Source organism: Anabrus simplex, chromosome 1, assembly GCF_040414725.1.
Source record: "Anabrus simplex isolate iqAnaSimp1 chromosome 1, ASM4041472v1, whole genome shotgun sequence".
NCBI classification, from domain to species: Eukaryota; Metazoa; Arthropoda; class Insecta; order Orthoptera; family Tettigoniidae; genus Anabrus; species Anabrus simplex.
Window position 1 is genome coordinate 1568769777 of NC_090265.1, and position 959353 is coordinate 1569729129.

A 959353-nucleotide genomic window follows, 5' to 3' on the forward strand; every position below is an offset into this window, starting at 1 on the left:
ACAATATCGGTGGTGATTAGGTTAATGTTGATTCTCGTGTTCTTCGCTGAAAGTATTTTCTTCATTTTTAGTTACCTATGCAATATGTTTATAGTTTAATGTGCTGTGTGCCTCGATGTAAGTAAGAGCTTCAGTGTTTCCGTTTCCAAAAGACCTAGTATTAAGGCAAAATTGGGTTAAGAGCATTCGTAAGGAAAACTTAGAACCGAATCATAGGCCTAATAATGTTGTGTACATTAATCATTTTATCATTTTTGAAATCAAATGTACTGAGAGGGAAGACATATATCCATAGAAGGTGGTGATCTAATTCCAGTGCCGCGCAAATTTCCGAAGTTAAAACTAATGATGCATATCCTATCATTTGCCCTATCCGCCAACGTAGGTACCTTACTACAACGAAAGTTAAATCAGTCCCAGAAAGATCCGAAAAATCATGACCAAGATTTATGATTTAGAGACTAAACTAATCTTGAACGGTGGTGCAAGAATGATGTAATTAATTTTCAGCGTTATACAATGAACATGCGTAAACTAAACCTAACCCCATTTCCCGTGAGTGAACATGAGGATAATGTTAAAATACTATTATGGTATCGATTCTGGTGAGTTTTAAGGTGACGAGTGCTTTAGTTGGTCAAGTGTATCATACAAATAATATAGCTTGTACCTACTCAACAATACAGGTGGATTTTTTTTTTTTTTTTTTTTTTTTTGCTACGGGCTTTACGTCGCACCGACACAGATAGGTCTTATGGCGACGATGGGATAGGAAAGGCCTAGGAGTTGGAAGGAAGCGGCCGTGGCCTTAATTAAGGTACAGCCCCAGCATTTGCCTGGTGTGAAAATGGGAAACAACGGAAAACCATCTTCAGGGCTGCCGATAGTGGGATTCGAACCTACTATCTCCCGGATGCAAGCTCACAGCCGCGCGCCTCTACACGCACGGCCAACTCGCCCGGTGCAGGTGGATTTTGGAGGGTTGAAATTTTGTTGGAGAAATTTTACATAATTGGCTGTGGTTAATGGTGGTGTTACATACTATTTCATGTAAGGTTAATAATGTTCTTTGTTGACATCTATATATCGTATTTGCTGACCAGGGATTTATATGCGAAATATTTTTATACTCTGTGTCTGTTTCAACCTGATGTTGATACAATAATTTCCCCTTCGTTATTTTCCTCTCTGAAATTTCATTTAGACTTACAATACGCGATAAAGCTACTTTTGGTGTTTAATTATTCATATTTTGAGTTAGTGAGTTGCATTTCATCACGTTCGACTTGTGATATTTTCTTTAGGTGACTTTAATTATTCATATTTTGAGTTAGTGAGTTGCATTTCATCACGTTCGACTTGTGATATTTTCTTTAGGTGACTCGGAATAAGCATGCATAACCTTTACCACAATCTCTCATATCGCACACCGATGTCCGCCATGTTTTTTCTGGATTAAGGTCTGATGTAATTGTAGTTGGTCTTGTACCAATTATACATCAGACCAAGACCGGCTCCAATCAAGACCAACTATAATAATATCAGACCTTAATACAGAAACAACATTGCCGACGCATCGGTTCAATGTAAACATGCCTGTGATACGTAAACATAAAATATTGATTATCGTATTGAATTGCTAGGCTGTCAATAATAACGAACAGAATACTTTACATTGGGTAATAGACCAATGCTATCTAGAAGTACCCTATATTTTGATAAGCAATATGCGGATAATTCAAAATATAAATAATTTCTATGAACTAGTATGGTAAAGGAAATAGGTAATATAGGAATGCATTCTAAAATAACAATCCTGGGGGAATATTTGATGCGTTTCAATTCAGTCAATTAATTAATTAATCAATCACCGATGAACTGAATTTAGGGCTGTCGTCCAAGTGGCAGAATACGTATCCGTCTATACACCTAGTCTTTCCTTGTAATTTCAAAGAAGTTGGAAATTTATCTAATTGGTGTAGATATAGTAGGGGAACCCTTGGTAAATTAGTGCAGACCATAATTCTCCTTCCTATAAATCAATACTTGTTTTAGAAATACATTTATTTGAATGACCTTTCCATTGCCATACGTTTTAAAATATTATATCCTACCTCGTTCCAGAAATTTGTTAGAAACATAACCTTGTCGCGAATTTCAATTCTCTCATAACAATGATCCTAATAATGATTCACCAAACTGCTACATCTGTTTCATTTCAGATAATCAATAGGAGAATCAGTCTGAAGCTCTCTGGTAGCATATGATTTTCGTATAAACACCCAAATCGTTGGCAACGTAAATAAGGACTGTAAGAGATCAGTTGATACCTTGTTCTCTAATTTAACAAAGAGAATATAATCTTCACTCACAGATAAATAAATAGCTTTATCACTTTTTATAAACCCACTTTTAAAGTCCTCAAAAGGTATAGTAATTCAGAAACGTACTAGAATTGGCACCAACACAGAATTTTGGCCTTATCCGAAAAAAAAACAGCTCATCAAGTACACGGAACACACCCTCTCTATTGACAAGTTTTTCCTCGAGTGTTTTAATGCACCCTAATCAACGAGCTAGAATAACATAGAGGGGTTGTATGCCTGTCATCAGCGTTCCCTGCTCAAAGCAAGTTGATAAGGGGCAGCCATCTTAAGGGTTGTCAAAACAAAGCGAATTGGCGCGAGAGCATATGTTGAGGTGACAGGAAGATCGTGCATGCCAATTTAACTCCCTAAGTTTTAAGAAGTGAAAACATAGATTCTCGCTTTCAAGAATGCCAGCCGTAAGCTCAGCGTATGGTTGTTCTAATCGGAGAAATAAAATTAAGGATATATCGTACTTTAAGTAAGTATTAATGAATTATAGCCGAGATTCCTTTTTGTAATTTCTGTTTGTAATTAAATCCATTTTATTGTTTACTTAGCGAAAGTACGGATAGCCACGGTAATTATTTGTCGAATTTTGTTTCAGATTTCGTTTAAAGTACAAGGAATTAACGGAACAATGCGTTGTGAGGGCGAAAAGAGATAAATGGTATCCCACTCAATTCAGTTGCTTATGCTCTGTACATTTCCAGCCCTATTTAATTTTCATTCACATTTACAAATAAAGGAAATGGAGCGCCCACCACCAAGAAAACGTAACCACAAAAAAACACTTATTCCGTTCAAACGTACACTAAGTATGGTAAATACAGTATTGTACTGCTATTTTTGAAATGTATACAGCCTTTATTGTAGATGTCTGTTGCCTTGGTTTTTAAAACTATGCCACACTTCATAATGGACAACTTTCAAGCATACCTTTCAGCTAGTAATCCCAGTATGATATGGTAATGGGAGAAACATGATATCCCCCTATATTATAATAAATAATTACACTAAACGATTATTGTGGTAAAGTATTCATGGGCCGCCTCTGTGGTGTACAAGGCTGCCACCCATGGAAGCCCGCGTTCGATTCCCGGCTCCGCCAAAAAATTTGAAAAGGAGCACGAGGGCTGGAACGGGGTTCTATCAGCCTGGGGAGCTCAACTGAGTAGAAGTGGGTTCGACTCCCACCTCAGCCATCCTCGAAGTGATTTTCCTTGGTTTCCCACTTCTCATCCAGGCAAAAGTCGGATGGTACCTAACTTAAGGCCACGGCCGCTTCCTTCTCCCCCCCCCCCAAGGCCCCTGTTCAGCATAGCAGGTGCAGCCCTCCCTCACAGTTTCATCCCCCGACACAATGCCTCACGCTCCAGAATATTGTCCTTGAGGTGGTAGAGGTGGGATCCGTTGCTGAGTCCGTGGGAAAAACAAACCCGGGAGGGTAAACATATTAAGAAAGGAACACAGTACTCATGAGGATGCAATAATTTTAAAAATATGAACAGACCGAGGTTGTAACCAATTGTAGGTCCCTATGATTTTAAGGCTTCCTGTCATAGATATTTATGTCCATCGCTTTATTCTAATTTACGCTTAACCACAACAGCCAAGCAGGGTAACGCTCTTGTTCCGATTTCGAGTCCTATTCGTATGTCACTGTGCGATGATTTCGAACTACCCTACAATCAACTGATCGTGATGATGGCCTCGTGCCGCAATATGATGAAGTGGCGGTATTCGCTTTAATGCTTCAAGCTATCGGCAACGGTCTTTAATTCTCCTCCAGTGATTCTAAAATGCGTATTCTCTACACTTTTCGTCATTTAAAGGCCATGCCCCCTTGCTTGTGTGACCACAGGAAACATGGCGGACTTTCGTTCTATTAGCTTCACCAAGGCAGCGCTTCCGCCCCTCTATGTTATTCTAGCTCGTTGACCCTAATAAATTACTTGTAACTAGTGATGGGTCGAGGGAGCAAGCTCATTCGCTCCCGCTCCTAACTGAGAGTCGTTCAAAAGAGTCGACTCTTGGGAGCGGGAACGTTGGAGCGAGCCGAGGAAGTCAGAGGCCGCTCTCCGCCTCCACGTTCGTTCGTTCATTCGTTCTTCCGGTTTAGGGCAGGCGGCTTTGTATGATTTCCGGTCGCTCTTCATGACTTCCGCTCGCTCTGTATGACTTACGGAAACGAACGAGATAGCGTAAATAAATTAGATTTTCCACAACAGATGGCTACGCGCTACACAATGTCCAGTTTGGCACGCTACCCTCTAAATGAAACAAATGAACAACTAATATATGCAACACTGGCAATTAATCTAACGATAAAGCTTTATAGGCCTACACAGTAACGAAGAAATGCATCACAAATATTCAGTATTAAAGGATGACATCTAATATTACTTTGCCTAAATTCCATTCTTCTTAAAATGATGTCTTTCAAGACTGAATGCACCGTAACGAGATGCATGTTCCAGATGTTGGCACCACTTACACGTTAATAAATAATTGTTTAAACATATAATGGGATGGAAGTTACTATAGTATACTATATCCCAAGGCAGGAGTTATTTATTCATGAAAGCTCAAAATAGTGTTATTTTACATTTTCTAGATTGCTTATGCCTCCCGTTTTCATTTGAAGGAACGAGATAGTGCGAGATAGTTCACCTCTCTCACAACAGGTGGCAATAGAGTGTCCAGTTTGATACGCTACTCTTGGAATAAAACAAATGAACAATAATATATATACACTGCTGGGCGCTAGCAACATTGGCAATTAATCCAGTGATAAAGCTTTATATACAGTAACGAAGAAACGTATCACAAAATATACAGTGTTAATGGATGACATCGAATATTACTTTGCCTAAGTTCCATTCTTCTTAAAACGATGTCTTTCAAGATTGAATGCACCGTAAGGGACGTATATTCGAAATGTTAGCACTACTTCCGTTCGAACCCGGCAGTCTACAGGATTTTATTTTTCAGCTGAGCATAAGAAGGCATAAGACGAGTCTCTGACTTGTTGGTCCAATAAGAGTTTTATATTCATTATGGAGAGTGTGTGTAATTGAAAATCAGGTGATACTGATACGTGACGGGATTAATCAGTAAAGGATGGGGTACTATTAGAAGTTCGAGGAATGTTCTTCACGTAGTTTACATTTCACTCAACAGATGTCATCAGAATATCATTTTTCGGCTGGAGCTACAGAAAGTTATTCGCTCGACTCTCCGCGATGGAACAAGATATTCTTTCATTCAATAATGCAGCGTAGGAAACATAACTGATTAAATGCGATCTTTAACGAAAATAATGGAAAATACTATCAGTACAAATGTATATATAACCATGTATAACATCTCTCACTACGGTACGCACAGTATTTTTCCTTTTTTCGCGTACAGTATGTCACACTCTCTTCTATTTATTTTAAGAACTATTATACCGTAGGAGACATATATGTTCGGTATATTGGCATTCCTTACACGATTCTAAATACGCATTTACAACAAACAACAGTGGAAATACAGTAGTAAGAGTTTTTATTTACTTTTAAAATCCTAAAAAGGTTTTCCTTCATTTCGGATTCAAAACTGCAGTAATTCACCCTGAGAACTAATAAACTGGATGGTATCTGAACAATGGTGTAATTTTTTATTCATAAATATGTCAACATTTGAGACATGTTTGGGGATTTACTAGACTGCCTCAAACAGAATAAAGCTACCCTTACCCTCACACCCTGCTTAGTGCTTTCCAGTAGTGGTGGTGTGTTCGTGGCTGACTGGAAGTTAATTTCAACTTTGTCTCGTTTTGGTGGTTTTGTTGGAGTTAAAAGGGACAGCACACCGAGGCCATCAGTCCCTTGGCTACGATTTATCCATTGCTCTGGCGAGAAATCATCATTCAATAAGTTCAGTGGTTTTTCTTTTTCTTTCTTTTTGAAAACTTAATTTGGGAATCATGGCCGCTAGAAGTAAGAAATCAAGTCAGGTTTGGGACTATTTCACAGATTTAGGGAATGGCAAAGGCAAATGCAATTTTTGCTCGAATAAAATTTCGTACAAAGGTGGGAGTCCGTTTAATTTGATGCGGCATGTACGAGTTGCACACCCGACGGTTGTTCTATCAAGTCCTCGTTTAACACGTGCAAACCAAGACATTTCTAATGATCTTGATGAACAATCAGAAACTCCAGATCTTGTTACAGCTCAACCAGTTCCCCTTACAACGTCAGTTACAACATCAATTGCATCACCTCCCATTTCAGCAACCCTGACATTGACATCTCGATCACGTCAGTCTCAGGGATCAATTTAAAGCTACATGCATAGGCCTCTAAATAGTAGAAAGACTCAAGAAATAGATTTTGCTCTTTTAGAGACAATTGTAAAAAATTATTTGCCCTTCCTAATAGTTGAAAGTCCCGCCTTTCAAAAGTTTTGCATGTTACTAAATGCAACATACAAAATGCCTTTGAGGAAAACAATATCAAGAATTATGTTGCAGCAATTATGTGACATTGTAACGGGACAGATTAGGCAAAAGTTAACTGACGCAGAAGCTGTTACCATTACAACAGATGGCTGGACATCAGGGAACAGTGAAAGCTTTTTATCTGTCACGGCTCATTTCATTGACATTGAAATGACTCTGAACTTAGTTCTTCTTCAGTGTTTCAAGTATGATGAAAGGCACACTGCCGACAATCTCTGCGAAGAACTGAAACGCATGACTAGAGAATGGGGAATTGCAAACAAAATAGTTGGGGTAGTTAGCGACAATGCAGCGAACATTGTGGCCACCGTACGTCTAACTGGTTGGAGGCACATGCCCGCCCTGCTTTGCTCACAACCTAAATTCAATCGTGGACTCCGCAACTGGTGGTAAACATTTTTAGGAGAAGTCCACAAGCTACCGCAAAATGAAGGGCTATGCAGGAGCAATTAGTTGAACCTGTCCTTAAATTAAAACAGGACGTCACCACTAGGTGCAATTCCACCTATGATATTTTGGAACGAATAATTAGTGTTAGGAGCGCACTCATGGCAACAACTGCTTTGAATTATCCTACACTTGGTAATATTACCAGTGAGGATGTTGCCATAATGCAGCAAGTTTGCGAGCTCCTTCGTGTTTTCAAGGACTGCACGGAAGAAATGAGCAGTGAAAAACAAGTCACTGCATCAAAGGTAATTGTTGTATGTGGTGCACTGAGGAGGTGGTGCCTAAAATATCAGAATGGAATTGAAACCATCCCTAAAGTAAAAGATATGGCCAAGAGTCTTGTGGAAGCCATAGACAATCGATTTAAACAGATTGAAGAGAACAGGATTTTTGCAGAGGCCACAATTCTAGACCCTTGATTTAAAATGAGGGGCTTTTCGCAACCGAGGTTCGCCGAGAAAGCTAAGCAGCTGCTGGTGACTCACTGTGAAAAATATTATTCAAATACAATTGTTCCAGCTGCTCCTTCACTCCCACCATCCAATAAGAAGTCTGTTCTCTGGGAGGATTTTAATGCAAATAATCAGCAATTTGTACAGAATCCATCTCCGAAGGTTGCCTCAATTATTGAAGTGGATTCTTTCCTCCGCGCTAATTTAGTGCCGAGGACAGTAAATCCTCTAACTTGGTGGAATGATATGAAGCAAACATATCCAGCATTATACACATTAGTGAAGGCACGGTTGTGTATAGTGGCAACTTCTGTTCCCTGTGAACGAATATTTTCGAAAGCAGGTCAAGTTTTGAATGAACGGAGGAACAGACTTCGTGGGAAAAAAGTGTCCCAAATTCTGTTTCTGAATGCAAATTTGTGAAGAAAATAACTTCCCTTTGCCATTTCAATGAGGTATTTAAATTTAAAAACCAGGTCAACCGGGCAATACCTTAACGTTCTCGGTATCTCCTCAGAAGGCCGGCAGCGACATACATGGGTTTTTACCTAAGTCGTGGCGAGGTGATATGCGTGATGGCCTAGGTGAGCACGCAGAGCTGGCCTGGCTCACTATGACAGACTGGCAGGTTAAAACTGGAGGGCCGGTCGGTCTGTAATTGGAAGAGTGGGGTGGGACAGAGGAAGGTGAGATGGTTTAGAGAAATGCATCGGCCAAATCGAAGGACTGATGACACCGAAAAAAATGTGTTTAGTGCAATTGCCTCAAACTTGACTTGATTTATGAACTGTAATTGTGTGAAATTTTGCTCTCAAAATACCATAATCAACAGAAAGTGAGAAATGATTAGCATTGTAAATGTTTATTTCCCCTTAACTTATTGAATGTACATCTTACATGGATTACAAGCACACACGTCAAGTGGACTGGTAAGTAACTTCTACTAACATTTTATTTCATGTTATCATTTACTTAGGTATGTTTCAAACCGCCAAGGCCAGGACAGGTCAGTGGGTAAAGACACGGTAAGGGTAATTGTTGTGATATTTATTTTGAGAGAAAGTAGGCCACAAGACTGAGCTGCAAAGCCTATAATGCACTACCTCTATGCCTCGTTACTATCTGAAGTATATTATTGGCTATAAGAGAGCGAAAGTCGATGGAATGAATCAGGTATTTCAGTTTTGAACGAATGCGAGATAGGTCACGTTTCCACAACAGAAGGCAACAGAATGTCCAGTTGAATGAGCGCCCAATACTTGCACTGTTGGCAACATTGGCAACTAATTAAATTATACAGTTTTATATACACCGACCGAGTGGCCGCATAGTTTGGGTCACGTAGTTGTCAGCTTGCATTCGGGAGATATTGGGTTCGAACCCCACTGTCGGCAGCCTTGAAGATGGATTTCCGTGGTTTCCTATTTTCACACCAGGCAAATGCTGGGGCTGTATTTTAAGGCCACGGTCGCTTCCTTCCCACCCTTAGCCCTGACTACCCCATCGTCGCTATAAGACGTATCTTTGTCGGTGCGACGTATAGAAAATATATGCACAAATATGCAGTAGTAATATACGGCATCTAATACTACTTCGTCGAAGTCCCATTCTCTTCTCTCCTAAAATGTTGTCTTTCAAGACTGAATGCACCGTACGACACATTGACACTCCTTACACGATTACACTACTTCTTCTTCTACCGCTTTTCCCACACTGGTGGGGTCGCGGGTGAAACTGTTTCGCACATGTGGATTTGGCCCTGTTTTATAATAAACAATAATGTTATTGGCTTTACGTTCCAGTAACTACTTTTACGGTTTTCGGAGACGCCGAGGTGCCGGAATTTAGCCCCTCCGGAGTTTTTACGTGCCGGTAAATCTACCGAAACCAGGCTGACGTATTTGAGCACCTTCAAATAGCACCGGAATGAGCCAAGATCGAACCTGCTAGGTTGGGGTCAGTAGACCAGCGCCTCAACAATCTGAGCCACTCAGCCCAGCTAGTCGTATTTCCTTCCTGACGCTAACCCTAAGTGGAGGGATGTAATCAATATTGCGTATTTCTGTGGTGGTTGGTAGCGTGGTGTGTTGTCTGAATGTGAAGAGGAGAGTGTTGGAACAAACACAAATACACACTTCCCAAGCCAGAAGAATTAATCAGAAGATATTAAAATCCCCGACTTGGCCGAGATACGAATCCGGGGCCCTCTGCACCGAAGGCCTCAATGCTGACCATGACGCTAAGGAGTCGGACTCCTTACGTGACTACACGTTAATGAATAATTATTTGAAAATATACTGCGGTATACACTTTGGCATGAGTTATTTAGTTTATATTTTAAAGCCAAAACTAGCGTTATTTTCTATTTCTCTTAATTCGATTTAAAACTACAGTATGTCATTTTATCCACTGGACCGTAAAACCGAATGATTTTGGCAATATGTTGATTCATAACTACGACAGCATTTAAGAAACAGGTGGGGACTTGTCAGAGTATTTCTTAATTATTTCAGCCAGAGTAAAACTACGCCGTTTCTACTTGCTGGCTGGTATATTCAGTATTCTGGATAGTGACTGTTGTTCGTGCTTAGTTGGGGATAGTTAACCTGAACTTGGTGTCGTTAATTTGCTCTTAACCTATTGGATCTATAGTACACCCTTCATACATTATGAGTGCATACAGGAAGGGAACTGGTAGGTATTGCTCAATAACATGTTTCGTTAAGTAGGAAGTTGCCGGAACTATGGTACGAATAGCGTGCCTGGCACACAGACCACTACCACTGTAGTCAGCGGACTGACTGAACGCGGAAAGAAGCTTAGATTCTGTAGCCTATAAAAAAAGAAAGCGGCTTCTGTATGTCACGTGATTATCTGAAGCATGGTATTGGCTAGAAATGAACGAGAGTCGATGTGACGAGCTAGCTCTTTCTTGGAGTCGCAGTTGATAAAAAAGTCGGCTCGTGCTAGCTCTCAAGGAGCAAGGAGGGAGCTAGCGCATACAAGAGTCGACTCGTAATTGAACGACTTGCTCTCAAGGAGCAAGGAGGGAGCGAGCTCTTACAAGAGTCGACTCTCAATGAGACCCATCACTACTTGTAACTTCGAAATCGTCACGGTGCATTAAGTACATTTGAAATGAATGTAAGTGCATCTGCTGTAATATGAATTGCACCCAGGCATACAACACGATCAACACGTCCTAATATATCAAAATAGTTTTAAAACCAAAATTTCACTAAAAACTTCACTACACTAACGTTTCCTAATCAAACCAAACCAATAGAAAGAACTAAACAGATGCTTCGCACATGCTCATGTTTACATTTGAGTAAACCGATCGGGGCGCCATTTTAGCTAATATCGATAGCTGCATTAAGGTCTGATATATTGTAGTTGGTCTTGCTCCAATCCCCAAACCGTAATATAAAAAACATGGCGGCTAAAGTAGCCGGATTGATGGTATTGGCTAACACGAAAATATCACGAACATATTATATAAACGGCGGTAAATTAACATGATAAATGTAACATCATAAGGAAAATCACTTTTACACGTATGAAAACACTTCGCCAACTAGAATGACATATATTCTACTAGAAAAGAGACCAACAAGCTGATTATTTAGAAATTTCAAATCATCAAATAACGCTTTTTCTTAGATTTCACTTCACTGGATAGCTGGAAATAGATGACTTACTTGACTTATTTCCTGTATCTACTAAGTGGAGCATAGGGCATCAATGAACTTCCACCACAGGACACTGTTCTGCGCCATCGCCCTGATCTATGTCCAGGTCTTCCCTCCTTTCTCCATCCCTTCTGCTATTACGCTCTTCCTCCATGTGTTTCTTGGCCTGCCTCTTCTCCTGCTACCTTGTGGGTTCCATTCCAGGGCTTGTCTTGCTATGTTGTCCTTATCTCGCCGTAATGCATGCCCGATCCATTTCCATTTCATACGACGCATCACAATATCAATGGGTGTTTGATGGGTTTTTTCCACAGTTCTTCATTGGAGATTACTTGTGGCCACCATATCCTCAGGGTATTCCTCAAACTTCTGTTCACAAATGTTTGAAGTCTGCTAATCAGTTGTTTGTTAGTCTTCCATGTTTCACACCTATAGAGCAGTTCTGACTTGACATTTGTATTGAAGATGCGTCGTTTGGTATAGTTGTTAAGTTCCCTTGATTTCCAGATTGGTCTCAACATTGCAAATGCTCCTTTAGCCTTATTTATTCTATTTCCTATATCCTCTATAGTTCCTCCCTGAGAGGTGACTACACTTCCCAGTTAGCAAAACTGATTGACTTGTTCGATCTCTTGGTTTCCTAAAAATAATAGTGCCTTGTTTCGGTTATTATAACGCATCTCCTTGGTTTTCTTTCCATTTATCTTCAATCCCACCCCTGATGCTTCGGTTTTTAAATCATTCAGCTTTGCTTCCGTATCCTTAAAACTATTAGCTAGCAAACACAAGTAATCCGCAAAGTCCAAGTCCTCCAACCTGCCTGTCAGTCCCCATTGAATTCCTTTTCGGCGATTCATTGCCTTCTTCATCATAAGATCCAGCACCATCAGAAATAGTATTGGTGACAGAAAACATCCTTGATTAACTCCTGTGTTTACTGGGATGGGCTCAGACAACATCCCGTGATGTAAAACTTGGCATGTGTAGTTCTCATACATTTCTTGGGTTATCTTTATTTTTTTCTTTGGAATCCCAAACTCTTTCATGCCTTTCCACATCTTCTTCCTCATTACATTATCAAATGCCTTTTCAAAGTCTACAAATAGTAGATACAGTGACGACTGTAGCTCCGTGGATTGTTCTATAATTATGCGCAGTGTGTTGATCTGGTCTGTACATGAGTAACCTTCTCTAAATCCTGCTTGTACTTTCCTCAGCCTTGAGTTAATTCGCTTTTTGATCCTTTCTAAAATTATTCGTGAGAGTACCTTACTTGGTATCGAAAGGAGGGTAATCCCTCTCCAGTTTTCACATTCTAATAAATCTCCTTTCTTCGGAAGCTTAATCAACAACCCTTTCTTCAAATCCGTGGAGATCCTCTCTTCTTCCCAGATCTTCTTGAAAAGTGGGAACAGAATCTCGACTGAAGTACCCACATCCACTTTCAAGGCCTCCGGTGTGATATTGTCCATACCTGCCGCTTTGCCATTCTTTAGTTCTTTAATGACCCTTTGGATCTCTGTTCTTGATGGCGGTTCTGTACTGATAGCAACATATTCCTGCTCTTCTAAGGTTATCCCCTCTATCTCTTCTTCCTCGATTGTTTCACGATTCAAGATCTCCAGAAAGTGTTCTCTCCTTCTTTCTAGCTGTTCTTTTTGTGTGGACAATAATCTCCCATCTTTGGCTTTCACTGGCTTGTCAGATCTAGAAAACTTCCCTGTTAGTCTCTTGGTAATGTGGTAGAGGGTCTTACTATCGTTGTTTTGTGTTGCCGTCTCAGCTTGTGTTGCAAGATTATTGATAAATGCTCGTTTGTCACGTCGAAATCACCTATTCATTATTTTGTTAAGTTCATTGAAGTCAGTTCTAGCGTGTGCCTTCTCTTCTTGTGTTCTTGCGGTATTGAGTCTTTTCTTACATTCCTTCCTTTGATCCACGGCTTTCCATGTCTCGTAAGTAATCCATTCCTCTCTTCCTCCCTCCCTTTTGCCTATGATCTTTTCACAGGTATTAATGTAGGTATTCTCTATGCTCTTCCAATTATGTTCAATATCCTGTCCTTCATCCTCTCTTAGCTGTTGGAATCGGTTACTCAATTCTGGTAAAAAATATTGTTGCACCTCCTTATCCTTCAGTTTATCCCAGTTATACTTTATCTTCCTCTTCTGATGAATGTGCCTAGTACTTGCAATCTTCAGTCAGAGCGTAGCTACAAAAAGTGATGGTCACTTGCAACATCTACCCCCCTCTTGTTCCTCACGTCCAAAAGGAGGTTCGCCATGTCTTGCTGATAGTGAAATGTTCGATCTGATCCTCCGTTCCATGGTCAGGGGAAACCCACGTCTCTTTATGGCAATTATTATGAGGGAAGATAGTGCCTCCTATCACCGACCTGTGGTTACTACAAAATTCAATAAGTCTTTCACCATTCTCATTTCTATTACCTATACCATGTTTTCCCATTATATTTTCTACTCCTTGGTTATCATTGCCAACTTTCGCATTCAGGTCTCCCATCACGACCATTATATCCCTTTTTCTTTGCCTTTTACAGGGTTCGATGTAGCTGACCATAATATTGCTCTTTTCTTCTTCTTCTTCTCCTGCCTCTGTTGGTGCATAACACTGCACCACTGTAATTGGTCTTACTCTTGATGCAAATCGTCCTACTACAATCCTTTCTGGGACAGGGTACCATTCTATCAAACTCTTCCTTGTCTTTTGAGTGATCAGTAATCCAACTCCCTCTCTATGTTCTTCTTCTCTTCCTGAGTACAGAAGCGTGTCCCCTTCCCGCGTCTTTATCTCACCGAACCCAGTCCATCTCGTCTCACTCAAGCCTAGTATGTCCAACCTGTATCGCTTCACCTCCCTAGCCAATCTTCCTGCCTGCCACATTGTCTGTACATTCCACAGTCCAATTCTCGAGTCTGATTTCATGCTAAAGGTCAAATCCATTTTAACCATCCGGCTTCTATTCATTGATGTTTCTGTAATAGGTTAATCTCAGCACCCAAAGCGTGGTGAAGGGGCTGCCTTCTAACTAGCCAGGCCTACTGATTTTCTGTTGAAGTTTCTTCCCTTAGATTTTGAAGTTCCCACTTCTGACTACAAGGCAGCAGTTCCTATTGTACTTTCCCCGCATAGGAGTGTTGCCTCGTCCATCAGTTCCACCGTTCCGAAGTCCGTCTTCTCCGCCTTCACTGCCGTTGAGGTCTTCATCGTAACCCTGGCAAGGAACCCTTACATGGGGCTACCTGCCGGGTCAGCTGGACCAAGATTTTTTAAAGAGGTGTTACTCCTCTATGGAAATAGATGATAAAACTTTTAAAATGATACTTCTAACATCATTTTACAAGTTTCAAAATAAATTAAAGTACGAAATTCCTCGATTTATTCGCTCTCAGGAGAACGATGAAACACAATTTGTTGCCTTAGTTTTGAAGTGGCGGACAATTTCTTAAATTCAGCACCCAACGAATAGGAAGTACACCCGAAATAATAATGTTATTGGCTTTACGACCCACTAACTACATTTGTTACGGTTTTTGGAGACGTCGAAGTGCCGAAACTTAGTCCTGCAGTAGTCCTCTTACATGCCAGTAAATCTATCGACACGAGGCTGACGTATTTGAGCACCTTCAAATACAACCGGACTGAGCCAGGATCGAATCTGCCAACTTGGCGTCAGAAAGCCAGTGCCTTAACCGTCTGAGTCACTCAGCCCAAGCACACTCGAAATGATTATGTTAACCCAATGAACGGCCCTGGTAATGTTAAAATAATGTTGACATATGGCATAACAGCATTTCACACAATGATAGTAAACTTAGTAATGAAACGTTCAAATACTAAAGATATAATGGGTTTTTACCCATTAAAGAACATGAGTGCAAAAACTCTATTGACTAAACATTGATATTTCACCATATGCAGGGGCTTCAGTTCGGCGCAGTCCGCTTGTTAATAGATAACCACAAAATGAATCGGAAGGTTGTTCGCAGTGTAAAAACCTACATTACAAACCCAGCTAATCCCTCTGTCACTGTTTCTTCTGTGTAACAGTATACAGACTGCTCCAACTGTCACACTTATATGTTTTGTTATACTCCAAGACCCAGCCAAACTTTTCCACAGGTAAAACACAGATTATTGTAAAGTAAACTTGCATCTAAATCGCTCGACACTTAGAAACACATAGACACTGACGGAATATCCGGCTCCATGGCTAAATGGTTAGCGAGCTGTCCTTCGGTCACAAGGGTCCGGGGTTCGATTCCCGGCAGCGTCGCGAATTTTAACCTTAATTGGTTGATTTCGCTGGCACAGAGGCATTTCATCCTCATCACGACACGCAGGTCGCCTACGGGAGTCAAATCAAAAGACCTGCATCTCGTGAGCCGAACTTGTCCTCTGACACACACTAGAGGGCATACGTCATTTCATTTCACTGACGGAATAACACAATATCAGTTATATTTTATCTAAATTAATTTTTTCGAAGAATACGAATAGTTTGGAAGAAGAGAAATAGCTTCCCTAACCTCAAACTTATTCTCAAAATGATGTAAACACGCTACAGTTCTGTCATGGACTTCAAAATAATCACGATGTACATTCCTAATCCATTTCTATCTTAATATTCTATTCCGTAGGAAACTAAAGAATAGTTGTATGAGAGGCATTGCCATAGTTAGACTAAAACCTGGTCCACCTAGTGTACTCAAGTTCTGGGTAAAAATACGATCAAAACAAGCATATTCTCACATTACTGCGTATAACTAGAGTTCGTATGTGTCCAGTGACTTATATAAATACACTCGCACACATATACTCTACAAAGAAACTAACATTTTTCGTCAACTTTCATAAAATTACAGAGACTACATACGATAACAACAAACCAAAACAAACCCAGATTTCCAACAATTACGGCCACTCGATTCACCATCTTTGAACGATCGAGAGTAGCATGAAGGTCTGAATAAGACCGACTACAATAATATATCAGACCATAATGCTACTATCGATTGGGAGGAAAATGGCGACTTCTTGGGCCAGCGTTTGAGACATGTGGTTGGTTCATATCTGTGTGGCAGATTCCCTATCTGTTATCTTCCTAGCCTTTTCTTAAATGATTTCAAATAAATTGGAAATTAATTGAACATCTCCCTTGGTAAGTTATGCAAATGCCTAACTCCCCTACCTATAAATGAATATTTGCCCCAATTTGTCCTCTTGAATTCAAACTTTATGTTCATATTGTACTCGTCTAAATGGTGCCTGATTGAATTTGGGGAAGCTGGAGTAATTTTTGTTACGGAACATTGGGTTACAAGCAAGTATACATCAGCTGTTACCGTGCCGTGCCACTGCAGGCGGACGTGTTATGTCACCAGGCTGGTGAAGGTCGCCACGTCACGCATTACGTCACTTAGCGAGCCTACCGCCGAGAGGGGAAGCATATTCTGGATAAATCTGCTTGCCAGTGTGGAGGACGAATTACGTCACAAGGAGGTCAACAGCCAATGAACATCGAGGAAGGTGCTGGAAAGTCTTGAGATTATTCTAGAAAGAATTCGAGGAGAAGTCTCTAAGGAAAATCTGAAGAGAACAGTATAGTTTCTACGAGAGAATAGAATGGAAGAGTCTCTGAGGAGAAGTTAAGTAAGATAGTCTTCAGGAAGAACATCGTATAATTTCAACCATCTAGCAAGAAGATGAACGTTCGCTGATATGGTTACTTTCTGCCTATTTCTTGTATGGCACAGCCACTATGTAATTTGAGTGCTAATTCAACTTTTCATCAGCCTACTTCGGTATAGAGCGAAGTGTTACAACCGCACATTTCACCGGGTGGAACTTGAGAAACCACAGACAGTTCGTGCGCTCGCTTAAGCCGAGTGTTGCAGTAGAAATTCATGGAGTGTCTCTTTGGATGTTGTAAGGGAATTGAGCTATCTAAAGCGAATATTCGAAAGGAAACCTGCCCTATAGAACGTTGAAATACTAGTAATAATGTTCCGTCAGCTTCAAGACTCACTGTAATCTTGTGAATGTGCTCGGAATTTGAAGCTTGGGGTACACCTGAACTTGATCGTACATCATTGTGCCAGTTAAGTGTCATAAATAATTTAATAGAATACAACTAGTGTGGAACCACTTTTCTTATACAAAATTTTAGTTTCAGCTACCATTGTGAAGAGGAATCGAAAGCATGCAACGAACGAAAGGAAAATCCTGGAATTTTCTGGAACATTGTGGGAGTGATACAACGCTGTTGTTCGTAGCCGTAGTCATCATGGGTTAAGCCAAAGTGTGCACGCCAGCGCGATGACCTTGTACATCTATGAGCCTCCGTAGAGGAAGAAGAGGACGCCGACGCCCATAGTTGCATCCCGACGCCAAGGATTTCCATCGGAACCTTAAGTGCCATTGTAAAATTTCTTCTCTTTCGGTAGATGAATAGTAGATTGTATTCTTCCTTAGAGCAGTGTAGTTTCTTTTGGAAATGTTGTATTTAAATGGTGATGGTGGAGTACTCATGCATTCTTTAATTTATGGTTTCGACATTTTCTATCTTTGCATTTTCTTAGAACAATGTTCGTGTTTTTGATTCGAAGATAAGTAATCCCAGTTGCTAATGAGTTACATGAGGTCATGTACAATTAAGATCCTCAAAAGGAATTATGGGGGATTAAGACCTAAAAGTAAGAATAATAATAATATTAAAATGTGGTCATAATAATCACGACGAGGAGGATGAAATTAAATATAAGAGTAAATACCAGTAAATCGAAGTCTTAACCCCTCAGCGTCGCATCCATTTAAAGAGCTTCCTACCCCGCGGCCGGATGAGATTTCAACTACGCGCGACTGAAATACATTGATTCACTTACAACGTTACTACAATTATAAGAGTAGCCCGATATTCACGAAACTTGGAATTCCTTATGACAGAACTAAGTACGTGCAGATAGTTACATAATTGTTTCACATTTCCTTAGTAATTTAGTTCCGAGTGATAGAGTTCGAAGCACTCTTCGAGGCAGGGACCCAAGTCACACTCCTGGCAGCAGTACACTGATGTCTTCTTTTCGTCGTGTTTTTAACACACGATACAACGTCTCTGAGGTTTGGATTTCTCACTCTTCGGTGCTAATTTCCTGATAAAATGTCTTTTCTGCAACCTTGGAACTGTATTATCTGATGCGCGCCGGCCCTGAATATTTCTTTCCCCGCCCGAGCGAGCGTATTTTGTAAACAAACCTTTCACCAGCTGCTCCGATAAGGTACCCCTAATTGCTCAATATTTGACTCTGTGACATGTGTGAATATTATTAGAGAAGTTAGGAATCATAATTCACTGTTGAAAACTTCCCTTTGACATGTATAATTATCAGTAGTCTCCTACACGAAATTTCCAAGTACTGTTTCCTCCTCATCGTGACTCTCATCATTTACCACTGCTACATCATCTATTTCATTATCAGTGCTGCTAATACTGTCATTACTACTTCCGACTAAACGTTCATCTGAATTATACAATATTCCAAGCACGTTACTGTCAGTCAAACCACGGCTGAGCGCGGCGCGCCACACGGACTGATAAAGCTGCAGCAAGACTGAAAGCAGCAGGACGAAACTGAATGAGGGGAATAACACTTACTGTATGCGAAACAAATCAACTCGATACATATTTCAGATGAAAGGTCGAGACATAGTCTTTCAAGCGAGATATGTACCATGAACAACTGGCTCTCGTATCGTATGACAGAAAGCAGCACTTGCTGTTGCCTACACAGAGCGCTCGTGGAGAGTTACGAAAATATTACGAGCTGAGAAATAAAGACGAATATAATAAATAAACCGCACTCCCAATGTACAAATATAGCAAAGGATATCACGCGAAAAGACAAACTTCTCAGATCATCATTTCTTTATTTTCTTCTGTGGGAAAGAATGAAACAAACAGACTTTTAAAAAAAGCAGAAATTAGTGCTTAGACTTACTTGACAAATAATTAACCTTGCAAAAACAACTACATTATAACGATTTTAAATTCTTATTCACAACACTGATAAACCTGAAAATGTCTTCTTGGAAACAAAACAATTTGCATATTAATAACTACAAAACTCTTCGCGCTATAGTCGTAAATGTGAAACCATGTATGGGTCTATACGACGTATAGAGGTCGGCGGCTACGGAAGAAAAGAGGGTCTATACCACGTATAGAGGTCGGCGCTGAGGGGTTAATGAACTATTAGTTTATGTGATATAATTGATATCGGAGGGGATGGTAATTGACGTGTACTAGGAGCAGCTCATCGAGAAGACTTTTCTAGGAGCCATAATAGGAGGAATAAATATAATTCATTATAATAATAATGAAAGTCGGGTATTTGACTGGTTGTTGAGAATAAAAATGTACGGCGTTATGATGGTAGATTTTATGATGAAATTGACGATATGGGACCACTAGGGTGCATGTCAGTCATAGTGATTATGGTGAATTATAGTGATTATAGTGAGTTATAGTGATTTGATAATATTTAGGGACTAATAATAGTTCCTTCCTTCGCTCAACAACCGATATTGTATAACGTACGACTTGCTTATTATTAGTCATTCCTGGAGCTCACAGACGCATCCTTCTGATGATGGTGGTGACAATTATTTCTTCGAGATCAACTTAGTCATCCTATGTCGTCTTGTAACAACAGTCTTAGTGAATTTTTATTATGATCGATTCATGCTATAACGGTCTTCAATAAAATTTGAGAGGAGAATATAATAATAAATGATGATAATAATAAAATATGATCATTTCAGCTGTATGATAAATTTGCCTATAAACAGATGGTGTGATTGAGTTATTCGTGAATATTATTCATGTATTTTCAGGAATGCTTATTCTTTTCATATTTTTATGTGATTTATTGGTCAACGATGTTGATGTTGTTGATTACGCGTGGTGTTACGTGATGCTCTATCCATACATAGAATACTAGTCAGATAGAAATTGTTGAAATAATTTATAAAGGAATACAATCGAGCGAAGTCTGCAAGAGGGGAGAAATGCGCCAAAGAATTTTTCAAAGAATTTTTCAAAGAATTTCTCAAAGGAATCTCTCAAAATTGTTTAAAATTTCTCAAATTGTAAAATATTTCACAAAAATAATTTGAATAGAATTCCTCGAGAATAAGTTGTAAAGAATTTCTCAGTGGTGTGAAAAAAATGAGTTAGGAAGGGTTTTCCAGATATGTCAAAGTAATTCTCAAGAGAATTTTCTCCAAGTATGCCAATATAATTTAAATAGAAAATTTGTCGCAGATGTGTTAAAGTAAACATTATTTAATGAGAATTTGTGAAGATTAAAACAGTAATATGAAATAGTTATTTCCACGTTCAATGTGGCATTGTTTCGTTGATATTAGTACGACGGTATCACTAATTGCATGATCAATCAATGTTACAGATAATTGCTTCAGTTGGAGTTCATTGGAGATATTACTGAATCCCGTGAAGCGACAAAGCATGTCAAGGACTTATAGTTGTTGGTAAATGAGAAGATCAAGCAATTGATTATATTGAAGAGATGTTAAAACAAATTTTTTTGGTGCTTTGTCCAAACTGAGTTATGTTTTTATATTTTAATAAATGATGTGGTTATTATGTTCTGATTTTTATTTCACATTATGTCTCCTATCCAGTCACCAATGGCCCTGTAAATAGAAATTTTCTAAAGGTCGGTCCCGTAATAGCAAATCGGCCCTGCGAACAGTCCACCCTTTTGGGACTCTCGCTCCGCCGACTGAGCGACCCCGGAGAAGGGGACATTATTGCGATCTTTCCTACATTTAAAGACGCTACTCAAACTTATTCGTCTACTAATGTCATACCACGCCATCTCTCCGCTGACAGCTCGGTACATACCACTTAGTCGAGCAGTCGATTTTGTTGTGTGCTTCGTGTCAAAAATAACCTCCCCTCTTCGACTTGGCAATATACAGTATGTTAGGGGTATACGTGCAGATATTTCTTGTGGAAAAGGAGAACGAAGTGACAAACCACTATATATCAAACTATTAGTAATCCTCGGAAGTTATTTTCGTGAGAAAAGGGAAACGATGTTTTTAGAATATGTAGTGTGCGTTGTTCTTGTGAATGAACAGCTTTCCTTTGATAACAGGCAAGTCACGCGCCATCGATGCCAAACTGGTTTCTGTTTATGTTTACGAGCAAATGTACTACTGTAATAGCTGAACGCTACCTATGCAATGACACGAGATTTTACTTAACATACTTGTTAAACTGGTTTTATGTTTAAGAACAACAGAACTACTATAACAGCTGAAGTCTGTTACTAGTGTATACCATGTTACGTTATATTCTCGCCAGACTGGTTTTTTATTCTGGTGTTTATTTTCCGTCTTAGGGGCTTCAGACTACACTGGTCATTGGTTTCGGACCCTGGATGTGTATCGAATTGTCAGTGTTAATACTGGTTCATTTGCTGTTACGTCCTTTAGGGGATTGGGATATCTGTGGTTATCATCCCCCTGGTCTAGATGTATGGAAATGACCTGAGAACCTGTGTCGGTGAGGGACCTGTACGAGGGTGTGATATAACTATTGGTTGGGATAGGCACGCCTGGACGTGAAATACGGTACGATCCCCGTTGTGCATTGCGTAAAGGTAGACAAAAGGATGCAGTTCCTTACACCAAAGAAAGCATGCAGGGGATACGATGTCCAAATGTGTAGCATCGGAATTGAATTATCGAAGCACATCGAACGATTTGTTTCAAACGAATAATGGACATGTTATAAAAATAAATGAATTAAACGTACTTACATTTCGTGCCTCCTGCCGGGTTGAGTGGCTCAGACGGTTGGAGTGCCGGCCGTTTGACTCAAAATTCGCAGGTTAGAAACTGACCCAGTCCGGTGGTATTTGAAGGTGCTCAAATACTGTACGTCAGCAACCTGTCGGTAGATTTACTGGTACATAAAAAGAGCACCTGCGGGACTAAATACGGACACCTCAGGGTCACAGGAAACCGAAAACGTAGTTAGTGGGACGTAAAGCATTTAACATTATCATTATTATTATTATCAGGTCATTAACAGCTGAAATACGTGGAAGAAAATAAAAATATGCGTGGTTTAGGAGGAGACAAGATGAAATGTACGTCACGTGAGGCAACATCGTTCTCAGTAGTTAACTACAGATTACTATGCGTAAGACGAGAACCAGGTCAAGCTCGTGGGGATGAGTCAGCTGTAATCTTGTATTGTGTATATATCTCAAACATACACATCAACAAATCTAAGAAACGTAAACACGGTTCTACAGTAGAGACATGTAGCTATTAACCTGAACGCCAGGCCGACTGTCGCTTTCATGAGTAGAAGATGAGTTATCAAATTGAACACAATTCACAGGTGTCGAACATACCTAAGACGATTACGCCGCGACTACATCCCACATTTTACTATGATAGTGTTAATAACAAGTCGCAGCAGATTACGCTACTGCGTCTTTAGATGATGTCGGTAGAATACAGTATACCTGTTAAGACATAAGGCTCCAGTAGAAGAAAAGGAAGAAGAAAGTATCGAAGGGACACATAGTAAAGCAGGACAGAGCCGAACAAGACGCACATTAGTAACACAGACATAAGAGTAGCGTGGTCGTAGGAACTACAGTCGTAATAGTAACACTCTGTTGTAGATAAGAATGAACTAACATACAGTAGGGGCTCTGTGATTCCAAGTGGACGGTAACACGAATAACTCGAATAGAAAAGTACGGATTTACGAACATACACGGAAACGCCTGTGTACAAAAGAAATGTAACTATGTTAGACATTACAGTACAACAGTTTAGAAAACAAAAACATAAAGATTGCCTTACAATAAAATAAATTTTTAATCATCTTTTGTAAATTAACAAAACACTCTAGGCAACCTTCTTAAGTTAAATAGTAACATATGGTTCCTATTTCAGTAATGAAGAATATTACAAAAACATTTTATTGAATTTTTGAACGTGATAATGATTGTTATGATGATGATGATTGCTGTCTTAAAGTCATTGGGTCTTACAACGCAAAGTGTCTTCTGTTTTAACTCGTAGTAAATAAGAAACAAAATATAAACTGCTGGAACACACGCAATGAACACAAACCGCGTGCAGGGTGGGATTGAGGGACTGCCGAACTGCGTTCAATGTTAATGTCCAGTGTTTTATTAAACACGTCTTCCGTGTGTGGTGTTCAGCTTTCGCCGCGTACAAGGCACTTGCGCATAGAAACTCTCGATTTATTTTTTGTTACCGTGCATCAATTTCTCTGCTCGGATTGACAAGAATAATGAACTATCGAGACTCAAAATATTATATCGGTTCTGTACTGAACTCCCAACACATTACGCTTCAAAACTGTCATAACATCTGACATACCAAAGTCAAACTCGTAGCAATTGTTCAACGTGATCACCCTGGGCTTCTCTGGATGCTTCACTTCTCCTAATCCAGTTGCGACGCATTCGAGCCAAGACACCAAGTTTGTTCATAATATCCTCTGCTGCTTAAACAATGCGTTCACGGAGGTCATCCGAAGTGGTTTCTTCAGTTCGATATACTTTATGTTTCATGTCCCCCAGACATAAAAACCCATTGGAATAAGTTCTGGAGATTTGGATGGCCAATATATAAATCCACATCGTCCTGTACACCGTTAAGGAAATGTCTGCACCATCGTGTAAAGTCCACGTGGTTCTGTGTAGTCGAAGCGACACGTCTCTGAAAGCTCCAGTAACGTACTGTACTTACAGGAGCAAGGTAGCATTAATAAAAAGATGATTAGTCCACGTAACCGAACTCCTACTACACCAATCCAGGTAATAATTCAGTACCGGTGCTGGAAATTGACTTATCCTACTGAATGGGAATTTTCCACAGCCCATGAGTGGGATATAGTGGGTTCGAACCACACTGTTGGCAGCCCTAAAGATGGTTTTCCGTGGATTGCCATGTTCACACCAGGCAACTGCTGGGGATGTACGTTAATTAAGGCCACGGTTGATTCTTCTCGATTCTAGCCCTTTCCTGTACCGTCGTCGCCGTAAGAATTATCTGTGTCGTGGCGACGTACATCAACTTGTAAAAAATGGTAATCAGCCGGTGAAACACACTGCACCTGTTGAATGTGGTCAGGTTGCACTCGATCTTCATGCAGTGTTCTACGTATGGTCCAAGTTAGTACACCAGTGGCACGTGTTAAACTTCGCGTACGGCGCCCGGGATCCTCGTTTACTATTGTACGGATGTCTTCATCCACGTCTAGGATTACACGGGGCCCTTCAGGCCCTCGCTTTTCAAAGCGTGGTGTAACAAGCTGTTCGCGAATACGCTGCGCTACTACTAATACGAAAAAACTCACGTACTAGTACGGACGATAATTCGCCTCTCTGACAGCTGTTATTGAGGTGAAGGTCAGGCAGGCAGCTCCTACCTCTAGTCCGTAGGGGGCGGGAACCCGTCCAACCACATCCACCTCGCTAGGAACAGCAGGCAACCGAACCGGCACGTGGCATATCTAGTGCATTTGTCGAAGGGTTTACGTTGAATATTCTCCCACAAAGTGATTTAATTATCATGGATTTTATGGGAGACCAACTCACCGTATGCAGAAACACCCTGGACTTAATTTCTTCATTTTTATAATGCACAACATAGCTTAAACACAAAACCTATAGGATGTCCGGTTAGCCTTGTGCCCGTTCGCATCTCGTAGACCATTTACAGAATGGCGGCGTAGGAAGGTATGGCCCATGCGATCTATTAAGGCAATGAACTTCTTATTAATACGGCATATAGGAGACCATGCACGTCACGGAACGGACTGATTTGGAAGACACTGCAGGACAGTAGAGGTTCATTTTGAATTGTTTTGAAAAAAATATAGCAGCGGACTGATTGTTTAAAGATATACTCTAAAAATTTCAACTGCAGAAGTAAGACGCAAATACAAGCGAAGCTTTACATTTGAAGATTATCCTAAACTCCTGAGGAAGATATTGACTGTTTTACAATCGGTGATAACATCTGATAAAATAATTTACCGGCGTATGTTATAAAAGAGACGAAATATTATAGAAATAAGCAATTCGTGGTGAGATACGTCTGACTTGGATCCGGTGAGCAGCCACTCTGCGATTGAAGAAAAAGGACTCACCATATTGCAGAACCGATAATTTCGTATGAGAAGAAAGTTACCCCTGTGGTTATAAACTTAATATCTATATACGGAGAACTTATTCCAACCGAATAAAACTTCGTCGTTTAGAATAGCAGTAGAACTATGGAATATATCATGACTGATTGCTCCGCAAAAGGAATTTTCTACGCTGACTGCAGATTTGGAATGATGACTGCTTGCTAGATCTACATGATGGACTGAACTGGGGATAGGCACCGGCGAGCCAGAGGACCAGCTGATGATGATTGGACCGGCCAGCCAGAGGACCGGACGATGAGCATCGGCGAGCCAGAGGACCAGCCGATGAGGATTGGACCGACGAGCCATGTGACCAGCTGATGACCGGGAAAACGTTATCCAACCGGAGATCCAGATCCTAACAGAGGGTCTAACCACAACCTAGGAATGGAGCGACAACCAGACCAAACATAACATCTGACGAGCTAAGTCCATACATTTTTTAGTAGAGTAGTTTCTTGCAATCTACATCCTCACTCTAACTTCGGCATGTGCTGATTAATTGGTGATATTTATGAATTAATTAAGAACGTGTGTGAAACATAAAGTGAAGTGTGAGATATTTAAGGCTATAAGATAAGATGGCAGTGTAGAATTAGAATTCTATTATATCATATACAGGCTACCGCACTTGCATGCATACAGTAGAAACTAGCATGAGTAAATGAGTAAATGAGTAAATGAGGTGAAGGTCAGGCAGGCAGCTCCTACCTCTAGTCCGTAGGGGGCGGGAACCCGTCCAACCACATCCACCTCGCTAGGAACAGCAGGCAACCGAACCGGCACGTGGCATATCTAGTGCTTTTGTCGAAGTGTTTACGTTGAATATTCTCCCACAAAGTGATTTAATTATCATGGATTTTATGGGAGACCAACTCACCGTATGCAGAAAAACCCTGGACTTAATTTCTTCATTTTTATAATGCACAACATAGCTTAAACACAAAACCTATAGGATGTCCGGTTAGCCTTGTGCCCGTTCGCATCTCGTAGACCATTTACAAAATGGCGGCGTAGGAAGGTATGGCCCATGCGATCTATTAAGGCAATGAACTTCTTATTAATACGGCATATAGGAGACCATGCACGTCACGGAACGGACTGATTTGGAAGACACTGCAGGACAGTAGAGGTTCATTTTGAATTGTTTTGAAAAAATATAGCAGCGGACTGATTGTTTAAAGATATACTCTAAAAATTTCAACTGCAGAAGTAAGACGCAAATACAAGCGAAGCTTTACATTTGAAGATTATCCTAAACTCCTGAGGAAGATATTGACTGTTTTACCTAATAGCAATGAGTCTATATAACTAGTGAAACTTCGATTAATCTCGTTTACCTGTACAAAGATTACGTCACGAATTTACCTGCGCGACACAGATGAATATAGTTAAGTTACGTATTCTTTTCTTCATAGAAAGAGGGCATTGAACTCAAACTGCTGTTTTTAAGATAAGAGGTTATTAAAATGCGTTTATTACAAGGCAATTCTAAAATGTTTGGCATATAGTTTTGGGTGTAATCGGCTATATGCGTACGGCAATAAGTATGCCAGTGGTTTGATAATGTATATTGGAATGGTGTTGAAATATGGTTATTTATTGGAGCATATTAAGGAATACTTGAAATACAGATGTTTGTTTATATTCTGCGGTAAGAGAAAGAATTGCTATTCGCCGAGGAAACGTTGTGTTAGATTTACATGAGGTGAGTTTCTGTGTCAAATGATAAGAATATGTCAAAGTGTGAACATCGCGCAGATGACCATTTTAAGGTAAGATTGACATGTATTATGGTAGAATTGTGAATCGTGACAGTTTTTATCTGACATTGGTAAATGGCATGTACCGAGTACAAGAGAGTTCTTTAACATACGGTTTACTAGGCTCATGACTAAGTATACATATGATATTCTTTGGTGCGGTGACGTTTCAATATAATACGTATTAATTTCATTCTGTACTGTCCATACGAGTTGTGTAGCTCGTACACATGAGAGATATTGAGTAAGAGCAGTTTCCTAAAGCACATTGAGCCGTTGATGGAGGAGTGTGTGGATCGGAAACTACTTGAACAGTTAGATAGATGTTCATTTCTTTTCACGCAGATATGATTTCAGTTGAAGTGTTTTAAATATAAAGAATAGGATAATGGTTAGTTAGGAGCCATATGTCGTAGGCTCTCGGGAGGTATTGTCTTAGCCCGTAAGTTGTTATTTATGCGTATTCAAGATAAGTGACCAAATAATCAGAGTTCTGATTTATGAATGGAAAATTTGGAGAACATTTTTACGATTTCATACTCCCGCAAGAGTTTGTTTGGGTGATACATACATAAAGATATGATCAGATTTACATTCGCAATCTGACTTTATCCCATTTAATTTTTATTACGTTTCAATTTAGCAAACCATCCATTTTTATCACAGTGAGATGACTTAAATATGGTGAGAATAATTAATATAATTAGCGTGACAGTATTCACAACGAGTATTTATATGGAGACCGTGATTGCTCAGTGATCTCTTGAATATAATTTGAGTTAATCAAATACACTTCGGAACATGGCTACGAATATAGAAGTAAATAACTAACATGAACTTGAACATTAAATGAGAAAGAATGTAAATAATTTAAAGCTTAATTATTTTACTTATATTTGAGCCAGCGCTGACTCTAGTCCTTGTTGCTTAAATATTATTAAGATAATACTACCCAGAATTCACATTAACTTACATTGAACATGATTTATTCAATAAATTTTCTTATATTTTTCTTGTAGAAAGTGCCTGTGTTTTGAATTCCTTTTGGGTAACGGCTAGTTTGTAAGTTAGCTAATAAGTTTTGTAGATATAAGTAATTGATGAGTTTGACAAAAAGAAAGTGATTCTTTTTTAGGTTTTCGGCCACAGGTCCTTACTTGAGCGTATAGGTATTCCCATGATGTGCATCTCAACAGACCGAGACTCTTCCGAAACCACGTAAAAAACAAACCCATATAAAATCACAGATTTTATGAGCGATAGATAGAATACCCTGAGAAGAAATTGAGTTACCGGGAGAACTTGGCACTGACCGCTCGATAGGCGGGTGCATCCTGCTAGGCAAAAGCGTGTTGACGTGTACGTAAGTAAACGTTCTTACGTCAACGGAAGAATGCATGGAATAGGATGTCCAAGTGAGTATTATCGGAATTGAATTGTCAAAGCACATCGAACGTTTTGCCCCACACTCAGTAGGGAAGTGTTATAAAAATAAATCAATTAAACGCACCTTCCTTTCGTGTTTCCAAACGAAAAGAACATGTTTAATGGACAATTAAAGCATTCTAGTTTACTGCTGCTTTTGCAGTGCCTGTTAAACGTAGCAAAATAAACGTTACCAGGCTGAGTGGCTCAGACGGTTCAAGAATTGGTTTCATGAAATTAGCTGGCTCGATCCTGGCTCAGTCCGGTGGTATTTGAAGTTGCACAAATTCATCCGATTCTGATCGGTAGATTTACAGGCACGTTAAAGAATACCTGTGGGAAAAAATCCGACACCGCGCGTCTCCACTGGGGTGTAAACATTATTATTATTATTATTATTATTATTATTATTATTATTATTATTATTATTATTATTATTATTATTATTATTATTATTATTATTATTATTATTCGCGTTACATCGACTGTCGTGCGGGTGTGCAATTATTCTCCTTACGTTTAATTACTAGTGTCCATTGTTAAACTCCACTATCTAGCTACAGCTCCAAGTATTTTGATTTACCAACCGAACATAATCATGATACCTCCCTATTGTTTACAAGCTCACCAAACCTAGCATTGTGTCGCTGATTTACGATCATCCTCCACCTCAGATTATACCATCTAGACTTATTCTTTCACCACATATCAATCACGTCCTCAATCTCAACCAAGCTTTGTTTCATTCAAAATTCCAGGCCCATCTCCACATTAAATTATACAATCGCACTTACCATTCCATAAACATAATCGCTCTTGGCGGCCTTCACGCAATACTATCATCTTCATCCAATTAACTTCCTCCAGTACCATTATGTCCATCAACCACTTCTTGTAATTTACTTACCATTTAACTTCATGATCACATACTCATGATACTTCACTATTATTTACAGACCCATCCAAAATACCATCGTATCACTGAGTCACAGTCAACCTCCATCTCATCTTATACCACCTGGTCATATTCTTTCACCACATATTCATTTCGTCCTCAATCTCAACCATACTTATTCTCTTTTAAAATTTCAAACCACTCTCCACAATAAATTAAACCATCTCATTTGCCATTCCCTACATTACCAACCATACATCACTATCTCCCTTTTCATCCGCCAGCCTTAACTCATCACAATATTTACAGCCACTCTACTACCTTATTCACTAAAATTGACTTAGTCGATAAGATAATGTACCAACCATCTCCACACATTAACTTAATCACGAAACCTAATGAGTATTTACAAACTCACCAAAAATGGCATCGTATCATTGAATCACAATCATCCTGAAACCACCTGCATTCACCAACCAAAATATATCAACTATAGTCACAAAATCCTTTCACCATATTAAATTGTGTCACTACATTTTACCATATCACTATATTAATTATGCCATCACATTTTACCATTAACTTTTACACTCAACACCTAACCATTCTTTACAACCACACTTTTCTTAACTTACTAACCAAATACCCACCTCATCTTAATTGAGGCCTTCCAATAACATCTGAATTCACTACCTCTCATTCCAACATAAAACTCTGATCACTCTATTGCATTTTTAAACGTTTGACGCCAGCCAGGCTCACTATAAAATTCAAATACAATGACAGCAATTAATGTACACACTTCACCACCTACTAATTTAACTACTTAATCACTCTTATCTCAGCTACATATCACACACACACTCCACAATTCTTGTGTGTTTAAACAATTTACTTACTACTACTTCTTGTTTTTTTACTACTTGTCACTACGCCTTCGTCCATTTTACTCCTCTTACTCCACATCTCATTTAGGCTCAAGCTCCCCCCTTTAGCCAAGGCACCTGTTGCTTCTGCTTCCTCCCTCAAGGCAGTATTTTCACTTCGTTTATGGGCATTTGTCACATCTTGTGCTTCCCCACCCATTCACTCCCTGTATTTGCCTTTCTTGTCTCACCCTATCCTCCGTCCTCAGCTCCTTAACTATTGCCCTGGTCTCATTTGTTGCTTCTCTGGCTCCTTCTACGATCGCTTCGAAGATAGTATGCGCATCCTCCTCTGCCCTGCTAATTTCTTCTTGCTGCTAGCTCTATTCCAATGCTTTCCGATTCGTCACTCTCCGATTTTGGGACCAATTTCCGTGGCTCACTACCAGTATCTGGCCCCTAATAGAGATTTCAACAGCTGCAGTTTTGCCCTCACTAAATGGTTCTTCAAAATTTTGAAATTCATAATCTCCTATCTTCCCAAATCCCTATTAATCCCAATTTTCTCACTCCGTAGATTACCAACGTTCCCTATCACTATATCTGCCATACATGAATATAGCAGCGACACTTTTATGGGTCTCCACACTCTCACGTTGCCTACTTTCACCACATTGTCTATGTCGACCTCACAAAAGTTGATTTTCATTTTCTGTTGAATGGCATTTTCAAATTTGTGGATAATGTCTATTTTCGTTTCTGTCTTGTCTTCCTCCAACCCATAAATAAATGTGGATTTCTTCTTGCGGTCCTAGTTGCAGACTGCTATATCTTTCATCAAATTAACCACCTGCTCTTCCATATTATTTATTCTTTTCTTTAGTAACAAATGTTCTCTCTCGCTGTCCTCCATCTTTGCCTTAGTACCTCTTGTGTATTCCTGGATACACTGCCTCGTCTTTTCGTGCTCTTGGACTTGTTCCTGTAGCAATTTCTTTAGCTGCTCAAACGGGCTTAACTCCTCCACTACCTCCTTCACCACCACCTTAAATTTCAATGCGTCCATATCCCATGTAACAACTTCCGCTTATTACCCTCAACCATCTCTGGCTGAGCGGGTCAATCGTATCCTTCGATCAGCGTTGACCGCTTTTCATCATGAAGATCATTCCAGGTGAGATACATCTCTGCATTGGTTATATTTTGCTTTAAATTCGGCTGCTCATGAGTCCAAAAATTTCACTCCTGCCTCTCTCATGTTAAAATTTGTTCCCAACACGCCGCTGACCATACTTTGGTCACTCAATGGCACATTACCTGAGACAATGGATCCTGATAATGTCAGAGTCCTATGGAAGAAGGCGAGAAGTAATCTTAAAGCTTTTGATGAAAACGTTAGAGAGATATATAATCCTGTGCGGAGGCCTACCAATTTAAAGGTCGGAGATCAAGTTACGGTTAAGAATTTTGTACTTCCAGGCAAGCTTGGCCCCAAGATTTCATGGGCCATGTATTATTTTGGACTTCTTAACACCTGTTACTCTTGTGTTCAGCAACCCAGCCACTGAGAGTATATTTAGGGTACAAGTTTCTCAAATAAAATCCATACAATCTTTCATTTTTTCAGTATGGGCCACTAAGTTATGGTAACAAGGAATATTTATTTCGGTATCAGTCCAGTAAACAATTAGTTTTTATCAGGTTTTAAGGTGTATGGGGAGGCATTCTTACCCGCCCATATCCATTTAAGAGCATTATTTTTAATTATGTTCTTAACACTGTGCAACATTCCCCTCTAGTAAGGTTCACATTATTCCGTCACCTGTTGGCCATTACCTTATCCCCCGCCTCCAACACCAAGCCTGCAATCTCACACTCATCCTGTACGCAGCCCGCCTATTCTTAAATCGCAGAGTAGTAAAATGCACAACTCTCACTCTCCACAAACAGCTTCTGTCGCCAAGTAAATTACTGTTTTAGTGCCCTCTCTGACATCGGCAGCCGAGTCGTAATATCTGGCAAGCTATGCTAGCGTGGGGTGAGGGCCCACTCTCTTTCATAACGGCGTGTTGGGGCACCATCATTTCCGGCACGGCGAGGGCTGAGGTGCATTAATCCAACCGCCTACCCATCGTGAAGCAGTATCTCTATATCTCGTCTGCGGCGACCATCATCATAGCTACCCCTCTCGTGGTAGCTGGAGGGGTGTATATGAGGGTCCGAAGGACGCCACGCTGGTATCAGTGGCGACGGCCGACCTTGCCTTCAAACTTGAACCCTATGTCCCAGACTTCTACGGCTTGAGGAAGACTTCAAGAATAGTTTTGTCTTAATTTGTCTTCTAAAGGAACTTTTTAAAGAAAATGTCTGTAAAAATTTTAGTTCTTTCCCAACTAACAAATTTCAATTTTTCACCACGAGGAGAGACTTTAATGGGGGAAGATCTGTACCGCGAGGGCACACTCGCCCCGTTCATTCAAATGAAGTGTCTTGAAAAACGCCATCTTCAATTAAAACTTACAACAACTTGTGCAAGGAGTTTGGAATTTTCTTCACGGATGTTTCTACCAAAAGAACGTATGTGATGCGCTCTAGTGTGAAGAGGGACTATTAAAATTATAAAGTAACTTGTTAATTTAAGTTTTCCGAAATTGAGTTGATTTGTCTTTGTTTTTTGTGTATCACAGTTGTCAACACTTCGATCTCCTTCCTCCAAATTCAAACTTGGCCAATAGAAAATTTCGTGCATTTAATTTTCAACCAATCAGCGTTTTCTTGTACATATTTAATTATCGAATAAAAAAGGCCTTAGCCCATATCTCTCTAGAACATTCCTCTCGGGTATAAAAACTGGTTCCTTTTCGAGCCACCTTGACCTCTGAACGTCCAGTTTTTTGATTGTGTGCTAATATTGGAGGCGGGACCGTTTCGCCCTTCATCAAGCAGTCGAGCGCAGGAAGGTAATGGCAGCCATTTAATATCTATGTGATAGCCTCTGAAAGTTAGCTCGAGGGGAAAGTTTCAACCTTAAATTTTCTAACTTCAATAATGTAACTTCATCTCCAAATGTAAATCTCAAACCATCTTAGAAACTTAACCGAAATTCTCGAATAGAGAGTGTGACACACTCTCGAGTTCCCTATCAACTTGTTTTTGAGGTGACTATGTTTTAGTAACCGTTTTCTGTCTTTAGTTTTGTAACTTAAAATTTTCCAGCTAGTCACCTCAGAAGAATAGGATTAGCCTCTGTAACGTCGGGCCAGAAGCCCAAATAGGTTTTTAATATTTGCGCAAATTTCAAGGAGTGCAAATGTCCGCTTTCACACCATTTTTTTATTTCTGGGCCAGTAACATTAACCTGTGTTTTGTTTCTTCCCACCAACGCCCTGTAGAATGAGTATTCGATACTTCTGTAAAATACTTTATGTTAAGTGTTAGACTGTTGAGAGTTAAGACAGTGTATTCTGTTTGAATTATTAAATGTAGATTGTGCCTAGAGAGGCCTGAAAATGGAAATTTCAGTTAGCAAAGATACTCTGGTTGGTTAAAGTGGCCTTGATAAGGCAGTAATGGTATAAGGTTCAGAGCTCAGTCTCCTAGACAATTCATAGAACAAAGACGATCATTCTATTTTTGTAGAGGTGTTAGTATACTTTGTAAATGATCTTGGCAGACCTGCCTTCTTGACTCCTGGTTGTATGGAACAATAGTGCTCAAACAATATTTGTAAAATTGGGAGATTTTAGCTCAAATGTTTAATGGGCAAATTTTGTTGATTATCTGATTTCTCCTACTTTGTATTTAAACTACTGTACCTGAAATATTGTTCTGTCACTGGGTGACGTGCTCTGTAGAAATTTAGGTTAAAACAGTAGAAATGAAATACAACTCTGAATTTTAAATCTTTTAATTAATCTATTGATTATAATAGTTAGACCCATACATGCTACATCTTCTTTCACCTCTGTCCACCACGGAATCCCCGTAACAAAAATAAACTCACTATCACCAAAGCAGACAGACATTCAGCTTTAGCAGCAATGCAGATATTGATGAGCTCAAATGTATAAATATAGTTTGTTTATTACGTACTTGTTCTGTGTGTATAGATGAAACTGTTTTTCGTGTAATTGTACATATTTGTTAATAACCAAATTGTAACAATGTATCCGCATGCCATACGAAATATATAAATATATATATATAGACAAGGGCAATTCCACTTTAATTATGGATAGGAATGAATACATCTAGAAAACCAAGACTTCTTCACAGAAAACGCAATTTCGATAATTAGCAAGGATTCCACACATAAAATTCATAGTCAATTTAAACAGACTCTGAAGAATATAACATATTATTAAATGAATGCGAAAGTAAAAAATAAGTGAACATGAACCCAGGATTGCCTAAAATCCACACAACCGACATACCGATAAGGATAGTCATATACTTTTGTCTAAATACTTTATACAAATTATCAAAGATTATTCAGATTTTCCTGAGGAATATATACCACTTCTTGGGCAAGAAATCAACAAAGATCACCACTGAATTAGTAGAGTTAATTAAAATGCAAGAATTCAAAATAATCATTCTTACATCCTTTTGATATAATTAATATGTACCATATTATCCCCATAATAATTAATATGAACCCTAGTATCCCCATAAAAGAGGCATATAACATTATTAATAATCTAAATAAATACAGCAGAATGAGTCATCAATAACTGCAAGGCTTAAAATTGTTCTCAAATTGGTTTTGGGTAATAGCTCTTTCAGATTCAATGAAACAATTTACCAATAGGAAGGACTGGCTATGTGTTCACCGGCATCCGAAATATTAGCAGAAGCGTTTTTTATTTGGAACACAAGGAAATCATTAAAAACACAAAATTTGACAATATTCATGATATATGATATATTCGGAGACGAAGTATTCGTTATAATACATGAAAACGTCAATAACGTCGACATAACGCTATCAAGTTTAAATGTGATAAACCCACATATTAAGTTTACTTTGGAATCTGAATCCAGGCGCTGTTCTTTATTATCTGGGCCCTGTTTCATAAAACATATTTCACTAATATTATTAGTAAAAACCAATAATATTAACTAATAATATTAGTAATGTGTTTCATAAAATTATTAGTTAATAATATTAGTTATTAGTTTATGAGTCTAAATTATTAGTAGATGTTCCTAATAATATTAGTAAATTGTTTCATAGACAACATAACTAATAAAATTTACCCATATTATTGGGATTATTTCTATTAGTGTATTTTGACTCATATTTCATATTATTAGTGAAACCAAAGTGTGTGGTATATTGATATATTGGCATAAAATTGTGAAGATCAGTGAAATGGTTGACTCTGATTCGAATAGTGATGAGGAGAGAGTTTATATTCGCCGTCCAAGAACTTTTAGGCCAAGAACAGCCTATACGGGTATGGAACAATCATATGAATACAATGAGAGATTTAGGTTAGATTACAGAACATTTGAATATGTGCTTGATAGGATTGGTAATATCTTAGAATCTCCCACTGCAAGGAATGAAGCACTAACCTCAAAACAGCATCTTCAGATTGCACTACACTGGTTAGGTAGTGGTGCACAGTATCATTGTATTTCTGATATGCATGGTGTTTCAAAAGCAACAGTCTGCAGAGATGTGCACCGAGTTGTGACTGCGATAAATGACACTCTTCTTCAGGATGTTGTACGTTGGCCAGCTGACTGTGGTGAAGTAGTTGCCAGATTCACTGAACTTGGTGGTATTCCTTTAATTTGTGGAGTACTTGATGGAACACTTATCAAAATTGATGCACCAAGTGCATATGAACCGGCATTTGTTGATCGACATGGGAAATATTCCTTGAATGTTCTGCTAGTATGTGGGCCAAATTTAGAATTCTACTATGTATGTGCAAACTGGCCTGGCAGTGTCAGCGGTGCTAGGGTTCTAAGATTAAGTGGCTTGAACAATAGGATGGCTAATGGCTGGAGACCTTTCCCTGGTGCAGTTCTGCTTGGAGACTCCATCTATCCTTTAAAATCTTGGCTCATACCGCCAATAATCCTAGATTTTGCTAGTCAGTCTCAACAAAGACTTTTAAGAGCACATAAAAAAACAAGGAGGGTTATAGAGTGTGCAATAGGACTCCTTAAAGAAAAATTTTCTGTCCTTAGCATTGGTATGCGATTAAATCCCACCTTTGCTTGTAAAGTTATCAATGCTTGTGTAGTACTTTGTAACCTGTCAAGACTTCTAGATAACTATATGGCTCCTGAAATGGAAGAGGATCATTTGGAGCAAGAGGATATTCAGGAGGGTGAGGAGGTTCCAGTCCAGGCTCAAGAAAAAATGGAATTCCTTTATGACCACTTCGTGTGAACAGACATTGTGATGAATAAAAGACGAATCATATGAACGCCCAACACAGTAATTTTGTGCTTTTTATGATTTTTATTTACACTTTTTATATCTGAGGCTGAACCACAACAAAGTTACCATCATTGTTTTCTACAATTAAATATTCATTGTTTGGTACAGAAAGTTCCTTTTTTCCACGTTCCTGAACACCACTTGTGAGGGGTGAATGCTCAATATTGAGTAAATTTTCCTTCTCCCACACCTCCAGCTCCAGCTTCAGGACTTCAAGTTGAAGCTTCCGTTTTTTAGGGACTCTATTTCTTTGCTTTCCTGGGGATGCTGGACGATTACCCTCTTCTTCACGGTATACCTATAATAAAAAAGGAGAAAATTAGGAGAAAGTTAAGACTTACAGTTAAGCTAATTTATATTGGCTAATGTTTAATAATTTATTCCCGCTATTGATCTCAGGGTACCCATTTTATGGAAAAATTTGATCTTTCATCTAAGACTGTACCCCAGATGGAACGATCGAGAGAGACTGATATTAGATGCGACGTGAGTCATACGCAGCGAGTAGTAGTTTGAGAGAGAGATAGAGAGAGAGATGGAGACAGATAGAGTGCGCACGTGTGGTAGCGAAAGACATTTAATGAAAAAGACATACCGGTACTTGTGGTAACCGCTTAAAGGGGCAGTGCAAGAGACGAGTGATGTATCTAGTATTACATGTGGTGTAGCTTAAAATTCACTCTTAATGAAACGTAATTCCAGACCTTGATAGTAAAATTAAATGTTCATAGATAACAACTTTCCCCCATTGATTTGTGATTGCCTCGGGGGAGCCCGCCAACCTCCAGAGGCTGCATCCGCAAATAAATACGGAGGGTCCCAGCCAGGGTTATGAGTGAAGTCCACAATGGTAGCTACGGTGGAGAAGCTGGTACAGTGTGTCACGCTCTCAGCGGAGCTGGTAGTCGACATACACACTCCGGGCGGTGTATTCATAACCTCACGCTGACTCGCTGCATTGCCAGGAGGAGGTCAGTTACTATACGCGAACCTTTTCTTGAGCCCTGAGCTCCCTAGTGCTGAATCGGTAGACCTCGGTTATCTTCGACATCCATATTGGCAACCTTTGAAACACAATCTATGCATCTCTGTGCGATATCTGGCGTACACTTTACGAACTAGTACTGATGTTGTTTACACAACAAAGCCAAACTATATAATTCATGCTAGGAACAAGATTCGCATCGAGAAATTTTATATAATGTTAAATAATGTATGTGTAACAGAGTTGTTGGCGTAAGATAATAAATGTTTAGAAAATTCATATCGATCGATCATATTATCGATTCAATTCAGATTTCATTTCCACCCAGTTGGCAGTATAACCGGAACCGTCAGCGGTCCCTCCTTACCCCCTCACCCCGTAAAAATGAGGCTCAAGAAAACGTTCGCGTATAGTACTCGAGTTTGTGCGTCGTGGGAAGCCGTGAAGCGATACATTTGTTACAAGATCGCGTCGGGCTGAATTACAGTAGAATTATCTGATTAATTGCATTATTACAATGTTGAAATGCCAGTGAAATTCACACTTGAACAAAGAATTCTTATGTATGACACATATGTAAAAACCAACTCATAAAGAGATGAGTAGGCAATTTCAGAAGAGATTTCCAGGGGTTCCTCTTCCAGGTAGAGAAACAGATATCTCGTGAATAAATTAACAGGATCACTTAATGTTGTGATTCCTAAACTGAAACGAAGAATTCTATTAGAAAAAATATCGACATTAACACATCATTCGTACAATCTCCCACTACATCTGTACAATGTGTTGCACAAGAAGTCGGTCCTCCGTACATAGTGAAATTAAAGAGGTTAGTATTCATGATGAAAGCTATTGGGTGAATGAGTAACCAATAAATGTAGTAATAGTGGACACAGAATACGCAGAAGGTTATGAATATACCGCTCAGAACATGCATGTATTCTCCCGGCCATGCTGGGAGTGGGACACAGTGTATTTGGAACAATACGGCTGATGGAACATTTGAGCGGTTTGTGCAAGTATGTCTCTCTTTTTCATTCACTCTTCTTCATTACCACATGTGTTCACTATCTGTCTCTCTCTCTCTCAAAATACTACTCACTGCGTTCGGCTCGTGTCGCGCCTAATATCAGTCTCACTCGATCATTACGTTTGGGTACAGTATTACGCTGAAAGATTAATTTTGATGTGACAAGTCATTTCCCTGTCTTTTCCATGCTTTTCCTATTTTTTCAGAAAATGGGTACCCTGAGACTAATGACAGGAATAAATTGTTAAACACCAGCCTTTATAAATAATCTGTAATAGAGACATCTTTGGCTATTATGTTTTAATCTCTATTAGAGACATCTTCAGCTATTTTTTGTCCTAAATATTATCAATACCATGTGTAATGTGTTAGTCCTAAACTTATAAAGGCCTACAATAAAATAGGTATTGGAAGGTGGAACACACTCCATTACAGGTGAGCAAAAGTCAATGCGGGTATATATAATGAAGTTAATAAATTGCATAATATGGAAATGTATACGCTTTTCTGTTGATAGGCATCACACTTGTATCATGTCAAAAACAACACCATTCACTAACAAATGAGCATTGCACCCATCACTGAGAAAGCACAGCAGGAAAAGCATCTCAAATGGTATGGTCATGTCCTGTGTGCCGCATCTGGAACAGTTTTTTTGCTAGCGGCTCTACGTCGCACCAACACAGATAGGTCTTAAGGCGACGATGGGATAGGAAAGGGTTAGGAGTTGGAAGGAAGCGGTCGTAGCCTTAATTAAAGTACAGCCCCAGCATTTGCCTGGTGTGAAAATGGGAAATCACAGAAAACCATCTTCAGGGCTTCCGCAGTGGGACTCAAAACTACCATCTCCCGGATCCAACCTCACAGCCGCGCCCCCCTAACCGCATGGCCAACTCGCCCGGAGCCAATTTAACTCACTCCTTTGAAATTAATAGGCAACGTCCACACGAACGTCCACAGCAAAGCTGGCATGACACAGTAAATGATACGAAGACTCTCATGTTAAGACCAGACGATGCCCAAGATCGTGCAAAATGGCGGACCTTGCACCAACGGGTATATGCTAGGAATAATAATATAAATTTGTAGGCCTAATTGCCTTGTAATCATTGAACCAAAATTTAAATTATAATATTACAGTTTAAAAAGACAATAACTCTTATCTTCTTAATGTTTTTTCAAACGCCCAATGTTTTATAATCTGCCCATATAATTTACATACCGCAGAGGTGCTCAAGTATTGTCAATCAATCACTACTGATCTGCATTGAGGGCAGTCGCCCAGGTGGCAGATTCCCTATCTGTTGTTTTCCTAGCCTTTTCTTCAATGATTGCAAAGAAATTGGAAATTTATTGAACACATCCCTTGGTAAGTTATTCCAATTCCTAACTCCCCTTCCTATAAACGAATATTTGCCCCACTTTGTCCCAGATTTTCCCTTGCTATTAAGGAGAAAATATTATAGAGAAAGGAAGTTATCACAGAAAAGAATTCTACAAATAAAGGACTGTGTCAGTGCTGATTTGTTTTGTACACACTAGTTGACCAGCTTACATATTTAAGGACACTTCCATTTGCGACAGAAACTGGGAACGTACCCAAGTTTCTGAACACTAATCCACACATTTCTGTTATGAGCGTGTTTAAAACCGGTATGCTCACTCGTGCCAATTTCAAGAAAGGGTCCCTGATGAGCACAGGCATTAGAAGAATGACTGATGGCTTGCTGTGAGCAATGTAGCCAATTTTTGTTGGTTTTAGTGGCTGTGTACAATGGGATTGCTGATGATCCACTTCACAGATTGATATTTTATGATAAAGTGTAGCTTTTTTGACATATGATACATTTATTTCAAGTTCTTTATGCCATTAGTGTTCATGCAAAATATGTTTCAAGATGACTATACCAGAGTATGATAAACATGCTCAAGCATCACATTATTATGTACAGTGTTCCACTAAATGTAATCCGGAAAACAGATCTTGGTTACTAGCGGGCAGCCTGAGCCTGTAAGTTTAAAGTCACACAAAGAAGTCGCAGTCAAGAGGTGGAATCAGATACCAGAATACAGTCTTAAGTTAAACCATTTCCAGCTTACCTCTAGCCTTAGGTGTCTCCTGCTGATCCTGGAGCTCTCCATTTTGCCAGCTTCCATCAATTTCAGTGGCAGATATAGGCCTACTTTCTTCCAACGCCACTATATAGTCGCTGGTCGAAGCTGAAGTTGGTCCCATTGCAGGAAGAAGGATTTCTCCAAGAGAATCTTCTGTTCCAAATCCCTGTAAAACAGGAGATTCTTTTCCGATAATTTCAAGAACCAGGTGGTCTATGACATCTAATTTTTTGCTACTTCCTCCCCCACTTCCAGTCTGATAAGCATTATCAACTTTTGCCTGTAAATAAAAGAAACCATGTAAGTCTAGAAGAAGGACATCCTGTTATAACTGACTATACTAAAGTACTACCTACATCTATTGTGTACAATAATTTTTGTATGCTTTTTTGCATATTATAACAAAGATTTATAAATATCACTGGAATTCATTTCAGGTTATGCTCAGTCAGTCATAAAAACACAAAGGATGGATGTATGATGCATAATGTTAAATTACTATAGGTAGTATACAGCATAGTAAACTCTACTGCTGAGCTAATAGTCTCTTTATTTCCCCCTCTCCCCCTTAAAAATATCGACATCCAGTTGAGAAAAGGGTGGCTTGAAGTTAGTAAATAAACACTAACATAACCTCCAACTAAGAGAAAAACAACAGCTAAAACTTACCACTGTTCTGCTCCTCATGTTAGGCCAAGTAGCATCCCGCACATAAGTGTGATCTTTGTCGGCTGTGACCAGCCCAATAGCCACAGCATAATCCCGCAGTTCCATCCACGCTTGCCTTTTCGAGTCCTTTGTCACGGTTAGTGAAAAGGCTCCGAACAACTGCCCATTCAACTCCAGCACTTTTCTAAGGAAACTTTCTTTACTGGCATTATTGTCGTTTCTTTTACCCATTGTAGCCTATATAAACTGACAAGAATCTGAAACTCCACTGAATAGCCGGTTCCGGTTGTAGTCAAACACAACAAGCACAGAGTATGAGTGGGTCAAGCGCTAGCCTACTGCAAGGAACGAAAACAAACTACTGTAAGAACATGCAGCAAATCGATTCTAACCTCAAACTGTATCAGCTGACTAATGAACTAATATTATTAGTGAAGCCATTTTGTTAGTCATGCATACATCTTTATGAAACAGAATTTTGACAACTAATAATTTGTTTTATGAGTTCTAATATTATTAGCTAATATTATTAGTTAGTTTTATGAAACAGGCCCCTGGATCTCATCATCAAGAGACACTAAGAAAATACAATGAACACGTTGAATCAAATTTATCTAGGGAAAAAACCAACTACAAACCCAATCTCTGCCTTTACCTTTAATAACAATAACATATACAAGGTATAAATATCTTTAAAACTATGGCCAAAACATAGTCTATATAACTATCAAGAATATTAAAATTAGTTTTCACAACGCCCACAATGTCAATCGTAATAACAAATTGCCAAACCAGATGTATACAAACTACAATGTAATAGTTGCCAAATCACGTATATTTGACAGACAGAGAGGAATATAGCTATCAGATATGAAGAACATGCTAACGCAAATACATATAACAGTTTTTCGGCTATGGCCCTACACATGTTGGGGATCAGACATAAATTCACAACCTTTGAACGGGACTTGAGATTCACTAAGGTGATAACAAAGGGGCTATTTTGAATGTTACGGAGAATGTTTGATACATTTGGAACAGTATTTCAATCCCATTTTGATTATAAAAGACATTTCAGAAAAATCAAATTCATTATTTGTCATACTCGTTCCAGTAGATAACAAACACAAAACGATTTAGAATAACAAATCCCATGAAAATAGAGATAGACATATGCCCCTCCAACAATCCAACACCCCATCGTATCCGGCAGTTTCTCCTAATTACAACATTCTGCCCACTTCTCCTTCCTTTACCTTTCTCCTCGCACACTTTCGTCAGCGGTCAGTTGCGATTTAGTCTGCCAGTGAGTAGGATCCTTTCAGTTAGGTCTCAGCAGTGAAGCAAGCAAGATGTTTTAGTTCGTGTGCTGCGTGTGATAAGTGTTTGTTTGTTCTTGTCCACGTGTGAGCTTTCTTTATTTCATCAACTGTTATAGGGAAGAGGAAATGCCTATGAATCTTCTGGAAATTCCATATCTCAACAAGCTCCGAATGATACGGCATCTCTACAAAGACACCGTAATGATAGCAACACCTTACGAGTCCAAGTGGAACAGGAATATTATTCTCATTCGCATCGTAGTCCATACCATGTCTATATTGAACATACTGAAAACAAGAATCTGGGTCAGTTACATCCATGGCCTTGAAACGTCACTTCTATGACAGGGACATTTTCGTGCAATCATTTTCACATAACGGGAGAAATAGATTACAAATTCCATTTAATAACGTCGAGCTGCCTAACAAATTCTTAAGTAATCCAACTCTTAAAACATTAAAACTCAAGGCATATATTCGTTCGTCCAACGTTCTACGTGGGAGCATTTTTCGCGATGTCGATAAAAGCTTATCTGAAGATGACATTCACACGTATCTCACAACAACGGTTCCCATTAAAGCTATCCAAAGATTTACAAGAAGAGTAGTTAATAATGATGGCATAGATTATGTTCCGACAGGTACTATTAAAAAAATAATTCGTTCTCAACGTTTTACCACAGCAAGTGTCGCTCTTTCATGTGTATCTCCATGTTGGACCTCTTATTTTTTCACTAATTATCTGTCGTAAGTGTTTACGATTTGGACATACCTTAAAACAATGTAAGACACAAGCATTTCAATGCGGAAAGTATACACTGGGGCATATCACTGAACAGTGCTCAGGACAATATCACAAATGTGCGTATTGTAAGTATAACCGTTTAACCGGAGCATCGATATGTCTAGAGCAGAAATATGAGCAAGAGATCAAAATGAGTGTTGAGCACATTTCATTTACAGACACTGGAGCGAAAATCGCATTACCAGTATATTATCCACAACAAAATCCTCAGGACTTCCCACCCCTTTATCAACATACTCCCACTACTTCAAATTATCACGAAAATCAGCGCAAAAAAGTTCACGCATGTAGTCCAGAAAGCCTCAAGACACTTGCCGGTACCAGGTTTTAATAAAGAGCATTATATGGCGCTCCTACGTCGCGAGAACATCTCGTCGTGAAGAGCAGTTGTTCCGCTTCAGACACAGAACACAGCTTTACCTTCTACTTCTATCGTCTTTCTTTGTCGAATACGGATCCTAGTTACCCGACCCTTCAGCAATATAAGCATTTACATATGCAAAGAACTCATTCAAAGCAGGAAATTCAAAAAAGTATTTTCCTGTTACTTCAAAATTTGGGAGGATAATCACCAATTTCCCCCGTGATTTATCAATTACAAGAGAGGATTGCACATACATTAGCGCTTTATGATACGCGTTATACACTGGAACGCAAGGAGCCTAATATCTAAAAAATATAGCAGTTATTGATAAAAGGAACCCTTGCTAATATAATTGTCATTCACGGAACATGGTTTTCTTCTGCTGGTTATTATAATATTCCAGGATTTAATTTCGAACGACAAGATAATAATGGCATAATCATATTTCCTATCATCTTTTTCATTTTACGTATCAAATTCCTAACACGTTTATACTTGGCATTATCCACAACACTTCGCATTTGATTAATATATACCGACCGCCGGACATGTATATTACCGCCTCTCAATGGTCAAGGTTTTCCGGTCAATTTGATCCGTTAGAGTTTGTAATTATATTAGGCGATGTAAATTGCCACCAGACATTCTGGGGAAGTAAACAGGACGCTGCTAAATAACACATTTGCTATTCGATTCTCAATTACATGATTTCATCATTCTAATAATGATGGTTCGCCAACGAGAATATCTCCCCCGGTTGCACCACCAAATGCAGTAGATCTAACACTTTGTAGGTATCATATGACCCCCAATACAACATGGCAGACACTTGCCGACACTCACTCAAAATCTCTTTATTTTTATTTGCAAATGAGGTGTCTACCTCGGTGGCAAATGGTACACTAAATTACATTATTGTCAAGCACTAAATATTAAATTAACAAGAGAAGAAAATTTTCCTATAATACAATATTATACAATTTACGCTAACAATTTTTCTATTCAACACACAGCTCATCCTTAATAAATTTATATTGTTTACAAAATTCTACTTATAATATCTCCGGTACTACATACAAATATAGTCAACTGATATACAGTATGTGGAATTACTTCAAATGATACCGTACAAGTGGTATAAGATTAAAATTTACGTTGCATTTATTTACTTTTTTTCTTTACCCATTCTGGAACCTAAGTAGCATAGCGACCTGCTGCGTCTTAACCAGAGCCCCTTTTGCCACCACTTTTCAGAGTTCCTGAAGGGCTTTCACAGCTACCGTAGCGGTCCCAGGGCCCTCGAAGTCCCCACTGTACTTCAGCCCTACAGGCAGTCCCCTACTTTGGCTGTCCAACTCCTTAGACCAGGGGATGGAATTAATTTATTCACACACATTTTTATTTATATTAACCTGCACTGGTCGAATGCCCTGTAACATTTCATTTATTTTCTCTGTTGCTGTTTATTCTCTTCTTGAATATCTGTACAGATTTTGGAAAAGGATCAAACACTACCCCTGGTAAACTGTTCCATTCCTTCACACCCTTCCCAATGAATGAAAATTTACCCCAAACGCTTCTGCTAAAATTCCTTCTAATTTTATATTTGTGGTCAGTTCTGTCGATATAATTATTTTCCAACTGGGGCCTCTCACGGATATCTCCCCATGCTGCTTCTCCAGTATAGGCTCTATATAATCCTATAAGTCTAGTTTTCTCCCTTCTCTTACTTAAAGTTTCCCACCCTAGTTTCTTTAACATTTCTGATACACTACTCTTTCTTCTGAAACCCCCTGTTACAAATCTTACTGCTTTCCTCTTCACACTATCTATTTCTTTTAGTAGGTATTCTTGGTGAAGCTCCCAAACACTGTTTGCATATTCCAATAACGGACGAACAATACTTAGGTAACTTTTCTCTTTTAATTCTTTGTTGCATCCTTTAAGTAGCCTCATTATGACATGTAACGATCTGTATGCTTTCCCAACAATGTCATCCACATGACCCTTCCAGTGGAAATTACTTTCAAATCTCACACCTAAGTATTTGCACTTGCCATCTTTTGGGATAACTACCTCATCCAAAGTATATTCAAATTCAGTTTTAAAACTCCTGTTTGTAAATGTTGTGACAGTTGATTTGCCTCCATTAACCTTCATATTATTCTCTTCAACCCATTGTTGGATACTCTCAAGACCCCTTTGTAATTCTGAACAATTCTCAATGGTATTTATTTCCCTATAAACAATTATGTCGTCTGCATACAATCTTATTTTTAATGTTATATTATTCCCTAAATCATTTACGTATATTAAGAAAAGTAACGGAGCGATTCTACTACCCTGTGCAATTCCCTTCCAAACTTTCTCTTCCTGCGATACGTTATTTCCTACTTTGACTTTCTGAACCCTTGAATTTAGAAATGTTGTACCCAACGTGTAACCCTTACGTCCAATCCTATTCCCTCCAATTTCTTTAATAATATTCCATGTTCCACTCTATCAAAGGCTTTGGAAAGATCTATGGCTATGCAATCTAACTGGCCTCCTGAATCCAATTGATCTGATATGTCCTGCTGAAATCCCACCAGTTGTGCCTCACAAGAAAATGTCTTTCTAAATCCTTACTGGCTCCTCATGAACCAATTTTTATCATCACATATCCCTCTGATGTACTTTGCTATTAAACTCTCCAGTATTTTACAAACTATACTGGTCAGGCTGATTGGTCTGTAGTTCTCTGGTTTCCTTTTATCACCCTTTCCTTTATAAATTGGTATTAATATAGATTCCTTCCATTCCTTTGGTATTGCACTATTATTTATGACATAGTCAAAGAAAAATTTTAAATAAGGCACTATGTACCACCCCATTGCCTTTAACACCTCCCCAGTAATTTGATCACTTCCTGCTGCTTTTCCTTGCTGGAGCAGTTGGATTTCTCTGAAAATATCTTCATTTGTGAATGAGAAGCTTCTTGTTTCCCTCTGTGTCTCTCCCTCTCTTTCTTCTGTTTCGGTTTCCAACTCCTGACAATCATCTACTGAATCTCTGAATTCCCTACTAAAGAGGTTTGCTTTCTCAGTATCTGTTAAATAGTGTTCACCCCCTTCTCCCACCATTGTAGGAATTTGGATTCCTTTTCCTTTTTGATTCCTGATATATGAATACAGCTTTTTCCATTTCCCTTTGTGGTCATTATGCTCTTGAAGAATGCCGTTCATATAATTCTCTTTTGCTTCCTTTTCACTCTATTCAGTTCCCTCATTAGCTGTTTTCTACTTTCTCTACTCTCCCTACCTTCTTTGATTTTCCTGTTTACTATTCTACATTTTCGTTTTAATTTTCTTATTTCCCTTGTGTAATAAACAGGGTCTGAGGTCATTTTACACTTCTTAACAGGTAAAAAATCTCTTCTCTCCTTCCCAAATGATTCCTTTAAATTTAGCCCAAAGTGTATCCACATTACTCCCTTCACTTATCCAACAACTGAATTGTGATTTAAGGTAAGTCCCAAATTCATCAACTTTAGTTTTTCTGTACAATTGTGTGACCCTCTTATCAAGCCTTTTTGGTACCAGTCCCACATCCATTATTACAGACTTATGGTCACCTATTCCTTCAATTACCTCAGTTTTATCAACAATTTCCCATGGTTTTACCAAGAATACATCTAGTAAGTTTTGAGACGAGTTGGTTCTTGTACTACTTGCGTAAATCCTCCCTCCTAAATTAACTTATTTGCCAGTTTATGTTCATGGGCTTCACTTGCAGCTCCATTCCATTCAACTTCTGGCAAGTTTAGATCTCCCCAAATTATTACCACATCATGATTATTGTTTTTATGAGTATAATTTATTATTTTCTCAAATATTTCCATGTCTCTTTCCTCCCTTCCAGGCCTGTGTGTTCCTATAATTCCCACCTCCTTCATATTATCACAAATTAACTTTATCCCTAATATTTCATCCCTTTCATCGGTAAACCATTCATGTGAACAATAAATTTCCTTCACCAGAATAAACACCCCCCCTCCCTTTTTATCTTCTCGGTCTCTACGATTGACTGTGTACCCTTCTGGAAATAATTCTCTATTACCCACCGCTTCTCTCAACCACGATTCCACTCCTATCACCACATCAGTCTCATAAGATTCCATCAATGTACCGAATTTTAATTGTTTATTTACTACACTCTGACAGTTTACCAAGAGCAATCTCAGACCCCCTTCCTCCCTAAAACTTGACTGTTGCAATTGGGTAACCTGAAATTCCTTACTTTCTTGAGTTTCATTTTCTAGTTGGCTGAACCAGCTTGAAGTACTGCTGGCTCTTTCTACTAATTTTCGTGGTCAGTATTATAATTCAAGGGAGTTGCCTTTTTTACAGTACATATCTTAACATTAATAAAATCTAGAACAATATTTGCTACCTTTCGTTTACCTGAATTGTTTAGATGAAGGCCATGCTTTGTGTAACAGTGTCTCTCGAAACTGCTATCAATTACCTGTGTATTACAAAAATGTTTACAAATTTTAACCATATCGGTATTAACTTTGTCCACTTCAGTGTTCACACACGAGTCTCTAATCAAATCACTATCCCATATACGTCACATACGGCATAGGTAACTCATGCTTGACATATCATATAAACCACCAAATGAGCAATGTGCGGTCTTTTCGCAATTTTGACAAACAAACCTACTGCATATTTGTCCATGAACAACTTCGCAATAGGCGGCCCCCGACATTCAAATATTCGGACCTCGTACTTATACTCAATAATTACGTGAATACGTTTTATCCTTACCAATTAATTAACCCCAAATCTTCGCGTCCATTTCAGAGTATCTATTGGTGGGATAGTGAATGTCATAACATGATACTCCAGCGGAAACTCATATTTGAATGATATAGAAAGGACATGACATTAGAACATTACTTAGCGTTGAAACGACATAACGCGCGCATCAAGAAAAATGTTCATAAAAAGACGAGTATGCTGGCGATCGCTACATCAACGTATATCCGCGTCCAGTCTCTGGAATGCCATGCGCGCCCTACCCGGGTTGCACCTAATAATAGTACTCGTTCGGTTATGCCATCCGACATTCTTCTCCCTTTCCTTACCTCGCTAATACGTGATTTTTTAGTTCCCCGCTCTTTTCATTCTTTCAGTACACCACATTATTAAATCCAATCCAGTTCAGTGAACTACAATATGTACTAGGCTCCTCCGATAGTACCTATCCCTGGCCTGGTAGCATTACCTACATTATGCTACAATTGCTACCTTCTGAAGGCCACCATGTCTTGCTTTCCTTTTAATGACATTTTATTCACTGCACGTATACCGACACAATGGAACATTTTCCATTTAGCACCGATTCTAAAATCATAAAAAGCACCGTTTAACTCAGCAGACTAACGAGGCATTGTATTAAGTTCATACATCAGAACATTTTTTGAAAATTCTCCTAGAGCGGTTAGTGAGGGTATTGGAATACTATAAACTATTCCCAAAAATTCAATATGCTTCCTTAAGTGTTGAAGCAAGCAAAATCGCATAAACATTTTTATCATTGATCTGCTCTTAGCGAGTCATAGAAAGCACAGTACCATTGATATTAAAGGTGCATGTGATTCTGTACCTTTGAGTCTAGTATGGACATACCTGAATGCGAAAGTCTTTCCTGCCAATTTTATCACATTATTGGAAAAGTTATATACATATCGTACACTTATTATTAAAACAACCCTCTCATCAATTCCAGGTCGACAATGTTCACAGTGTTTGCCTCAGGGAGATACACTAAGCGACGACCTTTTTGCAATTTTTGAGTGACCTAGAGCGCATAATTTCATCACGAGCAAGAGTATTAACTTACGCTGATGATGTTGTATTACATATCTCCCATGAACATATAGATGAATGTCGGTGGATTATTGTCCAGATGATGAGTGACATCATAGACTGGTTACAAGGTCATGCTTTTACACTTTTTATCACTCAGTGCGGAGCTTTGCTGTTTACAAATAAACATGGCTATACTACATCCCCCTTATCTTTCGAAGGATTTTCAGTACCCTTTTTTCACAACATCTTTAACTCGGTATAATACTTGATCACAAATTGACGTGGAAACAACATGTATGTATGGTCCGACAAAAACTGATAGCTTTGTCAAAATATTACGCACGGTTACACGTAGAAACTCGGGTGCTGATCCCAAAACTGCCATTACCCTATACCGTGCCACCGTCCGATATATAATGAATTACTGTGCATTTCCATCGATATTGCTCCCTCAAGAATACACGCACAATTAAATACTATTCAATTCCAAGCATTAAGAGTAATTATAGGCGCACTCAAAACCACCCCTACAATCACCATACTGATTGAAGCGGGTGTATGTCCTTTATGGATAGGCAGACAGACTCTCACTAATAAGTATCTATTAAAGAATTTCGCGCTGGCATAGTCTCCACTCATTCCCAAGCTGAAACTATTGCATGAATATTATTTACAACAATCTCCACGTGGTGAGCGAAACCCTGCCCCCTATAACGCAAATAAGTCCATAATTACGCAGCGAATTGAATTACGACGTATGCCCAAATTTCATATGTATTCCATACCTTATGAGAGGTTGTGTTTTTACCAACTATTATATTTTCTTCCATTGATACTTTTCCCAGCAACCCACAAAATTTTTATTATCCCTCCTCTAAATATAAACGGTAAAAATTTCCTTACCCGAGGTTGAAATTAGCTTTTATACTGATGGTGCTAAATAATTAAATGGAACCGAGCAGCAATTTTTATTCCCCATCCATATACACTTACCGAGCATCACCTCCCCTACCATTGTTCTATATTTACCGCTGAATAATTTGCAATACGTAAAGCTCTCCTTCTTATTAAGAACAGTTCCTATAAAAACTTACTATATGTACGGATGCAGAATATTTTACAAGCCTTAAGCTCTAAATCGACTTCATTTAATTGGTATTTATACAATGTGAAGTATATATTCTATCATATTGACCAGGCTGGCGCATAGATAAACTTATTATGGATACCTGGCCATGTAGGAATTCCTGGCACCGTGAAATCTGATGTTGCCGCTAAACACGCAAGCAATCAGTCTACTGCACCTATCTCCATTGCGATTCCTCCTTTATATTACCTATCAGTAACTCAAATTGAAGCCTACCAGACATGGCAACATGCATGGCAAAATTCTTCCCGTAAAAAGTTACATTTTACTATCAACTCCAACCTATATTCTCACCTAAAGCTTGGTACTTCTGTGGATCTAATACAAGACGTATCATCACAAACATAATATGACTCCGCTTCAATCATGCGTTAACTCCTCAGTATAAAGCATGTTTTCATCTTGCTCAACGAGCTTACTGCATGTATGGTCAGTCTAGTGGTGATAGCAATCATATTATCTTACAATGTCTGATCTACGATTTAACTCGAAGAACATTCTTATCTTGTTTAGTGAAAATGGCTATCCCCTTTCCTACCAGTATATCTTGCTTATTGGCAATACATTCAGCTAATCTTATTGCTAGTTTAAGTCAGATTTTTGATGACGTTCAGTAGCGTTGTTATTGTTCTGCTATGACAAACTTCTGTCACTTCTGTCCACTGTGAAACGTGTGTCTCATTCCTTTTTTATTTTGCGTGTGCTAATGACCTTCTAAATATCAAATTACGTGTGTCATAAACATCCTATGTCACTATTAGATTATTACTTACCATTTACAGGTTCATATTTATAAAAAAAAATCAGCTTTAGATATATGTCAGGGTGTACTTATAAACAAGGTTAAAGTGACTGGGCGATACTCTAAAGAGTCCAAACCAACCCTTCCAGAAGAAAAAGATATTTAGTTTTTGTACAATGAGCAGGGACAGTGCTACTGGAGGTGAGTCCCGCAAGAACACATTACTCATACATTCGTCCATCATTGCTTCAAAAAACCCCATTAAGTTTTTCTTTACTTTTCCATTCAGATGCCAACTTCAATAACCCGTATTGGCACAATTTACGAATTCATATACACTTACGAGGTTCTACAAATATAAACTGACTTCACCTCGCTTTCAAACGTCCCAAAAGCTATAGAGGTTCCTAAATTAAACTCCAGTAATGAACTCTATTGAATTTCTTACAAAAAACCTGCCAATTCCTGCTCAGCTACATTTTATTACCGTATTTATTGGTTTCAACTTTCAGTACTCATGTGACAATTCATGATTTTGTCATTGCTGAAATTCTCATGAATTAAATTGAATTAAATGTGTTGTATTTGACATTCATCAATATACTATTTTATCCAGTGTGAATGTCATTAGAAGTAGTTTTAATTTTAATAGCGTATGCCGGTAGTGACATCACCGACGCAAATTTTACTTCTTTTTAAGACACATAAAACGTTACAACTCATAAGCACATCAACCAGTTTTTAAAGATTAATTTTTCTGATTTTTTGATGTATACATACTGAGTTAAATGCTTTGAAAACTTTTTGTTATACGTGGCTGAAGAAGATCATTATATGATTGAAACTAGACTCACGCTGTGTTATATATATAGTCACATATGAATAATTATGTACCGATTAGGTGGAATCCTTGTGTCTATCTATTGTAATAGTTTCTAAGTCAAAAATGATAAGCCCTGGTCAAACAAGATGATTGAATTTATCCAGATGTGTGAGCCATGTTATTGTTCAGTGGAACGTGCTTGATGTAATGTTCAGCGAGGCATGTTTTCAGGACAAAATCCTGTATATAATATGAATTTTCCGGACTAAAAACCCATATCTGAAGGGTTATCTTCACTTTTTGAATCGCATCCTACCATTATTTAATCAGTTCAATGCAATATTTCATCCTCTTGGTCCTGATACAAAATTTGTATGAGGAAAGTAGAAGATTTGTTAGACTACTATCTGCGAATTTTGTGATACAACAATGCTTCTGCGATGATGAATGTTTAGATTAGTTAAATGTTTTAGATCATGTGTTCGTCTTCCCATTGAGGATGTGCATATAGGAGAAAATACCATGCATATTTTGTCGCAGTGTAGTATAGGGCTAAAGGGCAGCTCAAACTTATCTGTGTTAAGTTTGACCTGAAGTTTGTCATTGAAGCGTATAAGAGAATGTCAGTAAATAACAGGTGATTTAAGAGGATGTCTTGTGTGATCCGGGACAGTGACTTGTCCCATAAATCTACCAAAACGTACAATATAACTCAACTGGCGAAGAGATATGACAAACGGGTAGACCACCCGAGCTTCAAAAATAATACAACACTCTAAATGTATATATTTCTGACAGAAAAAGTGGATCCGTTGTTAGATTTTTATGTGCTGTAACGATATCAAAGCGTTTGAAGGCATTTATCCTTTTAAATATACGCCAAGCTGGCTATAATAATAATTTTTTTCGCATTTAAATACAGATGTCGAAAGGGCATTTTCCATGGTGTGTGATATTAATTACATGTTATAAACTTCATTATTGATCAGTATTGACAATTTACAATTCAAAAATAATAAAGCTGTCCACTAATCCCCTATTAAATACTTCATTTCCACTTAAAGTGGTTACATAAACACAATAACAATTATATGGGACATGTTTCGCCCTTAATTCAGCCTCGTCACTGTTAACACCCATCCTCTCCTCCTTTCCATACTCCCCCATTCCTTCCCCTCCAAGTTCGCTACCGCCTCTGCAGCACAGTTACAATACGGGACTCAGAGCCAACAGAAGGGCTGTTACTAACACAACAGTAGATAAAAAGTAACAACTCAAAAAACACTTCAGTCCTCCTGTATTTTAAGCAACGTTAAAAGAGTTCTCTCTTTGTGTTCACCTTTTTACAACTTCCTTTCCTTGTCTTACAGTGGACATTATTCCAGAATCTACCGGCATTTCTCGACAAAGGTCTCAGACAATATCTCCTACTTGTACAAAGGGCCGCTTCTTCTTCAATAATTCAACAGATGTTTCAGTTTCGCCTTGACGTATATCTGCCTTTGAATGTTTAATACCTTCATGCTTATGACTTTAATAGCGGCCTCGAACATATTGTGTACATGACATATGCTCTTTGCTTATGTTTACGCCCTCATTTTGTTGGCAATATATGCATTATCACATTGGTGAATCGACAAACACTTTTATCTGAACAATTTTAATTAGAACCACGTATTTTTAATGGAGGAAATTTTAGTCCCTGAGAAGATAGTTTTAGTGTGTTCAGTGACAGTGTTCCATAACCTTGTTTTTAATAATGTATCAAGATTCACATTACATGTACCAATTTTAGTATCTAGCTAATCTTTTAGCTTCTATTTGTAATATCGTATGTACGTTTGAAGATTATTAGGCTGAAGGGGCGGAGTTATAAAATTTGCTGGAATTAGGCCTATTGTCCGTAGGTATGGGTGGAGTATTGGAGTATAAAGAATGAAATATATTAGGTATCCTAACTTTATTTGAACTAACCGTCTTTAATAATTTAGGCGTTAATTCATGTAACATACATTTGCTGCCCGTGATGTCATTAATATTCCGATCCTTATTATACGTCTGGTCTAAATATATATCTATAAACTTTCTAGTTCGTTCAACATCCTTCCTTTTTCTATATTACTAATTATCGTTAGATCTTTCTCTATGGATTCAAATCGGTGTCCAATTTCCCTCATATGAAAACTCATCGCTGAATATTTTCTATTTTTTCCGCGTTGACATGTGTGCCGAAACAAGCCTGCCCTGGTGGTGCACTTCCCTTATTCCTACTTCTCCCTGAGTGTCGTTGTCGCCATTAGCGATAACATTACCCAAATGTGACGTGAAACTTATAGTTTCTCATTGAAGATGGCGCTCTTGCCATCTGTGTTTATACACAGTCTCTTTGACACAGTCTGTCTCTCGCTCTCCGAGTGTTAAGTTGGTCTGCTCGCGATGCCAACAATGGTCGGATCAAACGTGATAAGCAGACTGGAATTTAATATGTGCTTCTTGATCTGTGAATTGCTATTATCGTGGATATACTTGTTTCAAGGCTCGGTTCTCTGCTTGAATGAGGTATATATTTCGAGACTCCTGATTGCTGCACCCAGGTATTCATTAATTTTATTTTATTTTCATGCCAGTTACAAAAACTGTTCTGTGTGATTGTATTTCGGTAGTCTTTTATCACCTGTCTTTGCAGGCTCTTAATTACTTCATTTTATGTGTGTGTTTTAATTTTTTCTTTCTTTGTGTGCACACGCGTGGGAATGGAGAGTGGTATTTACCTATCTGTTTGTTTGGGCCTGTGTGTGTTTCTGGGTTTTGAGACCATGAATGTTTGTTTACTCATCATTTGAAATCATGGCTGAGCATTGGTGTATTGTGTGATTTGACGCTACGGGGTTTAATCCATGTTTGTCCACGTGAGGCAATTAGGATGTCCCGTGTAGCGGGTCGACGAGTGTTGTGATTGCTACGATTATATTTGGATCAGCCTTGCCTATATTTTGCGGCAGTCCAGCATTGTATCTGCGGTGTTGGAACCATGCTCGTGAGCCCATGATATCCTTCGCTATCCTGTGCGATAGTATACGTCGCGTGCCTTTACACTCCGGGATGATGTGGGTCGATTTTATATTGGGTCTCTCTCCTTGTTCATACGTGTGTGTGCGTGTGCGCGCGAGCCTGTGCTGTCTGCTTGTATACGGTCTATAGTACTCTCCGTATCTCGTAATTTCAATTTTAATTTTTCTTTTTTTATTTTACTTTTCGTTTTAGTTGGCCGATTTGGGCCATGTGTTGCATGCTATTTTTATGTCTAGGCCGTTATTTGGTCCATTGTCGGCGATTAGGTTTTGTTTTTGTAACTACGGCATCTTCTTCTCCTTCGCTTTTGCTCCTTTTGGGAGGCTGTGCTTTGCTTTTGTTTGGACGCGCTGGCATCGAATGGACGCTCGCTTGGAGCGCGGATGCAAACTGTGATTTGTGCGCGGCCCGTATTACCGCGACTGTATTATTCCTTTAGTGGTTCCATTTTCTGATTCCTTCGATGATGTGTTTCACGTCACATTATTTTTCTCAAACGAATTTGTAAATTCTGTGTAGTCATACGTAGGTGTGTTGTGCGATCGTGTGTACTGTCGGCGTGTTACACGAAACTTACTATGTCATTGAACGGGATACTACTTGATGTTTCAATTTTCTACAGTTATGTAAGTAACTTTTAATGCAGCCTCACATTTCTGTTTTCATTCTAATATTATGTGTGTTTATAATAAACCCCAGTTTCCTTGATCCATTCTTTTATTCATGGGGGTTACGGGTTCATGCCTTTCTGTCCTTTCGCTTCCCTTTGTCTACGCACGGATCATGCTCCGAGCTGTTCTAGCTCGTTCCAGTCCATCCACGGCAATTTACGAAGAGAGGTAAGCGAGGTAAGTATCTGCGCTTATATGTCGTGTACTGTGTTGATGTGTAATGGTAGCAGGGTATGGGGGCGGTAGATGTGTGCCATATATCTTGTTTTAAAGCTTCTCCCAGTTTGACCAACATATGAACAATTACACTGTGTAGATTTGAGTCTGTATACTCCCGATCTTAAATAACGATTTTTGTCATAATTAACATTTTATGATTAAAGAATATGGATTGGTTAGTATTAGTAGTTCTAAAAGCTATATTAAAATTATATTTTTGAATATGTTAGTAATCTGATGTATAGGTGGATTGTTATAAGTGAATGTAGCATACTCAGTCTTTTGGTTTTGTCTAGTATCAGATTCGTGAATAGGCTAAATTTTTTGATCAGTCCATTGATCATTCCTATTTTGAAACCATTCTGTTTAGCAAGAATCCTAATATAATTCAACTCTGTCTTCAAATTCTTGGGAGATAGAGGAATTCTAAGTGCTCTATATATTAGACTGTGAAATGATGATGGCTTATGTGAATTCGGGTGTAATGAGGATTTGTTTATAGTTGGAGATGATTGTATTGGCTTTCTAAAGATTTGGAAAACAAGAGTGTTATCCTTATACGTAACTGTTACATATAGAAAATTCAATAGACTTCATCCTCTCTTGTGAATTTCAATTTGGGTTTATTTCATTTAACTTGTCTAGAACTTCTTTACTCTTAGTGACGCCTTTGTTTATAATTACAAATGTATCATCTACATATCTCAACCATAAATCGATTCCTTTAATTTTCTATGATTAAAGATAATTAAAGATGATTAGAGAACATCTTATAGGCCCATCGGACACTGTTACTCCTACGGTGGTTAACTTGGCTAAGATACAATTTACGGAAGAAGAGAATGAGCTACTTAAAAGGGGTTCAAAACACAATTGGCCTAATGAAGATAGAGAAATAGACTTCAGTAACACTGTTGCAGAGGCGAAAGCGAACATCTCAAAACTCCCATACAATGTACAAGACGAAGAATTGGAGTTAAAGAAGAAATTGCCCAGATTAGCTATAGAGATATATACCAATTTTGACCCTAAACAACAGTTAACAATAAAAAACATGAAATCGAAATTTGAGGATAACAATATTATAATGACCAAGGCTGACAATGGGGAGGGGGGAAATCGTTCTGATGAATAAGGATACTTATATAAAAACTGAAGATTTTTGATAATAACACATACACAGTAGTGACTAAAGGTCTGTTAGCAAAAGTTTAACGCAAATTAAAGGCCTAACTTATAAGATCCACATCTCTTCTTACCGAACAAGAACAACAGAACTCGTCAATATGAATCCTAGGCTCCCAGTGACTAGAGTTTTGCCCAAAATACATAAAAAAAGATCTTCCGATTCGCTCGATAATCAATTACCGAAGCTCTCCCATGTATAAGGTCTCCAAATTCATTCATAATTTTAAAAAAAACATTACACTTTTAATAATAAACAACCCTTAGGAAATTCGTGTGACATTCTGAATAAGTTTGGTATGCGTCCAAATCTGACGATGTGTTCGCATGATGTAGTGAATATGTTCCCGAATAATCCGAGAGAAGAAAACTGTTAATATTATCCATGATAGTATTTGTAAACACAGTAGTCTTAGTAAAATGGAAGTAGAAGTGTTCACTAGATTTTTAAATTTCATATTAAACAGTGATTACTTCTCGTTTAACAATAGAATGTATAAACAAAATGGATTAGGAATGGGAGACTCAATATTGGGCATCCTTGCCGACATCTTCATGGATTCAATCAAACACAACGAAATAATAGCAAAAAATAAAGGAATTGATTTTTGGTTGAGATATGTAGATGATACATTAGTCATTATAAACAAAAACATCACTAATAGTCAAGAAGTCTAGACAAGTTACATGAAATCGAACCCAATTTGATATTCACAGGGGAGGATGAAGTCGATAACTCATTGAATTTTCTAGATGTAACAGTTAAGCATAAGGATAACACTCTTGATTTCCAAATCTTTAGAAAGCCGATACAATCATCTACAACTATAAACAATTCTTCATTACACCCGAATTCACATAAGCAAGCATCTTTTCACAGTCTAATATACAGAACACTTAGAATTCCTCTATTTCCCAAGAATTTGAAGACAGAGTTGAATTATATTAGGAATCTTGTTAAACAGAATGGTTTCAGAATAGGTATGATCAATAGATTGATCAATAAAATTTAGGCTATCCATGAATCTGATACTAGACAAAACCCAAAAGACTGAGTATGCTCTTTAATTTTTTGTTGTAGTTTGGATACATTTTTGAGCTAGTAAGTATTATTATTATTATTATTATTATTATTATTATTATTATTATTATTATTATTATTATTATTATTAATATTATCTTATTTTTTGTGGAAGTTAAGAAGTGTTAATATATTGTTATTTGATTATAAATACATACATACATCAAAAACGCTTCTTCTTCTACTGCTGCTTTCCCCGCAGCTGTGCGGTCGCGGTTGCGAGCTGTGTTGCGTACGTGGATTTGGCTCTATATTACGGCCGGATGCCCTCCTAACACCAACCCTACATAGAGGAATGTAATCGGTAGACCTCGGTTTTTAAGGAAAGATGTATTTTATTCGTGAAGGGATCACATAAATGACGTTATATTTACATGTTTCATGTGTTTATAAAGTTAGAGACGGTGTTCCTATAGTACCTAATAATGCCTGAATTGACGTTAGAAACTACATGCATCCTATATTCCTATAATTCTTATTTATACCCCTAAATCGCAAAAATTAATATATTTCGAGAAAATGAATGATTTGCTGAATTATTTTCAGTACCTTCATAAAACAAAATCTTAAAACCGAAAAACTGTAAACCACACTCCTCGGAAAGCCTAGAGAACCTCCTGCGGCGAACACTCCCGTAGTCTGTCACGAGGCAGGTGACAATATCCATTGACTAGCAGGAAAATAATCTGTTTCATTCTGTGTGAACATTTCGGTATTCCCTGTGTGAACATTTCGGTACCCCGTTTGTGCAGTGTACTGTGTGTGAATTTGCAGACAGTGTCAGGTTCCAAGTCGTCTTTAATTAAAGTGTGGTTACGGGAGTTTCAATATTTCACATCGAATGGTAAAATTGTATTGCAGCAAAGAGCTGTGTCAAACTTGTATCGCATTTCTCCCGAACGAGTTATCGATTTAGCAAAATAAAGATGGTATTTTAATTGATGCCCAATAAAATACGTAAAGTTGAAGCTGCCTGAAAATATTTTAGAATCTATTTGAGAGTAGATTTTAGGCATCTAAAATAACATTTTACCTCTTAAAAGTCCGAGTTCTAATTATCGCTATTGCATATTTCTGTGGAGGTTGGATGTGTATTGTGATCACTGTATATGATCAGAAAAGTCTTGAAACAAACACAAACCGATCTCGATAGCTGCAGTCGCTTAAGTGCGGCCAGTATCCAGTATTCGGGAGATAGTGTGTTCGAATCCCACTGTCGGCAGCCCTGAAGATGGTTTTCCGTGGTTTCCCATTTTCACACCAGGTAAATGCTATACCTTAATTAAGGCCAACGTTGCTCCCTTCCCACTCCTAGCCCTTTCCTGTCCCATCGTTGCCATAAGACGTATCTGCGTCGGTGCGACGTAAAGCAATTTGTAAAGATAAACATTTAAAAGAATTAATTAGACGCGATTAAAATCTCTGATTAGTCCGGGAATCGAATCCGGGTTTTTCTGAACCAAAGGCCTCAACGTTGACCAATGAGCAGAAGATTCGCAAAAAACCGATTCATTAGTGACTTTCATTACTTCTATCTGTATTAACATTCAACTTTCATGGTTGTAAAAAATAACACAACAAAACAAAAGTCATTATTAATTTCATTATTTCCTGCAATTTTAAAATGTAATTTTAGTAGTTTGAATCTTGCCGCCTGATGTTCAAGGTCTTGTCGCCATGTGCGCTACTGACAGGATGTTTCTTCGAAGGGGAGAATCTGGATGTGTTCATTATTGTCTATAGTGTGTATGATTGTTGGTTCATTATTGCAAAATTTGAAAACTGACTGTCCTTTGCAAGTTTATCAATTATATATTAGTTTTGTTTGACTTATGTGATGTATTTTGGCGGAACGGAAGGTAGGGGAATTTCATGTCTCGCGTTGCGAAATTCTGCGGATTTTTGTTGGCTATCCTGTGTAGTGACCAACTACATTTACGATTGCTTTCTGTAACTGTTTGCGGTATTTTGAGGTTAGGTTTGATCTATAGGTATCACGTGTCTTTCTACTATTGTAGTTGTCATTCATTTTTCGTAGTTGAAACTTAGTTCGTACTAGAAGTATTTTAACCCCGCATCCTCAAAAAAAAAGTAAAAGAACATTACTCATGGCAAAGCTCTGTTTGAGTAAGTGTTTTGACGTGCTGTTGTATGGTTTTCTTAATCCTGTTTTAACGTTTTCAAAAACATAATTTTTCCTTTCTGTCTAGAAAAGCAAAGTAAGCGTATTCCGGCCAGGAAACGATATAAAATTGAGAAGAAAGTTCGTGAACATAACCGAAGATTGAGACGAGAAAAGAAGAAGAATCCTAAGAAAGGTAAATAATCGTGCAAGATCTTTTAAGCGATCGGTTATTTGGTTATTGTTAATTTAGCAATTAACTTCCTTGAATATAATATATCTCATTCTAATCGTTGTCTTTCTTTGCATGTATGAGCTTTACCAGATTGAATGGAGAATTGCTATAGTAGGTGAAAATTACAGGCCAGTAGGTTTGTCATGCGTTGCAAGTAACTTTTGGGAAAGAATTATTTCTGAATATATTAGACGTATTTGCAAAATTAATACCTGGTTCAATAGAAGCCAGGTTTGGTTTAGGAAGGGTCTTTCCACTGAATCTTAGTTTGTATGATTCCAGCATTATGTAGCAGATATCTTGGATTCTGGAGGTCAAATGGACTATTGCAATTTACCTGTCTAAAGCATTTGATAGGGTAGGTTATGGGAGACTACTGGCAAAATAGAGGGCTATTGGACTAGACAAAAGACTGAATGAGTGGGTATATTTCTGGGAAATAGAAGTCAGAAAATTATAGGAGGTGAGGCTTTATCTGATCCTGTGATATTAAGAGGGGAATCCCTCCAGGCAATATTATCAGACCTTTATGTTTTCTTATATATAAATGATTTGAGTAAAGAAGTGGAATCTAGGATAAGGCTTTTTGCGCGTGTTATTCTGGTAGAAATTCAGTAAGGATTACATTACTTTTATTGCATGATAATGATGTAATATGTTAGAAATCTTAAGTGGAATACATTGTAGAGGAGAGATGTGGTCACTGCGACAGTTAAGAACCCATCTGCTGTCCCCCAGAGTAATTTTGCTTTTATCATCTAATACAACTTTTCACGCACCATAGTCCATCATCTAACTACGTACCAGCATTTCCATTGGGTGCGACACAATGGGATATGACGTAGCTCGTAGCAATTAAGTAAATGAATTCCGTTTTTAACCCTCGCACAAGAAATACACAACTGCACAATGAATACACAGGTGAATGCAATCTGTAAAGAAAGAACTCTGTTCAACTCATCTTAATGTAGGGGAGGGTACAACACGCTTGCAGCTTTTAAAAACTCGTGCACCCTCGTGTCAGCAGGAAAGTTCGTCTTAAACAGGAACTCTGCTAAGTAGCCGGCAAAGTGAGCTTTCCTTCTCCCAAAGCCAGGAATGGAGTACGACCCGTGCTTGAGGTGTCTCCACCTGTTCTCGATATTGTAGGTTTGTACCAGCGGTCTATTTCTTGGCATCACCCTCCTATTACCCCTGTTCACATGACCACTCCTCCTGCTATCAATGAATTGAATTAAATTGAATGGTTGACATGAAGGTGCACGAATCCTCCGTGTTCCAGACAGTTGTAGGACTTCCAACAGTCTGAAATGATTATAGTACCTGGCAACACCCACTCTTTAATTACTGCGAGCAATGTCTTCTTATACCTTCTCTCGACAGGAGCAACAAAAAAGTTTTTATGGTTCTCCCTCTCTACCCCTCCAAATAACCACTGTCCTTCCGTACGCCTTCCTTGATTGTACTTCGACCTCCTGAATTTGCTTTCATCAATTTCTATAACTACGCCAGGACCATTTAATTTTATTTTTTTTAATTAGCGTCCACGCACGCCACACAAACTTCTCTACAGAAGTTGCACCAATCAACCTAACTCCAACTTGATAGTCGGGCCCAGAGGTTTAGGCAGTATGCACTATGGAACACAGAAGTAACCTATTTCAAATAGGGATAACTTTGACTCATCAAAGTACGTATTTTTATGCGCACTCACCTACCATGGGCACTAGGCACCCTCTTCGTTTTTCCGACGACAGCTGAAAACTATCTGATTGTTTTTCTTAAGCACGGTCAATTTAACGTCATGACCACACTTCTCACACACTCTCTTCCTAGAAAGCAAGTCGTGCTGCTGATAGAATTCAAGTAAATAACTGAATTTCTCGTAATAATTGCACGCAAAAGCACAAATACTAATGACACACCCACCGCACGAAGCCATATCAATAACTACAGAGTTAATGACAAAATAATCTACACCTGGCGGGTTGGCCGTGCGCGTAGAGGCGCGCGGCTGTGAGCTCGCATCCGGGAGATAGTAGGTTCGAATCCCACTATCGGCAGCCCTGAAGATGGTTTTCCGTGGTTTCCCATTTTCACACCAGGCAAATGCTGGGGCTGTACCTTAATTAAGGCCACGGCCGCTTCCTTCCAACTCCTAGGCCTTTCCTATCCCATCGTCGCCATAAGACCTATCTGTGTCGGTGCGACGTAAAGCCCCTAGCAAAAAAAAAATCTACAGTCATTGGCGGGCAGACGTCACCATTGGGGAATTCCCCCTATGCTTGATCGTAAACCAATGGCTGAACCAATCCAGACCAATGGGTTTGTCACTAACCTACCCTAACCAATCCAGAACAATGGAGGTGTCACGCGGGATACTTGAGCTTAGGGCCGCATCGCGACTTCTAACCTGGGGGCTTACCTTTGCTTGATCCAGACCAATGGTTTTGTCACGAGATTCGTAAATTCAGAAGTAGCGCCGCTGCACTAGGACTAGTTCTTTATATGAACAGTTGGCACCTCTGTCCACCGCACGATCAAGCCCTTCGTGAGACGCGAGCGAGAGAGAGACAAATGACAGTGCAATCGCACCTAGATGCATGCGCTGGAAAATGTAAGTTGGTCTGAATTTTTGCTGTTATTCTGTATAGAGTAATAAGTTACAAGATTGTGAGCAACTGCTAAAAGTCCTTGACAATGTTGTGAGATGGACATCTGGCAATGTTATGATGATAAACGCGGTTAAATGTCCGGTTGTGAATTCCACTAATAGGAAAATTCCTCTCATTATTTATTACTCCATTGATGGGGTGAAAGTTCCTTATGGGGATCACTATAAGTACCTAGGTGTTAATATAAGGAAAGATCTTCATTGAGGTAATCACATAAATGGGATTGTGAATATAATACCAATATATATGGTTCGTTATTGGACATTATAAATTTTCCAGCTAACTCATTCCTGGTTGCCAGTGTTTCGCCCTCATGTGCTAGGTTGGGCTCATAAGTTGGTACCTAGCGCACCCACCAAGACATTGGCTAGTGTCTATATGGAGTGCAGTCCGCAGACAAATGGAACCATTCACATAGATAGCTAAGATCTCGATAAAGTAGAACAGTTTAAGTACCTTGGTTCTTTGATCAACACTGAGTGTGACCCTATTTCAGATGCCTGTACATGAGTAAATGCAGCCTGGCTATTGGCATTAATACACCCGCTACATAAAAAGAGACCGAAAACAGAAGTCAACAACTACCAAGGAATATCACTTTTATCTGTCACGTATAAGATTTTTTCTAAACTCCTATTGAACTGACTGACACCGCAAATTGACCACAAGTTGGGAGAGTATCAGGGTGGCTTCAGGAGAGTGCGCTCTTGCCAGGATCAAATCTTGAGTCTAAAAATAATAAAATATTACAATGCGTGACCAAAGAACGTCTTCATATCTTTCATTGACTTTCAAAAAGCATGCGATTCAATGGATAGAGACACGTTGCTGGACATTTTGAGAGAATATGGCATTGATCAAAAAACGCTCAACTTAGGCTAACACTAACAAACACCATATCCAAAGTGAAATTTCGAGGGGAGATCAGCAAACCCTTCCAGATAAAAACAGGTCTGAGACAGGGTGATAGCTTATCACCAACACTGTTCACCACTGTTCTGGATAAGGTCATGAAAACACTGTGGAAACATAATGACTCAGGTGCTATAATAGGTATTAAAAATAAACATGTCAAACCCAAGTGTTTGGCCTTTGCTGATGATTTGTCACTCTTCACTGAGGCAGAATAGGAAGCAATAACACAGATAAATGAACTACAGGAGATAGCCGAGAAAACACTTTTAAATATCTTCACAAAAACAGGGGTGATGAGCACAGACAGGAATTATGTGAAAAGAACAATGAAGACGAAATATGGCGAAGTGATGGTCACAAAGCAGTTTAAATACCTGGGAGAGATTGTCATTAGCAACGGGACGGATAAGGAGGCCATGGAAAATAGGAGACTTAAGTTGGAAAGGCTAAATATTCCCACCATAGCCATTTATAACAAAAAGAATCTTTCCATTAATGTCAAACTAAGACATTATGATGCTGTGGTAAAACCAGTGATTCTGTATGGGGTGGAAACAGCAACACTAACGAACCTGGAAAAACTACTAAAGATTGAAAGGAGAATATTAAGGAGGATTTACGGCCCAAGGGTGGTAGAGGGAAACTACAGATTACGATCAAATAAGGAGATATACAAAATAACAGAAGTCCTAGAAACAATAATAAGGAAAAGACGGGTGCGATTCTATGGACACATGGTCAGGATGGATTCAACAAGGTTAAATAAACAAATTTTTAAATAAAATATACTACTTGAAGAGCCAGTGGGGATATGCCAAGCAGATGAAGGAAGAACTCAAGAGGTTAGGAATTGCAGATGAAGAATGTCGTGATAGAGACCAATTCAGGAAAGTACTTTTCAACATAAAAGTTCTTGTGGAAGAAAAGAAAGAGCGCAGAGGGGGAAGGTGGACCGAAGAGAGAAGAGTGTAACATTCTAAAAGAATGACGACACTGTGAAGAAAGAGGAAGGAAGAAGGGATGATAAGAAGGAAGTGAAGTGGTATTGGCGTGGTTCTAAGTTTGGCCAGTTCACAAGAAAGAAGAAGTGCTATACAGGATCTTCTTATGTTTGTCTTCCCCTATTTTGTTTGCAAGATCTTTCCATTTTCGTTTCTCAACATCGATGTTGTTTTTTTAGCTGTAATGTTTCTTCTCTGTAAAATTATATTTATCCTCAATTTGCCTTAGATTTCCCCACACTCTGGCATGGTACAAAGGTCTTTTTGCACCATTTCTAGCTTTGACAGGAGCTTTTACATCCTTATTCCACCATAATTGGATTTTCTTATTTGGCTGTGTCATCCACATACTCTCTCTCAGCTGTCTTCACCAATGCTCTTCTCAGGTTATCCCATTTCTCATCTACAGATCTCAAATTTTTTTTTTGGTAACATCCTCTGAACATTATCTTGAAACACTCCTTCACCCTTGGTTCATAAATTCTCCAAGTTTTTCAAGTTTTTGGTTTTGGTGTTCTTTTTGTTGTGGAGGGCTTCTCTTTGTGATATCTGCAACAGATAGCCTATAGTCTCCATGCAAATTTTCACTAGGGATTACTTTGACATCACTTACAACTTTCCAAACTTCTTTGTCACGAGTATGTAATCATTCACAGTTACATTTTTATCATCCCAATTATATCTTGCGATCTTGTGCGAGTCCCGTTTCTTGAACCAAGTGTTACTTAAAGTCGTATTTTTCTCATACACAGATCTAGAAGTTGTTTGCCATCTGCTAGCCTGTTCCCCATTCCACGAGGACCCATGGAGGATTCATAGCTTAGTCTTGATGCTTGTTGTTTAAAGGGGCCTAACATCCAGGTCATCGGCCCGTAGCTCAGTCTGATCCAACCTGAACATTAAAATCTCCCATTACTATCAAATGTTTACCATTCATATGTTCTTTGAAGTTGATCAGGAAGGCTTCTCTTTGCTCGTTTGAACATCCTGACTATAGAGCATAGACCTGGATTATATGATATTTGTCTTAATTCCAGTTTACTGACACTTCACTGTATTAATCTGTCGCTGTCAAATTCAATCTATCTACAAACATCTATAGTATATCTGTATGAAGTTTAAAGCCCACTCCATTCTTGACTCCAAGTTACTTCCAGACCTGTATTATTATGTATTTTCCTTAAATTGTACCTGTGCAATTTAGGGGTTGTAGATGGAGAAAGGACGAACCCCACATAGGCCTACATGGAAGTGCCTCCATCTCCACATGTATGCGTACATAAACTCTGCTGAATATTTACATGTATGTAGACAATTTTAAATGTACATATTTACACTCCAAACACTGTACTCTTAGAATAATAATTATTATCTTTGTTTATTCTATGTATAGTTTATAGTCTAGCCATATGTTGCCTTCCAATTTATTTCACTCATTCTATTGATGATAATTTTCCTCCTCTCCATCCTAGAAACTACCTCTTCAGTTTTATTTGTCAGTAGGAGAATATTTATGGTTCCAATCCAGCAACTATTTCTTGATTTGGATTTTGGAGCTGGTAAAACTTCGGGCTGTAAGCCATCATACACATCTCACTGTTGTCTTCGTCTTTTGATTCTTCAGTTCGGGTCTCATATTTGTGTTGAAGGCACACTTAATCCACCATTTTCCAGCTATCCCTTGCGTGGCTTCTTCACCAGAGCCCCGTTAACAGTCACGTTTCAGGGTTCTTGTAGCACCTTCACAACTACTATAGCAGTCACAGGGTATATAATCCCTACTGAATATGCCCAGTGAGGCAAGGGGAGAGGGGGCTTTGGCCAGCTAAGCTTGTGATGTAATCATTGCCATAGCAATCCCGTAACTACCCGGGCAACGTATTTTTACCCTTGAGTAGCAGTCCTTGGCACTGTCAGTTTCAATCCAGCCGTCTCTGTGTTTATTGCAATTGCATTATTCTGTGTTCATATTTCTTTCTTGGTTGTAACTTTTTTTGCGACATTTATTCATTCCTGCTATTGTCTTTCATTTCACTTTTTTTATTTCTGTGTGAGTAACTGCATTGTAAATGTAATGTAATGTCATAGTGTCCAGATTCTGGAAAGTCAGGTAAAAAAAATATGGTCAGGGAAAGTGAGGGAAATAGACAAAAAATCCTGAAAGGCAGGGAAATCTTCCTCAGTGATGGATTTGAGGGGATATTTTTATGCTCTAGTCTGTCTTAACCCAGGCTGTTGTAATATTTTAAAAAAGTTATTTTCTTACAATAAATGCACAACAGTTCTACAATTTTCATTGTGCTCTTGTGTCAGCTAGGCACAGTAAGATAAATACAGATATAACGCATACGTAATGGTATAGGACAAAAATAAATAAATATTACATTGTGTTCAATATAGGGGACAGCAATGAGATGAGAAAAAAAAAGATATGAAGAAAATGAGGTAGGTTAAGTTTAGGAAGAATCGATTAAAGAAGGCATACGAAGAAAAAACATCCAAGTTCCTGTCAGAAGATAAAGAGTTAAGGAGTGTGTAACTTTACTGTTAATATTAATAATCATAAATAACTGAATAAATAAAATTACTCAAAATCTTAATAAAATACTTGAAATAAATTAAATTAATAAAAATAATTAATTGAAATATCCATAGTATGGGTGCCAGAGTTCACCAGAATGGATCCCTTGAATTTTAATAGAGCATGATAATAAATCTTTCTCTCCCAGGGCGTGTACATGAAAGCTGTGTACTGGTACATCTGCTTCAGGCCATACTAACCTTCTGAAAACTACTAAATAGGTAGGAACTGCACCTAGTTTCATCAGTAACTCCACTGATTCTAAAACAACTAACCATATTCTCAATAAAATCCGTGCATGAGCACCTCATCAACACACAAAATATTGCTGGAAGACTCCATATTTACAACAAAAACAGTGGGAAAACAAAAGCATGGACTAAGCCACCATTTGCAGTTAGTTTGTTGAACAATGCCCATATATGTAGATATCACCCTTCACTATCTCTGTTTATCAGCACGACTTGTAGATTCTCATAATTCATACTTATTGTATCACACAGTTTCTGTACCTCATAATACTGTGTTCACTGACTCTAACACTTGTTTTAAAGATATATTCAGTTGAGCAACACACGCTTGTCGTTCTAAAACGTAAACACTTGAAAGTCTGAGATATATCACACCACAGCTTTCACCGCCGCCACAAGTGCTACAATACTTGGTGCCTACGCACTCCACAATTGTACGTTAGTAGCGAGAACTAAGGAGTTTTCTCGGCCTTTGCACGTACTACCGCAGATTTATAGCTGGCTACACAGACATCTCAAAGCCTCTTACATGGCTCACCGAGGAGAGGAGGTCTTTCCAATGGTCAAGTGAGGCGGAGGCTGCCTTCCGGAAGCTGGAGTCGCTGTGTACTGCACCCATTCTCGGATATCCCAAGCCTGGGGAGAAGTTCATCGTCGATACCGACGCCAGCGATGTGGGAATTGGTGGGGTACTGTCACAAGCAAAAGATGGCCAGGAGAAGTTGATCGCCTATTTCAGCAAGACGTTGTCAAAAGCGGAGAGAAATTACTGTGTGACGCGTCGGTAATTGCTGGCCATCGTGAAGACCTTGGAGCATTTCCACAATTATCTTTATGGGCAGCCTTTCCGCCTGCGCACCGACCACTCTGCGTTGACCTGGCTCCTAAGCTTCAGAAACCTGGAAGCTCAGACAGCTCACTGGGTGCAACGCCTTCGGGAGTACGACTTCGCCGCCGAGCACCGACAAGGAAAGAACCACTGCAACGCTGACGCTCTGTCGAGAAGACCATGCCCTGCGAACTGTGCACACTGCCAGAAAGTGGAGAGACAGGCAGGCATCGTGGACGTCCGGGCTGTGAGGGCCACTGCCGCTGAAGGATAGGATCGAGACGCCCTCAGGACGGAGCAGCTGAAGGATGACGACATCGGGCTGATCTTACGAGAAGTAGAGTCGGGGCAGAGGCTGGAATGGAAAGACATCGCCGAACGCAGTCCAACCTATAAGCCATACTGGGCCTCTCATGGTTAGTGACGGGGTACTTACCCGCACGTGGGAATCAACCGACGGAAAGAAGCACATTGCACAGCTGATAATCCCCAGGAGCATGAGAAAAGAGGTGCTGACCAAGTTGCATGCGGGCGCTACTGCCAGCCACTTGGGTGTGAATAAGACACTAGTTCGTGGCCGACAGCGTTACTACTGGGTGCACTTGAGGAATGATGTTGAGAGGATGTGCCAGCTGTGTGACACGCTGCACGGCGAGCCGGGGTCCACGTACCAGGAATAGGGGCCAAATGATGCAGTACAACGTTGGAGCACCATTCGAGAGGATCGCCATTGATGTCGCTGGACCATTCCCCGAATCTGACGCCGGGAACCTTTACCTACTCCTGTCTATGGACTACTTCACAAAGTGGCCGGAGGTCTACGCCATCCCGAACCAAGAGGCATCGACAGTGGCCGACATCTTGGTCAAGAACTTCTTCTGTTGATTTGGTGTCCCGAGGGAACTTCATAGCGATCAAGGCAGAAACTTTGAGTCCAGGTTGATGCAAGAGTTTCTGCAACGCTTAAGAGTGCGGAAGACATGTACGACGCCTCTCCGCCCTCAGTCAGATGGTATGGTGGAGCGTTTTGTGAAAACTGTCAAAGAGCACCTCAGGAAGGTGGTTTCGGTGCACCAGAAGGACTGGGACGAGAGGGTCCCCTTCTTAATGGCCTATCGAGCGTCCACCCATGAGACGACGGGCATGACACCTGCCAGCATGGTCTTCGGAAGGGAGCTCCGCCTGCCATTCGATCTAATGTTCGGTTCTGCACCAGACAAGCAGTAACGAGCGACAGACTATGCATAGGAGTTGGTGGATCGGCTCAACGACATCCACAATTATGTCTGACATCATCTAAGGGTAGCCAGAGACAGGATGAAAGCCCGCTACGACATGCTTGCGAACTCTGCGGGTTTCCAGGAAGGTGACAGAGTGTGGCTGTACCGTCCAGTACGGATAAAAGGGAAGTCATCGAAACTGCAGCCACAATGGGAAGGCCCATATACAATCGTCACCAGGACCAACTACGTCGTCTACCGGATCCGGCGGCCTCCCCGAGGAAAGATGATGGTTGTTCACCTGGATCGCTTGGCACAGTATCGTGGAGCAGCTGGAGACGAGCAGCCTTGAGGAGGGGGCAGTGTAATGGTCATAACATCCGCCATGCCAACTGGCAGTGGGCCCGGCCGGGCACCGTATAGGCCCACCCCTTACGCTTCGGCTGCGCCAATCACAAGCAGTGCTTAAGTGGTAGGCCAGCCCCACTCGCTTCCGCTCGCGGTCCCGTAGCAGAGGAGTATGGAAATGACCCACGATTAATCTGGAGTGTTCCATCTTGCGATGTTCCTGGATCCATCCAGCATCCGGACGATTCTAGAAGGGCCAGCGCAGGTATATAAGAGAGGAATGACCTGCCTGCAGTCAGTGAGAGTTAGACTGAGTTAGAAGTTGGTGTGGTTCAGTCGTGAGCGACTGCCAGTCTAGTGAAATATGTGAACTGCCGTGGTTATTGGACTAGTGTGCTACAGTGCGGACTGTCGGCGAAGGAGAGAACTTGTAGCCGTGCGACGTGGGACCTTGTGTGTGAGTGTAAAACTGTGTAGTGTGAGAACAATTGAGAAACGAAGGGAGAGAGAGCTTGCGACCTGCGTAAGTGTTTGTTGTGAGCAAAAGTTGTGTGTAGTCTTGTATAGTTTAGTGCGTAGCTAATAAATAATAATAAGCTACCAGTCTAGTGTTAATTGATCCTACTACCCCGCCAACTCGCTACATTAATAATATTCATCGTACTGAACCCTTGCTCACATGATGAGTCGATACAGGAATTGTTGCCAGTATATACTAAGGAGTTTTCCTAAAATCGGAAATAATCCTTTGACAGTCCGCAATTTTTCAAGTAGATCATTCAGCGGAAGACCTTTCCCGACTACTTTGAACTCGTTCCACTCACTCAGTATATCTTCTACGTTGTTCTCCTCAATTTGAAGGTGTTTTGAAAAATGAGTGGCAAGAAGCTGTATTTCACTATTGCCATAATTTTCCAGTTGGTTTCCTTGTGGCCATAAATATGTCAATAACACCAGTGGCACTTTGAATGTCCTCATTTTGAAGAAATGTGTCTTTCAGAAAGGTAATCCCACTTGCCAAAATATGTTCCTTGTTGCTCGTGAAATTCTTTTTCGACACACCTGATAAGTGTATTCCACTGAAAATTCCTGAAATTGTTATAGCAGAAAGCCATTGGGCCCTTGGTGTTGTTAAGTTGCTGCAATGAATTAATTGCATTATTTGCATGCACTCTTATCTGACTTAAAATCAGAACATGCCTCAGAAATACAAGTGAAAGTCTTTTGAATATACTCGGATAGTCATACAAGAAGTGAATTATGATGACAAATTTGAAATCCTTGATCTCCTTTAGAAGACCTTTAGCCTGATTCTGTCTTCACCTTTCCATTCAGAAATATTCTCTAAATGCACCACTAGGCATTCCCAGTCTTTGACAACTGCATGCAAAGCATTTAATTTGCTTGCTACCCATCTAACTTGGTGTAAGTACTCCAATTTAGATATTACACATTCCAGCAACTCCAAATTCAGTTCGTGAAGTCGTTTTGGTGAATGTCAATAAAACATATATAGTTTCGTGAGTATAGAATCAATTTCATCAATGATTTTTAAGTTTCACATTTTTCAGGGAGTGAAGAACAATGAGTTGGAGTTGATGTGTAACACAATGAACGTTTTACCAAGTTCTAAATTTTTTCAGGTAAGTTTGTAAACATACCATTATGGACACCAATCACACATGGCGCTCCATCAGTCCCTATACCTATTAGTTTTGTACCGTAAAGAGTTCTCCAAGCCCTAACTGAAGCAATTCTGTTTCTAGAGCCTTGTTGTATCCTCCAATGACACAATAGAAAGTCACCTTATTTAAAGAAAGGAATGTCAAGTATCAATTCCTCATCATCAGATTTATCTGTTGATCCATCGAGTAAGATACTGACATGAACTTTCCTTAATGTTGTAACGTTCCAGACGTTACAGTGTAATTATGTTAATTTTATTATGTGTAATTAATTGAGGAATTTAACGTCATGATATTTATTTGGTATGTAATGGTATTATAATTCATGTTTAATCATTTGCTCACTATCATTTCATTACTTTGTAACTACGACTTATAAACGAGGGCTGAATATCCTAATATTCACTTAGATTCTTGCGACAGTTGGTTAAAATTAACTTGCAGTAGATTTCAGTTATCTTGCCACATCACCGAGGAGGAAGGAAGGACCAATTTAGACACCAAGTTCTGGGAAAAGCGAGCACGTGTTCACGCGTCCTAACGTAAGCTACCGTATTTCGACCAGAATTATTCGAACTGTTCACCGCCTATATTTTCAAAGGAGCGTCATGTTGCCATGGATACTGATTGAAAGGACGAATAGAAGAACAGTTGATATCTTGTGTGGGACCCATCTACTCTAAAATCTAGAGTGGGGAGAGAAGTGTCATCTGATTGGACCACGTGTAGCGGCCTGTAATTAGCGCGAGAGAAGGTTATAAAAGGGAGTGTTGGAGCTCCTGGAGGGGCTCTCTACAACGTCTTATTCGCTTCTGCGAGTCTCTATACATTATTCTACGATCTTCTACGAGGCTTCTACTTGATTTTCTACTTGATTCTGCGTCTCGATACTTAGAAATTCTGAATGAGGTGTGTATAGCCACTCTCATGAGGAAGTACGTACAGCACGGCTACAAGACCGGTTTGAACCAGTCTAAGTCAATAGATAGTTTTAATCTAGATAGAAATGAAACTTCAGAGAACGTTATCAGTAAAGTTGGAAGGATTCTTAATTGAGTATCCTCTCCATATAACCCAAGGTGGTTCTTCTAACTGTGACATAGGGCTTATCTCCAATCTATGGGATAAAGCATAATAGGGAGTGTTAGTTTTGAAGTCATCTTCCAATTAGTGGTGGGTGCAATTGGCAAGGCAGGAATGGTACTGAGCTGCAGATGAAGAGATATCAAAGACGACCGGTGATGTTCCAGCTGCAAGGATGGAAGCTTTCCAAGGACCAGCAGAACAAGACGACATGGTGAGCAAGCGAGTTAAAGATATTGCAAGTTTTCGTGAAGTAGAGTCATTCAATTTTTTGTTAAATTCATTTTCGATGTTAAATTCAGTTCTCGTTAAACCGTCGTCATTTATATTAAATATAATAAATAGTATTTTTCTAGTTTACTTTAATCAATTTGCCTTAATTAGCCTTTTGATTTCTAATTCTCCTGCTTAATGATTAGTGTACTATCACCTCACCCCTGTGATAAGAGTCTGTCCAAGCTTGATTATAAATTTTATCTTTAAGTCCTCAACTTAAAGATTGGCGCCCTTTGCTTGCTTGGTTGCATTTCTCATTTGATGATGGTTCTCCGAGAGGGGAAGTCACAATGTCACATATAAAATCTGCACGAAGGTGTGAGGCAATGTATGAAATAAATTCTCTGCATTGTGTATCATTCACATACTTCTCTGAATCAGTAACATTCAACTTGCTTAACAATGCTAACAAACCTCTTAAATCAGTGTAGGGTCTGTTTTTTTGCAGTATGATAAGATGCCATGAACAACGCATTCATATGCTGTAAGTAACATATTAGAATTCATTTTATTTATGCACTTCTGCTAAAAGTGCACATTCGGGATTTTTCATGAAACTTTCAGCCTCCTGCTGGCCCCGCGGTGTACGGGTAGCGTGCCTGCCTCTTACCCGGAGCCCCCAGGTTCGATTCTTGGCCAGGTTAGGGATTTTTACCTGGATCTGAAGGCTGGTTCGTGGTCCACTCAGCCTACACGATTACAATTGAGGAGCTATCTGATGGTGAGATGGCGGCCCGTGTCATGAAAGCCAAGGATACGGCCAAGAGGATTCGTCGTACTGACCACACAACGCCTCATAATCTGCAGGCCTCCAGGCTGAGCAGCGGTCGCTTGGTAGGCCAAGGCCCTTTGGGTCTTTTACGCCATTTTTTTCAGCCTCCTGACAGTTCGAGTGAGGACAGGATTTTTTGTATGTTTTAAATGTTTCCAGTTTAAATGGTCCCGAAAATCCGGATACACCTTTAGAATGTTTGTCGACAATACTACGCAAGTTACTACATAATTTACACTTTGCAATTCCTTCTTCAGAGCACAGCCACGGTAGTGATTCAAGCTACGATTCTCTGCATTGTGTATCATTCACATACTTCTCTGAATCAGTAACATTCAACTTACTTAACAATGTAACCAAACCTTCAAAATCTGTGTATGGCCTGTTTTTTTTTTTTTTTGCTATATGATAAGATGCCATGAACAATGCATTCATATGCTGTAACATATTAGCATTCATTTTCTTTACGCACTTCACTAAAAGTGCTGAAATTTCCGTTCACCTGAAAATTGAAATTTCGACGTATTTTTAATGTTTCACCTACCATTGTCTTGAACACCTTAAATTTCACGCTGGTCATTGTCGTCCTGAACACTACAATCGGCACTTCCATTAGGTGTTTTCTCACATTCACTCGTTTCTGTATCACTTTGTGTGTTACATTTACGGGCCCTACTTACGAAGAAATCTGAAAGAGTACACTGTTTTTTACTCGCTTCAGTCAATTTGTGCGGTTTTGTTAGTTTCATTTTGCCGATTTTCTAAGTATAACACACAAACGTAAAATACACCAGCATTAAATGGCTTCAGAGTTCGCGGGCTTCCATGTCTGATGCTATGTTGCCAATTTTCCATGAACGCACATGAATAAAAACAACCGTATTTATAAAGTGCGAACCGGTCAATACCAAGATGCTGTAATTAAATTAAAAGTATAAATATTGTTCGGTGAAAATACAAGAATTAATAAACATGTCATTCCGTATGTTCTAAATGCAAAGAATGAATTCCACGGGAATTTATCAGCACTGCTTCAGCGGCAATAGTTGAGGAACGGCTAGTCACGGGAAGGAAGGCGGTAATGTAGTGTTTGTGGAATTATTTAACGTTGTAGTTCTCTGCATTTCTTCACAACTCTGGTCTGATCTTTGAAATCGGCTACCGATAGCTGATCATCTGTAATGGAAGTCGACGTGTTATGATATGTCCACATGAAAGGGTAGGTACTTGTTTGACGGGTTACAACGATATCTCCCATAACCGTTAGGCAACTCCTGCGCAGAACTGAAACGTCCAGTTCCAAGGTACGAAGAGCAAATACAGAATTCAAGACTATGCCAAAAGCACTGAAAATGTTTATTGCACATATTAGAATACATGAGCTACAGAAAAAAAATACGTGAACCACCATACGACTTGTTGCTTTGTAAAGTAGTGGGAACGTACATGTAAGGGAACTCCAGATTTCAAAAAATAAATTTTCAAAACCAAATTTGAAAATTCAGGCGCCAGGTAAAAATTTTCAGGCGCCATGGCGATGGGTGCCCGGTATTTTTCGACCCCTGATAATAATAATAATAAGAAGAATAACACCTACTAACTGAGCTCTATATATTCATTATTTACCCATGGTTTTAGAGAATTCTTCCGAGTTATACTAGTCCATTACACTTGCATCAATATCCCCCCTACACCTTGGAACAATTTCAACAGTCTATCACACTCGTCGACTTTGCCTTGGTCGTAGCTTATATCTCCTCTCTTCCTCAACGTCGCTGGATGGGCTCTCCTCCTCTTGACCGGATTGTGCCGTGTCAGGGGTCGGTGTCGCCTCGCTGCCCCCTCCCCCCCCCCCCTCCTTTGTGGTAGTCGATGCGTTCTCCTCCTCGTGACCAGATTGTGCTGTGTCATTAGTAGCCTCTCCTACGGGTGGACCCGTGGCAGTACCAGGGTTACTCTGTACACGCAGCGGTTGGGTGACTCGCTGCAACTCCGATCCATCGACCTTGACAGGACGGTTGGTCTTTAGTAAGTAGACACCATAGCCCAGCTGTTTATCGACCTCAACGGGACCAATCCATTTAGGTGCGAGACCTGCGTGAAATCCTCCAGTCTTATTACTGACTGGGTGGTTACGTCACAGCACTTGTTGGCCTGGAAGGAAGATCTGGGTCTCTTCGACATCTTAAGCCTTGGCCTGGGTAAGGGATATCTTCTCAGGAAAAGCTTGCTTTTCCTCGATGTCCTGCTGCTGCTTATGCTGCCACCCTGCTAGGGAAACTGCTGCATCATCTTGACCAGATGTGGGTGGTGCACGAATCTCCCAACCCCCGGTGCCGTATAGCTGTCGACCAAGGAACAGCTCCGCTGTGGATTAGCCAGTGACACGGTTGATGCGTTGTCGCAGAGCAGAGAGTGACTGCAGTATCTGACGGTCCCACACTCAATGTTCCTTGTCTATTAGGTTGACCCGTAGCATCCTTTTTAGCTCCTGGTTCTGTCGTTCCGTTGGATTGGCCCTTGGGTTGTAGATAGGAGTGGTCCAGTGTTTCACACCCCATTCAGTCATCATTTGCTGCCACTTCCTTGATGTGAACTGACCCCCGTTATCTGACAGAATGCACCGTGTGTATAACTGTAGCGGCTGAATACCTCATCCTTTAGAAGACTGGTGATGCGTCACGCCATGGCTTCTGGTGTTGGAAAGGCTTCAGTCTATCTTGTGAAGAGCTCGGTGATTATGAGGAGTCCTGTTTTACCCCTTGGTGTTCTAGGGTAAGGACCCATCAGATCCAGGGCTATGACCTCCCAAGAGCGCTGCGGCAGTCTTCCTCGCTGACTGGAATCTGCCTTCCTGTTGCTCGCTTTGGTGCAGGTGTTTCCGTATGTTGACCCAGAAGAATCTTCGTCAGATAGACTGATATGTCTCTTCACCTCCTGGATGTCTGGTTTCTGTGCTGTCATGGAACTTCTCAAGGATGTCCGTAGTGTGCTGTCTAGGGATCACCACTACTGCAGGTGTGTTGGAGAGGTGCGATCTGTACATTGAGAGTCCTCCGTCAACCGGGAAGTTCTTGTAGCACATCTTGAATTCCCTCGGGACTGGTGTTGGTTAGTGGGTGTATGATTCGATGCAGTGTATCCATTCATTCAAGTGTCTGAGTGAATCGATTAACAGGAACGGCGAACTCACAGCACACGATTAATTTGACTTGCAGCAGACAGTACTAAGTGGCTCAGTCATGGATGAGTGAGACACAACACACACATGGTTCATTATTGGCACACTGGACATTGGCATGGAGCTGAACTTCCACTGCAGCGAGACATACAGAGAGCCATGGGGCACTAAAAGAATTGTACGCAGTCACAGATCAGCGAGACACAACACACACATGGTTCATTAACGGGACACTGGACATTGGCATGGAGCTGAACTTCCACTGCAGCGAGACATACAGAGCCATGGCACACTGAAAGAATCGTACAATATAACGGACTCTTGCTCTCAGCTCATTTGAAAATAATACATACTTGCATTCACTGTCCTCCTCTTGCAGGGATGTTTAAATAATAGATGGATTTATTTGCAGTGTTAAAAAGGTAGTCAAAGCATAATTCCAAAGTAACTAGCTAGTACAGAGATAGGCTATTAGGTTATTCTATTTATTAGTTTAATGATTCAATATTATAACTTAGTTTGCATTCGATAAATAATTCAGTTCAGCTCTCCAACCTACCATATGCCATGTTCATGACCACTCAAAATTGTTTGTTTTATATTGAGAAGAACCGTTCAGTATTTTCTCAGTTCGTATGTCGCATCATTACACAAGACTTCAATAATTGAATCACGAGATCACCGGTGTGCATGGAATTCAGATGTTTAGGTAGGAAGCGTAATGGCCAGTAGTAATAAAATAGAGCTGAGATAGAAATAACAAACAGAGTAACTTTTACAGTATCATTAGACACCTACTATGGGATGAGAACATCCCACAAAGAACAAAAATGACCCTGTATAAGTCATATTTCATTCCCATCCTTACATATTCTCTGGAACCTGCACACTAACATCAAAGGATTGTAGTAGGATTCAAGCCTGTGAAATGAAATGTCTTAGAACTGCCCTCCTAGAGATACGACTTGATCACATGAAAAATTATGAGATTCGATCTAACCTAGCTCTAAATGAATCAGTGGAGGAAAGACTTAGGTCATCTAGACTTAAATGGCTTGGGCATGTTAAACGAATGAATAGCACAAGGTTACCGTGTACTTATTTGGAAAAGAGAATAACAGGTAGAAGACCAGCTGGAAGACCAAGAAGAAGAAGGATGGACCAACTGAGGGAAGACGTGGAGAGAAGAGGATGGAATTGGGAATCTGTCATGGACAACAAAATCTATTTGAATAGGCAACATTGGAAGACGCTAGTTTTCAAACACCCTACCTGGCTCGCTGCAAGGGCAAACCGATGATGATGATGATGATGATGATGATGATGATGATGATGATGATGATGATTGTAACAACTTTTAATATTATGAATCAACCACCTTATGTCATAATTTCTCAAATAATTCTGTTTTTCGACTCAGCTATTGCTACAATTATTGTTATCCAATGATATACTACATCTTATATTTTAATTGCTGTAAAATGACCTCTCATCCATTTAAAAAAAACATAGTTATAAATCAACATTATTTCATAAGTCAATTCCAATTAGATACCTGATTTATTCTGAAGGTGAAACTGTGGCTGATGATGCATACAATGAGAGGCGAAACATGTACCATCTAATTGAATAATTTGTTATGTTGACAATTTGATAAGGACAAAGTCCCAATTTTTAAGTTATTGTATTGAATAGGTGGGTAAATCAATAAAAACATACTAGTTTTATTTTTACAAGTACTTTCAATATGGATCCAAGAATGATTTTTATCACGTGTAATGAAAAAATGATTACCGTGGAAACATTCAATTGTGCATTGTGTTTTTGGGGGCAACTGTGGACTTGAGTCTAAAAGTAAGGCCGCCTGGAGCTTTGCATCATGTAAGAGGGATGGCCAAAGGAGCGCCCTACTGCGCGGAGTACAGGTGCCACGTCAGGAAATTGATGCCCTCGGGGAGGGGGTGTTTCCTTCAACTTCGGAAACAAGTCAAAATCACAAGGACGCATGTCTGGTGAGTACAGAGGATATTCCAAGACCTCCCACTGCCACCATTGCAATAAGAGCTTTGTGATGTGACGTGCGGTGTAATGCTACACGAGGGAGCGATCGTCTCGCAATAAATGTGGACGTTTGTGCTGCATAGCTGGATGCAGATGTTCCAGAAATTGGCATTGTAGGCACTGTTGACGGTTACCGTCAGGCACAGCATGCGTAAGAATAACTCCCTCATAGTCGTATGCCACAATTAGCATGAGCTTATCTGACTTAGTTCCTGTTGAAATTTCTGTGGACGTGGTAAAACTGGGTGACGCCATTCATTCGATTAACATTTTAATTCTGGCTCGCAGGCTTGTGCTCACATCTCATCATTGGCTACAATACACTGCAGACGAAGAATACACCCACGGTATCCCCTGCCTGTCATAAGAGGCAACTAAAAGGGGCAACCAAGGGATGATCGAATTAGAACCATGAGACTACTTGTAATTATTGTAATTAATACCATCATGTGGGGAGCACCATGGGTCGCCTTTACTTGCGAGTAGTACCACAATGTTTGGTTCACAGTAGGTTTGAGATTAGTAGCTACAGTGTGAATCAGGATGGGTTTTACAGTACTCGTGACTAGTACCACTACATGCAAGTAGTCTTGCATACGCTAGCAGGATGTACCCGGCGGGGGAGGTAAGGAGATTGAAGGGATAGGTAGGGAAACTGAATGCAGAGAAGGTGAAATTATCATTGGCTAAGGACAGGGCCGTATGTTATTGGAAGTAAATATACAAAGAAATGGGACAAAAATAAAGAATTCAGTTTTTTAAAAATTTCATTCAAGTCAGGTCGGGTACATCCTGCTACCGTATGCAACAGTAGATGGTACTACCTGCGACTGTCTGGTTGAGGGTTAGGCAGTTAAGGGAGAACCAATGGCTATGGGCAGAGTTCACCCTTAGGGGGCTTGTTGAAACTATTGTGTAGGAAATGTCTCATAAATTCAACTGGAAGCTGCTGCCTTGCAGATGTGGCAGGGGATAAAGGCTAAGGGGGATAACCCTGACAGAAAATCTTCTCTAACGCTAAGCCTAGCAAGTCAGTTGGAGAGTAACTGCAAAGGCATTCAACACTTGTACGAGCCTCGGATGCAAACAAAGAACTCAGAGTAGACAACAGCACCCGCAGACTCACACCAGGTATGATGGCTTACAGCCTGATGATAGGTCATGCCTTGCGATTGCGCAACAACCCCGAAGAAGACGACATGCTTGAATAGAAACAATCAGTATACTGAGTTTGACTGGTAAATGTGAAGAGTTAGTGGACATCATGGAGAGAAGGAAAATATCAATCCTAGGACTGAGTGAAACTAAATGGAAAGGTAAAGGGAAGAAAGAGTTGAGGAAAAACTATACACTCTACTGAAATGTTAACAACAGAGAGATGAGAAATAGAGTGGGATTGCTATTGTCTGGAGAGTTAGATGGTATTACAGAGATCCTGTACATCAATGTGAGGATTATAAAGGCAACAGTTCACCTTGGGAAAGGGAAGCTGACACTGGTGCAAGTGTATACCCCTCAGATGGGTTGCAATCAAGATGAAAAGAACAAGTTTCTCGAAGACCTAAAAGAGACCATCAGTGAAGAGAGGGCAATCATTATCGGGGACCTCAATGCACAGCTCGGGACAGACAGGAATGGCTATGAGAAGGTGATGGAACCACATGGCTTTGGGAGAAGGAATTCAAAAGGGGAACATTTCCTAGACTTCTGCATAAGAAACTGTTTGGTAGTAAAAAAACAGTTGGTTCAACGAGAGTCAGTCACAAGATTGCCCGTTACAGCTGGGATGGAAAGAGCAAGACGGTCATTAACTATGTCATTACAGATAAAGAAAGAAGTAGACTCGTGACTGATGTCAAGGTGATTCCAAGTGAGAACCTCAATAGCGTCCACTAGTTATTAGTAGCAGTTCTGAAAGACATTAATGTACCAAAGATAACAACCAGTAAATTACCTAAGGTGTGGGAACTACAACAGATTGAAAAAAGGACCGACTATCAGGACCGTATAAGAGGACAACTGCCTACAGAAGAAGTGGAAAGTGGTAAGGTAGAGTGAACAGGAAAAACACCTTGATAAAAGAAGAAATAGAGGTTTGCAGGAAGACAAGTGCGAGAGTAAGGGGAAAAGAGACACCCTGGTGGAATGAAAGAGTAAGATCCTCAATAAAGGAAAGGAACATGGCTCAAAAAAGAACGAGAGAGAGAAATCCAAGCCAGAACAGGTAAGGGACGAGGGGAAGATCAGAGACCTTGAGCAGGTTTACCAGGACAAGAAATTGAGAGTGAAGAAAACAGTAGAAGAGGAAAAGATAAAGTGCTGGGAAAAATTTACTCAAAAAATGAAGGAAGACAACAGAGGCAATATGAAACTATTGTTCAGAGTGATCAAAAACAAAAGGAATTCAGTTGAAACCATCAAAGCAATTGAGGATCCTAATGGAAACCTGGCCAGGAAAGAAGAGGACATCAGAGAGGTTCTGAGGAATCGTTTTGATCACCTATTGAACAGGACAGAAGCAGATCAGAAAATAAAAGAACCTGCTGTTGAAACCTGCACAGAGGAACTTCCTATTACATGGGCAGAAACAGAAGCCGCCCTTAAAAAGATGCCGTAAGGGAAATCCCCATGAATCTATGAAGTCAGCATGGAACGTGATTGAAGCAGCAGGAGTCCAGGTTTTACAGTGACTACATAGAGTGCTCAATGCAGTTTGGAAAGATGGCAAAATACCTACTGATTGGAGCAAGGGTTTCATTATCCCCCTGTTTAAGAAAGGAAATGGCCGTAAATGCTCCAACTGCCAGGGAATAACACTCCTTTCTCATGGGCTTAAGATTCTTGAGAAAATCTTAGAGAGCAGATTGCGAGTCATCTTAGAGCCACAGTTTGAAGAAGAACAGTGTGGCTTCAGGCCTAACAGGTCCACTACAGACCTAATCTTCAGTGTCCGTATGTTAATGGAAAAATATTGGGAAAGAGGCAAAGATCTGTTTATGGTTTTCCTAGACATTGAGAAGGCATATGACGGCATTGCTAGAGAGAAGACATGGGAATTCCTGAGAAAAATGAATTTGTTGGAGGGACTGGTGAGGAATGTTCAGATGCTCTATGAGAACAGTACCAGCTGTGTGTGATTGGGTGAAGGACATTCATCCTTGTTCAAGACCGAAAGTGGAGTCCAGCAAGGCAGTGCACTATCCCGATTATTGTTTATCATCATCATAGATGCCATAATGAAGAACATCAAGAAAACCTCTGGTGAACTAAATGCAATGGCCTTTGCTGATGATGATATGATCTGGGGAGAAAATGAGGAACAAGTACAGTCGAGACTCAGTGAATGGACAGTTAAGTTCCAGGAGTTCAATCTCAAGATAAGTGAACCCATAACAGTAGTGATGGCAATAAACAGGGACGACCAATGAACATCATGCTAGGAAACCATCCACTAGAAAGTGTGGATGCGCAGCTGTGAGCTTGCATCCGTGAGATAGTGGGTTTGAATCCCACAGTCGGCAGCCCTGAAGATGGTTTTCCATGGTTTCCTATTTTCACACCAGGCAAATACTGGGGCTGTACCTTAATTAAGGTCACGGTCACTTGCTTCCAACTCCTAGGCCTTTCTTATACCATCGTCGCCATAAGATCTGTCGGTGTCGGTACGACATAAAGCCACTAGCAAAAAAAAAAAAAAAGTGGTGGGATCCCAAAGTACCAACAAAATCAAAGCTGGTGATGTTCAATCAGTACTTCATACCAATCTTAACCTATGGTATTGAAACCTGGACCCTCTCTAAGAAAGACTCAGCAAGGTTGCAGGCATCTGAGATGAAGTTCCTTAGGTCCACAATTCAAAAAACCAAGCTGGACGAGTTGAGGAATGATGTGGTTAGGAAGGAAGCTGGGATTGTTACATCATTGTTAGACTGGGTTAGCATGTCCAGACTGAGGTAGTTTGGGCATGTAATGAGGATGGAGCCAACAAGGACAGCATATGTTATATTGGAGAGACATGTGGCAGGGGAGCGGGTGGTAGGAAGACCAAGAACCCACTGGATGGACATCGTAAAGATGAATGTTGCAGACTGGGGAAGGACACTGGAGGACGTCATTAATAACAGAAGGTATCTCAATAAGACAGAATGGAAGAGGCTCGCCAGCAGTACCCGGAAAACTGGAACGGTAAAATGATGATGATGATGATTCATTCAAATTTTATTCTGGGTTAATATACTGGTTTATGTAAATGTATATATTTTCTAAGGTCTAGCACAGAAAGGCCCCTTGCTCAACATCTTAACAAAAATATAATCTACCGGTAAAAGTCTTTACATTTGAATGAGCATGATATGGACACAGTGTGTGCAGTATTTAATTGGAGCAGGTACAGAGAGGGATTTCTCCTTCAGATAATTACCGTGGGTTAATTTAGATGGGCGAGACTTATTCACAAGGAAATAGAGTATCGCCCTTTCCTTGGATCTGCCAAGCTTGTGAAAGGATATTAATTTCCAAAAATCAGCTGAAATATAAATTTTAGGCATTCATAAAAAATGTCTTTTCTTGACACCAATTTTTAAAGTCTATTTTTGAGAGTAAAAGAAATAATTAAGAGTTTTGTCTCCCTACTATCTTTCCTAACTTAGGAACAGTTACACTACTTCATAATGTTTGTCTTTGAATCTTTAAGTTACACTGACTCGATTCAGGTTCCGCATATTTGAGGAAGTTAACTGTGGACTTTTTAAATAAATATTCTCTTGATGAATGTGATTGAATAAAGTAAGCACTGAGTTTTTATATCGCCTTATAATTTGATGTTGACTCTTGAAGACGTCTCTGCTCTGCTGACATCACCATGGGCCCATTGTACCGTGATCCATTGCTGACCCTCGTGACCACAAGTCCATGGAACCATAGCACCACTTTCCCACAATGTCACCATGACCCAAACGACGGAAGATCAATTTTACCCATGGCAGAAGTTCGTAAGACATTCACTCGCGTTTGTCATGTGCAAGTACTTATGAGAGTGCTAACATGGATCACAACTACTTCAGGTTTTCATGGGATCACTCAGTCTCTGTGGGAATAACCATATGAAGCATGAGAAAGTTCAACTGACTTGATATTAATGATAGTGATTGACACAGTTCTCTTAGTGTTGGTGATATTCTCAAATATTTTTAGATTATTTGAGAAACGCATCTCACAGTTGGCAATAGTATAAGTACAATATAATTATAAAAATTAATGTCATAATGGTCCACCTTTCAATACTATGATATGCAGTATTCTAAATTATATTAATTAGGGACTAGTTTCAGCCGGGGCTGGCAATCTTCAGCCTTAATGTAAAACATCTAATAACTAAACAAATGTACATGCACACAGTTGACATAAAACAAATAAATATACACAAATTGATATTAAAAACTGGGATGAAATTATGAGGAAATTTGAAAATAACTAGGTTCTAAATTCTTGCATCTTGAGTAGTATAAGTAACAAAGTCCTATTATACTGTTTCATAACTCATGTCTTAATGAAATTAGAATCTCACTTGAAAATAACAAAAAATGTTATACGACATACGAGCAAGATGCTAAGCAAAGGCTACATTCTTTGATTGAATGGTATAAAATTTTTCATTGGAAAAATGAGAAATAGCTCACTGGCTAAGTTCAGAATTATTCACATTTCAAAATTAACACGAAGTTGCTTTGAAACCACAAGTTCTCTAATTTAAAAGTCACCAGGTTATGTGTCAATAATATTGAAAACCATCCAGCACATGGTGTACTATCTGTAAAATATTTTAGAGTTAAGTGCACTGTATAATGTCAAGCGCTTTGCTGTACAGAACATTTCTAAGTTTTATTATGCACTAGAAATAAATTCTTTAGCAGTTGCTACTATGCAAATATCCACGTGCTCTGGAGTACTGGAAATAAATTAAGTCCATTGGAGCTGTACTCACTCGAGATGTCGCACGTACTTGATTTGACTTGTAGGAGAAGATCGAACTTGTTGACACTCAGAATATTTTAAGTTTTTTACAGACTGCGACTGTCACATACCCGACGGGTGACCGGCACTGGCCAATGCCAGTGGATAACTTACTTTGCTCCCTCTGATTCTCACATTTTATAACAAATCGGGCTATGAATGTGTCACCTGATACTAGAAAATATGTTTCCCTAATACTTAAATAACTTCACTAATACTTGGTTTATATTCATGCAATTTGGAAGTTTAGCTGGTTGTAAATGTGGGCTACAATACGTTGTATTCCAATTGTCGCCATCTCTTCTGGTTGCTGAAATGTAAGAAACCTTCTAGAATGATCTTCTGGGAGACTTTGCTTAGCATCTTGCTCGTATGTCGTATGTATGAACTGGCCCTGTAGAGTTGTGTTGCATAATATCTTGCGCTTAATTTGAATATGTACTGTGCCATACAAGGCTCCCGGTACAATACATATTCACGTATCCCAGTATATTAACCCAGAATGTAATTCGAATGAAATTAACGAACAATTGTATTCTTTATTTGAAGCTTTTGTTCCATTTCCAATAACATATGGTTCTGCCCTCAGCCTGCGATAGCTTGACTTTCTCCGCATTCAGTCCCCCTACCTATCCCTTCAAGTTCCTTACCTCCCCATTCCTCTGTCTCCCTCAAAGCTACAAACTTTAATGGTTACTCAACCCGTTCCAGTCTTCCTATCATCAAGTTCAGCGGCGAATATCCTGCATTTTAGTATATGCCTTTGAAGAAACCTTATTTTTATGGACTTTTTCATCCATCCTGTTATTCCGTTGCTTTCAACACGCTGCAGTATCTACTGCCTGCTATACACATTTACTACCTTGCTTGTAGCTTCGCTACACATCACGTGATTCCTGCCCATGTGGAATTTTCATTGGACAACTCCAGCCACTCGTTTAAATATTTTGGGAAATTCTACCCGCTGCAGTATATATTGGGCTGCTTTCCTGACATTACTTGTTTAGCATCAACTGTGTGGTTCGCAAGGTCAGTGAGTGGCCGATGCTGTTTCATCCAGAGCAGACTTTTGCAGTGAATGAGTTCTTTTGTGCATTCTTATAGTCCTGTTGGTCTCACCTGGTACACTTCATCTGGTGAGCATCTCCTACAGTTGGCACCACTATGGGATTATCTCACTTCTGCCGGGGACCACTACCATCATCCTGCCTGCTTTTGTATTCTGCCTCATTAAAAAAAAAAAAGGAATTTTTTTTTCTGCTAGCCTGAAGGATGATATAATGGTAAGTTCAGGTCTTTCTATCTTCAAGTTTGGCATCGAATATCCTGCCTTTTAGTATACGCCTTCAAAGAAACCTATTTTTATGGATTTTATTTTAATCTATCCTGTTCTGTTGCTTTCAACACGCCACAATGTCTATTGCCTTCTATACGCATCTACTACCTTGCTTGTAGCTTCGCTACACATCTCATGATTCCTGCCACTGTGAGATTTTCATTGGACAACTCCAGCTGCACTGTTTAAATATTCTGGCAAATTCTACCCACTGCAATATACATTGTGCTTCTTTCCTGACATTACTTGTTCAGCATCAACTGTGTGCTTTACAAGGTTAGCGAGTTGCCGGTGCCGTTTCATCCGGAGCAGACATTCGCCATGAATGAGGTGAGCTGGGTAGTGCTAATTATGGGTGGAACTTATTTATATGATAAGAAATTTTGACCTCAAAATCTATAAACGAACGTGTGGAAGTAGCAGGTGAAATTCATGGTGTAAAAATCATTCTTTTAACACGAAAGCAATTGTTTGACTGGAACTGTGCAGCAGTGTTAGAAATTGGTTCCACTGAAAGGAAACCCTAATGACTATACCTCCTTCTTGGACTTAAAATTCTGGTAAGAGGAAGCAATTTTAAAAGTGTTCAAAAGAGTTCTATACCCAGCTGGGGACTGTGTTTTGAAATATTATGGTGCTGTTTAAAGTTTTTAAGAAGCCTAGGGTTGAATTTAGATCGTTTTAATGGAATAGGTTTACATGTGAAGTTTTGCGTAGATTTGATTCTTGGAGATCATTCAGTATTGTTTGCTGCCGTATTTAGAATTAGCAAAGGGATGATATTGTCAGTTATTTTTGTCGTAATTGGATCTGTATTCTAGTATTTTGATTTGAAAATCCTTGCTTCTAGTCGTTTCTAAACTAGGGTATGTCTCTTATAAATAAGTTGTCACCCATCTTGTCCCTTTCCTTCCACCCCCCACCCCCTCTTCTAAATAAATTAGGTTTCCTGGAAATACTTTATTAGGATTAATTTTAGTTATATATTCTGAGTGCTGGTCGTGAAGCCTTATTAATGTTGGTGTTAATGATTGAATTTTGTATTTTGTGCCTCCTTCTTTGGGACCTAAAATTGTAAGTAACTAACTCCTTCAAATTGCTGAAATATCTTTGGCTAACTGGAAATAGAATGTTATAATATTTGTTATATGGATTCCTCCAAGGGAATTTGTTTGATAATAATTAACAAAATCTAGGGTATGCTACTATTTTATCGTAATTTGAAGGATTTAATCCTCTGTGATATTATTAAAATCATAATCCTTATATGCTTCCTCTCCCTTCTCTTTGCTTGATAATAGCCATTTCGTTCTCGTGGTGAGTGTCGTGAGAATGTCCTGTTTTTTGCTGGATGTTGATGAGAATCTGCATGGAAATGGCGATTTGTGTGGGTAGGCTTATGATAGACAGTGTTCCTTAAGAAGCCATCCAGTTTCTTTCTTACTAGAACAACCAAGAAAGGAAGGAATCTGCCCAACTCCACTTCCATAGTGAATTTAATTGAAGGATGCTGCTGATTTAGGTGGTATAGAAATAGCAGAAGTTTCTCAGGATCTTCTTTCCAGACCACAAATGTATCATCAACACACCTTCACCAGATCATCAGTTTGATGGATGCCGAAGCAAGAGCCTCCTCCTCAATATGCTCCTCCAGTTTCTTTCTTACTAGAACATCTAAGACCGGGCGAGTTAGCCGTGCGGTCAGGGGCATGCGGCTGTGAGCTTGCATCCAGGAGATAGTGAGTTCAAATCCCACTGTCGGCAGCCCTGAAGATGGTTTTCCGTGGTTTCCCGTTTTCACACCAGCCAAATGCTGGGGCTGTACCTTAATTAAGGCCACGGCTGCTTCATTCCAACTCCTAGGCCTTTCCTATACCATCGTCGCCATAAGACCTATCTGTGTCGGTGTGACGTAAAGCAACTAGCAAAAAAAGAACATCCAAGAAAGGAAGGTATCAGTCCAACTCCATCTCCAGGGTGAATTTAATTGGACGATGTTACTGATTTAGGTGGTTGGGAATAGCTGAGGTTTCTCAGGACCTTCTGTCCAGACCACAAATGAATCGTCAACATACCTTCACCAAATCATCAGTTTGATGGGCGCCGAAGCAATAGCCTCCCCCTCAAAATGCTCCATAAAGAAAGTAGCCATTACCGGCAAAAGTGGACTTCCCTTAGCCACACTATATCTCTGTAAACTTGCCCATCCCACAAGAAATAGCTGGACATCATGCAGTGTTGCAGTAACTTAGTAATGGCTTTAGGAACAGATGCTCAATGAGAGACATGACAGAGTCAGTCGGCACTTTAGTGAACAGGTACTCAACAGCAAAACTCATCAGAAGTGCATTGGATTGAAGGGTTTTGGTTGACAACTTATTGACAGATTACAGTGTGTCCCTAACATATGATTCAGTAACTCCTATACATGGCTGAAGCAATTTGCTTAGGTATTTAGTCAAAGTGTGTGCAGAAGAACCTATCGCACTAACTATTAGTCTGAGGAGAACATTTTCTTTATGGATTTTTCATAGTCCTTATAATCTTGGTGACAGTGCATTCCCCGGTGTCAAATGTCTCTTTTGAAATTGAAGACTGCCTTAAGAGCTTACCAGTGGCGTTGGACACATGAGTGGTAGGGTCACGTGAGATCAGTCTATAAACAGGCTCTGACAACATAGCCGAGATCTTGTTCTTATATTCATCAGTGTCCATCACCCTTATCAGCTGAGAGAACGGTCAGTTCAGAATCATCTTTGAGTTCCTTCAGAACTCTCCTCTTGCTTCTTTTTAAATTGGGTGCGGGCACCGCAGCAGACATAGTGAGTCTCCTGATTGGGCATGGGTACCGCAGTAGATTCTCCTGGTAGTAGTTGCCAGCCGTTAAGAATTTACGTACCGCAGGTAGTTCTCTTCCTTGTTCTTTCACTGTTTTTATTTCATTTCGGTGTTTTCCAGATTTTTGCTCTCATCATGAGATGGTTCATTTTGCGTTCAGTGAGCCATCTAGTGGTGAAGGTGAGTACCACTTACTGTAGACCAACGGCAAAGCATTCTTAAATTCAAACCTTCATTATTTGAGAGTTTTCGCTCATGAACAGACAAGATTTTCTCCTGAAGACGTGGAGCAAAGTTCTCTGCAAAACATAATGAATTTTGCCTTGTTTTCTGACACGGCAAAAGCCCAGAAGCTTATTATCATGTCTTCATTTTTTATTACTCTATTATATTGTAACACATTATTGAAGTATATTTGCAAAAAATATATGTTTATTTCAATTGTTTAGGAAGAATAGAAGAATACACGCATTATTTCAGTTCTTTAGTCTTATTTGGATATTTAGGGTTAATGTGACAAGGTTTAACATTAACTAACTATAATGAAATTTGGCACATTATCAAAACATGTCAAAAGTAAAAATTTAAAAAAAGTAGTGGGTGTGCAGTGAAATCGCTCAACTTTTTTTGTGTAACCCCTCCATATAAGGACCATTTTAATGCTACGTGGTATACTATCAAAGGTTGTTTATGAAAATGTCAGTTGTATTTATCTTTAATATAGTTGGTGTTGTTTATTCACTTGCAGGGGAAAAGAAGATAATTCAAGTTCCCAATATATGCCCATTCAAAGAAGACATACTGAAAGATGTTGAAAACTATAAGAGGAAAAAGGAGGAGGAGCGTCAGAAGCAAAGGGAGTCTCTTGCACAACAGTGGGCTAAGGAGAAGGAAGAAAATAAAATGAAAGAGTTAAAATTGGAACATGTTGTTCAAAATGCCCAAACAAGGCAGACAGTTCATGATCGATTACAAGTTGAGCCAGAAACAAAAAAGATTGTGAAAGGAGATAAAATGCAAGCATATTATCGTGAATTTAAAAAGGTAAGGATTTCTCAAATATCCCTGTGTTGGACTTCTATTAACCTAGTTTATTATGTTGAAATTCAAGGTGGATTAATTGGAAGATTTTTTTTTTTTACGGTGTTCTTATCTCGTATATAAACACATGTCCACCTAATTAGGTTTTTTCAACAATGGGATATTAAGAATTATCAAGACATGTTAAAAGGGTGACGTAATGTATTGTCCCTGTACCCAGATTAACTCAGTTGGCGAACACTAGGAGCCCTAGGAGTGGGCCGTTCATGTGGCCAACCTAATTTAGGGACATAAGAATGTGACAGGATCAACGGGGCATAATTAACACTCACACAAAAGTGGTTCGACCTCTTGTTTTGTGTAGATTTTCTCTTATTTTTTATCAATCCATACAACATCCTTTTATTCCACCATTCACTCCTTTTTCAACTCTTGTGTAAATCTCCCAACATTTTGTCTTTTCCTCATTTGCCACTTTCTTTTTACACTTTTAATTTCCTGATATTTAATCTTACTTCCTTCTTTCCTCTCCCATTCTTTCCATGCTTTCTTCTTTTGTTTAACAAGCTCCTTCACCTTTTCATTCCACCAGGGAGTCTCCTTTTCCTTCACAGTCGCCGAAGTTCTGGCACAAATCGTCTGTGCACAGCTTACAAATGTGTTTTTAAATTTGGTCCATTCTTCTTCTATACTTTCTCTTTCCAATATAGGAATATGCTGTTTTAATTCCTCCTGAGTTATTTTATCTTTTAAATTCCATACTGTTTTCTTCTGTCATATTTCTTTTACTCTCACAATTTTGCTTCTTTCCAGTTTTGCTACCACTACTCTGTAGTCTCCATCAAATGCCTCACCTGGTAGTGCTGTTACATCCATTAACAGTTTATAATTTATTTTTCTCAACCAAAAGTAATCAATAACTGTTTTTGTCCTTTCACCCCAGCTATATCTAGTGATCATTCTACTATTCTTCTTTCTAAACCAAGTGTTATGCACAATCATTCCATTTCTCTCGCAAAAATCAATCAACTTATCTCCCTTACTGTTTCTTTCTTCATATCCAAATGGACCAGTCACTTCTTTAACAATTCTGTCATTTCCAAGCTACGCATTGAGGTTTCCCATGATTATCACTTACACATCGGTGATTCCTTCCTCGAGTGTCTCCAAGAGCTCCTCTATATTTTCCTCACTGTTTCCAGTTTGGGCTGCATAAGCTTGGATGAAATCTTTCACTTCTTCCATCCTCAGTCGTACTCTGATTGTTCTATCACTAACGTAGTCTACCCTATCCACATTTTCATCCAGGATTTTGTTAACCATCACTCCTACATTTTTTGCCTCACGTCCTCCACTCCAGTATAGGGTGTACCCTCCCTTTCCCCTCCATTTGACCTCAGTTCCATCATTGCAACATTTTCTTTCTCCATAAAATCAATCAATTCCTCCGATTTTCCCTTCAGGGTCACAACATTTATTATTCACACCTTCATAATATTAACAACCGGTTGCACACAGCTCCCACAACACAAGAACTGCTCGTTGCTTTTAGCAGGGTACGCCCTAATCTTTTCCGAGGCTGATAATTACCACCATATATTTTAGGCTATTGTTACGATGGGGTCACCATTCCCAAAGACATTTTAGAGCTACATCCAGGAATTATTCAGGTTGCCCCTTACAGACGCCCTTGCAGCCACCCCTGACATGGGAATCAAAAGCTGCTGATGAATGGTGTACTCATACTATTCCATGAGTACTGGGCTGCCTCTTCCGTAATCTCCATCTTTCCGAAGTCCATCTTCTCCGCTGTAGATTCCGTTGAGGTCTTCGCTCATAACCGTGAGCTGGGACCCATAGCAGATGCTACACACCGGGTCCGTGTGCTCTGGGACTCACATAGGTAGGGGCACCACTGCCTGGGCAGGGTTGCCTCCGAAGAGGGTCCCTTAACTGCTACCTGATAAACAAAAGGTAGATAATTACAGGCCAGTCAGCTTGACAAGTGTTGTTTGTAAGCTCTGGGAAAGCATTCTTTCTTATTGTATTAGACACGTTTGCAGAATTACTAACTAGTTTGTTAGAAGGCATGTAGAGTTCACGAGATGAAAGGCTGCATCAGCCGTCGCTCCTCCAAGGACACAGTAGATTTGTCGTCAACAACAAGATTTCGGGGAAGCTCTTTTAATAATAGTATGACAGCAATCAGCTCAGGGATCCTTCATTAACTGAATTCAAGAGACCCCCCCTCCCCCCATGGCACTACAGCCCTTGAAGGGCCTTTGCTTATCAAGTAACCGCTGCTCAGCCCGAAGTCCTGCAGATTACGAGGTTTCATGTGGTCAGCACGACGAATCCTCTCGGCCGTTATTCTTGGTTTTCTAGACCGGGGCCGCTATCTCACGGTCAGATAGCTCCTCAATTCTAATCACGTAGGCTGAGTGGACCTCAAACCAGCCCTCAGGTCCAGGTAAAAATCCCTGACCTGGCCGGGAATCGAACCTGGGGCCTCCGGGTAAGAGGCAAGCACGCTACCCCTACACCACGTGGCCGGCGCGAATTCAAGAGACACTTTTATAAAATTAAAATAAACAACATTCGCCTGGGAAGGAGCTAATGATGAGAACACTTGTAACAAATAGAATTAATATAGGTTAAAATGAGTAAATCCATTTTCCTTCCCATTTCACTGTCCCATTCAAACATCCACATTGATTTTAATTATTATAATTTTTTAAATTCACTTAGATTTTAAGCAAAACAAGGTACTCATTAAGATGTTTTTAAGAAGATACTGTACTTTGTAATTTCACCTAAGCATTGTAATTATAGCTGAGGATGTTCCTAATGGAATAAAACATGTTCTGTAAATGATGAATTGATTTGCTTAAAGCAAATGTATCAAAAAGGTGGAAATTTACTGTTATTGATTCAATGTAAGCAGTATGTTCTGAGCTGTCAGTGGAGAGGTAGTGTGGAATGATGTTAGTAATGCCAATATAAATGTTCCGTTATTGGACATTATAAATTTTCCAGCTAACTCATTCGTGGTTGCCAGCATTTTCCGCCAGTGTGCTAAGATGGGCTCATCAGTTGGTAAATAGCACACCCACCAAGAAGCATGGCTAGTGCATACCGTGGAGGCCACTGCGTAGGCTACTTTGAGCCACCAGCAGTGCCAGTGCAATGCACTATGAGAGACTTTGTCTCATTAACAAAAATTGATGCCTGCCTGGCCATCAGATGATATAGATTTTGATTCAACATCTATATCATGATGCTGGTAGACGAATAATATTGAGTGGAGCTAGTCATCATCATAATATGAACATAAAGAATTTGAGAGGTCAAATTGGTGCAAATAGTCATTTATAGGGGTCAAGAATAAGGGATTGGATGGATTGAAATGTGAAAATGGAAAACGGTGAAAGTGCCACAATGGTAAATTGTCTTCTTTTGGTGGGAATTGGCTGAAAGGACCATATGGCATACCATGGGAAAGGCTGGAAGTTCTATTTGGTCGTCTCCAGATCTCCAGCCCTCAGCATGGTACGCTGCATGGTTCTTCCAGCCAGTTCCAAGCAAAAAAACACAATTCACCATTGTGGCACTTTCACTCTTTTCCATTTTCACTCTTCAATTTACCAAGGAAAATATTTGAAAATTTTTGTAAGTTTGTTGAAAACATTTAAGAAAAGATTAGGTAAACAATTGATAGGGCTTGTGCCACCTGGGCAACAGCCCTAAATGCAGATCATTGATGATTGATCTCACATGTTTCTTCTTTCTCTATGACATGCCAATTTCATGTATAATTTTTCATGCCTTGCTTTAGTAAATTCACTCTCTCTATATTTTTTTTACTTTATTACTTGGTTGTATTCTAGCTTTGATGATTTGTGAGATAATGTATTTTTCAGTGAATGAAAATATTAATATATATTTACTGTCCAGGTTTTGCACATGGCAGACATTATTCTTGAAGTACTTGATGCTAGGGACCCGCTGGGGACACGCTGCAAGCAGGTTGAGCAAGCTGTCATAGACTCACCTGGGAATAAGCGGCTTGTTTTTGTGCTAAATAAAGCAGGTAAGTTCCGTTTAGTGGAGAAATAGGATCAGTGAATTTTGTTTTTCTAACTCTTGTTGGTTGGTCCACTTATTTCTGTTTCAGTAATATGCTTTCGTTTTTTGATTTCTCAAAAATTGTCTGTTAGTCTTCATCCCAAGGACTAGTTGGATCATCAAATAGCACAATTAAATATTATGTGGTGGTTGGGAAATCACAATTAAATATTATGTGGTGGTTGGGAAATCACTATAATGAGGCACACAAGGCCAGATTAGGGGTAAGATAGTAAACCATTGCTTTCCTCACTGGGACAGAAGGTACAACTGCCTCACAACCAGCCTTACTTGTAGTACCTTTCACAACATGGAGATGAACTAATTGTACTCCCAGTGTCATTACTCAGCAGTTTCTGTACTATTACAGTCGTAAATGAACCCGAGTTTTGGGTGAAAGCTACATTGTTCCTAGTCTATACCAAGAGACAGAGATAAAAATACAACATTCATGAAGAAATAGTAGCAGCCGACATGTTTTCTAATATCCAGTATTTGTTATTACTGTATTAATGTAATAAGTTTATATCAGTCATTTTCTCTACGTTCTACTGTTGTATCTTATACAAAAACTCCACCACCCTCCATGGCGCAACAGCCCCCAAAGGGCCATGGCCTACCAAGCGACCGCCACTCAGCCCGAAGGCCTGGAGATTACGAGGTGTTTTGTGGTCAGCCCGACAGATCCTCTCGGCCGTTATTCTTGGCTTTCTAGACCGGGGCCGTTCATCTCACCATCAGATAGCTCCTCAATTGTAATCACGTAGGCTGAGTGGACCTCGAACCAGCCCTCAGATGCAGGTAAAAATTCCTGACCTGGGGCTTCGAAAAAAGTGCTTCGAAAAACTTGGCCTATACAGACAAGAAATTTGTTTCACCCATCAATACTTCATTTATTATAAACGGATTCACATCAGTACCGGTTTCGGCCTTCCATGGCCATCATCAGCTCGTAATTTGCAATGTTGTAGCCATTAGACATATGTCACAAAGATGTTATTATGATTAGATCACCCGGATGTCTAATGGGGTTAAAAATAAAATATATTGTAGTAATGTTTTGTCTATGTGGGGTTAAAATAGTATCTATGATCAGTGTGGCAGTGAAGGCTACAGTAAGCTAAAACTTATTAAGTGTACATTAGACATATTGAGCACATTAAACATATTGAAATAGATAAAGCATAGTATAAATAAAATACTTGATAAGTTCAAACACACCAAACTATAAGGTATATGTATGTTAAAACACTTGTTAAAATTTGGGAGTTTGTTTTGTGTGGAGTTCCTTCTTCAAGCTTCCTTATAGTTCTTGCACTTCTCTGTCTATGTTAATTTAGTTGCATAAAGTGACCTTCGAGAATATTCAGTTTGGCTAATATACGTCATGTTAATTCGTGGTGAAAACCCTTGTCGTAAAAATTTTTCAAGTACTGTTGTGATTCAGCCGTTGATATACTTCAGTAAGTTTTATGACAGACTGCAAAGTCTTGAGTTTTAAAAATTTTGATTAAAGGAGCTGTTGGTAGCGACATCTCTCTCGTCTGTATTCGTGTTGTAGATATTGCTGTTATCTGTAAAGATAAACTAGTATAAATATAGTGTGCGGATGAAGGGATGCCTGAGGTGTATATGGAGGTGAAAAGGGTACTTACTGGTGTTGTTGTTGTGGAGGTCGTGTAACGTTGTGTTTGGAAGCTTGCTGTGTACTACTGCGAGTGTGTTTGGGACTTATGTTAGCTGTGGAGGGGTAGGAGGAGTGGCTATTATAGGGGTAGGGGTGGGGTTAGGCTTGTGATTCGTCGGTCTTTTGAGGCGTGCTGTGTACTGTTTGTTTCCTATTTTGAGATAGTCATTTTTTAATGCAGGAATGGCTTTATCAAAGATGACGCTGGTTTTCTCTGTATTGTCATTAATATTGTGATTGGTATTGGCGTATTGGTCCAGGGAAATACAGAAATCTTCAGTTATGTTGAGCAGGGGGCCCTTAGAGTTTATGTTTAATATCCTCATATCATTGTTGATGTCAGTGAAACTATGCTTGAATTCTTCTACATGCTGGCCTACTGATGAAAAATGGTTGTGTTTTACTGTGTTTATATGTTCAATTTTTGCGGATGGCGAAGTTTCTGCCTGTGCATCCAATATAACTTGTGTCACAGTTTTTGCATTTGATACGGTAAACACCTGATTGGTTATATTTATTGTTATTGTTGACTGTCCTGGTGTTGTGTATGGTATTGGTGCTGTTGTGTGTGATTTTGAGTGCTATTTTCAGGTTATGCTTCCTGAAAATATTAGTTATAGTGTATATGTGGGTATTGTTGAAGGTAAATAAGGCATAATCTTTCTTGGGTTTGACTATTTTTGTTAATTTGGTTTTAGGTTGGGATTTAATTTTGTGGATGATTTTGTTGACCATTTCTTTGCTGTATCCGTTATGTTTGGCTATGTCATGGATTAATTTTAATTCGTTATTTAGATCTTTTGTTATCATTGGAATATTAAAGGCTCTATATACCATGCTTAATAGGCTGCTCTTTTATGCAAATTCAAGTAAATTCATGAATTCATCTATTTCTAAGGTGCTCAAGTTGCTGTGGTCTTTTAAATTGGATTCTATTATTTTGATTGTTGGTTTGATAGGAATGTTAGGGTACATGTTTGTTATGCATGTTTGAATGAAGCAAGGGTATGGTGTTGTTCGATCTTTAGTTCTTTGGTTCTGTTGCAAAAATCTATTGAGTTTTGCATTGTTTTGTTTGCTAAAAATGAATAATGCTTTTTCAGAAATATTTGAATGAATTGCGATAGTTTATCGGTTGGACTGGCTCTATAGTTTATGATCGGTCTCATGGGTACATTTTCTTTGTGTATTTTAGGGTAGGGTTTTTGCGGTTGGTAATTCAGGGTTCATTGTTATAAGTTTAGCAGATTCTGTTTTGGTGAGTAGAAAGTGTGTGTTCTTGAGTAGATTTTTAAAATTCCTCTGTATGTTATTGGTTGGATCTCTGCATTTGAAAAAGTGTTGTCTTGGAAACATTCTTTAGTCTTTGTTATGTATTCATTCTTATCCATAATGACCGTAGTGTTGCCTTTGTCGGCTTTTGTTATTAGTGGATTGTCCAGTTTTATTTTGTTTTTGAGTTTGTTTAGGTGCGATTTATTGGTGGTATTGATGTTTAGGTTATTATTATGAATGTTATTGATGTATTTCGGTATTTTTTTACTGATTTCTTGTCTAACTTCATCTCATATATCGTATGGGATTTTCTGTAAGGTAAGTTCTGTTTCGGTAACGGTAGTTATGATATTTTGATAGGATGATGCATTACCCCAGTTGTGTTTGGGTCCATTGCTCAACATAGCCGTCTCTATATCGTCAAATGCGGTTTGTGTGAGATTTTTTATGGGTGGGTGGAATTTGTGTTGGGAATCCTTGTTGGAATGGGAAAGATCTTTGTGTTGGATTAAGATTGGTGGTTTTGGTTTTATTTTGTTGTTTGTGTTTCTAGTTTTGTGTTTAGTGTGTTTTGTTTCTTTGTGACTGAATCTTCTTTTTTATCTTTAGAAATCTGTTGAAAGTAATTCCAGTAGCTGTGTGAGAGTTCATGGGATGGCTATAAGATGTGTTGAGTAAAGTTCATTATTGAGGTATTGTTTCTTGCGATAAAGGAATTTTATTTCTTCTTTTAACCAGATCTTATTAGTCCTGTTTTGTGTTTTGCGTGTCTGAGCAGTTCATCTTGTTTGTTATTGTATTTCTGGAGAAATTTCGGTGTTAAGTTGTTTGAAAGCATTTCTTCAGAAAGGCAATGCTTTTGGTTGCGTTCATTAGTTTAATTTTCAGGTTTTGGTATTTGAATGTTACATTTTGCCTGGTTGGCTTCTTTATTATTATTAACAAGTTTCATTTCAGTATTGATTGGATGCTCGTATACAGACAAGAAATGTGTTCCACCTATCACTATTTTATTTATTATAAACAGATTCACATCAGTACCGGTTTCGGTCTTCCATGGCCATCAGCAGCTGGTATATTACAATATTGTAGCCATTAGACATATGTCACAAAGATGTTTTTATGATAAGATCATCCGGATGTCCAATGGGGTTAAAAATAAAATATATTGTAGTAATGTTTTGTCTATGTGGGGTTAAAATAGTATCTATGATCAATGTGACAGTGAAGGCTACAGTAAGCTAAAACTTATTAAGTGTACATTAGACATATTGAGCACATTAAACATATTGAAACAGATAAAGCACAGTATAAATAAAATACTTGATAAGTTTAAACACACCAAACTATAAGGTATATGTACCTAAAACACTTGTTAAAATTTGGGAGTTTGTTTTGTGTGGAGTTCCTTCTTCAAGCTTCCTTATAGTTCTTGCACTTCTCTGTCTATGTTAATTTAGTTGCATTACGTGACCTTTGAGAATATTCAATTTAGCTAATATATGTCATGCTAATTCGTGGTGAAAACCCTTGTCGTAAAATTTTTTCAAGTACTGTTGTGATTCAACCGTTGATATACTTCAATAAATTTTATGACAGACTGCAAAAACTTAAGTCTTGAGTTTTAAAAAAAAATTTAAAAGAGCTGTTGGTTGCGATCTCTCTCTCGCCTGTATCCGTGTTGTAGATATTGCTGTTATCTGTAAAGATAAGCTATTATAAGTATAGTGTGCGTATGAAGGAATGCCTGAGGTGTGTATGGAGGTGAAAAGGGTACTTACTGTTGTTGTTGTTGTTGTTGTTGTTGAGGTTGTGTTTAGTCCTTATTGAAGTGCTCATTTAATTAATCAGTCATTTATTCGAATGTACAGAGAATATTTCATTTTATTAAGTGCTAATACTGGCAGGAAACATCTACATTCAGCAGCCCATGGTGCAATTTCTGAAGGGAGCTTGGAGCGCGGATTTGTTTGCTCACCAGTTAGGTTTGGAAGGTGGAGTTTCGACATGACGCACACAAAGCCGAACAAGGGGACAATAGAATTCCAACGGACAGCATTTCGGATGCCTGGGCGAGAGGCTAGGGTCGCTTATAAGAAAGCGTCAGGTACGCGATGCATCGAGCCAATGAAACGATAGAGCCACCATCGATATGGCTAGGCAATGGTCTAGAGAAAAGATGGCCCCAATCGAGGATACGATGGCGTCTTCGAGGACGAGTTAAAAAAAACGATGACCGCGTCAGTTAGTTACCCTATTAGTCGGCGAGATTCTGTGCAGGTAACATCGTAAGAAGTTTTTATTTACGCGAGTGATCGTGTGGGGACTCGTAAGATTTTGTTGTAAGACGCTCAGTCTACATTTGATATACTCAAGTTTTCTAATAGTGGGAGAATGGCATTTAACTCACGATTACCAAAGGGAGAGAACAGTTCCATTTAATTATTTCAAAGTGCATAGTAGCCTGCCTGTGTAAATTGTTTTCCGAGGGCATAAACTTTACCATTTTCAGTTCAGCCGTGTAAAATGTGGGAAATATTTGACCTATTTACGGGTGTAGATGAGAGAAGCGGTTCCGCGACTGAATGGGAACTGGTTTCACGGTCGGTGGAATTTACCCCCGGCTGTAGTATTCTAGTAACTGGCCGGTTGATCTTGACCTAATTTCTACATCGTGAACGAGGGGATGTTTTAGACAACATCCAGAAGCAGCAACGGTTATACGGCATCACCTTTCTACCCCTCGATGGAGACAAAAGGACTGATCCAAGTCTTTTCTGAAGGCAGCATTATCATCAATATGGCGGGCTAAAAAGCAAGATGGGATCGGCTGTCTCCTGAGGTCGAGCGGCCACAAGTCAAGATAACAGATGAGTACAGAGTTTTAATGTAATTATATGAGTGTGAGCGTGTTTAATGTTGCAAAAGGGGATAGGTTAGTTTGATATTTAATTTCTGTAGATGTAGCTTTGTTTGGAAGGACTACGTCCTATTTAAAGTACATGATAGGAAGCTTGTTAATGTAAATATAATTGTAACATAAATGTGGACCGTTTGCATGAGGTCGCAGCTTGCTGTCTTACATTTTATTCTGATTTATTTAGTTGAGTGGTTAGCGTCATTTCTTTTATGAGTCAGGTTTTTTTTTTCCTTATATATTTTTTTTATTTGTTTTGTTTCAAATGGTTCATGTTTGTGGGTTACTGTAGTCACGTCCTAGTTCGTGAACCATGGGCAACGGCTGAGTGGCCTAGTAAATGGTCCTGAGAGTCGGGATACCAGTTGCTATGGAATGGGAGTGGGCATCTCGGACATATTCTGAGTCGTGGCCCTCCTTGTGCTCAGGCGGCTAGGACTATACAATTCACCGGTGGTCCATAACCCGTTAGAGGAGAGATCCTCACTTGGACTATGTGCAAGTAGGGCAGCATCCTGCTTCATGAATTTACCGAGCTCAGAACACTTTAAGCAAGCCTCGGACCTATGGGAGTAACGGAGTCCCACTCCCATTTGACAGGCGAGGGACTCCTTGGAAACAACTTGGCGAACGAAATGGAATTCGATGGGGAGCTATCAATATTAATGGGGTTTATGGAAGAAAGAAGGTAGAACTGGCTGAGTCAGCAAAGAGGATGCATCTGGATGTGCTAGGAGTAAGTGATATTCGGGTAAGGGGAGATAATGAGGAAGAGATAGGAGATTATAAAGTGTACTTGACAGGTGTTAGAAAGGGAAGGGCAGAGTCTGGGGTAGGGCTCTTTATCAGGAATACCATTGCACGCAACATAGTTTCTGTTAGGCACGTAAATGAGCGAATGATGTGGGTAGATTTGTCAGTGGGAGGAATTAGGACAAGAATTGTGTCCGTGTATTCACCATGTGAGGGTGCAGATGAGGATGAAGTTGACAAGTTTTATGAAGCATTGAGTGACATCGTAATCAGGGTCAACAGCAAGGATAGAATAGTGCTAATGGGCGATTTCAATGTGAGAGTTGGGAATAGAACTGAAGGATACGAAAGGGTGATTGGTAAATGTGGGGAAGATATGGAAGCTAATGGGAATGGGAAGCATTTGCTGGACTTCTGTGCTAGTATGGGTTTAGCTGTTACGAATACATTCTTCAAGCATAAGGCTATTCACCGCTACACATGGGAGGCTAGGGGTACCAGATCCATAATAGACTATATCTTAACAGACTTTGAATTCAGGAAATCTGTTAGGAATGTACGAGTTTTTCGCGGATTTTTCGATGATACAGACCACTATCTGATCTGTAGTGAACTAAGTATCTCTAGGCCTAGGGTAGAGAAAGTGAAATCTGTCTGCAAACGAATAAGGGTAGAAAGTCTCCAGGACGAGGAAATTAGACAGAAGTACATGGATATGATTAGTGAGAAGTTTCAAACAGTAGACAGGTAAGCAGGTTCAGGATATAGAAAGTGAATGGGTGGCATACAGGGATGCTGTAATAGAAACAGCAAGGGAATGCCTAGGAACAACTGTGTGTAAAGATGGGAAAAGGCGAACATCTTGGTGGAATGATGAAGTGAGAGCAGCCTGTAAACGTAAAAAGAAGGCTTATCAGAAATGGCTCCAAACAAGGGCCAAGGCAGACAGGGATTGGTACGTAGATGAAAGAAACAGCGAAACAAATAGTTGTTGAATCCAAAAAGAAGTCATGGGAAGATTTTGGTAATAACCTGGAAAGGCTAGGTCAAGCAGCAGGGAAACCTTTCTGGACAGTAATAAAGAATCTTAGGAAGGGAGGGAAAAAGGAAATGAACAGTGTTTTGAGTAATTCAGTTGAACTCATAATAGATCCCAGGGAATCACTGGAGAGGTGGAGGGAATATTTTGAACATCTTCTCAATGCAAAAGGAAATCATCATGGTAGTGTGGCGAACAGCCAAGCTCATGGGGAGGAGGAAAAGGATGTTGGTGAAATTATGCTTGAGGAAGTGGAATGGATAGTAAATAAACTCCATTGTCATAAGGCAGCAGGAATAGACGAAATTAGACCTGAAATGGTGAAGTATAGTGGAAAGGCAGGGATGAAATGGCTTCATAGAGTAGTAAAATTAGCGTGGAGTGTTGGTAAGGTACCTTCAGATTGGACAAAAGCAGTAATTGCACCTATCTATAAGCAAGGGAACAGGAAGGATTGCAACAACTATCGAGGTATCTCGTTGATTAGTATACCAGGCAAAGTATTCACTGATATCCTGGAAGGGAGGGTGCGAGCAGTCATTGAGAGAAAGCTGGATGAAAACCAGTGTGGTTTCAGACCACAGAGAGGCTGTCAGGATCAGATTTTCAGTATGCGCCAGGTAAATGAAAAATGCTACGAGAGGAATAGGCAGTTGTGTTTATGTTTCGTAGATCTAGAGAAAAAATATGACAGGGTACCGAGGAAAAGGATGTTCGCCATACTGGGGGACTATGGAATTAAAGGTAGATTATTAGAATCAATCAAATTGGGCTTCAGTAAGAATTGATGGTAGACTGAGTTCTTGGTGCAGGGTACTTACAGGAGTTAGACTAGGATGTTATCTTTCACCTTTGCTGTTCGTAGTTTACATGGATCATCTGCTGAAAGGTATAAAATGGCAGGGAAGGATTCAGTTAGGTGGAAATGTAGTAAGCAGTTTGGCCTATGCTGACGACTTGGTCTTAATGGCAGACTGTGCCGAAAGTCTGCAGTCTAACATCTTGGAACTTGAAAATAGGTGCAATGAGTATGGTATGAAAATTAGCCTCTCGAAGACTAAATTGATGTCAGTAGGTAAGAAATTCAACAGAATTGAATGTCAGATTGGTAATACAAAGCTAGAACAGGTCGATAATTCCAAGTATTTAGGTTGTGTGTTCTCCCAGGATGGTAATATAGTAAGTGAGATTGAATCAAGGTGTAGTAAAGCTAATGCAGTGAGCTTGCAGTTGCGATCAGCAGTATTCTGTAAGAAGGAAGTCAGCTCCCAGACGAAACTATCTTTACATCGGTCTGTTTTCAGACCAACTTTGCTTTACGGGAGCGAAAGCTGGGTGAACTCAGGATATCTTATTCATAAGTTAGAAGTAACAGGCATGAAAGTAGCGAGAATGATTGCTGGTACAAACAGGTGGGAACAATGGCAGGAGGGTATTCGGAATGAGGAGATAAAGACTAATTTAGGAATGAACTCGATGGATGAAGCTGTACGCATAAACCAGCTTCGGTGGTGGGGTCATGTGAGGCGAATGGAGGAGGATAGGTTACCTAGGAGAATAATGGACTCTGTTATGGAGGGTAAGAGAAGTAGAGGGAGACCAAGACGACGATGGTTAGACTCGGTTTCTAACGATTTAAAGATAAGAGGTATAGAACTAAATGAGGCCACAACACTAGTTGCAAATCGAGGATTGTGGCGACGTTTAGTAAATTCTCAGAGGCTTGCAGACTGAACGCTGAAAGGCATAACAGTCTATAATGATAATCTATGTATGTATGTTTTGTTTCAATATTTGAGACGCAGTGTACGTCTCGGGGCTTAATTGTAAATGTAGATTAGGATTCAAATTAAAATCAGGAAGGACTAGATTAATGTATTATTAATGAGAGCTCAAAGTGCACGGAAACATGCCGTCACGTTTTCTGGGATTTATTGCATGATGTGTGAATGAGTGTGTAAGACGGTGGAGTGTGGATCCACGAAGTTGTTAGTGTCATCTTCATGACTATTTTGTATATCTAGGTGGTAAATTAATTATTGATTCACGAGTTCCACGAACGCAGTTTCGTATTTCGAGTTCCGAATATTAGAATAAATTTTCTGTAAAATGTGTTATTGTTATTATTATTATTATCAATCTAATATCTATTATTATTATTATTATTATTATTATTATTATTATTATTATTATTATTATTATTATTATTATTATTATTATCTCTATGAGTTTCTCGCGATGTTGGATTGAGATATTTCAGTAACTTTCCGATGTTCAGACATGACCAATTGTCAATGTGGCAATTTCTTAGTTTCAGTTCATCATATTTATTACAGAGTTGGGCCACTTTATTATTCATGTTTACTTTGTGCTCGAGTGCTTTGTGACCAGCACGGTCTTGTTTCTTTTCATGTTGACGACGTTCTACATATTTCTTCAGTTTTACGCAACTTTAGGACATGTGATATTATTTGTGTGATTTTGAGTAAGAGGACGCGTTCCTCATCTGGAAGGCCTGCATTTTCTTGATTGTGTGACTTGCCTTGGGTAGACTGTTGAGCAGCATGTGTAAAGGGTTGGACCCTGTGGTTTTGGTATTGCTGCTTTATTTTGGGAGACATCGATCTCCCCTTTGAGTATTCCGCCGTGTGTTGGCGAGGGTGATACTTTTGTCTACCGAGGAGAGTGTTATATGAGGGGCCTATACTTCGTGATTTTATTGTTTCTGTCCGTGTCTCTATGGTTGTGGCAGTTGACAAGAGTTTTATATCGCGACGTTTGTTTTGGATTTTCTTTTATGATATAACCGCGCTGAGGAATATTTGTGTCATGTCATCTCTTCCAGGTTACAACGTTGAAATAGGTGTTGAAAGGTAAAGCCTACTCTGTCTTTTTTTTTTTCTTGTAATTATTTTTTAGGAACCTGTGTTAAATAGGAAGTGTTGCTTAACGTCTAATTCTGTAGCTTGGTTCTAAAAGGGCCAATGTCAAGAATCTTAGTTTTGAGTTATAAGCTTCTGAATATTTTCTGCCATTTTCTGACAAATATTAACAATTTATTTGTTGGCTATTTGTTGCTATCATTTTTGTAAATTAACTTAACTAAGGCTTATTTTTAAATACTAAATTTCTAGAATTTTCAAATTCAAAATTAAAGGACTTAAGAGGACATTGGCCCTTTTTAATATCATGAACTCTCTTTTATTATTTGACATTGGCCCTTTGGATTTCTGGGTCAGATACACTAAATACCAAGAAACAGGTAATTTTAAGATAAATATTTCTGTATATTCATTAATTAAATAATTTTATTCATTCATCAATAATTTAATAACTGATAGCAAATGTTACATCTCCCAGAAACCACATTTTGTCACCATAAAATTTCATAATTTATTTATGAAAACACGGTCGAAATCAGGGGGAGAACTGTTTATTCACATTTCTTAATATCAAAAAAATAATTTGCACATACACTACGGCTGATACTGTAAAAGAAGAAACAAAAACATGTATCACTCGTTTCCATCATCATCACCATCCTGATCCTTCCCCTCATAAAATATCAGTTCATCTCTTTCATCTGACTCTGTATTGGCTCTCAGGTGACTGATGAACTGCATGTAGAATGGACGACTGCTTATGTTGATGTATGGAATGAGATCCTTTAAGTCTTTTAATTTCTTTTCTGGAATGGGAATGATGGCATCAGAAATAGGTGCGAGTTCTGGCATCGACAAACGTCGAGTTTTATTTCTGTTCAGATCTATCATCTTGAATGATTCTTCAGAGGAGTAACTATGTTTGTAGGAAACTATTCCTGGCATATCTGAGTGATACTTCATCCACTTTATCTTGTTCCAAACGACAGGATTCCCTTCTGTGTTAATTTTCTTGTGCAGATAATGACTTCTCATCAAGTCTTTAAAGCTGTAGAAATCCTTTTGCTCCAGCTCTCTCGCAGTTATGGGTGGCTTTCGGGGAACCATGCGTATTAATTTGGCCCAGTCTCTTGGCAGTTCCACTTCAACAGTTGTTTTTTTTTTTGTCTTCTCAATGGCTGCGTGAATAGAATCAGCTTCCAAGTGAGTATGTCCAACTTCAAGAAACTTGTGGTTGATTTCCAAACGTTTTCCCTGAATCATAAATTCTTCCACTACTCTCAGAAACATGATTGCAACAAAAATATTTCTATTTTGTCCAGTACACGAATCACTATACAGGTGTACCTCCACAATTTCGTCAGGCAGTTTCAGCAAATAATCATATAGACAAGAAGCTATTTCCTGGCCACCTCTTCCTGCAACTGTTTCGTTCCAAATGTAACACACTGGTGAACATTCTTTAAGTCCTTTTACATAGATCGTCAAGTTGAAGGTCCAAAGTTGTCTTTTGTAAAATGACACACCACAACGTAGAAAAGGTGTGGGTAGACATTTCTGCAAATCAAAGGCCAGGGTTACAACTTTGGAATTCTGCTCGGCTTTCTTTTCATCACTTTCTTTCTGATCATAAGCAGCCTGGGCTAAATCCAAATGTTGCTGTCGTTCCATTTCAACCTTACAACGTTGAGCATCATCAGTACAATTCTTAAGTAACATGACGTATTTGTCACATTTTGCACACGTGTCAGTCTTCGGTTTGTGAAAGCTAAGATTAAAACAGGTCACAAAAACGATAACATGCTTCACTTCTTGGCTTCACACCTTTGGTTTGGCAGAATTCTTGATAGAGCCGGTACATTGCTGAAATACTCAAGTCTAGAGATAAATATTTCTTAGAAGAATGAGATCGTGAATAATTACTTTCGTAGGAAGGAAACATGTTAATATGTTCCTTTATTAAATCAATGTCATCGGAAGGAACTTTTGGATGATTTGAATGTTTACCGCGTCCATCTTCAGAACACACTCCTCCTTCAGAGGAGTTACTCTTACCTTCTTTTGTGTTAAACAAAATGTATTGAGGAACATATTCTGACATACTTCTAGCTTAGTCTGCAAGGAAGCCATGTAAAGAAAGTACTTTCTGGAATATTTTCGTCTGCTTGCAGTTCCTTCAGGTTTATTCCTTAAACACTCCACATGTTTATTTTCCTCATACACATGATTAGCTATGAGCTGATTTTTAGCTTCTGGGGACAATTTGTAATATTCCATGAACATTTTTTTCTCTGTCATTGTCACTTACTTTTTCTCCGCAATTTTTCCTGCACTTGCACGACGATTTCATAACCTTAGCAGGTATAACTTTTCCTTTCGATGTCACATATTGCTTTCTTTGAGTTTTCAGTTCTTTCCTCTGATTTTTTTCCCCATAATTTTTGGTTTTGCTTTCTTTTTCTGGACGAATCTTGTGGATCACATTTCTTCCTCCCCCTTCCACTGAACTTTGTTGTTTCATTGCCAAGCTGCTGTTGAATTTGATCAATTTCTTCAGTCCTTGAAGATATTTTAGCTATCCTTCGTACAGCTTAATTCCCTCCGTCACTGCTTTCGTCACTACTTTCCCCATCACTTGGAACATACTCATCAGAATCTTCAAATATTATATCTTCATCAGAACTTGAAATCTCGTCTGGCAATAATGATGAATATGCATTTCCTTCTCTACTCGTACTGGGAAAACCTTGAAGAAAATAACAATGAAATCAATTAATAGGCGGTTCACAATATTTTAGATCGGTATTAAGTAGAGATACCAGTCAATTTATGGGTTTGGGCTGGAAAAATGAGGTATAAAATAACAGTTTATTTTAGTAAACTTACCTTCAAGGCAGAGTGATGACTTGTGCGCTAATATTTCAGGTGGAGTTGGTTCCTCATGCTCTTCCTTGTCGCACATTGGGCCATTTGTCGAGTAGGATTCTGATAAACAATGTGTAATATGCCCTAGAAGTTATAAAGTAAATAATGTTATGATAATACGCTAAGAAAAATATCCCTCATGAAAACAGGACACTTGTATTCGATTATTATTAGCGTTATTAATGTATTCGTACCTTCAAAACAAGATGATGACTGAAGTCCTGATTTAACTGGTACATTTTGTTGTCCAGACTCCTCACAGACTACATTTATGACGTCTGACCGATCATGTTTTGTAGCTTGCTCTAAAGTAAAGAACAAATAATAGTAAGAAACCTGACTACAAATATGTAATCAAAATAAACCTAATTACTGTATCATACATGAAAAACAAGCTATTTGTGGTTATTATAATGAACAGATTTACTTACCACTAATGTCAAAGCCTGTCTTCTGGCACAAAGATACCATTATCCGGCCTCTGTAAAACATGATGTGTGTGCCTACCAAGACTCTTTACTGTAGATTCCTCATTGACAATGCACTAAAGTGTTCCGGGAATTGTTAAAGGAACAACACTTATTATTGTGTATTCCCGCCAGATTTAAGACCAATGTCACAGCACTGTTTCAATTGTTGAAACAATCTGTCAGCAATAAAGGCCAATGTCGACATTGGCCCTTCTTGAAACAAATGTAAAATAAGAGAGAGGGCCAAGACATTGGCCCTTTTATGCTAATGAGAATCTTGCTAAAACACTTTGGAGCTTACATCTTTAAACGCCAGTATCCTCTAATCCTATGTGACTCAGACATTGGCCGTTTTAACAATACGGAGAGCACATGAAACTGTATGGCGTACACCAATAAAACCTGTTTTGATAAATCTTGACATTGGCCCTTTTAGAACCAAGCCACAGAATTATGTTTCCTTTCATTTTCGTTGTGGCTTTAAGTGGATGCGAGTTGCGTGAATGCCGCATGCTTTCCTTGGTGAACCCTGGAAAATATGATATCATGTTTTTGTTTCTTTGAATGTACGGTATATATTGCCATTTACATGTTTTGTTTGTGTGGCTCCTATCCGCATTTGTTTGTTATGCTCATGAGTTTGTTCATGGCTCGAGATGTATATTTTGTGCGTAGGATGTTTTGCCACTCAGCGTGTTATATATTGTACAGTTAGGTTAGTTCCCCCCACCCCTTTTGCGCATTAGATCACGTCTTTTCTTAAGGTTAGGGACCCCACTGCAACGTCAGGTGTGCAGAAATGGGGAACGTACTCATCTACAGTTAAAAGTGTTAACAAAAAGTAAAGCCAGGAGCGTGGTGCGTGCATGCAAGCCCGTGTCTTAAAATTAATTTTTAAAAAAACTTAAAAATTTAAAAATTTGATTTGATATGTTAAGTATGTGTGTCGGCAGACTTGTGAATTTGTAAAATATTCTGATTCTCAAGATGACTTTATCCAGCTGTAAAGGAATACAACAATCTGAGTCATGTAAATCTGATTGATACTTTGCTATTTTTAAATATTTATCTTGTTTATTTTAATGTGCAAGGAAGGAGAGGCCGTGGACGACCACGATTGAGATGGAAGGATACAATCCAATGCAGTATAATAGAAAGAAACTTGGAGTGGGACACAGTGTTGGAGGAGGAGTGGTGGAAAGTCCAAAAAAAGTGGAGAGGAACCATCTTTGCCCCTACCTGGCTACACCTGGGTAAAGGGAAATGATGACGACGATGATGATGATGATGATGAAGACATATTTGTAGTCCTTCAGTTTTCCATTTCTGAACCAAATTTAATTTCAGTTATCTTTATTTAATAACTTCTACTTGAATAGAATCTCATATTAAATTTAATTTAATGTGCAGTGTTGCCTTTTTATATTTTGAATAAGATTTAATTCCAATTGTTGTCTTAAGTAACTTCTAATTAGAATAGCCTCTTGCCTTGAATTTAATTTAAACTTCATTTGATTTAATGATTTTACATAGAACATACAGTGTTTCTTGTTGTTGATTAAAAGAACCATGCACTGAATGAACTATTTAACAAGGCAAAACATATTTGCTTAAAAAAATATATATTCAATAGAATTTTTAGCTGTAAGAGCAGTATCCTTTATCTATGATTAATTAAATCAATGCTGTTACTGAGCGAGTTGTGCATGCGGTTAGGGTTGCATAGCTGTGAGCTTGCATTCGGGAGATAGTGGTTTCAAACCCTCCTGCCAGCAGCCCTAAAAATGGTTTTCTGTGATTTCCCCATTTTCACACCAGGCAAATGCTGGGGCTGTGCCTTATTTAAAGTCATTGTTGCTTCCTTCCCACTTTTAGACTTTTCCTGCCCCATCGTCGCCACAAGATCTATCTTTGTCTGTGTGACGTAAAGCAAAATTGTAGAAGAAAGAAATCAATACACTTAAAATTGAATATCTTTTTCCATTAAAGCTGAGTTAACATACCCTTTTGTACCTTACAACAGTTGCTCAAAATGGTGGCCACCTACCTCAATGCAAACATGACTTTGGCATACGAGTTTCTTCCACTGCCTTCCAAATGTCCCTGGTGTGTGTAGAATCACATCACAGGTGAATACAATCCAGGCAAAATGTAAATAAATACATGTAAAAATAGCTTTAATAAATCTGGGAAGCAGTAATAGTGATAAGACATGTTTAGGCCCATATCTCTCTAAGCTGGCTTCTCAGGTCCTAGGTTCCTTGTCTCAAAATATTCAGCAGAGCATCCCCTAAATCCTGCTAGAGTTTAGTATGCTCTTACTGAAATTCCTGAATATCTTTTCATATTATCATAACTATGTTTTCTGCTCCTTGATATGTTGTCATATTCCCCTGAAAGCATCTCTCCTGTTCCATCCCATATGCATTTATTACTTAAGTGTAAATTTTATTTCATTTCATAGCTCCCTCCCTCCAGTATTCAAAGGTCCAACTAAAGAAGAAACAAAAGCAGGGAAGAAATGTTATTTCTGTAATTATATGACCTCATGGAGAAAAATTGCCATTAAATTGAATTCAATGTCAGTATAAGAAAATGTAGTATTCCATATCTATCTGTTCTACTTTTCAGTGTGAAGTAACAATTTTTACTACTGTAGCTTCATGTTTTAAATTCCAGACCTGGTACCACGGGAAAACCTAGACCGATGGCTTAAGTATTTACGTAGGTTCTTCCCTGCTGTACCATTCAAGGCTACCACCCAAATGCAGAACAGAAGATTAGGTCATAAGAAAATGGCAAAACATTTGCCAGAAAAGGCTATGAAGAACTCAACGTGTGTAGGAGCAGAGTTGCTGATGTCATTACTTGGTAATTACTGCCGCAACAAGGATATCAAGACATGTATATCTGTTGGAATAGTAGGTAAGTATTGCCAAGACTGTAATCTGTTTATAAATGCTTCTTATCTCACTTCTCTGAACGTCCGGGTCTAGTTAAATATTAACCTTTTAATCAGATCAAGAATGAAAGGTCAAATCAAATAAATTTATACTTCAGTTTTGACATTTTTCACTGTATTCTAATGACTTTTGATCCCTGTTTTTTTTTAACTTACTGTCGCAAATTATAAATACAGGTAACATGACTGACCTGTTCAATTTATTGTTTGATAATTGTTGTCTCAATGCTTATGGTATTGGCCTCTTCGAAGATTCTGATGTTTGTTCAGCAGCCCTGCCATTTAACTCTTAGTATTCTCCTAAGGCAGTACTGAAGATATTTTTCCAGACATTTTAGGTGTCTTCTGTATTTCAGGTTTGATGCCAGTCAATAAATAACTTGCATTCTGTTAATGTTAAGTGCTAATGTGATACTAGCTTATGCTTGTTTAACACTCTCCCCTTCTACAATTAAACGAATGTGTACTTATTTCAGCTGGGTGAGTGTTTCTTTCAGTGGTAATTAGTTTGAAAATATCATCATCAAATATAAGGAAAAAAATGTTCTAATTCTATATCACCCAAAGGAAGAAAATAATGAAGTCATACTCTTCACGAAGTCCTCAGGCTTGATGTAAGAGTGTTTATTTGTTCACAAAAAATTAGGCCTGGAACTAATGTAGTTCATGTGTGAAGGTTATGAATAACGTTGTATCCTATGCTGCCATCACAGTCATTTTCACTTCCCACTTCACTGAGTGCACTTAACCACCGTTTACACTTTCACAACCTGAATTTTCATTCACCATCTATAACCAGAAGTCTGCGGTTGAACTTCCGTCTGAGTGGAATGAAGTTCTCCAAAACTCGAGAGACAAACCAAGACCATTTAAAGTCAGTTCTTGTGACAATCAAGAAATATTCAGATTGTGGAATACCTTTCTTTCCCCACTACAAGTAAAACAATGTCCCTTTAATACACGTCCAGTGAGGAAACTGAAGATTGTCCGTCACCATCCTAAAATGATCTTACATCAGCAAACTTACAATGGCATGGATGATGAAGGTGTTGTCACCAAACTGAAGAGGATACTCTTATCTCTACCAGAAGGCTGCTTTCACCTTCCTGAACTAGCATATGATGGACCTATACCTGTCCCAAAAGCAAAGTTTGATGACCTTCAGCACCTGAAAAATTTTGTTCTGTCAAAGCCCAAAAATTTTATGCATCACTCCCTCATTTGTGAAGTGTACTGTGTACTTAAGAAGCCTATTATTAGTTTCAGGTAATGATGAAGGCCAATAAACAAGTGACATTTTAAATGTTCCAAAAACTACCACACAAACAATATATTCATATTATTTATTTATTTAGCGTGTGGCTTATATAGACAATATCAGTAATATATATACATATTTACAGCTGAGAAACAAAGTAATGTGTGCTTCACAATTGAATATCAAGTTTTTCTATCCAACGTACAGTATCTGGAGATACCAGCAGGAAGTCATCTTCATCACAGTGATAGGCTTGAATCTTACATTCCCTGATGATATGACGAATAGTCTGGTGTGGAGCTCCGCAGTCACAGTCTGGATTAGATAGCTTTTTCCACTTATGGAGAGCGGCTCTGCACCGGCCATGTCCTGTTCTGATTCTATTCAGGGCAGTCCAGGTCTTGCGTGGTAGGTTGGATCCACTTGCAAATCTGGGACCTGAGAAGAAGGTATGAAGGCACACATCCATTGCTGCTTCCCATCTACTTTTCCACTCATCAAGAGATTTAAAATGCTTAGCATCCATGTTAGCAGCATCACGCAGAGTTGCATGGCGTGATTTTAGTCTATTAAGATTCAGAAGTGGAAGGTCACTATTCACGGGTAGACTAGGATTTCTTGAGATCTTGTGGAATTCCTTCATAAGGGCATTAGATCGGTGTAGATCAGGTGGCATTATACCAGTTAGCAGTGGAAGCCAATGAACTGTAGTAGATGTGATTGCGCCAGGTATGATGCGCATTGTGGTATTAAGCTGGGTGTCAACAAGACTTGTATGATGACTGTTCATCCAAACAGGTGCACAATACTCAGCACTTGAATACAACAAACCCAGGGCTGAAGATCGCAAAGTGGTTGCTGAAGATCCCCAGGTAGTTCACAGTTTATGAAGGATGTTATTTCGAGACTTCAACTTTTGTGCTAAGTTCAAGAGGTGTTGTTTGAAGGATAGTGTACGGTCCAAGATGACACCAAGGTATTTTGGGTTCCAGTTATGATGAAGAATTCTCCCTCTGAAACTAACATTCAATTTCACGTTCGCCAAATGATTATTTAAATGGAAGCAAGACACTTCTGTTTTACTCACACTGGGTTGAAGTCTCCAGATTTTGAAGTAATTTTCCAGTGAACACAGGTCTTTGGTCAGAATCTCTTCAGTCGTCTCCATTACCTGATCTTGTACAACTAGAGCCAAGTCGTCGGCATTGCAGAATTTTCTGGATGAAGTGTCAGGAAGGTCAGAGAGATATAAGTTGAACAATAATGGTGAGAGAACTGATCCTTGGGGCAATCCGTTGTTTAGCTTCCTCTCCTTGCTTATCTTGCTTCCAGTGATTACTTGGAACTTCCGATCACTTAACATGTTGTTAATCAGTTGAGCCATTGTTCTGCATGGTATGACACGAAGAAATTTGTAGATAAGGCCTTCCCTCCATACAGTGTCAAAGGCAGCAGTGAGATCAACAAATGCTACAGATGTTTTCAGCTTCATTTGATATCCTGCCTCAATGAAGGATGTGAGAGACAATACTTGGTCACAGCAGCTCCGTCCTGGTCTGAAGCCTGCCTGTTCAACTGGAATATGCTCTAGGATTATTCTGTTATATATCAACCTTTCAAAAAATTTGTAGCAGCAACTAAGTAGGGCAATGGGTCGATAGCTTTCTACCTTGTTGCTGGGTTTGCCAGGTTTCAGAATAGAAATTATCTTTGCCTTCTTGAACTCCAATGGAAGTTGACCAGTCAGCAGGATGTCAGTAAAGAACTCTGCCAACCATTTCTTAGCATATCCTCCCAAATGAATCAGAAATTCTGGATGGATGCCATCGAAACCAGGTGACTTAAAAGGTTTGAGGTCCTTCAGTCCCATGCCAATGTCTAAAACTGTGAAGGGACATGCATATTCAGATGAGGGAGATGTTGTCTTTTTCAAATCACAAAGTTGTCGTCTAATATGTTTGGTATGTTTCTTGTCGGGAGGCACTCTTGATGTGGTAATGATGTGGGAAGCAATTTCGTCAAGTGTTACTCCTGAAGGTTTTCTGCATACTGATCCACTTCCTCCCAATCTTCTCAGAAGGCTTCATGCTTCTTTGCTTGAGTGGGTAAAGTCCATACTTTCAACTATGTCTGTCCATTTCTGCCTTCGAGATAAGTCTAAGCTGGTCAAAAGTTCCGTAGCTATCTCTTGGTCATTACTTTGCTGGAATTGTTGGTACAGTGTTTCACTTTCATCACTCCATCCTGGGATATATTCTATTCGATGTCCTCTTGGCGTACACTTTTTAGCTGTTGTTGTTACTGCACCGATGGTAGTTCTTATGAGATGGAGGGATCCAGCTAATGCACTTATCCAGTTCTCTTGAAAACTTTGCCCAGTCAGCTTTCTGGAAGTTCCATCAAGCATGTGGAGTTGATCGTATGACAGGGACCGTGCAACCAATTTGTATTATTACAGGTCTGTGCTGGCTGTTGGGGAAGGCATCTATCACTTTTCTTGTGGCATTGATCGGGAAACCTCTTTCATTGCAGGTAACAAAACATAAGTCAGGATTAGAATCCTTGTCCCAAGCTGTTGACCTGAAAGTACCTTGATCTTCGGCATCGAACACTAGATGAAGATTGTTCACTTCAGCCCATTCTGCAAGCATACTTCCATTTTCATCATTGTCAGAGTATTTCCAAAATTCATGGTGACTATTGAAGTCCCCTATATAAATTGCACGATGTTCTGCAATTTGTAAGACAAAATCGGGCCAGGGTGTCTTAGGTAGCTTATAAACATATTTGTTATAGTGATATCATGCACTTGTATGACAACCGTATGTATATCTTCCTTCACATTAACAGAAATTAGACCAAGCTCGATAGCTGCAGTCGCTTAAGTGCGGCCAGTATCCAGTATTCGGGAGATAGTAGGCTCGAACCCCACTGTCAGCAGCCCTGAAAATGGTTTTCCGTGGTTTCCCATTTTCACACCAGGCAAATGCTGGGGCTGTACCTAATTAAGGCCACGGCCGCTTCCTTCCCACTCCTAGCCCTTTCCTGTCCCATCGTCGCCATAAAACCTATCTGTGTCGGTGCGACGTAAAGCAACTAGCAAACAAAAAAAAAAAAAAACAGAAATTAGTGGAGCCTCGTTTAGGTTGCTCCGAACATACGTAGCAATACCATATACCTCGTGATAAGTTGCACCAAGAGCAGTATATCCAGGAATTCGACCTCTGCTTCGGAATGCTTCTTCGTTGGAAACATGAGTTTCCTGAACGGCGACAATGTCGATGTTATTGTCCAACAGGAATTTTGACAGATAGTCACATTTTGCCTTGCTAATGCTCTCGACATTCAGTTGTAGGAGTCGGATAGATGGACCAATGTTTCTCGTTAATGAGTTCTGAGAAGAACTGTTTCTATTATTTCGTCGAAAATATGTCATTGCCAGGAGATCCTGTGGATAGTCTGGCTGCCTGTTTTCGCTGTTGCTCAGTTAGCACCACCCAGGAGGCATGTGTAGGGCAATTAGAGGTTAAACCTACGGACGTGAGCAAATCAATTTTGCCTAGATTTTTGTGACATGAATCAATTACTGTATAATATAATTTTTATAATACTACATAAATGCAGAAAGTCTATCTACATAATAAATATATGCCAAATATGTTATTCATCAGTGAAACATCAAAATAACTTGTTTTTTGTTTAGGATTTAGGTATTTCATTTTAAAATTAAAACCGCTGTTTTCTCCAAACTTTGTTTTCTGGACCCTCATCTTTATTCCCCTGGACTCTTCATTTAGTACACTTTCTTTCATGGAGAAAAGCAGAATTATTATAAATGAAGGACACGTCGCCATAAGACCTATCTGTGTCGGTGTGACGTAAAGCCCGTAGCAAAAAAAAAAAAAATGAAGGACAGCCACGTCCAACTCTGAATGTAACTACACGACTTAGGTCGTGTGTTTGTCATTTCATCAGAAATATTAACGAAACAGACCATTGGATTAGTGAACGGGAGCCATCCATGACGCACATGATGCGTCAGTGGCACCCGATGAGCTTTTCACCTGCAGTGTCGTTTGATGCAGCGTATGCATCATGACGGATAAAGAAGTGGAATTGGGGAAATAATGTTTTGTTCAATCGTAGATATTTAATAACTTTCCTAGACAGATAAATATGTTTTTCAACATTTCTGTCAAAAATGCTATGTGGTAAAATCCGTGTTATTGCTATGTGAACAATCGCTGTACGGCCTAGTCAATGCAGTAGCCTCTAATAGTGCACTTCAACAAACACAGGTAGAAATATGGCATTGTTTGGAGTCAATTACTTCTATCTTTTGCAGAATTCCATAAAATATGGCTCCAGAAACAAGCCTGGCTGTCCTGGACACACTCTACTATAGTACACAAAGTCCTGTGCCGCCGCCCCCTTCTAACACTGTCTGCACAGCTTCCATGATCCACACCCATTCTCCTTAGCTGCACATTTATGGCAAAATGTAAAAATGTATACCTGTAGGTGGGATGATAGATTTTGGGAACCTTCTGCAGAGGAAACCCTGCAACCTCACTATTCTCTGTTGATATCACAGAAAATTATGCCAAATTGTAACGACTACAGAGATAGTAACTAACAATTAACCTGATATCCAGTAGGAGCTTTCTGTTAAACAACAGCTTAACAATGCACCAATAAGAGGTCCGCTTGTTTACATAGGTGCCAGTGGAAATATGAGCTGTAATGTTTGGCCTGGAGTGTGACGTCATCGATACTAAGCAAAAGTGGAGTCATGACACACGTGTTGTCATCGGCCGCGAACGTGTTGAAATTGGAGCATATGTGCTAATTAATACTAGGTTGCAGTGCAGTATCAGTAATTTTTGTATAATTTTAAACTTACAAACCATCAAGGGTTATGAACTTCATGTTGTTGGTCCGTATTGAACTGAGATAACATATAGATATAAACAGGAGAGTTTTCCACCTATTCAATACAATAGTTGTATTTACAATGTTATTTACATTACATGGGACTAATTTTAAACCCTACTCGGGGTCATCATCAGCCATATTTAAACATACACAATATTTGACGAAATCCTAAAACATGTTTCTAAGCGATAAGAACCTTATGAATATATAATTTACAATATGATGTGTGGTTGAACTAGGCAAGGTGCTGTGGCGCTCAAAATCTTGCAAATGAAAGTGAAATATTGCAAGTGACAAAGGTGAGCAAAATATAATACAAGTACACTAAACACGCTAAAAAAGTCTGGGTATAAATGTACAAATGAGATGCTCTGTGTTGTAGGTCAATTTCAGTATGATTTTAGACATATGGTGTATCAGATGGAATTCAGTAGGTCCTGGTAATACATAACGGTTGTGGACCGAGTGTTATGGTACTAACATGACACATATAATAAAAGTATACAATGTGCAATGTTTAAGTAACAAACGTGAAGATGATACCCTCTAGAAGAATCTGTGAAGAGTTGATTATACACTGTTTCAGCTTAAGCAGAAAATTTGATACTTGGCGTATTAAGTAACCAAGCTATGGTGATAGGGCTGCATGGTTGATTGTTGGAATTGTGCAGACTGAATATGAAGTTATAGAATTCTTCTTGAGAAGAAAGTAGACACTGAGCGTGGTGATATTAATGGGTTGAACTCTCAGTTCATAGCGGAAACAAATTGGACCTCGCGCGGCGGTGTGTGCAGCTTAGCTGGTAGTGTGCAACACACTCTACTATAGTACACGAAGTCCTGTGCCGCCGCCCCTTTCTGACACTGTCTGCACGGCTTCACGATCCACACCCATTCTCCTTAGCTGCACATTTACTGGCAAAATGTGAAAATGTGTTCCTGTAGGTTCCTGTAGGTATATGTTACAAACCATTATTCTGCAAACTCCCGTGGATTTTCTCGTTCTATTGATATATGGCTGAGTATGGCGGGTCGATAGTAGTTCTGATAATGATACCAGATGGCAGTATGGGGCACGGTGGCCAGTGATGTGCTCCTCTTTGGTCTTTGCAAGCAAGTCAAGCGAGTAACCTAACCTCACAAGTAGCACGCCATAATCGTCTACCCAGGCCAGGACCTGCAGAACTGCTCGTGTTGTGTCTTAATATTTGTTTTGGCCAAAATGTCAAAAAAGAAATATGATGCAGTGTTTAAAAGTGCTTATAAGGAAGAGTTTCCCTGTTTGAATGAATCCAGAAAGGGGCCAACATTCACACTCTGTACTATATGTAGGTGTGATTTTTCAGTTTTGCATGGCGGGAAGTGTGATATACTCAAGCATATGCAATTGAAAAAACATAGGGAGAGTATCCAATGTGTAGAAAGAAACCAGAAACTGAACTTTTCATGTAAAAACCAAGATGTAAATCCTGTGACGAATGCCGAGGCGTTATTTACGTCATTTATCATAGAACATAACCTGCCTGTAAATTGTGCCAATCACATGGGACCTTTGCTTTACAAAATGTTTCTGATGCGGAAATCGCTAAACGATATGGGTGTGCTAGAACGAAAACAGCGGCTGTCATTACAGAAATGTGCATGGAAGAAAGGGTGAAAATTGTATCACATTTGCAGGTGAATGCATTTTCTGTTGTTACTGATGGTAGCAATAAAAGCAACTTGGAAATATATCCCATTGTTGTAACATATTTTAGGCCTGAACTCAATGAAATTCAGAGTTGTCTACTCTCTGTGCCTAATTTAGAAGGGGATGCTACTGAAGCTGACATTGCCAATCTTTTGCTCTCAACTTTTCAGGAATTCCACATTCCATTAAAAAACTGCCTAGCTCTTGGTGCTGATAATGCTCCAGTAATGGTAGGATTAAAGAATGGTGTGGCAGGATGTTTGAAGCGATAAAATAGTAACATAATCATCGTTGGCTGCTCATGTCACCTAATTAATCTTGCTGCAGAGAAGCGTGTGCGTGCTTGGCCGTAAATGTAGATGAAAGTATAATTGATATATTTTATTATCTGGAAAGGAGTCCAAAGAGAAAAGAAAAGTTCACAGAATTTCAGACTTTACATAACACAGAGATAGGAAAATTCTGAATCATGTGCCGACTCGATGGTTATCACTAAGAAGGTGTTTAGGTAGGATTTTGCTGCAGTGGAACCCTTTGGTTACTTTATTCAGCAGCAAAATTGTGAGTAAGGATTCTCAGATGGGAACTTTGAAGACTTACAAAATTCTTAAGCACAGTTTAAGTGCAGATGTGTCTTGTTTGACTGAAAAGGTGAAGGATTGTCATAACATTTCACCACACTCCTCGGTTAAAAGGAAAACCCAGTCGTCAGTTTCACAAAGAAAAGAAACTACTGATGACACTAATAGCCATGCATTGTCACATGAAGAACGACTGTTCATGTTCCTTTCATCAAATTTACATAAATCTTTTTGCCTTTTTCTCTCAAGTTTTATAGATATCTTTGAGAATCCAAACGTAGCTCTTCAGTCAAGTACGCCCCACATCCACTTATTGAGGTCAGTTTTGGAGGAACTATCGAAGAATGTGATGGCAAGTTTTGTGAAACCACATGTTATTAAAAGCTCTTCCTCTCTCCTTGATGTAGATTATCATACTCCAGCAAACCGAAAGGATGATTCTGATCTGATGATAGAGAACTCTGCATTTGTTTTGGTGAACACTTTGAAGTCTGAGGAAAAGTGCATATTCTTTAAGTCTGTTAGAAAGTGTTTCTCTTCATCATGTGACTACATGGTGCATAAATTTCCGTTCAAAGATGAAGTTTTAATTAATGCGGAAGTTGCAAATATTTCTGCTATAAGTAAGGCATCATTTTCTAGCCTTAGATTTTTCATTAACAAGTTTCCGAACATTCTGACTAGTGAAACGGAATGTTTAGATAAAGAAACTGATATTCTGCACTCCCAGTTCTGTAACTTTCAGCTTGAAGGAACAGATCTGGCATAAGGAAGAATTGATGTTCAGTGGGCATTGGTAGGTCAGATGAAATCAACTGATGGTGTACTTAAATATGACAGACTCTCTAAGGTAATGCTTGCTATTTTATCAATTCCACATAGCAATGCAGAATATGAAAGGATTTTTAGCAGAGTCACAAAGACAAAAACACAGTTCAGATCCTTGCTGTCTGAACAAACTTTGGAGAAACTTTTAACCTTGAAATCAGTTCAGCAAGGAAAGTGCTTTGAGCAAAAATTTAGTTCCGAGTTTCTGAAGAAGGCTAAGTTTAAGTCAGCTACGGGTGTGTTGAACAACAATTAGTCGTAATGTGATCACCATGTTGAAGAATGAGAAGTCACATGTTCCTATAGTTCTGGTATGTCCAGTATTTAGTATTCACATATAAATGATGAAAAATATATACAGGGTGAAGCGTAATTCGCGCACTCGGGCGTCGCAGCGCGACTCGTCACATGCCAGCAATAAAAAAATGTCTCTTACAAATTTTCGTCTTGCGAGTATATCCGGTAGAAAACGGACATTGAAGAGTAACAATCTGACAACACTGTAACCATATGTAGGGTAACTACCGCTGTCAGCACGTTCTCGTCGTGCTGTACAGTTGTTGCAGTGGGTAGAGTTTTTGGTTGGCATGCAGGAGGTGGATGGTTCGATCCTGGGTTGAGGCGCATTTTTTATTTGCTAATTTCCACCTGACATTACCTACTGTAATACAGTAAGACACCGTTTCTGAGGTCACATGTATCCTACATTTACAATATTTTGTAACGCTGAAACAACAAATACCTGGTTAGACTAATAAGAAACAGACAGCTGAAACAAAGAGGTTTCACATCTAGTAGATGAAGTGGTGCGGATAAATTCACGCCCACGACGTGGAAAGGGCGCTTTTCAAAGCTGACCAATGAAAACGATTGTTCGTCCATTTCTAGGATCGTAGTATGTAAGTGCAAATGGTTTCTAGAGGACACACTGCAATCGCTGTTGACAATTAAGATGCCAGATACCATACCACCTGGAAATAAAAAACATATGCCTCATCCCAGGATCGACCACTCGACCTCCTGCGTGCTACCCCGAAACTCTATCCACTGGACCAACTGTACAGTAGGACTGACTTCTGCTGACAGAGGTAGTTACCCTACATTTGGTTACAGTGTTGCCAGATTGCTACTCTTCAACGTCGTTTTTCTGCCGAATATACTCGCAAGGCGAAATTTTGTAAGAGACATTTTTTTATTGCTGGCATGTGAGGAGTCGCGCTGCGACGCCCGAGTGCGCGAATTACGCTTCACCCTGTATATGTAGGCCAGTATATTGAATTATAATGAATTATTACATGTTCTGCCATCAGTGATGTGTCGTAATACGTCACGATTCACTGCCAAATTTCTCATGATTTTTTACTTTCGAAAGTTGGCATGTCTGGTTATGTCTTTCCTTTTTGAAACATTGTATCTACCTCCTTACTCCTTGGGCCTACCCTCTGTAATTCATCTAGTTCTTAGAGCAGCAATATCAATGTCTAATCTTGCCAAGTCTTGGGCCACAATTGCTGTTTGATATTGTGGTCAAGTGTTGCACATGGCTAACCCTAAACAAAATATCTAAATAATTTGAAGACTAAAGCTTTAGGCTTTACACTGCTAATATTAGGACTTCCACACCCAGCAACACTGGAATACTGAAAAAAAACCTCCAAAAATGTGGAAGTTGTAAATTAAGTTGCACATTTTTTGAAATACTCTTTTCTAATTTTATCCAAATGTTTCTATAGGAAATTAGAATAAAAATAGTATCTGTAATGATATTTTTGTTACCAGTATGTTTTATCCCAGGGAAAAAAATTGGACATAATCCCTAAAGTTTGTAGAAGGGGAAGAAGAAATGTACAAGGGAAGAATATCTGACCACCCATATACCACAAAAGGATTTCTATCATTCAGCCTTGCCATCCTGGGCAAAGGGATTTTTTTCAACCTCTGAAGTCCATGTCTCCAACAACCACAACAACAACAACGTCATGAGCCTTTACAACAAAACCTTTACAGCTAGGCTTATCCCAACCAATTGGTTGACTGCCATATCTCTTGGGCCATAAACTCTGTCTCCATACTCCCTAAGCAACCTAATTCCCTTATTCTTCATGACCATGTATCAACCTGGTCTACACATAATCACATTTTCAGTCTTCTCTCATCCTCGCCCTCCCTCTGGGATCTTTATCCAAAAAGCCCCACAGTCGCATTTAATTGTCCACCTAACCTCAAAAACATACTCGCTATGAGGAACCATATCAACCTCCACCCCTTTCTGGCTTTCCCCCCCCAGCCCCCCTTTGAATTCAGCCTTGTAAGGTGTGCCGTTTACGTATGCCAAGCGCCACTTTTACCAGCAGCATCACTAACATGTCTTACACCATATAAAGTGGTCATAACTGTACATCATCATCATCATCATCATCATCATCATCATCATCTGCCAGCTTCAGTGCAGACTCTGTTCAGCTTTCTACATTGGCTTAACTAGCATCACACTAGGTAAATGTATATCCAGCCTCCACAGTACCTTCAAAACCCCTAACGTGGTTCTTCCTGTCCCCATTCACACCAGGCACCATCAAACCATGTTGGATGGGTGTTTCACACTCAAAGTCCTCAAATATTTACCCCCAATTTCTCACCCTCTTAGAGATTCCGAAGTTGAACATCAACTGGTGCTCAGGTCTAGAGAAGCACCCCAGCCTTAACGTTATATTCTTTTGTCTGTCTGTCTGTCTGTCTGTCTGTCTGTCTGTCTGTCTGTCTGTCTGTCTGTCTGTCTGTCTGTCTGTCTGTCTGTCTGTCTGTCTGTCTGTCTGTCTGTCTGTCTGTCTCTCCACTCCCTTTATCTCATACAGCATCTACTTGTTAGCAGTGACCTCTACCATGTATTATTCTATCTTCCACTGACGAAGGCTGCAGCCAAAAATTTCGGACCCATGACTTTCTTTTGTGTGTGTGCTCTTTCCACGCAGTCTTACATGCTAAGATGAACAGTATAGAGGCCACCATTGTTGGTCACCAACTCAGATGGACTGGACATGTCCAGCACATGACAGATGACAGACTTCTTGAAAAATTCTGTTTAGTGAAATCAATACAGGCAGGTGACCCCATGGTGCCCCTCTGAACTGCTATAAAGATCAGATTAAGAAGACCTTCAGGAGCACTGATATTGATCCAAGTACTTGGTGTATCATTGCAGCATTGCAGCAGCTGGTGCACAACTACTGCAGCTGCTGTTGCAAAATTTGAATGTGAACATTGTAGACAGAAAGTTAAAAAAAAGTCAGAGGTGTAAATAACATCAGGCTCAACCACAACCTCCACCTTCTATAAGCTGCAACAAATGTGGTCGTATTTTTCATGCCAAGATTGGTCTCCTTAGGCAGGTTGCACATTTATCTGAATTTTGCAAGCTGCATGCCAAATGTTTTGCATGCTGTCTATTGGAGCGCCAATGTCACCGCTGATGTGCTTGTGGTAGTACAGTCCACCAGAAAGCATCTAACTTTTTTCACGCGCTATGGAGCAACAGAAGCACTGAATCAGTCTAGTTCTCAGTTTACTTTATCTGAAAATTGGAAACAGTCCTGAATTTAACATCAGACTAGTGCAGTTCGAGGAAGAGCAAAAGTCATCACCACAATGCTCATCGAGTAATTACTCAAATACTGTATATGAAAACAGGAGTAACTCTGGAGTGTAGTGGGAGAGGCATTATATGAACAATTTTATTACAGCTATTCAGTATAACTATTTGTAGAGTGCAATATGCACTTGACATTTTCATTAAATTACATAATTTTGTTAGGGGTTGCCTGGCCAAGGTGGTAGAGGCGTGCTCAATTCGCCCGGAAGGACGTGGGTTCGAATCCCCGACAGGAAGTTGTAAAATTTAAGAAATGAGATTTCCATTTCTGGAGGTGCACATGGCCCTGAGGTTCACTCAGCCTGCACCAAAAATGAGTACCAGGTTAATTCCTAGGGCAAAGGCGGCCAGGAACCGCTCTACCCCTTCAAGTGCCGAGGTTACGAATAGTGGAAGCGTTTACCTTCCACCACTCCAAGGGCCTTCATGGCCTGTATGGAGATGACTGTGCTTTGCCTTTTTGTTTTTTGTTACATAATTTTGATATGCTGAAATGCTGTGTCAAAACTACCTGTACATAAGTTTGTAGAGTAGCTTTTGAAAAATAACCTCAATATAACTGCACTTGCAATTCTTTTAAGGTTTGAAAACCTCCACGGATAATCCACGTGCAGATAACCAAGTGTCTACAGTATACCATGATAGATTTTAGGCGTACATACAGTAAAATAATTTTTAAATGTAAATTACAAACATTACTTCATTAGCACATGTTTAAGGTTAGTTACAAAGCCAGTCGTGAAGTGGGACTGAATCTGCATCGCAGTAGTCTTCTATAAGCCGTGTACATTGCTAGCTTCATAATATCCTCTTCCGAAGAGAACAATCTGTAATATTTACTGTAGTTACAAATGAACCTTTCTAAACAAGCACGTGTATTTTGGCAGTATACAGATATGTATGCGGCAGTGGGCTCTGTTGTGCAGATGCCATTCCAGCTGAGCTACAGAATGTATGCATGCAACTTGCACAAAACAGATACGTGTGTGGCCTGCCATAGCCGTCAAAGCCATCTGCATCCCTAAATTCAAGTACAGTATTGGAAGAATCGCAAAAGAAGTATGAATATTTGAATACGAGTATCAGCCGCCGCCACCGACAACATAAATCACTGCTCTCCATGTGTTTCCTAAACATATATATTTTCCTCCTGCTAGCTTTCTTACCTGAGCATTTTTGACCAAAAATGTATTTAATTCTGAATAATAATTGGGAAGAAGCTCATATAATATTGGTAAATTTCTAAACTGGGTACACCTTGAACATGTTTGATTTTAAGTAATTGCATGGAATAGTTTTGCAAAAGGTTTGATATTTCTTGTTCCTATTTTTTATCGGTTTAAGAAGGGAATGAAATTCATTATCATAATCGTTATCAGTTTCCCTCTTCCTGCTCCTGCCGGATTGGGATGTTTATGGCACCTTTCCATCTTTCTCTATCTAATAACCATTGTTTCTCCTTAACTGTGTTACAATCCAGGTTTCTTATAATTCGGGCTATCAAGTGGATGAAATATTTTCTTCCTGATATATCACAATGCTGTTTCACCTTAAGACAAAGGAAAATGGCTTACTTTTATTTTGCATTTTTTGGCATTTTATTGTCTACTGGTCATTTGTGAGGAAGTTTTCATTCTTTTGTAGCATTTTTTTTTTTCCCCCTTTAGCTATCAGAATGAACTTTTTCAACATTGCAGCATTTTACTGTGCAGCAACATATCAGATGTAAACATGTAAAGGCTGCTATATGACCAAAAGAGAGAAAGGTATTGCAATTATTTCTTAGTCAAAGAGTCTTCCAAAAATTCATTTTCAAGCTTTAGTTAGTGCTAATATCCCACTTGCAAAAATCAATAATCCTGCATTACGTAATTTTTACAACAGTATACGGGGCTGAATATTCCAGATGAATCTACCCTCCGAAAGAGTTACTTGGAAGGCTGTTACAAAAATACGAAAGAATTCGGAGCTGTGTGGGAAACAGAAATAATGATGCAGATGAGACAATCTATACATGGCGGTTGAGTGAGGACGTGTGTGAATAGTGCTCCGGTGTAAATGTGTTATTTTTGCTGATTATGCTGGTTTCCTGACTTGGAGTTGTGTCTACCGATGTAGTAAGTTTCAACGGACAGTAATAACACTAAGTTTCACTGGTAGATAGCCGTAATACTGGTTTAATTTGTATTCTTTTTAAAGGATATTGTATGTAAACATTAGGCGGTCAGTGTTGCAAACCCAACGAATTCAAAACACCGGAGTACGGTCTTCACTCTTTGTTCGAGATATCGACTTTGCCTACGCTTGCGATGAGCACCTGTTTGGAGTGTGGAAAATCCGTATCCAGGCAGGATACCACTGCCAAAATACAGTGTTCTAATTGCAGTAAATGGTTTCATTCTAAATGTGTGAATCTCCAAGACAGAGACTTGAAGTTACTCTCATCCAGTGATCATAAATGGAGGTGCAAAGCTTGTCATAGTAAAAAAAGATCGAGCACTGTGAGTGATGAAATGTTAGTAGCTGAGATGCCATCTGTTGGTGACATCTATGAACTTCTGGTTACTCTGAAGGAGGATATGGCAGCTCTAAGGAAATCAACTACTGATATTGAAAGACAGCTAGGTAATTCAATTAATGTCTGCCACGAGAGATTAGATGAGCATCAGAAACTTCTTGATAATCAGCAAGCAATAATAGCAAGACAGCAAACGATAATTGACAATCTGTTATCCGAAAATCAGCGGCTCCAGAAAACAGTACATGACCTTTCGATCCGATGTGATGACAGTGAACAATATTCTAGGGTAAATACTCTTGAAATATATGGTGTTCCCGAGGTTCCCAATGAAAACGTTGTTCAGACCGTCATAAATGTCGCTAGGGCCTTAGATGTTGAGCTTAAAGAGGACATGATTGATGCTTGCCATAGATTAAAAAAGGTCAACAATCGTCCAACTGCAGGCATTATTGTGAAGTTCGTTCGCAGATGTCATAAGGAACAGCTCCTCGAGAGGCGAAAAATCAAAAGAAACTTATCGACTTCTCACCTGGGCTTTACAGTTACTAATCCTGTGTACATTAATCAGTCCTTATCCCTAGGGAGGAGAATTCTGTTTGCTAAGGCAAAACAGCTGCAGCACGACAAAGATTATAAATACCTATGGGTTAATAACAGTGGAAAAATAATGATCAGGAAAGAAGACGGAAGTCCTGTTCATGTCCTTCGTAGTGTCGAAGATTTAGGTAAACTGTAATGCGTTTTGGTTTCCTTTACTACCCTTAATGTTTGTATATTTTCCAATGACCAGTCATTTGTTAACTTCTACATTTTATTTAACATTTTTTATTGCCTTTTAAATGTCAGTGAACAATTTGTCAATTTATTACCAAAACGTTAGAGGACTTCGTACCAAGTGTGAGTTATTTCTTCAAAATCTCCTTTGTTGTTCATTTGATGTACTAGTGTTAACTGAAACGTTCTTGGCGAATGATGTATTTGATAGTGAATTATTCGATGATCGATATGTAGTATTTAGAAATGATAGGGACGCATCACTAACAGGAAAGTCACGTGGAGGTGGAGTATTAATAGCTATTAAAAAGGGATACTGTGTAAAGCTATCCTCTGTTTACAATAGTCAACAATGTGAATCTCTAACTCTTCAAATTCTCGGTAACAATCGAAAGTTATTTATAAATGTTGTTTATATAACTCCCTCTTCCGGCTATTCTGTATATCAGGATTACATTAACTATGTCGAAAACATTGATCACCTTATAATGTCCGATTGCATCATTATGGGTGATTTTAATTTAGCTGAAATTAATGATGTAAATTATAATTTTACTGAAGGATCAACGGCCAGTCGTAGTCTAGCAAATTTCATGTCGTATTTAGGATTGAAATCATATAACAATGTTCTCAATTTTAACTCTAGAACACTAGACTTGGTTTTGGCCAACATACCAATTAATATAAAACATGAAGAATTCGTACTGGTTCCAGAAGATTTGCATCATCCCGCACTCTCTTTATTATCGTTACCAACCAGGAAACTTCCCATTTTTAAGAACATATGCCGTGAATATTATGACTTCAAAAATGCAGATTTTATGAAACTTTACTGTGAAGTGCGTGACTTTGACTGGAACCCGTTGTATTCCTTTGAGAACGTTGACCTTGCAGTAGATTTCTTTTACACCTCACTCTACAAATGTTTTGATGTATGCATTCCCAAGAGGAATCTCATTCAAAAATCCAAATATCCCGTATGGTTTACACATGATATTATCCAAACTCTAAAGCGAAAAAAGAAATGTGCCAGGAAGAGAAAGTTTTCAAAATATTATGACGATCGATTTAGGCAGCTTAGAAGTGAACTAAAATCTAAAATAAACATTGCATATAAAATATATATTCACAACTTAGAAAATGGAATAAAACACAATATTAATAATTTCTGGACGTTTACTAGTAGTAAAAGAGAAACGCGAATAGGTGATAATGCCTATTTCTATAATGACAACACGTATGAAACTGGAAATATTGCGCAAGGTTTTGCGCAATATTTCTCATCGGTGTATACCATCCCGGACTTTAATTATAATATCGATAACATGGACTTGGATGAGATTCCTGTATTACCAACTATGGATGTGCTCAATATTACTTCTATATCAGAAGAGGAGGTAAAACGAGTCATTAATGGAAAACTAAAACCTAAAAAGTCAAGCGGTCCAGATAATATCCCACCTTATATAATTAAAGGATGTGCTGAAATACTGGTTCCACAGCTAACCTTCATTTTCAACCTTTCATTAAAAAAGTCTTGCTTCCCTGAAAGGTGGAAAATATCAAAAATTACACCAGTTCCGAAGGCAGGCGTTCATGAAAATATATCTAACTACCGCCCTGTTTCCATTATTGACGCCTTTGCAAAAGTATACGAACATATACTATATTTTAAGATCTATAATCACATTAAGGCAGGTATTTCCGAATTTCAGCATGGATTTTTGCCTAATAGATCTGTTATTACAAATCTTGTAGGATTTACTCAGACACTGTATGATGTATTGGATAACAACGGAAGAACGGATGTTGTCTATACAGACTTCGAAAAAGCATTCGACAAGGTAGATCATGAAATTCTTGTCCAAAAAATGCACCAGTTTGGGTTCTCGAAACCACTACTTCGAATGTTTTGTTCTTACCTGAAAGATAGACGTCAGTTTGTGTCTTTTAAAGGCGAAATCTCAGACAACTTCATTAGCTACTCCGGTGTTCCCCAAGGATCTAATTTGGGTCCCCTTCTATTTTTAATTTTGATTAACGACTTGCCGAATAATCTTCGTCATACCAGTTGTTTGCTGTTTGCTGACGATGTAAAACTATTTAAAGTCATACATCACAAGAAGGATGAGGATGAGCTACAGCAGGACATTGATCGTATTGTAGAATGGTGCGATATGAATCATATGTCTCTTAATGTAAAGAAATGTAAATCAGTAACTTTTACCAGGAAAAAGAAAGGTACGATTGCGTCGTACTATATAAAAGATACCAAACTAGAAACAGTTTCGGCAATAAGAGACTTAGGAGTAATATTTGATGAAAAATTAACATTCAAAGCCCATATTACAAAAATAACGAACGATGCCAACCGTATGCTCGGTTTTATAATAAGGAGTTCTAAATTATTTGCTCAATCATCGATTGTTATTCAGTTATTTACTAGCCTTGTTAGGAGTAAATTAGAATATGCATCTGTAATTTGGGACCCGTGTTCTAACGAACAAATACATACTATTGAAGTTGTTCAAAACAAGTTTTTGCGGTATCTGTATTATAAAACAAATAAGACATTTTGCCCTTTTGATACATCAACACGGTATTTAAGAAGTAACTTTAACCTCACGTCGTTGCGCAACAGAAGAATCATTATTTCTCTAAAAACGTTAAACAAAATCGTTAGAAATAAATTTAATTCCATAGGACTGCTCAATTTTATCTCCTTTCATGTTCCACGAGCTGGAGCTCGCATGAACACAGTATTTCAAGTTCCAAGATCTAGAACATCTCATCACTTGAACTCGCCATTTATTAAAATGCTACGATTTTATAACACATTTGCTGCAGGAATAGATTTATTTTCAGAATCACACACTGTCATTAATATACATTTAAAGGCCTGTGTTTCTAATTTATAAATTCAGACTCCTTTTCTATATAATAGGTGCTCTTTAACTTATTTATTAATATAGTCACTTACTACTTTATTTATATCTTTGTTGCAATTCTTGTATTTTTATAGTGTAGAAATAATCATTGTTGTACTCTGGATTGTCATTGTCTCTGTGTATGTGTTTTCCATTCATTCTTCTTCCTTGTCTTTATTATCTTCAGCATTATTATTGTGTATTTATCTTTACTTACATGTATGCATTATAAGTACTGTTGACTGTTGTGTTAAGAAGGTACTGTATTGGGCTTACTGCCTGTGTACTTTCAAAAAGTCAAATAAATAAATAAATAAATAAACAAGTGATCAAGGGGTGTACACTATTGCAAATGTTGTTATAGCTATGTTTGAAGAGAATACACCTTCTAAAATATTTCTTTCCACGACTGAAGTGCTTGAGAAGATTAACAGCAATCCATAAGCAAACTCTTTGATGAAAGCATATTTATTTTTTGGCCACGGAGCATAAAACTGACACTGTTTCAATGTTCTTAACTGATGCTGCGCCATATGTGGTGAAAGCGGGTGCAGCGATTAAATCAGTTTACTAAAAAATGGCTCATGTAAAATGCCTAGCCTCTACATCCTGGAGCTTATAAGAGAGCACTTTTTTTTGTTCAGTTTAGTCTACAGGGCTTACAGTATTCTCCTCTCACAGGAAGACTTCAAAAACAGAAATTAATACCACCCATGAAATTGCACTTGGTAATGGATATAGTAAAGATTTTGTAAATAAAATCATCAACAATGTCAATAGCAAACCTACTTCTACACTCATTAATGATACAAAGAAAAACAAAGATTTTGCTATTTCCAGTTATACCAGCAACAACATTTTCCAAATTACTAATCTTTTCTAGAAACTGAATTTTAATACTTCTTTTAAAACCAACAACACAAGCAGTCGATTATTCTATAATAATCACAGCATCGTCAGTAATAACAACCATATAAAAAAAAAACCAGGAATATACAAGCTGAAATTCACTCAGTGTGAAGCATCATATTTAGAACAGACGGGAAGAAGCTATTTAATCCACTAGCCTACCAAGAAGATGTGCATGCCAAAATACACAATAAATTTTCAGCCTTCATTCTGTACCCAGGCAGATTTCGACAGGCCTCTAAGGCGGTAACGTCATCTCTCAGGCCAGGGAGATTTGTATCGGTGATGTGATTTATAGAGAAGGTGAAGTGGGTGCAGCCATAGCCTATAATAGGAACTGTTCTAGCATCCGCCTTAGTACAGGAGAATGCAAAACTGTGGAAAACCATTATCAGGACAGCCAATGGTTGGGACCAGCCCATCCACCTCCCGGATGTGCAACACCCCCTGACAATGATGATGAATGATGTTCGGAAGAGAATGTCATAGGGAAGTGCGCACACAAGACAATTTAAGAAAAGAGGAAATAAATCAGAAGGTAACACACCAAATATACAAGGAAGCGAGGAAGAGTACTGGAACCTACCCATTAAAAAGAAGAGGAGGGGATCCCAGGAATTGCGAAGGAATTCACCAAAAACAACACCAAGATTTTCAAGAAATTTAAAATAAAAATATAATAAATAATATTTATACTACAATTTAAATTTGAAAAATTTAATAAAACTCCGAGAAATAATAATATGAAGTGAAACTTGCAAATAACACAGTATCAGAGAGTATAATAAATATTCATTAAATAAATTAGATGTAAATAAACTTATGTAAATAGTAAATAATTTCTTTCTATCCCGAAAAAAATATACTGATGCATCAGCCTACTTTAATAATTACCCTTGATAAACACATATTTGAAATATATCAACTTTAAATGAAATTTAAATTTTAAAAAAATGGGTTGGATGGCAAATCGAGGGCTTTTGACAGCACCCAGTGGAAGCTATTTTCCCACAATACCCACACAAATGAAGGTCACCCGACATTAACGTAGAACAAAATCAAAACCAAATCCAGACATAATGTCACCACACAAGCTCACCCAGAATAGAAATGTAGCCCAAATTAAAAATAATTTAAAATCACAGTCATAGTAAGCAAGGGCAATAAAGAAAACACCAGAAACATATTAAAAGGGACGAGCCAGTACACTTCACATCACTGAGACCGAAAAGCGAACACGGCTTGAGAAGAAAAACAATTCATTGTAATATTCACGGAGCAATATACAAGATGCTGTTATCGCAGGCGAGGCAATCCACAATAATGAGAAGTTACATAACTGCCAAGCACGAACAGATAAAACAACAGTGGAAAATCAGATAAGAACAGGCCCCATATCACTCGCACTAGGGCTGTCCAAGACCCTTGATTAAAATAAAGACGTTACAAGTACATTGTTGAAAAGTTAGGATAATATTAATGCGGTATTACACTAATAATTTGAGTAAGAATTCCATTAAACACCCACAATAGAAATGAAAATGAAGCATTCCAACCCAAATAAAATATACTCCAAGAGATATAAAATATAGAAACTTATGAAAGTAGTAATAATTTTTTTAAAATACTAGTGTAAGTGCAGTATTAACTCGAAACACGGGCAAAGAAGTCTGAGACATTCGAATAGATGCAGGATTAACAAGGAGAAATACCAAATACCAAATAAACACAAAACTTTGCACAAAACATGCCTACGATAGCAATAATAAAAAAGTACAAATATAAATTTTAAGATAGAAACCGCATATGCATCCAAGACAAGGCACAGAAAAACACTCACAAATGCAGAGGAAAATAGAAAAAATCCAAGGGAAAAATAAATTTAGATCAAAGCAACGGAGAATTTTGATGGTTACCTAAGCATGACATTGGTCTTCAGCATAGCACACAATACTCACTTGAAGCAAGGCGCCACACCGGAAAACTTAAGATACATTTCACTTTCAAATAAAATACAAATGGAATCTACATGCTACACACACCAATAAAATAATATTAACACAAATACTTCATAAGGCGTATTTACAGGAATAGCATTCATGCCTAGATAACGCACTCGTGTTTCGAATTAACTACTGCACTTACCCTTGAGAAATAAAATCACATACTACATATTTACACTAGTAGAACTATAGTACAATAAATACAAGGTTAAAAGAACACAGTTCCCCAGGTTTTTAGGGCTTCACCCTATTCCAGATGGTAAATGCATTGTGTTAGCAGAGGTAACATAAGCCATCGCTCCAAATCAACGTCTGCATTCAAACAGTTTCAAGCGTAGACAGCCACACTTCACTATTCGCCGCTAGAAGCGACACAGACTATTCTTGGTACACGCTCTAGCGGTCACCGTCAAAACACACACAGTAATTGCCATATACGCACACAGATAGCATGAGAGTACGTGTTGCTGTCCACAGTACGACCTACACACCAGATAAAACTTGCAGGATAATTTGGTGCAGTCATGTCCTAATATCCATACATACAATGAGTAGTTTAGTCGTCCAATACGTCAAATAGTGTTGAATACCAGTCTCATATAATAATGGTAATATCACAACTCCATATACAGGCACCTTGCCGATAATGCAGAGTCCAATAGCAGAATGCGTAATTCACAACATATTACTTGTGCGGATAATGCACACAATTTAAACAAGTGTCACGTAGACAGTTATAGTCAAATTATATCACATTATTAATGTATTTTTCATAATAGCCTCAAATGTAGATCAGATGTAAGGCTTTTCAGGTGTTTCCTCTATTAACCAGTGTTTCGTCTTAGGTCTGCCACTAGACTCATCAGAGTCGGATGTGTCAGACCCTACCCACTGACGCTGGGGTGTATGCAGGTGAACTTATCAGAAGCCCATTATAAGAGGCACAGTCTGATAACTGCATACGGGAGATAAATCTCCACAATGGAATTATTGCCCGCCTAGCAATTCCGAATGGAAAATTCTAAGTTCCCATGGAGGGAATTAGATATTTTTCACCAATAGGGCTTGTCAAAAACAGATCAGATGTAAGGCTTTTCAGGCGTTTGCTCTATTAACTAGCGTTTCGTCTTAGGTCTGCCACTAAACTCATCCGAATGGGATGTGTCACACCCTTCTCACTGATGCTGGGGTGTATGCAGGTGAACTTATCAGAAGCCCATTATGAGAGGCACAGTCTGATAACTGCTTACGGGAGATAAATCCCCGACCCGACCGGGAATGGAACTCGAGACTATCTGACCCGAAGGCATCAACGCTGATCAAGGATTCGGACTACTGTCAACGAGAATGATAGTGAAAATATGAAAATGATGAAGAGTACATTGAGCTTCAATTCGATTTTACATCTGAAGATAGTTTTTCAGAAGATGGCTATGAAGATATTTTTGATCCTTGACCAGTAATCAAAGGCAAAAGTGTTTTTAATCCACATTTCCATTCGGAATTGCTAGGCGGGCAATAATTCCATTGTGGAGATTTATCTCCCATCTGCAGTTATCAGACTGTGCCTCTTATAAAGGCTTCCGATAAGTTCACCTGTATACACCCCACCGTCAGTGGGTAGGGTCTGACACATCCCACTCTGATGAGTCTAGTGGCAGACCTAATACGAAACGCTGGTTAATAGAGCAAACGCCTGAAAAGCCTTACATCTGATCTGTTTTTGACAAGCTCTATTGGTGAAAAATATCTAATTCCCTCCATGGGAACTTAGAATTTTCCATTCAAATGTAGAGCTGCAAGGCTAGTGAAACTAGCCACTGTTAAGCCAAAGCCTACCCTACTCATTGTGATCACAGGAAAATCATCCGAATATAACAGCTGTGGTAACAGCATACAGTGCTGCTCGCTCTGACTACTGTACCCTTGCAGTGTTCCAGTGGAAAAAGTAATTCTTGATGTTTGAATTTATTCTTGAAGTGAGAAGGTGTATGTCTGTGATACTAAGGCTGAACCTGATATGTCAAAGAATTTACAAACGCATATTTATGATGACATTGTTGGGAAAGCATACAGATCGTTACATGTCATAATGAGGCTACTTAAAGGATGCAACAAAGAATTAAAAGAAAAAAGTTACTTAAGTATGGTTCGTCTATTATTGGAATATGCAAACAGTGTTTGGGATCCTCACCAGGAATACCTAATAAAAGAAATAGATAGTGTGCAGAGGAAAGCAGCAAGATTTGTAACATGGGATTTCAGGAGAAAAAGTAGTGTATCAGAAATGTTAGAGGAACTTGGGTGGGAAACTTTAACACTAGAACGGCCGACACTCTGGCACTCCTAAAATGGCCGCAGTGGTCAATTTGACCACTGTATTGAAATTTAGTGTTAGGAAAGATTATACGGCATATCTTAATAGCACAATTTCTCAGGAAATATTTCCAAACTATGTCATCACTATGCTTTGTTTACTGTTGTTATACAACAATACAACAATATAGAACTTAACATTATTGGTATGAATTAAATTCTTTCATCCTACAGGGTAGGCCTACAAGTCTTTCTTGCTGTGATTAGCTACGTGACATTACAATTCACTCACACAAACTCTTTCTTGACCTTGTCCGTGCATTTTGCGCACACAGCTTTGTTACACAATGAGCACACATCCATTGTTTTGTTGCCATTACAACGTGCTATCTGACACTGACGCCTTTTAATTATAGTAGGTTCTTCCTTGTTGCCTCGTGACATTTCTGGGTCATGGATTGCTGCCTTTTGTGGTTTCTTCCTTACGTACGAGTCTCTTAGTTCCTGAGCCAACTGAAGCAAAAATGTTCAACTAATTTTCTTTCCAGTGACACCTGTATAGAGCACTTGGGCATTTATCCCTGCAAAATCTAGCATATTGTAGAAAACCTGAACCGGCCAACGTCGGATGGTGCTTTCATTGTGTAAAAGCGCGCGCCATTTGATCTACTACGTCCACTCCGTATTTTGTTGCATTGTAATACTTATTTGTTTCAGGCAACTTCTTTTTGTGACTGCTGTCTACACTTACATTTGGATGCACCGTACTCAAAATGATAACATTCTTTCATTTCTTCCCTTGATACATAGTGAGTGTAGTGTCACCACGCTTCAACACTAAGGTGCTATATAAATCTGCATTTGAATTTCGCACTACCTCAGGAACTACTCACCGCGATTTATTCACTGTACCCACAATACTTGTTCTCCTCTCTTTCAGTTTTTCTGCAAGACTCACCGTTGTAAAAAACTGTCAGTTGTTACATTTCTTCCCTTGTCCATGAATGGAGCAACAAGACGTAGAACTACATTCTCAGATAATGTCTGGCCAACTGGTCGTAATTCGTCCTTTCCGAGGTAAGGAAACGCATTCATGATATATTTCGAATTTACATCCACGTTGACCCAGAATTTGATGCCAAACTTGTCAGGTTTGTTTGCCATGAATTGGGTGAATCTACATCTGCTTTTAGTAGGAAATAGTTGTTTATCAATGCACATGTTTGCATCTGGCTTGTAGCATAGTTGACAGTTATCTATGAACTTATTCGAGACCTCCGACATAAGTGCAAACTTATCATTCTGCACACGCTCTGGTCTTGTAGATTTCATGTCGAAACGCAGGTAACGCATAATACTTTTGAACTTCTGCCGTAACATTGTCTCACTAAAGAAAGCTGGGCCCCAGTCTTTCGGCCAAAGAAAGTCGACACATTTTCCCTTCACACCATATGCACCACGAGCGTAAAGTAATTCAATATATGCGTCCAGCTCTTCCAGTGAAATGGTCTAGATATTCTCTTGAAGTCTCCTCCTAGCCTGTGCCTCAGTACATTTTTTTATATGACGAAGAATTGATTCGTCAATTAACAGCCGAAAAGCACTCGCTACATTATCACAAACACTGCGTTTAGCAAATGCAGTGGGATCACTAGCTTGACGTAAGATGTTCTGCTCAGAACGTTTTGATGTTGAAGAAGCACTAACTTCAATAACATCCCATGGAAACCATCACGAGCAATCAACTGATTGTTGACATTGTTCACAGGGAGTGTACTGTTAGCTTCAGGAAGAGCTGACAACTGCTGAAGTGCACTTTCACCTGGAAAAAGGGAAAGATCTATTTTAGCAATTTGGTAATTCCCTCATGTTACTGAAAATAAGGTTCTATAACTAACAGAACAACGAAAGCCGTATGTGAAACCCTACAACTAGAACAAAATAATCATATAAGTACACTAACAATAAATCTCGTCATATTACATCATGATTTTTACTAACCTGATTTTCCTGTATTTTGGGGTGCATAAATTTCATTATCTCACTCCATGACATCATCACTGTCCGCACTTTCACTCTCGGAATCACTGTGAACTGTACGTAGAATGTATTCCAGATCATCACTGTCTGCTGAATCATCGGATTCTTCAGGATCAGACTCATTTTCTGCAATATTTTGCAGTCTACAGAGTATCTCCTGCTCACTGAGTCCACGTGAACGGCGAGACATACTACTCCCAGTACACAACCACCAGTGCGCGAAAAGAATGGGTTGGATGTGTTTATCTTGAGCAGGATCAAGACCGTTGTCGTAATGGACTTATTTATTTGTACAGTTCTAACAAAGTGCAGTGCTCCATTATTGTGTATAAATCTGTATTATTCTATAACAATATCGTAGCTCAAACACGAATCCATCGATCTATAAAATATTGATTGAAATAATAACATTAAGTTATTTATTAGACCACCTAATCAATACAAAATCGTCTTGGATGATTTACATAAATTTGTTAGCTAATAGTGGTACATGTTTCGCCTTCCCTGAAGGCATCATCAGCCATAGTCTTAACCTTAAATTAAAAATAAGCGTCTAAATAACATGTAGTAATGAAATGAAGTTTAAAATCTTGAAGAGATTTGAAGTGAAATAACATTAAAAATAACAATGATGGTTTGAAAATACAATGTGATGAGATACAATAGTGGAAGTATTAACAAAATTAACATTAGAAGGCTGCTAAAATAAGTACAATGGATAAAACAACAGATTGTTATACAACAAGTAGTAAGATTGCATAAAAGTAAAGTTGATAGTCTGGCGGTTATAATTAGACGATGGCGAAAAATCTTATATAATCAAAGTAAAGAAGGGAGAATAAAAGTCAAAGTTAGTCGAGAGATCCGAAGTTAATCATGATCTTGAAGATAAAAGACGAAAGTCAGATGCATATGGTGAAGTTGTAGAACACTTTTTTGTGGAGGATATGAAGTTGGTGAATAGAAGTTGAACAGTTTCAAATAGGATCACTATGGACCATCTCAAAATTTGAAGTGATGTTCAAATGTTGTAAATTGTGAGTTTGTAGATATTCTAGTTGAAGAAGCATATAGAAGTGAAATCTGTAAATGGAAGCAAGAAAAGTAGGGTTAATTGTGTGAAAAGATATTTGAAAAATATTGAAGTAGAATCGTATGCACTTACCATTTGACGGTGACAAAGATAGCTTGTAATATTATGAGTTAGAAGTATTTGCAACAATAGACTTCTTGCTACGTGTGTTATAACTGAAGTTTTGTGCTGGAGGGGGATCTGTTTGCGTTGACGTAACTATTGGAGGGGGGCTGCTATTGGTGGGGGGGAAGGAAGAGAGTGTATTACTGCGCGTGTTGTAACGGTGTAAGGCTATTGGAGGGAGCGATGTTACGGTGGGTGTGGCTATGGGTTTATTGGTTGTATTTGAATTAGAGGTACTAGCGGCGGGGGGAAGGGAGGGGGGTATATTAGCTGTAGGGGAGGTGGGAACTCTAATTGATGTGAGGTTGAAGATTTTTAAGAATTTGTCGGTGAGGGAAGTTGATTCTCGTAATAAAATAAGAATCTGTTCATACAAGGGGCTTTTTTTATCAATAGTGTCATTTAGATTTTTATCTTTATTAAAATGTTGGTCGAGGAAAATAAATAAGTTTTCATATTCTGTCATGAGTTTGCTTTTATCGACTCTTTTTAGGATATGGAGGTCTTGTTCTATTGTGGTGAATTTATGCCCGGTGTCCCTCATATGGTTGGCCATTGCGGAGAATTTGTTGTGTCTTTGGGCATTGTAATGCTCGGCGTATCTGGTAGAGAAGCTGCGGCCAGTTTGGCCAACATAAGAAAAATTACATGTAGAGCATTTCAATCTGTATGTTCCTGATCCAGAGTAACTATTGTCTGTGATGTTAATAGAGTTGTGATTGAAGAATAAATTACGATTAGTGTTTTTTGTTGTGTAGGCTATTTTTATTTCGTGCTTCATTAATGAATTGGTTATCGGGTAAATGCTATGGTTAGTGAACGTGAATTTAGCGTATTTTGGTTTGACGGGTTTTAATGGAGTTAAATTGGTAGCTAGTTTCAGTTTGCTTTTATTGATGATTTTATCAATCATACTCGTGTTAAATCCATTGAATTTAGCTATTTCCTTGATGAATAGTAATTCTTTCTTTAAATTAATAGAGGACATAGGGATCTTTAAAGCTCTATATATTAAACTGTGATAAGTGGCTTTTTTATGTGAGTTGGGATGTAAAGAATCATTTTTTATGGTTGTTGGAAAAAAGGTGGGTTTTCTGTATATTTGGAAGTCGAATTTGTTCATTGCTCGTGTGATTTTGATATCTAAGAAGTTCAAAGAGTTATTGAACTCATCTTCTTTAGTGAATTTAATATTATTATCTAAGTTGTTGAGGAATGATAGTATGTTATTGCTGTTGTTGATTTGTTTATCAATGATAGCTATGGTATCATCAACATAGCGATGCCAAAGACAGAGTCCGTTGATGTTATTAATAATCTTACTATGTTCGAGATTATCTAAGTATATATTGGCTAGTATTCATTCCCGGGTATGAGCTGGCTGGAAAATTTATAATGTCCAATAACGGACCATTTATATTGGTATTATAAATTTGCTCATTCAGGACAAATATTTCAGATTCCCTATGGGAATCAACATCTATATCATCAGATGCCCAAGCAGGCATCAATTTTTAGTGATGAGACAAAGTCTCTTAGTGCATTGGCACTGCTGGTGGCTCCAGTTAGCCTATGCAGTGGCCTCCACGGTATGCACTAGCCAGCGTATTGGTAGGTGTGCTAGGTACCAACTGATGAGCCCACCCTAGCACACGAGGGCGAGACGCTGGCAACCGGGAATGAGCTGGCTGGAAAATTTATAATGTCCAATAACGGACCATTTATATTGGTATTATAAATTTGCTCATTCAGGACAAATATTTCAGATTCCGTATGGGAATCAACATCTATATCATCTGATGGCCAAGCAGGCATCAATTTTTAGTGATGAGACAAAGTCTCTTAGTGCATTGGCACTGCTGGTGGCTCCAGTTAGCCTATGCAGTGGCCTCCACGGTATGCACTAGCCAGCGTATTGGTAGGTGTGCTAGGTACCAACTGATGAGCCCACCCTAGCACACGAGGGCGAGACGCTGGCAACCGGGAATGAGCTGGCTGGAAAATTTATAATGTCCAATAACGGACCATTTATATTGGTATTATAAGTGGTATGTTCCGAGCTGTCAGCGGAAAGATGGCGTGGAATGACATTAGTAGACGAATAAGTTTGAAAGGCGTTTATAAAAGTAGGAAAGATCACAATATGAAGATAAAGTTGGAATTCAAGAGGACAAACTGGGGCAAATATTCATTTATAGGAAGGGGAGTTAGGGATTGGAATAACTTACCAAGGGAGATGTTCAATAAATTTCCAATTTCTTTGAAATCATTTCGGAAAAGGCTAGGAAAGCAACAGATAGGGAATCTGCCACCTGGGCGACTGCCCTAAATGCAGATCAGTATTGATTGATTGATTGATTTAATAGGAAAAAATGTTTGCGTAAATTGTATTATTGTATTCTAGGATAATTTTCTTCTTCTCTTGTTAATTTAAAATTTAGTGCTTGACAATAATGTATTTTAGTGTACCATTTGCCACCGAGGTAGACACCTCATTTGCAAATAAAGAGATTTTGATTTGATTTGATGGTTACCAAGCCAGCAAGTTTTGTTTTATAAGTTTCAGAATCTAACCAACAGATGTCAGGAACTGCCCAACTTCATTTTTTATATCGTGAACGGTATCTTACTCCTGGAAGCGGCCTGGAGTGGCATGCATTATATTACTCATGATTGGCTTGAGGAAAATGATGTTAAGATTCACAGTGCGAGTGTGCAAAGTGAAAATAATTCAACTTCAGGTGATATTGGTGAATCTGATTCAGTTTTGATAGAGCTAGTGCCAACAGATAATTCAAGATTTACAGAAGGTTTAACAATGTCAACAGGTAGGGAACGTCAGTAATGACTGCATTTGGGAACTTGTAAATGATAAACCTACTGATGTCACATCTAAGCCAGTTTGTGAAATTCACTCTGTGATAAAGATTAGGAGATAATCCAACGGTCAATGAATTTCTAACCTTGCAGTTGTAGGATCATGTAATAAAAGAAACCAATGCTTATATCTGTAAATATCGTGCATCTTTGCCAAATTCCCTCACCCTGGTAATATTTCCCTTGCCACCTCAGGGTCGATATACTGGCTACTACCTATCAATAATTGCTCCAACTCAGAAGAAATTAGTGTCATGCAAGCAATGCAGAGTGTGTGCAGTATGGCAGCTGTGCAAGGCAACCTCATTACAGTACCTCAAAAGAGAGCTTGCACCAGACGAGTTGGCCGTGCGGTTAGGGGCATGCAGCTGTGAGCTTGCATCTGGGAGATGGTGGGTTCGAACCCCACTGTTGGCAGCCCTGAATATGGTTTTCTGTGGTTTCCCATTTTCACACAGGGCAGATGCTGGGGCTGTTTCTTAATTAAGGCCATGGCCACTTCCTTACCTCTCTTAGGCCTTTCCTATACCATGTCGCCATAAGACCTAACTGTGTCGGTGCGACGTAAAGTAAACTGAAGGGGGCAAAAAAGAGGTTGCTTTGTATGTGGATACCTAATTTTTCAGTGTTCCCTTGCATAAGAGAGCCAAACCATAAATGTATGGTGGAAAGCAAATAAAGTTTATATGTCTTTAACTTTCTTGTCTAGTATATATTGGTCTGCATTTCCCTAAAATAACTGAAAATTAAATAGTATGTAAGGGTACAATTTTCTCCAAAAAAATGGTAGGTAAAAGGGTTAAAAGTTGGCGAGCTTGCTGAAATTCATGTTGTACTTCAATGACCTTTTTAATTGAAGTGTCATACATTAGTGAGTGTAATAAAAAGAAGGAACAAGTTTTATTCTTATTAGTTCAGCAAATTCAGAGAACAAATCACACGATTGTCTCAATATCTATGCGCTGAACATATTGGAATCTTTATTTTGGGAACAGCTTATTTTGAAAGGCACCAGAATCAATACTCTTGATCGCAAAGACTGCTACGGCATACTTATGGATCGGTGCATTAACGCCCCATCATATTGGCAATAAAAACAAAAATTTTATTTTTTTGACAAATCAGGTTCTGCCATAGTATCACAGATGTATACTAGTGGGCAATGCAGGGACAAAATTAAAACCAAAGCAAGAATTGTTATGCCCCTCATTTGAGGTAAAGAGTAAGTATTAGCCGAAATGTGGAACTGTACAAATAGAAATATGATTTTCCATAGAGATTAAAGTGAAGAAAAATGGTGCTAGTGATAAGTTCTGGGAGTTACACTGAAATGTATTGATTCTTATTCACTATACAGGCTAGCACTTTCTACTATTTTACTGTTGAGGAAGGTACAGTATGTGCCTGATTTTAAAACTGATCTGTATTTCAGGTCTGCCTAATGTGGGAAAGAGTAGTATTATAAACAGCTTGAAGAGGAGCCGTGCCTGCAGTGTTGGAGCTACGCCAGGTGTAACAAGGTACATGGGTTGTCTTACTTTTATCTAGATTTATTAATTTATATTTTTCTTCCAAATACAAGAAGTCAGAATGGCCTCATCTGTGAATATTTTGACCAAGTCATGACCAATGGTTTTGTTTTGAAGGTAATCAGTCCTAATGGAATATTAAGACATTAATTAAGTATACAAATTACAGTGGAACCTCGATTATTCATTTTCAGAAACTACGTTTTCCTGGATTATGTATTCAAATTACGGTACGTGGTCGCGAGCACCCTAATTAAATCATGTTGTAAAAATCCTGTATTATCTGTTCCTCGAAGAAACTATTTCCCGGTTAGACCACCCAGAAATTTCAGTCCCATCAACACTAAATCCCTGATCAAGCGTATCTCAAGAAACTGTATCTCACGAAAAGACTGCTACGGCATACTTGTGGATCGGTGCATTAACGCCCCATCACTGGGATAATTAGAGCAAGTCCTGTACAGGAAAAGCGATCGAACTTCCATAAGGGACCATCTTAGCATCTAATTTGGGTGGTATTGTTTAAAGAATCCTTGGAAATCATAAAGCAGAGAGTGGCCACAACAATTGGAAGAAGACAGAGAGCATTTCGACAGCTCTATTTGAAGATGGAACAGGTTTCGTCACATGTTCGTACTTGTAAAAGGTCCACATTATGTCCAGGGTTAGATGTTTATACTTCAACTTTTTTTCGATTGTATCGCCGAACAGGTTTTCGGTACTTACCTCAGGGCACTGTATAGTCACTGGGCCTTCAGGCAGGAATCGAAACTGCTCCTTCTTAACACAAATCTAGTATTTTATTAGTATCGTATATGATTATGTAATCGAGAGCAGAAGAGATGTTGCACCATACTTACATAAAGCTGTGGGAGGTCTTGGGATTGCCTAATACTGTTTTGGTCTTGATATGACTGGGAATTTTAAATTTTTGTGTTATAAAAATTGCAGTTGTTTTATTTGCGCAAGTTCCATTTGTATCATTTCCCACTCGTACTGACTTGTGCAGCGAGCACCCATTCCAGCTGACCTCAAGGTCGTGAATAACTGTAATTTTTGAAGTTTTGATGATATTTTTTCTCTTTCCAGTTTTATTGTGTTTAGTGATAGTCAGAATTGAATATAATGCATTTGCAAACTTTTGAAAATAGATACTTACATTCGAAACCATATTATCAAGTGTAACATAACCTTTAAAAGTTGATGTAGGCTAATTTATGGTGTACAAGACTTCCAGAACCCGAATACGAACAGTATAATGGTGTCCGAATTACAATGAAAGATTAAGAAAAGAAGGGATTTTGCTATCATGCTGGGCGTTATGTATCTAATGTGCTTTATTTTGATGTAGTCACAAAAATGCACATGAAATGTTGCCAGTTGCGTACACTAGTTTATTTACAAATTATTACACAAGTTCTATTTACATCCTATACAGACACGCACTAAAGAAATGCCATTATGAAACAAAACACTACTACAAAAGAATAAGAAGAGACTGCAGCAAATGCATGTCAACTACGAACCCAACAAAACCAATTCACATAACTTGACTTCAACCACATGGCTAATACGACTTCCACACAAGTCTCATCAAAACAGCTCGACTCTCACCCGCAAGACTGCCTCTTTATATATATTGCTTGGCTAGGCTTCTAGAAGGATATACATGTTTTTCTCATAAATTCAAGAGCTCCAATACCTAGCCTAGCTACAATGTTGCCGGGCTGAGTGGCTCAGACGGTTAAGGCGCTGGCCTTCTAACCCCAACTTGGCAGGTTCGATCCTGGCTCAGTCCGATGGTATTTGAAGGTGCTCAAATACGACAGCCTCGTGTCGGTAGATTTACTAGCACGTAAAAGAACTCCTGTGGGACTAAATTCTGGCACTTCGGCATCTCTGAAGACCGTAAAAAGAGGTTAGTGGGATGTAAAGCAAATAACAGTAGTAAGCTACAATGTTACGAAGTTTCTACAACTATCTAGTGACAAAGATACATTATTCTGGATGTTACAGTGTGTTGCACAATGTTACATTGGATTATACATCATATATGCAGGTAATAATAAATTATATACTATTAGTTACGTGTTCTTACATTAAATAAACTCATATTAATATATATACAGCACGTAATTCATGACATAACCTCATAAATAATACAATCGTCCGCACATAACTATGTAAATAATAATACTAATAAATGGATGTAAACGCTTTATAGCCATACTTCGCAAGTCATAATAATAATAATAATTATTATTATTATTATTATTATTATCAGAATCATTCACTATAAGAACTAGACTTCGACAAGGAGACGGACTTTCACCATTGTTATTTAATTGTGCATTGGAGAAGGTTATGCGTGAATGGAACAAGAAATGCCAACCAACTATCAAGATCGATAGAAATATTAAACTCAACTGCCTTGCTTTTGCAGACGATTTAGCATTACTTGCAAATACAATAGAAGAGGCTAAATTTCAACTTGAACAACTAGAAATTATAGCCAAAAAAAAATGGGATTACAAATTTCATTTGAAAAAACAAATGATGCCAACTTTTAAAGTTGATTCACCAGTTATTCAACTGAACAGTAATAGATTCAAATTGTTGAGAAATTCAAATATCTTGGGGAAATAACAACATGGAGCACAAATTAAAAAGAAACAATAGAACACAGAACAACTAAATTTAAACAAGCACAAAGACTTACCTGGCCAACCTATTAAAAAAAATCTCTTTCGATAAACGCTAAGCTGAAACACTATAATTCCACGGTTAAACAAGTGGCAAGGTACGCTAGTGAAACTTTATTCAAATTAAATGTGAAATCTACAACAGACAAATTACAGAAAACTGATAGAAGAATTCTTAGAACAGTTATTAATAAAAAAACACCAAGTTGATGGACAGTGGAGATTGTTGCCTAACAACATTGTCTATCATGAATGTGAATCAATAATATCTACAATGCGTAAAAGAAGAATTTCCATTTTCTGTCATATATCAAGATTACCAGACACAACTATGTGATTATTTTTTAAAAAATAAAATCAATAATAATTGGTTCAAAGAAGTTCAGGATGATTTGGAAGAATTGGGTATAACTCAGCAACAAATTAAAGACAGAAAAGTGTAGAGGATTTTGAAGAACAAAAGCATAAGTCTCAAACTAAAAAGAGTTGAACGGAAACAATATACTATATCGGACACACAAAGGGCTTCCAGGTCGGAGAGGATGAGAAAGTTCTGGGAGAAGAAAAAAAAGAAATTAACTCAAATGTATTGATTTAAGTGCTCCAGTTTGGGCATAAAATATGTAAATAAATAAATTAATAATAATAATAAAAAATATTTGCGTTATTTATCTACAGGTTAAAGAATAGTTTCCAAGTTATATTAGTCTATTACACTTGCATCAATTTTATTAGATTACAGAATTAAAAATTACTTGTGGACGATTCTTGTTTGGTTTGGCATTATTAGATTTTTCGAAGAGTTTGGCTGATCAAAGTTGCTGAACTGAAAGAAGTCAACGTGGGGAAACTGACAAAGTTCCTCAGGTAAAACTGAATATAAGGTATCAAGATTTTTAACTCACTTACCAGTAATTAATGTTTTAAGCTGGTCCCACGGGCTAACTTGCCTGCCTATGACCTGGAGGGCTCGGGATCAATTTGCGGCCAGGTCAGGTATTTTTTACCTTGATATAAGGGCTGGTTCCAGGTCCACTCAACCTTTTCACTGCTTTTCATGTTCCGGAAGTTAAATTTCTCGTAGCAGTTACAAATAGTTAAATATACAAGAATTGATTTCTGGACATAACTTGTAGGCTTATCAACATTTTTTCTTTCCTTAAAGGTTCAAATAAAATTTTAAAAATATGCTTGGCTGAGTAGCTTAGGCAGCAGAGCACTGGCTTTCTGACTCCAAGTTGGTAGGTTCAATCCTGGTTCAGTCTGTTGGCTTTTGAAGGAGGTACTCAAATACACCAGCCCCGTGTCAGTAGATTTACTGGCAGTAAAAGATTTCCAGTGTCCAAAAACGGTAAAAGTATATAGTTAGTGGGACGCGTAATGAATGACATTTTTATAAATTTAAAAATTTGTAAACAATTCAGCTCTCATCATGAATGAAGAATTACACAGATGAAATTGTATACTGTGAAACTATTTCCGTTTCCGCATTGGGCAGGTTCCGCTAAGTACAGGTACTTTTGTTTATATTTTAGTGTTAATCTTGTGGGGCCATGGAATATTTCCATTAATACTAAGTTTCTGCCATGTACAGGTACTGTTGTAAACACATTTCACTGTATATCTAATTTCAGTACCCACTTTTGATTAGTGAAATAAGAAGACTCTTTCAAATAGAAGTATTTGTCTCCTATGTAGGCATGTGGCTCTTTGAAGAATGTTTTCTTCACACAGCTTCCAGACCTCAGATTGATCAAATAAATTGGTGGCATTAGAGCCCATTTTTCAGAACATCTGGCATAATATCCTTTAATTCAGTGACTTTGCTTGCGCAAAACCGATCACATGCCTATTACATAACAGTGCTCAAAACTTCTGAAAGCTTTTTAGAAGATATTTTCCTTTGAAGAAGGCAATGAAACAATTTTAATTGTAGACTAACTTAATATAATCTTGCACAGATCTGACATGGGCCAAGTATTAGAAATGAAGCAACTTTGATTCCAAGACAAACCTTCTCCCTCAAACTATGAGACCATCAAATATAATTTTTCTGCTCCTATACAAGTGGTGAGAAGTTAATGGGATTTATAAACATTTATTCCATTCCATTAGATGCACCATCCAGAAGACCAAAATGGACAATTTAAGAAATGAGGAGGTGAGGAAAGAAGCCAGAATAAAGACATACCTATTAGACCGAATCGGCACATCCAGACTACGGTGGTACAGGCATGTGATGAAGATAGCCTACAAGAACAGCCAGAATAAATTTGGAAAGATAGGTGGACACGAAAAGACCTGCAGGAAGACTTAAAAGCCAATGGATGGACATGATCAAGGTTGATCTAGTTACCAGAGGATGGGCAGTGGATGATGTTCTCCATGACAAGTTGTATATGGACAGGAAGAAGTGGAAGAGGCTTATTAACAGTACCTGAGAAGCTGGAACTGTACAATGGTGATTATGATGATGATTCCATTTCAGAATGTCCATCTTATCATTATAGGCTATGAATCAAATCATGCAGAAAGATATGAACATGAAAACGAACGAACAGGAATAACACAATGACAGATCAGTCAAGAGGGAGCAATAGAAAGAAGAGATAAGGACAAACATTTAAACACACAAGAACAAACACCCTCTTCATACATAAGCTCACTGGACAAAAAATTAGTCATCCCTGGATAAGTCATAAGCATCGTTTAATACCGTGTAACTCTATCTCTGGACTTGATAACCTTCTGAATTTGGTTAGGAAGTGAGTCCACAAGGTTGTGCAGGTATGTCGCATGCGGGTTGAGCCACTAGCTGAGGATTTGATCGTGCGATTCCACCGAATTGCTGTGGTGCTGATGTCAGCGTTTACCCGCTGTTCCAAATGTCCCACGGAGTTTCAATGGGGTTCAAGTCAGGTGATTTTGCAGGCCAGTTGACATGTAATGGGGTGGGGAAGTGTTTTCATAAAACCGGTCACATATGCATCCAGCCCAATGAACTTTGCTGTTACCTTGAAATATCGGGGTATCAGTAGCATACTCATCATGCAAATGTTGACTGAAAGGCAACATCTGATCATCCAGAATGTTTAAATAAACATGTTTGCTCATGTTAGTGGTCACCTTAGTGAGCACCCCCAAAACATCACAGACCCATCTCGTGCGTGAACCTGACCCTGCACACATCCAGGGTGAGATGCTTCATTTGGCCTTAGGTGCACTCGATGACGTGCGTCATTGGAATATAGGGAAAAACCTAATTCGTCAGACCACAGTACGTTCCGTCAGTCAGCTACTGTCCATGTTCAATTCCCCAAATATTCATTGCATGCAGTTCCCGTCGCAAGGTTCTCTTGCCAACAGGTTGGGATGGACCTTCATTCACTGGCTGCAGCAATTCCTGTCAGGTTTGGAAGTGATTTTGATTCACAAGCCGTGAAAAGTGTCACCAGTCCCTCTCAGTGAGGATCTTTTTCTGACCACAATTCTGTCGTGTTTCGTGGCCACGTGTAGTACACCCCTGCTTATAGACATGTTGAACAGTCCACTGTGAAACTCCAACAAATCCAGGAACTTCACGCACCGTATGGCCATGGGCACTGCTGAACACGATTGTCCCCTTTTGCCACTCTGTCATATCCTTACATCTACCCATGTTGACTTACACTGTCCGCTTGAAACATCAGTGTCTCACTGATCGCTACTGCCTTATGCTCACGTCGAGGCAGTGCGCGTGCATTTGGGCACAGAACTCATTCACTGCACCATCTGTACAGGCTCAATGATCCATCTGTGTGTGCACACTAGGGTGACTAATTTTTTATCCAGTGAGCTTAGCTCTCTTTGAATAGACTGACTCCTTCCTTATCATTCCCAGTTCTTCTACTTCCATTTCTTCTCATACTCCAATTATTTTGTGTCTGCTTCTCAACTTCATTAGGAGAGTCGGCATTAACATACATCAAAGGGCCATCTTGACAGATATACAGTTCTGATGAGGAAAGTGTAGGTTAGGAAGAAAGACTTTAAATAAAGATGAATACAGGTGGTAAAATACTAGGAACACAGAACTCAGAAAATAATCCCAATGGATCAATAAAAGTAACAGAAAGGATCAAACAAATGACAAAACAAGTTGTGTGTAGAAAGAGAGGAACACATTGTAGAATTAAATACAATGATAAGTCAGTGTGAGAGAGGGAGGCGAATACTTAAGAGAACCTTAGAGCAGACGATTTTCATCTAATGAAATTCATCTCCATACACATTCTAATCTGTCCACCTGGAGTTCTCAGTATTGCTATGAAGAACACTGATTGTAACATTGATAATGAATGGCTAAAAATCTGGTGATGAGAGCAACTCATGTTCTGCCAAGATCTGGTAATAAATGTATGAATATTATTTTCCAGTTCTGTTAGTACTTATTACTCATATGTTGCAAATATATTTGAACTGTTTCTTTTTCAGAAATATGCAGCAAGTGCAGCTTGACTCAAAAATCAAACTCATTGATAGCCCTGGTATTGTATTTGCAAGTCCAGAGATCAATTCAGAGGCTGCTATTGCCCTAAAGAATGCTGTTAGAGTGGAAGCCCTAGCAGACCCAATCACACCAGCAAATGCTATTTTACAGAGAGCAGATAAACACCAGGTATACTTATAAATTACTATCTTTTCAGGGACATCATTGTCATGTTAAAGCTTTGCTCTTTGTCATCAAGATTTGTTCAGACAAGATTTTCTGCTGTGTCAAGTTGTTGCACATTGGTTTGAACTGTTCCCATTGAGTAATTTATTGCCAGTAGAAATTAATGTTTTCTCAGTCCTGTGAAGTTTCTATGTTTTTATAAAAACAATTTCAGTAGAAGTAGGATGGGGATTAGAATATGTCAGTTAAAATTAAAAGTACAGTAGTTCCACCTTTTCAGTACAAATTCAACGAAAGTGGGTTACTTACCAGAAGAGACATTTATTAGGTACTAGTTTTGACCCATTATCAGGGTCATCATCAGCCAAAAGCACGAGTTGCACAATGTATCAAATAGTCCATAGAAATTGTAAAGAAGTCGCAAAAACATAGTGGATTTGACACTATAAAGATGAAGAAGAAATAGTCACAATTGTGATAAAAGTTTCAGATAATGCATAAATTAATGAATGCACTTATCTGTCGTTGAAGGAAGAACTCAAGATGATCAATTTGGATGTCGAAGAATCTTGAGACATAATTCTTTTGTTATCAAGTTCTGACGCCTTGCACTGTGATGTGTTGGACGTATTGCATAACATATGGAAACCGAAAAATCTTTAGAGTTGTGTATCACTCGTTATGAAGTTCTAACAGCTGTATGTCATCAAAGGTAGTAGTGGTGTTAAGAAAACAATTTACGCACATGTAGTGAACAATACAGAAAGATGGTACATGGATGTCATTCAAAGAGATCAAAGTCCTTAAAAATCTGAAGGTATAAGTAGCGCTTGAAAGGCAAAATATTTCTGTGATGTAGGCGGAGAAGATTCGCAATTCAATTTGGAAATAAGTGAAATAAATAATATTGTTAGTAGTAAAAAAAGTGGAAAAAACAAATAGAAAAAGTAAAAAAATATGTAATGTGTAGTATGTGACTCACCTTGCGCTGCGATGGTTTGGACGTATTGCAATAACTTATGTGACGGGAAGTGTGGTTAAGGAAGATAAAGAAGGGAGGGGGGAAAAATGGGTAGGACAGATCGGAGAGAAACAGGGAAGGGAGGAGGGACTAATTTAAGATGGGGCTGAGGGGTGAGGGAATAGGAGTAATTGCTGAGGAAAGGTGCCATGAATTGAATGGAAAATAGATTTTAGATTATTAAAATTAAAATTTCTAAAAATAATAATCAGGAGGTGAAGCATTAAGGTTATAGTTTGAGTTGAAATATTGATCTAAATGTATGAAACAATTTTCTGTTATATCAAGTAGGGGGCCTTTGTTTAATATCTTAAGGATTTCCATATCTTGCTCTTGTGTTGAAACTTCTCCCAGTCTGTCAAACATACGAAAATTGTAATTATTACACTGGATTCTGTAAACTTCTGATTTTCCACAGTCAAAAAGGATCCCACCCAGAGAATTCAACGATTACTCAAATAGACCCTAAAGAAATTTTTTTAGTAAATTAGAAATCCATGATTTCATGTCTATTCTAAAATTAGTTGTAAATAACAATTTCTTCACTTCTGATAACGTCATCTATCAACAGGAAGGTTTGGCAATGGGCTCACCTGTCTCAGGTATCCTAACTGAAATATACTTAGATTTTCTAGAACATAATTAGAGCGAGTAAAAATATGAAGAAATTTTTACCAAAATGAAATTAAATGCATGAAAATATAAAAAATACAAAATTGAAAATGATGAAATATGAAATTATATGAAGTTCTTCATGCTAGTTTTAATTTGGATACTTGAAAGTTATCATAATTTCACTCGAAAATTCAATATAATAAAAGTATTAGATTAAATTTTTACTTTAAAATGATTAGATAATAAGTTTCTTTTAAGACTGTGTTTATTTAATCAGCTCCCAGTAATTTTCACTCAGGTACCTGGTAAAACTTATTTTTATCCAGCACAGATTCATAGTATAATTTATAATTATTTTCAATCAATATGTAGTTTTGGAATTGGTCAAAGGCCGAAACTTTGCAGAGGACAAAGTTTGAAAGTTAGAAACTTCATTCTGTTCCGTATTGAACTGGGATTACAGTAAAATGAAAATGTTAAAAAGAAAATCAGTAATAGCAACCTAATAAACACTAAAGCTGATAAAGGTAATACCACAGTTATAATGAATAAACCTGACCATGTCTCTAAAACTAAGGAATTTTTTAACAACAGCAACTTTTCAATAATTAAGACCCAACCCAATGAATTCAGGGACAATTAAAACAAACTCTAAAGAACACTTCCTTTCTTGTCACGGACCATGAAAAATCTAAGCTCTTAAATATGAACCCGGGTCTACCTACAGTTAAAGCCTTCCCAAAGATCCATAAAGCCATCATCCCTATCCGCCCTATTATTAACTATAGGTCTAGTCCTCTGTATAAAGCTTCTCAATTTGTCCAAAGTTTCTTGGCTAAAAACTACCATTTTATTGCCAATAAGTCAATTAAAAACACAATTGAACATTTTTTTGCTAGTTGCTTTACGTCGCACCGACACAGATAGGTCTTATGGCGATGATGGGACAGGAAAGGGCTAGGCGTGGGAAGGAAGCGGCCGTGGCCTTAATTAAGGTACAGCCCCAGCATTTGCCTGGTGTGAAAATGGGAAACCACGGAAAACCATTTTCAGGGCTGCCGACAGTGGGGTTCAAACCTACTATCTCCCGAATACTGGATATTGGCCACACTTAAGCGACTGCAGCTATCGAGCTCGGTACCATTGAACTAATTGACAAACTAAAGACCTTTGACCTACAACCTAACCACTCCCTTCATTCTTTCGACATAGTCAACATGTATTCAAGCACACACACAGCAAAGCTTTTCCGCATTATTGAAAGTAACTTAAAGAAATATAGCCCTCTTAGCAAACTTGAAATACATGATTTCATCTCCATTCTGAAGTTAGTCGTCAATTATAACTTTTTCATTTTTGACAAAACTATTTATCAACAAGACGGATTAACAATGGAATCACCCGCCTCTGGAATCTTAGCGGAGATTTATTTAGATTATCTGGAACACTCAAAAATCAACAACAATTTCCCTAACATTCTTCTAAGGGCCAGATACGTGGATGACACATTCGTAATTATGAACGAAGAAATTAATAACGCGGCCTCCACCCTTTAGGATCTTAACAGCATCGATCCCCACATTAAATTTACACTTGAATCTGAAGCAAACAAAGTGATCAGTTTTTTAGATTTGGCTATTCATAGACATCCTTCCTCTTTATCTTACAAAATTTTCAGGAAACCCACACAAACTGCAACTACCATTTGTCAAGACTCCACACATCCCCAAGCACATAAACGTGTTACCTATATTAGTTTAGTCCACCGTGCCTTCACAATACCCATGTCAAAGAAAGACTTAACAAGAAACTTAATACTTTTCGTGCAGTCGCCAAATTTAACGGTTACAATAAGTCCTTTATAGAACAGATTATTAATAAATTGAGACACCGACCTAAGACCACTCTTACTAAAGAAAAATCTAAAGACGCCACTTCTTCCACCTTTACTTTCAATAAAGATGTCTACGAAGTCACCAATCTCTTCAGAAAGCATAACGTAAAAATTTCCTTCCGAACAAATAACAGGAATTCTGAAATTCTGCACAATTCCCCATCAGTTAATATATCCAACACTTTTTCAAAGATTGCAAGTCCGGAATCTACAGATTCAAATGCAACGAATACAATTCCTCATAGATTGGGCAAACATGGCGCAGTTTCACGACTAGATATTCAGAGCATGTCAATGCTATAAGATATAATAGGTTTTCAGCAATAGGTAACACATCTCTGACTCCAACCACAAGTTTACCGACATTGAACACGATTTAGAGATCCTTCAAATGGCCAATAAAGGGCCTCTCATGAATATAATTGAAAATTGTTTTATCCATTTTGATCAGTACTTTAATCCTAACTTCAACTTAACTGAAACTTCTGAGAAGTCTAATATCCTTTTCAATTTCTTAATTAACTTGTTTAAAAATATCGGATTTCCAAACACTAGCACAATTTTTCAAGCCAAGCGCAATATGCATCCCCGTCTCTTATCCCCACTACCTCATCCCTCTACCCCACCTTAGCCCTACTCCCCAGCTTTAGCTCTTCCTTTTTTTCCCCCTTCCCCTCCATTACTCGGCCTCTATTATTGCTCTCTTCAGTAGCCCAGTTCCTGTCATTTCATCATGTTGCTCAAGGTGAGTTCACCTCTTTTCCCTTATCTGTCTTTTGCCCACGTACATTTATACCACGCCTCATTTGGCTTTTAATCTTTCCATCCGGTCTCCATGTTTCCATACTGAACTGGGAATCCTAACGATTCAAATTATGATCTTCACATGACCACATTGTTGGCTTTGGAACCACCTGAATTAAGCCTGTTAATTGCCACATTTGTCATTTTATTTGCTGTCATATGTTTTATGTTTTAACTAGTCATTTTAACATTTTTCTTGTAAGTGCTATCATGTGTTTTATATTGTTGTTTGATAAGTTGTGTTTTGCTCAATTGATTCATCGGCTTATGATGATCTGCAATGAGCGTCAAAACAGGTACCAATCTTCTTTAAACGACATGTGATATATACTCACATCAATAAATATTTATTGTATTGAAAAGGTGGGCCCATAACATTTTCATTTTACTGTAGGACAAAGTTGCATAGATAAAATAACAATATACTATTTGTTGTAATATACAACTAACAATTTCTCTAAATTTTGAGGAAGCAAACTGTAACGTCTATCTGTCAATGTAATTTTGTATGATGATAAGCTTCATTCCACATCACATGATGTAATGAGAGCATATTTGTAGCATGATACATCGTTTACTGCAATGTTTGCTGGAATTATGTTTGTCATACCTTCAGTAACTTGGCTTATTTCACTCAGAACCTTCTTCTTCTTAGCGTGCCTGTCCGCCTCGGACGTTGGCAATCAACATGGCTAATCGGGCTTTATCCATTGAAATTCGGAACAGTTCTGCAGATGTTTTGTTGAACCAGGTTTTAAGGTTATCGAGCCAGGAAATTCTTCTTCGCCCAGGAGATCTTTTTCCTTCTATTTTCCCTTGCAGGATAAGTTGAAGCAGCTCATACCTTTTCTGATTCCTCATGATGTGTCCAAAATATTGTAGTTTACGACACTTGATGATGTTGATCAGCTCTGGTCTCTTGTTAACTCGGCGTAGAACCTCAACGTTTGTAATCTTCTGAGTCCATGATATTCTCAAAATTCTTCTGTATAGCCAGAGTTCATATGCTTCCAGTCTAGCAGTGGTGGCTTTTGTAATGGTCCATGTTTCCACACCGTAAAAGAACTGAAAACACACAGCACCTAAGGAGCCGTATTTTGGTATCCATGGTAAGGTCATGATTCTTGAAGGTTGAGCTCATTGAATTGAAAACACTTCTCGCTTTTCCAATGCGACACTTGCGAATTGTCCCATGCTTCGTTAATGATGGTACCCAGGTACAAATACTGTGAAACTCTCTCTATACTTGTTCCATTGAGGAACAGATTCACACCTCAGATGTTCTTCTTACTGATGATAATCAATTTTATTTTATTAGTGTTGATGTCCAGACCATATCTCTTGCTTGTTTCAGAAATTTTGTTCATCAACTTCTGTAGCCCTTCCATCGTATCTGCAAAGACAATTGTGTCATCTGCGTAGCGCAAATTGTTGAGTTTGACACCATTCACTGAAATTCCTTCCTCCACATCAAATAGGGCTTCTTTGAATACGTGCTCAGAATACAGGTTGAAGAGTATCGGTGATATTATACATTCTTGCCTGATCCCTCGGCGTATTCTCACTTGCTCAGATTGGTCTTGATCTATTTGATCTATTTTCATGACTGCAGGTTGGTTCCAGTATAAATTTGCTATTATTCTTAGATCTTTCCCATCAATTCCTGTTTTCTTGAGTATATCTATCAGGTGTTCATGAATCACACGATCAAACGCCTATTGATAATCAATGAGGCATGCAAATACATTACAGGTGATATCCGTACATCTTTGGAACAGTACCTGTACACTAAATACTGGTTCTCTAGTGCCAACTGCCTTCAAAAACCCAAACTGGTTGGACACTATCTGTTCTTCACAAATACTATATATCCACTTGTGTATCACTTTAAGAAATAATTTTAGCAGATGGCTCATTAAACTGATGGTACGGTAGTCCCCACATTCTTTGGCATTTGATTTCTTAGGTAAAGCAATAAATTCTGATTTTAACCATTCTAGAGGGATTTTACCTGATGAGTAAATGTCGTTGAATATTTTTGTGATCATTTTTATTTTTTCCTCACTGAGCAGTTTGAGAAACTCTGCTTGTATGCCATCTGGTCCAGCTGCTTTCCCTTCCTTCATTTGTTGTATTCCCGCTTCCACTTCACTTCCTAGGATATCTGGTCCTGTTGTACCTGATATCTCTGGTTCCTCTCACCTCATGTCATCTTGGAATAACTGTTCCAGATATTTCTCCCATTTTCTCATTTTTTCTTCCTTGTCGATTATGAGGTTACCACTACTATCTACAAGTTTTGCACAGTTTGATTTGCGATATTTTTTTGTTGCCTCTCTGACCTTCCGGTGAACATTAAAATCGTCATGTCTACTCTGATAAAACTCTATTTCTGCACATAATTCAGTTTTCTCTCTCTCTTTCGCTTCTCTAATTTTCCTTCTGATTGTATTTTGAACCGCTCTGTATTCCATCAAATTACCTCTTCTCTTCCTTCGTTCTTCCATTAGGTCCAGAATCTCATTTGTCATCCACGTTTTCCTCTTTCTAAAGTCCAGTCTCAAATGCTCTTCTTTTACTCCTTTTATCACTTCTTGTAGGTGTGTGAGTTTTTCATTAACATCGTCACAATTGTCAATCAATTTATTGTTTAGAGCTGTCTTGACTGTCTGCTGTATGGTAGCATCTTTCAATTTTCTCAAGTCATATTTCCGTGCTGTTTTGGGGACAACATATTTCATTCTGATCTTAAAATGTCCAACCACTGGGACATGGTCTGATTGTATGTCTGCTCCTGGATATGTTCTGACAGATGTACAACCATTTCTGTATCTTTTGTTCACCATCATGAAATCAATCTGATTCCTCACAATGTGTCCTGGTTTGTCCATGGGCGATTTCCATGTGTATAACTTGCGTGGTGGTAGTTTAAACCATGTATTCATCACCACTAGCTGATTTGTTTCTGCAAATAGTTCCAACTCATCTCCTCGAGCATTCCTGTCTCCTAGACCAAAGGGTCCGACAGCGTTTGATGTTCTTCCCGCCCCAAGTTTTGCATTAAAGTCGCCCATGACTATGTTGAGGTCTTCTCTTTTTAGCTTGATCAGGTTATGGTTTATGCTATTATAGAAATTTTCGACTTCCTCATCTGGTTTGTCTGCAGTAAGAGCGTAGATTTGAATAATATTTAAGTCAGCTGGCCTTGCTTTGATTTGAACTAACATAACATGTGATGAGACTGGAATAACGTTGTCAGCACACTTGGCTATTCTTTTATTCAGTATGATTCCTACCTCATGTTCATGCATACCATTGTCTGTACCCGAGTAGCAGACTCGGTGCTCGTCTATGTTAATGGTTCCAGATCCTGGCCATCACATTTCGCTTACTCCTAGAATATCTATTTTCATTCTTGTCATCTCCTTTATTGCATTGTGGATCTTTCCCGCCTGGCTCACCGTCTTCACATTCGAAGTTCCAATCTTGACTCTATCTTGATATACCGGGCGAGTTGGCCGTGCGTGTAGAGGCGCGCGGCTGTGAGCTTGCATCCGGGAGATAGTAGGTTCGAATCCCACTATCGGCAGCCCTGAAAATGGTTTTCCGTGGTTTCCCATTTTCACACCGGGGAAATGCTGGGGCTGTACCTTAATTAAGGCCACGGCCGCTTCCTTCCCACTCCTAGTCCTTTCCTATCCCATCGTCGCCATAAGACCTATCTGTGTCGGTGCGACGTTAACCCACTAGCTATCTTGATATTTCAGTCTTTTTATTGCTGTGCTTGTATCTGCCCCTCCCGGAGATCCAATTGAGGAGCTTACTCTGGATACTAATTCAGCTGCAAGCATAGCCATGGTGATTACTAGGGAAAATTAATTGAGGTGGTTTCCCGTTGCCTTCCTCAGTGCGCAGTAACCACGTCACATCGTAACATCCGAGGATGCGAGGCAGCTGTATGCTGATACAAGGTCGATGTATTGATCTTCTTATCAGCATTAATGATATAGCTGCTGCCACTATATCATGTCCTCAGTTGATCAGCGGGTGTGAACACCACTCTCTCACAAGAGCCCCTATCAGCCATTGGGGCACGCCGTGTCGGGGTTGAGGACTTCCCCATACAGATCAGTCTTCCACAGAGTACAGAAAAGCCCCTACTCAGTTCAGAGCTCTTCCCCTGTACAAGCTGCATCTGGCACGGACTCAGAACCTTGTAAGATGTATTTTTATCCAGCACAGACTCAAATTTTTCTGACAGAATTCTCCCTTTGGGACCAGGAATATCTGTAACAGCCTTCGTCATGTGTTCTACTTTCTGAATAGCCGACATTAGTGTCAAATTGTTGTATTCCAGCTTCTCTGTGACCTGTGGTATCATGCTGAAATGAGTAAGGATGTAAGCAAGATCACTCTTAACACCATCACTTCTCAACCCCTGCTCTGCCAGAGCCACACAGTGTGCTGAATTGGCTTCAGAACTATCTACCACCTGCCAAGAAATAACTAAAATGAGATTACAACACACTGGACAATTAAATTTTAATAAAACATTAGCAGTATTTTAAAAGGTACCAAAATCCCCTCAGAATTTTTCGTTTTCAAATATTATAAAAGAAGACTTGGAGATTTCATGGTTTCAAAATATTTTGCATAAAATACTGCAGCAGCTATCCATGTGCCCCATCTGGTGAGGACTGGCTGGGATGGAAGTGGAAGCTCAGGAACATGTTTCTTGTATGCTGCAGTTCTAGAGGGAGCTTTGAGGAACACCTTTTTTGTCTGGTTGATTAAACTATCAACATCAGGAAACTAACTACGGATTTCTTCAGCTGCACAATGAATTCCATGAGCTAGGCAGGTACTGTAATGTGTAGCATATTTGGAGTAAATATTTTAAAATATTTTCCTGCTTTTATCGCATATGGTGCTGCATCCGTCACCATAAGAACGCTTTCTTCATTGCCTACACTTGGCCATAAATACCTAAAAACAGAACAAGAAATGCCTGATTGTAGCCTATAAAGTATTTAATTAGTTTACTTCCTCAATGGAAATGCTCATTTCAGTTCACTTTGAAATATTTAATTTTTGATATTTTAAAATATGTTTTTGATATTTGATATTATTGCACATATCTGTTACAAAGGGTACAAGTTCTAATAGTTAATACAGTGAAACAAAACAAAGAAATACACATTTAATTTTTTTTTAAATAATAAGACAGAACAACACTAAAATTAATTTTAAATGTTTACAACTTTTAATATTAATTTAAAAGAACTTATTATAAATATATATTTATATAATTTCGAAGATATTATATTTTTGTATTCATTGTGTATGTGCCTATCAGAATGAGAAAGCTAATACTGAAATAAATACTAAAAAATAATAAATACTTGCCGGTACGGGGAGATTCATTTGTGAAACATATTATTGTTTCATTGTTGACAATGTCAAGCATTTTACAGCTCAGGAGATGTGGCCTACCTGTTTCAGCGGATGTTAATTTACCAACAATCAGGTTAGCAACAAACCGCCCAGTTGTGTCTGTCATCTCATCCACCATTATCCATATAGGATTGTTGCCAATATCATCCTTGATCCTTTGAGCAGTCTGGAAATTAATTCATTTAATTAATCAATTTGAAGTTACTTGGGATGCCACCTTGTAGTGGGAATTTATATTAGCTTAATGCAAAAAATATTGAACAATAAAATAACAATCGTAGAATAGTACTAGATTAATATAATTTAAAGTGGTAATATTACAGTGGAAGTATGGGTTTACTATAATTTTTTTCACTTACCTTGTTGTAAATTTCATCCACATATTTCTGCCTTAATGTGTATTCTGAAGGAATATCTTGGTTACAGTATTTTTTGCAAAAACTCTGAGTTTAGGGGTCTCTATTTTCTTAATTGTGATGTTTGATGATACTAGCACCTCATATAAAACCTCAGCAAGTAGGTTTTTTGACTCTGCTGTCTTTTGATTAGTGAGCAAGGTCTGTTTGGAAGTCCTTTGTCTCAAAGAATGTTTTTTCATGGATTACGCTTTTTTGATGCTGCGGTAGTTGGAATTTTGTTTTAGCACTCCCCTAAATACATTTTACAAGTTTGATGTCAATAATGTAAGCCATATGTGGTTATACTTTTGCATATTTATGCTTCAATAAATGAAATTTATAAAACTTAACTCTTCGTTACAATAGGTGCAGAAGACGACTGTTCCGTCACTTGTGTAGCATTTAAATTCCGAAAGCCAAACTTGTATTCCACTTTTCGACATCTGCATGACTCGATAACCACACTGTCAGTGCAGAAAGTAACTGTAATCCAGGTGTCAACAATGGATGCGCGCGTGGTTCACACTGTTACCAACCCAGCAGCCGGAAGCATATTAAAATATATGAGCATGTACCACAATGAATAACATTTCTTTTAATTTTCATATATAAATAGCAACATTGTAATTTGCTTCAATACTTTTTTTTTTTTTTTTAAGAATATTATGCCATCCAGTTTTATACGTGTATCTGTATTCAAAACAATGAACTGATTCTTCAGTTTTTATGAAGCTTTCCAGTACGACATAGCATATAAAGCTGCTTTTACTTGTACATGAAATCATGTTATTTTCAATCAAGAAAAACACTGTTTGACACTGTTTGACATTAAATAAATGTTAATATGTTTATTTAAAGAAACTGGATTAAAGGGTATTAAATTTTCAGTATGCTTTAATATGCTTTTAGTTGCTGGGACCTGTATTGAAACGGGGTACACTATTTTTAAGTATACTATGTCATACGATTTTATACGTGAAACTGTATTCAAAATAGATAACATGAATATTTAATTGTGACATAATTTTTAATATGACATGGCATATAAAGTTTCATTGACACATGAATGAAATCATGTTATCCGCGTTAACAGATATAATAAGTATTCTTTCAATTCTACGTTTCGTAAATAATAAATTTCATTGGATTTAATACTAAATTTATACAAATTAACTTCTTTTTTTTTTCACCCACGTTGGAGTACTGAAATCAATCTATATACAGTCAAGTCTTATGAATATTGGTTACAAATTTGGTTGAGTTTCTTCTTTTGTTCCCAGAAATGTTTCATTCTCTCTGACCTGGCTGCCCGTTCTTCGTCAATTATGTTATACTGTTTGCGTGTATAGGTCTTCAGTTCAAGTCTCACGTTGTTATTTCCCAGGATCCTCTTCTCTTCTCTGTTTTCAATTTGTTGAATTGTCAAGCCCAATTCATTTAAATCTTCTTGGACTTCTTTGAACCAGTGATATTCCAAAAGTAGTTGAATAAATGTTTGAGTATCCTAGTCTCTGGTAGTCGTGATATAAGACAGAAAAAGGCAACTCTTCTTTTCCACATTGTATCTACTATAGACTCAGTCTCCTGGTATACAACTTCATTGGGTAGTAATCGCCATTGTCCACCTACTTGGTGTTTTTAGTTTAGAATTGTTCTAATGATTCGTCTATCTATTTTCTGTAATATATCTGTAGTTGATTTCGTATTTGAATTGAATAAGGTTTCGCTAGCATAGGTTGTTTCAGGCTTAATAACGGAATTGTAGTGTTTAAATTTTGCATTTATCGAGAGAGATTTCTTCTTGTAGGTTGGCCAAGTAATGTGTTGTGCTTCTTTTAATTTGGCAATTCTATTTTCAACTGATATTTTCTCTTTTAAGTTCCAAGTTATAATCTCTCCAAGATATTTAAATTTATCAACAACCTTAATTTGTTTGTTATTAGTCAGTGTGATAGGTGATGTTTCCATTTTGAAGGATGGCATCATTTCAGTCTTTTCAAAGGAGATTTGTAATCCAATTTTTGTTGCTATTCGTTCTAATTCTTCAATTTGGAGTTTAGCCTCTTCCACACTACTTGCAAGTATCACAAGGTCATCTGCAAATGCTAGACAATTGAGTTTGATATTTTTGCCAAACTTGATGTTAGGCTGACATTTCTTAGACCATTCTCGCACGACTTTCTCCTATGCACAGTTAAACAGTATTGGTGAGAGACCTTCCCCCTGTCGAAGTCCAGTCCGGATTTCAAATGATTCAGACAACTCTCCTCGGAATTTAACTTTTGCTCTAGTGTTCTTGAGGGTAACACAGACGAGATTGAGTTTCTGGTGTAACCCAAATTCTTTAAGAATTTTAAGTAATGATTCATGATGAATACTGTCATATGGTTTCTTGAAGTCAACAAAAGTGATAACTAGCTGTTTGTTTCTCATTCTTTGAGTTCATAATCCACTTAAGACTTGATCAGTACAACTTCTTGCAGGTTGAAATCCCCCCTGATACTCTCCAAGTTCTTGGTCGAGCTGTTCTTGAATTCTCGTGAGGATAATTCTAGACAGGATCTTATATGTGATATCAAGTAGAGAGATCCCTCAGTAATTACTTGGATCCAGTTTATCCCCCTTTTTGTGTATTGGATGAATTATAGCTGTATTCCATTCTGCAGGCGCAGTTTTTCAGAGTTCCATATGTCTATGATGTGTTTGTGTAGGTTTTGAAGTGTTTGGTTATTTGCATTCTTCCACACTCTGCATCCACTTGATTTTCTCCTGCAGTTTTATAATTCTTGAGCCAATTAATCGCTTGAAGTACCTCATGGAAGTCTGGTGGAATAACCTTGTCTAAGCGTGTTTTATTTTTTGGATCAGGTGAAAATTCTAGGTATTCTCTTGGGTCTTCAACATTTAGTAATTCTTTGAAGTAATCAGGTAGAATTTTGGCATTCTCCTGATTATTACGTGCTAGTTGTCCTTGTTTATTTCTCATCATGAGTGTAGGTGGAGTATACCCTGATTGATATTGTTTAAATGTCGTGTAATCATGGCAGATGCCGCCCACCCTCATCGGAGGGTCTGCCTTACAAGGGCTGCACTCGGCTAGAATTAGCCACACAAAATTATTATTAATGTCCTGTAATAGTCTCGTGTCTTATGTTGTTTGAATGATTCATCTATGTTAGCTAGGTTTTCTTTTTGATGGTCTCTTTTGATTCTTTTAAGTTCTTCGGCCGTTTGTCTTCTAGCAATAGTTAGTTCATCTCGAGATTGTGCCGTTTTCTTTTGTTGGTCCTTTAGCCATGCTTTATGTCTTTTCTGTATTGCCATATTACATTCCTCATTCCACCAGGCGTGTTTCTTTCACCTTTTCATAGGAGATAAATCTCTCCCGTATGCAGTTATCAGACTGTGCCTCTTATAAAGGCTTCTGATAAGTTCACCTGCATACACCCCAGCGTCAGTGGGTAGGGTCTGACGCATCCCACTCCGATGAGTCTAGTGTCAAACCTAAGACGAAACGCTGGTTAATAGAGCAAACGCCTGAAAAGCCTTACATCTGATCTGTTTTGACATTTTTGGTGAAAATTGGTGAAAAATATCTAATTCCCTCCATGGGAATTTAGAATTTTCCATTCATATGTAAAAATACTGTCGACAGTATATCATAGTATTGATTACCCCTCAAGAAACAATACAATCAATCATTTTCGGATTTATACCATACAATTCGAATATCTACTTGAGGACAAGAATGTTTGGAGTGATGTGGAAAAAAATTTATAAAAATGCTTTTATTTCACAGATTGAGGTGTTTATGGTGTTGTTCATACAATTCGCATTATATCACGGTGTAAGTTCACTCCTGGACAACACGAAACATGTATATGCATGAAAATAAAACCATTCTAACATCTAAATAAAATTTTCCATTTTATCGCTAATTAACAAAAACTAATACAAACCAAAGAATTAGATTTTAATTTCATCAAAGTATCCTTCCTTGGATTTAATGACTGCTTCACAAACTCGAGGCATGTGCTCAGTCTGTTTTTGTTGGTGTTTTTATGATTCCACACACCCTAACAGCATTCGAGAGATGTTCCTTGCTGGACATAGGAACTTCCCTGTTACGTCCATCCACTTCATCCTGGACCATTTCAATGGGATTACAATCTGAGCTTTGGGACAGCCAGCCCATATCTTTCAGTACTTTCAGTTTTTCCTTTGAAGCAATGTACTTGTTGCACAACACTGATCAGTGTGCATTTCTGTGAACCCCAACTATTTTTAACTGTAGGTCACCTGCTGGGTCACCTTTTATCCTTCACATTGGTGAACAAATATCCTCTTTCTGGTTCCAAGAATCTCCTAACTTCTATTCATCTGGGATTAACACTTTCTTCCACAATATGAAGATGAAGTTGGAATACAAGAGGCAAATTGGGGCAAATATTCATTTATGAGGAAGGGGAGTTACGGATTGGAATAACTTACCAAGGGAGATGTTCAATAAATTTCCAATGTCATTGAAATCATTTTAAAAAAGGCTAGGAAAACAACAGATACGGAATTTGCCACCTGGGCGACTGCCCTAAATGCAGATCAGGATTGATTGATTGATTGATTGATTGATTGATTGATTGATTGATTGATTGATTGATTGATTGATTGATTGATTGATTGATTGATTGATTGATTCATCTGTCCAAGTACGATTTTTCTATCCCATTCAAGTCTAGTTCTTGTTATTTGTGGGCTCAGAAGGGGTTTACTTGCTGCAACAGATATTTGTTTCTTGTTGATTTTTACCAATTCTGCGCAAATTTGGGGTACTTCTCTTACTAGTAATTCTGATGAATTTATCATCGCTTGTGTCTTGTGAGGTTGTCCTGGTGTGGTCTGTCCTTATTACTGACTGTTGTCTGGCAGTAAAGTTTAAGTGCTACAATTGCAGCACATTTTTCTAATGATATCTCCACTCGTGGAGCCATAATAAAAATGTGCACACTGTCAACTGTCATTAAGGAACTGAAATGCAGGAACTAAATAGTATGTGTCTTAGCAATGGTGGAAGTACACTGTGGACATCACAACACAACACTACCGCGAACAACAGAGGTCCATTGACCCCCTGTGGACAGGGGACGCAGATGAAGAATACACCCATGGTATCACTTGCCTGTCGTAAAGGCGATTAAAACAAGCCCCAGGGGCTCTCAACTTTGGAGTATGGTTTGGCGACCATGGGGCCCTTAGCTGAGTCTTGACATTGCTTCCACTGACTTGTACCAGCTCCTCACTTTCATCTATAACGTCCGATCTCCCTTGGTCAACTCTTGTTCTTTTCCAACCCGATGGTATCAGAGCATTCAAGGCCTAGGGAGTCTTTCATTTTCACGCCGTTCGTGGCCCTTGCCTTTCTTTGTCCATTACTTCATTTTTTTAAGTGGTGGATCCCTTCTTTTTTCCCTCTCCCTCTCTCTCTCTCTCTGTCTACCCCCTGTGGGTGGGGGATGCAGACAAAGAATACACCCACGGTATCCCCTGCCTGTCGTATGAGGCGACTGAAAGGGGCGACCAAAGGATGATGGAATTAGAACCATGATACTTCTTGTGATTAGTGCCATCACGCGTGGAACACCATGGGTCGCCTTTACTTGTGAGTAGTACTACTATGTTAGGTACACACTCGGTTTGTGACTAGTAACAGCAGAGTGCAGTTTGTTTTTCTCTCTCTACCCAATGGGTGTTTATCACATGTAACTCTTTTGATAAAGAATATATGTGTCTAATATAAACAATATAATGCAAACAAGTTAGTTATGCCTGTGTATGGGTAAGTATTGAGAACATGGATATTTCAGTATTGATTCTTATCATCACAAGTTGCACATTTGCCACCTGGGCGAATGCCCTAAATGCAGATCAGTATTGATTGATTGAACACAAAGCCATCACCTGCAGCACCTGCCATAATAACTCCAAAAATATTAAAATTGATTTACTACATAAATGTATTATTATTTACATGGTTTCCAATAATAATTACAATTTAGAATTAAGTAGGATTATTGCTTGTGGGTAATTTTCACCCATTGCGAATTCGTACGCCTCGACAGAAAGCGCGCATCCTGCCAGGTTAATTGATTTGAATATTGTGTGTGTAATACTTATGTCTTTATTATTTTAGTTAATGCAGTTGTATACTCTTGCTGAATACAAATCTCCTGAGGAATTTTTTCCTATGTTGGCTAAGCGAATGGGTCGTTTCAAGAAACGAGGAATTCCAGATTCTAAAGTTGCAGCTAGAACTCTGATTGAAGATTGGAATCGGTAAGATATCTGATTGTATATTGTATGTTAGGTAGCTGTTTGATGTTGTTCATCTTTTATGTTAACTGTTCACTTTTCCTCAGCTTGCCCCAAGGCGAAAGTAAAAAACTTGCATGGTAGTCTCTTTAAGAAAGTGAGCAGGAACAGCTAACAGTGACTACTATTTAATTCTATTGCCTATTATTGTATGTTGCTTGCCTGTTTTCAGTTTGCACAAGACCTCACCACTGCCACGGATTCAGAATTATTTGATAAGATAATTAGCTATGTGGGAAACGACATGGAAAGAAATGTGATTGTAGTGGGAGATCTGAATTTACCAGATCTCAATTGGGAAGGAAATGCGAAAGACAGGAAGCATGACCAACAAATGGCAAATAAGTTAATATGGGAAGGACAGCTGATTCAAAAAGTGATCGAACCAACCAGAGGGAAAAATATCCTGGATGTGGTGCTGATAAAACCAGATGAGCTCTGTAGAGAAACTGAAGTAATAGATGGTATTAGTGATCATGAAGCTGTTTTTGTCGTAGTTAAAAATAAATATGATAGAAAGGAAGGTCTTAAAAGTAGGACTATTAGGCAGTACCATATGGCTGATAAAGCAAGCATAATGCAATTTCTAAAAAGTAACTATGATCCATGGAAACGGTAAATAAAAATGTAAACAGACTCTGGGATAGGTTTAAAGCAATTGTTGAGGAATGTGAAAACATGTTTGTACCTTTAAGGGTGGTAAGGAATGGTAAAGAACCACCTTATTATAATAGAGAAATAAAGAGACTAAGAAGGAGGTGCAGACTGGAAAGAAGTAGAGTTAGAAATGGCTGTGGAAGTAAGGAGAAATTGAAGGAACTTACTAGGAAATTGAATCTAGCAAAGAACTCAGTTAAGGATAACATGATGGCAAGCACACTTGGCAGTCATACAAATTTTAGTGAAAAATGAAAGGGTATGTATAGGTATTTTAAGGCAGAAACAGGTTCCAAAGAAGGACATTCCAGGAATAATTAATGAACAAGGGGAGTGCGTATGTGAGGATCTTCAAAAGGAGAAGTATTCAGTCAGCAGTATGTAAAGATTGTTGGTTACAAGGATAATGTCCAGATAGAGGAGGAGACTAATGCTAAAGAAGTATTAAAATTTACATATGATATCAATGACATTTACAATGAGATACAAAGGTAAAAACTAGAAAAGTGGCTGGAATTGATCAGATTTCTGGGGATATACTATAGACAATGGGTTGGAATATAGTACCATATCTGAAGTACTTATTTGATTATTGTTTGGTCGGAGGAGCTATACTAGATGAATGGAGGGTTGCTATTGTAGCTCCTGTATATAAAGGAAAGGGTGACAGACATAAAGCTGAAAATTACAGGCCAGTAAGTTTGACATGCATTGTATGTAAGCTTTGGGAAGGCATTCTTTCTGATTATATTAAACATGTTTGCAAAATTAATAACTGGTTCGATAGAAGGCAGTTCGGTTTTAGGAAAGGTTATTCCACTGAAGCTCAACTTGTAGGATTCCAGCAAGATATAGCAGATGTCTTGGATTCAGGAGGTCAAATGGACTGTATTGCGATTGACCTGTCTAAAGCATTTGATAGGGTGGATCATGGGAGACTTCTGGCAAAAATGAGTGCAATTGGACTAGACAAAAGAGTGACAGAATGGGTTGCTATATTTCTAGAAAATAGATCTCAGATAATTAGAGTAGGCGAAGCTTTATCTGACCCTGTAATAATTAAGAGGGGAATTCCTCAAGGCAGTATTATTGGACCTTTATGTTTTCTTATATATATAAATGATTTGAGTAAAGGAATGGAATCTGAGGTAAGGCTTTTTGCAGATGATGTTATTCCTATAGAGTAATAAATAAGTTATAAGATTATGAGCAACTGCAAAATGACCTCGATAATGTTGTGAGATGGACAGCAGGCAATGGTATGTTGACAAACGGGGTTAAAAGTCAGGTTGTGAGTTTCACAAATAGGAAAAGTCCTCTCAGTTTTAATTACTGCATTGATGGGGTGAAAGTTCCTTTTGGGGATCATTGTAAGTATCTAGGTGTTAATATAAGGAAAGATCTTCATTGGGGTAATCACATAAATGGGATTGTAAATAAAGGGTACCGATCTCTGCACATGGTTAAGAGGGTGTTCAGGGGTTGTAGCAAGGATGTAAAGGAGAGGGCTTACACATCTCTGGTAAGACCCCAACTAGAGTATGGTTCCATTGTATGGGACCCTCACCACGATTACCTGATTCAAGAACTGGAAAAAATCCAAAGAAAAGCAGCTCGATTTGTTCTGGGTGATTTCCGACAAAAGAGTAGCATTACAAAAATGTTGCAAAGTTTGGGCTGGGAAGAATTGGGAGAATGAAGAAGAGTTGCTCGTCTAAGTGGTATGTTCTGAGCTGTCAGCGGAGAGATGGGGTAGAATGACATTAGTAGACAAATAAGTTTGAGTGACGTTTATAAAAGTAGGAAGGATCACAATATGAAGATAAAGTTGGAATTCAAGAGGACAAACTGGGGCAAATATTCATTTATAGAAAGGGAGTTAGGGTTTTAGAATCACTTACCAAGGTAGATATTCAATAAATTTCCAGTTTCTTTGAAATCATTTAGAAAAAGGTAGGAAAACAACAGATAGGGAATCTGCCACCTGGGCAACTGCCCTAAATGCAGATCAGTATGTATTGATTGATTGATTGATTGATTGATTGATTGATTGATTGATTGATTGATTGATTGATTGATTGATTGATATTACCTTGTTCTTGTTCTTCTCTTACCCAACTATAGAATTGATATTTACTAACTGTTTTCCAGTAGTGTAATAATAATAATAATAAATACATACATACATACATACATTATCATTAAAGACTGTTATGCCTCTCAGCATTCAGTCTGCAAGCCTCTGTGAATTTACTAAACGTCGCCACAATCATCTTTTTGCAACTAGTGCTGTGGGCTCATTTAGTTCTATACCTCTTGTCTTTAAATCGTTAGAAACTAAATCTAACCATCGTCGTCTTGGTCTCCCTTTACTTTTCTTATAATAATAATAATAATAATAATAATAATAATAATAATAATAATAACAATAACAATAGGCGTCTGTCAACATTGTTGGATGTGCTTGTGACTGGTCGACTGTTGAAGGAACTCTGTTATCACAGTCAGAATGTAGTTGTTACATATTGAAATAATGGGCATATTGAAATTCAGTTAATTCTGTGTGTGTGTGATTATATTATTATTATTATTATTATTATTATTATTATTATTATTATTATTATTATTATTATTATTATTATTATTATTATTATTTCTCAAGCACACTCCACAACCATAACTTATTAATGCATTTTAGCACTCAACAAGAGCAATTAAATGATAATGCTTTACCAACACAGCATCAAGACTTTTTTAAGTGTGTCACGAGAATATTAATGAACATTTTAGACTTTGAGAACTACATCCTGAAGCATATTTTAACATTATATAATAGCATTTTAACAAATTGTGTGTAATTCTTGATTAGATTAAGTAGTGTTTTGGAATTACATATTGTTATTACTAGCAGGTTCTTCAGCACCTGAAGATGACCTAAGTAAAAGGTCGAAACCGGTACTGTGATATTACTGTGATATTGAAATTCATATTGAAATGTTTTATACACCTTATAATAATAAAAGGTATTGATTAGGTGGAAAGTTCATGTCCTTATAATGAAAACCTACAACCTGTTTTCCAGTCATTGACCGGGATGTAATGAATGAAGCATATATAAGCTGTTATTACAATGGGGTCGCCACTCCCAAGGTGATTTATTAATGAGTGGTAAATGCTATGAAATGATAATGGAGAGTGTTGCTGGAATGAAAGATGACAGGGAAAACCGGAGTACCCGGAGAAAAACCTGTCCTGCCTCCGCTTTGTCCAGCACAAATCTCACTTGGAGTGACCGGGATTTGAACCACGGTATCCAGTGGTGAGAGGCCGACGCGCTGCCTTCTGAGCCACGGAGGCTCTCTGTCCTTATAGTCACGTATTATTATTATTATTATTATTATTATTATTATTATTATTATTATTCTTTATTTATTATTTTCTTTCACACCAGGCAAAAGCTGGTGCTGTACCACAATTCAGGCCACGGTCACTTCCTTCCTAATCGTAGCCCTTCCCTATCCCATTGTCGCCATAAGACTTACCTGTGTCGGTGCGACGCAAATTATAAATAATAAAAATAATAATAATTTTTTTTAATTTACGAGAGAATGTGAAAAATCTTCAATAGGATTCTTGTGAGGGTCCGCACTTCACAAGTGTGCGGGACTCTTACCCACTAAAAACCACACACCGTTTTCCCACAACGTATGTCTCTGACCTGGAACAACTCTTGCATTACTTCAGGACAGTGTCATGCATGAAGCCCCTTATGCATCTTCTTCTTCCTTCATTTCTCCTTTATTGTAGCTCATGAGCATATGCAGATATCTCGTCTTTTGATGCAGTATACTTTCCACATACACTGCTACTTGATCCCAAGATCGCTGATTTTGCAGCATAACGTGTACATTGTTATCTGGTGTCAGATCTCTCTGCTTAGCTTCCAAACATTTCCGTTGTGATAACCAGTGTTTACATACAAAAAAAGTATGAAATACATCATCAATGTCACCACAGTAAATACACGTTGGGCTACTCACTCACCCTATTCTATGAAGGAAACTTCAAAAATATCTATGTCCTGTCAAGAATTGTGTAAAATAATAATTTACTTCACCATGTTTTCTGTCAACCCATTCAACCAAGGATGGTATCAGCTGTTTGGTCCATTTTCCTCGTAAATCACCTTCCTATCTCTGCTGCCACTGCTCCATTCTTTGACTAAGAGCAAGCTTCTTTTTGCTTGTTCCATTCCCAGCTCTGCTTGAGCTCGCCAAATCTTCTGTCGTTCTAAAGCTAATAAATCAATAGAAGCTGCTGCTGTGAGAACTGCAGGTTCGGACACCCTGCGATATGCACATACAATTCATAAAGCTGCTCTCTGCTGTACTGCCGCCATTCTTTTCCGATACTTCAAAGATTCAGCCCAAATTTTGGAGCCATATAAAAGAATAGATTGGACAGTCAACATAAGAAGCTACCGTGTACTAGGTTTCGGACCTTTAATATTACTCATCGATCTAATTAGCACAGTCATTGATTTTGCTGCGTTATCTGTTACTCGCTGAATATGGTGCCAGAAAGTGAGCTTGGTATCAAGCATTATACGTAAGTACTTTGTACTCTTAGATGTTTCAGTGACTATCTGCCCAACTTGCATAGGCGCAAGAGTGTTAATCATTATTAACAGGGGTTGAAAATACCGGTGCCTGAAAATTTTAAACTGGTGCCTGAATTTTCAAATTTGGTTTTGATTTTTTTTTGCTAGTGGTTTTACGTCACACCGACACAGATCTTGTGGCGACGAAGGGATAGGAAAAGCCTAGGAGTTGGAAGGAAGCGGCCATGGCCTTAATTAAGGTACAGCCCCAGAATTAGCCTGGTGTGAAAATGGGAAACGACGGAAAACTATCTTCAGGGCTGTCGACAGTGGTATTCGAACCCACTATCTCCCGGATGCAAGGTCACAGTCACGCACCCCTTACCACATGGCCAACTCACCTGGTGAAAATTTGTTTTTCGAAATCTGGAGTTCTCTTACATGTACATTCCAACCATTTTATAAAGTAACAAGTCGTGTTTCGCATGTATATTGTAGCACATATATTCTAATATCTGCAATAAACATTTCCTCTGCTTTTGGTAGAGTCTTGAATTCTGTAACTGGCACTTTGTACCTTGGAACTTGACGTTTCAGTTCTGCACGAGAGACATCGTTGTAACCCGTCAAACAAGTAGCCTTTCGTGTGGACATATCATAACAAATTGAGTTCCATTACAGATGATTAGTTATCAGTAGCCGAGTACAAGGATCAGACCAGATCTGTGGAGAATTACTATGTTAAATAATTCCACAAACACTACATTAACGCCTTCCTTCCCATGACTAGCCGATTTCCATCTAGCGGCTGGCACTCAAGACAGGAACTGTCATCAGCTATATTTGCTGTCACTCGAATGCATCGTGTCATCATAAGTTCCATTCACCTGTGATTCTTTGAGAATCTTGGAAGTATAGTGTATTATTGAATTCTAAGAGAGTCATGAATAACGTTGTATGCCTAGTTTGTTCTACCGGTACATCCTTTAATTATAGACAATACTTTCCTTTCTTGTAGTGTATGCCTTTTCTGTGCATATCCTTACTTTTTTTTTTTTTCCCTTTCATTTGATACCCGTTCACATGTGATGCAGTTCTGCCCTTTTTTATTTTCTTCTTTGCCTTAAGTCATTATTTAAGAGCTTCTTTTTTCTCTGGAGTCTGTACCTTCCCTGTGGTGCATTATATATTATTTTGAAAAATATTGAAATTTATCATCTACAAAGTAAACGAGATGCTATGCCAGTATTTTTCTTCTGTGATGAAAGAGTGGAGAGACCCTAGCCCATCTCTGGTACTCACCATCATCATCATCATCCTAAACTATTGCCGCCAAACCAGTGCTGGTAAATTCCTATGGAATTCATTCTTCACATTTAAAACATATGGTATGACATGTTTATCACTTCTTGTATTTTTACTGAACATTATTTGTACTTTTAATTTAATTACGGCATCTTTGTATTGAACGGTTTGCACTTTAGAAATACAGTTGTTTTTATTCCTATGCAGTTATGGAAATTTGGCATTGTTGCATCAGACATCGAAGCCCACTAACTCAGAAGCCATTTAATGCTGGTGATTTATTATAGTCTATTACGTGTTTTGTGTTGCTGCGTTATACTTGAGAAAGTTGGCAAGATGAAACAAAGTCACACAGATTGACTGATGCGAGTAAAAAACAGTGCATTCTTTCAGATTTCTTCATTAGTAATCCCGTAAATGTAACACAAAGTGGGACAGAAGCGAGTGAATGTGAGAAAACACTTGATGGAAGTGCCGATGATTGTACTGTTCAGGACGACAATGACCAATGTGAAATTTATGGTGTTAAACATTAAACATACGTCGAAATTTCAATTGTCAGGCAAATGGAAATTTCAGCAATCGTGGCTTGAATTACTACCGTGGCTGTGCTGTAAAGAAGAAATTGTGAAGTGTGAATTGTGCAGAACTTTTGTAGTATTAACGACCAAAATTCTAAAGTTGTATCTGGATTTTCAGGACCATTTAAACTGGAAACTTTTATAAAACACAAAATATCCTACCCTCACTCAAAGTGTCAGGAGGCTGAAAGTTTCAAGAAAAATCCTGAATGTGCACCTGTAGCTACTGTAAGTGTGTAAAGAAAATGGATGCTAATATGTTGCAGCATATGAATGCATTGTTCGTGGCATCTTATTATATTGCGAAAAATAAGACCCTTCACTGATTTTGAAGGTTTGGTTCCATTGTAAAGCAAGTTGAATGTTACTGATTCAGAGAAGTACATGAATAATAAACAATGCAGATAATTTATTTCATACATTGCCTCAGATCTTAGTGAAGATATTCTATGTGAAATTAAGGAATGTTCATACATCAGTATCTTACGCAACGGATTCAACAGATAGACCTGATGATGAGGTGCTGATACTTGACATCTATTTTTTAAAAGAACGTAAGGTAATAAAGGAGACATTTCTTTCTATTGTGTCATTGTAGGATTCAGCAAGTGTTGGCTATATGGAAGCTCTAGAAACCGAATTGCTTCAGTGAGGGCTTTGAGAACTCTTCACGGGTACAAAACTAACAGGTATACGGACTGATGGAGCACCATGTTCGCATAATTGGTGTTTGCAATGGTTTAGTAACTACACTATTATCAATAACTGTGCTATATTTGAAATGTCTGTTGATTTATCTAATTGCAAGAAATAAATTCACACCTTTGTAAATTATGCTTTAATTGGAACTCCATTTCTCTCAATATACTTTCATCCTCCTTGTAACCGTTCTAGCCGATAACTGCATTTTGTTGATAACAGAAATAATTTCAGTTTTATTTTGAAAACCATCAAACAGTGACTCCGAAGCAGCTATCATCGCTTTTTTAAATATTTCACCATCTTCAAATGGTTTCTTCCTTTTCAGTAATATGTGAGAAGCTTTAAAGGCGGCAATCGTTGCATTTGATGATAGCTTGTTTTGTGTAGAAAAACTGACTGTTGAGATTTCATTTTGGTTTTCAAATCACTAACTTCTCTCTTTCTTATTTCTGAATCCACAGGAGAACTATTGTTAAAAAACAGGTGAACTGTATTAAAGTGCCTCGTGACACTGCTTTTCTTGGGAATACACTGACTGACAGAGCAAATGCAACACCAAGAAGGAGTGGTTCGAAAGGGATGAAAGTTGGGGAAAAAACAGACGGCACGGACGAATAATTGATGTTTATTTCAAACCGATATGCAGGTTACACAATGCGCACGGCATCGACTCAGTAGGATGTAGGACCACCGCGAGCGGCGATGCACGCAGAAACACGTCGAGGTACAGAGTCAATAAGAGTACGGATGGTGTCCTGAGGGATGGTTCTCCATTCTCTGTCAACCATTTGCCACAGTTGGTCGTCCGTACAAGGCTGGGGCAGAGTTTGCAAACGGCATCCAATGAGATCCCACACGTGTTCGATTGGTGAGAGATCCGGAGAGTACGCTGGCCACGGAAGCATCTGTACACCTCGTAGAGCCTGTTGGGAGATGCGAGCAGTGTGTGGGCGGGCTTTATCCTGCTGAAACAGAGCATTGGGCAGCCCCTGAAGGTACGGGAGTGCCACCGGCCGCAGCACATGCTGCACGTAGCGGTGGGCATTTAACGTGCCTTGAATACGCACTAGAGGTGACGTGGAATCATACGCAATAGCGCCCCAAACCATGATGCCGTGTTGTCTAGTGGTAGGGCGCTCCACAGTTACTGCCGGATTTGACCTTTCTCCACGCCGACGCCACACTCGTCTGCGGTGACTATCACTGACAGAACAGAGAACACGACGTTCCGCCATTCCCTCATCCAAGTCGCTCTAGCCCGGCACCATGCCAGGCGTGCACGTCTATGCTGTGGAGTCAATGGTAGTCTTCTGAGCGGACGCCGGGAGTGCAGGCCTCCTTCAACCAATCGACGGGAAATTGTTCTGGTCGATATTGGAACAGCCAGGGTGTCTTGCACATGCTGAAGAATGGCGGTTGACGTGGCGTGCGGGGCTGCCACCGCTTGGTGGCGGATGCGCCGATCCTCGCGTGCTGACGTCACTCGGGCTGCGCCTGGACCCCTCGCACGTGCCACATGTCCCTGCGCCAACCATCTTCGCCACAGGCGCTGCACCGTGGACACATCCCTATGGGTATCGGCTGCGATTTGACGAAGCGACCAACCTGCCCTTCTCAGCCCGATCACCATACCCCTCGTAAAGTCGTCTGTCTGCTGGAAATGCCTCCGTTGACGGCGGCCTGGCATTCTTAGCTATACACGTGTCCTGTGGCACACGACAACACATTCTACAATGACTGTCGGCTGAGAAATCACGGTACGAAGTGGGCCATTCGCCAACGCCGTGTCCCATTTATCGTTCGCTACGTGCGCAGCGCTTTTTACATCATGAGTATAGCTCAGTGACGTTAGTCTACCCTGCAATCGGCATAAAGTTCTGACCACTCCTTCTTGGTGTTGCATTTGCTCTGTCATTCAGTGTAGATACACTGACAATACAAAGTAAACACACGTGTTTATCTTTTACATCTACAAAACAGAATTGCTGCTCCCATTCATTATTAAAATAATAAGTTCTCTGAGTTCTCTGTCTCTTGTTATAACTCATTCTTAAAACAGAACTGCACTGTCCGTTACAACATAAAATATTGACAATTGTGTGCCAGCCAATAAGCTATCATAAGATAGTCTTGCTTGCCCCATCTCTACCCCATCTCTATTGAGCAGAATCACGGCTTTCCTGGTAATTTTGATAGCACACTACAGACGGTACTATAACGGAGTTTCAAATTGGTTGGCCAATGAGGACTGCTTAACAAATAAATTAAAATTTATATAATTAATATTTATCAAAGGAAACTATTACAAAAATTGTACAGAATCACAAAATATAATGCAGGCGACAAATGCCTTGCCAAAGGGCACCTTGGCACCTGCGATCACTGTATTGCCGGACCCCTGGACTAGAGCATCACAATTCCCTGAATTATCAATTTACCAAAAATATCATTAAATTCACATTTAACATGTGGATACGATTATTAGTAACGTGATTATTAAATCCAATTGTTGTAGGAGATTCATTCAAAAGAACACAATACTACACTCATCAAGATAGAACCTTCACCTCATTCACACACAAAACTACCATCACCTTTGTGAAACTTGAAGATGGAAAATGACTATTAAATAATGTTAACTAATAGAAAATATTACGTCTATCGTACTAACAAAAAAATTGTTATAATTATTAACGATAATGCGCACACACACACACACCCCTCCTGTTTCAGCTTAAAAAGACCTTGGCGAATATGAAGAAAATTAGAAAAAATACTTGTTAGCCTGAAAGGAAAGAAATGAAGTGTTTATTTCAAATCAAAATCTCTTTATTTGCAAATGAGGTGTCTACCTCGGTGGCAAATGGTACACAAAAATACATTATTGTCAAGCACTAAATTTTAAATTAACAAGAGAAGAAAATTTTCCTAGAATGCAATATTATGCAATTTACACTAACAATTTTTTCTATTAAACACACAGTTCATCCTTAATAAATTTATATTGTTTACAAAATTCTACTTATAATACTTACATTCCACTTATAATATTATAATATATTATTTGTTGGGACAAATCTGTTTGTTAACCAAATTGTCATTCATGGTTGAGTATAGTTGTGCAAAACTAGTCAATACATGTAAGTTTATTTACAACTAGCTGATGTACCCGTGCTTCGCTACGGGATTCTCAGAAAGACTGACTTTGTGGTTTTCCTAACCTGAAATCAACATAGGTCATTAAAAAAACGTAAGTATGAATGTAGCGATTAAAAGCAATGCTATCATATAAAATACTCGATCAAATGGAAAGCCGCACGTTTTATCACTTTTAACGAACAGAGCTGCGGTTAGATTGCGGTGCCAATCTAATAGTCCAAAGTTCCAGAGCTGGGATGACCAGGCCGCAGATTACCACGAACACTCATCTGTCATTATTCCGCTAAATATGCACACTGTTCATTCCAATCAGTACCTCAGAGTATAGATTGAATAGCCCGAATGCTATGATGATCCAGTGTGTTACGTACCAGTTGTAACAGAAAATTTATAAACCAGGGGAATGGCATGCTAAAGAAGAAAGTTATCTAACTCCCCAGCTACTTCCCATCAATATTCAGACAGGCTGTTACACTCTGTACGACTGGGCGAGTTGACCGTGTGGTTAGCGGTGCGCAGCTGTGAGCTTGCATCCGAGAGATAGTGGATTCGAACCCCATTGTCGGCAGCGCTGAAGATGGTATTCCGTAGTTTCCCACTTTCACACCAGTCAAATGCTGGGCCTGTACCTTAATTAAGGCCTAAGGCACTCCTAGCCCTTTCCTATCCCATCGTCGCCATATAACCTAACTATGTCGGTGTAACGTAAATCAAATAAAAATACTCTGTACGCAGCAGTAATCCTATCTACCGGAGATGAGGGGCAACAGAAGACACAAAGCACATCACGACAAACAATGGTCAATGTAATGTTATTGTTGATCAATGTTATGAGCTTTCTATATTGTAGGCCTTCACATTTAGTTTTCTTTCGACTCTGTGATTTGTAAACCATAAATTGTAGTTTCTTATTCTCCGACTTTACATACCGATTTTCATTAAATGCTGTTTACCAATTTTCTCGTTACTCGGCGCTGATATGGACTTAGTAACAAAAATCCAAATTCATGAATATCTTTGTGATCATAGCCAGTACGGTAACAATGTATAAGACATGAATAATAGGAAATTTGATACTATATAACCTTAGTTATGAAGCATTCATCGATTACACCTCTAATAAGAAATATTTCAGAATTACATTTTAGGCCTTCCCCTAAACTACCATTTCACTCAGCGTGAATAAAATAATTTACAGCCTTGACTATAGCGACTTATTTCCTGACTTTGCATACCGATTTTCATCAAGATAGGACTACTAATAACAACAATATTTGAGAATTAAATTTTAGGCCTTCCCCTAAACTACCATTTTTCTCAGCGTGAATACAATTTTGATAGTCTAGATTGTAGCAACTTATTCCCCAACTTTGCATTGCCATTTTCTTTAAAATACGACAACTAATAACATAAATAGTTGAGAATACAATTTTAGGCCTTCCCCTAAACTACCTTTCACTCAGCGTGAGTAAAATGAATTATAGCCTAGATTGTAGAGGCTCATCCCCCGACTTCACATACCGATTTTCATTAGACCACTAATAACATAAATAGTTGAGAATTCAATTTTAGGCCTTCCCCTAAACTACCATTTCACTCAGCGTGAGCAAAATCATTTATAGCCTAGATGGTAGAGGCTCATCCCCCTACTTCACATACCTATTTTCATTAAATTCTCTTCAACCGTTTTCTCGTGATGCGTGTACATACATACAGACAGACAGACAGACAGATAGACAGACAGACAGACAGAAATTACGGAAAAGTAAAAAGTGCATTTTCTTGTTACTATGGACATGACCGATACAGAAATACCATTATTTTCAAATTCTGAGCAATGTACAGACAAAACTCTTATTTTATATATATATAGATTCAGAGTTGTAAAAGCAAATTATTAATATAACAGGACATGTTTTGGCCAGATTAAGCCATCTTAAGCTGTCTAGAATTAACTGAAAATGAATATACTAAAAGTTACAAAACATGAATAAAATTCACACTCATATGATATATGGTATTTATAAATTGAAATAAGTGCATGTCAAATCATCATCAGATGAAGAAGTTGCTAGAACAGTTCTGCGTAAAATGATGATGATGTAATTAAAAGTTTCTTCTGTTCTTAAAATTAATTTCCTGCAAAAATAATGACACTTGTTTCAGTAAAATTGTTGTTCCACTTAATATAAAAACTTCTAAAATGTTATGAATTTACAAATGTAGATCAGACTGATTTAATGCCAGCCAGACTATTGAGTGGAAATCAACTGCCATCCGGTCATATTGTACGATATGAAATCTAGAAGGAAAACAAAAAATTACTAAGATGAGTATTAAAACTAGGGAAGCAAGATTTAGGAAAAGAAGGGAAAAGGTAGGGAAGGGAAAAGTAGAGTAGAGGATAGGAAAAGACAGATGGAACAGGGTCATGGGAGGGAGAAAAGGCAGAAGGAAGTAGCTTCTGCTGCTATCAAGAAAGATAGGGCTGACCAGGAGGGGGGGAGATCTAAGGAGGTGGGTAGGGTTTAGGCTCTGGTCATGGGAGATTCCATCGTTAGACACATGGGGATAGTGTGTGGAGGAAAGGGAACCAGGGTAGAGTGTTATCCAGGAATTAAGTTGAGGCAGATGCTGCGAAAAGTAGAAGAGAAGGAGGAGGGGAAGGAGAAGGTGGTAGTGTTTCACGTTGGTACCAACAACATAAGGCAAGCTAATATAAGTACCAACATAGTTGGGGATGTGTGGGATCTGGTAAATGCAGCATGGGTGAGGTTTAAGAAAGCAGAGATTGTTATCAGTGGAATACTGTGTAGGAGGGATACTAACTGGGGGGTGATTGGGAATTTAAATGAGACTATGGAGTGGGTTTGCAGGAAACTGGGAGTGAAATTTCTAGATCCTAATGGATGGGTAGGAGATAGGGATCTGTGCTCAGGTGGCCTTCACTTAAACCGCAGTGGTACGTATAAGTTAGGAAATTTGTTTAGAAGGGTAATAGGGAGGTACATTCAGGGAAACGGGGTGGCCTAGGGAGTGGTGTTAAGCGAATAGGGAACTGGAAATCAAGTAGGGATGACATAAAAATGTTAGTGCTCAACTGTCGAAGCATTGTAAACAAAGGAATTGAATTTAGTAATTTAATAGATATATATACTTAACAGATATTGTAATAGGAGTTGAATCATGGCTGAGAAATTATATAATGGATGCAGAAATATTCTCACGGAACTAGAGTGTGTATCGTAGAGATAGGATAGGAATGGTAGGAGGGGGAGTATTCATTCTGGTAAGAGAAGAATTTGTAAGCTACAAATAAGTTAAAGATGACAAACACGAAATTCTGGGTGTAAGGCTCATTTCTAAAGATAATAGGCAACTTTGATGTCTTTGGAGTATACAGACCGAGAAAGGGCAGCGCTGACGCTTATTCAGAATTATTTGATAAGATAATCAGCTATGTTGGAAATGATACGGAAAGGAATGTGATAGTAGCAGGTGATCTCAATTTACCAAATGTCAGTTGGGAAGGTAATGCGAACGTAGGAAACATGCAACAAATGGCAAATAAGTTAATATGGGAACGGCAGCTGATTCAGAAAGTGATGGAACCAAGTAGAGGGAAGAATATTTTGGATGTGGTGCTGATAAAACCAGATGAGCTCTATAGAGAAACCGAAGTAATAGACGGTATTAGTGATCACGAAGCTGTTTTTGTCGTAGTTAAAAATTAATGTGATAGAAAGGAAGGTTTTAAAGGTAGGACTATTAGGCAGTACCATATGGCTGATAAAGCAGTCATGAGGCAGTTTAAAAAAAGTAATTATGATCAGTGGAAAACGGTAAATAAGAATGTAAACAGACTCTGGGATGGGTTTAAAGCAGTTGTTGAGGAATGAGAAAACAGGTTTGTACCTTTAAAGGTGATAAGGAATGGTAAAGACCCACCTTATTATAACAGAGAAATAGAGAGACTAAGAAGGAGGTAAAGATTGGAAAGAAATAGAGTTAGAAATGGCTGTGGGAGTAAGGAGAAATTGAAGGAACTTACTAGGAAATTGAATCTAGCAAAGAAGGCAGCTAAGGATAACATGATGGCAAGCATAATTGGCAGTCATACAAATTTTAGTGAAAAATGAAAGGGTATGTATAGGTACTTTAAGGCAGAAACAGGTTCCAAGAAGGACATTCCAGGAATAATTAATGAACAAGGAGAGTGTGTATGTGAGGATCTTCAAAAGGCAGAAGTATTCAGTCAGCAGTATGTAAAGATTGTTGGTTACGAGGATAATGTGCAGATAGAGGAGGAGACTAATGCTAAAGAAGTATTAAAATTTACAAACGATGACAATGACATTTACAATAAGATACAAAAGTTGAAAACTAAAAAAACGGCTGGAGTTGATAAGATTTCTGGGGATATACTAAAGACAATGGGTTGGGATATAGTACCATATCTGAAGTACTTTGGTTGAAGGAGCTATACCAAATGAATGGAGAGTTGCTATGGTAGCGCCTGTGTATAAAGGAAGGGGTGATAGACATAAAGCTGAAAATTACAGGCCAATAAGTTTGACATGTGTTGCATGTAAGCTTTCGGAAGACATTCTTTCTGATTACATTAGACATGTGTGTGAAATTACAGTAATAACTGGTTCGATAGAAGGCAATTCGGTTTTAGGAAGGTTATTCCACTGAAGCTCAACTTGTAGGATTCCAGCAAGATATAGCAGATATTTTGGATTCTGGAGGTAAAATGGACTGTATTGTGATTGACCTGTCTAAAGCATTTGATAGGGTGGATCATGGGAGACTTCTGGCAAAAATGAGTGCAACTGGACTAGACAAAAGAGTGACTGAATGGGTTGCTGTATTTCTAGAAAATAGATCTCAGAGAATTAGAGTAAGCGAAGCTTTATCTGACCCTGTAATAATTAAGAGAGGAATTCCTCAAGGCAGTAATATTCGACCATTATGATTTCTTATATATATGATTCGTGTAGGGGAGTGGAATCAGAAGTAAGGCTTTTTGCAGATGACGTTATTCTCTATAGAGTAATAAATAAGTTACAAGATTGTGAGCAACTGCAAAATGACCTCAATAGTGTTGCGAGATGGACAGTAGGCATTGGTATGACGATAAACGGGGTTAAAAGTCAGGTTGTGAGTTTCATAAATACGAAAGTCCTCCGAGTTTTAATTACTGCATTGATGGGGTGAAAGTTCCTTTTGGGGATCTTTGTAAGTGTCTGGGTGTTAAAATAAGGAAAGATCTTCATTGGGGTAATCACATAAATGAGATTGTAAATAAAGGATACAAGGATATGAGGGTGTTTAGGGGTTGTAGCAAGGATGTAAAGGAGAGGGCTTATATGTCTCTGGTAAGACCCCAACTAGAGTGTGGTTCCAGTGTGTGGGACCCTCACCAGGATTACTTGATTCAAGAACTGGAAAAAATCCAAAGAAAAGCAGCTCGATTTGTTCTGGGTGATTTCCGACAAAAGAGTAGCATTACAAAAATGTTGCAAAGTTTGGGCTGGGAAGAACTGGGAGAAAGAAGACAAGCTGCTCGACTGGGTGGTATGTCAAATAAATATTAAAGTTTATTTATTCCACCTGTTCAATACATAAAAGAGATAATGAATTAAATAAAATTATAGGGTTATGTTTCGCCCTTTAATTATGGGCATCTTCAACCTTAATCTCAAACTGAAAGTTGATTAATCAGGTACCTGATTGTAATATCTTACATATGAATTTGAAGGAAATGTTGGAAATGTGCGAAATGGCTGACAATAGTTATGAAATTCTTAATATCAGGCCTTAATAAAGTCTAAAATACAAATATTTGTAAAATTATGCACTTTCTTGAATGTAGTTAGGAAATTCTTGAAATGAGGCCTTAATGAAGTTTAAAATACAAGTAGTCGTGAGTTTATACACTAGAGGAAACTTTTGGATCTTAAACAGATTGAATGTCACTATAATAATCACATCAAGTGGGGTTTATAATAAATGTGAATTGATAAAACTGTAGTTTTCTAGAAGCATGAGAGAAGAAGAGTGCTTGAAGGTAAGTTGCTGTGTTAAATGTCGGCAGGAAGGAACGGCTCTAGTCTCTTGTGTAGAGTCGTAAGGGAAGTTTGGATTGAAGTCTGTAACAATAGTAGATTTACGTGTTAAAGAATGAATTTGAATGAAAGGAGAGTTTAAAGAGAAATCGAAGTGTGTAAAACCACTTTCCTCTTTATTAACGTTGAAATTGGTTGGCGTAAAGAAAATTTGGAGAGAAAACTTTGTGTGTAATTTATTTTATTTTAAATTGTAATAGTATTAAATAGTTGCTATGGTAGCGTTGAAATGACTGATAGCCTATTTAAGTTACTAGTATTATAGACGATGTGAGATTGAGGAGAGGGTCGAAGTGGTGTGCTAAGTTTATATGTTATTGGCCGTGGCGGGTAACGGGAAATGACTTCAATTCTTAGAACAATATAAAGAGAAACAATATCATCAGTATCAAGTGGAATTCAAGTATAAGTTAGAACCAGTCTATAGTGTATCTTTTACTGAGGTCGATAGCTGCAGTCACTCAAGTGCGGCCAGTATCCAGTATTCGGGAGATAGTAGGTTCGAATCCCACTGTCGGCTGCCCTGAAAATGGTTTTCCGTGGTTTCCCATTTTCACACCAGGCAATTGCTGGGGCTGTACCTTAATTAAGGCCACGGCCGCTTCCTTCCCACTCCTAGCCCTTCCCTGTCCCATCGTCGCTATAAGACCTGTCTGTGTCTGTGCGACGAAAAACAACTAGCAATAGTCTATCTTTTGTGAGGAGAAAAATTAGCCTTCCTCTTGAATTACATGCAGGAGCGAGGGAAAGTGTGACAGTAAACATCCAAAATTATAAAGTTCAATAAGGACTCAGTTAATTTTCTAAAAGAAGTTCTGTAAAAGATTGATGGTATAAAAAATCAAATTGTAGCATTAATAGTTTGGTGAAGCAAAGAATTGTTTTTTGTTTTTATAAAGGTAAGTTTACTCCTTTCAGAGTACGTAAGAGTGAGGGAGAGTGTTTGATGATAAGTAGGTTTTTTTATTTATTTATTTTTTTACAGAGATTCGCTTAGAAGTCTGCAAAAAGGAGGAGAATTTACTATTAAAAGTATGAGTTTATAGAGTTAATTAGTAGTTGTTATTTGTTACTTGTGCTTCTGGTAATATAACGGTGTGAGGATATGGGAGGTGGATGCTGGGGGGAAGGGTAGGTGGGGCGTTAAGTTTTTTTTTTTTTTTTTTAATTTAAATTTAGTGATTGCAGTAATTTTGTATAATGGGTTTTTTACTTCCACTATGTCATTGAGGTTAAGATTTTTGTTATAGTATTGGACTAAAAATATATAGAATGTTTTCAAATTCATTCATTAATTTTTTTTTTAAACAGAGATTTTGGTTAGAAGTATGCAAAAAGGAGGAGAATTTAGTATTAACAGTATGAGATTATAGAGTTAATCAGTAGTTGTTACTTGTTACTTGCACTTCTGGTATTATAAGGGTGTGATGATATGGGAGGTGGATGTCGTGGAGGTGGGGGGTTAGGAGGGATATTAAGTTTATGTGTTGTTGGTAGTGATTGAGTTGTGGGTACGGGTAGGGCAGGAGTTGTGTTTTTTGAAATTAATGGGGACTTGGAAGTTAATAATTTAATATTATTTAGAATGTTTTGTTGATTTAAATTTAGTGATTGTAGTAATTTTGGTAAAATTTTGTATAATGGGTTTTTTACTTCAACTATGTCATTGAGGTTTAGATTTTTGTTATAGTATTGGTCTAAAAATATATAGATGTTTTCTAATTCATTCATTAATTTTCCTTTATCTACTTTTTTTAATAATTGTGAGGTCTTGATCTATAGTGGTGAAATGATGTCCTGTTTCTTTCATATGGGAACTCATAGCTGAGAATTTGTTGTGTTTGATGGCATTAAAATGTTCCAAGTACCTAGTTTGAAAGCTTTGGCCTGTTTGACCAATGTAAGAGGCACCACATTGTGTGCATGCGAGTCTGTATATGCCTGAACCTGTGTAAAAGTTGTTGTTTGAATTGATTGTGTTGTGATTGAAGAATAATTGTTGGTTGGTGTTGTATGTTCTAAAGGTTATGCAAGTGTTTTGGATTTTTATGGGGTTTGAAATTTGGTAAATGTTTGGATTGTTGTATGTGAAAGTAATAAACTTATTCTTTTTGGGTTTGTCAGGGATGAGTTTTGTTGTTAATTTGAGTTTGATTTTGTTGATTAAATATTTAATTGTTTCTAGTTTATATCCATTATTTTTTGCTAAGTTTTTTATATAATTGAGTTCTGTTTTTAGGTTTTTAGGTGATAGGGGGATTTTAAAGGCTCTGTAAATGATGCTGTAAAAGGTAGCTAGTTTATGGGATTTTGGGTGTAATGAAGTATTTTTTATTGTTGAGGTGTGAGTAGGTTTTCTATAAATTTGGAAGTCAAAATCGTTATTACGTGTTACTGTAATGTCTAAGAAATTTAAGGATCATTTGATTTCGTCTTTGGTAAGTTTTATATTTTGGTCTGAGTTGTTTAAAAAATTTAAAATATCAGTACTGTTATTGAGTTCTTTATCAATAATTACGAATGTGTCATCTACATATCGAAGCCACAAGTTAAGGCCTTTTATATTAGTAGAAATTTTATTACGTTCTAAAGAATCTAAATAGATGTCGGCTAAGATGCCAGATAAGGGATCTCCCTTTGCTAGGCCATCTTGATGGTAGATTTTACCATTAAAAGTAAAGTAGTTGTTTTTTAGAACAAAGTTTAGAAATCTTATGAATTCTTAGCACACCGCTTCGATCCTCTCCTCCATTAATCTCACATCATCTATAACACTAGTAACTTTAATAGGCTTTCAGTCATTTCAACGCTACCATAGCAACTCTTTAATACTGTTACAATTTAAAATAAAAGAAATTACACACAACGTTTTCTCTCCGAATCTTCTTTACGTCAACCAGTTTCAACGCTAATAAAGAGGTAAGTGGTTTTACACACTTCGATTTCTCTTTAAACTCTCCTTTCATTCAAATTCATTTGGGCCGATGACCTTCGATGTTAGGCCCCTTAAAACACCAAGCATCATCATCAAATTCATTCTTTAACACGTAAGTCTACTATTGTTACAGACTTCAATCCAAACTTCCCTTACGATTCTACACAAGAGACTACAGCCGTTCCTTCCTGCTGACATTTAACACAGCAACTTACCTTCAAGCACTCATCTTCTCTCATGCTTCTAGAAAAGTACAGTTTTATCACTTCATATTTATTATAAACCCCACTTGATGTGATTATTATAGTGACATTCAATCTGTTTAAGATCCAAAAGTTTCCTCTAGTGTATAAACTCACGACTATTTGTATTTTAAACTTCATTAAGGCCTCATTTCAAGAATTTCTTAATTACATTCAAGAAAGTGTATAATTTTACGAATATTTGTATTTTAGACTTTATTAAGGCCTAATATTAAGAACATAACTATTGTCAACCATTTCGCACATTTCCAACATTTCCTTCAAATTCATATGTAAGTTAATTACAATCAGGTACCTGATTAATCAGTTTTCAGTTTGAGATTAAGGTTGAAGATGCCCATAATTAAAGGGCGAAACATGTCCCTATAATTTTATTTAATTCATTATCTCTTTTATGTATTGAACAGGTGGAATAAATAAACTTCAATATTTATTCGACTTCATTGTACATTTCAGTATGGACCTAAACATGAGAATTATAACATTTAATGAGAGGTATGTTCCGAGCTGTCAGCGGAGGAATGGCGTGGAATGACATTAGTAGACAAATATGTTTGAGTGGCATCTTTAAAAGTAGAAAAAAACACAATATTAAGATAAAGTTGGAATACAAGAGGACAAACTAGGGTAAATATTCATTTATAGGAACGGGTGTTAGAGATTGGAATAACTTACAAAGGGAGATGTTCAAACAATTTCCAATGTCATTGTAATAATTTAAGAAAAAGGCTAGGAAAACAACAGATAGGGAATCTGCCACCTGGGCGACTGCCCAAAATGCAGATCAGTATTGACTGATTGATATTGAAGAAGAACCATATAGATTAAAAATATAGAAAAACAGACATAAAACTCTCAACAGTTTGATCTACACTTGTAAATTCATAACATTTTAGAAGGTTTTTATATTAAGTGGAGCAACAATTTTACTGAATCAGCTGTCATTATTTTTGCATTAAATGAATTTTAAGAACAAAAGAAACTTTTAATTAAATCATCATCATTTTACGTAGAACTGGTATAACTTCATCACATTACATCTAGCGACTTCTTCATCTGATGATGATTGAACATGCACTTATTTTAATTTATAAATACCGTATATCATGAGTGTGAATTTGATTCAAGTTTTGTAACTTTTAATATATTAATTTCAAGTTAGTCATAGACGGCTGAGGATGGCCTAATGCAGCCGAAACATGTCCTGTTATTTTAATAAGATGCTTTTGCAACTTTGAATTGTAAATAAACTTACATGTATTGACTAGGTGGAACCAGTATACTAGTTTTTCAATCTACATATATAATTGTCAATACTAATCCAAAATGAAATTTATTTCCTGTATAGTTGAGGTCATTGATATCTTTTCACATTGAAAATTTAAAACTTTCGTCAATCATGCTGTAAAATAAGATGGATACACAAACAGCAATATAACTGTGAAGGGTAACTTATAAACATTAATAACTGAAAGGACAAATAACATCATATTACTGTCCTGTGTACGACTTTATTTATGAATATTGATAGTTTTATATACTGTACTTGTTACTCATTTTTTCAGTACCACTTAAAATTTATTTTGTTTCTTGCAGAGGAAGAATCAGATATTACACAGTTCCACCTGAAGATAACACAGATATTCACATCAGTTCAGAAATTGTTCAGACTGTTGCAGCTGAGTTTGATATTGCAGCTTTTGAGGCAATGGAAACTGATGTTCTGAGCACATTAGAAGCTGAAAATAAGCAGAATGCATTGCCTACAGGCTTGTTAATTGAATCTACTGGTCCAGTTGATATGATGGACACAAGTGGTGATAAAGTGGATAATGGCGTGGTATGTATGCAGTTTGTTTATAGCTATGAAATCAATGTTAAAAATATAGGTGCTTGTAAATTAAAGGACTGTTAGGCATATCGTATATCTATATACAGCATGTTTCATAAAGAATATACAAATTTCAAACGCATATATTTATTAAACTGTAATACATAAAACCATGAAACTTGGCACACACATTTACGAATCTCTCAAGTTTAGATTACAAGTGTTCAATATGTCCTCCACCAGCGACATGAACAATATCACATCGATACTCACATTCCTCCCATACTCGGGTATGCATGTCTTTCGTCGCTGATGTTATGTCAGTACGGATACTTTTCTTCAACTCTTCTAGGTTCTGTGGTAGTGGTGGTACAAACGTTGCCCTTAACGAAACCCCACAGGAAGAAGTCATAGGGCGTCAAACCCAGTGACCGTGGAGCCCAGCTGAGGAGTGCTATGTTGCCAGCTCCTTGACGACCAATCCAACGGTTCGGTAGAGTTTCATTCAGATATTCACGCACTTGGTGGTTCCAGTGAGGGGGGTGCCCCGGCTTGTTGAAAGATGAAGTTATCCTCACGCAACCTTGGAAACAACCTGTTTGGTAACATACGAGGACGGTTTGAAAAGTTCTCGGAATCACCGCTAGATGTCAGTGCTAGAGCAAAGAGGTTCCCGCGCAATAATCACACATCCTTTGTGAGTGATCACGTGGTGCGTCAGTGCTCTAGCTGCAGGAGTGTGGTAGTGACGACTCTTTGTTGTTGTTCCCACGTAGTGGTTTGTGACAATGGAAAAACTGAGATTCAAGCAGTGATTAAAATACTTTGTAAAGAAAGGTATGAAAGCAAAGGAAATTCATGCCGACTTTCAGAACACACTGGGGAACTCTGCTCCTTCATTTTCAACTGTTGCCAAGGGGACCAGCGAGTTTAAATTTGGTCGGGAGAGCTTGGATGATGATCCATGTAGTGGACGGCCAAAAAGTGTTACGACCCCAGAATTGATCGCAAAACTGCATAAAATGGTCATTGAGGATCATCAGCTGAAAGTGCTGTAGGGATGTCTTCTGAACGGGTATATTATATTTTAACCGAAGAATTGGGTATGAAAGAATTATCTGCAAGATGGGTGCCACGGCTCTTGACATTGGACAATAAACGCACCAGATTGGAAATGTCCGAACAAAGTCTGGCCCGTTTTCAGTGCAATCAACAAGATTTTTTGCACCGGTTTGTGACTACAGATGAAACTTGGGTCCACTACTATACCCCAGAGACAAAACAGCAGTCAAAGCAGTGGAAACATGCTGATTCACCACCACCAAAGAAAGCAAAGGCAGTGCGTTTGGCCAGAAAGGTCCATGGCCTCAGTTTTCTGGGATGCAAAAGGCATTCTGCTGATAGATTATCTTTCTACTGGCTAAACAATTATGGGGCAATACTATGCAAACCTCCTAGACCAACTACAGCAAAAGATATGCAAAACTAGGCCTGGTTTGGTAAGGAGAAAGGTCATCTTTCATCAGGACAACGCTCCGCCGCACACAAGTGTTATTGCCATGGCAAAACTTCATGAACTGGGGTACGAATTGTTGCCACATCCACCTTATTCACCTGATTTGGTACCATCAGACTTTCATCTATTCTCCCAAGCTGAAAATTTTCCTCGGTGAACGGAGATTTTCTACAAGGGAAGAACTGACAGCTGAATTGTAGAGGTATTTTGCAGGCCTAGAGGAATCTCATTTTCAAGATGGGATCAAGGTATTGGAACATCGCTGGACCAAATGCATTAGTCTACAGGGAGACTATGTTGAAAAATAAAAGCAGTTCCACCGAGGTAAGATACTTAATTCTAGTACATTCCAAGAACTTTTCAAACCACCTACGTAGCAAGATACTGCTGACCATTAACTGTGTTTCAATCAAAGAAGAATAGGCCGTAAACAGGTAAATGGGATATCGAACACAATACATTGAATCTGGGCAAATCTCGTGCATGTCCAGTGTATGCATGTGGGTTCTGTAGGCCCCAAATTCGAACATTGTGTTTGTTTACCTGCCCACTAACATTGAAAGTTTCTTCGTTACTGAACACGATCTGCGTTTTGCGAAAGTGTTATCATTGTCAATAGCATTATGAATTTCGTCACAAAATGCCATACTTTTGCATTTGTCATCAGGACGCAGAGCCTGTAACAGCTGTAACTTGTACCGCTTCATAACCAATCGACGTCTCAAAACATGCCAAATGGCTTTTGTAGGCACTTCTAACTTCTGACAGGTACGACGAGTTGATTTTGTAGGACTGCGTTGGAAAGATGTAAGAATTCGCGTGACATTTTCATCAAAAACACAAGGGCGGGCTCTTTCCTTTATATACACATCCTGTGTCTACAAACTGTCAATACCATATGACATAGATGTTGATTCCCATAGGGAATCTGAAATATTTGTCCTGAATGAGTAAATTTATAATACCAATATACTTGGTCGGTTATTGGACATCATAAATTTTCCAACTCACTCATTCCTGGTTGCCAGCATTTTGCCCCAGTGTGCTAAATTGGGCTCACCAGTTGGTAAATAGCACACCTACCAAGATGCATGGCTAACGTTTACCATGGAGGCCATTGTGTAGCCTACTTGGAACCACCAGCAGTGCCAATGCACTATGAGAGACTTTGTCTCATTACCGAAAATTGATGCCTGCCTGGCCATCAGATGATATAAATGCTGATTCCCATAGGGAACCTGAAATATCTATTTATATGTCACAGTTTTGCTCGCTTTTAGGAATGCTCTCTCACACGGTGTAGAAGTCGCATGCACAGATGCTTCATAGCAAGTTTGTAGAAACAAGGATACACTTGTTGTCTCTTTTAGCATCATGCAAGGCGATTTTCTATGAGCGGCAACAGTGGCTCTTGTTAAAATTTATCCACTTGCACATTTTTGGATGCGGGTTCTAAACACCCCAGACGAGGGACTCCTTTCCTGTGAGAGTGGGTAGAGGATCATCTTCCGTGCTCATAGGAGATTGGTGCTTTTCGTAGAGACAGATAAGCCCCTGTTTACAGATTTCAAAACACTTCTTTTCTGTCTGCGAATCCATGTGCTTTGAGACATGGGTCTAGTGCTGTAGCATTTTCAAACAGTGTGTTCTCATTAAAAACTATTTAAAATAGTATTCTGGTTAAATCCGCTTTGTCAGTACACTTTATTCATCGTATATGTTTTGAGAACAACAATCATTCTCTTCTTCAGCGATCATACAAACTTATTTCAACTGTCTAACTGAACAATGAATAAACAGGTATTACTGGTACATTAGGAAACTGTCATATAAAATAGTCAATATTAAGATGATGTTAAATAAGATTCACATCATTAATACACTCAAGATCTTCAAATCTTATCATTTTCTTCTTTATGTCCCTGTTCTGGTGGATTCTTCATACAACTTTAAACTTTTGCAGTGAAAGTGCCCCAGATTATGTTGTTAAATATAAGAGATTTTCAGCAGTGGGAGAACACATCGTAGAAAATAATCATAAATTCACAGTCATTAAGAGTGACGTGTAATTTTATTATCGTAACTTGAGATGTAGCTGAATTTGGGGTTATATTCTTTATTTTAAATACATGTGTTTGGCATATATTGTACCACGTCTTCATCTTGGAGTCATTAAGCGCTATTTGAAACATACTTCCTTTGTTATATCACAATTTCGCTGTTTCCATTTTCATTGTTACAAGTAATTTTACGAATGGTCAGAGATAGCGACATGTATTCTCATGGTTTCGATTCCGAAGTAGTGTCCATTTCCAGGCATAGAACTTGAGACCAACTTTCTCAACTCTCTTGCTAGCTCCTCGCTACGTATTACTTATTGGCTATGGCACCCATTTTGATGAAAAATATCAATCCACAATCAAATATTAAACACAAGTATCCATAGCATATGTATTAGTGTTCAGTGTCACAAACTTACTGGTTTTCAAAGCAAATCTGTTTGTTTGGTGTTCTTTTAGTTTCTTTAGCATTTATGATTGTTAATATTGGACTTACGTTGACTATTGTTAATGTAATTGTGCTTACTTTCTAAATGTAATTTAAAAGATTTTCGGTCTGTCAAGCACACAAGTTCAGTATAAATATTACACTATAACATACATGTTAAAAACACCACTATTAAACAAGGAATAAAAATACGTACACGTTTCGTTCTTTAAAGAACATTATCAGATTCTATCAAGTCACACTGAATATGAGGAGGGATCGTCAAAGGCTAAGGGAGTAAACCCCGAAAGAAAATCCTCAATTACGTTAGACCTAGCAAGCCAGTAAAAGAGCTTATTTGTAGTTGCTTTCAAAACACATTTATGCATTTATCAACTAAATTAAGACAGCAGCATGAGCAGACTCATGTCAGGGATGATGGTTTATGGCCTGATGATAGTCTTGCAAAAATCCCAGAGGAGACTAACACGGATTGGGACCATCAACTTACTCAGTCTTACAGGAAAATATGAAGAACTAGTGGACCTCATGGAAAGGAGGAAATTAATGATACTGGGGCTGAGTGAAACCAAATGGAGAGGGAAAGGAATGAAGAAATTAAGAAGAAAGTATACACCGTATTGGCATGTAAATGACAAAGAGATGAGGAATGGTGTTGGTTTCATCATGAGTAAAGATCTAGAAGGAGTCACTGACATTCATAATATAGGTTACTCTGCATTTAGAGAAAGTAAAACTTATTTTGGTACAGGTGTATGCACCTCAAACTGGATGTTGTCAAGAGGATAAGAACCAGTTTCTTGATGATTTGGGAAAAGTTATTAGTAAAGAGGGAGTAATCATTATAGGAGATCTGAATGCACAGATTGGAACAGATAGAACAGGATATGAGAACATAATGGGACCTCATGGATATGGCAGAAGAAATATAGAAGGTGAACATTTCCTTGACTCCTATATGAGGAATGGGTTGGTGGTGAAAGATAGTTGGTTCATGAAGAGACAGAGCCATAAGATGTCGCAAGTGTGATAAACAGATATAACTTGAAAACAATATTATCTCGCCCATGGGTAACTAATGCAAATGTCAAGCTCAAATTATCATCGTTATTATTATTACTATTATTATTACTACTACTACTACTACTTTTCTGTATGGCTACTATCGCATTGTGTGTGATGTTATGTCATGAAAGTATTAGTATTATTATTTACGTAGTCGAACGATCGTATTGTGTGTGAAACATGTGTTGTACATCGACATTTATATCAGTTCAATGAATGTAAGAACCTGTATATAGTTCATTCTTACCTGTGTATATAATTTGTAATCCATAATTGTGAAACACACTGTAACTTCCAGAATGGTAATAGGCACTAGAACGATTGAGAATATTCTGCACATTATAATCTATGTGTTAGGCACTCGAGAATTTTCACTTGGTTGACGAGTTATTGTTCAGTAGAGTTATGGTGTAGCAAGAATATTTATCTCGTGTGACATGCAGCGGATGCAGTCGCCATATTGAGGTGTCAGACAGCTGTTATTTTAAAATGGCGGTTTGTGATGTGAGTGTTTTGTTTGTAACAGCGGTGATTAAGGTTATGCGTTTGTTTAATTTGTAAATAGATATGAATAAAATAATTGTACCAACTGACAGCATCTCATGTGCATCCTTGTGGATACGTTAAAGATAACACGATACAGTTGAGATGGACTACAAAAGATTGTAATTGATTACGTCGTCTCAGATGAAGAAAGGAGCAGAATGGTAACAGATGTCAGAGTAATACTCAGCGAGAGTCTTGATAGTGACCACCATCTATTAGTAATGGACCTGAGAAATTTGTGTGTGCCAAAAGTACAGAACAGGAAAATGCCAAAAATCAAAGTATGGGAACTCCAGAAAACAGATAAGAGAACTGAGTATGAAAACTGGATAAAAACCCTGTTACCAAGAGATGAAAGGAAAAATGGAAAGGCAGAATGGACCAGACTAAGGGATACATTGGTTTAGTTACTACTGAAGTTTGTGGAAAGACAACTATGAATACAAGGGAGAAGGAAACACCTTGGTGGAATGAATGAGTGAGAGCATCAGGGAAAGAAATCTCTTGCAGAAAGAAAGGGATCGGGAGAAAAATAAACCAGATCTTACTGGAGATGATGCAAAGATCAGAAACCTCGAACAGTTATACTGAAACAAGAAACTAGACATTAAAAGAACAGTTACAAAAGAAAAGACCAAGGTATGGAATATATTCACTAAGAAACTGGAGGAAGACAGTAGAGGCAATAAGAAACTACTGTCTAGTGTTATCAGAGGTAAAAGGAAACCATTGAATACCATAAAGGCACTTGAAGATGAAAATGGAAATCTGGTTAGGAACGAAAGTGGCATGAGAGAAGTCCTGAAGAACCATTTTGACCACCTACTGAATAGACCAGTTTGAGAACAAAATACAGAACCTGAAATCCAAGCATGCAATGAGGAACCTCCCATCACCCGGACAGAAACTGAGACAGCCTTAAAGTCTATGCCTAAAGGAAAATCTTCACGTGCAGTTGAAGTGTATGCGGACATGATAAAAGGCAGCAGGCATCCAGGGTACACAATGGCTGCACGGAGTACTAAATGCCATATGGACAGACAACAAAATACCTGCAAATTGGAGCAAGGGTGTTATAATACCCCTGTTTAAGAAAAGCAGCAGGCGGAAACCCACCAACTATAGAGGAATAACACTGCTGTCTTATGGGCTAAAAATTCTAGAGAAGATCATAAAAAGGAGATTGAGAACAGTCATTGAACCACAGTTAGAGGAGGAGCAATATGGATTCAGAAGTAACAGATCAACGGTGGATCTAATTTTTAGCACCTGCATGCTGATGGAAAAGTATTGAGAGAAATGCAAGAACCTGGTCATTGTATTCCTGGATATAGAAAAGGCCTATGATAGTGTTACATGAGATAAGCTTTGGGAGAGCCTGAGTAAAAGAAATGTGCCTGAAGGACTGGTAAGGAAAATTCAGATGTTGTACAAAGACTGTACTAGCTGTGTACAAATTGGGGAAAGTCGATCGTCATGGTTTGAGACCAAAAGTGGAGTTCAGCAAGGAAGTGCACCGTCCCCACTGCTGTTCATCACTGTTATGGACAATATAATGAAGGATGCTAAGGAAAAGTTAGGTGAATTGAATGCACTGACCTTTGCTGATGATATCATGATTTGGGGTGAATCAGAAGAGAAAGTACAGACTAGACTCATCGTATGGAAATCCCAGTTCCAGGCATATCAATCAATCAGTCAATACTGATCTGCATTTAGGGCAGTCGCCCAGGTGGCAGATTTCCTATCTGTTGTTTTCCTAGCCTTTTCCTAAATGATTTCAAAGAAATTGGAAATTTATTGAACATCTCCATTGTTAAGTTATTCCAATCCCTAACTCCCCTTCCTATAAATGAATATTTGCCCCAATTTGTCCTCTTGAATTCCAACTTTATCTTCATATTGTGATCTTTCCTACTTTTATAAACGCCATTCAAACTTATTCGTCTACTAATGTCATTCCACGCCATCTCTCCGCTGACAGCTCAGAACATACCACTTAGTCGAGCAGCTCTTCTTCTTTCTCTCAATTCTTCCCAACTCAAACATTGCAACATTTTTGTAACGCTACTCTTTTGTCGGAAATCACCCAGAACAAATCGAGCTGCTTTTCTTTGGATTTTTTCCAGTTCTTGAATCAGGTAATCCTGGTGAGGGTCCCATACACTGGAACCATACTCTAGTTGGGGTCTTACCAGAGACTTATATGCACTATCCTTTACATCCTTACTACAACCCCTAAACACCCTCATAACCATGTGCAGAGATCTGTACCCTTTATTTACAATCCCATTTATGTGATTACCCCAATGAAGATCTTTCCTTATATTAACACCTAGATACTTACAATGATCCCCAAAAGGAACTTTCACCCCATCAACGCAGTAATTAAAACTGAGAGGACTTTTCCTATTTGTGAAACTCACAACCTGTCTTTTAACCCCGTTTATCAACATACCATTGCCTGCTGTCCATCTCACATTTTCGAGGTCACGTTGCAGTTGCTCACAATCTTGTAACTTATTTATCACTCTATAGAGAATAACATCATCCGCAAAAAGCCTTACCTCCGATTCCACTCCTTTACTCATATCATTTATATATATAAGAGAACATAAAGGTCCGATAATACTGCCTTGAGGAATTCCCCTCTTAATTATTACGGGGTCAGATAAAGCTTCACCTACTCTAATTCTCTGAGATCTATTTTCTAGAAATATAGCAACCCATTCAGTCACTCTTTTGTCTAGTCCAATTGCACTCATTTTTGCCAGTAGTTTCCCATGATCCACCCTATCAAATGCTTTAGACAGATCAATCGCGATACAGTCCATATGACCTCCAGAATCCAAGATATCTGCTATATCTTGCTGGAATCCTACAAGTTGAGCTTCAGTGGAATAACCTTTCCTAAAACCGAACTGCCTTTTATCAAACCAGTTATTAATTTCACAAACATGCCTAATATAATCAGAAAGAAAGCCTTCCCAAAGCTTACATACAATGCATGTCAAACTTACTGGCCTGTAATTTTCAGCTTTATGTCTATCACCCTTTCCTTTATACACAGGGGCTACTATAGCAACTCTCCATTCATCTGGTATAGCTCCTCCGACCAAACAAAAATCAAATAAGTACTTCAGATATGGTACTATATCCCAACCCATTGTCTTTAGTATATCCCCAGAAATCTGATCAATTCCAGCCGCTTTTCTAGTTTTCAACTTTTGTATCTTATTGTAAATGTCATTGTTATCATATGTAAATTTTATTACTTCTTTGGCCTTAGTCTCCTCCTCTATCTCGACATCATTCTTGTAACCAACAATCTTTACATACTGCTGACTGAATACTTCTGCCTTTTGAAGATCCTCACATACACACTCCCCTTGTTCATTAATTATTCCTGGAATGTCCTTCTTGGAACCTGTTTCTGCCTTAAAATACCTATACATACCCTTCCATTTTTCACTAAAATTTGTATGACTGCCAATTATGCTTGCCATCATGTTATCCTTAGCTGCCTTCTCAACATCAGCGAGACCAAGACCGTGGTGATGGCAATCAACAGAGAAAGGCGTCCAGCAAGTGTAAAACTAGGAGACTACCAACTAGAGTGTGTGGATAGTTTTCCTTACCTTGGAAGTGTAATCTCCACTGATAATTTGGTCAGGAAGGAAATTACAAACAGAGTGCAAAAGGGATCAGAATTCTACCAACAAGTAAGAACACTTTTATGGGATGACATGATTCCAAAAATGGCCAAACTGATGATGTTTAACAGCTATTTCATACCAGTATTGACCTATGGTATTGAAGCATGCACTCTCACATAAAAAGATTCATCAAAGCGTGCACCCTCACATAAAAAGATTCATCAAGACTGTATGCATCAGAGATGAAATTTCTTAGATCCACCATCCAGAAGAACAAGATACAAGTTAAGAAATAAGGAGCTGAAGGAAGAAGCCGGAATAAAGACATCCCTATTAGACAGAATCGGCACATCCAGACTACGGTGGTACGGGCATGTGATGAGGATGGAGCCTACAAGAACAGCCAGAATAAATTTGGAAAAACAGGTAGAGGGGAAAAGACCTGCAGGAAGACCCAAAACCCAATGGATGGACATGATCAAGGTTGATCTAGTTGCCAGGGGATGGGCAGTGGATGGTGTTCTCCATGACAAGTTGCATATAGACAGGAAGAAGTGGAAGAGGTTCATTAACAGTACCTGGGAAACTGGAACTGTACAATGATAATGATGATGATATAGAAGAGTGATGCCTCTGTAGTTGTTGGGTTTCCATCTGTCTCCTTTTTTAAGTAGAGGACTGATGACTCCTTTAGTATGGTCTTTGGTTAGTTGTTCTTCTTTCCAAATGGTGTTTAGGACTCAACAACCACTGCAATTCTTGCATTCCAGCAGCCTTGGTCATGTCAGCGCCTACCTCATCTATGCCTGTTGCCGTGGCTTTACTCATGTTCTTTAGGGCATTTTCCACTCCCATGTTATAGGAGGCTCCACATTTTGAATCATTTATTTTGCCATGGTCTCATGTTGTATGATATTTAAATTTTCACCGCTGTATAATTTTTCAAAATACTGTCTCATCACATCTCTTCGTCATGCCAAGTGATGTTTCTGTCTTTTTTCTCCAGTTCGTGTATTCCTTCATAGTTGCGTTTCTTGCTTCTCACCACTTGTTTGTAATAGTTTCTTGTTGTTCTTGCTTGTCCTCTTCTAGTTTCTGTGTGAATTCAGTCCAGGTTTTTCTCTTTCTCATTTGAAATGAGTCTTTTCACTTTAAGCTTCAGGTCTCGGTACATCTGACTGAGTTGTTCTAATTTCTCATCTTTCCTTGCCACACCTTTCTGGCATTCTCTGTCTGTTAGTTTCCTTTTTTCATTTATCTCCTTTATTGCTGTTTGGACAGTTTCATTCCTCCATGGGGTTTCTCTCTCTTACTTGTTTTGACAACAATATTAACTTCATTGTCTGCCTGGGTTTTCTTAAATCCAAGCCCTTCAGACCTCTTTTCTCGTTTTTCAAATTCCCAAAGTTTTATTTTGGGTTTATGCCTGGTATTATTCTTTTTTACCGTGATTTTTCCTAAGGTGGTTACTAGCAACCTGTGGTCACTACGTAAACTTTCTTCTGGAAGCACTTCCACATCCATCTGGATGTTCCAGCCCCTTCATCTGCAATGACGTAGTCAGTAAGAGATTTCTGCTGTTCATTCCAGTTGTACCTTGTGATCTTTGGCTCAGGTGCATTTTGAAGCAGGTGTTCTTGATTATTAGGTTGTTTCTTATGCAGGAGTCAAGGAGACTACTGTATCACCCTCCATAGTTTCTATTTCCATATCCATGAGGACCTAACACTGCCTTAATACCTTGTCCTTACAGTTCCCACCTAAGCATTTAGGTCTCCCATAACAAGATATTATCTTGTTCGACATGGTTCTCTAATTCTTGAAGAAAGACCTCTCCTCCTCCTCTTCATGACTACACCCTGTCTGTGGAACATAAACCTGAGCAATAGTCAAGATGTTTTTCTTGATTTGTTTTGATGCAGCTTAATAATTTGTTCATGAACATATTCTGTATAAGCCACACTATCAATGTTCTTGCTGATTATGAATGCCACACCATTCTTTGTTTTGTTATTTCCATGCCAGAGGAGTTTGTACCTCTTCTGCAGCAATTTAGTACCTTTCACTTTCCACTTTGTTTTGCTCAGTTTAGGGACCTCAATCTTTCTTCTTTCCATGAGATTTACAAGCTCCTCACATATAGCAGTCTGGGTTATTGTATTTAATGTTTCTATTTTGAATTTATATTTCCCTCTGGTAATTCTCTTCTTTGAATAATTTTGTTTAACTTTGAGCTTATCACCATCATCCTTACCAGAATTATACCTAGTAGGAGGTCTGTGTATTGATTTCTGTTTACATCCAAGGCTCATTTTACTGTTAAAAGTGATTTCACAATTTTTTCTCCCCTTGCTGGCTTGTTGGGCCTAACACAAGGTGAGGTTTTTCTGTCAGGGTTAACTCCATTAGTCTTTGATAGTCCTCTATCCAATCTGCAAGCCAGCAGCATTGTGTTAAATTTGTGTGTCATTTCCTACACACAGGTTTCATCAAAATGCTAGGGGAGAACTCCTTCGCCCACAGCCGTTTGTTCTCCCTTAGTTTGCCTGGTACGGTACTGGCCACCAGACCCTCAGCCAGACGGTCTACTGTCACATATGCTAGCAGGATGATCTTGACCTGACAGTCATGCAGTGCCCAATGGTATTTCCTAATGGGTGGCAACAGGAAGTTGTATGGTATTTGGTATGATTGGCTTCATAATAGGAAGGCTGTTACTTGACATCTTTAATTTGAAACACATCCAGAACAGTGCAATAAATCATTAAGGAGATTGGTGTATCAAATACGCAAAGATTTCTTTCTTCCTCCCCCCCCCCCTTTTGAACCCAAAAGTTGGGATGTGTAAATTATGCAGGGATATTACTTATGGGAGGCAATATGGTGCCTTATCTTTTAGGTAGCCTCTGAATTGAGGAAATGTTACCATGTAATTATATATCATCATCCATTACCCTTGTTCATCTCCCACCAGGATTAAATACAGTAGAAGTCCGTTATAGCAAGAATTTACAATGGCTAAAAATTTATTCGCTATAGTGGATTGTCGTTATACCCGATTTTCCCTAAATTTCAGAAAAGGTATGGAAAAAACAATAAAAAAACGAATACTTTGCCATGCTTGCATCATGAAAGCATATTGAACGTCCCGGCAAAATAATAATAATAATAATAATAATAATAATAATAATAATAATAATAACTTCTTCGTAAATTTATGAGAGAACAGCCCAACTGCCGGGCTGAGTGGCTCAGAAGGTTGAGGCGCTGGCCTTCTGACCCCAACTTGGTAGGTTCAGCTCTGGCTCAGTCCGGTGGTATTTGAAGGTTCTGAAATAAATCAGCCTCGAGTCTGTAGATTTACTGGTACATAAAAGAACTCCTGCGAGACTAAATTTTGGCACCTCGCCATCTCTGAAAACCAGTAAAAGTAGTGAGTGATACTTAAGGTCAGTTACATAGTTATTATTTCAGCCTTTATTTTGACAAAGCTAACAACGGTTACTTGTCACGTTATTTACGCACATATGAAGAAGAAGAATTATGAAGGCATGTTCTCTCTCGTTTCGAACTTGAATATTTCTTTTCACCAGTCAACAGGAATTAATAATCAGCAATACGAGATAGCTCACTTAGTGTGGGTAGTGGACGTAGTGAGAAATCAATATGGATGATCGTGTTCAGTTTACATCTAGCCTCCAGAAACACATGACTAAAAATGCCTGTTGTACACATTTTTCTTTCTGTTCAATACTTCACAAGAAAAATTTAAAATCTTGTCAAAGACTCTTCAACATTGCTGAAGGTTTGACAAGATCTGAAAAGATTTGGCAAGGTTTGATAGAATTTTGTTTTAATGTGGAGGAAAGTCAACCAGCAGTTGTGGTTCTTGGACTAGCAGTGTGATATATTCTTAAAAGGAAGAGAAATGCGCGGTAAGGCATAATTTACATGGAAAAACATATTGCGATATTCTTCTACATAATTTTTGTAATGTATTTACTGCCTTAACATAATTTGCAGAGGTTATGTTATATTGCATTTATACACATGATTTGAATAAAAAATGATAGCAATGAAGTGGAAATTATCTTATTGCACAAAAACATATTAGGAATTCAATAATAATATTGATCATGTTATTTTTTCCAGTACTGGGAGAATTTGCTACTGCTACTACTACTACTACTACTAATAATAATAATAATAATAATAATGTTGTTTGAGTCATCAGTCCGTAGACTGGTTTGATGCAGCTCCCCATGCCACCCTATCATGTGCCAACCTTTTCATTTCTACGTAACTATTGCATCCTACATCTGCTCTGATCTGTTTGTCATATTCATACCTTGGTCTACCCCTACCGTTCTTACCACCTACACTTCCTTCTAAAACCAACTGAACAAGTCCTGGGTGTCTTACGATGTGTCCTATCATTCTATCTCTTCTTCTCGTCAAATTTAGCCAAATCGATCTCCTCTCACCAATTCGATTCAGTATCTCTTCATTCGTGATTCGATCTATCCATCTCACCTTCAGCATTCTTCTGTAACACCACATTTCAAAAGCTTCTATTCTCTTTCTTTCTGAGCTAGTTATCGTCCATGTTTCACTTCCATACAATGCCACGCTCCACACGAAAGTCTTCAAAAACATCTTTCTAATTCCGATATCAATGTTTGAAGTGAGCAAATTTCTTTTCTTAAGAAAGCTCTTCCTTGCTTGTGCTAGTCTGCATTTTATGTCCTCCTTACTTCTGCCATCGTTAGTTATTTTACTACCCAAGTAACAATATTCATCTACTTCCTTTAAGACTTCGTTTCCTAATCTAATATTTCCTACATCACCTTCCTTCGTTCGACTGCACTCCATTACTTTTGTTTTGGACTAATTTATTTTCATCTTGTAGTCCTTACCCAAGACTTCATTCATACCATTCAGCAACTTCTCGAGATCTTCTGCAGTCTCAGATAAAATAACAATATCATCGGCAAATCTCAAGGTTTTGATTTCCTCCCTTTGGACTGTGATTCCCTTTCCAAATTTCTCTTTGATTTCCTTCACTGCCTGTTCTATGTAAACATTGAAAAGGAGAGGGGACAAAGTGCAGCCTTGCCTCACTCCTTTCTGGATTGCTGCTTCTTTTTCAAAGCCCTCGATTCTTATCACTGCAGACTGATTTTTATACAGGTTGTAGATAATTCTTCGTTCTCGGTATCTGATCCCTATCATCTTCAGAATCATAAATAGCTTGTTCCAATCAACAATATCGAATGCCTTTTCTAGATCTACGAATGCCATGTACGTGGGCTTGTCCTTCTTGATTCGATCCTCTAAGATCAGACATAAAGTCAGGATTGCTTCACGTGTTCCTACATTTCTTCTGAAGCCAAATTGATCTTCTCCCAACTCAGCTTCAACTTGTTTTTCCATTCTTCTGTAAATAATACGTGTTAATATTTTGCAGGCATGAGATACTAAACTAATGGTGCGGTAGTTTTCACACCTGTCAGCACCGGCTTTCTTGGGAATAGGTATAACAACATTCTGCCGAAAATCGGATGGGACTTCTCCTGTCTCATACATCCTGCACACTAAATGAAATAACCTTGCCATGCTGGTTTCTCCTAAGGCAGTCAGTAATTCAGAAGGAATATCATCAATTCCAGGTGCCTTGTTCCTATTTAGGTCACTCACAGCTCTGTCAAACTCTGACCTCAAAATTGGGTCTCCCATTTCATCAGCATCAACAACCTCTTCATGTTCCGGAACCAAATTATCTACATCGTTACCTTGATACAACTGTTGGATATGCTCCTGCCATCTTTCTGCTTTGTCTTCTTTCCCTAGAAGTGGCTTTCCATCTGAGCTCTTAATATTCATGCACCTAGATTTCCTTTCTCCAAAGGTTTCCTTGATTTTCCTATATGCAGCATCTACCTTTCCCAGGGCCATACAGCCTTCGACATCCTTGCACTTCTCCTTCAGCCATTCTTCCTTAGCTATCTTGCACTTTCTATCCACTTGATTCTTTAATTGCCTGTATTCTTTTCTGCCTTCTTCATTTCTAGCATTCTTGTATTTTCATCGTTCATCAATCAGGTCTAGTATCTCCTGAGTTATCCTCTGATTCTTAGTTGATCTTTTCTTCCTTCCTAACATTTCTTCAGCAGCCCTACCGACTTCATTTTTCATGACTCTCCACTCTTCCTCTATTGTGTTTCCTTCAACCTTTTCATTTAGTCCTTTTGCAACATGTTCCTTGAAACAATCCCTCACACTCTTTTCTTTCAACTTGTCTAGATCCCATCTTTTTGCATTCTTTCCTTTCTTCATGTTCTTCAACTTCAGGTGGCATTTCATGACCAACAAGTTGTGGTCAGAGTCCACGTCTGCTCCTGGGAAAGTTTTGCAATCCAACACCTGGTTTCTGAATCTCTGCCTAATCATAATGAAGTCTATTTGATACCTTCCAGTGTCTCCAGGTCTCGTCCACGTATACAGCCATCGTTTGTGGTGTTTGAACCAAGTATTGGCAAGGACTAAATTATGATCAGTGCAGAATTCAACCAGCCGACTTCCTCTTTCGTTCCTTTGTCCCAATCCAAATTCTCCTACTGTACTACCTTCTCCTCCTTGGCCTACCAGTGCATTCCAGTCTCCCATCACAATTAGATTCTCGTCACCTTTTACATATTGTATTAAATCTTCTATCTCCTCATATATTCTTTCAATTTCTTCATCATCTGCTGAACTAGTAGGCATATAGACCTGCACTATTGTGGTGGGCATTGGTTTGGTGTCTATCTTGACAACAATAATTCTTTCACTATGCTGGTCGTAGTAGCTTATCCGCTGCCCTATTTTCTTATTCATTATAAACCAACTCCTGCATTTCCCCTGTTTGATTTCGTGTTGATAATTCAGTAGTCGCCTGACCAAAAATCCTGTTCTTCCTGCCAACGTACACTGACTGACAGAGCAAATGCAACACCAAGAAGGAGTGGTTCGAAAGGGATGAAAGTTGGGGAAAAAACAGAGGCGGCACGGACGAATAATTGATGTTTATTTCAAACCGATATGCAGGTTACACAATGCGCACGGCATCGACTCAGTAGGATGTAGGACCACCGCGAGCGGCGATGCACGCAGAAACACGTCGAGGTACAGAGTCAATAAGAGTGCGGATGGTGTCCTGAGGGATGGTTCTCCATTCTCTGTCAACCATTTGCCACAGTTGGTCGTCCGTACAAGGCTGGGGCAGAGTTTGCAAACGGCGTCCAATGAGATCCCACACGTGTTCGATTGGTGAGAGATCCGGAGAGTACGCTGGCCACGGAAGCATCTGTACACCTCGTAGAGCCTGTTGGGAGATGCGAGCAGTGTGTGGGCGGGCATTATCCTGCTGAAACAGAGCATTGGGCAGCCCCTGAAGGTACGGGAGTGCCACCGGCCGCAGCACATGCTGCACGTAGCGGTGGGCATTTAACGTGCCTTGAATACGCACTAGAGGTGACGTGGAATCATACGCAATAGCGCCCCAAACCATGATGCCGCGTTGTCTAGCGGTAGGGCGCTCCACAGTTACTGCCGGATTTGACCTTTCTCCACGCCGACGCCACACTCGTCTGCGGTGACTATCACTGACAGAACAGAGAACACGACGTTCCGCCATTCCCTCATCCAAGTCGCTCTAGCCCAGCACCATGCCAGGCGTGCACGTCTATGCTGTGGAGTCAATGGTAGTCTTCTGAGCGGACGCCGGGAGTGCAGGCCTCCTTCAACCAATCGACGGGAAATTGTTCTGGTCGATATTGGAACAGCCAGGGTGTCTTGCACATGCTGAAGAATGGCGGTTGACGTGGCGTGCGGGGCTGCCACCGCTTGGCGGCGGATGCGCCGATCCTCGCGTGCTGACGTCACTCGGGCTGCGCCTGAACCCCTCGCACGTGCCACATGTCCCTGCGCCAACCATCTTCGCCACAGGCACTGCACCGTGGACACATCCCTAAGGGTATCGGCTGCGATTTGACGAAGCGACCAACCTGCCCTTCTCAGCCCGATCACCATACCCCTCATAAAGTCGTCTGTCTGCTGGAAATGCCTCCGTTGACGGCGGCCTGGCATTCTTAGCTATACACGTGTCCTGTGGCACACGACAACACGTTCTACAATGACTGTCGGCTGAGAAATCATGGTACGAAGTGGGCCATTCGCCAACGCCGTGTCCCATTTATCGTTCGCTACGTGCGCAGCACAGCGGCGCATTTCACATCATGAGCATACCTCAGTGACGTCAGTCTACCCTGCAATTGGCATAAAGTTCTGACCACTCCTTCTTGGTGTTGCATTTGCTCTGTCAGTCAGTGTACTTCACTTATACCAACTGCATCTAACTTTAGCCTATCCATCTCCCTTTTCAGATTCTCTAACCTACCACAACGATTCAAACTTCTAACATTCCATGCTCCGACTCGCAGAATGTCAGTATCCATCTTCCTGATGATCGCCCCCTCTCGTGTAGTCCCCACCCGGAGATCCGAATGGGGGACTAGTTTACCTCTGGAATATTTTACCCGGGAGGAAGCCATCATCAGTACATCATTCATACAGAGAGAGCTGCATGTCCTCGGGAGGTAGTTACGGCTGTAGTTTCCCGTTGCTTTCAGCCGTGTAGCAGTATCAACACAGCTAAGCCATGTTGAGTATTATTACAAGGCCGTATCAGTCAGTCATCTAGACTGCCGCCCTTGCAACTACCGAAAGGCTGCTACCCCCCTTTCGATGAACCATTCGTTAGTCTGGTCTCTCAACAGATACCCATCCGATATGGTTGCACCTGCGGCTCGGCTATCTGCATCATTGGGACACGCAAGCCTCCCCACCGCGGCAAGGTCACATGGTTCGCAGAGGAGGATAATAATAATAATAGTAATAATAATAATAATAATAATAATAATAATAAATAACCGGGCGAGTTGGCCGTGCGCGTAGAGGCGCGTGGCTGTGAGCTTGCATCCGGGAGATAGTAGGTTCGAATCCCACTATCGGCAGCCCTGAAGATGGTTTTCCGTGGTTTCCGATTTTCACACCAGGCAAATGCTGGGGCTGTACCTTAATTAGGGCCACGGCCGCTTCCTTCCAACTCCTAGGCCTTTCCTATCCCATCGTCGCCATAAGACCTATCTGTGTCGGTGCGGCGTAAAGCCCCTAGCAAAAAAAATAATAATAATAATAACATGCAAAGATTAACTCTGCCATTGCCGGTCCCAAGCCCGGGGCCTCGTCTTGCAAGTGATGGGGAAGGAGGAGGGGGAGGAATAACAACCTCGTAAAAAAACCTGGGTCCATCTGGCTCCGGATGGTAGCACCCTGTAAGGGCCCCTGCCTAGGGTTACAGGTGAATCCTGGTCAACGGTCTCGAAGGCGGATGAGGAATTTAATGTCCCAACGGCGGAGAGAGCGGAAGAACCTAGTGGAGTAAAGCACGAATAAAAAATCATTTCGGACTAACAATCCGATCTTATCTTGGAATTAATTTCCTACCTTGTACAATGTACAATTTCAATTGCAGAATGGAAAGTCCGCTGAATGAAAGCACTACCCCAGGTGGTAGCTCGGAAGAGAAATCCACCATTGCGTTATGCAATGCATCAGGACCTAGGGTTCTGGGGAGTCCCAACATCTGCAATAAGGGTGAGTCGGAGCATCCTTGGAATCCTTTCAGACTTAAATTTAAGAGGAAATTCTTTGCAGGCACTCTTAATGTAAATTCCTTGCTAAAAACCGGCAAACAGAGAGAACTGATAATTTTCTTAGATAGACATGAAATCCAGATCCTAGCAGCTCAAGAGACACGGTTTATGGATGAGAATGTAACAGAAACCAAAAATTATAGAATCTTTAAAGGTAAACCAGCAATGAAAATTATGAAAGGAATGCCACTACTAGGTACTGCCTTCTATGTCCATAAAGCAATAGTTGATAATGTTATAGAATTCAAATCTAGTTCAGAAAAGTTATCTCTTCTCACACTTAAATGCAAGAACAAAAAGTATACATTTGTTAACTGTCATGCACCAATAAATGAAGATAATAGCAAGAACCCAAGTAAAACTGAAGAATTCTGGAGTCTTCTAGATGATGAAATGTCAAAAATTCCAAAATCAAATGTTATTATTCTACTAGGTGATTTCAGTGCACAGATAGGCAAAGAAAAAGTTTTCAGCAAAACAGTAGGGGCATATCCAGCACACCAAAGAACAAACAAAAATGGCATGAGACTAATTAATCTCCGTAAATCCTTTCACCTAAAATTAATGTCGACCTTCTTTAAGAAACTTCCAAGAAAGGCTAAAACATGGGTGTCCCCAAATCCAATGTTAGGTGAGTTTCAGTTGGACCATGTAGCTATTTCTCAAAAAAGTATTAAGGAAATTATGAATGTTAAAGTAATAAGAAGTGGGGAGTTGACTCCGATCATTACCTCTCTAAAATTAAGCTAAAGCTTCTACCTCGCAGGAATCAAAGAAGGCCGAGAAAATTAATGAAGTACAACATAGATAGGCTCAACATTACACAAGCAACTATAGAAAACTTTCAGGAAGAAATTAAAATAACTCAGCATGGCAAATGGCCAGAATTATCTAAACATTAATTAATAGTGCAGCGAAGAAAGTATTTGGATCAGTTAAAACTAAAAAGAAAGTATGGTGGAATAACGTATGTGAGGAAGCACTTATGGAAAGAACGAAAAAGTGGAAAAAATGGAAATGTTACGGAAAGATTGAACACTATGAGCTATTTAAACAACAAAGAAAGGAAACAACAAGAATAATAAGGCAGGTTAAAAGATCTTTTGAAAAATCGCAGCTAGTAGAAATTGAGAATAATTTTGTAAGAAATAACTCCCGAAATTTCTATCAGACCTTTAAGAATAACCTGAAAGGTTATCAATCCCGGAGTATTTGCTTCAGAGATGCAAATGGTAATATTGGCCTTAACAATGCCGAGAATTGTGAGATTCTGGCAAAACACTTCGAAGACCTGCTGAACTGCCCTGAGCCAAATCATAAATTAGAATTTTCAGAAATTCTCGAAAATCTAGAAGTTGATTCACCTCCAACAGCAGAAGAAATAAAGGAAGCAATAAAAAATCCTAAAAATAACAAAGCTAGTGGGGAAGACTCCATAACAGCTAAACCAAAAATTATAGAAGATCTGCAAATAATCTTTGAAGAAATTTGGGAAACAGAAAAGATCCCAGAGGATTGGAAAGTGGCTCTAATACACCCATTACACAAGAAGGATAACAAGCAAGATGTCAACAACTACAGAGGTATATCTCTCTTACCAGTTGCTTACAAGATATTCTCAACAATACTACTAAATAGAGTAAAATCGACACTGGACAGTCAATTGGGTGAATATCAAGGTGGATTTAGAGAAGGAAGATCTTGCTCCGAACAGATTTTCAACCTGAAATCTATAATTCGACACAGATTAATAAACTCCAAAGACATAGTTGTAACATTTATTGACTATAAAAAAGCTTTTGACTCTGTTGATAGGGAAACCCTAGATAAAGTAATCCGTGAATTTGGAGTTAAAACTAAATTGGCAAACCTAATTCGTGAAACACTTACAGACACTATCTCGAAAGTAAAATTTATGGGTGAAGTATCTCGACCTTTCAAAATAAATACAGGTGTCAGGCAGGGCGATGGTCTATCTCCACTCCTTTTCAATTGTGTCATGGAGAAAATTGTAAGAATTTGGAATGAAAAACTGAGAGAATCTAAAATATTGCCACTCATGCTGGGGAAGAAGAACAAAAGTGTTGCAATAAATTGCCTAGTATTTGCAGATGACTTTGCCATACTTTCAGAAAGCCTTACAGATGCAGCAATGCAGGTCAGTCTCCTTGAAAAGACAGCCAACATGACAGGCTTGAGAATATCTGCCGAGAAAACAAAATTTTTGACGAATATAAAGAGTGCCCCAAAGTTTTTAGTAACGGATATTGGCCAAATAGAAAAGGTAAAGAAATTCAAATATTTGGGCATGACAATTCAAGAAAATGGTTTAGAAAAATCTGCTATAGAGGAGAGGATACAAAAGATGGAAAGAGCATACGGTATAACTAAGAATACTTACAACAAAAAGTGCTTATCAAGAAAACTTAAAATAAAGCACTACAACACAGTAGTGAAACCAGAATGCCTTTATGCCAGCGAATGTCTAGCACTGAACTACAAGCTTGATAAATTAGAAATATTAGAAAGAAGAATTATAAGGAAAATATTAGGTCCTCTAAGAATTGCAGAGTTTTGGAAATTAAGAAGTAACAATGAAATTTACCAGAACGTAGAAAACATATCAGAAACAATAAGAAAAAGGAGACTGCTATTTCTTGGACACATTTCAGAATAGATGACAATAGACTAACTAAACGAATCTTCAAGTACCTTTGGGAAAAGAAATCAAGTACCACCTGGATTCAAGAAGTCAAAAAAGACCTGGAAAGGAACAACATACGAGAAGAAGAATTACTGGAAAGAAAGATTTTTAGGAAGAAAGTCTTACAAATGGAAGGATTCCAAGGGAGGAAGGAAAGGAAAACAGGCACAAAGCGGACTGAAGACAGGAAAAAGAAACACAGTGAAACAATGAAAGAATACTGGACGAAAAGGAAAGAACAACTAAGGAGGGACAATTGAAATTGTAACGTGGTCCTTAGAAGACCGGAACGCAAGAAGAAGAAGAACATACAAAGTTTGTCATAAATCGAACATTGCGGATGGTGTTTACTTACAGGTTATCATACAGTAATAAATATAAAAGTTGTCCATTTCCTTGAGAAATTTCTCTTCTGTCTTCTCGTTCGCTTCCACTTTATTCATTTTATTGTGGTACTCTACGGAGCTCCCTGAATAAAGGCAGAGATGTGCTTCATACTTTAGCAGTTAATACACACGCAACATCCCCCGGTCATGAAGCCATTTTTGTTGTTTACATTCCTACAAATCCCAGCATGCCTGGTGACTTAGCGCGCACTCAAATTGCAATGGTCAATTCTGTCAAAGTCTTTGATCAACAGGACATGAATTGAGTTTCAACACACAACTTTTTATGATACAAAATAAAGCACAGCAGCATAATTCAAAGAAGGGACCAGTTACCAAAACTGGCGAAAAGTGCAGCGATTAAAAATGTTTCACCGTGCAAAATGAAAGTTAAAATTATTCTAGGCTATATTACATTTGCATATAAACAATATAAACAATTCACAACAATAAATTTTAATACAGTAGTTACCTTACAGAGGCTTAACCCTCCAAGTGCTGATCGTTTCACTCTTAAGTGCTGAGCATTCGTAAGGCAGCATGCAGATGCATTTTAAAATAATTGTAATTAATACAAATTTGTAACTACATATGGCATATTATATATCAATTTGTTCAGGAAGAATTAGAGAATAATATAATAGTAGGATATTTTACTTACAAATATCCAGTAAAAGTATAATGGATGATTAGTCATATATTTTTTTAAATCAAAAGAGATTCCAATTTTTTGAGGTTGGTCACAAGCACTACATTACCTGAAATTAAATTCCAAGACATACAAAATGTGCCAAATTTCATTACAAGCACAGTGATATATAATAATAGAAACTCCAATGAATAATTTAAAAAAAAAAGTCACAGGTAAAAAGACTCAGAGGGAGTCACTTGTGGTGGGTCATTAGGTCTAGATGTGCCTGGTAAGGTTAGCACGTTTGGATTGTCTACAACACTCCTCGACGCATCACTGTAGTTATGGGTATCTAAGGGTCATATTCTTCCCCACTTCCAGAAGAAAAGTCATCTAATGATAAGTCTTCAGGAAAATCTTCTACATTACCAATGTAGTCTTCACTTTTATCACTCCCAAGCTCCTCCAATGGCTTTTCTAATTGCACTTGAACCACTTTGTTCACTCATGTTTATATTATAATAATCACTAAACTAAAATAAACCAATTAAAATAGAGTAAATCAGGCACACAATTATCACAAATTGGCTAGCAAACAATAATCTTCAAACGCTCGAAGCAACTGGACAGTTTGAGCAGACGTAAACAAAGACCAGTTCACAGCTGACAAGATCGCCGCTTACTGCTTTCCTTCCCCAGCCAAAGACCAACTTGCATGGCCTACCAGATAAAGAATTTCATTTCGCAGTGAGAATATTTGTAAAATCGATTGTTATACCGATTTTACGAATTGTCTCGCTGTGAGATGATAGCACTTGAGCCGGGATCCGAATCATCTCGTGAGGCGATAGCACTTTGAGGGTTAACAAAGGAGTCCAAAGTCACCTCCTTCAGTCTTGTACTGACAATGATGTTCCTTATTGCAAAATTCTCCACTCGCTGGATAGCCACCAAATGGTCTAGTGATGTGTCATTTACTGCATAAAACGTTTGTAAAACATCTAAAAGCACTCATGACTGCAGACGTATGTTGGTACGTCTGTAATGTCCCTGTCCGCCTCACTCTCGTCGGATTCATTCACGTGAGTTAGTAGGCTTAATGAGTTCAAGAATTTCACTCTTATTCAGATTCCCACACACAGGCACATCTTTGTCAGCTTTTACATAATCATCAAATTGACAAGTGACTTCCAGCTGGGAGGAGAGACAATTCCAGCTATCTGGCACTTTGAGATGATGAAGTTCCTCTTCAATAATTTTCCTTTCTGTTTCACTTCGTTGGAAGCCAGATGTCTGAAACATGCAGAAATTGCATCGGGATATATGGTTTCCCACAACACTGCAATACCTCGGATCTCTTCCAGTACATTCCATTTCAGTATTGGTTTTACCTCAAGGCTACACATCAATGAGTTGACCAGTATGCTACAAAAGCAGTGTTAAAGGAGTTTAAATATGCCCTGATCAAGTATTTTAGCATACTGGTACAAGTTGGTGGCAGGAATACAAATTCAGTATTCCGTAGCTCAACATTTAGATGAGCAGGGCAATGGTCTATAAAAAGAACGACTTTTCTGTTCTTCGATCCCATTCTTGAATCATATGCTTGAAGCCGCTGCTTAAAAAGCACCGATATCGTCCATGCTTTCATGTTCGCTTCATATGTGCACGCAATGTTAGACACACCTTTAAATGCTTGCGGGTTGGCTGACTTGCCAATAATGAGTTCAAGAATTTCACTCTTATTCAGATTCCCACACACAGGTTTCAGTTTATCACTACCGTCCATGTTGCAGCATAAAAGAACGGTTAGTCGTTCTTTGCTGCGTTTTCCACCTTTGCATGGGTCGCCCTTCACCGCAAGAGTCCTTTGCGGTAATAAATTATAGAAAAGTGCATATTCATTAGCGTTGTAGACATCTTTGGGCTTGTACCTTTCAAGAATTTCACGGAGAATTGGAAGCCAGTGATTGACGGCTTTTTCGTCTACACTTCCTGATTTGCCTTTTATTGTGTGAAGCGAAATGCCACGTCTGGCTTTAAAGCGGTTTAACCGTCCATTGCTGCACTGGAAGTCTGAAATATTTAGTCTGAGAGCCAAGTCTTGCGCCTTAGATTTTAACACGGTCCCTGAAATAGGAACTCTTGCAGCTCATTTCTCAGTAAACCACTCAAAAAGGGCAGCTTCAAGATCAGCATGGTCTACACCACGCAGATTTTTACTGCCGCTTGGAATGGTACCTTTTAAAACAGCGTCTTAGATTTTTTTCCTTATTTTTAAGGATAGTAAATAGAGTCAAAAATGTTAAATTATACCGCCTGCCTATTTCACTTTTGCCCACACTGCTTTTTTCACAAGCCTGCACAGTTTCATATTTTGTAGCTAACGGTTTACGTTTCCCACTCTACATTGTAATTTGTTAAGTCACAGCAGAACAAAGTGGATTTGTTTTATTACCGATACTGTTTTCAAAGCAATGAAGACTCCCAAACACAACTTACAAACAGCCGACCGTTCGAACTGTGCTGTTCACAGTACCAAAAACTGAAGACAAACAGAAATTTAAATTAACACTACACAGTACAGTCAGTTTGCTGTTAGTCACTAATAGGGCCTACAAGACTTCTTCGCATGTTACGGAAAGAAACTAGACCTTTTAAATAAACAATAACACAGTCTGTTCATATCTCACACAGAAAGCAATTTTAGACACGTGCACTAAGGAAATCACGACTTAAGCAACACAAGAAGTGGTTTTACTCTGCATACGACAACAATAAATAAAAGCGTCAGATTCAGTCACACCACAAGGCACGACAATTTTTGACAGCAATAATAGCAGCTCAATAAAGAACTCTTAATTGCGACAATGCATAGCCATAACAGGTTGACCAACCCAACAAATTTGTGACATCTGAAAGAAATACCGCTTCGTGTGAATTCTTGATACGAACGAAAGTATAATGGTATCAATGAAATCGTTTGCAAGAGACCCACTGCTGCAGTCTTTGTCAATAGTTTCATGGAAGCTTTTATATTCTAATTGTGTAAAACGGTCACAGTAATGTACAAATATTTACCGTACTTTAGTTCGTGGAGTATCGAGTGTTACATGGACAAAAATAATCGATAAGTGTTTTCCTAGCTATTCACGCTGAAGAGTAGAACTATCGATGACGGAAAATAATCTGTGACATCCAAAAGAACTATCGCTTCGTGTGAATGCTTGATACGGACGAGAGTATAATGGTGCCAATAAAATCCTTTGCAAGAGACCCACTGTTGCAATGTTTGTCAGTCTTTTCATGGAAGGTTTTATAATCTAATTCTGCAAAACTGTCACAGTAATACCGGTATACAAATATGTACCGTACTTTAGTTCATGGAATATCGAGAGTTACGCAGGAAAAAATAATCAATGGTGTTTTGCTAGACTTTTACGTTGAAATATAAAAATACCGATAACAGAAAATAAAACACATTAAAATATTTTGAATAACAGATGACTCAGTGAAAGGGTTCTCGTTGTAACTGAAGGCGATTGTAGAGTTTAATATAGGAATTTTTAAGGGACATAAAAAACCTGTTGTTAAAATGGGGTTCTCATTATATCCCATACTCGTTATAATGGACTTCTACTGTATTCATCTATAGTTCTTAACATGTACCAATGATGAATTAAAATTGAAGAGCTAGCTCCCTAAATCTGTCAAGCCCATTTTCAAGACTTTTCTTCGAGACTAGAAATATTGTATCCTTTCTTTCTACCCAAGATGAAATCTTCTTGATGGTTTCGTCTTGTTGTAGACGACTAAATGTTTTCAGCACGGGTGAAGTACAGCTTAAAGGACACCTTTTCTGAAGAAACATATCAATATAAATTCTGTGAAATGCTATTTACTTGCCTAATATGAGAAAAAGCACTCCTTTGCAGTTCACAAACATACTGTATATGCCTCCTGATACTATCCTCACAAACGTACAAACTAGGTCACTTTATTTCCATGGACATACCCAAACACAATTACTTTTTTAATTTATTTTTTTATTTTTTATGACAGGTCACTGCTTGTTGTCACCTCATTATTATTAGGATCGGCAGTGTTCTCCCCAGAAATTTTGTCAGCCGAGTGTCGGAAATGAGTAGTCGGGTGGGAAATACTACGTAAAAAATATAAATATGATAAAACTTCAATGTATTCCACTCCAGACATTAACAATATCAGTCAGGTAAACATTAACTGCAAAAGTGAACTGTTTTAATGTTTTTATCATGAACAAGACATAAGAGAGTGTTTTGAACTTCTAGCATTCAACTGCTGGTTCATAATCATGTAATACTAGGGCTTACCACTCGGTTGCTGTGGAGTGCCATATGGGTTTGTGATGTCATGTGGAATCAAGTGCTCGCATGCTATTCCAAGCTAATTCAGACACCACTTGTGCACGACAGCCACTACATGGAAATCAAGCTAAAAATTTAAACTCATGTAATTGATGCAATTATGCTGATAATTAAGATCTATCATTAAAATAAACAGTTTTACAGTATTTAAGTTTAAATTTGGAACACCTAATGATTCATTTATATATATATTATCTAGCTGTTAACTGCGACTTTGCTCGTAAGGATTTCATAATTTAATAAAATGAATCTTTCCTCAGTACTGCACTAAGACATTATCTGAAAATCCCTACAGTTTAAAAAGTCGCTGAAAAATTGTTTCATTTAAACTACGTTTGTGGTATTGTGTTTTGGGACTAAGATAACCAGGCTACTGGCAGAGCTAACTCTGGAACATGCTATATTGTACTCTACATATGAGAAGCAGTCCTCTCTTAAGATGAAAACAAAAGAAATGTGTTCTTTATTTTTAAAGGAGATTCCAAATATCAATGTTAACGTCTGTAACATCTTCAGTTTTTGAGATATAAGTATCCTCATAAAAAGAATTAAACTCCTTCTTCACTTCTTTCCACCCTCACCTCTTTTAAGTGGACTTTCCAAAAACAAAAAACTATATTAATACGTAGACTTTCACGACCACTAAATGACATTATGATAATTATTTTGGTATATTAGGTCGTGTAATATTCAATACTAGCTGATACGTTTCGATCCTGCGACCAGGATCGTCTTCAGAGCAATAACAAATCAAAATGGCAACTCTCACTCCATAAAGACGGAGTTCCCCTTAGACCTAGTGTTAACAGTATAGGTTCCCCTACATACAACCTGGCCAAATACCTTGGAGAACTTCTTAAGCCGTACGTAGGTAATGGGGCATCCATCAGGAATTCATCGCAGTTTATTGGCATTTTATCCAATCTGCATGTTTCTCCTGGTGATATTCTAGTCAGTTATGATGTGTCTCTGTTCAGTAGGGTTCCAATCATGGACACCTTGTCTCTATTGGATAAAATCTTTCCTGGTGACATTGTTAATCTGTTTCACCTTGTCCTCACCACCACATATCTGGTTGAGATATGTCTATAACACATTTGTTATCTGGCCCCATGGTGAACACGAATTATCCATATTTTTGGATCACTTGAATAGCATACATCTGAACATTAAATTTACCATGGAGACTGAACGTGGAGGATGTTTGCCATTCTTGGATGTTTTGGTTTCTAAGAAATCAGATGGAACTTTAGGTCATTCAGTTTACCGTAAACCCACCCATACTAATAGATAACTTCATGGGTCCTCTCATCACCATCCTTGCCAAAAGCGTTCTGTGCTTAACACCCTAATCAGCCGAGCAAGGGAGGTTTGTGAGCAGGATAAATTAAACGGTGAACTTGAGTTCCTGACCAGAACATTTCTGAGCAATGGCTATTCAAGGAAACAGATTGACGAAGTGCTACATCCTAAGCCAAAAGACAGATAGTCACATGATTCTCGTCCTTTGAGTCTGGCCTTCTTGCCATACGAACAGTCACGGACAGGATTGGCAATATTCTCAGAAAGCACAATATCAAGACCATTTTTAAGCCTAATATCATCATAGGCAATTGTTTGCAATCTCTCAAAGAACCTATTGGTTTAAACTGCGCTGGAATATATATGATACCTTGCTCCTGTGGATCAGTTTGTTGGTCAAACATGTAGGAAGGTAGCAACAAGGGTTAAAGAACATCGCAGGCATTTACGTCTTTGCCAGCCAGCGAAGTCTGCTGTGGCAGAACATGCCATGCATAATGACCATCAAATAATTTTTGATGCAACTTCTGTCATTTGTATAGAGAAACATTTTATTCCTACAATCATTCGTGAGGCGATAGAAATTGCTAAACCCCCGAATAATTTCAACAGAGGTGACGGCTATATACTGAGCAGATCATGGCTACCCTCCATAGTTAACTCATCAACATCTTTCTCCGTGACTCTGGAGGCCCTGGAATGAACTATATTTCTAACAGGGTCTCTCTATCTTGAGTCTGGTTACTATGGAGTGAACCGGGCGAGTTGGCCGTGCGCGTTGAGGCGCGCGGCTGTGAGCTTGCATCCGGGAGATAGTAGGTTCGAATCCCACTATCGGCAGCCCTGAAGATGGTTTTCCGTGGTTTCCCATTTTCACACCAGGCAAATGCTGGGGCTGTACCTTAATTAAGGCCACGGCCGCTTCCTTCCAACTCCTAGGCCTTTCCTATCCCATCGTCGCCATAAGACCTATCTGTGTCGGAGCGACGTAAAGCCCCTAGCAAAAAAAAAAAAAAAAAAAACCTATGGACAGTTGCCATTTTGATTTGTTATTGCTCTGAAGACGATCGTGGTCGCAGGATCGAAATGCGTCAGCTAGTATTGAATATTACATGACCTAATATCCCCAAATAATTATCATAATGTAAAAAGTATGTGTTTATTTCTAAAGGAGATTCCAAACACCAATTTTTCTTGTCTGTAACATGTTAAGTTTATGAGATATACTGTAGATGCACTCATTTTAAAAATTCACCCACTTTTTCAATTCTTTTCACCCCCCTTAAATGGATTTTCCAGCAACAACAAAATATGTGTTTCTTTATTTTTAAAGGAGATTCAAAGTACCAATTTTCACGTTTGTAAGATCTTCAATGCTCGTTGTCACCTCATTATTATTATTATTATTATTAGGATGCCATCTGCAGTGTTCTCCCCAGAAATTTTGTCAGCTGAGTGTCAGGATATATATATATCCTCATGAAAAGAATTCAACTCCTTCACTCCTTTTCACCTCCTTCCTTCCATACATGAAATTTCCAAAAACAACAGTTTGTGTTTATTTTTAGAGGAGATTCCAAATGCCAGTTTTCATGCCTGTAATATGTTAAGCTTTTGTGATATATCGTAGATATACCCATTATAAAAATGTATCCAATTTTTCAATTTTTTCAACCCCCTTAAGTGGATTTTCCAGAAACAAAAAAAAAAATGTGCATTTATTTTCAAATGAGATTACAAATACCAATTTTCATATCTGTAATATCTTCACTTTTTGAGATATATGTATCCTCATAAAAAGGAATTCAACCCCTTTTTTGATCCTTTTCACCCCCCTTAAATGGATTTTCCAGAAACATATTCACATTCAGTTTTTAAGATATAAGTACCCTAGTTAAAGGATCAACCCCATTTTCAGTCCTTTTCACATGGTGCACACACACACACCCTTAAGTGAAATTTCTGAAGAAAAAAGTGTGATTATTTACTTTTAAAGAAGATTCCAAATACCAGTATTGACACCTGTAACATATTCAGTTTTTGAGATATAATTATTCTGGTTAAACCCCATTTTTAGTCCTTTTTACACCTTCTTAAGTAAATTTCCCAAAAACCAAAAAATATTTCTTTTTAAATGAGATTCCAGATAGCAGATTTTTTACATCTGTAACATGTTCAGTTTTTGAGTTGTATTCATTTTAAGAATTCACCCCATATTCACTTATTTCTAAAAGCAAAAAATGCTTGTTTCTTTATTTTTAAAAGAGATTCCAAATACCAATTTTCACGTCTGTAACATATTCAGTTTTTGAGATATAAATTTCCTAATTAAAGGATTCAACCCCATTTTCAGTCCTTTGAACCCCCTCCCACAGTGGATAGGGGACGCAGGCAAAGAATACACCCATGGTATCCCTTGCCTGTCATAAAATGGCATCAGCAAAGGATGTAGGTGAAGGTGGTTCCCGATTCTTCTCTTGTGAAATAATCGGGAATAAGTGTGGTGTAAATGAGGAGCGAGTGAAGAATGGTATCCAGTGTGAAAAGTGTTTAATTTGGTACCATTTTGAGTGTATATGTACTGCTGGTTATGCTGAAAATGAAGATATTTGGACCTGTGTGAACTATGGCGAGTGCAATTTGAATAGCGGTATCAAACCTAGGTCTACAACGATCAACGAATCACTGGCGTCTCATTCCTTGGAGGATGGAGGTAATGATAATGTGCTTGTAATTCTATCTTTATTGCAACAGGATTTACGAGCATTAAAAGCAGAGAATGAGATCTTAACCCGATGAGTGCTACGCCTGCCTATAGATGGGCTGACGCGGCCTGTCCAGCACTGCTACGCCCGTCTATAGACGGTTCGCGAGAAATTTTTTTTTTTTTTTTTTTTTAGTTTCCCGGTTCACTTTCGAGAGCCAATTTGATCTCTGACATGTTCTGCCATCTGTTGGACATTATGTAGAACTAATTGATCAGAGGTTATAGCTTTGGGAAGTAACTTGCAGAGCTTTTTGTAGACGTCTGTGGAGTTCATCTCTGATGTAAACAAACATGGTGGAACAACAATATATTTGCTCTTGCAGCGATGTTATTTCGGTTCACAGAATCTTTCAGTTATTAACCACAGCAGAAAGTGGTGATGGAGATGACGAATTTAATGAATTGTTAAGTGATTTTGAAAGTGAGAGTGATACAGAGAGTGCCGAAAATATTGTATGTGAGAAAGAAACAGAGCCTCATTGTAAACGAAAGAAGAAAAACACGGTGAGTACAAAAGCTATTTTATCGCTATTTTCGTGGTGGACGGATTACCAGATCTTCAAGTAACTGTGACAGGCTCTGAGGGCCAAGTAGTATTTGATGACAACCCGAAAATCATTAATTATTTTAAAACTTTTGTGCCAGTGGAGTTGGTGCAGATAGTTGAACGGATTGGTATCACAAACAACCAGTAGAAAACAATTAACTATCACCACATTTCAGGTTTAGAAAGTATTTTAAAATATCAACTAATATACTTCTAAGAAGTTACATGTATTAGTTCCCTACAGATTTTAGGAAATATTATTTTGGGCTCTTTACTTTGTATAAAGTGCACTCGTGGACACAAGTGTAATTTTGTTATCTCTCTTAAAATAATATCGAACATAAGTGTAGGATTTTCCATTTGCATTTAGATTATAAAGAACCAACATTCGTAAACATTTTAAGCTAATCACCCCACTGATAAGTTAAAAATTGAGGCTTCTACAAATTTGTTTACATATGAATGAAAAAACTCAGCACTGAGATACCGAACAGTCTACTGGTAACTCAGCACTGAAAAGGTTAAAGGAGAAGGTACATTTACTGGAATCAAAATTAAACACTCAGAACACAAGTGATTCCATGAATTCAAGCGTGTGGTGTCAAGTTATTTTGGATTCTAGGAGGAAAAAGTGTACAGTTAGATAAAGAAAACTTTGTAATTGATACCAAAAATAGATTTTCAGCTCTGAGGAAAGTAGCGATATGCAAGGACTTATCGTTATAGGAAATAGCCAAACGTATAGCACTAACTCCATTACGAGACGCGGCAAAGTTAGGCCTAAAATCCCATATAGTGCACCTGCGAAAGCATTGAGCATTCTTATATTTAGTGGTGGCCAGGCGAGAGGAATTGCGAAGGAAATGAACATATGAAGATATTGCAGCATCGGCCGTCATCTGTCCTGGGGCCCCAATCAAGAAGGTACTGGAAAACACGGAGCAGGAAGCAAGAAATCTCGGAAGTCGTGATGCAATAGTGATCATTGGCGGGATGAATGACGTAGCTCATGGCGACGCCAAGAATGGCAGTTCTTAATTTAAATGTAAACTAGGTAAGCTGACTCACACTAACATCTTTGTAGTGAACGTCCCCACAGGTATGATTTGAGTAGAGACTCATGTGTGAACATTGAAGTGGACAAAGTTAACACAGATATGGTTAAAATTTGTAAACATTTTTTTAATACTCGGGTAATTGAATGCAGCAGTTTTGAGAACCACTGTTACACAAAACATAGCCTTCATCTAAACAATTCAGGGAAACGAAAATATTGTTCTTGATTTTATTAATCATAAGATGATGTACTGTAAAAAAGGCAACTCCCTTGAGTTATAATACCAACTAGGAAAACTAGTAGAAAGAGCCAGCTGTACTCCAAGCAATAGAGAAGTATTTCCACAAGGGTATATAGTCTATCGTAGAAACCAAGAAGATAAAATGGGAAGGGTGGGGGGTGTTTATTCTGGTGAAAGAAACTTATTGCTTACATGAATGGTTTACTGATGAAAGGGATGAAATATTAGGGATAAAATTAGTTTGTGATAATATGAAGGAGGTGGGAATTACAGGAACATTTAGGCCTGGAAATATTTGAGAAAATAATAGATTATACTCATAAAAACAATGAAATGAAATGGCGTATGGCTTTTAGTGCCGGAAGTGTCCGAGGACATGTTCGGCTCGCCAGGTGCAGGTCTTTTGATTTGACGCCGGTAGGCGACCTGCATGTCGGGATGAGGATGAAATGATGATGAAGACGACACATACACCCAGCAAAATTAACCAATTATGGTTAAAATTCCCGACCCTGCCGGGAATCGAACCCGGGACCCCTGTGGCCAAAGGCCAGCACGCTAACCATTTAGCCATGGAGCCGGACATAAAAACAATAATAATGATATAATAATCATTGAGGGAGATCTAAACCTGCCTGAAGTTGAATGGAATGGAGCTGGAAGTGAAGCCTGTGAACAGAAAATGGCAAATAAGTAATTTGGGAGGGAGGATTTACACAAGTAGTGCAAGAATCTACTCGTCTCAATAACTTCCTAGATGTATTCTTGGTTAAACCATTGGAAATTGCTGACAAAACTGAGGTAATTGAAGGAGGTGACCATAGGCTATAATAATGGATGTAGGACTGGTACCAAAAAGGCTTAATAAGAGGGTCAGGCAAGGCAAATTGTTCAGTGAGGGGAGTTATGTGGATACACTTTGGGCAAAGTTTAAAGGAATCATTTGGGAAGGAGAGAAGAGATTTGTACCTGTTAAGAAGGGCAAAATAATGACCTCAGACCTTGTTTATTATACAAGAGAAATAAGAAAATTAAAAAGAAAATGTAGAATAGTAAACAGGAAAATCAAAGAGGGTAGGGAGAGTAGAGAAACTAGAAAACAGCTAATGAGAGAACTTAATAGAGTGAAAAAGGAAGCAAAAGAGAATTATATGAATGGCATACTTCAAGAGGGTAATGACCACAAAGGGAAATGGTAAAAGCTGTATTCATATATTAGGAATCAAAAAGGAAAAGGAATCCAAATTCCCACAATAGTGAAAGAAGGGGGTGAACACTTTTTAACAGATATTTAGAAAGCAAATCGATTTAGTAGGGAATTCATAGATTCAGTAGAAGATAGTCAGGAGTTGGAAACCGAAACAGAAGATAGGGGGGGGGGAGAGACATAAGGAAACAAGAAGCTTCTCATTCACAGATGAGGATATTTTCAGAGAAATCCAATTGCTTCAGCAAGGAAAAGCAGCAGGGAGTGATCAAATTACTGGGGAGGTATTAAAGACAATGGTGTGGTACATAGTGCCTTATTTAAAATTTCTCTTTGACTATGTCATAAATAATTTTGTAATACAAAAGGAATGGAAGGAATCTATAATAATACCAATTTATAAAGGAAAGGGTGATAAAAGGAAATGTGAGAACTATAGACCAATCAGCCTGGCCAGTCATCATCATCGGTTTGCCCTTCCAGCGAGCCGGCTAGGGTGTTTGAAAACTAGTGTCTTCCAAAGTTGCCTATTCAAAAAGATTTTGTTATCCATGACAGATTCCCAGTTCCATCCTCTACTCTCCAGGTCATCCCTCAGTTGATCCATCCATGCTCTTCTTGGTCTTCTACATATTATTCTCTTTTCCAAATAAGCGCATGGTAACCTTATGCTATTCATTCGTTTAACATGCCAAAACCATTTAAGTCTAGATGACCTAAGCCTTTCCTCCATCGATTCCTTCAGATCTAGGTTAGATCGGATCTCATTATTTTTCACATGATCAAGTCGTGTTGTTTGTAGGGCAGTTCTAAGAAATTACATTTCACAGGCTTGAATCCTACTACAATCCTTCGATGTTCAGTGTGCAGGTTTCTAGAGAATATGTAAGGATAGGAATGAAATATGACGTGTACAGGATCATTTTTGTTCTTTGTGGGACCTTCTCATCCCATAGTAGGTGTCTAACGATACTGTAAAAGTTAGAGCCTTTGGTTACTGTGTTTGTTATTTCTATCTCAACTCTATTATTACTAGCCATTATGTTTCCTAAATATCTGAATTGGTGTACTACTTCAACTTGGTGGTCCTGTATTTTTTGTTGCATTCTGCATTATGTCTGCTGATTTTCAATGCTACTGTTTTGGATGGGTTCAATTTCATTCCATAATCATCAAACTTCTTACACCATGCATTCAGATTATTTTGCACTCCCTCCTCTGTTTCATCCCATATTGCCATATCGTCTGCAAATACCAGAGCCTGAAGATCTTTATTACCTTTTCCTTTTAGTTCCTTTAAAATGGTATCCATAATTGCTATGAATAGAAGTGATAAGGCACCTCCCTGTTGACTCTTTGGTTGTATTGAACCATTCAGAGTGACCATCTCCAATACTGACACAGCTTTTGCAATTAGTATATAGCATTTGGATCTTCCTAATAAGGTACTCTAGTACAACAAGTTTTCTAAAACTTTTCCAAATATTTGATCTAGGAACATTATCAAATGCCTTTTCAAGAACAAACACAATAATCAGATCTGGTCTGCTTCTTCCAGCCTTAAAGCCATGTTGTTCCTCTTCTAAGATAGGCTTTAGTATAACCCTTACTCTGGCTTCAATGATCTTCCCCATAATTTTAAGGCCATGTGATACAAGGGTAATGCCTCTGTAATTTTCACTTTTCCTTCTACTCCCTTTCTTAAAGATAGGAACTATCATCCGTTTTGTCCAATCTTCAGGTATTTCATTATCCTTCCATATTGTTCTGAGATCTCTATACAGCCACTGTATTCCTGGTGGACCAGCAGCTTTAATCATGTCAGCTGTAACTTCATCAGCTCGTGCTGACTTACCACTTCTCATCATATGGAGAGTTTACTCTACTTCTGCCCATGTGATTGGGATATCTTCCTCTATTGTTTTCTGTCCTACATCCTCAGGTTCATGTTTGTGGGTTACTGTAGTCACGTCCTAGTTCGTGAACCATGGGCAACGGCTGAGTGGCCTAGTAAGTGGTCCTGAGAGTCAGGATACCAGTTGCTATGGAATGGGAGTGGGTATTTCGGACACGGCCCTCCTTGTGCTCAGGCGGTTAGGACTATACAATTCACCGGTGGTCCATAACCCGTTAGAGGAGAGATTCTCACTTGGATTATGTGCAAGTAGGGTAGCATCCTGCTTCATGAATTTACCAAACTCAGAACATTTTAAGCAAGCCTCGGACATAAGGGAGTAATGGAGTCCCACTCCCATTTGACAGGCGAGGGACTCCTTGGAAACAACTTGGCGAACGAAATGGAATTTGATGGAGAGCTATCAATATTAATGGGGCTTATGTAAGAAAGAAAGTAGAACTGGCTGAGTCAGCAAAGAGGATGCATCTGGATGTGCTAGGAGTAAGTGATATTCGAGTAAGGGGTGATAACGAGGAAGAGATAGGAGATTATAAAGTGTACTTGACGGGTGTTAGAAAGGGAAGGGCAGAGTCTGGGGTAGGACTCTTTATCAGGAATACCATTGCACGCAACATAGTTTCTGTTAGGCACATAAAGAAGCGAATGATGTGGGCAGATCTGTCAGTTGGAGGAATTAGGACAAGAATTGTGTCCGTGTATTCACCATGTGAGGGTGCAGATGAGGATGAAGTTGACAAGTTTTATGAAGCATTGAGTGACATCGTGGTCAGGGTCAACAGCAAGGATAAAATAGTGCTAATGGGCGATTTCAATGCGAGAGTTGGGAATAGAACTGAAGGACACGAAAGGGTGATTGGTAAATGTGGGGAAGATATGGAAGCTAATGGGAATGGGAAGCGTTTGCTGGACTTCTGTGCTAGTATAGGTTTAGCTGTTACGAATACATTCTTCGAGCATAAGGCTATTCACCGCTACACATGGGAAGCTAGGGGTACCAGGTCCATAATAGACTATATCTTAACCGACTTCGAATTCAGGAAATCTGTTAGGAATGTACGAGTTTTCGCGGATTTTTCGATGATACAGACCACTATCTGATCTGTAGTGAACTAAGTATCTCTAGGCTTAGGGTAGAGAAAGTGAAATCTGTCTGCAAACGAATAAGGGTAGAAAATCTCCATGACGAGGAAATTAGACAGAAGTACATGGATATGATTAGTGAGAAGTTTCGAAGAGTAGACAGTAAGCAGGTTCAGGTTATAGAAAGTGAATGGGTGGCATACAGGGATGCTGTATTAGAAACAGCAAGGTAATGCCTCGGAACAACTCTGTGTAAAGATGGGAAAAGGCGAACATCTTGGTGGAGTGATGAAGTGAGAGCTGCCTGTAAACGTAAAAAGAAGGCATATCAGAAATGGCTCCAAATGAGGGCCAAGGCAGACAGGGATTTGTGCGTAGATAAAAGAAACAGAGCAAAACAAATAGTTGTTGAATCCAAAAAGAAGTCATGGGAAGATTTTGGTAATAACCTGGAAAGGCTAGGTCAGGCAGCAGGGAAACCTTTCTGGACAGTAATAAAGAATCTTAGGAAGGGAGGGAAAAAGGAAATGAACAGTGTTTTGAGTAATTCAGGCGAACTCATAATAGAACCCAGGGAATCGCTGGAGAAGTGGAGGGAATATTTTGAACATCTTCTCAATGTAAAAGGAAATCGTCCTGGTGGTGTTGCAAACAGCTAAGCTCATGGGGAGGAGGAAAATTATGTTGGTGAAATTATGCTTGAGGAAGTGAAAGGGATGGTAAAAAAAACTCCATTGTCATAAGGCAGCAGGATTAGATGAAATTAGACCTGAAATGGTGAAGTATAGTGGGAAGGCAGGGATGAAATGGCTTCATAGAGTAGTAAAATAGCGTGGAGTGTTGGTAAGGTACCTTCAGATTGGACAAAAGCAGTAATTGCACCTATCTACAAGCAAGGGAACAGGAAGGATTGCAACAACTATCGAGGTATCGCATTGATTAGTATACCAGGCAAAGTATTCACTGGCATCTTGGAAGGGACGGTGCGATCAGTAGTTGAGAGGAAGTTGGATGAAAACCAGTGTGGTTTCAGACCACAGAGATGCTGTCAGGATCAGATTTTCAGTATGCGCCAGGTAATTGAAAAATGCTACAAGAGGAATGGGCAGTTGTGTTTATGTTTTGTAGATCTAGAGAAAGCATATGACAGGGTACCGAGGGAAAAGATGTTCACTATACTGGGGGACTATGAAATTAAAGGTAGATTATTAAAATCAATCAAAGGCATTTATGTTGACAATTGGGCTTCAGTGAGAATTGATGGTAGAATGAGTTCTTGGTTCAGGGTACCTACAGGGGTTAGACAAGGCTGTAATCTTTCACCTTTGCTGTTCGTAGTTTACATGGATCATCTGCTGAAAGGTACAAAATGGCAAGGAGGGATTCAGTTAGATGGAAATGTAGTAAGCAGTTTGGCCTATGCTGACGACTTGGTCTTAATGGCAGACTGTGCCGAAAGCCTGCAGTCTAATATCTTGGAACTTGAAAATATGTGCAATGAGTATGGTGTGAAAATTAGCCTCTCAAAGACTAAATTGATGTCAGTAGGTAAGAAATTCAACAGAATTGAAGGTCAGATTGTTGATACAAAGCTAGAACAGGTCGATAATTTCAAGTATTTAGGTTGTGTGTTCTCCCAGGATGGTAATATAGTAAGTGAGATTGAATCAAGGTGTAGTAAAGCTAATGCAGTGAGCTCGCAGTTGCGATCAACAGTATTCTGTAAGAAGGAAGTCAGCTCCCAGACGAAACTATCTTTACATTGGTCTGTTTTCAGACCAACTTTGCTTTACGGGAGCGAAAGCTGGGTGGACTCAGGATATGTTATCCATAAGTTAGAAGTAACAGACATGAAAGTAGCAAGAATGATTGCTGGTACAAACAGGTGGGAACAATGGCAGGAGGGTACTCAGATGATGACACTTGAAATGTGTTGAAACCGGTCCCAATAAACAGGTTGTAACTACTTTTTAGATCAACTTACTATGCAGTATTGAAAGGTTGATCCTTCCCTATAATATTGTACATCTTATTTCTCTATTCAATACGGAACAATCATGAAGTTTTTAACTTTAAATGTGGAGATAAAGGCCTATTTAGGAATGAACTCGATGGATGAAACTGTACGCATAAACCGGCTTCAGTGGTGGGGTCATGTGTTGCGAATGGAGGAGGATAGGTTACCCAGGAGAATAATGGACTCTGTTACGGAGGGTAAGAGAAGTAGAGGGAGGCCAAGACGACGATGGTTAGACTCGGTTCCTAACGATTTAAAGATAAGAGGTATAGAACTAAATGAGGCCACAACACTAGTTGCAAATCGAGGATTGTGGCGACGTTTAGAAAATTCTCAGAGGCTTGCAGACTGAACTTTGAAAGGCATAACAGTCTATAATGATAATGTATGTATGTATCCTCCACAGAGATCTCATTAGGGACACTTAGGAGCTTGTCAAAATATTGTCCCATTGTATCTCTGATATCTTTCATATTGCAAACTTATATTCCCATCTGCTGTCTCCAGACCTGTAATTGTTCCTTTATCTGATCTTTTATTATTTACTATTCCATATATCATTTTCATACTCCCTTTACTGTCTTCTTCCAGTTTAGTTTTAAATTCTTCCCAACTTTTCTTTTTTTTCTTCCCGTACAATTCTCTTGACTTCCAACTTTCTGTATCTATATTCTTTCGCCATATCTTCCAATTTATTGTTGTCTATTCGGTCGCTGTTGATTCTTCTGTCAGAGTTAGCCACATCAAGAACTTTTTTGGCTTTATTCCTTTTCATTATGGCTTCTTTCACTGTATCATTCCACCAAGATGTTCTTTTCTCTCTAACTCTTGTGCTTGTTCTTCCACATATTTTATCTGCGATACCAACCGACTTCCCTCAAAATCATTCCATTCTTCATTACCTTTCTGTGTGTCTGTTATTAGTTAGCTCTGATTTCCTCTTGAAACTGCTGTTTGACTTCCAGATCTTTCAATTTCCAGTCTTTAATTCAGGGTTTTTTTCTTGTTTACTTTAATAATAGGTTTGGTGACTCTTAGGCAGGGCCTCTCAAACGCCTAAGATCTCACGCGTGCACTTGGAGGCGCAAGAGCTCCGTGCACTGTGCATTGGTCTCGCTCAGTTCGCCTCGGACCAACGCTTCGTCTCTGGGATACTCGGTTAAGCTCAGCTCAACTCGGCTCCACTCAGCTCGGATGTGGAGCGCTACGGAGCAAGTAAGGAAGAGGGAGACAGGCGGAGCGAGCGAGACAGGCGTGGGGAAAGAGAGAGACAGCGCTATTGCTCCAAATTTAGGAGTGGGGGTCTGCACTCTGGTCAACCAAGCGAAGTCATCTTTTGCACCGTGCACAGTGCATGCACTCTGAGAGGCCCTGCTTTCAGGTCTGCAATGAGGACTCTATGGTCACTATCAAGGCTCTCACTAGGTATCACTTTTACATCATACACCTTTTCTCCACTTGGCCTATCTGTGATGATAAGGTCTATCACTGATCTATACTGACCATCTCAGCTGTATCTCATCTTGTGGCTATCCCATTTCTGAAACCACGAGTTCTTCACCAGAAGTTGGTTTTGTGTACATAGATCCTCATTTCTATTACCAAATCCATATGGACCAATAATTTCTTCATAACCTGACCTATCAGTTCCTGCCTTGGCATTAAAATCCCCAATTATCATTATGTTCTCTTCATCAATGATGTCCTGTAGTTTTTCTAGGAAGCTTGCTTTTTGGTCGTTACTACAACCCTGCTAGGGGGCATAAACTTGGATCACAGTTTGGCTTTCTTCATTTAGGCATATTTTAGCTTTGATTAACCTCTCATTGATGAATGAGATGTCTGTTATACTATCAATGTTTTTATGTAGTATGAAACCAACTCCATTCCTCACCACTGCAGGATTACCACTCCAGTATAATTTATATCTATCCTCTAACATTCTTGTGTTGCAACCTTTCTATTTGGTTTCACGTAGCCGTAAGATGTGAATATGTGTACGGTTCAATAAATCCATGATTTTGTTGCGTTTTCCTGTTAGAGTCGTAACGTTTAAGGTTCCAATCCAAAGCTTGTTTCTATGACCAGTTCTTCCCATGCATCTTGAATGAACATCAGATATGACGTCGTCATTAATTCCAAGAGTACTTGAAGTATTGTCGACATTTAGAATATGTTTCCTTCTGAGGCTCGCTTTCATTTTGAAGGCAACTGCATTGTACTCCTGTACCGACTTGATAAGCCTAACGTACTAGAGGATTTTCTTTCAGGGTGGTCTCCCTTAGCCTTTGGCAGTCCCCTGCCTCACTGCAAGGCAGCAGCTGATGAATTTATGTGTTATTTTCCACACAAAGGTCTCATCCAACCTTCTAAGGGAAAACTCCTCTGCTCGCAGCTATTAGTTTTCCCTTAGTTTGGTATTGCCGCCAGACCCTCGGCCAAACAGTCGCAGATAGTACTGTCTACTGTCATATACGGTAGCAGAAAATATTCTGACCTGACAAGGGATATATGATGTGAGGCACAACTGGTGGGATTTCAGCAGGACTTATTCAGGTGGCCAGTTGGATTGCATAGCCATAGACCTTTCCAAAGAATTTGACAGAGTGGAATATTATATAAGAAACTGGAGGGAATAGGATTGGACATAAGGGTTATACGTTGGATAAGAACATTTCTAAATTCAAGGGTTCAGAAGGTCAAAGTAGGAAATAATGTATCACAGGAAGAGGAATTTTGTGAGGGAAGGAATTGCACAGGGTAGTATAATCGGTGTATTACTTTTCTTAATATATGCAAAACGATGTAGGGAACAATATAACATCAAAAATAAAATTGTATGCAGATGACATAATTGTTTATAGGGAAATAAATAACATTGAGGATTATTCAGAATTACAAAGGGATCTTGACAGTATCCAACAATGGGTTGAAGAGAATAATATTAAGGTTAATGGAGGCAAATCAACTGTTACATTATTTACAAACAGTAACTTACAAACTGAATTTAAATATACTTATGATGAGGTAACTGTCCCAAATGATCGCTTGTGCAAATACTTAGGTGTGAGATTTGAAAGTAATTTGTACTGGTCGTTTTGATGACGTTGGGAAAGCATACAGATCATTACATGTCATAATGAAGCTACTTAAAGGATGCAACAAAGAATTAAAAAAGAAAAGTTACTTAAGTATGGTTCATCCATTATTGGATTATGCAAATAGACTGTAGTGAAGTTGTGCTGCATAATATATTGATCTAAATGCAAGAAGTATGCTTCTGTTGGATGTTTTGTGGCTTATTTTGATGTGCTGACTTAGTATTCTTGTCTAGTAGTATTACGATATTTATTTGCTGTTATTAGGGTTATATTTGTGAAAGTTTTACGCCCTAAGTGAGAGCCATATTGGATTTCCTACAATCATTCCATAGATAACACTACATAGAATGGCAGTTTATTATATCTATCTATAGACTCTTGCCCTAAGTGTCAGCCATCTTGTCTGATTCAACGTAATTGCCATAGAAACCACGATTCATATAGGAACTCCACACTACATATCCGGTGTTACCTAGACCACAGAATCTGTTATGATATACGAAGTAGACCATACAGTGAGCGTCTCCAACGCCGAATGTTGGGCGGCGGGAAATAACCTGACCACCCTAAAAGGCCAACGGCTTCGGGCGGTTGAGCCTTTAGGGAGGGAGGGATATGGTTCCTCAGTGGAGGAAATGCCATTGGAATCCATAATGACGGAGAGCAGCAACTTCGTCATTAGTGCACGTTGGCGTCAGCCAAGATATCGACTGATACGGTGATGTAACACACATTTGGGAGCGTAACCATAATGGTGTAAGAGGTCTCAAAACTGCGCGAGGAAGGCAACGGGAAACCACCTCATATTTAATCCCCAGGAAAATCTGTAGCATGACTGGAAAACATAAACCAAAGTCCCCAGTCCCTGGCAGCCTTTCAGTGAGCAGAGGGTGCTAAGAATCTCCGGGCTAGTCATGAGAAGGATAGCAACGTGGAATGTTCGCACCTTGTTTAAAAGTGGAAAGACTCATAACGCCATCAGAGAGATGGAGAGACTCAAGATCGACGTTCTTGGCATTAGCGAAATGCTTTGGCCTCATTCAGGAAAAAGTGTAGTCAGTGGTTATCAGGTATACTATTCTGGTAATGACGATCCTCGCCATCTTAATGGCATGGGTTTCATTGTACATCGAGACATCAATAAGTCTGTGAAAACTTTTGTACCAGTATCAGATAGAGTATGTTTATTACAGCTTAATGCACGACCAATTTTAGTGAATATCATTCAAGTATATGCTCCAATATGTGATGCGTCAGACGTTGATGTCGAAGATTTTTACACAAAAATTGAAGCAGCTCTGTCATACACCAAACCATCTGAGATAAAACATTGTGATGGGCGATTTCAATGCTAAAGTCGACCATGGCCGACGGGCTGATGTAGTCGGCGACTACGAATTAGGAGCAAGCAATACTCGAGGTGATCGACTGGTCCAGATGTGCCAGGAGGAGGGCCTTATGATAGCAAACACATATTTCCAGCTACCTCCACGTCGCCTCTATACGTGGACCTCTAATGCTGACAGCAGTATTAGGAACCAGCTTGATTACATCACAATTAAGAAGCAGTTTAGAAATTCTATCAAATGTGTGAAAACATACCCTGGTGCTGATATCAACTCAGACCATAGCCTACTGTCGCTTCCATGAACCTCAGGCTGAAGAAATACCATTTAAAGGGGAGTTTTAGCCAGATTGAGATTCAGAAGCTTCAAGATCAAGCACTGAAGGATGAAGTTCAGTCAACCCTACGTGTAAAACATGTGGAAATTCAAAACAGCATTAATGCGAATGATGTTGAAGGCACTTGGAATCACATCAAATGTGCAATTAACAACGTAAGTCAAGTAAAATTAATGGATGCTGGAAGGAGGAAAAACAAGCCATGGATGACAGAAGAAATCCAGAAGCTGATGGACCAGAGAAGAACAAAGATCCTGTAACATACAAAAATTTGCAGAATTTAATGCGACAAAAAATAAGGAATGCGAAAGAACAACTCTCTGAGGAATGCAACGAAATAGAATTAATGAATTCAAAACATGATTTTTTCAACATGTACAAGAAAGTGAAACAAGTAACTGGTGCATATAACAAGAAGGGTAGTGGAGTCCTCCTTAATAAGAATGGTGACATCTTAGTGAGCACAGAAGAGGAACTGAAGGAATGGATGGAATATGTACAAAATCTCTTCTTGGATCGCAGAAATGTGGATCATGGTGCTTGGGCAGACAGTGGTGTGGATATCACACGTGCAGAAGTAGAATATGCCATAAGAACAGCGAAGAATGGGAACGCTCCAGGCCCTGATGAGATGTATGCTGAGATACTGAAACTGCTTGAGAAAGAAAAATCCTTTTCATTATTAGTTGACCTATTCAACAGTATTCACTGCAGTGGCACCATTCCTCGAGACTGGCTCAAATCGACTTTTGTAATATTGCCTAAGAAAGCCAATGCAAAATTCTGCAATGAATATAGAACAATTAGTTTGATGAGCCACGTTCTGAAAGTGTTCCTAAAGGTCTTGCATGCAAAAATTTATCATAAATGTGAGGAGAATATCGGAAGCTCACAGTTTGGCTTCAGACATGGTTTTGATACTAGAGAGGCATTATTCAGTCTGCAGGTATTAGTCCAACGGTGCCGAGATGTCAATGTCGATGTTTTTGCTTGTTTCATCGATTACGAAAAGGCCTTTGATACAGTCCGCCATGATGAACTTATGAACATTCTTCGAGAATTAGGACTTGGTATTATTGGTAATCTCTATTGGAACTAGAGTGCTGACATAAGAGTCAATGGTTGTGTCTCGGAAGAAGTCTCAAATATGAAAGGAGTTTGCCAAGGCTGTATTCTTTCCCCCATGCTTTTCAACATCTATTCAGAAAAGATTTTTCGAGATGCTCTTTACAGAAAGACTCAAGGAGTTGTGGTTAATGGTTTCATCATAAATAACATCAGGTACGCCGATGACACTGTGCTGCTTGCAACCAATCTCCAGGATCTACAGGAACTATTTAATGCTGTCACTGAAGCCAGCAGCGCAGTGGGCTTGAGGCTTAATGTAAATAAGACCAAGTGGATGGTTATAAGTAGGAAAGAAGATGGCATTTGAGGTAATCTCACAGCAGCAAAGGTACAGATCGCGAGAGAGGCAACATTTAAATACCTGGGATGTCACATCAGTGATAACTGGGACCTTACTCATGAGATCCGATGCAGAATTGAGCAGGCCAGAACTTCTTTTCAGAGACTTAGAAAACTTTTGACAAGCCATGACCTTTCCATTACACTACGGACACGACTACTCCAGTGCTACCGGGAGAGTTCTCTGTGCGGTTAGGGGCGTGCAGCTGTGAGCTTGCATCCGGGAGATAGTGGGTTCGAACCCCACTGTCACGCAACCCTGAAGGTGTTTTTCCGTGCTTTCCCATTTTCACACGAGGCGAATGCTGAGGCTGTACCTCAATTAAAGCCACAGCCCCTTCCTTCCCATTCCCAGGACTTACTATCCCATCGTCACCATAAGTCCTATCTCTGTCGGTGTGACGTAAAGCAAATAGAAAAAGAAACTCCGGTGCTGCGTTTTCAGCATTCTGTTATACGGCGTTGAGGCATGGACACTAACTGAGACCATGTGCAAGAAATTGTAAGCATTTGAAATGTGGACGTACCGAAGGATGCTGAAGATACCTTGGACAGCTAAAATGACCAATATAGACGTTTTGCACCGTATGAACAAAGAACCAGAAATTCTCACTACCATCAAGAGAAGGAAGCCTTACTTTGGTCATGTGATGCGGAACAGTAAATACCACCTTCTACAAGTAACACTCCAAGGGAAAATTAATGGAAAAAGTGGCCTGGGGAGAAGTAAGACATTATGGCTTGGCAACTTGAGCCAGTGGTTTGGGGTTACAAAGCTTACTCTGTTCAGAACAGCTATGAACAAACAACAGATGATGCTGCTGATCGCCAATGTTCTGCGAGGACATGGCACATGAAGAAGAAGAAATAGTGTTTGGGATCCTTACCAGGAATACCTAATAAAAGAAATAATGGCGTGCAGAGGAAAGCAGCAAGATTTATAACAGGCGAATTCGGGAGAAAAAGTAGTGTATCAGAAATGTTGGGTAGGAAACTAAGTAAGAGAAGGGAGAAAACCATACTTACAGAATTATATAGAACCTGTACAGGAGAGGAAGCATGGGGAGAAATAATTATATCGGCAGGGCTGACCACAAGTATAAAATTAGAAGGGATTTTAGCTGAAGTGTATGGGGTAAATTTTCATTCATTGGGAAGGGTGTGAAGGAGTGGAACAGTTTATCAAGGGTAGTGTTTGATCCTTTTTCAAAATCTGTACAGATATTCAAGAAGAATATAAACAGCAACAGAGAAAAGAATTGTTAGAGGGCATTCGACCTGTGCAGGTTATTGTAAATTTAAAAAATAAAATTGTGAATAAATTAATTCCATCCCCTGGTCTATGGAGATTGAACAGCTGAAGTAGGGGACTGCCTGTAAAGTACAGTGGAGACTTCGAGGGCCCTAGGATGCTACGGTAGCTGTGAAGGCCCTTCAGGAACTCTGAAAAGCTGTGGCAAACGGACCTGGTTAAGACGCAGCAGGTCATTATGCTATTTAGGTTCCAAAATGGGTAAAAAAAAAAAAATATATGTATGTATGTATATATATAAATGCAATGTAAATTTAAATCCTATAGCAGTGGTACAGTTGTATAGTATTATTTGAAGTAATTCCACATACTGTATGTGAGTTGACTATGTTTGTAAGTACAGAAGATATTACAAGTAGAATTTTGTAAACAATATTAAAGATGAGCTGTGTGTTTAATAGAAAAATTGTTAGTGTAAATTGTATAATATTATATTCTAGGAAAATGTCTTCTTCTCTTGTTGGGCCGATGACCTTAGATGTTAGGCCCCTTTAAACAACAAGCATCACCTTCTCTTGTTAATTTAAAATTTAGTGCTTGATAATAATGTATTTTAGTGTACCACTTGCCACCGAGGTAGACAACTCATTTGCAAATAAAGTGTATTTGATTTAAAAGGGGCAACCAAGGAATGATCGAATTAGACCCATGAGACCACTTGTAATTAGTACCACCACGCGGGGAACATGATGGTCCCCTTTACTTGTGCGTAGTACCAGTATTTTAGGTACATAATAGGTTTATGATTAGTAGCGACAGTGTGTGAATCAGGGTGGATTTTACAATACCTGTGATTAGTACCACTATGTGAGCGACACCATGGTTCTGCCTTGCGTATGGTTAGTACCCACTATATGAGGAACACCATAGGTTTGCATTGCATGTGAATGGAGTCGCAGTGTGAGAAACACAATAGGTCTGTTATAATTCCCTGTGAGTAATACCATAATGTGTAGAATACCACAAATCTACGCTACTTTTGATTAGTACCACAACATGACAAATACCATGGTGCAACATTCCTAGCGATAAGTACCATTATAACGGACCGATGACCTGGATTTTGGGCCCCTTTAGACTACAAACATCATTGATTCAGTATTGCGCTTTAGAAGCAGTCCCTTGGTCAGTAATATTATTCTTTTGTTTAACGCTAGTTTCTGGGAATTAGGGGCATTGCAAGATGGGGCCAATGATTGCTTTAAATTCATATCCATCCCTTCATTCTTCATCATCACATTTTGAATTCTGGTCAGTGGATGATTTTGGACTTTTAAATTGCATTTTGTCTCATTTCGTACCATTAGGGGCTGATGACCTGTATGTTAGGCCCCTTTAAACAACAGGCATCATCATCATCCTTTCAAACCCCCCCACCAGGCGAGTTGGCCGTGCAGTTAGGGGCGTGCAGCTGTAAGCTTGCACCCGGCTGATAGTGAATTCGAGCTCCAACTGTCAGCAGCCCTGAAGATGGTTTTTCGTGGTTTCCCAATTTCACACTAGGCAAATGCTGGGGCTGTACCTTAATTAAGGCCATGACCGCTTCCTTCCCACTCCTAGGCCTTTCCTATACCATCGTCGCCATAAGACCTATCTGCGTCGGTGCGACGTAAAGCAGATTGTAAACACCCCACCCTACCTTACGTAAATTTTCTTAAAACTAAAAAATATGTATTTCTTTATTTTTAAATGTTTCCAAATACCAATTTCTACATCTAAAACGTTGAGTTTATGAGGTACACTCATTTTTAAAATTCACCCTATTTTTCACTTCACCCCCTTAAGTAGATTTTCTGAAATCAAAAGATACGTGTTACGTTATTTTTAAAGGAGATTCTACGTATCAATTTTCTGTAACATCTTCAATTTTTGAGATGTAGACATCCTCATAAAGAGCATTCGACCCCCTTTTCACTTATTTTTACTCTCGTGAGTGAATTTTCCAAAAACAAAAAAATGCATGTTTCATTATTGTTAAAGGAGATTTGAAATACTAATTTCCACATCTTTAAAATGTTCAGTTTTGACATATAGATATAGGCCTACTCATTTTGAAAATTCACCCCCTTAGTGAAGGAATACCCAAAAACCCTTCAGTAGTAAGTACGTACATTAAATGTAACCCCAAAATTTCACTTCTTTATGTCCAGTACTTTTGGCTCTAATGATGAATGAGTCAGTTAGGACATGTTTTTATATATATACCGTAGATGTTATGTAAGTAGGATATACATAGGTTATGTTAGCCGAGTGGTCTGTAAAAACGGAAGGGCAGTGCACCCATTAAACAGGTTCTGGGGATAACACAGCGTCTGTGTAGAATAACTCTGAAAGGAGTGAATAATATTTTGTCTGGGGGTTTATATTTTTAATCTTTTAAAAAATAAAAGTCTCAGGATGAACAATTTCCATTGTTCTGAAATTGCCAAAAAAAATTAAGGTTGATATTTTTTGTCTTGTTTGCAACAATTTAAAAAATGCCAAACTAACATGATAAATTCTGGAACTTTTTCTGTCCACAGCTTGCTGACAATGTGTCAGTATCAGGTATAGAAAATAGTAAGAAGTTGAGGGTTAAAAAAGATAAGGAAAAATCTACCAAGTCTGAAGCAAAGAAAACTGAATCATTAATGTCATTGGAAGGTAATCAAAAATTAAATAAGCACAAGAAGCTGGAGTTCAAGAAATTGAAGAAAACAGAAGCCAGAAGAGGTAAATATTTTGTGACCAGTTCTTCCCTCTCACATTTTTCTTCCCTGCCAGGAGGGGATGTCCTTGATGTTAAGCCCTATACAACAGTAGCCATATAGTTTTTATGCTTTTGTTTCTCATTAAAAATACTGTATTTCATCACAAAATTGTAAACAGTAATGTGTGTCGTTTTCTTTTTCATAGACCGAGAAGCAGCATCTTTGGCTGGGGTTCTAGAGCAGTTTACCCTGAGTACTGGTCAGAGTTCTAGTCCAGCAGAAGATTATGATTTTGAAGTTGATTTTCATGAGAAAGAATAATGAACTCATGTATATAAAATAGATAATAAATGGTTTTTGTTCTCTTTTAAAATGTTTTTATGAGATGTAACATTTAAAGTTTGGGAACTGTCAAGCATAGAAACACACTATCAGTATGTTGAAGATCAAATGGTATTTGTATTGGAGGGAATGGAATGATATATTGTTATTTGTTTCCATATCATTTGTCCCACTTGATTATAGGGTCCATTCGTGTGCATTTCTTGCACCACTTTGTCACAATTTGCTGCAATTTTTACAGACCAGAATTATAGACACAACCTTTTTTGAGTTTATACCATATGATACATAAGAAGCTGCAAACACACTTTGTGATTTGCAATGACTTTGCCATGCTTTCTCAAATATGAACCACAACCTACCACTACTGTTCCAGCAGTTAGTTTTATATAACATACCTCAAAATTATGGAAGGTTCATTTTTAAATGTTAATATCTAATTGACAGACCTTTACATAGAACAAATAAGATTACGTACATACAGCAGAACAGAATAATTGGGGATTGGCACGATCCGGATTTGCAGAAAGACGGATAATGACATGAGAACTGAACATTAGTCTAGCAACGTGTTATGGTATTGTGAAATTTTGGTAGGCCTGTTACATATATTAAAGAACAAAAGATTAAAATATCTGAACACTAAAGTATTTCTAAATACAATATACAATGAAGCTGTAAAGAAACTTCACATATTGCACTACAGAAGATAACCTTACTCCAAAACAAAAACAAACAAAATTTTAGCATATGCAATAAGTTGAGTTGCTTATAGACCATCTCTTGCATGCAGCCATGTCCCACAGGAGCTTGATGACAACAAGCTGTGCAGGATCACGTTCAGTTTGTTGTTCCATCCACTTTAAAATTGTTTCAAAACAGGTAAAGGCTTCACCAGCTGTAGGTTCCCTTCTTGGTTCATATTCACTTATCTACATATTAAAAGGGTTTACTAAAAACAACTTTGGCAAATCCATCCGTCCATTCTACTGGATCGATTTGCTTCATTTCTGTTTTCTTCTCTCTGGAATTACCTGCCAGTGAATAATGAGACATTGATAGGTCTTTTTCAGCCAACTTTCAGTAATCATAAAATCAAGTCATTAAATGATCCCTCCAGTAATTGCAGGCAAATTCTTATCCTAACCTGCAATACATTTTGTAGTTAGCAGGTTGCTAAGTGACTAACACTTTCATTAATATTCTGATATATGTGATTGTCATCCTTAGTAATGTCATTGCATGCAGCCATGTTTGATTACTACCTGCCAAGCTGGAGAGTATACACTCCTCTGATCATGGAAGAATACTATTCTTCATGTCAGAGTAGTGATGATTTTGAGATTAATGAAACTTCCGTTAAGAGGGTCAAGAGCAACAATGTTGATGGCATGAATGATGTGCGAGTGGGAAGAACGATGAAAGATATGGAAGATGTAGGAATTGTGGGAGAATTTAGTAGTAATGATTGGGATCTCGAGGTCAGTGATAGTAGTGATTTCAGGAAGAGAGAGTGTATGAGAAGGGTTGTGTGAATGAGATTGAGGTGATTGAAGCTTGTAAGGATGAGTGGATGAAAACTGTCGATGCTGTGGGTGAAAGACTTTGTGAAGTGGAGGTTAGGTCACATGTTGTGCATAATGAGAATCATAAGAGTGGTTGTGAATATTATGGGGATTCGGGGTTTGAAGATTTTATGAGGAGTAATTGTGTTGGAAAACTTTTTGGTATTTGGAGAAAGTTCAAAGAAAGTGAGAGTGACAATGTGTATGAGAGAACAGGAGGTCGATTCAAATGTATGTTGAGTGGAATATCTGATGCTGAAGATCGTACGAATGATTTCAATGAAGTGTGAAAGAGTATTGATGAAAGAGGTGCGATTGTGGTGTGTTTTCAGAACAGGAGGGATGTTTTGATTGTGAAATGTTTATGTGTTCTGAATGAAAGTCTGTGTAAGTTGTGTGTGAAAGAATGGGAAGAGAGTTTTTGTGTAAGATTGGCAACCATGGTAGATATACCCTCAGCAGAAGTGGTATCTTCAAAGGTGATTGATTTAGCGAGGCAGAATTTAAGGAAGGCAGCTGATAGGAGGATGATGCAGCAGGGCAGGCATCATGGAAATAGTTTTGCAAGTAGGGGAGGAGGTGTTACTAAAGGTTCCACACATTTCATATGCAGACAACAAAGAAATTCATAAGTTTTTTAAATTGTATCAGGGACCTTACACAGTAGGTAAGAAAGTTGACAAGTGTGCTTATCACCTGTTGAATAACAAAGGTGACATGATTGGTACACACAATATTTACAATCTTAAGAGGTATGCAAGGTGAAGTATTAAAGGTTCAGATGTTCTGTATGGTAAGAAGAATGTGTGAATTTTCTTTAAATCTTGAGTGAATCTGACAGGCTGTGCAGACTTCTGAACTGAAAAGACTGTGACAGAAGTAATCAGTCAGCAGTATGTAAAGATTGTTGGTTACAAGGAAAATGTTGAGATAGAGGAGGAGACTAAGGCCAAAGAAGTAGTAAAATTTACATATGATAACAATGACATTTACAATAAGATACTAAAGACAATGGGTTGGGATATAGTACCATATCTGAAGTACTTATTTGATTATTGTTTGGTCGGAGGAGCTATACCAGATGAATGGAGAGTTGCTATAGTAGCCCCTGTGTATAAAGGAAAGGGTGATAGACATAAAGCTGAAAATTACAGGCCAGTAAGTTTGACATGCATTGTATGTAAGCTTTGGGAAGGCATTCTTTCTGATTATATTAGACATGTTTGCGAAATTAATAACTGGTTTGCAATTAAGTATTTAATTTATTTTCCACCTAGTCGATACAATGATTGCTTAAGGCAATTTTTAATGGTCAAAAGTGGTACATGTTTCGTATATTATCAACATCTTCAGCCACATAACACTGTTTAGATGAAAAATATATAAAATTGACAAAGTAATGCTTTAGAGGAAGTGTCCTATGTTAATTTTAAGGACACTTCCTCTAAAGCATTACTTTGTCAATTTTATATATTTTTCATCTAAACAGTGTTATGTGGCTGAAGATGTTGATAATATACGAAACATGTACCACTTTTGACCATTAAAAATTGCCTTAAGCAATCATTGTATCGACTAGGTGGAAAATAAATTAAATACTTAATTGCAAATCTATTGAAGTGCGATACGGACCATGAAGCTGATTTTATGTAATTAATAACTGGTTCGATAGAAGGCAATTCGGTTTTAGGAAAGGTTATTCCACTGAAGCTCAACTTGTAGGATTCTAGCAAGATATAGCAGATATCTTGGATTCTGGAGGTCAAATGGACTGTATCGCAATTGACCTGTCTAAAGCATTTGATAGGGTGGATCATGGGAGACTACTGGCAAAAATGAGTGCAATTGGACTAGACAAAAGAGTGACTGAATGGGTTGCTATATTTCTAGAAAATAGATCTCAGAGAATTAGGGTAGGTCAAGCTTTATCTGACCCTGTAATAATTAAGAGGGGAATTCCTCAAGGCAGTATTATCGGACCTTTATGTTTTCTTATATATATATAAATGATATGAGTAAAGGAGTGGAATCGGAGGTAAGGCTTTTTGCAGATGATGTTATTCTCTATAGAGTGATAAATAAGTTACAAGATTGTGAGCAACTGCAGCGTGACCTCGAAAATGTTGTGAGATGGACAGCAGGCAATGGTATGATGATAAACGGGGTTAAAAGTCAGGTTGTGAGTTTCACAAATAGGAAAAGTCCTCTCAGTTTTAATTACTGCGTTGATGGGGTGAAAGTTCCTTTTGGGGATCATTGTAAGTATCTAGGTGTTAATATAAGGAAAGATCTTCATTGGGGTAATCACATAAATGGGATTGTAAATAAAGGGTACAGATCTCTGCACATGGTTATGAGGGTGTTTAGGGGTTGCAGTAAGGATGTAAAGGAGAGGGCATATAAGTCTCTGGCAAGACCCCAACTAGAGTATGGTTCCAGTGTATGGGACCCTCACCAGGATTACCTGATTCAAGAACTGGAAAAAATCCAAAGAAAAGCAGCTCGATTTATTCTGGGTGATTTCCGACAAAAGAGTAGCGTTACAAAAACGTTGCAATGTTTGGGTTGGGAAGAATTGAGAGAAAGAAGAAGAGCTGCTCGACTAAGTGGTATGTATTACAAGTTGTCCATTTCATGACCGTATCGATGTTTAATCAAGATGTAAGTATAAATAACCACCTAATCGATACTTTATTAATGCCTCAGGCAAATTGAATAAAATTAAAACTATCGATTAGGTGGTTATTTATACTTACTTCTTAAAGTGGTTTGTTCCGAGCTGTCAGCGGAGAGTTGGCGTGGAATGACATTAGTAGATGAATAAGTTTGAATGGCGTTTATAAAAGTAGGAAAGATCACAATATGAAGATAAAGTTGGAATTCAAGAGGACAAACTGGGGCAAATATTCATTTATAGGAAGGGGAGTTAGGGATTGGAATAACTTACCAAGGGAGACGTTCAATAAATTTCCTATTTCTTTGAAATCATTTAGGAAAAGGCTAGGAAAGCAACAGATAGGGAATCTGCCACCTGGACGACTGCCCTAAATGCAGATCAGTATTGATTGATTGATTGATTGATTGATTGATTTGCTCAGATTTATTGTATATAATCTTCACAAATTTGAGTCATGGTGGAACATGCATCATGCTCTCGCCGTTATTGGTAAGTAGAGTGGTTATCTCATTGTTCACAATCATCTTAGCATCAATCGTTATAATTTTAGCTTCAATCCTCTCTAAAAAAAACTATTAATGATCAACATGCATCAGATATTCCCGAACAATGTCCACACACTGAACACTACATTTTAACACGTTTAACCACTCTACTTACCAATAACGGCAAGAGCATGATGCATGTTCCACCATGACTCAAATAGCTGTCTGGCAGCGACTGAGTTGTGGAGGGGGAACCGCTTTGACTGAGACACGGCAGTGTGGACAACCTTACTACACACACTGAATGCGCTACCAATGCGAAACAACAACAATCCGCTCGGCAGAATGTTTTTCTTTCGGGTGGATCGCAAACGACCCGCTGGGCATGAGTGGATTAAATCTGAAATCTGTTGAGTCTCATTGTAACCACACATTTACGTCATGTGCATCGCAGTCATTACAGGGAGGAAATTTTACAATTATATCATTAAATGTCTACCATGCAAATTGATCTGGATAATGGTGGAGTTCTACCATACATACATACAGGGTCTCCTATATAAACTAGAACCGAACGCATGGTGTTTGTACCCTGCGCTAGTGCCGTTGCCTCAGTCGAATTTATTTCATGCATGGTCGTCCATCTTAGTGTGTATACAGTTGTATATTAAATCTCATTTTATAAAAGATGCCAGAAGTGTTATCCTTCCTATGTTATACAGGCATTGCATCTGGTAAACACATTCTGGCTGACATGAGTGAGTTCTGCCACTGTAATGTTTCTGATTTCATTCGTAATGCTTTCTTTCAGTTCCTCCAATGTGTGAGGATTTGTTCTTGGGTTCACTAGGCTAATTGGTGACAGTCGGAATCGTGTACAGCATATCTATTGCGCGACACGTAAAGACATAAAAGGATTACTAAAGTTATTTTTAAGATTTGTCTGAAAGGATCATCCAATTCGCAGACATGGGCTGCAATAAGAACAAATTTCCACCCAAAACAATCTAAAACTTTAAGAACTTAAAAAATAAATAAAACTTTAAATTTAACACACCACAAAAATAATTCTAAAAGTACAAAATGTTTGTAAAATTTCAGTCAGTGTCACAATAAAAAATCCACAGAAATTCACTAGACACATTAACAAGTAATACATCCTCAAAGAAGCTCTCAGAAAAGTACCAGGGAAACGAATGGAGCAATTTCATATCAAGACATGTTATTTGACCTACTTATAATGAAGCTGCAGAGCAGCATGGGTCCTCTAGTAGAAACCACTATGGTACTTGTAATTTTTTTACTTTGCACCTACACAGATAGGTCTTATGAAGACGATGGGACAGGAAAGGGCTAAGAGTGGAAAGGAAGTGGTCATGGCCTTAAGGTACAGTCCCAGCATTTGCCTGGTGTGAAAGTGGAAAACCACGGAAAATCATCTTCAGGGCTGCCGACAGTGGGGTTCAAACCCACTATCTCCCGAATACTGGATACTGGCCGCACTTAAGCGACTGCAGCTTTCAAGCTCGGTTCTTACTTTGCTAGTGATTTATTCAGTGGCCATTCAAGATTTGCGTCTAGCTTTTCCTCTGCTAAAACTGTTTGTGTGCGTGCATAATTTTATTGAACACTGAGCTAGTAATTTTAAATTTATTCACAATTACGTGAATCTGTACTTGTGAAGGTGGGACTTAACTAGGAAATTGCTGAACAAATCCATTGTGTACCCGTCCAGCCGACTCGTACTTAAAATAACTTTTACATACGAAAACACAGTGTTGAAATTATAACTGTCTCACTATGTTAATAGGTGAGATTCAGAGTGGCGACTGATGCTTGTGAGGTCAAGCATGTGCATTTTTCTTGCAGGTCAAGAACTATGTGCATGCCTCCAGTACTGCAGCTTATATATCGGAGAGTAAAAACGCTGCTTATATCTACATAATAATCAAAGATTATTAAAGTGATCAAAAAGTGGAATTTTTTAAACTTGTTAGTTGAGGTTTTTTTACATAAGGTTATATGGTTTGCAGGGGAGGACATGTATCTGACAAAAAGCCTCTTAAATGCAGTCATAACTATCAGAGGCTTCAGTGGACCAGGCAACACCAAAATATGAGCAGTATGAGTGAAATCATATGTCAGTATGTTCTCCGTCGTCCAGGAGAAAAATCTAGAAGGCCACCTAACACAAATTGTGATGCATTGAGGTGGTGGCGTTATAGCTTGCTTATTTATTTATTTATTTATTTATTTATTTATTTATTTATTTATTTATTTATTTATTTATTTATTTATTTATTTATTTATTCATTCATTCATTTAAATATTTACCACCAACAGATCCTCGTGAAGTTGATAGCCTCATCTGTATTACTTCATTTCGATAGACTTGTAAATCTGTAGAACACCGGTGGGGCCTGTTTCATAAAACTACAAGTTACAAGTAATTTTTCATACAAGTTGCTGGAAAAAATTAATTCCTGTTTCATAAGAACATGTCTGGTACAAGTGAATTTATACAAGCTACACGACTTGTCAACAAGTCAAAATTCATGTTTTGTTTTATAAAGATACTTGTAGAGTACAAGAACTTGTAGAAAATACAATTTTTCTTACAAGTTGTGTGAGATATGTTTGAATAAAAGTCTGTGTAATTTGCTGTTAATTAATCAATTAGTTTTCAAGCTTTGTGTTCATTTTCGTGTTAAGCATGGATTTGTATATAGTAGTAGCAATAGTGATGAAGATATAATAGGGGATGGGCAAAGACATAAAATAACTTTCAGAAGCAGGGTTAACAAGGCTTTCATCAGCTTGTAAGAATATAATGAAAGATTGAGAATGAGTTCAATTAAACTGGAGTCACTCCTACAAGATGTAGGTAATCGACTTTAACATGCAACTAACAGAAACTGTGCTTTATCCCCGAAACAACAGTTACTTATTGTATTACACTGATTAGGAAATGCAGGGCAATATCATGCAATCGGTAATATGCATGGTTTATGAAAATCTAGTGTGTGCAGAGCAGTTTATTCAGTTGTAAATGCGGTACCGGTATTGTCAAGTTTCCCACAGTTGTTGACTAGCCAGAGGAAACTGGCCGCATGGTTTGAGAGTTCCATGCTATTGCTCGTATGCCTCAAGTATGTGGATGTACTGATGAAACACTAATAAACATTGATGCTCCTGCGGTAGGACATGAGAACGACTTTACTAATAGGCCGCAAACCATTCTATAAATTGCATGGTAGCATGCGGACCAAATCTTAAGTTTAACTATGCAAGCACTAACTGGCCTGGAAGTATGCATGATGCATCCGTACTAAGAAACAGCACTCTTTAAATCACTACTGATCTTCATTTAGGGCAGTTGCCCGGATGGCAGATTCCCTATCTGTTGTTTTCCTAGCCTTTTCTTAAATGATTGCAAAGAAATTGGAAATTTATTGAACATCTCCCTTGGTAAGTTATTCCAATATGTTACTCCCCTTCCTATAAACGAATATTTGCCCAAATTTGTCCTCTTGAATTCCAGCTTTATCTTCATATTGTGCCCTATAATGCCTTCGTCAACATCAAGCCAATGCTGAAATATGACCAAGTACATTATAGTTACCAATACACTCACCGCCTCGTGAATCACTTTGGTACATAGCTTACCTTGCTCAATAATCCTCTTCATGTGCTCTGGCATAACAGCAATCTTCAGGGACTATCAGGTAAGAAAAGGGTCAACGTAATAAATTAAGTGAACAATAAAAATGAGCAGGTCATGAACAAATCTAACCAAAATAAACAACAGTTGAGCTGCATCTTCGATTTTAACAAACTGGTTTATTACAATAAACTAAAAATTTCTGATAATGAAAAAATATCCAATGAAATTTACATTACTGACATAATTGTCATGAACAAATCTGAATAAATTTCTTGACATAACAGGGTATCTTGATTGAAGTTATAGACCAGGGGCAGCCAACTGCGTGTACGTGTGATGTCAGGTAACACGTCACACACTCTGCTCGGGCAGCGAAACGATGCACTTAGTACTGTAACTGAGAAGTGAAGGCTAGAGGGGCGAGGGGAAACACAACGCCATTCGTAGGGGGAGGTCCAAGGACTGCAGGTACAATGTGGTATGTGTAGTACATATTTCTCTCTACATATTTTATTGTAACGTAACTTAAGAGTTATAAAGCAAGTTTATTTCTATATATACAAACTAAACTTGTTTTCTGTCGGTGCATCTTCGGAACCAATATTGAACAAAAAATTACTGTGTTTTACAATATCATGCAATGTAAAAAGAGTGCTAATAGTAAGAAACAGTACAGTTTTACAACAAAAATAGTACAACGATTAATCTGTAAACTCAAAACATATGTTTTACCTCATGATGTCGATAATCAGTTGCCACTCGTGGGTTTCCGTGATTTTTGTAGTCTTTTTTCGTGGACTAGTTTTTCAATATTAGGAGTTGATGTTTGAGAAACAGTAAGTTTAAGAACACACTTCAAATTGTGATCTGACAACTGGCTTCTCTGTTTAGGTTTAGTTGTTTTTAAAATAGAAAAGAGTTGTTCACAGGCATACGTAGAACCGAAAATACTCAACATTCTTGCTGCAAACCTATGAAATCGGGGAAACTTTTTTGTGACAAATTTCTATAAAAGTCGCACAAATCCTTCTTATTTACACATTTATCTCTTAGTTCTCTATCACACTAAATCTATCAACTCTAATTGTAGGTCTGGATCAACGTAATGTGCAACAACGGAATATGGCGTGGCTAAAAGTAGAAAATCAGTTTCCAGACACACCAAATTGTTAAATCTAGAATCAAATTCAAAATAAAGGTTTTTTATGATTTTGACATACCTATCAATATCCTCAGCCGTAGCACATTCAAACGCTGTAAGCAGTTTTTGAAAATGTGGAATAGTTCTGTTCATGAACTGACGCTCCCACAGACACAATTTTAATTTGAACGATTTCACTCTATCAAACATTTCTGTAATTATTAAACCCTTTCCCTGGAGAGACATTCAGAATGTTCAAATGACCTGTTAAATCTGCAAGAAATGCGAGGTCACAAATCCACCTGCGATCTTGTAGTTCGGGAACTGGCACATTTTGTTGCTCCATAAACGTAGCTATATCTTGTCGTAGTTGAAAAAACGCATCGAGTACTTTGCCTCGACTAAGGGCCGGTTCTACCATCTGCTGGGGCCTGTTCCACAAAAGTATGGTCTTGTACATTACAAGTAAATTCTCTAGTAACTTGTACAAATACCAGAGTTTCTGTTCCACAAAAGAATTTTCTACAGTTGTACTTTACTACTCCATACTTACAAATTACTAGTAAATTTTTATAGGCGTGTTCCACAAAAGTACTAGTACTTGTAACTTACTAGCGAAATGAGAAGAATTCTCTACCAGTGAAAGGACAATAATATATAAATGTACTAGTCCTATTTAAATACGCTTATTTTGGATACATTTTGATAAATATGTGGTCTAGCAGTAGTGATAGTGATGGTGATGAAAATGAAAACTATCGTCTGTACAGGGAAAGAATAAACTTCCAGTTTAACACTGTATTTGAATACAATGAACGTTTTAGGTTAAGCACAATACAAGTGGAAGAACTTTTGATAGATATTGGCCATAGCTTAAAATATCCTACGAACAGAAATAAATCTCTCTCTGCTAAACAACATTTACTAACAACATTACATTGGCTAGGAAATGGTGGTCAGTACCATGGTACTGCAGATATGCTTGGGATGGCAAAATCTTCGGTCTGTGGTAGCTGCAATAAATGATATAAAATTTCCTCAAATTGTTTGTTGGCCTGAAAATGCTGAAAAAAACATATTCCAAGAAGGACATTCCTGGAATCATTAATGAGCAGAATATCTCTTACGTACGTCCAACTTTTCCCCTCAAAACCTCCATGAGCTTTTCCCAAGTCAAATATTTCCATCCAACCATTTATTTTGTCTTGTTTTTTCAGACTCTCGCTGAATCCACCGAAACGAATATCTTTCCTACCTTCTATTTCCTTCAAAATGAATAACTTTGTTTCTCTTGACATCATTTTAACAATTCATGCAGAGTTTGCAATTTCGTAACAATTAAGTTTGGCGGCCGAATATCGTTATTAGCGGCATCTGATTCCTAATGACAGACCAAGGCAGGTATGTTAGACTCTCGTAGAACATACGCGAGGATCGCGGAAGAACAGAATGGGTGATAATAACGGAGTAATTTCCTATCATCAAAGAAATAAACTGAAAAATAACATCGTAGCATTAAAAAATTCACAGGAATATTAGTTCTTTCAATCTTTGCTGCATAAGTTACAGTAAAATACGATATTACGATAAATGAGGCAAGCATAACCTAATTCAACGAATGGAATACTAGGATAAACAGCTGATTCATGCTATGACGTAGTATGTTTATTGATATGTCGTCACTTGTAAAACTTGTAACAATTCACTGGTAATATACAAGAGACTATCAATCTTTTGTGGAACAGAAATGTACAACTCCATACATTACAAGAACCCACACTAGTAACTTGTAATGTACAAGACCATACTTTTGTGGAATAGGCCCCTGGTAAAGTGGCTGGCAGCTGCCCTGGAGGTAAACTACCTGACTCGACGTTAGCCCCTGACGGGACGTACTACGGCTCCACTCTGAAGCTTTACCGAAGCCTTACGGAGCAAGCCGAAGCTTTCCGAATGGCGTACGCCGCCATCATGAATCGAGTAGTTCAGATAACTAACTGATCTGAACTGAACTATTCTGAAGAACATTGCTGTAAGTTTATTTTCACCTACTGCAGCTTCACATGGTCAGCACTGTTTCTATTATTTTATGCTCAGAGTATTAGCATATGTGTATATAAACGTGACTCGTGTGTTGAGAAGATATTGGATAGTGCTTTCCGTCTCTGGAGCTCAATGATTTTTACTGTTTGTTGTTATATCTCCGAGTGGTACATGTGATCTACTGCCCGTTGCTTGTGAGAAGATATTGGATAATGCTTTCGGTCTCTGGAGCTCAATGATTGTCACTGTTCTTGTATATCCGAGTGGTACATGTGATCTACAACCCGTTTAAAGCAAGCCCAGTCTTTTAAAATGTACAGACTTTATATAAATAAATGTGTAAAAAAATATTTGTGTATTTTTTAATATTATATTTGACGTTTATATTGTATATTTCATCTCAATATTGCATCGAGTATTATAACCTCATATATTGGAATGAATACCTACTTTACCTCAGATACCGATATACAGTTTGATTAATCAATAAGAATTGCACTAATAATCAGTGATCTGCATTAGGTGCTGTTGCCCAGGTGGCAGATTGTACTTTCACTTTAAGTCTCAACTAATACAGTATAGACCTACGGGATTGATAAAATTAGCCAAAAGATAATTAATTATAGTACAAGGTAGTGAAACTAAGGCTCTGCTTTTATTCCAGTATTGCTGATCTTGATGGGTATATCCATCAGTGGTTGGTGAATTTGCTTGAATCTGTATCAGAAAGTCAGAAGAAAGTGACAATGAGAAGGTTGAATATAATCCCATCAAACTCAGTACCTCTAGGTTATTGAAGAGGTTATGTAATTCCATAGGCGGAACTGACAGTGAGCTGATATTGAAGGGTATTCTTTCTTTTTCTGCCAAGCATGAGATAATAAGATTCAAGCAAATTCGCCAACCACTACCGTAATGGACATAGGCTATCCTTCAAGATCAACAATACCAAAATACAAGTACAGCCTCAGTTCCACTACCTTGTATTATAATTAATTAATCTTTTGGCTAATGTTATCAATACCATATACTGTATTAATTGAGACTTATAACAGTATTTCTAGTGAAAGTATAATCTGCCACCTGGGCAACAGCACTAAAGATAATCTCTCATCCTAAAGGGTCAGTGGTACACTCCTGTTTCTATTGTAAAAAAAGGTCAAATCACATGAAATTTTCAAGCATGATGTACTATGGTATGATTTTTTTATCACACTCCATGAACTGTGTGACTGATATATGATAATTACCTTCCTGAAAGCTGCAGGCAACAGCTAAATCTGCTCTCAAGATTGTTGATTTGCAGCTTCCCTGTTGGTACATAGTAGTACTGCTGAAAGTGTCAGTCATTAGTGGCTCAAATTAAGAGTTCTGCAACTGTTAAGCCATGATCAGAAATTTGAAAGAAAAGCAAGGTGTCATTTGCATAACTGAAATTTGCTTCCAGAGGATTCCTGTGCAAAGTAAATTTTACAAATTTCTTACAACCATACATCATCATCTTCAAGCTCCAGTTTCCCAGGTGTGGAGTACAAGCGCTTGCTACTTCATCCTGTTAAAGTTTAGTTTCTGTTCCTCTATATCTTCCCACTTGGCATTCCTCTTGCTGACCTCCAATTTCACTGTCTCTATCCATAAATTCCTTGGCCTCCCCCTTTCACTTCTCTGTCAAAATGATTCCTTGCTGTTCTCGTTCTGTCCATTGTCATAACATGTCCAAACCATTGTAGCCTGCCTCTTCCTAAAAGCTCGGTAACAGGCATTTTGATGCCAGCCTCCTTTCTATTTGCTTCATTTCTAATCTTGTCCTTCCTGGTCTTTTGGTTCATTGTTCTGGTGAATTTCATTTCTGTTGACTGGATTTACTATTTGCCTTGTTATGCAGGGTACATGTTTCAAGTCCATATGTGAGAAATGGAATGAAGTAGGTATGAAACATGGTCAGTTTTGCTTTCTGGGGTATTTTATCATCCCAGAGTAAGTTTCTCACTTGAAAATGAAATTGAGAAAATTTCTGAGTCCTGTTAAGTATTTCTTTTAATGTGTTATCTTTTGAAGTGATTCTTCCAAGGTAGCCTATTTGAAGTTAGAACCAGACTGCAATAGACTTCCCTCCAGGAAATTGTTTGAATATGTACCTTTACTGTTGATAGTCATTTAAAGAGCTTTTGTTTTATTGATTTTTAGTTCATATTCTTTAAATTGCTGTTCCAATATTTGGACACATGTTAAGCACTTTTGATAGAGCATCTTTACTTTATCAATCTGGATGTCTGGCAGACCTATAGCTCCTAGGTATTCCCAGATTATCTCTCTAGGCACACTGTCGTAGGCCTTCTCGATGTCCATACCAACCATCACTAAGTTCTTAACATAGCCTATTCCCAGTGCTTCTCCGTTATCATTCTGATGGCAAATATCAGGTTTGTAGTGCTTCAGTTGTTCCTGAACCCGCATTGCTCCTCCTCAAATAACGGTTCAACTATATTCCTAATTCATTTTCAAATGATCTCCAAAAGTTTGATTGAGAAAGTTGAGTGATGCCCCTATAATTTCTGCATTTCTTCCCATCTTCCTTTTTATACAGGGCAGTAGCGGCGATAGTGGGGGGATGGGGGGCAGTTGCCCCCTCACTTTGTGGATAAAAGATTACATTATTCCATTTTTAGCCAGCTGAAACTAGGAATTATAGAAATTATTTTTAAGCAAAGTAATTTGTACAAGCCCTGTTGTCTTATCGGCTAATTTTTTCCTCATCTTATTTAATTATTAACAAAATTATTAGAGGAAATACACACAGAATGTCGTTCATCCCGCATAACCGATTTGTATACCGCCACAGCAAGTAGTGTACACTGCATGTGCTATGAGGATGGGTAGCAAGGGTACATTTTTTGCCAAGATCATGGGCACTGAGGTATGGTTCACCTGCTTGCCGAGTGCATTCTTCAGTCTGGCAGTCTCTTTAGTATCTGTTAGTTTCTTAGTGTGTAGTCAAATACTAAATGATTTTAATTGTATAATCACACCGTACTTTATTTAACTGTACTAAATGCGTAATATTGTTCCTTTGGTGAAAGTTTTATTGTATGGTATAGTATTGAATCGACCACCTCTGTGGTTTAGTGGTTAGTGTGTTTAGCTGCCACGGTTCACGCCGACAGTTCTCATCCTAATTCCTCCAACGGCTAAATCTACCCAAGTCATCTCCTCATTTACGAGCCTAACCAAAATGATAATGTGTGCAATAGAACTCCTGATTAACAGTCCTTCCCATTTTAACACCTGTTAAGAACACTTTCTAATCTATCTCTTCCTCATTATCTCCACTTACCTGAATATCTTTAACTCCTAGCACACCCGGATGCAGACCCTTTGCTGACTCTGCCAGTTCTACTTTCTTTCTTGCATAAGCCTCATTGATAGTGATGGATCCGCATTGAATTCCATTTTATTTGCCATTTCCAAGGTAAATGCCCAGAAAACACAAGCAATGAATATCAATCTGAAGAGCAAACAGAAATTCATTGTCAGTGATGAAGACATTCAAGAAGTCGAAGAGTTTACATATCTTGGCAGTATGGTTACGCAGGATGGAGGAGCAGCTGCTGATGTCAAAATGAGAATCCACAAAGCAAATGTGGCATTCATACAACTCTATCCGATATGGAGGGCCAGAGAAATCTCAGTGAAAACCAAACTTCGCATTTTTCGAACAAATGTAAAAACAGTACTGTTACATGGTTGAGAAACCGGGAAAGTTACCTCAGAGATCACTCATTAACTACAGGTATTTATAAATAGATGCTAAAGGAGAATTAAATGCATTTTTGGCCAAAAGTAATTTCAAAGGAAGATCTCTGGAAACAAACAGAAGAAGAGCCCATTGGCATACAAATAAAGCGGAGGAAATTGAAATGGTTCGGCCACATACTGCAGAAGCAGCAGGATGCAGTGGAGAGAAAGGCTCTGTTTTGGAACCCCCAAGGATAACGGAAGAGAGGTAGACCCAGAAAGTCATGGAGAGACAGTGTGATGGAGGAGGCAAAACCAGAAGGGAAGACCTTTGGAGAACTGAAGACCCTAGCTCAAAATAGGATACTTTGGCGCTCCGTCGTCAAAGCCCTATGCTCTCCAAAAGAGTAAAAGGACATAACTAAGTACGTAAGTTTAAAAGGCGTGTTTAAAATATTCTGAGCTTGGTACATTCTGTGAAGCAGGATGCTGCCTTACTTACACATACTCACAGTGAGAATCTCTCCTATAGGAGGCAGGGACCACCGGTTGATTGTATAGTTCTAGCTGCCAGAACAACAGGAGGGTCCTGGCTTGGAACATGTCAAAAATGTCCACCCTAATTCCATAGCAATGGGTATCCCAACTCTGAGGACGATTAACTTTGCCACTCAGCCGTTGCCCATGGTTCACACACTAGGATATGTCTACAGAAACACTCACCATAAACCACACATTTGGACTTAACAGTTGAGGGTTATTCAAACATTTGTGTAATGTAATACTGTTATGTAACAAAATGTGTGACATTATGTTAGCTGGCGACATTACCTTGAGAGCTGCACGAACCATGGATCTTAATGTCATGGTCCATTCTCCATCAATATTTCAGATTACAGCCTGCATGGTTGCTAGGCAACATAGCATCACACATTTTATTGAAAGGCATTTATGCCCATTTGATTTTCCCAGAGGGAAATGCAATAACGTTTTTAAATATTCATTATTTTCCATTACCGAGACACAGTTTGCAGAAAATGTGCAATTCTTTACTCCGTTCTACACTCTTGTTTGATCACAGGAAATGTAGTTTTATAGAAGTTATTAACTGCACAAGAGTTGTTCAAGAGTACCTATGTGGAAAAACTATTCTGAAGTTTAGTTTGGGAGCCATTCTCAGCTAACAGCCACTTTCTTTGGGTACACGTTTCTGATATCTGAGAACTTGGCAGCTGTTAATTGTCATGGTAATAAAATGATGGAAATATTAAAGCTTTTTGCAGAGTCTGTTTGGTTAAGCTCAGCTGATTATGATAATTTTTAAAATATACACACTGTGAAAAATGAAAGTTTTGAAATTGTTTGAGAGATGACACTCATAACTTGCAGATATTGACAAGTCCTTAAACATTACATGGTTCACTCTGTTATTGTCTGCTATTATCACACAAATTTTAAGCCCTCATGTTACAACAGGCTTCACTTGCATAGGATGTTAGGTCCTTACCTGTGATATTTACAGGAGAAAGGGATAAAGTTTGATTCTGTCTGTTAGGTCATCAGCCCAGAGCTGGTTGGATCCTCAATTAGGACCACCAAAGGCTATGCAGTTATATGGAAACTGCAAAAAATAATGGCAGAGCCCAAATGAGGCATACTAGGCAAGACGAGGAGTGAGGTAGTTTGCCATTGCTTTCTTCACTGGACCAGAAGGTGCTACTGTAGCACGATTGATCCTATGAGCAACACCTTTCATAACACTCAAACACTAGTTGTGTTCCAAATGTCATTACTCAGCACGACCCATACCCCAGCAGCTTCCATATTGTCACAGCCATGGATGAGATTGGGACTTCGGCAGAAGCTACACTTTGCTCTGGCCTGTGCCAAGAGACAGATACAAAAAAAAGTGAAATAAATAAAGAGGCACTAAAGATGCCACAACAGTTTTAGCTTCTGCTGATAATTTAAGCAAACCCATTGAGCACACCTCCAGTGTAGACTGTACTCTCCTGTACATACACAAACTTCCCATTAATTAAGCCACATATTTTTCACTTGAATGTGGTACCATTAATGGTGGACTTTAAATAAGGTAAGTTTTCACTGGAATTGTCAACAGCCACATTCAATGGGAAGTGTAAGTGCTGAAATTTTCTGAAAATTATTTTGCTTTTGAACTTTGGTAACTACTAACTCAAAAATTATAAAAAATGCATACAGCATCATGAGAACTGAATAATTTCTACCATGTTCTAACAGAGAGAACTAAGTCTCGCTCTTCAGAAATATTTTGAGAGTTTTACCACAAACATACCAGTACAGTTTGTAGATCCGTAACTACAAATTAATCGATACTTTCTTTTTTAAAAATGTAACATACAAGGGTGAATTGAGTTTTATGCCTAGTGCAGCTTTGTTTAGTTTTTTTTTTTTACAAGTTGCTTTACGCTGCACCGACACAGATAGGTCTTACAGCGATGATGTGACGGGAAAGGATTAGGAATGGGAAGGAAGCGGCTGTGGCCTTAGCCCCAGTATTTGCCTGGTATGAAAATGGGAAACCACAGAAAACCATCTTCAGGGCTGCCGACAGTGGGGATCGAACCCAATATCTCCTGAATACTGGCCACACTTAAGCAACTGCAGGTATCAAGCTTGGTGTTTAGATTACTCTCTGAGACTTTCCAAAAAAGAGATAATGTTTATTCAAGTTTCTGTATGATGAGCTGAAGAATCTTGGCTACTACCCGGTATATCATTTGTAGGTTTGCAAGACTGATGTATTATGGAGGCTGAATACAGCATGGATTAAGGAGGAGATATTTCAGTTATGCAACCTTCTTTAATGCTAAGTAGTATTTTCTACTACTTTGTGAAAGACTTGCCAGAAAAAGAAGCCATTTTTTCTTCTGAAAAGTGTACAGGAACACTAAATCACCAGTTGCAAACATCTTGTGGGAGAGGGGGGGAGAATCTACTTCTGCATATTTTCTAATACATACCTGCTTTTACAACCTAAGGAGAAAAATTCACATCACTGCTGTGTAGATATGGTGAAAGTTGCAAAGGTTCTTCCCATTGATATTTCAACTTATATTCTTCACAATAATAATATTTCCATTTATTTAGGAAAAATGTCCTGTATTTACAGGCTGCCACTAAGGACAAGATAAAACAAACCAAATTTCTGTACAGATCTATTAATTGAAGAAAACTCTAAATTATAAAGGAACAGTATAATTAGAGTGGCATTCCAGAGCCGTAGCTGTAGAGGTGGTGTCTCAGGATTTTGATGGAGCCTCTGAGGACGAGGGTCGCAATTTCAGGGATGAGCTTCATTGGAAGCGCTTCCATATGGCGACGAAATGACGAGGTACGGTACCGCGAACTCAACCATTATTTCTATTTCCTGAAGGTGGTATTTAGATTTGTAGTAAGGGATAGTGAATTTGTATTTGTTAATCTTTTCAAGATTAACTTCCTCTGGCTGACAGCTATGGTGCTCGAATCTGACAGTGGGATCTAATATGAATCCTTGAGAGCTGCTGTCTTTAAAGGCTATGATGTCAATTCTCTGCAAACTACTGTTTATGGCCAGTCCGTGTATCTCTTCATGTACATTGAATCCCTTCTTTCTTAGTTCTTCGGCAATGAGAGATCTGATCTGGTGGTGCCGCGTGTTTCTTAGGAGCTCCCCGCGTGTGCAGAATCCCAGGACATAAGTTAACCAAGAGTTTCTTTCTCTCCGTGGCAATGCCGACAGAGGTTGTTGTCCAGGGATCTGCCTGGCACCGAGCGCACCGCAAAAACATTAGCAGTCATCTTTATAGCCTCTCTCCACTCGTTACAAGACAGTCCGGTATGATCTCGCACCCAAGTGTTTGCTGGTGTACTCTTTGTACAGTTGTACTCAGAGTCCTTTTTGCGGCAGTGAACACCAGGAGGTGAATTCACGTTCTCGTAGCTCTTGCCGGATCTTCTTAGTATCGTACAAGCCGTTCTTGGTACGGTACTTATTTTCTGGATATCAGCGTTTGTTAGTTTTAGGCGTTCTACGCATTCCCAACTCTCCGCATGAGAATCCCTTGAAGTGACGCTGAGTGGGTGTTTAGTCTTAAGCAAGATGTTACAGGCGTTAATACATTGAAGGTAAACTTCCCACGAGGTTTTAAAAAGAGCGAGTCCTTTGTATTTCTTTTCGGTGTACAGTATGCCATCTGGAGTATCCATCGGTAACTGCAATATCTCCTTTGTTGCACTCTTAATCATTTTATCGCTATCGGATAAGAATTTCTGTGCGATTTTCTTGAAACTGCATGTCAGGAAAGGGTACACCAGGGTGGGACAGATTGAGGAATTCAGTACTATGAGTTTTTGGTCTTCCTTAAGCAGTGGCGACGATGTTAGAAGTTGGAGCTTATTGTGAAGGTTTTTCATTACAGCAGTCTCGTCGAACACTAGAGTATCCCTGAAGGTAGTTCCAAGATAACGAATTTGTTCGCCGTCTCCAATTAAGTCAATCCTACAGTCTTCCTCCATGGATAGTATTATCCTTCAAGATGAATGGAAGATATTTAAGTTTGAGAAAGTTAAGGCAAATTAAAAATCTGTAAGTTAAAAGAACCAGAAACCTCATATCAATCTAAAACTTCCATGTGGGAAAAGGAAATATCCTGAAGTAGCAGATACAATTAAGATATGTTTCACTCTATCCTGTAGGAGTGCAGATGTAGAGAGCTTTCTCTCAGATGAGCCAAGATTTGACCAATGACAAAGCATCGCCCATGTCACCAGGAATATTAAATACAAGAATAAATATTCAGGATGCTTTTAAAAATTACTGCAGTAAAACAAACCACAACTGATCTGGTCACAACGAAGCAACTGACAATGACAAGATCTGCTCACTCTTGCTACACTGCTCATCCAGAAAGGAAAGAATGAGCACCAAATGAGCTTTATGGAGAGGAAGAAAAGTACATCAAAATTGGAAAATAAATAAGAAATGCAACTTAAATACTGAAGAATTTGAAGATTTCAAGAAACTTAAGGAATAAAAGTGAAGAAATGGCAACTAGTGACAAGCTTTTTGAACAAGCAAAATTGAAGTTAAAGAAAGCTGTGTAATAAATGGTCTTGGCAATATAAAGGTTACTCAGGGAATGAATTTCATGGAATGATAACTTTAAAACAAGAGAAAGCTTGTATATAAAGAAGTAGAATGCATGCAGAAGAACTTAGATGGATGTCTTATCTTATAACAAACATTTTCAAGAAAAAATAGTAATTTAATGGTTCATAGCAAACCTTTTTAGTTATTGATCTAATATTCATATTATAGCACTTCTTTTTTTATTGTATTATGGTAGTATTCTGATAAAAATTAGAAATTAAGGGCAAATGACAGATTACTGTAAGAGGTGATGTAAAGATTGTTTTGTGAAGAAGATATGCAATGTGTTTCTTTTTGTTTTATTTTAGAAAAAAATTATTATATCAATATTGAGTGGCAGCCTTGAGTTTTGTACACATTATTCACCCACTTCCAGACACAGGTCCGACAGTGAGCTGCTGATAAGTTTTTCCTTCCTCGGCCAAGTATGACTGCTGTTGTTTATTAAGTGGCTTAAAGTGTTCTGTCTCCTGAATTTCCTCCATCATGACTTTGATACTGTTCCTTGTATGATTCTTTCAACAAATGTAAACATCACTTATATTTTTCTTAACTAGCATACCTATTCTAAATTACTTATGTATTCATAATAGGATATATTGCAGTTGATTTCGATGAGAAAGACTTTGGTAGAGGAAGGTGGTACAGTACTGTACTACAGCACCCTGAAGATAATCTCTTGCTCTAAACAGACAGTGATACAGCCCACGAGTCTATTGTGAAAGGTCCAATCACATTAAATTTTCAAATGTAATATCTAATGTAGATCTCTCAAAAAAGCTTTACCTCTTTTTCAACTCACAACCTTCTGCCTTATGAAAGGTCAACTATAAAGCAAGTAAGTTAAAAATAATTATACCCACCAAGTTATGCACAACCTCCATCATAATGTCTAGTGATCCTTCAGAACAGTACTTCTGAGGATTTCAATTCAGGAAGAAATAAATAGTAGTTTGTATATGCCTAAATGTGTTTATTCATGATTAAATAAAGGACCTCATATCTGTATCACATGTTCCTTTTTTCTTTCTTTTCTTTTTGTGTGTGTGTAGTCCATATAGGATTAATTATCAATGTTACAAACAAAAGTTTTACAGTGATGCTCATAACTTGCTACTTTTTGCATTAAAATCCTGAAAACAGTGATTGATTAACTCTGTGTATTATTTACCTACATACTGACTATATATTTCAAAACATTCTAAACCCTTTTCTTTACAACAGGCCACAAACACATATCTCATCTAACCCTGATATCACAACATTTTGGGCTGATGACCTAGTTGTTAGGGCCCTTTAAACAAGCATCATCATCATCATATCACAACATTCCAAAATACTCATTACTAACTGAAATAACAACTGCTTTTGATCTGAAACACTCAAAGCACAATGTTCATAGTCGCTTTAAATCAAATGTTGCATGATACTATACACTCACTGACATAGTTACTAGGTGTGCAAGACCACCCCAATTTAATTCACAAAAATCTAAATATTGTTGCATTATTGTTCTCAGAATTTTATAAACATTTCCTTGTTTTTCCTTCCCATTTACTTTGGTCTGAATATTCTTCCTCCAAGCTCTGTCAACATGCCATGAGCAAAATAATCTCATGGTTGCAGGTCCCATGACTGCATTCCAAGCATTGTAGAAGGCTTCTGCCAAATTGGACATGAAGACCTTTGGGGATACACAACCAACCTCATTGTTAATGTAGGTGAAAAATAGAGACAATATTTCCTGGTCACTTCTATTGGAAATCAGAAATGCACAAGGAAAGCCCTGTCTCAAGTCATCCAGAACTAAAAGCGTTATTAACTCAAACCCATAGCTATTAAGCCCATGCGTTCCATCAGTGCATATACAGTCACTACCATATTTCTTTAATATTTCACTTTGAGCACTGTTCATAATAATTAAAATCATCACTAATGAGGTTTGGATGCTTTTCACTGGTGGTCCCCTGAGGTTTATAGAATAATACACAGGGACTGTCACCTGAATTAACTTCACTGACCCAGGCCTCAACACTTGTACCATCCTCCTGATGTCTGACAGATTTAGAGCTCAAGTTAAAACTACGCTCAATATTATACAAATCCTGTTTTGTGATTAAATGAATTCTTTCAAGCTTTGAGTCTGTCACAGATTCGCAAATTTTGTCCAGAATAGCTTGAAAGGGAATCTGGTTGGCAATATCTGTTGCTAATGTTTTCCTGTTTGGCTAATGTTTACTTCACACATTTCATTTTCATGTTCAATTAGTCACATACTTGCTGGACTGGTCTCATCAACTTTGTTGCTTCCCTGAAGCTTCAAGCGCCTGATGCCTTTACTTTCAGATACAAAAAAAGCCTGATCGATGACACACACAGTAATGTTTCTTCATGTTAACTGCTGCAGTGTAAGAACCCCTTTTCTTTACATACTGTGAATATGTTTCGCTTTCAATGTGCTGTTTCCACTCTAGGAAGCTTGAGAAAGAAGGAAATTTTTTATCCTCTGTCTCAGGTCCTCCAATTAAGTTTGTGTGGCACTGACGCTCGTGCCATTTTAAATTAAAACTGTGCGTGAACTGTTTATCACAAAATTTACAGTGGTGCGGAAGAGATGTCCGCCCTTTAAAGAATGCGCAATTTCATCTAGTTTCTCTGGATGGGTCTTAGAAACATGTTTCCTAAGGTTTTTATTATACTCATAGCTTTTACCACATTCAGAACGCGAGTATTGCTCAACGTTGCTCATTATAACGCTATGTAAGTAGGCCTACCTAAACTGAAGAAAAACTAAATAAACACGCGGCACGTAACTAAATACACACTATAGCTGGGCACACCAAACGAAATACAGTAATCCCACAGGTACAGTAACGAACACTATGCACAAGTAGATATTCGAAAATATACACACGTAATTTTATTCTCAAACCACTCGTACAATAAATACACTTTCCTGCTGTCAACACGAAATCGTCACTGCCCGGTTCTCTTCGTATCTATTCGTAGTGTAACCTACCTTATAAACACTACTATAGTTCGTTCGTTCGTTCGATCAGCAGATCTCCTACAGTTCGTCTTTTGCACTGTCAACTCAAAGCCAGTGCGCCGTTCGGATATCTTCGGCGTGTTCCGTAAGGGTTCGGCCGTGGTATCCAGGTGGAGCCCGAGTACGTCCCGTCAGGGGCTAACGTCGAGTAACTACCTGGGGGTGTAAAGCAGCTGGTACTTTGCGTTGCGTCCAACCACCTCCGCGCAAGCGCTGGGTAGCTACCAGGAGCTAGACACCGATATATGGAGTTGGCTAGACTGATTTTCAGCGACTTCTCGCTTTCGAGTGTGCTGCTATCTATCGTCAGGTGTATGAAGCTCATTTCGATTGTCTTATTTTCCTGTGCTTGCATCTGTTGATTATCTTCAAAAAGCCTAATAAGGGGAGTCTTAAGAGTTATGGACAACGATTTATGTCAAGCTTTCGTGATTTTAATCTATGAGCTTCAAAATCAATACCTAATTGGGATTAAAATCTCGAGATTACATTTTCTTATGCCAGTTATAACCCGCCATGTAAGGCAGCGTTTCTGGAAAGTATTCTCGTAGTAGATTAGTCAAGTCGCTCGCTCCGTAATAGAAGGTATGCAGGTTTTCATCGTATTTCTAATTTACATTAAAAAAAATATTTTCGTTCCCTGCCGTTGTCCTTAACTCTTTTTCACGCGTTTCCATATACGTATAAACACCCAACATCTTCCTTACGGACTTATTGGCTTTGAGCATTCTATCTGCATGCTTCTGTGAATTGATTAAGTATCTCCACGATGCTCTATTTGCAACTAGCTCTGTGACCTCTTTGAGTTCCTATACGGTATGCTATATTAATCGTATAATCACTTTCTATAGCCTAAGTAGCACACATATAAAGCATTTTCCTAGTAGACATAATATTGTGATTAAACATTTCAATGAAATATGTTATTAACAAAAGAACGTATGAAAAGAGGCAAACAGATTAATACAACGCTAATAATGAGAAAAAAAAGGGTTCGTCATAAAGAAGACTCGAACCTGAAAACCTCGTATAATGAGCTGTGCTCGTTAGCCATTACGCTACGAGGTACCTTAAAGGAACATGGCTACATAGCAACACCTTATACCTGGAGTTTGAAAACTGAAAAAGTATAATATTAAATCTAATTTGAAATTATTTCCAAAGGGGTTTCGATTTTATATCTTTTTAGAGTTTATTTGCGAAAGCTTGACGTGTAAAATATGTTCCCTACGCTGTCAATGCGAGAGACTGGTGTGACCGTTGCAACTCTAAGGAAGCATTAATGTTCAAAATCCTGCAATACAGTATCGATCACTGTTACAGTATAATCCTTTTTTCAGTATACTAAGCTAATTTCAGTTTATGTCACCAGAAATACAGCTAATAATGTTCAGCTCTCAAAACTTGCCCGGCAGGTAAAGTCTTATCGGGGCCTGGAAGTGGCCAATAAATTACGCGCCGGGTAACGACGATTTATGCTGCCTATAGCGCTACCTGGGAGTGGTCGAACGGAAACATCCTTGTACGCGGAGGGCCCTTAGGGCCGGTTCTACCACCTACTGGTAAAGTAGCGCGTAATTTGCCCTCCGCGTAAAAGGATGTTTCCGTCCGACCACTCCCAGGTAGCGCTATTGGCAGCATAAATCGTCGTTACCCGGCGCGTAATTTATTGGCCACTTCGAGGGCCTGATAAGTTAGGGCCGGTTCTACCATCTGCTGGTAAAGTGGCTGGCAGCTGCCCGGGAGGTAAACTACCTGGAGGTGTAAATCGGCTGGTACTTTGGCTTGCGTCCGACCACCTCCGCGCAAGCGCTAGCTAGCTACCCGGAGCTAGACACCGATATACGAAGTTGGCTAGACTGATTTTCAGCGACTTCTCGCTTTCGAGTGTGGTGCTATCTATCGTCAGATGCATGAAACTCATTTCGATTGTCTTATTTCCTTGTGCTTGCGTCTACTGATTACCACCAAAAAGCCTAATAAGGGGAGTCTTAAGAGTTATGGACAACGATTTATGTCAAGCTTTCGTGATTTTGATCTATGATCTTTAATATCAATACCTAATTGGGATTAAAATCTCGAGATTACATTTTCTTACGCCAGTTATAACCTGTCATGTAAGGCAGCGTTTTTTTTGAAAAGTATTCTCATAGTAGACTTGCCAAGCCGCTCGCTCCGTAATAGAAGGTAGGCAGGTTTTCATCGTATTTCTAATTTACATTTTAAAATGTATTTCCGTTCCCTGCCGTTGTTCTTAACTCTCTTTTACGCGCTTCCGTATACGTATATACACACATACATCTTCTTTACGGACTTACTGCCTTTGAGCATTCTATCTGCAGGCTTCTGTGAATTGATTGATTAAGTATCTCCACGATGCTCTATTTGCAACTAGTTCTGTGACCTCGTTAGTTCCACATGCTTCCATTTAATTGATAAAGCATTTCATTGTAATGTTTAACTTTATGAAGATAAAGTTGGAAGGTACTGTAAAAGTAAAGAACTAATCATAGGAAGAGGAATTCGGGAATGGAATAGTTTCCAATTTCTTCGAAATAATTTACAAGAAGACTATGTAAACAACTAATAGGGAATCTGCTACTTGGGCGACAGTCCTATGTGCTATTAATCATAACATCAATTTCTATAAGTAGCATACATATAAAGCAATTTCCTAGTAGACATAATATTGTGATTAAATATTTCAATGAAATATAATGTCCGCCTCTGTGGTGTAGTGGTTAGCGTGGTTAGCGTGATTAGCTGCCACCCCCGGAGGTCCGGGTTCGATTCCCGGCTCTGCCACGAAATTTGAAAAGTGGTACGAGGGCTGGAACGGGGTCCACTCAGCCTCGGGAGGTCAACTGAGTAGAGGTGGATTCGATTCCCACCTCAGCCATCCTGGAGGTAGTTTTCCGTGGTTTCCCACTTCTCCTCCAGGCTTCCTTCACTCTTTCTTGTCTATCCCTTCCAATCCCTTCCAATCTTCAGCATAGCAGGTGAGGCCGCCTGGGCGATGTACTGGTCATTCTCCCCAGTTGTATCCCCGACCAAGAATCTGAAGCTCCAGGACACTGCCCTTGAGGCGGTAGAGGTGGGATCCCTCGCTGAGTCCGAGGGAGAAACCGAACCTGGAGGGTGAATTGATGATGATGATGATGAAATATAATATTAACAAAAGACCGGGCGAGTTGGCCGTGCGCGTAGAGGCGCGCGGCTGTGAGCTTGCATCCGGGAGATAGTAGGTTCGAATCCCATTATCGGCAGCCCTGAAAATGGTTTTCCGTGGTTTCCCATTTTCACACCAGGCAAATGCTGGGGCCACGGCCGCTTCCTTCCAACTCCTAGCCCTCTCCTGTCCCATCGTCGCCATAAGACATATCTGTGTCGGTGCGACGTAAAGCCCCTAGCAAAAAAAAAATATTAACAAAAGAACGTCTGAAAAGAGGCATAACGAAGACTCGAACCTGCATACCTCGTAATACGAAGTGAGCGGGTTAGCCATTACGCTACGAGAACGCTTAAGATGATTAGGATACATACATTAACTTATACCTCGTGTCTGGAAACTGAAAAAGTAGAAAATTAAAGCCCATTTGAAATGATTTCCAAATAGATTTTGATTTTATATCCTTTTATAGTTTTGCGAAAGCTTGACGTATAAAATGTGTTCCCTAAGCTACCGATGCGAGAGGCTGGTGTGACCGTTGCAACTCAAGGGAAGCATTAATGTTCAAGTTCCTGCAATACATTATCGGCCACTGTTACAGTATCATGCTTTTTTTCAGTATACTAAGCTAATTTAAGTTGTTGTATGTCACCAAAAATACAGCTAATAATGTTCAACTCTCAAAATTTGCCCGGTAGGTAAAGTCTATCGGGCCCTCGAAGTAGCCGATAAATGACGCGCCAGGTAACTACGATTTATGCTGCCGATAGCGCTACCTGGGGGTGGTCGAACGAAAACATCCTTTTACGTGGAGGGCACGTTACGCGCTACTTTACCAGTAGGTGGTGTCCGACTCGTTGGCTGAATGGTCAGCGTACTGGCCTTCGGTTCAGAGGGTCCCGGGTTCGATTCCCGGCCGGGTCGCGGATTTTAACATTCATTGGTTAATTCCAATGGCCCGGGGGCTGGGTGTTTGTGCTGTCCCCAACATCCCTGCAACTCACACACACAACACTATCCTCCACCACAATAACACGCAGTTTCCTACACATGGCAGATGCCGCCCACCCTCATCGGAGGGTCTGCCTTACAAGGGCTGCACTCGGCTAGAAATAGCCACACGAAATTATTATTACCAGTAGGTGGTAGAACCGGCCCTTCTGGTAAAGTGGCTGGCAGCTGCCCGGGAGGTAAACTACCTGGAGGTGTAAATCGGCTGGTACTTTGGCTTGCGTCCAACCACCTCCGCGCAAGCGCTAGGTAGCTACCCGGAGCTAAACACCGATATACGAAGTTGGCTAGACTGGTTTTCAGCGATTTCTCGCTTTCGAGTGTGGTGCTATCGTTAGATGCATGAAAACCATTTCGATTGTCTTATTTCCCTGTGCTTGCGTCTGCTGATTATCACCAAAAAGCCTAATAAGGGGAGTCTTAAGAGTTATGGACAACGATTCATGTCAAGCTTTCGTGATTTTAATCTATTATCTTCAATATCAATACCTAATTGGGATTAAAATCTCGAGATTACATTTTCTTACGCCAGTTATAACCTGTCATGTAAGGCAGCGTTTTTGAAAAGTATTCTCGCAGTAGATTGGCAAGTCGCTCGCTCCGTAATAGAAGGTACGCAGGTTTTCATCGTATTTCTAATTTACATTTTAAAATGTATTTTCGTTCCCTGCCGTTGTTCTTAACTCTCTTTTACGCGCTTCCATATTCGTAAATACACACACATCTTCTTTACGGACTTATTGCCTTTGAGCATTCTATCTGTAGGCTTCTGTCAATTGATTAATTATCTCCGCGATGCTCTGTTCTGTGACCTCGTGTAGTTCCAGATGCTTCCATTTATTGATAAAGCATTTCATTTTAATTTTTAACTTTATGAAGATAAAGTTGGAAGGTACTGTAAATGTAAAGAACTAATCGGGATAAATATCCATTCGTAGGAAGAGGAATTCGGGAATGGAATAGTTTCCAATTTCTTCGAAATAATTTACAAGATTATGTAAAGAAGTAATAGGGAATCTGCCACCTGGGCGACAGTCCTATGTGCTATTAATCATAACATCACATAGCATACATACAAAACAATTTTCCTATTAGACATAATATTGTGATAAGAACATATGAAAAGAGGCATACGGATTAACACAACGCTAATAATGGAAATAAAAAAGATTCGTCATAATAGAGACTCAAACCTGCACACTTCGTATTACGAAGCGAGCGTGTTAACCATTACGCTAGGAAAACACTGGTGTTCGGTAGGATACATACAGTAATATGTATCTCGTGTCCGAAAACTAAAAAGTAGATAATTAAAGCCCATTTGAAATGATTTCCAAATAGATTTTGATTTTATATCCTTTTAGAGTTTCTTTACTAAAGCTTGACGTATAAAATGTGTTCCCTGCGCTACCGATGCGAGAGGCTAGTGTGACCGTTGCAACTAAAGGGAAGCATTAATGTTCAAAATCCTGCAATACAATATCGATCACTGTTACAGTATACTGCTTTTTTCAGTATACTAAGCTAATCTGAGTTGCATATCACCAGAAATACAGCTAATAATGTTCAGCTCTCAGAACTTGCCCGGCAGGTAAATTCAAAGCCAGCGAACAGCACAATGATAAGGCAAATCACCAAGTTCACTGTCACTTTCTGCTAGAAATTCCTTGAATTGCCGATGACGTAAGGCACTTGATCTTATGAGGTTAGTAATTCTAACCACTGCAGTCATTACATTGTTCAGTTCAATGCTTTTCGCACACAGATTTTCTAACTGTATGATACAGTGAATTGGAACAAGTGTGTGAGCTATATTGAGAGTCTTCATTTTTTGTATTATGAGCCCAACTACTCCATAATTGCGTCCTACCATTGCTATTGACACTAGTTTGTTCCATGGCAAGGAAGCATTTTCAACAACACTTACAATGCAGTTGAAAATGTCAATGCCTTTCGTCGGATTCTTCATATGCGCTAAATCCAGTAGTTCCTCCCAAATTGTAAGATTTTCGTCAACCCCTCGTATGAAAACGGCTAGTTGGGCCGTGTCAGAAATGTCTGTTCTCTCGTCAATTGCTAAGGAGTATGCCCGGAAGCTTTTTGTCTGTTCTAATAATTGTAGATGGACATCATCAGATAGGTCTTGAATTCTTCTCGACACTGTATGCGCGGACAAGCTGGTAGCTTCGAACTCTTCAATGATATTTGGACAAAACTCCTCAGCTGCTAGAATTAAACATTCCTTTACGAATTCACCATCACTGAACGGTTTAAGTTTCTTTGCAATTAAATATGAAATTTTATAACTCAGTCGAACTGCTGATTCACTGATCGAATGCTCGACAGGGTTATTTAATTTACCTTTTAGTTCTGTAATTACACGTACCCTTTCCTCGCCTTGATGTCGATCATAATCTGCAGCGTGACACAAACTGAAGTGGCGTTGTAAATTATATCATTTTCATACTGTAGCTCTTTTCTACAAACTAAACATTTAGCTGTATCATTCCTATCATTTTCAACAAATAAATATAGATCTTCCCACAAAGATAAAAAGATCGGAGGGGTAGGTAGCTTGTCGCACCGTGATGTGCCCTGTTCATCCATACATATGTACTGTACTGTACCAATACCACCACCACCACTTCGTAAAGCACTGAACGTGTTTACTACAAAGCGAGGCTGTCTCTTCGTCTCACTCTACGACAGCAACTCCCCACCTTCTACGCTCATACGTCACACGGGCCCTCCGACGTCACACGGTCCCACTTAGACCACACGCCAGCCAGGTGGCCGACTCTGTTACAGACCATGTAGAGATGTCTTCCATCATGGAAACATCTAACACTGTAACAGGCGTCAAATAAAATGAATTGAATAATAAATCTGCTTGTAGGCAACTCAAATCTACAAAGAACATCATCTATTTCTAACGTGAATCTATGCCTCAGTGCTCATAATTACCCTACAAGTTCTAAACAAGCATACAATATACACTCTACTGTCTGGGAATCGATCGCGAGACTTCCCAAGTACAAAAACCATGTGACATCAAATAAAATGAGAAGAACCTATTTACGTCATGCAGATACATATTAATAGTTATGTGCCTCTTTGAATGACACCGACAATCGTGTATAAAATTTCATCTACCGGACCCGAATATAAAAAGGTCACTGCACTCCCGCCTTCTTGACAGACAAACGCACTGTTTCTACGTTCAGACTTTCGTTTCATGACGTCAGAAACGACCCACGTCGGCCCTTCAATACCTCGGCTTTTTGTATAAACTGAGCAGTCAGGCCTCCCTGTCGAAAGTAACCCCCTCAGCTGACAGCAAGTAAACAGAGACAAGAGGGCGACTCTCCCCTCCTTCCGGCCCATGAATACCATACGTATTGCCCTCATAATATAATTACTACAGGCCATTTTATTCCTTAGAGTTCAAATTCAACACTCTAGCGCAGATGAACTCAAACAAAATGGGCCCGTTCATTATTTATCATTGGTGCTCTCAGCGGCACCTTCATATGCATACCCTGGCCTTCTTGTCGGCACTCACATTCACAAATTACTACGTAACCATTATTTCTCATGCTATTTAGGGCCTCAACTCAATACTCTGGGCATAATAATATTATTCCTCATTTCTTATGGGCTTCCTACGACGACTTGCTCAGCTTAATACGCCAATCCGAGTGCATTCAAGAGATATAGATCTTAGGTTTTCTTCATTTGACAAATAATATTACAGGCTACCCTGCTCATGCACTATGCTAGTCCCTAAACTGCTTGTCTTGGTTACACTCATATAAGACCGCATAGGTCCCGGTGAAACGAAAATACACGAGCTCAATGACCGTACCTTGAACATAATATCTCTGCAATAATGACACTAACGAAACAAATGAGAATAACAACATGCAAATATTAACTATCTAACTAAGCTTGAGTCCTGGGCATAAATTCTATTTACAAGGGCATTCATATCCCAACCTATTTACATATTGGCGGACGGCGAAATTAATCTACAAATTGACCTAACCATTATCATACTGTTGCATGCTTAAACATTTTTTTTTGCTAGGGGCTTTACGTCGCACCGACACAGATAGGTCTTATGGCGACGATGGGATAGGAAAGGCCTAGGAGTTGGAAGGAATCGACCGTGGCCTTAATTAAGGTACAGCCCCAGCATTTGCCTGGTGTGAAAATGGGAAACCACGGAAAACCATTTTCAGGGCTGCCGATAGTGGGATTCGAACCTACTATCTCCCGGATGCAAGCACACAGCCGCACGCCTCTACGCGCACGGCCAACTCGCCCGGTCATGCTTAAACAATGGAATTATCTGACCTGTGTCTGATGATATAACTGAACAGTCCCCCTGTGGACATTAGGAATTTACGCCATCATGTTGACGTTGGAAGCTGGTGACAGCACTCGTGGTTCGATGACTGGTGACATTCTGGTCGGCTGTGGTATTTCCTGCAACTCGTTCAGATGACTTGATTATCGCCTCCTCGATGTCGTGATGATTGGACGTCGCTGATGGTCCACGTTCGCACCTGGATGCCGTAAAGAATGCTCGGCAGCTTCGGTCCCAATTACCGCTTCAACGTGATGGATGAGCAGTGTCCAGTCCACACGTGATATAGGAGAATCTGTAAGAAAAATCAGATTACAATGTGTCCTCAGTTCGATGCCTATATCTCCCCTCTAACCTTTTATTATAATCCCGTAATATCATGTCACATTCTGAGCGTTATCCTTGTAAGACAGTTACTCAATTCTCAACTGCAATTTACTTTACTCTTGACCGCTCTTTCTACTGACCGAATTGAAATATCAATCTTCTGAGCCTACACTAGTATGTACCATTTGTTTAGGACAATATTAGCCTCAGATTATGCGATGTGACTATGCGTGAACACCATCACTAGCAGCGGAATATTCTCACAGGAAAACAGGTCAACACTTGCTGTACAAAGTTCTGATCTTTATTACAAATGGTTGTTACTTACACGTCCCAAGTATAAGGTGAACTCTGACTGCGGTGCTTGTAGATAAAGGTGGTCTTCTCTTCGCTGAGTAGCGACGTGACAGCGATACACCCAGTGAAATGACTCTCGCACCCTCGGCAGTCGTATATATTAGCGATCTCGCATCCCCGCTATCAAGCTCTACGTATGTGGGCTTCATGCGCGCGCCCGCGGAGTGGAAAATTTCTCCCGCAGTATGCCTGTTAATTACTCATACATTTATTGTGATTACAACTAGTGCCTTGCAGCATATGAAAATTTTCAGAAAAATATCCTGATTTCAGTTATTGCATCCAATCCTCTGCATTCCTCTTGTAGTCGAAGATATTGCAAAAATTCTTTTCCCTCCAACACAAACTTCCCCGCGATTTCTCACGAAGCTGCTTGCGTTCCATGCTGCAAGTGAAGAGGTTCGCTGGGGTAATAAATTTTAATGAGCATCTAGAAACTTCAGCTCGCTTCTGACGCTAAGTTCTCTCGAAAAGCGCGCAATCTCAGATACCATTACACAATAAGATACCACCCAAGGCCCTTTCCTTGTGGTCTCATACAATTCCCATAATTATTATTATTATATCAACATTCTTTGACCATGAACAGAATGGTTCAATATTGTGATCTTTCGTACTTTTAAACACACCACTCAAACATTCGTCTACTGATGTCATTCCGTGCCATCTCTCCACTGACAGCTGGGAACATACCACATAGTCGAGCAGCTCGTCTCCTTTCTCCCAAGACTTTCCAGCCCAAACTTTGCAACATTTTTGTGACGCTACTCTTTTGTCGGAAATCGCCCAGAATAAATAGAGCTGATTTTTTTCAGTTCTTGAATAAAGTAATTCTGGTGAGGGTCCCATACACTGGAACCATACTCTAGTTGGGGTCTTACCAGAGAGCTATATGCCCTCTCCTTTACAACCTTACTACAACCCCTAAATACCCCATGTGCAGAGATCTGTACCCTTTGTTTACAATCCCATTTATGTGATTACCCCAATGAAGATCTTTCCTTATATTAACACCTAGGTACTTACAGTGATCCCCAAAAGGAACTTTCACCCATCAACGCAGTAATTAAAACTGAGAGGACTTTTCCTATATGTGAAACCCACAACCTGACTTTTAACCCCGTTTATCATCATAGCATTGCCTACCATCCATCGCACAACATTATCAAGGTCATTTTGCAGTTGTTCACAATCTTCAATGGGAATGTATCTTCGAACACCATATTTATAAAGATCAACTGTTTGATATATGTACCAATACACATATTTACAAGAAAAAGTATAAATTTCCCAGACATACCGGCCACCAAAAGGCACTGACCTTTTGAGAAGGGAAGAAGAAAGACAATTCACTTCAGGAATAAACACATAACACAGATAGTCAGGGAGTTCATAAAGGTATAAATCACATCACTGTGTAACTCGAAACTTTTAGTATTCTCATTCTCAGGCAAAACACACAACAACTTGATGGGTCGTTTTATGATACCGGAGTTTGTTCGCACAGTGGCGACCCGTACGAGGTTGTCTTCACCAGGATGAACCGACTCTAATACGCCCATTCGCCATTGCAGAGGTGGTAGGTTGTCACCTTTGATGAACACAAGATCTCCAATTCCAAGATTAGGATGTTTCTTAGTCCACTTGTGGCGCTGCTGCAGAGTGTTAATTTATTCCCTGTGCCATTGTTTCCGGATGCCCTGGGTCATCTTTTGAAGATGTTGCCATCTGGAAAGTCTGTTTATGGAACAGTGAACAAGGTCATGATCAGGAAGTGCAGTAATTTGTTCCCCAATTAGGAAATGAGATGGGGTTAAACAAGATAAGACTGTAGGATCATCGCTGAGTCTTGTTAGAGGACGAGAATTCAGGCAGGCCTCTATTTGGGAAGAAAGGGTAGTTAATTCTTCAAAGGTAAGCACCGTGCTATCCATAGTTCTTCGCAGATGGTACTTGAAAGATTTCAGCATGGAATCCCAAACTCCGCCGAAATGTGGTGCTGATGGAGGGATGAAATGACAGGCGATCCCCTTTGCGGTTGCAGCTTCGACAATATTTCTGTTCTGATCAGAATCTTGGAGAAATTCTTGCAGTTCTTTCAGCTCCTTTGAAGCACCGGCGAAGTTAGTGCCATTGTCGCTATAGATATTTGATGGACATCCTCTGCGTGACGTGAAACGTCGCAGTGCGGCCATGAATGCATCCGTTGTAAGGTCTGAGACAACTTCCAAATGTACAGCTCTTGTGGCAAGGCAAGTGAAGATGGACGTAGGCCTTGCCCGTTCGTTTGCTTCGCAGTGTTCCAATTCTTATAAAAAATGCACCAGCGTAGACTATCCCCACGTTCAGGAATGGTCTTGCAGGGGTGATTCTTTCTTTGGGAAGATTTCCCATCTTCTGTTGACTTGTTGTTAATTTTGATTTGTAGCATGGCAAGCATGAATGAATGCACCCTTTAACGACTTGTCGAATACTTGGAATCCATTATCTCCCACGTAATGATGATATCAGGAGTTGGGGTCCAGCGTGGAGTAATCTTTGATGTTCACTTAAAATAATAAGTTTCGTGAGGTGATGCTTGGGAGGTAATATAAGTTGATGTTTAGCTTCGTAAGAGATGGATGATGCATTGTACAGTCTTCCACCAACACGAGGATAGCCATGTTGGTCCAGAGTCGGGCTTCAATTCTTATTTTTGCTAGCTGAGTGAATGTTCTTTCCTTGCTCGAGGCAACGAATTTCTTCATGATAGGATATTGCTTGAACAATGTTGATACATACATTGAGGGCATTACTTACTTCTTGAGGCCTTAATGGGGACATGTCGCGATCATCGGGGTTTCTCCTGCAGTTTGAAGCAAATCTGAGGCAATAGCTAATCGTCCTGAGTAGTCGGTTTAACGAAGAGAATGTGTTTAGAAATGAGTCGTTATGTTGCGCAATAACAAGTGATGTTAATATTCTTTTGTCTGGTATCTTGTTAGGGTCGGAGATAGTTTCTCGTTTCGGCCAAGCTGAGGGATCCAAGCATAGCCAGGCTGGACCGTGCCACCACGGCATGTTGTTCTTCATGTTTGTTGGTTCAATGCCTCGCGAGACGAGATCTGCTGGGTTATCCTGTGATTTAACATGAGACCAGTGATTCGAGGGAGCAATTTCTTGAATTTCTGCAACCCTATTTGCTACGAAAGTCTTCCATTTAGTGGGGCGCGCATTTAAACATGCTAGTACAATTGTTGAGTCAGTCCAAATCTGTATCTTAGTGAATGGCAGTTGTAGAGAGGCATGTGTTTTCTTCAGGAGATGGGAGGGCAGTAAGGCACCACACAATTCTAGTCGGGGAATTGAGACTTGCTTTAAAGGTGCAACTCTCGATTTTGCGCATAATAATCTGATGAGAACGTCAACTTTCTTGTTCACGGACCCCACGTAAATACAGCCGCCAAAAGCGTGATGTGAAGCATCGCAGAAACCATATATGTCTATGGACTTGATTTTCCCTTCAGCGAGAACACACCTTGGGACCTAGATGCTATTAAGCGTGGGGATCTGATCATATAATTTCAACCACATATCAAGTACGTTTACTGGTAAAAAATCATCCCATCCTGACGTTTCCTGCTAGAGACGTTGCATGAAAACCTTGAAGCTGATTACTGCAGGGGTTATAAATCCAAGTGGGTCGAACATTGAGGATATCATTGAGAACACCATTCTCTTTGTGAACGTCGTATCACCCATAAATTCTTGAAAATTTGCGTTACAGTTTATTTGAAAATTGTCCGTGGATGGATGCCAAGTCAACCCTAAGGTCTTTACCATGTCACTAACGTTGTTAGTTAATGAGTGCTTAGTTTCTTGTAAGTTTTCTAGTATGGAGTTCAGTAATTCAGGGCTATTGGAACACCATTTTCGCAAAGGAAACCCTGCACGACTGAGAAGCTGTTGTAACTCGATTCGCAGCTCCAGGGCTTCTCCTAAAGTATCTGCTCCGGAAAGGCAGTCATCAACATAGAAGTCACGTTTGAGGATCGCGGCTGCTCTCGGGAATTCGAACGCTTCTTCGAGTGCAAATTGATAGAGACATCTTGTTGATAGAAACGATGCTGCAGACGTGCCGTATCTGACAGTGTTAAGAACATAAGATTTTATATTATCTTGAGGATGTTCTCTCCATAGGATGCACTGTAAGTGTCGATGTTTAGGATGAACCATTATCTGGCGGTACATCTTTTCAATATCAGCGGTGAAAGCAATGTTGTGAGTGCGGAATCACATAATTATTAGATTCTATGTTTGCACAGGTTGTAAACTGACTTAGCAAATGTCACGGGATAGTCACCTAATAGCGTGTGGGGCCTCCTATGGCCCTGCGAACTGCAAAGATCTTCTTGAATTGTAGGTCCTACCATTAAGATATCGTTTAAGGCAGTACCGTTGTCAGTCCTTGCTGATCCATCAAATACGACTCTTGTTTTAGTAGTGCTGCTAGAATGCATGACAACAGCGTGATGAGGCATATAATATGTTTCTCCTTCAACGGGTTCTGACTGAATTTCCGTCATGTGTCCAAGGGTCTGGTACTCTCTCATGAAGGTGATGTAATTTTGACGAAGGTCGTCTTGAGTTTGTAGTTTCCGTTCTAAGAGATGAAAACGTCGGCTGGCAGTCTGCATTGAGTTTCCAAGTTTCAACTCTCCCTTAAGGGGTAGCTCTACGATGAATCTCCCATTTTCATCTCTTCTTGTGGTGTCCTTGAAATGGGCTTCACATTTCTTCTCTTCAGGTGAGTGTGTAACATAGTTCACTTCCTGGAGGCTCCAGAACTTCTGAATTTTTGTTTCTAAGTTGAGGTCAGACCTGATCAAGGGCGACTTGGTTGGTGTCTCCTCTACCCTTTCTCGATTGAGTTGTGAATATTCTCCGCTGAGAATCCATCCTAGCTGTGTGTTCTGTAGGCATGGGTACCCGTGTCGGCTTGTTCTTCAGGGTTTCAGGAGCTGTAAGAAAACTGTGCGCCAATCAGTAAATTGGTAGCCTGAGGGATGTGAAAGTCAGGATCAGCGAGAGTGATGTCTTGTGGAATGTTCCAGTCCTTGCAATTGATATGTGAGACAGGTATATTTCCAGTTATTCTGGGAAGAGCAATACATTCCATGTTGAACTGATAATCTTTGATCGTTGAGTGAACCTCAATATTCACTGCTGTGTTTGCTTGGGATGTGAGTTCACCAAAAACCTGTAGTGTTATGGCGCTGGTCTTTTTCTTTTTCAGTCTCAGTTGTTCCACCATGTGTTCGGATAAAAAGTTACTCTGCGAACCATTGTCGAGTATGGCACGAACTAAACGGAATCTTCCCTGACCGTCCTTGATCTTTTCTAAAGCCGTACTCAGAAGTATCTGATTCTTGGATGTGCTTTCTTCATTAGAGCTCTCTTTGTATCGGGATCCATGTTGCATTTGTAGAGATTAATACGAATGACTGGTGTCGTCTTTACGTGTAAATTCCGTCTAATTTCCGCCTTCTAAATCATGTGGCACGAATGTAACCGTGTTAGAATTTCCGTGCCATGTATATTAGTTCTCATATGTCACACTAGATGACGCTACTTGTCATTATAACGGTGTGCAATCCGTTGTTTTGTACTGGTTGCTTATTCTTTCTGGTACAGGTTAGTTTGTAAACACTACGATAGATGTCATAAACGAAATGTCCAAGGCAATGCATTGAAAACACACAAAAATCAACATGTTTCACGATATTGATGCAGTAAGTAATAGTATTTCATTAGATTATATCCTTTGATACCTTGTAAATACCAAAACTTGCCAGGTTCATGGAGTTTGCCGTTGAAATCCATATCCATGTCGGAGGACCAATAATGGGAATGTATCTTCGAACACCATCTTTATTAACATTCAACTCTTGGATATATGTACCAACACACATATTTACAAGAAAAATTTAAAATATCCCAAACAATATTGTAATTTATTTATTACTCTGTACAGAACAACATCACCTGCAAAAAGCCTCATCTTTGATTCCACTTCTTTACACATTGGTTGTGGCATTTATTATTAATTTCGTGTGGCTATTTCTAGCCGAGTGCAGCCCTTGTAAGTCAGACCCTCCGATGAGGGTGGGCGGCATCTGCCATGGGTAGGTAACTGCGTGTTATTGTGGTGAAGGATAGTGTTATGTGTGGTGTGTGAGTTGCAGGGATGTTGGGGACAGCACAAACACCCAGCCCCCGAGCCACTGGAATTAAACAATAAAGGTTACAATCCCCGACCCGGCCGGGAATCGAACCCGGGACCCTCTGAAACGAAGGCCAGTACGCTGACCATTCAGCCAACGAGTCGGACGGTTGTGGCATCATAGACAACCATTAACCCGGCTCAAGGGAGATAGGGTCATCTTCCCTATCCTTCACTTGAGTAATTCTTGTCTGGCGCATCCACGTTGCGGGGGTGGGTATCCTCCACATCAGTAGGCCGGTGTGAAGGAGAGCTAAGTACAGGCAGGGACCCAGTCTTACAGGGTATAACATAGAACTCATGCCCAGGGTTTCGGATGCTGGCCTTAACAGCTTCTTAGGCACAGAAGGAGACCTTCGGTATTGCGAAGATGATGGATGAGGCAACGCATGCTCTCTGGGGAAAATTATAAGAGGAAACTACTGCCTTGTGGAGTAGAGGGACCTTCAAATGCTAAGGGAGTAAACCCCGAAAGAAAATCCTCAGATGTGTTAGGCTCAGCAGGTCAGCAGATGAGTAAAATTGTACTTGCTTTCAACTATAATACAAACCTCAGATGGGAAGTTTATAAATGGAATTGACAAGTCTCTGGCTACAGTTGCACAGTATGATGGTGATATTGATGTTCGTTCAAGTGTGCGATCAGAGAACAAAACCGATTTGGAACAATGAATATTTTAACAACGAATGGGAAGGAAAATGAATTGATTGACCTAATGGTGAGACGAAAGCTGGTGGACATCCTGTGATTAAGTGAATTAAAATGGAAAGGGAAAGGAATGAAGAAACTAAGGAAGAGGTACACCCTTGTACTGGATGGGTAACCGTAAGGATAACAGAAATGGAGTGGGATTTGTAGTGAATCAGAATGTTGAACCAATAGCTGAAGCTGAGTATGTAAATGGAAGAATTATAATAATGCACATACATGTAACCAAGGAATTACCAAAGATAGTACATGTGTACACTCCACGGACAGGATGTATCGTGGAAGAAAAAAGAAGAGTTCCTCAATGAACTGGAAATACACATTGTTGGAGATGGGATCATGACAATGGGAGATCTGAATGCTCATGTGGGAACTGATAGAATGGGATGTGAGAATGTTCTGAGCTCACATGGGTATGACGATTGAAATGAAGATGGAGAGTAACTGTTGGACTTATGTATCAGAAATAACCTGATAATAAAACACATGTTTTATGAAGAGGAATAACCATAAGATAAGCCGATTTAGTTGGGATGTACACTATGGAACACTTACTGATTTTATAATAACAGACAGGGATTGGGGAAGATAAGTTATGAATACGAAGATAATCCCCAGTGAAAGTATGGAGGGTGATCATAGATTATAAATTGTGGAATTAAAACAAGTAAAAATCTCTAAAGTTGTATTGAAGAAAAAACCAAAGATCAAGATTTGGGAATTGGAGGAGGAGGAGGATAAAAGAATGGCATTTCAAGATTGTATAAAAAGGAAGTTGCCTAACACGGAAATACGAAGTCGAGAAGAAGAGAGGGACAATTTAAGACTGACATTTGTGGAAGCAGCAATTTAGGTATGCGGAAAAATAAAAGCTAAGGTTAAGGGAAAGGAGACACATTGGTGGACAGACAAAATAAAAGGAGAAATAAAAAAGGAACAAGGTGAAGTGGAATACAAAAGGTTGAAACTACTAGTAAAAAGGAGTATCAAGCAAGAAAAGGAGAAATGTTGGGGAGTGTTTACCAATGAAATTGAGCAAGATAGTGGAGGAAATCAGAAACTATTTGTGCCATTTCACTGTTCTCAGTGAAGTTTATTTGGAACGAAAGTGGAGGCCAGGCCGTGAGATAGTCACCAATAAAACAAAGTATTCCTAAATATGAAAAGAATAATGTTTTAATCAGATACTTGTGGAGAAAGAAGTATAGAAGGCGGCGATATAGAAAGACGCGAGAAGATGATTAAAATTTATTATTGAAAGTAACATTCGATTTTCACTGTAGACTCATAAGCAGAACGCCACTCCAGACAACTAGAAAGGAAGGCTAATCTGAAAGGAAGAAGAATTAAAGACAAATAATATAATAACAATTGTCTACGGGTTATCGCAAGACACCGACGTTGAAGGATATAGTCAGCTCGGTGGAATTAAAATTATTCCGGCGGACTGGGGGATTTCCGTATTACTACGTCACAACATCCTTGCAAGACGACGTGTTAAACGACAGAGTTGATTTTAAGAGGTTACCGGTACATAGTAATAACAACAGTAGCCCAAGACAGAGAAAACGTTATATCGTAGTCTGATTGAAATATTCATAGACTCACTGAAAGATTCTAAAGCATTATAAAAGATCATTTTTAAGAAGTGGTACTTATAAATTATCAATAGATTATAGCAAGCTGTGTCCGTAAGATGACGAAACTAAACATGCTGACGTATTATTATGTTCTAACTGCGCAAGAGGCCGAAGTCATCATGAGCTAAAGAAGTGGAAGCATAGCTACCTAGCTTATGGCGACACGAGATGACATATCCAGCCCATGACGACCGGCAACGGCCCGAGACTGTCCCAGATGTTCCCGCAAGAATGAGCGGAATGCCGTAAAGTAAGCCACGATGTCTAATTACCAGGACATGTGATGACAACAATGGAGCCAGAGGAAAGATAAGTCATTATGGTCATTAAAATAAAAGATATTTGTTTTCCTTTGGAAAGTGTTATTCTATATTTTTTATTTTCAATTATCGAAAGATGAACAAAGTGCTATCTTAAATATTTCCAAAGGAGTGATGTTACACGAGAAAACACTCCCGCAAATAAGTTAGAGGTTATTAGGTAATCATCCAAATGAATGTCAAATCCATTAATGTAGGAAGTGGTTAATCAGTGATAATTTAATATTCCGTTCGCAATGCTTTCAATATTGCGAAAGAGGAGGTTAAGTTGGTTTCAATGTGAATACAATATGACATTGTGGTAAACACCAGGCTTACGTTAGAACATGTGACGTGAAGTTAAGATGAAATGAGATCGTACATAGGATTTGATAATTTGCTAGTAAGATATGGTGATATTTTATGGAATTTTAGAAAGATTGAGAATGTAATAGAATAATCAAAGGGATGGTCAATGATGACAGTATAGTATACGTCAAGTTGAAATGAATTAATACGTTTATTGTAATGTAGAGTGTAAGACGAGATGAGTAATGTGAAATGAATGATTTATATGCAAATAATGGCAAGAGGTTATGATGAATAATGTTGGTGATGATTATTGTTTCGTCGTAAATGAAGTTTTGGAATATTTTAGCGACGATATTATTTCCATTTACGTATTTTGAGATGGAGGATGGTTATAATTTGTTCTCAATTGCCCGTTAATCCTTAGATAAGCCATATTTAGCACTAATTATGATGTAAATAATGTTCTTATGTTGACACTTATCCAGTGGATCATTAAATAATTCCTAATAAGAGGAGTAACACAGAATTAGCCTATATTTATATGATTCTTCTAACCACGAATATTCTCACTCAGATTAGGAAAGCTAGGAATCTTATTTTACTGCATTAATTGATATCAATGGTAACTTTTCTTCATAACCAGAGGCTATTAGTAATTGATAGTCTTCATACAAGCTAGATCAATTGAAATCCAACATAATCTAATTGAATGTTTGCCAAATATGGATGATAGCACAGTATCACAGCATATATAATCGCTATATAAGCACTTAAATTAAATGTTAAGATTAATAGTCACCTCAAGTGAACAATTTGAGTAAATATTCGTCATGATATTTTGATCATGTTATTGTTAAGGGAATAATGACTTGATGAATTATCTTTTCTACATACGAACGTGATACTAAGGGTTTTGAAATGTAGGAAAAGTGTGATACATTTGAACCGTGTTAAATATTAAATTATTTATTTATTTATTGTAATTGAGAAAATATTTCCTCACAACAAAAGTTATTATCGATAATTGAGTTTGCACAATTACTATCAAGTGAATCTATCGCACCGTGATGTGAATAATGAATGTTTGAAGCGAAGGCAAGTAAGATTTTCAGGAACAAATTCATGAAACGCTTAATATAAGATGAAAGATGTGATTTTAATTTTTTATTTCAACTCATTTAGTTCAGAGAATCTGCGTCAGACACATTTCATTGCTCCTAATCGATAAGCTAAATATTGTAACTATATTTCTTTCCCTTTTATTCAGTTGGAGGCCTCTGATTTTAAGATATTTTAAAGATTAATTCATAAGACATAGAGTCAATTACCTTATATTTATCTTTCAATGAATAATTCGTAATATACAAACCATTTTTTCTCAGATTTTACTTTTGTACCGTTTCATTGCCCTGATCTTATGAAAACGAAGTATTATAACATCTATATTTGCCATGCACCGTACTAAGATGACAAAGATTATATAGGAGAGCAATAAATCCGAAGAAAGTACAGACATAACGAGTTAAATAGGCCGTGATTACGTTATAATAAAAATACGGACACATAGAATCAAATAAGCAATGTACACGAAATAAAACGTTCAGACTTATAGAACCCACGCGGCCGTGATTTAAAAAATGCAGAATGTTTTAAATTGTTACAAATGGCAAAGTGAACAATCAATTACGTTGAGCATCGAAACGAAATTATTCACGCAAAAAAAGTCGTCTCGTAAAGAAGGAGGAAGTTTCTACGGAGCAAGAATTGAAGAGTAATCAATATATCAAGTAATATTAAAAAGATATTACGCCAACCTATAACTAAATATCGATACTAACGAGGAGGAAAACTTACAGGAGAAGAATATATAAATTATCGGAGACTGAGGTTCAAACCGAAGGTTGACGCGAGTAACATTATGAAAATAAGATTTCGCCAACTCAAAACATATTAACGAAAGGCTAGAAGTTAACTAGAGTATCATTAGAAAGCTTATAACTGAAAATTGACATCGAATTTTGATAGAATAACCTGTTTAAAATTATAATTTAGATACAAGATAAGTTCCTGAAAAACCGAATTGTCATACTAATTATGACCTTGAATATGTTTCTATCACATGCAATCAAAGGCCTCAACATGAGTAACTAAATCGGAAATGGGGCTGGCGACTGATGGACACCATGCCAGCTGATTCTACAAGTCCGTACCTGGTTGCTACTGCCCATGTGTGACGCAGCTATCACCTGAAGCCGGCCAGCCCAGTCCAGTGTCGCCAGCAGATTAAAGCTAAGTTCCAAGCATTTTTATTTATTCAAAGTAACTATGAATACTTAAATTTAAGATGTAGTACGTAGAGGTTAGAAGTGTGATTTTCATTAAGGTCGTAGTTTATATCTTCGAGATGCTTTTTCAATGTGCAGTGTCTTCGCAAAGAAATTATGATAATCGCTTTAAAACCAAGAAAATAGGTAATCGATGATGTAAACCAATATCCTTATGTAGAGATGCACATAGTCAAATATGGAGATATTGAAAAACGATGTTTCGACGATTACCAAAGAAAAGTGTAACGCATAATGTGATATAATCTAACCGTAATGCGGAGTGGAGTTAGATGTTTTCGTTGGTTAAGACTTGGTTATCGCCAGTACGTGATCACATGTAAGTAAATATGAACCTGATTTGTTCATACATGTACTTCTTTTTCAGGAAAGAGTGATTATGTGTATTTGAGTAGAAATATAACCCATTAATGCATCGTTGTCATTTGATAATGGAATGTTGAGACAATACGCCGCTAAAGGAGAGATGTTTGATATTTATATGTGTAATTAAGAGTTTATACGTCGTAATGATGAGATTATATATATAAATATCTGAGGGATATATTTGTCGATATGAATAATGCGAAGTTATAATGTTTACGGTTGATATATGGAGAGAGATGGGTATTTGTGATTTATTGGTAGTAATTATATGACGTGAAACTAACCATTGATTATAATTGACGTGTTCGCGGCATGATTTTAATAGCAGCGTAAGATGTTTTTAGGTTAATAGGATATTCATACGGTGAAATACATTACAGAATCCGTAGGCTGATAAGCATATACAGTAATAGAAATAAAATTTCCAGATAATATTTATTAAGGTGTACACCTGAAAATCTTCTAGGAGGATTTCACATGCTGAAACGAGACTTGTTTGGTATTTGTTGTCGAAGCTATCATTTCATGAAAGGAAGCGTCTTCTTAATTGAAATCACTGCCATTGACAAGTAAATATTGTCACCAACTATATTCTCTTAAATTCCATGAAATAGTAATTGAACTTAGATGCGATCGTGAATCTCGATAGATGTAAGAACTGATAGGATAATGATAATAATTTATTATTAGGCGATACCTACATTTACTTCTCAGGAGATAATATATATATATTTACTGAGTAACTTGGTGAAACTGATTGATATTTTTTATGCATCGGAATATATTTAAATAGCCATTTGAATCTATAGTATTTGGAACTTTGCTTTCTCTGCTGGCGTTACAATTTAAAAACAATAAAAGAAGAATGACAAGATTAATGACTTAATGTAGAGAAGAATATGCATTTTTGATGTTTTGGAACTTTGATTTTAACCACTTTTTAATTTATTTACTTATGATTTTATTCACATTTCAATTTTCTTGACACTTCAATTTCATGAATATCCAGCAAGATTACTACCTAAAGAGATTGATAATTACGACTTATGAAACTACGTAAACTTTTCTTTGTTTTATGTTGCGAGAATCATAATTCTTTTACGAAAAGGATATTTAAGATCAATTAAAGACTTCATTGGTTTAACTTTGCAATGAAGAGACGCTGAATGTAATTGAATATTATTTTAACATATTAATTCATCCCAAAGTAATTCATGATCATGAATAAATCGAGAATTTATACATTTAAATTATTATTATTATTATTATTATTATTATTATTATTATTATTGCAAATTATTTTCATAATTAGAGCAGATAAGCTTACATTGAATTCTGGCAGGATTATTTTTGGTTGGATAAGTTTGAGTGATGAATTTTATTGATATTTAGGGAAGAATGGTTTTGCTGGTGAATTACATGAAAGGAAATGCGGGTTCCCAGTCGATCTCACGTTAAAAAATATACTTTGTTGATGCACATTAGTTACCCCTGGGGGTATCATGTAGCAAATCGGAGATTATTTTGACGCTTACAATGAAACGTGGAATGGAGGTAACTGCTTTAATCGGAACTTATACGGACGTAATGAATTTATTATTCACCGATTAATGGAGACAAACGTAGCTGCCGATACTTAGCATCATTTTTAATGCATGATCTATTCAGTTGATTCCAATACGTGATGTAGTCGGAAGAGGAGATACAGCCGATGCAACAGATGGACTGCCCAACGCGCCGCATTAAATTGGTGCCTATCATGGCGCAAGAAAGATGTTCCCCCGAAGGATGGTGCATTAAATTGGCGCCAAACGTGAAGGCAAGACTGAGGATGCCTAGCATAAACATTAAATTGCCGCACAACAGTGGATCAAGACTGAGGATGCCCAGCATAATCAAAAAAATATGGGTGCAACATTAAATTAGCACTTATTGTGGAAAGCAAGACTGAGGATGCTTAGCCTGAGCATTAACGCGAAAGCTAAAAAATGTTGGAACAAAACTAAGGACGCCCAGCCTAGTTGCAAGATGACTGTTTGGTACATTGAATTTGCACCTGATAGTGCGGCAAGACTGAGGATACTTGGCATGGGAATTTTTATAAAAAATGAAATGATGATGAAGGTTATCTATAAAATTAAATTAAATTAAACATTAAATTAGCGCTTATCGTGGAAAGCAAGACTGAGGATGCTTAGCCTGAGCATTAACGCGAAAGCTAAAAAATGTTGGAACAAAACTATGGACGCCCAGCCTAGTTGCAAGATGACTGTTTGGTACATTGAATTTGCACCTGATAGTGCGGCAAGACTGAGGATACTTGGCATGGGAATTTTTATAAAAATGAAATGATGACGAAGGTTATCTATAAAATAATAACCAGCACTGATCAAAGAAGAAATGATTATTTGAGGTTGGATACTTACCGAAGAAACAAATAATAACAAGAAGAAGAAGTTGAGTGTTAGGCAAGAAGTCATGTGGATATGAAAGAGAAGCTGAAGAAGAAGCGGGTAATAATAATAATAATAATAATGAAATAAATTGCAATAGTAATTTAAATAATTGATATGTTAAGGTAATTTATCATGTTCATTTAGATCATCATATCATATTGAGATAGGAATAGCTAATAGGTTGATAATTTTAAAATGCTTATTTTGAATTCCTTGAATGACTGGGATAGTAGAATAGCTGGTTATTGGGGAAGTCAGATTGCCAGTCCCATATTGATTGAAAAATTGATATTATCTTAGTGATTATAAGTTATAAAGAATTAGAGAAATTGAAACTTTAGTGAAGTTGAATAATAATAAACGATGACAAGTATAAATCAGCTCCGTTCTCAATTCGAGGAATATCGGAAGGAGCAGGGAGAGAAATTACAGGAAAAGAATGAGGAGATAAATAGAATAATTGAGGACGTAGAAAAGGCAAAGGGAGAGCAGAAAGAGGGACTTAAGGAAAGTGATTAGCAGGTTAATAAGGTAAACGAGGAAGTAGAGAAGATGAAAGAAGAACAGAAGGGAATAGTAGAAATATTGAAAGAAATGATGAGGAAACCAGAAGAGGCAAAGAATCAGTTGGAAGAGGTATTTGGAAAACTTCGAGAGGAGTACCAACAGAAACAAGAAGAATGTAGTCAGAGACAAGAAGAATGCCAGAGAAAACAAGAAGAAGACATCGAAGCCAGATGGAAGAAATGAGAAAAACGAAAGAGAAACAAGGAGAGAACCAACAGAAACAAGAAGAAAGTTATCGAAACCAGATGGAAGAGATGAGAAGAATGGAGAAGAGGCAAGAAGGGAGGAACAGAGCAGGAATTGGTAAAATTGAAGAAGTTTACCAGATGAAACCGGGATAAACGATCTTCGAACTGAAATGATGAGAAAATGGAAGATAAGAATAAAGAGATCCATAATGAAATAAATAAAATTAGAGGGGAAATAACAGGAAGTAAAAATTACATCCAAGGATTGAAAGAGGTCGAAATTAAGAAATAAAGTATAATATGGAGTCGAATAGAATTGATTCTCAACAAAAATGGATTCAACATGATGAGAAATTCAAAGATATAAATGAAAATGTACTATGGGCAAACAAGACGTTGGAGATAATTTCATTCTAGCACGCGACCATATTGGAGACGAGATGAAAAATATAAATGAAGAGATGAAAAAGAAAAAAATGAAACGGAAAAGAGGATAGTTAGGACAGAGCAAGGAATAGATGAGATGAGAAAAGAAATTCAGAGCTTGAAATGTGAAATCCAGAAGACGAAGTTGGAAATGTCGAAACAATGAATGAGCAGAGGATGATAGACATACATATAAATGAAAGAGAGGGGACACCGACAATATCTGGTGAAACAGATCAAAGTAATAAGGACATAATGGTAGGAAACAACGGAAATGGAAGTCCAGCTATCATAAACATTATAAAGACTTATGATGACAGACCTAAGCACTTTGGTAACACCGCAGCCATGTCACCGAAGAGATTCTTGCGTGTATTCGAGGAATATTTTACAGAATAAGATACCTGATGAAAAGAAACTAAGGGTAATCGAAGAGCACTTGGATGCAAATCCAAACCTATGGTACCAAGCCTTTAAATATACCTTTCATGACTGCGAAGAATTCAAGATTGAATTTCTGAAACGTTTCTGGAATCCCGAGATTCAGCAAAATCTTAGGCTGGAGTTATATTAAAAAATATATTCTTCGACGGGACAGACTAGGTACAGCGACTACTTTTCATATCAATTCCACAGATTCCAGGACCTGGATTCAGCACATAGCGAACTGGAAGCAATAAAGACAATACAGAAACAATTCCCTTCAGAAACCAAGAGGTTACTGGCAGCCGCAAATGTAGCAATGGCGATCGAAATGGAAAGCATACTGAGGCAGCTAGATATGACATGGTGTCATAAAACAACAAGGATCAACAGTAACACGAGTTGTCAGGAAGAGATAAATGTAATAAACTGGGAAGATACTCAGAGAAAATCGCCAACAGAGAGAAGAGGTAGTGATAGAAACCCCAGGAAAAGAGAATATAGCGACGATGTAGAAAGGATGAATGAGCAAAGACGATGCTCGTGCAGGCAGAATGGTTAGGATGCCGGAAGGCAAAATGAAGAAAGAATATTTTTGCCTTATCATCGACCACCCAGCCAATATAGAAACGAAAGAGATAGAGGCAGTTATAGGCGAGGACCGATGTATCGAGCAGCACAGGTGAATAGATACAACAGTAGGGAGAATAGAAATAGGCAATGCGTTCAGGAATTAAGAAGAGAGACCCAAGAGAAGAAAAATGGGAAGAAGCAATCATGGACCGAAATATAAACGGGGATTTAGAAGGAGCTGAGAGTTTAGAACTTCAGGAATATAAAAGAAAAGATAAAGAGAGGAGCAGAAATCGAATCCGGAAGTCCAAACATATGAATTAGATTCCCGAAATTAAAAAACGCCTATTTTAGGTTAGAAATAACAAAAGATAGTACTTGGGATGAATTAAATAGCAAAATTAAAGGTTGGTATATCTTGCAAATTGAATCCCGGGACATTGATCAAGACGAATTATTGGAGGAACCGCAGAAAATGAGCAAAGAAAATAAAGTGTACTTGCCTAACCTTACCGCACGAATAAATGGCCTGAAGACTCACTGTCTAATCGATTCTGGAGCAAGCATAAGCGTAATATCAAGAACATTATTCGATGAAATTAATCAGAAGGAAAGGTTGCCCATAATACCAGTCGCACAGACAAAGAGAAGAGGAATTATGCCAGATAAATCAATTTAATGTAAGATACAAACTTACTTAAAGATAAAGATTGGCGGAGTAATATTTGAGCATCCATTTATGGTCATGAATAAAATAAAATATAATGTAATCCTTGGAATGGTTTCATGATAATTACAGAAAAGACCATAGATATGAAGAATCAGGAAATAAGATTCCCTGTTATCCAGGATAGTGGAAAGATAACAAAAGAAAAATTAAACTAAATGAAAAGACGGAATATTCGGAACATACGAAATTTGAAGGATTTGAAACACAAGGGCAAATGGAAGAGGATACACCACTAAGTGAGACCAGGAGGAGGAAGGAATTATACATAGTTTAGAAAGGATTTTGCTGGTTGATGAGGAAAAGGAAGAACCAGATATTTGGGAAAAGATCTCTGAGACTAAATTAAACGCCAAAGAACAACAGAAATTGTATGCGATTATAGAAAATATTCTGAAATATTTAAAGATAAACCAGTCCAAATACCAAATTTCAAACATAAAATTATCGTGAGCGATTGGACACCATACAAAGGAAAACTGTACGACATACCCGAGAAATATTTTCAGGACGTAAAGAAAATTATTCAAGAAATGATGGATGATGGTATAATAATTCAAACGACAACACCTTGTCTAAATCCGATCGTTATAGTAAAGAAAAGTAACGGGAAGTTAAGAGTGTGTCCCGATGGCAGGAAATTAAACAAAAAATTAATACCAGAATACGATCAAGTACCACAGATCAAGGAAATAATAAAGAAATTCAAGGGCATGAGATATTTTACGAGCTTAGACTTTACACACGGTTGGCCCAGATTGGTTGCGCAGTAGATGTTAGATTTCCCTCGTCCTGCTCGTGACGTCATCACAGGAGCACCGTGACTGTGTAGCATACAACCGCACGTGTATCTCATTTCGTTGTTTATATATGTCTGCCTTATAAAGAAGGGATTTCCACGTAATAACTATACGTAATTTTTTTCCGCATATTGCTGTTGGTTTATATAGTGGCCTACTGAATTTTGCGTAGTGTGTGTGTCGTAGTTCGTTTCTCTGAGATCTCTGTTAAGTTGCTGTGCTTCGTGGAGCGAGGTGCACTTATTGCGTGAACAGTGCAATAGTAGCTGGAGTGAAATTTATGTGTTCATAGTACAGTATCATTGTGATAGAGAACTGTGCCGTTAATGATTCACCGACCGAGCTCGATAGCTGCAGTCGCTTAAGTGCGGCCAGTATCCAGAATTCGGGAGATAGTTGGTTCGAACCCCACTGTCGGTAGCCTTGAAGATGATTTTCGTGGTTTCCCATTTTCACACCAGGCAAATCAATCAATCAATCAATCAATCAATCAATCAATCAATCAATCAATACTGATCTGCATTTAGGGCAGTCGCCCAGGTGGCAGATTCCCTATCTGTTGCTTTCCTAGGCTTTTCCGAAATGATTTCAAAGAAATTGGAAATTTATTGAACATCTCCATTGTTAAGTTATTCCAATCCCTAACTCCCCTTCCTATAAATGAATATTTGCCCCAGTTTGTCCTCTTGAATTCCAACTTTATCTTCATATCGTGATCTTTCCTACTTTTATAAACGCCATTCAAACCTATTCGTCTACTAATGTCATTCCACGCCATCTCGCCGCTGACAGCACGGAACATACCACTTAGTCGAGCAGCTCTTCTTCTTTCTCTCAATTCTTCCCAACCCAAACATTGCAACATTTTTGTAACGCTGCTCTTTTGTCGGAAATCACCCAGAACAAATCGAGCTGCTTTTCTTTGGATTTTCCAGTTCTTGAATTAGGTAATCCTGGCGAGGGTCCCATACACTGGAACCATACTCTAGTTGGGGTCTTACCAGAGACTTATATGCACTCTCCTTTACATCCTTACTACAACCCCTAAACACCCTCATAACCATGTGTAGAGATCGGTACCTTTTATTTACAATCCCATTTATGTGATTACCCCAGTGAAGATCTTTCCTTATATTAACACCTAGATACTTACAATGATCCCCAAAAGGAACTTTCAACCCAACAACGCAGTAATTAAAACTGAGAGGACTTTTCCTATTTGTGAAACTCACAACCTGACTTTTAGCCCCGTTTATCAACATACCATTGCCTGCTGTACATCTCACAACATTTTCGAAGTCACGTTGCAGTTGCTCACAATCTTGTAACTTATTTATCACTCTATAGAGAATAACATCATCCGCAAAAAGCCTTACCTCCGATTCCACTCCTTTACTCATATCATTTATATATATAAGAAAACATAAAGGTCCGATAACACTGCCCTGAGGAACTCCCCTCTCAACTATTACAGGGTCAGACAAAGCTTCACCTACTCTAACTCTCTGAGATCTATTTTCTAGAAATATAGCAACCCATTCAGTCACTCTTTTGTCTAGTTGCTGGGGTTGTACCTTAATTAAGGCCATGGACGCATCCTTCCCATTCCTAGGTCTTTCCTGTCCCATCGTCGCCATGAGACCTATCTGTGTCGGTGCGACGTAAATAAATAGCAAAACAAAACAAAACACGAATCACCTCAGTCTAGAGCGACACCTGATTGTTCAGCGGAGGGATTTCGGTACGGTACCTCGCCGGCTAGATCGCCGACCGTGAAAGAAAATATGACGGTTCAATGCGAAGTCCCAGTGCGGAAATGCTTTCCATTTCTTCTGGTACAGACCCTGTGGGATGGATAGAAATGTTATGACGGGGAGGTCTACTCGTTCCATCGTTAGAATTGTAAACCAAATAAAGGAATTTGAGTTAATTTTCAGGGACACTCCCGGAGGTGTAGAACTGTGTTGAACTGTGACGCATACCTTATATTATACGCAAAGTGTGTTAAATAATTAGCAGTAAATTCCCCGCTGTACCACCAGAAATATTAAAAATGTATGTTAGAACGAGAATATTTATAGGCATACGACAAATGAACATTCGGACAAGAACTGAAAAATACATAGCAGCTCATCGGCGAAAGGCACGACAGTGGATTTCATCTTCAAAAGCAACCACTTCATGACATCTAATCTCACAGGTAGGACTGTGTTCTAATGAAGTGTTTTTCTTGTTCTTTCTTATTGTTTAATTTTTAAAAAGTAGACTATCAATGCGGAGCCTCCGTGGCTCAGACGGCAGCACGTCGGCTTCTCACCACTGGATACCGTGGTTGAAATCCCGGTCACTCCATGTGAGATTTGTGCTGGTCAAAGTGGAGGCGGGACAGGTTTTTCTCCGGGTATTCCGGTTTTCCCAGTCATCTTTCATTCCAGCAACACTCTCCATTATCATTTCATAGCATTTATCACTCATTAATAAATCACGTTGGGAGTGGCGACCCCATTGTAATAATAGCCTAAATATAGTTCATTCATTACATCCCTGACCCGGTCAAAGACTGGAATACTGGTTGTAGGTTTTCTAGGACTATCTATGCATGGTTTCGAATATGAACTTTTACTGCTGCTGTTATAATATGTGTTAAGCTTTAAACTCGATACCTGCGAAAGTGAGCCAGCATATCGTATGTTAAAATACGGTAGTTCCATCACGGAATTTCTGCTGTAAAGATTTAATATGACAAAGATTTCATATCTCTAAATATTTATGTTTACAGATTTGAAAGCGCGTAACCTTCCTCAAACTAAATAGAGGAACTTGGAAATGTTAGTAAATTTCAAGCGTTGGTCAGTGTGCCGTTACGTTACATTTACGCCTTATTCGTAATGGAAATAATGAAAAAAATACTATGCTGTACTCTTTTTCAATCTTATAACAGCAGTAATCTTTGTGTCTGGTGTGCAATTAGTTCTGAGAAACTGTAATGTTTGCTGATATTTTGAGATTCCTACTGATTTGCGCGCTCTGGGCTCGGCTGCTTTGCTCCTACTGTGACGTCATTTCGTTAACCAATAGCAGCTCGGCTCGCGTTGGGCCCAACCTTTAGTAGTGTTTAAGAACCTTGGACTTTACATCGTCATTTCACCATATATTATTGGAAGAGAAATCAAGACTGCTGACAGGGTTCATGTTTAACAACCAGACCTACGCATACTGTAGATTGCCGTTCGGGTTGAAAAACAGTTGTGCAGTATAGATAAGAGCTTTAGATATAAATTTATTGCCCGAGGTGAAAGAGTATGTAATATGTTACGTAGATGACTTGGTCTTTGCAAGTGAGACATTCGACGACCACTATATCAAACTTAATCAGTTACTAGAAAATTTGGAAAACACAGGTTTCAAAATCAACTTAGCTAAATCAAAATTCTATCAAGAAGAAATATTATTTGTCGGACACATAATTGACGGAGATGGAGTAAAACCTAATCCGGTGAAAATTCAAGCAATCTGCGAATTTCCCCTCCCGACACGAATTAAACAGGTCAGGCAATTTTTGGGAATGACGCAATTTTTCGCAAATCATTGTAAAGGATACACGGCAACAGCAGCACCATTACAGGATCTGTTAAGTGCAAATAATAAATGGTAAGGTAAGGTTATGGCGACAGTGTTCTTTGACATGGAGGGTTTGCTGCACGAGGAATTCGTGCCGAAAGTAACGACGATCAACGCGGCGTCGTATTGTCACACGTTGCACCGGTTACGTAAAGCGATTAAAGAGAAGCGCCGGTGTGATTTTGTAGCTCGATAACGCAACACCTCACAAGGCACGCCAAACGAGAGAACTGCTGCAGCGTTTCAAGTGGGAGGTCTGGCATCATCACCTTACAGTTCCGATTAGCGCCATATGACTTTCATCTGTTCGGTAAACTCAAAACGGAGCTCGGTGGTCGACGTTTCCAGACCGATGAGGAGGTGAAGGCCGCTATCTCCGAGTGGTTGCAGAACGCTGGGGGAAATTTCTATGCATCCGGCATCGACAAGTTGGTTGTGCGTTCGCAGAAATGTTTGGAGTCCCTTGAAAACTATGTGGAAAAGTGACGTTACAGTGTATGTCGTTATAGTCTTGTTGCTGTTGTATAGGTGGTGTAATAAATGGCCATAACTGTGAAGTGCAACTAATTTTCTGATCTGCCCTCGTACTAATGAAGAACAACCGATGGAAATGGACAGAAGAATTTGAGAAAGCCTTAAATGCCACTAAGAACATGTTTAAGAACTCCGTTCGACTGGTTTATCCTGACTTTTCTTTGCCATTCTTTATAGAATGTGATGTCAGTACTGGCGGAATAGGCGCAGTCTTGTATCAAGTGAAACCAGAATATCCCGACCATCAACTCTATTTCATTTATCAGTCGGAAATTAAGATCCATGAAAAGTCGTATACCATTACTGAGTTAGAAGCTTTAGCCATTGTATACTCATTGCAGTATTGGATAAAATGTTTATGGATATTCCATCAAGATCATCACCGATCACAAAGCCCTAACTTTCACATTATCCTCAAATATGACTAACGAGAAGGTTAGCACATGGGCCCATTTTTTCCAGCAGTTTGATTTAATTGTCGCGCATAAACCAGGTCGCAAAAATATCCTAGCAGATGCGCGTAATCGCAATCCAACTGATATGATTCTAACTCGTCAGATAGATGTAGTCAGTGATGTCGACTAATAACTTCTACGTAAATTGCAGTGCATTCCTCAAATGCAACGTTGAGATGGGAAATGTCGGGAGATGATGAGGTTTTTCACGGGTTTCATTCCGAATGATGATCCACACATTCAAGATGTATCTCCGAACTATTGTTTCCAGGATGGGCTACTCATGAAATACATTGATCCAGCTAAAACCAAGCATCGTATCTATGTACCACCCAAGATCAGGAATGATATTATTTGGCATTGCCATTCAATTTCAGGGCATGCTGGCACTGATAATGTTAGCCTCATCAGCGAGAAGTTTTATTTGGAAATACATTAGGAAGAATACGCATCGAATTTTGCGGTTATGTGACCAATGTCAACGTGTTAAGCCTAATATCTACCTGTTGAACGAATTTCCAAGACCGTTGATTCCGGAGAAACCCGGAGAGATCATGGCAATCGACCTGTATGGTCCGCTCCCCAAGGCGACTAGAGGGAACAGACATATTTTTGTAAATTTAGATGTATTCTCAAAATACATGATGTTATTACCCATACAGAACGCTGACGTTGGGAGCGTCTTAAGGCGATTAAAAAGAAACGTCATTCCCGAGATGGGAAAACCAGAATACTTGTTGACGGACCACGGGACTCAATGTACGTCGTTGAATTCCAACAAGCCTTAGACGAAATGGGGATCCGCCATATAATGAATTCCTTTAAACATCCCGAGGCTAATCCCGCAGAAAGAATGGTGAGGGAACTAGCTAAGTTTTGTCGGATATATTGTAATGGCCATCATTGTAAATGGATTAAAGTATTGTCTGTTATGCAAATTCTACAGTGCATGAATGTACCAAGGACATTCGCCTCAGTTTGCGTCGTGGGATTACACCAGAGGGACCATGGGATGGAATTCTCCCATCTCCAACGGACGTTACCGTTTTTCAACAAGTCAAATTTGAGAAAGCCTTACCGCGGTTAAGACATGCAGCCACCATTAGGGACCGATGTCAACGTAACCGGAAATTTCGACAGCCCTTAAATCAAAGAGACTTAGTCTTGATCGGAAGACCACCGACTTCTAATCCTGAACACGGGATTTATACGAAGTTCTGCCCGTTGATTGTCGGACTACATCGCGCCCACACCATTCTGCGAAATGGAACGTATCAAATTGCCCGCATAGATGGTACTATGGAAGGAATTTACAATGCTTCTAACCATAAGAAGTATATTGAACAGGAAGAGTAAAACACAACTAGAGAAAATCCTTCGAATTTTCTTTGTTCAGAGCGGGAGGAACATGTCCAGGAATGCCTACGGCCTGGCACATTGTATTTTTAATTCGCTATATATTTGCGACACGAAGGCGCTACCACTTTAAGACAACGTACGAGGCAAATGTTCGAGATACAGCTGCAAGCTGTGCGTGTGAGAGGGAGAGCGCTACGTCACAGACGGGGAGCAGGCCGGATGACGTAATCTCCACGTGTAGCCAGCTCACCAGTATAGAAAGTACTAGATCATCTTCTATATCTGCTAAACACTTCTAGCTACAAAGTAATAAAGTACATCACCGTAAAGCCCCAGTTTAAAATGTAAACTGGCCAAAGTTTCAAGAAAACTGACCTACAGATTTTCAAGATATTGAGGTGGAAAGGAAACATATTTTTTCGCGAGAAGCAGACAGCCAGCCTCGACTTCGTGTATATAAGAGCCACGATGAGACAGGTATAATCAGTTGCAATCTACAACTCGACAATGAAGGATTGTACGGTCGCCGTGTGCAGGTGTCGAACCTGAAACTTTGTCACGTTACGCAAAGTTAGTCGTCGTACTTATAAAATTTCTGCAGTGCTACGGACGTAGAAAAATCCGGCGTGTACTAAGACGGACTCTATTATTTTCGGTAATTTATAATATTTCAGCAGTGTTACGGACTTAGAAATATCCAGCGTGTGCTAAGTTGAACTCTAATATTTTCGGCGACATCTCCGAACTTAGTAAAATTTCAGCGTGTGCGAGAATGAGTATTTAATATTGGACAGTGACATATCAGAACTTAGAATATTTCGAGAACACGGAACTTAGTATTCGTCGCAACCGAGTGGGGATGGTTTTTCCCAAATATTACTTGTATTTGAACTGTGGTATCAAATAACTTAGTAAATCTTAAGGACATTTTATGGCAATTCCACGATATATTAACACCAGTGAAGTGAAATAACAAATAACATCCCCTTAATATTTGTGTTATAAATAATTAGAAACATTTAATTACATCTTACGTGTGTAGTACATGGACTGAACTAGCACTTGATATTCCGATAAGCTTTGAGCTTCAGGTTTCATTTTGAACCAAGTACAACGTGTTCTGACTGACAGAAACATTATTGTCATGTGTAAATAGTATGAATCATATGTACAGTGTTTTTAAAACTCTCGTATTACTGGAACTATGCTTAGTAAGTGTGACTACCTAAAACTGCGTAAACTTTCGAACAGTGATGTGTGCTTCAAAACAATAAATGTTTCAGACTGTGCTTTAATTTCACTCAAAATCCATAATTATACCTAAGTGAGATTATTACTTTGAAGTTACGTAAATGATGTGATTCAAAGTGCATTTCTCAGTACTGTTTACCAGTGACTTGCTAATACTCACTTGATCATATAATGGTACAATTAATGCCAATTAAACTTTCTCGTGTGTCTTCACAGTTAAGTGACACCAGAAATCTTGTTTAATCCTCTTATCAACCTAACACCTGACTCGACGTGGGAGATTGTACGTGGTACAGCGTGGGAGATGGTGCGTGGTACAGCGTGGGAAATGGAACGTGGTACAACGTGGTGCTGATAATATCGATGGAGTTCCAGATGCTGTTCGCAAAACCACATTCCCAAGTTCCAGCGTCATGAACATTCAGGTTATACAAGTGCATTTAGCATTAAACATTTAGACTGTTAAAAGCAGTAATTATTTTGAAACCTTTCATAGCACTAGGCATCTACGAACTTCCTAAAAGGCAATTCATTCTTTTCATGTGCCGATCTACTTTAGAGCGATAGTTAATTTAAAGCCATAAGTTAAACAGACTTTAGGTGATTCAAAGTAATTTCATCTTAAAGAGACTGTAGGTTATTCAAATAATATTGTGAAGTGCTTAACTTAAAAAGGCTGTAGGCATTATCAGTGAAAGATTTTGAGATACTGTAGGTCCTACAAGAGAAGAATCTATAAAGACCATATATTCCAGAAAATTCTAGAGATGATATTTCTTTTACAAATTTCATGAAAAAGAAAAATTCATTTTCAACTTTCATTTTATCACAAGAATTTTCAAAATTCAAGTTTTGATTGAAACATTCAAGAATAAACTTGACAGAAGATATTTCCAATTAATTTCCACTTTTCAATGCGAACCCAATAATGAAGTTATTTATGCGCCAAATTATTTGAATACATTTTAATTTTGCAAAATAACATCTATTATTTCGCTCTGCGAACTCCTTTCTCTCTACCGGCTCCTAAGCACCAAACATTACCTAAGATCTTATTCATGCTCCATATTCCATCAATCAATCAATCAATCAATCAATCAATCAATCAATCAATCAATCAATCAATCAATCAATCAATCAATCAATCAACCAATCAATCAATCAATCAATCAATCAAACACTACTGATCTGCATTTAGGGCAGTTGCCCAGGTGGCAGATTCCCTACCTGTTGTTTTTCTAGCCTTTTCTTAAATGACCGTAAAGACATTTGAAAATTATTGAACATCTCCCTTGGTAAGTTATTCCAATCCCTAACTCCCCTTCCTATAAACGAATATTTGCCCCAATTTGTCCTCTTGAATTCCAACTTTATCTTCATATTGTGATCTTTCCTATTTTAAAAGACACCACTCATACTTATTCGTCTACTGATGTCATTCCGTGCCATCTCTCCACTGACAGCTGGGAACATACCACATAGTCGAGCAGCTCGTCTCCTTTCTCCCAAGTCTTCCCAGCCCAACTTTGCAACATTTTTGTAACACTACTCTTTTGTCGGAAATCGACAAGAACAAATCGAGCTGCTTTTCTTTGTATTTTTTCCAGTTCCTGAATCAAGCAATCCTGGTGAGACAAGTATGCTCTCTCCTTTACATCCTTACTACAACCCCTGAATACCCTCATAACCATGTGCAGAGATCTGTACCCTTTATTTACAATCATATTTATGTGATTACCCCAATGAAGATCTTTCCTTATATTAATACCTAGGTATTTACAATAATCCCCAAAGGGAACTTTCAGCCCATCAGCGCAGTAATTAAAACTGAGAGGACTTTTCCTATTTGTGAAACTCACAACCTGACTTTTAAACCGTTTATCCTCATACCATAGCCTACTGTCCATCTCACATTATCGAGGTCATTTTGCAGTTGCTCACAATCTTGTGACTTATTTATTACTCTGTACAGAATAACATCATCTGCAAAAAGTCTTCTCTCTCCACTTCTTTACACATATCAAGAAAACATAAAGGTCCAATAATACTGCCTTGAGGATTTCCCCTCTTAATTATTACAGGGACAGATAAAGCTTTGCCTACTCTAATTCTCTGAGTTCTATTTTATATAGCAACCCATGCAGTCACTCTTTTGTCTAGTCCAATAGCACTCATTTTTGCCAGTAGTCTTTCATGATCGGCCCTATCAAATGCCTTAGATAAGTCAATCGCAATACAGTCTTTTGGCCTCCTGAATGCAGGATATCTGCTATTTCTTGCTGAAATCCTACAAGCTGAGCTTCAGTGGAATAACCTTTCCTAAACTCAAACTGCCTTCTGTCAAACCATTTATTAATTTTGCAAACATGTCTAATATAATCAGAAAGAATGGTTTCCCAATGCATGTCAAACTTACTGGCCTGTAATTTTCAACTTTATGTCTTATCACCCTTTCCTTTATACACAGGGGCTACTATAGCAACTCTCCATTCATTTGGTATAGCTCCTTCAACCAAACAATAATCAAATAAGTATTTCAGATATGGTACTATATCCCAATCCATTGCCTTTAGTATATCTCCAGAAATCTTATCAATTCCACCTGCTTTTCTAGTTTTCAAATTTTGTAAACCTATTGTAAAGTAGCAAGATACCCGTGCTTCGCTACGGTATTATACTGAAATTTAGAATTGAATGCTTATTGTTTTATATATAATCCACCGAAATTCGCAATCTGATTCGTTTTCTGAGAGAATCCGCCAAAATTCCTGATCTGACTCGTTTTCTAATAGATTATGGCCAGTTTCCTCCAATTTTTCAATTTTTCTTTCCAGCAATCGATTTTGTACTTCCCGTGCTAAGTCCAATTATTCACCCGGTCAGTTGGGTCCATAATCTTTGCCATCTTTTCCTATAAGCATTTTTAATATGGGTCAAATCCTTCAGGAGATCCAGCGTGGTGTCGTCTTGGGTGCCTTGGCGGTACTGAACCCGCGGCCGGACTGCATTCTTAGTCATTACCCGTCCAGGAACCGTTTTCAGCACGGTCCGCACATTTGACGACGGTCCAGAACATTATTATTATTATTATTATTATTATTATTATTATTATTATTATTATTATTATTATTATTATTATTAATATTAATATTATTATTATTATAGATGTTCTGGACCCCACAGCAAGATGCAAGACCGCTACTTGGCGGTAAATTACATCTGCTGCCATTGTCATTGTTGAAATTGTGACCAACACCATTGTCGCGCGTAGGCAAGTGTGCTGGATTTCTGGCCATACGAATGACATACTTCCGTGCATTATTGACCTTATTATGGAGGTGAAAAATTGGACAATCAATCTCATTCCTATAGTTTATTTCAAATGTGTTTAAATTTTTATTTATATGTCAGGAGAATCTACTGTAATCTAAGAACGTTCTCCGAAGGAGAAGATGGCTCTTGAAAACGAACCGAGGAAGGATTAAAAATGATCGGTTTATGATCGGAATAAGTACATCGAAGATCTACAGCCTGTTTCCAGTCATTCGACAGGGCCAGGAATGGAATGAATAAAGCCCCCATATAGCGGCGAAAATAGGAATTGTGCCGGCAGCCGAAACCTGTAGCACTCCTCGGGGGCAATGATTAATGGATGAAAAATGAAAAGAAATTATATTGGACAGTGTTGTTGGAGTGAATGATGACAGGGAAAACCGGAGTATCCGGAGAAAATCCTGTCCCGCCTTTTTTTCGTCCAGCACGAATGTCACATGGAGAGACCGGGATTTAAACCACGGAACCCAGCTTTGAGTGGCCGGCGCGCTGCCGCCTGAGTAACGGAGGGTCCTTATAAATACATTATAAACAGTAAAATCAATTGGTTTAATTTTTTTAATTTCGTGTGGCTATTTCTAGCCGAGTGCAGCCCTTGTAAGGCAGACCCTCCGATGAGGGTGGGCGGCATCTGCCATGTGTAGGTGACTGCGTGTTATTGTGGAGGAGGATAGTGTTATGTGTGGTGTGTGAGTTGCAGGGGTGTTGGGGACAGCACAAACACCCAGCCCCCGGGCCACGGGAATTAACCGATGAAGGTTAAAATCCCGACCCGGCCGGGAATCGAACCCGGGACCCTTTGAACCGAAGGCCAGTACGCTGACCATTCAGCCAACGAGTCAGACAAAATCAATTGGTCTCACCTCCTTTTACACCCCACCACCGTTAAGTTTATTTAGCCAACCCCCCCCCCCCCAAAACTATTCTTTATGCTAAAGGAGATTCCAAACACTAATGTTCACGTCTATTACCTTCAGTTTTGAGATTTAAATAATTCAGTTTTTTCACTTTCACACTATACACCCCCTAAGTAAATTTCCGGCAAAAAGTACTTGTTTCTTCAATAGTAAAGGATCTTCTAAATACCAGTTATCAGGACTGTAACTCTGTAACTTCTTCAGTTTTTGATATACGTGTCCTCATGAAAGGAATTCGTCTCCTTTTCACTCCCGCCCCCAGGATGATTTGCCACCAAAACGCGTTTTTCTTTGTTTTTAACGGAGATCCAAATACCAATTTTCAAGTCTGTAGGCCCTAACAACTTTAGTTTTTAATAGGTGTAAGTATTCTCATATAATTAAGTCAATTAATTTTTCAAATCTTTCACCTCCCCCCTCTTCATTGGATTTTCCGAAAATACGTGTTTCTTTACTTTTAAAGCAGATCCCAAATATCAAATTTCACGTCTGTAACATCTTCATGTTTGAGATAACAGTAGCCTAATTAAAAGAATTCAACACCCTTTTCAGTCGCTTTACCCACCACTCCTCCACCCAAGGGGTATTTCTGAAAACTAAAAATACACGTTCCTTAATTTTTTATAGAGACAAGAAATACCATTTTTCTCTTCTGTAACACGTTCTGTTTTTTTCTGAGATATACTGTATAAATTCTCATTTTAAAATTTCACCCCCTGTTTAGTTACCCTTTAGACGAGTTTCCAAAAACAAAATCACCTATGTTTCTTTACATTTACAGGAGATTCCAAATGTCACTTTTTACGTCTGTATCATTCTATGTTTCTCAGATATTCTGTAGATATAGTCTTTCAAAAATTCACTCCGATATGTCACTCCTGTTTAACCGCCATTAATTGGAATTTCAAAAAAGTGTTTCTTTATTTTCAAAGGGGATCCCATATACAAATTTTCAGTTATGTAATATCTTCAGATTCTGAGATATATGTATCCTCATTAAAGGCATTCAACCCATTATTCACCCTTTTACACCCCTCCAATTCTGATTTACAAAAAACAAAAAATACGTGTTCCTTTATTTTTAAAAGAGATTCTAAATATCAATTTTTACATGTGCAAACTTTTAAAGTTTTGAAATATAGATACACTCATTTTAAAAATTCCCCCTCCCCCTTTTCCTCCTCCCATTAATTAGATTTTCCAAAAACAAAAAATACGTGTTTCTTTATTTTTAAAAGAGATCAAAAGTACCAATTTTCAGGTCGGTAATATCTACAGTTTCTGAGATATACAGTAAGTACCGGTATCCTGATTAAAGGCATTCAACCCCTTTTTCACCCTTTTAAACCCGTCCTATTGGGATTTTCTGAAAACAAAAAAATACTTGTTTCTTTATTTTTAATGATGATTCTAAATACCAATATTTACATCTGTAAACTTTCAATGTTTAGAGATTTAGATACACTCATTTGAAAAATTCACCCCCTTTTCACCCCCCGATTAATTGGATTTCCAAAAACAAAGAAATACGCGTTTCTTTATTTTTAAAGGAGATCCACAACACCAACTTTCAGGTTTATAATATCTTCAGTTTCTGAGATATAAGTATCCTCATTAAATGCATTCAACCCATTTTTTACCCCTTTCCACCCCTCCTATCGGGATTTTCCGAAAACAAAACAATACGTGTTTGTTTATTCTTAATGAAGATTCTAAATACCAATTTTTACATCTGTAAACTTTCAAAGTTTTTAGATATAGAAACACTAATTTTAAAAATTCACCCTCTTTTTACCGCTCCCATTAATTGGATTTTCCAAAAACAAAAAATAGTGTTTCTTTATTTTTAAAAGAGATCAAAAGTACCAATTTCAGGTCTGTAATATCTACAGTTTCTGAGATATAAGTACCGGTATCCTGATTAAAGGCATTCAACCCCTTTTTCACCCGTCCTATTGGGATTTTCTGAAAACCAAAAAATACGTGTTTCCTTATATTCAAAGAAGACTCTAAATACCAATTTTTACATTTGTAAACTTGTAAAGTTTTGAGATATAGATACACTCATTTTAAAATTTCACCCCCTTTTCACCCCCTTTGCAACGGTATATCCAAATATCCTCTCTTAGCGAGCACCTACATCTTATTATGAATGTACCCCCAAAATTTCATTTCAATATGTCCAGTAGTTTTGGCTCGGCGATGATGAGTCAGTCAGTCAGTCAGTCAGTCAGTAAGTCAGTAAGTCAGTAAGTCAGTCAGGACAAGCTATTTTATATATATAGATGTCAATGTTATCATAGGTAAATATTAATACTTCTCTAGCACTAGTCACCACCTCTATCTGGACATTGTCCTTTTAACCAATTATCTTTACATACTGCTGACTGAACACTTTTGCCTTTTGAAGATCCTCACATAGACACACTTTTTTTTCATTAGTGATTCATAGAATGCCTTCTTGGAACCTGTTTCTGCCTTAAAGTACCTATACATACCCTTCCTTTTTCAATATTATGCTTGCCTTCATGTTATCCTTAGCTGACTTCTTTGCTAGATTCAATTTCCTAGTATGTTCCTTCAATTTCTTCTTACTTCCATAAGCATTTCTAACTCTATTTCATTCCAATCTGCACCTCCTTCTTAGACTCTTTAATTCTCTGTTATAATATAGTGGATCTTTACCATTCCTTACCACCTTTAATGTTACAAACCTACTTTCACATTCCTCAACAACTGCTTTAAAACAATCCCAGAGTCTGTTTACATTTTTATTTACTATTTTCCAGCGATAACAGTTACTTTTTAAAAACTCCCTCATGCCTCTTTTTATCAGGCTTATGTTACTGCCTAATAGTCGTAATTTTAATACCTTCCTTTCTTTCACATTTATTTTTAACTACGACAAAAACAGCTTCGTGATCACAAATACCATTTTTACTTCAGTTTTTCAATAGAGCTCATCTGGTTTTATCAGCACCACATCGAAAATATTCTTCCCTCTAGTTGGTTCCATCACTTTCTGCATCAGCTGCCGTTCCCATATAAACTTATTTGCCATTTGTTATTCATGCTTCCTGCCCTTCGCTTTACCTTCCCAATTGACATTTGGTAAATTGAGATCACCTGCTACTATCACATTCCTTTCCATATCATTTCCAACATAGCTGATTAACTTATCAAATAATTCTGAATCAGCGTCAGCGCTACCCTTTCTCGGGCTGTACACTCCAAAGACATCAAGTTGCCTATTATCTGTAGAGATGAGCCTTACACCCAGAATTTCGTGTTTGTCATCTTTAACTTTTTCGAAGCTTACAAATTCTTCTTTCACCAGAATGAATACTCTCCCTTCTACCATTCCTATCCTATCTCTACGATACACACTCCAGTTCCGTGAGAATATTTCTGCATCCATTATATCATTTCTCGGCCATGATTCAACTCCTATTACAATATCTGGTAAGTATATATCTATTAAATTAATTTGATTCCTTTGTTTACAATGCTTCTATAGTTGAGCACTAACATTTTTTATGTCATCTCTACTTGATTTCCAGTTCCCTGTTCGCTTAACACCGCTCCCTAGGCCACCCCGTTCCCCTGAATGTACCTGTCTATAACCCTTCTAAACAAGTTTCCTAACTTACATGTACCACTGCAGTTTAAGTGAAGGCCGTCTGAGCGCAGATCCCTGTCTCCTACCCACCCATTAGGATCTAGAATCTCACTCCCAGTTTCCCACATGCCCACTCCATAGTCTCATTTAAATTCCCAATCACCCTCCAGTCAGTATCCCTCCTACACAGTATTCCACTGATAACAATCTCCGCTTCCTTAAACTTCATCCGTGTAGCATTTACCAGATCCCACACGTCCCCAACTAAGTTGGCACTTATACCTGCTTGCCTTACATTGTTAGTACCAACGTGAAACACTACCACCTTCTCCTTTCCCTCTTCCTTCTCTTCTACTTTCCTTAACATCTGTCTCAACCTAATTCCTGGATAACACTCTACCCTGGTTCCCTTTACTCCACACACTTTCCCCACATGTCTAACGATGGAATCCCCCATGACCAGAGCCTCAATCCTACCCACCTCATTTGATCCCTTCCCCTTCTGGTCAGCCCTATCTTCTCTCACTGCTGCAGAACCTACTTCCTCCTCCCTTTTCTCTTTCGCATGACCCTGTTCCACCTGTCTTTTCCTTTCCACTACAGTACATTTCCCTTTCCTACCTTTTCCCTTTCTGCTACTTCCACACATCTCAGCAACAATTCCCTGTTACTCATCTTCCCTCGGTTGTTCTACCTGCAGTGACTCGTACCGATTTCTCACAGACACCTCTCCTGAATTCTGGTCCTGAACGGAGCCCTTAGCTTGCAATATCCTTTCCCTTAAAACATTAGACCACCTGTCTTCTACAATTCCCCCATTTCCTTCCCATCCCTCCTTTACACCTACTGTATCCTGTACTTTCCTTCCTGTCGTCTGAAAGAAGCCTAATTATCTCCCCCAAAATCTCCAACTCCTCCCTCATACTCCTTAATGCCTGGCCACACCCACAGTTGCTACACTTGCACTCCTTAGCCATTATTTACAGAATAATGGGAAGAAAAGAAAAAAGAAAATAAGTTATTCTGTGCAAAATAAAAATGAAAAGAAAGAATTATTGCCTAGGATAGTTCACAAAGATCACACAACAACAAGGTAATTAATATAATACTACAATACTACTTAGTTGCACATTTTTTTTCCTACAACACCCTAACAGAATGAAAATTGCAGTTAATTACTGAAAACTGAAAGTAATACACAAGAATTAGGTGTAGGCCTACACAATTCTGCACTGCAGTTAAGTCTACCCTAATTACTGCAACAGAATACTAGTAAAAGAGTTAATACAGATATCACAGATACTATAGATACTACAGAAATTGTACTACACAAATATTTCACAGTAATAGAATAAACACACTAGTTTATAATAAGATAGCTGCTATAATGCTAGGGGCTTTACGTCGCACCGACACAGATAGGTCTTATGGCGACGATGGGATAGGAAAAGCCTAGGAGTTGGAAGGAAGCGGCCGTGGTCTTAATTAAGGTACAGCCCCAGCATTTGCCTGGTGTGAAAATGGGAAACCACGGAAAACCATCTTCAGGGCTGCCGATAGTGGGATTCGAACCTACTATCTCCCGGATGCAAGCTCACAGCCGCGCGCCTCTGCACGCACGGTCAACTCGCCCGGTAGCTGCTATAATACACTACAATGATTTTAAACTACGTTCAGACGTATCCTAATTAAAATACAACAGGTTATTACTAAGCACAACTGAAATGGAAATTACAATTAAAGTTTGAAATTCGCAAGACTACTCAAAATAATAGAATAAGCACCCTAATTTCTAATACCATTACAATACACTACAACAGTTTTTAAACTACGTTCAGACGTATCCTAATTACAATAGGTTATTATTAGGCACAAATAGAAATGAAAATTGCAATTAGGCCTAAAGTTTGAAATTCGTAAGTACTACCGTACTCAAGGATTACCAACAAAGTTAAACGCGTAGACAGAATATTATTTCTTTGGTATTACTTTATCCTACTATGCTTTAATAGAAATAAAACCTTGCGTTTGGTTAAATGCTTAAGTAACAAAAGGATTGCTGTACACGGAGAAAAACATAAATATAACAGGCAAGATACTATCTAATATATTATACTTTATCTTTACTACAATTCTCAATTGAAATGTGGTTATGTGATTATTACAGCTGGTGGATTACTATTATTTTCCCTACTCCACGGGACGGAGAATAGAAGTGTCCTTAATTAGGCCTACTGAAAAATACGAGGTTGTCTACAATAATTTCTGAAATATTTCTGTCAAAACTACTCCTACTACTCCAGGGACTTGAATTGCAATTACTGGGATATATAAACTTTATTATTAGCTAACCGCTCATAAATACTGAAAGATCGAGCGAGCGAAATATAAATTACGGATACTTTATCTATCTACTCAGGACTACAAATGATTGGAATACAAGATCAGTTGATTTTTATTTATATTTATTGACTACACTACACCCTTTGTGCACGACTGTAGCCAACAATGCAATATTTGAATATGAAGAGCGACAATAATGTTATTTTCATTTGGAAGCACAAAATGTAGGCACGTTTAATTTATTTGGTTTTGTAACTTGCCCATTATTCGTTTGAAACAAAAAGTTCGATGTGCTTCGACAAGTCAGTTCTGATACTACTCATTTGGACATCCGATTCCATGCATTCTTTCATTGATGTAAGGAATTTTACTCACGTACTAGGGTTGCCAGGTTTAGGTCAGCAAAAAAGGAAGATTTTTCAGGTTTTGGTCAGGAAAAAGGAAGATTTTATGACTTACTGAAAATTATCTCTGGTAGTTTTATTTTAATACACTACCTACAAAAAATAGGATTGCCACTTTCTTCACAAAAAGAAGGAAGAATTTTCATTGACATATTTTTAATGACTCATGCATTCATATTTTTATGAAATGTAATTTTCGATCAAAAGCCACTCACATTTATGTCTTAAACCCTACTGCTTCGTATCACTTTCGTATTTTGAAACTGATTTAGCTTTATCTAGGAATCTACTGTCATTCATTACTAGGTTATAAAACTCTTGGCAGAACATGTCAAAATTCATTACAATTTGAAGCTCTGATTTTATGAGTTCTGGAGAACACCTGTTCTTAACATCAGTCCACTAGTTCTTCATCATCGAAAACACTTGTTCCACAAAAGCATTTGAACCTGGTATGCTTAGTATAAAACATATGAACAGAGAGATATTTGTCTCTTTTTGTTGAGGCACTAGTGTGAAGAATTTCACTCACTTAGACAGAACATCACCATCCTTAGTGATACAGTCAGTAAAGTTATCTTTTACCTCACAAAATTCTTCATATAGCTGGTCCAGGTTGACTTGATCTTGTAGATTAAGTATTTCAAAGTCATAATGTTGTATTTACCCATTCAAAGGAAGAGGTTCCAACCTTGCATACTTATTACTAGCTGAGAAGTCATAATGGTTTTCAAGATATTTCAGCATTACGTCATAGAAACGATCAAATTCACATGAAATTTCTTAAGGGATGTTGATGAAATGTCTCTCATTAATTTGCTAGTTTTACTCCCATAGAATTTATGGTTTCTCTCGTTGTGTGATCTTGTTATAGATCATGCACAGACTGTTATGAGATTTAATAATACCAAATACAGTAGAGACAATACGCGACACTTAGCGAGATATCAAGGGACAGCTATTAAACTCTCTCTAGCAGGTATACCTGAGAACTACTGATTCTGTCATAAGAGCACGTGTATTTGTGTGTGAAGTTTTTGGTGTTATTTATTCGTTTTCAGTGAGTTGACATCATTCTATAGTAGCGTGTGTCATTCCTTGATATCTCCTCTCAGCATGAGGGGAAAGGTATGTGCTGTGTTTGGCTGCAGTAACTATGAAGTAGAGAAGAATGCGCGGTCTTTCTTTCGCTACCCTCGTGACAATAAAATGTATGTAATATTGTGTTTGCATATATATTCTTCCAGTGACAAAGAAATTTTTATAGTACTTCATAATCTTCTGACCTGCTCGACCCATATTTTAACTGGCTCAAAATGTAATACGCATATTTTATTATATAGTGCACAGTTAACCTTCAATACCGATGTGTTGTTGTAGGTGTGATCTGTGGGTTTTGAAGTGTCACAGAAGTGATTTGGATAAGGTGTACAAGAAAGAAGGGACGTTACGCTTATATAAGAATTATAAGATCTGTTCAGATCACTTCCAGGCCAGCGACTTTAAAAATCCTCGACTATACAGCCAAAGGTATGTTACATTTTTACTCTAATTGTACGTAAATATTCCTCAAAGCATCACTATCGACAACACTTTCATACTCTTCTTTCTTTTATCTCTCTTCTCAGATTAAAGCCGGGATTTTATAGATGTTCTTTCTGTTAGTAGGCTTCATGTTAAGAGGAAAATTGTCCAGCTTTTAAATGTTAATTTATTGCATCATGTGTGTAAGGAATGTGCCGATATTTTTATTAACAAGTGTCTTAATGTGATGATACAATGTTTTTTAAATGAGAAAAAGGATAAATATGACCGTAAAAGTTCAGGCAGGAATGCTAAAGCAAAAAAAGTAATGCATAAATGAAAGATCAGCCCATTTCACAGCAGTCCATTTTACATCTTGTTTATATGTCTAATTTCAGTCTTTAAATAATAACCTTTTACAAAATTCTTCATTCATTTATCCAGAATTGCTTTAGCAACTTCGAAGTTAATATCTCAATAATACTTTCTTTCTAGACGTAATTTATTCATCCATTTTCGTATATGCATTTCCATTGATATTTGAATTTAGCGTGACTTTTCAGGTCAAGTCGCTAGGAGCACCACCGTCGAATTGTCTCCCATTTTAACAAGGCTAAATCCGTAAGTGTCGCGTATTGTCTCTCCTGTATTTAATAATACTTAGCTCCCTTTTTTCCAGATATTTTGACACTAACTTCATTTCACCTCCTATATTTGACACAAAATGCAAATATATTTCAGGAATAATTTCTTTCTCTGGATCTTCAGCTAAAAACACTGATGCAAAGTGCTTTGGACAGCCATCAATGCTCTTGAAGTAGCTCTTTATAGCTGGCCAGTACTCAATCAATCTGTTAACGGCAGACGTTAAGTAGAGCCATCTTGTAACACAAATCTCACAAAAAGGGATTTTGAGTGTTAGTATCCTACTGCAAAATCTAAGAAAACACACACAAAAAAATGTGCGTATGGATGGCCCATTACGATCAACAAGAAGAAACATTTGTGTAATAATAATAATAATAATAATAATAATAATAATAATAATAATAATAATAATAATAATAATAATAACTTTCACAATAGGTTGGTTCCAAAGACATAATATGATGCTACTGATGAGGTGCAATTAGTGTAAAAGGAAATGTAAGTTTCTCTGCTCCCATTGAAAGAAAAAGTCTGCATTGTAATGTTATATGTATTATGTAAATTATTTTTATTTATGTCATTAAACATTTTTGATGAAATGGAAATTATGGCTTCGTTTCTAACAAACGGAAAATTTGTTATAAAAATCAGGCAACATAATGATAGCCACAGAAATGTATGTTTCCTCAATAATATAAATATTTAGGTGGACTGAAGTGGCTTCCAGCTGATGTAAACGATGCATAACATATCGTCATTGCCGGGACAAAACCTCCTATGTGATATTACTTTTGGAAATATACCGGTACTGACCCGCAGCACATACATTATGAAGAGCGAGAATGCCTTGACAATATGCACACAATATTGCGCCTTAGATAACATAACCTTATCGGTCAAAGTTCTAAGCTAAAGTATTTCACATAGGAGGTTTTGTCCCGGCAGTGACGATATACGGGTTTATGATACTATGACTTCATGGACATTGACATGTGTGTTATTAATTATGTAATTTTTTAAACCTAAAAATGACTGCACTGTAAAATTTGATAAATATGGGTTGTCACTATGTTGCTCCAAGCCCTTCATATTTATTTTGTGGATTAAATCCTTAAGGAGATCTGGATTGCTGTTGTCACAAAAGACTGCGCAAGAGTGAAACCTGGACTGTGAGACATTCATATTTATATCTCAGCCAGAGCCCATTTCCTGGGGAGTCTGCCTATTTAGACGAATATCCACATTAAAATTATTATTAATCTGGGTGGAATGATGTGATGTAATATCACAATCTCACGGGATGTTACATCTGCTATTATTGCCACTGTTGTTGTATGCACGAATATGCATGCGATTTTTAGCAGTATGAGTAATATACCTAAAAGCATTATTCATCTTATTACAAAGAGGCTCAATGACTCTCACTATATCATTCCTACTGTTTATTATGAAAGCTTTTCAATTTTATTAACCTGCCACAAGAATTTGTGGTACCGGTAGTTTAAATTTGCATTTTGTACTGGAAGAGATGGCTCATGCAACCTAACCCAAGTAAGGTTGAATGTAATAGGATGATAAGTAAGTTTAGACTTAATCAGCACAGCCATGCCCTTGGCCTCATTGTTAATTCTAACTTTAAAGTTGATAGAAAAGTTTTTAATTTTGGAGGACATATTTCGTTTTAACCATGTTTCTCCAATTTTGGAGGACATATTTGGTTTTAACCATGTTTCTCCTAGTAGCATGATGCCGATATGTGGTCAGAAATAAAAGATTTGAGCTCATTTGTGACCAACGATACAATGACAATTCCACACGCAGGTTGTGAGGTCCATTTCCAGGCAAAATAAAACAAATTAGAGTTCCATCAAGTATTGCATATCAGCACTTATCAGAACACCAATCTTCCCTATTGTTGTCTGACAACTGTGAAGCTTTGTTGCAGTCTCCTTTAAGACAGGTCAGAAGCCTGGAAGTATTGATTTGCCTGTAAAGGTCCAAGAGGAACCCATGTCTGAGAAGTCAGGTATGGGAGACTGGAGTACGGTTTGAAGTGTGGGTTGTGGGTGCCTACAGCTGCTTCTGCAAAAGGGAAGTGGAGTCTACTTCTCTTGTAGGAGGGAGAGTCCTTGTATTCTGTGATTTAAGGGTTCTCTGACTATTTTCTGTTTCATGTTGGGCCATAACATATTATAGCCTACCCTCTCCAGGAGGGTGGGTACTCGCCCCCGCAACTTACACATTTACCTTGCTTCTGCATTAAGGGGGCAAGCAGCAGCTGAATGATCCTTCAGACACTTCATGCAGAACCAGGGCATCTTGCAATAGTTAGCATTATGCCCCCACTGCTGTCAACAGGAAAATTAGGTTGAGTCTTCATGGCTCCTGTATACCTCAATGGTTATCTTAGTCCCACATAAGTACTATAAGGAGTACATAGTCCTGGAAAATTCATCATTGCGGAGCGTAACACTCACGACACTTTAAGGTATGAGCTTTTTGGTCATGGCAAACTGAAGCACATCCCTGGGCTGATACCCCAGCATCATGAGTTCCTCTTTGGCCCAATTTCACTCCAACGGTGGAAACAATATTTTGAATTATGATTTGTAAGTGTCTGACTTAGTAGCTGGTGAGTGTAGAAACTCTAATTAGCCACCTTGAAATGTTGTTTCATGAGCTAGTAGTCCTGCTCAGCTAAGGCATGGAATTTTAAGACATCCGTGGTATTTATGACTTATGTCACCAATGCACGTAGATATCAAATAACGGTAGTGGTGCTGATAATCCGAGTTATCAGACCACTCTTGGGAGTATAGAGACCTTCCTTAGTAGTGTTCCCAGCAGTGGGAAGGGAAGCCAGCACCTCTAAAGAGTTTTGAACAGGAACAGTCTTGTCTGTGGTTTTAGCCTGTTTCTTTTTCTAAACCATTTTGCTTGCCACTTTCTGTTTCCCTTCCACCACAGGGTGCCATGGTGAAAGGGAGGCAGGAATGCTTGCTGGTGACTTCTTTGTGTCAGCAAAAAGTGCTAGGCTTGGAGGACTAATTTTAGGTAGAATGTTCATTTTTTTACTTCAAAAAGACAGCCAGTATGGAAATCCACTCATCTCAGAAGATGCAGTAGAACCACAGGACGAGAGGTCCCAGACTCCTGGTGGGGTACAATCCATCTCAAATTGGTTCTACAAGTACATAAACAGGTAGCTACCATACACAGAACACAAGTGCAAACAAAAACAATAAGCATCACTACACAGCACAAAAATCACCCAATATGGCCACAAGGGCTGCACACTGTTGAAGGATACAAAATTCAGTTCCAATCACCAACAAAGCATAAACCAGAACAATGAGCACCAGTCATGTGAGGGATAAGGCAATGGAAGTCAGGTACTAACAAAATATAATCTTGCACTATTTATTCTTTTATAAAGCTTATCATCATTGGACTAGATGATAAAAGATTTTGAGACATTATTTACACAATTTTAAGAACTCTGTATTTTATTCATTAACTGGAGAGAAAATAAATTCCACTAAAGAGTAACATTGATTGATGACATCTTTGTCAAAATTGTCCATAAAGACTGCCAGGTTGTCTTGGGAGTTAGTGTGTTATTGTAAATGTGATGACAAGATAGGTAAGGGTAGAGGTCAATCGTTTAGTGTGAGATGAAGTTGGTTAGTAGCTTGGTTTTATGGTTTTTGAAAATAATGCATAATGTTTTATTCACATTGATTTTGATTTGCCAGAGATTGAGTCATTGTTGGAGCTCATTTAGATACGACTGAATGCGTGACTGTAGGGTTTGAAGGTAGGTTCTGAGGGCAAGTATTGTAATATTATCAGCAATTTACAGTAATATAGTCCGAGGGGAAAGTATGGTTGAGGGATATTGATTAAATAAAGAACATAAATAATTTAAATAATTGGTGATAGCGAATATCCTTGGGGAATGCCAGCTTTGAGAGGAAACGAGTATGATACGGTATTATTGTGCAGAATGGGAGTGAAGGAAATAGGTAAAAAGACAGATTACTGTAATGGGAAAAGGGAGATGATGAAGTTTGAAAATGAGACCCGAGATACAAACCTAGTCAACTGTTTTATTTTTTTAAAATATTAAGGCTAATGAACACCTTTTGATTTTTTGGTTTAAAACATGTGATCACGTGTGGAATACTGTGGTCGGAAACCTGCTTGGGATTGCAGAATAAGTTGAAAGGAATTTACACAAGCATAGATATGGTGGGCAAGGACAGTTGTTAGTAGGCTTACTGGTTGATATGAGGATAATTGGGATGGAAGTTTTGGAGGTTTTAGGAAGAGGAGTATTATTGCATGTGCCCTGTGGGAAAGAAAAACACTGGTTCTGGTTCTGATTGTATAGTTGTAGGAAGACATGGGGGCTTCTTTCATGGGTTGATAGGTAATTTGGTCAAGGCCAGGAGCTGTGTTCTTTTTAGTTTATAGTACGTTTTGAATATCTACAACTGTGATGGGGTTGTTGAGAGGATGTTGTAATTCTAGGGCAGGAGATGGTTTGAAGGAAGGACATAGTGGGGGTTGTGTGATATTGGAGTACTGACTTAGGATTTCAGGGTCCAGATGGTCGTAATTAGAATCTATGGATGGGGAGAATATTGTTCTCAAGTGGTTTGCAAATAGGCCAGCTTCTGTTTTAGGATCTGTTGGTGAGGAATTGTTTTGGATTATAGGGTAGTGAAGGTGAGATTTTTTAGTCTGAGTTGGTTTAGTTCAGTACGGTGCTTAAGAGCATCTGCTGTGTTTGATATTCTGTACATGTGACTTTTTGTTTAATCGCTCCCCTACCAGTTAGACAATCTAACCAAGGAAATTGGGTAGCATATGGACAGACCATCACTGATTTACTACCAAATACTGGACCACCTAAAACACAACATGAACTACAAGCCACAATTAAACTAGAATTAGCTATCACTAAAGCAGATCAGTAACATATACCTTGCCACTCCTTCCATCTAATGCTCCAACTTTTACAATATTCCAGAAGCCTGTATAAAGCATATCTCCAAACAAAAAGACTCCAACACCCTATGAGAACATCCCACAACCTTCCAACATGTCTATTCTTTCATTATGTCGATGCAGGTTTTCTTAGTATACTGGGAGTAGTTAGTATACATGGTATATGGTCAACTTCTATAGGTGAATAGTGATGTGACTGCTGCTTGCTAGGACAGGAGAAAGGATCAGGACATCAGAAGTTGTGTTGGATGTGAGTTAGGCAAAGGGGAAATGCAGGCTAACAGCCCGATATTGTTGAGAAGTTGATTGTATATAGAATGTTGTAAGAGATCGTAGGATGTGATATTAAAATCTGCTAAAATACGGTAGGTATTAAATTTGCTATAATATACTCCACTGGTTGGCCCTCAACGAACACACATTACCAAAATGTACTTTTATCTTTTACATAAGTGGACTGAAATTTAGAGGGAAGAATGCACAGTGCATTTTTGTTCCTGAATAAGTTGCATCACTGTGCATAAGAAAGACCAACCAGCCAATTGGATCTGGTTTAGGACATGGGGCCTTTGAAATAGTAGAACATTCTGAAGGACCAGGGGTAATGAACCTCAAAATGTTCTCCATTGAGGGTGTGAGAAGGATGGAAGAAAGGATGAGGTTGGGAGGTTGATGGGTGTAATGGGGTAGGTTGAGTGGGTAGAGGAGACTGGCTTACCCTTACACTTAGCGGAAAAGGTGGAATGCACTTCACTACAAGTGCTGCACTTGTGTGATATCCAATTTGTGTTCCTGGCAGAGGCATACCGGCACTACAAATGGCACATACCTGGTCTCGAAAACTTGGTTGATTGGCCTGGTGATCGTATCCATGGCATCTATTACACTGCCGTCACTGAGGTGGTGCTGTCCTGGGTGGCTCAACTGAGTGGCACCAGACTTAGATAAGGGCCAAACATTGCAGTCTCCCTAGACAAGACACATTAAGGATGTAGGTCCATAAGCATTTATTATCCTGATGGCTCGGAAGATGTTGAGTCCTCAATGTAGCGCCAGTCCATCCTGTAAGCCACTACTGACAGGTGGGCGTTGGTTGTGATGTTGGTCAGTTGTACTGAGGTGTTTGCGCTAAGTTCTGAGCCATGACATGTTTCCCAAAATTAGCCAGACCTATGTTGTTAACGAGTAGTGAGTAAAATGGCCTTTAAGTTTTTGAGTTATATCCATCATTGGCATGTTGTATTTCAAGCTGGTAATCCTTGTGGGTGTTGGTAGAATCTTGTTATTATCCCGTAGATTGCCTTGGGATAATTTAGGTTTGCATCAATATTCTTAATTTTAATAATGAAAAATGGGGCAGATATGCTGGATCCCTGGGTCATGCTACTATGCTGTTGCATTTAACTTGGCAGTGCTCGATTACGGGCTGCTTCACCGTAGCTAATAGTTGAGAGAGACATACAGGATGGTGAAATGTTTCCTGATGGCAGATGGAACAGTGCTACAACATCTGCGTTTTGAAATCCCAGCTGGATGGCAGACTTGTAGCTCGTCATTTGCTTCCATCCAGATTTGGGGATCCTCGGTATATCACAGTTCTTGTTGGCTGATAGGACTGATTGTCTATGGGTGATGGCAGGCATTCTGAAGTCATTGGGATGTTGTCAGACATAGTAGATGGCCCTGGAGCAGATTCTACTGAAGTTGAGTAGAATTTCAGTGCTGTTCTTCTTGTTTCTTGAAATCGATATTCACATCGATATTTCAAGTTCTCTATGACAATTGAAATCTGTATCATCTGATGGCCTAACATGCATAATTTTTTGTAAAAGAGAGACCTAGTCTGTCATAGTGCACTGACATTGCCTGTGCAGTAGCCTCCACTACTTGCACTAGCCGTTTGTCTTGATATGTGCGTAGTTATGAACTGATGAGCCCAAATAGGTAAAATGGGCAAAAGACTGGCAACCAATAATGAGTTAACTGGAAAATGATTTCCAAAGATGGACCCATTATATTGGAAATATGAATTTACTCATTCAGGACAAATATTTCAAGTTTCCAATGGGAATTTACATCTATATCAACTATTTTCTTTGGCATGAAAATAAATAAAGGGTACAGATCTCTGCACATGATTATGAGGGTGTTTAGGGGTTGTAGTAAGGATGTAAAGGAGAGGGCATATAAGTCTCTGGTAAGACCCCAACTAGAATATGGTTCCAGTGTATGGGACCCTCACCAGGATTACCTGATTTAAGAACTGGAAAAAATCCAAAGAAAAGCACCCCAATTTGTTCTGGGTGATTTCCGACAAAAGAGTAGCATTGCAAAAATGTTGCAAAGTTTGGGCTGGGAAGAATTGGCAGAAAGAAGAAGAGCTGCTTGACTAAGTGGTATGTTGATGTAGATGTTGATTCCCATAGGGAATCAGAAATAATTGTTCCGAATGAGTAAATTTATAATCCCAATATGAATAGTCCGTTATTGGACATTATAAATTTTCCAGCTAACTCATTCCTGGTTGCCAGCGTTTCGCCCCCGTGTGCTAGGCTGGGCTCATCAGTTGGAAAATTTATAATGTCCAACAATGGACCATTTAGATTGGCATTATAAATTTACTCATTCGGAACAATTATTTCTGATTCCCTATGGGAATCAACATCTACATCATCTGATGGCCAAGCAGGCATCAATTTTTGATAATGAGACAATGTCTCTCATAGTGCATTGGCACTGCCGGTGGCTACAATTAGCCTACGCAGTGGCCTCCACGGTATGCACTATCCAGTGTCTTGGTAGGTGTGCTAGGTACCAACTGATGAGCCCAGCCTAGCACACGGGGGCGAAACGCTGGCAACCAGGAATGAGTTAGCTGGAAAATTTATAATGTCCAATAACGGACCATTTATATTGGTATTAAGAGGTATGTTCCCAGCTGTCAGCGGAGAGATGGCGTGGAATGATATTAGTAGACGAATAAGTTTGAGTGACGTTTATAAAAGTAGGAAAGATCACAATATGAAGATAAAGTTGGAATTCAAGAGGACAAACTGGGGCAAATATTCATTTATAGGAAGGGGAGTTAGGGATTGGAATAACTTACCAACGGAGATGTTCAATAAATTTCCAATTTCTTTCAAATCATTTAGGAAAAGGCTAGGAAAACAACAGATAGGGAATCTGCCACCTGGGCGACTGCCCTAAATGCAGAGCAGTATTGATTGATTGATAATAGAACAACTGTTTGCTGTAGGTCTACTAGACATTTAAAAAAGTTACGGCGGACACTCACCAGCACTGGCTGCAATTCTTCCCCCCTCTGCGCACCCTCACGCTGCCTCTCCGCCTAGCTACCACAGTCAATGCTGCTGCTATCATCTTTTGACATATCCATTATGTCATTCCAATTCACAATGATGATTATTCTGTCAATTTTGGCATCAATAATACAGTCGCGATTTGAGTATTCCTTCTTCTTAGCTTGCACATGCTGACATCATCATCTCCATTTGTCAACCTTATATTCTTGGAAAAGTTTTCAACATAGATCTTAGTTTTCTTTTAAAGAACCACCAATTGACAGCTGTGCAACTTGGCCATTACCCCAAAGCAAAGGGCTCCTACGTTGGGTGCGTGGGTAGGCGACCAGGGGGTGCTCAGCTGAGTCCTGGCAATGCTTCCACTTACTTGTGCCAGGCTCCTCACTTTTATCTATCCTATCTGACCTCCCTTGGTCAACTCTTGTTCTTTTCTGACCCCGACAGTATTAGAGTACTCGCAGGGGCGAAGCGTCAGGGGAGACAGTGTAGACAGCGTGTACCCTTAAAATTTTGTGAACGAGAAATTGTCTGGTAAATTCAATTATTTTTATAGAACATTAATCATTTCCAAACACAAGACATTATTGTATTCCGCGCTTTACTTATTTTCGACTCACTTCGGCAATGCTCGGGCTCGTGTCAGTTGCATGAAGCACATAGACAAAAGTAGACGCTGTCCATTCTGTGTATTTTCCTTTTGATTTTCAAAGCTTTCAGACAGAGCAACACTAACGCTATCTGTGGGTCCTGACTGCGGAACTATTCTTTCCTATAGCGAGATTGCTCCGCCCAGTAGACAGACATACCAGTGTCTCTTCTTGTTCTCATTGGCTAGTATTTGGACCTCAGTTATAAAGATGATCTTTATTGGCTACCATCTCTGGCATGCTTTAAATATAATTAATTTGAATTTACTTTATTATAAGACATGTCTAAAAATAAAATAATGATACAATAATATTCAAATACAAAATATAGCAAACTTACACCTAATAAATGAATGATAGCACCAAAACCCTTCAAGTACATGCATTTCCTTGCCCGCCAATATTAGTTACGGTACGGCATTATGACAGAAACGAATAGTTACAGTTTCAAAGTTACGAATGTGGTGTGAGTCGTGAGAGCAAGTGGCTAATAGGGTATGCGTGTGCTAGTGTCTTATAACAAAGTGATAGGCCTAAGTGTTAATTTTTCATTATAAAGGAATAGTGAATATTTACTGGTGATAAAATATAAAGTGCAATTCTTGTTTTCTCATGTGGCAGTTTGTGTTTATTGATGATAGGCCTATCATGGCTTCTGAATTTAACAGTCCTGACTTCAATTCAGTTGTGTACTTACTTAACAATGGTATTTCCTCCTTGTCGTTAGAACAAACGATAACAATAAAAACTTTACAGAAACGGCCTGACCTAACATTATCAGAACAGAACGGAAAATTTGTTCGAAAATTTCAGAAAAGCTGGTATGATAAATATCAATGGTTGTGTGGAACTGGTAAAGGTCGTGAACAAAAGTTATTGTGTTTTTATTGCTTGATGTTTGGCGTTGACGGGGAGTATTTTTGGCGCAGGTCGGGTGTAAACACCATAAAAAATTTCGAAAAAAAGCGAAAAAGCACGCGGCATCTGAGGATCATATAAAGTGTGCCAAGAAATTTCACATGCTGGGTCGGTACCGTATCGATCATGCCGTTTCAGAGGGGCAGAGACTACATGCCATTAAACACAATGAAATGGTTTCAAAAAATAGAAAAATTGTCAGCAGATTAGGAGACGTTTGCCACTTACGTATGCAGGAATTGCCGTTCAGGGTTCATCGATAAAATCAATGTTCTTATTTATGTTCATTTAATAAAGGGAATTACTTGGCTACTCTTGACTTACTGGCTTCGGAAGAATATTTCATGAAAGACCATTTAGAATCAGAAAATGTTATCAAAGGTACTTCTAGTGACATACAAAATGATTTGATTAAAGCTGTTACTGTTGCCGTTTAGGAATGTATTCGTAAAGAGATAGAATTAGCTGAATTCGTTTCTGTCCAAGCTGACGAAACTACAGATGTTACTGTTAAAACACAATTAAGTATTACTGTGAGGTATTGTGTTAATGGTAAAGTCGAAGAGCGGTTTCTAAGCTTTTATGACGTGTATGCTGATAAGACTGCTAGGGGTTTAGCTGATGCCATAATCTCAGTTCTGAAAGAATGAAACATTGATGATACCAGACTCGTATGTCAGACCAAGGCCGACTTGATGCGTCGCTCTAGCTAGCGCCTTACCGGCCTTGACAATCGGGTCCACGCACTGTAATCGGAGTAGTTACACAGCTCAACACGTGGTGCTGGCGGCCGACCTATTTGCGGTATAAATGCATACTTCTTTACGGAAAATATATTGATTTTGATTGACAATTTATCGTAATTTAGAGTTATGGAGAGTGTTACGTAGGTTAATACTGTTAAAATGATTAATCCTAAAGGTTACTTTCGTTGATATTTGTCAAAATGATGTCGTGAAATGAAACTGCGGGGAGATGACTTAGTCCAGCTGACGTTCTGATATTGACTCTGACTGCCAATGTATCTTAATTTAGGGAATAAAATAGTATGTTACATTGACTAATATTGTTAACATGATTAATCTTAAAGGGTACTTTCATTGATATGTGCCAAAATAACATCGTGAAATGAAACTGCAGAGGATGGAGTAGTCCAACTGATATTCCTTAATTGTGAGGAATAATAGTAATCGTTTTATTATCATGGCATTTAGATACATAGCGGAACTTACCACAATACTTTTGTCTTCTGATGTTAATATTGAGATTAAGAGTCATTGTTCAATTAGAGTTATAAAATTCTTCAAGCACTGCTCTCAGGAAGGGGGCTGGACAAAACATAAAAGTCTTACTTTTTCCATATTCGTTGTATGTATAACATAAATATTTTGACTCAAACATGTTTAAATTTTAATTTCAATATATATAGTTTCAGATTACATTTCATTCATACTTTTCACTAGAATGTTAAATACCAGGCAAGTTGGCCGTGCTAAATTCAGACAATGATTTTTACTTCAAATGCAGTAGGGTGGAACAAGTTGGCCACGCGGCGTGCAGCTGTGAGTTTGCATCCGGGAGATAGTGGGTTCGAACCTCACTGTCGGCAGCCCTGGAGATGGTTTTCCATGGTTTCCCATTTTCACATCAGGCTGTACCTTAATTACGGCCATGGTCGGTTCCTTCCCACTGCTAGCCCTATCCTATTCCACCGGCGTCATAAGACCTATCTGTGTCGGTGGGACGTAAAACAAATAGTGAAAGAAGAAGAAGAATTTTAAATAAAAATTCAGTGAGGGAAAAGTATTTTGAGTAAATAAATTTTAAACTGTTCTCTGTTCGATGATGCTTGTTGTCTAAAGGGGCCTAACATCTAGGTCATCAGCCCCATTGCTCAGGTAACAACAATTATACGTTGGCCTTACCGTCATAGCAGTAGTGATTCTTGTCAATGTTTAAATGGTAATGTTCAGATTATCTTGGATAAAAATGCGTTGTGTTGTTGTCACATGGCAAATACGACACCGCGTAAAGGATTATTCTATGAAAGAAAATTCATGGGTAAAAATACCTGATTAGTGTGATTAGCTGCCACTCCCGGAGGCCAGGTTCGATTCCTGGCCCTGCACGAAATTTTAAAAGTGGTACGAAGGCTGGAACGGGGTCCACTTAGCCTTGGGAGGTCAACTGTGTAGTGGGGGTATCGATTCCCACCTCAGACATCCTCGAAGTGCTTTTCCATAGTTTCCCACTTCTCCTCAAAGCAAATGCCGGGATGATAACTAACTTAAGGCCACGGCTGCTTCCTTCCCTCTCCCTTGTCTATGCCTTCCAATCTTCCCCCCGAGCTTGATAGCTGCAGTCGCTTAAGTGCGGCCAGTATCCAGTAATCGGGACACAGTGGGTTCGAGCCCCACTGTCGGCAGCCCTGAAGATGGTTTTCCATGGTTTCCTATTTTCACACCAGGAAAATGCTGGGGCTGTACCTTAATTAAAGCCATGGCCGCTTCCTTCCAATTCCTAGGCCTTTCCTATCCCATCGTCGCCATAAGACATATGCGTCGGTGCGACGTAAAGCAAATAGAAAAAACCTATCTTCCCATCCCCAACACATGGCCCCTGTTCAGCATAGAAGTTACGGCCGCCTGGTCATCCTTCCCAGTTGTGTCCAGCCGTATCTGCCGACCCGCAGTATTATGCTCCGGGACACTACCCTTGAGGTGGTAGAGGTGGGATCCCTCACTGAGTCCGAGAGAAAATCCAACCCTGGAGGGGTAAACAGAGTAAGAATGAAAGAAAGAATGAAGGTAAATACCCGAAATAGAAACGGAAAACTAAGATGAGAGTGCTACCTGCTTTTAGCCACTCCATAGTTTTGTCCTGGTCTGCAGAGAATTCGTGAAATGATAATGTCAATCAATCCAGACAGCAATAGGAATAGACAATATATTGAACAATGACAAATTTTTGTTTCTCCTCTGTCTCCTTTCTAGAATTTTTGCCTACACCGACTTCTTGTTTAGCATTCTGCAGTCAAAAACGTCTTCTGATGTAAATTTGTGTATTAAAGAGGTGAAGGCTGCTACTACTAACATCAGATCTCTCAGAAGTGATAAGTAATTACAGAAATTGAAGAAAAACGTTCTGCTTTGCGTTCAAATGTCGTGAATACTAACCAGGGTCAAAGAAGAGTTGCCTACGAGGTTCTTGATTCAGTGTTGCTTCAGTTAGAAACACGTTTCTGTAATTACGAAAGCCTTCGTTTCGTAGAACTAGTTGATGAAACTAAATTTAATATTTATCATTCACAATTTCCCCAACAGCATTTAAACGAACTCACGGCCATGTACCCCAAGGTTTTCCATGTAGATCAACTTAAGAACGAACTTATAAACATTTACTCTGATCCCGATAAATATATTCAACCACAGCAACTATTGGCGTACATTCTTAATAATGAACTCCAGGGTGTGTATACGGAAACAACAAAATTCCTTACCTTGATGCTATCTATTCAGTTAACGTCAGTTTCTAGTGAACGCGCTATGAATGCCTTGAAATGAATTAAAACCTATTTAAGAAATTTGATGACCAACCAGAGACTGTCCAACTTGGGAACTCTAGCTATAGAGAAGGAACTGCTGTGACATCTTAGCAAGACACTTGACTTCAAGACGAGAGTAATAGACATATTTGCTGAAATGAAGGACAGGCGGATTGAACTCATTTACAAGAATGTTGTTTTAGGTGAGTTGTACGAAAATCTATGATTAACCTCTCATTAAATTTACATAACAATGAATTATATTGCTATTTTTAATTCTAAAAGTATGTTGTTATTTGACAGTTCCCCGCAGCCTATTTATTTATTTATTATCGTCTTGTTTTCTATGGCGTGTCTCAAGCTATAGAGCCTGCTATTATGCCGAACCATAATACACTATTTAATTCATGTTAAATTCTACAACATACTATAACTGTGCAACTTGTAGACTAACTGGTAAAGCTCATGGCATAGATCCTACTGTTAATGTTTACAGGAAGAAAGTACATTATCTTAGATATGCTCTATGGATTATGTTCTGGTATACAAGTAATGTTTGCAACACCTTCTTTTTAACAGGTGAGTACTAGGAATGTTCCTAATTTCAGCTGGCAGGGAATTCCACAGGCGAACAGTAGCGGGGATGAATGAATCACTGTTACCAAATACAGTATTGTATTTGCTGTTACTAGTAATGTGATGGGTAGGGAGACTTAGCAAGGAGTTAGTTAATGACCTTGTTTGGAGATTATTTCTGGATGATAGGTACTGAAGGTCATCTCTCAATAAATCAGTATTTTGCTGCGTAGAACACTATGAATAACTGACGCAGAAATAAAAGGAGTGCACGTTGGGTTATACAGTAGGTTGTTATAGGACTTGTCTTAGTTTCAGTGCCATTAATATAATATTTATAATATGATTAAATAACTTTAAAAATATCTGTCTACCGCCTTATTTAGCTCACGCTTCGCCACTGAGCACTCGAGGCCTAGAGAGTCTTTCATTTTCACGCCCTTCATGGCCCTTGCTTTTCTTTGGCCGATACCTTTATTTTTTGAAGTATTGGATCTCTTCCATTTTTTCCCTTTGATTACAGCAGTATTATGTAGAGGATAGTTACCTAGTTGTACTTCCTTTGAAAACAATAATCACCACCACCACCTAACCCAGACCAACTCAGTTGGATTGAGATCAGGATGGTTAGGTGGTAGGCACAAAGGAATGTGGCGTAGCTGTGAATAATATCACTGATTAAGAAGACTTTTTTGTGAGGAGTGCTTTGGACTAATTTAATGAGTTCAGCCTTACTCTGTGGCATCAAATGGAACTCAATGTTTCTCTAACTTCTGAACTATGTCTTTTTTAGAGAAGCTTGAGTTGGCACTTTGTTTCTCTCATTACAGTGGTATGTTGCATTTTCCGTGACGATAACCCTTGGACAAGGAGTAGCTGTGTTTTCAACTCCTTTTAGAAAATTCTCGAAGTTCACTGACATGTGATAATCACCTGATTATTGTCCTAATTTAAATATCAATAAGGCCCCATCTGCAAAACCTTCCTCCCCACCTCCATGAACAATTATTATTAGTCTTTGGCCAGCCCTATTATTTGCCGTAGCCCCTATTTCTTCTTCTGACCACCAACACTTTGGTACAATGTGCGACTGCTGAATGATGATGATGCTTGTTGTTTAAAGGGGCCTAACATCTAGGTCATCAGCCCCTGATGGTATGAAATGAACTGACAAAATTAAAAGTTCAAAATCATCCACTGACCAAAATAAAATATGTCATGAAGTATGAATGGATGGATATGAATTTAAAACAATCAGTGGATCTGACCCAGAAACTATCATAAAATAGTATTACTGACCAAGGGACCACATCTAAAGTACAATCCGGAATTGTGGATGCTTGTTGCCTAAAGGGGTCCAAAATACAAGTCAACGGCCCCTCATAATGGTACTTATCACTAGTCAAGTAGAACCATGGTATTTGTCATGTTGGGGTACTAATCAAAAGCAGCGTAGACTCATGGTGTTCCACACATGATGGTACTACTCACAAGTATTGTACGTCGTACAGATAACGCAGACCTATGGTGTTTCTCACATAATGTCGCCACACATAGGCAACGCAAACTGATGGAGTTCCTCACTCAGGTGTACTAATCACGGGTGCCGGTATTCTCGTGGTGTACCTCATGTAGTGGGTGCTAATCACAGGCAATGCAGACCCACGGTGTTGTTCCTATAGTGGTACTAATCACAGGAAACGCCCAGACCCATGGTGTTTCTCACAATGGTACTAATCACGGGTACTGGAAATCCACAGTGAACCACTTTCTGCTGCTACTAATCACAAACCTATTGTGTACCTAATATTGTCGTACTACCCACAAGTAAAGGCAACCCATGGTGTTCCCCACGTGATGGTACTAATCAAAAGTAGTTTCATGGTTCTAATACAATCATCCCTGGGTCGCCCCTTTTAGTCACCTCTCACAACAGGCAGGGGATACCGTGGGTGTATTCTTCGTCTGCATCCCCCACCCACAGGGGTAGACAGAGAGAAAAGAGAAGGGATCCGTCACTTAGAAAAATGAAGTAACAGACGAAGAAAGGAAGGGCCACGAAGGGCATTAAAATGAAAGACTCCCTAGGCCTCGAATGCTCTAATACTGCCGGGGTCGGAAAAGAACAAGAGTTGACCAAGTGAGGTTGGAGAGGATAGATGAAAGTGAGGAGCCTGGCACAAGTAAGTGGAAGCAATGCCAGGACTCAGCTAGGGGCCCCATGTTTGCCAACCCACACTCCCAAGTGGAGAGCCCCTTGGGCCCCTTTTAGTCACATCTTACAACAGGCAGGGGATACCGTGGGTGTATTCTTCATCTGCGTCCCCCACCCACAGGGGGGACTGCTGAATGTATGGCTTGTTAACGTAAACAATATTGCAACCTTAAAATCTGAACTGACGATTTGTTCCAAGTACCTCGTCCTCCATGCAATTATATTGGGACATTTGATAAGAAGCTTCCTCTTAGACTGGCATTTCTTCCAACTGTAACCAAATTCTTTTGTCCTCTGTCTTAAAAATTCCTTTCTGCAATCAATCAGATCATCATCGTTAATGGCTGTAAGAGTTTACTAATTGTGGGAATTTGCTTTTTCATGACATATGAGAAGTGAATTTTCTGCCTAATCGCACAATCTGTTGGACTGTCTATTTTGATTCTATTCTTTAATGGAGCTTTTTTCCCCGATGGAGTAGAAAATATGAGTTTGTTCCTCACAATATTTCCTTGCCTTCTTTCACGATTGTGCTTACAGAACTTACTGACACACCTATAGTTTCCCTCGTCATTAGCAACACATTGGTGCTTGCTATTTTGTGTGTCTCTTTCACTTTCTTGAAACATTGGTAAACGTTTTCTGCGCTTGACCCTTGAGGGCTCTTCTGACACACTCCAGGATTTTGATGTTGAACCTATATAGAGTATATATAAAACAAACACACACACACACGCACATGCGCGCACGCGCGCGCACACACACACACACGCACATGCGCGCACGCGCGCGCACACACACACACATTTCTACAATATAACATATGTAAATAATCAACTGCAATCTGCACGTGGGTTACACTTGCCACAGCCACACAAAGAGCAAGCGAGCACAGTACCGTAGAAAGGACAGCAGCGCAGAGGAGAGTGGGGGAGTGCTCTCCCTCCGTGCTGGTTCACATGTGCTGACCAGTTTTTTTTACAAGCCGGTAAACCTATAGTATGGCATTTTAATATGCACCAGGTAAGGGACTGCCTTGAATTTATGAGTAAATAAATATTATTTAACCCTGGAACTGGCAACTGTTAAATATTCAACACTTTGATCCCTGCTATAGTGGCACTGTCAAATATTTGACATGTTTGTATTTCTTCTTATAATTTCCTCATTTTTTCAACAGATGTCAGGACCATCTATTTCTTGTCACTGCCGATGGCCACAGCAGCTGTGAGTCCAGTTTCATTCATCTTTATAACCTCTTTGGGTGCAATTTCCCAGAAATAAAGGAGTGCAGTTTTCCATTTCCGTAGTGTTTGTAAACAAACCCTCACGGGCTCTGCTTTGCTATTCGATTTCAATTTATTTTGTGGTTTTCCATTTGGTGTGAGTTATTTACTTCTGTATATTATTATTTGATTGATTATATGCATTTTCAGTAGTGTGTAATTTGTTGGAAGATGAAAGTAACGGATCTGACTTTGAGATTCATGTTTGGAATGTTTGGTTATCAGCTATATTTTCACATCAAATATCAGAAAGTGAAGATGAACCTCCTATAAAGCAACCTGTCATAACAATGTGGTCTAAAGTCATGCCTCCCTAAAATTTTCAAGAATATAACTCTCAAATGAAACGTTTGCTAGTGTGTTACAGATACATTATTGACAATCTGTATATCTCAGTTTTCTTGTGACATATATAAATTTTGTGTACATATGATCGAGTCTTTTTTTTTTTTGAAATTAGGAATTACAGTTTTTGAACAGACTGTACATTTTTTAGTCCAAATATGTATGCAATTTCGTGTCACCACAACAGTCCTCAGTGTATTAACTTTATGTAGATATACAAAACTTCGTAGATTTATTCGATACATCGTGGATATTTTATATTTTATTTAGAATGTTGCCAAATATGGCTGCCACTACAAGATTTAACACTGCCAGTTCTAGTGTTAATTAGGAAGAAGATTTGATTGACTGTAATAACCTGCCCCTCATCTCACAATCTCTCAATATGGTACATCTTTCCCAGTCATATTCCTACTCTGGATCTGTGAAACTTAAGCATAACTGTCAATTCCACTTGTAGTATTTCTCAGTAATCCAATGTAAACTGAAAATGTAGTCCTCTGAGGCTGAAATCACATGAGTTCTCATCCAATTTCTACTCCAACAATGACAGTAAAATCTACTTTAAATTTTTTTTTGTGAATACCTTAGATGGTATACAGACAGAAGAAATATCTTGACAGTCAATGCATTTCTTCCTGTTCCCTTCGATCAGAAGATAGCTTTCTCAAATTCCATGCTAATCCTATTACTATAGAATTTAATCCATGCCTTCCATTATATTTCACCATTTCAAGTCTAAATTTGTCTGTTCCTGCTGTTTTATGACATAGTTTATCCTCATCAGTCCCACATAAACAGCAAATATGTTCCACATTTAATTATTGTGGTACTGATTCAGTTAAGAATTAAAAAGCATGAGAATAAGTGTATTTAATTGCTTCACAAAACTTTTATTACTCCATGTCCATCAGGATGGACATTAGGCTTCAAATATTGTAAATACAAATTGAAAAAAAAAATTAAAAATGATTTGGATGTCATATCCATTTTTACGGTCATGAAAAATCCCCAAAACTATTTATTCTCATTTTAATGGAAAGGTTCCTTACACATCTCAGCTATATGTAATGGACTGTACAAAGAAACCAATCTTAGAAGCATAAAATGAGTGTTACAAATTCAGAGTAAAAAGGATAAGATAGTGCATCTTATTGGATAACTGAAATTGAAGAGGGTGAAACTAAATTTTACTAAAATATTCAAGCTTTCTAGGCTTCTTCAATCTTGAAATTACCAGCGTTTCAGCCCAGTGTAACAGTGGGCTCGTCAGTATGATTGCCACACCTTTGGCAGGTATTTTTACTAGTGGAGGGTACATACCTCCTGTAGTGCTCCATCACTGTATTGTCCTTCAAAGGCAGCTTGCAGCGGTGTCTCAATGGTGCACTAGCTGCCAGCGCTAAACTTTATACTGCGGAGGCGGACTTCTCTTCCCCATGACCTTTATCAAAGAATCCACATAAGAAGATCCTGAGAATATTAGTTTAATCTGTCCCTCTTCTCTCCGTGATTCTTTATTACAGCAATTTCTTAGGGTCTAGAATGGTTATGATGATGATGCTTGTTGTTTAAAGGGGCCTAACATCTAGGACATCAGCCCCTAATGGTATGAAATGAGATGAAATGACATATTAAAAGTCCAAAATCCTCCAATGACCAGAATTCAAAACGTGAGGATGAAGAATGGATGGATATGAATTTAAAAATCAGTGGATCCGACCCACAATGTCTCACATTCACAGAAACTGATGTGAAACAATACTATTACTGACCAAGGGACTGCATCTATAGCATAACACTGAATCGATGATGCTTTTAGTCTAAAGGGGTCCAAAATCCAAGTCACCAGCCCCTCATAATGGTACTTATCACTAGGAAAGTAGAACCATGGTATCTGTCATGTTGCGGTTCTATTCACAGGTAATGAAATTCGCACATGGAATACAGACCTATGGTGTTTTGCACATTGCAGCACCATTTACAGGCAACGCAAACCTATGGTGTCCATCACATATGTGTACTAACCACAGGGACCCGCACTATCCCATGATGTTCCTCACATAATGGGTACTAATCATACGCAAGTCAGAACCATGGTGTCGCTCCTAAAGTGGTACTAATCACAGGGACTGTAGAAGCTGGCAACGCACTCTGTTGCTACTAATCACAAACCTATTTGGTACCTAACATAGGGGTACTACGCGCAAGTAAAAGCGACCCATGGTGTTCCCTGCATGGTAGTACTAATTACAAGTAGTATCATGGTTCTAATTTGATCATCCCTTGGTCGCCCCTTTTAGTCGCCTCTTACGACAGGCAGGGGATACTGTGGGTGTATTCTTCATCTGCGTCTCTCACTCACAGGGGGTGGTCTAGAATGAATTCACCTGATTTTCCACCCTTATCCATCTGCACGTTGCTTTCTCTATCCTACGCCTAGTGATACTTGGTTCACTGTAAACGCAATCTGTCTGGAAATGTGGCATGTTAAACAATTACATCAATTAGGTTGGATTCAATGGAAACAGGAGGAATCAAATTTCAACATGCTTGTTTACTTTACAAGTAGAGGTACATACCTCTGGTAGTGCTCCATCACTGCACTGTCCTACAAAGGAGGCTTGCAGTGGTGTCTTAACAGTGTCTTGGAAAGGTGTGGCAATCTGATGAACCCACACTGGGGCAAAACGCTGGTAATTTCATGATTGAAAAAGCCTAAATAGCTTGAATATTTTAATTAGCAACTGATTAAATTCAATTTGATTTCCTTTAGGGAACGTAATTTTTAAAAATTTTATTCAATTTACCACTCTATTAAAGTGTGTACAGCTGACTAGACACCTGGATTGAAGAAGTTGTTTACCATTCTTTCCACTTTCTCAAGCAAAATTTCACTGTGATTGCTCCTCCCACTAAAAGAAAACTCGTGTCCTCATCCTGAGATGGCGTAGCTCTTTTCAGGCACACCCCAAATGGAGGTGAGCTGCACGTACTTTTTTTGACCACATTCCAGACTCCTGTCCTTCTTAAATCTCTGGCAGTACCGGGAATAGAAACCAGGCCACTGAGGATGGCAGCTAACAGCACTAACCATTTTGCTACGGAGGCACACTCCTGCGCTCCCGAACTCCATCGACAATTTCACACAAAAAAATATTCAAAATATTTGTTGTAATTCTCTTAATTCCCTATGAATTAGAATGAATTCACCTGATTTTTTTCAATTTCCCCTCTTCCTCCAAGATTTTTTATTACAGCCCAGAAAGGTTTCATTGCCTATTGACGTAGCCTTTCTAGGTTATATCCAAAAACATTTAATTATTTTCTCTTGGACTCTACAATTAATTTGTTTACTCTATTTCTCCTTCCCTGCAAACCATGTGATCTTGTCATGGTGAGGAGGCTTGCGTGTCCCAATGAAGCTGATAGCCGAGCCATAGGTGCAACAATATCGAATGGGTTCTGTCGAGAGACCAGACTAACAAATAGTTTACCGGGCGAGTTGGCCGTGGGCGTAGAGGCGCGCGGCTGTGAGCTTGCATCCGGGAGATAGTAGGTTCGAATCCCACTATCGGCAGCCCTGAAGATGGTTTTCCGTGGTTTCCCATTTTCACACCAGGCAAATGCTGGGGCTGTACCTTAATTAAGGCCACGGCCGCTTCCTTCCAACTCCTAGGCCTTTCCTATCCCATCGTCGCCATAAGACCTATCTGTGTAGGTGCGACGTAAAGCCGCTAGCAAAAAAAACAAAAACAAATGGTTCATCAAAGAGGGATAGCAGCCTTTCAGAAGTTACAAGGGTGGCAGTATAGATGATTGAATGATATGGCCTTGTAATAATACTCAACATGGATTAGCTGTGTTGATACTGCTGCACGGCTGAAAGCAACGAGGAACTACAGCTCTAACTAACTCCCGGGGACATGCAGCTCTCTCTGTATGAATGATATCCTGATGATGACTTCCTCCCGAGTAAGATATTCCGGAGGTAAGATAGTCCTCCATTCGGATCTCCGGGTGGGGACTACACGAGAGGGGGTGATCATCAGGAGGATGGATACTAACATTTTGTGAATCAGAGTGTGGAATGTTAGAAGTTTGAAACATTGTGGTAGGTTAGAGAATCTGAAAAGGGAGATGGATAGACTAAAGTTAGGTGTAGTTGGTATAAGGAAGTACATTGGCAGGAAGAGCAGGATTTCTGGTCAGGAGACTACAAAATTATTAACACAAAATCAAACAGGCGAAATGCAGGATTTGGTTTAATAATAAGAAAATAGGGCAGCAGGTAAGCTACTACAACCAGCATAGTGAAACAAATGCCCACTACAATAGTGCAGGTCTATATGCCTACTAGTTCAGCGGATGATGAGGAAATCTAAAGAATATCTGAAGAGATAGAATTTACGACAGTATGTATAAGTTGGTGAGAATCTAATTGTGATGGAAGACTGGAATGCAGTGGTAGGCCAAGGAAGAGAAGGTAATGCAGTAGGAGAATTCAGATTGGCAACTGCAACGTGACCTCAATAATGTTGTGAGATGGACAGCAGGCAATGGTATGTTGATAAACGGGGTTAAAAGTCAGGTTGTGAGTTTCACAAATAGAAAAAGTCCTCTCAGTTTTAATTACTGCGTTGATGGGGTGAAAGTTCCTGTTGGGGATCATTGTATCTACGTGTTAATATAAGGAAAGACATTCATTGGGGTAATCACATAAATGGGATTGTAAATAAAGGGTACAGATCTCTGCACAGGGTTATGAGGGTGTTTAGGGGTTGTAGTAAGGATGTAAAGAAGAGGGCATATAAGTCTCTGGTAAGACCCCAACTAGGGTATGGTTCCAGTGTATGGGACCCTCACCAGGATTACCTGATTCAAGAATTGGAAAAAAATCTAAAGAAAAGCCGCTCGATTTGTTCTGGGCGATTTCCGACAAAAGAGTAGCGTTACAAAAATGTTGCAAAGTTTGGGTTGGGAAGAATTGAGAGAAAGAAGAAGAGCTGCTCGACTAAGTGGTATGTTCCGAGCTGTCAGCGGAGAGATGGCGTGGAATGACATTAGTAGACGAATAAGTTTGAGTGGCGTTTATAAAAGTAGGAAAGATCACAATATGAAGATAAAGTTGGAATTCAAGAGGACATACTGGGGCAAATATTCATTTATAGGAAGGGGAGTTAGGAATTGGAATAACTTATACCAAGGGAGAGATTTAATAAATTTCCAATTTCTTTGAAATCATTTAGGAAAAGGCTAGGAAAACAACAGATAGGGAATCTGCCACCTGGGTGACTGCCCTAAATGCAGATCAGTATTGATTGATTGATTGATTGATTGATTGACTATTGTTGTCAAGATAGACACCAAACAAATGCCCACTACAATAGTGCCAGTCTATATGCCTACTAGTTCAGCGGATGATGAGGAAATCTAAAGAATATCTGAAGAGATAGAATTTATGACAGTATGTACAAGTTGGTGAGAATCTAATTGTGATGGGAGACTGGAATGCAGTGGTAGGCCAAGGAAGAGAAGGTAATGCAGTAGGAGAATTCAGATTGAGACAGAGGAATGAAAGAGGAAGTCGGCTGGTTAAATTCTGCACCAATCACAATTTAGTCCTTACTAATACCTGGTTCAAACGTCACAAACGATGGCTGTACACATGGACGAGACCTGGAGACACTGGAAGGTATCAAATAGACATTACGATTAGGCAGAGATTCAGAAACCAGGTGTTGGATTGTGAAACTTTCCCAGGAGCAGACGTGGACTCTGATCACAACTTGTTGGACATGACATGCCATCTGAAGTTGAAGAACTTGAAGGGAAGGAATCCAGTGAGATGGCATCTAGACAAGTTGAAAGAAAAGAGTGTGAAGGATTGTTTCAAGGAACATGATGCACAAGGACTAAATAGAAAGGCTGAGGTAAACACAAGATAAGAAGAATGGACAGTCATGAAGAATGAGGTCAGTAAGGCTGCTGAAGAGATGTTAGGGAGAAAGGAAAAATCAACTAAGAATCAATGGATAACTCAAGAGATACTAGACCTGATTGATGAAGAACGAAAGTACAAGAATGCTAGAAATGAAGAGGGCAGAAAAGAATACAGGCGATTAAAGAATGAAGCGGATAGGAAGTGCATGGCAGCTAAGGAAGAATGGCTGAAGGAGAAGTGAAAGGATGTTGAAAGTTGTATGGTTGTAGGAAAGTTAGATGCTGCATACAGAAATATCAAGGAAACCTTTGGAAAAGGAAAACTAGGTATATGAATATTAAGAGCTCAGATGGAAAACCACTTTTAGGGAAAGAAGAAAACATAGAAAGATGGCAGGAACATATCTAACAGCTGTACCAAGGTAACGACATAGATGATGTGGTTCTGGAACAAGAAGATGTTGATGCTGATGAAACGGGTGACCCAATTTTGAGGTCAGAATTTGACAGAGCTTTGAGATACGTAAATAGGAGCAAAGCACCTGGAATTGATGGCATTCCCTCTGAATTACTGACTGCTTTAGGAGAAACCATCATGGTAAGGTTATTCCATTTGGTGTGAAAGATGTATGAGACAAGAGAAGTGCCATCAGATTTTCGGCAGAATGTTGTTATACCTATTCCCAAGAAAGCCCGTGTTGACAAGTGTGAAAACTACCGCACCATTAGTTTAGCATCTCACGCCTGCAAAATTCTAACACATATTATTTACATAAGAATGGAAATACGAGTTGAAAATGAGTTGGGAGAAGATCAATTTGGCTTCAGAAGAAATGTAGGAACACATGAAGCAATCCTAACTTTACGTCTGATCTTAAAGGATCGAATTAATAAGGGCAAGTTGACATACATGGCATTCGTAGATCTAGAAAAGGCATTTGATGATGCTGACTGGACCAAGATATTTGAGATTCTACAGGCGATCGGGATCAAGTACCGAGAAAGAAGAATTATTGAAAATCTATATAAAAATCAGTCTGCAGTGATAAGAAATGAGGGCTATGAAACAACAAGCAGCAATACACAAAGGGGTGAGGCAAGGCTGCAGTTTGTCCCCCCACTGTTTCAATGTTTATATAGAACAAGCAGTAAAGGAAATCAAAGAAGAATTTGGAAAGGGAATCACAGTCCAAGGAGAGGAAATCAAAACCTTGAGATTTGCCGATGATATTATTATTTTACCTGAGACTGCAGAAGATATGGAGAAGTTGCTGAATGGTATGGGCAGAGTCTTGGGTGAGGAGTACAAGATGAAAATAAATAAGTCCAAAACAAAAGTAATGGAGTGCAGTGGTACGAAGTCAGGTGATGCAGGAAATATTACATTAGGAAATGAAGTCTTAAAGGAAGTGGAGGAATATTGTTACTTGGGTAGTAAAATAACTAATGATGGCAGAAGTAAGGAGGGCATAAAATGCAGGCTAGAACAAGCAAGGAAGGCCTTTCTTAAGAAAAGAAATTTGCTCACTTCGAACATTGATATAGGAATTAGAAAAATGTTTTTGAAGACTTTAGTTTGGTGCGTGTCATTGTATGGAAGTGAAACATGGACAATAACTCACTCCGAAAGAAAGAGAATAGAAGCTTTTGAAATGTAGTGTTACAGAAGAATGCTGAAGGTGAGATAGATAGATCGAATCACAAATGAAGAGATACTGAATTGAATTGGTGAGAGGAGATCATTGTGGCTAAATTTGACGAGAAGAAGAGACAGAATGGTAAGACAAATCTTAAGACACCTAGGACTTGTGCAGTCGGTTTTTGAGGGAAATATAGGTGGTAAGAACGGTAGGGGTACACCACGGTGTGCTTTTGTTTTTGCTATTGGCTTTACGTTGCACTGACACAGATAGGTCTTATGACGACGATGGTATAGGAGTAGGAAGGAAGTAGCCGTGGCCTTAATTAAGGTACAACTAGGGTTACCAACCGTCCGGCTTTTGCCGGACATGCATTTCTAATTTATCGACATTGTCCGGCATTTTTCGTTACAAGATTGCTCACTTAGGTTTTAGGCTGGCTATTTGCTTTACGTCGCACCGACACAGATATGTCTTATGGCGACAATGGGATGGGAATGGCCTAGGAATGGGAAGGAAGCGGCCGTGGCCTTAATTAAGGTACAGCCCCAGCATTTCCCTGGTATGAAAATGGGAAACCACGGAAAAACATTTTCAGGGCTGCCGACAGTGGGGTTCGAACCCACTATCTCCCGATTACTGGTTTTAGGCTGAAGACAGCATGTTATTGTATCGTACATCAACTCCATGTGCTCAGGGCGCTACTTCAGAGGGTGGAAATAAGTAATACTAATATTCGATATATTGAACTCGAAGTCCAGGCATCAATCAACCAATCAACGCGCTTCATTTCCACGTTTATGTTGAGAGAAACCAGAAGTGTCGAGAGCTACAGTTTACATGTGCTTGCCATATGATTTGCAGCTATCGTGTTTGGTTATCTGGTTGTCGCCATAAATTATAGTGCAAGTAAGCAGCGAGTGGAGTGAAATATTAATCTCATTGCATCCTATTACGTACCGGTATGTCATCTTTGCAACCTGAAAGGAGTGAATCTAAAAAAAGACAGTGTAAGTTTTCGGATAAACTAAAACGTAAGTATCCTTGCTTTCCTCACGGACGCAGTGAAAGTGAAGCGAAATGTGCAGTGTGTGATAGTTATGTTAATGTCGGATACAAAGGTGTTGGTGACTTGGAAAGACACGTTAACAGTAAAAAACACAAAAAGACGTTGAGAACTAGGTCAATATCATGTTCAATGTTATCATTTGTCACTCCCAAATATTCACCAGATGATAAAAAAGTTCAAGCCGCAGAAGCTACAATGTCATTTCATACAGTTTTCCATCACCAGTCGTACAAATCAATGGACTGCACAGCTAAATTGAATAAGAGTATGTTCTTAGGTTCTGAAGTAGCACAGAAACTGACCTGTGCAAGAACTAAAACAGAAGCCATAATAAATAATGTTATTGCTCCTCACTCGACAGATATTATAACTGAAACTCTTAACAATAAAGTTCCATTTTTTGGCCTAGGAACAGATGCAAGCAATCATGGTGCACTAACATTGTTTCCAATTGTCATCCAATTCTTTGATTACAAAAATAATGGCATTCAGATAAAAGTTCTTGATTTACAAGCATGTCCAAATGAAAGTTCTGAATGTATTTCCTCCTATACAGTATTTCAGATACTCTCAAAAAGCATAAAATTACTTCTAGATGCATTGCATTTTATGGAGACAATGCCAATGTTAATTTTGGAGGCCTTACACGCAGGGAAGGGAAGAATGTATTCTCTGCTCTCAAAAAAGACTTGAATGAAAACATAGTAGGTGTTGGATGTCCTGCTCACATTCTACATAACTGTTTGCAACATGGAGCTGATGCTCTTCCTGTTGATATTGAGTCTGTGGTGACAAAAATTTTCAACTTCTTTCATATATACACTCAGGAATTGAAAGACTTTTGTTGATGTAAATTATCTGCAGCTTTTAAATCATTCTAAGACTAGGTGGTTAACATTGTATCCAGCAGTTGAAAGAATCCTGCAATTGTTGCCTGCTCTGAAATCCTACTTTCTTTCTCAGGGTAGGAAGTCAGTGCCTTCATCTATTAGAAACTTCCTTGAAAATGACTTTTCAGAGCTCTATCTTTTGCTTCATTCCTCAACCAGGCACATTTTTCACTATAAAATTTTGTCACTTGAGAAAGAACATAATTCAGTTGTAGAAGTGCTTGAACTATTAGAATCTGTCCAATCTTCATTGAAAGGCAGACTTGAAGGTCAATTCATTCCCCTTAAAGTCAGACAGATGTTAAATACATCTTCAGAAGATGGTTTGGATAAAGAATGCAAAGTTTTTATGGAGAATGTATGTAGAAATGAAAAGGTGAACACAGGATAAGGTGGCATAGAGATCTGCACACAAACAAGTCTATGGACTGATGACTCAAACAACACCAACGATGACGACGACGACGACGACAACAACAACTCTGTTTCATGTACATACAATTCCATATCTAAGTCAGTTATTGTTTGGAGCCATTTTTTTATATCCCTTGTTTTTATGTTTACAAGCTCTGAGCAAACTGTCATATGAGTCGACTCTTGTATGAGCAAGCTCCCTCCTTGTGAGCTGGTCGTTCAAATACGAGTTGACTCTCTCATGAACAAACGACCTGCACCATCAACTGCGGCTCCAAAAAATAGCTAGCTCATGTCATCGACTCTTGTTCATTTCCAGCCAATACCATGCTTCAGATAATCATGTGACATACAGATGCCGCTTTCTTTTTTACAGGCTACCCAGTCTAGCCTCTTCCCACACTGAGTCAGGGCAGTGGTTAAGGTCTGTCTGCCATGTACGTTATTTGTGCCATAGTTTTGGCAGCCTGCTATCTAACGAAACAATAAAATGAAATAAACATGTTATTGAGCAATACTTTCCGGTTCACTTCCTGTATGCAATCATAATCTATGAAGGATGTACTGTAGTTCCAGTAGGTTAAGAGCAAATAAACAACAGCAAGTTCGGGTTAACTATCTTAAACTAACCATGAACAACAATCACTATCCAGAATACTGAATACACCACAGAGTAAGTAAAAACAGTGTAGTTTTGTTCTGTCTGAAATATTTAAGAAACACTCTGACAAATCCTCATCTATTTTTCAAATGCAGTCATAGTTATGAATCGACATATTGCCAGCATCATTCGGTTTTACAGTAGTGTATAAAATGATATACCGCAGTTTTAAATTGAATTAAGGAAAGTATAGAATAACACTAGTTTTGGGTTTAAAATATAGGCTGTACAACTCATGGCAAAGTGTATACCACAGTATATTTTAAAATAATATTATTTATTATTTATTAATGTGTAGTTGTGTAAGGAGTCAGACTCTGACTCTTTGGTCAGCGTTGAGACCTTCGGTGCAGAGGGTCCCGGATTCCATTCCCGGCCAAGTCGGGGATTTTAAACTCTTCTCATGAATTCTTTGGGCTCGAAAACTGGGTGTTTGTATTTGTCAGTGTTGCCAACTTATATTTTCAAGATCCGCTAAATACTACTAAAAATCCGTCAAGCAATCAGATCTTAAATAATGAGCAATAAAAATTAGCAATAATAATAGTAATAAATGTCTGCACTCACCTGATCGGTGAGTTTCACTGGGATTAACACCCTGCCAGCGAGTTAAAACTTGTAGGCGTTTTAGAGCCGGGTGCAAAATAGGTGAATCCCCTACCTCAAGGGCCACACATAAAACAGGCCAGTTCATTAAACGGTCTTCCTTCATAGCATACATATAAATGCTACTATCTCACAGTTTCATTATCTGCCATCATTCGTCAACTAAGAGAAAAGTACCCTTTCCCCACGCATTACCAATGTATGATACCATGATCTCATAATATTGAATCCAAATAACACGTTTTCCTCATGTGACTGCTAGCTTCTGATAAGAAATAATGAATAGCTTGGAGACAGACTGGAGTATAAATTGTTTAAAAACGTAAAATGGATAAAACACTAAATTCCGCTATAATAAATTTAGAATTCCGCCCAAAATTCCGCTGTCCGCTAAATGATATATTTCTCCGCCGACAGACTTCTAATTCCGCCAAATTTAGCGGAAAATCCGCTAAGTTGGCAACACTGGTATTTGTCCCAACACTCTCCTCTTCATATTCAAACAAGACACCACACTGCCAATAACCACAGAAACATGAAATAGTGATTACATTCCTCCACATAGAGTTAACATCGGGAAGGGCATTCAGCCGTAAATCAGGGCCGGAAAAAGTGGTATAAGAAGAAGTGTAGTTGTGCAAGGAGTGCCAATATACCCAACATATACGTCTCCTACAGTTCTTGAAGAAAAGAAAAAAAACAGTATGTGTAAGAGATACTATACAAAATTATATGTACATTTTGTTAAAAATCGCATTTCATTAGTTATGTTTCCTATGATATATTATTTAATAAAAGAATCTGTTGTTCCAACGCAGAGAGTCGAGTGAGAAACTTTCTCTAACTCCAGACGAAATAGGATATTCTGATGACATCTGTTGAGTGAAATGTAAACTATGTGAATGGAGTGAAAACTTATCTCGTGCTCATCTGGAATTTCATAAGTAGAGTGTCGCGACCAAACTTGACATTCTGTTGCCATCTGTTGTGGGAAACGTAAACTATCTTGCACTGCCTCGCTTTTTCAAATGGTAGTTATGAGTAGTCTGGAAAATGTAAAATAACACTATTTTGGGCTTAACTCATGCTGCAGTACATACCATAGTAACTTACATCGCATTATATTTTTGAACAATTATTTATTAACATTTAAGTAGTGCCAATATCTCGAACACAGAGGTGCCAACTCATGCACACCCCCCCCAATCAAAACCTTTACGAGTCAAATCCAAAGCAGCCCGTTTGCCCTTTCCTACAGCAATCTATTCTAAAGTATATCATATTACACAATAAAATTTGCTCATTACCTGTTATTATGCAATAAAAAAAGTCTTTGTAGTTTGTTTCACACTCAGCAGCTGCTTTTCAGTGTAGGTTTTCTTGGAACATACTCTCCCTTGAGATAACATTTTCATCTTCAGAATTGTAAGATATTCCAGTGTAGATGTACTTAATGTAGGCTTGAATTCTGTTTGATTTTTCCTAACACTGAAAACTGTTTCTGTGGGAGAGTTACTGTGAGGTACACTTACTGTAGTACTGCAAATACAACATTACTTAAGGTCTTATACTTAATTTGCCCACTTCCATTTTTAAGCTTAGCAATGTTGCCCCAATTCACATCAATGTTAGGTCCCTGTACAATATATTCAGGGAAAGTATCACACTGGTAAACTGCAAATTCCTCTGCAAGTTAGTCATGTTCACTTTCCTTGACCAAAGTTGGGAATCTTCAAACAAAATATTCAAGGGATGAATAGGAAACCTTCATTCTGAAAGAGATGTCCACAATTTTGGCATGATGAAGAAATTCATCATCAAGGGGAAATTTCCTCATAATCTTGTAACTGCAAGCTGGCATATAAAACTCTCTTACAGAATTAGAAAACATCTCTTCATCACAGTCATTATCTTTTAAGTATGCCCTAGATTTCGCTTCAATTACAAAGTCGTCATTGGCTTTCTGGCATTTCCTCCTCTTGAATTCAACACTCAAAAGGGAGGTAGATTCTGAGTGAATAGAACATGACTGAAAAAATCTGACCAATAGATCAGTCAAAAGACCAGTAAGTTTCCTCCTAAGAAGATATATGGCTGGAGCATCTTGTAGCAGAAATATATTCACAAAGTTAAAAACAGGAAGTGTACTCTGTAGAAAGTAGCAAAACAGTTTTGTGCGTGGGTCTTGTATGAAGGATTTTACAGTTTCAAACTGCTTGGTGCTCTCATTTTCATGGTGGGCCTCACTACAAAACATGAGTGTCAAAACTTCCCACTGCTCAAGACCTCTAGACTGAAGAAGCGAGAGTCAACAAGTACCGACATATTTCAAAATTTTGTGACCCTCTGTGCCACAAACAGCACGATATACTTTCAACGTGTTTTGCCCTTTAGAACTTTTATCAAGACAGTAATATAACCGAATCAAAAAGTTCTCTACATTGACTCGCAATTGGGCTGCTGCTTTTTGTGCACAGATGTGTATCGTGATGATGCTTGTTGTTTTAACGGGCCTAACATCATAGGTCATCGGCTCTTAATGGAACAAGATGGACGACATGATAGTTAAAATTTATCCACTGACTAGAGTTAAAAAATGGTGATGAAGAAAAATTAGTATGAGATTAAAACAATCAGTGGATCTAATTCGCAATGCCTCATTTTCTAATAAAATAAGAGAAAATACAGGAAACAAAGGAATAACGCATTGCCTGGAAGTAGATATATATATATATATATAATTTACATTAGACGATAAAATAACACATTAAAATATGCAACACAAACTAAAATGAGGTCAATGGGATAAAAGCACAATTAACACAAATACACTAGGACAAAGGACATCATTACACATGATAAAAAAAAGACCACTATCCCTCATAAAGCGGATGACGAGGTCTGCTGACTACTCGTCATCTCGCAGGATAAGGAAGATTGTACTCGGGATGTTAAGACTACGGCGCAGATTGACCAGGTCCACACACTCTGTAAGGATGTGTACCACGGTAAGATGATGGCCGCAAGTACACACCGGAGGGGGTTCTCCTTTCAATAGATGGGAGTAAGTCAGGATTTTGTGGCCGATCTGTAGATGACATAATACCACTGCTTCCCTCCGCGAAGCCCGAAGGGAAGTCCCCCATACCTTAGTTGTTCCTTTATCACTCTCAGCTTATTTGGAAGTGGAATGGCCTGCCACTCATCTCCCAAATAGGACATAACCAGATGTCTCAGCTGAATGCGAATATCACTTGCTGGAACCTTGTAAGGCAACGGGGGCAATGTAACTGCCTCCTTATCAGCCTTATCTGCTAATTCATTGCCCTCTACACCCATGTGGCTTGGGAGCCAAATAAACGTAATTCTGGTGCCGGCATCCGAACACCCGGCCAGTAGGTCCTGGACCCGCTGCACCAGAGGGTGCCGAGGGAAACAGGTATCAATAGACTGTAGCGAGCTCAAGGAGTCAGTGCACAGAAGAAAATGTTGACGCTCATCGGACAGTGTGTACCGCAGAGCTTCATAGATGGCATAGAGCTCCGCTGTGTACATACTACAAGTTTCCGGGAAAGCAAAAAGAAACCTATCACTGTCGACATCGAACGCACAACCCCATCCGTGTAAACGACGACTGAACCTGGATACCGGCCAACAACGGACAGGAAGAGCCTCCAATAAATCAAAGAGTCCGTGTTTTCCTTCAGGCCAGTGTGCAGATCCACGAGTATTTCAGGTCGTCGCACTATCCACGGAGGTACCCCACTTGGTTGTCTGACAAGGCAAGGAACCAAAGGTACGTGAAACAATCTGACTGCTATCTAAGCATATTACAACCGGCCGTGTTGCTCGAGGACATGCAGCGTACAGCCGACAGTTGCCATTGTTACATATGCAAGGATAGCTTGGATGAAGTGGCATCTGTCGCAAATTTGCAGTATACGATAGAAGCATTTGCTGGCGTCTCAGATGTAAAGGCAGAACACCAGATTCAGCAAGCTGGCTAGCAATGGGGCTTGTACGAAAAGCTCCCGTCGCCAACCTAAACCCGCTGTGGTGGATGCTGTTCAGCTTTGCAAGGACGCTTGGTCTTGCTGAGCCATATGCTGCACTGCTGTAGTCTAGCCGTAATAAAATATGTGCCCTATAGAATCATAGGAGCACCGTGTGGTCAGCTCCCCCAATTAGTGCTGCTAAGAAACTTCATGATATTCAGCTTCTTAGTGCATTGTACTTTTAACTGCCGCACATGTGGCGCCCACGATAATTTGCTATCGAAAAGGAGCCCAAGAAATCAGTAAGTGTTAACTACAGGAATAGCTACATTTCCTAAATAAAGTTCAGGAGGAGGGTGAAGAGAACATTGGCGACAAAAGTGGACAACACAGGTCTTTGTGGTGGAAAACCGAAAGCCATGTTCGAAGGTCCACTGCTCCACTCTCCTAATAGCTTGCTGTAATTGTCGCTCTGCGATTGCCATATTACGCGAGCTATAGTGCAGAGCAAAATCGTTCACATATAGCAACGGTATGACTGCTGAACCAGCAGCAGCAACAATACCGTTTATGGCAATCGTGAACAGAGTGACACTAAGACCCGATCCCTGTGGAACTCCATTTTCCTGAATGTGGTATTGTGAATATGCCCTCCCCACTCGGACACGGAATAGACGGAGAGACAAGAAATTTGCAATAAATACTGGCAAGTGACCTTGGAATCTCCACTGATGCAGGACTGAAAGGATACAATATCGCCAGGTGGTGTCATAGGCCTTTTGTCAGGCTTGAGGACTGGAATAACTATTCCCTCTCGCCACTAAGACGGAAACTCACCCTCTATCCAGATTCGGTTGAACACACGAAGGATATATAATAGACTATCCTCACTAAGGTGTTTCAACATCTGGTTATGGATATCTGGTCCAGGAGACATGCCCTTGCAAAGCGCTAAGGCGCTGCGGATTTCCCACTCCGTAAAGGGTACGTTATAGTCCTCTGAAGCTTGAGTGGCAAAACTGGGGTGATGACGTTCAGCCGCTTCAGAGCGAGGAAATCTCAATGGTAATTCTCGGAGCCAGACACATCCGCAAAATGGGTAGCTAGATGGTTTGCAATTGAGAGTAGTTCAGTGATGATATTGCCTGCAATGGAAATTCCCAGTACAGAAGATGATCCTTGGATACCCGAAATACATCGAAGTAGAGTCCACAATTGAGATGAAGGAGTATGTGACGTCAGTGTTGACACATATCTCTCCCACGAAGCATTCTTACTTTGGCGAATAAGAACTCGCGCCTTAGCGCTGAGTTGTTTAAATGTTACCAAGTTGGCCACAGTAGGCTGTCTACGGTAATGTTTATAAGTGTGACGGCGTTCCTTGATAGCTGCTGCTATTTCTTCATTCCACCAAGGAACGAGTTTTCGCCGAGAGTCCCTGAGAAAGATGGAATGGACTCCTCAGCAGCAGCAGCAAGAACAACTTGGGTGACATAAGTTATTTCCTCGCCGACGGTCCGCATGATGTCGTCGTTACAAGACAGCTAGTGATGTGTGCTTTGGCCAATCAGCATGTTTAAGAATCCATCGAGGGGCAGCCTCGACGGAATTTTGTTCCAACAAAGTAAGGATGATGGGAAAATGGCCACTGTTACAGAGATCATCGTGAGTATTCCACCGAAACAGCGGAACCAACGTTCAGCTGCATAGACTTACGTCTATGTGAGAATGTGTGCCGTAACATAAAGTGAGTTGGTTCCCCTGTGTTCAAAATACATAAATTCAGCTCTGTTACTAATCTTTCCAGCTCTCGTCCCCGGGGGCAAGGCGTCACAGAGCCCCGTATGGGGTGATGGGCATTAAAATCTCCCAACGCAATGAAGGGAGGTGGAAGCTGGTCTATAAGATCAGTGACATCATTTATGTTAAGAGGCTGGCCTGGTGGAAAATAATCGTTACACACTGTTGCTAAGACAGGCAGCGGTACCCGCACCACAATTGCTTTCAGTGAGGTCCTTACAGCGAAGACAAAAATACCCACGCCACTAGACGCCCGGTGGGCAAAATATCCTTCTGTCGAGTACAGTCTGAAATTTCTCAAGGCCGTATGATGACCTGGTCTGAAGTTTGTCTCCTGAATACAGACTATATTTGCTGCGTACTCACTAATGAGCTGATGTAGCTCAGCAAGATGCCTGTCATAACCGTTACAATTCCACTGTAACAGTGCCATAGTGTGGGTGTGGACTTCTGAGGTTTAAGTTAGAAGCAGCGTAATACTACCTAACCTACACTCACATCCCCATCCGAAGATGGAGATAAATGCTCCATGTGCATCACCTCGTCAGGGGATGCAGGCCTTGAATTTCTTCGACGTAGTCCAGGGGCAGTTTCTTCCTACGAGGGGAGCGCGCTGGTTTTCCATGAGGAAAACCCGCTGGCGCGGAATCAGACCCTCCGGGTGGAGGGCGCGAGGCCCCATTTGTAGGAGATGATGAAGAACGCCTAGTAAGGGTGCTCTTCTTCCCCGCCGTCGATTCTTGTTTAGACGGGCTGGGAGGCTATTTCCCAGCCCTAGTCGATGATGCCGCATCCGCCGGCTTAGGCGCGGCTTCGCCGACCTCGTGATGAGCCGGCGTAGGTTTCTTAGACGGCACATGCTTATTAGTGGGTGAAGGTCAGGATGGACCAGCCTTCGAGCTCGTTCTCTTTGTGGCGTTGCTCACAGGAGCAACTGTCACCTTGGGCGCAGTGATCTTCTGAAAAGGTGTTCCAGTTGAAAATGAGGAACCTGGGAGAGACTGAGCTATCATGCTGAAGTCTGGTGTCTTGGCCGGTGCATTCAGAGAATTAAACTTCGGCGCGCTTCCTGGTAAGAAAGATCATCCAGGGTCTTGATCTCCTGGATCTTCTTCTCACTCAGATAGGTTGGACAGTTCCGATCTCGAGGAGAATGAAGACCAGAGCAGTTAGTGCACTTGTATGGAGTTGTGCACTCCTCCGCGCCGTGAGCTACTTCTCCACATGTACCACACACAGACTGATTCGAACAAGAGATACCATGTGTCAGAATCTCTGGCACTGATAGCATCGCATAGGAGGCGGGATGTACGGCCTCACATCGCAACGTAGGTTGTTACCTTGACTTTCTCTGGCAACACTGACAATCTGAAGGAGACTATGAATGCACCCGTGGCAACGTCTTCACCGTTGACCTTGCGTGTGATACGCCGGACGTGGGTCACACCACTGTGCTTCATGTCTTCCATCAATTCATCATCAGTGTTCAGAATGAAATCACGGTGGAAAATAACTCCACGAACCAGATTCAAGGTTTTGTGCTCTTCCACTTTGACGGAGATGTCGCCAAAGTGGTCGCACTTAAGCAACCGATCTGCTTGGAGCGCAGTACTCGTCTTCAAAAGCAAACCACCATTGCACATCTTCTTCAGATCCTCGAGTTCACCATATACATCTTCGATGTGACGACTGAAAAGAATTGATTTAACCAGCTTGAAATCGTGCCCATCGGTTCTGGTAGTAACCAGAAACCTAGGAAAGCTGGAACCCAGACTAATACGCTGTGCTTGTTTCCCAAGCGGTTGCACCCCTTAGGGAATCAAAAGTTGAAGAGGTAGCGAACTACCCGAGGAGGCAGGTGGAAGTTGTTTGGACGCCATGCCCAAAATCATCCTCCCCGAATGCCACCCACTCCGATCAGGGGTCTCTGTAGCCGAACCAAGCTGCCAAGGCAATACCCACTTGGTCATAGCCGGTACTGCCCGGGGTCTGATGTTGGACGATGCCTAATATGGGAAGACTGAGGCAATGAGACTAGGACTCCCTTTCTTTAGTCAACCACAATAGTATGTACCCCATAGTGTGTACAGAGCACTAAATATAGGTAAAAATAAATAAAAATAATTATGAAGAATATGTTGTTCTGGCATTCGGCTGTGCGGGGACCTGTGTTGTCAGGCAGATACTACTGCCCGTGTACAAGACACTCCCACCCGCCGGTTCCTGGATGGTTACTGACACAGGCTTTCGAGTGTAGTCGCACACATAGGAGGTCCATCTCCGAGCAGCACGCACATAAAAAATTTTGAAATGGTCTACAACTGACCCTCGGAAAAACAATAAAAAATAAAGAGGGGACCATTGCCCCATGACCCTTTTAGTTGCCTTCTACGACAGGCAGAGATTACCTGCAGATGTATTCAGCCTCTCCCATCCACAGGAGGTCCAACACATTATACCAAACCGCAATATATGTCTGCGCCTAGGTCGCCCCTTTTAGTAGCCTCTTACAACAGGCAGGAAATATCGCGGGTGTATTCTACATGTGTGTCCCCCACCCCGCAGGGGGTCAGATGTGTATCAGATGACATGAAAAACTTGGGACATAAACAGAAGAATGCCTGTCCTTCACAAATTTGGCAACAATTTTATTTGCCCCTATCATTGTGTATGCACTGCCAGATGAAAAAGAAATGCAATTTTCCCATGAAATGGCTAAAGAAGACAATTCACGATTATTAACAGAGAAAATTCCCTCACCTGTATTGTCGGTACTCTCTAACAATAACAATAGAAGAGTTGATATTTGTCCTCTCTGAGCATTAAAGAAAGAGACAACTATAGGATAAGTTTAACTGCATTTGTATCCGTCCTAGCATCAGTATTTGAGAGCTTTTCCAATAAAATCACTTGTTGGTGTAAAAGCTCTCAGGACTTATAGTGAACCTAAGACATTTTAGTCCAATAAGTGTTTTTAATATTAAGTTTAATGTCCAACTAACAACCGCCCTCAATGCACTCCCCCCCCACCCCCCTCTCCCACCTATACGCTTTCTACTAACACCTGTTTTTAATGTTTTAATGTAAATTATGAGATTGATTTTATGCTATTTTTACCTAAGCTACATGTAAAACAGCTGATGATGATTGCTAAGCAATCGAAACATGTTCTGTGATTATTAATGTCTTTATAAATAGCCCAAGGCTAAATAAGAAAGAGAAAGTATCGATTAGGAGGAACTTTTTTTCATTTATTGACTAGCATCAGTAGCCAAAGAAAAGACGTTATTTGCAAAAGTTCACTTATTTCCTTTCTTGTATCAGATGCCATGTATTGAACTAAAACAGAGGTTTTAGTTCACAGCCATATTTCTGAGATATTTTGAAGTCGGGGAACATTTATCTAAATAAATTTCCAGCGTGGTCTGAAACTGTTAACGAAATATTATGCTCCAAAAGAAATTATGTGAACAGCAATTCGGCATTTGTCCCTGCAATTTCATTATTTTTTACGAAGAACAATGAAACAGACTGGTTTCGTAATTTTGATTTACCCTATGTGTGACTGGAATTCAAGAGGACAAATTGGGGCAAATATTCGTTTATAGAAAGGGGAGTTATTTATTATTATTTATTTTCCACTAATTGTAGGTAAAATTTATGGATGGTGAATGGAGAAAGGGCATAAGGGATTGGAATAGCTTACCAAGGGAGATGTTAATAAATTTCCACTCTTGCAGTCATTTAAGAAAAGGCTAGGAAAACAACAGATAGGGAATCTGCCACCTGGGCGATTGTCCTAAATGCAGATCAGTAGTGATTGAAATTGATTGATGTTTCTTTGATTCTATGAGTTTTCTGCAATCATCTTGTCCATCGTGAGACACAGAGAAATCACACGAACACACACTGCAGAACAAGTGGTTTTCACTAACACCTGAAGCAAGTAGGCATGGCCATTCTTTTGTGTTACTGTCTTGATATTTCTGTAAAACTGCTGTCTTCTTAGAAGAAGATGCAATTTGACACATGCTCCACTTCATTTTACAAAACCAATCACTTCCTTTTGAATCAACGACTAGGATAATTAGAACTGAAACACATTAAATATACATCTCGTTCTAAGCACATAGCAGAGAGAGAGAGAGAGAGAGAGAGAGAGAGAGAGAGAGAGAGAGAGAGAGAGAGAGAGACAAATGCGCGCACCAGAGAACAGCACAGCAAGGAGTAGCAAAGGAGTAGAGCCCACTTCACGGCCGAATTGATGCGTCATTCTAGCTAAGAGAGCAGCGTATATCTATGTGGCTGGCCATGATTTCACAACGCTCGTGGGGAAACAAAAGGAAGTGACGACCAAATATGTTCAGTTGCCAACTTACAAACACTGAAAAGAGGAGGGTAGTCCAGTAATGCTCTAAGGGATTGAACATTTTTTCCTTTTTTCATTTCTTCGTAGAAATTAATTTTTATCGTGAGAATGTTGCTTTTCCGTAATAATTTCCCCTTCGACCGTAATCGCGAAGTGAAATCCATAATAATTACAGACAATCCGTAATAGTTGGCACCTCTGTGAACATACATCTCGTACAGAGCATTCAGACTTGAAAGACATCATTTTAAGAGAGAAGAGAATGGAACATAGGCAAAGTAATATTAGAGGTCATACATTCATACTGTATATCTGTGATTACGTTTCTTCGTTATTGTATATAAATCTGTATCATCTGATTACAGTAGTTGCCAATGTTGCAAGCAGTGCATACATTAGGTGTTCATTTGTTTTATTCCAAGAGTAGCAAGCTGAACTGGACATTGTGTTGCCATCTGGTGTGGGAAACGTAAACTATCTTGCGCTATCTTGTTTGTTCAAACATAATCGGAAGTCATGAAGAGCCATTTACCCTAAATTGCATAAACAAACAAATGAACCTAGAGGTGGAGAGCAGCCTGACTGACTCGGCTTGCCCCAACCTTCCTACTCCCATGAGTCAACTCTTTTGAAAGACTCTCAGTTAGGAGCAGAAGCGAATGAGCTCCTTCAAAAGAGCTAGTTCGACCCATCACCAGGCTGCTGTATTAATTTCAGTCAGTGAAAGTGTTTTGTGTGTGTGTGTGTGTGTGTTTGAAACAGAGATTGAAACATCTAAGGTTCTTATTCCACGTAAAACTGTTGTAAAAATAGGTATGTCAGAGTTTAACATCAATTCATTTCATTCTATACTTGTTATCTGAGAATGATACATTAATATACTTTCGTATTTGACTTGATGAAATACTGTGCCATCTCAGTGGGCAAAGACACAATTGCTTCTTTAACAATTTCCTTTTATCTGTATGCCCTAAAATATTGATAGTTTTACTTGATGCTTTATTCTACTACTCCTTTCTTAAGTTATTCCTCTTTTGATTCCTTAGAGTATGAACACATTTGTATTTTTAAAAAAATGATTCTCTAAAATTACAATTTTCTTTGTACAGTTCATTTGCTGGGAAAGAAAAACTATTATTGTTTCTTATTTTCTTTTATTATAACTTAACATATATAGAACTGGAATTTTACAATTGTTTGGACAAATGTGATACTACCCTACAGCAGATGTAACAAGTTCTGCAACATCAGGATCTGTAGAACGAACAGTTAGTTGCATCGTAACTCCTTCTGCCAAGGCTAACCTGGCTCGTACAAGAACATCGTGACCACCTCTGAACATACCTGCAAAATGATAAGAGATATGTGATATAATAATTAAGAAAAAATCAAGTTAAAATTTCAAGTGGGCACATGCATAAGTGTCAAATAATTCAACAACTATTTGCTACACAGAAACAACGAACTCGTTTAGAATTTAATGAACCATCTCTAAATTCTACCATGACATTCTGTAAACAATGTCTGATCACACAAGACTATCCTACAAACAGTTCAAGATTATGTGCCATGCGAGTCAGAATAATATAACTAAAGACTAGATTAAAGTCCTGGAGGAGTCAACTTGTTTTTAGTTCAAACTATACTGAATATCCATTGATTCTGTAGCCATTTATTTATTTATTTATTTTATGTACATTATTTAGGACCAGCAACAGCATAATACCGAATTACAAAGATCCGTAATATGTACAATAGTTATTCATCTAAAATATATGAACATTTACATAGGGCACAAATATACACATAAAAACTGTACAATATTATATTTTATATACTTACATAAACAACGACAAATTCAAAGGAAAATTCACTTAAATACAAGAGAAGGGACAGAAAAGACCAGAAAGAAAATTAAGTCATGTGAGAAATATCATGATAAAAGGAGGATATGATAGGAAGATATCTAGGTTCCAGTTGAGATATAAGATATTAAACATTGCTGGAATATGTATAGAGATGGACCTTTGGGCAAGAGAAAGGCAGGAGTAGGGAATATGGAAGAGGGACTTCATTCTAGTACTGTGGGAAAGGATGTGGAGGGGGAATAAGGAAATGGATTCTGGTGACCTAAATAAAAAATTAGCTATAGTGTAAAACAAAAGCGAAAGGTTGCACCGATTCAATACCGTTTGCTGTAACCTTAAAAAAGTTACATACATTTGTTTACATAGATGTCCTTAGAGAAGGCACGCAGGAGTTCTTTACTGTGCCAGTAAATCTACCAACACGAGGCTGACTTATTTGAGTACCTTCAAATACCACCGGACTGAGCCAGGATCAAACCTGCCAAGTTGCGGTTAGTAGGCCAGCGCCTCAACCGTCTGAGCCACTCAGCCTGGCCCTACAATCAACTTAGGAAACCTGTAAAGGTCAGAAATGGTCCTGGCTGATTGCTTCCTGATGTAGCAATCAATAACCATTCCACATTCAAAGTCGGTAAGCTCAACTGCTCCACTTATTGTGTAGGTACCTTGTAGCACTGAACAACACCAACCCTTCACTACTTTTTATAGCAGCAGTGATGTTTCTAGTAACATCAAGACTAGTCTACAGAAGGGTGTCTGTTTATTTTGGATCGGATTATGTATACATACTGGGCTATAGGGTTATTTTTAAAATATAATTTATGTGTCACTATTAGTACAGTATGCGACTAATTTGACAACAAATGAAAAAATCGCTACGAGTGGTAATTTTTCCCATAATAAATCCCTAGAATGTATCTTCAAGAATGAATGAATGAATGAATGAATGAATGAATGAATGAATGAATGAATGAATGAATGAGACAACTTACCAGCTAAATACAAGGTGTGCGAGGATTTACCCTCTGGAACCTTGTCACTGCGTTCTGCAGGCTGCAGTCCCAGGAATGATACAATGTTACGAACTGCTTCCTCAAGAGAGGACATTGATGTAAGAGAGTAAGTGTCTTCCAGTTCACAGTATGTCGAAGCTGCTTCCTCCCAGGCAGAACCAAAATTAGCCTTATTTACTTTCTGAATTTGGTCTGCTAAAGTGATCTCTACATCCTCCAACTGGAAAGAAAGATTTTTAAAAACTGAAGTAGATCCAAGGAAATTATATCATAAGAAATGGAAACATTTTGTTTATAATTACCAGTGCACTAAAGCTACAATATAACAGTAAAACTCCCTCTGTAGATCAGTGGTACAAGCCTGACTTCGTCTTCCAGTCGTTAGAAGGGACTATCAACATTAAAAACCAGTTGGTAGTTTAGTGTGACTGTTTATATTATGGTCACAGCTATGGGATCTTCAATTTTACATGGAATATGCTGTGACTTCTCATTTGGATTTGAATCTTTTTTTTTTTTTTTTTTTTTTTTTTTGCTAGGGGCTTTACGTCGCACCGACACAGATAGGTCTTATGGCGACGATGGGATAGGAAAGACCTAGGAGTTGGAAGGAAGCGGCCGTGGCCTTAATTAAGGTACAGCCCCAGCATTTGCCTGGTGTGAAAATGGGAAACCACGGAAAACCATTTTCAGGGCTGCCGATAGTGGGATTCGAACCTACTATCTCCCGGATGCAAGCTCACAGCCGCACGCCTCTACGCGCACGGCCAACTCGCCCGGTGGATTTGAATCATCAGGGTTTCTTTGTGAGAAGAAGCTAAAATATAGTGTCACTCCCTACCACATCACACCCACACCTTATAAAGAGAAAAGATATAATAAAGTGCTGAAAATTTGTGCTGATTAGTGTGTCAATAAATCTATTCACAAGGATTTCTTACATGTCACCAACTGAGCCAGGATTCTACCCATGAACCCAAAGAATACACATTAAGTGCCTCAGCAAGTGAAAAGACAGTCTCAAGAGTATGTCTACACCTTAGTCCCGTTTTCTGATAAAATGAATGACGGTGAATGAAATTAGGTAAGTGAGGTGGAAGGAATTAGCTGTGGCCTATGAATAACATACCCGGCATTTTCCTGGGATGAAAATGGGTAACCAAAGAAAACCATTCTCAGGACAGCCAACTCGCATGCTGAATGCAGAGGTGGGCTTGATAGTCATAGTACATTATACACATGGCCACTTCACTCAATTCAGACAGTTGCATGTAAATCAACTTAATGTACCTGTTCCCTTTGACACAGCAAAAATACAAAAGACTGTTAATATAGGCCATGACAGCATCCATTTACATATTACAAGGTTATTCCTAGTTCCTTTTTGCTTTTCCAATTCTCTTTGCATGACCTGTCTTGATGAATACTTGAAATTCTTTATGATTCACAGAGACTTTGCTCCGCACCTTCAGAAGAGAAAACCTGTCTGTCCACGAGGGACGACTTTTCAATGATGGTTTGAAATTGAAAACACTGCACAAGGATGATGCTCACAACAGAATGTAAACCTCCAATGACCCATCACTTAATAATGATGTAGTTGTCAAATAACGAAAACACAACGGAAAAAATACTGCAAGTTTAATCCTTTAACTTCCACTAATTTCATTTGAAACTCCGATAAATACACTAACAGTGTTTGAAAAATCAAGAAACAAATGAGAATTAGCCAAATCTTTCAACTTACTTGGCATATCTAATATGACTTGGACATCAATATTATGTCATGAACGTCTAGACCATTCATGATACATTTTAATTGTCAACAATTTTTTGTTTACTTTATAAGTAGTGACAACATTTTATCAATATTATGTAATTAATGTCTAGTCCATTAATGATATAATTTAATTGTCAATTTTACTTGTTTAGTATTTAAGAAGTGAAAAAATTTTATTGTGTAAAACATTTTCAATGAACAAAATTATTATAAATAAGATTTAATGTATGACTCAACCTTGAGAAAATTGTATAAAAGATGGCTGAAGATGCTCGATACAGTGTGCGAAACATGTCCCAAGTAACGTTTGTATTGTAATGTCCCATTAGAGATAATAAACATTTTATGTATTGAAATGAGTGGATAATAAAAACAAGATTTGTAAATACTAGTAGTAAGTTCAATACGGGTAAAAACATGAAATTGGTCTTATCCCTATCAGACCTGAAAGAAAACTGGCGGTGTGAATTTTTGCTTGTACAACAAAAACTGAATAAAATGCTCTTAAATACATATATTTTTAGTTTATTTTACAAAATAAAAATTAACATCTGAGAAAAAGCACCCACACAATTGTGCGTGTCAGGACTTAATTCACTACTTACAAAAATGAAAAATTACCTCAATGCATGTGAATATACATATGTACATGATCAAATGTTCTATTTTACAGTGGGGAATAATTTAAAACAACTAAATCTTCATTTAAACACAAGTAAATATTACATTTTCTACACTGAGGACGAGTTTCGGTTTTACTGCCCTTTTGGCAGCAGCACCCTGTCGTCGGATCTGAAAGAAAACTGGAGGTGTGAATTTTCATTTGAACATCAAAAACGTACTAAAAGGCTCTCAAATACATGTTTTTACAGTTTATTTTACAAAATGAGAACTTTCAGCTAAAAAACAGAACCCATACAATTGTGCGTGTCAGGACTTGATTCACTACTTACAAAAAATCAGAAAATTCAGTTCAGTACATGTGAATATACACATGTACATGATCAAATGTTCTATTTTACAGTGTGGAACAATGTATTTTAAACAATTAAAATATACATTACATTTCTCACGTAGAGTACGAGTTCTGCCTTCACAGTCTTTTGGTGGCAGCATCCAGCACTCTTGCATGCATTGACTGCAGGGAAACCTAGCCCGCACACTTGGCAATGCATTGTTGGATGCGCTTGAGAACAGTTGGCTGTTGAGAGAGCTCTTGCATTATTGTAGTGATAAAGTAGTTAAAACCTATTGAAATAGCTTAATTTTTTGTATTTGTGATCAGGGTTGCCAATCTGGTGATTTTGTCACCAGATCTGGTGTTTTCAGGAAGGCGTATGGTGACAAAATTTGAATTTTGCGACAAGTCGAAAATATGGTGTTTTTCTTTAAAATTTGGTGACATATATGGTGATTTTGTAATAAAATGTCAATTTAAAAAGGAACTACGGTCATGAGACGTATAACTTAGTAAAATATTATGACCTATCATATAAAATATGATCTTAACATGTTTACGTAAGCGACTCGCTTGACAATAAAACCAGCGCCATTGTCGCGTGTGAGCAAGAGAGCTGGATTTTTAACAGCATCAGTGTTGTATTTCCGTGCATTATTGATCTTATTATTAAGGTGAATAATAGCGCGGTCGACATCATTCTTACTTGTAACAGTTGTAACTGGAAAAGTTAGAATGAATCATGCGAGGAGCCCAGCTCCAGTGCCAATGTCGCTGTGTGATTAAAGACAGTGCGCTGGACTTTTGAGTTGTGATTGTGTGGTAGTGTCTACTTCTTAATTTATGTTAAATGTGTTAATTACAGAGTTAGTGTAGTTGGAAACCATGGGGAAGCCTCAGTATAAACAGCGATTTAGAGAGGAATGGCTTAAGGATGATAGGTATAATAAGTGGTTACTAAAAGTAGAAGGAAATGCCACAAAAGGCTTTTGCAAATACTGTAAAACTCAACTAGCTGCTAAATTAGGAGATATTGAAAAACATAGGAACACTGCTAAACACCTCAAGGCAGCTGAACCCTTTAGTTCTAATAGGTAGAAAACTTTAAATTTTAAACCAGTTAATATTGAGACAAATTTAGTGGAAGGAAAAACGGCACTTTTCATAGCAGAACATTGTTCGGTTCAAGTGGTTGACCATCTTAGCGAGTTGTGTAAAGTGAATTTTCCCGATAGCAAAGGGATTAATAATTTGAAGTTGCATCGTACAAAATGCACTGCTATAATACAAAACGTGTTAGCTCCTCATTTTGAAAAAAGACTTGATAGATGATTTACGTGAATGTGAAAACGGTTATAGTTTGTTGTTGGATGAAACGAATGATATTTCAGTTACCAAGTTACTAGGCATTGTTATAAGATACTATTCAAAAAGAAAAAGAGAGACTGTCGTGACATATCTACAGTTAGTAGAGTTGTCAGAATGTACAGCTGATGCTACAGTTGAGGCTTTGGAGAAATGTCTGTGTAATAAAGGTTTGGATTTGACTAAATTACAAGCAATAGGAACAGACAATGCGTCTGTTATGGTAGGCATAAATCATGGCGTGAATGTAAAGTTAAAGGCTAAAGTGCCAAATCTACAATTAATCAGATGCGTTTGTCACTCTCTACAATTGGCAGTTTCACATGCATCAGGGTGTTTACCGAGGAACTTAGATTTCCTCATAAGGGAAAGTTACAATTGGTTTTCACAATCATCTCTACGGCAGGTTGTATACAAAGAACTATACGAGACAATAAATAAAGGCGACTCTCCCCTGAAATTAGTACAGTTAAGCCAAACTCTGTGGCTGTCCATCGAAAGTGCAGTGACAAGAATAATGCAACAGTGGACCGAGTTAAAAACACACTCTGAAATCGCTCGTCTTAAAGATCGCTGTTATACAGCCGATATTTTATATTCAATGTATAGCGACCCTCAGAATTACTTGTACTTGTCTTTTCTGAAGCCAATTTTGGTTGAAGTGCAGACCGTAAATAAGAAGTTCGAAAGTCGAAACCAAGATCCTACAAAATTATTAGGTGACCTAATCCTTCTCATTAAGTCATTATGCACCAAGGTTCTACTGCCCACTGTCAAAGTAGATGTCCTGAAAACAGAAGTTAATAATCATCTGGACCCAAAGCCCTATCTAGGTTATGATTTTGAAACTAAAGTATCATCGTCCTCGCTTTCTGAAGACCAACAGAAACAACTACGCGATAGATGCGTGCAATTCATTGTTGAACTTATCCAACAGTTGAGGCGAAGATTACCTGAAAATATAGGGATCCTTGAAAAAATGTCTATCTTTTCACCCGAAAATTGTTTAAGGCCTTTTAAGTTGCAAATTATTGATATAGCACAACTCTTTTATGCTGACAATAATGTTATTGCGAAAGTAGAAAAACAGTGGAGAAATCTGCATCATATCTAGTGGACTGAAGTTAAGGACACTGTGAAATTTTGGGCAGAAGTTGATATGTATAGGGATTCAACTGGTGAAAACCCTTTCAGCGAACTTGCAAATTTAGCTATATCGACTCTCGTACTTCCTCATTCTAATGCGGATGTAGAACGAGTGTTCAGCCAAGTCAATATAACTAAAAATAAACTGAGAAATAGAATGTCAATACAAACTCTCCATTCGGTCTTGTGTGTAAAATTTGGATTGAATAGGACAGGGAAATGCTGTTATACATACGATCTACCGAAAGAAGTACTGCAGAAAATAGGCACATTAGAGTCATACAACTATCTGGGTCAAGTACCCTCAACTTATACAGATCAGCCATAAATAAACAAATATAGTACAGTTTTTAATTTGTGTATATAGTTTGCAATTAAATACACTTATGTTAGGATTACGACAATTGATAACACGCAGTGAACATTTTATTATTATAATAGTGCTAGTGTTTGAGTGTGACTTGTATTCAATTGATCATATGGCTATAATATAGGCTAGACCTATCTTTACAAGAGGACACCATTACACTTACTAAACTTTAGAGGCAGAACAGCACAACTGAAAGGAGGTAAGTGTAAATTTAATGCATTATCTTACTACATCTGCAGAATTTATAGAGTTTTCAAATCCAGATCTGGAGATTTCTGGTGTTTTTCAAATCCATATCTGGTGATAATGAGTATCTAGGAGTTGGCAACCCTGTTTGTGATTCATTTAGTGCTATTTATTTAGTGGTGTTTAGTGCTTGTTGGTAGAAATTGGGAGTAGTGGTATTCATTTAAATTTTCTAACAAGTAATTCAGTTGGTCTTCAGTAAATTACGTTTTTTAGGTTACTAGGGTAGCTAGGTGTACCTTGTTTCGAATTTAGGTTTAGGTAATAATATTAACTTTAAAAATATTTGTGAATTTCTGTAGGTTCGTTGGTATAATACTTACAAAGGCAGATTATCATAAGGAATAGTACCGTAACTTCCGCCGAAATTTCTCCGGTATTTCGTATAGACATCTGTCCAAACTATCGCGAAGGTAATAATTTACTACATTAAAAAACACAATACGCCTGTAAACTTCCATTTAAAAAGTAGTTAAAGAGATTACACGGTAATAGTTAACAGTCGTATTGTTATTGATTATTGTCGTTCCTCATATTCAAATATTGCATTGTTGGCTACAGTCGTGAACAAAGGGAGTAGTGTAGTCAAGTTAATATAAATAAAAATCAGCTGATCTTGTATTCCAATAATTTGTACTTCTGAGTAGGTAGTTAAAGTACCCGTAATTTATATTTCGCTCCCTCGATCTTTCAGTATTTATGAGCGGTTAGCTAATAATAATAAAGTTCATATATCCCAGTAATTGCAGTTCAAGTCCCTGGAGTAGTAGGAGTAGTTTTGATAGAAATATTTGAGAAATTAATGTAGACAACCTCGTATTTTTCAGTAGGCCTAATTAAGGACACTTATTTTTTGTCCCGTGAAGTAGGGAAAATAATAGTAATCCACCAGCTGTAATAATCACATAACCACATTACAGTAGAATTGTAGTGAAGATAAGGTATAATATATTACATAGTATCTTGGTAGTTATATTCGTGTTTTTCTTCGTGTACGGCAGTCCTTTCGATACTTAAGCATTTAACCAAACGCAGTGTAGTGTAGTGTAGTGTAGTGTAGTGTAGTGTAGTGTAGTGTAGATACACTGTAGTATAGATACAGTACATTTAAATAGCGCCGTATCTTGCCTGCTATATTCGTGTTATCTTTCGTGTGTATCTATTAGACCGTAATACTAATAATAATTTGTCCAAGCATTTAGCTTCGTTGGTAATCTTTGAGTACAGTAGTTCTTGCAAATTTCATTTCTGTTTGTGCTTAGTAGTGACATACGGTACCGGTATCGTAATTAGGATACGTCTGAAAGTAGTTTAAAAATTACTAATAATAATAATAATAATAATAATAATAATAATGCTATTTGTTTTACGTCCCACTAACTACTTTTTTTTACGGTTTTCGGAGACGCCGAGGTGCTGGAATTTAGTCCCGCAGTTCTTTTACGTGCCAGTAAATCTACCGACACGAGGCTGGCGTATTTGAGCACCTTCACATACCACCGGACTGAGCCAGGATCGAACCTGCCACGTTGGGGTCAGAAGGCCAGCGCCTCAACCGTCTGAGCCACTCGGCCCGGCTAAAAATTACTGTAGCGTACTGTACTGTAGAGTAGTATATTAGTAATATCCTATTAGAATTTAGTGTGCTTATTTTATTATTGTAAAATATTTGTGTAGTACTAGTGTAGTAGTGGTATCCGTAGAAACTCTTACTAAAATTCTGCTGTTGTAATTAGGATAGGCTTAATTGCAGTTTGGAATTGTATAGTTCTTGTGTATTCCTTTCGGTATTCAGTAATTAACAGTCGTTTTTAACCTGTTAGGGGTTGTAGGGTAAAGATAGAGAATGACTAAGTAGTAGTGTAGTCGTATATTAATTACCTTATTGCCGTGTGACCTTTGAGTAGTATCCCAGACAATATATCCCTCCGTTCATTTATTTTTTGCAAATAAGATATTTTATTTTTCCTTTCCTTTTCATTTTTTCCTTAAAGAATGGCTAAGGAGTGCAAGTGTAGGAACTGTGGGTATGGCGAGGCATTGATGGGTATGAGGGAGGAGTTGGAGAGTTTGAGGAAGATAATTAGGATTCTCAAAGAAGACAGGAAGGAAGATAGGACTCCCTCAAACAATGTACAGCTTACAGTAGGTGTACAAGTGGGAGGGGAAGGAAAGGGGTGAGTTGTATAAGACAGGTGGTCTAATGTTTTAAGGGGAAGGAGATTGCAGGCCAAGGGCTCTATTCAGGATCAGAATTCACGACAGGTGTCTGTGCGAAATCGGTACGAGTCACTCCAGGTAGAACAACAGAGGGAAGATGAGGGACAGGGAACTGTTGGTGAGATGTGTGGAAGTAGGAGGAAGGGAAAAGATAGGAAAGGGAAATGTAGAGTAGAGGATATGAAAAGACAGGTGGAACAGGGTCATGGGAAGGAGAAAGGGAGGAAGAAGTAGCTTCTGCAGCTATCAGGAAAGATAGGGCTGACCAGGAGGGGTGGGGATCAAATGAGGTGGGTAGGGTTGAGGCTCTTGTCATGGGGGATTCCATCGTTAGACGTATGGGGAAAGTGTGTAGAGGAAAGTGAACCAGGGTAGAGTGTTATCCAGGAATTAGGTTGAGGCAGATGTTGAGGAAAGTAGAAGGGAGGAGGGGAAGAAGAAGGTGGTAGTGTTTCACGTTGGTACCAGCAATGTAAGGCAAGCTGATATAAGTACCAACATAGTCGGAGATGTGTGGGTTTTGGTTAATGCAGCATGGGTGTAGTTTAAGGAAGCGGAGATTGTTATTAGTGGAATACTGTGTAGGAGGGATACTGACTGGAGGGTGATTGGGGATTTAAATAAGACTATGGGGTGGGTATGCGGGGAACTGAGGGTGAGATTCCTAGATCCTAATGGGTGGGTAGGAGATAGGAATCTGCGCTCAGATGGCCTTCACTTAAACCGCAGTGGTACGTATAAGATAGGAAATTTGTTTGGAAGGGTAATAGGGAGGTACATACAGGGAAACGGGGTGGCCTAGGGAGCGGTGATAAAGGAACAGGGAACTGGAAATCAAGTAGGGATGACATTAAATTGTTAGTGTTGAACTGTAGAAGTACTGTAAAGAAAGGAATAGAATTAAGTGATTTAATAGATATATATTTACCAGATATTGTAATAAGAGTTGAATCATGGCTGAGAAATGATATAATGGATGCAGAAATTTTCTCACGGCACTGGAGTGTGTATCGCAGGGATAGGATAGGAAGGGTGGGAGGGGGAGTGTTCATTCTGGTGAAAGAAGAATTTGTAAGCTACGAAAAAGTTAAAGATGAGACACATGAAATTCTAGGTGTAAGGCTCATTTCTAAAGATAATAGGCAACTTGATATATTTGGAGTGTACAGATTGGGAAAGGGTAGCACTGACGCAGATTCGGAATTATTTGATAGGATAGTCAGCTATGTGGGAAACGACATGGAAAGAAATGTGATTCTAGCGGGAGATCTGAATTTGCAAGATGTCAATTGGGAAGGAAATGCGAACGACAGGAAGCATGACCAACAAATGACAAATAAGTTAATATGGGAAGGACAGCTGATTCAGAAAGTGATGGAACCAACCAGAGGGAAAAATATCCTGGATGTGGTGCTGATAAAACCAGATGAGCTCTATAGGGAAACTGAAGTAATAGATGGTATTAGTGATCATGAAGCTGTTTTTGTGGTAGTTAAAAATAAATGTAATAGAAAGGAAGGTCTTAAAAGTAGGACTATTAGGCAGTACTATATGGCTGATAAAGCAGGCATGAGGCAGTTTCTAAGAAGTAACTATGATCAGTGGAAAACAGTAAATAAAAATGTAAACAGACTCTGGGATGGGTTTAAAGAAATTGTTGAGGAATGTGAAAACAGGTTTGTACCTTTAAGGGTGGTAAGGAATGGACCCACCTTATTATAATAGAGAAATAAAGAGACTAAGAAGGAGGTGCAGACTGGAAAGAAATAGAGTTAGAAATGGCTGTGGAAGTAAGGAGAAACTGAAGGAACTTACTAGAAAATTTAATCTAGTAAAGAAGTCAGCTAAGGATAACATGATGGCAATCATAATTGGCAGTCATACAAATTTTAGTGAAAAATAGAAGGGTATGTTTAGGTATTTTAAGGCAGAAACAGGTTCCAAGAAGGACATTCCAGGAATAATTAATGAACAAGGGGAGTGTGTATGTGAGGATCTTCAAAAGGCAGAAGTATTCAGTCAGCAGTATGTACAGATTGTTGGTTAGAAGGATAATGTCGAGATAGAGGAGGAGACTAAGGCCAAAGAAGTAATAAAATTTACATATGATAACAATGACATTTACAATAAGATACAAAAGTTGAAAACTAGAAAAGCGGCTGGAAGTGATCAGATTTCTGGGGATATACTAAAGGCAATGGGTTGGGATATAGTACCATATCTGAAGTACTTATTTGATTATTGTTTGGTTGGAGGAGCTATACCAGATGAATGGAGAGTTGCTATTGTAGCCCCTGTGTATAAAGGAAAGGCTGATAGACATAAAGCTGAAAATTACAGGCCAGTAAGTTTGACATGCATTGTATGTAAGCTTTGGGAAGGCATTCTTTCTGATTATATTAGACATGTTTGTGAAATTAATAACTGGTTCGATAGAAGGCAGTTCGGTTTTAGGAAAGGTAATTCCACTGAAGCTCAACTTGTAGGATTCCAGCAAGATATAGCAGATATCTTGGATTCTGGAGGTCAAATGGACTGTATCCCGATTGACCTGTCTAAAGCATTTGATAGGGTGGATCATGGGAGACTATTGGCAAAAATGAGTGCAATTGGACTAGACGAAAGAGTGACTGAATGGGTTGCTATATTTCTAGAAAATAGATCTCAGAGAATTAGTGTAGGTGAAGCTTTATCTGACCCTGTAATAATTAAGAGGGGAATTCCTAAAGGCAGTATTATCGGACCTTTATGTTTTCTTATATATATAATTGATATGAGTAAAGGAGTGGAATCGGAGGTAAGGCTTTTTGTGGATGATGTTATTCTCTATAGAGTGATAAATAAGTTACAAGATTGTGAGCAACTGCAACGTAACCTTGAAAATGTTGAGATGGACAGCAGGCAATGGTATGTTGATAAACGGGGTTAAAAGTCAGGTTGTGAGATTCACAAATAGGAAAAGTCCTCTCAGTTTTAATTACTGCATTGATGGGGTGAAAGTTCCTTTTGGGGATCATTGTAAGTATCTAGGTGTTAATATAAGGAAAGATCTTCATTGGGGTAATCACATAAATGGGATTGTAAATAAAGGGTACAGATCTCTCTGCTCATGGTTATGAGGGTGTTTAGGGGTTGTAGTAAGGATGTAAAGGAGAGGGCATATAAGTCTCTGGTAAGACCCCAACTAGAGTATGGTTCCAGTGTATGGGACCCTCACCAGGATTACCTGATTCAAGAACTGGAAAAAATCCAAAGAAAAGCAGCTTAATTTTTTTCTGGGTGATTTCCGACAAAAGAGTAGCGTTACAAAAATGTTGCAATGTTTGGGTTGGGAAGAATTGAGAGAAAGAAGAAGAGCTGCTCGACTAAGTGGTATGTGATACAATTCCTTTAGTTTTGCCAATTGCCACCTTTTCAATACAATGAAAATATAGTACAAACATATTTATTATGATGTTTATATGGTACATGTTTCGCTCCTTTTCGTGAGCATCATCAGCCAAACTATCATTAATCTAAGATTGTATAAGATAAAAGTTAATGGCTTATTGACACAAACAAACTCAACTCCTCCCCTCACTTCTCCTAGACTATCCCCTCCACAGTCTACTGCAGCTATCAATACGCCGCATACCTTAACTTCCCCTTCCCCCTCCCCGCCAAAACGTAAACTCATCCACACTCACTCATACAACACAAGAAGTGCAAACAGGACAACAAGTAGTTCTCAAGAGGCTAGGAGTAACACCAAACAATTACACAGCAGAAAAGAAAGTAAGTGACAATTCTTCCAATAAGATGTTGTACAGAAATACAATCAAAACCATAAACATATTATTTTTATCTTTCATTACTGATATACCAACGAGCCATTATGGAACGTTCGAGAACATTTTAAATCCAATATCACATCAGAAAGTGTTTCATCAACAAATTTGTTCACGAACAATTTTACCCCATTGATAATATAAATTAATACCAATATATTTTATAAATGTTACTCCAGCAACGAGAACAAGTCTATCGACCATAATGACAATTATCAACTGCAGAAAATATTCAATACTGTTATGAAGTTTTAATGATAATTATACAAGTTAAGCAACAGGAATCAACACAACTAGCCAGATCTCAAAGTTCTTTATTTTATTCCTATTTTTAAACAATTTTAAAAGATGTTCGTTCACCAGATGAGTTTTGGCAATAAAATGTTGGACTGAAGAAGATTTTACACAAAAAGTGTTAGCTTAAGACATAGTTTTTTGTTGTGTGACTTTTAAAATGTTATAAGATTATCAGTTAGTTTTATAGGAGCAATCTTGAACCAAAAGAATTTTTTATGATCTTATACAATCTTAGATTAATGATAGTTTGGCTGATGATGCTCAAGAAAAGGAGCGAAACATGTACCATATAAACATCATAATAAATATGTAAGTTTGTACTATATTTTTATTATATTGAAAGGGTGGCAATTGGCAAAACTAAAGGAATTGTATCACAAGTAGATCTTCAATACGGACAAGGAAAATGAAGTTTATAACCTGCAATAAGTGGTATGTTCCGAGCTGTCAGCGGAGAGATGGCGTGGAATGACATTAGTAGACGAATAAGTTTGAGTTGCGTTTATAAAAGTAGGAAAGTTGGAATTCAAGAGAACAAACTGGGGCAAATATTCATTTATAGGAAGGGGAGTTAGGGATTGGAATAACTTATCAAGGGAGATGTTCAATAAATTTCCAATTTCTTTGAAATCATTTCGGAAAAGGCTAGGAAAGCAACAGATAGGAAATCTGCCACCTGGGCGACTGCCCTAAATGCAGATCAGTATTGATTGAAAAATTGTGTGTATCAACATTCAAAACCTCATGGTATCACGTAGGATGTTGTAAGTTCACAATTTACGTTCGCTAAACAATTTACACACTTCAGTGATTATATTCTGATATTCAGTGGAGCTTCTAGATTAATATGAATGCAATAAATAAATACTTATTTTAGACATTACTGCTTCCCGCCATCTTGCCGATGAACTGTATTTTTAACTCTTCTTCCTGCCCCCTGGTGGTCAAGCGCTAAATAAAAACAACTGAAATACAAGCTACGTGTCCCGCACAAGGAATCTATAACAATACCAATTTATAAAGGAAAGGGAGATAAAAGGAAACCAGAGAACTACAGACCAATCAGCCTGACCAGTATAGTTTGTAAAATTCTGGAGAGTTTAATATCGAAGTACATCAGAGGGATATGTGATGATAAAAATTGGTTCATGAGGAGCCAGTATGGATTTAGAAAGAAATTTTCTTGTGAGGCACAACTGGTGGGATTTCAGCAGGACATAGCAGATCAGTTGGATTCAGGAGGTCAGTTAGATTGCATAGCCATAGATCTTTCCAAAGCCTTTGATAGAGTGGAACATGGAATATTATTAAAGAAATTGGAGGGAATAGGATTGGACGTAAGGGTTACACGTTGGATAAAAGCATTTCTAAATTCAAGGGTTCAGAAAGTCAAAGTAGGAAATAATGTATCTCAGGAAGAGAAAGTTTGGAAGGGAATTGCACAGGGTAGTATAATCGGTCCGTTACTTTTCTTAATATACACAAATGATTTAGGGAACAATATAACATCAAAAATAAGATTGTATGCAGATGACATAATTGTTTATAGAGAAATAAACAACATTGAGGATTGTTCAGAATTACAAAGGGACCTTGAAAGTATCCAACAATGGGTTGAAGAAAATAATATGAAGGTTAATGGAGGCAAATCAACTGTTACAACTTTTACAAACAGGAGCTTTAAAACTGAATTTGAATATACTTTGGATGAGGTAGTTATCCCAAAAGATGGCAAGTGCAAATACTTAGGTGTGAGATTTGAAAGTAATTTGCACTGGAAGGGTCATATTGATGACATTGTTGGGAAAGCATACAGATCATTACATGTCATAATGAGGCTACTTAAAGGATGCAACAAAGAATTAAAAGAAAAAAGTTACTTGAGTATGGTTCGTCCATTATTGGAATATGCAAACAGTGTTTGGGATCCTCACCAAGAATACCTAATAAAAGAAATAGATAGTGTGCAGAGGAAAGCAGCAAGATTTGTAACAGGGGATTTCAGGAGAAAGAGTAGTGTATCAGAAATGTTAAAGGAACTTGGGTGGGAAACTTTAAGTAAGAGAAGGAAGAAAACTAGACTTATAGGATTATATAGAGCCTATACAGGAGAAGAAGCATGGGGAGATATCCGTGAGAGGCTTCAGCTGGAAAATAATTATATCGGCAGGACTGACCACAAATATAAAATTAGAAGGAATTTTAGCAGAAGCGATTGGGGTAAATTTTCATTCATTGGGAAGGGTGTGAAGGAGTGGAACAGTTTACCAGGGGTAGTGTTTGATCCTTTTCCAAAATCTGTACAGATATTCAAGAAGAGAATAAACAGCAACAGAGAAAATAAATGAAGTGTTAGAGGGCATTCGACCAGTGCAGGTTATTGTAAATAAAAAACTGTGTGTGAATAAATTAATTCCATCCCCTGGTCTAAGGACTTTGGACAGCCAAAGTAGGGGACTGCCTGTAGGGGTGAAGTACAGTGGGGACTTCGAGGGCCCTGGGACCGCTACGGTAGCTGTGAAGGCCCTTCAGGAACTCTGAAAAGTGGTGGCAAAAGGGGCTCTGGTTAAGATGCAGCAGGTCGTTATGCTACTTAGGATCCAGAACGGGTAAAAAAAAAAAAAAAAGTAAATAAATAAATGCAATGTAAATATTAATCTTATACCAGTTGTATAGTATCATTTGAAGTAATTCCACATACTGTGTATCAGTTGACTATATTTGTAAGTAGTACAGGCGATATTATAAGTAGAATTTTGTAAACAATATAAATTTATTAAGGATGAGCTGTGTGTTTAATAGAAAACATTGTTAGCGTAAATTGTATAATATTGTATTATAGGAAAAATTTTCTTCTCTTGTTAATTTAATATTTAGTGCTTGACAATAATGTATTTTAGTGTACCATTTGCCACCGAGGTAGACACCTCATTTGCAAATAAAGAGATTTTGATTTGATTTGACAAGCACTGCAGTCCGGTCTAGTGCCAAGAAAACATCAAATAAGCTCAGAGATAAATAAAATACGAACCCGCAAAATTGTGCGTACACGGTCTGAAAGGGATAAGCAACTGGAGTGTGTATTGTAGCGATAGGATAGGAATGCTAGGAGGGGAAGTATTCATTCTTGTGAAAGAAGAATTTGTAAGCTATGAAAAAGTTAAAGATGACAAACATGAAATTCTAGGTGTAAGGCTTATCTCTGAAGATAATAGGGAACTTATGTCTTTGGAGTGTACAGACCGGGAAAGGGTAGCGCTGACAATGATTCAGAATTATTTGATAAGATAATCAGCTATGTTGGAAACGATATGGAAAGGAATGTGATGGCAGCAGGTGATCTCAATTTACCAAATGTCAATTGGGAAGGTAATGCAAATGACAGGAAGTATGAATAACTAATGGCAAATTTAATATGGGAAAGGCACCTGATTAGAAAGTAATGGAACCAACTAGAGGGAAGAATATTTTGGATGTGTTGCTGGTAAAACCAGATGAACTCTAAAGAGAAACTGAAGTAATACATGGTATTAGTAATCATGAAGTTGTTTTTGTAGATAAAAATAAATTGAAAGAAAGGAATGTATTAAAATTAGGACTAATAGGCAGTACCATATGGCTGATAAAACAGGCATGAGGGAGTTTTTAAAAAGTAACTATGATCGCTAGAAAATGGTAAATAAAAATGTAAACAGACTTTGGGATGGGTTTAAAACAATTGTTGAGGAATGTTAAAATAGGTTTGTACATTTAAAGGTGGTAAGGAATGGTTAAGATCCACTACATTATAACAGAAGAAACATGAGTTAGAAATGGCTGTGAAAGTAAGGAGAAATTGAAGGAACGTACTAGGAAATTGAATCTAGCAAAGAAATCAGCTAAGGATAACATGATGGCAAGCACATCTGGTGGTCATAAAATTTTAATAAAAAATGGAAGGGTATATATAGGTACTTTAAGGCAGAAACAGGTTCCAAGAAGGACATTCCAGGAATCATTAATGAACAAGGGGAGTGTGTATGCGAGGATCTTCAAAAGGCAGAAGCATTCAATCAGCAGTATGTAAAGATTGTTGGTTACAAGGATATTGTCCAGATAGAGGAGGTGACTAATACTAAAGAAGTATTAAAATTTACAAATGATAACAAAATTTAATAAATTTACCTATGATAACAATGACATTTACAGTAAGAAAGAAAACTTGAAAAGTAGAAAAGTGGCTGGAATTGATAAGATTTCTGGGAATATACTAAAATGAGTGGAGAGTTGCTATAGTAGTCCCTGTGTATAAAGGAAAGGGTGAAAACCTAAAGCTGAAAATTACAGGCCAGTCAGTTTGACATGCATTGCATACAAGCTTTGGGAAGGCATTCTTTCTGATTACTTTACACAAGTTTTCAAAATTAATAACTTGTTCGATAGAAGGCAATTCGGTTTTAGGAAAGGTTATTCCACTGAAGCTCAACTTGTAGGATTCCAGCAAGTTATAGCAGATATCCTGGATTCAGGAGGTCAAATGCATTCTATTGCAACTGACCTATCTAAGGCATTTCATAGGGTAGATTACGGGAGATTACTGGCAAAAATGAGTGCTACTGGACTAGAAAAAAGAGCAACTGAATGTGTGGCTATATTTTTAGAAAATAGAACTCAGAGAATTAGAGTTGGTGAGGCTTTTTCTGACCCTATAATAATTAAGAGAGGAATTCCTCAAAGTAGTATTATTGGACCTTTATGTTTTCTTATACATACAAATGATATGTGTAAAGAAGTGGAATCAGAGATAAGGCCGTTTGCAGATGATGTTATTCCGTACAGAGTAGTAAATAAGTTACAAGATTATGAGCAACTGCAAAATGACCTCAATAATGTTGTGAGATGGACAGTAGGCAATGGTATGATGATAAACAGGGATAAAAGTCAGGTTGTGAGTTTCAGAAATAGGAAAAGTCCTCTCAGTTTTAATTACTGCGTTGATGGGATGAAAGTTCCTATTGGGGATCATTGTAAGTACCTAGGTGTTAATATAAGGAAAGATCTTCATTGGGGTGATCACATAAATATGATAGTTAATAAAGGATACAGATCTTTGCTCATGGTTATGAGGGTATTTAGGGGTTATAGTAAGGATGTAAAGGAGAGGGCATATAAGTCTCTGGTAAGACCCCAACTAGAGTATGGTTCCAGTGTATGGGACCCTCACCAAGATTACTTGATTCAAGAACTGGGAAAAATTTAAAGAAAAGCAGCTCAAGTTGTTCTGGGTGATTTCTGACAAAAGAGAAGCTTTACAAAAATATTGTAAAGTTTGGGCTGGGAAGACCTGGGAGAAAGTAGATGAGGTGCTCGACTAAGTGGTATGTTACACGTGATAAAATTCATTTTTGGTTCTGTAATGAAAGTATTTGTATTAAATAACACTAGTATGTTTATGATGTTTTTGTTGTTTACCCACCTATTCAATACAATACAGTCTTAAAAATTAGGACTTTGTCCTTACCAAAATTGTTAATATAAAATTAATACATTGGATGGTACATGTTTTGCCTATCAATAGTAGGCATCATCAGCCCTATTTTTTACCTAAAGAATAGATGAGGTACCTGATTGGAAATGACTTATGAATACTGTTAAAAACTACCATAAAAAAAATTTCATACTGAGCATCTAAGTCTACATATACCTGAACTTGAATATTTATTATTAGTTGAATTGACTGAGTTATGATTAAAAAATAAAATTGATTTGTATTCAGCGTATTACAGCTTAGTATACACGGCATTAAAAATCCCTCTTTCACTGAATAATCTAAAAAGTGAATTAGATTTCATAAAAGAAATAGCCAGATTCAATGGGTTCAATCCAGATATGATCAAAAAAATCATTAATAAAGTTAGACTAAAATTAACCACAAACCTTTCCCCAATAAAACCCAACAAACCAAAATTCGCAAAGTTCACATTTACCAACCCAAAAATCCATCAAATTACCAATACCTGGACATAATAGATAACAAAAGTCCACTATATGAACAGTTTCCAATTCTATTACAAAAACCATTCCTTCAGAATAGTAATTTTTATAAAATATTTAGCACCAAATCAGTAAACACTCCCACCAATCTAACACACACACAACAACCTCCCCTTCTTCTGCTGCCAGCAACTCCCCCTCATGCGCAGTGAATGGGCCCTTAGCCACGCGTTCTCAAGCTCAACCTCCTCCACCAAGACTTCACAAACACAACACGCGAAGAGCTCTGCGACTGCCAGTTGCTCTAAAGCTCTCAACATAAGTAAATATCTCAGCGGTCGAAGGGGTAAGTGTCAATACTTTTCTTTTAACTTCCAGGGTACGGCTCCATGGCTAAAGGGTTAGCGTGCTGTCCTTTGTTCACAGGGGTCCTGGGTTCGATTCCTGGCAGGGTCAGGAATTTTAACCATCATTGGTTAATTTCTCTGGCACGGGGGCTGGGTGTATGTGTCGTCTTCCTCATAATTTCATCCTCATTATGACACGCAGGTCGCCTAAGGGCATCAAATCGAAAGACCTGCACCTGGCGAGCCGAACATGTCCTCGGACACTCCCGGCACTAAAAGCCATATGTCATTTCATTTCATTTAACTTCCACTATTCAGCCCCTTAATTCCAATTAGGGTCCTTAATTAAATTTTCAAAATAACTCTTTAATTACAGAATTTCATCACACACTTCGCTACTCAGCAACTGACAACAGCTTTTACTACAACAACGTTCCCTTTCGATTAGTACGCTCACCTCAACACGCCCAACAACAAAGAGCCACACCTATCACAAATTCTTCCCACAAATACTACATCAAAGAAGATGGCCTAATGACATCTACACAAATTCCAATATAGCCTACGGCACCAGCATTCTAACTAATATTATCTCAAAAAGAACCACGCCGTATGAAAATTCTTCAAAATTTATAAGCATATAAATGAAAATCAATACTTAACTTCAAGAACCAACAACCATTACCAATGCTCAACTTTCCTCAAGTTTTTGACAACACGCCATTTGACAGTTAAATGGAATGTGCTTTCTGATTTTTTATCTTTATTGTAATAATTTTTAATATCAAGAATCAACCACCTATATCATAATCCTCAAATAATTGTCATGTTTTTAGACTCAAATATTAACACAAATATTATTAAATAACAGTATACTACATTTTGTATTGTAATAGTTGTTTAACGATCTCTAATCCATTTTACAAGACATAATTAGTTTTAAACAGTATTCATAAGTCATTTCCAATCAGGTACCTGATCTATTATTAAGGTATAAAATATGGCTGATGATGCCTACTACTGATAGGCAAAACATGTACCATCCAATGTATTAATTTTATGTTAACAATTTTGATAAGGACAAAGTCCTAATTTTTAAGACTGGATTATATTGAATAGGTGGGTGAACAACAAAAACATACTAGTGTTATTTAATGTAAGTGGTATGTTCCGAGCTGATAGTGGAGAGGTGATGTGGAATGACATCAGTAGACGAATATGTTTGAGTGATGTCTTTAAAAGTAGAAAAGACCACAATATGAAGATAAAGATGGAATTCAAGAGGACAAATTGGGGCAAATATTTGTTTATAGGTAGGGGAGTCAGGGATTGGAATAACTTACCAAGGGAGATGTTCAATAAATTTTTTTTGTAATCATTTAAGAAAAGGCTAGGAAAACAACAGATGGGGAATCTGCCACCTGGGCGACTGCCCTAAATGCAAATCAATAGCGATTAATTGATTGAAAGCACCTGGAATTGATGACATTCCCTTTGAATTACTGACTGCTTTAGGAGAAACCAGCATGGTGAGGTTATTCCATTTAGAGCAAAAGATGTATGAGGCAGGAGAAGTGCCACCTGATTTTCGGCAGAATGTTGTTATACCTATTCCCAAGGAAGCCGGTGCCGACAAGTGTGAAAACTACCGCACCATAAGTTTAGTATCTCAAGCCTGCAAAATTCTAACATGTATAATTTACAGAAGAATGGAAAGACAAGTTGAAAATGAGTTGGGAGAAAATCAATTTGGCTTCAGAAGAAATGTAGGAACACATGAAGAAATCCTGACTTTATGTCTAATCTTAGTTGATGGAATTAAGTAGGGCAAGCCCACATACATGGCGTTCATAGATCTAGAAACAGCATTCGATAATGTTATTGGACCAAGCTGTTTGAAATTCTGAAGGTGATCGTGATCAGGTACCGAGAAAGAAGAATTACCTGCAATCTATATATGTGAAGTGGTTGAGATACGGTGTTGGAGGCGAAATTCTACTTATAATCATGTGTACCATTTTATTGCCCTGATCATATGAAAAACGAGATATTACGACACCAATGTTTGCCATGCATCGTAATAAAATTACAAAGATTATATAGTAGAGAAATACATTAGAAGAAAGTACGGACATACAGAATTAAATAGGCTGTGATTATGTTATAGTAAAAGTACAGACATATAGAATTAAAGAAACCGTGAATGCACCAAAAAGAATACAGATTTAGCGAATCAAGTAAGCCATGGTTAGGAAGTAAGACATTCAGACCTATAGAATCCACGCAGCCATGACTAAGAAAAATGCAGAATATTTTAAATTGTTAAAATGGCAAAGTGAACAATTACAATTATATTGAGCATCGGAACGAAATTACACACGCGAAATTCGTCACGTAAAGAAGGAGGAAGCTTATACGGAAGAAGATTTGAGAAATAATTGGAAGATCGAGTAATATTATAAAGATATTACGCCAATCTACAACTAAAAATCAAGGTTAATGAGCAGGAAAACTTAGAAAAAAGAAAAGAATTAAGTTATCTGAGACCAAAGCTCAAATTGAAAGCTAACGCGAATTAGTGAAAAATAAGATATCGCAAACTCAAAATATATTTATGATAAACTAGAAGTTATCTAGAGTAGGCTACTTTACAATTCTTATAACTGGAAACTGTCATTGAATTTTGATGGAATAACCTGTTTTAAAATTAGAGATTAGACACAGGAGAATTTGTTGCGAGACTGAATTGTGGTACTAATGATGGTATTACATATGTTTTTATCACATGCAAACGACGGCATCGAGATGAGTAACTAAGTCGGAGATGGGGCTGACAACTGATGGATTCTACAAGATTCTACAGCTGATTCTACAAGCCCAAAACTGGTAGCCACTGCCCAAATATGACGCAGCCATCACCTGGAGCCAGGGAACCAAAGATGACCGAATTGGAATCTAGCCCAGTCCAGTAACGCCAGCAGATAAAAGTTAAGTTCCATGCAGTTTTATCTATTCAAAGTAACCATACATGTTTAACTTTAAGAAGTAGTGCATAGATGTTAGTATTGTGATTTTAAGAAGGTCGACATTTATATCTTCGAGAATTGATATCAATGTGCAGTGTCTTCGCAAAGAAATTATCATAATTGTCTTAAAACCATGGATGATAAATCAACATTCATATGTAGGGATGCTTATAGTCAAATGTGGAGAGAATGGAAAACGATATTTTGACTACTGCCAAAGAAAAGTATTATACATAATGTGATTTAATCCAGCTGAAATGCGGAGTGGAAATAGATGGTTTCGTAGGATATTAAGACTTGGTAATCACCAGTTCGTCACCGCATGTAAGTAAATACGAGCCTGATTCATTCATATATGTATTTCTTTTACAGGAAAGAGTGATTATGTGTAGTTGAATAGAAATTAAACCCATTAATGCATCATTGTCATATGATAATGGAATATTGAAACGATACGCCGCTGAAGGAGAAATTATTGATATTTATATGTGTAATTAAGAGTACATACGACGTAATGATGAGATTATAAGTATTCTGAGGGATATATTTGTTGATATGAATAATGTGGAGTTATATTTGTTTAAGGTTGGAATATGGATAGAGATATGTATCTGTGATTTATTGGTAGTAATTACGTGGCGAGATACTAACCATTGGTTATAACTGACGTGTTTGCGGCATGATTTTAGTAGCGGCATAGGATGATTTGGGTTGATAGGATATTCATACGGTGAAATACGTTACAGAATTCGTAGGCTGCTAACCATATACAGTCATCAAAATAAAATTTCCAAATAATAAATATTCAGGTGTAAACCTGATTTATTCTAGGAGAACTTCACATGTTATAGTAAGTCTTGTTTGATTTTATTGTCGAAGCCATGATTTGATGGGAAGAAGCATCTTCATATGTTAAGTCTCTGCCGTTGACAAGTAAATAATTATTACCAGCTATATTCTCAAGAATTCCATGAGCTAGTGACTGAACTTAGATGCGATCGTGAATCTTGATAGATGTAAGACCTGATAGGATAATGGTTAGAATTTATTAGGCGATACCTACATTTACTTTTTAGGATATAATATGGATATATTTATCCAGTAACAGGTGAAACTGAATGATGATTTTTTTAATGCATCAGAATATATTTAGTATAGCCATTTGAAGCTATAATATTTGGAACTTTGCTTTTTCTGCTAGCGTTACAATTGAAAATCAAGCAAGGATGAACGAGAAGATTAATGACTTGATGAGATGATAAATAAGCACTTTTGATCTAGTTCAATTTTGATTTTAACCACATTTTTGACTTAATTCACTTCTGGTTTTATTCATTTTTTAAATTTTATCCACTTATAATTTTATTCACATTTTTAACTTTCTTAACACTTTAATTTCATAAAGATCCAGCAAGATTGCTACTTAATGAGACTGATAATTACGACATATGATACTTTGTAATCTGTTCTTCGCTTTTATATTGTGAGAACCATGATTCTTTAACGAAATAATGATTGGAACTCAGTCAAAGACTTTGTTGATTTATCCTTTGAATGAAGAGACGCTGAATGTAATCAGATATTTTAATTATTGAATAATTCATCACAATGCAATTCATGATCATGAATATAACAAGAATTTGAACATTTAAATTATTATTATTGCAATTTATTTCATTATTATAGCAGACTAGCTGACGCACCCGTGCTTCGCTACGGAATTCTACATTGTATACAGCAAAAAAATTGTAGGTTAGGTAGAGTACACGTTGTGAGCAAGACTGTATTAAATTGCATAGCTCATAACGTTACCCTCGAAACGCGATGGAGAAATCACCAAACGTCTTTTCTCATATGAAGACTGCGTTAGGGAATTTTCATTGTAACGGTAGGCCCGCTTGCCTACCATCAGTCACAATCAGGTTGAGGAAGTGCATTATAATGGCAGACACTCACTCTCCACCTGCCTACCTGCCTTTTTACATCCTCAGAAAGACTGTCTTAGTGGTTTTCCCAACTGAAATGAACATAGGTTTACAATGACGTCAGTAGGAATGACGCGAGTAAAAGCAATTCTTTCACATGAAATACTCGATCAAATGAAAAACCACACATTTTCTCACTTTTAACGAACAGTACTATGCTGCCGATCTAACAGTCCAAAATTCCAGAGCTGGAATGACCAGGTCGTAGTCAGCCGTGATCCGTGAATGCTCTTTTTGGTGGAAAAGGGGAGTCGAATAGTGGAGAGTCCCAGGGCAAAAACTATGCCCTTTTACTAATGTGTTTCCTAGGAGTACCCGATGAGTCGGAATATCTCAATTCACTACACTGGCGGCGGAAAAATCTACCCACTATTTCCCGCCATTATTCAGTTAGGCTGTTATACTCGGTATGCAGCAGTAATCCCATCCATCGGAGTTGAGTGGCAGCATAAGAGACAAAGAACATCACCACAAACAATGGTCAATGTAATGTTATTGTTGATCAATGTTACGTGCTTTCAATATTGTAGGCCTTCACATTTAGTTTTCTTCCGACTCTGAAATACCACTCTTAACACAGTCTGTACAGTAGAATTGAATAAAACATAAATGGTCGGAAATTGTATTCTCTATAACTTTTGTTATGTAGTACTTTTTGATACGACCAATAACATTAGGTATTTAAAAATTAAATTTCAGGCGCCTTCCCCTAAACTACAATTTCATACAGGGCGAATAAAATTGTGTATAACTTCGACTGTAGTTTCTTATTCCCCGACTCTATATTCCAACTTTCATTAAATTCTGTTAACCCATTTTCTCGTGGCTCGGCGTTGATATGGACTTGGCAACAAAAATACAAATTCATGAATATCTGTTATCAAAGCCGGTACGGTAAGAATGTATGACATAAATGATCGGAAATTTCTATATAACTTTAGTCATGTAGTATTTATCGATAGGACCACTAATAGTATAAACATTTGATAATTTAATTTTAGGCCTTCCCCTACACCACCATTTCACTCGGCGTGAGTAAAATAATGTATAGCCTAGATTGTAGTGGCTCATTCCCCGACTTCACATACTGATTTTCATTAAATTCTCTCCAGCCGTTTTCTCGTGATGCATGTACATACAGACAGACAGATAGACAGACAGAAATTATGGAAAAGTAAAAAGTACATTTCCTTTTTACTATGGACATGATCGATACAGAAATACCATTTTCAATATCTGAGCAATGTACAGACAAAACTCTTATTTTATGTATATAAATTGGTTTACGTTGAATTCTTGCAGGATTATTTTCGGTAGAATAAGTTTTTATTGATATTTAAGGAAAAATGGGATTGCTGGTAAAATATAAGAGAGGATATGTGGGTTCCCAGTTGATCTCACGTAAAAAAAAAAAAAAAATTATTGATGCATATTAGTTACTCCTGAGAGGTATCATGTAGCAAATCAGAGAATAATTTGACGCCTACAATGAAACGTGGAAAGGAGATAATTACCTTAATTGGAAATTATGAAGCCATAAGGAATTTATTACTGACGGATTATTGGAGATAAATGTAGCTACCGATACTTAGCATCATATTTAATGCATGATTCATACAATTGACTCTCACATACTGTATATCAGTTGACTATATTTGTAAGTAGAACAGGAGATATTATAAGTAGAATTTTGTAAACAATATAAATTTATTAAGGATGAGCTGTGTGTTTAATAGAAAACATTGTTAGCGTAAATTGTATAATATTGTATTATAGGAAAAATTTTCTTCTCTTGTTAATTTAATATTTAGTGCTTGACAATAATGTATTTTAGTGTACCATTTGCCACCGAGGTAGACACCTCATTTGCAAATAAAGAGATTTTGATTTGATTTGAAGTGGTGTAGTCAGAAGAGGGGAAATAGCCGGTGCAATAAATTAGACGCCCGTCGTGGATCAAGAAACATATCCCCTCAACGTCGTGGTGCATTAAATTAGTCACCTGTCGTGGCGCAATTAGAATCGATGCAGGTGCACATAACAGGGTTTTTAGAGGGAAAGGGGCTATTTAGCTTTAAAGTACGGGTACGAAGGAGTGTGCCAATCATACTGGCCAGTTTGTGAGGGCTACAAGAGACTATGAGTGATGCCAGGTGTTAGGTAGGGTAACCAGGGTTTAAGGGGAAAGGGGGGGGGGGGAACGGAGTCTGGATTTAGGATGAATTAGGAGGGAAAGCAATGATTTTAGAAGTTCTATGGTTGGGTGAGGCTGTGAGATTTTGTTTGGTGCTTGTGTGTGGACGGGGGGAGGGTTAGTGAGTTTGAGGCTTAGTAGAGATGAGGATTGTTGAGAGACTGCTTGAAGTCGAAAGTTTTGTTAATGGTGAGCATAATGTGCTTTGTTTGATAGTGTTCTTGAAGTAGGAGCAACCAGGCTACGAACCCATGTGATTGCCGAGACAATTCACACACTTCACTCGGTCTATAGGTACCTTACAAATGGAATGGCAGTGATGATTACCACAAGGGTTGCAGCGGGTGGGGTTTAAAGACTGTGGGACGTTTGGCTTTCTGGGAGTGGTTCGAGTTCGAAACCTGATGAAGGTATTTCTTTGAGTTGAGTTATGGACCAATGAGGGAGCAATTAAACAGGTGGTGATGTGGCTCATTGTACTCTGGTAGGAGTGGCTGATGTTTATCCTTGCTTGGTTTCGGTTGGTTTAGGTGTGTCACGTTTAGATTGTGTTTGAGCTTGGAAGATTGTGGGGGTTTCAGTTTGGGTAGTTGTGTCAGTGGTAGGACGTGGGGGCGTGGTTTGAGTGCTGGTGGAGACTAGTTTAGAGACGGACAAGTTTCTTCTTCCACCTCTTCATCCTCTTCTCGTTCTTCTGCTGCTATACTACCAGCGGTTTGACCACACCTCACCATGTTACCAGGAATCAGCAACATGCTGAGCATGTGGAAAAGGGGTGCATGCCAGTGTGGAATGCACACCACCACCAGTGTGCATTAACTGCACTAGTGACATGGCCCTTGCTCTAAGGAATGCTCTACATTTCATTTAAGGAGGAGAAAAAGATCCAGAAGATTAAGATCCTGGGTAAACTTACTTATCCAGAGGCACAGAGAAAGTTCCAATCGATGGCTCCTCTGAAATTTTCCATCTCCTTTGGTGATAAGGGTGCTGGCCCCGTGGTGTAGGGGTAGCATGCCTGCCTCTTACCCAGAAGCCCCGGGTTCAATTCCCGGCCAGGTCAAGGATTTTTACCTGCATCTGAGGGCTGGTTCGAGGTCCACTCAGCCTACGTGATTACAATTGAGGAGCTATCTAATGGTAAGATGGTGGTCCCGGTCTAGAAAGCCAAGAATAACGGGCGAGAGGATCTGCCGTGCTGACCACACGACACCTCGTAATCTGCAAGCCTTTGGGCTGAGCAGCGGTCGCTTGGTAGGCCATGGCCCTTTGGGGCTGTTGCGCTATGAGTTTTTCCTGATAAGGTAGTTACAGTGCACATATAACCCCAAAGTTTTGTACCTCCTGCACCACAAGCAAGCCAACTAACAAACACAATAACACACCCAGAAAGTTACCCAGAACACAGTAGAACAGTTAAAACATCAACAAGTGTGTTATTGCCAAAATAATCATCTGGGAAGAACACTTCCCAGGCACATTCGACTGGGAAGTCCTCCACCACCAAGGCAGGGGGGAAGACTTCCTCAATAAGGGCTGGAAAATCTCCTTTCAACCCTCCCAAAAAAGGAGGAGAAGGGGGAGTCCAAGAGCTCACCCACATGGTTGGAGAAGACGACTTCTACCCGATCAGTGGTCCCATCATCCCTGAAAAAGACTGGCAAATTGTCTAACAGGTCTCCTCCAAAAAGTGTATAAAAGGTGGGTAAGAGTGAGGGATCTCGACATCCCCCTAACAGATTACTTTCTGGGGAACCTAGTTCTATATAAATGTGAAACAAGTAAGTTTATTGAAGTGGTCAACCTATTCAATACAATACATTCGTGTGAATGTTTATAACTTAAGTATGACACTTAAATTGGGACATATTTCGCCCTTGTTGTGGGCATCGTCAGCCTATCTCTCAGCCTCAAAATCAACTGACATCAGGATCCCGATACATTCATATTAAACCAACATAACTGAAATAGTAGTATGGGTTAAAAATACAGGTAAACAAGATTTAGTGAAGTTCTAGAAAGAATCTTTGAAATAATTCGTAAGATATCAGGTGTTGGCACTTATTAATATAATGATCATGTGGTTAGGCACTCTCAGCCTTAAGAAACAATGCTCAACATTTAAAGAATACATTAAAAAAATAAAACACTACGTTAAGACTCTATGTACAATACATTAACCTAGTTCTGCCAGGCAGAAGGCCCACTGCTCCTGATCAGTGAGATAATCATCCGTGGAGTGCCCAGTCGCCGTGCCTCCCTCTTCTGAGGAGAGTGTGGAGGCTGAACCACACATCGTCGTGTACAGTGATGACAATACTGACAAGGACGGCAGAACATGGACTGTAGTACACAAAACGAGGACAAGCAACTGTCCTAATTTCGTAGCATTAAATACCCACACAATGGCATTATTGCAGTGGAACTGCAACAGTTATCACTGCCGCCTAGCAGAATTATGTCAATATCAGTCTCCCGCCTGAAGTTATCACCACCTTGATGAATGCAAAATACATTTTGCCGGGTGTTTGGAGGCTTGCATGTTCAAATGATCCTTACGGCTAATGCCGACGGGAGCACATGCTCCTGGTAGGGCCACCCAAGCCGGACAGGTCTAAGGTGATGATCCAGACTAAGAGCGATACCCTGGTCCTCCAGGTTGGGAGTTGGGTTAACTCCCCTACCTTGTAAAAAAACATACGGATACCTTAAGACATACTACAGCAAAAGCGGATAACTTGGTGACGACCCGGCGAGAAAAACGGCTTAAGAGAAGGAAAAATGATATCATATTAGCAACGTGGAATATCATATTAGCAACGTGGAATATAAGGACATTAAAGAGACCTGGCAAGTTGAAAGAATTAAGGAATGAACTGGATAAGTATGGAGTGAAAATAGCAACATTGCAGGAGCTACGATGGAAGGGGCAAGGGATGATAACATCTGGTCAACATATCCTGATGTACAGTGGAGGAGAAGAAGGCAGTAATGTCACAGGATTCCTCACATAAAAAAAAGTCTGTAAAGCAAAGCGTGATTAACTTTACCGCAATCAACGATAGGATGTGCTCTTTGAGACTTTGAGCAAAGTTCTTCAATGTTACAATGTTTTGTGTGCATGGCTCTACAGACGAGGCAGAAGAGAAGGAAAAAGATGCATTTTACACCAAATTGGAGGATGAAATTAAAGATGCATTTTACACCAAATTGGAGGATGAAATTAACAAAGTTCAAAGACATGACGTGAAAATGATCCTTGGAGATCTAAATGCAAAGATTGGAAGAGAAGAGGTGTATAAACACATAGCAGGGAAAGAAAGCTTGCATGATGTCAGTAATGATAATGGTTTGAGACTTACTGACTTTGCGAGTGGGAAGCAGATGATAATCAAAAGTACCTGGCACCCACGGAAAAACATAAATAAGGAGACATGGATATTACCAGATGGTGTAACAAGAAATCAAATAGACCATGTTATCATAGATAGGTGGCATGCATCAGACATCATGGATGTTAGAAGTTCTAGAGGTGCTGATGCTGATTCAGACAATTATTTTGTAAGAATAAAATACAGACAAAAAATAGACTTGGCAAGGGTGGAAAAAGTAAGAAGAACAACGCATAATGTAGAGGGTCTGAAAAATGAGGAATTGCAAGAAAAATACAAGAAGAAAATAGCAGAATCTTTGGAAATAAGAAAGGAGAAGTGGAAAGTAAGTGGGAGATACTGAGAACAGTTATCAGTGAAGTTGCAGATGATACTTTGAGGAGGAAGGAACGTGTAAAGAGAGCAGAATGGTTTGATGAAGAATGCTTAACACTAATTCAAGAGAGGAATGCAGCTAGGAAAAGAATGCTTCAAAGTAGGGCAAGGCAAGCAGTGGAAAAGTACAAAGAGAAGCAGGGCAGAGAAGAGCCGAAAAGATATGTAGATCCAAAAAGAGAGCTTTTGAGAGAAAGAGAATCGAAGAACTGGATGAAATGAAGGATAGAAATGAGCTACGAAAGTTTTACGAGAGAACAAAAGATCTTAAGAGAGGATTTCAACCAAGAGCTGTTTTCTTTAAGGACAAGGATAGAAACCTCATCGGTGACAAAAGCAAAGTGCTTGAAAGATTGCAGGAATATTTTTACAAGGTACTCAATGGAAATACAGTCGACTCTCGATAATTTGAAACTCAAGGGACCAGAGAAAAAGTTCATTTACTGAGAGTTCAAAATAATAGGAGTTCAAAAACCCAAGAGGGAGCGAGAGAAAAATTCAAATAAACAAGAGTTTCACTTATATTTACTCATTTCTTTCACAACATTTGTACAATTATGAAAGGTTCATACAGAAATGTTCATTTTGAAAAAAGTCTGTAATTTTCTTTTGAGTGAGCGACTTCCATCTACCATGGTCCAATGAATTTTCGATAGTGGTGAGAGCTGAGAAGAAATAGTCACTTGTGTCCGTTCTGAGGGCGTAGGAGCGTAGGGTAGTAAGAGCTGTCCTTGCCTCGCTCAATGCGACTGGAATTGGCGGTTGTTCTTCTTCGTTTTCTTCCTCGTCCTCATCCAGGGAGGCTAAATCCAACAGTTCAGCATTGGTTAGGGCACCGTCAACACCGATGTCATCGTCAACTTGAACGTAATCCTCAAATGTTAACTCTCCACAGTTAGATAGAAGTCCCCATCCTGAGTCAAAATTCGTAAATTTTGGCGGCTCTGATGACTGTTCCATGTTTTCGGTTTGCTTAAACCCGCACTTTTTGAAGCAGTTTTAAATGGTGATAGGGTTGACATTTTTCCCGACCTTATCAATCATGATTATAGCGGTCAAAACTGTTATGTGTGCCTTCTCACCTTTTTCGATGCTATCCAGCACAAGAGAAACAATTTCTCTGCAGTAGAGAGTTTTTAATTTTTGAATAATACCTTGGTCTAATGGTTGCAATCTTGATGTCGTGTTGGGTGGAAAGAAAATCAATTTTACGTGGTCTAATGGTGGTGGGTTATTATGCACGGTGCAGTGGTCCAAAAACAGCAAGATTTTGCGTTTTTCCTTTTTTATGTCACTGTTAACCGAGGTCAGCCATTCATTAAACAACTCTGTCGTCATCCATGCTTTTTTGTTTGACCGATAAGCTGTGGGCAACGATTTTATTCCTTTGAAGCAGCGTGCTTTGGCAGATTTCCCTATAATGAGTGGTTTCAACTTTTGAGATCCGTCCATGTTACATGCTAGGACAGTTATTCTTTTCTTGCTCAGTTTCCTTCCATGACACTTCTCGTCTTTGAACGTCAGGGTGCGATCAGGAAGACATTTATAAAAAAGCCCGGTTTCGTCTGTGTTGAATATGTTCCTTGGGTCATAGCCATTCAAAAGTTCATTTAATTCATGAAACTATTCGGAACAAATGGAACTATCCACGCTGGCGCTCTCTCCGCAGATCTTTTTAAATGTGATGGCGTGTCGGTTTTTGAAATTTGAAAGCCACCCCTCACTTGCTGCAAATCCTTTAATCCCGAGAGACTGTGCAAAAGATTTGGCTTTTTCCTTCAACATGAAACCGCCCAGGGGAATGTTTTGTCCTCTACACTGATGAATCCACTTAAGCAAGCACTCTTCAAGACGGAGAAATTCACCCTGACGTGTTTTTCTACTCGCACTTAAGGCACTTTCGGTGACGTGATCTTTATTTTTCAAAATCATCGACAATGTTGATGGTAAAATACCGAACTGTTTGGCGACATCTTTTTTTAATTGTCCATCCTCCACAGCTTGAATCACACGCTTTTTTCACTTATAGAAAGACACTTATTCTTTCTTGAACTCATTGTGATGCTTAAAAATTACACAAATCAAATGTTAACATACCGTACCACACTTTAACGTTTGAAAGAAGACTCACGACCGCAAACTCAGTCATACATCTCATTATTGATGCAAACAAACGACAGGTCTGTGCACGATAACAATACATACTGTAATCACCGACTTCAAATTATGGAGAGTAGGGAAGGCCGAATTCAAATTATAGAACGTCGTCGAGCAAGATGCCATTCCTACAACTTCAAATTACCGAGGGGACCAAATAACATTGATTTTTTTCAATTTATCGAGTATATTTCAAGGGACAAGGAGAAAACTTCAAATTATCGAGAGATTCAAATTAACGAGTGTCAAATTATCAAGAGTCGACTGTAATGAGGATGATAGAGAAGAGGAAAATATCAGTGATGATGGGGAAGAAGGATAATTGAATGAAGAGTTAATAGAGCAGCCAGATTTAGAAGAGGTCAGGATAGCAATTAAAGCATTAAAGAATAACAAAGCCCCAGGTGAAGATGGGATGGAGACAGAGCTGTTGAGATATATGGGAGAAGGATTAGAGAAGGCTGTTCATGACTTGATAAAGGAGGTTTGGGTGAAGGAGGAAATGCCCAAGGATTGGACATTGGGCATAATATGTCCAATACATAAGAAAGGAGATAAGGCAGTATGCGGAAATTACTGAGGGATTACTTTGCTGGATGGAACTTACAAGGTTTTTAGTAAGATATTAGCCTCAAGACTGGAACCATGGATGGAAAGGATCCTAGGGGATTACAAAGCAGGTTTTAGAAAAAATCGCTCTACACTGGATCAGATTTTTATATTGCGACAATTACTTGGAGAAGTTTTATGAGTATGACAAGCAGCTGCAACAGCTGTATGTTGATTTTAAACAGGCATAAGACAGTCTGGATAGAGGCAATTTATAAAATTATGAGAGAGTTTGGAATCCCAAGGAAATTAGTTAGGTTGACAGAAATGACCTTGAAAACAACAGTATGCAAGGTGAGAGTGGAACAAGATCTGTCAGAGGCATTTTTAGTTGAAAAGGGGCTGAGACAGGGGGATGTCCTCTCCACACTCCTGTACAATTTAGCACTGAAAAAAGTAATACGCCAACTACCCATCAACTCAGGGGGAACCATCCTGAACAGATTACTACAAGTGATAGCATATGCTGATGATGTGGCAATTATTGCACGAAACGAAGGAGCTCTTGAAGAGAACTACAGTACGATTTGTTAGAAGAGAAAGCATGGGACTTAGCTAGAAGTGAATATAAATAAAACAAAATATATGAAGATGGGAGCGACAGAGGGAGCAAGAGAAAGGACCATAGTGAGAATACTTGGGAAGGAATATCAGAGAGTTACAACTTTCAAATAACTAGGCTCAATAATAAGTGCAGACAATAAAACCTCTGTGGAAATAGGAAAGAATAACAAGTGGGAACCGATGCTTTTACGCCTTGCAAATATGTTTAAATCCAAGAATGTCGGTAGGAATACTAAAATAAAAATATACACAACAGTACTAAGACCTATAGTAATGTATGGCTCAGAATGCTGGGTGATGACTACTAGAGAAGAACAGTGGTTGTTATGGTGAAAAAGGAAGATAGTGAGAAAGGTATTTGGAGCAGTTAGAAATCAGGATGGATGGAGAATGAGGAAAAATGCAGAGCTGCAAGGATTGTTTGGCCAGTCAAATATTGTTGTTAAAATTAAGCAGGGAAGAATTCAGTGGGCTGGTCATGTTCAAAAAAGTCTTTATAGGAAAACTGGAAGGAAGAAGGAGGAGAGGAAGGTCCAGGAAGAGATGGATTGATGATGTTGAGGATGACCTTAGAAAGATGGGAGTTAAATGCTGAAGAAAGAAAGCTGAGGACTGGGGCGAATGGAGGCAGGTGATTAAGGAGGCCAAGGACCTGGTGCCAACCAGTGAGTGAGTGAGTGAGTAATATCAGTCTCTGCGGCGTCCATAGTCAGTCTACAGGAATCTTGTTTAAGACCTGGACATGACACAATTAAGCCACGATATTGTCCTTATTCTAAAGACAGAGTAGCGACTGAAGGTGTTCGTACCCCAGTTGCAGTTAATGCTCCATTGCCAGTAATGACAATGGTGTTTCTCTTAGTTAACTACCCACCGAGTTCGATAGCTGCAGTCGCTTAAGTGTGGCCGGTATCCAATACTCGGGAGATGGTGGGTTCGAGCCCCACTGTCGGCAGCCCTGAAGATGGTTTTCCATGGTTTCCCATTTTCACACCAAGCAAATGCTGGGGCTGTACCTTAAATAAGGCCACGGCCGCTTCCTTCCCACTTCTAGCCCTTTCTTGTCCCATCGTTGCCATAAGATCTAACTGCGTCGGTGCGACGTAAAGCAACTTGCAAGTTAACTACCCCTATTCTGTTGCTGGGAGATGTGAACAACTATAACACACTCTTGGGTTCTTCATCTTCCTGCACTAGGGAAAGGATTCTTGAGCGACTGATCATCCAATTTCATCTTTGCATGCTTAACACAGGGGAACCAACACATTTCAGCAGCACACACGACACATTCTCGCACATGCATGTCACCTTGTGCACCTGTGCACTAGTTCACCTGTTACGGTGGCAAGTACACGATGACCTCTGTGATAGTGACCATTTCCCAATATTTCCATTGTTCTTGAATCAAAGAAGGTTCGAAGTACTCAAGCACTGGTTACGTTGGCAGGCCAATTGGCCAGAACTTTCAAAATGCGCAGTGATGGCCGATGATATGCTGAAGTCTGTTGATGACCACGGTTCTTACGTTAGAGCTGGAATTCTGACTGCTGCAGAGGAAACAATTCCAGCAGCCATACGCAATTGCCGATGGACTTTTATGTATTATAACTGGAATTCTTTGATGGCACACCGCATTACATTTAAGCGTCTGCACACCTAAAGTCTGTATCTTGATTCGAGAAAGTAAGAAAGTTACGTGGGAAAAGTATGTGTCTTCCATGACGGCACGTACACGTGTGGACAAAACTCTGCTGTATTGTTGGTGTACAGAACTTGCCCTCAGTCCCAGGAATCTCCATTAATGGAGAGGCAGTGACAAATCCTTCGGTCATTGCAGATTACATCACGTCACATTTCACAGATATGTCCAGCTCTGGGAGATACAACCCTGTATTTTGCCTATTAAGTGCGAAGCAGAGGCACACCATCTCTCCTTCGCCTCTAATGCTTTGCATTTCTATAATGTGCCTTTCACGGAGTGGAAAGTGGATCAGACAAAATCCACTTTAAATGCTTAAGCATTTGAATGACTAGTGTCTCAAGGATATGCTCATCCTGGAGTGAGGGATTGTTCCCATATCAATGGCATGAGGGAACTGCAATATCAATTCCCAACCCATGTGAAGATCCAAAACTTCTCAATAGTTACAGGCCAATATGTCTTACAAACGGCCCCTGTAAGCTATCTGAAAGAATGGTGAACTGGCGACTTGTGTGGACCATGGAAAAGGAAGGTCTCTTGACTAACTACCAGTGTGGTTTTCACTCGCATCGGTCTGCCACTGATCATCTGGTCAGACTGGAGGGCACAATTCAGGAGGCCTTCCTCTGGAACACCCAGCTGCCATGTTTTTTGGCCTGGAAAAAGCTTACGACATTACCTGATGATATGGAATAATCTTCACATTGCAGCAGAGGAGACATCAGGGCAATTGAAGACATACCTAGAAAAACAGGTTAACCCTCAAAATTAATATACAGTGGCGGTCAAAATAATAGAGCCACCTCTATTGACGAGATTAAGAACTAGGATATCTATTAGTTCGCAAAATCTCCACGAGTGCCGTGTTGTCAGTCCCTTTTAGACAATATCAGGGAAGACGTCGCTGCTGTCTGTAGTCGTGCGAAAGGAAGCGTTTGAGCTAGACGTTCGAAAAGAGGCATAAAGGTAAGAATCTTATGGGTCAAAATAATAGAGCCGTTTTACAGAAGTCCCGTTCAAATTGATTTTTTGCAGTTGTTTTGGGGGCTAGCGATATTATTTGTCAACAAACCTCCACTCCATATTATTTTGTATGTAAACTGACGTTTGGTTTTGTTTACATTCTTCTAGATGGGCAGAGCAGAGCATACAAGTGATGATGGTCGTATAGTAATGTTCCGGATGTTCAAAAGTGGGATATCCATGAATCAAATAGCCAAAGATTTACACGTTTCGCGAAAACGAGTCCAGAACGCCATTAGACTGGCAAAACAAACAAAGCCGCAGGTGGAGAACAGGGGGCGACCTCGTGTAACTACTCCTCGCGTAGACAGACTCATCACTAGGGAAGTAAAGAAACCCATTTTTGTCACCACCACCACGACTGAAAGCCATTTTGTTTAGCGACAAAAATGATGTTCAACCATCAACTTCAACGATTCAAAGACTACTGAGATCCGCAAAATTGAATGGGCGCGTTGCGAGACAGGAGCCACATGTTTCAAAAGCTAATGTTCGGAAAAGTTTGGCCTTCGCCCAGAGAAATGAACACAAACCCAATATTTGGTGGAGGAACATCCTTTGATCCGATGAATCCAAGTATAATAGGTTTGCCTCAGACGGAAAAGTCTATGTGCGCAGCCCACCAAACCAGGAATTTAATCCCAAGTACACTTTAAAAACTGTGAAATACGGTGGCGGAAGTGTTACGGTATGGGGATGTTTTTCATGGTATGGCCTTGGTCCAATGCACCGTATCAACGGCATAATGAACGCAGAAATGTACAACGACATCTTAGCAAATGTGATGCTGCCTTATGCTGAAGAGGAAATGCCGCTGAAATGGAAATTTCAGCACGATAACGATCCAAAGCATACTGCAAGGATCATAAGGCAGTTTTTTCAATATCACCATATCGAAGTATTAGAGTGGCCACCTCAATCCCCTGACGCATCATCCATCGAGAACTTATGGGAGATCGTAGACAAGAGAAATGACCGCTCAAAAGCTACGTCTTTAGATAAACTTTGGCAAGAAATCCAGAGAGCCTTGTATGCGATCAGCAGCGACGAATGCAGGCGTTTAGTCGACTCTATGGGTAAGAGGTGCAGGGAAATCCTAAAAAATAAGGGTTACACCACGAAGTACTAATGCACTCCTATGAAAAAACGACTGTTCCTGTAAATTTCATAAGACTTAGATCAAGTACAAAATATTTGTGCCAATTGGCTCTATTTTTTTTGACCCTGTGGTCTGGTATTATTTTGAATATTATTGATTAGTTTCAGCTGTGTTATCTATATAACTGACTGTGGTACAATGTGACTCAGTTGTAATGGTTCCTGTACAACGTAAAATTTTGTTTCCATCATAGTACAAACATGTCTAGTAATAAATTTGCACTTTATTCTAAACCTTTGCCAGGTGGCTCTATTATTTTGACCACCACTGTATATTGGAGTTATGTGCTACCATCTGTTGTCCGATATGAGAGCTACCTTTTGTGATAACGGGCTATCCCCCAGGGACCCTATTAGGTTAAATACATGAGATGAAAGTTCTTGAGTATCTGGATTTCCTCTATCTGTAATGTCAAGAACGGGCCAACCCACTGCTGCAACTGACATGCCTTCTAGTAGCAAATAGTAGAAGTGGTGCGCAAGCATGGTAGCCAACACTGTGCAATATGTTTTAAAAGATTAAGTATATTCGAGAATGCCTCTTGTAATTAAATAGTACCAATATATTTTAGTTTTACAACACACAATTATTTTAGCAAAAACGGCTTACAGAATCCTGAAAGGCAAGACTGGCATAAGGATCATGAAGAACATGCCGCACTTAGGAACAGCATTTGTAATCAATAAAAAGATTCTAAATTCGGTTATAGACTTCCAGTCTCCAAATGGAAGGCTCTCACTACTAACCATTAAGTGTGCAAAGAAAATATATACCCTCATTAATGCTCATGTGCCAATTAATGACAATCGAACTACCCACAAAAGGTTGATGACTTCTGGGAAGAATTAGAATGGGTGACATCAAAAATTCCTGATAATCATGTGAAAATACTTCTTGGGGATTTCAACGCACACGTAGGACGAGAAAAAGTCTACAACAGAATAGTGGGGGATTTCCCAGCTCATAGAAGAACCAACAGAAATGGGCAAAGACTTACAGAGTTCTGTAGGAACTTTAATTTGAAACTGATGTCCACTCATTTCAAGAAGCTTTCTAGGAAACAAACGATGTGGGCATCACCAAACAAACTATTAGGAGAATATCAAATTGATCCCTCCTCTGCGAACCATGTGACCTTGCCGCAGTGGGGAGGTTTGCGTGTCCCAATAATGCAGATAGCCAAGCCGCAGGTGCAACCATATCGGATGGGTATCTGTTGAGAGACCAGACTAACGAATGGTTCATCGAAAGGGGGGTAGCAGCCTTTCGGTACTTGCAAGGGCGGCAGTCTAGATGATTGACTGATACGGCCTTGTAATAATACTCAACATGGCTTAGCTGTGTTGATACTGCTACACGGCTGAAAGCAACGGGAAACTACAGCCGTAACTACCTCCCGAGGACATGCAGCTCTCTCTGTATGAATGATGTACTGATGATGGCTTCCTCCCGGGTAAAATATTCCGGAGGTAAACTAGTCCCCCATTCGGATCTCCGGGTGGGGACTACACGAGAGGGGGCGATCATCAGGAAGATGGATACTGACATTCTGCGAGTCGGAGCGTGGAAGGTTAGAAGTTTGAATCGTTGTGGTAGGTTAGAGAATCTGAAAAGGGAGATGGATAGACTAAAGTTAGATGTAGTTGGTATAAGTGAAGTACGTTGGCAGGAAGAAAAAGATTTTTGGTCAGGCGACTACCGAATTATCAACACAAAATCAAACAGGGGAAATGCAGGAGTTGGTTTAATAATGAATAAGAAAATAGGGCAGCGGATAAGCTACTATGACCAGCATAGTGAAAGAATTATTGTCGTCAAGATAGACACCAAACCAATGCCCACCACAATAGTGCAGGTCTATATGCCTACTAGTTCAGCGGATGATGAAGAAATCGAAAGAATATATGAGGAGATAGAAGATCTAATACAATATGTTAAAGGTGACGAGAATCTAATTGTGATGGCAGACTGGAATGCAGTGGTAGGCCAAGGAAGAGAAGGTGGTACAGTAGGAGAATTTGGATTGGGGCAAAGGAACGAAAGAGGAAGTCGGCTGGTTGAATTCTGCACTGATCATAATTTAGTCCTTGCCAATACTTGGTTCAAACACCACAAACGACGGCTGTATACGTGGACGAGACCTGGAGACACTGGAAGGTATCAAAAAGACTTCATCATGATTAGGCAGAGATTCAGAAACCAGATGTTGGATTGCAAAACTTTCCCAGGAGCAGACGTGGACTCTGACCACAACTTGTTGGTCATGAAATGCCATCTGAAGTTGAAGAAATTGAAGAAAGGAAAGAATGCAAAAAGATGGGATCTAGACAAGTTAAAAGAAAAGAGTGTGAGGGATTGTTTCAAGGAACATGTTGCACAAGGACTAAATGAAACACTATAGAGGAAGAGTGGAGAGTCATGAAAAATGAAGTCAGTAGGGCTGCTGAAGAAATGTTAGGAAGGAAGAAAAGATCAACTAAGAATCAGTGGATAACTCAGGAGATACTAGACCTGATTGATGAACGACGAAAATACAAGAATGCTAGAAATAAAGAGGGAAGAAAAGAATACAGGCGATTAAAGAATCAAGTGGATAGAAAGTGCAAGGTAGCTAAGGAAGAGTGGCTGAAGGAGAAGTGCAAGGATGTCGAAGGCTGTATGGTCCTGGGAAAGGTAGATGCTGCATACAGGAAAATCAAGGAAATCTTTGGAGAAAGGAAATCTAGGTGTATGAATATTAAGAGCTCAGATGGTAAGCCACTTTTAGGGAAAGAAGACAAAGCAGAAAGATGGCAGGAACATATCCAACAATTGTATCAAGGTAAAGATGTAGATAATTTGGTTCTGGAACATGAAGAGGCTGTTGATGCTGATGAAATGGGAGACCCAATTTTGAGTTCAGAGTTTGACAGAGCTGTGAGTGACCTCAATAGGAACAAGGCACCTGGAATTGATGACATTCCCTCAGAATTACTGACTGCCTTAGGAGAAACCAGCATGGCAAGGTTATTTCATTTAGTGTGCAAGATGTATGAGACAGGAGAAGTCCCATCCGATTTTCGGCAGAATGTTGTTATACCTATTCCCAAGAAAGCCGGTGCTGACAGGTGTGAAAACTACCGCACCATTAGTTTAGTATCTCATGCCTGCAAAATTTTAACACGTATTATTTACAGAAAAAATGGAAAAACAAGTTGAAACTGAGTTGGGAGAAGATCAATTTGGCTTCAGAAGAAATGTAGGAACACGTGAAGCAATCCTGACTTTACGTCTGATCTTACGAGGATCGAATCAAGAAGGACAAGTCCACGTACATGGCATTCGTAGACCTAGAAAAGGCATTCGATAATGTTGATTGGACCAAGCTATTTATGATTCTGAAGATGATAGGGATCAGATACCGAGAATGAAGAATTATCTACAATCTGTATAAAAATCAGTCTGCAGTGATAAGAATCGAGGGCCTTGAAAATGAAGCAGCAATCCAGAAAGGAGTGAGGCAAGGCTGCAGTTTGTCCCCTCTCCTTTTCAATGTTTACATAGAACAGGCAGTAAAGGAAATCAAAGAGTAATTTGGAAAAGGGAATCACAGTCAAAGGAGAGGAAATCAAAACCTTGAGATTTGCCGATGATATTGTTATTTTATCTGAGACTGCAGAAGATCTCGAGAAGTTGTTGAGTGGTATGGATGAAGTCTTGGGTAAGGAGTACAAGATGAAAATAAATAAGTCCAAAACAAAAGTAATGGAGTGCAGTCGAACGAAGGCAGGTGATGTAGGAAATATTAGATTAGGAAATGAAGTCTTAAAGGAAGTAGATGAATATTGTTACTTGGGTAGTAAAATAGTAAGGAGGACATAAAATGCAGACTAGCACAAGCAAGGAAGAGCTTTCTTAAGAAAAGAAATTTGCTCACTTCAAACATTGATATCAGAATTAGAAAGATGTTTTTGAAGACTTTCGTGTGGAGCGTGGCATTGTATGGAAGTGAAACATGGACGATAACTAGCTCAGAAAGAAAGAGAATAAAAGGCTTTGAAATGTGGTGTTACAGAAGAATGCTGAAGGTGAGATGGATAGATCGAATCACGAATGAAGAGATACTGAATCAAATTGGTGAGAGGAGATCAATTTGGCTAAATTTGATGAGAAGAAGAGATAGAATGATAGGACACATCTTAAGACACCCAGGACTTGTTCAGTTGGTTTTTGAGGGAAGTGTAGGTGGTAAGAACGGTAGGGGTAGACCAAGGTGTGAATATGACAAACAGATTAGAGCAGATGTAGGATGCAATAGTTACGTAGAAATGAAAATGTTAGCACAGGATAGGGTAGCATGGAGGCTGCATCAAACCAGTCTATGGACTGATGACTCAAACAACAACATCATCAAATTGTTCAAGTTGCAATCTCCCATAGAAGTCAAAAAGAAATCATGAATGTTAAAGTTAAGAAAGGAACCAACATAGAAACAGATCACTATTTAACAATCATCAAGATCAAGTTATTCCCAGTAGCAAGAAGAAACACACAAACAACAGATTACTAAGATTCGACACTCAAAATCTAAAACAGAACAGTAACAAGTACCAAGAACTGACGAACTTTGAAACAACTGAATGGAAGCAAATGCAGCAGACCATGATAGGAGCAGCCAAAGAAACAGCATTGCTCAAGAAATCACAAAAACATCCATGGTGGAATGAAAGATGTGAACAGGCAATATCACTAAAGCTACAAAGATGGAGGATGGAAGAAATGGTACTCATCAAAGAAAGAGGAAGATTACAACAGCTTCAAAGAACAAAGAAAATCAACAGCAAAAATCATAAGAGGAGAAAAAAGAAAATTCGAGAAGAACAACTGGTTGCAATAGAACAAAACTTCCAAAAGAATAACACGAGAGACTTTTACAAGACATTTAAGACGGGCCTTTCTAAATACTAACCACCGAGCTTGTGTTTCAAGACAGAGGATGGCACCATCGCAACAAACAATGAAGAAAATTGCTAACTGTTAGCAGAATACTTTAAACAGCTACTTAACTGCCCAGTGCCAGAAAAGAAGCTCGCCACAGAACATACGCAACAGAATCCAGACTCAACACCGCCAGATGAAACAGAAATCACAAATCTAATCAAGAAGCTTAAGCACAACAAAGCAGGTGGTGAAGACTCAATAACGAGTGAACTATGGAAACATGTGAGCCCCCAAATGATTCGAACCTATGCCAGTTAATGCAAGAAATCTGGAACACTTGTAAGATTCCCAATGATTGGAGATTAGCTTTAATACACCCACTACACAAGAAAGGGGGCAGAACAGATGTCAACAATTACAGAGGCATCTCACTCCTTCAAGAGACATACAAGATACTATCTATGGCACTGCTATCAAGATTACAACAACAAGTTGAACACAAAATCAGCGAATACCAGGGAGGCTTTCGGAAGGGACGATCATGTGTGGAACAAATTTGGAACCTCAAGACAATACTGAAGGACAGAGCAACCAGGGGCCAGAAGTATGTAGCAATTTTTGTTGACTTTCGAAAATCATATGATTCAGTTGATAGGAGCACATTGTTTAACATGCTTAGAGAAATGGGTACAGATAACAAGACATTACAGCTAATAACGGAGACCTTAACAAACACATACTCAAAGGTTAAGTTAATGGGAGAGATATCTGAACCCTTTGAAATCAAGACAGGAGTAAGGCAAGGAGATTGCCTATCCCCACTGCTGTTCAATTGTGTCCTAGATAAGGTCATCAAAGAATGGGAAAAAGAACTTGCAGAAAAAGGCATTAAAGACCAAATAAGAATAGGATACAAGAAAGCGAACATCACTATCAACTGCTTAGCATTTGCTGACGATCTTGTACTGTTATCAGAAAATACTGAATCGGCAATAATACAAGTTAACACTTTAAAAGAGGTAGGAATGAAAACCGGCCTGCAGATATCATTTGAAAGACACATTTCATGACCAACATTAAAGAAGCCCCAAGATACATAGTAACAACAAACAATGATAAGATAAATAAAGTTGTTAAATTCAAATACCTTGGTGAGATAATACAACCTAATGTGCTTGATAAGGAAGCAAACCGTGAGAGAGCCAGAAAAATGGAGCTTGCATTCTATCTTACAAAAAACACATACAACAAGAAAGCGATATCTATTAGGACAAAACTACGCCACTATCAGGCAGTAATTCAACCAGAGTGCTTGTATACATCAGAATGCCTGGGATTAACAACCAGGAAAGACATTGAAGAAATTGAGAAGAAGGAAAGAAAGATTTTAAGAAAAATCCTCGGTACAAAGAAATGTACTGACACATATCGATTACGCAGTAACAAAGAAATATATACAACATGCAGCAGGATTTCAGATGCCATTCGAAAGCGAAGAGTAAAATTTTTGGACATTTTTCAAGAATGCCTGATGACAGACTTGCTAAGAAAATCTTTAACCACTTCAATAAGCCCAAAAGGAAAGGTAGCTCTTATGAAAAATGATTTCTTAACACGAAGAAGGATTTGCAAGAAATGAACATCACACATCCAGACATCCACAATAGAACCACTTTCAGAAAAAAGTTACACACATTTAAGGGTTTCCTAGAGCCAGAAACAGCGATCAAGAAGAAACAACAATGGACGGCCGAAAGGAAAGAAGCAGCAAGCAGGAGAATGAAGGAGTACTGGCGCCAAAGAAAACTTAAGTTATGAGGAGTTATTTACGTGATCCACAACTAGCCAAAATCGATAAAAGAAGAAGTTAGCCATGTAAATATAGTGCCTGAACTGTGTTTACGTTGGCACTGTGTACTGATAATATAAACAGAAACAATGGCGGCGGTAGAAGAGGGAAGCATGTATGAAAGTATGAAAATTAGTGGAAATTATCGCAAAAGCAAGGGTAATCCAGAAAACCGGTGGAAAGAAGTTGAAAAGAAGAAACAAAATAGTGGGAAAGAATATAAGGACTATAAAGGTGTCGTAAAAATGCCAAAATCACGAGGTACAAATTGTGGTTGTGCGAAAAAGTGTTTTGATGATGTAACCGTGGATGAACGTGAGAAACTTTTTGTCGATTTTTGGGGTCTAGCTAACCATGATCTACAATACATTTTTGGTTGTGTAAATATTAATCCTGTTTGGAGAAGGTGATCCTGAAAGCAGGAGGCAACCTTTACAAAGTCACTGTTGGTGGAAACGTGGACACTCAAATTTGCAAGAAGGCCTTTCCGGCAATATTCGGTACAAGCAGTGGGCGACTGTCTTGAGTAATTCAACAGAAGAAAACATATGGTTCTCCTCAGGTAAGCTTGCATGTTTTACTTTTATTATGTACCCACTACGTGAAGCAGTTAATTCACATTAATATAAAGTTTGCAGTGTCTTACAATACAAGCTAAGTATTTTTATTAAATAGCAAATTTATTATTTACTTATTAAAGGTGGACAAAAGAGGACGTCACACCAATTGCCCAAGTAAATGCAGGGATGAAGACCTGGCATTTGCTCGAGCTCACATCAACAGTTTTCCTGCTCAGTCCAGCCATTATTCTAGGAAAAGAAACCCGAATATGAAATACAGTAGAACCTCGATTATACGTTCCCAGAAACTACGTTTTCCCGTATTATTCGTTCAAATTACGTGGTCCCGCGAGCATCCTAATTAAATCCCATTGTAAAAATCCTGCATTATCCGTTCCTCGAAGAAATGATTTTCCGGATCAACCATCCAGAAATTTCAGTCCCATCAATGCTAAATCCTCGATCACGCGTTTTTCAAGAAACTGCATCTTATCAAAGGACGGCTACAGCATACTTAGGGCTGGTTTACAAGGGTAGAGTAGCGAGGCGAGTAGAGTGGATAGTAGAGCTACTAGCATCGTGTAAACGACTGGGATAGTAGCAAGTACTGTAGAGTAGCTAGTATGCAGTAGAGTAGAGTGGGTTTCTGCTGTGGTAAAGTAACTCTACCACTATCCTACCCCCTCCACCGGAACCGAGCTCTGAGAGCTGGCGGAGAAGGCCGAGGATGCTCGATTTTCAGTTGGCGCGTCATTCACCTATTCCATGTGTGTACCTATTCCGCTGAGTAAACTGAGCATTTTTGTGCGTTTATTTGGTGGCAAAATCAAGTGTACAGAAGAAGAAACATGTAAATTTGTAGAACTGACAGTGAAAAAAGAATGTTTATGAAACATAAACAGCATTATTTACAGAAACTAAAATATGAGACGGGCGGCGGAAGAGGACTAGATTATGAAAATGGGTAAAGAGGGTTTTGGTTTTATGGAACTTAAACAGATTTTTTTTTTTAAAATACGATGTACCTACAACCAAGAACTGACGAAAATTCGTAAATCCAAGACATCTACACTCCCTCTCTTAAGTGGTTTAGTAAAGTATAATTTGCAAGGTAATACTGAAAGCCGTCCGCCTCTGTGGTGTGGTTAGTGTGATTAGCTGCCACCCCCGGAGGCCCGGGTTCGATTCCCGACTCTGCCACGAAATTTGAAAAGTAGTACAAGGGCTGGAAAGGGGTCCACTCAGCCTCGGGAGGTCAACTGAGTAGAGGTGGGTTCGATTCCCACCTCAGCCATCCTGGAAGTGGTTTTCCGTGGTTTCCCGCTTCTCCTCCAGGCAAGTGCCGAGATGGTACCTAACTTAAGGCCACGGCCTCTTCCTTCCCTCTTCCTTGTCTATCCCTTTACCTAACTTAAGGCCACGGCCTCTTCCTTCCCTCTTCCTTGTCTATCCCTTCCAATCTTCCCATCCCCCACCAGGGCCCCTGTTCAGCATAGCAGGTGACACCACCTGGGCGAGGTACTGGTCATCCTCACCAGTTGTATCCCCCGATCCAATGTCTCATGCTCCAGGACACTGCCCTTGAGGCGGTAGAGGTGAGTCTGAGGGAAAAATCAACCTTGGAGGGTGAGCAGATTAATAAAGAAAGAAGAATATTAAAAGCCACAACGTAACTTTATAGCTCAGTGATATTAAGGGGAGGTGCACCTTTGGAGGTCAAACAAATGCAGGTGTATTGTCCTATAATGGAGAACAGACCTCCCTCATTTCGATGGAAGAAGGATTTAAAAAATACCTAAATCTACAATAGTTTCGAAGATGCAACAACAAATATAAACAAGTGTCAGCTGGATTGTCCCTTTAGATGAAGGTTTCTCAAGTTTCAGTGTTACACAGCGTGTTCATCATGTGTCTCGACGTGTTTAAGTTAGACAATGATGCAGGACTGTGTACTTCAATCATATTAATTACATACATAGGGATCTTCTACCTCGTATCACTTGACAATGCCATTAATTTTTAGCAATAACAGTAATGTCCACAACAAATAGAATAATTTTCATATTTTATTTAGAATATCCAAAATAATTATTGTTTACAGTACAATGTCAGGTCTTGAAACTTAATCTCTACACCTGGGCTGTACAAGCAACGAACAAACGAATTATATAAATAGATCAGTAATTGGGGTATTTATGGCAAAGAAGCTACTACAAATTAGGCCTACGCCAGCGTGATTTACAGTGTACTGATGGCTGTTATCATTGGCCAAGAACTTCAGTCACCTCAAGCTTAAATCCCGGTGTTACTGCATTTCTCATCACTGTGTTGTCTCTTTGAATTTGCGGTGTTATAGCATCTAACAGTGTCTGGAAGTTATCAGGCTTCGATCTCATACACTTTCGGTATTCTTCTTTATACTCTGTCGCAAGTTCTCTCAGAATTAATGTTGATGCCCCGAGAGTATCTCTCCTAAGCCAGCCTCCTACCCATTCCCTTCTTTCCTCATTTGCTTCTTCTAATGCTTCACTAACCTCTTGCATTAATATGTTTGCAAATGTCTTTAAACTCTTCGTTACGATGTGCTTGCGTCTTGACATGGTGCTACTACTCTACTCTACTGTATGACTCTACTCCCGTATGAACGATACAAGTGTCAACTCTACCAGACAGTGGTAGAGTAGAGTAACGTGGCTACTCTACTCGCCTCGCTACTCTACCCGTGTAATCACATTCGGGTAGTATTGTTTAGAGAATCCTCGGAAATTATAAAGCAGAGAGCGCCCACAACAATTGGAAGGAGACAATAGTGCATTTTAACAGCTCTATTTGAAGAAGGAACAAGTTTCGTTAAATGTTCGTACTTGCAAAACGTCTACATTATGTCCAGGGTCAGATGTTTATTTTTTTACTTTTTTCGAGTGTATCGCCGAACAGGTTTTAGGCATTTCCCTCAGAGCACTGTATAGTCACTGGGGTTTCAAGCAGGAATCGAAACTGCTCCTTCTTAAGTAACACAAATTTAGTATTTTAATATTATCATATACGAATATGTTATCGAGACCAGAACAGATGTTGCACCTTACATACGTAAAGCCATGGGAGGTTTCGGGATTGCCTATTACTGTTTTCGTCCTAAGACTAGGAATTTCACGTTTTTGTGTTAAAGTCTTATAAAAACCGCAGTCGTTTTATTTGCGCACATTACATTTAAAAGCTTTGTATCATTTCACACTTGTGCTGACTTGTACAGCGAGCGCGTTTTCCAGCTGAGCTTAAAGTCGCGAATAATCGTAATTTCGGAAGTGTTAATGATACCTTTTCTCTTTCCAATTTGATTATGATTAGTGACGGGCAGAATTGAATATAAGGATGCAGCTGTTACTCCTGATGAATGCTGCCAAAATTTGTGAAATGCCGCCACAATTAAACTATCAGTTCCCAATACCACAAGAGGTACCAAGACCGGCCGAATGCCACATGGCCAGTTGGGTTTCAAATTGATAGCTTGTGTCGTTAGTTAGATAGGTTGTCTTGAGTGGACTTCCGCCAAGGTACCTCCATGGTTAGTTTTAAGACCAGATATATGGCTACATCTAGTCCTCGGATCCAAGGTGAATACGGATGCCTCTGTTCATCGGAGGTATTTCTGGGACGGTTCTAACATTGCAGAAAATGTGGGTTGCTCTTTCGTCACCGATACTTTAAGCATTAAGATCTCGTCTCCTAGTGTCTGTAATGTGTATACTGCAGAGCTCTTCACCATCTTAGGAGCTCTGCAGTTTGCATTTGGTGATGAAAGAAATCACTTTCTTCTGTGTACAAACTCGTTATTGACACCTGTTTTGCGCAATAACCACTGATACAGCAGATACATGACCTTCTAGCCACGTTGTGTAACGTTGGCTCCAGAATCACTTTGACGTGGCTTGCAAGCCACGCTGGCATTGTGCGAAATGAACTTGCGGGTGATGCTGAAATGGAAGTGGTAGTTTTACCTCCTAGACCTATGAATGTACACGCTAGGGATATTTGATCTCAGCTACGTCGAACCATCTTGGCACCCTGGGAATCAGAATGACTATCTGAACTACCAATAAGCTGAAAGCAATTAAGACAACTACCATGTGGCGGTTCTCTTTTCGGCCTTCAAGGAGAGAGGCCTTAGATTTGTGTAGGCTGAGGATTGGTCATGGAAGATCTATGCACTCTTACCTCCAAAACAGGACCCGCCAGTGTGTTCTTGCAGTGGCGACTTCACAGTGGTCCACATGCTCACAGAGTGTGCCAATATCTCTGGCCTAAGAAAGAACCTCGGCGTGCAGGAGACACTCAAACTCATACTAGCCGATGACGCCTCTACTAATGATCTCACCATTCGCTTTATGTGTGAGAGTGGATTAATCAGGGGTATGTAAATTTCAAGTGTTCTGTTACTCAGGGAACTTACGTAAACAGTATATCAGGCAAGTTGGACATTTGGGTTTGGTTTGAAGTACAGACACTGGAATATATTCTTCCAGTTACGAGTGGATATTACTATCTGAAGCGAGATAACTACAAATTAATTCAAGTACCAATCACATAGGTGATACTGTAATGACATACTGGCAAAATGGAAAAACGTCTTGCCTTTTATAGATTATCTTCTTTGATGCTGCTGCTCTCACTGCATGTATCTTTCAATAAGAAGTCATCTTCACTTACATCTAACATATTTGTGATTCCTGTTTTCTTGCAGCTCTTTCCAAGCAACTTCAAAGAAATCATGTCTCAAACGTGCAATATCCATTCACAAAGGAATCCCACAGGCTGTTTCTAAATCCTGCCTGTTGGAGTAAGTTCGAGCACAATTTCTGCCACCCAGCACGGATAGAGTTTTCACACATTTCCATGAATTGGTTATTTATCAAAACATGATGATAACCATGATTGTTTAAAGGGACCTAACAGCTACGCCATTGGCCCTAATGGTACAAGGTGCAACAAAATGAAACGATAATTATGTCATATTCTGAAACGATGCTTATTGTCCAAACGGGTCCAAAATCCAGATCAATGGCCCCTCATAACTGTACTAATTACTAGTAGAGCAGGACCATGGTGTTCCTCCTATAGTGGTACTAACTACAAGTGATGTAGACTCAGGGTGTACCTCACATGGTGCTACTAATCACAGGTAATGTAGAGCCATGGTATGTCACACATAATGGCGCTATTCACAGGTAACACATACCCATAGTGTTCCTCACCTGAGGGCATTACTCACAGGCAATGCCCAGACCCATGGAGTTCTTAACATAATGGTACTAACTGCAAGTATCGACCCAGGGTGTTCCTCACTTAATGGTACTTTTTCTCCTTTTCTTTTTTTACAAGTTGCTTTACGTGGCACCAACACAGATAGGTCTTATGGCGACGATGGGACAGGAAAGAGCTAGGAGTGGGAAGGGAGCAGCCGTGGCCTTAATTAAGGTACAGCCTCAGCATTTGCCTGGTGTGAAAATGGAAAACCACGGACGCATCTTCAGGGCTGCCGACAGTGGGGTTCGAGCCACTATCTCCCGAATACTGGACACTGGCCGTACTTAAGCGACTGCAACTATCAGGCTTGGTCTTAATGGTACTAATCACAAGTAATCTCATGGTTCCATCATCCCTTGGTTGCCCCCTTTAGTCGCCTCTTACGACTGGCAGGAAATACCGTGGGCGTATTCTTCGTCTGCGTCCCCCAACCACAGGGGGTATATCAAAATGTCCCAAGGTTGAAGTACCAATGTCAGTACACAAGGAATCGCTGCCAAATCAGTTTTCAAGGGGTTCCAAAAATCTCTTAGTGTCTTCCATCAGGTGGCCACGAAAACTGTCCAACACAAAGAGAGCTGGGCATTGAAGGAGAGACACCCACTGATTTCCCCAAACAGTGCTTATCCAATCTCGTATGAGAGACATGTCCATCCACAACTTTTCTTGGACACGAACATGAATCCCTCGCGAAAATTTTACTTTCAGCACTGGGTGATGTGAATAAAAATGAGTCTAATCTCATGAGCGTACGCTTGCCGAGCGTGTGAGTTCGTGACATCCGATGAGCTTCCAAGCCACATTTCAGGTCAATTAAAATGTACAGTACAAGCACAGCGTAAACTCAAGTTTCTGGAGGAGCCACTCAGCGGCATTGATAAAGGTTGTGCATGTGTCATATTTATCACATAGTGAATTCTGGATGTTTGAAACACAGTTCAATGCTGAACATGGCAGAAAATAATAATGGAATTCCAGTTTGCTTTTATCTTCATTTTAAAGGAAAATGCAATTCTTTTTTAAAGTCTCAGTTACCGGATACGAAACTCAAGAAAACAAGTGCAATAAATGCAGTTCAGCGTGAACTACTTGCTAAATGTAACTTAAATCTTTCGGTACAGCAGCTTTATAAAAAATGGCAAAACATGAAAACAAGACTGAAATTTAAAGTAGATTTAAAGCGTACTGGAAACAAACCCATATTGTTAAAAGAATGGGAGAAATAGTTGGCGAATCTGATGCAGGGGGAGAATAACCCAACCATCGGCCACCTGAAAGGTAGAAAACCATAGCCTGAAAATTACGGCATTAGTAAATTGAGAACAAAAAGAAATGTCTATCAATAAATACAAAAATAAAACACTACAACACAGTTATAAAACCGGAAGCTACATATGCAGCAGAAACACTCTTTTACCTGAATAAACAATCAAAGACTGACAGACTTCAGAAAATTGAAAGGAGGATTGGAAGAACCTGTATCAACAAAAAATATCAGAAAGATGGACAGTGGCGGTTAATACCTAACAAAGTCGTGTACAAAGAGCTAGAACCCATTACAGATACTATGCGTAAGAGGAGACTGGGATTCTTTGGACATATCATGAGGATGCAGGACTCGAGACTTCTGAAACAACTAGTACAACACAATCTTGTCTTAAAAAATACCACAACAGGATGTAAATGGATCAGAGAAGTAAGAGAGGATCTGAAGGAAATAGGCCTTACAACAGAAGACACCAAAAATAAGATAAAATTGAATACAAAACTCAAGAATACAAACCTCCGCTTTACCCTTACACAAAACAAACCAACAACACGCACATTTTCAACTGAGGAAAGGGCACGAAGATCGGAGCGTCTGAAGAAGTACTGGGAGGACCGCAAAGCCCGAACAATCCCTTCAAAGAGACCTGAACGACGGACTGACTAAAGTGATCCTATGTGGTCATAAAAGAAGAAGAAGAAGAAGAAGAAGAAATAACAAAACATTATGATGAAAATAGTATAATAACAATTGAATGTATTTTTTAAGGAGCAAGACCCGCAAGAGTTGTCATCACTTCGACTTCGAACAGAGGCGGCAGTGAAAGTCTGAATGGTAAGGAAATATGTAAATTACAACACTAATAAATTGTGGAAGATAGAATTTATTTTAAATATAATGCAATGTTGTTTCTGAATTGTATAAGGGCGAGTGGTCACCACTCCAATTACGGATGATTATGAAGATTTCCTCACATGAAGTTGCTGCAGGCCCTGGTATGTCTAGAGAAAAAAAACACCAAGTAGATCACCGTCAATGGCACCAATAGTCTGCACACCACCAACAAAACCAACTCTCCATAGACTTACAGGAACATTATACTGTATATGGCAAGCCATGGAATAATGATTGCACAACAGACGAGAAATACATTGATCACTCAAAGTCTCGTGACTAATGAACAAAAGGTATGAAGTCGATTGATAGAAGTTGCCAAATTTATTTTACTCATCTAATGTTGTAAGCCATATATTTCTGTTCCTATTTCATCTCGCCTTTGTTGTCTCCACTCTCTAATACGAACACTATCATGTTCAACCAGCACACTATCATCTTCTTCATCATTAAAGTGTCTGATTTCAAAATCTTCATCTTGAATATGCTTCGAGACGTTGTAAAGAATGAAGCAGCATAAAATGACTGATGGAACCTTCTCTGTAGCTAACCTAATTCTGCTTTGCAAAATAGGAAAGCACTGTTTGACCTGACCAAAGCATCTTTCTATCACGACTGGCTCTCTTGTGATACAAGCATTATAGGCCCTCTGTTCAAGAGTGATTGCGTTGTGAAATGGTGTTATGAGCTACAGAGAGATTCCATAATCTATGTCACCAAGCAGCTCATAACTCTGCTAACATCAGAGTTTCTCCAAATTCGGGAGTTGCGGACAGAGCACGGCCATGATACGGCTACACTGGTGAACACTTCCTTTCCATTGCAGGAGGCCTGTACGTTAATGCTAGGGACGGCTTTTCTGTTAATGTACTCATCCGCATGAACATGTGGATTCTTAATTTGTACAAGAGTACAGTCCACAGCTCCGAGAGTACAAGGAAAGGTAAAACGTTCTTGCCACTTAGCCTATGCTTCCTGCATCTCAGCAATATTTGTTGGAAATTTTATACAATAATCTACTTTCATTTCTATTTTAGTCAAAACCTGCAAAAAAAATTTTGACACAGTGCTCTGACTTACATCGATGTCTTCACTATCTACAATCTGAAGCCCAGAGTCACCAACTTAATGCAAGAAGATTCAAATTTTTTCTTCACTTGTTAGAGCATTGTCCCTTGTTTCTTTGGAGTGCCCAAGGAAATGCTACGCTAACCATTCGACATGTTCCTTACTGAAACTATATAACACTTTGTAATCAAGTTGTCTGCAAAGTTCATAGCCTACTAGCTGATGTACCCGTGCTTCGCTATGGGATTCTCAGAAAGACTGTCTTTGTGGTTTTCCTAACTGCAATTAACTTAGGCCATTACAAAAACGTCAGTTTGAATGTAGGGATTAAAAGCAATGTTATCATATAAAATACTCGCTCAAATGAAAAACCGCACATTTTCTCATTATTAACAAACAGTACTACGATGCCGATTTAAGAGCCCAAAGTTCCAGTGCTGGAATGACCAAGTCGCAGACAACTGTGAGCACTCCTCAGCCATTATTATGTTAAATATACACTTTACTCATTCCAATGAGTACCTCAGAGTAGGGATTGAATAGCTCGAATGCTATGATGAACCAGTGCGTTACGTACCAGTAGTATCAGAATATTTATGAGCCAGAGGAATGGCATGCTAAGTAAGAAAGTTATCTAACTCCCCAGCTACCTCCTGCCAATATTCAGGCAGGCTGTTATACTCGGTATGACAGGGCGAGTTGGCCTTCCGGTTAGGGGCGCGCAGCTGTGACTTTGCATTTGGGAGGTAGTGGGTTCGAATCCACAGTCGACAGCCCGGAAGATGGTTTTTCGTGGTCTCCCATTTCCACACCAGGCAAATACTGGAGCTGTACTGTAATTAACGCCAGGGTCGCTTCCTTTCCACTCCTAGCCCTTTCCTATCGCATCGTCACCATAATACCTATCTGTGTTGGTGCAACGTAAAGCAAGTTAAAAAAAAACTTGGTAAACAGGAGTAATCCCATCTATCGGACATGACTGGCAACAGAAGACAAAAGCGCATCAAAACAAACATTGGTCAATGTAATGTTATTGTTGTTGAATGTTTTCTGTATTGCAGGCCTTCACATTTAGCTTTCTTTTGACTCTGTGATATTAGGGCGTCATACGAATTTATTTATAGCGTACACCGTAGTTGCTTATTCCCCGACTTTACATACTGATTTTCATTAAATTCTGTTTACCCATTTTCTCGTAACCTGGCGCTGATATGGACTTGGCAACAAAAATCCAAATTCATTAATATCTCTGTTATCATACTCAGTACGTTAAAAATGTATAAGACATAAATGATTGGAAATTTAATACTATATAACTTTAGTAATGTAGTACTTGTCGACAGGACCACTAATAACACATTTATTTGAGAATTAAATTTTAGGCCTTCCCCTAAACTACCATTCCACTCCACGTGAATAAAATTATTTCTGGCCTAGATCAGGGTCGGCCAACTGACTGGCGTGTGATGTAAGAGAGACCGGGTGACGTCGGAGAGCCCATGTGACGTAAGAGCGCAGAAGGTGGGTAGACTGGAGAGGAAGAGACAGCCTCGCTTTGTAGTAAACACGTGAAGTGCCATGCGTGCTGGTGGCTACGGGTTTTATAGACACTTTTTACAAAAAGCCACACAAATCCTTCTGATTTAAAAATTTATATCTTCGTTTTCTATCACACTGTAAATCTAATAACTCTAACTCTAGATCAACGATATCTGAAACAACTGAAAATGGCATGGTTAAAAGTTAAATATAAGTTTCCAGACACTCCAAATTGTTAAATCTAGGATCAAATTCCGAATAAAGGTTTTTTTATGATTTTGACATACCTATCAATATCCTCAGCCGTATGGTGTTAGTGGTACAGGATAGTACGTAAGTATGGATGAATCGGGCACATCACGGTGCGAGAAGTTATCTACGCCTCCGATCTTTTTATCTTTATGGTAAGATTTATATTTATTTGTTAAAAATGATCTAGGGTACAGCTAAATGTTTAGTTTGTAGAAAAGAGCCACAGTACGTAAAAATATATAATTTACAACGCCACTACAGTTTGTATCAAGCTGGAGATTATGATCAGTATCAAGGCGAGGAAAGGGTACGTGTAATTACAGAACTAAAAGGTAAATTAAATAACCATGTCGAGCGTTCGATCAGTGAGTCAGCAGTTCGACTGAGTTAAAAAATTTCATATTTAATTGCAAAGAAACTTAAACCGTTCAGTGGTGGTGAATTCGGAAAGGAATGTTTAATTCTAGCTTTGGAAATACTGGATTTAGTGCCTATGAAGAATACCACGAAAGGCATCGATATTTTCAACTGCATTGTAAGTGTTGTTGAAAATGCTTCTTTGCCATGGAGCAAACTAGTTTCAGTAGCAACAGATAGTGCACCTTCTATGGTAGGGCGCAATTCTGGAGTAGGTGGGCTCATAATATTAAAAAAAGGTTTCCCCGATTGCATAGGTTTGCAGCGAGAATGTTGAGTATTTTCGGTTCCACGTATGCCTGTGAATGAATCTTTTCTATTTTTAATCAACAAAACCAAAACATTGAAGCCAGTTGTCAGATCACGATTTGAAGTGTGCTCTTAAACTTAGTATTTCCTCAAACATTAACTCCAAATATTGCAAAACTAGTAAACGAAACAAGACTACAAAAATCAAGGAAACCCGCGAGTGGCAACTGAGTATCGATATCATGAGATAAAACGTATGTTTTGAGTTTAGAGATTAATCTCTGTACTATTTTTGTTGTAAAACTGTGCTGTTTGTTACTATTAGCACTATTTTTTTTACGGTGGGTGATATTGTAAAACACAGCAATTTTGTGTTCAATATCAGTTCCGAAGGTTCACCGGAAAAAGCTAGTTTAGTTTGTATATGCAGAAATAAAGTTGCTTTATAACTTTTATGTTAATTCATAACCAAGTTACGTTACAATAAATTATGTGGAGATAAATATGTACTACAAATAACCGCATTGTACTACCTGCAGCCCTTTGGTCTCCCCCTACGAATGATATTGTGTTTCCCCTCGCCCCTCTAGCCATCACTTCTCAGTTACAGTACTAAGTACTTCGTTTCGCTGCCCGAGCAGTGTGTGACGTGTTACCTGACATCACACGTACACGCAGTTGGCTGATCCTGGCCTAGATTGTAGCGACTTATTTCCCGAATTTGAATACCGATTTTCATTAAGATAGGTTCACTAATAACATAAAAAATTTGAGAATTAAAGTTTAGGCTTCCCCTAAACTACCATTTCTTTCAGCGTGAATACTATTATTTATGGCCTAGATTGTAGCGACTTATTTCCCGACTTTGCACACTAATAACATAAATATAAGAGAATTAAATTTTAGGCCTTCCCCTAAACTACCATTTCTCTCCACGTGAATAAGATTATTTATAGCCTAGATTGTAGCGACTTATTCCCGGAATTTACATACCTATTTTCATTAAATTCACTTCAGCCGTTTTCTCGTGATGCGTGTACAGACAGACAGACAGACAGACAGACAGACAGACAGACAGACAGACAGACAGACAGACAGACAGACAGACAGACAGACAGACAGACAGACAGACAGACAGACAGACAGACAGACAGACAGACATTACGGAAAATTAAAAAGTGCATTTCCTTGCTATTATGGACACGACCGATACAGAAATACCATCCTTTGTACATTCTGAGCAATGTACAGACAAAAATCTTATTTTATATACAGTCGAACCTCCCTTCTGCGGACACTGTCGGTTACAAGGAAAAATGTCTGTTACGAGAGGTGTCCCTAAAATAAGTTTGTAAAAATAATTGAACATTTTAACGGCAAAGAACATCCACCTTAAATATAAGCATACATATTTTTATTTTTTTATTCTAAGTCATTTCCATGTTAGTATTTAATAGAGAGTTATTAGAAGTGATTTTACATCATTTAAAAACATTACAGCTTCGTGAAGTAATCGTGAAGCTTCGTCTGTGTAAATTTAGCATGTTTTCTTAATTGCGACATTTTCGAAAACGGAATAAAGTCTGTTAAATGGTTCCATAGTGTTCTCGTCGTACTCGCGGTACAGCGTGATACACAAATTCTCTATCTGTTTAAGCATATTTTGTCCATGCTTCATTGTCAGAACTTCTTGTTCTTCTTCCGCCTCACTGTCATCGTCACTTTTCGTTACTGATTCGGGCTCCGTAAAACGATAAAACGTTTTATTCAAAATGGTCCTTTTGTACGACTAATGAAGATAACGGCACTGCTGCGGTATTTCTGTCTCACTAATTAGCGTCTGTACTGTCTTTTCCTTCTCAAGTTGACTACCTGAGCTCGACCTTATCAGCGACAATCCGAGTTATGAATAGAATGATGCAAGAAGGGACGAAAATCGCCAGGTAACTTGTGAGTCAACAATCTCTGGCAGCATTTCTGGGCAATTAGAATTCTCGGAATAGGCCTATACACCACTAGGTAGAACTGCATTCCGATGTACACTCTCTCACCTCGCACTCGAAATAGTACAAACATTCAAAAGGGATTTCCTTATGACTGAAGAATGGTTTTAAAAGAAAGAATGGCATGTGGTCCGACATAATAAATTGTCCTGCAATGTGTAAAGTGTCCGCTTAAGTCAAGTGGACGGGACAAATGGCGCTGTCCGCTGTCCGGAGTTCAAGGTGTCCGCTTAAATGAGGCCAATTTAACACTTGTCTTATGTAAAATAAAATCGGTTCCGAGGAAAATTGTCCGTAAAGGGAGGTGTCCGCTGAATAAGGGTGTCCGTTAGGGCAGGTTTGACTGTATATAGATAATTTCCTTTTCCGATTAACCACTATTACAAACTATGCAATGTTATTGAAAGCACTGTTTTACAGTGAACTGCAAAGATTGGTGGTGTTAAAACAACTGAAGGTTTTGGAACAGAAACAAAGTCTGGTTATTACAAGAAAAACGGCTAAAGGAGAGAGAATGAGAAGAACAAGTGACGGATTGTGACTTGGGTCACCTACTAATCACGAGCACGGGCAAGAAAACACGAGCAAGCGCTAACTGGAATGAGTGCCTGCTTTATCTTTATTCACTAGAAATCTGGAAAGCTCACTCTGCTACTCGGGCGATTGGAGTGTATGCTCAAAGGCACAGGTCTGCTGTGAGCGACTGCTACCGACCAGCAGTTTTTATTCACCTCAATGAGAGTGCCCACCCTAAATTCGCAAGTTAAGAGTGTGTGCTCATTTTTATTCACACCACTCATTGTTTATTGTTTCAGAACATTGTCAAGTGCAAGCTTTCTGTTTTTCAATTACAGTAGTACGTACGATTTAACACTCAGATTTTCCTTTCTTATCAACTGTTAGACTTTGTGGCATACGTAAACTGATTGGCATCTGATCTATGTTTCCTATTTGGTAAAGCAAATCTTTCTTCGGTTCTGCTTTCTAATCACAACAATATATAGATTTTGATTCCCATAGGGAACTTGAAATATCTGTCCTCAATGAGTAAATTCATACAACCTGTGACATTAATAATTTTGTGTGGCTATTTCTAGCTGGGTGCAGCCCTTGTAAGGCAGACCCTCCGATGAGGGTGGGTGGCATCTGCCATGGGTAAGTAACTGCGTGTTAATGTGGTGGACGATATTGTTATCTGTGGTGTGTGAGTTGCAGGGATGTTGGAGACGGCACAAACACCCAGCCCCCAGGCCACTGGAATCAACCAATGAAGGTTAAAATCCCCGACCCGGCCGGGAATCGAACCCGGGACCCTCTGAACCGAAGGCCAGTACGCTGACCATTCAGCCAACGAGTCGGACATCTGTGACATTAAAGTTAGGTGAATGAAGCCAGAATGGTTAATCTGGCAACACTGGCGCAACACAACGTGACAACTGTGTAGCAGCAGGTTTTGACCACCTGCTCCCAACGTTATTCAGTTGAGCATCGTGTGTGTGCTGTGTAAGACCTATCTGACACAGTGCGTGTTTAGTGCGTTGGTTCTGAACTGCAAACTGGAACATAAACGACCAAAAGATTAATGTACAGTTTTGTTTTAAGCTTAACAAGACACCGAAAGATACGCATGCGATGCTGGTTCGTGTTTATGAAGATCTAGCACTGTCCTTGAAGTGTGTGTATGAGTGGTTCGCCCGTTTTAGAGGAGGCCGGGAAAGTGTTTCTGACAACCCCCACAGCAGAAGACTGGCGACCGCCGTCTGTGACAAAAACAGAGGACATTAATCACGAACGATCGGCGATTAACTGTGCGCATGATAGCGGATGAACTGCAGATTAACTGTGAATCCGTGTGACAAATCGTTACCCAGAAGTTAGGGAAGAGGAAAACGTGTTCTCGTCTTGTGCCACAACACTTGCGGGACGATCAGAAGCAGGCATGTTTAGCGGCCTCACAGGATTTTGTCGAAACGGCGGATGCGACACCAAATTTCTTGAAATGTATTGTCACTGAGGATGAAACCTGGTGACCCAGGTACGACCCTGAAATAAAACTGCAAAGCATGGAATGGCGTTCTCTGGGATCCCCTCGTCGGAAAAAGGTCAGAGCCGAAAAGTCACGCATCAAAATGATGCTCATCACCTTTTCCGATAGTCAAGGCATTGTCCACAAGGAATTTCTACCCGAGAGAACGACGTTAAATGCTGCGCGGTACATTGAAATTTTGACCCGTTTCATGAAACGTCTGCGCAGGGTACGAGCCCACTACGCACAACAAGGTTCATGGGTTTTTGTCCATGACAATGCTCGCCCACACAGAGTCAATATCATCAAACAGTTCATGGCAAAAAACGGGGTGGTGCAACTTGAACATCCCCCATATTCGCCAGATCTCAATCCTCCAGACTTCTTCCTATTCCCATGACTCAAACTCGCTTTGAAAGCAGAGATTTGACGATATTCCTGACATCCAATGAAACGTGACTATGCTTTTGAACACCATCCCAAAGAAAGCCTTCTTGCAAAGTTTCCAGGACATGTATTGCCAATCTCAGCACTGCATAATCATGGGAGGGGACTATTTCGAAGGACAGTAAGGTCACTGTTGTGCATTGTTCATCTATGTTGATTGTACAGGACTATTTACCGAACTTTATTGTCACAGGTTGTAATTCACGATTCTCAGTACCAGGCATCGAACCGCTGCTCAACCTCGACAAGACCATTACGGCCCCATTCCATCTGCCATCCAGATCACCATTTAGGGCTACCAACATTCCAGGTAATGTATGCAGCTACGTAGAGGCAGCAAAGAACCCGGCACTAGTACCATCAATCAGGCAGAAGATTATAGTCAATCCAGTACCACTACTGCCAGCGCTTTTCTTCATGGTCAAATTGATGCACATTGATCTAGCTAAAGCCAACACCCAATCAATTTTACCAGATCATCACCCACTTCACCCTAAACTATTTGGCCTACAAAAATTGAGATTCAGAGGACCAGGGATGGCTACTTTAACATCAAAACGGCCAATCCCTTCTACAGTTACCCCACCTCAACAATAGGAGCGCAACAATTTTGGATACACACATGAGCTGTAAATATTACACAAGTACTGGTTCAGTGGCCTGCTGTTCCCTCTCGCCCACCTCTATTCTATCCGTGATGGCCTATGGGGTGGATCATAAAGACCAACGATGAAGTGGCGGCTCAGCTCAAGCTGGAGGGACATCAAATCTATCGGATTGTGAGGATCCGGAATGCCCAGGGCCAAAAACTACAGACCTATTAAATAATTTTTTTTTGCAGTTTATTTATTTATTTTTTTTTTTTTTTGCTAGTTGCTTTACGTCGCAGCGACACAGATAGGTCTTATGGCGACGATGGGACAGGGAAGGGCTAGGAGTGGGAAGGAAGCGGCCGTGGCCTTACTTAAAGTACAGCCCCAGCATTTGCCTGGTGTGAAAATGGGAAACCACGGAAAACCATCTTCAGGCCTGCCGACAGTGGGGTTCGAACCTACTATCTCCCGAATACTGGATACTGGCCGCACTTAAGCGACTGCAGCTATCGAGCTCGGTTTTGCAGATTTTAAAGGGTGTCAAAATTTAGTGAAATGTGATCTAAGTCATTACATCAACACATGGGTGACAGGCCGCGAGAAATCTCGTAGTACGCTTGCCAGCAGTAGGTGATGGGCCCCAAGAAATCTCTGTTTTATTCACAACATCGTTTTTGGTCTCCCTGTGAAATCTCTTGACCATATATTGAATTATTTTGGACTTGCACATTGAGTAGACAGGGTGTCCACCAAATCCAGATTTTAAAATTCCCTGACATTTCCCTGTTTTCCAGACATAAAAACCAGTTTTTTCCCTGACACATGATAACAAAAAACATAATTATAAAGGAAGTGTCAGTAATATTAAAATACATTTTTAAAACTTAACATCCAAAAAAAAAAAAAGAGCAATTAATGAGCATATTAAAACTTGGAAGTTTAATTCAGTCTGATTAAATTCACTTTAAGTTTTTTTAAATGTATTACCATTACTGCTTCAGCGAAGAAACTTCTTTGTAGCCAACAATGACTCGAGCTTCTGCCATCAGCCTCCACTTCTTTTCTTCTAATTCTTTCAGCAACAAAGCAACCTTTCTCTTATTTTTGGCAAAGAAACTTCTACTTCCAATATTTCAAGTTTCTCCTTTAGATTTTGAATGTACAAAGCATGAGCACTCCTTGCAGCATGGAGCATGTTCTTATTAATGGAGACCTTTTCAATTCCACCAGGGATTGGGATATAATTATATATTATTCTTTTTGCTACAAGGGATATTTGTAGCATGTTCTCTACTATAATTTCTTTATTAACAGGAAAACCACATTCAAGTGAAGCATTTCCATGAAACAGTATTAGTATCATTTTGAGAAACGAAGCCAACTTTTCTGTTTTAAATTTACTATTGGAAGAACAGTGCGAAGCCAAAAGTGATCTAACCTCTCGTCTTTAGAATACAAAGAATTCACTTCTTTCATAGTATCATTCTCACAAACAGAAGTGAACTCCCTTCGTACATGAATGGCTTCATTACCCGAGATCCATTTGTTTTCAACAAAGGCACTTAAAGCTATCCTTAGCAGTCTGCTGCTTAGAGGCTACTTGGCTACACTTGGATCAAAGCAAGAAATTAATTTAGTCAGTTTATATGCTAGCGGTGAGCAGATGCGGCCAACAGCTGGAAACTGCAGATGATGACGACAATTTGCCAGCGGTGACCTTTCCAGTAACTATTTGCACAAAGCTACCATTCCTCTTAGACAATCTGTGCAAAACACTAATATATCTCTATCATTTAATCCTGGATTGCCACGAAGTGCTGCTTTAGCAGCATAACCTATGTCAATTTTAGATGCAGGAAGAACATTTTCTTTACTGTCTAAATACGATTTAGGAGATCTGAAGACTGCAGTGACTCAGACTTAACAAACCTTGTCATGATATTTATCATCAATGAAGGATTCATAAAGGAGTGATGCAAATGGGAGATCTGCCTGAAATTTTTAGGAATGGTTCCAAATCTCCAACAAGTGATAATAAAAATGACAACTTGGCCTTAAGAACCTTATCTTTAAGTGGAGTTGATACTATTTTGAAGCTGTTACAGCTTGGGATTTTCTTGTCTCTGTTTGTTCCTTCCACATATTTTTCGACATTAGGTAGGATATCTATAGCATGTTCAATGACTTGAAAATTTTCAAGCCATCTTATAGCACAATAATTCGAAGGAAATACGTTTGAACCTGAATAATGTATATAATCAGCACGACTTGCAGGAGAGTAGCAAAACAAGAAGTGAAGAGCACAAAGAAACTCTGCAATATTCCACTGGGTTTCTTTTACTGCCATTTTATATGAAATGTGCACAGTATGCAAGCCACAAGATCCATCTAGATCATCTAATAAATTACTAAAATCCTGAAGGAACTTTTTATTAACATTTGGACCATCCACTGAAATTTGTAATTTTTTTAGATAGAGTCCTTGCTGTGCCTGCAAAAAACCACTTAACAAATCTGAGGAGGTAGAGTGACCAAGAAACATGGAATCAAAATAAGAAGTGCATACTTCATTAGTATCAGGATTGAAACAATGAACTACAAGATCCATTTGGCCTATCTGAGAAACTTTATTCAGTGACTCGTCAAACCCAATGGTGAAATGTGTGCACTTACTACCCCTCTCAAGAACTTGTTTATGGAAATAGAGAGCCAAACCATGAGTGATTGTATATGCAACTTTTGTTCTGTGCAGTTGAACTTTCGAAGCTGTTTCAGAGTCTGGAAACATTACTGGAAAAAAGTGAGAATGCAATATAGGTCTAATTCATCGAGCTCACCATTCCCCACCAACACAGAATATTCAATAGTAAGCAGATCAAAACATTGAAAATTCGATCGATCAATCATATAGCTATAGATATTATTGATTACTTCACATTCGAGATCACACTTTAACTTTTCATTAAAATTTATTCCTGGCATAAAAGACATGCCCTAGATTAATGTTATAAAAACTGAAAAATGTGTTTGTATTACACGGATAAATATGGTATGTCAATTTTATCTGGCAGAAGAATGAATTTCAAGATTTTTTCCTGAATTCCCTGACATTTCCAGGTTTTCCCGTTAATTATCGATTTCCCTGACATTTCCCCGTTTCCCAGGTTTTCCATACGGGTGGACACCCTGGTAGAATAAAGTGTAGATGTAAATCTGCCACTTTTCTTTTATTCACGGCCTTCTTTTATTCTTTGATTTAGTTTCGAAATGTCGACTTTCTTTCTGCCGGTTCAGTCAATGATAAGACGGAGCTGTCGCATAATACAGTGTTAGCTGACGACGATATTTTAGAAAAATTGCATTCCAATGATCGTTCAAACGGATATAGTGATTGTGAATGCGAGAGTGATAGTAGAAGTGATATTCAAGCCCCTACACGCCGTCATTTACATAGTGCGCTCATTTATTCAAGTGACTCTGATAACAACAACGATGTAAACTTTGATGATGTTGATCTGGTTGCCCTGTGGCAGGATCACAATCTTTGACTAAGAATTTCAAGGTGGCACTAAATGTACCTACAAAAATGAAAATAAAATTAGAAGGCAGATTACTTCAAAGTTTAAAAGCAATGTTTTATAAAAACAGATCCACCGAGATATTCACAACTTTAAAGATAAAATCTCGACTAGTTTATGTACATTTTTATAATCATATGTAGAGTCCGGATTTCCATGCACTATAAAATCTCAAAATACGCATACATTCATGCACTATCATACGGTAGAACATACACAATAAATTAGAAAATATGCACTGCCAAAATTCCGTTCAACATGGTTACATTGTCAGCTTCTTTTGAAACATTGCACAACAACTAAGTTCTCCAAATTGCTTTGATTTTCAGCACATTCTTAAACAAAGAAAATGTTTCTACGTCACAAGATGTGACAACATTTGGGACAAAGCGAGACAAATTGTACGTCATTTTTTTCCGCTAGACAAATTCAAAATCAAGATTTGAACGGATCACTTTGTACAGCTTATCTCTAGCTGCCACAGGTACTTTCTGTGCGATGATTGCAGACATCTGAATGTCTTCAATAACTGCTAATGATTCGACAAGGGGTAGACCTGTAGCTTCTAATTTCGGTATCACAAAAGGCAATTCAATTAAGTGATAAGTTGCAGGCGGACAGATATTTTTACAACTAATTCCGTATATTTACTTCATGCAGTTACCACTGTGGGGCGAATGCTTTGTAACATTGAAATTTAATGCGAAAAGGTGGCTGCAGCAGAAATCTTAAGGTAGGATGAAATGTATAGGACAGTAGTTCATATAATGAAGACCAGATGGGAGCAGTGAGCATTGAATGCTGTTGCTGCTACCTATCAGGGCATACAGATGTAATAGGAGCGGTGACTCTAAAGCGCCATTTATCGGATCACTGTATCAATTCAGTAACGTGAACGGAATCAAATTAATCTATTCAGTAAAATGATTGAATATAATATCCTATCACTGTACCGTACATACTAACTTTCGTTGTCTGGTAGGATGCCAGGAATACATTCTCTCTCTCCATCTCTCAATAATAGACATAACGTGGAAAAACGGTCCCAAATTCTGTAAACTAACATCACAAAAGACACTACCCTGCAACTTTAACATTATATATTACCAAGTTAGAAGAGAAGTCATATAAACGTCCAAATATTCGCTATTAAATCCAACATCTTCAAAATATGCATTATGCATGAATGTTCTCCTAAAAAGACCAAAACATGCAAACATGCATGGAAAAAACGGAATTGTTAAGTCATAAAACGAATATCTGCAAAGTTTGACAAGTGTAACCAGCCTATTGAAAAACATGCATTTGCATGGAAATCTGGGCCATAATCATATGCATTCTAGTATGCTCAGTAGAAAGAAGTTCAAGTATCCAGTCAGCAATGCGTTAAAGGAAATGATTAGGCTACTGTGAAAAATCGTAACATGATATGGAAAAACAGAAAGCAGTTTTGAACTCAGCACACCTAAATTAGGTAAGGTCATCTATTAAACCTTTTACTGGGTGAAAAATATATTTGTAGGCTAGTGTTAATTGTTGAACGATGCTGCATAAATAGTTGATGTGAAACATTTTGTTAAGGAAAAGGGAACTGCAAACTAACACTCACCATGTATTCGTCATCATAGCCTTCATCAGAATCTGGTTGCCCTGTGGCAGGATCACAATCTTTGACTAAGAATTTCAAGGTAGCACTAAATGTACCTACAAAAATAAAAATAAAATTAGAAGGCAAATTACTTTAAACTTTAAAAGCAACCTGTAACTAATTATAGTAGAAAACTGAGACATACCAACAGTAGACAGCAATTCCTCTGGAAACTGCAGTACTATGAAAGTGGTTCCTGTTTCATTATAGGGAAGACGAGTGCAAGGAATGGATTTCAGCAGGCGATATCCTTCTGGCGGTTCTAGCTGCACTCTAACATTCTCCAAAAGTTGGTCATTTAAGGTGTTGAGACAATCAAACTGAAACAGGTATTAATTATTTAATGAACAAGAGCACTAATCAATATACCTGAGTTTGCTGTGACTACTTGCAACAGCTGGGACTGGTAATAAAATTACAAATATTTCATAATAATTTGGTATATTAAAGATAATAATTCAAAAGTTTACAGACCAATAGCCAGCACAACATTGGGCCACAGTTTTTAGACCTTATTCTGGCAGTAAAAGCTCATTCAAGTCAGTGCAAAGAGCTTATATCTCCTACACACGCGATCAGGTACAATTAGCAAGAAGTCATTGGAATTGTTGTGGAGAAGTTTACACCAGTCCGCACAGCATAGTACAACATCATATAATAAAAAATATGAGAACAATGTTTGGCAGAACTGCATATGAAATATTAAAAAAACGACAAGAATACGTCACGTGGCATAAGTGCAATACCTCCGGGCTGGTAGAGATAATTTATAGGTTGATGTATACAACTAGTCTCATTGCTACATTACAAAATTTCTGATTATTACTGTAGGTTGTACAGTGTAGAAACTTTAACCTGCAGATATATAAACATATGTAGAGATTCCTTACACAGTATCATCATACAGTAGTCAATCCACATTTACTAGGGTCATACTGAAACTGATGATGATTCATTAATTTTTGTTATAATTGACAAACAACATACGCCATCTTAATCTACACATTTTTCTTCACTTTTCAACACAACGTCCATTCCTTTTTCTTACCACTCTGCAAGTTTGAAAATAACCTTGAGGTAGAACTAGAATCACGCAGCCCGCAGACTCTGGTGTACTACTTTCTTTATACTCTATATCAATTCACAGCATTGGCCTTACATCTGCACCTTAACAAAACAGGCAGTGCTATGTCAGAACTTTAACAAGGCTGCAACAGAAATCTCTATCGGCCCTGACACTGATGTAGCCACAAAGACACACACAAAATGCTGTCAACTGTGTACACTATTTTATTTACAAATTAAATTTACATCTTCTACACACATGCACTAATGAACCGTCATCTTGACCAAAGCACTACTATGAAGAATAAGAAGAAGACTGCATCAGTTGCATGCCAACTACCAATCCAACAAAATTCACATACTTGACTTCAAACACTTGGCTAACACGACTTACACACAAGTCTTGTTAAAACAACTCAACTCTGCTCCCAAGACTGCCTCTTTATATAGGTTGCCTGGCCAGGCTTCTAGAAGAATATGATACAACACATTTCCTCATAAATTCAAGAGTCTCCAACAGCCTATTTATAATGAAAGGTAGTTTCTACACAATTCGAGTCGCACAATGCGTTGTTCTAGACTATTACAGCGTATTGCACAATATTGCGGTGGAATATACTGTACATCATATATACAGGTAATAATAAATTACATACTATTAATTACGTGCTCTTACATTAAATAAACTCATATTAATATATATACACCAGATATTTCATGACATAACCCCACAAATAATATGATCATGATTATACCAAATAAAGTTTGTACACAACCACGTAAATAATAATAATAATAATAATAATAATAATAATAATAATAATAATAATAATAATAATAATAATAATAATAATAATAATAATAGATGTAAACAAATTCATAGCCATACCTTACAAGTCATAATAATAATAACAATAATAATAATAATAATAATAATAATAATAATAATAATAATAATAATAATAACAGTGATAATTCAAGATTGATTTTTGCATATTTACCCATGGGTTAAAGAATATTTTTTCCAAGTTATATTAGTCTATTACACTTGTGTCAACACATTGCACTTAAGAGCAGCCCTTATGCCACATGATTTATTTCCATACAACATGGTTTTATATCAAAACCACCAATACTAGCATTTACAGATTTAAATGTCCTTATATTCTGAGACCGTACAGTGTCCTGTTCAGCTCATTGGCAGTATCTGTACCTTTCTATCCCATAAAATTATTTCAGAAGTCACATTATTTGTAGCATGTTGGGCAAAAGGAACATCCCTCGGGCTTGATGGGCATGTGGCCAGAACTGTACCTGCAAAAGAGAGCCCGGCAGACAAGGGAAAGGGGGAGGGGAAACCAGCCTCCGCGGATAAAGCGCACTCTCTCTCTCTCATCAGACAGAGTGACAAATAAGACATGACACAACGAACAATCTAATAAACCCAGAGGTGGGCCTAGTTATAGGGATCCAAATGAACAGAAGCAAATCCAAATTAACAGAAGCAACTTCTTGTTTTTCCTGCATGTTTCACGAGTGCCAACATCGAATTATGGCGTGCAAAATTATGTGATATTCTGATCCTGACATAGGAAAAATATGTAGGGCACATCAATGAATAGAACAATTTTCTGAGTATCCCAGACTGGAAATATGGAATACCTTATTCATGGTGTGAACTGAGGTCACCAGATGTCTATCTGTAATGAATGGCTAACAGATGCGCACCCACAAATCTACCAAAAACACTTCTGATCTAATCAACAAATTAAAGAATTTTGAAATCCAACCAAATTTTTCTCTCCATTCTTTTGACATTGTAAACATGTACCCTAGTATTCCAATTTCCAAATTATTCCCCATAATAAACAACAACCTAAACAAATTCAGTAACCTAAGTAAACTTGAAATTCAAGACTTCATGTCTATTTTAAAATTAGTTCTCAACAATAATTATTTTACCTTTGACAACACCATTTATCAACAAGATGGCTTGGCTATGGGCTCACCAGCTTCTGGCATTCTTGCTGAAATTTACCTCGACTTCTTAGAAAACACAAAAATTAATAATAATAATAATAATTTCTCCAACATCCTCTTTTGGGCCAGATATGTCGATGACACATTAGTAATTTTAAATGAGGAATCAACCAACGCAGCCTCTACACTTCTTCATCTTAACAACTTAGACTCTAACATTAAATTCACCCTCAAATCAGAACACAACCAAACTCTTAATTTTCTAGACCTAACTATCACTAGACATCCTTCTTCTTTATCTTACAAAATTTTCAGAAAACCAACCCAAACAGCAACCACAATACGACAAGATTCTTCGCACCCTCAAGCTCATAAACGTGCTACTTATAACAGCTTAATTTTTCGTGCCTTCAACACCCCTATGTCAAAAAAATATTTAAATACTGAATTAAACACCATCCGCAACATCGCTAAATTCAATGGCTTTAACAACTCCTTCATAAACCGCATCATCAACAAATTCAAACACTGTCCAAAAACCACTTTATCTAAAGACACAATAAAACCAACTGCTTTTTCCACCTTCACTTTCACTCAGGATGCTTATAAAATAACTAATATTTTTAAAAAACATAACATGAAAATTTCTTTTAGAACTAACAAAAGAAATCTTGATATCTTACACAACTCTAAATCTCTATATAAGTCTAATGCTTTTTCTAAATCTGGTGTATACAGATTCAAATGCAACAACTGCAATTCCTCCTACATCGGACAGACTGGCCGCAACTTCAATATCAGATACTCTGAACATATCAACGCCATTAAATACAACAGATTCTCCGCCGTAGGACAACACATACAAGACTCCAAGCATAGTTTCACCAATATTGACAATGACATGAAAATACTTAAAATCATTAACAAAGGCCCCCTCTTAAACATTACTGAAAATTGCTTTATCCACCTTGACCAGTACTTCAACCCTAATTTCAATTTAAACGACATTTCTGAAAAACCCAAAATCCTTTTCGACTTCCTAATTCTTCTTCTCAAAAATTCCAAATTCCGAAACCCCAATTCTATTTTCCATGCCTTACAAAGTTCCTACCCACATTTTCTACCTCCAATAACCCACCCTCCTAACCCACCCTAAACTTCCCCTCCTTCATTTCCCTATCTTATCCTTCCTCAACACCATTTAACTTCAATTTCTTTTATTCTTCTCTTATTTCACTATCACTCTTCCTCTATTCATTTATTCTACCTTTTCTATTAAAAAAATTTAAAAAAAATCCCTACCTTCATTTCGGTTCTCCTCATTCAAATTTTAACTCTTGTCTTGCGCCAACTTTGACTACTTCAATCATGACCTAAACTTTTCATTTTAAAAAATAGCGCACCGTCCATATATGTTTTCATTTGTTTTCCGATATTGCGCTTTTTACTATATTTTTTTTCTCTTTACAATTGTTTTTTCAAGTCAACTGCTTTCCAAGAACTCAGCAGGAGCACAATTACTCATTCAATTATACTGAATTGCGTTGTATATATCTATATATACGTACTTAACTTCCCGCAACCGAGGCAAATAATGGATCTTCAGGATATTCTCCATTTTACTTTGGCGTTCGAGACTACAGCGCACGACCTTGAGTGTGCTGCGCTGATCAACGGGAGCTGGCAGTTTGCTTCTATAAATCTATTCTTCTTCGACTTTAACATATTTATAGATCTTCATATGTTGTTCGATAGTGTTGTGACTTTGTACCTGACGGTGTGTAAAAACTGACCCATTTGACCGTTCTCCACTGTTCATAAACATTGTGAGACTTTACCTATCATTGCGTGTGCCGTACTACCATTTATAATATTACGTACTGTTTTCTTTTAAGTGACTCACAGTTTCTACCCCCATCATCATTTTATATTTCATCCTATACCGATCCAGAGTTCACTTAATCTTTTTCTTTTTCATATGCATTGTTTTTCATGTTTTTTATGTTTTGAACGGCTGATGATGACCTGGACTAGGGTCGAAACCGGTCCCATTTCTAATTACTATTAAATAAGAATGTAATCACTACATTTCTTTCTCTTATGTATTGAATAGGTTGAACCTCTTTTTCAATTATTCAATTTTAACGATAACCTATATGCCATAATAATAATTGTACCGGTTGGTACACCTCTACGCTGCAAATTTGAATTTTCCGCCTTAAAGTACCTCTCTACACGAGAAACCCTGAACTGTAACAACTGAATCAACTCTACTGTTTATCAGAAGATGTCACTGGGTGTTTTTGATTTACTTTTGTTGATCAAGAAGTGTGGACATTCTCTAACAGATGTCTCTACTAAAAAACTATGATAATGCACTCTGGTGCAAAGGAATGAACTTTCTTGGAGTAATTTTGTATTCATAAGTTTTGTCTTTACTAAATTTTGTTCTTTCATTTGTGGGTTGGCAATATTAAGCTTTCTTTCCGCCTGTTTTGAATATAACCAATCCTAAATTTCTGTAATTAATTTCCCACCAATAAGGTGTTTCTTCATCGATTTGTGTGTAACTTTTGCTGTTAGCCAATAAACATTTGTGGGCGGGTCTTAATCATTCATGAAAGGTCTCGAATTTTCCGGGGGGGGTATAAAAACTGCTGATTTTCTTGTCTCCGCACCACTTCAATAACATCTAGCTTAGCGTGTGGATATGTAGCAGGGGGCAGGAAGCGCCTCTTTCTTCGGGCAACAGATCTTCAACAAGGTAATGGCCGTTTAACATCTTTTCTTGCTAGCTCAGCAGTTTAACTCACGGGGAAGGTTCGAAACCTTCAATATGTAACCCATCTTTTTAAAATGTAAATCCCTTTTGAGTCTATGTAAAAACTACAAATTTCTTCAACTGTAAATCGGGGATAGAGAGTGCTTTACCCTCTCGAGCTCCCCTTCATTTTTAAATTTGAGGTGACTATGTTCTCGTAACCGTTTTTCTCTTCTTTCTTAATGTGTTAAATTTATTTTGTATACTAGACACCTCCACAGATTGGGATTAGCCCCTGTGTAATAGGCCTAGTGCCTCTTAGGTTTTAAAATGTGTATTTAGGAGTGTTAACTCACGTCTCTATTCCTTTTGCATTTAGGACCATTTAAAGTAACCTATTATTTTTCGTTTTAGGCCCAGTAGAATGGGTACAAGTTACCCCTGTTTATTTATAAGTGTGCCTTGAGGGCAGTTTGTAGTAAAGTCCGTTTATGGCCTCTTAATAGGCTTGAAAGATTGAGAGCGGGTCAGCTCTTTCTGTTATTTAGAAAGGTGCCTCGGGGAGGCGTGACATTTTGATTGCTGGGAGCTAGTGCTGCATGTAATTAGGGGCGTTCTGCCCTTTGGTATTTTGTGGTTGTGAGCTGAGAGCTCAAGGATTGACGAATTTGGGCTCGTAGCCCAGAATTTGTAAAGACCCCTTAACTTGTGCTTTCTTTTGTAAAGTTGCATTGTACCTGATTTTCTTAGTTATTTTACCTAGTCAAAATTGTTAAATGTTGTTATCTGTTGAAAATATAACCTTTATTTAAATTTTAAATTCATCTTTAAGACTTGTAGTTGGACCCATTCCAGCCCGCACCTTCTTTCACCTCTGCCTTCCACGGATAACTCCGTAACAACAACAACGACAATAATAATAATAATAATAATAATAATAATAATAATAATAATAATAATAATAATAATAATAATAATAATCATCGAGCTCGATATCTACATTAGTTACCCATGGGTGAGAGAATACTGTTTTCAAGTACCGCACTTGCGTCAATATCTCGCCTATAACTTGAAACAATTTTCACACACTGTCACACTCTTCGACCTTTTCATTGTCCTCACTATTTAACCACACACAGGCTACCTCACTAACACAGCCCTCCTGTTGGCGCTGTCGAAGTCCACAGTTTGCAGCCCAGCGGTTCCATCAGGGACCACCACCTTCCCACGGTGGGTCCACTGGGTTTGGTCGACGGTGTCTTCGTTCCTGGTGATGTTGATCCGCAGGTCCTTGCGTGGCATTCGAAGCTCCGCTGGCTTTCCCCTCATACGTACCTTGGTGTTCTGTCAGGTGGCACCCTCGTTTGGTAGTTGTCGGTTCGGACCCCATTGGTTCTCCGTCGCCAAGAGGGGTCCCTCCGGCCGCGTCCTTGCCATTGCTGCATCCATCTCACAGGACATCGTCAGATCCTCCTCGTAATTCCACTTCCTGCCGATCATCTTCCCTGGACGGGTCTCAGCGCCGCGCAGCTTATAACAGGTGTCGGCCGCCTCAAGCTTGGTGTCAACTTGCCCAAAGTTACGTCTTCTGTTCGCTTGATCTCGGTGTCAAACACGCGCGGCACTCCATTGGCGCGCTGCGCCCCATCCCGCAGCCGGACTTGGCAGTCGGCTCCCGGCTGGTGGACATCGCAGTGCTCGCCGAACGCTCCCACAGCTTCTTCGCAGGTTGGACATGATGCAGGTTGCGTCATAGTTCCATCTCCTGTCCAGTGATCAGGTATTCGGCTCCCTCTTCTGACGTCGCACCGGTCTTGAACTGGGCCCCAATATTCTTCTTGAGTTTTTCAAGCTGGTCTTGAATGAAGGAACTTAACTGTTTAAGCATTACCACCACCACCCTCTCGTCATTCTTCATTTTCGAGTCCAACAGATTCAAAAGAGTCCTGTCCATCATCGCCAGTTAACGTATCCACAAAGACGCACACAAGAAGCTGTCAGTTGGTACAATTAATTTTATAAACACGTATTTACAAAATACACACTCACATAACCTTAATCACTCTTGTCAAAACAAAAACACCTCACTTCAAGAACATCAAAGAGCTGCCATCTTTAAACAGTTGACAACTGCCACCGAACACCACAGAAGTTTTTTTCTTTTGAAAATGGCGCCCGGTAATGACGACGTAGTGTTTTATTCTCCGAGTAAATTAACTGTAAAATGTGACGAAAAGTGCGGAAAATGTCGAAGATTAGTGAAAACTGGAATGTTGTGTGATTCATGTGATCGATGGTGGCATTATAAGTGTGGAAATTGCCCTAGAGACGTAAAAGCTAATGAAAATATTGACTGGATTTGTGAGCAGTGTGTTCGGAATGTTGTTGTTGGGGACGGCATTGACGAAGCACCGAAAACAGTCAATGAGGAATATAAAAGTGCATTAGAAATTATAAACATTCTAAAAAAGGACAATGAGACCCTTAAAGTTGAAAATCAAGAATTAAAAGAAAGACTGTGATCGCTAGAATTTGGGACTGACCATTCTTCGAGTGATATACCGGTACAAGTAATAAACTCGAGTACGTGGTGTCAAGTAGTTCGTGGATGGCCGGCTAAGAAGAAATCTACAACTGAATTTCCGGAAATAAACATCAGAAATAGGTTTTCTGCCCTAAATAATTTAATTCTGGAAGAAAGTGATCGCGCGCGTGAAACCGAATCATCGCGATCCGCTGCAGTTGCCGTGCCGAGTTCAAAATTTAGGCCTAGAATTCAGATTCAAGACCCAGTTAGGCCTAAATCAGCGAAGGTAGCTGTGTTTGGTGATAGCCACGGAAGGGGAATTGCGGGAGTGATTAACGACGAGAATATAGCAGCACAATTAAAAATAGGAGAGGATTTCCACCAATCAATACTTATTTATTGTATATATTAAATTACAGGACCGGTTTCGACCTCATATTCAAGGTCATCTTCAGCTGAACCATACATACATATTTATATAATGAAGCTTTGATTAAGATTGTGGTGTTGAAGGAATGCCATATGATGATGATGTACATTTAGTTACATACAAATGGGGCACGTCTTAGCGTGAACTGGCGTATATGTCATTCTGTACAATATTGCAACTGTATGTCTAAAATGTTGAAGGTCTTAAAACTAGTGTATAAAACACGTCTTTTCCTAAACTAACTTATATATACGTACAAGATAAAAACAATATATAAAAACACTTCATGCATATGAACATTCGTTCTTGCTTGGTGGTCAATACATCGACTAACTTCCGTATTTAAGTCTTATTCACAGTTGTGCACTTCAGCTGCTATTCTTAGAGTTTGTAAAATTGCATGGATAAAAAGTTTTGTCTTCCTGTGCGTATGTGAGATAAAACACTTTCAATTTAAAATAGGTGCCAAATGTATGGATGAAATTCAAGTAAAATATGTTCAGCTCTGCTGTGTGTGTTGCCCTTTTATTAGAACCAATTCATGTTGTCTTTTTGGCGTCCGTAAATTTGGATGACATTGGTTTCAAATTTACGGACGCCAAAAAGACAACATGAATTGGTTCTAATAAAAGGGCAACACACACAGCAGAGCTGAACATATTTTACTTGAATTTCATCCATACATTTGGCACCTATTTTAAATTGAAAGTGTTTTATCTCACATACGCACAGGAAGACAAAACTTTTATCCATGCAATTTTACAAACTCTAAGAATAGCAGCTGAAGTGCACAACTGTGAATAAGACTTAAATACGGAAGTTAGTCGATGTATTGACCACCAAGCAAGAACGAATGTTCATATGCATGAAGTGTTTTTATATATTGTTTTTATCTTGTACGTATATATAAGTTAGTTTAGGAAAAGACGTGTTTTATACACTAGTTTTAAGACCTTCAACATTTTAGACATACAGTTGCAATATTGTACAGAATGACATATACGCCAGTTCACGCTAAGACGTGCCCCATTTGTATGTAACTAAATGTACATCATCATCATATGGCATTCCTTCAACACCACAATCTTAATCAAAGCTTCATTATATAAATATGTATGTATGGTTCAGCTGAAGATGACCTTGAATATGAGGTCGAAACCGGTCCTGTAATTTAATATATACAATAAATAAGTATTGATTGGTGGAAATCCTCTCCTATTTTTAATTGTGCAATTGTCAATACGGAAATGAAAATTATAGATTACAATATAGCAGCAACCGGAGAAATATATCCAGCAGCTTCTATCAGCAGTGTTGTGGAAAACGTAGAAGCAGCAACTAGGAACTTCGGGAGCAGCGATGCAGTGCTTATCATCGGTGGGACGAATGACATAGCTCACAACAACGCCAAGAATGTAAGATCACAACTTAAACATACACTAGGGAAGCTGACCCACACTAACGTTTTTGTAGTGAACGTGCCCCACAGGCATGATCTGAGTAGAGACTTGTGTGTGAACATTGAAGTGGACAAGGTCAATACAGATATTGTTAAAATTTGTAAACATTTTCGGAATACTCAGGTTATTGAATGCAGCAGTTTTGAGAGATACTGTTATACAAAACATGGCCTCCATCTAAACACTTCAGGTAAACGAAAGATAGCAAATATTGTTCTAGATTTTATTGATCTTAAGATATGTACTGTAAAACAGGCAACTCCCTTGAGTTATAATACTGACCAGGAAAACTGGTAGAAAGAGCCAGCTGTACTTCAAGCTGGCTCAGTCAACTAGAAAAAGAAACTCAGGATAGTAAGGAATTTCAAGTTACCCAATTGCAACAGTCAAGTTTAGGGAGGAAGGGGGTCTGAGATTGCTCTTGGTAAACTGTCAAAGTGTAGTAAATAAACAATTAAAATTCGGTACATTGATGGAATCTTATGAGACTGATGTGGTGATAGGAGTGGAATCGTGGTTGAAAGAAGGGGTAGGTAATAGAGAAATATTTCCAGAAGGGTACACAGTCTATTGTAGAGACCGAGGAGATAAAAAAGGGAGGGGGGGTGTTTATTCTGGTGAATGCTCACATGAATGGTTTACCGATGAAAGGGATGAAATATTAGGGATAAAATTAGTTTGTGATAATATGAAGGAGGTGGGAATTATAGGAACATACAGGCCTGGAAGAGAGGAAAGAGACATGGAAATCTTTGAGAAAATAATAGATTATACTCGTAAAAACAATAATAATGATATGGTAATAATTGGGGGAGATCTAAATTTGCCTGAAGTTGAATGGAATGGAGCTGCAAGTGAAGCCCATGAACAGAAACTGGCAAATAAGTTAATTTGGGAGGGAGGTTTACACAAGTAGTACAAGAACCGACTCGTCTCAATAACTTACTAGATGTATTCTTGGTTAAACCATGGGAAATTGTTGATAAAACTGAGGTAATTGAAGGAATAGGAGACCATAAGGCTGTAATAATGGATGTAGGACTCATACCAAAAAGGCTTAATAAGAGGGTTACACAAGACAAGAAATTGTACAGAAAAACTAAAGTTGATGAATTTGGGACTTACCTTAAATCACAATTCAGTTGTTGGATAAGTGAAGGGAGTAACGTGGATACACTTTGGGCTAAATTTAAAGGAATCATTTGGGAAGGAGAGAAGAGATTTGTACCTGTTAAGAAGGGTAAAATGACCTCAGACACTGTTTATTATACAAGGGAAATAAGAAAATTAAAAAGAAAATGTAGAATAGTAAACAGGAAAATCAAAGAGGGTAGGGAGAGTAGAGAAACTAGAAAACAGCTAATGAGGGAACTGAATAGAGTGAAAAAGGAAGCAAAAGAGAATTATATGAATGGCATACTTCAAGAGGGTAATGACCACAAAGGGAAATGGAAAAAGCTGTATTCATATATCAGGAATCAAAAAGGAAAACAAATCCAAATTCCTACAATGGTGGGAGAAGGGGGTGAACTCTATTTAACAGATACTGAGAAAGCAAACCTATTTAGTAGGGAATTTAGAGATTCAGTAGATGATTGTCAAGAGTTGGAAACCGAAACAGAAGATAGAGAGGGGGAGAGACAGAGGGAAACAAGAAGCTTCTCATTCACAAACGAAGATATTTTCAGAGAAATCCAACTGCTTCAGCAAGGAAAAGCAGCAGGAGGTGATCAAATTACTGGGGAGGTATTAAAGACAATGGGGTGGTACATAGTGCCTTATTTAAAATTTCTCTTTGACTATGTAATAAATAATAGTGTAATACCAAAGGAATGGAAGGAATCTATAATAATACCAATTTATAAAGGAAAGGGTGATAAAAGGAAACCAGAGAACTACAGACCAATCAGCCTGACCAGTATAGTTTGTAAAATACTGGAGAGTTTAATATCGAAGTACATCAGAGGGATATGTGATGATAAAAATTGGTTCATGAGGAGCAGTATGGATTTAGAAAGAAATTTCCTTGTGAGGCACAACTGGTGGGATTTCAGCAGGACATATCAGATCAGTTGGATTCAGGAGGTCAGTTAGATTGCATAGCCATAGATCTTTCCAAAGCCTTTGATAGAGTGGAACATGGAATATTATTAAAGAAATTGGAGGGAATAGGATTGGACATAAGGGTTACACGTTGGATAAAAGCATTTCTAAATTCAAGGGTTCAGAAAGTCAAAATAGGAAATAATGTATCTCAGGAAGAGAAAGTTTGGAAGGGAATTGCACAGGGTAGTATAAGCGGTCCGTTACTTTTCTTAATATACGCAAATGATTTAGGGAACAATATAACATCAAAAATAAGATTGTATGCAGATGACATAATTGTTTATAGGGAAATAAACAACATTGAGGATTGTTCAGAATTACAAAGGGACCTTGAAAGTATCCAACAATGGGTTGAAGAAAATAATATGAAGGTTAATGGAGGCAAATCAACTGTTACAACTTTTACAAACAGGAGCTTTAAAACTGAATTTGAATATACTTTGGATGAGGTAGTTATCCCAAAAGATGGCAAGTGCAAATACTTAGGTGTGAGATTTGAAAGTAATTTGCACTGGAAGGGTCATAATTTCACCTACATCATTTACCTCCTCCCCATGAGCTTGGCTGTTCACAACGCCACTAGGATGATTTCCTTTTACATTGAGGAGTTGTTCAAAATATTCCCTCCACCACTTGAGTAATTCCCTGGGATCTATTATGAGTTCACCTGAATTACTAAAACCAATGTTCATTTCCTTCTTCCCTCCCTTCCTAAGATTCTTTATTACTGTCCAGAAAGGTTTCCCTGCTGCTTGACCTAGTCTTTCCAGGTTATTACCAAAATCTTCCCACGACTTCTTTTTGGATTCAACAACTATTTGTTTCGCTCTGTTTCTTTCATTTACGTACAAATCCCTGTCAGCCTCGGCCTTCGTTTGGGGCCATTTCTGATAAGCCTTTTTTTTACGTTTACAAGCTGCTCTCGCTTCATCATTCCACCAAGATGTTCGCCTTTTCACATCTTTACACACAGTTGTTCCTAGGCATTCCCTTGCTGTTTCTACTACAGCATCCCTGTATGCCACCCATTCTCTTTCTATATCCTGAACCTGCTTACTGTCTACTGTTCAAAACTTCTCACTAATCATATCCATGTACTTCTGTCTAATTTCCTTGTCATGGAGATTTTCTACCCTTATTCGTTTGCAGAAAGATTTCACTTTCTCTACCCTAGGCCTAGAGATATTTAGTTCACTACAGATCAGATAGTGATCTGTATCATCGAAAAATCCCCAGAAAACTCGCACATTCCTAACAGATTTCCTGAATTCAAAGTCTGTTAAGATATAGTCTATTATGGATCTGGTACCCCTAGCCTCCCATGTGTAGCGGTGAATAGCCTTATGCTTGAAGAATGTATTCGTAATAGCTAAACCAATACTAGCACAGAAGTCCAGCAAACGCTTCCCATTCCCATTAGCTTCCATATCTTCCCCACATTTACCAATCATCCTTTCGTATCCTTCAGTTCTATTCCCAACTGTCGCATTGAAATCACCCATTAGCACTATTCTATCCTTGCTGTTGACGCTGACCATAAAACTTGTCCACTTCATCCTCATCTGCACCCTCACATGGTGAATACATTGACACAATTCTAGTCCTTATTCCTCCAACTGCCAAATCTACCAACATCATTCGCTCATTTACGTGCCTAACAGAAACTATGTTGCATGCAATGGTACTCCTGATAAAGAGCCCTACCCCAGACTCTGCCCTTCTCTTTCCAACACCCGTCAAGTACATTTTACAATTTCCTACCTCTTCCTCGTTATCTCCCCTTACCCGAATATCACTTACTCCTAGCACATCCAAATGCATCCTCTTTGCTGACTCAGCCAGTTCAACTTTCTTTCTTCCATAAGCCCCATTAATATTGATAGATTCCCATCGAATTCCATTTCGTTCGCCAAGTTGTTTCCAAGGAGTCCCTCGCCTGTCAAATGGGAGTGGGACTCCGATACCCCCATAGGTCCGAGGCTTGCTTAAAGTGTTCTGAGCCTGGTAAATTCATGAAGCAGGATGCTACCCTACTTGCACATAGTCCAAGTGAGGATCTCTCCTCTAACGGGTTATGGATCACTGGTGAATTGTATAGTCCTAGCCGCCTGAGCATAACGAGGGCTATGACTCAGAATATGTCCAAGATGCCCACTCCCATTCCATAGCAACTGGTATCCCGACTCTCAGGAAATGCTTGCTGTGTGTATTGAAGTTAAAGCTATGGATCCCCTGCAATTACACACTGTTTTTTTCTTTTCAATAGTCCAGTTACGAACGTTGGTGTTCAATAATAATATGGTAGCCATAACTGATAACAATGACCTGCAAATTCAAACTTTCCGATCAGTGCATGAAGTTTACACGGTGATCTTTTACATTTCGGGCATGTTGATTCCGGAACTGAAGTCAGTTTTCCCCTATCACATCAGGTTTTTGTGCAAAATTAAAATGAAAATTTAATAAATATGTAGCACGTGGCATGCAAGTATACTATTATCATATGTAAAGAATGCTTCTTTATTATTTTCACCCACCTGAACACTCCTGTCTTAAACTGGTAAACTTATGAACATAATATAAAGATATGCAGTGTATTGTGTTAACAGATCTGTAGAAAAACACAACCTAATGGACCAAAATTTACCACGCATTAAGCCTCATAACGTACTAAGAATAGTAAGTCTACGGTTTCAATTTTATAATGTTCTACCTTAGTATAAGAAACGTCTTCGCCTTGCTTTTCGTGTGTGAGTAGGAGTTGGGCCTTCTCTCTTTAGTAACCGGCAGTAATCTGCCAGCAAGTTTTTGTTCCATTTCTCTTGATATCCGCGTTCCATTTCCTGTAAATCCTGATGGAATGTTTCTCCTTGCTCTTCGCTCAGCATTCCTAGGTTCTGATTGAAATAGTCCAGATGTGAATGTAACATGTGCACTTTCAAGCTCATTTTACAGCCTAAATCTTGGAAAGAAACAAGCAATCTATCCACCATTTGTTTGTAGTCTGAATCCTTTGTGTTTCCAAGAAAGTTATTGACCACATTCCGAGATACTGTCCATGTCAATTGCTCTGCAGCGCACATAACGTCTTCAATTTTCTGATATCTGGACCTGTGAAAATACTCTCCTTGATATTTGGAATTAATGATACCTGGGAATCGATGACACAGGTACTGAAGCATTTACCTTCATTGTTTAGGGCCTTAAAGAATTGCTCCATAAGCCCTAGTTTGATATAAAGCAGAGTTAACAGTATTTTGCTCTTCTGAACAAGAGTTTCTTGTTTTATGTTTTTCGACCCTACATTTCATTGTCTATGTGGCCATTCTTTTTTAGTCCAGCGATGTAACCTTGCTTGACTGTCCCACTCACACAGAAAGCAGAGGGGTGCTTTGTGTAACCTCCTTGTAAACCTAACAGAATACCTATCACTTTGAAATCACCACACACCTGCCCACTTGTGTTCCTGGTACTTCAGTTTACACAACAGCATTTAAAGATTTCCATATGTTTCTCGCATAAAAATGAATGAGCAACGGGAATGGATGCAAGTTTGTTTTCATTGTGAAGAAAGACACACTTCAAACTGCGCTTGGAGGCGTCGCTGAAAAGTCTCCAGTAATTAGGGTCATACTGTGGTGCTCCTAGTTTTAAGATAACCTCCGGAATGTTGTTGCAGTAAACCAAGGCTCCCTCACACAAAAGAAGGGTGTAAATTCCTGTTCGCGATGTCTGTACCAATAGTACGTCGTCCCTGGTGCCAACATGTTCCTTTCATGAAGTCTAGACCCGAGTAACTCGGTAGATTCATTTGTGAGGCCCACATCTCGAACAGTCATTTAGTGCACTTTGCTTGAACAGTCTTGGTTCTTTTTCAACACATTCAAGGGAGAAATCACGTCAGAGTTAGTGCCCGCCATTTCTGCGTCAGATTCAGAAGAGGGACAATCCTGTAAAAGTTCTGTAGTACTGGTATATCAGGGCCATGAGGAATGGATAAAATTGCAAATCGAATATTGCTTGGATACACAATGTTACGTTTGTTGCTGCTGTTAACCCATTCACTGCCAAACCCGTATATATACGTTATTGAACGCCTTGCCTCGTTCGCCAAAGCCGTATATATACGTTATTGAACGCCGTGCCTCGTTTGCCAAACCCGTATATATACGATTTGGTGCAGTGTGTACTTCACCGATCTTACAAATGTACGCGATATAGTGTCATGCTTTGAGATTCCGTGGAAATGCTCAAGGAAGTTTTGTATGGCAGATATACAACTCCATTTCGCGTGTTTCGAAAGCGATCTGGTGTTATTTCAGCTTTGTTGGAGTGGAACACTTTTCCCGCTTATGTGTAGCCATCATGGCGTCTTGAAGTATACATTCATCTCTTGCTGACGAAGAAATTGAATGTTTCCTCATAAATAGTGATTCTGGAGTGCTCTATTTTGATAATGAAAATGGAGAATATCTTTGTGACAATACTGAACTAAAAGAAAGTGCGAGACAAAGTAGTAATGATGAATCTCATGCGGAATTGTCACCCCTTCCTCAGACAAATTATTTGTTTGATAATACCAGTTCTTGGAACAACAATTTTTTATTATATTTCAGTAATAGTATCACCGAGCAGAGACTAGTGGGTTCGAAACCCACCGTCAGCTGTCCTGAGATATTTTTTTGTGGTTTTCCTTTTGTACTCCCAAGCAAATGCCGAGACAGTTTCTATTCATAACCCACATCTGATTCCTTCTACTTCCTTACCCAGTTTCATTCACCATCATTCATTTCATATTCATTATATTCTCAACTGAGGTTTGCATCAGGAAGGGCATCCGGCCGTAAAAATATGGTGTAAAATATAATGTCACTTCATTCCCGACCCCGTATTGAGCTGCAGGGCTAAGGAGATGATAAGCATTCCATTAATTGTACCAGTAAACATGTATCTGTGAAAGTGATTCTTCCTTAAAAAAAAAAAAAAAAAAAAAAAAAAAAAAACACCTGGCCTGGTTATCAAAATTCGGCCTGTAAAGGTTAAATCCATTCACATTCACAGAACAGATGTAGCAGTGAGTACTGAGGTCTGGGGGTACTTGCCACACCACTGGAATACCGAATGGCAGCGCAGTTCGCTTACCGTTCACCCATTGCTGTAACTGCTCTATACAGGATCACAAACTCTGTTATATTGCGCCGCTGTCCCATTGGCACGAAATGTCCACATGTATAGCAGAATGTATCTGGATTGTTCTTGCAGATGTCATGGCATGTTGATAGATGCAAGTTCAATAAAAATATTAACATAGTGCGTCACTCACATGTACAACGCTTATGAAGACAAAAATCTCTTTTCACTAGCAAGTGAAACACAACTCAGACTGTCGCGGATGAAACACAAGAGAATAACGCCACTCAGCCACAACCGTGTGTTGTCGGCTATGGTGTACTTAATTACCGGCTCTACACTCTGATAATACAGGACTACGAGATGGCTGGAGGACGTCGAATTAATAAAATATATTAAGAAATGAATATGGAAATCTAAATTAAACAACACTCCTCCTAACAACGTAAGAAGTGCATTAGTGCATGTTATGAAATAAACGTAATATAGGGTTTTTGAGAAAATGTGATGTGATGGGGAGAAATTAACATCAGATCCTGATTGAGGACGCAGAAGTCGTCCTAAAAAGCAATACAGAATGGCGGCAGTGAAACCATCGCAGGACAGTGTAACTTCGATGGTAATTAAGATATATCTCCCATGTGCAGCAGTACAAGGGAACAGATAGCTAGGGATATTCAGATGTGTATCTCTCAGTGAGAAGGAGTTCTGTTCGAACCCAGATGACTCCCAGGATGAGCTGGCGTGCGCAAGCTTGCCTTAAACTTTCGTCGGGGGCAGAAGAAATTGATATCCATGTTTTTCTTACAGGAATGGCCCCATTTGTACATAAAGTGTTTTATTTTATTTCTTTGGGCTCAAATAGAGCTGATGTTCAACGTTGCTTGTCTTGATGCCAGGAAAAGCCAGTCTGGAGAATTTTCTCATTGCTGTGTGTTTTTATGTAAATATTTTTCTCATGTGTTAATTATGTAGCCTAGGGACTGGTTAATTACATGCTAAGATAGAATTGTACTACGTAGAGGATATCTATTCAAATGATATGATGAAGGTGATCGACCATAAGGAAGGACAATTCCGACAGAAAGATAAGATATTTAATTGGCAGATTCTGATTATACTTCATTGCCAGATGAAGTCTGTGATGAGTTGAGATTACTGAACGCCCTTCAGGTGAATAACTTTATTTTGCGCACTGCCTCTTTTCTTTTCCGGTGCGGAGATTCATATTATGATAGTGTTGTTCATCCTTACATCGCAATTCAGTAATAAATTTATATTCGTGACCCCATTACATTATTCCTGTCATTTCTAGTAGTGCTACGCAATATCCAGTAAACAGATGAACCCAAAAATCCTACTTTCACATTAGATAAGACTCCATCTTAAATATTTTTCTTATTTACTTTTTTCTTTCAAATGTCACCCACCCCCCCAATTGTATTCTAGCAATGCCGAGGCTCATCCTACCATGTCCAGAGAATATGCTAATTGACTTCAATTACCTTGTCATCTATGCATTGAATTGCTATCATCAGTCACCAGCAATCAAGTGAACGCTCCACTTCTCTTCTCAGATCCTTGGTACATCACCCTGACGTCACGGCTAGTTCTCAAAAGGATTCTATTCTTTGACATATTCTAGTGCTTTCCTCCAGTATCACAATATAAACCAAGCCACTCCACTTGCACCCCAGTCCACTTTTGACTCCGGTGTGGCGTGGAGGGCTCTTGCTTCGTCGCGTGTATGTACACTGTGTTATTTTATCCTGACCATATGGACTGGTACATCGTGACACTGGGTGAGCGAAGTTATAAAATATCAAAAGGTTGTGTTTGGACTTTGATTCCTAGAGCCCTTCAGGCTCCAACTCTTCAGTTCATTTGGGCTGCCTTTAAGTATTAATGTGCCCATAAACTATCTGTGAGGGTGGTGCTTGTTCTTTGCAAGTCTTAGCAGCCAAAAACTGCCGACCTTCCTGGTGGCCTAAGGCTGGTAACTTTCCGAGTTAATTCTTTACGCTGATTTTGTAATGTGAAATGAAGTGATAAGATTCCTTTGCAGGACAATTCCTTTTATCGCACACCCATCTTATTTCCCTCCCCTTTCTTTATTATAGGGTTCAGTATTTTGAAGAACTGTCTTCGGCTTTTCAGTGTAATTTGACTCCTCTGGAAGTAATTTTGTGTAAATTTAATCGTCCCTTCATTTATATCTTTTTAACATACAGGTCGTTTAATAACGGCTTTTATATGTGGCTGGTTTATCTTAATATTAGCTCACTTATACCTTGATTCATGTATTTATAATTCAGAATAGACTTTGAAACTTTGTCCTCTTTGTTAATATTATTATTTCTTGCTAATTCTAAATACATGTTATTCCCTGCTTATTAAATTGAGGTTTTTGTTTAACTTTCCTTGTGTTGCCCTTATAATTACCACGGATGCCTCTTCATTCCCAGCCGCTTTCCAAGGTCTCATTGAATTATTATTATTATTATTATTATTATTATTATTGCTGTTACCTGATACTAGCTACCGAGTCTGTAACCAGGATAAATTTGTATTCTGGCAACGATGATACCAGACTTCTCTCCTTTTTGTTATTTCATTATAAATGGGTAACAGTGATAGACACTGACAGTACTGATTATACCAAAGCTCATCACTAACTGCAATTTACCATTGCTAACAGAGCTTTCACCATCACTAATACTACTAATAATGTCCCATGTCCATCCTTAGTAGTAAAAGAAGGAAAGTGTGACAGAATCTGAAACTGCAGTTCCCAGGAATCTTCTTGAAGCATTTTTTGTTACAACTAAAACAAAATGAGAACATATATCACAAATGGGGAAGAGAACATGTGCACACAGTAACAATACTACATTTTTTTTCTTGCAAAACTTTCAAGTATTAGGCTTATTTTGGCTTTCCCTGTGTTTTAGTAAACATAACCTTAAATACAAAATACAAGGTTAGATTAATAATATTACTTTGGGAATATTACTTAAACTAACTGAATGTCAAAAAAGTACTTGCTGCTTGGACATTTTATTTTTCTCTACCTGATGGCATCTGTTCGTAAGTTGTTCTGGTTTCTTGTTAAAGTGCCCCTCTACAGCTGAGAAAGGGCCTATTAGAAATGAATGAAAATATCATTGCGACCTGTGACTACTCCAATAGGCAGAAAGAGGGTCTTATTATCACGGAACCCCAATCCACACTTAACTCATTTTCAATAAAAATTTCAGAAAAGGCCTTTTAGAAATTACCGATATTAGGATATCACAAGACAGATATTTCACAACCCAATGGACGACTGTGTTCTTTGCACACTGTGCAATGACGTGTGCAATCATTACTACATCGTAAAATGTAAATAAACACACTGACAGAGTAAAGCAAAATGTGAAATCCACTAAAACTTAATAGTCATTTGAGTGCTCCTTATTATTGTTAAAACTGAACTTTCCTGAAGCTAACAGCTTGCAACCCAAAGGTGCAATTTACCCAGTGAATTTCAGGAATGCAAGCCTTTCCCGGTTACCATGTAACATTCTTTGACCTACCTCCAATAGTGACGGGTTTAATCTGTGTTGGAAAACCACATTCCATACACAAGCGATGAACAAGAACATTTTCACGACTAGGGAAAATGAGATCGTTGTTGTTGTTTGAGTCATCAGTCCATAGACTGGTTTGATGCAGCTCTCCATGCCACTCTATCCTGCGCTAATCTTTTCATTTCTACGTAACTATTGCATCCTACATCTGCTCTAATCTGCTTGTCATATTCATACCATGGTCTGCCCCTACCGTTCCTACCACCTACACTTCCTTCAAAAACCAACTGAACAAGTCCTGGGTGTCTTAAGATGTGTCCTATCATTCTATCTCTTCTTTTCGTCAAATTTAGCCAAATCGATCTCCTCTCACCAATTCGATTCAGTATCTCTTCATTCGTGATTCGATCTATCCATCTCACCTTCAGCATTCTTCTGTAACACTACATTTCAAAAGCTTCTATTCTCTTTCTTTCTGAGCTAGTTATCGTCCATGTTTCACTTCCATACAATGCCACGCTCCACACAAAAGTCTTCAAAAACATCTTTCTAATTCCGATATCAATGTTTGAAGTGAGCAAATTTCTTTTCTTAAGAAAGCTCTTCCTTGCTTGTGCTAGTCTGCATTTTATGTCCTCCTTACTATTTTACTACCCAAGTAACAATATTCATCTACTTCCTTTAGGACTTCATTTCCTAATCTAATATTTCCTACATCACCTGCCTTCGTTCGACTGCACTCCATTACTTTTGTTTTGGACTTATTTATTTTCATCTTGTACTCCTTACCCAAGACTTCATCCATACCATTCAGCAACTTCCCTAGATCTTCTGCAGTCTCAGATAAAATAACAATATCATCGGCAAATCTCAAGGTTTTGATTTCCTCTCCTTGGACTGTGATTCCATTTCCAAATTTCTCTTTGATTTCCTTTACTGCCTGTTCTATGTAAACATTGAAAAGGAGAGGGGACAAACTGCAGCCTTGCCTCACTCCCTTCTGCTGCTTCTTTTTCAAAGATCTCGATTCTTAACACTGCAGACTGATTTTTATACAGATTGTAGATAATTCTTCGTTCTCGGTATCTGATCCCTATCATCTTCAGAATCATAAATAGCTTGGGCCAATCAACATTATCGAATGCCTTTTCTAGATCTACGAATGCCATGTACGTGGGCTTGTCCTTCTTGATTCGATCCTCTAAGATCAGACGTAAAGTCAGGATTGCTTCACGTGTGCCTACATTTCTTCTGAAGCCAAATTGATCTTCTCCCAACTCAGCTTCTACTTGTTTTTCCATTCTTCTGTAAATAATACGTGTTAAAATTTTGCAGGCATGGGATACTAAACTAATGGTGCGGTAGTTTTTACACCTGTCAGCACCGGCTTTCTTGGGAATAGGTATAACAACATTCTTTCGAAAATCGGATGGGACTTCTCCTGTCTCATACATCTTACACACTAAATGAAATAACCTTGCCATGCTGGTTTCTCCTAAGGCAGTCAGTAATTCTGAGGGAATGTCATCAATTCCAAGTGCCTTGTTCCTATTGAGGTCACTCACAACTCTGTCAAACTCTGACCTCAAAATTGGGTCTCCCATTTCATCAGCATCAACAGCCTCTTCATGTTCCAGAACCAAATTATTTACATCTTTACCTTGATACAACTGTTGGATATGCTCCTGCCATCTTTCTGCTTTGTCTTCTTTCCCTAGAAGTGGCTTTCCATCTGAGCTCTTAATATTCATACACCTAGATTTCCTTTCTCCAAAGGTTTCCTTGATTTTCCTGTATGCAGCATCTACCTTACCCAGGACCATACAGCCTTCGACATCTTTGCACTTCTCCTTCAGCCATTCATCCTTAGCTACCTTGCACTTTCTATCCACTTGATTCTTTAATCGCCTGTATTCTTTTCTGCCCTCTTCATTTCTAGCATTCTTGTATTTTCGTCGTTCATCAATCAGGTCTAGTATCTCCTGAGTTATCCACTGATTCTTAGTTGATCTTTTCTTCCTTCCTAAAATTTCTTCAGCAGCCCTACTGACTGCATTCTTCATGACTCTCCACTCTTCCTCTATAGTGTTTCCTTCAGCCTTTTCATTTAGTCCTTGTGCAACATGTTCCTTGAAACAATCCCTCACACTCTTTTCTTTCAACTTGTCTAGATCCCATCTTTTTGCATTCTTTCCTTTCTTCAATTTCCTCAACTTCAGGTGGCATTTCATGACCAACAAGTTATGGTCAGAGTCCACGTCTGCTCCTGGGAAAGTTTTGCAATCCAACACCTGGTTTCTGAATCTCTGCCTAATCATAATGAAGTCTATTTGATACCTCCCGGTGTCTCCAGGTCTTGTCCACGTATACAGCCGTCGTTTGTGGTGTTTGAACCAAGTATTGGCAAGGACTAAATTATGATCAGTGCAGAATTCAACTAGCCGACTTCCTCTTTCGTTCCTTTGTCCCAATCCAAATTCTCCTACTGTATTACCTTCTCTTCCTCGGCCTACCACTGCATTCCAGTCTCCCATCACAATTAGATTCTCGTCACCTTTTACATATTGTATTAAATCTTCTATCTCCTCATATATTCTTTCGATTTCTTCATCATCCGCTGAACTAGTAGGCATATAGACCTGCACTATTGTGGTGGGCATTGGTTTGGTGTCTATCTTGACGACAATAATTCTTTCACTATGCTGGTCGTAGTAGCTTACCCGCTGCCCTATTTTCTTATTCATTATTAAACCAACTCCTGCATTTCCCCTGTTTGATTTTGTGTTGATAATTCGGTAGTCGCCTGACCAAAAATCTTGTTCTTCCTGCCAACGTAATTCATTTATACCAACTACATCTAACTTTAGCCTATCTATCTCCCTTTTCAGGTTCTCTAACCTACCACAACGATTCAAACTTCTAACATTCCACGCTCCGACTCGCAGAATGTCAGTATCCATCTTCCTGATGATCGCCCCCTCTCGTGTAGTCCCCACCCGGAGATCCGAATGGGGGACTAGTTTACCTCCGGAATATTTTACCCGGGAGGAAGCCATCATCAGTACATCATTCATACAGAGAGAGCTGCATGTCCTCGGGAGTTAGTTACGGCTGTAGTTTCCCGTTGCTTTCAGCCGTGTAGCAGTATCAACACAGCTAAGCCATGTTGAGTATTATTACAAGGCCGTATCAGTCAATCATCTAGACTGCCGCCCTTGCAACTATCGAAAGGCTGCTACCCCCCTTTCGATGAACCATTCGTTAGTCTGGTCTCTCAACAGATACCCATCCGATATGGTTGCACCTGCGGCTCGGCTATCTGCATCATTGGGACACGCAAGCCTCCCCACCGCGGCAAGGTCACATGGTTCACAGTGGAGATCGTACTAAACAATAATAGTGAAAAATCGTGACGCAATAAGTGAGGTATTTTAATATACATTTAATATGATGAAAATTGGAATTTTGAATTTACAACGTACTTAGCGAGAAAATGTCTTAATGAGTTATGCACTTATAAGGTTTCGCTATATATAAACCTGAATGTTTGTCTGCCTTTCTTTCTTTCACATAAAAACTATTAGACCGATCAAGCTCAAATTAGACAAGCTTATATGGCGTGTCTGGTGTAACCTGCTGTTCAATGAAACTATGTCGGAGTATTTCTGTGCTGAGAAAACACACTTGTTACAGTCTTTTGGGTGAAGTCTGAGTTTGATAACAGACAACAGGTTTAAGATCAATAATAATAATAATAATAATAATAATAATAATAATAATAATAATAATAATAATAATAATGAAACACTTATTATAACAGGGGTACGCAGTGGAAAACAAGCCCACAGGGATCCGGGATGTAAAGCGTGGTATCAATGTGCGTAATTAAAGGAAAGATAGTTTCAATAGTAAAAACACCTTTACTTAAATATATACAGTATATATGTAGTGAGTACGTTACCAACCGGTGGGGTGCAAGAAAGAATCACATAAATAATTTCAAATGGGAATTTGAGATAAATTTCACAAGCGATGTTGAGGCAAGATATTTGGTAAGTACAGTGGAACCTCGATTATCCGTTTCCGGAACCTATGTTTTCCAGGATCATGCGTTCAAATTACTTGGTCAAGCAAGCATCGTAATTAAAACAAACTGTAAAAATCCTGCACTATCCGTTCCTCAAAGAAACGATTTCCCGGATCAACCGTCCAGAAATTTCAGTCCCATCCATGCTAAATCCTCTATCAAGCGTTTTTCAATAAACTGTATCTCACGAAAAACGACTATGGCATATTTATGGATCTTGGTGTTTACGCCCTGTCACTGCGATAATTAGAGCAAGTACTGTACTGTATAAGCGATCGGCAAAGAGAATCGCGGAAATTATATAGCGGAGAGTGGCCACAATAATTGTACGGAGATACAGAGCATTTCGACAGCTCTACTTGAAGACTGAACATGTTTCGTCAAATGTTCGTACTTACAAAACGTCCACAACATCGTCTAATGCAATTCGTAGTCCAAATTAAAACAGGATTTGACTGAAAACACTACAGGGTCTCCCACATAAACTAAGACCCTTCAAGTGGCATTTTTACTGTCCGATACATAAGCTGCAGTATTAGAGGCATGCACATAGTTCTTGACCTTGAAAGTAACGTGCACGTGTTCGACCTCGCGAGCATAAGTCGCCAGTCTGAATCTCAGCTGTTAACATGGTGCAACAGTTATCACTGCAACACCTTATTTTCATATGTAAAAGTTATTTTAAGTACAAGTCTACTTCAGGGGTAGGCGATGCATTTGTTCAGCAATTTCCTGGTTAACTACCACCTTTGTAAGCACAGATTCCCGTAATTGTAAATAAATTTGAAACTACCGGCTCGGGGCTCAATAATAACATGCTCGCACATGAACAGTTATACAGAGGAAAAGCTAGATGACATTAGTGCGAATCTCGAAAAGTCACTGAATAAATCACTCAAAAAGTTAGCATCACAAGTAGGGGTTTCGGATTCTTCGGCTCACTACTGAGCAAAGCTTTTAGAGATCAAAAAGTACAGGTTTGCATCGGCCCACTGTTTAAAACCTGCTGATCCAGCCACAAGAGTGAGATATTGTGAGTGGTATCTTGCATCACTGAATGATCATTTAATCGACCCACAGCCAGTGTTCTTTTCGGACGAGGCTTGTTACATCTCAATGATTGTCATAACTCTGGCTGCTGGTGAGCAGAAAATCCTAATGGTGTTTATGAAGTCCCTCATTATGATAGGAAGACTGGTATTTGGTGTGCTGTTAGTGCAAGATGAATAATTGGGCCAATTTCTTTTTTTTTTGAGACGTCGGTAAATGCAGAGAGGTGCCAAGATGAGTTTTTGACGCCGTACTTCCACAAGTTAACGGAAGAAGAAAAATCACGTGGGTGGTTTCAACAAGATTCAGCCCCTGCTCATACAGCAGCAGATTCCCTTCTTACAATCTTGGAAGTGTTTGCAGACAAAGTGATCAGTGCCGGTCTATTTCCGCCTTGTTCTCCATATATAACAGTGTGTGATTTTTACTTGTGGGGGCAAACTGAAAAAAGAAAGTGTATTGAACAAATCCTCGCACATTAGAGGAACTGAAAGGAAACATTAAGAACGAAATCAGAAACATAACAGTGGCAGAACTCTATTGCATCAGCCAGAATATGTTTACCAGATACAATGCCTGTATAACCCAGGTAGGACGACACTTCCAGCATCTTTGATGAGGCAGGATATCATACAATATTGTATACACGCTTAAAAACAGGATGGCCACATGCAACGTAAGTTCGGCTAAGGCAACTGCAAATGTCACTGAACAGTGAAAGCTGACAATGCAACACGTGTTACAGTTCTTCGACATTGTGCTAATGCTTGTGATGAAGCTGTGTGATCTGTCACTGCCATCTGCATGAGATGACTATCACCACATGGTGTCATCACTGCACTGTGATATACTGTTGGATTTTTATGCATCTGGTTCTCTTTCGTCGTCAGTTTCCACACTTGTATCACTGTTGTGGCATTGTCCCATGCATGCAGCAATGTCGCAGTAGGAAGATAGACCTTCATAGATAGACCTTTGTTGTCCTTTGCACTCTGCTGTTTGTTTATGCCGCAACATTTTATAGCACAACAGAGCATAGTGACTCTTGGAGAAAGGTTTACAGCCCGTTGACTCTGACACTTCATTTTCTGGGATCCTCAATAGCCTTCTATTTACAGTATATGTCTAACATAAAAGTCCAGAGAGAACTTCTGTGACCAAGAATGCAAAATCTCTCTAGAATTCTAGCCACTCGGTAGCCATAACCTGCTTTGCATTTCTTCTTCCTTCACATTTATGACTTCAAAGGATCATTTTAGTCAGTCCATTATCAAAGTCTCTTCGAAGGGACTGTTTGGGGCATAAGGTCCTTCCAGTACTTTTTCATATGTTCTAATCTTCATGCTTTTTGGTGTTGAAAATATTCATGTTGTTTCTTTCTGGCAAGTGTGAAGCGGAAGTTTGTGTCCTGGATTATTTGTGCATTTTTATCTTACCTACGGTGTCTTCTGCTGTAAGGCCAATTTCCTACAGATTCTCCCTTATTTCTCTGATCCAACTGCATTACATTTATAATAATGTTATAGCTTTATGTCCCATTAATACTTTTACAGTTTTCGGAGATGCTGTAATTTTGTCCTGCAGGAGTTCTTTTACGTGCCAGTAAATCTACAGACACGATGCTGACTTATCTGAGCACCTTCAAATACCATCGGACCAAGCCAGGATTGAACCTGCCATGTTGGGGTCAAAAGGCCAGCGCCTCAACTGTCAGATACTCACCCTGGCACATTCCATTCATTGCGAATTTTCACGTGTTGTTTTTCCTTTTTTTTTTTTTTGCTACTTGGTTTACGTCGCACCGACAAAGATAGGTTTTATGGCAACGATGGGACAGGGAAGGAAGCGGCCGTGGACTTAATTAAGTACAGCCCCAGCATTTGCCTAGTGTGAAAATGGAAAACCACGGAAAACCATCTTCAGGGCTGGCGACAGTGGGGTTCGAACCTACTATCTCCCGAATACTGGATACTGGCCGCACTTAAGCGACTGCAGCTATCGAGCTATTGATGGCTTTTCAATTTTCATAAATATTAGTGTATATCACAACCTATGCGTACAGCTTTCACCAGCAATACTACCAAACTCTATCAGTATTGAATTGCAACGATTGCACCGTAACAAACTTCAGCCACTTGCTTTAATACAAAATATGTTCAAACTTCTATATTGGTTTACCTATGATTTGGCCAACTTGGTTACAAGTGGGCACACACACACACTCACTCTCTCTTTCTTTCTCTCTCGGAAAAGAATAATTTAACATATGTAATTAAAATACAGTACCTGTAATACAAGATGATGTGGGAACGAATGCTTGATACACCGCACAACATACTCTGTCTCACTCTCCGTCAACTCAACAGGCTCAGAACTACGGAATAGTGACCCAGTCAGACTAGCCAATTCAGGAACACTTCTCAGCTTTTCTAAATATGATTCTTCACGACTCATAGTTGCTGCAGCAGGAGCCACCTTCGCACCTGAAAGAAATAAAGATGTAATTAGGCCTACCACTCTTTTGAAACACGGCTCCTCTTAAAAACATGTGAATTTAAGTGCTACAAGATCACAATGATGGCTACATTTAAATTTCACTTTTGAGGAAGGGAAGCATAATTATAAACTATAAATTTCATTTTTCTTCCGTACTGAAGTGCAATTATAAGAATAAATTGACAACTGACCTTTTCAATACAATATATCAAGTAAATTATTATTTATCGTATGGTTTATAATCACATCACAATAAAAGTATTTTAAAACTATTTCCACGTCTGAACACATTAAGTCAGAATGTCAGATTGGTATCTCTGATACAATTAACACCATTTTGAGTAGCCATCAGGAACTCGGCTGGATCTCCTGAGAAGGCTGTTAGAGGGCATTCTTGGACACTATGCTGAACAGTTTGTCTTTCAACACCACAACTAAACTCGGGAGATGGAATTTTCTTCCATTTATAAAGGGAGTCTGCAATCTGCCACAATTAGTTCTGATTCGGTTTAGAGTACACCAAATTTTTCTGGCAAGCTCAAAACCTGGTGGCTTAGATGTGATGCACAAGTCTTGGGACTGGTTTCAGCCACTTAGTGGCCATCTTCAGCCAAATAAAATTAACAGATTATGTGATAACTAAAACATATGTAGTCCAGCCCCGCGGTTCGATTCCCGGCCGGGTCAGGGGTTTTTAATTGTAATGATTAATATCCCTGGCCTGGTGACTGGGTGTCTGCGTCGTCCTTAATGTTCCTTTCTTCACAGACAACACTCCACACTTCTGCCATTCCAATAACATGCAGGTTCATACAAAATGGTGCCAGTAGGGGAAAAAGATCCACAAGGGTTGACGCCCCAAACAAATAGCATTAAAAGGAGGAAAAGAAAACACAACATATGTATAACAGATCAAGGAATTGTTGCAGGAATAATTATAACATTAAATTACATATAATAACAAAATATATGGTTATGATCTTCTTGTCAATGATGCCTTAAAGTTCACTTAGGACCTCAGGCAAAGAAGTAAATCTGGAAATGATAGCCAGAATTAGGAATGAATAAACACACAGAAAATAAATTAAAAAGGAGAAAAATTATTTATGAGACTCACCTCTAATCTCTGATGGAGAACAAGTACTGACTTGCTGGAGGAAGCAGGCAGACGATGTACAATATATCAAGTAAATTATTATTTATCGTATGGTTTACAATCACATCACAATAAAAGTATTTTAAAACTATTTCCACATCTGAACACATTAAGTCAGAATGTCAGATTGGTATCTCTAATACAATTAACACCATTTTGAGTAGCCATCAGGACCTCGGCTGGATCTCCTGAGAAGTCCCAAGACTTATGTAATATCATTTACTTGATATATTGTATTGAAACGGTGGACCCTCTTGTCAATTTATTCTTATGAAAGGAAGCATATCATCATGTTACCCAAAAATAAGGTATATTACATACTCTATGTGTCTTTTTTTTTTTCAGTAACCTTCATGATTTGTTCCTCTTACTGGAAGAAAGGTGGTATAAAAATGTGTCATTAATAATGCTGTGTATTTGTCACAGGTGTGGAATGTATTGGAAGTGGAAAGTGTTTATTGAAGACTTTATTTGTAAACCTTCCGTAGTACTTACTGTATGATCTGAAGTGTGGTGATATAATGTTTTATTTGTATTCCATGTAACGACCTAACCTGTACAGTATAATATTTTGGTAAAATATGGTATTTGTAAATAGTAGATTTTGGTTCTGTATTTACTGGAAGTATCCAGAAAGTTGTTACATGAATTTTTGAACAGGGTGTATGGCCTTTTGTTGGTTATTTATTCTAGAAAGTATTTTCTGACTGTTCTGGAAATGGAAGATTCGCGATCGTGCGTATTCGAGAAAATTATTTAAAGTTAGTGACTGAAGTAGGAGTTGTGCTTGGTGAATCTGGGTGGCGATAGGCGGGCCCCTGCTTTCTGATTGGCTATTCCAAGGCCAGAGTTTCCCTTTTAAAGAGAACAAGGCAGCATTCGTGGTCTGTGTGTGGTCTGACTGTGGTCTGTGAGCGGTCCATCTGGTTGTCCGAAGTTTTGACGTCGTCTCGCTACCGGGATGGGCCACTTTGGGGTAAGCACACTTAATTTCCATTCCAGCTTAAATTTCCTGTAAAGTTCGCTTGCTTTTTCATATAGGAGTCTGCCCTAAACTCACCTAGATTCGCCACTTAATTATTTATGATGCTTTAGCTTTTCAGCTGGGCTTGCCTGTTAGTTTTCGAGGCATTCTCCGTTCCTTGTTTTGCTAAATATGAATTTTGCAGTTGGTTTAATATATTTACCTTGGGGTTTTGCCTCTGGTAGTTCTGTGTCACTTGATGGACGACAGAGTTTTTGAAAAGTACGTTTAACTTCACTGTAAATTGTAACAGCGTATTACGTTTCTTCTTACCTACTAAATTTCATTGTACAACTGGATTTGTATAACCGTATGAATGTACGATCCCCAAATTTTTAGGTTAGGAAATTTTCGTAATATTGAAGTCATGTAAATAATGTAATTTTGTTTATTTATATGTAAAAACATAAGATTAGAAGAATAATTTGTAGTAGGGAATTTTGTATATATATGTAACTTTAATTTGTGTAAGTGTCTGCACATGGCATGGCAGTATAGGTTCCTCAAGAATTGTGTAACACGGAAAACAGTGGCTATATCGGGATAGACGCTTGAAGTCAGTTGAAAGTGTTGCAACAAAGTGGCTTGGAAACCCGGGGTACGGCAGGTAGTATAGGCTGAAGAATTGGAGTGGATCAATGTGGATATACGTGAGTGGACATTCGATGTCACATCAGACACTCAATAGCCAATACGAGGGCTTTGTTTTCAGCGAGGTAGGGTTGACTGAGTGACGCGTCAAGAAGTGCCTGTGAGAGCATTGCTACCAGTAAACGTTTTGGGACGCTATTACCACGTGTAGCAAGCCTATATAAGCAAGTACGCGCGTGCGGCAAGTCATTCTGATTCTGATTCTGTGTTTTTCTCATTCGGACCAGTGCGCGGGAGCTACATATTTTGTGCAGTTTCCATGCGATCTTCTATTGTTCGTGAGTATCTTTTACGGAGTGAACATGGTATAATCACAAATGCTAACGAGTTTCCGGCTTTGCGGTGGACGTTCTGTAAAAGACGCTACTAAGTGTTGCCTATACTACAATTCTTCTGTAAGATAATGTACAGTGGATGTGGTGGTGCATACGGAATCTACATTATAATTGTATGCCCTCGCGGACCAATTTTGTAGAGCTTGAACAGCTCTACATTTCTTGAGAAAGGAATTCATCGTCGGCCAAGCATGCAGTTTCAATTGGGGAAACGTGAGGCGTCACACTAACCTGTGCAGCAATCGGGAAGGATTCAAGACGTCGATGAAGAAGTGTGTAAATAAGGTTAGGGATGCTCTTCGTAAAGAAGGTTGCATCCGTACGTAGAGAAAGTCGTCGTACTTTTCTTTACCAGATTAGGATTTTCTTCTGCAACAGTAGAGTGCAGTGGGAATCTTACCTGGAGGTATGTTAAATGTATATAGTGAAAATAATTTTTTTTTGGTTTGTAGATGTTTGTAATTTGCCTTTGTAAGCGGCAAACACTAGTTGGTCTTGTTAATTGATGTTTTTTTAGTTGGTGTTTTTAGTGGTTTGTAATTTGCCTTTGTAAACGGCAAACACAAGTAGGTCTCGTCAAGTAATAATTTTGTTGGTCGTAGTTGTTAGCAATTTGCCTTTGTAAACAGCAAACACGAGTTGGTCTCGTCAAGTGTGTTTTTTTGTTGTTGTTGGTGGTTTTAGTGGTTTGTATAATTGCCCATTTATAAACGGCAAACACGAGATGGTTTCGTCAAGTGATGTTTTTTTTGTTGTTGGTGGTAGCTGTTTGTAACTTGCCTTTTGTAAACGGCGAACAGGAGTTGATCTCATCAAGTTATGATTATTGGGGTATTTTATATATATATTTTTTAATTTATTTTGGGAGTAAAGTCATGGAATGAAACTTGCAGTAAATCTTTTATCAGTAGAGTATGGATGAACCTGGCATGCTACCCAAATTTAATTTCAGGGATTAAACAGCAACAGGTAAGGTTATAAAGTAAGTCTGGAGCTTCGTCAGCCTGATGACCGTCGCCTTGGGAGAGGGAGTTGCTCGTTGCTCTACAGAGTTAATTATTCCTGCAATTGTTTTGCGGGTGCCGCCCAAACTTATTATTTATAATTATTTTAGCCACCGTGTATTCATTTGATTATTTCAATAGCTTGCAGTAGTTACATTTGTAACTAGATGTATAGTTTGTTTGAATCTTTGAATTTATAGGAAGCTATTGTCAAAGAACGTGTATTAATAATTGGTGTGTCTCAGCAGAACATGCAGGTTGTATTTTACAATCGTTATGTGTCAGTACCTTCCGCATGGCGGATTTTGTTTGGAATTCATTTGTAAAGTCCTTTGGTAAATAATATTTTTGAAAATTAAGGATCACAGTTGATTATTTCCGAAACTGAAACCTAAGCCATCTCCATGCCCTTGGGAGGTTCCTAGCTCCTTCCCACCTTCCTGGTTTATTGTCATGTAGTTGGCCCTACTGATATTTACCAATGTTATCATCGGCGGAACTCCGCGTAGTTTCAGCCGATGTTTCACAAAGTGCGTAGTGGTTTTCGGTACTGTGTAATTGCACTTACTTTCCTCCCTTTATTGTGTTTAGTGTAACCGCTGTAGTACCAGTTACATTTTGGTAGCAGAAGCAAGTGCTAGGTTGCAGACGAAGAAAAGTGAACCGTGATCATACCTAACCTAAAACACCGTAAAAGTTGTGATTCGGTATCCCTTGAAATCTTGTGTATACCCGTCAGGATGGCTCGCGCCATTCCTAATCCTTTCCATTTGAGAAAAGCAGAACTCGTTTACGAACTTTGTATCCGAAAAATTAATCCAACAGGCAATGTCAGAGATGACACTAGCCTATTGAAACAGTCTCTTAACCTGTCTATAACCATACCTGAGTTAACTGCAGACGAGTTGCGTGAGTCTTTGGCCAGGGTTAAAGATAAGTTAGCTGAATTTAATGCCATTCTTGTGTCCTTTTGTGCTTCTGAGCCCTCGCATGGCCAATTAGTGCGGGTTAAGGGGCAGTTGTTACATAACCTCGACAGAATTAAGGATTTGTTGTCTGTCGAATTGCCGGAAGTTGAGCGGCAGGAATGTCAAGCCTTACTAGTAGAGTTTTCGAGAATTTTCGACAGAATCAGTGGTTTGCTTGAAGGCAATAAGTTAAATAACATAGTTTCTGAAGTTCAAGTGTCTATCCCATCTGAAATGTGTGACAGTGTTAACTCTGGTGCTGCAACTGTTGCTGCTCAAGTGGGCACAGTGACACCTAATGCTGGTGTTATTCAGGAGTCTGAGGTGACTAAAGCTGCCCTGGGATCTTCTGTTTTGTTGTCTGGAACTAGGACACCTGTAAGTCATTCAAATGATCTATCCCCTTTGCATGTTGGTACCCGTACAAATTTCCTGTGGTAACTGCTAATTCTGTTGTGGCTCAGTGTTTGCCCTCTATTGTTAATCAGCCCGGTTCTGATGCAATGGCGCAAAACGACCCCCTGGCTTAGCACCAACGGTATCAAGTGCTATTTTAGGTAGCATAACCTCTGCACAACAGGTTAATGCCCTGATGGTCTCTCAGATTAGCGAGAACCTTTCACAAGTGAGGTTGTCTGCGCCCGTAACGCTGCAGGCTAACGTTAGTCCTAACCAAACCTGTACTCCGTTCTTTCCACAAGGGCACCCGAATCAAAGGTACGATGCCTCAGTAAACCCTCTGGATCATTCTAAGCCTTCCCAGGCATCCCCTACACCTGGTCTTTCCCAGATTTTCTCTAATCTGCCTCACTCGTTGACCACTGTGTTTAACCCTTTGGATGCCGACCCATAATAGGGCATCATATGCATAGAATGCCAAGCAGGTTACAATGGATTTTCCATTACTGTATAAAATTTGTTATTTACGTCTCATTTTAAAAGATATGGAGTTAAAATTTGGTATGTGAGCTTGACATACTCCAAGGAATATAAACATGTGACTTGAATTTCAAAAAACAACATTTTGTGGAATATTGTGCACAAAAATATTATGTTTTATTTAAAAAAGGAAAAACATAATTTGAAATTAATTAGCACATTTTACACTAAATCCAAAGTGACCAAGTGAAGATATTTCATCTTAACTCTTATCTGGGATGATATATACCAATTTATATTGTTAATGTATGTCTATTTTACAATTTATAAACTAATTTCCAAAAACATTGAACATGTGGAGAGAAAGACACCAACAGTGTAACCTGTCAACGATTGGATATTTTATGAATTTTGGGAGAGTAATAGTAATCATTTGAGAGAACTGTGTCTAGTAGCAGTATCTGTTACTACAGAACAGTTCAGAAGATCAAAACAACATACAAAATCAACGAATAGTATCAGGAATGAAAGTGTAAAGAACAGATTGAAATATTCTATGGACGGAGCATCAGGATGAGGTAGGCCTACATGTTTTGGCCCTGGGATTTGATAAAAATGGTGGGGATGGACAACATTACTATCAGGGAATATGCATTCAGTCCAAGAATCATCTAATTCACTGTCACTGACATTTTCATTAGCACTGTCACTATAACTCTTTGACTTTGCACGAAATTGCTAAGTAAATATAACTACAGTAGAAATAATAATAAACTTAATATATTACGATAAGTAACTCAAATGCGTCAATTAGAACGTAAAATTATTGAAAACAAGTCACAAGCGGACATAAACGAACAAGGAGGCTGCCATATTGGATCATAGACGTCACGCGCTCACAGATCATACACTCACAATCGACGAGTAAACTAGCAAAAATGAAGCTATCAGTGCCATCTAATGACATAAGAAGGAGTTACAAACATTCTACCTTCTTTCTACTTGATTTATGGAGTAATCTAGCACCTTATAGCATAACTACACCACTTATAAGAGGGTGCCGATCGAATCGGCATCCTGGCATTCTTCGTACAGAATGTGAGTGCCGATGCATCAGCACCTTGGCACTGTAAGAGTTAAGGGAGTCTCTAACTTTTCAGCTAACTCCGTTGACGATGTTATTTTCTTCCTTCGGTTCCGAACTGAGTTCAAGGATCAGGCAATAGTGTATAATCTCAGTAACGACAACGTATTTCAAATTCTATGCCTGCACGTCTCAGGAGCTCCTTCTGAGCATATTGTCAGGGCTATTTCTGAAAGATGGTCTGTAGATCAATTTCATGTCCATGTGCTTGAATATTTCATTCCTGCTTGTGCCTTGTCTGCATTAGTGCAGAAGCACTATTTCAGAGTACAACATCTCAATGAGTCATTATCTGAATATGTTCAAGATATTAAGCTCCAAGCCAAGAATTTTCGGCTCCACTATTCAGAGGCCAAGATGGTTCCCAACATAATTGAAGGTCTCGCACCGAACTATAGATCATATCTGGCTCTCTCGCCCCGACCAGCAATGTTCGCCCAGTTGGAAGCCGTTACAGTGTCTGCTGAAGGCATTCGATATGCCGAACAGTTACACCACGCATTAGCCCCTCCGTCTATGAGCATGCCCTCTCCGCAGGATTCTAAAACCACCCTGTCTCCTGCTTCCAACTCGCGAAATTCTCGTTCATGTTTCAGTTGTGGCTCCATGGTTCAGCTCAAGCGGGACTGTTCCAAGGCTGGGGCATTAGGCAAAGCAAAACCTGCCACGGGAAGAGGCTCTTCCACCAATTTCTTCTTGTCGTAACTGTGGATCAACTAGGCATTTCTCTAGGCAGTGCCCACGTAACACTTCTGGCTCTGGACGCCCAGGCCATAGTAGTGCTAGATGACTAACCGCCAGTTCTGATGGTAAACCTCAAAGCATGGCTTCTTGTCTTGTCAATTATGAGTGTACCTTGGATGATTTACTTAATTCTGAAGCTAATGATTGCTCCCAGACTGAATCTGGTGTTCATTTCTTGCAATCTTGTAGGATTTCTGCCATACCTTCTTGTAAACTACCGTATTTATGCATAGAGGTAAATAATGAAACCGTCTATGCGTTACTAAACTCTGGGAGTAGTGTCAGCTTGATGAGTGAGACCTGGTACGATTCTATGAAAACTGTTTGCAAGTTACCTACATTAGAACCCGTGTCCTTAACCTGCCATACTGCTAATTCCAATTCATTGAACATTGTAGGATCACTAGTGGTCAAGATTAGAGTCCGTGATTTTACATGGAAAATGCTAGTACTAGTGGCAAAAGATTAATCCTGCCAATTCATATTGGGTGCCAATTTGTTGCTAAAACAGGCATGACTTTGGACCTACAGTTCAACAGATTCCATTTTAAATTTTGCGCGAGAACCTTTGATCTCTGTGATCGCTCCCCTATTCAGCCTTGTCATGTTAACGCTGTTCCTGAAGATTCTGACGAACCCAAGGCTTCTGATTTTAATGACTTACCCGAAGGGCAGGCAATCAACTTAGGAAACTCTGCGATAAGTTCCCTGATGTCTTTACCGACAGGTTAGGTGTCACCAATGTATTAGAATACAAAATTGAAGTTATGGATAACATACCTGTTCGCTCTCCTCCGTATCGGTTGTCATCTCCCAAAATGAAAGCCCTCAAGGCTATTACTGATCAAATACTAGGATACGGAGTGATACGCCCATCCAAGTCAGCCTATTCCCCATATTTCTGGTCCCTAAACCGCAAGGTGGTTATCGTCCTGTAGTGGATTATCGGATGTTGAACCGTAAAGTGGTCCTGCTATCTGCCCCCCTTCTTGATTTGCACTCTTGTTTTTCTTGGTTCGCTAATGCAAAAATTTTTAACACCTTCGATTAAAATCAGGCCTATTACCAGATACCTCTTGCCAAAGAATCCAAGCATCTCACAGCATTTGCGACCGATTGAAACCTATATGAATTTGAGCGCGTCCCATTTGGCTTGGCGACTGGAGCGACTGTCCTTACTCGGTTACTGGATTATGTTTTATCTGACATTAAGTTCAAGTTCGTTTATAATTACCTTGACGATTTGGTGATCTTTAGTGAAACCTTCGAGGAACACCTTGTCCATCTCAACGAAGTGGTTGAAAGACTGCGTAAAGCAGGTCTAACCCTCAAGGCCACTAAGAGTTCCTTCCCACAACCCCAGATGTCCTTCTTAGGCCATATTGTGTCGGGGAGGGGTGTCTCAATCGATCAGTCTCGTACTGCTGCGATCCAGAATGTTCCCACTCTAAAGGACGTCAAGGCTGTAGCCAGATTAATTGGCATGGTTAACTTTTTTTTGCAAATTCATTCCTAATTTTGCTGAATGTGCAGTCCCATTAAATGCCTTGAGAAGAAAGGATGCCAAATTTGTGTGGGGTGATGCCCAACGCAAAGCCTTCATGGAATTGAAATTCGCCTTATGTAACGCTCCTGTACTGGCTATGCCAGACTTTTCTAAACGCTTCATCCTTCAGACTGACACCTCCTCCTCAGGCATATCCGGTGTTCTTCTTCAGGAATTTCAAGAAGGGCGTCATCTTATTTCTTATGCTTCGCGTGCCTGAATCCTGCTGAGTGAAATTATTCCATTTATGAGTTGGAAGCCTTAGCTGTTGTCTTCTCTTTAGAACGCTTCAGAATGTACCTGGAACATCTTCCTTTTGATCTGGAAACTGATAATCAGGCGTTGAGTTGGGTACTGGCCAAGCCGCGAAGGACCGGTCATCTAGCACGTTAGACAGTGCGCATCTCAGCCTTCCAATTTGAAGCCCGCCACATTCATGGTACGGAAAACGTTGCGGCTGATGGCCTCAGTACGATGTTCTATCCAGGCAGCTCTGACCCTCAATGAGAGCCTGCAGACCCCTCTCCCGAACAAGTATCTGCTTTTGTCAATGTAGTTCTCACTGACTCTCCCTTCCTTTTCAAGGATATAACCAAATATCAAGAGGACAATGCTGATTTAAAAGGTACTATCGACAGGATTAAATCCGGTGAGCATGTTAAGCCCTACATTCTTAAGAATGGTGTCCTGTGTTGTCCTGCTCGCGGTCGCAGAGACCCCAAAATTGTAGTCCCAACTAACCTGGTCCCGGCTCTCTTCAATTATTTTCGTGAATCCCCAGTGGGCGGTCATCTGGGCGTTTTCAAAACGTGAGAGAAGATTCATAACCACTTCATTTGGAAATCCATGGATAGTGTGATCCGTACCCTTGTCAAGTTCTGTACGATTTGTAACATCAGTAAATCCGCCCCGAATACTCGTCTAGATCTCTTGTCTTCTGAGCAAGCTTCTCGCCAAATGGAGAGACCGTTCATAGACTATATCGGTCCTTTCCCCAGATCTCAGAAGGGTCTTCGTTTCATACTTGTGTGTGTTGGCGACTTTTCGCATTTTACGCAACTGTTCCCCACTCGTATGGCTAACGCCAACACCACCATCTCATGCTTGAAACAGATATTTGCTTCATTTGGACCCTGTCAATTTTTGGTGAGTGATAACGCAAAAGCCTTTACTTCTGTCCAGTTCCGGAATTTCTGTTTTGATCTATCCATTGCTCATGAAACCACTACCCTGTATTACCCGAAGCCAAATTATGCTGAGAGAGTGAATCGTAACCTGCAATCTGCCCTCATCGCTTATCACTCCTCAGACCACTCCAAGCGGGATTCTTCACTAAATTGGTTGTCGTTTGCATTCAACACTGCTGTCCATGAAAGCCACAAGCAAACCCCTGCTTCGTTAATGTTGGCTTTTACTCCAAATTCTCCTCTATCTAATCTGTGGTCAATTAATGATCTTCTGTCCGACGATGCCATCCCAGAAAAGATCCGAGCTAATTGGTACCGTGCACGAAAGAACTTGAAGGTTTCCTACGCTAAGGTCCAGCGTAATTACAACCACGGGCGAAGACCGCACGATCTGCCTGTGGGTGACCAGGTGTTTATTAAAACGCACTCCGTCAGTAGTGCTGCGGACCATGTTATCAGCAAGTTGGCCCCCAGATTTCGATGTCCCTGCACCATCTTAAAGTTCCTTACCCCGGCGACATTATTGGTAAGCGATCCCGAAAGGAAAAGGATCAGCAGAGTCCATCTCTCCCCGGTCAAGGTACCTTAAGTCAGGTAGGGAGGGGTAAATACCATTGTTGATGACCATGTAGATTTAGTTGTAAGCTATTTTTAAGAGTTTAGTTATAAGATAATGATAAGTTTATTGTAAGGTATTTATAAGGGTTTAGTTATAAGGTAATAATATGTTTTGTTGTTAGTTGTAAGTAATTGTGTAGGTAAATACTTTAGGTATCCTGTAGTGTAATGGATTTAGTATTAAAGTTATGTAGGTTTTAGTTTAGGGTCACTGCTTGGAATTTATTCCGTTACTTTCAGGTTTAGGGTAAACTCCTGCAGTTCCTTTCACCCCACCGTAAACTTGTCAAATGAATGAATTATAGTGCTTACCCCTTGGCTAGGTGCCCTAATATCCCTGGTGTGCGAGGGGGAGTCCCTACTGCATACTCATTAAGCCATTTTTTTTTTGCTAGTTGTTTTACGTCGCGCCGACACAGATAGGTCTTATGACGACGATGGGACAGGGAAGGGCTAGGAGTGGGAAGGAAGCGGCCGTGGCCTTAATTAAGGTACAGCCCTGGCATTTGCCTGGTGTGAAAATGGGAAACCACGGAAAACCATCTTCAGGGCTGCCGACAGTGGGGTTCGAACCTACTATCTCCCGAATACTGGATAATGACCGCACTAAGTAGGAAAGATCACAATATGAAGATAAAGTTGGAATTCAAGAGGACAAACTGGGGCAAATATTCATTTATAGGAAGGGGAGTTAGGGATTGGAATAACTTACCAAGGGAGATGTTCAATAAATTTCCAATTTCTTTGAAATCATTTCGGAAAAAGCTAGGAAAGCAACAGATAGGAAATCTGCCACCTGGGCGACTGCCCTAAATGCAGATCAGTATTGATTGATATAAGCGACTGCAGCTATCGAGCTCGGTACTCATTAAGCCACCCATCGGGTGACTCTACATAAGATTTTTGAGCCCAGCAGCATACTTTTACCTCAAGTATTCCCCTGTCTGCTGCGGTTTGTTTATGTTACAGTAGCTGCAGTGACCAGCTTCTTCTGGCGGAAACCTGAAGTGCCAAGTTAGGAGGCACACTGTGTGCCTTGGGCGCTTCCATCTGGCACCACTATCCTGTGGCGAACATCCTAATGGAGGCAGTCAGACTGGACCGTGTCTCACCCATCTGCTTATCTGGTGCAAGATACTACTGGACTGCAATTTACACAGCTACCTGGGTTGCACTGAAACTGAATGGAGGCTGGCGACAAACGGCCATGTCGGCAGCCGCATCATTAGCAAGAACCTGTGGCCTAGCTGTGCTGTGACTGGTGTGAAAAAGTAGTGCAAGATATTTAGTCCGTAACCTCGCCTAAGAGGAGGCCTTGAACACTGTCCGACTAGAAAGCGAGAAGGTTCTGGATTACTAAGAGTTGGCAGAAGGAAAGAGTGTACATCCTATTACTCACCTGTACCATACCATCTACCACACTTCACTTTATAAATCATAAATCCATAAGATTCTTACTGTTAAAATATCATGTTTTAGTATTTTGCCAAGAGCTGTTTATGCTTTAATATGGCTGATGATGACCCCAAGGTGGGTTGAAACTAGTTCCATGTAATTTAAAATATTGTAAATACATATTAGTATTGAATAGGTGGAAACCTCTACTGTGTTATTATTCATATGTTATTCTCAGTTCAATATGGACCAACAACATGAAATTCATAACCCTTCATCCTTAGGACAGAGTAGAAGTTGTCAATGTTGGCACCGTGTAATTGCACTTACTTTCCTCCCTTTATTGTGTTTAGTGTTTTGTTTAGTGTAACCGCTGTAGTAACGGTTACAGTATTAACCCATTCTGCTACAATGAAGGTTACAGCCGTCAAGAGTTCTGCACCCATTAACATGCAATGACGAGTACAACCGTCGCCGTGTACACAAGTCAGAAATGCGTCTGTCTGACTATGATTTCTTTCGATTGTGATGTACTTTAGAATTATGTTCCTAGATACTTCTAGCATGTTTACGTGCCAATATTATTATCCGAAGCCATTTTGTCAATGTTTATTTTGCTTCAAAAGTTGGTCATCTTGTTCATGAAATGAATGCTACCACGGAGTAAGATGTCGTGTAAACATCGCGAGGAGGAAGAGGAAAAAATTCTGCGATTTCTTTTTGATAGTGGTGATGAAGATAACTCAGAATTATATGATAGTAGTTTTAGTAGTGATAGTGCATCTGAGAACTGCAACTCCACTCGTGAAAGTGATAGTGAGGATGAAGATAACTTCATACATAACCTCACCACATCGAACAATTGAAAATGGAGTTTGGCCAATAATGTTCCAAAAGGCAATGCGTGTGCAGTTGCTGGGGAGCTAAATACTATAGTCAGGAAGCGTCTGTGTGATAATGCTACAGAATATGACGTGAGTTAGTTCCTTACTGACACTTTTTGGTAGGGAACTTGCAAGGAAACCAATGCCTATGCAAATAAAATTCTGGAAGATTTCACCCTTCCTGATTATGCCACTATAGGAGGTCCACATCAAGGTAGCAACAAATGAGACTACAGGGAAGGCACTGGGCTCATTTTCCTGAAAAGATTGTTCCTACAGCAAGTAAATCAGCCCCATCAAGGAGCTGTAAAGTCTGTTTTGAGCGTGGAATCTGGAAGGAATCTTTCTTCGAGTGCAACAAATGCAAAGTTGCCCTCCATGTGGATTGATGTTTCAAGGTGTACCTTACCATAAAAGACTTCAGTTCACTGTAGTAATTTAAACTCTAACCTAATATGTTGTTAGTTTGATGCAGTATGCTTTTGCAACTATTTTAGCATCCATAACATAAAATGTAGAAAAAATAATCGCATTCTAAGGTACATTTCTCAAGGAAAATATTTGCATGGCAATGGGTTAAAAGTCCTCAATGCATTTTCTGTAAATGTTACGAATCATCAGTAGGAGAGAATTATTCCCTGAAAGGAGTTCTTTAATCATGATGGTTACAGCTGCCAGTGAGTGGAGACAAATATGATTCCCCTCAACTTCGTTCTGTTTCTCCATCATACCTCATCCAAAACTGTGTTCAGTCCAGGTTCCGTCGCATTACATGATTCTTCATCAAGTCCATCCATCACAGTCTTGGTCTTCCTCAACCTCTCTTTCCCGTCATCTGTCCTTCCAGTGCTTGTTTATGTATTCTTTGTTCATTCATCTGCTTGGGGGTCCAAGACATTTCATTCTGTTTCCTCCAGTTTGTTATTTAGCTTTTGTATTTTTGGTTCTACTTGTATGTCTTGCAGTAGTACGCAGAGACCACTCTTTGGAGGCAGCTTGTACTCAGGGAATAGCAACTCTGCCCATGCAAGTCCCAGTGCAAAATAACCCAGTGTGTAGCATCTGGTAGGAGTCCCAGAATAGGGTTAAGAGTGAAGACCTAAACGGTACCTACAACAGAGAAGGGCTTCGGTACGGTGTACATGGCAGAAGAGGCAGTCCAGTGCTTGGGTTAACTGAGTAAAAGGTATCTGTATGGGAGCAGATACCTGGCATAGAATCTGCACCTCAGAGCTGGGGGGCTTAACAGCATCTGTTCTCCATATTAAGGATTGTTGATGAATCACCTAAAATGGCAATGAGAAAGACAACACGAAACCACCTCAATTAATTTTTCCCTAGATATCATCAGGGCTGAACAACCAAATATCTCAGCCATCAGCCACTAGCTAGTCCTCAGTGTACAGGGATGGTGTTAAGAATCTTTGGCAAATGCTGGGGCTGTACCTTAATTAAGGCCATGGGCACTTCCTCCCCACTCCTAGGCCTTTCCTCTCCCATCACTGTCATAAGACCTATCTGTGTCGGTGCGACGTAAAGCAAGTTGAAAACAAAATCTTCGGGTTAGCCATAATGAAGTTATTGACTTGAAATGCGAGGAAAAGTATGCGTGAAGGAGAAGAGATCTATAACACCATCAGAGAAATTGAAGGACTCAAAAATGAACATCTTGGGAATAAGTGAAACGTGATGACCTGGATCAGGTAGTTGCAGAATCAATGATCATTTTTGTCTATTATTCAGGAAACAGCAAACAAAATCATCTAAAGGGAGCTGACATACTGAATAAGCAAGAAAATAATGCAGTTATGGTCTTCACTCCATTATAGCACAGTTATATTGATCTATTTTAACTCAAAGACCTTTTGATACAAATATCACCCAAGCGTACGTTCACACATTAGAGGAGACTGGTGATGATATGGAGAAGTTTTATGGCAACATTGATGAAGCCTTCAAAATACACTGACTGACAGAGCAAATGCAACACCAAGAAGGAGTGGTCAGAACTTTATGCCAATTGCAGGGTAGACTGACGTCACTGAGGTATGCTCATGATGTGAAATGCACCGCTGTGCTGCGCGCGTAGCGAACGATAAATGGGACACGGCGTTGGCGAATGGCCCACTTCGTACCGTGATTTCTCAGCCGACAGTCATTGTAGAACGTGTTGTCGTGTGCCACAGGACACGTGTATAGCTAAGAATGCCAGGCCGCCGTCAACGGAGGCATTTCCAGCAGACAGACGACTTTACGAGGGGTATGGTGATCGGGCTGAGAAGGGCAGGTTGGTCGCTTCGTCAAATCGCAGCCGATACCCATAGGGACGTGTCCACGGTGCAGCGCCTGTGCCGAAGATGGTTGGCGCAGGGACATGTGGCACGTGCGAGGGGTCCAGGCGCAGCCCGAGTGACGTCAGCACGCGAGGATCGGCGCATCCGCCGCCAAGCGGTGGCAGCCCTGCACGCCACGTCAACCGCCATTCTTCAGCATGTGCAAGACACCCTGGCTGTTCCAATATCGACCAGAACAATTTCCCGTCGATTGGTTGAAGGAGGCCTGCACTCCCGGCGTCCGCTCAGAAGACCACCATTGACTCCATAGCATAGACGTGCACGCCTGGCATGGTGCCGGGCTAGAGCGACTTGGATGAGGGAATGGCGGAACGTCGTGTTCTCCGATGAGTCACGCTTCTGTTCTGTCAGTGATAGTCACCGCAGACGAGTGTGGCGTCGGCGTGGAGAAAGGTCAAATCCGGCAGTAACTGTGGAGCGCCCTACCGCTAGACAACGCGGCATCATGGTTTGGGGCGCTATTGCGTATGATTCCACGTCACCTCTAGTGCGTATTCAAGGCACGTTAAATGCCCACCGCTACGTGCAGCATGTGCTGCGGCCGGTGGCACTCCCGTACCTTCAGGGGCTGCCCAATGCTCTGTTTCAGCAGGATAATGCCCGCCCACACACTGCTGGCATCTTCCAACAGGCTCTACGAGGTGCACAGATGCTTCCGTGGCCAGCGTACTCTCCGGATCTCTCACCAATCGAACATGTGTGGGATCTCATTGGACGCTGTTGCAAACTCTGCCCCAGCCTCGTATGGACGACCAACTGTGGCAAATGGTTGACAGAGAATGGAGAACCATCCCTCAGGACACCATCCGCACTCTTATTGACTCTGTACCTTGACGTGTTTCTGCGTGCATCGCCGCTCGCGGTGGTCCTACATCCTACTGAGTCGATGCCGTGCGCATTGTGTAACCTGCATATCGGTTTGAAATAAACATCAATTATTCGTCTGTGCTGTCTCTGTTTTTTCCCCAACTTTCATCCCTTTCGAACCACTCCTTCTTGGTGTTGCATTTGCTCTGTCAGTCAGTGTAAAATAAAAAAGAATTTGGAAATAACCATACTAATGGAAGATTTCAATGCTAAAGTGGGAAAAGGTGTGTGAAGACATAATTAACAATTATGGCTTGGGCGAAAGAAACGATTGTGGGGACACGTTTGTTCAATTTTATCAACAGGAGAGCTTTGTTGTGACAAATACTTTCTGTAAGTTACCAGCACAGAAAGTCAGGAATCATAATGATTACATCTTAATAAAGAGATGAAACTGCATTAATGCAGTGAAGGCTCATCTTTGTGTTGATGTTTCTTTGGATCATAATCCATTGGCAGAGATGTGTGAAATTCACGAGATACGGTAACTCAAATTTTTTATTTTCGACTTTTCCTTTAATATTAAGCTCAGAATTGAACTATCTAATCCAAAAAAGTATCTTTTTCTGAATCATGAAATCGGCATATGACGTGAGAGCAAATTCTGTATGACACTCGAAGTCTTTTCTTTTTTAGTTTCTTTTTTTTTTAAACCAGGCCAACACACACTAAGAGACAAGTGGCAGTTTTTTAATGTACCGAGCAAGTGGCTGCGCAATTTAGGTGGTGTAACTATCAGATTGCATTCAGGAGATAGTGGGGTTGTACCTCACTGTTGGAAGCCCTGAAAATGGTTTTCCGTGATTTCCCATTTTCACACCAGGCAAATGCCGGGACTGTACCAATTAAGGTCAAGGCGGCTTCCTTCCCACTCCTATACCATCGTGACCATAGGACATATCTGTGCAAGTGCAACGTATAGCAAAAAAAGTTTGTGACGGCAGCATGCTTCATGGCACAGCATGTTTTGGCACGCTTTCTCTATGCTATACAACGTAGCAGTGCTCCCAATATAGTAATTATGTCTCCAGATAAGAACTTGTATTTTTTTTTACCGAGCTCGAAAGCTGCAGTTGCTTAAGTGCGGCAAGTATCCAGTATTCGGGACATAGTAGGTTCAAACTCCACTGTCGGCAGCCCTGAAGATGGTTTACTGTGGTTTCCCATTTTCACACCAGGCAAATGCTGGGGCTGTACCTTAGTTAAGGCCACGGCCGCTTCCTTCCCAGTCCTAGCCCTTTCCTGTCCCATCGTCGCCATAAGACATATCTCTGTCAGTGCGACGTAAAGCCAATAGCAAAAAAAATTAATTTTTTCAGCTATAATTTTTGTTGTTTTAGGAGATTTAAATCCCCATAATAGGAAAAAAAAAAAAAAAAAAAAAAAAAAAAGTTTTTCTCAAAGGGTAATATTGGAATTCTTCAGGGCTGTTCTGATGTGTAACAATTTTTGATACACGTAAGTTGGTGATGTTACCAGCGCCAACTACCCAAGCCATGTTGTGCCGTGCTTTACCATGCCACTCTCCAAGACCATGCAGACCCTGTAGTTTAAGTTTAATAATTCTTGGGTTCAGTGACTGGCATGTATAAATTATGTGTGAAAAGAAAAAATGTGACTAGGTGCAATGACTAAGACTGAAGTGACTGTATATTCACGGGCAAGTTAATTAAGCTTAAGGGCAGAAGTACGTGAGCACCCACTGAAATAATGCTGAAACTTACCACAACATTTCTAACAATATCTATTACAACATGACAGATAGAAATGCACCAATTTTACCACGTCAAGTCAAAGTCCTTCTGATTCTAATGGATTGCAATTTATAGTATTTCGACTTCTAGCTTCTTGTAAGGAATTTTTTAAATATGAGAAATTTTTCAAGGTCTTATTGAAGCATGTCGTCATGCTGGTACACATTACTACTGAAGTATTGGTACTACTGCTTGCAAATTATCACCACACATTCATAGATGCAGAAAATCTGGAAACTCTAGAATTTTAACATTTGATAAATATATGTCTTCAGTTATAAATTAAAATTTAATTTTTAAATATTGTAACTTTTAGCAACAAAAAAAGCTTTATAAAAAACACAATTTAGAAGCAACACTAAAAATTCTAGAGTTTTAGTATCGCAGAACAGTCATACATGAGTGTGCAAAATTTCATATCTCTAGGTAGAATAGTTTAGGAGCAATGTGTACCTAAATGTGAAAAAAAAAAAGAGTTTTCAGGAAACTGCAGTGAAAGTTTGTGCTTCACTCACACCTGTCTCAAAACATTCCAGGACCATATTCTTCTTGTTGCTGGCTCTCCTCATCTTCTCTCTTCATTTTTCTGTTTCTTTTTTGAATTCTACTTTCCTTAGAGGATTCTGCACTTGCTTTTTGTGATTTTTTCACATGGTCAGTGTCAAAGCAAATTGTCTTGCACATGTGGATTTTGCCATGTTTTACGGCCGGATGCCCTTCCTGACGCCAACCGTATATGGAGGGATGTACTATTGTGTATTTCTGTGGTGGTTGGTAGTGTAGTGTGTTGTGTGGATATGAAGAGAAAAGTGTTGGAACAAACACAAACACCCAGTCCCCAGGCCAAAAGAATTAATCAGAGGCAATTAAGATTCCCGACCCAGCTGGGAATCGAACCCGGAACCCTCTGAACCGAAGGCCTCAACGCTGACCATTCAGCCAAACGAGTCGGACAAAACAAGTCATTATGTATTTGTATCACAAAAACATTTAACGTAATAACGAGAAAAATCCATACATGCATACCTAACAGCATATCATAACTGCTGTAGTCCATTAGCAAATAATTTTTGTAATTATCTGGTTCAGGTGTTGTATCAGACGCAGGTGACTAAAGCTGTCTTGCTCTCTTATCCATGATTTCATCCACTTCAATCGATTTTTCTTTTTGCATGATTTAACATATAGCGAAATGCACATTCCAACGGAACAGCAAATTTTCTTTTCCTCTGGACACTGTCTGCCTTGATGTTCATCGCACAGTTCTAAGTACGGCAGACCCAACCGGAAAGGATTTCAAACTAGTTTGAAAGCCCAGTGGATGAGGCTTTGCCTGCCGAGAACACAGGGATTATTCCATTAACGGGAGGGTCTGGACTGTTCACAGATCATGTTGCATAAAACGACAGGCTTGGTGTCGCAGTTGATGGCGAGCAGCAGGCCGGGTCTCTGAAGGTCATGCCTGGCAGTTGGCCTGTTGGATCTGGCCCCAAAGGCGAGGCCTGCCTAAAAATCTTCCCGTGTATGGCCAGCTTATAAATGGCACAAATACAGCATTCATACTACACTGTGCTTAGAAATCCTATTGAATGGAGCCACAAACAGTATTGCTTTGAAAAGTATCACAACGTACAGACTACGAAGCAACTTAATAAATAGATATTCCGAGTCTGACATCGATATCTTGAACACATTTCGAGATACAGTGGTTTGGGTGCAGCAGTGTAATTTCTTTCTTGGGGGCTTGAACTATCCGGTCTGCATGGGGTAGCAGCCTCCGTTCGGCGCCCGTCTTCAGTGTGTTAAGTGAAAACAGATGGGCACTCATCAAGATGTAACTTTCTGCAAGTATTTAATTTCAAGGGTGATTATAACATGTATTTGACTTGTATTAGTATTGTTTGTAATCCCCCACTTGCTGTCTTTTTCACTATGTCTCAAGACTTTGCTACGCATGCGCGAGTTGTTAAAATTTTTCTGCTTTAGGATCTTTTGGATTTCAGTTTTGAAAGTTGGCAGGTATCCTTGTAGAGAAGTTATAAATTTGGGGTAGTCCTTTTTCAGAGAGCACAAAAGACTACAAATGGTCAGTGGAGAGGTATTCCACTGGCACCTTCCTATTTTTACCCTCAAAGAATGCTTGCAGACCAATTGGAGCTGCATACTGGAGGTGGCCTAAGTGTAACTGAATAGTGAGGACTAAGAGAGACGTAGAAATATATATAAGGACACCTACATATAATTTAAGACCTAGAGTAAGGAATGTACAGAATAGATGTTGAAGGTTTTAGGGGGGATAATTGTCGTAGGTACGACGCTGTAACTGGTGTAAAACCTTCAATTATTATGTTTAATATATTTTAATTATAGTTTATATAAGGCTAAATTATCTTTTATTAAGGGTTAAACGTGACTAGTATATGATTTCCCTGTAAATATGTAGTATAGAATAGTATAACCTCAAATACGTATTGTGTATAACCTCAAAATCTATAGAGTCGAAAGCGGTAGAAAATTCCATAATGTTCGTATGTTAGATTTATTGTATTAAATCTGGTATAGGTGAAAGATTCTGGAAACTTACGGCAAGGTTTTATTATCCAGATACATGTAGAGACATTACGAATGTTATAGATATTTCCATGTACATTTTTAAATAGGAAAGGAAAGTTCGTTCGAGTACCCATTCGACAAGCTGGTCGATCGATATTTTGAGTGTGTTTCATTAGAGTCTTGTAAGAACTCTTCCAGAAGTCAATCATTCTACACGGTTGATCGAGTAGTATAAATATCGAGCTGTCAGTCAGTGAAGTCAGTTCTAGGTTCGCAGTTCTTAGTTCTTGGGACTCAGGCAAGTGCTGGACTGGGAGTGACTGTTGGGCTCCGAGGTGGAGTCAGAGTATCGGACTCGAGTGAGTGAGTGAGGCGGGAAATTCAACAGAATGCGCGAGTCAGTGTTGTTGATATCTGTACTGGTCAGAATCGACTTCAGGGTACTCCGCAACTGAGTGTTGTATATAGTGTCATATGCGACTATGTATAATTGTGTGTTGTGACGTGCAGTGTAAATAAAGTAAATTATATAAGGAAGTGAACGTGTTCTCGTGTCATATTTACATACATACATACATACATACATACATACATACATACATACATTATCATTATAGACTGTTATGCCTTTCAGCGGTCAGTATGCAAGCCTCTGTGAATTTACTAAACGTCGCCACAATCCTCGATTTGCAACTAGTGTTGTGGCCTCATTTAGTTCTACACCTCTTATCTTTAAATCATTAGAAACCGAGTCTAACCATCATCGTCTTGGTCTACCTCTACTTCTTTTACCCTCCATAACAGAGTCCATTATTCTCCTAGGTAACCTATTCTCCTCCATTCGCCTCACATGACCCCACCACCAAAGCCTGTTTATGCGTACAGCTCCATCCATCGAGTTCATTCCTAAATTAGCCTCTATCTCCTCATTCCTAGTACCCTCCTGCCATTGTTCCCACATGTTTGTACCAGCAATCATTTTCGCTACTTTCATATCTGTTACTTCTAACTTATGAATAAGATATCCTGAGTCCACCCAGCTTTCGCTCCCGTAAACCAGAGTTGGTCTGAAAACAGACCGATGTAAAGATAGTTTTGTCTGGGAGCTGACTTCCTTCTTACAGAATACTGTTGATCGCAACTGTGAGCTCACTGCATTAGCTTTACGACACCTTGATTCAATCTCTCTTACTATATTACCATCCTGGGAGAACACACAACCTAAATACTTGAAATTATTGACCTATTCTATAGAGCGTTCAAACCTTAAATTGCAGTACAGCCGTAATGGGATAATTCCGTCTCTTTCCTTCTCCCATGTTTTGCGGGTAGCGCTGTCCTACTCTAATGCAGCGGATTTGCCAAATATCTGTGAATCAGAATGTTATCGGTTAAAATGGGTGAATATCGTGTTATGTACAGAATTTCAAGGCGCATTTGATGCCGTTAACAAAAAAAATCTAAAAAAATAATTTAGTGTGAAAATAGTAATATAATGGAAAGTTTTGCCAAATGCAAAATCTTCATTGCATAGAACTTATCATGCCATAACTCCTATTTTATATTCATTATTTTCCTAATTATTTCACTGCTGGTAAAGAAACATTTCAGCTCGATGTAGATAAGTTTATTTTTAAATTTAAATGATAACAAAATGCAGTATATGCGTTTATTTTCAGTCATGTTCAGGGAATTGTATGTACAGGCACGAAAAAGTCAGTCGCTGGCCAGCGTCTTTCCTATTGAATTTGCATGGGGGGTCAAAGCGAGGCAAATGGTCTTCAGATATGGAAGTTATTTTTAAAACAATCCCGAAGTTCCTAACTTGCTTAGTTATTAATTTGTGACAGGAAGAATATCTCCTTGAATTTTGGTTTCGCGCGTGTCTCGGCTGGCTGTCTGAAGTACCGGTAGTGATCTCCCAAACATAAGCTTTTAACATTTCCTGACAGTCGCATGCAGTTCAGTGCTCATTTCGTCAGTAGTATGTATAATAGTGATTAAATACATATCAGTGATATATGCACAATTCTTGAGGGAAAGTGTATTTCGTTTGTGTGGTTCGTGAGTTCGTGCTCGTGCGTGGGGATCTAATTTCGAAGAAAATGTGCAGAAGGATCATGGCGTGGTTAAAGCAAAGCAAACGCTCTTAGAATATGGAAGTTATTTTTAAATCATACCTCAAGTCCCTATCTCGTTATCTCTTAATTTATGACAGGTAGAACGTCTCGTTTGTTTACGTTTCACGAGTGACTCGGCTGGCTGAGCTTTTAAATATATTGGCAGCCGTGTGCAGTGGTGTTCATTTAATCAGTATTATAAGATTAATTAAATAAAGATCAGTGATATATATATAATATTTAATGGCGTGTGGCCTCCTAAGAGACCAAGTGCAGGTCTTTCCAGTGTTGACGCCGCATAGGCGACCTGCGCGTCTATAAGAATGGGTCCCCTACCTGTGATGAATTCTAATGCTGAAGACGGCACACACACACCCAGCCCCCGAGCCTTTGGAATTAACCAATGAAGGTTAAAATCCCGGACCCGGCCGGGAATCGAACCCGAAGCTCTCTGGACCAAAGGCCAGCACGCTAACCATTTAGCCATGGAGCCGGACAAGATCAGTGATAAATGTATAGTTCTTGAGGACAAGTGGATTGTGTTTGTGTAGTTTGTGTATTTGTCAGTTCGTGCTCGTATGTATAGTTCTTAGTTCGAAGAAAAAGTGCAGAAGGATGTATAATGGATCGTCAAATTAAAAAGAAACGTTCCGTAGGTAAACTCAGGGGAAAAGAACGCAATATTGTAATGAGTGTCCTGGATTATTTTTTTAAAGACTATGAATATGAGCAGTGCAATCAGTGAAACAGCTAAAGCTACAGGTTGTTCCGAAAGAACAATCTACGTATGCTATAAGGAAGAAGCACACACATGGTCCTTTGCGAACTCTCGAGAAAAAAAAAAAAGAGAGAGAGAGAAGGACGACAGAAAAATTAAATATGATGAAATTGTTAAAAGTTGGGTGGTTAACTCTCTTTTATTTGCTAACATACCACCGACATTGAACGTGATTTTGAGTCGCGTAAATGGAGAAGATTCTTTGCCACGATTTTCCAAAACTACGTTGTATCGCTTCTTACACGATATAGGCTTCCGTTATTTAAGACGGGGTAATAAAGCAGCTTTCACTGAAACCGATGAAATTATTAATTGAAGGCACATATATTTCAGGGAGATAAAACGTTTGAGGGCACAAAATAAAGCTATAATTTACACAGATGAATCGTGGGTAAATATTGGGCAGACAGTGACAAGAGAATGGAAGGATACGACAGTGAAAAGTGCACGGCAGGCCGCTTTTGAAGGGGTGAGTTCGGGATTTAGGCCACCGAAAAGCCGAGGACCGTGATTTGCCTTAGTCCACGTGGGTAATGAACATGGTTTTGTTCCAAATGCTGAACTAAAATTTTTATGCCATAAAAACATAAGACAATTGGGCAAATTACGTGAACGAAGTAAAGAAAAATGAAAGAGTTTTGTTTAAAGCAGGCGAATTACAGGACGATGTCGACGATGAAAAGTTTTTAATACGACTTTCTTCATCGTCCGGATCATCCTCAAGTTCATCTCCCGAACCCGTTTCATCCAAAGCGGGAACATCAGGCCTTGCAGAAATGTTAGAATGTGTACATCCAATGTCTGAGAGCAACGCCAGTGATTAAGGTATGTTGTATTTATTTTACCATACTACAAATATTAATTTATGAATGAATGAACTTAAAATTACAAAATTACAAACGAAAAATGTGGACCTGTGACGCCCTGTTTGAGTCGAACTCGAGCGTGATCTTCACGAGTCGATTTCGCAACAGCGCGCTCCATCTACGCTGTACTGCAATTTAAGGTTGGAACGCTCTATAGCTTTGTATCACCAATTTGACATTCAATACTGTTGAATTTCTTACCTACTGACATCAATTTAGTCTTCGAGAGGCTAATTTTCATACCATACTCATTGTACCTATTTTCAAGTTACAAGATATTACACTGCAGGCTTTCGGCACAATCTGCCATTAAGACCAAGTCGTCAGCATAGGCCAGACTGCTTACTACATTTCCACCTAACTAAATCCCTCCGTGCCATTTTATACCTTTCAGCAGATGATCCATGTAAACTACGAACAGCAAAGGTGAAAGATTACAGCCTTGTCTAACCCCTGTAAGTACCCTGAACCAAGAACTCATTCTACCATCAATTCTCACTGAAGCCCAATTGTCAACATAAATGCCTTTGATTGATTTTAATAATCTACATTTAATTCCATAGTCCCCCAGTATAGCGAACATCTTTTCCCTCGGTACCCTGTCATATGCTTTCTCTAGATCTACGAAACATAAACACAACTGCCTGTTCCTCTCGCAGCATTTTTCAATTACCTGGCGCATACTGAAAATCTGAACCTGACAGCCTCTCTGTGGTCTGAAACCACACTGGTTTTCATCCAACTTCCTCTCAACGACCGATTGCACCCTTCCTTCCAAGATGCCAGTGAATACTTTGCCTGGTATACTAATCAATGAGATACCTCGATAGTTGTTGCAATCCTTCCTGTTCCCTTGCTTATAGATAGGTGCAATTACTGCTTTTGCCCAATATGAAGGTACCTTACCAACACTCCATGCTAATCTTACTAATCTATGAAGCCATTTCATCCCTGCCTTCCCACTATACTTCACCATTTCAGGTCGAATTTCATCTATTCCTGCTGCTTTATGACAATGGAGTTTATTTACCATCCTTTCCACTTCCTCAAGCATAATTTCACCGACATCATCTTCCTCCGCCCCATGGTGATATTGTAACCGTCCAGGCTTCTCCAGCCATACTTTTATGCGATATCACTCGATATCAAGATTATCTGCCATCGGCAATTAGTTATATGACATATTTATTTTAATTTCAATCATTTGTAAATAAGTCTTTTGGAATCACATTGTATATATTAGAACATCATTTATTATTTAACTTATTATTCATATTATAGATAGGAATTCATTATGTACTGTAAATATGGTCAATATGTTGAGACATAGTTGTTGTCATTTCATCTCATACTTGTGTATACGGAAAAGCTATTCTTAAAGCGGGGAAGTTGCACGAGTCACTGGGTTAAACTCATGAGCAAGGCACTACACAGCTACCCGCGTGCAAGGGTAGCAGCCAGGCAACTACATCATCGCCACGCCTGCTGGACTTGACAAGAAGAAAGAAGAGAGGGAGATGATAATGCGATCTACGAATCAGATGCTTCGTTATATAGAGAATTGGTATTGAGCTATTATCAAGAGTGGGGAGAGCCCGGTGATATATCATGTAGCGCGGAGCAATCCTCGACTCACGTACACTCACTCACATCACTACGAGAACGTCAACTACTTTATTGATTTTTGAGACAGTGAGTGCTCGCTTCTTGACAGTTATTTTCGTACAGTGTGTTATTGCTTCGACACAGTACTTAGCTGCTGTGATGCTGCTTATAACAGCTTATAAATCTCATATTTATTCCGTATTGGCTCAGCACAACTAAGGTTAAGTTATGAGTAGGTTCCCATCTTCTAATACTTATCAATTTCTATATAATAGGTTTATTAATTACATAACATAAACCATATAATCTCTAGTACATGTTTCGTTCCGATTATGGAACATCTTCAGCTAAAATTTGACAAAATGGCAAGACAATTAAAATACATTGATGTTATGATGATACAAAAGCTAAAAGATATGATAAAATGGCACGAAGATTAAAACATATAATTATGATGATGAAATAAAGTTTATTCATGTTGGTTAAAAATCAACAAGTCAGTGTTCAAATGACGAATTAAAAACGGCGATAAATTTCTTCCTCATGTTGGAGACGTGTACATTTTGTTAATCTTGAAGATAAATTGGAAAAATACAAGATTTTCTTAATGTATATTTATCGGGGGAACTCTTGATAAAATAACCGTAGTTGAAGTTGAGTTGTGGTTAGATTATTGAAATGAGTCTGAAACGAGAAAAGAATGAGTAAAATAGAAAATATTTTAAGGAGAAAACCTTGTTAAAAATGTATGTTCGCGAGAATGAAGGATAATGGAGTTGATTACCTTATAGACAGTCGTGTCGTATTTAACGTCCTCCCTTATGTCGTGTTGTTAGCTGACCGAGTCCTGTGTACGTGTGTAAGGCACTTGCGGTGGGCGGGGAGTACTGGAAGGAGAGGTAAGTGACGTGAGGAGAGCGGGTGAAATGTTGTGTAGGGTGGATCTAACTGAGGAGTGGCGTTGTGATAGGCTAGGGGAAACGGAAGGAAAGGTAGGGGGACAATTGTGTGGGGTGGAGCTAATCGGAAGGAGGTGTGTTGGTTGTTTGTTGGGATTCTTTTTGATGGTTTTTCTAGATGAATCTAATTTGGTAGCCTCTTCTAATAATATATTTATATTTTCCGTAATTTCGTTAACATTCTGGTTGGGATTTCGCTTCTGATCAATTTCAATATAGATATTTTCAAGAATATTCATTAATTTGCTTTTGTTTAGCGTTCGTAGAATGGTTAAGTCCCTTTCTATCGATGTAAAACTGTGTTTATATTCGGTCATGCGAAGACTCATGGCCGAGTACTTCCTGTGTTTTTCGGCGTTAATATGTTCTTGATATCTTACTAAGAAATTACGGCCCGTTTTTCCGATATAAGAATTGGCACAATTTGAGCATTTAAGCCTATATATCCCGGAATTTAAATATTTGTTAAACCTTGCAATGCTTTGATGATTGAAAATTACACGTTGATTGTTGTTATTGGTGCGAAAAGCAATTTTAAAATTGAATTTCTTAAAAACGTTAGTAATCTGGTAAATATTCCCGGTATTATAAGTAAAAGTGGCGAAGTTTTTCTTTTTATGTTCTTTTACCAGCTGCGTTTGAGGTTTATTCTTCATTTTATTCATTAATCTATCTATGTAGTGTTTTGCGTATCCATTGCTTATCGCTATTTTGTAAATGAGATTAATTTCTTTTTGGAGGTCGTTTTTGGACAAGGGAATGTTAAATGCTCTATTTAACATGCTTAAAAAGGAACTCCTTTTATGTGCCTCAGGATGGTACGAATCTTTTCGTATGGTATTTATAGTTTGAGTCGGTTTTCTAAAGATTGTAAAGGCCAATTTTTTTTCCTTTCCTTTCGATTGTTAAATCAAGGAAATTTAGTTTTTTATTGTTCTCGGTTTCTAACGTAAATTTTATGAAAGGGTCTAAACTGTTGATCTGGTCTAATAAATTAGTGCTACTATTGATTTGTTCATCTATAATTGCAAAGATGTCATCGACAAACCTTAGCCAGATAATGATACCTTTTTCATCATTTAAAATTTTATGTTTTTCTAAGTGATCCATGTATATTTCAGCAAGGATACCTGACGCTGGAGATCCCATAGGAAGACCACTTTGTTGATATACTGTGTTATTGAAGGAAAAGTAATTATTGTTAAGTGTAAATTCTAGGAGTAACATAAATTCTTCTATTTCATGGTTACTAAGTTTTCTGTATGTCTTTAAGTTGTTCTTAATTATATTTAGAGTTTCTTTCGTGGGGATCGTAGAATACATATTAGTGACGTCGAATGAGTTCAGGGTGAAAGATGGTTTTAATCTTGTGTTCTTGATAATTTTACAAAATTGTATTGAATTATTGATTGTGGTTCAGCTTTGGAAAGTATAGTACTTTTTTAGGAAGCTATTGATAAATTTAGAGGTTTTGTAGGTGGGGCTATTTCTAAAGTTAATAATTGGTCTAATGGGTGTGTCAGGTTTATGTATCTTAGGCAAAGCTCTTGCTGTTGGTAGTCTTGGATTCATATTATTTAGGTTTGATATTTCGTTCTCATTAAGGATGAAATTAATGTTTTTAAGTATTTGTTTTAGTTTTCTTTGGACAGAGTTAGTCGGGTCTTTTTTAATTTTTGTGAAAGTATTATCTGAAAAAAATGCTTCGGTTTTTTCTATATATTCTTTTTTATGCATAATAACTGACACATTACCTTTATCCGCCTTTGTGATTATAAGGTCATTATCTTTTATTTTTTGTTTTAGGCTTTTTATATCTGTAGAGGGTAAATGGGGTGTGTTAACTTTCTGATCTTTAAATAATTCTTCAAGTTTCTTTTTGACTTCGAATTTAGTTTCAAGTTGTCGATCTATTGGAAGCTGAGCTATGACTTGTTCTACTTCAGCAATGGTTGTTATGTATTGCTTTTGGTTGTATGGATTAGGCCAATTATGTTTGGGTCCTTTGTTGATAATCTGCAACTCTTTGTCCTCGAAAACAACGTCAGTTAGATTCTTAGTTGGGGGGTGAAAGGTTGAATTGGGTTCGATGTTAATGGAGAATTCTTTTGACTGATTTATGTTTTTTTGATTTAGAGTAAGACCGTAAAGTTTTTTGTTCAAGGTTTCTTGTTTCTTATCTAAGATATTTTGAATTTTAGTATCACCATATTTCAAAAAGGAATCCCATTCAATAGGGGCAATAAGGGAGGAAGCTTCTAGATGAGCATTATATAACTTAGAGTTTAAAAAAGACTTTTTTCTGTATAGAAATTTAATTTCTTTTTTGAGCCATAAGTTGTTAGTCGTTAAATATAATTAAGAACAACTTAAAGACATACAGAAAACTTAGTAACCATGAAATAGAAGAATTTATGTTACTCCTAGAATTTACACTTAACAATAATTACTTTTCCTTCAATAACACAGTATATCAACAAAGTGGTCTTCCTATGGGATCTCCAGCATCAGGTATCCTTGCTGAAATATACATGGATCACTTAGAAAAACATAAAATTTTAAATGATGAAAAAGGTATCATTATCTGGCTAAGGTTTGTCGATGACATCTTTGCAATTATAGATGAACAAATCAATAGTAGCACTAATTTATTAGACCAGATCAACAGTTTAGACCCTTTCATAAAATTTACGTTAGAAACCGAGAACAATAAAAAACTAAATTTCCTTGATTTAACAATCGAAAGGAAAGAAGAAAAATTGGCCTTTACAATCTTTAGAAAACCGACTCAAACTATAAATACCATACGAAAAAATTCGTACCATCCTGAGGCACATAAAAGGAGTTCCTTTTTAAGCATGTTGTAACTGCAAAGACGGATCACATTCTTTACCCGATACCTCCATTTTTTTACTCGTCATTGGGCAGCCTAGTTTGACGAAATGGAGTCGCTCAGCGGATACCTCAGGGTTTTCTTATGGCAAGTAAGACATGTAATCTTACTGTAGAATTCGCTTTACGTGAGTTCAAGAGAATCCCAACTCACGAGTGACACCTATCGATACTCACGACATAATAATGATCATCGTCGACAACATTTTCCGAGTATTGACTTCGAGAGAACTTACCATGGTTAAATGAACACTTAATTATACAGTACCTTTCTTCGCAATTAATTAACTTACAAACTAGACAGTAATTAAAGAAGTCATGACACCAGCAATTATAGAAAAATAACGAGATATTTATTAATAAATATTAAATTATTAAATTACCATATTATGTGACGCATTAATTAAAAATTGACTGAAAATAAGTATGAGAATGAGTCAGCGCTGGCTCGTAAATAAACGAAAATAATATTTAGTATTTAAATTATTAAGCAGATCAGTTCCTTTGTGAAGTAGAAGTTCAATATTTACACATTTACAATAGATCACTGGACACATCTGAGGTCCACCTCGCAATTGGAATGTAAGTATAACATCGACACAATTAACTAGTTCCGATAGTTCACTTTCTTTAGTCTGATTAAACCAGTCTCAAATACACTAATAAGTTAAGTCTGAATAAATTGGAATACATTTAAGTAGATCTGAATAAATTAAAGGAACTCGAAAATAGATCTAAGTAAATTAAGATAATTTTTTAGTAAAATCCGAAGTCATGATTTTGTTGCAACGATCTCGTTGTGCGTGGATAACTACTTACGAACTAAGGCATTCTTTCCTAGTGCCTGGTAAATACGGCTCCTACTCTAGCTTTTCCCTAGCTGAAGTTCGTTAAAGAAATGTACGTTCAAACGGAGAATATAAATCGATCTAGCTATCTAACTAATTTTCAACATAATCTTTGGCTGTCATTCACATGTCCTTTTAGGTTCAATGTCTCTTTCTTTAGTTATATTCCAATAACATTCAACTACAATGCAAGCTACCTTTCTCACTCGCAATTATTATGGAAGCGCTATGCCGCGAGGTTTAGAAAACATAATCTCATATATATCGATGTCGTAATGCATCTGGTTAACTACAGCTATTCAAAGTATCGTAGTATTCTAATGTTCATTATAATCATCTACACTGACATACGATTATGTCACGAGCATACATCTATTATAATAAATCCAGTTCATACCTTGGCTTGTGTAGCTCCAGCGGTGTGGGCACTCTTACGCAAATAAATCATAAAATAAACTTGTAGTGTGGCATATCTCAACTTGCAGGTACTCGTTGGTCCTGCATCGCGTAAAATATCTCAAATCACTATATATAACTCGAAACTTTAATCCAATTAACATAATCATATTCTCATTACAACATATTCAGTAATTATTCTGGACGAAGAACTATGTTTAGTTCAAGTCCATGGTATTTGGTACAAGTCTGTATAGTATCAGTAGATTCGCTAAGTTGGATTGAGATTTCTGCTAACATGGAAAAATTCATATCTCTGAATTTTCTCCTCCTACTATCAACACTGATCAATTTTCACAAGTATAGAGCCAATGTCTAATCTAAAGACTAGGCAATTAGCGAGTGCTAGTCCAGATAGCCCAAATCACATCACAGAAGGAAGGAAGGAAGGAAGGAAGGAAGGAAGGAAGGAAGGAAGGAAGGAAGGAAGGAAGGAAGGAAGGAAGGATGTCCATGGAGCCAATTCTACAACGAGAAGAGGGGAGCAAGTAACCACGGAACACAGATGACCTCAATGGAAGCTGCAATTGGTGAACTTCAATTAGATAAAGCAAGCAACAGTAAATTCATTAACGTAAATTCTCACTTCCCTCCAAGCTTAAAGGAACTTTTCCAATTCATCTAATTTTTTTGTATAATAAATTCATTTGTATTTTATATTGCGTTAATTTTCTTTCTTAAGCGATACTTAATGGTTAATTATTTAAAATCCTACCCCTGTGATTTAAGTATAAGTCTCTATGCTAGTAAATATAAATTTTGCTTTACAGTTTTGTTTAAAACTGTAACGCTGGCGCCCAAACATTACATAGAGAAATGGGAAACCATGGAATGTTAACTCTATTTGCGTGGCAATTTGCGGGCAAGGCACATATAGTTTATATTTATATTCATGTGTCCCCAGGTAATAACTTTCATCTCCCCAAGTGTTTTGATGAGGAGAGCGAACAGTTACAATATGAATAAACCGGAGACGTATCTCTTGTCTCATAAATATTAAGACGTGTCTCAAATGTATATGAATAAAAAAGCGATGTCTCAGCAGTTACCTTTGCTCCTTGAGACATAGCTCGTTAGCGGATTCTCTCGGAGACACATCTCCAAATGTATATGAATAAACTGGAGCTTAGTCTCTCTGAATGGAGATTGATCTCAGAATTTCTTGAGACTGCCCAGAAGGTGACTCAAGGCGATAGAATCAGGCTGAAAACGTGATGGCGGAGTTTATGATGGTTTTACAACGGAGAAGAAAAATTTATAAAGCATGAAGAGATTCTCTCAAACATGATTATAAAGATCTCTACCGTTTTTGGAGAGAAAATGTGGAATGGTTAGCACTGTAACTTTCCAAAAAATAATAAAAATATATATATAAAACAAAATAATCGGTGACTAAAATAAGTATAAATACCAAGACTGTGGGCGCCACCTGTAAAACAATTACAGGAATATATAACTATGTAGAGTAATGAGTAACTCCCTCTCCCAAGGTGAGGGTCATCAGGCTGACGAAGCTCCAGACTTACTTTATAACCTTACCTGTTTACCCCTGAACTGAGATGTAGGTAGCATGCCAGGTTCATCCTCACTCCACTGATAAAAAAAATTTACTGCAAGTTTGATACCAGACTTTACTCCCAAAATAATAAACAAAAATATAATAAATACCACAATAATCATCACTTAAAGAGACCCCCTCCTGATTGCCGTCCACAAAGGCAACGTAGAAACAACTACGACCAACATTAATCATTACTTCACGAGACCTACTCGTTTGTCGTTTACAAAGGCAAATATACACACTACTAACAACAACCAAATCATTACTTCACGAGACCTACTCGTTTGTCGTTTACAAAGGCAAATATACACACTACTAACAACAACCAAATCATTACTTGACGAGACCTCCTCGTTTGTCATTTACAAAGGCAAATATACACACTACAAACCATCAATAAAATTATTGATACTATATATACATTTCTTAACATACCTCCAGGTAAGAGTCGCACTACACTCTACTTTTGCAGATCAAAAATCGTATTCTGGTAGAGAAAAGTACGACGACTTTCTCTACGTACGGATGCAACCTTCTTTACGAAGAGCATCCCTAACCTTATTTACACACTTCATCGACGTCTTGTGTTCTTCACGAGTGTCGCCCAGGTTGATGTAACGTTTCAGGTTTCTGCAACTGTAAGTGGGTACTCGGCCGACAATTTCCTCGACCAAGAATCAGCTCTGTGCTCAAACACACATCCACTACCGAATCTCGATTCTGTATGGATCACCACATCCACTGTACATAATCTCGTAGAAGAAATGTAGTCCAACTATTATACAGAGTTGGAGTTACAAATAAACACTTAGGTAGCGTCTTTGACCTAACAGCCACCAGAAACTCATTAGCATCAGCAACATATAGCGTGCTCACTCCGAAAACGATACTCAAGAACAATACAACATTGTCTAGGACTATGCGCAAAGTAACTCCCGTGCGCCGGTCCGAGTGAGAAACACACAGAATCAGAGACAGAAACACAATCAGAAACAGCATTAGAATCAGAATCAGAATGACTTGCCGCACACGCGTACCTGCTTATATAGGCTTGCTGCACGTGGTTATAGCATCCTGGAAAGTTTATAGGTAGTAACGCTCTCACAGGCACTTCTTGACGCGTCACTCAGTCAACCCAATCTCGCTTAAAACAAAGCCCTCGTATTGGCTATCGTGCGTCTGATGTGACATCGAACGTCCACTCACGTGCATCCACATTGATCCACTCCAATTCTTCAGCCTATACAACCTGCCGTACCCCGTGTTTCCAAGCCACTTGTTGCAACACATCCAACTGACTTCAACCGTCCCCATATAGTCGCAGATTTCCCGGTTGCACAATCCTTACGGCTAGGCCATATTTACAGACTCTTACCCAAATGGAAATTTATACAAAATATAATGATGCGCATATGCAACATTCCCTAACTACACATTCTTCTTATAATATTACATTTTTACATTCTAAATAAACAAAATTACATGATTTTAACATTACAAACTATATACGAAAATTTCCTAACCTAAAATTCGGGGATCGTGCATACGTACGGTTACAGCACATCATTTTCTGGAGCCAATACACGAGACATTCATATAATAATAATGATGAAGATGATGACGATGATAGCCATTAGCAATAGGATTTACATGCATCATAAAGTCTAAAATGTTCAAAATAAAACCAGAAATATGCAAAACTGTGCAACATACAATTCTGAAAATTTTCTTAGTAAATATTCAATTAATTTAATTATTCTTAATCTATTCCACATTTGTGATTTTTGCTGTACGTTGACGTTTTTTTATATTCACAAAAAAAGAGTAACATTTTATAAATAAAATTAATTCACAATCACGGAAAAGGCCGAAACAAAACATAGCTATGTTTAAGATATGACTTAAAATTATTCAAGGTTTTCATTATTCACTTTGTCCTACTCCTTAGCTGAATGGTCAGTGTAGTACACTTCGGTTCAGGTGCCCCCGGGTTCGATTCACGGTCGGGTCAGAGATTTTAACCTTAAATCCTCAACATTCCTCCAACTCACACACAACACTATCCTCCACTACAATAACACGGCAAATGACACCTATCCTCGTCGGAGGGCCTGCCTAACAAGGGCTGTACCAGGCTAGAAATAGCCACACTAAATTATTACCTATTATTATTATTATTATTATTATTATTATTATTATTATTATTATTATTATTATTATTCACATTTTGATATCTGGAAGGATTTTTTTTCAAGTCTAAAAATGATTGCTCTCTATCACATGTCGGCCAAATGGTATTGAACGAATGTGTGAGTATCTTTGGTCCTGGTGTAAGCTATCCCATTTATGTTTACTTCAAGTGGCGTGAAATTCCCTAAACATGCCTTTTTCGATTGCACTGTTTCTAAGTTTATTTAAAAGTTTCAACCGGCGACTCGTGTCCTTGAGAAAAATATGCTGTAACTGGTTTCACAACATTTACCAGATTCGCAAAATGACATTATTCAGCCAATGATTTGCTGCCTCTATGAGTGCTGCTCTTTCTCAACCATCGCACCAAAATCTCACTTGCGCCGAACTACAAGGGAAGCATTTGGTTTGGATCAGACAGATTTCGATGAAACTTTGATGAATTGTCAATCCACCTGTCTTAAATTCATTGCTGATATTCACTTTGTCATAAAATCAACAACATTGTTATAATTAATTGCTAAAGAACAGCTGGGTGGATTGCAGCTGTATTGACCTCACATATGGACTGTAGAAATGCACTGGTAGTTCTGTTTTAAAGAAATGCACTGATAGTTCTATTTTAAAGTTACATTAAACAGTGCGCTTTAGAGTGAAAATTACATTTGGACAAAATGAACAGAATGTCTTGCTCGTCAAACCCATTTTTAATAACATACACAGTATATGAATATTTCAAAATATTAGGCTTTTAATACTTCTTTGTTGTTTACAATTGAAGCTAAAATATGTAATATGAAATCATCGTCATTTGTGTATAAACTTGCATGCTATAAATAGCCTTAAACTTTCGGATTCTTGTTGAGAGTCATTCATTTTGTCACACTGCGGGTAACCTATAAAACAACGTCAATCATGCAGCGATGTTCTGATGTCTTAATTGATCATCCTACCATGTTTCATTGAAATCGCTACCATCTACACACGACGTTCCATTTAAAACTGGAGCAAGAATTTACTGTCAATAAATACCGGTACGAAAATATTATTTCACGGCAGAACGGTTATCACCATTGAGTTCCGGATGTCTTAGCTCATAATGTTAGTAAGTTTCATTGCAATTTGTCGGGTCCAAATCAAACAACTCCCTTGTTAGTTATATTCGTTTATGAATATGGATAGCATTTTGCATTATTTCTATGTTTTTAAAGTTTGAAATTTAGACAGTTTATGCAACAGTATATACGTATTGGTTGTATATTATATACCGGGTGAGTTGGCCATGCGGTTAGGGGTGCGCGGCTGTGAGCTTACATGCGGGAGGTAGTGGGTTCAAGCCCCACTGTCGGCAACCCTGAATATCGTTTTCCGTGGTTTCCCATTTTCACACCAGGCAAATGCTGGGACTGTACCTTAATTAAGGCCACGGTCGCTTCCATCCCACTCCTAAACCTATCCCATCGTCGCCATAAGACCTATATGTGTCGGTGCAACGTAAAACAAATTGTAGAAAATTATATGCAGAAACACCCCTAGCTATGCACAGGTATGATCAATAAACTCTTTATATTCGTGAAAAATGAAGTACGAAGCGTGTTTAAAAAGTGTTTGAGTGACATTCAAGGACCGCAGAAAATTATGCATTTGAATGTGGATCCTAAATGTGATTATAAATACAATGTAACTTCTTACACAATATCTTGAAGGAAATTTACAAGAAACGAAACCTTAAATCAGTCGTTCCCAAGCTGGGGTGCAAGTATACCAAGTGTACGACCCACTACGTTTATGTAAGCCTAGAAAGAATTGAAATAATAACTGTAGTGATTATTGAATATTGATTAATATGAAAGGTATAGTTTGCAGAATAGGCTCCCAAGTGAAACACAACTGAAGAAGTCTGTCAAGAACTATTATAAATGAAAAAAATATTGGTGGGTGTTCCATTTCGGTTGTACTTGTTTGTTCTGCTCTTTTCACCGTTTCATGTAAAAGATCTTCCATTTACAATTGCAAAACCTGTTTTTGCATTGAAATGAGTTGTTCTGTTTTTTCGAGAACACACTGTCACTTTTCAATCTTTTTCGCTTGTAAATCGAACACTTTCATCTGTTCCAACAAAACCACTCTTTGTAGCTCTCCGATTGTTAATTCACTCGTCAGCTGACAGATACCAGAGCCAGTGTGCGAGACTCATCTCAAGCGGAAGGAGACAAGTCTTGTTAGTGAGAAACAAACTTTATTCATATACATGACGAGTTCTGTCTCGCAAGTGACTTCCGTCTCAATCCTCCTTCGAGACTTGTCTCCGAGTTACATCTCATTTTTATTCATATCACCCCATGAGATTGGGTGTTCGCAACACCACCAGGAAGATTTCCTTTTATGTTGAGAAGATGTTCAAAATATTCCCTCCACCTCTCCAGTGATTCCCTGGGATCTATTATGAGTTCACCTGAATTACTCAAAACACTGTTCATTTCCTTCCTCTCTCCCTTCCTAAGATTCTTTATTACTGTCCAGAAAGGTTTCCCTGCTGCTTGACCTAGTCTTACCAGGTTATTACCAAAATCTTCCCATGACTTCTTTTTGGATTCAACAACTATTTGTTTCGCTCTGTTTCTTTCATTTACGTACAAATCCCTGTCTGCCTCGGCCCTTGTGTGGAGCCATTTCTGATAAGCCTTCTTTTCACGTTTACAGGCTGCTCTCACTTCATCATTCCACCAAGATGTTCGCCTTTTCACATCTTTACACACAGTTGTTCCTAGGCATTCCCTTGCTGATTCTACTACAACATCCCTGTATGCCACCCATTCTCTTTCTATATCCTGAACCTGCTTACTGTCTGCTCTTCGAAACTTCTCACTAATCATATCCATGTACTTCTGTCTAATTTCCTTGTCATGGAGATTTTCTACCCTTATTCGTTCGCAGACAGATTTCACTTTCTCTACCCTAGGCCTAGAGATACTTAGTTCACTACAGATCAGATAGTGGTCTGTATCATCGAAAAATCCCCGGAAAACTCGTACATTCCTAACAGATTTCCTGAATTCGAAGTCTGTTAAGATATAGTCTATTATGGATCTGGTACCCCTAGCCTCCCATGTGTTGCGGTGAATAGCCTTATGCTTGAAGAATGTATTCGTAACTGCTAAACCCATACTAGCACAGAAGTCCAAAAAACGCTTCCCATTCCCATTAGCTTCCATATCTTCCCCACATTTACCAATCACCCTTTCGTATCCTTCAGTTCTATTCCCAACTCTCGTATTGAAATCGCCCATTAACACTATTCTATCCTTGCTGTTGACCCTGACCATGATGTCACTCAATGCTTCATAAAACTTGTCAACTTCATCCTCATCTGCACCCTCACATGGTGAATACACGTAGACAATTCAAGCCCTAATTCCTCCAACTGACAAATCTACCCACATCATTCGCTCATTTACGTGCCTAACAGAAACTATGTTGCGTGCAATGGTATTCCTGATAAAGAGCCCTACCCCAGACTCTGCCCTTCTCTTTCTAACACCTGTCAAGTACACTTTATAATCTCCTATCTCTTCCTTGTTATCTCCCCTTACCCGAATATCACTTACTCCTAGCACATTCAGATGCATCCTCTTTGCTGACTCAGCCAGTTCTACTTTCTTTCTTCCATAAGCCCCATTAATACTGATAGCTCCCCATCGGATTCCATTTCGTTCGCCAAGTTGTTTCCAAGGAGTCCCTCGCCTGTCAAATGGGAGTGGGAATCCGTTACTCCCATAGGTCCGAGGCTTGCTTAAAATTTTCTGAGCTTGGTAAATTCATGAAGCAGGATGCGACCCTACTTGTACATAGTCCAAGTGAGGATCTCTCCTCTAACGGGTTATGGACCACCGGTGAAGTGATATTTATTTACGTAAAATAAAATCGCAACGTAGAACGATAGGATGTGATTCAAAGATGACACTCTTAACATCCACAAAAAGTTGAAAGAAATTGCAGGGTTACATACTAGGGCAAATGGACTCTTACGTTACAATCAAGGAAAGATCACCTTTGAACTTGTAGAAAAACTAAACAGCTTGAAAATTTATGCGACTTATCTCTTTTCCATGATGATAGGGGTCCATGTCCTCCTGTTTGTGATTAAGACAAAGGATCATTAATAACTTGCCAGGGAATAGAATATGCACTCAAGAACTGCAAAACCATAAAAGCACCTGGACCTGATGTCATAATTGTAGACATGTTGAAGATTCTTAAAAGGAGACCTACAATAAAGTTTTTATTATCTAGTTTTTCCGGTATCTACAAAAATCATCAATTATTAAAACTCGGCCAGGGCCACATACCGGCCCGCGGGCCATACACTGAGCACCCCTGTTTTAAGCCCCCTTGTCAATTCCAAACCATTCTTATCTACCCACTGTTATCTTCACAGCTGCAACAGTTATCATACATTGCTTTTATCACTATTATTGCCCGACTTGTTGGCTGAATGGTCAGCGTACTGGCCTTCGGTTCAGAGGGTCCTGGGTCTGATTCCCGGCCGGGTTGGGGATTTTAACCTTCATTGGTTAATTCCAGTGGCCCGGGGGCTGGGTGTTTGTGCTGTCCCCAACATCCCTACAACTCACATAGCACTATCCTCCACCACAACAACACGCAGTTACTTACACATGGCAGATGCCGCCCACCCTCATCGGAGGGTCTGCCTTACAAGGGCTGCACTCACCTAGAAATAGCCACACTAAATTATTATTATCACTGTTATTAGTTCCTTACCAATGTCCCTGTGTGTCAAGCTTTCCCAAACATTTGTTCTGGGGATGCTGTCAGATGACTTTTCTGAGTCTATAGATGTCATTCCTATATCCTTCCCATATTCCCAGCTCTTTTCCATGATCAGTCTCAGAATGAAAATGGGTTTCCACTACTGACTTCCCAATTCTGAATCCAAATTGTTCCCCTTGTAACTGACTTTCCATCTTCTCTCTAATTCTTCTTTCCATTTCTCAGTAGTTACCAAACATCTTATCTCCTTACTTGAATGTTGGTATTACTACTCCATTTTTCCAAGCCATGGGCAATTCTTTCTTTCTTCCTTTCTTTCTTTCTTTCTTTCTTTCGTTCTTTCTCCATACATACTTAATTATTCTATTAGCCCACCAGAGACCTGCTGGTCTTGCAGCCTTGATCATTTCTATGGCTACTTCATCTATTCCCACAGATTGTACCAAAAGATCTAAAGGAACACCAGGCAATTCTCAAACGGGTGGACATGACTTTCAGGAGGGACGAGGATGTATTGCTTGTTTCTTGGAGGGACAAAAAGGTTAATACTATGGTAACTACCATCCATTCGGCAGAAATGGTTGAAAACAAATAAATCTGGAAAAATACAAATGAAACCAGAATCTGTGATCGACTATAATCAACACATGCATGGTGTTGATACTGCAGACCAGTACTTGGCACTCTAGTCTTTTTTTAATTTTTTTATTTACTGTACTGCTCACTTTTTAATGCATTTGGGCTCTTCCAGTACTCAAATTCTCAAAAATCAAAAACATTTCTGAATTTCATGCAGACAGTAGTTAGGAACTAGCTCCAGCAAAAAAGTGAACCCGACATACAAGTACAGTCACCTCTCTCAGAAGTAAAATACAGAAAAAGTGTTTCTCGGTATGAAAGCAGAAAACCATGACTGATTATTTTCAGAAACAGTAAAGTTAGGTAGTCTTTTGCCTTATTAGTTTCAACGAAAAGTGCTGTTTATTTTTCCATTTATTAATTGTGCTAAGTGCTACTTTAATTGCAACGTATTGGGTAAGTTAATAAAAAACAATACAGTAGTATCATTTATTATCATTTTAACTGTACTTTCAGTACGCCTGCTCTATGTTTAACTTTTTGCGGGTTAACCACGATTTTACTCATCCGGGAAGCCTTAACCCTACATTCTCCCGGTTAATCAAGAGTTGAGTGTATGTCAATTTATTTGCTGCCAAGGCACAGGCAAGAGCCAAGAATTCCAACAACTTGCAAGGTATCCGAGATGAAAAAACAAAACTGGACAAAGCATAACATGGTTAGAAAGGAAGCTAGGATTAATACAACATTGTTAGATTGGGTCAGCATGTCCAGATTGAGGTGATTCTGGCATGTAATAAGGATGGAGCCAACAAGGATAGCTTATGTTAACTTGGAGACATGTAGCAGGAAAACGGAAGATGGGAAGACCAAGAACCTACTGGATGGACACGAAGATGGACGCTGCAGATCAGGGATGGACACCGGAGGACGTCATTAACAACAGAACGTATCTCATTAAGACAGAATGGAAAAAGCTCGCCAACATTACCCAGGAAACTGGAACTGTAAAATGATAATGAAGAATTACCCTGCAACAAACAAGAGTGATCTCACTTATAGACTCACAACCACTTGTTTGTTTGTCCAACCCTTGTCCTGTTCCTCTATGGAGTCAGGTATGAGGCGAGATGAATATATCGCGGCGGTTTTTTATGACCGAATGCCCTTCCTGACGTCAACCTCATCGAAGGAGTTAGTGAGATGAAATGAATGATGTGATATATGATAGTACGAAGGGAGAGGGTGAAACCCGGTACCACCACATAGCCTACTCCTGTTGAATAGCACCAAGGGGTCTGTTCAAGGCTTAATGTTGCAATGAGATTTATTCAGAATAACTGGAAAAAGTCCACATAATACACAGATATGAAACATGGCTGGAGTTGAAAAATGCAAGACACCAGAGAAACATACAATTTCAGATAGTATAGACGCATGTAAAGGACGGTGTCAAACATAGTACAAATTAAATGTATGGCCTGAATCTGTAAGACAAGAGACAAAGGTTCCTAATCCACAAAATGTATATATGTTTGTTCCAGTTATGTATTCTCCCTGGAATTTAAACTTGTCTATCTTCTGCACAGTGTCTTCCAGTGTTTTCCAATTGCCAAGGATGTTCAGCATCTTAGTCTTCTTTCAGGCGACCCATAGTCTTTCCTCCTGGCTATCATACTCACATAGTTGAGTTGCTTCGCATCTTCTTCCGTCCTACCATGTTTATGTATGTTGTCTGTGAGACTTTGGGCTGTTGTGCTGCTTCCTCAGTTGGTGAGTCACTGATATTTCACCATTCTTCTAGTAGGCTTTGTCAAGACTGAATGATAGCTGAGAAGAAAGACAGGAGTAGTTATCAGACTGTGCAGCGAAATGCTGCCCTCTGAGGTAGTGTGGAGTTCTTTTTGTTTTAAATGCTAGTTACCATGCGTTCGAGAGGGTGTTTTTGAATTTCTATGGCTCCTGTGATTTTTTGTGGTGAAAGTGACAGCTAGAGACTAACAGCTTGGTTTCATAGAACAGGATGGGACGATTGCAGTGTGTTCGGCAATGGCTGATTTTGAGAGTTGTTGGAGACATGTGTCATGTTTTCTGTCTGGCTTATAGCTACAAACCAGCTCATCTTCGCAATGCAGACCTGCCCACATCTACATGGTATTCTGTATACTCCTTCCCATTGGAGCTGGAGGTCGTCCTTTACCGGTTGGGTGAGTGGTGGTGATTTTTGTTTTATGAGGAAGTACAACTAGGTAAATATTCTCTTCCAGAACTGAATGTGGTGTGTGTACAATGTATTTCTTCAGAACTTTGGCTATCTTGTCTATAACATCCTTTATTCATGGTAAAAGGGCTTTGTTTTTCCTGTCTTCTGTTGTGAGTGAGACGTGTTCTGGCTTGGGTCTGATGGCTTGTTCCATCTCACAGTGAGAGTAGCTGTTTGTTTGGAAAGTGGAATGCAGTGTGCTTAATTCTGTTTCTATGGTCTCCAGTGTGTCACATAAAGTCTTTGTTCTGTTGACCAGGGTGGTTATTATAGATCTCTTCTGCAATGGGTGATGGTGCAAGTAGGTACCGGATGGGGGTGCGTGGGCTTCCTGGTAGACAGTGTGGGCCGAATGCAGAAACGATGACCAGTTTTAAGCCTTAGACATCGTCTACCTAAACAACGTCTAAATCGAGCACGATCTTCCATTGCATAAACACTGTCCAGTCGATGTTTTACTAGACATCGCTAAGTATCTTTCATGCAACTCTTTATTTGTCACAACCAATGAAATTCGTCGGTGCGCGCACCGAACGCCAGTCAGCCGTTTGTCTTCCTATACAGTGGAACCTCGATTCCCCGTTTTTGAAGGTACCACAAAAAAAAAAAAAAAAAAAAAAAAAAAAAAAAAAAAAAAAAAAAAAAAAAAAAAAAAACACGTAAAACACGGGAAAACTGAAAATCCGGGAACGAATGAACCATCAACAATTTGGCTAAACATCACAAAAATGAAATATGTATACTTATAATCTTTTACAAACGCCCCTAAACCAAACCAAACTACAGCCCCAATGGGCCTTCCGCCTATCAAGCGACCGCCCTCGGTCCGAAAGTCTGCAGATCACGAGGTGACGCACGGTCAGTGCGACGAATCCTCTCGGCCATTATTCCTGGCTCTCTAGACCGGAGTCGCCATCTCAACATTAAATAGCTCTGCAATTAAAGGTGCCATAATCGTAGAATGACTGAACCTGGAACCAGCCCTCATATCCAGCTAAAAATGCCTGACCTGGCTAGTAATCGAACCCGGGCCCTCCGGGTGAGAGGCAGGCAAGTTAGACCGTGGGGCCGGCTTCAAACGTTAATTACCGGTACGCGACTTAAAAATCTCGCAATTTTACATTCATTCGCCAGTTTCCTCTGAAAACTTCGTCATATTCCTCTGAAAACATCTTTCAGTTTAGCAACTTTGATAAGCCAAACTGTTCAAAAAATCTAATACCCAAAACGCCAAGCCAAACAACAATCGACCACAAGTAGTTTTTCATTCTTTAATCTAAGAAAATAAAACACATTAGATACAAAACTGTCCAACATGCTGGCAAATTTTTTTTTTTTTTTCCATTGTAATTTTGTTACCGGTATACTGTTCCTAGTCAGTTTTTGGAAATCTTGTACCGCGTAAATTAGGCCTGGGCCTACATCGACCTTTTAAGGTTATGTTGAACGCGAGAATATGGTTTCGAAAGTATCAATCCTCAAGTTCTTCAATGCATTATATTTAGTTCTGCCCGTCACTAATCACAATCAAATTGGAAAGAGAAAAAATATCATTAATACTTCCGAAATTTCGATAATTCGCGACCTTGAGCTCAGCTGGAAAGCGCGCTCGCTGTACAAGTTCGGTACGAGTGCGAGATACAAAGTTTTTAAATGTAACGTGCGCAAATAAAATGACTGCGGCTTTTATAACATTTTAACACAAAAACGTGAAATTGCCAGTCTTATATTAGGACGAAAACCTCCCATGGCTTTATGTATGTAAGGTGCAACATCTGTTCTGGTCACGATAACATAATCGTATACGATAATTAAAATACCTACTAAATTTATGTTAGTTAGGCCATCTGCACACAGAGCTACTGATTAGTAATTGATTGGTAACTGAAGTTTCCGGCCGATTACTTGAGTGTCACTTCCTGTGTAATTCAATGGAAAGCCACACACGGCGCTACCAGTTAGTAATCGGTTAGTAACTAGTTTGAAATCAGTTTCAGGTGACTCGCAGAGCCAGTCACCAGCGAGTTTAGTTTCTCAGTTCCCAGTGATCTAGTGCCTTTTTACGATGGCGAGCGAACAAGTTTTCAACATAAAGTGGGAGAAATTTAAAAACACCCCATACTGTACAATTGTACGCCGAAGGATTACGCAAGAAAGGACATTACGGAGAAAGCATGGAATTATTTTTTAAGCTTTTATTTATTTATTTATTTATTTATTTATTTATTTGTAAAAATAAAGGTCACTTTTCTTACCTGAGAGTTATTAGCACACTTTTCTCACCACTCACACATTCCCTCATATTTGTATTTCGCTGCTGAATGGCAGGCGCAATAAGCTGCACCACTGGGCGAGTTGGCCGTGCGGTTAGAGTCGCGCAGCTGTGAGCTTGTATCCGGTAGATAGTGGGTTCAAATCCCACGGTCGGCAATCCTGAAGATGGTTTTCCGTGGTTTACCATTTTCACACCAGGCAAATGCTACAGCTGTACCTTAATTAAGGCCATGGCCGCTTCCTTCGCACTCCTAGGCCTTCCCCATCCCAGCGTCACCATAAGACCTATTTGTGTCGGTGCGACGTAAAGCACATTGCAAAAACAAAATAACCTGCACCAAGTCAATATAAACTGTGTTTGGTCATACGATAAAGATAAATTAATTTAGCACCCGTTTGTTCGAACTCCTTTACTGCTATGAATAATCTTCAGTGGATGTTGTTTTCAAGATATGGGTGAACCCAATACCTTCTTCTATTTTTTTCTCCTGAAATAATGAAACACGATCATGTCTTCTTCGTCACTTGAGTCAGTGGTTGACATTCTAGCAAAGTTAAGAAGCGATCTAGCAAGTCCGCACCCAACTTTACAAATGGCTAATAAGGAAGAATGCCTTTGCTGGCAGGACCTAGTATTAACAGTGCACTATGTCTTCTGGTATAGGCTAGAGCAATTTTGTTACGTTCATAGATCTGTCTCTGTCTTATCCTTGGCTTTGACAATGTGAAAGTGACTGAGGTATGAGCGATGCTTAGTAATGCCAATCCTTATGCAGCCAGTCCCTGCTATGAATGGTGTGAAAATGTTGCTCATAGGGTCGGTTGGTGTATGCATTTCAGTGGGCTTGGCAGGCTGATATGTAATAGCAACTCTGGCTTGGTGAGGAAAGCAATGGGAAACTACCTCAACGCCTCATTTCCCTAGTACGCCTCTTCAGTGATGCCTAGGCCATCTATGACAGCTGATGGCAGAGCTGTTGAGGATCCCACCAGCGGCATCGCTGACGGACTGAACATACAACGTGCATACAATCAGAAAGAATCCGTCACCGTACAGTAGCTTTGTGTGTGGAGCCGAATCACTATTCACTTACTAACAAGTTTGTGACCCCGGTTACAAACGTCACGTTTCTAATGAGTATCTCCGTGTGCAGAGGGCCTTAAGAAGGAGCAGTTTTGATTCCTGCCTGAAAGCCCAGTGACTATACAGTGTCCTCAGGGAAAGCCCGAAAACCTGTTCAACGACACACTCGAAAAAATAAAAATATAAAAAATAAACATCTAACCCTGGACAATGGACATAATGTATATAGACGTTTTGCAAGTACGAACATTTGACGAAACTCGTTCCGTCTTCAAATAGAGCTGTCTAAATGCACTCTGCCTCCTTCCAATTGTCGAGGGCACCCTCTAGTTTATGATTTCCGAGGATTCTCTAAACAATACTTCCCGAATGCGATGCTAAGACGATCCCTTATGCAAGTTCACCGCTGATCGCTTTTCCAGTACCATACAGTAGGCCTACTTCTTCAAATTACCACAGTGACGGGACGTCAAACCAAGAACCGTAAGTATGCTGTAGCCGTTCTTTCGTAACATACAGTTTCTTGGAAAACGCGTGATCGAGGATTTAGCGTTTATGGGACTGAAATTTCTGGGCGGTTGATCCGGGAAATCGTTTCTTCGAGGAACGGATAATGCGGGATTTTTACAATGTGATTTAATTAGGATGCTCACGGGACCACGTAATTTGAACGAATAATACGGGAAAACGTAGTTTCCGGGAACGTATAATTGAGGTTCTACTGTACATTAGTCAAATATGGCTGAGCATGACCTGCCCACAGATAAGAGTATTGCTTTCGGTGGAAATTAAATCTCATGGCTAATAAGGAAGAATGCCTTTGCTGGCAGGACCTAGTGTTAACAGTGCACTATGTCTTCTGGTATAGGCTAGAGCAATTTTGTTACGTTCATAGATCTGTCTCTGTCTTATCCTTGGCTTTGACAATGTGAAAGTGACTGAGGTATGAGCGATGCTAGTTGTTATTATTATTACTTATATATTATTCTCAGTTCAATACGGACCAAAAACATGAAATTCATAACCATTAATCTCATAACATCATCGACACTAAAGCGACATGCCACCACACAAGGAAGTGTAGCTTTCATTACAGCGCTGTTACAGTGAGTGTAATCTACTCATAAATATGGTAGTTCCGACGAAGGTAAGATGAAGCAATGGTAATGTGTAACCGAGTGTGTTGTACGGGGCATATAGATGTAGCTTGCAATCTGGAGATCGTAGATTAGAAACGCATCATTGGCAGCCGTGAAAATTGTTTTCCGTGGTTTTCCTATTTTTACACCAGGCAAATACTAGGGCTGTTATTATGGCCACGGCTTTTCTTCCCCAGTCCTCTTTAAACAATAATCACCACCACTTGCCTTTTCCTATCTGATAGTTACCAAAAACTTACACGATTATATATATATAAACCCCATACAACCTACTTTTTAGTTTTCACTATTATATGTGTTTAGTTGGCAGTAAATATAAGTGAATCCCTCCCGGTTGATATATGTGACAGCCCTCTGACGATCGGGACACGTAATTCTGATATGTATGTAGTCGAAGTGACCTATAATTCCATGGAAATTACCCCATGTACATAATAAAATATATCGGTTGCCAAGAATTGCATTAAAGTTGACAGTTACCGTACTGTCACCTTGTCAGTCTCAAGAAACAAGTCTCTCGAAAAGCGAAACCTTATTTTAAGATCTATCTCCCCGTGCATGCCAAACGAATTGCTGCGATTTAGCAGCGGGCGACCCACAGAGAGGCCATCAGACTAACCTTTCTTCCTGGAATCGTCTCAACGTGATAATACAAATTACATATTTCATGGTACATAACCTCCTCCTCTCATTTGAGGTTAAACAGTGCTCTCAGCAGTGTTTAAACATGACTGGTTGAACATTGGTTTTAGACAGTGTCTAAGTGATAAATAACACCTCTGCAATGCGGCAGCCATACTTAGGCATTGTTTAACTGTAGACATCGTCTAAATACCGTTTCAGCAATAGGCCCTGTGGCTTTAATGTCCCGTCTGGCCTACGGGACACTAAAACGTCCAGGAAAGGGATTGTTCCATTTTCCAGTTCGTGTGTGAAATTCATGCTGTTCTCTATGCTGTTGAGGTGTGTAGCAAATTCCTAAGCTTCTCCATGCTGTGTGGCCAAGCAATGAACATATCCACATACCCTCCATGTACAGCACTTAGGCGTGTAGGGAGCTGTAGAGAGTGCTACCTGTTTGAAGTGTTCCATGAAGAGATTGGCTACAACTGGTGAAAGTAAAGAGTCCATGGCAACTCCCTCCATCTGTTGGTAATACTGCCAGTTCCAAAGGAAATAGTGGGTGGTGAGACATGCCAGAATAGCTTGGCAATATCATCATTAAAAGTTTCATTGATTATGTCCCTAGCTTTATCCAGCAGTGCCCTAGTGAAAAGGGATTCAACATCAAAGCTGATTTGTATGTCATTTGGCTGTAGTTGTAGCTGTTTATATGCCAAAATGTGATGCGTCCTTGATGTAACTATATGTTAATCTGATGAGAGTCTGTAGCTGGTGAGTGAGATGTTTGGCTAGTTGGTATGTGGACGAACTGATAGTGCTAACTATCGGTCTCAGTGGAGTGTCTACCTTGTGAATTTTCAGCAAGCTGTAGAGACATAATTTGTATGTATCATCTGTCAGTAGTGAGCAAATTTTATCCCTGTATGCTGTAGTGTCCATGACGATCATAGCAGTTCCTTTCTCTGCTCAAAATGTTCCATGAAGAAGTTGGCTACAAATTGTGAAAGTGGTGACCCCATGGCAAGTCTCTCCATCTATTGGTACTACTGTCTGTTCCACAGGAAGTAGTGGGTGGTGAGGCAATGCCACTATAATTTAGCGATATCTTTGTTAAAATTTTCATTGTTCTTGTCCATGGGTTTATCCACCAGTCCCTTAGTGTCCTAGTGAAAAGGCAATCATCATCAAAGCTGACTAGCATGTTATTCGGCTGTAGTTTTAGCTGTTTGATGATATATGAAATGTGATGAGTCCTTGTCATAGGTACGACATCCTAACTGTTGTAAAACCTTCTATTATTATGTTTAATATATTTTAATGATATTTTATTAAATGCTAAATTATCTTTTATTAAATGTTAAATATGACTAATACATGGTTTCCCTGTCAATATGTATTACAAGTTTGTATAACCTCAAATATGTACTGTGTATAAGTTTAACCTCAAAATTTATAGAGTCGAAAGCTGTAGAAAACTCTAGAATGTTCCTACCCATTAGGTGTATTCTGCTATAATTTGGTACATATGAAGGGTTCTGGAAACTTACTGTAAGGTGTTGTCGAGATACAAGTAGAGACATTACGGATGTTGGAGAGATTTCCATATGCATTGGTAAACAGTAATCAGATCAAAAATTAGATGTTGGCTTTTCAGGCATTTGCTCTATTAACCAGCATTTCGTCTTAGGTCTGACGCTAGACTCGTCAGAGTGGGATGTGTCAGACCCTACCCACTGATGCTGGGGTGTATGCAGGTGAACTTATCAGAAGCCTCTTATGTGGCACAGTCTGATAACTGCATACGGGAGACAAAACTCCACAATGGAATTAATGCCCGCCTAGCAATTCCAAATGGTAATTCTAAATTCCCATGGAGGGAATTAGATATATTTCCACCAATAGAGCATATCAAAAATCAGATCAAAAATTAGATGTTGGCTGCACATCTAATATCATCAATACGGACCAAAAATGATATTTATTACATGTAATGTCAATGCCAACCAGGCAATAGTAAAACCTAACAAGTACTTGAACCTAAAAATTAAAATAGGCAAGATTTCTAGAGATATCAAGTTTCTTAAAGATTGCTTGAAATTAGAGTTGGTACCTAAATTTCTCAAATCTTTACAAAGAAAAAGTCATCCCTATTCAAAATCTAATGCCACTCAAAAGAAAGTAAACAACATATGGTTGAAAAATGAAATTAAACTACTATACAAGAAGAAATCTTTACTAAATTTACAATTATATAAGACTCATTTGACCATCTCTCAGAAATTACCCCCACTTGAATGGAGCTCATTTTTAAGGTACACTGACCTCAAACTATCTTACGTATTAGACAAGAAACAGAAAACCCTAAACCTTAAATTACTTAGTCTTCAAGAAAACAAATGTAAAACTCCTGACCAAAATACAAACAACAAAGTGTCCCCTTCCCATTTGACTAACATTCCCACTACAATCAACCTATCTAATGCAACCTTCTCTAACCAAGAATTAAATCTATTAGATAAAGGCATCAAACATAATTGGCCTAATCACAAAAAGGCAGAAGACATCATCACTACCATCGCTGAAACCGAAACTAATATCGATAAACAAATCCCAATTGATAAACAGAATGACGTACGATATGAAGTAAAAAAGAAACTCCCAACTTTAATTAATGAGATAACATCTAATAATAACCACAATGTCTCGAAACAAATTCTAAACCTGAAATCCAAAATCCATAACAACAACGTAGTAATTACAAAAGCAGATAAGGGCAACACCATAGTAATAATGAACAAACAAGATTACATCAATAAAACTGAAACCTTTTTTTCAGACAATACCTATACCTTAATCAACAAAGATCCAACAAACAAAATACAGCGTAACTTAAAGAACCTTCTGAAAAATTCCAACTTCATTTTAAATGATCAAGATTATCAGAAATTAACTGTAATGAACCCAAAATTACCTACAGTCAGATCACTGCCCAAAATTCATAAAAATGATGTCCCCATTCGGCCTATAATTAATAGTATCAATAGTCCTACCTATAAAACCTCTCAATTCCTACACAAATTCCTAAAAAAACACTTCAAATTTCACAACTCCAACCCCATAAAGAACTCGATCGAACTCTGTAATTCCCTAAATAAGTTCAGTCTACAACCAAACCACGTTTTATGTTCTTTTGACATCACCAACATGTATACTAATATCCCTATCAACAATACTATTAACATCATAAAAAACAATCTGTTGAAACATAGCACATTGAGTAGAATCGAAATTGATGAATGGTTAAAATTACTTAATTTCGTTTTAGACAACAACTATTTTACCTTCAATAAGAAAATTTACAAACAAGAAGGTCTAGCGATGGGAGACCCGTTATCTGGAATACTAGCCGACATATACTTAGATAATCTCGAACATAGTAAGATTATTAATAACATCAACGGACTCTGTCTTTGGCATCGCTATGTTGATGATACCATAGCTATCATTGATAAACAAATCAACAACAGCAATAACATACTATCATTCCTCAACAACTTAGATAATAATATTAAATTCACTAAAGAAGATGAGATCAATAACTCTTTGAACTTCTTAGATATCAAAATCACACGAGCATTGAACAAATTCGACTTCCAAATATACAGAAAACCCACCTTTTCTCCAACAACCATAAAAAATGATTCTTTACATCCCAACTCACATAAAAAAGCCACTTATCACAGTTTAATATATAGAGCATTAAAGATCCCTATGTCCTCTACTAATTTAAAGAAAGAATTACTATTCATCAAGGAAATAGCTAAATTCAATAGATTTAACACGAATATGATTGATAAAATCATCAATAAAACCAAACTGAAACTAGCTACCAATTTAACTCCATTAAAACCCGTCAAACCAAAATACGCTAAATTCACGTTCACTAACCATAGCATTTACCCGATAACCAATTCATTAATGAAGCACGAAATAAAAATAGCCTACACAACAAAAAACACTAATCGCAATTTATTCTTCAATCACAACTCTATCAACATCACAGACAATAGTTACTCTGGATCAGGAATATACAGATTGAAATGCTCTACATGTAATTTTTCTTATGTTGGCCAAACTGGCCGCAGCTTCTCTACCAGATACGCCGAGCATTACAATGCCCAAAGACACAACAAATTCTCCGCAATGGCCAACCATATGAGGGACACCGGGCATAAATTCACCACAATAGAACAAGACCTCCATATCCTAAAAAGAGTTGATAAAAGCAAACTCATGACAGAATATGAAAACTTATTTATTTTCCTCGACCAACATTTTAATAAAGATAAAAATCTAAATGACACTATTGATAAAAAAAGCCCCTTGTATGAACAGATTCTTATTTTATTACGAGAATCAACTTCCCTCACCAACAAATTCTTAAAAATCTTCAACCTCACATCAATTAGAGTTCCCACCTCCCCTACAGCCAATATACCCCCCTCCCTTCCCCCCGCCGCTAGTACCTCTAATTCAAATACAACCAATAAACCCATAGCCACACCCACCGGAACATCGCTCCCTCCAATAGCCTTACACCGTTACAACACGCGCAGTAATACACTCTCTTCCTTCCCTCCCACCAATAGCAGCCCCCCTCTAATAGTTACGTCAACGCAAACAGATCCCCCTCCAGCACAAAACTTCAGTTATAACACACGTAGCAAGAAGTCTACTGTTGCAAATACTTATAACTCATAATATTACAAGCTATCTTTGTCACCGTCAAATGGTAAGTGCATAAGATTCTACTTCAATATTTTTCAAATGTCTTTTCACACAATTAACTCTACGTTTCTTGCTTCCATTTACAGATTCCACTTGTATATGCTTTTTCAACTAGAATATCTACAAACTCACAATTTACAACATTTGAACATCACTTCAAATTTTGAGATGGTCCATAGTGATCCTATTTGAAACTGTTCTTCAACTTCTATTCACCAACTTCATATCCTCAACGTGTTCTACAACTTCACCATATGCATCTGACTTTCATCTTTTTTCTTCAAGATCATGATGAACTTCGGATCTCCCGACTAACTTTGACTTTTACTCTCTCCTCTTTACTTTGATTATATAAGATTTTTCGCCATCGTCAAATTATAACCGCCATTACTATCAACTTTACTTTTATGCAATCTTACTACTTGTTGTTTAACAATCTGTTTTATTCCATTGTACTTATTTTAGCAGCCTTCTAAGGTTAATTTTGTTAATACTTCCACTATTGTATCTCATCACATTGTATTTTCAAACCATCATTGTTATTTTTAATGTTATTTTACTTTAAATCTCTTCAAGATTTTAAAATTCATTTCATCACTACATGTTATTTAGACGCTTATTTTTAATTTAAGGTTAAGACTATGGCTGATGATGCCTTCAGAGAAGGCGAAACATGTCCCACTATTAGCTAACAAATTTATGTAAATCATCCAAGACGATTTTGTATTGATTAGGTGGTCTAATAAATAACTTAATGTTATTATTTCAATCCAACATCCCACTCTGACGAGTCTAGTGTCAGACCTAAGACGAAATGCTGGTTAATAGAGCAAATGCCTGAAAAGCCAACATCTAATTTTTGATCTGATTTTTGATATGCTCTATTGGTGGAAATATATCTAATTCCCTCCATGCGAATTTAGAATTACCATTTGGTAAACAGTAATCAAAAGTTCGAGCCGGATCCATTACTGGAGTACTCCATTTTACTAACTGGTGATTCGATGTTTCGAGTGTGTTCCATTTAGAGTGTTGTAAGAACCCTTCCAGAAATCGATAATTCTAGACGGTTGATCAAACAGTATATATATCGAGCTGTCAGTCAGTGAATCAGTCAGTTCAAGAGAGTATGTGTTATGTACTGAGTGAGTCAGTGTTGTTGATATCTGTACTTGTCAGAATCGACTTCAGGGTACTCTGCTAGTAAGTGTTGTAGTGTCACTTGCTATTGTGTGTAACTGTGTGTTGTGACTTATAGTGACAATAAAGTAGTTTACACAAGGAAGTGAACGTGTTCTTGTGTGACATTTATTTACATCGAATAAAATCGCATTTGAGAGTGATATCCTTCACATAACTATATGTTAATCCAACAAGAGGCTATAGCTGGCGAATTAACTGTTTGGCTAGCTGGTATGTGGGCAAACTGATAGTGCTAACAATCGATCTCAGTGGAATGTCTACCTTGTGAATTTTCAGTAAGGTGTAGAGACATGGAAGCTTAGAGTCCTGAGGGATTAAAGTCTCCTAAGAAGATAGTATGAATTCCTGGACGAGCTTCTTGTTTAGTTTGTCAAGCTGGCCAGTTGGGTTGTGAGAAGACTTTGTATGAATTTTCTGTCAGTAGCAAGCCAATTTTCTCCCTGTATGGTGTCATGTCCATGATACTCATAACATTTCTTTCCCAGTAGGAAGAACTAAGTCATCATCATATCTGTTTTAGTGCTGTATGTTCTTCTCACGTAATATTCTGCTTAGGTGGTTTGGTGGATTTAATGGCATGGACTGAATCTATCCAGATATTTTCTGCAACATCCAAGGCTAGATGAGAAATGCTACCCTCAACTCCACAAAAGTTTCCTCCGAAAAGGTGTGTGCAGAAATAATGGTGAAATTCAAGCATTTAGCCAGGATCGATAAAACAGGTTTGACCAAAGATTTGATAGAAATGATGACTGTCCTTCTGTTGGAGTTGAGAGCATTCTGAGCTAACTGATTTGTTCCTGACTGATGTCAGTTTATTGTTCAAATGTCTCCATGTGCTGTGAATGCGATCCCACAAGAGAGCTGAACAGCTGGCTTGTTTGTAAACCTTCTTGGCAGAGAAGGTTTGGATGTAATTGTCTACTTTCATAGACTTGGGTATGATGGGTATGTTATCTGCAAAAGCTAGATAGTGCATATGTTATCCTTTTTTTCCCCCACATGTGTCTTTGGTACCCCCATCTTTTGATTGTTGCCCTCCATTATCTGATAAGTTCATCCAGTACTAGGCTGAATAATATTGGAAGTCTGTCTCTGTTTGAATCATGTCTTGATCACAAACTCTCCTTATGATGCATTCCTGAAGCTCAACCTCGACTTTGGGTCTATAGTATCTCAGTTTTCCGATATTGTGTAATGCTATCTAGTCCTCTGTTCTTCATGATCCTCCCCAGAGTCAGCCTATCCTAGGAGTCATATACCTTCTTGTTACTACCATCACCTTGTTCTTCACGGCCCTGTGCTGTATCGGTTGTTTCAGGGTAAATATTTATTGTGCATCCTTGTACTTAACTAAACAATGCTTGGCAATATCATATTTTAATTTCTAGCTGTTCTACTTTTTCTCAGAAGTCTTGACAGAACCTTGTAACTGACCTCTGGTTCTTCTGTAGTTGCTAGCATCCCCCTTGTCTATTGCCTTTCACCTTTCCACTTTATCATCTCTGGGTCAATCCTATCATCTCAATTTTCATGTTATTTCTCAGGTCTCTTAAGGGATGTGCCACCTCAATCCCGGTTAGAGGCCTTGGCTGTCTCTCTTGTATGTCTGGCCTGAGTTTGAGCACATCTACAGGTTGTTATCAGTTCAGTAGGTTGTGGAACTACTCTGCCAGTAAGCCATTGTCACTTTCTTGTCCCTTATGACCATTTCTCTGCCCTTGTATCTTGACAGGCTCTTTTTGAAAACTCAGTATTGTTGTTTTTCTTGAAATTGTTCTTGATCTCGTCTGGTTCCTGCTTCATCCTCTGCCTTCTGGTCAATTTTATTGCTCTGGCCACTTTCGTCTGCACTTCTAAATACACTGTCCATTTTTCTGTGTCTTTCTTGCTGCTCCAGCCTTTCCAAACCTTTGTCCTGTTCTCCACTGCTTTCTCACAGCCGTTGTTCCACCACCGGTGCTTCTTCTTCGTCTTGTTCTTCTTCTTCTTCTCCTTCTTCCCCTCTCTCATAATTTGGCCTGTTTTCCCATGCTTGAATTCATGTCTTCCCTTTCAGTCTGTGTTTGGATCTCTAGCTAGTACTTGTCCTACTTCTGTCTTAGTTTGTCTCCGTTCAATTTGATATTCTGGTAGCTCTAGTCAACTGTGGTTGTCTTTTCCTGTTTGGTATCTTTTGGTACTTAACAGATCTGTACTGTAGGTGTCTGAGACTATGAAGACATAGCACAGAACAATTTGAGAAAGAAGACAGAAAATCCAGAGGAAAACACTGAGACCAAAAAAAGAAGGTGAAAAACGGAAGCAAAGATCAAGGCATGGATTGTATGGGAAAATGAGGATGAACTCGGAACAAATAAGACTGAAAAAAGCAAGATTTGCTGGACATATGGTCAGGATGGACATGGACAGAATGAACATAGGAGTACGAGAGACAACAGGTTGAACGAGAGGAAAAATGTGAACCAAGTAGGTTGTCAAACTCAAGAAGGACTGACATGGGAATCAAGGTGGAAGGAAAGAAGAACAGGAGAAATAAATACATATCAAAGAGTATTCAATTTCTATAGAACACTTTTCTGCCTTGCCAATACTTTACCTAATTTATTATACTTAATTACTGTACGTTTCGAGAGCTAATTACTCTCTTCTTCAGCGGAGCCAAAGCATCAAAACTAAATCTTTGGACTTGATACATTTGAAGAAATATAGTCATCAACAGCACAATTACATATAAATCTTGAAACTGTTAAAATTTTTCTTTGTGTTTCAACTTTTACTTACTTACTATGTCATTTATTACAAACTTTAAAATAGAAAATTTCAAATCATAAATGAATAAAGCATATTATATTAGTCACTATAGTCACTATATGCTAAGGATGAACATACATAAATTATCATTATAGACTGTTATGCCTTTCAGCGTTCAGTCTGCAGTCTAAAGTTGAAACAAAAATATATATATATATATATATATATTTTTAACAATTTCAAGATTTATATATAATTTTTATGTTGATAACTATATTTGTACAAATGTATCAAGCCCAAAGATTTAGTTTTGACGTTTTGGCACCGCTGAAGAAGAGAGTAGTCAGCTATCGAAACATGTATGGTAATTAGATATAATAAAATAGGTAAAGTACTGACAAGGCGAGAAAGTGTTCTACAGAAATTGAACGTAAGTCAATATGGACAGGATTAACCAACATGGTTAAAATAATAAATACCAACCAGTATGTCAGAGCTTAACAACAGAGAAGTGTACAGAAACAGGATAGAGAAGCACCAATGGAAGAGACCAGGGATGAGGATACTCTCAATCTCAGCTGATTAAAGGGAGAAGAAGAAGAAGAAGAAGAAGAAGAAGAAGAAGAAGAAGAAGAAGAAGAAGAAGAAGAAGAAGAAAACCCAAACAATGAGAGAGCTACTTGTGGCTCTACAGAGGTCCCAGTTAATATACATGCTCTATGTATTATAACCTTCCAATCGTCTCCGGAACAGGGATAGGAGAACCATTGAAGATTATAATAACGAAGAGATCAACAGAAATTATACGGAAGTATACGTCCAGCCGTTATACGTCCAGTTATGTCTGTAGGCCGAGATAACTTGCTCATTTGAATAGAAGAACTGATGGTAACCAGATGAAGGCGTAAAGTCATAAGCTCAGAACCCCGTAGTTTTCGGATAATTATGTCCAAAAGCGCAATATCCTTGTACAAGCGGAAACCAATAAATGAAAAGATCACATACCAGCGGGAGAATAAAGCAAGTCTTTATATGTTATATTCATGTCCAGCAATGACATATATGGCGGAGGCTATGGAATGGTTTGAATGATGAAAGTTCAGTAAATAAGAAGGCGTTTATGAATAATCGATTGTACTTGATAAGAAGATAAAGTGAATGGTTAAGCGTGTTCTTTTGCGTGAATTCTCAATTAAGAGTAACCTTGTCACAGAAGTCATTCCTCAAATGTAGAAAAACAGATGGAAAAGAAATTACAGACCAGCGATTTGTTAGGAATTATGAAAATGCGAACCAATGTTAAATAAGGTTTTGTTTTATATGAACAATGTTATAAAAAAATAGAAATTGAAGGTCAAGTAAAAGAGAAACTGTTACACATTATAGTGCTATTAAAACAATGTGCGTGTTCTGACAGCTCTCAGCGTGGTAGTAGGAGGTGGCAGTTACTATGGCAACCAGTACACGCCTCCCGTTTCAGCCAATCCCAGCTCGGCATGCACTCTCCCTTTTCCTACCCCCGCTGTCAGAAAGCTTCCTGAGGCGGTCGGTCCGAGTTCCACGTTGCCAATATAGTATACCGTAGCACATGTGGCTGGGCTAACAATGTCTACTTTGAGAGATTTCATTGTCTGTATAGTGTGTTTTTTAAATCAACTAAATATTATGGTGCTATTGTGTTCGTGTTAATAAGTGTATCATTATCGAGGCTGGCATTCTAGTGTAGTGTAAATTATAGTATTGTGTAGTATAGTGTAATTTTAACACCGTCTCATTTACTGAACTCAAAATGTTGCAACCCGTTCAGAGCGCCGCTAAACAACGAGGGCGACCTAGAATTCATTCGCCTAGAAAAAAGGCGAGCGTAATGGGGAGGCATGGCTTCGCTATTCGTGGTCAAGCTCGCGATATGGTATGTGCCTTACGGGAATATTTTGAGGCTGAAGGGAAAAACGGAGGCCCACTGATAGATGTTAACAAAGTTGTAGAAAGAACAGCAGCAGCTTTAAAATTTCTCAAGCTACAGTAATTAGAATAGGGAAAGAAAAAGAAAAGAAAGAAAAGGAGCCTTGGGAAGAAGGTGAAGGGGAAAGAGAGGGAGTGGATGTAATTGGACCATCACATGACAGGTTATCAACACCGGGCAAAACCCGACTGATTAAAGCCTATGAGGAAGGGGAATGAGGAGTTTGTCTTACGATATTTGAGCTGATAAAATTACTGCTGAGCCAATTTGGAATAATAGCAACGATATTTAACGTTTTTCTAACGTTTTCATGATCGCCGTTAATGGATATTATTTTCCGCAGAGCCTAGCGCAGAACGAGAGATGTTAACTGTGATGTAGTAACTCCTGCCGGATCATGTGGCAACACAGCGCTCCCACTCCTTTGTTCGGCGCCACGTGCTGCGAACTGTCAGAACACGCACATTGTTTTAATAGCACTATAAGAAGTGAGCTGATCTAAAAATTATAAGAATTGAGGAGATATCGTATGAGAATACGGAAGAATCGTTTCACAAGGAAATAAGGTGAGTGTTATAGATGAATACTGGGATATTGTGTGTGTTATATAATATTGTATTAATTCAATTGTACAAATTTCAGGTCAGAATGTCTACGAAGGTGAAGGATTTCATTGTAATACTTCAATCAAAACAATCATGCAGGCTTAATCAGGATTAGTGTCCTGACAGGCCTGGAATTATGTGGGATGAAATACCTGAAACTCGAGCACCGGGAAGCTGAAGATGATCTACGAGAATCCATCAACGATAAGTACCCCAGGATATTGTCTTTCCTCTATTCTATTGTGTAGAATGCTTTGTGGTAGTGTAGATTTTCTTGATGTTGTCATAAGGTGACACGGTTAAGATACAACTTGAGTAACATAACATGATCTTCGCAAATATTTCATAATGTCCGTGAATAGCAGTTAATTTCTTAATAAGGAGATATTGAAGCTATAGATTCCCGTGCAGTAATCAACTAGTGATAGGCACGCACTTGTGGTAATTATGCCGGGATTTCCTAAGATTGTCGGTGTGTTCAGGAGATACTGTCTTCGTAACTGAGTTCACATACTAGTTACTGCGTGGGCAATTTTTGTAAAATGACAAGAAATGATAAATGTGTGTCGGTTTTGAGATCTTCTTATAGGATAATTTTATGTTATGCGTATGATTTAGTGAAATATGGTTATGTTTGCCAGGTTAATACTAAGATAATTCTGACATGTATTTGGTTATGGGATAGTTCTTCAGATATATGTGATTGTATATTTTGGATGGATAATTGAATAGGCATGGTGCACACGTAAGGTGATAAAGAATTGTGAATGATAGGATCATCGATAGATGTTATGGCAATAAAAGCGGTTGTTGTAACAGTATGGTTCGTTGGAAATAAGCGTTACGGTTATGTAGTGTGATCTTCCAGAATTTCAATGATTTCAAGGTTGAGAATAAGTAATAAGATGTTCATCATGCGAGGTTTGAAGTGATGCTGAAAGTAGACAAGCACTAAGATTTGGTAATAGTGTTTTCAAATAATATTCCAAAGATTATGAGTATTGAAAGGTATGAACAGTCGTCGGAATGTTAATCTATGGCACGGTAAAGAGGCGAATTTTACACATGTAAGTGGATGGTTATTAATTGAGGATCTTCGATACAAGATGACATTAATGTGAAAGAAATGAGATGTCTCCTGTTTAAATGATGTTATTGTCACCTGAAGCAGTGCATAACTAGTATTCATTTTGAGTAGTTGCATTGTAGTATTTGAACTTCACAGACAGTAGTAGATCTTAATACTTTTCAGGAGAATCTTCAGATGAGGCCAGATGGTGAGGGATTATTCCCAAGTGTTCTTTTTTCTTAATAATGTTGGTAGCTAATCTTGTATATTTAGGTGCGGCAGAGCATAGGGTTCCAGGAGTGTGCTGTGCCTGCCATTTAAATGATTTATTTGTTGGAATTAACTGCAATTTCTCTGAATAGCATACGATTACATTATTAGCAAGCGACAGCATTGGATGTAGATTATTACGGGATACTAAAGTTGTCAAATAGATAATTAATTCAGGTGATTAATTATGATATTAATGGAATATAGGGGACAAGATCTTGGATTAATGAGTGACAAATATGAATGAATAAATTGAGTGTTTCTTATTTCATTACTGGCAGAAAGTAAAAAATTAAAAAAATGAAAAAATTTAATTTTCCTTGATAATCAAGCCTTCAACAAGTTCCATATTGTATTTATAAGTTATTGATTTTGATTTAAAGTTAGTTTCAATTGCCAACATGTTATTAATTTATGATGATCAAAACCAACAAAGCATATAATGTTGACTTGATTTTATTATTCTCCAATCATGTTGTCATGTCAAATATTATCAATGTTATATCTCATTCACAAATTATTAATTAAATTTGGATATCCTTCTAAAAAACTAGAATTCTTGATGTTATCATTTCCTAAGTCAAGAAGTAAAATAGCCTTACATAATTAAGTAGAATGGATTCTTGCTATACTAATAAGAGCCTGATGTTAAGTGGAAATGAATTGTAACCAGTGCTCGTTGAATGTCCATGCCAGTGAGTGGAATCTTGTGAAACTCTGTTGACACCGGCCGAGGTTTATCTTCATTATTTCGAACCATTAACTAGATCGACCATAGACGGTTACAGTATGTACGTACCATGTATATAACACAGTTGATAATACCTGGTAAAGCATTTGTTATCAGCATTCCATCACTGACAGAACCAGCTTTGAGCAGTGCAGATTCATCGGAAGAGGGCACAGCAGCTAATGGTATAGACTTCATATCAAACGGTGTCTCACTCGGACTGAGTGTGTACTGATGTAGGGCACGCTCTAAGCTTGGCACCGAAACCTATATAAATTCAAGTAATACTATAATAATGAATTTAAGTAGGAAAAAAACACATTTATTTTAAGAAATATCCATAAACTGAGGAGAGTAAATGTGGGTGAGTATATAAAGACAATTATAGAACAGAAGAGTAAAACAGAACACAAGAAAAGATATATAAAATTATAATAAAGCTTTTACTGTAGCCAAATCTTTTATTTTCCAGTAAAAAATTCCTTAAGGACACCACGTACTCTTGCATGATGAAAAAAATCTCTTTTTTTTATTTTGGTGCCATACATTTCTTCATTCTTTTCTGCATCCAAATATATACAGTTTGTTGGGGTTTAGATGTCTAAAAGTACCTTAAATTCATTTTTTTAAAATGAGCATCTCAAGTATCACGCCCACTTTCAATGTCATCAGTGTACTGTTGGTTATCATTAGGCATAAAACAGAAGGTCCCTTGTTTATCTGAAGTATCTGAAGCCTCAATAAAACAAGCAATTTAGGAAGCAGTGATTTTTAATTAATCATCCAGAGATATTCCTGTGGTCATTGATGGGACATTGCAGCGTAGAGGTCATTGTTCGCTCAATGGCGTTGTCACTGCCACCTCTGTTTATCTGATAAAAACTGGGCGACTGCCCCACATGCAGATCAGTATTGATTGATTGAACTATGATGGGTACAGTGGAGGAATGGAAACTGAGGGTGCTTTGAGGATTTTTCAAAGGTCAGTGGCACAAGGCAATGCTAGAACTTAAATGCCAACATCTTGTATTGTATGGAATAGGTGGAAAAGAATATTAAATATTTTCCCATATACATTTTATGACACTTTCAATATGGACGAAAAATGAATTTCATCACTTGTAAGATACGACCAACCGTGTCCACCATCAAGGGAGCTGCCCTCTCTAGTACAATCATGGAAATTGTTAAATCATTCAAGGTGAAGCAAGAATAGGCCATTAGCAATAACAGAAAAATAATATTTATGAATTTGCCATGCTGATATGGCTCAGAACTTCTGTCTTCTAATTCCCTTGTCCTGGAGATTTTCTACCCTTATTCCTTTGAAGAAGAGGAATCCTCAATGGAGCTGTGATGCTTGGAACCGCGTTTGCTGTTAGAACCAAGATCCTTAAATCGGTTCCAAATTTCGAACCTGTGAATGAAAGATTGTCTATACTCACAATTAAATGCGTGAACAAAACCTACGCCCTAGTTAACACACATGCTCCTACAAACGATAAGAACAAGTCTGATCCAGACGAAGTTGATAATTTCTGGGACCTACTGGATGAAAAATTAAACAAAATCCCCAAACACCATGTCAAGCTTCTTTTGGGTGACTTCAATGCCCAACTAGGTCGTGAACAGAAGTACAAGAAAGTTATAGGAAATTACCCTGCTCACAAAAGAACCAATCCCAACGGCAAAAGACTGGTGTCCATTTGCGAAAATCACAACCTGCTGGTCGTCGACCCACTTTCGCCGTCTACCCAGAAAGCAAATGACTTGGCGTTCTCCCGTCCAAGCTCTCGAAGAGTTCCAAATTGATCATGTTGCAATCTCCAGGAGAAACAGCCCTGAGATTATGAATGTCAAGGTAAAGAAAGGCATCAATGTGGCCTCAGATCATTATATGTCTCTTATCAAATTCAAACAAATTCCCGCAAACACAAGGAAGACAACCAAACAGATCACACGCTTCGACAATGATAAACTTCGGCAAAGGGTCGAGGAGTTCCAGGAGAAGGTTAGACCAAATGACTGTGACTTTACCAACGCCAAAAGTCTCCCTGTTGAGGCCGCCAAAGACATTGCAGAAATCAAGAGAAGCAAAAAGCATGCCTGGTGGAACAGTACCTGCGAATCAGTCCTCCAAGAAAGACTCAATGCGTGGAAACAGTACAACTCTACGAAATCAGAAAATGATTGGGAAACCTACAAAACCCAACGTGCCCAAGCAGCTAGGGTGTTCAGAACTGAGAAACGTAAATACGAAAAATCTCTCATTGAAAAGATAGAACAAAACTTTAGGAAGAATGAAAGCAGAAAGTACTACAGAGCCTTCAAACGCAAACTCACTGGCTATAAACCACCATCTTTATGCTTTGAGCGAAAGGACGGCACACTGGCGACGTCAAATGAAGAAAATTGCAGCATTCTGGCAGATTACTTCAAGAATTTACTTAATTGCTCTAAACCTTAAAGCGCCATTGAGACCAAGGAACCCTTACTCAGGTACCCAGATTTCAGACCACCCGACAGAGATGAAATCAAGCGCCACATTGCCCGTCTCAAAAATAACAAAGCGCCGGGGGAAGACTCAGTAGTAGCAGAACTATGGAAATATGCCCCAGAGGAATCACTTGATATCTTGCAAAAGGAAATAGAAGAAATTTGGAACAAGGAGACCCTACCCGAAGATTGGAAAATAGCTTTGATCCATCCATTACACAAAAAAGGCAGCATGAAGAACATCAACAACTACAGAGGAATATCTTTGCTACCCGTGACTTACAAAATTCTATCACTTGCCATCCTGGAGCGTTTGGAAGCACAAGTCAAACATCAAATAGGTAATACCAAGGAGGGTTCAGAAAAGGTCGCTCAACAGCTGAACAGATCCAAAATCTCCAAACGATCATCAGATATTGTACACTAAGGTCCAAGCAGTATGGTTCTGTCTTTGTGGACTTTAAGAAAGCGTACGACTCCACTGACCGGGAAGTCCTGCTAAACATCTTAAATGAATTTGGAGTTGATTTGAAACTGCTGGCATTAATTAGAGCCACCCTGACCGATACAAAATCCAAGGTGAAGTTCCACGGATGTCTCTCGCATTCCTTTGACATCAAAACAGGAGTCCGACAAGGTGATGGGCTATTGCCGATACTCTTCCACTGTGTTCTTGAAAAGATCATCAGAACCTGGTGGGTGAGTTTACAGGAAACCAACTACAGTCCATTGAGAATAGGAACCAAATCCAAGGGGATCGCAACAGACTGCTTAGCATTTTCCGATGATATTGCTGTTCTCTCAAACGATATAGAAACCGCTAGAGCTCAAGTTGAAATTTTAAAGGAAATTGCCGAACAAACTGGTTTGCAGATATCGTTTGAGAAAACAAAAGTGATGACTAACTTCAAAGAGGCTCCACCAAGACTCCATAAAAAATACGGGGACATCATCCGAGTAGACAAATTCAAATACCTGGGTGAGATCATCATGAAAAATGGACTGGACAAAGAAGCACTTCAGGAGTGAGTACGCAAACTGGATAGCCTACCAAACATCCTGCACAATCTACAACAAAAAATGCCTTTCCCAAAACACCAAGATACGTCACTATGAAACAGTTCTGAAGCCAGTAGTTCTATATGCAGCCGAAACCCTGTCTCTAAATGCCAACAAAGGACTCCTTGAAGAACTGGAGAAAAGAGAACGGAAAATCGTGAGAGGAATCTTGGGATCAAAGTACAGAAATGGAATCCATCAAAAGAGATCCAACAGTAAAATCTACAGCAAAATAGAGAAAATTACCAAAACAACCCGAAAAAGATAGGCACGATTTTATGGTCATCTGAAAAGAATGGACGGAAGAAAGTTAACTAAAGAGATCTTTCACTTTTTTGATTCAAACCCCAAAACCACAATTCCCTGGTTTAGACATACCAAAGAAGACTTGCAAATGTTACATGCCTCAGCTGAAGACGCCCTTAACAGAGATGACTTCCGCAAGAAAATATTGACGAATGGGCTAAACTGATACGAGCAACCAAAGAGAAGACAAGGTGCCCCTTGGACAGAGGAGCGCAAACAGGCCGACTCACAAAGAATGAGGGAAATTTGGGCTCTAAAGAAGGCCACGTTCAGTGTCAAATGCAACAAGACTTAACGTGGTCCTTGACGGTGCGAGCAAATTATATATATGTATAATTGTAATAGCAATAATAATAATAATAATAATAATAATAATAATAATAATAATAATAATAATAATAATAATAATGAGCATTCGAATCAGTATTAACTTCAAGCCAATTTCACACTTTCCTGCATTCAGTCAGTGTTTTTTGTCTGTTTTTACATTTTACGAGGTAGTAACTATCGCACGTAATTACATAGTAAACAGTCATATGTTGGGCTGTGGAATATTGTCTATGTGCATATTTTGTTGTGGAAGCTAAGTATTTAAGCGATTAGAAAAACTGAGAATGCAATATAGGCCTAATTCATCGTGCTCGCCATTCCCCAACAACACAGATTATTCAGTAGCAAGTAGATTGAAACACTGATCAATCGATCGATCATAGTCGTTACTGCTTGCCATAAGCTATCTATATAGCTATTGATGCTATCGGTTACTTCACATTCAAGATCACATTTTTTTAATATTAATTTTTCTTTGCAATTATTTTTCTGGCACAAAAGACATGCCCTAGATTAATGTTATAAAAACTGAAAAATGTAGTTCTATTACATGGATAAATACGTTATGTCCATATTATCTGGCAGAAGAACGAATTTCCAGATTTTTTTCTGAACTCCCTGATATGTTTCGTGTGTATGATGACGTATGATAGGTTGTGTGATTGTGATTTTTATTATTATTATGATTATTATTATTATTATTATTATAGTGTAATGTGCGTAATTTTAGCTTCTTACTCATGTACATAGATCAATTTTATGGCCATACTTATATTTCCATTTACTTTATTACTTATTGTGTTCTCTTTTGCATTGCTTTTTTTCAGTTTGTATCTTACTTTTTCATTATGACTTTGTCTCTCATTATCTATACACTCCAAATTTTATTCTATTTTGTTTGTTGAACTCTGCTTTCATTATATGTTGTCCAAATCTGTAATTTTTAGCTTATCTTTGATTTTATGATAGAAAAGTACATTTCTTTTATATATGTATTATCAGTAGATTAATTATGTGGTTAAGTGTAAGAGAGGGCCACGAGCCCTAACTTCGCCACTGCTAAAGTCAATCAATCAATCAATCAATCAATCAATCAATCAATCAATCAATCAATCAATCAATCAATCAATCAATCAATCAATCAATCAATCAATATATTCCAGTTCCCCGGTTTTCCATACGGGTGGACACCCTGTACAAGCAGTTATTTAAATGAGACACATTAAAATGATTCCAACAGCTGACATTTGCCATCTTGAGCATGAAAAACTGTGGTTCTATCTTTTGCTAGCTGCTTTACGTCACACCGACACAGATAGGTCTTATGGCGATGATGGGAAGGAAAGGCCTAGGAGTTGGAAGGAAGCGGCCATGGCCTTAATTAAGGTACAGCCCCAGCATTTGCCTGGTGTGAAAATGGGAAACCACGGAAAACTATCTTCAGGCCTGCCGACAGTGGGATTCAACTTTACAAAAAACAATATAAATATTTATATTGTTTTTTGTAAAGTAATATCTATCAATACGGAAAGAAACTTATAAACAACAGTGGGATTCAAACCCACTATCTACTGGATGCAAGCTCACAGCCGCGTGCACCTGACCGCACGGCCAACTTGCCCAGTTGTGTGGTTCTATTAGCAGAAATTGTAAATGATGTCAGTCGGCCATGGAAAACAGAAAGAGGAAAAGTTACACACTAGACGAGAAAATACAATTTATATGACAAGTGGACAAGAATCCACTTAAAACTAACATTGAACTTGCTGGAGATTTAGGAATTGCTTAAACCACACTATGCAGTAATTAGTGAAAGAAACGCTATTTTACATATATTTTTAAAAAATTGGGTGCAAATTCAACAACGTTGATTAATAATGCAGCCAACCTGATATATTAAAAGAATAATCACTACAAATTACGTTTTTAACTTATATCTCTAAAATAACCCGTCTTCAATCTCATTCCTGAAAAACAGAGAAAATTATTTCAATAATTACTGTACCTAGATATATAACATAATACCTAAACTTGATTTGTAAGCAATTCTGAGTTATAAATAAAATATGCTCTTCATCTTGATATAATTATGTATAACTCAGGTTCAACTGTACTTACTGAATGCACTCATAGTGACAAAAAAACTTTTTGTTGCTATATTATTTGCCTGTGTTTATTAGAAAGGATTTCAATAAGACTTGCCCCCTTTACTGACTGAGGGTATTATTTAATTATGATAAAATTGTCATACCTGAAGTCCTTCTACTATGTAATGGTTTGAAAGTGCTTTATCTCGCCGCTCAAGGATGCTATGGTAGTAGGTAGCTCGGTCACGAACTTCATCATCGGTGTCCATCTGACATCGAGCCAGGAGGACTTGGATGTTAGGGTGTAAGTCCGCACAAGTAGCACCGAACTGTGCCATAGCAGCTACAGCAGCAGCACGGACTGGAGCATTTTCCAGGATAACACGGTTGTAAATAAAGCGAATATACCTACACAACGAAAAAGTCTCCATTATTAATTTGCAAATAGTTTTTACACAAATTACTGAAATTTGTCATGCATGTTGTTCTTTAAAGACTAATCCCTAAAATATGCCAACTGTTCTGCTAATGTTCAGGAAAACTAAAATACTGTAGATTCATAACCAGTGTCATTCATGCATAAAGAATTTAAAAAAAAAAGGATAATTTCTTTCATCTCCCCTATGAATAATGTGACCTTGCCATGGTGGGCAGGCTTGTGCATCCCAATGAAGCAGATAGCGGAGACGTAGGTACAACCATACTGGATGGTTATCCGACAAGAGACCACACTACTGAATGGTACCCCAAACAGTACATCGAAAGTTGGGTAGCAGCCTTTCAGAACTTGCAAGGGTGGAAGTCTGGATGATTGACAGACATCATCACCATCATCATGAACCAGTTCCAGTTTCACGGGTGGAGTGAATGAGCGCTCTCCATTTACTTCTGTTCATGTAGATGTCTTCATCCGTAACATGCTGCAAATCAAGACCTCATCTAGCTAGACCATTTGAAAGCTGATTGATCCACCTCTTCCTTGGCCAACCTCTTGGTCTTTTGCCTTTAAGTTCCTTAATTATAAGCTATACATTTCATTTTTGTTCCGTATTGAAGTGCAATTATAGGAATAAATTAACAAGAGGGTCCAACTTCATTTCAAGTCTAAGCTTTGTTAATACTGCTACGCAGCTGAAAACAACGGCAAACCAGAGACGTAACTGACTCCCAAGGACATGCGGCTCCCTATATGAATAAATGATGTACTGATGATGGCTTCTTCCCGGGTAAAATATTCCAGAGGTAAAATAGCCCCCCATTTAGATCTCTGGTGGGGACTACACGAGAGGGAGCAATCATCAGGAAGATGAATAAAGACAATCTGCCAGGTGAAGTGTGGAATGTTAGAAGTCTGTATCGTTGAGGTAGGTTAGGAAATTTGGAAAGGGAAATGGAAGTTAGATAGTTGGTACAAGTCAAGTACATTGGCAGGAAGAGTAGGATTACTGGTCAGGCAAGTACAAAATTATCAACATAAAATCAAACCAGGGAATGCAGGAGTTGGTTGAATGAAAACAGGGCAGTAGACAAGCTAGTACGACCAGCATAGCAAACAGATTATTGTTGTTAAGAAAGACACTAAGCCAATGCCCACCACAAAACTGCAAGTTTATGTGCCTACTAGTTCAGCAAATGATGAAGAAATCAGAAAAATATATGAAGAGAGATTTTTTCTTTTACAACTGGCTTTATGTTGCACAGACACAGATAGGTCTTATGACGATGATGGGATAGGAAAGGTCTAGGAGTAGAAAAGAAGCGACCATGGCCTTAATTAAGCTACAGCCCCAGCATTTGCCTGGTGTGAAAATGGGAAACCACGGAAAACCATCTTCAGGGCTGCTGACAGTGGGGTTTGAACCCACTATCTCCCGGATGCAAGCTCAAAGCTACGCGGCCCTAGAAATAAATTTTATATTGTACCCTGGTGGGGGTGTGGGCTGCATCATTCAATCATTTATTAAGGAATATATTACAAATACCCTAAGCATAAAATATTATACTTTGTACAGACCAGTCGCCTGTAAGGAGTTGGGACATACGTACAGACATCTGTCTCCACTGGGATTAGGAAATGGTCAGGAAATACAACAGAAAGCAGAAATAGTGTAACCAGAAGTATTTATCAAGATGGAACAAGAATACTGTAGGTATTTCCGAACTAAGGCGGAAACTTACATAGCCTCAGGGCCGGGCTATACAAAGGACAAGGAAAACAGCACGTAGGAGTTCTAGGAGATGACGTCACAGAAATTCCAACGCCAGAGGCGTGTTTGAAGGCTGCAGTTGGCAAGGCAAGGCAATAAAGCGAGATTTGAATTCCCACTCAGCATTGGGCCAATGACAAAATTCGCCAGGAAACTGTCTCAGAGGCAATCATGCCAACGTTATATTGTGGGAGGCGTTACACGGATAAACTTCGCAGATAAAATTAATAAATAAAAACGGAGTACAGATTCAGTATGAGGAAGAATTTAGAAGTATGACCTGATATTAAAAATTGGCAATTTATGTAGATTTACTGTCGTAATTCTCAGAAATCAGTGACACTATTCTCTGATTGGCTAAAAGCAAGGGACGCTACAAATGGTGCAAACTTGCCTGCTGGCAAGACAGGAGCCAAGTTCATTATTATTGTAATAACCCGCGATGGATCTGAATTCAAATTTCACACAGAGGCAAGAAATGATTAATCACACAGGAGGACCACGAAGCGAAGCCACAGGCAGATCTGTGTGTAGCCAAACGGGAAAGTTGGAGTTTCTCACTCTAACGTAACCTTGCATGAACCCGGAAAAGGAGTGAAAATAGTATAAATAGAGGGGCATGCATCACACAACACCTCACTCTGGGAAGTTTATTTGGACCGTCACTACGTGACAGCATAGTGATCCAGTACACAAAATAGTATACGTTACAGACTTGAACATTCAACAGTATCATGAGTTTGGATACCGGAGAAAGTTTACAAGTAGTTCCCTACCGACAGATCAATAGAAAGGTATATCTTAGGAACAGGGCATATTTCACGAGAACGATCGCGGTTGTTCAGCATAATTAGACGCCAGTGAACAGTAGATTCCAAACTGATACCTGGTCAGCCATGAGGACATAAGACGGCAGGAATGCAAACATTTACGAAGTGCCAGGTTCAAAATTTGATTGCGCGCCGGACCATTGAAGGTGATACCCTTGTATCATAAGTTGCTTAGTGCCGGGAAGGAATGAAGAATGTATGTGTAAATTAATGGGCCAGATAAAAGCCCAGAAGTATAAAAATTTCCTTGTTAATATTCGAGTGTAAAATGTTCCAAGTGTTATTTTTTTGACAAGTTAAAATGTGTAAATTTGAAAAGTGTGAAGGTTTACCTCTACAATGCTGGCATGGAAACTAGAAGGATGACATGCTAAAATGGACGGGCCATGTGCTCCTTGTCCGGTTTAGCAAACTACAGGGAAAAGGTGATTACCATACAAATTTAATTATGTAAATTAAGGATAACAGGGGGAATTATATTCTTTAATTATGGTAAACGTTAAGAGAGCTGCTTCCTGGCTCGTCCAATTAAGATATAGGTAGACAAAGGAACAAATTAAATATGTAAATAATTATATCAAGCATTCTTTATATTCTTGTTTGTTTTATTAGTGCTTGATTTTGTTCATTCATTTATTGTGAAGGAGCACTATGCATTTAAGATAATTTGAGATTCATGTTAGGATTGCTCCAGATGTATTTGACTGACTTATGTCAGGTAATCGTTTTTATATCTATATTAATTCATGTTGTATGATAATCCAGAGGTGCCGGGTTGCCAGCGAATTTTAATGTTGTTGTACAGGATTGGTGTCCGGTTGTTTTAATGTTACTATCAGTGATTTTGTGTGCCACGAAGTTTCGCCAGTGGACATCAGTAATAATAATCATTGAAAACATCAAGATGATAAGTGGACACGGGTTAAGTCTAAATGAGTGTGTAATAATAAAACTTTGCGAAGAAGGCATGGGCCTGATTTCTAAGAATGATTTAAATCAAATTAAATGGGGAGATAATATGTGGCACGTGGAAGCCTTTAATTCATGCCGTAAAATTGAATTAAATATTATTTAATGATCTAATGTTTTTGGGCTTAATAACAATCAAATTATTTGTTTTTAGAAGTGATAGAGGCACTAGGATATGATGGTCACACCATGTTGAAGACCCGGAGTGGGTTAAGTCCATTTTTGTTAAGTCGTGTGGGACAAAAATCCGGCATGAGAGAAAATTGAGTCGTACTGATGTTTATGAAGAAATAGATGAATATCGAGGCCTAAGTCGATGTTTTATGCAGATTCCGGTGTTATGAGTGGCAGAGGAAGTCCATGCACTGAGGATTAATGAATAATTTAGCACTCGCAGGGACTGGATGGAGATGCCCAGCTGTGGGGTGTGGGATTTGAGATCTGTCTTGGGAGGACATGGTGTCCCCATAAATTACAGTACGAATTGAAGAAAGGTTGTGGTTCAATTACCGTTATTGTGTCCCGACCAATGTGAATTTGAATTTTGGATGCTCATCTGGGATTTAACATGTGCGACTAAATTCTAAAGACTGGAAATTAAAATTAAAAATTAATAATAATAATAATAATAATAATAATAATAATAATAATAATAATAATAATAATAATAATCCAAGTAAATCAAGATTTGACTAATCGCTGAGTGCCGAACAGGATCAGAACCGGATAAATTAAGGGTTAATAATAATAGTTTGTGAAACAATTTATAATAATAAGAAGAAGAGGAAGAAGAAGCAAAAGAACAAAAAATTAAAATATCATAAATGACAACAAGGGAAAAATGAAATTAAAATATGAAATCAATGATGACTCCGGGTTAAGATGATAATGATCTCCAATGATAATAAAATATGGATTGATTCGGATGATGATGTCAACAGTGACTACGGAAGTCAGCTGGCGAAATGATATAATAAATGTCAAGATGCTGTAAATAGGAAGCTAAGTTTTATGATAATATTGATAGCTAATCTCTACATCTGGATGTTGAGGTTAAGGTCATTTTGTCGTATTCCTTCCATTAACTGTAGCATGTCTTGGAGTTCGGAACCCGGGATGGTATTGAACAATCCTGGATGGGTTTCACTCAGGAAAGGTGGAGGCGATGACATAATGTGTGTGCTTGCGCCCACCTTTCCAACAGGTAAATGGTCTCGACCATACTGGTCGTAGTATTCTCTTAAGGGTTGCTGTTTCAACCCTCAGCGATTATAGGTTTTAGATGGTGTTTAATTTTCAGAAATGTATTTGCCAGATTAATGGGCAAATAAGAGTCAACGATGTTTCTTTTTGTTCCAGATAAAATTCTGAATAAAATACTCCTTAAGCATTTGCAAAGGAAACAACTCCAAGTTCTTGTTATTGTAGACACTAGTAAACCCTTGGTGACCGTTTAATATATCCGTCCCTTTTTTCTCGGAAGGAGCTTCCCGTTTTCCCTTTTGATCTGTTTTAGTGTAATTAATTAATTTGTTTCTATTATGAGCCTTAATGTTAATAATTTTCATGGCCCGTTGAACTCTGTGATAGTACATATATCACACCCCAGAATTATATGTAGAAGTTAGAGATATTATTGTCAGCATTCGATTTATTATTATTATTATTATTATTATTATTATTATTATTATTATTATTATTATTATTATTATTATTATTATCAGTATTTCATTTGTATATTTTGCCATTTATATTGGTAAGCTGGAAGATATCCAAATATGTAGGTATGAGTAATTTGTTTTGGATGAGTGGGAAAACATTGCTTTAATAACTCTGGTAATTTGAATGAGTCATATGGCTACCCCAGTGTTTGTTGTGATGTACTTGTGTCGGGAAATTCATGAGTCATGTATATATCCCAGCCTGATGAGATGAGCTCGTTGTTGTATTAGGAAAATTTGGTGACTCATGGAATATACCCCAGAGTTTGTTATTGTCTTGGGAGGAAGAAGTAGTTCAGGTCTTGGTCTTGACAAGAGGTTCACTCATGATTGGCTGACAAGCACCAATCCAGACGTATCATCTGAGAGGAGGGGGATGTTGATGTCTATAAAGGTTGATCATACGGCGGCAACCAGGAACATTGTAAGAAACATTGTAAGGGAGATTGTAAGAGGTGATTGTAAAGGAACAAGAAGGAAGACAACTACTACAACTACAAGCAGTAACACTGTATGAAGGAACGACAACTGACACACTGTACGAGAAGGAAGTAGTGCTGATACACGGTACTGGAGTGACACGGCTGCAATGGACTGGACTTCAAACGTTCGTGGAGTGTAGTCTTGTTATGTTCGTGGAAAGTGACTGATTGTGGAGAGTGCTTGCGCATTAAGTATTGTAGCACTTGTGGCGGCCTAGCATTATATGTTGGTGAAAGCTATCTCAGACTTTCCATAAATTTATATGTTGAGGATTGACAGACGTGTGTATATATCTTTACAACAAGTGTTAAAATATGTGAACACAGTAGTACAAGGTACAGTATCTGTGTGATGTGATAACTGCCGAATATGAGAATCGGTAAGTCGAATTGATATAGAGACAGTGAAGGGTATTTATCTTCATACATGTACATTGTTCATCGGACTATCTACAAATGGTAGCTTAGTTCTCGCTTTCGTTTTCCCACTATTTTCATTATTTTTGTTGTTGTTGTTGTAAATATGGAGTCTTCCAGCAATATTTTATGTGTGTATTATATGTATAATGTTGTATGTTGATGAGGTGCTCATGCACGGAATTTGTTAAGAATATAGTTAGCTATTTTAGAATCAGTGTTATTGATGAACCTAGGTGCAGTTCCTACCTAATCAGTCGTTTTCAGGAGGTTAGGTAAGGCCTGCAGCAGATGTACCAGTACGCAGCATTATGTACACGCCCTGGGATATACAGTTTATCATGCTCTTATCTAAATTTGAGGGATCCATTCTGGTGAACTCTGGCGCCCATACTACGGACATTTTGGTTAATTATGCTTATTAATTTTATTAAGTTTTTGAGTAATTTTATTTATATATTTTTATTCATGATTTTATTTATCAGTAAGCCATCAAAAAGTTACAACTCTGTAGTACTAATTTCATTGCGCCTATATTTAAATTGGAGATTCCGTATCTTAGTACTTTTCTTTGTTTGTTTGTTTGTTTGTTTGTTTGTTTGTTTGTTTGTTATTTGTGCCATACATTGAACCGTAACACCCCTGAGATAAATACTGGTTGGGACTCAGGAATGGGTGGGTGCAATATAATATGCAAAAGGAGACTAGAATGTAATTGTGATGGGAGACTGGAATACAGTGGTAGGCCAAGGAAGAGAAGGTAATACATTAGAAGAATTCAGCCTGGAACAAAGGATGAAAGAGGAAATCAGCTGATTAAAATCTGCACCAATCATAAATTAGTCCTTGCAAATACTTGGAGCAAACACCACAAAATCGGCTGTATACGTGGACGAGACTTGCAGACGCTGGAAAGTATCAAATAGACCCCATTATGATTAGGCAGAGATAAAGAAACCAGGTACTGGACTGCAAGATCTTCCCAGGAGCAGACATGGACAATGACCACAACTTGGATGTAATGCCATCTAAAGTTGATGAAATTGAAGAAAGGAAGGATTGCAAGGAGATGGGATCTAGATAAGTTAAAAAATAAGAAAGCGAGGGATTGTTTCAAGGAACATGATGCACAAGGACTAAATGAAAAGGCTGAAGAAAAAACTATAGATAACGGAATAGTGGTGAAAAATAAGATCAGTAGGACTGGTGAAGAAGGGTTAGGAAGAAAGGACGATCACGTGAAAATCAGTGGATAACTCAGATAATACCAGACCTGATTGATGAATGATGAAAGTACAAGAATGCAAAAAGACTAGGAGGGCAGATAAGAATACAGGAGATTAAAGAACGAAGTTGATAGAAAGTGCAGGACAGATAAGAAAGAATAGCACAAAGAGAAGTGCATGACTGTTGAAGATTGGATAATAGGAGGAAAGGCAGATCCTGAATGTAGGAAAATCACAGAAACCTTTGGAGAAAAGAAACCTAGGCATATGGATATTAAAAGCTCAGACGGAAAACTACTTCCGGGGAAGCAAGACAAGGCAGAAAGATGGCAGGATCATATTCAACAATTGTATCAATGGAGAGAAGGTGACGTTCTGGAACAGGAAGTGGCTTTGATGCTCATGAAATGGGACACCCAATTTGAGGTCCGAATTCGACAGAGCTCTGAGACACCCCAATAGGAATGGCACCTAGAGTTGATGACACACCCTCAGAATGACTGTAATAGGAAAAACCAGCAGAGCGAAGTTAATCCACTTAGTGTATAAAACCTGAAATCCAATTTTAGACAGAATTCTGTTGTACCTATTCCTAAGAAAGCAGGTGCTAACCAGCATGAAAATCTACCACACCATAAGTTTAGTATCTAATGCTTTTAAAATTGTAACACGTATTATTTACAGAAGAATGGAAAGACAAGTTGAAGCTGAGTCAAGAGAAAATTAGTTTGACTTCAGAAGAAATGTACAAACATGTGAAGCAATCCTGACTTTACGCCTGATCTTAGAGGATTGAATTACAAAGAACAACTCTACGTACATGACATTCGTAAATGTAGAAAAGGCATTTGATGATACTGATTGGACAAAGCTATCTGGGATTCTGCAGGTGATCAGGAATAAATACCAAGAAAGAAGGGTTATCTACAATCTGTAGAAAAATCATTCTGCAGTGATAAGAATCTAGGGCAACAAAATAGCAGCAGCAATCCAGAAAGGAGTGGGATAAGGCTGGAGCTTGTCCCACCTCCTTTTCAATATTTATACAGAACACGCAGTACAGGAAATCAAAACTTTGAGATTTGCTGATGATATTATTTTATCTGAGTCTGCAGAATATCTGGAGAAATTGCTGAATGGTATGGACATAGTCCTTGAGAAGGAGTACAAGATAAAAATAAATAAATCCAAAACAAAAGTAATATAGTGAGTTTGAACAGAGTCAGATGATGCAAGAAATATTACATTAAGAAAGGGAAGTAGATGTTACTGGGGTAGTAGAATAAATATTGAAGGCAAAAGCAAGGAGGAAATAAAATTCACACTGGCACAAGCAAGGAAGGCCTTTCTTAAGAAAAGAAATTTGCTCACTTCGAACACTGATATAGGAATTAGAAAAATGTTTTTGAAGACTTTCGCCTGGAGTATGGTTTTGTATGGAACTGAAACATGGCCAATAACTAGCTCAAAAAGAAAAAAAGAATAGAAGCTTTTGAAATGGGGTCTTATGGAGGAATGCTGAAGGTGAGATGGATAGAATGAATCATGAATAAGAGATACCAAATCACACTGGTGTGCGAATGACTTGGTTAACCTGATGAGTGCTACACCCGCCTATAGACGGCTGACACAGATGTTCCACCACTGCTATGCCCGTCTACAGACTGTGCACATGAACTTTTTTTTTTTTTTTCAGTTTCCCGGTTCACTTTCAAGTGCCAATTCAATATCTGGCATGTTCTGCCATCTGTTGGACATTATGTAGAACTAATTGATCATGGCTTATAGCTTCGGGAAGTCACTTACAGAGCTTTCTGTAGACATCTGTGGAGTTCATCTGTAATGTAAACAAGCATGGCAGAACAACAAGCTGGTTACTCTCGACACAATGTTACTTCGGATCAAAGAATCTTTCAGTTAGTAACCACAGTGGGAAGTGATGATGAAGATGATGAAGATGATGAATTATTAAGCAATTTTAAAAGTGAAAGCGATACAGATAAACGGGGCTAAAAGTCAGGTTGTGAGTTTCACAAATAGGAAAAGTCCTCTCAGTTTTAATTACTGCGTTGATGGGGTGAAAGTTCCTTTTGGGGATCATTGTAAGTATCTAGGTGTTAATATAAGGAAAGATCTTCACTGGGGTAATCACATAAATGGGATTGTAAATAAAGGGTACCGATCTCTGCACATGGTTATGAGGGTGTTTAGGGGTTGTAGTAAGGATGTAAAGGAGAGTGCATATAAGTCTCTGGTAAGACTCCAACTAGAGTATGGTTCCAGTGTATGGGACCCTCACCAGGATTACCTGATTCAAGAACTGGAAAAAATCCAAAGAAAAGCAGCTCGATTTGTTCTGGGTGATTTCCGACAAAAGAGTAGCGTTACAAAAATGTTGCAATGTTTGGGTTGGGAAGAATTGAGAGAAAGAAGAAGAGCTGCTCGACTAAGTGGTATGTAATACCAATATAAATGGTCCGTTATTGGACATTATAAATTTTCCAGCTAGCTCATTCTTGGTTGCCAGCGTTTCGCCCTCGTGTGCTAGGGTGGGCTCATCAGTTGGTACCTAGCACACCTACCAATACGCTGGCTAGTGCATACCGTGGAGGCCACTGCGTAGGCTAACTGGAGCCACCGGCAGTGCCAATGCACTAAGAGACTTTGTCTCATCACTAAAAATTGATGCCTGCTTGGCCATCAGATGATATAGATGTTGATTCCCATAGGGAATCTGAAATATTTGTCCTGAATGAGCAAATTTATAATACCAATATAAATGGTCCGTTATTGGACATTATAAATTTTCCAGCTAGCTCATTCTTGGTTGCCAGCGTTTCGCCCTCGTGTGCTAGGGTGGGCTCATCAGTTGGTACCTAGCACACCTACCAATACGCTGGCTAGTGCATACCGTGGAGGCCACTGCGTAGGCTAACTGGAGCCACCGGCAGTGCCAATGCACTAAGAGACTTTGTCTCATCACTAAAAATTGATGCCTGCTTGGCCATCAGATGATATAGATGTTGATTCCCATAGGGAATCTGAAATATTTGTCCTGAATGAGCAAATTTATAATACCAATATAAATGGTCCGTTATTGGACATTATAAATTTTCCAGCTAGCTCATTCTTGGTTGCCAGCGTTTCGCCCTCGTGTGCTAGGGTGGGCTCATCAGTTGGTACCTAGCACACCTACCAATACGCTGGCTAGTGCATACCGTGGAGGCCACTGCGTAGGCTAACTGGAGCCACCGGCAGTGCCAATGCACTAAGAGACTTTGTCTCATCACTAAAAATTGATGCCTGCTTGGCCATCAGATGATATAGATGTTGATTCCCATAGGGAATCTGAAATATTTGTCCTGAATGAGCAAATTTATAATACCAATATAAATGGTCCGTTATTGGACATTATAAATTTTCCAGCTAGCTCATTCTTGGTTGCCAGCGTTTCGCCCTCGTGTGCTAGGGTGGGCTCATCAGTTGGTACCTAGCACACCTACCAATACGCTGGCTAGTGCATACCGTGGAGGCCACTGCGTAGGCTAACTGGAGCCACCGGCAGTGCCAATGCACTAAGAGACTTTGTCTCATCACTAAAAATTGATGCCTGCTTGGCCATCAGATGATATAGATGTTGATTCCCATAGGGAATCTGAAATATTTGTCCTGAATGAGCAAATTTATAATACCAATATAAATGGTCCGTTATTGGACATTATAAATTTTCCAGCTAGCTCATTCTTGGTTGCCAGCGTTTCGCCCTCGTGTGCTAGGGTGGGCTCATCAGTTGGTACCTAGCACACCTACCAATACGCTGGCTAGTGCATACCGTGGAGGCCACTGCGTAGGCTAACTGGAGCCACCGGCAGTGCCAATGCACTAAGAGACTTTGTCTCATCACTAAAAATTGATGCCTGCTTGGCCATCAGATGATATAGATGTTGATTCCCATAGGGAATCTGAAATATTTGTCCTGAATGAGCAAATTTATAATACCAATATAAATGGTCCGTTATTGGACATTATAAATTTTCCAGCTAGCTCATTCTTGGTTGCCAGCGTTTCGCCCTCGTGTGCTAGGGTGGGCTCATCAGTTGGTACCTAGCACACCTACCAATACGCTGGCTAGTGCATACCGTGGAGGCCACTGCGTAGGCTAACTGGAGCCACCGGCAGTGCCAATGCACTAAGAGACTTTGTCTCATCACTAAAAATTGATGCCTGCTTGGCCATCAGATGATATAGATGTTGATTCCCATAGGGAATCTGAAATATTTGTCCTGAATGAGCAAATTTATAATACCAATATAAATGGTCCGTTATTGGACATTATAAATTTTCCAGCTAGCTCATTCTTGGTTGCCAGCGTTTCGCCCTCGTGTGCTAGGGTGGGCTCATCAGTTGGTACCTAGCACACCTACCAATACGCTGGCTAGTGCATACCGTGGAGGCCACTGCGTAGGCTAACTGGAGCCACCGGCAGTGCCAATGCACTAAGAGACTTTGTCTCATCACTAAAAATTGATGCCTGCTTGGCCATCAGATGATATAGATGTTGATTCCCATAGGGAATCTGAAATATTTGTCCTGAATGAGCAAATTTATAATACCAATATAAATGGTCCGTTATTGGACATTATAAATTTTCCAGCTAGCTCATTCTTGGTTGCCAGCGTTTCGCCCTCGTGTGCTAGGGTGGGCTCCAGTTAGCCTACGCAGTGGCCTCCACGGTATGCACTAGCCAGCGTATTGGTAGGTGTGCTAGGTACCAACTGATGAGCCCACCCTAGCACACGAGGGCGAAACGCTGGCAACCAAGAATGAGCTAGCTGGAAAATTTATAATGTCCAATAACGGACCATTTATATTGGTATTATAAATTTGCTCATTCAGGACAAATATTTCAGATTCCCTATGGGAATCAACATCTATATCATCTGATGGCCAAGCAGGCATCAATTTTTAGTGATGAGACAAAGTCTCTTAGTGCATTGGCACTGCCGGTGGCTCCAGTTAGCCTACGCAGTGGCCTCCACGGTATGCACTAGCCAGCGTATTGGTAGGTGTGCTAGGTACCAACTGATGAGCCCACCCTAGCACACGAGGGCGAAACGCTGGCAACCAAGAATGAGCTAGCTGGAAAATTTATAATGTCCAATAACGGACCATTTATATTGGTATTATAAATTTGCTCATTCAGGACAAATATTTCAGATTCCCTATGGGAATCAACATCTATATCATCTGATGGCCAAGCAGGCATCAATTTTTAGTGATGAGACAAAGTCTCTTAGTGCATTGGCACTGCCGGTGGCTCCAGTTAGCCTACGCAGTGGCCTCCACGGTATGCACTAGCCAGCGTATTGGTAGGTGTGCTAGGTACCAACTGATGAGCCCACCCTAGCACACGAGGGCGAAACGCTGGCAACCAAGAATGAGCTAGCTGGAAAATTTATAATGTCCAATAACGGACCATTTATATTGGTATTATAAATTTGCTCATTCAGGACAAATATTTCAGATTCCCTATGGGAATCAACATCTATATCATCTGATGGCCAAGCAGGCATCAATTTTTAGTGATGAGACAAAGTCTCTTAGTGCATTGGCACTGCCGGTGGCTCCAGTTAGCCTACGCAGTGGCCTCCACGGTATGCACTAGCCAGCGTATTGGTAGGTGTGCTAGGTACCAACTGATGAGCCCACCCTAGCACACGAGGGCGAAACGCTGGCAACCAAGAATGAGCTAGCTGGAAAATTTATAATGTCCAATAACGGACCATTTATATTGGTATTATAAATTTGCTCATTCAGGACAAATATTTCAGATTCCCTATGGGAATCAACATCTATATCATCTGATGGCCAAGCAGGCATCAATTTTTAGTGATGAGACAAAGTCTCTTAGTGCATTGGCACTGCCGGTGGCTCCAGTTAGCCTACGCAGTGGCCTCCACGGTATGCACTAGCCAGCGTATTGGTAGGTGTGCTAGGTACCAACTGATGAGCCCACCCTAGCACACGAGGGCGAAACGCTGGCAACCAAGAATGAGCTAGCTGGAAAATTTATAATGTCCAATAACGGACCATTTATATTGGTATTATAAATTTGCTCATTCAGGACAAATATTTCAGATTCCCTATGGGAATCAACATCTATATCATCTGATGGCCAAGCAGGCATCAATTTTTAGTGATGAGACAAAGTCTCTTAGTGCATTGGCACTGCCGGTGGCTCCAGTTAGCCTACGCAGTGGCCTCCACGGTATGCACTAGCCAGCGTATTGGTAGGTGTGCTAGGTACCAACTGATGAGCCCACCCTAGCACACGAGGGCGAAACGCTGGCAACCAAGAATGAGCTAGCTGGAAAATTTATAATGTCCAATAACGGACCATTTATATTGGTATTATAAATTTGCTCATTCAGGACAAATATTTCAGATTCCCTATGGGAATCAACATCTATATCATCTGATGGCCAAGCAGGCATCAATTTTTAGTGATGAGACAAAGTCTCTTAGTGCATTGGCACTGCCGGTGGCTCCAGTTAGCCTACGCAGTGGCCTCCACGGTATGCACTAGCCAGCGTATTGGTAGGTGTGCTAGGTACCAACTGATGAGCCCACCCTAGCACACGAGGGCGAAACGCTGGCAACCAAGAATGAGCTAGCTGGAAAATTTATAATGTCCAATAACGGACCATTTATATTGGTATTATAAATTTGCTCATTCAGGACAAATATTTCAGATTCCCTATGGGAATCAACATCTATATAAGTGGTATGTTCCGAGCTGTCAGCGGAGAGAAGGCGTGGAATGACATTAGTAGACGAATAGGTTTGAATGGCGTATATAAAAGTAGGAAAGATCACAATATGAAGATAAAGTTGGAATTCAAGAGGACAAACTGGGGCAAATATTCATTTATAGGAAGGGGAGTTAGGGATTGGAATAACTTACCAAGGGAGATGTTCAATAAATTTCCAATTTCTTTGAAATCATTTCAGAAAAGGCTAGGAAAGCAACAGATAGGGAATCTGCCACCTGGGCGACTGCCCTAAATGCAGATCAGTATTGATTGATTGATTCTTTTCCTCAACCCTCGCTCCCATAACTAAGCTTGCTATTCCTGGACAGAGAGTACTGAAAATATCGTAAGTGAGAAAGAAACAGAGCACCTCCTAAATAAAAGAAGAAAAACACAGTGAGTTCAAAAGCTATTTCATCACTATCTTTGTGGCAGATGGATGACTTTTCTCCACCAGACTTTCAAGTGACTATAACAGACTCTGGGACACAAGTAGTGTTTGATGGCAACACCAAAATCATTGATTTTTTAAAAAACTTTTGTCCCAGTGGAGTTGGTGCAGCTGGTTGTCGATGAAACAAATCGGTATCACAAACAACTGGTGGAAACAGTGAGCTGTCACCACATTCCAAGTTTAGAAAGTGGAGTGATGTAACAGTGGATCAAATGTCTACTTTCCTTATAGTGTGTATGCTGATGGGAAGAAACAGTCAGAACAATATATTTGAACACTGGTCATCTGATAGGTTGCTTTACTTGCCAATTTATTCAGAATTGATACCCAGGGACACATTCCAAATGATTCAATGTTACACATATGTAACAACGATGTTCAGCAACTCTACAAGAAAATTATTCAGAAAATCTTTGAAACTATTCATCAACCTGTGTATTGAATCACTGGTGTTGTTCAAAGGGAGGTTATAACTCAAACAGTATATTCCACCCGAGCATCACAGGTTTGATGTCCAACTTTTTGTTTTGTGTGATGTGGAAACTGGGTATATTTTAGATTTTATTGCATACACGTGTGCTGATACAGATATCTGCACTAATGAACTGCTAGGAGTGTCAGGAAGTGGTGTTACCACATTACTCGAACCATATCTTGACAAGGGACACATGCTGTTCATAGACAATTGGTATACCAGTCCACTGTTAGTTGACCATCTTGTGAGGAGAAAGACTCATGTGTGCGGTACTGTTCGTAAGAACCGAAAGGGGATGCCTGTGTTTGTAAAGGCATTGCAGGAAGGGGGATATTGAATCGCATCACACAGACAATACGATGACATTGCGATGGGAAGATAAGAGGGAAATTTACATACATTCATCCTTCCACTGCAATGAAATGGTAACAACTGAGGAAACTGACCTCCAAACTGAGGAAACAGTTAAGAAACCAGATACAGTTGTAGACTATAATACAGTACAAGTATGGGTGGGGTTGATAAGACAAACATGATGTTTTCATACATTGAAATGTAAGGAAAACCACCAGATGGTGCAAGAAACTGTTATTTCACGTCATAGATCTGCGCCTTCTGCATTCATTTGCTTTGTACCGACTCCAAACTGGTAGCCATATGTCCTTGGCGAATTCCAATTAGAAGTTATCCGAGAGCTGACTGCAAACCACCACACACCTGGTAAACCAAATAAAGGTGGTCGACCGCCCCTAGAGAAAAATTCATTGCGCCTTACAGACCATCATTTCCCTAATGAGATTCCCCCTACCCCGTCGGGTAAACCAGGTAAGATCTGTCATGCATGTGTTCACTCCACCCAGCAGCCTGTGAAGCGGAGAGAAAGCCGCTATTGGTGCCGATTGTGCGATGAAGGGCAATGGGTTGTGCCATGTTTTGAAGAGTTTCATAACAAAGAAATGGTATCAAATGTCAAAAGGACTGCTCATAGTGTGAAACCTGTACCTGATAAATATTTACAATACATGGTAATTATATTTCTGTATTAGACATCCCTATACATTTAGTAGTTGTCATGTCCATGAGTACCACAAGTTTACAGTTTACAATGAATTTGTTAAAATATCAACTTATGTACTTGTAAGGAGTTACATGTATTAGTTGCCTACATATTTTAGGAAATAATTTTATTTTGGGCTCTTTACCTGATATAAAGCTTATGTCTGAATGTTTAAAGATGATGTACGCGTGGGAACAAAAAGTGTAATTTTGTTTTCTCTCAAAGCAATTTTGAACCTAAGTGTAGAATTTTCCATTTGCATTTAGATTTATAAAGAACCAACATAAAAATTTTAAGCTAATCGCCCCAATGATAAGTTAAAAACTGAGGCTTCTACAAATTTCTTACATATGAATGATAAAACTCAGCAGTGAGATGCCAAACAATTTAACTGGTAACTCAGCACTTAAAAGGTAAAATTTGAGTAGAAGAAAAGATAGAATGATGGAACACATCTTAAGATACCCAGGACTTGTTCAGTTAGTTTTTGAGGGAAGCGTAGGTAGTAAGAACAGCAAGGATAGGGCAAGGTATGAATATGACATATTAGAGTAGACATAGGATGTAATAGTTACATAGCACAGTATAGGATGGCATGGAGGGTTGCATCAAACTAGTCTATAGACTGATGATCCAAAACAACAACAACAACAACAACAACAACAACAACAACAACAACAACAACAACAACAACAACAATAATAATAATTTCTTTGAAAGAGAGAAGATTGCTTCTTCAAAATTAATAAAGTGAAATGACTTTTGCTATTCTAAAGCACTAAAAAGAAACTGAGTTACAATGAGCAACACACATTTTTTCTCATCAGGCAATCATTTGTTTGTGCTGACATCGTATTTTAATCAATGTATTAGTATTATAGGTAAAACACAGGTAGCAGGTAGGGACCCTTTTTGAAGGCAGTCCTACCCAGGGAATGGCGCCCCTGCCTATGCGAGTCCCAGAGCATACTGACCCAGTGTGTAACATCTGGTAAGGGTCTCAGTCAGTGTTACGAGTTAAGACCTCAACGACTTCTACAGCGGAGAACGTGGACTTTGGTACGGTGGAGGCGGTGGAAGAGGCAGCCCTGTATTCAGGGATTAATATGAGTACAACCTGCTGCCTTGTAGGTTGAGATGACTGGACACCAAAGGCTAAGGGAGAAAACTCGGAGAGAAAATCTCTGTCTGTGTTAGGCTCAGCAGGTCAACAGAGGGATTACTGAAGAAGTTGCTTTCAAGAATAATACAAGCCTCGGATGTAGGAATTTACGTCAACGACATTAGTTTGGTGCGAATGACAGTTCACAGTCCGATGTTACACCAGCTACCCAAACCAAACGAAAACAACGTACTAGGGTGGGAACATTAAATATCCTGACGACAAACAAAACTGAAGAGCTGGTCAATGTCATGGAAAGGAGGAAACGTCTGATCATGGGCCTGAGTGAAACAAAGAGGAAGAAAACTGGGAAAATAAATATCAGATTGGACTATAGTCTCAACTGGTCTGGAAATGAAGTAGTCTAGGAATGGAGTAGGATTTTTAATACATAGAGACACAGATGCTTGTAGTTTGTTAGTGAAAGGATAATTAAGTTATCTCTGAACTTAGGAGAGAAAAAGTACAATGTGATCCAAGTCTATGCTCTACAGGTCAACTTACTTGATAACTTGGAAGAACACACTGAGTATGACAATCTAATTGTAATAGGTGATTTTAATTCACAAGTTGGCTCACAACGAACATGATATGAATCCACACTGGGCCCTCATGGAATGGGAAACAGAAATGAAGAGGGAGAATATATGCTAGATTTATGCATGAGAAACAACCTGATAGTGAGTAAAACTTGGTTCAAGAAAAGGGGCTCACATAAAATCATAAGATATAGCTGGGATGATAAAATAGGTACAGTAATAGATTATATTCTGATAGATCAAAATGTATGGGAAAATGTCAATGATGTCAAGGTCATTCCAAGTGAAGACCTCGGTGGAGACCATAGACTGTTTGTTGCAGTTATTGCAGAGAAAAGACCTCCCAAAGTCTGTAACAAAAGAGTCCCAAAAATAAAAACTTGGCGACTAACCGAGCCAAGTGTAAAGGAAGAATTCAGGTAAGGTGTCCACAGGTTGTTACCAAGAGAAGAACTGAAACTGGTAGGTGAAGAATGGGATACTCTAAAAAAGGTTGTGGTTGGTACAGCAGAAGTGTGGGGACGACAGAGTCAAATAAGAAAACCTAAAGAAACTGTCTGGTGGAATGATGACATTAAAAAGGCTACCAATGACAGAAACCGTGCAAGAAGAACCTTATATCAAGCAAGAACACGGGGAGATCAATATGAAATAGAGGAGAAGCTGTCATTTTACAGAGAGAAAAAATTACGGGTCTAACAGTTGGATGTAGCTGAAAAGCAGAAATGCAAGGAAGATCTGGCTACCAAAATAACGCAGGATGGAAACAAAGAACTGTTATACAGTATTGTTAAGAATAGAAGAACTCAAAATGAATCTATCCAATCCGTAGAACTTCCTAATGGGAAGGGATAAGATCAAAATATTACAGGAGTTCCTAAGGCGCTTTGAAACTTTGCTGAACTGTTATGAAAATGTCACTCCATTAGACGACGAACCTTATGATTTTGGCAGCACAAATACCACTAGTATAACATGGTTAGAAGTAGAGACAGCAATATCTAACTTGAAAAAACACATCAATTGGATCAGGTGAATTAAGAGTTGAGATGATCAAAGCACTAGGAGAGAATGGGCAACAGTGGATGTAAAGGGTACTAAATAGAATCTGGAAAGAGAATGTAATACCGAATGACTGGAAGCAAGGAGTCATCATCCCAATGTTGAAAAAAGGTGATAGAAAGAAATGTACCAACTATAGAGGTATAACTCTGCTCTCACATGGCCTCAAAGTCTATGAAGCCATCCTTGAGAGCAGGAATAGAAAATATGTTGAACCTACACTCGAGGAGGAACAACATGGATTTAGACCTCATAGAACAACTATAGACCTCATTTTTGCCACAAGAATGTTCTATGAGAAGTACTGGGAAGAAGGTAAAACCCTTATAACCGTTTTTCTGGACATCGAGAAAGCATATGACCATGTACCACACAGGCATATATGGGGATGTTTGAGATATAAGAAAGTGCCCGATGACATCATAGCACAAGTACAACGATTATATGATGAAACCAAGTGTTGTGTCCAGGTCCAGGATGGAAGGTCAGATTGGTTCGAAATGAAGAGTGGAGTCTAGCAAGGAAGTTGTCTTTCATCACTTCTCCTCATAATCATAGTCATAATGGATGAAGTTTTAAAAGCGGTTAAAAGAAAGGATCCAATAACTAATGCCCTGGTTTTTGCTGTTGATGTAATGGTATGGGGTGAGGCAGAAGCAGAAGTACAAACTAGACTAGATCTCCTACATGAAGCTTTTACAACCTTAGGTCTCAAAATCAGCAAAACGAAGACAATTGGCTTGGTGATGAGTAGAAACTCTCCAACTGTTCATCTAAGAATTGGAGATGAGGAGATGGATATTGTAGACAACAACTAGTATTTAGGTAGTGTTCTGTCATCAGACAAGACCATACATCAAGAGATTAGCAACAGAATGCACAAAGCTTCCAAATTCTATCACGCTGTATGTCAAATACTTTGGAATGAAACATTTCCATTAGTTTCCAAGATCAGCTTGTACAAAATATATCTAGTACCTATATTGACGTATGGCCTGGAAGCAGCAACACTTACTGGACCAACAATGAGTCGTATTCAGGCAACAGAAATGAAGTTCCTCCCTTCTTGTCTACAAAAAAACAAAAATGGATACAATAAGGAATATGGATATCCAGAAACAGCTTGGATTGGAAAGAAGCTTGCTGGGACTCTAGAAGTGAAGAGATTGCAATGGTATGGGCACATGAAAAGAATGGACCCTCACAGGACTCCTCGAACACACTTTGATCACAATGTTCCTAGTAAGAGATGTTTGGGAAAAACAGATACTGAAGGACCTTGAAATTAGAGATGTGAACTGGCGTTGCATGTATGAGCAGCATCTGTGGATGGATAGGACAAACTGGAGGAGGCTCGTACACAACTGCACCTGGTTTGTTGGAGCAAAGAAATGATGATGATGATGATGATGATTATAGGTAAAATGGGACATAATTTTCTTATTCGTTACCAGGATCACACTAATGTCAAAAAGCACAATAGATTTGCTGCCATAAGTTCTCACATGTTGGACACAAACCATTCTTTTTCTACAATAAAACAAGATCTTTTTGTCCTCCAAACAGCTAATAAAGGTACCTTACTCAATATTTACGAAAATATCCTCATTGACATAGACCAAAGAACCAACCCTAGTGGTAATCTGATTGAAATATCAGAGAATCTCAACATCCTTTCGGAAAATATAATGAATACACTCTTTAAAGAAAGCCGAACCTATTTCTTCCCTCACTCACAATTCCCCTCGACCCCCTCAAGCCTTCCTCCACTTGGCTGTTACCTCTAGCCAACAACAGACACAATCCGTACAAAGCACATGGCCTGTCTGCCAAGACACATAACGAACGGCAAGAAATGTAAGTACTCAGATGTGCCTTATATTCTTTTTACTTTTCAATCTTGTTTATGTTTACACAATTTCTCAATAACCTACGTCAATTCTAGATTACTCGACGATTGAAATCATACGACCCAAACCCGGCTTTTCAACTTATAATGGCACCACATGAAAGTTCCCCTTGCGTTAACAACCTAATTTTACCGCACAATGTTTATTATCCATTAAACCACTAATGGAACACGTTTTATGAATAGCAGCATAGGAAAAAGACTGAACTGCTAGTCATCATTTTTTCTCTTAACCACTATGTGAACAAACCTAAGATTCTACCCTTGATCAATGATGAAACGTTAATGATCCACTAACCCACTAATGGAACACATTTTATAAATAGCAGCGTAAAACCAAGAATAAACTACTAGTCATAATTTTTCTTTCTTAACCTGTGCGTCAGCAAACATAAGATTCTTTTATACTTGAACAAAGATGAGATGTTTCAAATAGATTTGAAGTCAACACTTTGTTGTCAAATGGCACACTAAGACCATGTAAATTTGATTTGTTGTAGACATGTACAGTATATAAAACCTTTTTTTAAATGCTAATTTTTCTATTTAACTTTTATTCTTTGCTAGACTGAGAATATTCCCAAGAGGGACGAAACAAGTACCTATAACTTTGCTTTAAGGTAGCTTTAGTGTCAATATAATAATTTTGTAGCACTATTTGCATCATAATAATAATAATAATAGGAAGAAGAAGAAGAAGAAGAAGAATAAGAAGAAGAAGAAGAAAAATACAGAATAAAATTAAAATTAACGCCATGTTCCAGATGCGACAACTTTGACTTATAGGTCTAACAAACAACTACGAAAGAATGTGGAAACATGGAAGGAACCCTCACGAGGCCATGTTTTTGGTCCGTATTGAACTGAGAATAATATATAAGTAATAATAATAATAACGTAAATGTTTCCACCTTTTTAATACAATATATTCACAAAATTACAAAATTATAACCATAATTTCACCAATATTGAACAAGACATGGACATCCTCGTATTAGCAAACAAGGGCCCTTTACTGAACATAATGGAAAATTACTACATACACCTAGACCAATACTTTAATGCCAGTCACAATCTCAATGAAATCTCAGAGAAACCCAACATACTCTTCGATCTCTTTATCACTTTCCTCAGAAACAATAATGCAGCCAACCTAAACTCAATCCTAAATTTAATCAAAGGTACTTTTCCAAGACAATTACACTTTCTCCCGCACCCTTCAGCCCCACCTTAAGCCCTCTTCGTAAGCCATATTTCATTTCAATACAAGAACTTACTGATTTCCATGATTATAATTTTTACAACACCCCATTAATACTTTATTCTTTGTTAAAAACCTCTTAGTATGTATATTCCTTGTATTATTAACTATTACCATAACATCTCATTTCACTTGTTATTCTTTAAAATAATATTGTCTTAGGATTTCGCCACAAATGATCTTTGCTCCAATACGGCTGATGATGACCCCTAGATGGGTCGAAACTAGTACCGTATAATTTTGTAATTTTGTGAATATATTGTATTAAAAAGGTGGAAACATTTACGTTATTATTATTACTACTTATATATTAGATTTCATCCCAAGTCGTGGTTTCATTTTCAGCCGTTACGAGTGCGCAGGAAGCGAGTTAAGAAAATGGCTGTGGCTGGAGAGCAGAAGTCGTTCTGTGTGCTTGATTACCATGTAAACAAGTCTGTGATTAGTGTTCAACGGCATTTCCATATCGGGTATGGAAGAAACCCACCTACTGAAAACGCCATTCGTGCGTGGTATACAAAATTCAGAGAAACGAGCTGCATCTGCAAGCGAAAGTCGACTAGCCGTCCCTCGACCAGGGTAGAGACAGTGGAACGTGTTCGCGCCAGTTTCATGCCGAGTCAGCAGAAGTACACCTACCAGGCAGCGAGGCAACTTGAACTTCCACAGGCAACTGTTTGGCGCATTCTGTGGAAACGTTTACGAATGAAACCCTACTGGTTGCAACTGGTGCAGGCCTTAAAAAACACTGATTATGCTGTTGGAGCGTCCTTCTGTGCTGATTTTCTCGCATTAATGGAAGAGGATGGGTTCTCCGAAAGGGTAATTTTCAGTGATGAAGCGACTTTTCACCTTTCCGGGACTGTGAACAGACACAACGTAAGGATCTGGAGAACTTCTAATCCCCATCAAGTTGTGGAACACCAACGCAATTCTCCCAAGGTGAATGTGTTTTGTGCCATTTCCCATGAGAAGGTTTATGGACCCCATTTCTTCATTGAACCTACTGTGACAGGAAATGTTTTCCTTGATATACTGCAACAATGGCTCCTGCCACAGCTTGAAGAGGATAGTGCAGATTTCATCCTTCAACTGGATGGTGCTCCTTTGCATTACCATGGCAACGTTCGGAGCCATCTCAATGAGACATTGGCACAATGCTGGATGGGTCGTGGATCTCAGGAGGATCGAACTCTCATTCGTTGACCACCGTGTTACCCTGATTAAACCCCATGTGATTTCTTCTTGTGGGGTTTCGTAAAGGATCATATTTATGTACCACCTCTTCCATTAACATTGGACGACCTTCATGCTCGCATCACAGCAGCCATCGCAGAGACTGACCACGACACACTACACAAGGTTTGGCAGGAGATAAACTATCGGCTTGATGTATGTCGTGTTACGCAAGGTGCTCACATAGAACACTTGTGATATGACTGAAAAAACTTTGAGAGTTTACCGTTCTTAGCACATGTCTCACGTTACGATATGTTTATTAGATTTCACACAATAAATTTATGAAATCGGATCCATCATTTTGAATTGCCCTGTACAAAGATGCTATGACTGTCTGACAAGACAGAGTCACTCAGAAAACCAAAATTGGTGAATGTGGAAACCTAGGAGGAATCTCCGATATGCAAAACGAATTTACATTATCATAGAAAGTTACATTAAATGAGAAAAGGGGCCAAAACTCAAATAAGAATTTAAATTAACTTACACATAAGTTGATAGCTCTTACCTAGGGGGCTAGAGTCCAGAGACGGGCTGGATGCAGAGCGCGTCCAGCCGCTAAGGCGATCAGTATTCAAAAGACACAGACAGTTGCCTCGCTGTCACGACGAACCCAAAACCGAAAAATCAAGCGATCGCGAAGTAACCAATAAGGACACAGAATTTCCCCCGATCTCCGCATTCCCAATGGAAAAGGTCATTATTCCGACCAATGAAAATACACTTCATTACATGGGGAAATTTCTGGATGTTTCGACTGAGAAACAGAAACTTTGTTATTAGAAATCTACACATGTCAGTACAAGCTGCCTCAAAAGCTATGTATCAACATGAAGATACCTTTATACAATATCAGAAAAGTTTCTTCCAACATAATCAATCCTGTTTTCAAAGAGTTCATTGGTTCAAAATATTTTTCTTCTTCAAACACATCAGTTACAACAATTAAAAAAAAAAGCAGTATCTTCTTCAGTACTGTCTTTGCTGAGAGTCCTAAAAGCCTTATTCTAATTAAAAATTTTCAATCAACACAAATTTTCAAAACAAATATTTGCATAAAGTTCTTCAGAATTTAGTCTTTTTTAAATGTTCCTTTTCTTCACAAACAGACTTTTTTTACATAAAAATTTTAAAATGACACCAAGGCCAAAATTAAATAACATATTACATGACAAGGATTTTGGTGGCTTCACTGATTTCTGCACACGGCTGTTCAACGTTGGTCACAAATTTCACCTCTTATATAATGGACGGAAAAGGCCTGCGTAAAGAGCGAAATGGATGGCCAAGACTCCCATACACTAAGCAACTTTCAAGAGTCAATGAGTTGCAGTTCAAATGAAGAGTTGAAAGTCCTAGCTAGTACAGGGTGTCCACCAAATCCAGATTTTAAAATTCCCTGACATTTCCCTGTTTTCCAGTCATAAAAACCCTTTTTCTCCCTGACACAAAATGACAAAAAACAAAATTATAAAGATAGTATCAGTAATATTAAAATACATTTTAAAAACTTAACATCCAAAAAAATAAATGAGCAATTCATGTGCATATTAAATTTCAAAACTTGGAAGTTTAACTTAGTCTAATTAAATTCACCTTAAGTTTTGTAAAAAAAAATGTATTACCATTACTGCTTCAGCGAAGAAATTTCTTCGTAGCCACCAATGACTGTCGAGCTTCTGCCATCACCCTCCGCTTCTTTTCTTCTAATTCTTTGAGTAACAAAGCGGCCTTTCTCTTATTTTTTTTTTTTTTTTCAAAGAATCTTCTACTTCCAATGGTTCACACTTCTTTAGATTTTGAACATACAAAGCATGAGGACTCCTTACAGCATGGAGCATGTTCTTATTAATGGAGACTTTTTCAATTCCACCAGGGTTTGATGATGATGATGCTTGTTGTTTAAAGGGGCCTAACATCGAAGGTCATCGGCCCCCACCAGGGTTTGGGATAGCATCATATATTATTCTTTGTGCTACAAGGAATACTTGTGTTTCACTTCTATAATTTCTTTATTAACAGGAAAACCACGTTCAAGTGAAGCATTTCCATGAAACAGTATTAGTATCATTTTGAGAAATGAAGCCAACTTTTATGTTTTCAAATTTACTGTTCGAAAAACAGTGCGAAGCCAAAAGTGATCTAACCTCTCCTCTTTAGAATACAAAGAATTCACTTCTTTCAAAGTATCGTTTTCACAAACAGAAGTGAACTTCCTTTGTTCATGATCGTCTTCATTACCCGAGATCCATTTGTTTTCCACAAAGGCGTTTAAAGCTATCCTTAGCAGTCTGCTGCTTAGAGGCTACTTGGCTCCACTTGGATCTAAACAAGAAATTTAGTCAGTTTATATGCTAGCGGTGAGCAGATGTGGTCAACAGCTGGAAACTGCAGATGATGACGACGATATGCCAGCGGTGACCTTTCCAGCAACTATTTGCACAAAGCTACCATTCCTCTTAGACAATCTGTGCAAAACACTAATGTATCTCTATCATTTAATCCAGGATTGCCATGAAGTGCTGCTTTAGCAGCATAACCTATGTCAATTTTAGATGCAGGCAGAAGATTTTCTTTACTGTCTAAATTCGTTTTAGGACATTTTCTGAAGACTCCAGTGACTCAGACTTAACAAACCTTGTCATGACATTTACCATCAATGAAAGATTCATTAGGGAGTGATGCAAATGGAAGATCTGTCTGAAACTTTTAGGAATGGTTCCAAATCTCCAACAAGTGATAATAAAAATGACAACTTGGCCTTAAGAAGCTTATCTTTAAGTGAAGTTGATACTATTTTGAAGCTGTTACAGCTTGGGATTTTCTTGTCTCTGTTTGTTCCTTCCACATATTTTTCGACATTAGGTAGAATATCTATAGCATGTTCAATAACTTGAACATTTTCAAGCCATCTTATAGCACAACATTTCGAAGGAAATACGTTTGAACCTGAATAATGTGTATAATCAGCACGACGTGCAGGAGCGTAGAAAAACAAGAAGTGAAGAGCATGAAGAAACTCTGCAATATTCCACTGGGTTATATGAATTGTGCACAGTATGCAAGCCACAAGATCCAATGTTCAATACAATAGGAGCATCTAGATCATCTAATAAATTACCAAAATCCTGAAGGAACTTTTTATTATCACTTGGACCATCCAGTGAAATTTGTAAGTTCTTTTTAGATACAGTCCTTGCTGTGCTTGCAAAAACCCATTTAACAAATCTGAGGAGGTAGAATGACCAAGAAACATGGAATCAATATAATAAATGCATACTTCATTAGTATCAGGATTGAAACAATGAACTACAGGATCCATTTGGCCCGTCTGAGAAACTTTATTCAGTGACTCGTCAAACCCAACGGTGAAATGTGTGCACTTACTACCCATCTCAAGATCTTGTTTATGGAAATAGAGAGCTAAACCATGAGTGATTGTATACGCAACTTTTGTTCTGTGCAATTGAACTTTCGAAGTTGTTTCAGAGTCTTGAAACATTACTAGAAACAAACGTAAACTAGCTTCACTGGCACGTAGAGAATGGTGTTGGATGACAGTATGCATGCTCCATATAACCTCAGCTTTGGTTATTTGCTCTCTTGAGAGATAATTCTGTAGACATCTCATCTCTGGTGAACCTTCTTTAATGGAAGAGGAAGAAGAAGTGGAGTCATATGTGATAGAGTTCATTGTGGTAGCTGTGGCAGGCAGAAGGAAACTCGTGCGCGGCCAGGTATTATCTACTGAGTTTAAGCCTTTTGTTACTTCACTATTTAAATGTTCCTTTTTAAAATAACTTGAAAGGGATGACGAGAACTCGCTGAACATGACACTGATGGCATGCTTCTTTCCTCCCATGTGACTTTTTAACACCTGCTTCCCCTGTTGCTAAGAGAAAATAATGTTTTAGATACTATGCAATATGCTGAAAATTTGTCTTGAGGCATGGGTTTCAACCATTTTCTGAAAGTATTATCAAGCAGCCACCTTTCATTAAACAAAGTTTTCCTTGGCTTTGATGATATTATTAGCTATTGATATTACTGGTTATTTCACATTCGAGATCACACTTTAGTAACTTTTCATTACAATTTATTCCTGGCATAAAAGACATGCCCTAGATTAATGTTATAAAAACTGAAAAATATTTTTCTATTACACGGATAAATATGGTATGTCAATTTTATCTGGCAAAAGAACAAATTTCCAGATTTTTTCCTGAATTCCCTGACATTTCCAGGTTTTCCCATTATTTATCGAATTCCCTGACATTTCCCTGTTTCCCAGGTTTTCCATATGGGTGGACACCTTGTAGTAACTGGGAACTATGGTTAGAGGCAACAAGGCTTAGCCTTGGATAGCCAGGATAATAACATTTTGACTACTTTTAGTTTCTGTATTGCCAGGATGAAAAAAAAACCAACAACTTTTGACAAAAGCGTGATTTAAGGCCATGACAGATTCTGACCGACTTCTGAACTAGTTTATCAGAGAGGTTACAAAGAGAAGTTTTGAAGCTATAGTTAACTTCTGTAATATCATTCTGTCCATCAAATGACAAAGGCAAGGTGATGTAGTATTTAGTAAACAAACATGGCAGCAGCTAGAGAGAATGTACTGGATAGTAGTGCTAATAATTGAATACTTTAGAAGAGAGAAGCAATTGTTTATTGAAAATTGTGATACTGATGATGATACTTCACACAGTGAATTCCATACAGAATTTGTTATAATGAATGACAGTAATGTGCAAAAGCTGACTGTAAATAGCAACAATGAGCAGAAGTGGGGTGTAAATAGTGATCAGACATCAATTTACCATTGCAAATACAGATTGATATAAGAAAACAAATAAACATAAAATAATACACAAGCCAAATGAGGGAGCTAGGAAGAGCGAGAAAACAAAGGGAGCAGTCTCAGAGGTATAGATGGAAGAAGAAGCCAAGCAAACTGTAGCAAAGGAAGATCAATGTTTCTGTTACATAGGTGTAAGCTTGCAATCGGGAGGTAGTGGCTTCAAACCCAATTGTCGGCAGTCCTTTACCATGTTTTCACATTTTCACACCAGGAAAGTGCTGGGGCTGTATTTTATTCAAGGCCACAGCTGATTCATTCCCACTCCTAGTCCATTCCTGTCCCATCAATTAGTGTTGGCTACTGAATGCATGATTCGAAGCAGGTATCGATTCATTCAAGTGTCCGAGTGAATCGATTCGCAGGAACGGCGAGCTTACGGCACACGATTCAGCTTACTCCTAGCGGCCAGTGCTGAGTGGCGCACTCAATGGACGTTGACGGGGAGCCGAGCTTCCGCTGCAGCGAGACAGTGAACCATGGCACATCGAAAGAATCGTGAACGAGCGCGGCTCAGTGAGACACATGATACACACGGCTCCTTATCGGCTCACTGGACACGCGGAGAGCTGAGCTTCCACTGCAGCGAGACAGTGAATCATGGCACATCGAAAGAATCGTGAACGAGCGCAGCTCTGTGAGACACATGATACACACGGCTCCTTATCGCTTATCGGCTCACTGGACACGCGGAGAGCCGAGCTTCTGCTGCAGCGAGACATGGCACACGGAAAGAATCGTGAAGGAGCCGGCTCAGTTAAACACAAGATACGCACGGCTCCTTATCGGCTCACTGCAACGAGACATACAGTGAGCCATGCTACACTGAAAGAATCGAATGCTATAATGGACTCTCGAGCTCAGCTCATTTGAAAATAATACCCATTTGCATTCACTGTCCTCTTCTTACAGGGAGGTTTAAATAATAGATGGATTTAATTGCAGTGTTAAAAACGTGGCTGGGTATACCGCTCCCAAGCAAAGTCCATTAAATAACCAAGACAAGACAAGACAAGACAAGACAAGACAAGACAAGACAAGACAAGACAAGACAAGACAAGACAAGACAAGCAGTGTTAAAAAGGTAGTCACAACATAATTCTGAAGTAGCTAGTAAGTAGGTAGGCTATTAGGTTATACTATTTATTAGTTTAATGAATCTTAGTATTATAACTTAGTTGACATTTGACAATTAAACTCGACTCTAGCCTGCCCTATGACTGAGTCATGCTCATGAACACTCAAAAGTACCTGTTTTATATTGGGAAGAACGGCTCAGTATTTTCTCAGTTCATATGTCACATCGCTGCACAAGACTTCAATCATATGTGGACAGACGCAATAACAGTATGTTGAATCAGAAAACCAGCGGGCTACTGTACATCTCGGGTAGCCTATACAAAATATGACGATTTAAAAAAATCCTCAGCTGATAGAAAAATACACATTTTCAAAAATGACTGAGTGAGTTGTCATGCGGTTAATGTCGCGTGGCTATGCGCTTGCATTCGGGGGATGGTGGGTTCAAATCCCACCGTCGGCAGCCGTTAAGATGGTTTTCCATAGTTTCCCCATTTTCACACCAGAAAATGCTGGGACTGTACCTTAATTCAGGCCATGGCTGCTACCTTCCTAATCCTAACCTTTCCCACCCTGCGTCGCCGGAAACCTTTGATATATTAGAGTAACTAGCATTTTTTCTAAGAAAGGAGTTCATAGTATGAAGACCAGATGGCAGCTGCGAGCACTGAATGCTGTTGCTGCTGTCTTACCAGCACATACTACACAGATGCAGTAGGAGCAGTGACCAATGGGCCGTGAATCGGATCACTGTATCGATTCAGTAACGTGAACGGAATCAAATGAATCGATTCAGTAAAATGAATCGAATGTCCCATCACTACCATCAATGCCCTAAGATCTATAAGAATTTAAAAAAAAATCACACTTACAATGACTTTGAAAGTGTTATATGTTTTACTGTCTATATCAATTTTAGACACAGAAGAAGTCTGTTATAGTGAGAATTCATAATGGCGAAAATTTTACTTGCTATAGCGGATTGTCGTTATATCTTGATCTTTTCCTAAGTAATATACAACAGTCCATCCAATCTCTTAATACTATTCCTGGATTCTGTGACCATCAGGCAATTCTCGCAACACTGACCCAAATAAAACCATCCCCAAACTCCATACCAGAACAGTTTATAATTTTTCCAGAACAAACTGGAACGATCTATCCACTTTACTATCCAACCGCCTCCCCGTTCTCACCTCAGATTTCACCGGCAGTACTGACATAAATAAGATATGGAACGACTGGAAGAACATTTTCTTTCAATGCGTAGATGAAACCACACCAACAGTAAATATAACCAGCAGACGGAAATCTCCATGGATTACCAAGGAGATAGTGCGAGAAATTCGAAGAAGGGACCGCCTGTACCAGAAATGGAAAAGAAATCCAACCGATTATGAGTGGGAGAAATACAGGCTGGCTAGGAACAAGGCTAAACAATCTATCAGAGATTCCTACGATTCTTACATTCACAGTCTCAACACCAACTCCAAGGAACTCTGGGCTCTTCTCAGAAGTAAAGGTTGCAACAGAGCTCCATCTGTATTTAAACATAACGGCACGGCAGTCTCCACACCACAAGAAATTGCACACACCTTCAACAGGAAATTTAAAAGTAACTTCTCCGCACCTGCTGAGGAAGAGAACATGCTATATTCAAGGACAATATCTACCCCTCTCTTCCCTCTAACCAACCTGTATTTCTCAACGAATGAAGTAAAGGAGAGCCTTCTGAAAACAAGACCTCATGCCGCGACCGGGCCGGACCGAGTGCCAGCAAGATTCTCAAGAATTGTGCAGTCGCCTTGGCGCCCTCGCTTTGCGCTCTGTTCAACTATTCCATTAATACCGGGTCTGTACCTTTGGAGTGGAAAGAAGCCAACATAGTGCCAGTTTTCAAAGATGGAGATAAGGAAAACGTTGATGATTACCGCCCAGTTTCTATAACATCAGGGGTCTGTAAATGTATGGAACGTCTAGTTGCTAAATATATGTTGGATTTTCTCAAGGAGAGAAACCTGCTGAACTCAAACCAGCATGGCTTCATTCCGGGAAAATCCTGCACAACACTTCTAACAAAAGTCATTGATGACTGGCAGTTCTCTTTGGAGCAGACTGATGTCTCACAAATAGACTGTGTGACCCTGGACGGGAGCAAAGCTTTTGATCAGGTGTCACATCAAAGACTTCTGTTAAAACTTAGCAACTACGGCATTGAGGGTAAACTGCTGTCATGGTTGAGGTCATTTTTGGTGGGTCGAACGCAACGTGTTGTGTACGGAGGAGCCAAATCAGATCAAACCACAATTACTTCTGGAGTAATTCAGGGCAGTGTGATAGGGCCCCTCCTGTACACGATTTATGCTCTCGACTTACCGGATTGTGTAAATTCGACCATGGCGCAGTATGCCGATGACACAGTCATTTACAGAGCCATGAAAAACAGTGATGATATTGCAAAATTCCAATCGGATCTGGATAGTATAGCTCTGTGGTGTGAGGTAAATAGAATGCATATAAATATTAAGAAGTGTAAATATATTGTACCGTTTTCATCGTCCTGATAACGGAAATAAAAGGATGTCATACGATGTTAAAAGTTTGCCATGCACGGTAATGAGATCGCAAAGATTATGTAATTGAGCCATACATCTAAAAAAGAACGAATATATTAAGTGAAATAGGCCGTGATTTCAGAGTATATATAATACGGACGAATAAAATCAAGGAGGCCATGCACGTGACGCCAAAGATGTTCATTTGGCAAATTAAGTATGCCTAGGTCATGGAGTAAGACGTAAAGTTATAAAGGATCCATGCGGCAGTGATAAAAAAATAATAGAAAGTTTTTAAAATTGTTAAAAAAGAGGAAGAGAGTGAACAATAAAAAAATTTGGTACGCAAAACTTTGAAGTAAGTTTATCTACGAAAAAAAATAATCCTCGCGGAAAGAAGAAGGGAGATATTTCAATTAATAAGAGCTGAAGAACCTGCACAGTGAAGAGATTTTAGAATTACGCCTATATCTGATCAAATATCGAGGCGGAAAGTCAGAAGAAGTTGAATAGTATCCGGACAGTAGTCGGAATATAGACCAAAGGCCGTTACGAAATACCAAGTCAAATTTAACGTATTATAGGTTGATTGGCTGGATAAAAAAAATTAAAGCTTATTTGATAATTTACCTGTTAAAATCTGTCACAAGGAATTGACATTGAATTTCTGACATAATAACCTGAAACAAAAATATAATCTAGATTCTTTGTAGAACATTCTGAAGGATATGGACGTGATATTAATTGCCATATTGGAAATGTTTCTTTCATATATGACTAACGGCTACAACAGGAGAGGCTAAATCGGAGATGGAGCCGACTTTCCGACGTAGACCGCTCAGCTGTTCCTGCTAACCCGGGTTTTGAGACTACAACCTGATGGTGACGTAACGGATGTTGGGGACTTTCTACGCAGCCCTAAGATGACAACATCGGAGTTTAACCCAGTCATCTAACATCAGCAGCCGCAAGCTAAGTTCCAAAGAATTATTTTATTATCTTGAGACTAATGTGTCGTAGACGTAGTATTAAAATAATTGTAGTGAACATTTGCTTGTTGCTTGTTATGGAGTTCTTCGTGATGAAATCGATACTATCTTTGCAATGAGATTATCCTAGTTGATTAATCATTATGGGAGTAGGTATTTCTTCCAGAGTTTATAATCAATGTCATAGTATAGGAATGTTTATAATTGAACAAGGAGAGATTTAAAGTGATGTTTTCAACCATTATGGGATTGAAATAACGTATACAAAGAGACACATCCCAGACGTAATGTTTTAAAGAAGATAGTTGATTTCTGAGTAACTTAGATCTGGTTACAATTACGACGCAATGACATGTGAGTAAATATTAACTTGTTTAGTTTATACATGTGTTTCATTTACAGGATAACGTGTTCATGTGTATTACAAATGAAACTTAACCCAGAAATGTACCGTTGCAGTACATTAATGATATGTTAAGATGATTTGCCGCCTAGTTGGAAATGATAAATGTTTACGTAGGGAAGTTAGGATTTGAGTGACATGTTGATGTGGTTTTACGAATAATTATTCGCTGAGATATATTTATGGGAATGAATAAAGAGATATTATGGTAATTAATATTGGTAAATGGAGAGATAGATATGCTTATGGATAATTTTGGTGGTAAATTCGATGTATTACTGGCCAATGGTGACGTTTGACATAAGCGGCAAGATATTAAAATGGTAATGCGAGATATATTGGGTTAGTGGTACATGAATACAATGAAATACATCGTAGATTTCGTATGTGGGTTACCGTAAACTGTCTTCAGATTAAATATCCAAATAAGAAATAAATAAGGGGAAACTTGTTGTCTTCATAGAGAATATGTCAACGTTGTACTGAATGTTATTTGAAGTTTGGTATCGAGAATGTCTTTAATTGATAGAGCAATTTCATAATGTGAATCTCTACCATAATTAAATAAAATAGGTTACCAAATACATTCCTACGAATTTTATGATACTTGATTGGACATTGGTGAAACCATAAATCATGATAGGTATATTTTCTATTTGAACTACGATAATAATTGTTCTTTATACGATACCTACATTTAATTTTAGGATGTTATCTGAATATTTTAACCAAATGACATGGTCAAAGTGACCAATATTTTACATTTAATGATCGATATATATTTAAAATAGCCATTTTGAGCTGTTATATACTTGGAACTTACTTGCAACTGCTGACGTTATAATATTGGAAGATACAAATGTGTTAGTGACAGAATATTAATTTAATATCGATGAAAATAAGCATTTTTTTTTTAGAAAGAAACAAGAGCTGATGGACTCAGATTAAGCATATTTGTTATGAAGTTTACTAAGGCTTAGGGACTTAATTTTTTTTAACCCATATATTTTTTTCTGCTTATCAATTAATTGTCATTATTATTATGAGATAATTAATTTCAGAGAATATTTAACTACATCTTCAACAGATAGAATATGTAACTACGATTTATGTGATTAAGAGAATTTATTCTTTATTTTAATGATGCGGATAATAAGTGCAAGAGGATCAGTTGAATCAGATTGTAGGTAGAATGAATTTAATTTTTTTCCATATAGGGAGGAGAAAGATAATTGATGTAAATAAATGTTATCAGATTTTCTTTTATGATTCTAGAATCATTAAATAAATTATAGATTTTCCAATTTAGAGGTTATTATTGAAGATAGGCTAATATTATTATGGTATAGATGATTTTGAATTAATTAATTAAAAAAAATATTTTATTTTATTTTCTTTACTTACTTTTCTTGGACAACTTAACATTGATTCCGGTGCATGGATGGTATCGATGGTAATATATTAAAAAGGAAATGTGGTTTCCCAGTTGACCTCACGTAAAAATAATACTATTCACAGATGCATTTTAATTATCCCTGAGAGGTGTCATGTGGCAATTTACGGATTATCCTATCAATAAATGTGATATGAGAAATGAAGATTGCGATATCGCTTAAATTTTATGATGCGGATACTGTTTATTCAATGAATGTTAGAAGCGAGCATAGCTACCGACACTTAGCATCGTTCTTCTTAAATGCATTGATCCATTTAATGATCCGTAGAAGTGATGATTGGATGAGGGGAAAATAGCCGGAGCAATTGTTGGGACGCCCAATATGGTGCAAGAAAGAAATCCCCTCAGGATGGTGCAATATAAGACTAAGCAGAGCTAAACAACCACTCCAGAACCAATCTACTCTATGTGGAATCCAACTGCCGACTACTAACTCCATCAGACTGCTCGGTATTCACATTATGGACAATCTGAAATGGAATAAACACGTGGAGGAAGTGAGGTGTAAGGCATACCGAGCGCTAGGTTTCGCCCGTAGATGTCTCTCGCGAGGAAGAAGTAAAGACCTACGAATGGCTTATATTTCCCTAGTGCGGCCCATACTATTATATGGCCTTCCTTCCTGGCATCCAACTACAATGGAAAATATGAGGAAACTAGAAGGTATCCAGCAACGAGCAGAACGTTTAATTAACAAACACATCCCCTTAAACACAGCCAGGTCATTGCCACCAGTGAACTCGGAAGATAGGAAAACTTAAAGGGTCCACCTTTTCAATACAAAAATGTTATAGTTTATTTATAACATGTATTTGCACTTGGAACTAGTTTCGACGCTGTTTGGCGTCATCATCAGCCAAAATGTGGGAGATAGGCCAGCATGTAGGCATTTATATTACACAAGGCGTTACATTAAACAATACACATCTTACAAGGAGATAAAAACAGGGACGAATATAGAAACAAATGAACCGTTGAGAAAGCAAAAGTTATACATATTAAAAATAACCTTAACCACACATCTTGCAGTGCGAAAGTAATCTTCTTGAATGATTCCTGAATATAAAACACACGCGCACACATTTCTGAAGAGCCAGCAGGCAGGACAAAGTAAAGTGAAACCTTAAGAGTTCTTCTGAGAAGAGTTCATCATTTTTTCTATGTTCCGACTAACTAATGAAGTCTCCCTTGAGTTCCTGATAAACATACACAACAGGAAATTCTCCTTCACTCTCAACAATAGCTATAAAGACCAACGGTAAATTTCATTTTAAATATTGTGCAGAGACGTGAAAGCATGAACTTGAACATGATATAACTCCTTCATTTAACCCAATTTTTTACACAAGGTGTTACATTAAATAATACACATCTTACGAGGAGATAAAAACAGGGACGAATGTAGAAACACAGGCATCATTGAGAAAGCAAAAGTTATACATATTAAAAATAAGCTTAACCACACAACTTGCAGTGCGAAAATATTTGCCTTGAATGATTCCTGAATACAAAACGCACGCGCACACACTTCTAAAGAGACAGCAGGCAGGAAAAAGTAGGGTGAAACCTTAAGAGAAGAGTTGATCATTCTTTCTATGTTCCGACTAACTAATGAAGTCTCCCTTGAGTTCCTGATAAACATACACAACAGGGAATTCTCCTTAAATCTCAACAATAGCTATAAAAGACCAACGGTAAATTGTATTTTAAATACTGTGCAGAGATGTGAAAGCATGATCTTGAACATGATATAACTTCTTCATTTAACCACCTTTGAAAGTCTCTCTCTATATTACATAGCTTCATTAACACACCATTCTGTAGATGCACAAAATAATCTTGTAATCTTCATAGGTCCGGTATTCAGCTCGACAAGAATATAAAATTGGTATTAAGGAATATGTTTTTGAGAGTTTGGAGGTTGACTGTGCCAGTATTTGTGGTGTATTGTTGCAGCGTTACGTGTAGGGTGGGGGGCAGGTTTCTATGATGTTTATTGCGGGAGATGAGGCGGTAAAGCTATGGCGCAAGATTAAGAGGAACAGAGCGTGTTGGATAGTTTAGGTCTGGGGAGCGGCCATTGTTGGATTAGGAGGGGAGAGGGGAGGAGCGGTAGGGGAGGAGGAGTGGAAGGAAGGGAAGTATGGAGGGTGATGTGGTGAAAGTGTGTGGCGTGACAAAGTATTATGCATAATCTGAAAGACAGATCTGTTTTTCGGGATATTCATGTTTTTGAAAAATTCAATGAGAAAGTCGAATAGGATCTTTGGTGTCTCTGAGATATCATTTAAGTTTAGGTTGGGATTGAAATATTGGTCTAAATGAATATAGAGGTTTTCAGTGACGTCTAGGAAAGAACCTTTGTTTAGAATATCTAATACCTCAAGATCTTGATTAATTTCAGTAAAGTTGTGCTTAAATTCTTTTATATGTAGGCCGACCGCGGAAAAATGGTTGTGTTTTATGGCATTGACGTGTTCTGCATATCTGATTTTAAAGCTGCGTCCTGTTTGCCCTAGGTAAGAACTTTTGCAGTCTTGGCAAGAAAACCTATATACACCTGATTTAGAAAACGGACTACTTTTATTTATTGATGAATAGTTGTGTAGGATCTCTGTGCTTCTATTGTTAGTACGAAAGGCTATTTTAACGTTGTGTTTTTTAAGAACGTTAGTGACGTTGTAAATTTCTTTATTGAAGGTAAATGTGGCAAACGTGGCAGTGCTAGTATTGTCTTTTATTAGGGTGGTTTTTGGGCGGTGTCTGAATTTATTGATTATTCTTTCAATAAAGGATTCATTATATCCATTGAATTTTGCTATAGAGCGAATGGTGTTCAATTCTTTATTTAAGTTTTTTCTTGACATTGGAATTTTGAATGCTCGGTCAACTAAGCTATTATATGTAGCCGCTTTGTGTGTTTGGGGGTGTAGCGAGTCATTTCTTATAGTAGTGGCCGTTTGAGTGGGCTTTCTATAGATACTATATGTGAACGAAGAGGGGTGCCTATTGATTGTTAGGTCTAGGAAGTTGATGGAGTTGTTTGTCTCTGATTCTAAGGTAAATTTAATGTCATGATCAATGCTATTAAGGTTTTTGAGGGTGGATGGCGCGTCTATGGAGCGTTCATCTAGGATTATAAATGTGTCATCTACGTACCTAGCCCAGAATTGGATATTAGCAAATTTGATGTTATTGTCGATGGCGGTGTGCTCTAGGAAATCAAGGTAGATCTCTGCTAAAATTCCTGAGGCTGGTGAACCCATAGCCAAACCATCTTGTTTGTAAATGATCTTATCGAATGTGAAGTAGTTATTGTTAATTAGTAATCTTAATATGGTCATAAAGTCTTGAACTTCTAGTTTACTTAGTTGATTGTTAGCAAGTAAGTTCTTTTCGATGATCGGGAATAATGAGTTGGTTTTTATACTGGGATACATGTTGACTATATCAAAGGAGTGCATTGAATGATATGGTTGAAGCTTGAAACTGTTTAGTTTGTTCACTAATTCTACAGTGTTCTTGATGGATTTATTTGATGAGAATTTATAATGTTTATTAAGAAATTGTTGGATAAATTGAGATAATTTATATAAGGGGCTTGGTCTGTAGTTTATTATGGGTCGAATAGGGACACCGGTTTTGTGGATTTTGGGTAGTGCTTTAGCTGTTGGTAGGCCTGGGTTCATAGTAATTAACTTCTGTTTTTCTTGCTCAGTGAGGAGAAAAGATGTGCTCTTTAGAATTTGTTTCAATTGCCTTTGAATTGATTGTGTTGGGTCCTTCTTAACTATCGAAAAGGAGTCATTATCTAAGAAAGTTTTGGTTTTTTGAATGTAATCTGTTTTATCCATAATGACTGTTGTGTTGCCTTTGTCGGCCTTTGTAATGATGAGGTGGTTGTCTTTGACTTTCTTTTTAAGATTGAGAATTTGTTTTCTTTCAGTAAGGGAATCTTTGTTGATTTTGGAGATAGGGGTCGCAGTGCGATTTTTTGAGAAAAAACTTTTGTTTAATTGTTTTTTTACGTCCATTCTGAGTTCGTCTTGTAGTTCATATGGCATTTTGCTGATAGCAACTTCTGATTCAACTACGAGTTTGAAGGCTGTAAGGGCCGAGTTGAAACAAGGCCAGTTGTGCTTTGGACCTTTCGAAAGAATTCTTACATCGTCCTCATCTAAGTTGGTGGTGGAAAGATTAATTACTGGTGGGTGGAATTGTTGTAGAGTGTCATTAGCGAGGTTAGGCTTGCTGTTAGGTTTTGGAGGGGAGTTGCTGTGTTTTACCTTATGCTGTTATGACCATATGACCTTTATGACCATATTAAGATTACTAATTAACAATAACTACTTCACATTCGATAAGATCATTTACAAACAAGATGGTTTGGCTATGGGTTCACCAGCCTCAGGAATTTTAGCAGAGATCTACCTTGATTTCCTAGAGCACACCGCCATCGACTATAACATCAAATTTGCTAATATCCAATTCTGGGCTAGGTACGTAGATGACACATTTATAATCCTAGATGAACGCTCCATAGACGCGCCATCCACCCTCAAAAACCTTAATAGCATTGATCATGACATTAAATTTACCTTAGAATCAGAGACAAACAACTCCATCAACTTCCTAGACCTAACAATCAATAGGCACCCCTCTTCGTTCACATATAGTATCTATAGAAAGCCCACTCAAACGGCCACTACTATAAGAAATGACTCACTACACCCCCAAACACACAAAGCGGCTACATATAATAGCTTAGTTGACCGAGCATTCAAAATTCCAATGTCAAGAAAAAACTTAAATAAAGAATTGAACACCATTCGCTCTATAGCAAAATTCAATGGATATAATGAATCCTTTATTGAAAGAATAATCAATAAATTCAGACACCGCCCAAAAACCACCCTAATAAAAGACAATACTAGCACTGCCACGTTTTCCACATTTACCTTCAATAAAGAAATTTACAACGTCACTAACGTTCTTAAAAATCACAATGTTAAAATAGCCTTTCGTACTAACAATAGAAGCACAGAGATCCTACACAACTCTTCATCAATAAATAAAAGTAGTCCTTTTTCTAAATCAGGTGTATATAGGTTTTCTTGCCAAGACTGCAAAAGTTCTTACCTAGGGCAAACAGGACGCAGCTTTAAAATCAGATATGCAGAACACGTCAATGCCATAAAACACAACCGTTTTTCCGCGGTCGGCCTACATATAAAAGAATTTAAGCACAACTTTACTGAAATAAATCAAGATCTTGAGGTATTAGATATTGTAAACAAAGGTTCTTTCCTAGACGTCACTGAAAACCTCTATATTCATTTAGACCAATATTTCAATCCCAACATAAACTTAAATGATATCTCAGAGAAACCAAAGATCCTATTCGACTTTCTCATTGAATTTTTCAAAAACATGAATATCCCGAAAAACAGCTCTGTCTTTCAGATTATGCATAATACTTTGTCACGCCACACACTTTCACCACATCACCCTCCATACTTCCCTTCCTTCCACTCCTCCTCCCCTACCGCTCCTCCCCTCTCCCCTCCTAATCCAACAATGGCCGCTCCCCAGACCTAAACTATCCAACACGCTCTGTTCCTCTTCATCTCGCGCCATAGCTTTACCGCCTCATGTCCCGCAATAAACATCATAGAAACCTGCCCCCACCCTACACGTAACGCTGCAACAATACACCACGAATACTGGCACAGTCAACCTCCAAACTCTCAAAAACATATTCCTTAATACCAATTTTATATTCTTGTCGAGCTGAATACCGGACCTATGAAGATTACAAGATTATTTTGTGCATCTACAGAATGGTGTGTTAATGAAGCTATGTAATATAGAGAGAGACTTTCAAAGGTGGTTAAATGAAGAAGTTATATCATGTTCAAGATCATGCTTTCACATCTCTGCACAGTATTTAAAATACAATTTACCGTTGGTCTTTTATAGCTATTGTTGAGATTTAAGGAGAATTCCCTGTTGTGTATGTTTATCAGGAACTCAAGGGAGACTTCATTAGTTAGTCGGAACATAGAAAGAATGATCAACTCTTCTCTTAAGGTTTCACCTTACTTTTTCCTGCCTGCTGTCTCTTTAGAAGTGTGTGCGCGTGCGTTTTGTATTCAGGAATCATTCAAGGCAAATATTTTCGCACTGCAAGTTGTGTGGTTAAGCTTATTTTTAATATGTATAACTTTTGCTTTCTCAACGATGCATGTGTTTCTACATTCGTCCCTGTTTTTATCTCCTCGTAAGATGTGTATTATTTAATGTAACACCTTGTGTAAAAAATTGGGTTAAATGAAGGAGTTATATCATGTTCAAGTTCATGCTTTCACGTCTCTGCACAATATTTAAAATGAAATTTACCGTTGGTCTTTATAGCTATTGTTGAGAGTGAAGGAGAATTTCCTGTTGTGTATGTTTATCAGGAACTCAAGGGAGACTTCATTAGTTAGTCGGAACATAGAAAAAATGATGAACTCTTCTCAGAAGAACTCTTAAGGTTTCACTTTACTTTGTCCTGCCTGCTGGCTCTTCAGAAATGTGTGTGCGTGTGTTTTATATTCAGGAATCATTCAAGAAGATTACTTTCGCACTGCAAGATGTGTGGTTAAGGTTATTTTTAATATGTATAACTTTTGCTTTCTCAACGATTCATTTGTTTCTATATTCGTCCCTGTTTTTATCTCCTTGTAAGATGTGTATTGTTTAATGTAACGCCTTGTGTAATATAAATGCCTACATGCTGGCCTATCTCCCACATTTTGGCTGATGATGACGCCAAACAGCGTCGAAACTAGTTCCAAGTGCAAATACATGTTATAAATAAACTATAACATTTTTGTATTGAAAAGGTGGACCCTTTAAGTTTTCCTATCTTCCATTCTCAGTTCAATACGGACAAAAATGAAATTTTAGGTTTAAACCAGTGAACTCGTTGTGTACACAAATAGATGTAGCCTTCCTTAGGAAATCCCTGACAGATAACACACACCTCTCCCCTTTCCACCGCCTGCAGCTCAATTACCGCTCTGTTAAAAGAGGCCAAGGAGTTACTCTTGTCCCTCCCTTCGCTAGAACAACCTCATATTTAAATGGGTTTTACTCAAGGGCTGCTCGTACCTGGAACCTCATACCATCTGAGGTAAAGCTACTTCCTCTTCCTCACTTCCTCCGGGAAGTAAAGAAAATGTATAGGTAAATAAAAACCCATATGCGATGTATATAACTTGTATAAATTAGAATTGCAAGAAGGATGGGTGCAAGTATAGGTGTATGTGGGCGAATGTGTATGCGTGCGCGTGTGGGAGTGGTTGTGAATGAGTGTGTATACAGGGGTCTGAGTGAGAGTATAAATGGCTGGGTGGTCTTACTCTAATATCTTAAGGATAAATCAAGATAATTATTATTCTAAGGGTACAGTGTTTGTAGTGTAAATATGTAAATTTAAAATTGTCTACATATGTTTGTATGTAAATATTCAGTAGAGTTTATATACACATGTGGAGATGGAGGCACTTCCGTGTATGTAGGGCTTGCCCTTTCTCCATCTACCACCCCTAAATTGTACATGTACAATTTAAGGAAAATAAATAATAATAATAATAATAATAATAATAATAATAATAATAATAATAATAATAATAATAATAATAATAATAATAATAATAATAATAATAATATCCGATTTTTCGTAAAAGCCGGGAAGAACCAACACACACATTAAAATCGGTATGAAATATTACGTTCCTGATGTGGTCTAATCAGAAATGGCTTCAGGATGTGAAATTTGTATGTGAATTATGACCAGCTCATGTAAAAATGTTGCTTTACGTCATTAATTCAACTTGGATGTCTATGTTGACTAAATTATATTTTAGGCGCAAACAAATTAGTTCGCCGAAGTATCCATGGGCTAATCACCTCCGTTGGACATAGCCAGTACTTCACAAACCTCTTAGCAATAAGGTAACAGCCCAACAATACTTAAGGTAAGTTTTAACATCCCAGTCTCAATTCTTTAACGCATTCATTCTTTCTCTTTTCCCATCATTTCACTCAACTAATTAAGGACTTATCCTTCCTTTCAGATTTTCACATACGTAAGACAGCTCAATATTAATTACATTGTACAATGTTTCGACTGTCGCCCATTCAACCAATAAACTGAAATCCCATATTCCAACAACAGAAACGCATGGAATTACCTAAAAACACTAGTCAATTGGGAAGATTTAACGACATTCCAACCGTCTTCATTCAAGTCATTATTTAAACTTTTTTCAACATAGGTCCATTTTGAATCAAATATCAACTGTTGTTTACATGCACTAGGCACTCCGTCTTCATAGAGTGTGTCCAACGGAGGTGATTAGCCCATGGATACTTCGGCGAATTTGTTTGGGCCTAAAATATAATTAGTCAACATAGACTTCCAAGTTGAATTAACGATGTAAAGCAGCATTTTTACATGAGCTGGTCATAATTCACATACAAATTTCACATCCTGAAGCCATGTCTGATTAGACCACAGCTATGTCAGATGGACTCCCCGAGCGGAATGGAGTTTTACTTCAAAGGGGCTGGGAGATTCGCTACGTGTAAAGACACGAAGTCCTCAGCTTCCCAAACACCTCCTTTTAATTGTAGACCGATGAATATATAATTATATACAGTATATACAAGCTTCTTCTCAATCTCAAACCGTAATGACAACGAAGACTTGGCGTGGTCGATTTTCAGTAGTGAGTATTCTAAGTCCAGACACGGACCTCCTCCTTCTTCTTCTTCTTCTTATCATCATCATCATCATCATCATCATCATCATCATCATCATCATCATCATCATCATCATCATCATCAAAGACCTGACTGACAGAGCTTCCGCTCGCACTCCCGGTAGAATCCTTCCAAAAAGCGCCCTCCAAGGTGTGTACCTTGGTTTTATACCCTCTCTACGATATGCCCTTCTTCTAGAAAGGAATCGAAGTTCTATTTCCTATGGTAACTGCTCACAGTCGCCCAGAAGGAAAACGCCCCTTTTTGTTCTCTAGCTTTCTACCTTTTCTGAAGACATACTATGCACTTTAGCAGGGTGCAGCTTCCTGCTTTGTGACTCACCCTAGCTCGACCAAGCCATTTCTTCTAATTGCACAACTTGTTGCTTTCTACATTTTGTGTGCCTTCATACTTTAAGAAGTATATGGTTCTTATTTTTACCTTAAATATTTTCCCATTATTATTTATATTACCTTGGCCTCACTGCCATCACATAGATATGATTTTTAACTCATAATTCCCCCCAACATAACACATGTCCCAGCGACACCATTCTTCCTACGTTCCCGCTCACAGGTTCGATCCTCGGAAGAGTGATAGTCCTGAGCTCGAACTGGGGCGAACACGACAGCTATTTCTGATTAGACCACATCAGGAATGTAATACCGAGGTGCAAAAATTTTTTTAAATTGAAATTAATACAAATTTGGAATGCTTTTCCACATCATTTTACAATGCAAAATACGTGCACAGTAATTGTAATTATATGTATTCTGCATTCATTCTCAATATTTGTATATAAATTATAAACTGTCTTCAAACTTAGCATCAATTAAGACCTTAAATTACCATTATTGTCAATACTGTACATATGATGGCCTTGTTTTGAGGGAAAATTCGCCAGCGTGTTCACTAGTGTACATTTTTTAATCAATTTGATATTTTGTTAATGATAAGCTCTTGTAATTAGAAAAAAAAAATGTATTCACTCATGCAATATATTTTTATAATTTCCAACCAGACGTCTGGTAGAATTTTGAGATATTGATATAACTGATGATGCCCCACAGAAGGGGCGAAACATGTCTCAATTATTTTGACAATGTTTAACTAATACGTTAACATCTCGTACTGTATTGAATAGGTTGAAGGTTAAAATAAATTTCTTACATTATTATTAAAAAAAGTTCTGATTCATGTTGTATTAAATCTATATAAATATACCTCGTTTACAGTGTCTTAAATTTTCACTGTTACAACTCAGAGATATCACATTTTTCCTAGCCCTGAAAATGTTCTTTTTTTCATCCCTTCTGAAGAGAACGTGATTTCCAACACAGATTAGAGCCCTTGCTACAGGAGGCAGCTTGGGGAAAGTCGCGTGAAAAGGGGAAATGGTTTTGAGTTCCCGAACTTTACAGGATAAATTACACTTTGGGACGTAACCCATTAGCCTGTGGAAAGTTGAATTTTACTCTGCAGTTTTCATCGATATTTTCAAATAACACAGTAAGCCTATTTGTGCTTGTATTTCGCATTCCATTCAGAAGTTAGAAATTTATTCTTTGTTGAGTGAATATTCGTCGTGTGATAGCGTACATACAGATTAGGAACATAATCGTGTGAAGGTGACTAGCGTGGTACATATCTGTCTTGTGGTAGCCCAATTATGGAGACTGAAAAGGTCGTTAAATTGTTTACTGATGAATACAAAGTGGTGGCGCATATATTGAACTTCGCACCTTTGAGTTTCGACTGGAACCGATCGAAGTGTTGTCGCATTCAAGATGACGGTCAAAGTCATTCTCTTGCACATGACCTAATTTAACATCCAAATAATTCATAATTGAAGAGTGACCAGAAAACAATGTTTAATAACCCATAGGTCTGATTTATAAAGCTTCAGCTGACATTTGATTTACAAAGAGTATGATCTACAATAATGCACTGATACTGTTATGGGTCCCAGTACAAATGTTTTTATATTTTTGTTGTTTGCTGTTTTACATACCTTTTAATACACTGTTGTTATTTAATAAGCCCCAGGGGGAGGAGGTTTTCGAATTTGTTCTCTCGTCTTTTTCACACCTTTTAATATGTTCATTCATCTTTAGAAATGGTAGATAGCCTATATCTTTCACTGTACCGAACATACGTGATGTAAAATGCACGATTGTCAGAAAAAACGTATCAAGTGTTTACATATTCCTGTTGGATAGTTTTATTCGTGTATCAATAGTACGTATTCTCGTGTAATACATTCTCTTTTGTTGTTCCCTTCAGAAACGTCCTAATGAGTATTTACTGAATAAACTAACCTCTGAAATCAGTCATCCACTCTACACTGTACTTTGAAGTGCATCACATTCTTACTTAATTTCAGTACATAGCATTAAAATTAAGTGATTCTTTACTTCAGCCTTTATTTCTAACGAGTTAACTACTGCCATCGGCCATGCTATTTACGCATGTACTCTTTCATTTCAAAATGTGATTACAGACCACCAGTGGACGAGTATTACTAACCAACAACGACATCGCCTTCAAGCTTGAATGTCGACGAGGGAGCTCGGTAGCGCCCAAAGCGAGGAAACTAAACCAAGGATGATCGATCACATTCAATATAATTAGTGAAATGCATAAGTAACAATAACGGAAAAATAACACGTGCTTAATTGCTCATAATAACGGATGCATCAGTTATAGGGTTCTCGCTGTAACTGAAGGATAATACACAATTTAACCTAGGAATTTTCGGGGGACAGCAAAAAAAAAAAAAAAAAAAAAAAAAACTGTTGTTACAATGGAGTCCTTACTATATGCCGTACTCGCTACAAGTGGACTTCAGTTTATGAATGTCAACATGGGTCTGTATACAACGTATAATATACAAAATTCCCTCGAAAAAGGAAAAAAATAAAAATAAATAATGAATGTCATGGATTGACTAAGGTGGAATTTTTATTTTTTCCTTTTTTTTTCAAAGGAATTTTGTACATTATAGTGGACTTTTACTGTAATTTATAAGCTGACGACTTAAAAAATGTTAGCTGCATGCTTTACTGTCTATGAAAATTTTAGATAATTTGTTAACTGAACATGTCTCATATACGAGACAAAACAAGTCCTAAACTAATATAGTGTGTTAGTCCTAAATATAAGCAGAGCAAATAAAGTAATGAAAAGGAGGAAACTCTCTCTCCATTAAAGTTGACTGAAGGTCAATACGGATCCAACAATGAAGTTTATAAATTGTTCTCCCTGGCAGCATGGAAAATACTATGTGGCAGTTCTAGGATCAATGATTGGGTAAATTTACTTTCTTGCCTTTACTTTAGAATTGACATTAAATTATGAAAAAAAAAAAGAGCATCTATAGACATAACAATATCTAGTTCGAAGGCCTTCTTATGCTGTGGATGTGACAGCTGAGTGACTTTATTCCTAGTTTCTCAACAAACAGGGCACTCACAATTTTAATCCAATGTGGAATTAAAAAAAAAAAAAGATACCAGTCATCATCCTGAGGTTTGAATTTAATATAAAACTGGTGGTCTTATGACTACAGTAACAACATCAACAGTCATGTACAACTTTGCAAGAAAATCTCTCTCTCTGGCTTAGTAATAAATTAATAAAATATTCAATACCTATTACAGAGAATTACTATAGAATACATAGAATTACTATAAAAATTTTAAGCCTACATGAGAACAAAGCTAGCAGAACCATCTCAGTGACATTCTAAGGGTTTCATCTGCATTGAAAATATTAGCAATTCATTAAACATTCAATATGATTCCAGTCATAAAAATGATTGATATAAATCCAAAAATGAACTACTACATACATCTGATGAAGTTATTTGTGTATATATGAGATCATTGGTACTTAAAGCATACAACGTTAACAAAGGCAGTAAAGAAATTTAACAGCTGAAGGGGCATTGTTTCACTTGACATTAAGCAAATAAATATATTTAAGACTGAATGTAAAACCAGGAATTAAGTGTAGTCTAGAACGCTAAACTAATTTTGTTTATGAATGTGCTTTTTAACATAATCCTTCTCATCACTTTCATATTTCCATCAGTTTTTCTAAAATTCATGCTTTCACTGAAAACAAATCTAAGTTCCATGGCAATCAATATAACATGAGGGGTAGCAATAATGTGCCTATAACCATACCACACTATTCTAGAAATAACAATGATTTGTACAGAAACATTCACCTCAAGGAAAGCTCACCTTGATGGTTGTCTTGTGCGAGGTCCTTCCTTACCTAGCAAGTGCAGGATACGCACTGCTAGACTTGTATGTTCACAGTCCTCAATGAACTCACAGAGGTGTGCCAAACCTGGAAAACAGCCGTCCACAAAGACGAATGAATTTAATTCAAAATATTCTTGTTTTAGTAAGAAAGGAATTCTAACAGAAAAATCTTCTTTTTTCTTAAATGATAAATAACCAATAAATTTATTTATCATATAAGAAAAAATAAGACAAAGTACAATTGCAACAAAAAATGAAAACATTTAATGTGGTAAAGGACTAATATGACTAAGTTAAGAGATGAGTACATCAATAACATTATTATTCTCATAGTACCTAATTAAGACTGTAAAATACATAGTACATTATAAAGAGAAGTCCAAAATAATATCATGCCTATTATCCCCACCCACAAAAAGCTGCAGTAAGTCAGTCCTGTGTATCATCCTGAATAGAAAATGTTATACAGTCAAGATCTTAGTGAGCATGGCTCTAATAAGACTTAAGTGCAATTTGTTAACTTACAGTTAAGTTTTGAGATATTCTCATAGAGAATAATTTATTTTGTTAGTGGATTAGTGCAGAGAGTTATTGTAAAGTGTTGTACTTTGAGTCATCAGTCCACAGACCAGTTTGATGCAGCTCTTCATGCCATCCTATACTGTGCTAACCATTTCATTTCTACGTAACTGCTGCATCCTACATCTGCTCTAATCTGCTTGTCATATTCAGACCTTGGTCTACCCCTACCGTTCTTACCACTAATTAAGACTGTAAAATACATAGTACATTATAAAGAGAAGTCCAAAATAATATCATGCCTATTATCCCCACCCACAAAAAGCTGCAGTAAGTCAGTCCTGTGTATCATCCTGAATAGAAAATGTTATACAGTCAAGATCTTAGTGAGCATCTCACCAACTGTACAAGCCCTGGGTGTCTTAAAATGTGTCCTATCATTCTATCCCTTCTTCCTTCTTCTATCCCTTCAAATTTAACCAAATCGATCTCTTCTCACCAATTCGATTCAGTATCTCTTTATTCATGATTAGATCAATACATTTCACCTTCAGCATTCTTCTGTAATACCACATTTCAAAAGCTTCTATTCTCTTTCCTTCTGAGCTAGTTATTGTCCATGTTTCACTTCCATACAATGCCACGCTCCACACAAAAGTCTTCAAAAACATTTTCCTAATTCCTATACCAATGTTCGAAGTGAGCAAATTTCTTTTCTTAGGAAAGCTCTTCCTTGCTTGTGCTAGCCTGCATTTTTTGTCCTCCTTACTTCTGCCATCATTAGTTATTTTACTACACAAGTAACAGTATCCATCCACTTCCTTTAAGACTTAATTTCCAAATCTAATATTTCCTGCAACACCTGACTTCGTACCACTGCACTCCATTCCTTTTATTTTGGACTTATTTATTTTCATCTTGTACTCCTCACCCAAGACTCTGTCTGTACCATTCAGCAACTTCTCCAGATCTTCTGCAGTCTCAGGTAAAATAATAATATCATTGGCAAATCTCAGGGTTTTGATTTCCTCTCCTTGGACTGTGATACCCTTTCCAAATTCTTCTTTGATTTCCTTTACTGCCTGTTCTATATCAACAATGAAACGGTGGGGGAGACAAACTGCAGCCTTGCCTCACTCCTTTCTCGATTGCTACTTCTTTTTTTCATAGCCCTTGATTCTTATCACTGCGGACTGATTTTTATATAGATTGTAAATAATTCTTCTTTCTCGGTATTTGATCCCGATCCCCATCAGAATGTCAAATAGCTTTGTCAGATCAACATTATCAAATGACTTTTCAAGATCTATGAACGCCATGTATGTGGGCTTGTCCTTCTTAATCCTTTCCGCCCATATTAAAATGAATGTTTTCCCCAGAATTAAAGCAATTCTTTTCAGCCATCATTATGATAATGCAGACATTTATAAAAATGTATATTGTACAAAAACTAATGAACATAGAAATATGATCCTTTTACCAAATGAAAGTTAACAGTACATACATATAGGAAATGGGTGCATTGTAGAGTTTAATTTATAACATCAACTCCTCTTTGTTGGTGGAACAATAGAAAGCAATCGGATTTGCACAAACACAAGTTGCATTGTTTACACATAAAGGCTGACAGCACATTTCTTCCAGATAAAGTCCTCTCTTTGTCAGCAGCACATTTCACACACGATTTTACCCTACCGGGAACTTTTACTGTGGAATGGAATTGTTTTGGAGATGTGGTTGCGCCAGGAAGAATTCTTTTTCTTCCTACTCGTTTGCGGCAAGTGAAATTCCCAATCAGCTGTTTGACAAGTTGCGTCCTGAATTCTAGCTGTGTTGTTTCATGTCTACTGTTGCAGGGTCTGTTACTTTGGTCAAATACAATACGTGAATTCACTACCCACAGGAAGAGAATGGCAAGGTCCTACCTCTTCAGTAAAGTTCGCCGGTTCGACGTAAGACAATGTATTTGTTCACTGAAAGTTAGGCCTACAATCTATGTCATCACGCATATGTTTGTCGTCATGTCCTGAAATATCGTCACTTTCCTTTTCACTTTCCACTTCACTGAGTTCACTTAAGCCACTACTAACAGTTTCACTGTCAGAATTATCGTTCACCAAACGTTCAATGTCATCGCATAAAATATTTTCACATGAATTAAGAGTCGACATGTATGTTTACAATATCTCACTGCCTTCCGTATTTTGTGTTCTAATACTGTCACAGGTGTAGAATATATTGGAAGTGGAAAGTGTTTATTGAAGATTTTACTTGTAAACCTTGTTAAATAGTACTTATTGTATGATCTGAAGTGTGGTGATAAAATATTTTATTTTTATTCCATGTAACTACCTAACCTGTACAGTGTAAATATTTTGGTACCGGTAACGTATGGTATTTGAAACAACTAAATTTCATTTCTATATTTACTGGAACTATCCAGAAAGTTGTAACTTGAATTTTTGAACAGGGTGTATTGGCCTTTGTTAGTTATGTATTCTAGAAAGTATGTTCTGACTGTTCTGGAAATGGAAGATTCGCAATCGTGCGTATTTGAGAAAATTTGTTAAACTTCACGACTGAAGTAGGAGTTGTGATTGGTGAACCTGCGTGGCGATAGGCGGGCTACTGCGTTCTGATTGGCTACTCTAAGGCCAGGGTTTCTCTTTTAAAGAGAGCGAAGCAGCATTTCGTGCTCTGTCTGGTCTGTCTGGTTGTCCGTCTTCTATCTCTTGACTGTCGGAAGTTTTGACGTCGTCTCCCTACCGGGATGGGCCACTTTGGGGTAAGCACTCTCGATTTCTGTTCCACCTTAAATTTCACTTAATGTTTGCTCGCTTTTTCATATAGGAGTTTGCTCTAACCTCACCCAGACTCCCCACTCAATTATTTCAGATGCCTTAGCTTTCCAGCTGGGCTTGCCTGTTTGTTTCCGAGGCATTCCCCTTTCCTTCTTTTACTAAACATGTAAATTGTAGTTTTATGTATTTACCTTGGGGTTTTGCCTCCAGCAGTTCCATGTCACTTGACGTGTTCGATTATGTTGTTCGGATATTCTGAAAGGTACATTTACTTCACTCTAGAATGTATTGTACGACTTGGGTTGTAATTAGATGTATGGTATTTGCTTGACTCTTGGAAACTTATGGAAGCTATTGTCAAGGAGCATGTAATTTGTAGTCCTCAAGTTTGGTGTGACTGAACTTGTTCGGAATTCGTTTGTAAAGTCCTGAAAATGGTTTTCCGTGGTTTCCCATTTTCACACCAGGCAAATGCTGGGGCTGTACCTTAATTACGGCCACGGCTGCTTCCTTCCCACTCCTAGCCCTTTCCTGTCCCATCATCGCCGTAAGACCTATCTGTTACATGTAATTAACCTCATAATAGAACCGTATTGAGGACAATATATTAAAATTATAAAATCCTTTTATTAACAACCACCTACTCAATACAATACATTACTCATTGAATTTTAAAATAATCATGAGGTGTCTTAAATAATGGAACATGTTTCGTTCGACATAGCGAACATCATCAGCCGTTAATTTACAAAGATTACGTCAGGGCCCTGAGCTGAAATGATAAAAAATGTTAAAAGAGTGACAATGCCGTAATAAAAAGTAAAATGATAACATTAGACTTGAAATTATAACAATATGTACAGATTAACAGCAAGTATTTGTAGTGGAATACATTGAACGATGGTAGTCTGTAAAGTTAAAACAATCATGAGGTTGTTAAAGTAAAAAAATAGATATAGTGGACCTTAAAATATATGTCAATGCGTGAAGCGTGGATTAATTATTGACGATGGAGTTCTTTAAATTGAGCAAAAACAAAAGTTGAAATAGAGTTTATTGAATAGTACGAGTCAAACTGAACCAGTTAAAAGGCGCATGGCGACGAAATTAAGGTTGATATGACGTGAACTCCAGTAGTTAGGAATTCTGTAGGAGAGCCAAACACAATGCCAGAAGGAAATACAAGTTGAACTAGTCCGTATTTACACGCTAGCAGTAAAATTAATCGTATACAACGCAGGACACCAATGGTGGACTCGTTAAAGAGTAACTATAATCTTGAAAGAAGGGAGAGTTCCAGCAAACCAGAGATGGATGGAGCAGATTATGGCACAATTGGAGTTAGAAATCTGGAATGAAAGAAAAGGGAGGAAAAATGAAGTTATGTTATAACGGGGGGGGGGAAAGAAGGAAAAAAAATTGAAAAAGGAGGCTTACCCTTGGGACTAGTGTGAGGTGTTCGCTAGCGTTGGCTGCGTGAAGCAAAACTGGCGAGTAACCTTATTGCTGCTTCTAGTGTTGTATGTATGTATACGTAGAGGCGGGGAGCGAGTCATGTGAGGAGGAGGGGTGACCGATTCCTTGGGCGGGTCGGGTATTCGTGGAGGGGGTGTCGCATGAGAGGGCAGTAGAGTAGTAGTTGTTGTATTATTAACAGTTGTATAATTAAAGATTCTCGTAAAGTTATTTTATTTATATTGAAAAGAGAGAGTAGTTCTGGAATTTTCTCGATTATTGGACTTTTAATTTCTGAAGTATCATTTAAATTTTGATTTCCGTTAAAATGCTGGTCTAGGAATATGTAAATGTTCTCAAACTCTGTCATAAGTTTACTTTTATTGACGTATTTCAAGATTTGAAGGTCTTTTTCAATTGTAGTAAAACTGTGGCCAGTCTCTTCCATATGGGTGCTCATGGCGGAATACTTTTTATGTTTCGAAGCGTTGTAGTGTTCAAGGTATCTGGTCAAAAAGCTACGTCCAGTCTGTTCGATATAGGAGAATCCACAATGGGTGCATTTAAGCCTATAGATGCCAGAGTTCGAGAATTTATTGTGATTAATGTTAACTATATTTGAATTGAAGAATATATTACGGTTCGTATATCGGGTTCTATAAGCGATATTAATATCGTATTTCTTTAGAGGGTTAGTAACTTGAAATAGGCCTGGATTCGTGTAGGTGAAGGGAGCATATTTCTTTTGTTTTAGGCTTGTCCGGAATCAATTTCGTTGCGGTTTTTAATTTTATCTTGTTAATGATTTTATTAATCATTAAGGGATTATAGCCGTTAATTCTGGCCAAATCCTTAATATAGTTTAGTTCTTTTTTGCGATTTTCAGTTGTCAGCGGGATTTTTAATGCTCTATAGACAAGACTAAAAAATGTAGCCTGCTTATGAGATTGCGGATGTAAGGAATCGTTTCTTATAGTGATGAGGGCACAAGAAGGCTTTCTAAATATTTGAAAAATGAAATTATTCTCTCTTGAAATGTTTAAATCCAAAAAGTTTAGAGAACCATTGATCTCATCTTCCTTAGTGAATTTGACATCATTGTCAAGCTCATTAAGGGATGTTAGCACACTGTGACTATCGTTTTTCTGTGTATCTAATGGCAAAAGTGTCATCAACATACCTTAACCATAATTGAAGACCATTAATATTATTGATTATTTTGTTATTTTCCAAATCATCCATAAAGATATTAGCTAGAATGCCCGAGATCGGGTCACCCATTGCTAAGCCCTTTTGATGATATATTCTATTATTGAAGGTGAAATAGTTATTAGTGAAATAGTTATTTTCAGATAATGAACTATCCCTCCTTGATAAAGGCCTGAAATTTAATTGGCCTAACCCGAAAAAAACGACGATCTGATTACTACAGTCGCGGAAATTGAATCTAACATTCAAAAACTCCCCATAGAAGTGCATAAAGACATTAAATATGAAATAAAGAAAAAGCTCCCTTTTCTGGCGAAGGAACTGAAAACTACCTCGAATTTGACCCTTAGCAAACAAATACATGATGTAAGAAATCAAATTAATAATAATAATAACATCATCGTCACTAAAGCTGATAAAGGTCCGACCATAGTATTACTACATAAAGATGATTAAATTAAAAAAAACGAAGATTTCTTCGCTAATAGCAGTTTTACTATTATTAATAAAGATCCCACCCCCAAAACCCAACGAAGTTTGAAGAACCTATTGAAGAATCTACCGTTCTTATTACAAGAACACGAATATCAGAAACTTATTATAATGAACCCGAAACTTCCAACTGCAAAAGCTTTGCCAAAAATCCATAAAAAAGACGTACCTATACGCCCTATTATCAACTGCATGAACAGCCCTTCTTACAAAGTTTCAAAATTTTTGCATAATTTTCTCAGTAAACACTTTAAATTCAATAATACAGCCTATATAAGAAATTCCGTTGAATTTTGTGAAAAATTATCGAAATTCAATCTTGAGCATAATCATATAATGGTATCCTATGATATTACTAATATGTATTCCAATATTCCGGGTAAGCAAAACTATCAAGATTATTAAATCAAACCTTTTAAAACACAGTAACCTTAGCAAATGCGAAATAGATAATTTCATCAGTCTGTTAAAATTTGTACTTAATAATAACTATTTCACGTTGGGCAGTGCGCATCTCAGCCTTCCAATTTGAAGCCCAGCACATTAGTGGCACAGAAAAGGTTGTGGCTGATGGCCTCAGGAGGATGTTCTATCCAGGCAACTCTGACCCTCAATCAGAGCCTGCAGACCCCTCTCCCGAACAAGTAGCTGCTTCTGTCAATGTAGTTCTCACTGACTCTCCCTTCCTTTTCAAGGATATAACCAAACATCAAGAGGACGATGCTGAGTTGAAAGGTATTAACGACAGGATTAAATCCGGTGAGCATGTTAAGCCCTACATTCTTAAGAATGGTGTCCTGTGTTGTCCTGCTCGTGGTTGCAGAGACCCCAAAATTGTAATCCCAACTAACCTGGTCCCGGCTCTCTTCAATTATTTTCATGAATCCTCAGTGGGCGGTCATCTGGGCGTTTTCAAAACGAGAGAGAAGATTCATAACCATTTCATTTGGAAATCCATGGATAGTGAGATCCGTACCCTTGTCAAGTCCTGTAAGGATTTGTAACATCAGTAAATCCGCCCCGAATACTCGTCTAGGTCTCTTGTCTTCCGAGCAAGCTTCTCGCCAAATGGAGAGACTGTTCATAGACTATATTGGTCCTTTCCAGAGATCTCGGAATGGTCATCGTTTCAGACTTGTGTGAGTTGACGCCTTTTCGCGTTTTACGTGGCTGTTCCCCACTCGTATGGCTAACGCCAACACCACCATTTCGTGCTTGAAAAAGATATTTGCTTCGTTTGGACCCTGTCAATTTTTGGTAAGTGATAACGCAAGAGCCCCACTTCTGTCCAGTTCTGGAATTTCTTTTTTGATCTATCCATTGCTCATGTAACCACTACCCCATATTACCCGATGCCAAATTATGCTGAGAGAGAGGATCGTAACTTGCAATCTGCCCTTATCGCTTATCACTCCTCAGACCACTCCAAGTGGGATTCCTCACTAAATTGGTTGTTGTTTGCATTTAACACTGATGTCCATGAAAGCCACAAGCAAACCCCTACTCCATTAATGTTGTCGTGACCTACCTGTCCTGTGAAACGTTCTAGTTGGTTGGTCACCAGGCCGTTGGTGTTGATGTATTACCTGTCCTGCCAAGCGGAAAGTAGGGAGGTAATTGTAGGTGCGAATCTGTCTCGCAACTCCCGAAATGAAAGATAGTTTAGCTTCACTGTCCTTTATTATCCAGGACGACTATGTCTAATATATACAATATATTTACAAGTTTAAATATGTCGATCTGAGGAGAGAGCTTGTTTCACATGCCTACCCTACGGCTACGCCATATACATGAATTCTGCTCTGTGGCTCGTATGTACGATTTTACTGACACAATTAACTGCTCGAAAGAACCTGGTCTTGAGAGCGCAAATTACTGGTAGAGAGAGAGCCCCGCGCCATCTTGGCATAGGGTTATATCTGCTCTCCTTGAAGCAAAGATCCATTTCCACTACCTTAGGGGTTGGGTCTTATGGGCGTTACTTAGCTGCTCACCTTGTAGGTGGTGCCCTCAAATACTATTCTCAACTAACTGTCGCAGTAGGTGCTGCTCTCTGAGCACTACTGTCTCTGTCCTACTTTGCACTTCTTGTTTCTTTGTCTCTCTTAGAGTGCAACTGTACTGGCTTTGTCTCCTTCAGATTCCGCTATTAGTTTCACTAATTCCCTGTTTTGAATAGTCTTACTCATGTGTGGCCAGTTATGTTTAGGACCTTTACTTAAGATCTCAACCTCATCTTCGTTGAAATCAACATTGGTCAGGTTTTTAAGTGGCGGATAAAATGTGTGTTGTTGTGTCTGTTATATTGTTTCACATTTTCTCACTTGTGATGCACTTGTCATCAATGAGCTGGTATTTTCTGTCTAAAGTAGCAATTGCAGAGGACCCTATAGACGATCAAGAGAATATGAGGTTCGAGGCCAAAAAGAAAATTTGAAAAATAATGGAACACAAGAATAACGCAGTCAAAACAAATAATAATCTCCGAATGATCAACAAAAAGATCAAAGGTAACAACATAATCGTTACGAAGGCTGATACGGGTAATACTATAGTTATGCTGAATAAAGAATATTTCGTTAGTAAAACAAATTATTTTTTGAAGGGAGATAACTTTCGTCAGATAAAGAAGGGCCCCACTAACAACATGCAAAAAACATTTAAGCAAATTTGAACTAACACTAACTTCCTGATGGATTCGAAAGAAGCAAAACGCTTGGTAAATATGAACCCAGGATTACCTAAATTGAGGGCAATGCCTAAGGTACACAAAGAAGGTATACCTATTAGACCGGTCGTAAACTTCACAAACAGTCCCACATATAAAATGGCCTAATTTATACACACGTTTTTAAAGAAGTATTATAGATTTAATGTAGACACTAACCTCCGCCATACCACAGATTTTTGTGATAGGACAAAAAACGTCATGTTATCGCAACATAATACAATCCATAGCTTTGATGTTAATGATATGTACTCGAACATCCCGATTATGGAGACTATTAACATTGTTAAAGATAACTTGAATACACACAGCCCGTTGAGTAGAGCAGAGATAGACAAATTCATCAACTTATTAACGTTCGCACTAGATAACAACTTTTTTACTTTTAATAACAACGTGTATAAACAAGTTAATGGGTTGGCCATGGGATCACCAGCATCTAGCATCCTTGCAGATATATATATGGACCACATGGAATCTTATAAAATAGTCGGTAAAATAAGAGGATTAGATTTATGGTTGAGGTTTGTTGACGACACATTCATTATCATTAACGAACAGGACCTCAAACCAAACGAGTTGTTAGACAAGTTAAACAACTTAGATAAACACATAACGTTTACAATTGAATCGGAAGATAATAAAAGTCTAAACTACCTAGACGTAACAACAACTAGAGAAAATAAAAACCTTGTTTATCATGTATTCAGAAAGCCTACACTTACAGATATTGTTATCAGGAAAGACTCAAACCACCCAGGAGAGCACAAGAAAGCGGCATTTTATAGCCTGATTAATAGAGCAGTAAGAACAGCACTAGATAGAAGTGAATTTAATAAAGAGATAAACATTATCCAAGATATTGCCAGAGGAAATTGCTACCCTACAAGCTATGTCAACAGGATAAAGAGTAAGGTCATGAATAGACCTAGCACTCTATTTGTAAATAGGAAAGAAAAGAAGAAATTTGCAACATTCACTTGTATGAACAATCATATGGCTTGGTTAAACTATCCTATAGGACCGATAATAATAATAATAATAATAATAATAATAATAATAATAATAATAATAATAATAATAATAATAATAATAATAATAATAATAATAATAACAATAATAATAATAACAAATTTTTGTTCACCTTGAATAGCGTAAACACCAGTAGCTTTTTCAGTAAGTCAGGAGTATATAAATTGTCCTGCCAAGACTGCGAAAATAGAAAAGTGTATAGGACAGTCGGGAAGGAGTGTGTCGGTACGGTATAAAGAGCATGTGAATGCACGAAGACATTCTAGATACTCTATGTGGGAACACATGCACGAAAATAATCATCACTTCACTAATATTGAACGGGACATGGTTCTATTACTCCCGCTAAACAAAGGTAAACAAATGAATACCCTTGAAAAGTTAGAAATTTACATGTTACAAAAATTTGATAATGACAATAGCTTTAACGAGCATGTGGCAGAGGATAATCAGTTGTTTAAATTGGTGACCCATTACGCGAGAGCAAGAGAGAAGGAAGAAAAGCGCGTAGGAAGGGAAGTATGACGTTAGCACAAAGGGGCAGTACTCTCCCCTCCTCCGTCCATTCACCACGCCTCCCACTGCAACTCCGCAATCAGTCGCCAAACAACTTCAGCCACTTTTATATATCCTTAATCGTTATATGACAGCCTCACGTACTTCTTGTATCATTATATTGGTAAGTTTTAATAATTTTACGCGTTGTATTCTCATTTTATTTGTTATAGTCTTCCGATTATAGTTTCTATTTTACTTTTCCCTCTTACAGATCATTTTAAGCTCATATCACCTGGCTGCATAACACGCCCATTAACGGATGGTTTCGGCATGACAACAAGTTTTTGCACTATTCTTTTATTCTTAACTCCAACTGAATTTTACAAGAAATCATCGGATAATCAAGTACACAGTGATCTAACGCCACAACAAGAATGCTGTGCTCAATATTTTAATGCATACTGACTCTATTCTATTGTGTTTTATCGTATTCGACTAGATGGAATTCAATTCCATGCATCCAAACTTTTATTTTTAAAATGTTAAATTGTAATGGCAATAGTCTTGGATTGCTTAATGACCCCCCCCCCCCTTTTATTAGGTCTTTTTAGTAATTTGACTAGCTGATGAAGGGAATGTACATAGAATCCCGAAACATGTACTAGACTTATGTAAGTAAATATAAATAATTAATATTAGTATTGTTGTGATCAAGTCAATACGGATCAAATACCGGCCACTATGGTCAAGATTATTAATACCTCTTCTATGGGGGGAATTTTCTTGGAGTTGATGGTTTTCTCTTCTGAACCTTAATTATTTTTATGGCATTACACTTTTTGAAGAAAATGGTGGTGCAATTATTGGCAGAGGAGGAGAAACAGAAGTTGGCTTCATAAGATTTTCACTTGAGGTGGTTGGTGGCAGCGTTGTTGGAGCAGGGAAAGATGTTACAGCAGGACATAGTACATCTTTCTTCTCTTCTGATACGAAGGGTCTAATTCTTTTATGGAGATACATCTGTCTATAAATGCTAAGTCCTTGAAGTTTGATGACTTGCGGAAGGTCACTGAAGTCAGGCGGTGGATCCTCTGGAAGGACGGTGCAGGGTACTTTGTCAGAAACTATGGATTTCTTTGTCAACACTACACCAGGGTGCTCTTTCATATACACAAAGTGATGTATCTGGGCTATTTGTGGAATGTTTTTCATTCCAGCACAGAACTTGTTTTGCCAGTCATAAGTAGGAATTGTTACATATCCGGATTCTGTGAGAACAGCGACAAGAATAATAAGAGCTAGAAACCTGACAATTATTACGGGCGACATTAATTACAATCTTCAATAACTTCACTTTCATTTTTCCGGAATGCTCTCTTGAAACAACCAAAATACAAATCAGGTTGAAATTTCATGTGTCCCACTGGGAAAAATGAAATTTTACAACTGCTGTTCTTTCCTGTCATAACTCTCCACATGAGGTATCTCATTAAGTAATTTTTATTTTTCCTAACACAGTTATCAGCATGGAATTCTAAATGCTCCTCACCTACTGAAAATTTTTCCAAGAAGTGATGTACAAGAGATAAGACGGTATTTACGCCTTTACCCGCAATACAAGCTTCTGGAATAATGTACAAAACAAATTTTGTTAATTAGTTCACACGCTACACCAAAGAGACCCACTTTGTAGCCTATAAGAAAGAAAATGGGTCCAACTTATTGCGCAACGTATGGTAAGTGCACCTGTTGGGCAAAATCAAAACTATAATGCATTGTGCCTTTGTATGTGTTACAGCTATGTGGCCCAAGAGACAAAGGAGTTTCCAGTTGTCTAATTCCTTGTCTACAATTTTTTATAATTTTTTTTATAAGCAGTCTGCTCTGCTTGGACATGATTAAGATGTTGTATAGCCTTCTCCACCAGATTTCTTTTTTCCTCCTCATCCATAATTGACAGTTTCCCTATTACAGTTTGATTGCTTCTATAAGTCATACAAAGAAGAGTCTTGGGTTTCTGAACTACTATGTTACTGCAAAATGTACGCCAGATGAATACCAAGACGAGTGATACAGGAATTCTCTCTATTGATTTACAACTGTCAGAGTATGATGTAAGAACGTACTTCTTAGACATGCTGGTTGGGAGAAGCATGAGATCACTTCTTCGTTTTGTAGGGATCCGGCCTGGCATGACAAGTGCATTTTGTTCACTTGAAATTATTCATGAAGTTTACTGCAGGTTTATGATCATCAAAAGGAATAGATTTTATCTGAGAAGTCTTTAATACGTTTTGGTGAATTTTAGGCTGCACTCCTTTCTTCTTGAATTGTTCCTTTAAATATTTTAGCCTCTTAGAGCCACAAGCGAATACAAATAAAAAAATGACTGACACACCTCCTGCCCTCTGAAGTGATAAATTGTGTTTCTTTCCTGTCATAATTTTTTCTCTTAGTAGCTGTTGTCATTGGCTTGTTTTGTATTAATGCATTCATCACACCCTTCATTAATGCATGGTGGTGATTGACATGTTCTCCACAATTGTAATCCAGTTACTGACATTCTATTCTCAAAGAATGAATGAAGTTTCCAGGAAAAAGACCAATGCAATTTCTTGTACAGACACAACCCTTATTTATAAATTCTTTAACCTCCTCCGTATATTCGGAGGCTGTTTGAACTTTGGGAACATCATGTAGAACACTTACGTCCCCATCAACAGCGTCCTCCCGCAACTCGTCTGTTGTGGAAATTTCAAAAAGTTCACTTCCGTCAAAATCACTATCCTAACCAGAATTTTTACTTTCAAACTCGAGAGGTGCACTGAAGTAATCGGAAATAACTTTCAATAGTTCCGGCGGCAAGCCACTGACTGTATATTGTTTTAAGTTTTCACAATAACATCTGCTGCATCACTAGGTCCTTACATAGTGAGAATTATTACTCCTTATTTTGCAACCTAGTCTATTTTAAAACATTTTAATAAACTAAAATACACAACTATATGAATAATAAGGAGAACACCACACTTCTCTACAGTATGAAATACACTGAAAGACTGAATCGGTATTGGAAATGTTTGGAGCAGAGAGGATATTTATGAAACCTATTACCTTTATTAAAAGTGCCCAGCCAGGGTTTATTTATCATAAGATATCCGAGTCATCGTATCTGATGCTCGCGCAGCTATGAGCGCGAGCAAGTAAGTGTGTGTACCTTCACTTACGATGCGAATAGTGGTCCCTTTTCTTAGTATTAAATAAACCTCCTGTTTCAGCAGTGAGTATATGACGGTCTAAGCAATACATAGGTATCAAAAATGAACATTCGACATTTTACACCCTTCAGTGATTTTTTTTACAATTATTTTGTGAACTGCTGGGCAAGAAGTGGTCCCTTTTCTTGCATATTCACACATATATTCTTTCGATTTTATCATCTGCTGAACTAGTAAGCATATAGACCTGCACTATTTTGGTGGGCCTTAGTTTGGTGTCTATCTTGACAACAATAATTCTTTCACTATGCTGGTCGTAGTAGCCTAAGCCCTGCCCTATTTTCTTATTCAATATTAAACCAACTCCTGCATTTCCATTGTTTGATTTTGTGTTGATAATTATGTAGTCGCCTGACCAAAAATCCTGCTCTTCCTGCCAACGTACTTCGCTTATACAAACTACATCTAACTTTATCCATCTCCCTTTCCACATTCCCAAACCTACCACAATGATTCAACCTTCTAACATTCGACGCTCTGACTTGTAGAATGTCAGGACTCATCTTCCTGATGATTGCTCCCTCTCGTGTAGTCCCCACCCGGAGATCCGAATGGGGGACTAGTTCACCTTCGGAATATTTTACCCGGGAGGAAGCCATCATCAGTAAATCACTCATACAGAGAGAACTGCATGTCCTCAGAAGTTCGTTATGGTTGTAGTTTCCCGCTGCTTTCAGCCGCGTAGCAGTATCAACACAGCTAAGTCATGTTGAGCGTTATTACAAGGCCATATCAGTCAATCCTCTACTGCCACCCTTGTAAATTCCAAAAGGCTCCTACCCCCCCTTTAGATGCACCATTCGTTAGTCTCTCTCTCGACAGATATCCATCCGATATGGTTGCACCTGCGGCTCAGGTATCTGTTTCACTGGGACACGCAAGCCTCCCCACCGCGGCAAGGTTGCATGGTTCGCAGAGGAGGTACTGTACAGTATATTTTTCTAATGTGGCAGCAGGTGGGCAAATTTAAAAAAATGCTTACACAGTACACAGAAATGCAGAACCACAACTTAAAGTACACAGTACACACAGTTACACCAGCCCACACACACTCTGCTCTGTCATACTAGTTGTTCACTCTATCACGTACAAACTAAAACAATCACATTACACACTCTTCCACTACAATCACTAATACTATGAGCTGGTTACTGTCCGACTCGTTGGCTGAATGGTCAGCGCACTGGCCCTCGGTTCAGAGGGTCCTCGGATTGATTCCCGGCCGGGTCGGGGATTTTAACCTTCATTGGTTAATTCCAATGGCTCAGGGCTGGGTGTTTGTGTTGTCCCTAACATCGCTGCAACTCACACACCACGCATAACACTATCCTCCACCACAATAACATGCAGTTACCTACACATGGCAGATGCCGTCCACGCTTATCGGAGGGTCTGCCGTACAAGGGCTGCACCCGACTAGAAATAGACAGATGAAATTATTATTATTAAGCTGGTTACTCAGTTCTTCTTGCAGTATAACAGCCACCTAGTTCACAACTTGCACACACCATAGTCTTCAATCCTGTATATCGTACACTGTTCATACACTCACGACAGACTTCGTTTGCTGCCCCTTGTTGATACACGGTCTAACTCTCTCAAGTTGCATCAGGGGCATGACGTTCACTCAAAGGAGACTCAATTCCTTGAAAACAAACAGAAAAGAATGAACACTCCCCAAATAGAACTGCACTCATTGCATTGCACTGTTCAACTGCAATGTTCTGCAATTGCAGTCGGCACACACACAGCACTGACAGCACTCAGCCACCAGTGTCCGACCCAGTGCTCCACAGCAGCACTCCCAGTGGCACTAATTCTCTGACTTCACTCAATCTGACTGAGTGAATGCATCACGCCTGCCTTAAATAGGGCCCTTCCAGATACTCTGTGAAAGGAGAAATCTCCAAAGTCCTCTTGATTCCAAATGATCTGGGTTCATCTTCTAGCCCTTTCTCACACCACCAGAAGACCATCAGTTATGTAATAGAGAACTGGCATTGCGCGCCTGACTTGTATCTGATTGGTTCGCCACGTGCCAATCAATATCTGAAGAGTAACCTTGTCAATTTGACAGGTAAGCTGACCGATCTTGCACCTCTTCAAGGTCTTAAAACAGAATGGCAGAAACCATCACACTGCCCCCTCCTTCAGGCTGCTCATCCTGCACTGTTCCACGATATGGTGCTAGGCGATCCAGATGGACAAACCTTCATCTTCCCTTGGGGAGACCGCAGGACCCTGTAGATGGCATCGTCGATTCTGGTGACAACAGTGTATGATCCCTCCCACGGGACTAAACCTTCAGTGATTTCCCTTTTGTCCATACAAGACGGTACAGTCAAACTCAGTTGTCTTCCTGAAAGCCCACACTGTTTGCCATCCTGTCACTGGCTATCCTCAGACATTGCCAGCATAGTCGTGGATATCGTTTAGCTGGTCCACCAACTCCCACACATAGTCTGTTGCTGGCTGTTCCTGATCTAGTCCCCATTCAAACATCAAGTCACATGGTAGGCAAATCTCCCTCCCAAAAACGATGTTGGCAGATGTCAAGCAAGTTGCCTCGCAAATGGAAGCTCGATAGGCCATCGGGAAGAATGGAACCCTCTCATCTCAGTCACCCTGGGGTGCCAAAACCACCACACTGAACTGTTCCTTGATGGCCTTTATGGGTCATGTGTCCAGAGATATAATATCCTATTATTTGGTAATGTTTTACGTTAGGTTTTAAGATTCTGATCAAATATGGTAGCATACATCACTTCGGTTATCATAACAATGTAAATCCATAATTTTACCATTTTATCTCATCCCGTTTTCTATTTATAGCAATATGAAATGAAAAAAATCCCAATTTTGACTACATGCAACTGTAAAAATGTATCATTTTCTTTGGGCTGGTTAAAGACAAATGAATGAAACCATTTTGCTCAGATTTAACCAGGCTTTCATTTTATACGCAACAGAAGTCCATTTAAGGAAAACGCCGTTCCTAGTTATAAAACCAAAAATTTAAAAAAGCATTTTCTAAAACATACCACTAAAATTTTGTAAAAATAAAATAAAATATACACAAGCTCTTTGATAGTTTGAGAATATACCTACAAATTTTCAAGTTGGGTGAGCTCTCACTGGGATCTTACATATTTTATTTTTTTTGAAATTTTGTTTGTTCGTACGTTAAAAAAATTGAATTTGTACTTATGAAGTTAATAGCAGAAGTTTCTTCTATTACTAACAAGAGAATAATTTGTTCACTATATTTAGTAGCAACGCCAAAACTCAATTTTACCTTCTTCAGTAAATTATTTCATGGCTAATCTTGTTTTCATCATTCTGGTTGCAGCAGACATCTCTGTTTGGTCTAAGGTGTAGGTTCGACCTGTTGTAGTTCTTGGTGGTACTCTTGATAGAACTTGATTCCTTGTTACTAGAACTATATATCTTCTTTAGTTGGATGCACAAATGAGGGAGTTGGACCTGGGAGTTCCAGGACAGTGACAGTTGCAACTTCAAATCACAGTCCAGTGAGAGGACATAAGCCAGTCACCACCTTCGATCATACTTACATGTCACAAACCCAACCATTTCATCAACAGCTAATGTTCCTGAACCATCAATGTGAAATATCATTGAATGAGAATTCTGTTGTTGTAATTAGGATAGGCTAACTGCAAATTATAATTATTTTTTGTATTCCTTTCGGTATTCAGTAATTGACGGTAGTTTTCATCCTTTTAGGGTGCTGCAGGATAAAAATACTATTAATTACCTTATTGTTGTGTGATCTTTGTGTACTATTCTGGACAATATTTCTTTCCTTTCATTTTTTGTGTGCATAGAAATAGTTATTTTCTTTTCATTATTCCGTTAGGAATGGCTATGGCGTGCAAATGTAGGAACTGTGAGTGTGGCCAGGCATTGGAGTTTGAAAGTTTGAGGGAGATCATTAGGATTCTCTCAGATGACAGGAAGGAAGGCAGGCCTCCCTCAAACAATGTACAGGATGCAGTCGGTGTAAAAGAGAGATGGGAACGAAAGGGGAGGAATTGTAGAAAATAGGTGGTCTAATGTTTTAAGGGGAAGGATAGGTGTCTACGAGAAATTGATACGAATCACTGCAGGTAGAACAACAGAGGGAAGATGAGGAACAGGGAACTGTTGCTGAGAAGTGTGAAAGTACGAGAAAAGGAAAAGGTAGGAAAGGGAAATGTAGAGTAGATAGGAAAAGACAGGTGGAAGAGGGTCATGAGAGGGAGAAAATGGAGGAAGAAGTAGCTTTTGCAGCAGTGAGGCAAGATAGGCAGGAGGAAGCAGCCAAACGAAGCATGTTCATAAAAGCCAGTTTCCAGATTTAGGAGATGTTCTGGTGAAATGGTTTAAACAAGCTTGGGCTTCGAATATTCCTACTGATGGAACAGTGATTCAGGCCAAAATAGGATTATGTAACTTCAAGGCATCTAATAGATGGCTTGAAGGTTTTAAAAAATGGAATAAACTTTCATACAAATCAGTACGTGGGGAGGCTGGCAGTGTCAATACCGACACTGTTCAACTTGAAGGGAAACGATACTGCCAGAAATTTTAAAGGACTATAGCTGTGATGATGTTTTTAATGCAGATAAAGCAGGACTATTTTTCCAGCTTCTTCCGATAAAATGTATGTCTTCAAGGGTGAGAAATGCCAGGGAGGTAAACTCAGTAAAGAGAGACTGACAGTGCTATTATGCTGCAACGAGAGTGGTACGGAGAAATTGACGCAACTCATGATAGGGAAGTGGAAGAATCCGCGCAGTTTTAAGAATGTACATACCTTTCCTTGCCAGAACACAGCAAATACCAATGCTTGAAGTCATCAATTGTTTAGAACTTCTCATTATCACTTGATACCAGAATCATTCCTTAAATTATTGCAAAGAAATTGGAAATTTATTGAACATCTCCCTTGGTAAGTTATTCCAATCCCTAACTCCCTCTCCTATAAACAAATATTTACCCCAATTTGTCCTCTTGAATTCCAGCTTTACCTACATTTTGTGATCTTTTCTACTTTTAAAGGCACCACTCAAACTTACTTGTCTACTGATGTCATTCCACGCCATCTCTCCACCGACAGCTCAGAACATACCACTTACATGTGAGGGGCCGATAACCTTACATGTTAGGCACCTTTAAACAACAAGCATCATCATCGCTTACATGTGACCCACCATGGATTAAGTTATTTCTAGCTGATGATGCTCACTAAGCATGAGCGAAACATGTCCTAATTGTAATATCTATTAATGATTTTATCCTAAATATAAAGGACTATTGTGTATTGGAAAGGTGGTTTTTATTAATATAATAACTTCTCATGTGATAATTCTACGATAATTCTAATAATTTTCAACAACAAACATTCCCTAAAGAATTCGGTTGATTTTTGCGACATATTAAAAAAGTTTACCCTACAACCTGACCATATAATGTGCTCCTTCGACATAATGAACATGTATTCTAATGTACCAACCAAAGACACCGTAAAATTCATCAAGGATAATATCACAAAACATAGAGGCCTCGGTAAGTTTGAAACTGAAGAGTTTATGAAGATCCTAAATTCTGTGTTAAACAACAACTATTTCACTTCAATGGGAAGAACTACCACCAAAATGGCCCTAGCTATGGGTGATCCTCTATCCGGTATCTTGGCTGACATTGACATGGATTCGTTGGAACACACAAAAATAATGACACAAGTAAAAGGTATATGCCTGTGGCTCCGGTATGTGGATGATACTTTTGTAATTATCAACAAAGAACTCACTAACAGTAATGTGATCCTGGAATTTTTAAATAAACTTGACCACAACATAAAGTTCACCAAGGAGGATGAGACTTAGGATTCCATAAACTTTCTCAACATAATGATCACATGTATTAAACAATATTAAGAATTCCGAAATTTTAGAAAACCCAGCCACTCTCCTATAACCATTTTAAAAAGTCTTCTTTACACCCCAACTCTTATAAACAGGCAATGTTTTATAGTTTAATTTACAGAGCTTTAAAAATCCCTCTTTCATCTAATAATCTAAAATTTGAACTCAACTACTGTATATAAAGAGTCTGGCAAAATTTAATGGTTTTTAAATTGAAATGATTAATTGATTAATCAATAAGATCAAATTTAAATTAACCACAAATCTCATCCCAGACAAGCCTAAAAAATCTAAATTTTTCACGTTTACATATAATAATCCTGCCATTTATTAAGCTGCAAATACCCTTTTAAAAAAAAACACATTACATTAAAGTAACGTTCAGGACAGCGAGTACTAATCCGAACATATTCTTTAATCACAACAAAATCATATTTGTAGCCGATATTCAGGATCTGGCATATACAGACTAACTTGCATACAATGTGGAGGTCTCATATATCGGGCAAACAGGCTGGAGTTTTTATTCTAGATACATGGAACATTATAATGCCAATAAGCATAATAAATATTCGGCAATGAGCTCTCACATGAGGAAAGCAGGACATCATTTCACATCCATAGAAAATGACCTTACTATTATCAAAAGAATTGAATGAATAGAATGAATTAGAAAATTTATACATCTTTTTAGACAAGGTCTATAAAAAAACCAAAATCTCAATGATGTTACCGATGTTAAAAATCCTCTATATGAATAAACACCTTGCTTACTGCGCATTTAAAACTGGTAACATAATAAATTCTTAAACATTCTAAAATCTTCGTACTTAAAAGCTCCCACTCCCTCGCAAAACACTACGCCCTCCCAAGTCGCTCCTAAAAACTCCCCCAGCAAACAGCGCACACTTTCAAAGCTCCGCCTACCCCACCTCTCCTTTCACGTTTCCCACCCCTACCTATACACCGGTACGATACTAGAAGTAGAAGCGCCAGTCAGGCAGGCACAGCCAGATACGCCCAGCACAACTGGAGTAAGTAATACGCACACAGTGACCTCGTTCAAGTTTAGCTGTCTCACGTCACAAATCTAATTCTTCAATACCTTTCCTCATGATACAGATCATTTTCAATCATACTCCAGAAGTTAAGAGTCAACACCTAGCAACTGTGTCGAACGTCACCATTCGACCAACAATTTAAAAAAACAGCAGTTGCACCTTCATAGTTGAGCAACAAGTTTAGCTAAGCTTTGTCGAGAACCTGTTATTCATTCAATTCATCACAGGACAACTAGCTGGATTCACCCAACAAACACGTTATACAACAGCAATTTTAATGTCGAATTTGACTGCAATTTAACCAGTCGCACAGCACAGATTCAAATAATGTCTCCACAATTAATAGTTTATTATAGTCTGACATTTTTCACTCATGATTGAGTTTACATTAGGCTCTGGAACCAACTAGTAATGCTTTCTCCAGAAAGGACAAGTCATCAGACAAATGACTACTAACGTTTTTAAGCAGCTCATGCGTAAAAAAAAGTTGAAGACCCATTTTAGTCATAGACATTCTAAACTTCACAAGAGATAAGAAAGGAATGACCAAATTCTAGTTATAGAAAAGTTTCTTTTATCATTAAGTTTTTCTTCATTAGCAATCATTTGTATCAACCAGAATTGTAGACGTTTTTATTGTATCAATTTCAAGATATCATACTTTAAGGTTTGAATCAAGGCTGATGATGCTCCTGAAGGAGGGATAATATTATGTAAATCTTAACTACAAGAACTTGTTTTGTATTGAAAAGGTGGTCTTAATAAACATTTTTGTAATACTCTTTTTAAACATACCACTTAGTCAAGCAGCTCAACTCCTTTCTCCCAAGTCTTTTTCCGCACAAACTTTGCAACATTTTTGTAACGCTATTCTTTTGTCGTAAATCACCCAGAACAAATCGAGCTGCTTTTCTTTGGATTTTTTTCAGTTCTTGAACCAACTAATCCTGATGAGGGTCCCATATACTGGAACCATACTCTAGTTGGGGTCTTACCAGAGACTTATATGCCCTCTCCTTTACATCCTTACTACAACCCCTAAATACATATCTTCCTAAGCATTTGCAGAGGATGGCAGTGCGACGGAGGAAAATCGTATCGTTCATTGACCGATATGCTGCGCACCCAATTGATACATCTTATTTGAGAAATGTACATGTAGTGTTTCTTGCCGTAAACTGTACAAGCCATCTCCAACTGCTGAACCCACACCATCCAGTGTAAAGCAGAAATATAGAATGATGCTCGTACAGAAGGGAAAGGCTTTCCAAAAAATTACTTCACGTAAAATCTCAATTTTGGATGCCATGCATTTCTTAATATCTGCTTGGGCACCTGTAAACGAGACCACAATCTGAAACTGTTTCCGCAAAGTGGGCTTCGTTCGTTCAGCCACTGATGCTGTTTCAATGGAAATAATGGAAAGCACTGATCATACGCGCGAAGAATATAGTCAGCTCGGAACAGGTGAAGAAGTGAATTTTGCCATGTATGTTGAATGTGATGACCATGTTGCAAGCTGTGAAGTGCACACTGTATATGAAATTCATGAACAGCTGACAACTCGTAAGGATAGTAACAAGCAAGAATCCGAGGACGAAAATGAAACCAGTAAGAACTTTGCAGCAGTACCAACGCATTGGGCAGTGATACAAGCTATGTGCATAGTGCGATGTTACGTGTCAATTTTTGTTGTGGTAGACAATGTAATACATTATTTATTTATTTATTTATTTATTTACTTATTTATTTATTGTGTCAAAAGTACAAAGTAAATGAGACAAATTAAACAGAAAAAATTTTTGAACACTGGTTGACCAAAAATTGGCCACGACAAGCGCATTTGGAGTTGCCCTCATTAGGTCTTTAATGGTACAAGTAGCTGGAGAAGAAGGACACAGTAGGAGATGATCGTTAGTCTGCTTAGTACTACACTTGCAATAAAATGTCTCCACAGGAAGCCCCCATTTCTGTAGGTTGGTCTTCCATCTCGTGGTACTGGAGCGTAATCGACTGAGAGCTTTCCATGTTGTCCACTTTTCAGAATGTCCACGGGGAAGTTCTTCCTTCGGAACGATCCGTTCTCTCAAATGTTGACGTTTTCCCCGCCACATTGAGATTCTTGCTTGCTGTGGTGTTCCTTTAAGAGCTTCAGTGGTTGTCAAGAAGCTCTTTCTTGATTTCAGCCTAGGATGTGCTGGTTGACAGGCATACAAAGGGTGGGCTTCCATAGTCATAGCCTTGCTTTTCTCATACCTAGCAGCAATCTCACGTCGGATTTCAGGTGGTGCTATACCAGCGAGACAGTGGAGTTTATCTATGGGAGTAGGTCCTAAAAAAACCTGTGATAATACGACAAGTATCATTTAGTGCCACATCTATCTTTTTGACATGGCTGGACTTGTGCCACATGGAGCATGTATATTCGGCAGTCGAGTAGTAGCACAGTGCTAGTGCGCCTGTTCTTACAGTGCAAGGGCGAGCTCCCCAGGTGGTGCCTCTCAGTTTCTGCACTACGTTGTTTCTGGCAGACATGTAATAGATTACATTACCAAACTCAATACTCTTGTATGTAATTTGAAATGAAAGAAGAAGCAGTCTACATTAGATATGTTTCTAACACTCAAGTGATGATATGCAAGTTACTCTGTGTATTTCTTTATTCAGTATCAAATTCTTGACAATTTTTGTGGATTTTAAAATTTTTACTGGCGTGTATAGTTCGCGTTTCTAAGAATGTTGGTGTTCTTAAAATGTATTATTTCTTTATTCATCTCATTAATTATAATGAGCATTTGTTTCTTTATGTGGATCGTAATTATTTTTACGTTCAAACATAACCTTAAATTTAATAGCTTTTTTTTCCATTTTTTAAACACTAGAACTGCGGCTGGGTCATTTGCTACCCAGCTGTTAGTTCTTTCTTCCCTTCTTTGTGTCTCTACCTGGAGTGTTAGATTTTTATGACTTTTCATAAATAAGGGACTTTGCAACCACATATAATTTTAGTTTTCAGGGGGCAACCCCCTAACATCTATTCTTCCATTTAGCCTCTTACACTTTTAGTACGTGTGTCACCAGGATTTTCCAAGCATATATACTGTGCCGAAGCCGCAACATCGCATTGGCTGCGGAGGAACGAAACCGCCTAGTCACATCCGAACAATCGTGTAGCAAGGACACTACCCATGCTTTGTTGTGCAATAGGTTGTTAGTTTTGCAGTATCGCTGTGTAGATAGTGTGTGAATAGTTGACAGTGGCCGCACCTCAACGACTTACTACTGAACAAAATATTATTGATGCCATAAATGACATTTCCGATGAGGAATCTGAAGGGGAACCCATGGATTTTTCGTCTGATGAAGGATCACAGCTCGTACCTTCAAATTTGTCAGCAGAAGATGATGTCATGCCATTTGAAGCTGAAGCAAATCCTGATAGAGCAGGTATGCATTTCTAAACTTTCATTTCGCAACATATGGATTATAATTTACATACTTTGCAAATTTCAGGCCTAAAAGTATTTAGTTTACAGTTTCTTTATCACTATGATTTTTATGTTCGGGCTATTAGGTTTATATAGCCTGGTGCATTTTTACTTATTGTAAATATTATTTTCGGGTGGAAAAACTAAGACAAACTTTAACATTGTATCTAATAAACTCCTGCAATGCCAGGGATTTCTACCGGTCGTCAAATGGGGCATGGGCAGGAGCACTGTTCAGTTCCTTCAACGGGAGAAGAGGCCATCGCTAACGGTCAAGGAATTGTACAATTTGATGATAAAGGAGAGAATGCGCCATCAGTGAAACGTGGCAGGTTTTGTGTTGAGAGCCTAAATCAGCTTCCAACAGGTATAAAAATTGCATCTCCAGATGGTATGACCTGGAAAGTTGGGGTAACTGGTGATGTTGCTGGTAATGTGGAGCTCAAAATGTGTTGAGAGATCACGCTGGACCTACTGCACAAGCAGAACGTAATGTGAATGAGACTTGCGCAAGTGCTTGGAGACTTATGATCACGGACAAGATTCTGAAACATATTGTGACATGTACTGAGACAGACGCACATCGTGTATTGTCAGATGATTGGTGTCTTAGGATTGAGGAGATGGAAACCTTTCTTGCTATATTGTACATTCGCGGTGCCATAGGAGCTAAAGGCTTAGAACTGGACTCATTGGGGGCAATCCTATTGTAAAATCAACAATGGTACGTGATATATTCAGAGAAATAATGTGTTTCTTGAGATTTGACGTTAAATCTACAAGGTCTGAAAGACTAAAAGAAGACAAATTTGAATTGGTATCAGAAACCTGATACGCCTTCATTGAAAATACCCAATGAAGCTATGTACCTGGAGCATACATAACTGTTGACAAGCAGCTCTTCCCTTCGAAATGCCGCTGTAAATTCACACAGTTAATGGCCTCTAAACCAGACAAATATGGGCAGTAGTATAGGATGGTGGTAGAGGAAGAGTCCAAATATGTCGTGAACACTTTCCCGTATCTCGGAAAAGATTAATAATCACAAAAAAGAGGGGTGGGTCGTAAGTGACCCAGCCGCAGTTCTAGGGGGTATTAAAGCACATTTCCTTTTAACATTTCATTTTTGGTCCATACAAAAACGTCCTAACCAGGTTTGGCTGTATATTACTGCCTACAACAATAGACCTTAATCAGCTAAGTCTGTCAAGATTATATTTTATCTCCAGATGCCAATGCACTAGTTCATAGACCCAACTTTTAAACAATTTTGTATATGTGTGTTTGTAACATAGGGCTGATTAATCTAATTACTTGTTTATTACAAAAATAGTTATGTCACACTTGACGTAACAAGTGGATTTTAGGGTAAACAAATTCTATTAGTTAAGACTCAGTAACTCACATTTTTATTCTGTAAATTTATAATACAGTTCACAGTTTTGAAGGGTTCATTTTAAGCATACAGGTTACATTCCTACTCTATAAAGTGTCAATTTATAGGATGACCCTTAAAGGGTTGAAACCAGTCCCATGATGTCTTTAATATATCTTATATCAAATATTAATTTGTATTGAATAAGTGGACCTTCCCTCATTCTTGTAACTGTGAAAGGGACAGTGGGAGAGAAGAAAGCAAGATGAAGATATTGTACTGTTATTTAGGTACATAATAAGGTGAGGCTAGCAGCTGCAAGAGGCAGCAGGTACAGTGACTGTTCCTCCCATAAGTTGACCTACAGCTTGTATTATGTTACTTTTATGTCCTAATACTACAGTGAAATGGATATACAGGAGCATAATACTGGAAAGTAACAATTCATCCCATTCCTTCTACAGGCCAACAACAGAAGCTGTAGTTGGAAAGAAAATAAACCCTGTGTGATGAAACAACAAACTGAATGGGGCATTATGTTTTCATAATTATTTTTCAAGTTCCAGCCGAATCCAAAACAAAACTGTTTGTTGTTGCAATGTATTATCTCAAAGCAGGAAATGCTACAGAAATACTGAAATTTAATTTGAAGTCATGCTCACCTGTTTCTTTGGCCTCAGGGTTCTCTTCTATAATAGTAATTATGGTATCCGCAATAGAAGCCTTATATTCCAAGCCACCCTCATCACGCAGCATAGCTGACAGAAAGTTCATTAACACACTGTGCTTGCGTGGGAATTTCAAACACAGAGCACGAATAGCCTGACAACAAAGACAAACGACAATGTTTAAATTATTAATTCCTTTCACTAAGGAACTTTTACATAATATACAGGACAAACTAAGAGCGTCACACTGAAAGTAAAGAGAACAATTTTTCATGAATCATCATTTGACATTATCGAAAAACTACATACACCATCCTGACTTCTCTTCACATTTAAGTATAATAAACATTGTCTTTCACACACTTTGTTCAACATTTCACAATACTCGTGCAATAGATCTTTTTCCTGTTTGAGAAATCCTATGTCACATGTTTGTTAAGAGCAGTTTTCCTGTAGCATTGATTTTACTGTCAAAGTTCTCTGCAAGTTTTCATCAAAAACAGATAACCTAAACCGTGCTCATGTTTTAATCATCTGACTGAACATCCTCTCACATGCAGACTTATTGTGAGCGATTGTTTAAATACCAAGCGTAACATGAACTAATCTCTCAAATTTTGGGCTCCCATTACCACTTCTTAATTTGCCTACGAAAGACTGCTCCACATCAATTCTTCCCTTCATTACGATCTCATAAGTTATACCGTCCGTCCATGGCTTCATGCTCTTCATTTGCATTGGCATTCAGTAACAAAGGAAACTTAGCTACAAAATATATCAGAGTAGAAAATGGAGCCTCGGATGCAGATGTAATTTGTGCAACTGTCGCATTCCTCAACATTTCGTTCTTAAATGGAAACTTGTGAACAATGTACTCACATACTGCAGTGAAGTACTTATGAAATGATGAGAAGAATTCCTCCTCCCCATCATGCTAAAGATGATCTATGAATTGGGAAGCGCAATTACCAATGACCAAATCACAATCATTCTTCTGGTTTCCTCTGCTGCAGAAATCAACTTCCAAATTTAGATACCAAATTCTTAATGTGTCCAGCAGCAGATATTGCACTAAATGGATGGCATACTTGACTGCAAAACTACATCTGATTTGTCACATGCAAGTATAACATTTGATAAAAACAGACAAAGCCTTATTTAAGTCTGATGACAGGTGCATAAAAATCCTTTCTTCACAAGACAGACTGCACTTAACAAAGGAATTCTGTTTAGTTGTTTCGGTTGTAGAAGAACAAGAGACTGCTGATTCTGTGGTTCTTTTCCTCGAAGGGCAATACTCTCTACTGGTGTTTGTTTCATCTTTGGAATAAGATAAGTCTCGAGACTTCCAAGCTGAAATGTCTTAACAGACGTCACTTCATAATTGAACAGGCTGGACAAAGGCTGCCACTGTTCCAACAACCTGGATAAACATTTGCCCAGAGAAAGCCTCATATGCTTTAACATTTTCCTTGTACAGCTCCTGAAATTGTCTCAGTTTCCTCTTAGTACTTCTTTGCAGAAAATGGTATATGTGCACCTCATGATCATCAATTCGAAATGGCAGGCATGATGCTCCCTTTGCCAAATTTAACAAATGGCAGGGACATCCAATGACAAAGAGGTCAGGCATATCATGATTCAGTACTCCTGCAACTCCATTCTTCATTGCAGCCATTACCTGTGCATTATTACAACCTAATTCTAAACAGTTATTGAGTGGAATATTGCACTCTTTCAGAGTGTTGAGAAGAAGGCACCTTACAGTATGTTCACACCAGTGTAGTTCTCTTTCAGGTTAAGGACAGACTATAAGCAGCTTTCAATGTTTTGTGTCTTCTGATTATGAAGGTAATCCCAAAAATAAGGTCTCCTTTTATTTTTTTAAATACATACACTTGATATTTCTACAATGGTTTATATCATTTTACAGCTTGAACATTTAGCTATTTTTCTGCATAATCACCATTTCAGTCGATGCATTTTTTTAGACGCTGTGCCAGTTTTTGTACGCCCATGTCATACCAGCTCGCCGCCATGCTGTTCAGGAAGTTGTGAACCTCACCTTTCACATCGTCATCGGTGCTGAGATGCTTTACAGCCAAATGTTCTTTCAGCTTAGGAAACAAGTGATAGTCACTGAGCGCCAGGTCGGGACTATAGGGTGGGTGGGTGATGATGTTCCATTGAAACTGTTGCAGGAGAGCAACGGTTTGCCGGGCGACGTGCGGGCGAGCGTTGTCATGGAGAATGTTTATGCCCTTGCTCAACAGTCCTCTTGTCTCGTTCTGAATTGCCTGTCTGAGTTTTTTCAGGGTCTCAGAGTACCTGTCAGCGTTATTTGTGGTCTCAGTGGGCATAAAGTCGACCAACAATACCCCTTTTCGATCCCAAAACACAGTTGTCATGCCTTTACCGGCAGACTGTGTTTGCTTGAATATCCACGGCTTTGGCAAAGGGGGATACTGCCACTGGCGTGATTGTTGCTTGGTCTCAGGTGTAAAGTGGAACGCTCAGGTTTTGTCACCCGTGACAACCGAGTCCAAAAAGTTGTCCTGTTCGGCTGCAAAGCGATGAAGAAATGCGCACGAAGAATCGACTCGCCGCATGTGGTCTTCAGTCAACATGCATGGCACCCATCTTGCGCACACCTTCCGATATTTCAACTTTCCCGTTAAAATTCTGCGAGCGGCGCTTCAGGAAACCTCAGGAACCAAAGTACAGAGATCATCCAGGGTGACCCGCTGATCATCACACATGATTTGCTCAATCTTCATGACTGTCTCGACAGAAATTGATGGTCTCCCGCTCCTTTGTTCGTCATGAATTTCAGTCCAACCGGCTACAAACTCTGTACACCACTTACGAACATTTTTGACATCCATGCACGACTCACCATACACTTCCGTCAATTGGAGATGGATTTCAATAGGTTCAGTAACTTTTGGGTTAAAAAACCGAATAACTGCGCGCACTTCGCACATGGCGGTAACGTCCAACGGGAGCTCCATTCTCAACGGCTGCCAAGCCAAGACTTAGTGCCTCAGCACGGCGTGTGCATGTTAATATTGTCACCAACAGCCACACGAACAGAGTTCTGTATTTATAAAAAACTAAGAGACCTCATTTTTGGGATTATCCTCGTATATATGGTAACAACTATGGTATACAGGTTAAAATCTCCTTTGTTACTTCCATGTGTTGAAAGAGAAAATGGCCATTTCTCCAAAGTCTCTATTACTTCTTTCTCCTTGTTCGTCATTTCTCCAGTAATTGTAGCCGTTTTTGTTCTTGCACAGCCAAACTTCATTCCAATATTGTTGTTCAGGAACATTTTTTTGAAAAGGTGACTTGTATGATCTGCACAATTAATTGGCAAATTATGCACCAAAACAAATTATATAAATAAAGCAATCAGCATTTATCACATCATCACCTTCACTTTTCTTACCAAAACCTACTTTTTTTATTGCTACCTATACACTTGATGTTTTCTCAGTGCTTCATTGTTTCCATGCGTTTTAAAACACCACTTTTTCACGTTGGCAAACAGTACGAAATGCAAAAAATGGCCCTTTCCTGGGTTCAATAATACACACAAGCTGTTTCAAAAAAAATTTCCTAGAAAATAGACTTCTATTTTTGGCCACTCGTGAAGAATCAAACACCAAACAAAACACTAAAATATGACAAATATATTGCATTATAATCGATAAACAGCTGCTTACATGAAAACCAATCCTGTCAGAGATTCAGATACCCAAATAACATTCAGCCCACTATACAGACTTTAGTAAATACTGGACATATGTAAACTTCACTGAAACACACGCGCACATCCAAAAACAGAACAGAACATGCAGAACAGCACAGAACACACACACACACATATATATATCAGAACACTTCGCAATAAAATGATCTGAACAAACATGAACATAGCATGCGAGAACAAGAGAGATTGGCAATGGATATACGAGTCCCAATATTCAGGTTACAATAAACTTCACACAATTGTGCTCATTTCTTTTTTTATTATTATTAAACATCAATATCTTGTTTGGAAGTGACCAATGAGTGAAGGATTTCCAGCCAATTGGAAGTGACCAATGAGTGAAGGATTTCCAGCCAATGACATAAAAGATAATTAAAACAAATGTTTGAAGTTCACCAATCTTCTTCTTAATTCTCAATCCAAAGATTAGTTGGCAGCAATTGCTTTCCTTCAAACCTCTTTGTAATCTGTAAATCTCTTCATTTCCTCATATATGCCTGGTCCTACATCATCTCTGATATGTCTGGAGTATTGCACTCTAGGTCTTCTTCTTCTTCTTCTTGAATCATTCCTTCCATGACTTTAACTATAAAAACTATTGTGCCTGCAGAGATGAGCAATTAACTTCTCTTCTCTTTCTTATTGTTGATAATCAAGATCATTTTTATCTATTCTCCTAGGAATTTCTTCATCTGCAAGTTTTGCTATTCGTGAGATCTTTTCCATCCTCCAGCACATCATCTCAAATGCCTCCAGGCGTTTCTTATTGCATGCACCAATAGTCCACGATCTTGAACCATACAAGGTCACAATCTAGACATGGCACTTAATAAAGCTATTTTTCATCTCCACATTTAGATTCCTTTTTTAGTTATAGGCGACCTTTGGCTGTGCAATTCTTATCTTTATATCGGCTGAACTTTTTCCATCTGAAGTAATTTTACTTCCTAAGTAGGTAAAGGCATTTACTTTTCTGAGTACAGTAGCGTCTTATGTCGGCTGCAATATATTGGTGGTTGCACACCATAATTTCAGTCTTCTTTGCATTAATTTTCATGTCATACTTTTCTCTCATATCTTGTTCATCTTGCTAATACATTTTGTAGCTTCTCTTTGTTCTCCTCAAATCTTATCATTTGTCACCATAAAACTTATCTGTGTTGGTGCGATGTAAAGTAGATTGAAAAAAAAAAATCTGAACATTTTGACTACCAGTCCATTGATCTTTATCCCTTCCATATCCCCTTTACATTCCTCGATGCCTTTTTCAATATAAAAGTTGACCAGCAATGGTCATAAATTACATCCATGTAGTACTCCTTTCTATATGTAAACCTCCTGCACCTCACAATTTATCTTTAAGATGCCTTTTTGGTTTTTATAGAGTTCATATATCATTCGTTTGTGTGTAAAATCTAGACCAACAATAGCTATAATCACAAATACAATAAACAATGGTTTTCTTACATGCAGCATTATAATACCAATATAAATGGTCCGTTATTGGACATTATAAATTTTTTCCAGCAAACTCATTCCTGGTTGCCAGCGTTTCGCCCCCATGTGCTAGGCTGGGCTCATCAGTTGGTACCTAGCACACCTACCAAGACGCTGGATAGTGCACACCGTGAAGGCCACTGCGTAGGCTAATTGTAGCCACCGGCAGTGCCAATGCACTATGAGAGACATTGTCTCATTATCAAAAATTGATGCCTGCTTGGCCATCAGATGATGTAGATAATTGTTCCGAATGAGTAAATTTATAATACCAATATAAATGGTCCGTTATTGGACATTATAAATTTTTTCCAGCTAACTCAGCCCAGCCTAGCACACGGGGGCGAAACGCTGGCAACCAGGAATGAGTTAGCTGGAAAAAATTTATAATGTCCAATAACGGACCATTTATATTGGTATTATAAATTTACTCATTTGGAACAATTATTTCTGATTCCCTATGGGAATCAGCGTCTACATCGTCTGATGGCCAAGCAGGCATCAATTTTTGATAATGAGACAATGTCTCTCATAGTGCATTGGCACTGCCGGTGGCTACAATTAGCCTACCCAGTGGCCTCCACGGTGTGCACTATCCAGCGTCTTGGTAGGTGTGCTAGGTACCAACTGATGAGCCCAGCCTAGCACACGGGGGCGAAACGCTGGCAACCAGGAATGAGTTAGCTGGAAAAAATTTATAATGTCCAATAACGGACCATTTATATTGGTATTATAAATTTACTCATTTGGAACGATTATTTATGATTCCCTATGGGAATCAGTATCTACATCATGCAGCATTATGTCTATAACCAATAGTAACATGAAGATAGGTTCCCTTGCACCTCTGTTCCATCCAAACCCAATGGGTCTTCAGCTAAATTTGGTTCAATTTTACTGCTTATTGGGTTATTCAGGGCCTCTCATATATATTAAGACGGTGTGATTAATTGGAGCTTAATGTTGTCGTCAGCTCCCGCTTGGAGAACTGTGCCAGCATACAGCGAGCCATCTGATGATGAATGAGCATACCACTACAGTTCTCCAACGGTAAAGCATTCTTAAATTCAAAGCCTCATTATTGTAGAAGTCTTCCTCATAACAGTCGAGATTTTCTTCTGAAGATGTGGAGCAAAATTTTCTGTGAAATGTAGAGTGTTTCTCCTTGCTTTCTTGACATGGTGTAAGCCAAAAAGCCCACATCATGTCTAAACTAAGACCGTCGAAGCAGCTTTTTTACTCTCTGATACGTAAGCTCCAGTGTGGGAGGCGTGCGTGTAGTTCTTGACCTTGCAAGCAGCCTGCATATGTTCGACCTGGCGAGCAACGGTCACCAGTCTGAATCTCAGCTGTTCATATAGTGAGGCAGTTATCATTGCAACATCGTAGTTTCATAAGTAAAATTTCTGGTTTCATCTTAATGGACATGTGAATAGTCATAACTCTCGCTATTGGTATACAGAAAATCCTAATGGTGTTTATGAAGTCCCTCATGATGACAGTGAGATTGGTGTTTGGTGTGCTGTTAGTGCAAGACAAATAATTAGGCCTTTTTTTTTTTTTGCTAGTGCCTTTACGTTGCACCGACACAGATAGGTCTTAGGGCAATGATGAGATAGGAAAGGCCTAGGAGTCGGAAGGAAGCGGCCGTGGCCTTAATTAAGGTACAGCTCTAGTATTTGCCTGGTGTAAAAATGGGAAACCACGGAAAACCATCTTCAGGGCTGTCGACAACGGAATTCGAACCCACTATCTCCCGGATGCAAGATCATAGCCGCGCACTCCTATCCACACAGCCAACTTGCCCAATCCTTTTTTCTTTTCTTCTTTTTTCGACAACAGTAAATGCAGAGAAGTACCAAGATGACATTTTGACTCTGTTCTTTCATCAGTTAACGGAAGAAGAAAAATTGCGTAGGTGGTTTCAACAAGATTCAGCCCCTGCTCATACAGCAGAAGATTTCCTTTTTACAATCTCGGAAGTGTTTGCAGACAGAGTGATCAGTGCTGGTCTATTTCCCCCTTGTTCTCCAGATCTAACAGTGTCTGATTTTTACTTGTAGGGTAAACTGAAAGAAAAAGTGTATCAAACAAATCTTCACACATTGAAGGAACTGAAAGAAAACATCAGGAATGAAATCAGAAACATTGCAGTGGCAGAACTCACTTGCGTCAGCCAGAACGTGTTTATCAGATACAATGCCTGTATAACCCAGGAAGGACGACACTTCCAACATCTTTTATAAAGTAGGATTTCATATAAGATTGTATACACGCTTAAAGTAGAGCGGCTGCATGCGACATAATTTCAGCTGAGACAGCTGCCGTAGCACAGAGTTCAAACACCGTGCATTTGGCCTTAGTTTATATGAGAGACCCTGTATATTATTCTTGTCAATATTTTTGACGTGTGGCAATAAAATAGGGTCCTTCACATTACAAGACTGGAAAAGAGAAATGAAGAAGAAGGTTCCTTGGTACAGGGATTACGAAGCACTTTAAAAATCATCTGGAATTTCTCTGGTATCATCTATTGCCGTGATCAGTTGAAATATGTAGCTGGGTGTTTCATCATCCAATCCCTGTATCGCATCTTAGTGCTTTATTATTCTTCAGTTGTCAGCCTCCATTGCATAATGGTTAGTGTTATTACCTGCTGTCTTCGGGGGCCCAGGTTTGATTCCTGGTATTGTCAGAAATTTAAGAATGGCAGGAGGGCAGGTATGTGGTTGAAATGGTACATGCAGCTCACCTCCATGGTGGAAGGGGTGTGCACCTAAAAAGAGCTGCGCCACATCAGGATGAGGATACGAGTTTACTTTAGTCTTCATTTCTTTCACAGCCTTAAGATACTCTTCCTTTCTTAAAGAGGATCCCATCTTTCACTTGTTATATGCTATCTTCATTTCCAAGATTGTCAGCTGGATCTTCATATAATTTTTCTATGTATCCTTCCATCTTTCTCCCACTTCTTTGCTCTGAAACAACAGTTTCCCATTTTCATTTAATATGCTGCTACTACGACCAATTAATGTTTTGAATTGTTTCTTGATCAATTCATAAGCTGTTTCTATGTTTCCTTTCTTCATCCTTTCCTCTATTTCCTTGAATTGTATCAATATATATTCTTCCTTAGATTTCTTTGCTGCTTCTCTGTCAACTATATTTATAGCTTTCATAGTTTCCAATTTATTATTCACTTTTTGAGTTTTTGAATTTCCTCCTTTCCTGCAGAAGTTCAAGCACATGTTCTGTAATCCATGTTTATCATGCTTCTTTCATAATTTTTCCTATTTCCTTATTTGCAGGTTCTACGATAGTGTGCTTAAGGCTCACCCATTTCTCATTTATTGTACAACTGGATATTTCTTTGAAGTTCTGTTGTACCAGGTTTTGATAGATTTCCTGGACTCTGTCTTGTTTTAGATTCCTGACTTTATACCTCCAATATTTTTTCTAGATTCTTCCTCCTCTTTCTTAAGTCAGTTTTTAACATTACTAGGTTGTGGTCGTTCACTACATCAATCCCTGGATAATTTTTGCATTTCTTGCTTGATTATGGTATCTTTCCCTTACCCATGATATAATGTATTTGGTACCGTGCTTTATCTCCAGGTGCAGTCTAGGTATACCTTCTTCTTTTAGACTGTTGGAATGAAGTGTTTGTAATTGCTAGTCCTTTTGCTTTACAAAAGTCTATATAGACTATATTGTACACACAATAATTATTGTACTCTTGTCATTTCTCACACCAAGACTGTATTGATCCACAGAATTCCCATCTTCTAAAATTACCACTCCAAAACTCCCCTTTCTCAGGCCATTTTTTTTTTGCTTACTCCCAGTATATCATGTTTGGCCATCTCTCTTTTTAAGTTCTCTAGCTTTCCACAAATATTAAGAGATCGTACATTTCAAGTTCCTATGATAATATTTCTGGTGCTTCTTTCACGTTATGTCCCTGACCCCAGCCGGAAATCCGAATTAGGAACTATTTTACCTCTGGAATTACGTTTGGTTCCAAAGCACACCATCACTGCTGTGAAACAAAGGATATCCAGTGGATCTTTAATTGAGTGATTTCCCCCTGGCCATCTCCATCCTACTGCGTTGACCATGCTGGTTCATCTGCCTTTCGTGAGCAGATCGCTCAGAAGATTTCTGATAGTCAAGCGCTATTCTAGCCATGGAACAACCAACTGCTGATACAACTGATTCAAATAAGATCATCTTGTCATGGTTTGTTCTTTTCTAAAACTCAAGACCCTGTTCAAAATAATAAGTGAGTTAACCCCTCCACTGTTGATCAAATCATAAAAAATGCAGAGTGGCCATCTTTTTGTTTTCCTTGCACCAGATCTGACTGAAACCATTTGGTCAAGAGTATCTACTCCTCCTTTGATCTGGTTGTAATGGTCAATCATAACTGCTTTGCCATCTTGATTCACTCCTTTGTCTTGGTGCATCGTGGAAATAAGGCATACTACCTTGTTCTTCTTAGCATTGTGTTATAGAAGTGGTGTTGTGTTACTGAAAAGGTATTTTGCATCACCAATGTCCCTGTTCTTTGTTGATCTCATACTCAAAGGTATCTCTGATTTGTTTAAGCGGATCGTTCCTAAAAGTGTCAGCTTGAGCAATTAATCAGCCAACGGAATGGTTGTGAGCGAGTTATCCATTGTTATGTTGCGGTTCGATTCATGGAATGGATTATTAAACGTAAGGAACTTCATCTTATTTGTCCGTATTGAACTGAGATCACAGTTAATTAAAGTCTATCAGGTTCCACCTTTTCAATACTAATACAATGTTGTTGGATGATATTTACAACATTATTTATTACAGTACATGTTTCGGTGCTCTATTATGTCACCATCATCAGCTGATGATGGAATGGAAGTAAAGAAACAGCTGAACAAAACGATTAATAATAATAATAATAAATTTGTTATCCCAAAAGATTCCTTTAAGGATAGGAAACAAATACTTGAACTTAAAAAGAAAATAAAAAACGAAGAGCTTATAGTCACTAAAGCTGATAAAGGCAACGTAACCGTCATTATGCACAAAGCTGATTACATTCAAAAAACAAAAGACTTTTTTAAAGATGACTCTTTCTCTATTATAAAAAAAGGACCCGACTCAATCATTGCAGAAACAATTGAAACAAACATTGAAGACATCTTCTTTCCTCTTTAACGAATACGAGAAGCAGAAATTAATTAGCATGAACCCCGGTCTTCCTACCGCTAAAGCTCTGCCAAAAATCCACAAGGCCGGAGTCCCCATTAGACCAATTATCAATTACAGACCTAGCCCCCTTTACAAATTAGCGCAGTATATTCAAAAATTCTTAAAACAACATTACAGATTCACTGCAAATAAAGCCATAAAGAATTCCGTAGAATTCACTAAAGAATTAATTAAATTTCGATTACAGGATCACCACACAATACATTCTTTTGATATAGTAAATATGTTCCCTAACATCAAAACTAATAAATTGCTTCCCATTGTAGCTAAGAATTTGAAAAAATACAGTCGCTTAAGCAAACTTGAAATTGATGAATTCATGGCGATTTTAAAATTACTGATCAATAACAACTATTTCACTTTCGACCAGATCATTGCAATGGGGTCTCTGGCCTCAGGAATTTTGGCAGAGATTTATTTGGATTTCTTGGAGGACACACAAATAATTAATAATGAAAAATTCAAAAATGTTCTATTTTAGTCTAGGTATGTAGATGATGCGTTTATTATCCTGGATGAAAGCATAACCAACGCATCTACGACTCTTAGTAATCTCAACACGATAGATACGGATATAAAATTTACTTTAGAATCCGAAATAGATAAATCCATTAATTATCTGGACCTAAAGATCATTAGGCATGCCTCTTCATTTTCTTTTAGTATTTACAGAAAACCCACACAAACTGTAGCCACAATACGAAATGATTCGATACACCCCTCAGCTCACAAATGCGCGACCTATAACAGCTTGGTGAATCGCGCTTTAAGCATACCAATGTCCAAACAAAACTTGGACAAGGAACTGAACATCATTCGAGCTATGGCTAAAGCCAACGGTTTTAAAGAGAATTTCATAGAACGAATAATAAACAAATTCAAATATCGCCCTCAAACGAGTCTGATGAAAAATAAACCAGAAGTTAAGGAAATCGCAACCTTCACATTTAATAAAGATTTACACAGAATTACAAATATTTTCAAGAAGCGTAACATCAGGATCGCATTCAAGACAGATAATAGAAGTACAACAGTTTTACATAATGCTTCTGTTGTCAACAAAGTCAACCCATATTCTAAATCAGGGGTATATAGATTCGAATGTAAAGACTGCAAGCGGATACATAGGGCAAACTGGGCGTAGCTTCAACGTCAGATATCAGAACACCTTAACGCTGTAAAATATCACAGATTCTCAGCGGTAGGTCAACATATCCATGAGTACAAACATAAGTTCACAGACATAGATAAAGACCTCGAGATCATGGAAATACTTTCTAAGGGACAGAAGCTTGACATTACTGAAGCATGTCTAATACATATAGACCAATACTATAACGCTAACCTTAATCTGAATGAAATTTTGGAAAAACCCAAGGTACTGTTTGACGTTTTGATTCTATTACTTAACAAGCTAAAAATTCCAGAAAATTCGAATGCGTTCCGAATGCTACGTAACAACTTTGCGTACTATTGTCTTCGTCCACAACGCCCCCCGGACCCTCTCCTAAAAGTTCATGTTTCTAGAAACATCCCCTTTGCCGCCCCTACTTCTCCTTCACTAGCGCTTCGTCACACAGCACAAGATACTAGCACACACACTCATCGCGCGGTAGCCGTCACGCGAAGTACACAGCTGTAGAGGTGAGTCAGCCGTATCAACAGTTAGATTCAATCAGCTTCTTTATCAATTTTCTCGTTTTTCTTTTAATATTGGGTTTCATCATTGCAGGGTTCCCATTGAACTGAGAAGATAAGTCCGCCTAACAACTGTAGGACAAATTAATTACAGTTCCAACCACGCATAAAGCAATAAAAATACGAAGTTTTAGTACTTAATAAATATAAGAAGACGGCTCAATTTTCAACAATTATATTATATATAATGAATTTTATCCAATAAAAGCAGCTAATATACAAATGAAATGAACATTTTAACATCAAATAGACTGCATGCAATTTTAATTCCTCAATTTTAAGTGCGCATTCTAATTAGACAGTACGAGAGCATAGAATTACAGATATTAAGGAATGTGAAGACAACTCATCAACCAGATGAGAAAAATTTTATATTCATGACTTACAAGAATTCTCTTGTTACATATTAGGGATATTTAATATAGCATAATAGATGTTTAGGATTTAACCAATAAATATTCTGTCGTATGTAAATATGTATATGTATGAGTTAAGTATGACAATATTTTGTTTAATATTTAGATCGCCAAGTTTTTTTCACATTTTCTAAATCAGCTGATGATGGTGACATAATAGAGCACCAAAACATGTACTGTAATAAATAATGTTGTAAATATCATCCAACAACATTGTATTAGTATTGAAAAGGTGGAACCTGATAGACTTTAATTAATTGTTAGCCATGGAATGGAGCCGTTAACATTTTCACATAGTAGTGGGAAAGAGGGCCTTCCACAGTTGTGTTTTGTTTCCCTAAGTATGGCTCAGCAACTAACATATACTTAGAACCAGCATCACAAACCATAACAATTTTTAACCCACGTTAAGCTGGCTTCTTAGGCATATACATTTTGAATGGACATCTGCCTCTAAATTAAAGCAGCTGTTCATCACTGGTGAGATACGGGCCAGCCTCGTTGTCTATGCATGATTTCTTGAAAGCTTCCCAAAGGTCCCTTATGGGTGCGAAGCAATCCGTCGCTACTCTCTCAGGTTGAGTAGTTTTGTCATTGAATCTGAGAAAATCTAATAAAAACTGGAATCGCTTTTCACTAAAGCAAACTCTGTAAACATTACTACTTACAGAAGGATCAAACATTATTGCTGTATTTAGGCTATTGTCCTTATGGAGAGGAGAGAATATTAGAATGCCGAAGAGTGCTTTAATCTCTGCGGGAGAGGTTTGACTCTTTGAAAACTGAATTGTTTTGTAGTTGGCTTGTTTTCTCACTATTTCTTCATTTGTATGAGTAACGATTGAGTTTACCATAGTGTCAGTAAAGAACAACTGAAACGCATCTAAAGGGGTTAGAACATCTTTACCTCCACCCTTAGGCCATTGTCGGATATTCACAATATTTCTAGGGATATTTCTTGTACTTCTGGTTGGAGGATTTTCAGTCCAGGAATAACCATTTTTTCCTTTGATTATTTTTCTTGTTCGTTGTGGAGTCAAGCTTGCAGATCTTGAAGAACCAGTAATAGTAGAAATATTACTACTATCAGGTCGTGATTCAGCAGATAGAGTTGTAACAAATTTTGTCCCACAACCAGAGGTGTCAACTACTTGTGTAGTACTACTGTCTGTGCCAACCACTCCTGATGTGTACAATGAATCCTTTTCATTTGCTGAATGACCACAACATTTTCTCTTCAATATTATTCACGAAATTCATCATCTGAGGATGAAGGTATATAGTATGCTAAAATGTTATTTTCAGACTCACTTCCGCTATCTCCTTCATCTCCATTGTATCAAAATTATCGTCATTTAAAAGTTTACCAATCTCCGATTGTGACAAATACATTTTATAAAAAAACTAGTAGTCTAGCAAAAACAGCATAAAACTTGACAAAAACAAATAAAAAGATGTACTTAATATAGCCTATGGCACTAATTTTCAAAACATTAAGTCAACAATGAGGAATATTTGATATAACAATTAAACTTCATCTGAAACACAACACTACGTAAAACAGTTACACCATCGGTATGATATTGTAACATTAACAAACTGACATCAAGAGCTCAATAAGAGCCGCCAGCACGACGGTTGCATGTGCACTGACCTTGTGAGTTGAGTGGGGGAAGACATTGGGAGGGCCGGTAAAGTCCGCGCACAAACCTGTTCTATACATTCAAATTTGTGTTACGTTTCGTAAAAATGAAGCCATCATACCATTCCAGGGTTAAGATTGTTATGCAATACATGTACAAAATGAGGTTATCCACTTGATGCACATGAAAATTAACCCACAAAGACATTTTATAGGAATGAAAATTTGCACTCATATAACTGCTTTAAGTACGTTTTAATAGATGATTTCGACATGTACCTATACTTATGATGATGTAGAAAAATTAGAAACATGGCTGTAGACAAGCACACAAAGAAGTTAGATATGTATTAGCAACGGAGGTACACTAGCTAAACCAATTTTGTATCATATCCTTTCATATATACAAAGATAATATCACCAAAAAAAAAAAAAAAAAATACAAAATATCAACTTCTCAAACAAATGTACCAATTAACATCCAGGAATATAAATGTAATGTATAATATAAGTGGAGTTCTATATCCATTGATTCAATAAGGTCATAGCCCTCTGTATAATTAGCTACAATCAGGAGAAATTATGGAATAATCATGAAGCGGGGAAAACTGTGGAAAATCGAGAGTCTCCTGCCTCAATTGGGAGAGTTGACAGGTATGCAGCAGCCTAAGCTTGTAACCATTTCCTGCATAATTGTGTCTCCTACTGAAAGTTTTGCTGCAATTGTATCCACAGTAATATATCTATCTTCTTTAATGATTCTGTCAACTTCTTCTACATTGTGCTCAGTGAAGGGAGTTTGAGGGTGATCACTATGGGAGTGATCTTGGATGCTTGTGTTTCCATCTTTAAGTGTTTCACCCATCTATTAACACTGCTCATTCATACATCTTCATATTCATGTTGAATTTTGTAGAATTTCAGCAGCAGGAATTTCCTCTTCAACAAGCAATTCAATAACATCATGGGCCAAAAAGACACGTCACTATCGACAATTTAGTAATAACTGACTGTTATCACACGACTGAAGCGAATGATATCACAATATCTTAACGTGTAGTGTCAAGTCTATAGATTGCAATGATGTAGTTGGTTATACTATATTGATGGATTCTATTTTTTACATATTGTTGCTCATTAATGTCAGTATGATCTCCATAATAATAAAATTTATGACTATTACATACGCAAATCAGTTTTAAATAGAATTGTAACTATTAAGATTTTAACTTGCATCACACATCAACCCATACAATAATATTAACCTAAATTCAGTTCTTCGAATGGAAAACCCATACTTCATATGCTCTCTTCACTTGTGTTCCCTCAGTAGGTACAATGTAGCCTTTAAAAGTAAAAATCTGGTTTGTCTATTATCATTATTATTATTATTATTATTATTATTATTATTATTATTATTATTATTATTATTTCCAATGAGGCCTAATAAGGACAATGTGCCAATTTCAATTCAGTTCTTCATACTTTGTTTTCTCCTCTGCTCCTTTTGTTTCCTTCTGTCCTCGGACCACTTCGCACCAGGCTTCTTGTTCAATCTTCCTTGGAATCCTTCCATACTTACTACCCTCTTTCTAAAACTTTCTCTGTCCAGAGTTTCTTCTCCTATTATTTCTTTCTAAATCTTCCTTTACTTCTAGAATCCAGCTACTTGTTGCCTTTTTGTCCCAAAGGTGCTTGAAAATCCTTTCTGTTATCTGGAATCATACATTCTTTAAATATGTCTGAAAAATTGCAATCTCTTTTTCTTATGGTTTCTGTTATGTTTTCTATGTTCCTGTATATTTCATCATTAGATCTTAATTGCCACACTTCTGCCGTTTTCACAGGGCCTAAGATTTTTCTCATTATTCTCCTTTCTAGTACCTCAAGTTTATCTAGTCTATAGTTTAGTACCAGGCATTCACTTGCATATAAGCATTCTGGTTTCACCACTGTAGTGGAGTGCCTTATTTTAAGATTTTTAGATAGACACTTTTGTTATAAAAATTATTTGTGATACCATATGCTCTTTCCATCTTGTGTACCCTTTTTTCTACTGCAGATTTGTCTAAACCATTTTCTTCAATTATTTCTTCTAGATATTTGAATTTCGTTACTCTTTCCACTGTTGCCAAAATTTTGGAGCGTTCTTGACGTTTGTAATAAATTTTGTTTTTTCTACGGAGATTCTCAAACCTGTCTTGTTGGCTATTTCTTCTAAGAGATTGATTTGTGTTGTTGTACTTGTTAGGTTTTCTGACAATATACCAAAATTGTCTGTAAATGCTTCGCAATTTTTTTCAATGCCTTTGTTTTTTCTCCCCAAAGTTACTGGCAAAATGTTATGCTCTTTAAGCTTTATGTTCCAAATTCTTACAATTTTCTCTAGAACACAGTTGAATAGAAGGGGTGACAAACCGTCACCTTGCCGTACTCCTGTATTTATCTTAATAGGTTTGGATATCTCACCCATAAATTTCACCTTTGAAATTGTGTCAGTAAGGGTTTCACGTATTAGGTTTGCCAACTTAGTTTTCACTCCAAATTCACAAATTGTTTTATCTATGGTTTCTCAATCAACCGAGTCAAAGGCCTTTTTAAAATCTACAAAAGTCACAACAATGTCTTTTGAATTCAATATCCTATGGCAAATTATGGATTTTAAGTTAATATTTGTTCTGAACAAGATCTACCTTTTTGAAATCCAGCTTGATACTCACCCAGCTGCATGTCAAGTGATGTTTCTACTCTATTCAGCAATATTTTTGAGAATACCTTGTATGGAATTTGCAGAAGAGAGATGCCTCTATAGTTATCAACCTTTTGTTTTCCCCTTTTTTATGCATTGGGTGTATCAGAGCCACTTTCCATTCTTCTGGAATCCTCTCTGTTCTCCAAATATCTTCAAAGATTAACTGCATCTCTTCAATGATTTTTGACTGAGACCACCACAAAAGTTCAGTTGTTATAGAGCCTTCTCCACTAGCTTTATTATTTTTCAGATTGTTAATTACTTCTTTAATTTCTTCAGCAGTGGGTGGTATATCTTCTTCTAGATTTTCAGTTGTTTGAGAGAATTCTAACTTATGGTTGGGTTCAGGGCAGTTTAAAAGTTGATCAAAGTGCTTCACAAGTACTTCACAATTCTCAGCGCTGCTTAGGCCAAGTCTACCATTTTCATCTTTGAAGCATATGTTAGGCAATTCATACCCCTTTAATTGACTCTCAAAAGTTGGTAGAAGTTTCAAGAGTTATTTTAACAGAACTGTCTTGCAGGTCAATAAGTTGTGATTTTTCAAAAGTTTTTTTTTTTTTTTTTTTTTGCTAGTGGCTTTACGTCGCACCGACACAGATAGGTCTTATGGCGATGATGGGATAGGAAAGGCCTAGGAATTGGAAGGAGCGGCCGTGGCCTTAATTAATTATTGCCTGGTGTGAAAATGGGAAACCACGGAAAACCATCTTAAGGGCTGCCGACAGTGGGATTCGAACCCACTATCTCCCGGATGCAAACACACAGCCGTGCGCCCCTAACTACATGGCCAACTCGCACGGTAAAAGTTCTTTTAACTCCCCTGATTATTCTAGCAGTGTCTGTCCTTTGCTGTTTGAATTGGTCATAGTGCTCAGTCTTTCCAGAGGATTTAAACTTTTTCCACTGTTTTATTCTTTCTTGTAATGCATCTTCACATATTTGATTCCACCAAATTTTCTTTTTATGTTTTACTAGCCCAAATGTTTTCTGGGCTACATTGGTTATTTCTTTAGATAAATCTTGCCACTTCCCATAATGAGATACTTTTATTTCTTCCTGAAATGTTTCCAATGTTTCTTGTGTAATTTGAAGTCTATTTGTGTTATATTTGTTTACTCTTTCCCCTCTTCTGTGATTTCTGTTGGGTAAGAATTTTAGTTTGATTTTAGACAAGTAGTGATCGCAATCAAATTCTCTGCTTCTTACTACCTTGACATTCATAATTTCTTTCATGTTTCTTATGGATATAGCTACATGATCCAGTTGAAATTAACATAGTAATGGATTTGGAGAAATCCATGTTTTAGCTTTCCTTGGCAATTTTTTTAAGAAAGTTGACTAACTTGAGCTGAACATTTTTACAGATCGTAAATAATCTCATTACATTGATGTCTGTTCTTTGGTGTGTGGCATATTCTCCCTCCATTGGCCTATAAATTATTATTATTGTCTGACGCGTTGGCTGAATGGTCAGCATACTGGCCTTCGGTTCAGAGGGTCCCGGGTTCGATTCCCGGCTGGGATGGCATTTTAATCACTCCTGATTAATTCTTCTGCCTCAGGGACTGTCCCACACTAGATTGCTGGGCGTTGAAGCAGTGTCCCTGGCCGTGGTCCCCCATACCGTACGGACCCAGTCCTGGATAAGAGCTGTATCCATCCATCCTTTCCTTGAACCTGAACATGAATGCCTTTGGGAAACTTTGCTTTAGGCACGGATTGTTTTGTTTGAAAATAACATACGGTGGCAATCTTCCGTCTGCCACTATTGCTAGCATGGCAGTGCAACGCTGTTCTTCACACCAAGTTGCACGTACGAGTACACTACATTTTCCCTTCTTGCAATGTTGCCTGGTACGTCGAAGTTTATTAGGGTTGATCTGCATTGCCAATTTGAGATAAGAGGTAATTGTTTTTCTTCCGCATTGTTATCACATGGAGATGAAAATCTATGATTTTGTCGCTGAAATCGCTTGGCATTCTCTGACAGAAAGATGTTCGCCTTCACAGACACAATTCCTTTTGTACCATGAATCTATGGATCCAACCTCAGCACACTTTCAGATCCAAACAGCTAATTTCTCCTTTAATCGCTAGTTTGTGAACTTCGAAATGTAGCATCTTGTGTAAGATACTAAAGCCATCATTTTGCAACTCTGTAACGTAATGAAGCAACCTTCTCTTCCAGCTCAGGAAACTTGCCTATTTTCAGCCCTCTGAATGCCTTACGTGTTCAGCTGGTGGTTTCTAGCGCAGCTTTCCGTTTATGCCAGTAGCGAACATTGAACTCCGTCATACCGAATTCTCAACCAGCAGCTCTATTACCATATTACTATTACCATGTTCAATATATTTTATCACCTTGAGTTTAAACCCAGCCGAATAACTCCCGTGTTTCTCCATAACTTGAAGATCGACCTACACAAGAAAACTTAACTGAGAAACAACAATGAAATGTGAAGACAGAATACTGGTACTTGTCGACAATACAACAGATGGATGATACCTAATACTGTGATCACTTGACTGCCTGGACAGGGAAACACTCAGAGTTCATGTGATCAGATATTTTTGTTACAATGGCTGGCCTCAACCCTTCTGCAGGTAGAAAGAAATCCAGCTTCTTCTTGTACTGTCATAAAGTACCAGAACAGCAATTGGTACGGTCCCGATATTTAGTGTAGGCATGTTCACGAAATACCCAAGCTTTATTACGTGTATGTATTGTATGTCTTTATGACGCCAGAAATTAATGCGAGTTATATGTGGGGATTTTTTCTCTGCAATTTCAAATGTTAAAAATGGGGTGCGAGACATACGCGGTGGTGAGTTACATGCGAGCAAATACGGTATGTAATTTACTACAATAATATTTTAGTGTGCACATCATTTTGTATTATTTTATTAACAAAATCTCTGTAAATGTATCTCCTGCTCTATATTTTAAAACAAACACACATAAACAGGAAAATAAGATCAGTGATTTTCCTGACTATTTCAACCAGTAATCTAAAGAGAAAATGGTCTGGAGAGTAATTTTTATGAACTTAGCAAAGAGCAGATATCTGAACAATTTATATTGCAATGCAGATATTTCATGAGACCATTGTTCACAACAGTAACTTCAAACATAAAGAGTTAAGATTTATATCTTACCTGGACGACAACGATCTTGAACTCATCACTAATTTCATTGACAAAGCTGGCAATCTGCTTCATTAGACGATCAACTGATGACTCAGCACCAGTTTTTAGCAGGGTTGTGATGGCCAATGTTGCAATAGACCTATTGGAGTCAGTGATAAGGTTCTCCAGGTCTAGGTTGCAGGCTGTTACAGCAGCAGGATGAGACATAGCCACCTGTAACACAATGGTGAACTGAATACATTTCACAGAAGGAGGGGGGGAAGAGAGAAAAAAAATGCTTGTGACAGATTTCATAAATTTATTTACTTAGCATATGGTTAAGGACATGTTCAGCTTGCCTGGCGCAGGTTGCGGGATGATGATGCTAAACAATAAGGTATGGAGAGGGTGAAACTTTGTGTCGGTCGCATAGCCTACTCCTGTCGAATACCGCTAATGGATCTGCTCAAGGCTTAACCTCTTAGCATACAAGCCCGAGTATACTCGGGATTTTATATATTTATATCAAATAAAAACCCGAGTATACTCAGGAATGTCACTCACTGATCAGTATCTAATTTAAAGGTCCGAATATAGTTGTTTCTGGTTGCTTTTCAGTATTTCTGCCATATATTTATAAAATTATTACTTCAAGTTCCTATTTTTGCCAAAAGATGTTTCTGACTCAACCAAAGTGGATGTTGGTGACTCAAGTAGCTTGTTTCTTGTGGCCTTTCCGTATTTATTGCTATCTAAGTGTACTTCGTCAATTAGGTGAAAATGGAGAGTGAAGAAGAGTTTGACATTGAGTTTAGTGTGTCTGATAGTTCTGTGTGCACAACAGTCTATGGAAGCTAAATGAATGAATGATGCTAGAGGGAAGAAGTCACAAAGCGAATCCAGGTACACGTGTAAGGAGTGTGATGTAACGTGAGTTGATTCTTGTTTTAGGGCATTTCACACTGCCACAAACATATGAACAATGTCTTTCTTGTACAGTATTGAGTGTCATGTTATCTTACTTGCCATCTGTTTAGTGCTGTGTTATTTATTTTACATGTAAGTGAAAAGAAGAAACCATAAAAATATCACTTGGGATTTTAAGACAGGAACTTTTCAGCAGCTTATATTTCATTGTTAAGTTTGCAAAATTTACTTTCATTGCTACTAGTGTCACTATTTTTCAATAAAGGGTCCATTTTAACAATAAAAAATTAGGTAAAAATAATCACAATTTTGTAAATAATGGCTATGTTAAGAGATTAATGTCTCCATCTGACAAATGCATTGCCATCAACAGTGTCAACAGTGCCCTCACTACATATAAACACTGCAGAGGTGTCTGGAAATGAATCCAAGGTTTTGATACATAGCCTACCAATTAGAAATTGTATACCACACCCATCAACAGGACTTGAACCAGCTAACCACTGTGTCAAACTGTGACAGGCAGAAGAAAGAGATAGGTATATTCATCTGACTGTAGATACAGCTGATCACATGGATTCAGAATAATTAACATACCATACATTACTTCAAAAAATTTAAGTTGCAGAAACAAAAACAGTTACAGAAACAGAAAATCTTAATGAAAATGGTTTAAATCATTTTTTTAAATTTAAATATATAAATGAATCAATGATGCACAAAGGCTAGAGTCCTTCAGAGAATATTGTGCAGAAAGTCCACTGACAAAGCCAGTTCTACCAGAATACAAAACAAACTTCGATATACCACCTGCAGCAGCAGAAAGTACACTGTACACCTTTCCATTTTTTTAATGGGATGTTATAGGGCTTGCTGAAGTATGGAAGACATAACTCGTTGGTTTTTAAAAAAATCTCTTCATCTACATCTATTGAGTTGCTGTAGGTTAGTCTCAAACCAAACAGCAGGATCCAAGACATAGACCGCACATGGCTTCTACTTTATTGCCACAATATCAGCTCTCCTGTTGGAGCCACATGATGACACACAAAGAGTTGTCATTGTCTAGATTGTAGCAAGGAGGCCAATGCTGCTCATACTTATACATGATGATGCCTGTTATCACTCTTGGACAGAATCATCCTCCTAAAAGGCCAAGGCTTGCAGCCTTCATAGCAGCAGTGAATTGTACTGAAGCCTATAACTGCTCACACAGCTGTTATATTGCAAGACATCTTTAGAGCATTTGATAATTCTGAAGAGCAAAGACCAGCCCGTGAGCTCACCTAGTTATTACCAAAGTTTTGGATGTTCAAATACCTCTGCTCCTTTACCTCTTAGCTTATGGGAGGTCTCTGTGAAGTTTTTTTGACAACCATATACAAAGTCAATAATGCAATATGCCTCTCAGTTTCAAGATCTTATACTTGATGGAGGTGCACATCTTCAATCTGGGATAATTTTCTACATTTATGTTATAATTCTGGATATAAGCTTCTCACCCAGCTTTCACTGCCCCAACTCCATGAACCATTTCAGAAAAGGCTAGGAAAACAACAGATAGGGAATCTGCCACCTGGGCAACTGCCCTAAATGTAGATCAGTAGTGATTGAGAGAAATTTCTTAGGTGCATGCTATAGGGACTATCACTGCTTCACACAGTGTTTTCGCAACGGCGCCCACAAATGCTTTTCTGATTTTTATCAATGAGACACACTGTAGAGGATAAACCAAAATATGCCATATATATTCAATAACTGATAATTCCTGGTTGCATTTTAACAGAGATGAACTTGTTAAATTTCAAATATTCTTAGGGACATTCAAATTTTGAAATAGGTGATTGATCTTTCACCAGGGATGATTTCATCACAGACACTTACACCAAGATATTTTAGAGGTACTGGATGGTCAGTGAGATAATGATAAACTGAACTGCTTGTAGATCTTATATCTTAGAGAAGTGAGGCTACTATTCTTCACAAAAAAATTAATTTACTCTTTGATGGATTTACTCAAAGACCAAGGAGGCAAGTTGATTTTCTGCTAGATCAATAAGAGTCCTGATGCTAATTTCATCTCTGGCAATTAAGGCTAAATCATCAGCAGATATAATTATTAATATCGTAATGGTCCACCTTTCAATAGTATAATATGCAATATTTTAAATTACATTAACTAGGACTAGTTTTGGCCGGGGCTGGCCATCTTCAGCCTTAATGTAAAACATTTAATAACTAAACAAATGTCCATGCACACAATCGACATAAAACAAATGAAACAAATATCTACAAATTGACATTAAAAACTGGGAAGAAATTTTGAGTAAATGTGAAAATAACTAGGTAGTAAATTCTTGCACCTTGAGTATGCTCATCATCCTTTTTCCCCACATCCTTCGGCCCTGCTTTAATCCCGCCCCCGACCTCTCCCCTTGCCGCGCCTCTCACTCCTTGCCCGCCCCTTCCTTTTCCTTTGAATCTCACAACAGTTAGTCCGAAGCACACACAACAATAGGCCACACACCACATGCCGTATTGAGAGGTAAGTCTCGTATAGCCTATGCCATCTGTGACATCTGCAAGCTATTGAAATTATTAAATGAATAAATGGTGACTAAGATAAGTATAAATAACAAGATTGGGCGCCACCTGCAAAACAATTACAGGAATAATTAACTCTGTAGAGCAACGAGCAACTCCCTCTCCCAAGGCGACGGTCATCAAGCTGATGAAGCTCCAGACTTACTTTATAACATTACCTGTTGCTATTTACCCCTGAAATTAAAGTTGGGTAGCATGCCAGGTTCGTCCTTACTCCACTGATAAAAGATTTACTGTAAGTTTCATTCCATGACTTTACTCCCAAAATAATAATTTAAAAAATATGAATGGGTGCTCGCAAAAACAGGCTAACCAACATTTTGCCAGAACAGAGATAAATTAACTTTTACAAATGTCAAAAAACAAAAATTATACCATAAAAATAATATTTGTTTCATTATTTTATCTTCATGTAGTACCTTTAAATTATCAATACCATATATTGGAACTGTATTAAAAATGAAAAGTGCTTGGAAAAGTAGGAATATAAAAAATGGAAGAAAATTGACTTCTGCTTTGACCTAGCTATAGCTAATAGTTTACCTTAGATTCGTAACCAAACTTTATTTTATGATCATACAATACAAAAAAAAGGTGTTTTATACAGTGAACTAGACATAAAGATGCCGGCCCCCGTAGTGTAGGGTTAGCGTACCTGCCTCTCGCCTGGAGGCCCCGGGTTCGATTTCCGGCCAGGTCAGGGATTTTTCTCTCGACCTGAGGGCTGATTCGAGGTCCACTCAGCCTACATGATTAGAATTGAGGAGCTATCTAACGGTGAGATGGCGGCCCCGGTTTCAAAAACCCAGAATAACGGCCGAGACGATGACCACACGATCCCCCATAATCTGCAGGCCTTCGGGCTGAGTAGCGGTCTCTGGGAAGGCCAGAGCCCTTCCAAGGGCATAAGTGCCGTGGGTTTCTTTAGACATAAAGATGCTTCAGACTTATTTTGAAATATGACATAACTTTCCCTCATGCAACAATCATCAGCCATATGGGTCATATTCTAATGCATTGGAAAATGATTCCTCAGTCACCTCTGTTCTCTGTAATACTGGTGATATATTGCAGGGATATATTCAAGTAGCTCAAGCAAGTCCTTAAGCTTTGTTGGCTTTATTAGCCTTGTAACACTGTACTTTGGTGACAGCTGAACACTAGCAAGTGACAGCCGATCACCATTACTGTGAAGGTCAACACAATCATATCCCTCAACAATACCATATAAATATTTTTAAAATATTTGAATGCTACATCTTTCATAAATAGTATGCCTGAAACTTTACTAATTTACTCTTTGCTTATTTACAGATACCATTCTCTTGGTTAATTTTTCTAGCAAAGGCTGAGTGCTCACAAATTTATCACTTGTCATTTTTACTACTGGAAATGGCTTTCTTACTCTACCTCTTTTTACTAAATCCTTCCATTCATCTGGCACAAAAACACAAGAAACACCCACAGCCTCTAGTATACATGGGGATAAGGTTTGCTAACCTACATATACAGCAACTCCATTTTTATGGCCTCCTCCGCAAACGTCTGTTAGCCCGATTTTGCAATAACAAAATTGGCCTAAATAAAATGGCATAAAATTCAAAGCGTTGTATCTCATCACAAAGGATTGCCTGATGTTAGCCCAACTCACAGAAGATACTTTGAACCTTCCGCAATTGATGGCAGCTCATACCTAATTTTTTCCAGATTTGTTGGTTAGCCCGTTTTTGCGAGCACCCACTGATATGACAAACATCACAATAATCATCACTTGATGAGACTAACTCCTGTTCACCGTTCACAAAGGGCAAATATACAGACAACTAAAAACCACCAACAAAAAAACATCTGTTGTCGAGACCAACTTGTGTTTGCCGTTTACAAAGGGCAAATATACAGACAACTAAAAACCACAAACAAAAAAAGATCAGTTGACGAGACCAACTTGTATTTGCCATTTACAAATGGGCAAATATACAAACCACTAAATACCACCAATAAAATTATTTTCACTATATACATTTCACAACATACCTCCAGCAGACATGCGCACTTTCAAAAGTGAAAAATCAGGATAAATTTTGCAGCGTATCGTGACGTATTACGACACATCACTGATGGCAGAACATGTACAAATTCATTATAATTCAATACATTAACAATTCTATTTGCCCATATATATATTTTTCATCATTTACATGTGAATACTAAATACTGAACATACCTGAACTGTAGGAACATGTGACTTCTCATCCTTCAACATGGTGATCACATTAAAACACACCCGTAGCTTACTTAGCCCTCTTTAGAAACTCTGAACTAAATTTTTGCTCAAAGCACTTGCCTTGCTGAACTGATTTCAAGGTAAAGAATTTCTCCAAAGTTTGTTCAGACAGCAAGGATCTGAAAAGTGTTTTTGTCTTTGTGACTCTGAAAAAAACCTATGTCCACTGAACATCAATTCTTCCTTATGCCAGATCTGTTTCTTCAAGCTGAAAGTTACAGAACTGGGAGTGCAGAACATCAGTTTCTTTATCTAAACATTCCGTTTCACTAGTCAGAATGTTCGGAAAATTGTTAATGAAAAATCTAAGGCTAGAAAATGATGCCTTACTTATCGCAGATATATTTGCAACTTCTGCATTAATTAAAACATCTTTGAACAGAAATTTGTGCACCATGTAGTCACACGATGAAGAGAAACACTTTCTAACAGACTTAAAGAATATGCACTTTTCCTCAGACTTCAAAGTGTTCATTAAAACAAATGCAGAGTTCCCTATCATCAGACCACAATCACCCTTTTGATTTGCTGGAGTGAGGAGAGAGGAGGAGCTTTTAATAATGTGTGGTTTCACAAAACTTGCCATCACATTCTTCAATAGTTCCTCCAAAACTGACCTCAATAAGTGGATGTGCGGCATACTTGACTGAAGAGCTACGTTTGGATACTCAAAGATATCCATAAAACTTGAGAGAAAAAGGAAAAAAGATTTATGTAAATTTGATGAAAGGAACATGAAAAGTCGGTCTTTGCTTCATCTAACAGATTACTTGATTTGTATTGATAAGGAGGATTTTATAAATATTTTCATTTGTAAAGTGATAACCGTTAATATGGAATGAGATTTATAACTTGCAATGGCTCTTAGTGTCATAAGTGGTTTCATTTCTTTTTAGTGAAACTGATGACTGGGTTTTCCTTTTAACTGAGGAGTGAGGTGACAATCCTTAATGTTTTCAGATAAACAAGACACATCTGAACTTAAACTGTGCTTAGGAATTTTGTAAGTCTTCAAAGTTCCCATCTGAGAATTCTTACTCACAATTTCGCTCCTGAATAATGTAACCAAAGGGTCCCACTGAAGCAAAATCCTATCTAAACACCTTCTTAGTGATAACCATCGAGTAGGCACATGCTTCAGAATTTTCCTGATCTCTGTGTTGTGTAAAGTCTGAAATTCTCTGAACTTTTCTTTCCTCTTTGCACTCCTTTCCAGATAATACATCAATTATACCTTCATCTACATTTAAGGGCAAGCACGCCGCACCCTTCTCGGCAGCAAGATTAATTAGGTGACAAGAGCAGCCTACGATGATTATGTTACTATTTTCCCGCTTAAACATCCTGCCACACCATTCTTTAATCCTACCATTACTGGAGCATTATCAACACCAAGAGCTAGGCAGTTTTTTAATGGAATGCAGAATTCCCGAAAAGTTGAAAACAAAAGATTGGCAAGTTAGCTCCAGTAGCATCCCCTTGTAAATTAGGCACAGAGAGTAGACAACTCTGAATTTCATTGAATTCAGGCCTAAAAAATGTTACAACAATGGGATATATCTTCAAGTCGCTTCTATTGCTACCATCAGTAGCAACAGAAAATGCATTCACCTGCAAATGTGATACAATTTTCGCCCTTTCTTCCATGCACATTTCTGTAATGATAGCCACTGTTTTCGTTCTAGCACACCCATATCGTTTAGCGATTTCCGAATCAGGAAACATTTTGCGAAACTAAGGTCCCGCGTGATCGGCACAATTTAAAGGCAGGTTACGTTCTACTATAAATGACGTAAATAATGCCTCGGCATTCATTACAGGATTTACATCTTCGTTTTTACATGAAAAGTTCAGTTTCTGGTTTCTCCTTATGTTTATCGCATTTTCCGCCATGTGCAATTGAAAAATCACACCTACATATGGTACAGAATGTGAACGTTGGTCCCTTTCTGGATTCACTCAAACACAGAAACTCTTCCCTATAAGCACTTTTAAACACTGCATCATATTTCTTTTTTTTTTTGGCATTTTGGCCAAAACAAATATTAAGGCACAACATGAGCACTTCTGCAAGTCTTGCCCCAGGTAGAACGACTATGGTGTGCTACTTCTGAGGTTAGGTTACTCCAAAGAGAATGTTACTCGCTTGCCTCGCCTGCAAAGAGAATGACTGTATTATAGACCAACGAGCAGCACATGACTGGCCACCGTGCTCCGTACTGCCATCTGGTATCATTATCATCATTATCATCATTATTATCATTATTAGAACTACTATCGACCAGCCATACTCAGCTATATATATCGATAGAATGATGAAATCCGCGGGAGTTTAAAATAATACGAAAATTACGGATATTGCTCTGAAAGTCAGGAGATCGGACCCGGCGAACGGGAGATCGGGAGGAATGATGAAAAACTGGGAGTCTCCCGCTCAAATCGGGAGACTTGGCATGTCTGCTCCAGGTAACAGTCTTACGGCACTCCCCACTGCTATAGAAGAAAATCCTGAACTAGTAAAGAAAAGTACGACGACACACTCTACTTATGGATGCACCCTTCTTTACGAAGAGCATCCCTAACCTTGTTTACACTCTTCTACATTGATGTCTCGAGTTATTCCCGATTGCCACACAGGTTAGTATGACGCCTCACGTTTCTCCAACTGAGAAGCTGCATACTCGGCTGACGATTTCCTTTACCAAGAATGAGCTCTGTGCACAACCATACCGCCACTCCAGAATGTAGATTCAGTATGCACCCTCATATCTACTGTACATTATTTCATAGAAGAATTATAGTATGACTATTATACAGAGTTTTAGAAACAAACACTTGGTAGAGTCTTTTACAGAATGGCCACCGGGAGCTCGTTAGCATCTGTGATTATAAAGTGCTCACTCCGTAATGGATACTGAAGAACGCATAGGAAACTATGCAAAGTAGTTCCTGTGCATCGGTCTGAATGAGAAACAGAAACAGAATGACTTGCTGCACAGGCGTACATTCTTATACAGGCTTGCTACATGTGGTTATAGCGTTCCGAAAAGTTTACTGGTAGCAACGCTCTCACAGGTACTTCTTCACGCGTCACTCAGTCAACCCAACCTCACTTAAAACAAAGCCTTCGTATCGGCTATCGTGCGTCTGATGTGACATAAGACGTCCACTCATGTACATCCACACTGATCAACTCCAATATTCAGCCTATACTACCTGCCGTACCATGGGTTTCCAAGCCGCTTTGTTGAAACACTTTCAACTGACTTCAACCATCTATCCCAATAGAGCCACTGTTTTCCGTGTTGCACAATTCGTGAGCAACCTAAAATACACTGCCATGCCATGTACAGACTCTTACACAAATTAAAGTTACACAGATACAAAATTCCCGACTACAAATTCTTATTATAATATTATGTTTTTACATTATAAATGAACAAAATTACATGATTTTCATGATTTCAATATTACGAATTATCTTACGAAAATTTCCTAACCTAAAAAGTGGGGATCATACACTTGTACAGTCACACATCTAACTAACAGACTCTCTCCTTCAATTCATTAATTTAATTTTATCTAATTTATTCAGGTTAACTTCATGGGCACCGCAATGAATTGCAAATTTTATACCAGACATAATGTATTTGTTTTAACCACATCTTCATGTGCCGTCCTGACAATGTCCAACAACATTTCAGCATGATTTAACAAGCACCACGAGAGCATCTCATGTTATTACAGTGTTGAAACACCATCTAGCAGTTCTACATCAGCTGGTGGTTATTTACAGTGGCGTCTGATGACTTGCATATGGCTAACACCATTCGATTAGATTTGGTGATTGACTACGGGATCAACATTTACCAGTTCCCGTTTACAATTGAATTAGTAATGATTAGCAGTGTTTAGAAGTAACAGTTCTGTGAATATTAATACATGAAAGAGTCTCGATGATGAGCATACTCAAGATGCAAGAATTTAGTAACTAGTTATTTTCAAATTTACACATAATTTCATCCCAGTTTTTAATGTCAATCTGTATATATCTGTTTTGCCAATCGTCCTGATTGCCCTTCTTAAAGATGAGAACAGTTCGGCTCTCCTTCCAGGACGATGGTACCCGAGAAAAACGAAGGCAGACGTTGAATACTGCGGCGAGGAGGACTCCGTTCTTATCGACCTGCCTCCAGTTGTTATATGATAGGGAGTCAGGTCCCGGCGCAGTGTTAGGAGCCTTCATGAGTCGAGCAGCGACTTCGTCTGGGGTGATTTCATCGATGCTGATGGAGTCCTCGATTGTCCGTAATCTCGGGATCTCTGTTGCTGGGTCGGTTGTACATCCATCCCTGGCCCGGTGGACTCCCTCGAAGTGCATTTCCAGCTCTTCTTTGGGGGCCGAACAGAAGGGTGATTCTTGCTGGAGGATCTGCCTCATTGCCTTCCTCCGATCTACGCGGTACAGCTTCTGAATTCTAGCAGCCTCTTTGGCGTCGAACTGAGGGATCCCTCGACGTTGGCGCTGGGGTGGTCAGTTTCGAGCTCGCCAGTTTGAGTCCTCGACCCTCTTCTGCGCGTTCGTAGTTGTTCGTTGTTCATCTACCATTCTACGAACGGCTTCAGTGAGTTTGACGCAGGTCTGCTCGAAAACCTCCCACTCCGCTATAGATTTTAGTCTGTCCAGCCATTCTGTCTGGAACTGGCTGAGTTCGTGTTTGCCAGCTGCTAGTGGGGCGCCGTCTTCGGTATCCGGAGCATGTTGGGGCTCAATTACTTCTCCTTGGGGGCCGCTAGAATTGTCATCATTCAGGGGCGCTCTGGTCGTCGTCGTCTTCGTGGTCATCGAGGGTACAGTATGGTGGGGCTCACTCGGTGGTGTTGGAGTGTAGCTCATGGCGTCGCCGGTGTTGGTACTGAGCTGGCTGGTGGTGTTCTGCAGCTCGTCCTGGATTGGGTCTTCCGTACCTCGGGCACTTCCTCCAGCAGGATCATATGGTGTCAATTGTGTGCATGTACATTTGTTTAGTTATTAGATGTTCTACAGTAAGGTTGAAGATGGCCAGCCCTGGCCGAAACTAGTCCCTAGTTAATGTAATTTAGAATACTGCATTTTATAGTATTGAAAGGTGGACCATTACAACATTAATTTAATAATTACCGGTATATTGTGATCACAATTCAATACGGATAAGAACCATGAAGTTTATATCCTATATCATCAGCAGATGACATATCAGGGTCAGTGAGTTCTTGACAGCACTCCATCCCTGGTTAATCAAAGAGTTTTATTAGGATGAACTTGAATATGAATTTCATAATAATTATACGATAGTAACTCTTAAATTAATGGTTTCAAGTTGTTATGAACAGGACAAGCTACAATCACAATTATAAAGCTAGATTTCCCACCTAATCAATACTTTTTAAAATTTATTTCGATGTATTTAACACATTTTACAGTACTAGTTTCAGCCTCTATTATAGGCCATCTTCAGCTACTGAAGAACCTTAATTTGATAAAATAACATACAATAATGTTAAAACACTACTTATTTTTAAATTTAAATGATAAAATTGCATCAAATTAAAGTTATAAAGGTCTAAAATCTAAATGTTCAATTGTGATGCTAGTGTTATCTTGACGCTCTATTAACACTGTACATTTCTATATTAAAAAAAGTACATATTTTGCATGTTTAAAACCTGCAAACTTTAGTGAAATGAATGAAATGAGTTAAAATCTTCTTATAATTGGGTACTGGTTGGTGAGAACATCCCTTTTCGCATAAATTGTGATCTATTGGAAACTGGTAATAAGTTGTATTGGAATATCTAAAATGAAAGAAAGAGGGAAGGATTTTATGTTAGAGAATGACTATACAATGTGCACTGTGAGCCCAAGTGTGTGTTGACGCACTCTCCTGTTGTATCCGGCCGGTCGGGAGCGTGCTGTATACTGCTCATTGTGCAGTGAGGGCTGGCATTTGTGACAGTGGAGGGGAAACGGGTTGGAGCAGAGGGGAGGGTTTGAGGAAGGGTTTGGCTAGGAAGGGGTGTGTCCTGTGGAGTCTTGATTGTGTGTTTTTGTTTCTGTTTGTTAATATTCTTTAAATAACAGCATTTCTTTTTCTCTTCTTGAATGATGGCATCGAAAAGAATGTTGGTTTTGTCCATTATCTCGTTGAGATTAAAGTACGGATTGGAAAACTGGTCCAAGTTGATGTAAAATTCTTTAAAGATATTGAAAACAGGGAGCTTGGAAATTATTTTTATGATTTCCATATCACCTTCAATATTAGAAAATTTGTGTTTGGATTCTTCTATGTGTTGCCCTACGAAAGAAAATCTGTTGTATTTAACAGCATTTTTATGCTCATTGTAGTGGATAAAGAAACTCATGCTAGTACTAGCATGTCCAATATAACTTGCTTCACATTTGGTGCATTTCATACGGTATACTCCTGAATGGTTGTATTTATTGTTTTTGTTGACGTATTTGGTGTTATGTAGAATAGCAACATTATTACAAGAAGTTTTAAAAGCTATTCTTAAGTTACGTCTCTTGAAAACGTTAGCTATGAAATGGGCATTGACATTATTGAAAGTGAAAATTACATGGCCTTTCTTTAATTTGTCTTCTTTAGGTAAGTTTGATTTTGGCTGTTTTATTTTTTGGATAATTTTATTTATCGATTCTTTATTATACCGGTATCCGTTTTGTTTAGCTCTCTTCTCTTCATCGATTCCCTTTTCCAGATTCCCTCTGGGTAGGGTAGTGTACCAAAGCCCTCCACCTTACTCGATCTTTCCACCACTCCTCATCTAGTACTTTATTGTTATCGACTCCTCTATTTGCAATACAGTCCACAACAGAGCTCCAGCATCTCATTCTACACCATACTTTAGGCCTCTTTGCAGTCTCTGTATCCATGAATGTTCTCTCTGGTATTCTCCCTCCAGGCATTCTCATCATGTGACCGAAGCAGCTTTGCTGTATCAATCTCTTCTTGAAGTTTAAACACTCCCCACGTTTCTCCTTATTTCCTCATTGTGTATTCTATCTCGCCTTGTCTTTCCTTGCATACTCGTCACGAACCTCATTTCAGCTGCTTGTATCTTACTTTGGTTCCACTTAGTCAACGTCCAAGCTGCTGAAGCATAGGTCAGTATAGGTTTCTAATAGGATGAGTATAAAACCTTTTTTTTTTTTTTTTTTTGCCGGGCTGAGTGGCTCAGACGGTTAAGGCGCTGGCCTTCTAACCCCAACTTGGCAGGTTCGATCCTGGCTCAGTCCGGTGGTATTTGAAGGTGCTCAAATACGACAGCCCCGTGTCGGTAGATTTACTGGCACGTAAAAGAACTCCTGCGGGACTAAATTCCGGCACCTCGGCGTCCCCGAAGACCTTAAAAAAGTAGTTAGTGGGACGTAAAGCAAATAACATTATTATTATTATTAAAACCTTTTTTCACTTCTTTGGCACATCTAGTTCCATACAATGTCTCTCACACACTAGTAGAAACATGCAGACTGCTGTATTCTTAAATCAATTTCTCCATCCGAATTTCCATCTTGTGACATCATGCTGCCCAAATATTTGCATTTTCAATATACTGTTGCTCTGATAAACATCAAACTGAAAGTCTTCACAAGCAAGCAAAACAAAGCCTTCAATAGCTGGAAGAAAACTTATCCAAGGGTTATATTTTCCCTGTAGTGCCGGGAGGAATCGGGAAATGTCTATACTGTTGCCTGGAGGCATGTCTTCAAGATAGCTTTTATCACTATAAGTAGTCCAGGAATGTAACAGTAGCAAACACTTGTCTTTGGAAAATGGAAAGAAGGCTTCTCTGAACCAATAGTTTAATTCCTTTTTCTCATTTTCCTTGATTTTATGGTGGTTACAATTATATTTTCAGCATGAAACACTTCTCTGGAAAATCTCGGACCAAAAGTAACAGTTGCCTGCTGTAGTACAATGAATAATTTTGGCAAAAGAGTACAGGTCATACTCACTTGTAGGCATAATTGTGTACAAATAGCTGAGCACACTAACTGATTGTACAGGTGTTTGTTATTCAGAAACAGGTGCATGTCTTTTGATTTGACACCCGTAGGCGACCTGCGCGTCATGTTGAGGTTGAAATGAAAGATGGCACATATACCCAGCCCCGTGCCAGGGGAATTAACCAATTATGGTTAAAATTCCTGACCCTGCCGGGAATCGAACCCGGAACCCTTGTGATCAAAGGCCAGCATGCTAACCATTTAGCCATGGAGCCGGACATTAGTCATATTCATGACTGCTCTCTCAAAGGAACATGTCAAGTGCCTCACACAGAAAGCTCAAGGTAACGAGCTGTCCACATCTAGCTATATGCTAATACATGCAATATTATTGATTTTTGTATCGATTTCAGGACCTAACAACTCAAAATGGCACCTAAATATTTGTACATTGCTTTCTTATGGTCCCCTCATCCTCTCTGCAAAATTTCGTTGTCGGTTTCAATATAACTGTTAATGACAGTTCCCTTGTTAGGAAAGAGTCTTCTACCATTCTTGTCTTGTCATCATAATGTCTAACTGCAACAGCTAATGATTCTGTTGAAAAAATGTCTGTTGATTCTTCAACAATCAAGGAAAAAACATGTTTTTCCAGTTTGTCTAATATTTTTTTCCATCAACAGCTAAAGCATTTCTTATTAAACATGTAGTTTTAGTGCAACTACATTTTCTTTTTTACAACTGCACTGTCAGGAACAATTACTTTCATTAAAGATAGTAATGTATCTATTAAATTTAAAGGAGGATTATGCTCTGCAGTATTGTACTCAACCTTAATTATGCTTCAGTTGGAACAGATGGTCATCTCTGCTTTAGTAACTTTATTTTCTAACGAGGAAGCAGATTGCGCTGACAGAATGGCTGTTATGCTAGGAGTGGCGATTGTATCTTGTATGTTTGCTTTATGCATAGGAGTATAGGCATACCTAAGCATAAGGCTCTTTCTACCACTAATATTGTCATTAAAATATTTACATTCAGATGCATGTTTACCACTAGGCCAAATCCAAGATGTCAACAGTGGATCTTCAACCAGGCATTTTTAAAGTTTTCTTTGTATGACATTCTTGGTTTTTCTTATCCAAGCTGGTGAAATTTGTATCTGAGAATGAAGTGCTACTACTTTCGAAGTCGAAAATCAAAATATCGAACTTTCTTCCCTCAATAACCCTATGTTCCGCTGCACTACTGTCCTGTACCGAGTGGTTAGCTGCAAGGTTGAATTCGAGAGATAGTGGGTTCGAACTCCACTGTCGGCAGGCCTGAAGATGGTTTTATGTGGTTTCCCATTTTCACACCAGATAAATGCTGGGGCTGTATCTTAGTTAAGGCCCTTTCCTATTCCATCATTGCCATAAGACCTATCTGTGTCCATGAGACGTAAAGTGAAAATTAAAAAAACACGGCAGCCCTGTAGTTAAGTAACATGTGATTCAATAGGAACAGTTTTACTTAATTAATCACTGCCACTCTTTTCTCTCAAAGCTACAAACCTAAACTGCAACTGATGTATGTGAATTAAGATCAGTTTATAAATTGAACTACTTACTTACACAATAGACACTTAATCACTATAACTTTGTTATAACTAGGGGGCTTATTTTTTGTTGAAATAAAATTGTTAATTTCGGTGTTAAAACCGACACTATTTCGGTATGTATTTCGTGAAATAAATTGTTAATACCAATATAAATGGTCCGTTATTGGACATTATAAATTTTCCAGCTAACTCATTCTCGGATTCCAGCGTTTCGCCCTCGTGTGCTAGGGTGGGCTCATCAGTTGGTACCTAGCACACCTACCAATACGCTGGCCAGTGCATACCGTGGAGGCCACTGCGTAGGCTAACTGGAGCCACCGGCAGTGCCAATGCACTAAGAGACTTTGTCTCATCACTTAAAATTGATGCCTGCTTGGCCATCAGATGATATAGATGTTGATTCCCATAGGGAATCTGAAACATTTGTCCTGAATGAGTAAATTTATAATACCAATATAAATGGTCCGTTATTGGACATTATAAATTTTCCAGCTAACTCATTCTCAGCTGCCAGCGTTTCGCCCTCGTGTGCTAGGGTGGGCTCATCAGTTGGTACCTAGCACACCTACCAATACGCTGGCCAGTGCATACCGTGGAGGCCACTGCGTAGGCTAACTGGAGCCACCGGCAGTGCCAATGCACTAAGAGACTTTGTCTCATCACTAAAAATTGATGCCTGCTTGGCCATCAGATGATATAGATGTTGATTCCCATAGGGAATCTGAAACATTTGTCCTGAATGAGTAAATTTATAATACCAATATAAATGGTCCGTTATTGGACATTATAAATTTTCCAGCTAACTCATCAACATCTATATCATCTGATGGCCAAGCAGGCATCAATTTTTAGTGATGAGACAAAGTCTCTTAGTGCATTGGCACTGCCGGTGGCTCCAGTTAGCCTACGCAGTGGCCTCCACGGTATGCACTGGCCAGCGTATTGGTAGGTGTGCTAGGTACCAACTGATGAGCCCACCCTAGCACATAAGGGCGAAGCGCTGGCAGCCGAGAATGAGTTAGCTGGAAAATTTATAATATCCAATAACGGACCATTTATATTGGTATCATAAATTTATTCATTCAGGACAAATGTTTCAGATTCCCTATGGGAATCAACATCTATATCAAATAAATTGTTATACTGATCAATGTTTCCTGCGAAATCTTGCTTGTAGTAGCGTATGGTGTAAATGTAACTAACTTTGTGAAAAGTGGTTTTAAAGTAAACTCTTGTAATGTATCATTGTTAATAAATCTTAGAAAAACCAAATATGCAAATTGTTATAGAAATAAATATATAAATCACTGACACTTCGAAATGAAGTTAGGTGATCTGCCCTGTGATATATATTTATACATAGCCTACATTTTTAGATGTTGAATTACTTGTCTCCAAAGTACAGACTAAGCATGGTTTCAACATTATCAGGATGCAGAGTTGTGCGACAGTTAGAAAGTGTCTTTGTGTAAGCAGAGAAGCTCCTCTCGCTGACCACATTAGATGTCGGACACCATAATGCTTGCGAACACTTGGATGCAAATTCCCTGTGGTCTTTTATAAAACCTTCTAAAACCTTGCTAACACTGTCTTTTTTCACTTCCTCAACCAGATGTGCTTTCACTGCATTTTGCAAAGTCATATAGCTCTGGAAGATGTTCATTGATATGCTATTTTTCCCCGGTCGGGGATGAGAAGCTCAGATGGTTAAAGCGCTGGCTTTCTGACCCCAATTTGGCAGGTTCGATCCTGGCTCAGTCCGGTGGTATTTGAAGGAGTTCAAATACGTCAGCCTCGTGTCACTAGTCTACTGGCACGTAAAAGAACTCCTGCGGGACAACATTCCGCTATCTCGGCGTCTCCGGGAAACATAAAATTGGTCAGTGGGACATAAAAACAATAACATTATTACTACTCAAACAGGCGATTTATTTACAATAGGCCTATCAATACCGTCATGTTTTACAGTAAAGACAGTATCATTTATCTTTCCTTTTATATTCATTCTCTTCCTCATGCCAGGATTATCCTATTCTTTACAGGAATGTTGGCTTGCATGAATGCTTTTTTTATGTCTATTACAAATCACTCTTTATAATTTTTCAACACCTTTACGATCTGTAAAGTATCGCCGATTGTTATTTGCCGCTCAGAATTATATTCATTTGCTTCATTCCGATTCTCTGCAGTGTATATCACATGTTTCAACTTTACAAATATTACCGGCACACTATTGATACATTAGAATCTTTCTTGCAGCATCAAATACATAGAACCCCTCACTGTTGTATTCTTCGGCCCTCGAAAAACCTGTTGTGACTTCAGTTTTTGGCATTTTTATACTTAAATGTTGGGCATTTGCCAATAAATGTTCGTAAGTAACGAACTCTCATTGCGCACTGCTGTATCTACGACCGGTCTTGTATCTTGTTGCGACCACAAAGCTATTTGTGTAATCGATAACAGATATTGATTTCTATCGACTGCCTTAGAGATTGCGGAACTGAATACATATACTTTTGATACACAGTGCGTAGTGCGTACCGCTTTGTGTGCATTTGCGTGGAGAATATACAGTGGTATCAAGCAAATGAGAAGGAAACTACGATAGTCAAGTTCCCAGAAGCATTTAAACATTTATTGGAGAGTTCTTCTGGTGCCATTTCGCATTTTTCGCACCAAGTGGTGTATAATTGGTGATTATTTGCGCAATTCGCACAATAAATCAAATTTCGCGAGTTTATTTTGCTAAAATACAGTATTTTTAGTACCTGGGAAGTCATATAAAGACAAGGAAGAAGATATCAAAAAAACTCGTGCATATCGTTATTACCAAAAAATACGGCCCCTAGGTATAACACTAATTGCAAATAAAATTATTAAGTAATACTAAAGTAAACACTACATACACAATTATAACGGCCTGCAAAAAAAATTCTCTCCGCCGAAAGGCTGAAGAGGTGATTTAACCTAATTTAGGTGTATTGATTTCAAATATGTAAATCGCTTTTGCCTATCACGTACAGATGTTTTGCTATTTGAAATCCAAATTTGACATATTGTTGTAATTTTGATAGAAAACACAATAATAGAGAATATATCTAATTTTAATGGAACATGATCAAATTGCAACAAATATACAAAAAAGTAACATGTTCATTGCTAGAATGTATGAATCTCACTACAAGAACACTATTGTTTGCTGCACTTTGATGTGAATGAACAATGTGTTGATTTGCGTTTGTGTTCCTCAGTAGCGTTATCTCGCACTAGACACCAACAGTAATCTGACATCATGGAGACGTCCCATCACCCCTGATACCTTTGTTCCATTTCTTTTAGATCCTGATGGAACTGCTCGCCATGTTCCTTGCTGAATGCTCCTAAATTTGCAGGAAAATAATCCAGATGACTGTGCAGGAAATGTAATTTTAAGCTCATGCGGCAACCAAATTTCTGGAAGTTGTACAGCATGGTTCCAAAAATCTGTTGGTAGTTGACATCTTTAACATTACCCAGGAATTTGCTACAAACATCCTTGAATAATTCTCATGCCTGAAGCTGTGTTTTGTTCATCGTCGTACTGAATGTCGGATCCTTCATAAGCTTCCGAATTTGGGGGCCGTCAAAAACACCTTCCTTAATTTTGGCACCCGACAGTCCTGGTAATTTCTGACAGAGGAACCGAAAGCAGGGACTGCCTCTATCCAAACTCTTCACATACTGCTTCGTAATTCCCAATTTAATATGAAGATTTGAGGATCAATTAATGGACGATTTACACTGTTTTTTTCTCCAGACATGAACTGTTTCCTCTTGGGCCACGGAAACACTAACCAGTGATTTTCATCAATGTAATTCCTCTGTAAAAGGTACTAGATTTCCATAAAAAGAACTAATGTAATAAAAATGTTCATTAAGTACTAGATCCAGTACTAAAGGTGGCAATCCTGGTTCTATTGCAGGAGACTATCCTCATTTTTCCGTATTGAAAGTCAGTTAAATGAGAACAATAAAACTTTGATTTCCACCTATTCAATACTTTAAAAAGCAATTATAAAATTAGGATCTCATCCTTATTTTATTGCTAAATTATTAAGAACATAGTACATGTTTCGTTCAAATTTTGAACATCTTCAGCTATACACATTTTTAACCAGGTTAAAACTGGCAACATTATTCTATAACTTGCACTTATTGTTTACTGTTAACAGACTTAATCATAATAACTATTAACATTCTTTTGAATATAAAACATTATATATTACGTCGTCTTATTAAAACAATATAACTATTTGTAGTGTTTGAAACTTTAAAATCATGTTCTAGTATTTAAATACAATGTCACAAGTTAGTCATGTATAAATACATTTACAATCTGTTAAAGTTGTTGAATATCTTAAAATTATTTGTTGGAATACACATTAAAATCTTTTTGTTACTATTGGCGTGAGCTTTAACACACGCTGTACCTTATGGATATAAAATCTTAGTGCACTCTCAAAACAGCTGAGTTTAGGCGTGACAAACATTCTTTTTGTCCATAAAATAACAAAATGAAGCACACTGTTGATTAGAGGTTATAAATTTGCCGTACTTTAAATATTTAACGTCCAATTTTTCAAATTCACGACTTGCTTGTAGACTTTACCAGTGTAGAGCAATTCTACAGACGTTAGCAAGAACTCAGTCAAATGGTGACAGTCAAGTTTTGATGATAAGCAAGTGGTAACTTCATCGAATTTTACTTAAGTTTGTTGACATCTCCTTTCTACTTCTGCCTGCATTTACATTAGTGCACTCAGCTGTTTGACGACTACAGTAGTGTTAACGTGTATTACCTACGACTACAGTAGTGTTTCCTCCTCTGCGAACCATGTGACCTTGCCACGGTGGGAAGGCTTGCGTGTCCCAATGATGCAGATAGCCGAGCCGCAGGTGCAACCATATCGGATGGGTATCTGTTGAGAGACCAGACTAACGAATGGTTCATCGAAAGGGGGGTAGCAGCCTTTCGGTAGTTGCAAGGGCGGCAGTCTAGATGATTGACTGATACAGCCTTGTAATAATACTCAACATGGCCTAACTGTGTTGATACTGCTACACGGCTGAAAGCAACGGGAAACTACAGCCGTAACTACCTCCCGAGGACATGCAGCTCTCTCTGTATGAATGATGTACTGATGATGGCTTCCTCCCGGGGAAAATATTCCGGAGGTAAACTAGTCCCCCATTCGGATCTCCGGGTGGGGACTACACGAGAGGGGGCGATCATCAGGAAGATGGATACTGACATTCTGCGAGTCGGAGCGTGGAATGTTAGAAGTTTGAATCGTTGTGGTAGGTTAGAGAATCTGAAAAGGGAGATGGATAGGCTAAAGTTAGATGTAGTTGGTATAAGTGAAGTACGTTGGCAGGAAGAACAAGATTTTTGGTCTGGCGACTACTGAATTATCAACACAAAATCAAACAGGGGAAATGCAGGAGTTGGTTTAATAATTAATAAGAAAATAGGGCAGCGGGTAAGCTACTACAACCAGCATAGTGAAAGAATTATTGTCGTCAAGATAGACACCAAACCAATGCCCACCACAATAGTGCAGGTCTATATGCCTACTAGTTCAGCGGATGACGAAGAAATCGAAAGAATATATGAGGAGATAGAAGATTTAATACAATATGTAAAAGGTGACGAAAATCTAATTGTGATGGTAGACTGGAATGCGGTGGTAGGCGAAGGAAGAGAAGGTAGTACAGTAGGAGAATTTGGATTGGGACAAAGGAACGAAAGAGGAAGTCGGCTTGTTGAATTCTGCACTGATCATAATTTAGTCCTAGCCAATACTTGGTTCAAACACCACAAACGACGGCTGTATACATGGACGAGACCTGGAGACACTGGAAGGTATCAAATAGACTTCGTTATGATTAGGCATAGATTCAGAAACCAGGTGTTGGATTGCAAAAGTTTCCCAAGAGCAGACGTGGACTCTGACCACAACTTGTTGGTCATGAAGTGCCATCTGAAGATGAAGAAATTGAAGAAAGGAAAGAATGCAAAAAGATGGGATCTAGACATGTTGAAAGAAAAGAGCATGAGGGATTGTTTCAAGGAACATGTTGCACAAAGACTAAATGAAAAGGCTGAAGGAAACACAATAGAGGAAGAGTGGAGAGTCATGAAAAATGAGTCAGTAGGGCTGCTGAAGAAATGTTAGGAAGGAAGAAAAGATCAACTAAGAATCAGTGGATAACTCAGGAGATACTAGACCTGATTGATGAACGACGAAAATACAAGAATGCTAGAAATGAAGAGGGCAGAAAAGAATACGGGCGATTAAAGAATCAAGTGGATAGATAGTGCAAGGTAGCTAAGGAAGAATGGCTGAAGAAGAAGTGCAAGGATAACAAAGGTTGTATGGTCCTGGGAAAGGTAGATGCTGCATACAGGAAAATCAAGGAAACCTTTGGAGAAAGGAAATCTAGGTGTATGAATATTAAGAGCTCAGATGGAAAGCCACTTCTAGGGAAAGAAGACAAAGCAGAAAGATGGCAGGAGCATATCCAACAGTTGTATCAAGGTAAAGGTGTAGATAATTTGGTTCTGGAACATGAAGAGGCTGTTGATGCTGATGAAATGGGAAACCCAATTTTGAGGTCAGAGTTTGACAGAGCTGTGAGTGACCTAAATAGGAACAAGGCACCTGGAATTGATGATATTCCCTCTGAATTACTGACTGCCTTAGGAGAAACCAGCATGGCAAGGTTATTTCATTTAGTGTGCAAGATGTATGAGACAGGAGAAGTCCCATCCGATTTTCGGCAGAATGTTGTTATACCTATTCCCAAGAAAGCCGGTGCTGACAGGTGTGAAAACTACCGCACCATTAGTTTAGTATCTCATGCCTGCAAAATTTTAACACGTATTATTTACAGAAGAATGGAAAAACAAGTTGAAGCTGAGCTGGGAGATCAATTTGGCTTCAGAAGAAATGTAGGAACACGTGAAGCAATCCTGACTTTACGTCTGATCTTAGAGGATCGAATCAAGAAGGACAACCCCACATACATGGCATTCGTAGATCTAGAAAAGGCATTCGATAATGTTGATTGGACCAAGCTATTTATGATTCTGAAGATGATAGGGATCAGATACCGAGAACGAAGAATTATCTACAATCTGTATAAAAATCAGTCTGCAGTGATAAGAATCGAGGGCTATGAAAAAGAAGCAGCAATCCAGAAAGGAGTGAGGCAAGGCTGCAGTTTGTCCCCTCTCCTTTTCAATGTTTACATAGAACAGGCAGTAAAGGAAATCAAAGAGTAATTTGGAAAGGGAATCACAGTCAAAGGAGAGGAAATCAAAACCTTGAGATTTGCCGATGATATTGTTATTTTATCTGAGACTGCAGAAGATCTCGAGAAGTTGCTGAATGGTATGGATGAAGTCTTGGGTAAGGAGTACAAGATGAAAATAAATAAGTCCAAAACAAAAGTAATGGAGTGCAGTCAAACGAAGGCAGGTGATGTAGGAAATATTAGATTAGGAAATGAAGTCTTAAAGGAAGTAGATGAATATTGTTACTTGGGTAGTAAAATAACTAACGATGGCAGAAGTAAGGAGGACATAAAATGCAGACTAGCACAAGCAAGGAAGAGCTTTCTTAAGAAAAGAAATTTGCTCACTTCAAACAATGATATCGGAATTAGAAAGATGTTTTTGAAGACTTTTGTGTGGAGCGTGGCATTGTATGGAAGTGAAACATGGACGATAACTAGCTCAGAAAGAAAGAGAATAGAAGCTTTTGAAATGTGGTGTTACAGAAGAATGCTGAAGGTGAGATGGATAGATCGAATCACGAATGAAGGGATACTGAATCGAATTGGTCAGAGGAGATCGATTTGGCTACATTTGATGAGAAGAAGAGATAGAATGATAGGACACATCTTAAGACACCCAGGACTTGTTCAGTTGGTTTTTGAAGGAAGTGTAGGTGGTAAGAACGGTAGGGGTAGACCAAGGTATGAATATGACAAGCAGATTAGAGCAGATGTAGGATGCAATAGTTACGTAGAAATGAAAAGGTTAGCAGAGGATAGGGTGGCATGGAGAGCTGCATCAAACCAGTCGATGAACTGATGACTCAAACAACAACACAGTAGTGTTAACGTGTGTTAACTACAGTAGTCGTCAAACAGCTGAGTGCACTAATGTAAATGCAAGCAGAAGTAGAAAGGAGATGTAAACAAAAATTTTACTTTCGTAAAATTCTATAAAGTTACCACTTGTTTATCATCAAAACTTGACTGTCACCATTTGACTGAGTTCTTGCTAACGTCTGTAAAATTGCTCTACACTGGTAAAGTCTACAAGCAAGTCGAGAATTTGAAAAATTGGACGTTAAATATTTAAAGTACGGCAAATTTATGACCTGTAATCAACAGTGTGCTTCATTTTGTTATTTTATGGACGAAAAGAATGTTTGTCACGCCTAAACTCAGCTGTTTTGAGAGTGCACTAAGATTTTATATCCATAAGGTACAGCGTGTGTTAAAGCTCACGCCAATAGTAACAAAAAGATTTTAATGTGTATTCCAACAAATAATTTTAAGATATTCAACAACTTTAACAGATTGTAAATGTATTTATACACGACTAACTTGTGACATTGTACTCAAATATTAGAACAAGATTTTAAACTTTCAAACACTCAAAATAGTGATATTGTTTTAATAAGAAGACCTAATATATAATGCTTTATATTCAAAAGAATTTTAATAGTTATTATGATTTTAAGTCTGTTAACAGTAAACAATAAGTGCAAGTTATAGAATAATGTTACCAGTTTTAACCTTGTTAAAAATGTGTATAGCTGAAGATGTTCAAAATTTGAACGAAACATGTACTATGTTCTTAATAATTTAGCAATAAAATAAGGATGAGATCCTAATTTTATAATTGCTTTAATGTATTGAATAGGTGGAAATCAAAGTTTTATTGTTCTCCTTTAATCCTGGTTCTATGTTGCTGACAAAGCACTGTTCAGGACAGGTATTGCCCTTTACTCATGATATGTCCTACTACTTTCTTCCTCTGACTGTAGTAGTTGTACTGTGCTAGATCATATGCACACTTAGCTTTTCTCTTTTTCCTTTCTTCAACTTTCCGGACAGAAGCAAAGTTCTTTCTCTTTGAAATTTGTAGTACCTAATGCTCGACCAGTATTCGGGAGATAGTGGGTTCAAACTTTACTGTCGGCAGCCCTGAAGATGGTTTTCCGTGGTTTCTCACTTTCACACCAGGTAAATGCTGGGGCTGTACCTTAATTAAGGCCAAAGCCGTATCCTTCTCACTCCTAGCCCTTTCCTGCCTCGTCGTCGCAATAAGACCTATTTGGGTCAGTGCGACTTAAAACAACTTGTAAAAAAAAAATATGTTGGGGTCCTTAAGAGCTTCCAAACAGTTTCTTGAAGAAACTTTCAAGTACTCGACACAAGCTCATCAAGTTGTTTCAGTGTATGTTTGACAATAACTCCTTGAATTTCTATTTCCACATCTGCATCACAGTACTTTTTGATGAAGTGTCATAGGAACTGACTTATCAGGTAATATTATCTGGTTTATTGGTAGAGGCTTCACCCTGTAAGTATGAAGAGACAGTAAGATTTGTATGTTCTTCTGGATGAGCTTTACTGATGTTAATAGTGATAGCAGTGAAGTATTTACCATAGAACTGGCATTGTTCCCTAAACTTGGTAGCTGATTGGGTTTCATTGGAAGTTATCCCTTTTGATCTGTTAATATTGGACTCTTCTAAGAGAATAGGGTGGCATGACTTTCAATGACTAATTTGCAATTGAAATATCTAGGTAATCATCACTGCCATAATGTGTTGCCGTTTGTACATATCTCAGATCACGGTTACTTGGTATAGAAGTTAATTCATATACAAAGAGAGAAACAAGAAAAAACATACGCTCACTGAATAAAAACATTGAACAAAAACAAATCATTACAAGCATCATTTAATACCGTGTAACTCCAACTATTGACCCGATAACTGCCTGGATTCGGTTAGGAATTGCACAAGGTTGTGCAGGTATGCAGGATTCACGTTAAGCCACTCGTAGAAGATTTGATTGCACAATTCCACCAAATTGCAGGGCTGCTGTTGTCGGTGTTTTACCCGCTGTTCCAACATGTCCCAAAGATTTTCAATGGGGTTCAAGTCAAATGATTTCGCAGACCAATGGAGATGTAATAGGGTGAGGGAGCGTTCATAAAACTATAGCTAGGTCAATGCAGAAATAAATTTTCTTCCATTTTTTTTATATTCCTATTTTTCCAAGCACTTTTCATTTTCTTATTTTTTTTTTTTTTGCTAGGGGCTTTACGTCGCACCGACACAGATAGGTCTTATGGCGACGATGGGATAGGAAAGGCCTAGGAATTGGAAGGAAGCGGCCGTGGCCTTAATTAAGGTACAGCCCCAGCATTTGCCTGGTGTGAAAATGGGAAACCACGGAAAACCATTTTCAGGGCTGCCGCTTTTCATTTTTAATACAGTTCCAATATATGGTATTGATAATTTAAAGGTACTACATCAAGATAAAATAATGAAACAAATATTATTTTTATGGTATAATTTTTGTTTTTTGACATTTGCAAAACTTGATTCATCTCTGTTCTGACAAAATGTTGGTTAGCCTGTTTTTGCGAGCACCCATTCAATTGCAAAAGGGAAAAGATATATCTATTCTCTTAAAAATAAGGTAAGTGTTAATTCGGTATATTGTAAACGCCATTTATGTGTATGACAATGTACTAATTGTTCATTACAAGTTTCAGGTATTACGATGTCAACATGCATGAAGAGTCATGATACTGTATAGGCTTTTGGGCTTATGCCGTGTCAAGAAAATTTCACCTTATTTTCTTGACAGGGCATAAGCCCGAAAGCCTATACAGTATCATGTCTTTAAGTACGGGCCGTGAAAGCATTAATGAGAACATGCATGACGAGTGTTGACTGAATGACATCACACTATCAAATAATGAGGCACTAAAAAATAAGTGGTCCCAAAAGGGAGGGAAAATATTGTGATGGATGCCAAATGACGAAAGCCAAGATCTGAGAGATGGGAGACATCACCTTCCCGAAGCCACCAGTTCGATAAGTACCCAAAGATAAATGTAATAATACTATTTGCTTTACGTCCCACTAACTACTTTTACGGTCTTCGGAAACACCGAGGTGCCGGAATTTAGTCCCGCAGGAGTTCTTTTACGTGCCAGTAAATCTACCGAGACGAGGCTGTCGTATCTGAGCACCTTCAAATACCACCGGACTGAGCCAGGATCAAACCTGCCAAGTTGGGGTTAGAAGGCCAGCACCTTAATGGTCTGAGCCACTCAGCCCGGCAAAGATAAATGTCTTTCGCATATTCTGTTATGTAGATGCTTAATGTAGTGCAGAATTAATTTTATGGTGTAAAAAATGTGACATGTAAAAGGTAAAACAACTTGAATGATACTTTCAATCGTCGATCATTATTCCGTAACGAACAGGAAATGTTATGTGTTCATCATGAATAATCCACGAAAATTATAATATCTCGTCTGTTATGTATTTAAGTTCAGGTGGTTAATTGCAGACATTATGCAGGAGATTTTCAGCCATGATTGCTGCATTTTCTTGTTAAGATGAGGTCATCATAAGCAAATTTCGGTGTGTGATTTATTACGTTGATATGTTTAATTTGAAGGCGACCATAAAATAAGTGATATGTGCGTAAGCTAGAGTCATCCAATATATATTTTTACGTCATACATGTGATTTTTGCGGATAAGATGACGGTATTTGTTACAAATCTCAAGTTATGGTCTGTATTGAAATGTACTTAAAGTCAAATAATAATATTATATTATAAATTCCACCTGTTCAATACATAAGAGTTTTTTATTTAAATTTAAGGAATAGTTCTTAACATATTATTAGATATAGGGACATGTTTCACCCCTAATGAGGGCATCATCAGCCTTAAAATCTCATACCTGAAAGAAAGATAGATCAGGATCCTGATTGTTCTTATACGTAAATAAGAGGATACTGTTTTAGGTACAAATGTGTATAAAATGACTAGCAAGTAGAATATAGTAGTTATAAGTACTCTTATGACAAAATCTTATAATCGATCCTTATTGTAGATCTTTACAAATGTCTTGTTTTTTAAATGTGGTAACAAGTAGTTAGTTAAAATTTCAAAAAGAATATGTAAATTGCTGCATTGAAATAAAATTTGGTATATATGGTGTCTTCTACTGGAGATGGCGTAAGGAGCTTATAATAGCTTAATATTTAGGATAAAAGTCACTCTCAGTGGTAGTTCAATTTAAATTCAAAGTTGAAGTTGTTAATTTTATATAAAAAGATAATACAACAAACTTCTTGAAGCACTTAGGAGTGAGGACAAGTACTCATCAGAAATGTAGCTATTTTTATAATTAGCTGGTAGATGTGGTTGTAGCTTCTTGTATTAAAAGTCGAAAGGAGAATGTGCGAGGCTGAGTAGAGCTTGTGGTGTTATGTCTCTTCGACAGTTATGTTAATTTGGTTAAAAATGAGGTAAAATCCAAAGTTGTTTGTCTGTTGAAGTTGTTGATCTTATATGAAAAGATAAGACGACAAATTTCTGGTAATAACTGTTGTCTACTCAAGCATGAATGTAATTTTGTGATGGGGTTTTCAAAGAATACTAGAATTGATTATGTGATAGTCGTCAAAAACGCGATAACCCGAAAGTTGATGTGAATGAATTACGCACTGGATGTGAAGGGATGAACTAGAATCTTCAATAATAAATGACACCATTTAAATGAAAATAATACCGCTGATGAGATGTGTAGATATTGTTCTGAGTAATGCATAGCTTGATTTTTCCTGCTAAATAATATTCTTTTGGTAGATCACAGATTTGGCAGCGAGCATTGAGTGCAGATTTTTCAGGATTGTTCTTTTTTTTTTTTTTGCTAGGGGCTTTACGTCGCGCCGACACAGATAGGTCTTATGGCGACGAACAGGATTGTTCTTGGAGTACCAGGGACTGCAGGGTCATCGGAAGTTGGAATTATTATCATTACTGATTCAGGAAGTTGTTGTTATCCAGATGCAGCTGTTGCAGTATTTTGAGGGAGGCTGTTTTTCTACTTGTTACGTGACTTTAGTGATTAGAGGGATCATAATGTAGTTCTATTTATTAATCGCATTTTCGTACAATTGTCAACGTTGGGGCTGCAGAGTCATCGGAAGTTGGAATTATTATCATTATTGATGTCCTTATTTTCAGGAAGTTGTTGTTATCCACATGCAGCTGTTGCAGTATTTTGAAGCAGGCTATTTTTTCTACTTGTTACGTGACTTTAGTGATTAGAGGGATCATAATCTAGTTCTATTTATTAATCGCATTTTCGTACAAGTGTCAACGTTGGGGCTGCAGAGTCATCGGAAGTTGGAATTATTATCATTATTGATGTCCTTACTTTCAGGAGTTGTTGTTATCCAGATGCAGCTGTTGCAGTATTTTGAAGCAGGCTATTTTTTCTACTTGTTACGTGACTTTAGTGGTTAGAGGGATCATAATCTAGTTCTATTTATTAATCGCATTTTTGTACAAGTGTCAATGTTGATAACATATTACTGGAGCATCCAAGTTTTTTTTAAATATGGATTTTTCTGAAATAGGCGATGACTTTAAAGATAACTGAATACTGAATGATACACATTTTTGGGGTTAGTGAACACGAGTGCTACTAAATAAATTTCTGTAATTTCATTTTAATAACCAAAGGACAATTGATGTGAATAATGAATATAGAATGAAATTAAGACTTCAGCGTCTCGAATGTTGGTTTTCTTTTGTAATTTCATTGAGATTTTGAGACTGATAGCAAAGCTAACATGTTTTAGTTTTATTTGTGAATGGAATTTAATGTGAAGACATGTGATAGCTAACAAAAGTTTAGAGACTTTGAACAGTTATATTCAGTCATGATAGTAAATGTTAAAATTGACGTCCATTTATGTTGTTTTCTGTTCCATTGTAGTTATGTTTTCCAAGATATGATTTTATTAAAAATGAACATCCTTCCAAGAAAAGGAAAGAATTGTTTTTCGAATTCTCATTAGTAAGTTAAGTTTAGTGCCATAGTATAGTCTAGTTTAAGTAGTTATTAGATGTACATTCTCATGCGTCAATTAGAATTCGGAAATCTGAACAGTGAAATCCTGTGACCAGACTCTACGAACTTGCACGTCCCTTGAGTGGAATTCCTTGCATCTCTGCATGACATCAGCCGAGGAAAATCATCTACGATTTTGAACCCTAAATAAAAAATACGTGAAAGGTCACAATATTAAATTAGAAATTATTCAGTAGCAAGAAACTGCATAACCCATGGCTTATATCATAGAAAAGAAAAGATCCACCTAATCAATACAAATTTTATTGTAACTCTTTGAATTACAGTACTGGTTTCGACTCTTTACGAAGTCATCCTCAGCTGTACTATACCCTTACATTAGTTACAATTTGGTGTTATGCCTTGTTAAGTGATAATGTGTGACAGACGTTGACATATTACAAAGTGGTTAGTTACATGCTCTTTGTCTTGAGTATGTCTGATGACCTAAAACTCGTGTTGAACACCTTATTAAAATATTAATCATATAACACATTAAAGTGCTCACAACACTTAGTAAAACCACTTTAAAATACATATGTCTTGTTACAGTCCAAGATAACGGGTAAAAACACGTTCTTGAATGAATTTGTCATCTTGCGTTGTTTGCTGAATCGTCCAGCATGAGCTATGCTTAAGTTCGTATGGGGTACTTTTGTATTATTATACTTTGTATGAAATTCAACCACTTATCAGCTTACAAATATTCTAATATTGTTAAATATGTATACATTTGAAGGTGGTATGTGCAGCCGAAGTTGTTGATGGTCTTGAAAGCGTAAAATGCAGTTCATTTTAGTGTGTAAAATCAGTTGTTGGTGGTGGCTCTTTCCCTGTCTATGACTATTGATAAATATCTGAAAAAGGCGAAAGATAAAATTAAAATTAGAAGTTTTAAAAATATTATTCTGAAAGTGCCTGCTTGTGTTTTTGTATCATGATAGTTAGTTACTGCTGCTGAGTGGATGAGATGCGCACAACCTGGCTGCCTGACGTGTACTGTACCGTGTTCTACTGGTGTTAGTATCTGTTGCTGTAAGGGGAATGGAGGGACGGGTGGGGGGAGCTGTCGTATGTGTAGGGGCGGAGTTGGGCGTGTCAGTAGTCTGCGCCGTGCTTCGCGTCCGACGTTGTTTGTTGATTATTTTAAGATAGTAATTTTTTGCAATGGGGATAACTTTATTAAATAAGATGTTAGATAAGATATTAATTAATAGAGCTATGTCTAAGAAGAATCATAGTAGAGAGATAAATATAATCCATCAAATAACTCGTAGCAACGGACATTCCAACAGATTTATTAACAGAATGATAAATAAAGTGAAAAATGAACCTAGAACAACTTTAATTAAAGAGCGAAAAGAGAAAAAGAAATTCGTAGTTCTAACTTTTCGAAATAAGCACTCTTATCAACTGGCTAAAATTTTCAGGAAAAAGAACATCAATGTCACATACAAAACGGATAATAATACTGCACCCTTGAAAATTGGTTATTTTTTGTATGGGAAGAATATTTTATTACTTGGGTGGAACAACGATTAAAATTATCATCCAGCAAGGTGATTTAAACTCTGCACTGTCTGCTAGCCAGCAGGAAAACAGGTTTTTCCCGTGCCGTGTAAGCGAGTCTGGGTTTTTTTTTTTTTTGTGCCTTGTTGAAGACATCAGAGGGGTGGCACGTGGACAGGAACCCGACCAGATTAAAAGCGATCAATACTTTGAGATTTTGACGTCATGATATTTAACCAATTGGACCGCAAGGTTAGCCTGATCGCAAAATCTCAGCCAATAAAAATTAATTAACAAACACACCTATGTCTTGAAGAAATAAATACCCATGTACTTGGGGAAATCTTCTTTGCTCATTTGCATTCGCTCAGTGCTCATTTGGTCTTTGCTCATTTGCATTCTGTTCTGCTCAGTTGCTCTACGGGAATAATTGTTCGAGCACATGTGCTATTGGAAACGACGTATCCGACGTGGAACATTTCCAGCATTTATTTGATGGAAAGACGATAAATTTTCTGCTTCTGAGGAAATTTTACGACATAGAAATATCGGAAACGCCGCAGTTCAGATTTCTTTAACTTTATAAATCTGAAGAAAAATTTTAAAGTAGGTAAAAACTGTGCCATCTTGAAGAATCGAGTGTGTGTTGAGTACTTTTTCTAAGACCGATCTTTTAGTTTCAGCTTTCACCAGAAGACGCAAGATCCCCAGCAATCCTGAAATAGTTCGGAAGAATGGAACTTCAGCATTACAACGGAGTTTGTAATTGTCCTAAGTCCTCGCCTGCTGCAGCAATGTATCATTAAAATGTGAGGCATAATTCAGCCCGGGAGAGAATAACATCGGAGATGGAGTTTGGTTAAATATTCACTGATCATCAACCGAGTCCAGAAGCCAAGTCTACTACAGCTAAGATTTTAAATTATACTTTTCTCTATTTTCTGTTGTAATCATTATGTAGACGTAGTCCTTGCTTGAATATTTGAAATCATTTCTAATAGTCTTTGTAGTTAGGAATTTCACTCTTCTTTCACTGGTGTTGGTAGATTTGATGTGTGTGAGAGTGTATTTGGGACCTATAATTTGTTCTATGTGAGTGAGTGCTTCGTGACATGTTCTCACTGTCCCATGGTAAGTCTAGGAAAGTGTTAAAAATATTTGACCCACGCGATAATAGTTATTAATTTAGAAAATAATGGTGGAATAATTTTTGAACTATTTGGGACAGAATATCGACGTGTTCTGTGAATTTAGGATTTTTCCTTGATGTTTGTGGTTTACCATAGATTCGAAATAGAATAGAGTCATCTATGATTTCATTAAACCATAGCCTGCGATGACGCGACCGCGCGCGTATAATAATAATAATAATAATAATAATAATAATAATAATAATAATAATAATAATAATAATAATTGACATTATTACGGTCTAATAGAATGTTTAAAGGTCATGAGTGTAATTATTACTGTGCTTATAAGTGATTAATGTGTGCTACACTGAAGTAGATGTTGGCCTGGAATATTGGTCGTGGCTTGAATGTCCACAAATTTTGCATTTACTGTTATTGGTATTTTTGAGACTTGTAAATGGATCTTAAGATAGGATTTTATTTGTGTGTCCATTACATGAGTCAGTTAAGGAAGAGAGTGTGTCTTTGAACATAATTTCTTCTTATGCAGCACATGTTGATCAATAATTTGTGATAATAAGGGATTAAAAATAACGTAGTCGTGACTCATAGACCGTATGCGCGAATGTTTATTTATCTGTGACTGTAGGCAGTTCTATGGAATTTTTAGTGATGATTTCTACTGTAAAATTATCCTGGAACATCGTTGTGGAATCTATTTTATTGGAAAAGTGATAATCCTATAACAATCACACGTCAGACGATCGAAATGGTAGCCCTTGTCTGATATTGTCATCGAGAGAAGCTCTCATATTTCAAATAAAATTCAAAACTAAAAATCAAGAGATAGGATTCGATAAATTTGTTTAATAATATTACCGTGGACCAAAGCTTGAATGTGAGATGGATGAATGACTGATTTTACTTGTAATTGTGATTTCCATGGTTATATTTCGTCAGGTTATGTGTACGCTGAGCGCGTAAAGTCTCGATTTTTTTTGTTGTTTTGTGGCGAGCATATTTGGCTCAATTATGAATCTTTAAGTGATTTTATGACGGAATAAGATAGATTAGGATCTTTGCTTCGAGGGAAAATACTTAAGCAAGGATCGCGTCAATGAACTAAACTCACAAAATGTAAAATGTTTAACGCTACAATGCGAGAAATTTAAGTCTTTATTGTGAGTTGTGCACAACACTAGGACAATTGACATAAAAATAAGAATTAAATGAGTTGGATATTGGATTTCAAAATAATTTTATTATATAATTTGAAGCTTAAATAATTAATTGAAATAATATTTAATTAATAGAAATGAGTTATTGGATTTTTCGTGTGAGGTAGAATTTTGACTCACGGTTAAATGAATCGCAGAGTATTGTCAATTTAAATTATAATTCAAAAAGAAAGATATAATTCAGAATTTTGATATTTTGAGATAGGATTTTCTCAAATAATAATTTATTTAATTTCTTAGGACGATTTATTAAGACTTAATTTCGTATTTTTACAGAATGAAATTTTATGGAGAACTGCGGGTGCATTCCAGCAGGGAAGAGATAAATAATTTATTTCAAGATTTTGGAAAATATTTATTGAATCTGGAAAGTGCCAATATTTTATTTAATAAATGTTAAAACCCATTTCTTTTTAGTGTTTTCATTTGTCGTCAGTCCTTAGATTGTCCCTGTCCCCTATAATTTAGCGTCGCCTGTAAGCGAACGTTCCGCCTCTGGGAACTTTTGCTTACCGGCTGAGCTGCCCGGCAAAACGGGGGCAATACTAATAAGATAATTTTCAATTCAGATAAAATAGAGAATAAATGTATATTTAATAAATCAGGAATTTACAAATTAACATGCCAAACATGTAAACAACGATACATAGGACAGTCCGGAAGAAGTTTGGCTATAAGGTACAAAGAACACGTTAATGCGGTCAAACATAAAAGATATTCGGCAATGGGAGAATATATGGTTGAAATGAATAATAAATTTACAAGACATTTCCAATGACATGAAATTATTATATTTGACCAAAAAGGGAAAACTGACGAATGTTTTGGAAAATTTAGAAATTTACCTTACACAAAAATGTAATTCTGAATCAAGTTTAAATGAGAAAAGTACAGAAGATAACCCACTGTTTAGGCTAGCATATAATCATTTAAGGAACAAAAAGAAGAAGAAAAGAAGACAAACTTGAAGATCCTAAATTTGTATAGTGTTCTCATTCAGTTCAACCAAAATTGTATGTATTGATCATTTTTATAATATTCCGTAAGTTCTCTTTACTCTTTGATATGATGTATTGGGACACAATACTCCTTCAAATTGTAAAACAAAAGATTGTGTCATATTGTGTTAATCTTTGATCTAACCACTGATGAAGGGAATGGTTGAGATTTCCCGAAACATGTATGGTTTAATTAATAATGTTTCTTTCATTTAATGAGTGTATTGATCAAGGCGGATTTAAATAAACTATTATAAATAGTTATATTATACAAACCTCATGAACACGATGTTTAACGAAATAGAAACTGACATATTGAGCAAGGGACCTAAACATAATTGGAGCAGTGCGTCACTCTTATAAAATATCACAACCACTGTTACAGAAGCTGAACTAGCTATACAGAAGATTCCACATGATTTACAAGAAGAAGTTAGACACAACACTGCAAAAAAACTACCACAGTACATCAACAAAATTTTTGACAATATTTCAAACAGTAACAAGACGAATAGAACACACATAAACAGTCTTAAAAACAAGATTAAACAGAACAATCTTCTCATAACAAAAGCAGATAAAGGTAATACAACAGTAATCATTGACAAAGATGAATTCATTAAAAAAATACGAAAGAATGTTTCAAAGATGATACCTTTCGGATCATACGTAAAGATCCAACCAAACTGTACAGAAAAATCTTAAGACCTTACTAAAAACACACACTTCTTACTTACAGAAACAGAAGCGACGAACCTCACGATAATGAACCCCCAACTACCGACTGCAAAAGCTCTTCCGAAAATACATAAAGACAACACACCGATGAGACCTATAGTAAATTACAGGACAAGCCCCACATACAAGCTTTCACAACTTATTCAAAAATTTCTTAAAAAACATTACTTTTTCCAAGCTAATAGAACTGTACGTAATTCAATAGACTTCTGTAATAAGACTAAAGAACTGCAGATAGAACAATACCATTCCATAGCTTCATATGATATAACTAATATGTATCCGAACATTCCCACTATAAAAAAAAAAAAAAAAAAAAAATATAATTCTATCCAATCTTAAAACTTACAGTAAACTAAGCAACTTAGAGACTGAAGAATTCATTGCATTACTTGAATTCGCCATTAATAATATTTTCTTCAGGTTCCATGACACAATTTATCAACAAAAAGGCCAACCGATGGGCTCCCCTGCTTCCGGTATACTAGACGAAATATACATAGACCACCTCAAGTATATGTCTATCAGTAAAATAGACGGAATATTTTTTTGGTGTAGATTTGTCGATGACATTTTTGTCATCATCGACAACAGACAAACTAAGGACAACACCATTTTGGACAGAATAAACACCATAGACCCACGCATACAGTTTACAAAAGAATCTGAGAATAATTGCAGATTAAATTATCTCGATCTATTACCAGGCATGAAAATCGTTTGACCTTCAAAATTTATCGTAAACCCACTCACACATTAAACACAATAAAAAGAGACTCCATCCACCCTAATACCCATAAAAAAGCAGCGTACCACAGTATGATTTACAGGGCTTTCAATATACCACTATCAAAAACCGACTTAAATGAAGAAATACGTTTGATTCAAGAAACAGCCAGAAAAAACGGCTACAAGAAAGAAATAATTAATTCAATCATACATAAGATCAAGTCTCGACCAAAAATTAAACTGATGAAAATAGACAAACCCAAGAAGAACTATGCAACTTTCACCTTCAACAATACACACTTTGACTAATATTTTCAAAAAGCACAATCTTGATATAGCCTTCAGGACCACGCATAATAGCAGCAGTATCTTACATAATACCAAGACAGTCAACAAATACCATTGCTCTGGAGTATACCGAATCAGCTGCAATAATTGATCAACAAGTTATGTAGGATGTACCGGTAGGAATTTTGCTATCAGATACAATGAACACATTAATGCCGTAAAACACAACCATTTTTCTGCAATAGGTCAACATATGGACGAATACAAACATAGTTTTACGTATATAGATAACGATATCAAAATACTAAGCACAAACCCCAAAGGCCACTTGCTCAATATAACAGAAGAATTATACATAATACTGGATCAAGACACTAACCCTAATTACAATATTAATGAAATAACCGAAAAAACCAACATCTTATTTAATAAAGTTGTCCTCATTGCAAAAAATTACTATCTTAAAATAATCAACAAACAACGACCGACACGCCCAACTCTGCCTCTACACATACGACAGCTCCCCCCACCCGTCTCTCCATTCCCCTTACAGCAACAGATACTAACACCAGTAGAGCACGGTACAGTACACGTCAGGCAGCCAGGTTGTGTGCATCTCATCCACTCAGCAGCAGTAACTAACTATCATGATACAAACACACAAGCAGGCACTTTCAGAATAATATTTTTAAAACTAATTTTAATTTTATCTTTCACCTTTTTCAGATATTTATCAATAGTCATAGACAGGGAAAGAGCCACCACCAACAACTGATTTTACACACTAAAATGAACTGCATTTTACGCTTTCAAGACCATCAACAACTCGGGCTGCACATACCCCCTTCAAATGTACACGTATTTAACAATATTAGAATATTTGTAAGCTGATAAGTGGTTGAATTTCATACAAAGTATAATAATACAAAAGTACCCCATACGAACTTAAGCATAGCTCATGCTGGACGATTCAACAAACAACGCAAGATGACAAATTCATTCAAGAACGTGTTTTTACCCGTTATCTTGGACTGTAACAAGACATATGTATTTTAAAGTGTTTTTACCAAGTGTTGTGAGCATTTTAATGTGTTATATGATTAATATTTTAATAAGGTGTTTAGCACGAGTTTTAGGTCATCAGATATACTCAAGACAAAGAGCATGTAACTAACCACTTTGTAATATGTCAACGTCTGTCACACATTATCACTTAACAAGGCATAACACCAAATTGTAACTAATGTTACAATAGTAAAGAAGACGGTGAAAATTTACAGCATAGAGAAGACAGTAGAGGATACAGCTAAGGATAACTTCGTAAAGAGTCGAAACCGGTACTGTAACTCAAAGTGTTACAATAAAATTTGTATTGATTAGGTGGGTATTTTCTTTTCTTTTCTATGATATATGATAGATATATAGAAACATATAGAAACATTATATGAAGATCCTACTGACATAAACGACCTTGAAAATGAAGACAACATTACAAGTGATCAACTGGGACCCTCTTTAACAAAAGAAGAATTCCTTAAAGCTGTGAAAGAATTGAAACCTAATAAAGCGCCAGGATGCGATGAACTAACTGTAGAAATGATACAGAGACTGGATGATGAAACACACGGCTCTATTTTTAAACTGATCACGGAAATATATGAAAACGGAGAAATTCCAGAAGATTTTAAAAAGTCTCTCATAATCCCTATACCAAAGAAACCTGGAACTCTAAAATGTGAAGAACATCGCACCTTGAGTCTATTGTCGCACATGTCAAAAATATTGACAAGAATAATATATAACCGAATACACAATAAAATTGAACCACATTTGGCTGAAGATCAGTTTGGATTCAGACGAAATAGAGGCACACGAGAAGCTATTCTAACATTACGACAGGTTATAGACAAAATGCTAGACATAAGAAAACCTTTGTTTATTGCATTCGTCGATTTAGAAAAAGCTTTTGATAATGTGAACTGAAATATGTTAATGAAGATTATGACAAGTGTTGGTCTAGATTTTACAGATAGACGAATAGTATATGAACAAGGAGATGAACTCTATAACAACCAAAGAGGCATCATAAACATAAATGGTGAAGTATGGGAGGCTTATATAAAGGAGTACGACAGGGATGTAATTTGTCACCAGTGTTGTTCAACCTGTATATTGAGAAAGGCTCCTGTAACTTAAGATACGACTTTCTTAAATGGAGTGTTGCATGTAACAAGTTTAGTGACAGTGAAGTTACAATCATCTTACAGGAAGTATTCAGCTCATTCACTCAACACTGCATGTTAAGGACGGCACTAATTTTGCACATCTGTCTGCAATGATGTAACAAGTTGCTCCAAGTTTTCCTTCTCACTGCTTTGTGATCTGAGCAATCATCAGTTGATTATACTTCTCATTTTAGCAGCTGGAGAGAGACACTTCCTGTTACTGAAGTCGAGACACAGTGCAGGTGGGAATGTTACCAGTGCAATGTAAAATGCTGACTAAAATGTTCTGATGATTATTACGTGTAGTATTTTACCCATTCCAAAATGTATTCATGAAGCAAATTGATGGTTGATTTAGTGAAACCCATGACTGCTTGTTCAACTCAGTTACAAGGTAAGTGTATTTACTTGAACGGCAAGACCAGTCACGTTTATACGTCAGAAAGTTAGTTTTCACCAGTAACAGCTAAAGCCTTCAAAAATAAATATGTACATAAGATTATTATTATTATTATTATTATTATTATTATTATTATTATTATTATTATTATTATTATTATTATTATTATTATTATTATTCATGTTGTACATTTCAGAAGAATGCAATTCAAGTACCAGGGGCAGAACATTAGAGTAACTGCTCATCTCCTCTAACTTCAGAGCATCATACTGTAAGTGAGAATATCTCTGGTTTGTAAGAAAATCTTGAAGGAGTTGACTTTGAAGCAGCAGGGTGGAGAGAAGATAGTAAAGAAGATGGTGAAAATTTACAGCATAGAGAAGACAGTAGAGAAGAGAATGAAAAATCATAGGATAAGAATAAAGAAGAAACAAGGAAAAGAAAGAAAAAGGCTATAGCTGACATCAAGATGAATAATTGTCCAGTTCATAAGAAGTCAGGTTGTTCCAGGAATAATACTGGTGAAACAATGGTAACTGTTGAATGAGAAAGCTTATTCACAAACACAACAATAAACCTGAAAGTTGTATTGCAAACTCTTGTCAGAATGAAGATTATGAACAAGAGTTTTGGAATGATACACACAGACTCTGAAGAAGATAGTGACAAATCAGTGTATGAAGAAGAGGAAACTTTGAAGAAAAGGAGAAAGGATATTTTGGATAAGAAAAAATATGTTAAGAACCAAGGAGTTAAAACTTATAATAACAATGATGCAGTTTCGACTCATGGAAATTCAGAAGAAAATATTAGAGAAGAAGACTTACAAGCAACTCAAGACAAAATTTCAGACAGTGCACAAACACAGACCACAAATCCAGGCAGTTCAACCAACAAAGCAAAATCAAGTAAAAAGAAGACAAGTCCTGGGAGAAAGAGGTGTAGTAACATCATCGAATGGAAGATGGTTAAGGCAAAGAAACAAAAGAAATTGTGTTTAAAATATATAAGCAGCATTACAAGACAAGCAGTACCTGCAAAGAAGATGCGACCTGGTTGCAGATCAAATTGTAGATTTAAAAGTCAGTATAAACTACCTCACCAAATGTCCGACTCGTTGGCTGAACGGTCAGCGTACTGGCCTTCGGTTCAGAGGGTCCCGGGTTCGATTCCCGGCTGGGTCGGGGATTTTAACCTTAATTGGTTAATTCCAATGGCATGGGGGCTGGGTGTATGTGTTGTCTTCATCATCATTTCATCATCACGACGCGCAGGTCGCCTACATGCGTCAAATAGAAAGACCTGGCGAGCCGAACCCGTCCTGGAATATCCCAGCACTAAAAGCCATACGACATTTCATTTACCTCACCAAATGGAAGATGGTTAAGGCAAAGAAACAAAAGAAACTGTGTTTAAAATATATAAGCAGCATTATAAGACAAGCAGTACCTGCAAAGAAGATGTAACCTGGATGCAGATCAAATTGTAGATTTAAATGTCAGTATAAACTACCTGAAGAACACGGCTTAGTATTTTTAATAGATTTCGGAAACTTGGAGACCACACAAGATGATGGTATTATATAAAAAGGTATCCTTCAAAACGAAACAAAACAAAAAACATGTTACTATACAACGTAAGAAATCTAGAAGAGCTCTTCATTGGTCTACGAACTATTAAAAGGTGATGAAAGAATACAACATACATTCATTATTTTTATAGACCATTATGCCTTTCAGCGTTCAGTCTGTAAGCCTCTGTGAATTTACTAAACGTCATCAAAATCCTCTATTTGCAACTAGTGCTGTGGCCACATTTAGTTCTATACCTCTTATCTTTAAATCGCTAGAAACTGAGTCTAACCATCGTCGTCTTGGTCTCCCTTTACTTCTCTTACCCTCCAAAACAGAGTCCATTATTCTCCTAGCTAACCTATCTTCCTCCATTCGCCTCACATGACCCCACCAACAAAGCCAGTTTGTGTGTACAGCTTCATCCATTGAGTTCATTCTTAACTTAGCCCTTATCTCCTCATTCCGAGCACCCTCCTGTCATTGTTCCCACCTGGTTGTGCCAGCAATCATTTTCGCTAATTTCATGTCCGTTACTTCTAACTTACAAATAAAATAGCCTGAGTCCGCCCAGTTTTCATTCCCGTAAAGCAAAGCTGGTCAGAAGACAGGCCAATGTAAAGACAGTTTCATCTGGGAGCTGACTTTCTTCTTACAGAACACTGTTGATTTCAACTGTGAGCTCACTGCATTAGCAATACTACATCTTGATTCACCTCACTTACTATATTACCATCCTGGGAGAACACATAACCTAAATATTTAAAATTATCTGCCTGTTCCAGCTTTATATCACCAATTTGATATTCAATTCTGTTGAATTTACTACCTACTGATATCAATTTAGTCTTTGAAAGGCTAATTTTCATACCATTATTCATTGCACCTATTCTCAAGTACCAAGATTTTAGACTACAGGCTTTCGGCACAATCTGCCATTAAGACCAAGTCGTCAATGTAGGCTTACTACTTTTCCACTTGCCTGAATCCTTCCCTGCCACTCTCAACAGATGATCCATGTACACTACGAACAGCAAAGGTGAAAGACTACAGCCTTGTCTAACCCCTGTAAGTACCCTGAACCAAGAACTCATTCTACCATTAATTCTCACTCCAGCGCAACTGTCAACATAAATGCCTTTGATTGATTTGAACAATCTATACACAATTATAATGAGAACTTTCCACATAATCAATACTTTATTGGTATATGGTTACTAAAACATGTCTGTAACTTATTAATATACAGGACCGGTTTCGACCTCGAAATGGGTCATTCTCAACTGATCGTAGAACTTGACATTAACATAATGTACAAATAAAGCATCACCAAATCCAGCAAAGAATGTCATATGCTATGGATGATAGTGTTGTTTAAATATGTTTGGCTTGGTCAAAAACAATCGTCAAAGTTTATATGACATGCAAAGTGCGACTTAAAACTCTACTTATTCTAATCATGAATAATACATTAAAACAAGTAGATATACAGTTTCTTATAACTTGAAAGTGTTCTATAACATTCTTGTAACACACATTGAAACTTTGATCTGTGTTGGTAAAAACATTCGATAAATATGCAGACGAATGTGTGCAGTATGTTCGAGTATGTTCATGAATGGAGACTGTTAATCTTCATGATTGCGTTTGTTCAGTTTTTGTTATTACATCACGTAATATTATATTAAAATATCATAATATGTTATTTATTCCATTTACAGTATCAGCCTCACTGTCTGGCACTGTATAGGTGCGAATGCTCCCTCTTTATAGTTGTGTTTTTATGGGACATATCAGTTATCTGTGTGAACAAAAAGAAAAATGAAGTATAAGAATTTTCATCTTGTCAATTTAGAATGTCTATTGAACGTGTGAAATGGGTGTGTATGTACTTACTGCCATTGTTAACTTGTCGTATATGTCGTTCGGGAGCACGTCGTGCACTGCTCTGTGTACGCCTGGGGCTGATGCTTGCGGCAATGGAGGGGAGGGGCGGAGGGGAAAGAGGAGCGGCTATTGAGGGAGGTGGGGTAGAGCGGGGCATGTCTTCTGGAGGTTCTTTAATGTGTATTGGGGTTTGTTTATTAACTCTTTTCAAGTAATTGTTTTTTAATAAAGGCATAACGGTATTGAAAAGGATGTTTACTCTATCTGTGATTCCATTCAGGTTGAAATTTGGATTTGCATACTGGTCCATACTAACGTAAAATTCTTCCAATATATTGCGTAAAGGGCCCTTGGGGTTAATACTTAAAATCTGCATATTATTTTCAACGCTGGTGAATTTGTGTTTGTAATCCTTGATGTGTTGTCCTATGACTGAAAAGTGATTATGTTTTATGGCATTAATATGTTCATTATAACGGATAAGAAAATTTATTCCAGTACGTCCAACATAAATGGCTTCACAATTATCACATTTCATTCGGTACACTCCTGAATGACTGTATTTATTATTATCATTGATGGATTTAGTGTTGTGTAAAATGTTGGCATTATTATGCGTGGTTTTGTAGGCTATTTTTAAGTTGCGTCTTTTAACAATGTTAGTTGTGGGATGGCTATAGGTGTTATAGAAAGTAAAAAGTGCATAATCTTTCTTGGATTTGTTGACTCTAGTTGATCTTGATTTGGGTTGATGTTTTATCTTTTGGATAATTTTATTAATCATTTCTTTATTGTATCCGTTTTGCTTGGCTATTTCGTGGATCACGTTTAGTTCTTTTTTTTAGTTCTTATTGAGATAGAGTTATATTAAACGTTCTATATATCATGCTATGATAGGGTGCTTTTTTTGTGGGCGTTGGGATGACTGGAATCTATTTTTATTGTGTTGGATATTTGTATCGGTTTCCTGTATATTTTATGTTAACTGATTTTCATGCTTAATAACAGATATGTCTAAATATTTTAGAGTGCGGTCATTTTCTACTTCCATTGTAAATTTTACGTGTGGGTCTATTCTATTTAACTGTTCTAATAAGTTGGTTTCATTTGTAAATCTATTATGTAAAATAACGAAAATGTCATCTACGAATCTGCACCAAAATAAGATGATGTCAATTCTGCTAATTTCTTGGTACTCTATGTAAACTATGTAAATCTCTGCTAGTATACTGAAAGCTCGGGATCCCATGGGAAGGCCTTGTTGCTGATAAATGGTGTCATGAAATCTGAAATAGTTCCTGTTAATAGCAAATTCAAGTAAATTTACAAATTCTTCTATTTCCAGAATGCTAAGATTGCTGTGGTTCTTTAAATCAGTTTTAATTAATTTTATTGTTTTATGTGTTGGTATATTAGGGTACATATTCCTTATGTCATATGATACTAATTTGTGGTGTTCATTTTTCAGTTCTTTTGTAATGCTGCAAAATTCTATTGAGTTCCGTATTGTTTTCTTGGCTAATATACAAAGTTATTCAATACTAAACAATAATCTTATATATGATGGCATTACATGCAGAATTATGAAGTGTATTTAATTAAGCACAATAATTTAAAGAACAGAACTATTTTATCAACTATGTGTGAATTGATTAATTTGAGCTCAGCATAAGATTACAATTATTATAGTAAATCTGATCACATATGATTTTAATAATTTGGTACAACAGACCCGCAAGTTTTCCACTTGTTGAGAAAGGAAAATATATATTCATTTTAATTGTATTATTAAAAGATTTCAGAGAGAAAAGAGAAGAGGATTCAGAGAATTAGAAATACAAGACTAAAATTAAAAACAGCCAAAAGAAAACAATACACCATTACAGATGAAGAGCAAGGTTTGTCTAGGGAGGTCAAGTCACGAATGGAGCCGCCATATTGGGTCTTTAAGCGAGCGTAACAAAAGGCAAGTGTATTCGAATTTAGAGGATTTCGGTACCGTACATTGAAATAAAAACAAAATACCAACTATTTTTCATAATTTAATTAGGCAACTACTGGTCATGTACATATAACTGTATAACACTTAAATGATATGAATACATTCACAGCTATTTGAATATGAAGATAATTAACAGAGCCTGAAATTATTATTTTTTCTTTTTTTGAGGAATGAGAATCAACAGAAAAGCTCGTGTTCTTCTCTTTTACTTCCTTACAACTTGGTCTTACTGTGTTTCTTATTAATATCATCTGTCAAATACGTAATCTTATTGACAGAAACATAGAAATCTGTACAGAACCTGTGTCATATTATGATTACCGGTATATGAAATACTGAACTTGAAGTACTGTATTTAAAGTACTAAACGACAGTTGTAGTAAATTACCTTCAGGCTTTTCTTTATTAAGAAAGTAATTTCCGATACTGCGTTTCTAAAAGGTTACCCCAGTATGTTGACAAACACTGAATGCCTCTTGAGTTGAGTGCATTAAATTATGTATGGTAACTGTTGTTATCCATTTTATGGTATTTTTTTGGGTTCTAAGGCAAAAATATTCTGCACATATGCAACAAGAGTGATGTTCTTAGCTACGCTTAACTAGTTTATTGATAACCCATGCAGCTATATAGTACAAAGTGGTGGTGATTATTGTTTTAAAGTATATAGTACAAAGTGGTGGTGATTATTGTTTTAAAGAGGAAGTACAACTGGACAACCATCCTCTATAAACACTAATCAGAAGAAAACAAATGGAAGGGGACCAACATTTCGAAAAATGGTATCGGCAAAAGAAAGATGAAGGCCACAAAGTGCGTGGAAATGAAAAACTTCCTAGTCCTCGAATGCGCTAATGCCGTCGCGGTCGGCAAAGAACAAGTGTCCACCAGGGGACGTCGGATGAGCTAGAATAGTGAAAGCAATGTCAAGACTGAGCTAAGGGCCTCGTAGTCACAACACAAAATAGATTTCCCCCCGTGGGTGGGGGCAATAGAACAACACACACGGTCTCCCCTTCCTGTCATAAGAGGCGACTGAAAGGGGCGTCAGGCGTTCCTAACTAGGGAGTGTGGGTTGGCGACCATGGGGCTCTTAGCTGAGTCCTAGTATTCATTGCATATAATAATAATAATAATAATAATAATAATAATAATAATAATAATACCCGTGTGGGGATTTACCGGTTACCTCCATCGGGCGCGTCCCATTGGAATTGGGGAAGCTCGCTGGCTCTGCCGCCAGCAGAGTCAGAGGGTAGTAGGGAAATAAAATACCACCGTGAAAAAAAAAAAACTGGTCCCTTGCCACGGTTACAGCAAAGACTGGTAAATGACCAGAAGCCAGAAAACATCTTGAGGCAACCTCTAGGGCTAACAATCCTAGCTGTAAAAGGATGGGTACCCGTCCAAAGCAAAGTCAAGTCAAAAAGCATGATGGCATAACATTTCAAGAAACATACCCCAGGGGGTAAATCTTCGGATAAATCCCTCGTCATGAACGCCACGGAGCACGAGTCTCGTTCGGATTCTGGGGGAGACTCGACATCATGCAAGAGACGAGTCGGAGCTTCTCGGTGTACCCCGAAGAGTCAAAAACTCAGGCCGAAATCGAAAACCTTTCTAGCAACTTTCAACATAAATTCACTTACACAAACTGGCAAGCTGAAAACCCTCACCAAAGCTCTTCACGAAAATCAGATATCCATAATGGCCCTACAGGAAACAAGGTACCCAGATGAAGAGATTTTTGAATCCGAAGGCTACCGATTTTTCAAGAGCAAAGCGCAAAGAGGAATCCTCAATGGAGCTGTGATGCTTGGAACCGCGTTTGCTGTTAGAACCAAGATCCTTAAATCGGTTCCAAATTTCGAACCTGTGAATGACAGATTGTCTATACTCACAATTAAATGCGCGAACAAAACCTACGCCCTAGTTAACGCACATGCTCCAACAAACGATAAGACAAGTCTGATCCAGACGAAGTTGATAATTTCTGGAACCTACTGGATGAAAAATTAAACAAAATCCCCACACACCATGTCAAGCTTCTTTTGGGTGACTTCAATGCCCAACTAGGCCGTGAACAGAAGTACAAGAAAGTTATAGGAAACTACCCTGCCCACAAAAGAACCAATCCCAACGGCGAAAGACTGGTGTCCATTTGCGAAAATCACAACCTGCAGGTCATGTCGACCCACTTTCGCCATCTACCCAGAAAGCAAATGACTTGGCGTTCTCCCGTCCAAGCTCTCGGAGAGTTCCAAATTGATCATGTTGCAATCTCCAGGAGAAACAGCCCTAAGATTATGAATGTCAAGGTAAAGAAAGGCATCAATGTGGCCTCAGATCATTATATGCCTCTTATCAAATTCAAACCAATTCCCACAAACACAAGGAAGACAACCAAACAGATCACACGCTTCGACAATGATAAACTTCAACGTTAAAATTGAATGATAATCTTCGGCAAAGGGTCGAGGAGTTGCAGGAGAAGGCTAGACCAAATGACTGTGACTTTAACAATGCCAAAAGTCTCCTTGTTGAGGCCACCAAAGACATTGCAGAAATCAAGAGAAGCAAAAAGCATGCCTGGTGGAATGGTACCTGCGAATCAGTCCTCCAGGAAAAACTCAATGCGTGGAAACAGTACTACTCTACAAAATCAGAAAATGATTGGGAAACCTACAAAACTCAACGTGCCCAAGCAGCTAGAGTGTTCAGAACTGAGAAACGTAAATACGAAAAATCTCTCATTGAAAAGATAGAACAAAACTTTAGGAAGAATGAAAGCAGAGAGTACTACAGAGCCCTCAAACGGAAACTCACTGGCATAAACCACCATCTTTATGCTTTGAGCGAAAGGACGGCACACTGGCGACGTCAAATGAAGAAAATTGCAGCATTCTGGTAGATTACTTCAAGAATTTACTTAATTGCTCTAAACCTTAAAGCGCCATTGAGACCAAGAAACCCTTACTCAGGTACCCAGATTCCAGACCACCCGACAGAGATGAAATCAAGCGCCACATTGCCCGTCTCAAAAATAACAAAGCACCAGGGGAAGACTCAGTAGTAGCAGAACTATGGAAATATGCCCCAGGGGAATCACTTGATATCTTGCAAAAGGAAATAGAAGAAATTTGGAACAAGGCGACCCTACCCGAAGATTGGAAAATAGCTTTGATCCATCCATTACACAAAAAAGGCAGCATGAAGAACATCAACAACTACAGATGAATATCTTTGCTACCCGTGACTTACAAAATTCTCTCACTTGCCATCCTGAAGCGTTTCGAAGCACAAGTCAAACATCAAATAGGTAATACCAAGGAGGGTTCAGAAAAGGTCGCTCAACAGCTGAACAGATCCAAAATCTCAAAACGATCATCAGATATTGTACACTAAGGTCCAAGCAGTATGTGTCTGTCTTTGTGGACTTTAAGAAAGCGTACGACTCCATTGACCGGGAAGTCCTGCTAAACATCTTAAATGAATTTGGAGTTGATTTGAAACTGCTGGCATTAATTAGAGCCACCCTGACCGATACAAAATCCAAGGTGAAGTTCCAAGGATGTCTCTCGCATTCCTTTGACATCAAAACAGGAGTCCGACAAGGTGATGGGCTATCCCCGATACTCTTCAACTGCGTTCTTGAAAAGATCATCAGAACCTGGCGGGTGAGATTACAGGAAACCAACTACAGTCCATTGAGAATAGGAACCAAATCCAAGGGGATCCCAACAGACTGCTTAGCATTTGTCGATGATATCACTGTTCTCTCAAACGACATAGAAACCGCTAGAGCTCAAGTTGAAATTTTAAAGGAAATTGCCGAACAAACTGGTTTGCAGATATCGTTTGAGAAAACAGAAGTAATGACTAACATCAAAGAGGCTCCACCAAAACTCCATACAAAATACGGGGACATCACCCGAGTAGACAAATTCAAATACCTGGGTGAGATCATCATGAAAAATGGACTGGAGAAAGACGCACTTCAGAAGCGAGTATGCAAACTGGAAATAGCCTACCAAACATCCCGCATAATCTACAACAAAAAATGCCCTTCCCAAAACACCAAGATACGTCACTATGAAACAGTTCTGAAGCCAGTAGTTCTATATGCAGCCGAAACCCTGTCTCTAAATGCCAACAAAGGACTCCTTGAAGAACTGGAGAAAAGAGTACGCAAAATTGTGAGAGGAATCTTGGGATCAAAGTACAGAAATGGAATCCTTCAAAAGAGATCCAAAAGGAAGTCTACAGCAAAATAGAGAAAATTACTGACACAATCAGAAAAATCGTAATCTATAATCTTCATTTCCGTATTGACGAATTGCACAATTAAAAATAGGAGAGGATTTCCACCAATCAATACTTATTTATTGCACAATCAGAAAAAGACGGGCACGATTTTACGGTCATCTCAAAAGAATGGACGGAAGAAAGTTAACTAAAGAAATCTTTCACTTTTTTTATTCAAACCCCCAAACCACAATTCCCTGGTTTAGAAACACCAAAGACGACCTGCAAATGCTACATATCTCAGCTGAAGACGCCCTTAACAGAGATCTCTTCCGCAAGAAAATATTGACGAACGGGCTAAACCGAGACGAGCAACCAAAGAGAAGACACGGTGCCCCTTGGACAGAGGAGCGTAAGCAGGCCCACTCACAAAGAATGAGGGAAATTTGGGCTCTAAAGAAGGCCAAGTTCAGTGTCAAATGCAACAAGACTTAACGTGGTCCTAGATGGCCCCAGCGAATAATAATAATGATGATGATGATGATGATGATGATGATGATGATGATGATGATGATGATAATAATAATAATAATAATAATAATAATAATAATAATAATAATAATAATAATAATAATAATAATAATAATAATAATAATGGTCAAGAAAATTAAAGACATTGGTAGACACGATTCCATAAGAAATAGAAATTCAGTCACTATTAAGTTGAGTTAACCTAGGTTAGGCTATTTAAGGGATCACATTAGGATATTATGTTAGGTAACAGTACATTAAATTACAGTAGTTTGTTAGTGCGAGTGAAGCGAGTGTTGTGATCTCTAAGTATTTGTCCAGCCATATAATGTACTCTATAGAGCATTTAAGATTAATTAAATTTAGCTATAAATAATAATAACAGTACAGTATAAGACTGCTATTATCAATAAAATTGTTGTAATGATGGCAAGCTGGACATAAATTGTTGGTTTGAAGTGATAGGCCTATTGTTTGTTGTGATTATAATTGGTAAATGAACAAGAACAAGCATTTCAAATATCTATGAAACATTTCTACGTTGCATGTAGGGTTAGAATTATACTGTCTGTAGTTTACATGAAAAGGAATGGAATGGCGTTTGGCTTTTAGTGCCGGAAGTGTCCGAGGACAAGTTTGGCTCGCCAGAGGCAGGTCTTTTGAATTGACTCCTGTAGGCGAACTGCGCGTCGTGATGAGGATGAAATGAAGATGAAGACGACACATACACCCAGTCCCCATGCCAGCAAAATTGACCAATTATGGTTCAAATTCCTGAACCTGCCGGGAATCGAACCTGGTACCCCTGTGACCAAAGGCCAGCACACTAACCATTTAGCCATGAATCCGGACACATGAAAAGGAAATTTTCATAAACATCAATACTACTATTACACATTTCCCGTTACTTTTCTTGCTTGTTTTGAAAGACAAATCTCTTTCTTTGAGAGGTTTCCTATTACATGTCAAAGACTTAGGTGAATTAGGGACGTTGAAAATTGTTGGGTTGGAATTCCACTTGAGTAGTTTCCGCCCATCCGCCCTCTTTAATTCAAATAGCGATTCTTCAAAATGATGCTAGAAGAAAATACATAATAAGACCTATAAATATAAAACATCGTTCATATAAACATACTATTATTCAGGAATAATACGAATGTATAACTTCACTAACCTCGCACAAGGAGCAGTAGGTTGCCATTTGTCACGCCTACAGTTTTGTACCCACTGAGCTCTCCTTTGCGTATCTCTCAGGAAGCAAAACACTCTTAATTCCGTCAGTTGTCTTATTTTGACAATTTGTTGTGGCGCAGATTCCCGTTTTCCTTCAAAATACAAGTAATAATTCACATCATTACATCGGGCACGCCCACATAACAACGATATTTGAGACCCAATATGGCCGCTACCACAAAGGATTGTGGTAGCGTGACCAGACCTCCCTAGACAGACCTTGATGAAGAGAGGGTGGCCAGGTCAGAAAAAATGAAGTTCTGAGGTTGAGAAAACATTACAACTAATATTGTGAAGACTGCAGTGTATATGGATTGATAAGTGCTCCAATGTGGGTGTAAACTATGTAAATAAATAAATTATATTTTAACTTGAGATAATGTTAATGTTGATAATATTTATATGACTGCCATTTTTCCATGCCTCTGTTCAGCTGATGACGCAGTATAGCGTCAAAACTAGTTCTGAATAAACATTATATGTTGTAGTTTACATCTATACAACAAATTGTTTAGTATTGAATAAGGTGGACTTGTTAAAACTTTGTAATCTCAGTTCAGTACGGATAAAAATGAAATTACTTTAAAAGGCTAAAATACGTAATGTTTTTTAAGAAATGCTTGAATGAAATGTGACAATTTGTAAGTTGGACTTTATCTGTAATTTATAATGGGTCTCTTGGGTACATTTTCCTTATGAATTTTCGGGTAAGCTTTCGCAGTTGGTAGTTAAGGGTTCATTATAGTCAGCTTAGCAATTTCCTGTTCATTTAAAAGAAAGTGAGGGTTTTTTAGTAATATTTTAAGATTTTTTGGATGTTGGTGGTGGGGTCTTTTGTGTTTGATTTGAAAGGTATTGTCTAGGAAAAATGTGTTTTTAGTTTTTGCTATGTAATCATTTTTGTCAATGAGAGTGGTGTTACCTTTGTCCGCTTTTGTTATTAATAGATTATTACACTTAATTTTGTCTTTGAGTTCTTTTAATTGTGTGTTGTTAAAGGTATTTCTGTTGTTTTTGTTGTTGTTAATTCTATTAAGGTATTGTGGTAGTCTTTTCTTAATTTCATATCTGACTTCATCACGTAGATCATAGGGAATTTTATTTAGGGCATTTTCTGCTTCTGTAATAATGGTAGTAATATTTTGGAAAATTGAAGTATTCCCCCAATTGTATTTGGGTCCCTTACTCAGTATATTGGATTATATTTCATCAAAGTTTGTGTCTGTTAGGTTTTTTATGGGTGGATGAACTATGTGTTTGTTGTTTTTGTTGGGTTTAATGCGGATGTTTCTATTGGGAACTAGGTCTTGTGTGTGTACTTTGATTCTGTGACTGTCTAAGTGCGTTTGACTTTCTATCTAATGTATTTTGTTTCCAAATTGCTAAGTCTGTTATTTTTGCTTGAGTTATCTGTTGAAAATTGTCCCATTAACTTTGTGGTAAATTATGGGATGCTCTTAGGTGTGTTTCGTAAAGTTTGGTGTTAAGGTATTGTTTTTTTCTGTAGAGGAATTTTATTTCTTCTCTTAACCATATTTTACTGGTTCTTTTCTGTATGTTACATGTTTTAATAACCATATACCAATAAAGTATTGATTAGGTGGAAGGTTCTCATTCTTTATAATTTTGTATATTGACCATCAATGCGGACATGAAACTAATAGATTACATTTTAACAATCTACCCTTAACTCCATAGTCCCTCAGTATGGCGAACATCTTTTCCCTCGGTACCCTGTCATATGCTTTCTCTAGATCTACGAAACTTAAATACAACTGTCTATTCCTGTTGTAACATTTTTCAACTACCTGGCGCATAATGAAAATCTGATTCTGACAGTCCCTCTGTGGTCTGAAACCACACTGGTTTTCATCCAACTTCCTCTCAACCACTGATCGCAACCTCCCTTCCAAAATGGCAGTGAATACTTTGCCTGCAAGAAAATGCTCCTTGACACGCTTGACATAATTGAGATGTGGGGTATAAACACCATTAAACAAGACTAATTAATTCTGAAAATTAACACTTACTCTTGACAAAAGCAGCAAATATATGAATCGTGGCTGTCTAGTCATACCTGAGGACGTGAAGGCTGAAGTGAGAGAATAGAAAAATTGGTTCCCTGCTTTACTCAACATTCACATTACACAAAGGAAAAGAAAACCCAAAATTATCTAGAGCAAGTTTTATCAATCTCTTTTATGTATAACATGTACAGTGAGTGGAAGAAAGAAAATCCTGGCACTTCATCAACCTTCAGGCAGTACTCAGACATCTTCAACAAGAAATTTAATCGTGGTTTTTTTTTCACTCCTAAACCAATGCAACATGTGCAGTGCATATTCATCGTGTCAGGATGCTGCAAAGAAAGAAGAAATGGGAAAACCTGTGAAGAATAAAACTTTAGTTTGAGAAAAGAAAAAGCAATGACAAAACCAGAGCTCTAAACGAAAAATCATTGTGTGTGTCCTCTTTCGACCCACAAAAGACCTTTAAGTATACCACAGTCAGAAGTGAGCTTGTTCTACACAAGAACCTCGTTTATACGGATTAAGTGGGACCGGAACTCATCCAGATTATATAAATGCTAAATGGAAGCACTGACCTTCGCTGGATAGAATACAAATGCTTATTTTGAAGAGCAGCAAGAATGTATTCCACGCGCTTTGCTTTCCCACTCATTGCTACAATGGCGTCACGATATGCTGACTCGCTCAGCGATAGTAATATAGAAACCCTAATAAACTGTAATTCAGGATCTGAACTCGATGACAGTGATGATGATGAAATCCGCTATATATCAGCATATATTCCGTTTATCAGCTAGCTTGTAACTGAATTCCGACTTACGCTTTCGATATATTTTGGTATACGGTACTTGTTATCTTTCAAGTAATGAAGATAATGATTATGAGGTTCGGGATTTCGCTGAGCAGTTAGTCAGGCCATTTCGCCCTCCGAGGCAACAGTCTGCACCTGCTTACAACTGGACGGAGGAAGATAGCAAACAATCTCTTCCTGATTTTCAAGGACATAGTGGTGTGAACGCTAATATAAATAGTGAGAGTTCTGTGTTCAATTGCTCTTCTGTGTTTTTCAGTCCAGACAAAATAAAATCTATAAAAACTGAAACTAACAGATATGCTGCTGTGAGTATTGCAGAAATGCGGTGAGCTGGAACGTTGAAGCCGAGTTCTACCTGGAATAAGTGGGCCACAGTGAAATTATTTTAACTGTATTATTTTTTCAGCATAGTGCTTCATATGTGTATTGTGAAATTGCCAAAACTAAGCGATTACTGGAGTATTCATCCCATAATTCAAACCTCTTTCTCTAGGAAGTTACTGAGCAGGGATCGATTCTTTCAAATTCTAAATATGCTACATGTAAACAATAATGACACTTTTATACCCAGAAATAAGCCTGGCCATGATCCATTGCATAAAATACCCCCATTTTACGATATTTTAGTTGCAAAATGTCGAACTTCATTCTACCCAGAATGTTACTTGAGAATTGATGAAGGCCTGTGTCCATTTCGAGGCAGAATTTCGTTTCGCGTGTATATTAAAAACAAACAGCTTAAATACGAGATCAAATTTTACATTGTTGCTGATGCCAAATCTGGTTATGTAGTAAACATAAAAATGTACTCGTGAAGGGCTGGAAACGAGGACAATTCCATCACAACATTGGTTCATGAACTTTGCGGCAATCTATTAGGGCAAGGTCATGTCTTCTATATAGACAGATTTTACAGAAGCCTGGCGTTATTTTATGAGCTATGGAAGGAAAAAACCCTTGTGGTAGGTACCGTAATGAAAAATAGAAGGGGGCTTCCAAAAAGATCTCATGAATTTCGCACTGAAGAAAGGGGAATTTTCATTCCGTAGAAGTGATCACTTGTTTTGTTTGAAGTGGAGGGATACGCGTGATGTGTACATGTTATCGACAGCACAGTGTTTCGGCCTCGACAGTCAAGGTAAAATCTAGATTTGGTACAACGGAAAAAGTGAAGCCAGATGTTGTCTTACATTACAAAGAAAACAAACCTGGTGTGGACCACAACGACTAGTTACTAGCTTATCCATTTGGTAGGAAAAACTCTGAAGTGGTGGCAGAAAGTATTTTTTCATCTCTTCACCGTGGCAGTGGTCAATTCCTTCATTCTGTACAAGAAATCGGGAGATAACAATAAGATTTGTCATCTGAATTACTACATGAAGGCTCTTTCAGCTGCATTTGTAGAGAAAGGAAGAGAGAAATTTCAGAAAGATCTTTTTTTTTTTTGCTTTTTTTGCTAGGGGCTTTACGTCGCACCGACACAGATAGGTCTTATGGCGAAGATGGGATAGGAAAGGCCTAGGAGTTGGAAGGAAGCGGCCGTGGCCTTAATTAAGGTACAGCCCCAGCATTTGCCTGGTGTGAAAATGGGAAACCACGGAAAACCATTTTCAGGGCTGCCGATAGTGGGATTCGAACCTACTATCTCCCGGATGCAAGCTCACAGCCGCGCGCCTCTACACACACGGCCAACTCGCCCGGTCAGAAAGATCTGCCGCCGCCACCATCTTCTATCAATCGTCTTGCAGCTCGCCATTTTCCAACGAAAATACCATCAACAGAACATAAGGCAAGACCTACAAGTGTGTAAAGTGTGCTCAGAAACATCACTAAAATAGACTGGAAAACAATCTAGGAAACAGACGCGATGGTATTGTGAAAGCTGCAATATGCCTCTCTGTTTACCTGAACTTTTGAACGTTATCACACGAAGTCAAAATTTTGTTAATTGGGACTGTAAGAAAAGATTATATTGGCAAATAACTTAATTATGTATATAATCCCGCGTAATATTAACATCATTTTTCAACCATGACTTCAACCAAAATAAATCAAGAGAACGGAGAATTATGAAAGTTATCCAAGCATGATAATGGACATTCGTAATACATGGCACTTCAGAAGTAAGAACGTCCAACCAGAAATTGAGATGCAAGATAAAACCACACACACACACGAATGAAAATATAACTATAATACACAAGAAAATAAAATAAGCTTGAGGCACACATATGAGGCGTACTTAGAATAAATCCAAATGTACTTAGATAAACTCACCCATGTTTGAGGCCTAATACTGTAACACTCACACGAAAGAATCCAAATAAACGTACATATTTAATATTATAGTAAAAACACTACATTTTTAAAGGTATAATATACTTTATCGCCCTTTGGCGAGGAATACACCTCCTCGTTATCCGATGCCGACAACCTCAGTCATTATGTTATGAGCCGGAAAGCCGTTAGACATGGCTACCAAAAGCCAGCGTCTGCTCGCTAGCGGTCCCCACGATCAACAACCACGCATCACTCTTCGCCGCATGGCGCAACACAGTCTAACAATGCTACACGCTCTGGTGGAGACTGCCAAAACACACCCAGTAGATGCTATGCACACTCGTAGATGGCGTAGAAGTCCCTGTAGCTGTCCACCATACAATTATACCCTGTAGAGGCACTACAAAACAGAAAACTATGTGATGAAAAGTCACAATTGCCATGTTTAGACTGAATAGATGACCAATATGCTAACAGTTCAGAGTGTTCGTGCATTAAAATAACCCAAGTCTACCAGATACAAGGTTTTAGTCATCCAATACTCCAAATGGTGTTAAATTCCAGTTTCATATAATCGTGGTATAATCACAGCTCCGTACAATAACTAGGCCATGAACACGGGGTCCATAGCGGAATGAAATAATCCACAAAAACTTACAAGTGCCGATAATAGACACCATTTAAATATATGTCAAGTGGACAGTAGATTGTCCAAAGTATATGACATAACAAGTGTATTTTGTTAAATAACGCTTCATGTTTTCTTCTTTTTCATCTCTATTTCATTCTTGCCATGCTTTCTTCTTTTCCTTCACTGCTTTTCTCACCTTCTCATTCCATTATAGTGTCTCCTTTTCTTCCATCACTCTCGTCGATGTTTTACAAAGGGCACTCTCTGCCCCACTTACAAATGCCCTTTCGAAGTTGCACCATTCATCTTTTGCATTTCCTACTTCAGTAACATGAATTTGTTGTTTCAGTCTCTCCAGAAATTCTTCCTATACATTCTTATCATTAAATTTCTACATTTTTATTTCAGTATCTCTTACCTCCTGTAATTTTTCCATTTTCCCCATTCTCATTTTGGCTATCACAACTCTATGATCTCTAGCGAATGCTTCTCCTGGTAAAGCTGTTACATCCATTAACTGTCTGTGATTTGTCCTTTCCATCAGGAAGTAATCAATTACTGATATTATTCTTCTGTCATCACAGCCACATCCTGTAAATTTCCTGCTGTTTTTCTCGCAAAATCATGTGTTGGCCAGAATTATTCCATTCCTCTCATGAAACTCAACTAGTTTCTCCCCTTCTTCATTCCTTTTCCCATATCCGTACGGTTCAATTACTTCCTCCTTGCCTTGTCTTTAGTTTCTCATCTGTGCATTTAAGTCTCCCATTATAATCACTTCACATCAGTTATCTCCTTTTCTAGTTTCTCCAAGAATATCTCAATATCCTCCTCTTTGTTCCCTGTCTGTGATGCATACACTTGCATGAAGTCCTTCACTTCATTCATCTTTCTCAGTTTAACTTTTATTATCTTGTCACTGATGTACTCTACCATATCTGCATATCGTTTTGAAATTATCAGGTCCACTCAAAATTTTTTTCCCTTTCTGCCACAACTCCAGTACTGCAGCCACTACCAATAGACTCCTGCTTCTCATCTGTAAACTAGGAAACGATGTCAACGGTACACACTAAAAGATATCCTTGATAGATGCAGAGACAGTGCGCACAAATTGAATTATACATATATACTTCTCAGCTGTCGCAATGCAAGTTCTACAAGCCTTCTGCTTTGCTCCATTATCCAACACTGTAAACACAACACTTCTAGTACCGCCATACACATTCAGCACATTATTGACCGTGTGCTAGTGTCCGTTTTGGCCCCAGCGACATAAGTTTCCCAAAAGGCCACAGCAGACATTGGTGTCTGCCTTACTTTATTCTCGTTTTTGGCGTTAGTTTTTACTTTTGCATTGAGTACATAGTAAAATGTTGCTATTGAAAAACTACAGAGTAAAAGCAGAGTCAGCCCACCAAACAAAATTTCAAAATTTTTGTTTGGTGCTCTATGTGTTAATAAATTAAAAAACTCTTCTTGGGGCAAAATAAACCACTTGATTAAGCCCATTTCTAACTTAATATCAGAACATCAAGAACAATAACTTATCAGCTAAGTGTTGGACTACAACCGGTGTTTTTAATTCAGCATTCCCAAGGTCTAAAAAACTACCATCATTATCCAAAAAACAATGCAACTCATATTAACCTTGTAATCTCATTTTAACTTTATAATCTTCTCTGATGATCTAACATTTTATTGAAATGAAATGTCGTATGGCTTTTAGTGCCGGGATATCCCAGGACGGGTTCGGCTCGCCAAAGTGCAGGACTTTCTATTTGGCGCCCGTGGGCGACCTGCGCGTCATGATGAGGATGAAATGATGATGAAGACAACACATACACCCAGCCCCATGCCATAGGAATTAACCAATTAAGGTTAAAATCTCCGACCCGGCCGGGAATCGAACCCAGGACCCTCTGCACCGAAGGCCAGTACGCTGACCGTTCAGCCAACAAGTCGGACAACATTTTATTTATAAATACGCTTTTTAAACAGGTCTGTTGATTTGTATACTATTAATTGTGGCATATGAATGAGTTCTTAATGTATACTCAAGAAGCTTAGACATGTTATTTATGATACAGCAGTTTATTAATAATTTACGCGTAACTTTACTACATTTTTGTTCTTTAGCGGAAGGTATCTCCCACAGAGGGATGAAACATGTCCCTTTGATCCTGTTCTAAAAAGAATTTTTTTAAATAAACCTTTTTAAGTACTGTAAAGGTGGAGTCTACCATCAAAATATCCTAAACGTTTGTTCAAGGTTGACAATACGAATTAATTATGACGTTCATTTCTTGCAATGCCAGGATTCAGCTAAGGGCTCTGTGGTTGCCAACCCATGCTGCAAAATTAAGTCCTGGGGCCCCTTATAGTCACTTCTTACAACAGGCACGGCATACTGTGGATGTTATTCTACCGCCCCCACCCACAATGGTATGAAATTTGACTAAAATAACTGGACTAATGTGTCTTCAACTGCAGTCAGGTAATTATGAACTAGTTGTCCAATTGGTTTGCTTAATGCACATGCCATAACCACTCGCACATGGCATGACAACATACATACAATGGTTCAGAATTGATGTATGTAACAAACACAACCACAGTGAAACAACCGCCAATGCTACAGGTTTATGTTACAAAGAGCACTGAAATTCTTTTCTCATACACTGCATGCCCAATAATTATCATGAACTACCGTACTCACATATTAGACCCCCTTTCTCCCCCCCACTTCTACAGGCAAAAAAAGTAGGGGGTAAAATATGTGATAACCTCAAATTCTTTGCAGTGAACACATGAATTCTACGCTATGCAGAGTTAAAAACTGTACATGTAAACATTCCACACTATTCTTTAACAAACTTATGAATGATGAATGTATTCTGAGTTTTACTGGCTATTTTCGTTGGAAAGCAGTATTTCTAAATTTAAAGAAGACAAACGGTGAACACGTGACTTCTGGGCCTACATATAAAGTATAGTCTGTTTTAGTTACTCTTACATCACGTTATTCGTTTCATCTCGTTAACTCCTCTGATGAGGTTATATTAGGAAGGGCATCCGGTCGTAAAAACTCGCTACGACGATTCGTCTCAATTCATACCTGAGCCTATAGAGAAAACAGATGGGGGTATTGTATTATGCAGTATTAACTTACTGGCCAGCAGTCATTTGTCTCTGTCAGTTGAGCAGTAGGCCTACCAGACAGTAAACCATATCACTGTTTTAATTTGAATTATCGTCGTCTGGTGCCTCCAACTTCCCCACTACCGACGTGTCGTCATTCCAAATGACGTCATCTTTACTGCCGTCAAGAGAATTCAAGATCCCGTCTTTTTGAAACTTAAAAATAGTTTCATTCCCAACTATAGAGTCCAATGATATATATGTTGATTCCCATAGGGAACCTGAAATTGTCCCGAATGAGTAAACTTATAATACCAATATAAATGGCCCGGACCATTTATATTGGTATTATAGAGTCCTAACTGTGAGAATCTATTCGTAAATGGTTTCTAGAGATGGTCTCTGTTATTCCCAGTTGGTGAATGTGTAGCAGAAGCCATGCTGAAGAAGGAGTGCCAACCCATCAGCTGATAACTAGCATACGTTATGAATTGTACTTCCAAATGTAATACATAGTGAATGGAAGCATTCTTTGAATAACTGCGGCTGTTGAAAGCCAGACCTATATTTTTAAGTATATTTCATGCTGGTTCTCCACATTTATAACATAAGGATTTACCTAAACAGCGGTAATTGAGATAAGAGAGACCACGTTTTTAAGGTTAGGTATGCTATCAAGTGAGATAAGAGAGACCACATTATTAAGGTTAGGTACGCTATCAAGTGCCCGGATAATGCCAGGAGTTCCACGACGGAAAGAATAAAAATAAATTTCTAAAACTTGCTGCATTTCTGGATATCTACAGGTGTGGCGGTAATGCATTTTATTACCATAATGTTTAATTTCGTATGTTCGTTCTCTCCATCTTTTATTAACACATACCGTAGTATGTTTTGTTTGGCACCTCTGAAAATCATAAAAGTAGTTAGTGGGGACGTAAAATCAATAACATTTTTATTACTATTTGTTAGGTATGTTGGTGAGTAAAACAATCATTATGATTGGATTGCTTTTATCACGTTTTAAACATACTTCTCTCCAAAAATTACCTACATTGGCCCAAGTTATGAGATATTAAACGATCACTTTGTTAATGATCTCACATGCTATATTAATAGTAACAACTGTAAATATTTCTTAACTAAAGTAAACTTGCTTCCTCATCCCGAGGTAGTGCAGCTCCTTTTAGGCACGCCCACAATGTAGCAGCTGTATATACCAATTTTACCGCATATCAACCTTCCTGCCATTCTTAAATCTCTGGCAGTACAGTACCGGGAATCAAACTCAGGCCCCCAAGAACGGCAGCTGATCGTGCTAACCATTACGTTGGCTGGTGGAATTCTTAACTACAAAACAGATATATAGCATGACTGATGCGTGCTTGCAATGTGCGGGTCAAACACAAAACTATTCATCTATTTGTGCGATGTAATCAGAGCTGCAGTAGGCTTACACTACGGAAACGGACATTTCTTAACTGCGAAACACAGATGTACCGCACGACTTTGATGAGTTTCCATTTTGCAGGTGATACGGACGAAACTATTCACAAATTTGTGTGATGTCATCGGAACTACAGTAAGGCTTGTACCCGCTTCAAAGTGGAATCATTGTTCCTGGGGCCCCTTGTCATTTCTTACGACAGGCAGGGCATACCATGGTTGTTATTCTATCATCCCCACCTATGATGGTGAATGTTCAAGCAGCAGCTTGTTGTACTGAAACATATTACAGTACTAGAATTAAACATTTATATCTTGACAACATTTACTCACCTTGTTTAGAGTCCTGACAGCAGCAAAGCGCAGAGTAGGTTTGGGACTACTGCAGAACAGTTGTAATACACTCACAGCAGGGGCTAACTCTCTAGAGGTAGTGCGACGCAGATTCACAATAGCATGTGCTGCTTCATAAATTACCATTTCCGATTTATGGCGTAGACATGACTCAATGAACTCAAAGAGAGTAGAGTCGGAGGACCCACCACCTGAATTATCCTCTTCCTCCAAAAGCTTGCAAGCAATTCGGATCTAAAAAAAAAAAAGGAAGCAGAATAAAGGCAAATCCAAGAATGGTTTCTCTTTAAAGTGCTTTCCTGCATTAACAGTCAAAGGTTTTCTTTCCAAATGGTACAGGGTCCATCTTCTTCTAAGCATATTTATAATAATTTTCTTTCTCAACTGCATGAAATCATTTTTCATTTATAAGCAGTAAAATCAAACACAGAAAATACTTATAAAGGGTTGGTAGCAATTTACGCCTGACAACCAATCCAGACTGAGCCGACTTGAAACACACATGGAAATCCAAGAGAATTGAGTACCTGGAAATGATACACTTTCTAAAAGTCACATAAATCCACAGTAGACAAGAACAGTAAAATACAGATATACAAAATCATATGACATTAATAATGAAATCATCTTCCTCCTTACATCATGTTGGTAATGGCGAGGTAGGCAGGCAGTGACTTGTGCTCTAGGCTTTCAAGATTTTATAGTGGATATAGTGATGTTTGGCTGAAAAGGATGCAATTATTTCAAACTGTAAGTACTCATGTTTAAACAGACGTAAAAACATTTCAATTGTAGCTCAACTAAGTGCTGTAAATCAGTTTTTAAACTGTAGTGAGATTCAGTGCAATCTATAACAGTGTTTACAAAGTTGCTACCAACATAGAGTGTTGAAATTTCCGTGGCGTCAAGTGAACTATCGATTGTTACAAACTGCTACCAACTTCAGCGTTCACTGTTTCCAAGGAGTAAAAGTGTATTGTACTGAATCGATTGCAACGAGTACAGCTAACATTACAAAAGTTTATCTGTACTGAGCATAAGTATTTCCTGTTGTAAAATGGGTGTGTGCGGAAATTGTTCTAAAGCTGTGGCACGTCAGGATGTAAATGGAAAAATTCAGTGCAAGTTATGCAGTAATCTATTTCATAGTGCATGTATAAATCTTACGGAAGAGTACGTGAAAAACTTGCGATCCAATGATGAGATGTGGTTATGCAGTAATTGTGAGAAAACTGCCTGTAGTAATGTGAGTGATCAGGAGGGCAGTAAAGTTGTAGAAAATATACCGACTGTAAGCGAGATATATCGACTTCTGCTTTCAATTAGTAAAGAAGTTAAGGAATCGTGTAAAAATCTTGAGGTAGAGCTCGGTAAATCTCTGAACTCGGTTCATGAGAAACTGGAGGAAAACTTTATTTTACTCAAGAGTCATGGAGAAGAACTGAAATCATGTAAGGAAGTTATTGAGAGCCTTAAATCAGAGAACTGTGCATTAAAGAACAAGATCAGCAACTTACAGCAACAAATAGATGACCTAGACCAATATGGAAGGCGGAATACACTGGAAATACATGGAATTCCTGAAACGCCAAATGAAGATGCGATCTCCTTAGTGAAAAGTGTAGGTCGGGCATTAGATGTTACTGTGACTGATAATATGATTGACACATGTCATAGGTTAAAAAAGCCAGTAAGTCAACCTCACGCAGGAGTTATCGTGAAATTTGTTAGAAGATTTGATAGGGATATGTTTCTCCAGAGGCGTAAGATTAAATGTAACTTGAGCTGTGCTGACATTGGACTTACCTCTGGGGGGCCTATCTATGTCAACCAAAATCTCACTTTAAACAGAAGGATTATTTTCAATGAAGCGAGAAAGGTGAAAAGAGAGAGAGATTTTGCATATTTGTGGGTGGATAATGCAGGAAATATTAAACTTAGGAAGAAAGCAAGTGACACTTATGTATATACTCTTAGAACGATTGATGATGTTAAGAATTTGGCATGATATAGATGGCTGTAAGGGATAAATTGTTATCATTTTACTATCAGAATGTTAGAGGGTTGAACACCAAAATAAGTGACATATACACAAGTGTCCTTGCTAGTAATTATGACGTGATTATGGTTACAGAGTCATGGTTGACGAAGAACGTATATAATGGAGAAATATTTGATACAAGATATAATGTTTTTCGGCGGGATCGTGTTCATAAAAAGGGTGGTGGTGTTTTGATAGCTGTTGCCAATACTTTTAAATCTGTTCTTGTAGAAATTGATGTAGAGAACATCGAATGTGTCTGTGTTAAATTTATTTTAGGTGAAAAGGTATATCTCGTGGTAACTGTTTACTTTCCACCAAACTCTGATTTAGAAACTTATAATAATTTTTTTTGCTGTACTTGAAAACATCGAATTCATACAACATTATAATGTTATTATAACGGGTGATTTTAACTTACCTTTGATCAATGATAGTAACTGTAATTTACTTAACTGTGGACCAAAATGTCTTGCTCTGGCTAATTTTATTGCTTTACTCAATCTGAATTCGTTTAATAACGTAAAAAATGCCAATGGTAAAACACTTGATTTAGTTCTGTCCAACTATGTAGGAAATATTAATGTATTCAGAAGAGATTACCCCTTGTGCCTGAAAATTCTAATCATCCTGCTTTATATTTTGAACTGGTTGCTAACATTGAGCGAGTCAAAATATTACCTGTCAGCATCTACAATTTCAAGAAGGCTGATTTTTATGAGTTGTATGCATCGTTACAAAAATATGACTGGAATCAGTTACTATTGAGTAAAGACCCCAACAATGCAGTGAGCTATTTTTATGAAGTCCTTAATAACCTTTTCACAAAATATGTTCCTAAAAAAACAGTGAATAAGAAAAGAATGTACCCTTGTTGGTTTACATTAGATATAATTAAAATGTTGAAATTAAAGGAGATTCACAGGAAGCATATGAAGCATTCTGAATACGGTGTTCACATGTACAAAAAATTAAGAAAACAGTCTAAGACACTTATTGCCAGGGCATATAAATTGTATATATTACAGTCACAGCATAATATAAAAAAATGATCCAAAAATGTTTTGGAGTTTCATAAAAAGTAAACGAAATAATAGTTTGTTCAAACAGTGTATGACATATGGTGGAAACCAATTTGTAACTGCGCAAGGAATAGCCAATGCGTTTGCATGTTATTTTCAAACTGTTTATGCACCCCAGCCTTCTATATATATAGCCTCCGAGTCAGTGACAATGATTACTGCTCATGGTTAGCAGATGGGTCCTATACGCGAAGACGAGTACAAAGATGCAGTAACAAAACTTAAGGCTTCTAAGTCGGCGGGAATTGATCACATACCACCTTACATTATTAAAGGATGTGCAGAGGTGCTAATGGTTCCACTATTTACCATATATAATTTAATTTTAAAGACGCAAATATTTCCTGAAATTTGGAAAATAAGTAAAATAACTCCGATCCTTAAATCTGGTGATAGTTCGAAAATTGAGAACTACAGAGCTATCTCAATAATATGTGCTCCGTCGAAGCTCTTTGAACAAATACTCTTAGAATATTTAATCATATCAAACCATACGTATCAGAATTTCAGCATTTCAGCGTTCTACTACGACTAATCTTAAGAACTTTATTCAGGATATTTCTGATTCAATGAATGAAGGGCTTCCTATCGATGCAGTTGATACTGATTTTGCAAAAGCTTTTGATAAAATTGATCATGGTATTCTTTTGAGAAAATTATCATTATTTGGTCTATCTTCTGAGTTTCTGAAATTAATTTCTTCATATCTATTAGACAGAAAACAGTTTGTATCTTACGCACAAAATACTTCAATTCAAGTTCAAAGTTAATTCTGGAGTCCCTCAGGGCTCAAACCTTGGTCCATTGTTCTTTTTATTATTTATAAATGACTTACCGAATGTAATAAACTATTCAAAATGCTTACTCTTTGCTGACGACTTAAAGATTTATAAGCAAATTACCGGGTATGATGATGCTATGGAATTGCAAGCCGATCTGAACAACTGTTACAAATGGTGTGTTGCAAACAGGCTTTTTTTCAATATTAAAAAGTGTTTTGTGATCACATTTTCTCGTAAGAAATCTTGCAGAGGTGTAATTTAGTAAATGATCTGGGTGTTATACTTGATTCAAAACTTTCATTCAACAGTCACATTCACAAAATTACAAATGATGGATTTAGACAATTAGGGTTTATTATTAGAAATACTCGGGAACTTAGCGATGAATATACTCTAAAAATCTTATTCAGTCATCTTGTTAGAAGTAAACTTAAATATGCATGTGTAGTGTGGGCTCCTCAGTACATGTGTACAATTAACGAAATAGAAAAAATACAAAACAAATTTTTGCGATATTTATATTTTAAAAAATATAACCGATCATCATATCATCAAAGAGTTTCTTATAGAACTCTATTAAATGAATTTGGTTTAATGCAGCTCAGTACACGTAGAATATTAGCTCAACAGATATTTCTTTACAAGACAGTTAATGGAATATTAGATAACCAAGAGTTTCTTAAAAGACTCAACTTCAGTACCAAGGGGGTAACTCTTCGTTTGAGACAAACATTTTACTGCCCCTTCTCAAGCACCGCACATCATAAAAATTCACCTGTTGTAAAAATGTGTGAAGTATATAACAAAATATCTTCAGACAGCAGACAAATAGATTTTGCTATATCACTTCCTTTATTTTCAAAAATGTTAAAACAATATTTACGTTATAATGAATAATTTATTGGAGAAAATTCAGCACTGAAATATGATGTATGTAATGCCACTATTATTTTTCAAATGTATATGTGTTTGTGTATTTGATGTTCTTATGAATATTTTTCTTTTCTTTTTTCTTTCTTCTCTGCTTATTTGTTTTATCTTCCTTAACTTTAATACTTTATATGTTTGTATGTTTTATTGAAAATGTGTTTAAATTATTCTTAATTTAGTCAAGGCAATCTTGGTTCTTGGTTTTTTAATTGTTATATATTATTTTGTACATACAGGTACCATTTATATAATGAATGTATTTTGTACCATCCATTGTAATTGGGGATATACCCTGTTATGGATAAATAAATAAATAAATAAATAAATAAATAAATAAATAAATAAATAAATAAATAAATAAATAAATAAATAAATAAATAAATAAATAAATAAATAAATAAATAAATAAATAAATAAATAAATAAATAAATAAATAAATAATCTATTTTTGTTTTTATTTGCTAGAGGGTTAACCTACAACTGTTGAGTTCTTAAGTCTGTTGAAACTAATTTAAGATTAAATAAAATGTACAAAATACCTCAAAAAAAATATTTAACAGCAGATTATACCTGAAAAAGAGACAACTTAAATTAAAATAGGATGACATGTTTCATTCTGGAAACAACACCATCAGATTATACCAAATCAAACTTATTGTTTCTTTATAATTAAATTATGAATTGAATAATATCATGAACCCTCAAACCGGATGTAAATTTCCCTTGCCCGAGCCTACTGGCAGTAATTTAAATGTCCAAGCAGCAGCTTGTAGTACTGAAACATATTACAGCACTAGAAATAAACATTTATATCTTAACAACATTTAAGCCCGCCTGATGGCCAAGATCATTAAGGCATTGTAGTCTAAATGGTCTGAAACCGTGGTTAGCCGGTTCGAGTCCCGTTGGACACAAAAAATATTTGCAATCAGAATGTTGGCCGGCAGGGTTGGGGAGTGGTGGTATACAATTTATAATCACTAGACTGCGTGCCAAATGCCTGGATTAAATTCTAAACTGCTCTGCAGTACTCATATGGAGTGAGGGCATGATACTGTTGATGGTGATTCTTCCGTCAGATGGGGATGTTAAGCCTTGGGCAGACCCCTTGGTGGTATTTGAAAGGAGTAGGTTATGTGCTGGCACCAGGTTTCACGCTCTCCCTTCCTACTATTGTATAGCATGTCATTCATTTCATTTCATTACCTCAGCTGATGAGGCTGACGTCAGGAAGGGCATCCAGTCATAAAAATCCTCCACGACAGATTAATCTCACCTCATACCTGACCCCATAGAGAAACATCATAAGAGTTTGACAAACATCTTGACAACATTTGCACATAAATAACCTAAATTTTGAGAGGATACATACCATCAACAGACATTAGGTTCCGTCTCGGCAGGAGAATGCTGGCCTGGCAGGCTAAATGTAGAGCTGGCAATCTGCTCACATGTGGGCTGTTACACAAAGGAATGGTGAGGAAGATAGCATTGACAGCTTAAAGGGTCTATAAGGGTTCGGTTTCCAGCCTCATGAGACATGGCTGGTCGTGGCATCCCAGGGAAGGATGGTTGGTAGCAGTTCCTCACCAGGGGGTGATGTCGCGACTAGACAGATTTAGTATAGAATTAGTATAGATTCAGTGTAGTTAAGTAGTTAGTTTAGTTACAGGTAGGTATTAGGAAAATGTAGAGGTAGTGTGTTGCATGTGGAGCTGGCTATCCGCCCATGTGCGAGATGCTACATAGTGGATTTAGTATGAAATTAGCCACAGATTTAGTTGTAGTTAAGTAGTTAATCCTGTCATGTAATATTTTCTTTTACCTTATACTGATGGTTTGTACTATGGTGGGGCAATAAAGATGTAACGTAACCAAACAGACACTTCGTTAGAAAAATGTAAAAAAATAATAATAAATAGAAATTTAACTCACTTAAAAGTTAGCTTCAGTGTGTTAAACTTCAAAACACCCATCAACACAGAGCCCAATGCCGCATTCCTTGCACCAGAATAGAGTTTCTTGTATTTTCCAGGTTTTTTTCTTACACTCCACACACCTTTTGTAAGGTTTGGCTTTCTTCTTGGTGGGAGGAAGCCTTTCAATGAAATGTTGAGCTGTAAGTCTCTGTAGAGGGGGTGTTTTGGAAGGTCTACCAGGTTTATGGGAAACAGCAGCCTTTCCATTAATTTCAATGAGTTCCTGTACTAACTGAATTCTATAATCAAGGTGACTGATCTTTTTCACATTCTGGGATAAACTGTAGATGATAAGGGAATTGTAAATTGCTGTTTTCAATAATTCTCTGAAAAGTTTTAGGTACCTGTACCATTTTCTGCAACGCTTCCTCTCTATGAGGTAGGACTGTACTTTCTGAACTTTGAGATCGACACCCCTCCCCCTCCCTAACTGATTATATTCTGTGATGCCAGTGGGTTTCTCTATTTCCTTGCCCCATTTCTCTGAGGTTTCATTGAAGCATCATGAAATGTGGAAATGAAAGATCTGTTTCTTTTAGAGCTACGAGTTCACCTTTCTTGAATTTGTGTTCTTTTATTTCCTTTGGAACACTTTTCCTGTAGATCCTAAGGGTACCAGCTACGTTTACATTATTCCTCTTCATGTAAGACACAAATCTGGAGAATTATAGCAACTGTCCATCTAGAGGGTGAGACCAATACCAAAGAGAGGTTCTAGCATTTTTACTACTAGTTTTGTTGTCTTCTGTGTTTCCGTGGACACTATATCAATTTGTGACACCTGTGTATATAATGAATTGCACAAGTACCCCTTGGATGATTTACAGACGACATGTGACTTAATGTCTCCCACAAGTCCAAGCCCTCGTCCACATCGTGAGAGATGGGCAACGTCATCACGTAGGAAATAGCCTGTGGGGGTGAAGTACAGTGGGGACTGTGTGGGCCCCGAGACTGCTACGGTAGCTGTGAAGGCCCTACACGAATCCTGAAAAAGATGGTGGCTAACGGGGCTCTGGTGAAGTCACAACAAGCCTAGCAAGCCGGTGATGGATATTAACTTGCTTTCAAGGAAACAAGGAACAATAAGCCGGACGGATATAATAGACGATGACCCTGGCGAGGAACAGGATTACGAACTGGCACAATGAATATACACCGGTGATGGATATTAACTCGCTTTCAAGGAAACAAGGAACGATAAGCCGGACGGATGTAACAGACGATGACCCTGGCGAGGAACAGGATTACGAATTGGCACAATGAATATACAAACATTGACCAGAAAAGTAGAAGAGGTTGTAGACGTGATGGAAATAAGAAAACTAGATGTACTAGGGCTGGCAGAGACTAAGTGGAGAGGGGAGGGTAGGAGAGAGCTGCGGTATGGTTTTTGGTTGTACTGGATAGGAAATGATGAGGGAAAGCGAAATGGAGTAAGAGTGGTAGTAAGAAATGGATTGAAAGAGGAAGTAAAAAGGATAAGTGACAGGTTGATAAAAGTCAAAATAACAGTCAAAGGAAAAACCTGGGAAATTGTACAAGTGTATGCTCCACAAGCACACAACAAGAAAAAGATGACTTTGAGGTAGAAATGGAGAGAGAATTGAATGGACAAAATAACGTGGTAATGGGGGACTTGAATGCCCATGCAGGCATGGAAAGGAAGGGTTATGAGAACATGCTTGGAGAGGAAGGATGGGGACATAGGACTAAGGAAGGAGAAAAACTACTGGATTTGTGCAAAAGAAATGGGATGATGGTCAGGAACTCGTGGTTAAAAAAAGAGAGAAAACCATAAGATAACATGGTATAGCAGTGACTGGTCTAGGAAATCCATTGTAGATTACATGATCTACGACTGGGAAATGAAGAGGAATGTTATAGATGTCAGGGTAATACCATCAGAGGCCCTACCACAGACTACTGGTAATGAAACTGAGAACAATGACAGTAAAGAAGGAAACAGAAAAGTAAGAAAGACATATCAAAATATGGAAACTGAAGGAAAAGGAGACCAAGGAAGAATACCAGGAACAAATAAGACTGAACGTACCAACAGATGATACAGAAACAAGAGAGGAGGAATGGGAAAGGTTCAAGAGGTCAACAGTAAAAATGGCAGAGGAAGTTTGTGGGAAAACTAGTGCCAGGAAAAGATGCAAGGAAACCCCATGGTGGAACGAGTGAGTCAAAGCGGCAGTTAGGGAGAAAAATAAAGATTTCAGAGTGTGGAGGCAAGATAAGAATATAAGACAAAAAAGGAAGAAACTAAAAAGGTTGTAACAGAGGAGAAGAAAAAATGGATAGAAAAGTGAACAAACATGATGGAAGAGGATAGCAAAGGAAATAAAGAAAGTACTGTATGCAATGGTCAAAAGTAAGAAGAAAGGCAAGAGGGAAGATGTTATAATGATAGACAAAAATGGAAATGAAGTGCAGGAAATGGAGAAACTCAAAGGAATGTGGAAGGAGTATTTTGAAGATTTACTAAACCCAGAAGGATGCACTGAAGAGGAAAGTAGAAGCAGGGAAGAAGTAAGAAGTATGGAATAAGTAAATAACGTGGGCAGAAGTGGAGCTAGCACTGGACAAGATGAAAGGAGGGAAAGCCCCAGGGTTAGATGAAGTGAGTATTGAGATGGTGAAGGCAGCAGGAGAGGTAGGGAAACAGTGGCTTTATCGTGTGTTGAAAGTAGTATGGAAGGAAAGGAATACCCCTGAAGATTGGAAGAAGGGGGTAATCGTACCCATTTTCAAGAAGGGGAACAGAAAAGAGTTTAAGAACTATAGGGGAGTCATATTGATATGCCACTGTGCAAAAGTGTTTGAGAAGATTCTGGAGAATAGAATCAGAAAGAGGGTGGAAGAAAAGTTAAGAGAAGAGCAGTATGGTTTCAGATCAGGAAAGTCCACAGTAGGCCTTATATTCGCAGTAAGGCAACTACAAGAGCACCATTATGAATGGCAAAAGGATCTTGTGATGGCCTTCATGGACTTTGAGAAAGCTTATGACCGTGTGTAGAAACAAGGTATGGGAAGCCTTACAGAAAAAAGGTATTGAGGAACAGACCGTTGAAAGAGTGAAGGAGATGTAGAATGGGAGTGTCAGTTGTGTGAAAATAGAAGGAGAGAGAACAGGCTGGTTTGAGCAAAAAGGTGGATTAAAACAAGGAAGTACTCTGTCACCTTTGCTTTTCATAGTAACAATGGACGAGATAATGACAAAAGTGGCAAGGAAAATTGGAGAAGGAAAAATTAAAGCTATGATGTTAGCAGATGACCTGTTAGTCTGGGGAGAAAAGGAAGAGGATATCCAGAAACAGTCAGATGGTTGGGTGGATGAGGTGGAACAATATGGAATGAAATTTAATGCCCAACAGAGCGAGATAGTGATCACAACTAGAAAGAAGGAGAGACCTACAAGAGGGATAATGCTTGGAGGGGAACAGCTTAGGAAAGTAGAGATTTACAAGTATTTAGGAAGTATCATATAGGAAAGTGGAAGAAATGATAAGGAAATAAATGAACGTGGAAGACAGCAGGGGCATTCCTTAAAAGTGTCAGAAGCCTGGTTTGGAACAAGGATATCCCTTGGAGAAGCAAAAGGGTGATATACAAGACGTACTATATACCTATTCTGACATATGCAGCTGAGACTTGGGTAATGAGGCAGAGAGCCGTGAATAGAATACAGGCAAGGGAAATTAAATTTCTGAGAAGCAGGATAGAAGTGACAAGATGGGATGAGAAATGAGGAAGACTCGAGGTATAGTAAAAGAAGAGCCACTAGAGAATAGGATAGAGTCATCTAGACGTAGATGGTATGGACACAAGAAGAGAATGACAGAGGAAAGGATACCGAGGAGGATGCACGAAACAGAGATAACAGGTAAACGGCCAAGAGGAAGACCAAGAGACAGGTGGATAAAAGGAGTGGAAGAGTGTGTACAGAGAAGAGGAGCGGACGGGGCAAGAGGGACTAGGGAGAAGTGGTAGGAAGACAGGAGGAGATGGAGAGGCTTATGTTCCAAGCAGACCCGGCCAACAGCTGGAAACTGCAGATGATGATGATGATGATGATGATGTGACAATACCAAATTTGACAGCCTTTAGAGGGATATATGTTTTGATCCCAAGTCTGCCCTTCCACGAAGTCTGTGATTCATCTAAGCAAACAGTTTCAATTATGTTATAAAGTGAAGAGTACTTTTTGTTTAGGTGTGCGATTGTATTTATCGTAAAAACCTTTGGTTGCCTTTATAGTTTTCACGTAATGCATTTTCAACAAAATGTAAAAATCTATTTATCAGTTCAAACCTGTCCTATGTCATTGTCATTACATTGTAAAATAAATGATATTTATAGCTTATAATAATGAATATAGGCATGTCAAAAATACGATTTTTACTAAAATATGATTTTATGGAAGGCTTCTGAATAATTCCCATGAGCATCTGTAATCCAAAATAAAGATACAATTCATCACAATCCACGTTTTTCCAGTCATGAACTCTACAATTTGTTCAGGCGCAAGATTAAACGACGTACTTGAACCTGCCATGCTCTCACTTGAAACAACTGCAGTCGGTTACATGAAACCAAGATGTATTTCATCACATAGTTACAGTTCTAGGCCGGGAAAAAAAAAAAAAAAGAAAAAAAAAAACCACACACACAAGGGAAAAGAACCAATTCATCTTTCTTTGAATTCAAGAAGTCACTGACATGTAAATTTGTCTCATCCGCAATTGTAAGCAATATCTCATTATCGAGAAACAGTTTATATGATTCTGAAACACACTGTACCTATTTGACAACTCCACATTTTCCAGTGAAAATGAAAATCCACAACCTGTTTCCAGTCATTTGACCAGATCAGGAATGGAATGAATAGGAATCGTGCCGGCTGCCGAAGCCTGTCGCACTCCTCTGGGGCAATGATTAATGACTGACAGATGAAATGAAATGACATTGGAGAGTTTTGGTGTTATGATATATATGACAGGGAAAACCGGAGTACCTGGAGAAAAATCCGTCCGTCTCCGCTTTGTCCAGCACAAATCTCACATGGAGTGACCAGGATTTGAACCATGGAACCCAGTGGTAAGAGGCCGGCGCGCTGCCGCCTGAGCCACGGAGGCTCGAACATTTTCCAGTAAATGTAGTTTTTTTTGTAAGGTGTATGAATCATCCACTTTATCCCATTTCCAGTCTTCTTGTGTATGCTGATGCTTCACTAGCAAGGCATTCCATTTTCATCAACACTATTGTCATTGGCTGTTTATACTTTTGTCATTATTTTCACAACTACTTTCTGGCAAAAAATCTTCATCGCTTTCATCACTGTCAAATTCACTATTGCTATGAAATACTGTAATATCACTATCAGTAGGTTTATCTAAATACTCTACAATTTGTTCAGAAGCAAGATTAAACGACGTACTTGGACCTAAAAGGAGAATAATAAAAACTTAGATTTCCACCTATTCAATACTTAAAAAGTAAATAGAAAATTAGGATCTCATCCTTATTTTATTGCTTGATTGTTAAAATATAGCACATGTTTTGTTCATTTTCTGAATATCTTCAGCCATAAATATTTTCACAAGGTTAATTGGTAACATTGTTCCAGAACTTACATGTATGGTTTGCCGTTAACAAACTTATCAATAACAAGTTTTAAGAAACCCTAATAAACATAAATCGTTTATATATTACGTCATCTAATTAAGAATTATATGACAATTTGTTGAGGTTGAAATTAAAACTTATTCTCATACTCAAAATAAAATGCCTATTAGTTGGTCTCTGTATAACTGCATTTACAATCTATTAAACTTAAAATTTAACTCAGCTGTTTTGAGAGTGTATTAAGATTTCATTTCTATATGGTATAACACGTGAAAAAGTTTACGCCAGATTTTAACAAAATGTCTTTATGTTCAAACAACAAAAATTTTAAGACATTCAGCAGTTTAATAGATTGTAAATGTAGTTATACAGAGACCAACTAATAGGCACTGTATTTTGAGTATTAGAATAAGTTTTAATTTCAAACTCAACAAATTGTCATATAATTCTTAATTAGACAACGTAATATATAAATGATTTATATTTAATAGGGTTTCTTAAAACTTGATAAGTTTGTTAACAGCAAACCATACATGTAAGTTCTGGAACAATGTTACCAATTAACCTTGTAAAAATATTATGGCTGAAGATGTTCAGAAAATGAATGAAACATGTACTATGTTTTAACAATCAAGCAATAAAATAAGGATGAGATCCTAATTTTGTGTTTACTTTGTAAGTATTGAATAGATGGAAATCTAAGTTTTTATTATTCTCCTTTTAATAGACTTTCAATATGAAAAAAGAAATGAGGATAGTCTCTTGTACTTGGACCTGTCATGGTTCTGTCATGCTTTCACTTGAAACAACTGCAGTTGGTTACATGAAACCATGACTTATTTCATCGCATAGTTACAGTTCTAGGCCAGAAAAAAAAAACCCACACAAGAGCCAGACTGTTTTGAAACAAGTGATGAGCTTGGCGTGACAATCAAATGCATCTGCCAATACATAAGACTACCGCATGCATGACAATCATGTGTTCAGAACTTACATGTATGGTATCTGTGTCCACTCTTCTAATAATTGTTGAAATCTTATCACTTATCTTGGGTTTCCTTTCATCTCAGGTATAACCTGTTATGAAATGTTTTCTTTTTCAGGTATTTTCTAAATTTATTTTATCCTGAATTAGTTTTGAAAACTGAAGCACCTCACAGTTATAAATGAAGTCAAAAATAAAAATAAAAAAATAAAAAAATTGCTTCCACTATAACAAACTATAATCTACTGTCAAAAGAGCAATCCAACATTTTATTATTATTTTTTTATATTTTTTTGCTTTACGTCGCACCGACACAGATAGGTCTTATGGCGACTGGCGACAATAGGAAAGGCCTAGGAATGGGAAGGAAGCGGCCGTGGCCTTAATTAAGGTACAGCCCCAGCATTTGCCTGGTGTGAAAATGAGAAACCACGGAAAACCCTCTTCACGGCTGCCGACCGTGGGATTCGAACACACTATCTCCCAGATGCGAGCTCACAGCTGTGTGCCCCTAACTGCACCACCAACTCGCCTGGTCAATCCAACAATTATATCATACTTGTAAAGTATATCATCGTTGCCGGGACAAAACCTCCTATGCAATAATATTTTTGGAGATATACTGACCCGCAGTACATTATGAAGAGCGAGAATGCCTTGACAATATTCACACAATATTGCACCTTAGATGACAGAACCTTACCAGACAGAGTTCTAAGCTAAAATATTTCACATAGGAGGTTTTTTCCCCGGCAGCGACGATATATTATACTATACTTCGAACAATCAACTACCATCACCTTAGCAGTCTAATCACTTTTACATAACAAACAACCAACTGTGATCACAAGAACAGTCCTTCAATCAAATAATCTATGCAACTGAATTTTAGAACAAGGAATTTTGAAGGAGGAGGAGGAGGAGGAGGAGGAGAAGAAGAAGAATGTGCTGGTGGTAGTTATTGTTTTAAGAGGAAGTACAACTGTGCAGCCATCCTCTACATAACACTAATCCGAGAGAAAATAATGGAAGGTATCTGACACTTCGAAAAAATGAAGGTTTCGGCGAAAGAAAGACACAGGCCATGAAGGGCGTGCAAATAACACACTCCTTAGCCCTTGGAATGTACTGGAGTCGGCGTCGGAAAACAAGTGTTGACCAACAGAGATCGGATAGAATAGATGAATGTGAGGAGCGTGGTACAAGAAAGTGGAAGTAATGCCAGGATTCAGCTAAGGGCTTGATGATTGCCAACCCACACTCCCAAGTAAAAGAGCCACTAGGGACCCGTTTAGTCACCTCTTACACAGCACGGGATACCATGGGTGTTATTCTATCCCCCATTCACAGAGGGAAATTTTTAAGAAAGAAGTTCTTTATGTATTTGTATAGCTTTGTTAAATAGGTCTATTTATACTAAAAACTGTAAATACTACAGTACAAGAGATTAGAAAATAAATTATTAAGCAAATCTTGACCGCACATCTAAACTATCCCTTTTCAGTCACACATTTACATATCCTACTTTTTATTTCTGGAAACTTTGTTTTCTGTCTGCTAAATGCCAAGTGGTTATAGTTTGTCTATTTAAGATAAGCTTTATTCTTCCTCCCATCACATATGCATCTCTCATCCACATTATACTTTCTTCCTGTAGTGCGATTAACCTACATCAATAATGTGGAGAATTTCTTTAGCCTGAATGACCAATAACAAGAAATTTGCACCAGCTATTCCAAACAGATGTCCAGCAAATGATGCAATATACAAGCAGCATGCTTCTTCCTTGTGGCAGCAGAAAAATAGTGAACAGAATGGACAGAAAAAATATCACCATCCAGATTTAGGTATACCGGGAGCACAGTAACAATTTTGATGCAAATAACATCCACACCCCAAGATTTTGCTGACAAACTTGAAGAAAAAAAAAAAAATTAGATGTTACAGAACAATGCTGAAGGTGAAATGGATAGATGAATGAGGAAATCCTGAATTAACGTGGTAAGAGGAGAGATATTTGGCAAAAAGTGACCAGAAGAAGAGAGGACACATCTAATGAATGCTAGAGGTGGTGATTTTTGTTTTAAGAGCCAGTACAACTAGATAACCTCTCTCTCTGAACAAATTGAATTAAGATAAAAATTACAATAAAATAAATTTCTTTATTCATTGGAGGAATCTGAAAATGAATTTAAAAAAGAAAATTATTTTATTAAGCCAAAAAGGTCACAAGTGGTTCATGGTGTGGGTTATTGTAGTCACGTACTAGTATGTGAACCATAAGCAATAGCTGAGTGGCCTAGTAAGTGGTCCTGAGAGTCAGGATACCAGTTACAATACACTGCGAGTGGGCATTTCAGTCATAAGTTATTTGGAGTTATGGTTCACCTCGTGCTCAGGCAGGTAGGACTACACAATCCACCAGTGGTCCTTAAGGGTCCTTTCACATTAGGCGACTAGTGGCGGCGATTGGTGGCGGCAACTTACAGCAGAGTATTATTTTAAATGAGAGCTTTCATACGTGGCGACTGCAGTTGCGGGACCGGGAAACAGTCGCCTACAGTCGCTCACCCGCGCAGCTAGCGGCCGCAACTTGAAGTAGCCACCATTTGCGATAAAGCATTATTTTAAATGGGAGCTTTCACACGGTGCCACTAGTTTCCGCTACTTCTCACTGTCCACTCCAGTTTGATCCAGTTCGTGTAATTGTGGAAGTCGTGCGTAACGAGGCTACTGCGTTCATTGTCAGATACGAGTGCAAACCTGGAAAAAAAGTAGCCTTATTAAATTAATAGATGAACAAGTGAACATGGAAGACCTGATATATGAAGTTGAAAAATATACCACGATTTGAAATGCTTCAGTCGATGAGTATCGAAAAGTGAACGAAGAAACGCATGGCACAGCATTATACTGAGGTTCTTCCCCAAGTTTGATGACAAAACACCAGCAGAGAGACATGAGATAAGTAAGCGTTTTCCTTATATTTTACATACCTTTTGTAAACTTGTTACAAGAAAACTCAATTTAGCAAGACAATTACTGAGTACATTCAGAAAAGAGAATTCCATTTATTATTTGCTTCAATTATTTTGACTGTAGTGAAAAGGGAGACTTACATGGTAAACAAGACAGCAATAGAATGAAAGATAAAAGATCATCACTACTTAACACATGTTCTTAAAAAGAGCCCATTGGCAAATTAAAAATTACGAAATGCAGGTAAAGCACAATTGTATTTTTGGTGTCCATCTATGATCTATATAGTACTGTAGACACAATACTTATGTCTCTAAATATGATCCATTTGCCATGAAACTGCACCTACCTCACTGACAAAGTACTTGGCCAACTTGTCTCGTAAATTTCTGGCAAGCCTTGATGTAGGTCCTGAAGCAGGGTCCATTTCAAACAATCCATTTACTGTCAAAGTATCTTTGATTTGAACACCATCCCTTCCTCGTACAAAATTATGCACAACACAACACACTTTCACTATGTCCTCTGCTAATGTGGTGTCAACATTCACTGGTCTATGGAAAATACGCTATTTGTTTGCAAGTATTCCAAAGGCACATTCAATGTACCTGAGTGCCGCTGAAAGTCTGTAATTAAAGACGAGTTTCTTTACACTCAGAAAAGTGCCCGCATATGGTCGCAGTATACGAAAGCAAAGACCAAATCCCTCATCAGCTACAAATACAAAGGGCATTGGCTCATCAAATCCTGTGTACAACCTCTGTGGTGGAGGATGCACCTGCACTGCTCTTGCCCTGCGTTTATTTCTCTTTTACTTTTGGATCAGCAAAGCACTCATAGATACCATTTTAGAAACGGAGATTTTAAGCCACCGATCGCCCCCACGAGTTGCCTCGAATGAAAGCGGCCTAAGCTGTTAGGAGAAGATATTCTCACTGGTTCTATGTGCAAGTAGGGTAGCATCTTGCTTCACAGAATTTTTACCATTCAAGCTCAGAATGCTCTCAGCAAGCCTTGGACCTATGGGAGTAATGCAGTCCCACTCCCATTAGACAGGCAAGGGACTCTTTGGAAACAACTTGGTAAATGAAATGGAATTTGATGGGGAGTTATCAATATTAGGGGGGTATGGAAGAAAGATTGTAGAACTGGCTGAGTCAGCAAAGAGGATGCTGCTGGATGTGTTAAGAGTGAATGATATTCGGGTAAGGGGAGATAACGAGGAAGATATAAAAGATTATACAGTATTCTTAACAGGTGTCAAAAAGGGAAGGTCAGAGTGAGGAGGTAGGACTCTTCATCAGGAATACTACTGTAAGCAACATACTTTCTGTTAGGCAGGTAAATGAGTTAATGATATAGGTAGATATGGCTGTTGGCACAATTAGGACCAGAATAAGGATGAAGTTGACAAGTTCTATGAAGCACTGAGTGACATCATAGTGAGGGTCAAGAGTAAGGATCACCGGGCGAGTTGGCCGTGCGGTTAGGAGCGCGCACCTGTGAACTTGCATCCGGGAGATAGTGGGTTTGAACCCCACTGTCGGCAGCCCTGAAGATAGTTTTCCGTGGTTTCTCATTTTCACACCAGGCAAATGCCGGGGCTGTACCTTAGTGAAGACCACGGCCGCTTCCTTCCCATTCCTATACCTTTCCTATCCGATCGTCGCCATAAGACCTATCTGTGACAGTGTGACATAAAGCAAAAAAAAAAAGACCAGTGCTAAGGGGCAATTTCAATGCGAGAGATGGAAATAGAACTGAAGGACACGATAAGGTGATTGAAAAATGTGGGGAATATATGGAAGGTAATAGGAATGGGAAGTAATTACTGGGCTTCTATGCTAGTATGCAACTGGCAGTCACGAAAACATTCTTCAAACATAAGGCTATCCACTACTACACATGGGAGGGTAGGGTCACAAGAACCATAATAGACTGTATCATAAATGACTTTGAAATCAGGAAATCTGTTACGGATATGCAGATATTCCAGGGATTTTTCAATGATACAGACTACTATTTGATCTGCAGTGAACTTACTAGAGTATCTCTAGGCCTAGGATAGAGAAAATGAAATTTGTCTGCAGATGAACAAGTGTAGGAAATCTCCAGGATGACGAAAGTGGACAGAAGTACATGGAAATGATTAGTGAAAAGTTCCAAACAATAGACAGTAAGAAGGTTCAGGATATAGAGAGAGAATGGGTGGCATATAGGGATGCTGTATTTGAAACAGCAACAGAACGCCTGGAAAACTGTGTGTCAAGTTGGGAAAAAGCGAACATCCTGGTGGAATGATGAAGTGAGGGCAGCTTGAAAATGCGAAAAGAAGGCGTATCAGATATGGCTCCAAATAAGAACGAGAATTGTTTTAATAAGTGAATTGTATGCAGGTGATAGAAACAGAGCAAATACATACATATATATATATATATATAGTTGAATCCAAGAAGGTTGTGGCTACGTCAAGCGGCAGGGAATTCTTTCTCGGCAGTAATAATGAATTTTAGAAAAGGAGGGAAAAAGGAAATGAATAGTGTTTTAAGTAAATCGGGTGCTCATAATACGAGGGCCATTCGAAAAGAAACAAGCCGGAGGTTATAAAATAAAAACCTGTACCATTATTTCAAAAGTATTGCTCAGCACTGTTGAGGCACTCGTCCCAATGGGACACAGGGTAAAGAATTCTTTCTCGTAAAATTCCTGTGGATGCGCTGTAAACCCATTCCGAACATACTACTTGACGTCATCGCCCATGGTGAATCGTTTGCCTCTCACAGCCTTCTTTAGCTCACCAAAAATGGCATAATTACAGGAAGACAGGTCGGTACTGTATGGATTGTGACCGAGGACCAATTTGAATGTCTGCACAAGCTCCCTGACTGAGTTTGCTGTATGGGACCTTGCATTGTTGTGGAGCAAAATTTAAAAATTTTTTTTTTTTTTTTTTAACAATCTGCTTTACATTGCACTGATACAGAGAGTTCACAGGAACGGGCTACAAGTGGGAGGGAAGCGGCCGTGGCCTTAGTTAAGGTACAGCCCCAGCATTTGCCTTGTGTAAAAATAGGAATCCACGGAAAAACTATCTTCAGGGCTGCCGACAGTGGGATTAAAACCCACCATCTCCTGAATGCAAGGTCACAGCTGTGCGCCCCTAAATGCACGTCCAGCTCCCTCGGCGGAGCAGAATGATCCCGTGGGTGAGCTGTCCTGGTCATTTTGATTTGATCATTTCATGAAAGGTGGTCAAGGTTTGTGAGTAGAGCTGCATATTAACCATTGTCCCATGCTGCAGGAAGTCCATAAGATGATGACCCTTTTACTTAAAGAAGAAGCTGACCATAACCTTTGCTGCAGTTCTGCAGACGGCCTTGGATTTTTTGAGAGGTAGGGACCCGGCATGCTTCAATTGGAGACTCTGTCATTTTGACTCGGGTTAAAGTGACCACTCGTGACTCCCTTACTTGGCATAGCACAGCAGATGTTGAAGAGAGAGAGAGTCCCATTTGACATGCTTCCTGTACTGGTTGAAGACTGTGAGGCACCCAGTGGGCACACTATTTGCAAAATATCAATATGTCCCTTAAGGATAGCATGAACACTTCAGACGCTCACTCCGACGTCTGCGACAATGTCTGTTACCAAAACCCACTGGTCTTGCATAATGAGGGCATCAACCTGCTGGACAATGGCATTGGTAATGCAGTGTGGCGTTTCAGATCGTGCATCATTGGCCATCGACCTTCTTGCAACAGACGTGCAATGCTCTCCATACACTTGTGCCCATCTTAGATGAATTTCCGTTTGCCACAATCCTTCCAATGTCAGGAAATGCACTACACCTCTTTAATCTTCTTCAGAAGCATCCATTTCACTGTTTTCAGCACAACAGAATGCAGTGGATGGTCAACGTGTGCGTATGCGCCCGTGTCATTCCAGTGGCGAGTTGGAACCTCAGCGCTCTTATAGGGACCGCATCTTCTTTCTTCCACAGGCCAAAGATATTATGATCCTTCCAGCAGTTGTCCTTTTATAGCCTCCTGCTCATTTGTTTTCAAACCAATCTCATAGATACCTCAAGGAATCACTGGACAGGTAAAAGAAATATTTTTGAAACTCTTCTCAACGCAAAGGGATTATCTTTCTGCTGACGTTGCAAAGAACTGAGCTGAGGGGGAGGAGAACAATGATGATGTGAAATTATGATTGAGGAAGTGGAAAGGATGGTAAATAAACACCACTGTCATAAAGCAGCAGGAATAGATGAAATTAGACTTGAAATGGTGAAGTATAGTGGGCTACCTGTTGGTCCACAGATTGTATTGGAAATTTCAATCAGCCCTACGTACTCTAGGGAACCCCTGTCCACCACCTGGGGACGCGCTCTGTAGGGGTCAGGTTCCCCATGTTACTTATATGAAGTTAACTCCACCCACAAAGGCTGAGGTAATTTGCAGAGCCTGGGAGAATATATATCCTAAATACTTGAAATTATCTACGTGGACGACCTGAGGATTTCTTATGGCTTACCGAACATCCAGTTTCAATAAAGCACTTATGCCACTCATAAATAGTAGGCCTACTGGGAGGATCTTTACCATACTTTGTACGAAAATTACGTTGCACAGTTGTCACAGACTTTGACTCTTCAAACCAAAACACACAGCGAGCGCGCTCGGGACCGGTGAAGGCAGCCATCTTTGCTGCAACTGCCGCTAGCGGTTGCAGTGGCGCGATTCTGTACTAGCGTACCATGTGAGTCAAAACTTGATCTATTGTCAGTCAAGATGACACCAAAACCATGCCTGTAACTGAAATGAATAAATAACTATGAGCTGTCAAAGTTGTAAAATCCTTTTTGAAAGAGCCTGTATTTCTTTTCTTGAAAAATATGTCAAGTGCTATCTTATGTGATCCAAAGAAGTGATGGTAGACGGAAGGTCAACCAAATTAACAGTAATAGAGGTTGTTAGGTAGTCATCTGACCAGAAAAACAAGTTCATTTGGTTAGGAAGTGTGTAACCAGTGATAGTCTAACCTTGCGTTTGTAATGTTGTCAATGTTGAATGAAAAGAGGTTAACTTAAATGCAAATATGATGCGACGTTGTGGTTAATATTAGGCGTACATTAGGGCATATACGGCTAAGTTGAATTGAAATAAGATCGTAAACAGGTTATAGTAACATCACAGGAAGACATACAAAGATAATTGATGGAATTTGAAGAAAACTGAGAACTGAATGGAATAGTTAGATGGATGGTTAATGATGGGATAGTAACATGCATCAAGTTGAGATTAATTATTATGCTTAATGTAGAATAGAGTGAGATATGAGATGCGTAATATGAAATAGATGATTTATATGTGAAGAATGGTAGGATATTATGAAATAATGATGGTGATGATTATTGTTTCATCGAGAATGAAGAGAGAGATGATTTTAGCGATGATATTAGTTCAGTTGACGCCGTTTTAAGATACAGGAGAGTTATATTTGGTTCTCTAAGGTGTGATATTTCTTCAGCAAGCCATATATAATACCAGTTACGATCTATACAACATGCCTATGTCAACAACTACCTATAGGTCATCAAAAATAAATCCTTATAGGGAAGATAACACATATGTAGCCTAAATCTATACGAACTTCTAACCACAAATATTTTCATTCAAGCAAGAAAAGTTAAGGAGTTTATTTAGATACGTTGAATGATATCACTGGTAATATTTTCTGCAATTAAAAGGTTGATGGTGACTGATATAGTCTTCTTACAAGCCAGATTACTTACCATCTAGAAGAAATTCATTGAATAGTTGTCAGATGTGGATAATAGCACGATGACAGATTACATATAATTAATGTGTTGGTACTTAAATTAATTCTTGAAATTAATATTTATTTTTAGTGAACAACTTGAATAAATATTAGTAATGATATTTCGATTATTTTTATTTTGAATGGAATGATGACTTAATGAATTACCTTTTCTTCCACATGAGAGCATAATAGTATCAAGAACTTTGAAATGATTGAAAAAATACTTTCTTTTGACAAACAATAGTGCTGATAATAGAATATGGACAGCTACTGGCAAATGAAATTAACTCACTGTGAGTTGATTCGATCATACATGTGTGAATTAAGTGAACATTTTAAAAATCAGATTATGTAATAATTGATGAAAAAGGGAAACGTGATTTTCATTTTGTTTATAATTGATTTCAATGTAAATAATTTGCATCAGAGATATTTTCTAGCTCCCAATCGAGACTTGTAAATGCTATGAACATGTTTTTTTTCAAATTGTTTGGAGGCCTCTATTCATACAAAGTTAGTTGATTATTAATAAATTTTTTTACTTGATATCAAGATAACTTACTTACATCATTTTTCAAGATTTTCTTCATTTAATAAAATAATATTAGAAAAACTTATTTATTCTTTCAGTGACTTTTAAGGATAAGTACCATAGTCTTAAGTGAATGTTGGTTAAGAATCATATGGAAGTACTGCGGAAACTAACCGAATCGCGTATAGGAGACATCCGTTGCGTAGGTTGTGTTTATCTGACCGTATCTCCCGATGGTCCGCTCTCGAAACTGAACCTATGACCCGAAATCTTGAACCCAATTGGAAATTGATATCATATTGAGCTAGTCTGGATCTTATGCGACTTGACCTGGACGCGGGGATGGCACAGTATGGATGCTGAAACGTATCGTTCATGGTAAGAAAAATTTATATTTAACGCAGCAGTAATGTACCGTCAGAGTATTGAAATCACAAAAGGTGCAAGTCGAGCCAAGTGTTTTAGGGGGGCAAAGCTCGCAGCAACGGGCATGGCGCAGGGAGTGAGCGAGAAAGAATATAGCAGATAAAGGATGGGCATACTCGGATGCTGTTTGGGGAACTACATCTACCACCCTGCTAAGAATTAAAGCGACAAGAACCAGTCCTGGCGTGTTTGGAAATCAGAGCCATATCTACTCTCCTGGAAGGATATCAGAGAAATTAAAACCACAGTTATATTCCTTATAATTTACTGAATGACATGATGTGTTTTGAGATGTTAATGAATATTGTTTTTCGCAATACAACATTCACGCGAATACCGTGGAACACAGTGCCGATCTTTGCGTGTATTGTGCTACTATTCAGAAGATTGCACCTTACTTCATATAAGTGACTGACCTACTACTTCTACAGTAGATTTTAAGATTTAAAATCACGCAGTGCCAATCCCCATTATCTTATATTGCTTCTTCAACTATTTTTGTGAAAGACTCATTCCTTAATTTCTTATTTACCTATGCATTGTTTTTGCATTTTATTCGGCTGATGATGACCCAGATTCGGGTCGAAACCGATACCACTTCCGCTTATAATTAAATAGGAATGTACACTACATTTCTTACTTACTTGTATCGAATAGGTTGAACTACATTATTTGTTATTTCAATTCAACTGTAATACCGTGGGAACCAAACGACTCGCTACACAGACAACTCAAGTGTGTATCTGGGTGAAGTCTCCGGGGTGGCATCACCGGCTGTGCTAATAAATAGAGAGATGTGTGGAGAGAGGGCTCATTCCATTCTAACATTTTCTTCAGTGTGGTCACATGTGTGTCAGTCCAGCAGGGGACTGTGCAGTGAACTCACCAACAGAGCAAAGACTTCATCGTAGAAGATGAATAGGCGAACAGTGTGCAACTTGTGATAGGGTTGTAGCTAGAGCCTGAACTAGAACGGGAAGAATTACAGACTTCTAACATAAATTTGTGTGCGGTTAAGCACTAGGCATTCCCTAAGTACATTTTGGGTAGCTAGGCCACATCTTTAGCCTTAATGTAAAGACAGACATTCTGATAAAGTTCGTATGCAATTGTGCACGAGGCATTTACTATGTACATTTCGGCTAGCTATGCTGCAATCTTTGCCTTGACATAAAAGTCAGGCCTCTAACATGAGTTCATGTGGTTGAGCACGAGGCATTTCACTAAGTACATTTTGGCTAGATAACTGCAAATTTCTGTCCTAAGGGGGTAAATGAGAAGGAGTAGGAGAGTCTGGAGTCCAACGCAGATGATTGACTGGGTGTTTAATTGCAGTCAGCACGGTGGAAACTACAACAAGAGCTGCGCATAGCACTAGACATTCCAACATTTATATTCAAGAAGATGGCACAGCGATGGGGCCATTCCATGAGCTGAGACCAGGACTGTCAACCGACGATGACGACTGCATGATGATAGGATAGGCTCAAAAACCGAGTCCGGCATGGAGAGACCATGAGGTCTTCAGTATTAAGATAAGTTGAACAGGTGTTTTGGCATGAGTTAGGGACAGCAATTTTGCAGATATTTTTCTTTCAATTTAATTAAATCTTTATTTAAGCCCTTTTGGCAACCAAGTATTGATATCACGACTAGTGTATGAGTAGCCACTGTTTTAGCTTTGTTTTATTATTGGTAACGAGGGAGATAGGTCAGATCTAAGCTTGTTATTTTGTAAATATTTTATTTATTCCTTTGTGTTTGATAACATAGTTAGTTGCAGCATCAGATTCGTTAAAACATATAATGTTAAGTCGAAACTCATTATGATGTATTGGGCTACTTAAAGTCAGGGTTTGCATGTTTATCTGTGTGCATGAATTTCACAGGAGGTGGCGAAGCAGAAGAGCATGTGCCTCAACGTCGAAACAGCGAGGGTTATCAACATTTTGCTGGCAGGGTTTACACACAACTATGCATTCAATTCAAACTAGGGACTCAGGAATAAATAAATGTAATGTACGGTTGATACTCTGTGGATTTTGAACGAGACATGATATGCGGAAAAGTTTCCGTTGGATGAAATTTCCGTGATATGAGGTCCGGCACGTATGCCTTGATGTGAACCAGAAGGAAATGATCCCCATGTGTATTATAAAGAAGCCCAGAGAGCCAAAAGGATACCCGCTTTGAGGGAAACAATGTTTAAAGGTCCCGTTATCCCAAGACAGTTGCCAGCTGTGTGTAAACCAGGCCGAGCAGAGAGTAGGTGTCAGCTGACGTGTGTTTTGAATGGCTGGAAATATAGGTGACCTTGTCCCAACCCCTCGCTACGAGCGGTCATTGCCGCAGCCCAGCGTGCAGTTCAGAGGGAGAGATCCATCTGTTATGAAGATTGCATGATGTGTGAAGTGTTTTGTTTCCTTTGGCTTGTAATTATTTTCAGGTGCTGCAGTGTTGGTTATTTTATTATGTGATATTTTTGTGCTGTTCTTACTTGTTGTACTTGTCATGTGTTTGTGATAGACAGTGCAGTAGCACATACGCTACCTAGGCGTCTTGGGTTCAAATCCTATCCTTGCCAGTGAGTACGGGCTCACCATTTACTTCAGTGTTATTTTGGGGGCAACCAATGGCCCTGCATTTATGTTTATGTGTAGTTACATCCCATATGTGAGGGAATTGATATTAGGTTTAATTTATAAGATCTGCAAAGAATTTCAGTTCCTAACATCATAAGTATCAAATGTTGTTGCCAGGGCGTTTCTCGTGAAAAACCTGCCCAAACTTATTGCCAATTTAATGAAAGTACTAAAACAATAGCCACACAGACTTCATAAAGATGAATGTTTTGTTGCAACCCCATCGCCAATGGCGTGAACTTGTATTTATGTACTGTAGGCATTTGTGTTATTTGCTTCTTTCCATTTTTCGCTCGTGCTTTTGTTTGTTAAAATCTAGCTTATTTAACCCTAGAACACTAACCCTTTGTAAATTTTACGATGGTAGGCAGCAGAACGTTAAAGTTTATTGCCTTCCGCACAGGCTTGCCAGCAGCCATTTTGAGTTGCTGATTTTTTTGAGTAGTTATTGACTGTGGCATGTGCGATTTTTGACCTCTTTGCTCATTCTTGTCATGCATGTCTTACTGAGGATGACCCAATGCTGGGTCGAAACATGTCTATTTATGTGTGAACTTTCCTCTTAAGTGGATGTAATAAAAATATATAGTATTGACTAGGAGGGTTAAAAATAGTTTTGTACAATTTTGTAAGAAGCTCAATCGTCAATACGGATTCAACAATGAGATTCACAGTCTGTAATGGAAATCCGTTTGTTGAACACTTGCATTCTTGCATATTTTCATATTACGGTTTACTCATTAGTTATTGTTTTAATCCCGAGACGTGAAAACAAGTTCAATTTCATTCTGAAAAATTGTAGTATTATCTTTCCAGGGGCTTCTGTGGCAATCGTTCAGTTTTCTTATTCATACAGCGTCACCTAACCCGAATTAACTTCATAAGGATCATGAAAGCATACTTCAAGAGTCAGTGGGGTATTTTAGCTATAAATTGACATCGGAATAGCCTTTCAGGAATTTAGCCAGATGCGAGAAGAGACAGTAAAACCTTGTTAATGTGCTCCTCATTATGATGATTTCTCATGTAGCACCTCATAAATTCGAAGTCCCGATTAGCGTTGTATTAAAACTACATAAAAATAAGTCATTTATTGTGTCACAAATTTTCACTATTACCGGTCAAAATGACTGCATTTTTCCTAAACTTGAAAATGTTCTTTGTCATCCCTTGTGAAAGGAACGGGATTTCCAAAGCAGATTAGAGCCCTCGCCACCCGGAGGCAGGTCGGGAGAAGTTGCCCCTTGAATTTGTGTACTTTACAGGGTAAATTACACCTTCAAGAAGCAAGCAGTTAAGTCTCAGGAAAGTTCAGTTTTGCTTCCTGATTTTCTATGATATTGCTGAATAACCCAGTAAGCCTGTTCGTGCTTCCACTACGCATTCCATTAAGAAGTTGGAAATTTATTGTGTTGAATGATACAGTGAAAGGTAGCGAATATTTGTTGCGTGATAGCATACGTACGGATTAGGAACATTGTCGTGAGAAATTAACTATCGTGATGCATATTTGTCTTGTGGTATGCACACTGAAAAGTCGTGAAATTGCTGACTAATGAAGACAAAATTAAAAGCCTGTAAATGGACAGGCATTCGCATCTTTGAACGGTTGTGCGTCTGTTGAAACTCACACCTTCAAGTTTCAACTCTAGTCGATCAAAGTGAAATGAAATGGCGTATGGCTTTTAGCGCCGGGAGTGTCCGAGGACAAGTTCGGCTTGCCAGATGCAAGTCTTTTGATTTGACACTCACAGGCAACCTGCGCGTCGTGATGAATATAAATGATGATGAAGATGACACATACACCCAGTCCCCGTGCCAGAGGGATTAACTAATTATGGTTAAAATTCCCGGCCCTGCCGGGAATCGAACCCGGGACCCTTGTGACCAAAGGGCAGCACGCTAACCATTCAGCCATGGAGCCGGTCATGACGAAGTCATTCTCTGGCACATGGCTGAGTTTAACCTCGAAATAATTCATGCCCAGAAAAAATTTTTAATAACCCACTGGTCCGAAATATGAGGCTTCAGCTGACATTTGTTTTAGAAAGAGTGTGTGATCTGCAACAACGCGCTGATAATTTTATGAATCTCAATGCAAACATTTTTATATTTGTTGTCTGTTGTTTTGCAAACCATATAATAGACTGTTGTTATTTAAAAAGTCCCGAGGAAAATGTTTTCGTATTTCTTTTCTCGTCTTTATCACATATTTTAATAATATCATCTCATCTTTATAGAAACTATAGATAGCCTATATCTTCACAGTACTCATACATACATGAAGTAAAATGCACGCATGTTGAGAAAGAAAAAAATTTACATATAACCGTTGGATAGTTTTTATTAATGTACTCAGCATACTTTTCTTGCTTGACACATTCTCTTTCCTCTGCAGAAACATCCCAATGAGGTTTTACTGCAATGAAATCAGTCATCCACTCTGCGCTGTATTTCGAGGTGCATCACATTCTTACTTAACCCTTTCCCGCCCATATTTTCGCTCCGCTTATCCCCAGGTTTCAACCTATTATTTAGGAAAAATTCAAGAAAGGTACATTGTTTCAGAAAAAGTTAAATGTAATAAAAACTATTGATTGCAATGTATTCAAACTTTCAATAATATTAGAAAACATACCGTCACATCCCTTTCTCTATTCATAGAGTCATAAGGTTGTTGGTTCAAACCTCCACCTGCTTACAGGTTATACTCGACACAAAGGTAGGCTGTATTTGTCATACTCTCATGTAGTCTGAATCCCACAAAACCAATAATTACGTGATTCTGGAAGTGGAATGATGCCCATGAATATCAGCTTTTACTTCCTCTCAGTAAGTGTCTTCCCAATCTGTATCTATTTTAACGGAATGTGCCTGTTTGAATGCTGCATTGATATATATGCAATTGGCTATGTCACTGAACAGTTTGTCTTCTCCTAACATATGTAAAAGAATATTCAATTTCTCATAACATTCTTTCAAAATTATGGCCAGGTTCAACATCATCCATATAATCATTCGGAGTAACAAAACAAAATGTTTGTGTAACCTAAAATGCCGCGGCATCGCGATCAGGTTGGATTTTTCGAAATCCGTTTTCACTTATATCACTGTTATCACAAAATTATCTTCGTTGATATGTTTTTCACTCACTAAAAATTCACCTACAGCCCTACTCAATGATTCTGTGTCACTTTCTTCACCTATATTCAGCTTAGTTTCAATATCCGCAGTATTCAACCCCACCATGTTTACGAACGAAACAGCTGACCCGCGCTCGCGGAAGTTCAAGACCGTTGCCTAGACAATGTCAAGACAGAGTATCGATCTTCTTTTATTTTCTAAGCCCTGTAGATTGTACTGCGTGTTTACAAATGCCAAAAAAAGTACAAAACTATCGCAGAGATAGCAGACGTGTGCAGAAAATCTAGCCGGGCGCTTTCGGGTGCTAAGGACCGGAATGCAAAGTGAAAAGTCGGGCGCTAAGGGCGGAAAAGGGTTAATTTCAATACTGACGCAAGTGCAATAAACTGATAAAACATGAAATATATTTCTCTCACCCATGGGTAAATAATGCAAGTATCAAGCTCAAAATATTATTATTATTATTATTATTATTATTATTATTATTATTATTATTATTACTTGTGATGTAATCCACTTATTAGTATCATTATTAGTTTACGATCGCATTATTTGTGAGGTTACGTCATGAATCATTTGTTTAAACACTGACTAAGCAAATGTGATGGGATAGCGGAGCACTGATGCGCAGGTGTGTTGTCTGCGCACCACACGCCCCCTGTGCCAGCGGCAGTTGTATAGGAGACCTTGTGAGCAGTGGCTGTGCATGTGACAGGTGTAACATGGAACGTCGTCATGAGCTGACACCATTTGAACGAGGTATGGTGGTCGTTGCCCGACGTATGGGAAGTACGATTTCGGAAGTGGTGTGGAATTCGGCTTTACACAATCAACTGTGTCCAGCATATATTGTGAATGGTTGAATGCGGGTGTCACCGTCCACAACAGACGAACGACCGGCCGTCCAGCCACCCTCAATGACCGTGACCGGCGACATCCGAGACGGATTGTCAATAGTGACAGACGGGCAACCGTGCAACAAATCACAGCTCAATGCAACACAGGCCACGCTAGACACATCTCCCAGTGGACAATCTGTAGGAACATGGATTCCATGGGGTATGGGAGCTGGCACCGCACACGGGTGCCACTGTTAACTCAATGTCATCGAACACGACGCGCATTTGTCACCAGTCACCAGGGAGAGACACTGGAACAATGGCGTAACGTGATATGGTTGGACAAATCACGATTTCAACTGCACCATGCCGATGGGAGGCACCATGTATGGCGCAGACCACATGAAACGATGGATCCTGCCTGCCTCGAAGGTGTGGTCCAGGGCGCTGGTGTGTATGTTATGGTCTGGGGTGCATTTTCCTAGTATGGAATTGGCCCCCTAGTTGTTCTGGAAGAGACTTCGAATGGTATGCGGTATGTTGAGCTGCTCGGAGACCATCTCCACCCATTTTTGGTCTCCCAGCAGTGGTGGTGGTGATTTTTGTTTCAAGAGGAAGTACAACGAGGTAATCATCCTCTCTGAACAAATAAGTGGAAGAGAATTTTAAAATATAAAAACAAAATTATTTATTCAACAACGTAATTTGGAAACGCAGTACAAAATAATAATAATAATAAAAATTATAAAAAAAAACAATTATAGAATTAGGCCGAAAGGATTACTAACATATCAAAAGGGAACGTACATTCCCTGAGTAACAGTACACTTGTAATTTATATACCCTTGATAAGTCCACTGTCGTACATAAAGCGGATGACGAGATCAGCAGTAGTCGCGTCATCGGCTAGTATGCGTTTGAGTGTTTCCTGCAGGCCGAGGCTCCGTCTTAGGCCAGAGAGATCGGCGCACTCTGTGAGGATGTGGGCCACGGTGAAGTCGGCACCACAAGAACACACTGAGGGGGGTCTTCCCTCTTTAGGAGATAAGAGTGCGTGGATCGTAAATGACCTATCCTCAGCCTGCATAGTACTATGGCCTCTCTCCGTGAAGGCCGGAAAGAGGACCACCACACGGTAGTTGTCTTCTTAATTGCTCTCAGCTTGTTGGGAGTTCGGATATCTAGCCACTCCGATTCCCAGGACGCCAAGATGGTTCGACGTAGCTAAGAACAAATATCCTTAGCAGGTACATTGACTGGTCTTGGAGGTAAAAGTACAGCTTCCTTTGCAGCTTTATCCGCAAGTTCGTTTCCCGCAATCCCAACGTGGCTTGGAAGCCACGCGAAAGTGATTCTGGTGCCAGCATCCCCTAACCTGGCTAGGAGATCATGTATCTGCTGCACCAGTGGGTATTGCGAGAAACAGGTTTCAATAGACTGCAGAGAGCTCAACGAATCGGTACACATAAGAAAGTGGCTTCTTTCGTCACGCAGTGCAAACTGCAAAGCCTCTAAGATGGCGTAAAGCTCTGCAGTATGCACGCTACATACTTTAGGGAGCGAGATCTTCGTGTTCATATCATCAATGACGAAAGAGCAACCAACATTATCTCCGATTTTAGAACCATCCGTGAAGATAAGTCTCGCAGCCGGATATTGGTGAACGAAGTCCTGGAAATACCTCTCATAAACGGAGGAATCCGTGTTCACCGTGGGTCCACGGAGCAGATCTAGACGTACGTCTGGTCGCGGAACCAACCACGGAGGTACCTCATTAAGAGTTCGTCAAGACAACCACCGATATCAATATTCAAATCATGACACAAGCTATCAATCCGAAAACCCACTGGCCGTGTGGCATTCAGCTGGTCTTGGCACCGCTAGTCGTATTGGGTATGATAGATGCACTGATAGCTTGGATGTAGCGGCATTTCACGAATTTTGGCAGCGTACGTGAGGAGTAACTGCTTTCTCCTTATTCGTAAAGGTGGAACTCCCGCTTCAGCGAGTAGGCTGGGAATGGGGCTAGTACGGAAAGGACTCATTGCCAGCCTTACTCCACTACGGTGAATACTGTCTAAAAGGCTCAGCGTAGATTTTGATGCTGAGCCATAAGCCGCACTTCCATAGTCAATCCGGGAGAGGACCATAGCCGTGTAAAATTGCAGCAGTACCGCACGGTCAGCCCCCCACGAAGTGCCACTGAGAAACTTGGCTTTAAGTAGCCGTCTGGACTGTTCAGCCGTAGATGTCTTGATAAGTACGGATCCATCGCGGAGCTTGCGCATCTCGTCGACTTCACCAGCAACAATTTCTTCGATGGAATTGCTGATCATGAATGGACATTCATCAAGAAAACTCTTACCATCGACCCTGGAAGCAACCAGGAATCGAGGAAGACGTCCGTCACTTACATAATCCGCTGGAACTGGAGTATACCGCTTGCGTTTCTTGCTAATCTTGGACGCAGTTTTTTGAAGGGTGCCACCCTTTGGAATAATAGAATTTGAAGAGAGAGGTTCCGTTTTTTGGTCCCACGAGTACTCAAGAAATATGAGGTCGACCTTCGGCAGAGCCCAGGAGTAGTGCTGAAGGCAAGGCTATTTGCTCCAGAGGGCGCCCGGTATCTGGAGGGGGTCACTAGGAACTACTCACCCAGTAGCCATGCATCACCTCACCACGACCCGAAACTTGTGATTGGGGGAGGATAAAACCTCCGTACTAAACTAATCTACCCGAGGCAGAGAGGGTGGCCAGACAGGAAGAGGAATGAAATTTAAGATGGTGAGAATAGAAGGGTAGAAATAGTGATGAAGAATAAAGAGCACAGACACCTCTCAGGCAATTCGGGGGACACCTTGATAGTCTGGCCCTACACCGAGGCCAATCCAGCATGGGTGACCCTGAGCTGGCACAGCCCTCGGGATCAACAAGCACACAAGCCCTCACACCGACGTCAAGGTTATGGTGTCCCTAAAGCGGGGGGGGGGGTCTTCCAGCGCCCAGACGGTTCTGCGGTGTTTCAAGATGATAACGCGCTGCCACATCGCTCCCACGTCGCCCGGGAACATGCAGCGGAGGTCCAACGACTGCCATGGCCACCCAGGAGCCCCGATAAGAACCCTATCGAGCATACCTGGTATGTCCTGGAACGCAGGCTCCGTACGGTGGATCTTGCACCCACGAACAGACCAGCATTGGCGGCCGCTCTGCAAATGATTTGGTGTCAGCTGCGTCCAGAGGACTACCAGGGATTTGTCGACTCACTTCCACGGCGTCTCACTGCAGTTCGCAAGGCGAGAGGAGGCCCTACACGCTATTAGGTGACTATCCCATGACATTTGCTAAGTCAGTGTACAAATATTTATATAATTTATTATTGCCTGCATATATAATCAGTAATCCACTACAGAATTGTGAAACACACTGTAACATCCAGAATGGTACTAGGTAGACGAGAACTCTCGAAAAATCTGTACAATATATCTGGGCCTTAAACACTCTAGAATTTACGAGAAAATGTATCTTTTAGAAGCCTGGCCAGGCACCTATATAAAGAGGTGGTCTTGATGGTAGAGACAAGTTATTACTTAGTTGGAGTTATGGTTCAACAGGAGTGTACTAGTGACCACGTTATGACATGCTTGTAATTGTTTTAAGGTTGTGATCTCCGTGTGGCTTAGTGATAGGCATTTGTTAAAGATGGCAGTTTCTTGATGTGTGCATTTTGTTTATGACAGCAGTTGATTAGGTTATGTGTATGTTTATGTGAAGTTAAGGTGAAATAAATAAGTGTACAAACTGACAGCATTTGTGTGCATCTTTGTTGATAATTCGTAGGTGACTGTGGGACAGGACGTCAAAATTTACAAGTGAATACGAGTAGTGAGAAATGCGAATGACAATAGAGAATATGTCTGTGAAACAACTAGAGGACAAACTCAACAAGAGAAATCTCCCGATGAACGGGAAGAAGAAATCGCTGCAGACGCGATTACGGGAACATTTCGTCGAAAAAGGAGAAGATCCCGAAAAGTTTTTCATCAAACTTGATAAAGACTCGGAAACAGAAGAAGAGGTAAATATAACCAAAATGTATTCTAACATAATGAGCATGATGCAGGCACTACATGACAACATTTCAGATGTGAATTCCAGCCTAACAGAAAAGATTGCAGATCAAATCTCGAAAGTAAGTAACAAAATTTCAGATGTCAATTCTGGCCTAACAGGACAGACTGCACATCAAATTTCAAAATTAAATGATATAATTTTTCAAGCTAACTCAGTTTTAACCAGACAAATATCACAAGTACACGCAGGTTTACAAAGTTGAACAAGGACATAGAATTGAAAATTTCAACCGTAGATGACAAAATTTAATCGCAAATTAGCAACGTCTAGCTGAAAGACTTGCGGCGGTGGTATGGACATATGTCGATAGAAATCCCCCGTGCTGTCATTTCACGTGTAATCATAATCAATTGCATCGCCAACCTTCAGAGGGAGACGGCATCATAAAAAGAAGGATCAGTCGATTAACGCAGCAGACATCAGACATCAGGTCAAAACTGGGAAAGGTTGAACAGATCGATAGTAGGGTAAGCCAGTTGGAAGGGGATATCTCAAACCTCAAGGAGGATTGTAAGTTAAGAACATTTTCCCGTATTGAACTCAAGGAGGAGGCGGAAATCCAGGTTTCCAGCATAAAGCAACAGGTAGAAAGCCGTATCTCTGCCGTCGAGGGAAATTTCGGGGGACGTATTTCTGCTGTTGAAGGAAGGTCAGAACACCGGTTTACCATCAAGGGAGATGTGCAGAATATAAGGGAAAGCATCCTTCACGCAGTAGAAAATAGATTAACTCAAACATGACATATCACCACACCCCTAAACCCCTCAAACCTGACTGGCAATACAGCACACCTAGACCCGAAGGTAATTATAGAGAGCCTTCCGGAATTCCACCGGCGACTGGAAGAGTGCCCGACTAGCTTCACTGAGGGATCGGTCAGTCTGTTACGAAGGACTATTCTACCAGAGAACATCTTCGTGCAACTCATCACACCGTGATCCAAGAGGCACGCCGCTACTTGGTGGAATACCTTGAAGGGTCTAAATTTAAACTGGACTGACTTCAAGAGGGAATTCCTCACTAGGTTTAATTACGAACGGGTGAAGAGCTCCGGGAAAAGCAAGCTACTGACTGAGGCACAACCCACTGACATGAGAGATAGCATCTGCACCCGGAAGGAAGTGAAAACAAGATCTTACCAGGTATCACAGAGCTACACAACGATAAGATTCGACCCCTAGTGAAAGTATCACAACCGAGATCCTTTGATGATCTACGCAGAATCATCGCCCAGCTGGAGGAGGAACACAAGAGCAAAGCTACAGAAGAGACCAGTACAGTTAAGAAGTGTGGGACACCCGAAGAATAACTGCCCAACATTGATGTCGGAGAAACTAGGTCTGGCCCATTCTGGATTAGGGGGAATGGGACCGAGAACAGGAAGGAGCCTCAAGACCTGACAGACGAGCAACCCTGGTCAAGTAGGAGAGGGATTGGTCAGATAGTGAGTAGAATAGGCCAACCTCGCCCATCGATTATCTTAAGGATTGGCAACGAGAATGTTTCAGCCATACTCGACAGTCAAGCAAGCCATACATTTGTCAATGGGACTGTTGCCAGATTACTACCGCCTATGAAGTCTCACAATCTCGGAACGGTAGTGGAAGCAGCGGACGGGTTAACCTATTCCATCCAAGGACATACTAACCTAACTGCTAAATGTATGAGCATGCCTATTGTAAAAATGTTGCAGTGATTCAGAACCTGATACCTGACATCATATTAGGTCATGACTTTCTGGTGGAATACAAGGTAATCCTAGACTATGCAGTTCATGAAGTCTTTTTGGGAAAAGACAGACATCTGAGGGTCACCTGGCAAGATGGAAACCTCCGGATTCGCAAGGATACAGAAGTCGACGTAGACCTGGGAGATATCCAGTTAACACATCTTCGACCGAGTTAAGAAAAGGAGCCGAGACACACCTTAGAAGACTTTCCAGAAGTCATCACCAATAAAATAGAATGGACTACCATGGTAATGCACACCACTGAGTGCAGCATTTCCTCACCCATCAAGCAACGTCCATATTCAATCAACCCAGATAAGTGCAACTTCGTCATCCAGAAGATTCACGAGATGGAAGGGCAAGGTCTCATTGAACCCCCTACATCCTGTTGGGCTTCACCTATCGTCCTGCCGAAGAAGAAGATGAAGAAGAAGAAGAAGAAGAATGGAGAATATCGACTATATGTGGACTATACATATCAATATTCTCATATTTAGGCCCATTTTGAAATTCGTTATAAAATAATACAAGTACGTATTTGTTTTCCACCTATTCAATACATAAAATGTTTTTATTTATTGTTAGGATTTTAACCTTGACGTAATACTACCGAGCATCCTCAGCCATTACAATGTCCCAAGGTTAAGTTATAATCTTGATGTACAGTACTTGTAATTAATCGTACATAATTATAGTCTTAACATTAATTAAATAAAAACAAATTGCTAAAATGCAGTTATGATATACAATGTATAAATTGACAGTTTAGTTGTGATTAAAATAACAGTGCCAAAGTCAGAGTAAAAGACTTGATTCGTTAACACTGATGTCTAAAACTCAATGGTACCATGACACAATGAGATTCTGGCTAAAAAGTTTCATGCATTTCATCTTTCATTCTAATGGTGAGTGGAACTGTGTGTAATGTAACATATTAGTCTATTGCCTTGATTAAAATTACAATATCATCTCAAACTTAAAACTTCTGAAGTTTTTTGTCTTTATAAACGTATTAATTTAATTGGCATAGTACATTAATGCATATGTGGCTTTAAAACGTTACATTAATTAATTAATACTGACGGTCGAATACGTCTTGTTAGTTGTTTTTCCAACTATAAACTTAAACTGACTAGTTGACATTGTAGAATTATAAGCAGTTAGGGGCAACAGTCAAAAGGGACATTCCGCTACAAAAATCATAGGCGTTGATAAGATTGCTTCTACAGTATTCACCAAAGTATACAGTACTCATTTTTGCACAGTGCACATGGGCACACGTGAGCATCTGCGTGTTGTTACATCGCCATGATGAATTGTTAGTTGTGTAAAGAACGTTGTGCTGTGTGATCGGAAGTGACAATGGGTCTCACGACGGAGGAAAAAGTAGGAAAAAGTGTTTATAGTGGAGTATTATTTTCGCTCGTACGGAAACGGTTATCAAGGTAGGCCGGGTTTAAAGTTAGTGGCAGAACAATATCGTGAACAATTCAATAAGCCAGCACCTAGCAACACAGTTATGCTATCTATTGTTAAAAAATGTCGTCGTACGGGTTGTGTATTGTGTCAACGCAAGGGAAGGTCTGGTAGGCCAAAAACTGTGTCCACAAATGAAAATCATGGACATGTCCTCAATCAGGTGTTGCAGTCTCCAAAGCAAAGTCTTCGGTGAACAGCCCTGAAATTAAACATCAGCCCTACGTCACTTCGACGATTGTTTAAAGACATAGGTGGATTTCCGTACCGTATACAGGTTGGGCAACGATTGACGGAGCACGATAGGCATGTCAGGGTGGAATATTGTGCACGATTTTCGGCCATGGTGTACGACGATCCAGATTTCTTGTTCAACGTGTGGTTCTCCGACAAAAGTCATATTCACTTGGACGGTTTTATCAATCGCTAACAACTCGCTTTCTTCGTTTCGAGAGGCCAGAAAGTATACTCCAGAAACCGCAACATTGTGTGCGTGTGACGATTTGGTGTGCAGTGTCAGGAAACGGTGTGCTAGGTCCGTATTTCATAGAAAATGATGATGGTGCACCTCTTACTGTTAACCAGGAACGCTATAGGAACATGGTGATCAGGCCATTTATTCAGGATCTAAGAAGGTTTTGTCGTGCCAGGAACATGCAGATGAACAGACAGTGGTTCCAACAAGACAGGGCGACCTGCCACACCACTCAACAGACTATGGCTATGCTGCAAGAAACCTTTCCAGGACGAGTAATTTCCAGCGGGGCTGAGTTCCCCTACCCATCACATTCCCCCGACCTCACAACACCTGATACGTGTGGGGAATGTTAAAGGGGCGAATTTTCAATTGTCCAGATCCACCCAAAACTGTGCCTGCATTACGTCAGAAGATAGTCTCGTCCTTCGGGACTCTTCAGCAACCTATGTTCAAGAATATGTTGGAAAATCTGCGTAATCGTTATGAACACTGCCTACAGCACAATGGAGCACAAATGAACATTTACACTATCATCTCGAAAAGAAAGGTAATGACAATAAGACTAACATAATTTCCAGTACTGTATATTTTGGTGCATACTGTACTATGTCCGTTTGTACTGGTATATCGGTAACAAGAGAAAGTTACGTGAAAATGTTATGTGTGAATTTGTTTTTAAATAATTGTGTTAAACGCGCATCACTTACCCCTTCGACTACTGCTGAGATGTTTACCGAACTTACTAAAAACGTTCAAATCAGGAAAAAGTAATATCACTTACCCCTTCGACTACTGCTGAGATGTTTACCGAACTTACTAAAAACGTTCAAATCAGGAAAAAGTAATTTCTTCAATATATTTAATCCCAAAACTATTACTACTCCCATTACAAAAATAGATACATCCCCCCACCTCAACAACACCTATAGCCTCCCCTCCATGCGCTACATCAGCTACCAGTGCCCCCCCTACTTTCCCTTCCTATACTCGCCCTCCATCAAAGCTTCCCCACATTTATAACACAAGGAGTAGAGGCGGCAGCAAATAGTCACCGTGCTGCAGTAAACATGAAGCATGAATTTTACTTTAAAGAGAAGATTTTGAAGTGTGATTATTGTAACTTGAAGAAAAGGACGGTGTTCTTTCTATTTTTAAGACTCTAATTTTATGACACTGATGATTTTGTTCCAAGCATCTTTTAAAATGTGCTCAGTTCATAACATTATTTTGATTCTAGGACTTAAAAAGCTGTAACTATACTAGATCACTGTCAATGTCTCTGATGTTTATTTTAATTTAAACTGTATGAAGCAGCTGAAGAAGACTCCTGGGAGACAAAATATGTACTGCATATTTTATGAAATATAATTAATTGCTAAGTGATTAAAAATTGTATTTATTGAGTGGAAATCCTCAAATCTCTATATATTCTGAATATTCAAAGTCAATACTAAACAACAATGAAATTTATACATTGCAATAAGCAGTATGTTCCGAAATGTCGGTGGAGAGATGACATGGAATGACATTGGTAGACAAATAAGTTTAAGTGGTGTTATAATAATGTTATTGATTTTACATCCCATACCTATATTTACGATTTTCGGAGACACCAAGGTGCCAGAATTCTGTGGCACAGGAGTTATTATAGGTGCCAGTAAATCTACCATCAAAAAACTGATGTATTTGAGTGCCTTAATACCACAATACCGCCGGTCTGAGCCAGGATCGAACCTGCCGAGTTGGGCACAGAAGGCCAGCACTCTACCATCCGAACTATTCAGCCCACCAGTGGTATTTTTTGAAAGTAGGAAAGATCACAATATGAAGATAAAGTTGGAATTCAATAGGACAAACTGGGGTAAATATTTGTTTATAGGAATAGGAGTTAGGGACTGAAATAATTTACCAAGATAAATATTCAATAAATTTCCAAATTCTTAAAATTATTAAATAAAAGACTAGGTAAACAACAGACAGGGAATTTGCCACCGGGGCAACTGCCCTAAATGCAGATTAGTGGTGATAGATTGATTAAACTGATTTGTGGGTCATACTACACTGACTGAGCAAATGTCATGGGATAGCGGAGCACTGATGCGCAGGTGTGTTGTCGCGCACCACACGCCCCCTGTGCCAGCGGCAGTTGTATAGGAGACCTTGTGAGCAGTGGCTGTGCATGTGACAGGTGTAACATGGAACATCGTCGTGAGCTGACACAGTTCGAACGGGGTATGGTGGTCGGTGCCCAACAGATGAGAAGTGTGATTTCGGAAGTACGGGAATTCGGCTTCACACGATCACTCATGTCCAGGGTGTATCGTGAATGGTTGAATGTGGGTGTCACCGTCTACAACAGACGAACGACCGGCCGTCCAGCTACCCTCTATGACCATGACTGGTGACATCTGAGACGAATTGTCAATAGTGACAGACGGGCAACCGTGCAACAAATCATGGCTCAATTCAACACAGGCCGTGCTAGACATGTCACCCAGTGGACAATCCGTAGGAACATGGGTTCTATGGGGTGTGTGAGCCGGCGCCGCACACGGGTGCCACTGTTAACCTTTTGCACTCCTATGTCGAGTGCGGTTCGACATTAAAATATTAGACTTGCGCTCCGATGTCGAGCTCCACTCGACATGAATATATCTTGTACGTTCAGCGCTCGTATGACGACTGTGCCATGTTCTGGTATTGTAGAGCTATCTAACAGTCTCTGAGAGAACACGTTTTCCTATTTACAATAGTTCGCGGGAATTGTGTTAACTTTTTTAAGCTCTGTTATTCTCGAATGTTTATGCAAATTCACAGATGTTGTTGTTTGAATGTAAACATGGCTCCTGCTTCGTCTTCACTCACGGAACTGGATATTTTAGAACAGTTAGTGGACACTGATAGTGACGATGATGAACCAACAACTGACTTGGATGATTTATTAGTGAATAATGTAAGTGAAATTGAACAAAGTGATAGTGGCGATCCTGATTTACCTGCATTCTCATTCAATGAAACAATCTGTGGATACAAAGCATCAGGTAGGAACAATCCCTCAACACCTTAAGGATTTTTTCAACTTATATTTAGTGATGAGTTATTCAAGCAAATTGCCGACGAGGCCAACAGATATGCTAAAGGTGGTAGAAAGGAAACAGTTTACTCCTGCAAAACATGTTCGTGAAAACCCGGTCTCCACCTAGAAAACTGTTTTGAAATGTACCACACAGTGAAAACTTGCAAGGATGAATGTATTTTGTGTGCCTAATTGTAAATATATTCATGTAACATACTTATATTTTGTGTTAGATTCCTTTGCACTGTTCACATCCTACAGCTGTTCATAGTGCAGAAATTAATTAGGAGTGGAGAAGGAAGCATACGCTAAGGGTAATGGAGCTCAAAAGGTTAACCCAACGTCATCGGACACAACGATGGGCATTTGTCACCAGTCATCAGGAATGAACACTGGAACAATGGCATAACGTGATATGGTCGGACGAATCACGATTTCAACTGCACCATGCTGATGGGAGGCACCATGTATGGCGCAGACCATATGAAGTGATGGATCCCGCCTGCCTCGAAGGTGTGGTCCAGGGCGCTGGTGTGTATGTTATGGTATGGGGTGCATTTTCCTGGTAGTATGGAATTGGTCCCCTAGTTGTTCTGGAAGAGACTTTGAATGGTACGTGGTATGTTGAGCTGCTCGGAGACCATCTCCACCCATTTTAAGCCTTCCAGCTCCCAGACGGTTCTGCGGTGTTTCAAGATGATAACGCGCCACCACATCGCTCCCACGTTGCCCGGGAATGGTTCCAGGAACATGATGGAACATGAACTCTATTGAGCATATCTGGGATGTCCTGGAACACAGGCTCCGTGCCATGGATCCTGCACCCACGAACAGACCAGCATTGCCGGCCGCTCTGCAAACGATTTGGTGTCAGCTGCGTCCAGAGACTACCAGGGACTTGTCGACTCACTTCCATGGCGTCTCACTGCAGTTTGCAGGGCCAGAGGAGGCCCCACACGGTGACTATCCCATGACATTTGCTAAGTCAGTGTAGAGTAAAAGACCCTACACCTAGGCAGGATATATGCTAGGATGAAGATTACATGTAAGTGGGCAAGATAAATATTCTGAAGTAACAAAACAAAAGGTCATATCTTACCAACATACAAACAGCATAGGGTGACTTCAGAGAATTCCGTGTCAATTTTGTTACCAGCTTGGACACAGCCAGGCGATCTGATTTCCGGATGTGGTATAGTACACCCAAAGCATGATACTGCACCATCACACTGGAAATAGAAGCAAAACGAACTAAAATGAGCATGGAAGATAGGAAACTTAAAACGGTCCACCTTTTCAATACAAATAAATGTTATAGATTTATTTACAACATATATTTACACTTGGAACTAGTTTTGACGCTGTTTGGCGTCATCTTCAGCCAAAATGTGGGAAATAGGCATAGCATGTAGACATTTATATTATACAAGGTGTTACATCAGTGTGATTAAAAGAGAGAATATGAAGACGTGAAGTACAATGTCAGTTTCAAAATGGTCATGAAGGGCGAGTCAAAATTGTATAAACATGAGATAACAAACACATAAACAAAAAACATATATACATATAAACTGCATTTGAACTACACTCGCACCATTGCCATTCAACGAATGATTGAACGCAGACCTTTTATGCCAAATCCATCCATCCATTTCCGAGTGTGTTACATGTGTTTTTTTGCATTTATCGAGTCCAAACTCATGCTTGTGCAATTTCTGTCTCACCCTCCACAGCTGTTTTTTTGAATTGACGCTTATTGAATAAGTGATTTCAATCCTTAACTGCCAAATTTCATCTCAACCCAAATATTTTTAAAATGTTATGTGCAGTTTTGAGACGACTGTGTTTATTGAAATCTAACCTATGTTTTGTACTACACTCGCGGCAGGCAACATTCAATGGAAGAGTGTCTGAAATAATTTGAATCTCCAATGCCAATCATCTCGTACTTCCGCATGGTTTTGTTACAGTTTATATGTATATATGTTTTTTATTTATGTGTTTATGTTATCTCATGTTTATACAATTTTGACTCGCCCTTCATGACCATTTTGAAACTGACATTGTACTACACGTTGTAACCGCTAGACGGATCAACATTCTTTACCCGATACCTCCATTTTTTTAGTCGTCGTTGGGCAGCCTAGTTTGACGTAATGGAGTCGCTCAGCGGATACCTCAGGGTTTTCTTGTGGCAAGTAAGACATGTAATCTTACTGTAGAATTCGCTTTATGTGAGTTCAAGAGAATCCCAACTCACGGGTGACACCTATCGTTACTCACGACATAATAATAATCATCGCCGACAACCTTATCAGAGTATTGACTTCGAGAGAACTTACCATGGTTAAATGAACACTTAATTACACGGTACCTTTCTTAGCCATTAATTAACTTACAAACTAGACAGTAATTAAAGAATTCATGACACCAGAAATTATAGAAAAATAACAAGATATTTATTAATAAAATATTAAGTTATTAAATTGACTGAAAATAAGTGTGAGAATGAGTCAGCGCTGGCTCGTATGATAAAACGAAAAATGATATTCAGTATTTTAAATTATTAAAATGATCAGTTCCTTTGTGAAGTAGAAGTTCAAGATTTACACATTTACAATAGATCACTGGACACATTTGAGGTCCACCTCGCAATTAGAATGTAAGTATAACATCGACACAATTAACTAGTTCTGTTAATTCACTTTCTTTGGTCTGATTAAACCAGTCTCACTTGGTCAGAATATCCAGCATCTGGATCTCAAGCATCTCAAATACACTAACAAGTTAAGTATGAAAAAATTGGAACACATTTAAGTAGATCTGAATAAATTAAAAGAAATCGAAAATAGATCTAAGCAAATCAAGCTATTTTTGAGTAAAATCCGAAGTCATGATTTTGTTGCATCGATCTCGTTGTGCATGGAAACTACTTACGAACTAAGGCATTCTTTCCTAGTGCCTGGTAAATGCGGCTCCTACTCTAGCCTGTCCCTAGCTGAAGTTCGTGAAAGAAATGTACGTTCAGACGGAGAATATTAATCGATCTAGCTATCTATCTAATTCCAACATAATCTTTGGCTGTCTTACACATGTCCTTTTAGGTTCAATGTCCCTTTCTATAGTTATCTTCCAATAACATTCAACTACAATGCAAGCTACTTTACTCTCTTGCAGTTACTATGAAGCGCTATGCCGCGAGGTTTAGAAAAACATAATCTCATATATATCGGTGTCGTAATGCATCTGGTTAACGACAGCTATTCAAAGTATCGTAGTATTCTAATGTTCAATATAATCATCTACACAGACATACGATAACGTCACAAGCCTACATCTATAATAGAAAATCCAGTTCGTACCTTGGCCTGTGTAGCTCCAGCGGTGTGGGCACTCTTACGCAAATAAAACATAAAATAAACTTGTAGTGTGGCATAACTTAACTTGCAGGTACACGATGGTCCTGCATCGCGTAAAAACATCTCATATCACTATATATATAACTCGAATCTTTCATCCAATTACCATACTCATATTCTCATTACAACATCCATTTAATATTAACACCGTAGCCTCCATAATAATATATCGCGTTCCCAACTGCACGACTACGTTAAAATACCACACAATTTCTTAATAATATTTAAGTCACAGCTTCTCATAACCTACGGACGAGTTCAATGCCCTTTATATGAACCAAACAATGCGTAATTCCATTTGTTTCTTTCTACACCGCGCACAACCATTCGTGACGTCAATTTTAAGCATTACTTCAATGAAATCTCTATAATCTCCCAGTATGTCATTTCAATCAGCTGTTTCACATTTCTCTTCAAACCTCACGCTTCCTGCAAGTATTCTGGTCGATATAGCATAAACTATTGCTATATTACTAAATCGTAACTACGAACTTAATTATCTCACACATCGTTGGTAATCCTCACTTGCATTGCCATATTTATCGGTCTACAATTAGCCCATCGGCACATACCTACGGTACATGTGTAGGCAAACCAAAAATTATGCAACAAAATATTATGAATGACTTAGCTCGCTCATGGTTGTCCCTGGTCCAGCTGTTCCGTTCCCATTGGATGTAGTTGGGTCTTCGGTTCGGTCACGGGTCAGATATCTGGCACGTCATCCACTCCTTCGTTCTGGAAGTACTATCAGGATTCCCGTTGCCTTCCTTCGTCATGGCTCGGTTGGATGGTTACCCGTCGCCTTCCTCGTCATTGCCTGGTCGTATGGTAAGATGAATTGTTCCCAGGTCGGTCCATCATGTGAATTTAGCACATCATCTTGATCATCTTCTTGTCAGTCTCAAAGTTGAAGATTATATTGCAGTATACAGCCATTTATGCTATTCTTCTCTGACGTCTTTAATCCTTAATTTTATTTATTTTTATTTTTCTTCGTAGCTTTTCGACGTATCCGCAGTTTCGTATGTAACAAATTCAGTACGTCTATTTTCGTCTGAACTGCCTTTGAATCTAGACGAAAACTTATTCTTTATTCATATTCAGTCGTTGAAAATATTTCTTTTCTTATGCGCGATCCTTTGCTTCTCCTAAAGAATTATTCCGCTGACGGTGATTGCGTCCGCTCTCTTTTGTCGTGAAAATTCAAGATGAAGATTTTTTAATAATCATGTTTTTTCTATTTTTTTGAAAACAATACTGTAGACCGTCCACTGTCCGTTTTACTCGAATACTTGACCATTCCATGACGTATATGGCCCTCTGAGTCATCATAACAGGTGACTATTCCTTGCTTGCTATAGATTACATGGCCCATACCTTCGGTCGGCGCCATTTTGTAATCTGTCGTGGACGTGTGAACGGGCACAACGTCTTCATATTCTCTCTTTTAATCACAGTGATGTAACACCTTGTATAATATAAATGTCTACATGCTATGCCTATTTCCCACATTTTGGCTGAAGATGACGCCAAACAGCGTCGAAACTAGTTCCAACTGTAAATATATGTTGTAAATAAATCTATAACATTTATTTGTATTGAAAAGGTGGACCCTTTTAAGTTTCCTATCTTCCATTCTCAGTTCAATACGGACAAAAATGAAATTCTTATATCTAAAATGAGCACTCACTGGGCATCAAATCATAACTGAAACATGAAACTTTATGTCCACAAAGATCATCTCATTGATCGAAGGTAGTGATTTTTATGAGAAAATATACAATTGTACCTTAGTCGATATACAAATGTGTCTTAAAAACAGAGTTTTAAGAAATATCACACCATAGCTACATATTGCAGCCTCCTTGTGCCTTCAGCCTTAAAAATAAATTACAAAAAAAAAAAAAAAAAAAAAAAAAAAAAAAAAAAAAAAAAAAAAACCACTAAAACATAACTAAAAATCTCCATACAGAGTACCATGTAAAGGCACTCGTTCAGATTTTGATGTATGAAATATCTTGAGAAGTGTGATTGTAGTTGTATATATCAACGGGTAAGATACATCAATAAATAATCTTGCTGTAAAAATTGTTTTTGATTGATAATTCTCCTATTCACAATGTACCATTTGTGTGAAATTTCTTGAAGTACTTTTTAAGACACATTTTTGAGTCAATATGGAACAACCCAAATATGAGATTCTTATATTCTAGTGATTTTTAGCATTTTGAAATCCGAAATTTATCACTTTGATGTGTGCATTTAGAATTTGTTTTCTTTTTTTTCTTTTTGGTAGTAGCTCTACGTTGCACCAGAACAGATAGGTCATATGGCGAGGATGGGATAGGAAAGGGCTAGGAATTGGACGGAAGCGGCCGTGGCCTTAAATAAGGTACAGCCCCAGCATTAGCCTGGTGTGAAAATGGGAAACGACGGATAACCATCTTCAAGGCTGCCAACAGCGGAATTCGAACCCATTATCTTCCGGATGCAAGCTTACAGCTGCACGCCCCTAACCACATGGCTAACTCGCCTGGTATATGTATTTGTAGCACTAATACATTTATAATTTAACAAGTTATAGTATTCTGAAGAAAAAGATAAAATGAGGGTTAATTTTGAGAAATAAGTAATATTTTTGAAAATGTTAATGTGAAATTAACCTTTTCACTGCCGAGTTTTGATGACCAGGCCGGGGGTTCCTTTTAAGGAAGAAGCACTTTTACAGATACATATTTACTGATACTATATATATATATATATATATATATATATATATATTTTACGTCCACATTGGAGCACTGAAATCAAGCTATATACAGTCAGGTCTTATGAATATTGGTTACAAATTTCATTGATGTTTCTTCTTTTATTTCCAGAAATGTTTCATTCTCTCTGACCTGGCTGCCCTTTCTTCATCAGTTATGTTGTACTGTTTGCGTGTATAGGTCTTCAGTTTATGTCTCACGTTGTTATTTCTCAGGATCCTCTTCTCTTCTCTTCTCTTCTCTTCTCTGTTTTCAATTTGTTGAATTATCAAGCCTAATTCATTTGAATCTTCTTGGATTTCTTTGAACCAGTGATTTTTAGTTTTACTATTCCAAAAGTAGTTGAATAAATGTTTGAGTATCCTAGTCTCTGGTAGGCGTGATATGTGACAGAAAAAAAGCAACTCTTCTTTTCCGCATTGTATCTATTACAGACTCAGTGTCCTGGTATACAACTTCATTAGGTAGTAATCGCCATTGTCCATCTACTTGGTGTTTTTTGTTTAGAATTGTTCTAATGATTCGTCTATCTATTTTCTGTAATTTATCTGTAGTTGATTTCGTATTCAAATTGAATAAGGTTTCACTAGCATAGGTTGCTTCAGGCTTAATAACGGAGTTGTAGTGTTTAAATTTTGCATTTATCGAGAGAGATTTCTTCTTGTAGGTTGGCCAAGTAATGTGTTGTGCTTGTTTGAATTTGCTAATTCTATTTTCAACTGATATTTTCTCTTTTAAGTTCCAAGTTATAATCTCTCCAACATATTTAAATTTATTAACAACCTTAATTTGCTTGTTATTAGTCAGTGTGATAGGTGATGTATCCACTTTGAAGGATGGCATCATTTCCATCTTTTCAAAGGAGATTTGTAATCCAATCTTTGTTGCTATTCGTTCTAATTCTTCAATTTGGAGTTTAGCCTCTTTCACACTACTGATACTATTAATGGAATGCATATCATCCCCTTAGCCCCACAGCCCAATACAGGTCTGGGGATGAAGTGAGATTATATTTTACACCATATTTTTATGGCCTGATCCCTTCCTGATGCAAACCTCAGTTGAGAAGATAATAAATATGAAATGAATGATGGTGAATGAAACTGGGTAAGGAAGTGGAAGGAATCAGCTGTGGTTATGAATAGGAACTGTCCCGACATTTGCTTTTGAGTGCAAAAGGGAAAACAAACAAACAAACAAACAAACAAACAAACAAACAAACAAACAAACAAACAAACAAACAAACAAACAAACAAACAAACAAACAAATCTCAGGACTCAGGACAGCTGATGGTGGGGTTTGAACCCACTCACTTGCCGAGTGCAGAGCTTGGCTCCATAGCCGTAGCATATTAATACGCGCGGCTATTCCACTCGGTGATACTATTACTGAAACATAATATAAAATTGTTGATCCAAGAACTGATATTATCAAAATTATTTACATTTAGGGAAAAGTCTGAGGAAGGGGTGACAATTCCGCATGAGATTCATCATTACTACTCTGTCTCGCACTTTCTTGTAGTTCAATGTCGCCACTCAGATATTCTCCATCTTCATTATCAAAATATAGCACTCCAGAATCACTATTGAAGAGGAAACATTCAATTTCTTCGTCAGCAAGAGATGAATGTATACTTCAAGATGCCATGATGGCTACACGTTAGCAAGAAAGATGTTCCACTCCAACAAAGCTGAAATAACACCAGATCGCTTTCAAAACACGTGAAATAGAGTGGTATATCTGCCGTACAGAACTTCTTTGAGCATTTCCACAGAATCTCAAAGCATGACACTATGCGTTCATTTGTGAGACTGGTCAAGTACACACTGCATCAAACCGTATATATACGGGTTCGGCAGGTGATGCACGGCGTTCAATAACGTATATATACGGGTTTGGCAGTAAATGGGTTAAAATCACATTAGCAAACAGCTAATAGCAATAATACCTTAAAATATAATACAATTGTATAATTATTTTAAGTTAGTATAGGTTAATGCTTAACAGAGAAAAAACATTAATTCAAAATCAGTATTTAAAAAGGAAATTATACAAAATTACAAATGTTAATGATTCAGTGAATTGCTGGTGGTGGTGATGATTACTGTTTACAAAGAAGAACTATGAAAAAATAGAATACACCTGAACATTTGGTTCTATCATTCATGTTTACCTAACACTTACAATTAAATTTTATATATTGAAATACATTTCAGCATTTACAATCTTGGTTGGTCCCCCAAATACACTGCCGAGTTGCTTGAGCAACAGCATAAGCAGGCAGTCCAAGGGGCCATGAACCCCTCGGTTTAAGTTTCCAGAAGATGAATAACGTAAATAAAGTTTTATTTGAAAAAAAAAAAAACCTATGCTTGTTTCCCATTTATATTTATTTTAGTATAAATTTTACATTCTGAGTAAATTTTTTCATATTTTTATAACAAATTAAGAAGTGGTTTACACAGGTCATGAAAAATGAAAATACAAAAGTAAAATCCTTCATTATCGTTCTACTTAATATTGCTATGGCAAAATATATACTTATTGTATTTTAAAACCTAGCAAACTATTAAGCAACACATCATTCACTTACAAACTAGTTTCAGACCTAGGTTATAGGAATGATGATTATGTCTTAAGAGAAAAAAGCAGAGAGATCATCAAAACTGGTCCAATAATATACGATTAATTTCTTTTACCACCAAAGACTTAGCCATTATCTCTTATCTTGTTTAACCTGGATCTGCCCAAGATTTTATTTTTTAAAGATATGAAGATCCCAGAGAAGCTTTAAATTTTATTTATTCGACATGTAACTTCTGAGAAAAGGCCTGTGCCATATATGGCACGCTGGGCGGTAGTGCTGTCCTTTGTTTCATATACGGAAATTTGGATGTTATTCCACATTTGGCTTACAGATATGCTTTTATCCAATACTTACTTTTGTAAACCATCAGTATACAAGTTTTTCTTCAATATTTGCATTTATTACAAAAATAATGTTTTTTACCAAGGTTGGGTACTGGCCGCCTGACCCTCGGCAAGACAGTCGTAGGTAGTACCGTCTACTGTCACATACGGTAGCAGGGTGTTCCTGACCTGACAGCTTTCATAGCCAGTGTCTATCAACACTGTTGTTTGGCAGGCTACTTGCAATATATAAAATTCCTATTACTGTCCTATGTCAGTCATAATAACAAATTATGGACACTTCTTGCATGTTTATAGCCAAATTAGATTATAATAATTTGTTAAATTCCATCTTCTAAAGTGTATGCACTCAATATACCACAATTTTACTGTACTTTAATTCCACTGTACATAAAACAAGATGGTGGTGGTGATTATTAGAGAATCAGTATAATGAGAAAGAGTTCCAAATTAATTCATAATACTAATATTGGATAATTTCAGATCAGTACATTCCAAGAAAGAAACAGGTGGTTTGTAATTTTGTATATAGTTATACCTGTCTGAGTTAACAGCTTCTTGAGCTTCATTGACCCATCTCTTGACAACATCCCCAGCAATCTTTGTTAAATGTAGACTGCTCACAAGTGCTGCACTACTCACAGCTGAATTGCGATCCACTATAGCTTGCTTCATGTATCTTTCAATAGCTTGCAACATTGTAACCTGGACAAGAAGAAAAAAAAAAAGTATGATCATTCTTGGTTCACATTCTATTCTAACGAGCTTCTTACACTTAAGTTCAAGTACGCATAAAGAGTTATCTTCACCTTCAATCCTACATACTCTATACAACAATCTAGGCAGGGCCCCAGTGACTATATCTGTCATACCTCCAATAGTCTATTAAAAAAATATGCACAAAGGTCATACTGAAATTGAAGAGCAACAACATTTTTAAAACCAGAATAAATCAATATAGCATAACCAAGTGCACCATCACAATTTACAAGCTTTACACAACACATTGATGTACTGTGACATATCAGTTTTGATCACTTGAGCAAAGGTATTTGTTACAACATGTCTGACAGTGACGTTTTGTTTTGGTAATGTTCTGTCATTGAATTCTTTGTTAAACAGAAAATTCTTTCTAATGAAATTCACCACTAACTTCATCGTACGTGGGACCTACCAGAGTTAGGAGATGGATGAAACATTTCACAGAGGGAAATACAAGCATCCACAATAAGCCTTGTAGCAGTCACCCTCAAGCTGCTGCCATTAAATGCAACATGGAAAGAAACTGACCATGTGGTTGAGAGTACAACTACAGCAAAACTTGCTGTGGAATAAAGTGCAGTGCAGAAAATGACAGCAAAATTAGGTCATCGGGAAAGTAGGTCACCGCCGCGCCCCAAGCTTATAAATGAAAAGACCACAAAATTCAGAAAAAAAGTCCTTGTTTAATATCAACTTCAAAGATGATTTTTACAGTTCCATCATTTTGAACTAGAATGAATGGTTCGTGGAGTGGGTTATTATAGTCACACTCTAATTCATAAACCATGGGCAATGGCTGAGCGGCCTAGTAAGTGGTCTTGAGAGTTGGGATACCAGTTGTTAAGGAAGGAGAGTGGGCATCTCTGATATATTCTGAGTCATGGCCCTCCTTGTGGTCACGCAGCTAGGACTATACAATCTACTGGTGGTTCCTAACCCATTAGAGGAGAGATTCTCACTGGGTCTATGTGTAAGTAAGGTACAATTTTGCATCACAGAATTTTTACCAATCACACTCAGAACGTTTTAAGCAAGCTTTGGACCTATGGGTATAACAGAGTCCCACTTCCATTTGACAGGAAAAGGACTCCTTGACAGAGTCCTGCAGCCAGACCCACCGCGCAGCACTTCAAACCCACGGGCTCCGGCAGCCCAGCCCGTGCAGTGCCGTTCTCTTCTGATGCGGCAGCGTACTGGCCCACAGCACTGGGCGGGTTCAGTAGAATAACCTTGAGTACTTCTCCACAATAACATGTGCGCCGTGCACAACGAAATGTTCACGTCACACTACTATTCGGATCATTCACTCTACGAATTCCCGTACGCTAATAACATACTTTAAAGTAAGCAAATCGCATTTGGAAATTAAACGGTAGAGATTTATCCTGCACTGTAATAATAATAATAATAATAATAATAATAATAATAATAATAATAATTGAAAACAAACAGAAACTTTGTTATAAACTAATATTCGTTTTGACATCAAGTTAACTGAAAACGAATCTAAATAACACGAAGCATATTCATAGGACTTCATTCGCATTTACCTCAAATAAAATACAAACAGAAATGACGTGCAATATGCCAACAACAAAAACAAACCTGAACATAGCTTTTACTTAGTGTGCGTAGTTTACTGGTCATTGTCAATGGTGGTGGAATGGAATTACTGTGAATGAAAAAAAGAGCATCAGCAATTGTCTGGTTGTAGAAGAGAATGAAGCCCGCTGAACTGAAATTTCTCTCTGAAGCTGAACTTGATGCTTGCATACATAATACTTTCTTAGCGATCTGGTGAAATTTTGAATAGTTTTGTCCATTTGTTTTCCAATAGGATGCTATATCTATTTTCTTCCATTCCACAATTTTGCTTTAAATATCTTTCCAGCTCATCTGTTGGAATAGGAGCATCATGAACGTCTTCATTACTTTGGCAGGTTGTGCCATAGTCGTGGAGTCTGATGACACGGAAACATTAGAATGCTCGTCATTCAAGCACACCTTGTGCATCGTAAGTTTTTATCTAATCATAAAAAGATAAAATTAGTCCGACTCCTTTAATCTACAGTATACTAATATAATAAAGAGAGAGCGCGAATTGTGATAGTTTCTGTATATATGGAGGGTAATCTCAGAAACTACTGGACAGATTCTAAAAAATCCTTTTACTAATGTAAATATACATTATCCCTGAGACACATGGGCTGTATTTTATTTTCAAAACAATTTGAGGTTCGGGGGGGGGGGGGCGACGGGGGAGATATAAAAATAATAGGCTAATATAGGCGAAATATTGAATTTGTCGTGCAAGGACGAGACTAAGCTCATTTTAAGCCCCGGTGACCCAAAGAACAAATGTTGGTAAGCCTTCCGGGCCCGAAAACCACATTTTAAGGACCTAAAACCGACCGTTATGGAGATATTGGCGCCACACTACCCTGCTCTCGGAATCGGATATGGAAATGAACTATCGTAACCATGGCAACGCCAGCTCCAGGATTCTACAGCAGCGAGATTATGCGTGTACATTTGGGCATAGCTGCCAAACAAAATTTGTACACATAATCCCGGAGCATATGTACAATATATCTCAAAAACTTAACATGTTACAGACGTGAAGTGGTATTTATAATCTATTTTAAAAATAAAGAGAGATGTATTTTTTTCAGAAAAGACACTTAAGGGGGGCGGGGGCAGGGCTGAAATGTGGGTTGGCATGAATTCTTAAGATGAGCATATCTACAGTATATCACAAACACGTAACACGTTCCAGATGTGAAAATTGATATTTTTAATATTTTAAAAATAAAAAAACAGGTATTATTTTGTTTTTTAAAAACCAAGGGACTGAAAAGGGGGTTGAATTAATTTTATTATGGTACTGATATCTCAAAAATGAAGTTGTTACAGTCGTAAAAATTGGTATTTAGAGTCTCCTTTAAGAAGAAAGGAATACGTTTCCTTTTAGTTTTGGAAAATCCACTTGAAAGAAATGAAATATTAGTTGAATTATTTGTATGAGGATGCTTATATCTAAAAAACCTAAAGGTTGCAGACGTGAAAATGGGTATTTTTACATCACATTTAAAAATAAAAACACTCCTTTTTGGGGTAAAATTAACTTCAGAAGGGGGGGGGGGGGGGGGGAGGCGTTGAAATAAGTGTTGAATTATTTTCATGTGGATACAAATATCTGAAGAAGATGTTTGGAGACTTAACCTCACACTACTGCAATATATTTTATTTCCATTCCCCATTAGACATCCGGATGATCTAACATAACATCTTTGTGACTTAGTCTAATGGCTGTATTATAATTATGTACTAGCTGATGGCCATGAAAGGCCAAAACCGGTACTAGTGTAAAATCCATTTACAATAAATAAGTATTGATCGGTGGATCACTTTTCTTGTCTCTACATCGATTCCAATCAACACGGAAAATGAAATTTATAAATAATAATAGGCAGGGGATACCGCGGATGTATTCCACATGTGCGTCCCCCACCCGCAGGGGCAGCAGCATTTCAAAATATACTGGTGTCTGGTCTATGTGACCAATCTGAGAGAGTAAATACAAATTTCTCCAGTGCAAATTGATAATAAATCTGTGGAAATAAACAATCTTTTCTTCATAATTAGCTGGGAGATGATGTGCAATGCTAGTTTTCCGACAAAAACTGAAGTTCATCATCATATCATAATCTGAATTCCCCTTTTTTCCAGCTGACATTGGGTGGAAGCAAATATGGTTCCTCTCCACTTTGTCCTGCCTCTCCACCACTCCTCATCCAACACATTGTTCCAGTCCAGGTTCCGTTGTCCTATGCAGTTCTTTACAGATTCCATCCATCGTAATCTTGGTCACCTTCATCCTCTCTTCCTGGTCATCTGTTTTTCCAGTACTTGTCTTTGCAGTATTTCTTATTTCAACCATTGGACATGTCCAAACCACCTCAATCTGTTCTGTCCCAGTTTGTTTAATTTTTGCATGTTTAGCTCTTTTAGTATGTCTTGTATTTCTCACTCTATCCCTCTTTTCTTCTGTACCACACTCCTCAGGAATTTCATTTCAGCTGCCTGTACTCTACTCCCATCTCTCTCAGTCCCCGCCCAGGTTTCGGCTACATATGTCATAATTAATATCCCTTGTACATTACTTTTTTAGCCTTAATTGGTACATCCCTTTCCATGTTAATTTATCTCCATACCTGGTAGTAAAAGGCACTCATCAGTTGTATCCTCCTGCTAATTTCCATATCCAGCCTTCCATTTTTTGTCAGTTCACTTCCCAAGTATTTGAAGTTATCTACTACTTCCAGTTCCTTTCTCCAACTCTGATAGCTCCTTTTCCTTCTTTATTTCATCTACACATCACCATTGCCTTGCAGTTCTGCACGTTGATCCTAAACCCCTACTGTCTAATCCTTTTATTCAGTACATTCAGTTGTTGTATGTCGTCCTCATCTTCTCCCCAGATCATATCATCTGCAATCATCATTACATACATACTTTACCTCTATAATTTTCCCTTGTTGCCTTTAAGGTCATCCATAACCATTAAGAACAGCAAATGTGACAACATACTCCCTTGTTTTAGTCCGTTGACAATTCCATACCACTCTATTCTACCCACTGCTATCCTCACACATACGTAACAGTTATCATATATTGCTTTTATCATTCTTATTGGTTCCTTGCCAATACCCCTGTGTGTCACACTTTTCCAAACTATTGACCTAGCGATGCTGTGGTATGCCTTTTCAAATCTATAAAAGTCATTACTATAACCTTCCCTTATTCCCAGCTCTTTTCCATTATCTATCTCGGAACGAAAATCGGTTCTACTGTTGACCTTCCACTTCTGAATCCAAATAGTTCCTCTTGCAACTGCCTTTCCACCTTTTCTCTAATTCTGTTTTCCAATATCCATTCCATTATCTTGGCAACATGAGAGAGGACGGAAATTTCTCGGCAGGTACTACACATCATCTTATCTCCTTTCTTGAATGGCGGTAATATACCCCACTTTTCCCAATCCTTTGGCGCTTTTCTCTCCCCATACACATTTGAGTATCCTATAGGTCCACTTGCGTCCCGCTGGTCCCGCAGCCTTGGCCACTTCATCTACTCCCAACAGCTTTTCCCCATTCTTCACCAATTTAACTGCCCGTTCCACCTCTGTCACTGTAATGTCTACTTCTTTTCCTGTTACTATTTCTATTCCTGCTGTCTGGATACCTTCTCCACGTGTCTAGTTTCTCACATTCAGCAGTTCAGTGAAATACTCTTCCTCTCTGTGCATTATCTCTTCTTGTTTTGTCAGTATTACTCCTTCTTTATTCTTCACAAATCCTGTGTTCATCGTTTCATTCCTACAGTTTCTTATAATTCCTAATAATAATTGAAGACTTCGGGGGTAAATAACAACTCATATTTTCTGAGATACAATGAATTTTCATAAAATATTTACTGATAAATTGTTTAATCTTTGAAACATCTTATTCGTTTAATCTTTGAAACATCTTATTCAACACAATGGTACATGTAATCCTTCTTTATAACATTCTGGAAAAAAATGCATACAAAACCAGTATTACAGGTAATTAGAGTATATTAAACACTGAATGTGCCTATCAATTTGAGGGTTATAATTGTTTACTTCAATATTGATAAAAGTAGTGAACTGACAATACCAGAAATCATCTCAGTTTCTGAAGTTCTGGCCAAAAACTACTTTAATGGTTTTCGAATACGCTGAGCAGCCGGAATTTTGTCCCGCAGGAATTTTTTTAACATGCCGGTAAATCTACCTGACACGATGCCGATGTATTTCTGCACCTTTAGTTACCACTGCAGTGAGCCAGGATCAGAGTTACTGGCTGTATGGTCCACTCTATTACCATAGCGGATTGGACCAGCCAGACAATGAAGTTATTTCATTCAAAAACATGCATCAGGAGCACTGAACCAACCTTGATGCAGCTAACTTAATGACTCGTAATTTTTAGCTCACTTATATAAACGTGCCCTTCAAATGATAGATTTTACTTGTGACCATGTCCCCAAACAGTCTCTTTTCGGTCACATATTCACATATACTGTTTTTGATTAGTGTAATCCAAGGTTCTTAAACACTACTAAAGGTTGGGCCCACCACGAGCCGAGCTGCTATTGGTTAACGAAATGACGCCACAGTAGGAGCAAAGCAGCCGAGCCCAGAGAGCGCAAATCAGTAGGAATCCCATATTATCAGCAAACATTACAGTTTCTCAGAATTAATTGCAGACCAGACATATATTACTGCTGTTATAAGATTGAAAAAGAGTACAGAATAGTAACTTTTCATTATTTCCATTACGAATAAGCCGTAAATGTAACGTGACGGCACACTGACCAACGCTTAAAATTTATTAACATTTCCAAGTTCCCCTATTTAGTTTGAGGAAGGTTACGCACTTTCAATCTGTAAACATAGTCTAAATATTTAGAGATATGAAATCTTTGTCATATTAAATACTGACAGCAGAAATTCCGTTATGGAACTAGTGTACGTTAACATACGATATACTGACTCACTTCCGCAGGTATCGAGTTTAAAGCTTAACACATATTATAACAGCAGCAGAAGTAAGTTCATATTCGAAATCATGCATAGATAGTGCTGGAAAACCTGCAACCTGTTTTCCAGTCTTTGACCGGTCAGGGATTTAATGAATGAACCATATATAGGCTATTATTACAATGGGGTCGCCACTCCCAAAGTGATTTATTTATGACTGATAAATGCTATGAAATGATAATGGAGAGAGTTGCTGGAATGAAAGATGACAGGGAAAACCGGAGTACCCGGAAAAAAACCTGTCCCGCCCCCGCTTTGACCAGCACAAATCTCACATGGAGTAACCGGGGTTTGAACCATGGTATCCAGTGGTGAGAAGCCGACGCGCTGCCATCTGAGCCACGGAGGATCCGCATAGATAGTCTACTTTTTTAAAATTAAACAATAAGAAGGAACAAGAAAAACACTTCATTAGAACACAGTCCTACCTGTGAGATTAGATGTCATGAAGAGGTTGCTTTTGAAGATGAAATCCACTGTCGGGCCTTTCGCCGATGAGCTGCTATGGATTTTTATTCTCGTTCTAACATACATTTTTAATATTTCTGGTGGTACAGCGGGGAATTTACTGCTAATTATTTGACACACTTTTCGTATAATATTAGGTATGCATCACAGTTCAGCACGTCCGTGAGTGTCCCTGAAAATTAACTCAAATTCCTTTATTTGGTTTACCATTCTAACGATGGAACGAGTAGACCTCCCCGAGATAACATTTCTATCCATCCCACAGGGGCTGTACCAGAAGAAATGTAAAGCATTTCCCCAGTGGGACTTCGCATTGACCTGTCATATTTTCTTTCACGGTCGGCGATGTAGGCGGCGAGGTACCGAAATCCCTCTGCTGAACAATCAGGTGTCGCTGTAGATTGCGGTGAATCTTTTTTTTTTTTTTTTTTTTTTGCTATTCGCTTTATGTCGCACCGACACAGATAGGTCTTATGGCAACGATGGGACAGGAAAGGCCTAGGAATGAGAAGGAAGCGTCCGTGGCCTTAATTAAGGTACAGCCCCAGCTTTTGCCTGTTGTGAAAATGGAAAACCACGGAAAACCATCATCAGGGCTGCCGACAGTAGGGTTCGAACCCACTATCTCCTGAATACCCGATACTGGCCGCACTTAAGCGACTGCAGCTATCGAGCTTGATCGGTGAATCATTAATGGCACGGTTTTCTATCGCAACGATACTGTACTATGAACACATAAATTTCACTCCAGCTACTGTTACACTGTTCACGCAACTAACAAAAAGAAAATAAGCGCACCTCACTGCACGAAAAACAGCAACTTAACAGAGATCTCACAGAAACGAACTACGACACACACACTACGCAAAATACAGTAGGCCACTATATAAACCAACAGCAATATACGGAAAGAAATAACGTATAGTTATTACGTGGATCATTTCTTTATAAGACAATAATATATAAACAACGAAATGAGATACACGTGCGATTGTATGCTACACAGTCACGGTGCTCCTGTGATGACATCACGAGCAGAACGAGGGAAAACTAACATTACTGCGCAATCAATCTGGGCCACCCGTGAGTGTAATCAAGACCATTTAAACAATCATCTGTCAATAATATGCTTATTTTCATTGTTTTGTTCACCATAAAGAGATTTTCTTTACAAGAAAGCACATCTTTAAGAACATGATCCAACATCGAGGAAATGTGGATTGTGATTGTTTACTGCAGAGACATGTGGCTTGTTATGAAAATGAAGCTGCATTGTGCTACCATCTCTTGTTAAATCAACAAAATTCTTGAAAAAATAAAGCTTCATGTTGGATATAGAGGCCAAAGATTTACCGCCTAAGTTACCTAGCCCGGCATCTTAGAGTAATAACCAGACATTTTAAAATTTTATATGATGCAGTTGTTGTTTGTGTCACCAGTACACAGACTGATTTGATGCAGATCTCCAAGCCACCCTATCCGGTGCTAACCTTTTCATTTCTCTGCAACTATTGCATCCTACATCTGCTGTAATATGCTTGTCATATACCTTCGTTTACCCCTACCGTTCTTACTGTCTACACTTCCTTCAAAAAACAACTGAACAAGTCCTGGGTGTCTTAAGATGTATCCTATCATTCTATCTCTTCTTCTCGTTAAATTTACCCAAATCAATCTCCTCTCACCAATTCAATTCAGTATCTCTTAATTCGTGATTCGATCTATCCATCTCACCTTCAACATTCTTCTGTAACACCGCATTTCGAAAGTTTCTATTCTCTTTCATTCTGAGCTAGTTATTGTCCATGTTTCATTTCCATGCAATGCCACACTCCAGACGAAAGTCTTCACAAACATCTTTCTAATTCCTTTATCAATGTTTGAGATGAGCAAATTTCTTTTCTTAAGAAACCTCTTCCTTGCTTCTGCTAGTCTGCATTTTATGTCCTCCTTACTTCTGCCATCGTTAGTTATTTTACTACCTAAGTAACAATATCTACTTCCTTTAAGACTTCATTTCCTAATCTAACATTTCCTGCACCACTTGGCTTCATTCAACTGCACTCCATTACTTTTGTTTTGGACTTATTTATTTTCATCTTGTACTCCTTACCCAAGACTTCGTCCATACCATTCAGCAACTTCTCAAGATCTTCTGCAGTCTCAGATAAAATAACAATATCATCAGCAAATCTCAAGGTTTTGATTTCCTTTCCTTGGATTGTGATTCCCTTTCCAAATTCCTCTTTGATTTCCTTTACTGCCTGTTCTATGTAAACATTGAAACGGAGGGGGACAAACTGCAGCCTTGCCTCACTCCTTTCTGGATTGCTGCTTCTTTTTCAAAGCCCTTGACTCTTATCACTGCAGACTGATTTTTATATAGATTGTAGATAATTCTTCGTTCTCGGTATCTGATCCCAATCACCAGAATCTTAAATAGCTTGATCCAATCAACATTATCAAATGCCTTTTCTAGATCTACGAACGCCATACACGTGGGCTTGTCCTTCTTAATTCGATCCTCTATCAGGAGTAAAGTCAGGATTGCTTCACGTGTTGCTACATTTCCTCTGAATCCAAATTGATCTTCTCCCAACTCAGTTTCAACTTTTCTTTCCATTCTTCTGTAAATAAAACATTTTAAAACTTTGCAGGCATGAGATACTAAACTAATGGTGTGGTAGTTTTCACACTTGTCAGCACCGGCTTTCTTAGGAATAGGTATAACAACATTCTGCCAAAAATCGGATGGCACTTCTCCTGTCTCATACATCTTACACACTAAATGGAATAATCTTGCCATGCTGGTTTCTCCTAAGGCAGTCAGTCATCAATTCCAGGTGCCTTGTTCCTATTTAGGTCGCTCACAGCTCTGTCAACTCTGACCTCAAAATTAGATCTCCCATTTCATCAGCATCAACAGCCTCTTCTTCTTCCAGAACCAAATCATCTACATCTTTACCTTCATACAACTGTTGGATATGTTCCTGCCATCTTTCTGCTTTGCCTTTTTCCCTAGAAGTGGCTTTCCGTCAGAGCTCTTAATATTCATACACCTAGATTTCCTTTCCGCAAAGGTTTCCTTTATTTTCCTGTATGCAGCATCTACCTTTCCTAGGACCATACAACCTTCGATATCCTTGCACTTCTCCTTCAGCCATTCTTCCTTAGCTACCTTGCACTTTCTATCCACTTCATTCTTTAATCGCCTGTATTCTTTCCTGACCTCTCATTTCCAGCATTCTTGTATTTTCATCATTCATCAATCAGGTCTAGTATCTCCTGAGTTATCCAATGATTCTTAGGTTTTTTTCCCTTCCTAACGTTTCTTCAGCAGCCCTACCGACTTCATTTTTCATGACTATCCACTCTTCATCTATGTGTTTCCTTCAGCCTTTTCATTTAGTCCTTGTTCAACATGTTCCTTGAAAGAATCCCTCACACTCTTTTCTTTGAACTTGTCTAGATCCCATGTCCTTGCATTCCTTCCTTTCTTCAATTTCTTCAACTTCAGATGGCATTTCATGACCAAAAAGTTGTGGTCTGAGTCCACGTAAGTGTTAGTAAGGACTAAATTATGATTGGTGCAGAATTCAACCAGCCGACTTCCTCTTTCGTTCCTTTGTCCCAATCTGAATTTTCCTTCTTTTCCTTGGCCTGAAGTATTGGTACATCAACAAAGTAGAAAACGTTATAACTTAGTCGCGTAAAGAACGTGCAAAGAGCGGTTATGTTAATAAAATTTCAGTATAATGACAACAGTTAGTAGTATGTGTTATCATGATTTGATAATAATCATGAATATTAATACCAATACTGTTGCAAAAGATATTTTACATCACAGCATGTAAATAGTTACAACAACATTCAAAACCACATGATAAACACAGCTTTTAGCCACCTGGAAAACGTATCTTTCATTTTTTTTTCTTCTGATGAACTTCCATCATCTTCCAGGATTTCAGTGTAATCTAGATCCTTTAAACTATCATATCTGTCAATAATATCCTTATTTTCATTGTTCTGTTTACCATAAATGAGATTTTCTTTACAAGAAAGCACATCTTCAAGAACATGATCCACCATTTTGGAAATGTGGATAGTGATTCTGTTTAATGCAGAGACATGATGCATGTTATGAAAATGAAGCTGAATTGTGCTAACTTCTCTTGTTAAATCAACAAAATTCTTGAATAAAATAAAGCTTCATGTTGGATATAACAATTTACAGCAAAGAACTGAAAAATCTAAAATATGAGGATTATCACTTTTTACCTCCGAGGTCTTCAATTATTCCCCACAGTTCAAATCTTCCTTTACTTCCTGGGTGAATGTTTCCCAACTTTTCTGCGCCTACTACTATTTTGCAAATACTCTTTGTTTCCATGTACCTGGCTCTACTTTCTTCAGTTTTCTCCTTTCCCTTTATTTTTCACTCTCTCATTCCACCATGTTGTCTCTTTCTTACCTTTCCTGATGTTCTGCCACATGTTTTCTCTGCACACAATACAAATGCTTTCTTAAAATTATTCTGTTCCTGCTTAATATGACCAATATCTGTCCTTGGAATAAGTTTTTGTAATTCTTTCCTGAGCTCTTCCTGAACCTCCTCTTCCTTCAATCTCCAGATGCAAATCTTTCTTTCTCTTTTTTCTTGTAGTTTTGTGACCTTACCTACTTTCAACTTTGCTATCACTGCTGTGTGGTCACCCCCAAAGGCTTTCTCAGGCATAGCTGTAACATCTGTAAGATCTTTCCAATGTCCTTTTTACACTAAAGCGTAATCAATCAAAGATTTTGTTCTTCTGTCTATTTTTCTTTGTGAACTATGTGTTTTTTTATTATTAGGTTGTTCAAGTCTGGGTTCGCCACTCCCAAAGGCATTTTAGAATTGCTGCCAGCAGGTGATGAAGCTGCTCCTAACATGGAGTACAGACATCTTTGCTGCTGCCCCTAACCTGTGGACAGACATTGCTTGATGGGTTCCAGTGTCATTTCCTGCACCGAGGCGACCATCAACCAACCAAATAGAACTCATCCGCCTGAAGCAGTTGTTGCTCATGGAGGATCGAGTTATTTCTTACAGCACGACACTCGGCACAGAGTTACTGGCTGTATGGTCTACACTATTACCATAGCTGACTGGACCAGCCAATGAAGTTATTTCATTCAAAAACATGCATCAGGAGCACTGTACAAACCTTGATGCAGCTAGCCTAATGACTCATAATTTTTAGCTCACTTGTATTTAACATGCCATTCAAATGAAAGATTTAACTTGTGACCATACCTCCAAGCAGTCTCTTTTCGGTCACATATTCATAAATTAATATACTGTTTTTGATTTCTGTAAACATCACTCTTTGTCCGTCAAATGCCTACCAGTAGCTGTTTGTCTGGTCAAGACAAGTTTTCTTTTTCCTCCGATGACGTTACGCAACTCTCGTCCACAATGTACTTTCATCCCACCAATTTGCTCTGCTTTTCCAATAATGTAGAGCTTTTCTTCAGCCATGAACAACCCGTGATGAGCACTATGCTACCACTTAAACATACGCCACATACAGTAGATAACACAATGCATACACTATACGCTTCTCGCTTGTGGTGAGAACAAAGTTGCCAACAGAGTAGGCAGAAAAATACCAATTACCAGATTTCTGTACGTCCATACAGCTTCATTCATTGAGTTCATTCCTAACTTAGCCCAAATACAGTAGAGACAATATGCGACACTTCCGGATTTAGCCTTGTAAAAATGGGAGACAATTTGCAAGTGGCGCTCCTAGTGGCGTGACCTGAAAATCTGTGCTAAATTCAAATTCAATGGAAATGTATAAATAAATTAGTCTAGAAAGAAGGTGTTGCTAAAATATTAACTTCAAAGTTACTAAAGCAATTCTGGATACATGAATGAAGAATTATTTAACAGGTTATTATTTAAAGATTGAAATCAGACATATAATCGAGATGTGAAATGCACTGATGTGAAAGGGTTTGATCTTTCATTTATGCATTATTTTTTTAGCTTTAGCATACCTGCCTGAACTTTCACGGCTAGATTTGTCTTTTTTTTTCTCATTTAAAAGCATTGTACATGGCATTAGGACACTTGTCAATAAAAATATCGGCACATTCCTTACACACGATTCAATGAATTTACATTTAAGAGCTGGACAATTTTCCTTTGAAGTTGAAGCCTACTAACAGAAAGAAAATCTATAAATTTAGCCACAAAAACATTCAAAATTTCCCTATAAGCAATACTTGCCATTACATTAGGGTAAAGCAAATTTGCATCATCATCACATTTCTTAAATCAAATATTTTCTTCAGTGCTTGACAATGCATTACGGCATTCCAAAGGGGTAACTTGGAACACAACCAGCCACACACATATGCATACGCATTTTCCTGAATTAAATCAAAACCCGCATATCACACCAACAACAACACACCGGTATTGGAGGTTAACTACTGCACTAATAGAATAAAATAAGCTTATTATACTTTAAGCCAGTTAAAATATGGGTCGCGCAGGTCAGAAGTTTAGGAAGTAGGCCCTCTATAAATATATCTATGTAACTGGAGGGATATATATGCAAACACAGTATTTACTTACATTTTCTTGTCACGAGGGAAATGGAAGAAAGACCGCGAATCCTTCTGCACTTCACAGTTATTGCAGCCAAACGCAGAATATAAAGGAATGACACACGCTACTATTTACTTATGTCAACCTAATCCAAAGGCATAAATAACCCAAAAACTTCACAAACAAATACACGTGCTCTTATGACAGAATCAGTAGCACTCAGGTCACTCTGCTAGATAGAGCTCTAATCGCTGTCCCTCGATATCTTGCAGTGTCGCGTATTGTCTCTACTGTATATGCTTAGCCTTTATCCCCTCATTCTGAGTATCCTCTTGCCATTGATCTCACCTGTTTTTTATCAGCAATCACTCTCGCTACTGTCATGCCTGTTACTTCTAATTTATGAAAAATATATCCTTATTCCACCCAGCTTTCTCTCCCATAAAGCAAAACTGATCTGAAAACAGACCAGTGTAATGATTGCTTCATCCAGGAGCCGACTTCCTTCTTACAGAATATTGTTGATTGCAACTGTGAATTGGCTGCATTAGTTTTGCTGCACCTTGATTCAATCTCACTTGCTTTACCAGCATCGTGGGAGGACACACATCCTAAATACTTGAAATAATGTACCTGTTCCAGCTTTGTATTCCAAACCTGATATTCATTTCTCTTAGATTTCTTACCTACTGACAATTTAGTCTTGGAAAGGCTAATCTTCATACCATACTCATTGCACCTAATTTCAAGTTCCAAGATATTAGACTGCAGGCTTTCGGCACAATCTGCCATCAAGATCAAGTCGCTGCTATAGGCCAAACTGCTTACTACATTTTCACCTAGCTAAGTCCCTCCCTGCTACTTAATACCCTAGAGTAGATGATCCATATAAACTATGAACAAAGGTGAAATATTACAGCCTTATCTAACCTTTGTAAGTATCTTGAACCAAGACTCATTCTACCATTAATTCTCACCAAAGCGTGTAACTGTTACGCTTGAATAATACTTCTGAATTTCAAATTTATAGGAAACCTACTCATTCACCCATAACTATTAAAGATTCATCTTGCGCGGCTGTGAGCTTGCACCCGGGAGATAGTAGGTTCGAATCCCACTATTGGCAGCCCTGAAAATGGTTTTCCATGGTTTCCCATTTTCACACCAGGCAAATGCTGGGGCTGTACCTTAATTAAGGCCACAGCCGCTTCCTTCTAACAACTCCTAGGCCTTTCCTATCCCATCATCGCCATAAGACCTATCTGTGTCGGTGCAACGTAAAGACCCTAGCAAAGAAAAGGATTCATCCTTGTATCCTAAGACCCAAAAACTAGCTGCCTATCATAATCTAATATATAGGGCACTAAAAATTCCTCTTTTGCCAAAAAGTTTGGAAATGGAGCTAAATTACATAAGACAGTCAGCTCAGTTCAATGAATTTAAAATAAATGCAATCAATTGGTTAATTAATAAGATCAAAATTAGGCCATCCTCCAACCTAGTCCCAGAGAAATCAAAGAAAAATAGCTACGCCACATTTACATATAATAGCCCAGCTATTCATCAGATCACTACTGTTTTTAAAAAAACACAACGTCAACATAGCCTTCAAGACAGCAAACAACAACCAGAACATATTCCTCAACCACAATAAGGTAAATAATAATAACGTTTACTCAAGATCTGGTTTTTATAGGTTAAAATGCACACAATGTGGATTCACGTATGTTAGTCAAACGGGGAGGAGCTTTTACACAAGGTATCTGGAACATTACAATGCTTCCAAACATAACAAGTATTCCGCCATGAGCCAGCATATGAATGAAACGGGACATAAATTCACCTCAATAGAGAAAGATTTGACAATCGTTAGAAGCCTAGGTAAGGGTAAGTTATTAAGTGAGACGGAAAACTTGTACATTTATTTGGAACAAACTTATAATAAAAACAATAATCTTAACTACGTCACTGACAACAAAAATCCGTTATATGAGGCAAATCCAAGGTTAATCCAGGCTGTGAATCAGAATAAAGTCCCCAGTATATTCCAGGCACAACATGCACGCACTCCAATTGCCATGCCTAATGCTGGGCCCGCCCAATCCAATTCGAGTAATGCCTCTCTGGCAATAACAACATGTGCACAAGTTAAAACTCACTCCTCTTCCCCCTCTACGCTCCACCCCTCCGATACCGCATCAATACTTCACTAGAAGTAACAAGCTTAGTCGTTTAGACACAACCAGAGCAAGTGGATCCAGCTAACATCTGACTGGACAAGTCAGTTCGTCCACTTTTATGGGGTATAACACTTTCATCTTTACAATTATTATGTGGGCTCTACATTCATCATTCTAAATTCCTTTTTTCTCTCATTCAGTTACAGACAATACTCATAAATCCTCCCAAGGTTGAACAATGCACCAACAGGAACATTAATCTGACAAGAATGGCACAAAATTCCAGGAAACATTTTATCAGATGAGCACTGACTAATGAATGATATTAACAATATGTTCTAACATACATGTTTTAACCTATAAAATATTACCATCCAAACATGCTTCTTTCTAAAGGAATATTAAAACCCAACAAGATTGGCATGATACCACAGTTCCGTTTTTGTAACGATATACTTACGACATAAGTGACCATAACCACCTTTGAACAAACACAACTGTATAAACCTTCAACCCAATGTTTCATCCATACAGTTGGAGAAGTTCCAAATTACACTGTGATCAATTTCTAGTACACATGAACACATTTGTATAAACTTTCATCCATACAGTAGGAGAAGTTTCCAATTTAAGCTTTTAACAATTTCTAGTCATTGTAAGATAATATCTATTGCTTCCTTGTACACTTAATAAACTATGTAAATATCACCTAAAGCACAACATTTTATAAAAAAAAAAATTAGCATAAGAACATTGTATTTAGTTTTTAAGTTCTAATGTTTAATAGTTTTAAGACTCGACCTTAAGATTATTAGGCTGAAGATGCCACAACTAGGGTAAAAATGTTCCTAATTAGTGTTTGTAATTCATGTAGGATTTAATCACTACAGAATGTCATTGTATTGAATAGGTGGACACAATAAATTTATTCTCGAAAGAATTTACCTTAAAGTTCAAAAGATGTTGCTTGAATGATAAAGTCCAGTCCAAGGTAACATTGAGATATTTAGGATACCTATTGTCATTAAGTACTTGATTGGAGAAGGTAATATTTAGTTTTAAGTTAGCAAGCCAGCTGCTCAAAAGAAAGCAAGAAACCACCCTCTAGGCTGTACTGGGTCTGAGTCTCCATTTCCTGAAATACTCTGCCAATGTGGATAAGTCCCGAGTCAAAACGTCTTCAGTTTTCTCAAAGATCTTGTGTTGTGTGGCCAGGGTCAAATCATCAGCATAACAGAACTTTCTGGATATTGTTTCTGGAAGATCAGAGATGTACAGATTAAACAGTAGTGGCGATAAAACTGATCCTTGGGGCAAACCATTATGGAGTTTTCTCACTGAGTTTTTCTTTTCACCTAAACAGACCTGGAATTTCCTGTCGCTGATCATGTTGTTAAGCTGTGCAATCGTTCTACAGGGTAGAGCTCTGAGTAATTTATAAATCAATCCTTCCTTCCTGCCATACAGTATCAAAGGCAGCAGTGAGGTCCACAAAGACAGCATATGTTTTAAGCTTTTGCTGGTATCTGGCCTCAAAGTAAGATGTTAATGAAAGTACTTGATGGGAGCAGTTTTGGTTCAGTCTGAAGCCTGCCTAATCCACAGGAATGAGTTCTAAAATGGTTGATCCAATTCTGTTGTAGATAAGCCTTTCAAAGAGTTTGTAGCAACAGCTAAGGAGAGCTATTGGTCTGTATCTTTCAGGTTTTCCAGGCTTCAACATGAAAATAATTTTAGCTTTCTCAAAGTCAGGAGGGATTTGTCCAGTCTGCAGAATGTTTGTGTATAACTGTGCCATCCATTTCTTTGCATTGTCTCCCATAGGTATGAGGAATTCTGGATGAATTGCATCGAATCCAGGTGCCTTACCAGGTTTTAGTTCTTTGAGGGCCTCTTGAACATCCAGGGCTGTAAAGGGATGTGAATAGCTAGATATACGAGGTGCTCATGATTTCAGAGCACGAAGCTGGCAGCTGACATACTTTGTATGCTTCTTATCTATCAATCAATCACTACTGATCTGCATTTAGGACAGTCGCCCAGGTGGCAGATTCCTTATCTGTTGTTTTCCTAGCCTTTTCTTGAATAATTGCAAAGAAATTGGAAATTTATTGAACATCTCCCTTGGTAAGTTATTCCAATCCCTAACTCCCCTTCCTATAAACAAATATCTGTCCCAATTTGTCCTCTTGAATTCCAACTTTATCTTCATATTGTGATCTTTCCTACTTTTAAAGACACCATCCAAACTTATTCGCCTACTGATGTCCTCCCACACCATCTCTCCACTGACAGCTCAGAACATACCACTTAGTCGAGCAGCTCATCTCCTTTCTCCCAAGTCTTCACAGCCCAAGCTTTGCAACATTTTTCTAACGCTACTCTTTTGTCGGAAATCGCCCAGAACAATTCGGACTGCTTTCCTTTGGATTTTTTCCAGTTCCTGAATCAAGTAATCCTGTTAAGGGTCCCATACACTGGAACCATACTCTAGTTGGGGTCTTACCAGAGACAAATATGCTCTCTCCTTTACATCCTTACTATAACCCCTAAATACTCTCATAACCATGTGCAGAGATCTGTACCCTTTATTTACAATTCCATTTATGTGATTACCCTAATGAAGATCTTTCCTTATATTAATACCTAGGTATTTACAATGATCCCCAAAGGGAACTTTCACCCCATCAACGCAGTAATTAAAACTGAGAGGACTTTCCCTATTTGTGAAACTCGCAACCTGACTTTTATCCCTGTTTATCATCATACCATTGCCTACTGTCCATCTCACAACATTATCGAGGTCACCCTGCAGCCGCTCACAATCTTGTAACTTATTTATTACTCTGTACAGAATAACATCGTCTGCAAAAAGCGCTATCTCTGACACAACTTCTTTACACATATCATTGATATATATAAGAAAACATAAAGGTCCAATAATACTGCCTTGAGGAATTCCCCTCTTAATTTCTACAGGGACAGATAAAGCTTCACCTACTCTAATTCTCTGAGTTCTATTATCTAGAAACAGAGCCACCCATTCAGTCACTCTTTTGTCTAGTCCAATTGCACTCATTTTTGCCAGTAGTCTCCCATGATCTAACCTATCAAATGCCTTAGACAGGTCAATCGCAATACAGTCCAATTGACCTCTTGAATCCAGGATATCTGCTATATCTTGCTGGAGCTTGGGAAGTTGTTACAATATGGGAAGCTATTAGGTCAGGTGTCACCTGAGGTTGACCCTTCACTACTGATGCACCTTCTCCTAGCCTTCTAAGAAGGACCCAGGCCTTTCTGCTAGAATTAGTAAAATCTAAGCTTTTGACAGTTTCAACCCATTTTTGTCTTCAGCAATCATCCAAGCTAGCTAGAAGTTTGTTAGCAGTTTTTGCATCCCTGTTGGAAATTCTTAAATAATTCCTCATTCTCTGCATTCCAGCCAGGAACATATTATTTCCAATAGCCCCTGGGCATACATTTCTTAGCAGATCTACAGTTATAACTGCGCCAACAAAACGTTGATAACTTTGGTGATTTGGGGCAATCCATTGAATGCGTTTATGTAGTTCCACAGAGAATGCAGACCAATTGGCTTTCTGGAAATTCCATCGGGCACGTGGCATTGAACATATAATGGGAATTGTAACACCAAATTCGAGTATTACTGGTCTATGCTGGCTATGAAGGAAATCTCCCATCACTTTGCGTGTAGTGGGCAAGGTATTTCCATTTATATTGGAGCTGACAAAGCATAAATCTGGATTTGAATCTCTACCCCATGCAGCTGATCGAAAAGTTCCTCGATCTTTAGCATCAAATACTAGATGGAGGTTGTTACTTTCGCACCAGTCCATTAATTTAAGTCCACAAACATCTGTTTTAGAATACTTCCAGAGTTCATGATGACAAATCCCCCACATAAATTGCAGGATGTTCTGCAGCTGGTACAACATATTGAGGCCATAAAATGCATGGTGGTTTGTAGATGTTGGTGATTGAGACATTATTCAGTCGGATGACAACCTGATGAACGTTTTCCTCTATGCTTTGAGACAATAGCTCAGCTTCTTTGATGTTATTACAGACATAAGTGGCCATTCCATATGCTTCATGGTAAGTTGCTCCTAGTGCCGTGTACTCAGCAATACGACCTCTAGTACGGAGTTGTTCTTCATTAGCAAGATGCGTCAACAACATCTATGTGGTTCTCTCTACTTTTGAGAGATAATCACACTTTGCTCTGCTGATACTTTCTATATTGAGTTGGAAAATACGAATAATGGGACCAATGTTTCTTGTTAAAGAGCTCTGAGAAGAGCTGTTTCCACAGGGTGTCTTTGACATAATTTGACAGCCAGGAGATCCTAGGATAGACTGGCTGCAGATTAAGATGTCTTCAATAACAGCTGAAGATTAAAGCTGTGATAACAAAGATGTGTGAAGAGTGAGAGTTCCAGGTGGGAAATTCCAGGATAACAACGGGAGGTTCAGTGCAAAACCGAGGTTTGTAAGTTGCTATCTCAGTAACGCGGCATCACACAAGTGTAATACAAGTTTTGTTTTGTTCGGCTAACATAGAAGAAAAAATGAACCGTCATTTAGTAATGCACAATTTACAGTTCAATTTATAACAATTTATGACTGGGATACCTTATTCCTAAAAATTACAGAGATCAACATGGGGCCTTCCAGCTTACATAACGATTACTCAAGCAACAGATAAGAAAGTGCTTGGTTAATTGGTTTAGAGGACCTCAACCATATGTGTGAGTACTAACTTTGATTGTCAGATTGGATGCCAGGAATACTTTCTCTCCTCTCAATAACACACATACAGTATAATGGGCAAACACGATCCCAGATTCTACAAAGCAACATTCACAAAAGGCACTATCATGCGCGTTAACACTATGTATATGCATCAAAGTCAGAAGAAATGTCATTTTATGCAATATAAACAACCAAATATTTGCTATTAAATCCAATATCTTCAAAATATGCATTATGCAAGAATTTACTCCTTAAAAGGCCAAAACATGCAAACACGCAGGGAAAAAATAATGATTATTTGCAATCATTAAGTCATAAAACGAATGATGATGATGATGATGATGATGATGATGATGATGATGATGATGATGATGATGATGATGATGATGCTTGTTGTTCAAAGGGGCCTAACATCTAGGTTATTGGCCCCTAATGGCTCAAAATGAGACAAAATGTAAGGAGAATTAAAAATCCATAATCCTCCACTGACCAGAATTCAAACTGTGAGGATGAAGAATGAATAGATAGATATGAAGTTAAAACAATCAGTGGATCCGACCCGCAATGCCCTACATTCCCAGAAACTAGCGTTAAACAATAGTATTACTGACCAAGGAACTGCTTCTAACGCACAATACTGAACCGATGATGCTTGTAGTCTAACCGGGTCATTGGCCCCTCGCAATGGTATTTAACGCTAGGAAAGTAAAACCATGGTATATGTCATGTTGCAGTACTAATCAAAAGTAGCATAGACTCGCGGTATTTCACACATTATGATACTATCACTGGTAATGTAATGCGCACATGTAACACAGACCTATGGTGTTTCACACATTGCGTCGCTATTTACAGGTAACGCAAACCTATGGTGTTCTTCACATAAGTTGACTAACCACAGGGACTCGCACTATTCCGTGGTGTTCCTCACATAGTGGATACTAATAATAGGCAAGCCAGAACCATGGTGTACTTCATATAGTGGTACGAATCACAGGTACTGTAAAATGCATCCCAAGCACACACTGTCGCTACTAATCACAAACCTGTTGTGCACTTAACATAGTGGTACTACGCGCAAGTAAAAGTGACCCATGGTGTTCCCTGCGTGGTGGTACTAAGTAGTATCATGGTTCGAATTTGATCATCCCTTGGTCACCCCTTTTTGTCGTCTCTTACGATAGGCAGGGGATACTGTGGGTGTATTCTTCATCTGCGTATTCCCCACCACAGGGAGTTGTGTGTTTGGTCTGCGAGAGGTATTCTATTTCCCTCAAGTCTGCCGGCAAGCCACGTGGGAGTATCATCTCTCCCTCTGCTACGCCAGCGTAGTAGGTTCGTGGAAAACTAATATTTGCAAAGTTTGTGAAATGTAACTACTGTAGCTTATTTAAAAATATGCATGTGCATTGAAGTCTGGGCTCTAGTAATAACATTTGTTGACTTTAAGAAGGCATACGATTGTATACATAGACCTTCAATGTTAAACATTTTACAGAATTTTGGACTCCATCCTAAATTAATTAAACTGATCAAACTAACTTTAGCTAATACCATATCAAAAGTAAAGTTTAGAGGAGAAGTTTCTGAACCATTTTTGATTAAAACAGGTGTAAGACAAGGAGACTGCTTATCACCATTACTATTTAATTGTGCATTAGAATTTATAATAAGGGAATGGTATAAGGTCAACCCAAAGAACAAAAAAGTTCAAAGCTCCAAACAAAATTTAAGTTTGAACTCTAAGATTCACTGATGACCTTGCTCTATTGTCCAACAATATTCATAATACCAATATAAATGGTCCGTTATTGGACATTAATAATTTTCCAGCTAACTCATTCCTGGTTGCCAGCGTTTTGCCCATGTGCCAAGTTGGACTCATCAGTTGGTACCTAGCACACCCACCAAGACGCATAGCCAGTGCATACCGTGGAGGGCACTGCGTAGGCTACTTGGTGCCACTGGCAGTGCCAATGCAGTATCAGAGACTTTGTCTCATTACCAAAAATTGATGCCTGCTTGGCCATCAAATGATATAGATGTTGATTCCCATAGGGAACCTGAAATGTTTGTCCCGAATGCAATGTCCAATAACGGACCATTTATATTGGTATTATAAATTTAATCATTCAGGACAAACATTTTAGGTTTCCTATGGGAATCAACATCTATATCAACAATATTCAAGAAACTCAACACCAAATTAAATCTCTACAAGAAATAGCACAAAAAAATAGGTCTTGCAATATTCCTTGAAAAAACTGAGATCATGTTTACACATACCCCACTGGTAAATAAAATAACCATTGATGGGCAAGAAACCAAAATTTTTGACAAATTTAAGTATTTAAAGGATATCATATTATAATCTTAATCTTATAATCTTAATGAGAAACCAGCTAACTTATGCTAGTGAACCCATTTTAAAACTACTAATACAGCTGAAACAGAAAAATTAGTTAAGACAGACGAATAATTAGAAAATGCATAAATAAACAGTATCAAGATAATGGACAATGTAGAATAGCATCAAATAAAAGTTTATAAGGAAATTGAACCAGTACTGAGCCCGATTAGGAAAAAACATTTATCATTCTTTGGACATGTTGTATGTAGTGATAAAGTAGTTAAAACCTATTGAAATAGCTTAATTTTGTGTATTTCTGATTCATTTAGTGCTGTTTATATAGTGGTGTTTGGTGCTTGTTGGTAGAAATTGGGAGTAGTGATATGTATTTAAATTTTATAACAAGTAATTCAGTTGATCTTCAGTAAATTACGTTTTCTAGGTTAAGTAGGCTAGCTGGGTGTACCTTGTTTTGAATTTAGGTTTAGGAAATACTTTAGGCAATAATATTAACTTTAAAAATATTTGTAAATATCTGTAGGTTCGTTGGTATAATTCTTGCAAAGGCAGATTATATATATATATATATATATATATATAATTTAATAGCACACAATTTGTGTATATAAAGCGATTACATGTCATTTAAACATAAGTCAATTATAGGCCTATTTCTCTTAGAGCATTCCACGACATGGTAACGAGAACAAGTCAAATTACACAGAGTACACACACAACTCTCGTCCGGTTCATGAAAGATCCTGGGTTTGCAGAGTTTGTAGTGGTATCCATGAATTGCCATAGAATTGATAAAATGTCGGAGGTCCTGGTTTGTATTGGTCCATGTTCTGTTTGTCATTGCTTCAGTCGTATAGAATTAGGGACAAATATCATTCCTTTTGGCCACTCTTTCGTCCAGGAGTTTCTTCCATTGGTCTGTATAAGGTAGAGCAAGCTTGAATCTCAAATCTTCAATTAGGAAAGGCTCCCTTGCGAGTTCATAAACCAGTCTTGATCTAGTGAATCTAGACACACACAGGGTTGTCTTTAAGAATCTGGCTTTGACTTTTTCTAGGATGTGTAGGTCATTCTTTGTTAGCTTATCCCAAATGATTTCCAGCCCATATGTTAAAATAGGGATTATTTTTGCGTCAAACAGGGTAATGGCCGTCTTGAGAGATAGTCTGTTTAGATTCTTGATGTCAAATATCGCTTTCATAGCTGCCGCAGCGCGTAGTCTAATATGAAGTCTAAAGGAGTTTGCTGTCGTCTGCATCGTCAAGCCCAGATATTTGAAACTGTTCACGTCGTTTAATGTTTCTGCTTTGTACGTCACTTTGTCACTTGAGGATGTTCGTCCACCCTTCCTGAAAATCATGTAGACAGTCTTTTCGATGTTTACCTGCAATTCATTTATATCTGCCCACTTCTCCAGTGCATCCAGTGCTTTTTGTAACTCTTTAACATCGTGTGATCCTAGAACCATATCATCGGCATATAAATACGTGGTTACTTCGTTTGTCACCTCTTTTATCGCTTGGACCACATCATAGGTGGCTACATTAAACAATAGAGGACTGAGAGGGTCACCCTGTAGAACGCCATTTGTCTGCGTGATCTCCCTCGATGAGGTTATATTGTCTGAGATGATGACAGTGTTATTTATCAACATGTTATGGATCAAAAGAGTGAGCGCCTTGTCCTCTACAAGAGAATCTAGTTTCGACGATATGATGTTTCTATTAAGATTATCGAAGGCCTTGGAGAAATCTATGAACACTGTGTGAAATTTACCCTTTGGTAGTCGTAAGGTGTCATGTATATCGTCCAGTAGATTTCTTATTGCGTGTAGAGTACTTCTTCCTCTTCTAAATCCAAATTGCTCTTCCGGAAGTTTGGCTTCGATTTCTTCCGTCAGTCGAGTGGTTATTAGCTTGGTGAGTATCTTCATCAAATTATTCTTCAGAGCAATCCCTCTATAGGAATTTGGATCAAGCAAGTTACCCTTTCCTTTGTATAAGACCTTCAATGTGGAGGTTTTCCATGCTTTGGGGATGTCTCCTAGTAACAAGCAGAGGTTCATGAGATTCGTTATGGATGGAAGTAATACATTTGTTGAAGCTTTAATGTATTCACTGAAAATGCCATCAGGGCCCGGTGCTTTTCCATCTTTTAGTTTGAGTATAGTGTCAGAGACTTCTTTTTGTGAGAATAGGGTGATGCCTCCCCTGTCTGCTTCAACGTATTTTCTTGGATAGGCTGTTACGGATCTTTGTTGGTTTAGGATGAGTGAGAAATGCTTTTCCCATGTATTCATGTCTATTTTGCCAGTTGTTGGAACTTTACGTGGTTTTAATGCCATGAATGGGTCCTTCTTGGCTTCGTCAGCCATCTTCATTGCTTCAAGTTCAATATACTTGTTTCTAGAAGTCTTCAGTAGTTCTTTGTATTTCCTTCTGAGTTGACTGTAGTTAGTTAAGTCTTCTATATTCAGTGTTGTTTTTGCCACATGAAGAGCCTTCAGGACTTGCTTTCTTTCCAAATAGCAGGTCTGATTGAACCACTTTTTGGATTTTCGTGGAGTTATTGTGATGAAGGCGGATCTGAAGATGTCTTCTAAAACAGAAGCTGCAGTATCCAATTCATGTTCCATTATTTTGTGGTTTAAGTCCATGATTTTATCGGTGCTTAGCAGGAGGACATTCTCATTAAGCTTTCGGGCTATAGGCTTCATGGCGGTTTGTGCATTCCATGGATGGGAAAGAACGTTCAGATCAAAGATCGCTGAGACTGGACAATGCTTCTTTAATATTGACTCTGGAGATGAGTAGCATACCTTATAATCAATTAGTTTAAGTCCAGCACCTTTGAAGAATAGAACATCAATTGTACTGCTTCCATTGTGGGCAAAGTACGTCTTGTCAGATTTCCTGTTGACGAGGGTGAATCCTTCTTCCTCCAACGTTTGAAGCAATTCATGACCTCGATATTCATTGTTGTCTATCCTGCAGTTTAAGTCTCCAGCAATGATTGTATTATTTTCTTGATTCACCTTCGATAGAGCAATCATGAGGATATATAATACATCTTCCATTGCTGAGGAGGGGTCGATATATAATCCTATTACCGATAATTTGTTGGATTCCATTATTATAATGTTCTTATCTCTATAAGTGCATGACAGTTTTCCAACAACGGGTTTAAAGAAGCAGGCAATACCACTCACGGGTCTGCCTCGTTGCCCTTGTATGGCGAGTACTTGCTCTGAGTAGAATCCAGGTATGTTGATTTCGGTGGTCGCGAATGTTTCAGTCATGATAATAATGTCTTGCTTGTCGATGAGGTTTCCCGTAGCTAAAGTCATAGTGTTTTTAAGCCCTTCCACATTCCAGAGGAGGAAATTGAGCGTTATATTTTTCTTCTTTTCCCTGTTGTCGAAAAAGACGATATCTTCTCACTATGGCGTATTCTGGCCAGAGTTCCGGATCGGTGACCTTTCCAAGGTCGTTGAGAGGGATAACCACTTTGTATGATTTAAGTTTTCCTTTTGTTTGGAGTTGTTCACATTCTATTACCTCCTCTACTTTCAAGTTCTTCAAGTGATTCTTTATCATCTCTACTGAAGTATTTTGGTCCAATCTGCCTATGGATAGCCATGCTCTTCGGGGGGCCGCACGAAGTTCCATGTTCTTTTTATCTTTCTCATTTTCTAAATCATTCCGCTTTGTTCCAATGAAGGTTGGAGTTTTTATTGATGTTATAAAAGATCTCCGTCTGTTTTTGACGGCTTCGACCCATTCTGCGTTATCAGAAGACTGTTGCTCGGCTCTTATTAATGGTGCGGTATCTCTACTGCAATGAGGGAGTTCTTCTCTACCACCTATATTTCCCTGGATCCTTTGGGTAGAAACATTTGTTAATTCCAAGGCCCTCTTTGGTTTAAGGTTATGATCGGCCGTGCGCGTTGCTTTATGTCGTTTCATTTCTTCAGATTCTTTATGTGACATCATCTCTTTTGAATTTGTGTCCGGTATCATATCAATATCTATCAGGTTAACCTTATTGGGCACATTCAGCGCTGGTTCTTTATAATTTGTAACTGTAGATCTACTAAGTGTTTCAAATTCTTTTCCGATCGCATTGTGAATTTCCTTCCCTATTTCATTTGTGATATTAATCTTCAGATCATTTAGCAACTTTTGCAGATGTTCTGATATCTTATTCAACACACTCCTTTCTATGTCCACAATGTTGATCTTTGATTTACATTCTATGCATAGCCAGGTTAGTTTACAGTTCTTCCGTTTTGCGATATCGTATTCTCCTTTAGTTAGTTCTGAACAGTGGAAGTGCTGCCATTGATGGCAACTTTCACATTCAATTGCTTCGTCCATACTAGTTACTGTTTTGGAGCAGATGTTGCATTTGTCCTCAACGGTAGTAGACTCTGTGGTGGGCGGCATCTTGAGATCTCCTTGCACGGTCAAATGCACAGCCTGTATCTTGCTATCACTGTTCTACTTCACCTCACTTTGGCCTGTGAGAGATTTCAAATACACAGCACTTCTTACCTATTCTGTTGTTATGGAATCTTTGTGTCCCTACGCACTATATTGCCGAGTATTTTACTTCAGAAGACCTTTTTTTTTTTTTTTTTGTTAATCTCTGTGATCAGAGATAGGCTCACTTGTAACTTTTAATACACAGTTTCACGGTCACGTGATTCGCCTAGTTCCGTCATTTTGTGTCTGTGTACATGTCTGGAGTAACCAGCGTTGAAATAAGATTAGTGACAGTTGTTATCCCTTAATCCGAGGATCATCAATTTCATAAGGCGTTTTAATTAGGTACACACAATGTTCATTGCTTGATGCTTGAGATTTCGCAGTGAGCTGTCTATATTAATAGTACTTTCCACAAGAACAGCACTCGCCAAATTAGCACTTTACTATTTAGTATTTACTTTACAGTCACTATCACTTTATAATACTATGGGCCGTTTTCCCCAAATGAGTTTAAACTAGGTTTATTTTAATCTGGTTTAAGTCTGAGTTTAAACTAACATTCATTTTCCCCATATTGGTTTAAACTTTGTATCAAGTTTAAACCTGGCTCAGAGTTAAACCTTCTATATTGTTGGTTTAAACTGCTGTTTATATTCAACTTTCTTGACATTTTATTAACGTATCTGTGATTTTCCTAATAGAAGGGTTAGTTTTGACTACCAGTACTGCAGCACTTTAATGAAAAACGTACTAAAATTATAACCTAGTATTAGCATTAGAAAAATGGGAGAATTTATTGAAGTCTTTGGTTAAATAGGAAATAATTTTGATGTGCAAGGGAGGTTAAGAAGCCGCGTTCCAACAAAAGTTTACAATCTTGGAAAATCGGATGTAACGGAGTTCTTTGATGGATTTATAATTCATAAGCGAATAGCAAGGATTGTCTAGTATCGAAGAAGGATTCATTTAAAACGTCAACTGCATGAAATAATGCTATTTCGCTAGAAGCAATGATTCTGGTTGCTTTAAGATATGATGCAGCAGGCATTTTTTTCATTAACAACGGGGACCACAGACCTTAAATTGCAGTCTCCTTATAATATTATATACTGTAAAATACTGTTCGTGGTATGAATACTGTAATGTGAAGCATAAAAATATTCCTACATAAGTCGTGTAATACGTCCGCTCTTCATGCGGCACCTGGTGGCTGTGGTCGCTAAAGCGTGAAGTCAGCATCGTCCGAATCCGTGACAAGGCGGTTCGAATCTAATTTGTCGAAAATATTTTTACCATCAGAATGTTGACCGGCACGGTAGGAGAGATGGTGGTATACAATTTCTAATCGCTAGATTATATATTTATAGGATCAGAAAAACAAAGTATTTCATGCTTGCTAGTAAACTTGTAATAGAATAGATTATAGTTAAGAATGTTTCATCGTATCTATTGCCAGCATACCAGCAATAGAAATATTAATGCTATAGGGAGAAGAGTATTATGCATACAGTACGACATATCGCGAACTTGGTTATGTTATAAACGAATATGGAATCAAGTAATACATCTCCAAATAATACATCCTCAGTGGTCTGTCTGCTGGATCCAAGGTTTGTGAGATTGATCCCGGCCGAGGGCGATGGATTTTGATAGGAGATAGATCCCGAGCATGCTTGGAATTTGTTTACTTGAAATTCACATAAATGTTGATTTTCTGAGGAAAGGAATACCGTAGGCCTATTGCTGAAAGACCAGGATTTTAATATTTCAACGTTCCCGTGTGTTCCGTAAGACAGTACAGACATCAAAAGACACGTATTAGGCCCACGGTACTTGTTTATGGTAAAGCATGACAGAGAAAAATAAGAAATAAAAGTGCGTTCCTATAAATTGTAGACAGCAATAGGTAGAATTATATGACACAACACTTCGCACAAATGTAAACAATTTATTTATCAGTAAAGCTAATATCCCGCCGAATTTGTTCTTTATTCACTACGTACGATAGCATTAATTCGCCACAAACAGCTGATATTATTACAAAAATGTCGGTCATTGAATTACTTGGCTCTGATTGGCCAATTCCAATCGACCATGCCTTCGACTATTCCTTCAGTGCAGCCAACGTTAGCGCCAACGACAGCTCGCCCGTTTAAACTAAACGAGTGTCAGAAATTGGTGGAGAAAATGGACGCAACTTTAAACTAGGTACTAAAGTTAAACGGGTTTAATTTATACCAGGTTTAACTCGATTTGGAGAAAATGGCCCTATATCTACACTTCAAAGGCAGATTATCATAAGGAATAGTACCGTAACTTCTGCCGCAACTTCTCCGGTATTTTGTATAGATATCCGTTCAAACTATTGCGAAGGTAATAATTTACTACATTAAAAAACACGATGCGCCTGTAAACTTCCATTTAAAAAGAAGTTAAAGAGATAACACGGTAATAGTTAACAGTCGTATTGTTATTGATATTGTCGCTCTTCACATTCAAATATTGCATTGTTGGCAACAGTCGTGAACAAAGGGTGTAGTGTAGTCAACGAGCTAGAAAGAGGACTATAGAGTGGCTAACACGTCTGCTACAGCGCTCTAGGCGGTGCCAAGGCAAAATAGCGACGCCATATTATATCCGCCCGTGTTTTACGGTTTATTCTGGTTATTGTGTGTTCTTATCGTGGTTTATTTGCACTGAATCTGATAAATTAACTGCATAAATTATGCCGCCTATATGTGCAGCAATCAACTGCACGTTCCGTAGAGGCAGCTCAAAGGATATATCATATTTCAGGTAAGTTTTTTTTTTAGTAAAGAATGCAATGTTTGGTCATTAGCAGAGTATGTTTCCCCGTTGTCAGTGTTTGTAAATCAATCTATGCTTTTCTCTCTAGGTTCCCTCTGAAAGATAAGGAACTCACGAAACAATGGGTAATACATATGAAACGTGATAAATGGTTTCCGACAAAGCACAGTTTCCTGTGTTCACGACATTTTGAAGAAAAATACATAGTGATCAACAATGATAGAAGACGCTTGCTGTCCAGAGCCATCCCTACAGTTTTTGATTTTCCGAGTCACCTTATGAAAATACAGCGTACTAGACCTCCACCTACGATACGAAACAATATGAGAGCCTCCAGTCCTACGCCGCCACTATTCGAATCTTCGTCCACAAATATGGAATTGAACAATTCAGGTAACTATGCGATTTAACATAATTGACATTAACACAATAATTATTTCAAATGGTTTAAAGTACGAAGTGTTCGGTCTAGGCCTATCATCATTATCGCTATGGGATGGTTTGTTACAGTATTCGGTGTAAAACTTCTATAACCGGTGTGTGAAAGTGAGGTTAGAGATGGCACATGTAACACTCGGCAGGCTTGCCAACTTACACAATCTTAGTGACAAGACCATTGGGCTGGATGGGTTACGTCCGAGGAGCGACAAAACCATTGGTCTGGATTGGATAGGTCCGGCTAGTTACTAGACCATTGGCCGGGGGATGTACAGGTTAGAGTCACTTACCAGCCCTTAGGCCTTTAGTATCCTGCGTGACATCACCATTGATCTGGATAGGTTACGGTAAGATAGTGACAAAACCATTGGTCTGGATATGTTAGATAAAAATTTCAAGAAGCGAGAGTGAAATTGATGGTTCTCTCACTTTTAGCGAATATGGCAGCCCTGTACTTGCACAAGATGTGAGCTCATCATTACTCCAGCCCGGTTGACAAGACTTTCACACCCGTATAACGACTGTCGTTTGTTTACATGCTCGCGGCCTTCTCGGGAAGGGTGTTGCCAAGCGGTGCTCTGTAGCCTACTGTCAACCTCTGTACTTAGGAACTGATGAGTGAGTGGTGCTTCGATAGCTGGTGGTAGTGATTATTGTTGCACGATTGGTGAGGAGTTGTTCTTGCCGTGCGGACATTAGGATAGGACCTGGACAAAACCAGTGATATAGGGACAGGCAAAGGGGATCTGGGGGGGTTCTTGTATGCAAGTTTTATTTTTTCATTTTCTTCGTCTCGAAAAGCCAAGGGGGATGTAATACGCGAAGGGGTCTAATACATGAGTAAATACGGTAGGCTAACTATTTTAGTAATTACCAATATGTGGTCCTTTCGTATCATCATGGTTTTAATGTATTGTCTGTTAATACTTTCAAGTGCTTTTGTAAAGTCTGAATACTGTATAGCTTTCCTTTAGCATGTTTCAAGTCATCAGAGATGTAGTCTCTCGGAATGCTGCTATATCCAGTAAATGGACAATTTTTTCCTTGTAGAAAGATCTAGTCCTTATTTGTCAATAGTAATGCTACTGGTAACAGTGGATTGTGTTTATTCGTTTGTTTCACTTTTACTTTTTTCTCCTCTTTTCAGGAAGTGCTGAACTGAAGATCATAGGAAATGATCATGCGTACTGTGTCCCTAGTCCACGCAAAATGAAAAGAATGTATGACAATGCAATGGAAATAAATGCCAATTTAAAGAAAAAAATTAAATGTCTTCAACAGAACATTAATAGAAAGAGGAGTAAAATAATTAATTACCAGCAGCTAATTTCAGGACTTAATAAAAGACTGTGTGAATCTGGCTCTGAAATTTTAGACAAATGTTTTACAGGTGTACTGAAGGAACTTCTAGATCTTCAGATCAAGGGTTGTAGACAGAATTATACTGAGGAGATAAGAAGATTTGCTTTGACGCTACATTTTTATTCCTCACGAGCCTATCAGTACCTCAGGAAACACGTTAAACTTCCTCATCCAAGGACTCTCCGTCGTTGGGCATCAGTTCTGGATGGTAATCCAGGCTTCACACAGGAAAGTTTCAGGAAAATTACACAGGAGGTAGAGGGAAGTGCCGAGCCTATCCTTGCATCTCTAATGTTTGATGAAATGGCAATAAAGAAAGATCTTGTGTGGGACGGTAATCAAATTTGTGGTTATGTAAATTTAGGACAGGGTTTTATTGGAAGTGATGACTGTCCCTTGGCCAGGGAAGCTCTTGTTTTTATGGTTACGGCTTTAAATCGTAACTGGAAGATACCTGTTGGTTATTGCCTTGTAGATGGCACATCAGCTTCTATGAAAGCTAATTTAATAGAGCAGTATCTTAGGAAACTGCATGAAACAGGAGTCAGTATAGTAAGTGTAGTCTGTGATGGAACACCTACAAATAAATCTGTTATGCAGAAATTAGGTATAACTTTTTCTGGTGATAACGTACAGTGCTGGTTCCCTCACCCATCTTTTCAGCAGAGAAAAGTGTATTGTATTTTTGACGCTGCACATATGTTAAAGTTAATGCGGAACTTGCTGGCAGAAAGGGAAGTTCTTGTTGATGGCACTATTCAAGGTGGTGACGAAAATAAGATTAAATGGGAGTATTTTTGTAGTCTAGTTACTCTCCAGGAAAACGAGGGTTTACATGCTGCAAATAAACTGAGACGGCGACATATCTACTATGAAACCCAAAAAATGAAAGTTGCCCTTGCTGCTCAGACATTTAGCAGGTCAGTGGGTTGTGCTATGTCTTTCTGTAATGCATTAGGGTTTCAGGAATTTGCAGGATGTGAACCCACTGTTAAATTTGTTAAGATATTGATTTAATATTTGATATTTTGAATTCCTGTCATCCACTGGGTAAAGGCACAAAATCTCCTATTTCCAGAAAGAACAGAGTAACTGTCTGCAATCAAATTAAGGACTGTATCAATTATCTACAACACCTGAAACTTTCAGATGGAACACTTGTTTGCAACTCAAATAGGAAAATGCCAATTCATGGGCTCATTGTTGATCTTGTGGCTGTTAAGGAGTTGGCTGAGGCATATGTTTGGAATGATGACCCTATTATGAAATATTTTCTGACGCATAGGTTGAGCCAAGATCATTTGGAATTATTTTTTTCTTCTTTACGCTCTAGAGGTGGGAACAGGAATAATCCAAATGCTTTGCAGTTTAGGTCGGCGTACAGGAAATGTTTGATTGCACGTGTGCAGCCATCTGAAAGTGCAAATTGTGAACTTTCTGACTGTGATGTCCTTGTCCCTGCCAGTGGTATCAGTTCTCTTCAGAATACAATCGACAACAGATTTATGTTAAATGCACTGGAACTGGATCACGACTATTTTAGTTGTAACTATGATTCTATTAGTATATATGTTGATAATGTAGTTGAGTACATTGCAGGGAGTGTAGTTCGTCAGGCATCTAAGAAGTTGAAATGTTTACAATGTTTGGAGGTTCTATTGGCTAATAGCAGTACATACGGAAGCAGATTAGCAGTAGAAAAGAATGTGAATGGTTCTCTCGTGAATCCATCTCAGGATGTAGTAAAACTATGTAAAATTGCTGAAAAAGTTTTTAGAAATAATTATGAACTACTGGGAAAGCATGAAAGAAAAGTAATGTTAAAACTTCAGACTGAGGTGTTAAGTTTGTTGCCGAATTGTTTATTTTTTGAATTTGATCATTTGTTCACTGCCGTGGAACCAGGTGAGGAATCTCATTATGCCTCGCTCATTAAATTAATTTTACATCAGTATTTTACCTGTAGACTGCATCATGTTTGTAGAAGCAGATCTGAGAAGGAAGGAGGAAAGCAAGTGAGACAGATGTTTACTAAATTAATATTATTTAAAGGGCAGTAGCTTGGCCTGTACCATGTGAAATGAGAGAGATTTTCTTTTTCTGTAATATCTTCTAGGCTTTTCCAATCTTTGTCAAAATACAGGCAAAGTTTATTAATTCTTTATGAAATAAACTGTTACCAGTCACAAGTTCTACAGAGGGATCCAAAAAAAATGTAGACACTTTGATAGTTAATATCTTTGGAACAAATGACATATCATTGCGATTCTTGCACAGTAGCGTAGTCCATTGTATTCTCAACAGAATGGCGCAACAATCTTGGCTTGCGTTTTCCAGCAGATGACAGTGCAGCAATGAATGAAGTAAGATTGTCGTTTGAACAACGCAAAGCCATATTGAAGTGGTACTGGAAGTATGAAAACATGGAGGTACAGCGGCAATGGCGTACTCGGCCACCAACATGTACAGCAATTTATCTTATTCGGGATAAATTTGAAGCCGACGGTACTGTTCAGGATGTGCATAAGAAAAGGTCTGGCTGACCGAAAACATCAACAAATCCAGCTTCCAGCGCTGCTGTGTTGCAACATTTTACCAGATCACGTAAAAAATCTGTGAAGCAGGGTGCACGTGAAGGCAGGGTAAGCCGATTAACCATGCGATGAATTCTGAAGGCTGTAAAGTGGAAAGTGTACGTTCCAAGATCGTTGCACGCTATGAACGAGGACGACCCGGATCGAACGATGGAGTACTGCGAGTGGTTTGAAGGCATGCTTCATGAAGATAAACGGTTTGCAGGGACGATTGTCTTGTCAGATGAGGCGCAAGTCAAACTGAACGGTACTGTAAACCGCCACAACTGCGTGTACTGCGCTTCTGAAAATCCTCACGTTCACGTGGACAACATGTTAATCTACCTGGTGTTAATGTGTGGTATGGTCTGTCATTGCGCGGTTTGATTGGCCTGTTCTTCTTTCAACGTACCGTAACTGGTGAGGTGTATCTTCATGTGCTACGAACATCAATTTTGCCTGCCTTCCAAGAGGTGTTTGGAAATGAAAGATATTACCTACAACAAGATGGCGCTCCACCTTACTACCACAGAGATGTCAGAGCCTACTTGGAGTATTGAGTACTCACCACGGCCTTCAGACCTTACACCTCTTCTGCATATGGGGGATGTTGAAAAATGAAGTTTATCGATAGAAGCCAACTATACTGAACGAGCTACGAGAAGCCATCGAGGCTTCCTCATCCTGTGTGGCTATCAGACTGGCAACCCTGACGGCCGTAGTTCGGTCAGCAGTTCAGTGGCATCGACGTTGTTTGGCTGGTAATGGGGGTCAATTTGAACCCGGAAAATGAACTTACCTCCATGCAAGGATTGTAAGGTGTGTCATTTTGTTCATTAATATTGACTATCAAAGAGTGTCTACATTTTTCTGGACCCCTCACTCTGAAAAGATTTGCTCAGTCTTTGAAATACATAGGGGAGTAAATCATTTAAGAAAACTTGTGGCTGTTAATAGATTTTATTATTTTATAAGAATAAATTCATGTACAAGGCCTTTCCTAAAAACATGGTTATGTTTATAACATTATTTATCTTTTGAAATACTTTGAATCAATAATGGCTCCATCAATTCAGTAGAGCGAATGTGTTTACTTCTCATGCCCTTTTTTAACAGAGACTCATGTTTTTGCTCACTTTCATCTTTGAATCTGTAGTTTCTTAAACCATACACATTAACACAGTACCTGTTCATTTCCTTGACCGTAATGTGTGTGAAATTAGAAACTGCTCTAGATTTCTAATAGTCAAACTTTGAGATTCAGCTGATTGAGAAACCGATTGTGTGTTTTCTTTGCAACTCTCTTAGCACTTTCATGCACTTTTATTGGCAATGTTCTGCGACTACTTTGGCATGTTTTTGTTATTCCAACAAGTTGATTTTCACACTTAAATTATTGTTGCCTTTGAGAGTTATACGGAGTATTATGCTGAGGATAAGTGGATTTAATTGGCTTTTGAATATATAGGGTGGTTGTTAACAAAGTGAACCAGGTGCATGAGCATTATAGTATTGGCCATACTGATAAATAATTCCATATTCCTCACTGTTGTCAGTTTAGCAGCTGCCGAAATTAGCAAATCAATCACGTCATGGGCAAATTCAAATGGGCTTTAGGAGAAGGTGTTACTAAATCTGCACATGGTTAAGACCAGTTTGACAGCACCAGTTGATGAATCGATGCTGACAGGACGGCGGTCGATACTGACTAGGTTTGCGTTACAGTGCGAGTCCATGTCCACTACTGCTTAATGAACATTTTCTATTGCCCCTCAGGTACCGATGATGAGAAATCATCATCAAAGACACACACACCATGGATTCAGCTGGTGTCACTTTAGCATAGTTGCTATGGTGCGATACTGTCCGCTCAGAGTTTCAGGGTCTAATTCCTCCCCTAGCAAATTTTTTTCTTCGATTGGTGCTTTCAAGCAGTATCAAGTTGTGTGGAGATTTAGCGACTCTGCCTCGCATAGCCCATTTGAATTTGCTTGCGAAGTGACCTTCAACAGCTGATAAAAGGACTTCGTGAGATACTGAATTACTTTTTTCAAAATATTTATCAGGTTGACCAACATTCAAATGCTCATGTTCCCGGTTCATGTTGTTTTCGACCACCCTATGGTGTATCTCATGTATTTACATCCCATAGGCATTGCCTGGCAGCAGTATAAAGTCTTACCAGAATGCTTGCAGGGAATGAAAAACATTGCACCCATGAGGAGCTGAATAACTGGCTATTGTATGTCTGTCACCACCTGACCTTTTCCTCTTTTTTCGATTGCCTTTGTCACACCGACACAGATAGCCCTTTTGGCGACGATGGGATAGGAAAGGGTAGAGGCACGCGGCTGTGAGCTTGCATCCGGGAGACAGTAGGTTTGAATCCCACTATCGGCAGCCCTGAAGATGGTTTTCCGTGGTTTCCCATTTTCACACCAGGCAAATGCTGGGGCTGTACCTTAATTAAGGCCACGGCCGCTTCCTTCCAACTCCTAGGCCCTTCTCATCCCATCGTCGCCATAAGACCTATCTGTGTCGGTGCGACGTAAAGCCCATAGCAAAAAAAAAAAATAGAAAACAAGAGAAAAACCATCTTGTGGGCTGCCAGCAGTAAAGTTTGAACCCACTACCTCCCAAATGCAAGCTCACAGCTGCGCGCCCCTAACCGCACGGCCAACTTGCTCAGTCCCTTTTTCCTTTTCGTGCTTCCTGTATTAGCTTCACTTATTAAAACAAGAGCAGAAATTTCAAGTAGCCTGGACACCAGGCACGTCATTGCCACAATGTGGTCATCTAATTGCAGTCGAAAAGACTGTTACCTCAAAGCCAAGTGTAACCGAAAACATGCCTGTTTGATTGAAATATTGCCTTTACTTGATTTTCTAGTGAAGAATCATGTTTAAAATCAAAGTAACCTCACAAGTTGAAAGTCCTTAATAAGCTGAAAATAATGCTTGCTGTACATTACTTTTTTTTTTTCAAATAATATTATTTGAATGTTCGCTCCACGTGTGCATTTAACAGTTGGTTACTGGCAGGTGTAATATAATTTTTTGTTTGTAAATTTAGTGTATGTATATTTGAACTTTCATGTTTGCTGTAATATTTTCATTCTCTGTAAATATTGTATTGCTGAATGTACTTAATGCTAGAGTATTCTGATTGCTTTTGTAATTAATTATTATGTATATATATAGTTAACGTCTGTATAAAAATACACACCAATCAAAAAATATTCAGTATATACCAGATTCTGTTGCTTTCAAGTAGAACCGATATCATATTGCTTCATGTGAAACATAGAATAATAAGTACAATGAAAATATACTCAATAACTTAGGATCCAGTGAAAATTAAAACACTTGGTCTGTAACTAAACCCCACAAATTAAAGATAGTTTTTAATGCATCCACAAGTCAATAGAGTGTTTGTCCTCTACAAACCCTGTGGCACTCTTGAATGCAGCGGGACATGTTCAGTACCAAATTATTGAACATTTCTTGAGGCAAACAATCCCACCTCTTGATGGCAGCATGTTTTATGACCTGAATCGTTAGTGGTGGATGTTGATGGTTTGAAATTCCTACTCTAAGAAGGGATCACGCATGCTTTATGCAGTTCCTGTCCAGGGAAGACGCTCGCCAGTCCATTCTGCCGATCACATATCCTTCCAGCTATGTTCACAGCTGCTGCACGATGTGGACAAGCATTATCGTCTTATAGAGTAAATACATCTCATACAGTCTCTGCAAAATGACTTGCTATGGGTTGGAGAGTGTTGCATTGTACACATCAGCCGTCACGTAGAACGTGAACCAGCGGTGAAACAATGCCTGTCCAGGATAGCGCCGAACCTCGAAGATGTTGGTGACATTCTACCGAGAATCATTCATTGTAACATTCCTCTCTTGCCCTCCACACACGCGGGGAGGTATCATCAGGGTGTAAACCAATTCTCACTTCATCAGTGAACCACATTCTGGATCATTGATCTCGTGCCCAAGTCTGATGTGCTTTAGCCCATCGAATGCAATCCACCATGTGGAGGAGTCCTGAGGGGGTTATCTTGATTAGTTCCCCACCATGGAGTCTTGTGCACAGTGTGGGTACTTATAATAACTCTTCTGTTGTCTCAAAGCTCGTGCCACAGAGTAGCAGCTGTGTGTATACGGTGTTTCCATGCTTAAATTCATATATATTGCTCTTGAGGTGGTGGTATTTGCATGAATGGCCTGCGCAGTGCCCATCTGTTACTGAATGGGGGTCTTGGAACTTTTCTCGCAACTTGGAACCAACACTTTGATTCATGTCAACAATGTTATCATCAGCTTATCTAGTGTGATACGATCTGCCGTAGACAGTGTAGGATGAGGTATTTCAGTTCATAGAAGCGAGTCACACTGACAAGTTTGCTTGTACGCCACTTCAGTTCTAGTGTACTGGGTTTTGTTTACCAATTCTTAGTCAAATGCCCCTAGCTGTGAAGAAGGCAGGGCTGCCATGATTCAGAGGTGCCAACTATTTCGGATTGTCCGTAATTATTACGGATTTCACCTCACAATAACGGAGTTACCGTCAAAGGGGAAATAATTACGGAAAAGCTGACATTATCACGAAAAAATAATTTTTGACGGAAACAAAAGAAAAGGAAAAATTTTGAGTCCTTTCGAGCCTTTCTCCTAAATCGACTTTATTTCAGTGCTTGTGAGTTGGCAACGTTACTTATTCGATCGTGACTTCCTTTTGCTACCCATAAGCATTGTAAAATTAATTGTGAATGAAGGAGCTCCTCTACAAATCCTTCAGTAATGTTGTATTTGCTGTGTTAAGTGTACCTGACAGTTGACAGAAAGATCTGCACTGCACTGGTATCGCTTATGGTTCAGAAAACGAAAATGTCATCACAGTTGGAAGGATGCTTCAAGAAAAACTACACTGAAAAGCAGCTGCTGCGTGAGAAACAAGCTACAAGGAATGTTTTATCATAGAACCAACAGGTTGCGTGCAAATGTTATTGTGTAATATGATATACTTTTCGATAGATTGCTAGAGGGAAGGGCAAAAGGGGTGTGTCATTATCAAGAAGGAAGGCGTATGCTTTGGACTTGACTCGAAATTTTTCTTGGGGGCGGAGGGCAATTACTGATAATCCACTTCAAAGTTGGCACCTCTGATGATTTAAATAATGTACGTTATAATAATTATGTTGTGTGACCTCCGAAGAGGCCTGATGCAGGTCTTTTAACTTGATGCCTGTTAGGCGATTCGCGTGTCTGCAAGAATGGGGCCTTACCTATGATGAATTCTAATGCTAGAGATGGCACACACATGCCCATCCCCCGAATCATGGGAATTAACTGTTGAAGGTGAACACCCCGGACCCTTTGGACCATGCTAACTATTTAGTCATGGAGCTGGACAATCCATTGCCAGTCACAATTTTTACTGAATCTTCTTCACAATGCATTCCAGTCTAACCATAAATACAGCATAAATTGGTAGGTAAACTGCAAATATCCTTAACATTTTTGATGAGTATATTATGATTTTTTTTTTCCTTTATGTAATAAGCAATTTTGTATTGTTACTGCTTTCTAAAAATATATTAGAGACTTTACTGTTTTCCTAATGAAGAAAATTTTGTACTGTTCATTTTTCCTGCACCTTGTGTCCTTGATTCATCACCACACCCATTTGTTTTAGGTCCTTAAAATACTGATGAGCCTGTGCGTGTGGGTAGGTTGTCAACTGTTTCACAGTGTCAGAATCAGGATTAAAGTTCATAACCTTCGTTCAGTAGATTCCAGTCATTTTACTACTGTTGTAATTCACATTTTACTTTGAAATAAGTTCACGGTCCAACTAACACCTGTCTTGGAATTTGCAATATGAAGCAAGCAAATATCTTCCTCTTTCTGAAAAGTACTTTTTGCTTGGACATTGACTGTCTCTGTGACATTCTCTTTGTAAAACTAGCAGTATCTTGTTGAAGTACTAGATAGGTGTACCAAATAAAACTGCATCTCTTTATTAATATGTATACATACATGCAGACAGATGTGTCAGTTATAAGAACACAAGCTGACTGACTTACTTTCTCCTTAATACATTACATTAAAGCATATTGATCAACACAGAAAATGTAAAAATTTCACAAGACTCTAAATCTCATGATTTCAAGATCATCAAGCTACAGTTTCATTCAAAATCTTGCATGTTACTGGCTCAAGATTTGAAGGGCAGCTGCAAAGGTGAGTGAAAAACTTATGTCAAAACTGAGCCAACAGGCAAGGCTCAAAATGAGCAGCATGTCACTACGATAACCAGTGCCGGTACAAAGCTATAAAATATGAAATTATAAATATGTTACAATTATGGCCATCAGTCTGATGACTTCTGCTTAAGTGGTTTGGTATTTGCAGTTAACTAGGGTAAGTAGTAGGAAGGAAACAGTCAATGTATTAGGAGATTATTATAAAGGCACCATGCTTTCACTGGGGATGAAATTGGAATTCATTCTAATCCATTACATGATGTTATGTGGTCTCTGGAGAGGCCAGAAGCAGGCAGGACTTTCTAGCTTATGCTCATGGGCGACTTGTGCATATGCGTATGACGAAGGTAGGGATAGGATGAAACCCGGTGTTGGCACTTATCTTACTCCTGTCAAGGGGTCTGAGCAAGCCTGACATCCCCATCCAACAGATGAGTCACCATCAGCAGAATCATATGCCCTCACTCAACATATAAACTGCTCTAAATGCAAATTAATGATGATTGAAATTAAGGTCTCCACAGCTAGCACACCAGTAGTTGGATTGGTTCATCATGATCTGTATTGCATTGAAATAAATGTAGCCTACCAAAAAGAACTATAGATGAAGGAATTTTTGTTCATGGCTCAAAATGGTTTTACATTGATTTAACATGGTAAAAATGTCATGGTACCTGGGACGTATTTACAGTATGTACTATAGGCCAATATCTGAGATACACTGAGAATCTAACCCCAGATCAGGTTTGAAATTTGTCTGATAGGCATTTGTCTTGTCCATCAGTTCAACATCATCGCTTGTAAGGTTGGTGGTATATAGACAGCAAGTGTAGGACTTGGGTAAGCACGGCAAGAGTACCCATTTCTGCTACTGATCATATTCAAATTGTGACACGGATGTGAAAGTGTGTGTCGCTAGTGTTCGAGTGAGTGAGAGGGATTTCTTCAAAATTTTAAAAAGTTTCAGGGAGAAATAAACTGTTGCTGGTCGACAAAGTGAAACAACTCGCTGGAAGAATCGGTATTTGTTGCTTTCAGCATGTCATATGCCCATGCTACTGCCACCATATTCCATCAGGATCATCAGAGATGCACGTGAGTGAAGGTGTTAGATCGCCCAGGTGGCAGCTTCCCTATCAATAGTATACCTAGCCATTTGTCCAATGTTTTCAAAAAACTTGGAAATTTATTGAACATTTCCCTTTTGCCCGAGTCCTAATGTGCCGCAAATTTCACAACTTTGAATGTATGAGCGACAAAAGGTTGCCTTTGTAATAAACCACCTAAATCATGACCAGGCAATTTATAATGTTTTAAAAGATAGGCCTATGTCTGTTTAATAGAGTTAAATATAAAACCATTTTTCTGGAGAACTTTAAAATGAACATGAAACGCCAGTTTTACTTGCGAAGAAGAAAGTATATTCCATATTTTGTAAAATAAAAATACATTTACGAGTCGGTTATTGACAGGCACGAGGTATCAAGAGGTGTCTTCTTTCTAAATCGTTGGGCTGGCCTAATGTACATTTAATACCGGTAATAGGTTTATTGCGGGGCGCGCGGCTGTGAGCTTGTATCCGGGAGATAGGGGGTTCGAATACCACTGTCAGCAGTCCTGAAGATGGTTTTTCCATGTTCACACTAGGTAAATGCTGGGCTGTACCTTAATTAAGACCACGGCCGCTTCCTTCCAACTCCTAGGCCTTTCCTGTCCCATCGTCGCCATAAGACCTATCTGTGTCGGTGCGACGTAAAGCCACTAGCAAAAAAAGGTTTTATTGCAGCTAATGTACATTTAGAGTTTATCTATTTCGTACCTTCAGTGATTTTTTGTTCTATTATTTTCATTCTCCGTGCGTTGTAATGCTTAATGACAGTGTAGGCCTAATCTGATTCCTATTGTAATTATGGAACCGTACTGGAAATTCATTGATTTCTCTTCTTTGTTTAATGCGTAATTATGTATGCACTTGCAGAATACATTATGCTCCTTTGAGTACTTTCGCAATGAAGAAATTGTGACGATTACTTTTTGTGCACTTTGTGTTCTCAATCACCAACGAGTTGTAGCTCGATCGCCATGCCCACTTGTTTTGATCGCTAATAATATGGCGGACGCGGCGTTCAAGAAGATTCAAATATGGCGGTCGAATAGCCACTCTATAGTCCTCTTTCTAGCTCGTTGAGTGTAGTCAAGTAAATATAAAGAAAAATCAGCTGATCTTGTATTCCAATCATTTGTAGTTCTGAGTAGGTAGTTAAAGTATCCATAATTTATATTGCGCTCCCTCGATCTTTCAGTATTTATGAGCGGTTAGGTAATAATAATAAAGTTCACATATTCCAATAATTACAATTCAAGTCCCTGGAGTACTAGGAGTAGTTTTGACAGAAATATTTTTGAGAAATTATTGTAGACAACCTCGTATTTTTCAGTAGGCCTGATTAAGGACACTTTTATTCATTTTATTCTCCGTCCTGTGGAGTAAGGAAAATAATAGTTATCCACCAGCTGTAATAATCACATAACCACGTTTCAGTTGAGAATTGTAGTGAAGATAAGGTATATTAGATACTATCTTGCCTGTTATATTCGTGTTTTTCTTTGTGTACGGCAATCCTTTCGATACTTAAACATTTAACCAAAAGCAAGGTTTCATTTCTATTAGAGCATAGTAGGATAAAGTTATACCCTAAAGAAATAATCTTCTGTCTACGTGTTTAACTTTGTTGGTAATCCTTGAGTATGGTAGTTCTTGCGAATTTCAAACTTTAGGCGTAACTGCAATTTTCATTTCTATTTGTGCTTATTAGTAACTTATTGTAATTAGGATACATCTGAACATAGTTTAAAAACTGTTGTAGTATATTGCAGTGACTTATTAGGATTTATATTCTATTATTTTGAGTAGTATTGCGAATTTCAAACTTTAATTGTAATTTCAGATTGTGCTTAGTAATAACCTGCTGTATTATAATTACGCTACGTCTGAACGTAGTTTAAAATCATTGTGTATTATAGTAGGTATTTTATTATAAATTAGTGCGTTTATTCTATTACTGTGAAATATTGGTGTAGTATAGTATCTGTAGTATCTATAGTATCTGTATTAACTCTCTTACTAGAATTCTGTTGCAGTAATTAGGGCAGACTTAACTGCAGTTTAGAATTGTGTAGACCTAATTCTTGTGTATTACTTTCGGTTTTCAGTAATTAACAGCAATTTTAATTCTGTTAGGGTGTTGTACGAAAAAATTTGTACAACTAAGTACCGGTAGTATAGTAGTGTAGTAGTAGCTTATATTAATTACCTTGTTGTTGTGTGATTTTTGTGAACTATCCTAGACAATATTTCTTTCCTTTCATTTTTATATGCAATATTTCCTTCCTTTCATTTTTATTTGCACAGAATAAGTTATTTTATTTTTCCTTTTCTTCCCATTATTCCGTAAAGAATGGCTAAGTAGTGCAACTGTAGGAACTGTGGGTGTGGCCAGGCATTAAGGAGTATGAGGGAGGAGTTGGAGAGTTTGAGGAAGATAATTAGAATTCTCTCAGAGGACAAGAAGGAAAGTAGGCCTCCCTCAAATAATGTACAGGATACAGTATGTGTAAAGGAGGGATGGGAAGGAGATTGCAGTCTAAAGGCTCTGTTCAGGATCAGAATTCAGGACAGGTGTCTGTTAGAAATCGGTACGAGTCACTGCAGGTAGAACAACCGAGGGAAGATGAGGAACAAGGAACTGTTGCTGAGATGTGTGGAAGTAGGAGGAAGGGAAAAGGTAGGAAAGGGAAATGTAGTGTAGTGGAAAGGAAAAGACAGGTGGAACAAGGTCATGGGAAGGAGAAAAGGAAGGAGAAAGTAGCTTCTGCAGCAGTGGGAGAAGATAGGGCTGACCAAGAGTGGAGGGGATCAAATGACGTGGGTAGGGTTGAGGCTCTGGTCTTGGGGGATTCCATCGTTAGACATGTGGGGAAAGTGTGTGGAGGAAAGGGAACCAGGGTAGTGTTATCCAGGAATTAGGCTGAGGCAGATGTTGAGGAAAGTAGAAGGAAGAGGGAAAGGAGAAGGTGGTAGTGTTTCACGTTGGTATTAACAATTTAAGGCAAGCAGGTGTAAGTACCAACATAGTTGGGGATTTGTGAGATCTGGTAAATGCAACACGGATGAAGTTTAAGGAAGTGTAGATTGTTATCAGTGGAATACTCTGTAGGAGGGATACTGACTGAAAGGTGATTGGGGATTTAAATGAGACTATGGAGTGGGTATGTGGGAAACTGGGAGTGAGATTTCTACATCCTATTGGGTAGGTAGGAGACAGGGATCTGCGCCCGGATGGCCTTCACTTAAAACGCAGTGGTACATATGTTAGGAAACTTGTTTAGAAGGGTTATAGGCAGGTACATTCAGGGAAAGGGGGTGGCCTAGGGAGTGGTGTTAAGCAAACAGGGAACTGGAAATCAAGTAGGGATGACATAAAAATGTTAGTGCTCAACTGTACAAGCATTGTAAACAAAGGAATCGAATTAAGTAATTTGTTGTTGTGTTTGAGTCATCAGTCCATAGACTGGTTTGATGCAGCCCTCCATGCCACCCTATCCTGTGCTAACCTTTTCATTTCTACGTAACTATTGCATCCTAAATCTGCTCTAATCTGCTTGTCATATTCATACCTTGGTCTACCCCTACCGTTCTTGCCACCTACACTTCCTTCAAAAACCAACTGAACAAGTCCTGGGTGCCTTAAGATGTGTCCTATCATTCTATCTCTTCTTCTCGTCAAATTTAGCCAAATCGATCTCCTCTGACCAATTCAATTCAGTATCTCTTCATTCGTGATTCGATCTATCCATCTCACCTTCAGCATTCTTCTGTAACACCACATTTCAAAAGCTTCTATTCTCTTTCTTTCTGAGCTAGTTATCGTCCATGTTTCACTTCCATACAATGCCACGCTCCACACAAAAGTCTTCAAAAACATCTTTCTAATTCCGATATCAATGTTTGAAGTGAGCAAATTTCTTTTCTTAAGAAAGCTCTTCCTTGCTTGTGCTAGTCTGCATTTTATGTCCTCCTTAATTCTGCCATCGTTGGTTATTTTACTACCCAAGTAACAATATTCATCTACTTCCTTTAAGACTTCGTTTCCTAATCTAATATTTCCTACATCACCTGCCTTCGTTCGACTGCACTCCATTACTTTTGTTTTGGACTTATTTATTTTCATCTTGTACTCCTTACCTAAGACTTCATCCATGCCTCTACGCGCACGGCCAACTCGCCCGGTGAAACAGAGTTAGAAATGGTTATGGAAGTAAGGAGAAATTGAAGGAACTCACTAGGAAATTGAATCTAGCACAGAAGTCAGCTAAAAGGATAACATGATGGCAAGCATAATTCGTGGCCATACAAATTTTTAGCGAAAAATGGAAGAGTATGTAAAGGTACTTTAAGGCAGAAACAGGTTCAAAGAAGAACATTCCAGGAATCATTAATGAACAAGGGGAGTGTGTATGCGAGGATCTTCAAAAGGCAGAAGTATTCAGTCAGCAGCATGTAAAGACTGTGTTACAATGATAATGTCCAGATAGGGGATGTGAGTAATACTAAAGAAGTATTAAAATTTACCTATGATAACAGTGCCATTTACAGTAAAATACAAGAGTTGAAAACCAGAAAAGCAGCTGGAATTGATAAGATTTCTGGGGATATACTAAAGACAATGGGTTGGGATATAGTACCATATCTGAAGTACTTATTTGATTATTGTTTGGTCGGAGGAGCTATACCAGATGAATGGAGAGTTGCTATAGTAGCCCCTGTGAATAAAGGAAAGGGTGATAGACATAAAGCTGAAAATTACAGGCCAGTCAGTTTGACATGCATTGTATGTAAGCTTTGGGAAAGCATTCTTTCTGATTATATTAGACATGTTTGCGAAATTAATAACTGGTTTGACAAAAGGCAGTTTGGCTTTACGAAAAGTTATTTGACTGAAGCTCAGCTTGTAGGATTTCAGCAAGATATAGCAGATATCCTGGATTCAGTAGGCCAAACGGACTGTATTGCGATTGACCTATCTAAGGCATTTGATAGGGTAGATCATGGAAGACTATTGACAAAAATGAGTGCAATTGGACTAGGAAAAAAGAGTGACTGAACGGGTGGCTATATTTCTAGAAAATAGAACTCCAGAGAATTAGAGTAGGCGAAGCTTTATCTGACCCTGTAATAATTATGAGGGGAATTCCTCAAGGCAGTATTATTGGACCTTTATGTTTCCTTATATATATCAATGATATGTGTAAAGAAGTGGTATCAGAGACAAGGCTGTTTGAAGATGATGTCATTCTGTACAGAGTAATAAATAAGTTACAAGATTGTGAACGGCTGCAGGGTGACCTAGATAGTGTTGTGAGATGGAAGGTGGACAATGGTATGATGATAAACGGGGTTAAAAGTCAGATTGTGAGTTTCACAAATAGGAAAAGTCCTCTCAGTTTTAATTACTGCGTTGATGGGGTGAAAGTTTCTTTTGGGGATCATTGTAAATACCTAGGTGTTAATATAAGAAAAGACCTTCATTGGGGTAACCACATAAATATCATTGTTAATAAAGGGTACAGATCTCTGCACATGGTTATGAGGGTATTTAGGGGTTGTAGTAAGAATGTAAAGGAGAGGGCATGTAAGTCTCTGGTAAGACCACAACTAGAGCATGGTTCCAGTGTATGGGACCCTCACCAGGATTACATGATTCAAGAAATGGAAAAAAATCCAAAGAAAAGCAGCTCGATTGGTTCTGTGTGATTTCCGACAAAAGAGTAGCGTTAGAAAAATGTTGCAAAGTTTGGGCTGGGAAGATTTGGGAGAAAGGAGACGAGCTGCTCGATTAAATGGTATGTTCCAAGCTGTCAGAGGAGAGATGGAGTGAGACGACATCAGTAGGCGAATAAGTTTGAGCGGTGTCTTTAGGAAAGAACACAATATGAAGATAAAGTTGGAATTCAAGAGGACAAATTGGGGCAAATATTCGTTTATAGGAAGGGAAGTTAGGGATTGGAATAACTTACCAAGGGAAATACATACATACATACATACATACATACATACATACATACATAATCATTATAGACTGTTATGCCTTTCAGCGTTCAGTCTGCAAGCCTCTGAGAATTTACTAAATTTACTGAACGTCGCTACAATCCTCGATTTGCAACTAGTATTGTGGCCTCATTTAGATTCTATACCTCTTATCTTTAAGTCGTTAGAAACCGAGTCTAACCACTGTCGTCTTGGTTTCCCCCTACTTCTCTTACCCTCCATAGCAGAGTCTATTATTCTCCTAGGTAACCTACCCTCCTCCATTCGCCTCACATGACCCTACCACTGAAGCCGGTTTATGCGTACAGCTTCATCCATCGAGTTAATTCCTAATTTAGCCTTTATCTCCTCATTCTGAATACCCTCCTGCCATTGTTCCCACCTGATTGTACCAGCAATCATTCTTGCTACTTTTATGTCTGTTACTTCTAACTTATGAATAAGATATCCTGAGTCCACCCAGCTTTCGCTCCCGTAAAGCAAAGTTGGTCTGAAAACAGACCGATGTAAAGATAGTTTCGTCTGGGAGCTGACTTCCTTCTTATAGAATACTGCTGATCGCAACTGCGAGCTCACTGCATTAGCTTTACTACACCTCGATTCAATCTCACTTACTATATTACCATCCTGGGAGAACACACAACCTAAATACTTGAAATTATCGACATGTTCTAGCTCTGTATCACCAATCTGACATTCAATTCTGTTGAATTTCTTACCTACTGACATCAATTTAGTCTTCGAGAGGCTAATTTTCATACCATACTCATTGCACCTATTTTCAAGTTCCAAGATATTAGACTGCAGGCTTTCGGCACAGTCTGCCATTAAGACCAAGTCGTCAGCAGAGACCAAACTGCTTACTACATTTCCACCTAACTGAATCTCTCCCTGCCATTTTATACCTTTTAGCAGATGATCCATGTAAACTACGAACAGCAAAGGTGAAAGATTACAGCCTTGTCTAACCCCTGTAAGTACCCTGAACCAAAAACTCATTCTACCATCAATTCTCACTGTCCCAATTGTCAACGTAAATGCCTTTGATTGATTTTAATAATCTACCTTTAATTCCATAGTCCCCCAGTATAGTGAACATCTTTTCCCTCGGTACCCTGTCATATGCTTTCTCTAGATCTACGAAATATAAACACAACTGCCTATTCCTCTCGTAGTATTTTTCAATTACCTGGCGCATACTGAAAATCTGATCCTGACAGCCTCTCTGCGATCTGAACCCACACTGCTTTTCATCCAACTTCCTCTCAACGACTGATCGCACCCTCCTTCCAAGATGCCAGTGAATACTTTGCCTGGTATACTAATCAATGAGATACCTCGATAGTTGTTGCAATCCTTCCTGTTCCCTTGCTTATAGATAGGTGCAATTACTGCTTTTGTCCAATCTGAAGGTACCTTACCAACACTCCAGGCTAATTTTACTACTCTATGAAGCCATTTCATCCCTGCCTTCCCACTATACTTCAACATTTCAGGTCTAATTTCATCTATTCCTGCTGCTTTATGACAATGGAGTTTATTTACCATCCTTTCCACTTCCTCAAGCATAATTTCACCAACATCATTTTCCTCCTCCCCATGAACTTGGCTGTTTGCAACACCACCAGGATGATTTCCTTTTACATTGAGAAGATGTTCAAAATATTCCCTCCACCTCTCCAGTGATTCCCTGGGACTTATTATAAGTTCACCTGAATTTCTCAAAACACTGTTCATTTCCTTCTTCGGTCCATTCCTAAGATTCTTTATTACTGCCAAGAACGTTTCCCTGCTGCTTGACCTAGCCTTTCCAGGTTATTACCAAAATCTTCCCATGACTTCTTTTTGGATTCAACAACTATTTATTTCGCTCTGTTTCTTTCATCTACGTACAAATCCCTGTCTGCCTCAGCCCTTCCTTGAAGCCATTTCTGATAAGCCTTCTTTTTACGTTTACAGACTGCTCTCACTTCATCATTCCACCAAGACGTTCGCCTTTTCCCATCTTTACACACAGTTGTTTCTAGGAATTCTGTTGCTGTTTGAAGTTCACCAAAAAGAATTAGCTAAAATCGGGAGAAATAATAGAATGCAGTAACTGGGAGATCGGAAAAACTGTCGAAAATCGGGAGTTTCCCACCTAAATCGGGAAAGTTGGCAGGTATGTTTCCATAGCAGAGCGGCAGCAGCAGCAGGACATCAAGGAGACGCAAGCATTGGCCAAGAAGAGATCCCTTACCCAGGCCAAGGCTCAAGATGTCGAAGAGACCCAGATCTTCCTACCAGACCAACAAGTACTGTGACGTAACCATCCAGTCAGTAACAGATTGGAGGGTTTCACGCAGGTCTTGCACCTAAGTGGGTTGGTCCCGTCGAGGTGGATAAGCAGCTGGGCCATGGGGTCTACTTACTAAAGACCAATCCTCCTGTCAAGGTCCACGCATCGGAGTTGCGGCGAGTCGCCCAACCGCTGCGCGTACAGAGTAAGGCCCCATTCACAATGCAAACGTAACCGTAAACTTAACGACGTCACATAATCGTAAAATTAACGTAAAAAATTGTGGTATTCGCAATGGAGGAACGTAACATTAACGTAAAGAGTACACAGCAGCCAATCAAAACACTGCAATGTTATTTAGCAAGGAAGTCGAGTTTTGGACTATCTCGCAGTTTTATATTTCAATGCCTCGATGGAATCAAACAACGTGGTAGCGGAATTCATATTACTTCAAACATCTATTGCTTTGCTCCTGGGAAAAGGTGATCTAAACAACGGTGCAGAAAATGGGTTCATCCCTTGAATCAAAGAAGGTTACCTCAGTGCGATTTCGGTAATTAATGTAAGAAATGACCCTCATCAGTTCATTTTGGACATGTGGATGAAACCTGAACTGTTTGCCTTTCTTAGGATTTACTTCCTCTTTTCTAATAAAAAAGAAATGTAAGGTCTCCTTTACCGACATCTATGCCCCTATCTATCACACCCCGATGAGATGTTTTGATCTATTTGTCTGGATGATATCGTTTTCGTAAACTAGTAGTCCACATAATGTTAAGAAATATACTGGGACACTGTTTTATTTATGACAGAGATTGTCTCTCGTCCGTTCGCCAGCACTGCTAGCCTGTCTCCCGCCATTTACCGTCAGATTTCATTGCTACAGGATATTTATGTCATCTATAATTTTTCGGTACAGCGTCTTTGTAATTCTTTCTCCAAAGATTGTTTTGAAAGAGAATTACAAGTGTTTCATCGAAAGAAGTCATTATATCGTGCACAAAATACAATGTTTACCTCTGCTCTGATTGGCTGGTTCTTAAAGTTAACGTAAAATTAACCGCAAGAGCTTGGAGTTTGCAATCCCTTAATTTTACGGACTCGCAGTTAAGTTTACGTCGGCGCATTGTGAATGGTTCCATTAGATAAGATGGCCGCTAACTTCTGAGTTAACGTTAATTTTACGTTACGTTAGGTTACGTTACGTTTGCATTATGAATGAGGCTTAAGCCTGGTACTACCATGGGTCCACCTGGAGGAGAGGCTACTAATGACACAGCTCAGTCTGGTCAGGAGGAGAATGCATCGACTATCATTGAGGAAGAGTCTGGCGGCGAGGCAACCCCGACCCCTGACACGGCACGATCCGGTCAAGAGGAGGTGAGCTCATCCAGCGACGTCGAGGAAGAGAGAAGATACAATCTACGATCAAAGTAAAGCCGACAAGTGTGACAGAGTGTGGAAATTGTTCCAAGTTATAGGGGGATATTGATGCAAGTGTGATAAACTGATATAACATGAAAACAATACTCCCTCACCCATGGGTAAATAATGCAAGTATCAAGCTTGAATTATTATTATTATTATTATTATTATTATTATTATTATTATTATTATTATTATGACTTTGATATACATCCATTTATTAGTATCATTATTAGTTTACGATCGCATTATTTGTGAGGTTATGTCATGAAATATTTGTTGTATATAGATATTTATATTAGTTTAGTTAATGTAAGAACCTATATATAATTTATTATTACCTGTATATATGATTTGAAATCCACTACAGAATGGTGAAACACACTGTAACATCCAGAACGGCACTCGGTGACGAGAACTCAGTAGAATATTCTGCACATTATATCTGGCATACTATAATCTATTAGTTTCAAGGTCCGTATTGATAGTTCAAGTATGAAGGATGAGTTCTCCAACTAATCAATACTTTATTTTACATAGTATCAATATTATTTACATAAAACCAGTACCGGTTTCGACCCGTAAATAGGTCATCTTCAGCTGCTAGAGAACCTACTTAATAGTGACTGTACAGAATAAATACTACTAAAATTAAAATTAAACAAGAATGCCATTAAATAAACATGATATCATGTAACTGTAACCCTCTGCTAGAATTTTGTACCACAATGGCATGGGTCACCTTTGAAGGTTAGGGTCCTGCTGGTTAGAAGGTTATAATATGAAAGTTTGGTTTCATCACTGTTGAAGAAGTCTTTACTTCATAACCTTTAATTAGCTGTGGATGCTGATCTTCCTAGCAGCTGAACGTAGCAGGATTAACAACTGCACTCTCCCCAGAAACAATCTTGTAAACAAGATTATGTCTTTTCTTGAACAGAAAAATCCAGCCATTTGATGATCTGATGTCGTTGATCCCAAGCCATGCTGTGATATGTAGCACCTTTTCTTTTAGATGTTATCTATCGATGTTTGCATTGCATCCCCCAGGCTTACCTAAATTAACTAGCAAGGATGGACTCCAACTCCTCCAATGGTGACACCTTCAGGGGTTTGCAATCTTCTGAGAAGGAAAAGCCATAATGCACTAAATTGTTTTCGATTTCCACTCATTTCTTCACAATTGTGTTTAACGAAGAAATATACAGACCAAGTCTTGCAACTAAGACCACGTGTGTCCCCACATGGGCATCAACTTGTTCCAAAATTTTAATATTCTCATCCAGAGAACAGTCATTCCATTCCTTCTCCACAAATATGTGTTACACAATGCTTTACAACCTGGAAAAGTTACTAAAACAATGTAATTCACTACATTAAGAAACACACAAAATGCAGACTGCTTTGTTCAACCTTAATTCCTCACGGTGCCTGACTGCTTTGACTGATCAAGCGAATGCTATACACTACAATTCTCACTCTCACTAAGCCACCGATGTATCAATTATATCCATCATTCTCCACAACCACCAACAGGAATGCATGTAATGTTGCATTTATTTCTAGTCATCCTGTTCACCAATAGGGAAGCACGTAATAACTCACAGGATCAAGATCACTCCTTACTGTGGGACTTCAAAATCCTAGGGTATTTTAGAGGAAATCGCAAAATCAAGGACGTTTAGTACAGACTTTATGATGTCAGATCAATGAAAATATAAAATCAGAGATCATATATTCAAAGTTTCACTGTAACAGTCATAACTGCAATCATCTCAATTATCCTTCTGAACTGATGCATATATAAATATACTGTATAATCTTGAATACCACCCGCCACCGAATAAGACTCATACCCTTATTTTGAAAGACCAAATTTTTTTAAAAAAAGTGAAGTCAAAATTATTTACAATATTTACTAAAACACATCAAATGATTAGAAAATACAAATAAAAATAAACAAACATTTCCAGAACGATATCCAACGAGTTCATTCATCATCATCATCATCATCATCATCATCATCATCATCATCATCATCATCATCATCAGTACCAACTTTGGAACTTACATCACCATCACCTTCCCACAAAATGTCATCACTGCTGCCATCCATAGCATTAGAAATGCTACAGTTCCTGAAGATATTCCGTATGAGGTCTCCAGGGATACGATTCCATGCCGTCAAAATGCACAAACACAGCAGCTGAACTTCCGGGCGCTGAATGTGACCAGTTGGTGTCAGTGTGTGATTATCAGCTGCCATGCATTTTGTATAAAGCTGTTTCAAGGCTGCTTTAAATGGATGGTTCACGCAGACATCCAGCGGCTGTAGCATAGACTTCATCCCGTCCGGAATGACTGCTAGGTCGGTTTTTCCATCCTTGATATGTTTCTTCACAGCGTCTGTTGTGTGGCTGCGGTAACTGTCGAGAACAAGCAAGCTCTTTTGTCCCAATAATGCACCAGGGCGACGTTGCCAGACATACTTTACCCAGTCTTCCACAAGTGAACTGTCCATCCAGCCGGAGTTCTGAGATCTGACGATAACACCAGCGGGTAGATTTTTAGGAAGTGTCTTTCGCTTGTGAACAATGTACGGCGGCAATTTCGTTCCGTCGGCGAGAATACACAACATTACCGTACACCATTGTTTTTCATTACCACCTGTTCTAATGGTAACACTTTTCGCACCCTTAACATTCACAGTCCTGTCCACTGGCATTTCAAAGTAGACTGGCGTCTGATCTGAATTGCCAATTTGGGAAAGCAAATATGCATTTTCCTTCCGCAACCGAATTATGTGACGCTGAAACGACAATAACTTCTCTTCGTAAGCACCAGGAAGACACTGTGAAATTGAGGTACGCCTTCGTACGCTCAACCCATTTCTTTTATAAAATTTACAAACCCATCCTCGGCTTGCCTTAACCCCTTCCAATGAAAGTTCCTTTGCGATCTCTAATGCCTAGACACATTTCGGTTGACACACCATATCACAATTCCTGCCTTTCTGTCACATATTTATAAAGTTTTTCTTCAATTTCTGGAAACTGTACACTCAGTCCAAAAAACCTCTACGATCACCACTACATGTTAATAGCACATTTTTCTTCTTTCTCCAATCGCGAATACACGACTCGTTAATATGGTGTTTCCTACCGGCAGCACGATTTCCAATAATTTTGGATTCCCGAACTACTTTCAGTTTACAAGATATTAGCACCGTACAATTGATCAAGAACAATCTCTCCAAATTCAGCAATTTAAGTATAGGCGAAATAGATGAATTTATTTGAATTCTGGAATTTACTTTGAACAACAATTTCTTCACTTTCAATAATGTCATTTACCAACAGATAAGTCTTCCCATGGGGTCACCAGCTTCAGGAATCCTTGCAGATATCTACATTGATCATTTAGAGCATTCTCACATCATTGGCAAGATCAATGGCATTCAACACTGGACACGCTTTGTAGACGACACGTTTGTTATTTTAGACTCCCACGTTACTAACAGCAACACAGTACTTGGATTTCTCAACTCCATTGACCCACATATAAAATTCACCATAGAGTCAGAAAACAATAAAGCCCTTAATTACCTGGACTTAACCATTATGCGCAACAACAACAACACTTTATCCTTCAATATATACAGGAAACCCACCCACACCATCAATATCATCCATCAGACCTCTGTGCACCCAGACATACATAAAAAAGCAGCTTACAATAGCATGGTCCTCAGAGCATTAACTGTCCCTTTATCTCGCAAGAATTACAAAAAAGAAATTAATACCATCTACAATATTGCAGAACACAATGGTTTCAATAGAACCTTCATCGGCAGAATCATCAATAGATATAAAAGCAGACCCAAGACTACCCTAGTAAAAGATTCCGCTCCTAAAGAAAAATTTTCCACATTCACTTTCAATAATAGTAGCATTTACCAAATTTCTAACATTTTCAAGAAACACAACATCAAAATAGCTTACAGAACCTCCCACACCAACTCCAAAATCATTTTCAATCCACACACTGTCAACAATAACAATAACAATATCAACAACAAATATTTGAACTCTGGAGTTTACAAATTACAGTGCCAATCCTGTAATTCCAGCTATATTGGTCAAACAGGCCGCAATTTTGTCATAAGATACGCCGAACATCGCAACGCTCTCAAATATAATCGTTTTTCAGCTATGAGTGAACATCATAAAACATCCAGCCATGAATACACTTCAAGAGATAAAGACCTGAAGATCTTGCATTATGAGCATAAAGGCACCTTGCTCAACGTTCTCGAGAGCATCCACATCGATTTAGATCAGTTTATGAACCCCACTCACAATTTAAATGAAGTCAGCGAGAAAAAGAACATTCTACTTGAAACATTCATTCCATATATTTGTCAGATTTTCCATAACACAAACAAACCCCACTTCCATCTCCCCGACTCACCACCACTCCCCCCCCTCCTCACACCAGCCCTGCACCACCCCTTCCCCCTCCGCTCCTTCCATCCTAGCATACACAGCCGAACCAACAATAGACTCGATCACGCGAACGAGACCATCACTTTGAGAAGGCCACGCCATTCGAGCTTTAGAAGTCGGCGAGAAAACTAACATTCTACTTGAAACATTCATTCCATATATTTTCCAAACAAACCCCACCTCCATCTCTCCAACTCACCACCCTCCCTTCCTCAAACCAGCCCTGCACCTCCCCTTCCCCCTCCGCTCCTTCCATCCTAGCAAACACAGCCGAACCAACAATAGACTTGATCAAGCGAACAAGACCGTTACTTTGAGAAGGCCAGGCCATTAGAGAGGACAACCACCTACGGAACACCGTAAGTTTAAGCTTTCTTCACAACCATTCCACACTTTTTACTTATCAATCCGTGTTTCTCACACAACCTCATTTTTTTCCATTACAGATTAGAACTTCATTGACGGTTTCCACTAGATTACTTACAGTTTACTATGCATCTGTCTTCTACCTAACACAGCTTCTCAATTTTTTTTATATCGCGGCCCTTCCGACCCTTTATGATGTGACCGTTCACAACATCACCTATGGTATGTCATGATATCCAGGAGATGAAATATGCCGCTTTCCGCGTCATTCTACGATAAAAACCGCCCAAGTTAGAATTTTTCTGCCCGCACCAGGACTCGATTTGCAGTATCCAGAGTCGCGCGACCGAGCTCTAGTTGCTGGTAATTAGCAGCAAGGCGGTGCAAGAGCGCTTGTACTCGAAGTTTTCTCACTCCAACCACGAGCGAGATGAAAGAGACGCGTTATCATGTGACAGAGAATCTAGGTCACTAGCTGAGCCCAGAGAGTATATCCAACGTAAAAACTAACATTATACCCTGTTTTCCTCGCTCATCCACCACTGCCAACTTATCGCGTTCAGCTGTTTTATTTCTGTTAATATTTATAAATCACAAAATACCCAATGGATAATTAAGCGCAAACATTCATTTGAATCAGGGAATTTTACGCATAATTATGAGACCGAAAAGTGCTCTACTTAACTGACAGAGCGGTAACTACGCTGTAAACAAGGGCGCGTCTTAATGACTAACAGATGTTGGACCCCAACCGTGACAGCGAACACAAGGAATCCCCTGTGCTAGTCATCATTCACCGCCAGAGACTAAAGGACGCTTTTGAGATTGCTTGAGAATCTACGAAGCTATTTCAAAAACAGTCACTCAGAGGAGATGGGAATACAGGAGCTACATTTTGATACCCTGTTCGTTAGTCTAGGTTGCATATTAACGGACCAATGTGTGAGAAAGGGTTGCATTTTTTCCCCCACCCTCAGCATTCGGGTCTCTAGCGTAGCGCGCCTATATATTCAAGAGCTGAGAAGGAGACATTACCCAGTGCATTTTCAGTGTAGCGCCAGTACGGTAGTATTTCGTCGTGGTTTGTGTGTGAGTCGTTTGTGAAAAAATAATCTTGTAAATTGAGCAGTGTAATGCAGTGATTCATTAAAGCCTGTGAACATCTGCGAAAATACCCACAATCTAAGTAAGCTTTTTGCAAGTACAGTGTGTCGCTAATTAATATAGTAGGAGCAGCACGAAACCGTAATGACCGCTGTCCGTGTGTCGAAGAGGTCGTGCGTCGAGCCTCATATGTGCCTATACTAGTACGGCTCAATTAACCTCAATAGCCTGGTATCTCAGTGCGTGGAGTTGTGTGTGTATTCTCGACATAAATGAGAGATACAAAGAAAGTGCGTGAACGGCTCAGTGTCGGCATAATTAAGGGTAGTGTCACGTCTATAAATCCATAATGCAGTTGAGAGCCTGACTTACACATGACTAGGCGAAATAGAATATGCTTGAAGTGTGGTAGTGTGAGACGAGAAATTTTAACCCAGTAGTGGCCTAACCAGTGACATTCTTTATTCAGGACCTAGAATAGCTGTATGCTGTTTATAAAAGAATAGGTACATGAGAAGGGAGCAGTGTCGGGCTACAGAGACAATACCGGCATTGGGTTGGAATGCTCGTGCTATTGAGCAGATCCAACCATATATTCAAATTGTGATGTGTAATAAACTAACGCATTCACTTGAGATATTTTCCCCTCATTTACATGTCTACGAGAACGCCGGAGTGAACGCCGACGTCCAGCTGAATGCCAGAATTTTGCCTGTATATTAGAGAGAGCCAGACGCATAGCTGTCTTCGCCTGGTGTACCAGAGAACGTCGAGAACGTCATACCAGATCAAACCGTCATGTTCGTGATTTGCCGGGAGGTCATCAAAGGTCTTCACATCGCTGATGATGTAATGCAAGCAGCTTAAGCCCATGGTGTGCCCTCCTGTAAAGCTGTGAACGTGGTATCCAGAAGGCTGAGTACATTTCCAAGTATTTATATCTTTGAAGGTCGTGTCCCATTGTAAATATGTAGATTTTCCACTTAGATGTAACGTAGACTGCACGCACGCCATTTCAGAGGGATAATAATTATAATTTCATTTTTATTTGAGTCTTTTATAGAATACTCTCATCATGGTTTTGGGACGACCATATTTTACTTCCATCCTTGTATAAGGGTTCGATAATGCATGACGTAATTATAAGGACCTTGGCTTAATTAAGTGTGAAGCGCTGTCAAGTAGAGAAGGCTTAAATATTCTGTAAAAAATACTCCAATTATCGTCTTTCCATAGTATATACGAGTCATCAAGATTTTTCAGTAATTCTTTTTTTTTTTTGTGCGCTTCACCTGGTAGAGATCCCTCCTAATTAGTAACTAAGGCACCTGGAACAAGGCATCGAGACAGTGGGTATCTTACATCGTTAATTAATTAGTTCGCGAATGCGCAAGTTAATTCGGACCCTGGTGGCAGGAGATCATCATTAGATCTGCATCGTGGTCAATGTACCGAGAGGAAATGAGATGGTTGAACAGGCTGTAGCCATAATATATAGTGTGAAATGAAAATGTGAAGTTCCCTTGGAATCTGTCATTAAGATACGCGAGGTGCATATCGCGATGTGAATATGTTGAGTACGGCCGGATGTAGGGCCGAGATTTGTTGTGAGCAGTATTGAAAGAAGTGAATAGATTATTTGCCGTGAAATAACTGTCTGGGAAGTGCTTGGCAGGCCGCCCCTTGAAAGTGTGTCACGGGCAGCTAACAGCAGGAGTTTTATGAGCCCCTTTAAACGGGGGAGTGAAGGCGTTTTCTTCAGTGAAATAGAACAGATACAAGTGGCGAGTTTCTTTCCTTTCGGCACAGAGATTACGTGTGTTAATTTAAATAGAGCCAACGTCGCAGAGATTCCAAATGAGCATTAAAGGAAGGATCCCTCCAATTTATTTCTTTAATTATTCACAGCGTGTAGGGAATTCCAGGTCAGATATACCCTGTCTCAGAAGGTCCTGAGTTCATTGCAGGAGACAGTAAAGCTTACTGTCACAAGCGGTAGGTGAATAAGGCCACCTGTAATCCATTGTGTGTATGTGAAATGTATATATTCTTGTCCATTTGTTGCAGGTAGTGCTATAATACTTTGTTTATGATGTCTGGTATTGAAGTCGCTAAATGCTTGTCCATAGGTAACATCGTTGAGTAAATAATGTCCTGATATATGTGTTGATAAAATCCTAATGAAATGAGCGTGTTTATTATACTGCATATTTGGCAACGTTTAACTTAAGGAAGGGTTGTAACGCGACTTTCAAAGGATTGGGAGTGTAAAGTGCCTATTTCAGTTCATACGATACTAGCAAACTTATATCATAATTTGATGCAAATTGAATATATTAATTCTTGGCAGGTAAACAGATTGACAGCGGGGTGTGTCCATAACGATTAAATATGTGTGTGATTTAATATTAGTGCAGAGTGAAATAATTAGAGAGAAAACGCCTCTCTAAGTCTGAGGTAGTGTAATAGTTCGAGAGGGAACGCCTTCTTAAGTTTGAATATTTAAACGTATAATGAAGTGTAGAAAAAGACTACCGAACATTTAAATGTCAAGATCACCCAAGTTACTGTATGTAAGGTGTTTGTATGGCATACCCATGTAAATAATGTGTTTCACTAGTATAAGTAAAAATTTGTTATACCAGATATTGTCTCTCTTCTCATTAGTAATGAAATGGTATTCCTCTCATAATTAACTTTCCCCCCCTACTATTAAGACTATTACTAAAGAACTTGCCGCCCCATCGGACAGTCCACGGACCCGAAAATGCGATACCGGCTCAGCTAGCGAATTATTCTAGTAGGGGAGGGTGAAGCTTCGACAACCGGGCTGAGTTCGAGGCTCACCGATGGTGTTCCATTCTAACATCATATTTATGAACAATGGTAACTGGTTCATGTACTGATGCCTTGGAAAGGTACAATAATAAGGCAAGACACCAGCCAACATTATGAAACAATAATGAAGAAAGGGACCGCTAGAATGAGAAGATGTTGAGAATGCTGCTATTTCTAAAGCCTTAAATTTCATTGGTGTTTTTTCCTTGTCACAGGCTTTTTGCCTGCAAGTTATATCAGGCTTGGTTTCTCAAAAATGTTTGCTCCCGCTCTCCTCCTGACCAATTTGAGTTGATGAGTTTCTACTAGGATGATTTTGACAGTAATTTCAAACTGTTTTGTCATTTTTACTAAACCAATAATTTGTAAACTATGAGGTCCACAACCTCACCATGTGCTAACGCAGTTTTTAGTTTCAATTATCATTTTAAATTAACACCTGTTTCACTGAATTTCGTTGCAATAAGTTATTTTTTGCTCTGCATATTGATGTAAATATTGTATATTTGTGCTAATTTTGTTTCCGTCTAGGCTCTCTTTTGTTTGTTTTTTCATTTGCTCTTCATTATGTTTTTTTAGCAATTTTTCAATTTATATTATGTAAATTATTCCAACCCCCCCTAATTTTTCACTGAAGATGGCTCAAGCGAGCCGAAACATGTTTGAATTTGTTTGCTCCGTCTAATGACGGAATATATGATGTACTGTATAGGAGGATACTCTCATTTTCGCCTTTGTAAAGCTACTTTCAGTTTTTCACTCGCAGTAAAAGATCGCAAACGCTTTGTGGAATTCATGTTGATACTCCGAGAACGTCCGTGAAATTGACGCCAAGTATGGAAGTATTACATAAAATTAGTTTCATGGTCCGTATCGCACTTCAATAGATTTTCTCTTGAGATTTTTGTTTGTTTTAATGTTGTCAAACTTATGTTAATTTTAAGGACACTTCCTCTAAAGCATTACTTTGTCAATTTATGTGTTTTTCGTCTAAACAGTGTTATGTGGCTGAAGATGTTGATAATATACGAAACATGTACCACTTTTAACCATTAAATTGCCTTAGGCAATCATTGTATCAACTAGGTGGAAAATAAATAAATACTTAGTTGTGAAGTATGGAAGTAGTATATACTGAGAGCGGAGAGAGCATTTTTGCCAAGCCGCACCGGCAGTGATGCCGATTTACGCACATTCGGCAAGATAAATTTCCCAAAATTTTAAATAAGACCCACACCCAATTTTGGAAGCGATATTTTCGAAAAAACAGTGCGGCTGGTACTCAAGATTATACGGTATTCTTAAACATATTTATCCCAACAAAAGGATCCCTCAATGAGGGTAAATACGGTAGTTTAGACTGCCCTACGAGCAGTCAATAATGAATAAAAATACCTTATAAACAAATTCTTACATCAGTTATGCTGCACAGAGCCCGAATAGCTGCAGCTCGATACAGGTCCTCTTTGCCAGTCATATCTTTTGTCAGGCTGGATGTTACAATAATTACATCCTCAGCTGTTGATGATAATTCTTTTATGCCAAGATACACCATACGGCGCAATATCACATCACGAGATTGAAAAAGCTTTGTCATGGCAAAGAAAGTTTCAGTTGCCTCTGTTGTACCAAGCTGCTCACCCTGCAAACAGATAATTTGCTGTAAGTATATGTTTAAATTATGTACAACTCAAAATATAAAATCAGAAAGAGAAATGGTCACACTCATCCAGTTTAGAAATATCATCTTTACAAGTTAGTTACCATGCTGTAATAAGTAGAAGTGGCCATTAGTTTGCTACTCCCCATGGGTAGAAATACAAATCATCATTGCACCTCGAAATACAGTTATGGAACAATATTGAGAGGAGAAATACTCACCTGCAGCACATGTATCACTTAGAAGAAAAATTTATTGATATAGTTCATGCAATACTGAACCTTAGATGACAGAACCTTTCTGGTCAGAGTTCTAAGCTGAAATATTATCACATAGCATTTTTCTAGATCATCATCATCATCATCATCATCTTCCTTCCAAGTATTGGGCCATGTGACCCGTTACGGTCTTGCATTTTACTTTTTGCAAGACTTGAAAGCAGTCAAATGTCCTTCCGACGGGTTGCTAGCCTGAAGGAAGTAGGACCATTGGTGGGGCAGCCACCTCTCAGCTAATGGACTAGCTGAAATCACAGCATTTCCTCCATAATGGATGTAACGGTTATACCACCATGACTCTGTCAACAGGGCTGGGAACAGGTTTTCATCTCGGGAAGGTGAGGTTGGCCTTTGGGCAGGAGAGGTTATGTCATAATCATCATCATCATCATCATGGCCCAGTATTTTCCATCGCTTCATTGGACGTCCTATAGATCTCTGTCCTCTTGGCAACAATGAAATACTGTATTTGTCAACAATTCTTCGAATGTCTATAGGACCTAGGTATATTTTATGAGCTTATGTAACCAATCCCAGATCAGAGATGAAGTCGTTTTAAAAATCACATTATTATGGAAAGTCGACAAAAATCTGGTCGTTATCTGTTAGATCTCTTTGCTAAGCAATGATCAATTTCTTCAAATTCCTGAACTTCTCAACGTGCCATTAAGTTTCTTTTATATATAATGTGTTTTTCTTTCCATTTTGTAACTTACACAAGTGAAACAGAGTGAGCTGCTACCCATGAGGTGAAAAACACAACACACTTGTTCATTCTTCCACAGCAGCTATGCTAAATTATTTTGAGCTATACATGAAATTATGTTGCAAGGGAAATTTCCTTGATTAGTTCCCACATACCAAGCAATAGGTGAAACATTAATTCAGTGTTACAAATTGCTTACCTGATTCAACAAGTACAGTATCTTGGTAAGAATGTGTGTACATTTTCTAGGATTCACGGGTGTATCATTAAATGTACGAGCTTCTTGCAAGACAGTAGTTTTTTCAATATTTTGGAAAGGGTTACCACCACCTGGAAGAGAAACATAAATTTAGATAAAACTCAGAACTAACAATTCAAAATATCCAAGTGGAGAATTATTCTCTAAATGTTAGACAAACTTGAACTGGAATACTCTGGACAACCACCAGAGATTGAAAAATCAAAGTTTCATTCAGGAACTTGAGAAAGATTGAGTAATGGAAAAGAACAAAACAAGTGACAAATCAAGCCGTATATGAAAACAAAAAAGTACAAAAAGGAACACAAAATACAATAACAGGTTAGTATGAAAAGAGGAAGTAACAAAACGAGGAGAAAAATCAACAAGGTCAGACTTCACATCTTATCACAGGCACATGCATTATAACGACATACAATATGCTGGTAGTACATTCATTGGTACAGAGGATACAAATTGTTTCTTCTAGTTTGAAATGCAGGGTTAATTTATACTTGGATGAGGAGTAATTTTTCCTAATTTGTGTTTGCCATATTGTGGATATTGTGGATGTCGAACTCCTGTTGGAGTTATTTGCCTAGGATAATCTTCTCGAACAGTTTCTACTGTATATTTCTGAGTGCGAAACTACATAAAAATGAACACACGAACAAAACAGAGAGGATCAACTTTATTAAATAAACTATCAAGTGAAACTGCTCCATGCATAAGATGCAATAATACACACCATACTAATCAGTTACAACATACAAAAATGCCATTTTATTTCATGAAATTTAGCTCAAAAGGTAACATAAGGTTCTTGCTGCACAAAATATTTTAATTCCCATAAATGGATAATCCTTACTGAATCCATCAGTATGCCTCTACAAATGGTTATCAATTCTCTCTCTTCCAGAAGAAATTTCTCGAAAAACTTGAGGACAGTAAATTGATCCTCTTGATCGAAAAAGAAGACCGTATACCTTGAACTTCTGGGATCCATACTATTGGGAGAATTTGGTGTTTAATCTTCACATGCACTGGAAAATGGCTTGCTTTTCCCTTTAAATCGAGGTAGATTGGTCTGGATCACTGTTTTCGAACTGGATGATCGGGTCAATAAAAATGGCTGGGAAATCATTTGTGTTAAATGGTGGGTGAATGGTGGGATTCATCATTACTATCAGCAAACACTTCTTTGTAGCAGTCAAAACTTTCTTGGCTAGCAGGTCTTTCAGCCTGTGTTTAACCTTATGGTGCCATGAGTTTACCATTAACCAGTTATATGGGCAGCTGCCAATTACATGAGGAGTAGTTTCTGTCTCTCTACCACATCTGTGACAGAGAGTAAAAGTAGACTCACTGCTAACACTGGGTACTTCATTAAGATTGGCATAATCAGAGTTTAATTTTAATGCTGCTGTCCATTCTGAATAAAAGAGACCTTGTTCCAGTGAAACTATGCTGATAGCCTTTGGGAATACCAAACTTATTAAGCGTCAAAAACTTCATACTGGTCCGTATTGAAAAAAGATTTACATTCAAAAACAAAGGTAAGGTTATCCACCTGTTCAATACTACTTGCAACGTGTTATCATTAAAATATCACATTTTATTATTCCATTATTATTCCAATGATAACATTAAAATATCACATTTTATTATTCCATTATTATTCCAATGATAACACATTGCAAGTAGTATTGAACAGGTGGATAACCTTACCTTTGTTTTTGAATGTAAATACCAAACTTTGCAACACCTATATACTGCCACTTCTGAAAAGTCCACTCTTCAAAGGACTTTTCACAAAGTTCTTCGTGCATCTATCTGGATGTACTGGAAATGGTTCTGAGTGACTGTTGAAAAAAAAAAAAAAAAAAAATTTGTCATTGAAATTCAGACTGTCTGGTGGCCACCATCATTAAGGCATTGAAGTCTATATGGTCCAACATCGTGGACACCCGGTTCGAGTCCCGTTGGTCGAAAAACATTTCACCATCAGAATGTTGGCCAACAGGGTAGGGGAGGTAAAAAGCAAAGTCATCTCCGTACAGGCCGTGAAGGCACTTGGAGAGGTGGAAGGTAAAGGCTTCCACTATCCGTAACCTCGGCACTTGATGGGGTAGAGTGGTTAGCTGTACGCCTGGCTGCCTTTGCCCCCAGGAATTAACCTGGTACTCATTTTTGGTGTAGGCTGAGTTAACCTCAGGGCCATGTGCACCTCCGGAAGTGGAAATCTCGTTTCTTAAATTTTACTACTTCCTGACGGGGATTCGAACCCACGTCCTTCCGGGCGAACCGAGCACGCCTTTACCGCCTCGGCCAGGCAGCCCCTGGTAGGGGAGGTAGTGGTATACAGTTTTTGATCAAAAGATTGTGTGCCAAAAGCCTGGAGTAAATTCCAGAACTCTCCGCAGTGTTCATATGGAGTGAGGGCATATGACGCTGTTGATGGTGATTCGTCCGTCGGATGGGGATGTAAAGCTTTGAGCAGACCCCTTGGTGTTATTCGACAGAAGTAGGCTACATGCAACACTCGGTTAAACCCTCTCCCTACCTCACCATCATCCCACATCCAGACGTGCAGGTCGCTTATGGGCATCAAATAAAAAGACCTGCACCTGGCAAGCTGAACGTGTCCTCGGCACTAAAAGCCATATAATAAATAAATAAGATGGAAATCCATGAGTCTGTCCACCAATGGGACTGCTAAAGCTTTTAATCTCTGTGTGATACAAAAATGCTGAAGATATTTCTCCCACAAACAGTTCAAAATTGCCAGACATCAAAGACAAAGTGGTGAGTTTAACATTCGTGTAGATATATTAGGTGGACGTCCAATTATCTTTCTCACACTACTCCTGATCATGAGGTCTATGCTATTAACTAAGGGGTGGATGCTGATGATCTACAAAATCACTAAAAATGACAAAATACCCTTAAGTTTATGGAAAAATGCTATAAAATAAGTAAAAACTGACTTTAGTGCAGGAATGCAGGTAGGAGGAGGCATTAAGGAATATGTGGGAGGAGTTGGAAAGTTGAGGGAGATAACAGGAATTCTCTTGGAGGACAAGCAGTAAGGTAGATCTCCCTCAAACAATATACAAGATATAGTAGGTGAAAATGAGGGGTGGGAAGGAAAGGAAGGAGTTGTAAAAGATAGGCGGGCTAATGTTTTAAGGGGAAGGAAATTCAGGGTAAAGGATGCTATTTAGGACATTCATCAGTGAGAAATCTTTATGAGTCACTGGAAGTAGAACAGCAGAGGGAAGATGAGGAACACGGAACTTCTGCAGGGGAGGGGAAAAGTAGGAGGAAAGGAAAAGGTACAAAAGGGAAATAGGGAGTAGAGGACAGGGAAAGGGAGATGGAGAGGGGTTACTGGAGGGAGAAAACTGAGAAGGAAGTAGGATCGGCAGCCATCAAGAAAGATGGGGAGACAAAGAAGGGAGGAGGGTATCTTTTCCTTTTTAAAACTTGCTTCATGTCGCACTAACACAGATAGGCCTTAAGGCAACGATCAAATAGGAAAGGGCTAGGAGTGGGAAGAAAGGAACCATTGCCTCATTTCAGGTACAGCCCTGGCATTTGCCCGGTGTGAAAATAGGAAACCACAAAATCTACCTTCAGGACAGCCGACAATAAGATTCGAACCCACTATCTCCTAAATCTCATTTAATTTAAGGTTTGGATTAAAATACTGTTCCAGGTGAAAAATCAAATAGCCTATTCCTTATTGCATTTTTTAAAAACATACAGGTCCCAGTCAATAGTTTGGTGTTTCGTATTATGCGTAATAGCTTTGCTAGTTGCTTCTTACGACCACGCCCTCCAGAGCTCCAACAAATTGCCGTTCCTCAGTTGCTCCTCCCACTCACCCCTACTTCCCCTCTTCAATCCCAACCCACCTACGACACTTGATTTTTATCACAACACTGCTTGCTGTGCTTCATTGTGCTTCACATTGACAGCGACCTTTTGAGGTGAGTCACGTAAAAACAATTACGTTATAAGACACAATTTCATATCTTGCCTCATCGGTGAAGTGATAGTTTTTTACGTTCTTGTTATTACAGGTCCGCATTGAAGTGGGAACATTGTTCTTGATAACATCTGAAAGGACTTTGTTGCTCGTTTCCACCTCATTAGGATTGCTCCATTAAAAGGGACACCGTAGTTTTTATTGAATTATTTCTACTAAGATACTACAAGAAGTTTTAAGAAGTGCGATAAATTAAGCACATAGTGTTTCAAGACTATTCTATTTTATAATTTGTTCTTTTTTAAATCCAGTTTACATATGTTTTTATCAGTTTATGGCCACATTATGAAATCAGGATTTATTCATTTCAACAATTACTTATAAATGTATTAATTTTTTTAATTTATAAACTTTTTTCATGAACTTTTTAAGAAAAGTATTTTGTTTTCAATATTGTCTATCTTCTTATGTTAATTTTAAGGACACTTCCTCTAAAACACTGATACTTTGTCAATATATGAATGTTTCATCTAAACAGTGTTATGTGGCTGAAGATGTTGATAATATACGAAACATGTACCACTTTTAACCAATAAGTTGCCTTAAGCAATTTAGTGTATCGACAAGGTGGAAATTAAAAAATTTAAAAAAAAAACAATACGTAGTTGTGAAGTCTTTAACTTGTCGAAAATATGAACTTAGAGACAGTATATTTTTAACACAGTTTTATGTTGTTAATATGGTTTTAAATTGTGATGAATTTGACGTTGATAAACTTATGATTGTCAATTTTTCTACAAACTTCTATCAGCTGATGATGATGCAGTGAGGCATCGAAACAAGTACTGACTGAAAAATATATGTTGTAATTACATCTATGCAACAATTTTTATGTATTGAATAAGGTGGACCCAAAATTATAATAAAAAGTTGTGATTAAAGAATAACAATTTAAAAAATCAAAAATGAAGAAGGTAGAAAAGAATACAGACGATTGAAGAATGAAATAGAAAGGGCAGGACAGCTAAGGAGGAATGGCTAAAAGAGAAGTGCAAGGATGTGGAAAGTTGTATGGTCATACAGGAAAATCAAGGAAACCTTTGGGGAAAGGAAACTAGGTGTATGAATATTATGAGCTCAGATTGAAAACCACTTCTAGGGGAAGAAGACAAGACAGAAAGATGGCAGGAACATATCCAACAGATGTATCAAGGTAAAGAAGTAGATGATAGGGTCCTGAAACAAGAAAAGACTGGTGATGATGAAATGGGAGCCCCAATTTTGAGGTCAGAATTCAACAGAGGTTTAAGAGACCTAAACAGGAACAAGACATCGGGATATGATGTCATAAACTCAAAATTACTGATTGCCTTAGGAGAAACCAGCACAGAGAGGTGTGTAAGAGGTATGATACAGAAGTGCCATCCACTTTTTGACAGAGAGTTGTTATACATATTCCCAAGAAAGCTGGTGATGACAAGGTGAAAACCACTGCATCATTACTTTAGTATCTCATGCCTGTAAAATTTTAACATGTATTGTTTACAGAAGAATGGAAAGACAAACTGAAGCTGAATTGACTCCAGAAGAAATGTAGGAACACGTGAATCAATCCTGACTTCAGTCTGATCTTAGAGGACCAAATTAAGGACAAGCCCACGTACATGGTGTTCATAGATCGAGCAAAGGCATTTGATAATATTGATTGGACCAAGCTCTTTGAGATCCTGAACCGAGAAAGAAATCTACTAACAGTACAAAAATCAGTTTGCAACAATAAAAATCAAGGGTCTTGGAGAAGAAGCAGCAATCCAGAAGGGAGTACAGGAGATATTATAAGTAGAATTTTGTAAACAATAAAAATTTATTAAGGATGAGTTGTGTGTTTAATAGAAAAAAATTGTTAGCGTAAATTGTATAATATTGTATTATAGGAAAATTTTCTTCTCTTGTTAATTTAATATTTAGTGCTTGACAATAATGTATTTTAGTGTACCATTTGCCACCGAGGTAGACACCTCATATGCAAATAAAAAGATTTTGATTTGATTTGATTTGATTTGAGTGAAGCAAGGCTGCAGCTTGTCCCCTTCCCTTTCAATATTTCTATAGAAGGGGCAGTAAAGGAAATCAAGGAGGAATTAGGAAAGGGAACCAAAATCCAAGGAGAGGAAATCAAAACCCTGAGATTTCCCAATGATATTATTTTATCTGAGTCTGCAGAAGATCTGGAGAAATTGCTTAAGGGTATGGACAGCATCTTAGGGAAGGAGTACAAGATGAAAATAAGTAAGTCCAAAACAAAAGTAATGGAGTGCAGTCAAACAAAGTCAAGTGATGCAGGAAATGAAATTTTAAAAGATGTAGATGAATACCGTTACCTGGATCATAAAATAACTAATGATGGTAGAAGTAAGGACGGCATATAATTCAGACTAGCACAAGCAAGAAAGAGGTTTCTTAAGAAAAGAAATTCGCTCACGTTGAACATTAGTAAACGAATTAGAAAGATGATTTTTTTGAAAACTTTTGTCTGGAGTGTGGTATTGTATGGAAGTGAAACATGGACGATAACTAGTTCAGTAAGAAAAATGATAAGAGGCTTAGAAATGTGGTGTCAAAGAAGAATGCTGAAGGGGTGAGATGGGTAGATCAGAATCACAAATGAAGAGATATGAATCGAATTGGTGAGACATCAATGTGGCTAAATATTATGAGACGAAGAGATAGAATGATAGGACACATTTTAAGACGCCCAGGACTTGTTCAGCTGGTTTTTGAGGGAAGTGTAGGTGGTAAGAACAGTAAGGGTAGTCCAAGGTATGAAAATGACAAGCAGATTAGAGCAGATATAGGGTGTAGCAGTTACATAGAAATGAAAAGGTAAGCACATGATAGGGTGGCATGGACAGCTGCATCAAACAAGTCTATGGACTAAACATCAACAAAGAAAAAGACTACATGCACTTACAGTATTTCAGTGGAAGGAAACTAAAATTACATTAATTTTACTGCAAATGAAGCAACTCGATCCTTCTTTGCAGCATATTTTTGCATCACATGGACTTCAGCTTTCTATTTATGTTTCTAATGCAAATAAATGACCTGGTTCTCACATAATGACTAATGATTTTGTTACTGGCTTGTAATCACGAAAACAAGCTACAGTATTTAATCACGCCTTTACATTTTGAAATGGTTTCAAGGTCAAGGAAACCCCAAAATATAGCTTCGAAGTTGAGTTATTTTCAACCAATCCTTTGTAGGAGAAATGAGCTCTCTTTTAGATATAATCAGTATCCAGTCACTGCAAGCGTCTTATGAAAATCTGCACTGTCGTAGGGTACTAAGGGTCAGGGCAATTGATTTTCATGTAAATTCAATGTAAGCTGCAAGATATTTCAGTGAATTAGGAGTGGTCTCTTTGTTCAGAAAGAAAGGAATGGGTAAATGAAGAAATATTGGACAAAATGGAAGAAAGCAAAAATGGATTAACATAAACACTCAAGAAGGAAGAAAGATGTATAAAAAATTAAATAATGTATTAAGAAGGGAGACTGAATGTGCTAAAGAAAAGTGGATCAGCTTATGTCTTTAATTAGTGATCCTGGATCTCTTAGCCTCTGTCACCTCAATTCTCCAACTTCCTACCTACATGTGGTGCCCCTGTTAAGCCGAGCAACTCAGTGGAAGGTTGGGTAACCAACCCCAGCAGGAAATTGAGTCAATAAGCAGACAGGTTTTGGAGGTCAGTGGAAGGCAACGAGAAACCACCAGTGAAATAATCCAAGAAGTTCATGGCAGTGAACCTTTGTATAAGACTCCAGAGGTAAAACTTCCTCTCAATCGGATCTCTGGGAGGAGAATACATCAAGGTTTTCTAATAGAGATGAAGGAAGGATGAGTAAAAGCCCTAGAAAAAATACACAGATTTTGAGGATAGGTACATGGAATGTACTAACTCTATTACAGCAAGGAAAATTGGAAAATGCTAAACAAGAAATGGCTAAGAATAAACTTGACAGACTAGCCATGAGTGAAGTGAGATGGGGAGGTAGTGGAGAATTGGGTAGTGGACGATATATACTATATTACTCAGGTGCTGAGTGTAGTGGACAGCATGGAGTAGGAATACTAATTAAGAAAGATATAAAGCCTAAGGTGTTGAAGACAGAATATGTAAATGAGAGAATAATTATGCTAAGATTGAAAAGCGATCAGAAAGATTTAGTAATAGGCCTATAGCAGAACCTTGATAATTCGAAATTGGTTAATTCAAAATCCCGCCTAATTCGAAGCTCTCATTCCCGGAAACATGAGGTACAGTTTTGCATGTTATTAAAATTGTGTACGTAAATATGAATAACTCTTCATTCGAAGAACAATGTTGGTCCCATTACCAAAATTCAAACTTTTAATTCAAAACTGCCTTTACATTTAAAAAAGTATTTTTCAGAGTAATTCAAATTCGAAATTTTTCCGCATCATGATAGAACACGTTTTCCGGAATGTGCTGGGGTAGCTTTCCATACTTTCACTCACTTCGGTGTGTCTACAGTAAGCTTCATATTTGCTAAGTTCGAGTGCAATCGTAATTCTTTTGTATTCATCGTTTTAAGGAATGCCACAATATCATGCAGCAGGTAGTGTGCAGAGAAGCGGAATCCGTTAATACTGGCGATGTGGACAGTTGGCGAAAAAAGCGTGGCTCGTATTATCAATTCGTACGCAATGAACAATATTGTCAATGCCGATGAAACTGCTTTTTTTTTTTTTTATGCCGAGCCCAAATGAACTTATGGATTTGAAGGAGAGAAGTGCCAGTTTGGAAATCGTACAAGGGTGGCGGCCATTGTACGGTGTTGCAATGCACAACTGCACATGGAAGCTAGAGACTTCCTTACCTCGTCATAGGAACATTCGATAAGCCATGATGTTTTAAGGGCGTCGGGCACTTCCCGTGCAAGTACAAAGCATCTATAAATTGTAAACTGTACAGTAATCCAAAAAATAAAGCATTTGCACAGGGAAGCCAGCATAATTATCCTCATCTTTGAATAGTGGTTTCTTTTTTTTTTTTTTTCCTTTCGTTGCGTGAGGTTTTGTTTGCCAGTGATTTATCCAAGTACACTATTTGAATAATGTGAATGTACCTTGTTGGGTATATTTCAGAAATAGTTTTTTCCATGATATTTGAAAGGTTAAAAGTGTAATGCATTAATGGGTCATGGAATATTTGTGACACAGCAAGGGTTGGCATTTCTGAATTATGAGTTGGTGGTTAATTCGAAATCACGGAATTCTAAGTCCTATTTTGCGTCCCAATTACTTTGAATCAACTACGTTTTACTGCAATTTTCAAGTGTATATGCCAACCAGTCAACAACCACCAGAAGAGGAGGTAGAGGAATGTTACGAGCAAATAGAAGAGATTAGTGGAAGAGAAATGAAGAATGCATGTGTGGTGATAACGTGAGATTGGAATGCTGTTGTTGGAGAAGGACATGAAGACAAAATAGTTGGGAAATATGGGCTCGGAGTTAGAAATGACAGAGGTCAGATGATAGTTGACTTCTGTAAAAGAAACAACATTGTTACTGGCAATACATTGTTTGGAAACAGTATACTTGGACATCTAGACTTAATAATGAAAGGTACCAAATAGACTATATTATGATACAACAAGGATATAAAAATGGCTTAAAAAGTGCTAAATGTTATCCAGGAACAGACATATGTTCTGATCACAACCTAGTGTTGCAGAACTGTGCAACTCTCAGAAGTTCAGCAGCAATTAGCCGCTCCTTTAATGCGAATGGAGCTAGAATATGGAATTCTTTCCCCCACAACATTAGAGCCATAAAATCCTTAAACTCCTTTAAGTCGTCTTGCCGTGAGCATCTCCTTGCTGTGTGTCGCCAGGCTGAATGAATCTGGTAGAGTGAATATGTGTATGAATGTACGTTTACTGTGCTTATGGTATTTTGTGTCATTCAACTTTGAATTTGTAACAATAGTTTTAAGACATGACTAAGAATATTTATAGAGTTTATATTATTTTGTTTCATATTTTGTTTCTAGTTTGTAATGGTAGATTTAAGATAAGATTATGAATATTATTCTCAGATGTACAACGTTAATGAAGTGTGGTTAAGAGAAGACACGACTATGAGTCCTAACTTCGCCACTACAAATAAAGTCAAATATAATAATAATATTAATAATTAAAAAGAGTAAGGATAAGACGTAGGAGTAATGAAGTAATATGCCTTGAAAATTTGAAAGAAAAAAAATGTAGAGTTGGAGGAGAGGCTTGCTGAAAGATTACAAACTGAGAATGAGGTTGTGTTAATGAAAAATGGGAGAGATTTATAACAATCTTAACGAGACAGCAAAAGAAGTTCTGGGAAAAAAACGAAGGAGAAAAATAAGAAAGGAATGGCTAACTGAAGAAATGTAGGACAAAACGGAAGAAAGGAGAAAATGGAGAAATGGAATCACTCAAGAAGGAAGAAGTATAAAAAATTAAATAATGAATTAAGGAGACTGAATGTACTAAAGAAAAGTGGATCAGAGAAACCTGCAGCAAAATAGAACGGTTGGAAAGTGAAGGTAAATATGACATGATGTACAAAGAAGCTATGGAGTTAACTTTCAAGGATAAAAGGAATGGAGGTGGAATGACTGAGATTAAAATATTGTATGGACAGTTAGTGAGCCGGAAAAGTTTAAGGAACGATGGAAAGAGTACATAGAATGGTTATATGATTGGAACAGCATACCAGATGAAAGTAGTATAAATTTGGAGAAGGAAAATGAAATAAATGAAGATCAGATTGATTTCAGTATATTAGAAGAGGAAATAGTGGCAAGTATTAAGGAAATGAAGAATGGTAAGGCAGGTGGTGGTGGTGGTGGTGGTAGTATTTGTTTTAAGAGGAAGTGCAACCAAGTAAACATCCTCTCTGAACAAATTAACCTCTCAGCGTGGGACTACTTTCACTACCTGGCTACCCTGTGCTGTGGGAGGAGTATAGAACCAAACATGCTATGAGTGCAGGCTTTTAGTTAGCTGGACGTAAATGACAATCGGTTCAATGGATTTTACCAGAATGTTCAGTTTGTTATTAGTGAATAAACACACAAACAGCATAACTTACTGGAATTATCCAAGGTCAATAAAGTGGAGGGATCTTCTGAGCTTTCAGATCGAACAAGATATGGCTGAACAACATATAGAAGCAGCTAGTAACTGGATTTTTTGAGAAATAAGATCTCAATACGGGTTTCTGTACTATGCTCATTAACATACACAATGCAAAAACTACATATATTTCCTCCACAGTAACTGGTACACATTCATTTACCCTCGATCGGAACGGAAATAACATACTGTACCATGTGATTGCATGCTATGTTGAAAATAAATATCTGCCTAGTCTATCATCTTTACGAACTCGGCAGTAGAAAACAACTGAAAATTACCACACAGGATATAAGCAATTCTTTGGAGCATTCTGAGACCCATAATTTGCAGTAAATATTTCCCTTTGCCCTCCATAATTACCCATCTCTTCTCACACAAACTCACCATCAATAACATTACGGCCGATATTTTCCTGTGTATCAAAAGCAACATCAATGTCATGATCACTACTTTCACTCTCAAATTCTATATCCTAGTCTTTGCTTAATGAAACTAAACTTTCCATATCATCATTCGGTAAAACATCGAAAATTTTCGAATTCGCTGTCACAAGAATACGTTTAGCTTCTATGACGTGAACAACAGAACTTTTGGGTTTTTCAGACGCGATGTATCATATATAAATTGATAAAAACTCGACAGATATATATGTATCAAATGAAAGAACGATCATTCGTCTGTAGATATATCTTACTATATTTGTGATAGTTCAAGAAATATTTGCTAGATAGAAACACAAATTAGAAGCTGCTACGCGCGTGCTATGCACGTCACTTCGCGACAGAGAGCGTTGGGGAGTCTGCGTGCAGTGTATTGGTTTTGGGTACTCAAGATGCATTGATAGCTTGGATGATGAGGCATTTCACAAATTTTGGCAACATACGAGAGGAGTATTTGCTGCCGCCTTTCGTAAAGGTGGAACTTCCAATTTGGCGAGTAGGCTGGGAATGGGGCTACTGCGGAAAGCTCCCGTCGCCAGCCTAATTCCTCTATGGTGAACACTACCTTAAACAGTTCAGCGTAGATCTGAACCATAAGCCGCATTACCACAGTCAATCCTGAAAAGAACCGTAGCCATGTAAAAACAGAGCAAAACTGCACTGTCAACCCCACCCCCCACAAATTGCCGCTGAGAAACTTAAGCATGATGTACTTTTGCCTCAGCAACCACCATCCTTCCACAGCTAAATCGACTGTATACAGTGATGGAACAACTGTGGGCCCAGCAGTGGAAACCATACCGTTGACAGCGATTGCGAACAGCATGACACACAACAAAAATCCCTGTGGTACTCCATTTTCTGGAATGTAATATTGAGAAAAAGCATTCCCTATTCAGATTCTCGAGTAAGAGGGACACTAAGTTCTCAATAAACAATGGTAAATTACCCCAAAATCCCCACTGGTTTAGTGTAGAGGTAATCCCATATCGCTAGGTAGTGTCATAAGCTTTTTCCACGTGAAAAAACACTGCAATTAGATGTTCCTTCCCGAGAAAGGCCTTCTGAATGGCGCTCTCCAGTCCGACCATATGATCTGTGGCAGACAAATGAGAGTGAATACCAGACTGGTAGTTTAGTCAAGAGACCTCTCTCTTCCATGACCCACACAAGTCACCAGTTCACCATCTTTCCAAATAGCCTACAGAGGCCATCTGTAAGACATATTGGCCTGTAGCTATCCAGAAGCTTTGGATCTTTAGCCGGTTTGGAAAATGGTATTACAATTCCCTCATGCCAATGAGATGGAAACACTCCCTCGCTCCTTATTCAGTTGAATAAGAGGGTAGGGAGAGTAGAGAAACTAGAAAACAGCTAATGAGGGAACTGAATAGAGTGAAAAAGGAAGCAAAAGAGAATTATATGAATGGCATACTTCAAGAGGGTAATGACCACAAAGGGAAATGGAAAAAGCTGTATTCATATATCAGGAATCAAAAAGGAAAAGGAGTCCAAATTCCTACAATGGTGGGAGAAGGGGGTGAACACTATTTAACAGATACTGAGAAAGCAAACCTATTTAGTAGGGAATTTAGAGATTCAGTAGATGATTGTCAAGAGTTAGAAACCGAAACAGAAGATAGAGAGGGAGAGAGACAGAGGGAAACAAGAAGCTTCTCATTCACAAACGAAGATATTTTCAGAGAAATCCAACTGCTTCAGCAAGGAAAAGCTGCAGGAAGTGATCAAATTACTGGGGAGGTATTAAAGACAATGGGGTGGTACATAGTGCCTTATTTAAAATTTCTCTTTGACTATGTCATAAATAATAGTGTAATACCAAAGGAATGGAAGGAATCTATAATAATACCAATTTATAAAGGAAAGGGTGATAAAAGGAAACCAGAGAACTACAGACCAATCAGCCTGACCAGTATAGTTTGTAAAATTCTGGAGAGTTTAATATCGAAGTACATCAGAGGGATATGTGATGATAAAAATTGGTTCATGAGGAGCCAGTATGGATTTAGAAAGAAATTTTCTTGTGAGGCACAACTGGTGGGATTTCAGCAGGACATATCCGATCAGTTGGATTCAGGAGGTCAGTTAGATTGCATAGCCATAGATCTTTCCAAAGCCTTTGATAGAGTGGAACATGGAATATTATTAAAGAAATTGGAGGGAATAGGATTGGACGTAAGGGTTACACGTTGGATAAAAGCATTTCTAAATTCAAGGGTTCAGAAAGTCAAAGTAGGAAATAATGTATCGCAGGAAGAGAAAGTTTGGAAGGGAATTGCACAGGGTAGTATAATCGGTCCGTTACTTTTCTTAATATACGCAAATGATTTAGGGAACAATATAACATCAAAAATAAGATTGTATGCAGATGACATAATTGTTTATAGAGAAATAAACAACATTGAGGATTGTTCAGAATTACAAAGGGACCTTGAAAGTATCCAACAATGGGTTGAAGAAAATAATATGAAGGTTAATGGAGGCAAATCAACTGTTACAACTTTTACAAACAGGAGCTTTAAAACTGAATTTGAATATACTTTGGATGAGGTAGTTATCCCAAAAGATGGCAAGTGCAAATACTTAGGTGTGAGATTTGAAAGTAATTTGCACTGGAAGGGTCATATTGATGACATTGTTGGTAAAGCATACAGATCATTACATGTCATAAGGAGGCTACTTAAAGGATGCAACAAAGAATTAAAAGAAAAAGGTTACTTGAGTATGGTTCGTCCATTATTGGAATATGCAAACAGTGTTTGGGATCCTCACCAAGAATACCTAATAAAAGAAATAGATAGTGTGCAGAGGAAAGCAGCAAGATTTGTAACAGGGGATTTCAGGAGAAAAAGTAGTGTATCAGAAATGTTAAAGGAACTTGGGTGGGAAACTTTAAGTAAGAGAAGGGAGAAAACTAGACTTACAGGATTATATAGAGCCTATACAGGAGAAGAAGCATGGGGAGATATCCGTGAGAGGCTTCAGTTGGAAAATAATTATATCGGCAGGACTGACCACAAATATAAAATTAGAAGGAATTTTAGCAGAAGCGATTGGGGTAAATTTTCATTCATTGGGAAGGGTGTGAAGGAGTGGAACAGTTTACCAGGGGTAGTGTTTGATCCTTTTCCAAAATCTGTACAGATATTCAAGAAGAGAATAAACAGCAACAGAGAAAATAAATGAAGTGTTAGAGGGCATTCGACCGGTGCAGGTTATTGTAAGTAAAAAAATGTGTGTGAATAAATTAACTCCATCCCCTGGTCTAAAGACTTTGGACAGCCAAAGTAGGGGACTGCCTGTAGGGGTGAAGTACAGTGGGGACTTCGAGGGCCCTGGGACCGCTACGGTAGCTGTGAAGGGCCTTCAGGAACTCTGAAAAGTGGTGGCAAAAGGGGCTCTGGTTAAGACGCAGCAGGTCGTTATGCTACTTAGGATCCAGAACGGGTAAAAAAAAAAATAGTAAATAAATAAATGCAATGTAAATATTAATGTTATACCAGTTTTATAGTATCATTTGAAGCAATTCCACATACTGTATATCAGTTGACTATATTTGTAAGTAGTACAGGAGATATTATAATTAGAATTTTGTAAACAATATAAATATATTAAGGATGAGCAGTGTGTTTAATAGAAAACATTGTTAGCGTAAATTGTATAATATTGTATTATAGGAAAAATTTTCTTTTCTTGTTAATTTAATATTTAGTGCTTGACAATAATGTATTTTAGTGTACCATTTGCCACCGAGGTAGACACCTCATTTGCAAATAAAGAGATTTTGATTTGATTTGATTTGATTTGATTTTTGAATAGGGTGAAGATATTCTTCAGATATCGGTCACTCAAATATTTAAAATAAATAAACGTTTAATGTCCACCTATTCAATACAATAATAATGTTGTTGTATAGATGAAATTAGTCATACTAATTATATACAGTACTAGTTGACACATTTTTGCGTCATCTTCAGCTGTACAAAGCAACAGAAAATAGGCAAATTATATAAAACTCATGACTGACCTTAAATTGTGCGTAATATAAAACCCAATGAAATCTATAATAAAAACAATGACACCTAGTAAATACTTGTTGAACTAGTAGAAGACTTGCGAGTCAAACATATACTGAACAGTTCTCAAGTTGATTGATGTCCCTCTGGACATACAGTAGTGAGTTCATTAAATTTGGTGAGCGGTTTACAATAATAAAACATTTTGTGTCCATTCAACTACGGTTCATAAACTGCAGAGCCATTTTAAAAATCGTGAATATTGCTGGATAAAATTTAGGTGTGATGGAATTCTTCTGTATCTAAGGCCTATGAGGTGGAAACATATGAATAGCTCCTTAAGGTGTATATGCCGGCCCCGTGGTGTAGGGGTAGCGTGCCTGCCTCTTACGTGGAGGCTCCGGGTTCGATTCCCGGCCAGGTCAGGGATTTTTACCTGGACCTGAGGGCTGGTTCGAGGTCCACTCAGCCTACATGATTAGAATTGAGGAGGTATCTGACGGTGAGATGGCGGCCCCGGTCTAGGAAGCCGAGAGGATTCGTCGTGCTGACCACACGACACCTCGTAATCTGCAGGCCTACGGGCTGAGCATTGGTCGCTTGTTAGGCCAAGGCCCTTCATGGGCTGTAGTGCCATGGGGTTTGGTTTTGGTTTTTAAGGTGTGTATAAGATCTATGTTTCTCAGTTCAAATGTGGAACCTGGAAAAATAAATAAAAACCTATATTAACGATTCGAAGTGGAAAGTGTTGAGGCTCTACTCAATAATATAAATGTATGCAAGACTCACCTCAGGCGACCGTAGACTGATCGTAATGCAAGTAACGTGCAGTAAACAATGAACAGTTTGTGTCAAGTGTGCATATCTGGTAGTGATGTGCGCCAGTGAGGCTTGGACTCGCGAGAATCAAGTCTGGCGGCTCCAAGCCTCGCCGAGTAATCCGTGCGAAGTACTCGAGTCTCCACCGTGACGTCACGACCCATAACTGTGAAATGTTGCCGAACAGTCGGAAGAAATGCCCCAATCATTAAGTACTATTACAACAGCTACGTAAATGATGACCATAACGTGAAACACGCGAGTGCAAGACCGTAACATATTTGTTTCGAAATGTCATTCGTTTAGTTTGTCACACAATGTTCTTCCTTTTCTCCTTCGTCTATATTTAGTTGGGCCCGTTCATTACAGCACCTCTGTAGCGTAACGGGTAGTGTTACTAACTCCCATCCTTGGAAGCCTGGGTCCGATTCCCGGTAACGCCAGAAATTTTAGAATGTCCGGAAGGCTGGTATGTGATTGAAATTGTACATGCAGCTCACCTGCAATGGGGGTTTTCCCGAAAGGAGCTGCACTACTTCCGGATGAGGATATGACTTTGCATATTTGCATTATATCGCCCAGTAAAGATTAGGAACATGATTTAACTATTCATTGTAGGCTTCCTTCCCTCTTCCTTGTCTATCCCTCCCAATCTTCCCATCCCCTACCAAGGCCCTTGTTCAGCATAGCAGGTGAGGCCGCCTGGGCAAGGTACTGGTCATTCTCCCCAGTTGTATCCCCGACCCATTGTCTCACGCTCCAGGACACTGCCCTTGAGGCGGTAGAGGTGGGATCCCTGGCTGAATCCGAGGGAAAAACCAACCCTGGAGGGTAAGCAGATTAAGAAGAAGAAGAAATAGGGATAAAGCTAGATTGCTTTCTTTCTTAATCTGCTTACCCTCCAGGTTCGGTTTTTCCCTCAGACTCAGAGAGGGATCCCACCTCTACCGCCTCAAGGGCAGTGTCCTGGAGCTTCAGACTCTGGGTCGGGGGATACAACTGGGGAGGATGACGAGTACCTCGCCCAGGCGGCCTCACCTGCTATGCTGAACAGGGGCCTTGGCGGGGGATGGGAAGATTGGAAGGGATAGGCAAGGAAGAGGGAAGGAATCGGCCGTGGCCTTAAGTTAGGTACCATCCAGGCATTTGCCTGGAGGAGAAGTGGGGAGACCACGGAAAACCACTTCCAGGATGGCTGAGGTGGGAATCGAACCCACGTCTACTCAGTTGATCTCCCGAGGCTGAGTGGACCCCGTTCCAGCCGTCGTACCACTTTTCAAATTTCGTGGCAGAGCCTGGAATCGAACCCGGACCTCCGGGGGGTGGCAGCTAATCATGCTAACAACTACACCACAGAGGCGGACCATCCCTATTTCACATTAAAAATATCTTAACACAGTCGCTAGTTACGTAGATTCATCTGAACACACTGCAGACAATTGACAGTGCGAGGCGCAAGATTCGGTAAGGGGCGCAATGTTCACACAATTGTAGAGATCAGATATACCATACACAACTTTAAAATCTTTGCGGTCAGGTATTCGTTGTACAGTCACGAGCGTACAATAATGCCCTTTATAATATAAATAGATTAGTCGAAAATGTACGTTTGTCCTGCCTGATCTCTACAATTTCACACTGTGCGCCAGTAAAATGAAATGGCGTATGGCTTTTAGTGCCGGGAGTGTCCGATGACATGTTCGGCTCGCCAGATTCAGGTCTTTCGATTTGACACCGGTAGGCGCCCTGCTCGTCATAATGAGGATGAAATGATGATGAAGACAACACACAACAGAGCCGGACTGTAGCTCATAAGCACCTGTGTCCACACATTCCTTAGTTTCCCGGGTTCGATTCCCGGCAGGTTCGGGAATTTTGACCTTAATTGGTTAATTTCGCTGGCGCTGGAACTGGGTGTATGTGTCGTCTTCATCATCATTTCATCCACATCACAACGCGCAGGTCGCCTAAAGACGTCAAATCAAAGGACCTGCATCTGGTGAGCCGAACTTGTCCTCAGACACTCTCGGCACTAAAAGCCACACGCCATTTCAATTTTTACTGAAGAGTACGAACTGATTGGAACTGGTTATATGCTGTACCGGACTGAGTAGTTCAGACGGTAGAGCGCTGGCCTTCTGAACTAAAGCTTGCAGTTTCAATTCCGACTTTGCTCGGCGGTACCTGAAGGTGGTCAGGTGTAGCGGCAGTAGCGGCGATTGGGAAGTAGAAGTAGGGGGGCAAAAAATGTAAAGACAACAATGTACCCCAGTTTGTGGGATATAGCGGGGGAGAGGGTGTATATGCGTTATACATTAAAACTGGAAAAAAAAAAAAGCTACTAAATGGAATTTCGACAGAGAGGTAAAGATTCTCAGCCTACCAACTTACCTGTGTTGATAATATTTGAGATTTTGATTCAATACTATACAATAAAACTTTCACGAGAGGAACAATATTACACATGTATTACAATTAAATAGACGTACGGCGTGATTGTATAATTAAAAATCATTAAGTATTTGACTACAAACTAAAAAAAACTGACACTAAATAGACTGCCAGACTAACGAATGCACGCGTATCCTTCCTCACAGCACATACAGTCTCCACTACAGTACTCGCTGTGGCGCTATACAAATCGGTTAACCCTTTCATTCCCAGTGTTGTTCGTAGACAACATCATATTTAAAGCTCTTATATACAGTATTATGTTCATCAATCCTTGAAATCCCCTTGTTGTTGAGGGACAACAAGCTTCTAGTATGGTATTTTGCCACTTGGTGGTGCATGAATCTACTTCAGATGTATTAATCTCTTTGACTTGGATGTCAGGTTAAGTTGCTGTCTAGGGATGGCTTTTTGTGTGGTGTATTTATAATCTTTTATTGTTATTTCAGCAGTGAATTGTTATTTATTTGTTTCTTTGGTGAAGGTTATGCCTGCATTATTGCTGTGACATAGTAATTATCAACTAAATAGTTTATGAAATGATAATACACCTTAATAAACATGTGTGTTGTCCATGAACAACATTGGGACTACAAGGTTACTAATTGTCAATATCAAAATAATACTACATTTTGCTGTTTCGATTGATAAAATGAGTGATAAGCGGAGATTCAATTCTCACAAGTATTCCATTTACTTTATTTCAGGTGGTACTATTACTGGACTACTAGATGGGTTTCAATTATAGGCTAAAACTATGAAAGCTTGTGTATATTTATAACTTTTGGTAAGCTAAAGGCAGTTTTACAATGGAACGTTTGGATTTAGAAAATATGACTATTGAGGAAATTCACGAACTTGTTGAGGGTGTAAATGATGGAAATTTATCAGCAATTAGTGATTTCTCAGATTATATCGATGATGATGAGCTCTTCCGTATATGTGGGCAAAGGTACCTGTGGTGATTTCGGACTTGGCTTTTCTGGGGACATCGTAATGGCACTTTGTCAAGATTTACCCAAAGGACAAAATTTCAAAGTTTTCCTTGATAACTGGTTCTCATCCTTGCAACTGGCAGTAGCACTAAAAGCTAGGAGTATACTCTGCGTTGGCACAATTAGACAGGATAGAATGGGAAAATGTCCTTTGGCAAATGAGCAAGAACTGAAGAAATTGGGGCGTGGTAGTAAAGACTGGAGAGTTGAAACCAAGTCTAACCTTTCCCTGATCCGGTGGTTCGATCGGAAAGCCATCAATTTCATATCATCACATGCTGCCATAGAGCCTGAATCGAAATGCAAAAGGTGGTGAGCTACAGAAAAGAAGGCTATAGAGGTGGATCGACCGTTTGTCGGAAAAGAGTACAACACGTTCATGGGAGGGGTTGATAAAGCTGACATGCTTCTGGAGCCTTATATCATTGACATACGATCGAAGAAGTGGTATATGCGACTGGTATTCTGGTGTCTGGGGGTAGCAGTCGTAAGCAGCTGGCTGTTGTACATGCGATACCAAGAGCAACGAGGGAAAAAGTGTGAGTACTCACTGATGCAATTTCAGGCTGATATATCAACAGGCCTGACAAAGAGTGGGAAAGTCGATCTGAAAAGGAAAGGGGGACCCAGCAGTAGTGAGAAGAATCCAAAGAAGAGGAAGGTGCAAGTATCAACAAATCCAATTGCTGATATCAGATATGACAATATTGGCCATTGGCCAGGATATGATGTGAAGCAAGGCCGGTGCAAACTTTGCCCAAAGGGCTTTGCACATATCATGTGCAGAAAATGTGGTGATCATTTGTGCTTGACAGCAAAAAATAATTGCTTCAGTGACTCTCACAAGAAATAGTCGTTGCATGTTGAAAAACATTGATGTCTTTATTTCGTTTGTAATTGTTTCATAATGTTTGTATTTTATTTTTCATAATTATGTTAATTTTTGTACTTAGTATGATTAAGAGTGAAAATTTCACCAAAGAATGTGTTTACTTATTTCAAAATTTATAATAGTTTCCATCTGTTGTGTTAGTATTATATTTCGCATTTCATTTGACCGTCGAGTCCCATTGTTGTTCCTGAACAACATGATGTAAAAAATAAATTATTTGATAAAAAATATTAAACAACAAATGTTTGTGTTTAGTGCATTGTATTAATACAGAAAATACTGAATAAAAAATTTTCCACAGCTGAATTCATAATGTGGGAATGAAAGGGTTAACCGCGCAAACGACTTTGTTGCGTATTTCCGCTAATAATTTCGTTATTAATTAAAGCAAATAATTAGCTGATAAGACAACAGGGCTTGTACAAATTGTTTGTTGTAATAATTCCTATAATTCCTTGTTTCATCCAGCTAAAATGGAATACAAATGCAAAGTTTTCTCCACAAAGTAGGGGGGCGACTGCCCCCCTCGCCCCCCTAATCGCCGCTACTGTACCGGCACATGGAAGAACTCCTGTGGGACAAAATGTCGGCACCTTAACGTCACAGAAAACCACAGAAGTGGTTATGGGAGTACAATAATAATAATAATAATAATAATAATAATAATAATAATAATAATAATAATAATAATAATAATAATAATCATGATCATCCTACCATCAATTTACCCTCCACGGCTGGGTGTTCCCTCGGACGCAGAGAGGGATCCCACCTATACCGCCTCAAGGACAGTGTCCTGGAGCGTGAGACTTTGGATTTTGTTTTATGTCGCACCGACACAGATATGTGTTATGGCGACGATGGGATAGGGAAGGTTTGGGAGTGGGAAGGAAGCGGCCGTGGCCTTCAGTTAGGTACCATCCCGGCAATTTCCTGGAGGAGAAGTGGGAAACCACGAAAAACCATCTTCAAGGCTGCCGACAGTGGGATTCGATCCCACTATCTTCCGGATGAAAGTGGGTTCGAACCCCACTGTCGGCAGCTCTGAAGATGGTTTTACGTCGTTTTCCATTTTCACGCCTAGAAATTACTCTCCTTAGCCGTTTCTATCACATCGTCGTCATAAGACGGCATGACGTAAAGCAAATTGTTACAAAAGTAATCGACAAATGAAACACGAACGATAAATGAGAATGTATATATTTCCTATATACTCCTTCGTCATACTTATAAAGCAGTATTTACTATGTCGCTAGCACATCCGTTGCACACCACGGATGGAACGGCAAGCGAGGCACACATTCAGTATATACTGTTGCTCCGTCCTCCGCTCGCGCACCGAAGCACCAACTGGTTTCCAAGCAACAGTTTACTAAGCGCTGCACTCGCACTACCGATTGCAATCATAGGAGCAACTGCTCCGTTCCCAGCTCTATTCGCAACAGTAGCTCCGAGTGTAAGGACGTAGTGGGCTGTAATTTCAAACTTACGTCCATGAATGTAGGCGCCGTATAAAAATCGTTACCTACATAAACAAAAATTGATTCCATACAATACCCCTTAACAAAGAACGTATAGTCATTCAGAATAATTAATGCATCCTCTCATTTGTTATCAAGAAAATGCAATTATATCGACATATAATACATACCCCATATACCTGTAGGTATAAACCCTGTAGATACAACAAACAATATATCTAAATAGGTTCAGTTGTTTCTCAGAAAAGTGCAGGCCCTACCTGTGCAGAACTTACACAGTACACTTTGTTCATTATTACTATTATCATTATTATGGAAATATTCCCATTGTATTGGCACTAGAATACAGTAGTTTCAAGTTAAATTTGAATTCGCTTTTAATTTCTGGACATATGTAAAAAACGCGAAAGACGTGCAGAAGTAAAGTATGATTATTTACGAGTGGACGGAGGAGTTCAACGGTTCAAGTCTGTAAGTGCTGCGCTGTAAAACATGGCACAAACAACTTTTAAACACCGGTCTCACGGTGTAGGTGGCAACGCGTCCGCCTGTCACCCGGCGGCCCCGGGTTCGATTCCCGGCCGGTTCAGAGTTTTGTATTTAAATGATTAATATCCCTGGTCTGGGGACTGGGTGTTTGTGTCATCCTTAACGTTCCTTTCCTCACATTGAACACTTTACACTACCGCCATTTACATAATACACGCAGGTTTCCTCACATATGGTGCAAGTAGAGGCAAAAGATCTTCAAAGGTCGACGCCCCGAACATATAGCATTAAAAAAAAGTTAAAGAAGGAGTGTAGTTTCGCGCAATAATAGCGACAATTTATAAATTCATGTGAGAATGCTCGTTCATTCCTCCCGTATGAAGTTCACACTACGCGCTTGTCATTCAATGTCTTTTTTTTTTTTTTTTTTTTTTTTTTTTTTTTTTTTTTTTTTGCTAGTTGTTTTACGTCGCACCGACACAGATAGGTCTTATGGCGACGATGGGACAGGGAAGGGCTAGGAGTGGGAAGGCAGCGGCCGTGGCCTTAATTAAGGTACAGCCCCAGCATTTGCCTGGTGTGAAAATGGGAAACCACGGAAAACCATTTTCAGGGCTGCCGACAGTGGGGTTCGAACCTACTATCTCCCGAATACTGGACACTGGCCGCACTTAAGCGACTGCAGCTATCGAGCTCGATCATTCAATGCTTGTACGTAAGAATGCTATCCGTATTATCGTACAATAATAAGGGTACCGGTATAAACTGAGGGACCTAGTTTCTCATGATAATAGTGACAAGTTATAAATTCATGTGAAAATGCTCGTTCATTTCTCCCGTACCAAGTTCACACTACGCGCTTGACATTCAATCGGAGGTTCGGATACATAATATTACGTTTGTACGTAAGAATGCTATCTGTAATATCGCCAAATAATTAAGGTATTAACTGAGGGGCCTAGTTTCGCACAATAGTTGCGACAAGTTATAAATTCCTGTACAAATGCTCGTTCATTTCTCCCGTACCAAGTTTAAACTACGCGCTTGTAATTCAATCGGAGGTTCTCCGGATGCACCGATTGAAAGCGCCCGGAGCCTCCGCTCCGTAAACAACCGCTCCGTTAACAGCGCTATTCGCGAGTCCATTCGCAGCCCATCACTAATATAGTTGGGGACAAATCATGACGACCTCGCCTCACACCACTACTTTCCAGCGGCAGCTCGGTGTCTATTAGCGACTTATAGGATTTACTACCTCTACTGCAGCCGGAGTTGCCAAATCGGCTACTGCACTCTACAGGAAGAAAGGGTAAATACTACAGAGAGTGAGGAAGAACGTGGTTTGGCAGCCTCTCCAAAACAAACAAGGATCACTTAGAACTCGTTAACTCAGCAGGGTGCGAGGTGTGATTGACTACTGACTTCCAGCTCGCTTCTAGGAACTGAGGCCGTCATGTTTTGTCCCCAACTATATCTGGACGGGACAAGGGAGGGGCGATAGAGGTAGGCCGAAGCAGGGTGTGCGGGGCGGGCGTGTGGAGGAGATCTGGTGGGCGTGGACTACGAAACGAATGTTGGGAAAACTTGTTGCGTTTAATACGTAAAATTAAATTCTTGTTTGGAATTAGAACATTTTTGAAAAATGCTGTAAGGAAATCAAAGAGAACTTTCGGTGTCTCGGCTATATCATTTAGATTGAGATTTGCATTGAAATACTGGTCTAGATGGATGTAACATAATTCAGTAGCATCCAGCAAAGGTCGTTTACTTGAAGTCTCTAGTATTTGAATGTCTTGCTCCAAGCTTGTGAAAGTATGTTTTAATTCATGGACATGTTGGCCTACCGCAAAGAATCTATTGTATCTCATGGCATTAACATGTTCAGCATATCTCATCTTGAAGTTGCGCCTAGTTTGTCCGAGATAGGCGCTACCACAATCCGTTGCTGGATGCTACTGAATTATGTTACATCCATCTAGACCAGTATTTCAATGCAAATCTCAATCTAAATGATATATCTGAGACATCGAAAGTTTTCTTTGATTTCCTTATAGCATTTTTCAAAAATGTTCTTATTCCAAACAAGAATTTAATTTTACGTATTAAACACAACAAGTTTTCCCAACATTCGTTTCGTAGTCCACGCCCACCAGATCCCCTCCACACGCCCGCCCCGCACGCCAAGCTTCGGCCTACCCCTATCGCCCCTCCCTTGACTTGACTCGTCCAGATAATGCACACTTTACGCGAGCTGTTCATTGTTTACTGCACGACGATCAGTGTACGGCCGCATGAGGCGAGTCTTGCATACATTTACATTAGTGAGTAGAGCCTCAACACTTTCCACTTCGAATCGTTAATATAGGTTTTTATTTATTTTTCACAGGTTCCACATTTGAACTGAGAAACCTAGATCTTATATACACCTTAAGGAGCTATTCATATGTTTCCACCTCATAGGCCTTAGATACCGAAGAATTCCGTCACAACTAAATTTTATCCAGCAATATTCACGATTTTTAAAATGACTCTGCAGTTTATGAACCGTAGTTGAATGGACACAAAATGTTTTATTATTGTAAACCGCTCACCAAATTTAATGAAATCACTACTGTATGTCCTCAGGGACATCAATCAACTTGAGAACTATTCAGTATATATGTTTGACTCGCAAGTCTTCTACTAGTTCAACAAGTTTTTACTAGGTGTAATTGTTTTTATTGTAGATTTCATAGGGTTTTATACTACACGCAATTTAAGGTCTATCATGAGTTTTATATAATTTGCCTATTTTCCGTTTCTTTGTACAGCTGAAGATGACGCAAAAATGCGTCGAAACTAGTAGGTCCTACTGTATATAATTAGTATGTTGTAATTTCATCTATATAACAACATTATTACTGCAGTGAATAGGTGGACATTAAACGTTTATTTATTGTAATTCGCAGTTCATAATGGACCAAAAAAAAAAAAAAATTCTTACGTTAACTGAAATGTTTAATAGAACACAGAGAATTACGGTAGGTGAAGAATGACCTCATCCTGCATTCAAGGCAATACTATTGGATCTTTATGTTTTCTTACATACACATATATAAGCAGTATCGTAAACTTTTTTTTTTTCTGGTCAAAAACACGGCAACTAGGTGTTCCTTCCAGAGAAAGGCCTTCTGAATTAGAGAGGATATGGAAGAACTACAAATAACTCTGGATGACTTTCAAAACAAAACAGAAAATTTATAGAAACTGAAAAATATAAAAATAATATTAAATCAAAAATAGACAAACAATATACAATGCAAAAGATATTTACACACGAAGAAAGATAGAAAAGATCAGAACAAAAGAAATTCGTAAAGAAAACCTATCAAAGAAGACGACCACAAAATGATTGACTGAAATGGTCCAATGAGGCTGTATAATAATAATAATAATAATAATAATAATAATAATAATAATAATAATAATAATAATAATAATAATACAACACTGAAGAAAATGGAAATTGCAACACCCAGAAGGAGTTGTGCTACATTGCTGCAATTGAACATGCAGGACGAGTGTTCGGTTGTGGTTTGATGATTACACTTTCAGGTCCCTCTGACCGCAAGTTTGGACAACAATCAATACACGATATGCCCACCATGAGCTGCAATACATTGCTGAATTCGTCGAAGCATGGAGTCAATGAATTGAAATGTCGTATGGCTTTTAGTGCCGGGAAATCCCAGGACGGGTTCGGCTCGCCAGGTGCAGGTCTTTCTATTTGACTCCTGTAGGCGACCTGCGCGTCGCGATGAGGATGAAATGATGATGAAGACAATACTTACACCCAGCCCCCGGGCCATTGGAATTAACCAATTAAGGTTAAAATCCCCGACCCGGCCGGGAATCGAACCCGGGACCCTCTGAACTGAAAGCCAGTACGCTGACCGTTCAGCCAACCAGTCGGACAATAAGGCCCTGGATCACTTCCTGAGGAATTGTGGCCCATGCCTGCTGCACTGCACGGGTCAGTTGTTCCAGAGTTGTGGGTGGCTGAGGACAGTTGGCCATTTGTCGACCCATCATGTTCCACGCATGCTCAATAGGACTGAGGTCCGGGAATCTGGAGGCCATTCTAAGGTTGTGATGTCGTGGAGAGCTTCTCTGGAGATGCATGCAGTGTGAACCCGGGCATTATCCTGCTGCAACATCCCATTAGCAATGTTCGCCATCATTGGGACAACCACTGGATTGAGTACCCTATCAACATACTGTCGAGCAGTCACAGTGCCCTCAACAAGCACTAATTGTGATTTCACATTAAAGCCAATATCTCTCCAGACCATAATGCTTGGTGTTGGCCCTGTGTGCCTCTCGACAATAAGATCTGGGCAGCCCCTCTCCCCGGTACGTCGGCGCACACGATTCCGGCGATCACTGCGGGCAAGACAGAAGCGCGATTCATCACTAAAGACAACCCTATACCATTCGTCGACCCACGTCGATCTTTCTCGACACCAGGACAGCCTTACACGTCGCTGTTGTGGGGTCAATGGAACACCTTCTGCAGGGACACGGGCTCGTAAGCCAGCTGCACGCAGGCGATTACCAACTGTTTGTTGTGTAACGTGGGGTGCCACAGCTGCTCGAATTTGCGCTGCTGTTGCATGGGGTTCCATCCGGGCCATCCGAATGATGCGGTGATCCTCTCTCACAGTTGTCTGTCCTGCTGGGCCTGTGCCAGGTCTAAGAGTGTGGGTACCTTCATTTGACCACTGCTGCCATACACGTTGTACTGTAGATGCCTGTCGGCCAACACGTGCAGCGACAGTCCTTAGCGATAATCCAGCCTCACACAGCCCAATTATCCAAGCCCTCTCAAACGGCGACAGTTGCTGATAGTGTGCTCTTCTCTGTCGTCGAGGCATGTTTGACGGGGGAACACTTCACTGCACAGACTGCAAGTTGATTCCTCCGCGACCAATCACGTGGGGAGACCTGTAGCAACAATCCAATGGGTCTGAAACTTTGATTGTTTACATACCTACATGGCATCGTTTCATATCTTGAAAATCAACACAAACGACCGGTGCCTTCATGGTGTTGCAATTTCCATTTTCTTAAGTGCAATAATAATAAATTTAAAAAAAATTAAAAACAGCCAAACGAAAACTGTACATATGTCAGAAAAAATTAAGAAGTTCTGGGAAGAGACGAGGAAGTTGAGAAAACATTAAAACTCAAATTATGAAGTCTGTAGTGTATATGGATTGATTTAAGTGCTCCAATGTGGGCGTAAACTATGTCAATAATAATAATAATAATAATAATAATAATAATAATAATAATAATAATAATAATAATAATAATAATCTAAAATATCTGCTATATCTTGCTAGAATCCTATAAAGCAAGCCTCGCTTGAACGATCTTTCCTAAACTGAACTGCCTTCTATCAAACCAATTAGTAATTTTGCAAACATGTCTAATATAATCAGAAAGAATGCTTTCTCAGAGCTTAGAAACATCAACTAGCCTGTAATTATCCGCTTTATGTTTTTCACCCTTTACCTTGTATTTTGGGGCTACTATTGCAACTCTCCATTCGTGTGGTATCACTCCTTCATGTGAACAGTAATCAAATATTTAAGATATGGTACTATATCCCAACACATACCCTTTAATATATTCCCAGAAATATAATCAGTCCCAGCTGCTTTTCTAAATTTCAACTTCTGTATTTTTGTAAATGTCTTTGATGATGATGATTGTTGTTTAAAGGGGCCTAACATGGAGGTCATCGGCCCCTAATGGTACGAAATGAGACGAAATTGAATGACAAATTAAAAGTCTAAAATTCTCCACTGACCAGAATTCAAAAAGTGAGAACGAAGAATGAATGGATGGATGGACATGAATTTAAAACAATCAGTGGATGCGACCCGCAATGCTTTACATTCACACAAACTGACGTAAAAGAATAAGATTACTGACCAAGGGACTGCTGCTATAGCAAAACAATGAAACGATGATGCTTGCAGTCTAAAGGGGGTCCAATTCCAAGTTATTGGCCCCTCATAACGGTACTGATCGCTAGGAAAGTAGAACCATGGTAATTTTCCTGTTGCGGTACTAACCAAAAGTAGCAGAGACTTGCGGTATTCCACACATTATTGTACTACTCAGAGGTTATGAAATTCGACATATAATACAGACCTATGTTTTTCTCACTTTGCAGCGCCATGTACATGCAACGCAAACCTATGGTGTTCATCACATAAGAGTACTAACCACAGGGACCTTCCCCTATCCCGTGGTGTTCCTCATATAGTGAGTACTAATCACAGGCAAGGCAGAACCATGGTAGCTATCATCCCATGGTCCTGCTCATATGGTGGTACTAATCACAGGTACTGCAAAAGCCGACCGCACGGTGCTCCTGTGTGCTACTAATCACAGACCTATTTGGTACTTAATATAGTGGTACTACGCGCAAGTAAAAGCAACCCATGATGCTCTCCGCGTGGTGGTACTAATCACAATTAGTTTCATGGTTCCAAGACAATCATCCCTTGGTTGCCCCTTTTAGTCGCCTCTTACGACAGGCAGGGGATACCGTGGGTGTATTCTTCGTCGGCATCCCCCACCCACAGGGGGTTGTGCAGGTTCATGGTGTAAATGTCTTTATTATCATAGGTAAATTTCAGTATTTTGCCAGTATTAGTTGCCTCCTCCATCAGCACAATAACTTTATATTCAACTACCTTTACATACTGCTGACAGAATACTTCTGCCTTCTGTAAGTTCTTGCATACACACTCCCTTTTCATTGATGATCCCTGGAATGTCCTTCCTGGAACCTGTTTCTGCTTTAAAGTATCTATACATATTCTTCCATTTTTTCCCAAAATTCATATGACTGCCAATTATGTTTGCCATCATTTTATCCTTGGCTGACTTTTTTGCTAAATACACTTTCCTAGTAAGTTCGTTCAATCTCCACTTACTCCTGCAACCATTCCTAACTGTAATTTTTTCTTTTAAATCTAACCTCCTCCTTAACTCTATTTCCCTGTTATAACGTAATGGGTCCTTATTATTCCTTATCACTTTTAAAGGTACAAAAGTTTTCACACTCCTCAATAACTGCTTTAAACCCATCCCATAGTCTGTTTACATTATTATTTGTCATTTTCCATTAGTCATAATTGCTTTTTAAAAATTCTACCATGCCTCTCTCATAAACGATATTGTATTGTCTTACAGTCCTACTTTTACAACCTTCTTTTCTATCACGTTTATTTTAATTGTGACAAAATCAGCTTCATGATCACTTAAGGCAATGGCACACACAACACTTTTCGCCAAGTGTGCAGCAGAGTCAGCGGCAATTCTTTCCAAAGCACACGTGTTTGTTAACGAGTTGCACTGTGATTGCTGGCGCAATGGAATATGGACCCTGACAGAGATTTACTGAAGGATGAGTTTATCATTATTTTGTCAGAGATTTATTTAGCTTCGTTTGGAATGAAGAATAAAAGAAAGAATCAACAAATGTGGGTCCATCCTATTGTGAGTGATCTAGTAACAAACAATCAATTTTATACTTTATTTGAACAAGCTAAGAGAGATCAAAATAATGCAAATCCGGAACAACTTAGTTAGATGTTCCGAAGCAACTTGGGGCATGTTTTACCATCATTTGATGACGATATACAATCGTCATTCTACCCATCATATTGAATGCCGCAAGAGTATGGAGCATCTCTATATCAAAAAGAGCCAAAGTGCAACAAATACAAAAATATTTTCTGATATTTGCAACAAAGGCATACAGCAGTCTCCAACAATGCTTTGCAAGCTATAGCCTGCACAATGCCCATAGATGCAGCCATCCTTTTTCATAACGACATCAAAGCCATCTCCAGAGGTCAACCAACAAACGCAGTAGTTCCTTCACTGAAAGAAACTGAAATCCAAACAAGATCAAGACGACACCATCCTAGAGAGAATCATATAATCATAAATACTTCAGGAGCTGTAGATAAAGCACACGTCCTTACCTTCACAGATGGATCGAAAACTCAAAACCATGTTGGAGCTGGAATGGTAGTCGAGTAAAACTCTAAGGAAATCTTCATTGGAATAAAAAGATATTTATTGCTCGGTATTCCAAGCCAAACTATTGGGCACCATCATGGCTGTGGAATGGATAGGACTATATAAAAACTGTACTTCAACTTATGCTATTCATGTCGACTCAAAAGCTGCGATTCTTGCCGTAGCTAATAGGAAAACTACCCATCCTCCCGCCACTCAAATCAGAGACAAACTTATTACCCTCAACAAAAATGAACAAGATTATTCACTGGATTAAAGGACACACAGGACTTCAGGGGAAGAGAAAGCTGACTATCTTACCAAGATTGCTGCCAGCTATAAATCTACAATACACTACACATCACCACCTCTAATTCAAGTCAAACAAGTATTAACTGAATACTATACAATAATATTCCAAATATTCCTTCCATACAAAATTATTCATTCCTAATAAACCACACAGAGTGTCCTCATCTCTCTGGCCCATCTGCATAACCACTAAGTTTATTACAAATCATGGTCGCTTTAAATCCTATCTCCATAAAATGAACAATGGATTCACCACTCTGCAGCTGCCCAGAAAAATCCCCATAGACGGCTCAACACCCGTTGACTGAATGCACCACGTACTCAAGAGAACGACCAGCTGTGCTACGATCAACACCCCTGCCAACGATTGTGAAATACCACTGGAACACTTTACAAAGGTGAAAAAATGAGTGTATCCTCCTAATTCAATACATCATATATTCCATCATTAGATGGAGTAATCAAATTCAAACATGTTTCGGTTTGTTTGAGCCATCTTCAGTGAAAAATTTGTAATAAAAGTATTCATCATGGTCAGCCTACTCTTAAATTGACAAACAGTAGTACAGTCATTGTTTTTGAAGTGGAGACTGCCCTGGCATGTGTGACGAGACCTGTGGACTGTATTGTAAGTACATACTCTTTTCTGTCTTGTTCGTTTGGTCAAGGGTTTATTTCTTCCAACTCTGTATTAAGTTTCTATTGTCTATGAAGTTTACCATTTGGACTCACGGATACGTTTCTTTTTCTTGAAAATTACTTTTTTTATCAGCAGTGTGATTTAGCTGTGCAAACTTTTATACATCCCCCCGCCGTCACCATTACTGCACTGCTATATTGAGAGAAAACGAAGTATATTTTTTGAAATAGTTCACCTGCTTCAGTTTTGCATTTTACTCTTTAACAGTCAGTGATATTTAGTCTATCACAACGTAACATTTGTCGTACTTACTGATAATGTTCTGACCCTTCATTATTATGATTTGCAGTAAAATCTGTGAAGTTGGGCACCTCTGTAACAATTTTTTTTTTAATGCTATTTGTTTGGGGCGTCGACCTAGAGAGATCTTTTGCCCCTACTTGCACCATATGCGAGGAACCTGCGTGCAATTTGTAAATGTCGGAAGTGTAAAGTGTTGAATGTGAGGAAAGGAACGTTAAGGACGACACAAACACCCAGTCCCCAGGCCAGGGATATTAATCATTTACAATTAAAAACCCCTGAACCAGCCATAATCGAACCCGGGGCCGCCGGGTGACAGGCGGACATGTTGCCCCCTACACCGTGGGGCCAGACTCTGTAACATGACAATCTGTCTTTATTGACCACATTTTTGTGGAACTGGCGATTTTCGTTTGTTTTTTGTGTATACAGCTAAAACAGATTGCAACATCGCGTTTGATCACGTATTGGACAAAACGGCAAAATCTAATGGTCCTGTCTAAATCCTATATAAACACTGTACTTTAAAAAATTGCTTATGACGACATATTGTATAAAATGACTTATTTTATCAAATTTTCGGAGAAATGTGTGGGCTATAATGTCAGACATTGGTTCTTGTTTGTTACGATTTTGGGAATTACTGACAACAATGTAAATCTTATTTTCAGACTCTTGTTTTCAGTAGAGTGTAGATTTGAAATCAATCTGTGTGTTAAATAGTCAAATACTGAAGAAAAATCACTCATAATATAGCAATTATAAAATGGGGAAACAAAAGTTAGCATTGGGAAGAAACTGAGTATAACACAAAACAATTTCTACAATTTGGAAGGACAGAGAGAACATCTCATTTGTTAGTCAAGACAGTGTGCAAAATTATTGATCAATTTACATTGTCGCTACTTCTTTCCTCACTTATAGTTATATATTTTGCTGACATATTATTTCTGTATGTACTGTGTAAACATTAGAAGAAAAATTCCTCTCAGTTCCACTCCATAAATACTGTATTGCACAATCAGTACTTACTTCTGATTATATTAGACATGTTTGCGAAATTAGTAACTGGTTTGACAGAAAGCAGTTTGGGCTTAGGAAAGGTTATTCCACTGAAGCTCAGCTTGTAGGATTTCAGCAAGATATAGCAGATATCCTGGATTCCGGAAGCCAAATGGACTGTATTGCAATTGACCTATCTAAGGCATTTGATACGGTAGATCATGAAAGACTACTGCCAAAAATGAGTGCTATTGGAGTAGAAAAGAGAGTGACTGAATGCGTGGCTATATTTCTAGAAAATAGAACTCAGAGAATTAGCGTAGGTGAAGCTTTATCTGACCCTGTAATAATTAAAGAGGGGAATTCCTCAAGGCAGTATTATTGGACCTTTATGTTTTCTTATATATATCAATGATATGTGTAAAGAAGTGGAATCAGAGATAAGGCTGTTTGCAGATGATGTTATTCTGTACAGAGTAATAAATAAGTTACAAGATTGTGAGTGGCTGCAGGGTGACCTCAATAGTGTTGTGAGATGGACGGTGGGCAATGGTATGATGATAAACGGGGTTAAAAGTCAGGTTGTGAGTTTCACAAATAGGAAATGTCTTCTCAGTTTTAATTACTGGGTTGATGGGATGAAAGTTCCTTTTGGGGATCATTGTAAGTATCTAGGTGTTAACATAAGAAAAGACCTTCATTGGGGTAATCACATAAATATGATTGTTAATAAAGGGTATAGATGTCTGCACATGGTTATGAGGGTATTTAGGGGTTTAGTAAGGATGTAAACAAGAGGGCATATAAGTCTCTGGTAAAACCCCAACTAAAGTATGGTTCCGGTGTATGGGACCCTCACAAGGATTACTTGATTCAAGAACTGGAAAAAATCCAAATAAAAGCAGCTCGATTTGTTCTGGGTGATTTCCGACAAAAGAGTAGCATTACAAAAATGTTGCAAAGTTTGGGCTGGGAAGACTCGGGAGAAAGGAGACGAGCTGCTCAATTAAGTGGTATATGTCAAAAATATATGAGATGTAAGGCTTTTCAGGCGTTTGCTCTATTAACCAGCGTTTCGTCTTAGGTCTGACACTAGACTCATCAGAGTGGGATGTGTCAGATCCTACCCATTGACGCTGGGGTGTATGCAGGTGAACTTATCAGAAGCCCTTACAAGAGGCACAGTCTGATAACTGCATACGGGAGATAAATCTCCACAATTGAATTATTGCCCGCCTAGCAATTCCGAATGGAAAATTCTAAAATCCCGTGGAGGGAATTAGATATTTTTCACCAATAGAGCATGTCAAAAATGTCAAAAACATATCAGACGTATTCCGAGCTGTCAGTGGAGAGATGGTGTGGGACGACATCAGTAGACAAATAAGTTTGAGTGGTGTCTTTAAAAGTAGGAAAGATCACAATATGAAGATAAAGTTGGAATTCAAGAGGACAAACTGGGGCAAATATTCGTTTATAGGAAGGGGAGTTAGAGATTGGAATAACTTACCAAGTGAGATGTCCAATAATTTTCCAATTTCTTTGTGATCATTTAAGAAAAGTCTAGGAAAACAACAGAGAGGGAATCTGCCACCTGGGCGACTGCCCTAAATGCAGATCAGTAGTGAATGATTGTGACTAATTGATCTTAGTTTACAAAATATTGGTTTTGTAACAAAACAAAACAGGATGAAATCACCGTCGAAAATTCAGGCAGAAAATCTATCTTTGCAGAAACCCATCACATCGAAATGGCTATGAAGGGAGCAGGAGAGAAAAAATTTTGAGAAACCAAGCCTGACGTAACATGCAGGTGAAAGGCCTGTGACAAGGTAAAAACCCCGATGAAATTAAAGAGTTATTTTGAAAATTTAATGAAGGACAGAATTTTATCACACACTTGGCTACCGACCGATTGACAACAACTTTCACTACAACAACGTTCCCTTTCGACTAGTACGCTCACCTCAACACGTCCAACAACAAAGAGCCACATCTATCACAAACTCTTCCCACAAATACTACAAAGAAGAAGGCCTAATGACGTCTACACAAACTCCAATATAGCCGACGGCATCAGCATTCTAACTTAATTGCAAAAAGAACCACGCCACATGAAAATTCTTCAAAATTTACAAGCATAAAAAAGAAAATCAATTCTTATCAACTTCAAGAACCAACGACCATTATCAATGCTCAACTTTCTTCAAGATTTTAACAACACGCCATTTGACAATTAAAAGGAATATGCTTTCTGATTTGTATCTTTATTGTAATGTCTTTTAACATCAAGGATCAACCACCTATGTCATAATCCCCAAATAATTGTCATTTTTTAGACTCAAATATTAACACAAATATTATTGAGTAATAGTATATTACAATTTTTATATTGTATTAGTTGTTTACTGATCTCTAATCCATTTTACAAGACATAGTTAGTTTTTAAAAGTAATCATAAGTCATTTCCAATCAGGTACCTGATCTATTCCTAAGGTAAAAAATATGGCTGATGATGCCTACTATTGATGGGTGAAACATGTACCATCCAATGTGTTAATTTTATGTTAACAATTTTGATAAGGACAAAGTCCTAATTTTTAAGACTGTATTGTATTGAATAAGTGGGAGAACAATAAAAACATATTAGTGTTATTTAATACTTTCAATATGGACCCAAAAATGAATTTTATCACGTGTAATAATTGGTATGTTCCGAGCTGTCAGCGGAGAGATGGCGTAGAATGACATTAGTAGACAAATAAGTTTGAGCGGCGTCTTTAAAAGTCTTTAAAAGTAGGAAGGTAGAGTTGGAATTCAAGACAAATTGGGGCAAATATTCATTTATAGGAAGGGGAGTTAGGGATTGGAATAACTTACCAAGGGAGATGTTTAAATTTCCAGTCTCAATGAAATCATTTAAGAAAAAACAGATAGGGAATCTGTCACCTGGGCGACTGCCCTAAATGTAGATCAGTATTGACTGATTGATTGAAATAAACAAACAACAGTCATTCCGTGCGGAGCTGAATGTAGTGAGTATGGGGCTGCGCGGCGTCAACTATTGATACTTCATCAGCACAAGTGCCTCCTGGTATGACTGGCAACGTTTGCCAAAAGTTGCCTAACAGCAGAACAGTTACTCCACTTATCAACCTACCATTGTCAAGCAGATATTGGAGGGTTATACCTAGCATTTCAAGGGCTCATCTATGAGACAAAGAGCCTTCAGCCCAGACAATAAAAACACTTTCCTTAAGCACTCAGGCGTCAACAGTCCCCTTTTTCTAAATATTGCACACAGGATGATCATCATAGTTCAAGCTGTGACAACTTAAAGGCAGAGTGAGCAGTCTGGCCACCCGGCAGCAGAGTGGCTGTAGTTCCTGATGATTCAACTGCCAAAGCTATCTGTCCCCAAGGCACTACCTGGTGCTTCCAAAAAATAAAGCTTTCCCACACCTTTATCGATACTCTCTAAAATTGTTTTGTAGGCAGACCTCTGCTCGAAGTTTAGAAGAGGCTCACTGATGATGGTTTGCAGCTGGATGGTGTCAAAGTTATTTTTCTGCATAGTACCTACTGCAAGTGTCTTCAGTGGCAATGAGGTCAGGAATAGGAAAGCCGAAGATGTCCACAGTTCTTCCGCAGGACTGCAACGTTTAGTCCAGTTATAAATGTCATGATTGAAATGAATGCAGTGTCTGTGATACTGGCTTTGTGCAAATTATGTTCAGAGAGGTTGTCTATGAAATTCATCCACAGATGTAAGGGGTTGGACACTTCACAGAAGATTAAGATCACCACTGAAAGATTTCTTAGGTTTTTGGGAGCATCTATGAAGGATGCCTATGCAAGAATATGGTCCCATTGCTGGTTATCCTCAAGTAGTCCAAGAGCCTTGCACGCTGATCAGTAATCAGGGTGAACATAGCCACTAACTATCCTGAGGACCTGTTAGCACGTGGGCCCTCTCATCTGATGAAACAGCAGCCATAGGTAGAAACATTCCTCAACATTCACGTGAGGTGTTGGTGGTGGTGATTATTGTTTTAAGAGGAAGTACAACTGGGAAACCATCCTCTATATAACACTAATCAGAGAGAAAAAATGGAAGGGGCCCAACACTTCGAAAAATGAAATCAGTCAAAGGAAGACAAGGGCCACGAAGGGCGTGAAAATGAAAGACTCCCTAGGCCTCCATACGTGATACCGCCGGAGTCGGAAAAGAACAAGTGTTGACCAAGGGAGGTCAGACAGGATAGATGAAAGCGAGGAGCCTGGCACAAGTAAGTGGAAGCAATGCCTGGACTTGGCTGAGGGCTCCGTGGTCGCCAACCCAAGCTCCACGGTTCAGAGCCCTGATGCCCCTTTTAGTCGCCTCTTACGACAGGCAGGGGATACCATGGGTGTTATTCTACTGCCCCCCCCCCCCGGGGGAAAAATTCATGTGAACTCCATAGCCTCGACCAATGGCATTTGACTTCCCCACATCAGACAACCCCTGTACAACAGCACCTTGTTTTCAATGGGAGAACATTTTATTGTGCCATGTGCAGTATGACGGAACCTTAGGGTAAAACAAAATCTTGGTAAAGTCATCAGTGCTGAAAAGAGTTAAGAAAACAGTGTGTCGTAGCAGGTGGGTCACCAAGTTGGACGTTATTAGGGTCCAAATACACACGTTGACCACTCTCCGCGAGGATTGCCAGCTGGACCAGTCAGCTATCTGTCATGGATTAGGAAAGAAAGGATTTTCCACATGGCTTCAGAAGTGCTAATGTATCTTCCTGTCAGGTACTCTCGCCCCTCGCATTTTAAATAGTGAATGTGGCCGGATCTGATCCGTTATTAATAGGAACTTGCTAGATTTCATTGAATTACAATATTCAATGTTGATGTGGGCCCTGAATGTTCCACACAGCGGTAGCGAGTAAGGTACCACCCAGCAGTTGTCAACAATGATGATTCTTTGTCTACTAATCTCTCAAAGGAAGACCTTCCGTAGGTAGGGTAGGGTACCTGTCATTGCCTGTCTGACTTTCCTTCATGAACATTTTTAGCGTATTTCTTTAAACAATGCTTGTCTTTCATGCATGGACTTTTCTATTTCAGAGCACCACAGGATCCATAAATCATATTGGATTTAACGATCTCAAGAAGTTCAAGATCGATGTCAGGATGAGGGAGTTCAACAGAGATGATTAAATAAATAACATTAGGGGTCAATTTTTTTTCTAGTGGTGGTGGTGTTGGTTGGTGATTATTGTTTTAAAAGGAAGTACAACTAGGCAACCATCCTCTATATAACACTAATCTGAGGAAAAAAATTGAAGGCATCCGACACTTCGAAAAATGAAGATATCAGCCAAAGGAAGACAAGGGCCACAAAGGTCATGAAAATGAAAGACTCCCTAGGCCTCAGGAACCTAATACCGTCGGGGTCAGAAAAGAACAAGAGTTAACTAAGAGAGGTCGGATAGGATAGATGAAAGTGAGGAGCCTGGCAAAAGCAAGTGGAAGCAATGCCAGAAGTCAGCTAAGGGTCCCACGTTTGCCAACTCACTCTCCAAAGTTCAGAGCCCCTGGGGCCCCTTTTAGTCACCTCTTACAACAGGCAGAGGATACCATGGGTGATGTTCTACCGCCCCCACCCACAGGCTTTTTTTCCCTAGCCATATCAAAATGTGTATATGGGAAAGACCTCATTTCTGATACTTAATGGAATACTGTGGCACCGGACAGATCCAAAGATTTTTTCTTTTATGAGAAGTCTCATGATGCATTTCACCTTCAACTGAAACACACTTGCGACAATGTCATGATAAAAAGTAAACTTGTGTCCTCATCCCGAGGTGGTGCAGCTCATTACAGGCACACCCCCATTGGAGGTGAGCTGCATGAACCATTTCAACCACATACCAGCCCTCCTGCCATTCTTCAATTTCTGGCAGTACCGGGAATCGAACCCGGGCCCCCGAGGACGGCAGCTAATAACACTAACCGTTACGCTACGGAGGCGGACAATGTCATGCTGATTACAAGACTTTGGTATTCAAACAGCTCCAATTCAATATCTTACTATTTCAGATTACACATAAAAATGATGAACATATCGGGCTTGCCATGGCGCTGCACGTAAGTCATCGCGTCTTGTGGTTTTTGTACATGTAATGCAGACCTCTCACGAAAGAGGATGTTAAAATGGAAGGTTTACCCACGTTGTTTGCGTTTCCATCAATAATGACTGCATCTCGCAGATGGATGTACTGTAGTTTTCCACATGGAGTGCTGTCTGGTTGATCTGTACATAAAGTAAGCATTCACTCTCCATTTTGGCGTACATATCTACTAAGAAATGACTCCAAAATCTCCTAAAATAATGCAAAGAATTTAAGTCATCCGCTTGGATCAGGAGCCGGTGTGCATAGAAGTTCATAGCTGCAACTTTGCCCCTGCCATCAGTGTGTTTTAGTAGTAACAGTGGTTTTCAACCTTACTGAGCCCATGGCTCCTCTGACCAACAAAATTCTTTGACTTTCCCCTGTGGGATATCCAGTAGAAACAATCAATATTTTTACATTTCCTCTAAGAATCAGTGAAAAAATATACTAAGCAGCATACAAGAAAAGAACTCGTATATACAAAGTGCAGAATGAAAAACCTTTACTAAGTTATGAAAAACAGAGCAGATAATGTTCCTTTCTAATATTTTTGAAAATTAAGAAGTAAAACAAACATGAAAGGAAAATTATAAAAAACAAAATAGTATGAATGAAGTACATTATTCGAAAGAGTTGGATAATGTTCTTTCTTTCCTTTCGTATTTCTTTTTTCGTGATAATGACGCTTTTCCGTAATTATTTTTCCTTTAACCATAATGCCGCAATCGTGAGGTGAAATCCATAATAGTTGGCCCTCTGGCAGGGCATCAATCTATAATAGGTGGCACCTCTGGGGAAGGTATCGTAAGACCTGTCTCAGAAATTTTAGTCAGTTTGTTATCCTTGGCTTTAAGTAAGACGTCCCTTCATTCAAACTCCTGCCCTACTATCACCACTGCTACTTCATTGAGAATTGTGAGGAACTGTGTCGGGGTGAATGAAAACTAACATATCTCCAGACAAGTTGTTTTCCAGTACGTTTTTGAAACTGTTGATGTAGCCTATATTCTATCACGTAACACAGTTTGCAAATCTTTCACCACAATGGGGTTCAGAGATAAATTGTTTCCACGACACAAGTCTGACTCATCGTCACCTGTAAAATATACCCGTAAAAATTTGGATTTTGTCATCAGTGGGTGAAGGAGATCCAATAAGGTGATAAGCTTGTCCTTGTACTTTGAACATCAGCATGAAATTCCCATGATAAATAATTTGAGTGTTGAATGAGGTCATTTGGAAAACTGAGTTATACTTTCTGGTGTTGTGAAGGAATTCATTAGAGTGGGGACGAGTAGCAAACAGAAGACCGTACAAAAGGTTCAGGTGGCTTATGGACTTTCTCCAACTGTATTTTCTCAATGATGATGATGATGCTTGATGTTTAAAGTGGCCTAACATCGAGGTCATCAGCCCCTAATGGTACAAAATGAAATAACAAAAAGTTCAAATTCATCCACTGACCAAAATAAAATAAAAAATGTCATGAAGAATGAATGGATGGACATGAACCCAACAAAAAACAAACAAACAAAAAAAACAGTGGATCAGACTCAAAAAAAAAAATTGTAAATAATAGTATTACTGACCAAGGGACCACTTATAAAGCACAATGACGCTTGATGTCTACAGGGTGCAAAATCCACATCTAAGACCCCACAGAATGGTACATGTTGCGAGTAAAGTAGAACCATGGTATTTGTCATGTTGGGGTACTAATCAAAAGTAGCGAAGACTCACGGTGTTCCACACAAGATGGTACTACTCACAAGTATTGTACTTCGTATAGGTAACGCAAACCTATGGTGTTTCTCACACAATAGTGCCACTCATAGCCAACGCAAACCGATGAGGTTCCTCACCTAGGTGTACTAACCACACTATCCCGTGGTGTTCATCACATAGTGGGTACTAATCACAGGCAACGCAGACCCACGGTGTCGCTCATATAGTGGTACAACACACAGGCAACGCCCAGACCCGCGGTGTTGCTCACATGGGTACGACGCACGGGTACTGGAAAACCCCAGGCCAGGCTCTTGGCTGCTACTAATCACAAACCTATTTCGTACCTAATATAGTGGTACTACTCACAAGTACAGGCAACCAATGATGTTCCCCGCATGATGGTACGAATCAAAAGTAGTTTCAAGGTTCTAATTCAATGATCCCTTGGTCGCCCCTTTTAGTCGCCTCTCACGACAGGCAGGGGATACCGTGGGTGTATTATTCATCTGCGTCCCCCACCCACAGGGGGTAAAGAGAGAGAGAGAAAAGAAGAAGAAAGAAGGGATCCGTCACTTCGAAAGATGAAGTAACGGACAAAGAAAGGCAAGGGCCGCGAAGGGCGTGAAAATGAAAGACTCCCTAGGCCTCGAATGCTCTAATACTGTCGGGGTCGGAAAAGAACAAGAGTTGACCAAGGGAGGTCGGACAGGATAGACGAAAGTGAGGAGCTTGGCATAAGTAAGTGGAAGCAATGCCAAGACTCAGCTAAGGGCCCCGTGGTCGCCAATCCACACAAGTAGTTTAATGGTTCTAATTCAATGATCCCTTGGTTGCCCCTTTTAGTCACCTCTTACGACAGGCAGGAGATACCATGGGTGTATTCTTCATCTGCATCCCCCACCCACAGGGAGTAATGTATTTTCTCGTTAAGGCATAAGGTTTAAGGAGGCTCATTAAGCCACTTACGAGTTTGACAGTAGTGACAGACTGCTGTCATTCTGCCAATTACAACAGATGGTTAGGTGTCATAAGCCATCTTAAGGTCATGGTGGAAGCATGAATCTTTCTTGTCTCCAAAGCATCAAGTTTTCAACACCCTTGTTTGAAGTTTGTAAGCATATCTGTCCCTCAAGGTCCTTCTCGACTATTTTTCATCGTCTAGTCTTTAATGCTACCAAACTTTTCTCCCTTTGCTGTTCAGTTTCATCCTCTATTTTCTTCTTACTTCGTACCCTTAAATTATCCATTCTTTTCTCTTTTGTTTCATTCTCTATTCTCTTTGTATTTTGCTTTCTTATATTTTCCCATTTTTTCTTTTGTACCTCTTCAGTCCCATTCCCAAACCTCCTCTTCTTTCTTTCTTTCTTTCTTAAGTCTTTCAATCTTATGTCCCTTTCTTCTTGTGTTTCAATTCCTGTTCTCTTTTTGTTCATCCTCCTAGAGTCCTCGAGTCTCTCTTCTTTTTTTCTTCAATTTTGGAATCTCTCAAACCTTCTTTCAGCCTTTTAGTATTATCCAAAGAGGCCTCTTGAGTAGGCCTACTATTTTTGCTGGTTTTATTTGGACCTGGTCTCACTTTCTAGGGTCTGCTCCCCTGTAACACAAAGAGGTATAGAAGCAGATTGAGGGACACCGGAAGTCTTTCACCCGGCATACACATCAAAATGTCTGCCACATGGACTTCTAGATGTTTCTAATCTATTTTTTCTTAACTCTTCAGACTCATTCTCATTTCTTGTTTTCCTTCTGTCTTAAGTCCTTTAATCTTACCTCTATTTCTTCTTGTGTTTCACTTCCAGTTCACATTTTGTTGCTCCTCCTCAAGTCTCTTTTCTCTTTTTTTCTTCAGTTTCAAAACCTCCCAAACTTTCTTTCACATTTTTAAGAACATTTAAAGAGTCCTCTTGAGTAGGCATACGATTTTTTCCATTTCTCTTTGAGTCTGGTCTCACTTTTTGGGCCTGCCCTTCTGCATAAGGGGATGAAGTAGAAGCAGGTTCAGGGACATCAGAAGTTTGTTGACCCGCACCTCATACACATCAAAATGTCCACCACATGGGTTCCAAGAGAACCTCAACCTCCTTATCGTAGCTCCTTCCCAAAGAAACATGTTTCAACCCTCGTTGGGGACATGTTAAGCTTTTAGAAGATACAAAAGTATACACTGGAAATAGTTAACAAGTAAACACTCTAAAATTACTTTTAAAGTTTATGGAACATTGCATATTAATAATACTATACTCTTTTTTAATGTACAACTAGAGGACCTATGCTGTTCCTCAGCATTTGTTATAAATAGGTCAGATAACTCGTCTTGATATGCCTGTCATAGTCATATTGTTTTGCCTGCCCTTTTCAATCATTTTATGAACATTTAATACGAAGCGTGTTATGGTATGCCGCAGTTCACAGTCAGAATTCATTCATCATGCTGTCTGTTTGATTAAAAATCTATCCATATATTTGCTTTTTTAATCCTGCAGTTCTTGATGTAAAGCGTGGTATTGTGTCGTAGAAGGCAATGGTATTTTTAATCGCAGTTCTTCTATACAGAATGGTTGTCTTGTGTGCTCTCGAAGGAGCGGTTTTACTTCCCACACAGAGAACTTTTTTTGAGATACATGGCCTTCACCCTTTCTAGTGTAGCTAAGTTATCCTTCAATAGATGTTCCCAGATAATGTCTATGGTGTCTGTTTGTACGCAAACTTTTTTTTGCTTTACATCGCACCAACACAGATAGGTCTCATGGTGATGATGGGGTAGGAAAGGGCTAGGACTGGGAAGGAAGTGGCTGTGGCCTTAAATAAGGTACAGCCCCAGCATTTGCCTGGTGTAAAAATGGAAAAGCATCTTCAGGACTGCTGACAGTGGGGTTCGAACCCACTATCTCCTGGATGCAAGCTCATAGCTGCATGCCCCTAACGCACGGCCAACTCGCCCGGTCTTCTTTCTCTTAGCAGTGTGTAAGTTATTAGGAATGCTCTGCCATGTGTTGAATATATTTGGAAGTTGGGAAAGGTTAGAGAATCAAAGAGTATCTAGCAGGGAATAGTATCCTTCCATGATCAGAGGAAGTGTATACTCTCTGGCTTAACAGGTAGTAATCAAACATGGCTACATGCAATGATATTACTAAGGATGAAAATCACATATATCAGAATATTAATGCAAGTGTTAAGTCACTTAGCAACCTGCTAAGTACAGAATGTATTGCGGGTTAGGGTAAGCCTTCGCCTGCAATTACTGAAGTGATCATTTAATTTTATCATTTTATTATTTCTTAAAGTTGTCTGAACTTAGAGACCTGCCAATGTCTCATGATTCACAAGCAGGTAATTCCAAAGAGGATAAAATAAAAATGAAGCAAACGGTCCAGTAGAATGGACAGACGGATGGATTTGCCAAAGCTGTTTTTAGTAAACTATTTTAACATATAGATACTTGTAGGCTATATTGCGTTTTGTGGTGAAGATATTCCAGGTCGTGAAAGATATTAAGCTGACATTTAAAATTAGATTAGTTAAAATCTCTACTTATAAGTTAATTAAGTGGTACATGTTGTAAAATGACAATTGTTGTAAATAGCCAAGCAAGGGAAACTCCTCTCAATACTGTTTTAATGCAATATCTTACGTACGGATGTAAAAATTTGCTGGAAAATCTTCAAGCTTTAACGATACATTTTTTAAAAGACAATACAATATTCTAGTATTGAAAAGGGCGGACTCTTCTCAATTTGATTTGAGTATTATGTCAATACGGATGTTAGAAATGAAGTTCTTTACATGCAAGAATGCTCTGTTAGCATACACCTCGAACTTGTAGTCTGGGTACGCTTCAGTAGCTGCCAGCACCTGGCAAGCAAAGCCAAAACAACCATGTTTACTCATAACCTCTGCATACACGTAGGTATTTGCATAGCTTCTATCATCTGTGTAAAGTGTATGCACGCCGTATTCCTCCCACCTATTCACGACAAGACTTACAACCCATCCCTTAACCTCTGTGTGCTGTTCAGCAACACCATACATACAGAATGATAGGGCCTACAATAAGCATGACCCGTTGCTCTGCATAGGAACAACACAGAGATCAGCAAGCAATCCACTCTCCAAGTTGACTTGCCACATATCTCAATGAGTATGAAATTACCGGTACTTAAAATACTGTCACTAAAATAAGCTATGAATAACCTCAAGTACAGTACTGAATGCAAATAAGAGACCTGAGGTACGGCATTAAAAGGAATACAAACACCCTATTGTTATTATCTCTATCTTTGGTACAGACATCCAAACACTCCACAATTAATGGAACAAACCAAATCCCGAGAAGACAAAAAGTAAAGATATTAAACATCGTGTTGGAGGGATGTGCCACTGGGCATCACCATACATACATACATACATACATACATACATACATACATACATACACGAAGACAGGGCCCGGAATAAACATGACCCATCGCCCTGCGTAGGAACTATGCTTAAAACAGCGGTTACACCTTTAAGGGTCAAACTGAAATCCCATCCCCAAGGGTTGTTATTCAAAGACACATGTTCGCTACTTATGTCTTCTAAGAATCTGACGATAAACAAACATCCCAAATTTCAGCCTTTTATCTAATTGGAAAGTGCTTAAATCACTGATTATGGCTTTAGGGGTTAAACCCCTACTCTACCCCACTTAAGGGTTGTTAATCAAATTTGTATGTACCGGTACATAATTCTTTCTAAGAACCTTTAGATATATAAACATCTATATAAACATATACTTCCATTTATCCTCCTTAATATCTTGAAAATGTCCCTCTACACTTTCTCGTGGTTTGATATTAAACATTAATTTGGATTTTCAGAAAACTTATAAAGTCCACGAAAACTGTAGGTCATCGCTTTGGAGAGAAAGATCCGACTGGGTGAAAAAATGCTTACGCTAGCGTACTCACACTGAGTCCCGAACTAAAAAAAACCGCAGCCTAGCCCCCTCGGGGAATTCTGGGAATTTTTATTTTTCTAGGGATCCTGAGGGCATCAACTACTCTGGTATCAAGTTTTAAGTTTGTAAGATGCCTGGAAGTGCCTCATTAATTCATATCTATATTAATTTAAATTATACTTTTGTGCATACTGCTTCACATCAAATACCATTTATTAGTATCCTTAGTAGTGTTTTGGGTAATTCAAGTGAACTCATAATACATCCCAGGGAATCACTGGACAGGTAGAGGGAATATTTTGAAAATCTTCTCAACGTAAAAGGAAATCTTCCTGATGACGTCGTGAACAACCAAGCTCATAGGGAGGAGGAACATGATGTTGGGGAAACAACGCTTGAGGAAGTAGAAAGGATGGTAAATAAACTCCACTGTCATAAAACAGCAGGAATAGATGAAATTAGACCTGAAATGGTGAAGTATAGTATAAAAGGAAGTAACTGCACCTATCTATAAACAAGGGAACAGGAAAGATTGCAACAACTATCGAGGTATCTCGCTGATTAGTACACCAGGCAAAGTATTCACTGGCATCTTGGAAGGGAGGGTGCAATCACTGGTTGAGAGGAAGTTGGATGAAAACCAATGTGGTTTCAAACTACAGAGGGGCCGTCAGGATTAGATTTTCAATATGTGCCAGATAATTGAAAAATGCTACGAGAGGAAAGCCAGTTATGTTTATGTTTCTAGATCAAGAGAAAGCATATGACAGGGTACCGAGGGAAAAGATGTTCACCACACAGGGAGACTATGAGAGTAAGGGTAGACTATTAACCTGCGAGTGGTCCCTAGCCGAATTGTAACACGAGTGGTTGCACGTGAAAATTTCTTTTACATTAAACTTCATTTAACCCTGGAGAGGGCGCGTAAAAATAATCCTGTGAGGAGGCACGCACAGTGTTTTAGACCGGGTCATGAAAAAATAGCAAAAATTAAGCAAAGACTATGTTTAATGTTACAGAACAAGCAAATATTTTACACAAACTTGTAAATAATGTTCAGAAGTATTTTGACAATATAATAATCGGATGTTAAACAATTGACATTCATTCTGCGTCATCACTAGATTCTTGACTTTCCGTACTGCACCGAACACGTCACTGCTGAGTGTTCTTTGTAGATATGTCACTGGCATACACGGCATCTAGTCTTGGTTTTTTCTGTTGATTATTTTTTCTATTGCAGTAGGCGTATTGCAGAGGGCTGCTCTTCTTCAGACAATCCTAACATTTAGCGAATGTTCCATTTTCAGCCCCGTTGGGAGAGTTTGAATGAAATTCTTGCAAATATCTCATGCATAGCTGTTGGTTAAAGTTACCCTTCGCATGCTTGTAAATAATATACGAATTATTTCAAGTAATGTTCAAACGAGTAAAAAACAAAGCCATTGGCCAACGGTTGCTTGTGCGTGAAACTGAGTAACGATCTTTATAAGTCTTTCGAGATTTCCCTTTCTCTGTTTCTGTCCATGATGCGCTAGACTTCACTATATATGAAGGCACTATTTTACACGAAATTAAAACAAAACTGACAAATTCTTGGTATATTAACGGAAAATATACAGTAAAACTTAACTCATAAACAAGCATATGTCATGGGGCGAACAAGGAGTTTTAGACCAGGTCCGTCAAGCAATGCACTTTGGCTGAAACTGAGGAGAATGAGGGGTGAACTGTTTATGCACACTGATAGTGGACGGGGCCAGTGTAAGGTACTGAGGGGATGAAAGCTAGTGGCCCGCTACGTTAATAACTATAAACATTTATCTCGGAACCCGGTCAAAAAGACCGTGACGCGCCCTCTCCAGGATTAAAATAAATATATCTTCTACAAGAGTGAAATGAATTACGGAAGTAGGACGTATGAAATGGTGTGCGGCTTTTAGTGGTGGGAGTGTCTTTTGCGACCTACATGTCGTGATGAGGATGTAATGAAGATGAAGACGACACATGCACCCAGCCCCTGTGCCAGAGAAATTAAGTAATGGTGGTTAAAATTCCCGACCCTGCCGGGAATCGAACCCGGGACTCCTTTGACCAAAGGCCAGCATGCTAACCATTTAACCATGGAGCCAGACAATGAGACATAAAGACTGCGTGATACAGTTTAGATTTTTAAAATGATTATCCATATATTACAGAAACAAATTACTCCTTAATGGAAATTAGTCATTCGTTCAGTCACATGTAAGTACGTACTATTCGCAAGAGTGCCGGGCTGAATGCTCGGATGGTTAAGGAGCTGGCTCTCTGAGCAGGTTTGATCCTGGCTCAGTCCGGTGGTATTCGAAGGTACTCAGATACATCAGCCGTAGCTTTACTAGCATGTAAAAGAACTCATATGGGACAAAATTTCGGCACCTCGCCATCAGCAAAAACCGTAAAAAAATTAGTTACTGTGACGAAAAACCAATAACATTGTTATTCATATAGAACTTCCTGACAGTCGCAATACAAATGCAAGAATAAAGTGCAATAGGTCCCCTCTCTCTAACATTTACAGTAAGTTAGCTGGAGTTTGTAACAGTGTTTATTTCCCATAATTTCTCATCATTTTTGAAGACTCGTTTATCAGCAATTGCAAATGGAGAACATTAATGCGCACAACTTATTGTTACTCAAATACTAAACACCTACAACAGGCAACGTAACACCAATGCCACTGGTCGCGCGATGAGAAAACCTCTCACATAGGGCGCACAAACTCATACGAATCTTTGTTTCGACTAGAGGAGGGGATGCTTACCCTTCAAATGTGAATCGTCTTACTCACGACAGTTATCAACTCAGCTAGAAGAGGGAATAGTCACCTCCCTTGCATCGCTGAGAAGTAAACTCACAATACAAAATAATGTGAGAGAAAATCTCATATAGCAACCACTCGCAGGTTAAAATCAATCAAAGGCATTTATGTTAACAACTGAGCTGCCGTGAGAATTGATGATAGAATGAGTTCTTGGTTCAGGTTACTTACAGGGGTTAGACAGGGTTGTAATCTTTTACCGAGCTCGATAGCTGCAGTCACTTAAGTGCGGCCAGTATCCAGTATTCGGGAGATAGTAGGTTCGAACCCCACTGTCGGCAGCCCTGAAAATGGTTTTCCGTGGTTTCCTATTTTCACACCAGGCAAATGCTGGGGCTGTACCTTCATTAAGGCCACGGCCGCTTCCTTCCCACTCCTAGCCCTTCCCTGTCCCATCGTCACCATAAGACCTATCTGAGTCGGTGCGACGTAAAGCAACTAGCAAAAAAAAAAAAAAAAAAAAAAAAATCTTTCACCTTTGTTGTTTGTAGATTATACAGATCATCTACTGAAAGGTATAAAGTGGCAGGGAGGGATTCAGTTAGGTGAAAATGTAGTAAGCAATCTGGCCTATGCTGACGACTTGGTCTTAATGCCTTGTGCCGGAAGCCTTCAGTCTAATACCTAGGAACTTGAAAATAGGTGCAATGAGTATGGTATGAAAATCAGCCTTTTGAAGACTAAATTGAAGTCAGTAGGTACGAAATCCAAGAGAAGTGAAAGTCAGATTGGTGATACAAAGCTTGAACAGGTAGATGATTTCAAGTATTTAGGATGTGTGTTCCCTCAGGATGGTAGTATAGTAAGTGAGATTGAATCAAGGTATAGTAAAGCTAATGCGGTGAGCTCGCAGTTGCCATCAACAGGATTCTTTAAGAAGGAAGTCAGTTCCCGGATGAAACTATCTTTACTTCGGTCTGTTTTCAGACCAACTTTGTTTTACGGGAGTGAAAGCCGGGTGGGCTCAGGATATCTTATTCATAAGTTAGAAGTAACAAGCATGAAAGTAGTAACAATGATTGTTGGTACAATCAGGTGGGAACAATGGAAGGAGGATACTATGAGGAGATAAAGGCTGATTTAGGAATGAACTCTATGGATGAAGCTGTACGCATAAACCAGCTTCAGTATTGGGGTCATGTGATGTGAATGGAGGATAGCTTACCTAGGAGAATAATGGACTCTGCTTTGGAGGGTAAGAGAAGTAGATGAAGACCAAGATGACAATGGTTAGACTCAGTTTCTAACAGTTTAAGGATAAGAGGTATAGAACTAAATGAGGCCACAGCACTAGTTGCAAACAGAGGATTGTAGAGACGCTTAGTAAATTCACAGAGGCTTGCAAACTGAATGCTGAAAGGCATAATGTTCTATAATGATGATGATGATGATAATATCTTGAAAAGTTCCCCATTTTCTTCGGGTAACTTTCAGGAAACTTTTTAGCCCATGAGAACTATAGGTCATCACTTTGGAAAAGTATATCCAACTGGGTGAAAGAAGTGCTTACACTTGTGTTCTTATGCTGAGCCCCAATTTTGTAATCTCCCAGCCTGGCTACCTCAGAGAATTTCAGAAATTTATTATTTTTCTATGGATCCTGAGGTCATCAACTTCTCTGATACCCAAGTTTTAAGTTTCTAAGATGTCTGGAAGTACCTCATTAGTTCAAGTCTATTTTCATTTTTATATCTATATATTCACATATCGCTACAAATCAACTTCCATTTATATAGATGTTGGCTGAATCATGCGTTCCCGCTAAATGGAATACTGTGTAGGAGGGATACTGACTGACTGGAAGGTGATTGTGGATTTAAATGAGACTATGGAGTGGGTATGTGGTAAACTGGGAGTGAGATTTCTAGATCCTAATGGGTGGGTAGGAGACAGGGACCTGCGCTCAGATGGCCTTCACTTAAACCGCAGTGTTACATATAAGTTAGGAAACTTGCTTAGAAGGGTTATAAGCAGGTACATTCAGGGAAACGGGATGGCCTAGGGAGCGGTATTACGCGAACAGGGAACTGGAAATCAAGTAGGGATGACATAAAAATGTTAGTGCTCAACTGTAGAAGCATTGTAAACAAAGGAATCGAATTACATAATTTAATAGATATATACTTAACAGATATTGTAATAGGAGTAGAATCATGGCTGAGAAATTATATATTGGATGCAGAAATATTCTCACAGAGTGTGTATCGTAGAGATAAGATAGGAATGGTAGGAGGGGGAGTATTCATTCTGGTGAAAGAAGAATTTGTAAGCTACGAAAAGTTAAAGATGAAAAACATGAAATTCTGGATGTTAGGCTCATCTCTGAAGATAATATGCAATTTGATGTCTTTGGAGTGTACAGACCGGAAAAGGGTAGCGCTGACGCTGATTCAGAATTATTTGGTAAGATAATCACCTATGTTGGAAATGATATGGATGATATGGAAAGGAATGTGATAGTAGCAGGTGATCTCAATTTACCAAATGTCAATTGGGAAGGTAATGTGAACGACAGGAAACATGACCAACAAACGGCAAATAAGTTAATATGGGAAGGGCACCTGATTCAGAAAGTGATGGAACCAACAAGGGGGAAGAATATTTTGGATGTGATGCTGATGAAACCAGATGAGCTCTACAGAGAAACCGAAGTAATGGATGGTATTAGTGATCACGAAGCTGTTTTTGTCGTAGTTAAAAATAAATGTGAAAGAAAGGAAGGTATTAAAATTAGTACCATATGGCTGACAAAACACGCATGAGGGAGTTTTTAAAAAGTAACTATGATCGATGGAAAATTTTAAATAAAAATGTAAACAGACTCTGGGACGGGTTTAAAGCAATATGTAGGATGCTAAAAGGTTAGTTTTTTCCACCTATTCAATACATATAAATTTTATAAATTAGGAATTTATTATTGATTCCACTTGAGACATGTTTCGCCCTTCATTGAGGTCATCATCAGTCAAAATATCACCTCAAGGTAAAAAATCAGGTAACTGGTTAGTAGTTGACATGTACAAATTAATACATATTATTAATACAATTACAAAATTAAGTATGGGAAATAGTTGTACAAAAGTGATGGTTGAACATATAGGTTTATAGATGAAAAGTCAGCACCAATGCCTAAAAATAACATAGTAGAGTTCGGCAGTGGTGCTCTGGAGAAACAGTTGACGCAATCATAGGAAAATAAAAAGTTAAAAAATATTTACATTAAAACAATTAAGGGAGAAAAGGTGTAGTGTTCGGCGTCAATGTTTGTAACCAAAAATTAATGTCAAAGGTTGGTAGCTATACAGTATTTACATTGTTCAATTGAACAGTTGAGATAAAGTTTTAAAAATATTTACATTATAACATTCAGCGTAAATGTTTGTAATAAAAACTAATGTCAATAGTTGGTAACTATATAGTAATTAAATTATCTAATTGAATAGTTGAGAATTTATAAATATATACATAAATACACAAGAGCAGCTGGTGTGCAAGGATAAAAAAATTTTTTTTTTAGTACCAAGTGCGTCCTGATGTTTTAGAGGTTGGAAGAAGGAATTAGTATTGACATTTCAGAAGTATGTAGAGCAGTTTATTTTAGTTAAAATCACCGGGGGTAGGGAAATATTTCATAGCCAAATGAGGTTTTATAGGCATCAAGCTGGAAGTTTTTCAGTTGCAGTGCCGAGATCGGTACGGAGACTGGTCAGTGTGGATGGAGATTCATGGGTATTCCGTGCGTTTGAACGGCAACAATGGTGACAGTTATTAGTGGGTAATTGCTAGTTATATGGGTAATTGCTAATTATGAAAATGTTGCGGGTTGAAACTTTCGCTTATTCTTTTAGTTGACTTCTGTAGCATCGAATGTGATGTGAAGACATCGGTGTGAAATGCCGGTGAGACAAATTGATATTGTTCCGTGGAATAAAGTATGGCGGACTTCGGGATGAAGTTATTGTTCTTTTCTGGTCTGGTGAGATAGAATAGAGTTGCTTGTGTTGTGAACTGCTGTGGAGAGATTAGAATGTATACGGCAACTGCAGAGTCAGAGCGTTAAAGCTGGGGTGAGGCATCTTCTCATTCTGACTGCGAAGAGGAGCCGTAGTGGCACGGCATATTTGTGCCGATGTGCGCTGGGTTCCGGCGTGTTGTTGAAAGTTGTATTGTATGCAGTGGAAGTTATCTGTAATTGAGATGTTAATAGTATAAGTTAGTGTGTAAGAAAGGTTTATGGTAAGTAATGAAGAGTGAATGTTATGTTACATACCTGATGTGTCGCTGAGAGGTAATTGATGATGAGTATTGGTGGACTAAGATTGAGGCTCAGTCGGTAATACGCACATGCGGTTAGCAATGGCGGCGGGAGGGGTGGAAAGCTTTGGGGGGGGGAGGGGCATGGGCAGAGTCATGCGCAAAGGTGAGCTGTCAGAATAGAGGAAGGTAGAGTGGAGGGGCGAGCTTGTTGTGTATTGGGAGTGCAGGTTGATGTAGTGTTGGTTTATAAAAAGGGGGGGGGGTTTAAGGAACCGAAAGTTACGCGGATAATATTGATGCCTATTTGTTAATGTGATGAATGTTATTTGCTTGTGTTGGGTGTTGTATTGTTTTTGAAGGTCGAGTGGTTATTATTTCTCGTGTTGTATCGGTGGGGTCGTGGTGGAGGGGGAGGTGCTTGGGTGGGAGGATGTGTGGGCTTGCTGTCGTTGTGTGTGGGGGAATTGGTCGGAAAGGGGGAGGTGGGGGGTAGGGGGGTAATTGTCGACATGCTGGGTGAGTTAGTTAATGTGGTATTGAAGATTTTAGACAAGTTGTTGCCTTGAAAATTTATTTTTTGTAGTAAGGTGGGAATTTGTTCATAAAGGGGGTTTTTTAAATCTATTATCTCGTTGAGGTTTTTATCTTTGTTGAAGTGTTGGTCTAGATAGATGTATAGGTTCTCAAACTCAGTCATTAGTTTGCCTTTCTCGACTTTTTTTAGGATTGTTAAGTCTTGTTCTATTGTGGTGAAGTGGTGGCCAGTGTCCCTCATGTGCGTGCTCATTGCGGAAAATTTATTATGTTTTTGGGCATTGTAGTGTTCTAAATAACGGGTTTGGAAGCTTCGGCCAGTTTGTCCGATGTACGAGGAGTTGCATTGTGAACAGGTGAGTCTGTAAATACCTGAGCCCGCGTAGTGGTTTCTTCTTGGGTTGACAGAGTTCTGGTTGAAAAATATGTTCTGGTTCGTGTTCTGCGTTTTGAAAGCAATGTTGACTTCGTGCTTTTTTAGGGGGTTGGCTATCTGGTGGATGACTGGATTAGTGTATGTGAAAGTTGCGTATTTGTGTTTATTGGGTTTTGTTGGGGAAAGATTAGGTGTTAATTTTAGTTTTACTTTGTTGATGATCTTGTTGATCATGTTGGTGTTGAAGCCATTGAACTTGGCAATATCTGTTATGTAATCAAGTTCTTTTTTCAGATTGGTAGGTGAAAGGGGAATTTTTAAAGCTCTGTGTATTAAACTGTAGTAAGGGGCTTGTTTATGGGAGTTTGGGTGGAAGGAATTATTGTTTATTGTTAGTGGGATGAAGGAGGGTTTTCTGTGTATTCGAAACTCAAATGCGTTGTCCATTCGTGTGATGTTGATGTCTAAAAAATTGATGGAGCCGTTGTCCTCATCTTCTTTTGTGAATTTTATGTTGTTGTCTAAAGTGTTTAGGAATGTGAGGATGTTGTCGCTGTTGTTGCACTGTTTATCGATGATTACTAGTGTGTCGTCGACATAGCGGAGCCAAAGATGAATACCATTGATGGAATTTATAATTTTATTGTGTTCTAAGTTGTCCATATAGATGTTCGCTAGAATGCCAGAAATAGGGTCTCCCATAGCTAAGCCCTTTTGATGGTAAATCTTGTTGTTGAACGTGAAGTAATTATTGTTCAAAATAAAGGTTAATATTTTAATGAACTCACCAATTTCTATTTTGCTTAGTCCACTGTGTTTGGAGAGGTTGTTTTTTATGATGTTGATGGTTTCGAGAACTGGGATGTTCGGATACATGTTGGTGATGTCAAAGGAACATAGAATGTGGTTTGGTTGCAGTGTAAATTTATTCAGGGTTTGACATAGGTCAATTGAGTTCTTAATGGGGTTTATGTTGTTGAATTTGTAGTGTTTTTTGAGAAAGTAGTGTAGAAATCTTGAAGTTTTGTATGTTGGACTGCCTCTACTGTTGATAATTGGTCGGATGGGGATGTCTTTTTTGTGGGTTTTGGGTAAGGACTTGGCTGTGGGTAAAGTTGGATTCATGTTGACTAGTTTAAAGATTTCATGGTCATTTAAGAGGAAAGTTGAATTTTTGAGAAGGGTTTTCAAGTTGCGTTGTACTTTTGGTATAGGATCCTTGTTGATGGTGGTGTAGGTTGTGTCGGAAAAGAATTCTTCAGTTTTTTTGATGTAGTCCTGTTTGTTCATGAGTACAGTTGTGTTACCTTTGTCGGCTTTCGTTACTATAACGTTACTGGTGTTTATTTTGGTCTTTAAAGCATGGATTTGTTTTGAGAGGGTAGTATTTTTGTTGGTTTTTAACTAATTAACTAGGGAGGGCAGTTTCTTTTTTATTTCGTGTCTGACGTCATTTTGTTTCTCTGTGGTGATCTGTTTACTAATGTTGGATTCTACTTCTGCAATAGTGGTGGTTAGGTCATCGATAGTATTGGGGTTAGGCCAATTGTGTTTTAGGCCTCTGTTTAGGAGGTTCATTTCTATGTCAGAGAAGGTGGTGTCAGACAAATTGATGGTAGTAGGGGTGTTGTTTGAAATAATGGATGTAGTATTATTGTTCTTATTGTGGTTTGATGTGCTTGGTTTGGTTCCCTTCAGATGGGCTAGTTTGAGGTTTAATGTGTCCTGTTTCTTTTCTAGTACGTTGGTTAATTTTTTGTCAGTATGTCTTAGGAAAGATTGCCATTCAAGAGGGGATAAGTGTTTTATCACTTGCAACGTCAAAGCCAACCAGGCTACAGTGAAAACCAACAAATACCTAAACCTCAAGGTAAAAATCGGCAAAATTTCAGAAGACATTAATTTCCTTAATGAATGTGTTAAGCTAAATTTAGTACCTAAATTCTTGAGACCACTGCAAAGGAAAAGCATTCCGTTTCAAAACTCGACTATCACCCAAAACAAAGTCAACAACATCTGGCTGAAGGACGAGATTAAACAACTATACAGGAAAAAATCATTCTTAAATTTACAGCTTTATCGAACACATTTAACCCTTGCACAACACTTATCCCCTCTTGAATGGCAATCTTTCCTAAGACATACTGACAATAAATTAACCAAGTACTAGAAAAGAAACAGGACATATTAAACCTCAAACTAGCCCATCTGAAGGGAACCAAACCAAGCACATCAAACCACAATAAGAACAATAATACTACATCCATTATTTCAAACAACACCCCTACTACCATCAATATGTCTGACACCACCTTCTCTGACATAGAAATGAACCTCCTAAACAGAGGCCTAAAACACAATCGGCCTAACCCCAATACTATCGATGACCTAACCACCACTATTGCAGAAGTAGAATCCAACATTAGTAAACAGATCACCACAGAGAAACAAAATGACGTCAGACACGAAATAAAAAAGAAACTGCCCTCCCTAGTTAATGAGTTAAAAACCAACAAAAACACTACCCTCTCAAAACAAATCCATGCTTTAAAGACCAAAATAAACACCAGTAACGTTATAGTAACGAAAGCCGACAAAGGTAACACAACTGTACTCATGAACAAACAGGACTACATCAAAAAAACTGAAGAATTCTTTTCCGACACAACCTACACCACCATCAACAAGGATCCTATACCAAAAGTACAACGCAACTTGAAAACCCTTCTCAAAAATTCAACTTTCCTCTTAAATGACCATGAAATCTTTAAACTAGTCAACATGAATCCAACTTTACCCACAGCCAAGTCCTTACCCAAAACCCACAAAAAAGACATCCCCATCCGACCAATTATCAACAGTAGAGGCAGTCCAACATACAAAACTTCAAGATTTCTACACTACTTTCTCAAAAAACACTACAAATTCAACAACATAAACCCCATTAAGAACTCAATTGACCTATGTCAAACCCTGAATAAATTTACACTGCAACCAAACCACATTCTATGTTCCTTTGACATCACCAACATGTATCCGAACATCCCAGTTCTCGAAACCATCAACATCATAAAAAACAACCTCTCCAAACACAGTGGACTAAGCAAAATAGAAATTGATGAGTTCATTAAAATATTAACATTTTTTTTGAACAATAATTACTTCACGTTCAACAACAAGATTTACCATCAAAAGGGCTTAGCTATGGGAGACCCTATTTCTGGCATTCTAGCGAACATCTATATGGACAACTTAGAACACAATAAAATTATAAATTCCATCAATGGTATTCATCTTTGGCTCCGCTATGTCGACGACACACTAGTAATCATCGATAAACAGTGCAACAACAGCGACAACATCCTCACATTCCTAAACACTTTAGACAACAACATAAAATTCACAAAAGAAGATGAGGACAACGGCTCCATCAATTTTTTAGACATCAACATCACACGAATGGACAACGCATTTGAGTTTCGAATACACAGAAAACCCTCCTTCACCCCACTAACAATAAACAATAATTCCTTCCACCCAAACTCCCATAAACAAGCCCCTTACTACAGTTTAATACACAGAGCTTTAAAAATTCCCCTTTCACCTACCAATCTGAAAAAAGAACTTGATTACATAACAGATATTGCCAAGTTCAATGGCTTCAACACCAACATGATCAACAAGATCATCAACAAAGTAAAACTAAAATTAACAACTAATCTTTCCCCAACAAAACCCAATAAACACAAATACGCAACTTTCACATACACTAATCCAGTCATCCACCAGATAGCCAACCCCCTAAAAAAGCACGAAGTCAACATTGCTTTCAAAACGCAGAACACGAACCAGAACATATTTTTCAACCAGAACTCTGTCAACCCAAGAAGAAACCACTACGCGGGCTCAGGTATTTACAGACTCACCTGTTCACAATGCAACTCCTCGTACATCGGACAAACTGGCCGAAGCTTCCAAACCCGTTATTTAGAACACTACAATGCCCAAAAACATAATAAATTTTCCGCAATGAGCACCCACATGAGGGACACTGGCCACCACTTCACCACAATAGAACAAGACTTAACAATCCTAAAAAAAGTCAAGAAAGGCAAACTAATGACTGAGTTTGAGAACCTATACATCTATCTAGACCAACACTTCAACAAAGATAAAAACCTCAACGAGATAATAGATTTAAAAAACCCCCTTTATGAACAAATTCCCACCTTACTACAAAAAATAAATTTTCAAGGCAACAACTTGTCTAAAATCTTCAATACCACATTAACTAACTCACCCAGCATGTCGACAATTACCCCCCTACCCCCCACCTCCCCCTTTCCGACCAATTCCCCCACACACAACGACAGCAAGCCCACACATCCTCCCTCCCAAGCACCTCCCCCTCCACCACGACCCCACCGATACAACACGAGAAATAATAACCACTCGACCTTCAAAAACAATACAACACCCAACACAAGCAAATAACATTCATCACATTAACAAATAGGCATCAATATTATCCGCGTAACTTTCGGTTCCTTATACCCCCCCCCTCTTTTTATAAACCAACACTACATCAACCTGCACTCCCAATACACAACAAGCTCGCCCCTCCACTCTACCTTCCTCTATTCTGACAGCTCACCTTTGCGCATGACTCCGCCCATGCCCCTCCCCCCCAAAGCTTTCCACCCCTCCCGCCGCCATTGCTAACCGCATGTGCGTATTACCGACTGAGCCTCAATCTTAGTCCACCAATACTCATCATCAATTACCTCTCAGCGACACATCAGGTATGTAACATAACATTCACTCTTCATTACTTACCATAAACCTTTCTTACACACTAACTTATACTATTAACATCTCAATTACAGATAACTTCCACTGCATACAATACAACTTTCAACAACACGCCGGAACCCAGCGCACATCGGCACAAATATGCCGTGCCACTACGGCTCCTCTTCGCAGTCAGAATGAGAAGATGCCTCACCCCAGCTTTAACGCTCTGACTCTGCAGTTGCCGTATACATTCTAATCTCTCCACAACAGTTCACAACACAAGCAACTCTATTCTATCTCACCAGACCAGAAAAGAACAATAACTTCATCCCGAAGTCCGCCATACTTTATTCCACGGAACAATATCAATTTGTCTCACCGGCATTTCACACCGATGTCTTCACATCACATTCGATGCTACAGAAGTCAACTAAAAGAATAAGCGAAAGTTTCAACCCGCAACATTTTCATAATTAGCAATTACCCATATAACTAGCAATTACCCACTAATAACTGTCACCATTGTTGCCGTTCAAACGCACGGAATACCCATGAATCTCCATCCACACTGACCAGTCTCCGTACCGATCTCGGCACTGCAACTGAAAAACTTCCAGCTTGATGCCTATAAAACCTCATTTGGCTATGAAATATTTCCCTACCCCCGGTGATTTTAACTAAAATAAACTGCTCTACATACTTCTGAAATGTCAATACTAATTCCTTCTTCCAACCTCTAAAACATCAGGACGCACTTGGTACTAAAAAAAAATTTTTTTATCCTTGCACACCAGCTGCTCTTGTGTATTTATGTATATATTTGTAAATTCTCAACTATTCAATTAGATAATGTAATTACTATATAGTTACCAACTATTGACATTAGTTTTTATTACAAACATTTACGCTGAATGTTATAATGTAAATATTTTTAAAACTTTATCTCAACTGTTCAATTGAACAATGTAAATACTGTATAGCTACCAACCTTTGACATTAATTTTTGGTTACAAACATTGACGCCGAACACTACACCTTTTCTCCCTTAATTGTTTTAATGTAAATATTTTTTAACTTTTTATTTTCCTATGATTGCGTCAACTGTTTCTCCAGAGCACCACTGCCGAACTCTACTATGTTATTTTTAGGCATTGGTGCTGACTTTTCATCTATAAACCTATATGTTCAACCATCACTTTTGTACAACTATTTCCCATACTTAATTTTGTAATTGTATTAATAATATGTATTAATTTGTACATGTCAACTACTAACCAGTTACCTGATTTTTTACCTTGAGGTGATATTTTGACTGATGATGCCCTCAATGAAGGGCGAAACATGTCTCAAGTGGAATCAATAATAAATTCCTAATTTATAAAATTTATATGTATTGAATAGGTGGAAAAAACTAACCTTTTAGCATCCTACATTCAGTATCTTCAATACGGTTAGCAATGATTTTTATCACTTGCAATTTAAAGCAATAGCCGAAGAATGTGAAAATAGGTTGGTACCTTTAAAGGTGGTAAAGAATGGTGAAGATCCACTATATTATAACAGAGAAATAAAGAGATTAAGAAGGAGGTGCAGGTTGGAACGAAATAGAGTTAGAAATGGTTACAGAAGTAAGGAGAAATTGAAGGAACTTACTAGGAAATTGAATCTAGCTATGAAGTCAGCTAAGGATAACATGATGGCAAGCATAATTGGTGGTCATACAAATTTTAGTGAAAAATGGAAGAGTATGTATAGGTACTTTAAGGCAGAAACAGGTTCAAAGAAGGACATTCCAGGAATCATTAATGAACAAGGGGGGTGTGTATGCGAGGATCTTCAGTCAGCAGTATGTAAAGATTGTTGGTTAGAAGGATAATGTCCAGATACGGGAGATGAGTAATACTAAAGAAGTATTAAAATTTACCTATGATGAAAATGACATTGACAGTAAGATATAATATTTGAAAACTAGAAAAGAAGCTGGAATTGATAAGATTTCTGGGGATATACTAAAGGCAATGGGTTGGGATATAGTACCATATCTGAAATACTTATTGCTTGGTTGAAGGAGCTACACCAAATGAATGGTGAGTTGCTATAGTAGCCCCTGTGTATAAAGGAAAGGGTGATTAGACATAAAGCTGAAAATTACAAGCCAGTCAGTTTGACATGCACTGCATGTAACCTTTGGAAAAGCATTCTTTCTGATTATATTAGACATGTTTGCAAAATTAATAACTGGTTTGATAGAAGGCAGTTTTGGTTTAGGAAAGGTTATTCGACTGAAGCTCAGCCTGTAGGATTTCAGCAAGATATAGCAGATATCCTGGATTCAGGAGGCCAAATGGACTGCATTGCGATTGACCTATCTAAGGTGTTTGATAGGGTGGATCATGGAAGACTACTGGCAAAAATGAGTGCTACTGGACTAGAAAAAAGAGTGACTGAATGGGAGGCTATATTTCTAGAAAATAGAACTCAGAGAATTTGAGTAGCAAAGCTTTATCTGACCCTGTAATAATTAACAGGGGAATTCCTCAAAGCAGTATTATTGGACCTTTATGTTTTCTTATATATATCAATGATATGTGTAAAGAAGTGGAATCAGATGATCAGATGATGCAGATTATGTTATTCTGTACAGAGTAATAAATAAGTTACAAGATTGTGAGCAGCTGCAGGGTGACCTTTATAGTGTTGTGAGATGGACAGTGGGCAATGGTATGATGATAAACGGGGTTAAAAGTCAGGTTGTGAGTTTCACAAGTAGGAAAAGTCCTCTCAGTTGTAATTACTGCGTTGATGGGTGAAAGTTCCTTTTGGGGATCATTGTAAGTACCTAGGTGTTAATATAAGAAAAGACCTCCATTGGAGTAATCACATAAATATGATTGTTAATACTGAAAAAAGTACAGATCTCTGCACAAGGTTATGAGGGTATTAGGGGTTGTAGTAAGGATGTAAAGGAGAGGGCATATAAGTCTCTGGTAAGACCCCAACTAGAGTATGGTTCCAGTGTATGGGACCCTCACCAGGACTACTTGATTCAAGAACTGAGAAAACATCCAAAGATAAGAAGCTTGATTTGTTCTGGGCGATTTCTGACAAAAGAGTACATACATACATACATACATACATACATACATACATACATACATACATACATACATACATACATACATACATACATACATTATCATTATAGACTGTTAAGCCTTTCAGCGCTCAGTCTGCAAGCCTCTGAGAATTTACTAAACGTCGCCACAATCCTCGATTTGCAACTAGTGTTGTGGCCTCATTTAGTTTTATACCTCATCTTTAAATCGTTAGAAACCGAGTATAACCATTGTCATCTTGGTCTCCCCCTCCATAGCAGAGTCCATTATTCCCCTAGGTTGCATCCGGGAGATAGTAGGTTCGAATCCCACTATCGGCAGCCCTGAAAATGGTTTTCCGTGGTTTCCCATTTTCACACCAGGCAAATGCTGGGGCTGTACCTTAATTAAGGCCACGGCCGCTTCCTTCCAACTCCTAGGCCTTTCCTATCCCATCGTCGCCATAAGACCTATCTGTGTCGGTGCGACGTAAAGCCCCTAGCAAAAAAAAAAAAAAAAAAAAAAAAAAATATTCCCCTAGGTAACCTATCCTCCTCCATTCGCCTCACATGACCTCACCACCGAAGCCGGTTTATGCGTACAGCTTCATCTATCGAGTTCATTCCTAAATTAGCCTTTATCTCCTCATTCTGAGTACCCTCCTGCCATTGTTCCCACCTGTTTGTACCAGCAATCATTCTTGCTACTTTCAGGTCTGTTACTTCTAACTTATGAATAAGATATTCTGAGTCCACCCAACTTTCGCTCCCGTAAAGCAAAGTTGGTCTGAAAACAGACCGATGTAAAGATAGTTTCGTCTGGGACCTCACTTCCTTCTTACAGAATACTGCTGATCTCAACTGCGAGCTCACTGCATTAACTTTACTACACCTTGATTCAATCTCACTATATTACCATCCTGGGAGAACACACAACCTAAATACCTGAAATGATCAACCTGGTCTAGCTTTGTATCACCAATCTGACATATAATCCTGTTGAATTTCTTCCCTACTGACATCAATTTTGTCTTCGAGAGGCTAATTTTCATACCATACTCATTGCACCTATTTTCAAGTTCCAATATATTAGACTGCAGGCTTTCGGCACAGTCTGCCATTAAGACCATGTTGTCAGCAGAGGCCAAACTGCTTACTACATTTCCACCTAACTGAGTCCCTCCCTGCCATTTTATATTTTTCAGCAGATGATCCATATAAACTACGAACAGCAAAGGTGAAAGATTACAGCCTTGTCTAACCCCTGTAAGTACCCTGAACCAAGAACTCATTCTAACATCAATTCTCACTGAAGCCCAATTGTCATCATAAATGCCTTTGATTGATTTTAATAATCTACCTTTAACTCCATAGTCCCCCAGTATAATGAACATCTTTTCCCTCGGTACCCTGCCATATGCTTTCTCTAGATCTATGAAACATAAACACAACTGCCTATTCCTCTCATAGCATTTTTCAATTACCTGGCGCATACTGAAAATCTGATCCTGACAGCCCCTCTGTGGTCTGAAACCACACTGGTTTTCATCCAACTTCCTCTCAACGACTGATCGCACCCTCCCTTCCAGGATGCCAGTGAATACTTTGCCTGGTATACTAATCAATGAAATACCTCGATAGTTGTTGCAATCCTTCCTGTTTCCTTGCTTATAGATAGGTGCAATTACTGCTTTTGTCCAATATGAAGGTACCTTACCAACACTCCACGCTAATTTTATTACTCTATGAAGCCATTTTATCCCTGCCTTCCCACTATACTTCACCATTTCAGGTCTAATTTCATCTATTCCTGCTGCCTTATGACAATGGAGTTTATTTACCATCCTTTCCACTTCCTCAAGCATAATTTCACTAACATCATTTTCCTCCTCCCCATGAGCTTGGCTGTTTGCAACACCACCAGGATGATTTCCTTTTACATTGAGAAGATGTTCAAAATATTCCCTCCACCTCTCCACTGATTCCCTGGAATCTATTATGAGTTCAACTGAATTACTCAAAACACTGTTCATTTCCTTTCTTCCCTCCCTTTCTAAGATTCTTTATTACTGTCCAGAAAGGTTTCCCCTGCTACTTGACCTAACCTTTCCAGGTTATTATCAAAATCTTCCCACGACTTATTTTTGGATTCAACAACTATTTGTTTCGCTCTGTTTCTTTCATCTACGTACAAATCCCTGTCTGCCTCAGCCCTTGTTTGGAGCCATTTCTGATAAGCCTTCTTTTTACGTTTACAGGCTGCTCTCACTTCATCATTCCACCAAGATGTTCGCCTTTTCCCGTCTTTACACACAGTGGTTCTTAGGCATTCCCTTGCTGTTTCTACTACAGCATCCCTGTATGCCACCCATTCATTTTCTATATCCTGAACCTGCTTACTGTCTAGTGTTCGAAACTTCTCACTAATCATCTCCATGTACAAAAGAGTAGCGTTACAAAAATGTTGCAAAATTTGTGCTGGGAAGAACTGGGAGAAAGGAGACATGCTGCTCGATTAAGTGGTATGTTCCGAGCTGTCCCCATCGATGGTATCTTTACCTTGTCGTGGTGGTGGGGCTTGTATGGTCAAAAGATCCTGAGAGCTATGCCGGCGGTAGCTTAGCTACTGGTAGGGCCTCCCTTGCCGGACAGGTCGAAGGTGATGATCCAGACTAAAAGGGATACCCTGCTCCACCAGGTTGGGGGTTGGGCAGAGGGTTGACAACTCTATCCCGTTAAAAAAAAAAGTTGAGAAGCTGCAACGAGTAAAAACAAACCGGATGGATAAAATTGAAAAACGACCTAGGCGAGGAAATGGTTATGGATTGGTATTAGCGACTTGGAATGTGAGAAGCCTATTCCAGCCAGGGAAAAGCAGAAAACTAGAAGAGGAACTAAGAAAGTATAATTTTGAAATCGCTGCTCTACAAGAAATTAGATGGCGGGAAATTGAGATGTTCGATTTACAGGATTATACTTTAACACTAGAACCGCCGGAGTTGACCGCTACACATTTTCCAAACTCAATTTTGACTACAGTTTTTATTGTACGATATTGAGCGGCAGTGACTTTTCCTGATTAGTGGTCCGGAAAACCCCTATTAAATATAATTAATTTTGCATCAATGGATGGGGTGTAAGTAACGGGTATACCTACTACCGCCGGAGCGGTCATTTTGACTGCTGTATTAACTTTCATAATAAAATGTATTATAACACACATCTCTCGGTGAGATATAATCATCTACTAATAATTATCCTATCAACAAGGGAATGTTCAAAAACACAACAATGGGTCTCGGATATATTACGAATTGTACGAGCATTATTTCCGCTGCGTCTTCAGTAGTTTTATCATTCGTCAGCTTCGCACAGTGCAGTAAATATATCTTGTAAACCATCAGTTGCTGAGTCTTTGAATGACGTTCCTGAAGATATGTCTGATGTAGAATGTGGTCCAGATATAAGGGACCTGTATTTTATGTATGTTGGGTATTCAGCCCGAAGGCTGGTTTGATCCTCCACAGTTCTGCCAAAAGCTGTCATAGATAGCCTTGGCGTCACTCAGGAGGCATACTAGGGAAATGAGGAGCGAGGTAGTTTCCTGTTGCTTTCCTCGCTGAACCAGAAGTTGCTATTACATATCAGTCTGCCAAACCCATTGCAATGCATGCACCAACCGACCCTATGAGTGACATTTTCACACCATTCATAACAGGGACTGGCTGCATAAAGAAGGGTATTACTAGCATCACTCATACCTCGGTCACTTTCATATTGTCAAAGCCAACGATGAGATTGAGATAGGTGAAAAATTTATTCTAGCCCATACCAGAAGACATAGTGCACTGTAAACACTACATTTCGCCAACAAAGGCAAATAAAGGACCTAAAAAGGAAAATGCATACAAATATTACTACCAGTCAAGTGATACCTCGGAAAGCAGTGATTCAGATCACGCTCAAAACCGAATTGTTCAGGCTGAAAGGTAAGTTGATATTAGTATTGTTTTAACTATCAGCATAACAAATTTGGTGAAGTTCCTTGATTTATACCGTATTCAAATTATAATGATCCCTCACATAAGCTGAGTACTGAGGAGTTTTCAATTCTTCTCGTACAGTCGTAGACATAGTAACCCGTAATGCATGGTATTATAGGGGACACGACAACCAAGGTAAAAGCCTACCATGGCTGTATAATGCGTCCTCAGGTACTGATGGCATCAGGGAGTGGATTGTAGCAGACTGGGAAGATGACACCTGGTTGGATTGCTCGCATTACCCCTTGAAAGAAAATCCAGGACTTACTCCATATTCATAGTGGTATGAAACTGATGAGTGTAACGAGTGCGTGGCGTCTTTTTGTTGACAAATAAATACTGAAACTTATAAATCAATGTACTGAAACAGAGGCAAAAGGATAATAATGAGTAACCGTGCGTATCGAGAATGAAGATATAATAATTTCAATAGCGGTCAAAATGTCCGCATCGGCGGTTCTAGTGCTAATCAATATGGGAATAGCGAGAACATCAGCGGAACAGGCTTTATGATATCTAAACAACTGAAGCATACCTTAATATCTTACAAGGCAGTAAATGAAAGAATCTGTATCATGAGAATCAGGGGCCGTTTCTTCAATTATACACTTATAAGCGTACATGCACCTACTGAATAAAAGGAGGATGAACTAAAGGATAAGTTTTATGAAGAACTAGAGAAACAGTACGATGAGGTACCTAGACATGACATTAAAATAGTAACTGGGGACTTCAGTGCAAAAGTGGAACAAGAGGAAGAATTCAGACACACAATAAGAGCACAGTAAGTAATAACAATGGGTTTCGGCTTATTGACATTGCTAAAGCAAAGGATATGGTAATCAGTAGCACTACATTTGAGCACAAGAGAATTCATAAAGAAACTTGGGAGGCACTAGATGGGACACCAAGAATCAAATCGACCACATACCGACTGATAAAAGACATGCGTCAGATGTACAGGATGTGCGTACTTATAGAGGTGCGGATATAGATTGAGACCACTATTTGGTGAAAGCTAAATTGAAACAAAAGCTTGCAGTAAGAGTCAGAGGTAAAGCAGAAAGGAGGAAAAGATTTAACCAAGAACAACTTAATGATGATGCAAGGAGGAAGGAGTATGAAAGACAGGTTGAAGAAGGTTTGAAAAACCATAAAAATGCAGTAACAGTGGATGAATCATGGCGGGTGATTAAAGAAGCCATCATGAATGCAGCCCAGGAGGTACTAGGAGAAAGAAAGAAACAGGCAAAGAAAGATTGGTATGACGAGGAAGTAAAGCTGGCCTTGGAGAAAAGAAATAAAGCAAGGATGATATATATGCAATGGGCAACAAGAGCTACACACCAAACATATGTGGAATGCAGAAGGGAAGCCAAGAATCTTTGTAGAAAAAAGAAATGGAAAAAGATCTGCAACAAGATTATGAGCATAAGAGAAGTAGAAAGTTTTATAGAAACGTAAAGCAGTGAAAAAGTGGATTTCAACCAAGAGTAAGCTGCATACAAAATAAGGACAGGCAACTACTTGGAAATACCCAGGAAATATTAGATAGATGGGCAGAAGATTTTGAGGTTGTTTTGAATCCAGTTAAAATACAAAATGAAGAATATGAATTAGAATTAAAAAATAGTGAATCTAATGAAGATGAATCTGAGGAATGCAATAGTGAACCACCCACTTTGGAAGAATTAAAAGGTGTCCTCTTATCGATGAAGAATAATAAGTCACCAGGAGAAGATGGAATAATAGCTGAGTTGCTAAAATATGGTGGAACGGTATTGATACAAACATTGTATAAGTTGATACTGGAAATCTGGCGAACAGAGAAATTACCGGAAGAATGGGAAACAGCTTTGGTGTACCCAATTCTTAAGATGAGAAATAAATGTGAAAATTACAGAGGGATATCTTTGCTTTGCATAGGGTACAAGATCTTTACCATAATAATAGCTAAGCGTCTAACACACAAAGCAGAGCAGGATCTTGAAGAATATCAGTGTGGATTTCATGTAAACCGTTCAACAATAGATCATATCTTTACAATGAGGATCATCCTGGAGAGGTGCTATGGATATACAGTAACATACCACTGTATCAACTGTACGTTGATTTTAAACAAGCGTACGATTCAGTGCACAGAGGAAAACTACTCATCGAAATGAAAGCCCTTGGTTATCCTGGGAAGCTGATTAGGTTGGTAAAAACAGCTTTGAGTGGAAGTAAATCTAAGGTAGACTTATGCATACAAGGGAAAGTATCGCGAACTTTTGATGTTGAAGTGGGTTTGAGGCAAGGAGATCCAATGTCTACTGTCCTCTTCAATATTGCTTTAGATACAGCTGTGCGTACCATCACTGCAAATCGTGAAAGGAACATATATCATAGACTAATTCAAATATTGGCATATGCAGATGATGTGGCCATAATTTCTCGTACAAAGAATGCACTTCTTGAAACCTATGAAGAATTGGAGAGGGGAACACAGCAAATTGGACTGGTAGTGAATAACAACAAAACTAAGTCCCGTGTGAGTTCCAGTTCTAGTCAACCTCCAAATGCACTTAGATGTGGAGAAAAGTATTTTGAAGCGGTATACAGGAATTTAGATATCTAGGTTCTCTGATTACTTCACAAAATGAAACAAAAAAGGAAATAAGCTCTAGACTGGCTGCAGGAAATCGACGCTATGCTGCCTTAATTCCAACATTAAGAAACAAACAAATATCCAGGAAAGCTAAGTTGACCATTTATAAGACTGTCCTTAGACCAGTGGTTACATATGGAGCTGAGACCTGAGTATTAAATAAAACAGAAGAATATAGGTTAATGACATGGGAAAGAAAGGTACTGAGGAAGATTTTGAGGCCAGTTAAAACTGAACTGGAATGGTGTATTAGATCTAATCAGGAACTTAGAGACCTGTACCAAGAGCAGGATATAGTATCTTTGATGAAGACTGCTAGAGTGCGATGGCTAGGACATGTCCACCGAATGGAGACTACAAGAGAACCTAAGAAAGAGGTGGAGGGGCATCCAGGTGGAAGACGATGTAGAGGTAGACCAAGAAAGCGATGGATAGAAGAGGTGGAGACTGATATACGTACCATGGGAGTCCGGAGATGGAGGACCAAGGCAATTGACAAGGTTCTGCAAGGACCATAGTGTCAAGGAGTAAGTAAGTAAGTAAGTAAGTAAGTAAGTAAGTAATTAAGTAGTTCCGAGCTGTCAGTAGAGAAATGGCGTGGGAGGACATCAGTAGACGAGTCTTTGAGTGGTGTCTTTAAAAGTAGGAAAGATCACAATATGAAGATAAAGTTGGAATTCAAGAGGACAAATTGGGGCAAATATTCATTTATAGGAAGGGGAGTTAGGGATTGGAATAACTTACCAAGGGAGATGTTCAATAATTTTCCAATTTGTTTGCGATCATTTAAGAAAAGGCTAGGAAAACAACAGATAGGGAATCTGCCACCTGGGCAACTACCCTAAATGCAGATCAGTAGTGATTGTTTGATTTCTCTTCCCACTTTCCAGCTAATTGCAATGAAGGTGTATGGCAGCATTACTGTTAACACTATCCAATTGCATTGTGGGTGTATGGCAGCATTATCAGGCTTTATTGGATGTTCTTTATAATGTCGCGAAACGGCCCTAGGCCTTTAGTTTCGTGTGGAAACACGACTGGTCTGGAGTGGTTCTTGCCGTGCGGGCGGTTGGGATAGAATCTGGACCAAACCAGTGATATAGAGACAAGCAAAGGGGGTCTGCGGGCATAAGCCCCCAGGTTAGAAGCCGCGAAGCAACTCTAGGCGTCTACTTTCGTGTGGAAACACGATTGATCTGGACTGGTTCTTGCCCTGTGGACAAGACCATTGGTCGGGGTTGGTAATGGATTATGATTAACATCACTAACGAGAACAAGATCATGTGCCACTTCACATTGGCCAATAAGAATTCAAGTAGCTACTTCAGAAACGAAAATGGCGGGTAACAGACTTCATTAGGTTATAAAAGTAAATATACTTCCCCTCTGAGATTCTCTTCAAGTAAGATTTCATTAATTTCCACTTAATATAACATTACAAATAAGATGACAGCCGGGCTGAATACAGTTGAACCTGCTCTAACAGACACCCTTATTCAGCGGACACCTCCCTATATGGACAATTTTCCTTGGAACCAATTTTATTTTACATAAGTATTAAAGTGGCCTCATTTAAGTGAACACCTCGAGCTCCAGGCAGCGGACATCGCCATTTGTCCCGTCCACTTGACTTAAGCGGACACTTTACACGTTGCAGGATCATTTATTACGCCAGACCACATGTCATCCTTTCTTTTAAAACCATTCTTCAGACATAAGGAAATTCCTTTTGAATATTTGTACTATTTCGAGTGCAAGGGGAGAGAAGGTACATCGGAATGCAGTTCTACCTAGTGGTGTATAGGCCTATTCCGAGAATTCTAATCGCCCAGAAATGCTGCCAGAGACTGTTAACTCACAAGTTACCTGGGGATTTTATTCCCTTCTTGCATTATTCTATTTATAACTTGGATTGTCGCTGATAAGGTTGAGCTCAGGTAGTCAACCTGAGAAGGAAAAGACAGTACAGGCACTAATTAGTGAGACAGAAATACCATAGCATTTCAGCTGTCTGTTAAACATGAGTAACAAGGGACGATCGTGTTTAGATCTCGAGGTAAGAAGAAATGTGATTATAGAAAGTGACAAGGGACTTACAGTAAGAAAGCTTGCCAAAAAATTAAACTGCGGGAAAACTAAAATAAACACTATTGTGAAGAATAGAACTGAAATTTTAAAGGAGTGGGAGGAAAATAGGAATCGAGGAGTGAAAAGAACGCGGGAGTCAGTTTTTTCAGAACTGAACGTTGCGGTATATGAGTATAAGTATACTCGAGTGAATAAACTATGTGTGAGTGGACCAACGGTACAAGGAAAAGCTCAAGAAATCGCACATAATCTGAAAGTTGAGAATTTTGTAGCTAGCAATGGTTGGTTAGATTGTTTCAGAAAACGTCATAATGTTAGTTTCAAAACAGTCTGTGGAGAAGGTGGTGATGTGTCTGCGACTGAAGTAGCGGATTGGAAAGATAGGTTAACAGACATTTTGAACAGTTACAAACTGAAAGACATTTTCAGTGTTGATGAAACTGGTCTGTTCTTTAGGGCAATCCAGAAGAAGTCACTAACTTTGCCGAATGAAAGTTCCAAGGGTGGGAAAATGTCTAAAGAAAGAAGCACCATCATGTTTTGTTGTAACGCACTTGGTGAAAAGGAAAATCCTCTAATAATCGATAAATCCTTGAGACACAGGTGCTTTAAAAACATGGACTTAAATTGTCTTGGTGTCAAATGGCATGCGAATAAAAAGGCATGGATGACGTCAGCAATATTCGAGGACTGGCTCCTAGCTTTGGCTTCCAAAATGAAGGTCAGAAACCGTAACGTGATCTTATTGCTATATAATGCCACGTGTCATCCAGAAACAGAGCTTTCAAATGTAAAACTCTTGTTCCTTCCACCCAATACCACTCCTCATCTTCAGCCACTGGATCAAGGAATCATCGGAGCCTTCCTTGTCAGATCATAGACACATTGTGTTTTATATAGAGGGCTCCCTCGAGGTCCCGTCTTATAGAAACCCTAGACGAACCGATTGGACATCTTTTAGGGAGGATGTGAGGAGGGGACTGGAGGGAGGACCCTCAAATATAATTTAAAACAAAGAGGAGCTGGAGCTCAGTGTCAGTTTTCTCACACGGACACTGGTTATCTCTTATGAATTAAACTGCCCTATTGTTAAGGCAAAAAGAGTAACAGGAAGTTTCAAGTGGAATAGTTATCTTGAACACCTGAGGAGAAATACACAAAGGCTCTGAAATAAATACAGGGAACTTCAGGATCAAGAAAGCCTAGATTCTTACAAAGAATCACAAAGAAGGTACAAGTCAGAAGTCAAAAAGGCTTCTAGGAAATCTTGGAGACAGTTTTGTGACTCCATTGAAAGTCAACATGAAGCAGCAAGGCTTCATAAAATTTTAACCTTGGATAGAAGGGCAAGGCTGGGCTCACTGGAGTCTCCTTCGGGTGGATACACATCCACAGAAAGGGAGACCCTGAACTTACTGCTTGATGCCCACTTTCCAGGTTCGGTAGTCACGAATAGTGAGGTAGAATCGAGCGGATCCTTCAGACCCGATAAAAGTGGCTGGAAGGAAGCCGCAGAGATTGTTACCCCAAGAAGGGTCAAGTGGGCATTAGAATCCTTTGCCCCTTACAAAAGCCCAGGGGTGGATGGGATCTTCCCGGCACTTCTTCAAGAAGCGGGGGGGGTCCTCATACCATATCTGGTCAGAATATTTAGAGCCTGTCTCACTATGGGGTACGTGTACTCCTTGTGGCGTCAGGCGAAGGTGGTGTATATACCTAAACCCAGAAGGTCTTCATATACTAGACCTAAGGATTATAGACCCATTAGTCTAACGTCTTTTCTACTTAAGACCTTGGAAAGACTGGTGGATAGACATATCAGGGAGAAAGTATTAAGAGACTTTCCCCTGCATTCTCATCAACATGCATATCAACCAGGGAAGTCGGTTGAGACGGCACTACACCAGCTAGTTTCTAGGCTGGAGAGTGCCTTGGATCAGCAACAACTTGCTATGGTTGTATTCCTAGATATAGAAGGGGCCTTTAATTATACATCTTTGGGCTCCATAGAACGTAGTCTAGAGAGAAGAGGAGTGAGCAGTATGCTCATAAAATGGATTATGGCCTCACTGCAGGGCCGTCAAGTTCTGTTTACCCTCAACGCTGTAATGTTGAGAGCTAATATAGACAGGGGTGTCCACAGGGAGGAGTATTATCACCAACATTATGGTGTCTGGTAGTGGATGAACTACTTACCAGGTTAAATGTTGGAGGAATATACGCCCAAGGCTATGCAGACGACATAAGCCTGATGGCGGTAGGAAATTTCCCCAGCACGGTTTCCGAGCTCGTACAGAGCTCTCTACGTAGGGTGGAAAGATGGTGCCACGAGACAGACTTGTCGGTTAACCCCGATAAGACGGAGCTCGTGGTATTTACCAGGAGGAGGAGGCTAGACGGACTGTCAGAGCCTTTCCTATTTGGGAAAAAACTAGCTAAGACAACCTCAGTTAAGTACCTAGGGGTAATCCTTGAGGCAAGACTGAGCTGGAAGAAACATATAGATTATAAGGTGGATAAGGCTCGCAAGATTATGTGGGCCTGTCGCAGGGCCGTCGGGAAGACTTGGGGCCTAAGACCTAAGGTGGTCCAGTGGCTCTATATCTCTACTGTACGGCCCATGATCACCTATGCATCTTTGGTGGCAAGGTTCGGAGAGTAAAACTGTGACCACCAAGTTAAACAGTGTCCAAACACTTGCGTGTCTAGGAATAACAGGGGCACTGGATACTACACCATTATGTGCAATGGAGGCCATCCTAGGTTTTCCCCCCTTACATTTATATGTTAAGGCAATAGCGGGAATGAGTGCCTATCGCCTCTGGTCACTCGGAGGATGGTCCTTCAAAAACCCGAATAGAGGCCATGCCTCTATTCTTACAAGGCTTCACCAGACTTGCCCTATGACAATGATGATCGGGGATCTGATGAAGCCTAGCTTTAATTTGGATTATAAATTTACAGTGGTGATACCCACAAGGGAGGAGTGGGCCGCAGATGCTGGGGCCCGTCTTAAGTCTGGGGGCTGTACATGGTACACAGATGGCTCGCGGACGGAGACGGGCACAGGCGCCGGGGTCTGGGGGCCTAAAACAAGGCTCTCCCTTCCTATGGGTAAATATGCTACTGTTTTCCAGGCTGAAGTATACGCTATACTAGCCTGTGCTGTATATATATGGAATATGCCTGGACACAGAAGACACATCACTATTTGTAGTGATAGCCAGGCAGCACTAAAAACACTTTGTGCAGTTAAAACAACATCAAAACTGGTATGGGAATGCCAAAGGATGTTAGATCAGCTGTGTGAATTTAGCTCAGTTACCCTATTATGGGTCCCTGAGCACACAGGTATCAGTGGAAATGAAGAAGCTGACAAACTAGCGAAACAAGGCTCAAAAGGTTCTTTCACAGGACCAGAGCCTTTTCTGGGAGTGTCACTCCGAAACGTGAGACTGGTAATATCCCAATGGACAAACCAGTCTCATTTAGATATTTGGAAGAGGTTAACTATAGCAAGGGAGGCACATGAACTTATCAAAGGGCCTAGCCAAAGTTATAAAAAGGTCCTAATGAATTTGAATACGACCAGAATGAGAATGGTAGTTGGACTGTTAACAGGCCACAATACCTTACAGAGACACCTACACATCATGAAAATCGCTCAGGATCCGATGTGTAGAAGACGCTGTAAGGAGGAAGAGACCTCCGCGCATGTATTATGTCAGTGCGAGGCTCTTGCTAGCACTAGACATCGATACCTTGGCTCACATTTTGTGAGCCTGGAAGACATCAGGAATGCCAATATCCGGACACTGGTATCCTTTATAGGAGTACTAGGGCTGGACTAGGCAAACCTGTTTAAGGGGCACAAAGGGTCTTCATAGACCTACGTGTGGAGCTCTGCGAAGACAGGGCTCACCGATTTCTTATCTATCTATCTATCTATCTATCAAGGAATCATTCAGGCATTCAAATCAGACTATCGTACGAGGGTTTTACGGTCGTTAGTGGCACACATGGATGAAGCAGACTCAGCTTTTGATTTGATGAAGAAGATCAATTTTGGCGATGCAGTTTCATGGACAAAGGCAGCCTGGAATGCAATCACCGAAACCACAATGAGGAAATGCTTTGCAAAATGCGGCATCGCTAATTCTACAGTTGAAGAACAAGCACAGGTAGAGGTTCGAAATGAGTATGATGAACTTCAGACTTTAGCAACGACAGCTGAAGCCGAAGAAAAGAATATTCCTTGCTGTGATGATCTCGACGGCGACTGGCAGTCCCGAATCCACAACGCACTTTACAATAAGTTTTCTGTGTTATCAAGTTATACAGTAATTGTGTGTTGCACGTATCGTAAGATCCATGTGTGTTTGCACCTCAACTGCCCATTCATTTTTTCCTTGTGATAGACTGCTTTTAATTCTTTCAAGCTAAATTTTCAGCTTTAATTTAATTCACTGCACTTTGTAAATCTTTCTAGCTATCCATAGCAGCCTTCATTATTCGTACAAAAGGACCATTTTGAATAAAACTTGTTATCGTTTTACAGAGCCCGAATCAGGAACAAAAAGTGACTATGATGGTGAGGTGGAAGAAGAACAAGAAGTTCTGTCAATGAAGCAGGGACTAAATATGCTTAAACAGATAAAGAATTTGTGTGTCACGCAGGACCGCAAGTACGGTGAGAACACCATGGAACCATTTAACAGACTTTATTCCATTTTTGAGAAAATGAAAATGAAATGTCGTATGGCTTTCTGTGCCGGGATATCCCAGGACGGGTTTGGCTCGCCAGGTGCAGGTCTTTCTATTTGACTCCCATAGGCGACCTGCGCGTCGTGATGAGGATGAAATGATGATGATGACAACACATACACCCAGCCCTCTTGCCATTGGAATTAACCAATTAAGGTTAATTCCCCGACCCGGCAGAGAATCGAACCCGGGACGCTCTGAACCAAAGACCAGTACACTGACCATTCAGCCAATGAGTCGGACGTTTTTGAGAATATCACCGTTACGAAAACATGTGCTAAATTTACACAGACGAAGCTTCACGATTACTTCACGAATCTGTAATGTTTGTAAATGATGTAAAATCACTTAGGCCTATAATAACTCTCTATGAAATACTAACACAGAAATTACTTAGAATAATAAAAATATGTATGCTTATATTTAAGGTGGATGTTCTTTGCCATTAAAATGTTTGATTATTTTTACAAACTTGTTTTAGCGGACACCTCTCGTAACGGACATTTTTCCTCGGAACTGACGGTGTCCGCAGAAGGCAGGTTCGACTGTAATACCATAAATTCAATGAAGCTGTATGCATAAAACCAACAGTCACGAGGGTCATGTGAGGCGAATGGAGGAGGATGTGTGTTACTAGGAGAATAATGAACTCAGTCATGAAGGATAAGAGAAGTAGATGGCAACAATAATCAGACTCTGTTACTAATTATTTAAATATAAGAGGTATGGAACTAAACGAAGCCACATCGCTAGTTACAAACAGAGGATTGTGAAGGTATTTAGTTAATTCACAGAGGCTTGCAGACTCAACAGTGAAAGTCATACATAACAGTCTATAAAGTCTACCTCTGTAGTATAACAGTATACTATTACCTGCCATCCTCTGAGACCCAGGTATAATTCCCGGTACTGCCAAAAATTTAAGATTGGCAGGAGGGCTGGTATCCTATGGTTAAATAGGAACAGGCAGCTCGCCTCCATTGGAGGTATGCCTGAAAAGACCTACTCCACATTGGGATGAAGACAAGAATTTACTAACAGTCTATAATGAGTATGTATGTACAGGGTGGGTGGGAAGTAGCTCCCTAGTTTTAAGTGTCCATAAGTTTTATAATTGTTGAGATTTATTTACTTTTTTTTTTTTTGCTACGGGCTTTACGTCGCACCAACACAGATAGTTCTTATGGCGACAATGGGATAGGAAAGGCCTAGGAGTTGGAAGGAAGCGGCTGTGGCCTTAATTAAGGTACAGCCCCAGCATTTGCCTGGTGTGAAAATGGGAAACCGCGGAAAACCATTTTCAGGGCTGCCGATAGTGGGATTCGAACCTACTATCTCAAGGATGCAAGCTCACAGCCGCGCGCCTCTACGCGCACGGCCAACTCGCCTGGTGAGATTTATTAATAAAAGATGTTTTGTTTTGTTTCATTATCCCTGAGAAAACCCTGATCTGCAGTAGCATCTTCTTCCAGTGAACGACGAGATGGCAGGAAGGCTGACTTTAAAAAGAGCGCGCCCAGGTTGCTTCGCGGTTTGAAGTGTGACGATCTGCAGCCCTTGTTCAGTGATGTTGGCGGGGTGTTCTTGGTCTTCATGCCACACTTGATACTAAAACCATTACGAATTGACACATCAAGCTAATGACAACTGGGTCAGTTGTGGATAAACCAAGATCTTCGGTAGCGCAATCGCCAGAAAATGTAGCAGCAGAGAGCGAGTTATTCACTGGTAAATCAACATGCCAGGCAGTTCATGAGTGGAATCAGCAGGCATACAGTGTGTGTTGTGTTAACCTTGTCTGGAGACCATGGAAGCCCTATTACGTTCAGGAGTTATCGTTGGAGACGAATGGCCGGATCTGTTCAAAAACATTTCATTCCTGTACGTTTACGTCCTTTGGTCCACAACGCAGGGGCATATGTGGAATTTTAGTGTGGTACACATATTCTCATGGTCCTGAGAACCAAACACAAAAAGTTCCGTGTGAAAATATTCGTTAACAAAAAGCTTATGGACATTTAAAACTAGGGAGCTACTTCCCACCCAACCTGTATATACACTGACTGACAGAGCAAATGCAACACCAAGAAGGAGTGGTCAGAACTTTATGCCAATTGCAGGGTAGACTGACGTCACTGAGGTATGCTCAAGATGTGAAATGCGCCGCTGTGCTGCGCACGTAGCGAACAATAAATGGGACACGGCGTTGGCGAATGGCCCACTTCGTACCGTGATTTCTCAGCCGACAGTCATTGTAGAACGTGTTGTCGTGTGCCACAGGACATGTGTATAGCTAAGAATGCCAGGCCGCCGTCAACGGAGGCATTTCCAGCAGACAGACGACTTTACGAGGGGTATGGTGATCGGGCTGAGAAGGGCAGGTTGGTCGCTTCGTCAAATCGCAGCCGATACCCATAGGGATGTGTCCACGGTGCAGCGCCTGTGGCGAAGATGGTTGGCGCAGGGACATGTGGCACGTGCGAGGGGTCCAGGCGCAGCCCGAGTGACGTCAGCACGCGAGGATCGGCGCATCCGCCGCCAAGCGGTGGCAGCCCCGCACGCCACGTCAACCGCCATTCTTCAGCATGTACAAGACACCCTGGCTGTTCCAATATCGACCAGAACAATTTCCCGTCGATTGGTTGAAGGAGGCCAGCACTCCCGGCGTCCGCTCAGAAGACTACCATTGACTCCACAGCATAGACGTGCATGCCTGGCATGGTGCCGGGCTAGAGCGACTTGGATGAGGGAATGGCGGAACGTCGTGTTCTCCGATGAGTCACGCTTCTGTTCTGTCAGTGATAGTCACCGCAGACGAGTGTGGCGTCGGCGTGGAGAAAGGTCAAATCCGGCAGTAACTGTGGAGCGCCCTACCGCTAGACAACGCGGCATCATGGTTTGGGGCGCTATTGCGTATGATTTCACGTCACCTCTAGTGCGTATTCAAGGCACGTTAAACACCCACCGCTACGTGCAGCATGTGCTGCGGCCGGTGGCACTCCCGTACCTTCAGGGGCTGCCCAATGCTCTGTTTCAGCAGGATAATGCCCGCCCACACACTGCTCGCATCTCCCAACAGGCTCTACGAGGTGTACAGATGCTTCCGTGGCCAGCGTACTCTCCGGATCTCTCACCAATCGAACACGTGTGGGATCTCATTGGACGCCGTTTGCAAACTCTGCCCCAGCCTCGTACGGACGACCAACTGTGGCAAATGGTTGACAGAGAATGGAGAACCATCCCTCAGGACACCATCCGCACTCTTATTGACTCTGTACCTCGACGTGTTTCTGCGTGCATCACCGCTCGCGGTGGTCCTACATCCTACTGAGTCAATGCCGTGCGCATTGTGTAACCTGCATATCGGTTTGAAATAAACATCAATTATTCGTCCGTGCCGTCTCTGTTTTTTCCCCAACTTTCATCCCTTTCGAACCACTCCTTCTTGGTGTTGCATTTGCTCTGTCAGTCAGTGTATGTACACTAGCATAAAAAATTTGAACTCACCTGTGAAATTCTGTATATAATCTTGAAACTGATACTTGATTCAGATTTACTGGATTTCTGATCTATTTCTAGCTGCAGGTATTTGTCCATTCTGATCTATTAGCCTACACTCTAAAATATGATATTTAATTATTATTTAGTATCTGGAGAGCGATACTTGTAAAATAATCTTTAGCCTGTGTGCACCAAACCTCAGCACAGGAACTATTATATTGCTATACCAAAGACCTTTAAACCATGATGCTGAAATCATCCATTTTTAGTTAAACAATCCCTGCTTTTTGAATAGCTTGACAGTACTGCTCCAATTTTTGCAGGAAACAGACTCACAGCAGAAATGAAAAAAAAAAAAAAAAAGCATAAGTGAATTAAAGAATGTTATGGCATGTGCCTGCAAGACAATCGGTCACACCAGCAGACTTCTGTACAATCGGGGATTTCTGAATTTGGCATTCCCTCTGCTTGAAGCAAAGACAGGAGACAAGCACTCCAGAAAGTTTGAGTACAGCCTCTAGTACCCCGTAACAGTGCAGGCTATTGACAAGTCATTGGTTAGTGTCAACACTATTCACTGGTTAGTGTCAACACTACCAGCTAGTGACAAAAACATGAGGAAATATGACTGCCCTGCACAGGAAAAAGCCTCATTTCTTCAGAGACTGACATTATGTCATTTTAATTCTATACGAGGGTCATAATGGCTACATTTAATCTTTAAAACATGAGGTATTTAATATGCATCCAACAAATGTGGAAAGTGGCATATTCTCCAATGTATTTTAAATAAATAAATAAATAAATAAATAAATAAATAAATAAATTTACATCCGTCTACTTCTTGGTGGATCTCTGGCAAGCATGAAGGAAGGATCACACCTCTCATCTAAGCATAATTTAAAACCATTTCTGTATGATTTTCACCTTCCTAAAAATGAGAACGACCTAGTCAAGTGTAACCATACTGACCATAAATCATTTTGTCTTCAAATTAAGATTTAATTCCTTACAATTCAACCAAAATGATCTTCACTACGATTAAGTTTTCAAACATGAGCAATTAAATAAGCATAACAAACGCAGAAAGTGGCATATTCTCAATCTATTTCAAGGGGGAAGAAATTCACCAGTAATTTTACGAAACCTGCAAACACTGATAACAAACAGTTCACAATTACACGGCAGCTATAAATCAGTAAAAAGAACAAAATAAACGTTGGCAGAGATAACTTTAAATAAACATGTGTGTATACTTTGTTACTACATGAATAAATAAATTTACATCCAGTTTTATATTTATATATATATATTATAATTACCTTCTTCTTCTTCCTTCTTATCGCGCTTGAATGCATTCATTTTTCGGTATTTACTTTCTAACAAATTCAATCAACAGATCCACATTTACACGTCAACATTAACACACCGACATTAAAACACAACTACCAACAAAAAATAGTGACTGCCAACATTAGAAAATTAGAAAAATACTCCGATTTCAAAATAATCGGGAAAAGCCAAAAATCCTCAGGATGTCTTCAACGTGAGAAAGATACAAAATAAAAGAAATTATTATTATTATTATTATTATTATTATTATTATTATTATTATTATTATTATTATTATTATTATTATTATTATTATTATTATTATTATTATTATTATTATTATTATTATTATTATTATTATTATTATTATTATTATTATTATTATTATTATTATTATTATTATTATTATCGAGTCAAAACTAGTGCTGGAGTGGAGTCCGAGAGAACATCGAAGGCCTAGAGGAAGACCACCGGACAGATGGGACAAAGATATCAAGAAGATCGCTGGTACCACTTGGATGAGATCTGCCCAAGACCGTTCTACTTGGAGAAGACTGTTGAAGGCCTACCTATACCCACGACTTAAAGAGGCCACATCATTTTAATGATTGAAATGGCTGATTGTATTGTATTGTATTATCGAGTTGTATTATACATACCAAAAGTAATAAATGGATCTGCTTGAGAGAATTATCTTTGGTGTTCCACAAATCCTTAGATTTTCATATTTACTTACTAGTGCCGGCTTAACAAGAAAATAAATAAAAGGAATAGCGCACGAATGTGCATAAAGTTTCAGCCCGAGACCACGAGGTGTAACAAGAAGTCTGAAACCATTCTTCCTCCAATGCGTCTTGTTTTCCACAGGGCTGAATCTTTCGATTGCGTACAACCAAACAAGGACAATGGAAAGCATCTTTAACTTTTAGTACGGTACTGTATGTTAAAGCTCAGACATTAAAGTAGTTACCAGTGTGCGTTAGGTTCTGTGGTATGCTGACCATCAGTAACATGGTTCAAAAATAGGAATGTAGCAGATACATACCTACAATAGAAATTCCCATTCCCGAAACTACCCTGGGCTTGTACAAAGAGACAACAGCAAACTGCGTTTGCCAGCAACTGGATAACATGGCAATGTGATGGAAAACTATGATCATGCCAATTAGAAGCTAATTCTTACGTCATTCAACAATAGCATTCCAGTGTATAATCTTGATTATCTATGTTTTTATGAACTGTGAAAGGAAGACTTCCAATCAGCTCTTAAAATTTCTCAACTTTTTATTTCGTATCAATGACACCCAAGTAAACTACCGGTATTAGAGGTCTTGAGAAGCGAGCGGTAGTGGATAATCTAAATACCGTAACGGAAAGTCTCTATTTTTTCCAACGTTAAGCAGTTTCACGTAATAGCTTACGTACACAATATACAATAACAGATACAATCGAAAAAACAATTATACTAACAATGATGGTTGATGTGAAAGCTACATAAGAAAACGATAATTAGGGTACCGGTACCTGATATCAAATGTATAGTAGGCCTAAGCTGAATGATAAATGTTTTGAGAGAGTAAGTCTTCATTATTTCTGTCACATTTTAAACATACGAAAGGGTGTCAGGACAGTACGATGCGAAAATATGTTGACAATTCTCCTCAAGAATCTACTATCCTGAGCACGGGAAAATCGCATCTTGCATGCTATCTCCGATCAGGCTCTTGAGTTGGTTTAATAATAGTGGTGGGCCTTCGACCATTAACTTTTCCCTCAGTAATCAGTTTTTATATTGCCTCTGGTCTCCTGGTAATGTGTTCAAAGTATTTCAAATCCCACTGGCCCGCAAGGACCCACAGCCTCGATTTAATGCTGAATTGTCTCGGAATCAACAAGTTTGTGCGGTACTAGTGTCCCCTGCAATCTAGGTTTCATCTTGATGGTGATGGCAATGGAGGTATTCTACCAGTTACAAGTTAGCGTAGCTGCCGAATTTTTCACCTTTGAGAAGCGCCTGCGGATTTCAGGTTCCCAGTTGCCACTGCTTGTGTCGATGGATCCGAGGTTTCCATAGCGGTTGACGGACTCTTGTAATATCTTTATGTGTGCTACGATCATTAATTCTGTCACGATGCACGCTTACTCGTTGGAGATGTTGAAAGCGAGGGGCAATAATATGAATCCCTGCCCAACTCAAGCAGCAGTTGGGTACATATCAGAAATGGTGTCCTTGACACGCCGTATTCGTGTAGTACAGTAAATAATAAAAGAAACACTCTTGACGATTCGAAACGGAAAGTTTTAAGACTCTACTCAATAATATAAATATATGCAAGACTGACCCCATACGGCCGTAGATTGATCTTAATGCAAATACCGTGCAGTAAACAATGAACAGCTCGTGTCAGGTTCACTGTCTCGGCCTCACAAATTTGGTTGAGAATTGTCCAGAGCAAGACGGAGATCAATATTTCAGACCGTGATATCAAAACCACATGGTGTTCATCATAGAGGCATCAGCTGCCGGCGTTTCAAGATTAGGGCGTCAACTAAATAAACTGATTTCGAAGCGAAACCTACCCATATTAGGTACCATTCCTCCAGGAAATGCAAGATTAATACCAAAAACATGTAACTTTTTGACAATATTATAAAACTAATGCACAATAAGAGAGGAGGATAATGTTTTTAAATGCTCCTTGTTCGGGAGTTCGACCAATGAGGATCTTTTGCCCCTAAGAATGAGGTTACTAACGAATGAATTAGTTATACAAATTCATTACAATACCATCGTTAAAATGCGATTAACATAACACTGGCATAACGAAAAATGAATTATTATTATTATTATTATTATTATTATTATTATTATTATTATTATTATTATTATTATTATTATTATTATTATTATTTTCCACAAATTGTAGATACAATTCAGGGAGGGTTAATGGAGAAATACCATAGCCCTGCGTACACGAATGTGCCTCCATCACCACTTAAAATTACAATATTAAAATATACAATGAGTTTTTATTTGTGGGTTGATAAATAACACAAAGTAATTAAAGGATCGATGTATTTAGAGGATAAAACTACAGTTAAGTACGGAGAAGAACAAAACTGATAGTTAGTAGCTGCAAGTCTCTCTATCGGGTGTGAAATCGCAGTTGTTTCACAGAGTTTGAATACACAACATTTCCTCCCTCTTATAATTTGTACGGTACTAGCTATGTCTATAGTGAGAACCTTACTGGTCTGCGACCTGTGCGTGTAGATCTGCGCGGTATGACTCCGATAGCCGGTGTAGCTGGTGTTGGTATTTGGTTTCCACGGATCACTTGTGGCATCCTCTCGACCTGTGCTGCAGTAGCTGGTGTTTGGAAGAACCGAACACGTCATGACATTGGTGGAATTGCGACCGGTCCGCCACAGGTTGGTTCCGGGTTCTCCCTGTTCGCCTGTGTTCCTGGAAATTGCCTGATTTGATCGATGTGACGCGTAATTTGTTTTTCCCTGGTGGTTGGTCTCATAATGTAGATCTCCAGCGTGGGCTACAATTGTACCGGAAGCCACTTGTCCACGTTCGGGTTGCCAGATAGGAAGTAAATTGACTGTCCCGCTTCGAGTGTGCGGAACGTCGAGTCCATTTCTACTTTCTGTTTTTGGCAGACTATAATGCGAACATCTTCGGGTCTCGCCAGGTTGAGACGTGTCCGAATTTAACGTCCCAGGAATAGATGAGAAGGAGATTGTCCTGTGATAGAGTGCGGCGCTTTTCGGAATTGACGAATGAATTCGTTCAGGTTGGTCTGCAGAGTTCCCTTGGTGGTCTTCATCGCGTAGAGGGCGTCCTTCACTGTTTCGACATACCATTCTCTTTGGCCATTAGTTGATGGATGGTACGGCGCTGTAAGCTTGTGGTACGTAACACCATTGTTATACAGGAAGGCCTTGAATTCTTCTGCAATGAACTGCCTACCGTTGTCCGAGACGAAGGTGGCCGAAGTGCCATGAGCTGTAAAACCAGTCGTCCATCAGGGCGATTGATGCTGCTGTCGTGTAGGTTGTCGGCTTGACCTGGAGCCACAAGCTGTAGGCGTCTCCGATGTCGGCTACTGGGCCTGCATAGTCGATGTAGAAGCGTTCCCACGGTGCCTTCGGGAACTCCCAGTGACGCCAGTGAAACTTGGGTGGAGCGCGTGCATGGGTTGCGCATCTGGTGCAGGATTTAGCGATCTTCTCAATGTCGGATTCGATGCCTGGCAAAACACGAAGGAACGGGCCATTCTCTTCATTTTAACGATTTCGAGGTGAGCTGCGTGCAGGTCGTTGAGGATGGCATCTCGTAGTGCAGACGGGACTACTACTCTGTGCTCGAACATCAAGCAGTTGGCGGCGAGTGTGTATTTCGCTTCGGGTGCCTTGAAGTCATGGCGTGTGAGATCTTGACCTCCTTCCAGAAGTTTGACAATTTTGCCAAGATGAGGGTCCTTCCTCGTCTCTCGTGCGATGGCTTCGGCTTTGACGGGTAACTGCTGCGTCTGGTGAATTTAAATAAATCAAAATCATCGTAATCCTCTGCCTCTTCCCTCTGGTGCAGGATTGAGCTTTGGATCTTGTTGAAAGTCGATGGTAAACGCGCCCTCGAGCAGCAGTCAGCGTTAACGTTTTGCTTCGAGGTTTCAAAAGACATAGTGTAGTAAAAGTGTGCGAGGTAGTCGGCATAATTGGCCATGCGACAAATGTACAGGACTGGTAGTGACATCTCTGGATGCAGGATCTGTGACAGGGGTTTGTGATCTGTGATCAACGTGAAGTGGCGAGCATAGGAGCTGAATCATGGCTGAGAAATGATATAATGGATGCAGAAAATTTCTCAGGGAACTGGAGTGTGTATAGTAGAGATAGGATAGGAATGGTAGGAGGGGGAGTATTCATTCTGGTGAAAGAAGAATTTGTAAGCTACGAAAAGTTAAAGATGAAAAACATGAAATTCTGGATGTTAGGCTCATCTCTAAAGATAATAGGCAACTTGATGTCTTTGGAGTGTACAGACCGGTAAAGGGTAGCGCTGACGCTGATTCAGAATTATTTGGTAAGATAATCACCTATGTTGGAAATGATATGGATGATATGGAAAGGAATGTGATAGTAGCAGGTGATCTCAATTTACCAAATGTCAATTGGGAAGAAAATGTGAACGACAGGAAACATGACCAACAAATGGCAAATAAGTTAATATGGGAAGGGAACCTGATTCAGAAAGTGATGGAACCAACAAGGGGGAAGAATATTTTGGATGTGATGCTGATAAAACCAGATGAGCTCTACAGAGAAACCGAAGTAATAGATGGTATTAGTGATCACGAAGCTGTTTTTGTCGTAGTTAAAAATAAATGTGAAAGAAAGGAAGGTATTAAAATTGGGACTATTAGGCAGTACAATATGGCTGATAAAATAGGCATGAGGGAGTTTTTAAAAAGTAACTGTGATCGCTGGAAAATGGTAAATAAAAATGTAAACAGACTCCGGGATGGGTTTAAAGCAATAGCCGAAGAATGTGAAAATAGGTTTGTTCCTTTAAAGGTGGTAAGGAATGGTAAGGATCCACTGTATAATAAGAGAAAAGTAGAGAGACTAAAAAGGAGGTGTAGACTGGAAGGAAATAGAGTTAGAAATGATTATGGAAGTAAGGAGAAATTGAAGGAACTTACTAGGAAATTGTATCTAGCAAAGAAGTCAGCTAAGGATAACATGATGGCAAGCATAATTGGTGGTCATACAAATTTTAGTGAAAAATGGAAGGGTATATAGGTACTTTAAGGCAGAAACAGGTTCCAAGAAGGACGTTCCAGGGATAATTAATGAACAAGGGGAGTGTGTATGTGATGATCTTGAAAAGGCAGAAGTATTCAGTCAGCAGTATGTAAAGATTCTTAGTTATAAGGATAATGTCCAGATAGAGTAGGAGACTAATGCTAAAGATGTATTAAAATTTACATATGATAACAATGACATTTACAATAAGATACAAAAGTTGAAAACTAGAAAAGCGGCTGGAATTGATCAGATTTCTGGGGATATACTAAAGACAATGGGTTGGGATATATAGTACCATATCTGAAGTAATTTGATTATTGTTTGGTTGAAGGAGCTATACCAAATGAATGGAGAGTTGCTATAGTAGCCCCTGTGTATAAAGGAAACGGTGATAAACATTAGGCTGAAAATTTCAGGCCAGTCAGATTGACATGCATTGTATGTAAGCCAGTGGCGGCTCGTGCTGAGTAATATTGGTGGTTCTCCTCTGTGATGGCCAGTCCATTGCAGTAAGTGTAATAGACATATCTAAATTCATATTGCATACGGGAAGTGTCAGCTGAGCTCGTGTGAATCCGTCCACCAACTCTGCGGAAACGCTTTACTCCATGTCCTATCACGGCGAAGTTCTCGAAAATATACCGAAATAATACAGGTAGAAGTTCATCTCAATTTGTAAGACCCCGATTTCGAGGGACATTGACAATATAAATAACTGACTTGTACACAAAATCAACAATTAAAAAGTTACAAAATGCCCCTCTTCCGCTTATTGAAAAAAAGATGTCGACCTATTGACACATTTATATTTACAAAGGTTCCGAGACCTGCATACATCTTTGGGAGACGGCTTTCCTTTTCTTGCTATTTATTTTACGTCGCACCGAGACAGATAGGTCTTATGGCGACGATGGGATAGGATAGGCCTAGGAATGGGAAGGAAGCGGCCGTGGCTTTAATTAATTTACAGTCCCAGCATTTGCCTGGTGTTAAAATGGGAAACCACGGAAAACCACCTTCAGGGCTGCCGACAGTGCGGTTCGAACCCACTATCTCCCTATTACTGGATACTGGTCGCACTTAAGCGACTGCAGCTATCGAGCTCGGTACCAGCTTTCTTAATGGAGGGGGAACGTCATCTAATGGTACTAGCTTTTATGTTTTCAATTCCGTGACTACCTAACTCGGAAGAATTCACTACCATTATAGAGAAACATAGTCATGATTACTTGTAGGCCTTAGAAATCGCTCATTCGCTCCGTACGAGAGAGAATATTTTCGGTCGTTGGATAGAATTATGCTGAAGTCCTGGTGCTTTACAGAAAAGATAGAGAAATATACATACCCCCAATCTTAAGTTACGTTGTTTGAAGACTTAACATGAACATTAAATTGATTTTCTATTACTTAATCACAACCATCCCCTTTTAATACGCATTTATCTTGTATTTAAGCCATTTAGGCTTTCTTTCTACTGAAGAGAAGCACCACAACTATACTTGAGTATCTGAGAATGTTTACATGCAAGAATTTAAACCATATCAATATCCACACAGTTTTAAAAGTTCTCTATTTACACTGATACTGATGAATACAAGGGAGCTTTTCCCAAACAGCTGAGATTTCAAAATGCTCGCTCGCTGCAACGATTCTCTCACGGACGGTGGCGCTGGTGCTACCTCTAGCGTATTATTTACTAACTCTATGGTCACGGGAATAGGCTAGCCGTACTACAAGGCGTGCAGTTCATACAGAAACTTATGGGCGACTCTTAGCCATCTACCGGAAGAAAGCTGTAGTTAAGTGTGCTCTCAAAGTCGGCCGTGGCTCTCCTAATGTTCTGTCGTTCACAGATCTAAACAGGGTTGCCAGAACACCAGCTGCTGTATGGGGATCGATCCTTGGCTCGATATATACACTCAATATGAAGGATAGCGTCGCTAATCGCTATATATTAGTGCTGGGGACGGAACGGAGCAGTTGTTGTGACTTCATCGCCCGGTAGTACCGAGTGAACTACCGAGAGAATGTCCTGACGCGGGACGTTTAAACACGTTATAGGTATGGCACTGCGAAGGTATTGCATCCCCCTATTAATACCCTTCTCTCACAACGTAACAACTGTAAATAACTGCATATATATTCACTATAATTGTTATATACGTAACTGCTAGGGAGTAGGAGGTAGTATGTGGAATAAATGTTAGTAACTCGTATAGTTAACTCATTCGAATAGTGAAAAAAAAGTATGGCGCATACCTACCGAAAGGGTTTGTATACAAGGGGATTGGAAGTTAACAGAAAAGTAATGTATTAACAATTATTTCGTAAGTTCATGTGATACGGCACACTGTTAATGAGAAGAATAACCTGAATATAAAGAATCTTATCAGAATATATTGAAAAACACTGACATAATTTCATCTACAGGATGACAAAAGTAATTACGTAAATGAACGTTGACTGGAATGTCCTTCTTTGTAAATGTGATTACAAAACATATCTGACAACATACTACTACACGTCCCAATGCCAAACAGCCATCAGTAGAATGCTTCTATAAATACGGTTATTATATTATATTATATTATATTATATTATATTATATTATATTATATTATATTATATTATATTATATTATATTATATTATATTATATTATATTATATTATATTATATTATATTATATTATATTATATTATATTATATTATATTATATTATATTTGATGTGCCACCACCCATCGCGTGTGTGCGGCCACAAAATTTGCATTTTGAGTGTTTCCTATTATCAGTGATATCAAAAAACTGCCAGACATCCGACGGTTTTCAAGGCATTTGTGGAACAACGTTCTGAAAAAATTTCTTTAAATTCCTTTAAATGTTCTAAAAATATAACTACTATCTACGAACACGTTTAAATATCACACTAACACCACAAATATAATCTAACAGACTTTACATTATCTACAAAACATAACAAGCGTAGGAAATATATACGTACATTCGAAACACACAGATTGAATACAGGTACTTTCGTACGTGTGTTGTGCGCTACACTGTGCTCAGGTCTTCCGCGAGTACTCGCAGTTGTAAGCGGAGGGGATCGGTGGTGCGCTCTACCCCTACAACCGGATTACTCATCGGTATTACTCGCTCCGTCCCCACCTCTACTATATATTACTGTATATCTTTCATTGTGGTGGTTCTGCAGCTCTGCATATCGTATTATGGAGCCGCGCCTGATGTAAGCTTTGGGAAAGCAATCTTTCTGATTATATTCAACATGTTTGCGAAAATAAATAACTGGTTTGACAGAAGGCAGTTTGGGTTTAGGAAAGGTTATTCGATTGAAGCTCAGCTTGTAGGATTTCAGCAAGATATAGCAGATATCCTGGATTCAGGAGGCCAAATGGACTGTATTGCGATTGACCTACCTAAAGCATATGATAGGGTAGATCATGGAAGACTACTGGCAAAAATAAGAGCAATTGGACTAGAAAAAAGGAGTGACTGAATGGGTGGCTATATTTCTAGAAAATAGAACTCAGAGAATTAGAGTAGGCGAGGCTTTATCTGACCCTGTAATAACAAAGGGGGGAAATCCTCAAGGCAGTATTATTGGACCTTTATGTTTTCTTATATATATCAATGATATGTGTAAAGAAGTGGAATCAGATGATCAGATGATGCTGATGATGTTATTCTGTACAGAGTAATAAATAAGTTACAAGATTGTGAGCGGCTACAAGGTGACCTCGATAGAGTTGTGAGATGGACGGTGGACAGTGGAAGGGGTCGGGGCAAAAGAGTGCCAAGCAACATTTTCTTAACTTTAAGGGAGAGCAGTTAGAAAGTTTGTTCAAATCGTGAAATCGTACCATTCACGGGAATGATGTAATAATAGCTTTGAAAGGTTCAGTAATATTCATTGTATGTGATTTGCAGGCATAATTTCTTTTGGGCTGCTATTTGTAGAGTAAAAGTCAATACATTTAATACCACGTCACAGAATACTGTGGCTTGGCACTTTATTGCCCCAATGGGAGTGACACTTATCTTAGGAATATTATTTTATGATAATGAAACAATGTCTGATATTTCAACTACACTGACTGACAGTGCAAATGCAACACCAAGAAGGAGTGGTCAAAACTTTATGCCAATTGCAGGGTAGACTGACGTCACTGAGGTATGCTCATGATGTGAAATGCGCCGCTGTGCTGCGCACGTAGCGAACGATAAATGGGACACGGCGTTAGCGAATGGCCCACTTCGTACCGTGATTTCTCAGCCGACAGTCATTGTAGAACGTGTTGTCGTGTGCCACAGGACACGTGTATAGCTAAGAATGCCAGGCCGCCGTCAACGGAGGCATTTCCAGCAGACAGACGACTTTACGAGGGGTATGGTGATCGGGCTGAGAAGAGCAGGTTGGTCGCTTCGTCAAATCGCAGCCGATACCCATAGGGATGTGTCCACGGTGCAGCGCCTGTGGCGAAGATGGTTGGCGCAGGGACATGTGGCACGTGCGAGGGGTCCAGGCGCAGCCCGAGTGACGTCAGCACGCGAGGATCGGCGCATCCGCCGCCAAGCGGTGGCAGCCCCGCACGCCACGTCAACCGCCATTCTTCAGCATGTGCAAGACACCCTGGCTGTTCCAATATCGACCAGAACAATTTCCCGTCGATTGGTTGAAGGAGGCCTGCACTCCCGGCGTCCGCTCAGAAGACTACCATTGACTCCACAGCATAGACGTGCACGCCTGGCATGGTGCCGGGCTAGAGCGACTTGGATGAGGGAATGGCGGAACGTCGTGTTCTCCGATGAGTCACGCTTCTGTTCTGTCAGTGATAGTCACCGCAGACGAGTGTGGCATCGGCGTGGAGAAAGGTCAAATCCGGCAGTAACTGTGGAGCGCCCTACCGCTAGACAACGCGGCATCATGGTTTGGGGCGCTATTGCGTATGATTCCACGTCACCTCTAGTGCGTATTCAAGGCACGTTAAATGCCCACCGCTACGTGCAGCATGTGCTGCGGCCGGTGGCACTCCCTACCTTCAGGGGCTGCCCAATGCTCTGTTTCAGCAGGATAATGCCCGCCCACACACTGCTCGCATCTCCCAACAGGCTCTACGAGGTGTACAGATGCTTCCGTGGCCAGCGTACTCTCCGGATCTCTCACCAATCGAACACGTGTGGGATCTCATTGGACGCCGTTTGCAAACTCTGCCCCAGCCTCGTACGGACGACCAACTGTGGCAAATGGTTGACAGAGAATGGAGAACCATCCCTCAGGACACCATCCGCACTCTTATTGACTCTGTACCTCGACGTGTTTCTGCGTGCATCGCCGCTCGCGGTGGTCCTACATCCTACTGAGTTGATGCCGTGCGCATTGTGTAACCTGCATATCGGTTTGAAATAAAAATCAATTATTCGTCCGTGCCGTCTCTGTTTTTTCCCCAACTTTCATCCCTTTCGAACCACTCCTTCTTGGTGTTGCATTTGCTCTGTCAGTTAGTGTATTTTAATCAGAAATGAAAACTAACACCAATCTTCAATTAAAATAACATTTCCATCAATAATATTTAAATTGGTAGCAGCGGAAATCGGGGTAGAACTGGCAACTGAAAAGAAATTTAAATAAATCAACATAAAACCATCACGGAAAAAGGTCTGTTTGTATCTTTTAACTATGCTGTTCTTTTCAATATATGGAATTTAGGGACTTATAACTTCACATTCATAACATTAAAACTAAAAGATCTGGTGCTCCGTTCCTACACTTCTTCAACTTCATTAGATTCTTCACAATTAGGAATCAAGCTGAGATAAAACTGGTGATGGACAGGTGGGACGTAGTCCAGGAGTTTCAACACATCTTGCAGTTTATTTTTATTTATTTTTCGCACAGTAGTGTATTTCGTTTCAAGCTCAACGTTGTGGTGTTGCCTCTTTTTCGCACACTACAGTCTTCAAAATCCATATTCACTCTAGTTTTTTCGTTTGATAAACCATGGCTTACTTGCTTCAAATTTGATCAAATTACGTCTGTGAATTTAAATTCCATGCCACTTACACATGTTTTTTACTGGTGTTCAGGAGTCCAACTTTTAATGCTGCCAGGTCATAAAAGTCGTCTTGTTTCATGTCTGTTACACTGAACTTCTTCTTTCTCCCACATTCTTGAATGATACATTTCTAGTCGGCAGCGTCGTACACAGGCGGTTGATTTCGTTGGTACTTCTCAATTTTAACAAAGTCTCTATCTGATAGCAAGAATGTGTGGCCAGATGTTAAAAACCAGTGTTGGATCTCATTAAATCATTTAGTGTCAATTAAATAAGGCCAGAGTGCCATTATATTCCAGTTTTTATTCTGGCCCCCGCAGTTATCAGAAAAAATCAAAAGCTTTTTAGCATCGACGGCGTTTGTTTTCAGATACTTCAAATCTGCACTTCCTATTTCGTCACTGCCTCTCCTACAATACTCTCAGCCCTCAAAACATGCACACTAAGTCTTTACCACAGTCATGAATGCCTACATTGTATGTCCACAATTTCCGTAGCTTGGCTATCCATTAGGTGTCCTGTATCTCCGTTTTACAGGAATAGCTCCAATACATCCAAATAAATAAGCATTTTGCTTATCAAAACCAGAGAAATCCCAAAACCCATTAAATACTGACAATATCTGTTGTTCTTCAAGTTCAAAACATCTCAGCGACATAGCTCTCCAACTTTTGCTCCTGGAACAACTTTTCAGGTCTTACGCGGTCTTCCTTCGTTTCGCCTCTTGTTATTCATCTGTATCGTAACACATCTATTTCTCTTCCTACAAATCGGGCCTTTCTCAGGCGAATGATACGGTATCCTTGAATGATCCAGGATATCCTAAACAGTGCAAAACACCAAGTCTTAGTACGAGAAATACCCATGTTGTATCCAAATAACGATACTTTAACAAGAGTGCTGCAAAATTATGCATTAGTTTTTCTGTTAACTCGTATAAACCTCTGGTCGCAAGTGACAATGTAACCCCTCTTGAGAAAAATGATGACTGACAGCAACAGATTTAAAATTGGAGCAATATAGTGCCAAGCCACATAATGAATATTTGCGAATGCTGGTCAACAAAGGCCTTAAACTAACTTGAGTAAACTTTGAATTGAAAAAGCCACTTTCTATAGATCCAAGACTGTGTTATAACGGTTCCTAAATCATAACCTAATGACTGAATAAGTTACGTACCCCAAGCAACAATGGCGGAAACTTTAGTTATGGTCAAAATAATGCCAAGCAACACTTACCTCACTTCCATTTTGAGAGGGAATTTCACATCCTATGTGAGGAAGATAGTCAGCGTCTACATCAGGATCACTGGGATATTCTTCAGAATCACTCGAAAATACAAGCTTCCTCCTACTATCCATTGTAATCTGCGTCTCCTGGTTGCTTCTAAGAACTGTTGGGGGCAACAAGATGAAAGTCACTTGCAGTGCCACTTGAATGTGTTTCTATGCAAGTTTCCAGTGTTTACTGATAGCTTATCATAATCCTCAACAAATGGCACCGACAGCTCAGTTTTGACAAAAATGTTGCTTGGCACTGTTTTGCCCCGACCCCTTCAATGGTATGATGACAAACGGGGTTAAAAGTCAGGTTATGAGTTTCACAAATAGGAAAAGTCCTTTCAGTTTTAATTACTGCGATGATGGGGTGAAAGTTCCTTTTGGGGTTCATTGTAAGTATCTAGGTGTAAATATATGAAAAGACCTTCATTGGGGTAATCACATAAATATGATTGTTAATAAAGGGTACAGATCTCTGCATATGATTATGAGGGTATTTAGGGGTTGTAGTAAGGATGTAAAGGTGAGGGCATACAAGTCTCTGGTAAGACCCCAACTAGAGTATGGTTCCAGTGTATGGGACCCTCACCAGGATTAATTGATTCAATAACTGGAAAAAGTCCAAAGAAAAGCAGCTCGATTTGTTCTGGGTGATTTCCTACAAAAGAGTAGCATTACAAAAATTTTGCAAAGTTTGGGCTGGAAAGATTTGAGAGTAAGGAGACGAGCTGTTCGATTAAATGGTATGTTCCGTGCTGTCAGCGGATAGATGGCGGGGAGGACATCAGTAGACGAAATGTTGAGTGTGTCTTTAAAAGTAGGAAAGATCACAATATGAAGATAAAGTCGGAATTCAAGACAAATTGGGGCAAATATTCGTTTATTGGAAGGGGAGTTAGGGATTGGAATAACTTACCAAGGGAAATGTTCAATGATTTTCCAATTTCTTTGCGATCATTTAAGAAAAGGCTAGGAAAACAACAGATAGGGAATCTGCCACCTGGGCGACTGCCCTAAATGCAGATCAGTAGTGATTGATTTATACAGATATTTGAAAACCTTCTGCACTGCCCAGACGATGGCGAGCGCTTCCTTATCGATCTGGCGGTACCTATGTTCCGTTGCCGATATGGTCCGACTAGCGTATGCGATAGGCCGTTCTTGTCCATTGCTGAGTCGGTGTGACAATACTGCGCCAAGACCGGTTTTGCTGGCGTCTGTTGCCAGCAAAAGTGGTAATGTTGTATCATACTGTACAAGGACCTGCGGCGAGGTTAGAGCGTTTTTGATATCCTGGTAAGCCTTGTCGCACTCTGGCGTCAACATGAGAGGGCTCTTCAACAGCATATCCCTGAGTGGTCGATCTCATGTTGACAGGTTGCGGATGAAGGCACTGTGATATGTCGCTTTACCCAGAAACAAATGTAATGCTTCTGGAGTCGTAGCTTTCGGAGCATCTCGTACAGCTCGGATGTGCGCGTCTGACTTATGGATGCCTGATGTATCGATATTGTGGCCAAAAGCGTCCAGGACAGGATCAGCAAAGCTTCACTTGGCTCGGTTGAGCTTCAGACTGTGTTGGCGAAAGCGCTCCAGTGTAGCGGTGAGGGCCTCTATTAGGGTTTCAAAACAATCGGCAAAAACAATGATGTCGTCAATGAAACTTACGATATTTGGGAGGTTCTGCAAAACAGTGTCCATTCGCCGCTGCAGATGACGGGGATGTTGGCTGTTCCGTAGACATCACGAGTTGAGCGGATAAGGCCATGGGTAGGAGTGTTGAGCTTGAGGGCATGGCTGAATTCATCATCAACCTCGAGATGAGTGTACGCGTCCATGACATACAGGTGGCAGAACACGTGCTTCACATTCGGAGTTGGGTGTTCATCGATGATGATCCGCGGGGTGAGAGTAGGCTTGTAGTTACCAGTAATTCTCAACTTGCCGTTATTTCTCAAGACGACATGAGTAGTTGACGCCCACTCTGAGTATACTATTCTCTTGTAGAAACCAGATTCGATCTTGGCATCGATTTCTCTGGCATAGGCACCTTCAAGGGCCACAGGAACTTCACGTGCTCGGGAGAAGATAGGGGTGGCACCATCTTTCAGGTGCATCTTCGTTGGTTGGCCCATCAGCTTCCCGAGGGAATCGCTGAAGACATCCTATTACTGGTTGAGGACAGCATCAAGTTCCATGTAATGATCCAGGGACAGAGACTGCTTGACAGAAAGCTGATAGATCTGTCCCGGTCTTCCAAAAAGCTGCTCGCAATTGATCTCTCGTGCGAACTCAGAGATCCACTCTCGACCAAAGAGCGTCTCAAATTCATCGTCGAAAATGTAGAGGTCAAGGTTCCTGGAGGTGGTGCCAATCGTGGCGGTGAATGGCATCTTGCCGATGCAGTTAATACGGTGGCCAGTGTATCTCGCAAAGTTGCGATCGGTCTTCTGCAAAAGGAGAACTTTGTTTTATCATACCTAACAGCAGTTTGCTCAACATCGAACAAGGGGCACCAGTGTCGAGTTCCAACTTGATGGTGGTTCCCTCTATGTTGATATCTATCAACTTCTTCCCTGGAAACTGTATTGCTCCGACGACCTGAACTTTGTTGAAATGATGTATGTCATCAATGCTGTAGGATGGTTGCTCTTTTTCGGTCACGTGATTTGTCTTGCCCTGCTTTGGATTGGACCTACAAACTTTAGCAATGTGACTGTGCAAAAGTACGGCAATCAGCGTTGAGGAATCTGAACTGACTGCGTGGATGGTACCCGCCACACCCAACGCACGAGGATGAGGATTGATCACGTGGTGTTCTTTGATTGGATGGATGCGATCCTTGTTGACGGTAGATTGGTCAGTCTTCTGTTGGCGATTGATAGATTTTTCACGTCGCCATTGATTGCCACCCCTCTACGACTGTGGCCTTGCGTAGCCTATCCGGTTGGTTGAATTGGGTTTTAAGGTTACGTTTGGGGTCTTGACTTCGTCGGCAGTGTTCCGGGTGGCTTCGAGTGTGCTGGCTATCTCGTACGCAGCTGTGAAACTCTCCGTTCTTGCAATGATTTCATCGTACATGTCCCTCAACTCTAAATTTTTGAGGAGTTGTCCAGTTAGCATGTTGTCTAAAAATTCTCCATACTCACAGTATGTTGCTGCTTGCCTTAATCTGAGAGTGAAGTTGGCGATTGTTTCCCCAGACATCTGCATGGCGCTCGGGGATTTTATGCTCTCTGCACATTTATTTCGACTGGCATCAAAATGGTCCGTCAACTTCGACTGATTTTCGCTGTATGAGAGTGTTTCTGGGTCGATGGGCTCTACGAGAAACTTTGAGCATCGCTGAGTTCGGCACACATGTAGACATGAGCATACTGGACATACGCTTTTCTGGAACCTTACTCAGCCTGAGTCCCAGGTAAACCACGTGAAATAGTCCCCTATTGTGGACCCATCGGCAGCTCCGATATGCTGGAATCGAGAACTGTGGTGGTCGAGGTTTTGTTGATGGCGCTGACTCGTTCGCGGTGGCACCTCTTGCGGTGGATTCACTGAGAGCGTTGGCGATCATCCCAGAAAGAGCCTGAAGATGTTCCGCGGACACTCTTTGTGACATGTTGAAGGAGGAAGGTTCACTAATTCACTGATACTCTAACACGTGTTATGTTGAACCTCGTTCGGTGGCATGTATTCGCGTTGTGGTTAAGATTCGCAGGAGTTTCACCTCATTGTTTCGCATGAGTTTCACTTCGCTATTTATCGGGAACACGCGATGTTTTTTATAAAGCTCACTTAGGGGGGATCGTTCACTCGTTCACTAATACACTAACCGGCGTGATGTCGAGCTCCGTTCAGTAGCACGTGGTAGCGTTGAGGTTAAGTTTCGAGCGCGAGTTTCAATTCACTTCACGTTTTCTCGAGTGCAGGCGACGTTATTTATCCATCCTACTTCTGACACCACTTGTATTTGTGAGTTGTACCTTAATTAACGCCACGGCCACTTTCTTCCCACTTCTAAGCCTTTCCTATCGCATTGTCTCCATAAGACTTATCTGTGTCGGTGCCACGTAAAACAAATTGTAAAAAAGTGGTAGAAACTTAAAAGGAGAGTTAGACAGTACAATGTGGCTGGTATGATAGGCATGAGTGAGTTTCTAAAATTAATTACGATCAGTGAAAAAGGTAAATACAAACGTAAAGGAATTGTTGAGGAATGTGAAAACAGGTACGTAACTCTATAGGAGGTAAGGAATGTTAAAGAACCACCACATGAAAACAAGGAGCAAAGAGGCTAAGAGTGAGTGTAAGTTGGCAAAAAATAGACTTAGAAATGGCTGTGGAAGTAAGAAGTAATTGAAGGAACTTTCTAGGAAATTGAATCTAGCAAAGAAGTCAGTTTAGGATAATAAAGGCGTATGGTCTCCCTAGGGGCCTGGTGCGGGCCTTTTCCTCGTAAATGGCATGTTAGGCGACTTGAATGTCTCTAAAGATGAGGGCCCTACATAGGATGATTTCGAATACTAAATATGCTACACATACGTTGCCCCCGAGCCTTTTGAATTAACCTGTTAAGGTTAAAATCCCCGAACTGGCCGGGAATTGAACCCGGGACCCTCTGAACCGAAGGCCAGTGCGCTGACTATTCAGCCAACGAGGCGGACAAGCTAACAAACTGGCAAGCATTATTGTTAGGCCTAAAAAATTACTGATAAATGGAAGAGTATATATACGTACTTTAAGGCAGAAACAGGTTCCTAGAAGGACATTCCAGATTCATTAATCAACAAGTATAGTGAGTATGCCAGGATATTAAAAACGCAGAAGAATTAATTCTGCAGTAGGCCTATGTAAAAATCGTAGGTTAAAAGGATAATGTAGAGATAGAGGAGGTGGCTAATATTAACGAAGTGTTGAAATTTACCTATGATAATAACGACATTTACAATAAGCTGCAAAAGTTGAAAACTAGAATAGCAGCTGGAATTGATAAGATATCGGGGTATACACTAATGACAAGGGGTTGGGATGTAATACCATATCTGAAATGTTTATTTGAATACTATTCCCATGAAGGAGCTATAACAAATGAATAGAGGAAAGGGTGATAGACATAAAACTGAAAATTACATACCAGTCGGTATGAATGTGTTACATGTAAGCTTTGGGAAAGCATTATTTCTGATTATCTTGCCAAATTAATAACTGGTACGATAGAAGGCAGTTCGTGTTTAGGAAAAGTTATTCCACTAAAGCTCAACTTGTAGGATTCCAGCAAAATATAGCAGATTACCTGGGTTCGGGAGGTTAAATGGCCTGTGTCAAGATTTACCTACCCAAGGCATTTGACACGGCAGATCAGGGAGACTACTGACAAAAATGAGTACAATTGGACTAGAAAAAATAGTTACTGAATGGGTGGCTATATATCTAGATAATAGAACGAAGAGAATTAAGAGTAGATAGCATTATCTGATCCGGTAACCGTTAACGGGAATTCTTCATCGTCGTATTAGTGGACTTTTATGTTTTCTTGTATATAAATGACTAGCTTATGTGCCAGTGCTTCGCTACGGGATTCTCAGCAAGACTGCCCTAGTGGTTTACGTCAGTAGGAATATAGCGATTAAAGGCAATGTTATCATATAAAATACTCGATCAAGTGAAAAACAACACACTTCCTCACTTTTAATGAACACTACTACGGTGCCGATCTAACAGTCCAAAGTTCCAATGCTGGAGTGACCAGCCCACAGCAGACACTCCTCTGCCATTATTCTGTTAAATACGCACACTGCTCATTCTAATCAGTGCCTCGGAGTAGGGATTGAGCAGCTCAAATACTATAATGAACCAGTGTGTTACGTATCAGTACTATGAGAACATTTATGAAACATAGGAATGGCTTGCTAAAGAAGAAAGTTATCTAACTCCCCATCTACGTACCGCCATTATTCAGGCAGGCTTTTACAATCGGTTCGACCTGGCGTGTTGGCCGTGTGGTTCGGGGCGCGCAGCTGTGAGTTTACATTCGGGAGATCGTGGATTCGAACCCCACTGTCAGCAGCCCTGAAGATGGTATTCCGTGCATTCCTAGTTTCGCACCAGACAAATGTTGGGGCTGTACCTTAATTAAGGCCAAGGCAGCTTTCTTCACGATCCTAGCCCTTTTCTATCCCATCGTCGCCATAAAACCTATTTATGTCAGTGCAACATAAAACAAATTTTTAAAAATCTCGGCACCCAGTAGTAATCCTATCTATCGGAGATGAGGAGCAACGGAAGACACAAAGCACATCGCAAAAATCAATGGTCAATGCAATGTTATTGTTAATCAATTTTATGGGCTTCCTATATTGCAGGACTTCACATTTATTTTCTTTCGACCCTGTGATATTAGGGCGTCTTATAAAATTATTTATAGCGTAGACTGTAGTTCCTTATTCTCCAACTAAATATACCATTATTATTAAATTTTGATTACCCATTTGCTCGTGACTTAAATTAGTAACAAAAGTTCTAATTCATGAATATTTCTGTGATCATAGTCGGTACGGTGAAAATGTGGCCTTAATTAAGGTACAGTCCCAGCATTTGCCTGGTGTGAACATGGAAAACCATCTTCAGGGCTGCCTAAGTGGGATTCGAAACCACTATCTCCCGGATACAAGTTCACAGCCGCGCGCCCCGCAATAAACATATTACCGGTATTAAATGTACATTAGGTCAGTCCAACGATTTAGGAAGGGGAGACCTCTTTATACCTCGTTGTGCCTGTCAATAGCCGACTCGTGAATGTATTTTTATTTTTTATTTTATAAAATATGGAATGTACTTTTTTCTTCTTCGTAAGTAAAACTGCCATTTCATGTTCATTTTAAAGTTCTCCTACAGGGCGAGTTGGCCGTACGCGTAGAGGCGCGCGGCTGTGAGCTTGCATCCGGGAGATAGTAGGTTCGAATCCCACTATCGGCAGCCCTGAAGATGGTTTTCCGTGGTTTCCCATTTTCATACCAGGCAAATTCTGGGGCTGTACCGTAATACAGGCCATGGCCGCTTCCTTCCAACTCCTAGGCCTTTCCTATCCCATCGTCGCCATAAGACCTATCTGTGTCGGTGCGACTTAAAGCCCCTAGCAAAAAAATTCTCCAGAAAAATGGTTTTATATTTAAATCTCTTAAACGGATATAGGCCTCTTTTAAAATATTATAAATTGCCTGGTCATGATTTAGGTGGTTTATTATGAAGGTAACTTTCTGTCGCTCATACATTCAAATTTGTGAAATGTGCGGCACATTAGGACTCGGGCAAAAGAGAAACTTTCAATAAATTTCCAAGTTCTTTGAAAGCATTGGACAAATGGCTAGGTATACTATTGATAGGGAAGCTGCCACCTGGGCAATCTAACACCTTCACTCCAGTGCATCTCTGAAGATCCTAATGGAATAAGGTGGCACTAGCATGGGCATATGACACGAGGAAAGCAACAAATACTGATTCTTCCAGTGAGCTGTTTCACATTGTCGACCAGCAAAAGTTTATTCTCCCTGAAACTTTTTAAAATTTTGGAGAAATCACTCTCACTCACTCCAACACTAGCGACACACACATTATCCGTGTTACAATTTGAATATGGTCAGTAGCAGAAATGGGTACTCTTGCCGTGCTTACCCAAGTCCCACACATGTTGTCTATATACCTCCAACCTTACAAATGATGATGTTGAACTGATGGACAAGACAAATGCCTATCGGACAAATATCAAACCTGATCTGGGGTCTCAGTGTATCTCAGTTATTGGGCTATAGTACATACTGTAAATACGTCCGAGATAGCATGGCATATACCATGTTAAATCAATGTAAAACCATTTTGAGCCATGAACAAAAATTCCTTCATCTATAGTTCTTTTCGGTGCATTTATTTCAATGCAATACAGACCATGATGAACCAGTCCAACTACTGGTGTGCTAGCTGTGGAGACAATTTCAATCAATCATCATTAATTTGCAATTAGAGCAGTTTCTACGTGGAATGAGTGGCATATGATTCTGCTGATTGTGATTCATCTGTTGGATTGGGATGTCATGCTTGCATAGACCCCTTGATAGGAGTAAGATAAGTGCCAACACCGGGTTCCGTCCTCTCCCTATCTTCGTCATACGCAGATGTACAAGTCGCCCATGAGCATAAGCTAGAAAGTCCTGCCTTCTTCTGGGCTGTCCAGAGACCACATAACATCATGTAATGGATTAGAATGGTTTCCATATTCATCCACAGTGAGAGCATAGTGCCTTTATAATAATCTGCTAATATATTATGGCTGTTTTCTTCCTACTATTTACCCCAGTTTATTGCAAATACCAAACCACTTAAGCAGAAGTTATCAGACTGATGGCAATAATTGTAACATCATTTCACATTTTACAGCTGTGTACCGGTACTGTTTATTGTAGGGACATGCTGCTCATTTTGAGCAGTGCCTGTTGGCTCAGTTTTGACATAAGGTTTTCACTCACCTTTGCAGCTGCCATTCAAACCTTGAACCAGTGGCATGCAAGATTTTCAATGAAACTGTAGCTTGATGACTTTAAAATAATGAGATTTCGAGTCTTGTGAAATTTTTACATTTTCTGTGTTGATCAATATGCTCTTTTAATATAATGTCAGTTTGTGTTCTTACAAGTGACACACCTGTCTGCATGTATGTATAAATATTATTAATAAAGAGATCCAGTTTTATTTGGTACACCTATCTAGTACTTCAAAAAGATACTGCTAGTTTTACGTACAGATTGTCACACAGAAAGTCAATGTCCAAGAAAAAAGTACTTTTCAGAAAGAGGAAGATATTTGCTTGCTTCATATTGTACCAGTAAAAGAGCCCAACTTTAAGATTTTATTTTAACAAGGCATGAAATAGTTCTCAGGGCAAAAACTGGATGGACACTAGCTAGGGCTTGGTACAGGAGGCAGGGTCCTATCTACAAGAAAAATTTTAATCAGATTGAATAAGAGTTTATTCATGAAATGCATATCAAATTGCACATCACCTCATTGTAGATAGGGGTTGTCTTCAACATCGTCCTTTAAATGGTCCGGGTCTCCAGCTCACCGGATCGAACAGGCTGGAACACGTTCCGGAAGATGCCAAATACTCCGTTAAGATGAGACGGGAACACCCAGGTTGGTTGTGTATGAATAAGTCTCGAACTTCAGATGTTCTGGAAGATCTCCGATGGTCTCTGACGACGTTGCAGGTAATCACACATTACCTAAGCCCAATGTGGCTGATAGACTCAATGTTCACAAAGACTTCGAAAATGTGTTCCTCATCACTCGCACAATTTACAAGTCAATGTTCATAAAGAACTTGAATAATCGGTTTCTCACCACTGGCAAAATTACAAGTCACTGTGCATAAAGACTTTAAAGAATTCGTTCCTTAACACTCGCGAAAATGTCAAGTCCATGTTCATAAAGACTTTGAATAATTTTAGAGTTCATCACTGGCAGAAATCACAAGTCAATGTCCACAAACACTTTGAATAATTTTAGAGTTAATCACTGGCAAAAATTACAAGTTAATGTCTGTAAATACTTTGAATAATCACTGGCGAAAATCACAAGTCAAAGTTCATAAAGACTTTGAATGATTTTAGAGTTCATCACTGGCGAAAATTACAAGACTTTGAATAATCACTGGCGAAAATCACAAGTCAATGCCCATAAAGACTTCGAATAATTTTAGAGTTCATCACTGGCAAAAATTACACGTCAATGTCCACAAAGACTTTGAATAATTTTAGAGTTCATCACTGGCAAAAATTGCAAGTCAATGATCACAAAGACTTAGAATGATTTGTTCCTCAACACTCGTAAATGTTACAAGTCCATGTTCATAAAGACTTCAATGTTAGAGTTCATCACTGGCAAAGATTACAAGTCACTGTTTATAAAGACTTAGAATGATTTGTTCCTCAACACTCGTAAATATTACAAGTCCATGTTCATAAAGACTTTGAATACTTTTATAGTTCATCACTGGCGAAAATTACAAGTCACTGTTTATAAAGACTTTGAAGAATTTTGGGGTTCACGCGCGCACAATTGATAAGTCCCATATGGCCGTGATGGTTTAAGTTCCGCATGAAGTCTGTAACTACTCGAAGATAGCCTTTGACGTTTACGGTAGCGAGTAGAGCCAGGCTGAATACTCGGCTGTGACTGACTGATCAGGCTAAAGTGAGACCTCTTTATATTCGGTTTGTGGGCTTCTACGTCACCATATAGCGTGATCCCTTGAAGCTGGTTATCCAATTAACCCCTCGACAGATTTACTTGAGATTCACGCTTTGCAACTTTTATGTGATTCCCTTCAAAACGACATGTCGCCCAAGTCGCTACCATAATTATTAGAGGAGTTTTAAAATTTTCTTAATCGAATGTTCGTGAAGGTTTGAATCCAGAACATACCACGTCAGGCCAGCTACACTTGGCGTGTCAGGCGGGTGATCGATCTTGCCCCTGCAGCTACGTCACACACACAGCTGTCCTCGACTCGCTCGCTCGTTCCACCGAATGTAAACAAACCAGGCTTGCTGGGAATATTACGCGTAATGATTAAACTTTGAAGTGGTTTATCAGTAATCGCCCTCCGTTCCCGAGAAAAATTTCGAGTAATGTCCAAAGCATGCTCCTTTTTTCTTGATAACGACACCCCTTTTGCCCTTCCTTCTGGCGATCTATCCGAAATAATATCATATTACAGGTCGTAACCGGTATAATATACAGATATTAAAATATTCCAAGACACGTGTTAGTTGGACCGTGAACTTATTTCAAAGTAAAATGTGAATTACAAGAGTGGTAAAATGACTGGAATCTACTGAACGAAGGTTATCAACTTTAATCCTGATTCTGACGCTGTGAAACAGTTGACAACCTACCCACAAGTACAGGCTCATCAGTATATTAAGGGCCTTAAACAAATGGGCGTGGTGATGAATCAAGAACACAAGGTGCAGGAAAAATGAACAGTACACATTTTTTCATTAGGAAATAGCTAAAGTCTCTATTATATTTTTATAAAGGCTTATAGCTTATTACATAAAGAAAAAATCATAATATACTCATAAAAATGTTAAGGATATTTGCAGTTTACCTACCAATGTAACATTTATGCTGTATTGATGGTTAGACTCTGAAGTGCATTGTGAAGAAGATTCAGTAAAAAGTTTGACTGGCAATGGATTTAAATATTTATAAAGTACATTGTCCAGCTCCACGACTAAATAGTTACCATGGCCCAAAGGGCCCGGTTTTGATTCCCAGATGGGCCGGGGTGTTAACCTTCAACATTTAGTTCCCATGATTCAGGGGATGGGCAAGTTTGTGCCGTTTCCTATCAGAAATAAATTCGGGCACAACTCTTAATAATATAATTGATTAGAAAAAATTTATTAAAACATTCTGTCTCAACTCAACTCTACACTCAACAATACATCGCGCCATTACACAGCACACACAAAAACAAAAGAAGCACAGTTTTAGTCACAGAGTAAATATAAATTTAGCACGGTTTCGATGTGAGAAGGTTGGCAACACAATCTCCGAATAAAACAATTGAATAATCAAAAACACTACCAGATATGAAAAATACTACACACACTACGAACTATTTTTCTCATCATGTCAAATTTTAAATGACACTCAATACAGAAGATAAAATTATTAATTCCAATACCTCCCCTTGTCATAAAAATTTGACCACAAACACAAATAGGTAAAAATAAGCAACATACATAGATAAACATGTGGACACTAATCAACAAGTCCTAACAACTTCCTAAATTTAGAAGTTCCCTCCCCTGACAATGCCTTTGTAAAAATGTCTGCCACGTTTTCATCTGATGGTACATACACAAACTTAACCAATCCCTTGGCCACAATGTCCTTTACAAATAAATAGCGAACATCCATATGTTTAGTTTTTCAGACACAACATGAGTTGAGCTCACATGTATAGCACCTTGATTATCACAAAGAATTAGAATTGGCACTTTAACGTAATTACAATCATCAAATTCATTGAAAAAATTATGCAACCACAACATTTCCTTTGTGCACATCACCATTGATACAAACTCAGCCTCCACAGTTGAAGTAGCAACAATCTGTTGTTTCTTACTAGACCATATAACTGGACAACCAGCAAATTTGCACACATATCCAGAAATAGATTTCCTGTCCTCAGAGTTAGCATAATCAGCATCACAATAAACACTCATTGAATCATCACTAGCTCTGTACCATAATTTCACACATCTTGTTTTCTTCAGATATCTAAACACCTTCTTTATTCTTTGCCAATCTTTTACGCTAGGGTTTTGAGAGTACTGGCTCAACTTGCAGACCGCAAACGATGTATCCGGTCTTGTATTGTTGGCTATATAAAGTAGATTGCCTACAGCCTTTTGATACAAAGTCTGATTACAACTATCAGCCTCCCCTGAAATCCTCTTGTCTCCTACATCCAACGGAGCAACACATCCTTTTGCATTTTCTAGGTTATACTCGTGTATCAGATTATCAATGTATTTGTACTGATCAACATACACCGCATCTTTGGTTACAGACATAGACATTGATAAAAAACTCTTAATTTGCCCCAGATCCTTGAAGTCAAGATAGCGACACAACTCTGACTTAAACCACTCCAAAACTTCAACAATACCAATAGCTATCATATCATCAACATACACTCCAACTAGTATATTTTTACCGAAGTACACACATGGTTCACAAACAGATCTTTTAAGACCGACTGACTTCAAAACACCATCAAAACAAATGTTCCAGTCCTTTGAACTTTGGTGTAAACCATACATGCTTTTCTTTAACTTGTAGACACAGTTGGGTTTTCTTTCAAAACCACTTGGTTGCTCCACAAACACTTCCTCCTTAATGTTACTCTTCAGAAATGCCGCATCTACATCATAATGTTCAATATTCCAACTTTTGACAACCGCAAGAGCAATCAAGATTCTGACAGTCTGACGCCTCAAAACAGGACTGTAAGTATCATTATAATCAACACCTTCTACCTGCTTATAACCTAAAGCTACAAGTCTAGCCCTGTAAATGTTCTCATTACAATCAAGTCCTTCTTTGATTCTGAACACCCATTTTGTCCCAATAATATTCTTTCCCTTTGGTCTCTCTACCAATTCCCAACACTTATTTTTCTCAAAATTACTTAGTTCCTTCTCCATTGCTGATTTCTATTTTTCACATTCAGGACCAGTCAAAGCTTCCTTGGCACTCTTTGGTAAACTGTCAGTTACAGCGGACACAACATGCAAATTACATCCCATGCAATCCACACACTCTTTTCTGTTTCTGATTCTCTGTGACCTACGTAGTTCAGGAATTATGGGTTCTCCCTGCACTTCAGTATTGATGTTATTCACACTGATTTCAGGACCTATCTCTGGCTCATCTATTACTTGCTCATCAGTTCTGCGTGCCAAGTCAGATTCATTATCAGAGTCAAACAAACTTAAATCTACAACCAATGGTTTCTCACATGACTTAACAGGTAACACAATAGCAGGTCCTTCCTTAGTTTTCATGGGAAACACTCTTTCCTCAAATACTACATTTCTGGACAAAACAACACACTTGTTTTCCAAGTCCCACAGCCTATAACCTCTTCTATTGTCAGGATAGCCCAAAAAGACACATTCCTTTGCTCTAGACTCTAATTTCTCAGCTTTGTTATGATCCTCATATGCCCAGGCACGACATCCAAATACTCTCATTCTACAAATTTCCTCATCAGACAATTTTTTGTTAAACCACAACTCATAGGGCACACTGTTTTCAATAGCAGATGCTTTACACCTATTCTTAATGTAACAGGCAGTATATATCGCCTCACCCCAAAAATTCAAAGGCATGCCTGCATTTAATAACATGCACCGAACTAAAGTCAGAAGCTGTTGATTCAGCCTCTCTGCCACTCCCATTTGCTGGTGTTCGCCTGGTAAAGACAGCCTGTGAACAATACCATTGTCAACAAAGAACTGTTTCAAGTCATTATTACAATATTCTCCTCCCCCATCTGTTTGAACACTTTTCAGTTTTTTATCTTGAATATTCTCAGCTCTTTTCTTGAATGTAATTATTTTTTCAGAAGCCTCACTTTTGTGCTTTAACACACTCACTTCACTGTATCTGGAATAGTCATCTGTCAAGGTTAGGAAATATTTCCCCCCTCCCAAGGTTTCAGGCTTTACATAACAAACATCAGAGTAAACAAGTTCTAAGGGAGCTGGTGATTTTACTAGTCTATCTGGGAAAGGAGCCCTTTTAGCTTTGCCTTTCATGCACACTTCACACTTCTCACTACCTTTCTGTTTGCTAATCAAATCACTGTCAGGCAAATTTTCAGCATGCCCAAAACGGCCATGCCATATTTCTCTTGTTACCATCTTGCAAGCAACTGCACACACAGATTCCTGTTCACCATCACTATCTTGACAGTCAGATTTCTCTAGTTCATACCAATCACATTTGATGATATACATGTCATCTTCTTCTCTTGCATAGGCACTGAACAATTCTTCATCTCCATTCACTTTGTCATAAGCAGTCAGCTTTCCATTGTCTATCTCTAAACGCACATTAGTTTTTTCAAGTTGCCTCACTGACAAAATATTATCAGATGCATCTGGAACCCACAGCACTTTGTTTAGTTTCAAAGTCCATCCACCACACTGATCACTTATTTTCAGTACTATGGACCCACTGCCTTTCACATCACATACGACACTTTTCTTTCCCACCTGCACTGAACCTGACACATTTCTTGTAAAGTTGTTCAACAACTCACGGTGAGGTGTAATGTGATGGTTGCAACCATTGTCCACAATCCAAGTGTTTGCATCACTTGACTTTTCGTCCTGTTAACATTCTTTGTCCTCAGGTCCTCTCATCAAATGCACAGCATATTTCACTTTCACAGTGCTATTTCCAATCTTCTTTTCTTCTGGCTCTGGTTCTTTCTTCTCTTCATAAGTGGCAACTTTATTCTTGAATTCTCTCTGTGGCTTATTGTTGTCATGGGCATTCCCGTCTGAGCCCCTATTGTCACTTGTACTAGCTTCAGAGTTTCTACACTTAAACGAAGGATGTCCCTCCTTGCCGCAAGAGTAACAAATCACATTTCCTCTTGACTTGGCTTCTCTTACCTTTGGACACTCTCTTGCAAAATGCCCAAGTTGACCACAACAGTGACAGGATCTATCAGAAGAGCTGAATTTTTCACCAGAAAAAATTGTGTTTCTTCTCAAAACCATGGAATTTTCCTTTGTTCTTCATAACATAGCTTCTCAATTCTTGATTTTTCTTCTCACGTTCATCCTTCTCTCTCTCTAGTCTATCTTCTTCCACCAGCAATTTACTTCACATTTTCTGACGATAGTTTTTCTTCATTTAACTCCATCACATGGGCAATGTGTTTGTAATTTTCCTGCTTCAAACCTCTCAGCATGTAGGCCGCCAAGTCTTGATCATTGATGTTGGATCCATGATTTCTCAGTTTTTCCACTAATTGCTCAACTCGATTCAGATATTCCAAAACAGGTTCATCATGTTTCTTGATGCAGCTTGCCAGTTCGTCCATGGTACTCACAAATTGAAAAGGAGAAATCTTGAAATGGATTGCTTTAAGTCTGTTCCAGGCATGCTTTGCTCGTTCATGTCTGGTTACATCATTCAAGTAACAGTCCTCTACTAACTCCGTCAAGTAACTAAGTGCAGTGGCATTTAGGTCCTCTTCGTCTGCAGTTAAATCTTCATCATCATCATAACCAGGATCGATGGCAGTCCAGCATTTCTTTCTTATTAGGAAAGCCTTCACTCGCTTGCACAACACCACATAGTTTTTCGGCCCAAGTCTCTCAATCTTCGGCGTATCCGCAACTGATGCCATTTTTACTCACGACTTACTGACGCACTGGGCCCATAACCTATCAGAAATAAATTCGAGCACAACTCTTAATAATATAATTGATTAGAAAAAATTTATTAAAACATTCTGTCTCAACTCAACTCTACACTCAACAATACATCGCGCCATTACTCAGCACACACAAAAACAAAAGAAGCACAGTTTTAGTCACAGAGTAAATATAAATTTAGCACGGTTTCGATGTGAGAAGGTTGGCAACACAATCTCCGAATAAAACAATTGAATAATCAAAAACACTACCAGATATGAAAAATACTACACACACTACGAACTATTTTTCTCATCATGTCAAATTTTAAATGACACTCAATACAGAAGATAAAATTATTAATTCCAATATTTCCATCATTAGAATTCATCATAGGTAAGGCCGCATTCTCGCAGACACGCGAATCGCCTAACACGCATCAAATTAAAAGACCTGCATCAGGCCTCTTCGGAGGCCACAAAACATAATTATTATTACGTGCATTGATTAATTCATCATAGGTGTCAACTTTGAAGTGGTTTATCAGTAATCGCCCTCCGCTCCCGAGAAAAAATTCGAGTCAAGTCCAAAGCATGCTCCTTCTTTCTTGATAACGACACCCCTTTTGCCCTTCCCTCTAGCAATCTATCCGAAATAATATCATATTACACAATAAGATTTGCACGCAACCTATTGGTTCTGTGATAAAACATTCCTTGTAGCTTGTTTCTCACGCAGCAGCTGTTTTTCACTGTAGTTTTTCTTGAGGCATCCTTCCGACTGTGATGACATTTTCGTTTTCGTTTTCCGAACCATAAGCGATACCAGTGCAGATGTGCTTAATGTAGGCCTCACTTCTTTCTCAATCTTTCTGTCAACTGTCAGGTACTATTAACACAGCTAATACAACATTACTGAAGGATTTGTAGTGGAGAAGAGCAGCGCCTGAGCTCCTTCATTCACAATGAATTTTAAAACGGTTATGGGTAGCAAAAGGACGTCACGATAGAATAAGTATCGTTGCCAACTCTCAAGCATTGAAATAAAGACAATTTAGGAGAAATGCTCGAAAGGAATGAACATTTTTCCTCTTCTATTGTTTCCGTCGAAAATTATTTTTTCGTGATAATGTCAGCTTTTCCGCAATAATTTTCCCTTTGACCGCAACTCCGTAATCGCGAGGTGAAATCCGTAATAATTACGGACAATCCGTAATAGTTGGCACCTCTGAATCATGGCAGCTCTGCCTTCATCACAGCTAGGGACATTTGACTCAGAATTGGTGAACAAGTCCAGTACACTAGAATTGAAATGGCGTACAAGCAAACTTGTCAGTCTGACTCACTTCTATGAACTGAAATAACTCATCCTACACTGTCTAGGGTAGATCATATCACACTAGATAAGCTGACGATAACATTATTGACATGAATCAATGTGTTGGTTCCAAGTTATGGGAAAAGTTCCAAGACCCCCATCCAGTAACCGATGAGCATTGCGCAGGGCATTCACGCAAAACACCAACCACCTCAAGAGTAATATATATGAATTTAAGCATGGAAACGCCCTACAAACACAGCTGCTACTCTGTGTCACGAGCCTTGAAACAACAGAAGAGTTATTGTAAGTACCCAAAGAGACTCCATGCTGGGGAACTGATCAAGACTCCTAATCAGGTCTCCTCCATACTGCGGATTGCATTCAATGGGCTAGAGCACTTAAGACGTGGGCACGAGATCAGTGATCCAGAACGTGGTTCACTGATGAAGTGAGAATTGGTTTACACCCTGATGATACCTCCCCACGGGTGTGGAGGGCTAGAGAGGAACGTTACAATGAATTGTTCTCGGTAGAAGGTCATCAACATCTCGGAGGTTCGGCGCTATCCTGGACAGGCATTATTTCACCACTGGTTCACATTCAACGTTACGGCTGGTGTGTGCAACGTAACACTCTCCGACACATAGCAAGTCATTTTGCAGAGACTGTAGGAGATGGATTTACTCTATAAGACGATACTGCTTGTCTACATCGTGCAGCAGCTGTGAACATAACTGCAAGGATATGTGATCAGCAGAATGGACTGGCCAGCATCTTCCCTGGACATGAAATGCATAAAGCATGCGTGGACGCTTCTTAGAGTAGCAATTTCAAACCATCAACATCCACAACAAACGATTCAGGTCATAAAATATGCTGCCATCAAGAGGTGGGATTGTTTGCCTCAAGAAATGTTCAATAATTTGTTACTGAACATGTCCCGCTGTATTCAAGAGTGCCATAAGGTTCGTAGGGGACAAACATGCTATTGACTTGTGGATGCATTAAAACTGTCTTTAATTGTGGGGTTTAGTTACATACCAAGTGTTTTAATTTCACACCGGATCCTAAGTTATTGAGTATACTTTCATTGTACTTATTATTCTAAGTTTCACATGAAGCAATATGATATCGGTTCTACTTGAAAGCAACAGAATCTGGTATACACTGAACATTCTTTGATTGGTGTGTATTTTTATAGGGACATTAACAAAATATATATTATACATACATATTTACATACTGAGACCTTCCCATAGTTCATGGGACCATGTGACAAAACAAATTTACCCCTATCGGGTCTAAACACATAGGACGACGCGCTACAGAAAATAACAGCAAGGGACCTATTCTGCCTAGTGACAAATGCCGTCTCATTTGGATTTTAGTAACTAATCCGAACACATGAGATGACAAATGCCCATTAAGGCATAGCGAGATCTTCCGCTACCCTTCCGTTCCAAGATATGAGCACAAGACCCTGAAGGGCATGGTGCGCCCGCGGATACGAACTAAAACCAACTTATATCTAACTTGTAGGCATAAAATGAACGGAAGAAGTCAGGATGTTAATATCGGCAAAAATAGGCACAAATAAAGTTTTCCTAAGATTTAATTAGCTCTCGTTGCAACATACTTTCTACAACCTTGATGATTATATTTTAAAGAAATACATTTGACATTCAATAAAGCAACGGGAAATCAGGTCCGTGCTGTCACTCAAGTAAAATTTTCGATCCATATCTTCACCAGTGTCCCTATGTGGACTACTGAAATTACGACTTTGAATTTAATGGTAAAACAAATCACATATTAACAAATTAAGCACTTGAGTGATATTTCATTTCCATACAAACAAATCGGAGAAGGTTGGATTACCTTCCTAAAATTTCACATTGTACATTCGGTTTTGGTGTTCATCGGCCCTCTGTTACATTTCAGCTGTTGAATACGACAAACAACATCATAATAAAACGCTTGACTGTTTACAGTAGTAAGCTACGACCTTGCGAATGCGAAATATTCCCCGGGATTGACTCGCAACTTACATATTCAAAAGAAAACACTGGTATACTCCGAGATTAGTCTTAGAGTGGCCGCCTAAATTAAACATAGCACGATAAATATTATATATCTAAATTAAAAATATATATAAAATTAGAAAAACAATAAGCAAATTCTACGTATTTACAACTTATTCCCACAAATAATAAAATGAACATATTTCTGGTGACTAAAAACCACCTCACTCGATGAACTAACTATACACGTCAGAAGGGTCTCAGCCCTTTACTTAAACAAACTATCAATATCCAAAGGAAAACACTGGTATACTCCGAGATTAGTCTCAGAGCGGCCGCCTAAATTAAACATAGCACGATAAATTCACGAAACCTACCTTCAAGAAATCAATAATTATCTAAACATCACGTTCATACACTTCTACCACCTGAAAGAGAAACAAACATATAGAATACAAATAATGGCTGCATTTCTGCTTTATTATCACTGTGTGACTAACAATTCTCATTGTGCCCCAAGGTTCGAAGTAGTGACCTCGGTTCTCTCCATGTCAAGTCTCCTAAAAACAAACCCTGTCTATCGCATCATTAAGGGGTAACTATTAAATGTTCCTACATTAATTTCGACATAGCTTATTGTGAATGTGGTAATCAATTAAAAATACGCCTTCTACTGTCAAAAATCACAGTGTCTGTACAACATTTATTTCTTTGCCAACTGGGATAGAGATCCCGACTCAGCTGTTTTTCTCACAAGAAACTCCAACCCTCGGGTCGCTAGCCGTAAATCACTCAGGACCGCCCTCTCAACGGGACAATAACCTTCTTGAAACAAAAACCTCCACGCATTAACGCTCTCTCAATGTATGGTCATCGGCTCATTATATCCACGCAATAGTACTGGGACACTCATAAACATGCTAAAATCAGCTCGGGAGTTCATTATATTCTATAAACACCTCTCAAAATCATGCCGCTCTATCACTTCATCTTTCCTCAACTTTACAGAAGGCCGGAATTCAGCACTGTTCCTTTCGCTGCAGAGTTGAACCACGATTTCACAAGCTCATAAGCTATAATTTCCTATTATCTCAAGCCAAAGAAATGAGGAATATGTACCTGATATAAATTGATACTACGTTCAGTAAATCGGCATTTAATATCCAATCAACTAAATTAACTTAAATATGTTAAATGCCAAAAAATAAAATAAAATAAAATAAAATAAAATAAAATAAAATAAAATAAAATAAAATAAAATAAAATAAAATAAAATAAATATACACAGGGGCCTAGTTAGTGTTTGGAGGTGTGGATATTCGAACTTGGCCACAATGAATTCTTCACACACATCTAGATACAGCCACGACTTAACCAATCAATCAATACTGATCTGCATTTAGGTCAGTGGCCCAGGTGGCAGATTCCCTATCTGTTGCTTTCCTAGCATTTTCCGAAATGATTTCAAAGAAATTGGAAATTTATTGAACATCTCCCTTGGTAAGTTATTCCAATCCCTAACTCCCCTTCCTATAAATGAATATTTGCCCCTGTTTGTCCTCTTGAATTCCAACTTTATCTTCATATTGTGATCTTTCCTACTTTTATAAACGCCTTTCAAACTTATTCGTCTACTAATGTCATTCCACGCCATCTCTCCGCTGACAGCTCGGAACATACCACTTAGTCGAGCAGCTCTTCTTCTTTCTCTCAATTCTTCCCAACCCAAACATTGCAACATTTTTGTAACGCTACTCTTTTGTCGGAAATCACTCAGAACAAATCGAGCTGCTTTTCTTTGGATTTTTTCCAGTTCTTGAATCAGGTAATCCTGGTGAGGGTCCCATACACTGGAACCATCCTCTAGTTGGGGTCTTACCAGAGACTTATATGCCCTCTCCTTTACATCCTTACTACAACCCCTAAACACCCTCATAACCATGTGCAGAGATCTGTACCCTTTATTTACAATCCCATTTATGTGATTACCCCAATGAAGATCTTTCCTCATGTTAACACCTAGATACTTACAATGATCCCCAAAATGAACTTTCACCCCATCAACGCAGTAATTAAGACTGAGAGGACTTTTCCTATTTATGAAACTGACAACCTGACTTTTAACCCCGTTTATCAACATACCATTGCCTGCTATCCATCTCACAACATTTTCGAGATCACGTTGCAGTAGCTCACAATCTTGTAACTTATTTATCACTCTATAGAGAATAACATCATCCGCAAAAAGCCTTACCTCCGATTCCACTCCTTTACTCATATCATTTATATATATAAGAAAACATAAAGGTCCGATAACACTGCCCTGAGGAACTCCCCTCTCAACTATTGCAGGGTCAGACAAAACTTCACCTACTCTAACTCTCTGAGATCTATTTTCTAGAAATATAGCAACCCATTCAGTCACTCTTTTGTCTAGTCCAATTGAACTCATTTTTGCCAGTAGTCTCCCCTGATCCTCCCTATCAAATGCTTTAGACAGGTCAATCGCGATACAGTCCATTTGACTTCCAGAATCCAAGATATCTGCCATATCTTGATGGAATCCTGCAAGTTGAGCTTCAGTGGAAAAATCTTTCCTACCATGCACCAAAATCTATTACTTTACATTAGGAAAAGAATGCTGTGGCTATCCCACATCAAATACTGTTCAAAGGCTGTTGGCAAAAACCCTACCGTCATTATCGTGTCTCATCTTGAATAGTCACTCAGAGGAAGGCGACTTCGTTACCTCAGCAAAATCCAATCCTATCTCCCCCCTTTTCTCTGACAGCACTCGGAAATACTAATACCCCGAAAACATGCACATTCAACAAAAAAATGGGCCCAAAAAGACATGAAATTACCCTAATTTGTTTCCTTCCCGAATAACCTCAAGTAGTTAAATAAAAAGGGATCCTACTGACCACTCTAAGCGAACTAGTCTCACAATTCAAATACGATATATTATCTTAACCCTATCCTTACATCGTTTTCTAAATTTATAAGGGAATATTAGCACTACAAAGTCATAACTAGGTGCTCAACAGCTTTCGTCCGTAATCCACAGTCCGAGTCCACGAGGGACCCGCCTGCAGTATTTACTCCATGGTGCTGAAGTGGGAAGTCCCGGGTTCTGGACGTTCCTCGGTGCCACTTGAGTAATCCATGGTATTAGGGTTGAAATCACTGGAAAGATACTAATCACATTAATTTTCACGAAGGCTTCTTCTGCACACGTCACAGTAAAATTTCCCTTTTCCCTCTGACAGAATGAAAGTTACAAACTTATTACTTTTTATGCAGGGTGTAGCTAGTCTACCTCAGTCCGAAAAGCTAGTACAAAAAACTCGTGGTGTAATCAACGCAATAGTTCGTTATTCAGAATCGTCGAAACATTGGGTATTTATATTTATTTTGAAACCCGGTCTCGTGCGTCTGTTTCTCTGTACTACTACAACTACGCCGTCATTCAGCACGACAATTTTATACTGGAAATCTGTTTATTATCTAACACGGATTTTCGCGCTACCTTTTCACACGTTTACCTTCACACAGTTTAAAATTAATATTACACCATACGGACTCTCTCTCTCTCTCTCTCTCGCGCGCGTGCACGGGATATTAATTCAAGGATAGTCCTCTCCATCCGATATTCTTAACATCAGAGCGTCACAGTTTCGCGAAGCGTACATATTACGTAATCATGTAATTCACGATCTGTAATTCCTACAGCCCAATCGATCAGTTAAGTTCTCTATTGACACTTCGTATGAGGAAATATACGTAGAGCACTCCCGTTTGTTTGGACATTTTCTATAAAAAGAATATGCAAAACCGACCACCGACCGACCGAACGACCGACCGTCTTTTCACCTCCAAGACTGCCTGCAGACTAACCAGCCACCCTCAGATGTGCGTGCATAAATGGACTCTCATGGAGTGGAGGTTAGACAGAGGAACACCTCCCCACCATTATTTTGAGATCTCCAGATACACTAAGTTTCTGGAAAGCAACGATGCGGCAAATTGTGTGGCTCACCATCACTAATATTAGATGTAATTCGAAACACAAAACGATCAGTGGTTTAATAGTAATTCGGTCTCACAAAATCCAGAAGGCAAAAATTAGGGTGGATACTCATGTAAACCTTATCCAGGAATTGAAGGAAAAGGTCGGAAATTTGGAAATACGGGAGGATTTTCCCGAAAATGGAAAGGAGTTCAGTCCGATAGAATTGAGTCACGTTAGTCCTTTCGACATAAAGTCGGAACCGGAAGGAATAGGTCTTTTTGCCAGGACGAATACCAGTCAGGATCGTTTGGCTGAAATGCAAATTCACAATTCGACGTCACTTCCCATCGAACCGATACCCATTTATAATATGGTCAAGATTGCGGAAGATAAGCCGAAACGTTTCAAACCCGGGGGTAATACGACTCCAAAGAAATTCCTGATTGAAATGGACGGATACATGGCCGATAAACGGATAACGCCAGAGCATCTTACGTAATTTCTTTGAGACGTAATTTCATAAAATATATTAATATTTTGATTTATAATTTTGTCAATGATCCATTATCCTTGCTGTTACTTTGACATATGCTTCATGATTAATTTAAACGTTATTATCCTGAAAGTACTTCTAAAATCACCTCCTCACGTTGGCTCTACTGTGAGTCGGCATTGGTTTTAGGGGCGGAGTCAGCCGAAACTATATTTTTTTTCTTCCCTCTTCGCGGCCGCTAAGTTCGGGGATTTTATAAGCCAGTATAGGCGCCAGGCTGGCGAAGATTTTACGCAACATGATGCAATCGAGCCCCTGTTCTGACAAAGAAACTCCAAGCATACACACTTCCCATATATATATTTCTGTACAAAATTTCAATGTGACGATACTGTACCATTACGTTGCATTAGCGGACGTAAATGTCATGGAAACAGTGGACAAATATGGCGTACAATAGCTTCAGGCAATGTGCAAATGCACAGAATAGAGATATAGTAAATCGATATCGACCGGTCGCAAAGAAAAGTGTTTCAAGATTAAATAATGATGGACCATAAAAAAATTTGAATGGAACCGATTCTTGACTACCTTGAGAAAAGTTACAAGTTGAAGAGGAACAGCACAACCTACTGAAGGAGAAGAAAAAGATTAGCCCAACATTAAATATTAAAGTAATAATATACAGACATCATTTAAGACTTTATCTGCAAAATATCGGCAGGAAAAACGAAGATTTGAAGAAGAATATTTATTATTGCAACAGCCAAATTCAGAAGCAAAAAGAGACTACAGCCGAGTCGAACATTGCCGAAATCAATATTATAGCGGCCAATTTATGCTAAGGAAGGCATAATTTATTGTTTCCAAGTGGGAAACAATATCTGTTTAGGCTAAAGAATTAACAAAAAGTAGGCCGAGTTAAAGAAATTATCAAATTAAGAAAGATATTTACGACCAATACGAGAATCATAAGGCAATTAATACGTATTGAATAACCTACTGATCACCAGTGACATATGCATTCTACCATGTATTTGTTGTTTTATCATTTCATGAGAACTGGTGACAAGATGGAGTCAGCCTAAACAGATGGATTGATCGCTCAAGATGAAAATAGCTCAAGCCAATATTCCCAGCCGGAGCCGCAGATGACGTAATCTTTGGACTGCAAGGGCTGCCTGTTCCAAGATGTCCTAGACCAGGAGAAATCCAGCAGCAAAATCCCGTTACGAGATAAGTATTATGAGTTGCATCGTATTGAATTTGAAATTAGTTGATGAAAAATATTTCGTATGAGTGCACGAGTGCTAGAAGTAAGAGAGTTGGTGCCAATGAACGGATACTAGAGTATAAATGCCAATTATTAACCGATTTAATGTGCCATTTTCTGCAGTATAACTATGGTGCTTATGAGATAATTTTAGGTTAATGGAAACAAGATCAGATTGAGCACATATGCATGTGTAGTGCTAATCTATACGAGCAGACCGTGAAACGTTAAACCAGTTGTGGTTATAGAAAATGCATGCGAGATACGAGACGTAACCTAAGATTTGAGGTCAATATGAGTTGCAGACATGGCCAGTACGATAATTGTATTGTAAGGAAATGTTGAAATATTACGGAGTTGCAGTGTGTGAAAGAATATTCAGGCTATTAAGTATTTCTACCGTAACACAGAGGTTATTTAAATGGAGTTAAATGAATATGTTTTTTTAAATATGGAGGTATATAAAGGAAATGGAATAATAGTATGGCAAGATGTTGTTAGTATGAGGAGATACGTTTTCTGTTCGTCGCATGAGTAAGGGATAGCTGATTGAATTGCGAATTCCTGTGTTACATATAATATTTATATTAGAATTAGCACTGCAAGTGAAGGATTTAGGCCATGTTAAGTTGAGTGTATGACTTGAGCCAAACATAATATGTTTCGTAGTGACTTTCAAGCTGAAGGTATTGATAGGTTACTTGTTTATTATACGTTACGTAATATAAATATACAAGAATAAAATGGATTCTGGCATATATATATATATATATATATATATATATATATATATATATTTGAAGTGCAGCGCGTCAACGCTAAAATGAAGAACGGTTTTCTTTGACAAAATCTTGGCACAGCGAAGAGATATTTGAGAATATAAGTAAATACATTGGCATATGATTAGGAATTCGTGGCACGATTTTCGCAGGTTAGACTGATTTACTATTATACACTGACTGACAGAGCAAATGCAACACCAAGAAGGAGTGGATCGAAAGGGATGAAAGTTGGGAGAAAAACAGAGACGGCACGGACGAATAATTGATGTTTATTCCAAACCGATATGCAGGTTACACAATGCGCACGGCATCGACTCAGTAGGATGTAGGACCACCGCGAGCGGCGATGCACGCAGAAACACGTCGAGGTACAGATTCAATAAGAGTGCAGATGGTGTCCTGAGGGATGGTTCTCCATTCTCTGTCAACCATTTGCCACAGTTGGTCGTCCGTACGAGGCTGGGGCAGAGTTTGCAAACGGCGTCCAATGAGATCCCACACGTGTTCGATTGGTGAGAGATCCGGAGAGTACGCTGGCCACGGAAGCATCTGTACACCTCGTAGAGCCTGTTGGGAGCTGCGAGCAGTGTGTGGGCGGGCATTATCCTGCTGAAACAGAGCATTGGGCAGCCCCTGAAGGTACGGGAGTGCCACCGGCCGTAGCACATGCTGCACGTAGCGGTGGGCATTTAACGTGCCTTGTATACCCACTAGAGGTGACGTGGAATCATACGCAATAGCGCCCCAAACCATGATGCCGCGTTGTCTAGCGGTAGGGCGCTCCACAGTACTGCCGGATTTGACCTTTCTCCACGCCGACGCCACACTCGTCTGCGGTGACTATCACTGACAGAACAGAAGCGTGACTCATCGGAGAACACGACGTTCCGCCATTCCCTCACCCAAGTCGCTCTAGCCCGGCACCATGCCAGGCGTGCACGTCTATGCTGTGGAGTCAATGGTAGTCTTCTGAGCGGACGCCGGGAGTGCAGGCCTCCTTCAACCAATCGACGGGAAATTGTTCTGGTCGATATTGGAACAGCCAGGGTGTCTTGCACATGCTGAAGAATGGCGGTTGACGTGGCGTGCGGGGCTGCCACCGCTTGGCGGCGGATGCGCCGATCCTCGCGTGCTGACGTCACTCGGGCTGCGCCTGGACCCCTCGCACGTGCCACATGTCCCTGCGCCAACCATCTTCGCCACAGGCGCTGCACCGTGGACACATCCCTATGGGTATCGGCTGCGATTTGACGAAGCGACCAACCTGCCCTTCTCAGCCCGATCACCATACCCCTCGTAAAGTCGTCTGTCTGCTGGAAATGCCTCCGTTGACGGCGGCCTGGCATTCTTAGCTATACACGTGTCCTGTGGCACACGACAACACGTTCTACAATGACTGTCGGCTGAGAAATTACGGTACGAAATGGGCCATTCGCCAACACCGAGTCCCATTTATCGTTCGCTACGTGCACAGCACAGCGGCACATTTCACATCATGAGCATACCTCAGTGACATCAGTCTACCCTGCAATTGGCATAAAGTTCTGACCACTCCTTCTTGGTGTTGCATTTGCTCTGTCAGTCAGTGTATCTATGGCACTCTGTAGTAAGGATATTTGGTTTATTATGTACATATGATGGTGTACAGTTTTAATTTACTCAATTTTGGCTATGATTGGAATGTTAATAACTGTATTGGTGTTTTTGAACCCAGATTTAAACAACGTAATACTTATCGCGTGACGTGATGAGTCAGAAGTGAGAATGCAAACAAGTATCCAAATAAATTCAGACAAATAGACTAAAAGGAAAGATGAAAACCCAAATGATGCCCCAAAGACAGTCCCAAACAGTAATAACATGAAGATATTCCACTCCCCCTTGATGAATAAAGTTTTTTGGTCCCTACCTTTCCCCATAAATCAACTTAAATACTGAAAATATGAAATATTATCGAAGGTTAACGTAAATGTAAACAAACATAATGGTAATTTAAAGATTTTCAACTATGTTTATCTCAGAAGTCAAGAATTTAAGAATGATTTTGTGATTTCGTACGACTTTCTTTTCTTTATTGCCGATAGATGCATTGATATTCCACTTTATAATATATTAGCATGCTAATAAACTAGATATAATATTACTATTGCGTTTCTATTCTTAAATTAACTTATTGTACGTAGTAATAAGTTAATATATGGATCAATTGAATTTGTTTATGCCGAATACTAAGCGTTGATCAGGCAATTACCTAAAAGTATGGAAACTGAATGACTGATTGAGCATATAGCTACTCTTCAACGGAACCTGCGACTTATCTAGAGTATATGGGAATACAATGGAAGTAATTTACCCTGAGAAACGAATATGCACCTTATTGTTATTGCTCGTGTTCATACATGATATCCCCGTTTTCATGTAAATTATCCATAAATGATATAATACAGAGTCTAGGTATGATTCTTGACCCTATGCTGTGAATTTCGTAGCCGGAGCAATGTTTAAACAGGTGTATATTTAATTAATGCTCCAACGCGGCGCAATAGAGGAAATCACCGCGGGAACATTAATAAACCAAACGGTGCAATACGGTCACAATACCTACCTACCTACCTACCTACCTACCTACCTACCTACATACATACATACATACATACATACATACATACATACATACATACATACATACTTTCTTACTTACTTACTTACTTACTTACTTACTTACTTACTTACTTACTTACTTACTTACTTACATATGTAGAGGAGATTTAAGGACTCTGGACCACAAGGAGTCTGGACCACTAAGGAGTCTAGACCAGCCGCAGCCTCTGCTCATGCGCGGGGCGCGCTTCCCTCCCTAACGGCGCCTCTTACTTGCGAAGGCGCGTGTGGAATGTACTCTCCTGTACGGAGGGTGCCTCTTGCCGTCAAGGCTACACACAAGTGTGGAATACCCTCCTTGCAGTAGCTTTCTACTGTAAGGCTAGGTGAGTGTGGTAGCTAACATCTTGTGTTATGGTGCTTCATTGAGTTTCTTTTACTGAAGGGTATTGTAAGAGCAAAACAAGTTAACTATTAACCTTACTCTTCTAGTAGCTAGATTTTAAAAAAACTCTACTGAGTGTAATTAACTGCTTAGTTTAATTGCAATTTTTTTCTTACCCTAGTTAGCTATATTTTTTATCTTGATAAGCTCTTAAATTATTTATGTTGGTGACAGGAAGGACATTCAGACAAAAATTATTATGATAGATAATTACATTGTCTACTAAATTCATATTTTTTGGGGAGGCCTCTGACTTGCTAGGCCACTTATTCAGAGGTCATTATGTAAGAGGTAAATATTTCTTGAAAGCTGTGTGCAATGTGCTGTGAGTAGATTTGCTGGAGTGCCTCTTACTTCTCAAGGAGACTTGCTACTACGCAGTTAGTGGTCTTTACGTAGGAGGCAATTAATTTCTTGAAGGTTACGGTTGTAGGCAGGTACAATGACTATGCAGCAACTGGATTTGCTTTAAAATGTTACTTGCTGGCAAACAGCGAAGAGGATGTTAGTTTAAGAATCCGCCTCTCCTCCTCCCCTCCTGTCAGTGAAGGTCAACACCAAGGAGTGGTTCAGTGTGCAAGATTTGCTTTGTTGTCTATTGAAGGTTATCTCTAACAGGATGTTCATGTTATGTTGTAATTTTGAGTGAAGGTAAACTAGTAACGACTCTAGCCTACTGGTGAGGAGTGCTTTGTTTAATAAAATTAAAAATAATATATATTTTTTTGCTGAACTACTTACCTTTTAATTATTTTCGTTCTTGATTAGCTTTTAATGATGGTGACAAGAAGCACATCCAGCAGTAAATCTTGATGTTATATAAACACATTGTTTAGTAAATGTTTACTGACCTTATATGAATAAATGACATTCATGAAATATCACTGTACTAGTTAAAAAACAGTGATAAAGTCTGAAATCGAAGGTAGATTAAGAAATTCTATCGTTACAAAATAGGTAAACTAATACGATTTTTTACATAGGGAATAAAAAACAGGTCGCCATTTCTGCTATAGAGTTCGCCGGTATGTCGTCAACTGTTTGTACTCTTCGAGGTCAAACAGCCCATACATGAGAGTGTTATGTCTGTAATTTATTATTATGTTTGTCCAAGATGGCTAACACAAAAAATGCATTACGATCTCTGAACTAATAAATTAGTTAGGCGCACACAAGATGTGCTATCTTATCAAAAATTATATGGAATATATATGTTTAGCACGGAAGAAGAAATAATAAAATCGTTTAATGATTCAGTTAGGCTACATGAATTGACTGCGAGTTAAATGACGTAGGAAAAAAACGACAGCAAAGAACTTTGGTTATCAAAGACAATAAACACGAGAGTGTTCGACAAAACAAAAGAAGAACGCGCTGACACGTAGCAGAAATATTGGTTGAAAAAACTGTAAAGCATGGCTTTTTTAAAATAAAATATTACGAATTATTCCTTAATCAACCTCTGACTTGAGACAGTATGTGGGTAAAAGCTATAATTAGTCACTTAGGAAGAATTATTCAAGCAACTCGAATAATTAGAACATCACACTGTTTTATTTACCTGTTAGTTCAAAATACACGTTTAAATTCCTTCTTACATGCCTCACAGTCCTTAATCATTGGATTCGGGCTGTCAAAATTGTCAACTTCATCTTCTCCTCTGTAGCAATAATGTCTCGTACATCGACTGCAAACCGCAATTTCTGGTTTTGTTTTCGTATAGAAGGGAAGTTTCTCCCATGCGTCAACTAAATATTTAGCTTCATATGTTGAGAGAAACCCAGATGGTAGATAATTAATTAAATGTTGTGGCATACGAAGTAAACTGCCATGTGTATAGTATGATGTAATAGCCTCACTTACTAGTGAAAAATATATTGTACGTAGAGGATCCGGTTTAATATTTGGTGTACAAAGTTCACATTTACACTGTATGTAACTGTTACAGCTTTTCTTCTCACCATACCTATCCTTTACTTGTTGTTCCATGATTGTTGACGCACACACACTGCTGCCAACAACAACAAAACCTTAGTATTTATTCGTACACTTTTTAAATAGCGTGCTACAATTAACATTACGTCACACCGACATGTCGTTTAGTCCAGTTAGCTTTAAGGTACACTTCTCTTAGCAGTTGCCTAGTGTGAAAATAGGGAACTAGAGATAATTATTTTATGATTGACAACGGGGAGGATCGAACTTGCACTCTTCTAGCTAGCTAACTAAAGATGTGAGTGAATTCGATTGTTTTATTTTTAAAAACTGTTAATGCTAGGTGTAAGATAATCGCACATTATATTACTAGACGCGACTTTATTGTGTGTGAAAATATTATACAAATATGTTGGAAGCAGAACGTCGCTTCGTAGTAAATAACAAACCCGGATGCGTCCTACAAGCAGCTTTCGCCTACCTCTTTCGTGGTCGTTAGCGGTCATAGTCGATCTTCGACCGCAGTTTCATCTCCTCAGGCTACGAAAAAAGAATGCGTAAGCTAAAGTGCGCACGCCACGCAGCAGATGTGGAACCCAAGCTGGTTTTTTGAAACTAGGTTTTTCAAATTACATGTTGGCATTAGAACGGGTATATATAGTGCGAATCGCTTGCTGTAAGTGCGTTACAGTTTCAAACACTTTTTGAAATGCCATATGTACAACAAACTCTTTACGAAAAACTGCTAGCGCAGCGGGAAATAGTTAGATTGCGAGAAATCTGCGAAATAAACAATATATTGGAAGTGGAGGGCGCATTTGAAAGAGCGATTTTTAATAGGATACGAGAATTGACTAACAAAACTCTTCGTTAGGGTGCATACTCGTATTCTTTTACGACGCGAAAGTCCGAACTTTCAACTATTGTTCATACACAAATTCTGCTATTTTTCCTGCAACGCTATGATAGTTGAGATAAGAGAGTTAATGGACGATCACGGAAGTGACGATGATATTTTTGGCGAGTTTTAAAATTTTTAATTTCAAGACATCGTCTATTGTACGATTGCGAAAGATTTTAATTTTTCATTAACTGTTTCTTTCCATATAGTAGAAGAATAAGAAGTGAGAGAGCATGGAGGAGGAGGAGAACTTAATTTATTTGAACCGTTATAGGTGAGTGTAAAAATATATTTTATTTATCATGCTTTCTTTTCTGCTCTTAGGCAGACAATCTAAATAAAGAGATTTTTTTACGTCACACTAACACAGATACGTAAAGGAGTAGGAAGAAAGAAGGGAGTTTAATTTTTTATTAAAATAATTATAAGAGGTTATCTTTAGTTAAATTTTGTTTAATATAATTTATTAAGATACATGTTACATAAATGTTTCGAATTAATTATGCACAGTTGAGGCGAAAATATCTTCTTGCTTGAGGTAATGTCCAACGTTGCCATAAACAAAACAAACAGCACAGTTTCTTGAGCAAGAGAAGTCTGCAACAATAGAGAGAGGTCACTATAAGACAGTAAATCTATTAGACATTAGAGTAAAAAATTATATATTGCACCCATAAGCGAATTTACGTAATTAATTTATGAATTTAAAGTTGAATAATTCGCATATGGAATACTACAGTAGGCTGTGAAAGCCAGCAGTCATAAAGCAACATTCTGGCGCCAGTCAGTCGGCAAGGAAATCCTCGAAACTTGTCGTAGAGCACGAACAACTTGTAGACCGACCTGAGTACTGCATCCAATAAATTTTATGGTACCGCCTAGGAGTGACAACTTTCTACTTGGTTCTCACGAGAAAATCACGCGTTGAGGCCTGACCTACTTAGCAGGACAAGGGAGACAACGATAGCACCCACCAACCCTTGGGAGAAAATGGAAGCATCCATGCTGCGAAAAGCGCGAAAGTCTCAGCCAATCACAAAATTCCAAACTTGAATGTCCTGTCATAGCGGGAATCTACAGTCAGTATTTCGCTATTTGGAGCCCGGAGTAGCTGTAAAAAAACAGTGTCCTGACTTCCTAATAATATTTGAAAATTTATCGGTGCGAAGGTGTGGTCAATTATTGGCTAATTAATAAAATTTTAACTTCACACGGAAGAGTAGTATCGCCCAGGAATTGAACGGTCATGGCGGGAAGAAGCCATTCGCTGGAAGAAAATAACGCCGGTGACGCGCGCCGTCGTGTGGATTATCCTGTGATCGTTTCCCACGGCGCAATATAACAAGTAATTCAGACCGAAATTAGGAAGATTTTGTACATCATTTTTGAAGCTTTAACCTACGTATGTATGATAAAGCGCTCCCAAGTGCTAGATTACTACGCCACATCCCTTCCACAGAACTATTTTCGAGGTGGGGGGAGAACTGATTACAAAAACCAGCGAGCAGAGTGGTGATTCTTCAGTGAGTGTGTATTCACTGTGGGTTAGTTGATTCAGAGTGTGTTTAGAGTGTGTCAGCTAATTCAGTTAGTCAGCTTTCAAATTCAGTCTTGTGTGAACTTTACTCTTAAGAATTCCGAGTCTGGTAGGAACGCGATCAGAGACACTGGTTGGCATCCGAGTGAGCCATGTATTTTACTTGGGAGAGTAATATTTCAGGAGAAATGAACACTTTAACAAACTTTTACTTCACTTTGAGCTTATGCAGAGATAACAGGCAATAGCTACACTTTTCAACACTTGCCTTACATGAACTCACATTACCAACCGAGAGGGACAATGGAACATGTTGCGACACGTAACGGCATAAAACTTTTCTAATCTACGTGTAGTTTAGACTTTTGTGGAAAGCTACTTTATTCTTTATTTTTTTTTGAGGACGATCAGTATAAATTTCTCCACACATCATTGGAAACTGTACTTTTAGCTTGCTTTTACCACTTACAATAAACTGTTATGGCAAGCGAGATGTTGCGGGGAGAAACTAGTTAAAGCAGACAGGGAGCAGAATGACTTTTCATTAATGGAAGGCCGCGATGTTAAAGACCTTGAGCAAACTGTTATGTTCCGAAGAGGTGAACAACCGGTAAGCTGTAAGTAAACAAACTGAGAGGGGTGTGGAGACCAGCAGGAGGCGTCAGACAGGTAGCGGAGAGAAAACTTTCGACTTCACGTCAGATGTTATGCAGTGCTGTTGTATCATCTTTACTGAAGTGCTAGAAAATGCGAGTGTTTATGTAAATGTGAACGTGTGTAACGCCATGATAAAAATGTATCAAGTATGCGTGTGTGAACATTTGGAATACTACATCAGCTTCAAGATGGAATTCTAATTCATCATGACGGAGCCCGGAGGGTGATCCAACCTACCTCCAGCACCCAGGTATGAGCAACAACAAAAATAATGTGTAAATAAATATGTAGGACTGTGAACTAATCGATGATGAAATGTAGCTTAGACTGTTAAATAGGATTGTAAATAATTCACATAATAATAATAATAATAATAATAATAATAATAATAATAATAATAATAATATAGTAATAATAATAATAAATATAATAATAATTTTGCACTTTTAGCTAGGGTTATTTTGCGCATTTCCTTTACGTAGATGTGTTTGCGGATTATTGTGGATCGTTTTGTAGTAAATCACTTTGACAGTTTAGGATGCTATATTATTAGATTTCAATGAGTGTAATGCCGATTTTTATAATAATAATAATAATAATAATAATAATAATAATAATAATAATAATAATAATAATAATAATAATAATAATAATAATAATAATAATAATAATAATAATAATAATAATAATAATGTTATTATAACGTTGGTTTTGAGCGATATTTCTGTTGGAGTTATAATTTTGTAGATGCCGCCTTATTGATTTTAATGCTTATTTTGCTACTTGCGCATTTAGCTTGTTTTATGTTGTGGAATCATCTTTCAGATGACCGTTTCCGGTAGTTCTTATACCGTGTATTTTGCGACGATGTTTCTTGGACGCGAGTATTTATTTCTGTGTGTAATGGCGGTTACACATTTTTCAATAGCTGTGTTTTGAGAGGCAATCTCGCCATTTTAGTAAACAGTTAGTGACAGGAAGCCATTGATGAGTCAGCTCTGATATTTTATAACAAGTGAAGCAGAGAATGATCTAGAGATCGAGCTAAGTGAATAATATCCCTGGTGATCTACGTTGATAATAGAAATGTGATATTTGGACCATGTCATGAACTGTCGTAAGAAATAGAGATGTGCACGACAGATATTTCGCCCGCCGGAGACGAGCGAGGCCGTATTATGAGGTACTACGTCGAGAATAATGATGAGTAAATAGAATTGAGAGATTAATAATTTAACCAAGAGTGTTAAATACGTTACGACATGGGTTATGATTGTAGGCAGAAGCCTATATTTTTGTTTCAAATAATTCCAGGGAAAGTAGATGCTCGGAATATATGCTAATTTAAGCACGAGTTATATGGGCAGAGCGACGAATCAATGTGCATTTTGACAGTCATGTAGCGTCATGGATGAAATGAAATAGCAGTAATTCTTGTCCATAAAGGTTAAATAGTGTCATGGCCAGACATTTGTCGTCTGAGGTTAGAGATTGCCGTCAAATTCACAATGTTTTTGCTACTCGTAGCGGGGGAAAGAGTTCTTTAGACTCCGATATTTGAGCACTTCATTCTTATTATTTTCAGCAGGCAGCGATGATGGGATCTAGATTTGTTTCTTTATTATTCTTTCTTCATGTACCTTTTATTACCGTTTATTTATAGGATGTGATCGTACGTGAATTATTTGCACTTGATTTGATGTAAATAGATAGGTGTAGTTAGGCTAGTTTTGATTTCTGTATTTTCTTTTGTTGGAGCAATGTTTCTCCATTAACAAGTTTAATTATGTAAATAAGATTCATGTGTTAGGATAAGAGATCATCGATTAGTTCATAGTAATACCAGACATTCAGTAATTACCAAACCTTTAAAATCCACTACATTTTAATTAGGAAATGAAGCGATCTTTAATAAACCAGTTGTATAATAACTGCCGCAATGAATGAGGCAAATAAGATGGGGTCTGCCTCCATCTAGTGGTGGTACCACAAATTATGAGTTCGTAATGAAATGCAGTCAGCGGCAAATTAAGTAAAATTTTAATGTACAAGGATCGCTTTCATTTGAAATGTAAACATGAGGCACTTGGCCTAATCATTATTTATATTTTAAAGAGGTCCAGGCTATCACAGTCATGCAAGTGAAGTTTAAATAATTAAATGAGTGATTGTAACACTCAGGTTCATGTTTCAATAATTTCCTTTTCAACCATGAGTAGTTGTGAATGTGGCAGTGGTTACGTGGTAAATGAAGTACGATGTTCATGGCTGTTTCTTTGAATTATTCCTTATTTGTTACACATGGTTAGTGCAGTCCACGATTATTTTAAAGTTGGGTGTTCCCAACTGAGTCACATGTGTTAAAGAGTTGATAAACACCTCTGAGTCAGTGTTGATTTGATGATTAACTAATTAATTATTCTACTACACTAATTTATTTTGATAGACACTTTCCTATGTAATACAATTCAGTATTTCAAATGAGGTGGTATTTTCTGACCAGAGTTTTGAATTTATTCACGTCATCGTCTTGAAGACAGTGTCAACATAACCTGGAATATTTTAAATTTTGATCGACTTTCAGTCAGTTTTATTAGGCATATAATTGAGTTATTGTAAGGCAGAACTTCAATCTTTTTTAAAATTTCTATTCCATTACACTTTGCTTATTTTCACCAGTTTATTTTCAATTTTGGCACTTTGCACTTTGTTCAATAAATCAGTTTGTTATTTAAATTTTAACTCAGTCTTTGGATACCGTCATTTATAGTTAGTTTACCCCATCTTTTCATTTCCTCACTCCCTGATCGACGTGTGGCCTATCTTCGGGGATATCATCGGACGGTCCGCGACTGAGGAAGAAGAGTCTACATGCAGCGGTGAGTATCATTTAAATGCCATTTATTACAGGAGCAGCCGGCGCACAGAAGAAGGAAGAAGCTCACCGCATTTATTGCCTTGAAAAGGGCGCAGGGGCCGGGGTGAGGAGTAAAAAGCGTGTCGCCCACCTTTGGGGACAGTTTTTCTTATCCCCGGGACTTTGCACCTTATATTTAATTTATTTTTGTACCCAGACTGACAGCCATGAACATATGTTTACTGAGTATTGATAAATATGAATGCTGTGATAGTACTGTTTGACAGGTAGTGGTATTAATTATAACTAACATGTTTTGTATAATTTTATCCAAATTTAGGATAAAATTGTTTTGTATTGGTGATTACTATGTCTTGCATGTGTTGGAAGTAATGTTGGGGAACCTGAAGGTCTCAGTCGTCTCTCTCAGTCTAAGAATATGTCGATTAGTCAAGACCAGTGGGACATGTAAATAAAAACAATCAGTGATTTAAGCGTAGCGACTAATGAACTTAATACAAGTCAAGATGAGTTGAAATCTAGTCAGGCCGAACTATCAAACAAAATAGAAAGTAGCCAGGCAGATTTAGCTAACGAGTTGAAAACCACACAAGGCGAATTAAAATCTAGCCAGGCAGAATTAGCGGCTAAGATTGAAAATAGCCAAGCCGAACTTGTAACTAGCCAAAACGCGCTTGCAAATAAAGTAGAGGCTTTACAGGAACAGGTATTAGTAGAGTTTAAACAGTGTGAGGAGAAGCTCGAGCAGAAATTTATAAAGAGCCAGGTCGAATTGAAGAAAGAATTACAGGCAAACCAGGACAAACTTATGCAAGCGTTTAATGCGAACAGGCAGGAGACAATGGATGAAATAAAGAAATTAGCGGACGTACAGGCGCAAATACAAGAACAGCTAGACAGCCATAGCGCAACTTTTAAGGAGAGCATGAGGGAAACCAGAGCTATGATACAAGACCAGGGAAAGGACTTAGCTCAAAGTATCATATTCTTGGAAGAACGCATAGATGAAATAGAGGACGAAACCAAGAAAGAAATAAGTAAGGTATGCGTGCAAGTTGGAGAGACTCAGGAGAAAATGAGTAATGAAATCATGAGCCTAAAATCAGAAACCCAGGACATTACAAAGAAGTTAACGGAACTGTCGGAGAAAATAGCAGAGACTGATGGTGAGATTGCACTTAATGAGCAATCAATAAGGCAGGAGTTTAATGAGGTCATTGAGGGAAAAATCCCGGCAATTAAGACCCAGGGCGAAAACCTGTCAACTTTGGTTAAGCTACTGGTAGACAAACAGGCTACGGAATCGCAGGTAGTAAAGGAAATAAGGGTACAGCCACAAGGTAAACAAACCGAGAGCGAGCCGGTGACACAGGTATTCAACGTAGAAAGAACAATTCCGGAGAATACACAAAGAAATGAAGCTTCCACCCAGATAATTAATATTGTGCGCACAAATGACGATCAACCAAAGAAATTTAGTGGGACGTCACAAATTACCCCGAAAGTATATCTGAGGGAATTAAAACAATATTTCCAAGATATAAAAGTCCCAGGAGACAAGAAACTACGTGTTGTAGAAAAATACCTAGAGTGACAGGCAAAGACATGGTACTATTGTTTCGTGGACACGTTTAAGACATTCGAAGATTTTGAAAAAGCTTTCCTCGAAAGGTTGTCAACTCAACAAGCGCTCAGGATGGACTTGTACACTCGCAAGTACATGTCAACACAGCCCACACGTTATCTAGACTTTTTCTTAACCCAATTAGTGAAACTCAGACAACTAGATTCCCCTGTGTCTGACGCAGAAATCGTCCAGACAATAATCAAGCAATTTCCGCCGGACGTGCAGCGAATGCTAATCACGGCGCCAGCTCAAGTTGAGGTAATTTTAAGGGAGCTAGACGCCACATCAACCAGTAATGTACCGCAAAGAGTGACTAGACAGACGCAAGAGCATAGGGCTTACCTAGCGAATGCCACGAGTGAGAATACACGAGGCAACGCGCAGGTAAACGGCCCGAATTCAGGTGCTGTACCGCGGCGAGATATGAACACGCGACGCCAGGAGGAAGAAATTCAACGTCCCTGGTACCGGCGACCTAACTATCCAGATAGGCGACCGAAATATCAGGACAGGCAGCCATACCAAAGAAGGTATCTATCACGAGATAGAAGGCGATGGGAAGATAGAGGAAGAGACAGACCTTATTATCGTGACCGTGAAAGAAGATGGGACGAGAGAAGAAATTACCAACGAGATAGGAACTCGGACCCAAGATACCAAGAGGGGCGCCGATATATTAACGATCTGAAAAATAAACACCAGCGCGATCCATGGAAACAGGCAATCGAATCCCAGGATATGAACCCAGATATCACGGGAGCCGAAAGCCTTGAGTTCCAGCAGGCAAGAAGGAGAGGAAGCAATAATAGCAGGCCGCTAAACCCAGACGCACCCGTACATAAGGAAACTGGTGCTAGGAAGAAAGAATATCCTCCGAATTGGAATTAAGGACTCCATCGGACGCCTCAGCCACATTGGAAAAATCCCGAAATCACGGAGAGGCAATCAGTTCATATTAGTAACCATGGATGTATTTTCGAAATTTACAAACCTTTCTCCAATGCAAAAGTCCAATACTAGGTCAGTTTTAAGATGCATCAATAGAGAAATAATTCCGGCTATGGGAAAACCGGAGAAATTATTAACAGATCACGGAACACAGTTCACCTCCGCACAGTTCAAAACAGGTTTACAGCAACTAGGAATACAACATGTTCTGAGTTCAACACATCACCCAGAGTCGAACCCGGGAGAAAGAGTAATGAAAGTTATCGCAAAATTCAGCAGAAGTTATATCCCAGAACAGCATTGGCGATGGGTAGATATTCTTCCGTTGATCACTGACTGCATAAATAATACTGTCCATGAAGCAACAGCAAAAATTCCGGCCACAGTGCACAATGGCTTACAACCGGCTAGGCCTTGGCATCCAGTCGTCAATTGTCCGCCTGAACCCCTATTATCTCCGGAAGTGTGTACACAGCAGGTACAACAACGTTTAAGAGAGCAAGCTGACCGCAGGCTAAGAAGGGTTCGGGGAAGAAGATTTCACAGGCCATTAAGAGTAGGTGAAACTGTATTGATCCGTAGACCAGCCATCTCCGATCCTGAAAGGAAATACTATGCAAAATTCGCACCATTATACATCGGTCCTTACCGCATTATTCAAGACATGCAAAACAATGCATATAAAATTAGAAGTTTAGATGGAGAAAATGGTTATGAATGCATCAAACCTCAAAGTATATAAATCAGGACCAGGCGCAGCTCAAGTGAATCTCGTGGAGAAACAAAGGAGCTCAAACGCAGGAGAAGACACAAGTTCCGGCACGGAAGAAGAAGATGAAGATGATGACCCGTATACTGAAGCAGAAGAAGACGATGACCAGGAAACCCTATCAACGAACCCAGGAGACGACAGTCATTTCGAGATTGAGACAGATCAACGAACAGAAGAAAATTGTCCAGAATGTGAACAGAAATCAACTGAAATACTGGCGGTCATGAAACCGATTGCGGATGACCTCGAGAAAGAGAACAGAAGTTTAGAGAGAGAAATTAGAGAAAAGCTCAGACATAAGCAGAGGTATACTTCATAGTCAGAAGTATACATTCGCTTATGGCTGCAAGTATGTGTAAACCATAGGTTGAATTGAGAAATCTTCCACTATCGCGTAAGATTTCTAACGTCGTAGGGGAGCATTGCACCCATAAGCAAATTTACGCAATTAATTTATGAATTTAATGTTGAATAATTCGCATATGGAATACTACAGTAGGCTGTGAAAGCCAGCAGTCACGAAGCAACATTCTGGCGCCAGTCAGTCGGCAAGGAAATCCTCGAAACTTGTCTTAGAGCACGAACAACTTGTAGACCGACCTGAGTACTGCATCCAATAAATTTTATGGTACCACCTAGGAGTGGCAACTTTCTACTTGGTTCTCACGAGAAAATCACGCGTTGAGGCCTGACCTACTTAGCAGGACAAGGGAGACAACGATAGCAACCACCAACCCTTGGGAGAAAATGGAAGCATCCATGCTGCGAAGAGCGCGAAAGTCTCAGCCAATCACAAAATTCCAAACTTGAATGTCCTGTCATAGCGCGAATCTACAGTCAGTATTTCGCTATTTGGAGCCCGGAGTAGTTGTAAAAAAAACAGTGTCCTGACTTCCTAATAATATTTGAAAATTTATCGGTGCGAAGGTGTGGTCAATTATTGGCTAATTAATAAAATTTTAACTTCACACGGAAGAGTAGTATCGCCCAGGAATTGAACTGTCATGGCGGGAAGAAGCCATTCGCTGGAAAACAATAACGCCGGTGACGCGCGCCGTCGTGTGGGTTATCCTGTGATCGTTTCCCACGGCGCAATATAACAAGTAAGTCAGACCGAAATTAAGAAGATTTTGTACATCATTTTTGAAGCTTTAACCTACGGATGTATGATAAAGCGCTCCCAAGTGCTAGATTACTACGCCACATCTCTTCCACAGAACTATTTTCGAGGTGGGGGGAGAACTGATTACAAAAACCAGCGAGCAGAGTGGTGATTCTTCAGTGAGTGTGTGTTCACTGTGGGTTAGTTGATTCAGAGTGTGTTTAGAGTGTGTCAGCTAATTCAGTTAGTCAGCTTTCAAATTCAGTCTTGTGTGAACTTTACTCTTAAGAATTCCGAGTCTGGTAGGAACGCGATCAGAGACACTGGTTGGCATCCGAGTGAGCCATGTATTTTACTTGAGAGAGTAATATTTCAGGAGAAATGAACACTTTAACAAACTTTTACTTCACTTTGAGCTTATGCAGAGATAACAGGCAATAGCTACACTTTTCAACACTTGCCTTACATGAACTCACATTACCAACCGAGAGGGACAATGGAACATGTTGCGACACGTAACGGCATAAAACTTTTCTAATCCACGTGTAGTTTAGACTTTTGTGGAAAGCTAATTTATTCTTTATTTTTTTGAGGACGATCAGTATAAATTTCTCCACACATCATTGGAAACTGTACCTTTAGCTTGCTTTTACCACTTACAATAAACTGTTATGGCAAGCGAGATGTTGCGGGGAGAAACTAGTTAAAGCAGACAGGGAGCAGAATGACTTTTCATTAATGGAAGGCTGCGATGTTAAAGACCTTGAGCAAACTGTTATGTTCCGAAGAGGTGAACGACCGGTAAGCTGTAAGTAAACAAACTGAGAGGGGTGTGGAGACCAGCAGGAGGCGTCAGGCAGGTAGCGGAGAGAAAACTTTCGACTTCACGTCAGATGTTATGCAGTGCTGTTGTATCATCTTTACTGAAGTGCTAGAAAATGCGAGTGTTTATGTAAATGTGAACGTGTGTAACGCCATGATAAAAATGTATCAAGTATGCGTGTGTGAACATTTGGAATACTACATCAGCTTCAAGATGGAATTCTAATTCATCATGACGGAGCCCGGAGGGTGATCCAACCTACCTCCAGCACCCAGGTATGAGCAACAACAAAAATAATGTGTAAATAAATATGTAGGACTGTGAACTAATCGATGATGAAATGTAGCTTAGACTGTTAGATAGGATTGTAAATAATTCACATAATAATAATAATAATAATAATAATAATAATAATAATAATAATAATAATAATAATAATAATATAGTAATAATAATAATAAATATAATAATAATTTTGCACTTTTAGCTAGGGTTATTTTGCGCATTTCCTTTACGTAGATGTGTTTGCGGATTATTGTGGATCGTTTTGTAGTAAATCACTTTGACAGTTTAGGATGCTATATTATTAGATTTCAATGAGTGTAATGCCGATTTTTATAATAATAATAATAATAATAATAATAATAATAATAATAATGTTATTATAACGTTGGTTTTGAGCGATATTTCTGTTGGAGTTATAATTTTGTAGATGCCGCCTTATTGATTTTAATGCTTATTTTGCTACTTGCGCATTTAGCTTGTTTTATGTTGTGGAATCATCTTTCAGATGACCGTTTCCGGTAGTTCTTATACCGTGTATTTTGCGACGATGTTTCTTGGACGCGAGTATTTATTTCTGTGTGTAATGGCGGTTACACATTTTTCAATAGCTGTGTTTTGAGAGGCAATCTCGCCATTTTAGTAAACAGTTAGTGACAGGAAGCCATTGATGAGTCAGCTCTGATATTTTATAACAAGTGAAGCAGAGAATGATCTAGAGATCGAGCTAAGTGAATAATATCCCTGGTGATCTACGTTGATAATAGAAATGTGATATTTGGACCATGTCATGAACTGTCGTAAGAAATAGAGATGTGCACGACAGATATTTCGCCCGCCGGAGACGAGCGAGGCCGTATTATGAGGTACTACGTCGAGAATAATGATGAGTAAATAGAATTGAGAAATTAATAATTTAACCAAGAGTGTTAAATACGTTACGACATGGGTTATGATTGTAGGCAGAAGCCTATATTTTTGTTTCAAATAATTCCAGGGAAAGTAGATGCTCGGAATATATGCTAATTTAAGCACGAGTTATATGGGCAGAGCGACGAATCAATGTGCATTTTGACAGTCATGTAGCGTCATGGATGAAATGAAATAGCAGTAATTCTTGTCCATAAAGGTTAAATAGTGTCATGGCCAGACATTTGTCGTCTGAGGTTAGAGATTGCCGTCAAATTCACAATGTTTTTGCTACTCGTAGCGGGGGAAAGAGTTCTTTAGACTCCGATATTTGAGCACTTCATTCTTATTATTTTCAGCAGGCAGCGATGATGGGATCTAGATTTGTTTCTTTATTATTCTTTCTTCATGTACCTTTTATTACCGTTTATTTATAGGATGTGATCGTACGTGAATTATTTGCACTTGATTTGATGTAAATAGATAGGTGTAGTTAGGCTAGTTTTGATTTCTGTATTTTCTTTTGTTGGAGCAATGTTTCTCCATTAACAAGTTTAATTATGTAAATAAGATTCATGTGTTAGGATAAGAGATCATCGATTAGTTCATAGTAATACCAGACATTCAGTAATTACCAAACCTTTAAAATCCACTACATTTTAATTAGGAAATGAAGCGATCTTTAATAAACCAGTTGTATAATAACTGCCGCAATGAATGAGGCAAATAAGATGGGGTCTGCCTCCATCTAGTGGTGGTACCACAAATTATGAGTTCGTAATGAAATGCAGTCAGCGGCAAATTAAGTAAAATTTTAATGTACAAGGATCGCTTTCATTTGAAATGTAAACATGAGGCACTTGGCCTAATCATTATTTATATTTTAAAGAGGTCCAGGCTATCACAGTCATGCAAGTGAAGTTTAAATAATTAAATGAGTGATTGTAACACTCAGGTTCATGTTTCAATAATTTCCTTTTCAACCATGAGTAGTTGTGAATGTGGCAGTGGTTACGTGGTAAATGAAGTACGATGTTCATGGCTGTTTCTTTGAATTATTCCTTATTTGTTACACATGGTTAGTGCAGTCCACGATTATTTTAAAGTTGGGTGTTCCCAACTGAGTCACATGTGTTAAAGAGTTGATAAACACCTCTGAGTCAGTGTTGATTTGATGATTAACTAATTAATTATTCTACTACACTAATTTATTTTGATAGACACTTTCCTATGTAATACAATTCAGTATTTCAAATGAGGTGGTATTTTCTGACCAGAGTTTTGAATTTATTCACGTCATCGTCTTGAAGACAGTGTCAACATAATCTGGAATATTTTAAATTTTGATCGACTTTCAGTCAGTTTTATTAGGCATATAATTGAGTTATTGTAAGGCAGAACTTCAATCTTTTTTAAAATTTCTATTCCATTACACTTTGCTTATTTTCACCAGTTTATTTTCAATTTTGGCACTTTGCACTTTGTTCAATAAATCAGTTTGTTATTTAAATTTTAACTCAGTCTTTGGATACCGTCATTTATAGTTAGTTTACCCCATCTTTTCATTTCCTCACTCCCTGATCGACGTGTGGCCTATCTTCGAGGATATCATCGGACGGTCCGCGACTGAGGAAGAAGAGTCTACATGCAGCGGTGAGTATCATTTAAATGTCATTTATTACAGGAGCAGCCGGCGCACAGAAGAAGGAAGAAGTTCACCGCATTTATTGCCTTGAAAAGGGCACAATATATTCTACTAGTGTACTTACTATTGAGTTTTTTAGAATACATATTCCTTCGGAATCCATGAATTATGCGTGGCGTCGAATCCTAGCCATGAGACTAAAACCTTGTCGTTCTTTCTGCGTCAAATTTTATCAATAAGGTATATTTTAGGATGTTTTGTCTTCTGCAGTTCTTGTTCATAAAACGCTCCATATATTGGTTTATTTTGATAGTCGTGAAGCAAGTAAGTTCTCAGTGATGTTTCTTTTACTTTTCTTACAGTAAATAATTCGTTACTCCAATTAAGAGTATAACCCTTTGTAAAATATCGCTTAATTTCACTTATTCGTACTGTGTCGCCTACTTTAAATTTTGGTGGATAAGGAGACTTCTTTTTCTTCATTTCCCGTAATTTGTACACAGTTGCAAGTTGTTGTGGATTATTTGTGACGTCTATAGGTTTCATACCAATGGTACGATGTTTCGATTATTATATTCATCTAATAGTTTTGGTAGCATGCGAAGCCAGTGGTATGATCCACACGCCGAGAATTTCCTCCACATCCACAGCTTCAGTGTTCGATTGAAGCGTTCAACTACGCTTGCCTTCAAGCTGCTCCCTGTCGAATAGTGTTTAATTTTTCTTTTTGTAATCCACTGTTGAAAAATCTTATTATAAAATTCTTTTCCCCTGTCAGTTTGAAGATGTTTTGGATAGAGTTTACATTTTGAATAGATGCGTTCTATATTTTCTACCACTTCGTTTAATGTTTTTGCTTGTGGAACTGCCCAGGCATACTTTGAATAAACATCAATAACAGTTAACATGTATTTATATCCACTATTAACTTTCGAAAACGGAGACATATCAACAAGATCAGCCTGATGTAAATCATCCCTTGTCCGGCTAATAACGCTCCGTCTTTCAAAATTCTTTCGCACTGGAGCGTGGAGTTCTTTCGCTATTTCTTTTCTGATTTTGTTCATAAAGTATAGGTAAAAGAATTCGTTCTGTGTCGTCTATTCGTTTCTTGAATCTGATTCGATCTATAGCTAGTTGTTGCCAGTTGCTTCTTCTGTCTTCACATCTAATTTCATAGATTACTGCAATATCCTTAGAGAATCTAACGGCTTTAAATATATTTGCGAACGGAAGTTCGTCCCACCGCGCAGTGTTCATTTATTCGATAAACCTCGACTTTCGAAGTTCTTCTTCGATTGACAAGATTTCTTTTTCGTGTGACGAATGACCAGCACTTCTAGATGCTATTAACTTTTTCAGTCTCTCTACTAGATTGTTTGGATCATTCCAATGAACTAATTCGATCATCTTTCTTTGTTCATTTTTCCACTTAGCTACTTTTTATCCTCTTCCTGTAGGTTTGTATTTGAGTGCACTTACAAATTTTGGTGTGTTCCTTCCTTTTTCACTTTTGCATCTTCTACTAATGGCTTGATAATTTTTTGAAATTTGAGCGATTTTGTGCCCCTCATTTGCTTGCCAGCGTCATACTGTTTCCTGTGCACGTTAGTGTAATTTAATATATGACTGTAAGCTGACAGATCCTTATCAGCATACAGCTGTGCGTCCGGATCTTTCTGAAATATTAATTCAAGGAGACCGTCAATTAAAGGATAGCTAATATTGTCAATAATAAGGTTGTTATCCGGTAACAGTACATTTTTACTCCCTAAATAGTGTTCTCCATGAACTACTCGAACCCCAAATATTCTATCAACTTTGTGTCTCAATTGTGGGTTAAGATAATTTTGCCGGAGAGTCGTAACCTTTCTGTCCAGAGCTTCTTCTTCATCACTTATATAACTATTTAATTTTCGATTTTTCTTTGCATTTAATCCATTCGAGTTAACTGTAAGCTGCTGTAGTTTATTTAATGGTTCAGTTATTGGTTTAAATGTTTCTTCTACCCTTAGATGGTTTAAAGCCATATCTGCTTTAAGAGAGTTATATTTTTTTAAATCTCTTCTTAATTTTGCTAGTTTATACTTGACACGATTTTTTCCATTATGTTCGCCTGAATTTTTTAAACTGAAGTGTAACGTTTATTGTTTTACTCATATATAGTATATTCAAAGATAATATGGAGCGGAAGATCGTTAGTATTCCATTTTTCTGGATTTTTAGGCGGAATTGAATTTCATCACCTTCCTTTACAGCAATTGGTGTACCTACTTCTAATTCGATTGGATTGTTCACGTGATTAATCATCGCATATACCAGAGAATAACGTGAAACTGTTAACGGTGTAAGTGTACCCGTGTAGGGAAGCTTATACATAAGTCGACAATTTTGTAGCATATATATTGGAGACTGATTTGACGGAAGACTGTTAATTTGAAAAATAACTTTTCTTGGCTTTTGTGCAGTTCCTTTTTCATCACTTCAAACTCTTCTTTTGAAGTAGCAAACGTTTCTAAATACTGTTTGTTAACAACATCTTGCTCGTGGATAGGTGAATCAACATTTTTAATTCGTTTGTTCTTCATATTTCATTCTCCGTTGGATTCTACTTGTAGATAATTTTTCTGAAGTTTAGATATAACAAGTTTTAACTCGTCAACTTCTCTCCGCGCATCTGCATACTGTTCTACAAAGATTTTATTTGCAACATCTTTCTCATTTAACGGATTATGTACGTTAGTAATTCGCTTATTTTCCCTACTCAACGTACCACCCACATCAACGTTTAGTTACTGTTGATTGCTTATTTCATTCTTCAGATTTTCGAGTTCTTCACGCGCTGCTGAATGTTTTTCTAGGTATGCTTTATTAATCGCATCCGTAAAATGAATAGGTTTGCCGATGTTTGTTACTCGTTTATTTTGCATATCTATCGATCCATCGTCATTCAGTTGTAGTAGTCTGCCTTTTGTATGCTTTTCTAAAAATAAATGCGAAATTGCATCCCTTTCCTCTTCAGGATCTGCCACACCCGATATTCTCTTGTTGCTCATGTTGAGGTTATTGTCAGTTAAAGGAAGGTGATCATCCACAATATCACGTAAAAAAGAGTCAACATATTTTATGCGTGCAGAAACATCGTTGACTCGTTTCTCCAAATTTCTCTGCACATGGTTAGTGTGCGTACGCATTGTGTCAAGCGAAACTGCTCCGTTTCCATTCGTTGCTGGAGCTACTCTTTTCAGCCTTTTGTTCTTAAAATCAACTGCATCCTCTTCTAGTTCACATATGTCATGTATTTCATTTTTAAGATCTAAAATGTCACGTTGTATTTCTTCTTTATTAATACTGTCCTTAACGGCTTTTAACACATAATTTTTATTACAAGCATCCTCCATGTTTATAGGATTGCCGACGTTCTTTAAACGTTTACCATGAAAGTTAAGTTTCCGTCAGATGTTGATGTTACGTAATTTGTATTAACCAACATTTTTTCATCTACATATGATTTAGAAGCAATATCATGTTGTGATGATGGTCGCGTTACATACACGTTACTTGTTCTGTTGCTTGATGCCATCGTGATGTTCTTTCTCTACTCAACAATTCGGAAATGAGTTCGTTAATGTATACACTGTGGTATTTATATCACGTAAAATATATCGAATCCATTTCGATATCGACCTTTGCTTATTTCGCTATCCTTATCGATAACAAGAAAGCTGAATTTCGACTGCGACCAACAACGATAACATAAATCAGTGAACTGGTTGTAATTCATAACCGTGTTCACGTGATCGTCGTAGACATGACGAAGATTTCTTGTATCTTGTTTAAACAGAATAATGAAATTAGCGTTGTCTCTAGTAAGTTGTTTGGGAATGCAGGAATAGGTCTGACATAAGTAAAAAGCATCCACGATATAGTGTCGACCTCTACTAAAGTAGTCTTTCATATGCTGCTGTTTTTTCGCTTGCTACATCGTCAAAAAACGGAATTTCTTTGAGCTTTTTCTGGCGGTATTAGTTGCTCACGATCAGCGTAGAACTCACATTTTATTTCTTTAATAGATTTTAAAAGCTTCTCTAGCTCAATATATTTCTTCTGCGAAAATGATTTTGAGTAAACATACACATTCTCAAATCGTAACCCGTTCGGTTGCAATAACATATTAATCATTACATTAGTCTTCCCTGCATTCGATGGACCGCATATGATACCGCGTATTGTGTCCGGCAACAGTTTACTATGTTTATTTTTCTTCCTTACTGAACGTTTTGTGTTGTTCAGATTTGCAACAGGTAAAGATAACGATTGTTTTATTGCCTTTACCATCACTTTTTTGATGATAATAATTTTCAACGGTCGAGTGCACAGGAGCAACACGTACAGTGGATTTCTTTTTCTCAAAGTTATTGTTGATTACTAAATAAACATGAACATTTTTCACCTTCTGTTTTACTTGTCTAGTTCCAAAATGTTTCGTACATCACACTACACCTAGTATTAAGAAGTGCTGGAACAGCTGTCCTGTTATAGTAATCTAATAATATGTTGCCAATTTCACAACCCCTCATATACCGACAAGAAGGTGACCATTTTCTGTGTTCTGTTAACGGATCATCATTTTTTTCCCTCGAAAATAATTCGATTCCTCAAAAAATACATTTCACTGCGTCTAGGCACCCCGTGTAGTAAAATCCTGCTTTAGCTACACTTACGGGTTCTATCCACGGTACACGCCATCTAGCGAAACTCCTTAACCGATCTACCTCAGATTTTAAATTTAACGGACGAGGAATGTACGCCATATCGTTGTAAAATGAGGAGAGCAGAATAATATCTCTCTTATTTTTATCTTCCTACCTTCAAAAAAGAATAAAAATAAACTTACATACATTTTAGTACTCAACAGTTGCACATCGTGTAAAAATGTACTTCGCATATAATAACACACTTACTAGCAGGAGCTTTTATTTGAGTATTTGATTTGATTTGATTTGATTTGATTTGATTTGATTTGTTTATTTATCATCAACAGAGTTATTGATTCTCCAATTACAGATGATATAATACATTCAAATAATAACAATATTAACAGAACATACTACTACCACTAATTATGAATAAGCAATATATAATATATACATATTTACAAAACACATTACGAAGGATAAAAGACATGTTTTGAAATGACCGAAGGAAGGAAGTATAACTTTCAGTTACTAAATGGGCAGAACAAGATACAAGGAACACTCTGTCTATGAAGTGTCCATAAGATGTCTGCGAATTTCACTAGCTGACGATTGAAATATATCCACTATCCCGCTAATTTCGTTCAGGGATCTTAGGGCCTGCATAAACCAAGAGTTACTGTGTGATTCCGTTCTGCACCTGGGTAAGTGAAAGGTGACAGCCTGTCGGGTATTGCGGAAAGGAACATGAATTGGTAGCAACTGGAGTAAATTGGGACAGTCAAGGAAATTACCGATACATTTGTGTATGAGACGTGCGTTGACATACCTGCGCCTAGTCCTAAGCGACTCAATACACATATTTGTACAAAACAAATCATACTCTGTCGATGACAGCTTGATACCCAAACACTTTTTACTAATCCATTTTGAGAATCTGATCTGTACTCGCTCTAAGGCATTAACTAAGTATTGCTGTGAGGGGATCCACACTTCAGAGCAGTACTCTAGACTAGATCGTATAAGCGAAAAATACAGGGTTGTCAATGGGACAACAGATTTAAAACTCTTGCAATTACTTTTGAGGAAGCCTAACGTTTTAAATGCCTTGTTAACGATATTTAACACATGCTCATTGAAAGACAGTCCATTTTGATTACTAAAAATAATACCAAGATCGTTAATTTTATTAACACGCTTCACTTCTTGATTTCCTACATTATAATTGAATACATTAACTTGCATTTTTCTCGTGAAGGATATCGCACTGCACTTTGAAATATTTAGGGTTAAATGCCAGTTTTTGCACCAATCACTAATATTATTTATATCAGACTGTAACAATTCGCAATCACTCATCGAAGACGCAACGTTGTAGCAGCTCCATGTAAACGAGTAGGGAAAGGAGGAATAATAGGCAATGTTCTTAATAAAGCTATAGATAATTTACCAGTAGAACTGCACATACCAGGTTATGAATTTTGTAGACCTGGGACGAAGTTAGAAAAACGACTTAAGCGTGGTGATCAAGGAATAAATCTATTAGATAAGGCATGTAAAGAACACGATATCGCTTATGCCACATACAAAGACCAGAACAGAAGGAAAGAAGCAGATGAAATCTTAGCCTCTAAGGCTTGGTCTCGTGTGAACTCTCAGGACGCATCATTAGGAGAAAGAGCAGCTGCACTAGCAGTTACGGGTGTTATGAAAGCGAAATCTAAAGTAGGTGGGGGTAGACGAAGGAGAAAATCAAATCAACGAAGAGAACGTGTAAAAACAAAAAAGAATGCATGCTGTAAAAAAAGAAAGGTGGTTTTCTTCCACTCTTTCCGATATTTGCAGCCTTGTCGGGCTTGAGCGGTCTAGCAAGTGGAGCTGCGGGCATAGCATCGGCTGTAAACAAGGCAAAAGCCGCACAGGAAGAATTAAAAGAAATGAAACGCCACAATCGAATGCTCGAAGCGATGCGCGGGAAAGGGCTTTCTACTCGAAACAAAGGAAGGGGCATTTACTTAAATCCTCCAGCACACAAAAGATAATGGAAGGCCTACCGAATAGAGGATTAACTAACGTAGATCTATGTCGTTACGCATTTCGTTTAACAATTCCCTACTTCAGAGGTGTGTTTATGCGAGATACCTTACCGAAAATTTTTGGTAAAAATGAGAGTTATATTTTGAATTTAGAGCCGATAAGTAAATCTGGTTCGCACTGGGTTGCGTTCAGTAAACGAGGTGCATATGTGTACTACTTCGATAGTTTTGGTAATTTACGTCCCCCTAAAGAGGTATTAGAATATTTAAAAAATTGTTATATTCGGTATAATTTTCATTCATACCAAACTTTTAATTCATCCATTTGTGGTCATCTGTGTTTACTATTTTTATACTGTATAAATACAGCACGACCTTAGTATTTGAGTTCATTGTGCACGATGCCATATGAAAGAAGGATTACACTCGAGGGTAGAGGCTAAAAGATTGATGTAGTATTAGAAACCCCGATTTATATGAATAGAGCTTCCTTCTATGAAATAGGACTTGCCGCACTATTTACATCTAATAGTATTCGAAATGTCACTAATAAAAATAATAAGTTTGCAATATATTTGAATGGTAAAAAATGATTTTGAGTGTGGCAGAAGGTATTTATGAATTCGAAGATCTCGTGACAAAAATAGAAAGTTTGCTAGGTATTAAAAATGTAAAACTATTTCTGCAGTAGTACACTCCAAAACTTAGTTTTTTAACTCGAATATTAACAACATACCTACTATGCATTCTCCGTTTGACATTGATTTCAATGTATCGAACAGTGTTGGTAGTAGCTTAGGTTATCTGTTAAATCTATATGAGATGCTAACCATGAATCACAGCTGAATGAAATAGGTAACGTGAGCGTTAATACCACAAATAACCAGATTGGTATTAAAATGAAGGGAGACAAAACAACTGTAATCACATTACGTGAAGGTAGTTACAATTTTTCGGAAATAGGAGCTCCAGTCCAAGAAGCAATAATTAACAACTTTCCTATTCTCGGAGAGGAGAATGACCCTCTAGATGGAGATAGTTAACTTATTACTATTACTTATGAAAAGACTTATCTTCGCTGTAAATTGTCTTCAAACCTAGACGTAGACTTTGATGTTTCCGACTCTATTGCTGATTTTTTAGGATTTTCACGACGAAAATATGAAGCTAATAAATTACATATATCAGGGGAGATTATTAAAATTAATAACGTGAACTCGATACGCGTATGTTGTAATCTCGTGTTAGGTTCCGGTTAGTACCTCAACGGTAAACAAACACATTCGTTATACAATTTTAAACCGCTTGTTCCAGCAGGCTATCCTATCGTAGTTCAACCGTCAACTATAAGCTTCTTACCGGTAAACACTAGTGTTATTCAACATATATCCGTCGTACTCGAAGATCAGTGCGAAAACCCAATCGACTTACAAAATGAGGATGTAACAGTAGAGTTAATTATTCGTCCAGTAAATATGCAGTAATCATATAAAACATAAAGCGTACTCTTAAGTACTATCATTCGAGTAAGGAACAGTTGAACAACAACATCATGGTGGTAATTTACAACAACCAGTCAAAAAACCGAGGATTAAAAGAGGAAGCGGCCAGAGTAGTAAAATATAGAGTAAAGCTAAAAAAGCAATCTCGTCGTGTACGCGACAAGAAATAATTAACCGCAAACAATAAAGACTTTTTACAATCGCTAGGCTACCGACTACTATAAGTTCTTTTTCTCCTACGGAAACTACTTTACTCTCCTTTCGTGTGTAATCAAGGTAACATCAACCAGAAATAGGTTTAACGAAACAGACAAATTTGATGACGGAGTAGCCAGGCAGGAGGTAAGAAGGTATCGTTCAAATGCAAGCACGAAATATAAAAACATAGATGAGTTTAGAGTTCCTGAAGCCGATGTTTACATAGAAGGTGGTATTGTTAAATCAATCACAGAGGATGAAGCTAAATCTTCAACCGTTAGCGATGAAATTCGTTTTCAATTAAATGCGAAATAAATTGAATGAACACGAAAATATTTTTTTACAATGCTACCGACTACTATCAGAAAAAGCATATAAATTCTATTTCTCTACTAAAAACTACTTTAGTTTCTTTTGTGTACAATCACGGTAACATCAAGGAGAAATATGTTCAACGTAACGGACGAAGTTATATTTGACATCAGAGTTCCAGGCGGGAAGTAAGGAGCTATCATCCATATGCGGGCACGAAATATGAAAACAACGATGAAATTCAAGTTCCTGTTCACAACCAAGAACATATCTTTTTACCCTCTGAAGCTGATGTTCACATCGAAGGTGAAATAGTTAGATCAAGCGCAGATAATACACCTTCGACTACAGCCACTCCTGATCAAAACTTTGCAGCAAATCTCTTCGATGAAATTCGTATTGAACTGAATGGGAAAGAAATTGAAAGAACTCGGCGTGTAGGTACGACTAGTGCTATGGAAACTTTCGCCACTTATTCTAAAAATGAAATGCTAGCGCTGCAAATTGCCGGTTATTTTCCATCAATTTCTACACCACCAAACGAAGCTAATATTGCCCACGCAACTACAAAGCTGTTCCATGCAATTATCCCACTGCATGTTCTTTGCGGTTTATTTGAAGACTACAGGAAATCATTCATAAACTGTAAACTTGAATTTATCTTTATTCGTTCTAGAGATGACAAATGTGCACCGTTTTCAGCCAACGCGGAAGATACAGCTAGGGTCAAAGTACGAAAAATGTATATAAAGCTACCAACTCTAATACTGTCCGACGAGGAAGAAGTTAAACGCATAACGTTAATCCAAAATATCCTTCTATTCCTGTAGCATTTCGATCGTGGAGTTATCACGAGTTACGTACTATTCCAAATTCAACGAAAATTAATTGGACTGTTATGACTACGTCACAAATAGAAAAACCGAGAGTTTTTATGCTTGCTTTCCAAACCGATCTGTTCGATCACTGTAATATTCCATCCGTTGGCGTATTCTTAAATTCAAACTTTTATCCCTATGAAAAGGCTGTAGCTAATTTTAACAATGGTGACTGCAGTGAATTGTATGATATGTTCGTCAAGTTTCGTAATGCGTACTATCAGCTTGATGATAATCGTTCCGAACCGAATATATCACGAAGTGAATTTCAATCGCATTGTCCTATTGTTGTTATTAATTGCATGGAGCAGGTAGAATCGATAAAATCTTCCTCCGTTGATGTTCGCGTTGAAATTGAAACAAACGAAACTATTCCAGTCAACACTATTCTGCATTGCATTATTATTCATGGCAGCATAATAAATTATAAACCACTAACGAATGAAGTATTTTTCTTCCAATAATCTTGCGCGAGGTTTTTTTATTTTTAATAGTGTATTAAAACGAGAGAGAGAGGATTCTCTGCTTCAGTTCTTCGATATCAAGCACACCATGAGTGCAAAACCCAGAGGAGTGATAGTTGACATTCAGAAGTTACCTACTGGAGGTTACGAGTTAGCCTGTTGTAATATAGATTCGTCTACAAATGTGTTATCTACTGCTCTATTAGGTATAAGTGTACCTAATTTAGATTTCACGCTTACGTTGTTTTTCAATATTCTCAGTGATCAACAATACCAATATCTCGTTGTGTGCAACTGTGTTAATGAGTTACGTCTATTAGCACTGCGAGAGTATCCTCGTATATGCATAATTGAGTTGAACACTATAGAAGGTGTACCCGATTTAAGAACAATGCGTAGCGAGTGTTTCCCTGTTGACTGTCCACGTCATTTACCACACGTTGCAAGACATTCAGGCAGCTGTGCTATGATCAACGTTCACGCAGTTCATAGTTGGTTAAAAACGTCAGATGGTGTGATGAGAATAGTGTGTTCAGTAATAAACAAAATTTAAGAAAGAAGGTGTGAGCAGATAGAATAAATTTGAGTGGGCTTTCTTCCCTGAAAACATATTATCTATTTACGAACAACATCAGTTAAGTGCGCTCTGGCAGTATCTACCAGATCATCTGAAGGCGAACTTACACCATGCTTGTCAGGATTCAGGAGCTAAGAACGATAACAACGTTCGAGCTTGATATCAGCTACTAATTCAACAATTATTAGGTAAAGGAAAAAATATAGGTATAATACTATCCTTTTTTTCTTGCTTGCTTTTTCGGTTTTATTCTGCTAGCAGCTAATTTATTAATTTTTTCCTCTGCAGGTCTCTTCTCGCAGTGGCAGTCGAAGATTCAGTCTCTACAGATCTCTCCTCGTGGTGGCAGTCAAAAATTCAATCAAAATTTTATATTTAAAAAATCCTCTGTAGTTACTCATTCAATAAATTTGATTGTAAAATGAAATATGTTCTCTTTTTTTCATTCTCCTACTCCTACTTTAGAGTACAAGGAATAAAAGGAGAGGCAGCGCAGGATAGTTGAAAGAAAAAACTTTTAAACAACTTTTTGATCATCTAGTTTGGAATTTATTTTTTCGAAAAAGAAAAAAGATTTATTAAAAGTTTACAATGCACTTTAATATATATATATATATATATATATATATATATATAGGAAGTTAACTTACAGCATAATAGTATACAGTGCACTAAATACAGTACAATACATTGAATAAAAGAAACAGCAAGTGAAATTCTATAAGATTACATTTTTTTGTTAATCAAATACAGAAGAAACAAAAGTTTCTAAAAATAAAAAAATTAGTATACAGTACAATTTAAAAGAGGAAGTAGTACAATACATTGAATAAAAGAAACAGCGAGTGAAATGTTTATCTAGTTTGAAATTCTATAAGATTACATTTTTTAATTACAAAAGTTTCTAAAATAAAATAATTAAAGTAAACACAGAAGAAACAAGAGCTTCTCCTCCTGTCTACAGAGTAAATTACATTATTTTTACATACGAAGGGTAAAACTGATGAGGAAGTGGAGGAGGTGCTTACAAAAAAGCAAACCTACTATGCAAGATAGCTATACATTGGTTATGCTTCTTTTCTCTGCAAGACTGTAATGTCCAAATGGTAATGCATTAATTTTGTTATCTGTGATGTATCTTTTGTCATAATTTGCTGAGTGTGCTAGTTTGTATTGACGAACCGTGAACACAGAATGAGAAGTAGAAGTAACGCACACTTGTAGTTTAGTCACTCGCTCACCTTCATACAGACAACGTCTATACTGATCAATTGTAAGGTGATCAACAACATTTTTTGACACCCTTAGCTTTACATGTAGCTTTCCCTTTTGTACACAACTTAATAGCATACATCGTTGGTCACAAACCTACAAATTCTTCAACAATACTTCCACCGTTTTCATCCTTCATTAAACCTATTTCACCTGAATTTTTTCTTTCAGTTTGGAAAGGATTATTTTCATCATAATATCCTGTGTCAAACAAAACTGAATTTTCCTTCATAAACTCGTAAATATCAAATGAAAAATTGTATATCAAACTGTCGGTGTCAGTGTATAGTAGTTGTGAGTTTGAATCTGTGTTTCTTAAAATAACGTTGTAGTGAAAATCGTTCATTTTCATTTTTGACAAATCTAAAATCGTAGCACCGAGGTAAACCGGTTGATTGTGATGAATTTGAAGTTTCTTCATTTCGATAATCATACACTGATCGTCTACTATAATACGACGTTTGAAGTTCGCTCTTGAGATCAATGTACGTGCACCAGAACGACCCTCCCACTGTGTGACCCATCTGACGTCGCGCAGCTTCCTTACGTTCATTAATGAACGACCAAAAATTGCGTTATTCATTAATTTATTGAAACTTTTCTGGAACTCCTTTTTTGCTAACTTTCGTTTCTCTGTGTTCAAATCAATGTAGCATTTTAACCATGCGCTCTGATTAAACTGAATCGCTCTGTAAATGCGAGCTACTTTCATACCTGATTCTACACACTGTTTTATAAGCCTATAATGAAGAACATACCGTTCCTTGTTGTAAAGAGTGGTCATTAGTTTCGTAGATTTTTCAGGACACAATGGATAATCGGCATGTTTGTCATGAAGTTCTGGGGGGGGGTAGATTAAATCAGCTTCTACCATAAATCCAACATCTGCTTCATCTCCTACATTCATAATGTCTAAATACTCGACGTTCTCTATCAATTGAAAGCCGCCCGTTGGAAGAAACTGTTGCATAGCGAATCCATACAAATTGTTCACGTCAAAGTACATTATGTATGATTCCGGTTTGGACTCATCGTATGTTAATATGTACTTGTTATTTGCTATTGCATGCCGCGTAACGCATTGCACATTACCACCGCGTATGGAGCGTTCGAAAAACTGCAGTTTGTCGACATCTTGATGCAATTCTAGCTGGACAGCTGTTATTTTTTTCACAGCACTCCATGCCATAGACGCTACCGTGTAGAAATGAGCGGCGTCAATACCATATGTCTCTTTTCCACTTAATCTGAAGTTTTCATATACATCGGCCAAGAGTAAAGTATCGATTTTCAAGTAAAGAACAGAATATTCAACCAACGATTTACAGTTAAACTGATTCCAAACAAGGTGAGCAAACGCGTAGTTTTCTTCCGAAACAGTTTCACCCTTTAAAGAGCTAAAGAATGAACTTCTTGGCGGTAAACTAGTGTCGTCTAACATCTCCATACTAGTGATATATTCGTATGGAAATACCCCTTTCCGAGAAGCGAGATTAAACTGTAAATCATCGGTGAAATACCGTCTCGTTACAAGCTTTAACTCGTCACTAAGTAATAGTGACATTTTGTCCAGCGAAAAAGGAATAAAGTTGTAAGTGTCTATAAATCTTAGTTCAACACATTGACTTTGGTTATAACGTATGAAGTTTGAAAATCCTTTGTATCGCTCCATGTTCACTGGTAATAGTTTAATGTTCGCTCTGAGAATTGTCACATCATCCCCTCCCTTCCTATGCAGTTCTCTAATTATAAAATGACCATCATAGGCTGTTAAATTATGGAATGCTATCGGCAAGATAGAAATTTTACGATACTGTAAGTTACACGATTGATGTGCTGACCCCCTGTAGACACCCGTTAAACGACAATGATCGCGAACTTTAATTTCATTATCTGCGATTTCCTTCTCACATATGTGACATAATGTAGACGAGAGAAATTTATTTTCTTGCTCAACAGTCAATGGTAACATCGGTTTCGTTTCAAAATAATAGGGCGCAAGCGTGTCCACTAAGTTATACATCTCGTCTACGAAACATTTAACACAATCACTACCTCGATAGAGTTTGAAAGAGCCCAAATCTCTGTCAAAACTACAGTGTAAATAATATGCTAAGCTGTATGGCACATGTTCGTGAATTGGAGTTGAATACAACGTGTTATCATTTGGAAAACAAGTAGACACAGTTTTCAGTATGCATTCTGTGTGAGCATACACAATAAAAGGCACTGTCTCTTTAACCTTATACTCTGCAAAGTACACTAGCCGTTCCCTATCCGAAGGCATTATACTTTTGTCCACCGGAAATTGTATACAGTCATTACTGTGCAAAGCTAATTTTTCCTCATTGTGGAAGTAAGACAAACACCGTCTGCAAATATAAATTCTACTGCGGTTCTTCGTAAGAGATGAGCGCAAAAGACGTGGAAGATTCTTAATCAAACAAAAGTGATACTTCTCATTGTCGCCAATCTAAAGCATTAGAAGATCAACTTTCTTTTCGCACGTTTTATGTGAAATGTACAAAGGTACAAGAGTAAACTGTTTTTTGTTTTCTTTCTGTCCTATGCACACCAAGTTGTTCTCGTCATACTGCGCTCCGAATACATTCACGGAGATTTCGTTTTGTTCTTCAAATTTTCTCATGTATCTCATTTCCATCGGGATTGGTATGTCTTTTAAATTTAAAATTTCATTAGAATATGGATAAGAAGAAATGCGATCTACATGATGTTTAGCTGGAACTAAGCCAGCAACTACACTCCACGCAAAGCAAGCATGTCGTGTGTTCTGCAGATTAATAACTGCTTTCTTGTTTCTAATTGCTGTAGGCAACGTTAGACTAGTTGGCGACTTGACAACGTGAAAACCTACATTTTTATTAATGTTTATCCGCAATTCGCGAATTCGTAGCAGAGACCAGCCAGAATCACGAGCCTCGAACTCTGATAATTTTTTCAGAATCGGTTTAGTTACATGCTCGTTGTACCATTCACTTAAATTAGTACCTTCGGTAATTTCAGCATTCCTTGAACGAAAATATTTGTTATCGATTTTATCGTGAAGAACATGTTGTGTGCAGAGAACGGTATTTACTTTTAATGCTTGTGTGTTAAGTGCTTTCTTCACATACTTATTAAACCACATGTAAGATTTATCTGGGAACTCTTCGGGAAGTAATGAATCATTGTTAACATTTACCACCGCTAGTGTGTACACTCTGCGCCGAAAAGCTTATTTGATTTGTTTACACTGAAAAGCAGACAAATCTTCTATCTGAAAAGTTAGCGCATTAACAGTGCGAGCGTGAAAATAAATTTCTAACATCCGATTACGCATTTCCTCTAGCTCGTTAAAATTTTCAATCAGCTCGAACTGAGCTTCGAACCGATATGAAATTAATATTGATCCATTTACCTCCCTCATAAACTCACGAATGCGTTCAAACGCTCTATCAAAATGAGCTTGCATTCTTCCCGCATGTTCATCTGTCTGTAAATTAATGTCTAATTTTCTACGTTTGCTCGAAGGAAACTCCATGACTAAAAAATTACGTTTTGGTGCTAAATTTTTCTGCGTTCTCAAGACAAGTCCAGCAGTTGCTGTAGCAACGGCTTATCACGAATGTACAATCCGTCATTACACAGTATAACCATCGAGCTAGGTCACTCCCTGCTATATCGAGTGAACAGTGAACAGCTTCGCTTGGAAACTCGTCCTGAAGCTTCCCTAACAATGTATTCCGGTAATAGGAAATTTTATTAGATTCTTGTGAAGAAAAGGAAAATTCAATTTTATAAATTTCTTCGAATGTATTATACCCAAGAAACAGTAAAAAATGTTCATTACTTGAAAATTCACTCAAAAGAAATCGCACTACAGCAGCTGTCACTTCCTGCTGGCTTTCGTAAGCTTTACTCAGGTTCGTCACATACACTGTATAATTAAAAAGGGGATCCCCTCTGTTCCATAGTTCAATACAATTAGCACTCGCTTCTTGTAGTTGTTGTGCGCTCAGTTGTCCTGCTTCATCTTCAACAGGCTGCGAAGTAGCGACCACATCCTCCTCTCGATGTACTTGCAGACGACGACTCTGTATGCTTGGATATGCTTGATGTTCAGTTCCTGGTTTAATCTCAACTTTCTTCCACTTCATCATATCAACACCACGAACCTGGAAAGAAGCACCACATACTATTTTCAATTAACAAAACAATTATACAAATACGGTGAAAAAAATACATATATATGAACAAAAAATACTATCTGCATACTTACTTAGTTAAAATAATTGTTGTAACTGTTGACATTTTACTGTAGGAAGTACACTTGATGATAGCCCCTCTCCATGCCTTTGTACATCATTTTCAAGTTGTTTTTAATGAATTTATTTCTTCTATTTCTTCTGCTGTAAGTTTTGAGAATTGCGCCGGCAGGAAAACACCCACAGTCTCCTCATCTTCCCCTTCTATATGAACGATTATTTTCCTCTCAAGTCGTGTTTCTACCGCTCTCAGCGCTTTAACCTTAAATGGATGGTTAATATGCAACTCGCTTAGTTTTTTATTATGAAATTGTTGTGCCTTTGCAATTTTATTTAATTTCATTAGCATATCCATTATGTTGAAGCTGCTATATCTTTTTAAAATTAACAAACTAAATAATCTTACACTTACTGAAGAGGAAAGAAAAGTAGTAGTAGTAGTAGTAGTAGTAGTAGTAGTAGTAGTAGTAGTAGTAGTAGAGGACTCTTCCAACTAGATGATAGTTTTCATGTTGTGCTCTGCTCCTTAAATACTCCCTGCCACCACCTTCACTCCTCACCAGTAGGCTCGACTTGTCACTGGTTCATCTTCACTCGAAATTACAACCTACCATACACATCCTGTTCACCTTTCATGATGGAGATAACCTTCAACAAGTTAGAAAGCGGATCTTGCCTAGTAACAGCTGCACTGTACCACTCCTTAGTGTTTTCCCCTCACCCACAGTAAAGGAGGAGGGAGGGTTCAATTTTACATAAACGAACATCCTGTTCAGCTTTCACCAGCAAGTGACCTATTAAAGCAAATCCAGTTGTCACATAGTTACTGTACCTTGCCCGCAAGAGTAACCTTTCAAGAAATTCATTTCCTCTTACATAAAGGCCTCTAAGTGTGTTGTTCTCATTCCACATATGGTTGACCCCCTTAGCCAGTGAAAGCTACTCCAGCAAGTAACCTTTTAAAGCAAATCCAGTCACAGCACCTTGCCCACACCTTTCAAGAAATAATTACCTCTTACATAAAGACCTCCGAGTATGTGTAGTTAACATTCCACACGCGCCTTCGCAAGTAAGAGGCGCCGTTAGGGAGGGAAGCGCGCCCCACGCATGAGCAGAGGCTGCGGCTAGTCTAAACTCCTTAGTGGTCCAGACTCCTTGTGGTCCAGAGTCATTAAATCTCCTCTACTACCATACATACATACATACATACATACATACATACATACATACATACATACATACATACATACATACATACATACATACATACATACATACATACATACATACATACATACATACATACATACATTATAATTAATTACAAAACAATCAGAATACTCCTGTATTAAGTACAGTCAGCAATACAATATTTAAAGAGAATACAAATATTACAGCAAACATGAAAGTTCAAATATACATACACTAAATTTACAAACACAAATTATATTACACCTGCCAACAACCAACTGTTAAATGCACACGGGGAGCAAACATTCGAATCATATTTCCTTTCAAAAAGAATATTTGAAAAAACCAGTAATATACAGCACTATTTTCAGCTTATGAAAGACTTTCACCTCGTGAGGTTACTTTGACTTTAAACAAGATTCTTCATTAGAAAATCAAGTAAAGGCAACATTTCAATCAAACGGGTATGTTTTCGGTTACACCTAGCTTTGGGTAATAGTCTTTTGGACTGCAATTGGATGACCATATTGTGGCAATCAGGTGCCTGGTGACCAGGCTGCTTGAAATTTCTGCTCTTGTATTAACAATTGAAGCTAATACAGGAAACAGGAAAAGGAAAAAGGGACTGAGCAAGTTGGCCATGTGGTTAGGGGCGCGCAGCTGTGAGTTTGCATTCGGGAGGTATTGGGTTCAAACCTTACTGCCGGCAGCCCACAAGATGATTTTTCTCTGGTTTTCCATTTCAACACCAGGCAAATGCTGGGGATATACCTTAATTAAGGCCACGGCCGCTTCCTTCCCACTACATACATACATACATACATACATACATACATACATACATACATACATACATACATACATACATACATACATACATACATACATACATACATTATAATTAATTACAAAACAATCAGAATACTCCTGCATTAAGTACATTCAGCAATACAATATTTAAAGAGAATACAAATATTACAGCAAACATGAAAATAAGACCTATCTATGTCGGTGTGACATAAAGGCAATCGAAAGAGAGGAAAAGGTCAGGTGGTGACAGAGACGTACAATAGCCAGTTATTCAGCTCCTCATGGGTACAATGTTTTTCATTTCCTGCAAGCAGTCTCGTAAGACTTTATACTGCTGTCAGGTAATAGCTACGGGATGTAAAACATGAGATACACAACAGGGTGGTCGAAAACAACTTGAACCCGGAACATGAGCATTTGAGTGTTGGTCAACCTGATACATATTTTGAAAAAAGTAATACAGTATCTCATGTCGTCCTTTTATCACCGGTTGAAAGTCACTTAGCAAGCAAATTCAAATGGGCTATGTGAGGCAGGGTTGCTAAATCTGCACATGACTTAGTACTGCTTGAATGCACCAATCGAAGAAAAAATTCGTCAGGGGAGGAATTAGTCCACGAAAGTCTGAGCGGACAGTATCGCACCATAGCAAGTATGCTAAAGTCTTTGATGCGTATTTGTCATCATCGGTACCTGAGGGGCAATAGAAGATGTTCATTAAGCAGTAGTGAACATGGACTCACACTGTAACGCAAACCTAGTCAGTGTCGATCGCCGTCCAGTCGGCATCGACTCATCAATTGGTGCTGTCGAACTGGTTTTAAACATGTGCAGATTTAGTAACACCTTCTTTTAAGCCCATTTAAATTATCCCATCAGGGGGATTGATTCGCTAAATTTGGCAGCTGCTAAATCGACAACGGTGAGGAATATGTCATTATGTATCAGTATGGCCAATAATATAATGCTCATCCCCTGGTTCGCTTTGTTACTTACCACCCTATATATTCAAAAGCTAATTAAATCCTACAAAGAAACAAAGAATGTCGGGGGAGGCCACTTATCCTCAGCATAATACTTCGTATAACTCTCAAAGGCAACAATAATTTAAGTGTGAAAATCAACTTGTTGGCGTAACAAAAATATGCCAATGTAGTCACAGAGCATTGCCGATAAAAGTGCATGAAAGTGCTAAGAGAGATGCAAAGAAAACACAAAATCGGTTTCTGAATTTGGTGAATCTCAAAGTTTGACTGTTAGAAATCTAAAGCAGTTTCTAATTTCACACACTTTACAGTCAAGGAAATGAACAGGTACTGTATTAATGTGTATGGTTTAAGAAACTACAGATTCAAAGATGAAAGTGAGCAAAAACATGACAGTCTCTGTTAAAAAGGGGTATGAAAAGTGAACACATTCGTTCTACTGAATTGATGGAGCTATTATTGATTCAATGCATTTCAAAAGATAAATAATGTTAATCTTAAACATAACCATGTTTTTATAAAGGCCTCGTCCATGAATTTATTCTTTTAAAATAATAAAATCTCTTTCCAACCACAAGTTTTCTTAAATGATTTACTCCCCTATGTATTTCAAAGATTTTGAGGAAATATTTTCAGAGTGAGGTGTCCAGAAAAATGTAGACGCTCTTTAATAGTCAATATTAATGAACAAAATGACACACCTTACAATCCTTGCATAGAGGGAAGTTCATTTTCCGTGTTCAAATTGACCCCCATTACCAGCCAAACAATGTCGATGCCGCTGAACTGCTGACCGAACTACGGCTCTCAGGGTTGCCAGTGTGATAGCCACACAGGATGAGGACGCCCCGATGGCTTCTCGTAGCTGGTTCAGTGTAGCTTTTTCTGTTGATAAACTTCATTTTTCAACATCCCCAATACGTAGAAGAGGTGTAAGGCCTAAAAGCCCTGGTGAGTACTTAATATTCCAAGTAGGCTCTGACATTTCTGTGGTAATAAGGTTGAGCGCCATCTTGTTGTAGGTAATATCTTTCATTTCCAAACACCTCTTGGAAGGCTGACAAAATTGATGTTCGCAGCATATGAAGATACAACTCACCAATTACGGTACGTTGAAAGAAGTACAGGCCAATCAAACCGCGCGATGACAGACCATACCACACATTAACACCAGGTAGATTAAATTATCAACAATTAAAGCCTGAAAAGTGTCTTGAAAATGAGTCCAAGTCTCATACTGCCCATGAAATGTAGCGAGGTTAATGACGGGCAATCGTATCTCCATGGAATTCTGGTGGGAATTACCGCAAGAATGCTGAGATAACCGATCGATTTTCTGCTCGGAGGTTGTGCTCTTTTCTGTCAGTGTAGTTTTCGCCTCTAAGTCGTAATAGTTTTCTCCGAACTGTTCTCTATCCCGTTCATGATTTTCATAGTTCTCGTCGTCATTAATCTCGAGTTTACACTGAGCATGCTTATATTCTTCCCAGAGTGAAGGCAATTGTTTCAACCTGCAACGTAATGCATTAATATCGGAGCCCGTCACAAACTTGTCTACATATTTACTGATACGTGTCAGTGACCCTTTAATGACCCCTCGTTGTTTCACTAACGGGTTTTTCTCATTAGACTCCACGATATGAGTTAGGAAAGACAGGAAAAATTAAAGGAATGAATGATCTCTGGTATACTGCTCAGATGTGCACTTATCCTTTGTCCGCCTCGTCTAGTGCAGAATGCCACAAGGATAATGATATACGTGCTCCAAAATTCTCTCCACAGGTTGTCAGCACTTGAAACATACACCCACAAGAAACGCAGGATCACGTAATATTAAGCATTACACTTTCAAGAATCCGGCCCGGTTTGACCATGTTCCATTCTCATACGGACAGGTCCCTGAGAACACGTGATGCTAGGATCCACATGCTGGTTCACACACATAGAAAGATGAAGTGTACTTAATTATACATATGCTAGGTTTATTGCACAATATACACATCGTGATACATTTGTTTAAGTTGCCGCTCACGCGATGGTTTAGATATTTACAGAACTTTTAAGCATAGCACATTTGAACATAGTCCGGCAGCCATGCTGCCCTTTCTAGTCACTCACTCGCTCACCCCATTGCACGCAAAGGTGCACGACCACTTCCGATATAAAACAACCCCAGGAAGTGGCGCAGCACCAATGCAGTGGTGCTCTGATCAATCACAAACGTGCGTTATGACCAACTCCCCACGATTCACGAGTCTATGAAGGATACGCACCTATCTACAAATAACTACAATACGCAGATTCATAGACAAGACGGCTCTATGTGTGTTAGTTTGGATTCCTGCCAGTCCTGAAGATCGCGGCATCAACATGATTAGAAGAATTTTCTAAATTTCAAAATTGCCTACTAGGCGTAAAACCTGAGGACTGTGGCGAATATTTAAAAAATAAAACTGATGCGTGTTAAAGTAGGGGTTTCTCATTCCGATCATGTATTTTATACATGACCGGATACGATTTCTCCCCGATAGCGAATATCTTTAAGGTCAGAAGAAAATTACCACGGGTGATTTCTCTCCCCATAATTAAAAAAGCAGATACATACTTGTAAAGGGATTAGGTTTAGTTCCTGGGATATGCTGATCTATATGTGAGACGAAAAAAATGTAATGTTTGTATTTCTTTTTTGATATCTTTGAGTTCGCTTCTGCTTCTTTTGAGGTATACTAGCTCCCTTTTACAAGGTTTACAAAGCCATAACAATGCGCAGCTAGGTTTCTGGAGGGTAGTATAGTCTCCAGCGCTGATGCCGACACAATATTTGAGAAACCATTTATTACAATTATCCATACAGAGAACACCGGCATCGCTGTCTGCACGGCCGACTTGATGCGTCGCTGTAGCTAACTCCTTACCGGCCTTGACAATCGGGTCGACGCACTGTAATCGGAGTAGTTACACAGCTCGACACGTGACGCTAGCGGCCTATCTATTTGCGGTAGAAATGCATACTTCTTTATGGAAAAGATATTGACTTTGATTGCCGATTTATCGTAATTTAGAGTAATGGAGAATGTCAAGATTCAAGATTCAAGATACCCGTCTCCCTTAATCTCGAAAATCATAGATTAGGGAGAGGGTATTATTTTATTGTAATCGTTTCATAATTTCATAATTTGTGATACATGCCGTATACAAAATTAGAAGGAGTAAAATAACTATTGTGAATTGTGTTAATAATTTTTACATGCGATGAATGTTCATGTAAAGCAGGTGCTTAGAGATTGAACAGAAAGAATAATATAAACTGAATGTTGGTGTTCCATTCATATATAGCATTATGGAAATATTTGAGAAAATAATAGATTATACTCATAAAAACAATAATAATGATATGATAATGATTGGGGGAGATCTAAACTTGCCTGAAGTTGAATGGAATGGAGCTGCAAGTGAAGCCCATGAACAGAAACTGGCAAATAAGTTAATTTGGGAGGGAGGATTTACACAAGTAGTACAAGAACCGACTCGTCTCAATAACTTACTAGATGTATTCTTGGTTAAACCATCGGAAATTGTTGATAAAACTGAGGTAATTGAAGGAATAGGTGAGCATTAGGCTGTAATAATGGATGTAGGACTGGTACCAAAAAGTCTTAATAAGAGGGTCACACAAGACAAGAAATTATACAGAAAAACTAAAGTTGATGAATTTGGGACTTACCTTAAATCATAATTCAGTTGTTGGATAAGTGAAGGGAGTAATGTGGATACACTCTGGGCTAAATTTAAAGGAATCATTTGGGAAGGAGAGAAGAGATTTGTACCTGTTAAGAAGGGTAAAATGACCTCAGACCCTGTTTATTATACAAGGGAAATAAGAAAATTAAAAAGAAAATGTAGTATAGTAAACAGGAAAATCAAAGAGGGTAGGGAGAATAGAGAAACTAGAAAACAGCTAATGAGGCAACTGAATAGAGTGAAAAAGGAAGCAAAAGAGAATTATATGAATGGCATTCTTCAAGAGGGTAATGACCACAAAGGGAAATGGAAAAAGCTGTATTCATATATTAGGAATCAAAAAGGAAAAGGAATCCAAATTCCTACAATGGTGGGAGAAGGGGGTGAACACTATTTAACAGATACTGAGAAAGCAAACCTCTTCAGTAGGGAATTCCGAGATTCAGTAGAAGATTGTCAGGACTTGGAAACCATAACAGAAGATAGAGAGGGAGAGACACATAGGGAAACAAGAAGCTTCTCATTCACAAATGAAGATATTTTCAGAGAAATCCAACTGCTTCAGCAAGGAAAAGCCACTGGAAGTGATCAAATTACTGGGGAGGTATTAAAGACGATGGGGTGGTGTATAGTGCCTTATTTAAAATTTCTCTTTGACTATGTCATAAATAATAGTGTAATACCAAAGGAATGGAAGGAATCTATAATAATACCAATTTATAAAGGAAAGGGTGATAAAAGGAAACCAGAGAACTACAGACCAATCAGCCTGACCAGTATAGTTTGTAAAATACTGGAGAGTTTAATAGCAAAGTACATCAGAGGGATATGTGATGATAAAAATTGGTTCATGAGGAGCCAGTATGGATTTAGAAAGACATTTTCTTGCGAGGCAAAACTGGTGGGATTTCAGCAGGACATATCAGATCAGTTGGATTCACGAGGCCAGTTAGATTGCATAGCCATAGATCTTCCCAAAGCCTTTGATAGAGTGGAACATGGAATATTATTAAAGAAATTGGAGGGAATAGGTTTGGACGTAAGGGTTATACGTTGGATAAGAACATTTCTAAATTCAAGGGTTCAGAAAGTCAAAGTAGGAAATTATATATCACAGGAAGAGAAAGTTTGGAAGGGAATTGCACAGGGTAGTATAATCGGTCCGTTACTTTTCTTAATATACACAAATGATTTAGGGAACAATATAACATCGAAAATAAGATTGTATGCAGATGACATAATTGTTTATAGGGAAATAAATAACATTGAGGATTGCTCAGAATTACAAAGGGACCTTGAGAGTATCCAAAAATGGGTTGAAGAAAATAATATGAAGATTAATGGAGGCAAATCAACTGTTACAACATTTACAAACAGGAGCTTTAAAACTGAATTTGAATATACTTTGGATGAGGTAGTTATCCCTAAAGATGGCAAGTGCAAATACTTAGGTGTGAGATTTGAAAGTAATTTGCACTGGAAGGGTCATGTTGATGACATTGTTGGGAAAGCATACAGATCGTTACAAGTCATAAGGAGGCTACTTAAAGGATGCAACAAAGAATTAAAAGAAAAAAAGTTACTTAAGTATGGTTCGTCCATTATTGGAATATGCAAACAGTGTTTGGGATCCTCACCAAGAATACCTAATAAAAGAACTAGATGGTGTGCAGAGGAAAGCAGCAAGGTTTGTAACAGGGGATTTCCGGAGAAAGGGTAGTGTATCAGAAATGTTAAAGGAACTTGGTTGGGAACCTTTAAGTAAGAGATAGGGAGAAAACTAGACTTATAGGATTATATAGAGCCTATACAGGAGAAGAAGCATGGAGAGATATCCGTGAGAGGCTTCAGTTGGAAAATAATTATATTGGTAGAACTGACCACAAGTACAAAATTAGAAGGAATTTTAGCAGAAGCGATTGGGGTAAATTTTCATTCATTGGGAAGGGCGTGAAGGAGTGGAACAGTTTACCAGAGGTAGTGTTTGATCCTTTTCCAAAATCTGTACAGATATTCAAGAAGAGAATAAACAACAGAGAAAATAAATGAAATGTTAGAGGACATTCGACCAGTGCAGGATATTGTAAATAAAAAATGTGTGTGATTAAATTAATTCCATCCCCTGGTCTATGGAGTTTGGACAGCCCAAGTAGGGGACTGCCTGTAGGGGTGAAGTACAGTGGGGACTTCGAGGGCCCTGGGACCGCTACGGTAGCTGTGAAGGGCCTTCAGGAACTCTGAAAAGTGGTGGCAAAAGGGGCTCTGGTTAAGACGCAGCAGGTCGTTATGCTACTTAGGTTCCAAAATGGGTAAAATATAAATATGTAAATAAATTCAATGTTAATTTTAATCTGATACCAGTTGTATATTATTAGAAGTAATTTCACATACTGTATATGAGTTGACTATGTTTGTAAGATATTATAAGTAGAATTTTGTAAACAATATAAATTTATTAAGGATGAGCTGTGTGTTTAATAGAAAACATTGTTAGCGTAAATTGTATAATATTGTATTCTAGGAAAATTTTCTTCGTCTCTTGTTAATTTAAAATTTAGTGCTTGACAATAATGTATTTTAGTGTACCATTTGCCACCGAGGTAGACACCTCATTTTCAAATAAAGAGATTTTGATTTTTTTATGGCAGAAAAAACCAAAACATCTATTTATAGTGATATCTTTTCAGATTATCAAAGATAATATTGCCTTTGCAGGCTGTTAAGAAAAGAGAGAAAACGGAAATTATTACTCGACAATACATGAAACTACTAGAACTACTGTAACGAGGTAGTTCCATGCTATCCCTTAAGCCTATGTACCTAATGGCTCTAGACTTCAACGGAGTTATATTGTCTAGGTACCTTAGGCACAATTCGGATCCTGGCTGACATGTATCACATCCTTTCCTTCCTTCAGTTTCCTGCTCCACCTTCCCCTAATAATGTTAAATAATTTTGCAATTTTATCCGGATGCATCCATTCTCTGTTCAATAACTTCACAATTGTATACAACTGATTTTCGTGCTCAATTTTCTTTACATCCTCATCGTCTATGAATTTTTCTCGTATTTCCTTTGTCATAGGGTAATCTTTTATAAGGTGTGCCCATCCCATCTCTTCAGAGCATATTAAACATTTATTTTCATCCCTGTTCCTTCTATATGCTTTATTTTTATGTATCCCCATTAACCACTATATTATACCCCTCATTCTCTTTTTTGTTATAAACTCTACATTTATCTCATTCTCCCATTTATATTACAAAATTCTTCTAATGACCTCTTACTTCTACATTGTGCATCAATGTCTTGTTTTTCAATATTCTTAATTCTTAGAACAATTTGTTTTACATATTTTCCACTTCTCTATACATTCTTTTTCCCAGTAACATCCCATTCCAATCGTTGCTAAAATATTCCGTACCCCATCCACCCAGTATCCTTGGTTCAGATGTTTCATTTGGTGTTGATATGCTATCTGTAAAATTTCGCCCCCTTCTCGCAACTTCCTTCTCAACCAATACTTTATTATCCTTTTAATAATGTCCACTCACAGACTTATATCTTTGCACATCATTCTCACTCCACAATTAGCTGTACAGCTGGGTAGACCCATAATTATTTTCCCAAATCTACTCGTAATTGTATCAAGTGAATCAACCCTTTCTTCAACTCCCCAAATTTCCGCTCCGTACAACACTCTAGATTTAACTACTGCATTAAAAACATTTTTATACACTCTGTAGTCTGTGTTGGGCATCTTCTTCTCCAGTATGCTAATGGCTGACAGTGCACTCATGCCTTTTAGCTTTGATCTTTTTATTTGCTCTGACCATTTTCCATTTCCACTTAAAATCATACCCAAGTATTCTACTTTCTTGACAACTTCTAACCTCGTCTCGCCCATCCACCATTTTTCATTCTTTGATAATTTATGTCCTTTTTTGCACACCATTACCTGGGTTTTCTGTACATTGATTTTTAAATTCCATTCTTGACAGTAATTTACCACCACATTTATACTACCCTGCATACTATTGGGTGTCAAAGTGAGCAGGAGGATGTCGTCAGCAAAAATGAGGCCCGGAATATCCCTGTTCTCAAGACTTGGGTAAACCCCTGCCCCGAAGCCTTTCGATTGAAAGATATCATTTATAAAGTGTAGAAACAGTACTGGTGACAAGTTACAACCCTGTTTTAATCCTACATTAGAGAATATTTCTCCAAATACTACGCCCTCCTTAGTTTTTATTGCACACCTTACTTCTGAATATATAAATCAACCGCTGTTATCATCTTCTGGGACACCCCTATCCCTCTCATCTTGGCCGCGACCGCCCCTCTGCTCACAGAATCATATGCTTTCTCCAAATCAATGGTAGTAATGTATACTTTTCCTCCTTTCCTTTTTACATACTTATCCATTATTGTTTTCACTACAAAAATATTATCTGTTGTCCTCATCCTTTCTCTAAAACCTGTTTGCAGCCTCTCCAGAATCAATTCCCCCTCTGCCCACTTCATTATACTTTTTGCTAACACACCTGTATATATTTTACTTAATGTATCTAGCAACGTTATACCCCTGTAGTTGTTAGGGTTATTTTTATCTCCCTTCTTCTTATAGATTGGGGAGATCACTCCCTCTTGCCAAGATTTTGGGAACTCACCTCCTTCAAATATTTTGTTAAATAGTTTCGCCATACTTTCTAGGATATCCTTATTCTGCGCCAGCTGATTCCAAAATTCGTTAGTGATACCCGAAATCGCTCCTAATTTGCCTTTCCTGGCTTTCCCTAGTACCTCCCTTATTTCTTCTTTCGATATTTCCTTGTCTAATGCCGACACAGTACACCCTAGCCCTACCGATATACCGGTATCGTTTAATCTCGGTCTCCACATATCTTCAGCCTCTAATAGTTTCTTATAGTGCTCCACCCAGATAGCCTGACTTATTACCGTCTGCCTCGGCAGTTTCCGCATTCCACAAATCCCCTTAATTGTACTCCATACTTTTCTACTATCATTCTGTTTTGCATTGCTATTTAATTCGACAACTCTCTGCTCCTGCCATTCGGACTTAGTTGCATACAGTAATTCCCTATATTCTCTTCTCAAGTTAAAGAATCCCATCCTATGGTTTTCTCCCCCATGCTTTCGAAACTCCTTCAATGCTTTCATCACTTCGTACTTTTTATGCCTGCATTCGTCATTGTACCAGCCTTTTCCTATTATAATCTGCCCCTCCTTTATCCTCATCTTCTCCCCTGCCATCTTTACAGAATTTGCAATTATTTTAACTGCTGTACTCGTTTGGTTAATCTCGATCATTGAATCTATTCCAGCTTTCACTATCTGTCCTATTTCTCCATCATAATAATTCATAAACTCGTTTTTTTAGCTCCTCTCTCCACCTATATTTAGTGACTATCGTTTCTTTGTATTTTATCATATTGCTTGTTGGTGTCTTACCCTCTCAAACTTTTATTCTAACAATAATTGGGAGATGATGTGACTCACACCATTCCTTAACCTCCATACTGTTAATCACAGGCAACGCATTCCTGGAGCATAACGCCAAGTCTATGCTACTACCCCCTGTTTCCATTATGTATGTCAGGTTCCCTAATTCGTCGCCATGCCACCATCCATTCAAAATATATAGTTCTATCGTACCACATAGCTCTAGCAACTTTTCTCCATTTTTATTACAACCCTTATCCTGGCTCACTCTCTTTTTTACATAAACAGCTTCTGTCTGTTTGTCATACACCGGCTTCTGGTCTGCAACCCTCGCATTGAAATCTCCCATTATTAGAATGCCTGTATCCTCAAAAATATTTTGTACTCTATTGATTTCTAAAGCCAACTCATCAAAGAAAACCCTTTTCGCAAATGGCGAGGTTTCAGGAGGGTTGTAGACAAAACCAATACATAAGTCTGACTCATTCTCATCATATATCTTTATTCTGACCCACATCATTTCCTCCATTTCTGATTCTGAATTATTCTAGCTTGCAAATCCTCCCTAACCATCACCATTATCCCACCCGGGTATCTGCCCCTTTCGGTTCATCTCTCTTTTGACCTATATTAGACTGTGAACTCTCCTATTTCTATAATAGTTTTCGGTGGAATCCAGGTTTCCACACATGCGAGAATATGCAAGCTAAGTAATAACACTTTAAAAGCTTCATTCTGTAACTTACTCCTAAGGCCTTCAATATTGATACACCCTACTCTTATCTCTAGTTATGTCTTTCTCCCCTGTCCCTCACTCTGGCTGATCTTCTTGGACCTCGTAATCCTTGTTACACCCAGATCTTCAGAGTTCCCGTCTAGAGTGTTAACACCTTCTCTATCAAGGCCACCCTCATTTACATTACCTTTTCTGAGCAAGAAGTCCTTGATACTCACACGTCTGCGTTTCGGTGATGCTTCTTTCATAGAGTCCGCACTCAGCTGCCGCTGAAGGTCACCTGGACTGCCTTCGCTATTCGTTGTCTCAGCATCTGTTACTTCCTCTCTCTGTCCTTGTTGCTTCGCTAGCTGGTTGTCCATCACTGCTCCGCATTCTGCTGGTCTCAGCTGCCTCGTACGTTCACCTTCCTCCTCGGCCAATGTACTCGCTGTATTGTACATATTCTTTAGCTGCTCTACCCCCCCTAGTCCTCGTCCAGTTGCTGTCCCCCACCACTAATTTGTTGCGCCTTATGTAGGCCCTTAATCCTTCACGTCTAGCTTTCCCTAGGTGAAACTGTAGCATTTTCTGGTTCCTGAGGGCTTCTTTTTCCATCTCCTGTTTGACCCATATGTTCTCACCTTTCAACCGGCTTGTACTATGCAGAATCTTTCTCAATAGTAGGTTTGATACAAATCTCACTCTCACTGGTCTCTTGCCTTTTGTTTTCCCCATTCTCTGTAGTTCTTCTATATCGGCCTCTCTGCATCTAATCTTCATCTTCTCGTTAATTAGCTCCAGCATTTTGAATACCAGGTCTTCTTTAGTGTTCTCTGGTAGCCCATATATAAAAATATTTTTCTTTCGGGTTTCCTCCTGTGTTTTTTTCTCCTGCCATCTCAACTGTTTTATCTCTTCCTCCATTCTCCTCACCTTATCCCTCAAACTTGATATTTCTTTATTATTTTGGACCGTCCATTCTGTCACTTTTCCTATCTCCTCCTTCACCATTTCTCGTAGATCACTAGATTGCTCTCGTAATAACTCTCTCATTTGTTCAGTTTGGACCTTACTAAATTCCCTTATCTTCTCCATGTCTTCCCAACCAACCACATTCTCATGATCAGGTCCAGGGTTCATCTCGTCCCCTCCAATAACCAACAACACTGTCATCACTGATGCAGCCATCAAAATTGAGATCAAACTCACCTGCTGTCCGGTTCTGCCACTCATATTGCGTCTGGTATTCCTGCCTCTACCGTGCCAACGACCTATCGTCGCCCGTTACAATTCTATTGAAATCCCCATGTCAGCACTCACTCACTCAAGAACCTTCCTCTTCGCTTGCACGATTACAACTGGAATGGAGAATGTTACATAGGTTAATACTGTAATAATGATTAATCTTAAAGGTTACTTTAGTTGATATTTGCCAAAATAACGTCCTGAAACGAAACTACGGAGAGATGAAATAGTCGAGCTGACGTTCTGATATTGACCCTGATTGCCGATTTATCTTAATTTAGGAAATAAAAGAGTATGTTTCAATGACTAATACTGTTAAAATGATTAATCCTAAAGGCTACTTTCATAGATATGTGCCAAAATAACGTCGTGAAATGAAACTGCGGAGAGATGGAGTAGTCCAACTGAAGTCCCTTAACTGCGAGGAATAATAGTAATCGCATTTTTATCACGGCATTTAGATACATAGCAGAACTTACCACAATACTTTTGTCTTCTGATGTTAGCATTGAGATTAAGAGTCATTGTTCAATTAGAGTTTTAAAATTCTTCAAGTGCTGCTCTCAGGAAAAGGGCTGGACAAAACATAAAAATCCTACTTTTTCTATATTCGTTGTATGGATAACGTACCAGTATTTTGACTCAAACATGTTTAAATTTTAATTTCAATATACATAGTTTCAGATTACATTTCATTCGTACCTTTCACTAGAATTTTAAATACCGGACGAGTAGGCCGTGCGGTTAGGGGCGCGCAGCTGTGAGCTTGCATCCGGGAGATAGTGGGTCCGAACCCTACTGTCGGCAGCTCTGAAAATGGTTTCCCGTTGTTTCCCATTTTCACATCAGGCTGTATCTTAATTAAGGCCACGCCCGATTCCTTCCCACTCCTAGCCATTTCCTATCCCACCGTCGCCATAAGACCTATCTGTGTCGGTGCGACGTAAAACAAATAGCAAGAAAAATATGAAGATGACTTTTAAATAAAAATTCAGCGAGAGAAAAGTATTTTGAGTAAATACATTTTAAACTGTACATTGCAGAGATAACAACACTTCATACATTGCTTTACCGTCATAACAGTAATGGTTCATACTTGTCAGTGTTTAAATGATAAAGTTGAGATGATCTTGGGTAAAAATGTGTTGTGTTGCTGTCATATGGCACATACGACTCCGCCTAAATGATTATTCAATGAAAGAAAATTTAGGGGGAAAATACCCGATTAGTTTGATTAGCTGCCACTCCCGGAGGCCCGGGTTCGATTCCTGGCCCTGCCACAAAATTTCAAAAGCGGTACGAGGGCTGGAATGTGGTCTACTCAGCATTGGGAGGTCAACTGAGTAGAGGGGGATCGATTCCCACCTCAGCACTCCCCGAAGTATTTTTCCATAGTTCCCCACTTTTCCTCGAGACAAATGCGGGGATGGTACCTAACTTAAGGCCACGGCCGCTTCCTTCCCTCTTCGTTGTCTATCCCTTCCAATCTTCCCATCCCCAACACAAGGCCCCTGTTCAACATTGTGGCTAAGGACGCCTGGGCTACGTACTAGTCAACTTTCCCTGTTGTATCCCCCGACCCGAAGTCTGACCCTTCAGGACACTACCCTTGAGGTGGTAGATTTGGGATCCCTCGCTGATTTCGAGGGAAAAGCCAACCCTGGAGAGGTAAAGTGACTAAGAAAGAAAGAAGATATATACCCGAAATAGAAACGAAAAACTAATATGAAAATGCTAATTGCTTTGAGCCAATCCGTAGTCTTGTCGTGGTCTACAGAGAATTCGTGAAATTATAGTGTCCCTCTGCTCTTTTTTCCTGTTCTAAATTAAAAATGGCACACAGCAATACATATTCGAATATATCCAAACACAATCAAAGAAGTGCAAATCACTACACCATTAAAAAAAGGAATAGCGCAAAATTTAAAATTCTTGTTTAGGACGAATTTACTGCGAGAAAACACTTTGAGCCACTTATTACATTTGTCCTTGTTTGCAGAAAATTTCTGCTCGAAGTACAAAAAGACGCACAACCTTCACCCAGAGGAAAGTAGATGAAAGTAGGTGAAGTAGATGAAAACTTGGATGTTTTGGAATCTGCTATTGATGAGTCTCGCTGTTCAACTATTCCTGTAGAAACTCAGAGAATTTTGGTATGTATTGCTAGTTATACGAGCATGACCGTCCTGGAAAAACTAAGGAAAAGAGAGAAGTGTTTGGAATGTAAAGTTATGCTACAATCTGATGAAGAGCTACTTCTTGATTGTGATAATATGGAACTTTATTCATACTTCACTAAGCTAAACAGAGGTGGATTGAAGCACCCTTCAGTTTTCCTTCTATCCCTTACTTTTGATGTGTATTGCCTTTTCCAAACCCTTATCAGTATTGAATATGAACCACATTTTTTGAAATTAGACAATCAGAGAGATGCTGTAGTGAAACTAGGTCTCCAAATGGCTGAAAATACCTTAAGTAATGCTGACTATGTCTGCAAGTGTCGCATGCCATTAATCAAATTTTTGAAGAAGTGCATTAAAGTCCTAGTGAACATTTGTGTCAAAAACTACTCAGAACTTCTGCATGATAAAAGTGTCTCCAAGGACATTGCTAAAAAAATCCATATTCAACAGATGAAGAGGAGCAATACTGAGGACTTAGGAGCGAAGCAGAAAATTCGCAAGGGTCTTAAGCTCAACAGCATGTAAACTTTCCAGGTAAACTGCTATTTACATAACATTACATTCTATTTTCTACCTTCTCTCCCTCTTCATAGTCTTCTTACTATTTATTTAGGCAAAGTTATTCATCAGAAAGGAGCCTATTGCATGTGGTATTTATTTACTTGCATATTTCTGTATGCCAGTGTTGTTTATTCATAATGTACCTGATGCTAAAGGAATTGGTTTGACAAAACTACATGTATGTATGCCTAAAAACATATCAATTGTTTGTCATAAAACAAAATGACAAATTATTATACAGTACATGTATGTGTGTATTATCTTCAGTAAGCTCTTAGGTACTTGTTCTTTAATGTACATCATTTCAATTATTCTATTTTCTTCTAAGTACGTACGTTTTAATATAACTCTTGAAATGAAGGTGTCCAAATATATCAGTCTCGTATCGGTAAATGAACACCTGCGGGAAACAATTCTGGCCTCTTCGAAAATGTGAACAGTAATTAGTGAGACGTAAAAGAACATTATTATTATTATTATTATTATTATTATTATTATTATTATTATTATTATTATTATTATTATTATTATTATTATTATTATTATTATTATTACAGATGTGTGGCGATTTATCGTTGAAATGCAGTTATTTCGTGCTACATAACCTTAATCAGTCGACAACTATTGCGCCCACGACGTCCACCATCTTGGTTTCGATATTACGGTCTGATATATTTTAGTCGGTCTTGGGCAAAAGATGCTTATTTCCTCTGAATCTGACATAGAATGGATCTGAAGAATTTGTTGTGTGATGAAGTACGGTCTTTGAGAAGGCGTGCAAGGTTAAAATAAATAAATAAATTAATTAACGGTTTAATTAATTAATTAGTTGAAAAGTAAATAAATGTGTAGGCTATGAATTCAGTAGAATGAAGTCAGTCGAGGGTTGACCAAGAGAGGTCCGATAGAAATATTAAAGCGGCGAAGCTGGTAGAATACCGTATGTGGAAGTAATGCTACACTCTGCCAGACGTCCGGTGGTCTCAAGTTTAGAATCGTGGTTACGCCTTTAGTGGCAGAGGATGCCGTACAGATATTTTACGCCGCAACCAACGGATGTATGTACTGCTTGTTGCACAGCAGTTCTCAGAAGGTAGTCATAAGTAGCAAAAAGCATAAAACCTAACAAACTAGACCAAGAAGCAAAATTTAAAAAATATACCTGAATGACACTGAATGTATGCCACTGAAGTGTAGTGGTGTCTTTCTCTACGCGTGTGAATTTCTCAACGATTTGCTGTACGTATAACATGTCTCTTGCTGTAGTGAATGGTTTATTTCTAATGTATGGTCCTTCTACAGTCGGGCTGAGTGGCTCAGACAGTTGACGCTCTGGCCTTCTGACCCCAACTTGGCAGGTTCAATCCTGGCTCAGTCCGGTGCCCGGTGGTATTTGAAGGTGCTCCCATACGTCAGCCTCGTGTCAGTAGATTTTCTGGCACGTAAAAGAACTCCAGCGGTACTAAATTCTGGCACATCGGCGTCTCTGAAGACCGAAAAAGTAGTTAGTGGGACGTAAAGCAAATACGGTAGCATTATTTATTGATCCTTCTATATACGTAATTCTTTTTATAAAAAAGTAAATTCCTACCATATTCACTGCGCTTATTTCATTATAATAATAATTTAACTTGAAGAGTGTTTGAAAATATCGTGTTTATTTTCAAATATTTGTAATAGCAAATAATATCATCAACTCATTGAATTGATAATAGCGCTATATATTAAGGCCTAGTAGTGGCAGCCACCTTGACAGTTAAGAGCAAAAGTTAGTTCGTTGTGCTTCCACCACGGGCGCTGTAATGAATATGTTTACCTCAAGGTCTGTCTAGGGAGGTCTGGTCACGCTACCACAATCCTTTGCGGTGGCGACCATATTGGGTCTCAAATATCGTTGTTACGTGGGCGTGCCCGATATAATGATGTGAGTTATTACTTGTATTTTCAAGGAAAACGGGATAATGCGCCGCTCCAAATTGTCAAAATAAGACAACTGACGGAATTAGAGTGTTTCGCTTCCCGAGAGAGAAGCAAAGGAGAGCTCAGTGGGTACAAAACTGTAGGCGTGACAAATGGCAACCTACAGATAATTGCTTCTTGTGCGAGGTTAGTGAAGTTATACAGTACATTCGTATTATTACTGAATGACAGTATGTTTATATGAACGATGTTTTATATTTATAGGTCTTATGTATTTTCTTCTAGCATCATTTTGAAGAA

At 38.7% G+C, this 959353-nt stretch overlaps 2 protein-coding genes across 2 annotated transcripts; one reads left to right on the forward strand and one right to left on the reverse strand.

The window, feature by feature from the left end:
* Positions 1–61205: 61205 nt before the first annotated feature.
* Positions 61206–240796, forward strand: Ns1 (Nucleostemin 1). Its single transcript, XM_067138886.2, has 11 exons — positions 61206–61384; positions 61468–61575; positions 91427–91722; positions 95674–95809; positions 112472–112717; positions 144693–144780; positions 151965–152148; positions 168519–168661; positions 190627–190870; positions 240256–240445; positions 240629–240796. The coding sequence occupies exons 1-11, from the start codon at positions 61366–61368 to the stop codon at positions 240742–240744; spliced, it is 1770 nt and encodes a 589-aa protein (XP_066994987.2). The 5' UTR covers positions 61206–61365; the 3' UTR covers positions 240745–240796.
* A 111226-nt stretch (positions 240797–352022) lies between these two features.
* gammaCOP (coat protein (coatomer) gamma) lies at positions 352023–866007 on the reverse strand. Its single transcript, XM_067138134.2, has 16 exons — positions 865887–866007; positions 785590–785720; positions 784161–784388; positions 721939–722105; positions 713375–713504; positions 671541–671795; positions 610507–610710; positions 590309–590468; positions 563760–563868; positions 515700–515943; positions 509353–509524; positions 447550–447746; positions 419244–419418; positions 419060–419154; positions 353749–353989; positions 352023–352232 (listed from the first exon to the last, which is right to left on the reverse strand). Exons 1-16 carry the CDS (start codon positions 865924–865926, stop codon positions 352102–352104), a joined length of 2679 nt encoding a protein of 892 aa, XP_066994235.1. The 5' UTR covers positions 865927–866007; the 3' UTR covers positions 352023–352101.
* Between the last annotated feature and the right edge of the window lie 93346 nt (positions 866008–959353).

Coding starts and splice junctions, on each gene's coding strand:
- gammaCOP (XM_067138134.2), bottom strand. CDS start 865,926: ATGAATGCATTCAAGCGCGATAAGAAGGAAGAAGAAGAAG. Junction 610,711..671,540: donor CTGTCAGGACTCTAAACAAG/GTGAGTAAATGT, acceptor ATTGTGTTACAG/GTGGCTATGTCTCATCCTGC. Junction 419,419..447,549: donor CACATCATCTTGTATTACAG/GTACTGTATTTT, acceptor TACCTGTTTCAG/TTTGATTGTCTCAACACCTT.
- Ns1 (XM_067138886.2), top strand. Junction 112,718..144,692: donor TATATCTGTTGGAATAGTAG/GTAAGTATTGCC, acceptor TCTGTATTTCAG/GTCTGCCTAATGTGGGAAAG. Junction 152,149..168,518: donor AGAGAGCAGATAAACACCAG/GTATACTTATAA, acceptor TTATTATTTTAG/TTAATGCAGTTGTATACTCT.